Genomic DNA, 1,041,173 nt, shown 5'->3' with positions numbered 1-1,041,173 from the left:
TCTTTTTCTTACTTGTTCACTTCTATTGCTGAGACTTTCCAGAGCATTTCACATTTCTAAAAGCATGTCCAAATTTTCCTGAATTTTTGATTGTTTTTTCTTTAAGCTATCTATTTCCATAAATAATTCTCCCTTCACTTCTTGTGTCATTTTTTGAATTTCCATGCATTGGGCTTTGTCTTTCTCTGGTCCCTCCCAGATTAGCTTAATAACTAACCTCCTGAATTATTTTTCAGGCAAATCAGGGATTTCTTCTTGGTTTGGATTAATTGCTGGTGAACTAGTGTGATCTTTTGGGGATGTTGACGAGCCTTGGTTTGTCATATTACCAGGGTTGGCTTTCTGATTCCTTCTCATTTGGGTAGGCTGTGTCAGAGGGAAGGTCTAGGGCTGAAGGGTGTTGTTCAGAATTTTTTATCCCACAGGGTGTTCCCTTGATATTGTACTCTCCCCTTTTCCTATGGATGTGGCTCCTGTGAGCTGAACTGCAGTGATTGTTTTCTCTCTTCTGGGTCTGACCACCCAGTGAGTCTACCTGACTCCGGGCTGGTACTGGCGGTTGTCCGCACAGAGTCCTGTGATGTGAACCATCTATGGGTCTCTTAGCCGTGGATACCAGCACCTGTTCTAGTGGAGGTGGTGGAGGCTGCAATGGACTCCATGAGTGTCCTTAGCTTTGGTGGTTTAGTACTCTATTTTTGTGCTGGTTGGCCTTTTGCCAGGAGGTGGCACTTTCCAGGAAGCATCAGCTGTAGTAGTGTGGAGATGGACTGGTGGTGGGCAGGGCCCTAGAACTCCCAAGATTATAGGCCGTTTTTCTTCCACTACCAGAGTGGATAGGGAAAGATCATCAGATGGGGGTGGGGCTAGGCCTGTCTGAGCTCAGACTCTCCTTGGGCGGGTCTTGCTGTGGCTGCTGTTGAGGATGGGGGTGAGATTCCCAGGTCACTGAAGCTGTGTACCTAAGAGGATTATGGCTGCCTCTGCTGAGTCATGCAGGTTGTCAGGGAAGTCGGGGAAAGCCAGCAGTCACAGGCCTCACCCAGCTCCCAGGCCACCTGAAGGGCTGGTTTCACTCCCACCATACCCCACCAACGGCCCCAAGTCTGTTTCCAGGAGGAGGGTGAGAGGGGCTTGAAAAGTTGCCTGAGGCTTTCCACCTACCAGCTGCAAGAGAAAAGGGCTTTAGTTCTTCCCCCACCTGTGAAGTCTACATGCCTGTTTCGTGCCCTCCTCTTGAGTTCTGGCCAGGAGGCTTTTCACTCCATTCAAATTGTCACATAGTTTAACTAGAGAATTCCTTCTCCCTGTGGACTTTTACCCCCTGCTTCTCTGTTCACCCTCCTGATGGATCTCTTTGGTGCCAGGCAGGAATGGGCTGCTTGGGGGCCCAGCGAGCTCCCAGGGCCTTTCTGCTGTTTTCTCTACCCCTGTATTTCACTCGGCTCTCCAGATTGACTCAGCTTCAAGTAACCTTGGAAACCTCTTCCACAAACAGAACTTCAGCTTCTCCAGTGGGGGTGTGTGTTTGAGAGAGGAGGGTCTACCTTTCCCACTTCCGCAGTTGGGGCACTCACAGTATTTGTGGTGTCTCCGTGGTCCTGCAGGAGCAGTCTACTTCCTTCAGAGGGTCTGTGGGTCCTCTTGGGATTGTTGGTTTGTTCTTGCAGTCGCTCTGGAGCTAAAATTCCCAATGCGAGCCTTCGCATGCCACTCTGTTGGGAGCTCCCAGTCACCATGTACTCTTCATTCCCGAATGTGTTGGTTAATTCTTTACTACTTAGGTCCTTTGCTTCTTTGTTTCCTTCTCTTGTAATATCTTTTCTTCTCGTTCAATTCTTAAATGTAAGTTTCCTAGCATTATGTCTTCTACTTCAGCTTTTTATTGTTTTTCTATCTAGTTGATCTCATTTATTCCTATGGAATTGAGTGCCACCTGTATGCTGAGGACTTGTAAATATTCAGCCCAAATATGTCTGCTGAGTTCTAGATCTGATTTAATTATGGCCTACCGAGCACCTCCAGATGAATCCATTCCTTTATTTACTCACATATTAATGTATTCATTTGCTGTTTATTTAAAGTATACTATGTACAGATTACTTCACATTGAAGCATGTGGGACAAACATTATTCCCATTTTTTGGTAAGGGAATTGAAACTCAGGGAGATTAACCAACTTGCTTAAAGCCACACACAGCAAGTCAGTTGTGAAGCAAGGACTATAACCCAAATTTTCTGATTCCTAGTTAAGTGCTGATATGCTAAGTGTAGTGGATTGAATGTGTCTCACGCTGCCCTCCAAAAAAAGATGTGTATACCCAGAGCCTGTGAATGTGACATTATTTGAAAAATGTGTTTTTGCAGATATCATTAAGCTAAGGATCTTGTGACAGGATCATTCTGGGTTAGGCTGGGCCCTAAATTCAATGACAGGTGTCCTTAGAAGAGAAAAGAGACAGAGAAGAGAAGGCAATGAGAAGATGGAGGCAGAGATTGAAGTGCTATTTCTACAAGCCAAGGAATGTCAAAAGTTGCTGGCAGGCACTAAAAGATATGAGAGAGGCCTGGAATGGATTCTCCCTCAGAGTGTTCAGAAGGAATCAACTCTGCTGACACCTTGACTTTGGACTTTTGTCCTCCAGAACTGTGATACAATAAATTTCTGTTGTTTTAAGACATCGAGTTTATGGTGATTTGTTACAGTAGCCCTAGGAAACTAATATGCTAAACCACATTGTGTTTCAAATAAATTGGGATTTTGACTTCAAAACTAGGAAGCACAATGGTGAAAAAAAGTCCAGTAGTTGACAAAATAGAAAAAAGTACAAGGACCTAAAGTAGGCCATAACTATTTCACTGAAACAGTGAGAATCCTAATATAATTGGCCTCATGGTGAGTAAAATTGTGATCTGGGAATTAAACATTTCCCATTGGAGTTCAGGGTCAGCTTGTTGACCCAGAATCTCAAATTAACGGATCACTTACTGTTGTGGTGATTCAGCTTTTTTCTATTGCTGTTTTGTTGATCCTGCCACAAATTTCACCCTCAGTACTATGAAACATTCCAACCCCCAACCCCCCATGCATGGATTCTGCGTAATCAGGTGTTCTATTGGCTTATGGCATGTGATTACCTCCTTCTCCCTGCAAATCTTTCTGCTTTGGCTCCCTGTAGACTCAACTATGTTCCCAGTTTTCTAGGTCATATTCCTGAGATAACAAATCTGGTAGCCCAGACAATCACCCACATACATGATTGTGTAGAATGCTGAGGTTTCTGTCCAGCCATTAGACTATTGTACTCGAGTAAGATGCATGGTCCTGGTCCAGTCAGCTGTGTGCATTCCTGGAGGTGGATGGAAGTGGAAATAGGGAAGGTAGTTGGGTTTCCTTATTCAAAACATCATCACTATAAAAAAGGCACTCACCAGTAGAGGGTTGGCAGTTTCCCTCTAAAGGAGCTTATTTCCTGCTTTGTTAAGATGTTATTCTCTCTGATGACTACATACAGCAGTCATGAATAGCTACTTTCTATTGCTAATGAATTATGATGTAATTTAGTGCTTACTTGTGTGGCAAGATTATATCTTGAAGAATTTATGGAGATTCAAATTTTTGTCTGATGTCATTTTCCTTCTGCTGGAGGAATTTCCCCTAACATTTCTTGTACTGGAGATCTGCTGGCAATTAATTTTTTCATCTTTGTTTTCTGATAAAGTCTTTATATTACTTTCATTTTTGAATAGTATTTTCACTGAGTATAGAATTCTATGATAGGTTTTATTCTTTGGTACTTTCAAGATATCACTCTATTGTCTTGTGACTCACAGAGTTTCAGACTGCTGTAATTCTTATATTTGTTCTTTATTCCTGATTGTTTTCAAGATTTTCCCTTTATCTAATTTTCAGCAGTTAGATGAGGTGTGTGTGTGTGTGTGTGTGTGTGTGTGTGTGTGTGTTCTCTGTTTGGGATTCTCTGAGCTTTCAGATCTATGGTTTGATATCTTTTATATCTTTGGAAAAATTTGGGGTCATTATCTTTTCAAATTTTTTATCTGTTCTGTTATCTCTCTTCTCTCTCTTTGACTCCAGTTTGTGTTGAGTCATCTGATATTGCTCAACAGTTTTTACATGAACATTTTTTATTTGCTTTTTTCTTTCTGTGTTTCAATTTTGATAATTTTAAACCTACATTCAATTGACTGAGATTTCCACCTCAGCTTTGATAACTCTAAGTAATTCTTCATTTATGATATTGTGCTCCTTTATTTCCAGGATTTCCATATGACACCCCTTTTTATTTTTACCATTTCATCTCTGTTGATGTTTCCTCATCTTCTCACACATGTTGTTGACTTTTTCAACTAGATCCTTTAAAAACTTTTTTATTTGGGGGGAGGAGATAGAGCAAGATGACCAAAGAGAAGCCTCCAGTGATTGCCCCCACCACCCCCCACCAGGAACACCAAATTGAGCAGCTACTCACACAAAAGAAACATGTTCATAAGAAAAACAAAAAAACCAGGTGAGTGAACACAGTACCTCACTGTGTTTTAACATCATATTAAGGAAAGAGGGGCTGGTCGTGGTGGCTCATGCCTATAATCCCAGCACTTTGGGAGGCTGAGGTGGGCAGATCACTGGAGGTCAGGAGTTCGAGACCAGCCTAGCCAACAGGGTAAAACCCCATCTCTACTAAAAATAGAAAAATTAGCTGGGAGGTGTGGTGGTGGGTACCTGTATTCCCAGCTACTTGGGAGGCTGAGGCAGGAGAATTGCTTGAACCTGGGAGACAGAGGTTTCAGTAAGCCAAGATCGTTCCGCTGGACTTCAGCATGGATAACAGAGCGAGACTCCATCTCCCCAAAAAAAAAAGAAAAAAAAAAGGAAAGAGGTATTGAAGAGGGTAGGAAAGACACTCTTGAAACTCTTGAATTGCCTACACAACCCTTCCCAAATACCGTGGCAGAAGCCTTATGGCATGGAGAAAGAATCTGTGTGCTTGGGAGGAGAGCACAGTGATTGTAGGACTTTGCATTGGAACTCAGGACTGTCCTTTCACAATGGAAAGCAACATTTGACAGAATTCAGCTACTGCCCATGAAGAGAGTGTTAAGACCAGCCATAGCCAGAAGTGAATCTCCCATCTCAATGGTCAGAGTCTGAGTTCTGGAAGCCCGTCACCATGGGCTAAAGTGCTGTAGAGTCCTAAATAAACTTGAAAGGTCATCTAGACCACAAGGACTGCAATTCCTGGACAAGTCCTGGTACTGTCCTGGGCTTAGAGCCAGTGGACTTGGCGTACACATGACCTGGTGAGACGCCAGCTGGAGCAGCCAAGGGAGTACTTGCTTCATCCCTCCCTCAACCCCAGGCAGCACAGTAGAGAGATTGTTTGAGGAGAGAAGAGGGGAGAGTAAAGAAGACTTCATCTTACCAGCTCAGCCACAGTGAAATAAGACACAGGCAGGGACCTGAGGTCCCCATTCTAGGCCCTAGCTCCCAGATGACACTTCTAGACATGCTCTGGGCCAGAAGAGAATTGGTACCTTGAAGGGAAAAATCTCATCTTGGCAGGATTCATCACCTGAGACTAAAGAGCCCTAGGTCCCTGAATAAACAGCAGTGGTAGCCAGACGGTATTTGCTGTGGGCCTTGGGTGAGACTCAGAAATATGTTGGCTTCAGGTGTAACCCAACACATTCCCCTGTGGTGGCTACAGAGAGAGACTCATTCTGTTTGAGGGAAAAAATGTGATGAGTAAAGGGAGCTTTGTCTTGTAGCTTGAGTACCAGCTCAGCCACAGTGGGGATAGAGTGCCAAGCAGGCTCCTGGGGTCCCTGACTCCAGGCATTGGCTCCTGAACAACATTCTTGGACCTGCCCTGGGCCACAGGGGAGCCCACTGCCCAGAAGAGAGACTCAGGCCTGGCAGCATTCACCACAAGCTGACTGAGGAGCCCTTGGACCTTGAGAGAACACTGGAAGTAGCCAGGCACTACTTTCCATGAGCCTGAGACAGTGGTGGCCATGGGGAGAGACTCTTCTGCTTAAGAAAAGGGGAAGGAAGAAGGGGAAGGACTTTGTCTTGCAGCTTGGGTGCCAGCTCAACCGTGGAAGAATAGAGTACCAAGTAGATTTCTAAGGTTCCTGACTTTAGGTCCTGGTTCCTGAACAGCATCTTGACCCACTGAGGGCTAGGGGGATCTTGTAGCCCTGAAAGGAAAGATACAAGCAAGGCTGGATTCACCATCTGCTGATTGTAGAGCCCTTCAGCCTTCAGTAAACATAAGCAATAGCCAGGCAGTTGTCACCATAGGCCTTGGGTGACACCCAGTGCTGTGCTGGCTTTGGGACCAACCCAGTTCAGTCTCTGTGGTGGTGGCCACTGGGGTGCTTGTGTCACCTTTCACTCAGCTACAGGCAACTCAGCTGAGTGAGACAAACTCCATTTGTTTGGGGAAAAGTAAGGAAATAGAACAAGTGTATCTGCCTGGTAATCTAGGGGATCTCCTAAATCTTACCAAGACCACCAAGGCAGTATCTGTATGAGTCTGCAAGAGTCACAACGTTACTGGGCTTGGGGTGCCCCCAATGCAGATATAGCTGCAGTTACCAAAGACTTAGATCACAATACCCAAGTGCCTTGGAATACTTGGAAAGCCTTCCCAAGAAGGACAGGTACAAACAAATCCAGGCCATGAAGACTACAATAAATACCTAACTCTTCAATGCCTAGTCACTGACAAACTCCACAAGCATCTGAAACATCCAGAAAAATGACCACATCAAATGAACTTAATAAGGCACTAGTGACCGACCCTGGAGAGATGGAGATATGTGACCTTTCAGACAGAAAAGACAAAATAGCTGTTTTGAGAAACCTTAATGGAATTCAAGGTAACACAGGGAAGGAATTCAGAATCCTATCAGATAAATTTTAACAAAGAGATTGAAATGATTAAAAAGAAGCAGAAATTTTGAATCTGAAAAATGCAATTGACATACTGAAGAATACATCAGAGTCTCTTAACAGCAGACTTGATCAAGCAGAATAAAGAATTAGTTAGCTTGAAGGCAGGCAATTTGAAAATACACAGAGGAAACAAGAAAAAAAACAAAAAAGAGGCCGGGCGCGGTGGCTCACGCCTGTAATCCTAGCACTTTGGGAGGCAGAGGCGGGTGGATCATGAGGTCAGGAGATCGAGACCATCCTGGCTAACACAGTGAAACCCCGCCTCTACTAAAAATACAAAAAATTAGCCGGGCGTGGTGGCGGGCGCCTGTAGTCCCAGCTACTTGAGAGGCTGAGGCAGGAGAATGGTGTGAACCCGGGAGGTGGAGCTTGCAGTGAGCCGAGATCGCGCCACTGCACTCCAGCCTGGGCGACAGAGCGAGACTCCATCTAAAAAAGAAAAAAACAAAGAAGAATAAAACTTGCCTATAAGATTTAGAGAATAGCCTCAAAAGGGCAAATCTAAGAGTCATTGGTCTCAAAGAGGAGGTAGAGAGAGAGATTGTACTAGAATGTTTATTCAAGGGAGAAACAACAGAAAAATTTCCGTATTTGGGGAAATATATTAATAAAGTATAAGTAGATATTAATAAAGTATATAAATAAAGATATTAATAAAGTATAAGAAGGTTATAGAACACCAAGCAGATTTAACTCAGAGAAGACTACCTCAAGGCATGTAATAATCAGACTTCAAAGGTCAAGGATAAAGAAAGGATCCTAAAAGCAGCAAGAGAAAAGAAACATACAAGAAAAGTAACATACAAGAAAGCTCCAATACATCTGGTAGCAGACTTTTCAGTGGAAACTTTATAGGCCAGGAGAAAGCGGCATGACATATTTAAAGTGCTGAAGGTAAAAAAAATATTTTATCCTAGAATAGTATATCCAGTGAAAATATCCTTCAAGCATAAAAAAGAAAGACTTTTCAAGACAAACTAATGCTGAGAGACTTCATCAACCCAAGACCTGTCCTCCAAGAAATGCTAAAAGGAGTTCTTCAGTCTGAAAGAAAAGAACATTAATGAGATTAAGAAATGATTAAGAAATCATCTGACGGTACAAAACTCACTGATAATAGTAGGTACAGAGAAAAACACAGAATATTACAACACTATAATTGTGGTGTGAAAACTCATATCTTGCATAAAAATACTGAAAGATGAACCTATCAAAGATAGTAACTACAAGAAGATTTCAAGACGTAGCACAATAAGATATAAATAGAAAAAACAAAAAGGTAAAAAGTGGGGGATATAGTTAAAGTGGAGAGTTTTTATTACTTTTCTCTTTGCTTGTTTGTTTATGCAATCTGTGTTGTTAGCAGTTTAAACTAATGGCTTATGACATGTTATTTACAAGCCTCATGGTAACTTCAAATAAAAAAAACTTACAACAGATACATAAAAATAAAAAGTAAGAGATAAAAATGTACAGTTAGAGAAAATCACCTTCACTAAAAGGAAGACAAGAAGGAAGGAAGAAAGAGAAGATCACAAAACAACCAGAAAACAACAAAATGGAAGAAGTAAATCCTTACCTATTAATAATAACATTGAATATAAATGGACTAAACTCTCCAATGAAAAGACATACAGTGGCTGAATGGATAAAAAAGCAAGACCCAATGATCTATTGCCTACAAGAAACACACTTCACTTATAAAGACACAATACGTAGAAAATAAAGGGATAGAAAAAGATACTCCATGCCAATGGAAACCGAAAAGAGCAGGAGTAACTATACTTATATTGGACAAAATAGATTTCAGGACAAAAACTGGAAGAGACAAAGAAGGTCACTATATAAAGATAAAGGGATCAATTCAGAAAGAGGATATAACAATTTTAAGTATATATGCACCCACCACTGGAGTACCCAGATACATAAAGCGAATGTTATTAGAGCTAAAGAGAGAGATAGACCCCAATACAATCAGTTGGAGACTTCAACACCACGTTTTCAGCATTGGACAGTTAATCCAGACAGAAAAATCAGTAAAGAAACATGAAACTTATTCTGCACCATAAACCAAATGAACTTGATAGATATTTACAGAAAATTTCATATGGCTACAGAATATACAGTCCTTCTCCTCAGCACATGGATCATTCTCAAAATGAACCATATTTTAAGCCACAAACAAGTCTTAAAACTTTCAAAAAATTGGAAATCATATCAAATATTTTCTCTGACCACAACAGAATAAAAAAGAAATCAATAACAAGAGGAATTTTGGTAACTATACAAACATTTGGAAATTAAACTATATGCTCCTGAATGACCAGTGAGTCAATGAACAAATAAGAAGAAAATTGAAAAATTTCTTGAAACAAATAGTGGAAACACAACATACCAAAACCTGTGGGATACAGTGAAAGCAGCACTGAGAAGCAAGTTTATAGCAGTATCTACATAAAAAAAAGTAGAAAAACGTCAGATAAACAACTTAACGATACACCTTAAAGAAATAGAAAAGCAAGAGCAAACTAAACCCAAAATTAGTAGGAGAAAAGAAATAGTAAAGATCAGACCAAAAATAAATGAAATTGAAATTTAAAAAATTACAAAAGATCAATGAAATGAAATTTTTTCAAAAAGATAAAATTGACAAATCTTTAGCCAGACTAAGAAAAATAAAAAAAGATGACCAAACAAAATCAGAGATGAAAAAGAAGACATTTCAACCAATACTGCAGAAATGGAAAGGATCATTATTGGTTACTATGAGCAGCTATATGCCAATAAATTGGAAAACCTAGAAGAAATGGATAGATTCCTAGACATATACAACCTACCAAGATTTAACCATGCAGAAATCCAAAACCTGAACAGACCAATAACAAGCAATGAGATTGAAGACATAATAAAAAGTCTCCCAGCAAAAAAAAAAAAAAAAAAAAAAAATAAAGCCAGGACCTGATGCTGAATTTTATCAAATATTTAAAGAAGAACCAATATCAATCCGACTCAAACTATTCCAAAAAATAGAGGAGAAGGGAATACTTTTTAACTCATTCTAGGAGGCCAGTAATCATCAACAGAATTTTAGCAAATTAAATTCAACAACACATTAAAAAGATCATTCATCATGACCAAGTGGGATTTATTCCAGGGATGCAAAGATGGTTCAACATACACAAATCAATCAATGTGGTACATCGTATCAATAGAATGAAGAACAAAAACCGTATAATTTTTTCAGTTGATGGTGAAAAAGCATTTGAGAAAATTCAACATCCCTCAAAAACTGGGTGGAAGGAACAGACCTCAGCATAATAAAAGCCATATATGACAGACCCACATACTGACACATAACTGAGTGGGGAAAAAACTGAAAGCCTTTCCTCTGAGATGTTGAACAAGACAAGGATACCCACTTTCACCACTGTTATTCAACATAGTACTGGAAGTACTGTTTAAGAGCAACCAGACAAGAGAAAGAAATAAAGGACATTCAAATTAGAAAGGAAGAAGTCAAATTATACTTGTTTACGATGATATAATCTCATATTTGGAAAAACCTAAAGACTCGACTAAAAAACGATTAGAACTGATAAACAAATTCAGTTAAGTTTCAGGATACAAAATCAACACACAAAAATCAGTAGCATTTCTATATGCTAAGTGAACAATCTGAAAAAGAAATCAAGAATATAATCCCCTTTACATTGCTACAAATAAAATAAAATACCTAAGAATTAACCAAAGAAGTAAAAGATCTCCACAATGAAAACTATAAAACATTGATACAAGAAATTGAAGAGGACACAAAAAAGGAAAGATATTTCATGTTCATGGATTGGAAGAATAAATATGTTTGTTTGTTGTTTTTTTTTTTTTCTTGATCATTCTTGGGTGTTTCTCGCAGAGGGGGATTTGGCAGGGTCATAGGACAACAGTGGAGGGAAGGTCAGCAGATAAACAAGTGAATAAAGGTCTCTGGTTTTCCTAGGCAGAGGACCCTGCGGCCTTCCGCAGTGTTTGTGTCCTTGGGTACTTGAGATTAGGGAGTGGTGATGACTCTTAACGAGCATGCTGCCTTCAAGCATCTGTTTAACAAAGCACATCTTGCACCGCCCTTAATCCATTTAACCCTGAGTGGGCACAGCACATGTTTCAGAGAGCACAGGGTTGGGGGTAAGGTCATAGATCAACAGGGTCCCAAGGCAGAAGAATTTTTCTTAGTACAGAACAAAATGAAAAGTCTCCCATGTCTACTTCTTTCTACCCAGACACAGCAACCATCTGATTTCTCAATCTTTTCCCCACCTTTCCCCCTTTTCTAGTCCACAAAACCGCCATTGTCATCATGGCCCGTTCTCAATGAGCTGTTGGGTACACCTCCCAGACGGGGTGGTGGCCGGGCAGAGGGGCTCCTCACTTCCCAGAAGGGGCGGCCAGGCAGAGGCGCCCCCCACCTCCTGGACAGGGCGGCTGGCCGGGCGGGGGCTGACCTCCCACCTCCCTCCCGGACTGGGTGGCTGGCTGGGCGGGGGCTGACCCCCACCTCCCTCCCGGATGGGGTGGCTGCCGGGCGGAGATGCTCCTCACTTCCCAGACGGGGTGGCTGCCGGGCAGAGACGCTCCTCACTTCCTAGATGGGATGGCGGCTGGGAAGAGGCGCTCCTCACTTCCCAGACTGGGCAGCCAGGCGGAGGGGCTCATCACATCCCAGACGGGGTGGCGGCCGGGCAGAGGCTGCAATCTTGGCACTTTGGGAGGCCAAGGCAGACAGCTGGGAGGTGGAGGTTGTAGCGAGCCGAGATCACGCCACTGCACTCCAGCCTGGGCACCACTGAGCACTGAGTGAACGAGACTCCGTCTGCAATCCCGGCACCTCAGGAGGCCAAGGCTGGCGGATCACTCGCGGTTAGGAGCTGGAGACCAGCCCGGCCAACACAGCGAAACCCCGTCTCCACCAAAAAAATACGAAAACCAGTCAGGCGTGGCGGCACGCGCCTGCAATCGCAGGCACTCGGCAGGCTGAGGCAGGAGAATCAGGCAGGGAGGTTGCAGTGAGCCGAGATGGCAGCAGTACCGTCCAGCCTCGGCTAGGCATCAGAGGGAGACCGTGGAAAGAGAGGGAGAGGGAGACCGTGGGGAGAGGGAGAGGAAGAAGAAGAATAAATATGTTAAAGTGTCCATACTACCCAAAGCAATCTACAGATTCAGTGCAATCTCTATCAAAATACCAATGATATTCTTCACAGGTATAGAAAAAAAATCCTAAAATTTATATGGAACCACAAAAGCTATCCTGAGCAAAAACAAACAAACAAACAACAACAAACCTGGAGGTGATGGGTGCACTAAAATCTCAGTTAATCACTGTACAATTCATCCGTGTAACCAAAAACTATTTGTACCGTAAAAGCTATTGAAATAAAAAAGAAAGAAGTGGGATCTGAAGCAGGATCACTGTTATAAAGAATGGATGATTCTTAGATCTGGTGTACAATACTTCATTGAGCTCTTTGAGCTCTCCACTTCCATGGCTCATCTTTTCTGCACTGGTGAGTCTTCTCTCAGGCTGAGTCTCTCTCTTTTTGATAGAAGCTTTTGACTTTATTTGGGATTTGGTTTGGTTATGAGGCCACTTTATATAAAGGACCTTATATATTCCTCTTGGGATGGTAAAAAAAACTTTCTATCTTTTCTGGCAAATTCTTTATCCCTTTGGTTTGAGTACTCTGGTTTTTACAGAACTTATATTCTATCTGTGGGTATGTCTTTTCTGGTAAATTTACTTGTGGTTCTTTCTCTGTGCCTAATTTAATATTTCGTTTGATCTGTACAATTGAGTTAAAATTTTTCTGAACATTAATCTTGGTTTCATTTTGGTCTGGTTATTTAAGTGATTTGGCTCTTTCCCTTGCTTGTTTCTAAAAATCTTTCAAGAGCAAAAATAAACACACTAAATGGTAGATACAAGATGGCTAATTAAAAGCCGCTAAGACTATCACCACAATCTAAAATACCGGTCCAAGCTCCTGATATTCTCTGACAGGATTTATAAGATAGTCTTTGCTCTTAAGAGATTACTAAGAAGTGGAATGGCAATCTCAAACATTAAGCCATGCCAAGGTTTTCTGAGACACTGGCCAGCTATATTATTATCCATTCTCATGCACATTTAAAAACTGATGTGCAAATTGCATCAAGGAAAATGTAGAGCTCAGTTTATCATTATTTGAACCTAAAACATCTACGACTGTAGTTAACACGTAGAGCCTACTAAGTTTTTTGTTTATCTCTGTCTCTCTTTTTTGCCTACCTTGAATCTGCTGACCTTTCTTCTGGTGTTGAAATAAAACTCACTGCTTATGATATTCCAGCCAAAAAAAGAGAGGGGGTGAGTATTAAATGGCTTTGAAATTAATGGTTTTACAAATTACAGCAGCATTATGTACCCAACTGCCTAAAGAGCTTTTGGAAATGTAAATTTAGGTTTGCCTGTCTAACAATTGCTTAAGGTGATGAAACATTTAATTGAAGGATTGAAGTTTTAAAGGAAAAAAGCCTAGATAAATGTGTATAAAAGTTAGGCTTTCAGAGCAATTATATCAAGTATCTCCGTCTGTCATAAAAATTGCTTTGTTTGGTACACAGGGGCCAAAAGGAAAAGCAACAAAACAAAACAAAAACATCTAAAATGCTTTGCCATCTGCATTGACTAGTTAAATCAAACCAGCAAACAAATATATATATATATATATATAAGAATTCAGGGCTATTGGGAGATTTTGTTTTTTTTTTAATACCAGTCAGCCAGTCCTAGCTAAAATATAAACATTGAAAGTTTAGCCCTAAACTCATTTGAAACGGAAAAAAACATCTTTTAAAACCAAACTTCTTTATCCAAAATTGTAGTTCACAGCCTTCATTAGATGACCTATTGGGGCAAATAAAGTTTAGCCATGTGAACAGCTCTCATTTTGTCAGAAATATAATTTGGATCTACCTATTCTTTTTATTAACTGGTAAATTTGTATTGCTATCTCATGACTAAAGTTCTAAAATGAAAGTTATAAGATCTTTGTGTATGTATACATGTTTAAGTATACTTATGCATATGTACATACATTACGTTGTATGTTGTGTCTACATGGTAAAACGTGACATAGTTATGTAGAACCCCCTTAAGAAATTCTATTTAAATTGGCTTAGATAAATGAGTGTTTATGTAAGATATATACTAATTAACCCAAATACCTTTTAGTTCATGTGACTTAAGTAAATCTTTAGTAAATAAGTTGGTTTAAAAATTGTTGTTAAAATAAAAATAAAAATGACTTCAAGATTGTAAACACACATTTTTCCTGGGTTTATTGGTCAGACAGTTTTATCTTTTTCTTCATTAGTTGTTTTAAGGTGTCACAGTTTGACACAAAGGTTATAAAACTATAAACATATAAGCTATAAACATATAACTTTATAGTTTTAGAATCTTTATAAACATATAAACATATACAACTATACACTATAAGCCTAAAACAGTGATCTTTGTTTGTGCAATTCTTTGATAAATAAGGCTAATTCAATATTATTGATTTAATAGAAATAACTATTTTAGAAACAGCTTCTGAGTTATTGACAAAATGAATATATATTTAACTTCAAGGTTCTTACTTAGGTGGACACCTGATATTCACAGGCTATAAAAGTAGTTAGCAAGAAAAATAACTAGCTTTGTTAAATATCTCAGTTTTCATAAGTAATCTATGCATAATGGTTAAAAGTAGGTAATGTAAACAAGATAAATATAAGTGAGCTTTCATGTAATTCAAAATCATGTTCAATTACATGTTCAATCATGTAATTCAAAAGTTATGTTATGTTAAATTAAGTAATAGATACTCATTAAATGTCTGGATCATTTCCAAATAAAATAAAAATCTTAAACAAATTGCTGTCCAGCCTGGCCAACATGGTGAAACCCTGTCTCTACCAAAAAATACAAAAGTTAGCTGGGCATGGTGGTGAGCACCTGTAGTCGCAGCTAATCTGGAGGCTGAGGCAGAAGAATCGCTTGAACATGGGAGGTGGAGGTTGCAGTGAATCGAGATCACGCCACTGCACTCCAGCCTGGGTGACAGAGTGAGACCCTGTCTCAAAAAAAAAAAAAAATTGCTGAATATAAATATGTTTGTTTTATAGAAAGACTAAATATATTTGGATACTCATACATTAAAAATTATGTAATAGAAAAACAGGTTTCTAAAAATTATAAAATTGTTCTCATCTATGAAATATTGATATATAACATACAGTTGATAATTGCTTGGTAAAAAGGTTACTCCTAGTTAAATTTCTGATTAGTATATATAGAATTGTGTAAGTGTACCAAAAATATGTTTTTGGTGAGAAAAACTGTAAGAAAGACATAAAATGTGTTTTTTAATTGAGGAAAAAGAATAATTTTGTCTAATTTGTTTCAATATATGGATTTAGAAAGGAAATAAAAACAAGATAGAACAGAACTAGTGAATAGGATAGAGATATGTAAAAAAAGTCATGGGTTATTAAGATGTATTTTTGGTTAGATATGTTAAAAAGAAAAGATAATAATTTTATATAAAAAGAATCCTGTGTGATAAATTTTTGTCCTTAAGTAAAATGATTAGTTATTCATGAAAGAGAAAGTATAGGACAAAGCAGAAAGTTTCAGCATGTTGTTAAAGGACTGAATAAGTTGTGATAATGTTTATGAAGGATGTGTTTATGAAAGAAATTTTGCATGTGATCAAGTTGGCTATGATTAGAAGGGAATTATTTGTGTCTTTCTAAAGATTGAGCTTGGATATTAAAAATACACTAATATAAAACTAAAAATTTGGTCCTCTATTTTAGAACAACAAGGTTTTTTAAAGTATCGATCTTCTCTTAGTAAAAATTAGAAGAGGCTTTGATTTTTAATTCTAAAATCTGTTTAACAGCCATCTTCTAAACTGCAGACAGTTTCTATTTCTGCCACATAACTCATTTCCTTAATTTTAGTTTGGAAATGCTGTCTTTTTCAATCAGAATGATAATTTCATTTCTTTAAGGGTTTTTCTCTTAAAGCTTCTCAGATTCGTATCTCAGAAGTTCAATTTTTGCTTTATCTTGTTGCACGTGATTTGTAGGTCGTGCATCATTGCCTTCAGCTCTTTCTCCCCTTAAGAAGGTGTGTCTAGGCTGGGCGCGGTGGCTCATGCCTGTAATTCCAGCACTTTGGGAGGCCAAGGCGGGCGGATCACGAGTTCAGGAAATCGAGACTATCCTGGCTAACACGGTGAAACCCCGTCTCTACTAAAAATACAAAAATTAGCTGGGCACGGTGGCAGGCGCCTGTAGTCCCCGCTACTCAGGAGATGGAGGCAGGAGAATCGCTTGAACCTGGGGGGCGGAGGTTGCAGTGAGCTGAGATCGTGCCACTGTACTCCAGCCTGGGCGACAGCGTGGGACACCGTTTCAAAAAAAAAAAAAAAAAAAAAAAGGTGTATCTTTTTGTTTGCCTGGAATGAAAACTCTTTCCTTCGACCTTTTTGTCAGCTTCTGTAACTTCTCTTGTTCAGTTCTAATTCTGCTGTTATGATTTGTCATTGAAATGTTCTGTTTGTAGTCTTAGAAAAACAATGTTTTCCTTTAGGATAATTTGATTCTGTACTCTTGGCTTTTCTTGATATGTTTGAATTGTTCCATGTAACCAGGACATTTCACATGCTCTTACTTTTTCCAAGAGCCATGCAGTCCTCTGCTCAATATACCATTTTCTTATTTACATTCCTTTATAATATGGTGTACCTTGATAACTTTGGACACATTCTTTCTGTGTGTAATTAAATGCAATGTCCTTTTCATCAGTTTTGACTTGCAGTTATCTAAACAGGCTTCCCAGAAGAAGAAGCAATCACAATGCAGGAAGTTTTTCTTTACCTTTTTGGTAACTGGCCTAAAAACCTCCACAAAATATTACATTTTATCAAGATAAATTTCAATGTTGTCTTCACCAGGTTTTTGATTACTTGGGAAAACTGAGCTTTGAAAGGGTTAAGGTTTTAAAAATCCATGTAACTTTCTGTGTTGCGTTTGAAATCTTTTGATTATCGCTCTGGTTAAATGAACATTATTTCACAGTGACCTGTGATTCTCTTTGGTCCTGTATGTTAGATCAAATGTTTTGAACTTTTTGATGTCTTTGACAGACTTTCCCAGGATTAAAATTGTAAATTAAATCTTTTTGATTTAGAATTAATTTGAGATTTTCTAGATAGGCCCTGGGAGAGCCTCAAGGACTGTATCTCTCATCTTGTAGAGATATTAAATAATTAGGCTTAATTGTCAAATTAAATGGAAAATATTGTCAAACAATAAGTGATACTAGATCTCCTTTCAATTACATTTATGGGCATGTTATTGATATGAATATTTCTAAATTGTATAAAACTCTTAGAAATCTAATATGAAATCAGTCACTATTATGTTGTCTGCCATAAAAATAACTAAGTTTTCTTGCCAATTGCTGATTGTAATCCACTTCCATCAGATTTTTAACACAGGTATTCTAAGTTTTTGTCATCCATAGTTACTGTTTTAGGTCCTTAGTTCCATAGTTACTGTTTTAAGTCCTTCTCTAAAAGCATTTCCAATCAGATTTATGGAAAAGAGTCTAAAAAGTACTCTTAAATACAGGTTTCTAATAACTTTAATGAACTAAATATAATTTTTTTTCAAAATTCTAATGAAGAAACTTATGGGTTTATGAAACTGCTAATCAATAAATAAGGCAAAATGAAAATTAATTACATGATATTATATAAATGATAAAGATAATGCTTTTATGACTTTTATCTAACATTAATTGTTCTTCAAGTGTTTTGTTTTCCAGACTTAAGAAAATTTTCTCTCTTAAGCTGTCTATAGTTTACAACATTTTGGTAAAGTATGCTTTTGTGAATAAAGCTGGAAGCATTTACTCTTTATTCTTACTATTCCTCAAAAATTTGGAAACTGTTCATGAGTTTTCTTATGGCAATATAGTTATTTGCATAAGTCCAGTAAAAATCTTACCTCTCTCTTTTTTTTTTTTTTTTTGTTTGAGACAGGTTCTCACTCTGTCTCTTAGGCTGGAGACAATCTCAGCTCAGTGCTGCCTCCACATCCTGGGCTTAAGTGAACATCCCACCTCAGCCCTAGAGAAGCTGGGACTACAGGCATGTGCCACTACATCTAGCTACTTTTAAAATTTTTCGTAGAGATGGAGTTTCGCCATGTTGACCATGTCAGAGGTCTTTCTTTTTAAATAGCAGAATACAATCAGAAACATTAGTTATATTATCAAGGCTTTGACCAAAATATCATATTTGACAGTGTGCATAGAATGACTGGCTTCAAGTGTTCCCAGACTTAAATGAATAGACAAAAAGTTGTTACTCTCTGGCAGGCCCAGGAACCTTAAGACTATAGGTAAAATCTAAATCTGCCTTGGTTTGGCTTCCTAGCCTAAAGAGATTTTAAAATCTGAGCTTCCTATGTGATTAATATGTATAGAAAAAGTTATGTTTCTAAAGAAAAGCTATAATACACCTGTTATTACATTGTAACTCTGTGCATTGTTTTTGAGTTCCTGTGATCTACCTACAGACTAGACTAAATCCTGAATTCTAGAGCCTTCCAATCCAACTTTCTTTCATGGAATTGCTAAAAATTGAAAATGCTCCATTCCTGAAGCCCTATAAGCTGAAACTAGATAAATTTTAGGAAGTTGTGCCTGATAATGAGTCACACAACAATTTACAAAACCACCTGATGCCACAGACAGATTTAATCTGCAAACCAGGATGAGATGTTTTCATGCTCTAGACAGCTTTTCCCAAGATGTTAGGACAGGAATCCATATCATAATGAGACTCTTACCCCTGTTAATGCCAACCATTTTCACTTTACAGGATAATGGTCATTTGATTTATTCAATTGGTTGTCTTTAGCCTTAGCCCAGGTTCATGTCTCAAAACCATTATGCAAATTAGAATTGTCATATTACTATTAATTTTGTGTTGTATTTTCTTATTTTAAACTTTGTATTTGTTATTTGTTAAATTCTTGCAGAGGTACAACTCTGAACAGAATAATGCTGGCCTAGAACTTGGGGATGATAGCAAACCCCTACGAAACAGACAAAATTAAACTTAATAATGGACTCCAGGTAGACTAGCCTGAGAGCTTCGCTTCAAACTCCCTTCGTTGCTCAAATGTGGCCAGAAGAGTTTCAGTATGACTCGTAGTCACCAATCATTCCTTCCAAATGTGGGTGTAGACGAGCAACCTGGGACAAATCCATCCTGGTACTGAGGGACATCAAAATCCAACTATAGGTTGATTGATCAGTGATGCTTTTGGAGAAAGATCTTGATGAAAAGGAGGGAAGTGTGAAAGTTCTCAGAATCAAAATGGAGTCCGTTGTGTTAAAATCCTCCCTGAGAAATGGATCTGGGGTAGGCCATGCAGAGAAAAGTTCTCATGAAATGCCTGATAACACAAACTATCACAAAAGACTCTGCAAAACTCCCAACCTTGCACAAAGACCATCACAGCCTTTTGCAAAAAATACTTTTATGTGGACATTTGCCCAGCAACTCACTGTTCAAGCTCACCTGCTGTCACTCTTGTTTCTGTTACTGATCCTTGTAGCCAAGGATAATTATCTCAAAAACCACTATGAAATTTTTTTTTTTTTTTTTTTGAGACGGAGTCTTGCTCTGTCGCCCAGACTGGAGTGCAGTGGCGTGATCTTGGCTCACTGCAACCTCCACCTCCCGGGTTCAAGCGATTCTCCTGCCTCAGCCTCCTGAGTAGCTGGGATTACAGGCACCCTCCACCACACCTGGCTAATTTTTGTGTTTTTAGTAGAGACAGCGTTTTGCCATGTTGGCCAGGCTGGTCTCAAACTCCTGACCTCAGGTGATCCGCCTACCTTGGCCTCTGAAAGTTCTGGGATTATAGGCATGAGCCACTGTGCCCGGCCAACTATGAGATTTTCTTAATTTTTCTCTTAAAAGCCTTTGTCTTCCTTTACTTCCCTGAATACACACATAGTTTACTATGGCATGTGCTTTCCCACTGCAATGCCTTATTCCCAAATACATATCATTTATTTTTAGAGTCTTTCTTTGCTATTTAGGTTGATAAATGCCTCTATTAGAATTTCATTCTAATGAAGTAGTTTTTCATTAGATTCACTTCTCTTTTGAGCATATTATCATCATTATCATTATTATTATTGTGGTTATTTCTCTAAAGAGCTCCTCTCTGCAGTTGTTTCCTACCACCTCAGTGGACTCTGTGATGATCAAAGAGATCTGCTTCAAGGCTTAATGCACATACACATATTATCCCCTCCCATGCTTGCCTTTTGTTTCCTTATAAACTGTTTAACCAGGAAAACAGGTCTGACTGATTTGAAGAGGAAGAGAGGTCAGCAGTCTATCACCAGATCAGACTCTACCAGGATCTCCTTTCTAACTTCTGGCCTATAGCGTACTCTCTCTTGTCTTCTGTGTTTTATGCTTATGACATGACTCAGATAATATACAGGGACATACTGGGCACTACGGCAGACCTAGCCAATCAATCATGGCATTATCTTAGGCTGAGCGTAATCATGTGTCAGAATTGTTCTTAACACAATGTTCTCAACTGCCACCACCACATTCACATTTAACCCCTGAGATTAGTTCTGCTTGTCATCTCTGTAGTATTGATTCATAGATGAACAAGAGAATCACCTGGGAAGCTTTAAAAATAGCATGATGTATTGTTATTTTTAAAAGGGATACTTATCTTTTTGAGATACATACTAAGTACTTATGGATGAAATGATGTTGAACCATTTGAGAGATAGTTGTAGACAATATAACATTTTATTCCTAAATACTTTCAGTACGTATCACTTAAAACAAGATAATTTTGTAATCTAACTACAACAGAATTATAACACTTGGGAAACTTGAAGTCGATACAATTTTATTATCTAATATTACATTTAATATTATTATCTAATATGAATTCTTATTTAGTTTTCGAATTATTTCAATAATATCTGTGTTAGCCTGTTTTGTGCTGCTATTACAGAGTACCTCAGACTGGGTAATTTATAAAGAACAGAAATTTATTTTTTCATAGTTTTGGAGGCTAGAAAGTCCAAGATCCTTTGCATTAGCAGGTTTGGTTATCTGGTGAAGGCTGTAGCCTCCAAGGAAAGGAATGCTGTGTCCTCACATGGCAGAAGCTGGAATGGCAAGGAATGCATACTGCATGAAGCCTCTTTTGTAAGGGCCTTAATCCCATTCACGAGGGAGGAGCTCTCATGGCCTAATCCCCTTTTAAAGGCCCCACCTCTTAATACTATCATATTGGCAACACCTACATTTTGGAGGGGACACATTCAACCCATTGCAATGTCTTATAGCTTTTTTTTTTAAACCATTCAAAAGCCAATCTAGATTACACATTGCATTTAATATTAAATATAATTATTTATGTCTTTTATGTTTCCTTTAATCAAGAGCAGTTCCCCAGCTTTTCCTTGGTCTTTAATTGACATTAACATTTTTGGAGTCCAGGCCAGTATTTTGTTGAATGTTCTTTAACTTGGGTTTATGTGATGTTTCCTCATGATTAGATTCAGGTTTTGCAGTTTGGCAGGAACACTAAAGAAGTGGTGTTCTGTCCTTCTCAGTGTGTCAGACCAGGAGGCATCTGCTGCCTGATTGTCCCATTATTGCTCATATTAAGTTTGATCACTTAGTAAAAATGCTAACTGCTAGATGCATTGGAAAGATATAGTTCTTCTTTGTAATTAATACATATTGCGTGGAGTTATACTTTTAGATTGTATAAATATTCTTTTACGCCCCAATTTCCCACTGAATGATTTTGACACTCTTTGATGATCCTTGCCTGAATCTATTATTTCTATGGTGGTTCTGAGATGGTGATTTTCTGTTTCTATCATTCCTTCCACATGCATTCATTGGCATCTTTTCTTTTTCTTTTTTTCTCCTTTAAAGGTTGGGTATAGACTCAGCAATTTTCAAAAAATTCAATCTTATATATTCTTTTGTGTCATTGATCTTGGTTGGCTCCTGTGTCTTTTGGCAGGTCCCAATCAGCTTTTGAGCATGTTCTGATGTTCCGAAACAAAAGATGTTCCAGGATCACCTTGTGCTTCCCTTGACCCAGCCCTGGAATCAGCCATTTCTCTGTGGGATCCTGCTTTTGTCTTTTGACTATGGTGTTTAGACATGGAAGCCAGGGTGCAGGTATACTTCTGCAGGAGGGTTATTGCTTCTAGGCTCTTTCAATGGACAAAATAGGAAGTATATACTTTTTTTTTTTTTTTTTTTTGAGACAGAGTCTCTTTCTCTTTGTCACCCAGGCTGGAATGCAGTGGTGTGATCTCTGTTCACTGCAACCTCCGCCTCCCCAGTTCAAGCGATTCTCATGCCTCAGCCTCCTGAGTAGCTGGGATTACAGGCATGCAGCACCACACCCGACTAATTCTTATAATTTTAGTAGAGGCAGGGTTTTACCATGTTGCCCAGGCTGGTCTTGAACTCCTGACCTCAGGTGATCTGCCCACCTTGACCTCCCCAAGTGCTGGGATTACAGGCGTCAGCCACCATGCCTGGCTAATACATAGTTTTAAAGACCTCGAATTTGTACTGATACCTCTAACTTCATGACCCAACACCAAAGAGTTTGTGTCTTCTTCCTTTACTCCATATCTCTTTTAAAAAACAAAAAACGACCCTCCCAATATGAAAACTGGTTTCCAGTGAGACAGCCAAGTGGGAAGGGGGTCCCTGGAAAAACTCCAGCTGGCTTGTGCACTGGGAAGAGTGCACACTGGGGTGGAGACACAGAAGTTCACAACATTTGCAGCAGGGTTCCTCTTCCTGTGTGGAACCTGGGATTCAAGGCTCCTCCTCTTCCTGTGTGGAACTTGTGGATGGGAAGTTCTCTAGCAGGGACTCTGGCCTTAGGAGGATCCCTGTTTTCCCTTTGTTTCCCTTTTACCCAATACAACCCTGCTTTACTCACACTTCAAACCATCTATGAGCCTAAATGTTGGTGACCATGGGACGGAAAAAGGACCCTGTCTTTAGCTGAACTAAGGAAAAGTCCTGCAACACCAGCAAGATCAATATGTTTATCTATTTGAAATTCTAAAACACACACAAAGTAGTTTCAGAATTACTACATCAATACCACTACCAAAGACAAACTTACCTTACCAGGTAAAGTTCAAGGCTTTCTTAATTATTATCCTTAGAATATTCCCTGAGGGTGGCCAGTTAGAATTTCACATTCACAAGTTACTTGGAATAATTATTTTTCTTGTTCTGAATAATTACATTTTTTATATGATACATGCTTAGGTTGATTTGTTTCTGTTTCTGTTCAACTTACAGTCCTCCCAGCCTGGTGACTAAATTTTATATTTGAAAATATAGGCCGGGCATGGTGGCTCACGCCTGTAATCCCAGCACTTTGGGAGGCCAAGGTGGGTGGATTACGAGGTCAGAGTTCAAGACCAGCCTGGCCAAGATGGTGAAACCCTGTCTCTACTAAAAACACACAAAATTAGCTGGGCGCTGTGGCAGATACCTGTAATCCCAGCTACTCGGGATGCTGAGGTAGGAGAACTGCTTGAACTCGGAGGGCGGAGGTTGCAGTGAGCCGAGATCACGCTACTGCACTCCAGCCTGGGCAACAGAGTGAGACTCCGTCTCAAAAAAAAAAAAAAAAAGTAAACATTTATGTGGTTCAAAAGTAAAAACTATATAAAAATATAAACAGAAGAGTTCTATCTTTTTCCATCTTTCTCATTCATTTTCATCCTTTTGCTTTAGGTAATCAATCCCATTAGTTTCTGGTCAATCCTTTATGCATTTCTTTTTTTGCAAAAATTAGGACATATTCATATATTTTCTGACAAAGCAGCTTTGGCCAAATAGAAGTATTGTCTTGCTGGGCACAAAGCACCAATTTTCAAAAATGTTCCCAATGACTAAGCAAGCATTTTCTCTTCTTGGTGTACCTGAATGCACCTGTGATAGCAAGAAAGAAAGAAAGAAAGAAAGGAAAAAGAAAAAAAGGCATGGTGAGAGTGGCGGTAAAGAGAGTAGGGGGCCTAATTAGCCTTAAGAATTTATTCACATTTAGTAAAATTTCCACTAGATGGCAGTAACACTCCAAGAATAAGTTTCCTTTGTGTTCTGGGATAGGGTGACGCACCTACATGGAATGATGAGCTGTGGAGTGTGTTTAGGACAGACTCCCACCCAATGCAGAAATATTTTAAATGGATTCATTTTTCAGATAATACCAATTTAACTTTTAAAATTAAATCCAGTTTATCCCTCAGTAATGTAATATACTGAAAAAAGAAAGAGACTGATCCTGAATCAATGTATGACTGATCTGTGATTTGATAGCCTCTCAAATCAGACAAGATACTATAAACAGCAAATGTTAAAAAACCCTTAAGATTCAGTAAAATGTATTTTTATGCCCAGTGTTAATTAAAATCTCTTTATTGAATGCACTTTACCTCTTTATTTTTTGTTCAATTTTGTTTTATCCTGATTTTTAAAACAAGTAAAAAGTAGTCAAAGCCAAAAAGTAAACTAAATATCAAGGTTCATTTTAACTCAGATTAGGATCTGGTACATATAGCCGGGATTGTAGAGGTAATACCATACCCCTGGTTAACTCAATAGATCTTACAAAAAGTTCTATTTAATATCTGTCACTGCTTTTCATGGCTCAGCTAGGCTATAGGGACGAAATATCTTCTACGATATTCAGTAGTGTAATATGATATGGAAGCAACTGCTTCCGTAAGTATAGAGGGCAGGAGTGATCTGATCAGCTGAGAGTAGTCAGTGATGGCTTCCAGGAGTAAGTGAACTTTGAAAAAGGTGCTGAAGGAAATCATAGATATGAGTTGATAGTTAGGGAAAGGTAGGCCCTATGGATACAAGGAAAGATGTAAAAAAAAAAAAAAAAAAAGGGTAATTGCAAATTATGTCATCTCATATTAAGTTATTCTTTCATGATGAAGTGAAGGAAAACATGCCTTAACTTTGTGATATAGTTTGGCTCTGTGTCCCTACCCAAATCTCATCTTGAATTGTAATCCCCATGTGTCAATGGAGGGACCTGGTGGGAGGTAACGCCCCCATGCTGTTCTCAAGATAGTGAGTGAGTCTCATGTGATCTGATGGTTTTGTAAGTGTTTGACATTTTCCCTTTTTGCTCTTCTCTCCTGCTGCCATGTAAGATGTGCCTTGCTTCCTCTTTGACTTCTGCCATGATTGTAAGTTTCCTGAGGCCTCCCCAGCCATGCGTAACTGTGAGTCAATCAAACCTCTTTTCTTTACAAATTACCCAGTCTCAGATATTTCTTTACAGCAGTGTGAAAAACGGACTAATACACTGTGAATGCAAAAGTCTATCATGTTCACTATAATTATCTCAGAATGTTTTTCACGTCTCTTCCCCTCCTTTGCATTTCTACCACCATCATCATACTCTAGGCTTTTCATACTGGGAAATGGACTAAGGTTTCAACTTGGCATCCCTGCTTCCATTCTTCCCTCCTCTAAATCGATTTTCCACATTGTGGCCAGGACTGCCTTCCTAAGGCACAACCCTGACCTAGTATGTTTCCTTTGGTAAAACAAAGGGACCTGAATTGGCTCAGCTTCCAGGGCACCATGAAAACAATCTATTGATAGGAAGTTGGTCTCAAAAAGCCCTTCCATTCTAATGTTTTATGATCCTTACATGTCATCCTTTCACTGAGCTAGCATGTGTGGCTCCCATTTATCTACAGGTGAAGTTGATGTTCCCTTTTTAGACATGCAAGTCAGTCTACAACGTGGGCCTGTATTTTCTGGGTTTTCTCCCCCTCACTCATGATCAGTTCACTTTAGCCAAATCAGACAGAGGCCATATAACATGGTACCTTTAATCACGCTGTTCCATCTGTCAGGAATGCAGAATCGTCCCTCTCTGTTTCCATTTGAAATGCTTCATAGAACACTTGTGATTTGCACAAAGCCACCCTTTACTACTGTGGCACCTAGCCTCTAAGTTGACCTCCAGAGATCCATGCTGCCTGGTACTCATGCACTGTGAAATGACCACACTGAATCACGGCTGACTCTGTATGGTCAATAACTGATGGAATATGGTGAAAGTAAAAATGTGTTACTTCTGAGGTTAGCTTATCAAAAGCTTTGTAGTTTCTGCTTTAGTGTCTTGGATCACTCACTTTGAGGAGAGCCAGCTGCATTCTATGAGGACACTAAAGCAGCTTTATGGAGAGATCTACTTGGAGAGAAGCTGAGGTCCTTACTCAACAGTCAGCACCAACGTGCCCACCATGTGAGTGAGCCATTCAGAAAGTGATTCCTCCAGCCCCAGTCAAGCCCCTGGGTGCTGCAGAATCAACTAATATCTGACTGAAGGCAGCAAGCCAAAAGTGCCCATCCACTTGCTCCTGAGTTTCTGACCCACAGACACTATATTGTTGTTTTAAGCCACTAAGTGTTGGGGGTGATTTGTTACACATCAATAGATAATACAACATCAAGCCTCTGATGGCACAGTTTTGGCAGCCAACTAGAATTACTTGCTCTTTAATTTCTATTTTTAGAAGAAAAGTTCTTGCCTTTAAGGGAAATGAGGGCTTTGATGAGGTTGATATCCTCAAAGGAAGGTCCTGGCATCTCCAGGTCTTCAGCTTCTCTCCTAAGCTAAGCATTTAATTCATTCTTAACTCCTTCCTATGCATTATACATAGTCAGACCCTGAAACAGTTCGTTTCTTCTCAAAAGGGAGGATAGTAGAAACAGAGGCAGAGTAACAGTCAAGGCCATAGATGGTGGAAGCAGATGTGTGCGTAATTGAGTCTTGGCTTTGCCTCTCCCTCCCTGCATGCCTACTGACTTTGGAGGATTGCATGGGGGTATTGAATGTTAAGATCTATGCCATGCCCACACTTCAGTGCGTGGAAAATATCCAGGACTCAGTAAATGCTATGATTTTTATTACTAAGATTCCCTGGACATCAGCCTCTTTTCATTACTACCTTAAACTAGAGCCATCTATATCATTCCTCGTTGCTTTCTACCACCATTTCTTTCTACCACAGACTCTTCCACTGAGCTACCAAGATGTTCTTCTTCAAAATGAAATATAGCCATGTTGTTTTCCTGCTTGAAAAACCTCTATTAAAATACAAAACAGATCCGTAGGGTTAAATCTAGGCTAGAGTTGCTTTGGGGAGGAGGAAGTGGACGGTGAGCGGGAAGGGGCGTGAAAGGGTGGGCTTTTGAGTTGCTGACATGTTGTTTCTTGACCTTGATGGTCATTATACAGTTGTGTACCTTTCGTGATAACTCTGAGTTGTGTCCTGGATGCTCTGTGTGTTTTTCTGTATGTATATTATATTGCAATTAAAAAGTCTATTCATAAAAAATGAACGTACAAACAAGTGAACATCACTGTTGGCTTCCTTGCCATCAGGGATAAAAGCTGCTTTCCTTCGGCATCCAGAGCTGCCCCATGGCTCCTGTTCAGGACCTACTTCTTCAGCATCATAACTCACTCCTGAGTCCCACACAACCAGTGTTTCTCGTTATATTGCTGAGCATTCCCTGAACACACCATGCAACTTCTCTGCCTTTGTACATTCTGTCCACTTCCTCTTTCCCTACCTCAGTTCTTACATTTTAGGAAAAACTCATATTCGTCTTTCAGGAGCCCCTCAAACATGCCATATGTGAAGCCTTATGTGCCCTCCTCAAGCAGAGAAGTTGCTCCCTCCTCTGGCTTACCGCAACACCTCTCTCACAGTGCTGTGCAGACTTCCTGTGTTCATGGAAATATGTTGTGTGTGCTGTCCAATATGGCAGCCACTGGAAACCCAGCTAGTGTGGTTGAGGAAAGGAATTTTTAATTTTATTTCACTTTTAAAAAATTTTAACTCTTTAAAACAACTTTATTGGGGTATAATTTACATGCCATAAAATTCACCCATTTTCTGTACTCTTATTTAATTTTAATAAATTTAAAATTAAATAGCCACATATGCACAGTGCGGCTCCATCACAAGTTCTCACACAATGTGTGTATAAATCACCTGTTTACATATCTTCCTCTCATGGAAGATCGTGAGCTTTTTGAGGGGAAAGATTTTGTCCTTATCAGTCTCTTGGTGAGTGAAATGCCTGTTACTTAAGAGACGCTCAATAAGTATTATGAATGAATAATTGGATTGTATTTCTAAGAACCCTGCCCTGATTGCCTGTGAGGTCCTCTCAGCCCATTACTGAGAATTTCTACCCAAACTTTTTGCCTTACTCTTTCTCCAATAGGAATCAAAAACCATGGCCCAGGATCATGGTGATAAGGCCTTGGAGAGTCTGGAACCTTTCACCTCTAAGTTTGTTGTGTTTTGGTTTCCCTATTCTTGGTGGTATTAATCAGTTAGCATCACTTAAAAGGAAAAGAGCCCTTGAGCTTATCTGTAGGGGCAGCCAAACAGGAAGAGGAAAAGGAGGTCGCCGCTCTTTCTGTGGCTGGTCTTGGAAAGGGAATGTCCCAAGGGTTGGGGCAGATGGAGTCAGACTTAAGAAAAGGGGAAAGAGGAACAAGGAAGATGGGCCCTGGAGGCAGGTGCAGGTCAAGAGCATACTAGAGTCACAGATATTGGGGTGGGGATCTCTGACCAACAGCTCCTTCCATGATGGAGTTCTAGAAGGTACTAGTGGATTTTTCTCTTTCAAGGATAGTCTAATTGTCTTAGAGAGATCAGTATTTGTACATTCTCAGTTAGTGCTTCTCAAAGTTGCCTGCACATTACAATCACCTTAGGAGTTTTAAAAAAGAGTGGATTCCCCAGTCTCATCCCAGAACTACAGAATTTGAATCTCCAGGAGTGGGGCCTAAAAGTCCCTATGTTTTGAAAAGGTCTCCTGTTGATTCTCTTGCAATTTATTCAGGTGGATGTTTAGGAACCAGTGCTCTAAACATATAGTAAAAATCATATGTCAGTAGTTTTCCCCAGAGAAGCATGGTGTGTTATTTCATTCTTTGTATATTTTGAATCCAGGAGTTAGAACAAATGAAACTATGTTATGGTTTTAATACATGATAAATATTGATCTACTTTGGTAAATAACATTTACTGAGTAATGACATTTATGGCACTCTTAATCCTTCCTAAATGCTTTGTTATCTAAGTTTTCATAACTACTCTGGGAGGTAATCAATCAAAAAATATTTAATGAATTTCTAGTGTTGATCCAACCCAGTGCTGGGTAGACAGGGATATAATTATGGCTTACACATTACACATTAGGAAATGGATTGTAAGTGATTTAACTACATCCCAAGGCCAGTCTTGGAAGAGTCAGGAGTCTGGGCCTGGAGTGTTCAGCTTGGCTTATCACATTACTAGGCTTTGCTGCTTGGAAACTAGTGTTGTCATGGTTACCCTGGGGGAGCTCCTAGATATCAGTGATGGCTCAATGTACTCATCTTTCTTATTCTTTTATTTTCTTTCTTTAAAAACATTTTTTATTTCAATAGCTTTTGGGGTACAAGCATTTGTTTTTTTACATGGATAAATTATATACTGGTGAGTTTTGAGATTTCAGTGCACCTGTCACCCAAATAGTGCACACTGTACCCAATATGTAGTTTTTTAATCACTAGCTCCCCTTCCATCATTCCCCTTCTGAATCTCTAAAGTCCATCGTACCACTCTGTATGCCTTTGCGTACTCATAGCTTACCTCCCATTTATTATAAGTGAGAACATATGGTATTCACACGCCTATTGTGCTTATCCAGTTTTAATTTCTATCTGCCCATCAAGCAGAAAACATCTTGCTGTGCAGTTGGACTCAAGAGAAAATGTGATCTCTAACAAAAATAGTTTCTTTAGGGTGTAGTGGTTCATGAAGTTACTTCCCCTAATATGCATATTCCAGGATAGTCAGTGAATTTTCTGAAAATAAAATTTGAAGTTTTGCAGGAAGATTGTTAACAGTGAGAACTACTTAATGCCTGAACTACTAGTCTGATCTATTACAGTCACTCTAAGGAGTATTGACTCATCCATCGAACGGACACATTTATTTATTTTTATTTTACTTTAAGTTCTGGGATACATGTGTAGAACATGCAGGTTTGTTGCATAGGTATACATGTGCCATGGTGGTTTACCGCACCTATCAACCCGTCATCTAGGTTTTAAGCTCTGCACGCATTGGGTATTTGTCCTAGTGCTATCCCTCCCCTTGCCTCCAACCCCCTGACAGGCCCTGGTGTATGATGTTCCCCTCCCTGTGTCCATGTATTCTCATTTTTCAACTCCCACTTATGAGTGAGAACATGCGGTGTTTGGTTTTCTGTTCCTGTGTTAGTTTGCTGAGAATGATGGCTTCCGGCTTCATCCATGTCCCTGCAAAGGTCATGAACTCATCCTTTTTTATGGCTGCATGGTATTCTTTGGTGTATATGTGCCACATTTTCTTTATCCAGTCTGTCATTGATGGGCATTTGGGTTGGTTCCAAGTCTTTGCTAATGTGAATAGTGCTGCAATAAAAATACGTGTGCATGTGTCTTTTTAGTACAATGATTTATAATCCTTTGGGTATATACCCAGCAATGGGATTGCTGGGTCAAATGGTATTTCTGGTTCTAAATCCTTGAGGAATCGCCACACTGTCTTCCACAATGGTTGAACTAATTTGCACCCCCACCAATAGTGTAAAAGCATTGTTTTCTCCACAGCCTTGCCAGCATGAGAACAGACACATTTAATTACCTTATCTATTCACACAATTTCCCCTGTACCGGCAATTAAGTCCTATCATGCTACTTTGACTTTGGAAATAAAAAGGATTTACAACGCAGACAGACTTCTTAGAAGGTGTAAGACTAGGAGAAAGTGGCGGTTGTATGGGTAGAAGAGAACAATAAAGGGAGAAAAAGATAAGAAGTGACTGGGAAGTAATGTTTTTATTTTAAAAATTTCTAATTTCTAGTTTGAAATGAGGATATTTCCAGTCAGTGAAATTCAGTTGACTTTACCAGGTATGCTTCTTAGATAACAGTTCATCCTTGGCATTGTATAATTCCAGTATCTGCCACCAGGTGGGAGATGATGCCTATTAGGATATTAAGGTGTGGCAGTGGTGCCTTTTAGGGTGTTTAGGTGTGGGTAACCAATGACTGAGCAGATAATTTATTCAGGTATCTATCTATCTGTCTCTCTCTCTCTCTATCTATCTATCATCTGTCTATCTATCTATCATCTGTCTGTCTGTCTATCTCTCTATCATCTGTCTATCATCTGTCTGTCTGTCTGTCTATCTATCTATCATGGCCTGCCTATCTATCTATCTGTCTATCTATCTATCTATCTATCTATCTATCTATCTATCTATCTATCTATCTATCTATGTATCTATCTGGACCTGCAATGCTCTGTCCGTTGCTAATCATGTACACACACCTTTGACACATCTCAGATCATTTCCTTAGTGTAAATTCCTGGAAACAGAAGGATTGAGTCCCAAGGTAGACACATGCATGGGGTGTTTGATACACTGCAATGCTGCCTTCTGGAAAGATTGCACCAATCTACCCTCTCACCACCAGGGTATGAGACAAGCTATCCCAATGTGGTTTACAGATTGCCGAAGGATGAAAATGTGATAGAATCTCTCATCCAGTGGCTAGAGCGATACTAAGATGAGCGTTACAGTTGGCAGGTTGTGCTCACAGCTCACAGTTACTAAAATATTGATAATTAAGTCGGTAAGTGAGAACTTTGATAAGGGAGTAGCTGAGCAGAGAATCTTGTCACTAGATGTGGTACAGTGAAAACATCCTTAAAGTAGCAGTCAGGAGACCTGGGTCCTGGAATTTAATAAATGTTAGCTTCCTTCCACTCCTCTCTGTGATGATCACCTCATCTTCAAGATGACGTCCCTCCCAGCTCTAACACTGTATATGTCTCTAAGGATCATGTGCGTCACTTCACAAGAAGAAGCATCGTGAGCATGATTAAGGAGGCAGAAACATCAGATGCCTCATGGTGCACAGTGACATGCAACAAGGCTATTCTTGTGCCGTGGTTGTTTGTTATGCATTTCTTGGCAATTTGCATTGTTGCCCTCAGAGACAGTGATTCAGATCTTAGAGCACATTCACTCTGAGACACTTCCAATAACTGAAGCAAAATGCTGCTGGTAGTTAGCCAAGATGTTTAAATGTCATTCGGTGATTGATCGCTTGTGAGTCATGATGATGCACAGTGATGCTCAGCATGCAAAGGACACAGTGGCTCTCCTCAGTCAGGACTGCATGAAAAGATGTCTGATAACCTGCTAACCTTCTGAAGAGCCTTCCAGAATGTGCCGGCTAACATGGAGGATCTAGACAGCTTCTCTCAAAACATTCCTTTTCTAGAAGAATTTACTTTGATTGGTAAGAGCCAGGGATATTAGGTAGCTCCACTTAGGTAACCCATTGGCTGGCTCATAATAGATCCTTGTTGGATGAATGGAATGTAAAGAGAGTGAATGAGATAGTATTTTTGGGAAGATTGATGTTAAATCAGTGCTAGCATGTTGCTTGATTCTGTGACTAATATATTTGAGAAGCCTCTTGCACAGTGCTTGATGCATTGTAGGACATCAATATGTCCAAAAGCTATGGGGATACAGAATTCAGAACCCAAATAAGAGAATCCTTACTGATGTTTCAGGGATTCATCCCTGAACTGAAGAAAAGAACTTTCATTTCTTTTGTCCAGTGTTTCAATTATAATAATAAAATCAAATGTATGGAATACTTTTCATGTACTCAGCACATTATTTTATTGGATCCTCACAGCTTGATGAGGTAGTACCATTACTATCAACCCCATCTTACAGACGGGGTAACTGAGACACACAGGGTAACTTGTCCGGCGGTGTTCAGCTGCTGCGTGGCAGAGCTGGGCTTCACGCAAAGGCCAGTCTGACTCCAGAGCCCCACGCTCACCATCAAGCAGTGTGGCCTCTTAAGACACACAAAGTTTGTCCTGTGTTCTCAGTACCACATCACAAAGGGTAAACCCCCCAAATGGGACATCTGGTCACTTTCAAAAAGAGAGAAGGGAGGAAGTGAACTAATTTCTACTTAGCAATTAAGCACTGCTCATTTAGCAAAGGAAACAATTAGGATACAATATCTTGATCATGGAAAAATCAAACAGTCTTTCCAACCCAACATTTAAGCCACATTTGCCCCAGCCTGGCTTTACCCCTGTATGAGTGGTGAACTGACTGGCTTTTTAATTTTTCTCCTGGATGTTTTGACATTTTATAGATGCACACAATGCATTTGTGAAGTGCCCACAGTTTGAAGTTTCTGCATAGCGCTCCTGCCTTTAGTCCTTGCCGTGATAAACATGCCCAGATAGCAACTTCACAGAAGGCTGTGAACTTTGAAGTCTTTGAAAAATCTAAAAATTATATGACAGTGTTGTATATGGAATCACTGGTGAGAGAAAGCCAACATCTCCCTGAGTGCCAGACACGGCCCTCATAAATCCTGGGCTAAGAGCAGAGAGCGGTGGTCTTGTTTACTTAAACTCTGGGATGGAATGGGCATGCTTAACTTCACAGTAATTGACTCAATCAGGGGATCCAAATGGAATTGCTGCTACTTGTGTGCATTTAAATGTCATGGTTATATCAATAGTTCGGAAGAGGAAAGTATCCACACTCAAGGTTGGATTAAATAAAACAGCTTCACCTTTCATTGAAATGTACATGAAAGAATTATTAAACGTCAGAGGACTGTTCAGTTTAATTTTGGGGAGATATGAGTTTATCAGTGAGAATTTAGCATTCTTTTGTAGGCCCTTTGAAGCTACATGTGTGTTCCCTTAATTGGATAGAAAGTTTCCCCATTGGATATAAGAGGAGCCTAGGACATTTCTCTTTATGGTACTCTGCTTCAACGGCATTGGTATTTAGTTACAGTTTTATGTATGTCAGGTTTCAATTATGATGACTGGTGAAAATATGTCCAGAAAGTAGACTCCAATTCCTTGTTTAGCGGAAAGCATTTGCTTATTGTGCCACCAGGTAAAGTCTCATGTGGAATTCTTGTGCTTGGATTTTTAATGAGTTTGTTCCCCATACTTAGTTTAGATTTACAGAATGTCTAGGGGCGTGGCCATATGTGCACATAAAAGGTCACATAAAGTGATCTTGGGCAGATATGACAGGTCAGATGCTCTGGGTATAGCTCAAGCAATTCCCGCAAGCCACAATGATAATGATTCATGGAAATGGGGTTAAAATGAAAGGTTCTCTGAAGTGTGACACCATCAAGTGATGGTGGAGTGGTTAAAGATTGAGAGCAATATGGAAAAACTATTCAGAATATTGTTGGAGGGAAAATCCAGATAATGAAATGTAGAGTACCTCCTTATCAACCTACAAGCTGAATTTGTCACACTAAATATTTAATGAAGAAAGTTTAGAGATGAATGATGTGTCACACTCATATCTCAAAAGGAGAAAAGATAGCTTTTAGATTTCAACCAGCTAAGGACTAAAGGACTGGGGACATAAAACCATTTAAATTTTCCTCTAAGATTAGACTTTGAGGATCTAAGTTAAGGCTTGTTGTTCTAGACAACCCACTTGAACATTCAGAAAACCTGAAGAATCTTTTTAACAATGTTCAGGTTTTGTTTTACTTCTGTGAGAGTAAAAATAACTTCACCCTCACATCTGATGAGTCACAGAGTGACTGTTGAGCTTGAAATGTTCTCTACTTCTGCTTTGTGATGAGCTAGCTGAGCATTGGTATGCAGAACTCAAACAGATGGACCAGAATTTGTTCCACGTTCACTCTCCTTATTCTTGTCAATGCCACCAACATTCCTCTAGCCATTAGGGCAAAGAATGTGACATCATCTTTGACTTTTTACCTCTTCCTTCCTCTTCTGTTGCCAAATGTTGTCAGTTCTATATTTGGAATATTTCTTGAATCTATACTTTGTTCTCCATTCTTGTTGACACTGCCTTAGACTATTATTGTCATGTACTAGGATAATTGTAAGGGTCATAATCTAACCCTAACATATGTTTTTTTCCCCTGATTTCCCATTATCTCCTATGCACTCCACTTGCCAGATAGACTAAAGTACAGTATTTGATGTTCTTTGCAGATACTCTGTTTTCTGACTTCTCTGTCTTTGTTCCTGCTGTTCTTTCTACTTGAATGGCTTTCACTCCTTATTGTTGTATACAGGAATCACACCAATCTTCAAGGACTAGCTCAAGAGCTTTCTCTTCCCCAAAGTCTGCTCTGATCTTGACCCTCTTCTCACTTGCCTTTCTTTCCCATTGCAACTTTCTTTCCACCTTTATAAGAGCACTGATCATTGCATAGTTTACTTGCCATAGTTATTTTTACATTATGTTTTATTTCTTCTGCTAAACTCCAACTTTTAATTTTTATTTATTTTTACTTTTGACAGTCTATTTTCCTTTTTTTCCATTTCCCTCTCACTGACAGTCTATCACTCTTACATATTAATTTATTTTTCCTTAGTTTTACTGAGGTATAATTTATGAATAAAAATTGTCTATATTTAAGGTATACAATGTGATGATTTGATATACATATACATTGTGAAATAGTTACCATAATCAAGCTAATTAACATATCCAATCACTACACAGTTACCATTTTTTTATTTTAAATTTTTATTTTTTATAGAGATGGGGTCTTGCTATGGTGCCCAGGCTGGTTTTAAGCTCCTGGCCTCAGTGATCCTCCTGCCTTGGCCTCCCAAAGTGTTGCAATTCTATGCATGACCACCATACCAGGCTCATTATTTTGTGTGTATGGAGAGAATGCTTAAGATTTACTCTCTTAGCAAATTCCAAGTATACAATGCAGTATTATTAACTATAATCATCATGTTGTATATTAGATCTCCAAAACATATTCATCTTATAACTGAAAGTTCGTAAATTTTGACCAACATCTCCCCATTTCTCTAACCCCAGCCCCTGGCAACTGCTTATTATGCTCTCTGCTTTTGTGAGTTTGACTTTCTTATTTTTAATTTATTTTTGTTTTTTATTTTTGATACAGGGTCTCACTCTGTCACCCAGGCTGGAATGCAGTGGCGTGATCGTGGCTCACTGCAGCCTCCACCTCCCCAGACTCAGGTGATTCACCCACCTCAGCCTCCTGAGTAGCTGGGACTACAGGCACATGCCACCACGCCTGGCTAGTTTTTTGTAATTTTTTTTTTTGTAGAGATGAAGTTTCCCCATATTGCACAGGCTGGTCTCGAACTCCTGGGCTCAAGCAATCCTCCTGCCTTTGCTTCCCAAAGTGCTAGGATTATAGGTTTTGGCCACTATGCCCAGTGAGTTTGACTTTTTTAAATTTCACATGTAAGTGAGATTATAGAGTATTTATCTTCCTGTTTCTGGTCTATTTCACCTAGCATAATGTCTTCCAGGCTGATCTAGGTTGTCACAAATGGAAGGATTTTCTTCTTTTTCATGGCTGAATAATATTCCATTGTATGTACAAAACTTCAAGTTTTTATAAAATTATACTTTAAGTTCTGGAATACATGTGCAGAATGTGCAGGTTTGTTACATGAGTATACATGTGCCATTGGTGGTTTGCTGCACCTATCAACCCATCATCTACATCAGGTATTTCTCCTAATGCTATCCCTCCCCTAGCCCCCCACCCCTCAACAGGCCCTGGTGTGTGATGTTCCCCTCCCTGTGTCCATGTATTCTCATTTTTCAACTCCCACTTTTGAATGAGAACATGTGTTATTTGCTTTTCTGTTCCTGTGTTAGTTTGCTGAGAATGATGGCTTCCAGCTTCATCCGTGTCCCTGCAAAGGACATGAACTCATCCTTTTTTATGGCTGCATAGTATTCCATGGTGTATATGTGCCACATTTTATTTATCCAGTCTGTCACTGATGGGCATTTGGGTTGGTTCCAAGTCTTTGCTAGTGTGAATAGTGCTGCAATAAACATGTCTGTGCCTGTGTCTTTATAGTAGAATGATTTATAATCCTTTGAGTATATACCCAGTAATGGGATTGCTGGGTCAAATGGTAATTCTGCTTCTAGATTCTTGAGGAATTGCCACACTGTCTTCAACAATGGTTGAACTAATTTACACTCCCACCAACAATTTAAAAGTGTTCCTATTTCTCCACATCCTCTGCAGGGTCTGTTGTTTCCTGACTTTTTAATGATCGCCATTCTAACTGGCATGAGATGGTGTCTTATTGTGGTTTTGAATTGCATTTCTCTAATGACCAGTGACGATGAGCCTCTTTTCATGTTTGTTGGCTGCATAAGTGTCTTCTTTTGAGAAGCGTCTGTTCATATCCTTCACCCACTTTTTAATGGATCCATAAAAGAATCCATATCTAATTAATATTCATATTACCAATGCAAGCTTAGGATGGCTGTTCCTGTACTTTTTATTATGAAAGTCATGAAACAGTATACTAATTATTTAATAGTAATACAGCCTGTATTTAAATAAATATTGCCAATAACTTGTTTATTTTCAAGTTGGTTTCGGGGTTGCCAAACCACAGGCCAATTGTTGAATGACTATTATAGTGTGTGTGAGTACTATAATCAGGCATAGAAACAATGGCCTTTGGCATTATCTTTAAAAATAAGTGAAAGGACAAAATAAATCTAATAAGAATTTGGACTAATATAAATATAATCAGGTTAAATTTCCAGAACAAAACATTTTTGTTTCTAATGCTGAGTAACAGGTGCAAGAGCAGTAGCTGCGTGATTTTATAACCATTATTTTTTAAATATTTCTAATTACATGATAATATTAATTAAAATATAAATATTTTTAGTATTTTAGTATTAAAATATTTATATTTCAATTAATATTAGTATAATATAATATTATATGAATATAATAATATGTAAATATTGTTAGTATTATTCCAAAGATACTACTAAGAGTTTGAAGTATATCAATGCTTGTATATTAGTGTTAAACATTTGATTATAAGATATTGAAATGTTACTCCCCTTTTTGCCTAATTGTGATGAACTAGAGCTTGTATTTCTAGCATATAAATGAAGAATCAGACATATCTGGTTCCTTGGGGATGAAACATTCACACCAGCTCCTCTAGCGAATAAAAGGAGAATCATTATAGAGAGGCAGAGATAGTGGATTGGTTAGGCACATAGATTCTAGAACCAGACTGTCAGGTTCAAATTCCACTTCTGCCATTTTCTAGCTCTGTAGCTTTGTGAAAGTTCTTTAACCTCTCTGTTTCTCTGATTCTTTGTCTGTAAAGGATAGAATTATTGTAATATGAAATGAATTACTATATGTGAAGCACTTAGAACTATTAAGTACTGCATAGCTATTAGAGTTCTTACCTATCATTATTGATGTGGTTAGGTTTTGGGTCCACATCCAAATCTCATTTTTAATTGTAATCTTCATAATCCCCATAATCCCCATGGGTCAAGGAGAGATCAGGTGGAGGTAATTGAATCATGGGGGCAGTTTCCCCCATGCTGTTCTCGTGATAGTGAGTGAATTCTCATGAGATCTGATGGTTTTATAAGGGGCTCTTTCCCCTTCACTAGGCACTTCTCCTTCCTGCTGCCTTGTGAAGAAGGTGCCATGCTTTCCCATCACCTTCTGCCATGATTGTAAGTTTCCTGAGACCTCCCCAGCCATGCTGAAACTGAGTCAATTACACCTCTTTTGTTTGTAAATTACCCAGTCTTGGGTAGTTCTTTATATCAGTATAAAAATGGACTAATACAATTACCAACTTAGAACATTAGACTAAGGAGGGTTTCTTAGACATTGCAATCTAAGACTCTTATTTATTTTTATTTTTTTAATTTTTTTTGAATCAGAGCCTTGCTCTGTCACCAGAATGGAGTGCAGTGGCACCATCTCGACTCACTGCAGCCTCCACCTCCTGGGTTCAAGCAATTCTCCTGCCTCAGCCTCCTGAGTAGCTGGGACTACAGGCGCCCGCCACCACGCCTGGCTAATTTTTTATATTTTTAGTAGAGACGGGGTTTCACCGTGTTAGCCAGGATGGTCTCGATCTCCTGACCTTGTGATCCACTCGCCTCAGCCTCCCAAACTGCCGGGATTACAGGCATAAGCCACTGCACCCACCCAAGACTCTTATTTTTTAGATGAAGAAACTGAGACCACAAGAAGTTGAGTGACTTATATAAGAATACTCAGTTACTCACCAGACCCTGGGTAATCTTATCACAGGAGTCCTGGGCTCTTATATTCTGTGCTAGGCCCAGTGCTACCAGTGGGAAATTGAGTTGCTACCCTCAGGTATTGGAGACCCAGACAAGTGGACAGGTGTGAGATTATAGCAAGGCAAGTGCCATGATGGGGAAAGGCAGCATATCATGGGAGCCCAGAGAAGCTCTGATTTCTTAAAATTCTCTGAAGAGGGTTCCTAGAGGAAGTGAGAATGCAGTTAAGACCTGAAAGATGTGGAAAATTTAGCCAGGTAAACAAGGCAGGGAAAGGGCATCTGGGCAGGCTGTGAAAAGGCCTCAACATTCATATAGAGTAGAGAACCAAAGAAGTCTAGTCTGGCCAAGTGGTGGAGACCTCTAGATCTCTTTATAGCAAATGAAAATCTCCCTAATACTCTACCATGTAATTTCTTTTCTTTTCTTCTTCTTTTTTTTTTTTTTGAGTCAGAGTCTTGCTCTGTCACCAGGCTGGAGTGCAGTGGCACCATCTCGACTCACTGCAGCCTCCGCCTCCTGGGTTCAAGCGATTCTCCTGCCTCAGCTTCCTGAGTAGCTGGGACTACAGGCACGTGCCACCATGCCCAACTAATTTTTGTATTTTTAGTAGCGACAGGGTTTCACCATGTTGCCAAGGATGGTCTCGATCTCTTGACCTAGTCTACCACATAATTTCAATACTGGCCATTAATTAAAATCCCCTTTTGCATTTGTGCTGCATTGAATAGTGTGGCCCAAAATTCATGTCTATCTGGAACGTTGGAATGTGGCCTTACTTGGAAATGGAGTCTTTGCAGATGTTAAGATTGAGGTCATATTTGATTAGAATGGGGCCCAAATCTAATCATGTCCTGATAAGAGGGCCATATAAAGACATGAAGAAACAGAGAAGACACACAAAGGGCATGCCATGTGTTGATAGAGGCAGAGTGTGGAGGGATGGGTCTACAAGCCAAAGAATGCCAAAGATTGTCAGCAAGTACCAGAAGCTGAAGAGAGGCATGGAACATATTCTCCCTCAGAACCTCCATAAGAAACCAGCTTTGCCAACACCTTGATTTTGGTCTTCCAACCTCTAGAACTGTGAGAGAATCAGTTTCCCTTGTTTTAAGCCACCCAGCTTGTGGTACTTTGCTATTCCAGCCCTAGGAAACTAATACAGCGTTCTTGATATGAATTTGGCTCCTCAAGATAACAAGAAAAAAAAAACAGATTGCATTTAGTGATGGACATGAGTGTAGCTGGGGTCACAATTTACTCACACTATTACCTATATGCCCTAAAAAATGTGGCTACTTAACTTTTATTTATTGATTTATTTTTTTTGAGACGGAGTCTCGCTCTGTCACCCAGACTGGAGTGCAATGACACGATCTCAGCTCACTGCAACCTCCACCTCCCAGGTTCAAGCGATTCTTCTGCCTCAGCCTCCTGAGTAGCTGAGATTACAGGTGCGCACCACCAGGCCCAGCTAATTTTTGTATTTTTAGTAGAGACAGGGTTTCACCATGTTGGTCAGGCTGGTCTCGAACTCCTGACCTTGTGAGTTCTCGAACTCCGTCCACCTTGGCCTCCCAAAGTGCTGGGATTATAGGCATGAGCCACTGCGTGCAGCCTACGTAACTTTTTACAAAGGATCTGTCCTTTTCACTAACTCACACACTCCAAAGGGTAAGTAGGGAAAAATAATCCCCAATAAACCTTCCACTGATCAATTTACCAACCACAGTATTTTCCAGTTCAAATAAGCTTTTGATTATTTAGTCTTTTTTAGGGCCTTTGGATGTCCCTCTCCTCTCCTGCTTCTCTCCAGAATGGCAGCACAGAGAACCTGTGTGACTCTGTGACAGTAGAGGGAAGTGGGAGCCTTGGATCCATGCCAGGTCCTCTGGATTCTCTTTGCACAAGCAGATCTTGTCATTTTGGCCCAGGCCTTGCCCTTCATCAGCCACAAGGAGGCAGGAACATAGCCTCAAGCATCTGCAGCCACCTTTCTCCTCCAGTGTTCCATACTGCTCCCAGCCTTGCTGGATCTGATGCTCTGATGGACAAGGGCACCCTTCAGAGCCAAAGGAAATGGGTGCTTAGCCTAGATTTTCCATGTGACTCCAACTCTCTGGATGTTTCTAAAGCCAGCTCCCTCTTGAAGTTTAGCTCTGAAGCTAGGAAAACCCAGGACTCTGGTGTCTGTCTCCATGATTCCCCTTCTTTCGCTGGTCTCTGGCATGACTTAACTCCATAAGTGTTCCTCCTGCTTTTCTGGGGTGATATTATTTCCTTCTTTCCTTGACAGACTGGATACAAAACGAAACGCTGGCTTACTCAAAAGAGAAGCTCTGAAGGTTATACCTTCCTTACTCTGAAATGCATAGAAACATGGGGTTGCACAAGAAGTAGCTCCATCATCTGCTCATCTGCTGTAGCTCCTGGGCCTTGAGACTGGGGCACACCCTACCTAAAGGTGGCTCAGCATTGGTGGGGATGTGTGCAGAACCACAGTGAGGCACACCTTGGTATTGTTCATCTGAAATTAATATTTCTTCAAAGACAGACCTTACTGGTGTTTGTTCCTCTCCCTATGTATAATGGGATATCTCTAGAGGACAGGATGATCCTAGAGCTGCCTTGAATGGTTTTATCTCCCTCCTGCCATCCGATGCTTTAACCTCCTGCCCCAGTGCAGTCTTCTAGTTTTGTAGGATCAATTTCTTTGCAATCGGCATTATAGCACAAGCTGCAGCAGTTTATTTATCTAAGAGAGAATGCATCTAGGTTGCTATCCTCAGAGATAGTGTGTATAAGGCAACATTTGAGGCCTCCATAACTCAATTCTTGCCTAATCTTTGCCTGGTCTCTGATCCATTAGGACCTAGAAATTACCTTGACTGATATACTGAGATGATGGCAAACTCACTTTTGCTCTCCACATTCACGAATGCTGTGGGATGTATGTTTGTGACTCACTCAAGCCATTTAGAATGGAAGCCCAAGTCACAGTAGAGGAAGGCCGTTGTTACTGAACTGAACATGGGTCAGTTAATCTGCCTGCCCATGCAGCAAAGCCAAATACTAACACTGGGATTGATTTGCAGTGAGGAAAAGTGAAGCATTTATTGCAGGGTGCTATGCAAGGAGAATTGGGCAGCTAATCTTAAAACCCAAACCCCTTGATGGCTTCCACGTAAGAGTTTTTAAAGGCAGGGAGGCAGAGGTTCCAGGCAGAGCCATAAATCAATACATGGAGGCTATTGGTTTGACCTAAAAAGGGGGAGACATCTTGAAGTGGGGGTCCACAGGTTACAGGTAGATTCAAAGATTTCCCGATCTGCGATTGGTTAAGATTTGTTTAAAAACTTGGGGTCAGCAGAAAGGAATGTTGAACTCTGGCCTGTAGGTGTAACTTCTGCCAGGCCCCTCAGGAAGAAATTTAGAATGAAGAACAGTGGTCAGAGTTCAGTCCCCAGTTCCCCCTTCCCCAAGGTCTATTGTGCCAGTGGATGGTGTTTTCCATTTGGTGGCGGGGGGTGTGGGGGCGGTGGGCAGGTTTCTGCAAAACAGCTCAGGGACATATGTTAAGATGTTATTTTTATTTTCTATTGGGACTCTAACTTCTTTGGCTATTGTTTCAAGCTATTATTACCTCCTGGCTTATCAGATTGCCTGCCACCCTCCACCAAGCATGGAAATAAAGGAAAATCTTGAGTTTCTTCAATGGAAATTCCAGGCACCTAGCTAGTCCTGAGAATTAAATGAGCAACTTGATAAGTAAGAAAGCAATAGTAGCTTAAAATAATAGCTAAAGAAGTTATAGTCATAAGATGTTTGGTTCTCTACAGAAGCTAAAGATAACATCTTGACATATGACCCTGAGTTTACTTTTCAGAAACTTGGACCTCCACCAAATGGAAATCTTTCTTGCACAAGGTCCAAGAACCCTCTCTTGGGATCTGGATTGGGATCCCTTTCCAGTAACAATATCAGGTCATCAGGACATTTCCTGGGTCTGTTCAGTAAACATTATTAACCTGTTCCCTTAACTGAAACTGTGTCTAAGAATGACTAACCTTCTGGGAATGTAAGATGGAGTTGCTCTGGTTCAAAGGCCTTGGACGCCTCTGACAGTATTAGTGAAGTTTTTTTTTTTTTTTTGGACTGTTAGCTTGTTAGGAACTAACAAGACCCTCCCTAACTCATCTACTCATCTTTCAGGACTCAGCTTCACTTGTTCTGAGGGTTTCCCGTGACACCTCCACACCCACACTGAAATATGGCTTCCCCTCTCCTGTAGTTCCAAAGCCTGTTTGGACAAGGGACTCCTAAATTAGAGTTACTATCACATTGTGTCACAATTTGTTCACAACTATTTTCTCTTCCACTAGAAGGATTCTTGTTAGGGCAGATATTGACCTAAAAGAAAGAATCCCAGGCAAAATAGATATAACTAGAGGGTTTATTTGGGCCAAGCTTGAGGATTGCAACCTGGGAGCATAGATTCAGTTTTCTGCAGTTACAAGCTGTAGCAGCAGTTACAAGCAGGTTTTTAAAGAAAAGAAGAGGCAGTTTCTAAGTTGTTTACCAAGAATTTACATTAAAAATAACATAAGTTATTGATTGGCTATATGTTGTTTCTTTGTATTAAAATTCCATGAAGATAATAGGTGAGGCAGGTAGTCAGGAACAAAATGCCTTTAAACAATTGCCCCCACAGATGGGTTTGGGGGGCACATGACTGAAATCTTAGACTCCTGTCTCTTTGGGCCTGATAAATTTTTCGAACCTCCCGTAGTGCAGACTGCTCTGAGCTATTTTTCTTTTCTCACAGAGACCAGGTCTCGGTTACCTTGGGGTCCCCAATGCCTTGCAGAGGGGTTGATACAGAATTGGGGCTTGGACAATGGTGAAGAATGTGTGAAATGTCCCAGAGACATGTCCTGATTAAGAGCCTGAACTCCTTTGATCTTGGACCCTACACTTCTGAAGTGTCATATAAGGGGTAGGAAATTTTCACACCCAGTGACCTGGAGGACAGACTAAAAGGGTAAAGAGATGAAGAGCAGAGCGTCTCTTCTCATTGGGATGACAGTTTGCTAAAGAGAAAATGGGGCTGGAGTGAGTGTTAAAAGACCCTAAGTGTCTGGCTGCTCCTTGGGTCTTGGAGATTCTGAGATAACAAGAATCATGTAGCCCTGAAACTGATCCAGATCGGGTTCATTGTTCTACTACTCCTTTCTTGTAAATGCCCTGATTGTTGGAAGGACTTCTTATGATGTCAATCTATAAAAAAGCGGAGGCCAAAAGTCTTTACTAGATACCTATTATGTGCAAAGAAGATACTATACTCCCCTGATAGCAAGAAATACATTATTTTAGGGAGTGTTTCTCTTGCTGATGCCAACAGCCTATTCCAGGATCCAGTTTTGGCTGTGGAGCATTCATCACTTGGAAATGAATTGTTAGAATGACTTTTACAACTAGAGTTGCCAATAGTCTGGCTTGGTGTTAGGCTGTTTGGTTTAAAGCTGGGTCATCTAGTTCTGGAACACATGGTTCAGACAGTATTTGAATGGGCAAATTAAATGCAAATCACCTGGTTTTGGTGAGTGGGCTTGCATAACAACAAGCCCTGTAGGATCTATTGTTCTTGCTTGTGTCTGAGTGTCTGCACTGAAAGGGATATTCAGGAGAGCCCTTGAGGGAAAGTCCAGATCACTGTCAGGAGCTGGTTCCCAGAGGTGACATTTAGCACCCATAAATTTGGGTATCTTTTTTTTTCTTTTTAAAATCTTACCAGCTTAATTGTAATGTAGTGGTGGATTTATATTACTTTAATTCCTGAAATTTTATTAGTAGAGTAGAAAAGTCCTCTACTTCTAAATCCGGGTCTCTATCTGTGGCTTAACTTCTAACTTCTTGTTTGCATTCTCTTATTCTCTTTTTGTTCTTTTCATGAGTTAGTTGAGTAATAACTAAAACTTAACTGTGAGTCTTTTCATGGAGGATGGAAACCACATAGGAAATGGCACCACCAACAATGGGTCAGTCGTTTATGTCGGCCGATGTAAAGAAACCTCCTTTATTTCATAAAAGGTTAAGTAATTGGTGGGGAAATTGGGGTGGGGGAGGAGTTGAGTTACCTTCTCTTGGTGAACTTCGGCCCAATACACAGTGGAAAGTGCCAGATAATAAATGAAACTACAAGAGGTTAGAAAACTATACTTTCTTTTTAGATATTAAAGGCCATGAGGGCGTATGTTACTTCAAAGACTTGTTGGATCTGTTTTTGAATGGGAGGCAAATTGGTTTCAATCATTAGAGAGAAGGGGGTGTGGTGGCCCAGGAACATTATTAGTGTACTGTACTCCTGTCACCTGCTGAGGTAAGGAAGTTCTGAATAACTCCTCTGGGGTGCAGGAAGAAAATACTAAAACTTTGAATTATCTTTATTGATCTCATCCCTTTAAAATGTCTGTTTATGCTGTTTTATGGTGTATGGAAAAGATATGCTTGGGGAATACTGCCCTAGAGAGAGGAGGAGAAGACAGATGGTTGAATTAGGATGAAAAGAACTGGAGATGTGGAGTAGCTCAGAATTCAGAGGTCTCATAACTGCCCAGTGGGTTCTCATTGCCTGCTGCCTAGACAGAGCCAATTTATTAAGACAGGGGAATTGCAACAGAGAAAGAGTTTAATTTACACAGAGGCAGCTGTATGGGAGACAGGAGTTTTATTATTACTCAAATCAGTCTCCCTGAAAATTTGGGGATTGGGGTTTTTAAGGATAATTTTGTGGGTAGGGGGTCAGAAAGTGGGGAATGCTGATTGGTCGAGTTGAAGATGAAATCACAGGAGGTTGAACTGGGTTTTCCTTGCTGTCTTCTGTTCCTGGTTAATTCTGTAAACCATTCAGGAGCAATATGGGGAGGTTCAGAATCTTGCAGCCTCTGGCTGCATGACTCCTAAGCCATAATTTTTAATCTTGTAGCTAATTTGTTAGTCCTACAAAGGCAGACTGGTCCCTAGGTAAGAAGGGGGTTTGTTTGGGGAAGGGCTGTTACCATCTTTGTTGCAAAGTTAAACTATAAACTAAATTTTTCCCAAAGTTAGTTCAGCCTATGCCCAGGAATGACAAGGACAGCTTGGAGGTTAGAAGCAAGATGGAGTCAGTTAGGTCAGATGTCTTTCACTGTCATAATCTTCTCACTGTTATAATTTTGCAAAGGTGGCTTCAGTCTCCTATCTGTTCTGATGAAGAAAATGTAGTCGCATTTGGATTCTGGAGAGATAGTAAAGAAGATATTGACCTTTGTTAGACAATGGCCTATGTGACAGGTGCTGGGTTGTGTGCTATTTATTCTTATTCTATCACTGCATATACAATTTTCATATGAATGCATACTTTTATCCATTTGTTATTTATTTAATGAATATCTCATTTAATCTTCACAAACAGCTTGAGAAGAAGGTTTTAATCTTCCCAGTTTTGCAACCAGGAAGTTAAGGCTTAAGGTGGGTGAGTAATTTACACAATGTTCTATGATTTACACTTCAGCAATTCTCATTCTTTAGTGAGTAGGTTTGCAGTGTAGACTCCAGTGTAGACTTTAGGAGATTCAAGTGGGCTTCTAGTCTGCTTGGAGCAGGTGGATTGTTCAAGAATATGCTTATAGAATTATGAAATACTTTGTTCTGATTTTCTTTCATTATTTAGTGCATATTCCCAAATTGCAATTTTAGGCCAGAGCTACTTCTCTGCTATTTAGGCTGACACCAAGGACTTGGTTTGACATTTCAATCAACTCAGTCTTCCCTTGTTGGCCTTAAAAGCAAGCAAGCAAACAAACAGACAAACACAACAAAACCTAAAACTTCTGTTATGACTAAATTCCAGGTAATCAATTAAATCTTAATTTATTTTATTGTTATTAAATTGAATCGACATAAAGTGACTAAATCTACTATTTGTCAATCCCATTTTCAGTGTCAGAGACTTAAATTGTAGAATCTCCTCATCTGCACATCTGATTCCTTCCAGCAGCTGATAAGCATCACAGGAGCAGGAATCATATTTTGTTCATCTTTTCTATGTCCCACAAAGTGTCGAGCAGAGTATTTGCATTTGTTGAATGAAAATATGTTAGACCAATTTCTTCCAACTGTAGATTTCAAACTATAGGCCAGGCCATCCCACTTGCTACAGGTAGTTAATCTGTTTATCTAAAACCGTAATTCATTGGCTTTCTTAGCTATCTTGGCAGTTAGGCAAGAGATATTTACAGGTTCTAAGAAACATACGATGCTATTTATTCCGTTGTATATTAGACTTATAGCTGTGTGGTTTCAGATTCTTAAGAATAAAAATTTCCATCTCTTCGTTTTGATGAAATGTGTGTAAAGTTGGAGAACAAGGTAAAAGAGTGAGTAAATTCAGAATTCTTTGTTTCTCTCAAATGCTCAGATACTTAATTAAAATTCCTTTAATATGATCACGAGATTTTTGTCAGGACAAGTTGAGATGATCCTTGAGAAAGCACTTTGAAAACTCTAGACTACAGACATAAAGGACGTTTGTCAAAAGTAAGGCTTTAAAACAAAATAAGGCCTCTTGAAAACACAGACCTGGTGTTCTGACAATGTACATACTGCCTAATAGGGATGAAAGTTTAAGCTCTGTTTAGCTACCTTTGTATAATGGGAATAAAAGGTTTTTTTTTCTTGTATCCTAAATTGAGAATTTAAACTGTTTTCTGATTAGCAAGGGTTTGCAGTCACACTAGTAATAGTCCTCTATAAGATGGACATCCTTCTTTGTTCCCCGTCTTTCTAATCCTTATGAAGAAAAAGTAGAAATTTTTGAAAAAGTTGTGCTAGGTATACATAACATGACATTTATCATTTTAACTACCTTTAAGTGTACAGTTCAGTGGCTTTAAGTACATTCACAGTGTTGTATAACTATCACCATTATCCATCTCCAGGACTTTTCCATCATCCCAATCTGAAACCCTGTACCCATTAAACAATACCTTCCCATACTCTCTTCCTGCAGCCCTTGGTAGCCTCTACTCTTTCTGTCTCTGTGAATTCACCTATTCTTCTTGCTGAGCCTTGCTGTTATCATTATTCATTCAACATTATTCATTATTCATGAGTGCTTATTATGGACACTGGGAGTTCAACAGTAAACAAAAGTCCCTGCTCTCAAGGAGCTTTTATTTTAGTGGGAGGGAGACAATAAACAGCGAGCACATTTAAAATATTTTTTAAAAATGAGATTATCTTATACACAATTCTTCTGCAACTTGATCTTTTCACTTGACAGTATATCTTGGACATCTTTTTCTATGTCAGTCTGAAGAGGCCTATCTCTTATTTATAATAGCTAAATTTATTGAGTCTCTACTTTGCTCCAGGCACTGTTTTAGTTGCAACAATCCTATGAGGTAAGTTCTATAATGATCATCTTTTTACAGATGGACCAGATAAGTGTAGGAGCTTGCATAGTCACCTGGCCAGTCACTGGTGGAGACAGAACTAAACTCAGATGACGTGATTCCTTACTCCAATTCTACCCTCTTTTGAATGGCTACATAGTACTCTTTTGTATCAATATAGCTTAACTTATTTAGGCAGTCTCTTATATGTAAGCCATTTTTAGTTTTTTTTTGTTGTTGCTATCATAGTGCTATAATTAACATATTTAGAGATATGTTTGAACGTGTGTGTGGTTTTCTATAAGGTAAATTCCTAAGAAATAAAAACATACACATTTCAATACTTGATAGGCACTACTATACTTAGTTTCCTTTAAAAAATATTTTACCAATTTATATTCCCACTAACAGTATAGGAAAAGGAAAAGGCCCTGATTTCCTTATATCTTCTTTAACAAGGGGAATTACCAAACTTATATTTGCCCCATATGATAGGCTTAAAAATGGTATAGAGGTGATACTTAAAAATGTTTTTCACTTAAAAGTGTTTTTTATTTTAAATATTTTAAAGAGATGATTGCTTCCTACTCTAAGCTGTTCTTGGTCCTCTTTTATCATGTAAGAAAGAAAGCCATCTCTCTTATTTCCAGAAATCTGTAGTTTCTTGTTACTGTGGAACCTTGGTAGGAAAAGGCTCTTGTTTCTGTGAAAACCTGAGGGCCCAGCGTGAGGATGTTCCAGGAGAGTGGAGTTGATGGTGCGCAGGGGATTAGCTTGCTCTGGTTATAGAGACATGATTAAAATCTATTTTATTTCAGTACTTAACTGGCAAATCTGATGCAACTTCTGGAAAATTCCTAGATGGCTTTAGGCATATTTAAAAGAAGCCATATTTTTTCCTTTTAAAAATAGATATGCACCAAAATATTTTATTTTCATCTAATCCCGCTTTAACAACCAGAATCCCCTTAAAAGCAATTCCAAACTAAAAGATGTAAATCCATTTCCTATGTGCTTTTGTTCTTTGGTACCATCAGGGTTGATGTTTGCATCCTCTGTGCTGAAATTAAGGATGTTGGGAAAGAAGTGTCATTGCTTTGCCTACTAAATGTCGCTTGAGTATGCTTAGCTTTCATCCATAAGAGAGCTGAACTTCCCCTGTAAAAAAAAAAAAAAAAAGTGACAAAAACCCGCTGCTGATTCTTTCATCTCTGCAAAAGCAGGTGGGAACTGCAAAGAGATTTGCTTATCTTGCTCAGTCAAGGGCTGGTAAAAGTTTGGTAAGTAGACCTGGTAGCCGGTGTCCCCTTCCATTGTTCATTTTCATCCTTCTGAATTCTTGATTCCCACAGAGGTAGCCATCCTCAGAAGCCAGCCTCTTGGGAGTTTCCTTTTGTTTCCCCAAGATTAACCAGTTCTGTCCTGTCAGCAGGAGCAGGCAACTAGGGGAGGAGAGGCTCTTCAGGGCTTTCAGCATTTTTCCAAGGAGTGCTTTTCTCCCTCAATTCCTCACTGGCAGTGAAGCTGCTTTCTTGTAAGGTCTTCCTCTTCTTCTGATGAGATGCTGATTCTGATTGCCATCTAGCAGCTTCCGGTGGTGGTAAGTGGTCAAGAGTGTTTTTCCAGGAGTTGATCTCAGGTTTTTGAGAATGCCCCCTAGAGACCTAGTTTGTTTTCTGTATCATCCTTCAAGCTTTCAGAGTAGCCTTGCTTTTCTCCTTGGCATGGTCACGGAATGGATACCTGTTTGATCTTCCTGCACCGCTGAGAAATATTCCTTTTGGGGGAGAGGATTAAGTCTGGGTTGAGGTGAGTAGATGGGTAGCATTCAATGGTTAGTGAGATTAAGTGGAAATCTGGCTGTGGGCTGGTTGGAACGATCTGTTTCTTTTCTCCAGATCCCTATTTTGTTTTGCTGCTTTCATCTTGGTGACTAAGGTTTCACAAATATTCTTTATTATTCCCCTTTTGCTAAAAAATAAATCTGGGAGAGTTAGTTGGAAATGGGAGATGTGACATTTTCTTTTTTGTTGTTTGAAATGTCTATTTTTTATTCTGTTAGCATGCCTATTAAATGACCAATGATAATAGCATAAAGGTGCATTTCTTCTTGGTTTGTAGGTCTTTGTCACTTCCTTTGGTAGTAGTTGGTTTTATTTTTTTCACGGGGTTTGTATACAGTGCACCTATTCAATATATTGTTTATGGTCAATTTATGCTTTAGACATGAACAGTTTGCACTGAGCTATCCCTCTGAGGTTTGAGGGTTATGTTTTTAGTGCTAAAATTTGTCTGAACAGAAAAAGGTATCCTTCTAGTTGTTTTGTTTTTAGGCAAGAGAGTGTCTCAGGTCCCTGGTTAACAATTAGCTGTTTTGAAGAAAAGAAAACTGGTGAAAAACATTAATTGGAAGCTGAAGTCTTGTTAGAAAGTAAATGAGGAAACACAGGTTTTCTTGTGGGATTACCAACACCTGTGCCCATGAAGTATCCCCTTTTACTCAGCTGTTGCTCCATGCTGGCCTTTACTACAAAATGTAAACTCAGAGTGATTTCAGTTTTGATTTTTTTAAATTTATTTTTTATTTTTTATGTGATACGTAATAACTGCACATATTTATGGGGTACATGTGATATTTTGGTATATGCATACGATGTGTAATTAGCATATATATCACCTCAAACATTTACCATTTCTTTGTGTTGGGAACATTCCAAATCTGCTAGCTATTTTGAGATACAATAAATTATCATTATCTATATCGTTTATTTTATCGTTTATATCTATATCGTTTATTATAAATAAAAAATAATCATTATCTATTGTCATACTACCGTGTTATCAAATACTAGAACCTGTTCCTTCTATCTGACTATATGTTTGTACCCATTAATCAGCCTACCTTCACCCCCTTCTTCCTCTTCCCCTTCCTAACCTCTGGTAACCACCATTCTCCCTCTCTACCTTCATGAGATCAACTTTTTTAGCTCCCACATATGACAGAGGATATGTGATATTTGTTTTTCTGTGCCTGGCTTATTTTGCTCAACATAATATCCTCCAGTTCCATCCATGTTGCTGCAAATGATAGAGTTTTATTCTTTTTCATGGCTGAATAATATTCCATTGTATATAAATAACCACATTTAAAAATTTTATTCCTCAAGAATAAATATTATTGCTTCCATATCTTGGCTATTGTGAATAGTGCTGCAATAAACAGGGGAGTACAGATATCTCTTCAATGTACTTATTTACTTTCTTTTGGATGTATTCCCAGAAGCAGGATTGCTGGATCATATGGTGGATCTGTTTTCACTTTTTTTGAGAAACCACAGAGTGATTTATTTTAACCTATATTGTGCCTTTATATTGTCTCATCATGCAGAAATCTTTAAAAATGAGGGAACAAATGATTTTTTTTGTGCCCCTGGAGGATTTTTTTGTTGGTGGGAGAATTTTATTTTTTTCATATGTGGCATATTGAATATTTTCATTTAGTAGGAAAAGAGTTAACTAACCATCTAAAAGTAAATTGGAAATTGTAGCTGTCATTGAAATTAAACTTAATGTATGTTTGGCCAGATGCAGTGGCTCATGCCTGTAATCCCAGCACTTTGGGAGTCTGAGGCAAGTGGATTACTTGAGGTCAGGAGTTCGAGACTACCCTGGCCAACATGATGAAACACCCTCTCTACTAAAAATACAAAAATTTACCAGGCATGGTGGTGGGCTCCTGTAATCTCAACTACTCAGGAGGCTGAGGCAGGAGAATCACCTGAACCGTGTGGTGGAGGTTGCAGTGAGCCGAGATCAGGCCACTACACTCCAGCCTGGGTGACAGAGCGAGACTCTGTCTCCACAAAAAAATAAATAAATAAAAAATAAAAAACAAAACTTAATGTGTGTAATCTAAATTCTTGTATAGCATGAGTGAGAATTAGAAACAAGTATTTATTTTTAGGATCTCTCATGAAAAGATATTAAAAAATAGTAACCTCCTAGCAACATTATATATTTCAAATATTAATAAATTCTAATTAAACATTAAATATTATTGATCGTTATGTTTTTGGAAACATGTTCCTTCCTTACTTTAAAGCTACCTTGCTTTTCTCTCTCCTTTTATTTACTCAACTGGAGTTTGAGTACCTACCCAGTGCCGGGCTCTGTGCTAGATGCCTAGGGGAAGAGGTCACAGAGGGAGGGCCACAGCATTTCATTTCAATGGATCCTTCTCTGACCTTTCTTTTGAAGTTGAGCACCCTCTAGAGCTCTGTCCTTGTTCCTCGTCCTCTGTCTTTTCCTCACCTCTCTTTGTTCTTGTCCTTTCTGGGTGAGGTCATTCATTCCCCCTTGAGTTCACTCCTTCCTTATATGTTGATGATTCCAAGTCTACAAATCTGTCTTTTTGTCTTTAGTGCTGTGAGGATGTTTTCAATGATCAAGAGGCATTTTAAGCCCACATGTTCAAACTAAATACATTATTTTTTCATCCCAATTCCTTCTTCTGCCCCTCCACCTTCTCCTCCTTTTCCCTTCACTGCTGTATTTATCATCATAGTGGCACCTCTATTCCCTCAGTGTCCCAAGGCAAAAACCTGGAAGTCACCCCAGATTCCTCCTTGTTCTGCATCCAAACACACAGACCATTTATTTTATTTTATTTGAAGAGACAGGGTCTCACTATGTTGCCCAGCCTGGTCTCTAACTCCTGGGCTCAAGCAATCCATCTGCCTCGGCCTTCCAAAGTGGTGGGATTACAGGCATGGGCCACCATGTCTGGCCCATACAGATCATTTATAGACTGCATATTTAACTATGGAAACATTTCTAGAATTCAGCCCCATTTGCCAGTTGTCATTGCTCCTCCATCTCCTCTTGTGCCAGCCCATACTGTGAGATTAACCTTCCTAAAATCTCCGACAGCCTGGACTGGCACAGAGAGACAAAAGGGAACAAGGATAATGGAAAAGAGGGCTGAATTCTAATTGTGCCATTCTACTTAGATACCTCTCTGTCTCCCCGCAACCTGCAGGAGCAACCACAGGATCTTGACCATAGCAATGCTCTCTGTCACCTTATCTATAAAATGGGGATAATGATAATTCCTGCTCGTAGAGTTTTGGTGAGGACTGAATAAGACAACATGTGTCAAGTTCTTAGCACAAGGCCAAGTCCCCAGTGAATGGCAGTGACAATGAGGACAATGATGAAGATGATCCTGTCTTTCAGAATCCAGCTCTTACCTGCCTTGCCAGCCCCATATCACTGCACATTCTTCCTATGCCTGTATGTTCTGCTTGCCATGACTATCACTGCTCCGCAAACCTTCCTTCCCTTTCAGAACACTTGGCCTTTCCTCACCCTGTTCCTTTGACTTGTCCTTACCTTGTTTTATTTAGCAAGCTCTTCTTTTCCTTTTAAAAGGACTCAACTCAGAATTGCCATCCGTGAGGTCTTCGCTGACTCTGCAAAGCAGGCTTGGTGACTGCCTTTCCTCTGCCTCCATAGTTCTCCATCCCTCCTTCTACCATAGCCCTGCACTCATCATCCTTTTTTAAAATTTTTATTTATTTATTTATTTTGAGACAGGGTCTTCTGTGTCACCCAGGCTGGAGTGAAGTGGCGCAATCACAGCTCACTGCAGCCTTGAGCTTCTGGGCTCAAGTGGTCCTCCCACTTTAGCCTCCCAAGCAGTGGGACTGGAGGCATGAGCCACCATGCCTGGCTAATTTTTTGTAAAGACAGGGTTTCGCCATGTTTCCCAGACTGGTCTCAAACTCCTGGACTCAAGTGAGGAGATAGAGGGCATCTGCCCACCTTGGCCTCCCAAAGTGTTGGGATTACAGGTGTGAGCCACTGTGTCTGGCCTACACTCACCATTCGAATGGTCTTTTATGTTTCTGTCTGCTCTCATCTTCCCCAGACTGTGGGCTTTTGAAAGACTGGAAATGAATTTTTGCCTCCCTCATGCCCAGCCCATGTTAGCTATAGAGTAGGCACCTGATAAGTCTTTGATAATTGAATGTCAGTAGAGGGAGGACATGGTTCTCAGGTTTGGTAGGAGGTTTTTTCCATGTGGAGAGTTAAAAAAATACATTTTAAGAAAAATAAAAATAATCATCGCTTTCCCTTATTGAGTACTAACTTTGTGGCAGCAGGCATTGAGCTAATTTCTTTATGGAGATGGCTTGGTTTAGTTTTCCTAGTGATCCTATGAGTTACTCTGATTGTCCACAGAGGAGAAAACTGGAGCTTAGAAGGGAGGGGAACTTGCTTGAGATTCTAGGGTTAACAGGAGCAAACTTGGGCGGCCTAACGCCAGCACTGGTGGAGCAATAGGGAAGTGAGAAGAGGAAGGAAGATGGCCAAAGCAGGGTTGAGAGGAGAGGGACAGGATGAGGACAAGGAGGGGAAAACGAGAAAGCGACCAGCAAGAGCAGACTAGGAAAGGAAGAGAAGGGAAGGAGAAAAGGAAACTAGAATGCATTTCTATAAGTACTTCCAATGTTGCCTGAAGTTTTGATTGAAGTAACTCAGGAATGGAAAACCAAACATTGTATGTTCTCACTTATAAGTGGGGGCTAAGCTATGAGGATGCAAAGGCATAAGAATGGCACAGTGGACTTTATGGACTCAGGGGGAAAGGGTAGGAAGGGAGTGAGGAATAAAGGACTACAAATTGGGTGCAGTGTATACTACTCATGTGATGGGTGCACCAAAATCTCACAGATCACCACTAAAGAACTTACTCATGTAACCAAACTGTTTCCCAATAGCCTATGAAAATTAAAAAAAAAAAAAAAAAGGAAACTAGGAGACCAAGAAGGAAAATGAACAGGGGATATGTGAGAGGACGAAGGGAAGCTTTGAAGTGTTGTGGCTGGGTAATGGCTGCATGACTAGAATATAAAGAGACTCCTGTATGGACATGACAACTCACAACAATTAACCTGCTGTATGTTATACAGTAAATATAACAATAATTTATTGTTGAGGCACGGTAATTGCATATACCTGTAGTTGCAAGCCATTTATAAATTTGGCTTTTTTTTTTTTTTTTTTTTTTTTTTTGAGATGGAGTTTCGTGTTGCCCGGGCTGGAGTACAATGGCATGATCTCAGCTCACCGCAACCTCTGCCTCCCGGGCTCAAGTGATTCTCCTGCCTCAGCCTCCTGAGTAGCTGGGATTACAGGCATGTGCCACCACGCCCAGCTAATTTTTGTATTTTTAGTAGAGACGGGGTTTTTCCATGTCGGTCAGGCTGGTCTTGAACTCCTGACCTCAGGTGATCCACCCACCTCGGCCTCCCAAAGTGCTGGGATTACAGGTGTGAGCCACCGCTCCTGGCCTTATAAATTTGGCTTTTACACACACCCATACATACACACATACACAGATTGGCTTGATTTTTTTTTTTACTTCTACTTTTGTACAGTTCCTACAATCTACAAGCACTGTGGCTGTTGGCAGCTGTCAGTGATACCAAATAGAATTATCTTTAGCTCCCACCCTCACACTCACACTCAAAACTGCACACGTGCAGGACAGAAGCCTGGGCTTGTTCCTTTTTCTCTTGCTCTCAGCTCCCAAGGCTGAGATTACTCTGCTTCATCTGGATCGCCCATCTCTGGGGTCTCATAGCTGAGTTTCAGTTCCCCAATCCTACCTGCTCCTCAGGGGGCCAGCACTGGGGCTGCAGGCAATATTTTGGGTTGGCAGGCAGGGATGCCTGTGGGACAGCAAGGTCACCCCTACATGGGTCCCAGGGTGGGAGGACTCTCTGAGGCTTTGCTCTTCAGGCTCTGGGAACCTAGGGCCAGAGGGAGGAAAGGGGAAGGGCTGGGCAGCTGGAGGAGAGAAGGACTTGTTCCTTCCTCCTGTCATCCTTGCTTGACATCCTCAGACCCAGCTCCTGCTCAAGACCACACTGGTGCAGCCCTCACAGGGAGCCTCTTCCTCTCCACGCTTGGTTGGGTTAGTCCTCAGAGAGATGGTGGGTTGGGATGGGAAGCAGGGGCCTTGTTGAGAATTGTGAAAAAATGTTAGGGAAACAGAAAGGAAACTGAGAGAGAAGGAGATGGAGTAAGAGAAGAAAAAGTAGACTGGGGAGGTGGAAATGGGATGGAGGGAACACACTTTTATGGAGTGAACTGTTCTTACCTGTGTACTTAACCTCACACAGCTTGGAGGAAGGCATTCGCATCTCCACTTTACAGATGTGGAGATTGAGTCTCAGGCAGGGTACATGACTTGCTCAAAGTAATGCTAGATAGAAAGCCACTGAACTGGGACTTGAACCTTGCTATTCTAAAAGTCTCTCCTGTGTAGCACTCTGCCTCCAAAGAGGAGAGGAGGCAAGCCGAACGGAACAGAGAAAGGAGCATAGAAGGAGATCTGGGGTTGGGCACGTTGAGTATTGAGTCTGGGCTTGGGCATATTCCATATTGGGTCCCTTCCTCCTTGGCCTGCTTTTTCCTGAGTCTTCAGAGAACTGGAGAGCACCCACACCCGAAGGAAGTAGAAGATCCCCGCCCTGGTGGGAATACTTCAGTTTCTCCCTAGGCTCTCAGATAGGAGACAGACAGGGAGGGGCTCGCCTGGGCAGGTCTCTGGGCCAGCAAGGGGGGCTGCCAAGGCTCTGCCTGTGCTTTTTCCCGGCCTGCACTGTTCCTGTCTCTTCCTCAACTGCCCTGGCTCCTTCCTTTTCCCTTTTTTTCCCAATCTCCTCTAATTCCTTTGCTTTTCTGTCACTCTACTTCATATTTTCAATCTTTCTCTTTCCACTGGCCCCAACCCCTCAGTTTACCACGTGCCCTCTAGCTCCTCACTGCAAACAGAGCTTCTCTTTAAGTCCCATCACCTGTTCACCCTTATGTCCATTTATTTATTTATTTTTATAGAGACCAGGTCTCACAATTTGCTCAGGCTGGTCTAGAACTCCTGGATTCAAACAATCCTCCCACTTCAGCCTCCCAAAGTGTTGGGATTACAGGCATGAGCCACCCTGCCCAGCCATTATCTCCTTTCTTTTATTGCAGAATGTCTTAAAGGAGTTACACTCGCTGTCCTCATTTGTTCCTAATGTTTACGCAGAAATGTTGACAAAGAGACATCAATGGTCTGCCTTTAAGATAACTAATATCAAATGTACACTCTCATTATGTGCCCTGTCCCCACGACCCACCCAGGTTGGCTCTGAGGTTTACAGAGCTTATTTGCCCCAGATTCTGTAATGAGTTAGTGGACAAAGCAGGAATCCAAGGACAGGGTGTGTGGCCCCAAAGGACAGGCTTCTGACCACCATGTCCTGCTTCCCCATCCCCCCGAACAGCTCCGAGGGCTGTTGTCTTGGATGGCTTTTGGTGAGTTTACTATGGCCAGAGTGGGCCATTTGTCCTGTAGACTTTGGACCATAATTCAACAGCACACCCAAAACAGATCTTTCTGGGGGCAGATTAATAGTAGCTCAGGAAACTGATGATATAAACTAAGAATGACAATTTATTAATTTAAAATACATACTCTAACTGTCAGGAGAACCAGAATGTTCACTTCAGCATGACAAGTGCATTCTTTCCCTGTGGGCAGGCTTCTGTGGGAAAGCAAATTATTATCAGCAGGTTGCTTGGTGAGCATGGAATCAGAGCAAGGGGAATTAGCTGTAATAACTTGATTGCTGAACGGCCTCAGATCATTAAAGAGACTCTCCATTTTAATCCTTTGCTTAAAGTGTTGAGTCACCTGCACCCAGATGTGCCCATTTTCACTGTAAGAAGAGACTTCCTTGTGGAAGGCTGCCCTCTTCCTCACAGGATGCTTAAGTAGCAGTTCCAGCATGGAGGTCTTGGTATCTTCAATATCAAGGTGTCTAAAACCAACTCTTTAATTTCCCTGTACAAACTGGCATCTTCTTTTGACTTTGCTATTTCTTGCATTAGAAAATTATTTTCTGTGACCAAGATTCAACACCTAAACTTGAAATGTAAAAAAAAAAGTATTTATGGAAGTATGAATTTCAATCTTTAAAACAAATATGCACTGCTTTTTAAATTAATATATGTAAAGTCCTTAGCTATTATTTGCTACATTCCTCTCTCTACTTTCTCACACTTCCCTTATTAAAAACAACCCTCTAGGATTTTCACATGAAGAAACTACCATTTTAATCCCTGGCATAAGATGAAGCTAAGGGTAAGATAAGACTCATCTAGCAGCTTTCCTTTTTCCATTTCCTCTACTTTGAGGCAGTTTTTAAGAGGGAGAACTTATTCTTGTAAATATTGTTTGCTTCAGTACTTGTAAAGGGTTAAATTTCAAAATCCTAAGTTCCTGCTTCTAGAGCTAGACTTGACTTTAGCAAACCTTTTTCTTTCAACTGATTTTGTTTAATCTGTTTCCTTAGATCTTTACTGTTCCAAAAGTTCAACGAAAAATGACTTTTTCTTTACTCCGACAACCTTTAGAGGTGGAGCGAGTGTCAGTGGTGGTATTTCGGTGAGTTGATAAATTTGCAAGAATGACAGGACTAAATGTTGCTTCTAGAGTTAAACTAGAATCTGCTACATTACTATGAGTCCTCTGTAAAGTATACCTGATTGCCATTGCTACTAGAAAAAGACTGGATTTGAGGAAACATGGACTTGAATGTCAATTCTTATTTTTTCAATGTTACTTTATGTTTTAGAGTGACAACACTTGACTAGGATCGTTAATAAGAAACAACTTCTGGAAATCTTATAGAAATATTGTTTATTTCATGCAATAGTGATTATATAATTACCGGGACAGAATATTTTCTACAAAATGAAAAATGGCTAAAATTGAAAAATGGATTTATTCAGTATGTTCAAAATAAAAGGTTTCAAAGACACTTTGGAAGATGGTATTGGAGAAATTAACAGTAGCAACATAGCTGTATGTTTTAAAAGTAATTTTAGGAAGAATATGGAAGAATATGACATTGCTTTATGTTTGAATGTCTAGGAACTTTTAAAATGAGAAGTGCTAGCAGGAAGATCTAAAATAAGATAGAGAAGAGGTTACATGGATATATTCTCCTTAGTTACCTTATATTACACAATTGTATTTAAGTTCATGTTTGTTAACTGTTAGTACCAGTCCCTCACACCAATCTAGCATCCAATAAGGACAAAGAAAGGATAAGCTGCCAAGTGCCTGGTACTTTGATTAGCTTTCTGAGAGATAAATGTCTTCTGCTTGCATTCTCATTGCCGCTGTTTGGGTGTAGAGTCCCCTTTTTTTTCATCTTGCTTGAAGAATTGTTCTTCCTTTCCTCTGCTCTGGGGACTCAGCCCATGAACACAGAACATGTTGACTTAGTCCCACTGGAGAATTTTCAAGCCCTGACAAGTTGGCTTAGAGCTTGCTGATGAGCCTTTACCCTCTGGCCAAGTGGGGCCACCAGATACAGATGTCGTTGTCACAGAATTCATTTACCTGCCCAATACCATTTTGTATTTGTTGCTATGACTATTTGTGAAACAAAAACAATTTTGTTTTTTGTTTGTTTTTTGAGTATTTTGTGAAACAAAGAAACAACAAAGTCCTTCATGGATGAAAACTCACTTTTGTCTGTGGTATTTTTGACAGGAAGTCTTTACCACCAAACATCCTTTTTGTGAATCTTCCTTTATAACTCTAGTGCCTCCTCTCCCCAGGTTTGCTCATTTTCTCTTCTTTCTTCTGCTCTTCAATTTGCCTGCAGCACTCTTCCTATTGCTAACCCAGTTTTGCTCATGCTTTGAGGTCCTTCCCAGGCTGAAGATAAGGGTGTGTAGGAAGATAGGGACCAGAAAAAAGGAGGGAGCAGCCAAAAAAGCTGCAGCCACTCCAGCTTGGGAAGGCAGATCTAAGACATTTTGGGGCCGGGGTCTGGGATCCAGGGAGGGATAGTTGCTAAAAGGAAAGTGTCTTTTAGCATCTGGAAGCCCTTCCTCCATTTCTCATATAAATTAATTTTTCATTCAACAAGTGTTTACTGAGCATTACTACGTGCCAGACAGGCATTAGAAGCTGGAGATACAGCTATGGAGCCTTGTCCTTAAAGAGTTTGTGGAATAATGGGGAAATAGCCAATATAATAGAAAAATGTATTCTAGAGTGATGGGGCTCTCACATGGGCAGTGCCAGGTTCTGCGGGAACACACAGGAAGTGCTCCTCCTATCTCTGATTTGGGGAGGTCAGAGAAGGCCTCCTAAAGGAAATGATATATGAGTTGACATTGGACAGATGAATAGGAGCTAGTCGGATAAACGGGGTGGAGACAGATGGCTACAGGCAGAGGGAAGAGCATGTGTGAAGGCCCCCAAATGGAAAGAGGCTGAGTTGTATATTTCTGGAGTACAGACATGAGGAGGTGCAGGGAAGCATGGGAGCAGGGAAGGAGAGTGATGAGGAAACAGTCTGGAAAGATGAGCAGGGATCAAGTCGCAGAAGGTCCTAGGAGTCATGTTAGAGAATTTTTCCTCAGGCCAACAAGAGGTGTTTGCAGGGTTTTTAGCAGGGGTGTGACATGATGCCATTCCCCTTTATTATGATAACTCTGGCTTTGATGTGGAGACTGGTCTACAGGTGGCCAAGCCTGGAACAAGGGAGGAACATAGAGGGAGAGCAAGCACTGGTCAGCAGGCACGTCCTGGAGATAACCCACTGCCTGGGGCTGGGGTGGGGGAGTAGAGAGGCGGGGCTAGGAGGGATGGTCTTGGGCAGCCTTGCTGGCAGCTGGTTGAAGATGTGGAGGGGGCAACAGGGGAGTTACTGATGGGGTCATATTTGATGACCTAGCCTTGCTTTTAGCAACACCCGGCAGCGACACCCCTATGTCCTTGCTTGGATTCGTAAGTTTTAGTAACCTGGCCCCTAGAAAACACTGGGTCCTGCAAAGTATCAGTGACGCTATTTGTTAGGCATACTCCAGGGGCCAGAAAAGGAAGAAATGATGGTCTCAGGCTTTTTAGACTTCTCGGGGATTTGTAGTGGAGCAGTGCGTGTTGATGAACTTCCTCTGCAACCTCTTTTCTTGTAACTACTAAGCCATAAGTGTTGTTCTTCCCCTTCTCTGGTCACCATATGACTGACCAACTTCTTCTTTATGTATGTTGGCCACATCCTGCCACACCACTTTCCTGAGCAGGAAGCAAACCAGTCATTTTTTTTTCTAACTGAAAGAGCATGTGGTCAGTACCTCTGCCTGCACTGTCATGTGTTTGCAAAGGTGCATTTATTTCCTTGGTCTTTTGGGTTTTGAATGTTTGAAATTACTTGTTTGCTCCTTCATTTATCATTGTAAATCTCTAAGAGTTTACAATGTGAAGAAAATTAGACCACATGTAGGGAAAAAATGAAATATAATAATGATATTATTCTGGTTTAAAAAAAATAACTGCCTGGAGAAGACTACGTACATGAGAATAAATTGAGGAAAAGTTTTGGATTGCATTTTGTTTCTCTAGAGCCTGGGCAATAATTTCCTGTCACACATAGCTCTCGAAGTTCAGTTGTGGTTCTCAGCTGTGGCTTGTGAAAGAATCACCTATGGCATTTAAATAAAAGGCAGATTCTGGAACCTCACCCCTGAGATATTCTGATTCACAGGATTTGAGATATATTTGACTCAATTTGAATGCCAAATTGAGTGGCGCATTTGTGCTTACCTTGAGTTGTCTCATATGGCCTTTAAAATACAAATAGATTATTTTTGTACAGAATTATTCTTATCTGGCTGGACTAAAGCCTGATAAATTAAATCTGTTGTTCTTTCCTGTGTCAGTGACTTCCTAATTATCTAGATTTGTCTAGGAAGAACGTTAAAGGAGGTAAATTGATAGTTATTGTGCATTTTTCAGATACTAATATTGCATACTTCTTTTTCTTAGGTAGGCCACCTATTGAGACCTGGTGAAAGATCAGGTATAATAATGTTCTGCAGTGAAAAGAAATTGCGTGGTAAGTTTTGAGTTCTTCCAATGATGCAAAGTGATATTTTAAAAATATAATTTTAATTTTTTCATGGAAGTTTAATTTATATATAAAAAGCACACAGGTCTAGGTGTTCACCTCAATGAACTTCGACGATTATATACACCCATGTAACTACAAAGGGTGTATAAAGCAAGATATAGAACATTGATTTCTATCACCCCAGAAAGTTCCCTTGTGCTCCTTTTCATTCATTCTTTCTACACCCACTGTGGCCATCTTTTGATTTCTGTCAGATCAGTTTTACCTACTTTTGAAATGAATATAAATGAAATCATACAGTATGTGTTCTTTTGTCTTGCTGCTTTTGCTCAGCATAAGGTTTTTGACATATACCTATACAGTTGCATGTATTAATAGTTTGTTCTTCATTTTAAATTTCAAAGCAGTGTTCCATTGTGTGAACACACCAACATTTAAAACAGAGTTCATATAGTTAGAAATAATTTTGATCATGATAGCAGAAAACACACTTTGTTTTTTAGGTTGAGTAATTTGGTTGAGTAATTAATAGTATTATTAACACTTTTCAGTTTACTGAATCCAATTTCTTTAATATAGCATCCACACCAGAGAGTGTTGATTTTCTCTTTTGTCTCTAGTTAGTCAGTGACAGCTATTACATAATTTTTCCTTCAGTGGATGTGTGTCCAACCTATTATGGCTGTTTTCTTCGTTTTTGACCATAGACTCTTTAGAGACTAAAGGCTGGATTAGAGTTTACATAGTGCCCTGTCCTTCCTTCCAATATCGTCCCTGATAGGTGGTTAACCTACTTCCGCAGGTAATTATATCATGATGCACTTCATTCTCTTGTTGGATACTTATTCATTGCAACATTTAGTCTCATAATGAGCTGAACTCTGTCTCAATGTGGTTCCCACCCACAGGCCATTAATTATGCCCTCTGGGGCAATATATTCATATTCCCAATGCTAATCAGGAGTCTAGAATTATTGCCACCCATTTTTTTCCAGTAAAATGATTTATTTATATATAATCTTAATAGGGTAAAGATAAGATTAACTGACTTTAACACAAACAAGTTTTCAACAGGACCCAGTGTTACAAAGTTTTGATGTGTCCTAACATGATCTGAGATCCAGGTCTCATTCTCTTAAACAGTAATTCATATGTTTATGTATATATTAATGCATATATGTAAAAGTAGGAAATTTTTGGAAATGAAAATAAGAAAGCATAAGTCTTTGTAATCATGCCACCTAGAGATAACTACTTGAGGTTGCTGTGTTGCACAACTTTACAGGGCTCTAATTATAGTGACCTCTATTAATGTATTTGTGTATATCGATCCAAATATATATCCCCAAATGGAATTATCCTGTACATTATTTTGAAACCTCCTCTTTAAACTTAGAATTATAATCACAGACATCTTTTATGTCTTTAAACATTTCTCAGTAACATTATTTTTATTTACATTTCCCCTAACTTTTAATTTTGAAAATGTTGAATTTTACAGAATTGAAAGAATGATATGATGAACACGCAGAAACCCTTCACCTTAATTCTACAATTATTACTATTTTGCCACATGTGCTTCCTTACTGTCGGTCTCTTTTTCTATACAAACACATGCCCTCATATGTACAAACACATACGTGGGGTCTTTTTTTTTTTTTTTTCAAATTTCGGTAGGTTTTTGGGGAATAGGTAGTGTTTGGTTACATGAATAAGTTCTTTAGTGGTGATTTCTGAGATTTGGTGTACCCATCACCTGAGCAGTATACACTGTTCCCAATTTGTAGTCTTTTTTCCCTCACTCTCCCTGCCGCCCTTTCCCCCAAGTCCCCAAAGTCCATTGTATCATTCTTATGCCTTTGCATCCTCATAGCTTAGCTCCCACTTATGGGTGAGGACATATGATGTTTGGTTTTCCATTCCTGAGTTACTTCACTTAGAATAATGGTCTCCAATTCCATCCAGGTTGCTGCAAATGCCATTATTTCGTTCATTCTTATGGCTGAGTAGTATTCCATAGTGTATATATGGGTGTGTGTGTGTGTGTGTGTGTGTGTGTGTGTGTGTGTGTATATATATATATATATATATATATATGCCACATTTTCTTTATCTGCTTGTTGATTGATGGGCATTTTGGCTGCTTTCATATTTTTTGCAATTGCGAATTGTGCTGCTATAAACATGCGTGTGCAAGTATCTTTTTTGTATAATGACTTCTCTTCCTCTGGGTAGATACCCAGGAGTGGGATTGCTGGGTCAAATGGTAGATCTACTTTTAGTTCTTCAAGGAATCTTCACGCTGTTTTCCATAATGGTTGTACTAGATTACATTCCCACCAACAGTGTAAACATATTTCCTTTTTACCACATCTACATCAACATTTATTATTTTTTGATTATGGCCTTTCTTGCAGCAGGGAGGTGGTATCACATTGTGGTTTTGATTTGCATTTCTCTGATAATTAATGATGTTGAGCATTTTTTCATATATTTGTTGGCCATTTGTGTATCCTCTTTTGAGAATTGTCTATTCATGTCCTTAGGCCACTTTTTGATGGGATCCATTTGTTTTTTTTCTTGCTGATTTGTTTGAGTTCCTTGTAAATTCTGGATATTAGTCTTTTGTCGGATGTATAGATTGTGAAGATTTTTCTCCTACACTGTGGGTTGTCTATTGGCTGATTATTTCTTTTGCTGTGCAGAAGCTTTTTAGTTTAATGAAGTACCATTTATTTATGTTTGTTTTTGTTGCATTTGCTGTTGGGTTCTTGGTCATGAAATCTTTGCCTAAGCCAGTGTCTAGAAGGGTTTTTCTGATGTTATCTTCTATAATTTTTATAGTTTCAGTTCTTAGATTTAAGTCTTTGATTCATCTTGAGTTGATTTTTGTATAAGGTGAGAGATGAGAATCCAGTTTCATTCTTCCACATGTGGCTTGCCAATTATCCCAGCACCATTTGTTAAGTTGGGTATCCTTTCCCCCATTGATGATTTTGTTTGATTTGTTGAAGATCAGGTGACTGTAAATATTTAGCTTTACTTCTGGCTTCTCTATTCTGTTGCATTGGTCTACATGCCTGTTTTTATACCAGTATTATGCTGTTTTGGTGACTAGGGCCTTATAGTATAGTTTGAAGTCGGGTAATGTAATGCTTCTAGATTTGTTTTTTTTGCTTAGTCTTGCTTTGGCTATGTGGGCTCTTTTTGGTTCCACATGAATTTTAGGATTGTTTTTTCTAGTTCTATGAAAAATGATGTTGGTATTTTGATGGGAATTGCATTGAATTTGTAGATTGCTTTTGGCAGTATAGTCATTTTTACAATATTGATTCTACCCATCCATGAGCATGTGTTTCCATTTGTTTGTGTCATCTATGATTTCTTTCAGCAGTGTTTTATAGTCTTCCTTGTAGAGGTCTTTCACCTCCTTGGTTAAGTATATTCCTAAGTATCTTTTTTATGGCTATGATAGAAAGGTTTGAGTTCTTCATTTGATTCTCAGCTTGGTTGCTGTTGGTGTATAGCAGGGCTACTGATTTGTGTATATTAATTTTGTATCCTGAAACTGCTGAATTCATTTACCATTTCTAGGAGCTTTTTGGAAGAGTCTTTAGGGTTTTCTAGGTGTATGATCATATCATCAGCAAACAGCAACAGTTTGACTTCCTCTTTACTGATTTGGATGCCCTTTATTTCTTTCTCTTGTCTGATTGCTCTGGCTAGGACTTCCAGTACTATGTTGAATAGAAGTGGTGAAAATGGGCATCCTTGTCTTGTTCCAGTTCTCAGGGGAAATGCTTTCAACTTTTCCCTATTCAGTATAATGTTGGCTGTGGGTTTGTCATAGATGGCTTTTATTAACTTAAGGTGTGCCCTTTCTATGCTGATTTTGCTGAGGGTTTTAATCATAAAGGGATGCTGGATTTTGTCAAATACTTTTTCTGCATCTATTGAGATGATCATGTGATTTTTGTTTTTAATTCTATTTATGTGGTATATCACATTTATTGACTTGTGTATGTTAAACCATCCCTGCATCCCTGGTATGAAACTCACTTGATTATGTTGGAGAATCTTTTTGATATGTTGTTGGATTTGGTTAGCTGGTATTTTGTTGAGGAGTTTTACATCTATGTTCATAAAGGATATTGTTCTGTATTTTTTTTTTGTATGTCCATCCCTGGTTTTGGTATTAGGGTGATACTGGCTTCATAGAATGATTTAGGGAGGATTCTCTCTTTGTCTATCTTGTGGAATAGTATCAAAAGGATTGGTACTAATTCTTTGAATGTCTGATAGAATTCATTTGTGAATTCTTGTGATCCTGGACTTTTTTGTTGTTGGCAACTTTTAAATTACCATTTCAATATCACTGTTTGTTATTGGTCTGTTCAGAGTTGCTGTTTGTTCCTGGTTTAATCTAGGAGGGTTGTATATTTCCAGGAATTTATCCATCTCCTTTAGGTTTTCTAGTTTATGGACGTAAAGGTGTTCATAGTGGCCTCGAATGATCTTTTGTATTTCTGTGGTGTTGGTTGTAATATCTCCTGTTTCATTTCTAATTGAGCTTATTTAGATCTTCTCTCTTCTTTTCTTGGTTAATCTCACTAATGGTCTATCAATTTTATTTACCTTTTCAAAGAATCAGCTTTTTGTTTCATTTGTCTTTTGTGTGGTTTTTTTTTTTGGTTTCAAATTCATTTAGCGTGCTCTGATCTTGATTATTTCTTTTCTTCTGCTGGGCTTGGGTTTGGTTTGTTCTTGTTTCTCTAGTTCCTTGAGATGTGACCTTAGATTGTCTATTTGTGCTCTTTCAGACTTTTTGATGTAGGCATTTAATGCTATGAAGTTTCCTCTTAGCACCGCTTTTGCTGTATCCCAGAGGTTTTGTTAGGTTGTGTCGCTATTATTGTTCAGTTTGAAGAATTTCTAAATTTCCATCTTGATTTCCTTGTTGACCCAATGATCATTCAGGAGCAGGTTATTTAATTTCCGTTTATTTGCATGGTTTTAAGAGTTCCTTTTGGAGTTGATTTCCAATTTTATTCCACTGTGGTTTAAGAGAGTACTTGCTATAATTTCAATTTTCTTAAATTTGTTGAGACTTGTTTTGTGGACTTTCATATGGTCTATCTTGGAGAATATTCCATGTGCTGATGAATAGAATGTGTATTCTGCATTTGTTGGGTAGAATGTTCTGTAAATATCTGTTAAGTCCATCTGTTTTAGGGTATAGTTTAAGTTCATCGTTTCCTTGTTGACTTTCTGTCTTGATGACCCGTCTAGTGCTGTTAGTAGAGTACTGAAGTCTCCCACTATTATTGTGTTGCTGTCTATCTTGTTTCTTAGGTCTAGTAGTAATTGTTTTATAAATTTGGGAGCTCCAGTGTTAGGTGCATATATATTTAACATTGTGATAATTTCCTGTTGGACTAGTCCTTTTATCATTATATAATTTCCCTCTTTGTCTTTTTTAACTGCTGATGCTTTAAGGTTTCTTTTGTCTGTTATGGGAATAGCTACTCCTGCTCGCTTTTGTTGTCCATGTGCATAGAATATCTTTTTCCACCCCATTACCTTAAGTTTATGTGAGTCTTTGTGACACACAGGTTTCTGTTGTTTTTGTCAAATGTTGTAGACATCATGACACTTACCCCAAATACTTCAGCACACATCCCCTAAGAACAAGGACATTCTCCTGCATACCCCCATTATCATCACCATACCTGAGAAATGTAACATTGATAAATGGCATATATCCCATTTTTCACTTTCCTCAGTGGTCCCCAGTACATCTCATCTCTTGGAATTGGTTTTAATTTTTGGTACAGTATCCAATCAATGTTCGTAAACTGAATTTGGCTAATTCCTTTATTTTCTTTTAAATTTAAAATAATTTTTCATTATTTTGAATTTTGGGAACATCTAGTCTAACCATTTTATTGAATATTCTAGCATGGTTTAATTTCTTCTAAAGTAATTTGGGTTAAACATTTTTGGCACAAATACTGTGTACATAATTGTTTTTTAATGAACAATTCATTAATTAGTTAATTGACAGTTTTTTGATGAGGAATGGAACTTGTTAATCCTCCTCACACAGAACTTCATTTTACAGACAAATGGTAATTGCTATGTAGTGAGTCTAAGTTTTGGCTGTGTAACTGTGTCTGCATTCGCTTCCTGACAGTGACTGGCAGAGAAAAGCTGAGGCCAGTCACTTCTTCTTGGACTTGTTACAATGGCCCATGACCTGCAAGACTGACGTGATGAAATGATCACCATCATTTGTATCATCATGAGTGGGACTGACACATCTTTAGATGACATCAGTTTCTGTAGATCTGGCAATAGTCTGGAGAGCTTTTTATTTTAACCTAAAACATGCATTCATTTATTTAGTCACTCCACAAACATTTTTGAGTCCTTATAATTTGTGAGGTAGCACCAACCTTGACTTCAAATGGCTTTTTACAATTCAATAAAATATATGTATTCTAATACAATTTTTAAGTTTATGGTAGCAAGGATAACTTAAAATAGTTTATTAAACATCACTATAAGTGGTATATTTGCCTACAAGTGGTATATTTGCCTACAAGTGGTATCTTTGCCAGAGGGGCACAGACTGGAGGTCTTCTAATCAGCCTGGAGTTGTCAGAGGGAAAAATCATGCAGAGATGATATTTTATCTCAGTGAGAAAGTTCATGTCTGCAGCCTTTAATAAAGTTGCCCTTACATTTCTATGCACTTTCACAACATCATTGGGAAGCATAGGACATTGATGACGTGTGTGAAAATATGACAAGCCAGCCATGGGTCTTGTGGGGAAATAACAATTTTCTCCCAGATATGCTTTATTCTTTATTATCTCCATATTCAGATGTCTTGCATTCTTTTTTTTTTTTTTTTGAGATGGAGTTTTGCTCTTGTTGCCCAGGCTGGAGTGCAGTGGTGTGATCTCAGCTCACCGCAACCTCCGCCTCCCAGATTCAAGCAATTCTCCTGCCTCAGCCTCCCGAGTAGCTGGGATTACAGGCATGCACCACCACGCCTGGCTAATTTTGTATTTTTAGTAGAGATGGGGTTTCTCCATATTGAGGTTGGTCTTGAACTCCTGACCTCAGGTGATCCGCCCGCCTCGGCCTCCCAAAGTGCTGGGATTACAAGCGTGAGCCACCGCGCCTGGCATGTCTTGCATTCTTTAAGATGTAAAAAGGTCCAGCCCCTTGACTCAAATGTTTAAAACATTATGATTACAGTCTATTTATGATTACAGTCTATTTTCTGTTTGTTCTTTGAAATTCACTCTTTCCTTATAGCTTGTATGAGAGGCTCAAAGACAAATTGTTTTGAAGTGTACAAGTGACAGCGTGCAGTGGCTCACACCTGCAATCTCAGCACTTCGGGAGGCTGAGGTAGGAGGATCGCTTGAGGTCAGGAGTTTTAGACCAGAGTGGGCCACACAGTGAGACCCCTGTCTCTACCAAAAATTTAAAAAGTAGCCGGGCATGGTGGCACGTGCCTGTAGTTCCAGCTCCTTGGGGGACTGAGGTGGGAGGATCACATGGGCCCAGGAGATTGAGGCTTCAGTGAGCTCTGATTGTGCTACTGCACTCCTGCCTGAGTGACAGACTGGGACCTAGTCTCTAAAAAAAGAAAAGAAAAGAAAAAAATTGTACAAGTGCTTTTCCGCAATCAGGAAGAAGGTTGTTTATGGGTAAAATAGCTAATTCAGATCTCATTAGTTTAGAAATATGGGAAGCAAAAGAAGTACATAATTAGAGGCCTTCTTTAAACCAGCTTAGCTGTTCTTTATTCCAAAATATGGGGGTTGAGGAGCCAGAACACATTACTGCCTTAGTATTTTTATGGGGTGTAGGGTAGGATGAATCAGACCAGGGCTGTGTATGTCTTCTGTGGGCCCTAGGCACTTTTGCCTTTGTGGGTCCCTTCATAAAACATATGAAAAATTATGTTTGATGAATATGTCAGTATAAAGACAAATATAATCCAGGTTAGATTCATTATTATGTATCCATTACTATTATATTCATTTTTCCTCTGATTTTGAAATAAATGAAAATTGAAACAGTTTTGTGGGCTCTTGAAAATATCATGGGCCCTAGGCACTCTGCCTACTGTGCCTCATGGATAAGTCAGCCCTGAATCAGATATGCATACTGGGGTGAAATAGCCTTCCAGAGAGCAACTCTGTATATCTTGGGGAGGAGAGAGAGAGACAGCTTCTTATGCTTACTTTTGTGAATCTACATATAGAAAGTAGTTAAATATGCTTTTAGTGGGAGTAGTCCTTTCAAGTTATTATTGCCACTATAAATTAAAAACCATGTGGTAGACTGGGCTTGGTGGCTCATGCCTGTTATCCTAGTGCTTTGGGAGGCTGAGGTGGGAGGATCACTTGAGGCCAGGAGTTTGAGACCAGCCTGGGCCACATAGCAATACCCTGTCTCTGCAAAAAATTAAAAATTAGCTGGGCATGGTGGCATGGTTCTGTACTACTCAGGAGACTGAGGTGGGAGGATAGCTTGAGCCCAGGAGGTCAAGGTTGCAGTGAGCTATGATTGTGCCATTGTACTCTAGCCTGTGTGACAGAGTGAGACCCTATCTAAAAAAAAAAAAAAAAAAAAAAAAAAAAAATCACCTGACATTACGGAACTCTATGGTACTCATCTATTTTCATGACACAACCAAAATCTTTAATTTTTTCTTGCCAACTTACACATACTATTTGAATTTAGGTGACTGTGACATAACAGATCAATAGCATAAGAATTTACTGGGTTTGGCCAGAGTGGGTATTATGGGTTTACAAGGCTCTGTTAATATTCTGTAATTGTCCTTTGTGAACACAATTGTTGTGTGACAGAAACAACATGAGTCAGAAGTGATAGGAATGAACCTGGTTCTACTTACCAGGCATTTGTATTCAAATCCTCTGAGCCTCAATTTTCGCATTTGTAAAATGGGACTAATGTTTACCTCTGAAGGTTACTGTGAGCATGAACGTAAAATGAAATATATGTGAAGAAGTAACTCATAAATTATAAAAGCGGTATGTAAATGTTAGTACTGAATTCATAGATATATGATACAGTTCATTGATTTCTAGGTTTTTCTCCTGAAAACTCCTAATTTCTAAGTTTTTTTTTTAATTTTCTTTTAAAAAAAAATTTTTTTTTTTTTTAGTATTTATTGATCATTCTTGGGTGTTTCTCGGAGAGGGGGATTTGGCAGGGTCATAGGACAATAGTGGAGGGAAGGTCAGCAGAGAAACATGCGAACAAGGGTCTCTGGTTTTCCTAGACAGAGGACCCTGCGGCCTTCCACAGTGTTTGTGTCCCTGGGTACTTGAGATTAGGGAGTGGTGATGACTCTTAACGAGCATGCTGCCTTCAAGCATCTGTTTAACAAAGCACATCTTGCACCGCCCTTAATCCATTTAACCCTGAGTGGACACAGCACATGTTTCAGAGAGCAAGGGGTTGGGGGTAAGGTTATAGATTAACAGCATCCCAAGGCAGAAGAATTTTTCCTAGTACAGAACAAAATGGAGTTCCCCATGTCTACTTCTTTCCACACAGACACAGTAACAATCCGATCTCTCTTTCCTTTCCCCACATTTCCCCCTCTTCTATTCGACAAAACCGCCATCGTCATCATGGCCCATTCTCAATGAGCTGTTGGGTACACCTCCCAGACGGGGTGGCGGCCGGGCAGAGGGGCTCCTCACTTCCCAGATGGGGCGGCTGGGCAGAGGCGCCCCCCCACCTCCCCCCCGGACAGGGCGGCCGGCCGGGTGGGGGTTGCCCCCACCTCCCGGACGGGGCAGCAGCGGGGCGGAGGGGCTCCTCACTTCTCAGATGGGGCGGCCGGGCAGAGACGCTCCTCAGTTCCCAGACGGGGTCACGGCCGGGCAGAGGCGCTCCTCACATCCCAGATGGGGCGGCGGGGCAGAGGTGCTCCCCACATCTCAGACGATGGGTGGCTGGGCAGAGACACTCCTCACTTCCTAGACGGGATGGCGGCCGGGAAGAGGCGCTCCTCACTTCCCAGACTGGGTGGCAGGGTAGAGGGGCTCCTCACATCCCAGACGATGGGTGGCCAGGCAGAGACACTCCTCACTTCCCAGACGGGGTGGTGGCCGGGCAGAGGCTGCAATCTGGCACTTTGGGAGGCCAAGGCAGGCGGCTGGGAGGTGGAGGTTGTAGCGAGCCGAGATCGTGCCACTGCACTCCAGCCTGGGCAACATTGAGCACTGAGTGAGCGAGACTCCGTCTGCAATCCCGGCACCTCGGGAGGCCGAGGCAGGCAGATCACTCGCGGTCAGGAGCTGGAGACCAGTCCGGCCAAGACGGGGAAACCCCGTCTCCACCAAAAAATGCAAAAACCAGTCAGGTGTGGGGGCGCGCGCCTGCAATCCCAGGCACTTGGCAGGCTGACGCAGGAGAATCAGGCAGGGAGGTTGCAGTGAGCCGAGATGGCGGCAGTACAGTCCAGCCTCGGCTTTCACAACTTTGGTGGCATCAGAGGGAGACCAGGGAGAGGGAGGGGGGGAGGGAGAGGGGGAGAGGGAGAGGGAGAGGGAGAGCTCTAAGTTTTACAAAAACAGTGTTGTCCAGTTTTATGGCTGACATGAGCATTATATACACAGGTGGGTTTCCTATTTACTGAGGTGGCTTGTATAGGGCTCTGATTTCCAAGGGGACATCCTGGAAGCCTCTTCTGTACCCTCTGGGACTCTTTCAAAAGGGTTGTTTACTTATGGTGACTCTCTAGAGGCCTGCCAGTGTGGTGCAAATGACAGTGGTCAGTTGCTTTGGTTGAAGTTTATATACCTGCTTCTCAGGCATTTACAACGACTTCTCTTACAATAAATGTTTCATTATCACATCTGTTTAACAAACTAACAGGCCGTAATAGGACCTAGGGGTCATGGAGGTTCAATGCCAACAGCATTTTGGAAAGTATTGTTTTTGGTCTGCAGTTGGGGAATAAAGTCTGTTTTTTTTTTTTTTTTTTTTTTTTGTATAATTAGATTACATAACACCATAAACATTGCTTTGAGCATATATTATTTAACAGGTAATGTGCTTGTCCTTTGATAGAGGGTGATAAAAAAGATGAATAAGACATGGAACCTATCCTTATAGGTACCTTATCAATGCATATAAACGTATTTTTATTTGTATTAATTTATATGTTTAAAGAGTGTTATTTCTTATTGGGTTTATCTCTTATGGAACAATAAATCCAAAAGCTGTTTTCTCAAGTAGATTTTCAGTTGCTCTTGTGAAGGAATTAGTTTTTGTTTGAATTTGCATTTCATCTACCATAATAATTTATTTTAAATTGGATCATGTTTTAAAAAGTCATCTATTTTCTTAGTTTGATTGAATGAGGCTGTTGAAATGAAGTACCACATGGTGCTGGCCAGTGAGTGACATACATAAGACAGTGCTGGCTTCACAAAAGCCCTCTCATAACTTTGGGGTTCTGTTTCCTCATGAGTTCTCTTCTATGTTTTAATAACTTTTTGGTGTCCAGAGAGAAAAGGCATGGGAAATTATCTTTGGTTCCACTAGAGATGAGAGAGAAAGACTTAATATCTTCCATTTCACTATACTAAAATTCTGTGCAAAAAGATGCTTGAAATTATTGTAGAGACTGAATCTTTGCTGCTTGTTATAAATATTGCAAGGCATAAGCCTTCCATTCATAGGTTCATCAGCTTTTATGATTGGGAGTGACAGGGAGGCAGCATTGCAGTCCTTAGTCCTAGGTGTGGTCTAGAATTTATCCTGTATTTAAGTCACTTCGGAATAGAAGGTTTTTTTCTCAGACAGGATACACTATATATTTTTAAATCTCCTCCCATAGTCATAGTGCAGAGATATAAATAGAAGTACAGGTAAGAGATGTCTTCTGCCTTTCAAACCCTTCCTAAGTTTGTGTGCTGCTTTAACTTTATTCACATAGAGCAGTCTGTTTTATTACTCAGGATGTGGGCTAGGTTAGGATGCTGTCACAAACCACCAGTCACAGAGGACTTCCTAAAGAGAAGCCCCAGGGAGTGTTCCTCTCCACCACCCTTCCCTCACCTCTCTGTGGAATTAGGGGAGAGCGGCTATTCTCTCCACAAAAACTCTTTTTTTTCTTGGGTTTCATGACCCTCATGCAGATTCTTCTTGCTTCTCAGGCTGATCTGCCTCCGTCTCCTTCATTGCACCCCGGTGGTGGAATTACCCCCTGGCTCAGTCTTCTGCACTTTTCTCTCTGTTCACTTTGTTCCTCAGAGAACTCCTCCTCTATTTTGGTTTCTGTTCATCTCTATGGAGATGACTTTTAAAACTATGGTGTTTATTGTGAAATCTTTCCTAAACATTATACGTTATTTCCAACTGTTGCTGATTTCGATCTAATAGTTTTATCAATATAGCTTTAGATTGCACAGAATAAGAAAACCTGGGAATTAGAAGAATCTTCGAAGTCAGTTTTTCCAGCTTTATTTCTACTTTGACAATCTGTTTCTATAGCGCTGATGAATATTTTCCTTGAATATCGCTCTGACAAGTAGCTCAGATATCTAATTTGGGAGATGTGTAATTCTCTTTCTTTTTCTTTTTTTTTTTTTTTAGAAACAGGGTCTCACTCTGTCACCCAGGCTGGAGTGCAGTGGTGATCATAGCTCACTACAGCCTCAAACTCTTGGGCTCAAATGATCCTCCCACTTCAGCCTCCCAAGTAGCCAGGTCTACAAGTGTGCCACCACACCTGGCTAGTTTTTTAATTTTTTGTAAAGACAGGGTCTCACTATACTGTTCAGGTTTGTCTTGAAGGCCTGGCCTGAAGTAATCTTTCACCCTGGGCCTCCTAAAGTGTTAACGATTACAGGCGTGAGCCACTGCGTTCAACCTCATTATCTGTTTTGACAGTAAATTCAACCATATGTTAACAGAATTTCAGATCCTTGTAAAGTTTACTTTCTGTTCTGAATTTTGGAATAACAGAGTATTTATTCTGCCATCTACCTTAAAAACAATCAAATATTTGAGGATCTCTCTCATTTTGCCACATGCTGTCTTTCTTTTGCTAATATTCTCTCTCTCTTTCAGTCTCTGATTTTTTGGGTGGACACCTGCAAATTTCCTCTAATATATGACATGGTTCATAGTTTTTAGACTCTCAGTATCTTACCTATAATATGAGCTTCACCAGGGAAGGGCTGCTATCTTTCTCATTTTTGACCCTGCAACATGTAGTATGGTGTGTGTCACTTTGTTCTAGAACCTGGACATCTACTGAGTAGATGTTTGAATGAACACATCATGGTCACAAAACGTTTTGATGCTCTTGGCTTCTCCAGTGGCTTCTATATTGCTTACAACTGGGTTCAGTTGAACCCAGTTTTCAAGATGTAGTCTGACTTAACTTGGAATGGAGTGGTACCAGATTCTGCTGATCTGGAATTTGGCTTCCATTAAGATTGTATTAGCAGCTTTTGGGAATTTGTACTTATGGCTCACTGAGCTTGCAGTGAAGGCAGAAAAACCATGAAAGGGTCTTGAGTCAGGTGTTATGTTTCTGTATTTATTAAGTTGATGTAGAGTCATTGAATTAGGATTCTCTAGTAAAACGGAATGTATATGTGTGTGTGTGTATATATACATAGTAGTATATATGTATATTTACACACACATATATACAAATATATATGTATATATAATATACAATATATAATATAAAAATATATATACATGTATATGTGCATATACGTGTATATATATGTGTATATTTGTATATATGTGTATATACACCTATGTTTGTATATAGGTGTATATATACATGTATGTATGTGTTCAAATGCATTTATATATATTCATTCATATTATATATAAATGTTATATGGATTTGCCTCATATGATTATTGATGCTGAAAAGTCCTGATTTGCAGCTGGCAAGCTGGAGACCCAGGAGAGCCAGTGGCATGATTTCAGTCCAAATGCCAGCATGCTTGAGACCCAGGAAGAGCCAATGTTTTAGTTTGAGTCTGAAGGCAAGAAAAAACTGATGTCCCAGCTCAAAGGCAAGAGGAGTTCCTTCTACTCAGCCTTTTTGTTCTATTCAGGCCTTGAGCTTATTGGATGAATCCCACACACATCAGGGACGGTGATCTGCTTTACGCTGCCTACTGATTAAAATGTTGATCTCATCCAGAAAGACCCTCACAGACACACCAGAACTCTGCTTGACCAAATATCTGAGCACCCTGTAGCCCAGTCAAGTTGACACACAAAATTCACCCTCACAGACATACTTTAGTTTATCAAGATATTTTTGAATTTGTGTATTTCTCCTTTTGGTTTGTCAGGTTTTTCTTTACATATTTTGAGGCTACGTTATTGGATGCATACAAATTTAGAGTTGTTGTATAGTCCTGGAAGATCAATCTTTTGTTACTATGGGATGACTCTATCTCTAGCAGTGCTTATTGTATTAAAGTTTAATTTATCTGATATGAGTATGATAATATCAGATTTCCTATGGTTAATGTTGCATGTTATATATTTTCACATTTTTTTTACTTTAAACTCTTTAATATTTTTATATTTAAGATGCTGCATATAGAGTTTTAAAAAATTCAGTTTGATAAACTTTGGCTTTTAAGTAGAATATTTAGTCTACTTACTTATATCTAATATAGTTATTGCTATATTTGTATCAGTAGTAAAATAAATCCATTATCTTAATATTTGTTGTTATTCATTGATTTTGTTTTTATTGCCTTCTTTTGCATTAATCAAATATTTTTATTATTCTAGTTCCAACCACCTGTTAGCTTGGTAGTCATCATTCCTTTAAACTTCTTTTTGTGATTACTCTGGTTACAACATTTCTGTATAGTTGAATGAGTACTTTTACTACTTTATCAACAATATCATGAATTTAGAATATTTTAACTCTTTTAATCAAATTTTTATGCTATCATTACCATGTATTTAATTCTTGGTACATTTTAAAACCAGCAGTGCAACAGTAATAAATAATGTGTATTATTGTCAGTACAGTAATTATTTGTGCAGATTTACCCATAATCATTCTGTTATTTTTTATTTTTCTGCATTCTATCTAGAATAGTTTTTCTTCTTTCTTAAGACTTCCTTTTTTTTTTTAATGTGGGAATGCTGGTAATGAATTCTATCACTTTTTGTCAGTTAGAAAAAGTATTTATTTTGGATTTACATTTGAATGTGAATATTTCCACTGGGTGGAGAATTCTATGTTGATACTCTTTTCTTCTGGCACTTTAAAGATATCTTTCCATTGCATTCAGGCCTCCACTGACTTTTTTGAAAAGTAAGGTGACAATCTTATTATTACTTTTTTGAAGATGACATATCTTTTTCCTCTGGCTGCTTTAAAAACTTTGTCTTTGAGCAGTATTACTATTATGTGTCTAGATATAGTTTCCTTTTTTATCCAGCTTGGGATTCTTAGAAATTCTTCATTTTGTAGTTTGATGTCTTTTGAAAGTTTTGGAAAATTCCCAGTCAGAATATCCTCAGATCATGTTTCTATTCCCTATTCTCTCTGTTCTCCTCAATGGGAATCCAGTTACACATATGATAAACCTTTAACCATATATCTTATCTTTTTATGCTCTTTTCTGAAATTTTAAACTTTTCATCTTTCCATATGCAGTTTTCATATTTTCTACTGACCAGTTTCCAGCTTACTATTACCCTTTGTTGCTGTTTCTAATTTTCTGTTCATATGTTGAATTCTGAATTTACTATATTTTCAAATTCTAGAGTTTTCATTTGTTTCTTTTACATATATTTCAGTTCTTTAGTGAAATTTTCCATCTTGTTATCTTTTTAATGTACATGTTAATCAGTTAAAGTCCAAATCTAATAGTTCTAATATCTGGATCATCTGTTTTTATTTTGTATTTATTTCTTTTTGTTTTCAATAATTTGATATTATCTTCTGCCATAACCACTAATTTGTTATTGAATGCTAGATATTGTAAGTGAAAAATTGTAGAGGATCTGGATAATGTCTTCCTTCAGGAGGATTTACTTTACATCTGGGTAGCAGTTAGAGAAGGAGCAGATTGTCTTGATCCAATCAGGGACCGAGATATTTTTGAGGCTGAATTTCAATCTTTATAAGGTTTAGTATATTTTCATTGGTTTGTCTCATCAAATATAATCCTTTAGAAGTCAAATGAAAACTTAGTGTGTACCAAGACCTCTCTTCCCTGCTAGGCTCTGAACTCTAATTATTGTCTTTTCTCACTTCCGGGCAGCTTAGGAATTAGCAAGTGTTTCAAGGGGAAAGGTACAGAATATCAGGTTTACTTTAATACATTTCTCTTTTCTTCCGGATCTTGGCTATTTAAATTCTGGCTTTTTGTTGTTCCATGAGATCTTCAAGTAGCTATGTATATTTCCTCTAGCATTTATCGTTATTCTTAGCAGGTGGGTTGGTCCTGACACAAGTTACTACATTATATAGGAAGCTGAAGTCACAAGTTAATTTTTAAATAATCTGTTTTATAAGTTTATAAGAATACATTAAATATTAGTATTTTATAGTTATTAGGTGATTATTTGAATACATCAGGAAGATGTATGAGTAAGAAATGAAAAAAATGTAAAGTTGAATAAGAAAATGGTCAATCAATATATTGATTAGTCTTCTCTGCTGGAATGAGCTAAACTTTAGTCAGGACACATACACAAATGTAAATCTATTTGGAAATGCTTCAAACTACAGTGAAAAATAAAATGATTAAATACTTAAAATAACATTCTGTGTTGGATACATTCATTGGGCTTAGAACATATTTCCAAATGCATTTTTCTAACTCTACGTTTCTTCATTATTTATGATTTCCAAGTATACAATCTAATTGCCATATTTTGGTTTTATAAAAAAAGTTTAAGTAAAAATTTTCATCCATAGAATTATACTTTATTGTAAAATGCTTTTAAGTCCCTTCCATACAACCATTACTACAGAACACCCCTTTGATCCAGTACTTGAGCCAGAATCTGACATATGGGGTAAGCAGTTAATGAATGTTATCTGTCACTGTATTAGGCTGAGTATTGTCAGTCAATGCTACTTGAGTATTGTCAGTCAATGCTACTTGAGTTAGAGTACCCCAGGAGACCTAGTTCTCATCTAATGTTGCTCTCACAATTTGTCCAAACAGAACTTCCCAATATAAAAATAATTATAATTTTTAAATTTCTGGACTTAATTTTGAAATCTGGACTCTCTTTTGATGGCAGAATGAAATCTTAAAGCATGTGAGGTAATCTCAAATGTGCTATTTTCTTTTTTATAAAAGCACCTAAAAGAGAGCTAACCAAATATGATATTTTCTATAAATAAAAGTACTCCTAATAACTCAGAAATTAAAAGCCTACTGTGGATTGTAAATTTACTTTTTACATGGTGAAAAAGCTAATTTAAACATCACATTTCAGGCCAAGTGAGGTGGCTCATACCTGTAATCCCCGTACTTTGGAAGGCCAAGGCTAGAGAATCTTTTGAGCCCAAGAGTTTGAGAACAGCCCTGGTAACACAGGGAAATCCCATCTCTAAAAAAAAAAAAAATCACATTTCAATAATTTTGGCTAGTATGATCTTGTTTCACTGTAGTAGTGCTGATTGTCTTATGAAAAATAAAAAATATTGACTAGTCATTCATTCATTCACTTTTTAAAAAACGAAACAGAAATGTATTCCTCACAGTTCTAGAGATGGTGAAATCCAATCAAGTGGTGAGCAGATTCAGTATCTGGTGAGGCTTGCTTCCTTGTTCATAGACAGCCATGTTTTTACTGTGTCCTCACATGGCAGAAGGGATGAGGGAGCTTTCTGTGGTCCCTTTGACAGGGGTGGCACTAATTTCATTTGTGAGGCCTCTGCCTTCATGACCTAATCACCTCCCAAGGTCCCACCTCTAAATTGCATCACATAGGGAATTAGATTTTTATTATTTTATTTTATTTAAGTTCTGGGATACATGTGCAGGATGTGCAGGTTTGTTACATAGCTAAATGTGTGCCATGGTGGTTTGCTGCATCTGTCAACCTGTCACCTGGGAATTAAGCCTGGCATGCATTAACTACTTTTCCCGATGCTCTCCCTCCCCCTGTTCCCCTACCCCACAGGCCGCAGTGTGTGTTCTTGCCCTCCCTGTGTCCATGTGTTCTCACTGTTCAGCTCCCACTTATAAGTGAGAGCATGCGATGTTTGGTTCTTTGTTCCTGTTTTAGTGTGCTGAGGATAATGGCTTCCAGCTCCATCCATGTCCCTGCACAGGACATGATCTCATTCCTTTTTATGGCTGCATAGTATTCCATGATGTATATGTACCACATTTTCTTTATCCAGTCTATCATTGATGGGCATTTGGGTTGATTCTATGTCTTTGCTATTGTGAATAGTGCTGCAATGAACATACGTGTGCATGTATCTTTGTAATAGAATGATTTATATTCCTTCGGGTATATACCTAGTAATGGGATTGCTGGGGCAAATGGTATTTCTGCCCTTAGGTCTTTGAGGAATCGCCATACTGACTTCCACAATGGTTGGAGTAATTTATATTCCCACCAACAGTATAAAAACATTCCTGTTTCTCGAGATCGCGCCATTGCACTCCAGCCTGGGAGACAGAGTGAGACTCTGTCTCAAAAAAAAGAAAGAAAGAAAAAAAAAAGTTCCTGTTTCTCCACAGCCTCACTAGCATCTGTGGTTTCTTGACTTTTTAATAATTGCCATTCTGACTGGTGTGAGATAGTATCTCACTGTGGTTTTTATTTGCATTTCTCTAATAATCAGTGATGTTGAGCCTTTTTTCATGTTTGTTGCCCACATAAATGTCTTCTTTTGAGAAGTTCATGTCCTTTGCCCACTTTTCAATGTGGTTGTTTGCTTTTTTCTTGTAAATTTGTTTAAGTTCCTTATAGATTCTGGATGTTAGATCTTTGTCAGGTGGATAGATTGCAAAAATTTTTTCCCATTCTGTAGGCTGTCTGTTCACTCTGATGATAGTTTATTTTGCTGTGCAGAAGCTCTTTAGTTTAATTAGATCCCATTTGTCAACTTTTACTTTTGTTGTAATTGCTTTTGATATTTTTGTCATGAAATCTTTGCCCATGCCTATGTCTTGAATGGTACTGCCTAGATTTTCTTTTAGGGTTTTTATAGTTTTGGGTTTTACATTTGAGTCTTTAATCCATCTTGAGTTAATTTTCATATAAGGCATAAGGAAGGGGTCCAGTTTCAATCTTCTGCATATGGCTAGCCAGTTCTCCTAGCACCCTTTATTAAATAGGAAATCCTTTCCCCATTGCTTGTTTTTGTCAGGTAACCAAAACAGCATGGTACTGGTACAAAAACAGACACATAGACCAATGGAACAGAATAGAGAACTCAGAAATAAGACTGCACATCTACAACCATCTGATCTTTGAGAAACCATTCATTCACTTATTGATTTATCTATCCATTCATCTATCTAGCCATCCATCCATCTATCCATCATTCCGTCCATTTCAGAAATATATACTGAACATTGATTATGTGCCAAACACTGTTCCAAAGGTTGCAGGTACAGCTGTGAACGAAACAGGTTTAAAGAAGTAAAAAGCCCTCAACCTGCATGGAGCTCACATTCTGGTCGGGGGCGGGGCAGAAAGACAATCAACAAAATAAATGAATAAATAATCTTCTACATTGGGTGGGAGCGTGCTGCAGTTTCAAAAAGGATAACCATGGAAGGCTGAATTAAGAAGACATATTTGATTGCAGATTTGAAAGAAGTGAGGCGGCAGCCACGTAGATATTTGAGCGATAAGCATGCCAGGCAGAGGGAACAGTAAGTGCAAAGGCCATGAGATGAGAATGGACCTGGTGTGGTCAAGGAACAAGAGGCAAGAGGCCACTGAGGCTGGAGTTGAATGAAGATGGGCGACAGTGGTTGTCAGGGCTGGATCGAGGGTTTTTTGTTTTTTTTTTGTTTGTTTGTTTGTTTTTGTTTTTTTTTTTTTAGAGGGAGTCTCGCTCTGTCACCCAAGCTGGAGTGCAGAGACGCAATCTCGGCTCATTGCAACTTCCGCCTCCCGGGTTCAAGCAATTCTTCCCAAGTAGCTGGGACTACAGACGCCTGCCACCATGCCCAGCTAATTGTATTTTTAGTAGAGATGTGGTTTCACCATGTTGGTCAGGCTGGTCTCGAGCTCCTGCTCAGGTGATCCACCCGCCTTGGCCTCCTAAAGTGCTGGGATTACAGGTGTGAGCCACCGTGCCCAACCTGGATCTAGGTTTTTTGAGGTCTTAAGCTAATATAAATACAAAATACAAAATCAGGTATAATAAAAAATATTTATTTAGAGTGAGAAAATCTCTATAAATTATAATTTTGAAAATTTGAAAAATACCCCAAGCATCCCAAAATTCAGAAAAACAACACAATGTCTTCATTTTGCTGAATGTGCCTTTATAAAATGTTTTATTTATTTATTTTTGGCCTTTTATTTTTGATTGCCTCTCATATAACAATTATTTTGTTACAAAATTTTCTAAAGAGAGACTTAGATCATTCAGTTTTTCCTTTGGTATAGTTAATTAACATTAACTTAAGAATTATGGTAGCTTAGAAAAAATTTTCACCTTTGTGACTTCACAATGTCACATAAACATTTAGAATGGTCAACCTTGGAAAAACTTCCACCAAGTTTCTTTCATATATGAACTGTTACAAATATACTTGCCATAAGTAGTGCTGCTATAAGTAGGTTTATGCTCTATAAGCACAGGAATTCTAATGCATTTTATTCTGTGAAATCCCCATGAAAAAAGAAAAATATGTTTATTATACTTACTAAGTATAATAAGCATATCATGTCATACATGTATTCATCAACTCCTAGTCAAAACAGAATGTATCACCTCTCAAGAATATGAGGAGTGTATATATAGTATATATCAAATATATATGATATGTAATATATATAATAAATATATGATATATATAATATATATCTATATATTATTTTATTATATATAATAAATATAGATATATATTATACATAATAAATATAGATCTATATTTATTATGTATAATAAATATAGATCTATATTTATTATGTATAATAAATATAGATCTATATATTATTTTACATATAATAAATATAGATCTATATATTATTTTACATATAATAAATATAGATCTATATATTATTTTATATATAATAAATATATCTATATATTATTTTATTATATATAATAAATATAGATCTATACATTATTTTATTATATATAATATATAGATCTAATAATAAATATAGATCTCTATATTATTATATATAATAATATAGATCTCTATATTATTATATATAATAAATATAGATCTCTATATTATTTTATTATATATAATTAATATAGATCTCTATATTATTTTATTATATATAATAAATATAGATCTCTATATTATTTTATTATGTATAATAATATAGATCTCTATATTATTTTATATATAATAAATATAGATCTCTATATTATTTTATATATAATAAATATAGATCTCTATATTATATATAATAAATATAGATCTCTATATTATTTTATTATATATAATAAATATAGATCTCTATATTATTTTATTATATATAATAAATATAGATCTCTATATTATTTTATTATATATAATAAATATAGATCTCTATATTATTTTATTATATATAATAAATATAGATCTCTATATTATTTTATTATATATAATGAATATAGATCTATATTTATTATATAATAAATATAGATCTATATTCATTATATATAATAAATATGGATCTATAGTCATTATATATAATATATAGATCTATATTTATTATATAATATATAATAAATTATTTATTATATAATAAATATAGATCTATATTATATATAATGACTATAGATCTATATATTATATATAATAATATATATGATATATTTGATATATCATATATAAATATATATCACATATCATATAAAAATATAAATATATATGATATATTTATTATATATAATAAAATAATCTATATCATATATATTATATATAATAAAATGAAATACGTAATAAAATGTTTTACATATAGATACATACATATGCATATACATATACATTTACTTGATACTCCTCGTACTCCTGATGGGAGATATATTGTTTTGACTAGGAGTTGTTGAATACTAAATCTTACACATGTAATTTTACACGTCTGATGATTGGGAGAATTCTGCACAGGCTTACTTCTAGCTCTATATTTCAAACCTCCAGTCTCTTCCACAATCCATACACTTCTAGTGCCAGGTGCCGTAGGATGTGATCATGTTGCCATGTGATCTTGGGCCCTAGATTCTAATGTTACAGCGCTGCGTGGATCTGCATTCCTGACGACCAATAACTGAACTCTATGTAGAAGTAACTGTGAATCACATAAATAGACTCCAGGAAACACAAACTCATGTAGTTGCACCTGATTGCCCCTTATCTGGTTCCCAGCAGCACCATCTGATATTAGGCAAAGTGTGATGGAAGGAACGTTGAAGTGGAGGAGATGATGGTCTCAGCCCCCTGTGGCTAAAATATTTGACTTTTATAAACTGAAAAAAAAAGGACTATGCAAACACATTTCTAGTGCTACTCCTTGGGATGAACTGTGCAAGTGAGGTGAGCTGAAGCTTGTTTAGCTTCATGGTAAGTTGGCCTCTGGTGGTGATGTGAGGCCAGGGAGGTAATGGGGTAGATGTGTAAAGATTAGGCAGGGCCCTGAAGGCCTTGGTAACAACTGGCTTCTGTGTCATCAGATGAAGAGCTAGTGGATGGCCTTGAGTAGGAGAGAGAGATAAGACTTGCGGTAGGCAAAATAATACCCCTTGCCCCAGTGACGTCCCAGAACCTGTGAATACATTACCTTACAAGGCAAAAGGAACTTTGTGGATGTGCTTAAGTGAAGGGATCTTGAAGGTGGTGAGAATATCCTGAATGATGGAGGTAGGCCCAGTGTAACTGCAGGGATCCTTATCAGAGGGAGGCAGGAGGGTCAAGGGCAGAGAATGAGATGTGACAACGAAAGCAGAGGTTGGACTGCTGTGGGCCATGAGCCAAGGGACGTGGGCAGCTTTTAGAAGCTGGAAAGTCAAGAAACACATTCTTCCCTAGGGTCTCTAGAAGGAACTCAGCCCTGCTGACACCTTAATTTTAGCCCTGTAAGACCTTTTTCAGACTGCTGACTTTCAGAACTGTAAGATAATGTTTATGTTGTCTTATGCTACTAAATTCATGGTAATTTGTTAGAGCAGCAGTGGAAAACTGATAGAATTCTGAAAGGAGCATTCTGGCTGCTCGTTGAGAATAGATGGTAGGGCGAAGGGGCAGAAGCATTGAGACCAGAGGGGAGGCTGTTGCAGTAGCCTGGGCAGCGAGGATGGTGGCTTGGACCAGGGTGTGTGCAGAGGAGGCCTGAGAAGTGGCCGATTCTGAGCATTTACCACCTTTCTTTTCTGCCTCAAATCCTGGCCCCCTTGTATCTCTTTTTAAAGCCTTATTACCTGAATGTGTCATGAACAGGTAAATAAAGTGAGGCTCCTATTTTTTTGTTGGTCTTTTCACACTTGGACTGATATTAGAAGGAACAGCTGAGATGAGACTGTGGTGATGTCCTCTTTTAGTGTCCATGTTTTTTACCCCATCTTAGATGGCAGACCGCCTCCACCAAATTCCTTTTCATTACATCACAGTGGTGTAGTTTGGGTCAGGTGCCTGCCAAAATAACTCTGCACACTCCATGGTTTGTATATGGCTACGTAAGCTCCCTTCAGAGCTGCCTGGGACAGGCAGGGATGCTTTTTGGCCACCCGTCTGGATGTGATGTTCCTTTTCTCCAGTTGCTGTGGCTCTCTGGCCTGTCTTCTGCATCCTTGCTGTGCACATATCTGTGGGCATGAAAACACTTTGAAGGCAATCATTGTCTTGTTTGTCTTTGTTTTGTCTTTGCTGACTAGCTATTCTAGCTAGATGAGCAGCTCTATTAGCCTTGCTCAAACGAGCTCAATAAATATTTTTGGGATAAATCACTTTCCCTTGGCTCTAGTAAATTTTATTTGCCATATGGATTCAGGGAGCTGAGATGCAGAAATCAATACGTATTAAAGAAACTCAGTTTATAGCCTCATGCATCTTAAAGTGACAAACACGAATTGAAAGCTTCCTGTGCAACCCCTGAGGTATCAAGCAGAGAAGTGCTCTCTTCAGAGCTCTTTCTTGCCTGTCTTTCTTTTATGCCTGGAGTTATTTCCTCTCATTTTATGACAGGAGGCTTTCTTGGCCAACCCTTAGGTGGCCAGCCTGTGTTTCACAGAGGAAAATTAAATGCCCTCTGGCTTCTAGGCTCTTATAATCTTTGGGGCAGATGCTGATTTTTTTTTTTCTTTGAGTAGAGATGATACAGAAAGAAAGAAATGACTATTTCTCATCTTTAGATAAAGCATTCTGTATGGTCCAGTCCATAAAAATGCATTTTTTTTGCTATAGGTCGTCTAATTGTAAAAGAATGTAGATAGAAAAGAACAGATTAGAACAGGCACATATAAGAAAAGTTTCAAAGAAAACAGTCAGTTTTGAACAGGAGTATTCTTAGTGAACTGCCCAAAGTCTCCAAGGAGAGAGGAAACACGCACTACAGGAAGGCCTTCCCAGTGCAGCAGAGACCAACCCTGGAGATGATGAAGCGTGGGAAGTGACTGGGCCACGAGGTTGTTTGGGATGGGGTGTGTGATTTGATGTACATCTGGAGTATTGCATTTGATGAGAGGGCTCTTCCCCCTCTCTTTGACCTTTGGACCAAGGCACACACCAATTTGCAGTTTCCCAGTCATCTATGCACTGTACCACCACCATCTCCTTATATCTAGAATCTGCTCCGAGCTTCTTTTATAAGGGAGGCAGTTCTGTGTTTGCATTCTGACTTTACCGCATAATCTTGCTAGGACTCTGTTTCTTCCCCTGTGAAGTAGGGCTGATAACAGCATGTACCTAATCGGATTGTTCTGAGGATTAATAAAATAATGTGTGTGGAACACTTCGTGTAGTATCTAGCTTGTAATAAGTGCTCAATTAATGTTAGCTATTACTATTATCATAATAAGTCTTAAATCTCTAGTCATGAATCTTTACTTATGGAAAGCTACATGCTCAGGGTTTATATGGAGATTTTATTAATTTTATGTGTAATTTGTACAATCCAGTTCATGTATCCTAGAAGAGGAATGAATAATGAATTGGTAAAAATTTTACATTTCTTTGTGAAGCTATAGTGAGCCCTGGAAGGAATAAAGCTCTCAAATCAAATTTTCCAGCTATCTGGACCTGATGAGCAAATTGGCTCAGCCAAGAGAAAAACAAACCCAAGGCCCTTTAGTATTTGTTTGAATCCCCTAACTTTGTTTCTAAGCTCTCTTGTGAGGAAAGCGTAAAAAAATTGTGGGAAGAGTTTTTTTTTCCTTCTATTCTCTTTGGTTTTCTGCTTAAATGTCAATAAGTTCCAGAAGCTGCAGGTCACCACTGGGTTTCAATAGGAAACCCCAACTCGGGACACATTTTTCAATTGTATCAGAATGTGTTCTTGGAGTCAACTCAGGAAATCTTGGAGGCTGAGAGACTCCTTTTCTTTAAAGCTCTCCCCACTCATTGTTCTTTCCTCATGTCTTTAATGAATTGCTTTGGCTTCCAACTATATGGACCAGATTATGAAGAATGAAAGAAAATTAGGAAAGGAAGAAGCTTAAGTTATTGATTTAGCTTGAGGAAATTTTTCAGAGATTTCTGACCCAACCCCAAAAAACCCACAATCACCCTAAACCCCAAATGACACTTCATGTTTGGAGACATTCTTCAGCTTTTGGATCAGTACCAGTCTTGCTCAGAAAATATCAGTCTATATCACTGAGTTCTATATATGGACCCCGAATGCTCCATGGTGCTTCATCATTTCATGATTTTGAGGGTCTACAGCCAAGTGCCTGAGGCTGTTTTCTAAACCACATTTGGTGAAGGACAAAATGCTCTGGAGTTAATTAAAGAAAGACTGTTGTATTTGTTAATTAGGGATTCATACTTGCTGTGATCGCTCGTGGGTCTAGTGGAAACTTGCTAACTCTTCCCTTTACTCCTGCTCTTATTAGCAGACCTCATGCGTTCACTACCTAATCTTAAATACTAAGGTGTTACAAATTGTTCACAAACTGATTTTTAGGAAAAGGTTGTAAATGGCCTGTTTTCTTTTGCCTACTGGAAGTGGAAGTTGGATAATGTATAATTTATTATATTATGATGGAGAAGAGGCCAGATTAGGAGTTGGGTGTTGCCTTTGAGGACCTGGAGTAGAATCAATGGGCATTTGCCAATTTCCATTGAAAATATTAAAAAAATTACTTCAAGATCTTCTTGGGAAATAATCATATTAGCAACTTTAAGACTGACTATTCGAGCTTAAGTGATTTCCTTTTTTGCCCATTTACTATTTTTCAGTTTTTTAAAGGATTTTTCTGGTATTTTTCTGTTTACAATGTATTTTCCATATATTTCCTCATTAAATGATTATAACACACAGTGGCATTATTTTACTGAGAAACCATAAGTAAGGAGAGGTATCAGTTAAAATGTGCTTGTATAGGTACTTGCAGAAGGATCATTGGCTCTTGTTGCCTCAAGGTCCAAGCATCTTTTTCTTTTATGAGGACTCTTTTTTTTTTTTTTCCTTGAGACGTAGTCTCGCTCTGTCCCCCAGGCTGGAGTGCAGTGGCGTGATCTCGGCTCACTGCAAGCTCCGCCTCCCGGGTTCACGCCATTCTCCTGCCTCAGCCTCCATAGTAGCTGGGACTACAGGTGCCCGCCACCACGCCTGGCTAATTTTTTGTATTTTTCGTAGAGATGGGGTTTCACCATGTTAGCCAGCATGGTCTCGATCTCCTGACATCATGATCTGCCTGCCTTGGCCCCCCAAAGTGCTGGGATTACAGGCGTGAGCCACTGCGCCCGGCCCATGAGGACTCTTTCATTAAACTCTCATTTTTATGGGTCCTAAAAATCTTCCTAACAGGGGAACAACACCTTAATTGAACTTAAAAATTTCTAGCAGGGGGCCAGACATGGTGGTTCATGCCTGTAATTCCAGCACTTTGGGAGGCCAAGGTGGGAGGATTGTTTGAGGCCAGGAGTTCGAGACCAGCCTGAGCAACATAGTGAGACCCTGTCTCTACTTATTAAAAGAAAAAAATTCTAGCAAGATAGTATTGTGTCCCTCTCATCTTTTAAACTTGTTTCTTAGTGATCTGATTACACTTTTGGATGTTCTGTCTGTATCTTCCCTTTCCAAATGGAAAGACAAGCATAAGTGGATATAGTTTTGTTTTTAATCATAAACCAGGAGCGACTTTAACAAACCATCAGCCCTATGAGATAATTCTTTTTTGGCAGGGAAGTCGGGAGCTATAGATTAATTATTCTGAAACTGGGTTATTCTTTTTGATAAATGTTCCCTAATATTTAACTGATTTATAAATGTTTACTTCCTAAAATAAATGAGGTATTCTCATTTAATTATCTTGGAGAATATAACTGGAAGTACATGGCTCAAAGATAAGCATCCAATGAGTGCTTAATTGCTATCCTATTTGGTTGAGGAAGGCATCAAATTATATTGGATTTTATGATTTTGGGGGATTTAAGGTTATTATCATCATCCTATATGGAGTAGCACTTTGAAGGCTTACTTATCTATTTTTCTATATTCTGGAGCAGATTCAAAACAAATGTCTAAGAGATTTCTGCCTCTGCTGATGGCTGTTATCTTGGATCACTAGAATGACAAAGGATGGCTTCCTTCCTATCCAGGCACATGTTTCTGTTAGGCTCCTCAGGTGTCAAAAAATGATGCAAATGCTATTACCAACTTGATCTTCTTTCGGGTCTTGTACTCAGCCAGCAATACGGTGTAGCGGCATTCCAGGTATGTTCCAGGAAGTTCAATCTCAAGTTCATGGTCACATAGTATTTATTACAGTGAAGTTGATAGAAATAAGAATGATTAGTCAGCGAACACATAGCTTATGCATTCATTCAAATATCCCAAAATATATTCCTGGATTTAATCAGATCAACAGAGAATGAGTACAGAGACCCCATCATAGACCCCTCTGAATTGTGTCCTGAGATAATATCCTTAGGGTTGTTACAAAAACCTTATTTTATGTTCTTTATATCAAACAATGACTTCCTTATGAGGATTTCTAAGGTAAATTAATGCCTGAGGCAAGAATTACTAGTAATTGTACTTTTCCTGAGAAATTGATTTATTATTACCTACCAGAATTACTAATAATTGTACTTTTACTGATAAATTGACTTTATTACCTCACAGACTTTGTAAAATAAATGGCAATAGACAGGCATTCCTTTATTCTGTGGCATTTGTGGCACACCTGGATCAGGTGTGTGGGTCATTGGATTAGCTATTTTTATTATCATTCTTGACTCTGGTTGATTATCATTCTTCCTTCTGTATCTTCTTCCACCCTACTGTACTTTAAACATTTAAACAAGTATTTTTCCTGTTGTACATTCTTTTTTGTAAAATTTTTTATTTTAAGTTTTGTGAGTACATAGTAGGTATATCTATTTATGGGTTATACATTAGATATTTTGGTACAGACATGGAGTATATAATAATCACGTCATGTAAAATGGGGTATCCATCCCCTCAAACATTTTCCTTTGTATTAGAAACAATCCAATTATACTTTTAGTTATTTTTAAGTGTACAATTAAGTTATTATTGACTATAGTCACCTGGTTTGCTGTCAAATAGTAGGTCTTACTGTTGTACCTTCTTGAGTAGCTGTTTTGTAGATGGTCGTTGTCTGTAAACACTTTTGCAGAGATGTCTTTATTTCCCCTTCACACTTGATTATTTGGCTGGGTATAGAATTCTAAGTTTCAAAATATTTTTCTTTAAAACTGAAAATAATCACTCCAATGTCTTCTAGCATCCTTATTGCTGATGAGAAATGTCATATTGGTCTGATTCTTATGTTTCAGGCTAACCATTTTTTTTTCTTTTGGAAGTTTTTGGGATTATCTCCTTGTCCTTGGAGCTCAAAGTTTTATGAAGTTTTGTGGGTTCATTTTCATTCATCCTGATTGGTACTTGGTGGCCCTTTCACTTTGAAGAGTTACATCTTACTCTGGAGCAGGGCAGTTTTCTTCTATTTACTTGATTGTTTTCACCTATCCACTGTCGATGTTCCCTTATCCTAAGTTTTTTTTTTCACATTTTCCTCCTGTTTGTCATTTTGATGTATATTTTGTGAGATTTATCCAATCTGTTCTTCCATCTTGTCCATTCTACTCTCCAGTGTGTCCAGTAAATATTTTTAATTTCTAGGGACTTTTTCTTGTTCTCTGGTTTCTTTGTTTATATTAGCTTGTTCTTGTTTCATGGATGCCATGTCTTCTTAAATATCTTCGAGGTGCTGGGTATGGTGGCTCATGCTTGCAGTCCCAGCTATTCAGGAGGTTGTGGTGAGAGGACTGTTTGAACCCAGGAGTTCGAGACTGCAGTGAACTACAATTGTGCCACTGCATACCAGCCTGGGTGACAGAGTGGTATGCAGTGGCACAATCTCAAAAAAAAAAAAAAGCATCTCTAAAAAACCTATATATCTATGTATATATATTCAAGGCACTAATCAGAATTAAAAAGAGAAACCAATCCCCTTTTTCTACCTGTATTCAGCATTATTTCTTCTTGTTGGATCCCTCTTTTTTGTGCTCTTGGTTTTTCTCAGCTGTTACTGGTTTGTATTTATAAATAAAAGACTAGATAGATTAGTGCCATCGCAAGGGTCTTTTTCTCTGCCAGGCCTCTCCTTTGAACAGGAGTGAGCAGCGTGCTGACAGAGGCTTTTCTGTGGGTTAGTCAGGCAGTCTGGCAAATCCCACAATGGCCCCAGTCAGGCAGGCTTTACTAGGGGCCAAGTTGGCTATAGCTGCTGTAGAGGGGCAGAGCTCTTCCTTCTCAGGCCTGAATACCCACCCTTGGTTTCCTTCCCTGACGTGTTGCCTACTCTCTTTGTGGGCAAAGAAGGGGGTGTGGGAGATCCCAACTGGTTCAGTTATTTTTTTAATTACTCTAAGGTGGTAATATAATTTATCATCAAATGGAGACACTTTTGAGAATGAAAGGGGAACCTATCAATTATTTTGACAAGATAATAGGCATAACCTGGGCCTGTCACCCTGTCACCCTGTCCATAACATACTCTCAGTCTTCATATTTACTGACTCTGAATTGAGAGCTGCTCTGGGCTCATTGGGAAGATCACTCTCTAATTCTTTTGGCTAGAGTTATTTCTATCTTTTTTCTCCCAGTCAAAATGATCTCATCTGCTTTCTATTTTATTCTCTAGGCTTTCTTCAAAATTTATGAACCTCTGCTAGCCACTACTCTTGTTTTCCAGCACTGTTATGTTTTCAATCTTAAAAAATGTTTTCTGTGATTTCAGAGGGACCTGAGAAGGAAGGGAGGAAAAAGACAGACTCACCTTGCCCTCTTTTAGCTCTTTTAGTCCACTTTAAACATGCTGGCTTACTATATTTTATACATCCTTATATATTGTCTTACTCCTTTTTGGAACTGGACAAATTCAGTGATAATTGTGCAGGTGTGAGCTCACACTGGTAAATCATCAACCCCTTGGTGACTAGTTTCCTTTCATTCCTCTTACATATGGAAGGATCCCATGATGCCTATGAAGTATCAGGCATTAGGTCATTGAACCTCTGAGCCTTTCTCAATGGGAATAGTTGGGGGATTTGTTTTCAGCGTCGTTTTTTTCCAGGATGTGATTTATTGCCAAAAGGTCTTTATATCCCCTCTGTGGTAGCACAGAGAAGAAAGTTAATTTCTGCAAAGATAATTCAGGTGTAGCATAGTCAGGTTAAAGACAGAAAACAGCAGCAATTTAGAACCAAAGCCAGTATTTTGCAGAACTTAATGAAGGGATGCTAAATTTTCTGCCAGAATTAATCCAGGAAGACTTAGTTCAGAAAGATGATAATTAGTAGAAGTAACTGAGACAACGATTAAGACTTATTAAGAAGGATTTAGAAACAAAAGTGGGCTTCCTGGCTCTAATCAGGTTTTGGGGGATGAGAGCAATTTGGATACCTGAAAGAAGATCCAAACTGACCTACCATAGAAACTGCTTGGCTGCTTTGGGAATGGGCTAGTCCCTATCCTTGTGGAGTGTAGTTACATGGAGATGCTGGACAGAATGGTTTCTTTTTTTGCTTTTTTTTTTTTTGAGATGGAGTCTTGCTCTGTCGCCAGGCTGGGGTGCAGTGGTGTAATCTTGGCTCACTGCAACCTCTGCCTCCCAGGTTCAAGTGATTTTCCTGCCTCAGCCTCCCGAATAGCTGAGACTAAAGGCATGTGCCACCACACCCAGCTAATTTTTGTATTTTTAGTAGAGATGGGGTTTCACCATGTTGGCCAGGATGGTCTCGATCCCTTGACCTTGTGATCCGCCCACCTCAGCCTCCCAAAGTGCTGGGATTACAGGCGTGAGCCACTGCACCCAGCCCAGGATGGTTTCTGTGTGGCTCACAGAGTCAAGATTCTGGTGTGTGGAGTGGGTAAAATTAGGTACAGAACTATAGAATTCTACTCTTGGATGTGCTTCATATAAATGTGAAATTTTAGAAGGATCATCATCTGAATGTATATGAAACAAGCTAAAGCCAATTAATGTATAATTAATATATCTGATTTTTGTTTTGCTGCTATAATCTGTAAATTACATGCAGCATACCAGTAGTCCAGGTTAACCTTTTGCCATGCAAGGAAGAGCCCTCACTCCTACCATCCCAGTAACATTTTTTTGCTTTCCTGTCAGCAATTTTACTACTTCTGGGTTATGGTGATGTTATATAAATAAGTTTCTAGCTTTTTAAGCATTTAGGTTCCCTCACCTTTCAAAGTACCCCTTTGGGATTTGATGTTTTAATTCTTTGTTGGGGCATCAGCAAGAAAGACAAGATGGTGCTTTTTAGCCAGGGTTTGAGGTGTTTCCTTCAGGTGGGTGGGTGGTTGAGAGGTTGCTTCCTGGTGGATTCTGGATTTCAAAGTTATAGGTTAGGAGCAAACCCATTTAGGTATCATCAACTGTTGACACCAGTCCAATATTGTTCTTATCAGCAGTTAGTTGAGCCGGACTAGAAAACAGGAACCATCACAGAGACCTGGCTTTATTAGATAGGCAAGAGGGAAACCATGCAGGTGGTTACTGGACAGACAAAACACCCTACAAATGGTAGAAACCCAGTCATAACCAAAGACAGAGTGTCATTTGTCAGGAGCAGTCCTTAGAGGTGACCTTCAGTCTTGGGAGTTGGACCACCAGGGCTACAGAGAGATTCTGCCTGCACTTTTGGAAAAAATTTATTCTTAAAATTCATGGTGCCTGGCATGCAAGGGGTGGGTGCTGAAATATATTCCTTCCTTCCTTCTCTCCCTCTTCATCTCCCTCATTTTCCTCATCTCCCTTCTGCTTCCAGCTCTTCTTTTCACTTTTCTTTTGCTCTTCCCTCCTCCATCCCCAACACGTGTCTCCAAGTTACTTTCCACCATCCAGTCTCCTTTATCTCTGGTTGTAAGTGCCTTCTCTAAACTCAGACTCTTACTGCAATCCCTCCACCTTTTACCACCTGTCACCTACCCAGTTGGAGAATTATGGGATTAAGGGAATTTAATGGTGAGAGGGTCAAGTCACTCGCCATGAGAATCCAGCATTGACATCTGGTGGTTACCTTGCTGACTCTTTTCTCATAGCTTTCATCATTCCATCCTAAATCTTTGGTCAACTCTGGAAGTACCTCTTCAGTAAACATGGAGCGAGAGCTTGCTACCCTTACTACTAAACTTGTTCTGCCGGTGTTTCTGGGGCACTGTCTTATCTTGCCCTCTGCAAATTTTTATTCTGCACTGTCATAATCTTTAGGTTTATTGTCCTTTTTATATTATTATTTGTACTGGTGTTTGCATTTGCTTTCAGAAGAGATTTTATTCTTTGGTCACTTCCAGCTAAGGGCAGCTCTCAGTCTCCTGATTATGTGTCATTCCTCTTAATATGCCTGGGCTGCTTACAGATATCACCTTTGGTTCTAAGACCATAAGGTCAGTGACCTCACTGGCCACTTCTGTATGGTTTTTTTTTGGCTATGTTATATTTTGTGACTTTGTAGCAACAAACCCCACAAAGCATTCCTTGCCAGGATGCATTTGACTTTGTCAGCTCCTTCTCTTAGGAACCACTTGAAGTTAAGAGAAAGGGTCTTTGTGGTGCTGAAGATACATAGAAATTGGAGACACATAATGTTTTGCTTTATGGTTGGCATCAGGAGGACAATGAGAAACATTGTAGCTTTCCATTTTGGGACTTTCCAACACATGTTCCAACATGTACACTGGAAAAAGCCAATACCCTTCAAATTTGAAAGAAAAGAATTCTTGCAGCCTTAACAACAAAGCAACCTAAGTCTTGTTGTTTTAATGAGTTATTTGTTTCTGTGGGCCTACAATTTAATTTCATACCTGATTTCTCTCTCTTTAGAAGTGGAACGGATAGTGAAAGCCAATGACCGTGAATATAATGAAAAGTTCCAGTATGCGGTGAGTGAAACACACATAACACATACGTACTGGGATAGGTCTTACCTAAAGACAGTGGGATGCATGTCTTCTAGAACTTTATGACTTCACCAAAAACTTTCTTCACTGGCCCATTTTGACAGCAAGGTGACATATGTTTCCATAAATACAGATCTTAGTAATGTTTACAAACGTATTTCTCTCCCACTAAGAGTAGTTGGTATGCTTATTGTCATGGGAAGATGATAAAATCTCTTCTTTCTCAAGAATTGATGTTTAGCTCATTTTGGTACCCATTTGGTTAGTAGAATTCATAGGAATAATATGAAAATGGACCTTTTTGGTAGCACTTAGTGATGGATGTAGTGACGTTAGCTAGTGGTTGATGAATGGCATTTGAGGGATTTTCTCTAAGCAACTCAGGCTGAATGTGGAAAAATATATGTAACATAAAGTTCCACTCCCACCATTCTGGAAGACAGTGTGGCAATTCCTCAGGGATCTAGAACCAGAAATACTATTTGACCCAGCAATCCCATTACTGGGTATATACCCAGAGGATTATAAATAATTTTACTATAAAGACACATGCACATGTATGTTTATTGCAACACTGTTCTCAATAGCAAGGACTTGGAACCAACCTAAATGCCCATGATTTGGGCATAGACTGGATAAAGAAAATGTGGCACGTATACACCATGGAATACTATGCACCCATAAAAAAGAATGAGTTCACGTCCTTTGCAAGGACATGGATGAAGTTGGAAACCATCATTCTCAGCAAACTAACACAGGAACAGAAAACCAAACACTGCATGTTGTCACTCTTAAGTGGGAGTTGAACAATGAGAACACATGGACTCAGGGAGGGGAACATCACACAGCAGAGCCTGTCAGGGGCTAGGGAGCTAGGGGAGGGATAGCATTAGGAGAAATACTTAATGTAGATGACGGGCTGCAAACCACCATGGCACGTGTATACCTATGTAACAAACCTGCACATTCTGCACGTGTCCCAGAAGTTAAAAAAACGTATATATATATATATATATATATATATATATATATATATACATACACACACGCACACACTCATATATATATGCGTATATGTATAATGTGTGTGTGTGTATATATATATATATATATAGAGAGAGAGAGAGAGAGAGAGAGGCCGGGTGCAGTGACTCATGCCTGTAGTCCCAACACTAGTTTGGGAGGCCAAGGTGGGCAGATCACAAGGTCAGGGGTTCGAGACCAGCCTGGCCAATATGGTGAAACCCCGTCTCTATTAAAAATACAAAAGTTAGGCATGATGGTGGGCACCTGTAGTCCCAGCTACTCGGGAGGCTGAGGCAGGAGAATCGCTTGAACCCAGGAGGTGGAGGTTGCAGTGAGCCAAGATCGCACCATTGCACTCACTCCAGCCTGGGTGACAGAGGGAGACTCCGTCTCAAAAGGAAAAAAAAAAAAAAAAGATAAAGTTCTCAGGTCCTGAATGATTGTATTTACAGAATGATTACATGTGTGGGCTTTAGGCCTGTACTGAACAGTTTATTTTAAGTGAGGATTTTTTTCATTGATGTAAGGAATATTTATGGAATGTCTACTAAGTGACTGGCACTGTCGTAAGCTACAGTGGTGAACAACTTCATGAATTACATCATGGGCCTTCATAAAGATCTTATTCTTCTATGACTCTGTGTAAGTTGCTACCTGGAATCTTTTATAAGCTCTAAGATAGAAAACTGGTAGAGTTGTTTCTGTAGGTGATATGTGGCCTATAAGACCTGTTGTATGATTGAGTTTACCAGCACATTTAATGAAAGAAAGTCTCAATTCAAAGAGGGGTTTGATGGCTATTAAAGCATAGAAATATGAGAGTCCCAGGGGCAAACTTTGGCAGTGTCCATTAGGTACCAACTAGAGGAGAGAGAATTTTGGTCAGTGGAGTTTTTTGTGTGTTGTTCCTATTGGCAGATCTTTCCCATATATGGAGATGAATGCATTGGACTATTATAGCTTGATTAATTATTAATCAATTATTAATTGATTAATTAATAGTAATATTTATTAATATTTAGGAGAGGTAGCTTAAATTTCTCTTTTTTCATGCTGTGCTAGTCATGCAAACTTGTGATTATAATTTGATTTTCAATGTAGGTTTCCCTGTAGGAATTCAGTATGCCACCTCCATGACAGATTTCTCATTGTAGAACAATATACTGGCATTCTGATTTTATTCATCAGTCTTGTAAGCTTGGTTAAAGTAAGTCTGCTCTTGAGACAAGAAATCCCTCTCAGGAGGCTTATCAACATGCTTCTTAGCCTGGGAGAGGGAGGGGCTATAATTCCCCAAGGTGACAAATGTCACTCTGTATGGCCTCCTGACATATGGTCATTCAGCTCTCCTGGTGAACACCAGACTTGGCCCCATGCCTTTCCATCCATTCTATAGCCAGTCCTTTAACTGTGGAGAATGACCTCTGAAAGGCTTGACCATCAAGTCCCAAATCAGAGAGCTAGATACATGTATATTTAAGACCTTGAGAAAAATACCCAGCAATAACTGATCTGCTATGGGGTAATTATGCATTTAAGTACTTGGCTGCGTTTACTTGTTTTCCAATATGTAACAAGTATTTTCCTTCTGTGAGTAGTAACCCTATAAGGAAAGCCTTATTTCATTTGTGCCTTGTAAAATGATGTGCTCTTTTCAATTTACAATTATTTTTGCTTAATTAATGGAATATTGCAGACTCACAGAGAAGCACGGGGAATAACAACATACCATTTGCCTACCACCCATATTGAATAGATGTTAACAATTTGCCATTGCTTCAGATCTTTCTTTCTTTTAAAAGTCATAAAATGCTAATGATATAGACATGATTTTCTCTTGAGTTTTCATGATAATTGAACAAAAGCACGCACATGTGTGGCTGTGGCTCTTATGTTGGGTTTCCTAATAATCACAAGGCAGTAGAGGAGTATCCTGTGGCTACAGCAGATTGAACAAGGTAGCTCCATCTCTGAGTTAAAACATACCAAGATGGGCTGGGCATGGTGATTCATGCCTGTAATCCCAGAACTTTGGGAGGCCAAGGCGGGTGGATCACGAGGTCAGGAGTTCGAGACCAGCCTGGCCAATATGGTGAAACCCTGTCTATACTAAAAATACAAAAATTAGCCAGGTGTGGTGGTGCGGGGCGCCTGTAGTCCAGCTACACAAGAGGCTGAGGCAGAAGAATTGCTTGAACCTGGAAGGCAGAGGTTGCAGTGAGCCAAGATTGTGCCACTGCACTCCAGCCTGGGTTACAGAGTGAGACTCCATGTCAGAAAACAAAACAAAACAAAACAAAACACAAAACAAAAAACCAAGGTAAAAACAAAATCCACTATGGGTTGGCAAAACCAAGAATGACAGCAAAAGTGGAGAAAGAAAACCACAGAGCAGAGAGGGGCACAGATATCCCAGATTAAAGGACTTCCATTGTGGCTCAGAGAAAATGAGCACCTGCCATGCTCTTAGAAGGAGCATGGGACCCCCAACTACACCTAGGTGGTGTTGCCTTGGTTTGGGAACACCCGAAAGGATGCCTGGCCATGCAGTGAACTGTGGAGCCTCTCTCAGCCTCAGTCTATTCTGCTATATGTTGGGGATAATCAAAGTACCTATTTAATACAGTTATTGTAAGGAGTAAAGTAGAGTAAAATACAACAACCCTATGAGCTAGTCTAAGTAGAGCTGGGATTTGAACCTATGCCTATCTGATTTTAAGCTTTTTCTTTTTAACCCCTAAATGGAATATCCTTTTAAGAAAGGCAGCATCCTGGTGTCTTTTGCTCAGTCTTGCCCAGCTTTACAGAATATCACTCCAGATGGAAATGAATTTGGAGAGACTTCAACATATCCCAGGGAGAGTGCTAATAATAATTAATAAAGATAGTGATAATGATAGCTTAAAGCAGGTAGGGCTCACCATATGAAAGGCATGGTTCTAAGCACTGTACTATATTAAACTTATTTAATCTTATAACTAGTCCACGAAATACTCTTATTTCTTACTTTTTTATTATCTTTTTTAATATATGGAAATGTTAAGCCATTGAGATCTCACTTAAGTGACTTGCTCAGGGTCACACAGATAATAGCTCACATCCATACAGCTTGAACCCAACTGTGTACCAGGTGCTTTGAACATATTTCAGTCTTCCACAAAACTTGCTGAGATGAAGATGGGGCTCCATTTAGTAACTTGTCTAAGTCATGCAACTAAAAGGTAACAAAGCTGGAATTCTAGTGCAGACTGGCCAGATTCTAAAACCTATATTTTTTTTTCATGATGTCATGTGGCTCTTTTGAGCATTCTTGGAAAACAAACAAAATACAAATAAAACAAAAAACCAGTCAACCAACCAAGCAACAACAACAAAACAAACCCTAATCACTTTGCCTTTCCTCACATAACCACTGGTAAAGTTCTTATATTCTAAAGACAAAAGTAGATAAAGGAGATACACAATTTTACAATCTGAGGCTAAGAGTGGCCTTAAATATTACCCTGGGCTTTTGTAGGTAAGAATTTAGGAGAAAAATTTACAGATAGCTCTGATAAATTGTGTGATTTCCAGAAACATTATACCCGATCAGACAAACTTTTTTCCTGGAAGGCTGGCAGAAGATACTTCAATACCTCGAGAACCTTCATTTATCAACAAACTCTAAAGCTGCAAATCACATTATAGGACATAGCACAGGCTTAAAAATGATCAAAAGCACTTTTGAGAAATAAAGGTTTAGAACATAAAAGATAAGGTTAATGATTCTAAGTCAAATTAATTTGTAAATTAGACATGATATTGTGAGAACTGGAAGGTGAAAACGTCAAATTACAAGAGGGATTTAGACTGCCAAAATGTGTAAGACAAAATGGGATTGAAGAGTGGAGGGAAAGTGAGCCAAGTGCTAGAAGAATTATTCTCATTAGAAGGGAGTTCAATGTTTTCTTGGTTAATAATAGGAATGAATAATAGAAGTAGAAAACAGTTGTTTTAAAATATGTTAATGTTAATAATTGTTAAGAGAAAAATTGTGAGTGAGCCAAACAGCCAGACTCATTCCTGTTAAAAGGATTTCAGAGTGAATGGTAGAAGTGGTGAAAACAGTTGAAGTTGTATTAAAATGTATTAATGTTAAAAGATCAGAAAAAGTGTTAGCTTAATTATAGCTATTTTCTGATTTTGTTTAAAAGTTCAAAAAGATGATGATGGAAAGCACTGGTTCTCATTGGTTCTTCTTCTCTCACTCTCTGTCACATAGGCCCAGGCATGATCTATCCCCATTCAATTCTCTTGAACTTTAACAGAATTTGAGAAGGGAGATTAACTTATTTGAGTGATGAGAAACTTACCCTGCCTCAAACTCAGAAACTTCAGTAAAGCCAAAACACTTAATAAATTTTATCTGAATACATTTAATGCACAAAGGTAGGTAGGCAGTTTTTAAAGGATTTTTTTCCTGAGTGGAGTTATTGATCCCATTTAGGAAGTGCATAGGCTTATGTAAATTGATGAAGATTTAACCAGTAGTTTTACATGCTTAGAAAGAAAGAGTCCCACCTAAAAATTATGATTCTAATACTGTAGTTTATTCCTAGAATCTGCAAATGCCTTGTTGATATCCTAGTTATTGGATGAAATCTATTTGCTGCTCCCATGATTTTTTGTGGTTGGTAAAACAATGCCCATTTGGATTTTCCAAAGTGTTCATTCAGTGCAACAATGTGGTTGAGTACCTCCAACCCCCAGCAGTCAGTGCTACAATCACACCACTAAGGCTCCCTGCAACATGAACTCCTTTTATTTCCCTCCCGCCCATTTAAACAGGACTTTGTACGTTTCCACAGTGAGCAAACTTCTCTCTCCTCTTAACTCAGAATCTAAGTGGTTGAGAGTAGAGTAGAAAAATATGGTTCACCATCATTCTCAGTGTGTGAGCCGAGATGGTCACTGGGCCTCTTTAGGCCCACATCATAATAATGTATCTGTGTTTCTCTGAGAAAAGACTGGCTTAACAGGAAAATTTCATGTTCCTGTGTGTGGGGTGCATAGACCATTCATTGTCCCCTTTTCTTTAATAGAAATAAAAATAATTTTCAGAATTTAATATTCACAACATACCCGCTCTATACCTAGCAACATGTATGTTTGTTGCCTTTTCCTCATTTATTTTCCAAACAGTATTTGAGGCAATGTACAAAAAGCATATAAAGCTCAAAGGGATAACAATACATGAAGAAGCTAGTGTAGGCAGAGTATGTTTAGGTGGGCCCCAAAGTGCATGCTACAGGACCTGCCTGCTTAGACTAGCAGTGCGTTGAGTGCTACTGGAGCTATCAAGAAAGGGGGTACAAATTCTGCTTTCTACCTTCAAGGAGCAAATATAGTCTACTCAGGAAGAGAAGCCCAGCACACTGGAATGAAACTAATAATAGGTAAGAATGAAAAGGTGCTGTGAAATTCTAATTTTGTGATGTGGCCTGTAAATGCTAGGGAAAGGAGAGCTCAAAGTACACGAAAGTGTTTGAGGAAGTTTTGCCAGAGGAAGTGGGAAATGATTCCTGCCTTGTTTATTTGTACCACCAGTGTTAGCAAGGGAGAGACAGGAGCAAAAGCCTGTAGTCAGACCTTAGACTACAGGCTAAGAGAAATGACAGTATGTCATGAGGAATTATGGTTTGGGTAGGTGAGAACAGCCTATTTAAAAAGAGAGTTTAAACATGAGGTAATTGGCTGTCAGGAGCTGGGGAATCACAAAGTGAAAAGGGATTTTATTTGCCCTCCGTATAAAATAGGCCAAATCCCCAAACGGAAATGGCCAGGTTAACACAGAACGTAAGTTGGGTGTGGTGGGAGCTGTAGATTTAGGAATATCGGCTGGAAGGAGAAACTTTGAGCTAGGAGAGAAGTGGGGCTTGTTAAGCAGTGATGGAACTTGCTAAATGTGAGGTATGGGGTGGAAACTCAGTTTGTTAGAGAGTGGGAGGGAAAGAACTTAGGAAGGAACAGAGGACAGCAAGGATTGAGGTGAACGAAGAGAGGACAGTGGAGGAAAGTGTTAAGGAAGGGAACGTCTCAGGAAAGAGGGAGTGGTGAACTGGTCTAATGGTAGGTGCCTATGAGGTTAAGAACTAAGGGAAAACATCTATAATAGAAGGAAGTAACTGGAGGACCTCAAGAAAGCCGTTTTAATTTTTTAAGAAAGTTGAGGTTTAAAAGTCAGAGGGCAGGAAAAAAACCCACAAACTGTAAAAAAAGAAAGAGGGAGTGGGGTAGAGCTAATTCAATTAATAGCTTGCAATAAAGAGCAGAGAAACAGTATAAAAGCTTTCAGGCTGACTGAAATTTGGTCAACCATTTTTAAATCAATCTTTTCACAAATTTTGGCTTTTTAAGTATGTGTTTAACATCCATGGAAAGGTAAAACTCCGTAAATATTTTCTTTGGGAGACTCTTGGGATGTCACCATGTTGAAACACATCCCCGGACTGATGGGACATTTGGGTCTCTATTCTTCTTGATCAGCATAGCTGTACTGCCCACATGATGCAGATCCTCACCTATGGGGCTGATGACCAGATGCACCAACTAAAGAGTACAGATGATGACAAGCAGTGTGACACGTTGGAATTAGTCATGGAAAGCACCAGTAACTTGCATTTGTTATGGGTTTCTGGTTGTTAGTTGTTGCTTTTTTGTATTGGGGCATCACCATAGTAACAGTGGCTTTTTAGCAAACATTGAAAATGGCTTCTGTTTTGTGTGCTGTTAATATCTGTGTATGTTATTCTAAGTTTGACATGGCAAAGGTTTTAATTTTTTCTTTATAAATAATTTACTTGTAGGAGAAAATATATTTTTTGGATATCTCTCAAATTCATTTTCTTTCTGGATTCAAGAGTATAAAAACATAAATATTTTTTATCTTTTTGACATCTGATTTGTTTAAATAGTGTTATTCTTTGGCTAAGCATTCGTCTGGTTTCTTGTTTCCCTAATTTAGTTTGCCTGTTTTAATCTTTTTTTTTTCTGGCCTCTGAATTTCTATTCCTAAATGTTCTAAAATGGCATATTAAAGTAATTAAAGAATCTAGGTAAGTTCTCTGAGGTATTTGTTTGTTATTTACCTGTTCCAGGCTTGAGATAATTTCAGCATCCTCATAAACTAGTTCCCATTCCATCTGCTTTGAGAAGTAAATTTTAAGTTAAAAAAAATACAGATTTGGCTTATTTATTTATTTTTATTTTTACTTTCTTCACTGCAATGGTACAAAACTGAAAAGTATGCAAGCAATATGTAATTGGAATTACAAGAGTTAAAATAAGCAATTTTTGATGGCAGAATTTTGCTCTATTATAGCTTGGCTGTAATGGAATAAATTTAAGATTGAGAAATGAAAAGATTACATAGAAAGAAGAGTAAGTTACTTGTGAAGAAGGAACTATAAATGGAGTTTCCTTTGTTGGCAAATGGTTCATGAAAATAATCCATAAATCAACTGTGTGGATGAAATTGGGCAAGTTTAGTAACAATTGAGAGGTTAACGGAAAAAAACCACTAACCCCAACGGTCTCAAAGTGGTTTTTATCTTGTTTTGCAATCTTCTTTACTGGACCAAATGGTCTGGTTCTGGGAATCTTATTGTTAAAAGATGGTAACAATCATGTTTTACATTTTGTTGTTGAAAGATCAAATCATTTATGTACCAAGGTGATCTTAAATTCATGTCCACTGTTATGAAACTAGTACCCAGATTACTGTCACATTTTACAGCTGATTTTCTATATAGTTTCTTTTTTTTGACAAATAAAAATTGTATATATTTATAGTACACAATATAATGTTTTGAAATATGTATAAATTACAAAATGGCTAAATCGACCTGATTTACATATGCCTTATCTCACATAACTTATCATTTTTTTGTGATGAGAACACTTAAAATCTACTCTCATAGCAATTATCAAATGATATGATTTGGATCTGTGTTCCCACCAAATCTCATGTCGAATTGTCATCGCTAGTGTTGGAGGTGGGGCATAGTAGAAGGTGACTGGATTATGAGGATGAAGTTCTTATGAGTGGGTTAGCACCATCCCCTCGGTGGTGTTCTCATGATAGTGACAGTGAGTTATCCTGAGATCTGGTTGTTTAAAAGTGTGTAGCACCTCCTCCCTCTCTCTTTTGCTCCTGCTTCAACCGTGTAAGATGTGCCTGCTTCCCCTTTGCCTTCTGCCATGATTGCAAGTTTCTTAAGGCTTCCTCAGAAGCAGAAGCCTCTATGCTTAATGTACAGCCCTCAGAACCATGAGCTAATTAAACCTCTTGTCTTTATAAATTACCAGTCTCAGGTATTTTGTTATAGTAGCATGAGAATAGACTAATACATCAAGTATACAATTTGCAGGTTTATTACAAAAGTAAGCTACTTAGGCATTAAACTTGAAAATACTTTAAAAATGATCCAAGACTTGGGCTATGTATGTGTCAATAAATCTGTGTCTATTGCATGACTGTGTGCACAGGGGTAGTGTCGTAGTTGTGAGGAAGTGTATACAGTTTTGTAAGAATGTTTTTGCTTGAATAATGAGAGACTGTTCTCAGAGGAATTAAGCAGAGGACAGCAATCAGAGTCACATGCCAAGACTGTTGATCTAAATCTCTAGCTCCTGATACCCTTGACTTGGTGTCTCTAGTCGTCCTGATTGTACTGGGTTTTATGTGTCCTCCTTGGTTGTCAGTTCACATCATTACAGATGTGGCTGTTCAGGTGTCATCTAGGTAAGTTATAGATGGTGACATCATTGTGTACCAATTGTCCAAAAGTTTAGGGAAGAAGGGCTTTTTTTTATACAAAAGGAAAAACTTGATTTCTTAGGTACTGCAAGGAAATTAGCTTCAGTACAATATACTGTGGAATCTCAGTGTGGAACTATCCTTTAAAGCTTTTCCATTCAACTCTCTTTACAGAATTCTAACCAACTCCATGTCCTGTCTGTGCTTATATCCCTTTAGAAGAGGGGACCTCATTACCTCCCCAAACAGCCTTTTCTTTATTTGGGTAGTTTTAATCATTAGGTAATTTTTCCATCAATTGAGCCAAATTGATATTCTCTTGCTTTATTTTCCATTGTTTTAGCTTTTCTTCAGAGACCAAAGCAGAGCAAACATGTCTTCTGTTTCATGCAACAACACTTCAGATATTTGTGTTTAAAATAGCAAACACAAATTCATCGAATAAACAGATCTCCAGGAAAATCACCTGCTATTCCTTTTCTTTTCAAAGAGCCTCAGTTTTTCTATAACTTCTTCAAGTGGGTTCCTCCAAAGTCAAACACAATAGTCTAGAATTTATTTGACCATCTTGAAGTAGAGAAAGATTATTAATACAGTCTAAGACTGTACTATCTTTTCAGTGACTGTTGAGTCTATTAATCTCATATTAATTTTATTTTTATTGTTAATGACAAGAACCGTGTCACATTTATCTCCATATCTTGCTTGTCATAGGGCTTGTTGGCACATAATAGGCACTCACTCTGTCATTAAACTATTCCTTTTATTATTGTATCTATGCGGACTTCAGCATCTCTCTGCATTGTCATTGATAGTTAAACAAATGGGCCAATTAAATCAGAAGCTTTAGGGGTGGAGTCCAGGCATTTTTTTTTTTAAAGCTCCCCTAGTGATTCTAATGGGCAACCTGGATAAATCACTGATCTAAGTTAATAATAAAAATACTGAGCACAACACAATGAAGAACATAGCCATGCGTCTTATCACTAGAGACCTCCCTATAGGTTGCTGTTGGGCCATTAATCATTACATCTTGTTTACTTAACTAGTTCCAATTTCTATAATGAACTGTCTTTGCTGGCAGCCCAATTTTTGTTTAATTATGTAGTAATATTGCTCTCTGTCTTAATAAGCAGAAAGGCTTTTTTTTTTTTTAAAAGACATCTATTATAGTGCTGGTTTAGATTATTTCTACATGTATGGAAACAGAAGGATAGAATGAATAACTGAACTTTGAAGATTCCTCCCCAAGTCATATTCCTATGATTCTTGCAAACCACTTAGTACCATGTGTGATATTTCAAAGACTCTTGTAGATTCAATACCACAAAAACGCCATTGTCCTGAGAAAGACGATTTTGAGGTTAGAAGCACAAATGAGCTGAACTTCTTTACAATGCTTTGCAGAAAAAGAAATGCTTTTCTAGGTGAGAAAATGAGCTAAAGGAATATTTGATTTTTTTTCTCCCTTGTACTCTGATATGAGAAAATTAATAAACTGCATGTTGTGCTAAATAATGTGAAAAATCTATATTTGTGTTAATGCCTATCTTTCTCTGGCAAAAGAACTTCTATAGGTTATGTACTGAAAATTATTGTGATGCATCATTAATTATGAAAAATTATATTAGCTCATGTTATTTTCTCATAAGTGGAATTGTCTTCCTCTCGTATATTATTTTGTATTTTTTCCAATTGGGTTTATCAGCCATGTTGTCTTGGACTGTTCTTGCATTGCCATAAAGAAGTACCTGAGACTGGGTAATTTATAAGAGAAGAGGATTAATTGGCTTGGTTCTACAAGGCTGTACAGGAAGCACAGCAGCATCTGCTTCTGGGGAGGCTTCAGGAAGCCTCCAATCATAGTAGAAGGTGAAGGGGGAACAGGCACATCACATGGTGAAAGCAGAAGCAGGAGAGTGAGTGGGAAGGTGACATACACTTTTAGATGACAAGATCTCACTAGAACTCACTCACTATTGTAAGGACAGTACCAAGGGGGATGGTGCTAAGCCATCCCTAAGAAACTGCCCTCATGATCCAATCACCTCCCACTAGGCCCCACCTCCAACACTGGAGATTACATTTCAATATGAGACTTGGGTGGGGACACACATCCAAACTATATCACATGTATTGAGTAATTCTTGCTTATCACTTTGTTAAATGCTCTAGACACTTAAAAACGTATAAGGTCTCAGCCCTTCAGGAACTCTTGGAATTTTGAGATTATTTCACATGCATAAATGAAATAACAGTATAAGACATTACAAAGTTAAGTATGAAAATGAATGGTGTTAGCTTATAATAAACATTTTCACTGTATCTGGGTAAGGAAGATAATTTTCTAGGAAGAGATAAATGCATTTCTTTTCTTAAAGTTGTTCATATTGGTAATGTCTTTCAAAGAGAATGAAAGAATGGTAAAATACCATGTTTCATTTATGTAGTGTAAAAATGACCTGACTTGGCTTGAAAACTTCCCAACTTGCACTATACTTTGAATCCCTGTCTGGATTTGGGGAACCATTTGGCTACTCAAAAAGCCAAGTGCCAGTCACATGTAAGTAGATCTAAACCTAAACTGACTGAAGATGATGAGCTCACTGAAAAGTACTTCCAGGGTATACTGGAATTGAATGCTTTAAATATGAAAAGCAGTTAATTTTTTTTGTTTCTTTAATTCAAATGTGAGTTTTATATAGGCTTATTAAAATCAATCAGATATTTTGACATTGGAATAGTTTTGAATTTATGTTTTATCAACAAATAGTTATTACTAAATTCCTGAAACCGTTCAGGGCCTATATGCTATTGCCTGTGGAAATGATGCCTGTGTACTTTGGGATGTACATTTTTTAAAAATAAGAATATCTTTGATCCCTATTCCTTTTCCTCAGCCTGTTGTGCTCCTTCTTGCTTCCACATTCCTGTGGAATTTCCTCCATGATTCCTTTATTTTCCAACTTGATGCTTGATCTGATCTTTTTATTTGCCAGAGCTTAAATTGAAAGTGGAGGGAAAAAAATCTGATTTTTCACTGATTTTTTTTTTTATCCAATATACTTCTCTTAAAGGATTGAAAACGAAGTCCAGAAAAATATCTTCAGCTGAGTCAAAAGGGCACATTGTACTTCTAGCCTAAATCCCTGAGTAAGGCATTTCAGTGTTTCATGTGTGACATTGATTCAACTCCACCGCCTACTGGGGGAATCCAGTACCTCCTAAAGTTCATAGTCTCTAGTGCACAAATGGGACTCCCTTGGATTTGTACTAATTTAACTTACATCAACTTGTGAAAAAGCTGCATGCAACCTTTCCTATATCACAGCAATTTGTGCCTATCAAAACTCTTAGAGCTCTTTAATACACTGCTTCTTGAAGTGTGGTCCACAGACAGACCAGCATCATTGGCCTCACCTGGAGCTTGTTAGAAATGCAGACTCTCAGGCCCCACCACAAAACTCCAGGTGTATCACTGCATTTTAACAAAAACCAAAATGATTCATATACATATTTGAGTTTCAGAAGTTCTGAACTGATTCTCTCTTATTTTAGTTAGTAGTGCCTGGAAGATTTCGGCAAAAGCAAAGAGGTGGTGGTGGGGGCGGGGCGGGGAAAGTATTTAATTGTCAAGCACAGTGCTAAGCACTTTACGTGTATTATCTCATTTAATCTTCACAACAACTCTGCATGGCAGGTATTCCCATGCAAATTTACATGGGGGAAATGAAGGATTGGAGGAATTAAGAGAAAGGTCACTTAGTTGATAAAACATGGAATCACTTTTCAGATTCAGGACTCTAAGCCCTCACTTTTTTCTAAATATCTCTTGGGAAAATTGTGCTCACTCAAGTATTATTTAATTGGATTGTTGTTTCATTGTGGTGAATATGAGTAGATTTTTTGGGAAAAATGTCTTCAAGAAGTTCTTGAAGCTTTCCTGAAACCAGGTTTGTGAGGAAGGTCTTTGTTCTTAACCTGCGTGTATTAAGTTTAAGGCTTGAGGTGATCTGTCTTGTCACATAAGTAGTTCCTTTTAGTACGGCATGTCTGCCTGCCCTCCTTCCTTCCTAGTGGCAGCTTTTCTTTAGTTCTGGAATCAGAAAATTTCCTAGAAACCCAGGGGACGCTGTGGGTCATGGCTCTGGCTCGGCCGAGGCAAGTGCCTTTTAGCCTTTCTGGGTTTCAGTTTCCTTACTGAGGGTATAGGCAACTCATTTTACAGTACTGGAAATGACAATTGTGGGAAGAGAATATCTAAAGCAGGCTTGATATCTTGTGGAGTTATATACCAAGAAATATTAACCATTTGGGGAAAACCAGTTTCTAAAATAGGGCTCAGGCCACAGACCCCTAGGTTTTGCCTCCTCCAGCCCTTCAAGTCCCTTGTCTTATCGATAGCACCCCTGGTCACCCTCAGAGGGAGGGATACTGGGCACAGTTGTCTATTCCTCTGACAAGCCTCCTGATTTTGTTCCTCCAAACCCTCTGACTTCTCTGGCTTCTTCCTCCTGAAAAACTGACACACTTGCATAAGTGTCTGGATGAACTTTGTTTTCTAACCCTTATGCCAGATGGAGTGAATCGGGAAAAGGAACATGGACGAGGAATGCACTAGGGAAGAGGATTATGAAGGCAGTGAAATGGGATGGTGGAGGAGGTTCGGGAGCTGCAGCCAGAGCCCTTGATTCATTCATTCATTTGTTCATTCATTCATTCATTCAGGGAACAGGGGAAAGGATCTGGTTTGCTTTGTTTCACAGTTTTGTACGTTAACAGTTATTCCTAGCTGGCCTTCCTAGTGATGCTCTGGTGGATCATTAACTATTAAACAACTAAGTCACACTGTTATTTGACCTGAAGCCTGGTACTTAGAATTGTTCCCGTAGAAGTGGCTCAGTTGCAAATCAGTTCAGTGACTTAGAGGATCTGGCCTAGTGAGTTTTGATTGGAGACTCGCTGTGCATCTTCTCACCGTGCAGCTCTTGCTCTGCTCAGCATCCACATGGGCTTCTTATTGAATCTCCATGTTGGCTCCTACAGAAGACAAATGCCTATTTTTGTATATGTAATCAGGGAACTCCATTGTCAGTCCCCCAAAGCAAATTTATGATAGTCTTTATTTAACTCAGACTATCTCAAGCATAACCTCAAATTTGGTGAAAATTCATCAAACCCGTTGTGCATGATATAATCATAAAAATTAAAGATTGGCACTTTATTCATAAATTATTATTGATGTGTTTTAATGATAGAAGATGCTTTAAAACTCTTTTTTTTTTTCCTGCCCTCCCCTACCTGCCCCATGTGGAGAATTTTCCTTCTGTATTTCCCGGTCTTCTATTCTCTCCCTCTCAACACCTCTACTCCCAAACAAAACCCACTCAACAACAAAAAAAAACCCCACAAAGCCAGGTGTTGTGGGTTTGTTTGAATATAGATTTACTCCCCAACCTGGCTGCGAAGGGGCTGGAGACCAGGAAAGGCTAGGACTGTTGCAGGAGAACACTTTCATGAGTGGATCAGGGTCCCAGTTGCTCCAGTACCCCCTGGGCATGGCAGAGGGTGCTGACAACTGCATGTACTTTCCATCTGATCCTTAGGGTTTCAGGAGAAAATTGCATAGCTACCCCTGAGGTGGTGTTATTTATGTAGAACTCTAGTATAAGAAGTAGAGTGCTAGGAAGGATTAGACTGTGTATCGTGTGCTATTATAACTCTTTGGCCCTTTGGGAAATTCTTTATGGGTGCCTTTCCTCATTAACTGGACTTTTCCATTGTGTCTTTCTTATTGTTGTAAACACTGAGGTCTTGAAATTTGGCCTAGTTCCCAGACTACACAGCAGCGTGAACATGGTCTAATTTTCAGACTGAATAAACAAAGCAGTCCATCTACACTAAGTTGTCCAAAGTTGTAGTTCAGGAAATGGGCTTGAACAAGCCAGCCCCCACCTCAACTCGAAGAAATGCCCACTCTGATCATACAAGATCCCTAAAGCTCAGGGTAAGACGAATCTGTGGGCCAAAGCTGAGGGCTGACTCCCTAGATCCCCAGTTGATTTAAAAGGAGGAGACATAGATGAGCTCTAGCCAGCAGAGATAGGAGGCAAACAGATCATCAGGGATGCCCCAGGAAAGTCCCACTGAAATACAATCTTTGCTTTCTTTTCTTTTGCTCTTTTGTATGCCTTCTTCTTATCTCTCTGGAGAAGGCATATGCTAGGTCTTTTTCTCTCTCTTTCTGTTTCTGTCTGTATTTTCAGTCCCTTTTTAGATGTCACAAAAAGAAAGTAAACATTTTACTGCAACTACTTAAAATGTTATATGTGTCTAAACACCCTGGAGAAAAAAAATTAGTGTGATTAAATTAATCTCAGAGGGAAATTTAATTTGTTCCCCTGATAATTATCCAACATTAGTTCTTTGTAGATAAATTACTATTCCTAGGCCATTTACTAGCTCTAGAACTGTCTTTCAGACACTGGAACCCTAAATTAAGGCTGGAAGGTAGAAAAGAGAACAAAGTTTGTGATGCTGTCAGGCAGATTTGCTTTGTGGGGAGACAGAGGCCTGAAAGCTTTCCTGGCCACTATCTCTGTTCCTGGGGTCTAGATGGAAAATGAGCTCCCTAGACAAGCCCAGCAATGTTCTCCCTAGATTGAAAGGACTGGAAGTGACTGCTCCAGCTGATTGAATTAATGTGAGCTCTTCACTGTGCTTTAGTTTAGAGAGGTTCTGTTCTTCACCAGAGTGAAGGATGTCGGATGAGGGCCAGTGAGTCCATTAACCAAAATGCAGTCTAGAGACTTCCTAGTTTCTGACTCGTTGCTCACCAAACACCATTTGGGAGAACACAGGATTGTACAATACTTGCTTTTATGGGCAACCCTCACAACTGTTCTAAGCCTCAGTTTCCTCATCTGTAAAATGGTGCTGAAATAGTCACAGCTCATTGGATTTTTTAAGGACTGCCTGAGATGATATACTTATAGTGTTCAGCATAGCGCCTGGAGATAGAAGGAGGCAATACCATTATCTGGTGTCACTGTATGACCCAGAGAATCTATGACATAGAAAGTTATATGTTCTCCATTATGTGCCCAAGTCTTCGTGACACGTGATCTAAAAGGAGGAGGCACAGATGAGCTCCTTTGTCCATAACAGTGTTTAGTCCACAGTTTTCAAAGTTTATGAGCATGCTCCTCACTTGTAAAAGAAAATTAAATCTGACTGAATGTGGTGGCTCATACCTGTAATCCCAGTTCTTTGAGAGGCCGAGGTGGGAGGATCACCTGAGGCCAGGAGTTCGAGATCAGCCTGGGCAACATAGTGAGACCCTGTCTCAATAAAAAATAAAAAAATAAAAAGAAATTAATCTATATGTGTGGATACATATAGACAATGCATAGATTGTCTTTACTGTTAATATTTATATATGTGTATACACATATATGCATGTGTGTACTATATATTTTTACTATAGATAATATAGATATATTGTCTTTGCTATAGGTGTGTGTGTGTGTATATATATACATATACATATACATATATTGTGTATAGTAATTAAATGTTAGTAACTTTAACATTTTTAGTTAAAATATACATGAAGTTCTTTTTTATTTCTCATAGCCCAAAGGATTCTTTTGGGCACCCAGGAAACGAGCACCCCTAGGGGACACGTATTCCCACTGGTCTCACCAAGTAGGGTAATCTTGATACTGCATTAACCTGGAAAATCAAGCAAGAAGGCTTCCTGAGGGAGTCTTGACAGGCAAGGTGCTCTTGCTCTATTGTTCATTGTTTTTGTCATAGTATTTGATGATCACCTCCTTAAATTGTGTCATCAGTTTACAAGTTTATTGTCTGCTTGTTCCTGTCTCTCTCTCCACAACTAACATACAAACTTACTCGATGATGGGAGGGTCTTTGCTTACTCATGTCTGTAGCGCTGGCTCAATAACATTATTGCCTGAAGCACAGAAGGACTTTAACAAAAATTAGTTGAATGAATGAATGAATGAATGTTGGGGGATATGTGCCCTCTGCTCTTTCCCTCCTCATACACGTTTTCTGCTCAAGTCTGGGAGCTGAGGCTCAGGAGAACGTTAAGATGATGATGGTGGTGGTGGTGGTGGTGATGATGTGTGTAGTCAGTATTGATTGACACACTCTGCAAAGCCTCTTCTGTGATTGAGGCTTCCTCAGCAGCGTTCGTAGAAGATCACTGTCGTCTTTCCATTGCCCCTATCCTGGAAAGCTGTGGACTCTGCACCAGGCAACAGTCAGCTGTTACTGAGGAGCTACCAGGGGTTCTTCCTGGTATCAGTGAGGTACCAGATGTCTAATCTCCAGGTCCCATACCTGCATTCTTTTGGGATCTTTGCGTGAACATGGGTGATTCACATATTTTCTGAGCGGTACAAATGCCTTTTGGCTACTTCCTCTTTTATGCCAGTAGTTTGTGGACACAATCCCTTTTTGTTTCTTATTTTATGGCTTAGAGATAATCTCTCCCTTATTAGTCAGGATTATTTCTGTCTCTGGAATCTGGATTGTACCATAAAAATACTGTATTTGCCTCCTTTTGTGGCAAGAAGGGCTAGATGTTTTCCCCCTCAAGCTCTGGAAAGTTACTTTTTATAGTTGTCATGATGTACAAATGTTTCATCAAATGTGGGATGATGATTTGATAGTGAGGAAACTGTGGTACTGATTGCAAAAGCTCCTGGGGCTTGTGGGATTCATAGACGTAGGCAGTGTCTCTGGACAACTGCTGAGCTCATTTGGGTTTAAGCCTTCTGGGATGCATTCTTTAAGACAAACATAGAGATACAAGTAAGCTATTATTTAAAAAGCAAACTGATCTTGCATATATTATGAATGTTCTTACCTGGTGTTTGGTTGGTTGAGAGTAAAAGAAAAACCAACTCAAATTGACTTAGTTTGAGTTGAATGGACAGATCATATAATTGAAAAGTCCAGAGATAGGGCTAGTCTCAGGAGAGGCTTGGTCTAGTTTCTTTCTCTGCATTTCTTGGCCCTGCATTTTTAGTGCGGAGTTTGTTCTTGGCAGCCTCCCCACTCATAGCCCGAAGTTGCTGTTAGTAATCTCTAGGGCTACTTGTTTCCAGATTGGAATGCAATAGAAAAGAGAAAGCTTACATTATCAGCAAATTTCAGAATTGACGTAGTTTATGTGCCAGTGTCTGAATTCAAAATTGTAATTAGGAGGGTGGGCCATGTACTTGCCTTAAGCTAATTTGACCCTGGAATTATGGATGGGAGATGAATCTATCCAGTTCGTGAAACTAAGGAATTTGGCACATTGTTTAGCTGATGGGGAGAGGAAATAGTCAAAGGAATATTACATGTGTTGTTAACAGGACTGAATTTAAAGTGCTGAGGTTGGTTTTTTTTTTTTTTTTTTTTTTTTTTGAGGCGGAGTCTCCCTCTGTCGCCCAGGCTGGAGTGCAGTGGCACGATCTCAGCTCACTGCAAGCTCAGCCTCCTGGGTTCATGCCATTCTCCTGCCTCAGCCTCCCAAGTAGCTGGGACTACAGGCACCTGCCACCACACACGGCTAATTTTTTTGTATTTTTAGTAGAGATGGGGTTTCACCATGTTAGCCAGGCTGATCTCGATCTCCTGACCTTGTGATCCGCCCGCCTCGGCCTCCCAAAGTGCTGGGATTACAGGCGTGAGCCACCGTGCCCAGCCAGTTGGTTTTTGATATATTTGCTAGTAGATATGTCTCTTACTCTCAAAATACTAGGTTAGCGTCCATTACTGGTTGCAATAGCCATTAGTGATATCCATTAATGTTTCTAGCTTTCTGTCTTTTGGACCCATGGTGACTCTTTTGGCCAGTAAGTTGTGAGCATTTGGGTTGAAGCATTACATTTGAGAGTGAGACTGTTCAGAGCTTCTTTTTCCTCTGGTAATATACCTCGAAGCATTGGAGATGGTGGGTGGTCCATTATGAGTATCTGATGAGGAGACTCATGTTGGGCAAGTAGCATGAACAAGAAACAAACTCTTATTGGGTTAAGCTGTGAAGATTTTGGAGTTATTACTGTGGCATAGCTGGTTATCCTGACTAGTACATTGCATTTCTTGATACAGTTGAATTATTTGGGATCACTCACAAAAATTCTATATTTGCATAATTCTTTCAATTTAGCAGAAATATTTTTACATCTATGCTCTCATTTCCATGATAGTCCTATAAATATATGAGAAATGTTATTAGTTCCATTTTGTCAGTGGAAAAATTGAGGCAATCTCCCAAATGCTCCAAATGTTTGCTAATATAGCAGAGTTTGTTATTTTCTATTTGCTTTGTTTACTTAAGCAATATACTTACTTTGCATGTATAATGAGGATCTCTAGAAAAAATAATACTTCCCGTTTGATTAATATTTTATTTGGTAGCCCATCTCTGAAAAATTTGTCATTTTTACTCCATTTTCTTTACTTTATTCCCCACCTTCACCCCACCCCCACACCAAGTAGTAAATGCTGGAAATATAAAGGACTTTGGCCACTGTGCTTCTGTTGAAAGCTAAAGTAAGGGAGTGGTTATGTGTACTATTTGTCTGCATTGAGCTTTGTTAGGGGCCAAGAGAATCATTCTTGAGGGGAACTGAAAGAGAATCCAAGGAAACTGTAAGCATACATCAGGCAGTAGAACGAGGGCTCTGCCTGAAGGGCTTGACTAGAGAGGAGAAGGTAAATATACTGAATTTCCTTTGGTAAGAAAGTGGCAGCAGGCTTGAAATGCAGACTGGAAGAGAGAGCAAGGGCAGATTACTCTGAAAGCAGAAGAGATAACTGCTTTGCAACGAATTGGGGCAGCACAGTGGTGAAGAGGGTGGGCTCTGGAGCAGAATGTCTATTGCTAGATCCAAATCCTGGCTCTTACAATCACCACTTACAAGCTGTGTCAACTCGTGTAAGTTAGTAAGTTACTTAATCTCTCTGAACCTTGGATTTCCCTTCTACAGAATGGAAATAATAGTACCTATTTCATAAGAACGTTGTGAGGATAAGATGAGCTGTAAAATGTAAAACTCTTAGTACACATAGTAAGAGCTTGATAAATGCCAGTAATTATTACCATTCATGGTCGTTCCTTCTGTCCCCACCCTGATCCAAGCTGTGCATCATCTCTCACCTGGACTAATGCAAAGACCTCCTCATCGCTCTTTTCATATCTATTCTTGTGTTGCCACTGATTTGTTCTCTACCTAGCTAGGGTGATATTTTAAAATAAAAATCTCAAGTTACTTCTTTGCTTAAGATGTTTCAGTAATTCCCCCTTCACTTAGGATTTTAGTCTTTATTAGTCTTTATAATAAAGACTCTTTTGGTCTTGATAATAAGGACAACTAAAATTCTTAGTATGTATTCTGAGGAACTACTCCATCTAGTCTGTTTGTGCTGATCTCTGCAGTCCAGCCTCATAGGTCCTCTTCTAGATCCCCAAGTGTGCCACCTTTTGCCTACCTAAGGGCCTTTGCATTAAAATATTTTAGAGAAGCAATGACATTGCCTTCCAGGTGGAGGGTTCTCTACTGGTGTGACACTTCTCTCCCAACTCCATTACTACTCTGCCGCATGTGAGATGAAGTCATTGACCAGATGGGCCAATCTTGGAGGAATAATGGGCCTCAGCTCATCTTTGCCCTTCTGCCTCTTGGAAGCACATTTTCCACAGGGAACATGTGCTTCCTCACATTCATTTACGGGGAGGCACTTTCCCACTATGTGGGACCCTGCCCTGGTCTGGCATCACCTGTGACTCTAAGCCCAAGCCTACCTCGTCATGGAATCTGTTAACCATTCCTCTTCACTAACAAGCTAATGCCGTGGCCTCTAGTTTGGCTTTTATCAGCACCAAAGAGGCTCCATGGAGTCTACTCCTTTTCTTCTGGATTGGGATGTTTGTAGTCATTCATGCTGGGAAAGTACTTCTGAGAGGATAGTGGTGAAGATCTTTCTGTGCCTTATTATGGAATGAACTGTACTCAGATTGGACTGTAGGCCTGTAGCCTATGAAATGACTAAATATTAATGTGCCTGATTTAAGGTCTTACCAATGCAGTACTCATATGCTTGGACAGGGCAGTGGAAATGGAAGCGTGTTTTGCTTTTGGTTGAAAAACAAAGAAAAGTAGACTGGCCCAGAGATTTTCCAGGAGGGGGAGCCCTTGTTCCTTGTTCCCATTCAAAGCTGTGAGGGTTTTCATCATCTGTGACTAAGTTACAACAGAACGAGTAGAACAAACACAATCATTGCTATATGTCAAGCTAAGCAAATAGGAGAAAATGGTCATAGTTTATGTTTGGCATTATTTATCCCACAGAATTAGCTCTTTACCTATATGGAACTCAGTTTTGTAGGAGAGTGTCTTTATAATTCCTGCCGTGGTTTTGACGGTTATAGACATTGCATATGTCCTTTTTGCAAGATGCTAGGCTAACCTCTATTTTAGCTTTAAGTTAGAAGGAAAATATAAAACAGAATTAGAAATATGAGCTCCTTATTTAACTGTATTTTCTCCTTAGCTTTAATCTTCCCCATTCTTTTCTCCAAGTCCTTTCTTTAGAAAAACATATGATTGACAGTACCAACACCCTATTTTGCAGTGTGTTAACTTCTTGAGTAGTTAACATACTGCAATATCATCATTATTAGCTTTCAGAACGGTTTTCAGTACATTAATGTGCATCAGACCAACTAAGCTGGAAACTCTTCTCTTGACATCTCTTCTTATTTTCCCAGAACTTGTAGCACAAAACTGGACACCTTGATTCCTGACAAATGTTGTATTAGTCCGTTTTCATGCTGCTAATAAAGACATACCTGAGACTGGGTAACTTATAAAGAAAAGAGGTTTAATTAATTCACAGTTCAGCATGGCTGGGGAGGCCTAAGGAATCTTAGAGTCATGATGGAAGGGGAAGCAAACACGTCCTTCTTCACGTGGAGGCAACAAGGAGAAGTGCTGAGCAAAAGAGGGGAAAGCCCCCTATAAAATGGTCAGATCTTGAGAGAACTCACTCACTATCATGACAATAGCAGCATCAGGGTAACCACTCTAATGATTCAATTACCTCCCATCGGGTCCCTCCTATGACATGTGAGGATTATGGGAACTACAATTCAAGATGAGATTTGTGTAGGGACACATCCCAACCAATCAAATGTTAAAAATGGTCATTTAACAGACGACTGGACTTTAAAAAAACAGATAGGAGTGATGGCTAGGAGCCAGTGTAGGTTCACCTAAAACAAGTTACCCCAAACTAACCTCATTTAAAAAATGTTATTCTGGGCATATTGATTCTGAATTTCAGTAATATCTGTCACCCCAAATTTCTCATGTTATCTTTGTGGATAGGATAGAATTAAGCCTCAAATAATATAGTTACATGGCTTTACAAATGGTTAAATAAAACATATTTAATATGTCTTATATAAAACATATTAAACCTGAAAAAAATGTTAACATTAATTTGTAGAGAGGTCTCTAGTAGTTTGCCGTAGCTTTATTGGTTTAATTAAAATTTCTTTTGGTGCATTTAGCCTGTTTTTTTTTTAACGTATATTTGTCTACAGCTTTGGAAGAACATATAAAAGGCATGTGTTTGAAATTTTCTGATGACACAAAGCTGGGAGGAATATTTAATGCTTTAGATAGTATACTCAAGATTAAATATTTTTTCATTAGGCTGGTGTAATAGGAAATATGAAAGATGTATACATAAATATTTTAAAAACCAACTATAAATGTATAGAAAGGGAAAGATGATTTAATAGTGAATTATGTAGAAATGATCTAGGAATTTTTGTTGATCAAAACTTAATATGAAGATATAGTGAGACACAATTGCCAGAATGCCAATGAAATCTTTGGACATGTCAGTACAATAGTTCAGAACACAGGACATCAAAGTCCTTACTATACATAGACTTGTTGAGCCAGATCTGCAGTTGTGTTTGGTTCTAGGCATCATGTTTTAAGAGAGATGCAGAGAAGCTGGGATAGACCCAAAAGAGCCTGACTGGGAGGAAATGTCTGTAAAATAAATCATGGAGAATGGCTGAAAGATTTGGGAATGTCTGAGTCAGAATAAATATTTATGGGAGTCCTATGAGTGGTTCTCAAGTATTTGAAGGTTATCAACATAGAAAGGCCTTAGACTTGGTCTAGGTGACCCCAGGCATGGAATTTGCTATGTGGCAAGAAGACACTTCTCAAAAGAAGACATACATGTGACCAACAAATATATGAAAAAATGCTAAATACCACTAATCATTAAAGAAAGGCAAATCAAAACCACAATGAGATACCATCTCATACCAGTCAGAATGGCCATTATTAAAAAGTAAAAAAAGAAAAAAAATAACAGATGTTGGTGAGGTTGCAGAGAAAAAGGAATGCTTATACACTGTTGGTAGGAGTGTAAATAAGTTCAGCCATTGTGGAAAACAGTGTGGCAATTCCTCAAAGAACCTAAAACAGAACTAGAATTTGACCCAGCAATCCAATTACTGGGTATACACCCAGTGGAAAATAAATCGTTCTACCATAAAGACACATGCACTTGTATGTTCATTACGGCACTATTTACAATAGCAAAGACATGGAGTCAACCTAGATGCCCATCAATGGTGGACTGGATAAAGAAAATGTGGTACATATACACCATGGAATACCACACAGGCATAAAAAAAGAATGAAACATGTCCTTTGCAGCAGCATGGGTGCAGCTGGAGGCCATTATCTGAAGTGAATTAACACAGGATCATAAAACCAAAGACTGCAAGTTCTCACTTATGAGTGGGGGCTGAACAATGGGTACTCATGGACATGTACAGCAGCAGCAGACATTGGGGATTACTAGAGTGAGGAGAGTGAAAGGGTGGGGGTAAGGGTTGAAAAACTACCTATTGGATACTATGCTTGTTACTAGGGAGAGTGGATGTCCCAGCTCTTGTCTAACTTGGAAGAAAGATTTCAACCAAGAGACATTACAAAGATAGCAAAAAATTTTATTGAAAAGAAATATATTGTAAAGAGCTTATTGTAGGAAAAATGGGTACACCCCAAAGGAGGAGTGGGATGATCCTGTGCGAAAACAGTTCCAAAGGTTCTGCACAGGCAGCTTTATCATGCTGGACTTTTTCTGCCAATTACTGCCCCTGTCTCAAGTCTCCACCTTTCTCCTTTGCCTAGTTTTTCCCGCTCCTGCCTTAACTCCTTGCCTAGGCTTGTGGGACCCTCCCTTACTGTTGGTTAATGTGCATGTGTGGGCTGGTGATCAGTACAAATCCTGTCTGATGGTGGCCCTGCTCATTGCTGCCACCCCAGAAAGGTTGTATAGTGGTCAAATCTATACCTGTTGGGCCTGCATATCTCTTTGGAATTTCCTTGTGTGTCCTAATCTGTACTTGTGGTGCCAGGTTTCTCTTGGTAATGTCCCCTTTGCCCATCTTTTTTCCTTTTTTTTTTGGCAGAGTCTTGCTCCGTCACCCAGGCTGGAGTGCAGTGGTGCAATCCCGGCTCACTGCGACCTTCGCCTCCTGGGTTCAAGCGATTCTCCTGCCTCAGCCTCCTGAGTAGCTGGGATTACAGGCGTGCACCACCATGCCTGGCTAATTTTTGTATTTGTAGTAGAGAGGGGGTTTCATCTTGTTGGCCAGGCTGGTCTCGAACTCCTGACCTCAGGTGATCCACCCACCTCTGCCTCCCAAAATGCTGGGATTATAGGCGTGAGCCACTGTGCTTGGCCCCCTTTGCCCTTCTTATTAGCATGTAGCTAACGACATTCTGACATTTTAACTGCAGAGTGAATGATTATTGGGGTGTCTTAAGAGCCATTCCGCGGTGTTTCTTTTTGTGTGGCTACCTTCTTGCTCTCCTACCCACATATGACTAAGTGCCCCCCCACAAGCATTAGAAATGGCATTAATATGCACATTTTGGGTGGTCCCTCAGCTGTGAGCCTTCCCAGAGGTTTCCTTTCCCAGGAGCTCCCCTCCTGTTAATGTCTAGCTCTCCACCCACTCTGACATGCTCTTTACTTGATGACAGGATCATTCATACACCAAACCTCAGTGACATGTAGTTCTCTCATGTGACAATCCTGCACACATGCTCCTGAACCTAAAATAAAAGTAGAAAAAAATAGTTATTAAAAAAAAGTTATAGGGAGGCAGATTTGGGTTCCTCATAACAAGGACTATTCCAGCAATTCCCGTTCTGAAATGGGGGCAGGCTGCCTTGCGAGGCAGTCAGTTTCCCATCACAGGAGATCTTCTAAGACAGACCTAGGAGCCCCTTGTCAGAGGTATCTAAAAGGGTCATGCTTTGGGAAGGTGGACCAGATGATTTCTGAAGTTCCCTCCTGCCTTGCGGGCTCCAACAGGGACTCAATACTGCATACAGTAGGTACTCAAGCAATGACTGCCAAATAGTTGAGTGCTTAAGTCAGAAATCTCAGGGGTAGACTTTTGCATTTGATACATATTTAGTTACAGGTGAGTTTATGGCATGGACCAGTAATTTCACCTAGTATCAGGAGCATATCATCTTGGGAAAAATGAAGGCCTTGAGCCACACAGAGTTGAAATTTCCTAGATAACCGGCTTATCTTTCTTACTCTGGCTCAGGCTTGTAGGTTTTAGAGCTATTTCTGATCATGAGCAATGCCTTGCCCCAAACTAACATGATGCTATTTCTTTTCCAGGATAATCGTATCCACACATCGAAATATAATATTCTCACCTTCTTGCCAATTAATTTATTTGAACAGTTCCAAAGAGTGGCAAATGCCTATTTTCTTTGCCTTCTGATTTTGCAGGTAATATTTAGGTTGTATTTCTCTATTATCTGTTTGTTTAAAGTATTCATAAAATTGTAAAAAGTAAGTCAATTTACTTAGCTAAATGTTTGTGATTAGGTAAAATCATCCTTTATCAGATTTTTAATCTTGTTGTTGCTGTTTCTCTTCACAAACGTGGGAGAGGTAGGAATGGTTAAAAAGTAGTACATTCATCATTTTAAACACTGAGGTCACTTTAAAACACAGCCTTGCACTTTATTTGAACCAAACCAGAGCCTAATAATTACTGTTCGTAGCCTCCCTCCTTTCTTTATCTCCCTTTCACATCTACAGTGTGGGGATTGCCAGAGTTGAGGCAGAATCTTAGGTGACTAAGACTGAGTAGGTTGCAGAGCTTAATTCTGCACATTTCATTTTCATTTAAGAACAGTGACATATTTTTAATATATATAAAGTGATGATGCTATATGTTATTTCACTGCAGGTGACTACTTTTACAGTTTTGAATGGTTAATTGGTAGTTAGTAACCTTTGCTTTTTCTCCTAACTAAAATTTGCCTTTAAATGAAATTTCAGCTTTTATGGATATTTTGGGAAGGAAAAAAATATGAATCAAGGAAGCTACATATATACTGTACACATACATACTGTACACACACATAAATAGTTCATGTTAGCCAGTTATTTACCTAGTATTTATGTTAGCATACTTTAAGCAGATCAAACTGGTAGGTCGAGTATGGCTAAGAAGTAAGAAGATGGATTAGATTAATAGATTTGAGTACTGTTTTCTCTTTAATTGAATATCTATTTAAGAATATGTTTCAAGTGACAGAAATCTTAATTAGTTTGAGCAAAAGATAAATTATTCATGGGTATCTCATTTCAGATATTACTGGATTCATGGGCACAATTTCATCAGGATGTGGCTTCTCTTTCTCTGTTTTTGTTTTGTTTTGTTTTTGTTTTTGTTTTCTCACATTGGCCTTTCTTAGGTAGGCCCTCTACTTGGTGGCCCTGACAGCTTCCTGGTTTCAACTCAAGTCAGAGAGAGAGAGAGCGGGGCAGAGAGGGGGAAGGGGAGAGAGAGAAAGAGAGAAAGAGAGAGAGAGAAAACGAATGAAGGAATTACTTTTTCTGTTGCTCCAGCAAAAGTCTTGAGATTAGTTCTGATTGGAGCTGTATCTTCATTCCTAAACCTGTCCCTGTGGCTCAAGAGTTTGATCCAGTAATTGGCTTAACCAAGATCATATGCCAAACCCTGGATCCATGGTGGAATCAGTTTCCTAAAGTTATGTGGACAGAAAGTGAGGGGATATGACGGTTCCCTAAGAAATAGGAGTATATTTGAGAAGAACTGGGTGCTGATCAGGAAAACAAAAACAAACAATGAATAAACATCTTACTATTTGTTGAAGAAAGCTTAAAGTCCAAATTTCTTCCCCCCACCTCTCCCCATGAAGTTGCTTTTGGTTTCTTCAAGTAACACTTCACACCATTCCAGAATTTTGAATTCATTTCTCTAATGGCTTTCTCATTTGTGGCCAAAGGCTCTTGTTCATAGAATTTTATATTTAGAAGGGAACTTTGGGATGGTTCAGTCTAACCTCTCCTTTCTTTATTGCTGAAGAAATTAGACCCAGAGAGATTAGGTGGTAAAGCTTTCACCATGAGTTGATGATGAACTAGGACTAGAATTTAGCTTTTCTGACACCAAGCTCAACATTTTTACTGCTACATCAGAGGCTTTTGAGTTTTTTTAAAAAAATCTTACATGGAAGCTGCTATATAAAATTGATTTAGAGTTGTTTTGTTGGGGCCTGATCTTTAGCCACTGACCGTCTCTACCCCATCCTTTCCTGCCTGACGGCCCTGAAGCAGCAGATTTTCAAATGAATCCCATTTGAAAACCACCTAAGAGATTTATGTCCACTGTCACTATGTCTCTCTTATGTGGGTGGCTTTGGAGGTATGGGCACAAGGAAATAGGGCTTGGAGTCCAAGAGACCTAGTTTCAAATTTTAGCAGTATGTGATCTTGGCCCAGTTGCATGACCTGTTAGATTCTTCATTTATAAAATTGGGACATGATACCCAGGTCTGCAACATTTCCTGACTCCTGGTCACCCTTCATAATGTAGTATTCTGTGTTGTGTACTGGGGGTACTATTTATGTGGAATACAAACCTTCTGGGATTATACAAAAACAATCCTAGTAGGAATCTAACTCAATGAACTTTTCCGAGGATTAAATGATGTAATAAATGGAAAGTACCTGGCACAGTGTCTGGTGCAAGGCAGATGTTCAAACAATCTCTCTTTGGGAATTGGTAAAAAGAGGAGTTGGTAAAATTGTTAAAAGTTGAGATGAAAAGCAGAAAAAGATGGGTGAAATTTAACATATTGGAGAAAGTGATCATCTGTGAGAGATTTCAAGAAGCTTCTCCCCTTGCTATAAAAATTTCAGTTTTTGGTTAGGTAGTTTGAAAACAAGTTCAATTATAATTCTACTCTATGTGTCTTATAACCAAATACAAACACTTAAATTATTGAAAGTCATTCTCCATTTGTACAAATAAGTCAATATAACCCCATTAATTTAAAATTAAATGACACAGTTGGGAAGATATATTTTCTAACTTTAAAAGCCCTAAACTATTTGGAATGTTTGTTTCAGCTAATTCCAGAAATTTCCTCCTTGACCTGGTTTACCACCATTGTGCCTTTGGTCCTGGTGATAACTATGACAGCTGTCAAAGATGCCACAGATGACTATGTGAGTATTTGCTCTTGAGCATTCTTGAGGTCTCAATTTCAGTTGTGGCTTCTCAGAAATAGATAATGAAGATACATTTGAAATTTTGAATGAAGTTATTTTGGTCAATATCATATAAAGCTATTTTACTATTTGTTTGATGATTAATACAGGTGCTGTAAAACCAGAGCCTGTTTAAAAGCAAGAAAGTTCAGTAACTAGATTCACTTTCTCCTTTTATAGATGAGAAAACTAAAGCCCAGAAAGAGCTAGTGATTTGCTAATAATACAACCAATTTGTGGAAGAGCAGAATTGGAAATCAACCTGCATTCACTCAGTGAAGTGTTACTTATTCTTTATTACATGTCTTTGTTTAAGGTTTGAGAGCTGGTAAATATTAGGTATTCTTATACATTCTTGTCATTATATTAGGAGTTACAAAGTCAAATATAGTTGATCCTTGAATGATGTGGGGGTTAGGGACACCAACTCCCTGTACAGTCAAAAATTCATGTATAAGTTTTGACTCTCTCAAAACTTTACTAATAGCCTATTGTTGGTCAGAAGCCTTACCAATAACATAAACAGTTGATTAACACATATTTTGTATGTTATATTTATTATACACTGTATTCTTAAAGTAAGCTAGAGAAAAGAAAATGTTATTAAGAAAATTATGAAGAAGAGAAATATATATGCTATTCATTAAGTGGAAGTAGATCATCATGAAGGTTTTCATTCTTGTCATCTTCATGTTTAGTAGGCTAAGGAGGAAGAGGAAGAGGAGGGATTGGTTTTACTGTCTCAGGGGTTGCAGAAGCAGAGGAAGGGGAAGCAGGAGAGCAAGCACACTCAATGTAGCCTTTAGAGAAAAAAAATCTGTGTATAAGTGGACCTGTGCAGTTCAAATTTATGTTGTTCAAGGGTCAACTGTAGCTTCAAAAGTCAGGAAACTAATGCAAATAAGTCAGATATAAGGCAATAGAGAATTTTAAAGTCTGCATAACCCAAAGGAAGTCATTCTCACTCAAAGACAAAACATAGTCTTGGGAAAACCAAACATTCTAAATCCAGACAAATTATATTTTCATCCTGAGTGATTGCATGTGCCCCCTCAATAACTGTCTATGCCAATGAGTTACAGGTTTATATTCCTAGCCCAAGTCGCTCCTCTGAGCTCACACCCATATTTCCTGTTGCCTAATTTTAACCCATCTGTATCTTTAAAATGGTTTTCTTGTAGACAGCATATATGGTAGGCTAATAATTTTTAATAAAATCTGAAAATCTCTGCCTTTCAATTGGAATATTTAACCCATTTATGTTTAATATAATTATCATTATGGTTAGGCCATCTATTATCTTGCTGTTGCTTTCTATATGCCCCATTGGCTCTTCGTTCTATTTTTCTCTCCCTACTTTTAGATTAACGGAGTGTTTTTTATGATTCCATTTTATCTATATTATTGGCTTAACAGACATACTTTTTCATGGTTGTTTTAGTCTGTAATAGTCTATCTCAAGCAATCTGGCTTCAAAACACTGGCACTTACTCACGACACCCCTCTGTACTAAGCTATATGGAGAATGCAGAAATGAAAGAGACACCAGAAAATGAAGTTAAAAAAAAACTTAACATTCAGTAGAGGGAGGTGGGTCATGTTCATGAACAACAATAATATGGATAAAAATGGTGTGAAATTCATAATTTAAAAGAACCAAAGTGCTTTGGTTCTTTGAGGGGGGAAGATGAACTTCAGTAGCTAGATTGATAACAGAGGTGGGATGTGTGAAAGAGAATTAGGGAAGACATTATGGAGAAAGTGGGAACTCACCCCTGCTAAGAGTAGTTGAGTATGGTGAAGACATATGGGAAGATTTGTACTTATCAAGTTGGTTCATGTGATATTTCCTCATAGTTATCTTACATATAATTTTTTGATAAATCAACAATTTGATGCAAGTCATTTTAAAAGAGCACACATACACACAAATAATGCATGTGTCTTCATATATCATTTTTTAAAGAATACACAGGATATAACTCTTCATTTCTTAATGAAATTTCTAGCCTATTTCGTGGTTCACATTTTGACTATAACCTTTGAGGTTAGTTTTTTTTTTTTTTTTTTTTTTTTTAAGACAGAGTCTCACTCTGTCACCCAGGTTGGAATGCAGTGGCATGATCTTGGCTCACTGCAACTTCCGCCTCATGGGTTCAAGCAATTCTCTTGCCTCAGCCTCCTGAGTAGCTGGGACTACAGGTGTATGCTGCAACGCCTGGCTAATTTTTTGTGTTTTAGCAGAGATGGGGTTTTACTGTGTTGGAAATTTTTTGTTTGTTTGTTTGTTTTGAGACGGAGTTTTGCTCTGTCACCCAAGCTGGAGTGCAGTGGCGCAATCTTGGCTCACTGCAACCTCCGCCTCCCGGGTTCAAGCAATTCTCCTGCCTCAGCCTCTTGAGTAGCTGGGACTATAGGCACACACCACTACACCTGGCTAATTTTTTGTATTTTTGGTAGAGATGGGGTTTCACCATGTTAGCCAAGATGGTCTCGATCTGACCTCGTGATCTGCCTGCCTTGGCTTCTCAAAGTCCTGGGATTACAGGCGTGAGCCACCGTGCCTGGCCCCAGATTTTTAACAAACACATAGGATCCATCCACACTGATGAGTAATATCACATTAAAGTGGCTAACTTGGGATGTTCCTGGAGTTTACTGATTCCTGTGAGGTTGCCGTTGTTCAAGGTACTTTGGGGTCTCTTCTTATAGAATTGTCTTCTGAAGGTCAGTGTACAAGGTAGCCTTATGACTTAATGGCTTCACAGCTTTGGAAACAAATGCTACTTCTCAAGCCTAATCAAAAATCTTATCAACCAGACATGCTTTCTAAGAGTGGCTTTCATATATTTCAAAACATGAGACATCTCATTATGTCTTTTCAAAGGACATAGAGCTCAATTCTCAAAGGATAGAGAACATTCTGAGGAACGGGCTATGAGTTCCAGAGGTAATTCTAAGAGAGGGAATGTCAACAATCATTTGAGCAATGGCATCTTTGGAGTAAATGTGTGGTTTTTCCATGTTATCTGATTTTTCAGGGAAATGGTACTCATTTAGATGCATGAGTTCCTACATATTGGCCTTAAAGGTCTTCATTATAGTCACACTTCATAGAGGAATAAATGGTAGAGTAGAAAGAATATTGGCTTTGGAGAAAGACACCTTACTATCCTACCACCTTACCCTACCATGTACTAACAGTTGGACATGAGGCAAATGACTTAACTTCTCAAACCTTTCCTTTTCTGTATATCATGGCCAATGACACCAGAGCTGTTGGGAAGACAGAAAGAGATATGTGTAGAGCATCAGGTATAGAACCTAGCTCACAGGGAGTACACAATGAATGCTAGCCCTCTACTTCCTTTCTTTCCTGTGGAAGTTCCCCTCTGAGACTTCATATCTATTTCTTAGAGGAGAAATTGTCAATAAGAGTCAGGCTGGCCTTGAAACTACCATTTCTAATCCTTCCAGACTCCATCTACTCCAATATCAAGTCCTGTTGGTAAAACCTGAGCAGAAGTAGAAGTGATTGCATCTCCCCGAGAGTGAGCTGCTCAGCTTTGGGAGGATGAGCTGACTGGTCTTTTTCTGTGATGTTCAGCTAGTCAATTTAGGGGATTTACATGACTAAACAAAAAGTCTCCTTTCGATTCCATTGCAGTTAATGCTTGAATGTGCTTTCACCTTTTGTGATGTTATGTGCCAGTTCATTAACTGGACACCTTCACCAGTCAGGGTCTTGGCAAAACACAGAGGTCACCCTGAAATTGGGTGGATTGGAGAGTTTAATAATGATGGGATCATTCACAAAGGGTGTGGGCAAGGAAAAGCAGCTTTGGCAGCAACATGGTTGGCAATACTACTAGACCTGAAGAGGCAAAGAAATGAAGGAGTGACCAGACCTGGAGACGTAGTTGAGGCCTGTTTGTAGCAGCTGTGGCTATCTGTGGAAGCAGCCATTGCTAACCCAGCTAGAAGAAAGCCAGGGGATAAATTCCCTCATTTCACTCTTCTCTGACTCGAATCTTCTGCCAGTACTATCTGTTGGCCAAATCTTACCAGAAGCCACAGGGCAGGGACCACAGAGCCCAGCTTTTCATGGCACAGGGCAGAGTGGAGATGAATGCTGTGTAGATATGGTGGAGGAGAGAATATTCAGCAACCCTTCCAAATTGTGCACTCAGATCAAATAATGTTTCCATTTCTATTGTTCTACTCGTAGGAAGAAGTTTTCATGTCAATGGGTGACGTGTGACTTAATTTACTTCTTTACCAATATTATAAACTATTTTTATGTTAACAAATGCTAAACAGCTTGTTTTCTTATTTTTACTGGTAGTATCTATTAACTTATACCTGCCATTCTGAGTAATTGTATGTACTGGGCATAGCATAATAGAAAGATTGGGATGGATTTGGGAAGGCTGTAGAAAAAGGAAAAGGGTTGGTTGAAGCATTTTGTATTTTGTGATTTTGACACAACATTTTGTATTTAAGAAAAAAAGAAAACATTCTGATGATTAAAGTCTATGAAATTGAAGTTTCTGTCTCCTGAAAAGACTACCCCTATTCATCTGTGCATGTAGGCTAATTTGCTGAAATAACTATATTATAGCCGATTACTAATGGTATTACCATTTTCTCTATATTACTTTTTTTCTCTTATAGCCTACTACTACTATCTGATCTTGACATTTCACATAGAAAGACTTACCTGAATGACTGCTAATTTATGAGCCTAGTAGAGAGCTCTTAATATTGAGATTCTTTCAAGCTATATAAGATGCTTACATTACTGGAGTAAACAATAAGAAATACAACCATTTGGACATAAATCACAAATCTACACCAAATGTGTTTCAGTATTGGATTCTAATTTTTGTTTTAAATGCTCAGTACTTCATAAGATCACTGTTAACAATTAGAATTTCTGGAGAATAAAAATTCATGTTGTTACAAGTAACTTCTTGACTTCAAAGAAATCCATAAAACAGAAAGAATGATGTTCTAATAAAGCATTCAGTACACATGGGAGAGAAATGGAAGCCCCATTCCTTGTTAAAGACATCAAAATTAATACATGGTTTTCTCTGAGACTATAAGGTACAGTAGAGAGCGTATTGTCTTCTTAGAAGCAACTAAACATGTGGAGATTGGAAGAGTAGGGGCTAGCCTTGTTGTTTCATTGGTGACATCCAGAGTGTAATGTAGTGAGAAGGTTTTGATTTAGATTTAGAACATGTAGAGCTGGGTTCACAGTAAGCCCAAACAGTGTCATCTTAGACCAGTGACAACACTGTTTAAATGGATGAACTCAAAGTATTGCCAGTGTGCTTATTTGGGCTGACAAAGTACCTTGTAATGTGTTTTCTCACAAACACTTTGATTTTTCAGTTTCGCCACAAGAGTGATAATCAAGTGAATAATCGGCAGTCTGAAGTGCTCATCAACAGCAAGTAAGAAATACATTCTGTGGGTTATTCTGAAAATTTCTAGGACCCTGAAACAGCTCTTGATGATTGGTGGCTTTCTCTTTTAATTAGATACATGATTCTTTTTTCCCTTTAATTTATTAAAAATTGAACTTTAATTCCATTTTATCTTCATGGCTCTCTTTTATGTTCTGCAAATGCTTGTGCTACTCACTCAACTTTGACTTCAGATTCCTTTGGTGTACCTTTTATGGAACACAGACACATCTTTGTCACTTTCCATTTCTAGATCCGGTACTATTTAGAATTGGTGCATATGGGGTTTTGTATGTGGTAGATGTTTCATGAGTGTGTGAATTATTTAATTTGGTAATTTCTGGGGAATATTGCTAGAGAGACTTCTCACACATTACTGTATCAAGTGATAGTGATAAGAATTTTGTATTCACTTGATAGTGGAATATACATGGGACATCTACCATAGTACAATTTTTTCATTGCTTTTATATTCATCCATCAATGAAGAAAAAGTATTTGTGGGAACAGTGCTAGAATCCGAAATGCTTTAAAAACACATGCATTTATCCACAAACGACAGCAAAAACACCTCCAGAAAACTTAGCAGAGGTAATTTTAAAACTTCTTTCCATCATTTCTTTTATCTCTTTTTTGCTGTCCCCCCCCCTTATTTTTTTGCTAATGATAATGTGGCAAAGTAAATTTTAATGATGTACTTAAATCTGGCAGTCGGTCACATCAGGCAATGATTTTGAATCATTTGGATACCGTGAAGAATGTAATTTTTAAAGAGAAAATCATAAAATGAATTAGCCGTATGTGAGGGAAAATGCTAAAGATATCAAGAGGGGCTAGGTAGCTTAGGCAATACATGGTGATATTGAAGTAATCTTTATAACTAAAATATTGATTGATTTCTAATAACATAATGAATACCTACAGTTTTTCTTTTGGCTTGTTTTAGAAAATGGTGTAAAAAGGACAGTGAAGAAAAATGATCTTAAGCTAAAACCATAGTTGTAGAGACAGAGCCTTGGAAAGTGTGATCCTGGTGTGACATGGATAAGCCATAACGGTGCCTGGACCCCCATGGTTCAATTCCAGGTTAGCTGGTTTTGAGTCATTGCCGCCACAATATGGTGTTAAAAGTATGCATTTTGCACTGAGAGACTTAAGTATGAGTTTTGTCCTACTCTGAATAATTCTGTGGTCTTGGGGAAGTTTTTAGTACTGTAAGCACTGGATTTCTCCTCTGTAAGGTGGGGTTATAATGTGTTCTCTCCCATGGATGGAGTTGCTGGGAAAGTTAAAGGAGTTCTGTAAAATGCTTGGCCCAGTGTCTTGTATGTTGTTAGCATTCTCCATGTAGTCTTGTTACTTCTTTAAAAGGCTCTTTATAAGACAGAGTATGTGTGGTTGTGGGTAGCACTGTTGCATATCTTGACTTTCTCAAGTATGAAAGTTCTGACTGTGTATTAGATCTGATGTTAATACGTTCCTTTCCCAAGGAACATCTAATCATCAGTCTCATTACTTTGAAGTCTCATCTCATATAAAGTGTGTTACAAGTAAATACACTTACATAGTGAATTTGAACTAATAACTCTAGCATATCTTTTAATGTCTCTCAAATTACCAGTCAAAATACCTGGATTGTGATAGACGTTGGGGCCTCTATTTGGAGGCCATGGGATTAATCCAATAACTTCGATATTCAGAAATTTGATGACTATATGTCTCCCACACATGGTGACTATCATTATCATTTGAAATAGTGTTAGTGTTACTTTCTTGTGGTTTTATTTAGCTTTTTGTTAATTCCTTGTGAGATAGTATCTCTTTGTAACTCAATATGGCATGATGTATTGAAAAGCATTGTTGCCGATCCTGTAAAGTTGAAGGGAGAATCATCTATCATTGAGAATGGAATGGAGTATTTTTTAGGATTCAGTGAAAAATCAGGCAAAAATGTCCATTTGAGAGGTTATCCACAACCTTGAGCTCCTCTAGGGTAGGGGTCCTTTCTCTTGATTGTGTTTGTGTCCCTTGAGCCTACCACAGTATCTGCTGAATTTTCAAACTATGCTGTAACAAGTCCTTGCAGAGAGGGCAACCTACAAGACGGGCTTGTCCTGTTAAATTTTGCTAAATCCCATCATTAGCCAATTCCAGTGCATAGGATGGTGGTTTCTGTAGGATGTGCTCAGGCTATGGAGACTGGCTTTTCACTTTTTGGATTTTGAGATATTGGGGAAATTGGTTATGGAGGATGCTGTTGGGGTTCTGCCCAGATCTCCCTGTCTTCCTGTGCTCATCCCCAATCACCCATGTGCATTACTTCTAAGAGCTTGCACCTGCCACTTTCTTCATGGCTTGGCCCTTGGGATATTGGACCCAGTGACCAACTGGGGCACGAGCGTCAAACAGCAGCTCTCCTGCCTCAGGTTGGACAAACACTGAGGTGTAACTTGCACTCGTGAGTGCCCCTTGAGCTCGGGCTGAGCACAGGACTTGCCTGCAATCACGCTCTTGCTTGGCTTCTTCCCCTTTCCTCTGTTGCTTCTCATCTCCCTTCCCAGTTTCTCCTAGAAATACTCTTAATGAACCACTTGCATGTGAATACTCATCTCAGGATTTGCTTCCAGGGAAGCAGGTATAAGATAGTAGTTAATGCATAATTAAGCCCATGGCAATATTAAGAGAAAATATTTAAAAAGTGTTTTGGCCCTCTCCTTGGCATCTGTGGGCCACAATTCAGGAATAAAGTAAAATGGCTGGAGGGGATCTGGGCTCTGGGAGTCCAGGTGTTGCTGGGGTGGGTGTCACATTGGGTTGGGCACTGCCAGGTGCTTGTGGCTTCCCTTGTGTATTCCTGGCAGAAGGTCTTCGACTTAGGGTCTTCAAACTAGGGCAGGAGCCATTGGCATGTCCTGGAAGGAGGCAGGGCATAGTCAGCTTTGGAGAGGAGGACCCTGAAGGGAAGAAAGTGGGATGAAAAGTAGCAGTCAGGAAACCTGGGTCCTTGTAAGTGATGACTGTGTGACTTTGGGCAATTGATTTTCCTTCCGGGCTTCAGGTACCCCTTCTCCTGTGCTCAGGAGCCAGGATGGTGGGTGGCTACATTCAGATTCAACACGTTTATTGAGCAACTACTATGTGTGGGCCCCAGTGCTCCCACACTTAAGTCTCATAAAACCCTAAGGTGTGGGTAATAGTGCCCCAATTTTAAAGATGAGGAAATTAAGGCCCAGAAGGGATGACTAGCCCAGGGTTTCATGGCAGGTAAGAGTCTACGTTAGAGTTCTATCCATTCATGATGCAATGTGTCAAGTGTGGACTTTGTGGTCTCATCAAGTCTTCTCTATTTATTTTATGTTTGAAGGGCTTTGTATACAATCACATACATATAAACATCATTATGTAATATATATGTAGTTTACCTATATGTTAATTTGCATGTGTAAGTACACACATACATCCACACTTTCAGTGCCTGGAGCATTACTCGTAACATTCTTAGCACCAAGTGAATTATAATGTAAACCTCAGCCACGATATAATTATGGAAGTGAAACCCTTCCCTTCTAACCTTCCTCTACAATTTCACTTTTTTTTTGTTTTCTTACTCTATTCCTTCCAAATCAGGACAAATCTTCTGCCTTTACAAACTGTTGTAATATGTGAAAGTGCTTAAGAAATGGGTGTTGTATTAGCTTTTGGTAAAATCTTTTGATGACTTTTGTTTTAAAAGTAAGTAGCGGTGGCATGATTCCTTATTGTAGAAGTTAATGTGACTGCTGCACAAGAAGTGCACATTCTCAGCCCTAGGCTACAAGATACTGTTGGCAAGTCTGCGAGTACCAATACATACTTAAATGTTTCATAAGAGGATGTTTCCTCAAGTCATGCTAACTATTCCTGGCCACCGTGGGAGCAACTGGGCAGGTGAAGGGCAAGTGAGAGGGATCCTGAAAGTTCCTGCAGAGGTCACCTAATCCCATGCTTCTCAAACTGGACATCACATTAGAATCACTTGGAGGAGTTAAAAAACACCCACATCCCATTTACAGCCCAGAGCAATTAAATAAGCGTCTTGGGGATGAGGCCCTGGTGTTTCTTAAAGTTTCCAAGATGAGTCTAATGTACAGACAGGTTTGAGAACCTCTAATTGAAGCCATGTCTTTACCCATATCTGTCTGTTTATACTTATATTTTATGTCTAATTTTAAGAGACACTCAATGGCTGGGTGTGGTGGCTCATGCCCGTAAACCCAGCACTTTGGGAGGCCGAGAAGGTGGATAACCTGAGGTCAGGAGTTTGACCAACATGGTGAAACCCCATCTCTACCAAAAATACAAAAATTAGCTAGGCATGGTGGCAGGCACCGGTAATCCCAGCTACCCAGGAGGATGAGGCAGGAGAATTATTTGAACCCGGAGGGGGAGGTTGCAGTGAGCCGAGATCATGCCATTGCACTCCAGCCTGGCTGACAAGAGTGAAACTCTATCTGAAAAAAAAAAAAAAAAACACTCAAGGAAAGGAATTCCATTTAATCCAAAATGGCAAGCACCTATACACCGTTGGTGGGAATGTAAATTACTTAGTCACTGTGGAAAGCAGTGTGGATATTTCTCAAAGAACCTAAAACAGAACTACTATTTGACCCAGCAATTTCATTACTGGATATACACCCAGTGGAAAATAAGTCATTCTACCATAAATACACACACATATGCTCATTGCAGCACTGTTCACAATAGCAAAGACATGGAATCTTCCTAAATACCCATCAATAATGGACTGGATGAAGAAAATGTGGTATATATACACCATGGAATACTACATAGCCATAAAAAAGAACAAAATCATGTTCTCTGCAGCAACACGAGTGCTGCTGGAGGGTATTATTCTAAGTAAATTAACACAGGAACAGAAAACCAAATACCACATGTTCTCACTTATAAGTGGGGGCTAGTTATTGAGTACACATGGATATAAAGATAGGAACAATAAACATTGTGAACTACTAGAGAAGGGAGAAGGGGAGCAGGACAGGGATTGGAAAACTACCTATTGAGTACTATGCTCACTACCTGAGTGGTAGGATCATTTGTATCCCAAACCTCAGCATCACACAATATTCCCATGTAACGATCCTGCACGTGTATCCCCTGAATCTAAAATAAAAGTTAAATTATTAAAAAATAAGTTGGTAAGCATAGTTTTTCACATAATAAATATTTTAAAAAGCCGAGGATTCTCTGTTCATTCTTCCATTCTGCTAGCATCCCTTCTTTGTGTCATTATTAACAAATAGAGTCCATATCACTTCTTAACATTTTTACTTCTCCAGCATCTTCTAAACTTAAGATTTTGCATTAGAACAGTCTGAGATCAGATGCTTCAGTGCAATTACCCTTCATTTAGTCGGGATATTTCCCTGACACTTTTAGATTTTAAATTGTACTTGACTGTAAGCTTTTTGTGCAACATTCTACTTTATACTTTCCTGGGCATTGGTAAACTTTGCTTAAATCTCTGAAGCTCTCATAGGCCTGTTTCCATCAATCTTATTCATTTTTGGAAACTGTGTATTATGGGGAAAGGAAGGAGCTTTCTTTTACTACTGCAGAGTATTGTCTCTGTACTTTCCAAGTCTGGTGTTTCTAGATGCTGCATAATTACATGAACAAATATACTCTTTCAATAGGAACAACTTGTTCAATCAACTTTTCTAGTTTGAGTGATGACTCCCGTTGGATATTAGGATTTAAAATTCTGTTTTGTTTTTTCTTTGTTGTATATTTTTTTCCTTTGTAAAAGCAGCATATATTCATTAAGAGAAATTTGGAAAACAAGAAAAAGTGGATGGAAGAAAATAACATTCATTCTTCCACTATCCAAAGTAATTATTGTTACTATTTTCTTATATTTCCTCTCTGTCTTTTTTCTATGCCAAGATTTCTTATAATTATGTATTTACATTTTTATCCTTCTGCTTTTACTTTATATCATATCATTATGATTTCTTATTTCTTTATACATACGATTTTTAGGGGCTACATAACATTCCATCCAGTGCATATCTCACAATTCACATACCATTTCTCTGTTGTTTGGATGTTTGTTTTCAATTTTAAAATATAATTTCTTGATCTTTCTTGATCTAGAACCAAAAATACCATTTGACCCAGCAATTCCATTACTGGATATTTGCCGAAAGTATTATAAGTCATTCTACCCTAAAGGCACATGCACACGTATGTTTATTGAAGCACTATTTACAGTAGCAAAAACTTGGAACCAACCCAAATGCCCATCAATGATAGACTGGATAAAGAAAATATGGCACATATACACCATGGAATACAATGCAGCCATAAAAAAGAATGAGTTCATATCCTTTGCAGGGACATGGATGAAGCTGGAAGCCATTATTCTCAGCAAACTAACACAGGAACAGAAAACCAAATACCACATGTTCTCATTCATAAGTGGGAGTTGAACAATGAGAACACATGGACATAGGGAGGGGAACATCACACACCAGGGCCTGTCAGGGGGTGGGGGTCAAGGGGTGGGAGAGCATTAGGACAAATACCTAATGCATGCAGGGCTTAAAACCTAGATGACGGGTTGATAGATGCAGCAAACCACAATGGCACATGTATACCTATGTAACAAACCTGCACACGTATCCCAGAACTTAAAGTAAAATTTTAAAGAATAAATATTTGTTGAATCAAAAAGTATAATACATGTAAATCCCCAAACAGTAACAATTTAAAACAATTTGAATATGTTTTATATTACAATAATTAACTATATAGCATTTAAAAGTGAAGTATATAAAGTAGTAGTTCTGGTCTGTAGCATCTTGATAGCAAATTTGGGTATTGATTCAGAGGGGTGGCTAGCAGATCCTTCAGGCAGCTAGGAAGGACCTGTTGCCACCTTCCTTGTACTTCCAGGTTAGAGGCATGTAGACCTATGGTCAAGAGATTTATAATTTGCTGCTATATTCTTGGAAACAACTTACCAAGGAAGTTGGTGGTAGGGGGGTGGATGTATATGATATGGCCTTCTGCTGGATTTTATCCAGTATGTCAGTCTTGGGTAAGTGTGAATTACTACTCTTATTAAATATTCTCTTACTTTTTCTGTTTGAGCACCTGCAACAAAAAACCCCAAAGATCATTGAACTCAGTGTATTTGCAGCTTACACACATTTAGTGTGTCTGTGTGTGTCTTGTAAGTGGGAGAGTGGGATCTTGTTGATCACATGGGAGAATTGATGTACCCTCCATTGAGTTATTCCATTTCAATTGTGGGCTTGAAATTAGAGTGGTTAAACACAAGGCACAGGACCAACTACCTGAGTCTTTTATCTCCAGCCCACCCAGATTACGTATACATTATGATGGTACCACTGGGGCTAGGGGAAAGGTATTTAGGGTCTATAGGAACAGACTTGCAGATTTGAAAGGAGATTTTGAGGAGAAAAACTTGATTCTTTTTTTAAAAAACAATATTAATAAAACACACTTTTATGGGTGTAACAGCCATAGGCATAACAATGAGTTCAAAAGCAAGCTAACAAGAGTGGTCTCAGTGCTTTTTGAACTCAGTGAAGTGGTTTAAAAATGAATATTCAACTTACAGTAATAGTGCTTCAAAACAATTTTGCCTTCAATAAGTTAATTTCAGCTTCTTGAGTCTTGGATTGATCATTTCTTGGGCAGTTTCTGGTTCTCAGCTTTGCAGATGGAAGGGTTCCTTTGCCAATGGGCTGGTTTCTGTATGTGAGCCGTGACATTATTGTAGTTCTTTTAAATGATTTTCCACTGTAATCAGTTATTATATTGCATGAATACAATTTTTTAAGGGTTGAATTTCTAAATGGTGACTATTTCTCCAAATGAGGTACATCTTGAAATAAGAGGAAATTATAACACTTTCAAAACTCTGCACATGGGTTTCCAGTGGCATCTCTTAATTTCTCTTTAAAGTTTATGTGACCCAGATGTTAGCTGTTCTCTTTTTCTCTTCTTAAAGCTCCTTCAAAGAGCCCTCTCACATAAAAGGCTTAGAGGGCAAGGTAGAGTTCACTGAAGAATTTGTGGGGGAGAAAATTGAGGGGGCTTATTTCATACACTCCTTAGCCAGCAACATGAAATCCCATTTCAACATTTTTCTTCACCAAAGTTCTCCTCAGTTTTTGGCCTTTTTAATGTCTCCTTCCCCCATTCTGTGCTCAGTGTAGCTGGCTCCAGTCTCCCCTGTCTTGGTGTCTGGGGCCCCTCAAATTGATCTCCCCCCTATTACACAAAGTAGTTTGATTCTCCCTCAGCTCTGAACTCAAATCTATTGCAGCGAATCACCAGAATAGCAGGGTCTTTTGTAACCAGGATGCATTTATCTTAGATGATAATGGAAGTTAAAGATACACCAAGTTCTATGTGCCATTTAGAACTCTGTTCTTTCTCTTTTTTTAAAAAATAGGTTTATGCATCTTTTCTCAGTTGTTATTGGGAGGAGATCCAGAATTTCTTTTGGAAAGAAAAAAAAAAGACTCAAACCTCAACCACAAAGACCTTGGAGATGTTAGAACATTAATTTTAAAAATATAAAGTTTTCTTAGGATCTTAAAATCTGAAAGCTAAAAGAGATCAAAATATTATAGTGAAGAAATTTGGTTTCATTCAGAGCTCAAAGGTTGTCTACACCAAACCAAACCAACATTTTAACAGCATTTGTTGATTATTTCTCATCAATTTTTCCCTCCCAGCAAATTTTTACTACAGGGGCATTTTGCTTTACACTTCCTGATATATTTCAATGGGTTAATATCTTCCATGCATTTTAAATTGGTGTATGATGTTTTTGCTGTGTGTAGTAAATTAAGAAAACTTGGAAGAGTACAAACAAAACATAGAAATCACCCTTGATCTTGCTACCCAGATCAGAGTTAACTACAATTAATTTGTGGATGCATTTTATGATTCCCTCTCCTTCATCTTTGCTTCCTCCTCTTCTTTTTCCTCTCTGCTTCTCCACACAATATTCCTTTTAACAATAATCGAGATTATTTTATACTACATCCTACTGTCATGGTTGAATAGTACAAAGATATTTGCAACAGAATCTGTAAATATGATCTTAGTTGGAACAAGGCTCTTAGCAGACATAATTAAATTAAAGATCTTGAGGTAAGATCATCCTGGATTAGGGTGGACTCTAAACCCAACCACCAGTGTCTTTATGAGAGAAGAGAAGGAAAGAAGAGACACAGAAAAGAAGCTTATGTGCAGGTGGAGGCAGAGATTGGAATTACATAGCCCCAAGCCAAGGAATGCTTGAAGCTATCAGAAGCTAGGAGAGAAGCCTGGAACAGATTCTCCCTTAGAGTCTCCAGAGAGTTTACAGCCTTGCTAACACTTTGATTTTGGAATTCTTGCCTGAAGAGATGCAAGAGAATAAAGTTCTGCTGTTTTTTTCTGTTTTTTTTTTTTTTTTTTAAGACGGAGTCTTGCTCTGTTGCCAGGCTGGAGTGCAGTGGCATGTGGCGTGATCTCAGCTCACTGCAACCTCCACCTCCTGGATTCAAGCGATTCTCTTGCCTCGACCTCCCGAGTAGCTGGGACTACAGGCGTGTGCCACCAAGCCTGGTTAATTTTTTGTATTTTAGTAGAGATGGGTTTTACCACGTTGGCCAGGATGGTCTCAATCTCCTGACCTCATGATCCCCCTGCCTCGGCCTCCCAAAGTGCTGGGATTACAGGCGTGAGCCACTGCGCCCGGCCAAAGTTGTTTTAAAGCAGTTGGTTCATGATGATTTGCTTTTAAGCCACATAGTTTGTGGTGACATGTTATAGCAGCCCTAGAAGACTAACATTCACTTGTTTTCAGCTTTTACTTGAGAGGTTCTATGTTCGTTCATTTGTTCATTCTTTCACTCAGTAGACACTTATTCTCTGCCTACTATGTGTCAGGCAGAATGCTATTAGGTTGGTGCAAAAGTAAAAGTTATTCCACAATTACTTTTGCACCAACCTACTATATGCTGAGGATACAGAATTTAATAAGATATAGTGTTTTCCCCAAATATAATGCAATCATATGTATATGGTACAGGATAGGTTTATCTGTAGAATTGCCAGGATACTCTCACATTTTGTTGTTTTTACTTCTGGGTAAGGTGTGTGAGCAAAATGACTCATCTCATTAGGAATGTGCAGCTCTCAAAAGTTCTTGTCAGTATACAGGCTCTGCAGATGAAACAATGCCCGGTGGTAGAAAACCTTGGTAGGTTTTGGGAGCCTAGTTGGGAATGGTGCTTTGAAGCTGTAACTCAGGAACACTGGAACGTTTTTAAACTTGACCAGTTTTCTAAAATACTGAGATCTGTTTCCTTATTCCATGTTAGGCATGTTCTAATTCTCTCTACTTACTGATCTTTGACAAGAATCAGATGGGCAATACTGGAAGGAAAAGGAAAAGATAGAGGCAGACAGCACAGAAAGTAAGAGTTATGATCTCTAAATTAGATCTAAGGACTCAAAAGGACCTGGGAAATTTGGGGGCTGTAAAAAGTAACATCATCAGCAACATATGGAAAGAAGACTCTGGCAGTGGCATTGTGGAAGAGCTGTGAGATGAGGAAGACTGGGAAATATAATTGAGAGTGATACTGAATATTGTAGAAGGAAGGTAATGGACTCTAATGATGGAGAAAGAGTAGATTTTGAAGATGTGAAGAAAGTTGATGGTATTTTCTAATGGAGAATACAGTAAGTCCTCACTTAACATTGCTGATAGGCTCTTGGAAACTGTGACTTCAAGTGAAACAGTATACAGTAGGTCCTCAAATAACGTTGTTGAGTTCAAAGTCATTTTATTATAGCATGGGTGAGGAAAAACTTGATTTTGTTACATTTCATTACACTTAAAATCATAGTTTTCGAGGACCTATCCACGACGTTAAGTGAGAACTTACTGTCTATGGTGCAATAAAGTACATTTTCCATAAGCTTAGCATTCCTTCACAATAAACACTTACTGGATTTTAAATTTGCTTAATGTCCAGTGTTCAGTCCAGTATGATGGAGTTGCAGGGGGAAAGAAAAAAAGTTAAGTATTGAGAAATGGAATTGAGTTTGGAGACGGCTTCATGGAGGAGAGCACACAAACAGCAGTGGAAATTTAAGGGGCTCTGTTGGCAACAGGGGACGAATTTCATTCAGATAATCTGGCTGGCTCAGTGTCAATCAGCATGTGCTAGGGCTTCCTCAGGGATATGATAGAGGTTTTATAGGAACATTGAGAGTAGCAGCAGGGATCCATCCACCCATCCATCCATCCATCCATCCATCCATCCATCCATCCATCCACCCATCCATCCACCCATCCACCCATCCATCCACCCATCCATCCATCCATCCATCCATCCACCCATCCATCCACCCATCCATCCATCCATCCATCCATCCATCCACCCATCCATCCCATATTTAAATAACACTTCTGAGTACCAGCCACTGTGCTAGATGCTATGGACACATGGACTATTAGGACCCATGTCACTGCCCTCAAGGAGTCTGGGGTCTAGGGGAAGAGATGGACAAATAAACAGACTCTTATTTGACAGCAGTAGGTGCAAGGAAGTATGAGGTGCTCCAGGTGCACTGGGTGCTCTGGGTGCACACATATGGGGTAGGGATGGCTAATACTAGTTTTGGGGGGCTGGTGGCAGGGATTTCATTGTCTCAGAATAACCCTTGATAGAATTGGCCCCCCAGCAAAGGTCAGCCATTGAACAGCTAATGGAATGGTGGGGTGAGAGGGTGGGGAGAGCATTGGAGAACCCAGGAAGAGGTCAGGCCATAGAGGATGACTAGGTCTTTACAGGCTTATTGAAGAGGGAGGCTGAGAATATGCTGGATGAAAAACGAGCCCAAATCCACCATCTCCTGTCCCTCCAGTTATGTGCTCTGGTGCAATGTGGTCCATCACAAGTACCATCTTCATATGCAGGCTACTCATTGTAAGACTCTTGGGCAACACAGCAGTGAGAACCTCTGTTGTCTTTCTACCCCACAAGGCAGGAAGGCATTGGGAAAAGTCCACTAGCCTGGTGTCAGGAGGCTGAGGTTCAGTCCTGCTCTGTCATGAATTGGCTACATGACTGAGGACCAAGGACTTGAGTTTTCTCATCTATGAAACAAAGATATTGGATACCAGTCATTTTCAAACATTTCTTTTTCCAATAAGCAGAACCCTTTTCAAATGAAATCTTATGTATAGTGCAGTTGCTCAGAGCAGGTGCTCTCGGCTTCCCTCTCACCCTTTGTGGTAGATCTTGAGGAGCCTCCACAAGCATCACAGCACTGGTCAGTACCTCTGCACATGAGATCTGAGGACCACCTGCATCTGAATCACCCAGGTGCAGATTCCTGGGCTCTTTCCCGGACCTCTTGAATCAAACTTTTTGGGTCTGGGACTGAGGACTCTATTTTTAATGAGCACTTCATGGGATTCTCATGTACATTGAAGTTTGAGTACCACTGGGCCAGATATTTCAAGGTTCCTCTCAGGCTTTAAGTACAGTGACTCTGTGATCCTCTTCAGCTTTGGTGTGATGGTGAGGAGCCAAAGAAGGGGAGTCAGTGACTCCACCTGATAAAAAGATTTAACAGAAAATGGAATATTGAAAGTATGAGGACGGATTTGATAGTAATAGTAGTAGAGATGACAGTGGAACAGGAGGGTAGGATCTGAAAGTTACAAAATGGATTAGGTAAGGAAGAAGAACTTTAATCATCGGGTTTTCCAACAGTGGAGATAAATTGTATTCCAGATGGAAGAAATTGTAGCAAAAGGTGTCAGGAGACAATTCAAAGCATGAGGCTACTAGGGTAATGTCCTGATCATATTCCCACCATCTTTCTTTGTCTTGATAATAGCACTTTATTATATCATGACACATAGTATCATAATGGTCTCCTTACCTTTCATTTACTTGTCAATCTTTATTGAGTGAATCCTGTGTGCCAGGCATTGAGCTATATTCTGCAAATGCAGGTCAACCCAAACAGACATGTTCTCTGCAATCACAGAGCTTAGTGTCTGGTCAGGGAAGTAGATAATAAAATAGCCATGCTAAGTAGTGTATAATTACAAACCAAGGCAAATGCTGCTAAGGAAAAAAGTGTGGTTCTAAAGACAGGTATTTTTTGTGGGGGTTGGTAGAGGTGAGGTGAAGCAGTTTAGGAATGGATTCTTTAAGGGAGTAGTACATTTGAGCTGAAAACATAATGATGACTAGGAGTTAACTAGGCAAAGGTGGTAATAGGAGTTGGAGCAATGGGATGAGAAGAATTCCAGAGGGAAAATCATGTGCAAAGGTCCTGTGGAGGGGAAGGAGGATGGTGATTATGAGGGACTGATTGGCAGAAGTCCAGAGAATAAGGCGGAGAGAAGAGCAGGGGCAGACAGGGCTGGAGAAGCCATCAGAGGCCAGACCCTGCAGGGCCTTCAAGGCTACATTAAGAGTTTGGGTCTTTTTCCTCATAACAGAGGGATTGTGTGGAAGGGTTTGTCTTTGGAAAATCTCATACCTGCTGCATGGGAAGAAGCTAATGCAGAGGGGTCAAGATAGATATGGGGAGAGGCTAATTGCCTATTGCTATACTTGTCTGTCTGTCCCTATTACTGCTGTGACTTACTTGAGGCTGAGACAATCTCTATATTCCCATGCAGTTGATACGCAATAATTACATGATAGTGGGCAAAATGCACTAAAGAGAATTAAATAAAGCCTCCTGGGGCAAAAGCAGAATATATTTTAGACTCCTCTTTTCTTCCCTGTAACTAATATGGGGCAAGGAGAAGTATTCATATATTGTGTGTTTGTGCACATCGCTGCTGGCTATCATTGCACTTGAGAGTGTGAGGTCGTCGGATACCAAGCCCATCTTTACCCTAGTGTTCTGTGTTACTGGGAGTCTCTTGGGCACTGCTGGAAATTAACATGTATGGGACAGTGTCTGACACTTAAGGAAAGGGAAGGATTTAGGTCTGCCTGGACTTCGTTTCTTAATTAGCAGAGCTCAAGATATGATTTGAAGCAATGCTTACTGTTTCATTCGCAGCTGCCCCCAGGTTGCAGCAAGTTGGACAAGCAAAAATGTGACAGGCAGCCCTAGACACCCGGTGGAGAAGCAGAAATAGACTTGCTGGGGTTTGCAGTGGATGTTTCCCTTGCAGCGGCACTTTCTGAATTGCCTGGATGACGAAGAGTGTTCACCCAGGTGGCCTCATCTGGTTACCTTGCCCCTTTCCAGGCATTTGTGTTCTTACATGCTTTCCCCTTTCACACTGCTAAATTTAAGGCTTCATTTTCAAATCAAATGCTCATCTGGCTGGCTGCCTGAGAAATCACATGTGGAGCGCTGAGAGACCCAGGCAGGGGATGGTGCCCTTGGTTTTGGAGAGTAGGTCTGGAAACCATATGAACTGTAAATAGTTTCAAAATATGAAAAAAAATTTAAAGCTCTGCCAAAAGGGAAGAGCTGAGGTTTTTTTCTTTCTAGGCTCAGTTATTAAGTATCTGTTGGAAATTACCTACCTCTATCATACAATCTGTTTACTCTCTCCATCTGTCCAGGGTGGACAAATCCAGACTTAACCACTGTGAGAACTCAGCTCTGCAAATGCTTGCTTTATTAGAAATAATTTTTGGGGTCACAGAACCATAGCTAAACTGCTAGATGCATAACTTTTATGGGAATTTACTTTTATTCATTTAATCCTTCCTTTGAAACTTGAGTGATAATATGTTAATATTTTTAAAAATAATAGAACCTAATTTTCCAGTAAGAACAAGACAAATAAAAAATGAGAAAAGGTACATGGCTTCCTTAATTTGCACCCCATCAGATAACTAATGTACTGGAGTATCACTTCTCATTTTGAGAAATATTTTTCAGCATATGTCCTATTTTCTTTATTAGTCTTTCTCTTTTTCACCTGATCCTTCATTATAGTTTTAAAAGGCTTTTTTTTTTTTTTTTTTTTTTTTGCCTTTGGTCTCAATTTTTTGTGGGTGCAGAGGTGAAGAGATGCTGTCATGCTTTCCACACTAGATTACCAGGGACACCTTTCATTCTGTTTTGGTGGCTGTCTTTAGATTCTTTTTTCTTGCTTTCTCTGTATTCTAAATTTTGTCTTTGTATCTCATTTCTTACTCTCTTTCTAAGGATGAAGAAGAAAGAACACTGGAATTGAGATAAAAAGAATGATAGGAAAACAATAAGCAACAGAGGCCCTATTAAATAGGGAGCATTTTAGAGTAATAGATGCCTAAAAATGTAGGGATTAGAGTTTATGCAAACAAATATGCAAAGGACTGTGGTATAAATGCTTATAATTGGCCTGCAGATTTGCTTGTGTTAAATTTCAAATCTGGTACTGATAATGTCAAACTAATAAAAGTTTTACCCAAATGTACCTAATTATGGTCATGATCCCTGGCACTAAATCTCCTGATTAACCAAATTGAAAATATCGTTCCCAGTAGTGGCTCTTGTGATTAAGAAAGGAATATAGAAGAGAGAAGATTGCTTATACATATATTTAGACATATTTTTACAGACTATAAATAAGACCATAAGGTCTTGAAACCCCTTGATCGCTAGAAAGCAGAGAGGGCTTGGAGGGAGTATGAGGCCAGCCTGTCATTGCTATTAAGCAGAAAACTTCATCCTGGAGCTGGGTGGAGCACATAGCTTAGAGTGTTTTCCAGAAAGTAATTAAAAGGGCAACTTTCTGGCAGAAAGTTTTCATCTTCCTGATAGAGAAAAATGGAGTCTACTCCAGGCAAAAAATTGTCATATAGATATATCCAGGGAGTAGAAAAACAACCTAGAGACTTTGGGGTTTGAGTAGTGCCAATGAATAATGAAGGGATTGCATTAGAAGGTCTTTCTTATCCATCTCATTCCTAAAATATGAGAAATGCAACTGCCATTTGATATACCATCCCTGAGCCCAAGGCTTTCCCCTGTTCCAGGGACTTACTGTGGTCAATGGGGCATGGGGAAACAGATTTAGGACCTTCACCAGAGGCCAGGTTTACCCAGACCTGATGGGTCTGGAAATAGAGGATTTTTTGGGGCACTCTAGTTCTTGTCATAGGTTGGGCCAGGGGAGCGTGTCACAGTTCCTGCTTACACTCAAATCCTATTGGCTTGAATTGGAAAAAGTGATAAGCCTCAATAATACAGCCAATTTTGTTGGGGTCATTTGAATTATTGTCCCAGCATTGTTAAGAGCAGACATAGCATGGGTGCTCTGAACCAGAGGAATCTTTAGGTCTATCTTATTTCTGCAAATAGTGAGTATCTCCCATGTGCCAAAGATGATTAACATAGCATTTCTGTTTTCATAACTCACAGTTTGTAGGGCAGGGAGACAACCAAGTTTTTAGTTTCAATATAATGTATAGGAGGATGGATGTGTTGATGGACCTCAACGGAAGCACTAAAGAAGGGGTACTTAAGCCAGTCTGGGGAACAAAGGAGGCTTCTGAGAAGTGAGTTTTTATCTAAAATTTATCAACTAAAAATGTGAAAAACTCGGAAAAGTAAAAATGTCTACTTTTTAGGGAAACGTATTGTCCCTTGTTGTTGCATTTTTTTTGTGGCAAATATACATATATGCAAAAGAGCCCATGCAATATATGCAATTTTGCTTTCCACTTTTTTCCTTTGGAAAAAAGTTTTTATTTATTTCTTTTATTGTCTAAACTGTTATCCTTTGCCTTACAATGATTCATCCTGTCCTTACCCTCTTTCCATACTTTGTCATTAGCTTTGTTACACTTTCTTAGAGTCTTCCCAGGAGACATAGCCTTGTGAAACTATTACTCATGTCAGCTCTAGAACTAAATATGCTATGCACACATTATGAGTGATCACATAAATAGCTAATCTGTTCAAATATTCATTCACCAATATGTATTGAGCCCCTAATATGTGCCACGCACCCTCCTATGTACTAAGGATACAGAAATGAGGAGGCCAGATAAATCCCTGCCCTAGTGAACAACATTCTAGTGTGGAAGACACATAATAAACAAAATGTAAATAAATAATATGATTTCAAGTAGTTGTAGTACAACAAAGAAAATGAAATAGGGGAATAGAATAGAGAGTGATGGGATGGGAGATGGGGAGATGATTTTAAAGAGGGTGACCAGAGAAGGCCCCTTGAAGAGGTAATATTTGAACTCAGAGGCAGCTAGCCATGCCAAGACCTTGGGTAGAAGAAACAACAAGTATAAAAGCTCCAAGGTGGAAATGAACCTGACGGTAAGATGTCTACTGTGGCTGGAGTATTGTGATAAAGGGGAGTGCTGAAGGGCTGGCAAGAGCCAATTCCTAGAGGTAGTGATAGAGAATTCCAATTTTATGTTAAATGTAATGAGAAGCCACTGGAGGGTTTTCAGCAGGAAAATTATATGAACAATAAAAAGATTTCGCTGGCTTCTGTGTAGACAGTAGACAGCAGAGAGAGACAAGAGCAGAATGATGGTGACAAATTTTGTTTTCTACTCTTGTCCAGGTATGATGATGATGCCATGGACATGAGTGTTAGCAGTGAAGGACATAAACAGAAGTAGAATCATCTATCTATCTATCTATCTATCTATCTATCTATCTATCTATCTATCTATCTATCTATCTATCATAATCACCATCACTCATGGACTTTCAGACACACATGCACACACAAATAGAACAGTACAATGAATCCTTTTCTATGTATTACCTAGCTGCAGCAACTTGCTATTCTTGTATACTTGCATACTTCTTGCTATTTTGTATCCATTTTTATTATTTTATTTTCTGGGGTATTTTAAAAGCAAATCTTGTATGTCATATTCTGTTATCTATCAATACTTTAGTATTTATCTTGAACATATAAGGACTTAAATATATTTAGCCATACTACCATTACTACATTTGACAAAATAGCAGTAGTACCTTAATAAATATCACCTAATAACCACAGACTGAGATGTATTTTGAGGGCAGAGGCAATATGTTGGTGTACTGGGTGGGTATGAAGAGAGGCATCAGGAAACCTAGTTGTTGGCTGAGGTTCCAAGATGGAGAAAACTGGGGAAGAAGCATGTGGTGGTGGTGGTGGTGGTTTTCTGCCTGGTCTAGGAAACCAGAATTCTATCAAGATATTAGTCATTCTGTAGAGGAATGCATTACTGAAGCTTAGGGGAGAGGTGTGGGCTGAAGATATAATTTAAAAGTCATCACACTTTGGGAGGCTGAGGCGGGCACATCACCTGAGGTCAGGAGTTTGAGACCAGCCTGGCCAACATGGTGAAACCCTGTCTCTACTAAAAATACAAAAAAATTAGCCAGGCATGGTGGTGGGCACCTGTAATCCCAGCTGCTTGGGAGGCTGAGGCAGGACAATCGCTTGAACCTGGGAAGTGAATGTTGCAGTGAGCCGAGACTGTGCCATTGCACTCCATCCTGCCTGGGCAACAAGAAAGAAACTCCATCTAAAAAAAAAAAAACAAAAAACTCATCCAAGGCCTGTTGCAGTGGCCTATGCCTATAATCTCAGCACTTTGGGAGGCCAAGGCAAGCAGATCACTTGAGAGCAGAAATTTGAGACCAACCTGGGCAAATGGGCAAAACCCCATTTCTACTAAAAATATAAAAATTAGCCAGGCTTGGTGGTGTGCACCTGCGGTCGCAGCTACTCAGGAGGCTGAGGAGGGAGGATTGATGCCTGGAAATTCAAGGCTGCAGCAAGCAGAGATCATGCCATGCACTCCAGTCTGGGCAACAGAGACCCTGTTTCAAAAAAAAAAAAAAAGTCATTTGGCCACCTTGGATGAAGATTCTGGGCCCTACATAGTGGAGAGAGGAACTCTAGCTCTCAGGCACTCTAAAGTTTGAAGATGGGCGAAAGAGAAAGGGCTGGCTAAGGGTGTGAGAAGCAGTGACTAATGAAATAAGAGGAAAACTACTTGGATGTTCTAGAGTTAAAACAAAGAAAAGATTTGAAGAAAGAGGGGGTGGCCAACTGTGATAAATAAAGTGAAGACTGAGAACTGATCACTGGATTTAGTAACATACAGGATGACCAGAGAGGTTGCAGTTGGAAGGATGGAGACAAAATCCTGATTGGAGAAAGCATGGACAGTCAAGAAGTAGAGAAAGTGAGTGCAGATAGCTCTTTTGAAGACTTGAAATCAAAATCAGAATGTACAATCCTTATAATGAGGTGCTTCATAATAATAAAAAATAGTCACAGTATTTTAAATGTATATATTATTTGACAGTTTACAAAATGCTTTAATGAATCTATTTCATCTGAAAGTAAAAAATGTCATGAAAGACAGGTGTTTAAATGTTAGGTGGGTTTGTGGCATTTCAAAGACCTCAGTTTTCTGAATAAAGACATTCTGAGGGGTTGATAAGAGCCGGTTTTGGTACGTCATAGCAGAGAATTCCAGTCTCAATCAATATCTTGCCTGAAGGCTGGTTGGTTCTGAAGCTTTGACTCAAGTGCATGTTTTCCAGTTCTACAACATGTACTCTTCTACTATGCTACATCATTTCCTTCATAAACAAGGGGGCCAATATTCTCTTCTTTAAAGGTGTAAAATTTAAATTCCAATTTCTGGCCCGTTCTCAACAGAATTTGGTTTCTGCAAGTGTCAAGATTGTTCCTAAAAAGTCATCCTCAAAGGACGGGGACAGAGTCTTACTATAAAATTTCCTGGTTTTTGTTTAAATGACCGATCAAGATTTGTCATTTATGGATTTACATTGACTCGAACTTTGTTTCTCCTCATAATGAAGGTGCCGAAGGTACAAAGCTGAGGGTCTAATGACAGGAAGTACTCTGGTAATTGTAAGGAAGAAGATTTATCCTGGTCCTGAGAAAAATGTAAGTGACATAATGGTTGAAGCTTCAGAGAGTAGAGATATTTTACCCATGATTATAAATAAATCCTGACTGAAATCTGTTGGTGTGATGTTAAGTTATGATTCTGAGAAGACAAGCCTAGAGGGACCAGAATAATACAGTCCAGGCATATAGTTTTCTGATGAGCTCGCCATTTATGGGGACAAAGCTTGGAATATCTTGAGAAATGAAAGTTAATGTATCCTTTATTAGACAATCTTTCTGGTCTATCAGTTTTCTCACCGGACTTTTGTTGACAGCTATATGGCAAACAATCTAACACTGAGGTCATTCTGAAGTGCAGGTATTCTTCATTGTTGACGGGAAGATATCCATATACTCCGGGTATCAGAAGACAGAGATAGTTTAGTTGTGGTTATTTAAGAGCCAGATTTATATTTTTCCACTAGTCTTCAGGTTTTTTGATAACCACAGTCTGTATCTGATTCCACTTGCAGCTCTGACACTCAGCATGGTGTCTAGATTAGAGGGGTCATTTTGTACACATAAGAGTGGTCTTAAACTCATTAATGCAGGGTGATGATACCGTGTATGCCAGTGATGAACTCATTAAGAATTCTAGGGCCAAGCTTGGTGGCTCATGCCTGTAACCCCAGCACTTTGGGAGACTGAGGCGGGCAGATCACTTGAGGCCAGGAGTTTAAGACCAGCCTGGCCAACATGGCGAAACGCTGTCTCTACTAAAAATACAAAAATTAGCCAGGTGTGGTGATGCATGTCTGTAATCCCAGCTACTCAGGCTGCTGAGGCACGAGAATAGTTTGAACCCAGGAGGTCAAGGGTGCAGTGAGCCAAGATGGTGCCACTGCACTCCAGCCTGGATGACAGAGTGAGACTCCGTTTCAAAAAAAAAAAAAAAAAAAAGAAAAAAAAAGAATTCGACTTATGTGCTATCCCATTTTTGAGGAACTAGGGATGATAAACATTACAACTTATTTTAAAGTGACATCTTGAAATTTTCTTAAAAAGTTCTGGGACAGTGTTACTGCAAACCTAATAAGTAAATAAACTCCTCATATTCCAGTGATACCTTTAATTGTACTTTGTGCTGTAAAATCAGAAATGCTATTTCCAGAATGTTAGGTTTTCTGGCCAGAACAAACCACATCACACCATTGAGCAACACTTTCGCTTTGTCTGTGTTGCTGTGGCTTGTATTATTAGTTGACATGTAAGGCAGCCAATATTTTTTCTGGTTTAAGAGACATTAGGTTATCTCTTCACTTGGCTCTATATGGGCAAATTGATTGAGACTATCACTAGAGGCAATGAAAAAGTATAACATAGGCCTTTTATCCTGGAACTAAGATATCCAGGTTTTCTTTTCCATTGGAAACTATCTTCTTTTGGGGTATTTGTTTTTTTCAAAAAGAGGATAATTATTTGCTATTAAGCTCAGTAAGAGTGAATTCCCTGATTTTTCAAAATAATATGTGGCCACTTAGATGAAGAGGATAGTTGATCTACTTGGGCTAAGGTGATTGTACATTTTTTAAATCAAAATATGTTCTTCATATAAGAAAGATTTCAGAAACAGTGATTTTTTTCCTATAGACATTGTTCTTAGGATAGTTAGATAGTCGGTGGTTATCTGTAGAATATTTTTAATAGATAGGTACTAGAAATGTATCTCCCAACTTTATTCTACTGTTGGCAAAGGAGGTGAATCAGATGACCTAAGATTTTACAGATTTGTTTTCCCCAAAAGTTTTAAACTTGGATTGGGGAAGCACAAAGATTCATGGCAGCTTGCCTGCATTAACTTTATAATATTGAAATTGAAATGATAGAAAGGTGGAGCTTAGAATTAAAAAAAGGAATATTGGTTCACACCTGTAATCTCAGCACTTTGGGAGGCTGAGGTGGGAAAATCACTTGAAGCCAGGAGTTCAAGACCAGCCTGGACAACAAAGTGAGACCTCCCCTGCCCGCTGCCCCTCAAGGGAATGTTATAAATACATGAAGATGTCGATAGCAAAGCTGGGAATGGGCTCTCAGTTTGTAGTGGATGTTTTGCTGTGCCACCCACATCCCCCCTTAGGACTGCAGAACATATTTTCCCAGCTGTCAGGAGTGCTGCCCACATATAACCTTCAGCTGGCAGCCCTCTCTGGGAATTGCCCTTGGCTGACGAGAGTGTTTTCCTTAAGGACACTCCTCCTTTCTGGGGTCATCCTGCATCCAATGACTGAATCATGCCATGGTATAAAGTCCTGGTCCCCTTGATCCTATTGTAAAGGCCTGTTCCAGCTCCAGAGCTCTCGATGGTCTTGGCTGTGGCTTTCGTTGTGGCTACATCAACAGCCCAACTGCTCCCTCTGTCCAGCAGTGCTTCTTTCGTCTCTTACAGGTGTTAATCCCAAGAGAACTTGCCAATCAACCTCTTATACATAAAGCTCCCTCTAAATCTACTACCCAGGAATCCAACCTAGACCAATAGCTCTGTTTTCTCCATGGTCAATCTAAGATAGTTCCTCTAGCTTTCATAAGGGAGAACAGATGGAATTGTCTTTCTTTGAAATCATTTTCTTCTGAATTCCTGTGTCTTCATAATCTATAGCCATCTATTCACAGAATCCTACTAAGAATCTACAGAAGATAGAGTCTTAGGAGGCTCATTTGGGCAAGGGTTTTAGTTTAGGAAAATGTTGAAAGAGAGTACATTTCCTGTAAAACATTCAGCAGGCTTATTGTTCAGGTAAAACTTAGTGAGTTGATCATTTTGTTTTCAAAATAGGAAGGCTAAATTGTGTGTCTATTTCTGCATCTGAATAATGCACAATAGGATTTATATAAATTAGGCAGGGCATCTGTAAGATTGCTTACTTTTTCTCAGCAAATTGTTAAACTAAATTCTCCATGCTATAGCACTACATCTTTCATCATCTCTTATTTTCACCCTCCTCCCTGGCAAAATTGGCGAGAGAGCATCTTCAGCAGCTGACCAGAGACCTCCTTGTGTGATTTTGCCTCAGCATAAGCATTTTGCTAAGAAGAATGGAGAAAAAAGGGAAACATCTGCATTCTTTAAAATAAATAGATTCCAAAGACATGAGCGTTATGTTCATTCTCAACGTAGTGAGATCCTGTTCACCAGTCTGTTATTAGGGGATTAGGGCCAAGCTGTATGTTTTCCTCTAGCGCAGCTCTGATGGTACTGGGATTGAAAAGAACAAGAAACTGCTGCTGTCCACTGAGTGTTTGTGTCAGGGGATCATGATTGCAAGCTGTCTTTGGATCAACTGGTTTTAAATGCTGGGAGTGTGCACTGTTGCCATGATTGGGTCCTTTCAGCTCCTTAGGGTCCAATCTTTTTCTATATAGGTAATACGTAATTACTCTGGGAAATAAAAAGCAGCAATAAATATAGATGTATTAAGAGCATGGGCTTTGTAGCCAGACAAACTTGGGTTCTGGTCCCAGACCTGCCACTTATATGTGACCTTGGCCAAGTTTTCTTCTATTACTTCTTTCTGCTTCTATTCTTCTTTTCAGTTGGCCATTAAAATACTAATATGTGTAATGCCAAATAATTTAAACAGTATGAAAGAATGTAAAATGGAAACGAAGTCTCTATTCCATCCCAATTTCCCTCTTCATTTTCTTTCTCTATTGTCAACCACAGTAGTTTCTTGTGTATCTTTCAAGAAATTTTCTATGCCTATAAAAATGTATAATATATCCTACATGCACTTACTTCTTTTAACATTTCCTAATAATGTAACTTACAGCATATTTCATATTAGCACATATAGACCTACCTTATCCTTTTCAGTGGCTGCACTATATTCCATTGAGTGAATGAACCATGATTAAGTAAGTATTTCATTGTACATCTATCTAATTCCTATTGATGGACATTTTTGTGGCTTCTAATCAATTTCTGCTACAAATAATGCTGCAATAAATATCCTGGTACATTCATATTTGAGTACCTGTAGGATCAGTTTTCAAAGTGTGTAGTCATTTAAACTTTTGATAGATACTGCAAAATAAGGCAAAGATCTCAATTTCTATGAACCTCAGTGTCCTACTCTGTAAAATGGAAGTCAAAACAATACCTATCTCTAGGGCTGTTGTGAGGATTAAATGAGATAAGATACATGAATAGTGTTGCCAGATGTAGCAAATTAAAATATAAGACTCTATTTAAATTTGGATTTCAGATAAACAATAATAATGTTTTTGTATAAATGTGTCCCAAATCTTTCATGGAATATATACTAAAAATAATTTGTTGTTTATCTGAAATTCAAATTTAATTGAGGGGTTATTTATTTTATTTGGCGCCCTATACATGAAGGGATCAGTACAGTCCCTGGAATGCAGTAAGCACTAGATAAACATGGGATGCTATAATTCTTATTAGACATTCAGGCAAATGCTATCATTCAGCAAATGTTTTTGGAAATAATGATTCTATACTCCTTAATTTATTTGTCATTCATTCACTGCATACTTATTGAGTGCCTGCTGTGAACTAGGTATTATTCTAAGTCCTCAGGATGGAGTGGTGAACAAAAAAAGTGTATGAGCAAGGGAATACTTTTGAGTGTTATAAGGCTGACATGTGCTTGAGATTAAAGAAGAAACCAAGCTCAGTGTTAAGTGGATTGATTGGTTAATTGGGGAGGTTGATTATATTGACCTTTATTATCTACTCTCTCTAGTTACCCCAACACTTCTGTAGCTTGTGAGGAAATCCCCTTTTCAGGAATCCATGTTGCTGGTGGGAAATCAGGAGCATTAGAACATGGAAAGGATGACCTTGATGAACCCATTGAAAATCCCCTCTTTTGTTTCTTAAGCTTTAGCAATGCACTTGCAATATTGCTTCCAAAAGTGTTCCTTAAGGTCAACACTTGATTTTCAGCTTCTGAAAGCAATAGTCTAGTGACATGGAGCATGATAGGTGCTACCTCACTCTCAGACTTGCATTTTCTCAAGGAGATTTTCAGTGAAGTCTAGCACCTCTTAGTATGCTATGCCTCATCAGGAAGAAGCAGGTTCAGACCAGTTTATCAAAAATTATTAGTTGCAGTTGCTATCTCTTACCTCCTTTTCTTAGAACTCAGAGTTCTGAGAGTAGATATATAGTGGCATATTTTTTAAAAATTTGCTTCAAATAATTCTAGTTGCTGTTCTGTGGCAGCTAAACTCCGTATGTTTTATGGTGCCTTTGGAATCTAAATTTTATGAATTTTTTACTTGGATTTTGGCTTATTTAGCAATTGGCTTGTGAGTTTGCTAAGGTAAAGGCTATCTTATTATCCCATATGTATTTAAAAAAACGGATTCTAAGAAGCATTAACTAGATTATGTCAGAGTTTTATACTCTGAAATAATTATATGATGCTGAAAATTGAGCCACATTTTAAAATCTTATAACTTATCCTTTCTTTTCAGAATATTCATATACTGCAATTCATCTACAGGAGCTTTTACCTTTTGACAATGGCAAAAGCAAAGTTTGAAGGTGCTGAGTCTGTGGAGCCAGTGTCACCTTCACAGCCCAAAAGGCCATCCTATGTCCCCCTAGAAGAGCTATGGTGCAAGATTGCTTTAAACATGAACCCTGAGAACAGCTGCATCACACATGTAGAGCCAGGGAGTGTCTGCTTTCATGTTTCAAGTTGGCGACAAAACCCAATCACCATACTAGCTAAAATTTTAGAAGTCTAGAAATATTTTGAAGATGAGTTTTAAAGCAAATCATTTTGTCTGACCCTCCAGTTCTGCTGGGATATTTTTTATGTATTATTGTCAGTGGTGGTGGTTGTAGGTAGGACAAGAAAAATGATTGGATTCAAAATATAGATTATTTAAATTTGTTTATACATCTTTATCAGTTTATGCTTGTTTAGCAAGTTTGGGTACTTCTGCTGCTATGATCCTTAGTGCTCATTAAATGTATCTCTGAGTTCCTAGTTAAGTGCAGTTATATATATTAATATTTGATAAGACAGAATAGGGGATAATGTAAAAACTCCTCTGATTGTATTGCACATACTGATTGTTCTACAGGGATATATTCAAATCAGAGGTTACGCAAGGCGTCTCACACAGCCTATGGTTTACCAATATCTCCAGGCTCTTTTTCTGTAAACTCTAGTTACATTTGTAGAGTGTTACTTTCTCCTCTTTAAAATAACCTATTTTGTGCTTCTTTTTCTTACTCTTCGTTCAGTTTCTGATAACTGTGTCAAATCATAAGACAGTTTCCTCTCATGGTCTTACTTTGTGAGGGCTGTGCTTTCTTCTTGTTAGGGTTCTGTCCACAAACCTGAAAAGTGTGTCCAATTGTCCATTGTAAAGGTTATTGATGAAGTAGTTTGGATTGTGCTAGGCTCGGCGTCAACATCCAGAACTACTGCCTACTGTTTCTTGTATAATCCTTCCTAGAGCTTGTGCTATACAAGTTGGAAGAATAAGAGTTTGGAAATAAGACGCAATATCATCTTGACTTCTTCCTGAGACAGGTGCACTTTCAGTAGAGACTTCAAGGCAATTTGGTAGCAGTGCAGTTTCCAAAAATGACACAATAGCCTTCTCTGTCCACTCATGCCCATTTTTTCTAAGATGCTGTTTGCTGAGAAGTGTCACTAAGGTGCCAGAGGAGGTGTCTCTAGGAGAAATTAACCAGCACATAATTCATACCTGTAAAGATAAATTAGATTTAGAAGGCTTCCTAGGTTCTTCTATTGTTGTCAAACTAGTTAAAGTTCAGAAAAGTGTAGCACTGGAAAAATGATTGAATTCTGGCTAGAGATGAAAATACTGCAATTGAAAAATTTCCAGAACAACGTGTACTTGGATCTGTATTAAAGAAAAATTCTTTGAGTGTTTAAGCCAAATGATCCAGCAGAGTTGATAGTGTGAGGCATATTTCACAGTCGAATAAATATTTAAAACTATTTTCCAGCCTATAAAACAAGTAAATTAGGTTTTTTTTTTTTAAAGTACAATGAAATTAACCTGTCCACCTCAACTTGTTGGGCAAACCTGCTCTACTCATCCCAACCTTTTCTCTTAGAAGGGAATCTCTGAGAAAGAAATGTGATGAAAACTTCCAAGTTGGAAAACAAAGCTGGTTTACATTTCAGGGAATTTCAGAAGGAATGATTAGCATCATGGTATACTGGCCCAGGTGGTCTGCATCCAGAGGGCCTGTCTGGTTTTGGACAGCCCTGACTAACTTGTCATCAGGGGCCAAATTCAATGGACACAATAGCTTTTCATAATAAACCCCTTTGAACTGGGTGGAGGGTGGTCTTGGGGCTCCATCATACACATGACCTGCACAGAAAGCAGTGCAGTAGGTTGACTGTGTTGTTCTCTATTCTGAGCTGCTGTCCTGTTAGAATACCACCAAGCCTGGTTTGTAGGTAGTCCTTCTCATTCACTCTTCCAAGGCTTCTTTTATCATGCTTTGTTGTTCTTGTCCTTTCCAGAATTTAACATATTTTTCCTTTTACTTGCATTTTAGCTATTGCTCTACCTTGCCACTGTCTCCTTTGCTTTCTTGCCTCCAGTTAAATAGACTTCTGAGGCAATGGCAATGATGTTTCTGTATTTATCCATCGAGTTGGAAAAGAATGTCAGTGACTAAAATTTATTGAGATTTCGTAGCTGCTGCATAAAGCTGGCACCATAGGTGGTGGGAAGAGTGCTCAGCCAAGAGTTTAGCATTTGAGTTTAGCCCAGGAGTACCACTAACTCGCTGGGTATCTTTGACCAATCACTTAACCTCCCTGGGCCTTTGTTCCCGTGTTAATGTAAGACCATTTTGAATTTAACATACTAGGAAAGTCTTGTCTGCTTCCTCTGTTATATGATGCTACATTGTGAATACATTCCCTTGGTTATACTTTCAATTCTTCATTCTTGAAGAAAATTAATTTTATTTTTGTTTTTAGACTGCAGAATGAAAAATGGATGAATGTCAAAGTGGGAGACATCATTAAATTAGAAAATAACCAATTTGTTGCTGTAAGTATTCAATATTGTTTAAATAATTTATCTCAGATTAAAGTAGCATATATATGGAAGTATTTACATTTGCAAATTTAGTAAATCCTTACTAATCCAGAATAATTATCATCAGTATGTGTTAGTAAAAAGTCTCAATTATAAAATATTTTAAAAGACGTTGATTTATTAGTTTCAATAACTTGGCAACTCACATAAGGTTGAATGAGTATCACCTTGTCTATTTCCCTAGAGATCTTTTAAATTAATAGGAACAAAAGATTTTAAATTAGCCAATATTTGATGTAAATAAGAGTTTTAAAAATGGCTCCTGAGTACTTTAAAAAGTCTGCTCTCACATATTTTGTGATTAGTACTGTTAGTATCCTGATTAGTATTGTTAATTTACAGTATATTTGAAAAAAAGCTAGAGAAAGAGAAAATATATGTTTCTTCCTTAAAAATTAGAAAATGTGTATTGATTGTGTTGAATTAATAACATGTTATTGAGATTTTACTTTATCAAATATATTATAATTTATATACTCAAATGGCCTATGTTATAATTTCCTTAATAAAATTCAAGGGATTAGTCTAATTACTAAAATATATGCAACTAACTATTGTTCAAATTAAATTTAAGGTAACAAAAGTTATTGAGATCAGAGATTAAAAAATTCAAGTTATTGTATTGTTTATGTCAAATATATATTAGCTTACATATGAAATTTTTTGTGTTGAGTGCTATTTTGTGTATCAAGTTGAGACATTTTACCACAGGGAAAAAAATATGGCCCCAAGAGTTATTTACAAGAACAACAACTCAGTTAAGAGTCCTAAACATTCACTTTCAGAAACAGTCTTCTTTCATTAATGCACCATCTGTGTATACTGAATTCTCCAGAACAACCCACACTAAGGAGACTACTCAGTAGACAGGCCTTCACAAAAGAGTTCACACTTTCAGTAGAAAAGTGCTTATTTCTCTGGTAACCACAATGCTTTGGAAAATAGCTGGGAGCCAAAAATAAACAAAAAGGTGTCGGCAGCCAAAACAGAGGTCTCAAAGTCCACTCTGGTTAAGCTCCTTATAAGTAGAACAGTTTGCCAGGTTCTCACTCGCAATCTATTTACTTTTATTTAAGCCACAATTTAAATTCGCTTGTCCATCTTATTTTTCAGCTCATTAAAGATTAGGAATAATACCCTGGAAGGTGGTGTCTGTTAGAACATACTCTGTGCGTGGAATCAAGGTAGCTCCAGTGTAAGGGCACTAGATGGGGAACTGGGAGAGAACTGAGGCTTTGCTTCATTCTTTCAGTGACAGTAAAGACTTTATCTTCTTTGTCTTTGGTTTGTCCATGTGTCAAATAAGATGCTAGACCACTACAGGATCTCAAAAATCCGTTCCATGCTGTGATTCTCTTCTAAGCTGACACTAGACTATACGATTCTTGCAGGCAAAGCACCTATTGATTTGCCTGTTCTCCAACACTTGGTGCCATGTTCCATCAACAGGGGCATTTGGTAAATGTTGGCTGAATAATTAAGTGTTGATCTTTGTAAGAAAGAAGACAGGAAAAAAAAAGAAAAGTAGATATAAATTTACAAAAATTCAGATGTTCTGGATCAATAGGATACCAGTAAACAGTATCTGCCCTAATTAAAGATCACTTAATTCAGGGTTCTTTGTCTAAGAAGAAAGGGCTCCAGGCAACTCATTCGAGTTCTACTCTCAATTAAAATGATTACAGTGAAAGAGTTTTGGTGCTTCTAAGTGGATAACCTTAACTTATAAAAAAGGGACATGTGGAATTCTAAGATGTGTGCATTCAAATGTTTTTGGCAATGATTTCAGCTAGGTAGTGTCAGATTATTGAAGAATTAGCATAAACTGATATATGCCACACACTTAACTATCATTTTATTTGGAATAGAATATTTCAGGGGCAATGCTAGGTATGTTTTTACTTCAGGTATTCAGTAAAAACAATGAGTGTTAGGAGCCCCATGAACGTGCTCTAACAAGGGTGAACATCAGACTGGACTCACTTGTTTACTAACGCCATAGTGTGCTGATTTATCACATTTTTAGGAATGGGTCCAGAAAAGCAGCAGTCAAATCTATGTCTCAAAGCTTTTAACTCTATGGTGCCTCATGGCCAGCAGATCTAGGCTCCAACTGGCCCTCTAGCCTTTATGTTTGAATTTGTATTTTCTTTGGTCTTTGTTTTTAATTTGGTTATATTTTCTATATTACGGTATGTGTGCTTACTTGCTATTGCAAAAGCTTCAATGAAGTGAAATACAGAAGGCAAGCACAAGTGCATTTGAAGAGCAGAATTTTGAATTTTAATTAATTTAGATTTAAATAGCTACATGTGATTTGTGGCTACTGTATTAGACACACGGATGTGGCCTTTTATGGTGGTTCCCATGATGGGGTGAGAATGCTTATTTTCCACTCTTCCTCTTGTTATCGTTTGGAGGGACAGCACCAAAATAACACTCTAAGTGTCTTTCATCCAGTTGCTCACGCCTCTCTCCTAGGAGTGACTTCTCTGATTGGTGAGTTTGGGAGCTGGGAGTGGCGCCACATGACCTAGGTGATGCTTCCTTAATTCTTGTTCTCTTTGAGCTGCACCTGTGTGCAGAGAGTCTGTTCTGCTCTGCTCTTCCACGCTATCAATTTTATAGAAACAAATCCCTGTGGTGGGGGTATTGGGAGGGCCAGGGCAACTTAGAGCTTCCAGCATCTGTGGCTTGATTAGTATGTCTAACAGGAGTGAAGCCCATTTGGGCCACAGACCTGAAGCCTGGTCTTTATCAGTAATAACAGCTTTATCAAAAAAAGATATTTTTATCTCCATTGTTCTCTGTTTGACTCCTACAAATGTAGTTCTGTTGGCCTAATCTTTGGATAACCGAGGATGGAAGTCCTTCAAATCCACCTCACTGAACCTCTTGATTAGGTAATTTTGTTCAAAGTTTTTCCATGTCTATCTACTCAGCACCTACAAAACCATTTTCAAGGGCAAGAAAATTTTTTTTTTGGTGAACCATTGGAATCACTTAGGAGTACTAATATATCTCCCTGCACTCTGGTATCAGCTGGCGGGGGCTTCAGAGAGCTTATATTCGGGGGGCAAAACTTAACAGGCCCCTGAAAGAGACTCACTTAGGAGTTATACTGAGGTAGATTTGGGGGAAACCAGGTCATGAAAGTCATGAAAACAATTGCTAGCATTTATTGGCCATACGCCACATGCCAGACAATATTAACAAGCACTTCATGTGATTAACTCATTTAATCCTCACATTAGCGCAGTAAGGGCAGGTTATGTAGTATCCTTATTGCTCTCACTTTACAGATGAGAAAACAGAGGCACAGTGCCGTCAAACAGCTCACCAATGGGACATTCAGGAGTTAAGTCTATGCAACGTAGCTCAAGTGCCCCCACTTCTAACCACTACCATTTGCTGTTCCTTACTCCATTGGAACAGTCATCCTCATTGACTTGAATCTGGGCTACCAGAGTTAGGGGCTCTTGGCTTGGATGCTGGAAGCCAAGTGATCAGAAAATATGTTGTGCCCAGTGCAGATGCATAACTTCTAGCTGTTCGAACTTAGAATTTGCAACCTGATTTATGTCAGTTTATCAGTAAATTTTAAGCAAGGAAAAAAGCTCACCGGAGATTGCCAATTAGCTGGCATATTCAGAAGTTACTTACCTTTTATTTATTTTTATTTATTTATTTTTTTATGTAGGGGACTCCCTTGTTCTGCATTTGTATGTACATTTTAAAATTCAAGAATACTTGTGGGCTGAATTGCCAGAATTCCTAGTTTTTTGGAAGGACCAGGAAAAATGCAGAGTATATAATTCAGATACCACAAGGAGTCTGACTTGCATTAGAAGAACCAAATAAATTTTGTTAGAAAAACATACTGCAGAGTTCCTGATACCACCGGAACTCGGACCGTGGGAGCCAGGCGTACCTTTCTCCTTCACTGGACAGCAGTACTCTTGTGTTGTTTCACTTTTCTTAGCTGATGGTAGAAATAAAATCCTTACTTGGCATGAGCCTATTTGAACATTACTAGAATTGAGTTGTTTAGCTTGTTTGAAAAGTCCTTCCTTTCCCTTCACAAAAAGGCATTCACAGAATTGTTGTTTTAAAACCAAGGCATTCTTCTGATGGAGGAATTGACAATTTTATTCTTCGGAAATGATAGGGCTAGAAAGATTAATTTGACCTAAACTCCAGGCGTGACTGGGGTGGGCTTTTGCTCTTTCTTGACTCATCAGGGAATTTCATCTGTTCTTTTTCAACACCTATTTTGGACACACTTCCAGAGAGGCCTTTTTTTTTTTTTTTTTTTTTTTGGTGGTCTCATTGCCCTCATTGCTCTTTTAAGTTTTATAACTTCACGTCAGAGTTGCTTGTTGTTCCAACCTATTTGCTGTAAATAAACCATCTCTATCTTTCTATCTCTTTCTGTCTCTCTCTCTCTCTGATATATATCTATTTGTCATATTTATATGACAGTAGAAAGTGGGGGTAAAATATTCAGGCAAGGATTTTTTTTTTTTTTTGACTAGAGGAACAGCCTGCCTGTCAATAAATTTTATGATGTCCATTATTATTCTCAGCCTTCCTTCTCTTCTTTATCACCATCTTTTTCTTATTCTTCTCAAATCACTGTAATTAGAAAAACAACGATGTATCCCGTACATATTAGTAATCAATATGCATTTATTGGACCTGAAATTTAAATTTTAAATACAAATGTTACCTATTACCATATAAACTTCATTTTTAGGATCTCATTCTCATTTTTTGACTCAATGCATGAGCTATTTTGTTTATTTTTATTTTTGGATTAAAATAAAAGATAATGTTGTAGATGATAGAGAAGATGAAGAACTCTATGTGTGAGAATGGCCTAAAAAATAAAAGGCGATCCAAAAGTGTTCAACTTAATTCTACAAATTTATCTTTCCATCAGGTCATGGAGCCACAATCCAAATATTCTTTCACCATTGTAGTTTTGATTTTTGAACACCAACAAAGCAAAACAAAACATAAAACAAAGTGAAATACTTTCTGTTTTTCGTAGTTGTGTTCCAGTGATTTAGTAGCCCACCAGAGGAAAAGAGCATACATTTTGGGATCAGAAGTTCTAAATTCTGGTTCCAGCTCTGCAATTTAAGCTATGAGTGTCCATGAGGATTGTGTTAAGTCTCTTGGGCCCTTGGGTTCCTCAATGACTTTGGAAGGGCCATGGGCTTTACATGAGTTAATTTAGTTCTTCTGGTGGGTGTGGTAGAGTCTATTCCTCCCTCACTCCTGGGCCAGATATGACCTCCCGGGTTCCTCATCCATACAATGGGAATAATACTACTCACTCACAGGGTTGTAAAGAGAGTAAAACGACACAATTATGAGAGAGGGTTTTATAAATCCTTAAAGAATTGTACAGCTTTAGGGTGTTATCATTGCTTTACATTTTACTTTATTCTTTAACTCAACAAATATTTATTATGCCTAATAACCCTATGAGGACAATGTCTTTGGCTCTGAGGACCCAAATATGTTCAGTGCATTCTTTTCAGGTTCCCTCTGATGGGAATATTTGTTTTCTGTTGCCCATGGAAGTTGGGGAAGGGGTGTTGTGTTGGAAAACACCGGTTCCTTCATGAAGAACATAGCAGAGCCTCTCCTGGCAGAGCAAGGAGAAAAGGCACGAATAATTCACAAAAGAAAGTAAATATGGGGCATATGATAGGTGGTTCTGATCGGAATTAATGATATCCTGGCCCACTTGTGAGTTTGGATATTCACGCTTTTCCTTTCCCTTTCTTTACTCCTGCTAGTCATTCTGCCTTGGGGACTTCCTTTCACTGCATCTAGAATATTCCATGACACCCTTCTTCAACTACCAACCCAACGTTGCACTCTCATTTGCACTCCTTTCATAGCACTTTGTTAATGAGGCTCTTAGAACCCTTATATTCTGCCTTTATTAAACTATACAAATCCTTGAAGCAAAGAGATTTTTACTCGTTTTGGTATCCCTTGCAGTATATGCCTCATACTGCTCAGATTCAAATCCTGGCTCCTCCACTTACTGTGTGACCTTGAGGAAGTTACAGAAGCCCTCTGGGCCATCTGTAAAGTGGAGATAACAATAGGACCTGCGTTACAGGATTTCTGTGAATGTTAAATAAAATAGCGCATGTGAAGCTCTTAGGACCGTGCTGGACACATAGTAAACCCTCACTAAATATCAGCTACGTTATTTGGAATCATAAACACCTACACCTGGAACACAAGTTTCTGGATCAACTAGGAATTGGGTCCCCGTAGGATTTACTGGATGAGTCAGCTTGAGGAGGCCTGTTGTGAGACTCAGAGTCCTGGGGAAAGTGGGCCCCAAAATTCATGGGTTGCTCCACTCCTGGCACAGCACTTCTGGCAAACGGGTGACAAGGGATGAGCAGGGCTTTTTCTGCAGCTCTCCTGCCCTTTCCTTTTCAGAATTATGACTGAGTGCACTCGAAAGTAGGCCTGCCTGCATGACAATGAGCGCATTGACCGCTTATCCTCCCGGCCCCGCTGGGCCTTCCCTTCGCACTCCCTCCTCAACCACAGTGAATTAATGCCTTGAAGGACGAGGTTAACAAAAGGGAACAGCAGGCCTCGCAGAGGGACAGGGAGAAGGGAGGATGGATGAAGGGAGTGCAGCAAGGCCATCAAGGAGTAGGAAAGCAGGAGGAAGGTTCAGAGAACATCAAAGAAAAAGCTGGTAACTGGGGAGATGGGCGGAGGTGGGGAAGGTAGGCGTCTTGGTCCTGGAGAGTACAGTGAGCAAGAACAGTTAGCCTGGAACCTATGCGGGTCAGCCTGTGGGAAGCTGGGTTACTGCTCGGGAGAGAATCTGACCGCCAGATGGCAGTGGCGCCTCAGTCACATGTTCCTAGCCAGCTGTGTGCAGGGACTCCACCCCTTGTTTACCATGGTGTGAGTGTCAGTGCAGCCCCACCCGGTCTTCAACAGTAACACTGGATTCGAGTTTCAAAGAAAAGCAGCCCTGGGTACAAATAGGCATCTTTCTCTATATTCAATCACAGATTCTTAGGATTAGAGAATTTTGGATTTTGTTTAAAATGAGCCTTTTAAGCCCAGGGGAGGAGAGGTGCAGGCCCATAGACTGACTGTTAAGCTCTATTGCTGTTTAGTGCCTTGTGCCTGCTTTTATGCATTGAAATTTAAATGTGGGAAATAAGATCAAGGTGAATTTTCAAAAAAAAAAAAATTTTTTTTTCCTTTAAAATCAGGATGGGTAGTTTTTGGCCCAAGAGCGGCATCACTTTCTTTATGTGGCTTTCCTCTGTTCACAGTGTGACAAGTCAGAGAATTTCTGCCTCAACAAGCTTCTGTGGCTCTTTGATTCAGAGTTGTGTAAGAGCCTTGGTAATGCAAACCCACTTATTCTTTTAGGGGCCGTCACAGGGTATTTTTCCCCAGCTCTGTTTTATCCCAGTTTAGACAAAACCACACACACACACACACACACACACACACACACACACACACACGCACACACACACACATGCGCATGCACACCCTATTTTTGAGTTGCAAATTTAAAAGCTTGAGACAATCAAGAAAGTAAGTTGATTCTAAATTTAACCCCCAAGATTCAAGAACAAAGCAATTCTAATGTTTTTAAAAATAAAGGTAAGAAAATATCACAGATTTGGAATGCCAATCATACATTCAGACATAGCTAGAAAATTGTTAAGCTAATGTCTCAAACTAAATTGCTAAAATTTAAGCCAATTCTTTTTAGACATTCAGACTCTTCAAAATTTTATAAAAACACTTATTTTTAAAATAAGTTTAGAAATTTGAAATAAAATCAATAAGCACTTTGCGAATTTAGAGAGCTACCAGGATGCTAAAACTGAATTGTGATAGGTGATATGCAAAGCTCAATTGGACATCAGAATAGAACTGTTTATCTCTGAAAAACCCAAACTACTCAGTATCTGATTTTTTCCCACTGCCTTTGACTACATTTTCTCTTCTGTCTTGCTGTTTTCCTTAGTCCCTACTTTATCTTAGCTCTCCTCTTTCTTACTCCCTACCATCTTTTACTTTTTTCTTTCCATCTTTATCTCTTTCTTAACTTCCTTGCCCCTCTTATTTTTATTTTATTTTTTTAGTTTCCTCCATCTATTTCCCTTCTGTCTTTTCCCCATCTCCTTTGCCTGCTCCCTGCTTTTAACTGATGACACTAGGTAATTAAAGTTTGTGCATATATTTCCAATTATTTATTGGAGAGAGTTTTATGTTAGTAATTATCAAAGCAAGAAAATAGAATTTATATGTTTCATTAAAAAAAGGTGAATCAAGTGGCTATTAATTCATATGATAGCTCCTTTCCTTGCTTGTGTTGTGATAGTCAAGGGGCATATAAAGGAGGAACAGGGAAGAGGGAGGGTTTGGTTCAGGGCATATGACATAGAGGTAGAACAGGATCTCACTTCTTTTACTCTGTTTCTGAGGCTCTGTTGCCTCTTTAGTAGTCAAGAGGTGATATACTGTAGAAGACTTTTAACCAGTCTAACTTCTCAAGTATTCTTTTGTTATGATTTTTGAAAATAGGCTGATTTACTTCTCCTATCAAGTAGTGAGCCACATGGTCTCTGTTATGTTGAAACTGCTGAGCTTGATGGGTAAGTTATTAAAATTAGAATAATTTGGTTGGTTTTTAATTTATTTAAAAGTAATGTCTTTAGAGATAAGACTTAACCTTGTTCAGTATCTTCTTGGGAGACATAGGAGTTTACATTGCAAAGTCCATAGTTAATTACTCTACAGTAATTTTGAAACTGTTTTTTCTCTTAAATTTATTCAGTGAGCGAAACTTATATACAGGAATAACTTTACACAGAGAATCTTCAGTAAGATTCCTTAGATTTTTTTTAAAAAAGTTTTTGCTTGTTTTGATTTCAAGTGATTTTATAGGGAAAATGAGAGGGGTAGAGATCAAGATTCCTTGAGGAGGGAAGGAAGGACTGATGTTACTTTAAAAGGCAACCTTTTGGAACTGTGTCAAATGAAGACATAGAAAAAGAAGAGAGAAACAGAATATGATGCAGTTTTGATGTTGATATTAATTTAGAATTTAGTTATAGACCATATAGCAGTTCTGTTTCAGAGGATTTAGTTTGTCTGGCATAAAAACATTTATTGAATGCTTACATTTTAATGACACTGTGTATTTGTGTTCTTTAGATGGAATTTATCATTTAATCCTGATGTAGGTGCTATGTAATTATGCCCTATTGTACAGACAATGAAATCAAGGCTTAGAGAGCCTAGGTAATTTGTCCAAAGCATCTGAAGAGTGAAGCCAGGACTCGAACCTGGCAGTCTGACACCAGAGTCCATGGTTTTAACTGGTGCCTTCCAAATTATTGTCATATTGAGCTATTCAAATAGTGCTTTATTCTGTGGGACCCTACTTTGGACAGAACAGTTCAGACACAAAACAGTTCTGAGAGGAACATTTATGGCATACATTTGAAAAGAGAAAAATTCTCAAACAAATAATCTCATCATTCATCTAAAAAACCTAGAAAACAGCAAAATAAACCCCAAAGAAGCAGAAGAAAGGAGATAATAAGATAAGAGCAGAAATAAATAGACTTGAAAACAAAAAAAATAAAATCAACGACACAGAGCTAGTTCTTTGGAAACATCAATACAAGTGACAAACCTCTAAGAATACTGATAAAAGAAAAAAAAGAGAAGACACAAATTAGCATATTATGCATGAACCAAATTAGCATATTATGCATGAACCATGGCAATTTGGTGTAGATCCTGAAGACATTATAAAGGTAAAAAAGAAATACTACAAACAACTGTGCACACATAAATTTGACAATTTAGAAGAAATGGACCACTTTCTCAAAGACTATACACTTAATATGAATTGATAATTTGAATAGCTCTATAAGTATTACAGAAATTGATTTCAAATGTAAAGTATAAAAAGCTTTGAGGAAAAAAATAGGAGGAAATCTTTGAAATCTAGGGCTGTCTGGTCAGATTCTTAGACTTGACACAGAAAACATAATCCATAAAAGGAAAACTTTGATAAACTGGACTTCAAGAAATTAAAAATTTTTGTTCCACCGAAGTTCCTGTTAGGAGGACTTAAAGATAAGTTACAGACTGGAAGAAAATATTTGTAAACCATCTATTTTACCAGGGACTTGTATCTTGAATATATTTTTAAAAAACTTCTTAAAACTCAATAGTAAAAAAACAAACCATCCCATTTGAAAATGGGCAAATGACATAAAAGAGACATTTCACCAAAGAGGACGTACAAATGGCAAATAAGCACATGAAAAGATGCTCAACATCATTAACTACTGAGGAAATACAAGCTAAAACTGCAATAAGATCTCACTACAGACCTATCAGAATGGCTAAAATGAAAAAGAGTGACAACTCCAAATGCTAGCAAGGAAGTAGGGAAACAGGATTATTCATACATTGTGGGTGGGAATGTAACATGCTACAATCACTCTGGAAAATGGTTTTGTAGTTTCTTAAAAACTGAACATGCAGTTAACATACAACCCAACAATTTCACCCCTGGGCATTTATCCCAGAGAAATGAAGACATGTTTGTACAAAAACCTGTACATGAATGTTTATGGTGGCTTTATTCGTAACATACAGAAGTGAAAACAACTTGAATATCCTTCAATAAGTCAATGGTTGAATAAATTGTGGTACATCCATACCATGGAATACTACTTAGCAATGAAAATGAGTGAACTACTGATACATGTAACACTCTGGATGAATCTTCAGAGAATTATACTGACAAAAAATAGCCAATCCCAAAGGTCACATACAGCATAATTCTGTTTATAAAATTTTTGCCTTTTGAAAAGGCAAAATCATGGAAATAGAGAACAGATTAGTAGTTTCCAGGTGTTAAGATGGGGTGGGAAAGGCAGGGAGGTGGGTACGGCTATGGAGCACAACCTGAGGGATCCCGCAGTGATAGAAATGTTCTGTATCTTAACTATTTCAATATCAATATCGTGGTTGTGATATTATACTATATTTTGCAAGATGTGAAACTGTAGTAAGATGCAATTCTGAATAAGGGGTACACAGCATCTTTTGGTATTGTTTCTTATGCTGAAAATCACTTTGAAGTTTATCAAGATACTCAGGCAGATTAAACAAGAGTGTGGAATGACAATGAAGGCATTAATCAGGAGTCCTGGAAAATACTTTTTTAAAATTTCATTTTATTATTATTATACTTTAAGTTTTAGGGTGCATGTGCACAATGTGCAGGTTAGTTACATATGTATACATGTGCCATGCTGGTGTGCTGCACCCATTAACTCGTCATTTAGCATTAGGTATATCTCCTAAAGCTATCCCTCCCCCCTCCCCCCACCCCACAACAGTCCCCAGAGTGTGATGTTCCTCTTCCTGTGTCCATGTGTTCTCATTGTTCAGTTCCCACCTATGAGTGAGAATATGCGGTGTTTGGTTTTTTGTTCTTGTGATAGTTTGCTGAGAATGATGATTTCCAATTTCATCCATGTCCCTACAAAGGACATGAACTCATCATTTTTTTTGGCTGCATAGTATTCCATGGTGTATATGTGCCACATTTTCTTAATCCAGTTTATCATTGTTGGACATTTGGGTTGGTTCCAAGTCTTTGCTATTGTGAATAGTGCCACAATAAACATATGTGTGTGTGAATAGTGCCACAATAAACATATGTGTGCATGTGTCTTTATAGCAGCATGATTTATCTACAACTATCTGATATTTGACAAACCTGAGAAAAACAAGCAATGGGGAAAGGATTCCGTATTTAATAAATGGTGCTGGGAAAACTGGCTAGCCATATGTAGAAAGCTGAAACTGGATCCCTTCCTTACACCTTATACAAAAATTAATTCAAGATGGATTAAAGACTTAAACGTTAGACCTAAAACCATAAAAACCCTAGAAGAAAACCTAAGCATTACCATTCAGGACATAGGCATGGGCAAGGACTTCATGTCTAAAACACCAAGAACAATGGCAACAAAAGCCAAAATTGACAAATGGGATCTAATTAAACTAAAGAGCTTCTGCACAGCAAAAGAAACTACCATCAGAGTGAACAGGCAACCTACAAAATGGGAGAAAATTTTCGCAACCTACTCATCTGACAAAGGGCTAATATCCAGAATCTACAATGAACTCAAACAAATTTACAAGAAAAAAAACAAACAACCCCATCAAAAAGTGGGTGAAGGACATGAACAGACACTTCTCAAAAGAAGACATTTATGCAGCCAAAAAACACATGAAAAAATGCTCACCATCACTGGCCGTCAGAGAAATGCAAATCTAAACTACAATGAGATACCATTTCACGCGAGTTAGAATGGCAATCATTAAAAAGTCAGGAAACAACAGGTGCTGGAGAGGATGTGGAGAAATAGGGACACTTTTACACTGTTGGTGGGACTGTAAACTAGTTCAACCCTTGTGGAAGTCAGTGTGGCGATTCCTCAGGGATCTAGAACTAGAAATACCATTTGACTCAGCCATCCCATTACTGTGTATATACCCAAAGGAAAATACTTTTTAAAAGTATCAAGAAGGCCTATGTGTGATTATTCTTCCTCTTTTGTTTTTTCACATTTGAAGGTAGAACTGAGATAGTGGAGAGGATCCTGAGGAAGTAATTCAAAATGATGATAAACTTTGATAAATTACATGACGTAGATTAGGGCTAAAGAACTAGGGCTATCTGGCTTTTTTGGTGTGACTATTTCAGTTATTTGAACAGTTGTTTAAATGGATGGACATGTTGGCCCTTTAGCCTCTATACTATTTATCTCACTCTTGTCCGTCAAGCCCAGCTCAATTTCTGCGTCATCTATGAAGTTCTTGACTATCTCAATTGCTACTCATCTCTGCCTCCTAGAAATCAGCAGGTTTTGATTAATAAGATTACTTTTAAGCAAACTAGCTTGAATTATACATCCAACATAGTCTTTCCTGAAGAAAGCTATTTTAGCAATGGGTATTCCTTGAGTTGGACTCATATTGTCCTACATCATTGTGAAATTCATTTACGGAAGGTTAAGATTGGATGCCTTCTTAGGTACCTGCTTTTTGGCTGTCTAAAATGAGTTATTTCATGGGTTTGCACAAAATTCCACACAGTGATGTTTGCTTTTTTACCTACCGCTTGTTTTCCCCAAGAGGATTGTCATCCACTTGGGGCAGCATTGCGTATCTTGGGTGACTAGGGTATGTATTTAATCGATATTTGTTGACTGAAGGAAAGTACCACTAAACATTTCCATAAAAGATAGAACTCTGATAGCTGATCTTAAGCTACAGTATAAGAGAATTAGGCTGAATTCAGTGAGAAAACTGGGATGGCAAGCCCTTAAAACAAGACGTAAGTGATGGCCATAGAATCTTAACTGCTGGCCATTTATGAATATCAGAGAGCCATCTGTCCAAAATATGTGTGGTCTCACCTATAAGAAGATGCCCAACTCACTGTGACTTGCTGAGCTTGCCTAGGTTGTCTATTTCAGACTTATGCGTTTCTTGGATTGATTCTCTAAGAAAATGAAAGCTGTATTCCCTTTCCCATTTAAATTTCAGCTACTGTGAAATTAGTCATGACCATTTTTTTGCAAGTAAAACTCCTATGTAGATAGTAGACTCTGGAGTGATGTTAGCCTCCTTTATTTGGCAACTGTGTTCCAATTCTGAATGTGTTTTGTAACTCATGCATGATGTCTGAGTAGGTTCAAATGAAACCATATTTGTTATGTCCTCTGTTCTTTCAAACTGCAAAACAGATCATTGTGTTGTTATAAAGATGTGCCATGGGTAGAATGCCAACTCTTAGGAGCCCAAGAAGCCCTGCCCACTTTCCTGAAACAGTGAGCGAAGTGTGAATGACATTCAAAGGAGAGTTTCTTGGATCTCTTGGGTTTGGCTTTGCATGTGCTACACCCACCTGATTGCTTTGGTAGGATGCTGTTGGGCTGTTCCATATAAAAATTCATGTCATGTCAATAATTTCACAGGGAAACGAACCTAAAAGTCCGCCACGCACTATCAGTTACTTCAGAACTTGGAGCAGATATCAGCAGACTTGCAAGGTTTGATGGTAAGTATTTTAAACAGATAAACAAACAAAAATCTCAAACCCAAAAAGCAATGCAACAAAGTAATGTGAGATCCAATTTATGTTTCTTTTTATTTGGTGGAAGGACATAAAATTCTCCAGGCATCAAAGCCTGTAATTTCTTCTCACGCTAAAAAGAGTAAAAATGTTTGCCAAGGAGAGAATGGCTTTATCAGTTTATCGTTCATTTCGTGCTTGTTTCCTTTTTAAATATCATTTACTTCAATCCCATAATACCCTTTACTTGCTTGATGTTGGCCTCCCTGAAGCCATATACAGACTTGCTGGGGAGAAATATTGGCCACCCTTGTATTTCTAGTTCTAGGTCTAACCACCCATCCATTTCCTGGCTCCATAACAAAGACTAACTAGGAGACCTCAAACTTCATGAAGATAGTCATCCTGCCTCAGGTATTTCTGTACCTTGAACGGCGCTTGGCATAATGTCTTGAAGATATTAGGTGTTCAAGAAGAATATTCTGATTTATTAATCAGTTGGTCATCTGTTGACTTTTATTTTAGACCATGGTTTTAGTATTTCCATCTTCATACCATTCAGCTGGTCCCCGGTCTTCAGTATAATCTCTCTTGCCTCTCCTTTTCTACCTATATCTTGTTCTATTCTGTTAAAGTTATTCTTAAGTAGTCACGGAACAACCTCTAGATGTTGTCCATTCTAAGGATATCTGCATGTATGATTAAGATACCACAGAGAAACACAATACTTCAAGAGTCAAAGGAAAGAGACACTGATTGTAGGATTTTAGGCACCATAATAGGCTGCAGAGAGAATCTCTGGAGTCTCCCTTTCACTCCTCAGTGGTCTCATGCTTTACCCACTTGACAGTCTGGCCCAGAATATTAGTATATCCATACAGATTGGCTTTATTTACTAATGGATTTTCATGAGTTTGAGACAATCTTTCAAAATGTGTTTTTGGGGGATCCACTTAGGGAAAACATGGACAAGGGTATTAGCATAATCACATGAGTTAAAGCACAGGCAAGTTTATATTGTAAAGTTTCTCCAGTGCAGAGCTTAGAGCTCCTATTGCCTGTGCTTTGCAATTGCTTGTAAACTCTGTCTGGATTCTGTTAATATTTTAATCTCTCTTAAATGAGTGCTTTTATAACAGATGTTTATAGAAAAAAAAATTCCTCCGAATTGAGATTTAAGTCAGAGAGTAGCCAGGAAACTGAATGGTCCAAGAAATATTTTGATTAGAATAAAACAAATTACACATTTTCTACTAAGTAATTTTTTCAATGAAATTTTACTGTTATGTGAATCCAAAAAAAGTAAATTGTGTTCATGAATCAAAATACTTGCTTAAAATACCTCATTGAATATTTACGGAGTCCCAAAAGGGCCATCTAAATATAATTTACTATTACTCATTTCTTTCCCGGCAGAATTTACCTTTATACCTCTATTGATCTACGAGGAGGTAGAAATTCATGATTTTTAGTGTTGCTAATCATCAAAAAGCAGAACATGATTGTTAACAATTATTTAGGTCCCATTCTTTCCTAGATGCTTGCTCAGATAGGCTACACTATGATGCAGTTATAAACAGCCCTGCAATCTTAGTGGCATAAACACAGTAAAGGCTTATTCTTGCTCATGTCACATTCTTAGTGGGTTGGGTGGCCTTCTCCATCATGGAGCCACAGTATCTGGACTAGTGGCATCTGAGATCACTGCATTGGGCTAAGGGTAAGATGAAAGAGACACAATGGTTTTTAAATTCTTCTTCCTCTTATAGTTCATTGGCTAACATTGTCACCTGGCCCTGACTTAACTGCAAGGGAGGCTAGGAAATAACAAGTATGAATACTTGTTGAGCATTAACTGTCTCTACCACACCCTTCAAGAATCGTGGCCATGTAAGTCGATGCCAGGATAATGCATAAGGAGCCAGGCTGGATTAGGTGGATTTCTTACATGGAACTTCAGAACTGGGGTTAAGCATCCCTCTCCTCAGCATGACTCCTTATACTCTCAATCCACCATACCCTGCTTGGCTTTTTCTTCTTCTTATAGCACTGTCTGGCATACTGGATAATTCATTTATTTTTAAAGTTAATTATTTATTGTCCATCTTTATCTGCTTCAGTGTAAGCTACACAAGGATCTTTGTTTTATTCACTGATGTACACCAAGCTTCTAGAACAACATCTAGTACATAGTAGGTACTCAGTAAATCCCTGCTGGATGAATAAATAAATAGTTACAAATCCCACTGGGGGGCCGAGAGGAAGACTAGTGTCAGGCCCCAAAAAGACATGGGAGGGCAAAGGAAAGTCCTAACGTAAAGAGACTGGGAAGAGAGTGTGAAACGATGGGGTGAGGAGGAAGCTTAAGCTTCCTGAAGTGGCCTTGTAGGACCAAGAAGGAGTGCTGGATCCTCTCCTCCTGGAAGGCAGGTGTCTGGGAGAGGGATCAGCTGGCATGGTAGTTTTAAAATGTCTTTACTTCAGATCCTTTCTGAAGTAAGAAAATGGAACACAGTAGCTCCAAATTTAAACCAATACAAGTGGTGTTGCTCAGGCTGAAAACACTTTCCTCTCCGATGAGGTAACAGGTCTTGAGAAGTTAAAGGACTTGCTTATATATAAAAATAGCCATTTAAAAATACTTCACAAAATTTACTTTTAAGGTATGTTAATAATTATTACTTACTAGATATGACTTGAATTTGCTTCATACAGAATGGGCAACTCACCAAATCCCCAATGAATAATTGTTTTCACAAATAAAGACAACACAGACCTCTCTTTTTTATGATTATATATACTTAAACTGTGGTCAGCTTTTCAGAAAACATGTAATGCCAGATTCATGAGGCTGGTACACTTCTGGGCTAAAATCCAGGTTTCTGTTAAGTTACTTTTTCATTTTAAAATCTTGGGCTGCATTTCAATCTACCTTAAAGTTCAAGGCAGCAGGGAGTTTTATGGGTTTATTCTAATAAGTAAAAATATAATTTCCTGTTTCTAAGAAAACGTCAGAAGAATGAATAGACGAATTAAGGGAAAATAAATTAGAAACAATATACAAATTAGATTCCCCCCAGTTAGCAGCCAAATTTAAAGACCAAGAGGATGATGCAAGGTGCGGCATGGAAGTCTTTGAAAGAGTTAGGACGGTTAATAAACCCTAAATCCTTCTCACGATTGCTCTTGCTTTCCTTGGCCTTCGATTATTTTCTCCATCACTTCTTTCCAAGCCCTAATTTACACATTTCAATTTTAATATCTCTGACACACACACACACTACTATCAGCACATGGTTTTCTAACTACTCCATTTCACCATTCTTCTCTTTCCTTTGTTTCCTTCCTGTATTCTTGCTTACTGTTCTCATCTCATCTTCCTCCTTCACTTTTTTTGTTAGCTGTTTTCTCCGCCTGCAATGTCACTTTTCTGTCATTCTTTATCTTTGTTTTTATCACTCTCTCCGTATTAGTTTAAGTCTGTTTATTAAGTACCTCCTAAGTACAAGATGCAAAACAAAGTATGTAGAATTATAAATGATCTCTCCATATATTACCAAGGTTCTTTTGATCCTTTGCTCCTCGTTCTTTTTCTACTCCCTTTTTTGTGTCTTCTTTATTCAACTTTGTCCTAATGAAATATCAATAGATTTCAGGTTTTCCTCCGGTGATTGGAAAAAGACTTTCATGACTCATGGGAATCAAAACTAGATATTGTATCCTTTAGTTTAAATTAAAATAGGATATCAACATTGTATATGTTTGGCAATGCCCTGGCTAGCTTTGGCAAGGTATAATCGATGAGAAGATATGGGAGGCACACTCTTTACCATGTTCTGTCTGTGCTAAGTATATGTTTTAATTTGTGACTTCTGGGCAAATCTGGGTATGGCATTATTTTTGCTTCTGGTTACTGTGTGTTTTCTCTTCTGAGACTTGCCAAAATACTTTCTCTAGCACCAAATTACAATTTTCTGTCCTTGAATCATAAAAGCACATCTTCCAAGTATCTAAAGACCTGAATTTCCCACTCCTATCCTGAGAAGTTCCCACTGGGGACTCCAGGTTTTGGACACATAGGGTCAGAACTGAGATGGGTTGAAATCTCAGGATGTCTCTGGTAAGTCTCTCTGCCTCCTCACTTTTGCATCTATATTCAAAGATAGTGTCTTTCTGGTGGACTTATTTCTTTCATCCATACATACAGTCACCCATTATTCATTCAGCAAGTGTATATTTAACACAAGGCCAAGGGATTTGTTAAGACTGGGATACAGTGGTTAATAAGTCAGGCTCAGGCCTTACTTTTATAGAGCTTATTTCCCAGGGGAGAAGACAGACTTGAACAAGGCCTCATCCCTAAAGAAGCCTTTGATAAGGTAAAGGTCCTAAAGTTCTCAGGCCCTAAACATGATGTTGATATGTGAGCAAGAACTCACTATGTACCAGGCACCATGCTGAGTAATTGCACACATTATCTTGTTAAACCCTTACAGCTCTTGAAGGAAGAGATTATTGTTAGCTCAATTTATGGATAAAGAGACCCAGGTAAATTGATTAACTTTCCCAGTGTCATATAGCTGTTAAGTGGAGAAGCCAGACTATGAACCCTGGACTTCTGGCAAAGCCTATTTTACAAAGGACACAAAAGGACACAAAACCCCAGGTTGTAAACCAAAGTAGAAAGACAGCATTGGAGGGTTAGGGAAAATTAGCACGAGAGCTTAGCTCTTGATTAAGGAAATAAATGAAATTTTAAAATATTCTAAACCCAAAGGTATGAAATTAATTACCAGAGATCAAGTCCATCCAGCACAAGGATGAGGTCATCATATTTTTAAAACGTAGCAATGTTCTCAGAGATTTTGAATGTCAGGATCCCTGACAAGAGTTTATAGAAGACTTGGCCAAATGTAGAGACCAGTGCACACAAGAGAGTTGGGTTTTGGCAGGTAAATCCATTTATTTGAAAAGTTCTCATGAAAATATTTTTGTACATTTCAAACATCAGAAAAAATGATTTATGGTCTCTTGAATTTTGTAAGAAAAGATACATAACTTGATCTAATATTATAGATCAAATATAATATAAAAAGAGATTGGGCCTTGATTTTCATGTTAAAGTCTTATGGGAATTGAAAAGCTTTTATAAACAAGTAACTGAAATACTTGTCAATTATTATTATGTAAACTGGACATTCTTATTCCTTTGGGAAAACCCCGGATGTAAATTGTCGAAATGTGTTTAAGAATCTTTTGCATATTGTTACTGACTGAACTGAGATCTGTTTTCTGCAACTCCTGACAAGTTTACATATTTTGTATGACTGTTAATGCTGAATTCTGAACCAAGGAAAGGTTGACTCTTTATTCAGGAATCCTTGTATATTTTGTGGTTCTTTCTAAAGAATAGCATGTGTGTAATTCAAACATGGAAAAATAAGCATCTCTTTTTGGTTAAAAAAAAAAATAGCTTGGTTAGCATCTTGTGAGTTTTTTTGCTTACCAGATAGCTTTCCTATTCACCTGGACAGGAGCACAACCCAACAGCACAGCTGACACATGAGGCATAGATTCCATGTAAAGGCGTGAAGAATAATTTCCCTCTTTATTGCTGGTGCCGACATGCCATTATGGTGGTAATGATGGATGGGTGAGCCTTGACAGTTGAAGAGTAAAGAAGCTTTAGAAAATAGGAAGGTGACATACTTCTTTCTAAGAAAATAAATATTTGTCACAATCATCAGGGCAAACACTAGTGGGCAATCTCTAAAACGCTAAAAAAACTCTTGGCTAGAGAAATTCTTGAACGGCAATATTGATGTTTTATTTGCTGGATGATTTGTCTTATGGAAGAGTCGCAGTACAGATAATCAAGAACTATTTCTATTAATAATGTATATGAAGAGATGAAGCCAGCTTCTCTGGAAAATCATAGACTATTGGGCACTGAGTTCCATTTTTGTGATAAACTACAGACTTTCACTTTGAGGTAAATACTTAGCTCGAGAAGTCTGTCAAGTTGGTAATTAACCAACGATCCAGCTGACTAAATCTAGAATGCTCAAGAAGGTCCAGAATGAGATCCTGTAGATTTTTTTCAGTATGGGTCTAGAGCATTTCTGTGTGATTGTCAAATGGATAAATTGCAATCTGCTTTCATGTCTTCTCTTCAGAGGGGCAAACAGATATGACCAGCTAGTTTGATTGTATTTACACTTCATTATTGACGTGATTTTCTTCCAGCTTTATTATTGCCCGTTAAAGATGACTTTGTGCTCCAAACATGTATTCAGTAAATGACTATGTGAGAAATGATGCGATTTTTTCCTTAACTGTTTCCTCATCGATTGTCAAACTGATCATTTACTGCCTCTTTCTCTTCTCTGATTCAACTAGCAAAAGGAAGAAGGGTCCTAAGAGAGCTTTCCCCTCATCCTTGTTATGCTTCATGGCTAGGCTCTCATTTTGGTTGCTTCTAATGCACTTTAATGCTCTCACCTTTTTTCAGTACTCTCAGATCTACTCACCTCCCTTTAGATTTAGGCCAAACTAAGCCCTGCTGGTTGTGCCTGGGCTATTTGATTTTCTAGTCCTTCATTACTATCATGGAAATATACCCACTTTTTCCATTTTTCTTAGATCTGCTCTAATATCCATCTCATCTCTTAACCTCTCTCGAAATCATCTGAAATTTTTTCTATCCATCTCTTCGACAAAGATCCTATTATGTAGATAGTATAATAGGTTATAGGAATACAGAGGTGAATACAGTGCTCTCTTCAAAGGAATCTGTTCATCCCTTTTCGAAAGTGGTACAGAAGAAATTGGGAAGTGTGTGTTTTATGCTAATAGAACTTAAAAAGGGGAAGCCGAGCACTTCTGATGATAAAAACAAATGTAGTTTGGCCTTGTTCCCACCATTTTGTTTTGACTGGGGCCTGTATTTAGAACTTACATCACCGAGACCACACTCTTTGAGAAAGGCTGAATTGGGGCTTAGCCTCCAAGAACCCAGGCAGTACCCCTTGGCCTTACTGCCTGTTCCTGTCTAGAACCACACCCTTGGTGTGAGGTCAGGGAGGGGCAAGCCAACATGTTTAAGGCTGTATTTGCCTCCATGTCAGTCTTTGCTTATGACAATAGAAATGATCAAATGAACCTGTTTTTTATATTCCTTTTGGCAGGGACTGCATATCATGTTGTTTTTGCCCAAAGCACATTTTTTTTTTTTTTTTTAAGTGGCTAGGTTTGAAGCCTGAGAAATTGAGTCTTGGGTCAAGAATCTGGAATAAACTTCAAGCGTTGCTGTCAACCTGTTATTTTATGTAGATTTTGCTGGTGATAGCCAATTCAAGATTTTACAATTCAGAGTGAAAATTATTGGTCAAGAAAAAAAGATACTGAATTCAGGGATTTAGAAAATGTCTCCTCATCTACAACATAGTTGTCCAAACAACTTGAGCCAGTTTAAATCAGTTTTAATTTACTTTTTACTATCAGTGATAGGCTATCACAGAGCTAACCAGAATTCAGCCCCTTCCCTTGGCAAGGTTGTTTGTCTTATCCAAATCCTCCTGCCAGCAGTCTCTATTTAGCAGTGGGAAATAGGGATGTCTGGGAAACTGCCAGTGAGTGCCTAAGTGGGGAGGCTTCAGGCAGTACTTTTGTTTTGTTGGGGAAAGACAGGTGGAGGTTGGAAAAGCAGCCCTGAGGCCATAAGTCCCTCATTCCTTTCACAGTTTTATTTGCTTTTGCTTTTTTAATGCAAGGTCTGTTAGTGAAATGGTTGGTCAGGAGTGACGTGGCCATGTGGCAACTGGTTGCTGTTACCTCTGTTTAGTAGTTTTAAAGGGAGCATCCTAGGGAGAAAGGGGACCCCCCCTAAGAAGCCTCTTTTGAGTTCAGAAGGCAGCTTGAAGAGTGGATGGAGTCAGTGTAATATAGAGGATCTCTAGGCTGACATGGTCCCCTTTCTCTTTAATCAACGCTAAAGATACAGTCCCCTTTTTATTTTCCAAATGCTATGTTTTATGTTCCAACTTGCCCTTTTGAATTCTGATTAAATGTAAATGTATTTTTGTTTGTTTGTTTTTGAGAGAGAGAACTTTGTAGGTACTAATCTCACCCCTGACTCTGGCTCAAACCCTGATTGGATCTACCCACAGCTTCCTTTTTCATATCTCCCCTCTCTTTTTTCCTTCCTCCCTCTGTCCCTCTCTCCCTCCATTCTGTTCTTTCACGTCTTTGTACTCATTATATATAAAAAATTTAACCTTACCTGTTTGCAGTGGATATGTATATTAATCTAATAGTTATGTTTTGTGACAGGGTCCGTGAAAGATTATTTGTGGTTTCTTTTTCTATCTAGAGAACCCTCATCCTGAATGTATATTTTCATATTGAAATAATGGAACGAATTGATTCGTTGATTTGGAGTGGGCATGCCCTTGGTTTGGAATTAAAGAAACTAGAAACATCTTCTAGCCAGTTAGGGGCAAGTTATATGGTGCCTTTGAGAGTCCCCAGAACTCTGAATCTAATCAAGATAAGAAGCATAGAACAGCTGAAAGGAATCACACGCATTCTCAGACACATGTGGCAAACAAGGCCCAGGTTTCTTTCTGGTGGAATACAGTAGGACCTCAGAAATCCTGATTGTGAGCTTAGAAAGATGGTTAACTTTTGTTGTGAGACTAGAAGTATGCTATTTTAAACTGTGTAAAAGTTCACATTTAGCTAAAAGAGATGGAATAAGAGAAACTTTTAGGACAGTCACTGCTTTATCTTTTCAAAAATTATTTGTTATAAACTGGAAGTAAAGATATGCTTTTTTTTCTTTTTTAAGGAAAAAATATCCCATGGCTGTTAAGGTTTCTGTTGTTATTTGTTTTTTCTATTTTTATTTGGACAGTACAGAAAACTGTGTTTCAAAATAGTTGATGGCTTTCCATTTTTCTACCTCCCAGCTTATTTTTTTCTAGCACAATTCTTTATATGTAACCCCAGGCTGTCTAAAGGAGAGGGAAACAGTGGTAAAACAGTGCTGTGGGCTTCTGAAGAGAATTTTGGGTGAGTCATAAAGAGGTTTGTTTTGTTTTTTTATTTTCCAGGGATTGTTGTCTGTGAGGTGCCTAACAACAAGTTAGATAAATTCATGGGAATCCTTTCTTGGAAAGACAGCAAGCACTCCCTCAACAATGAGAAGATAATCCTGAGAGGCTGCATCCTGAGAAATACCAGCTGGTGTTTTGGAATGGTTATTTTTGCAGGTACAGCATGTGACCCAAGGCCAGCTCTGTGGGAACCTTTCCTGCAACGTACACCAGCACAGTCTATGATTCTCTGTGTTCTGATGAGCGCAGTGCTTTCATTCCATGCAAAGTCGTGCTCTGGAGTTGACTTCAGATTGTAGGACGCCGGGAGAAAACACTATTGCTCTGAAAATAGTCCAGGTGGCCCTGCTGTATGAGGAACTACTGACATCTTATTCTTAAGGATGCTGGAGCTTTAACTAGACAGGGGGTGCTAGATACCTACTGCTTAATTTTTCTTTATTAACCCCATCTTAATCACCTTTGTCATTTTATGTATCAATCTGCCTTTAAAGTGGATAAGAGTATGAAAGAAAGCCCCCGGCTGTGCAGTTAATTTTGTAGTTTGCAAAGGTCAAGCAGACCATTTGGAAAAGGCTTCTTGATCCTGTAATCATTTCTGTTTATACTCCATAGCTTTTTCCACTGTTTGTAAATAGGAGAGTGGGTTCTGGAAAGACTGTGCATGATGGGGGTGGGTGGGGTGGGAGGAGGTGCCTCTTACTCTTCTTGCCCACCAAATTTCTTTTCTCTGCTTTATTTCTGTAGGCCCGAGGTGGCCCTCTCTTGCTAGGAAAGCTTACAGTAGCATCATTTCATAAAGCCACTCAAATTGTACTCATGGCTTCAATTGCCAGCCCTTGATTTTAAAAGTCCTGTTTATTGTGACACCAAATTAAGATGTGTTTTGGGCCTCTTGACTATGTGCAATCAAAATTGGAATGTTTTTCTTAACTGACCTTCCTCAACAACAACAAAGTGTTCATTAAAGTCTTAAAAGTGTTCCAAACCTAGAAACGTTCTCCCAATTCCTCTAAATACTGTCAGCTGTTGGTGTTAGCAGTGCTCTTGCTGCTTGGGGCATTGCCATTGTAAAGACTTGGGAAATCCCTAGAAATGAGCCAGTTTATGCGCTTTTACATTTTAGTTGGAAAAATAAACATATGTTCATATATTTCATTACACAGAGAAAAAGAGAGCTAGGCTTGTCCATGAACATTCCTTTATCTTCCTACTTAATGATGGGGAAATTTCATGGTCTTCTGATGGGAAATACCCTCCTGATTTGCTTCCTGTCATCATAGAGATGGAGGTGCTTCATCCTATGGATGGGATATAGTCCCAAACTTTGCATTTCTGTGATCTTGTTTGGAATGGCTAATTCAGGACTCTAGTTCAGCTACAACGTTTCATGCTAGGGCAGGTGTTGTGAACCGCTGAGAGGCCAAGTTCTTCTTTGTAAGATTTCTTTGTGGGAAAATGTTCTGAAAAACAAGGAAGTTGGTTGGTAAGTTGAATAGGTCTCCTTCCAAGGAAGTGTAACAGAAAGTTCACAGAATTTGGATTGGGCAGACCTGAGTTTGGATTTATTATTATTTTTTATTTATTGTTATTATTATTATTTTACCAGCTGTAGGACTGTAAGCTTTGGTTACTTAAACTTCGTAAGCTTTACTTTTTTTCTGCTGTAACATGGGGATAATTATGAGTACATTAGGGTCATTTTAAAGGCTCAGTGAGATAATGCATACGGAAAAGGATGCTTGACAAATGCTATTTTCCTTCCTTTTCTGCTTCTCCCTTCTTTCAAATTTAATTGAGAGCACCCAGCCTGCTCTCTAGGCTGAGAGTTGGAAAAACTTACTGCTCTCTGGACCTTGGCAGCAGGCAGCAGGGAGAGAGGAACACCCTCTTCTTTTGTGATTTGGCCACGGTGTTCACTTGCAGGAGACCTTATCAACTGGATGTTTGTAAAGCAGAGCATGCCTGCATTGACTTTAGTCTGGTCACAAATGTTAGTAGAAAGCTTAATTAGAATGCTGGCAAACAGAAGAATTAGTGGTTGGCTTCGTCCATGTCAGAGATGAACAAATGGATGTCACAAAACCTCTAAGTCTTAAGACATTTAGTTGGGGAACTAGTTCCAGGTGAACACCTAGGTCTAATGAAAAATATCTGCTGGGTGCGGTGGCTCATGCCTGTAATCCCAGCACTTTGGGAGGCTGAGGCGGGTGGATCACGAGGTCAGGAGATTGAGACCATCCTGGCTAACATGGTGAAACCCCGTCTCTACTAAAAATACAAAAAATTAGCCAGGCGTGTTGGCAGGCGCCTGTAGTCCCAGCTACTCGGGAGGCTGAGGTAGGAGAATGGCATGAACCTGGGAGGTGGAGCTTGTAGTGAGCCGCGATCGCACCACTGCACTCCAGCCTGGGTGACAGAGTGAGACTCCATCTCAAAAAAAAAAAAAAAAAAACCAAAATGAATTATTAAGTATTCTTTCTGTGTTATTACTCTAGTTATACCTACCACTAGGAATTGTGCAACGAATATAGATGACACAGATATGGTTTGCTTTACAAACCTATAATTTATGAAGGTCTAATATGTATTAACAGCTAGGCTACACCTCCCTGGTAATGCCTTCTTTATGCTCAAGAGAGGAGAAAATCTTGTTTCTGAGGGCAGGAATTATATTCATTTAAACAGTCTCTAGGAGTCTACCATCTTGAGTGCACACTGCATTTTTGTCCTAGATGTCTTCTGTTTGCTCTCCAGATTTCCTCTCACCTTTTTCTACCATTCTTTCTGCCCTAGGAGGCTTACTTGTGTGGTTTATACTAATAGGTTACCTTGTACTTCTGCTTCTGGTTGGGCTTTGTCTCGGGGATCCCTAGGAAGAGATCAAAAGGAAGAAGGAGATTACGATCAAGGTATTTACTCCTCCAGGCTGCATTCTTGTGTGGTAACTTCAGGCTGGCCAGATCTATCAACAGAAGGCCACTCTTACTCTAAGGGCTGCAAATTCCTGTCCCCTCTTTCCCTTAGGGTCCAGTAGCCATTCCTTCCCTTCATCCCTTCTGGCTCAGGTGGAGAAACAGCTTGCTTGCTACATGCCCTTGGTTAATGCACTAACCTTTTGTTTCCCCTATAATCCCACCTATGCTTTTTGTAAAGAGTTCTTTTATAGATAAAACTTCCTCCAATTCTCTTTGTTCAATGTGTCATCTATTTCCTTTTAGGATCCTGAATGAGACACAGTCTTAAGTATTGGTTGACTATTTCATATAGTTTTAGAAAATAGTAAAGACCAAGAACTTTAGAATTACTTATGTCGAGGTTCAAATTCTCGCTCTGACACTTACTGGATGAGAAATCTCAGGCAAGTTCAATTGTTTAAACTCAGTTTCATTATTAGTGAACTGAGGATAATAGTACCTAATTTGTTAGTTTGTTGTAAGCATTAGCTGAGATTATAGGTGAAATGTAGATGTTCAAAAAATTAATTTACTTAAAATACTTACAAATTATTTATTGAATGTCTACTATATGCTGGGCATTATGCTACTTACTCATTGGGGATTAAAAATGTGAACAAAAACAAATGCAGTACCTTCACTCATATGATTTTCAGTATGGTAGGAGAGAGAAAGAGGCATTAATCTCAAGCCAAAATCATATCAATGGCCAAGGCCCTGTGGCAGGAGTAAGGAAAGTGAGGTCAAAAAAGAAGGCCAGTATGGGGTATGGAGAGCACAGAGGATAGGGATGGATATGGGACTGGAGACGTGGATAGGGGCTAGACCATGCTGGTAGACCTTGTGGTCAGTATCCAGGAGTTTGGTCTTTATCCTAAGAGCTTAGGGACGCCATTGTAAGTTTTCAAACAGGTGGGGTATATATGTGTTAATTGTGAAAGGCTTAATCTTGCCAACACTGTTTGTAATGTTTGTAAATAGACAGCAGGTCCTGGGGTTGGGGAGGAGGAAAAATATTGGTTAGTTTTGGGGGCAGAGTGGATACAGGGAGACAAAGTTTCTAGGTTTTTACAGCTGAGAGGTGATGGTCCCTCAGATTAGGAAAGGAGAGGGAAGTAGATAAATTCAGAAGGCTTTTAGAAAGTTTATAAAGTTGAATTGACAAGCTTTGATGACCAGGCTTGAAGGTGAGGATGATAAAGGTATCAGCTATGACTGAGGTTTCTTCCAACCTTCGCAACTGGATGGATGGTGATGATACTTACTGAGATAAGAAGCTTGGAGGAAGATTGTAAGCCAGATTGGACAAGGGCAACTTGAGAGGCCTTAGAAGAATCCAGGTGGAAATATACAGGCAACAAAATACGTAGGTTTAAATATATAGATTTAAAGCTCAGAGGAACAGCATGAGCTGGGGATACACATCTTGTCTATATTATTAAAACTATTGGTCTCAAAGCTACGGTCTTAGGTGAGATTGCTCAGGGAAGGTAGATTGAGTAAGAAGATAAGGTGACCTATGCCTGAGTCTTAAGGATTCTCAGTCTTTAGTAGCTGGGTAAAGGGAAGGGAGAGTAAGTATCATGGAAGACAGGAAAGGAGCTACCAAAGAGGTAGGAAGGAAAGCAGGAGAATTTTATAACACAGAAGCTAAAGGAAGAGTATGTTTCAAAAGGATGGAATAGTCAACAGTGTCAAAGGTTGCTGAATAGTCAAGAAGTTATGGAGGATATTGATGATAACACCAGATCTGTTTTGGTGTTGTGATTGGCCCAGAGACTAGGTTGAGTAACGAGTGGGAGATAAGAAAACGGAGGCTGTTGAGTGTAGGAAATTCTTTCAGGATGTGCATATAAACATTTGTGGTTATATTTACATAAATGCTTAGTAATCCATAAAAAGGATTCCTTATTAGTCTGTGTGCATTTGTGTGCCTAATGGAATGTACATTTTCAGCACCTAACTGGTCTTTTCATATTTCAGTTTTTAGCAACCGCAAACTTTATGTGTGTGTGTGTGTGTGTGTGTGTGTGTGTGTTTTTAAGCCTACAGCACCAAATATCCCCAGGCAGTCTCCCATCTAAGTACTAACCAGGCCTGACCTGCTTAGCTTAGCTTCTGAGATCAGATGAGATCAAGTATGTTCAGGCTTGATCTCATGGCTGCAGACTATTTGGCCTTTGTGATCTTTACCATAAAAGAAATATTTCCCACCCTCAATGTTCATATGATTTTAATAAATGATTCTGAGAAAATGTAGGTGGTCTATACACAGCAGTAGCTAGGAATAGGACACTGCAGTACAATTTCCAACTTAAGACAATGAATTGTTATGAAACCTCAGTTATTGCTTCTGTTTTTCTTTTACATAAAGAAAAGTCTTTTAAGGATGTGCCTGTCCTTCCCTGACTTCTGGAGTGGTATATAATTTTGGGTGTGCCTCCCTTTTCTCCTTTCTTTAATTTCCCCCTTTCTCCTATATTAAATGGCTCTATGGATTGAAAATCATGAGGAGAATATGTGAAGAGGAAACACTGGAGAAATTAGCTTTAATTAAAACTTAATTGCTTCTATTTAGCATTTTCTCTGTCCACAAGGAATTTCTTTAACAATATTTTTCAATATTCTTATTTGTTTATCATCTAATAACCCACTTCTAAAGCAGTTGATTATATTCTTAGAATTCCTGGAACAAGGCACTTATCATGGGATAATGTAATTACCTGAAATAAATTTAACACAACATTTAAGACAGTTCTTGTCTTTACAAAAATTACATATTATATACATGCAGTATACAATACACAATAAAGGTTTAAATTACTTGCTGATGTATTTTGGGGGGCTATTCTAGTTTCTCCTTCAAAGGGACCTCAAATCTTTTTGGGAAACAGATCTAGAATTTGATTTATTTTTCCATTTTTTTACCTTAGTGTTCTGAATTGTGTTTGTTGCTGCATTATTTTTAATATTTCCAAATTATTCCTCACTTTTGTTGACTTTGTTATCTTTAACTATGTCAAACTAGAAGCATATTCATGTATAGACTTTGAAAAAATAGCTTTACTTAAACCTTTCAACTACAAGTTCTGACTGTATTTATCCTGGTCTAAGAAGATCACATCTCTTGCAGCTTCCAGGATTGTTGTTAACCTAATTGTTGAGAATCATAAACAACTTAATGGCCCTTGCTCTTAATACAAGTTAAATTATTGTGAAAAATAAATATTTTTTTCTTTCAGAGACATTTGATATGAGCATTAATAAGAATAAGAATACATAATCATATCATTTCAAAGTTATTTACTTTTTTTTGTTTTTGCAGGTCCTGACACTAAACTAATGCAGAACAGTGGTAAGACAAAGTTTAAAAGGACAAGCATTGATAGATTGATGAATACTCTAGTACTATGGGTAAGTTACAAAACTAGGCGATATCACTAGTCATTGTTATCTTAGCATATTTACTGTATCTTGCTGGGAATTCTTTAAGAAGCCTACATTCTCCTTGTGGAGTTTGTTTTTGGGGATTTTGCATTTGAGGCTCAGTTACACTGCCTTCTATTTTCTAGATTATGCTAATTTCTCAACCAGTGGTAGAATTTATCATGAGAGGTAGGTTAGTGTTTATGGAGGTATTCATGGTCTTACAAATTCCCCATATCCCAGGGATTTGTTTTTGGAAAACCAAACATAGTTTTTAAGGCAGTTTGGTGTTTTTGTTTTCTTACTTTTTTTCAGATCCTCTATACATAGCTTATGGTGGGCAGGGCTGGCTTCACGGGTGTGTGATCTGTGTAACCACACAGGGCCCCACACTGAGAGGGCCTTATGTTTGGTTTATTCAACTTCTGTTGCCATCTAGAAATTCTTAATACTTTTAGAACAGAAGGTCCCACGTTTTCATTTTGCACTGAACCCTGCAAATTATGTAGGTGGTTCTGGTTATAAATCCTTTGAGCCCCACCTCACAGTTCTCCTCCTTCACAGAGGCTTCAAACCTGCTTAGCTCATGATTATCTTTCTCTTATGAATTTTTTTTTTACTTCTTATTCTTTTGAAATGATCTTCTCTACTACTCGTTTACCAAAAACATTCAGATATTCCTTACATTCCATCCTTTTGTCAGTTAATCCTGTGCTACCTCATACTATTGATATACTATCTAGTCTTTGTATAATACTGCTTTGTCTGCTTATATAGGGGTAAAGTTCGAAGACAGCCAGTTTAAAATATAAAGACTGTGACTTCAAACCATGTTTTCCCATGTACCCTATCACAGGCTCACAATCATAAAGAATCTGAGCTCAATATGTATTTGCTTACCTGATATGTAACAATTGGACTCTGAATAGGGAATGAAGGTAATTAGCACTTGCTGTGCACAAAATATTGGCCAGGCTCTGTGTTTTACTTTCAGTATCACCTGCAGACCTGGGGTTTTCTCCAGCAATACCAGTCACCTTCATACAGAGCCTATGAGGCCAAGAAGACATGCCCGTAAGGGCCTGTCACCCCTCTGCCCCTCAGGAATTTCTCATTTAAATAGCCCTGACTCCACTTCAGGGCATGCAGGGTGTGTCTACCCACCACAGAGCAAACTGACCCAATCTTTCATACTAGAAAATAGGATGATCCACTGGGGAGTTATAAGCCAAATCAATTCTTAAATTATGGCATTTAATGTATTTTACATTAAATTTTAATGCTCTAAAGTCATTATGTTTAATTAATTTGTAGTCTCAGCCATTAAAGAAGATACTGTAATATAGGTACCAAAGTCATAGAATTTTGGGGGATTCACAGTCCTACTTTTCTCTCATACATGGTTTTCTAATATACTTTAAATCAGGCTTTTCCCAATCTTTTCTTCTTATACACCTATTCTTACATGCCCATATTATGGAATAAAGAAGAAAGAAGCTCTAGAATTTCTGAATATTCCTTCTTGGAAGAAAAAAGGAAATAAAGGAAAATCCATTTCTGTTCTGTAGCGCTACTCCTCCCTCAACATTGGCTGGTCTCAGCTCCCAACATAGTGTGACACTTAGCTGAACAAAGTCTCCACAACATCTTGTTCAATTCATGTCTTAACCATGTTCACTGAGTTCGTGGCCTTTCCTTTCCCAGGAAGGGTTTTAGACTCACTGTGGATTGACTTTGTTGTCTCTCTAGTTGTTATACCTACAAATATGTGTTTTTCTAATACTTCTACTAATAACCACGTAAGAGTCTGCTAGTGGTTTTCAAGTTGCTTCCCACATTTTTATCCTAAAAGTAAAGTGTATATGCCATGAAGTATTTTAATTATCCTTATATTTCTTGTTGATCTCAAGTAATGATTGTACAGCCAGATCTATAGCCAAGAGACTTGATTAGTATGAAATTGTTCTTTATCACTGATATTTTCTTTTGCATTTATGCCTTGGGTGGCCATATAATTTATCATCCAAACAGGACACCTTTGAAGGTGAAATGCAACATTATTACTATTACATCCACAATAGTTGTAAAGTGGGGCCATCCAGGGCAAATCAGTGCATATGGTCTCCTTTAATTAAGCCACCTAAATATATGTACTTACCACAAACTGAGGATGTGAAGTTGTTAACTATGTGAACATAGACAAGTTACGTAGTCTTTCTTGTGCTTCCATTTTACTTTGTTTTTAAACTGTAAAGTGGGGATAATGACTGTTCCCATCTTAGAGAGTCAATGGGCAAATTCAGTGAGAAAATGTATGTAAAATATTTAGCTGAGTTCCTGACATAATTCATATGATTAATGGTAAGAAGAGGTTTGCATACTTGCTTTTCAAATGACTATTTCTTGGAGTTAGATGTGTAATTAGATCATGTTGATATGACTAATTTTGAGTTCAAGTTAACCTTAACCAGACTTCTGTCTTATTTCAGATTTTTGGGTTTCTGATATGCTTGGGAATTATTCTTGCAATAGGAAATTCAATCTGGGAGAGTCAAACTGGGGACCAATTCAGAACTTTCCTCTTTTGGAATGAAGGAGAGAAGAGCTCTGTGTTCTCCGGATTCTTAACATTCTGGTCATATATTATTATTCTCAATACAGTTGTACCCATTTCCTTATATGTGAGGTAAGATGAGAGTTTATATTTTAATGAAATAATTTCATCAAAACCTTTGTTTCCAATATTGTTTGTTTTAAAGTTTCAGCAGTGCAATAGATGTCTTGCTCTTAACTGCTTATGATCTGCAACATCTGTTACAAATGGGACAGCTTAGCTGTTTAATCTGTTTAACTTTTATGTTTTCAAATTACAATAAATGCAGTTAATTTTCTTCTTGATTTGATTTGGTTTCTTAGAAATGTTTTTCTTTGTAAGACATGCACTACAATATAATCTCATGTAACCTGATCAATTAGAATTGGGTTAATTTTGAGTAAGAAAAGGAAGAACATTGGGGAGATCTATAGAGAGGGTGCCTCTTTGCCACTAGACTGGCTCTATAGATACATGGATTCAGGTCCTATTCTACCACTTACTAGCTCCATAACCTGGGCAAGTAGCTTCATCTTCTAGTGCCTCAGTTCCCTCATTTTAAAAATGAAGAAAATAATAGTTCTACCTCATACGATTGTATGAGGAGTGAATACATGTCTATAAAGCTCTAAGAATTCCTGACACATTATAAAAGCTTAATGAATATTAGCTTTTCCTATTATTAGTAACTATAAGTATGTACATAAAGGAGTTAAAATATAGTAGGTGGTGCTAGTCCATTGTAAGATAAGAAGTATGATTTATAACTTCTACTACAATTTGATCTGTCAGGATTAGATTCGGTCCCATGAATTAGAGCTAAGGTGGTCTCTCTTTTTGCCTCTCTGTCTGTCTACGCACACAAACAGAACACACACACACACACACACCTCTTTATTTATATACATGTGTATGCATATATGTATGTGTGTGTGTGTGTGTGTGTGTGTGTGTATTTGATAAAGCTTAGAAATTGGCCCTAGAATCTGTACCTGGGACATTTTTGATCCTAATCCTAACAAGGCTGAGCCAGACTGTCCCCAAAACATTGGAGCTAAGATGGGACTTGGTTGGTTGACAGTTCTCATCATCAGTACTTTAACAATACACAAAATCATCAGCTCTAAATCCCCACTTATTTTTATGAACCTCTTTTTATCTCTCTTCAAAAACCTAGCTATGATGAAGCAAGGGAAGTTTAACGCACAAAATCCACCCTTGTTTTGGATAGTGGTCAGGAAACTGAAATGCCAAGTTGTGGGAAATTCACTTGAAGTAGTGGCATGTGGCCACAATACCACAAATTGCTTTGGGCCCTCTGGAGCTGTGGTCAGAGAGGGCTCTATTTAAACTATATCCTACTGGCTCATCTTTGATTCTGAGGACCTCTCATGCTTGTATCCAATTATAAAGTCTGTAGTAAATCCTGCTCTTTGCCGGAAGAGCTACAGTCAGCTTTTATAGCATTCCTTTATGTCCTAAATGAATAATAAATGTGCATAGTGGCTTTCCATCTGCACATGTGCAGTTTCATATGTCCTCACTAAGGAAGTATATTATGTATACATTTTCTTTGAAGTACATTGGCATTTTCATTTAATGATTTGAAAGATTGATTTTTTTAAGAGACCAAAGGTAGATTCTCAGGTTGGCATTCCTTATACTTCTAAAGTGTGTCTGATTATGAAAGTAACATTAAAAAAATTAAAAGCTTTCTTTTGGACAACAACAATTTAAAAACTTATCCTATCAGTAAAAAGTTTTATATTCTGCCCTCTGTATCCGTGGGTTTTGTATCTATGGACTCTACCAACCATAGATGGAAAATATTTGGAAAAAAAAAGGATGGTTGTGTCTGTACTGAACATGTACAGAGTTTTTTCTTGTCATTATTCCCTAAACAATACAGTATAACAACTATTTACATAGCATTTACATTGTATTAGGTATTATAAGTAATCTAGAGATGACTTAAGGTATACAAAAAAGTTATGGATAGTCTATATGCAAATACTCTGCCATTTTATGTAAGGGATCCCCCACAGATTCAAGGGACAACTGTGATGTTCAAGAACAAATCTGTAAGACTATGGTATGAATCTATATGAAAAAGCAAAACTAAACTAAACTAAAATTCGTTACTAATTGAGGTACTTTAAAAAATGGAATTCCTAAAAAGATTTGACCTTCTTGAAGTTGTATTTAAGTTTATAAAATATCAGTTCTTTTCAAATAATTAAGAGTTTAACATAGACCTAATCAAAATCTCAAATAAATTTTGTAGAAAAATTAATACATTGATTCAAATGTTTACTTAGATGAATACATTGATTCTATCAGGAAAAATAAATGGGTGATTATAGTTAAGAATTTTTGAAGAGGAAGAGAATAAAGGTGATTTTGTTTCTTGTACGTATTGCCAGTTATTATAAAGCTACAATAATGAAAACAACAGATGTAGTAAGTGTCATATCAATGAATAAAATTGAAATCCATAAATCAGATGCTAGTGAGTAAAATGATTTTTTTGTGACACAGAAAGCATCCCAGCTTAATGGAGAAAGGATTGATTGTTCAACAAATGGTTATGTAAAATCTTCTTATTTGGAAAACTTGAAATTTGCTCCTCATATGTACATCAAACTTTCAATCAAAAATTTCAATTGGGATAAGGAATTAAATAAGGAAAATATCAATAAAAACAAAGAAAAATGTAGATGTCTGTATATATAATCTTGGCATAGAGAAGACATATCTAAACAAAACTACAAAAACAGAAAGTATAAACTTTTGATAAATTTGATCCTTTAGAAAGAGAAAACATATTGAAAAACTGGAAACAAAATGAAAAGACAATCAGCCAGCTGTGGTGGTGCATGCAGTCCCAGCTACTCTAGAGGCAGAGGTGGGAGGATCACTTGAGCTCAGGAATTTGAGGCCAACCTGGGCAACATAGCAAGACCCTGTCTCTAAAAAAAAAAAAAAAGGACAAGTGGCTGGGTGCAGTGGCTCACACCTATAATCCCAGGACTTTGGGAGGCCGAGGTGGGTGGATCACCTGAGGGCAGTAGTTCGAGTACTTGAGTAGTTCGAGTAGTAGTAGTGAAACCCCGTCTCTACTAAAAATACAAAAATTAGCTGGGCATGGTGGAGCATGCCTGTAATCCCAGATACTTGGGAGGCTGAGGCAGGAGAATTGCTTGAACCAGGGAGGCGGAAGTTGCAGTGAGCCGAGATTGCGCCGTTGCGCTCCAGCTTAGGCAACAAGAGCGGAACTCCGTCTCAAAAAAAAAAAAAAAAGACAAATGATAAATTGGATAAAATATTTGCATTGTTTTTTGACAGAATTAATAGACTTAATAACTATATAATTCTTACAAATCACTAATAAATACACTGATATCAGAATAGGAAAAATAAAATAGGCAGATACAGTTAGATAGTTCCAAGAAGAAATGTCACTGGCCAATAAAATTTGAAAAAAGTGTTAAACTCATTGATAAGAAATGCAGTGAACAGTGGTGACATACCTTTTGAATTTGCATGTGGTGAAAGATAATTCTTAATAATCTGATGGTAGAAACTTATGTTGCTATGACATTTTTGGAAATTAGTTTGGCATTATGTATGACATTGAGCATTGAGAGAGTTCATACACTTTGCCATAAAAATTCTGCTTCTGGAGCTGGAAGTCATAAATGATTACTAGAATGTAATCAGAATTATATTAATCATAATTATTGTAATAATTAATGTAATTATGTAATTAGAATGTGATGCAACACTCTTTTCATGGTAAATGGGAAGAGTGGTATGACAACACATCCTGTTTTCACTCAGTATTTGTTATGGTTTGGTTCTGCTTCATGAAAATACTATTTTCTATCTATTTTGGCAAAGTGAAGCCACGTCAAACAATGTATTGGAGAGAAAGTTCTCAATAGCACATTTCTTTAGATCAGACATAAGACAAACATCTTCAATAATCATCAGTTTCCCCTACCACAGAGTTCTCTAACTCCCAGGCCACAGACCTGAGCTCTGCCTCCTGTCAGATCAGTGGCAGCAGCATTAGATTCTCAAAGGAGTGCAAACCCTATTGTGAACTGCACAGCAGTTTATATATTGCAGTGTTATAATAGAAATAAAGTGCACATTAATCGTAATGTGCTTGAATCATCCTGAAACCATCCCCCTTCCCCTGATCTGTGGAAAAGCGTCCTCCACAAAACTGGTCCCCGGTGACCAAAAGGTTGGGGACCACTGCCGTATCTTATAGGAGGAGACACAAAATAATACGCTACACACAAAGTCTCCACCGGGCCTGTTTAATGTAGAAAACCAGGAAACATTCCCTAAAGCTTTATCCTAAGCTGACTTATTGTTTTATGGTGTTGTAGAAAATGACTTGGAAATGTTTATAAACAGACTCTGTTGAGAAGCTTCTGAAGATCCCTGGGACCTAGGGACAGAGCATCCACATTTTCCTCTAACCCCTGGAGACTTTGGCAGACTTCTTATTTTGGCAAAATATTGTATGTTCTGAAATTAATGGAGCATTTCTTTCTTTTTTTCCATTTTAATGGATGATAGTGTGGAAGTAATTCGTCTAGGACACAGTTATTTTATAAACTGGGACCGGAAGATGTATTATTCTCGAAAAGCAATACCTGCAGAGGCTCGAACGACCACGCTCAATGAGGAACTGGGGCAGATTGAGTATATTTTCTCCGACAAAACGGGTACCCTCACTCAAAACATCATGACCTTTAAAAGATGTTCCATTAATGGGAGAATCTATGGTAAGAGAAACAGTTCCTTTCTCTTAACGATGTTGTTAACAATTTCTTGAATAACTGACCCCATTAAAAAAAATTTAAAAATCCAAAACAATCGCTGGCTTTCTTATTAATATGGGCACCGTCAGCATCTACCATATAGATGCTGATATGCTTGGCAGATGATAAATTCTCACTAAATATGTATTGGATAAATGTTGAGTAATTTAGATGAAACTTTGGATTTATTGCCATTCATGGATAGAGAAGAGGGTTAGATATGATACTCTCTGAAGTTTGTTTCAGTGCTCTGTGTGATTCTTTATTATTATTATACTTTAAGTTTTGGGATACATGTGCAGAACGTGCAAGTTTGTTACATAGGTATACATGTACCATGGTGGTTTGCTGTACCCATCAACCCGTCATCTACATTAGGTATTTCTCCTAATGCCATCCCTCCCCTAGCCTCCCACGTCCCAACACTCCCCGGTGTGTGATGTTCCCCTTCCTGTGTTCATGTGTTCTCATTGTTCAGTTCCCACTTACGAGTGAGAATATGCGGTGTTTGGTTTTCTGTTCCTGTGTTAGTTTGCTGAGAATGATGGTTTCCAGCCTCACCCATGTCTCTGCAAAGGACATGAATTCATCCTTTTTTATGGCTGCAATAGTATTTCATGGTGTATATGTGCCATATTTTCTTTATCCAGTATATCACTGATGGGCATTTGGGTAGGTTCCAAGTCTTTACTATTGTGAATAGTGCTGCAATAAACATGTGTGTGCATGTGTCTTTACAGTAGAATGATTTGTAATCCTTTGGGTATATACCCAGTAATGGAATTGCTGGGTCAAATGGTATTTCTGGTTTAGATCCTTGAGGAATTGCCACACTGTCTTCCACAATGGTTGAACTAATTCACATTCCCACCAACAGTGTAAAAGTGTTCCTATTTCTTTACATCCTCTCCAGCATGTGTTTTTTTCCTGACTTTTTAATGATTGCCATTCTAACTGGCCTGAGATGATATCTCACTGTGGTTTTGATTTGCATTTCTCTAATGACCAGTGATGATGAGCTTTTTTTCATATGTTTGCTGGCCGCATAAATGTCTTCTTTTGAGAAGTGTCTGTTCATATCCTTTGCCCACTTTTTGATGGGGTTGTTTGTTTTTATCTTGTAAATTTGTTTAAGTTCCTTGTAGATTCTGGATATTAGTCCTTTGTCAGATGGATAGATTGAAAATATTTTCTCCCATTCTGCAGGTTGCCTGTTCACTCTGATGATAGTTTCTTTTGCTGTGCAGAAGCTCTTTGGTTTAATTAGGTCCCATTTGTCAATTTTGGCTTTTGTTGCCATTGCTTTTGGTGTTTTAGTCATGAAGTCTTTGCCCATGCCTATGTCCTGAATGGCATTGCCTAGGTTTTCTTCTAGGTTTTTATGGTTTTAGGTCTTATGTTTAAGTTTTTAATCCATCTTGAGTTAATTTTTGTATAAGGTGTAAGGAAGGGGTCCAGTTACAGTTTTCTGCATATGGCTAGCCAGTTTTCCCAATACCATTTATTAAATAGGGAATCCTTTCTCCATTGCTTGTTTTTGAAGGTTTGTCAAAGATCAGATGGGTTGTAGGTGTGTGGTGTTATTTCTGAGGCCTCTGTTCTGTTCAATTGGTCTATATATCTCTTTTGGTAGCAGTACATGCTGTTTTGGTTGCTGTAGCCTTGTAGTATAGTTTGAAGTCAGGTAGTGTAATGCCTCCAGCTTTGTTCTTTTTGCTTAGGATTGTCTTGGCTATATGGGCTCTTTTTTGGTTCCATATGAAATTTAAAGTAGTTTTTTCTAATTCTGTGAAGAAAGTCAATGGTAGCTTGATGGGGATAGCACTGAATCTATAAATTACTTTGGGCAGTATGGCCATTTTCACAATATTGATTCTTCCTATCCATGAGCATGGGATGTTTTCCCATTGTTTGTGTCCTCTCTCATGTTCTAGAACAGTGGTTTGTAGCTCTCCTTGAAAAGGTCCTTCACATTCCTTGTTCGCTGTATTTCTAGGTATTTTATTCCCTTTGTAGCTATTGTGAATGGGAGTTCACTCATCATTTGGCTCTCTGTTTGTCTATTATTGGTGTATAGGAATGCTTTTGATTTTTGCACACTGATTTTGTATCCTGAGACTTTGCTGAAGTTGCTTATCAGCTTAAGGGGATTTGGGGCTGAGACGATGGGGTTTTCTAAATATGCAATCATGTCATCTGCAAACAGAGACAATTTGATTTCCTCTCTTCCTATCTGAATACGCTTTATTTCGTTCTCTTGCCTGATTGCCCTGGTCAGAACTTCCAATACTATGTTGAACAGAAGTGGCGAGAGAGAGCATCCTTGTCGTGTGCTGGTTTTCAAAGGGAATGCTTCCAGCTTTTGCCCATTCAGTATGATATTGGCTGTGGGTTTGTCATAAATAGCTCTTATTATTTTGAGATACATTCCCTCAATACCTAGTTTATTGAGAGTTTTTAGCATGAAGGGGTGCTGAATTTTATCAAAGGCCTTTTCTGCATCTATTGAGATAATCATGTGGTTTTTATCATTGATTCTGTTTATGTGATGGATTATATTTATTGGTTTGCATATGTTGAACCACCTTACATCCCAGGGATGAAGCCAACTTGATCGTGGTGGATAAGCTTTTTGAAGTGCTGCTGGATTTGGTTTGCCAGTATTTTATTGAGGATTTTCGCATTGATGTTCATCAGGGATATTGGCCTGAAATTTTCTTTTTTTGTTGTGTCTCTTCCCAGTTTTGGTATCAGGATGAGGCTGGTCTGATAAAATGAGTTAGGGAGGAGTTTCTCCGTTTCTATTGTTTGGAATAGTTTCAGAAGGAATGGTACCAGCTCCTCTTTGTATTTCTGGTACATTTCAGCTGTGAATCTCTCTGGCCTTGGGCTTTTTTTGTTGGTAGGCTATTAATTACTGCCTCAATTTCAGAACTTGTTATTGGTCTATTCAGGCATTTGACTTCTTCCTGGTTTAGTCTTGGGAGGTTGATGTGTCCAGGAATGTATCCATTTCTTCTAGATTTTCTAGTTTATTTGCATAGAGGTGTTTATAGTATTATCTCATGGTAGTTTTATTTCTGTGGGATCAGTGGTGATATCCCCTTTATAATTTTTTATTGTGTCTATTTGATTCTTCTCTCTTTCCTTTATTATTCTGGCTAGTGGTCTGTCTATTTTTCAAAAAACCAGCTCCTGGACTCATTGATTTTTTGAAGGGTTTTTCGTGTCTCTATCTCCTTCCATTCTGTTCTCATGTTAGTTATTTCTTGTCTTCTGCTAGCTTTTGAATTTGTTTGCTCTTTCTTCTCTAGTTATTTTAATTGTGATGTTAGGATGTCAATTTTAGATCTTTCCATCTTTCTCCTGTAGGCATTTGTTGCTATAAATTTCCCTCTAAACACTGCTTTATCTGTGTCCCAGAGATTCTGGTACATCGTTTCTTTGTTCTCATTGGTTTCAAAGAACTTACTTATTTCTGCCTTTATTTCATTATTTACCTAGTAGTCATTCAGGAGCAAGTTGTTCAGTTTCCATATAGTTGTGTGGTTTTGAGTGAATTTCTTAACCCTGAGTTCTACTTTGATTGCACTGTGGTCTGAGAGACTGTTTGTTGTGATTTCCATTCTTTTGCATTTGCTGAGGAGTGTTTTACTTCCAATTATGTGGTCAGGTTTAGAATAAATGCAATGTGGTGCTGAGAAGAATGTATATTCTGTTGATTTGTGGTGGAGAGTTCTGTAGATGTCTATTAGGTCCGCTTGGTCCAGAGTAGGGTTCAAGTGCTGAATATCCTTGTTAATTTTCTGTCTCGTTGATCTGTCTAATATTGACAATGAGGTGTTAAAGTCTCCCACTATAATTGTGTGGGAGTCTAAGTCTGTTTGTATGTCTCTAAGAACTTGCTTTATGAATCTGGGTGCTCCTGTATTGGATGCATATATATTTAGGATAGTTAACTCTTCTTGTTGCATTGATCCCTTTACCATTATGTAATGCCCTTCTTTGTCTCTTTTGGTCTTTGTTGGTTTAAAGTCTGTTTTTTCAGAGACTAGGATTGCAACCCCTGCTTTTTCTTGCTTTCCATTTGTTTGGTAAATATTCCTCCATCCCTTTATTTTGAGCCTATGTGTGTCTTTGCACATGAGGTGGGTCTCCTGAATACAGCACACCAGTGGGTCTTGACTCTTTATGCAATTTGCCAGTGTGTCTTTTAATTGGGGCATTTAGCCCGTTTACATTTAAGGTTAATATTGTTATGTGTGAATTTGATCCTGTCATTATGATGCTAGCTGGTCATTTTGCCCATTAGTTGATGCAGTTTCTTCATAGTGTCGGTGGTCTTTACAATTTGGTATGTTTTTGCAGTGGCTGGTATGGGTTTTTCCTTTCCATATTTAGTGCTTCTTTCAGGAGCTCTTGTAAGGCAAGCCTGGTGATGACAAAAATCTCTCAACATTTCCTTGTCTGTAAAGGCGTTTATTTCTCCTTTGCTTATGAAGCTTAGTTTGGCTGGATATGAAATTCTGGGTTGAAAATTCTTTACTTTAAGACTGTTGAATATTGACCCTCACTGTCTTCTGGCTTGTAGAGTTTCTGCAGAGAGATCCACTGTTAGTCTGATGGGCTTCCCTTTGTGGGTAACCTGACCTTTTTCTCTGGCTGTGCTTAACATTTTTTCCTTCATTTCAACCTTGATGAATCTGATGAGTATGTGTCTTGGAGTTGCTCTTCTCAAGGAGTATCTTTGTGGTGTTCTCTGTATTTTCTGAATTTGAATGTTGGCCTGCCTCGCTAGGTTGGGGAAGTTCTCCTGGATAATATCCTGAAGGGTGTTTTCCAACTTGGTTCCATTCTCCCCATCACTTTCAGGTACACCAATGAAACGTAGGTTTGGTCTTTTCACATAGTCCCATATTTCTTGGAGGCTTTATTCGTTCCTTTTCGTTCTTTTTTCTCTAATCTTTTCTTCATGCTTTATTTCATTAAGTTGATCTTCAATCTCTCTAATATCCTTTCTTCCACTTGATCGATTCAGCTATTGATTCTTGTGTATGCTTCACGAAGTTCTTGTGCTGTGTTTTTCAGCTCCATCAGGTCACTTATGTTCTTCTCCCAACTGGTTATTCTAGCTAGCAATTTGTCTAACCTTTTTACAAAGTTCTTAGCTTCCTTGCATTGGGTTAGAACATGTTCCTTTAGCTGGGAGGAGTTTGTTTTTACCCACCTTCTGAAGCCTACTTCTGTCAGTTTGTCAAACTCATTCTCTGTCCAGTTTTGTTCCCTTGCTGGTGAGCAGTTGTGATCCTTTGCAGGAGAAGAGGCATTCTGGTTATTGGCATTTTCAGCTTTTTTGCACTGGTTTTTCCTCATCTTCATGGATTTATCTACCTTTGGTCTTTGTTGTTGGTGACCTTTGGATGGCGTTTTGTGTGGATGTCCTTTTTGTTGATGTTGATGCTATTCACTTCTGTTTGTTAGTTTTCCTTCTAACAGTCAGGCCCCTCAGCTGCAGGTCTGCTGGAGTTTGCTGGAGGTCTACTCCAGACCCTGTTTGCCTGAGTATCACCAGCGGAGGCTGCAGAACAGCAAAAATTGCTGCCTGTTCTTTCCTCTGGAAGCTTCGTCCCAGAGGGGCACTTGCCAGATTTCAGCCAGGACTCTCCTATATAAGGTGTCTGTCGACCTCCGCTGGGAGATGTCTCCCAGTCAGGATACACAGGGGTCAGGGACCCACTTGAGGAAGCAGTCTGTCCCTTAGCAGAGCTGGAGTGCTGTGCTGGGAGATCTGCTGCTCTCTTCAGAGCCGGCAGGCAGGAACATATAATTCTGCTGAAGCTGCGCGCACAGCCACCCCTTCCCCCAGGTGCTCTGTCCCAGGGAGATGGGAGTTTTATCTATAAGCCCCTGACTGGGGCCGCTGCCTTTCTTTCAGAGATGCCCTGCCCAGAGAGGAGGAATCTAGAAAGGCAGTCTGGCTACAGAGGCTTTGCTGAGCTGTGGTGGGCTCCGCCTGGTTTGAACATCCTGGCTTTGTTTACACTGTGAGGGGAAAACTGCCTACTCAAGCCTCCGTAATGGTGGATGCCCCTCCCACCACCAAGTTCGAGCGTCCCAAGTCAACTTCAGACTGCTGTGCTGGCAGTGAGAATTTCAAGCCAGTGAATCTTAGCTTGCTGGGCTCCATGGGGGTGGGATCTGCTGAGTTAGACCACTTGGCTCCCTGACTTCAGCCCCCTTTCCAGGGGTGTGAACGGTTCTGTCTCACTGGCATTCCAGGTGCCACTGGGGTATGAAAAAAAACTCCTGCAGCTAGCTTGGGGCCTGCCCAAATGGCTGCCCAGTTTTGTGCTTGAAACCCAGGGCCCTGGTGGTGTAGGCACCTGAGGGAATCTCCTGCTCTGCGGGTTGCGAAGACCATGGGAAAAGCATAGTATCTGGGCTGGAATGCACCGTTCTTCATGGCACAGTCCCTCAAGGCTTCCCTTTGCTAGGGGAGGGAGTTCCCTGACTCCTTGCACTTCCCTGGTGAGGTGACACCCCACCCTATTTCTGCTTGCCCTTCATGGGCTGCACCCACTGTCTAACCAGTCCCAATGAGATTAGCCAGTTACCTTAGTTGGAAATGCAGAATTGCCCCCCTTCTGTGTTGATCTCATTGGGAGCTACGGACCGGAGCTGTTCCTATTTGGCCATCTTGCCCAGGTCCCCCCAGCTGTGTGATTCTGTTTTGTAGTGCTGAATAGAACCATATCCTAGGAAGGGCAAGTTCTTGGTAGCCTGAGTTATGTCAGTAAGGGCAGCATTTTATACTTGATTCCTATCAGCTCTGGGGTTTATGTAAGTGCACATGGTTTTGGGAATCTACTATTCATTTACGGGGCTGCCTTGAATGGCCAGATAAGCTGTTTCATTAATACCCACTTCTTGTTTGCATGCTTTTATCAGAATACATGCTCTATATTTGGCTTTTCAAGCATTCTGTTTATATGTGACCCTTGTCACCCCAACGCTGGCCGTTTTGCAGATTGTTCCTTCTGCTGAGAGCACAGAGGCTCTGCGGAACTTTCTGTGGATTCCTCTGGTCTCCCAATGTCCCTTCATGGGATTCTGAGTGTCCACTTTCTCAATACGGAAATCTCAGGAAGTAAAGGAAATCCAAGAAAGAGGGGAAACTTTTCCTTTGTCCCCTGATGGGAAACTTCACACATTGCCAAGTATTTTAAAGCAAGATTTGACCCTGAACAAAACTAAGAAGAAGTTGATGTTTGCAATCTCCTACTTTTTGACCTCCTTTGGTTACCCACACCTCTATAACCCATGGTCATTATGGTTTCCTCAGCTGTCTTCCACTCCCAGCTTCCCCTCCTGCCTTCTCTGGCAGTAGACAAGATGATTTCCAACCTGGACTTCCACAAGCCCACAGTTGCATTGTTATATCAATGTATTAATCTTATATCAGTATCATAATGACTGGTAAATGACATAGAACCTTTCCTTAAAAAGTTCCCATTGGACATTATTTTCAGAGGCTTTCTAAAAATATTGCTTTAACCCAAAACATAGTTTAAATGGGAAACTTTTAATCAGAATATTGAAAATATTTTGAGTTTTGGGGACCTTTTGGATTTTTTTTGCCACATATTGATCTAATAATACAATCACTTCTAGGAAGCAATCTTAAAGGACTTATCAGACATGTGGACCAAGATTCATTTGTTGAAATGTTTATCACATTTTGTGATAAATGTCCTATTTTTGGAGAAGGCTCTTGACTTTCACAAGATTTTTGCAAATCTCCAAATTCACAAATCCCATGATAGCTTATAATTCCTCTCATGAAATGCAGGAAAGTAACTTAAAGGTTTAAGTAATCCCTTTAGACTCTTAATTTATATGCTGTTATAATTTATAATGCATTTATAACATCATTAAAATAAATTCTTACTAAAGCTCTCAATGTTTCAGAATCATTTTTCCTTGTTTTCATACAAGTTGGGGGTATTAATGTCACAGATGTAGGCCTTGGGAAAATTTAACATTTGACTTTAATTTATCTAAATCTTCTATTTCCTGGCTAAGAAATATCATCTTCTTAGGCAATTTTTCTTCACTTTCATCAACAGCCCTGTAAATGGGCTTTTATTGTAGGGTGGAGGCAGACCATTTAACACAAAGACACAGTTTTTTTTTTCTTTTTCTCTTTTCCATCATTTTATTACAGTGACTGCATACAGGGTAACCACTAGAGCATAACACAGTGAATTTGAGATTTAAATTCCAGGTGCTAGGCCAGATTCACTCACTAGCTCAGGGACTCCTCCCACACAGCAGCCATACAGCATTCCAGATTCAGACCAGCACCCCAGAGAAACAACAAATAGAACTGCTTGTCAAGTGGTTGGTGCTCATAGCATTGTATAACAAAGAGAGAGAGAACTTAGATTTAAAAACCCACTATGCTTACTTTAGTTTTCATTTAGTCATGTCGTTTTGAACCATTCTTTGGTTCCCTTATCCATAAAACAGAAATGAAAATCTTCACTTTGCAAGTTTATTATAACGATCAGTGACAATTTAAGAGCCTGGCACAGGTTGATTCAAGTAACTTTTTCTTTTTTCAACTTTTAAGTTCAGGGGTACATGTTCAGGATGTGCAGGTTTGTTACATAGGTAAACGTGTGCCATGGTGGTTTCCTAGACAGATCATCCTATCACCTAGGTATTAAGCCCAGCATCCTTTAGCTATTCTTGATGCTCTCCCTTCCCACATCAACAGGCCCCAGTGTGTGCTGTATCCCGCATGTGTCCATGTGTTCTCATCATTTAGCTCCCACTTATAAGTGAGAACATGTAGTGTTTGGTGTCCTGTTCCTGTGTTAGTTTGCTGAGGATGATGGATTCCAGCTCTATCCATGTCCCGGCAAAGGACATGACCTCATTCCTTTTCATGGCTGCATAGTATTCCACAGTGTATATGTACCACATTTTCTTTACCCAGTCTATCAGTGATGGGCATTAGGCTAATTCCATGTCTTTTCTATTGTGATTAGTGTTGCAGTGAACATATGTGTGTGTATCTTTATAATAGAATGATTTATATTCCTTTGATATATACCCAGTAATTGGAATGCTGGATCAAATGTTATTTCTGCCTTTAGGTCCTTGAGGAATCACCACACTGTCTTCCACAATGGTTGAACTAATTTACAGTCCCACTGTAAGAGTTTCTTTCTCTCCACAACCTTGCCAGCACCTGTTATTTTTTGACCTTTTAGTAATAGCCATTCTGACTGGCGTGAGGTGGTTTCTCATTGTGGTTTTGATTTGCATTTCTCTACAATGATCAGTAATGTTAAGCTTTTTTTCATATTTTTGTTGTCCCCATTTATTCTTCTTTTGAGAAGTGTCTGTTCATGTCCTTTGCCCACATTTTAATGGCGGTTGTCGGGTTTTTTCTCTTGTAAATTTGTTTAAGTTCCTTGTAGATTCTGGATGTTAGACCTTTGTCAGATGGATAGATTGCAAAAATTTTCTCTCATTCTGTAGGTTATCTGTTCACTCTGATGGTAGTTTCTTTAAGTAACTCATTATTATTATAAGAAATTTAATCCTGGCAAATAGTATGAAACCTTCCAATGCCAAGTAAAAATTTAAAAAATTAATGACTCACAACAGGGAAAGGGAAAATAAATTATGCTACATCTATAATCATGGGCTACTATACAATCATTCAAAATAAGATTCACGACAATTTGATAGGAGAAATTCTCATACTTTACCTGGTTAAAAACTGTAAGAACAAGAAGATTATGAACAATATGGTGAATATATGTGTATATAAAAATACACAATAGAATCATTCTACAAATACTAGTTATTTCTGGATGAAGGGAAGTGATTTTTATTTTCTATTGTAAATGTCCCTTATTTTCTATTAGATCTATAATAAGTACATATTAGCTTTGTACTAAGAAAAAAGTTATTTTAAATTTCTGGCATATGGGTGGCTATGTTTTCTGACTGCAGAAAGTACTGGCATTGTTTAAGGCTTACATGCTAATTTGATCTTGATATTACACAGATGTATCTGGCCCAAACCAAGATAGGCAAAGTTCTGCATTGGGAAGAATTGGCCTGGCAAGGATATCATTTTGGATTTCTCAACAGTGGGAATGATGTGGAAGATAGAAATTTGCCTCTTGCAAATATCATAGATAATGTAATAACAGAATGATAACATTTACAGAAAAACATAATTGCTTCATTTTTTGTTTTAATGCCTACTGCACTTTAGTCCTATCTTGGGCAAACACGAATGTCTCACTGCATAATTACCATGTTTATGGTTACAATTTGAAAGCACTCCTAAAACCATTCCCCTGTTTAAATTCATAATGCCATTTAGTAATGGTGATGTAATAAATAATAAGTGTATTCCTTAAAACTAAATGTCTAATTCTAATTTCAGTTTCACTTACTTTTAATTCTCAATTTTTGTTTTGTCAGGTGAAGTACATGATGACCTGGATCAGAAGACAGAAATAACTCAGGTGTGGAAGTGATAAAATTTTATTCTTAGTTTTAATTTCAAATTATATGTACTTTTAAGAAAATGATAAACTTTTAGTGTCCTGATTTCCACTAAGACCAGATGAGATACTTAATGCATAACATTAAAAAATAGATTAATATGATTCAAAATTCCTTCTCATATTACTGAACCAACCACAGAGTTCCTTCTATTTTTTATTCTTGAGATATTTATGCAGATACAAGGAATTATATTTCCACACCTTTTACATAGTGAGAAAAATAATTACATAGTTGGTAGCATAATTTACATAATGTTCTTCAGCATTCTCAACTATATATCTTGGAGATCTTTCTAGATTAGTTTTAAAAAAGTACTTTCTCATTCTTTTTAATGGCTGAATGGTATTTTGTTCTATTGATGTTCCAAAATTTATATGAAGAGACTCTAATGGACATTTAGGATTTTCAATATTTTTCTAGTAAAGAAAATGCAGCAAAAAAAACTATGTACATATGTTATTTCACATGTTAGAGAATATAGAATCTGTTTCTAGAAATAGAATTGCTAAATCAAAAGGTATCTGCATTTGTAATTTGATAAATATTGCAAATTGCCTTCTTTAGAATTTATAACAATTTACCCTGACACAAACAAGTGTAAGAGTGTCTGATTTCCCCCACTGTCACCAACACAATGTTTTATCAAAGTTTATGATCTTTGATGAGATTATATGAAAAATGGGTACATCAATATTGGTTCTAATTTTAACTTCTCTTATTATAAGTAGGTTCAACATATTTTCATGTTTAAGAGCTTATGATATTTCTGTAAGTTTCTGGTTCATAATTTTTTTTTTTTTTTTTTTTGAGATGGAGTCTTGCTCTTTCGCCCAGGCTGGAGTGCAGTGGCATGATCTCGGCTCACTGCAAGCTCCGCCTCCCGGGTTCACGCCATTCTCCTGCCTCAGCCTCCCAAGTAGCTGGGACTACAGGCGCCCGCCACCACGCCTGGCTAATTTTTTGTATTTTTTAGTAGAGACCAGGTTTCACCACGTTAGCTAGGATGGTCTTGATCTCCTGACCTCGTGATCCACCCGCCTCAGCCTCCCAAAGTGCTGAGATAACAGGCGTGAGCCACTGCACCCGGCCTCTGGTTCATAATTTTTTTACCCATTTTCTTCTATTGGGTTGTCTATTACAAAAATTAACTTGTATATTTCTATATTAGGGAAAATAAGTATTTGTCTGTGAAGTGAGTTTTATGTATTCTTTTCCCAATTTGTCCTTTGTCCAATGATTATTTTTTCTGGTGTTTTTGCCATGAAAAATATTTTATTTTCATGTAATTGAGTTTATCACTTTTTCCTCCATCACTGAGGTTTATGCCTTAGATATAAAGCACACCATCATTATAGAGTTAATGTTTTACATTTAAATCTTAGATTCATTTGGATTTTATCCTGGTGTGGGATGTAAAATATAAGTCCAACTATATTTTTCTCTAGATGATTACTGACTTTACCCATGTATTTAAAAGCCTGTCCTCTTTTTCGCTGATTTGGGATATTACTTTTATAGCATGCCTAACTCTTGTGTACTAGGTCTATTACTGAATTTTTGATGTGTTTTCTTTCTGGCATATGTTAGCATCATACTGTTTTAATTATTGACAAAGGCTGGGCGTGGTGGCTCATGCCTGTAATCCCAGCACTTTGGGAGGCTGAGGCAGGAGGATCACATGAGGTCAAGAGTTCAAGGCCAGCCTGGCCAACATGGTGAAACCCCGTCTCTACTAAAAACATAAAAATTAGCCAAGCGTGGTGGTGGGTGCCTATAGTCCCAGCTACTTGGGAGCCTGAGGCAGGAGATTTGCTTGAACCTGGGAGGCAGAGGTTGCAGTGAGCTGAGATCTCACCACTGCACTCCAGACTGGGTGACAGAGACTCCGTCTCCAAAAACAAACAAACAAACAAACAAAAAAAACAAATTATTGACAAGGGCTCTAACATTTGGTAAGACTAGTTGTTTTTCAGTGCTCTTTTTCCCCCCTAGATTTCTCTTAACTGTTTTGCTTATTTAGCTTTCCTCATGATATTTTTGTTAGAATGATGTTAAATTTATTGATTATCTTAGGAAGTGTTAATATCCTTATGATATTGAATCTTCTTATCCAAGAACACAGTATGTATTTCAAGCTACTTAATTCATATTTTGTGCCTCTCAGAAGCATTTTCAGGTTTTCTGCATAAACACCTTGCTCATTAAAAAAAATTATTCCTAGGTATGCAATTAATTTTTGGGGTTATTGTTTCCACCTAGTGTCTTTCTCTCCATTATGCCTCTTAATATGAAAGCAGTAAATTTGATTGTTAATTTTGTATAACACAATCTTACTATATTTTCTTTTGTTTATAGTAACTTCTAGTCTTTTTTGTGGGGTTTCCAAGTATATAACCGTACTATCTGGAAATAGAGACAATTTTATCCCTGTCATTCTAACTTTTTTACTTTTAATTTATTTTTCTTATCTAATTGCATTGGTTAGTACTCTTAGAATAATACAAAGTAATATGGTCTTTTTTAAAAATATCTTTATTTCTGACATTAGTGCATATGCTTCTAGTATTATCCCACTAAACAGAATGAAAAATGTGGATTAGAATAGATATATTTTTGGAATATTCATCTATTCCATAAATATAAATTTATTTTCACACATAAAAATTTATTTTTCTAAAGTACAAGTTGGATACTGAATTTAGCAATAGCCCTTTGTCACCCATGAGGATAATAAAATGTTTTTTCTTCCATGGATATATTAATATGATGAATCATATTAACAGATTCAATTTCATCCATATTTTCCTGGAATAAATGCCACTTGTCATGTTAAACTGTTTTTTAATATGCTACTAGATTCTATTTACTAATGCTTTATTTAGATATGCGCATTGATCTTTGTAAGAGACATGGTTCTGCAGTGTTCTTTTTTGGGATAATATTTGTTTTGCTACCAATGTTATATTTGCTTTAGAAACATAAATAAGGGATCCTTCCTTCTTTTTGTATTCTGTGGCACAATTTATATAAAATCAAAATAATATATGCCTTAAAGTTTTCATAAAATTCCCCTATAAAATTATGTGGACCTGGTGCTATTTCAAGTGGTAGCTCTTAGATAATGTTCTTACAGTCTTGTCTACAGTAGTTATCTGTTTAGAATTTCTATCTCTTTTGGAGTGATTTGGAAAATTATATTTCCTTAGAATATTGTCAAATTCAATCAGATTTTCACATTTATTTGCAAGCTCTCATAAGTCTTTTAAATTCACATTTATTTTCACATTTATTTACAAAGACTCATAAGTTTTTAAATTCATATTTCTTTTCACATTTATTTGAAAAGACTCATAGGTCTTTTAATTTCCTCTTTATCTGTGGTTCTTTTTATTATTTCTTTTGTTTTTGTCCTTTCCTGTCTTAATTATGTTAGTAAATAGTTTAGTTGCCCCTTCTCCCATGAAAAAGTATAGCTGTTGGATTTACTTATTTTTTTCCTGCATTTTAATCAATAACTTCTGCTTCTTTATTAATGCCTTCTTCGTTCCTTACATTTTTTTGTTTTGCTTTTCCCTACTGCATACTTGGATGCTTTATTTATTTATTTTTATTCGTTCCTGTTTTTTAAGAATACAAATATTTAAGGTTAACAATTTCCCCCTGAACACTGCTTTAGTTTTATTACATATATTTTGGCATGTAGTTTATTAAAGTATTTTAATTTTATTTTTATATGATTATTTTATCTTTATTTTTCTAATATTAGTGAGTTCAAATTGAACCATTGAGTTTGAACCATAAGCTTTTAAGGAAGAATTTAAAATTTGCAGATGGTAAGGGTTTTTTTCTCCCTAATTTTATTGCACTTTTAATAAAAGAATGTATTTTTATTGTTTCTACCTTTTAGAATTTATTGAGGTTTTCTTTGTGGCTTAATAAGGTTAATTGTTATTAATGTTTCAGGACCCTTAAGAAGAAAGTACTTGTATTCTCTGTTCTTAAGGTGGGAATTAGCTATGTGTAATTTAGCTCTATCTTGTTAATTATATTTTTTTAGGTCTTCTATATAATTATTTATCTTTTATTTATGTTATCTGTTTGAGTTGAAGAAGCTAATTAAAGTGTTCTGATCATAGGTCATATATATTCCAAAGTCTGTTTTATTGAGTATTGATGCTAGTTTTTGGTTACATTGATGGTCATAATGGTTTAACTTTTATTATGAATTACACAATTTAACATTAAAAGTACTCTTTTTTGACTCATTCAATTCTTCTTGGCCTGATTTAAACGTCATTTGATATTAAGATCATTATTCTTGGGTATTTTTCATTTATATTTGCCCACCTTTTATTTTCAAAGTCTCTGAATTACTTTTACGTATATCTTTTGTGTAGAACACAGGGCTATAGTTTGCTTTTGCTTTAAGTTCCAATATTTTAATGAGTTTGGCCCATTTACATGGGGCTATATCTTGTCTTGGTTCTGTTACAATATTTTAGGTTATTACTTTTTGTCTTTATAATTCTTTTTTTTTTATTATACTTTAGGTTTTAGGGTACGTGTGCACATTGTGCAGGTTAGTTACATATGTATACATGTGCCATGCTGGTGCGCTGCACCCACTAACTCGTCATCTAGCATTAGGTATATCTCCCAATGCTATCCCTCCCCCCTCCCCCCACCCCACCACAGTCCCCAGAGTGTGATATTCCCCTTCATGTGTCCATGTGATCTCATTGTTGAATTCCCACCTATGAGTGAGAATATGCGGTGTTTGGTTTTTTGTTCTTGCGATAGTTTACTGAGAATGATGATTTCCAATTTCATCCATGTCCCTACAAAGGACATGAACTCATGATTTTTTATGGCTGCATAGTATTCCATGGTGTATATGTGCCACATTTTCTTGATCCAGTCTATCATTGTTGGACATTTGGGTTGGTTCCAAGTCTTTGCTATTGTGAATAATGCCGCAATAAACATACGTGTGCATGTGTCTTTATAGCAGCATGATTTATAGTCATTTGGGTATATACCCAGTAATGGGATGGCTGGGTCAAATGGTATTTCTAGTTCCAGATCCCTCAGGAATCGCCACACTGACTTCCACAATGGTTGAACTAGTTTACAGTCCCACCAACAGTGTAAAAGTGTTCCTATTTCTCCACATCCTCTCCAGCACCTGTTGTTTCCTGACTTTTTAATGATTGCCATTCTAACTGGTGTGAGATGGTATCTCATTGTGGTTTTGATTTGCATTTCTCTGATGGCCAGTGATGGTGAGCATTTTTTCATGTGTTTTTTGGCTGCATAAATGTCTTCTTTTGAGAAGTGTCTGTTCATGTCCTTCACCCACTTTTTGATGGGGTTCTTTGTTTTTTTCTTGTAAATTTGTTTGAGTTCATTGTAGATTCTGGATATTAGCCCTTTGTCAGATGAGTAGGTTGTGAAAATTTTCTCACATTCTGTAGGTTGCCTGTTCACTCCGATGGTAGTTTCTTTTGCTGTGCAGAAGCTCTTTAGTTTAATTAGATCCCATTTGTCAATTTTGTCTTTTGTTGCCATTTGCTTTTGGTGTTTTGGACATGAAGTCCTTGCCCATGCCTATGTCCTGAATGGTAATGCCTAGGTTTTCTTCTAGGGTTTTTATGGTTTTAGGTCTAACGTTTAAATCTTTAATCCATCTTGAATTGATTTTTGTATAAGGTGTAAGGAAGGGATCCAGTTTCAGCTTTCTACATATGGCTAGCCAGTTTTCCCAGCACCATTTATTAAATACGGAATCCTTTCCCCATTGCTTGTTTTTCTCAGGTTTGTCAAAGATCAGATAGTTGTAGATATGCGGCCTTATTTCTGAGGGCTCTGTTCTGTTCCATTGATCTATATCTCTGTTTTGGTGCCAGTACCATCCTGTTTTGGTTACTGTAGACTTGTAGTATAGTTTGAAGTCAGGTAGTGTGATGCCTCCAGCTTTGTTCTTTTGGCTTAGGATTGACTTGGCGATGCGGGCTCTTTTTTGGTTCCATATGAACTTTAAAGTAGTTTTTTCCAATTCTGTGAAGAAAGTCATTGGTAGCTTGATGGGGATGGCATTGAATCTGTAAATGACCTTGGGCAGTATGGCCATTTTCATGATATTGATTCTTCCTACCCATGAGCATGGAATGTTCTTCCATTTGTTTGTATCCTCTTTTATTTCCTTGAGCAGTGGTTTGTAGTTCTCCTTGAAGAGGTCCTTCACATCCCTTGTAAGTTGGATTCCTAGGTATTTTATTCTCTTTGAAGCAATTGTGAATGGGAGTTCACTCATGATTTGGCTCTCTGTTTGTCTGTTGTTGGTGTATAAGAATGCTTGTGATTTTTGTACACTGATTTTGTATCCTGAGACTTTGCTGAAGTTGCTTATCAGCTTAGGGAGATTTTGGGCTGAGACGATGGGCTTTTCTAGATATACAATCATGTCATCTGCAAACAGGGACAATTTGACTTCCTCTTTTCCTAATTGAATACCCTTTATTTCCTTCTGCCTAATTGCCCTGGCCAGAACTTCCAACACTATGTTGAATAGGAGTGGTGAGAGAGGGCATCCCTGTCTTGTGCCAGTTTTCAAAGGGAATGCTTCCAGTTTTTGCCCATTCAGTATGATATTGGCTGTGGGTTTGTCATAGATAGCTCTTATTATTTTGAAATACGTCCCATCAATACCTAATTTATTGAGAGTTTTTAGCATGAAGGGTTGTTGAATTTTGTCAAAGGCTTTTTCTGCATCTATTGAGATAATCATGTGGTTTTTGTCTTTGGCTCTGTTTATATGCTGGATTACATTTATTGATTTGTGTATATTGAACCAGCCTTGCATCCCAGGGATGAAGCCCACTTGATCATGGTGGATAAGCTTTTTGATGTGTTGCGGGATTCGTTTTGCCAGTATTTAATTGAGGATTTTTGCATCAATGTTCATCAAGGATGTTGGTCTAAAATTCTCTTTTTTTGTTGTGTCTCTGCCCAGCTTTGGTATCAGAATGATGCTGGCCTCATAAAATGAGTTAGGGAGGATTCCCTCTTTTTCTATTGATTGGAATAGTTTCAGAAGGAATGGTACCAGTTCCTCCTTGTACCTGTGGTAGAATTCGGCTGTGAATCCATCTGGTCCTGGACTCTTTTTGGTTGGTAAGCTATTGATTATTGCCACAATTTCAAATACTGTTATTGGTCTATTCAGAGATTCAACTTCTTTCTGATTTAGTCTTGGGAGAGTGTATGTGTTGAGGAATTTATCCATTTCTTCTAGATTTTCTAGTTTATTTGCGTAGAGGTGTTTGTAGTATTCTCTGATGGCAGTTTGTATTTCTGTGGGATCGGTGGTGATATCCCCTTTATCATTTTTTATTGTGTCTATTTGATTCTTCTCTCTTTTTTTCTTTATTAGTCTTGCTAGCGGTCTATCCATTTTGTTGATCCTTTCAAAAAACCAGCTCCTGGATTCATTGATTTTTTGAAGGGTTTTTTGTGTCTCTATTTCCTTGAGTTCTGCTCTGATTTTAGTTATTTCTTGCCTTCTGCTAGCTTTTGAATGTGTTTGCTCTTGCTTTTCTAGTTCTTTTAATTGTGATGTTAGGGTGTCAATTTTGGATCTTTTCTGCTTTCTCTTGTGGGCATTTAGTGCTATAAATTTCCCTCTACACACTGCTTTTAATGTGTCCCAGAGATTGTGGTATGTTGTGTCTTTGTTCTCGTTGGTTTCAAAGAACATCTTTATTTCTGCCTTCATTTCGTTATGTACCCAGTAGTCATTCAGGAGCAGGTTGTTCAGTTTCCATGTAGTTGAGCGGCTTTGAGTGAGAATCTTAATCCCGAGTTCTAGTTTGATTGCACTGTGGTCTGAGAGATAGTTTGTTATAATTTCTGTTCTTTCACATTTGCTGAGGAGAGCTTTACTTCCAACTATGTGGTCAATTTTGGAATAGGTGTGGTGTGGTGCTGAAAAAAATGTATATTCTGTTGATTTGGGGTGGAGAGTTCTGTAGATGTCTATTAGGTCCGCTTGGTGCAGAGCTGAGTTCAATTCCTGGGTATCCTTGTTGACTTTCTGTCTCGTTGATCTGTCTAATGTTGACAGTGGGGTGTTAAAGTCTCCCATTATTAATGTGTGGGAGTCTGAGTCTCTTTGTAGGTCACTCAGGACTTGCTTTATGAATCTGGGTGCTCCTGTATTGGGTGCATATATATTTAGGATAGTTAGCTCTTCTTGTTGAATTGATCCCTTTACCATTATGTAATGGCCTTCTTTGTCTCTTTTCATCTTTGTTGGTTTAAAGTCTGTTTTATCAGAGACTAGGATTGCAACCCCTGCCTTTTTTTGTTTTCCATTTGCTTGGTAGATCTTCCTCCATCCTTTTATTTTGAGCCTATGTGTGTCTCTGCACGTGAGATGGGTTTCCTGAATACAGCACACTGATGGGTCTTGACTCTATCAAATTTGCCAGTCTGTGTCTTTTAATTGGAGCATTTAGTCCATTTACATTTAAAGTTAATATTGTTATGTGTGAATTTGATCCTGTCATTATGATGTTAGCTGGTGGTTTTGCTCGTTAGTTGATGCAGTTTCTTCCTAGTCTCGATGGTGTGTACATTTTGGCATGATTTTGCAGTGGCTGGTACCGGTTGTTCCTTTCCATGTTTAGCGCTTCCTTCAGGAGCTCTTTTAGGGCAGGCCTGGTGGTGACAAAATCTCTCAGCATTTGCTTGTCTGTGAAGTATTTTATTTCTCCTTCACTTATGAAGCTTAGTTTGGCTGGATATGAAATTCTAGGTTGAAAATTCTTTTCTTTAAGAATGTTGAATATTGGCCCCCACTCTCTTCTGGCTTATAGGGTTTCTGCCGAGAGATCTGCTGTTAGTCTGATGGGCTTCCCTTTGAGGGTAACCCGACCTTTCTCTCTGGCTGCCCTTAACATTTTTTCCTTCATTTCAACTTTGGTGAATCTGACAATTATGTGTCTTGGAGTTGCTCTTCTCGAGGAGTATCTTTGTGGCGTTCTCTGTATTTCCTGAATCTGAACGTTGGCCTGCCTTGCTAGATTGGGGAAGTTCTCCTGGATAATATCCTGCAGAGTGTGTTCCAACTTGGTTCCATTCTTCCCATCACTTTCAGGTACACCAATCAGACGTAGATTTGGTCTTTTCACATAGTCCCATATTTCTTGGAGGCTTTGCTCATTTCTTTTTATTCTTTTTTCTCTACACTTCCCTTCTCGCTTCATTTCATTCATTTCATCTTCCATTGCTGATACCCTTTCTTCCAGTTGATCGCATCGGCTCCTGAGGCTTCTGCATTCTTCACGTAGTTCTCGAGCCTTGGTTTTCAGTTCCATCAGCTCCTTTAAGCACTTCTCTGTATTGGTTATTCTAGTTATACATTCTTCGAAATTTTTTTGAACGTTTTCAACTTCTTTGCCTTTGGTTTGAATGTCCTCCCGTAGCTCAGAGTAATTTGATCGTCTGAAGCCTTCTTCTCTCAGTTCCTCAAAGTCATTCTCCATCCAGCTTTGTTCCGTTGCTGGTGAGGAACTGCGTTCCTTTGGAGGAGGAGAGACGCTCTGCGTTTTAGAGTTTCCAGTTTTTCTGTTCTGTTTTTTCCCCATCTTTGTGGTTTTATCTACTTTTGGTCTTTGATGATGGTGATGTACAGATGGGTTTTTGGTGTGGATGTCCTTTCTGTTTGTTAGTTTTCCTTCTAACAGACAGGACCCTCAGCTGCAGGTCTGTTGGAATACCCTGCCGTGTGAGGTGTCAGTGTGCCCCTGCTGGGGGGTGCCTCCCAGTTAGGCTGCTCGGGGGTCAAGGGTCAGGGACCCACTTGAGGAGGCAGTCTGCCCGTTCTCAGATCTCCAGCTGCGTGCTGGGAGAACCACTGCTCTCTTCAAAGCTGTCAGACAGGGACACTTAAGTCTGCAGAGGTTACTGCTGTCTTTTTGTTTGTCTGTCCCCTGCCCCCAGAGGTGGAGCCTACAGAGGCAGGCAGGCCTCCTTGAGCTGTGGTGGGCTCCACCCAGTTCGAGCTTCCTGGCTGCTTTGTTTACCTAAGCTAGCCTGGGCAATGGCGGGCGCCCCTCCCCCAGCCTCGCTGCCGCCTTGCAGTTTGATCTCAGACTGCTGTGCTAGCAATCAGCGAGATTCCGTGGGCGTAGGACCCTCCGAGCCAGGTGTGGGGTATAATCTCGTGGTGTGCCGTTTTTTCAGTCGGTCGGGAAAGTGCAATATTCGGGTGGGAGTGACCCGATTTTCCAGGTGCGTCTGTCACCCCTTTCTTTGACTCAGAAAGGGAACTCCCTGACCCCTTGCGCTTCCCAAGTGAGGCAATGGCTCACCCTGCTTTGGCTCGCGCACGGTGCGTGCACCCACTGGCCTGTGCCCACTGTCTGGCACTCCCTAGTGAGATGAACCGGGTACCTCAGATGGAAATGCAGAAATCACCCGTCTTCTGCGTCGCTCATGCTGGGAGCTATAGACCGGAGCTGTTCCTATTCAGCCATCTTGGCTCCTCCACCTATAATTCTTAATAATTATCTCCTTATATGATCTCTTTCTTTTACTCTGCATGTGTGTGTTTGTGTGCGTTTCTTGTAATATTTAAGGAAGTATTTTATTGTTTCTGTACTGTATACTCTCAAGTGTTTACATAATACTTTAAATTTTTTCTTAAGGCAGCATTGATCAATTTCCTAATATGAACAATGATGAGAGTATTATTTCTCTTTCGTTTCCTCATATTTTCCTAATATTTTTCTTAATAGTACTCTTAATCTGAAATGTATATAAATTTCAATGAGTCGATTTGCAGCTTTAAAAGATATTTTTTGGTTTTCAAATACCAAAATGAGGAAATCAACATGTTCTCCCAATTTTTTTTTGCAATCTTTCCACATAGTCAAGTGTGTAATATTTGCATTTTGTTTTGTCATCCTAATCTATTGGTTTTAGACCTATTCCTTCAGCTAAAGATATTTTTTGTCCACCACTAGCTAGTCCCTTTCTCATTTATTTTTTTCAGTTATTTTTCTATTTGGCTGAAGTTCACCCTCTAATTTCAAGAATACTTCATAAGAAATATCTATTCAGGCCAAGTGTGGTGACTCACACCTATAGTCACAGCGCTTTGAGAGGTGAGATGGGAGGATTGTTTGAGGCTAGGAGTTTGAGACCAGCCTGGGCAACATAGTGAGACCCTGTGTCTACAAACAACAAAAAAAACCAGTTAGCTAGGCATGCTGGGGCACACCTGTAGTCCTAGACACTTGGGAGGCTGAGATAGGAGGATCACTTGAGTCCATCAGTTCCAGGCTGCAATGAGCCGTGATCTCGCCACTGCATTCCAGCCTGGGTGACAGAGTGATACTCTGTCTCAAGAAAAATCTGTTGAGAACTATTTGTTAACTTTATATTTGAATGACATTTTGTCTATAAACTCTTTGGGCCAGTTTCTTCTCTGGATTGCTTTAGGGAAGTCCAAGGCCAGTGTGTATTTTAGAACTTACTAGTCATATAATAATATATACACTTATTTCAAATATTTTAAAATATAAAAACTTATAATGCAATTGTGTTCAAAATTTATTACACGAACAAAACAGTCTGTGATTAAATAAGTTTCTATGATTCTGTGACCAACGTAAGTAACTGAGTGTCTTGTGTGTAGGTCATCTCATATACTTGGATAAAGTGTAAAATAATATTATTCTACAATCTCTAAGACAAAGCATCTGTCAAACTTATTTCCCATTAAATGTTTTTGAAAAGACATTATTACAGGGATAATACTTGAGTTATAAACTTTTAAAAGTATATATTGTACATTCCAGAAGTCAGTAATCCCTTAATAGGGATCATATTTACTATTGAATCTTTTCCCACTATTTTTTTCTGTTCTTTATTGAATTCCATTTTATTCATTTTGTTTCTATTTTTTACTCTTAACAACTTTTTTAGTGTTGAGTATGGTAGTGTTAACTGTAAGCTCATAGCAAATCTGTAGAATTTTTTTTAATGTTGCATGACTGAAACTCTATACTAATTTCACAGCAAATCACCATATTCTTATTTCCCCAGTCTCTAGCAAGAACCATTTTATTTCATGTTTCGATGAGTTTGACTACTTTAGCGATCTCATAAAAGTGGAATAATTCTGTATTTGTCATTCTGTGACCAGCGCTTTTCATTTATAATAATGCCAAGAGTCATCCATATTGTAGCATGACAGGATTTCCTCCTTTTTTATGGCTGAATAATATTCCATTGTACGTATCTATCACATTTCCCTTATCTGTTTGTCTATTCATGGACATTTAGGTTGCTTCCACCTCTTGGCTATTGTGATAATGCTGCAATGAACATGGGAATGCAAATATCTTTTCAAGATCCTGATTTCCATTCTTTTGGACATATAAGAGATTGCGGGATAGTATGGTAGTTTTATTTTTAATTTTTTGAGGAACTTTCATACTGTTTTCTATAGTGACTACACCATTTTACATTTCTATGAACAGTGCACCAGGATTCCAATCTTTCTACATCCTCAGCAATACTTGGGATTTTCTGTTTTGTTTGTGTGTTTTTTGTTTGTTTGTTTTCTTTCTCCCAATTTGTTTTAGAATCGGGGTACATGTGCAGGTTTGTTACAAAGGCATATTGCAGAATGCTGAGGTTTGGGATACAGTTGAACCCATCACTCAGGTAGTGAGCACAGTACCCAAGAGGTAGTTTTTCAGCTCCTGTTCTCCTCTCTCTATGCTACCTCTAGTAATTCCCACTGGCTATTGTTCCCATCTTTGTGTCCATGTGTGCCCAGTGTTTAGCTTCCACTTATAAGTGAGAACATGTGGTATTTGGTTTTCTGTTTCTGCATTAGTTTGCTTAAGATAATGGCCTCCAGCTGCATCTGTGTAGCTGCAAAGAATATAATTTTGTTCATTTTTTAATGGCTGCATAGTACTGCATAGTGTATATTTACCACATTTTCTTAATCCTATCCACCGCTGATGGGCATCTGGGTTTATTCTATGTTTTTTGCTGTTATGAATAGCAATGTGATAGGCATATGGGTGTAGGTGTCCTTTCGGTAGAATGATTTATTTTCTTTTGGGAATTACCCAGTAATAGGGTTGCTGAGTCAAATGGTAGTTCAACTGTTAGTTTTCTGAGAAATCTCCAAATGGCTCTCCACAGTGGCTGGACTCATTTCATTTGCACCAAGAGTGTGTAAGTGTCCCCTTTTCTCCACAGCCTCACCAACGGCTGTTGTTTTTTGATTTTTTAACAAAAATTTTTCTGACTGGTGTGAGATGGTATCTCGTTGTGATTTTGATTTGCATTTCTCTGATGATTAATGATCATGAGCATTTTTTCATGTTTGCCGCTTGTATGTCTTTTGAGAAGTGTCTGTTCATGTCCTTTGCTGACTTTTTAGTAGGAATATTCATTTTTTGCTTGATGATTTAAGTTCCTTATCAATTCTCGATATTAAGTCTTTGTTGAATGCATAGTTTGTGAGTATTTTCTCCCAATCTGTGGGTTGTCTGTTTACTCTCTTGATGGTTCTCTTGCTGTGCAGAAGCTCTTTAGTTTAATTAGGTCCTACTTATCAATTGTTTTGTTGCTGTATTAGTCAGGGTTCTCTAGAGGGACAGAACTAATAGGATATATGTATACACGAAGGGGAGTTTATTAAGGAGAATTGACTCACACAGTCACAAGATGAAGTCCCACAATAGGCCATCTGCAAGCTGAGGAGCAAGAAAGCCAGTCTGAGACCCAAACCCTCAAAAGTAGGGAAGCCAGGGCAGGGCCAAAATGGCTGACTAGTAGCAGTGACATTCAGAGGCTCCCATAAAAAAAGCCATAATAAGCATGTGAATCCTTCACCAGCAACCAAGGTATCCAGGTTCTCTCTTCAAAATTGACTAGAAGGCTGGCATGACCCATGGAGAGAAGGAAGAGCAGTGTGGTGGGCGGCCTACCTGAGAGACATACAGAGAAGGGGAACCCCCTGCCTCCAGCCAAGGGAGGCAGTGAGTGAGCACGCTACCCAGCCGGGGAAACTGTGCTTTTTCCACAGAACTGTGCAACCCACTGATCAGAAGATCCCACTTGCAAACCCACCAAGGTCTAGCATCCCAACTCCGGAATGTGCACATTCTCAGCTGGAATCTGCTTAAGCCCTGCTGAACTCCCCAAGGGAGGGGTGACCACCACTGGCTGCTGCAGCCTGCTGTCTAAGCCTTTTGAGCTCCTTGAGGAAGAAGCAGCAATCAGCAATGGGACTCACAACTGCCTAACATGCTAAGCTTCCTGGGTGGGGGAAGGGCAGCACCAATTTCTATAGCTCCAGGATGCACTTTTCCCCTGCTGGAGCCAGGGAGGCTGAACAGCTTGGTCCCAAGACTTGTCCCCACAGCTCAACACACTGGCTGTGGTAGTCTGCGGCCAGAGGGCCTCTTCAGGTCTAACCCTGACCCATCCTTCTCAGTGAGCTGGGCTTCCCTGTAGGATCTCCAGTAACTCCAGCCAGAGACTTAGGGATAGAATTTGGCTTTCCCTGGACCTGAGCCCCTAGGGGGAGGGGTGGCTGCAGTCTCTGCACACCAGCAGACTTAGCCTCTCCTCCTGGTTGTTCTGAGGAATCTGGGCAGTCCAGATTAAATGGGTTTCCACCCAGTGAAACACAGCCCCTCCACCAAGAGACAAAGTGCTTCATTAAATGGGTCCTGCTCCCCATGCCACCCAACTGGGCGAGACCCTTCAACAGGGGTTGTCAGACACCCTGTACAAGAGTGATCCTACTGGCATCAGGTTGGTGCCCTTCGAGGTCAGAGGTCCCAGAAGAAGGAGAAGGCACCCATTTTTGCTGCTCTCCAGCCTCCTTGAGTGACATCTCCAGGCATGGGAGTGAATCAGATGAATAAGGCCTGAAGTGAACCCCCAGCAAACTGCAGCAGCCCTGCAGAAGAGGAACCTGACTATTGAAAGAAAAACAAGCAGAAAGCAACAACAGTATTGACAACAACAACAACAACAAAAGGCCCCCACAAAAACCCCATCCAAGGGTCAGCAGCCTCAAAGACCAAAATGAGACAAACTCATGAAGATGAGAAAGAATTAACAAAAAAAAGTGCTGAAAACCCAAAAGGCTAGAGCGCCTCTTCTCCTCCAAATGATTGCAACATCTCTCCATCAAGGGTGCAGAACTGGACAGAGGATCAGATGGATGAATTGGTAGATGTAGGCTTCAGAAAATCGGTAATAAAAAACTATGATGAGCTAAAGGAGCGTGTTCTAACCCAATGCAAAGAACCTAAGAACCTTGATAAAAGGTTAGAGGAATTGCTAACTGGAATAATCAGTTTAGAGAGGAACATAAATGACCTGATGGAGCTGAAAAACACAGTATGAGAAGTTCGTGAAATATACACAAGTATCAACAGCCAAATTGACCAAGCAGAAGAAAGGATATCAGAGTTCGAAGACTACCTTACTGAAATAAGACAAACAGACAAGAATAGAGAAAAAAAGAATGAAAAGTAAGGAACAAAGCTCCAAGAAATATGGGACTTCATAAAAACACCAAACCTATGATTGATTGGAGGACCAGAAGGAGAAGGGGAAAATGGAAACAATCTGAAAAGAAACACTTTAGGATATTATCCAGGGGAACTTCCCCAACCTAGCAAGACAGTCCAACATGCAGATTCAAGAAATACAGAGAACGTCATTAAGATACTCCACGAGAAGATCAACCCCAAGGCATATAATCTTCAGATTCTCCAAGGTCAAAATGAAAGAAAAACTGCTAAGGGCAGCCAGAGAGTAAGGCCATGTTGCCCACAGAGGGAATCCCATCAGACTAACAGCAGATCTCTCAGCAGAAACTCTACAAGCCAGAAGAGATTGGGGGTCAATATTCAACATTCTTAAAGAAAAGAATTTTCAACCCAGGATTTCGTATCCAGCCAAACTAAGAATCATAAGTGAAGGAGAAATAAAATCCTTTCCAAATAAGCAAATGCTGAGGGATTTTGTTACCACCGAGCCTGCTGTGCAAGAGCTCCTGAAACAAACACTAAATATGGAAAGGAAAAACCCGTACCAGCCACTGAAAAAATACATTAAATTATAAAGACCAATGACACTATGAAGAAACCGCATCAACTAGTGTGCAAAATAACCAAATAGCATCATGATGACAGGATCAAATTCACATATAACAATACTAACCTTAAATATAAATGAGCTAAATGCCCCAATGAAAAGGCACAGATTGGGAAATTGGATAGGGAATCAAGACCCACTAGTGTGCTGTATTCAGGAGACTCATCTTATGTGCAAAGAAACAGGCTCCAAATAAAGGGATGGAGGAAAATTTATCAAGAAAATGGAAAGCAAAAAAAAGCAGGGTTTGCGATCCCAGTCTCTGACAAATCAGACTTTAAACCAAGAAAGATAAAAAAAAGACTAAGAAGGGCATTACATAATGGTAAAGGGAACAATTCAACAAGAAGAGTTAACTATTCTGAATATATATGCACCCAGTACAGGAGCAACCAGATTCATAAAACAAGTTATTAGAGACCTACAGAGACTTAGACTCCCACACAATAATAGTGGGAGACTTTAACATCCCACTGTCAGTATTAGACACATCAATATCAATGAGACTGCAAATTAACAAGGATATTCAGCACTTGAACTCAGCTCTGGATCAAGTGGACCTAGTAGATGTCTACAGTACTGTCTACCCCAAATCAACAGAATATACATTCTTCTTAGTGCCACATGGCACTTATTCTAAAATTGAACACATAATTGGACGTAAAACATTCCTCAGCAAATGCAAAAGAACTGAAATCACAAAAAATAGTCTCTCAGACCACAGTGCAATTAAATTAGAACTCAGGATTAAGAAACTCACTCAAAATGACACAATTTCATGGAAATTAACCTGCTTCTGAATGACTCCTGGGTAATGAAATTAAGGCAGAAATCAGGAAGTTCTTTGAAACCAATGAGAACAAAGAGACAGTATACCAGAATCTCTGAGACACAGCTAAAGCAGCATTAAGAGGGAAATTTATAGCACTAAATGCCCACATCAGAAAGCTAGAAAGTTCTCAAATCGACACCCTAACATTACAATTAAAAGAGCTAGAGAGGCAAGAGCAAACTAATCCAAAAGCTAGCAGAAGACAAGAAATAACTAACAGCATGGAAGAATTGAAGGAGATAGAGACACAAAAAACCCTCCAAAAAATCAACGAATCCAGGAGCTGTTTTTTTTGTTGTTGTTGTTTTTGTTTTTTTAGTTAATACATAGATGGCTAGCTAGACTAAAAAAGAAGAAGAGAGAGAAGAATCAAATAGACACAATAAAAAATGATAAAGGGGATATCACCACTGACCTCGCAGAAACACAAACTACCATCAGAGAATACTATAAACACCTCTACACTAATAAACTAGAAAACCTAGAAGAAATGGATAAATTCCTGGATGCATACACCTTATCAAGACTAAACCAGGAAGAAGTTGAATCCTTGAGTAGACCAATAACAAGCTCTGAAATTGAGGCAGTAATTAATAGCCTACCATCCAAAAAAAGCCCAGGACCAGACAGATTCACAGCTGAATTGTACCAGAAATACAAGGAGGAGCTGGTACCATTCCTTCTGAAACTATTTCAAACAATTGAAAAGGAGGGACTCCTCCATAGTCATTTTATGAAGCCAGCATCATCCTGATACCAAAACCAGGAAGAGACACAACAAAAAAAGAAAACTTCAGGCCAATATCCCTGATGAACATCGATGCAAAAATCCTCAATAAAATACTGGCAAACTGAATCCACCAGCACATCAAAAAACTTACCCACCATGAGCAAGTCAGCTTCATCCCTGGGATGCAAGGCTGGTTCAACATACGCAAATCAATAAACATAATCCATCACATAAACAGAACAAAAGACAAAAATCACATGATTTTCTCAATAGATGCAGAAAAGGCCTTTGATAAACTTTAACATCCGTTAATGTTAAAAACTCTCAATAAACTAGGTATTGATGGGACATATCTCAAAATAATAGCTATTTGTGACAAACCCAGAACCAATATCATATTGAATGAGCAAAAGCTGGAAGCATTCCCTTTGAAAACCAGTGCAAGATGCCCTCTCTCACCATTCTCATTCAACATAATATTGAAAGTTCTGGCCAGGGTAGTCAGGCAAGAGAAAGAAATAAAGGGTATTCAAATAGGAAGAGAGGAAGTCAAACTGTCTTTGTTGGCATATGATATGATTTTATATTTAGAAAACCCCATCGTCTCAGCACAAAAACTTCTTGAACTGATAAGCAACTTCAGCAAAGTCTCAGGATACAAAATCAATGTGCAGAAATCACAAACATCCCTCTACACCAACAATAGGCAAGCAGAGAGCCAAATCATGAATGAACTCCCATTCACAATCACTACAAAGAGAATAAAATACCAAGGAATACAGCAAACAAAGGATGTGAAGGACTTCTTCAAGGAGAACTAGAAACCACTGCTCAAGGACATAAGAGAGAACACAAACAAATGGGAAAACATTCCATGCTCATGGATAGGAAGAATCACTATCATGAAAATGGCCATACTGCCCAAAGTAATTTATAGATTCAATGCTATTCCCATCAAACTACCATTGTCATTCTTCACAGAATTAGAAAAAGCTATGTTAAATTTCATATGGAATCGAAGAAGACCCTGTATAGCCAAGACAATCCTAAGCAAAAATAACAAAGCTGGAGACATCATGCTACCTGACTTCAAAATATACTACCAGGCTACCATAACCAAAACAGCACAATACCAGTACCAAAACAAACATATAGACCAATGGGGCAGAACAGAGACCTCACAAATACGACCACACATTTACAACCATCTGATCTTCGATGAACCTGACAAAAACAAGCAATAGGGAAAGGATCTTCTATTCAGCAGAAGAAAACCTAGGCAATACCATTCAAGACATAGATATGGGCAAAGACTTCATTACAAAAATGCCAAAAGGAATTGCAACAAAATCCAAAATTGACTGATGGGTTGTAATTAAACTAAAGAGCTTCTGCACAGCAAAAGAAACTATCATCAGAGTGAACAGGCTACCTACAGAATGGGAGAAAAATTTTGCAATCTACCCATCTGACAAAGGTCTAATATCCATAATTTACAAGGAACGTAAACATATTTACAAGAAAAAGACAACTCCATCAAAAAGTCGGCAAAGTATATGAACAGACACTTCTCAAAAGCAGACATTTACATGGCCAACAAACATATGGAAAAAAGCTCAACAGGCTAGTAACCCCTTATCAGATATATGATCTGCACATATTTCCTCCCATTCCATAAGTTGCCTTTTCACTCTGTTGATTATTTCCTTTGCTGAGCAGAGTCTTTTTTTTTTTTTTTTTTTTTTTTTTTTTGAGACAGAGTCTCACTCTGTCGCCCAGGCTGGAGTGCAGTGGCACAATCTTGGCTCACTGCAACCTCCATCTGCCAGGTTCAAACAATTCTCCTGCCTCAGCCTCCCAAGTAGCTGGGACTACAGGCGTGTGCCACCATGCCTGGCTGATTTTTTTTTTTTTTTTTTTGTATTTTTAGTAGAGACAGGGTTTCACCATGCTGGCCAGGCTGGTCTCGAACTCCTGTCCTCCTGATCTGCCCACCTCGACCTCCCAAAGTGCTGGGATTACAGGCATAAGCCATTGCTCCCGGTCCTGAGCAGAGACTTTTACATTTGATATAGTTCCACTTATTTGTTTTTGCTTTCATTGTCTGTGCTTTTGTTGTCATGTCTATGCAAGAAGTCATTGTCAAGACCATTGTTATGAAGCTTTTCTTCCATGTTTTCTTCTAGGAATTTTATAGTTTCAGGGATTATGTTTCAATTTTCAATGTATTTTAATTTGATTTTTGTGTTAGATGTAAGATAATGGTCCATTTTTTTTCTTTTGCCTGTGCATATCTAGTTTTCCTCACTCTGTTTGTTGAAAAGGCTATCCTTTCCCTGCTGTATAGTCTTGGAACCCTTGTTGAAATTCATTCATCTGTTTATGTATGGGTTTATTTCTGTGTTCTCTATTCTGTTCCACTGGTCTGTGTCTGTCTTTACTGGGGATACCAGTACCCCACTGCTTTGATGACTGTAGCTTGTAACGTGTTTGAAATCAGGAAGTGTGAGGACCCCAGCTTGGTCCTTCTTCCTCAAGATAGTTTTGGCTATCTGGGGTCATTTGTGGTTCCATATGAATTTTAGAATTTTTTTTATACTTCTGTAAAAAAAATACCATTGGAATTTTGATGGGGATTTCTATGGTTCACTTTGGGCAATATGGAGATTTTAACAATATTAAGTCTTCTACTCCATGACCATTGGATACATATTCATTTATTTGTGTCTTTAATTGCTTTCATCAATGTTTTCTTTTTTTTTTTTTTTTTTTGAGACGGAGTCTCACTCTGTCGCCAGTCGCCAGGCTGGAGTGCAGTGGTGAGATCTCAGCTCACTTGCAACCTCTGCCTCCCAGGTTCAAGTGATTCCTCTGCCTCAGCCTCCCAAGTAGCTGGGACTACAGGCACGTGTCACCACGCCCGGCTAATGTTTTGTATTTTAGTAGAGACAGGGTTTCACCATGTTGGCCAGGATGGTCTCAATCTCCTGACTTCGTGATCCGCCTACCTTGGCTTCTCAAAATGCTGGGATTACAAGCATGAGACACTGCACCCAGCCTCATCAATGTTTTCTAATTTTCAGTGTGCAAGGGTTTTGAGAGCCCCCTGCTCAAATTGGGGCTCCAGCGCCAGAGCATCTAGCAACAACCCTACCGTGATAGAAATGAAGGAGAGCTGGACATAGATGTTTACAGTGTGCCTTTCAGGGGATATTTCTTTTACCTGGCGGGTGACCTAATGCTTAGTTGTCTGATCATTTGCCAAGGAGTCCCTCACATGGGAAACTTGTTTATATTGGCAGACACTCCTGTGGCTCTTGTCTGACCAGTGTTCAGTTTATGCCTGGCTGACCATTGTCCCAGTGCTGGGAGCTAGGCCTTGTGTTCTTCCCAGTGTTCCAGGAACAACCCAGTCTGGGGCAGCCCCTGCTTCTTCAGATGGAAGATGTAAATTCAATACACCACCACGATAAGAAATAAGTTCAAATATTTTTACTTAGAGATCCTGGGCAAGGAGGGTGTAATAGGTTAGGAGGGCAGTCCTTCATCCCTGGGTTGCAAGAAACAGGAAGGAAGAGTCAGGCAGAGAGATTAAAAAAAAAAAAAGGATTAATTAGCAGGATATTTAAGGAAATAGAGTTTGGGTCACTTTAAGCTCACAGGAAAATGCTTGAATGATCTGTTTAAAGGAAGCAACAGGAAATTGGGGAACCCAGTCTGCTAGGCAAGAGAAGATGCTTCTAAGTTCTAATCTGTGGCTACTGGCTTAGTCCGTTTGTGTGTGGTATAGAACTGGGAAGTGTGTTAAGGATGACTGAGCCCTGCTTCTGGACTGAGAAAGTTGAATTATATTCAAAATGGATGCAAAGGCAACATATAATCATAAGAATTTACTACAAGTCTTTCATCTCCTTCGTTAATGTTATTCCTTAGTGTTGTGTTCTTTTTGATGTTACTTTAGATGAGATCGTTTTCTTCATTTTTGGGGGTTGCTTGTTGTTACTATATAGAAATGTAACTGATTTTTGTACTGCAACTTTACTTTTTAAAATTTTTTGTCTTGTAACTTTACAGAATTCATTTATTTTAATATTTTTAAAAAATGGTGCACCTAGGATATGTAAGATAGCATCATCTTCAAATAGGGACATTTTTATTTCTTCCTTTCCAATTGGTGTGCCTTTTCTTTCTTTTTCTTGTCTAACTGCACTGGCTAGGACTACTAGTATTACATCTAGTAGAAGTGATGAGAATGGGCATCCCTGCCATGTTCTTGATTTTACAGAAAAAGCTTTCAGTTTTTTGACATTGAGTATGATGTTATCTGTGGGTTTTTCAGGTATGGACTTTATTATGATAAGGTATTTTTCTGCTGTTTCTTTTTTGTTGAGAGTTTCTTTTAAAATCATGAATGGATGTTTAATTTTGTCAAATGCTTTTCCTGCATATTTTGAGATGATCATGTGATTTTATTCTTTGTTCTGTTAATGTGGTGTTTCATATTGATTTTTGTATGTTGAATCACCCTTCAATCCCAGGAATAAATCCCACTTTGTTGTAGCATATGATCCTTTTAATGTGATTCAATTTACTAGTCTTTTGTTGGGGATTTTTGGATGTTAACTGGGGTAATCAGCTTGTATATACTTTTCTTGTGTTGTCTTTGTCTGGTTTTGTTGTCAGAATAATACTGGCCTTCAAAATGAGTTTGGAAGTGTTCCCTCTTGATCAATTTTTTTTGGAAGAGTTTGAGTAGGATTGGCATTAATTATACTCTACATGTTTGGTAGAATTCACCAGTGAAACCATCTGGTCTTGGGCTTTTCTTTGTCAGGAGGTTTCAGATTACTGATTCACTCTCTATACTAGCTATGGGTATGCTTAGACTTTCTATTTTTCATGATTTAGTTTTGGTAGGTTTTATGTTTCTAGGAGTTTGTCTGTTTTTCTAGTGTTTCCACTTTGTTGGTCTATAACTTTTCGTAAGTCTCTTAAGATTCTCTTAATTTCTGTCATCATGTTTTTTCTTTCCCTCATGGTTTTATTTATTTTAGCTTTTTGTTACATGACTCTAGCTCTTTGAGGTATAAAATTAAATTATCTGAGATCGTTCTTCTTTTAATTATATGCATTTATTGCTATGAACTTCCTCCTTAGTACTGCTTTTGCTATAGGCCATGAGGTTTGGCATGTTGTATTTCACTTTCATTTGTCTTGAAATATTTTCAAATTTCTTTTTTGAGCAAGTGGCTATTCAAGAATCCTATTTAATTTCCACATTTTGGTGAGGATTCCACTTTTCCTTTTGCTATTGATTTCTAGTTTCATCACATTGTGGTCAGAAAATATATTTGACATAATCTTAAATTTGTTGAGATTTCTTTTGTGCTCTAACATGTGATCTATTCTTGGCAATAGTCTGTGCTACCTTGACACAGAATGTGCATTCTGCTGTTGTTGGGCAGAATGTTTTGTTGTATATATGTTGGGTCCATTTGGTCTATAGGGTTGTTCAAGTCCTCTGTTTCCTTACTGATCTGTCTGGATTTCCTATCTAGTGTTGAAAGTGAAATATTGACACCTCTTACTATTATTGTAATGCTGTCAAGTCTCCCTTCAGTTCTATCAATGGTTGCTTCATATATTTCGATGATCTGATGTTGGCGGCATGTAGACTTATAATTGCTATATCATCCTGGTGGATTGACCCTTTTATGAAATGTACATATTTGTCTCTTGTAATGGTTTTTGACTTAAAGTCCGCTGTGTCTCTTTTAAATATGACCACCTCTTCTCTCTTTTGTTTGCCATTTTCATGGAATATTTTTTTCCATCCCTTCACTTTTAGACTATGTGTGTCCTTAAATCTCAAGTGAGTTTCTTGCAGGCAGCATATAGTTGGGTGATGATTTGTTAAAAATCCATTTAATCACTTTATATCTTTTAATTGGTGAACTTAATCCATTCACATTTAAAGTAATTATTACAGGAAAGGATTTACTATTACCATTTTGTTACTCATTTTCTGTTATATAGTAGTTCTTTTGTCTTTTTGTCTCTTGCTGTCTTCCTTTGTGTTTTGTCAGTCTTTCGTATTAAGATGCTTTGATTCCTTTCTGTTTTTCTTTTATGTAAGTTCTATAGGTACTTTTTCTGGTTGCCTTGGAGATTACATAAGATATCTTATAGTTATGATAGTTTAAGTTGATAACAACTTAAGTTAAATCACATACAAAAATGCTATACTTTTAAATGTCACAATTTGCATCTGTTCATATTATGTACCTTTAAGCTATTGTGGTTATAGTTATTTTAAATAGTTTTGTCTGTCAGCTTTTATATTTGAATGAAAAGTGATTTAACTACCACCATTACAGTAATACAGTATTCTGTATTCATCCATGTATTTACCTTTACCAATGACTTTCATATTTTTTCATGCTATCATGTTGCTGTTTTGCATCCTTTCATTTCAATCTGAAAGACTCCCTTTGGCATTTCTTGTAAGGCAGGTCTAGTGGTGATTAACTCCCTAAGAGTTTCTCTCTGAGAAAGTCTTTATCTCTCTTTCGTTTTTGAAGGAGAGTTTAGCTGGGTCTGTTATTCTTTGTTGGCAGATGTTTTTTTCAGCCCTTTGAAAATATTGTCCCACTCCCTCCTGGACTGCAAGGTTTCTGCTGGAAAATCTACTGATGATCTTGTGGAGGTTCCCTTGTACATGATGAGTTGCTTTTCTCTTCCTGTTGTTAAAATTCTCTTTGACTTTTGACAATTTGATTATATTTTAGTGTGGTTTTTTTTTTTTGTTTCATTTAATTTGGTGATCTTTGGGCTTCTTGAAAATGAATCTCCATTTCCTTCTCTAGATTTGGGAAGTTATCAGGCATTATTTATTTAAATAAGCTTTCTGGTCCTTTCCATCTCTCTTGTCCATGTCTCTTGTCTCTTGTCAAACTCTCATAATGCATAAGCTGTTCTGTTTAATGGTGGCCTATGAATCCATAAAGATTTTTTCACCTTTTTCATTCTTTTTCTCTTTTTTCCCCTTAACTGGATAATTACAAATGACTTGTCTTTGTTTGGTGAATTTTTTTTCCTGTTTGATCAAGTCTGCTGTTGAACCCTTGTAGTGAGTTTTTCAATTCATTTATTGTATTCTTCAGCCCCAAAATTTGTTTTAAAAAATTTTTTTAAGTCTTTTTGTTGATATTTGTAAAGATAAAAAAAATTTTTGTTAATTTTGCTTATGCATCATTTTCTTGAGCTTGTAGAGCATCTTTACAAGAGCTATTTTGAATTATTTGCCAGGTAATTCATATACCTCTGTTTCTTTAGACTAATTTCTGGAATCTTATTTTGTTCATTTCTTTTTATTGGTTTTTTTTTTTTTTTTTTTTTTTTTCTGAGATGGAGTCTTGCTCTGTTGCCTAGGCTGGAGTGCAGTGGCACGATCTCGGCTCACTGCAAGCTCTGCCTCCAAGGTTCGTGCCATTCTCCTGCCTCAGCCTCCCGAGTAGCTGGGACTACAGGCACCTGCCACCTCGTCTGGCTAAGTTTTTGTATTTTTTAGTAGAGACCGGGTTTCACCATGTTTTTTTAATGACTTTTTTTAATGACTTTTCTTACTTCTATTCCTCTTTAAATCACTAGGATGTGGGGAGATATGGGACTACTGTGTTTTCTGTAGTTTCTTTTTTACCCCAGTGCTCTCTCCAATTTCACTTTAGTTTCTGCGGTAGCCCTATTTTTTTCTTCTTTTTTGAACACTGCCATGTTATTTTATTTTCTTCTGATTTTCTAAATACCTCCTCCCCAAGTTTCTGTCTTGTGTTATTGCTTTATAGATTGTTGGCTTCATCCAATTTTCCTTTTTTAAATTAATGAGAAAATATTTGGTCACAGTTTTCTTCTGCTTTATTACTAGTGAATGTACTTCATCTTTTATTATTTTTTTCTGTACATTCCTTTTTTTGTAGTATCATTGTATGATTCCTTTAGAGGTTTCTTTTTATTTTATTTTTAATATAGTTTTATTTCAATAGCATTTGGGGTACAAGTGGTTTTTGGTTACATGGATGAATTGCAGTGGTGAAGTCTGAGATTACAGGGCACTCATCACCTGAGTAGTGTGCATTGTATCTCATATGTAGATTTTTATCGCTTACCCTCTTCCCACCCTCCTCACTTCTGAATCTGCAATGTCTGTTACACCACTCTATATACCTTTGCATACCCATAGCTTAGCTTCCACTTATAAGTGAGGACATATGGTATTTGGTTTTCCATTTCTTAGTTATTTCACTTGGAGTAATGGGCTCCAACCTCATCCAAGTTGCTGCAAAAAAACATTTTATTCTTTTTTATGGCTGAGTAGTATTCCACGGTGTATATATACCACATTTTCTTTATTTACTCATCAGTTGATGCCCGTTTTAAATTGGTTTTGTATCTTTGCAATTGTGCATTGTGCTTTGATAAAAATATGTGTGCAGGTGTCTTTTTATATGATGACTTATTTTCCTTTGGGTAGATACCTAGTAGTGGGTTTGCTGGATTCAATGGTAGATCTACTTTCATTTCTTGGAGAAATATCCATATTGTTTTCCATAGAGGGTGTACTAATTTATATTCCTACCAGCAGTGTACAAGCCTTCCCTTTTCAATAAAGGTTTTTTTTTTTAATTATTCATTATTGTAGGAACTGAATTTTTCTTTGATCAGCTAATTGCAGAAGGTTCATTTTGGAATAAGGGTAAGGGTGATTTCTTTGTTCTGGTTGAGGATTTTGTATTAAATGTGATTAGCTGTTACCTTGCACCAGCCTATGGCAATAGGTCAAACTTTTTCTCTCTGCTAACCCAGAGTCAGCATGTTTCCTGGAAATTTTTATTGTCTCTGGAATTCCTTGTTTAGTTTTGCCTTCTTTGTCTCTGGGATCAAACCAAGTCCAGGAACTTCCTCTTGACAGTTGACCCACACCCTTTACTATTATAGTAAATAAAGGTTATGTTCCTTCCCTCTAAGCATTGTGTGTTAGTGGGCTTTTTTTCCTGTGAGATTTTAACCACTGTGAGTGCTCTCTTTGTATTATCTTGTCTCTTCTCCCTTTATTACCCCTCCCCTATAAATGTCTACTCCCTATCCCCCACCATAATTCTTTCTTTTCCCAGTTTGGTTGCAATCACACCTAATTCAAAAAGGTGTGGCTTGGGTTCTATTAATTTCCCTAAAAATATAGTTTGCTTTCTCTTTCTCATTCTCTGTCTTGCTCTCTCTGTCTTTCTCTCTATGTCTCTCGAGGGTGAATTCTAGCAAGACAAGGAGGGACTCTGTTTTTATGCTGTGATGAACAAGTCAAAAATCTAAATTTTATTGACCAATTGGTGCTCTGCCTGAAAATTCCTCCTTTTTTGATTTCAGATACTTTTAGAGTGCAATAGGCAAATCATCCAGAAGTGAGGAACGAAGCCTTAGTAATTGTCTAGAAGAGTTTGGCCTTTTGTAGACTAAGTCATTGAGGACCTAGCCCCTTATTCTCTTTCCAGATTCATTTTCAGCCACATGAACCAGATACTTCAGCCATATGGTACTCCTTAGAGTCTTTCCAAATAAACCACACTCATTTTTCTTTTTCTATTTTGTTTGTTGATTAAAATTTTTTTTTAATTTCAACTTCCATTTAGATTCAAGGGATACTTGTGCAGGTTTGTTACATGGGTATATTGCATGATGCGGAGATTTGAGGTATGATTGATTCCATCACCCAGGGAGTGAACGTAGTACTGAATAGGTAGTTCTTCAACCCTTACCCCACTCCCTACCTCCCTGCTGTAGCAGTCCCTGGTGTCTGTTGTTGCACCTTTATGACTTTGTGTACCCAATGTTTAGCTCCCACTTATAAATGAGAACATATAGTGTTTGATTTTGTGCTCTTACATTAGTTTGCTTAAGGTAATGGCCTCCAGCTGCATCCGTGTGGCTACAAAGGGCATGATTTCATTCTTTTTTGTGGCTGTCTAGTGTTCCATGGTGTGTATGTACCACATTTTCTTTATCCAGTCCATTGTTGATGGCACCTGGGTTGATTCCATGTCTTTGCTATTGTGAATAATACCATGATGAACATACAAGTGCATGTGTATTTTCGGCAGAACAATTTATTTTCTTTTGGGTATATACCCAGTAATGGGCTGTTGGCTTAAATGGTAGTTCTGTTTTAGATTATTTGAGAAATCTCCAGACTGCTTTCCACAGTGGCTGAACTAATTTACACTCCCACCAACAGTGTATAAGCATTCCCTTTACTCCACATCCTCACCAGCATCTGTTGTTTTTGGCTTTCTAATGCCATTCTGACTGGTGTGAGATGGTATCTCATTGTGGTTTTGATTTGAATTTCTCTGATATTGGCCTGTAGTTTTCTTTTATCATTGTGTCTTTGGCATATTTTCTATCGGGGAATGCTGGCTTTGTAGAATGAGTTAGAGAAGAGTCCATCCTGCTCAATTTTTTGTAGTAGTTTCAATAGAATTGGTACCAGCTTTTCTGTATACATCTGGTAGAATTTGGCTGTGAATCCATCTGGTCTGAACCTTTTTTTGGTTTGTGGGTTTTTAAATTACTAATTCAATTTCAGAACTCAATATTGGTCTGTTCAGGGTTTCAATTTCTTCTTGATTCAATCTTGGGATATTGTGTGTTTCCAGGAATTTATCCACTTCCTCTAGGTTTTCTAGTTTGTGTGCATAGAGGTATTCATAATAGCCTCTGAGGATCTTTTGTGTTTCTGTGAGATTGATTATAATGTCACATTTGTGTTTTTTGTTATGTTTTTTGGATCTTTTCTCTTTTTTTTCTTTGTTAATCTTGCTAGTGGTCTATCAATCTTGTTTATTCTTTCAAAAAAACCAACTTTTGGTTTTATTGATGGTATAGACTTTTGGGTCTCAATTGCATTCAGTTCTGCTGTGACATTTGTTAGCTTTGGTGTTAGTTTGTTCTGCTAGCTTTGGGGTTAATTTTTTCTTGTTCTTTTTTTTTGTAGGTATGTGTTAAGTCATTAATTGAGATCTTTCTAACTTTTTAAGGAAATTGTTTAGCACTATAAACTCTCCCCTTATTACTGCTTTTGCCTCATCCCAGAGATTTTGATATGTTGTGTCTCTGTTTTCATTTATTTCAAATAATTTTTGACTTCTGCCTTAATTTCATACTTTACCCAAAAGTCATTCAGGGGTGTTTAATTTACATGTAATTGTGTGGTTTTCTGAGATCGTCTTGTTATTGATTTCTATTTTTGTCCTACTTTGGTCTGAGAATATGATTCATATAATTTTGATTTTTTTGACTTTGTTGAGATTTGCTTTATGGCTGAGTATGTGGTTGATCTTGGAGTATGTGTCACGTGCAGAAGAGAAGTATGTATATTCTGTGGTTGATGGGTAGAATATTATGTAGATGTCTATTAGGTCCAATTGGTCAAGTATTGAATTCAAGTCCAGAATTTCTTTGCTAGTTTTCTGCCTTGATGATCTGTCTAAAGCTGTCAGTGGGGTGTTGGAGTCTCCCTCTATTATTGTGTGGCTCTCTAAGTCTTTTTGTAGGTCTAGAAGTACTTGTTTTATGAATATGGGTGTTCCAATATTGACTGCATATATATTTTGGATAGGTAAGTCTTCTGGCTGAGTTACATCCCTTATCATTAGGTAATGCCCTTCTTTGTTTTTTTACTGTTATTGGTTTACAGTGTGTTTCATCTGTTAGAAGAATAGTGATCCTTGGTCTTTTCTATTTTCCATTTGTGTGACAGAACTTTCTCCAACTTTTTACTTTGAGCCTATGGGTGTTGCTACATGTGAGATGGGTCTCTTGTTTTATCCAGTTTGCCTCTGTGTGCCTTTTAAGTGGGGCATGTAGACCATTTGCATTCAAAGTTAATATTGATATGGGCAGTTTTGACCCTATCATGAAACTGTCAGCTGATTGCTTTATAGTTTCTATTGTGTGGTAGTTCTACACGGCCTGTAAACTATGTACTTAATTGCCACACTCACTTTCTCACATAGGCCTTTGCAAATTATACCCTTGGCTTGAAACAATGTTTGCCTACCTTTCTGTCTGGGTAACTCCTGCTCATCTCTTCAGCTTTGGCCTAGATATTACTTGTTTGAGAATATTTCCTGACACCTCTCTTCCTTCCCCCGGGTCCAACGTGCTTGCCTTATCATGGCACTTAACCATATATGGCCTGTTTTTCAGTGTCCCAAAATAGACTGGATTTCATTGAAGGCAGGAATAGCATTTGGTTTACCATTCTATCCCCAGCACTCAAAACATTGCCTGGCCCACAGTAGGTGCATGATAAATATTTGATGAATAAATGTTCACTGCCTATTTCAAAGCATACTGTATTGTGTATTAATCAATGAATGGCTGATATATCCTGAAATTCTGGACAATATGTGTGTTCAGTACTGGAATTACTATTAAAATATTCTTTTTAATATTTTTGTCTTTTCATAAGAGTTAAAGTATTCATATTTTGTGTTTCAAATATCTTAATAATTGGCTGAAAAATGTCAAACCATAGATAGTCTAAGATCCATGAGGCTAGAGATTTTTGTTTTGTTCATTTCTGAATCCCTATCACCTAGAAAAGTGCTTGGTACATACTGGGCACTCAATACATGTTTTCTGAATGCACAAATGAAAACATGGAGTTTGCCTCCTTAAATATTGTGAACTATACCTGTCTCTTGTCTTACCTAGTCCTGGCCCTGTGAGGCTTAATTGAATATGTGAAGGTCTATTGAATTCCTCCCTGCAAAAAGAGGTCTTCAGTATAAACATAGCACATATTTTCTGGGTAGAATTGGGACAGCTAATGAGGGTTTTTGTGCCCTAGTGAAAAGTCTGCTACATCCTTGATCTTAGGGGCTTGAAATCACAAGGACCACCTTCTCTCTCATTCACCCTAAAGTGAAACGTGATAGCCAATAAGTCCTGCCCTTGTAGAGTTCGATCAGTCTTGGTGTTAAAGATGCCTGAGCAGTAACAAGTCACTGTACATTAGGAAAATTTCTGTGATAAATGTGAGAGATAAAAACCAAAATGCAGTAAAAAATATGACCTAAGATAATTAAGAAAATAGAACAGAACCCACCAACAGTTATAAACTATAAATTGGAAAACTTGAACATCAGCACAGAGATTTGGGAAGTTATAACATCCATGAAACAAGAACAAGATGCTCTGGAGAGAACACAGTCAGGAAAAAAAGAAAAGAGTTCCTGGAAATTAAAAAAAAAAATCTTGACAAACCAAAACATTCAATAGAAGGGCTGGAAGATTAAGTCAAGAGACTCTCCCAGAAAGTAGAATGAAAAGAAAGACTCAGAACATCAGAGAATAAAGATAAAATAAAGGGTCAACTGGCAGATCCAAAATTTAACTAAGACTGTTTTCTAGATGAAAGAATGGAAAAACAAACAAACAAACAAACAACCAAAAAATAATGAAGAGGAGAAAATTATAAAGAAATATCAGTAGAGAACTTCCCCAAATCTTCCAATTGAAAGAGTCTCCTGAATACTCAGAAACAATGAATGAAATAAGATCAATACCTCTAAAATTACAAACCAGAAAGGATAAAGAGAGGAACTTAAAGCTTTTAAAGGAGAGAAGTGGGGCACTTACCAAAAGATGAAAGTCAGACTAACATCAGATTTACCATCAGCAACACAAGATGCCAGAGGACAGTGGAGTGATCCCTTCAAATGGCTCTCAACCTAAAATTCGATATTGTGTCAAACCATGAGACAAGTGTGAGGCAGGATAAAGACATTTTCAAGCAGAAAGCCTCATAACTTTTGCCTCCCATGATCTTTTTCTTATGAAATATGTTTAAGATATGCTACAACAAAACAAGAGAATCAATTAAGAAAGGGGGTGGCATGGGGTGAGGAAACAGTGACTCCAGCCCAAGAGAGTAATTAAAGGAGGTCCCAGGATGCAGCTGAGCAGCAGACCTGACAAACAATCAGCCTTGAGTGGGTGACACCACGAAGGCCCATATAACAAAGTGCACATTTTCCTCTGCTGTGAACCATAGTTCAAAGACAGACTTATGTACATATCTTTTATTCATTTTCAACTTTTAGAATCAATCTTTAGACCAATAAAAAGTATTTAAGTTTGGCTACAGAAAAGAACACAAATGTTTTAAACCTCTATAGTGAAATAGAAAAAAAAAAAAATAGGTTGGAGGGAGGAGTGAAGAGGAGATGAGGAGTGGGTAATAACCTCATCTTACCAGTTAGGGAGCGTTTATAATTGATGAACTGAAACAAAACAAAACAGCCTTCTGTATGTTACTTAGAGTTGCAGAAATAATCATTAAGGAAATTAAACTGGATATGCCTATATTTTTGGAAAAAAAGTGGAGAAGTAAAGTAAATGACTTAAATCTTCGTCTGATTTTGGAAAAGGTCTAATATTTATAAATCCAGAAATGGTAATATATGTACATAATTTACAGTTTTTGGGGTAACCATTTGATGTACCTTCTGAAGTTTGAGAGAAATTTTCTCTGGGGAGTGGGACTGGGGCTGTGGTGATGGAGGTGGGGGCATGAAGAGTCTCTTGCTTTACTAGATATGCCTTAATGTAGTATTTGATTTTGTAACTCTTTGTGTGTATTGCTTTGATTGAAAACATTAAAAGTACTTAAAAAAGAAACTAGTATACTGTAAACACTTGATATATGGCAGCTGTTATTATATTAGTAAGAGGGCAGGGAAATAATCCAGAATTATATTAAGGAGTTGTTATGGCAAAGTATTTGAAGCATGGATTTTTGGCTAAGTTTGAGTCCTGGCTGATGGATGTATATGGTTGGCCTTGGCAATGCTCGGGTTCTCATCTGTAAAACGGGGATAATCGTAGTATCCACTACACATCATGGTTAGGAAGATTATACGTAATATTCCATATAAAACTGTTAGCATAATGTTGGGCCTATTATAAAGATAATAAATATCTCTTATTTTATTCAGTATTATTAATTTTAGAATAAATTTGATTTCAAGGAACAAAGGACCTACATGTGGCTCCAATTTTACTGTAGGTATTAACAAGCTTTGTGACACAGAATAGATAATTGCAATTGCCCACAGCATTGTTTCTCTTTAAAAAAGTACTTATAATCCTATCTGCTTTTGTAACTTTAGAATCAATTGCAAAAGTTAATGGAGTTTCTCTTTAAAAAAGTAGTTACAATCCTATCTGCTCTTGTAACTTTAGAATCAATTGCAAAAGTTAATGGAGTCTTTAAGAATAAAAACTTTAGCAATAATCCCGGGGGAGGAAATGTGGACTCTGCAGCTGATAAAGCTCTTATATGTAAGTGTTCAGAGTGGAACCTTCTGTAGGCTTGCTCCTGAAATAGATACAGGCTCACAGTTCCTTATCGAAAACTTTGGAGCCAGATATATTTAGAAATTCAGGATTTTCTGGTTGTAGAAAGACAATTTGGTATTGTCTGCCATTTTATTATGCAATAACTCCAGTGACATCTGAGAAAGTACCTGTAATCAAACACATTAATGTTTTTATATTAGAAAATATTAATTCACAAGTATTAGGTAGGCTTTAAGAAGCCATCATTAAATACATAACATTCCAGGTCAGATATTGCTGCACAAATTGGTTCAAGTCAGATCAGGTTTTGCCGTCAAGTAGGTTTTGAAAAAACTTTGCATTTTCTGTGCTTTTTTGTATTTCAAAGTTGTATTGAGCATTTGAGGATCTGTACAGCCATCCCATATAGTTTTGTGATTTTTCTTTCCCATATACTTTTGGAAAGTTCACTTCTTTGGTACATGGCTCTGAAATGAGAAGATTATATTTAACAGTAATGATGAAACAGCCATTTTAGTGCCATACATTTGAGGCTGCAAAATAATACACTAAAAATACTTGGGGGAACTATTTTTGAATTTTAAATGATAATTATTGGAATGAGGTTTATGGTTATTTTTGTTGTTGTTGTTCTCCTACAGGAAAAAGAGCCTGTGGATTTCTCAGTCAAATCTCAAGCGGATAGAGAATTTCAGTTCTTTGACCACAATCTGATGGAATCCATTAAAATGGGTGATCCGAAAGTTCATGAATTCCTTAGGTTACTTGCTCTCTGCCACACTGTAATGTCAGAAGAGAATAGTGCAGGTAAGTGAAAAGTTATGTCTGAGTGGTGAACCTTGTTTTTGTTTTTTAAAATTGAAACTGACACTAAATTTGAAGGATTTACAAATTAAGCGTTTGAGCAGTGAGCCTTGTTTTTTGTTTTTGTTTTTTAACACAGAAACTGATGTTAAATTTGAAGGATTTTCAAGTTAAAGATAGGACATAGTTTATATCCCATATGTTTTGAAAAAATGTGGAGAGATTTAAGTGAAAAAGAAAAGAAACAAGGACAATGGAAAAGTGAGGACCCAAATATGCTAGTCAAGGGATGACGTCGTTCTTACAATTGAGCACCACATTTGACTGTAAGCTTCTGGGTAGCCAGGACAAATACTGAAATACAGTTGAGTCACACATCTCTCATTATTAGTATGCATATCTAATAGATGCAGATGACCTTCAGGCATATGCTTAGAATGAATTTTCCCAGTAACAGAGATAAATTGATCTTGATATTAGAATAGTCTTATTTAGGCTCCATTATGAGAAGGTCCTCACACTTGTGAGATGGTTGTTTGGAACTCAGGGTTCATAGGATAGAACAAAACCAGTTGGGCCACTTAACATTTTGAAGCTGTGAGACAGGTAGATAATGGTATAGTGAACTGGCTTCTTGCCCTAGTTGAACCTAATCTATTCCATTTATATGTTTTCCTCAGCCCACTAATTCTTCCTACAAGGTCTTTGGTTCTTTCTCAAATCTGTTTAATTTTATATCTCAATTTTATTTCTTGAAATCTGTTAAATATATTGCATGTGCTGTTTCTGATACTTCCAATATCTAATTTTTTTTTCAGATCTTATTCTGCATTGTTTCTGTTGGTTCTTAGGTTTTACTTGTTGTTTTATACTTTTCACTGTGAGCTGACCATTTTACTTTGAACTTAATTTATATAAATTTTTTGGGTCCGGTTGGTTCCTCCAGAAAGGATTTACATTTGCTTCAATGTTCTAATGTAGGAACATTTTAAACTAAAGTTTCAACTTGATTTCTTTCAGGCCACCTAGATATTGTGAATTCGGAATGCAAGTTTACATGAGAGTCAGTGATTGGTTATAAATTCTTGGCAGATATTTTTTTCCCTTCCAATTATAAGGAGGGTTCTATCTAGGCAAGTTTTATTCCAAGCCCTCTTCAAGGGGGCATGGGTGTCCAGTTTACCCTTATATTGAGAGTAGTCTTTGGGGGACCCAGTTTTGAGAGGCCATCTTTCACTGGACTCTCACCTTAGACAGGTACTGGGCTATGGCTTTTTAAATTAAAGCCCAGAGACCTTGAAAACCAATGATCAAGTTCTCCTGGTTCAGAAAACGCCCTCAAGGCAAATGCTGGCTAATGTGCTTCTTTAATCCCTTAAGTGTTCATTTTCTCAGTCTCTGACCTGAACAGTTCTTACTTTCTTGCAAGTTCATGAAGGTATTTAAGAATATTAAAATGCTTTTATAGTTGTTTGTAGCAGTTGAGCTTGGTCCTGACACCCATTCCACCATGTTACCAGAAGTAGAACTTATGTTATTTCGTGGGTAGATCAAGTAATTGCTCTAAGTTTTTTCCTTTTGTGAATTTCAAAAATTCATTCATGCCTATTGTATCAAGTGAAACAATACAATACAAAAATTTATAAAGGTGAAGCTAATGGTAGCTTCCCTGAACTCCAGTCTCACCCCCACAGAGGTAACCACTGGTAACATCTAGTGTGTATCATTTCACCCGTTCCTCTGGCTCATAAATATATACATATATTCAAGAATATTTCTAGATATTTAGGTGATTTGTTTCTTTTTAACAAAAAGAACTCATAGTATAGCCATTAATATGCAACTTGTTTACTTAACAATTATCTTGGACATGACTATAAATCAGGAAATATGGGTCTAGCTCTGCCTAATTAATAGTCTTTAAACATTAAACTAATTAATTTTCAAATTAATTTTTACATATAAATATATAATTTTATATAAGGGCTTACTTTATATATGCTGTTTTATAAACTGTCTCTCTCTATGTGTATATATACATATAACTTATTTTATTCTTTTTGTCTCCTCTCCCCTCTTACCGCCACTCCAACTACACATAATATCAGGTAACAAGTATTAATATCCTGGTTTGATTTCTTACATTTCAAGGGATTTCTTATATGCATTCTCATAAAATGGTCATTAGTGGCAGACTGAAGTAGAATTTGGAGTATCTCTCCATCACTCTTTAGCTGTGTGATCTCATCAAACTCATGTAACCTCTTTCAGTCATAGGTTCCACCAGTATAAAATGGAAATAATAATTTTAATAATCTCTACCTCAAAGGCTGCCCTGAGGATTATTTGGGTTAATATATATTAAAAAGTTTTAGTTTACAAAACATTCATGGCACATCTCTAGTCACAGAAAATACGAAGGTTTGATCTCTAACCTAAGAAACTGAGCACAGTGAAGAGGCAGACTCAGAAATGGATGTTTTCCTATAAGATGACAAGGGCTATAGCAGTGATATGCATAGAGTCCTATGGTATCCCAGAGGACAGATACCAGATTGAGCTGTTGGTGAGTAGAAAAGATCTGAGGACAGGAAAGATTTTTAGACCTGGTGCTTGAGTTGGGTGTTAAATAATGAGTTGGAGTTGGCATTGGAACTCTATGAATGTTAGCTGTTAGTCAGTATTGATACACTTGTTTCTTTACCTTTTAGGAGAGCTGATTTACCAAGTTCAGTCACCTGATGAAGGGGCTCTAGTGACTGCCGCTAGAAATTTTGGGTTCATTTTTAAATCCCGGACCCCAGAGACCATAACAATAGAAGAATTGGGAACACTAGTTACTTATCAATTACTTGCCTTTTTGGATTTCAACAACACCAGAAAAAGGATGTCTGTCATAGGTATGGTTGGTAGCTAAGACTATTTTTGATCTTTTCATACTGTTGTGGTTATGCTTTTCAAGGATTATTTCACTTTTGGCTATGTGCTGAGGGTTGTGATAGTTTTGAAACTTTATGTATAAACTCTTGTGTTGCTCAACCTAGCCTCAATACTGCAGTGACATATAACTAACATTTATCAAGTGCTCATTATGTGCCCAGCACTGTTCTAAATGCCTTATATGAGTATGTACAATATATCAATAAAAATACAAAAAATTTTTAAAAATCAACCACAAAAATGCTCTCCATGAATTAATTTATTTAATTGTCCCAACAATCCTAATAAGGTAGGAACTATTATATTTATACCTATTAACAGATAATGAAACTAAGACACAGAAAGGTTGGGTAACTTGCCCAGGTTCACATAGTTTGAAGTAGAATAGCTGGGATTCAGACCTAGGAAGTGTGACTGAATATCCCATTCACTTGTTCACTATACAATACTGGCTCAGGATGAGTTTCTAAATTGCTTGGCACATGACAGTTGTTGTGAACATCGTCATCAGCCTCCTCATTGTCATTCATTTTCTCTGTCCACCTCCATTGCTGGAGAGGACCACCTAATATTATATTTAGCACCACAACAAATCTGTGCTTTCCTGACTCAATGCTAACTCTAAGTGCTGTGTCAATGTCCCTCTCATTCATATTTAGTGCCTTTTTCCATTTTCACAATAGATATTCTAAACCTTGGCTATTTCCTCAAGTTCTCAACACTGCTACAGTCTTCTTTACTCTTGAAAGCTAAATTCATCTCCTATTTCTCTAAGAAAATAAAGGCCCTCAGGAATGCACACCATTAAGTCTTTTCCCCATCCTCCCCCTTCATCCCTAAGCTGTATCTTTAATAATTTACTCTCCTGCATCAGAAAACAATTGCTCTTTTTCCTTTTCAAAGCTGAAGGTTTTTCCAGTCCCATTCCTTATCCCTCCTTGCTTGCTCACTTCTTGCTTTTGCCTTCAATTTCTCAATTACTGGCTCCTTCCTTCAGCCCACAACTATATTATCCTCCTGTTTCCTTAAAGATATTCTTCATATGCTGGTGTCCACTAACTTTGCCACTATATTTTTCTGCTTTCCATCCCAGATTAATTTCTTAGGTCAGTTTTTGCTTCTTGCCTTTCTTACTCTTTTCATCCCATTAGGGTTAAGTTTCTTCTGCCTCTACTCAAGAAGAAATGCTTTCTCAGAGGTTTCCATTAACCTTGTAACTTCCCAGTCCAATGGCTTTTCCTTATTAATCTGTTCATCTATCTATTTTTTTAAACTTAGTAGTATTTGAGACTGTTGGCCCTGTTTTCTTGACACTCCTGTTTTGGTCTCTGTAAACTTTCTGGCTCCTGTTTCTCTTCTTGTCCCATTGTTTTCTTTCTCAAGCTCCTTTGCTGACTATTCTCCTTCATCACATTCTTCAATATTGATGTCCTTTTCTCTTTTTAGCTCCTGTGTTCTTCTTGGATGATCTTGAGCACATACATGGTGGTAGCTATTGCTTATATTCTGTGACCTTCTTATACAGCTGTTTAGCTTCAATCTCTTGCTAGAGTCCAAACACACATTTTCAGCTTCCGTTATGTCCTGTCACTGGATTGTTACCTAAAGTTTTACGTCAGATATGGAACTTTCTTTCTCACCACTATAGTTCTATCATCTGTATTAAAATTCACAGTTACCTGTCTAATTGTATGCTTGTCAATGAACTTTATAATGAATTCTTTTATTGAATTGTTGCAACTGCATGTAACATGCATGTCCCATTTAAGACAAGAGGAGACTAAATGCAAAGATTTTAAGTAACTTGCCAAAGATTGTCACACAGCTGTAACACAACTTGTGGCACAGTTGGGTAAGAGGCAGATCAGATATGTGAACCCAGGTTTTCCAAAATCTGGTCTTTTAAGCCCTATTATAGCTCACTCACTTTTTTCCATAGCTTTTGTGCCCCTTGGCTGATGGTTCTCAAACTTTAGCTCCCATCAGCATCACCAGGAGGGCTTGTTACAATACAGATTGCTGGGCCCTAGCCTCTAGTTTCTGATTTAGCTGGTCTGAGGTGGGGCCCACCAATTTGCATTTCTAACAAGCTTGTGGGTGATGCTGATGCCACTGGTCAGGGAATCACAGTTTGGGGACCACTTCTCTAGACTAATAGATCCTCAAGTACTATCCATTATTTTCCCCAGAGATGTTTGAGACATTTCTCTAATCCATCTCCTTCTCTTCCACTCTCAGGCCTTAACATCTCTAGAATATTCTGTTGTCACCCTGTTTGTAAGTCTCTCCTCAGAGGCATCAGAATAATATTTATTAAAATGGCCTCATAAACCCCTTTTTAATCATAAAAGCTTTTTGTCCTTTTTTCCTAATTCCCAGTACCCTGCCTTAGTTAAGGTTCTTGTCACTGCTTGCTTGTATTATTGTAATATCTTCAAAATTATTCGCTTTTAAAATAATCCTCTATGCTGTCACCAGGATATTCTTTCTAAAACATAGGACTGATTTTACTACCCCCTACTTAAAAAGCATAGGTGGCTTCCCAAACCTTAAAAGAAAAAGGCATTAGTATGACGTGCAAAATTATTTGCAATCTGATCTCAATCTACTTTTCTTCTACTTTCCAAAACTTTGAGCTCAACTAGACCTCAACATCCCTGGATGCATTGTTGCTGTTATACCCTTTGGACATGCTGTTCCCGTCTTCAATACTCCTTTCCCCCACTTCTCTTCTTGGAAATGTTCCCTACTACTCATCTGGTAATGTCCAATTCAAATGTTACCCATTTTTCAATTCTTTTTCTATTCTCCAAATAACCACATTCTTCTGTGTTCCCCAGAATGCCTTGTTCATAACACCAGTGTGGTATTAGTCCCATGACACTCACAACTATCCTAGTCATTAAACTGTGTGCTACCTCAGGCAAGTGCTATACCTTAGTCTTCCTAAACTGTCCAAGGCAAAGCACAGAGCTTGGCACATGATAAGTTTTCTATAAATGTTTATGAAATACTACTCAACCCAACACTTTGTAAATTACGAATATCCTACTCATTGTATTTAATCAATTTCTTACTATTTAAAAAGTGTTTATACGTAACAGTAGGGTTTTTGGTCTCTAACTACTAGAAACTAGCCTTGAAAGATGGCTCTCAGCAGGTAAAAACCAAACAACATCTGAGAATGTTTATTTTTATTTTTATGTTTTGACAACAGGGAAGTCATCACCAGTGCCACTGATGAGCACACATGCCGTTCTAGGTGTTGGCTTAGTGTTGTATCAGCAGGAGCTATCTTCTATTTACAGCCTCAGGGAAGGTGTTATTGATGTTGGTTTGGCCCAGAGTTGGTTTCTTTTTGCTCTGAGGGTGTTGACAAAAACCTAAAATTGCTACACAGGGAGATGTTTGGCTTCTCCTCAGCATTGGTCACCATTACAGGCTGTGGAGAAATCGCAGCCTAACCACAAACATCAGATGTTTGCCTTAATGGATCCCATATGAGGAAAGGTAGTGCTCTACCACAGAATGCATGAAGGTTTGCTGGATTTATTTTTATTCTGTTTGGTTTTTAATCAGGAGGATTTTTAGAGGGACTCTACCCGGGCAGAAAAGTCTTTGCATGATAACAAGGCAGAAAACAATCCTGGTCTCATGATCGTCACATGGGTTGGTCTGTAGGAACAACACCCTGATGCGAAGGCTCAGGCATTGCTTCTGTTGCTGCTGATCCTCCCCTTTCTCCTCCTCCCTCTTCTGCTTCCTTGTTTTTGGGTGGCAGCCATTATTCACTAAATCATCAATGTATAATTTCAATACCAGTAGTACTTTCATTCTGAAGAAAGAGCCCTGATTTAAGTCAGAAGTATCTATATAAAAATTGATTTCTATAAAGGATTTTTTTCCAGAGGGAACAGAATATACTATATTAGTAAAAAATATAAATGACATTATATAGTTTTGGAAGGACCAATTCTACTAATTCTGTAAATAGAAATACAGAGATAAAATTCAGAGATAGCTATTAACAGGGGCAAGTGGCAGATAACCATTAAAGAAGAAGAAATTACAAGAAGCTTCTTGGAAGGCTCTTACGAGATCTTTAGATAAAAATTGCTCAACTCTAAACTTTTTCAAGATTATCAAAGTACAAATCACACTGTCATGTGACAGGCATTTCTCTGTGTAGATGTATGAACAGCGGCGATATGGCAAAATAGAATTATTTACCACCCTTCACAGTGCTGCTGTTACATCTAACTGGAAGCCATTTATGACATTTTTTCTTTTCTTTATGTCACAAAGGCATAGCTTCTGCTTTCAATAAATTGTGCACAATTTTGGTTCATCTTAATTAAGTAAATATTGACTTAAGTTCCCCCTATGTTCCAGGGCCTTCAAGCTAAGGGAGAATGTGAAAAGTTGAAAGGTAGTTCTATGTGGCTGCATCCAAGAGAACATGGTGAAATAGACTGGATAGTGCAGCTCTTAATAAGCTCTATATGTCATGTCAAGGAGTCCAAACTTCATAGAAGGGAGAGGGAAGCTATTGCAGGATTCTAAGCAGCAGCGTGAAGATGACTGTAACTGGAATATATGGAAGAGTCTGGAAGGAAGCAGTACTGGAATGGGTAAATCCAGTTAGGTTAAAGTGATTTTCTAGGCAAGAGAGAAGTGGCAAGAGAAATCCGTAGCTTCCCTTAGATGTATGGTTGGTGAAGGGAGAACTGTGAGTAATGCCCAGATTTCTGATTTGGGAGGCTGAGTGGATGGTGAAGCTGATTACTAAGACTGGGGATATAAGAGGAGTAGCTAATTATTGGAGGAGGGTAATATGTCCAGTATGAGTTTGGTGTGCCTGAGCATATCCAAGAGATTTTCAATTGGTAGTCGGATGTGCAGGTCAGAATGGAGTGCTAGAGATGGATTGGACGGGAGATACACATTTGAAAACAGCCTGATGATGGAACCTGAAGCCATAGAAATGATGCAGTTGCCCAGGGACAGTATGAAGGATGGGAAGATAAAAAAAGACCCCGAGTAAATCTCTGAAGAACACTAATATTTAAATGGAAAGCATTGGGAGAAGATTTTATAACCTAAAAACTGTAACCTTTGTCCAAGTTCTGGCCGTATGTTATCTTGACCATTTAAAACTATGTCCTTTTTAGTTTATTTAAGAAATACTAACTTCTGAAATGACTTAGATTTAATTAACTTTGAACAGAAATGACCAGAAGGCTTGGAAGAAAAGAGATATAAAACTTGCTGCTAAAGCAAATGTTTAATGAGTAAACGTAAGCAGGATTCCATGAAATTGGATTTCCACAAAATCAAATTTAAAGGGACAAATACTAGGTTAAGGGAAAGTATCAGGGATGGAAAGTATTTATTGAATCAGAAAATTGTACTGCTGCAAAGGACCTTTGAAGTTAGATTGTTTAAACATCTCCTTTTTACATGTAGAAACTGAGATACAGTAATGGTAAGGGATTTCAAAAAATCACAATCAGTTTGTGATTCTTCCAGACCAGTGATTCTAAATGTGTGGTCCAGGGAACCTTAGAGAACTTTGTGAGTTTTTCAGAGGATGCACAAGGACAAAAGTATTTCATTATAATATCACTATTATTTATCTTTTTCATTCTTTTTCTCATGAGTATACCATGGAGTTTTGCAGAAGCCATGTGACATGTGATGTCACAACAGAATGAATGCAGAAACAGATATGGGAATCCAACCCTCTTTTATTAAACTAGATGTTACAAAGATCTGTAATCATGTAAAATAATGCCAATCTCCAAACTAATATTTTTTGGAAAATAAAGTTTTTTTATAGAAATGTTATTTATGCTTATATGTTAGATTTATAATAATAATTATAGTAACTAGTGTTATAAAACGGATATAATAAAATTTCTCATTTTTAATTTCTAATATGGATATTGATAGATAACATTCACTTAAAAAAACTTTTTAGAATCCTCACTCAGCATTGAAAAATTATAAAGAAGGTCCTGAGACCATAAGTTAGAGAACTAACGTCCTAGTCTAGAATACAAAATACAAGCAAATGTAGGTTATTCATCCTTTGCCTTTATACCTCTGGTGTTGGAAGGGAGAAAATATAAGGGAAATTATTAAATTGGATTATTGTACAAGAAAATCAAGAGAGAGTCTTTCCTAGGATTAAATTTTCCCCCCTGGTTTAACAATTAGATAAATTGCATATGTTTTTCTCTTTCTTTTTCCCCAATGTGGGGGTTAGAGCTAGAGTACAAGAAAACCCACATGAGTTCTGGCAGTTAGGCAAGCTAACCAAGGGTCTTAAAACAGAAGACAAGACCTAGACAAGGCCCAGTCCTAAAAAGCTTCCAGGGTATGTTATTAGATCTATGTAAGCCAGGAGGAAACTAGAATAGATAAGTGTAGACTGGGGTAGAGGGGAGGGTAACATTGTATTTTGGTTTTTATATTTTTTTAAACTAAGCACTAAATTTTGTATGCCATTTTCTTTGGCATTACATTAACAGTAATTAATAGTAAACATTTATGTTAACCTTTTTTTGAGGCATTCTCTTTGTAGATAAATGGGATAATTGAGTAGAAAGCATGTAATGATCTTTGACTGAACTGATGAAGCCTATGAGGGCAAGAGTATTCAGATTATGAAGTTGTGACAAAGCCAGTTGTCTTAAGTTGTAGGCAGTTCTGGGAAGAAATACCCAGCCATGTCATTCATTCATTCAACAAATAATTATTAATTGCCTACTATGTGTCAAGCTGTACAACTAAACCTAAAAAGTTAGGCCAAGTGTTCTGTGGTTTGAAAGAAAGCTTTGTCTAACAGCAATATGCTGGGGGTTGTCGGTGGGAATGGAGTTGAGGGTAGCCTAGGAAGGGCTGTCAATCTCAAACCTGTGGGGCAGGTTAAAAACACAGTACTACTGATGTAGACTTCCAGTGGGAAAGAGGTGGAAACTTTATTTTTAAAAGCCCCTCTGTGAAATGTGTTTTCAGCCAGAATTGTTACCCAAGAACGAACCACCAAGAATTAATGGACTTTTCCGGAGTAAAAGGGATGAAGAAATATGTCAGCAAGGGCCAAGAAAAAATGCATGAACCATGACTTTGAATGGCTAGAATTGCATATGGAGATGATTTAGCATAGCACTGATACTGATTTGAACAGCAGGTCTTGAATTTCACACCAGGAGACAGGCAAATAAAGCTCTCAATTCTGCTTAATATGGAGATGAAGACTTAATTTAAATGTATCAACCCTTCAGAAATAGTAAGCAAGGAAAACAGGAAGGTCATATGCTTCAGAATAAAAACACTTGTTTCTGAATTTGGGAAATCAAAGATTCCAGTAGATGGAGCATTTCTAAGTTAATAAATGAGAATAAAGCCAAGTGACTTAGGTAATGACCTAACCAAAGGCACTGAGTGTCTTACTACTGGCTAAAACATTATGCCCATTTCCAAATTGCCAGGCTGGAGCTCTGGGAGAGTCTAATTTTGATGTATGTTGTTGATTATATTCTGCTTTTCCAAACCTTTATCTTTTCAGTTCGAAACCCAGAAGGACAGATAAAGCTTTATTCCAAAGGAGCAGATACTATTCTGTTTGAAAAACTTCATCCTTCCAATGAAGTCCTTTTGTCTTTGACGTCAGACCACCTCAGTGTAAGTGCCTCCGTCTTAAGGTTAGCGCAATGGCTCTTTTGCCATCTCCTATGGTTAGGTCTTGTTTAAAAAAAATAGCAGCTAAATGATTTGACTACTGAAATAGAAAGCATCTGGAGAATGGTTCCACAGGAAGCTGTGCCAATGATCGTCTGGGAATTGGCACAAGGACCACCCCCCTTTCTGCCCCGTTGGAAGTCCAGTCAGTCTCTACAGGTGGAGGAACACACAGCAACTGAGTAGTAGCCACAGAATGTGGGCGTCTAGGGAACCTGCTGTAACTCCCCTGCAGCTTCATGTTGCTCCTCTTGGAAGACTGGACTAGTTTTGGAAAGAGGAGCCAGAGAGCTCCTTTTCCTTGGGTTCTGATGTGTTTGGCACCAGTGGAATATCTTATGATTACCTCTAGGGAAAGTTTAGAGTTGTGTTTAGATTGTGAGAGGAAAATAGTCTCTGGTGCACACTTTCTCCTCTAAGGGTCTTTTTATTCAGGTCATAAATCATGATGAGTCCCTTGTGTGCCCTCAGACACCAAACTTGTATATTCTGAGACCAGCATAATTTCTTTCCAAAAGCTTTCTGAAAGAAGTAAGAGTGATTTTTGGCACTTTTTTGTTAAATGCCAAAAAGTAAGGGAATGGGAATTAATATGAGCATTACTTGTTTTAAACCTGAGATTCAAGTGTGTCTCAAATATTTGTCTATGGTTCCATTTAAGGGCATCTGGTCAAAACTGTCATCTTCTCATTGGTTTCTTTCCTTTAAGGTATTATTGAGTATTCATGTTCTTTGTCAGACCCTATATTTAATGCAAAACATTCCCTGTATCTTTAAAAAGCAAATAAACAAATAAAAAAATCCCCTGCCTCACTTTAAATTTAAAAAATGATGGTTTAGTAATATTGGTTACAAACATAGCTATTGTTTTTGTCTTTCCAATAGAGAATTCTTGATTTTCTTTTGATCTTTTCCAGGAGGCCAGCATGGTCTTTTAAATTTTTTTTAATGAACACAACACTGGAATCATAAGTGTCTGACTTTTTGCCATTACTCAAACACCAAGGCCCTGGTTTTTCATACATTCTCCTTTAATACTAAACTATAGGAAGCCTAATTTGGTCTTTTTACATTTCTCTGCAAAATAATTTTTTTTCAGGTAATATAAATTTAACTTGCTCTTTGCTTCATTCACTTTATTCATTTTGACTTCTAGATTCTGAGGTCTTAAATGTTTATTTAATTACTGATTTCGAATTGTTTAATGATAGGAAAAGACCTTAATAAAATGCTCATTTAGGATTGAACTTGTGTTTCATGTACTAATTAAATAATTTAAATCATCCGTTTCCTTTTGTAATGTCATCTTATTGTTCATTCACTGTTGTGCAGAACAGAGAGGAAGGCAGTGGTAATGCCCAGTGGGGTTGCAAGTTAAAGGCAAAAAAGTGCTTGTGTGAATTAAGAGGACAAAAGATCATTACAAGACAGTAACTAGATTTTCAGATCAGTAGGGGATCCAGTTGTGGTCTTGAAAGGCAGGGCTTGCAAAATGTGATTCCAATATCCGAAGTGCTACCAACTGCCTACTATATAAATTTGGATAATTTTTCTCAATATCTGTCTGGGGTAAACCATCTCATTGCAGTATGCATTGACTTTTCTATTTACCTAATTACAGTATCTCACAATTTAACCTACGCCTGATTATAAACCTCTATGTGTACCATAAGCCAAAACACCACAGAGGAGACATACTCAATGGCAATACCCAAAGGAGCAGAAATGGCCATAAAAATGCTTTACTTGCAGTGTAGAGGCCCATAAAATGACCACTGGAAGCACAGGCGGAATGGGAGTTTTTGAGCATTTCCCCCAAAGCAATCTACATATGTTTCTAGTTACTATGGCTGTGTGAGACACTTAGCAACTACCAGTCTCCTCTTTTTCTTTTCCCCTACTATTAGGATAAAGCACCAAAGGTGTTTGAGATTGTCACGATACAGGAAAAAGGAAGAGTATGCTTCCCCAATCAGTTTGACTGATTTAGTACTAACTTCATAGAATATAGCTTCTAAAAAATAATACCTTTTTTGCACTAAGCTGACTTGATAATGGTATCTTTAAAATTCCCAACAATTTGTTATTATTAAGATAAAACTTTAATATAGCAAAAAATAAAAAGTTTCACGGAGGAGTCTAGAATGAAAAGTGAAGGTCAGCTTCCACATTTCGTCCTGCTTCCCAGAAGCAACCACTTATATTAGCTTTTCTTTCTTTCTCTCCCCTTTTGCCCTAGAGGTTATTGTTATAACCTTAAGTAATATGCTTAAACTTCTAATATCTGACTATTTAACATCTATTTATCCATTTATTATTTACTTTTAGCTTTTTATTATGAAAATTTTCAAGCATATGCAAAAGTAGGAGTCAATTTTAGGCATAGGCATATCACTAGGGGGAATGTGACAAGACTTTGGTGTGATGTCATGTTGTGGTTCCTGGGGAGAGCCTCCTGCCTTTGATTTGAGGACTATGGCTTCTCCAAGGGTCCTTTCCTCTTCACTGAAAGCTGAGGTCCATAAAACACACTGGGTCCCTCTCATGGCCAGAAATGCTTCCTTCTGTCAAGGACAGATTGGAAACAAATATATGTTGCCATAAATGAATATCTCAAGTCATGGGTGTCATTGATCACCTCTCAACTAGGACACTTCAGCAGGCTTTTCAGCTGTGTTTAGGGGGAAGACTTGCTCCCCTGCGTGTTTTAACCTCATAGAAATAAAATGGAAAATACACACATTATCTCCCATTTCTGAGGAGATTAAAAAGTTGAGAGTAAGGATAGCCAAGCAGTGCTCTTGGTACAAAATGAATTTGAGTGAAAAATTTCTTACCAATTATTTTTGTTGTTGTTATTTCTGTGCCTATTGTTTCTTTGATGGTTCATGAGTCTATGTCATCTCTGGCAGGAATTTGCAGGGGAAGGCCTTCGGACCTTGGCCATCGCATACAGAGACCTGGATGACAAGTACTTTAAAGAGTGGCATAAGATGCTTGAAGATGCGAATGCTGCCACAGAAGAGAGGGATGAACGAATAGCTGGGCTATATGAAGAAATTGAAAGAGATTTGATGGTATGAGTTTAGAAGCATGATGGTTTGTGTTTACAGGAAAGATAGTATGTGTTTAGAGATTTAGCATAGGAATAAGCCATTGGCTAAATCATCTTGGGCACAGCAGATGTTTCTCTTTCAATCACTGTATCATGCTTTATATGTTGGCTTTGAGTTTTCCACGTATGGTCCTAGAGAGCCTAGAATTGTATTTCTATTAGCAGTAGCTTATGCATTTGGAAGCTTCCCAAGAGTAGAAGATAGTAGGCTCCCTATTCTTTGTCAACCTCTGATGTGTCCTTGATGTTATGGGATTTTTACTTTTCTCCTTGTTTTATTACCCACCTTTTTAGAGCAGAGAAATTTGCTGTGAAGAATGGGGCTACAGCTCTAAACCATCCTAGGCCATGAGATTCTGATGATATCTGTGCTATCCAGAGCATGGTCTATTCTAAAAACCACTCTTACCTGAAGCCACAGTGGCCAGGAGTACCTCACCCACTGTGAGGTACTAGAGAGTATGCTTTGCTCAACTTTTGATGAAAAATCGTGGCCGGGTGCGGTGGCTCACGCCTGTAATCCCAGCACTTCAGGAGGCCGAGGTGGGCGGATCACGAGGTCCGGAGATGGAGACCATCCTGGCTAGCATGGTGAAACCCCGTCTCTACTAAAAATACAAAAAATTAGCCGGGTGCGGTGGCGGGCGCCTGTAGTCCCAACTACTTGGGAGGCTGAGGCAGGAGAATGGTGTGAACCCGGGAGGCAGAGCTTGCAGTGAGCTGAGATCGCGCCACTGCACTCCAGCCTGGGTGACAGAGCAAGACTCCGTCTCAAAAGAAAAAAGAAAGAAAGGAAAAGGAAAAATCATGCAGGAACTTTCACTTTAGTTTATGGCATCTGCTGGTTTGTTAATGTAGAAGAATGACTAGACTTTTTGTGATCAGCTTCATGACTATGGGATGAAGGCTATTCTTTGGACTCCTCCACTGTCGATATAAGTGGGGAAGCAGCTGGGGAGTTCTTAAGTCCAAATGGCTTCCTACTGCTCACGCTAACATGTTATCTGAGCATATCAGCCCCTTCAAGTAAATAATAAGTCCCAAGATCTCTGCTAAGTTGGCTTGATTTGGGAACTTCCTTTTGGAGTCCTTCCCAATCCACTTTCACACAAAATAGGATGCCTGCTATATCAATGTATCATAATTTCTGTCTTCAATTAATATTCTTTGGCCTCCAGAATCTGTGAGTGAAATCCATAGACGTTATAGATATTATTTGCATGCATTAACATAAGCTTTTCTCTCTTTTTCAATAAAGCTACTAGGTGCCACTGCTGTAGAAGATAAGTTACAGGAGGGTGTTATTGAAACAGTTACAAGTTTATCACTAGCCAATATTAAGATCTGGGTCCTAACAGGAGACAAACAAGGTAACTTGAAAATGGATGTTGATGATATTTTGAAAATGGGGAGATGACTTATATCACAAAATTTTAATTAACCAGAAAGGTTAATTAATTAAATATTCACCCAATCTTCCACATAGGAAAGACTTGAAATAGAGAAGAGGAAATTAATGTATTGCAAGGATCTATTTTAAAACAAACCAAACTAACAAAATGCCTACCGTAGTATAAGCTGGGGTCAGTTAAGTTTTGGTCCAATTGCCTCTTGAATATAATCATTACACCTAGAGGCAAAAATGGTATTAAAAATGTTTAACAATTGGTTTATATGAACACAGTCCCCAGTCAGGACAGATATTGGCATAGAACTAAAGCAGGATATTGGAGACCTTGGGTTACTCCTTTAGTTTCTTGATGGTGGGGAATTTGAAGAATCTTAGGGGAAGTGTCAGGGTGATGGGAACACTTTGAAGAAGCTCAGGGAAACAGCTGTTTATCAACCATTTATAGAAATATTTTGGTATTTTAATAACTACTACAGCTGTAACAATGCAACCTGGCTGAATTCCAGGACTGTCTATACAAGGTACAGTGAGAATTCATTGACCTTCAGGCTTGACAAAATGCCAAATCATTAGTGAATCATCATGTTCTACTATGTTTCCTATGAAAGAAAAGGGGACCAACATATTTTTGATCTACTGCTAGCAGTAATGGTTAAAACAAAAATGATTTTATGCTTGGCTATTTGTAAATGAAAAATATTCAATTAACTGGCATACACCTATGTTAAAATTCTATCTACTTATTAGGTATTTTTTATAGCATTAGGGGATCTGCAGATGTGATGCATCAGTTCTCTACATCTTTATCCAAATCATTGATCACAAAAAATAAACAATAGAAAGTTGAGCACTCCGGTGTGTTACTAGGTAGAAACTCTATAGAGTTTGGTTTTGGTCGGTTACAGCCGTTCTAGTATTACTAATATCCATGAGTTTACTATTATTTAGCTTTAATTTCTGTGGTTTATACAAGGTATATGCTGAGATTTTATCAATTACCTTCCTTAATTTAGGACAAAACTAATGATTCCATAGAATTAGCTAGAGTCTAATTATTCTATACAGTTAGAGACAATCAAATAACTCTATTAGATAGAAGGAGTTATCTGATTATCTTAGGTTCCATTTCTATAAAATTAGAGGAAGAATTACCCAACACCATCTGATTCTCCAGTTCTCTAGGAGAACAGTGCTGGGTGGTTTTTGAGAGGATAGTCAAATTCCAAATTTCCATATATTTAATGGGAAAATGGCAATGTTATGTGTGAGAGAACTATAAAAATTTCATAAGAGCATTTTTTTTTGTCATTCAACTGAACATTTTGTGAGTTTTTTCTTCAAATTGTCTTCCATTTCAGAATTAAATATTGGCTAAGTTTAGTAGTTTAGCTCTCCCAAGACTTCTGGTCAAAGGTTTTATATTTGTACATATTATGTCACAAGAGCTTATTTTCATGAGTGCTAATTTGGGAATGAAAAGGTTTTTCTGAAAACTAGATGAGAAGGCTGCACATTCGTTAGTGTTGCTACTTGTGCATGGGTTTAGCAAGTAGGGAATTTGATCCTGAAACCCAGGTCTTTGAATTTCCCTCTGCACTGCTTGTATTTTATCACCTGTTGTGCTCTCTCTGACATCAGCCCCCTGTAGGCTGTAAGAAAATACAGCTAAGCCCTCAAAACTTTCACTAAAAATGGACTTAGGTTATTAAGTAACATTTTAACTGAGTTGGGCTTTATTTTGTGTTAGAAACTGCCATCAACATCGGTTATGCCTGCAACATGCTGACTGATGACATGAATGATGTGTTTGTGATAGCAGGGAATAATGCTGTGGAAGTGAGAGAAGAACTCAGGTAGGTGTTGAAGGAAGGAGGAAAGGATGGAAGGACGAGAGGGAGGGAGGGAAAAAAGATCAGAGAGTTGAGAAAGTGAAAAGCTATGCTATAGTTTCCTGTGGTCTTAACTTAGTATAAAGTTCTTTGTGCATGTTTCCTAAACTTCCTTTCATTTTGGTGACAAACTGAGATGAAGCTGATATCAGTAATGAATTATTGTCTTCAGGCCTCCAACATTTCTCAACTATTTTTAGAAAAGAATTTCAAATCAGCTATGTTGAGTTGCCCTTTAAAATTGTGCTTTGGTTAGTACCTGCTAACTATTGCATGGTGATGAGTGATCAGTATCATGAGATACTTCTTAAAAATACCAATTCCCTAGCTTCATTCTGACCTACAAATTAAGAATCTACAGGGAATGGGATATGGGACTTTGTATTTAATAAGCACCTAGATGAAGCTTATGATCAGATAAGTTTGGAAAACAGCTGTAGTAGATGGCATATAAAGATGGAATAGAGTCTTTCAGCATTAAAGAAAGTAGATATTTTGATGTAGTTACTATTGAACCCAGATATATACTGTTTATGTGAAATAAAATACTGTGAGATTTGTGTAACTACTGCACAGTACCAGAAAATACATAAGTGCTGAAATTGGAGGTAGCAGTGGACAGATATTAAAGTTTGAGAAATAATATTTCTTAAGATGTACCAATTTATTTCATTTCCTTATTTCTTGTTACTTTATTTGGAGAAGAACATTTAAAGATCTGCAAAAATATTTTCCTAGAACTTTAAAAATACTGTCTTATAACAATTTTTGCTTGCTTGCTGCTTGTAGTAGCTTCTCTAAGCTCAGCCCACTTAGAGACTGGCCAAGCAGAATGATGACACAGAGGCAAATTACTTATCGCTTGCTCCATTCTAGATGGGAAGCTAACCTTCCTTCAGTATAATAGTAGAGCTCTGTGGCTTCCCAAATATGTCTCTGTCATTAAACTATTCTTCCTGAACTTTAAAAAAAGGAAGTCTTAAAAGTCAGCACCACTACTTGATGGTACTTGTACACGAATCTCCCAGCCTCTCGGTTTTACCTGCAGTTAAAAAAAAAAAAAAAAAACCTGCTATATCGTGCTGGTTAGAAACTATGACTAAATACTGCACATGTCTTTGCCAAATAAAAATTGGGAAATTTAATTAGCTACTACTAATATAATTTAAATATTATTATTGGTATAATTTTAATGATAGACCCCATAAAGTCAGTTGGGGAAATATTAGTAACTTATTTAATAATCAATTAAAATTTTAAAAGTAGATTCTTTACCTTTTGATTTTTGGATTATTTGACTCTTTTTAAATTGATATACAATATTTATACATATTTTGGGGGCACATGTGATATTTATTATATGGATAGAATGTATAATGTTCAAGTCAGTGTATTTAGGATATCCATCACTTTGAGTCTTTATCATTTCTTTGTGTGGGGAAAGAAAGTCCTCTCTTCTGGCTAACTTGAAATATACAATACATGGTTGCTAACTATAGCCACCATACTCTGCTGTTGAACTTTATAATTTATTCCTTCCATCTAACTATACGTTTGTACTAATTAACCAACCTCTTTTCATCGCCCCCATTCCCACCCGTACAACCTTCCTAGTGTCTGGTATCTATCATTCTACTCTCTATGAGATCAACTTTTTTAGTTTTCGCATAGGAGTGAGAACATGTGAAACTTGTCATTCTGTGCCTTATTTGACTTAACATGGAACCCCTGGTTCCATTCATGTTGCTTAAAATGGTAGGATTTCATTCTTTTTTGATGGTTGAATAGTATTCCATTGTATGTGTATACACCACATTTTCTTTATTGATTCATCCATTGATGGACACTTGGGTTGATTTCATATATTTGATATTATGAGTAGTGCTACAGTAAACATGGGGTGCAGATATCCCTTTGATATAGTAATTTCATTTCCTTTGAATAAATACCCAGTAGTGGGATTGTTAGATTATATGGTAGTTCTATTTTTAGTTTTTGGAGAAATCTCCATAGTGTTTTCTCTAGTGGCTGTACTAATTTACATTCTCACCAACAAAGTGTAATAGCTCGCTTTACCAGCATCTGTTATTTATTAATTTATTTATTTAATAGTAGCTATTCTAGCTGAAATAAAATCACATCTCATTGTAGTTTTGATTTGCATGTCTCTGATAATTAATGATGTTGAGCATTTTTCATATATAAGTTGGCTATTTGTGTGTCTTATTTTGAGAAATGTCTATTCATGTTCTTTGCTTTTTAATGGGATTGTTTTCTTACTGTTTTAATTGAGTTCCTTGTATATTCCAGATATTACTCCCTTGTTAGATGAATACTTTGCAAATGCTTTCTTCCTTTCAACAGACTGTCTCTTCAGTCTGTTGATTGTTTCCTTTGCTGTGCAGAAGCTTTTTCATTTCATGTAGTCTCACTTGCCTATGTTTTTGTTGCCTGTGCTTTTGAGGTCTTAGCCGTAAAATCATTGCCTAGAGACCAGTGTCTGGAAGTTGTTTTCCCTATGTTATCTTCTAGTAGTTATATCATTTTGGGGATTATATTTAAGTCTTTAATTCATATTGAGTTAATTTTTGTATATGGTGAGAGTTAGGGGTCCAGTTTCATTCTTCTGCATATGGATATTCCGTTTTCCCATCACTACTTATTGAAGAGGATGCCTGTTCTCTAGTGTGTGTACTTAGTGTCTTTGTCAAAAATCCATTGACTGTAAATGTTTGGATTTATTTCTGGGTTCTGTATTCTGTTCCATTGGCCTATGTGTCTGTTTTATACCAATACCATGCTGTTTTGGTTACTTTAGTCTTGTGATATAATTTGTAGTCAGGTAGTGTGATGCCTCCAGCTTTGTTCTTTTTGGTCAGGATTGCTTTGGCTATTTGGGCTCTTTTTTGGTTCCATATGAATTTTAGGAATTTTTTTTCCACTTCTGTGAAAAATAACATAGTATGATAATTTTAACAATATTAATTCTTCCAATCCATGAGCATGGAATGTCTTTTCATTTGTTTGTGCCCTCTCCAATTTCTTTCACTGGTGTTTCGTAGTTTTCCTTGTGGAGGTTTTTCACCTTCTTGGTTAAATTTATCCTTAAGTATTTTATTTTTTTACAGCTATTGTAAATGGGATTGCTTTCTTTCTCAGGTACTTTCTCAGGTACTTCATTATTGGTGTATAGAAACACTACTGATTTTGTATCCTGAAACTTTACTGAATTTGTTTATCAGTTCTAAGAGTTTTTGGTGGAATCATTTGAATTTTTTCTGAATGTAAGATCATGTTGCTTGCAAACAGGAACAATTTGACTTGTATTTTTCAATTTGGATGGCTTCTATTTTTTTCTCTTGCCTGATTGCTCTGACTAGGAATTTCAGTTATGTTGAATAGGAGTGGTAAAAGTGAGCATCCTTGTCTTGTTCCAGTTCTTAGAAAAAAGGGTTTCAACTCTTCCTCATTCAGTATGATGTTAGCTGTGGGTGTCATATATGGATTGTATTATGTTGAGTTGTGTTCCGTCTACACCTAGTTTGTTGAGAGTTTTTATGAAGGGATGTTGAATTTTATCAAATGATTTTTCTGCATCGATTGAGATAACTATATGGTTTTTGTCCTTCATTTTGTTGACATGATGTATCATATTTATTACGTATGTTGAACCATGCTTGCATTCCTGGGATAAATTTCACTTGATTGTGGTGTATTATATTTTTGATCTGTTGTAGGAATTTTTTTTTTTGAGACAAAAAAAAAAAAAAAAAGCCAGATGCTTTGTCAACTGGCTTTCACTGCAGTGGTGCAATCATAGCTCACTGCAGCATCGACCTCCGGGGCTCAAGTGATCCTCCCACTTCAGCGTCCTGAGTAGTGGAGACTACAGGTATAAGCCACCACCACACCCAACTAATTTTTGTATTTTTTGTAGAGAGAGATTTTTGCCATGTTTCCTAGGCTGGTTTCATATTCCTGTGCTCAAATGATCTGCCTGCCTCCGCTTCCCACAGGAAGATCATTTGAGCCCAGGAGTTTGAGACTAGCCTGGGAAACATGGCAAAATAAGGCATGGAGCCACCACACTCAAGCCTGCTGTTGGACTTAGTTTGTTACTTTTTTGTTGAGAATATTTATGTCTATGTTAATCAGAGATGTTGATCTGTAGTTTTCTTTTTTTGTTGTGTTCTTCTCTGATTTTGGTATGAGGGTAATGCTGGCCTTGTAGAACAAGTTAGGGAGAATTCCCTTCTCTTCAGTTTTTTGGTATACTTAAGGATGGTTTATAGTAATTCTTCTTTACATGTTTGGTAGAATCTGGTAGTGAAGTCATCCAATTCTGGGTTTTTCTTTGTTGGGAGACTTTATTGCAGACTCAATCTCATTATTGGCTTTTGGTATGTTCAGATTTTCCGTTTCTTCCTGATTCAATCTTAGAAGGTTGCATGTGTCCAGAAATTTATCCATTTCCTCTAGGTTTTCCTGTTAGTTAGCATATAGTTGTTCTTAAAGTCTTGATCTTATATATTTCTGTGGCATAAGTTGTAATGTCTTTGTTTTCATTCCTGATTTTGTTTGTTTGGATCCTCTCTCTTTTTTTCTTGGTTAGTCTAGCTAAAAGTTTATTAACTTTGTTCATCTTTTCAAAAAAACCAAGTTTTCATTTCATTGATCCTTTGTATTTTTTAGTCTATTTTATTTACATATGCTCTGATCTTTATTACCTTTTACCTTCTACTAATTTTGGGTTTTGTTCTTGCTTTTCGGGTTCTTTCAGTCATTTCATTGTATTGCTTATTTAAAATCTTTTTACTTTTTTGATGTAGGCATTTATTGCTATAAAATTCTCTCTTAGCAGTGCTTTTGCTGCATTCCATAGGTTTTGGTATGTTTTGTTTCCATTTTCATATGTTTGAGGAAATCTTTTCATTTTCATCTTACTTTTTTCATTGGCCCAGTATTCATTCAGGAACATGTTTAATTTTCATGTAGTGTATTGTTTCTAAGTTCCTTTTGGTATTGATTTCTAGTTTCATTCCATTGTGGTCTGAGAAGATACTTGATATGACTTCAATTTTCAAAAATTTGTTGAGACTGATTTTGAGGCCTAACTTATGATCTGTACTGGAGAATGTTTCATGTGCTGGTGAGAAGAATGTGTATTCTGCAAGTGTTGGATAAAATGTCCTGTGGATGTCTGTTCAGTCCATTTGATCTAAAGTCCGGTTTAAATCTAATGTTCTTCGTTGATTATCTGTCTAAATGATTTATTTAATGCTGAGAATGTACTGTTGAAGTCCCTCATTATTATTGTATTGGAGTCTACTTCTCCCTTTAGATCTAATGATATCTGCTTTATATATCTGGGTACTTCAGTGTTGGGTGAATATATATTTAGAATTGTAATATCCTCTTATTGTAATATCCTCTTACTGAACTGATCCCTTTATCATTATAAAATGATATTTTTGGCCCTTTTTACTATTTTTGGCTTAAAGTGTCTTGTATCTGATATAAGTATAGCTACTCCTGTTTGCTTTTGGTTTCTGTTTGTGAGGAATATCTTTTTCTATACCTTTACTTTCAGTCTATAGGTGTCTTTACAGGTTAAGGAGTTTCTTGTAGGCAGCATATAGATCACATTTTTATAGATCCAGATCCAGGCCATCTGGATCACATTTTTTAAAAACCCATTCCGCCATTCTGTATTTTTCAAGCGGAAAATTTAATTCATTTCCATTGAAAGTTGCTATTGATATGTGAGGTTTTGTTCCTGTCACATTGTTAATTGTTTTCTGGATGTTGTATATATCTTCTGTTCCTTTATTTCTTTTTTATTATATATTTTTGTGTCAGTAGTTTTCTTTAGTTGTAACTTTGAGTCCTTTCTCTTCGTCACTGGTGTGTTTGCTTTACCAGTGAGTTTTGCACTTTTATGTGTTGTTCTTAATAGTAGATATTGCCCTTTTGCTTCCAGGTTTAGGATTCCTTCAATCATTTTGTAGGGCTTTCCTAGTAGTGTTGAATTCCCTTAGTTTTTGCTTGTCTGGGAAAGACTTTATTTCCCCAAAGAGGGTAATTTTATTTCTCCACAATAAAGTAACTTTATTTAGAAATAAACTTATTTCTCCAAAAAGGGTAACTTTGCTGGGTATAGTATTTCTTGACTTCCAGATACTGTCTTTCAGCACTTTGAATGTATTATCCTGTTATCTTCTGGCTTGTAAGGTTTTTACTGATAAGTCTATGGTAAGTCTGATGGAGACTCCTTTATAGGTGACTAGATGCTTTTCTCTTGCTATTTTTAGAATTTTATCATTGTCATTGACTTTAGACAGTTTGACTATAATGTATCACAGAGAAAACCTTTTTTGCATTGTACCTGTTTGGGGATTGCTGGGCCTCCTGTATTTCAACGTCTAAATCTCTTGCTAGAGTTGGGAAGATTTTATCTATTATTTCATCAATAGGCTTTTGAATGCTTTTGTTCTCTCTTCACCTTTGGGAATGCTGATAATTCAGATATGTGGTTGCTTTATGTTGTCTCGCATGTTATGTAGGCTTTGTCTACTCTTGCTAATTCTTTTGTTTTACTTTTGTTTGGGTTATTTCAAGAGACCTGTCTTCTTCTGAAATTCTCTCTTCTGCTTGATCTAGTCTATTGTCAAAACTCTCAAATATATTTTTCTATTTCATTCAATGAATTCTTCAGTTGCAGGATTTCTGTTTGGTTCTTCGTTATGATATCTACCTCTTTGGTAAATTTCTCAATCATATCCTGAATTGTTTTTTTCATTTCTTTGTATTGTTTATCTTTGTTCTCTTGTATCTCACTAAACTTCCTTAATATCATTATTTTGAATTATTTTTATGGGAATTTCATAAATTTCCTATTCATTGGAATCTGTTACTGGAGAATTATGGTGTTCCTTTGGAGTTGTATTTCCTAGCTTTTTCACGTTTCTTGTGTCCTTACATTGCTATCTGCACATCTGGTATAACAGTCGCTTCTTCCAATTTTGTGGATTTACTTTCATAGGAGAGGACTTCCTCAATATGTATCTTGGTATTGGTTGGGTAGGGCACTTTGGCTTTAATTCTGGATGTGTGCAGTAGTATAGTCTGCATATAATTTATTTGGCTTTCTTTTTTTTTTTTTTTTTGGTAAACAAAGCCAGTGGTGTCTGTGACTTCCTCAGGGGCTTAGGGTGTGGTTGTTAATGGAGGCTGTAGTGAAGTTTTATTGGGCATGGGGACAGCAGGTGGGACAGTCCTTGGGCCCCAGTGGGAGCAGTGGTAGGCTGAGCCTGCCTGTCTTTGGGTCCGAGGGTAGCACATTTGGCACTGGCATTAGTGTGTCCTGGTGGGATGATTCTTGGGCCACCAGGAGGCTTGCTCAGGTGACAGCAGTAGAAACAGTGGGCTGGACCTTGGGCCCCTGGGCTGCAGGCATGGCATAGGGAATGGCAGTAGCAGTGGTTGGACAACTCTCTGGCTCCCAAATAGCCTATGCTGGTGTTGGCAGTGGCTGTGACAGGCTGGTCAGGCCATTCCCCAGGTCCACGGGTGGTAAGTGCAGGTGGGTGCTAGCTGTGGTGGTAGTGGCAGGCTGGGTTAGTCTGTCTTCCAGTCTCTGGGAGGAGTGGTCATGATGGTGGATGGAGCCACGGCAGTGGATGGTGGATGGAGCAGGGTGATCCCCAGGCCCCTAGGTGGTATGCTCAAGTACTGGGGTGGGGGGGTATGGAGGGCAGTCAAAGCCAGACTGGACAGATCTGTCTGTATGTTCCCCTTCTCCCCGCTGTCCAGTGGTATGTATGGGTGCTGGCTGTGGTGGGCAGGGACCGGGTTATCCCAAGGCCTCTGGTGGAATGCTCAGGTGGGGGTGGCAGTAGCTGCACTCTGGCCGTGCTGGCTGCTGGGGTGAGTGGGATTGCTTTTAGTAGTAGCAGCCTTAGGCAGGTGGCTGGGAAGTGTGTGCTTTGGCTGTAGGTGGCAGCTATATGTAAGGTAGCCTATCCTTAGGGCATGTGGAAATGTGAGGAAGTCCTGTTGCTGGAAGGGTAGTGGGATTGCTGTCAGCGTCTTGCACTTTGGCCATGTTGGCAGTGGTGGCAGTGGTGGTGGCTGCAGGTGGGGAATGTCAGTGGAGCTCCAGGAATGTGGAAAGCCAGGTACTGTTGGGCCCTCAGGCAGGATGCAGTCTGGTGGGGCTGGGCTCTCAAAATGACACTTTGCTGTCATTTTGTGGTATGTGGGACCCAATGTGAGCTCCCTCTCTGGGGCAATGGCACTGCCTTGTCTTCAGGCAGCTCCCTATGTTAATTTCAGGGTCTGAAAGGGTTGAGAGGCTCTCCCATGGCTAGGAGTGGAGTCTGTGGTGAGATTGTGGACCACTGGGCATCCCTCACTTATACTTTGCCTACACAGGAGAGCCTTTCTGGGCTCCCAGCCAGACAGGATGCCTTGTTTCCCTCTCCTTCTTTTAGGTGTTTCCTGTCACTTCTCTCTTGAATTCCAATATTTTCTCTTAGATGACATATTTGAAGTATGATTATCTACTCTCTATCTTGGTGCTTCTTTGTGGAGGAGGCAACTGCCAGATGCCTTTAGTCGTACATCTTGAAGGAACACTCTCATTCAGAACTTGACTCTTGCTGAAGGAAGATAGATGCAAACAGATCTAGATTTTAATAAGCCTGTTGCTAAATGTTTTGAGACAGTGCCTGGAAGAGTATTGTAGGCAGTACACATGTATTACCTCATTTTGTTCTTAAGAAACTCAATCGTAGGCATTACTGTTTTCCCTGTTGGACATATGAGGAAGTTGAAGTATATAGAGGGTAAGTAACTTGCCCAAAGTAGTCCGTGGTTCAGGTGGGATGTGAATCTAGGCAGCTTGGTCCCAGAGGCTGTGCACTTGCCATGTGTTTCCCTAAACATACCTCAGATTTATTTTTATTCCCTTTAATAATTAACCTAAAAATATAGTTGTTAAGGTATCTTACTGCTTCACTTGAGTAAATGGTCAGACACCAGATTAGCAAGTAGAGTCAGCAGAAATTTCCAGGGGAAATAGCAGATGTAGGAGAAAGAGTATGGGCTTCATGTCAGCTGGATTCAAGTTGGAATCTCAGCTTCATGCTTAGGCTGAGTGGGAAACTTTTGATATGTGAATAACCTCTGTCTGCTTGGTTTCCTTATTTGTAAAATGGGGATACAAATATCTACCCTATAGCTTATTTTATTTGGGGGATTAGATAAGAACTTAAAGCTTTATGACTGTTCCATGAGCATCTTTCTTGCCTTCCTCATTCCTTGTCTATTTCCTCCCTTCTCCCTTCCTTCATTCTTTCAGCCACTGATCCCAATCTTTCCACCAACAAGGACTACTTTTGTAACTATTTCCCCAATAAGGGCAGCAGGCCTGAAACAGTGGGGAAGGAAAGGGTAGAATAAAATAGACAGCTTTTTGGAGGTAGAATGAATAGGTCTTGTAATTTGATTGGATGTGAAGAGAAATAGTAGGAGGCTTTGTCACTGCTAGGTTTCACAGCCCAGAGTGTGCTCAGGCATGCAAGAATAGAAACTCATTAAATTTTCTAAAACTGAACTTGAACCTCTTTCTGTCTGAGGACAGAACAATTAAACTAGGCATTTTCAGTTAAATTTAGTTCAAGTCTGGGATGTACAATTGCCTCACCTCTTACTGTTCATCAGTGTCTACCCTGCTGGCATCCAGCACTTCCCACGTCTGTGTTCCTGTCTGGTCTCTGCTGTCTTAGGGTTGTTGTTGGCTTTCCCTCTTGGCTGACTTCCACACTCTGCTGGGGAACCATGGAAAGTGTGGCTGCTCTTCCTCACCTCTCTATGCCCAAGATGACTTGTGTTCTTATATGGCCACTTCAGTTTCTAAAATCCCTTTACTCTGCTGATTCCCCTAAATTTATCTGAGGATTCCATTAGCCACATGGTTCCTTCATCCACTACCAATCCAGGGCCAGGTCAGGACCCAGGCTTTTTTTAGCCATCACTTATCAGTTTCTAAACTCCTCAAAGTCCCCTTTCCCTAGGCTGGGATGGGAAATGAAGGAAAGTAATTTCTTCCTACTCTGCTCCTTTTGTCATCATTTTAATGCCTTGACTCATTTAAAGTTTATTCTTTTGATACTTAAAGAAATCCCCCCCTTCTTTTTCCAAAAGTCCAATTAGTGAAATTCCAGATTGCTGAAATTCAGACTAATGATGCTGCTATGAGTTTCAAAGCCCTATTTTGGTGCTCAAAAACAAAAGTTTGGTTCTATTTTTCTCCTTCTATATTTGGCTCTGCAGATCCTCCTGAAGCAAAGTATGTTTCTAGTTAAATGGAGAGGATCACTTGTGGTCCTAGTAGTAGTGGGAAAAGGAGCGATTGAGTTAATATCTCAAGATTTTATCCAACTACATTTGGTTGACTAGATGACACAACTGTCATTATGTGGAAAGAATATGGAGAAATGTGAACTATTTGTATGCTGTTGTTGGGACTGTAAGTTGACAGAAACTCCCTAGAGGACAAACTAGCGATATATTTCAAAATTACACATATGCATAGTTTTTACCCAGTGATTCTTCTAGAAATTTCCCTTAAGAAAATAAGTGAACAAATGTATGAATTTGTATAAAAAGGAATATTTATTGCTGTATTGATTTATGATAATAGAGATGAGAAATAGCTCAAATAACCAGCCATGAAGGATTTTGTTAAATGCTATGATATATACATGCAATGGAACACTCTTCAGTCATTCAAAGTGATTTTGTATTTTTCGACATTGGAAAATGTCCATGATATTTTTGTTAAATGATAAATGAGACTACAAAACATCATGCGTAATATGATCTCTCTTTTTGCAAAAAAGTGTGTGTGCGTGTGTGTGTGTGTGTGTGTGTGTATGTAGGTACATATATGTATAAAACACTATACATCTACCCACCTCCTTACCTCCTTGCCTATCAAGATCTGGAGGATATAAACAGTGGCTCTCTCTGGGTGATAGAGTTATGGATCATGTTTACTTCCTTCTTTATGGCTGTTTGTATCATCTGATGTTGTAATAGTGTTTGTGTAATGCTTTTACAATTAGAAAAAAGCTAAAAAATTATCTTTTTTAATGAGAAGAAAAAATATTCAAAAGAAAAAAAATAAAGAATTTCCAGCTAGACTTAATATTTCAGGAGCCTTGGGGCCACCTTGCTCAGCTGACTGGAAAATAATGTTATTTCTACTCAGACTTGTAGGTAACCCCATTCTTAGAGTATAAGACAGAGAGGCAACGTATGATAGAAAATTCTATGTAAGAGAAATCATTATAGTTGTAGTGTGCATTTTCTTAATATTAGGACTGGGGGTAAAATGGCATCCAAAAAAGCTATTGCTCAAAGTTGCTCTCTATACTCCAAATCTCAGCTACTTATATCTAAGCCCACAGCTTTGGGATGAAATATTGAAATCATAAATTTGCACCATCTCTTTTTCTTGTGTTATGCTTTTGAGTTCAGTGGGAGTTCATTTAAAAAGAAAGTGTAACCAAAGAACAGGATCTGAACAATAGTAGCTATTGAAAAGAAATGACCAAAATGCTTATATTTAAACCTGTCAAACGTGCTTAGATTATTTCATAAACATGGATATATAATTTTTATACATATCATACATATGGCTTGTTTCAAATTTAGTGTCGTGAAACCATTTTAGACACTTTGAGTCCTGGGTTAATTTTGCTGCTGTAGCTGCCTTATTATTAAAGGCATGCCTAGAAAGCTACAATTAAACCCTGCTATGGTTTCTCAGAAAATTACTACATTGAATACATTTCACCAATTCGTATGTCTTCTGCTGAAAGGAAAACAGACTGAGAATTTAATTTTGATTGATCTGAGAGGAAAACTCATTCCGTATTTCATTTTTGTAGCATTGATCACGTGTTTTGTTATTAGAAAAACTCATGTTCTTTAACTAAATCATAAAGTGACTCCACTGCTTCTAAGAAGTATCCCAGTGATATAACTAGGAATTGATATTTCTTCTTTAATCAACAAAATATGCATCAGTATTTTTTGAACATCTACTTGGTGGAAAATTATTTATTTGAATGTGCAGGGTTCTCAAATACAAATGGCTTCAGGAACAGGCATATAGCATTAATCATGTGATCTGGGCTATCTATTATACATCAGGGAGTGATGGGGCCTTTGGTGAGTGGGAACATCATGTTGGCCATAAAGCCATAGAGATTCTTTAAGACACTGTGCAGGCCAAACAAAATGCATTTTGATCCTAATTCCTAACCCCTAGTCACCCAGGAAAAATGTTTTAGTACATTAAATTTCTCTCATGAATCATAAAATTTTAGAGCACTTACTCAGGTAATCTTGTAGATCTTCTGGCACACACTGGTGCAGCAGCCCAAGTTTTCATGATCTATTTTGACTGCTTGGGGCACTAGCCAAACTGATTGGCTGGTCCCATTTCCTGAACTCTAATAATGAAACTGGTTCAGTGGTTGAACATCTTAAAGGTCTCTCAGGTAGGGTAGTAAGGAATGGCACTGGGAATTCAAATCAAAATTTCGTGTACTTTCTCCCTTTCTCTACTGTTGGCAGGGTAGTGCTGTCCCTTAAAACTGTCCCTCCAGCACTGTGTCTTAGTCCAACCTAGAGGCAGTCTGTGGCTGACTCTATGTGTAAACCAGCTTGGTGCAGTAGACCAAGAACTGTGAATGTGAAGACGTAGGTTCTAGCCATGGATCTGTCGCTGGCTAATCAAGTGGCTAGAGGTCAGATAACTCAACTGTGGAAACAAACATAAGATGTCAGAGGCAGTCTGAACCCAGGTTTCCAGGTTCCAAGCTCAAAGCTCCAGCTTTCATATCAAAGTCCAGATTTTCTTCTTTTAAACAGGATGTCATGGTTTCGATCCATTTCCCAACAGATCGATTTTTTTTTTTTTTTTTTTTTTTTTTGAGACGGAGTTTTGCTCTTGTTGCCCAGGCTGGAGTGCAATGGCACCATCTTGGCTCACTGCAACCTCCGCCTCCCAGGTTCAAGTGATTCTCCTGCCTCAGCCTCCCGAGTAGCTAGGATTACAGGCATGTGCCACCAAGCCTAGCTAATTTTGTATTTTTAGTAGAGATGGGGGTTTCTCTATGTTGTTCAGGTTGGTCTTGAACTCCTGACCTCAGGTGATCTGCCCGCCTCAGCCTCCCCAAATGCTGGGATTACAGGCATGAGCCACTGTGCCTGGCCACAACAGATCAATTTAACCTTTCAATATAGAGTGCCTTAAGAGGACTGACTAAACGACTCTTTTTTCCAACCATCCTCTTTTCTTCTTTATAGGTTGTATGCAAGCCAGTATGTGCCTAACTATGCTTTGCTGTGCTTGTAGTGACATGGGGCTGTGAATGCCACAGTTGCCTCAACTGTTAATGCAATTCTGCATGCCAAGAATTGTAATAAACTGCCCTTCATTACGCAGCTTGGAAAAAACAGGCACTCTTTTGTTTTAGCATTCGTTATTTGTATTATGTGGTTAAGCATTGTGTGTTACGCTTCAAAAATGTATAGCTCATAGTCATTGAAGGGAGTTATGTGTAGCTTTTTCCCTTCCTAATAAATCGTTTTTGTGAGAACCAGCTGGTGTTTGAAGAGCTAAATTCCAGGAAGAAAAAGAAATGACAGCTACAGAGCGTGGGCAAAGGTCTAAAAATATGAAAGCCCAATCTGGCCAAGAGACGTTGGCCTGTACAGAGAAAGTGCAGTGACAATTTCAGCAGAGCCAGAAAAACTGTCCCTTTTCTGCCTGGAAAAGGGTTCATGTGAGATGTTAGGAAGACAGTTTAAGGAGAAAAAAATCCTAAGTAAATAGAATTTCAGCCAATACTTTCATGAACTTCACCCTTCTTTGGAATGTTTTCACTCTCTAAGGGGAAAACAGATTGAGTCATTTATACAGCGAGTGAGAACTTTACTCAAAAGGAGTACTCAGGAGATGTTTTCCCTGTGGTGCTTTCTGAAGTCACAATTTATGAGCTCTGCAACACTGTCAGAGAAATGTTCATTTCCAAGGAACTTGTCTCCCTTGCTTTCTTTATTATTTGGCACTGTACATTTTCATGACTGTGAGGAGGATTCCCTGACAGAGTTATCTGATGGGAAAGTCTGATCCTCTCACTTAAAACAATGATTTTTCGTGTCTGTTCTACCTCCCTCTCCCCTTTGTAACTCCCTAAATTTCACACATAGCACTCTGACTTTATACATCTTTTTCTTTGATTCTGCAAACTGATTGTTAAATGTGTGATATCATTCTTAGAACCATGTGACCTCTGGGTTCCTAAATGCAGATGTGATTTTGGTCTTGGACAGCAGAAGGAGATATTGAGCTAGAAGTCAATGTATCTTTTTGTATCATTTTTATTTTTAAACTTAGTATGTAAACAATTGGTGTTACATTTTCAAATAATTAGACAGCTGAGGGCTAAAACAGTTGTTTTGGTAAGTGGACATTCTCTTCTTTCAGAGGAGCCTCAGCATAAAACCATTTTAATAAACATTTTCTACACAGGATGAGTAATTTCATTTCGCCAAAAGACACGATATTCACTTTCTGGTCTTCTCTCACTCTCCATGTTCTCCTGAGTGCTCATTTTGTAAATGCCAGTTATGACCCATGCTGGATAGTTCTCTGGTCGTGGTTGAAGCTTCTGTAGGTTTGTCAGCTTGCCTTATGTTACTTCAAAGCCTGCACTCAACTGTTCTTGAAGAGGAATTTCCCTTCCTTTAAAGGCATCATCTTTCCATTTTGGAGAGAACAGTAGAATGCCACTTCTAAGTGTGCTATGTCACCATACAATCTTCCTCTTAGATGGCAGAGATGCATGGGATGTGAGCAGGATTGTTTTATAGCTACTGCTAATTAGATCTAGAGCATTTGGAGGGCGTTTCCATTTGGAACAACCCTCTATACTTTGGTGTCTAGTTTTTTTCCTAGAAGATATATTCTATGTTTTAAGCTGAATACAATTTTTGCTTAAAATGTTCTATCCTATTATAATGGCTATGCCAATTCAGTAAGTACCATCATTTTTCTTCTTGTTAAAATTTTTTTAAAAAATATGTTTCCCAGAGGACTATTTTAAGCTGGATCATATTACATTGTACCTCAAATTGATGAATTTATTTTATATATAGATGTCCTGGAATTCCTAGAAGATTTCATCAATTGTCTTTAGGCTTGTGCTTTCCATTATTTAACAGCATGCCTGCCAGATAGTGGTTCTTAAGCCCTTGAAGCTCAGACAATCTTAAGTACCAAATCTATCAAGATCCCCTAGTTCAAACACAGCTCAAGATGGTGATTTAGCTTTCAGGTCATTTTAAACATTTAAGATATTGTATTTTCATTATGTTTACTCTCCTACATCCTGGAATTTGGAAATTTGCTATGATATTCCCATCACAAATAATTATCCAGCTTGCTTACTGAAACTGGGTCTTATGCCATATTCTCTCTGAATAGTGGTGAAATAAATTTACCTCTAGGCAAGTTTCTTGTTAGAATTAGTAGGCATGCTCTGTATGCTTTGTTATGTTTCACTTTTCACCCTCTCCTTTAAGGAAAGCAAAACAAAATTTGTTTGGACAAAACAGAAATTTTTCCAATGGCCATGTAGTTTGTGAAAAAAACCAGCAGCTGGAGTTGGATTCTATTGTAGAAGAAACCATAACAGGAGATTATGCCTTAATCATAAATGGCCACAGTTTGGTGAGTTTGCCTAAGGTTTTTGTCCTTTCTTTTTCTTCACTGCAATAATCATCTCTTTTGTGCTATCATAATGAGACCTCCTTTGTCTTTTCCAGACAAATGTCACTACTAGATACAGGGCATATGCGATGATTTCCTGTTTGCAAAGGGAAAGGAAACTTCTAATATATATCTCATACATTATTATTTGGATCACCACAGTAAAGGGGAGGCTCCAAAGAAATGCTAAATTCACAGAATATCAATCTTGTCTAAATGACTATAGACCACTTAGCAGTATTATTTAAGTGCCTTTCTAGAGGGGAGTGTTACAGCTCACTGTTATTTAATTAAAATAATGCAACTGGGTGGATGTATTATAATTATTGCTCTTACTAATGTTTGTGATTTGTGGAGCACAACCTGACCTTCATGTAATTACTATACGAAATTATTGCCAGTAAGATACCTCTAGTGGTTTTTCTAAATAGCAGCATTTTACAGCAATGCCAAACAATTTGCTTTGATTAGGAAATCTGGTTCTTGTCCTAATAGAATGAACTTGCATTGTACTTTTAATGTAGTTCAGATTCTGAATCTTGAACAAACATGAAAATACTCTTCTGAGTTTCTAATTTAAAATACAAAAGCTCCAATTACACTCCAGTGAAATTATAATTTATATGCACAAAGAATTAATCTCACATCTTTCTCTGGCTTTGATGATCATTTTTCACTTTAGGGTTTGGACAATAAATGTATCTCCTTGTAGACAGTTTCTTAGAGGACAAAAGAAGTTGGGTATGAGGATATTGTGTTTTCTCCCTTGCGATCAGCTGTCTGTTGTTAGCTCTTAGTGCTTAGAGCATTATCCAGCTGGATTCCAGACATAATGATGTGTTGCCTTCTACACCATGGAAAGTTACAGAGCTCAGCTGCAGGCCAAACTCAGTTGAAAGTTTGTCCACATGACACAAAATTCCTTTATGCACAGAAGAACAGTAACTGAAAATTACGACTGTCATCTGGGTCTTAAAGCTGGTGGCCCCCAAGCTGAATTCCCCAGAGACCACAATATGGAAAGGGAACGTTATGAGTTATACTTTGACTTTCTCTCAGGCTCAAAGAATCCAATGTATGGTGGCATTAGAGTAGTCAGGTGATAATTTATACCATTCTCTCTCTCTGTCTCTAAGTGCATTGAAAGAAGGAGGTAAGATAGATGCTTTTCAAGAACACCATCATATTCAAAGCCTGAAACTCATGGAACCATGACATGCCATTTTTAATTTAAGGAGACTTGACTATGTTTTTGCTAGTATGGTCAGAAAGCTTTTTCTTTTTTTTTTTTTTTAAATCATGATTCTAATTTGCTCAAATCCTGATGCTTTGCAGAGTGTAATTGGGCCTTTGTTTTTTCTCAGAGTCTTAGCATAGTTTTTCACTTGCTGATAATAAAAGAGAGAGAAAGAGACCATTCTAGGCAAGACAGACAATTATCTGTTTTCTCTTTCAGAAAGAGTGGTAATATTTGAAAATGCCAACTCACAATTTCACCTAGGAATTATAGGTTTGAACATGAGAATTTTCTGTACTGAGTTATGTTTTTATATTCATTTACCCATCCAGCCATTCATCCATTGACATTTTTATTAAGCGTGCCCCAGTCACAGTGCTAAAGTCTGAGGATAAGACTGTGAATAGAACATGGTTCTCGTTTTAGGGATTGCTGTCTAGTGGGTGAGATAATCACACAGTGGTATGACAAATACTCTAAAAGAGGAATGAACACAATGCTTTGAGAGCACAGAGGGAGACAAATTTACTTCCTTGTGGGTGAATCAGGGAAGACTTCCTGGAGAGAGTGGTATTTTCAAGTAGAGGTAATGGCAAGTACAAAGGCACAGAGGCAAGAAAGAGCCCATTCCATCATGAGGAACAAGCAATTTAGCATGATGGGAAAAAAGTGTAGACTTAAAAGTGGTGATAGAAGATAAAACTCAAAAGGAATGCAGGGGCCAGATTGTGATGGGCTGTGAATGTCTTGCTAAAGATTCACTCAAAGATACTGATGACTCAAAGTGTAAGTGGATTTGTTTCCTCTTAATGTGTTTATTAAAGAATTTACAGTAAAACATTTTCTAGGAAAAAAATTGCACAGTTAATTGGAAGGGATTGTGCTATCTTTTTTAGTGATTTCTTGGTATAGCTAAAGGCTCTTATGCATTTGGATAGGAGCAAGAGTAGAAATGGTTGAGGAACCCTGTCTGTGACGTAGCTTGCGTGCCCCCCTTTTGCACAGGCCTCTCTGGGTTTTAGTCACTATGTTCTTCAAGGGACAATCCCCAGATCATCTGCTTTTCATTTTGCCTGCACATTAACAATCACAACAAACTAAATATACAAAACAACAGTGCAAAGAAACAAAAAGCCCATCAGATAGAATAAACAAAACATCATCATTTGTAGTTCATTCTAAACTTGGTGAGCTGGTAGATAGGTTCTGTCTTTTGTTTTCATCAATTTTAATGGTTTCTAGAACTTCTCCAGCATTTAACTCTCTCTCTCCAGTGCAGCATGATATCAAGGAAGACATATAAATGGCAGTTTCGTTTATTTTTATTTTAAAATTCCTTAGTAGTATTTTAAAATTTGCTTAGGAGTTCAATACTCATTTCTTTGGTTTTTGTTGCTTGTGTGATTCTGAATCAACAATGACTTTTTGGAGTGAATGAAATGGTTTAGCAAACAAATGAAATGGTTTTAGCAAACAAAACAAGACATTTGTCTTGTTTCTCAACCCTCATTTATTGTTTCCTGTTCTTGTTTGAATTTTATTTTTAATCACACAGGCTCATGCCCTAGAAAGTGATGTCAAGAATGATCTCCTAGAACTTGCTTGCATGTGTAAGACTGTAATTTGCTGCAGGGTCACTCCACTCCAGAAAGCCCAAGTGGTAGAGCTGGTGAAGAAGTACAGAAATGCTGTTACTTTGGCCATTGGTGATGGAGCCAATGATGTCAGCATGATTAAAAGTAAGAGAATATTTGCTCAATGGGGTATGCTTCATACACGGGGTCCTCAGTTTCAGCATTTGGCAACATATAATCACTAGATTGCATTAAAATTTAATTTTGCCAGTGATTCTAAAATGAATGATACTTCTGGGTCCAAGGCTACCACCATTATTAGTATTCATAACAAAATTTCTTTGTCTTTAAATAAACCATTTGTGTATTTTTAGGCTAGAAAAAGACATCATTCACCTTTTACTATTTGAGGAAGTAAGTAGCTACGGTGTAGAGGAAAGAACACCAGACCCACATTTGTAACATGTGACTTTAACCCCATCTTTGCCTCTTACAAATTGTAAAAACTTCTGTAAGTCACTGAACTTTTCTGAGGCTGATTTTCTCTTTTGTAAAACTAAGATAAATATCTATCATAAGTGTTTCATGAGATAATATATGTGAAAAATTATAATTGCAATGGCTGTAAGTTTTCCGTAAATAAAAGAGGAATGACAAATTTCCGAAAGAGATCGTGGCTTTGTTTTGGGAATGACAGTGTTCCTCTTTCCTTTGCAGGTGCTCACATTGGTGTTGGCATCAGCGGCCAGGAAGGATTGCAAGCAGTCTTAGCCAGCGACTATTCATTTGCACAGTTTAGATATCTCCAAAGGCTTCTCCTTGTTCATGGAAGGTGGTCTTATTTCCGAATGTGCAAATTCTTATGCTATTTCTTCTATAAGAATTTTGCATTTACACTTGTGCATTTCTGGTTTGGTTTCTTCTGTGGTTTCTCAGCCCAGGTTGGTAAAAGCATTTTTCTTTTTTTTTTTGGTATGATATTACAAATGACTCTTCTTCATAGCTCTTTACTAATAAATTCAGAGCATTTTTTAATGGCTGATTCAAGTAACAGTATTACAGTTATGTAATTGATAGTTGACTTGAGCTTTGCACCCAAGAAGAATATGTATCTAGCAGGAATTTTATTTATTTATTTTGTTATTTAGATAGTCAACCAGTGAGTACTCCTTCCATGCATACTTTAGTTTTTGTTGAAATGTTTTTGGTATGATGACAGGTAAGCTTGTTGTAGAGTTTTAATTTAGAACAGAAGTCTGCAAATCACTAATAAGAAATATTGAGGTATCTTTACTGGGAAGATGGTTTCTTATCCAACACACTAAATGTATCTGGACTGATTGGTACTCTGACATCAAAGCTGTTTAGACAGCAATTCATCAGCTAAAAGTTGATCTATAGATAATGTTGGTAGGAAGAAAGAAAATTAGCAAATGTATAAATTAGGATTCTATTTTTATATCGCTTCTTATACATTAAAGAATAGTTATTTAACCACACATCTTCAATATCAGAAAAGTTTTGACCCAATGAATCAACTGTAAAATGTAATGTCTATATCATTTAAATATACTTATAAATTTAAAAAATTTTTTACCAAAAACTTAAATGTAGATATGGCACTGACATTTTGAACAACAATACAAGAAAAAGATTGTCCTTGAAAATGAAATGGTAACCATAACACTCAGAGATTTATTCAGTTGTTCTTCCCTTCTTTGGGTTTAATCAATGACACTGGATTCAACGATATGCATGAAGGTGATTTTTTAAAAATGGTTTTATTCAAAAAGACTGAGGATAAATGAAATCTTGGCATCTTCTTCTTACATGTGCTAAGGGAGATTAGTGAATTCCTTTTTACAATGAAAATACATTTTCAACATTTTTTCCTTCTTCTGGGAGATTGAGATTTCTTAAAGTGAGGCACACCTGTTCCCATTCCTAATTTTCTCTTTTTAGGATAACATGTCCTAAACTAAGAGTAGATTATGTCGATATTTTTGCCTTTTTTTTGTTAATCTTTTGACAGTTGAAGTAAAGCAGAGTCTTGATTTTAGCTACTCAGAAGTAGAAGTTATCTTAGTGCTACTTCAGAGTAGGCATGGGGCTGGGGATATTTGCATGCTCATAATTCCTCCTTTGTCCAACAAAGACAAGCATCGGAATGTGGCCTGTGGCTTCCTAGTCTGTTGATTTTCCTTCCACATAAGAACAAAGCAAGACCATCTGCTAACGGGTGTTTCTAAGAGATCTAATTTTCATATTCCAAAGGCTTAAGGCTGAAGAATCTCAAGACTATGAAGGGACAAACCCCATTTAAAAACTCTTAGAACACAGAAGAGTAGTCAGTGATTTGTATTTGCAGACACACAAAGCTTGAATAGGCAACTGTTCCACTAAGTTGTCTGTTAAAACTGTGAAGTTGAAACTAACGTTCAATGACTTCTAACCTCTACATTTAGGTCATTTTCTGGGTTCTGATAAAATTGGTCAGAGCCAGATGTTAAGCAACTAGAATTTTTATTCTTTCACTGGTATTTGCATTTTAAAAGAGAACAACAAGGGAGAACAATAATTGCCCCAAAGACATGAGCAGCTTGATGGTTGAACCCAGCTGTAAGGCACACCACCTGTCTGTGATTAGGTTTCTGAAATGTTTGATTTAACTAACATGTTTCTTTTCTGTGTCCCTTCCTTTCCCTTTTGTTTTTTTACACTGAAAGCTCTAGTTAATTGCACAATCTTCATTTTGAATCCATTGTTAGTCCCAGTTGACCATCTGTGTTCTTTCTTAAGCCAGTGTATTGGGTTGGACCAGTGGTTCTCAAGCTTTAGCGTGCATGGGAATCACCTGGAGGGCTGGTTAAAGCACTGCCCACTGGGCTCTAGCCCCTAGAACTGTACTTTGAGAACCACTGGGCTAGAAAACCTAGAAGAATATCCCAAGTTCTGCTACCTTGAACCCAGACCAGAGTAAAGTCCAATCAGCTGACTTTTTGTTTTGTCAACAACATTAGACCCTATTCATCTAATGAACAGGGGCCAGTTAAGCCAACAGCTGATCTCCCCCAGTTGAATTTTTCCAGAGGATTTAAAATCCTTTCAGCCCTCTTGTCAGACCACTGTCCCTGAAGCATATTTTACCTGCACTAAGACAGGGTCAGGTGGAAAAGGGATGTCTGTTCATGGTACAGGATTTCTTTCCCCAGTTTAGCCAGTCTATTATATCTTACCTAGCTTAACCATTAGCTCCTTGAGGAAAAGAAGTACATCTAACTCATGGATACATCTGTAATAAAATCTTGAATGTTACCTGCCATATAGAAGGCCTTCTAGTCATTTCATGTTGGTGGGTGTTTCTATAGTCCTTTCCCATGCTTGAGGCAGGTGCAGCAAAGAGAGCCATTCCGACATGCCTACAGTCACTCACACAGTTGCCACTTACTCTGCCCACCCCAGGGGCCATCCCTGCAGGCTCTGGATCTGGTCTGTTTAAACATGTGCAGCCTGATCACCGCTGTGGCAAAGGGGCTCAGGGTCTTAAGATCTAAATGCGGTTATGGAACTGATTTCAGAATATGGAATGCTGTTTTTCTCAGTTGTGTTAATATTAATATGATACAATAGTTAATTGGGCTACAGGTGATACATTTCTTAGTTATTTATACATCCTTTCATTCTAGGAAAGACATAGAGTGGATTTTCCAGGTGTTTTGGCTGGTTCTTGTCTGATTTAAATAGGGCAGGATACCTTTTTTTAGGCAGAGGAGCAATCACCATATAAAAATAATTGGGCCTCTGAATAGGAGTCCTGGACTGCTATCTACTTCGCCCCAATTTGTATGATGACCTTATCAAATTGGGACCAAAGCTTATACTGGAAAGGGTACTTTGGTCCCACTATTTAAGGATTTCACTCATTTAATAAATATTCACTAAGCCTTTGCTATGTGTCAGGCCGTGGTGCCTCCTGGACCTTATGTCCTGGGTATGTTAAGAAGTGTGCTCTTGATGGGCATGGCAAAGTGTGATCTGACAAATTTTATTAGCTGTTCATGTTGTGGAAGGTTTAAGGTTTTATTTCCAGACTTGTCAGAGAAGTAGATAGGCTTTCCAGGAGAGTGACAAGTAGTAATTGCTTATCACCTGTTGGAGAGGAGAGGACAGCCAGTCAGTGACAGTACCCATGTAGTGGCATCAATGCTGTGGGGTCAGCTTCTTTGTAGAATCATGATATTGTTGACACTAACAAGTAGGGATACAAACAAGTTATAATTATACCTAACATTTAAATAGTACTTACTATGTTTCAGGCATTGTCTAAATGTTTTACTTTTATTAGCTCAGTAGTTACAATAACCATATGAAGTAGGTTTTACAATCATGGTCTATATTAGCTTAATTATGGTAAAAAAAAACACATAAAATTTACCAACTTAACTACTTTTAAGTGTAGAGTTCGGTAGTGCTAAGTATGTACACATTGTTGTGTAACAGATCTCTAAAACTTTTTCTTTCTGCAAAACTGAAACTTTATATCCACTAAATAACAACTCTGCATTTCCCCTAGTCTCTGGCAACCACCATTCTACTTTCTTTTTCTATGAGTTTTCCTACTTTAGATACCTCATATAAATGGAATCATATAGTATTTGTCTTTTTGTGACACGCTTATTTCACTTAGCATAGTGTCCTCAAGATTCATCCATGTTGTAGCATGTGGCAGTATTTTTCCTCTTTTTAAGGCTGAATTGTGTTACATTGTATGTGTATACTACATTTTGTTTATCCATGTATCCATCTATGGACATTTGGGTTGTTTCCACCTCTTAGTCTATATCAGCTCTTTGTTCGATATTTTCTAAATAATAATATTTGGGAGTTCTACTGTCCAGTAAATTCTATTTCTTCCCACTCTCACCTCCCCATCTTCTCTCTTCAGGCTTAAAAATTTACAGTTCACATTAGTCTGTGAATTGTAGGCTCTGACAAGTCCAAATGTAAAGAAACACTACTATATTTGACTCCAAGATGCATATACATGTATTCTCACATCTGACAACTCTAAAACTTGGATATGTCTTTACAATCAAAAGTATATTACAATATCCTTTGATCTGGATTGAAGTCAGGTTTTCCAGAGAGCATTTATGTGACTTCATCCAGTTCCCTGTGGGCACTGCTGCCAACCTAAGATCTTTCTCTTTCCAAAGATTTTTTGAATTCAGACTGCAGATTCTAGTGAATACCAGCTTGTGGTCCATGTTTTCAAGAGAGATTTTGTCTCTCCCTTTAGTTAGTGCAAAGTTGACATAGGCTAGTTTCCTTGCAGTCCCTTTCTGCATGAAGATTTCTCTTTTACACTGAGGATGTAGCTCTTTGTTGCCCTAGCTTTATGGGAATGTTAGATTCCCCATTTGGTTGAATTTTGGCATTGATAATGGTATTTCTTACAATCAATTGTGCTTTAGAGTCAATGAGATTTGGTATTATTACCCAAACTCATTTAGCATGGAACACTGCTTTTTCTAAGCAACACATAGAATGTCCTGTAGAACAGGTGCCATATGGAGCTCACTTTGGGACATTCTGGAATAGATGCTTCTATAGCAACAATTTCAAAACTTGACATTGCCTCACTATTTATCTCAGTTCTAGTGTTTTGAAAACAATAAGATGTGCAAAAAGCAAAATGATAACAAGAATATTGTCCCCATAGGAACAGGCTATTTATGTTTCTCCCTTTACAAAAACTTCCATTTTAATAATTAACTCTAGTCCAAGGGACAAAATACCCATTTTATATATCAAAGTAAGGGTTTACATTTAAACTTCTGCAAAGTCTTTTCCATTATTCTCAAAGTTTTTTTTATCTTATAAAAATATTTATATGTGAATATATCTCAACATTTATACTACTGCAATCATATTCTTTTATAGCTTTCTTATTAAAAACACAACTTGTCACACTTTAAGAAAGTTCTCTTGATTTACATTCTTCAAACATGTTATTTTTCTTAATGACATTCTGAAACCCAGATTATAAATTGTTTAACTATTCTGAGTCTATAGACTTAAGATTTTTTTTTTTTTTTTAGGTGAGTCTTGCTCTGTTGCCAAGCTGGAGTGCGGTGGTGTGATCTCGGCTCACTGCAAGCTCCACCTCCCAGGTTCACACCATTCTCCTGCCTCAGCCTCCCGAGTACCTGGGACTACAGGCACGTGCCATCATGCCCAACTAATTTTTGTGTTTTTTTAGTAGAGACAGGGTTTCACCATGTTAGCCAGGAGGGTCTCAATCTCCTGACCTCGTGATCCCCCTGCCTCGACCCTTCAAAATGCTGGGATTACAGGCATAAGCCACTGTGCCCGGCCCAAGATGTTGTTTTTAATTTAATAATTTCTGTCTTCCTCATCTGTGAGTCACATGACATTGTCAACTTGCTAATAGAAAGACTTGCTTGCTATCTTGGGAAGAGAAAACAAAATAATGAAAAGGACAAACTCTTGCCCACCTAGAACTGGTTTTTCTCATTGGGAAATAAATAAGTGTATAAATCAGTCTAATAAAAATATTGTATTTAGTTGGGTGCAGTGGCTCGCACCTGCAATCCTAGCACTTTGGGAGGCCAAGGTGGGCAGATTGCTTGAGGTCAGGAGTTTGAGACCAGCCTGGCCAACATAGTAAAACTTCGTCTCTACTAAAAATACAAAAAATAGCTGGACGTGGTGGAGCGTGCCTGTAATCCCAGCTACTTAGGAGGCTGAGGTAGGAGAATCGCTTGAACCTGGGAGGTGGAGGTTGCAGTGAGCTGAGATCACACCACTGCATTCCAGCCTGGGTGATGGAGCGAGACTCCATCTCAAAGCAAACAAACAACAAACAAACAAACTTGTATTTAAAGGTAATTTGAAAGCATGGGGAAAGGAGAAATGTGTGAGGATCTAGGATGACTTAGGAGGATCTGAGATGACTTAGGCACAATTAGTCTGCAAGCAAGTGTATGAATATTTTAAAAATTAAGTGGAGATCTGAAGGCCTGAAATTCTAGCTCCCTTCAGGGATTTGGGGCTTGATTTGCAGAAGGGTGTGAGACTGTGGAGTAAAAGGAGGACATCCCTCCCCTCATACACTTTCCAACTGACCTGTAATTAGCTAAAATCTTGTAATTTCTAAAATTCTGTTTAACACCAACTCATTGAGAAATACCTTTCAAAAACTTCATGGCATTGAATGGGGAGCTTACTTAGCAGTATTGTCTATAGCAAGAAGCCTATTCTAGAGCAGGTGTTCTACCACTGTAAAGATGGAAACTCTGGTGTTCCCCAGCCACACCCCACATGGGAGTGGCCTGGCATGTTTGTGGTATGGAAGACTGGCTGTGAAGGTGGCTCGGATTTGGAATTGGGATTGGCAGGGATCATTGTCTCTTTTCCATTCCCTGTTTTTCACTGGAAGGGCCTGATTAGCAACAGGTTTAACTGAAAAATATTTTGGCTTTTTTTTAGTCCTGTTTTTCTAAGGACAATATGCTGTAAATGAGGCAAGTGAAAAGAAAACAACATATTTGTAAGAACTACAGAGAATGAGAATTTTTGAATGGGGGACAATTTCACTGTCATACTCTCTCACCTCCCCATTAAGATCACCCAACATGTGGCTTTGGCCTCCAACACCATGTGTTGGGTGATGAGACTTTCTTAGCCCCTAAAGCCCCTTAGATAGCCACTTACTTCCAGTCTTTTAAAGAAAGTCAGCTGTCTGAGGTCTTCCCACTCACTGCCACCCCTCTCCTAAACTGCTTTAACAGGATTGAAAGCTCCATAGTGAAATGGAGCCAGTAGTAATAACTCCAAGGCCTGGCAGATTTGGTAATAGCCAGCATCTCTTTAGAGGCCATTCCTGGGTAAGCCTAATCTTCCATCACTTTCTCTGTCCAGTCCCAACAGCAGTGAGACTCTCACACATATTGTCCAATGCAGAACCTGTGGTCTGAATGCTTGTTCACTTACCAACAATAAACTGGGTGCCAATTTAGGGCCAGGTGCTCTGATGGCCCCCCAGGAACAACAGAGTGAATCAAAGGGATGCTGTTCCTACCCTCAAGGAACCTACAGTCTGGGAAAGACTTTATTTTCATAAATGCAAAACAAATGTTGAATAATCCCATAATCTCCTTTCTTTTATTTCTCTACCAAAAATTTCTTTTGGAATAAATTTACTATGGATAAGCCATGTCTTGGGGCCAACCCTGTCAAATCACAGTATGATTCATAAGCGCCTAAATATTCTTCCGTGTACCTCTCAACAGATTGTTTGGAAGTAATCCTTTCTTCAGCTGAAAACATCTGACCAAATGTAAACAGATTGTGTTTTTTAAGACACAATGTTGACTTTCTAAAACACCAGCTTAATTATTTAATGAAGTGACATGTGCTATTTCTTTACTACATCAGTCTGCCTTTGGGGCCTGGTGGATATTATCCAGGCAATTATTCTCTGATGAGAGCTCCAGCAGATTCCAGCCAATGCCCCATCCTGGTAGGTGGGCTGGGGCACATGTGTAGGCAAATCCAGCTGTGGTGTGCAAGGCTTCAAGAAGGCCGATGGGTGGGAGCATTACTGCCTGTGGGATGGTGGCACTTAGGACATCTGTGATGGATGGTGATGTGATGTAGTCTGGGTTGTAGTTGGTTTATAGACTTTCCTCTGGTTAACTTCAGTACGTTGCTTATGTTGTGATTGGCTTGAGATGTACAGTGAAAAGAACCCGCGGACCAGACTCCCTTTTGTTTCCTATGTTGGGTGGAATTTCCTGGGAGAAGCAGCGGGAACAAAGAACAAAAAGTATGTATCTTGTTGAACCTAGAATCTTTACTCTGGCAGAGAATTTCAGAGACATTGAGTCCAGTCCCTCCTTTTACAGAGGAGGAGCCTGATCCTGCAGGAGCTGAGGATCAGCGGTAGGCAAGGCTAGGACGGAACCAAGTCTCCTGGCTCCCACTTCAGCGCTCTGCCTACTCTACCTGATGATAAGTGACCTCTTGGGTTGTCATAAATTTGGAAAAGCTAATGGCCATATCCTTTTTTTAAAAAAAAAACTGTCTTCCCTCAACCCCTAATCAGCAAGTGTTTGCTTTATTTGGAATCTAAAGGAGAAATGTCCAGAAACACTCAGTTCAATATGACTATGTGGAGGAAATGAGCTCTCTATTGAAAGAGACCTCATGTCTTGCAGGGTGTGTCATAGCTTAGAGCTGTGGGAGGGACAGGCCTGTCCCTAGGCGAACTGTTTGTAGAATCATCTGGAAGCTTGAGGACACCTTCTGCTGGCAAACACTCCAACTCAACTGCCACTGAGAAACAAATTAAATATAATTTGTTCTAATGAGATTTCCAGCCAGATTTCTGGAACAGAGAGGTTTGGATAAAGGAGACTAAGTCTCTAAACTGAATCATGGATTCTTTTTAAGGACATGCCTTATCCCAATCTATTATTGAAACCCACATGAGTTTTGTGGCATCCACTGTGGGTTTGGACCCACAATTTATACCTGTAACTTATTTTAAAAGCACCCTAAGCCTTCAGGACTTTTCGTAAAGAGGAACTGTCCCCTACCAAGGATACAGCTAAATAAAAAAAATTGGTCGAAGTCCTATTTAGAAAATTCATGCTTAAAACTACGCAACTACTGGTACTGTGTACTTGTGAGATGATATTATCCGATGACAATTTATCATTGTCAGTGAGATACAGGGCTGTGTATGTTTTTTTTTTTTCTTCAATTCTACTGTGATATGGAAGCAATTATCTTGTCAAGGCTGGAAAAACTTTAGTTCTGTCAAACAGTATAATAAAGCAACAAAAAGTTTGGAAAGTGACGTGAAAGACTGCGACTAATCTTAAGGCTTTGATGACTTCATGGATTTGGTTACCTGTGAGCCCATCTCCACCTGGCATGGTAGCTCTGCTCCCCCTCACCTTCCAGATGTGCTCTGGGGAAAGTCCAGGACTGGACGAGTGCTCAGGCCTGGGTCACTCCTCCTGGATGCTGCGAGCGGGTTTTTACTAATTACACAAATCAATAACAGATGTGCTGAGGCTGAGCACCTCATATTTATTCCATAATGTGTTTTCTTTAAATGACAAATGTTTTTTAAGGCCCCCAAAAGGTCATTAGATAGGTTTCCTCTGCAACACATAGGAAAAGGGGGATACACATCTCCAAAGAGGTAGTAAGTTCATCCTGTTATTTGAACAAGGAGCTCAGCCAGTGGTCGAGCAGAAAGAGCAGAAAGCCCTTTGCAGCTGTTTAAGAACTTTATTAAGGTTTATTTAAATGTGTCATTCTATAAATCATAGGTTTTGTGTTCTCCAAGCTGTTTTTAGATTGTAATTTGTAGCTGGAGTATTTTTAACTCTATATAAAATGGTTGATAAGGCTGATAAATTGCTCTCATAAAGAAGGGAGCGAGGAGCTTTCCTTAAATAGAAAAAACAGTGAAGTTGGAAAAATGAACTCTCCTCCCTGTTTTTTTTTTTCTGATCTGTGAAGAGACACTTATAGGATTTTAAACAGACTTGTGACATCTTGTAGTAGCATGGCTTTTCTCTCTTGTTCAGAGTATTGGAGATAGGGAACAAATATTTTGGAGGCAGAGGTGCCATGGCTTCCCCTGTGAGTACGGGTGCCCTAGGGAAAATAGTTTTTTGTGGGACTCCTTTTATATAAACAATTTGAGTCACCCAAAATCAGAGTGTCAACCTAGAAATCTAAAAAGAGTCAACATCCCTCAACCTCCACCCTGCCCCTCTCTTCAGGGCATCTGGTCAACCTGTGTTGGGTGGGTTGGGAGGGAAGAAGAGGTGGTAGAGTGCCCGAGCATGCTTGGAAGGGGAGAAACAGGGAGGTTGATCTGGGCTCATGTGCCCCTCTCAGCTAGTCCTAGTCACCAGAAGGGGGCCTTAAAATTTTTCCAAGGGGATCTAAGGACCACAAGTAGAAGTGGGGCATTTACTAGAATAACTATTTGAGTAGCTGGAGATCTCTTGCAAGGATTCTTCAACAGAAACCTGTTGTAGAAGAAACATTGCTCGGCCAGGAACGGTGGTTTATGCTTGTAATCCCAGCACTTTGGGAGGCCAAGGCAGGTGGATCACCTGAGGCCAGGAGTTCAAGACCAGCCTGGCCAACATGGCAAAACCCCATCTATACTAAAAATACAAAAATTAGCCAGGCGTGATGGCAGGCGCCTGTAATCCCAGCTACTCAGGAGGCTGAGGCAGGAGAATCGCTTGAACCCAGGAGGCGGAGGCTGCAGTGAGCCGAGATTGTGCCACTGCACTCCAGCCTGGGCAAAAGAGTGAAACTCTGTCTCAAAAAAAAAAACAAAAAAAAAAAATTGCTTGTGGCCTTCATTTCTGTGAAAGACCCTGAAGTCTAAACTGTGCTAAGCCAATGCCCATATGGCAAAGTTGGTTTCTAAGGTAAAGGACTCAGGTTAACACATTTGACTCAGGTTAACACATTTTGGTAGAGCCTGAGATAAAAACCAGAATTAGAGTGAACAGTGATTGAAATAATTAAGTATTCATGAAGAAAGTAATTGTACCAAGGTACTCATTTTTCTTTAAATCTTGTTCTGATGTTATATTGATCTCATGGCTACCATAGTTTATTATAGAAATAAATATCTATGGTTAATTGTCTCAATAAAGAATTCTATTTTTATAAAAATATGATTAGCATGAAAATGTACCTTTTTATTTACCCATTAAACACATCTCTTGAAGCTTGGATCCCTGCATGCTTCCCCCATCCTCCCTCCTTTCTTCCTTCCATAATATGGTGCTCACTTATTGAGCAGTGTCTTTCAGGTGCTGTCGTGGCATTTACCTCATTTCATTGAATACTCACAGCCTCCCTGTAATCCTCCTTTTATAGCCTAGGAAACCAAGACTCAGAGAGATTGAGTATCCTACTCAAATTCACACAGTTCTGTCTGCCGACTCCCTTACCCTTAAGACACCAGCTTCCTTTTATTGAGCAGGTGCTGAGTTTGGTTCTTGGGCCCCACGGGTGAGTTAGATTACCTGCTCTCAAGTAGCTCACAGTCTAGTGAGACAGGGCTAGGAACCAGCATATAAATAATTGTAAGTCAGTAGTTAAGAAGCAGTGAGGTATAGGGGCATCATGGAACTACCGATGAGTGGTCCAGAAGCCACTCATGGAGGCAGGGAGTGGCCAGGACTCAGAAAGGCTTCCTGGAAAACCTGCCCACTCCCCCTCCCGTGCTGACCCTTCCGGGATCAAACACATTGAAGCAGATGAGAAGTAAGAGGATGGACATCCCAGCAGAGGAGACAACAGGAGGAAAGTTCCAGAAGTGAAGAATAGCTTGGGCAGGAACACAAGCCATCAGGTATCTGGGGAGTGATTTGATATGGGGTGTTGGAGAGAGGGACAAATCTCAGATTTCTGATTTGGATGCTGGGGTGGATGTGATGGTATCAGATACTGGTATAGGGAACCCAGGAGGGGCGTCTGGTTAAGGTAATGTGAGGATGAGCTCTGGTCTTGATATATTAAGTTTGAATCTATGGTGCATCTATGGGAAAATGCCTAGTAGAAAGTTAAATATGTAGCATTTACTAAAAAGTTGTAAAATAATTAATTCAACAAGTATTTATAGAGCACCTATAGTCAACAAATATTTGTAGAGTATCTACCAATGGCTAGATCCTGCTCTGGGCATTAAAATTATAGTTGTGAGTAAATTTCTGTTTTCATGGAGATTATATTCTAGTGGGATGAAGACAGATAATAAAGAAATAAATCAGTAAGATAATATCAGAATTGTTAAGAAAACTTGGTAATGTAAAAGGTCTCGTTGAGAGGGTGAGGTGACACTGGAGTTGTGACCTGAGTGTTCAGAGGAAACTTCCATATGAATACCTTGGGATTAAAGTGTTCCAGGCAGAGGGTACAGCCAGTGCAAATGTCCTGAGGCAGGAATGAGCCAGATAAGTTGCAGAAAGCCCATCAGCGAAGCCTCAGCTAGGTGAGGGAGGGTGAGAATGTTGTGAGGTGAAGTTGAAGAGTCTGGCAGGCAGGGGACCAGGAAGGGCTCTTAGGACATGACGAATAGGGAGTCTGGATTCATTCCAAGTAAAATGGAAAGCCATTAGAGGGTTTTAACCCAGGTCAATGCTAATGTTGTTATTTTAAATCAGTGGTCCCCAATCTTTTTGGTACCAGGGATGTTTCATGGAAGACAATTTTCCACAGACCAGTGGGGGTGGTTTTGGGATGAGACTGTTCCACCTCAGATCATCAGGCATAGAACTGGCATATGCACAGTTCACAACAGGGTTCATGCTCCTATGATAATCTTATGCGGCCGCTCATCTGACAGGAGGTGGAGCTCAGGCTCGCTTGCCTGCCACTCACCTGCTGTGAGGCCTGGTTCATAACAGGCTATGGACTGTTATAGGCTGTTGGGGACCACTGTTTTAAATGCCAAAAAATAGCATATAAAATTGTGTGTGCTCTCAATTACATTAAACAAGGTGAGGGAAAAAGCCTTCAAGGAAACTTTTTTTTTTTTTCTTTTTCTTTTCTTTTTTTTCTGGAGACAGGATTTCACTTCTGTCTCCCAGGCTGGAGTGCAGTGGTATGATCTCGGCTCACTGCAGCCTCTGCCTCCCACGTTCAAGTGATTCTCCTGCCTCAGCCTCCCAAGTAGCTGGGATCACAAGGTGCACACCATCATGACCAGCCAATTTTTTGTATTTTTGGTAGAGACAGGTTTCACCATGTTGCCAAGGCTGGTCTTGAACTCCTGAGCTCAAGTGATCCACTAGCCTCGGCCCCCAAAGTGTTGGGATTACAGGTGTGAGCCACTGTACCAGGCCAAGGAAGCTTTCCAAATGACACCACTGATTGAGAGAGGTGGCTTCATGTAGTGGTCAGTGTTGTGGGCACTAAGGTTCATAGGCTTGGAGTTAGCTCTGACACTTGCTTGGCTGGCGGTTCTCAAACTTTGTGATCTCAGGACCCCACTATCAATATTTATCATCTTAGGAATGAAAATGAAGAAAAAAATCTAAATACTTTTATTAATTTGTTAAAAAATAGTGAACCCATGACGTGTTTACAAAAGTAACATACTTTTAAGAAAAATGATTGTATTTTCCAAAACAAAAACAAGTTAATGAGAAGAATGCCATTGTTTTACACTTTTGTAAAACTAGTTAACATAATAGAAGACACCTGAGTTCTCATATCATCTGCATTCAACCAGCTGTGATGTCACATATCATACTGACTCATGAGAGAATGGGGTGAAAGGGTAAATACATAACTTTTTGTATTATTGTGAAAATAGTTTTGACATTATGGATCCCCTAAAAGGTTCTGAACTATACTTGGAAAACCTTTTTTTCCCCTTTGGGTTTTTTTTTTTAATATAATTTAAAAAAATTGTGGGTACATAGTAGGTATATGTATTTATTGGGTACATGAGATGTTTTGATACAGGCATGCAGTGTGAAATAAGCACATCATGGAGAAAACCTTTGCATTTAAGGTATGACATTGAGCAATCTCCTAACCTTGATAGGCCTCAGTTTTCCCATGTATAAACTGGGAACTATTAATAGTACCTAGCTTATGTGGTTGTTAAAATTTAATGAGCCGATATATGTAAAGCACTTAAAATGGCACAGAGTAGATGTTTAGTAAATATCAGCTATTTTTATTTCTTTTTGTTATTGTGACACTGAGTGGCAGCGAAACTTCTGAGAATTTGCAGAAACTCATTGAAACTTTACTCTGATTTTTCCTTCCTGTCCTCTCTTGCTCCAGTTGTGAAATGAGCCTTCAAATCTGAGTGCCAGTTGACAAATGCTGATAGTTGTCAAATAAGTGTAGCTTGTAATGTGAGCCCATTTGTGATGATGAGGGCACGCTATGCCAGACTTTCAGCTGTCCACAGTTGAGTACGCCATAATTTCTCAGATTCTTTCTCTCTTAATACCTGGAACTGTCAGATGCCATCATCAATGAGTTGAAGATTTGTGTCAGCTGCTCTGCTTTAAAAAAAAAAAAAAAAGGAAGTCAGTGTAATTCCCAATCTTGGCTTCACATTGGAACTACCTGGGAAAAATTTTAAATGACCAAAACTTAGATCCTTCTCCCAGAGATACTGATTTAATTGGCCTGGGGTGTGGCCTGGGCATCAGGATTTTTGGAATCTTCCTACTCTCTGAAATCTCACTGGGCTATAACTATAAAAGAAGGTCACATGTTTAATTTTTAAATTTTTTATCATTGGTAAAGTTTAACGAATATATTAAGAAGTATATAAATATCAGCTTAAATTGTTGTGAAATGAACACCCATGTACCATGATCCAGTGCAAGAAATATAACATTTCCAAACACCCAACAGCTCCCCTGCTTTTCCTCGAGACCTCTTTCCAATCCTCTAGAGTTAACCATTACCCTGCCATCTTATAGTCACATTTCTTCTGTTTTATAACTTTACCATATGATTAGGAGTTCCGAAACAACATAGGAATAGATTTTCATACTTTCGCACTGTATTTAAATGCAATTATGCCTTTGTATCTGGCTTCTTTTGCTCAATATTATATGTAGTTTTTATTTGTTTTGGGATATAGTTATAATTCTTTGCTTTTCATTATTCTATAGTATTCTGTTATATCGATACATGATAATGTCTTTATCCCACACTTGAATGATGTTTTGGTTGTTTTTGTTTGGGGACTATTATAACCAATGCTGCTATGAGTATTTTTATATGTATCCCACTGCACGAAGATAGACATTTGTGAACATATGTATCTAGAAGTAGAGTTGGACACATTCACTCATCAGAAGGAAGATAAAGAGGCTGAGCTGCAGTTTTGGTAGACTCTTGAGGGTAGATAGGAGTTGGATACTGGGACCCTGTCACAACTGCTGCTCTGGGCTGGGACCCTGTGGGGTCGCACTGCTCTGAACCATGTACCTTGGGAATGTTGATAATCTACAGGAGGCAACTGACAGATTGAGCTGTGCCTTCAGTAGTTTCCTGGGCTGAAGGGAGAAGGTTCAGTGCCTATCAAGGGTAGAGATCATGATGAAACCCTTCCTACTCTGGGCTGGGACCCAAGGCAGCCTCCCAGCAGTGAGGTCACAGACTGCCATAGCAGGACAGTTGGCTAGCCCAGAAAATATCAGGCCTTCATTCTATCCTCAACAGCTGATAGAAGGAAATAAACATAGAGTCTGGAGAAGGATAGCGTTATCCTAGGCCTTGAGATAGTTATTAAGTTCTAATTCTCTTCTTGATCTTGACAAGTCATTCCCCACTGTCTTGTTAGTTCATTGATACTTTGATGAAGATGCTTTTGTTTTTTTCTCAACTTTTTTCGTTATCTTCAGCAGGAGGTTTGGTATGAATCAATTATTATGGCACGTGCCCCCTATCCTGTATGATAAATTCAGGCTTCTTTCAGATACCTCTGCTAAATACCCAAGGGGGTTCCAGGGAGTGCCAGCCAGCTTTTCCAGTCTGTTCTCATGGTTGCCTGACTAGTGGACTACTGCCCTGCCCTTCTGCAGGTTCTCTCATGCCACATTGAGTGCATTATCCTTCAGGTGGCTGCAGCTGTCTTGTATCACTTTGCTCCCAGCATGGACCTAGGCTGTAGTATCTTGGAACTGGCCCATACTGATTCACAAGAGCTGATTGTTAAATTTTCATGAATTTTGTGAGCCAGTGGTTAAATACAGCCATTATTAAAAGTTACATAAATTTACAATTTAAGTTATATTAAAAACAAAAGACAGTTAATATACTCAAAATGAATCCCTTCCTAATTATTTTCCCACGTTTTACTATTTATGCTCTTGAGATTATATTGGGTCTGTATAGTAGAAATACTATATAATGGTGAGTATGTCTCAACTCCACATTCAGTGGCATCATTGCTTGAAATCAGTCATGGAGGAATATTTATACCATGGAAATTGGCAAATGCTATAAATCAAGGTTTTTTTTTTTTTTTTTTTTTTTTTTTTTTTGAGATGGAGTCTTGCTCTGTCAGCCAGGCTGGAGTGCAGTGGCGTGATCTTGGCTCACTGCAACCTCAGCCTCTCGGGTTCATGCCATTCTCCTGCCTCAGCCTCCCGAGTAGCTGGGACTACAGGCGCCCGCCACCATGCCTGGCTGATTTTTTGTATTTTTAGTAGAGACGGGGTTTCACCATGTTAGCCAGGATGGTCTCGATCTCCTGACCTCATGATCCACCCGCCTAGGCCTCCCAAAGTGCTGGGATTACAGGCGTGAGCCACTGCACCTGGCCGGCTTTTTTTTTTTTTTAGCCTGTTGTTAAACATTTATCAGCATGTCATTGGATATAGTCCCCCTTTCTAAATCCTTACAGCTGGGTTTAGACCACATGATGAAAATAGGAATCAGAGAGTAACAAAGGGGAGTTACCATGAAGAGAACTTAAAATTTGTTATTAGAAATAGTTATTCTGAGTCATAAGCTTTCCCACTTCCACCATTGTCTTCAGTTTCTTCTCACCATAGCATCCAGAGTAATCCTGTTAAAATATACATAAGACCAGGTTGCTTCTTTGCTTAAAGTCCTCTAATGTCTTCTACTTTCACTTAGGTAATAAACCATGTTTAGTTACATAGGATTGTTCTTCTTACCTCCTGACATCCATTATTCTTCCTACAGGTCACTCTGCTCTACCCAACTGGGCCACCTTGCTGTTCTCTGAGCATAGTGGATGCTTTCTTGCCTTAGGGTTGTTTCATGGGGCCTACTTGCAGTATAGAATGCTGCACGTCCCAGCATTTCCAGCTGTTTCAGAAAGCTGCATGTTAGATCCATTTCCTTCAGGTCTTATCTCAAATTCACTTCTCAGTGAGACTTTCTTCAATCTGCTGTATTACAATTACAGCCCTCCCACATTCCCTATCCCCTTTCCTCTCTAGCACTTACTACCTTCTAACTAATTGATTTTAATTTTTGCTTTTGCCCATAATAAGCTCTGTAACTGAAAGGTTCTGTTTCCACATCTGTGTGTACTCATAGGCAAAATGGGGATATATGCCTGCTCCACGTGCCTCATTGACTTTTAGTGAGGCCCATGCAGGGAATTCTTGTGTAATTAGTCTATAAAAGTGTGAGGGGATATTTTTGTTGTTTTGCTATTTATGCCCGTATAGTGAGCATGTAGCTTCATGCCCATCTTGCTTTAAACCACTCCCCCGCAAAAACCTCTCCATTTTAACACAGGATAGAAATAACAGGCTTATTACTATATTTATCTCTGAAGATTTTAGTGAATCCTTTGTTTACCACTTAGATCAGATAATTGGACTCATTATAAGCCACTGAAAACCTGGAGAATAAAATGGCAACCCACCACAAGGTCAGGGGCTCATACGTGTCCCGCACTATGTTGGGGGTACTACTGCATGTATTATTTTGTCCTCGCTGCCACACTGCAGGAAGGGTATACATCACTTTAGAGATAAAGAAACTGCCATTTAGAGAGATCTAGTATTCCATTAAGGCAGCAGAGCTGATAAGAGGCAGGTCTAGGAAAGAATTCATATTTGTCTGATTCCAAAAGTCAACTCCCACCCACCTCAGAGAACCTGGTTAACCTAAATGTGAATATTTTCACTACTTAAATGTGAATATTCTCACTACGATGGATGATGTTTCTCACTTATATGTTATATTTCTTTTCAGACTGTTTATGACCAGTGGTTCATCACCCTTTTTAACATTGTTTACACATCACTGCCTGTTTTAGCCATGGGGATTTTTGACCAGGTATGTTTTTTTTCCATCTTTATAACTTAGTTTCTCTTTTATGCCTTTTAGTTTTTTGTGGGTTCTAAGTAGAAAACACAATTCTAAGCAGCAGCCCTAGGAATGCAGTTGTTTTAGTTGCTTTTGCATGGATCACACATGCTTCCAGGTCCACTGTGCCTTCCTTACCCCTATACCCTAGCTTCCCCAAAAGCATTATTTGATAAAAGTTGGTTACTCTTCTTTTAGAGGTTCACACCCCATAGCTTGCTCTAAAGGCTCTAGAAGTCCTGTACGAAGTAATCTCTTTAACTTCATTTTAACCCAGTATTTCCCAAACTTCTATGACTGTACTTTACTTTGTTTTCATATAGCACCTATTAATTCATATATCTCAGAACTAGTGTCTGTGGTTCACACACGGGGAAATGCTGCCTTAGCCTCTGAGAGCTTATAAAGAACCATGCAATGATAGAAAATCATGGAGCTAGGTTGGAACACAGGGGGCTAACACCTGCAGTGAGACTCCCTTGTTGCGAACATCTGCACTGAGACTTCCTTGTTACACACAGCCCAGAACAGGAGCCACAGACCAGTAGAGCAGTCTGCCAGTGGGAGAGGAGGACGAGAAGCTCCATGGCCAAGGAAAGAAAAAGCATGGATTTCTTTTGTCCCAGCATCAATGTGCTTGAGTGGGGAGAAAGGAGAGGATCAATCACAAAAATGGTAGATCCTTGGCATACTCAGAGCCTTGGAAGGGACTTCCTGGAAAGGGGAAAAAGTCTGGCTGCCTGTGGGGAAGTGAAAGACTAGCCAGTGGAATTTCCATGGCACAATTAGAGTGTCTTATTTTTAAAAAGGCTTTTTGTTTTTTAAAAAAGTATTTTTAAGGAGACCAGATTTTCTTCAGGCTGTTGTTAGACCTATTTGCTAGGCCTCATTTTCTGGCCCAAAGCCGTCTATTGCAAAATATAAATCTTCACATTATGAGCTCACTCCAGTCTCCCATTTGGCTGGCTTTGTAGTCAGTTGTTAAGTCTCCCTTCTCATATGTAAAAAGGGCAGTTTGCGAAAGGCATATTTTCTGGAATTATACAAAAAGTAATGAACTTCTGAAGACCTTAGATGTAAAGGATTAAGCACATTCATTTCTCAGCGCCCATGTTTACAAGTGTTTCTTTTCTTGGAGCTTTGTAGCTGCCCAGAATGTGGAATAAAATAATAAAAATAAAGCAGTTTCTGGGAAAAGATGGTTATTGTGCAATTCAAAAAAAATATAATAAGGCTTCCTATTACCATCAAGTTGAGTGTCTGCTCCTCTCTCCTTTCCTGCTTTGTCAACCTTGGCCCTTAAACTGATCACAGGATCGTGGAATGCTATGCTGGACAGGCCTCAGCAATCATCAACAGATCTGCTCATTTTTTAAGGCAGAAACCAAGCCTTGGAGAGTCATTTCCCTAAAGCCACACAGCCAATAAGTGACACAGCTAAGCCTAGAACCAGGCCTCTTAACTTTGAGGTTGCTACATTATTGCTATTGTTGTTATTATCATTATTTTATTAATTGTTATTTATAGAAGCATCTGGCATATTTATTACTTACGATGTGGCAAGAACTCTACTAAATACTTTACATACTGGTTTAATCATGGCGATAGTTCCATGTGGGAGGTGTTATTGTTTGCATTTCTGGGCATGAGGAAACCAAGGCTCAGGCGGATTAAGTAACAGGTTTAAGATAACACACCAGCTAAACCCGTTACCAGGGATTGAGCTCATGACTGTCTTGTTTCAAAGCCTGCGCACATAACCCTCAGTCACTGAACTAGGGGAACAAGCATCCAAAAGCATCTAAAAACAGGAATTTCTAAAGAGAATATGCCTGTGTTTTTCCATGGGACTCTGTTTGGAGAGACCTGGGCCATCCTACAAGCAGGAAGGGGAACGTTCCTCTCCCACAATAGTTCACCACCTGTGTTGCTTCCACTTTCGCCTCTTCTCCTCCACCTGTGGTCCTCTGATGTCCCCTGTGGTTGATTCTTGCCGTCCTTTTTGGTTTTTGGCATTTGGCTTTGGTGCTCACTGTGGTTATCAGCATTACTTTGGAGCTGGCTGGAAATGCAGTCTTGGGCCCTCAGCCCTATTGAATCACAATCTGTTTCCCAGGCGATTTGTGTGCACATTAGGTTTGAGAAGCATTTAGTTTCTCTTGGGACTTGGTTGGTGTCAAATGTGCCACCTTCTCATTCTGTCTATATTCTTTCTTTGTCCTGAACACCTGGTAACTGCTGTTAAAATTCTCACTGGGTAGGATCCTCATCCCAGCCTCCTTCTCACCTGGAATCCCAAATGCAGTTTCCCCTTTTCCCTGCTCTCTTCTTCCTGCTTACTTCCCTCCAAAGTCATGAGCTCTGATTTGACAATTCTGACTCCACAGCTCTCTGCTGTCATCTCCTGGTCACTACCACTCACTACCTTGACAATTGACTTCTGGGGCCCATTGGCTGCACATGATGTGCTGGAATTCTGGGAGCACGAATGCTTCTGACAGCCTGCAGGAGAGTGTAGGAAAGAAACTTCAATTTGAAGCCAAATAGCTAGGCTCAAACCAAGCCCTGGTTCTGCTACTTACGAGCTGTGTGACCTCTCATGAATCTCTCTTGGAGATTCAAGCTCCTTCTCTGTAAAGTAGAGATCATTTTATTATCTTCTGGTTTATTGTGGGAATACAAACAAGATAATGTCCTGTTCTGGCCCAGTGAGTAGTGCATTTTAGGACATGTTTAAACAGGCATTTGCTATTTCTGAAGATAGGGAATACAAGGCCTCTCTGACTCTTTTTAATCCTTCTCCACTGAAATTACACTCTGTTTACAGGATGTGAGTGACCAGAACAGCATGGACTGTCCCCAGCTCTACGAACCGGGACAGCTGAATCTGCTTTTTAACAAGCGTAAATTTTTCATTTGCGTGTTGCATGGAATCTACACCTCATTAGTCCTTTTCTTCATCCCCTATGGGGCCTTTTACAACGTGGCTGGAGAAGATGGGCAACATATTGCTGACTACCAGTCCTTTGCAGTTACCATGGCCACATCTTTGGTCATTGTGGTCAGTGTGCAGGTAACGCTGTCGGTGTAAGCATCTTAACTTGATGGGTTTACAACTTTTACTATTTCATTGGTGATTGATTTTGTCTACTTGTTGGGGGGAAATAATCCTAAAGGAATACTGGGGCTTTCCTTTTAAGTACACATTTTGAGATGAAAGCAGGAAGCTTTAACATAAATTACTGGGGAGAATTAGCATTAGGTGTCTGTAACATCCATGTTAGTAGAAACCTCACAATGTATCACATCTTTGGGTTGTGCATTGTATGTAAAGAGAAATGATTATACTATTATTTCCTTCTTGTATTTGAAGAAAAAAAAATTTCCAATAACAGAAGGAGAAACTTTCCCATGATTTCTTTAAGTCTTAATAACTGCCAGGTTTTAAAGTGAGATCTAAAGCTTGCTTGGCAATACATTTCTATGGAGTTATTCAAGAGGTTCAATGCTATATCTGTGGCATATCCGAACCTCACACTCAGAGGAGCTCTTCTGGTGGGGATGATTTTTTGAGGTTCCATTGACCTTCTTCCATCTTGAGTTGTGTCTCTATTTCCTTTTTAATGTGAATGTGGTCAATGCCATTAGATACTGAGTTAGAGTTCACAAAAACTTTTATTTCTTGAGAGGAGGCCTTGCTATGTTGCCCAAGCTTGTCTAGAGCTCCTGGGCTTAAGTAATTGCTCACCTTGGCCTCCAGGTGGCTGAGATTATAGGCATGCATCACCGCACATAGTTAGAAAAACTTTTCCTCTATTACTATCTGTAGCTCCGAGTAGGTACAGCAAGCTATGTGACCTCTGTTTTATTTTGTTGTCTTTTGATTACTGAGCAAACGGTTAATAATTAGGTGATCTTCTCTTTGTCATGAGGGTACATTTCCAATTCTCTGGATTCTCCTTCCGTAGAGAAGACAGTGGTGGGGTGTACAGGGACATCTTTTTAGTGGTAACAGCTGATTCATCTCTGGCTCAGACCTGTTCCTTGGTACTCCAAGAGATTATTTGAAAGGTAGTAACTGAAATAAAAGGCCACTATCTGAAGAAGCAGCAAATAGAAAACATTCTTCATATTGTCCTGTTAACATGATCTGTTTATAAGTAAGGGTAATAAATTACCTGGAAGAGTCATTGTAGGTATGACATGTAACAAGCATTAAATGTTTGTGTGTATGTGTGTGTGCATGTGTACATGCATGCATGTGTGTGTGTGAAACTGGTGTTCACAATCCTACAATTTTTGGTAAACTTAATCTTTATAATTTTAGAAAAAGCCTGCTGTTATGCCTATGCATCTTTTCCTCTTTTTTTTTGCTTGCCCATAATTTGTTTTATGTGCTATTACAGTAGTGCCAGTGCCATGTTTTTATATTAACTTTATGTTTAGAAGCTGTTTTTCTCATAAAACATACAGTTCTTATTCCAGTTGAATGTTGAAATTACATTTCTACTTTCTCACAAGTTGAGAGCCCACAGAAACTAGCCTCTGCCCTAAAAACACAAAATCCTTTTAGTCTTATTATAAAAGGAATACATTGCAGGAAATTCAGGAAAAGCATAAAAATGCAGGGAAAAATTAAAATTCACACGTAATCACGAATCAGGGTTAGCATGAAAAAAATGGAAATCGGATTATATATATATAATTTTATGTCTTATTTTTTCACTTTGTGTCACAAGCATTTATCTTATTTATAAAATATTCTTTGAAATATCCCTTTTAATGGCTGTAGTATTCCACCATATGAATGTGCCATAATTTATTCAACCATGTTGCTGTTAGATTGCTTCTACATTTCACTATGGCAAATTATACAATGGCAAAGTTTCATGTAGTACATAATTCTCAGCATGATCCTCTAGTTATTTTCTAAGGTTATCTCCTTAAAGGTGGGAATTCTGGGCTAGAAGACATAAGGAAGTTTAAGGCACTTGACACATATTGCCAAATGGCTTTCCAAATAGATTGTATCATTTTCAGCTGAAGGGTGCAAATTACCCTTCTCAGCAGCCCTTCACTGATTTAGAGTATTACTTTGAATTATTTTATAATTAAAAAATGGATAACCTTTTGTTGCTTGGGAAATAATGAATACATCTTGTTCAAACAGGAATAATTTCTTTAAAAAACTTTTAATTTCGGAATAATTTTAAATTTGTAGAAGAGTTGCAGATACTGCAAAGACAGTTCCTGCATACCCTCACCTAGCTTTTCTCTGTTGTTAATATTAACATCTTACCTCACCATGGTGCATTTGTTAAAACTATGAAATTAGCATTGGTATAATACTATTAACTGAGCTACAGATTTGATTCAGATTTCTCCAGTTTTTCCATTAATTACCCTTTTCTCTTCTAGGATCCAATCCAGGATCCTACATTGAATTTAGTGGTCATGTTCCTTAGTCTCCTCCCATCTCTGACAGTTCTGTAGTCTTTGCTTGTCTTTCATGACCTTGACACTTTTGAAGACTGGTCACCAGGTATTTTGTAGAATGTTTTTCAGTTTGGGTTTTCTGATGTTTTTTCTTAGAAATAGACTGAGGTTGTGGATTTGGGGAAAGAATCACAAAGAGTGATGTGTTCTTGTCTCATCTATCAGGGAGAACATGATAGCAACATGATTTATACAGGTGATGCTAATCTTGACTACTTGCTTACAATGATGTTTCTCAGGTTTCTCCACTGTAAGCTGACTATATTTCCCTTTCCATACTCTAGTGCCTAAAAGTAAGTCGCTGAGTCCAACCTACATTCAAGAGAAGGAGAATTAACTTTTACCTCCTAGAGGAAGGAGTATCAAAGAATTAGTGGTTATATGTTAAAACTGTAGCAGGTGTAATTTTAAATAAAATTGCTATAATAGGGGCCCCAAAGGTATAAGGGATTTGCCCAAGATCACACAGTGACAACATTGCAGGTTTAGCACTAAGATCCAACAGTGTGATTTCCCAAGTCGATGTTCTTTAATAAAGGCATCTGTGATTATTCTGTTAAAGATTTGAGGCAAGCATTTCCTACAGCACAATTATTACTGGGCTTTGGGTAGTTAGGCATAGTTGGGAAGCAGTGGAATGTAATCCTCATCATTGCAATGCAGACAGAAAGTCGTGTACTTTAAAAGAGGTGGTGCTGCTTGTCACCCCTCTGTGGCTGGGATCACTTTGCCACGTTACAGGGTTGAAGTTCCCTATACGTTATCCACATGCTCCCAGCCCATTGTTTTCTCCCCTACCTAATTTCTCCCTGCCCTCACTCCCAGTCCCACTCCCACCATTAATTCTGAGTGCTTGAGGGCCTAAAACAGCTAGGAGATTGAGGATAACTTTCTGGACAGGAGGATGAGGTAGAAAAGATCCAGGCTAGAAATGGTGGCCTAGAAGCAGAATGAGTGGAGGCTTCCAGTGTCTGGCATGCTTTGTTTGCCACTGCATTCCTAACGGAAACCACAGGGCTAAAGAATATAGGCGCAAAGGGATATGAGGAGAGAGGTTAAAATTGAGCAAAGGAAGTGAAAATAATTTGGTTGTGTTATCCACCTATCCCCTCAACTCTGTCTGTCTTAACCTAGATGACCAAAGCAGGCTTGTCCTTGATGGCAGCTGTAAGAGACCTGTATCATCATCACCACCATGAGTGATACCATGCATTATACTTGCTCCTCATGATGCCATTATGCAGTAAATATTATGGGCTGCTTTTATAGATAAAGTTCAGAGAGGTTAAATGACTTGCCTGAGGTCACACAGTAAGTCCCAGAGCCAGGAGAATCCAGTTCTGTCTAATTCCAGTGTTATCTGGAACAAAGTCTACAGTGAGACTGGTGAAAACACAAAATTTTCAATAAATATGAGAACAAACCTTACACTGAGCGTAAAGGAAACACTGGATACTGTGCCATATACTGGGATAATCCCATTATCTCATTTAATTATCTTTATGGTCCTATGAAATGTAAGTACTATTACCACCATTGAGAAAACAGACTTAACAAGAAGATTAAGTTATATTCCAAGTCATACAAAAAGTGGTAGGCCAGGATTTGAACAGACGTCTTCTGACTCCAGATGCCCAGCTCCAAAGCTATGTGAACCTCCCTTCTTTGTAAAGATAAGTAGAAGCTGTGGGCCTCCCCAGTCACATAGTAAGTACAGGGAATTCGTGGTCCCCACCTCTCTCACTCATGTGGGAATACCTAGGATACCAGTATCACCCTTGGCTAACATGGGAGACAAACTGTTAATAGATGACAAGCACATAGGTGTTTCTTTCAATGGCAGAGTTTCAACTTGAGGAATATGTAGACTCCCAGTTTCTGTCATTTTAGTCTAATTCTTTGGCAAATATTACCACTTGTTTTTATTTCTAGGAAGCCCTGAAAATGTCTGTTTTACCATAGAGTTCTTAGACCCAAGTATGTAAATGTTTGTAACCATGGATGCTAGGCAATTTTGGCTTCAATCAAAAACTGTGGTCTTTAATATATAGAATAATAACTTTAAGGAATTCTGTGAATAAGCTCACTTTGACAGCAGCATTAATATCCTTTCCTCACTGTTTAAGCTTGACTTTTCATTGTGGTAACAACCCCGTGAAATTTCCATGGTCTGTAATTACAGTTATAAATCTTATGTCCTGCTGATGCTACAGGCCAAATTTAAGTAGTCTCTATTGTTTTTTTAAAAAAGTATTTTTCAATTATTTGAATTATAAAATGCTCTTTTAAACATTTCAAAGAGTACAAAAGTGTTTAAAATAAAATGAACCATCTTCCTTTCCTTCCCTTCTTTAACTACTATGATGATGACCATAGCTTAAATCCTCCCATACATTTTCTGTACTTTGAGACGACACATACACACATATTTAACAAAAGGAGATAATAATTATGTATATTGTTCTGTAATATGCTTTTCTTGCTTAATTAGATATTCTGGTCAGCTTTCCAAATCAACACATTCAGATCTATCTTAATTGTTTTAATAGCTGCACAGAAATTCATAATATGAATGTATAAGTATTTATCATCTATTGATAAACATACAAGATGTTTCTATATGTTTTTTGCTATTGAAGCAATGCTACAATGCATATATTAGTACATATATTTTATATACTGTCAGATAAGTTCCTAGAAATGAGACTTCTGGGGTTAGAACTCCTAATTTTTACCAATCTGCTGGATAAAGAATGGTATTTTGCTGTTTTCATTACTGGGTCAGAGAGTATGTACTTTTAAAATTTTCATAAATATTGCCATAATACGTTCCCAAAAAGATAGTAGTTCCAAATGACAGACACTTTAAAAATTTAAGCTAAAAAAAGAGCTTTATTAAAACATATTAGGTAGCTTCAGTGGAAACACTGCTGTTATTACACCTTACATCTTGGTTGTCATCACCCTGGGGATGGGCTGCCAAAAGGTTCGCCATAGACTTCCAGAAGAACCATCACCTTTGCCATCATGTCTGTCAAATGCTGAGAAAAGCATATTAAAGTTTGCCATTGTGATTATGATTCCTATTAAGTTTTCCGTGTGTTTCAAAGAGATTTTTACCTCGTATAATTTAAGCTATATCTTTGCCACATAATGGTTTCTGACTATTAATTTTTCTTCGTAGTTTTTATCTTTTTTCATAATAAAAGATTCTTAAGTTTTATATTTTTATATTAGTTTTCTTCCCTTGCTTTTTTTAGTTTACATTTGCCTGATACATAATCTGGGCCAATTTCTTAATTTCCATTTATTTCTTGTCTCATTCTATTAGTCTTCCTTGATAAGAATGTTTAAGCTACTAATTTTTATTATAATAACTTGTATTTTATCATGCTATATTAATATTATTTTCTGATTACTTTTAATTCTGCTTTTCAATTTTTTTTTTTACTTTTTCATACTTGTATGCATTAATTATGGTTTAAAAATATCCCATTTCTGGCCAGGCTCAGTGGCTCATGCCTGTAATCCTAGCACTTTGTGAGGCTGAGGCGGGTGGATTACCTGAGGTCAGGAGGTTCAAGACCAGCTTGGCCAACATGGTGAAACCCTGTCTCTACTAAAAATACAAAAAAATTAGCCAGGCATGGTGGCGCCTGCCTGTAGTCCCAGCTACTCAGGAGGCTGAGGCAGGAGAATCGCTTGAACCCAGGAGGCAGAGGTCGCCATGAGCCAAGATCACACCATTGGCGACAAGAGCAAGACTCCATCTCAACAACAGCAACAAAAAAATCCCATTTCTAATGAATAACTTACAAGTTTTACTATTATATTCTTATTTTACTAGTGATTTCTCTTTATTTTCATAGTTATTTAAATATATATATTTCCATATTGGCAGAATGGAATTCCACAGATAATATGAAATTTTATCCTTCATCAAATGTTTCACTATCTTGTTCTAAACCTTTCCTTATGCTTCTTCAATTAAACAGTTTTGGCAATGTTTTTATCTTACTTACCCTTCTTTGTCCTTACTCCCATCCCCAACTCTTACATGTTAATTATTTAGAATTTAATTCCAGGATGTTATTAAATGCTCCTCCTGTAACATATTTGCTGACTATTCCCATTTTTTTCCAAATTAATACTGCCCTCATACATTATTACTCATCTAGAACTAACTATACATTTACAAGAAGCATTGCTCACCACTATTTTTATGACCTGTCTTCTGTTATTTTGAGGTCTTTGTACAGTTTTAATTTTTATTTCATTGCAGAAATATCCTTGGGTAATTTCTTCAGAAAGGATATTGAGATGTTATACTTTTTAGCTCAATGTTTTCTGTCTTTGCCTTTACATTTACACGATATATTGGATGAGCATAAGATCCTTGAGTCAGTCTTTTTCTTTAGGAACTTTGTTGTTGCTTCACTATATAGTTGTTGTTTCAACAATTTTGTGTTGTTTCACAGTTTCACTGTGATAGTTTGATGTTAGGTTGATTCTTTTTCCTTCTCTGTATAAAAGATTATGTCACCAAAATCTTCTTTCATTACTTTGGATAGGACCTAAAGGACCCTCTCAATCTGAAAATCTATGCTATTTGTTATCACAGAGCAGTTTTCTGCTGTCATTTCTTTGATTGTTACTTTTCTATTTATTCCTTTTTCTCTTTCTAAAATGCCATTATTTGTATATTGGAGTCATAGATCTGAGATCTATGAATTTGCTATTCATGTCTCATATCTTTTTGCAAATGGTTTCCATGTCTCCAAGTCTTTGTTCTCTATTGTGAGATATTATTTGTATTGTTTTGTCCAGAATATTCATTTAGTTCTATTCATTGACTATTCTTTGGTTTTGCTGTTGAATTTTTAAATTCAGGAATAGTGTGTTTTTCTTTCAGATTATTTTTTTCTGTGAGCTAATTGCATCTTCTTACGGGGTCTTATTATATTTTGTTGTTGTTACCGTGCTTGTCTGTCTCTTCTATTAGTTCTGCTTCAATAGGAGCCAACTATTCTTGCTTTTTCAGCTGAATCCTTTTAAATGGGTTGTAATTTTTCTTTGCCTACTCTTACCCACACAGATCAGGCTATCATTGACTCTTGAGAGTGTTAAACTAACAGGTGGTGGAAGGTAAAGTTGGAGATTTTGGTGAAATGTCTTGGCAGCCAAATGAACTGGAAAGCGGGCATGTCTTTGCTGAGGCATGGATGGCAGGGCTGTTTTCAGACCTCCTGAGGGGAGGAAAGGCTGTACTTTTATAAACCCTGTAGTTCACATCAAAGGCTGCCAGCATCATTTTAATGGGGAAACATTTTAAGGGACAGTAAATTACAAGTGGGAAGAGAAAGTATGTCTCAGCATGTTGAGAGGGATCTATTTACTAAGCAGGTAGGGCCCCCTCAGACAGATGAGAAATCTTTAGTCTTGCAACAAACTACTAGAAATACAAACCTTCACTTGGACCTGGATCACTTGGGAACTATGAGATGCAAATAATGATACCAGAACCTACTTTTTTATTCTCTGAAGAACTCAAGTGTTCATATTTACCAGTGGTGTCCTTGATTCTCCAATAGCAGACCACTCTTCTAGCTGAGCTGCTGCAACAAGTTACTAGAAGGAAGACGAGCTCGTGACCATGCTTCCAGGCCATTGTGAATCCCAGTTTCTGAATTTTATGCCAAAATAAGGCTGAAGAATTTTCTTTGTTATAAGTTGAGTAATTGAAGAGAAAGGATCATCAAAATGAGTTGGGATATTGGTGTAAAAAAGATCATGCATGTGTAAAAATGGTATTGTGAAAATTTACTTACAGAGTATAAAATGTTGCACTTGCCTATTACAGAAAGAATTTTTTTCCAATAGAAAAGTTTTGAGAGACATTTGGAAAGTAACTTAAAAATTATAAGCCATTGTGCTTTCATATTTCTCACTTAAAAGAAGTTTAACATGTTTAACATCTTACCTCCTGATTCTGACTTGACCTTGGCAGATATAATGGCTTGCGTATAGAAGTTCTAAAGTCAATTTTCTACCAGAAATATGAAGTCAGATCAGTCCCCTGTGTGTGTTCAGAAAGTGGGGATGCCCGTGGTTGGCTTGGCAACTAGGCAGGTGCAACCTTCCTGCCACAGGGCAGTTCTCGGGAAACATCATGAGGTAAAATGATGCTGTTTTAATCCTCAAAGACCTCCCGTTTACATTTGATTTTATTTACAGATAGCCTTGGATACCAGTTACTGGACTTTCATTAATCACGTCTTCATCTGGGGAAGCATTGCCATTTATTTCTCCATTTTATTTACAATGCACAGTAATGGCATCTTTGGCATCTTCCCAAACCAGTTTCCATTTGTTGGTAAGTGAGTCATGTTGACTAGTGGAACCTAGTGTCATGCTGCTGTTTACTTGTCTTATAATTTATTTTTTGTGTTAGATAGAGCTGGGGGGTGATTAGTGATCCTTTGTCCAGAAATTGATTGAGCCAGGCATCTGAAGGCTTCCGAGTTTAAAAGTGGCTCTAAAAGCTCAGTTTCTGCTGTCTCTACTGGATGCAGAAGAATCACTCACAGTAGCTTACAGGTTCTCAACAGCTTACATGTAGTAGGCTGTCTCTTTGCAAATGAGAGGCATAGCACATATATTAGGGCTACCTGAAGACCTGTCAAATGCTTATATATGGTAGAAGAAAAAGAAATACTAGACTCTCCTTTTATGCCACATTATCACCAACATCTGCCAAAATTCACCCATAGAACTTATTTGCATTTAGATAAGAATGAAACAATGTATAATTTAGAGCCTTCTAAAAATTCCTGGACATTAATCCATAAGTGGCATGAGGAGTAGGCTTTGTAGTTAGTCAGTCAGGGTTCAAGCGCCAGCTGTGCCACTTAACAAGCTGTGTGACTTTGGTCAAGTTTCTTCTTTCCATGCGAGAATATATAGGAATAAACAAAACTCAGTTTCTCCTATACTCTCATTCAGCAAGCAACACAGAAGACTTCTGTGACCTCTGGTCACCAAGAAGTAGGGATTTCTTCCCACCAACAACCAATGAGGTGTTTCTGCAGAGGACCCCAGCTGGATGTTCTCCAATTCAATTCTGGCAATATCTACTTGGAGGTAGTGTCAGATCCTACAAGTTGAGGGCTAAGTTCCGCATGACTGCCCCCACACTTCCAATGCTAGTAGCAAGCCACAGGATGTTTTACCTCTACTTTTGACCAGCTGGCTATAAATTGGGGTTCCCCCCAACCCCCTCCATGGGTTTGATTAATTTCTAGAGTGGCTCAAAGAACTCAGGGAGACACTTACATTTACTGGTTTACTATAAAGGATATTACAAAGGATACAGATAAAGAGATGCATAGAGCAATGTGTGGAGGAAGGGGCGTGGAACTTCCATGCCCTTTCCAGGCATGCTGCCCTCCAGGAACCTCTACATGTTCAGCTATCTAGGAACTCTTTGAACCCTGTTCTTTAAGGCTGTTATGAAGACATTTTTTATATAGGCATGACTGATAAAGTCATTGGCCATTGGTGATCAACTTAACCTTCAGTCCCTCTTCCCTTCCAGGAGATTAGAGGCTGGAGCTGATACTCCCAACCCTCTAATCCTACCTTAGTCTTTCTGATGACCAGCCCCCATCCTGAAGCTACCTAGGGACTTCCAGCCATCAGTCAACTCATTAACAAATAAAAAGACACATATCACTGAGGATTTCGAGGAGTTTTAAATCTATGCCAGAAAACAGAGAAGAAGACCAAACATACAGCTCACAATATACTATGCATTAATGTCTTCACTTATAAACTGAGGATATTAATAAGCCTATTTTCATGGAAAATTTATGAGGATTAAATGAAATAATACATATAAAGCACTTAGCATGTATCCTGGTACATAGTACTTTTTAAATAAATGTTAACCATGGTGATGGTGATTATTATTATTCATGCAAATGTGGCTCAATTACCGGTGGGAAGATTGCAGAGGAATTTGAACATCAGATGAGTAGCAAAGGACCCTCTAAAATCCCTTAAAAAAGATTCTATTATTCTACAAAGAGTATACCTCTGGTCTCTGTATAGGGTATACCATCATTGCACTCCACATTTCAAATTGATTCCCAGCAAAGGCCACTGAGCTTTATAAAAGAGGGATATTAATATACTTTCTCAGAGGTTTTGAAATCTCTAGTGTGTGTGAAATAAGCTGCTAACCGAGTTCATCTAAAACTGGAAAAGAGAGATGCGCAGTGACCAACATTCTTGAACTTAATCAGGCAAGAGTGAGATTTGTATCCACTAATTGAGGAAGTAAATTCTTGGACTAATTTATGTAGAAAGCAAAATAAGACCACAAGGACTAAAACAGGATTATAAGGTTAGTAAGGTTACAAATCCACATTGATGCAAAGGCACCTGAAATTGTAATTCAATTTAAATTCACACATACACTTAAAAATGTTCTTCACCTTTTGCCTTTTCCTACATGTAAATGGAAATCTTTAAGTTGCACCACTCTTACTTAATATGTACTGGTAATACGTTGTTTACCAAAAGATTCCAACTATGTAGAGACATGTTGGTCATGAGTAAGAATAAGCATATTGGGAAACAAAGACACCAAAACTATTTTTGTTTTATTTTTTTAAGATCGTTTGCCAAAACGAAAAGTTCAGTGTATTGACTAGAAGATTTCCAGTCCTAAGAGAGCACTGTGATGCATAATGAGACTAGAATGCCTCAACTGGAGAAAGTAATTTGTGCAGGGACCACTCTTTCCAGCTAAGCACAAGCCATTTCAGTAATTAATTACTGAGCTCCAGTGAAATTTTTTAAAAGTTAGATCAACATTGGGGTTTCAGGAAAATTTTTTTTTCTTTAGTAGCTAGCAGCAAACAGGAGTGTGGTTTCAAAGTGAAGCTTGTTTTCCCAGCCATGCCTGAGGGTACCAAGCTTCAAGGAGCTCAAAGAGACATTTAATTTATTAAGTCAAGTTTGTTTCTGCCCATGGCTGAAGGCAACTGGAATCAGCTGCTCTTGGGTAGGCAGATTCCTCTCTCTAAAGCCAGAAAAAGCAGACATACCATTCAGTAGCCAAGCCCTCATACCCAAAGCACATTTGAATGGTGGTAACATTTGAATACTGGGATAGGGGACCTGGATAACTGGGGGTATGATGATAAATCTCTAGAAAATGAACAGGGACAAAAGTTTATTTTGGTGATATAAGCAGGGTTGGCATCTTCCCATGGAGCTTGTCTGCCTGCCTTACTGACCCGTATTGCCTTGTTTAAACCCACAATGGGGTATGTGAGGTGTGAGTAAAAAGTAAGGAAACTGGCTTCAGGCTTGGAAATGAGTTTCACAGTCCTATTGCCCTAGCATGTTGGATGGCTGCATCAACAGTCTCCTGGTGAGGGAATGTTCTTTTCACAAACCCGGGAGCCTTCTTGATCTTGGAACTTTGGGGACTTCATAACCAAGTGAACAATAGAGAAATAACAAGTTCCTCTGAGGCAGGTTTTCTCAGGCCATTGCCTGAAATTAAAAAGTTGGTCCTGCAATAGATAAAGCTCCCCTTTTATGACAAGCCAATCAATATGATCATTACTTGAGATTGTACCTGCATCTGGAACATTTTTTGTATAGTTTTGATGTGATAGTTTTAATTCAAGAGTCCACAAGGGTAAAGGGTAAATGTGCCTTTTAAAAATAATGGCTGCTTTGTAACCACAAGATCTTGATGCTGGAAGAGAGAATTGTGCTCCGTGAGTGATATTAGACTGAGCCTGGGTGAGAGAATGCTTGGCTCAGGCTGGTAATCTCTAAGTGATCAGGCCACTAAGCCGTTCCTGAGGGTGATCTTAGCACTCCTGCCTTCTTATCATCATGGTGACTTTAGGTGATCCAAATCTCACCATTGAAAAAAGATCTTGGCCAGGTGCGGTGGCTCACTCCTGTAATCCTAGCACTTTGGGAGGCCGAGGCGGGAGGATCATGGGGTCAGGAGATCGAGACCATCCTGGCTAACATGGTGAAACCCTGCCTCTACCAAAAATACAAAAAAAATTAGCTGGGCGTGGTGGTGGGCACCTGTAGTCCCAGCTACTCAGGAGGCTGAGGCAGGAGAATGGCATGAACTCAGGAGGCAGAGCTTGCAGTGAGCTGAGATCGCACCACTGCATTCCACCAGCCTGGAAGACAGAGCGAGACTCCGTCTCAAAAAAAAAAAAAAAGATCTTGTAGGAACAAAGAACCTATTAATTAATAATTCAGTCCTACTTGTAACCACAGTGTATATTTTCTTTAATGATAGGTAATGCACGACATTCCCTGACCCAGAAGTGCATCTGGCTTGTAATTCTCTTAACAACAGTGGCTTCGGTTATGCCAGTGGTGGCATTCAGATTTTTGAAGGTGGATTTATACCCAACCCTGAGTGATCAGGTATGTCACAGTGCTGATGAATAATTGAAGCCTGGTTTTTGGCTCTTGAAATGGTGTCCTTTTCTGCCTTATTGGAAGCTCAGAGATGGGCTAATGAAATTGTCACAAGCAAACACCTACTGGTGCATGAGATCACATCAGAATAGATGGGACTTCTCACATCTTGAATGTACTAGTCCTTAGTGCCATGAAGAGAGGCATTTATACTAAATGTGGATGGGGAGTCATAAATTACAAGTTGAACTGGGTATTTTAAAAAGCTGACTTTTAAAAAGAAGATCACAGGCATCATTTTGGACAATTTTTCCAAGGGAAAGGCAAGCTATAGGAAAAGATACTGATTTGAGGGCAAGTACAAGCACAATAAAAGAGAGACAAGCATGGTATGAGTCAAAGGGGCTTAACATTTTTGTAGAAATCCAGTAGCAGATTCAGAAACATGGGTGAGATGTTACCTTCTGAACAGATTAAGAAGGGGAAGAGCAGCATGCTGGGTAGATTAGTACACTTGGAAGGAAAATAGGAAGAACAGGTTATAGAAATTCCTTAACTGGAGAATTAACAGAACATATTTCAGAATTTCATGGGAAGAGGAGTAAGTAGGACAATATCAACTTAGGTCAGGACTCAGATAAAGCGTGAAAAGGAGAAAGAAAGGGAGACAAACATTCGTAGCCATGTCATGAGAAGGGGGAACATGCTGCTGTGGTGAGTGGGACCAGGCCAGTGATGCTGAGAGAGACTGAGGTAGGTAGGTAGGTAGGTAGGTAGGTAGGTAGATTAGATAGATAGATAGATAGATAGATAGATAGATAGATACACACACACACATTTTTTTTTAATCATGATGTCTCTGACATTTTGGGACCAAAGTGTAAAAAGATTCCTTCTGGAAAAATTCGGAGTCCCTTGTCATATCTGTCCTCTCTCTTTGGTTCTCCAAGCTCATTCTGACATAAACCCAGAAAATGGCGGATGAGTTAAGGAAGGAAGGGTGTGCTTGTTTGTCCGATAAGTTTGATCGTGATGTTCTGCTTGATGGTTTTCTCCTGACACAAAAGTCAGGATCCAAGTGATTTGCCAAACAAGGTCGCTTACAACAAACCTCAGGTCTTTTTCTCCTTAGCTTTACAGGGAAATGAAAGAGTTGTGGGAAACCTACTCACATAATAGGGAACATTTAGAAAGGCAATACAAACCTAAAATAAATCAAAACCCTGGAAGTCTCATGATACGTTGAGCTACCACACGAATTGAATATTTCTGACTCATTTTCTGAATTTTCTTCTAGTCCAGTTACTGACAACTGTTGGATCCAGAGAATGTCTAAAAGAGAGGAAAAAGGCTGTTTTGGGAGAATGAAATTATAAATTATTATGCTGACTTTGGGCAGTGCATGTTAGAAAATCTTTCTATACAAAAGTATGCTCGTATGCATCGAAGATATATGAGAGACAATAATGAAATTTGTCTGATATTTCTTAATTACTTAATAGTGTCTCGATAGAGATAAAAATGGACCAGGGCCCCCAGTGTTATCTTTTGGGTGGAAAATTTCTTAGTTTTTAGATTTAAAACTTCCTTTTGCAATGTTGTTTTTACTTAAAAAAAAAAAAAAAGGCTTTCACTTTACAAAGTGGGCCACTGCCTGGAGTGTATCATTTGGATGCATCATCTCACTTTGGGTCTGTTTCTCTCCAGATCCGCCGGTGGCAGAAGGCTCAAAAGAAGGCAAGGCCTCCAAGTAGCCGAAGGCCTCGGACCCGCAGGTCAAGCTCAAGAAGGTCTGGATATGCTTTTGCTCACCAAGAGGGCTATGGAGAGCTTATCACATCTGGAAAAAATATGCGAGCTAAAAATCCACCCCCAACATCAGGGCTGGAAAAGACACATTATAATAGTACTAGCTGGATTGAAAATTTATGTAAGAAAACCACAGACACAGTGAGCAGCTTTAGCCAGGATAAAACAGTGAAACTGTGAGTCAATATGAATTTAAACCACATAGTTATCTTTTCACTTCAGGTGGAGCTGAAATTCTGCTGGCTCCAGAGTTTGAGATTTGAGGCAAGAGGTGGGGCAGGCAGATTGCCTCACTTAACTTAAATCTGCGGCAGACAACTGCCAGTGTCCATCAAACAGGAGTGTGCACTATGGAAAACCAGGCCAGAGGGTCACTGTCTAGTTTGTGATTTGGTGGACAAAACACTCGCTGTTACAAGTACAGATTTTTTTTTTTAATCAACCTAATCAATTGACCTGAACTTTAGAATCTTATTTATGGAGAAAAACTTGTAAAGCTGCATATTCACTGAATGGATCCTCAGGCGGATAAAAGGGTGCATTTTAAAGGTATATATCCAAGCTGAAAAGCATGCCTATTGACAGATAAACATGTATCTGTAAGATCAGCCTTTCCCAAGGTATACTTTTAAAATTTAAAGCGTGTACTGTGTTGCTTTCAGACTGAGTTGCATGTCACTCTTTAGTCTTGATATCTACCTGTCTGTTCAGCCAGGACAACAAATGGCTTCCAAGCCTGAAGAATACAAAAGTGTGCTTGTGTTTCTCATTTTTATACCAGTCTAGGGACAAAGGAGACTGAACATCTTTGCTCCAGGATAGGCTGGTAATTTGATCAAATTTATTCAAAAAGCTCTCAGTCTGTGTCATGTAAGGACATGCCTATGAAATGTGAGAGAGGCTCGCCACTAAGTATTCTAAATACTTTTCAATGGCTTTTCTAACAACCTCAGTAGTAATTTGCTGAGCATCATCCAGACCATTAATAGAATCAGCAAAGCACTGGAATTTCACACTTTAATGATAATATTCCAGATAGTCTATGGGCAAATATTTTCAACATTTCCAATTTTTAAAGCGTCAGAATTGAAGCCAAACAAATTAATAAATAATTGTTTTAATTACTATTTAAAAACTCAGGTTTAGATCGTTTAAAGTTAGTTGCTTTTGATACTCAGCTGCCATGTTTATAATTCAAATATGTAGTAAATATATGTAGGTAAGGTTGTTTTTTTGGAGATGTTGCAGCTCAAATTTCAGTCCACATATGAATCATCAGTGTATTTTCCATAAAGTGATTCGGGCATATTTGTGTGAAAACCTCAGTTCTGTCACTTCTTACCTCTATAAACTTGGATGATAATGTGCCTTCTCTGAGACTCAGTTTCTTCCTCTGTAAAATGAGGACATACTACCTACCTCACGTGGTTGGTTGACGATCGTCTGTCAAAGCACAAACTCTGAAATTATTAAAAACATAATTATTTCATAAACAGATGAGTTAAGTTCCAGTTAACATCAGTATAAAAGAGCAACTGGAAGAGAATATGAAAAAACTGGAATCTAAATAGTCAGTGGGGAAGGCTTTGATAAAATGAAATTGCCAGAAAGATATAAAACTGGTTAGGGTCCTACAGGGAAATAAAATTATAACCGTGGAGGTACATTTCTCTACCAGAAAGTAAAAATAAAGCATCATGTCTTAATGGTTTTCTACAAATCAACTTCTAATTCTACAGAGTCCTTAATCTGGTCCCTATTAAATTCTTGGTCAGACAAAGTTACATTTCCCAAGAGAGTCAGGTGACACTTGAGTGAGTTTGATGGATAATGAGCTAATGTGATATTTATAGGTCACAATTTTTTAAAACCAAAATTTTCAAGTCAAGTCTGGGATAATTTTTCTTAAATGGGATCAAATGAAATAATATGTGTAAAAGAGTCAAATGCAGTCCTTTACCATAGTAACTGCCTATGGACGTTGTCTTTCCCTTACATGCCTGCCTACACTTAACCAGATGATGGTTTTCAATGTCTAATTTGTCATTAGTTTCACCACATTTGCTCACTTTTTGTAACATTTTTGCAAGATTTGAAAACTTTCAGTAAATGTTTTGGCACTATTGGTACTTGATGTTTTATCTCTTCTTTATGGGAAATTCATTGGGGAGATTTTTGTTACATTAGTCCACGGGTATTTTTTTCTCTCCTTTACATGCTGAGGAAAATGTACTCATTCTTAGAATCGGAGTCAAGAATAAAATGAAACAATTGGACCTGTGTGTAAGGGATAGGAAAGATTAGAAGTGGTCCAATTTTGCAAGTCCAGTTTAAATTAAATAAGGCTGTTTATAAACAAATAGTGTGGATGATTGTGAGAGAAACATATTATCAGCTTACTTTGGCCCCATGAGATCCAAGTAAACTCACACACCCGTTGCGAGATCATTCAGTTACATGTGCCAGGGATTGTTTTGAACCGGAAGATGAAAAGTGATGAGAGGTGGGTAGTGATGGTGGGGGCACTGGGGAATAATAACATTTTAATTTTACATCAATGTTATCAAATTATTTGGAAAGAAAAACTATTTTTTCTAGATTTAAGCTGATAATCTTGTGTTTTTAAAATCTCAGCCCAAGTTTTGAGCTATTATAGGTAATTGCAAATTGTGTTTCCCTGACTTAGCTCTGCTATCTTTGGCTCTCTCCTCTGCCTCCAGATGCATATACCTATGAAGGAAAAAAAGAGAGAGAGGAAGGAAGAAAGTAAGATAAAGCAAGAGAGAGGAAAAAGTAATGGAGGAAAGGATGGTGGGAGGGAGAAAAGAGTTTTCCAGTTATATGTTTTTTTGAGATAATCTGACTCTGAAAAATAAATGTAATCTCTCAAAGAAAAAAAAGTGGATTATATTTGACTCTTGAATAGTAAAATTTCCCTCACATCTTGTGTGAGAACAAGAAAATCTTACCAGAATGGGGGCCAGGAGCCCTGGCTTCTTGTCACAGTGATGGTGCTGATTTGTGTGAGCTCAGGCATGCCACCTGACTTCTCCAGGCCTTGGTGTCCTTGTCCATTGATAGAGAAATTGGGACAGGATGGTCTTAAAGACCTTTTCTCATTTACCCAATCTGTGAGCTGTTCTTGTCAGTGTTGTCTGTTGTGTATTTGCAATTGCCTTTGTTGGAGAGACAGATTTTCTATATATATATATATATATATATATAGAGAGAGAGAGAGAGAGAGAGAGAGAGAGAGAGAGAGAGAGAGAGAGAGAGAGAGAGAGAGAAGAAACTGAATTGGATGTTCTCTTGAGGGCAGGGCCTGGCTCTTCAGGCTGTTGTACTGGTTTGTATTTCTCTAGACTAGCCCCTGATGCACTGCTGTCTCTGGCTTTTCTCTCAGCTCACCACAGAGCTGCTAAACCCTGTGGTGGCATTTTACCTGGGTCAGTTGAATGCTCAGTTTCTTGTTAATGATTCATGAAGATATCTCCACACCCTCCTTTCCTCTCTCATCATTTTGAGTAACAAAAGTATCCAGATGTGAAGGTAAGATACTCATGTCCAGTTAAGAAGAGCTCACTTAAAAGTCCTCCCTACCTTGAATCTGGGCTTAGAGGAGATTCTTTGAGCCTTTGTTCCCTTGGGACCGAAGTTGAAGCAACAGAGCTTGAACAATTTTCTTCATAGTTATAGAGCACTTTGCAGTTTGTGTATCATTCTTACATAAACTCTATTGTGTCTGTGTAAAGTGTGCAGATTTAGGGAAAAGTGTAAATAAATGTAAAAATGTTCAGAAATATATGTTTCAAATGTTCTTTTACCTTTCAGTGCAAATAAGAAAAATCTCCCTTCCTTCCTTTCCTACAGCATTTAGTGACGTTAGGTAGGTGTGGAAGGCAAAGGAAATAAAAATGTCTCAAACTATTTCTAAAAAGTCACTAGGAAATCCAACTAATGAGAAGAGCTCTACTTCTGATTTTTATGATAAGAAATTGAATTACTCTGTTAGTGTGTGCACAAAATGCCTCAAGATTGATATAATCTAATTATCTCAGTTATATGACTCAGAATTATTATTTTACACTACAAAGAGTAGGCACAAAGTTAATAGTGTAGGAATCCAGGAATAATGATGACTTACAGACTTTGCGATGGAATTCTGCAGGCCATGGGTCAGATAACCATGTGAGGGGGTCACAATTTTCCAATTTTTACATTAACATCTGGTATTAAATGTCTGCAGTTTGCTCTACTGCGTCACATTTCATTCCTTGGTGAGAAATCATAAGCTTTTGCAATTCTCTAGCCTAAGCCTTTAGCTGAACTGCCTGGAAGCCAGAACTAAATGACCCACGTATTACCAAATGTGTATTGCAAAAGATTTGGAGGACCTTGCTGGGCTAATCTGTAGTTTGGGGCTATGACTTAACCCTATCTGTCCTTGAATTTCAAAACTTCCTGGCAGATCTATTCCTGTAACTGGTGCAGAATGCAAATCAGCTTGGAGCTGCATACATAAACATCCAGATTTCAAGAAATAATAATGATTAGTTGGCCAGATATCTCTGGCTATCTCAATTCAGATTCCCATAAGGTTTATAAGGGCAAGTTAAAATTTTTAATAAACTGCAGCCCTAGACTTACACAGAAAATTCTTACTGGAGCAGGATGCATGGAGAGATGATAGTTAACTTGGAAATAAAGTAATGATCAAGAAGAAATCTAGTTGTTTCACCCCTTGTAATAAATGTTTCTATACTCCCTGCCTTCTTCTAGGTAAATGTGAGCAATGATTAGGATGCTTCTTTGACAGCTGATGATTTTCCTTCTCATCCCCTTTCTGTCTCTGCTCAGTATGTGACACTATAGAGATACAGGGAAGTATGAGACAATGCATGAATATTGGACAGAAATAATAATATTGACCCCAAAACATCCTCAGAAAAGGTTTTGAATAAAATTCCTGTTACTGAATTTCTCGAGATAATGTCACTTTCATTAAATGACTACTGAAAAAGAATAAATTAATTTGGGATTATGATTAGTGACTGGGGGAGATATTAATCTTATTTAACAATCAGTTGGACAGGCACACTGACCAATAAGAATGAACATGGGCCATCAATGGCTAGTCTTGCCCCACTGCTAATGGCAGCTGGCACTCTGACCTATTTGGACCACGTGATAAGTCACATTTGAAACTATACCTATTTTTCTTTATGAGGTGCCTATTTGGTCTAAACCAGATAAAAACAGTAAGATTTTTTTTTTAAACCAAATAACACCAAAAACACTATAGGGTAGGTCAAAATATTTTCCTGGTATCGTTTTGTGTGGTAGCTAATAGTTTTCTGAAGGTATGAGATGATGTGTTTTGAACAACAGGAAAAGTTTCTAACTGCATAATATTATTGACAAAATATGTTTAGGTATTGTGTATGGTTTTTTGTCTGAATGAATACTAACATTTTTAATTGAAATATTTTAAAAAATATATATTTTACAATTATAATATAAATAATTGTGGTTCATAGTTTGGGAGCTTAGTTAAATACTTAGGGGTAAACAAGATGACCAGAATTATCTTTTTGATTGACAGGCAAGACTTTGTTTTACGGTTCCATTTCTTCCTCACAGTTCTCATGTATGGTTCACACATAGCTTACATCTAGTAGACCTCTCAGATGAAATGTGCTAACAAATTTAGTTCTACTGGACTAAATTTAAAATTAATAAGTGAATCAATCACTTAATAGAACACTGAGTGTGGAGAGGCCACGGTACAAGATAAATAAGAAACGGTTTCTTTTTCTTGCTCTCGGAGAGGTTCTAACCCAGTATCTTTCAACCATGCATTATACATACCACAGTTGATGGAATCTAAAATGCCTCCTTGTAAATGATGCACCATTCATTTACATATCACAGGAAAACAAGAAGAATATTGCCGCTTAGAGTTGTAAAGATGCCATTGGATGTAAGATTTACTTCTAATTTCAGAGATGTTAAATTATGAAATCTGGTAAGTATTGGATTGCAGGAGGTTTAAAAATATAGTTCATGTCAACTACTTTTTTATTGTATTGCTGTACAGGAAGCATGTCAGCATCTGCTTCTGGGGAGGCCTCAGGAAGCTTCCAATCATGGCAGAGGTGAAGGGGGAGCAGGCACATCACATGATGAAAGCAGGAGTAAGGAAAAGGGAGTGGGGAAGATGCCACACACTTTGAACAACCAGATCTCCTGTGAATTTATCACCAAGGGGATGGCCCAAGCCATTCATGAGAGATCCACCTCCATGATCCAAACATCTTCCACCAGGCCCCACCTCCAACATTGGGGATCACATTTCAACATGAGATTTTGGCAGGGACAAATATCCAAACTGTATCAGGACTAAGGACCAAGCCCTTCTCTGTCTCTTGGGACTAGGTAAGACCTGAAATTCTTATATGGTCCAAGGACATGGAATGGAGAGACTAGAGGTTCAGAGCCAGTCTAATTTGATATGAAAAGGTAAAAAAATTTGATACTTCTTACATCTCAGTTCTGTAGAAGAAACTCAAACCCATTGTGTAATTCTTTCACTTGATATTTTGTATAATAGTCATGGTCATCAGCTCATTCTGAGTAGGAGTGCTAATGAAGGATGTGTGTCTGTCAAGTCCAGGCTGCTTCATACAACTCTTGTGCACTCCACCCTCTATCCCCCCATCATCCTCACCCCCAGTTCTTCCTCCTATTCCCCACACTGTGGTGGTGTTGTTAATTCATCCACCCATTAGGCTGAAATGCAGGATATCAGGCCCAGGCCCCTAATGGCTGTTGTAGACTGGATACACATTCTTATCAACTCCCTTTACCATGGGCTTTTTTCTCTGAGCCTCTGGTAAGTGGCCTGGGACCTTCTCTAAAATAGCATCATAAATCAGCCAGAGCTGGAGTGGTATCACCACAAAATGAAGGAGGAGATGAGTAGAGTACCTTCTACACATCGTCACCCTGGGCGGCTCAAAGAGGAACTATGCTTGTCTGAGTATCACTGATGATTGAGATAGAATTGTAAGGTGGGTGATCTGTCTTGTGTAGCCTCCTTCACTCTAATCTAATCTTACCACCTAACATGCCCTTCCCCATCTAGGTTACTCTTCTAAGTCTGCCTCAGTTACCTGCTGTAACCCCTTTAAAAGTGTTCCAGGTGATTCTCCTGCATTCGCCCAGGAGACTATGTACATACTTTCAACTTGATGCAGGAACTTCCTTCAGAGTAAGCCTACAGATGGCATTCAGTCTCTGCTCAGATGTTCCCAATGATACAGTGCTCATGAGCTCAACGAAGCCAGCTCCCTTCAAACAGCTCCATTGGTGAGGAATCTCCTTCTTCTTTTGACCTGAGGTCTGTTTCCCCATCATTACCCTGCATTGTTTGCCTCTGCCCTTGCAAAAGAGACTGAATAAGTATCTCTCATGTGACAGCTCCTCAAATATTTGAAAATAGTTGTTCTGTCCTTTCTTTGAGTTAAATAGCAGCTTTTGTTGACTGTCTGTAGTCTTTAAATTAGTCTGTAGTCTAGATAGTGTGAGTTGGAATAGTTCCTGACCTCAAAAATGTTTTGATCTTCCTTGGGGACCTTGTCTAGATCTGGGAAGGAGTACCTTGAGGCTGAAAAAATATGAAAAAATAAAAACTGAGGAAAAGGTGGTGGTGGGAGAATAATTTCCAAAGAATGGCAAACTGATACCCAGATAGTCAAGGATTTCTCTAACACCACTTCTTAGTATGGGATAGTCCCGAATGTCCTTGGCATAAAAGAATTGATGAGAACAAAATCCAGCAACAAACAAAAAATGTTTTCATAGTAAAAGAAAGAACTTGAGCATCATGGGGAGCTAGGAAAGGGGAATATTTGAGAGAAAGTCATGGGACAGAATGAGTTGTAGGAAAAAAGTGAAAGAGCATTTATACTCTGTATAGTTTGACCACCTAGGAGAAGGAGGGGAAGGAGAAGCCAGGGGAATGGCTGACACTTTAGAAAGTCCATCGGTTACCTGTGGGACTGTTAGCAAAGATGCCTTCTCTAAGTGCATTTACCCACCTGGAAAATGGGGATCATGAGATGTTCCTTGAAGGATTGTGAGGATTACTAAGTGCTGGGTATTGTGCTGAGACTCATAATAATTAGCTCATTCAACGCAATCTTCACAGCAACCCAGTGAGGTAGGCACCATTATTTTCCCCATTTTAAAGTGAAAGAATCAAACCCCAGAGAGGTTAAGTAACTTTCTCAGAGACGTATAATGGAAGAGCTGGGATTCAAACCCCAGGAGTGGCTTGTGCTCTTAACCCAATGCTATCTCTAGTTGACACTTAGGTCATAGATTTGGTCTTTTTTTTTTTAATTTTAACTTTTATTTTAGATTCAGGGGGTAGATGTGCAGGTTATATAGGTATATTGCACAATGCTGAGGTTTGGGATATGAATGATCCTGTCACCCAGGAAGTGAGCATAGTACCCAATAGTTTTTCAACACTTGCTCCCTTCCCCTAGTAGTCCCCAGTGTCTATTCTTGGCCATTTTTATATCCATGAGTACCCAATGTCTAGCTCCCACATGTAAAGGAGAACATGAGGAATTTGGTTTTCTGTTCCTGCATTAATTTGCTTAGGATAATGGCCTCCATCTGTATCCATGTTGCTGCAAAGGACATGATTTTCTTCTTTTTTATGGCTATGTAATATTCCGTGGTGTATATGTACCACATTTTCTTCATCTAATCCACCCTTGATTGGCATGTAGGTTGATTCCATGTCTTTGCTACTGTGCATAGTGCTGTGATAAACATACAAGTGCATGTATCTTTTTCGTAGAATGATTTGTGTATATACCCAATAATGGGGTTGCTGAGTTGAATGATAATTCTGTTTTAAGTTATTTGAGAAACTTCCAAAGTATGTCCACAGCGGCCGAACTAATTTATATTGCTACCAACAGTGTATAAGCCTTCCCTTTTCTCCACAGCCCTGCCAGCATTTGTTTTTTGACTTTTTAATAATAGCTGTTCTGACTGGTGTGTGATGGTATCTCATTGTGGTTTTGATTTGCATTTCTCTTATAAATAGCGATGTTGAGAATTTTTTCATGTTTGTTGGTCACTTGTCTGTCTTGAGAAGTGTCTGTTCATGTCTTTTGCCTACTTTTTAATGAAGTTATTTGTTTTTTGCTTTTCTGCTGTTTAAGCTCCTTATAGATTCTGGATATTAGACCTTTGTCAGATGCATAGTTGGCAAATATTTTCTTCCATTCTGTAGGCTGTCTGTTTACTCTGTTGATAGTTTCTTTTGCTGTGCAGAAGCTCTCTAGTTTAATTAGGTCACACTTGTCAATTTTGGTTTTGTTGCAATTGCTGTTGAGGACCTAGTTGTGAATTCTTTCCCAAGACCAATGTCCAGAATGGTGTTTTCTAGGTTTTCTTCTAGGATTCTTATAGTTTGAGGTTTTACTTTTAAATCCTTAATCAATCTTAATTTTTGTTTATGGTGAAAGGTAGGGGTCCAGTTTTATTCTTCTGCATATGGCTAGCCATATAAACAAAAATTAAATCCACCACAAACAAAAATTAAAAATAAAAATTGACAAGTGGGACCTAATTAAACTAAAGAGCTTCTGCACAGCAAAAGCTTCTATCTCAGCACTGTTGATTGAATAGGGGGTCCTTTTCCCATTGCATATTTTTGTTGTCTTTGTCAAAGATCATATGGCTACAAGTGTGTAGCTTTATTTCTGGGTTCTCTATTCTCTTCCATTGGTCTATGTGTCTGTTTCTGTAGCAGAACCATGCTGTTTTGATTACTGTAGCCTTATAGTATAGTTTGAAGTAACGTAACATGATACCTCTGGTTTTGTTCATGTTGCTTAGGATTGCTTTGGCTATCTAGCTTGTTCTTGGGTTCCATATGAATTTTAGAATAGCGTTTTTCCAGTTCTGTGGAAATGACATTTGTACCTTGATAGAAATAGTATTGAATCTGTAGATTGCTTTGGGCAGTATGGCCATTTTAATGAAATTGATTCTTCCAATCCATGAGCATGGAATATTTTTCCATTTGTTTGTGTTATCTATGATTTCTCTCAGCAGTGTTTGTAGTTTTCCTTGTAGAGATCTTTCAACTCCTTGGTTAGATGTATTCCATGTATTCCTAGATATTTTATTTTTGGGGGGGCTATTGTAAATTGGATTGTGTTCTTGACTTGATTCTCAAAGCTTGAACATTTTTGGTGTATAGAAATGCTACTGATTTTTGTGTGTTGATTTTGTATCCTAAAAGTTTATTGAAGTTGTTTATCAGTTCCAGGAGCCTTTTGGCTGAGTCTTTAGGATTTTCTGTCTATGGAATCATATCATCAGCAAAGAGAGATCATTTTACTTCTTCTTTTCCTATTTGGATGCCTTTTATCTCTTTCTCTTGCATGATTTCTCTAGCTAAGACTTCTGGATTCATTCTTCATAGTTTCTGGTAGCTTAATTTTTGGTCACAAATGTGCACACTTCCTATTAAGGCTCTTCTTTTTTATCTGATTCCCTTAGACATTCAACACCCTTCAATATTTCTTAGCTGTTTCTTTATTTTCTCAACTTCTAAGCTATGAGTCAGTTTAAGGAAAAAAAAAGAATTTTCTTTGAAAGTTACCTTATCTGCTTTTGTTTCTACAGGAGAAAGTCAGAACCTGACTTGAGCTAACACTAGGCAAGTGTCCATTTTCCATGGACCTCTGCTTTGGTGCTTCTTCAGATACATATGCTGGAATCAATCACTGTAAATTCTAAGCAAGTTGCTTTTTGCCTATAATAATTTTATAAATTATTCAGCATTCATACTATACTATATATATATTTATACATATGAATAATCAATCACTGTAAATTCTAAGTTGCTTTTTGCCAATCATAATTTTATAAATTATTCAGCATTCATACTATACTATATAAATGTAAATATATATTTATACATATAAATATGTATAATCTGAAAATGTTATATATAACTATAGTATGAATATATTAATATTATATTTTTGTATGATCACCAAAGTATTCTTTAGCTGGGTCAGCAGGAAGGGGATGCTTCAGATTTTTGAGTCAGGCATCAGAGGCCTGAAAGTTTGAAACACTTGTTCACTTTTGATTGCTGGCTTCCAGTTTTTGGTGCAGATCACTGGCAAAGAAACCTTCCATTTTAAATCTCTCTTGAGATGCTAGATTTTTGTTTTAAATGTGATCATAGGTGGTTTGAATGGATGCATAGTCAGCCAGAAAGTTGATTTGGATCCTGAAGTTCCCTTTACCATATACAGAATTGCCAAGAACAATATGCCTATACTGCCAAGAAATTCGTCTCACTAACCTGGATATGACAAAATACTTGCCACAGCATTTCTTCACACTCCTCTGTCCTATTACTGCTGGCCGCCACTTTTTGAGATGGCACTGCTGCATTTGTCTGCCTTACTTCTCCACGAAATCAAATCAGAAATATGGAGATGTTTAGCAAGTCACAAAAGGAAGTTCTTTCTTCTATGATTCTATCAGTTCCACTCAATTAAGAATGCTCACCCCCACCCCTGCCAACCCAGAAGCTCTGCATCCTTATAACTAGATGTGTTACAAGATGTTAGATTAGAAGTTAAGATGTGCTTGCTAACCTCAGTGACATGGTTGTCTCTATCCCTGCTTCTACAACTCCTTATGCATTCCTCTCTAATCATACTTGTTATGTTTTTACTTATTGTATATTTACAAGCCTCTCTGCTCCTCCAGAGAGAGAAGTCCTGTAAGAGATGGTCTATGTCTTGTCTTTGAATTAGCAATGCATTGCACAGTTCCTGGCAGATAATTTATTGTCACAATATCTGTTAAATAAATAAATGGTCATGATTCAGACTTACTGTTGAAATAAGAGTTCCATTCCACAGAAAGCACTGACGTGGTCTTTTTGGCAACATTAGACTTGGAAAACACGTCTCTTATTTAACCAAGGCGGCATGAATATTGTGTGCTGACCACATCCTGGAGATAAATTCTATAGTTTCATTGCTTCAATTATTCTTCTGGGTCAATATCCGGCAAGGAGTAAAACCCACAATAGTGACTGAGCCCCTAAAAATACCTCATCAACTAAACCTCATGTGTGGAAGATCTATTTTAAATGCAGTGCAGTCTTTTGGGCTTTAGACAGTTTCCTCTCTGACTAATAAGGCATTTTTTCTTGGACTTGACTTCTTATATTTACATTTTCCTCAGCCTTGGTAGTCTTTACTTGTTTGTATTTTATCATTGCTTATTATATCTATTCACGTTGCAAGCTACTTTGAATCCTTTACGAAACGAGATGGGATATGGCTAAAGAGACATTGTTGTGTCATAGACAGATAACTGGGATTTAAATTGGAGATTTTGGGGATTTAAATTGGAAACTTTTTGGGGAGAAGGAGAAAGGAAGTTGACTTTCTTCCACTGATCCATCCATTGGTCATGGGCAGGTCACTTATTTCGCTTTTGCTGTTTGCTTCTGTTAGTTGATGTAGATAGTTGAGAATCATTCCTTCAAAAATGGTGACTGAAAGGTTGGAGTTTTGTTTGTTTTTTCTAGAATACAACTTATTCATGACACTAAAAATAACCCACAGTCATGTCTTCTCAGCAGTTATTTTCAGCCCCCAAAGAATTGCTGTGGTTTCATTCTTCAAGTCCTTAGGGTCTGGCCGTGTCTTGGGGACATTCTTGCTACTTGTTGGCAAATCAATTAATGAAGCAACAGGCTGCATATCTGGCATCAGTGGGAAATACAGAAGCAGCATCAAACACAGGCTTTCTCTCAGGGGACTTCAGGTTAGCATGGAACAGAGCCCGGCACATGGATATGTGGGCAGTGAAATGGCCCTGCACTTGGAATAGAACACCTGGGTTCCTGGCCAGGCTATGGAATCTTGAGCAATTGTATCTAATTTTTCTAGACTTAATTCCCTCATGAATAGAATTGATAGTGGGGCTGTAGTAAGAATTAAACAAGTGAATGAACAGTAAAGAAGTTTACAGTTTGCAAAATAATATGTCAGGAGTATGTGCTATAATAAAGAAGTATTATTTGTATTTGATACAAAGCAACATGTCTAGAGACATGCATACCTGAATTCATGTCCTTACCAGCTGTCTGGCTGGGGGCAAGGCACTTGACATCTCTGAGTTTCAGTTTCCTAATGTGTATAATGGGTATATTAATACCAGCATCATAGAGCTCCTGGGAGCATGGGTGGCACTGTGTAGAAAACATAAAGGGTGGCTGGCACATGGTATGCACTGAACAAGTAGAAGCTTTCATTTCACTATTACTATAGTGTAACAATGAAAATAATATATAATTTGGTGCTAAATTGTTTGCCTATGGCCTGTGGGTAGTGTAGAAGTTTAGAGAAGAGGCTTGCCAGCTGTTTTTGGAGTCTTGTTAAAAAGGCCCATAGAAGAGGTGTGATTTGAGATAGGCCTGGAAGGTAAGTAAGCTTTGCCTTGGTGGAACAAACAGTAGAGTTAACAAAAATTAGTCCTGTGGCCATAGACAGCATAGTTCAGGCAGGATCACACTTATATTCATATTATTCTTGGACCTTCTATAGCACCTAGCTTGGAAGTTATTTATGTATTTGTTTGCCTCCTCATGAGATCCTAGAAACATATCATTTTTATCTTTATATTACTATTTTATTTCTTAAGACTTTATCTTTTTTTTTTTTTTTTTTGGGTGGAGTCTCACAGTGTTGCCCGGGCTGGAGTGCAGTGGTGCAATTTTGGCTCACTGCAACCTCTGCCTCCCAGGATCAAGCGATTCTTCTGCCTCAGCCTCCCGAGTAGCTGGGATTACAGGCACCCGCCACCACGCCTGGCTAATTTTTTGTATTTTTAGTAGAGACAGAGTTTCACTATGTTGGCCAGGCTGGTCTCGAACTCCTTACCTTGTGATCCACCCACCTTGGCCTCCCAAAGTGCTGGAATTACAGGCGTGAGCCACCACGCCCAAGCAAGACATTATCTTTTTAGAGCAGTGTGAAGTTCACAGCAAAATGGAGAGGAAAGTGCCAGTATTTCCCATATATATTCCTTAAAGTAATGGCTCTCAACTCTGTGACTATCAAGAGGAGAGCTCTTAAGAATGTCTATGCTGGGCCTCACACTAAACCTATGAAATTGAAATCTCAGGGTATGAGGCCCAAGTGTTGGTAATTTTTCAAATATCCCAGAGGTTCACAACATGACTGTAGGTTGAAAACCATTGCCTTATAGCACCAACCACACATGAACAGATTTGTTCAATTGTTGAGATGGTTGGATGAAATGGAGTACTTCAGAAAATACACTGGACTGAAATTAGGAGTTGAGGGTTGTAGCTTCAGCTCTGCCCTGACTGCTGTGTAAGGTGGTCAGATTCTTCAGCCTCCCTGGGCTCTGTGTCCTCATCAGCATTATAGGGAGGTTGCACCCTATGTCTCTTCAAGCCTTGATGGTCTATGATGTAGCTAAGCAGATGTCATCCTACCCTCTTTAGTTTGGGAAGTCAAATCTAGTGATGGAATGGTGTGGGTGCTTTTCTTGCTTTCCTCATAATACACTTCTCTCCTCACCATGCCAGCCCCACCTAGATGCACATCAGAGGAGCTTACAGAGGATGTTTGAAGACTGTTTTCTTCTTTTCCCAAGAAATGCTATGATATTGTCAGTCTGTGTTTATTTCTAATGAAGGAAATATGTCCCCTTTATTGGAAACACCTTGTGGAAGGAGGCAAGGGCCTCTCTCTGCAGTCTGGCAATTGACAGCAGAGATGCCAGCTTAGCCCCACCTGTCCCCATAGCCAAGACAGACATGGCCCCAAATGCTTCTATACGTAAACCTTTGTGAAGTTTCCTGTGGGCACAGCACAGATTGGGCCTCAGTTGCTGCTTCTGGCCAAAGTAACTCAAACCACATGACTGGAGAGGAATCAAGGTGAATGTACTTGCACTAGAGGCAAAAAATGTAAGCAAGTGGTACCTTCTCACCTTGGTCATGAACACCTCTCTCGTAGACCAGGCATTGGCCAGACCTATAAAGTAATAGCAAATGCCAGTCCTGAAAATCACTGTGGACTTGAAGTAGGCTATCTGATGTTCCTTATAAGACAGCCATCCTTTTTTACTCAATAAACAACAGAGGGGACAGGAAATTAAAAGGAAGGTAGTAAACATGTGAGGAATTTCTTTTGGCACCCCAGCTTCTCTGTCTGAGCCTAGAGCCAGGAGGTGGAGCAGACAAAGCTCTTGTGCCTGGTCCTCAAGCTCTTTCTTCATCTCTTCAACGTAGGCTGGGTTGCCCCATGTTTGTCAGAGTTTTGAAGAGGGGCCCTTGGCCTGTGAGTGTGTGGTGGCAATAGCCATTCTCAGAAAAATGCATCTTGCAGGAAGAAAATCAGCATCTTTAGAATCCTATAGAAAACAGTCCTCTATGATGCTGTCCTTCTGGTGATTTATAAACAGGATTTCCTGTTAGACCTCAACTGAGCTTCAACTCAACATTGCCAGGTCTGTCCTGCAGACCCTGGCTGAGCGACAGATGAAAGGAATACTCAGACACAGGTATCCCATGAAAGAGTGACTAGGGGACTGCCTGGCACTAGGTGGCCAAAGAGTCAGCAGCCCCAATAAGCCGGAGCTGCTTGTATTTATTCAGTACTGGTATAATGTCAAAGGCCTGGAGCCAACACAATCTATGGGTAATTAACATTGTCATTCCCCCTTGCAGGGAGCAGTCTTGCATGCGGATGATCAAAGGTCGGTCTCTGGATGACATAAGTAAATAAGCTTATCTAGAGAGGCTACCTGCAACCGAGAATGTTAAGGTATTTCCTTTGCCATAATGTAGCCATAATTGTGTTTGGGCAGGTACACAGTAAGGGTTAGAACTTTTATAACTTACACATAGTGGGAGGATTGTGAAGTGATATGTAGTGTTACCTGGCACCTTAGTCCAATGTGTGTCATTAATGAGGGACCCTACCGGGGACAACTCAATCCCTCCCAGCCAAGCAGTTATGTTATTAGAGGCTGGGAAGGGGGTGTCTGCCAAGGTAACAGGGCAGAAGAAAGATGGATCTAAGAGATGAGCCCAATAGAGTGTAGCAGGTGCGGGTTGCAGGCAGAGTGAGAGAATAAGAAAGGTTAATACTCTGTGAGACTTGCAATGTACAACAGAAAGCATAGCAAGGAACAGATTATCTGGAATGAATGGTGTCTGTGTCTGGAGCAGGATTTGCTCAGCCTCCTGAGTTTTCTTCTTCAGCATTCCCCAGGTAATGTCCGGGGCCTGTGTCATCCAAGGAAGCTGCATCAACTGGGGCTGCGGGTCCTGCAGGGTCATTTCCTTCATTTCTGGTACCGGGTTGGATCCTAGCCATGCCATGGTATGGTTTGATGAGTCATGCTGGAATCCAAAGAGGGCTTGAGGGGGTGTGAACACAAGCATATCCTCTTCCCCATGTTAGCAAATCATTTGGACCACACCATACATTACTATTTACATGTTTCCGTAAAACCGCAGGTTTTGTTTTGAGAGCATTTTGCAAAATGCTTTTCTACGGCCGATTGAAATTTATCATCTACATTTAAAAAATTAAGGGTAAATAAGGCTTTTGCCAATAGTGTTGCAGGGTCCTTACCCATATTCCTCCTTTTCTGTTTTTTGAGCATATTTTTAAGGGTGGAGTGGACATGTTCTACTATGGCCTGTCCTTAGGGGTTTTAAGGGATGCCTGTGGAATGTTGGATGTTCCACGTGTGACAAAATTGTTGAAATTGTGAGCTGACATAAGCCAGACCATTATCAGTTTTAATTTTTGTGGGCCACTCCATAAACACAAAAGTAAAGAGAAGATGTTTAATGATATATTGGGCAGACTCTCCAGGAAGAGCATGAGCACTTATTAAGTGGGAATTGGTATCAACAGATACATGTACATATCTTAGTTTTCCAAATTCAGGGATGTGTGTAACATCTGTTTGCCATAATTGATTAGATTCTAGTCCTCTAGGGTTAACACCTGTTGAAGGAGGGGATGTGACTGTGAGCTGGCAATCTGGGCATTGTAAAATAATTTGTTTAGCTAGTCTTTGGGTAACTTGAAATTGTTTAGATAAATTTCTCCAATTTTGGTGGAAAAATTGATGTGATTGGGTGGCTTGGTCAAGCAATGATGTCATAACCTGCAGGTCTGCTTGATTATTGTCATAAGCTGGTGGTCTGGGGAGTGAGGTGTGGGCCCGAATGTGTGTAATAAAAATAGGATGTGTACATTGATCTAGCAATTGCTGAAGTCAAAGAAAATGTGTACACAGGGTGGGCTCAAGAGTGGACTTAATGAGGGCTGTCTCAAGGTACTGCAATAAATAAATGGAGTAAGCAGAGTCACTAACAATATTGATAGATTGAGCAGAAAAGATTTCTAGGGCCAATATTAGGGCTCCAACCTCAGCTGTCTGAGTGCTAGTAAATCCAGATGGAGTGAAGGAGTTATGCGGTTCCCACCAGATAAGTGCTTTTCCATTTTTACCAGAGCCATCAGTAAAAAGCGTTAAAGCATTAGGTGTGGGGGAGTGAACTACTTTTGTAGGTATAACTACAGGAGTACAAGATAAGAACTTGTACTCTTATCTATCTGAAGTAGTTTGTCAGCAGGAAGGGCATCTTCTATGTGGCCTGCTGCTATCTGCAGGTCTAGAGATAAGGGCAAAACTGCTTTGAATTGTTTTTTACTCAAGGGAATTTTTATGACATCAGGGTCATAACCTAGCAATTGATTACATCGTCTGCAGCCTGTATAGATAACTTTACTAACTAGCTGGATATAGGGAGATACTGTTTTAGTCCCGATATGTGAGCAAAAAACCTGTTCTAGAAAATGCAGCCCAGGGGCCATCTGTCCTATTAATCCTGTTGAGGAATGTTTAGTAGGAAAAACAAATAATTGGACTGAATATCATGGGCCTATGCTATCTAGTTGCCTCTGAGAAATAATTTGCTCTATTTCCTCAATTTCCCTTTGTGCTGCAGGGGTTAAATACCTGGGGGAGTCTAGGGCTGCATTGCCTTTTAGGATAGAAAACAGGCTTATAACCTATAAATAGTTATGCCTAAGGTGGAGCAAAACCAGTTAATATTACCTAGTATTTTTTGATAATCATTTAAGGTGTATAAGTTGTTAGTATTTAATTTAACCTTCTGGGGTCTTACTGACCGGGAAGTTAGTATCTATCCAGGATATTTCCAAGGAGAGGACATCTGTACTTTTTCAGGTGCTATGATTAAACCTCTTAATTGTGTATTCTTTTTGATAGAGGCATATAAACTTACAAGTATTGGCTCTGGTGGGGCTGCCAGTAATATATCATCCATAAAATGAATAATCTTGCAATTAGGAAATTCTTTTCTACTGGGGAGCAAAGCCTGATTTACATGATACTGACACATGGTAGGACTGTCCAGCATTCCATGAGGAAGTACTTTCCAATGAAATTGGCAAACTGACCTTTCATTATTGATAGCTGGTATTGTAAACACAAATTTTTCCCTGCCCTGTTTTGCAAGAGGAATAGTATAAAAACAGTCTCTTAAGTCAATAATGACTACAAACCAATCTCGAAGAATCACCACGGGGGAAGGGAGCCCCTGTTGAAGGGGCCCCATAGGTTGCACATTAGCATTGATAGCACGTAAGTCATGCAAAAGTCTCCATTTACCAGACTTTTTGGGAATGACAAAAATGGACAAATTCCAAGGGCCGTTTGATGGCTCTGTATGGCCAGCTTTTAATTGTTCCTCAACTAATTCATGGTCCCTTTGTAATTTATCTCCCTTTAAAAGCCACTGTTCTACCCAAATTGGATCTTGAGAGAGCCACATCATGGGTAGGGGAGGAATTACAGCAGTGGCCATTATTAAAAAGGGCTCTGCAGAGTGACCCCCCATTGGGCTAATAGGTCTCGTTCCCAAAGATTAACAGGGATGGGCATGACTAGAGGTTGTATAACTGCTTTTCTCCCTTCCAAATCGCAACATGTCAGGGGATGTGTGCTCTGCTTGGCTGTGTGCATGTCCCTGATGTTAACAATTTTTTGTTTCTGAGTGACCCAAGGCCAAGTTTTCGGCCAGTTTTGATCACTAATGATTGAAATGTCTGCCCCTGTGTACAATAAGCCAGTAAAATTTTTATTTCCAATTTTTAAGGTAATCATGGGTCTCTGATCAGTGATTAATTTGGTTCCAATATACTCCTGTGGCTCCCATGTTTCCAAAACTTCCCTTTCCCTTTTCCTTTCCCTGAGTGTTGGGGACCCAGTATGGTAAGAGTAGTAACTGAGCTATATTTGATCCAGGGGGAAGAATATGCAGACCTTTACGTTCCATCATAACTAATATCTCACCTTGGTAATCACTATCAATTACCGCAGTGCATACATTGATTCCTCTACTGGATAGGCTCAATCACCTTGGGACTAATCCCACTGTTCCCAGAGGCAGTGGGCCCCAGATCCCTGTTGCAGCCCTTTTGGGATCTTCTCCTTCTTTTAGCACTAATTTGTTGGGGCAGAGTAAGTCCAGGCCTGTGCTCCCAGAGGTGGCTGCTCAGAGAGAGAGGACTGTGGGCTTTCCATCTGACCAAGGAAAGCCATTGGCATTGCCCCAGTTTGGAGCGGGGTCTGGGGCTGGCCCCTTATGAAGTTTCTCGCCTAGGGGTTTGCTGTTTTTATCAAATTTGGACTTGCATTGATTTTCCCAATGTTTCCCCTTTTTACATTGGCGACATACAGAAGGGGGTTCTTTTCTGAGTTAACTTGGTCTCTACTACTGGGGCATTCCCACTTCATATAACCTGGCTCTCTAAATAGAACACAATTTGGGTTTTTCTCCCTTTTCTCTTTAGGAGGCTTTAATGCCATAGGCAATATTTTGGCTTTGTGTGTTTCAGTCCCTACCAGTTGAAACGTTCATATAAATTCCCCAACTGTAGCTGCTTTTCCTCTGATTGCCTGCGTTGCCTGTTGGCAATCCACATTAGCGTTTTCATAAGCCAACTGCAACAATAAGATATCAGTGGCCTGGACATGACTAATTTGTCTTTTAATTGCCTGGGTTAACAGATTGACAAATTCAACAAATGGCTCCTGAGGCTCTTGTCGAACATTTATAAAAGATCCCTGTTGAACTCCGCTTTCGGGAATTCGGTCCCAAGCCCTAAGAGCACACAAAAACACTTGGGCATAGGCTTGGGGAACAAAACTTAATTGTTGTACATTGGCATAGGGACCCCTCCCCTGCAGAGTAGCAGCTGTTATGTCTTGCCCAGCCAATTGATTCTGGTTGGCTTGTTCGCACAACTCATCATATTCTGCCTTCCAGAATAGTTATTGACTGGGCTCTAAAGTTGTTTTAGCTAGCACTAACCAGTCCCATGGGGTCATATGGAAGCTGTCTGCTATGGTTTCAGTTAGTCCTTTCGTAAATGGGCTAGTGGCTCCATTTTCCTTAATGCTTTTTCTTGTATCTTTATAAGCATCAAAAGAAATGGGCTCATATACCTGATTGCCTTGTCAATCTTGCATTACCAGGCAGGCCAAGAGCTCCCCTTCTAATGCTGCCTGCCTAAGACAGGGTCCCATAGCTGTAGTGTGGGACCTTGTCTTTTTTCCAATTAATATATTCAAGGAGGGGACTTAGGAAAAATCTCCGTTTTCTCTTTTGTACTTTTATCTGGTAATGGTGGTGCTGAGGGAGGAGGAGGAGGTGGTAAGGTAGGGGATAGTTCCTCCTCCCTTCCCTTTTTAGACTCTTCCATGTAGAGTGGGTCCAAAGCAGCACTGACTAAAGCCCATAATGTTAAAGATGTTACTGGGACCTGTTGCCCTTGCACATAATTGCGTTTAAGATTTCTCGGGGGGGTGGAGCCAAGATGGCCAAATAGGAACAGCTCCAGTCTACAGCTCCCAGCGTGAGTGATGCAGAAGACGGGTGATTTCTGCATTTCCAACTGAGGTACCGGGTTCATCTCACTGGGGAGTGTCAGAAAGTGAGTGCAGGACAGTGGGTGCAGTGCACTGAGCATGAGCTGAAGCAGGGCGAGGCATTGCCTCACCTGGGAAGCACAAGGGGTCAGGTAATTCCCTTTCCTAGTCAAAGAAAGGGGTGACAGATGGAACCTGGAAAATCGGGTCACTCCCACCCCGATACTGTGCTTTTCCAACAGTCGTAGCAAATGGCACACCAGGAGATTATATCCCATGCATGGCTCGGAGGGTCCTACGCCCATGGAGCCTCACTCATTGCTAGCACAGCAGTGTGAGATCAAACTACAAGGCAGCAGCGAGGCTAGGGGAGGCACCCGCCATTGCCAAGGCTTGAGTAGGTAAACAAAGCGGCCGGGAAGCTCGAACTGGGTGGAGCCCACTGCAGCTCAAGGAGGCCTGCCTGCCTTTGTAGACTCCACCTCTCGGGGCAGGGCACTGCCAAACAAAAGGCAGCAGAATCCTCTGCAGACTTAAATGTCCCTGTCTGACAGCTTTGAAGAGAGTAGTTCTCCCAGCACGCAGCTGGAGATCTGAGAACAGACAGACTGCCTCCTCAAGTAGGACCCTGACCGCCGAGTAGCCTAACTGGGAGGCATCCTCCAGTAGGGGCAGACTGACATCTCACACGGCTGGGTACTCCACTGAGACAAAACTTCCAGAGGAACGATCAGGCAGCAACATTTGCTGTTCACCAATATCTGCTGTTCTGCAGCCTCCACTGCTGATACCCAGGTAAACAGTGTCTGGAGTGGACCTCCAGCAAACTCTAACAGACCTGCTGCTGAGGGTCCTGACTCCTACAAGGAAAACCAACAAACAGAAAGGACATCCACACCAAAACCCCATCTGTATATCACCATCATCAAAGACCAAAAGTAGATAAAACCACAAAGATGGGGAAAAAACAGAGCAGAAAAACTGGAAACTCTAAAAATCAGAGCGCCTCTCCTCCTCCAAAGGAGCACAGCTCCTCACCAGCAATGGAGCAAAGCTGGATGGAGAATGACTTTGATGAGTTGAGAGAAGAAGGCTTCAGATGATCAAACCACTCCAAGCTAAAGGAGTAAGTTCAGACCCATGGCAAAGAAGTTAAAAACCTGGAAAAAAAATTAGATGAATGGCTAACTAGAATAACCAATGCAGAGAAGTCCTTAAAGGACCTGAGGGAGCTGAAAACCAGGGTAGGAGAAGTATGTGATGAATGCACAAGCCTCAGTAGCCGATTCGATCAACTGGAAGAAAGGGTATCAGTGATGGAAGATCAAATGAATGAAATGAAGTGAGAAGAGAAGTTTAGAGAAAAAAGAATAAAAAGAAGTAAACAAAGCCTCCAAGAAATATGGGACTATGTGAAAAGACCAAACCTACATCTGATTGGTGTACCTGAAAGTGTTGGGGAGAATGGAACCAAGTTAGAAAGCACTCTGCAGGATATTAGCCAGGAGAACTTCCCCAACCTAGCAAGGCAGGCCAACATTCAAATTCAGGAAATACAGAGAACACCACAAAGATATTCCTTGAGAAGCGCAACTCCAGGACACATAATTGTCAGATTCACCAAAGTTGAAATGAAGGAAAAATGTTAAGGGCAGCCAGAGAGAAAGGTCGGGTTACCCACAAAGGGAAGCCCATCAGACTAACAGCGGATCTCTCGGCAGAAACTCTACAAGCCAGAAAAGAGTGGGGGCCAATATTCAACATTCTTAAAGAAAAGAATTTTCAACCTAGAATTTCATATCCAGCCAAACTGAGCTTCATAAGTGAAGGGGAAATAAAATATTTTACAGACAAGCAAATGCTGAGAGATTTTGTCACCACCAGGCCTGCCCTAAAAGAGCTCCTGAAGGAAGCACTAAACACGGAAAGGAAAAACCAGTACCAGCCACTGCAAAAACATGCCAAATTGTAAAGACCATCAAGGCTAGGAAGAAACTGCATCAACTAACAAGCAAAAGAACCAGCTAACATCATAAAGGCAGGATCAAATTCACACATAACAATATTAACCTTAAATGTAAATGGACTAAATGTTCCAATTAAAAGACACAGACTGGCAAATTGAATAAAGAGTCAAGACCCATCAGTGTTCTGTATTCAGAAAACCCATCTCACGTGCAAAGACACACATAGGCTCAAAATAAAAGGATGGAGGAAGATCTACCAAGCAAATGGAAAACAAAAAAAGGCAGGGGTTGCAATCCTAGTCTCTGATAAAACAGACTTTAAACCAACAAAGATCAAAAGAGACAAAGAAGGCCATTACATAATGGTAAAGGGATCAATTCAACAAGAAGAGCTAACTATCCTAAATATATATGCAGCCAATACAGGAGCACCCAGATTCATAAGGCAAGTCTTTAGAGACCTACAAAGAGACTTAGACTCCCACACAATAACAATGGGAGACTTTAACACCCCACTGTCAACATTAGACAGATCAACGAGACAGAAAGTTAAAAAGGATATCCAGGAATTGAACTCAGCTCTGCACCAAGCAGACCTAATAGACATCTACAGAACTCTGCACCCCAAATCAACAGAATACGCATTTTTCTCAGCACCATACTGCACTTATTCCAAAACTGACCACATACTTGGAAGTAAAGCACTCCTCAGCAAATGTAAAAGAACAGAAATTATAACAAACTGTCTCTCAGACCACAGTGCAATCAAACTAGGACTCAGGATTAAGAAACTCACACAAAACCGCTCAACTACATGGAAACTGAACAACCTGCTCCTGAATGACTACTGGGTACATAACGAAATGAAGGCAGAAATAAAGATGTTCTTTGAAACCAATGAGAACAAAGACACAACATACCAGAATCTTTGGGACACATTCAAAGCAGTGTGTGGAGGGAAACTTATAGCACTAAATGCCCACAAGAGAAAGCAGGAAAGGTCTAAAATTGACACCGTAACATCACAATTAAAAGGACTAGAAAAGCAAGAGCAAACACATTCAAAAGCTAGCAGAAGGCAAGAAATAACTAAGATCAGAGCAGAACTGAAGGAAATAGAGACACAAAAAACCCTTCAAAAAATCAATGAATCCAGGAGCTGGTTTTTTGGAAAGATCAACAAAATGGATAGACCGCTAGCAAGACTAACAAAGAAGAAAAGAGAGAAGAATCAAATAGATGCAATAAAAAATGATAAAGGGGATATCACCACCGATTCCACAGAAATACAAAGTACCATCAGATAATACTATAAACACCTCTACACAAATAAACTAGAAAATCTAGAAGAAATGGATAAATTCCTCAACACATACACCCTCCCAAGACTAAACCAGGAAGAAGTTGAATCTCTGAATAGACCAATAACAGGCTCTAAAATTAAGGCAATAATTAATAGCTTACCAACCAAAAAAAGTCCAGGACCAGATGGATTCACAGCTGAATTAGACCAGAGGTACAAGGAGGACCTGGTCCCATTCCTTCTGAAACTATTCCAGTCAATAGAAAAAGAGGGAATCCTCCCTAACTCATTTTATGAGGCCAGCATCATCCTGATACCAAAGCCTGGCAGAGACACAACAAAAAAAGATAATTTTAGACCAATATCCCTGATGAACATCGATGCAAAAATCCTCAATAAAATACTGGCAAACCGAATCCAGCAGCACATCAAAAAGCTTATCCACCATGATCAAGTGGGCTTCATCCCTGGGATGCAGGGCTGGTTCAACATATACAAATCAATAAACATAATCCAGCATATAAACAGAACCAATGACAAAAACCATATGATTATCTCAATAGATGCAGAAAAGGCCTTTGATAAAATTCAACAACCCTTCATGCTAAAAGCTATCAATAAATTAGTTATTGATGGGATGTATCTCAAAATAATAAGAGCTATCTATGACAAACCCACAGCCAATATCATACCGAATGGGCAAAAACTAGAAGCATTCCCTTTGAAAACCGGCACAAGACAGGGATGCCCTCTCTCACCACTCCTATTCAACACAGTGTTGGAAGTTCTGGCCAGGGCAATTAGGCAGGAGAAGGAAATAAAGGGTATTCAATTAAGAAAAGAGGAAGTCAAATTGTCCCTGTTTGCAGATGACATGACTGTATATCTAGAAAAGCCCACTGTCTCAGCCCAAAATCGCCTTAAGCTGATAGGCAACTTCAGCAAAGTCTCAGGATACAAAATCAATGTGCAAAAGTCACAAGCATTCTTATACACCAACAACAGACAGACAGAGAGCCAAATCATGAGTGAACTCCCATTCACAATTGCTTCAAAGAGAATAAAATACCTAGGAATCCAACTTACATGGGGCGTGAAGGACCTCTTCAAGGAGAACTACAAACCACTGCTCAAGGAAATAAAAGAGGATACAAACAAATGGAAGAACATTCCATGCTCATGGGTAGGAAGAATCAATATCGTGAAAATGGCCATACTGCCCAAGGTAATTTATAGATTCAATGCCATCCCCATAAAGCTACCAATGACTTTCTTCACAGAATTGGAAAAAACTACTTTAAAGTTCATATGGAACCAAAAAAGAGCCCGCATTGCCAAGTCAATCCTAAGCCAAAAGAACAAAGCTGGAAGCATCACGTTACCTGACTTCAAACTATACTACAAGGCTACAGTAACCAAAACAGGATGGTACTGGCACCAAAACAGAGATATAGACCAATGGAACAGAACAGAGCCCTCAGAAATGATGCCGCATCTCTACAACTATCTGATCTTTGACAAACCTGACAAAAACAAGAAATGGGGAAAGGATTCCCTATTTAATAAATGGTGCTGGGAAAACTGGCTAGCCACATGTAGAAAGCTGAAACTGGATCCCTTCCTTACACCTTATACAAAAATTAATTCAAGATGGGTTAAAGACTTACATGTTAGACCTAAAACCATAAAAACCCTAGAAGAAAACATAGGCAATACCATTCAGGACATAGGCATGGGCAAGGACTTCATGTCTAAAACACCAAAAGCAATGGCAACAAAAGCCAAAATTGACAAATGGGATCTAATTAAACTAAAGAGCTTCTGCACAGCCAAAGAAACTACCATCAGAGTGAACAGGCAACCTACAGAATGGGCAAAAATTTTTGCAATCTACTTATCTGACAAAGGCCTAATATCCAGAATCTATGATGAACTCCAACAAATTTACAAGAAAAAAACAAACAACCCCATCAACAAGTGGGCAAAGGACATGAACAGACACTTCTCAAAAGAAGACATTTATGCAGCCAAAAGACACATGAAAAAATGATCATCATCACTGGCGATAAGAGAAATGCAAATCAAAATCACAATGAGATACCATCTCACACCAGTTAGAATGGCAATCATTAAAAAGTCAGGAAACAACAGGTGCTGGAGAGGATGTGGAGAAATAGGAACACTTTTACACTGTTGGTGGGACTGTAAACTAGTTCAACCATTGTGGAAGTCAGTGTGGTGATTCCTCAGGGATCTAGAACTAGAAATACCATATGACCCAGCAAACCCATTACTGGGTATATACCCAAAGGATTATAAATCATGCTGCTATAAAGACACATGCACATGTATGTTTATTGCGGCACTATTCACAATAGCAAAGACTTGGAACCAAGCCAAATGTCCAACAATGATAGACTGGATTAAGAAAATGTGGCACATATATACCATGGAATACTAGGCAGCCATAAAAAATGATGAGTTCGTGTCCTTTGTAGGGACATGGATGAAGCTGGAAACCATCATTCTCAGCAAACTATCGCAAGGACAAAAAACCAAACACCACATGTTCTCACTCATAGGTGGGAATTGAACAATGAGAACACATGGACACAGGAAGGGGAACATCACACACCGGGGCCTGTTGTGGGGTAGGGGGAGGGGGGAGGGATAGCATTTGGAGATATACCTAATGTTAAATGACGAGTTACTGGGTTCAGCATACTAACATGGCACATGTATACATATGTAACTAACCTGCATGTTGTGCACATGTACCCTAAAACTTAAAGTATAATTTTTAAAAAAAAGATTTCTCCCCACTTGTTCCCAGACCTCTATGTCTAGCATGCCTTCTTCCAGAACTATGGGTTATGGGAAACAACAGTTTGCATTAGGTCCCTTAATTGAGCCTGTGAAACTGAGGCTCTGCTAGCTTTAAGCAGCTATTTCAATATTTTTATATACTGTTTCTGTTGAGCTGATAACTGTTGTCTCATGATGAAACCCTAACCTGAAAATTCCCTCAAACTTGGAAATCCTGAGTGGGCACCAATGACTTACTGACTGCACAGTCTCTTCACCTTCATTTTCGAAGGTTCCATTGTGATCTGTTGCAGCATTCCTCACATGGAGCACCAGCTGCAGGGTTTGTCCCACAGACCCTGGCTGAGCAACAGATTAAAGGAGTAGTCAGACACAGGTATCCCGTGAGAGCAGCTAGGGGACTGCCTGGCACTAGGTGGCGGAAGAGTCAGCAGCCCTGATAAGCCAGAGCTGCATGTATTTATTCAATACTGGTATAATGTCAAAGGCCTGGAACCAACACAATCTGTGAGTAATTAACATTGTTGTCCCCTCTTGCAGGGAGCAGTCTTGTGCGTGGATGATCAAAGGTCGGTCTCTGGATGACATAAGTAAATAAGTTTTTCTAGATAGATTTCTTTACACTCCCTTGTTACGGAGTCCTTGCCCTTAGCCTCAGGGTGAGAGAATTAGCTGCCTTCAGCTTTATTCTCTCCGGAAGCTTTTGCAAGACCTTCCCACCTTTCAAGAAGGTTTGCATCTTTCCTTATAGCTTCTCCTACCACTCTGACCGATCTCCTACACAACATGATGCTATGGAAGGAGCTAAGGACCTGGGACCAGAATGAAATCACATTCTTCCTACCCCAGTTAATTGCTTCCACATCTCACCCCAGTCATTTAACATTAGCAGAATCTCAGCTTCCTCATCTGCAAAATGGGAAGGTGGTAATCACCACAGAGGACTTGTAAGAATTTGTTCATATATTTTAATAGTTAAATGAATGGATTCTCAAGCCAGGCTGTCTGAGTTCAAACCTTCTTCTATCACATTTCAGCTCTGTGGCCCTGGGAAAGTTAATTCTTCTCTCCCTACTTCGGTTTTCCTATCTGTAAAATGGTGATAATAATAGGATTCATCTCATGGGGTTGTCATAAGGATTAAATGAAATAATACTTGTAAAGCTCCTGGAATAGTGGCTGGTACAGTGTAAGCACTCAGTAACTGGAAGAGTTAACATTTACTGTGCATTATAGTCCTTAGCACAGTGGCTGGCATACCACACATGTTCAGTGACTGCTAGTTATTATGACTACTGGGACTTCCACTCAGCCGAGGGAAGGAATGTCTGTCCTCACTTTTCATTTCCTTCCTCTCGACGTCTGGTATGAATCAGATGTGAGTCCCCTGAGGTGTCATCCTGGCCCTGGGGGGAGGAGAAGGAGAGGCTGTGAAGCCAAGTGAACAGATCAGTGACATCGGGCAAGCATCCCAGGCTCCATGGGAGAGCTCAGGCCCAGGATCAACTGACCTTTCCACAGGAAGAGGAGAAACCACAGCAGCCCTCACTTTCCCTGGGTTTTCCCTGATTTATGATAAATCATGCTTCCTAGGTCCTGCCCTGTGAAGAAAGATGTTTCTTCAGAAGACAGGAGTGTGTGGCTAGGGTCCCAGGCTCTGAGCTCAGACAAGATGTTTTGATGATGTTGCCTGGGCCATGGTGAGAGGAGGTTTTAGCTTTGAAGGGGCCTCCAAGTCCCTGTGGTAATCACTGAAGAGGATGAGTACCTATCTCAGAGATGAATGTCCTCTTCAGGGGTCAGAAGCAGAGGTGACTAAGCAGTTTCTGGTTGGCTCTTTAGCATAATTGCTATTAATTTCTCTAAAATTAGTCCATGCCATATTCCTGGAATGGACAAATTACCTGTACATCAAGGTAATTTCCAGAGAAAATTTCCTGAGAAGATAATTTCTCTGGAAATTACCTTGATGCACACTCATTTTTTCTATAAATATTGGAGGGGTCACCATATGCCAGGCACAGTGCTAGGGAATACCTTCAAAGAGAATTTCACAAAATCCTAAATGATAATTAATATTATATAATATTTTGCATATTAATATAAATGGGTTCAAAGTCCAATATGGGCATAGTGAATGGGTATATCATGCAAGGCTTTACAGATAAAATAACATTAGGGTTAAGCTGTTGGTTCCCAGAAATAGACTCACCTGAGTTAAAATTCTACCTCTGCTACTTACTCTGTATCTTGGAGAAGGTTTCTTAAACTTTCTGAGCTTTGGCTTCTCCATCTGTAAAATAAAGATAATAGTACCTTTTTAAAGGGCTCTGTATGTGGATTGAGTGAGATAATACATATAGAATGGTGTGCCAGGAACACAATTAACAAATGGTGGTTATTTTTATTAGTGAAAATCTGTACACGTCTAAAAATTCCATGTGGACAGTTTCCCAATATTATGGCATATTTGGAATTTACTCTTCAAGTTTTCATTCCATGGATGGTTGTGTTTGAGCCTAAAATCCTGCAGTCAGCGCTGCTGAAGACTGTCATGGTTGCTTAAGATCTATTGAAATTCTGAGTATTAAAGGCTGAGTTCAAGAGGGGGAAGGTAGGGCCAAATAGAGTTAAAGAGTAGAGAGCTTTCCCTGAGGGGCTCACACACTGCCTCTTCTGCGCATACCTCCTAGCCTAACACAGGAAGTCTTGTGAGGCCATTCTCACTGGCTGGCTGCATTCCAAAGTTAGGGGAAAGAGGAGAGAGAAACAGAGCTCTAAGTCACCTTGAGTTCACAAACTATGCAATTCCTTCTGTGAAAACCTCTATCACCCCTATAGATTAAGACATCATGTACAATACATGACCCTTCCCCAAATGGTTCAAAATGTGTCTATTATGAGCATCAATTTGTGCCGGGCACAGAAGTCATATATGCTTGCCATCCTCTATCATTTCCATGTAACATGAACAAAATGGCTGCAGCATCCCAAAGAGAACAGTAACTTTGAGCTATTCAGTACAGAGTTCTATAGAAGTATCCTTGGTTCCTTCTGCCCTTTCTGTATTCCACAAGTTTCATGGGTCTTTGTTTCTATTTCTATTTTTTGAGATCTCTTTCTCTCTTCTCATGATCCAGACTGTGCCACAAGACATCTTTGAGAGGCCTGAGACTGGCTAGCCCAGGAGAGGCTTGAAAATGGCTTGGATGAAGCCAAGACCAAGTGGGTTATACCCCTTACTCAGCTCCGTTTTCCCCCTAGAGTTATTTAAATTGGAGTTCTCTTACGGCATTTAGTTTATGACTTTGTGTGCAGCCGTGTTGTGATTCAGAGACTGTTAAGTTTTTTCCAAGGTTAGTCCCCTACTAGAACACACACCCTTTGTGGTCAAGGGCTGGGTCTTTTTATATTTTCATGGTCATGATTTCTTTTAACGGTGTCATCAAAAGAAGTTTCAAAAAGCAACTTCCTAACAGGGGGCCAATGAATATTTGAGACCTGCATGGCTGGAGTGCTACAAAGAGGATGTAGTTGGAATGGAGAAATTTCTGGATAGTCCTGAATTTCCATTATTCAAAGTTGGCCTAGAATAAGACAGGCTCAGGTCTGGCCCTCACCCACTTATCCACTCATCTCACATCATATGTCCCTAGCCCTTTATCATCAAGACTCACTGGCTCTCTTTAGGAGCTGCAAACATTCCACTTTGCACATGATGGTCCCTCTGTCTTGGGTGGTTCCATCCTCATCAACCCCCCAGCTCACTTTTACCAAGTTAACTCCCTTTATGCACCTTTGAGAGCTTACTTCAGTTACCACCTTCTCAGGGAGTCTCCTCTAATCTCCTTCATGTGATAAAATTCTTTTATTTCTAGTATTCTTATAGCACCTTTACCTCCCCTTCAGGAAACTTAATACTTAACACATTTGCTCATGTAATTGACTGGTATCACTGTCACCCTCCCTCTAGATGATAAGCTCCATGAAGGCAGGGCTTGTGTCTATTTTTATTCACCACTGCATCCTTAGTGCCTACCACTTAATAGGTACTCAGTAAATATTTTGAATGAATAATTTGAAATTAATGTGGACATTTAAATACATTCACAATAATTTACTGAACATCTGCTATGGGGAAAATGTGTGAGGCTTATGGAGAACAAGAAGAAAGGAAAATACTAGGAGTCACAAAGGTGCCAATAACATAAATGAGGTTGCGGGGTGAGGATTGCAGAGTAGACTAAGGAGCAGGCCAAGAGAATATGGAAATTGATTGATGTCATAAAACAATGCACATAGGATAGAATTGGCTTCACTAACGAGGGTGAAGGAATGCAGGTGGGGCTGATAGGATGAATTGATCTGTTGCAATGTCAAATTTGTGGCATAGTTTAGTAAGAGTCCATTAATTATCTATTGATGTATAACAAATCACTTTCAAACATAGTTTCTTAAAATAGTTATTACCTTGTAATTTCAGTGAGCATGGATTCATTGGGTTCTTTGCTCTGGGTCTCTCACAAGGTTGAGTGCAATTTACTGAATACTTATGTCTTATCAAAATTCATATGTTGAAATTCTAACCCCCAAGTTAATGGTATTTGGAGATGAAGACTTTGGGAGGTGATTAGTTCATGAGTGCAAAGCCCTCATGAATGGGATTTGTGCCCTTATAAGAGATAACCTAGAGAGCTAGCAGTGCCTTTCACCATGTGAGGACACTGCAAAAAGGCTCTGTCTGTGAACCAGAGAGCAGGCCCTTATCAGACACTGAATCTGCCATCACCTTGCTCTTGAACTTCTCAGCCTCTAGAACTGTGAGAAATAAATTTGTGTTGTTTGCAGGCTACCCAATTTATGGTATTTGTTATAGTAGCCTGAATGGACTAAGCTGCTGGGCTTATAGTCTCATCTGAAGACTTGACTGGAGAATTATCCATTTCTAAGCTCACATGGTTGGCAGGATTTAGTTCTCATGAGCTTTGGATGAAGGCTTTGGTTGCCTACTGACTGATGGCCAGATGCTTCTTTCAGTTCCTTGCTGTGTGGGCCTCTTCATAGGGTAGTTCACAACATGGTAGCTGGCTTCAACAGAATGAGCAAGTGATAGGGCAAAGGAGAGTGCCAGTGAGGGAGTGAGAGCAAGATAGAAGTCACAGCTTTTAACCTTAATCTTGGAAGTGACATCCTATCATTTTTTGCCATATTCTGTTGTTAGAAGCAACTCACTAGATCCAAACCACACTCAAGGTGAGGAGATTATACAGAAGACAGAGATCACTGGGGGTCATTTCAGATTCTGCCCACCACAGTCTATGATTGCTATTGCCTGTTAGAATTGGAAAGAAGAGCAACATTTTTATATTTCAAGGGTTATGAATTGTGTTATTTTTAAGTAGCAGGCAAAAGGGACAAGGTAAATTGAGAGAGTATGGCTCACACTCTTATATATTGTGGAAAGAAAACTGCTGTGATAAAACACTACTTTCTGCTTGAATCTTGGCTTAGGAAGTCTCTCCCAGACAGGAGAGTAAATCATGATAAAGATGGAAATTTAGAGAAGAAAGGCAGGATTTTACATATAACTCATGTTCTGAGACCAGGGATAAGATGTTAGAACAAAGTTAAAAATTTCCTTGTTCCCAGCCCTCACAAGATTCCTCCCACACTCCAACACTCAGCAACTACTTGGCCCTTTTCCAGCCTCACCTGGAAGTCAAGAACTGTGTCGCATTAATGTTCATTTGGGTATTTGTTGTTTCCCAAAGACTGCAAGACATACCTCATTTTATTATGCTGTGGTTTATTGCACTTCACAGATACTGCTTTTTTCTTCTTCTTCTTCACAAATTAAAGGTTTGTGGTAATCCTGTGTTGAGCAAGTCTATTGGAGTGATTTTTCCAACAACATGGGCTCATTTTATGTCTATGTATCGCATTTTTATAATTCTTGTAAGATTTCAACCTTTTTCATTATTATTATATCTGTTATGGTGAATGTTATTGCTCATTGACAATGTACCTCGTCACTCAAGAGCTCTTATGGGGATGAACAAGAAAATGAATGTTGTTTTCATGCCTGCTAATGTAATATGCACTCCTCAGCCCATGGATCAAGGAGCAATTTTGACTTTCAAGTCTTCTTATTTAAGAGATACATTTCAAAGTTATAGCTGCCACAGATAGTGATTCTTCTGATGGATCTGAGCAAAGTAAATTTAAAACCTTCTGGAAAGAATTAAACATTGTCAATGACATTAAGAACATTCATGATTCATGGGAGGAGGTCAGAATACTAATATTAACAGGAGTTTGGAAGAAGTGGATTCCAACACTTATGATGAGTTTAAGTGGTTCAAGATTTCAGTGTAGGCAGTAATTGCTGATGTAGTAGAAATAGCAAAAGAACTAGTGGAGCCTGAAGATGTGACTGAATTGCTGCAATCTCATGATAAAACTTGAACAGGGGAAGAGTTGCTTCTTATGAATGAGCAAAGAAAGTGGTTTCTTGAGATGAGATCTATTCCTGGTTAAGAGGCTGTGAACATTGTTGATATGGCAACAAAAGATTTAGAATATTCCATAAACTTAGTTGATAAAGCAATTGCAGAATTTGAGAGGATTGCCTCCAATTTAGAAAGACATTCTACTGTGGGTAAAATGTTATCCAACAGCATTTCATGCTACAGATAAATCTTTCTGAAAGGAAGAGTCAATATGGCGAACTTAATTGCTGTTTTATTTTAAGAAATGGACATGGATGAAGCTGGAAACCATCATCCTCAGCAAACTATCACAAAGACAGAAAACCAAACACCACATATTCTCACTCATAGGTGGGGATTGAACAATGAGAACACTTGGATACAGGGTGGGGAACATCACACACTGGGGCCTGTTGAGGAGTGGAGGGCTGGGGGAAGGATAGCATTAGGAGAAATACCTAATGTAAATGACGAGTTGATGGGTGCAGGAAACCAACATGGCACATGTATACCTAAGTACATTTGTACCTGCACACGTTGTGCACATGCACCCTAGAACTTAGAGTATAATAATAATCATAATAAAAGAAATTGCCACAGCCACCCCAACCTTCAGCGACCACCACCCTGATCTATCAGCAGCCATCAACATCAAGGTAAGACCCTGTATCAGCAAAAAAGATGACAGCTCTCTGAAGGGTCAGATAATTGTTAGCATTTTTAAGCAATAAAGTACTTTAAAATTAAAGTGTGTACTTTTTTAGACACAACGCTATTGCACACTTAATGGACTACAATATAGTTTAAACATAACTTTTATATGCACTGGGAAACCAAAAAGTTCATGTGACTTACTTTGTTGAGAAATTTATTTTATTGTGGTGGCTTCAAACTGAAACTGCAATATTTCTGAGGTATGTCTGTATTTCTGTTATCATCAAGGACTGTCTTAGTCCATTTGATCTGCAAAAAAAAAAAAAAATACCACAAATTGGGTAGCTTGTAAACAACAGAAATTTATTTTTCAGCTTGGAAGTTCAAGATCAAGGCATTGGCAGAATTGGCATCTGGTGATGGCCCACTCTAGTTCATAGAGCCTTCTCACTGTGTTCTCACATGGTGGAAGGGACTAGCTAGCTCTCGGGGGTCTCTTTTATGAGGGGGACCACTAATCCCATTCATGAGGGCTTTGCCCACCATGCTGCCCACCCCATGACCACCCAAAGGTCCCACCTCACCTCCTTAACATAATCTCCTTGGGGGTTAGGATTTCAACATGTAAGTTTTGGGGGCACACAAACTCTCTACTAAACATATGTTATTAGGAACACAACATTGTGGCCGAGACTAAAAAGAACCACCTCAAAAAGATATCAGAAAACTCTTGGAAGAAAGCACTGTTGATTTGGTGGTGATTTTTTTCTACCTTGATTTCTTCTTGCTGTGGAAAGGAATTGTGTGTATAAATCTTTCTCCTCTAGCAGTGTTGTGGCTTCCCAGGGTTATCAGAGCTTAATCTGATTCAGATGAAATTGTATGCACTGCAGCTGTAAACAAACATCAAAGAAGGAATTCACAATGGTTGTAGGAAAATTGGGTTTCCTCCATTTGTCTGCCAATGAATACATTGGCCCTATCCAAAGGACATGGATTCAACTCTGGAAGATGAGCTTGGGGATGAGAGACTGCACTCTGGCTTCTGTGATGAGTGGGTAGCCTGCAGGTTTTGAGAAGTGAACTAAGACCAAATTTATGGTTCACGTCACAAATTGTGGAGGCTCAGCCAGATCAAAGAGAAATCAACAGTCTGAAAGACCATGCCTCCTAGTTTTATAGCTTGAAGGAATTCCATTTGTTTTTTGTTTGTTTGTTTGTTTGTTTTTACAAGGAATTGGAACAATTCATATCCTGAATTCTGGTCCTCACCACAGAGCGGGCCTGTATGTCTCTCTCAGTATAGAACATACCAAACACCTGGATTTTTTAGAAGCCCTGGATTTGTCTAGACCCTTTGCCCTTCATTCTTCTCACCACAGTCCCTGAGGCTCTTAAGGACAAGAGTGTAGTATGGGGGAAATGGCTAGGAGCTCTGAGATCTCATTTTAGCTCTACACCTATTTACATTGCAATCGTGGGCAAATGATTTATCCACTTTGATTTAAGTAATTCCTCATTCTGTAAAATGGGAAAAATAATATCTACTCTGCTCACCTCAGAGAATTACTATAAAGATTAAATATCAACATTATAGGTAAAAAGTACTTTATAAATTATAGTATGTAAGCAATACTTCCCCTTATCCCCATAGTCATCTTCAATTCTCTGGTTTCTTAGTCATTCATTTATTTGTCCAACCATTTATTTATATTATCTCACTTGCTCTGCTATTCCTGTAACTGGCATCTTAAAAAGCATTTTACTACTTCCTTCTCTCACATTCATATTTGCTTTTGTGTTTTCACTCTTCCTTATGTATTTTCTTTCTTTATGAATGAACTCTTTGTCCTCTTTATCACTCAGCCTCTCCCATCGTCTGTTCCGATGTCTTGGTTAATTCCTGCCCTCAATTCCCTTACTCTGTCCTGCATCCATCTCACTCCTTCCCAATGCCATAGCCCATCCCAAGTAGGCCAGAGGCTGATTCTTGTACTAGGAAGCATCACTGAAGAGCCCTGTCCCAATGTCATGATGATGAGTTGTGCATCAGTTTCCTTGTCTGAGAAGTGAGTATACTCACTAAGATTATGATGCTATGACTTTATACCTGCTTTTTGCTGATGAAAAGACCTACCTTAACTATATTTGCTGAAAATGTGAGTTTAGTAAGTAATCATAGATAAACAATTATGGAACATTTATAATATGTAAACACAATTTAATTCACTTAATTATATAAGTCCTGCACGGTAGATATTATTTGAAGCTTAAGTACAATAAACAAACTTCCCAAGATTATGTGGCCAGAATTAAAAGCCAGGTGCATCAGATTCTAAAGTCTGCTCTGTGCACTACATTCTGTCTATAGCCTTACCTCTAAAATTGTTATTTTTGTGATGGACAAGAAATCATATGACAGGTGTGGGAACAGTGGCTACACAGATGAATCAATGACCCTGAGACAACTTGGGTTACAAGAGTTCTAGGTGAAGAGGACTGATCTGTTTTTAGGAAGGTAAATGGACAACAGAGGATAAGCCCAAACTGAGATTTGTTTATCTTTCCCTGGGACTAAGGTTGTTAGATTTATAAAAATACAAGTTATCCAGTTAAATTTAAATTTGAGATAAAACAACAAATAATATTTAATATGAGTATATTCTGTACAATATTTGGGATATAATATATTTAAAAATTATTCAATACTTATTTGAAACTCAACTTTTAACTAGGCAGTCTGTGTTGAATCTGGCAACTCTACTTAGTGCTCCAAAGCATTTTGCCTTTTCTGCTATTGCAGTGCTTGTTGTTCTTTGCACTATTGCTAGTTTTTCACATATTTCCAAAGCCCTTAAAAATCACATAGTAAGACTTAGGTTTTCTAACTATGACTAAAAAGACTTGATGCAATATAAGAAAATATTGATTAATTTGACTACTTAAAAGTAAAAGCCTTTTAAGTGGCAAAAAAAAAAAAAAAAACCACCATAAACCAAGTCAAAAGACAAATGACAAACTAGGAGAAAATACTATAAAACGTATCATAGATGATAGATCTAGTTCATAAAGAACTTTTAAAAATTGAGGAAAACCACAAAATACTATAGTAAAAAGGGCAAAATACATAGATGATTCATAAGAGAAGTTTAAAAGTGGCCTCTTACACATGTAAGAAAATGTTCAATTTCACTCATAATAAGTAAAATGCAAATTAAAACTACACTGACATTTTTACCTATCAGATTGGCGAATATTTAAAAGCTTGACAATTCACTGTTGGCAAGGCTGCAGGGAAATAGGTTCTCTCATACATTGCTGGTGGAATGTAAAATGGCACATGTTCCTATGGAGGAGAATTTCAAAACATGTACTAAAATTACATTGTGCATTCACCCTTCAGCATAATGATGCTAATTCTAGGAATTTACTCTGAATATGTACTTCCAACAATATAAAAAAACATATGCACAAGGTTATTCCATGCAGCACTGCTTATAATTGCAAAGTATAGGAGCTACCTAACTAAGCATAGAGGCCTAGTTAAAAGCTCCATTCACACAATGGAGTAATATACAGCTATAAAAAAGAATGAGGAGATCTCTGTTAACTGGATAAGGAGTAATTTCCAGGAGATAATATTAAGTGAATAAAGCAAAGAGCATATAGTATGTTACTTTTTGTATGCTAAAGCAGGAAAAGTAGTTTTTACTTAGGAAAGCATGCAAATATTGTACATATTCAACAATTAAAATTAAATCGATAAGAAAAGGAAGGAGGAAAAAAAGCAGAAAGAAAAGAATAAACCTAATCATATTTCAGTAAATATGGTAACCATAGTGAAAGAAAATGAAGGAGGGAGGGAGGAAAGAATAAATAAATCTAAGTAACTTACAAACACAATTTTTGACCATATACCCTCAATTTTGGCCAAGGTTGGGCATGAGGGGCGAGGGGAGAAGGATAGCAAGCAAATCCTGAACTCTTAGTACTTTTTTTTCAATTATATAAATATAGGCAAAGCAATTCTGAAACTATTTTAGATAAATTATAGGATTAAGTGAGTAAATGAGGTGGAAGGGAGTCAAAGTTCTCTCTATGGAAGAAGGAACATACAAATACAGCATGAGAAATCCCACTACTGGGATTCATACCCATTATACAAAAAGATACTTGCACATGCATGTTTGTAGTAGCACAATTCACAATTACAAAAATGTGGAACCAACCCAAATGCCCATCAATCAACGAGTGAATAAAGAAACTGTGATATATATAATGGAATATCACTCAGCCATAAAAAAGAATGAATTAATGGCATTCACAGCAACCTAACTGAGATTGGAGACTATTAAGTGAAGTAACTCAGGAATGGAAAACCAAACATCGTATGTTCTCACTCATAAGATGCAGCTAAGCTGTGAGCATACAAAGGCATAAGAATGACACAGTATACTTTGGGGACTCAGGGAGAAAGGGTGAGAAGCGGGTGAGGGATAAAAGACTACAAACTAGGTGCAGTGTATACTGCTCGAGTGATGGGTGCACTGAAATCTCACAAATCACCACTAAAGAACTTACTCATGTAACCAAACCCCACGTGTTCCCCAATAACCTATGGAAATAAAATTTTAAAAAAATTGTAAATGATTATTGATGGTAGTCACACTGTTGTGCTATCAAATACTAAACAACAACAACAACAAAAACCACACACATACACACACACACAAAACATATATAGCATGAGAGAAGGCAAGAAAGAACCTCATGGGCATGCATTGGAATTGTAGGTATCAGTGTGAACTGATGATTTCTAAATTATGTAAATGCATGTGATGTACACATGTAAGCAAACATGCATATGTTCATTTGTGTTTGTATGCATGTTCAATGTATGTTTGTATATATATTTTATGTATGTTTATGTACAGGTATACATGTATGTATTTCCTAGGCCTGTTGTAAGAGTCAAGAATCAAAGACACTCCAGTAGCAATGATCCCACCTAAAACCTAAATCTTGGTCTCTAATACCATTCTCCACTAAAAGGAATCAAGGGTCTTTGATATGGCTGATTCAAGGGATGAGATAGGGTAGGTAAAAGATAAGCCTGGAACATCTTGTTATGCTGGAAAGTAAGAAAGCACTTTTAAAAAAATTATGGAGTCATGTCACAATTACCAAAGTGCTAGCTGGGAAGGGTTCTCATTGGCCAAATCTGGGACAATTTGAGGACCAAAATTCTTGAATACAGTGATAAACTATAAACAATTGAAAAAATAAAAAATCATGAGTCCATACTGATAATAAAAAGATAAATGAATGAATGAGGGAGGATGGAGGGCTCTTGCATACAGTAGAATGCTGATAGCCAACTTGTAAATGTTGAGAAATTATGGGAGTTGAAAAATTATTATTTGGCAAATATTACAGTAAAGATTGCATCAGGCAAGAATCATCAATAATTGCTAAATCTGAAAGTTCTGATGAAGAGAAAAATATCCACATTGTCTTAAAGTATCTTCTGTGAAGAAGAAAAAAATAGTAATTCCATCGCGGAGAAACTGAACAATAACTTGATAGGGTAACCAAAATTCGTCGAAGTAGATGGACATGGTGTTCCTCCACATTATGTCCTGAGGAGAACACAGCATCATCTATGCAGTATTTGGGCTGAGAATACAGGACTTGAATACAGCCATAAACATGCATCAGAAAACCCAGAATAAGAAACACTCTACTGGCAAAAAGGAGAGAGAGTGTATTTTTTTTTTTAAATGACAAAGAAACGCTGTGGAAGTATTTTAGGTTAAAGGAGATTACAGAGACCTACCAACTGAATGCAATACGTGTCCCTAGACTGGATCCTATACTAGAGGGGAAAATGCCATAAGGACATTAATAAGTCACCTGAGAAAACTGAAATACAAATGACAGATTAGATAAAATATTGTATCAAATTTAAATTTATTGGTACTGATGACTATACTGTGATTATGTACAAGACTATATCTATATACACTATATACTTGAGAAATACACACTGAAGTATTTAAAGCTCTATGATTTATGCAGCTTACCATAAAAGTTAAGAAAAATATTATATAGATAGAACAAGTGATAAAGCAAATGGGATAAAATGTTAACTACAGGTGACTCTGGGTCAAAGGCATGTGGGTATTTGTTGTACTGTTTCATAATTGCAACATTTCTGTAAATTTGAAAGTATTTTCAATTACCAGGTGATCAGAGTTAACATTGCCAGTAAGGGAAAGATGATCATCATGCCTCCAGAGCTGATACCTTGAGGATGCATCACCCATCCAGTATCACAGTTGAGAATACACAACCTGAATCTAATCTCAAGGAAATGCAAAACACACTCTATTTTAAAAAGAAAGTTATTTTTTGTTTAGCGTAGTGAGATTTGCACTTTACATGGAGAGCTTCAGTGGCTGCATGGAGGAATGAGAGAAGTTTCACCCAGAAAAGATCAGCTTTGTAACACTTTGACAGCACATGAGAGAAATTATGAGGAACACATTAGACAGGAATGTAGGTGTGAAAATCTTCAGATTTAGGAGGAGTTTCAAAGGTATAGCCAGCTCAGCTTGAACACCTATTCAATTAGGTGGCAAAGCATGGGGAAAAGTAAAAATAAGCACAAGGTTATTAGTTTGGCTTAATGTCGATAGATAGGCCATTTATTGAGATAAAGAATCTTTTAAAACAATAGTTTCAACTTTTATTTTAGATTCGCGGGGGTAGATGTATGAGTTTGTTACCTGGGTATGTTGTGTGATGCTGAGGTTTGGGGTATGACTGAATCCTGTCACCCAGATACTGAGCGTGGTTCCCAATAGTAAGTTGCTCCACACTTGCCCCTCTTCCTACCTCCCCACTCTAGTAGTCCCGTGTCTACTGTTGCCATCTTTATGTCCATGAATACCCGCTGTTTAGCCCTCGCTTATAAGTGAGAACGTGCAGTCTTTGGTTTTGTGATCCTGTGTTAATTCTCTTAGGATAATGGCTTCTTTGCTGTATCTATGTTGCTGCAAAGGACATGATTTTGTTCTTTTTTATGGCTTCATTGTATTCCACGGTGTCTGTGTACTGTATTTTCTTTATCCAATCTTCCATTGAGGGGCATGTAGATTAATTCCATGTCTTTGCTATTGTGAATAGTGCTGTGATAAACATACAACTGCATGTGTCTGTATATACCCAATAATGGGGTTGCTGAGTTGAATGATAGTTCTAAGTTCTTTAAGGAACCTCTAAATTGCTTTCCGCAGTGACTGAACTAATTTACATTCCCACCAACAGTGTATAAGTGTTCTCTTTTTTCCACAGCCTTGCCAGCATTTGTTGTTTTCTGACTTTCATAATAGCCATTCTAACTGGTGTAAGATGGTATCTCATTATGGTTTTGATTTGCCTTTCTCTTATGATTACCGATGTTGAGAATTTTTTCATGTTTATTGGCCACTTGTCTGTCTTCTTTTGAGAAGTGTCTGTTCTTGTCTTTTGCTTACTTTTTAATGGGGTTGTTTGATTTTTGCTTATTCAATTCTGATTTTAGCTATTTTTTTTTTCGCTAGCTTTGGGTTTAGTTTGTTCTTGTTTTCTAGTTCCTTGAGATAGAGAATTTTGAAGAAAGAGTAGAGCTAAAGAAAGAAAACTTTCACTCTTATTAGCTGGGGTCAAAAATACTGACCAAAATAAATGTGTTCCTCACTCTATTTCAGCCGTGATTTGTAGGCATTGAATACTTACTAGGTCCCAAGCATTGTGACAAACTATATACTGACATTATCTCTGTGATTCTCATCATGACACATTTTATAGATGAGAAAAACACTGCTCAGAGTTGTTGGAAAATTTTAGCAGTTTCATACAGCTAATAAATGGAGGAGGCATTGTTTGAACCACAAATTATGCTTTTCCCACTATGTCATTCCACCTTCCAAAAGAAAAGTATAATTCCTGAATAAAAGCACCCCACAGATTTTTTTTTCTTGTTCCCCTTTCTTCCTAAGGAATATAGTAAAGGGCTGGAGTTGATATTGGATTTCCATAGTCAAGATGATAAAATTAAAACTATGATCTAATCATGATTTTAATTGGTTCTTTTTGGTTTACAAACCATGGTCCACCAACTGCTTACAGTCTCAAGGTGGAATTTCTAACTTTCCCCAGAAAGTAGTAATCATACCACAGAGAGAACCCTGAAGCTAGAAGACTGTATTCCATCCCTGACTCTGGAGTTTACTAGCTGTAAAACGGTACCTCACAGGACTATTTTAGGATTAAATGAGATGGTGTACATGTAAGCACATACAGACGTAGGTGTAAGTACTATTTTACTTGTGTCTCTGTGCTCCTCAACTCTCCTCTGCCAAATAAATCCCTTGGCTTATTAAAAACAAAACAAACTTTAAAAACCAGGTCTATGAAGAAAAAGACCAGTGAGATTCATTGACTCCCACTCCTTCCTCCATCGCCATGTCCAGAGTATTCCTTTCTCATTAGGAGTAAATGAACTGCAATTGGATCAATGATTCTAAAGTAGCACAAAGAATAAATGTGGTAGAGACTTGGTAGTCATTTTCTGTAAGGCCTACAATGCCAAACCTGGTGTGTTTAGTCTGCTTCAAGGACACAGTCTTCATCTTGTTCCTGTCACTAACCACCGCATGACCTAACTCATCCCTCTCCCCTCCTTGACCTCAGATTCATCAAAATGAGTGGTAGGTGCTGAAATTCCTAAGTCGATGTTCATCATACTCTTGCTTTTAAGTCACCTATAGCTGAATCAGCTGGGCTGCTTCTTAAAAGGTGCAGATTGCCCATATCCCACTCGCAGCTCCCTAATTAGAACCCTTGGGCAAAGGACCTGGGAATCTGCATTTTAACTCCTTTCCCCCAAGTAATTCTAATGCACAGAAATTCGAGAATCACTAACCTAAATTCCCTTTCAGATAAAGAATTCTATGGTGTAGGCCAATGCTTTTTAAACTTCAATGAATTCCTTGGAAATGTCATTAAAATGTAGTTTCTGATTCAGGTGGCTTGCAATGGGGTTTGATAATCTGCATTACTACTAAGCTCCTAGGTGCTGCTGCTTCTTTATGTGATACTACATGGTCACAGAGTAGGTTGACTTACTTTTTGGGATGAAAATAATCTAGGCAATGGCTCAAGGGTCCATACACATGGATAAGGGAGAAGGGCACATACATGGATAGTGACCCAAAATATTTGCTTGGCTTGAATGAAGACTTAGCTGATTGATTACCTTTGGGTGACTTAGACCATCATTATAGAGAAGACACATATTTGGAGACAGCAGACTTCATTAAGTCCCCCAGTCTGCTACTTCCTAGCCCTGTGATCTGCAGAGTGAGTTAAACTTTTAGAGCCTTAAGTTCTGAATCGGCAAAACAGAGACAATAAAATATCCACCTCACAGAGTTGCTGTGAGCATTAAATGTAATCTCATATATAAAATTCCCAGCCCAGTGCAACAATATCAGTCCCCCTAGCTTTTCTGGGGACCCTTCCAAAGCTACTACTTAATTCCCTGAGGAGGACTACTTATTGGGACCTACCCCTCTCCCACAGGCATCACCATATGGAGGGCAACAGAATCTCCACCATAAGAAAATAAAACTCTTGATTTTCCCAGGCTACAGAGTGATTTACCACACAGTTGCTCTCCCAGACTTGGAAGGCTGGCAGCAACCCTGCCAGAGACAGATGGGAGAGCTGGAGTCCAGTCACTTGTCAACGATGTTCACTGAACACATTTATAAGGCTTTTCACACTTTTCTGGCATCCTCCCGGATTAGCCATACACCAAAGGCAACCACATGCCAGGAAGGAAAGCTGCATGCACACGTGCTGGCCGAGGCCCCCAAGTGAAGTTTCATTTTTCTTTCCTGTCTGTTTTCATTACTCATTTATATGTGGTTGTGGTCAACATACCACCCAACTTTTCATGCTAAGTTCTTTTAGTTTTTTTTTTTTTGACAGTCATTACTGTCTTTCCTTTCCCCCTAAATAGTTCACTAAATAAGAAATGAGTTGCAATAGTATGAACTTAATGTGAAGAATTTTCAACTATTTTCATGGTCATTTGTAAAGGTTATCTACAAATATTTGGTTAGCAATTTCAGTGTGCTCAGCACCATCCCAGGTGCTTGAGGGATATATAATCAAATTATTTGTTAAGTCACTTGGTCAAGCTATAGGAAGCAAACAATGAAAGTGGTTGTCTTTTTCCTTTAGGACAGTTTCCTGTATGCAGCTCTGGCTGCATATTGTAATCACCTTAGGGAGCTTTAAAAACATACTGATGCCTGCACCCAAACCCCAGAAATTCTGAGTTAATTGATCTGGGATGCAGCTTGGAGACTGAGAGTTTTAAAAGCAGCCAAGACTGAGGAACATTGCCTTAGAAATTAATAATGTCTACACATAATTTTTGCATATTGACTCAATTTTTAATCACTATTTATTTTCAAGACTACCCATTACAAAACCTTTTCACAGAAACAATCTATTTTAGCCTCAAAAACAACCCCATAAAGCAGTTAGTTAGAATTTGTATATTTGTGTGTTAGCCTCAATTTGTATACAGAAAAGTGGGTCTCTGAGAGGCTGAGTAACTTGCTCTGCAACAGACTGCTGGTAAAGGCAGAAATAATCCTTGAACTCATGGATCCTGGTTCCACTATTTCTTCCACTACTTTGTAACTGCCTCAATTCAGTCTATCATTGAAAAACCATTCATTGGACCATAATACATCCTACTCTAGATTGTGTGAACTTTAAAAAAATTCTCTGATTTCTGTACTGGCAGATTTAAGTAATATTCATAAGAAAAGAAGGGCAGTGATAATGAGAAAATGGGTCCTTCCTGGTTTGGTGACACTTGACAAATACAGTGTTATGTGTCAACAGACATTCAGTACATGATGCTACTTATTAAAGAATTTGATGTATCCTGGCCAAAGGCTGGATACTCAAAGCTCATCTCTAAGAGCCATAAATCATCTCAGAAAACAGACCACGTCCTTCTGTGATGAAAGACATTCTGAGTTCTCTGAAAGGCTGAGCAGATCCTTGCTTGAAGACAGAATCATCTGTTGATTCTCATAAATAGAGAGATTAGATAGAAGGATGACATATTTCTCAAGCTGGTGTGATAGTACACTGATGTGAATCCTCCATCCCTGAGGTATTTTTCATGTCACAGGAAAAATACAAATTTTTTAAAAACTATATTAACTCTTGAGGACATGAAGTTACCATATTATCTACAACTTCTTTTATAAATTATTAACCTCACCAGATGGAACGGGGAAAGATTGGCTGATAAAATGGATTCTCAGCAATCTCTTTGAACCTTATGAAGGAGCCTAGAGTTCAGGTGTCATGGTTCTGACTCAAGGCTGATTCCACAGCAAACAGGAAGTTGATGGTCAAAGGGTACCTACTGATCCATGAGTGAGCATGGGACAGCACATTAATTAGCATAGTGTTGCTCATGGGGTTGGTCCAGTTAGGCTTCCACAATCATTTGTACTGCATAAAGACACCATCCAATCAAACCACTGATCATTCTGAAAACAGTTGTTTGAATTAATTCCAACATACAGTTTGCAACCATTCTCGTATTCTAGCATTTTTATATGTGTGGGCACCACCATAAATGAAGAAGAGAATGTGCACATTAACCTCACAAATGGGATTATAAGAATTACTAATATCATCCTGAAAGCCCAAGAATTTTGAACTTGAAAAAAAAAAGACCCTAAAGGGTATCCCTTAACCAATCCTATCAAAATTATCCATTCATGGTATCCTTAAATGCAGTTGAAATGTGATTTGTCTTTACAGTTTCTCAGTCTCAGAAACTCTGGAGATGGGTCTTCAAGTACAGAGTTTGCAAATCTGTTGAAATGATGACCTTTAGGCAGGACCAACTAGATAATTTATGAGACACAGTGCAACATGAAGGCACAGGGCCTTTTGTTTAAAAAGACTATTAAAAATTCCAGTATGGTGACAACAGAGCATTAAATCAAGCTCATGGCCCTGTGTGACTGCATAGATTGCACATTCATGTAGCTAGACAGCCCTGTCCTCAGGGCAGCAAGACCCCAATAGTGCTGTGTATTCCAGCTACCCATCTATTGAGTCATTGGAAGCAACTGACACTTTGTTGTGTGCTGCCAATTGTTATGTAGGCAGATGGCCCCAGCTGTCCATGGGACATTTGCAGAGATAGCAACAGAAGGAAAATATGATGAAGAGTGAAGCAAGTATGTCTGTCAGAAGTAACAGTGGAAGGACAAAGTTTTGGTACAGCTGTCAGGGAACTCAGGAAAAGGAGTTGACTATAGAAGATCCACCTGAATGCCAATAATGTCCAAGGGAGAGAGTACCCTGGGTATTCTCATACCTAGATGAGATTATGTGGCAGTGTATCATGAGATATTTCTCATATATCTCTATCAATCAATCTATCTGGATCTGCAAAAATCTATTAATTTTTTTTGTATTTCTAGCTTTCCACCCTACCCCTGAGCTAATGGTTGGCTCTGTACACATTATCTCAAGGGAGAGACCTGCCAGCATAAAAAGAAGAAAGTATCCTAATAGTCATCTTGGATATAGGTCCACAAGCCTAAGTCCCAGAGATAAGAGTGAATTTGGGGCATAGAACTTGTCTTGGACAGAACCATGAAATCAGAATTTTCCCCTGTCTAGAAGAATAATTTTCCTGGTCTTGGAAGGGAGAGTAAGAAGGCTAATGTGTCTCTAAGCAAGAGGATATATACCCCACATCCCAGACAGAACCATCTGGGAGGTAGTCCTAGCCCTACAGAGAGAATAGCTGTATAGGCAACTAGGCAGGTAGAATAACAGGTACCCTTGGCCCCAGGTAGGGCCCGAGAGCACAGAGGCGGCAGGCAGCATACTGGAAAGGGACAGAGGATATCCCACTGGCAAATTAGATAGCCTGGTAATGGAGGATCAAGGACCACATGATATGCAATGTGCTCTCCTCACTCCCACTCTGACATGCATAGCTTTGCACAGGATGGAGGAGAGAGAAGCAAGAAAATGACTGAAGCTATATTTTCTAATAGACTGGCAGGAAAAATATTAGAAATAAAAATTAAATCACAATGAATAATTTCTCTTATATACCTGTTTGTGCACTGGGATTCATTCTAACTATTCTGTGATGGTATTTTAGATAGTTAGAATATTCATTCTAACTATTCTGCTATGATGTTTTCTAAGCTCTTCCAATTCCCATTGGTCTTAACTCTGCTTTCACTGAGCAACTTAAGAAAGAAAAGACTTAATTAAAAAAAAAAAAAACCTTTTAGGTTCACAGCAAAATTAAGAGGAGGAAGAAGAAGAAGGAGAAAAAGAAGGAAGAGGAGGGGGAGGAGAAGGAAGAGAAGCAACAGCAGTAGCAGCTATATTAGTATAATGTAATAGTGAAGAGTGTAAAGGCTATGGAATCAGATTGCCCAGCTTATCAGATTCTGGCTTTGCCATTTATACAATGATTTTTAGCAAGTTCAAAAAAAATCTAATAGTATTGGTATGAAGAATAAAGATATTAACACATGTAAAACATTTTGATTAGTGGTTAAGTATATGTAAAGTACTATGTAAATGTTAACTTCTGTTTCTAGTTTTATTGTTCTTATTTAAAGTATTCCTTTCCAGCATATGTCCAATTGTATGAATATCTTCTCATGTTGCACATAATTTATTCTCATTTTAATCTAACTGCATTATGTCATACATATTTTATGTTTTTATGATCATTTTTAAAAGTTAGAATAATTTAACTCACTAAATATTTCAGCACTTAACTCAAAACTGATTATGCTATATGACAGAGACACTAAAATGATAATAAATTGGAAAAATTAGCAAAGGTGACAAATAGTTAAAACACCAAAAAGAAATATATATGGCCAAAGGAAAGGCTTACTCTAATAAGAGGTTGGTAAATGCTAATTAAAGCAATAGTTACTATTTTCACCTAGCAGATTGGAAACAAAATTTGATAATATCCACTTTAGATCAGGGCCTGGGACATTGGGTACTCCCCCTCCTCTGCTGGCAAACCGTAAGCTGGTACAGCCATTTAACTACTAACATTTAAACGCATAGACCAGACCCTCTATATCCAACCATTTCACTCTTCTTTACATGCCCTCAAGAAACAGTCGTTAAAGTGCATCAGGAGACAGAAGCAAGAGTGTTCATCTAAACAATGTTTGTAATTATGAAAATTGAAAGCTACATCAATACCTACCAATACTTGGAATGGTTAAATAAGCTGTGATATATTCATCCTTAAATTAAAAACAGTGAGATATATCTATTAATACTGACATGAAAATCTTCCAAGGCATGTTGCTAAGTGAAAAAAAAAAAAACCAAATTGCAAAAAAACAAGTACAGCCAAGATAGCATTTTTGTAACATACAGTAAACAAAATAGATACCTCTATAGATATGTGTATGTAAGTGTACATATATATGTGTAAATGTATCTGTGGGTGTTTGTGTAAGTGTCTTGAAAAATGTCTCAGAGTGCACACCAAACTGTTAACAGTGGCAATTTTTAGATGGAAAACTAAAATTGGTTAAGGAGAATTTTAGCTTTTTATTGCGTTAATTTTTTTATAATGACAATTTTTAAAAGTGTTCCTTGTATAATTAAGGTTGAACTTTAAAAAATTAAAAGATGAATAAGACAAGGTTCCTGAATTCCAAAGTTAATATTCTATATGGTGGATATGTAACAATTTACTTAGCCATTGACCTATATTTGACAGTTCTAGTTGTTTCCATTTTTTAATATTATAGATTTTTATATACTGAAGTTTCTTTTTCTTCTGTTGATTTATTTTTCTAGGATAAATTCCAAGAGTAGGATTACTGGATAAAATGGTACAAACATCTTTCTGGCTCTTGTTATATTTTTCCACACTGCTTTCCAAAAATGTTGTGCTTTTCCTTCCCTATCATTACTACAAAGTTTAAAAAAAAAAAATAGCTCTCCTACTACCTGGCACCAACCTGCTTTTCTATTGCCATCTCCTGGTTCTCAGGAATGTGTACTTTTCATTTCAGTTTTCAACCTGTGTTAGAACTGGAATCTCCTAGAGGACCTTCACTTGGTAGTCTTTCTCTTATGCCTAGTGTATGTATATCCCTGGAAGATAGATATGATTAACATTTCCATTTTTACAGAGGAAAGCACTGAGGCTCACAGAGGTCAAGTAACTTGCCCAGGGTGCCATAGCTAAGGAGTAGCAGAGCCTATACTTTTGATTGTGTCTCTACTCTCTCCATATCTGGTATGGTTCTCCAACAATTTGGTATGAACAGAGTTGATTTGAACCTAAATACCTCTTGATTACTTACAGAGTCTCTATCGGTCATGGCTTTCCTACCCCATCTGGTCGCTTGGTACCAGCCCATGTCTGTGTCCTTACTACCTTTCTGTCTGTGCTCCTCTTCTTGGCCTAGTTCTCAGCTGGCCAGTTTGTTTCACGTACTCAGACTTCTTCCCTATCTGCTTCATCTACCTTAACCAAGATGTTAGACCAGTGATTCTTAATCCTGTATACATGCCAGAATCACTGGGGAGCTTAAAACCAAGGAACCAAACACACTGGAGCCTGGATTTCATTCCCAGAAGTGTGAATTTAATTGATACGGGGTATAGTGTGTATGAGCTTGCTTCTGGGATTTTTTTTTTGAAGTTCCATAGAATTTTGGGATGAGAATCTCTACCTTAGATGCTATTCTTATCTTCCTCCTGGGTTTATTGAGCAACATGCCTTGTTTTTGTTTGTTTTGTTAGTAATAGCTCCCCTGCCTCCCTTGGCTGCCACCTCCACTTGCAGTGGTTTACTTATCTGCCCTGCTATCATTCTGCCTGTTCTGTTTTGTTCTGTTCCTCTGTGTCCTCTCTTAGCAAAAGCACATTGCTGATCTTACCTTCAAATCTTTGTCCTTGCTATTGTGGCTGCTTGTAATCACTCCTCTTTTCTCTATTGGAATCTTGTTGAACCAAAGTTTCGCCTTCTCCATGCAACTCTCTCTCATCACTGCCCACACAGCTGGCTGCTGCTTCTAAACGCCTACTTGAATTCCTACCTGCATCATTCTAGTGGCTTTTCATTTAGCGACGAAAGGCAGTATGTGATTTTCATGTGTGGACAGGAAGCTCTTAACCACTGTTAAGAGCACAGGATTCAGAGTTGGGAAGATTGGTGTTTCAAATTCCAAGCTGCCACTACTTACCTACTCTAAGCCTCAGTTTTCTCATTTATAAGTTAAAGATAACAGTGTTGCATATTTCATAGAGCTTATCTGAAGCATGGAGAGCATTCAGCACGGTACCTGCTACATGGTAAAAGTTTGATACATGTAAACTACTGGAAACAGGATCTATATGGTAATGAGACTGATTTCATTTAATTAAAGTGGTAGAAATTGGAATTTATGCATCGAAATTTCCCCTTATCATCTGCCCCCTAAATATTGGGCAGAGAAATGGAAGATACCCACTTTTGTGATGATGCTGTATTGCCCAGATCTTTTCCAGAAATCCTCTTTTGGAATTGCTTACAGAGCCAGTTTATGTGTCAGAAAGAAAAAGGGCCCTATTACTCCACTCCCTATTTGTTTTTACCAAAAAAGGTAATACTCAGTTTCATTGCACATTGTATTCATCAGCTTTAGTGCCAAATGACCTTTGGCTTCTTTTTTTCCTTTTAACTTCAATCTACCCCAAGAGGATAAAGATGCCACTACTAAGAATATGTACAAAAAGTGTGATGGATTCTTAAGGGAATTTCAGAACAGAAGTTCCCAAAAAGTTCTACCCAGGAGACTGCAAATGCCTTGAGAATGGGGACCTTATCTACAAGCAGGCGTTCTTAACCTGGAGTTAACTAGACTTTCGCCTTACAACTTTTCTGGTTTAGAGGGTCTGTAGCTTTCTTAATATTTTCAAAGGGATAAAAAAATGACAAAAAGAGAGTAAGAATACTGTTTTAAAATATTTTATAGGTGCCAAGGCTCCTAGGAGAGGGCTATTTTGTTAATAATAAATTTAAATGTTTAAGGAATAAAAATGTATTATCTTTGAAATACTACAATAATGATATTCATCTATTATTATAGCACACATTGTTATTTTAACAGTGGGGGATGGATTTGAATAAAACAGTAAATATTCCCTCAGCCACTCCCTGACTTCACTTGTGCATGTGTTCATGAAACAGCTGGCAGGGTTCTAGTGTGTGGAGTGTGACTTTGGAAATTTTTAGAAGTATTTTATAAAGTAGAGAGAGTCTAAAGGAAAACCCAGCTATCACGTTTCAAAAACAACAATATCAGAATATGAAAACTGGGAGGAGGATTATTTTACCATTGTGTTTTTTTGTCCAGTGGTGTGCTGGTAAACCAGCTCTCTGGGAGAGGTGGGAAAAAAAAAAACAAACAAGCTCTGATTTGTAATGTTTGCCAATTTCTATGGTGTAAATACTCCCACCATGGCCAATTTCAAACTACCAGTATGAGATCACTGAATAGTATTGGGAAGAGAGGCACAGAATTTGTTCTCTAAGCCAGTACAAGCTGTCTCTAGTACACCACTGCTTGTAACCCTTATAAACCTAGATGCCCAGGAGAAGGGTTTCTAGAGGAGGTTCATTTTACGGCAGTGTATTTTGTAAGAAGCGTAATTTAAGAGCAAAAAAGGAATTGGAAAGGAATTCTATTGGAGGGTATTGAAGGAGATTGAAACACATAGTTTAAAACACATTTCCCAAACATTCTGTTAATATTCATCCTCCTCCACCCAACCCACTAAGGTTTTCTCTCCCATTTCTTCTTCCTCCTCTAATTATCCCAGTGTTTTTTGTTTGTTTGTTTGTTTTATTAGATTGACTAAATCTCCTAGTAGGAAAGAGTCCTATTTATGATCTGACTGCAGGTTTGGTGGGGAGAGATGGGCTACCCTTTGATGGACAGGGAAGGGGGAACTGAGGTCTGGGAATAGTAAGATATTAATAATCCTTATTCTATCACATTATTTGCCCACTTTTTTATTTTCCCATTTTTTTAATTTGACCATTATTTTTATTTTCAAATAAAAAAATTTGAGGAGGAAAAAGTATACAAGTGAAACTACCTTCTCTTAAAGTTTGTGGCTTGTGAGTCAACAAATCTTTACAAACAGTATCCTTTAAAGAAGAAAAAGCAGTGTAAATATAAACCAAATCTTTTTATTTTTTTTTCCATTTTCATATGGGCATTTCTTAACCTGTATGTACGTTTATAAACCAATTTGACTGATGAGCTTTGGGATAGTAAGTTAAAAGCCAAGCCAATTGTTTGTCTATCCCAGCTGATTTTATATTTGCTATCTGGTCAAACTTGCAATGTGACCATGAACAAGCCATTTGGCCTTTCTGAACTTGAGTTATATCATCTGACATTGGGATTGAACTGAATGGTGTTTAAATTGCTTTCTAGCCTTAAGAGCTTGTGGTACTTATATTGCATTTAATAAGAAGCTTCACAATTTTTCTTTTATGAAATAGACTAATAATCTCTATGTTTAAAATGTCATAAGCCTGCTAGTTTGAATAAGTGGATTTATATCTAACTTGACTAGTTAACCAGAACTCTTCTGCCAATAGGAAGAAGAATTTTTGCTTGAGACTCCAGTTTTCTCTGCTGACATTTTTCTCTGCTGCCCTCTCTAGACTTCAAGGTTCACCAAACTCATCTGGAGGAAGAAACCCTCCTGAGGTTGGAAGGAATACTAAGGATAGATCAAGGATCCTCCTCTAATGGTCATCAGCAATTCAAACTCTGTCCCTAGATCATTCTGGATTTTCAGGATTCATATTTTTTTAATACACTTGATCTTCTATGTATTTCCTTCTCTTTCTATTTCCTGCTCCTTCACACCCATCTCAGGGCTTCTGGCCGAGGAAAAGGATACAGTGAGTGGGCAATAAGCATGTCTTTCTATGCTCTCTGGTATTATATCACTTGGCTCTTATCTATCAAATACCTGATGATTCGCTTTGTTTAGGAGACTGCAGAAAGATAATTATGGCACTCACAATAGCTAATATTTATTGAATGCTTATATTTGCTAAGGACTTTACAGACATCTCATTTAGTTTCTAACAACATTAATTCTAGCCCCATTCTATACACAAGGAAACTAAAGCTGAAAATGGTTAACCCAAGGTCAGAACGAATGAGAGAAGCAAGACATGATGTACATTCCCAGAACTGCCTGGCCTAACTTTTGTGCTCTTGTGCTCCTAACCACTGACTCTTCTGTGGTTGTATCTGAAGCTGCTAAAACAAAGCTTGGAGTGAAAAGCAGAAGGCCAAGTAAAAGCTTTAAGATGGGGAGGATTAGATGGAAATTTGATTTCATGTTTTTCAAGCTAAAGAGAGGACTTGGGCTGCTCGGGTGAACACACACAGCTCTCAGGATCTGCTCCCTTTACTTGACTCTCTATCCCGCCCCCAGACTATCTGATGCAGGAAGTTACAGGCTTAGCCCTGAGCCCAGGTCATTCTGATTATCAAACCAAGGATGGGAAGTTAGTGGTGGGGGACAGGACTCTCAGCTCTATTATTTTAGTTTCCTGCCCGTGTATCACTCATTCAGGTGCATGAAAACTCACCTTTTAATTAAACACTGGTGAAAGTTATCACAAAACTAGGCTGGACATGATGGCTCATGCCTGTGATCCCAGCACTTTGGGAGGCCGAGGTGGGCAGATCACTTGAGGCCAGGAGTTCGAGACCAGCCTGGCCAACATGGTGAAACCCAGTCTCTACCAGAAATACAAAAATTAGCTGGACATGATGGTGTGCACCTGTAGTCCCTGCTAGTCAGGAGGCTGAGGCATGAAAATCACTTGAACCTGAGAGGTGGAGGTTGCAGTGAGCAGAGATCATGCCACTGCACTCCAACCTGGGCAATAGAGTGAGCCTGTCTCAAAAAAGTCATCACAAAACTAGTTATATAGTGCCTTCTCTACTGAGCAGAAAAACTAATCTTAAGATGATTGCTTTATGTTCATTACCAATGACTTTGGAAGCTTAGTCCTAAGAAAATAAAGAAGACATGAGACATCGCAGAAAGTGTCCAGCTATTTTGGGGCTGCAAAAGCATTTATCTTAAATTCAGCCTCCCTGCATTTTTAGTCTTCCATTTGGAGACTGAAGGTCTTTTGCTTCATGGAGGAAGGCTAACAGCTGTTCACTGGCATGACTTAACTCTCTACATTGAAGATGATGAAGTGACAGGGAGAAGCAAAAGGGATAAATTTTTTTCAATTTATAAGAAAACATGATGGCACATATAAATATGAAAGAAGAACTCAGGAAGAAAGAAAATATGCTTATATGGTTTGGCTGCATTCTCATTCATCTTGAATTGTAACACTCACAATTCTCATGTGTCATGGGAGGAACCTGCTGGGAGGTGATTGAGTTATAGGAGCGGGTCTTTCCTGACCTGTTCTTCTGATGGTGAGTCTCATGAGATCTGATGGTTTTAAAAACAGGAGTTTCCCTGCACAAGCTCTCTCTTCTCTTGTCTGCTGCCATGTGAGATGTGCCTTTCACCTTTTGCCATGATTGTGAGGCCTCCCCAGCCATGTGGAACTGTAAGTCCAGTAAACCTCTTTGGTAAATTGCCCAGTCTCAGGTATGTCTTTATTAGCAGTGTGAAAATGGACTAATATAGTAAATTGGTACCAGTAGAGTGGGGTGCTGCTGAAAAGATACCCAAAAATATGGAAGTGACTTTGGAACTGGGTAACAGGCAGAGGTTGGAACAGTTTGGAGGGCTCAGAAGAAGACAGGAAAATGTGGGAAAGTTTGGAATTGCCCAGAGACTTGTTGAATGGCTTTGACCAAAATGCTGATAATGATACGGACAGTGAAATCCAGGCTGAAGTGGTTTCAGATGGAGCTGAGGAACTTGTTGGGAACTGGAGCAGTGGTGACTCTTGTCGTGTTCTAGCGAAGAGACTGGCAGCATTTTGCCCCTGCCCTAGAGATTTGTGGAACTTTGAACTTGAGAGAGATAATTTAGGGTATCTGGTGGAAGAAATTTCTAAGCAGCAAAGCATTCAAGAAGTGACTTGGGTGCTGTTAAAGGCATTCAGTTTTATAAGAGAAACAGAATATAAAAGTTTGAAAAATTTGCAGCCAGACAACACAACAGAAAAGAAAATCTCATTTTCTGACAAGAAATTCAAGATGGATGCAAAAATTTGCATAAGTAGCAAAGACCCAAATGTTAATCCCCAAGACAATGAGGAAAATGTTTCCAGGGCATGTCAGAGGTCTTCACAGCAGCCTCTCCCATCACAGGCCCAGAGACCTGGGCCATAGCTTCAGAGGGTGCAAGCCTCAAGCCTTGGTAGCTTCCATGTGGTGTTGAGCTTGCGAGTGCACAGAAGTCAAGAATTGAGGTTTGGGAACCTCTGCTTAAATTTCAGAGGATATATGAAAATGCCTGGATGGCCAGGCAGAAATTTGCTGCAGGGGTGGGACCCTCATGGAGAACCTCTGCTAGGGCAGTACAGAAGGGAAATGTGGGGTCGGAGCTCCTACACAGAGTCCCTACTGGGACACCACCTAGTGGAGCTGTGAGAAGAGGACCACTGTTCTCCAGACCCCAGAATGGTAGATCCACTGACAGCTTGCACCGTGCACCTGGAAAAGCCACAGACACTCAATGCCAGCTCATTAAAGCAGCCATGAAGGGGGCTGTACCCTGCAAAGCCATGAGGGTGGAGTTACCCAAGACCCTGGGAACCCACCTCTTGCATCAGCATGAGGCGTGGAGTTAAAAAGAGATCATTTTGGAACTTTCAGATTCAACTGCCCTGCTGGATTTCGGACTTGCAGAGGGGCTGTAGCCCCTTGTTTTGGCAAATTTATCCCATTTGGAACAGCTGTATTTACCCAATGCCTGTACCTCCATTGTATCTAGGAAGTAATTAACTTGCTTTTGATTTTACAGGATCATAGGTGGAAGACTTGCCTAGTCTCAGATGAGACTTTGGACTGTGGACATTTGAGTTAATGCTGAAATGAGTTAAGATTTTCGGGGACTGTTGGGAAGGCATGATTGGTTTTGAAATGTGAGGACATGAGATTTGGGAGGGGCCAGTGGTGGAATGATATGGTTTGGCTGTGTTCCCACCCAAATTTCATCTTGAATTGTAACTCCCACAATTCCCACATGTCATGGGAGGAACCGGGTGAAAGGTGATTGAATTACTGGGGTGGGTCTTTCCTGTGCTATTCTTGTGATAGCAAATGAGTCTCACAAGATCTGATGGTTTTAAAAATGGGAGTTTCCCAGCACAAACTCTCTTTTCTCTTGTCTGCTGCCATGTGAGATGTGACTTTCACCTTCTGCCATGATTGTGAGGCCTTCCCAGCCATGTGGAACTGTAAGTCCAATAAACTTCTTTTGTAAATTGCCCAGTCTTGGGTATGTGTTTATCAGCAGCATGAAAAGAGAATAATACAGATGCCTTTAAAAACTGTTTTGATGAATTGTCCATTTGATAGACTCAAAGACAAGCAAGTTTGGTACTTCTTTAATCATATCTCGATTTTTAATGGAGTATTGGGTAAGAAAGGGTCCAGGGGTGAGTGGAGACCAAGGGCATATGTGGGCTTTTTGGGATCTGGATCTTGTACAATTTAGGGGAGGAATCGCAAGAAAAATAATACAAATACAAAATTAGAAATAGAGCCTTGTAATAAGCTCATGCAGGTGAAAAATCTTGAGAGGATGCTTTATTCACTTTGTTTAAAAATCCTTGTATGGTTGAGATAAATTTTCTCCATCCAGCTGGGAACACAGACACACCATACTGAGATATTCTGAACTGATAGACTACTGAAGGGTCAGGGAGAGAGATGAAAAGAGGAGGATACAAAGAGGTCAATAAAATGCTGAGGAATTACAGGGAGTTTACCAGGTGGTGTTGTGCAATATTCAGAGAGAAAGTCATATGTGTGCACAATTTTTACACACCAGGGTTGTCTTTAAGAAAGCACAGAGGTGCCCCGGGCTACATGAACTATCTATGTGGTTTTCTTGCCCAGAATTTGACAGGAGAGATAAGGATCAACAGCTTCACAGCTGAAGTTACTGTTTGTTCTCTCTTCTGGTTTCTACTAATTTTGTTTTGTTTAATATGCATCTTCAGCATGGGCAACTCAAAAAACCAACACAGTTCATTTGCTATCCACCTCCTTTCTTCCTTTTTTTACCTAACAATATGGATTTTTTTTTTGCTGTCAAAATAATAATTTATCTCAACACAGGAATCAAAAGATGTAAGACATGTAAAACATTTTAAACTTTGAAAACATTTTAACTATCATCAGATTTTTACAACTATTTTTAGATACCTCAAAATGTAGGGTTAAACTAAACTGATGATGTCTCTTTTAAATTCTGGGGCAATAGAGAAAAAGAAGGCCTGAGATAGTCCCAATTCTCCAGACTGACCAGGGCTGTGGAGAATCCTAATTTTATGGAGTGCAGATGATTTGGATGGTCTTGTTACTAGTCATGAGAATCTTAAACCATTCAGCAGCTGACAGACTGCATTTACATTGGAAAAGAAAGGTTGTCAGAAGCTTTTATGGTGACCACACAATCCAGGAACAAATTTCTCATTATAGAAAATATGATATCTTTATAGGAAGAATTAATGAAACTCACAAAGGAGCACCTAAAGAACAAATATCTAAGCTTTAAAATATTTTACCAGAAAACAAACAACAAAATATACTGCAGATCAAATACAGATGGGCGAGAGAGGAGGTTTTAAAAGCAGATTGGCAGGGGTGTTTGGGAGACATGGTAATAGGTTCTCTCTGTCCTGAAGGGAAGCCAGTGGAGGGTGAGAGGGCCAATTTCTCTGAATACTGGCACTCAACTCCTCATAATAATCAATAAAAGGAACGTTGGATGCCTAATATCTGGCTCCTGATATGTGCCTTAGGTCAAGATACTCATGCAGCAGGAAAGGAATATAAGAGGGGTGGGAATGCCTCTTGACATCTCTGCCCTAATGCTGGGGAGAAGCAGTGTCTCTCAGTACACCTTCCAGTCAGCCCTCTTTCCACGTAGCCCAAACAGAGGTGAGTCCAGCCAGGGCAAGGGCATTTTCCAACATAATGGATACAGGTAGGACAATTTCAGCAGAAGAGGATTGAGCAGCATCCATAATTTTAGTTCACAAGGAGATTCAGTGACTCTGTATGTAGTGATTTGTACTTTTTGATGCTAAAATAGGAAGTAGCTTGCTTCCTTTCTTCTTTCTGTCTTCTGTCTACTTATTTATTTTTTGGATTCCAGGAAATTGCTCAATTTACACACACTGGAGTCATGATTTTATAGAGTTAAGAGGCTTTTTCTTCATCATCATAGAGTAAAATTTACTTTTTTTTCCTTTTGATATACAATTCTATGAATCTTAACATGTTGATTTGTGTTACCATGACCATAATCAGGATACAGATTGGTTTCATCTCCCCCAAAACTCCCTTGCATTATCTCTTTATAGCCTCCAATTATCTGCTCTTCCAGTTTTATGTAGGCAGATAGTTTGTCTCAAGTTAGAGGAGGTAGTCTGATTGTCCACTCATTCATTCCTTCTTTATGGACAGTCTTCTGGGCAGATGGTAGTATTTGTCAAAACATCATAAGACACAATTCCTGTAATTAAGGAAGGTATGGCCTAGTTCAAGGCTAAGATATCTCCATGGTAGCAATAAATTATCAAATGGCAAGTGAATGATACTGACAATATAGGAGATCACAAAAGGCTTAGAAAGGCCAGGAAAGGCTTGAAAGGAGAAAAGAAACTTGACCTATAGTCTGAATGGATGGAAGGAGTTTTGAATGTCATGTAGAAGGCAGGAAAAGCCTTTTGGGTAAAGCAAGGACATAGAGGCATGTATGTGTATGAACTTGGGAAAACCCTTGTAGGATGGGAAGTAGGACTTTCTTTGAGTGGTAAAGGAGACTAAGTGCAAAAATGGTCACAATTCTCTGTCCTTTCCCATATCCATACCCATTTCAATATGACTACAGCTCCTCTCATGAACAGATGGAATCTATTCCCTTACTCTTTGAATCTGGGTTTGCCTACTAATTGCACCGACTGACAGAATGAGGCAGAAGTAACGGACTGCCGATCTTGAGCCTAGACTCAAGAGTCTTTGAACCCCTTTTCACTATTTTGGAACCCTGGAAAGCTGCCAGGTGAACGAGTCCAGCTAACATGTTGGAGGATAAGAGACCATATGGCAGAGAGCCACATGGTTGTTCTAGCCAATTCCATCCTAGAGCAGTGAAGAACCTGCAATCCCCAAACATGTGAGAGAACCTTGCCTATAAGCAGCAGAGATGCCTAAATGACCCACAGCTAATATCAGATGGATGAGTGAGCCCTAAGGAAATGAAAAGTATCCAGCTGACCCATCAACTTGTGAGCAATAATAGATGCTCATTGCTTTATGCCACTAAATTTTGGGGGAATTTTGTTACCTAGCAATAGCTAACTGATACAAGTGTCTAGGGATCGCTATCTTATAAGTAATGAAAGAGTTATTAGTAGGTATTGTGACCCAACAAAGAAGGTACATTAGGAAGTTTCCTATCAACATTATAGTAGTGGAGATTAGTGATAATTTTAGTCTATCTAAAATTCATTTTTATTTTTATAAAAACAATAAATGCATAGTTTAAAAGGTTAAACAGTACCATGAGGCTTATCAAGGAAAAATGTAGTCCCAAGCTATACCCTTACTCATGTCTCAGTATTGTTTCTTAGCTTTCTCTTCTGAAATCTATCTTCATATTTGTAACTATTGTGTCTATACTCATCTTTATATTTACCTATTTTAGATATAATCTCTTGCCATCATGTTATTGCAGATGAGAATTTTTCTGTTCTCCCTACTTCTCTTCCATACCTTACACCCTTTTATTCCAATTTATCCATGTAATAATTGGTATTATCAATTTAATAGCACCATGTTTGTTAAATAAATATTTTACATTTGTGTTATAATGTCTATGTAAATATTCTTCACTATTAGGCAGGTAGAGTACTAAAATAGTTTCTTTTTATACAAATTTTGTTTTTCTTTATTATTACTTCATTCTTTTATTTGCTTAGTTTTCTATGTACCAGTATAAAATAGATGCATAATTTTCTCTAAATATAATGACAGATATGGGAAAAAAACCTCATTTTCATTCTATTTTTCACATAGCCAGATGCATTAGTTTGTTTGTTTGTTTACACAGGTCTCCATCCAGGAGTTCTTTTGTTTTAATCTTGACTGGTTTTCTTTTATCTTATTTTTTTTTAAAAAAGGTAAAATGTGTTACATTAGCGCCATAACAGTAAAATCTGCTTATATTAAAAAAAAAAAAAGTGAAGCTTTGTTTGGACATTATTCCCTTGAAAGAGCAGTACATATCCTTAGTAAACAACTACCATATTTACAAGTTAATTTCCTTGATACTTAGGTAGGATTGAAAGCCAGGAGAAATCATGAAAGAGTGAGCTTTGAAATAAGCTTTACAGCTAAGCTGATAACAGTGAAGGTAGCCAGACAATTCCTAAAGCAGACTTGCTTATTTTGTAGAGTATTTGACTACGTCTGGGTAGCTAGCTTGCTTTTATAAAGGCCAAGGACAAGTTCAATCCCTATTTTGGCCTGTTAAAGCTTTTCCCAGAAGAACAAATATCTGCTGCATAGTCATTCTAATCCTAACCCCAACTAGCCTCAAAAAAGAAATTAGGCAAGAGGACTGGGGTTATCATGAAATTACTCTTACTACTAAGAAACCAACATAAAGTGCATGTCCATAGATAGCGAGTCAGCAGGTCTCATTTTCATATATGGGCAGCACAATTAAAATTTGAATTTCAAATAACCCAACATGACTCACTTTCGACAAAGGATAAAAATCCCTTAATCTTCAACTGGTCTTTAAATTCGAGATGTTAGGTCTGTGTTAGAGATAGTAATGAAATATTATCAAGTGTGCACTGGTACCTTAAATGTCAAATCTCAAAAACAACACAAATTTGAGACTTTCCTATTAACACACACATGTGTACCAACTGCAATTCATATGCTAAAAGTGGTTTTATGGTCTCTTTCGTCCATCTTTTCATTTTTGAGGAACAGACTTGTAAAAACATCAATTTAACTTGTGCTAGGTGGTAGTGGTTTGTTTTTCTTAAACCAAAACTCTGCCAAACTTGCCGATCTTCTGCTTCATCTACTCAGGTAGAATACCAGGTCAAGCTGCTGCTGTGGCTGCTCTCATGATATGAAACCAGTTTGTGTCTGCATTATTACTGTCTTCAGGGAAACTTTATATTCTTCAGAGCAGTTTTCTTTACTCCTCCCATCTTTCATTTCCTGCCTAAATCCAAGTTAAATTATGCAGTTTCCACTGGTCTTCAACACAGTTTGATTTTGCACTGTCCTTTCCTTTGCCTGTCACAGTAGCTGTTCACATACATTAAATCTTATAGATATGTTCTACTCTTGACATCTACACACTTACAAAAGCAGCTTTGTACTTTGTTTGGTGTGTTTGTTACTGTGTTGGCTCACAAAAAGCAGTTTTCTCAGTTCTAAGCATGGTACTTTACAATTTTTAATGCATTCATACAACAATCCATTGGACTTCTGCACAGCAAAAGAAACTACCATCAGAGTGAACAGGCAACCTACAAAATGGGAGAAAATTTTCGCAACCTTCTCATCTGACAAAAGGCTAATATCCAGAATCTACAATGAACTCAAACAAATTTACAAGAAAAAAACAAACAACCCCATCAAAAAGTGGGCAAAGGACATGAACAGACACTTCTCAAAAGAAGACATTTATGCAGCCAAAAAACACATGAAAAAATGCTCATCATCACTGGCCATCAGAGAAATGCAAATCAAAACCACAATGAGATACCATCTCACACCAGTTAGAATGGCAATCATTAAAAAGTCAGGAAACAACAGGTGCTGGAGAGGATGTGGAGAAATAGGAACACTTTTACACTGTTGGTGGGACTGTAAACTAGTTCAACCATTGTGGAAGTCAGTGTGGTGATTCCTCAGGGATCTAGAACTAGAAATACCATTTGGCCCAGCCATCCCATTACTGGGTATATACCCAAAGGACTATAAATCATGCTGCTATAAAGACACATGCACACGTATGTTTATTGCGGCATTATTCACAATAGCAAAGACTTGGAACCAACCCAAATGTCCAACAATGATAGACTGGATTAAGAAAATGTGGCACATATACAGCATGGGATACCATGCAGCCATAAAAAATGATGAGTTCATGTCCTTCGTAGGGACATGGATGAAATTGGAAATCATCATTCTCAGTAAACTATCGCAAGAACAAAAAACCAAACACCACATGTTCTCACTCATAGGTGGGAATTGGACAATGAGAACACACGGACACAGGAAGGGGAACATCACACTCTGGGGACTGTTGTGGGGTGGGGGGAGAGGGGAGGGATAGCATTGGGAGATATACCTAATGCTAGATGACGAGTTAGTGGGTGCAGCGCACCAGCATGGCACATGTATACATATGTAACTAACCTGCACAATGTGCACATGTACCCTAAAACTTAAAGTATAATTAAAAAATAATAATTAAATAAGACGGTGGCACCCTAGTGCAATAAAGAACAGTGCTGGCAAAAAAATAAATAAATAAATAAATAAAAGAAAATAAAAAAAAAGAAAGAAAAAAAAGAAATAAGCTATCAAACCTTCATTCCTCTGTGAACAAACATGGAGAAATCTTAAACACATATTATTAAGCAAAAGAAGGCAATCTGAAAAAGCCACATACTGTAAAATTTTAACTGTGATATTCTGGAAAAAGCAAAATTAAGAAGACAATAAAAGATCACTGGTTCCCAGGGGTTTGGGGTGGGGGATACAGAGATGAATAGGCAGAGCAGAGAGTATGTTTAAGGCAGTGAAAATACTCCATATTATAGTATAATGGTAGATACTTGCTATTATACATTTGTCCAAGCCCATAGAATGTATAACACTTAGAGTTAAATCTAATAAACTATGGACTTCCAGTGATTATGATGTGCTAAAGGAGGCTCCTCAGTTGTAACAAATGTACCACTTTGTCGGGAGATGTTGGTAATGAGGGAAGCTATGCATGTGTAGGGGCATGTCCTGCTAGCAGTGGCTCTAGTAGAGATTTTGATTTAGTAAGTCTAAGGTGGAACTCAAGGATCTGTATATAACCTATGATTAGAAACAACTGCATTAGGCAAAATTAGCATGCAAGCAAGTATTTTACACTTGCCTCCAACAGAGCCCTCCATCATCAGGCTTCTGTCCTCTCTTCCTCTCACGCCATGTTAACTCCTCTCTCACTTGCCTAATTTCCACCTAAGCAAATAATGGTGATATTTTAGAACCCATTTAGAACCATCTCTTCTTACTTCATTTCTTCTCATCTGTCTTCAACCACTGTAGCCTTTCCAATCCCTGAGTCAAAATAACTTGAAGATCCCAGGCTAATACATAATACTCTCCTCTTGCTCCAGGTCAAGGATACAGAAGGAAACCGCTTCACTACATAGAATGAAAAGGGTTTCAAAATAAAGATTTATTTGCAGCAAATGAGCTATTGTGGATCACACAAGTCACTGTATCAGGTTCTCTTACATGCCAACAGTTTTTCTTTACTTACTCACTATATTTGACTCTGTCTATGGACAACTAGTGCTATCCAGTTTTGGTTTTAAGAAAAATTATTAAGGCTAAGAACAAAGTTGTTTATTTTTTGTCTTCCAAGTTTCTGAGGAGATGTTTTAGATAAGCAATTCACCACTGTCTTTGATCTCAAACTATCAGCTTCAAAGTATAACATTTAAAAATAATTGTATGTGGTTTCTATTATTTTACCTGTTTTGCATAAACTGAGGATTATTTTAAGATGTCTTTTCTGGTTTTGAGCATTTTTGTAAGATGATCAAGTTAGATGTTTGTCCTTTGTGATAGAACTCAACTCCTTTATATAAATATCCCAGACTTTATTGATTATTGTATCAGACAGAGGTAACATGAATGCATGGCTCTTCTATGTATGACATTTAATGAAAATTCAGTTGGCCAGGTGCGGTGGCTCATGCCTGTAATCCCAGCATTTTGGGAGGCCAAGGTGGGTGGATCACAAGGTCAGGAGTCCAAAACCAGCCTGGCCAACATGATGAAACCCCATCTCTACTAAAAATACAGAAATTAGCCGGGCGTGGTAGTGGGTGCCTATAATCCCAGCTACTTGGGAGGCTGAGGCAGGAGAATCACTTGAAACTGGAAGGCGGAGTTTGCAGTGAGCCAAGATTGTGCCACTGCACTCCAGCCTGGGGAAAAGAGCTAAACTCAGTCTCAAAAAAAAAAAAAAAAAAGTTCAGTTAATGCTCACTCCCAATCATTCTGGAAGGGCTTTTGTTTTTCCTCTCTCCTTTCTAACTGCACTTAAAGAAAACATATTACACTTTGTGTATCTAATATGTTTGGCTGGATGGGAGATGGTTAGCACTGTTTCTTTTGCATGATGGTGGGTAAGCCTTTCTGTTCCTTTTGATCAGATCCAAGAAATAAATCTGTGTTATAGACAATATGTTGCAGAAGGGACATAAATATACTTGAAAGGTCTAATCAAGGGTACATAATTTTTTTTGTTTTCCCTGGTTTACGATGTAAGAAGCAGTATAATATAGTGAGCATAGTCAAGAAGCAGCAAGAGCACTAACTGTCTAAAATTAGAGAGGCTGTTTTCTAAATTCTGCTCTTCCACCTATGTGATCTTGGGCAACATTCTTTATTATTGTGTTAATTCATTCATAAATCCCACAAATATGTCTTGAATATTTTCTATATGTCAGATATTGTGGAAATCACTGACAATGGAAGAGTAACACAGCCCTTGGTCTTATAAAGTGTGGCAGGTATGACAGTGTACCTCAGAGATCTCCAACTACAGGAGCAAAACTGATTGAGGGCCTCAGATTCTGTGCTCTGAAATCCAATGTAACATTTGCACCAGGCTATGCTTCCCATGGGCTGCTCCCCAAGAGTGACTGACTACAGTAGGGATAAGCAAGTTCATTCCTGGCAGACACAGCTGGAAAACTCAGTGATGGTCTTGTTGAGCATTCTTTAGACTGCACAGCAGTCTAGTTCACTTCAACCTAATTTTCCTCCCCTCTGTCCTTCACTCAGGATCCAGCTTCCAGTACCTTTTCAGGGCTCTCTCAAACTTATGCTCCCTCCCTGTTTTCTCTCTCAGGCATTTCACCCGACAAAAATCCTGGCACATTTAATCCCATTTTAAATTTGTTTGCTTCTTAGAGAAACTAAGACTGACATATGTAGTACATTTTAGTGGAGGAGAGAAAACATAACAAGTAAATAATAAGGTAATTTCAGAGCGTGATAATTACTTAAGGTTAAAAAAAAAAAAAAACTAGTATAGTGGAATAGAGCGGTGGCCATGGGTGGTGAGCGGGGACAAGGCACATTGTTCTTTAGCTTGAATGGGCAGGGAAGATTTCTCTGAGAAGGTGACGTTCTAGTTGAAAGCTGAATGATGAGGTTTAAAGATGCTGGGAAAGGGCAGTCTGTGCAGTGTGAAGGGCTGGAGCCCAGCAGAAGCTGCGTGTTTGAAGAACGTGAAGGCAGGGATTTCAGTAACAACCCGCCAGAAGAATATGGCAGCAGGTGAGGTCAGAAAGACAGATAAAGGCCTGGTCATGGAAAGGAGTCTATATTTTATTCTAAGTGCAATGAGAAATTATTGGAGAGTGTAAGCAGAAGTGTAACAATTTGATTTGTATTTTTGAAAGATGACGTTGGCTTCTGAGAGATGATGGACTGGGAGGGGGCAAGAGTGGAAACAGGTAGAGCAGTTAGAGTATAGGTATCTAGGAGAGAGATGGCATAGGCTTGGACTATGGTAGTGAGGATGCTGGTGAGAAAAATTAATGATCGATTCAAAATATGCTTCGTGTGTGTGTGTGTGTGTGTGTGTGTGTGTGTGTGTGTGTCTGTGATGGAATCTCTCTCTGTTGCCCAGGATAGAGTGCAGTGGTATGATCTTGGCTCACTGTGACCTCTGTCTCCCAGGTTCAAGCAATTCTCCTGCCTCAGCCTCCCAAGTAACTGGGACTCCAGCCGTGCACCACCATGCCCAGCAAATTTTTGTATTTTTAGTAGAGATAGGTAGTACTCCTAATGGTATGAGTCATTGAATACACAGATGTGGAGAAGCAGGAAAGATAATTAAATGTTGATTTGCCATATTCTCTGCCCTGCTCCTGAGAAATCTGTGAACTCAGGAAAGATCAGAAAAGGAATATGATAACTTAAGTATGAGGAGAAGGTATGGCAGAGGTCTAAAAGAGCCCTTAAAAAAGAATGTTCAGTAACATCATGGAATGCTGAGAATAACCAAAGTTTCTCAGAGCCTCATAATGCCACAAAGTTCAACGCTACGGTTTTACCTTCCTGGGCTGCCTATTCTTCCCTCACTGGTAGGATGAGAACAATAATCTCAAAGGTCAGCTGTGCGGTGGCCCACGCCTGTAATCCTAACACTTTGGGAGGCTAATCTTAAGCTCAGGAGTTTGAGACCAGCCTGGGCAACATGGCAAAACCCTGTCTCTACAAAAACTACAAAAATTAGCCAGGTGTCGTGGCATGTGCCTATGGTCCCAGGTACTCATAAGGCTGAGGTGGGAGGATCACTTGAGCCCAGGAGGCAGAGGTTGCAGTGAGCCCAGATCATGCCAGTGCACCCTAGGCTAGGCAACAGAGTGAGACTCAATCCAAAAAAAAAAATCTCAAAGGCCCCATACAGCTCTACTATTCCATGACCCTATAATCACCACCCCATCCCAACATTATACTGGTAAGAAACTGAGGCCATATCTTGAGCTTATGGTAGAATTGAAATAAAGCATAGATCTACTCTTTTCTACCCAGTACTGTTTTCACAATAAGTGGAGCTAATATTTATTGAATGTGCTGAGAATTTTACATATCATCTATCATTTAATCCTTAATATAACCTACTATAACGTAGGTATTATTATTATTCCCATTTTATAAATGATAAAATTAAGGCACAGAAAATTAAGCAGTTTATCAGATCTTCCTTCAAAGCATATCTTGAGGCCAGGCCCAGTGGCTCACACCTGTAATTCCAGCACTTTGAGAGGTCAAGGTGGGTGGATCACTTGAGGTCAGGAGTTCGAGACCAGCCTGGCCAACATGATGAAACCTGTCTCTATTAAAAATACAAAAATTAGCCGGACATGGTGGCACATGCCTGTAATCCCAGCTACTCAGGAGGCTGAGGGAGGAGAATTGCTTGAACCCAGGAGGCGGAGGTTGCAGTGAGCTGAGATTGCGCCATTGCACCCCAGCCTGGGTGACAGAGCAAGACTCTGTCTCAAAAAAAAAAAAAATACATAAATACATAAATAAATTACTCTTCAAAAGAACATGGTAGAATCCAGAGACTCTGCAATGTATAATGTATAATGTCCAGTTGCCATCAAAGATCACCGATACACAAAGACAACAAAAAATAATCTAGAGAAAAAAGGCATTCAATAGAAACTGACCCTGAGGAGGATCCAGGTAATGGAAATTCCAGACAAGGACTTTAAAACAGCCGTAATAAATATGTCCAAAGACTCAAAGAGAAATATACACACAATGAATGAAAAGAAGGGGAGAATTTCAGCAGAATTTGAGTCCTAGAATCCTTACCTGCTTAGGCTTTGATACCTCTTCTAAGCCAAGCATTGGGTTCTAATTTACTTTCACTCAGTATTATGGAGCCATAATCAATATTGAGAAGCACCACATATTCCATTTTAAGTGGGTATAATTGCAATTGGGAAGAGTGTGCATGGTGGTACTGGTGGTGTGGTGGTATTGATGATGTTGGTGTAGTGGTGATAGACAGAACTGAAATTCTAACCAAATATCAGAATGTAGGAGGAAAGTATTCTAGATTTTTGTTCTAATTAAATGAAATTATACATCTGTGATATTTCCCATGAACTTTGTCTTTTGATCATAGCTGAAATTATGTTTCTTCCAGTGTTTCTTGAGAAAGAGATGGATTTCCCCAACTAGTAATATCTAAGAGTAAGAAGACTTAGTTCTAGATTCTGATACTTATCAAATTTGGAAAAGTTAATTAATATCCCAGGAAACCCCAATTTTTTCTTCTTTAAAGCAAGAGGAAGATGGGGTAAAATGATCTTATTGTAGCTGTGACATTATATCATTTAATGAATCCTTGACTTGGATTGAGTCTTATTCAGTCCCTTTATCTTGGTAATAATAACACCTGTCCAGCTTACTACACAAAGCAGCTATGAAGAACAAATAAGATGATAATAACAACAATAACAATTGGTTACATTTATTGAGGGATTACTGTTTTACAGGATGGATCTAAATGTTTTCTTTACATGTATTAGCTCATCTAATACAACAACGAGATGGGTACATTTTTTATTATTCCAACTCTACATAAAAGTAAACAGAGGTTGTTTTGCCTAGGTCTCTCAGTTAATAAGAAGTAGAAGTGGGATTTCATCCTGGCAGTCTGTAGTAAAGATGTTTGGAATCAAACTCTCTCAACCCCTACTGTAGATAATGTAAATTAATACAATCACTAATTTGCTAACGGATAACAATTTAGATAACAGTTTTACCAAATTGATATCACTAATGGTTAACAATTTGGTAACAGTTGTACAACTAGTTGCTCACTCCTATGAACCTGGCACTCCACTCACAGATAGTCATCAAGAGAAATTCTTGTGTATGCACAACAGAAGACAAGACAAAAATGTCCAACAAAACATTATTTGCAACAGGGAAAAATCTAACTTTGCATTATTATGTGAATGGTCCATCAATAAGTGAATGGGTAAATCTGTTATGGTAAATTATATATATATATATATTTCTTTATTCTATATATGTAATTATATATAAATATAGATATTATTATATATATTTAACAATTAAGTGAATGTATATCAATATGAATAGAACTAGAATTGTACTGTCCAATATGGTAGCCACTAGCCATATAAAGCTATTCAGCACTTGAAATGTGGCTAAGGCCATACATTAAAATAATATTTTCTATATATTTGGTTAAATAAAATATATAATAAATTTGATTTTACCTGCTTTTTACTTTTTATGATGCAGCTACTAGAAAATTTAAAATTACATGTATGGTTTATATTATATTTTTATCAGATCACACTGATCTATAAAATATAATTTGAGTGAAAATAAGCAACCTTAAAATGATACAGCACGAAAGAATCTGTAAACACTTCAAAGCATGCAAAGCATGTTTATGAAGACATACACATGCAATTCAAATACAAAAATGTGGACTGAAATGGTACCCTTCAAATTTATAATAGCTTCTCATAAAGAAAGAGATAAGGGGTTGGAACTTGAAGAAACAAAAGAAACTTGATCTCATTTATAATATTCTGTTTTACATATTTAAACAAAATATCTGAAGCAAAATGATTAAATAGTAACGTGTGATCATCCTTGAGGGTGGGTTCTTTGTAGATTTTGGTGTTTTATTTGAACATTTCAAAAATGAAACATAGCAAAAAAGTTCAAATTAGACTAATAACTTTACACACACACACACAGACACAGAGAGAGTGAGAAAGAAAGAGACAGAAAGGGAGAGAGAGAGCGAGAGAGAGAGAGAGAGAGATTTACACATCTCCCAGTCATTAGGCACCATCATCCCCCAGAGAATTTAACAAAGACCACCTTGGAGATATGCAGGTAAGTATGAGGAACTGAGTAGAGAGGCTAAAGTACATGCACTGTCATAAGACAATTATGTGTGTGAATATTTGTAAAAATAATGACCTTTTGGTGACTATAAAAGTAATTTGTGCTCATCATAGTGTTTGAGAATTTTCGAAAAATATAAAGCAAAAAATAATTTTCTATAAGCCCATCCACCACTAAGAGAAAGTTACTGGATATTTTGGGTTATTTTCTTTCAGTCTCTGAGTATTTGTATTTTTCCTTTTGCTAATATCTAACAGATATTTTGAAACAAACCCTTGAATGAAATATAATTGTTTTGTCTTTGGTGAAAAGAAGCTTTGCCTTGGGGCTCCAGATTGGGCTTATGTCTTTCTTTTAAAAAAAATTAAAACAAAAATAAAGTCAATAGCTAATATTTACTAAAAGATGTACCATGCCGGGAGGCTGAGGCAGGAGAATGGCGTGAACCTGGGAGGCGGAGCTTGCAGTGAGCCAAGATTGCGCCACTGCACTCCAGCCTGGGCGACAGAGCGAGACTCTGTCTCAAAAAATAATAATAATAATAAATAAATAAAAAAGATGTACCGTGCATGCCAGGCATGTTACATGCCTCATATAATTTAAACGAATAGTAACAACTATTGTAATTCCCATTTTACAAAGAGAAAAATGAAGCATAGAGAGGTTTAGTAGGTTGCTAAGGAGGAGTTAGAAAGAGGTAAGACTGTTAATCAAACTCAAAGAATTTGATAAATACAGAGCCAGTATCCAACCAAGTCTCCATGGAAGACTCCCTAAGAGTGATTCTTTGGATTTATGTTAAATTTGGATATGTGTGTAGGTGTGTGTGTTTGTGTGTGTGTTGGCTCACATACCTCCATTACTCTGACCTCAAAATAAAAGGTATACCTGGCCCCTTCTAGGTAAATTCAAAGCTTGGATGGGACTAGTCCCAAGGCTAATGTGAATGTGCAATGGGGCTTAGGCTGTAAAAACATCATATCTTCATATCTTTGAGGGGAGGCAGTCGATTCATCCACTCAGACATGCCTTGTGTTTTTATAGATTCAGAGATTCTCTCTGCAGCCATTGTCTAACTTACTCAAGCCTCAACAGGCTGCAATTGGAACAAAGAACTCCAGAGTCCCAGAGTCATCAGTGTCTGAGTACATGTACTTCTTCCTGTATCTGAGCACATGAACAGCTATGGGTAAGCCAGGTGAATGTTGTTAATAAAAATACAATTTTATCTTACATTTACCATTTGCTGAGCCCTCATTATGTATCTTTCCCTAGACTAAGTACTTCATATGTTTTACAATGCATTATTTCCTTTGAGGAAGGTTGTATTGGGATTCTCATTTCAGTGATCATAAAACTGAGGCAGAAAGAGGTTAAGGAACTTGCTTGGGTCAGAGATGGAAATAAGAATGATGGAGTTGCCCATGCTTTCAAACAGAGGACTAGGCTACAAAGTACATCACCCATACTCTTTCTCTCTCCTTTAGCACTCCCCAACATTTAAAGGCTTTCTTATTTTCCTTTGCTAACTCATGTAATGCAACAACATTTAGGGCCAGTGGAGGGAACATATTTGATATAGAACCCACCAGATAATGATACAGCCAATCAGATGACTCTTATCTTTTGTAAGGACATTGTTTCCTTCAGTTTCTCCCACCAGTCATGCCAAATTTGGGTTGGATTTCTTTTGCCAACTCCTGGTTCCACCCAGTTGGTGTTCAGGAATGGTTTATGACCCAAAGAAGCAATGCTTTAACTGGCTTGTTTTTGCACTACATGTTGCAGTCCTAGGAGGAAACTTGGATGGTTACCAGTTTACAAAAATAAGGAAATGAAAACCATGTTTAATAGCAAAGAAGACTGCCAGTGATTGGAGCCAGTCATTAACCTTTCAAAATACGATGGGAGATGGGTGTGGGGCAAGGAATGGGTCAGAGGAAGGATGAATCAGAGTGTGAAGGCAGCTTAAGCCAAAGGGTTGTCCAACAAACAGATTCTAGACACTTAATAAACTTTAGTAACTCCATAACAGAAGGAGAGGAAGATATCTTTGAGTTAATTTTTCTTTAATTCCTGTTCATTGGAAGCTAAGGTATAGTCATCATTGGGGGCTTTGACAATTGAAATGACATGCTAATTAGGACAGACCAAAGCGGGTCTGGAAGTGAATGCACCTGTTGCTGGGGGGACCCAGCCACTCCCTTGGCCTTAAACCAGCACTTCACTGTAATACCCTTCCTATTGTATTGTTGGTATGGCTTTCAAACAATGTGTTTGGGGTTTTTTCACTATTCCAGGTTCTACTAAAGGCGTGGATCTGCATGATATCGCAGACGCATGATGAGTAGGAGTTAGCAAGAGAATAATGTTGTTTATGATGAGATTGTAGAACACAGTCCCTAAGGAAAGGGAGCTAGTGAATTAATGGCAGAGGCAGGGAGGATAATACTCTAAGCATATTTCTGAGTCCTTGATTATTGATGCAGAGATAAAATGTGCACATAAAAAAAGAGAGTAAAATAAAAATGGAAGGGAATAAGTTCATAATTTTTTCGCTCTTAAGTTCTTTAACCTAGATTAAGGAATGGGTTTTAAGTGTGGTTTAAAAAAATTTTTGCTTTACCTTAATGTGTCTGTGATAATTCTCTCTTTCACCAAGGGACGGGTATTGCAGAGAGAAGAATCATGTACTTTCTGGGAAATGATGCCAATGCACCATTTTTTCTTAAGTTAAAAGAAAAAATAATGGCAAGGCAAGAAAAAATAATTTCATAGTAGTGCCTTTGAAATTCCTCTGCATATATTTTGTCAGGCTCTAAGGGCAACACTTGTCTGGGGAAGACAGCCCTGTCCTTGTACTCCATGTGTAGGCCTAAAATTAGTCTCCATAGTCACCCAAATATCACAAAATGCTGTTCTTGTTATTCCCACCCTTCACAAATGGGCCCATGTAACAGTGGAACTAAGCAGTCAATCTGAGACAGCTTTACCAGTTATGATGCTGACCTCTTTCTTGACAGGATCTGTTGGAACTTGCTGTGATTCCTTTTTATACAGACAGAAAAGTGGCACTGCACCTGTATCTCAGGCAAAACATTGTCATTGGCCAGGCTTCTAAGACTGTAAAACAAAACAACTAATAACCCCAAAGGGTATAAATCCTCAAAAAATAGGACTATTGGCCAAATTCAGAACTGACTGTAAAGAGTACCAGCAGTTCCTCTCAGTGATAACGTGAATCTCCCAGAGATTCGGTGGTGATTAGCTTAATAGGGAACATGTGTTTCTGGGCTGCTGGGGCACCCCTGGATTTACATTTCTAAAGAATTCATAGAGTCATTTTATATGTCAGAATAAATGGCACTGGGGATAAGAAGAATGGTGAGTTTTTGTAGCATTCTAAGGCTGGGCTTTACTCAAAGTGTTTTCTTATGGGGAAATGTAGTCTGCACTAAACAACCAGACTTTCCACTCATGGTTTGCTGTTCAGTGCTGAAGTTTCATGGCCATTCCTTTTGCCTTTGTGTTTGGCATTGTTGTTCCTCCTGAACACCTCTGTAAGCAAACATAGGTTTTAATAACCTTGTCTCTCTGCTTTTATTAGTAAGATTACACATTTACAATTCAGAGGATTTAATTGTTTACTTATTGTCTTAAAAATCAAGCGAGGAGTAACATCAACAAGGTGGTGAAGTAGGAAGTCGTAGCTCTTGTTCTTCCACAGAAACACCAGTTTAATGATACATGGGCCAAAATACCTTTGTAAGAATGTTGAACTCTAGTTAAGACATTTCAGTACTCAAGGCAAGCACAAAGCAAAGAATAGCCACATTGAAACAGGTTAATAGGGCAATTTCCCTTTACCTACCCCCTTTCCCATGGAGAGACAGTCCTGGCTCACAACTTCTTTCTTGAAGGCAGGGATACCTGGTGGACTTTTCTGTCTCCCTTCATTCAAAGTGCTAATGAAACAGGTATAGTTTGAATGCCTGGAGGCAGCTATGAGACACATGAAGAAACAGGGAAACATGGCCCAAAGAAGGGAACAAAATACATACATAACTGATTGTAAAGAAACTGAGGTACATGAATTACTCAAAAAGAATTAAAAATAACTTATAAAAATGCTTTATGAGCTAAAAAATATATGAACAAAATAAGAATATCAACAGAATTGGAAATATAAAAAAAAAGAACAAACCAAACAGAAACTGTGAACATGAAGAATACAATAACTGAACAGAAAAATTCACTAGAGGGATCAATAGCAGACTTGATCAAGCAGAAGAATCAATAAGCTTGAAGAAAAGTCATTTGAAATTACACAGTCGGAAATCAAAAATTTTTTAAAAACTGGAAAAGAGTGAAGAAAGCTTAAGGGACTTAAGAGATATCATCAAGCAGATCAATATATAAATTTATACATTATGGGAATTTCAGAGGAGGGAAAAAAATAAGAAGAAAGTTTATTTAAATAAATAATGGCTGAAAACTTCCCAAATGGGAAGAAAATGGATATTCATATTCAGGGTCATTTTATTAAGAAAATTGGTCGATTCATTAAGAGGATATAACAGTTGAAAATATATATGCAACTATCATTTGAGCATCTGGATATATAAAGCAAATATTAAGAGAAATAAAAGGAGAAATAGATAGCAATACAGTAATAGTAGAGCACATCAATACCCTACTTTTGACAATGAGTAGACCATCCAGACCAAATATCAATAATGAAATAGTGAACTTGAACAATACTTGAACAATATGATATAACAGACATATACAGAATATTTCATGTAACAATAGCAAAAAACACATTTTTCTCAAATGCACATGGAACATTGTCTGGGATAGATCATATGTTAGGCCATAAAACAAGCACTAACAAATTTAAAAAGATTGTTATCATGTCAAGTATCTTTTCAAACCACAGTAGTATAAAACTAAAAGTCAATAACAGGATAAAAATTGGAAAATTCATAAATATGTGAAAATTAACTAACAGTCTCCTGAAATTAGAAAAGAAAATCTTGAGACATGTGAAAATGGACATATAACATACCAATATTATGGGATGCAGCAAAAGCAAGTCTAACAAGGCAATTTGTAGTGATAAATGCCTACATTAAGAAAAAGAAAGACCTCAGATACAACCTAACTCTACACCTCAAGGAACTACAAAAAGAGCAAACTAAGTTTAAATTTAGTAGAAGAACATAATAAATACCAGAGCATAAATAAATAAAACAGACTAGAAAAATTAAAAAAAATACAACTAAAGGCTGATTTTTGGTTTTCTGAAAGATAAACAAAATTGACAAGTCTTTAGCTAGACCAACTAAGAAAAAAGATAAAAGACTCAAATAAATAAAATCAGAAATGCAATAGGGCCCATTACAACTGATGCTACAGAAATTAAAGGATTTTAAGAGAGTACTAAGAACAGTTATATTGCCAACAAATTGTATAACCAACAGAAATGAATAAATTCCTAGGAATTTGTTCCCCTACCTTATCACCTTACCAAGACAGGATTATGAATAAATAGAAAATATGAACAGACCTATAACTAGCAAAAAGATTAAATCCATAATCAAAGAACCTCACAACAACAAAAAAAAGCCCAAGACCAGATGGTTTCACTGGTGAATTACTGCAAATACTTAAAGAAGAATTGCAGCTTTTCTCAAATTTCTTCTAAAAAATTTAAGAGGAAAGAATACTTCCAAACTAATTTTGAGGCCAGAATTATCCTGATGACGAAGAAAAGAAAACTAAAGGCCAATATTCCTGATGAATATAGATGCAAATATCTTCAACAAAATACAAGAAAACCAAATTCAACAGCACATTAAAAGTATCATACACTATGTCAATTGGGATTTATTTGTGGAATTCAAGGATGGTTCAGCATATGAAAATCAATCTGTAATATACCATGTTAACAGAATGAAATATAAAAACCACATGACCATCTCAATAGGTGTGTAAAAGGCACTTGACAAAATTAAACACTCATTAATGATTTAAAACCCACTTAAGTAACTACCTGTAGAAAGAAATTATATTGACCTCATAAAGTTTATATATGAAAAACTCATAGTTAGCTTCATATTCAATGCTGAAAAATGGAGAGCTTTTCCTCTAAGATCAGGAATAAGACAAGGATACTCACCCTCACCACTTCTAATCACCATAGTATTGGAAGTACTATCGGGAGCAATTAGGCGATAAGAAGAAATAAAATGCACCCAAGTTGGAAGGGAAGTAAAATTGTCCCTGTTCACAAATGACATGATCTTATATGTAGAAAATCATAAGGATTTCACAAAAACAAAAAACAAAAACAAGAATCAACTTCTTAGAACTAATAGCAAATTTATGAATAACAGGATACAAAATCAACATACAAAGATCAGTTGTATTTTTATATACCAACAATGAACAATCAAAGGGAAATTAAGAAAACAATTCCATTTAAAATAGCATCAATAAGAACAAAATATTTAGGAAAAAACTTAACCAAGGAGACGAAAGGCTTATACATTGAAAACTGCAAAACATTTCTGAAATAAATTAGAGAAGATACAAATAAATGGAAGACATCTAGTGCTTATGGATTTGAAGATGTAATATCGTTAAATTTAAAGACAAAAATAAAATAAATAAAATAAATGGAAATATATCCCATGTTCTTGGATTGGAAAGATTAATATTATTAAAATGGCCATACTATCCAAAGCAATCTAAAGATTCAATACATTCTCTATCAAAATCCCAGCAGCATTTTTTACAGAAATATAAAAACCATAAAGACATATGCATTTGTATGTTTGTTGCAGCACTTCACAATACCAAAGACATGGAAGCAATCTAAATGCCCATCAACAGTAGACTGGATAAAGAAAACGTGGTACATATACACCATGGAATATCTACACAGCCATAAAAAAGAACGAGATCATGTTCTTTGTTGAAACATGGATGAAACCAAATGCCATTATATTCAGCAAACTAATGAAGGATCAGAAAACCGAATAATACATGTTCTCACTTAACAGTGGGAGCTAAATAATGAGAACACATGGACAGAAAGAAGGGAACAACAGACACCGTGGCCTATTTAAGACTAAGAGGTGGGAAGTGGGAGAGGTTTGGGGAAAAAAAAACCTATCAGGTACTATGCTTAGTCCCTGGGTGACAAAATAATCTGTACAGAAAAACCCCTGAGTTATGAGTTTACCTATATAACCAACTTGCACATGTACCCATGAACCTAAAATAAAAGTTAGAATTTTTTTTTTTAAATATGGAAACAATTCTAAAGTTTATATGGAACCACAAGGATTCCAAATAGCCAAAACAACCTGGAGAAAGAAGAACAAAGATGGAAGCCCCACACTTCCTAATTTTAAAATATATTACAAACCTGCAGTAATCAAACGATATGATACTGTCATTAGTGACAGACCAATTATAGATAAGAATATAGAGAACAGAAATAGCTTACATATATATGGATTTATAAGTCATGGTTCTCCAGAAAAATAGTACCAGACAGATATTTATTATGAGGGATGGGCTCACTTGATTATGGGGGTTGAGAAATTTCATAATCTGCCATCTGCAAGCTGGAGGTCCATGAAAGCCAGTGGTATAGTGCCAGTTCAAACCCAAAGGCCTGAGAACCAGGAGAGCCAATGTTATAATTTCCAGTCCAAGTCCTAAGGCTCAAAAACCAGCAGTGCTGGCATCCCAGGGCAGGAGAAGATGGATGTTCCAGATCAAACAGAGAGCGAATTTGCCCTTCCTTCACCTTTCTGTTCTTTTCAGGAGCTAAAAGGATTAGATAATACCCATATTGGAAGAGTGATTTTTACTCAGTTTACTAAGGCAAGTGCTGATCTCTCCTGGAAATACACATACACACACACACTCAGAAATTATGTTTTACCAGTTTTGCGGGCATCCCTTAGCCCAGTCAAGTTGACAGATTAAAAGTAACCATCACAACAGTCAAACAATGTTCAATAATGGTGTTAAGACTACAAAATGGGGAAAGGATAGTCTCTTCAACAAATGACATTGAGAAAACTGGATATCCCCATGCAAAAGAATGAAAATGAACACCGACCTTACGCCATATACAAAAATCAACTAAAAATGAAAGAATTAAATGCAAGACCAGAAATAATAAAACTCCTAGAAGAACTTATAGGAGAAAATCCTCATAACATTGGTCTTGGCAATAATTTCTTGGATCTGACATCAAAAGCACAGGGAACAAAAGCAAAAGTAGACAACTGAAACTACATCAAACTAAAAACCTTCTGCACAGCAAAGGAAACCATCCAGAGAGTGAAAACACAACCTATAAAATGAAAGAAAATATTTGAAAGCCATATATTTGATGAGATGTTAATATATAAGAAACTCCTATAGCTCAAAAGTTTAAAAACAGTAACTTGATTTTAAAATGAGCAAAGGACTTGAATAGACATTTCTCAAAAGAAAACAAACAATCAACAGGTATATAAAAAGATGCTCAACATCACTAATCATCAGGGAAATGCAAATAAAAACCACAATGAGGTATCACCTGACACCTGTTAGGATTTTCTTTAAAAAAACAAACAAAAAAAAACAGAAAATAACAAGTATTGTGAATATGTGGACAAATTGGAACCCTTGTGGACCACTGATGGCAAAGTAAAATTGCTAAGTAAAATAGTATGGGGTTCCCCCCAAAATGAAAAATAGTATAGCAATATGATCCAGCAATTCCACTTCTGGGTGTTTATCTAAAAGAAATCAGGATCTTGAAGAGATGGTTGTATTCTTATACTCATTGCAGCATTATTTGCAACAGCCAGGAGCTGAAAATTATGTAAATACCCATCAATGGATAAATGCATAAAGAAAATATAATTGTGGTGTGTATATATACATAAATATATATATATATATATATGCAGACATACACACACACACACACCCCGGATGTGCTTATCCAGCCATCAGAAAGAAATTCTGTCATTTGCTACAACACAGATGAACCTGGGGGACATTGTGCTGAAGGGGATAGGACAAATACTACATGATTTTACTTACATGAGGTATCTAAAGTAGTCAAATTGATAAGTAAAGAACGTTGAATGGTGTTTGCTTGGGGCTACAGGAGAGGGTGAAATAAGGAGTTGCTGTTCAATGGGACTAGAGTTCTTGTCATGCAAGATAAATATAGAAATATTTCAAAGTATTTAAACCTTCCTTTTGAATTTTTCACAATGATTTTTTTCTTTATCTCTAAATTATGATATACAAAAATATACTTTCTATCTAGTAATACTACATACTAAATAATTTTTAATTATTGCATTTCTCACTCTATTAGTTTGTTTGTAATTTTTAAAACTTTCCTTTTGTTGTATACCCCAATTACTGCAACAGGCATCTTTGACTTATAAGAATTTAATGTCAATTAATAATTTTACAAACTTTCCATATCATGCAAAGACCTTGTAACACTTTAACTTCATTTAACTCTCTACTCGTTGTGATTTGGCTATTATGTATTTCAATTCTACATATACTTTAAAACCAACAGACATTGGTATTGGTTTTAAATAATATTTATTTATATTTTCCACTATAGTCACTCTTTCTTTTGTTTTTGTTCCTTCTTGCATTATTACACTTGTGTCTAGGATCATTTTTCTTCTGCCAAAAGAATCCCCTTTTGTATTTCTTTTAATGTAAATCTGATAGAGGTAAGTTATCAGAAGTTTGTTTTTGTCTTTGAAAAGTATTTATTTTGTCTTCGTTTTTCACTGATATTTTAATTGAGTATAGCATTCTCAATTAACACATATCTTTCACTATTTCAAAGATGTGATTCCATTTTTTAATGGCTTCTGTTGGTTCTGTTGAAAAGCTGGCTGTCATTACTGCTTATTTGAAGGTAATGTGTGTTTTTCCTTGCTGCTTTAACAATTTTTCTTGTCTTCCTTGGTTTTCAGCAGTTTTACTACGATGTGCCTATGTTTGGCTTTCTTTGAGTTTATTTTGTTTGAATCTATGACTCGATGTGTGGGGTTTTTGGGGTCAGTTTTGGAAAATTCTCAGGTAGTAGTTCTTCAAAATTGCTTCTTTTTCAATGTCACCTCCAATTACATTTATGTTAGACTTTTACATGGGTTCTCATATGTCTCTTATGATTTCTTTTAAAAATATTCTTTGTATTTTCTCCCTCTCTGGACTGTATTCTGGACACTTTCTGCTGACCTATCTTCCAGTTCACTAATCGTCTCTTCTACTGTGTCTAATATGTGAAGTCCATTCTTTAAATTCTTAATTCAAACTTTTTCTAAAATTTCCTGTTGATTCTTTTTCACATATTCTATTTTAGTAAAATTCCCCATATTTGTATGCACTTGTCAAACATATTAATCATAATGATTTTAAGGTCTATATTTGGTAATACCCATATCTAAACCACCTGTTGGCCTGTTTCTATTATCTATCTCTTCTCTTATTGTTCAGTCACTTGGGCGTTTGCTGTGTTGTGTTGTTTTGTTTGTTTTATGATATGCCGAGTAAAGTTTAATTGAATGCTTGACCTAATATCTGAAATGTTATAAGGGTTCTCTGAATAATATCATTATCTTAAATAAGAGGATTTAATTTTCTCCTGGCAGGCAGTTAATACATGTGCAGATCACCTTGATCTAGTCAAGGTTGGTATAATTTGATCTGCTCTTATTATTACATTATAGTCCTTTTAGAGATCTCTATTAAAAACCTGAGGTGATCCATCTACCTTTTCTACTTGAAGGATCTTGAACTCCAACTTTTATATCCCTAGCACCATGGATTACCAAAATCTCAGTTTAACATTTTAGCCTGTTGGCAGCTGCTTTTTGCTTTGATTCTTGGTTTCTTATCTCACAGATGCACAGCTTAGGAGTTAAAAACACATCAAAACAAAAGTTGCCTGCAGAAAGTCAGCCACACTTTCATTTGGTTCACCTTTTATCCAGGAACTTGGCCCCTCAATCAAGTTCTGTAGCTTTTGTCTTTCCACGTCAGTGAGACTACTATAAGCACTAGGCCACCATTTTCTTCATGATTTCCCTGCCCCATGATTTGATTTGAAAATGCCCTGGGTTGGGGGGAAAAAACAGTGACAAATATGGGACTCTCTCAAGGCATGCCCCTGCTCTCTGGGATCTTGGCCCCTCAAATTCTGGTTGCCTTGGTTGCCCTCTTATCTGTACAAACTACTGTCTTATGATAGTTTGCCTGACTTTTATAATTGTTCTCAATTATTCTATGATAGTCAGAAGTGGAAATGCATATTCTGCCTGGAAGTACTGATTTAGAATTTTAGGATTTTGTTTAGAGAAAATGCCAAATTATTTTTATACAAAACCTGGCCCTGATGTCTGGTTTCAACTTTCCCTGAATGGCAACATAAACAAATTCTAGAATTACTCTTTATCTAAAGCTCCAAATAGATTCTTTTATCTTTTTATCTTTGAAGCTCTGAGAAAGGTTTTTATACTAATTGTATCTGAGAAATATATACTTAATCCTTTGAATCACAACCCTATAGTTCCTTTAAAGGTGCTTATGGTTCCATCCTTCTATATATAAATAATATATATTATTAAGTGTATTACTTATTAATATGTGTATATTATTATAAGTGTATTATTTAAAAATAATATAAATAAATAACTGTATTGCTGTCACTCTTCCCTTCATCCTTACTCGCTTTCTAGCTTGAGACAACTGAAAAACAATTAGCCCCATATTCAGCACAAAATTGACACAAAATAAATACTGATGAATGGCTGAACAAATGAATAAGCAAATGAAATGTCTTCATCCTGTAAAAACTGGTTGAGAAAGTTTTTGATTCTTCACTTTTATTGTTATTCTACCCCTTATTTTAATGAAGACTAAAGTTTATAATAACTTGAGGCTACTTCTAAGGGTCAAAATTTTGTGAGATACAAGGGACTGAATTTTACAGATTTTAATTCATACAAAGGTGTGTCAATACATTCATCCATTTGTTCTGAATCATTTATTTGCTTATCATGTAGGTGGTCACCCAGAAGTGATTTTTGACAAAAATCTTGGCTGCATGTACTTGACTAATCTTGACTGGTATAAACAGTTCTTGCCATGTGATTGCTATTTGGAGATACAGCTGGTGAGACATAGCTAGACTGATTCATTGCCTTGTCTCATTTTCAAAAGGGTCTCTCTTACAGTAAACTTAGAAATAGGAAGTCACTATGTTATGTACTGAATTTCTGTCAGGGCCTGCTCTGTCTGATTTCTCGGTCTTTGAATATTTTTTTTCTGATGCTTTCAATGTCCTCCTTTTTTCTTATCTAATGAACTATACACTTCAGTGTTCAAAATGTTCCCCTTTGTAAAGTTTTACCTAATATCTCAACAACATCACATGCTTTCTCTTCTGGTTTCTCTTTGTTTTCTGATATTCTTCTATAGCGCTTGTCATTGCAGTGAATTATTTGTGTCTCTCTTCCTTACCAGACTCTCTCACAAGGGCACAAGCATGACCTCACTCTTCTCACTATCTTCAGTGCCCAATATAGCAACTAATATTTGTTAGATCCTCAGTACGTTTTTTCATACTTGTTAGATCCTCAGTACATTTTTTCAAATATAAAATTCAAACATCAAAATTCACCCATTTAAAGTGTACAATTCAGTAGTTTATTAATAAAGTTGTGCAACAATTACCACTACATAATCCCCTGATAGTTTCATTGCCCTAAACAGAAACCCCATACCTATTATCAGACTCTCCTCATTTTCTACCCTCCTTAGTCCCTGGCAACCACTAATCTGTTTTCTATATTTATGGGCTTACCTATTCTGGAAATTTCAAATAAACAAAATCACACAACATGCAGCTCTTTGTGTCTGACTTCTTTTACTTAGCATAAAAATTTCAAGGCTCTTCCATGTTTTAGCACAAATATTTTATTGCTTTTCATGGGTGAATAATATTCCATTCTACAGATATACCACATTTTGTTTATTCAGACAGATGCTGATGAGCACTTTGATTGTTTCCACTTTTTGGCTATCTGTAACAATACTGCTATGAACATTTGTATACAAGTTTTTGCATGAATATATGTTCTCAGTTCCCATGGATTATATGTGTAGAAGTGGAATTTCTTGTAACTCTATATTTAACTTTTTGTGATACTGGCAAACTGTTTTTCAAGGTTTCTGCATCATTTTACACTCCTACCTGCAGTGTATGCAGGTTCCAGTTTCTCAGAATCCTTGCCAATACTTGCTCTTGTCTGTTTTATTGATTATAGCCATCTATGTGGATATGAGTGGAATCTCATTATGGTTTTGATTTGCATTTCTCTAATGAGTAATGATATTGAGCACCTTTTCATATGATTATTAGTTGCCCATTTTTTAATTAATTTTTCTTTTTATTACTGAGTGTGAAAGTTCTTGACATATTGTGGATACTAGACTCTTATCAGATATGTGATTTTGTCAATATGTTCTCCATTATGTGGGTTGTCTTTTCACTTTCTTGATGGTTTGATGCACGTAAGTTTTTAATTTTGATGAAATTGAATTTATCTATTTTTTCTTTTGTTTTCTTGTGTTTTTGATGTCATGCTCGAGAAATCCTTGCCTAATCCAAGGTCATGAAGATTTACACCTGTATTTTCTTGCAAGAATTGTATAATTTTAGCTTTTACACTTCAGTCTTTGATTCATTTTGAGTTAATTTCCGTATATGATGTGTGATAAGAGTATAACTTCATGTTTTATGTGTGGCTATGAAGATGTCTCTGCACTATTTATTGAAGGCTATTCTCTCCCCTAATGAATTCACATCCCTTTCCAAAATCAATTAATCATAAATATATGGATTCATTTTTGGACTTTCAATTTCATTATATTGATCTATGTGTCTATTCTAATGACAGTTCCACACAATCTTGTTTACTACAGTTTTGCAGAAAGTTTTGAAATTTCATTTCCTGCTTGTACAGAGCCTCAAGTTTAGCCAGATGTGAGTGCATAGGACCTTTTCACGTCTTTCCTGAGTATGTGCACAGCCCTGGTCATGCTCACTGTCCTACATATGCACATGGCTTTCTACAGTTCCAGGAATGTGTCAGAGCTTTTCAAAGCCCCCTATGGATATCTCATTCTCCAGATTTTCCTTTCAAGCTGTGGTTAGCCTGTTATTTGTCCCAAATGCTATACACCTCCTCAGTCAGCCACGCTTGACTTAACTGTTTTTGACAAATGTCCTCAGGAAGAGATTTTTTTTCACTGGATAAGCTCTGTGTTGGATCTGTGTCAGGTCAGGCACCCTTGAAGTAGGGCTTCCATGGAACCACCAGACAGGACAAATAATGACTCTTATCTGGGAAGGTGGCTTTATAGAAACTCCAATCCCGTTCTGTTTCCTCCAGTGGCTGCTGGACTGCTGGCTTTCACCATAATTGTAGGCTGTTGGTTTCTAAGGCCACCACAGAGCTGGAGTATTGGGGGCTGGGAATAGTATAAGTTAAATCACCACAAGGCTCACTTTTCTTATTGGGATTTGTCCATTTTTCTTGGATAAATTATCCTCAGGTTGCTGTAAGCTTTTGATTCATTTTTTTGGAATTCTAAAATAGTTGATTCTGGCAATATTTTTTTTGCTGCTGTTCTCATTGCTTTCAGGAAAGAGAGGATTTTTGGCAGTCCTACTTCACCGTGTTTCCTTTCATCCTCAGTACATGTTTTTGAAGGAGCAAATTAATAAATGAATTAATTGGAAATATGTATGCTCACTGAAGTACCCTCATACTCCCCAGTTAAGTCAGGATATTCATTTTTTGAGTTGATTTATCGGCTACAACCTGCAGACTCTGAGTTAACAGTCCTAGAATGGACTGTTATAGCAGGAAGTGAAACGAGATGAAAGTTGCTCTGAGTATTGAGGTGCTGCATATTGGCTGTCTAGATTTTTTGCCCAAGGATGGATGGCACCACCTATTGTGCTTCTTGTAGTGTAATTACTTCCTGTCTTCCTACCAGCTTTCAATTATGGTCTTTGGTCTTGGGTTTGGAATCATATACTTTTGGCTCTTATTTTTTTGCTTAATTTTAGCAATCATCTTGCCTTGAATTTAGAGGCTCTGAACCCCTTTGTTTGTTAATTATTTTACTTTTTGTACTCACTGAGTTTTTCTGATGCAAATATCTTAATGAATTTTGAGGTTGAAATACCTTGTTAAAGTCTTTCTGATCCTTCTTGACCAGCCACCCTTAGGTACATTTATCTGTTCTTTTGCTTGACCACTACCTTGTATTTTTGCCCTGTATATGAAGTTAAGCTTCATACCTTATTCCTAGTGATCTTTGTTCACCAGTGCACTCTGCAATGACACCCCCTTAGCAAGATATAAAATCTCTAAATTTTATATCTTTAATTAGATGTGATTTTATATCTTAAATAGATCAAACTAAATCCTTTCAGTTAATCCATAAAAGATTATGTGAGTAGCCCTTTGGAGATACGTTATCTCTTCCTAGCCACACTGAATGAGTACATTTTAAGATGATGTTTATAAAGCAAGTATTTGTATATCAGACTATATTTGCCCAATAAAATATATTCTAATTCTGGAGATAGGTCACCATAGAGAAAGAAAAGATATGCATATATTTTAAAATCATAGAAGAACCCCACTTGAAGATCCTTGAAAATACTTTCTGTCCTTGTTTTTTTTGTGTGTGTTAGCTAAGACTGTGTACTTCCTTCTTCTTTTTTCTCCAACCTTCTCTTAGCTTCACTGTCCAACCAAAAAAAGTTAAATAAAACTGTTTCTTTGAAAGTTTTTCCTTTAATTGAAAAATTACTTTGCTTTTCAATGGCTCTTAAAGCATGAATAAACATAGTCTATGGCATTCAATTCACCTATGTGATCAAATGCCTAATGGAAAACTATCTGCATAATCTTCATGGTCACGTTAAGAATTCACATAGATTATCTACTTGTTTCTCTATCACATATTTAATTCTTACCTTACATTCCCTTCATTTTTTCTTTGTGGGATTTGATATTGAAATAGCTAGATAGGCAATATCATTTTCAATTTTGAACTCCATTATGAATTTTAGGTGAAAGGGTGGATAGCTATACAGAAATGCCTTATAAAATTTGACTCAAATATTCATTACTGAATGTCTAATAGTAAAAAACACTGCTACCTTTTTTCTGAGGAAACTATTCTTGCTTTTGTTTTAAAAGTCATTATCTGAATTCACTTCAATTTAGTACAGATTATTAATTGTTCTGGAAATTGTTTATAAATACTTATTGCGAAAATGGCTTTAAAAGAGATACTGTGACCCCAGTTCTGTTTCCCTAAGGATTTATTTTTATTTCAGCCAAAAAGATAAGACTACAAGACCTAGACAAAATCTAATAAGAAATTATTGCCTTTGTATATTACATTTGTATATAGTCCAAACCATGCTAAATAAATGAAGTATACAGCAGATTGCCTTGTAGTGAAGATTCCCCATGCTGTTCATAAATGAGTGATTCCCTCTTTTTTTAAATCCTATGTAATCAGCCTCAGTAACCTTAGGGGATAAATAACCCATGCTTTCCAGATGTCGATACTGGGGCATACAGAAATTGGGACCAGTCTCATTCTTTACAAGGTAAATTCAGCAGGAAAAATGGAAAAGATGAAACAAACATCCTGCCTATGTGTCTTCCCCAAAGTTCTCACACAAATTCAACTTAAGATTTGCTACAGTTCATACTATTGGTAGGAATTCAAGTTTCAGTCTTCCTCCAAACAAATAAACTTGTTGCCATGGGTGGTGGGCAGAAAAGTGACTTTTCAAATATTAATGCATTGTATCCATTGTGGTTCTTATTTGTTGAGTATTATCGGCCAAATTAAATAAACGTCAAGTCTCTCTCAGGTCTCTAGTGGTTTAATAAGATTTAAAAGCCAAAGGTGCTACCACAGGTATTGAAACCTGTTTAGTTTGGACGTTTCTAATTGCAATAAGAACATGAAAACTGTTCCAGCAAAGTCATTCTCTAAGGCTCTCAAAATGAATTGGAACGTGACGTACAGATATCAGAATTCATATCTCTTGCTTTTTTATATATGTCTTATAAAGGCAGACCTATATACTGGGTAGTACCTCCTTGACATCTGAGGTTTGTATTTGCATTTTTCTAGGGTATGAAGAAAATATGCCAGCAATTGGCCTTCAATTTTTGTGAAGATGTCCACACCAGCAATAATACACACCATATTTGAGACATATCATCTAAAGAACATAAACAAATCATAATAGCTTCTTCCTTGGTTCAGATAGTTTATTAACAAAAAAAATTATGAGTTTGTAATGTAACGTGACCAGTACTCCCAGAAGTTTTCAAACAATGCCAGCAAGAATCTATAGAATTTAACTGTGTAACAAAATAAGATAGTCATTAGGGGAAATGTACTTATACAGATTATTAAATCTGTATACGTCTGTCTTTTTTTCATTGGAAATGAACTCAACAAGGAGAAGTAAATATTGTTGTATATTGGCTATGTATTTTAAGACAGCATTGGTGTTTCACCTTTGACCTTCACCCAGAGCCACAGGTTGATAAAATGCAACATTATTTGATCATGATCTTATGGCTTTAATTAGAATCCTACCAAATATGTGATATAAATCTCTTTTCAGCCATGCTTGCAACATATAGAAGTACGGAGTAATGCATGATATCCATTTCATTGTCTTGGCTTAAGTAGTTCATACAACTCACTTTGATATTTATAGAAACTAAAAATGGCAATTATTCTTTCTACATTTTAATGGCTTATTGAGACATTAAATAGTTCACACCCTAGTCATAAAATAGAGGTTTCTTCTAATATAGAAACTACTCTTCAGACCAAGTATTAAATATCTGGTATATGTCTAACTTGCCTATAATCTCCGGAATCCAACTAATCTCCTCCAAAGTTGTTTTATAATATTGTATCTCCTCCAAAGTTGTTTTATATCATTAAGAGTTTGTTATTGCTATAGAAGACAACCTGTTTTACACAGGGCCAAATTTGTTCCTTCAATTTTTTATGATAGCACTGATTATCACAAGACTGTGGTACCGTACTTGTACTGAGCCCTGCTGAATGTAGAACCCAGCTATTTTATGATTCTGTTTCATACAGATACAAACCCAGGCCTGGACTTGCTTTCCCTCTACGAATGAAAAGCGTAAGCAGAGCTGGAGACAAACCAGTCTCACTTTCTCCATTGCAGAGTCAGGATTAAATTTTACTATGAGTCACAAGCAGGGACAGGCTACACTCAGGGGATGAGTGACAGCTCTGTGCTCGCTGGCCTGGGACCATTAGATTGTCCAGTTACCAAAGCCTTCATCTGCTGAGTGCTGGATGTGCAAGGATCCTACTGCTGCTCCTCTCCTGGCCCTCCTGCATATGTCTACAGGGCTCCATGAAACATCCACCTAACCCATCATCATTCATAAATAGTCACAATTTGAATCAATTCAGATTTGGAAATGATTCCAGAGTCATTTGGACAAGGCACTCATTAAATGAAAATCATCTACGCTGGTTCATATTGCACCAATTATAGTCTGATACAAGCTACATGCTAATATGTTTTCAGGTTTGAATTGCTTCAGACTCTGAACAGATTCAACTCATTTAAAATATGGACTATCATCAAAGTATTTGGGGAATGACAAAAGATATCCTTTACCAATCTTCTCCTTGATCCCACTCCCATGCCTGTCTCTCACAGGCTTTCAACACACGGCTATGTTATCTCAAGCACACTCTGAAGTTGGGTTTTTTGGCTGATCTGACCTATCCCCCTGAACACCAGCCCCACGCAGCCATCAACAAGGCACAAAGGAACGCCCATTAATTATTGGCTTTCACAAGCATCTCTTACTGGAAGGCACCAGATTCCAATTCGTCTTTCCTTGGCTCTTGTTTGTGCATTTTCAGAGGCTGAAAGAATTCCAAGGCTTAAAGGACTTGAGAGGCGAAGAAAAGTCATGGTCTCAGCCACTGGAAACTGAGCCACTCCAAAAAGCCCTGCTCTCCCCCGAGGTATATGCTTGGGAGAGGAATTGTCTCATTTATCTCACATTTGGAAGGCCTTTTTCATTTTAATCTGCTTTTTCTGCTGTATTCCATTCTTGGCTTAGAAGACTAATAAGGCAGACCAAGTTAGCCCTCCAAGTGAAAAGTGTTTGTAAGGATAAGTCCTTCTGATCACCGACACTGTGATAAAATTGTGAGGAAGATGAAAGGCGCTTAAGGGCAGTGGTCCTCAAACTTGTTTGGCACATTGGCTCACTGAACTGTAGGTAGTATCCTTGGAAGAAGTTCTAGCATTTGCATTTTTATTGTTGGCAAGGGCAGCTTTCTTTAAGACCTATTCATACTGAAGAGAATGCTTACTCCCTATCTCTTTGCAGCACCGACTCTCACCTTCCAAACAGACAAGATGGGCTCCACTCACATTCAGAAAAGCCAGAACTAGCTCTCTACAGCAACATGGAAATTGCAGAGACAGCTGTGCTACTGCTCCTAGTTTGTTCCAGACAGCACTGGGAGAGAACTCTGCCTGCTAAGGCTGCTTCGTGGTTCCCTGGCCAGTGGCTGTGGCATACTGAGCTGGGATGATGCCACTGCTTGGATGGTATCCCAAAGGACAGACTTATCTTTCTTGCTTTGCTAGCTGTCCCTGACTGCACTCCAACTTCATAGTTTAGGATCTCACTAGTTTGTGCAAGATTCAAGTCTCAGTTATGCCAGCAGAAAAAGGTTATGCACCTAAACTTTTTTTTTTGTTGGTCACTATGTAACAAGCTGGGGCAGGGTTGGGGGGACGCAATAATTTATTCAAATGAAAGGAAAATTATATGCTCTTTGGAATCCTGAAAACAGAGTGTATTTCTGTTATTGGCCATGCTAAATCCTTTCTTGCTTTTTGTAACATAATAGGAAAAAAAAAAAAAAAAAACAGCTGCATAGTCTTGGAAAGTGAAAGGCAAAGCAGAGACCCTGGTTGAAGTATCTTTGATCTTAGGTGCTTCCAGATATACTTGTCTTTTAAATCAGGTATAGGAAGAAGTCCAGTCCTGTTCTCTCTTGACTTGCCCTTTCAACTAAGTCTTCCAAGGTACTTAGTGCTAGTTGAGACACTGGTCTCCCAGGAACTGGAGAGAGTCCAGGGCTGAGCTCACCATGACTACAGGAAATTCAACTCATGCTAATGACTTATAGTGCCTGCCAACCTGAATTAGATGCAAGTCAGACTCAAGAAGCCAAGGATTCCATATTCCTTCCACTGTCCTCTGGAGTCATCTTCTTTCTGCTGTGCAGCTTCACTTGTTGGTTTCCAGACAGAGATAGCACATAGAACCTGAAGTCTTCAGCTAGACTTTAAGGTGAGACTGAGTTGGAGCATGTTGACCTAAATCTGGTATTCTCATCCCATACAATACCCTGCACATTGTCCCTTCATATCTCTCCATCTCTATTTGCATTCATTTTGCTTTCAGGTTATGGTGATTTCTTCTAAGAAAAGTCATCTGCAGGCTTCAAATCTCCTAGGACTGACCACAGCTTGTTGCTTTATGTCTAAGGCTCCTGACCCTGGCTTGGCATCAGAAATGTTTTATAATTCCTAGGTCTCACTTTGTACTACTATAGCAGAATCTTTGTGGTGGACCAGGTATCAGGGTTGCTTTCAGTATCCTAGGAGATTATGACATAATACTCCTAGTGCACTCCTACTAGACTAGTCATGACATAATTCATCTCTTTCTTGTTTGAGACTGAGAATTGGGTCTCCTAGCTTCTGATCCTTGATTGGCTTCTAAATTTTCTGCATGACCTTGCCCTAAGTCACTGGATTCTCATGGGCTTCAAGTTTTTATCTGCAAGGAGGTGAGAGTGGATGGGTGTTGGGCATAAACCATATCACTGTTTATCAAATCTAATTCCCCAATATGTTTGCTTGTAGAAATTTTGTATAATTTGGATCTAGTGGTCCAAATTCATTTCACTTCATTGCATCCCCCTCCAGCCTCTATCATCCCACAAATCCTTTCTGAGGTTTCACACATTCTGAAGCTAGGATGACAGAAGGAGATAGGTGCCTTTTAGCATAATAATATATGGAAACCTTTCTTGCAGACATTAATTTTGACAGTGTAAAAGGTCTACTAGCCTTTTAAATAATCACCCTGATGCTAGAGAGTGAATGCTTCTTCAGAGCTTCATATCTGTCTCTCCTCCTTTCACAGTATCCAGAGCCCTCCCAGCTCAACCAGACAGAGATAAATGATTGAATTTGGATAGGAAGTAAAAGGAGGGTTGGCAAAACATATAAACTGAAGGGCCTTGGGAGAGGGGACATGAAAAAAGAGTGCCCAAAGAAAAGAGGTTTCTTTGCTGATCACAAGGCGGATGGCTACATGGGGGAGTGAGGGGTTGGGGGCACACCAGAATTAAGCCCCTGCATCTATTATTGAAGAAGATTGGAGTAGGGATATCCAGAATAGAGTGAGAAAAGCCATTCCAGACTCTCCACTGCTCTCTGTTGTTGCATGTATTAGAATGTCCCACTCAAATTCAGAGAGCTTTTTGTATAATCTTCTGGATACTGTGTAAATGAGGTAAGATCTTAAGTTTTTTTAATGATAGAATGTACAATCCACCTATAAGTGCTAGGGTACACATGTGATCACTCTTGGAGAGTCTGATTTAATAGATCTGGAGTGGTGCCCAGACATGCATATTTTTAAATATCCACAGGTGATGTGATACACAGCTAATGCTCAGATTTACTTTATTAAGTTAGTTTTTATGTTTTATTTTTACTTGTCCAATTTCTTACCGCTCTCTCTCCCACCGCTCAAGTTCTTCCCTGCCTTTGTGGGAAAAGGCACCCTTTACCCAAGTCTGAATCCTCCCTGCTTCAGGGCACACAGTTTGACAAGCAGAGCACAGGCTAGAATTAATTTCCTAATTGTCCTGTTGCCTGGGTGCTTTGTGGATGGCACAGCTTGCACGCTGTAACCAAAGGAGGAAAAAGAATATGGGCTTTGGACACAGCAGATCTGTGTTTCAGTCTCAACTCCACTTTCCAGCTGTCTCTACTTGGGCAAATTACTTAATCCATTTGAACCTCAATTTGATTGTATGTCAAAGAGGGATAAAGATGCTTAGTCAAATGACCAAATTCAGTGGCACTAGTCAATCTACAATTATCAGGCCTCATTTGACCTATGTGCAGTATTTGCCATGTTTGATCATTTCCATCTTCTTGAGCCACTGCCTCTGTTTAGCTTCTGGGACATTACTTTAGACTTACTTTTCCTTGCCCCTTTGGCTATATTTTTACCGGCCACTTTTGCTGAATTCTTTGTGCGTTCTCAATTTCTAATCATTGGAGTGCTCAAGACTCAGTCAGCAGATCTTCTGTCACCTGTTAACAATTATTTCCTAGGGAACCTCATCCAATCCTATAACTTATTTGTTTGTTTCAGATGAAGTAAATTTTATTGATATAGTTTTGAAACAAACAAAAACAATTTAATATATAAAATAATAATGACCAGACTGGGAATGGTGGCTCATGCTTGCAATCCCAGCTCTTTGGGAGGCTGAGGCAGGAGGATTGCCTGAAGACAGGAGTTCGAGACCAGCCTGGCCAAGACAGTGAGGCCCCTTTCTAATTAAATAAAAACATACACGTTATCAGAGGGACTGGTATTTCTGAAGCCTCATAAAGTTTTCAGGATAAAAGACTTTAAGGTAAAACTAAAATAATAATAACCCATCCAGTTCTATAACTTTAAATACCATTTTTATGCTGATGACCTTCAAATGTGTATCTCTAGCCCTAAACTTTCTCTGAATTCTAACTCATATCAAATTGCCTACTCAATAACTCTACTTGCATATGTAATAGGCATTTCAAACTTAATATGTGCAAAGCAATCTCGTTTTCCTCCCCAAATTTGTCCTTTCCATAATCTTCCCTACCTAAATGAGTAACATCTCCATTTGTCTCATTTCTCATGACTAAACCCTCATTATCTCACTTCACACTTCCAATTGATTAGCAAATCTATTGGCTCTACCTTAAACTATATCCAAATGTGGCCTCCACTACTGTTATTCTGTTCCAATCCTCTGTCTCTCTGAGCTATTGTAATAAAGGAGTAACTGGTTCCCTCAATACATCTTGCTCCATCATAGTCTGCATTCCACATGCTATCCAAAGAGGTCACTTCTCTGGTCAAAATCCTCACATGCCTTTGCCCCTCACTGAGAATTAAATCACAAGGTCTTTCCAAAGTCTTCCTGTGAGGGTTTATATGACATGCTTCTCCTTTATTATCCCTCTAATTCTCATAAATCACTCAGCATCTTGATCACTCCTTTCCAGACACAGTGGCCTCCATGTTGGGCCTCAAACATGCACATGAGCTCCTGCCTCAGAGCCTTTGTACTGCCTAGCCCTCTTCCAGGAATTCTCTCCTTCCACATATCTACAGTTCTTCAGGTTACTCTGTTTACTTTTTTTGTTCAAAAAACTGCCTTATCACAAAGTGCATCCTTGGTCCTTTATCTAAAATGGAACACTCCCAACTTCCATAACTCTTTATTTTCTTACCCACTTTTATTTTTCTTCATAAAATGTATTACCACTTGACATAATTATATATTTATTTGTTATATTTTGTTTGTTGTCTGTCTCCTCTCACTTGAAATTAAGCATGTAAGAGTAGCTCTATCCTTAACATACGGAACAGTGGCTGACAGGTAGTATAGGGCTAATATTTGTTAAATAAATAGACACATGAATAGATATGAATGATACAATAAGTGAAATAATGCATGCGAAGGGTTTGGTACATGGCTGACACTTATTAGATATTTAGTAACTGGTCATTTCCTCTCCACTTCAAGCTTTCCTCTCTCCTTTCTCAAGAAGTCTGTTGAACTCCTACTACAAGCAACTCACTCTGCTGGATGATGGGGATACAAAATGTCTCAGCTACAAGGAGCTCATATGCTAGTAGGTGAAATAGAGATTTAAAAGAACTAACCACCAAACAATGTGGTTAAGAGCTCCAAAAGAGACAATATAGTATAAGAACACAGACAAGATGACAGAGGAGTCAGCTCTGTCCTCATAAGTTCAATTGTTTTAAATTTTAGCTCCCACAAATAAGTGAGAACATGTGAAGTTTGTTTTTCTATGCCTGGCTTGTTTCACTTAATGTAATGACCTCCAGTTCCATTCATGTTGTTGCAAATGACTGGATCTCATTCTTTTTTATGGCCAAATAGTACTCCATTTCATATATATATACCACATTTTCTTTATCCATTCATTTGTTGATGACATAGGTTGCTTTCAAATCTTGGCTATTATAAACAACGCTGCAGCAAACATAGGAGTGCAGATATCTCTTAGATATACTGATTTCCTTTCTTTTGGGTATATGCCCAGCAGTGAGATTGCTGGATCACACGGTAGCCCATTTTTAGTTTTTTTGAAGAATCTGCAAACTGTTCTCCATAGTGGTCGTACTAATGAACATCTCCACCAACAGTATACAAGGGTTCCCTTTTCTCCATATCCTTGCCACCATTTCTTATCGCCTGTACTGGGGTGAGATGATATGTCATTGTAGCTTTGATGTGCATTTATCTGATGATCAATGATACCAGGCACCTATTCATATACCTGTTTGCCATTTGTATATCTTCTTTTGAGAAATGTCTATTCAGACCTTTCGCCCATTTAAAAATTGGATTAGGCCAGACATGGTGGCTCATACCTATAATCTCAGCACTTTGGGAGGCTGAGGCAGATGGATCACTGGAGGTCAGGAGTTTGAAACCAGCCTGGCCAACATGGTGAAACCCCATCTCTACTAAAAATACAAAAATTAGCTGGTTGTGATGGCAGGTGCCTGTAATCCCAACTACTTGGGAGGCTGAGGCAGAAGAACTGCTTGAACCTGAGAGATGGAGGTTGCAGTGAGTGGAGATCGCGTCACTGCACTCCAGCCTGGGTGACAAGAGCAAGAGTCTGTCTCAAAAAAAATAAAATAAAATAAAGGATTATTAGATTTTTTTTCTTATAGAGTTGTTTGAGCTTTTTATGCATTCTGGTTATTAATCCTTTGTGAGAACGGTAGTTTGCAAATATTTTCTCCCATTCTGTGGGTTGTTGCCTTTCTTGACAGTTTCCTTTGCTGGTAAAAAGCTTTTTAACTTTATGTGATCCCATTTGTCCATGTTGGCTTTGGTTTCCTGTGCTTGTGAGGTATTACTCAAGACATCTTTGCCCAATACAATATCCTGGAAAGTTTCCCCAATGTTTTCTTGTAGTAGTTTCATGGTTTGAGGTCTTAGATTTCAATCTTTAATCCATTTTCATTTGATTTTTGTATGTGGTGAGAGATAGAAGTCTAGTTTCATTCTTCTGCATATGGATATCCAGTTTTCCCTGCACCATTTGTTGTAGATTGTCCTTTCTTCAATGTATGTTCTTGTCACCTTTGTCAAAAATTAGTTCACTGTAGATGTCCATACTTATTTCTGCATTCTGTATTCTGTTCCAATGGTCTAGGTGTCTGTTTTTATGACAGTACCATGCTGTTTTGGTTACTATAGATCTGTAGTATAATCTGAAGTCAGGTAATATGATTCCTCCAGTTTTGTTCTTTTTGCTTAGGATAGCCTTGGCTATTCTGGGTCTTTTGTGGTTTCATATAAATTTTAGGATTTTTTTCTCTATTTCTGTAAAAAAATGTTATTGGTATTTTGATATGGATTTAATTAAATCTGTAGATTGCTTTGGGTAGAGTGGACATTTTAACAATATTGATTCTTTAAACCCATGACCATAGAATACTGTTACATATTTTGGGTCCTCTTCAATTTTTTTCAATCAGTGTTTTATAGTTTTCATTGTAGGGATCTTTCGCTTCTTTAGCTAATTCCTAGGTATTTAATTTTATTTGTAGCTATGGTAAAGGAGATTCCTTTCTTGATTTCTTTTTCAGAATGTCTGCTGTTGGCTTATAAGAAATGCTACTGATTTTAGTATGTGATTTTGTATCCTGCAACTTTACTAAATTTGTTTATCAGTTTTGATAGTTTTTTTGTGGCATCTTTAGGTTTTCCCAAATATAAGATCATATCATCTGCAAACAAGGATAATTTGACTTCTTTCTTTCCAATTTAGATGCCCTTTATTTCTTTCTCTTGCCTAATTGCTCTAGCTAGGACTTCCAGTACTATGTTGAGTAACAATTATAAAATTGGGCATTCTTGTCATAGTCCAAATCTTAGAGGAAAGGCATTTGGTTTTTCCCCATTCAGTATGATACTAGCTATGGGTCTTTCATATACAGCTTTTATTATGTTGAGATATATTCCTTCTATACCAAGACTTTAAAATTTTTTTATCATGAAAGGATGTTAAATTCTACCAAATTATTTTTCAGTATCAGTTGAAATAGTCATATGGTTTCTGTCCTTCATTCTGTTGATACAATGTATTGCAGTGATTGATTTACATATGTTGAACAATGCTTGCGTCGGGATTTTACCCTTGGTCATGATGAATGATCTTTTTAATGTGTTGTTGAATTTGGTTTGCTGGTATTTTGTTCAGGATTTTTATATCAATGTTCATCAGGGATATTGACCTGCAGTTTTCTTTTTTTGATGTGTCTTTGTCTGCTTTTGGCCTCATAGAATGAGTTTGGAAGTAGTCCCTCCTCCTCTATTTTTTGGAATAGCTGGAGTAGGATTGATAGTAGTTCTTCTTTCAATGTTTGGTAGAATTCAGCTGTGAAGTCATCGAGTTCCAGGCTTGTCTTTGCTGGAAGACTGTTTATTACAGCTTCAATATCGTTACTTGTTATTGGTCTGTTCAGGATTTGGATTTCTTCATGGTTCAATGTTAGTCGGTTGTATATGTCTAGGAATTTATCCATTTCTTCTGGATTCTCCAATTTATTGGCATATAATTGCTCACAGAAGCACTAATGATCCTTTGAATTTCTGTGGTATCAGTTATAATGTCTTCTTTTTCATCTCTGATTTTATTTATTCATGTCTTCTCTCTTTTTTTTTCTTAGTCTGGCTAAAGGTTTGTCAATTTTGTTTACATTTTCAAAAAATAACTTTGTTTCATTAATCTTTTGTATTGTTTTCTTTATTTCAATTTCATTCATTTCTGCTGTCATTTTTATTATTTATCTTCTTTTACCAATTTGGGGTCTGGTTTGCTCTTGCTTTTTTAAATTCCTTAAAAAGCACCATCAGGTTGTTTATTTGAATTTTTTTCTTCTTTTTGATGTATATGGCTATAAACTTTCCTCTTAGTATTGCTTTTGCTGTATCCCATAGGTTTTGATATGTTGTGTTTCTATTATCACTTGTTTCAAGAAATTTTTCAGTTTCCTTTTAAATTTCTTCATTGACCCACTAGTCACTTAGGAGCACATTGTTTAATTTCCAGATGCATGTATAGTTTTCAAAATTCCTCTTGTTAATAATTTTAGTTTTATTCTATTATGATCAGAGAAAATGCTTGATATTTCCATTTTTTTAATGTTTTAAGACTTGTTTTATGACCTAACATGTGTTCTATCCTTAAGAATGATCACTGTGCTGAGGAAAAGAATGCATATTCTGCAGCTTTGGATGAAATGTTCTGTAATTGTCTATTAGGTCCATTTGTTCCATAGTGCAGATTAATTCTGACAACATTCAATGTTATTATTGATAAGTAAGGACTTACTCCTGCCATTTTTAAATTTGTTTTCTGGTTATTATGTGGTCTTCTCTTCATTCTTTCCTTCCTTCCTATTTTTTAGTGAAGGTGATTTTCTCTGGTTATATGATTTAATTTCTTGGGTTTTTTTGTTTTTTATTTTTTGTGTATCTGTTGTATGATTTTTTATTTGAGTTTACCATGACACAAGCCCCACTGTGGCCACCACTGCTGGGACTGAGTTAGGTTAGACCTGAAGCCAAGATAGCACTGGGTCTCATCAAAGGCCCACCGTAACTACTATCTGACTACTGCTTATGTTGACTCAAGGCTCTAGTGCTCTACAATCAGCAGGTGGTGAAGCCAGCTAGGCTTATGTCCTTCTTTTTAAGGCAGCAAGCTTCCCCAGGCTCCAAGTGGATCCACTGATGCCATCTGGGAGCCAGGAACTGGAGTCATAAACCATAGAAAACTACCTGGTATTCTATTAAAGTTTAGCTTGGCTGGCATTAAACCATGAGACACAGCCCTTTCCACTCTTCCCTCCCCTTTCCACATGCAGAGGAGCCTCACCCTTTGGCCACCACCACAGGCCCATAGGGATCATTGCCAGGCTACAGCCAATTTTCACTTATGGCCCAAGTGCAGCTTGTGGTGAAGTCTGCCAGGCCTGGGACTCACCCTTCTGGACAGTGGACTTCCGTCTGGCCCATGACAGATCCAGAAATGCTAACTGAGTGAACACTTGGAATCAGTAACTCTAAGAGCCTGCTTGGTGCTCTACTTCCCTGTGGCTGAGCTGGAACCTAACGTGCAAGTCAAAGTCCCCTTTTACTTTTCCCTTTGCCTTTCTCAGGCAAAAACAGTTTCTCACTGTAACCACCACAGCTGGGAATGTGCTGGGTCTTGTCTGAAGCCAGCATGTCTCAGTCTCACCCAAGGCCCACAGTGTAGTACCTGAGAATCACTGCTGGATATTCAAGGACAAAGGCCCCTTTAGTCAGCAGGTGATGGGTACTTCCTGGACTGGGTCTATCCCTGAAAGGCAGTGGGTTCTATTCTAGCCCTGTTTATGTCTAGAAATGTCATCCAGAACCTAGAGCCTGCAATGGGGGTCTCATGACTCTGACTTATTCTTCTGTGGCTGAGCTGGTATGCAAGATGCAAGACAAAGTCCTGTTTACTCTTCCCCCTCCTCTCCTCAAGCAGAAGAAAGAGGTCTCTTTTAGAGCTACAAGCTACACTGCCTGGGGATGGGGGAGAGGTGGCACAAGAACACCCTTAGCTGTCCCAGCTGGTGTCTCAGTAGGTCACATGTCCCCCACATCCACTGGCTCTGAGCCCAGCTCAGCATTAGGACACACCTAGCAACTGCAGTCCTTGTGGCCTAGGCTGCCTTTCAAGAGTATTTAGTGCCCCAGAGCATTTTGCTCACAATGGTGATGCTTGCTGGAACTCAAGTTCTGTCCAGTGGGATGGACGATTCCCCTCTGACTAGGCCTGGACTAAATATTCCCTCCATAGGTGGGTGTCCACTGAGTTCAGCCCGGATTTGCTTTCCACTGTGACAGGGCATAACTGAGTTCAATGCAAAGTCTCGCAATTCCTACACCCTCTCTCTCCCAAGAACACAGATTTTCTCTCTGTGCCAGATGGCCACTGCTGGGGCATGAGAGAAGGGTGGCATCAGCAATTCAAGACTGTCTTTCCTATTCTCTTCAATGGCTCTTTCAGTGATATGAAGCTAAAACCAGATTTTCTGACTGCTCTACTAATTTTTGGTTTCTATGAGGGTGCTTTTTTGCGTAGATAGTTAAATTTGGTGTTCCAGGTGGGAGGCGAGAGTGAATGGTGTAACCTTTTATTCAGCCATTTACTCCATCCCTCTCCTGCCTTCTGTATCTAAGGATGTTGTTTTTTGTATTTTTTTAAAGTTCTATATTATTTTTGATACATAATAGTTGTACATATTTATGGGTTACTGTGTGATGTTTCAAATCATGTATACATTGTGTAATGATAAACAGGGTATTTATATCCATCATCTCAAACATTTGACATTTTCTTTTAAGTACATCGGAAACCCTCTTCAGTTATTTTGAAATATATGATATTGTTAACTATAACCACCTTACTGTGCGATAAAACACCATAACTTACTCCTCTTAACTAACTGTAATTTTCTACCCATTTACCAACTTCTCTCCATTGGCCTTTCCTCCTACCCTCCCCAGCTTCTGGTAACCACTATTGTACTCTGTACTTCTGTGAGATCACCTTTTGTTTGGTTTTACAAATAGCTGAGATCATGCAGTATTTGCATTTCTGTGCTGGGCTTATGTCACTTAACATAATGTCCTTTAGGTGCATCCATGTTACTTCAAATGACAAGATTTCATTCTGTTTTATGATTGAATAGTATTCTACTCTGTTTACATACCACATTTTCTTTTTTTTTATAATTTACTTTCATTGTAGGTTCGGGGGTATATATGCAGGTTTGTTACATGAGTATATTGCATGACGTGGAGGTTTGGGATACTAATGATCCCATCACCCAGGTAGGGAGCATACTACCCAACAGTTAGTTTTTCAAACTTTGTCCCATTTCCCCACTTCCATCTCTTGTAGTCCCCAGTGTCTATTGTTGCCATCTCTATGGGCGTTGAGTACCCAGTCTTTAGCTCCCACTTACAAGTGAGAACATGCAACATTTGGTTGTCTGTTACTGAATTAATACATTTAGGATAATAACCTCCAGCTGCATCCATGTTGCTGCAAAGGCAGTGATTTCATTTTTTATGGCTCCATGGCATATATTTACTACATTTTCTTTATTCAGTCTACCAGTGATGGGCACCTAGGTTGATTCCATATCTTTACTATTGTGAATAGTGCTGTGATAAACATAGAAATGCATATATCTTTTTGGCAGGACAACTTATTTTATATTGGACATATACCCAGTAATGGGATTGCTAGGTCAAATGGTAGCTGTTTTAAGTTCTTTGGGACATCTCCAAACTGCTTTACACAGTGGCCAAGCTAATTTACATTCTCACCAACAGTGTATAAGCATTCCCTTTTCTTTGAAGCCTCACCATCATCTGTTGTTTTTTGACATTTTTTTGTAATAGCCATTCTAACTGGTGTGAGATGGTATCTCATTGTGGTTTTGATTTGCATTTCTCTGATGATTACTGATGTTGAGCATTTTTTCATGTTATTGGCCGTTTGTATTCTTTTGAGATGTGTCTGTTAAGGTCTTTTGTGTACTTTTTAATGGGGTTATTTGTATTTTACTTGTTCAATTGTTTGAGTTCCTTATGGATTCTGGATATTAGACCTTTGTCAGATGCACAGTTAGAGAATATTTTCTATCATTTTGTAGGCTGTCTGTTTACTCTTTTGGTAGCTTTCTTTGCTGTACAGAAGCTCTTCAGTTTAATCAGATCCACTTGTCAATTTTTGTTTTTGTTGTAATTGCTTTTATGAACTTAGTCATAAATTCTTTCCCAAGGCTGATGTCCAGAGTGGTGTTTCCTAGGTTTTCTTCCAGGATTCTTATAGTTTAAGGTCTTACATTTAAATCTTTAATCCATCTTGAGCTAATTTTTGTATATGGTGAAAGATAAGAGCCCAGTTTCATTCTTCCACATATGGCCAGCCAGCTATCTCAGCACCATCCTTTACCCATTGCTTATTTGTGTCAATTTTATTAAAGATCACATGGCTATAGGTATCTGGCTTTACCTCTGGGTTCTCTATTCTGTTTCATTGGTCTATATGTCTGTTTTTGTTCCAGTATCATGCTGTTTGGGTTACTGTAACCTTACAGTGGTTTGAAGTCAGGTTATGTGATACCGTTAGCTTTGCTCATTTTCTTACAATTGCTTTGGTTATTCAGGCTTCCTTTTTGTCCCATATGAATTTTAGAATAGTTTTTTTCCACTTCTGTGATAAATGAAGTTGGTGGTTTGATTGGAATAGCACTGAATCTGCAGATTGCTTTGGGAGGTATGGCCATCTTAATGATATTGATTCTTCCAGTCCATGAGCAGGAAATGTTCCTCCATTTGTTATGCCATCTCTATTTCTATCAGCAGTGTTTGTAGTTTTCTTCATAGAGATATTTCATCTCCCTGGTTAGGTTTGTTCTTAGGGTTTTTTTGTATGTGACTATTGCCAGTGGGGTTGCATTCTTGGTTTGGCACTCAGCTTGAAATTTATTGGTGTATAGAAATGCTACTGATTTTTGTACTATGATTCTGTATCCTGAAAATTTGCTGATGTTGTTTATTAGAGCTGGGAGCTCTGGGGTAGCGACTATGGGGTTTTCTAGGCATATAATCATATTGTCTGCAAATAGAGATAGTTTGCCCATCTCTCTATTTGCATGTTTTTTTATTTTTTTCTCTTAACTAATTGTTCTGGCTAAAACTTCTACTACTATGTTCACTAAGAGTGGTGAAAGTGGGCATTCTTGTCTTATTCTGGTTCTCAATGGTAATGTTTCCACCTTTTGCTTATGCACTATGATATTGGCTGTTTGCCGCAGATCTCTCTTACTAGATTTAGGTATGTTCCTTTGATGCTTAATTTGGTGAAGGCTTTTAATATGAATGGATGTTGAATTTTATTGAAAGCTTTTTATGCATCTATTGAGATGATCATGTGGTTTTTGTTTATAGTTCTGTCCATGTGGTGACTCACATTTGTTGATTTGCATATGTTGAACCAACCTTACATCTCAGGATTAAAGTCTACTGATGATGGCGGATTAGCACTTTGATGTGCTGCTCGATTTGGTTTGCTACTATTTTGTTGAGGATTTTTGTGTTGATATTTCTCAAGGATATTTGCCTGTAGTTTTCTTTTTTCATTGTGTTTTGCCAGGGTTTAGTTCAGGATGATGCTGGACTCATGGAATGTGTTAGGGAGGAGTCCCTCCTTCTTCATTTGTTGGACTAGTTTCAGTAGGAATGGTATCAGCTGTTCTTTATATATGTCTGGTAGAATCTGGCTGTGAATTTCTCTGGTCTCGGGCTTTTTCTGGTTAGTAGGCTTTTTATTACTGATTCAGTTTTGGAATTCATTATTGGTCATTCAGGAATTTGATTTCTTCCTGGTTCAATCTTGAGAGGTTGTATGTTTCCAAGAATGTATATATTTCTTCTGGCTTTTCTAGTTTTTGTGCATAGAGGTGTTCATAGCAGTCTCTGAAGGGTTTTTTTGTTTTGTTTTGTTTTTGTATTTCAGTGAGGTCTATGGTAATGTCCCAATTTGTCATTTCTACTTGTTTATTTGGATCTTCTCTTTTTTTTTCTTTATTAGTTTAGCTAGTAGTCTATCAATCTTACTATATTCTTTCAAAGAACCAACCTGTATATTTGCTGATCTTTTGTATGGTTTTTCATGTCTCAATTTCCCCAGTTTAGCTCTGATTTTGGTCATTTCTTCTCTTCTGCTAGCTTTGGGGTTGGTTTGCTCTTGTTTCTGTACTTCCTCTAGGTGTGATGTTAGGTGTGATGTTAGGTTGTTAATTTGAGGTCTTTCTAACTTTGTGATGCGGGCATTAGCGCTATAAACTTCCATCCAAAACTGCTTTAGCTGTGGCCCAGAGATTTTGGTATGTTGTATCTTTGTTGCCATCAGCTTCAAATAAATTCTCAATTTTTGCCTTAATTTTATTATTTACCCAAAAGTCATTCAGGAGCAAGTGGTTTAATTTCCATGCAATAGTATGGTTTTGAGCAATTTTCTTAGTATTGATTTCTATTTTTATTTTGCTGCGGTCTGAGAATGTGTTTTGTATAATTTTGGTTTGTTCAAATGTGTTGAGGATTCTTTTATGAATGATTGTGTGGTCAGTTTTACAGTATGTGGCATGTGCAGATAAGAAGAATGTACATTCTGTTGGTGTAGGGTGGAGATTTCTGTAGACATCTGTTAGGACCATTTAGTCCAATGTCAAATTCATGTCCTGAATATCTTTGTTAGTTTTCTGCTGCAGTGATCTGTTTAATACTGTCAGTGAGGGTGTTGTAGTCTCCCACTATTATTTTGTGGTTATCTAAGTATCTTCAGAGGTCTGATAACTTGCTTTGTGAATCTCGGTGCTCCTGTATAGGGTACAGGTAAATTTAGGACTGTTAGGTCTCATTGAACTCAACCTGTTACCATTATATAATGCCCTTTATTGTCTTTTTTGATTGTCGTTGGTTTAAAGTCTGCTTTGACTGAAATTAGATTAGCAACCCCTGCTTTTTTCTGTTTTCCATTTGCTTGGTACATTTTTCTCCATTATTTTCCTTTGAGCTTACACATGTCATTGCATGTGAGATGGTTCTCTCATGGATAGCTGGATATAGGCCCTCAATACAGTTGGGTCTTGCTTCTTTATTCATCTTGCCACTCTGTCCCTTTTAATTTGGGGCATTTAGCTCTCTTATATTCAAGGTTAATATTGATACGTGCAGGTTTGATTCTGTCATCATGTTTCTTACTGATTATTACGTACACTTGATCATGTGATTGTTTCATAGTGTGAATAGTCTATGTAGTTAAGTGTGTTACTGTGGTGACCAATAATGGTCTTTCCTGTCCATATTTAGCATTCCCTTAAGGATCTCTTTTAAGGTAGATCTAGTGGTAAGTAATTTCCTTAGCATTTGCTCATCTGAAAAGGATCTTATTTCTTCTTCCCTTATGAAGCTTCATTTGGCTGGATATAAAATTCTCTGTTGGGATTTCTTTTCTCTAAGAATGCTGGATATAGGCCCTCAATTTCTCTTGGATTGTAAGGTTTCTACTGCAGTGTCTGCTGTAAGCCTGATGGGCTTATACCCCTTGTAGGTGATATGCCCCTTCTTTCTAGCTGCCTTTATCATTTTTTCTTTCATTTCAGCCTTGGAAAATTTGGTAACTTTTTGCCTTGGTTGTGGTTGTCTTGTATAGTATGTCACAGGCATTTTCTGCATTTACTTGATTTGAATGTTGGACTCTTTGGCTTGGTTGAAGAAATTTTCATGGATGATATTCTCAAATGTGTTTTCCAAGTTGCTTGCTTTTTCTCCCTCTCTTTCACCAATCTATGACACCAATGAGTCATAGATTTGGTCTCTTTACATTATCCCATATTTCTTGGAGATTTTGTTCATTCTTCTTTATTTTTTTTTATTTTTTGTCTGACTGTGACAAAAGTCACAGTCTGCAGAACTGGTCTTTGACCTCTGAGATTTTTTTCATTAGCCTGGTCAATTCTACTATTAACACTTTCAATTGTATTATGAAATTCTTGAAGCAAGTTTTTCAGCTCTGTCAGTTTGGTTTGGTTCTTTCTTAAAATGACCACTTTGTCTTTTATCTCCTGTATCATTTTATTATATTCTTTAGATTCCTTGGATTGAGTTTAAACTTTCTTCTGCATGTCAATGATCTTCATTCTATCCATAATCTGTATTTTATTTCCGACATTTCTGCCATTTCAGCCCAGTTAAGAATCATCGATAGGGAGCTAGTGCAGTCGTTTGGAGGTAAAAAGTCACTCTAGCTTTTTGAGCTGCCAGAATTCTTGTGTGGGTTCTTTCTCATCTGTGTTGGCTGACGTTCCTTTAATCTTTGAAGCTGCTGTTTTTTTGGATGGCTGTTTTTGCTTTTATCTTCTTTGATGTCCTTCGAGGTTTGATTGTGGTGTGAGGTGGGTTGAGTCCACCGGCTTCAACTCTAGTCTGCTCCTGGGTCTTGAAGGAGCCCCTCCGATTACTGTTTCTATGCCCACATTACTTTTATGCATGGGGTTCTGGTCCATAGGCCTCCCTCAAACAGGGGCTGAAGATGGCAGACAGGCCATATCTTTGCCAGGTCTGCCCTAATCTGTTGTCTGTGTGCTTTCCATAGCAACATGTGGTTGCACTTGCTTGCAGACTTCAGGCAGGAGCAGGACTGCTGGGTGGAAGTTCTAGCCAGTGTGGCCTGTCTGGATTTGAGAAGCAGGGGTTGATGGAGTTTCCCATCCTGTCTTCCAGGTGTTTCCTGGGCAACAAGAGGCTATGCCCCTCAGCAAATTTAGACAGAAGGAGGACTGCTGGTTTGGAAGTTCTAGCAAGTATTGTTCACCTGCTTGTGACAGCTGGGGGTGGGTGGAGTCACCCACTCTGCCATCTGGGTGTTTCTCAGAACAACAGGAGGCTGTGCCCACTGGCTGAGTTCACATAGAAGCAGAAACACTGGGCTAGAAGCTCCAGCTGCCATTTCTTGCCCGGTGACCAGCAATGAGGGTGAGGGGGTGATATGGTTTGGCTTTGTGTTGCCACCAAAATCTCACCTCAAGTTGTAATTCCCATAATCCCCATGTATCAAGTGTGGGACCAGATGGAGGTAATTGGATCATGGAGGCGATTTCCCTGATGCTGTTCTCATGACAGTGAGTGAGTCTCATGAGATCTGACAGTTTATCAGTGTCTGGTATTTCTCCTGCTTGCACTCACTCCTTCCTGCAACCCTGTAAAGAAGGCACCCACTTCTCCTTTGCCTTCCACAATGATTGTAAGTTTCCTGAGGCCTCCCCAGCAATGTGGAAATGTGAGTCAATTAAACCTCTTTCCTTTATAAATTACCTAGTCTCAGGTATTTTTTCATAGCAGGGTGCAAATCTACTAATACAGTAAATTGATACCAAAGTAGTAAGGTGCCGATGTAAAGATACCTGAAAATGTAGAAGTGACTTTGGAACTGGGTAACAGGCAGAGGTTGGAACAGTTTGGAGGGCTCAGAAGAAGACAGGAAGATCCGGGAAAATTTGGAACTTCCTAGAGACTTATTGAATGGTTTTGACCAAAATGCTGATAGTGGTATGGACAATGAAGTCCAGGCTGAGGCAGTTTTAGATGTGCATGAGAAAGTTATTGGGAACTGGAGCAAAGGTGACTCTTACTGTGCTTTAGCAAACAGACTGATGGCATTTTGCCACTGTCAGGCCTCTGAGCCCAAGCCTGCAGGTATACATCCAGATGGCCTGAATCAATTGAAGATCCACAAAAGAAGTGAAAATAGCTTTAGCTGATGACATTCCACCATTGTGATTTGTTTCTGCCCCACCCTAACTGATCAATGTACTTTGTAATCTCCCTCACCCTTAAGAAGGTTCTTTGTAATCTCCCCCACCCTTAAGAAAGTTCTTTGTAATCTCCCCCACCCTTAAGAAGATTCTTTGAAATTCTCCCCACCCGATAATGTACTTTGTGAGATCCACCCTCCGCCCACAAAATATTGCTCTTAACTCCACCGCCTATCCCGAAACCTATAGCAACTAATGATAATCCCACCACTCTTTGCTATCTTTTTGGACTCAGCCCACCTGCACCCAGGTGAAATAAAGAGCCTTGTTGCTCACACAAAGCCTGTTTGGTGGTCTCTTCACAGGGATGCGCGTGACAGCCACTACCCTAGAGATCTGTGGAACTTTGAACTTGAAAGAGTTGATATAAGGTATCTGGGAGACATTTCTAAGAAATTTATAAGCAGCAAAGCATTCAAGAGCTGACAGAGCATAAAAGTTCGTAAAATTTGCAGCCTGATGAAGCAGTAGAAAAGAAAAACCCATTTTGGGGGAGAAATTCAAGCCAGCTGAATAAATTTGCATAAATAATGAGGAGCCAAATGTAATCACCAAGACAATGGGGAAAATGTCTCCATGGCATGTCAGAGACCTTGTGGCAGCCCGTCCCATCATAGACCCTGAGGCCTAAGAGGGAAAAAATGGTTTTCTGGGTCTGGCCCAGTGCTCCCCTGCTGTGTGCAGCCTAAGGACTTGGCACCCTGTGTCCCAGCCCCCCCAGTAATGGCTAAAAAGGGCCAAGGTACAGCTCATGCTGTTGCTTCAGAGGGTTCAAGCCTCAAGCCTTGGCAGCTTACACATAGTGTTGGGCCTGCAGTACACAGAAGTCAAGAATTGAGGTTGGGAACCTCCACCTAGATTTCAGAGGGTGTATGGAAATGCCTGGTTGTCCAGGCAAAAGTTTGCTGCAGGGGCAGAGCCATCATGGAGAACCTCTGCTAGGGCAGTGTGGAAGGGAAATGTGGGTCAGAGCCTCCACATCAAGTCCCCACTGGGGCACTGCCTAGTAGATCCTCCAGATCCCAGAATGTTAGATCCACCAACAGCTTTCACTGTGTGCCTGGAAAAGCCACAGACACTCAACACCAGCTCATGAAAGCAGCAAGGAGGGGGGCTGTACCCTGCAAAGCCACAGGGGCAGAGCTGCCCAAGGCCATGGGAACACCCTTCTTGCATCAGCGTGATCTGGATTTGAAACATGGAGTCAAAGGAAATCATTTCGGAACTTAAAGATTTAATGACTGCCCTATTGGGTTTTGGACTTGTATGGGGCCTGTAGCCCCTTGGTTTTGGCCAGTTTCTCCCATTTGAACAGCTTTATTTACGCAATGCCTGTACCCCCATTGTATCTATGAAGTAACTAACTTGCTTTTGATTTCACAGGCTCATAGGCTGAATGGACTTGTCTTGTCTCAGATGAGACTTTGGACTGTGGACTTTTTATTAATGCTGAAATGGTTAAGACTTTGGGGGACTTTGGGGAAGGCATGATTGGTTTTGAAATGTGAAAAGATATGAGAGTTAAGAGAGGCTGGGACAGAATGATATGGTTTGGCTCTGTGTCCGCAGCCAAATCTCACCTTGAATTGTAATCCCCATTAAGGGAGGAGAGCACCAGTTATATTGTCTTATGCCCAATTTCTGCCTCCAAAGAAAGAAGAAGTAAAAACTAAAAGGCAGAAATGAAATCCACAGGCAGACAGCCCAGGGCCGCGCCCTGGGCCTGGTAGTTAAAGATCAACCCCTGACCTAACTGGTTATGTTATCTATAGATTCCAGACATTGTATGGAAAAGCACTGTGAAAATCCCTGTCCTGTTCTGTTTTGTTCTGATTACCGGTGCATGCAGCCCCCAGTCACGTACCCCCTGCTTGCTTAATCGATCACAACCCTCTCATGTGGACCCCCTTAGAGGTGTGGGTCCTTAAAAGGGACAGGAATTGCACACTCAGGGAGCTTGGCTCTCAAGATAGGAGGCTTGCTGATGCTCCCAGCCGAATAAACCCCTTCCTTAACTCGGTGTCTGAGGAGTTTTGTCTGCGGCTCGTCCTGCTACACCATAATCCCCACATGTCAAGGGTGTGACCATGTGGAGGTAATTGGATCATGCAGGTGGTTTCCCAGTGCTGTTCCTATGATAGTGAATGAGTCTCATGAGATCTGATGGTTTTATAAGTGTCCGGCATTTCCCCTGCTTGCACTGACTTCATCCTGCCACCCTGTAAAGTAGGTGCCTGCTTCTCCTTTGCCTTCTGCTATGATTGTAAATTTCCTGAGGCCTCCCCAGCAATGCAAAACTGTGAGTCAATTAAACTTCTTTCCTTTATAAATTACCCAGTCTTGGGAATTTCTTCATTGCACTGTGAGAACAGACCAATACAGTGAGGTTACTGCCCTGCTGGGTATTTCCCAGGACAACAGTAGGCTGCTCCTGCTGGCTGAGTTCAGGCAGAAGTGGGACTGCTGGGCTGGAAGCTTAAATAGGAGTTGCCTCCCTACCAATGCAGGGTTGGGGGAGTGAGGTAGCCTACCCTGCAATCTAGATGCTTACTGGGAAAGCAGGAGGCTATATACATAAGCCGAGGCCCCAGAGAAACAAGACTGCTGGGCTGGAAACTCTAGCAGGCATTTCCTGCCGGCTACCAGTGATGGGAAGGGGTTGGGCCACTCACCCTTCCATCTGGGTGCTTCCCAGGACAACAAGAGGTTGCACCCTCTGGCTGAGTTCACACAGAAGCAGGACCACTGGGCCAGAAGCTCTAGCAGGTATTGACTGCCTGGCTACCAGTGGTGGGTGAGGGTGGGATCACCCACTTTGCTATCTAGGTGTTTCCTGGGACAAGAGGCTGCACCTTCTGGCTGAGTTTACACAGAAGTGGGACTGCTGAGCCAGAACCTGGTACTGAGCACCACCTGGTGAGGGGGTGTGGAGCAATCTTACTGCTCCCAGGCACTGCAACTGTGGCCTCTATTGGGGCTATGGTATCTGTGCTGGTCTACTTCAGGGCCCAAGGCTTGTAGAGGTCCCCTTGGATTCAAGAGTTGCCCTTGGAAAATGTCTGCGTGGCTCTCTGCCTCAATCTAGAAGTGTGGTGAGGGTATGCAGTGAGGCCAGGGGCATTTTTCTGTTCCTGGTGTGCATAGGTTCCTGTGGAGAGTGTGAATCCCCCAAATGGGCTCTCATTCACTCACTCACTCACCCTCCCTTTTGCTTTTGGAGATGTTCTCCTGGCTCCATGCTGAGCCCAAACAGGCCAGTGCCAGCTGTGCTCCTCTCTGTTCTCTGTGTCCTTCTGCTGCCTCGATGGATCCTGATATGGTTTCTCAAATGATTGGCCTATAGGGTCAATGACTACTAGCCCTTTTGTTTTCTCTCCGTGAGAGCTGTACACATGAGCTGCTTCTAGTCTGCTATCTTGACCTCCCCTCCCCAAATAATTTTTTAAATGAGCTGTTAAATTCAGCTTGCAAGTATTTTGTTGATTTTTGCATCTATGTTCATCAGGACCATTAGCCTATAGTTTTCAATTTTTTTGTTGTAGAGACTTGTAGAATGAATTTGGAAGAGTTCCCTCTTTAATTTTGGGGAGTTTTAGAATGATTGTTATTAGTTCTTTAAATGTTTGGTAGAATTCATCAGTGACTCCTTCCAGTCCTAGGCTTTTCTTTTTTGGGAGACATTTTATTGTTGATTTAATCTCATTACTCAGTATTGGTCTATTCAGATTTTCTATTTCTTATAATTCAATTTGTAAGATTGTATGTGTCCAGGAATTTAACTATTTTTCTAGGTTTTTTGATTTGTTGGCCTATAGTTATTTATAACAATCTGTTATTTTAAATATTTCTGTTGTATCAGTTGTAATGTCTCCTTTTTCATCTCTGACTTTATGTATTTAAATTTTGTCTGTTTTTGCTTAGTCTGGCTTAAAGATTTGTCAATTTTGTTTATATTTTAGAAAAACCAACCCTTGTTTGGCTGATCTTTGCATTTTTTATGTCTATATTTGTATTTCTGTTCTGATCTTTATTATTTCATTCTACTTTTTTTTTTTTTGGTTTTGAAACAAACACAGTTCTGCTCTGTCACACAGGCTGGAGTGCAGTGTGGCAATAATAGCTCACTGCAGCCTCAAACTCCTGGGTTCAAGTGATCCTCCTACCTCAGTCTCCTACCTTAGCTGAGTAGCTAATACTACAGGTGCATACCCCCACACCTGGTTAATTTTTTTTTTTTTTTTTTTTTGTAGAGACACGGTCTCACCTTTTGCCTAAGCTGGTTTGAAACTTCTGGCTTCAAGTGATCCTTCTGCCTTGGCCTCCTGCAGCACTGGGATTACAGGCATAAACCATTGTGCCTGGCCTGTTCATGTTTATCTAATTTCTTGAGGTACAATATTAGGTTGTTTATTTAGGACCTTTCTAATTTTTTAATGTAAGTTTTTATTGCTATAAACTTCACTTTTAGAATTGCTTTTCCTGTATCTCATTGATTTTGGTATGCTGCATTCCCATTTTCATTTATCTCAAGAATATTTAAAATTTATTTTAAAATTATTTATTGACCCATTTGTTGCTTAGGAGCATGTTGTTTAATTTCTATGTCTTTGTATAGTTTCCAGAGTTCCTCCTGTTATTGTTTTCTAGTTTTATTTCATTGCGGTAAAAAAAAAATACTTGATATAATTTCAATTTTTAAAAATTTGTTGAGACTTGTTTTGTGAGCTAAAATATGATCTGTCCTGGAGAAAGTTCCATGTGCTGATGAAAAGGATGTGTATTCTGCAGCTATTGAGTGGAAATGTTCTGCAAATCTCAGATTCATTTGATCTAGAGTGCATTTTAAATCTCATGTTTTTTTGATGGATCTGTCTGGATGATCTGTCCATTGCTGAAAGTGGAATGCTAAGTCCCCTACAATTCTTATGTTGCAGTCTATCACTCCTTTTAGATAGAATATTATTTGATTTCTATATTTAGGTGCTCTGGTGTTGAGTGCATATGTATTTACAATTATTATATCCTCTTGCTAAAATGACTCCTTTATCATTATATAATGACCATCTTTGATTCTTTTTATAGTTTTTTTACTTAATGCCTACATTTATCTGACATAGGTATAGCTACTCCTGCTTTTTTTTATTTCCATTTACATGGGACATCATTTTCCATCTTTTTATTTTCAGTCTGTGTATGTCGTTACAGATAGAGTGAATGTCTTGTTTGCAGCACATACTTGGATCTTATTTTTTAATTGAACAACTTAATCAAAAATATTCAAAGTTACTTTTCATAGGTAAGGATTTATTTCCACATAGTTGGATCTTATTTTTTAATTGAATAACTTAATCAAAAAATTCAAAGTTATTTTTCATAGGTAAGGATTTATTCCCACCATTCTGCTAATTGTTTTCTGGTTATTTTGTAGATCTCTTGTTGATTTTTTCCTCTCTTGTTTACCTTTGTGGCTTGGTGGTTTTCTGTAATGATAAGCTTTGATTCCCTTCCCTTTCTAATTTGTGTCTCTGCTCTATTTTTTTTTTCTTTGTTGGTACCTTGGGAATTTCAAAAAACAAAACCTTATAGTTATGAAAGACTATTTTAAGCTGATAACTTTACATTGGTTGCATACAAATATTCTAGACTTTTACACTCCCCCTTACAATTTGTAATTTTGCCTTTATTTATCTTTTTATATTGTATATTTCTTAACAACTTTTTGTAGGTATGATTATTGTTGAACATTTTAAATTTTTTTTGTTCCCATTAATAATGTTTTCCTTTTAAAGAACTCAGCCCACTTGAGAAGAGAACAGTAAGATGGGAGCACAGAAATAAAATATAGACAAAAATTCAAAGATAAGATTGATTCCTGCACAATTTGGCTTGGAAACAGCCTGCAGATGATAGCCTTATTTCCCTTGTTTTCTTGGCTCCCTGAAGCTTATCTGCCCACTTACCAATCCCGCCCCCCACCCCCAACTCATTCCCAGTCTGTACTTCAGTTAATGCTAACTTGTAGACCCAGTTCCTAAACCCTGAATCATTTTGAGGGCTTCAGTAACAAGTCATAATTAATTTATTAAATCAACATTGAGCGTTGGCCTTGCCCTTAAAGAGCTCACAATTTCTTGGAAGAGACATTAAGAAAACAGAATAATTACTTTGAAACTACATATTTTGTCCTACTAGAGAATTATTTTCAAAGGGCTGATGGAACAAAGAGAAAATATCCAGCAATAATTAGTGGGCACTCTGAAATTAGAGGAGCCTGGCTTCAAATACAGATTCTGATGTTCTCTAGTGGGGAGTCCTTTTCTTTCCCCTTCAACTTTTAAGTTCCAGGGTACATGTACAGAATGTGCAGGTTTGTTACATAGGTAAAAGTGTGCCATGGTGGTTGTATTAGTCCATTTTCATGCTGTTGATAAAGACATACCCAAGACTGGGTAATTTATAAGGAAAAAGAAGTTTCATGAACTCACAGTTCCACGTGGCTGGGGAGGCCTCACAATTATGGCAAAAGGCGAAAGGCGCATCTTACGTGGTGGCAGATGAGAGAATGAGAGCCAAGCAAAAGGGGAAACTTCTTATAAAACCACCAGATCTCTTGAGACTTATTCACCACCAGGAGAACAGTATGGGGGAAACCACCACCATGATTCAATTAACTCCCACCGGGTCCCTCCCACAACATGTGGGAATTATGAGAACTACAATTCAAGATGAGATTTGGGTGAGGACACACCCAAACCTACAGTGGTTTTCTGCACAGATCAACCCATCACCTAGGTATAAACTCCAGCATCCATTAGTTATTTTTTTCTGATGCTCTCCCTCCACACCCCCACAGGCCCCAGTGTGTGTAGTTCCACACCATGTGTCCATGTGTTCTCATCGTTCAGCTCCCACTTATAAATGAGAGTATGTGGTGTTTGGTTTTCTGTTCCTGTGTTAGTTTGCTGAGGATAACAGCTGCCACCTCCATCTATGTCCCTACAAAGGACATGATCTCATTCCTTTTATAGCTGTGTAGTACTCCATGGTGTCTGTGTACCACATTATCTGTATCCACTCTATCACTGATGAGCATTTGGGTTGATTCCATGTCTTTGCTATTGTAAAAAGTGCTGCAATGAACATACAAACATTTAAAATTTTAGCCTTCATACTAAAGGTTTGAAAAACTATATACCACCTAAATTATAGTAATGGAGTATTCTGAATTTTATTATGAGTTTACCTCTACCAATGAGTTATACTTTTATATGATTTCATGGTAGTAATTAATGTCCTTTCACTTCTGGTTGAGGCACTCCCTGAAGCATTTCTTATAAGGCTGGTCTAGTGCTGAAGTTCCTCAGGTTTTGTTTGTCTGGAAAAGACTTTATTTTTTCTTCATTTCTGAAGGATAGATTTTCTGGGTATAGTATTCTTGGCTAAAAGCTTCCCCCGCACTGCCCCCACTTTCAGCACTTTGAATATCTGAACCCAATCTCTCCTGGCCTGCAAAGTTTCTGCTGATAAATCTCTTGATTGTCTAATGGAGATTCTCTTATATGTGACTTGACACTTTTCTCTTGCTGCTTTTAGAATTCTCTTTGTCTTTGATTTTTGACAGTCTGATTGCCATGTTCCTTAGAGAGGACCTCTTTGGTTTACATCTATTTGAGGTTCTTGAGCTTCATGGATCTGGATGTGCATATCTCTATCAAGTCTTGGGAAGTTTTCAGCTATGATTTTGTTAAATAAGTTTTCTGTGCCCTTTTTCACCTCTTCTCCATGTATAATTACCATTATGTGAATTTTTTTTTTTATCTCATAGGCCTTGTAGGTTTTCCTTGCTCTTTTTCATTCTTTTTTTTTTTTCTTTTCCTCTGGCTGGGTTATTTCAAAAGACCTGTTTTCAAGTTCAGATTTTTTTTCTTCTGCTTCATCTAGTCTGCTATTGAAGTTCTCAACTGTATTTTTTCGTTGTCTTCGATGTCTTCAGCCCCAAGATTTCTGTTTAATGATATCTATCTCTTGAATTTTTCATTCAGATCATGAATTGTTTTCCTAATTTCATTGAGTTTTTAATCTATATTCTCTTGTAGCTCATTGAGTTTCTTAAGGTAATTATTTTGAGTTATTTTCTAGGCAATCTGTAAATTTCTGTGTCTTTCGGGTCAATTACTGGAGAGTTACTGTGTTTCTTTCATAGTGTCATCATCTTTGCTTTTTCATTGTGTACCTGCATTGACATCTATGCATTTGGTGAAATAATCACCTCTTCCAATTTCACAGAATAGCTATTATAGAGAAAGACATTTTGCTTGCAGATGTGTCCTAGAGTGTCAGTTGGGTAGGGTGTGTAGGCTTTTGTTCTGGCTGGGTTCAGTAGTATGGTCTCTGTGCTGTTTCTTCAGCTACAGTCACTGTCAGCAATGCCTATGAATACTTCAGTGGCTGAGGCTCAGGAGTCTGTGCAACTGCTCTGCTGGGTTGGGTGCATCCTCCCCACTGGGGACAGGGGTACCAGGCTGGTCCACATGTTATGGGTGCATGGGGGATGTTCTGCGAGGGTTGGGTGCAAGCTCTCAGCTGCAGGCAGGGGCACTGAGCTGCTCCATGCACTGTAGGTACATAGGGGCTGCCTTACCATGGTTGGATGTGGCTTCTTTCCGGGGGAGGGGATACTGAGCTGTTTTCTGCACCATCGGTGTCTGTTCCTTGGGAGGTAGGGTGCCACATGGGCTCAGGCACTGGAGTTATGGGTGTTTCACTGGGCCTAGGTTCCAAGTAGCCAAGTTGGGGTGCTGCAGCCACTGGGATGGAGAAGATGGATAGCTTCTTATGCAGTCTATTCCCAGGGTGTAGGGATGTATAGTTGCTCCGTGGTGGAGTGGTACACTACCTTGTACTGGTGAAATGTAGTGGTGGCAGAATTTCAGAGATGAGCAGATGCAGTGGCTACTAGCCCCCGGAGCAGGACACACTTTAGTAGTCCTTGAGACTCTAGTCTCAAGATGGTGCTGTATAGTAGCAGCTTAGATCATGGTGAGGGAAGGGGCACAACATGTGCTCCTTCTTTGGAGTCATGCAGCTATGTGAACTCCAGGCAGCTCCCTAGACTGGACTCAGGTACAAGAAGGACTTCAGGGTTCTCCAACAAAAAGACTATGGGTGTCCATAGTTTTAGTGGGGGATGCTGGGGGCCTCCTGCTTACCTTTTCTCTGCAGAGAGAATCCCTCATGTTCCAAGCTGATCCTGACTGGGGAGATAGGGTGGTAAAGTCAGGGCATTTCATTCTCATCTTTATGTGGCCATCCTGAGTCTCTATGCTCCACAGGTTCTCTGCCCCTCCTCTGTTGTACTTGACTGCCCACCTTCAGATACTCTCCTTGAAATGTAGGTGTTTGGTGTTGTGTTCCTGTGTGTGTGTGTGGGCAGTTGGGGGGTGGGGTGGACAAGTGTTAGGTTTGTTTAGTCAGTTATCTTGCTGACATTGTGTTTTTCTTAATTGGCCATATCTAACTGCCATTTATTGAGAACTTATCCTACTATGCATCATGCTAAGTTTGTCACATATGTTATTACATCAGTTTTCACAGCAATCGTATAGTAGGTGATATTGTTACTGTTTTTTTTTTATAAATGAGAAAAACTATCACTTTAATAGATTTTAAGTGCCTAATTTGTTAAAACTTAATAAAACAAAGAGGCAGTGCTAGGTTTTAGAATTAGGTTTATTTGATACCAATGCCCATGTTCTTTGAGATCTGTTACATTTCTGAAATGAAATCTAACCAAGCGTCCAAGTCCATTTGTCTATTTCTGCTTCCCCTGAGGTATCTATGCAGCAGGGTATGGCATTCTTGGCCTTGTACATATTATGCAGAATTGTTTACTCACTGGAAATTTCATCTCCCATTGTAATTTTATATCCATATTTATACATTTCTCTAGCCAAGTTATACCACATGTACTCATGTACTATTTTTCTGCTTTTGCTGTCATATAAGCAGGATCATATGAATCACTCTCATGTATCCAATTATAACACTGCTAGATAGGAAAAAATGACCACCAACGGTAAAGTTAGCCTAGTCAATAGGATTAGTCTTTGTAAAACCATAAACAAAATCAGGAAGAACATTTTTTCAAGCATTTTGCTGACAGCTCTTTTATAATCCAATAATCATAAAAAGATGAAAATTTTCTTAATCTACATACATCCTTTCTTAGATGAAGAAAATATTAAAATCCTATTAACCATGAATTTTCTTTCGAATAGTTCCTTCTCCCTGGTGAAGCTCAACTACGCCCTCTATTCATCAGGATTTGTGTGTGTGTGTGTGTGTGTGTGTGTGTAATTTTAGAGATGTGGTGGTGACTTATCTCCTGCCTCTAAAGACACTATTCGTCAATAGATTGGTTGATAGTATCCACAAGAAAGCAATTAGATTCCTTCTTTGAAGGAAATATACCAAATAGATGGAGACTTTATTAATTAAATAGAAGGACTAAGCCTTTTTTTTTTTTTTTGAGACGGAGTCTGGCTCTGTCGCCCAGGCTGGAGTGCAGTGGCGCCATCTCAGCTCACTGCAAGCTCTGCCTCCCAGGTTCACGCCATTCTCCTGCCTTAGCCTCCTGAGTAGCTGGGACTACAGGCGCCCGCCACGACGCCCGGCTAATTTTTTGTATTTTAGTAGAGACGGGGTTTCACCATGTTAGCCAGGATGGTCTCGATCTCCTGACCTCGTGATCCGCCCGCCTCGGCCTCCCAAAGTGCTGGGATTACAGGCGTGAGCCACCGCGCCCGGCCAGGACTAAGCCTTTTTCATAGTAGTGACTATGCCACGATCACTCTCCTCATCAAGAAAATCATTCTACACAGAGTTAACATCAAATGATGGATTCGTGGCCATCTCCAGTGGTCATAATGAAAACCACCCCAAATCCCAGATTCACCATGGATAAATTGCTACACTCTAAATAGGCCAATGCTACATAGGATCAGATCAATTTGGCTACAAATGGACTTCCTCCTCCCTTTCCTCTTTCTACTTTCTTTCTAGTGATAGTAAGAATAACAATCTTTATTGAGTCCTTACTACAAACCAAACATTATTCTAAGCTCCTAATATATATCATTTAATTCTCAAAAAAATCCTGCAACATAGCTATTACTGTGCCCCTTTTCTAAATCATAATTATGTTATCATTTTATAAAACATATACACTATAAAATTCCCTTCCTCCTTTGCCTGCCCTCACTTCCTCATATCCATCACTTAGGAGGTAAGAGAGAGAAAAACTTTCAAGGTCAGTGTGATTTTGTCTTCAGCTCTGCCTCCCTGCTATCTTGTGCCAAGCAGGGTCTCTAAAGCAATATCATCCACTTCTGGGGCTGTTGCATGCATGTGGATATAATTTTTCTAATCCAAAGAATGCTGGACAGTCCCTTTGGAACTTTGATGCTCACTTTAATGGAAATCTGTGTCCTGCTGGAAGTCAGAAGCGAAGACATCATATGTCAATGCCTTTCCTCACTGCGATTTGAGTTACAAGTTGAAGTAGCCACTTATTTCATAAAACAATGATTGACACACTGAGTCAGTTTGGGTGTTCAGGCTTGGGTTTTTGACAGCATCTTTTAAAAATGAATGAAATTAGCCTGCCCCATAAAAAAAATATGACTGACAATATTTGTTGACAGCAATCAAATTTAAGCTTTCAAGTGAAAATTAGAACTTTTGAAATCTTATGTCCACCACTGTGACTTGATGCCCTCTTAACACATAAATACTTATCTGATAATACTGGTGTTGATTCTAACAAGCCTGATTTTTTTTATATGGCCTAATAAATTGTGTCAATACTTACAAGATTTGTACAACTCAATAAACCAATATTTTCCAAATGAACAATCAGGCATACTACAAAATCATATATGGGTTAAAAATTTCCTTCAAAATGCAGGGGAAGTGACTGGATTTTAAAGTAACAGAGTATTACCTTTAATAAACTAGCACTTATTGATCAAAAAATATATAGAGAGTTATCCAGAAAGCTTTTAAAATAATTTACCTGTTACAACTGCAAATTGTTTGAGGCCAGATTTTCTTCAAATACTTTAATCAAAACAATATATAACAATAGAAGGAACATAGACTGAAATTCCAGCTGTCTTCTATTAAGCCAGACATAAAAGAGATTTGCAAAAATATAACACAACACAACACTTCTCATTATCTTTTCTTGTTTTGGAAAATATAATAACTATCTTTATTAAAATTTTTTTATGTTAACATGAAATGGGGTTATTTTAAAATAAATTAATACATTATTATTAAAAATACTTTTGTTTTTAATTTCTACTACAGTAAGCAGTATAGCTATAACTTATACTAGCAAAAGATCTTTGGGGTCCTCAATAATTTTTAAGAGTATAAACAAATCCTTAGAACAATAAATTTGAAGATCTTTGTGCTATGTGTGCAACATAGTAAAGTAAATGGTATGGGAGTGCAAAAGTAGAAGAAACAGTAAGGGTTAGAATTGGCTTTGCTCCAGAGTGGGATGAGACCACAGACTGCTAAGATTTAGATGAAGGAACCAGAGAAGGAACGGTATGAGAAGGGCATAGTAGTAAGAACAGTCATGGTAGATTTGGAGTTCTCTGAGTCAATCAGTAGTGAATTAAGCAGTGAGAGTGCCTCTCATGCTCAAAATCTCTTCTTCCACTTCACCTCTCTGACCCTTCTTCCATTATCACCTTTTCTCTCCCTCCTTGCACTCCCTTTCTGTTTCTATCTCCACGTCTAGAAAAGGCTCCCTGCTTTGGAGAACATGTGATTATATTGGGTCCACCTGGGTAATAGGCCCTAATCTTCCCAACTCAAGGTCCTTTACCTTAATCACATCAACAAAGGCCCTTTTCCATGTAGGGTAACATATTCACAGGTTCTGGGTATTGGAACATGGACATCTTTTAGGGTCCATTTACCACACCATGGGATAGTTTTTAGCAAGAAAGTGGCACAATAACAGTGGTATTGAGAAAACATTCTACAATAATTACCTAGTATGAACTGATCTGGCGCCAAGCTTAGAGCAGAGCTCTGCCTCTGTGGAAAACAGCTTCCATGTGTTTTTAGTACAATGCAGATGATGCATCCAGAAGGACATCTGCTGATATTCTGGTAGGCTTATCACTTTCTCATTGCCATCCTGCCCACATTTGTCATTCAGGTTACCAAGGGGACAAACATCCATAGCTTCTGGAAGCAGCTTCTTTGCTTCATTTCCTATCTCTAAAATATTACATGAATAGAAAGGGCGCAGACTTGCCATACTAGATCCTAGAAACTAACATTTCAGCATGGTAAAAAATTTTCCCCTCTCAGGCACTGGGATTTCAAGGGTGACCTTTCACATGAAGCATTTCATTAAAGAGTGTGGTTGGGTTACCAAATATTGAAGTGAGAGGCAACATTTAAATGACTATTTGTTGTGTTACCACCAGTACTCTGGAGAACAATAAGCTTAAGTGATTTTGAGTATTAATTTATCAGGATGGCTAAATTATAAAAGAATGCTTGAATTCGATTTTAAAAAACCCACAAGATGGATGTAGCTCAAATATTTTCCAACGTAAGCTTCCTTTTGAAAGTAATTTAAATGTTTGTCTGCCCTCCCATCACATTTATGTGTGATATGTTTGGTAATTAAGTAAGGAGGAAAGAAAGGGAATCCCTGTGGTATAAATTCCAGAAACAACTGTAGATTCATCCAAAGGTCGCTTATAAATCAGAACAAACCCAAATTCATAAGCTAGCCTCAAACAGAATCAACTATCTTATAAAAATGAGACAAAATGACAAAAGCAATTATTTTCACCCCTAAACATGTTTATAAAAAACAGGATGCTGTTTTTTTAGTCAGGCAAATAACTTACCCAGGGCATTCTTAACTATTGATGAATATTACAGCAGAAGAATGAACTTTGGCATTTGCAACTTGCATTGTGCAAAGCATATCATCTATTCAATTCTCTTGGGTGTGTGTAGCTCACTATTTTTGCCTACGCATGTTTTCTCAGGAAAAAAATGTTATAAAGTCAAAACCATTCTTAAACAGAACAAACAGCGTTTTCCCTAACACCTTCTCACTTTTATTTTGCAAGATTTTCTTCTCCTAAGGAAGTAATCACAGCCCTTCTCTCTGGAACCTACCGCAAATGGTCATGGACAGAACTTAGAATTCTGGACTCTCCTATTCCTAATCCATTGACATTTCTCTAAACTGTATTCCACCTTTTGGACCCAAGGTATTATCCAGCTAATTATAGACAGATGTAACCTAATGGACTGTTTTATGAGAATGCTAGGTTCTCTTTCAGTAACATTGTAGCCTACACACCCACACCCCACCATAGTATTTTAGTTTGAAATTTGAGCAGGTTTAGTGATTAAGATGTGAAGTGGATAATGACATCCGAAAATTGGAAGGCCAGGGAAAAGTGCTAAATTTGGGAGCTTCTGGCATCCAACTGGGAGAATGCATGTACTATGGCTCCAGAAAATAGGTGTAAGGAGAGTAGACAGTTTTTAGGGGAAATTTAAACACATAAAAGGGAAATTATATCTACTTCACAAGTTTGCCTTTGCTTCTGGTCTGTGATTTGTGTGGGCTTTTTAGTGTCCAGCAATTGCACTGAGGAGACAGTCAGAGTCAGCCATGTGTCTAAATAATTTCTGCTCTATTCTAGGAATCATGAGTACTTGGGCAATTTCCTTTGAACTCCCAGTTTTGTTGGAGTGTTCAAGAGGGAGAAACAGCCGGGCGCGTTGGCTCACGCCTGTAATTCCAGCACTTCGGGAGGCCGAGGCGGGTGGATCATGATGTCAGGAGATTGAGACCATCCTGGCTAACACGGTGAAACCCCGTCTCTACTAAAAATACAAAAAATTAGCCGGGCGTGATGGCGGGCGCCTGTAGACCCAGCTACTCGGGAGGCTGAGGCAGGAGAACGGCGTGAACCCGGGAGGCGGAGCTTGCTGTGAGCCCAGATGGCGCCACTGCACTCCAGCCTGGGCGACACAGTGAGATTCCGTCCAAAAAAAAAGAAAAAAAGAAAGAGAAACAATGAACCTAGAGAGCTGCGAGTTTGTGTCATGTCACATCCATATAAGCTAAGGGAAATCTCCTGTTAAAATCCTTGGAATGCCCAACCTTGGAAATTCAGAAATGTTGGACTACTGCCTTAATGACTCTGGAGAGACTCGCCTTCCCAGGGTTAATCAATTCCTAGAGACAGTAAAGAAATTGCCCAGGAGCACACTGGCAACCAAACGAATCAATTCAAATGCAAACCAACCAATCAAGAGCCCACACCCCAAGCACTTCCTTTATTAGAGCTCTCATATTCTGAGCCTCTATCCACTCGCTCTAAGCACTCCAAGGCCAGGTACCAAACAAGCAAGGATAGTACCTATGCCCCAGAATCTGCTGAAATTATTCAAACTAGCTAATCCTAAATCTGTTTCCACTATGTCACTTGTTCCTTCCCACAGAAACAAAAATAATAATGTTCTTTCCTACAGTTCTCCACTCTCCGTCTGTCTCCTAACTGGCCCTGGTGCTTCCCCATGTGTGCTTGTGGCATGCCCCCTTCTCTTGGGATCTGTGAATATAACTATCTTTCCAATGGAAGTCATCTCCTAATCTGTTGGCCTTATCATACCTAATAGTAATAAAACCTGTATTAAACAATATGAAATAGAACCTCTCTGGCTCCCTGAAGTAGATGATCTCTAGAGTCTCTTCTAGCTCTAACACTCCTTTATCCTCTTACTTTAAATAGGAAAGCATTTTACCATCTTTACAATAGATATTTCAGTTATAATAAGGTCTTGAGCTTCTGAAGTTACTCAGTTTTTAATGCCAAGGGTTTTGTGAATCAGGACTTACATAAAGAGAAATTACACAGAAAGTCTTGTGTAAGAGTCATTGCTTAATCGGAAGCAAGGGAAAATGTTAGTTCTATTTTGAGAAACCTTTCATTTTCCTCTATTATAGCTGAAGAATAAAAATCATTCTAGTACGCTTTTTCTAGACGCCTGTTAGCTTTTCTACTTTCCTTTGCTTTTCTTTCTTCTTTGCCTTTGGATACAAAGTAGTATAAGGTTCCCTCCTGATGGTGTGATTGTATGAGTTTGGGATGCATGTTGGGAGAATCAGGAAAATATTGGGATAAAATTCTCCCTTTAAAAGGCATGCAGAGTATAAGGCAAAACACAAGAACTATATTCCAGTATATAAAGAATTAGATTAGTAATGGGAACATTACTGAATATTTACTGAATGAACTAAATTCTCATCTAGCATAAACAGGGATTCCCTGTGTAGTCTTAATCCATCACCTCACCCTTCTTTGCCTTTACTTTCTGATAGAAAAACAATTATTCCAAATCCTCCACAAATATAATTAGTAGGATTGTTATGAGGAATCATTTGACTTTCAAAATAAATCTGAAAATTGCTTTCAGTTACTAAAATAAATTGCAGAGGAGGATTATGTTCGAGACAAAATTATGTCTTGTGTAAGGGAATAAACAAGGAAGTGCATTTCGGTGAGAGAATGAACATTTTGGTTCATGTTGTGATAAAAGGGTACCATAATTATTTGAAATCAGGAAAACAATTTATGGGTTTTCTTCAAAAAATTTTGTGTGAATTAATTTTTCTTATTGTGTTTGTTTCTGAAAATGCACCCATTTATATAACCTCTGGGAAGTCAGACAAAACAGATGTATAGCTCTCTGCAATGGGCAGGACTCAAATTGAAGTACAGTTGGCTGGATATTTAAGAGTACAGTGAGGAAAAGTCTCGCCTTTCTACTCCACCTGAAGTTGTCAAATGAAACTTTCCAAATATTTTAGAAAAACAAAATGCCTCTGGCTCACATTCTGTTTGCCTTTGAGTCTTGCTCAAAACATATTTTTTCAAATGAAAAAAGGAAGAATGAAGGAAACAGACTAAAAGTCAAGGAATTAATTTTGTGCAGAAGGAAAACAAAACTGTGGAATCTCTGGGTTCAAAAACTTGAAAAAAAAATTCAACTTATTTAATGCCCTCTAATTTGAAGATGAAAGAATGGTTGGACTGAGTTGTTCCTTCAGAAAGAGCTCTTTCTCTGTGCCTCAGAGACAACTGAAAGATCACAAAACCTTCCTCCAGAAAAATTTCTAAGGTCAGAGAAACTGCCTTCTGCTTACTTCAAATCTCTCTGTCAATGTAAATTTAATACTCTCCACACAAAAATACTAGCTTCATATATATACAGACAAAAATATTCACAGAACTTTTCAGAGTTATGAGTTTGGCTGGTTTTGTCTTGCTTTAAAGTGAACCCAATACTGAAAATCTTAAAGACCTTTCCCTCAAATAATAAATACAGTGAGTAGCACTCTTGCCTCCAGAGCTATACTGATATCACCTCTAGGGTTAGGAATTGTGGGACATGAACGAACAGGTAAAAATAAAAACATTGGGTATACCATTAACTCTTCCATTTTGAAAACAAGGTAGCTGAGGTTCAGAGAGATAGAGGTGCACACTGGAACTTATCCTGAGACCACTTCTGAAAGTAATTTGAATCAGGCCTCAGAGACAGGCCTCACCCAAGGCCTTGTCCTTCCTCTTGCTACAGTGATCAGGGAATGGTGAATGTCTGCACTGGTCTTAGATTCCTTATCTGAGTGACCAAGTGTGACAGAAAGAGTTAGGGGGTCCTTATGGGCACCCCCTTCCATCCACACACCTGTCTATAGATTCTAAACCACCAGAGGATTCTGGGTACAGGCCTTTGAGCAAGCTGTGAAGGTGGTAACTGAAAATGCAAGGTGGGGAGTCAGGGCCTGGAATTCTCAAGGGCAAAACCAAATAATACGGCCTTTTCCTCCCCCATCTCCTATCCTTCATTTTTCTTTCCTTTTGAAAATGTTTTATTATGAGCAATACTCAATCACAAACAAAATATGAATCAGAGACATCTTCTTTGAGAATTTGGAAGCTATCATTTGGCATCTTCAGGTGTGGGAGAAAAGTGAACCTTACCCTCACTGAGTTCCTACATGTCCAGCCCATTGTACTTCAGCTTGAATAATGGCCCATTGTGGAAGACCCTGTGTATATATTCATTTTGCCTAACTGCCCAGGGATTTTGTGAGTGGATCTATTTTCAGAACCAAAATGAATTCTCTACAGCAATCCTCAAATTTTATTCTGAATGAAAATCACCAAGAAAGCTTGTTAAAATACAGACTACTGAGCCCCATCCCTACCTTCTAATTCAGTAGATCTAGGATGAAACAAATGCTAACAAGTTTCCAAGTGATACTTACGGCTAGTCCCAGGGTTCGGGGCTAAAAGCAATGGCTCCTTAGGACCCAGTCGTAGATATGATGCTAATCGCCTTACATGCTACCACACACTCTGATAAGCCCTCTCTTTTCCCTGACTCAGCAAAAGGCTATATCCCATGTAAGGAGGAGATGATGAAAATGATGCATTTCATCTTCTTTAGGAAGCTTGCTGGTTTTATTCCAACCTCTTTAATGATTATTTTACACCTCTTTTTAGGCTCATTTATTTTACCCCTCACACATAAATGACTACAAAATTCTATAGGTTCTGTATCCTAAATACCTGCAGAGGCTCTTCCTCTCCAGCCCTCTTCTCATCTCTTGATTCAGGTAAAAATTATCTCTCACTCACAATTTTGCAAGAGCTTTCTATATTTGGTATTCTTTTCTTACCATCCTTCAACTCATTTTCATTCCACTATCACAGAAAGTTTCCTGAAAAAGAAATGTGATCCTAAAACTGTGCTGCTCAGAATTTCTCTAGTGTACCCCCTTGGCCTTCAGCAGAGAGGAAGAAGGGAGGTGAGGTCTCAGAGACATTAATTTTCACTTTCAGTCATCCTCTTCCTTCCTCCAATCACACCAATACTCATAGCATTCTAGACCGACCTTGGCAGAAGGAGGAAGAGGTCAAATTGGACAACTTCCTCTACTCAAAACTGCTACCTTTCATTTCAGTTTAATAGCATTTATAGGTACCTGCTATTTGCAATACTTTGTGCTTTTTCACCAATCCTCACAAAAATCAGGTGGTGTTACAGGGGGAAGGAATGAGACACAGCATGAAGGAGCTACCTAAGGTTATACCAAGCTAGCTAGATAAATGTGCCTGTACAGGTTGCTTGCCATTGAACATCACAACAGTCGGTTTGTTTTTCAAATATATGATTTAGGCAGTAGAGGTTAAGAACAGAAGCCCTAACTTCAGGCACTCTTGATTGGAAACCTGATTCTGCCATAAGGTAACCATGAGTAAGTTACTTATCCTTCTAATAATCCCCTTGTGATAATAGCAACCTAAAATAACCCCTGCAACCTCTGACTCCATGTATTCATGCCTTTGTGAAACAATCTCCTCTTGAGTGTGGGCAGGACCTGTGACTTGCTAATAGGATGTGACCAAGGTGATGGGATATCACTGCCATGATTATACTGTGTTATAAGTGAAGGGATTTTGCAAGTGAAATTAAGTTAAGGTTCTAATCTGCAGAACCTCAGAACCTCTGTAGAACTTCTGTTCTAATCTCCCCTAATCAAGTAGTCCTTTAAAAGGGGGCTTATTCCTTCCCTGAGCTTAGAGATTCTGGATAGCAGACTCCCTCTTCTGTCAGCCCTAAATAAGTCGGCCATTATTAATTTTACAGATGTACAGAAATAAATTTTGCCAGAATCCACATGGACTTGCAAGAGGACCCCGAGTCTCAGATACGACTGCAGCCTCTTGAACATAGTCTTGTGAGACCCTAAGCAGAGGAGTCAGATAAGTTTTGCCCAGACTCCTGATCCATGGAAACTGTGAAATAATAAATGCATGTTGTTTTAAGCTGCTAAGTTTGCATTATTTATTTATTTTTTTATTACTCTTTAAGTTCTAGGATACATGTGCGGAACGTGCAGGTTTGTTACGTAGGTATACATGTGCCACGGTTGTTTGCTGCACCCATCAACCCATCATCTACATTAGGTATTTCTCCTAATGCTATCCCTCCCGGTGCCCCCCACCTCTCAACAGGCCCCGGTGTGTGATGTTCCCCTCCCAGTGTCCATGTGTTCTCATTGTTCAACTCCCACTTATGAGTGAGAACATGCGGTGTTTGGTTTTCTGTTCCTGTGTGAACTAATTTACACTCCCACAAACAGTGTAAAAGCATTCCTATTTCTCCACATCCTCTCCAGCATCTGTTGTTTCCTGACTTTTTAATGACTGCCATTCTAACTGACATGAGATGGTATCTCATTGTGGTTTTGATTTGCATTTCTCTAATGACCAGTGATGATGACAAGGCATGGGCAAAGACTTCATAAAACATCAAAAGCAATGGCAACAAAAGCCAAAATTGACAAATGGGATCTAATTAATTTAAAGAGCTTCTGCACAACAAAGGAAACTATCATCAGAGTGAACAGGCAACCTACAGAACGGGAAAAAATTTTTGCAATCTATCCATCTGACAAAGGGCTAATATCCAGAATCTACAAGGAACTTAAACAAATTTGCAAGAAAAAAACAAAAAACCCCATCAAAAAGTGGGTGAAGGATATGAACACTTTTCAAAGGAAGACATTTATGCAGCCAACAAACATATGAAAAAAAGCATTCATTTTTTAATGCAGCAATGGTTAACTAACACATCCCTTCTTCCTGTATTTCACCACCAACAATCCTCCTCACACCCACCAAAAAAGGGAAAGTGGTAGAGGGAAGGCAGGGACCAAAAAGCACAATGTGTACTGGGCCGAGCTGGTTTGGGAGCAATCACATCTTTACTTATCCCCAACCCTGGACAGGCAGAATGGCTTCAGTAGTGCTGCTCTGAGGAACCAGATAAAATACCCTAGAGGAGTGTGGCCTACCAGAGGGCAGAGGAGTGATGGGATTGGACAAAAAGACACTCTTCTTCTTCCACTGTCCCCACAGTTCTGCTTATTTCTGGAACTCAAGGAGGTAAGAGCTGTGCCAAGAAAAGAGGGTGGAGCTGGCTCTGCTTCTCAGGCTGTAGGCAGCCAGGAGCAGTCAGCTGTGACCACTCAAGCACTAAAGCACCTGAATACCTAGGAGGTGTAAATCCCTAGGCTGTGGCTCTTTGGGGTTGGGGTTTGTATAAAGACAGGTGTGAAATGCTCTGCTTTTTAAGGCCTATAAAAACTGGTGGGTAGAACAACATTAACATATGGAGAAAGTTAAGTAATAAAGATGGCCACATCAAATGATTGGCACAGGCAGTAATGCATGGAGTGGAGAAACAGAGCTAGGCTTGATGACACAATACCCATAATCATAGTTTGATTCTGCCACTAACTGCCTTGGGACTTAAGTCCGTCTCAACACATCTTTGGACTTGGGTTTCCTGGACTCTAATATAAAGAGCTTGTATGTTTGCTGGTTTATAATTTATTCAGAAATATATTGCCTTTCTCAAGTGAAATGAAGAAAACAGATGAAAAGCAGAGCTCTTCTAGCTAAAGCAAGGGAACCAGCATAAACACAACTGCAGGGGATGAGCCCTAAAGTCCCTTCTGACTTTAACATCTTCTGATGATGGTTCTCCAGCAGAGACCGCCTGGGATATGAACTGGGAGGATGCATGCAGGTTTAAGCACCCTGCAACTATCATAAGGTCCTGCAAGTGTGGTAGTACTGGTGAGAAGAGGAGCCAATACAAGAGCATACACCCTCTACTCCTGCAGGGCTTCCAGTGTATACATCAAGAACAGACACAGCCATCTTGCTTTTAGCCATTCTTCTATTAGGCTTGCAGCAGTCAATGTCAGCCAGAACTTTCTGTAGTGCTCCAAAGACTGCTCTACTCTAAGTCCCAGCTAGAAAGGCTGAGGTATGTAAGTCCCATTCTTTTTATGTGAACTGTACCAGGGAAGTCAGTTTTACTGTTTCAGGGAGACGCTGCATTTCAACTGTGTGTGGCATCAAATAGAAACTCTCACTCCACCCATGCTATTTTCTATTCACAAATTATACACCCCACAATCTCTACCAACCCTCACAGCCAGCATTATAAACACAAACAGTAGAAACAAGCCTTTCCTCAGATCTTGTAGTTTGGGCCCTGGCCAGTTCCTCGAAGAGCTTTTGTACTTGTGCATCAATAGCTGTCTCATATAGCTTCTGGTATTGCATAGAGAAGACTAATAAATGAACAGGATATTCATTTTTCATCCAGTGCATTTACTGAACACCTACCATGTGTCTAGTACTGTCCCAGCCACTGTGGATACAGCAGTGAACTAGATAGACATCCCCTAGCACTAGAAGAATAAGTGCATCTATTCTTCAGGGGAATAAGTGTGGCATACTGCAGAATTCACTGTGCTTATAGATATTCTAGCTGACTCAATGGCAAACAGCCATCATTGAGACTCACTTGCCATAGGGATTTCTCTGCAGCTGATACCACAGCTATAAAGAGAAAAATCATCTTGCTATTTTCCATCGGGAAATTTGGCTCAAAAAGATAAATGTATTTTAATTTTTTTTTTCTGAGATTGTTTAACAGTATACTAAAGTAAGCATTTTCAAGGTGTTCTCTGTTAGGCCTCCTGGCAAAGTTTCTGTGAGGGTGAAATAGACAAATTGCAAAAGATATGTGTCCTTGGTCGCTTGTGTGCTATCCAGGCTCTCACAACTGGCCATGCCCCTAGCATCCTGCTTTGCTGGATAGATTTCAGAGAAGGGTCTTCTGAAGGCCATGAAACCCAGTTTATGGCTCTGAGGGTAGACTAGGGTAAGGTCCAAAGAAAGGGCTTCAGAATCCATGCACAGCAGCTTATGTTCCTGTGAGGTTGTTTTATGACTCTGTGCAAATCCAGAATCCTGTCATTGGACAAAGTGGTCAAGTACAGGATCAGTATCAGAGGATAGAGGATGATGGGGTACATGGTCCTATTTTAGACAGGGAAGTTCAGAAAGGCCTCCATGAGAAGGTGATATTTGCATTCAAACTAGAATAAAGTAAGGGAATGAATTATAGATTTCTGGAAGTAGAAAATTCCAGAGAAAAAGAAGAAACTGTACAAACATACCAAGGGTGGATAATGTTCAAGTTATAGGAAGAAGATAAGTGCAACTGGACACAGTGAACAAAGGAAAGGTCAAAGGGCTAGATCCTGTGGGCCAGGTAAGCAGACTGAGGGAAGGACTTGGGATTGTTATTTGTGTGTGTGTGTGTGTGTGTGTGAAAGAGAAAGAGAGAGAGAGAGAGGGACAGAAAGGGAGAGAAAGGGAGAGATGGGAAGTTATTAGAGAGTTCTAAGCAAGGGGTGATATAATCTAACATTGGGTGTTACAAGGCTCACTCTGACCAAGGCTAGCCCCCATGGACCCAGCCTCCAAGCCCACTACAGTGCCAGGCCAGCCATCATGGCCTCAGGTTCCAGGTCCACCCCAACATCAGGCTGGCTTCTGTAGCCATAGGCTCTAGACCAGTCCCTGAAGACCTAGCTTCTAGGCCTACCTCAGCACCAGGACAACTCTTATGGCCACAGGCTCCAGGTCCACCTAGTACCAGGCTGGCCCACCACTGTGAACACCAGCATCAGTCCCACCCCAGTGAACTCAGGCTCTGGGTTTCCTCCAGAGACAGTTTACCCCCTGTAGCCCCAGGCTCCAGGCCAGCCCTCATGGTTCAGGGATCCAGGTTGTCACCAGTGGACCTAGCCTCCAGACCTGCCCCATCACCAGGCTGACCTCACAGACAGCTTCCAGGCTGGCCCCTAGGGTCCTCAGCTCTATGGATCCAGGTACCAGGCCAGTCCCTGTGGACCCAGGCATTGGGATCACCTACCCACTGACCCAGGCACTATGCCAGCTGACTTGGAGACTTTCACAGCAAGCCTGCCTGCAGACCCTGCTGGCTACTCTGCTCAGAGTCTCTGGACAAGCTGACTGGTGAAGGCCTTTCACTGGAGATGTCAGTCTATAAAGACTGGAAAAGGTGCCCACTTATTCAAATGCAGACACTACTGCAAATCCACAAGGATCAAAAATAATCAGGGAAACATGACACCACCAAAGGAAAAAAATAAAGTACCAATAACTGACTCTCAGAAACGAAGACCTATAAACTTCCTGACAAAGACTTCAAAATAATTATCTTAAAGTTTAGTAAGCTACAAGAGAACACAGACAACTAAACGATATCAGAAAAACAATACATAAACACAATGACAAGTTCAATAAAGAAAAACAAAACAAAAACCAAATAGAAATTTGGAGCTGAAGAACAATAATGACTGTACTGAAAAATTCCATAGAGACCTTCAGCAGCAGACTTCATCAGACAGAAGAATCAAGACACACAAAGATGTGTTTTTAAAAATTAGCCAGGCAGAAGAATAAAAAGAAAAAAAGTGAAGAAAGCCTATGCAACTTGGGACACCATCAAACAAATGAATATATGCCTTTTTTGCAGTACCAAAAGGAGAAGAGAAAGAGAAAGAAGCAGAAAGCTTATGTGAAGAAACAATGACAGAAGCATTTTCAAATCTAGAGAAGGAAATGAACATCTGTATCCAAGAAGCTCAATGAATCCCAATAGATTAAACATAATGAGATCTTGATTGAAACACATTGTTACACAATTCTTAAAAAAATAAAGAATTTTGAAAGCAGTAAGAGAAAAGCAACTCATCACTTACAATAGAACCACTACAAAACTATAGGTAGATATCTCAGAAGAAATCTTGCATGCCAGGAGATAGTAGGATAATCAAGTACTGAAAGAAAATATCCTGGCAACCAATAATACAATACTCAGCAAAACTGTCCTTCAGAAATGAAGTAGAGATAGAGACTGTCCCAGAAAAACAAAAGTTGAAGGAGTTATCACCACTAGATCTGCCTTACAAGAAATGCTTCATAAATTCACGTTGTAATGAAAAATGCTAACAACATGTAACAGTACAAAACTCACTGGAAAGGTGAGATATAGTCAAATTCACAATACTCTAATACTGTAACAATTGTGTGAAAATCACTTAACTCTAGCATAAAGTTAAAAAGAAAAAATTATTAAAAATAACTATAGCTACAATAATGTGTCAAGGAATACACAATATAGAAAGATGTAATTTGTAATATCAGTAATATGTAAGGGAAGGAGAACTTAAAATACAGAGTTTTTGTATGTTAAGTTGCTTATAGCCTAAAATAGCCTGTTATAATTTATGTAAGTCTCATTATAACCACAAAGAAAAAAACCTGTAGCAGATACCCAAAAGGAAATGATAAAGAAGTCAAAGCATACCACTGCCAAAAAAAAAAAAAAAAAAAAAAAAATCAAATCACAAAAGAAGAGAGGAAGAGAGGAATAAAGAAAAGAGCCCAAATAGCCAAGGCAATCCTAAGCAAAAAGAACAAAGCTGGAGGCATCACATGACCTAATTTCAAACTATACTACAGGGCTGCAGTCACCAAAACAGCATGGTACTGGTACAAAAACAGGCAGATAGATTAATGGAACAGAATAGAGAGCCCAGAAATAAGGCTGCACACCTATGACCACCTGATCTTTGACAAAGCTGACAAAAACAAGCAATGGGAAAAGACTCACTATTCAATAAATGATGCTGATAAAACTGGCTAGCCATATGCAGAAGAAGCTGGACCCCTTCCTTACACCATATACAAAAATCAACTCAAGATGAATTAAAGACTTAAATGTAAATCCCCAAACTATAAAAACCCTGGAAGACAACCTCAACAATACCATCCTGGACAGAGGAACAGGCAAAGATTTCATGACAAAGACACCAAAAGCAATTGCAACAAAAGCAAAAATTGACAAGTGGGATCTAATTAAACTTAAGAGCTTCTGCACAGCAAAAGAAACTGTGAACAGAGTAAACATACAACCTACAGAATGAAAAAAATATTTGCAAACTATGCATCTAATATTCAGGTGTATAAGGTCTAATATCCAGCATCTATAAGGAACTTAAACAAATTTACAAGAGAAAATAACCAACCCCATTAAAGTGGGCAGAGGAAATGAACAGACACTTTTCAAAAGAAGACATACATGTGGCCAAGAAGCATATGAAAAAGAAGCTCAATATCAGTGATTATTAGAGCAATGCAAATCAAAACCGCAATGAGATATCATCTCACACCAGTCAGAATGGCTATTATTAAAAAGTCAAAAATAACAGATGCTGGTGAGGTTGCAGAGAAAAGGGAGCCCTTATACACTGCTGATGGGAGTGTTAATTAGTTCAACCATTGTGGAAAGCAGTATGATGATTACTCAATGAGCTAAAAGCAGAACTACCATTCAACCCAGCAATCCCATTACTGGTTGTATACCCAGAGGAATATAAACCATTCTACCATAAAGACACATGCATGTGAATATTCATTGTAGCACTATTCACAATAGCAAAGACATGGAATCAACCTAAATGCCTATTAATGACAGATTGGACAAAGAAATTTTGGTACACAGACACCATGGAATACTATGCAGCCATGAAAAAATGAGATTACGTCTTTTGTGGGAACATGGATGGAGTTACAGGCTATTATCCTCAGCAAACTAACACAGGAAGAGAAAACCAAATACCACATGTTCTCACTTACAAATGGGAGCTAAATGATGAGAATTTATGAGCACAAAGAAGAAAACAAAGAAGAAACACTCTTCCCTTCACCCTGGTGGAACAGAAGGGTGTGCAATTAATTTCTGGGCTATGAAGACACCAAGAATGAGCTTGCTTCCTAGATTTGGCAATTTTCAGTTATTTCTAAGCTGAAGCCTGGCAGGAGAGAACCCAAATTATTAATTACATTTGTTTCCAGTGTTCAAGACAGTTTCATGAGTGATATTCACTTCAGAGATATATTCTGCCAGTTTACTACAACCCCAAACTGCTTGCTTCAGAGTCTAGGAGCTCTACATGTCCTTTGGGCACAAGATCTGGGGCAGTTTCAGTCAATGAAAGTAAAATAAGGTTAGAAGCTGAAGTGAGGGTTGTTTCCCCCACCCACCCCCAACCCCCTTCACTAGATTTACCATCCCCTGGCAAGAGCTTGAGGTTGACTTATGTTTGTCTCATCACTTGTAATGTGACTGTAACACACTGAACTATCTGAATCCCTTTATCTCTCCCTTCTGTCTGCACGTTCAGGGAAAGAATGGGATATTTATGATCCCATCAATTTAATAGACCATGTCAATTTCTGCATCTCAGTCTGTAAAGCATACCCATGTGGATTTGAAAACTGCCTTTCAGACATGAACTTTATTTTTCATAATGAGGAACAGAGACATTATTGGGGAAGTGAAATGGGGAGAGAGGAAGGAAATAGTAATAAATCTTACCAAGGCAACTTCCAACCCTGGATTATGTCATTCAATTAGGATATGCTTATATAGATAAAGATACTAGTCAGTATTTGCTTTCTTGCCTTAGAAAATCCTTCGTGTCACATTAGCTCACACTGGTGATCCATTTACCTCATAGAAAAAGCACAGAGGCAGAAATCTGTATTAATTTTTTTTGGTATTTAAAAGATTACCTTATGTTTCATAAGAGTAACTTTTAGATTTATGTCTGCTACTGTTAAACTTCAGCAAGCAAATAGCCATACATGACTAGTAGCTATAGTTTGATAAGAGGCTACTAGCATTTCAAATGAATGGATTAAAAAGGTAGTAACACATTTTTTTTAAAAGTATAGTATTTTTAAGGCAATAAAAAGTTATTTTTGTTTCCCTAGCCTATTAAAAAAATCACACTTAGGCATTTAATGATCTTGGCTATTAAAATAGAACAGTGGTATATCAAAAGGGAATTAGGATGTAGTCAACCATGCCATGAATTGTTATCATGTATAACAATAATAACAGATGTGCTAGGGACTTTACATGTGTTATATTTAAATATATGAATGATTAAGTTCAATACCCTTAGAAAAAATTAAGACCTTCTGATTTTATTACATGATGAAGGGTTTGCAACAGTTAATTTTTGAATTTTATTTTGCTTAATTTAAAAATTAGTTTGCAGTTCTAAGCATAAAGCTTATGGTGGGCACATTGTCCTGAAACTTAGAATTGTTATCCTTCTTTCATTTAGTTAATGAGTATTTACTGAGCAACTACTTTGTAATAAAGTCTGGGATGAATCAAATAGAAATTTAATTCTAATAAAATCATAAACAAATGCAATTCAAATAAAAACATTTCATGGAAAAAATGTTTTTTTTCATGGAACTTTTATAAGTTTACTTAAAATTTTGATGAAAAAACAAAAGGCCAAAAATTTCCAGGATTATTTTGCAAAAAGAGAACAAAGTAAGACATTTCTATCTACGAGATACCAGACTTATAATACAGACAGTTTGTATTAATACAGGGAAAAATAAGTAGTCCAATGGATCACAACAGGAAAACCAGAAACAGACATATAATATATATATATGTGTATATATATATGTGTATATATATGTGTGTGTATATATGTATATATGTGTATATATATGTGTGTGTATATATATATATATAGAACATATGTGAAAGCAAAGACAGTATATAGGTCAGCAAGGAAAAAACAGGCTATTCAATACATGATACTAGAGCAATTATTTATCTACATGAAAAGAATCAAATAAAATTCCTATTTCACACCCTCCACAAAAACCAATTTCAGGTGAATTAAAGGCCTAAACGTGAAAAGAAAATCTGTAAAACATGTAGAAAATAGTTAATACAGGACACTGTCTTTGTATTGTTAGAATTTCTTAGGAAATACAATAGTAAAATTCATTAAATATATTCATCAATTGCTTACAATAAAATCTGGCTAAATTAGAAATTTTCTGAATGAAAAGACACCATAAACAGACGGAAACTACAAGCCTCAAACTGGGACTAATAGGTACGTGGAACACAGAAAGAACTCCGGTCGGTCAATAAGAAAACAATCCAATTGAAAATGGATGAAGGAAGAGGAAATCCAAATAGCCAGTAAGCTCTTGAAAAGATATTGAACTTCAACAATGGCAGATTAAACAAAGTGACACATTATATCACGACTATCAGAATGATAAATGCTTAAACCTGAAATATAAAATGTTAGCAAGGATACAATGAGAACTTTCATGTATTGCAGGTGGGGATTATACAGACTGCAGAGCAATGCAGCAATACCTAATAAAGTTCAATATGCACGTGCCCTGTGGCCTAGCAATTCCATGAGAAATTCTGTCACATTTGCACAAGAAAACATGTGTAAGAGTGTTCTTTACAGCATTACTTATGGGAGCAGCAGATTGGAAACAATTCAAAAGTACACCAACAAGAAAATAGATAAATTATGAAATACACTACAGGAGTGAAAATGGACTAGAATGGTATCTTTCAATATGAGTAATTTTCACGAATATAACATTAGATTTTACAGGCAAGTTTGATAAAGACACATAGAGTCTCCTTATGTTTTAAATGTATATAAATTTTGAGAGCATGTAAGAACATTATATGTTGTTATGGATTTATGCATATACATATAAAAGCATAAAAAATTAAATATTATACCTAAAATTTATGATAATTATTACCTCTGGGTGGTGGGGGGTGTCAGGCCTCTGAGCCCAAGCTAAGCCATCATATCCCCTGTGACCTGCACATATATATCCAGATGGCCTGTTCCTTGCCTTAACTGATGACATTCCACCACAAAAGAAGTGAAAATGGCCGGGCCTTGCCCTAAGTGATGACATTATCTTGTGAAATTCCTTCTCCTAGCTCATCCTGGCTCAAAAGCTCTCCTACTGAGCACCTTGTGATCCCCACTCCTGCCCGCCAGAGAACAACCCCTCTTTGACTGTAATTTTCCTTTACCTACCGAAATCTTATAAAACGGCCCTACTCTTATCTCCCTTCGCTGACTCTCTTTTCGGACTCAGCCAGCCTGCACCCAGGTGATTAAAAAGCTTTATTGCTCACACAAAGCCTGTTTGGTGGTCTCTTCACATGGACATGAGTGAAATTTGGTGCCATGACTCGGATCGGGGGACCTCCCTTAGGAGATCAATCCCCTGTCCTCCTGCTGTTTGCTCCATGAGAAAGATCCACCTACAACCTCGGGTCCTCAGACCAAGCAGCCCAAGGAACATCTCACCAATTTTAAATCCGGTAAGCGGCCTCTTTTTACTCTCTTCTCCAACCTCTCTCACTATCCCTCAACCTCTTTCTCCTTGCAGTCTTGGTGCCACACTTCAATCTCTCCCTTCTCTTAATTTCAGTTCCTTTCCTTTCCTGGTAGACACGAAGGAGACGCGTTTTATCCGTGGACCCAAAACTCCGGCGCCAGTCCCAGACTCAGGAAGTCTTCCCTTGGTGTTTAATCACGCAGGGACGCCTGCCTGATTATTCAACCACATTTCAGAGGTGTCTGACCACGCGGGGACGCCTGCCTTGGTCCTTCAACCTTAGCGGCAAGTATCACTTTTCTGGGGGTCAAGAATCCCCCAACCCCTTCTCTCCGTGTCTCTATCCCTTCTCTGCTTTTCTGGGGGACAAGAACTCCCTAACCCCTTCTCCTTCACCCTTAGTGGCAAGTACTGCTTTTCTAAGGGGTAAGAACCCCCCGACCCCTTCTCTCTGTGCTCTACCCCTTTTCCGCTTTTCTGGAGGGCAAGAACCCCCCAACCCCTTCTCTCCATGTCTCTACTCTCTCTTTTTTCTGGGCTTGCCTCCTTCATTACGGGCAACCTTCCACCCTCCATTCCTCCCTCTTCTCCCTTAGCCTGTGTTCTCAAGAACTTAAAACCTCTTCAACTCACACCTGACCTAAACCTAAATGCCTTATTTTCTTCTGCAATGCCACTTGACCCCAGTACAAACTCGACAGCGGTTCCAAATAGCCAGAAAACGCCACTTTCAATTTTTCCATCCTACAAGATCTAAATAATTCTTGTCGTAAAATAGGCAAACAGTCTGAGGTGCCTGACATCCAGGCATTCTTTTACACATTGTTCCCTACCTAGTCTCTGTTCGCAATGCGACTCGTCCCAAATCCTCCTTCTTTCCCTCTCGCCTGTCCCCTCAGTCCCAACCCCAAGTGTCGCTGAGTCTTTCTAATCTTCCTTTTCTACAGACCCATCTGACCTCTCCCCTCCTCCCAAGGCTGCTCCTCGCCAGGACGAGCTAGGTCCCAATTCTTCCTTAGCCTCCGCTCCTCCACCCTATAATCTTTTTATCACCTCCCTTCCTCACACCCGGTCCGGCTTACAGTTTCGTTCTGTGACTAGCCCTCCCCCACCTGCCCAGCAATTTCCTCTTAAAAAGGTGGCTGGAGCTAAAGGCATAGTCAAGGTTAATGCTCCTTTTTCTTTATCCGACCTGTCCCAAATCAGTTAGCGTTTAGGCTCTTTTTCATCAAATATGAAAAACCCAGCCCAGTTCATGGCTCATTTGGCAGCAACTCGGAGACGCTTTACAGCCCTAGACCCTAAAAGGTCAAAAGACCGTCTTATTCTCAATATACATTTTATTACCCAATCCGCTCCCGACTTTAAATAAAGCTCCAAAAATTAAATTCTGGCCCTCAAACCCCACCACAGGACTTAATTCACCTCGCCTTCAAGGTGTACAATAATAGAAAAAAGTTGCAATTCCTTGCCTCCACTGTGAGACAAACCCCAGCCACATCTCCAGCACACAAGAACTTCCAAATGCCTGAACCACCGCGGCCAGGCGTTCCTCCAGAACGTTCTCCCCCAGGAGCTTGCTACAAGTGCCGGAAATCTGGCCACCAGGCCAAGGAATGCCCGCAGCCCAGGATTCCTCCTAAGCCACATCCCATCTGTGTGGGACCCCATTGAAATTCGGACTGTTCAACTCACCTGGCAGCCACTCTCAGAGCCCCTGGAACTCTGGCCCAAGGCTCTCTGACTCCTTCCCAGATCTTCTCGGCTTAGCGGCTGAAGGCTGACACTGCCCGAATGCCTCAGAAGCCCGCTAAACCATCAGGGATGCCGAGCTTCAGGTGACTCTCACAGTGGAAGGTAAGTCCATCCCCTTCTTAATCAATTCGGAGGCTACCCACTCCACATTACCTTCTTTTCAAGGGCCTGTTTCCCTTGCCTCCATAACTGTTGTAGGTATTGACGGCCAGGCTTCTAAACATCTTAAAACTCCCCAACTCTGGTGCCAACTTAGACAATACTCTTTTAAGCACTCCTTTTAGTTATCCCCACCTGCCCAGTTCCCTTATTAGGCCGAGACACTTTAACTAAATTATCTGCTTCCCTGACTATTCCTGGGTTCTAGCCACACCTTATTGCCGCCTTTTCCCCCAGTTCAAAGCCTTCTTCACATCCTCCCCTTGTATCTCCCCACCTTAACCCACAAGTATAAGACCCCTCTACTCCCTCCTTAGCGACCGATCATGCAACCCTTACCATCCCATTAAAACCTAATCACTCTTACCCCGCTCAATGCCAATATCCCATCCCACAGCACGCTTTAAAAGGATTAAAGTCTGTTATCACTGCCTGCTACAGCATGGCCTTTTAAAGCCTATAAACTCCTCTTACAATTCCCCCAATTATACCTGTCCTAAAACCAGACAAGGCTTACAGGTTCATTCAGGATCTGTGCCTTATCAACCAAATTGTTTTGCCTATCTACCCTGTGGTGCCAAACCCATGTACTCTCCTATCCTCAATACCTCCCTCCACAACCCATTATTCTGTTCTAGATCTCAAACACGCTTTCTTTGCACCCTTCATCCCAGCCTCTCGTCGCTTTCACTTAGACTGACCCTGACACCCACCAGGCTCAGTAAATTACCTAGGCTGTACTGCCGCAAGGCTTCACAGACAGCCCCCATTGCCCAACTTTCTTCCTCATCTGTTACCTATCTCAGCATAATTCTCATAAAAACACACGTGCTCTCCCTGCTGATCGTGTCTGGCTAATCTCCCAAACCCCAATCCCTTCTACAAAATAACAACTCCTTTCTTTCCTAGGCATGGTTAGTAAAGTCAGAATTCTTACACAAGAGCCGGGACCGCGTCCTGCAGCCTTTCTGTCCAAACAACTGGACCTTACTGTTTTAGCCTAGCCTTCATGTCTGCGTGCAGCGGCTGCCGCTGCCTTAATACTTTTAAAGGCCCTAAAAATCACAAACTGTGCTCAACTCACTCTACAGTTCTTATAACTTCCAAAATCTATTTTCTTCCTCACACCTGACACATATACTTTCTGCTCCCCGGCTCCTTCAGCTGTACTCACTCTTTGTTGAGTCTCCCACAATTACCATTGTTCCTGGCCCGGACTTCAATCTGGCCTCTCACAGTATTCCAGATACCACACCTGACCCCCATGACTGTATCTCTCTGATCCACCTGACATTCACCCCATTTCCCCATATTTCCATCTTTTCTGTTCTTCACCCTGAACACACTTGGTTTATTGATAATAGTTCCACCAGGCCTAATCGCCACACACCAGCAAAGGCAGGCTATGCTATAGTACAAGCCAACAGTCCGCCTCTTAGAACTTCTCATTTCCTTTCCATTGTGGAAATCTATCCTCAAGGAAATAACTTCTCAGTGTTCCATCTGCTATTCTACTACTCCTCAGGGATTATTCAGGCCCCCTCCCTTCCCTACACATCAAGCTCGAGGATTTTCCCTCGCCCAGGACTGGCAACTCTTAACTCCCTCTTAGAGTGGATAGATGATCTTTGCTGGCAGGGGACCCTCCGATAGTTTCACCCTGATGAAGTTCTATTCTTTACTTTTATACTCACTCTTATTCTCATTCCCATTCTTATGCCACCCTCTACCTCCCAGCTATCTCCACCACACGATCAATCTTACTCATTCTCTCCTAGCTGTTTCTAATCCCTCCTTAGCGAACAACCACTGGCTTTGCATTTCCCTTTCTTCCAGTGCCTACACAGCTGTCCCCGCCTTACATGCAGACTAGGCAACATCTCCTGTCTCCCTACACCTCCGAACTTCCTTTAACAGCCCTCACCTTTACCCTCCTGAAGAACTCATTTACTTTCTAGACAGGTCCAGCAAGACCTCCCCAGACACTTCACATCAGCAAGCTGCCGCCCTCCTCTGCACTTACTTAAAAACCTTTCTCCTTATATCAACTCTACTCCCCCCATATTTAGACTTCTCACAACACAAACTACTATTCCTTTGGCCGCTCTTTTATGTATCTCTCGGCAAAGACCCACTGGAATTCCCCTAGGTAACCTTTCAACTTCTCTATGTTCCTTTACTCTTCATCTCCAAAGCCCTCTTCTTGTTTACTTATACCCAGCCCCAAAAATAACAGTGAAAGGTTGCTCGTAGACACTCAACATTTTCTCACACACCATGAAAATTGAACCTCCCCCTCTATGCCGTTACCTCATCAGTCCCCATTAAAACCTCCGACGGCTGCCGCCCTAGCTGCATCCCTAGGAGTCTAGGTACAAGACACCCCTTTCAGCATTCCTTCTCATCTTTTTACTTTCATCTCTAGTTTTGCCTTGCACAAGGTCTGTTCTTCCTCTGTGGATCCTCTACCTATATGTGTCTACCTGCTAATTGGACAGGCACATGCACACTAGTTTTCCTTACTCCCAAAATTCAATTTGCAAATAGGACTGAAGAGCTCCCCGTTCCCCTCATGACACCAACATGACAAAAAAGAGTTATTCCACTAATTCCCTTGCTTGTCAGTTTAAGACTGTCTGCCTCCACTATTGCTCTCAGTACTGGAATAGCAGGCATTTCAACCTCTTTCACGACCTTCCATAGCCTCTCTAATGACTTCTCTGCTAGCATCATGGGCATATTGCAAACTTCAAGTCGACTCTTTAGCTGCAGTTGTCCTCCAAAACTGCCGTGGCCTTGACTTACTGCTGAAAAAGGATGACTCTGTATATTTTTTAATGAAGAGTGTTGTTTTTACCTAAATCAATCTGGCCTGGTGTATGACAACATAAAAAACTCAAGGATAGAGCCTAAAAACTTGCCAACCAAGCAAGTAATTATGCTGAACCCCCTTGGACACTCTCTAATTAGATGTCCTGGATCCTCCCAATTCTTAGTCCTTTAATACCTGTTTTTCTCCTTCTCTTATTCCATTTAGATTTTTGATTCATACAAAACTATATCCAGGCCACCACCAATAATTCTACATGACAAATGTTTCTTCTAACAACCCCACAACATCACCCCTTACCACAAAATCTTCCTTCAGCTTAATCTCTCCCACTCCAGGTTCCCATGCCGCCCCTAATCCCGCTCGAAGCAGCCCTGAGAAACATCGCCCATTATCTCTCCATACCACCCCCAAAATTTTTGCCACCCCAACACTTCAACACTATTTTGTTTTATTTTTCTTATTAATATAAGAAGACAGGAATGTCAGGCCTCTGAGCCCAAGCTAAGCCATCTTATCCCCTGTGACCTGCATGTAAACATCCAGATGGCCTGTTCCTTGCCTTAACTGATGACATTCCACCACAAAAGAAGTGAAAATGGCCGGGCCTTGCCCTAAGTGATGACATTATGTTGTGAAATTCCTTCTCCTAGCTCATCCTGGCTCAAAAGCTCCCCTACTGAGCACCTTGTGACCCCCACTCCTGCCCGCCAGAGAACAACCCCTCTTTGACTGTAATTTTCCTTTACCTACCCAAATCTTATAAAATGGCCCTATCCTTATCTCCCTTCGCTGACTCTATTTTGGACTCAGCCCGCCTGCACCCAGGTGATTAAAAAGCTTTATTGCTCACACAAAGCCTGTTTGGTGTTCTCTTCACACAGACGCAAGTGAAAGGGGGCATCTCAGGTCAGGCCCCAAAACAGAGCCTAATACAGGGATAAATATTGGGAGATGGGATCTCAGGGCAGCAAGAGTGAAGGAAAGGCAAAATGAGACAGGAAAGGATAAGGAAGAGAAGTACAGCAATGTAACTGCACGGGCAGCACAAAGAACCATCCTCAGAACAGTCCATTAGAGAAAGGAAGGGAGAAGAAATGATTATTTTAGGTTCTTACAGTCTTCTTGCTCTCATCGGTCATAATTTGCTGTCAGGAAACTAATTTTTCCACGCTTCCAGGTTCTCTCACCGGGCCTTTACACAACTGCTGTGGAAGGCATCTCCAGTGCTCTGTGGCATGATAGCTTCATTCAAATCTGGAAGTAGTAAGAAGATCTAGGGATTTCTAGTGCTTGCCTGCTGGAACTCACGCAGTGGAACCGCTGCCCTGAGCGTACTGCAGTGGCACTGGCAGCTCACATGGAACAGCCAAGGGTCAGGAGACATGTGAGGGAGAGAGAATCTGAAAGGTTATGTATAAAATACTCAATATAAAGGGAGATGTGACTGGGAGGTATAGGAGGATTCAGCTGCATTAATAATGTTTTATTCCTTAAGCTGAGTATTAGGTTCATAGCTGTTTGTTCTATTTATACCTTTCAGATAGATAGATAAGATAGATAAAATATAGATACAGGTATACAATCATGTGTCACATCACAATGGGAATACATTCTGAGAAATGCGTCATTAGGCAATTTTGTTGTGTGAACATCATAGGGCATACTTACACAAACCTGCTGTCCTCTCCTGTGATAACAATGCCTTCTTCTGGAATACCTCCCAAAGGACGAGTCTGAGGCTGTTTTATAGTTAACTTTTTTCTTTTCTAAATAGAAGGCACATACTCTAAAATAATGATATTTATAGTACAGTAAAAAGTAACACACAAACCTAGATGGTATAATTTACTACATGCCCAAGCTATATGATATAGCCTATTGCTCCTAGGCTACAAATGTGTATAGCAGGTTACTGTACTATATACTGTAGGTGATTATAACACAGTGGTAAGTATTTGTGTATCTAAACATAGAAAAGGCACAGTAAAAATACAGTATAAAGGATAAAAACCTCCATAGGGTGCTTAACATGAATGGAGCTTGCAGAACTGGAAGTTGTTCTGGGTGAGTCAGTGAGTAAGTGTTGAGTGAATGTGAAGGCCTGTGACATTACTGTACACCACTGTAGTTTTTATACACATTGTACACTTAGGCTACACTACATTTATAAAAAATATTTTCCTTCAATAATAAATTAACTTTAGCTTACTGTAACTTTTTCACTTTATAAACTTTTTAATTTTTAAAACTTTTTGAATTTTGTAATGACACAACTTTAAACACAAAAATGTACAACTCTGTGAAAATATTTTTTCTTTATATCTGTATTCTATAACTTTTTTCTGTTTTTAAGATTTTTTTTTTACTTTATAAACTTTTTTGTTAAAAATGAAGACAAACACACATTAGCCTAGGCCTACACAGGGTCAGGATCATCAATATCACTATCTTCCACCTCCACATCTTGTCCCACTGGAAGGTCTTCAGGGGCAATGCATGATGCTGTCCTCTCCTATGATAACAATGCCTTCCTCTGGAATACCTCCTGAAGGACTAGTCTAAGGCTGTTTTACAGTTAGCTTTTTTCTTTTCTAAATAGAAGGCATATATTCTAAAATAATGATATTTACAGTACAGTAAATAAGAAACCAGTAGCATAGTTGTTTCTTATTATCAAGTATTATGTACTGTACAAAACTGTATGTGCTAGACTTTTATATGAATAGCAGTGCAGTAGGTTTGTGCACACCAACATCACCGCAACCATGTGAGTAATGCGTTGTGCAATGACTTATAATGGCTACAACACCACTCAGTGATAGGAATTTTCCAGCTCATTATAATCCTATGGGACCACCATCATATTTGCAATCAGTCATTGACTGAAATGTTAAATACATGACTGTATATTACACATTAAACAACACCTCTAAAGATGTTTTGATCCAGTTCAAAGGGCTTTAAAGATGTTTAATGTATTAAATTGAGCTACGTTTTGAAACTTACAGAAACTAGTTTTTTTCCTACTCTTATATTGGAAGTTGTGCTTAGTATTTTTTTTCTTTATACTTTTATGTTGGGAAGCACAGAGCTTGTGAGGAAGTATTGATCAATTATTAAAAAAACATTTTATTTTCATGTTTGAGTGATGAGTAAGCTAATTTGTATCATTCCTATAATGGAGGTTTCATAGAAGAGGTGAATTTTAAAACTGGCCCTAAAGATAAGAAAATCTGGAAAAAAAGTTGATAGGGAAGAGCCTTTCATAAAAACAAACTGAGCATGGGATGTAGAAAACTAGCTCAGGGAACAAGGAATAATTATTTGACCAGATCATGTGAAGGAAGAAATGGGATCTATAATTGGAAAGATACAATAAAGCTAGAATGCGGAGGAACTTGAAATGCCTAGTAGTCTATATTTCACTGGCAAAAGATAAATTGAAAATTCTAAACTATATTTTCCAGCCTGTCAGAAGTTTGATGTAGTCACATGTCTGAGTTTTGACCAACAGGACATGTAAGAATGGCTCTTCCAGGCCTGGTCCATGAAACCTCCCTTGCCTGCTAAACAGATAAAGAAAATCTGGTGGAGCTCTCTGAGGCCCCAAAAGATGGCAGAGCCACTCTGGAAGAAGCCTGGGTATCTGGATGACTATGTGAAGCAGAAACCCCACCATATCCTCTCTGTGTATCCCCAGTGGTTGGTGATATAACCAAATAATAAATCTTTGTTGTGTTAAAACACTGAAAATAACTCTGTTTGTTACAGCATTTAGCCTATTCTGACTAATTGCTACATAATTGCATTTATATGCCTATCTCTTACTGCTAAACAGTGAGCCTTTTGGGGGGCAAAAACATATAGTCCTTAATTCACATAGACTAGCACAAAGATGATCAATAAGTATTTATTGAATTAATACATACTCAACTAAGGCAGGAGAAAGGACTAATATATTTTATAATGTTCTCCTTGTACCCACCTTTTCTCCTAAAGTGATTGTTGAAACAAACATGCAAAGAAAAAAATGTTCTTAAACACCAGAAAAACAAAATAGCAAGCCAACAAGATTTCACCATTTCTCAAATATTCTGAGTATCTGACATTTGTTGCAGTAGAAAATAAAGGTTGGTTCTGAGGTTTCCAAAAGGGACAATCATATATCCTTCAAAGCAATAAGGGAAAGAAGGCTTTCCATCCATCATTCTCATCATGAAAAGAGCAAAATTCTCTACATTCTATAAGTCTAAAGTAATTTCTATCCCTAAGTTGTTACTTGTAACAAGGAAACTTGGAGTCAGTTTTGCAAGGCTATTTACTAGAAAGTCATTTTGACGCATTTACTTGGGGCAGCTATTTGTCATAGCTGAGTCAAAATGCATTAAAGTGGCTTGAAATGTGCAAGTTTCCCCCCTTTTTTATTACTAGGAAATATTTACAACACATTAACCCCAGGCAATCTTAGGAGACTTTCATTTTAAGGATATTGGCATATGTTTTTTGAGTGCTGAGAGAATCATTAAATATATAATTAAGAATTCCCCATGGAGATTGATGCTAAATTAGCAGATCAAATTACTATTACTCAAATATCCCCCTTTCCCAAATTCCATATATATATATGTTTGTGTGTGTATGTGTGTGTGTAAACACATGAGGAACCCCAAAATTTTCAAATTAAAAAAACAGCTATCATTATTAAGCAGAAATTCTATGTATTCATTTAAAGTAAATGAATATGGCTATTATAACTTTAAAAGAGAAATCATGACACTTGGAGCATTCATTCATGTAAATTCCTAGAGAATGGGCAGATGCTTAAGTTAAGAATGACTGATGGTCTTTTGTGAAATGAGCGAGCTTGGTAAATACAGACCTCTTGGTTATCTGTAGTTTGTCTTTCAGATTGTGTCTAGGTGTCTCCTCATTCTTACTCTTCCCTGATCCTCAGCTCATGCCTTGCTCAGCCCTATGCCAACAGCAATAAGGTGCGGATGATTATATCACACATTTCTTAATACTAAAAACAGTTGATGAGGCTGGAGGATCACTTGAGCCAAGGAGTTAAAGTCCAGCCTGGGCAACACAGTGAGACTTCAACTTTAAAAATAAAAAAATTAAAATTAAAAAGTTGAAATTGTTATACGGTTTGTTTGGGAGTTGTGTGAAAAAGTCCATACATGAAATTAACTGCCTTAAAAGAACAACCTCAGACTGCCTTTATCCCCCACATCCTTATTCTGCCTAACTCCCACCATCCTGTCAACCTCTATTTTGCCTCAAAGCTTCATGCCAAAGCAACTTCTGGTACTCAGTTTGGTAATTTGGGTTCCTAGTTGTTGAACACCTTCTATCTCTGCACATGAATACAAGCACATACATCTCTTTAATATTCTCCCATGTACATTATTCATGTTGTGAACTTTGTTCATGATTTTTTTCTTGGGTAAAAACCAACCCCTGCTTCAATTATAATGAAAGTTTCAAGTTAAATTTCTCAGGGAAAGTAATAGGGAAATATTTTGAATTGAAGTGCTAAGAGGAAACTTAATGGCAAAGTACATCTCCAGTTCTGTTAACTGACAAGTTTAAACTCATGCTAAAGTCTCCAAAGTATTAACATAGCCATACAATTTTAAATTTTTCTAGTAATTCAAGACTAAGACATGGATTTTTAACATTTTTTCTAGGTCAGTGAGTTATGCAAATGTATCTGGTTTCCAAGATGCTGGGTTATGGATGTCACAAGAAGAAAAGTCAACAGTCCTAGTCACAAAAAGGCAATGAAAGCAAGGAAAGAAGTTCTGTAATTAGAAACTTGAATTAGATGCTAGTGCAAGATGCAGTGTGTTGAATTTAAAATGTCTGTAGAATCAAACTTGACTTTTTAAGAAAGAAATAGTTTTATCAGAGAAAGTCATGATAATGCCATTGCTGTTTGAATCAAGAGGAAAGTAATAAACATCAGAGAAGTAGCAGTGTTTTTTTCAGAGCCATTTCATGTCTGTTCACACAGTGCTTACGCATGAGAATGAAGCACATCATGGTTCAGAAGAAATGAAACAGCAAACAAAATACTATCATGACATATTCCATTTCAGAAGGCTTAATGATCTGTTGGTTTTATGAAGATTATTATGTTCTGAATATCCCTATTCAGAAATGTCCCCAAGAAAATACCGTAGCCTTGAACAAAATAGAGGAACAACTGCAATCCTAAAATAGCAGGGCAGGAGACAGTGGAAAGTAGAAAAGACCTCTCAGTGTGTTCCTTGATGAGATATGAAGACTGATGATAGATTGCTTTTACTATTTTCTCCCATGATTTATTTTTACAATTATTTGATGAGAAATAGCATTTTATCAGAAAAACACTGCTGTAATGTTGATAAAGCATTGTTCTGAAAGAGAGGGAAGTTCCCTGAAAAATTTAACAGGGTAGTCATTCACCTCTTTCAATTCTCAACAATCTCTCTATGTGACTCCATCTATGTCAATGTTTTTACACCATACAATAGCTCAAATTGTTAACTTGATAAATCCAGAATAGAGTTCTCTCTTGTTCTACAAACCCATACATCTATATATCCCTTCCTATTTGATATTTACTCCTGAACATCCTTCAGGAACTTCAAATCCACTGAACATATCTTCATCATCTTCACTGTAATTTGTGGTCCCTTTGAGAAGTGTCGCAATTACTGCTGCATTTGGAAACAGCTCATCCTTGACTTTCCCCATAAAGATTCAAAATCTCCTTGCACTAAGAGACATAAATTGCCAATGATTTTTAGTCTGTGTTTCTCACAGTGGGTTTTGTTCTTGCAGCAAAGAATAGTATAATCTTCTATAACTGCTATAGATATTAATGAATAAAATGTTACCAACTCTTCTGATCTTGTTGGCAAAAATTCTACCGTGTGTTAGGACTATCTTCTTTTAGAAGCAGTATTTCTTTTGTGAATAGTTAGGTAGAGAATGGTTAGATAGGTGGATAAAGGGACAGAGAGCTATACACATCAATGATTTATAACATAAAGGAATAAATGGAGGAATGAGTCACTGATTCTCAGTGGGGTGAAAAGTGACCCAGAATGAAGTGAGTGAATCCCTCTTCTGAGGGTTTTTTCTTGATCTGCTGTAAATATGGCTCGAGTTTTAGAGATCAATCCTATTTTCAAATATATTGCTCCATTTTGATACCACTTGTATCAATTTTGGCATTTGGGAAATATGGTCACCAAACTTATGGTAGAAAATGATAAATGTTTCTATCTCATATGTTTTCATTAGGGTTTTTAAAAATATTATGTGAGAGAAAATACATTAAATGTTCAACTGTAAGTATACTTCTATTTTTTAACTTTCCACTTTACTTTGGTCATTTCTCAGTCCTCATCTTTCTTGTTTTAACAGCAGCTTTCAATAAAATTGAACACTTCCTTTCTTGAATATTTTCTTTACTTAGCCTTAGTGTACCACTCTCTCTTAGTGTTCCCTTTACATCACTGGCTGTTCTCTCTCATCTCCTTTGGTGGCTCCTTCACATACACTTGACCTCTAGACCTTGTCCCACCTCAGGGGTCAATCTTTGAACATTTTTATATATCTACAATTTCCTGTGGTCTCATGGCTTTTAAAAACTATGCTATCTTTTAAAAGCATCTACCACTGATGCTCAAAGCCTGGACCTGTCACCTGAAGTCCTTTCTGTCTATTCAAAATCTCCACAAGGATGTTTAATATTAGTTTAAAGTCAACATTTTTAAAACAGAACTCCTAATTTTTCCCTCAACTCTAATTGTCCTGCCTTCAGCTTCATCTCTACCAACAGCAATTCATCTATCCAGTTGCTTGGGCCAAAACCCCTGTACTTTTCTTTGATTCTTCTCTTTTTCTCATACCCCTCCACCAATCTTTCAGGAAATCTTGTTGGCTCCACCTTAAAAATATATCCATAATACTACTAATTATCATCATCTCTTTCTGTTCCAATTTATTTACCCACATCCACTGCTATGACTTTTGTCGAGATATCATCTCTTAGGCTGGGCACAGTGGCTCACGCCTGTAATCCTAACACTTTGGGAGGCTGAGGTGGGTGGATCACCTGACGTCAGGAGTTCGAGACCAGCCTGGCCAACATGGTGAAACCCCATCTCTACTAAAAATACAAAAATTAGTCAGGCATAGTGATGTGTACCTGTGGTCCCAGCTACTTGGGAAGGTGAGACAGGAGGATTGCTTGAACCTGGGAGGTGGAGGCTGCAGTGAGCTGAGATCACAGCACTGCACTCCAGCCTGGGTGACAGAGCAAGACTGTCTCAAAAAAAAAAAAATATATATATATATATCATCTCTTACCTTGATTATTGCAATAACTTTCTGTTTTTTTCTCTCTTTCTTTTTGACTTCCCTGTAGTCTATTCTCAATAGCCAGAGTGAGCCTTTTAAAACTTGAGTCAGGTCATGTCCTTCTTCTGCTCAAAATCTCCAAAGGTTTCCTATCTTTTTCAAAGTAAAAAGCCTATAAAGCCTTAAATGACTTGGTCCCCCAATAGCTCTTGTCCTCTCTTCTGTCACTCTTTTCCTTATTCATTGTGCTCTAGTCTTACTGGCTTTTTTGCTTTTCTTTGAATTCCTAGCACTCTGCCATCTCAGGGCGTTTGCACTGGCTGTTCCCTTGATTAGAATAATTTTTCTCTAATACTTCCAAGTCTCACCCCTTATTTTATTCAATTATATGCTCAATTGTCACTTTATCAGAGATAACTTCTCTGACCACATTAACAAAGTAGCAACTTTCTGTCTCCCTAATCCTGGTTAATTTTCCTCCAGTGCATCTTAAAACTACCTCACATACTACATTTTTTGTTAGAAGGGAATGCCTATCCTGTGTTAGTAGGTATGGAGAGAATCTCCCAGGATATTATGACAGTCAGGAGGTAGCAGACTAAAAGAAGTAAGAAGGACTGGGCAGAGGCACTGAGGAAAGAGACTGTGGTTTGTAGAAAAGAGCTTTCTTTCTGTGGGCAGGGTTGATGCTGCTGTGCAATCAGCTCTCATGGATTCCATATTGTCTTAATGATCCTGGGAGAGATTAGTGGAAAGATAGAGATTGCAGGCATACATTGTTTGTACATGAGATACTAGAGGTGGAAATGTCACCATTGTTAGCATCAGTTTCCTCCAGTCTTTGCCATGTTGAAGTATATTCATGCTCCAACCACAAGGTTTCCCATAATACAGCAGGTATCCCAATTATCTTGGTCAATTCCCTGATAAGGGTGACTCTTCACATGGTCATATTTCTTATTCCTTTCTTTATTTTTTTATTTTTTATTTTTTTGAGTCAGAGTCTCGCTCTGTCGCCCAGGCTGGAGTGCAGTGGCAAGATCTCGGCTCACTGCAAGCTCCGCCTCCCAGGTTCACGCCATTCTCCTGCCTCAGCCTGCAGAGTAGCTGGGACCACAGGCGCCCGCCACCACGCACGGCTAATTTTTTGTATTTTTAGTAGAGATGGGATTTCACCGTGTTAGCCAGGACGGTCTCGATCTCCTGACCTCATGATCCACCCACTTCGGCCTCCCAAAGTGCTGGGATTACAGGCATGAGCCACCGCGCCCGGCCTTCTTATTCCTTTCTTTTAAGGCAACGGTACCGATGACAGTGGTGAGTTGTTAATGCCACAAGACATCAGTTCAGGAGTTGGTGCCAGGCCTACCACGGCTCACCTCCAAATCCCTGACTTCCCTAAAACTACATATCTGTACATGTCTGGTTCTAGGGTTATAAAAGCAACACTCTGGCAAAGACCACCTTGAAAATGTGCACCCAGACTGCAATTTTAGGGATTTGAGAAATCACAGAAATAGCTTCTTCTTTCCATTTTTAAAAGTGGAAAAATAGATGGCATTTTTAAGGATAGAGAGAAATTAAGTGACTAAGCCCTACTAACTGCCACCTAGGCCAATATTAACTGTCAAAATCCCCAGAGAGGATCACAAAGTAAGAGAAGTAAGTGTGTTTTGTGTATCCCTCCCTTCTGGGAGCCATCTTTCCCTGCCCTGCGATTTCCAACCAAAGGACAGTCATCTTGTGGTCTATGCATTTCAGTTGTCATTCCCCTCCCTAGTCAAAAGCTTCTTTCAGAAAATAATCTGATATAAATCATTTATTCCTCAAATATAAGGCTACTTGCTTTGTTTTGTCTCTGTGAAATATGTTTCAGCTCTGCAGCAGGGTGAAGATCACTCACAGCTGTCAGGAAGATTGAAGTCAAAAGTTGGGGCAAACTTGTTCAGGCACTGGGGAAATCAAGACCCGCCGGACAAAACTTTGTCGGTGAAACAAAACCAGGGCATGGATTGTACTGGAGTCAGAGCAAGAGGTAGTCATTTGAGGAAATGGCATACACAAAAATTATTCTAAGATCAAAAAATGAATCCAGTCCCAATGTGGGGAAAGAGTTGAATGTATTCTGTTTTTTAGTAAGGCTTAAGAAATAGGGCATATATGCAGTTGGTCTGGATAAATTCCCAGCCTTGTCAGGACAGGGAATGGGGAAGTGGGGAGTGTTGTTGGGGATGATTCTCTTTGGGAAAGTAAAGACTCTTGGGGGCAGAGCTGCACTTCCATTGTTCTTGAAGAGAGAACTAACATCTACTAAGCACTTTTTTTGGTGATAGGCACTGTGCTAAGAGCTTTGCTTGCATTATCTTATTGAATTATTGCAACAACGTTATGATGCAAATACTGTGTTTATCTCCATCACTTGTTAAAGCTCTCAGAGTAATAAATGTTGAATTCAGGCTGTGAATGCAGCTCTGGCTGTTTCTGGAGACAACACCCACTCAGAACAGCCATATGGCCTCCATATGGTAGAATGTTGGACTAACACAGCCTGCATTTGATATACAGCAACACCTCCCAGTGTCTAAGTGAATGGAATGGGTCTTCCTGAAAACTTTCCCTCATATAATGCTGTTTCCCTGAGATTTCCAAAGATCCTAATGGTTCTCTGGGTTCAATGACGTTAATTTATGTGTTTTCACATCTCAAAATTTAATGAATTAGCAGTGGCCTGCAGGATCTGGTCTCTGAATTACTAGCTTGAGATGGATCTCATATTCTTCTTGATCCAATCCAGATGTGCCTAATGGAGGCAGCCTTAAATAGGTATTATCATAAAGAAAATTCTTACAAAGGCGTGAGTGGTGACAATTATATTTTAAATTTTATCATCACCTAACAACATGTCAGGCTGATTCAATTATTCACTGGGATTTCTGATTCTCCAATAACTGTGGGCCAGGAGACACACTGCCCAAATCCCTGAAGGGAGTTCTCCTAATAATTGGAATATGCTGCCTAACTCAATTTCTAATTCCCTAAACTCTATTCTGGAATACATAGATATTGAATCAATACTTCCTTTGTGTCTCTCATCACAGGGACTCATGCACTATCACACCATTTGTTGGCATTCATTCATTCAACACAGAATCACTAAGCATCTACTCTGGGCCATACTTTGAGACGACAGTGAACAGGACAGGCATTGTCCTTTGGGAAGCTTATAGTCCAAAAGTAGAAACCACATTTTAGTGTAATCAGATATTATCCGTGAAAGAGTCCCACAGCACTTCCCAACAAGCTTCACTTTCTAGACATATTTTTAAATCTTAATAAAAATGCTATAGAGTTTTTGACTCAAGTTGAAACTGTTCTTGGGTCTCACTTAGATGAAGACAGTTCTTAAAAGACTTGAGCTTCCTGACCATAATATATTCCACTTCAAATATGGAGTAAATGTATTCCTGCTTCTGTATATTCTTGCTATGTATACAATTTGCCCTTCCTAGAAAACTTTTTCTTTCTACTTTGTTTATCTAATTCTTGCCTTCCTTCAAATCCCAGCTCAGGTTCCCATATTCTTTGAAACTTTCTCTGGCACAAGGGAGTTCTTTGCCTAAAAATTCCCAGGACATTCATTATCTTGTTGTCATGACTCCTTGGATTATTTGTTTCTTCTCATATCTACCCTCCAGGAGTTTTTGACTTTTTCATCTTTGCATCCTGTTGTTTAGAAAAGTGTGTAGCACATCATGGATACCCTGAAAATGTTTCTTAATGATAACGCATATTTCTCTATTAACTTGATGATTATCAGGCCTAAAGAATAAACTTTTCCCAGGTAAACACTTTGTGACAATTAGCTTTTGGCCAGAGAAATTTACCCTTAGACTTAGGGTCTGCAGTTTTCTTTTAGGTTTCTGCATGGATTACAAGGCAAACTTTCTTTGTAATTAGTCCCAAACATGGTGGCGTATTATGGAAAGGAAGCAGAGAGCAAGAACTTGTGGTTTCCAAGACTGCTATAGTAGCTGATACTCTTAGGGAAGCAGCACTATGTTTGGCACCATTAATTATATAGGCACTATAAATAACATAGAAAAAGAAATTGGATGAAAATCCCAGATAGACTACTAAGAATTAGGAGAACAAGATAAGACAATGGATTCAAATACTGAGAAATGTCAAAACGTAACAAAGAACAGGGTGACTCATTTGATTAATGTCCAGGGAAGTTGTTAAGTATCCAGATCACAGTCTAGGCAGTGAGGGAATCTGGAAACAAATCAAGCAATCTCAACATTAAGGGCCAGGAACCCCAGACAATTCAGGGCAATAACTCTACAGGACACCTAGAGTAAATGTCCTATATTTGTCTCTCTAGCCCAGCACTGTCTAATAGAAACATAATGTGAGTCACTTATATCAGTTTTAATTTACTATGGTCACATTAAAAAGTCAAAATTAGGCTGGGCGCTGTGGCTTTTGCCTGTAATCCCAGCACTTTGGGAGGCTGAGGCAGGAAGATCACTTGAGGTCAGAAGTTCAAGACCAGCCTGGCCAATATGCAAAACCTCGTCTCTACAAAAAATACAAAAATTAGCTGGACGTGATAGCACCCGCCTGTTATCCCAGCTACTCAGGAGGCTAAGGCATGAGAATCACCTGAACTCAGGTGGCAGAGTTTGCAGTGAGTTGAGATTGCGCCACTGCACTCCAGCCTGGGCAACAGAGCAAGACTCTGTCTCAAAAAAAAAAAAAAGTCAAAATTAAAAAGTGAAATTAATTAAACTACTATATTTTATCTAACCCAATAAATTCAATGTATCACCTATCTGTATATTCAATACGAAAGTCATATTGAATATAACTGATGTATAAATGACCTAGTTTACGTTTTCTTCTTTTCACGGTAAGTCTTCAAAATCTGGTGTGCATTTTACACTAAGAACACAATTCAGTTCAGGCTAGCCACATTTCAAGTGCTGATAGTCAGGTATGGCTAGTTGCTACCATACTGGACAGCATAGTTCTAGCCTACTGGTGAGAGTTGATTCCTACGACTGCTAATCTTTGGGTTGCTTCACCATCATCCCTAGTTTTGCTTTTTATATACTAAATCACTTGTGGTAACCAATTCCCCAAATAAAAACTTCACTGTTGTAAATATTTGAGGCAGTTTCTGTTTTTTTTTTTTAGATCAGAATATGGCTAAAACAAAAGTACAAACCAAAGAAAGAATACATACAGAAGGAAAATCAGAGGGTGTACCCTAGGAAGATAGAAAAGGAAGGTCACAAAAGCAAACTTTAGCAGCAAACACCAAAGCACTGTTAGAAGGGAGTGATTGTTGGCAATCAGACTTTTACAATTACAAGAATAACATTACTGGTCGTGCTGAAAAAGGGTGTCTCAAACTCTATTAGCAAACACTTGACATTCAACTCTTCCTCCTTTTATTCCCTTGCTCCATTGCTGTAATTCTATGCACACTATGTAATCCTCATTACAATTTGGTTTCTAATGCAGGTCTGTCTACCAGACAAGAAAGCCTTAGCTATGCAGATTAAAAAACTTGGTCTCTTTGGGACTTTATCCAACCCTTGCATAAAGGTGTCTCCACTCTTTAGTATCTTGCTGCACATGGCAGATCCTGGCAGGAGTTTCCTATATTGCTTTCAGTCAGAGACCTGATCTGGCAGGCCTTAACTCTGTTTTTGGGCCTCCATCAGCTCTCCCGCTGTCAAAGAAGAAGAGATGAATTCTATTCACTGTTGTATGATCATAGAGAGCTGGAAGGACTTCTTGTCAGCTGGTCCAAACTCATAATTTTTACAAATGGGGAAAGTGAGACCCATGGGGATTAAAAAAATTGCTCAAGGTCATGCAGCAAGTTAGTAGCAGAATGGAGATTATGACCCAAGTTTTCTGCTACAGTGCTTTTTATACTGTGTCATATATTAGATTATTACCTTAGATCACCCAATATTGATTTTGTGATTACAAATAAATTTTAGTAAGTAGGCAAAGTTACAAATACAGAATCCATGAAAGAAGACTGTGTGTGTGTGTGTGCATGTGCGTGTGTGTATGTGGGTATGTGTGTATAATGTGATATTCAAGCTCTGTGCCAAGCACTTTGTGTGTATTGCCCTATTTAATCCTTGGAGTAACTCCATGAGATAGGTACTAGTTTTATGACAGTGTGCAAATTGAGGTTGAGTAACTTTCCCCAAATTTGAAAGGAGTAGAGCCAAAACTTCTGTCTTGGGGTCTCTGAATCCAAAGCCTATGTTATTAGCCATTATGCTGAATTGCCTCCCTAAATGTGGTGCGTCCCATGAGCTTTTCTTGACTTCAAAATTGCTTCCTTTTCTGGGTAGAGGTCAAGGGATGGTCTGTATTTCCAAAGCATCACTTTTTTGGTGAGTATAATCTAGAGCTGACTTATACTGTCAATCATAGCATTCTCTCTTTTCACTTAACCTGTATGGCTTAAAACACTGACTATCCATGAGTTGGCAAGATGTTCAGCCCAGATATTTAGTTCTGAATTCTTTAATAGGAAGGGTGATCAATGCTATAAGAAATTCTTCTCAATTTAAGGTCAGGGCTCCAAAGTTCAAATCCATGAAGTGTTTGGAGTTGTGGAATTGGATTTCCCACCCTCATTGAACCACAAATATCAATTTTAACATGATAGAGAATATAACATTGTTTTAGGAATATCAAAAATACATAATTATAAAAGCTATCACTTATTAAAATGTTATTTAATGATTGAATGACAACACAATTGACAAGGTACTCACTGCTAATATGTAAGTTGTATGGGAAAAGTAACGAATGCTTTCAAAGCTTCCAATATTTTGCTCCTTTCTCTCCACCAAGTGGATCTATAGCTCAATCCTTGAACAGCTTCCAAAATCATCTGCTATTGGCTTATTGATAGTGTTTTTTAATAGATTCTGCAACAAGCATTAGTTTCATGACTGAATGCAAAGCTTATAAAACTAAGCACTTCGAATACTTGTCTCCAGCAGCTCAGCGTTGTTTCTTTGCTGATTGTTCTGTATTCATCAAATATATTACATGTCAGTTCCAACTGCATGTAAATGGACCATAAGAGCATTAAGGAGTGTGACATGAAACAATGACTATCCCCATCCCTCTCCTACTTTCTCAAAAGTGTATGGTGTTCACTGTTTATTGCTTAGAGGGATTTGCCAAGAACAATGGCTACTCAGGCCAGCAGCATTTATTACAGTTACATCTTGAATTGATTAAAAACTCTTTCTCCATGCAATGATTATTTTTACCTTAAGCCAAAGGATGAGTTTTAATAAGGGATTTGTTGGAATCATCAGAGAAACAATGATATGGAAAGTGAGAATGAAATTATAGTTGTGTTTATCTTGTCAGTTACAACATGAATACTGAATGGAATTATTCAGGTTTGACTGAACCAAATAGCCAATTTATGACTTAAAGATGGAGACGTCACTTTTTTATCCATTGGATTTTAATATTCAAGAAAAGTCTAAATACATTAATTGACAATAAAAATTGGGAGATTCATTTGTTAAGACTGGGCACTCTATGCTTTATTTTCAGTTTGTGGCTGAAAGAAAAGTAAGAAATGTTCCATTTAGGTACAACTAGCAATATTCTGGGACAATTTAAGAAAGTATCAACAGATAAAAAAGGAAGTACTAGTTTTGAGGAGTTGGGGAGGAGAAAGAGTATGTTGGCTATTTTGAAATAGTTTATTCATTCCAGGGAATGGATAACTGTTGGAGCTGAAATAAATTCCAAAGAAATAAAAACATCCAGCTTAATTGACTGAGGAATAGGTATGCTTCAATAATACTAATATGCAGGAAAAGAGATACTTTGGTTACAGATTTCCTAACTACTCACATGGAAGACATGTGAATTTAGATGCCAACGAATGGATGAATGAGCAAAACACTGGGAAAAAAAACTTGAAGTAGGCATATTAAAAATTGTATGCTTTCACCTGTAAAAGAAAACTAGAAATTTTCCAATTCCTCATGAATATCTTTCATAAAGAACAGTCTTTCCTGAAAAGCCTAATTATCAAAGGGACTTTGTAAGGATGGCAGGAAGATTTTGTCCAAAGACAGGTGGGTTAGGGAAAATATGAAGTTGCAATTGATTACTGAATAGCAGAGAGCTGGAGTTGCAACAGAGGGACAGGGGACTTTTTAATGAAATATTAAAAATTTAGCTTATACAGTACTCTGTGAATGTTATACATTCACATTATACATATGTTTCTAAGTATACATTATCACTTTATACATATGCACTAGTGTTACAGTTATGGCTTTTTGCTTAGCAACGTCACATGGCAAGATTGATAGGTTACTTATGAATTATCAGTCCTAATTCTCTCCTTGAAGATAGAGGGACAGGCCATTCTGAGTCCTTGGAAAAGAATGCCTTTAACCAAGGAATAACAAATCTAGTTTTAAAAATATTTGGCACCCTTATTCCTATTTTTAAAAATTTTAAATTGATACATAATACTTGTACGTTTTTATGGGGCACATGTGAATTTTGATAAGTGCATAGAATGTGTAACGATCAAGTCAGAGTATTTAGGATATCCATCACCTTGAGCATTTATCATTTCTTTGTGTTGGGAACACTTTAAATCCTCTCTTCTAATTATTGTGAAATATGCAGTACATTGTTGCTAACTATAGTTACCTTACTGTGTGACCAAACATTAGAACTTATTTCTTCTACATGACTGCATGGTTGTACCCATTAACCTACCTCTCTTTATTCCCCTCACCCCACAGGCACCCTTCCAAGCCTATGGTATGTACCATTCTACTCTCCACCCCCATGATCACCTTTTTAAGCTCCTATATGAGTGAGAACACGTGATATTTGTTTCTGTGTCTGGCTTATTCACTTAACATAATGACTTCCAGTTTCATCCATGTTGCTGCAAATGACAGGATTTCATTCGTTTTTATGGTGAATAGTATTCTCTTATGTATATTATATATGCCACATTTTCTTTATTCATTCATCTGTTGATGGACATTAAATTTGATTCCTTATTTTTGGAATTGTGAACAGTGATGTAATAAACATGGTGTGCAGGTTTGCCTTTGATATACTGATTTTCTTTCTCTTGGATAAATATCCAGGAGTGGGATTGCTGGATCGCATGGCAGTTCCATGCTTAGTTTTTTGAGTAATTGTTATACTGTTTTTCCTAATGCTTGAACTAATTTGCATTCCACTAAAAGCATAGAAAAGTTCTCTTTTCTTTGTATCCTTACCAGCGTCTGTTATTTTTTGTCTTTTTAATAACAGCCATTCTAACTGCAGTAAAATGGTAACTCATTGTGGTTTTGATTTGCATTACCCTGATGATTAGTGAGGTTGAGCATTTTGTCATATACCTATTGGCCATTTATACGTCTTCTTTTGAAAAATGTCTATTCATTTTCTTTGCCTGCTTTTTAATGGGATTATTTGTTTTTTGCTGTTGAGTTGTTTGTGTACCTTGTAGATTCTGTAGTCCCTTGTTGGATAGTTTGCAAATATTTTCTCTCATTTTACAGATTGTCTCTTCACTCTGTTTGTTGTTTTCTTTGCTGTGCAGAGCTTTTCAATTTAATATAGTCCCATTTGTCTATTTTGTTTTTGTTGTTGCTTGTGCTTCTGTAGTCTTAGCCATAAAATCTTTGCCTAGATCAATGTCCTGGAGTGTTTCCCTTATGTTTTCTTCTAGCAGTTTTATGGCTTCAGGTCTATACATTTAAGTCTTTAATCCATTTTGAGTTTATTTTTTTAATGGTGGGAGACAGGGAATTAGTTTCATTATTCTGAATACAGATATTTTATTTTCCCAGAACGATTTAATGAAGGTGTCCTTTCCCCATTGTATGTTCTTGGCACCTTTGTAAAAAAATCAGTTGACTGTAAATATGTGGAGTTATTTCTGAGTTCTCTATTCTGTTCCATTTTAATACTTTCACTGCTCTTTCATAATAGTGAGAGCATTCCTCTGAGGAGCTTTAGGCTTGAATTAACTCTTTATAACTAATATTGGTATAATTATTATATTTGATAGAAACTTCTACATGACTCTGCATGTAGAATCAAGTGAAGTACATGCCAGGTACAGTGTGAGAAGAAGCACTGGCAAGCCACAGTTCAAATATTTCATAAAAATAAGTGTTATGGTCTTTATCTGCTACTCAGAAGGGAAAACACTAATTATAAACAAACTATTAGTTGATCATTAGTTAAATCTCATTTAACCAGCTCACTTTAACCTCATAAAGAGTTTTGACTTCAGCCTTAACTATGAAATAAATTTCTGCATGTGTTCACCATACATTTCCGAAATACATAATACTACATTCTTACTCTTTAGAGAGACAAAGGTAAATTTTTTGTGCTTTATTTATGTTTTATCTCCAAATATATGACATGCCCTGAATTTGGTACTGGGGATATCCATGGAAACTCCAGCCTGGTAGAGGAGATAAGCACAGACAGATATTTGTAATACAATGTGCTGATAGATGATGTGCTAAGTGCTATGAGAGCATAGAGAAGGGAATATCTAACTGTGCCTATGTTAGATAAGGAGAATGGTCCAGTGGATCAATGAATGCTTGAACTTGGTATTGGAAACTGAATAGGTTGGGCAGCTTCAAATAGGAATGATTTGGAAGCCTGTTATACAAAGAGTCCAAGTGATTGGTAAGGATCTGAGGATGACACACAATTGAATTTATTTAACGAGAATTTACATAGTGCTAATGTGTCAAGCCATGATCTAAGCACTTTATAAATATTAACTCATCCTGTATAACTTATAACATCGCTATGAGGGTAAGTAGTATTATAATCATCCTCACTTTATGGATGAGGAGACTAAGTAACAAACGCCAAGACTTTTGCTTAAGTTAACAAAGCTCATGAATGATAAGGCTAAAATTTGAACCTAGGCAGTTTGGCTCTAGCCTCCTTCCTCTTAACCACTATACCACACTGCCTTTTTGTATTCCAGAGTAGGAGTTCATCCTTTGACTTGGGTAAATAGGTGAATGGCATCCCATTTATGGAGACTGGGAACACAGAAGGAGCAACAGATGTCTTTCAGACAAGTGTGGAGCTAATGAGTTCAGTTTTAGGTATGTTGAGTTTCAGATCCTTCTGCTCATTACTTTGCCTAGACCTGAATCACAAAAGATAATTGTTGACTGTAGCTGATTATTTCTAGAGCTCTAGAAAGTGGGCTAAGTGTCAGTGTCAATGCTGGCCTAAAGCTTCTTGGGATCCTGGCTGTGTAAGCTGAAAGCAGTGGCACACCACAGAAGGAGGCAGGACATGTGTACTCACGGTCCTTCTGCCTACTACGCAAATTCCCTTAAGTCAGACCCCAACATGGGGCAAATCACCGAGACCTGTACTACCCTGAGTTTTTTATATAAGTTTGGAAATCTGCAGTTCTTTTCTCCTTTTTGTCCCTCAAATCCACTGCAAAGGTAAAAGACCTTTTGCATTTTGTTGAGCATGTTTTGAACAACAGTCATAATCCAGAGGTCACTGAGTTAGGATCATTGTGACAGAAATGTCAAATAAGTAAGCATCTAGAAGATTTCACTTTAATTCATTTAAGACAAAGCAATGAAAGTATATCTACTTAAGAGAACTAAACTCAGCCAAACTTCTGCCCAAACCCTCAGATTCAACTTTCATTGCTGTCAGTTGGAATTATTCAGAAATATTTAAAAGAGGCAACTCAGTCTACGATGTATCATTTTGCAAATGCTTTTTGTCTGTTGCTTATTGTTAGTTTTATTTTTTCTCACTTGCCAAGGTTTGGAATAGGGTACAAGATAAAACAAATTTTTGAAGTAGATTTCAAAACTTTGGTGGTTGTCAAATTCCATTCCTTAATATTCTTGTCTCAGGAGAAGAAAGAAATAAAACAATTTCTCAACAAATAGGTAAAGTAAGTCTTGACATTTTGTCCTGTCATGAAACTAGGGGATGGGACAGGGAAAGGCAAATTGTTTTATATTTGAATAAGTGTTGTTTCATGTGCAATGGTTCCTCTGGGAATGTCTCTGAATTCATTCTCTGACTCTTAACTCTTCAATGTGCATACAGTTTTCTAAGTTTCCATGATGTAACACTCATTCAATAGTTTTCCCATTGTCCTAGAGCATAGTGAATTCTCCCTTAATTTCTCCCAGAAGTTCACAAGTCAGGAAGTCAGAAAACTGAAGCAGACAAACACTTCTAAGTGTTTGGCAGAGTTTGTAGATTATATCAGGGGCATCTCTCTCCAAGTACGAGCTGTACCCATACAGAATAATAAGCATGTGAAGCTACTCAAAACAGTACTTCTAATACCAACACATGGGTTTATATTAAGATACTATATTATTATACTTGGAGAGAGTTAGTGACTTTTTATTTTAGGGACTCAGGACTTATATATCAGACTGCACATAAGTCATATTTACTAGGATGTCATAGATACTTCAACCTCAACATACCTAGTATCTTCTCTTCAAGACAAATTCTTCCTCATAGAGTTTCTACTTCAGTTAGTGGCATCATCACATACCTAAACCAGGAAGCCAAGAGGACTTTCCAACTCCTACATTTCCCTGATTCTCCATACCTATCAACCAGCCTTGGCTTTATGTATGATATTCTAAATATCTCTCAAATACAATCTCTCTTCTCTATCACCATTGCCACAACCATTGCCTTATTTCAGGTCCATATTACCTATCCTCTGGACAATTGCAATTACCTTAAAACTAGTCTAAACCACTTCTAGTCTCTTTACCCATCCTATCTATTCTTCCTTCACCAAGCCATAAAAGCGAAATTTCTAAGTCATAATCTTATAATTCCCTTTCTTAACCCCATCTCCCAGTGGCATTTAAATTCTTATATATGAAAGTTCAAGCTCCCCAGCATGGCACCTAAGGCCCTTTATGATATAGCCCTTTGAAACTGTGTTCTAGTTTTTCTTTATCCTCCAATAGTGAGGTGTCCTGAACTTTCCAAGGCGTTTCATGCCTCTGTCCCTATTCAGACAGAGTCAGTGCCTTCACAGCTACTATTTGAGTAACACTCAAAGCATCTATAAGGACCCCATGCAGCACATCCTAAATAGCTGTATGGGGTCTTTATGGATGCTTTGGGTGTTATTCAGGGAATTATCCAGGAGTGCCTCTTATCTAGGTTCCATAACTGTCATCATGTTATACCTACATTTTCCTTCTCTGTCAAATTCCTTTGGTTCTCAGTAGAGTTCCATGACCTACTTAGCTTTTTACCTAGTTTCTCTTTAAAGCTTTCCTCTTGTTTTCTCACATCTGGTTCCAAGCAGGAAAGCCCTCAGGCAAGTGATACTCTATCCCTACATCCTATACCAAGTTCCTCATGTTAGAGCCCAACAAGAGTCCATCTTGGTGGTGGAATGAGTTTCTGCCTTTGTACAACAATGCCATCTCTGCCCTCTATTAATTACAGATGCCCTTCATTGTCCTTCAAAACCCAGCTCAAGCCAGGCATGGTGGCTCAGGTCTATAATCCCAACACTTTGGGAGGCCAAGGTGGGAGATTGCTTGGGCCCAGGAGTTCAAGACCAGCTTGGGCAACACAGTGAGACCTCATCTCTACAAAAGTTAAAATAAAAATAAATTATCTAGGCATAGTGGCACGTGCCTGTAGTTCCAGCTACTTGGGAGGCTGAGATGGGAGGATCACTTGAGTCTGGGAGGTCAAGGCTACAGTGAACTGTGATCACACCACTGCACTCCAGGAAAGGGCTAGATCCTATCTCAAACAAACAAACAAACAAACAAATATCAGCTCAAATGTCACCAACTCTGAGAAGCTGTTCTTGTCTGGATTAAGATAGTCATCCCCGTTTATCTGCAGCTATATTCCTTGTACATATTTGTATGTCATTTATTCCTCTTTATTGGGTGATCTTGGGCAATACTTTTAAGTTTGCTGTGCCTGGTTCTGTAAAAATAGGATAAACTCTCACTGTTGCTATCATATTGTAGATAGTAAGTGTGTACTAAGAGCTGGTAGAAAAAAATGCCTCTAACTAGGAATAGAAAACCATGTACACTCCATGGCTACTTTAGAGATCAGAAATAGCATTTCTATAATTGTAAGTTTCACTTATCCATGTATAAATAATTGTGGCCCTGAAAAATTGTGGCCCATTGGCATAAATGGGTCCTCAATTTCACAAAATGCCTTAGTGAACTTAAATAAAATTAGACTAAGAATGTTACTGTTTGTTGACACAGATTATCTTTATATATCATAAGCAGTAATGAAGTATTTATTCACACACTGGTCTCCTAATATTAACTTATGAGTTGCCCTCGTTTGGTGAAGTGGTCTCTCATCTCTCATCTCTCCTCCGATGGTAAACTGAAGAGCTTATATTCATGATTTATATATAGCATGCCTTTGCACAACTACATCCTTACGTCAGGGCCTCCTATGTAACTCAAGTATCAGGGAATCACATGAGGACAGCCCTAAGAATAAGTCTATTCTCTAAATGGAACAGATTCAAAAATAGGTTTTCAACCCTTATTAGATCATTCAGCATCCATTGAATGGTCACCAATGACACTCTCCTCATCTTTTTCTCAGTCTTTGTTCTTCTTGCCCTCTTTATACTATTTGTCATTCTTGAAACCCACCTTATTAAAATATTTTCCTCTTGGCTTCTACAATTCTCAATTCTCTTTTTCAAATCATGCCTCTTCTGATTTTTCATTTCTTCTGCCTATGACTGTGGGTGCTTTACTTGCTTTATATCTTGAGCTTCTGCTTTTCCTTCTCTCTATCCTCTCCTCTACACTTGGATGGGTGGGTGACACCAAATCAATATCTTCAGTCCTGAATATCCCAAGACCCAGTTTGGAATTTCTTTCTCTCTGCTGGATATTTCCATGAAGATATGCCAATACCATTACTTTAAACTCAATACTCTGTATCCAAAGCCAATAATTGCAACCATCTCAAGAACAGATTCTCCTATCTCTGGTAGTGATGCCTCATGTTTCAGTCATACAGACATTTGATTAATGAACAAAAGTTAAAGAAATATTGGAAGTACATTTTTTCCCCTCTGGTCACATAGAAGGCAGACAAGATTAGAGGATGCATTTTTCATAACTTTTACTTTACTTTTTGAAATTTCTATCAGCAACAGGGTTAAGCTTATGTAGAAGAATATTCAACCTAATAAATAGCTGTAAAAACATGTTTAAAGAAAATATATCTGGCTTTTTCTTCTTTAAGGGGAAAATGAAAATTAGAAGAAATAAGGCACAAAATTTTGTGCTTTTAGGTTTAGAATAGTATGTTTACACATTCCCTTTTTTTTTTCTTTTTTGCTGTCAATTTTTTTTTTATCAGTTAGGAATTCTTGGTTTACTAGGTCTCATTCTTAAGGAATAGCTTTTTGGATTCCAAGATCTTTAACCAATGCCAATTTATAAATCAAGGTTTTCTAATACAAAGATCTCAAAGGTTCAGTTTTACAAAAATTTAAAAATAATTTCCCTTGGATCCATACTTGCTAAAAGAGTCAAACTCTCTCATCATTTTCTCCATGATGCCTAACAATACCCTACAAAGCTACTGTAAGAAGAGAAACTCCTTTGTTGCCCCTGCTGGTAGAGGTGAGTGTTCAGCTCTTCTGCTGCTCCTTAGGCCCATGAATATCAGATGTGTAAATAAAACTCACAATTGGCTGAACCTTCTCATCCTATTGTTTAAACCTCACCCATGAGATGATTCAGACTGTGTTTACTCAACTGCAAACTATTTTCTGATCTCAACACAGAAAATTAGTCAAGCCAGTTGTTGGGGTTACAAGAAGATAGGAAGCTCAGAGAAAGTCTACAGAAAGGAGGTAGAAAGAAGCAAGTTCTTTCCAGAATCCCAAAGTTCCATGAAATAAGGCTTTAAATTATGCAAATTAATAGATTTAGCACTACAAATGTACATGGTCTTAAAATGTTAAGCAAAGATGCCACGGTAACTGTAGAAGGTGATTATAGGCCTGACACAGAAAACTTTATTTTTCCTTCTTAAAAAAAAAAATGTTTTTCCTCCTGTTTTTCTCCTAACAATAAAAACAAAGGGGTCAAAAACATGCCAAAGAATGATGAATTGAAGGAGACAAGGCCATTTAGGGATCATTTAAATGTCTGTGTGGTCTTTCTGTTTTAATAATATTCAGATGCTCAACAATTTTCTTTTTCTTTCCTTGTAGATTTTAAAAATACAGCAGTAAAACATGTAAGAAGCCATTGGGAAATCTGTCTGATGGTCAGAACTTAAGACATCTACATTTGTTTTCTTTTTCTCTCTACTCCCCCTCCTTTTCTTTTGGTCTCAGGATTCTTTCAACATTTGCATAAAACAAATATTTTACAGTTCAGAGAAATTTTTAGTACAGTTTTCCTGTGCAAATTGCCAGAAAGCCTTGCCTGAGCAAACTGCTCAACCAAAAGTAGCACTATAGAGTGCTCTGGAATGTCAGTTACTGTGAGACAAGGTCATCTACATTAAGTCTGTGGTTTCGAATTCCACCTGAAATGGAGTTTGGGGTTAATTGTTTGTTGATTTATTTGTTTTTGCGATTCTGGATCTATATTTTATTTTTAGCCTATGAAAGCATTCAGGGTTGGAAATTTTCTTGCTTCTATCCAAGTAACATGTGTGGCTATTTTTCCAAGAATGACTGATGTTGGATCAACTGAAGCAAGTCCATCAATAGTCAATCTCCATTTCAAGTATCAACATACCTTCTGATAAAGATTATCTGTACATTACCAAACCTCAGCTTCTTATTAGAACTAGGAGTACCACTGAATTACAGATTCAAAAAGCTCTATGGGAGGTTATTTCTTTCATTAACTGTTTGGACACAAGATTAGTCACAGAAGTTTGAGTCACTAGATTATTTGATTTTAGTACCTGATGCTATTCATTCATTTTGATTATTTTGTAGATTACCCCACTATGTCTTTATCAGGCATTTGAAACTCCTTAAAGCCTCAGGTATTTTGGTTTTCTAAAGTAAAAATAGTTAAAAGAGGCAATGTGTAGAATCTACAATTTAAAAAAGGAAAATGTTAAAGTTAAGCAAACGTATGTGCTACAGCTCCCAACTTACTCTTACTAAAGCCATCAGGCCAACTCAGAGACAGGAAGCATGCAAAGCCTGACACCTAGCAGGTTTCAGTATCCATCCGCCAAGTGAATAGAGGTTAGAATCTCAAATCCTAGAAATGAGAGTCATTTTTCTCCTCCTTAGCTTTTCGGAGTTTAAGAGTTGAAGCAGCCCTGAAAAGTACTGCTTAAGTAAGATAAAGCTATCAGAATTGAACTTTGATTTCTTCTGGGAAACTATATCTAGTTCATCTGAAGTGCTGTGTGAACTACAGAAAGGTTCCACTGCTGGAAACTTCTCCCATACTGTTGTGCCTTACTACTTAGAAGTGTCCGTGCCCTCTTCAGCTGTGACTCTATTGACCTCAGGAACTCACTGAACAAGGCATGTGGGGACCCTTGCAAGAGCCCTGGTAATGGTGAAATGATCCTATTGTTACACTATTTATGGAGCAACAACTTTGTACAGAGAATGACTTGCTTGGCCTCCAATGCTGAGAATGCTGCTGATGCCGCCGCGTAATAGCATCATTTTAGGTGTCCTCAAGGACAGAACTTCCCTTTTGGGTAATGGAAATTAGAACAAAGAACTTCACAGGGGAATAAATATTAATGACTGATGTGACTTTCTTTAAGGAAGAAGAAAATATGCCAGTGTTTATTCTCTCCTGCATCATTTCCATAATTTGCTTTTTTACTGTGAATTTAGAGCAAATGTGTCATGCTGGTGTTTTGTCTTGCTTGTTTGTTTGATGCTGGGGGCTTTATGTGTTGTACACTTTACCCCTCACATTGTGTAATTTGCATTAAACCTGCAGTAAACGTCCTTTATTGGCATCTTAGAAAAAAAAAGAAATGTGCTCTATCCAGATAAATATCAGTTGATGAAACTGACTTAACAAACCATGTCCAGAACCAATCAATATTTGTTAAATCCTTCAAAATTTTTTATTCTAATATACTGAGTTGGAGAACAAAATACCATACTAAATTGTTTATCCCATGCAATATTTAGGATACACTTACTTAAAAAATTGTTATTTATCTGAAATTCAAATTTAACAAGGCATCTTGTATTTTATCTGGCAATCTTAGCAAGTGGCAGGCAGAACATGTTGGAAGTGGCAAAGAGGGGACTGTGTCGGGGTGACTGCTGAAAATCAGCCCATGTACCATCTTCAGTACTCAAATCTTGTTGACTGATTTCCTATCCATGTTGAGATAGATGTATAATACCTATTATTTATCAGTGTATAGACAATCTCATTTCTACAAATGTAAAGAACAACAAAAAAATAAGCACCACTCTGAAAAAAAGTGAATCATTTTGTCTCAGTAGAAATAGTTGAAATTACGGTGCCTTTCCCTCTGAACATATACAGGACAATTCTTTAAAAAACATTTTAATTTTTATTAAAGTGTTTGTTTTACATAGTTTGAGAAATCAAATAGCAGTAGAGTAATACATGGGATTGCCGTCCCTACTCTGCCTACAGTAATACAGGGGATTACCTTCGCTACTCAGAGTAGGGACACTGTCCCTACTGCCCTCCCCTACTGTGGAGCCCCACTTCCCAGAGGCAACCCACTTTTAATTTCTTTTGTTTCTCCTGGAGTTTATTTCCATATTTCTAGGTTACACACATTAAAATGTTATTACCATTTTAGACAATATCTGTTGATTTTTGTCTATAAAAATTAGGATATAGCTCCTTACACAGACCAATGCCTTCCCCCAGCATACACACATTCTAAACTCCTTCTCTGAACTCCTACCCATTCTCTTAATATAACAATCTTTGATTGAATAAAAAGGAACAGCATTATTAAGATATAAATATGGTTTATAGCAGAATCACATAGTATATGTTATCTTCCATGTACATCTTATGTTTTCCCTGGAGTTAATAACAGCTTAATTTTTCAAAGCTTATTCTTCTATGTACTAACTCTAATTTACCCCCAAATTCTTCTAAAGAATTCTAAAACTGTTTTCATGGTCAAAGTCAACAGAAAAGTTAGAAGTTCCATTCATCTTTTCATTAAAAGTAGCCTTTCCAAAGGCCTCTGTCCTCTTATTTTGATCTGGACTAGCTACTCTGCAGGCCTGCTACACATTGTTCTATGATTTTTGTTAAATGTTCTCTTTTGGACTTCCCTAATGTTTCCTGTATTGACTTATCAAGATCCTAGATCCTCTGTATTCCTCTTTCTTTAATTAATTCCTTATATTGGTGAAGCATTTTTTTTTAGAATTTTGGGAGGAAGGATGCATGGGTGGTGAACACAGACTCCTGAGTATCATGGAATTACATCATTCATCAAAAAAATCTGCACTGATTGTAAGTTATTAGAGTTGGAAGAAATTTTTTAAACTACCCATCATTTCACCAATGAGGAAATCAAGACTGATATAGGTGAAGTAACTCTTGTTAAGGTTACACATTTATGAAACATATATAAGACTATTCAGAAAAATAATTTAACAAATTCTTTTTTAACTTTGAGAGGAAGCTTGTGACACCCTAAGCTACCGACACCCTAAGCTACCAGGTTAAGCATGGGCAGAGGTGAGAAAGAAGATAAGCATAACTGTATTCCTATTAAAGCAATTCTTCCTAACCACTACTAGTACAGGGCGCTGGCTTATTAATAATGATCCTGAAATAAATGTATTTACTACATATTGCTGTAATTCACTGACCTCCACTGATTAATAACTAAAGAGAGCTTAAGACTTCTGATGGTTCCAACAAGCCGTTTCAATATCTTTGAAATCACTTAGAAAAGATATAAAATAAAAATAAATACTGTATTCTTTTGAGGATTCACATGGCAAGGTTAAAGGGATCTCAAAGTTGCTCTCCTTTAAGCAGTAAAATACCTTCTTTTTTAACCTCTAACCTCCCTCTTTTAAGTACAGCTTTGGTATCCTAGAGCTTCTCCCAATATAAGAAACTTTTCAGGAAAACTGGGGACCAGTCATTTCTAAGGATCACTCCATCTTTATGAAGGAAAGCCCTGACATTCATAGCAACAAAAATGGTCTCTATCACAGATAGGGAGCATAGAATGGGAATATTGTTTTGGTTGAGTCTAATGAAAATAATGTTGGACAGGCAAATGCCTTTGTAATTACACCACAGACTGGGCCTGGGTATGAAAGTGAAGGTTTTACCTTAAGGTAACAAAAGGCCTTTCATTATTAAGCAATAATATCAAATTTAAATATCAAAGAATTTTCAAAATTGTCTAATACAACAGTCACAATTGATTCAGAGGACTATAAGATGGTCTGCACCTAGTTAATTAAAATAGAACCACTTTAGCAATGTTAATTTTGGCCTGCGCTGTTATGAAATCTTTTTTCATCAATTCTTGAAGTGTTCTTGCCTCCATAGAATTTTCCCCACTTCTGAAATCATGTGTCAAGTCATTTGTAATCTGTTAAAAGCTATTGGTGACCTTTCTTTAAGCTTAAAAAGAAATAACTCCATCTGTTGGTTTCATCACCAGGGAATTCTGGAAAAGAGAAATCTCAGAAGTAAAAAGAGAAGAAAGGCATTTTTATCTCCTGACCTTTGAAATTGTAATGTCATTTAATTTAATCTGATTTTTTTGTTAACAGCTATTTCATTGTAACATTTCTGGGAACTGTATTAAGTCAAATGTTCATAGACAAGCAGGTGTTTTCTCTCATGTTTGTGTGTGTTCATATTTTCCCTTTTTCTCTCTGAGTAATTCATTCTCATCATGTGCTCCTCATTTTTTACCTTGTGAATCTTCTTTAGTGAGAAGTTCTTTGTTTAACAAATATTTCTTGACTAAGTGGTAAATAGTTGAAGATCACAGTTTTCCCCCTAGTAAACACTATTTGTAGCTTTATCAGTAGTCATTTGAGCCACAAGACAAATTATGCTTATTTGTCAGATCCCCATATAAATATGGCCTTTGCATTTGCCACTTTATTTTATTTTAAAATCTATAAAGTCAAAACGAGTCTATGTATTTTTTAAAAACTAAGAAAAATGCCTATTAATCTTTATATGCCTTTTTATGTTTTAACCATTTCTTGGGATCTTTATTTCTTTGTGTAGAGTAAAAGGAAAGGTGAGAGAAATGTCTTATGGCATTTAACATTCTAGGATTTTTTCTCAGTTGCCTTTGACAGTCTACTAGTGAATATTTTAAACTCCCTGTAAGATTTCAACTCCTTTGTCCCCTGTGAAGAAGCATTGACAATTATAGACCAATTAGTGAGTAAATAGACCAGCTCTGCTTACTCAGAATGGGGTAGAGTGGGGCTGGGAAAGAGAAGCACCATACTGTGAAGCTTCTCAGAAACATTAAGCTTGTCCTGGTTCCATCAGATAATTCAGCCATGTGCAAGAGCTGACTAGAGGCCTTCAACAGCCAACCCAACCAACCTTTCTTAATAAGGTCAGATGCCCATTTTCAGAAGACAGCTCTTGGCAGGCACTTACCTGATGCAGTTTTGGTCCTAAGGGGCATCTTCCTGCAGCCCACATCCCTGTCCCAGGTTGTCTTCTTAGTATGATTGACACTGCCTCATGTCATCATACTCAGCCCCAGCCTAGCCTCCACTTCATGCCTTGTTACACGCTGGGACTCACATTCTCTGTCTGGATACAAAGAAACCTCGCTGGCTTTAAAGCATCACCCCCAGGGGTTGAAAGGAGTTTAGGAAGGTCTACACTTTTCCATTAATTCTGAGCACAGTCATATTTAGCTTACATTTTCAGATAAAATTTGCATATAATGTAATACACAGATGTCACATAAACAGTTAAATGTTTTGACAGTGTATGCCTGTATAACCAGCTACTCCAATGAAGATATAAAACAAAAGTCCCCTTACGCCCCTTGGTAATCAACCCCTGATCTCTACTTTCTGAGGCAACCACTGTTTAAATTTTTCCCTATATTTTTGCCTGTTCTTGACCTCCTTAGAATAAAATCACATGGTATGTCAAAAAGAAACAACAAAACCCCTCAAACACTATGTGAGCAAGAAGCTAAAACCAAATGGTAAGCTGGGTGTGGTTTTTTTGAACCACAAAGAGTGAGTGGAACCAATCTTCAGGGTCACTGACGACTTGGTAGCCACAGTAAATCCTGTTCATTGTCTTAGGGAGAGTGTTGCAGGATTTCAGAAATGAAATGCTTCCCTGGAACATATTTTTTCTAATTAATTGGGGTACTACAGGATTATCCAAGTGCAAATTTTTCTATAGGTTTTTTTTTTTTAAATACTAAGCCTCTCTTAGGGTTTGTATGTCTCAAGAAGTTCAAGTAGAATCCCTTTATTTTTTCATAAATCATTCCTTAAGAATTCAGCCTCTAATGTGAATGGGTATAACACTGAGTAGCCAGTAAAGTTCCCCAAATGTTTATTTTATCCCCATTATCAATAGTTCAGTGATTATCAGCGTCCACAATAATTTTCTCACTCACCTCCATTTTTATTTCCATGGCCTCAACTGAGGAATTAAAAGTAAATATGTATATTTTGGGAGACTGTTGATGCATTGTTTGTGGAATCTTCTTGTGGACTAAATTGTTTTAGCTGCTGTGTCATCCTGAAAAATAAATTAAATGTGCTTACAGCCTGGGATTTTTACAAAGCTGAGTGCTGGACATACTGTTATTTCATTTTGTTTGATTTTAGTCTGAGCTTCTAATGTCAGAATATTCTGTCATAGATATAAAACATGCTCTCACTGACTATATATTACTTTATATCTCCATTCCAGCATTTTTGATACTATAGGACACATTTTTTTTTTCTTCCCTTTTGGATGGTACTCAGGCATTTCAGCTTGGTGTAGGTAAATCCAAATGAGGCTCCTTGCAGAAAATATCTTTGTAATCAGCTATTGTGTTCTGGGGTGGGATCAAGGAGGTATGAAGCTATTATGAAAGAAAAGTTAAGAATAACAAAATTCTCTTCCTTTTAAAAGAAAGCACTTCAGAAATTAAAGTTTAGTTAAAGTCACAGAGGATCAATATCAGAGGAGAAAAGGTGAAGTTATTCAACTAACCCAGGTAGGTAGGCAGCACCTTGGAAAGACTGTGGTCTTGAAAGGTGAGCCAAGTGAAAGTGCCACCTCCATGAAGGCCTCTGAGCCAAACTCTACATCTGAAGTCTATGTGTTCTCAATTATCTGCTCAAGGTCTGTGGGCTGCAGTTCTACGAATAGATGCTGGAAATATGTTCATGAGAAAGATGCAGACCTAGAACCAATTGGAATGTCTACCTATAACACCTTCCTCAAACAAATGTCTTATCCCTCTGGCCCTAGAGACAAACAGTTCATGCCTCTCAGTGCATTGGCAATGTCATGTCCTACAACTACAAGAGTTTTAATGTCAAAATGTGGCAAAGGGGTGGAGGTAGGGAAATGGTCAGTTGTACTCCTCACCACTACTCTCAGGTCCAGTCTGTAGGAATATCTGCAGGAAGGGCTGCTCAGGATTTTTAGGCACATGGTGATAATAAAAAGCTGACCAACAACTTTTAGTTGGCTTTATTACTGTTTTCAAATTCTCTGCAGAAAATGCACCCTCTAATTGCCTGTACCCATTGCAGACTGCTCCCCCACAGATCCTCCCACCCTATAGCCTCCCTTGGGAAGCCACTGCTGGATTCCCACAATGGGGGTACCCCAGAAAACTCCACCATCCTCTTTCACCAAAAATTCCTCTCACAGACCTGCTAATTTTGTCTGCTACTTGAGGAAAGCTGAGAAATATAATGGTTTTCTGCCTGCAGGTGACCACAGGAGAGGGATGGGTATTGTTTCCTTGGTAGGAGGTTAGGCAGGATTCGTCAGGGAAAAGAGTTTAAGCATGAAGACTTTGATCAAGGTCAATAAAGTCCAAATGCTATGTCAATAATCATAGTATTTTATTGATTTAATGTCAAAAAGAGGGAACTGGACACAGTGATTGTTGACTTGGATGCATCACACTGACTTGTATAAAATAGAAATTCTACATCAGGAATCAGCAGATCTGGGTCCTAATCCTAGCATCACCACCGACTTTATTAGTTTGAACAGATTATTAATAATTATATGCCTCAAGCTTGTGGGGAAAGAGGAACACTTATACACTGTTGGTGGGAGTACAGATTACTTCAGCCATTGTGGAAGACAGTGTGGCAATTCCTCAAAGACCTAAAGCAGAACTACCATTTGACTCAGCAATCCCATTACTGGGTATATACCCAAAGGAATATAAATCATTCTACCATAAAGACATATGCATATGTATGTTCACTGCAGCACTATTCACAATAGCAACGTAAATGCCCATCAACGATAGACTGGATAAAGAAAATGTGGTACATATACAGCATGGAATATTACACGCCATAAAAAAGAATGAGAGCATGTCATTTGCAGGGACATGGAAGGAGCTGGAGGCTATTATCCTTAGCAAACTAATGTAGGAACAGAAAACCAAATACTGTACGTTCTCACAAGTGGGAGCTAAATGATGAGAACACATAGACACCTAGAGGGGAACAACATACACTGGGGCCCATCAGTGGGGGAGGGTGGGAGGAGGGAGAGGATCAGAAAAGATAACTAATGGGAACTAGGCTTAATACCTGGGTGATGAAATAATCTGTATGACACACCCCCATGACACAAGTTTACCTATGTAACAAACCTGCACTTGTATCCCTGAACTTAAAATAAAAGTTAAAAAAAACTATGTGCCTCAGTCTCCTCTTTTTAAAAGTTAGGTTGATTATATCTGCTCTGTCTTTCCCAAAGGGTTGTTCAGTAACAACATGAAGATGACTGAAGAAGAACTGGGCAGTGGGCAACAAGAGCTGGAAAGAACCTTTCCAGTCTTTCTACTCACTGAGAAACAGGCCTCTTCAGCTGGTTTCTGGGCCTCCTGTTCCCAAAGTAAACAAATGACCTCTTACTAAAAGGTATATTCCACATACCTATACTGACTTTATAGTCTAGACATAGACTTACTGGTCTTTATAGTCTTTGTGAAGACTATAAACTGATATCTAGCTGAAGACATAAACTCATGTTTTGAACCAACACAAGACTGATACTTTGATTATCATAATCATTATAATTATTGTTTATTTTTATTGAAGTAATCATACATACAGAAAAGTGTATAAATAATAAGGGTATAGCTCAATTTTTTTTCACAGCTTGAGCACATTCATGTAACCAGCACCCAGATCAAGAAACAGAGCATAAGCAGCACCCCAGAAACCCGCCTTGTGCCTCCTTCCAATGCTTCCACTTAGTTACCACTATCCTGATTTACACAGCCATAATTATTTTTCCTAGTAGCCCTTTAACAGGATAGATATGCTACATCCATGGAGATGCTAATACCTCTTAAACTGTTATAGATCAGACACTCATTTTTTATCAAATGTGCTTCCCAATGAATTAATAAGGAATGGGGAAAAAGTGGGTAGAGTACAGGGGCAGATGCAGAAGGACTGGAAATTATCTTCTCCATAATTTGCTGGTTAAGACTAGTGTGTCATTTCCAGTAGGCATATGATCTTGTACTGTAATATTTTTGGAAAAGGAGAGGCTTAATTACATTGGAACTATTAGGTTTCTTTTGCCTCAGACAAATTACAAAATACAATTTATAGAAATTTTTTAAGCATTCTCTGTGGCTTAACTTGATAATTGTCCATACTTGGTGAGAGTTTGAGACGTAGAATATAATATTGTCATCTTAGATTTTATTTTGAGGCCCTTTACCATGATATTCCCAACAGTACAGAATCCAATTGCCAGATCTTGGCAAGATCACCAATATATTTCCTGGGTAGTGATGGGGCGTTGGGAACAGGATGCAGGGGCAGGGAAGGGCAGGGTCTATGCACCAACTGCCTTTGTGCAGAAAACCTTTCCTTTCCCCCATATCAAACCCTCAACTGCATTCCATCAGCTGCTGGGCTGGCCACAGCTGTAGCTGTTTCCAAAATGAAGATGGAATCTAGCCACATTTGGATTTAGTATTTAGTCTAGAACTGCTGTTCCTTTGGATATTATTTTGAGAAGTACAACATTGCATAGGGGTTTAGTTTTTCTAACTAGCTCGTGAAAAAAATTTACAAATCCTCTTCTCCCCTAAATATAAAAGATTGATGTAAAAATTTTCTGTTTATTACATTTTCCTTTGGGGTATCCTTATTCAAATGAAAAAAGAGATGATTACTTGATCTAGCTTGATCTGCCTAAAAATCTTTTTTCTCCCCTAGAGCAGATACATCATATACCATATTAGTGACAACACAGCAGTGTAGTTGACATAAGAATCTACATCGTGAAAGACTAGTGACTTCTTGTTATATAAGCTGTTTGATTTAGATCAAACAATATTCTCTAAGAGCCTACACCGTACCAGGCACAATGTTAGATACACATGACAGAATGACAAAAAGACATTGACCCAGCCCACAAGGAGTTCACAGACCAGTGAGGAAACAAAAGCAAAACCAATGATAACCATATAACAATTGCTTATTATAATGAAAATACTATATACAATGTTTCTTGGAAGAACAAGTTATTAATTCTCACTGAATGCATGGTCAGGGAAGACATCACAGAGGAGGTGTTGTAGAATAATTGGCCAGCAGAGAAGAGAATCACACATGACAGGCAGAAGGAATAAAAAATACTGGGGCATAGAGGAATGACATAGCCTAGTGTTCTTCAGAAACTCAAAAGAAATGAAAATTGTCTAAACAAAAGGTTAAGGTTGGCAGCTGGTGAGGCTAAAGCAGAAGTTTGGAATCAGATCATGGAGAGACTTCATCCCCTAAAATGTTTTAAGTAAAGGACCAATACAGTTACATTTGCAGCTTAAGGATTGACACTGGCATAGGAGCAGAAGCTCAATTTAAGGAGGGTGGTAAAGAAGACAAGAGGATGGATTAAAAAATAATGTTGTTTTCAGGCTTAAAATACACCAAGTCTTCAGTTTCATGCACACACTCATTCTCACCCTCACCCATTCTCTTGATCACCTCTCTCTCTTTTAATTACTGCCTTTCCTCCATACCTCTCTAACCCTTTCTTATATTTTATGTAATACTATAGAAATTTTAGGACAAATCCTTAAAAATATCCTGCATCATCCCATAGCCAAATGCCTAAGCTCCAAAACCAACTTATGAAAAAGTGAGAGGTTAATATGACCCATAGAAATACTACTTCATTTTCTATTATTATTAAGTATTTTGGAGAAGGCACCTGTTAAAGAATAGATGTGTCTGGTAGCCTCTCTGCTGGCTCTGATTAAATAATGGCAGAATTGGTAGCAGAGCCAAATATGGTTTCACTGCCATAATAAACAGCAAAGAAAGTTTTTCATTACTAGTGACCTGCTGGTGATGCCTACCATTCCCTGGAGAACTTGCTTGGCCTTAGCCCCTGACCAATCAACCCTGACCTGTCACTAGTGTCCTCATGAGTTGTGACATAGAAGATTTCTTCGCACACTTCTGCATGGGTTAGCTAGCTTTGTGGCCTGCTCCCTTATGGAAGGCATGGGTTTACAGGGGAAAAGGAGAAGGTCATCTATGATGATGGATCCATTTCAGAGCATACACATGAGCCACAGTGTGACAAGTTAAGGTGAAAAAGACTTTGAGGAGAACAAGAAGACTGCCAAAGGATCCCCAGATGGGAAGATCTAGATGAATCTGGAAGGAGAAATGATTTGCACTTCCAACATGGGATGTCATCCTTAGGGAGTACACATGAAATTCAGGAGAGGGGGACATAAGAAATTTGAAAAAAAAATAAAATGACTATTTAAAACTTTTAAGTAAAAGTTTCATTTACTTATAAAATTTAAATGTAACGGAAGGAGAGTGTGGGATACTTATATTTGTGAACAGAGAATGTGGGTGTTTTTTTTTTTTTTCTTTAAGACTGGAAAATACTTCTCTAATCTACCCCTCTAACTCATGGAATAGAAGGAAGCAGGGAGGAGTGTGAGTGAAAAGTGAAGAAAAGCTCAAATTTGATACCTAATGCAGTGGTTTAAGATATTTTTTTCCTCATTATGCCTCAGTGTTTCCCTCTGTAGTAAAAGGGAAGTAGCCCTTTGACTCCAAAGTTATTAACTTTTAAAAGAGATAGAAGGACATGCCTTTTGAAATTGGGTATACTAGAAAACATATTTAAAGCCTGTTTCCAATGGAAAATTAAATAAAATATTTAATGTCTGTTTGCAAAGAACAAGAAAACTTGTACATTTCCTAAGTAGGTTTTGACTTTTCCTCTTTAAGCAAAAAATAGAATTTACTTGCAGCATAAGGGTAAACTTAGGATCAAGAATTATGTTTGCTGCATAATACCTAGCAGATTTTTAGACCTTTTAGGAGCTTTTCATGTTTCGTTGTGGCATAATGGAAGAATAGCAACTGTACAGTCAGAAAAATCTGAGTTCAAAATCCAACTTAAACTTCTACTGCTGGCCAAGAGTAATCCCACTACAATCTATCTTTCCCATTGATTCTAGAACACTTGACTAACCCTATCAACCAACCTGATCTAACTGTAAAGCAGACTCCAAACTTTTTTTTTCAATTGAAAATGGATATTCATGAATATAGATAATATCCTGGACTATAACACAAGTCCTAAAAAATTAAAAATAATTGAAATCATACAAAGTGTATTCTCTAATCAAATAGGTATTAAATTAGGAATCAATAACAAAAATTCTGGAAAATCCCCAAATACTTGGAAGTTAAGTGGCACACTTCTAAATAACCCATGGGTCAAAGGGGAAGTTTCAAATGAAATTGGAAATTATTTTGAACCGATTGAAAATGAAGATACAACATGTCAAAATTTGTGGGATGCAGCTACAGCTACGTCCTTCTCAGCAGTGCTTAGAAGGAAATTTATAGTATTAAATGTTTATATTGAAAAAGCAGAAAAACCTCAAATCAATAATCTAAGTTTCAAACTTAAAACAGTAGGAAAAAAAGCTAATTAAACCCAAATCAAGCAAAAGAGGAAAAGATAAATAGAATAAATCAATACAATTGATAAAAAGTAAAGGAAACAAACGGGAACAAAAAGCTTGTTCTTTGAAATGATCAATAAAATTGATAAATCTCTACTTAGATTTATCAAGAAAAAATAGAAAACTATAGACCTTACAGGCATTAAAGGTAGAAGAAGGGAATCCTACAATCACTGCTTATAGATTCCACAGGTTAGATGAACTGAACCAATTCTTGAAAGAGACAAACTGCCAAACTCACTCAAGAAAAAAGTTAAACTAAATGTTTCTGTATCTGTTTTAAAATATGAATTTTAAGTATAAAGTTTCCAAAAATAAAAAAGTCCAGGCTCTGATGGTTTCCCTGATTAATTCTACCAAACATTTAGGAAAGAAAGAATAAAAATCTGTAAATACAAAAATTGCAAGTCTTCAAGAAAACCGGAGATAACACTTCCCAACTCATTTTAGGAGGGTAGCATTACCCTGATACTACAACTACAGAAACACAGCACAAGAAAACTATGCCCCAATATACCTCACAAACAGAAATGCAAAAATTCTCAACAAAGTATTAGCAAATCAAATGCAAAAACATAAAAATGATAATAAATAACCAAGCAAAGTCTATCCCAGGAATGCAAGATTGGTCCAAAATTAGAAAATACAATTAGAGAAATGTATTTTACCATATAAACATAATAAAGAAGAAAAACCACGTATATGCAGAAAAAATGATAAAGTTCAAATTCCATTCATTGTATATTTTTCAACAGACTCTCAGCAAACTAGGAACATAAGGGAACTTTCTTAATCCCATAATGGGTAGCATGTGCACACATGCACATGAACATGCACACACAACTTAAACCTAGCATACTTAAAGCTGAAGGTTTAAATTCCTTCCCTCCATGATTGAGAACAAGGAAAGGATGTCTGTTCTTATACATCTATCCAATATTCAAGTCCTGGCCAATTCAATTGATCAAGAAAAAGAAATAAAAAGCATACTTACTGAAAAGGAAGAAATAAAACGTTGTCTATTCAGGGATGATGTGATTGTCTATAAAGAAAATCCCAAGGAATCTAGCAAAATGTTCACAGAACTAATAAGTGAGTTTAGCAAATTCACAGGGTACAAGGTCACTTTATAAAATAAATCACATTTTATAAAGAGATGGTCCCCAGCTTACAATAGTTTGACTTGTAATTTTTCTACTTTACAATAGTGCAAAAGTGATAGCATTCAGTAGGAACTGTACTTTGAATTTTGATCTTTTTCCAGGCTAGATATGCTGTAAGATGCTCACTCATGATGCTAGACAGTGGCAGCAAGCCGCAGCTCCCAGTCAGCCAGGAGATCAGGGGGGTAAACATCCTATACTCTACAGTGTATTGTGTTGCTAGATGATTTTGTCCAACTATAGGCTAATGTAAGTGTTCTGAGCACGTTTAAGGTAGGCTAGACTAAGCTATGATGTTTGGTAGGTTATGTGTATTATGCACACTTTTGACTTAAGATTCTTTCAATTTACAGTGCGTTCATCAAGAATTAACTATAGTTAAGTGGAGGAGCATAGGTACTAGCAATGAACATTTGGAAATAAAAAAATTTTAAAAACAGTCACAAGCATGGTAGATATATCTGGCATGTAGTGGATGCTCAATAAATATTTATTGAATGAGTAAGTATGCAATTGGACTTTCAAGTGTATTCTATTTTTGTTTTTCAATACACTTACATTTCAAGATATGTTCTTCTAGGTATTATTAACATGGTCTGATATCCTTGACAGTATAACAATTATTCATGGACAATAGCAGTGTAGAATAAGCTGTATAGCTAGAAGCAGCCAAACAGGCTTAAAACATTATATTGAATAATCTACCTTAATTTTGATTGAATTCCCTTTACCTGTGGTATTGAAATCGGTATTGTATCCTTCTTGTAAGATAAACTTCTATGAAAATGTTAGCTTCATGTACCTCTGTCATATGTTACATGCTCTGTACACTTGGGTTAATTAACATTTATCATTAAAAATTAAAAATTATATCTGCATAATCTTAGTGACCTTAATTACACTGAACTTATTCACCTTTTGATGCAAATGAAGAGGGACAAATCTCAAGACTAACATTTCTGAAAATGGCAGTCTCCAAATTAGTAACCAGGTCCCCCCAAATTAGTATTATACACCTATTTCCAACCCTAATTTTAGAATGAAAATCACAGACAAGTGGTATCTAGTCAGACAAGAGGTGTCTAGTCAGACAAGATACCTCTTTGGTGAAGTCAATACATACTGGTTATTTGTGATTAATTTTAGTTTGTTGCATTATTACATTCCTAAACTGTAGTTTTTTAATAGCTGGAGCAATGTTCTATGTTAGTGGGTGAAGTGGGAAAGTTTATTTGAGACACCAAAAGGGAAACATACCCTTCATTTTAAAGCATTCAGTAATGAAACTATTTTTATCTAACTAGTCAAACAGACAAATGGGCTCTAAATATATAAATTTGTTGTCTTTGCTTTGCTTTACTCATTTCTTTCTCCCCTCCCCTCCCCTCTTCTTTCCTTTTCTTTTCTTTTTAGACAGAGTCTCGCTCTGTTGCCTAGCCTGGAGTGCAGTGGTGTGATCTTGGCTCACTGAAACCTCCACCTCCCAAGTTCAAGCGATTCTCATGCCTCAGACTGCTGAGTAGCTGGGATTACAGTCATGCACCACCATGCCTGGCTAATTTTTGTATTTTTAGTAGAGGGTTTCTCTATGTTGGCCAGGCTGGTCTCGAACTCCTGGCCTCAAGTGATCTGCCCACTTTGGCCTCCCACAGTGCTGGAATTACAGGTGTGAACCACTGTGCCTAACCCTAAATATATAAATTTTTTAAAAGTAAGCTAAGAGCTTTAAAAAACTTCTAAATATATGACTAGCTCATCTCTTGACATAGAAAGAACCATTACTTTATGTATTAAAATTGTAGTCAAAGCAAAAATTTTTGTAACTACCAAAATACTTATTTGGCCAATAATCTAAAATCAGAAGACTGATAGGAATACAAAAGATTTATTGAAAAAAAGATTGATTGCACTGTATTCCTAGATCGAAAGAAAATGGAGTTTGTCATTATTCTAGCATGGACTGGAAAATTAGACTACAAATATGGATGCAGCAGAAGTGTTTCTAAGACGGAAGTTTAAATCAATAAACATTTACATCAAAAAGAAGCTAGATCTGAAACAAACAACCTAAAGTTACACCTCAAGTACTAGAGAAATAAGAACAAAGCCCAAGGTTAGCGGAAAGCAGGAAATAATAAAAATCAGAGCAGAAATAAATGAAATATAGATTATAAAAACAATAAAGATGATCAATGAAACCAAAAGTTGGTTTTTATAAAGATAAACAAAATGGACATATCTTTAGCTCAACTAAGAAAAAAAGAGAGAAGACTCAAATAAGAAAAATCAGAAACAAAAGAAGAGACATTACAACTGATTCTACAGAAACAAAGTATCATACAAGAAGACTACCGTGAACAATTATATGCCAATGATTTGAATTACCTACAAGAAATGGATAAATTCCTGGACACATACAACCTTCCAAGACTGAATCATGAGGAAATAGAAAATCCAAACAGACCAGTAACACATTAGGAGATTGAATCAATAATAAAAAGTCACCCATCAAGGAAAAGCCGAGGACCTGTTGGCTTCACTGCTGAATTCTACCAAATATTAAAAGAAGAACTAATACGAGTCCTTCTCAAACTCCTCAAAAATTTGAAGAACAGTGAATACTTCCAAAGCCAGACAAGAGCACTACAAGAAAAAAGAAACTACAGGCTGATATCCCTGATGAACACAGATGCAAAAATCCTCAACGAAATACTAGCAAACCAAATTCAACTAAAAGGGTCTAATTCACCATGACCAAGTGGGATTTATCCAAGGGATACAAGGATCATTCAACAAATGCAAATCTGTAAATGTGATACACCACATTAGCAAAATGAAAGACAAAAAACATGATCATCTCAACAGATATAGAAAATGCGTTCGACAAAATTCAACATCCTTTCATAACAAAGCTCTCAACAAGTTAAGGTATAGAAGAAGTGAACCTCAATATAATAAAGGCCATATGCAACAAACTGACAGCATATAATAGAATTAATGACTAGATAATGAAAAAAATCAGTCAACTACCTGGTTTCTTGATATGGTGCTTATGTGTTATTCAGATTAACTATTTTCAATAGTTGCTTCAAGTGATGTTAGCTGGGGTTGCTCTTATGGCTGAGTTCACCTGTTGGCTAAGCTGAACGAGCAAGTTCATGAAGGCTTCTCTTACCTGGCTGGGGCCTTGGTGTTGACTGGGGTACTTCAGTTATTTCCCTTCTTCCCTTGGTGTTAATGACTGGAGTACTTCAATTATTCCTTCTCTTTCCTATGTGGCCTTTCTTTCCTTGTAGTGTCTCCAGGGACTTGCCACATGGTCCTTGTCTCCAGCACGATAGCCTAGATTTCTGAAGATGCCATCTTCCAGCTTTAAATATCTCTGTGCATTGATTTTATCTTAATTTACTTTTGGAATAGCTTCTTAATTCCCATTGTTCAAATAAACTGAGGTGTCCAAGCTTAAATTTGGAAAACATTTTTAACTTTCAAAAATAGTTTCCAAAAATAACAAAGACTTCTGTCTTTTAAATACAAACAACATGTTTTCAGGGAAATGTGTCTTGGAAGAAAAAAAAGAAATTATTTTCCCTAAGGTTACAAAACATTAGGCCACTTGGTTCAGCCAGGGTATTTGCTTCCTCTCTCCTTCCATCCCTCCTTTCCCTCCCTTCCGCCATTTCTCACTCCCTCCCTCCCTTCTTTCATTCCCTTTTATCTCCCTCCCTGCTTTCTTCCCTTCTCGCCTTCTCCTTCCCTTCCATTTCCCTCCCTTCCTTCCTCCCTCCCTTCTTTTTTTCTTCCCTTCTTCCTTTCTTTCTTTCCTTCTTCCCTTCCCTCTGGACAAAGTGCATGAAAATCAGAATATATTGTGCATTGAAGTATTAAAAATTTCTCTAGAGTTGCCTAAAATATTTGTGAAATATTTGCTTGAGAAACTGGAAGGGAAAAAATGTTACAATAGCAAATATTTAATAATACAAAAAGAGACAGGAATATATATCACTGTGACTGTGAAAAAATCCTCTATAATAAATGATAAGAATATTAGGTAATCTCTGAGAATATAATCAATCTAGATTTCCTTTAACTTTTGTTTTAGAATCCATTTTACTTGGACCTAAGAATCCTTGAAGGTAACAAACTAATTTATTTTTCAGAATCAGGGTGGTTATAAAATTTCAAAATGTATGATCAATTAAAAAATAAATAATCAACAATTAGAAAAATTGATTCAATAATTTAGATTCTATTTGCAGCATTGCCAAATATGTATGTTTGTTTTTAAAAGTTGACATTGATAATAAAATTATAAACATTAAGGTCTTAGTGTTCAAGGTTAAATTAAGAAATATTCTTTTACAAATATTTGAATTTTTATTTAATTTACAGCAAAGAACCAGGTGCAATCAACACTTTCACATAGGATAAACATAAAGTATTTCTTCAGCTAACAGTTAGCCTTCACTTTTAAAAGTAAAACCAGAACTTTTATTCATCTTTCTTTCTGCTTCAGAAATTAACAGCTGCTCATTAAATATTCATTGATGCTTGTTGTAATTGTACTGTATTTCACTAAATAAATGTTTATAACACATTTAACCACAAAATAGATATCACCTCTAAGTTTAACTTATATTAATACTAAAATGTAGTAGTAATTTTTCAAAGATTTTTATGATGGGCCTAGAGAGGAAGGTAAAATATGTAGATGGCATATCTTCCCATAAACTTAGTGCATACCTAGAATACTCTTGAAGTATTCTCTACTGTTTTCTATTCCCAACTTCAGCCAGCAAAGTAATTTCCACATCATAAATGATCTCAGGGAAAAGATGAGAAAAGCCAAACGTGCCAACAGTAAAACGTGGTCCCAGAGTGATAATAAAATCAAAGGCTGTAAGATCCTTTGTGAAGACTTTAGAATGACTTCAAGCTATACCTCATCGGCCCTGTAAGCTAGATAATCTTTTGGGAATTATCTATAGCACCCCAATTCTTAGCCAAAGGTAGAAAGGGAATGTCTCAATATTTATAGAAGTTGCTTTTGTTCTAATGGGGTGGACTAATCTGATACAAAGGCTCACAGAGTTTTAAAGAAAATTGCATTGATGAGGATACCACCAGCATGGATTAAAAAAAAACACGGCAGTATGAAAAAAAAATAGAGGTACGTAGGCCCGATTTTCTACAGGTCTTTTCTTCATAAGTCTGTCTTTCTTACCCCCTCTTCTACTAACGAAAAGACTGTTGTATCAGTTATCAATTGTTATGTAATAAACCACCCCAAAACTTAATTACCTAAATCAACCATTTTAAAAGTTCTCATTTCTGTGTACTGGCTGGTGGTTCTTCAGCTCCAAATGGTGTTACCCACGGTCACTTATGTGGTTGCATGCAGACAGTGGCTAAGCTGAGTTAGAAGGTTCAAGATCTCTTTGTCTGAGGACTTGGTGCTTTCTATGCACTGAAATTCATATGTTGAAGCCCTAAACCTCAATGTGCTAGATTTGGAGGTGAGGACTTTGGGAAGTAATTTGGTTCCAAGAAGCCATGAGGTTGAAGACCCTCCATGATGAGATTGGTGCCCTTGTAAGGGGACAAAGATACCAGAGTTCTCTCTCTCTCCATCATGTGAGGATATAGCAGGAAGATGGCTGTCTGCAAACCAGGAAGGGAGCGCCCACTAAACACCCAACCATGCTGAAACTCTGATCTTGGATTTCCATATTTTTAGTCTCCAGAAATGTAAGATATAAATTTCTGTTGTTTAAGTCACTCAATCTATGATATTTTTTGTTACAGTAGCTCCAACTGACTAAGGCAGTGCTATTGACTGGGACGTCTCAGTTCTTCCTTAGGTGGCCTTTCTCTCCACTCTTACTACACTGTATTTTCAGGTTCCACAATCTCATTTTTTTAAAGAAAAAAAAGTCACTCAATCTATGATATTTCTGTTATACTAGCCCAAACTGACTAAGGCAGTGCTATTGACTGGGGCATCTCAGTTCTTCCCTAGGTGGCCTTTCCATGTGGTGTCTCTAGGGACTCACCATGTCCCTAGAGATATGGATATCTCTAGAAGGATATCCTGGAATTCTAATACGAAGGTTCAGGAGAGTGAAAGTGAAAACTGCCAGACCTTACTTTTACCACATTTTATTGGTCAAAGTGAGTTAGAAGGCCAATCCAGATTAAAAGGAAAAGGAAATGGACTCTACCCTCTGAAGAGAGGAGTCCAAGGAAGGGAAGGAATTGTTTGAGGGACATTTTCAAAAACTATCACAGTCTGCCCCCGGCCACAGTTCTTGTCTCACTAACATGCAAAAATGTACTTACTCTGTACCCTAAGAGTCTCACTCCATTATGGCATAAGTTTAAGTTCAGAATCTTATCATCTAAACCATGTCCAGATATAATAAACTTCCTCAGTTACTGTTTCTCAAGTGAAGATGCTTGAGAGTAGCTTGTCCCAGTTAAGGTTTTCTAGGATAGGAACACCACACAGAGACTATCACTCAAAAAAGGAGACAAGGAAACAGGAAGCATAAAACTAAATTCTTTTCAGGGTCCCCCTACACCAAAGGAAGAGGCTATTCCTTGATTGTGGTTCAGTTCATCCCTCTGGTAGTGGTTTCCTAATCCATTGCTCTCCTTGCTTCTTGGCTCCTCCCTCTGGGATTTTGGCTCCATCTTCCATTTATTTTTCCTTTTCTATAAAAAAATGACAAGTACTAGGTTGGAAAATTTCCTCTAAATTCTGCTTTCAAATTGAACAGTTCCTTCTTTAGTTCACTCAGTAAATGTCTTCCTGTACATTATGAGAAGCAGCCATAATAAGTTAATCAGTACTTTCAACATTCACCTGGAAATCTCCTTAAGACATCTATAAGCTATTAAGTTTCATTTTCTGTTCCACATTAAGACAAGCAAAATAATTGCTAAGCATTCTGTCAATGCATAACTCAATCCTCCATTTATTTCAATAATTCAATAATTTATTTACTGCCTTCCCATCCTCCAGTAAGAGTTTGTTCACTATTCTTCAAGGCTTAGCTGGCAGCTTCTTGCCACATGTATTATAGTGTGCTTAAGCAACACAATTTATTCTTATATAGTTCTGTAGAAGTCCAACACAAAAATCTCACTGATCTAAAATCGAGTTGTTAGCCGAACTGCATTCCTTTCTGGACACTCTGGAAAGAATCTGTTTCTTTGCTTTTTCCAGCTTCCAGAGGCTGCTTGGGGCTTGTGGTTCCTATCACTCACCTGTAAAGCCATCAATAGCAGGTTAAGTCCTTCTCATTTCACATCATTCTGACATCCTCTCATGTATCCGTCTTCCCCTTTTAAGGACTCATGCTTATATTGAGCCTACCTAGATAATTCAGGATAATCTCTACATTTCAAAGTGCTTAACTTAATGACAAAGGCAAAGTCCTTTTTACCATGTAACGTTTAACCTTTTGTTATGGTAACACCCCACTCCTGATACCAATTTCTGTTATCTATTGCTGAATAACAAACTACTCCAAAATGTCATATGCTGAAAAAAAACTGATTTGGGATTTCTCAAAATTCTGTTTAAACTCTTTGATTTTTTGCTTCCCATGGGCATTAAGGTAACTTTGGCAGCTACATTCAGCTGGACTTCAGTCACCAGACATGGGAAGGGTATGACCTCAAGCACAGTGTCCTTCTGCAGTTGAAGCAGACTCTGAAGCTGACAGTTGGAGGCTGCTGACCTCATTCCTTGCAACTGGGAGGTCAGTCCTTTCTTAAAGTGAATCAGGCAGTGTATCTCTTTGCTTATTACAATCCACCCTTTGCTCCACATAGATCTATGTCTCCCTGTATGTTTAGGGAGCAGTTCCTAAAGGAATCAAGAGACCTCTTTTCTTGACCCCTCAGAAATTTAGAAGATGGAGATTAGTGGGACAAATTACAGTGCTTGCTGCTGCAGTGGGGCTTGGGAATGCAATAGAAGATGGAAGTAAACAGACCCAACTACAGTGCCTGCTGCTTCAGTCAGGCTCAGGAATGCCATCAATACTTGTCACATCCCCTCAACCTCCACTATCAATTCTAGATTTCCCTCAGCCTCTGCTACCACCTCTGCTGCTCCTGGTGGTTTATCTGGTATAACTCAGACCCACATTCCTTGAGAGGCCTGAGTTCCAGGCCATCATGCCCTTTTGAGGATGGGTTGCCACACCTACACATTAGTCTCAATTTGGTAGGTTTATCACTTGGGCACCACATTTATTACTTCTGCCCAGATTGTGTAACCAGGATTCCAATCTCCTCTTGATTAGGGTCAACTGATCTTGACTCCTTTTATTGGCTGCTGCTCCCTAGACAGACACAAGGAACCGAAAGTATCCAGGTAGCTGCTGCAGCTTATGTTTTTCAGTGAGATTTTTTATATATCTCTCGGCAAGTGTGTCCCCTTGTGGGACCAAGACCTCTCACTGCAGAGTTCAGAGTTATGAAGAGGTGCAAAGTACCATATGGGTCATTAAAAGTGATGGCATGGAGGGGAGGCACCTCTTCTTCCACTCTCTTTGCATCTACCCCTAGGAATAAATGGGTTCCAAGACCCATCTATTCTTCATATTGGGGCACATGCTATATAAGGATAATTGATCCAATACATACTGTGTATCTTGGAGTACGGCATCCTATCCTTGTAGAATTTGCCTATGAGCTGGTGTTCAGCTGTACCTTCAGCAGGTTGTTCCAATGTTCTATCAAGCTGACAGATTCCAAGTGGTGAAAAAAGTGATATTATTAGTGGATCCTGTGGATATGGGTCCACTCCTGCGCTTGCTTTTCCATAAAATAGGTTTCCCGATCTGATATGATATAATGTGAGATTGCATGCTGGTCAATACAATACTAAGTAAACTCAAATGGTGATACTGACTGAGGCTCTGCAAACAGGAAAAGCAAACTCCTATCTGGAAATTGTGTCTATTTCTATGACAAGGAAATGCTGGTCCTTCCAGGATGGAAGGGGCCCAATGTAACCAACTTGATATTGAAGAATGGTATTATATCAGGGGTGCAGTATTGTCTGTGTTGCTTGTAGATTGGACATTCAACAGCAGCAGCAGCTAAGGCAGCCTTGGTAAGTTGAAACTCAAGCTACTGAACCCTATGCTTAGTCTTCATCCTTTCCACAGTGGACATTCCATTCATGTGCCCACTGTGCTAGCACTGGGTGGAGAATAACTGAAGCAGGATGGATGACGTCAACTAGGCAATGTGTTTAGTTTGCTTTATTGTTTAGAGACTCTTCAGTACTGAATGCTCTCTGATGGGCACTGCACGTAATACAGAGACCTTCACAGTTCATGTACATACTTGACACAAGTATGTCCATCCACATGCCTCTATTCTAGACTTTCTGTGCTTGATCTTCCAGTATTTATTCTTAAGGACAAATACCAGTTTGGCTACTTGGACTATTAAACTCTAGATGAGATTTGTATGCAACCAAAGAAGCCCTCTTTCTATAGAGCATTAGTGGCACTTGGCCATTCAATTCTGTTATTCTTAAATTTACTATTTCCTTCATGAGTCTCAAATACCTGATATACTGCACTTGCTGGCACATTCTCTTCCGTGGGTAAATCTTCTCATTTTACCACTAATAAAAGTTACCACCTTGAGCCATGGGCTTTTGTTCCATGTGCCACATGTGATGGGATTCTCATTGGCAGCTCAGATCACTCCTACTAACAATTACCACAGGTCGAGTCCTCTAAAGAGGAATGCTGAGATGGAGTTTGGGGTGTAAGATGTTTATTAGAAAGTGTCACCTTTCAGGGGAAGGGGAGGAAGCAGGATTGGGCAGAAGAAGAAATTAAGTTGTAATAGAGGGAGCTCTGAGGAAGGTTTTGCCTGACAGTGTAATAAATGAGGCTGAAGTAGCAAGGCCTTACATCTCCACTGAGGGCTGCCCTGAGATCTAAGATGAGGGTAACCTCAGGTGAAGCTTTTTCTATAGCTGTTGCAGATGAAGTGCTGATACTGGTGGATTTCTGTTCTTCACACTCCCTGCAGCTAATTAGCAAGTCCTTCCTAGAAGGGGGATATAGGCAGCACATTTTCATATCTACCACAATGTCTAAACTATCTGCAAATACTGGCTCTACCTTAAAAATATATGCAGGATCTTGTCATTCTGTACCACTCACCCATGATCACAACCCTTGTCCAGGCAAATATCATCTCTCAAATGGACTATTGAAACAGCATTCTAATTGATCTTCCTATTTTATTTCTTACTCTCTTGCAGTCTGTTTTTCATAAAGAAGCCAAATAATCCTTTAAAAATATAAGTCAGATCTTGTCACTCATTTGCTTAAATTCTCTGATGGCTTCCTATCTCATCACTCAGAGTAAAATCTTAACATCTTACCATGGCTCCACACCACTATTACTCCCTATGATGTCATCTTCTATCATTTTTTCCCTCCCACACACTGTTCCAAACTAGTGTCCTTGTTATTCCTCAAACATGCCAAGTATACTGCTGCCTCAGTACCTTTGTGTGTATATATATACACACACATATTGTTCCCTATAATTAAAACATTATTCACTTAATTATCTACATGGCTCACTCTCTCTCCTTTCATTTAGGTCTCTGCTCAATTTTACCTTATCACAGGCTTTTCCATCTGACCATGCTATTTAAACTGGCACCCCTTTCCTGCACCAGTCACTATCAGTTCCTTACTCTGCTTTATTTTCTTCTTAGCGCTTACTACCTTGGCATGCTATAGCCATCACCTAGACAATAATTTGACACATAGTATGCACTCAAAATTTTTTAGAATGGATGAATGAATCCTGAAACCCTGAAACTTCCCTTTGCTGACTTTTTATTTTTTTATTTATTTTTTTTGAGACGGAGTCTCACTCTGTCACCCAGGCTGGAGTGCAATGGCACCATCTCGGCTCACTACAACTTCTGCCTCCCAGGTTCTAAGTGATTCTCCTGCTTCAGCCTCCCCAGTAGCTGGGATTACAGACACATGCCATCACACCCGACTACTTTTTGTATTTTTAGTAGAGACAGAGTTTCGCCATGTTAGCCAGGCTGGTCTTAAACTCCAGACCTCAGGCGATCCACCTGCCTTGGCCTCCTAAAGTGCTGGGATTACAGGCGTGAGCCACCGCGCCTGGCCTGCTGACTTCTTAATGCTCTCTTTTTTTGGTTTTTGGTTTCCTTCTCCATTTTACTGGAAAACATCTTCAGTATTCTCCTAAGCATCTTTATCTCAAGAATATATGGGAGGTAATACCTTTGAGACCTTCTGTGTCTTTATACTATATTCATACTTGATTAATTGCATGACTAAAAATAGAATCCAAATAGAAAACTATTTTCACTTAAAGTTCTAAAGGCATCACCTCATGTCTTCTAGTTTCCAATGTTGTTAAGAAGTCCTTTAATATCCTGATTATTGGTCGATATACGACCTATTTCTTCTGTTTGAAATCTTTTAGTATTTTCTATCCATAGTGTTCTGAAATTCCTTGATAAGCCTTAATGTACATCTTTTTTTTACTCTAATGACTTAATGTCCTCAATTTTAGAAATCACAAATTTTCTTCCACGCCTTTCCCATTCTGTTACTCCTATTATTCAAATGAAGGACCTCTTAGATTGGCCCTTAATCTTAAGTTTTTTTCCTCCTATTTTCTTTGACTTTCTGAGAGATCTCTTCAAGTGAAAATAAACAAACTTCAAGCTGGGGTCAGAAATGACCTTTCGAAAGAAAGCCAAAATAAGGCCTCGTTGTTGGATTAGCTAGTAATAGTGGCAGAACTGCTGAATAAAGAGTGAGGTCATAGTAAATTAATCAGCTAATTGCTGGTATAAACATTACAGCACAGGTCAGTGAATTTTCTCCATCAAACAAAATATTCTGTAATATATAATGAGATAAATATGATTCACTATAACATATAAAATAAGACTATAGTTGTCAGTGCCTCAAGGGAATACAAAAAATGTCATAATTAAAAATAATTCAGGCTGGGTGTTGTGGCTCAGGCCTGTTAATCCCAGCACTTTGGGAAGCAAAGGCAGGATCACTTGAGGTCAGGAGTTTGAGATAAGGCTGGCCAAACATGACAAAACTCCATCTCTACTAAAAATACAAAAATTAGCGGGGTGTGGTGGCACATGCCTGTGATCCCAGCTACTTGGGGGGCTAAGGCATGAGAATTGCTTGAACTTGGGAGGTGGAGGTTGTAGTGAGCTGAGATCGCACCACTGCACTCCAGCCTGGGAGACAAGAGTGAGACTCTGTCTCAAAAATGAATAAATAATAATTTGGGGAGAAGCGCTTTGGCTCATCTCTGCAATCCAGCTAGAAACTCAATATCATGATGATGATATGCAGTGTATATAGAGCTTAATATACAGTGTATGAATAGACTTTCATTCCATCTACCTAATGCTCATTATTTTTTGTAAACTTAAGTAGTGGGTATACAAATAATCTCCAACCTTCTCCTTTACAACCAAGGGTAATAGCTGTTACAAGCTCTATTGCCTTTCCCCTTAAGGTTTTTAATTAAATACAATGGAACATGTAGCCTATGGTTGCATTTACAACTTTTAACTAAGATTGGCCTTAGGTATTTGGAATTCAGAATTTTCTATTCTTATGCTATATTTTATCTTCAACTCTTATATTTAATTTTTATTTCAGCAATCACTTTTTAAATTTCAGAGATCTCTTTTTTTATTGCTTGTTCTTTTTCACACTCTCCTATTCTTGTTTTGTGAATACAATATACTCTTATTTTGAAGACAGTTTTTTTTTTTGTTGCCATTATTCTCCAGTTGTCTATTTCCTTTGGATTTTCTCCCCTCCTTTTCCCCTTTTTTATTTGAAGGATTTCACCAAGTGTCTAGTGATGTTTGGCTCTTATGTATGGGTGGTGATTTTTGGCTGGTGGCCTTCAATGTAGGGTCAGTAAGTGTTTGGCTAAAGTTTTCACTAGGGTCTTTTAATTGTCAGTATTTGGAGATAAAAAGTTGCTATAATTAATGCTTCCAGTAACATGGAAGACAAAAAATATACCTAATGCATTCATGGTATTTGGTGGTATTTCAAGGCTCTTAGGTACCTTATCTATTGTACTTAATAACAGTCAGCTTATTCTGTCAAAATGAGAAATGTAAGAAACAGACAAGCTCAAAATTAAGGCAATGAATATGGAAATGGAACTGAAATGAAATACATAACCTAGGATATGCAGAACTGGAAAATAAAATTGTTTCTCATCATATAACATGTGATCATTAAAAACAGCCTAGTACAAAGACCAAATCAAGGGACTGCCATTAACTTGGCCTCAAAGAAAAGAACAAATAAAAGGTGTGGCCATTTACTCCTTTTTAAGACTTCTGAAGGGATTTAGGGGGACCTTCAGGATGAACCAAAGGGCTCCTAGAAAGATTAGAGGAATGAGACACTTGATATGCTTAAGATATACATGTTTCTACAAATGAAGTCATGAGTACTTTGAGAATCTCCAGCTGACCTAGTTAGTCACTGCTTCTCTAAATCTCTCCTGCTGCAGCCTTCCAGACCTTTATTACCCCAGTAATTCTCACATTGGGGTAAACCTTAATTTCTTTACTAAACTTCTTTATTCATGTAATACTCGTAACGATGCTGCTTTTCTAACTAAATCCAGACTAAAACACCTGACTTCCCTAGAAAAAGAGACCCTAAAGGAAATATATCCACTACTTTATTAAAGGTACAATCCAGGCTGGTAAGAGCGAGGAAGAAAGGAAGTGAGGCTGGCAATAATGGGAGGCAAATGCAAACTGATAAATTACTGTGTAGCACTTGCTGCTGTTTCATGAAAAGCCATGAAGAGACACTGCCAATCATGTGGCAAGTACACTTGCTTGGCCACAGAGTACACTTCTGGACAGGCAAGATGAAAAACAGTGTCTCTATACAGTCCATCAGAAGAAGAGCAATTTACCCAGCAGCTTTTTCTAGTCCATTGACCCAAGTTTTTCAGACAGTTAACTTCACAAACCTACCAGACTACATCACCTAGCCCTTTTAACAGTCATTGTGGCATGCGGTTTTTAAAGCACAGAAGTGTTGTTATAGGCCAGGGATTCTGAACATATGGCTAATTGATCTCAAGCAGAGGAATCATACAAACCTGCTGGTAATCTGTTACTATATGAGGTGGTAGCTAAGGCAAAGCAAGTGGTCAAGAGCCCAAGAAACATGAGACTGAGAATCTTCTAAGGTACTTGAAGATGATCTGATAATGCATCCAAAGATGAGGTATCTATAGCCACAATAAATAGCTATAAGACATTGGTGGCATAATAGACATTCCTTGCTCACATATTTGGAATCAGGTAGGTGTCAGTTAGATGACTCTGCTAATCTTGGCTGGAATCATTCACATATCTTGGGTTTGGCTGGCCATCAGCCAATCTAGACAAGATTCAGTGAGGGTGACCAGGGCAACCTGGCTCTGTTCCATGGAGTCTCATGCTCCAGCAGGCTAACTCAGCCATGCATATTCTTATGTCAACAGCAGAAGCACAAGTGTAAGTAAAAATGCACTAAATCTCTGAATGCAGATGACCCAGAATCACAGTGGGGGGAGTACTTCAAAGGAACTTGAAAAATGACCATGAATACAAGCAAGGATAAAGAATTAGGGCCACTGTTACATCTATCACACCAAAAAAGCAAAAAACAAAAAACAAACAAACAAACAAAAAACTAAGACAAGTATAGTCAATTCATTGTTCTAACAGGTATTACTAACTTCTTTTGAAAAGAACCTGAGATTTTATCTGGCCTTAGCTGTAAATTAGGCTCTTATGAAGTACGTGGGTCATCTTTCTTATGCCAGCTGAGAGATGGAGGCAAATGAGTGATAGAATTGTTCTCTGTCTCTCGCTTTTTTTTTTCTTTTCCCTCTGAACTGTTATGTTTAGTTGGTTTGTAAAGCCAGTTAAATGCAATAGATTTTGGCTCAGGGAAGTCCAAATTTAGCCTAGAGAAATCCAACTTTGGCCCTGCTTAAATCAATTCAAGCCTTCCTCTATTCCCAGGGCCAAGTTCTAAACATGAAAAAAAAAATCTATTTTAATTCCATTCTTGTAGAATAACTGCTAAAATAAGCAAGCCAGTTAGTTTATTTGGCTAAGACTGTAAGACTAACAATGTTCAAGCCTTATATAATCCACATTCCTTTTTATGAATAGCATAATATAATGGTGACCTTACTGAACCAACCCAAATCAGAAGTTCCAGATTCTAGAACAGGCTCTGCTACTAACTAGGTGTATGATCTATCAACAATTTACTTACCTCTTTAATTCTCAGTTGCCCCATGTATATTAATAGGAATTGTTCTTAATTACAATACTCCAAATGTCCTATTTCCATGGCATGTTAATAGGTGCTACATATTCAAGTTTAAGATATATCAGCTTAAATAAAGTTCAAAATGTTTATTTCAGGACTTTTCAGAACCTTTAATATGTTTTGCCTTCTGAATCCCTGGGAGAGAAACAACGTAATGTACAGCAAACTAATTTCACCAAGAACTCTTTCCCCCATGAAACATCATGTGTCCCACTGTATATACTTCAGGAAATGTGCTATTATTTCACCCAAACAGGTGAATTTATCAGAGTCCCCAAAAGAAATAGAAGGCTATTTCAAGTGGGGACATTTGAGAAGAGTGTAATAATACTACTACAGTATTTACAAATGTATGAGCAGGGTTTAGGTAAAGCAACAAGTGGTAGTGAACTATACTGGGGCTAGTAATAACTGTAAGCTATTACCAGCCCTAAGTGAAAAGGGGTAAAGGCAGGGAGCAGGAACTAAACCTAGTGAGGTAACTGGGGTAACTGCTTGGGAACAGAAGGGATAGGATTCCTGATAAGGTACTATTTAGTAGAGGAACACAGCCAACTGATGACGACATGGCAGGAAAGGAGCCAGGGAAATAAATAACATCATTTCATTTTCCTCTCAACTTCTAATCTCCCACTGGTGCTTCCCATTTGTTGAACCCAACCAAAAGCAAGAGAGCAAAGGAACCTACCTCACAGAGCAGGGAGCAGAATAGAAAAGAGCAGACAGAAGCTATTCAGCACAGTAGGGCTCTATTCACAAGCAGCTAGGTCTAGGTAAATAAACGATGTCATCAGGACTCAGTCTCTCTTTTTCTCTCCACTCTGCTTTCCTTTGCTGACTTCATTCTAAGTCAGGCTCTTTTCACCTGGCAGCAGAGATGGCCACTAGCAGGTAGGCTTCAATTATTATCAGTTCACAATTCCAAATAAAATAAAAAGAGTAAACATACATATAACACTTACTATATTTCAGGTACTGCTGAAAGCCCCTTAGATATTAACTCAGTTATTCCTATAAGGTAGTTGCTCAGTATTGCCTGCTTTGTACAAATGGAAGAAAATGACATGGCTGATAAGCAGAAAGGCTGAGATTTAGATTCAGGTAGTCTAGCTCCAGAGTCTCTGCTTTTAACAACCTTAGGACTTAAAGAAACAGCCCTAGATACCGGAACTCTAATTCTAGTTCTGCCTATGTTTGCTACTAACCTCAAGAAAAATCACTTATGACCTATTTTTCAGCCAGCAGATTGTAACCCCATTTACTTCTAAAGGTGGTCATGAGTACAGATGAAAAGATATAAAGATGTTGAAATAAATAGCTAATTAGATCTAATGGAATATGTTATATCTAATCACAGAGACATAACACACTATATTAAAATGTAGTAATGAAACTGAGGTTTCACTGAGCAAATAACTTCTGAAGTAAGTTTTTCAATCAACAGTATCTCTGAAAAATTCCCCTAGATACAATTTCCTTCAAGAAATATGAAGTGATATATATGAAACTGGAATTTTTTCAAATGGTCTTACAGGCATTATATATGATTATTTCTTAAGAAAAAACAAAGCACAAATATAAGTTTATTAATGTTAGCAAAATAAAAAGACATAAGTGGCTTGTTAAAAACTAATGTGTAAGTTTTCCTGTTTCCTTATCTCCAGAGCATTTGGCATTCTTTATCAACTGGTACATAAAAGAATAGAAAAATAAAAGATTGTCATATTGCCCTCTGTATTTCTCTTTTAATATATCAGTATGGTAGTCTACCAGAAAGTAGTAAATGGCTTCAATTGTAGAAAGGAAAGTATCTGGCTTTCCTTTTTGATGGCGCCAAAAGCAAGTTTTTCTTGTTTTCAACTCAACTTGTAACAACCCTGTCAAAAAAAAAAAAAAAAGAAAGAAAGAAAGAAAAAATATAAATATTTCTTCTTAACCACAGGCTTGGTACAATAATACAATAATAATGATTTCTCTTAATTATTCTAAGAATTTTTTTTTAAAGACTGCAGATAACTTCCTTCAATCCCAGTTTGAAACAAGATATTTTCTTAAACACCTCAAGGTACATACAGAAGCAACATAAAACAAATAATAAAATCTTACACATGACAGTTAACACTGAGTCTTAGACCAATGAATTAAAAGTAGTTAACATTTAAGATATTCATGTCTTCCAATCTTCTATGTATCAGCATCTTCAAAAATCTAAATCTCTGACAGGACTGCATTCACCAATTTTCAGAAGGGTTTCATTTCCTTGACAAACTGACTTTTTGTTTATTTAGAGATGAGGTCTCGCTCTGTCACCCAGGCTAGACTGCAGCAGTGTGATCATAGCTCACAGTTACCTCAAACTCTGGACTCAGTGATCCTCCCATCTCAGCCTCCCAAATAGCTGGGACTACATGTGCACACCACCATATCCAGCTAAGATTTTTATTTTTATTTTTTTTTAGAGATAGTGTCTTGCTATGTTGCCCAGGCTGGTCTCAAAATCCGGGGCTCAAGTGATCCTCCTGCCTTGGCCTCTGCCTCTCAAAGTGCTGGGATTATAGGCATGAGCTACAGTGCCCAGCCTAAACTAACTTTTAAAATATCATTCTGAAATTCACTGAGAGATAGGCAGCTTAATGTTCCTTAATACTGGTAAAAGTTTACTTCTTGATTATCATTTTCAGGCTATATTCATGAACAGAGTATCCTAAAGCTGTGGTTTCTTTTGTTTGCTTGTTTGTTTTAGCTCTGTCACATGTATGCTGCAGAGCTCAATAACACAGTCAGGTAGAATGCCTTGCTCTTGTACATTTAAAGAGGGAATAATTAATGCAGTCACACAACAGTACTCTCATTTGTTATAACTCAGCTGTCATCATACAAACCCAGAATGCTTTTAGCTCCTTAGGCCAGTAACTGGACTCACACTATATTTATTTTTTTTGTTTTTGCAAATTTTATTTTAAAGTGAGAAATAAAAGAGAGAAGGTAGCATCAAAATTGGCCCAATGACCAACTGGAATTTCTAAGTCACTAATGATTTCCCACTGTCACATCCCACTTTTACTCAATGTAAAATGTAGCAGAGACAAGAAATAAATAATAAAAGAAATACAAAAATATTCAGAGATATGGAGGATCAAATGACTAACAGGAGTTCGAGGAAGAGAGAACAAAGAGAATGGAAGAGAGGGAGCGGTTAAAGAGATAATGACTATGACTTTTCCAGAAATTATTTTAAACTATAAAAAGCCACAGATACATGAAACATCATGTGTCTCGAGCAGGATAAATACAAACAAATCAGTGCCTAGTTCTATTACATATTTAACTGAAAAACACCAAAGATAAAGAGAAGATTTTAAAAGAAGCCATGGAGAAGGGACAGATCATATACAAAGAAAAGGTAATTAGAATGACCAAAGACCAAAGACAGAATATTGAAGACACTAGAATAATATCTTCCAAGTGTCAAACAAACAAACAAACAAACAAAAAAACAGAACTGGCAACCTAAAATTGTGAACCCAGCAGAACAACCTATCAAGAAAAAAGTGACAAACATTTAATAGACAAATGAAAACTGAACATACGCCAACAAGAGACCAAATTAAAGGAACTCCTAAAGGATGTATTTGATAAAACACTGAGTAAAGAAAATGGTAAACATCTATGCAAATCCAGATAAATGTTAACTGTATAAAACAAAAACAATAATAATATCTAATTTGTAGACTGACAATAAATGACAGACAAAAATAATGATATTAACAATAACAATGTGAACCAGGAGGAGGCTGAATGAAGCATCAGCATACAAAGTCCATACAATGTAAAAAAGGAGAGGTTAAACATTGTTTGGCTTTGAACTTTTTAAGTGATATGGGCAATTCTCTAAAATAATTGAAATAGGAATAAAAATAGAATAAGAAAAAACCTCAATCAAAAAAAGAAACAAAAATTATAAAAAAGGACAAATAGAAATAAAAATTAAGATGGTAGAAAGTAGATCCAATTATTTCAATACTCACAGCAATTGTAAATAAACTAAACTTACTATTTAAAAGACACAGATTATCAGATTGAAACGTGAGAAGGATGACCCCTACAATTAAATAATTGGCTTCAATTAAATATTGCATTAGCGGTCTTATTTAACATAGTAATAAAGAACAATAAATTAATTAGATGGATAAGAACTGGAAAGAAATGCAATTGGCATTACTTACACAGAAAATACAAAAAACCTCAGGCAAATCATTAGCCATATAGTATCTTGCAGAAGAGAAGGATTCAAACAAGACACAAACATAGTGATAAATTCCACACTAAAAATTTTTTTTCCTCAAAAGAAAAGAAATTGAAAAGATGAACCACAAACTGCAAGAAGATATTTTGCAACATTATCTATATTCTAGAATATACAAAGAATTTCTACAAATCAATTAAGATAAAACACAGAAAAATGGGCATAGATATTTCACAGAATAGGACACGTATATGGCCAAATAAACAAACAATGTAATTATCAATCCTATTAGTAATTAGAGAAAAGTAAATGAAGATGACAATGAGACACCATTTTAAAATACCAGATTGGCAAAAATCAGACATTTGATAATACCAAGGTAGGAGAGATCATGGATCAATGGAGCGCTTATACATTAATGATGGAAATATTCCTTTGTATGTCCACTTTGAAAAACAATTTGGCATTATCCTGTAAAGGTGAATATTCTCATACTCAACAACTCAGCAATGTGACTCCTAGGGATGTTTCCTAGAGGAGCTTGTACTTGCATAAGAATGTGTGTAGTAGCATTATTTGCAATAGGAAAAACTAGAAATAACCAAAGTGTTTCATTAGCAGGAAACCAGATAAACTGTAGTATATTCACAGATATTATTCAGCAGTGAAACAGAATAAACTATAGCTACAGTGATATGACAATATATATAAACCCTAGAAACAAAATGTGACTTTAGAAAGCAAGTCCCAAGAAAACAACACACAGGTCAAAATAAAGCAAAACTAAATTATATATAGTTTATGAAAACATATATATAACACTATAATCTAAAAAAGCATAATTCAGGAAAATAACTGTCAGGGGAAGAAGGGGAATGGCACAAGGGAAAACACAGTAAATGGAAGTTAGAAATACTGGTGCTTGAGTTCTTAATTGTTCATTATATCACTATGCTTTATAACTTAATGTTACATATACGTGTGTGTGTATATATTATTTCATATGTATCACAATTTATTTAAAAATATAAAACAGTTAAAAACAAACAAACAAAACCTCTTTGCTTATTTAGTGAAGGAATTGGAGCTTGAAGTCATGTCCCAGCCCAATTCTTTCCATTAGACTTAAAATACAATCTAATCATGTCAATGACAAGCTTAAAAATTTTTTAATGATGCCACAGCACTATGGATAAAAGAACAAATGCCCAAGCATGCTGAATAAAATAAGACATTCATAATTTGAATTTCTCCAGTCTCTTTTACCATTCTCATATATGTATGTATTCTAGACAACATTAAATATTTCCATTTCTTGAATGCAAAATATTTTTTATACCCTAGTATTTCTAACAATCAGTAACTTTATAATAAAATTATAGTAAAAATCATAAACATTTTTTCTTGAGGTGGGATTTTGCTCTGTTGTCCAGGCTGGAGTCCAGTGGCATGAGCATAGCTCACCGCATCCTTGAACTCCTGGGCTCAAGCAATCCTCCTGCTTCAGTCTCCCAAGTACCTAAGACTACAGGTGAACACTACCACACCTTGCTAATTACTTCATTTTTTGTTGAGATGTAGGCCTTGCTATGTTGCCTAGGCTAGTCTAGAACTCCTGTGTTCAAGTGATACTCCCACCTTCATCTCCCAAAGTGCTGGGATTATAGGAATGAGCCACTACACCTGGCTCAAAACTAGTAAAATATTTTAGCAGTAGAAACTTAAAGTAGATAATTACAAATGGCTTTTCCTTCCAAAAGTGCTGCCTCAGTTTCTTCAATTGCAAAGTGAGGGTGACATCCTTTACCTCATATATTTGATGTGAGGATTGAATAAGGTAGTATAGGACACAGCACTCACTGACAGGGAGTGTAGTTTAGGCAACGCTTATAATATGAACAAAGTTATCACTTTAAAAGTTGTATCAATACAGTCAAACTGAAGGGAAAGAGCTGGCTAATTTTTATAACAAATTACAGTATAATGCCATTTAAATATAATTTGGACTCACACCCAACAAAAAGAAACAATGTCTCCCCCTACATTCTGCCAAGGCTTCCTATGATAAATCTTTAAGAATGTTACATCATTCTTCACCTGTAGGTTTAGGTTTACCTTTTATGATTAAATTAGGCACTCTACCTTCAAGTGTTTTATTTTGACATTGGTAGAACACCCAGAGCTATTTTTCTGTAAAAATTTGGCAAAGCAGTAAGGTTTTACATTGTTAAGGGGATTCTTAACCTCAGCATTCATAGTAAAATAATGGAAACATAATTTCCAATACACCTGAGGGTTTGAGGTATAGACTCAGTTTGTTCAGATTAATCTCACGAAATGACAAAAAGTTTTAAAGCCTAAAGCCAACAATTTATAAAAACCATGGATTGTTTCTTATGGAAGTAACTTGGTTTATTCAGAAATCAGTATTTCACATATACAGAGGTTATAGATATGTATAGAGCCCTAATTGTTTCCTGTGGTGCAATGAGGAGCCACAAAGGACAGTGGTTGAAGTAGGTCATGCAGAAAACTTGCCTTTAGAAATCTGTTCCTTTTATGATTTTAAAGAGATTAAGAAGCCCCTTTAAAAATTTTTGATCTAGCACAGAACTGAAATATACGATACTTTCCATGTGAATTGGGAAGGAATAACAAAAATCTTTTGTACAAATCTGATTTTAGGCAAGCCAAATTTGGACACTCTGAAAAAGAGATTTTGAATAATACCACAATAATTCCTTTTATAGTTTTGTCAAGGGTTTTTACTTATGTTTTTTCATTTATCTTTTCAATTACCATATAAGGTAACTGTAAAGAAAAATGGCTCAGAAAAATCTTCAAACTGGCAAGTAACCTGCTGCTGTAAACATCCACAGGAATGTGGCAGGCAGTGTTCCCTTTCTCTCTTTCAAAGAGCACAGCCTTAGGGCTTAGGCGTTTGTCTTTCTATCAAACATCGGCAACAAAATTTCTTAAAGATCTTATGCTCCGTAGTACCTGCCCTTCACTCTCTCCCACACACATAAGACACAAAGCGCACACAATTAGACTTTCAAAGCAACTTTACTAATGTGTATAAAGATCTCAGATGCATAAACTATATAAACTAAGCTAGTTAAATCTAGTGTTGTCACTCACTTCAGCTTGGAATTAATGAACACCAATCAGACTCCAAAAAGTGTCAAAATGTTCTTTTCTAGATAATGCACATTTTTAACACTAGCCTGAGAGAAGCTCTCCCAGTTTGAAACAAACTGTTTTAGCAACTGCCTAATATCAACTGAATAGCTTTCTTGCCTTCTAATCATACATGGACAAGTAAAGTAACTGTTTTAAATCACTATTATTAGGAACCAAGTTTTTCACTCTAAAAGAAATAAAAATCCTTATAATGTTAAATATGAATTGGAACTATCTGTGTGAACTCATGATACATAACTATGTATTTTTCCTGGCTCTATCCATTGAAGCAATGACATCCCAAAAGTAATGAATTTACCAGATCTTAGTTTCTAATACCATTTCCTATTAAAAGAAAGTATAGTTTCTTAGAAAAACAATTGATTCCAGGTCTGAGACAGAAAAAAAGTACAAGTGAACTTGCCTGTTGCACCAAAAAGACAAATGAGGCCATGCCATGAAGTACTTGAAGGGTTTCCACTGGCAAAATTTGAGAGAACTAGAGCATCAAAAAGATTATTATCAAAAAGATTAGCATCTTTATTGATGCTACACTATAATTTATTATAGCATATTGAATTAAAAAGAAAATCCATAAGATCATAGTGATCTCAAAAAGGGGTGGAAAGAGAAAGAAATAAAGAACAGGAGAAAAAGGAAAAGCTCTTCTTTACATAAGAATACTGGCTAACTAATGTAGGAAGAAATCATGTAATTAAAATTTCACTATTTTTCAATTCTCAATGTAATTATTCGATTTATGCAGGGATCATCAATGAATACTAAAATCACTGGTGAAAAGTTTTTGGGAAACAGTCCACAGTCTGAAAACATCACCCCATAGATTATCACTACTTACAAAGAGAAAAAATAAACCTTTATAATGAAGAGATGGGGCAATCACCACTTTAATCAAGTAATGAAAGTTATCACAAATAATAGAATAATTTACATTATGTGCCTCCTAATTTGATGCAACAATAAAGTATGAATTCACTTATGAATTGGTTAGCCATACAATTTATCAGCTAAAAGGTTCATTTCTGAGAGTAAAATTACATGTTATTAATAATTATACCCAAACGATAGATATAAACTAGACATAGACAACCCTGGATTTATCCTTACCTGTAAGTATCCTAGCCAACATATTTAGACTGAAACTAATCACAATGAAACATTCAGACAATTGACCTGTCCTCTTCACAAAAGTCTAAGTCATGAAAAATAAAAACAGGACTACTCTAGATTAAAAGAGACTAAAGAGACATAATAACCAAATAAACTGTGACGAGTTTAAATGCTATATGGGGGGAAGCTACAAAAGGTATTTTTGGGTCAATTAGGGAAATTTGAATATGGACAGTATATTAGATGATATTATGTAATTTTCATTAATTTTCTTAGGAGTGATAATGGTACTGTATTTATTATACAGGAGAACATCCTTTTTTTTTTTTACACAAGTGTCATAGCAACTTTATTTGAAATAGTAGAAAATGGGAAACAACCAGTGTAAATGTCCATCAACAGATAAATAGATAACACTAATTGCAGCATATCCATACAACGAAATACTACTTGGCAATAAATGTATGACCTATTGATACATGCTGCAACAAAAATGAGTGTCAAGTTATTTACTTTGTGTGAGAAAGCCAAACCAAAAAAAGGAAAAGAGTACATACTATATGATTCAATTTATATAATATTCCAGAAAATGCATCTAATCTATAATGATTAGATATAGATCATTGATTAGAGATGGGGTTGGAGAGTGTGGAAGCGTGCTGTGGGGAAAACTGGATGAGAAAGATTATAAAAGGTCAGGCAGAAACTTTGGCAGGGGATGGACAGGTTCATTTCCTAACTTGTAGTGATGGTCTCACAGCTGTACACATATGAGAAAACTTTAATACTCTTGAAACATATGTAGTTTACTACATGTTAATTCTTACTCAAAAAAGTTATTTTTAAAAACTGTAAGGAAGGCTGGGCGCAGTGGCTCACACCTGTAATCCCAGCACTTTGGGAGGCCGGGGCAGGCAGATCACCTGAGGTCAGGAGTTAGAGACCAGCCTGGCCAACATGGTGAAACCCGTCTCTACGAAAATACAAAAAAATTAGCCAGGCGTGGTGATGGTGTGCCTGTAATCCCAGCTACTAGCGAGGCTGAGGCAGGAGAATCGCCTGACCCCAGGAGGCAGAGGTTGCAGTGAGCTGAGATTGCACCACTGCCAGCCTGGGCAACAGAGCAAGACTCCCTCTCAAAAACAAACAAACAAACAACAACAAGAACAACAAAAAACCTGTAAGGCAAAAAACAAAAAACAAAATAGAAGATCTAACTTCTTAGTAAATGTGTTCACCATTAGGGTGTTTATAAAACAGATGTCATTCTTTATTAATATAGGAGAATATTCTTATTCTTAGAAAATGTACACTTAGGCCGGACGTGGTAGCTCATGCCTATAATCCCAGCACTTTGGGAGGCCAAGGCAGGAGGATCACCTGAGGTCAGGAGTTTGAGACCAGCCTGGCCAACATGATGAATCCCCGTCTCTACTAATAATACAAAATTTAGGCAGGTGTGGTGGTGGGCACCTGTAATCCCAGCTACCTGGGAGGCTGAGGTGGGAGGATCATTTGAACCCAGGAGGAGGAGGTTGCAGTGAGCCAAGATTGTGCCATTGCACTCCAGCCTGGGCAACAGAGTGGGACTGTCTCAAGAAAAAAAAAAAGGAAAATGTACACTTAATATTTAAGGGTGAAGTGTTACAAAGCCTGAAACTTACTTTCAATTCATCAACCAAAAAAATATATAATATATAAATACACACTCACATATATAATAAAAGGAAATAGAGAAAGTAAATATGGCAAAATGTATAGGTATTCAATGTAACTCCTCTTTCAAATTATCTGTAAGTTTGAAGTTTTTTCAAAATAAGTCTGAGGGAGGAGCAGTCCAAAAAAACAATTTTTTTTTTTTTTTTTACCTTGAAGTCGCTCATCAGTGAATATTTTGTTTGTTTGGTTCCAGGTGCTATCTATAAATATAATTTTTTTCAGTGTTGTGCCTTTGCACTTGCTGTCATTCAAATCACAGAACTCTTGTTCTTCAGTTCTTTTGCGTTTAAAAGATGGCTTGTCAGGGTCATCATTTTTGCCTCTAACATTATTTTGAATCCTTTTTTGCAGATGAAAAGAAATATCTTTTATTGAGATAGACTGAGGTCCAGGAAAAATGAGTGCAACCTAAAACAAAGAAAATTGGGTTAGCAGTGTGCTACTATGATCTTCAAAATATATACATTTTGATTGACTTAAAATTTTAAGAAAGATATGTTGAATATCTGAGAAACAAGCATTAGGTTGGTTCTATTGTATATGGTTCTTCAATATGTATGGTAAAGTTTTTGGCTCTCCCCTAGTAATTTATAATCATAATATACTAATTAAAACTATTATTTCAAAATAAGTTATTCACTGACTGATAGATGCCAAGTTAGTCATACTTTAAATAAAAAGACTAAATTATATAATTTTTCATAAGATAAAAAGCAAAGTACATGATACTTCGTAAAAGAACCACTGAGAACTGTTCAATGATTAAATGCCATTTTCATCTATATCATAAGCCAAAGATAAAACAAATGATACAGTGAATACTGGTGAGGAAATGGTGGTTGGAGGGTAGGATTAAATAGCATAACTCTTCATGGAAGCAATTTGACAATTTAAATCAAGAGTCTTAAAATATTCATACCCTTTGGTTCAACGATCTCATTATGGGAATGTAATAAAATAATCCTAAACACAGACACTTACAATATCTAAGTATATTTATTACAGTGAAAAATTAAAATGAAAAAATCTAACCTTCCAGGAAAAATTACATAAATATGATACCGCTTTTCTTTCCGCACATTTTTACTGAGATTTATATTGTTAGAGCTTCCACTGTCTGAACAGCTCCTGGCACAAAGCAGGCACCAAGTAAATATTTGTTAAATGAATAAATGTTGGAGAATCAAGGGAATTTTATCCCCATATGTTTCCCTATTTCCCAAATTTTCTTCAATGAGCACACAAATTTTTAAAATAAAAAGATGAAAACAAAATCACAATAAAAAAAAATTATGAAACAAAAAATCTTGGCCGGGCACAGTGGCTCATACCTGTAATCCCGGCACTTTGGGAGGCCAAGGTCAGAGGATCACTTGAGCCCTAGGAGTTCGAGACCAGTCTGGGCAACATAGTGAGACCTGTCTCTACAAAGAATAAAAATATTAGCTGGGAGTAGTGGCGCACACCCATGGCCTCAGCTACTCGGGAGCCTGAGGTACGGGGATTGCTTGGGCCCAGAAATTTAAGGCTGCAGCAAGCTGTGATCATGCCACTGCATTCCAACCTGGGCAACAGAGCAAGACTCTTAAAAAGCAAAAACCTTGAATTTTATACATTTCAAAGTTGTAAAAGTTCTTAAATATTCATAATACATGTCTATATTTCCCCCTATATCCAGTTAGCAAAGTCCAGGGCTTCTGAATTTTCTTAAATTATAAGCATATCACATCTCCTTACAGAACATAGCACTACATTCTATTTAATCAACACAAATGGAGTCTAGCCGACCAGAGAAAGAAACATTTTCCTAGATCCAAAACTCAAATATTATTTACAAACATAATTTTTTATATAAACTCAACCAAAAAAATACATATATATATAGAGAGATATAAATAGGAAAGTAAAAATTTACCAAGTTCTTCCTGGAACAAATGAATGCACTAATTTTTAATTTTGTTTCTATATTAGCCACACCAACAAATGGCCTCCAAGAGACCAAAAGGCTTTTACATGCTTCTTTCAGTACCCAAGGCCTTAATTTTTTGAGACACATTGTAAAATTACTTTTCAGCAAGAAGACCCATAATATCTCACCGTGACAATTGCAACTGGGTGAAAACCAATTAAGAATCTAAAAATGAGCAAGGAAGGCCTCTGAGCAGCCAAAAGAAATGTTATAAAGGCTGTGCACTAAAGCTCTTAATTTAGGAGGATTCCTGAATATCCTAACTCAGTCTTTCTTCTTTTAGAGAAATTCCAACAATATTTGTAATCTGGTTTCCCAGTTTGCATCAAATTAGATCATCTATATGTAGCACAAACAGGAGAAGGAGAGGAGAAAAAGTAAAAGCTGGCACAATAGTATTGGCAAGGAGTAAAAACCTGAAGAAATAAGGCAGAAGAGCTATAAAATGCAGAAAGACTCAAAAACGCATAGCAGTCTAGAAACATCTGATCTTTGAAGATATCAATGAAATAAACTGTATATTGTCTAACACTACCTGAGCATAATACTTTACTAAGAAAAATATTAAATTATGTTTGAGTAAGTTCAGAAAGGCAATGGAGGTTAAAATTCATTTTTATATCCAATGTGAAGAGTTATAAAAACTAAGTTGCCTACTTCATGGTCCTTTTCTTCATATTCTGGAATACAAGGATACGTGTAAATGTTTACAAATTCAGGTGCTAAGAGTTTTGCATGTATAGCAGTACTTTTGCCATCTGTTTCATTTGGATGTTTAATGATGTCAATCTTCAATGGAAGCTAAAGGTAAAAAAAGCACAAATAAAAAATATATAAACATTTTAATTTTTATGTTAATAAAAAGGGTCTTTAAAGCTAAATAGGAAGCTCACAATAAATTCCTATAAATATGCATATGGTTTAAAAGATATACCAGAATATTAAGAATGGTGATTGTTACAAAACCAACCCAAATTTCTTCCTTGGCATTGTTATTCATGTATTAGGACAACTATTTTCAACCCATTTAACAGAGAATCTTCTCTTAAAGCAAAGCTCCAATGTCATTTTCACTTAAGTTATATTAACTCCAATTCTTTGCATTTCACCATGTGTGCCAAGGACATTTTAATACATCCTATAAACTTTAGGTTTGCCTATTTTATGCCATTTTATTTTATTTTTATTTATTTATCTTGAGATGGACTCTCACTCTGCCACCCAGGCTGGAGTGCAGTGGTGTGATCTTGGCCCACTGCAACCTCCGTCTCCCGGGTTAAGCAATTCTGCCTCAGCCTCCCCAGTAGCTGGCATTACGGGCACCTGCCACCATGCCCAGCTAATTGTTGTATTTTTTTAGTAGAGACAGGTTTTCACCATGTTGGCCAGGTTGGTCTTGAACTCCTGACCTCAAGCGATCTGCCTGCCTCAGCCTCCCAAAGTGCTGAGATTACCAGCGAGCCACCACACCCGGCCTCTTACGCTATTTTAAAAGGAAATGTAAGTTTGGGCAAAAAGCTTCAGATCTAAAATTCAAGTTGAAATTCTGTTCCTTAGACATACTTTCATGTCAAAACTATTATCCTTTGCAGGAAACATCATGATTTTCGGCATCACATTTTCAACAGCACAAATTAAATAATTATCCATTAAAAAATAGTAACAATAGATCTAAGAGGTGTAATCTTTATATCACAAAATTGTCTTCAAAATCATCTTGCCTAAATACTCCCCAATATTTCTGGCACCAAGAAGGGCTGGTTTCGTGGAAGACAATTTTTCCACAGACCAGGGTTGGGGGAGAGGGTTTGGGGATGATTCAAGCATGTTACACTTATTGTGCACTTTATTTCTATTATTATTACATTATAATATATAATGAAATAATTATACAACTCACCATAATGTAAAATCAGCAGGATCCCTGAGCTTGTTTTCCTGCAACTTGATGGTCCCATCTAGGACATGGGAGACAGTGACAGATCTTCAGGCATTAGATTCTCCTAAGGAGCATGCAATCTAGGTCCCTTGTATGCACAGTTCACAACAGGGTTCATGCTCCTATGAGAATCTAATGCTGCCACTGATCTGACAGGAGGCAGAGCTCAGGTGGTAATGTGAGTGATGGGGAGCGGCTGTAAATACAGACGGAAGCTTCACTTGCTCTCTAGCAGCTCACCTCTTGGTGTGCGGCCTGGTTCCTTAGGACCGGTACTGGTCTGTGGTCTGGGGACTGGGGACCCCTGTTGCCTAAGTATTTCCCTTGAAGTTTCATTATTTGTTATAGATGTTGTCTGTAACATGTCTCTATGCAAAAATAATATTCTCTTGGATTTTGTAAATTATATTTTTCTTATTTCACTTTGGCTTTTTTGGTTTAGCTCTCTTTGTAATGCTTATACAAGTACTGCATTCAGCCATGATTATGAAAAAAATGCCAAATCATATCTCCCTTACTATATATAAGAAACCCTCTGGAGATGTGTTCTTGACTTCAGCTTTTAAATGACCTTTTGTTTTATTTGGTAGTTCCCACCATCTCCAAGTTCCCATCCCATGCTAAATAAGTAGGATTCTAGGAATTTACCCTGAGCACACTATTTTACCCTGGAGGACAAAACTATTTTTCTTATGTCTTAAACTGTACATATTTAAAGTGTAGAATCTAATAAGTTTTAACATATGTTAAATTCTTGAATCCATTGCTACAGTCAAAATAATGATTTGCCACTATCAAAAGTCTTCTCATGCCCTTCTTCCTTCTCCTCTCACCATCAACAATTGCCCTCCTCAGGCAATCAGTAATCCACTGCCACTACAGTTTGTACTTTCTAGAATTTTATATAAATGAAATCATACAATATACCCTCTTCATTTGACTTTAGCTAAGAATAATTATTTTGAGGTTCTTCCATGTCGTGTGTGTGTGTGTGTCATTAGTTCCAAAACTATTTTTGAATGGAGCAGCTACTAAATAATTTCAATTTCAAATTTTTTTCTTCCTGGACAATTATGTTGGGGACAGAACAGTACAAATAATACACCCCAGGAGGACCTTGGCCTACAAATAAATTCCTCAAATAGTTTTCAATTAGGGTTTCAAATGCTGTATCTCCTACCCTCCCCGCTTAGGCCTAGCAATCATTTATAAGTTAGGCCCAGTGATCATTTATAAGTTAGGCCCAATTGCTTCTAATCATCAAACCAACTTCTAGTTATGGAAAATTTACCATTTAAGTAGGCAGTTCACAAATGATTTTACATCAGTCTACTTCTGGCTGAACACTACATCAGTGTTTCCTCATGACGCTCGGTCTCAGTTGAAACTACCTTCCCTCTCCCTAGGGTCTCTGAGCACCACATCAGTATTATCTTAGCCCAGGGAAGGTAGGAAGTAAGAAAAGAAAAAAAAGCAGATCATGACAAGAAAAGAAAAAGAAAGCAGATCATAAAAGTGACCTTCTTATATGGCTGATGAGTAAAGCTGAAAATTCCAAAAGTTATCAATATTTCTGATCAGCTAGCTATCTTGGAGGGTATCATTTATATCTAGAACACAGGAGTGTTATTGACAAATTTTATAAATCATGTGCCTAGCCTACTTTTTTAATTATATGATAAAAGAAAAAGCTTTATGAACTAAAGTCTGCAAGCATAATTATGCAAAACCTGTACACAATCCAGGTATTGTTAGTTTTCCACGAGCGTGAGATCTCTCGCATCATAAAACCAAAGCACAGAAACAGATCAAATCATGGAAATCCATGTTTGTGTTCTAGTTCACACATATTAAAAGAAGATTATTTCTTAAATAATGACAGGAGTACAGAGTAACAATAATAGTGTTGACCACACAGGAACAGAAAACCAAACAACGCATGTTCTCACTCATAAGTGGGAGTTCAACAAGGAGAACACATGGACACAGGGTGGGGAACATCACACACTGGAGCCTGTCTGGGGGTGGGGAGCTAGGGGAGGGATAGCATTAGGAGCAATACCTAATGTAGATGATGGGTGCAGCAAACTACCAGGGCACGTGTGTATCAATGTAACAAACCTGCAAGTTCTGCACATGTATCCAAGAACTTAAAGTATAATTAAAAAAGAAAGAAAAAAAATTTGCTTTTTTACAAGCTACAAAAACATTTGCTCTGAGGCTTCGTATGGACATTAAAGCTTAACTGTGTTTAAAAAAAAATATATAGTGTTGACCAGAGGGCAGTCTGAGTAGACATTCTGTTTTCAAACAAGCAAAGAATATCAATCTGCTCTCGAACACCTATGTTTTATAAAAGAGACTTACCACAAATCCATCTGCGCAAGTTTATCAAAATGCTACTGACAAGGAGACCTAAGCATTTTCCCATGGGATTATCAACTTTCCCCAAGAGAGCCTTTTAAATTCTAGGCTCTAAATGCCTATGGCCTAGCAAAGTGTAACCACTGTAACATTGCACCATAGTGCAGTACTCATATGCTTGTGATGATGCTGATGTAAACAAACCTACTGCACTGCCAGTCATATAAAAGCATGCTATACAATAATGTTTAATAATGATAATATAAATCTGTTACTGGTTTATATATTTACTATACTACACTTAATTTTTTTAGTTTTAGAGTACACTCATCCTAATTAGAAAAAAGAAATGTTAACTGTAAAATAGCCTCAGGCAGGTCCTTAAGGAGGTATTCCAGAAGAAGGCATTGCTATCATAGGAGATAACAGCTCCATACATTACCCCTGAAGAGCTTCCAGTGGGACAAGATGTGGAGGTGGAAGAAGACAGTGATACTGATGATCCTGACACTGTGTAAGCCTAGGGTAATGTGTTTGTGTCTTGGTTTTCAACAAAAAAGTTTAAAAAGTAAAAATAAATAAATAATAAAAATAGGAATAAGGTTACAGAATAAGAGTATAAAGAAATATTTTTGTTCAGCTGTGCAATGTGTTTGTGTTTAAATCTAAGTGTTATCACAAGTTTTTTAAAAAGTTTATAAAGTAAAAAAGTCACAGTAAGCTAATTTATTATTGAAGAAAAATATTTTTCATAAATGTAGTGTACCCTAAGTATACAGTGTTTATAAAAACTACAGTAGTGTACAGTAACATCACAGGCCTTCACATTCACTCACAACTCACCACTGACTCACCAAGAACAACTTCCAGTCCTGCAAATTCCATTCATGCTAAGTGCCCATAAAGGATTACTATTTTTATACTGTACTTCTACTGTACTTTTCTATGCTTATATTTGTTTAGATACACTAATACCATTGTGTGCACAACTATGTACAGTATGCAGTACAGTAACATGCTGTACAGATTTTGTAGGCTAGGAGCAATAGGTATTGCCCAGGTGTATAGTAGGCTATACTATGAAGGTTGTGTAAGTACATTCTATGATGTCTGCACAACAGTGAATTTGCCTAACGACTCATTTCTCAGGACACATTTCTCAGGATGTATCCCTGTCACTAGGAGACATATGACTATATTTATGAATACATTCCCTAGACTAAAACTGGGAGGGAATTACTCATTATATTGTCATCCTCCTTTCCCAAGTAGGCTATCTAAAAGCAAATGCTGAATGATTTGTTAAAATAAAAATAAAGTAAAAATTGGAAAGGACATTTTGTAGAGCTGTTATTACTATTAATGTATATTAAAGTATCAAATTTTATACAAGGCCATTAGAATATAAACACTTTAGAAAACTCTGCACAGTCCAGACCATTGAGAGATGGTCAAACACTAATGTCTTGAGTCATTTCTATTAAATGGTATATATTAGACCACTGATTTGGAAAATACCCTCTATTATTAAATATCTATGAAAATATCAGCCCTGTAACTATATTACTGATTATCATTATTATAATATGCAATCCATTTTTTAATACAATACACCTTAGGATAAAATTTTTAATGGAATCCCTTCTTTATGTGGCTATGAGAGAAATGTAAAATAGAATAATTCTACGTATACTTCAAAAACCATACTTCAAAATGTAACATTCCTGTAAGATAATGGGAAACTTGAAAATAATTATTACCCTCAAGTTCTTGTTTTTTCTGAGCAAACAGTGAAGCTCATATTAAATTCCACACTTACTTATTCTTGGCTAGTAAACTTTCCATTAGCCTATACATGTGATTTTAGATGCTGAAGAGACCATGGACTGGCCAAGATGATATAGGCTAAACTGAAATTCAAATAAAATATGAGTGTCAAAATACTCTTCTTACTTCAAATTCAAATGAACTTTAAAATCATCAAAACAAATATTTTAAAATATAGCTACAACTTATTTTTTTTTTACTGGCAAGTTCTCATGAGTCCATGTGTAGAATTTAGTCTCTCTAAAGTCTTACACAGTCAAATTTTATACATTAATTGATTTATTCCTAAAGTTTTGGATAATGTTAGACAAGTTAACATACATATAATAAATTCTTTGATTATGTAGACATGACGTTCTACAGACCTTTTACCTATACAAAAGTAGTCTTGGTAAGCACCAAAAAGTGTAAAGGTAAGCAATCAAATCGGGCTTAAAATCACTCTAATGATAACACAGCCCAGGGAATTGGTCTTAGTTTTTAAATTTTACTTTATTTGCATTTTGGTCAATGAAATCTGCTCCATCCCCATGTATAGGATAAGTCACAAAATCTTAGGTGAAAATCAACTCTAATTCTACTAGAATAGTATTTTCTCAAGGAGCAGTCCAAAGACATGAGTGTTTGGAGCTCCTTCAGGGTGTCTATAAACTTTTTTTTTAGTATTCATAAGTTTATATCACACATTTTTTCCCATGTTGTAAATAAATTAAAATCATTAATGAAAAATTAATTGGTTTCATTAAAAACACCATTTCAGACCCAGAGACAAGAAAAACAAAGAGGTTTAGTAGTCTGTAGGACTAAATTTTCCATAAATACACTTCGTTTTCATGCTAGGAATGATAAATTCCTCTTCAAAATGTTTAATTGTGTGATATTCTTGTTCTTTGTTCAGAAGCCCAAGCTCCTTGTACTCTCGTTTCCAGCCTGCAAACAACCCTCCCACTCTTGTTGTGCCCTGACATGGCCAAACATGTCCAGACATGCCTTATACTATAGCGGACAGACCACTCCTAACCCCTCCTTTTACAAATCGTTCATTTACCCTATTTGGAAAAGTTTAATTCTTAGCCAACTGGAATCAGTTTTGATTGTGTGGTCCAACCCTAGCCAATAAGGGAAGGACACAGGGACAGGAACTGCATTAGGGTTAAAAATCCCTTCCTTCCTTTGTTCGGTGTGCTCTTGTGATCAGGCGCAGCACCCTTCTGCAGAAGTAAATGTGCCCTGCTGAGAAATTTTCTGTCTAAGTGCTAGTTTTTCTTTGCAGCAACAAGCACTTGTTTCTAACAATAACATTATTTATTAAGTTTATCAATTAGAGTAGGTATACATGAGATGTTTTTAAAAAATCTATTTTCATACTTTCAAACAATTAAATTTCTTACTAACCTTCACAAGTGGAATCTGTTCAATAGGTACATTTTCAACTGGAACATAACATGTATAGCAGTAGAACATTCTGGAACCACCACATTTGAGACATTTTGATCTCCCACTTTGCTGAGCTTTTTGAAGAACTTCTTGAGATGCTAAACATAAGTTTTGAAGGGGATCTTCTGAAGCTATGGAAGTAGTTTGTGACTGTTTTGTTTCCACAAATTTTGAATTATTTTCTTCACTTCGTTTGAGAAATATAGGTGGATTGAGAGACATTCTTCATTCAAACCAAAGTTTAACAGCTATTTCTAAAACACATATCATAGGTGCACTGTAAAAAAAAAAAGTGTCAAGAGAAGGAAAAATAAAAACAGAAAACATTTTACTCAGTCTACAAAGAAAATTACTCAATTTAAGTCACAATTGTGTGCTGTTTTAGTACTTATTAAACATGTTTTAAACCACCAAATTGGCACACTTTAAAACATAAGATTAAAAGCAATAAACTCAAAGTTATTTCAAATATAAAGTTCAGGTACTGAGAATCCATTTTTCAAGAACCCTTTTTTGTTCCAGAGATGGCAGTTTTGTTTTCCAGATATTAGGAATGCAATGGTTTCACGTTAATATCAGACAGGGATATATTCAACCCTGTTGGCTCTGACTTTGAATTGACATTAATGAAAAATAGAAGATTCTAGTGGAATTGGCAAAATTTAGTTGGTTATGTTCTAAAAGATATAACCCTCTCCAACTTAAAACACACACTACATATGTGTGAGTGTGTCTGTGTACATGTGTGCATATACATATAAAACTTCATATCCAATAAAAAATAAGAGGCATCTACTACTCATTACAATTTGTAAAATATCCCATAAGGTAAAATATATTATCCTATAAATTTTAAAAATTTACAGAGTAACATTAATGTCCACTTACTCTAAGAATTTGTTTTTTAAAAACATACATCATTCAGATTCTTTAGTACTAGAGAAAAATGGTAAAATAACTTTCCCACTTAATATTTTCTTCAAAGAAGGGTGATGGCTGCCAAAATTGCTATCTGCATACCCTGTAAGGAAGATATCTTTCCAGGGAGAAACAACACTGGTGCCCTATTGATTCGATATGCATTCCACAGCTGTAAAATAATTCTCTTATTATAAAGCCTTCTGGCATTGTGGTTTAACTACGAAGCTCCAGGCACTTTAAGTAGAAACAGCGACAAGAGAAATGCTGTGACTCCAGAAGGAAACATTTTGTGGTCTCCCAAACAGAAAGTGAACAAAAAGTCCAGAGAAACATAAAATACAACATAATTTGCTGAGAAGAAGTTAGTGGCACTAATTTAATTACTCATCAAATGAATTTTTTTTCTTTTTTTTTTTTTTTTTTAAGATTGTAAGTCCCAGTGAGTTTCAGACACAAACAAAGAGATACAAAAACGCCGGTTAGAGTAGAGAAAGGTACTTGCCAAATGTACCCAAGGGGAAAAACAAAATACAGTAAATATTTTTCCTGTGTACTGATTAGGCACAGATTTGCATTTTGGGTAAGAAAGCAGTATTTAAGAACAATGGTCCAATCCCTTGTTCCTGCCTCACAAATAGAAAATCTTACCTACTTCTGACTGCCACTCCAACTCACCTGCCTAAAAATGGCTTTGATCTCTGTGACCATGCCCTCAATGACTGAAAGTGCAGGATATTAAGATGCCCTCTTTTCTTGAGCCTCAGATTCTTTTAGGAATCACATGAAAATATTAAACCTCATTCCTAGAAAATGCATATACAGACACAATATTTTGCACACAATTTCAGGAAGTTTGGAGATCTCCTAGAGTCCATCTACGACCCAGGTAAGGAAGTTCCAAGCTTGGGAAGGGCCGGGCATGGTGGCTCATGCCTATAATACTAGCATTTGGGAGGTTAAGGTGGGAGGATTACTTGAGCACAAGAGTTTGAGAACAGTCTGGACAACAAAGTGAGATCCCATCTCTAAAACAGAGAAAAAAAAAAAGCTTGGGAGGAGATCCTAATGGTCCCCAGAAATGAGAGTTGCAAATGCTCTGTTGGTGTCTCTTTGCTGCACATACGAAGCTAAGTTTCACCTAAACTCTCTTTGGGTTTGTCCTGGTGTTGCCTGAGGTTCTTACAGAGAAACATTTTGAGGCTTTAATAGTCCTGAGTTATTCAGATGATGGGATTCATCCTAAAAAATGAAATTTGATTGGAGTAGCTCAACCTGACTTCATTTCCCTGGGTATTGCAGTAGCTATTTAGTGGGATTGCATGTGCCACTCAAAGGCCCAGGCATAGTGGGACTGAAAAATGCAGTTCCTGTGGATGTCATGAAAGTTACTGTGGTTGCCTGACATTTAACAGAAAACTACTGGTGAGTTTTTGGAGTTATCCTAGGGTGCTCAAAGTGCATTCCTCCTAGAGATACCTCAGAAATATCACTTTGCAGTTCATGGACCTGCTATCCACATAACTAAATGGATATTAGTGAAGCCTTATATAAATAACCTTCCTCTACAAAAATCAACCACCACAAATACCTGTAAGACAGTAAAAGAGAAATGTTTATGGCTCCACCTCTTAGTTCACCTATATACTCTCACTTATGGCTGAGGTGGCCACGTAGAAGAGGCCAGCAATTGTAAATCATGGGCAGCTCCCTCCAGTGGTCTCTGAAACTACATGATCAGAGCATCTGTCCTAACCGAGCCAACAGCCTGCCTCGACTGTGAGAAAATCATTGCAAATGATTTTATTGTAAATGGGGTTATTTAAAATTTTTAAAACATACTTGTTAACATCAAATATGTGCAAGGAAGTACAATTTGAGTCATGTGGGCTAAAAAGACTTAGAAAACATAAAGACTGTTCCTAAGGAACTAACAATTTTAACACCTTGATGGTGCGTCCATCATTCTGGAACTTAAGGCTAAAAATACATTAATTTTTTATTTCTCCTTCTACCCAATTTCCACCCCAAATTAATTATACTCACCAAGTTGCATCTACCTTGTATATAATCCTCTATCTTCACTCTCAAAGTCAGGATTCTAATTCAGTTCCTTATTAACTCATAGATGGGCCACAGCAATGTCTTAAACCTCTTTGAGTACTTATTATTAGTTCCACATATTTGACATGGAAAAATGCATTTATTGTGGAGGTACTTTAATGAATCTATCCCCTCCAGCATTCAACTCTGTAAGAGCAGATTCCTTCCCTGATCTCACCTATTCCTGATTCTTATGCAACAGCAGGAACTCAACAAACACTTGTTAACTAAATCAAAACCATTCTGCAAAACACATCCAGTAAGCATCTCGCTACTGAAGTATCTGACAAACTACCTTTATGGGCCGTCTGCAGCCTAGCACAAGTGGCAGGCTGGCAATTTTTTTTTCTCCAAAATAATAACAGAAAAAGCTTCTACCTCTTCCATTATTGTAAGCTGACTCACCTCCCAATGGAACACTATACAGACTCCCCTGTCGTATACTGTGGACCAATTCAGTATTAGAAAAAAACCACTTCAAATTTTCTTTAGAGTGTATTTAAGAACTTGGTCACATAGGACCTACAGGTCCAACATTCATTTTTCATAATCCAAGGTAGTAGTACCCTTTTTCATATAGGATCAATGGCCTCTCCCACACCACCCGCCATATGGTAACAAACTGTCTTGCCTTCGTTTTCATGGTGCATTGGGTTAGTCCTTACATGCTGCGATCTAAAGTATTGATTTTACCATCCAACTTTGTGGGCCTGGCGACTGAAAATGTTAATATACTTCCTTATTTGTCCTACATTCCCAATAAATAATTTAGACGTAAGAAACAGGCTCTTTTGCTTATTATGTAACCACAACCTCAATATTTTAAATACACTGCATGGCATCACTAATTCTACGTCTGTACTACGCTTCCCCTTCCGTGATAACCAAACCCCCACAAACCACTCCAAATACTAAAAATAAAATAAAATAAAAGTATGGGGTTCCTAGGGAACTGACTTTGCCAGGACATACTTTTCGTTGGGGCGGAATGCACCGAAAATCATTGGTAGGAAAAATAATTTTTTTTTTTTTTTTTGAGGAAAAATTTGGAAACCTTTTTCCCAAAGGGCCCGCAAGATCCTAAAAAAAGCAAGAGACCGCGCAGGGACCGAGGATCCCCCTCACAGGCTACACCCAGCGCGACCTCCGCTAGGGTCCTGACAAAGAATGCCCACTTCCCGCGGCCGCACCTCTGGGGCCAGACCACTGGTCTCCAGAGAGGCGCGGGGACCTCCACCAGGGATCGGAGTGGTACTCAGACCTGCACACCCGCGAGTCCTCGAACAGCTCCACAAACCTCCAGCTCCGCCCGAGCCCGAGCCACGCGTCGGGCCGTGATCGCGCACGGACCAGACGGAGCGCTTTCCCGGAGACACCAGAGGGAGGAGCCAGGCAGTTACTAGCGTCGTTGCTAAGGCCGGGGCCGCGCACGCCGCACACCGCGCGGCTTAAGCAACAGGCTGGGACGACAGCGGGGCGGGGTTAGACGGGAAGTTCCGCCTCAGCCTCTCACTCAGCGGCGGTGTCGCACTTCTCCCGAGAGGCTCCGGCGAGGGGCAGGGCTGCGTTCGTCCGGGACCCGCCTCAAGCCTCGCAGCCTTTCACCCAGTTTCCTCCCGATTCTTGCTGGGACAACAAAATTGGGAAGCGGTTCTCGAAACATACCCTCAAGGCGTAGTTGCAGTGAGTTGTGAAGAAATGTTAATCCCAGAGAAAAGTTTGCATTTTGCCCACCTCAAAGATATTTTGGTTGTGAGAACTTGCTTACATTACTCTTTCGTGGCTATATCAATATCATTATTTCGTGTGCTGTGTGGTGATGAAAGCTATTAGAAAAATCATTTGTATCTTTATGATTTAGTTTGCATAAAAACACGCATATAAAGAGTACTTTGTGTTTTTCCACTTTGAAGTATAATATGTGGATAAGTTATTAGAACATTTGTCCGTGCCTCTCCCCAAACAATGCCCAAACGGAAGTGCACTCTAACAACTAAGATTTTAAAACACAATGGTCAAATGTTGAGCAATGTTTTATTGACTACTCTGAACTTATCAAGTGGTAGATAAAGGACATTACAATGTCCTAGAAGTGCTCACGATACCAGGTAAATTAAAGCATGTTAAATTCAAGTACAGAAAATGCAATATTCTTACTACTGAGATAAAAAATGGAATTTAATAAATTACAGGAATTTCAAGAAAGCTGAGGATGGAGTGATCAATAAAGGCTTCTTTTTCGGACTTTGGTAAGGCCTTGAAGAATGATTTAGGTTTAGGACAGTGTTTTTCAACTGGAAAGGGGATTGTGTGGGACCCATTAGTGGAGGTCTTTACCCATTTGTAAGCAAGGAAATCTCTTTAAACTTAAAAAAAAAAAAAAGAAACAGTATAGATTGGAAATATCAGCGCATGTAAGTAAATTCAGTGTTACTTAGTAAAGTACTGCTTTATGGAGCTTTTAATTGTATATATGCGTGTATGTGTGCACTAGGGCTTGTTTGTAAAATGTATTTCTTACTGTATTTCAAACCCTAAAAAGTTTGAAAGCCAGTGATTTAGGGAGAAAGGTGAATTTTCTGGGTAGGGAAAGTAGAATAGCAAAGTCTATAAGCCAAGAATAATTCACAACCATTTTCCTTTTTAGTTTAACTCTAAATTTTATCAAAGTAGTTAAATTGCACAGATTAAAAAGCAAATAATACTACTTGTTAGATTGAGCATTGGGTTGCTATCGTATGTAATAAATTACTCCAAAATATGGTGGCTTAAAACAACCATTTTATTATGTTCACAGGTGGTGTTGTCAATAGGGCACAGTCATCAGCTTTTCTTTGGTAACTCAATTAGAAAGACTAGAGTGGGCATGCTAGCAGAGCTTCTGTAACTATATGGCCGGGGCTTCCTCACAGTGTGGCAGCAAGGTAGTCAGACTTCTTAGCTTAAACTCGGAGCTCCAAAGGGAGTGTTGCAATGAACAAGGCAAAAATTGCCTGACCTTTTCTGACCTTGCCTCAAAAAGTAACGCGGTGCTACTTCCCTCACTTTCTTTTGCTTACAAATGTGTCAAAGTCCTGTTGCATTTTAGGAAAGGAGACATAGATCCCTCTTCTCAAAGGATTGGCAAAGAATTCTTGTCCATGTTTTAAAACCAGCATAGTGAATTTACTTCTGTAACAGAAAACCCCAAAATATCGGTGGTTTAATACACTTTTTTTTTTTCCTCACAAAAGATCCATTGTGGCTATTTCTAGTCAGACGAAATGTTAAATTGAAGGCCAGATGTTTTTATTTTTAATGGTTCTGCTGCCTTCTAGGACTAGCTTGTTTGACAAGAAAAAGCATGGCAGATTACCCAAGGTTAACTCTAAAAATGACATGTATCAATTTGGCCACATTGTGTTGGCCAGAGTTTAGTCCCAAGGCCCCCACTTTAACTGCCGGGGATCCTGAGAAATGTAGAGAAACACACACATATTGGTGAGCACTAACAGTTTGCCACATTCTAGGTTAAAGAAAACCCTGTAGTACCCAACCCTTCTACTCTATTCTCAATTCTTCTCACCAAAGGAAAATTCAAGTCTTTTAAATATTTCATCTGTTACCCCCATGTCTAAATATACTTACATTGCAGTTTCTTGATTTTCCAATTTCAGACATTACCCATTGACTTTCTCCTATGGAAGGCAGTGATAAAGGTCTTTTGTAACAACACCACCTCCAAGTGTGTGAACATTCCCTCTCTACCTCATACACTCTTCTTTTCCCTTCACCTGTCAACAGTGATATCATAGGCTTTGGCTAAATCAACATTTGGTGTTATCACTACTGTCTAGGTAAATGTCATTCAACCCCAAGGCACATGGTATACTAAGATCGCATTAACTTTTAATACAACTTTTTACTTTCCTTTCTCTTAACTGCCATTTTAAGTGTATTATTTATCTGTTCTCAAACACTGGCAAACTGCTAAAGCATCACAGTGAAATACATCAGTTAATCCAGTAGTTTTTTTTTCCTTACAGATACTCTTCCTACAGCGTTACAACCTTTAGTTTATTTAGGATTGCTGGTTTCTCCAACATAATACTGCTCTCCTGTGTGTTAGATCCCTTGTTTCCTTTTTCTTTGTTTAATCCCTTTTTAAAAATGAACTACATTCTCTAATACCTTCTTGGAAAAAGGTAAATAGGAGTGTAGTAGATAGAATAATGGCCCCCAAAGATGTCTATATCCTTATCTCCAGAACCTGTTGATATTTTATCTTATATGGCAAAACAAACTGCATATGTGATTAAGGAGATGGGCTAAATTACCCTGGATTGTCTGGGTGGCTGGACATAATCAAAGAGTTCTTAAGAGAGGAAGACAAGATGTCAAGAGAGGAGAAGACTCTACACTGCTGGCTTTGAAGATAGAGGGAGGAGCTCTGAGCAAAGGATAGCAGGTGACTGCTAGAAGCCCCCTTTGTCACAAAAAGATCTTCTGGGAGAAAAAATTATGTGTGTTAAGCCATTGATATTTTGTGTTTTTTTTGTTACACAAGTAAATTTACTATGCTGGGCGACAAGAGTGAAACTCTGTCACACACACACACACACACACACAAAACCATGAAAGGAGCATAGCCCTGCAGACCCATTTCAGATTCCTGACCTCTAGACCTGTGAAATAATAAACTTTGTGATTTTTTAAGCCACTTTGTTAGTTGTTACAGCAGCAATAAGAAACTAATATGAGATGAATTTTTTTTTTAGTATCTTGCAAATCTGAAAAATGCCACACATTTAATTGATGCTCTGTTTATATTTAAATTTACAGATTGAAAGTCATTTTCCTGGCATAATCCTCTAAATTATTGTTTTTTTATCCTCTGATTCTTGTTTACTTTAACATTTTTGTTCTAGTTTCTAGAAGATTTCTTCAGCTATTTTTCACTAGACTGTTGTTGAATAATTTATATCATATTTGTACTTTGCATTTTTTCTTATTCTGTATTCATTTATAACATGCAGTTTTGGTTTCAGGGATGCATTATCTTATTATAGCTCTCTCTGAGTCTTAAAGACTTTTTTGAAGTTTCCTTCTGTTCCCCACATTGTCTGTATATGCCTAGATTTTATTTTTAGCCACTCGTTTGGATTTCCATTTTTTAAAAATATTTTTTATTTCACAATTAGTCCATAAATAATAATCTATACCTTTCTATCCATTTTGAAATACAAGGATTAAAATGGTGATAGAAAGCCTCATGGTGTCTGAACGGGAATTGTCAAGCATTCAGCTTCATAGTAGAGCAAGGTTTATCATTGGAAGTTTCTCAAACATTTAAAGAAGAAAAGGGACCAATAAAGATAAGAATAAATCAATGAAATTAAAAACAAATGTGCGCTAAAGAAAAGCAACAAGGCCAAAACTGGTTCTTTGCAAAGATTAATAAAATTGATAAGCCTTTAGATAGACTGACCAAGATAAAGAAAAGTACAAATTTCAGAAATGAAAAATGAAACATCACCACAGACACTACAGATTGTAAAGATAATAAGAGGATATTAAGAATAAATATTTATATCAAAATACTTGACATTTCAATTTTTCTTGAAAGATAATTTACCAAATTAAGAAGTAATAGAATAACTGAATGATCCTATATTAATTTTGATAGCTTATATCTGTATTAGTCTACCTAGGATGCTGTAATAGAATACCACAGAGTAGATGACTTAAACAACAGTAGTTTATTTTCTCACAGTTTTAAAGGCCAAAAGTCCAAGACCAAGGTGCCATCAGTGTGAGTTTCTAGTGAGGCCTCTCTTCCTGGCTTGTAGACCACTGTCTTCTCACCATGTCCTTACAAAGCCTCTTCTCTTATATAGACAGAGCATCAGTTAAGTGTGTGGCATTTTTCACATCTGCAAAATGCTAAAAAAAAAATCACTCTTTCTCCTCATATTAGTTTCTTATTGCTGCTGTAACAAACAGCCAACAAGCAAAGTGGCTTAAAACAACACAAAGTTTATTATTTCACAGTTCTAGATATTTTCACAGATAAAATATCTGTGTGTATATGGAGAGAGAGTATAAGCAAGCAAGCTCTCTGGTGTCTGTTCTTATAATGACACCAATCATATTAGAGCCCCACTGTTTTAGTCTCTTTTAACCTTAATTGTCTCCTCAAAGGCTCCATCTCCAAATAAAGTCACATCTTGTTATAAGTGTTAGGGCTTCAACATATGAATTTGGGGTGGGGGCATGATTAGGTCCATAACAGTATCCTTAATTTAAAACTCCCCCATAATTTCAGGTTCAGGTTCAGGGAACATAACTAGCAGTGTCCACCAAACATTTAAGGAAGAAAGGAAGAAATAGTACTGATCTTTCAGATTTTAAGTTCTTTCAGATAATAGAAAAAAATAGAGGCATTTCCCAACTCATTTTTTTTGAGACCATAATAGCCTTAATTCCAAATCTTCACATTATAAGATAGAAAAATTCAGGCCAATCTTTCTTATAAACATTATAATAGCTTATATTATTAGCCTTCCCTTGTCCATTTCTTGTTATATGCATGTCGTTTGTCATATGACGTAGTAGAACCTCCAGCTTCATGAGCAGAATATATTTTCCAGCCCCTCCTCCCCTGCTGCTTTCTTGGTGCGTTAGTCCGTTCTCACATTGCTATAAAGAACTACCAGAGACTGGGTAATTTTAAAGAAAAGAAGTTTAATTGACTCACAGTTCCACAGGCTGTACAGGAAGCATGGCTGGGGAGGCCTCAGGAAACTTACAATCATGGCAGAAGGTGAAGGGGAAGCAGACGCGTCCTACATGGCTGGAGCAGGAGGAAAAGAGTGAAGGGGAGGTGCTACACACTTTTAAACAACCAGATCTCATGAGAAGTCTATCACAAAACAGCACTAGGGGGATGTTGCAAAATCATTAGAAACCACCCCCATGATCCAATCACCTCCCACCAGGCCCCACCTCCAACACTGGGGATTCCAACAGTTCAACGTGAGATTTGAGTGGAGATACAGAGCCAAACTATCTGACTTGGTAAAAGTCAGAAGTGAGGTTTGTGGGTGAGGGGAAAGGGATTGTTTGGCTGAGTCATTTATTTTTGCATTTGGGTGTCTTTCATACCCCAGTTTGGTCGCCCAACTCACATTGATGCCTAAGACCCAGCTGATTTCTCTTCATTTCCGCAAAGTTACTGTACCATGGCAGGCCAACGAACATGTCAAAGGAGGAGCAGCAGAGCTGGCCCCAGGGTAAGGAAGCTTCCACAGCTTTATGTTCACTTACAAAGGTTATATTTCTCTTGGAATTTCAGGTAATCAGGGCTCCCAGGTAGAGCTGGCTTTGTCACTGAAACACCAAGGGTTTGGTCTAGGTCTTAATGCTTGCTGCACAGATGGCCAATCACTGAGATGAGTATTGCCAAGGAAGAAAGCTTTAATAGGGTGCTGCAGCTGAGGAGATGGGAGATCAGTCTCAAATCCATTTCCCTCACTGACTAAAATTAGGGTTTTATATAGCAAGGAAGAAATGTAACCATGTGTGGGAAAACAGAAATTAGGGAGTGGTGGTAAGAAGGAGGAGTTGGTTAACAGGAAACAGGTGGTCAGTTAGGCAATCATGATGGGTGATGGTGAGGAGTCTAGAGGCTAATTGTCAAGATATAGTGATTTGGTATGTTTTAGTTCCTTGACACTATCTGGGAGTCCTGATGGTTAGTTTTCTGGGAAAGGAACTCAGATAAGACCAATGTAATTTTCTCAAGTTTTAAGACTAGAAGGGTTAATTTCTATATTTATTTAAAGAAACCATAAACATTAGTTCTATGGGACAATTAGGCTTGTTTTTAGCTTCATGGGTGTACAACTTCTGCAGTTGCACAGGGCCTTATGCTGAGAAGTACATGCATTTGGTTTAATGCTCTGATGTTATTATCTTCAAACTCAATAATTTTGAACAAGGAACTCTGAATGTTTACAAGTTATTTAACTGGTCCTGCCTCCTGGCATTCACCACTTTTCACTAACCCCATAGAAAAATATGATTTTTTTTTGTCCAAGTTTGTCTTATTATTATTATGGAAGTGTAGGTGTTTTATATCCTTCTACATCCTACCAAAAGTAGAAATCTGTTTAATTTATACCTTACCTTATTTTAATTTTACCCCAAGAGAAACATGGAATTTTTGAAATTAGTTAGAACTTCACTATGCAAGTTTCACTTTCTTCACTTTTCTAATTCCCTTTAATTTAAATGTGCATATTATTTTTGGTGCTTTGTGCTTAGAGTGGTTTGACAGCCATTACAAGAAAAAAAAGTCAATACTTAAATTGTTTTCATTAAGTTTGATTCTGTATATTTGTAAATGTATTGTGAGTTCCTTCTAGCCAAATTGCTATACCCATGAAGCTAAAGATATTATATGGTGAGTATTTTTCTGTCTGTAAGCCTTTTGCATATACCATCTCTCATATCTCTCATTCTTTTCAATTTGACTAGCTCTAGAGTTCTGTGTTTCCCATAACATGTTCTTCACATCTCTATGCATCTTTGCTTCTGTCTAAACATTTGCTTTCCTTTTTTAAATTTTTATTTTTAATTTTTAAGGGTACATCATAAGTATATATATATTTATGGCATACATGAGATAATTTTTGATACATACAATATATAATAATTATATCAGAGTAAGTGGGGTATCCATCATTTCAAGCATTTATCACTTATTTATGTTGTAGACATTCCAATTATACTCTTTTATTTATTTTAAAATGTGCAGTAAATTATTGTTGACTATAGTTAGCCAGTTGTGCTATCAAATATTAGATCTTATTCATTCTCTCTAGCTGTTTTTATTTGTCCGTTTGTATTTTAGAGAGAGTCTCACTCTGTCACCCAGGCTGGAGTGTAGTGGCACAATCTTGGCTCACCGCAACCTCCGCCTCTGGGGTTCAAGCGATTCTCTCACCTCAGCCTCTCGAGTAGCTGGGACACCTGTCTAATTTTTTTGTATTTTTATAAGAGACGGGGGTTTTACCATGTTGGCCAGGCTGGTCTCTTGTACTGTTGACCTCAAGCAATCCACCTACCTTGGCCTCCCAAAGTGCTGGGATTACAGGTGTGAGCCACCATGCCTGGCCACTCTGTTTTGTTTTGTTTTGTTTTACCTTTTTTTTAAATTTTTTATGGAGATTGGCTCTTGCTGTGTTGCCCAACCTGGTCTCAAACTCCTGGGCTCAAGCAGTCCTCCTGTCTTGGCCTCCCAAAGTGTGCTGGTATTATAGGCATGAGCCACTGTGCTTGACCCTAACCTATATTTTTGTACCCATTGACTATACCCACTTTCCCCTCACTTCCCACTACCCTTCTCGGCCTCTGGCAACCATCATTCTATCTCTATCTCCATGAGTTCAGTTGTTTAATTTTTTGACTCTCACTAAATACTCATTTTCTATAATGGTAGTCACATACACTCTTTATCTTCTTCTTGTATTATCAGTTATATATTTTCTTATATTCATCATATATTTAGATGAATGAAATATCCCCCAACTCAAATATGTAATTATTTTTTAGCATTTTTTTCTAAAACATGAACTTGTGATTCTGTAATCTTGAACACTTTATATATTGATATGAAATATGTGTTTTAATAAATAAAAATGTACAATCTTTTCAGTGATATCATCATGGATATTAGGGTATTAGACTTCTGAATTCCTCTTATTTTTGCCTTCTCACTGGATTTTCATTCTCTAGAAGTATTTTATTATTTTTCAAGTACCTATATATTTCTGACATTCATCTACTCATTTATGCTTTAATTTATGCACACTGCGGGTACTTATTATGCATTGACTATGAACCAGCCACTGTGTGAAATTTAGAAAATTCAGCCATGATTCACATATACACCATGGAATACTATGCAGCCATAAAAAATGGTGAGTTCATGTCCTTTGTAGGGACATGGATGAAGCTGGAAACCATCATTCTCAGCAAACTATCGCAAGGACAAAAAACAAACACCGCATGTTCTCACTCATAGGTGGGAATTGAACAATGAGAACACATAGACACAGGAAGGGGAACATCACACACTGGGGCCTGTTGTGGGGTGGGGAGAGGTGGGAGGGATAGCATTAGGAGATATACCTAATGTTAAATGACGAGTTAATGGGTGCAGCACACCAACATGGCACATGTATACATATGTAACAAACCTGCACGTTGTGCACATGTACCCTAAAACTTAAAGTATAATAAAAAAATAGCCTTTCCAAGGAATTGGCAGGCTACAAAATAAACATACCAAATTAAAAAAAAAAAAGAAAATTCAGCCATGATTGCACCATAGTTTCTGTCCTCATAGAGATAATCTGCTGTATGTTACCATGGAGAAAACTTTGGGGGATAAGAAAGGCTTGATGGACAAAGTGACTTTTAATTTGTTATTTGAAGTAAGAGTTAAATAGGCCAAGAAAGGATTGGAAGAAGAGGGTTTGGGAAAGTGAGACTTCTGGGCAGAAGGAAGAATGTAGGCAAAGTCTCTAAGGCGAAAAGGAGAAAGTTGTGGTCTGGATTAAAATTAGTTTGTGTAATGTTGAATACATTTTGAAATCACAAAGAAACTACTAAAAAATGTGATTTTTATCTATTAGACTGAAATATCCAAACATTTAAATTTATTTTAACTATGTAACTAGTTAACTTTTTAAAATACTTTATCAGCAAGAACATATTATATTTTTGGCTCTGGATTTATTATAGAGGCTATCCGTGATAGCCCAAAATATCTTGGAACTCTTTTAGGAATCTGAAATGAGGACCTAAAGCAAGATTCATGTGGAGTTTTTCTCTAGGGCTAGTGTATAAGAGGGAAGCCTATTACAAAATTTGGTTTGGAGGCTAAGAACTTAAACATTTATGTGTGTCCCTTTTCAAAGTGGAGGGATGGTATAAAGTGAGCATTTTATGATATCTTACTGCTCTGAAAATGATAAATAGAGTATCATTTTATTTAAGTAAATTATTTGTAAATATTATGAACAGTCTAGTGAGTTTATGGCAATGAACAATGTTGATATTACTTTATTAGAAAATGCAAGAACCTCCAAAGAGCATTGAAGAATTCTTAAAGTTTCAAAATTGGGTGAGTAAAGCATCTTATTTTATGTGCCATTACATCATTTTAAAATATCAGTTATGGAGATTTAGAAGGCTTAGAATAAACTTTAAGACTAGAAATTTCAGAAATATGTTTCAATGAGGAAAGTGTGTATATAAATACTTATGTCCTTTGAGTAGGCTCTATGTTGTAGTCTTTCCCTCTTGTCAACATTCTATTCTCTTTTTCACATTAAAAAAATTCTAGCCCTATACAGACATTTCTATATACTTTTGTTATTGTAAGATTTTTATCTTATGTATTTACACCTTAAAGAATATCCAACAGTTATGCTTACTTATCTCATTTATTTATGCACCACACCTGAGACAGGTAATTTGTAGAGGTGTTACATCAATATTCCTTGATTATTGAATCAGAGTGAAAAATTCAAAATGTGTTTTCATGTTGAAAGTTCAGTTTCCATTGTTATGCATAACTACTGACTTCGCCTGGGATTATTGGACTTGCTAAGTCTTCCCTTGGATCCATGCACCTGCAAGTGTGAAGGTCATATTTGTTTTGCATTGAGGAATGTCAAGTAAGGGCCAGAATAAAGATGTCAGTATAGAAAACAGAAAAAAGGTGGCTTTTTAATGAGATATGTTTGTATTTTGAGTGGGTTGGAATATAAATAATTTACATTTATTTATGCTTAAATGTAAATAGTATTTGCTATGATTAAACTGGTAACAATGTAGTTTCAGAAATATCTACTTTTAAATATCTATCTTCTGTTTTTATATTTGTTTAGATAAATTTTTTTTTTTACTTTCAATGTTTTGGGAAAGGATTGCGCTCAGATGAAAACATTCTTAGTCATAAAAGTTTACTTCAGTCACATGCTGTATCTAAGTATGTTGAAATACTTTTGGAACAAACTTTTTGTAACTATTTTGATTTAAATAATGATGCAAATGTGCTGCAGCCTAATGACAATGTTTAAGGACTTTTTAATGTTTTAAGTTTTAAGTTAAAATTAAGCTAAATTCAGCAAATAATGGAGACTGTATTATTATACATGTTTGAGGACCTAGGATTTTAAATAAAAAATTCTAGTTATTTGAAGTAGTAAATATGTTATCCCTTTGCTTAAATTGAGAATGATACCAATCAAATCAAGATAATGGGTTTATGCCAGCTCTTCACTAAATACAGGATAAAAATCAAATCAAACCATGTCTTATTAATAGTATGTCAGTAGTATCATCTTTGTATGCAAAGGATATATTTATATTTGTATTCAAAGGCTATATTTATAGCCTTCAAGTTTTATCAGGTAGCATTTGATAAAACAACATATCCATTTGTATCATTTTGTCATTTATAGGTTTCTCTGTAAATCTTTTCATATTGTCTGAATTTCCCAACCAAATACTCATATTCTGTAGTTATTTTTTATGGTTTGACTATGTTTATACTTGCCAAACTATTGGATATTTGAAAATATTCAGGAATAAAATGACTAGATGTTTAATTTTTTGTTTGCTATACAAAGTCTTTGTCCAATAGACAATGGTAGAAAAGTAGTGACTGCCATGAATTCATTTAAGAAATATTTTTGAACACCTGCTATGTGCCAGGCACATAGATGCTTAGGATATATCAGTGAATAAAAACAAGCAAAGATGCCTGCCCTTATGGAGCTATTATTCTTTTAGAATTGAATCATATTATTAATCCAAGCTCTGCTGTTAACTAGCATTATAATAGTACTTGCAACCTACATGTTAGCTACTTGTTTCTCTTGTCTTCTACTTAATCTTTTATCATATCATCTAAAGTCCTCTCTTTTTTGCCAGTTCCTACCATTTCTATCTTTTTTGGTAATTTTAATATTTTATATCATCTACTCCTCTCTTTCACCTCTTCCTATCTCCTGTTGTACTTCTGTGTATCTTTTTGTCTTCAATTGTTTTTATCCTCTCATTTCTCTATTGATCATTTCCCACATTCTCTTCACTGCATCACAATTCTATTTCTAGTTTTATTTTTATAAAAATATTTTTATGTTTTTATAACATCTTCTTTTTCTGCTATTGTTGTATCAGTGTCAGCTCTCTTACTTATCCTATTCATTCACTCATTTAGTTATTTCTGTTCACTACGCACTATTTGCCAGATATTTTTCTGGGCACTGGAGTTACAGCAATGAACAAAGACAAAAGATTCTACTCTTAAGGAATCTACATTATCTTCCCCCTTTTTGTCTCATTTCTCTTTACTGTCACACTTTTAAAAATTCTTTTTGGTTCTTCAAGTACTAAAGTGTTGATTCCAATTTCTTCCATATTTATATATTATACTTTTGATTTTTCATGTTATTTATTTCTTATTACATTTTTTCTGTGTCCATGCAACTTTTATCTGGTAGAACTTTAATTCATCTTCTCTTAGTTCATCAATGTTAATTTTTGTTAACAGGCCTGTTAGATTCGTAATCTATATCTGGAGAGTACTCCATGCTATGATTTTTCCTAGAGGATCAAAATTATTTTATGATAGAGAAAATAATAATTTCAATCCCCTTCTGTTTTTTGAGGGAATAGCCTGATTTATTTGCTTATTTGTTTATTCATTTATTTATTCATTAATCCATTTAAATCCTTATATCAAAGCTTAATATAAAGGAAAAAGAGCTAAATAATAGTCACTTTTCCTACTAATTCTAGTCATGCTTCTTATTTCTTACCTTCTGTTTGATACTTCAGCATTGTCTCTTGGGCTTTGGGACATGGGTGAAGACTTATCCATATATTCAATAAAAAAAAATTCCTCTCTAAACTCCACGAGAGCCCTTTTGTCTGTCTACTCTCCCTTCTCCATCTCTAGTTTTGTATTAGCATATAATAATTTGTGCTTCTGCCACTGCAAAAGTTAATTGCTATAATTAAAATAAACATGACAAATACATAGCCAATTCTTGCTTCACTGACCCTGTTTTAAATAAGATAAATGTTCTTCTTACTTATCACTAAGGACCACAGTGCTATAATTTAGAATTTAACTCCTTAGGGAACAAAAACTTCTAGTCCAATTCTTTTGTTCTTTTGGGATTTGAATACATATATTTACTTTTAATTAATATAATCACCATAGACTCTGGATGCTCATACTCTAGTAGTAGTGTTGATTTTCTTTCTGGCAGTATGAACTGCCTGACAGCTAATCTGCCTGTTAGCTGCTAGTTGACTCGATTTACCTTTTTAGGTCTGGCCACAAAATTTATTTTTTAGATAACACTCTATTCAAGAGGTATCTTATTGAAGGCAAAATATAAAGGAATAAGGAAGGAAAGTAATAGAGAAATGAGATGGGGAAAATAGATTATCATCTGCTACAAGATATGATCTACTCCAAGATAATCATCTGGTATCCATTTAATAATACAGCCACAAAGAATTAAAAGAATTTAAAAATCACCTTCTTTATATTAATGGCTTTGGGACACCAGTCTATCCCTTGATTACTTTGGTGATGTAGAGAAGAGAGAGTCTCATTAGCCTTATGGAATTTTTGGAAACTTTATTCAGCTCATAATATTTCAATATCTTGGGGAAAAGGATTGTGATATAACAATTCTGACATAAAGAATACATTTTCATAAAGATTTGTACATATTATAACATCTTTTCAAATTCCTTTTAGCCTCTTCCTTCTCCCTCAACTCCCCTAACAATAGCAACACATGACTCATAAGGAGTGTGTTTTCAAATGTGGCTGCCATTCTAAATTGACAGTGTTGGTCTTCAGGGATTTTACCCTGTGACCTTCTCTTATTCTTCAAAATCTTTTAAATTTTTGACACAGTTTTCCAGATTTCAATGCTGGAAAACTTTCCCAAGTGGCTATGCGTCTTATTTAAGATACACATTTACAGGATTTGGAAGAGAGCACTTAACGTATTTATATAGCACTCTTTTTTTCAAAATGACAGGGGGACCTTTTTGGAAAAGTTTTGCAGTGTTAAGCACTGGGTATTATTTTCATATCTTACTATTAGCACAGTTAATAAGTGAACACATGTATGATGAGTTTAGGATTGCTTTTAAAGGAAGAAAAAAGGAGATGGAACAGATCAAGGTGGGTTTGAAATTCCTGATCTGCAGACCTCAGATTTCTTCCCCTTAAGCTAAGGCCCCAGTGTATTTTACCCAAACTGCATTGCAGAGTTTCATCCTACACAAGTCTCCCACCATCCCAAAAAGTATTCTCTTATTCATAAACTTTTAATTATGTTGACTAACTTTCTTTGTTTTGCTATTATTTGGCTATATTAAAAGATCTTGTACTTAGATTTGCAAATATTAATGTTGTGGTTCCACTTCCCTTCTCCTTCTCTTCATTTCCCTTGTTTCCTTTTCATTCCATCTGCTTCGTTTCCTAAACAATTTAGTATTAAAGCCATTTGGTGGCCAAAACAAGGCAGGCTTCCACATTGAGAAAGAAGGGTTTGCTTGGTGGCCCAGAGCAAGATTTCTGAGCCCAACAATGGTGAGGAGGATGTCCATGTGACACCACAGGTATCAGAATCCAAGGGAATGATGATGATATTCACACATAAAGGGAGAAGAGGAAGGTAGCCTTCACTCTGATGTGGGAGGTCAGAGATCAAGTGGGGGTAAGGAGGATGTCCTCACAGAATTGGCAACCTAACATGGGATATTGGAGCCCAAGTAGTATGAAAAGGATATCCACGTAGGGAGGAGTCTGGGAGCAAATATGAGAGATTGGTTACATAAAAGGATTGATCAAATAAGTAAATATATTAAAGATAATGGTATCTAGGTTTTTAATTGTTAGGGATGGCAATTATAATATGGAAAGAGAGAAAACTAGAATGGTTAGAATTGGAATTAGAGGCATCAGTGTGAACTCATGGCTTTGAATATATAAAAGTAAAAAAAAAATACTTAGGAGAAATGACTCCAGCAAGATGGCAAAATAACCTTTATCCCTATGCAGAAATATCAATTTGAACAACTATCCTTGCAAGAAAAATACCTTTACAAGAGCTAAGGAATCCGGTGAGATATTACTAGTCTTCACTATATGGGAGTCCTAGGCGTGGCACAGAAATAAGAAAAGATACCTTGAAGAGGTTAGGAAGGACATTTTCAAGTTACCAAGCAAGGGCAGAACAGTGTGGAGAGAGATACCTTTCATGTGGGAAAGGGAAAGGAGAATGAAGTGAGCACATAACTTTGCCGTGGACCGCAGCAAGAGGACTGTGCAAGCTCACCCTCCACAGCCCCAAGCTCCAGGCCAGCACCTGTAGACCCAGTCTCCAGGTCCACTCCAGTGGCAGGATAGCTGCCACAGCCCCAGGCTATCCCTCTCAGACTCAAACTCCAGCTCCATGCCAGTCCCTTGGATTTTTGATTTTAGGCTACCACATGAGGACCCAGGCTCCAGGCCCACTCCAGCACCAGGCTGCTGCAGGGTCCAGGCCATTTCCAGGGGAGGCAGGCTCCGGGGCAGTCAGACTTCAGGTCCACTCCAGTGTACTCAGGACCAGGTCTGCACAAGTAGACCCCAGCACCAGGCCAGCCCATGGACCCAGGCTCCAGGACTGCTCCTGAGACCTAGGCTTAAGGCCAAACCCCACAAGTCCAGGAACCAGGATATCCCCCAAAACAGATTCCAGGCCCACCCCAGCACCAGGCCAACCCCCACTTCAGTGTCAGGTTGGCCCCTGTGGACCCAGGCTTCAGTCCTGCCTCCACAGATTAAGTGTACGGGCTGCACCCAATGGACTGCTGTGCCAGGTCAACATCCCTTGAGCCTAGGACTCAGGACCACTCCGGTGGACCCAAGAGGTAATACCACCTAAGGGAACCCAGAGGCCCAACCCCATGAACCAAAGTACAAGGCTAGCCACTGTGGGCTCAGGTAACAGGCCTGCCCACATACTGAACCAGATACCAAGTCAGCTTACCTGACAATTCCAACGGGAAGTCCATGGACCCCACCAGCTGGCCTGCCTACATTTTCTGGGTGGGCTGACAGGTGAAGGGCTTTTGTGCTGAAGCCAGCCCCCAGAAGAGGCACCTGTTCTTCAGATGTGCAGACATCAAAGCAAGGCCACAGAGGTCACAAATAGTCAGGGAAACATGACATCACCAAAGTAACAAATAGAAGCATCAGTTACCTAAAAAAATAGAGATCTACAAACTGCCTGATGAAGACTTAAAAATATCATCTTCAAGAAGCTTAGTAAACAGGAGAACACAAAGAAAATCAGGAAAACAATAAAGGAACAAAAGTAGAGGCTTATAAAAGAGATAAAAAATCATGAAAAATCCACACACAGAAATTCTGGGAGCTGAAGAACATAATGATTAAACCAAAAAATTCCATAGAAAGCTTCAACAGCAGACGTGCTCAAGCAGAAGAAAGAATAGGGGTACTCAAAAACAGATCATTTGAAATTGCTGTCAGAGGAACAAAAACATAGAATGAAAAATAGTGAATAAAGCCTATAAGACATGGGACATTGTCAAGTGAAACATATATACATAATAGGAATTCCAGAAGGAGAAGAGAAAGAGAAAAGGGTAGAAAGCTTATTTAAAGAAAGAATGATAGAAATATTCCTAAATTGAGAGAGCAAAATAAACAGGATCCATGAAGCCCAAAAAACTCCAGATAGATTAAGACAAAGAAGAAATCTTCCCCAAGATACATTATAATGAAATTCTCAAAAGTCAAAGATGAGATAATTTTGAAAGCATCAAGAAGAAAGTTATTTATTATATACAGGTATAAGATTATAAGCAGATTTATCAGCAGATACCTTGAAATCCGGGAGAGAGTGGGATGATAACGAAGTGTTGAAAAAAAAAAACTGCCAACAAAGAATTTGATAACCTGGCAAGGCTCTCCTTCAAAAATGGAAGTCAAGATAACAAGTTTTGCACACATGGAAAAAGTGTTGGGAGTTTATCACCACTAGATGCTAAAGGGAGTTCTTCAAGTTCAAATGAAGAACACTAACAATATAAAAACATTAAAGTATAAAACTCACTATAAATATAAGAATATAGTCAAAATCAGAGTACTGTAATAGTGTATTGATAGTATGTAAATTACTTTTAACTCTATTATAAGAGTTAAAAGGCAAAAATATTAAAAATAACTATACATCAAACTGAATTCAACAGAACATTAAAAGTATCATTCATCATGGCCAAGTGGGATTTATTCCAGGGATGCAGGGATGGTTCAACATACACAAATCAGTCAATGTGATACGTCATATCAACAGAATGAAGGACAAAACCCATATGATTTCCGCTGATGCTGAAAAAGCATTTAATAAAATCCAACATTCCTTCAAGATAAAAATCCTCAAAAAACTGGATATAGAAGGAATATACTTTAACATAATAAAAGCTATATATGACAGACCCACAGCTAGTAACACACTGAATGGAGAAGAGCTGAATGCCTTTCCTGTAAGATCAGGAACACAACAAGGATGCCCACTTTCGCCACTATTATTCTAACTTTCACTGCTATTATTCAACCATGGTACTGGAAGTCCTAGGTAGAGCAATCAGACAAAAGAAAGAAATAAATGGCATCTAAGGTGGAAAGGAAAAAGTCAAATTCTCCTTGTTTGCAGATGATACGATCTTATATTTGGAAAAACCTAAAGACTTCATCAAAAAACCCTCTAGAACTGGTAAAAAAATTCAGTAAGCTTGCAGGATACAAAACAACATACAAAAATCAGCATTTCTATATGCCAAGAGAGAAAAATCTGAAAAAGAAATTAAAAAGTAATCCCATGTATAGTAACCAAAAATAAATGAAATACCTAGGAATTAAATTAAAGAAGTGAAATATCTCTGCAGTGAAAACTATCATGAAAGAAATTTAAGAGGACACCAAAACATGGAAAGATATTCCATGTTTATGGATTGGAATAATCAATGTTAAAATGTCCAAACTACCCAAAGCAATTTACAGATGTAATGCAATCCCTATCAAAATACCAGTGACATTCTTCACAGAAATAGAAAAGAAAATCCTAAAATTTATATGAAACCACAAAAGACCCAGAATAGCCAAAGCTATTCTAAGCAAAAGAGTAAAACAAGAGGTATCACATTACCTGACTTCAAATTATACTACAAGTTGTGTTAACCAAAACAGCATGGTACTGGCATAAAAACACATATACACCCATGGAACAAAATAAGAGAACCCAGAAACAAATCCACACACCTGCAGTGAACTCATTTTCAACAAAGGTGCTAAGTACATACATTGAATAAAGGACAGTTTCTTCAATAAATGGTGCTGGGAAAACTGGATATCCATATGCAGAAGAATGAAACTAGACCCCTATCTCTTGCCATATACAAAAATCAAATCAAAAGGGATTAAAGACTTAAATTTAGGATCTCAAACTATGAAACTGCTACAAGAAAACACTGGGAAAACTCTCCAGCACATTGGTCTGGGCAAAGATTTCTTGAGCAATATGCCACAAGCACAGGCAACCAAAGCAAACATGGACAAATGGGATCACATCAAGCTAAAAAGCTTCTGACCAGCAAAGGAGACTACCAGTAAAGTGAAGAGACAGCCCATAGAATGGGAGGAAATACTTGCAAATTACTTATCTGATAAGGGATGATTAATAACCAGAATATATAAGGAGCTTAAGCAACTCTATAGGAAAACTAATAATCTGATTAACAAATGGGTGAAATATTTAAGTAGACATTTCTCAAAAGGAGACATACAAATGGCAAACAGTCATATGAAAAGGTGCTCAGCATCACTGATCAGAGAAATGCAAATCTAATCTATAGTGACATACAATCTCACCCCAGTTAAAATGGCTTATATCCAAAAGACAGGCAATAACAAATGCTAGTGAGGATGTGGAGAAAAGGGAACCCTCGTACACTGTTGGTGGGGATGTAAGTTAGTACAACCACTATGGTGAACAATTTGAAGGTTCCTCAAAAATCTAAAGATAGAGCTACCATACAATCTAGCAGTCCCACTGCTGAGTGTATACCCCAGAGAAAAAAAATCAGTATGTCAAAGAGATATCTGCACTCCCAGGTTTGTTGCAGCACTGTTCACAATAGCTAAGATTAGGAAGCAATCTTAAGTGTCCATGAGCTGATTAATGTATAAAGAGAATGTGGTACCTTTACACATGGAGTACTATTCAGCCATAAAAAAGTGGGAGATCCTGTTATCCACACAACATAGATGGAACTGAAAATTTTTATGTTGAGTGAAATAAGCCAGGCACAGAAATACAAACATTGCATTTCTCACTTATTTGTGGGTTCCAAAAATCAAAACAATTGAACTCATGGAAATAGAGAGCAGAAGGAGGGTTACCAGAAACTGGGAAAAGGAGTGGGAGGATTGTGGGGAGATGGGGATGATTAATAGGTACAAAAATGTTAGTTAGAAAAAATGAGTAAGACCAAGTATTGATAGCACAATAAGGTGAGTATAGTCAATAATGATTTAATTGTACATTTAAAATAACTAAAAGAGTATAATTGAATTATTTGTGACACATAGGATAAATGCTTGAGGGGATGGATACCCCATTTTTCATGATGTGATTATTATGCTTTGCATGCCTATATCAAAACCTCTCATATACCCCATAAATATATATACCTACCATGCACCCACAAAAATTAAAATTAAATTATTACAATAATTTGATAATGGATACACAATATATATAAAATGTAAATAGTGAAATCAGTAGCATAAAATGTGAGAGTGGGAGTTAAAGTGTAGAGTTTTTGTATGTGGTACATATGAAGTTGTTATCATCCCAAAATATAACATAATAACTGTAAGATGTTTTATGTAAGCCTTATATAACCACAAGGAAAAACCTTGTGTACATGCACAAGAGATAAAGAGAAAGGAATCAAAGTGTACCATTATTTAAAAAATCATCAAATCACAAAGGAAGAGAGGAATAGAGGAAGAAGAGAATGAAGTTACTATTAAGTTGGAGCAAAAGTAATTGTGGTTTTTGCCATTAAAAGTGATGGCAAAAACCGCAATTACTGTTGCTCCAACCTAATACAAAACAATCAGAAAACAGTGAACAAAGTGGCAGTATTAAATTCTTTTTTTTTTTTTTGAGACAGAGTCTTGCTCTGTCACCCTGGCTGGAGTGCAATGGCGCGATCTCCGCTCACCGCAACCTCCGCCTCCTAGATTCAAGTGATTCTCCTGCTTCAGCCTCCGGTGTAGCTGGGATTACAGGCGCACACCACCACACCCAGCTAATTTTTGGTATTTTTAGTAGAGATGGGGTTTCACCATGTTGGTCAGGCTGGTCTTGAACTCCTGACCTGGTAATTCGCCCACCTCAGCCTCCCAAAGTGCTGGGATTGCAAGTGTGAGCCACCACGCCCGGCCTGGCAGTAGTAAATTATTCCATGTCAATAATTGCTTTAAATGTAAATGGGTTAAATTCTTTAATCAACAGATGTTAAGTGGCTGGCTGGATTTTTTTTTTTTTTTTTTTTTGAGATGGAGTCTTGCTCTGTCACCCAGGCTGGAGTGCAGTGGTGCGATCTCAGCTCACTGCAACCTCTCCCTCCCGGGTTCAAGAGATTCTCCCTGCCTCAGCCTCCTGAGTAGCTGGGACTACAGGCAGACACCACCACACCTGGGTAATTTTTGTATTTTTAGTAGAGATGGGGTTTCACCATTATTGGTCAGGCGGTCTCAAACTCCTAACCTCGGGTGACCCACCCGCCTTGGCCTCCCAAAGTGCTGAGATTACAGGTATGAGCCACCATGCCTGGCCGGATTTAAACAAAAAAAAAAAGAAAGAAAGAAACAGCTATATGCTGCATACAAAAGACTCACTTTAGCTTTAAGGACACACATAGACTGAAGGTGAAGAGATGATTAAATTTATGCAATGGTAATAAAAGAGAACTAGGATAGCTCTACTTCTATCAGATTAAGTAAGCTTTAAAGTCAAAATCTTTTAAGAGAGAGAAAGAGGGTATTCATATAATAATAAAAGGGTCAATTTGCAAAGTGTCTAACAATTGTAAATATATATGCACCCAGTGTCAGAACACCTAAATATATGAAACAAATATTAACAGAATTGAAGGGAGAAATAACAGCAATACATTAACAATAGGAGACTTTAAGGCCATATTTTCAAAAATGGATAGATCATATGGAGAGAAATTAATAGGGAAATAAAGGACTTGAACAACTCTCTAGACAAAATGGTCCTAACAGACACGTACAGATCATTCTATCCAAAAGCAACAAAATGCAAATTTTTCTCAAGTACACAAAGAAAATTCTCCAGGATGGATTATATATTGCGCCACAAAACAAGTCTTAACAAATTTTATAAGATTGAAGTCTTATCAAGTACCTCTTCTGACCACAATAATATTAAACTAGAAATCAGTAATAGGAGGAGAACTGGAAATTGAACAAAATGCTCTTGAATAGCCAGTAGGTCAAGGAAGAAATCAAAAGGGAAATCAAATTATCTTGAGATAAATGAAAATGGAAATAATGTACCAAAACTTATGGAATGCAACAAAGGATTTCTAAGAGGGAAGTTTATAGCAATAAATGCCTACATTAAGAAAAACTCTCAAATAAACAATCTAACTTATATCTCAAGTAACTAGAACAAGCAGAACTAACTAAGCCCAAAGTCAGTAGAAGGAAGGAAATAACAAAAGATCAGAGCAGAAATAAATGGAGAGACTGGAAAAACAATAGAGATGATCAACAAAACTGAATTGTGTTTTCTGAAAAGATTAACAAAACTGTCAAATCTCTAGCTAAACTAAGGGAAAAAAAGAAGAAAGATTCAAATAAATAGAATCAGAAATGAAAGAGTAGACATTGAAGTTGATACCACAGAAATATAAATAATTATAGTAGGCTACCATGAGAAATTATATACAAATAAATTGAATAACCTAAAATAAATGAATAAATTCCTTGAAATATACAACCTACCTTGACTGGATCATGAAAAATAGAAAATCTGAACAGACCAATAATGAGTAAAGAGATTGAATCAGTAATTGAAAACCTCCCAATAAACAAAAGCCCAGGACCCTTTAACTTTACTCATGAATCCTACCAAACATTGAAAGAATAATTAATATCAATCTTTCTCAGACTCTTCTGAAAAATAGAAGAGGAAAGAATACTTTCAAATTTTTTTTATGAGGCTAGGGTTACCCTGATAAAACAAGGACACGACAAGAGAAGAAAACTGTGGACCGTTATCTCTTATGATAAATAGTAATGGCAAAATCCTCAACAAAAACAAGCGAACCCAATTCAACAGTACATTAAAAGGATCATATACCATGATCAAGTAGGATTTATTCATGGGATGCAAGGACGATTCAACATATACAAATCCATAAATGTGATAAACCACATTAGCAGAATAAAGAATAAAATTATCAGCTCAACAGATGAAGAAAAAGCATGTAACAAAATTTAGCATTGCTTCATGATTTTAAAAACTCTCAGCAAATTAGCTGCAGAAGGAATGTACTTTGAGATTATAAGGACCGTTTATGAAAGCCCACATCTAACATCATAATCAATAGTGAAAAATGGAAAAGTTTTCCTCTAAGAACAGAAACAACACAAGGATTCCCACTCAGCACTCCTATTCATTATGGTATTGAAAGTTCTCCTAGAGCAGTTAGAAAAAAAAGAAACAAACCATCCAAATAGGAAGGGAAGAAGTGAAATTGTCTCTGCAGATAACATAATTTTGTATATACAAAACTCTAAAAATTCCAGAAACTGTTAGAAATACTGAATGAATTCAGTAAATTTGCACAACATGGAATCAACATTCAAAAATGAGTAGTATTTCTAGGTACTAGCAATTAACTATTAAAGATATCAAGAAAACAATCTCTTTTACAATAACATGAAAAAATACTTATGGATAAATTTAAAGAAGGAGGTATTGGCATGTAGCTTTTTTTTGTTGTCTTTTCCTAGTTTTGGTATTAAGGTGATACTGGCTTCATAGAATGATTTAGGGAGGATTCCCTCCTTCTCTGTCTTTTGGAATAGTTTCAGTAGAATTGGTACCAATTCTTCTTTGAATATCTAATATAATTCAGCTGTGAATCCACCTTGTCCTGGACTTTTTTTTTGTTGGTAATTATTTATTACCATTTCAATATTACTGCTCATTATTTGTCTGTTCAGAGTTTCTATTTTTTTCCTGGTTTAATCTATGAGTGTTGTATATTTCCAGGAATTTATCCATCTCCTCTAGGTTTTCTAGTTTATGTGTGTGAAGATGTTCACAGTAGCCTTGAATAAACTTTTTTATCTCTGTGTTATCAGTTGTAATATCTCCCCTTTCTTTCCTAATTGAGCTTATTTGGATCTTCTCTCTTCTTTTCTTGCTTAATCTCGCTAATGGTCTGTCAATTTTGTTAATCTTTTCAAATAATTTAACCAGCTTTTTGTTTAGTTTATCTTTGTCTTGTCTTTGTTGCTTCAATTTCATTTAGTTCTGCTGTCATCTTATTTCTTTTCTTCAGCTGGGTTTGGGTTTGGTTTGGTTTCTGTTTTCTCTGGTTCCTTGAGGTGTCACCTTAGATTGTCTTCTTGTGCTCTTTCAGGCTTTTTGATGTAGGTATTTAATGCTGTGAACATTCCTCTTAGCACTGGTTTTGCTGTACCTTAGAGGTTTTGATAGGTTGTGTCAGTATTATTGTTCAGTTCAATTTTTAAATTTCCATCTTGATTTCATTGTTGACCCACCGACCATTCAGGAGCAGGTTATTTTATTTCCAGGTATTTGCATGGTTTTGAGGGTTCTTTCTGAAGTGGATTTCCAATTTTATTCAATTGTGGTCTGAAAGAGTACTTTATGTAATTTTGATTTTCTTGAATTTATTGAGACTTGTTTTGTGGCCTGTCACGTGGTCTATCTTGGAGAATGTTTCATGAGCTGATGAATAGAATGTATATTCTGCATTTGTTGGCCAGTATGTTCTGTAAATATCTGTTAAGTCCATTTGTTGTAGGGTATAGTTTAAGTCCATAATTTCTTTGTTGACTTTCTCTTTTGATGACTTGTTTGGTGCTGTCAGTGGACTATTGAAGTCCCCCACTATTATTGTTTTCCCATCTATCTCATTTCTTAGGTATAGTAGTAATTGTTTTGTAAATTTGGGAGCTCCGGTTTTAGGTGCATATATATTTAGGATTGTGATATTTTCCTGTTGGACTAGTCCTTTCATCATTATATAATGTCCCTCTTTGTCTTTTTTAACTCTTGTTGCTTTAAAGTTTATTTTGTCTGATACAAGAATAGCTACTCCTGCACTTATGGTGTGAATTTGCATGGAATATCATTTTCCACCCCTTTACCTTAAGTTTATGTGAGTCTTTATGTGTTAGGTGAGTCTCTTGAAGATAACAGATACTGGGTTGATGAATTCTTATCCATTCTGCCATTCTGTATCTTCTAAGTGGAGCATTTAGGCCATTTACATCCAATGTATTGAGATATGAGGTACTATTCTATTCATCATGCCAGTTGTTACTTGAATACCGTGGTTTTTTTTCTTTGTGTTATTGTTTTATAGGCCCTGTGAGATTTATGCCTTAAGGATGTTCTATTTTGTTTTGTTTTGTTTTGTTTTGTTTTCAAGATTTGTTTCAAAATTGAGAACTCCTTTTAGTAGTTCTTTTAGTGCTGGCTTGGTAGTGGCGAATTCTCTCATCATTTGTTTGTCTGAAGAGGACTTTATCTTGTCTTCATTTATGAATCTTAGTTTTGCTGGATACAAAATTCTTAACTGATAATAATTTTGTTTAAGGAGGCTAAAGATAGGACCCCAGTCTCTTCTGGCTTATAATGTTTCTGCTGAAAAATCTGTTGTTAATCTGATAGGTTTTCCTCTACAGGTTACCTGATGCTTTTGCCTCACAGCTCTTAAAATTCTTTACTTTGTTTCGACTTTAGATAACCTAATGACTGTGTGCCTAGGTGATGATTATATTGCAATGAATTTCCTGGATGTCCATTGAGCTTCCTCTGTTTGCGTGTCTAGATTTCTCGCAAGGCAGGGAAGTCTTTCTTGATTATTCCCTCAGGTAAGTTTTTGAAACTTTCAGATTTCCTCCTCAGGAATACCAGTTATTTTTAGGTTTGGTCATGTAACATAATCTCAAACTTCTTGGAGGCTTTGTTCATTTTTTAAAAAATTATTTTTCCTTTGTCTTTGTTGGACTGGGTCAATTCAAAAGCCTTCTTGATTTTGAGCTCTGAAGTTCTTTCTTCTACTTGTTTGATTCTATTGTTGAAACTTGAATTTCAATGTCTTTTGCGTTTTTCTAAGTGTGTTTTTCATTCCAGAATTTGTGATTTTTATTTATGATATGTATTTCTCTGGAGTTTTTTTGTCCATATTCTGTATTTATTTTTAATTCCTTCATGTTTGTTTTCCCTTTTCTCCAGTGCTTTCTTGAGTACAAAATTCAGCATCCCTTTAAGATTAAAACCCTCAGCAAAATCAACATAGAAGGGACATACCTTAAGGTAATAAAAGCTATGTCAAACCCACAGCCAACATTATACTGAACAGGGAAACGTTTAAAACATTCCTTCTGAGAACTTGAACAAGACAAGTATGCCCACTTTCACCACTTCTATTCAACCCAGTACTGAAGTCCTAGCTAGAGCAATCAGATAAGGGAAAGAAATAAGGGCATCCAAATAGGTAAAGAGTATGTCAAACTGTCACTGTTCACTGTTGATATGATTATATACCTAGAAGATGATAAAGACTAATTTGAAAAGCTCCTAGATCTGATAAATGATTTCAGTAAAGTCTCAGGATACAATATCAATGTATACAAATCAGTGGCACTGCTATATACAAATAACAACCAAGCTGAGAATCAAATCAGGAACTCCACCTCTTTTACAATTAATTAAATTGAATTAATAAAATATAAAATAAAATTAAAAATACTTAGGAGTATGTCTAACCAAGGAGATGAAAGACCTCTACAAGATAAACTATAAAACACTACTGAAAGAAATCATAGATGACACAAACAAATGGAAACACATCTCATGTTCATGGTGGGTAGAATCAATATCGTGAAAATGACCATAGTGCCAAAAGCAATCTACAAATTCAGTGCAATTCCCATCAAAATAACATAATCATTCTTCACAGAACTAGAAAAAACAGTCCTAAAATTTATATGTAACCAAAAAAATGCCTTCATGCCCAAAGCAAGACTAAGCAAAAAGAACAAATCTGGAGGCATTATAATACCCAACTTCAAACTACACTATAAGGCTGTAGTCACCAAAACAGCATGGTACTGGTATAAAAATAGGCATATAAACCAATGAACAGAACAGAGAACCTTTAAATAAAGTCAAATATTGACAGCCAACTGATCTTCAACAAAGCAAACAAAAGCATAAAGTGGGGGAAGGAAACCCTGTTCAACAAATGGTGGGATAATTGGCAAGCCACATGTAGAAGGATGAAACTGGATCCTCATGTCTCACCATATACAATAACCAAATCAAGATGGATCAAAGACTTAAGTCTAAGACCTGAAACCATAAAGATCTGAAGATAATATTGGAAAAACCCTTCTAGACATTGGCAGAGGCAAAGACTTCATGACCAAGAACCCCAAAACAAATGCAACAAAAACCAAGATAAATAGATGGGACTTAATTAAACTAAAAGTCTTCTGCACAGCAAAATAAATAATCAGCAGAGTAAACAGACAACCCATAGAGTTGCAAAAAAGTCTTTGTAAACTGTGCATTGGACAACGGACTAATATCCAGAGTCTACAAGGAACTCAAATCAGCAAGAAAAAAAAGAAATAATTCCATCAAAAAGTGGGCTAAGGATATGAATAGAAAATTCTCAAAAGAAGATATACAAATGGCCAAAAAACCTATGAAAAAAATGTTCAACATCATTAATTATCAGGGAAATACAAATCAAAACCACAGTGCAATACCACCTGACTCCTGTGAGAATTGCCAAAATTAAAAAATAATATATATATATATGTGGATATGGTGGAAAGGGAACACTTTTACTCCGTTGGTGTGAATGTAAAGTAGTACAATCACTATGGAAAACAGTATGGAGATTCCTTGAAGAACTAAAAGTAGATCTACCATTTGATCCAGTAATCCCACTATTAGATATGTACCCAGAGGAAAAGAAGTCATTATATAAAAAAGACACTTGCACTCGCATGTTTATAGCTGCACAATTTGCATTTGCAAAAATATGGAACCAGCCCAAATGCCCAATCAACAAGTTGATAAAGAAAATGTGGTGTACATATACCATAGAATACTACTCAGCCATAAAAAGGAACCAAATAATGGCATTTGAAGCAACCTGGATGGAGTTGGAGCCATTATTGTAAGTGAAGTAACTTAAGAATGGAAAATCAAATATCGTATGTTCTCACTTACAAGTGGCAGCTAAGCTATGAGGACACAAAAGCATAAGAACGATACAGTGGACTTTGGGGACTTGGGGGAAGGGTTCGGGGGGTGAGGTACAAAAGACTACACATTGGGTACAGTGTATACTGCTTGGGTGATAGGTGCACCAAAATCTCAGAAATCACCACTGAAGAACCTATTCATGTAACGAAAACCACCTGTTCCCCCAAAACTATTGAAATTAAAAAATAACAAAAATAAAAATAAAAAATAAAATGCAGATTCTGACAGCAAAAAAATTTTTTTAAATAAGAAGGTAAATGCTCTATACACTGAAAACTGTAAAACATTGATGAAAGAAATTGAAGATGAGAGCAGTTCCAAAATGGCCGAATAGGAACAGCTCCAGTCTACAGCTCCCATGTGATTGATGCAGAAGACGGGTGATTTCTGCATTTCCAACTGAGGTACCTGCTTCATCTCATTGGGACTGGTTGGACAGAGGGTGCAGCCCTCGGAGGTGAGCCAAAGCAGGGCGGGGCATCACCTCACCCAGGAAGCGCAAGGGGTCGGGGAATTTCCCTTTCCTAGTCAAGGGAAGCCATGACAGACTGTACCTGGAAAATCAGTACACTCCTGCCCAAATACTGTGCCTTTCCCATGGTGTTAGCAACTGGCAGACCAGGAGATTATCTCCTGTGCCTGGCTCAGTGGGTCCCACGCCCATGAAACTTTGCTCACTGCTGGTGCAGCAGTCTGAGATCAATCTGTGAGGCTGAAGCCTGGTGGGGGGAGGGGTGTCCACCATTGCTGAGGCTTGAGTAGGTAAACAAAGTGGGCAGGAAGCTTGAACTGGGTGGAGCCCACTGCAGCTCAGCAAGGCCTACTGCCTCTATAGACTCCACCTCTGTGGGCAGGGCATAGCTGAACAAAAGGCAGCAGACAACTTCTGCAGACTTAAACGTCCCTATCTGACAGCTCTGAAGAGAGCAGTGGTTCTCCCAGCATGGCATTTGATCTCTGAGAATGGACAGACTACCTCCTCAAGTGGATCCCTGACTGCTGTGTAGCCTAACTGGGAGACACCTCCCAGTAGGGGCCAACAGACACCTCATACAGGCAAGTGCAACTCTGGGACGAAGCTTCCAGAGTAAGGATCAGACAACAATATTTTCTGTTCTTCAATATTTGCTGTTCTGCAGCCTCCACTGGTGATACCCAGGCAAACAGGGTCTGGAGTGGACCACCAGCAAACTCCAACAGACCTGCAGTTGAGGGACCTGATTGTTAGAAGAAAAACTATGAAACAGAAAGGAATAGCATCAACATCCACAAAAAGGACATCCACACCAAAACCTCTTCTGTAGGTCACCAACATCAAAGACCAAAGTTAGATAAAACCACAAAGATGGGGAGAAACCAGAGCAGAAAATCTGAAAATTCTAAAAACCAGAGCACCTCTTCTCCAAAGGATCGCAGCCCCTTGCCAGCAATGGAACAAAGCTGGACAGAGAATGACTTTGATGAGTTGACAGAAGTAGGCTCTAGGAGGTCAGTAATAACAAACTTCTCTGAGCTAAAGGAACATGTTCTAACCCATCGCAAGGAAGCTAAAACCTTGAAAAAAAGACGAATAGCTAACTAGAATAAACAGTGGAGAGAAGGGCTTAAATGACCTGATGGAGCAGAAAACCATGCCATGAGAACTTCATGACATGTGCACAAGCTTCAATAGCCAATTCGATCAAGTGGAAGAAAGATATGGAATCAACCTAAGTGCTTTTCAACATAAGAATGGAAAAAGAAAATGAGGTGTGTGTGTGTGTGTGGCTGTATATACATAGAACACATTTTCTTTGTGTGTGTGCATGTGTATACATGCACACATACACAAAATAGAATATTATTCAGCCTTAAGAAAGAGGCTGGGCACAGTGGCTCATGCTTGTAATCGCAGCATTTTGGGAGGCCGAGGTGAGCAGATCACGAGGTCAGGAGTTCAAGACCAGCCTGGCCAACATAGTGAAACCCCATCTCTATTAAAAAATACAAAAATTAGTTGGGCATGGTGGCGCGTGCCTGTAATCCCAGCTACTTGGGAGGCTGAGGCAGGAGAATCGCTTGAACCTGGGAGGCGGAGGTTGTGGCGAGCCAAGATCGTGCCACTGCACTCCAGCCTGGGCAACAGAGCAAGACTCCAAAAAAAAAAAAAAAAAGGAAGGAAGGAAGGGCCAGGTGCAGTGGCTCATGCCTGTAATCCCAGCACTTTGGGAGGCTGAGGAAGGACGGAAGGAGGGAAGGAAGGAAGGAGGGAGGGAGGGCGCGGTGGCTCACACCTATAATCCCAGCACTTTGGGAGGCTGAGGAAGGACGGAAGGAGGGAAGGAAGGAAGGAGGGAGGGAGGGCGCGGTGGCTCACACCTATAATCCCAGCACTTTGGGAGGCTGAGGCAGGTGGATTACGAGGTCAGGTGATTGAGACCATCCTGGATAACACAAACCCCATCTCTACTAAAAACACAAAAAATTAGCCGGGCATGGTGTCGGGCGCCTGTAGTCCCAACTACTCGGGAGGCTGAGGCAGGAGAATGGCGTGAACCCAGGAGGCGGGGCTTGCAGTGAGCCAAGATCGCACCACTGCACTCCACCTGGGTGACAGAGCGAGACTCTGTCTCAAAAAAAAAAAAAACAAAAACAAAAACAAAAAAAAAAGAGAGAAAGAGAAAAGAAAAGAGAGATCTCTCTATTTTTGACAATGTGGATGATCTTGGAGGACATGATGCTATGTAAAATAAGCCAGGCACAAAAAGGCAACTGTGGCATGATCTCACTTATAAGTGGAATGTATAAAAATGGAACTCATAGGAGCAGAGAGTAGAATGGAGTCTTACTGGGGCTTGTGAAAGAAAGGGAGAAATGGATTAAAGGGTGCAAAGTTTCAGACAGGAGAGATAAATTCTGGGGATCAATTGGTCAGCATGATGATTACAGTTGATAATAATGTATGGTGTACTTGAAAATTGCTAATAGAGTAGATCTTAAATGTTCTCAACACATAAACTCTGTGAGGTGATGGATATGTTAATTACCTTTTTGGCAGTCATTGCACAGTGTATACATTTATCGAAGCTTCACATTGTACATCATAAATATTTACAATTTTAATTTGTCAATTATACCTTAATAAAACTAGAAAAAAATGAAAATAAGTTAAAATTATCTCTTCTAATCTTCCCCCTTCCCTTCCCCACAGATATTATGGAACTGTCATAGACTGAAAGGGACCAAAGAGACATGAAGCCAAAACTTAACATTTTTATTCTCAACTAGATTCTTTTGCTATAAAGGGCATAATTGGTTCCACTGAAACTTGAATAGAGTCTTTGTATTAAATATAAATAATGTATCAGTGCCAATTTCCTGATTCTAATGGTTGCATTTATTATGTAGGAGAATGTTTTTGGTTTTTGGAAATATACATTGAAGTTTTAAAGGATGATGGGCTATCATATAAGCAAATTATTCTCAAATGATTCAGGAAAATAGTTTTAGTAAAGGACTTGTAACTTTTCTGACGTTTGTGATTGTTTCAAATTTTTAAAAAGTGATAAAAAACAATGCTGTGGAATAAAATCTCAATTATAGCTTATTGGTTTTGAACTCTATTATTTAAATTCATTAAAAATGACTTAAGCTATATTCTCTCTTTCACATTTTTTGCAGGATTATTGGCCAAGGGAAATCCATTTTAGAGATGATGATAAATGGTCATGCGCTCTGAAAAAAATAAAAGAAGATAGTTCATTTGTTTCAATTTATACACACCTATGGGAAAATGTTCCTCGAATATTTGAAGCACTTTTGATCATGGAATCAAAATTAAAGGAATATTCACTTATTTTGCAAAACCACACCTCTGAAATATTTAAGTGGAAAAGCATGATTTCTGAGACAAGTGAGCCTTATTTATTTTTATCTATTATAGAAATGGAGTCTCACTATGTTTCCCAGGCTGGTCTCCAAATCTTGGCCTCAAGTGATCCTCCTGAGTCACCCTCCAAAAGTGTTGGAATTACAGGCATAAGCCAGTGCACCTGGCCAGTCCTTATTTTTTGTGTTAGTAAAGTAATGGTCAGTTGTCTCTGTGTGTGTGTGTGTGTGTGTGTGTGTGTGTGTGTGTGTGTGTAATCTCATAAAGAATGAAATTCTAAGGTACAAATATTAAAAATATTTTATTTTAAAACCTCTTAATTTCAAAATGGTTCAATACAGATTTTTTTAGTTGAACATAAATATGTGGTTTCAAAGGAAGTATTACTAAAACAAAGCCTTAATTAAAACAGTTGTTAAACTGTTAAGCTTTTGTTAAATTGGAGTGGAGGTACAGAGTATTAGGAAAACAGGAGAGCAAGATTGCATCAACTAATATTCTTACTAGAAACAAACATATCATTAAGGGTCAGGATAGAACAGAAATATCTAAAACTGAAAGTAAAAGGGGTGATAGTTAACCTATATGGGCTCTCAGGCTAGTTTCTAGGGGTAGCTGGTATTCACTATGGAATAGCTGAATGAATGACAAAGCATACAGCAAGTAATGATAATTTTTACTTCTTTTCAATATTTGTATAACATTTTTCTTATCTAATTGTATTAACATTTCCAGAATAGTTTTAAATACTTATAATTATTCTTGTCTTATTCTTGATTTAATGGGCAAATTTGTCATATATATAAGTCTTGAAAATGATACTAATTGTACTTATAAAGTGTTTTTAGGTATTAGATTCATTATGTTATTTTGGTATTTAATATTCTTTTTTGAACTTAGATTTGTGTAATTCTGAAGATGTGTTTAAATACACTTCTATTAAATTAACTTTTTTAAAACTTTCATATTTAAACTGTAAATTTTTAAGTTTATATTTTTAATGTATAAAAGTTATATATAGCTTCTGTGTATGTATATATAAAAACACACACACATATATATAGCTTGCATACACACATACACACAGACACCCATGTGTGTGTATAAATTCGTCTTGTAATGAAATAAAATACCCACAAGTAAACAAAGTATGAACATATCCTTTCATATCTTCCTTCTGTTTTTTAAAAAAGGTAATTTTATATATATAGTCCTCAATATGTAGATATCAGAACTTGGATTCAAGTCTATCTAGGTTATCTGACTTCAGAGCCCCCCATATTGTCTCACTGTGCCCTGCTCCACAGTACTGCACTTTATTGAAATTAAGGTGCCCATGAAACAACCAAGTGTAAGTGGCTGAGCTATTTGAAAAATGTGGGCCGGGCGTGGTGGCTCACGCCTGTAATCCGAGCACTTTGGGAGGCCGAGGCGGGCGGATCACGAGGTCAGGAGATCCAAACCATCCTGGCTAACACGGTGAAACCCCGTCTCTACTAAAAATACAAAAAATTAGCCGGGCGCGGTGGCGGGCACCTGTAGTCCCAGCTACTTGGGAGGCTGAGGCAGGAGAATGGCGTGAGCCTGGGAGGCGGAGCTTGCAGTGAGCCGAGATTGCGCCACTGCACTCCGGCCTGGACGACAGAGGGAGACTCCGTCTCACAAAAAAAAAAAAAAAAAGAAAAATGTGGACTTTTTTAGGAGAAGGGATTGACATAACAGTTTAGACATAGGAGTAAGTGCCACAGACATGTTAGTTGGAACATGGTATTTCAGAAAAAGGAAACAGAAGATATACTTTATATAATAATTCCAATTATTCATTCAGCTAACAGTGTGTATTAACATATACTTACCAAATTGCTAGTTGATTTCACTGAATAATTTTGTATATAATTTGTTTAAAGTATTTAAAATTTTATTTTTAGAGGAGGTACATATGTATAATATATATACTGTGAATTCTTATTTTCTTAAAGGTTCTTATAGAAAATTGGAACAATATGAGGAATTTCTAAAGAAGTACCATAAGAAAAAAAAGATAATGGTATGGTATCTATGTTTTTATCATCCTTGAAAGTTGGATTTTCACAGAAAATATAAACACTACATTTCCACAGATGAGCACTAATAACATTTTTGTAAATGTCCTTTTAGTCTACTGTTACCGATCTATCTCTATGTTTTAAAGATAGCTGCACTTACTTTGTTTTCATACTCAGTATTACTGAGTATTGGCATCTTCACATAACTACAAGTTATTTGAAGACTTATTTCAAGGTATACTATTACATTTTTTGGTTATTTAATAATTTATAACATACTTAGTAGTGCAGGTCCTATATCAGCCCTGTTATTTTAGAAAATTAATAATTCTTTTTGATGACCTTTACTTTGCCAATTTTAAAAAATATTTTTGGGATTTTGATAAAAATGGCAAGTCTTTTGAATTACTTTCAGATACTTAGTCTTTTTAAAAATATGTTCTAAAATTATATAATGTTAGAGCTAGAAAAACTTTGTATCACCATTAGTCTAGCCACCTCATTTAGTGCTTTATTTTTAAAAATTTAACTTTTATTTTCAGTTCAGGGTTACATGTGCAGGTTTGTTATATGAATAAACTTGTGACATGCGGGTTTGCTGTACAGATTATTTTGTCACCCAGGTATTAAACTTAGTGCCCATTAGTTATTTTTCCTGATTTTCTCCCTCCTCCTGCCATCCACCCTTCAATAGGCCCCAGTGTCTGTTGTTCCCCTCTATGAGTTCATGTGTTCTCATAATTTAGCTCCCACTTAAAAGTGAGAACATGCAGTATTTGTTTTTCTGTTCCTGCATTAGTTTGCTAAGGATAATGGCCTCCAGCTGGATCCATATACCTGCAAAGGACATGATCTTGTTATTTCTTAGGGCTGCATAGTATTCCATGGTGTATATATACCACATTTTCTTTATGCAGTCAACCATTGATGGGCATTTAGGTTGATTCCATGCCTTTGCTATTGTGAATAGTGCTGCAGTGAACATATATTTGCATGTGTCTTTATGGTAGAATGATATATATTCCTTTTGAGTTCTTTCAGAAATCATCAAACTGCTTCCCACAGTGGCTGAACTAATTTATATTCCCACCAGCTGTGTATTATAAGCATTCCCTTTTCTCTGCAACCTCGTCAGCTTCTGTTATTTTTTGACTTTTTAATAACAGTTATTCTGACTGATGTGAGATGGTATCTCATTGCGGTTTTGACTTGCACTTCTCTAATGATCAGTGATGTTGAGTTTTTTTCATGTTTGTTGGCTGCATATATGTTTTCTTTTGAAAAGTGTTTGTTCATGCCTTTTGCCCACTTTTTAATGGGGTTATGTGCTTTTTTCTTATTAAGTTCCGTGTGAGTTGGTTATTAGACCTTTGTAAGATGCGTAGTTTGCAAATATTTTCTCCCATTCTGTAGGTTGGTTGTTTACTCTGTTGGTAGTTTATTTTGCTATGCAGAAGCTCTTTAGTTCAATTGGATCCTATTTGTCATTTTTTGCTTTTGTTGCAATTTCATTTGGCATTTTTGTCATGAAATCTTTGCCCATACCTATGTCCAGAATGGTATTACCTAGGTTGTCTTCCAGGGTTTTCATAGTTTTGGGTTTTACATTTTGGTCTTTAATCTATCTTGAGTTAACTTTTGTATAAGGTGCAAGGAAAAGGTTCAGTTTCAATCTTCTGCATATGGCTAGCCAGTTATCCCAGCACTATTTATTGAATAGGGAGTCCTTTTCCCATTGCTGGTTTTTGTCAGCTTTATCAAAGATCAGATAGTTGTAGATGTGCGGCCTTATTTATGAGTTCTTTATTCTGTTCCATTGGTCTATGTGTCTGTTTTTGTACCAGTTCCATGCTGTTTGGGTGGCTGTAGCCCTGTAGTTTATAATAGTTTGAAGTTAAGTGGCATCATGCCCCCAGCTTTGTTGTTTTTGCTTAGGACTGTCTTGGGTATTTTAGCTCTTTTTTTGGTTCCATATGAATTTAAAAATAGCCTTTTCTAGTTCTGTGAATAATGTGATTGGTAATTTAATAGGAATAGCATTGAATCTACAAATTGCTTTGGGCAGTTATGGTCATTTTAACGATATTGATTCTTCCTGTTCACGAGCATGGAACGTTTTTCCATTTGTTTGTATCATCTCTGATTTCTTTTCAATTTAATTTAATTTTATTATTATACTTTAAGTTTTAGGGTACATTTGCACAACGTGCAGGTTAGTTACATATGTATACATGTGCCATGTTGGTGTGCTGCACCCATTAACTTGTCATTTAGCATTAGGTATATCTCCTAATGCTATCCCTCCCCCCTCCACCCACCCTACAACAGTCACCGGTGTGTGATGTTCCCCTTCCTGTGTCCATGTGTTCTCATTGTTCAATTCCCACCTATAAGTGAGAACATGCAGTGTTTGGTTTTTTGTCCTTGAGATAGTTTGCTGAGAATGATGGTTTCCATCTTCATCCATGTCCCTACAAAGGACATGAACTCATCATTTTTTATGGCTGCGTAGTATTCCATGGTGTATATGTGCCACATTTTCTTAATCCAGTCTATCATTGTTGGACATTTGGCTTGGTTCCAAGTCTTTGCTATTGTGAATAGTGCCGCAATAAGCGTACGTGTGCATGTGTCTTTATAGCAGCATGATTTATAATCCTTTGGGTATATACCCAGTAATGGGATGGCTGGGTCAAATGGTATTTCCAGTTCTAGATCTCTGAGGAATCGCCACATTGACTTCCACAATGGTTGAACTAGTTTACAGTCCCACCAACAGTGTAAAAGTGTTCCTGTTTCTCCACATCCTGTCCAGCACCTGTTGTTTCCTGACTTTTTAATGATTGCCATTCTAACTGGTGTGAGATGGTATCTCATTGTGGTTTTGATTTGCATTTCTCTGATGCCCAGTGATGATGAGCATTTTTTCATGTGTTTTTTGGCTGCATAAATGTCTTCTTTAGAGAAGTGTCTGTTCATACCCTTCACCCACTTTTTGATGGGGTTGTTTGTTTTTTTCTTGTAATTTGTTTGAGTTCATTGTAGATTCTGGATATTAGCCCTTTGTCAGATGAGTAGGTTGCAAAAATTTTCTCCCATTCTGTAGGTTGCCTGTTCACTCTGATGGTAGTTTCTTTTGCTGTGCAGAAGCTCTTTAGTTTAATTAGATCCGAGAAGTGTTTTGTAGTTCTTGTAGAGATCTTTCACCTGCCTGGTAAGCATTATTTCTCGATATTTTTGTGTGTCTGTGGCAATCGTGAATGGGATTGTGTTTCTGATTTGGCTCTTGGCTTGAGTGTTGTTGGTATATAGGAGTACTAATGATTTTTATACATCAATTTTGTATCCTGAGACTTCGCTGAAGTTGTTTATCAGCTTAAGGAGCTTTTGAGACTATGGGGTTTCTAGGTATAGGATAATGTCATCTGAAAACAGGGTAGTATGACTTCCTTTCTTTCTATTTGGATGCCCTTTATTTCTTTCTCCTGCCTGATAGCTCTGACTAGGGCTTCCAATACTATGTTCAGTAGAAGTGGTGAGAGAGGGCATCCTTTTCTTGTGCCAGTTTTCAAGGGGAATGCTTCCAGCTTTTGCCTATTTATTATGACATTGGCTGTAAGTTTGTCATAGTTGGCTGTTATTATTTTGAGGTATGTACCTTCAATATGTAGTTTAATGAGAGTTTTTCACATGAAGCGATGTTGAATTTTGTCGAAAGCCTTTTCTGCATCTATTGAGATAATCATGTGGTTTTTTTATTTTAGTTTTGTTTATGTGATGAATCACACTTATTGATTTGCATATATTGATCCAATTTTGCATCCCAGGGATAAAGCCTACTTGATTGTGGTGGATAAACTTTTTGATGTACTGCTGGATTCAATTTGCCAGTATTTTGTTGAGGATTTTTGCATCAATGTTCATCAAGAGTATTGGCCTGTAGTTCTCTTTTTTTGTTGTATCTCTGCCCGGTTTTAGTAACAGGATGATGCTGGCCTCATAGAATGAGTTAGGGAGGAGTCCTTCTTCCTTAAGTTTTCGGAATAGTTTCAGCAGGTATGGTACCAGCCCTTCTTTGTACATCTGGTAGAATTCAGTTGTGAATTTATCTGGTCCTGGGCTTTAATAGGTTGATAGGCTATTTATTACTGATTCAATTTCAGACCTCACTATTGGTCTGTTCAGGGATTCAATTTCTTTTTGGCTCAGTCTTGGGAGGGTATATGTGTCCAGGAATTTATCAGTTTCTTCCAGATTTTCTAGTTTATGTGCACAGAGGTGCTTATAGTATTCTCCGATGGTTGTATTTCTGTGGGGTCAGAGGTGATATCCCCCGTATAATTTTTTTTTTTTTTTTGCAAAGTGAAAGCAAGTTTATTAAGAAAATAAAGGAATGAAAAAATGGCTACTCCATAGACAGAGGAGCCCCAAGGGCTGCTGGTTACCCATTTTTATGGTTATTTTTGATGATATGCTAAACAACGGGTGGATTATTCATGCCTCCCCTTTTTAGACCAAAAAGAGTAACCTCCTGACATTGTCATGTCATCTGTAAACTGTCATGGTGCTGGTGGGAGCGTAGCAGTGAGGATGACTTGAGGTCTCTCACTCTCGTCGCCATTTTGGTTTTGGTGAGTTTTGCCCGCCTCCTTTACTGCAACCTGTTTTATCAGCAAGGCCTTTATGATCTGTAAACTTTTGTGCTGACCTCCTATTCCCTTATCATTTCTGATTGTGTTTATTTGATTCTTCTCTGTTTTCCTGTTTATTAGTCTAGCTAGCAGTCTATTTTGTTAATTAAAAAAAAAAAAGGAGTTGTCCTGGGTTTGTTGATCTTCTGAATTTTTTTTGTGTCTCAGTCTCCTTCGGTTCAGCTCTGATTTTGGTTATTTTTTGTCTTCTGCTAGCTTTGGGTTTGGTTTTCTTTTGATTCCCTGGTTCTTTTAGTTGTGATGTTAGATTGTTAACTTCAGATCTTTTTAACTTTTTGATGTCGGCATTTAGTGCTATGAATTTCCCTCTTAACACTGCCTTAGCTGTGTCCCAGAGATTCTGGTGTGTTATATCTTTGTTCTCATCAGTTCCAAAGGACTTCCTGATTTCTGCCTTAATTCCTTTTTTTTTCCTGAAAGTCATTCAGTAGCAGGTTATTCAATTTCCGTGTAATTGTATGGTTTTGAGTGAATTTCCTAGTCTTGATTTCTGATTTGATTGCTGCATGGTCCAAGAGACTGTCATGAATTCAGTTCTTTTGCATTTGCTGAGGCGTGTTTTACTTCTGATTATGTGATCGAGTTTAGAGTATGTCCCATGTGGGCAATGAGAATGTGTATTCTGTTATTTTGGAGTGGTGAGTTCTGTAGATGTCTGCCAGGTCCGTTTGACCCAGTGCTGGGTTTAGGTCCTGAATAGCTTTGTTAATTTTCTGCCTCAGTGATCTGTCCTAATATTGTCAGTGGGGTGTTAAAAGTCTTCCAGTATTACTGTGTGGGAGTGTAAGTCTCTTTGAAGGTCTCTAAGAACTTGCTTTATGAATCTGGGTTCTCCTGTGTTGGGTGCATATATATTTAGGATAGTTAGGTCTTCTTGTTGAATTGAGTCTTTTACCATTATGTAATTCCCTTGTCTTTTTTGATTTTTGTTGGTTTAAAGTCTGTTTTGTCTGAAATTAGGATTGCAACTCCTGCTTTTTTCTGTTTCTCAGTTTCTTGGTAAATTTTTTTCCATTTCTTTACTTTGAGCCTATGTGCGTCATTGCATGCAAGATGGGTCTCTTGAAGATAGCGTACTAATGGATCTTGGTTCTTTATCCAGGTTTCCACTCTGTGCCTTTTAACGGGGGCATTTAGCCCCCATTTACATTCAAAGTTAGTATTGATATGTGTTGATTTGATCCTGTCATCATGATGTTAGCTGGTTATTATGCAGATTTGTTTATGTGGTTGCTTTATAGTGTCACTGGTATGTGTACTGCAAGCAGGTACAGCCAGGCTGGGGCCCTGGGAGAGGCCAGCAGACCAAGGGGTGCCCAAGATGGACTGGCCCCATCTTTTGGGCAAGATGGCCTTGCGTAGTTCAGGTCTGACAGTTCCTCTAGGGCTGTCATCTTGTTGTTAGTTCGTTATTATGCAGACTTGATTGTGTGGGTACTTTTTAGTGTCACAGGTGTATGTACTTAAATATGTTTCTCTGGTGGCTAGTAACGGTCTTTGATTTCCGTATTTAGCACTCCCTGAAGGACCTCTTACAAAGCAGGTCTGTTGGTAATGAATTCCTTTAACATTTGCTTGTCTGAAAAAGATCTTATTTCTTCTTCACTTATGAAGCTTAGTTTGGCTAGATACGAAATTCTTAGTTGGAATTTCTTTTCTTTAAGAATACTGAATACATCTGGGTATGGTGGCTCACGCCTGTAATCCAGCACTTTGGGAGGCCGAGGCAGGTGGATCACATGAGGTCAAGAATTTGAGACCATCCTGACCAACATGGTGAAACCCCATCTCTACTAAAAATACAAAATTAGCCAGGTGCAGTGGTGCATAATTCCAGCTACTTGGGAGGCTGAGGCAGGAGAACTTGAACCTGAGAGGGGGAAGTTGCAGTGAGCCAAGATTGTGCCACTGCACTCCAGCCTGGGCAACAAGAGCGAAACTCTGTCTCAAAAAAAAAAAAAAAAAAAGAGAATACTGAATATAGACCCCCAATCTCTTCTGGCTTGTAGGATTTTTGCTCAAACGTCTGCTGTTAGCCTGGTGAGGTTCCCTTTGTAGGTTTACCTGCCCTTCTCTCTAGCCACATTTAATATTTTTTCTTTCATGTCAACCTTGGAGAATCTGATAACTATGTGTCTTGTGGATGGTCATCTTGTATAGTATCTCACAAGGGTTCTCTCTGCGTTTCCTGAATTTGAATTTTGGCCTCTCTAACGAGATTTGGGAAATTATCATGGATGATGTCCTGAAATATGTTTTCCAAGTTCCTTTTCTCTCCCCCATTTTCAGGAACTCTAGTGAGTGTAGATTTGATCTCTTTACATAATCTCATATTTCTCAGAGGTTTTGTTCATTATTTTTTATTTATTTTTGTGTGACTGAGTTATTTCTGAGAAGCAATCTTTGAGGTCTGAGATTCATTCCTCAGCTTGGTCTATTCTGCTGTTAATACTTGTGATTGTATTATTAAATACTTTTAGTGTGTTTTTCATCTCTGTCAGTTCAGTTTGGTTCTTCCTTAAAATTATCATTTCAACTTTCAGCTCCTGTATTGTTTTATTGTAATCCTTAGATTCTTTGGAGTTAGTTTCAGTTTCTCCTGAATTTTCATGATCTTTATTTCTATCCATGTTCTGAATTATTTGCCTGTCATTTCAGCCATTTCAACCTGGTTAAGCACCATTACTGGAACTAGTGCAGTCATTTGGAGGAAAAAGACACTTTGGCTTTTTGAATTGCCAGAGTTCTTGTGCTGATTCTCATCTGTGTGGGCTGATGTTCCTTTAACTGTGGTGTAGTTTGAGTGTAGTCAATTGGCTTTGTTTCTGGATGTTTTCAGAGGGCTGAGACTTTGTGTTGGGTCTTTTTTTGTAGCTGAATTATTGTCCTTGGTTTTATCAGGGCATATATTTGCGAAGTATTTTTAGTGTTGAAGTTTGGGATGTGATTCAGTAGATGGTGCTTAAGCATACTGGTTAGTAGTTGGGCACTTGCTCAGCCAAGTGGCTCTTCTGTATTTCCTCACATTTACAAGGCATGCTCCTTTCAAAGAAATTTTAAAATTGTGACTACTTAGTTTTATCAAATGACTTTTCAAAATCTATTGAAATGGCCTTTAGGTAAATTATACTAACAAAAGTTTTATTAGTTATTCTTTTTGTTAAATATAAAAGTTTTATTGGATTTATCAATCAGAATTTTAACATGTATTTATATTTTTGTGGTCTCGTTTTCAGGTTATATGACCAAAACCTATGTTTTTTGTTACTGCAACTCTGCTGCTTGAAAACTTCCACTGTTTCTTTTCCTCCTGCAGAATAAAGCCAGGACTTGGAGATTAACCTTAACATTTAATTAAATCTGACTTCATCTTTTTTATTGATACATAATCATTGTACCTATTTACAGGGTACATGTGATATTTTGATGCATGCATGCAATGTGTAATGATCAAATCAGGTTATTTAGAATAGCTATCATTTTTTGTGTCAGGAACATTTCAAATATTCTTTTATAGCTATTTTGAAATATACAATACATTGTTGCTAACTATAGTTGCCCTACTATGCTATCAAACAGTAGAACTTAATCATTCTAAATAACTATATGGTTGTACACATTAACCAACCTCTCTTAATCTCCTCCACTCCCCAAGCACCCTTCTCACAGCCTCTGGTAACCACCATTCTACTCATACCTCCACGAAATAAACTTTTTAGGTTCCCACATATGAGTAAGAACACATAATACTTGTCTTTCTGTGCCTTATTTCACTTAACAGACAACCTCCAGTTTTATCCATATTGCTGCAAATGACAGGATTTCATTCGTTTAATGGCTAAATAGTATTCCATTGTGTATATACACCACATTTTATCTATTTATCCTCTGATGGAAACTTAGGTTGGTTCCATACCTTAGCTGTCGTGAATAGTGTTCCAGTAAACCTGAGAGTGCAGGTATCCCTTTGATTTCCTTTCTTTTGGAGAGATACTGAGTAGTGGGATTGCTGGACTAATTGTGTGACAGTTCTATTTTTAGTTTTTTGAGAAACCTCTGTACTGTTTTCCATGATAGCTGTAATAATTTACATTCCCACCAATAGTATTATAAGAATTCTCTTTTCTCTTCATCCTTACGAGCATTTGTTGTCTTTTGATAATAGCCATTCTAACTTGGATAAGATGATATTTCATTGTGGGTTTGACTTGCATTTCTCTGATGATTTGTGATGTTGAACGTTTTTCGTAGACCATTTATATGTCTTCTTTTGAAAAATGTATATTCAGATCCTTTGCCTACTTTTTCATGGTATTATTTGTGTTTATTTTTGCTGTTGAGTTGTTCCAGTGGCTTAAATACTAATATATTCTGGATATTTGTCTCTTGTTAAATAGATGGTTTGCAAATATTTTCTCCCATTACAAAGGTTGTGTCATCACTCTGTTAATTGTTTCCTTTGCTGTACAGCAGCCTCCTATTTTAATATAGTCCCATTTCTGACCCCATCTTTATTGATCTGTAGCTTTCAAGCACATAGCCTTCTTTCCAATCATATTTGATCTCATTTTTCCTAAAAAGTCTCTCTTTCTTATTCCTGTGTACACTTTAAAAAGTGAGAATAATATGATCCTCTTTCTGGAAGCAATACATCATTCTTTCCAATTTGTTTTATATGTCATATGTCATCTCCTTTCTAATATATGTGTATGTGTAATATGTGTGTATGTGTGGTATTGTGTGTGTAAAACTTGTAAGCTTAGTTATTGTTGGAGTAATTAGGAATGTGGAAATTAACCTGCTATCTATCTATCTATCTATGTCTGTCTATAGTATATATACATATTATGTATGTTTTATATATATATATGTAAACATGACTGGATGATCAAAAACTAATCTATGTGTATAAAGCAGTGTAGTAGACGTTAAAATTTGCCACCCAATTCCCTTTCAAAGAAGGATCTGTGCTCTAGGGCCTAAGAGTGCTGTTAAGGGACACCCTTCAACTATCAGCCCCTTCATTGGTTTACTTACCTCCAGAGAACTTCCCCTTCTGAGGAAACATCTTTCCAGGAACCATCCAGTGACTGCTCAAGTTGGAGCAGAAAGGCTTGGCTATTTCAGTCCAATGCAGGACAGCTCTGATCGACACTTTCAGCTCTAGAACTCTTCTTCGAGCCAGTTGTGGCTATTAGGCCTCCATCATAACTAATTTCTCCATCTTCCCTGCCTCTTCCCTTGACTGCCAAAGGCATTGATTCCAAAAGGCATTGATTCCAAAAGCACTCACAATAAACATTCTGAACACTAAACTTCCCCAGAGAGTCTATGTCCCAGGGAACCAAACTGTAATAAGTAGTTTGTTTATTATAGCCCTTATATCTATTTGTTTTGTTTGTGTATGTATCTGATTCCGTTTTTGAACCATAACTAGTTTGAGGGCAAAGGCCATCTTTGAATTTCCAATATCAAACACAGCAATAGTATTTTAGGCCTCTGTAGGATATATATACATGTATCTATATTTATCTGTGCATACTAGTTAACTGAACAAATTTACTAAATGTAAAATTTCTTTAATTTAGAGTTTTAAAGAGTTTATTTAAAATGTTTTCCAGCTTTCAGATGAAATGGAGACAGAGAAGAATATAGAGGTACTTAAAATTTCTGTTCTGCCAGATCGTATATCAAGTGTATTATGTAGGACTAAAATAATGTTTACAACAATATAAACATAGCTCTAAATATAGAGAGAGGTACCAGAGGAGAGAGTTGGAAACAGGTATAGAAGCTTTCTCTTTCTGCCTAGTCTTTATTTAGTTATGTGTAGTTTAGCTAAAATTCTTGATCATTTGAGTTTATATCAAAATTAGTTCTGAAATATGATTTTGTTTTTATTTTAGATATGGCATATGAATGTGCTAGGTTCTTAATTTCAAAGAAGCAGAAAATATGAAGGTTTTTCTTTTTTTGCAGGGGGTGTGGGGAATGGAGCCTCACTCTGTGGCCCAGGCTGGAGTGCAGTAGCGCAACCGTGGCTCACTGCAACCTCTGCCTCCCAGATTCAAGTGATTCTCCTGCCTCAGCCTCCCAAGTAGCTGTGATTACAGGCGCGTGCCACCACGCCCAGCTAATTTTTGTATTTTTAATAGAAACAGGGTTTCACCATGTTTTCCAGGCTGTTCTCGAACTCCCGACCTCAAGTGATCCACCCACTTCAGCCTCCCAGTGTGGTGGGATTACAGGCGTGAGCCACCGTGCATGGCCAAAGGTTTTTCTTAGATGGGTTATATAATTTTTAGTTAATTTAGTAAAAAGAAGTAAAGTAATTATGTTAGTGAGTGATAGTTAAATGTTGGTCTTCTGTAGTTATATGAGTCTACTATAGTGAGAAGAGTGAAATATTTACTCTCCTGTTACATTTTCCTCTTTCTAGGGTTGCAGCTTCACAGGATTCAAAGCGAATGAACTTACTCAGCTACCCAGACATTTGGATGCTGAACAAATTTATCTTTTTATTTTAAAAGCCCATAATTTTGATGTATGTAAATATTTCATTTTATTGTAGGATACATTTTGACAGTATGATTTAATGAATCAGACCTTTACTTAAAGCTATGATAAATTAGGTGTTCAACAAGATTTGATCCTTTGGGCATTAAATTTGGCAGGAAAGACCAGTGATGTGTCTAACCCACTAATTACCAGAAAAGAATATATTAAACTCTGTGTTACTGCTTTGGGACCCTGAGGTTGCTAGCGTACACTGGCTTGGCATGTAACCGTAACAGGTGTTTTTTCCTTCTTGTCTGTTCCTGCTCTGTCAGCTCAGGATGTTTTAGCCTGCTCATTTTTGATCCTGAAATAAGTTGTGAGTGCCCTTCTTCACAACCCTTCTGGGTGTTTCTTTTGAGTCTTCAAGTGTCTGTGGGAATTTTGGGGTAGTATCCCTGTAGGGTAACCAAACAATGAAAAACTGCAGGTGTTGGGAGGTAATTAGATCAATAGCCAGTGAATACGAGGGCTAAAATGAGGGTGGGATGGTTACCTGGTAAAACTGGTCATTTTGCCCTCTATTTCAATTTTCTGCTCTTTGTGTTTATGTACACTACATATGTTCTTTTTCATTAAAAAGTATTAAATCCAAGTTGAAGCTGTTACCGGTGTACATCATACTATACTTAGTGGCCTATGAAAAAGATGTGTCCCCACAGAATACATAATAATTTTCTTGCCATGAGAGTTTATATGATGTCCTTTTTATAGACCTGTACTTGAAGAGGAATTCATACCTCTGGATGCACTTAAAAGAAATCTTGAATGTTACTCAATCTGGCATTAAAACATTTTGTGACTAAGAAGATAAAATAATCTATTGAATCTGCCTATTTAAACCAAAACTTATATTTTCTAGTAGTTACAGTAGACAAATTTAGCCGTTTATTCCAATTTTGATTAATTGTTTGCTTAGGAAGAATACTACACAGGCTCAGGATAGGGGCTTATTAGAATATAAGTCCATGATTGATTGTTGATATTTGTCCTCAGTGGAAAAGGGGGAAATAATGGCATGAATCTTACATTTTTGCTGTTCTTGGTGTCCTTTCAATATGTACTAGCCAAATGATTATTGAGCATATGAAATATGACTAGTATGACTGAGGAGCTGAATTTTTTATTGTATTTCTTTTAACTATAATAAAATCTAAAAACTGTATTTGATTTAGTTATTAAAAAGCTTTTAATTATGTTTGGAAGAAAATTACAAACATGTATTCTATGAAGTCTAAATATTAATCTAGTACTTCTGATGAAAATGTAGTGTTCAAGTTGAGATATGCTATCAAAAATATATACCGTATTTCAAATGCCTAGTACTAAAAATAGAATGCAAAATATTTTAATAATTTTTATAAAAATTATGTTGAAATGATATTTTAAATATATTTGGTTAAATAAAATGTCACTAAAATTAATTTCACTTTTTACTTTTTTAATGTGGCTACAAGAAAATTTAACATTATGTATGTGGGTTATGTTAAATTTCTGTTGGACAGTGCTTATCTATAAGCAATGAAAGCATACTCTTTATAAAGCCTATTTACATTAACATGTTTTGTAGTATATTTTAATCTCCATGCATCTCTCTTTTGTTTTTTTCCATAGGAAAGAGTTTTTAAAATCTGGAAGACTCATTTTCTCTCAGAAGCCTCCATTGCTCTTTTGCATGACTCCTTTTGGTGGTGGTTTCTCCATAAATTTAGGGTATAGTGATTTTTAAAAATTTATTTTTTAAGTTGATTTTTGGCATAATTAATTTTTCAGTAGAGATAAGTCTAGTACAAAAATGCTTTTCTGGATGCAACTACAGAGATTAGTTTTTGAGCATTCCACACATTAGAAATCCTATATGATGTCTAGAGTTCTTTCGGAGGAGTTAAAATTTTAATATAGATTTCAAAAGATTCTGGATCTTTGAAATTAGACTTCATATATTATATCTATCATAATATATATCACATATTATATAATTAGAGTCTAAGTCAGATTTTTAATCAGAAGATCCAGAATTAGAAAGGTGAGAATTCTAATTAGGATTGAACAGATAAATAAGGTGTATTAGTCTGTTTTCACACTGTTATAAAGAACCACCTAAGACTGAGCAATTTATGAAGGAAAGAGATTGAATTGACTCATATTTCCGCATGGTTGTGGAGGCCTCAGGAAACTTGCAATCATGGTGGAAGGCAAAAGGGAAGCAGGCACCTTCTTCACAGGAATTCAGGAAAGACAGAAAGGGAAGGGAAAGTGCCACACTTTTTACACCACAGATCTCATGAGAACTCACTGACTATTACGAGAACATGGTGGGGGAAACCATTCCCATGAGTCAGTCACCTCCCTCCAGGTCCCTCCCTCGACATGTGGGGATTACAATTCAAGGTGAGATTTGTTTGGGGAGACAGAGCCAAACCATATCAGAGGGGGTATCTGGGAATCAATAAGAGAAGAAATAAACAGCACCTGAAACTGTGTTTTACTAGAAGAATTTCAGTAATAATATTATAATACCCTTAATGTTAAAAAAAAATTGCTCTTGGGACCTTAACTACAAAAAAGACAAATACCTGGAAAGTGCATCATTCCCCTCTAAACAGCAACAAAAGGAAGGCATTTAACTTACAAAGTCAGTTTTTTTTTAATCCATCATACAAAGTAGATTTCAAAGCAATGTTGCCAGGGATAAAGAAAGTAATTTTATAATGTTGAAGTGGTCAATTCATCAACCTAACATAACAATTCCAAATATTTATGCACCTAATAAAAATGCTTCAAAACACATTTAATAAAAACTTTTAATACTTCAAAGAGAAATACACAAATCAGTACGTATAGAGACTTCAGCCCCTTCTTTGAATAGTTGGTAGAATATACAGAAAATCAGTAAGGATACAGTATGATATAGAAGGCTTGAACAACACTGTCAAGCAACTTGACTAATTGACATTTATTAAACATCTCTCTTGTATTAGTTGGTTTTGTGCTACAATAACAGAATGGTGATTTATAATGAACAGAATGAATTGGCTCACAGTAGGCTGGGAAGTCCAAGATAGAGGGACCGGCATGTGGTGAGGGCCTTTTTGCTGCATCATCCCTTGGCAGCAAGTAGAAGAGTGAGAAAGGGAACAAGCAAGAGGGCCCCTCCTATGATAACAAACCCACTTCTGTGATAATGGCATAATCTGTTCGTGAGGGTAATGTCCCCAAGACCCAGACACCTCCCATTAGGCCTCATCTCCCAACACCACTGCATTGGGGATCAAGTTTTCAATACATGAACTTTGGGGGACACATTCAAATCATAGCACCTCCCAATAACAGCAGAATACCCATTTTTCTCAAGTCCACATTAAACAGTTGCTAAGATTAACTACATTCTGAGCTAGGAAAATATCCTGATAAGTTTATAAGAATTCAAGTCAAACACAGTGTTTTCAGATCAACATGGAATTATAAAATAATAACAGATATCTAGAAAATCCCCAAATATTTGGAAATGAACACAATTCTCAGTAACCATGGATCAAATCAGGTATCAATAAGGAAATCAAAAATTATTTTGAACTAAATGGAAATGAAAACAGATTAAAATGTGTGAGATATAACTAAAGCAGTATTTAGAGAGAAAATCATAGAATTAAAATGCCTACATTAGAAAAAAGAGAAAGTTCTCCAGAAAGAGAAAGTTCAGCTTCTACCTTAAGAAAGTGGAAAAAGAAAAAAAAAAGCCAAACCTATGGAAAGCAGAAGAAAATAAAATAATAAAGATCAGAAAATTAATAACATTAAAAAGAGAAAATAAAGAAAGAAACTCAATTAGGCCAAAAGTTGGTTATTGAGAATTCTAAAAATGAGGTAGCACAAGAGCAAATTGAAGCCTGTGTTTCACTGAGTGACCATAGAAGAAACAAAACCCAAATACAGCTCATTACTTGACTTGAGTCCAGCTCCTAAAGGCTTAGCAAAAGAAGAGGAATGCCTATTCCCAAGCATAAATATTATATACCTCAGTTTCTACAGGCCTATGAAAGTGCCCTGCTCTCAAACAGAAGGTATAAGACATATAAAGAAGGAAAGGAATTGTGGGTTGTTTGGTATGAAAATGATCAGCTTAACGAGAAAATGTCACATTGTTTTTCCAGGTGAATGTACAATTTTATACTCCCATTGTTAATATATTGAGTTCCCATTGTTCCTGAACAACCAATGGGTCAAAGAACAAATCAAAAAGGAAATCAGAAAATACCTTGAGACAAATGAAAACAAAAACACAACATACCAAAACTTATGAGATGCAGCACAAGCAGTGCAAAGAGGGAAATTTATAGCTGTAAATTCTTACATTAAAAAAGAAGAAAGCCATTAGGCCAGAGAAAGAAATAAAAGTATCCTAATAGAAAAGGAAGAAGTGAAATATCTCTGTAACAACATCTTATATACAGAAAATCCTAAAGATTCCACCAAAAAACTGTTAGAAATGTTGTATGAATTAAGTTGCAGGATACAAAATCAACATTCAAAAATTAGTAGCATTTCTGTACACTAACAATGAATTATACAAAAAAGAAATCAAGAAAACAATTCTGTTTACAATAGTAATAACAAAAAGTAAAATACTTAGATTTAAACTTAACCAAGGAGGTGAGAGATCTGTATACTAGAAATATAAAATACTGATGAAAGAAATTGAAAATGACACAAATAAATGGAAAGATATCCTGTGTTTATAGATTGAAAGAATTAGTATTATTAAAATGTCTATACTACCCAAAGCAACCTACAGAATCAATGCAATCCCTAACAAAATTCCAGTGATGTTTAAACAGAGATAGAAAAAAACAGTCCTAAAATTTATATGGAACTGCAGAAGATCCTGAATAGTCTGAGCAATCTTGAGCAAAAAGAACAAAGCTTGAAGTATCACCTTACCTAACTTCAAAATATACTACAATGCTGTAGTAACCAAAAAAAGCAGAGTATTGGCATAAAAACAGACACATATACGCATAGAACAGAAAAGAGAGCCCCCAAGTGAATCTACACGTTTACAACTAATTGGTTTTCAACAAAGACGCCAAGAACACATAACAGAGAATGGACAGTCTTCAATAACTGTTGTTGGGATAACTGAGTATCCACATGCAGAAGACGGAAATTGAACCCTTATTTCACATCATATACAAAAGTCAGCATGAATTAAAGACTTAAAATATCAGATCTGAAACTGTAAAACTACTAGAAGAAAACAGAGGAAAAGCTCCATGACGTTGGTTTGTACAATGATTTTTTGAGTATGAAGCCAAATGTACAGGCAACAAAAGCAAAAAATAGACAAATGGAATTGCATCAAACTAAAAAGCTTCAGCAGAGCAAAGCAAACAGTCAATAGATTGAAGAGAGAACCTGTAGAATGGGATAAAATATTTGAAAACCATACATCTGATAAGGGATTAATGTCCAAAATATATAAGCAATTTAAACAATTTAATAGAAGGAAAATAACCTGATTTTAAAAGGAACAAAGTAAATTAGTAGTCATTTTGGAAAATAGTATGAAGTTTCCACAAAAAAACTGAAAGTAGAATCACCGTAAGATCCAGCAGTCCCATTTCTGTTTATATCCAAAGGAGTTTAAACTGCTGTGTTGAAAAGATTTGCATTTTCATGTTCATTTTAGCATTAATCGCAATAACCGAGATATGAAAGCAACCTGAATGTCCATTAATGGATGAATGGATAAAGAAGATTTGGTATATAATTATATATAATATATATTTAATATGTAATATTAAATATATTCATAATATTAATTATATAAATACATAATATGTAATATTAAATATATATTTAAATGTATTTATATATAATATAAAAATATATAGCCTTTAAAAAGAAGGATATCCTGTAATTTCCAACAACCTAGATGGAACTGGATGTTTTGCTAACTGAAATAAGCCAGTCACAGAAAGACAAATGCTGTATGATCTCACTTACATGTGGAATCTAAAAAAGTCAATCTCATAGAAACAGCAGAAAGGTAGTTATCAGAGGCCGAGGGTGGGGAGAAATGGGGAAAGGTGAGATGATCAAAAGGTACAAAGTTTCACTTACACCAGAGAAATAAGTTTTAATGATCTATTATACTGCATGGTGACCACAATAAATAATACATTTCAAATTTGATAAAATAATTTGATAAAATTTTTAAAATGGGCAGAGGCTCTAAACACTTCTCAAAGGAAGACATACAAATAGCTATGTGAACAGTATTTGAAAAAATGCTCAACATCACTAATCGTTAGGGGAATACAAACCAAAACCACCATGGGATGTCATCTCACACAACTGTTTGATATGTGAGATTTTATCTCACATGACTGTTATCAAAAAGATGAAAGATAACAAGTTTTGGTGAGGTTATGGAGAAAAGGAAATGCTTGTATATGATTGGAAATATGAATTACTACAGCTAATATGGAAAACAGTATGGATTTCTCAAAAACTAAAAATAGAACTACCACATACTCCAGTAATCCCACTTCTGGATATACATCCAAAGAAATTGAAATTAATATGTCAAATACATAACTCTATTTCCACGTTCATTGCAGCACAATAGCTAAGACAGGAAATCAACCTAAGTGTCCATCATGGAAATTGTCTGTCCATCATGTGGACCTAATTGTCCATCCTGGAAACCTAATTGTCTGTCAGCGAATGAATGGATAATGTGGTGTAAGTACACAGTAGCATATGCTTGGGCCTTAAAAAAAGGAAATCCTAACATTTGTGACAACCTGAATGAACCTGGAGAACATTTTGCTAAGTGGAATAAGCCAGGCTCATAAAGACAAACATCACATGATCTCACTTATATGTGGAACCTAAAAAAGTTGAACTCACAGAAGTAGAGAGCAGAGCAGTAGTTACAGAGGCTGGGCTGAAGGCTGGCAATGGGCACGTGTTCAAAGGGTAAAGAGTTTCAGTGAGACAGGAGGAATAACTTTTTGAGATCCATTGCACAACATGGTCACTACAATTAATAGTACTATATTGTATACTTCAAAATTGCTAAGAAGGTAAATTTTAAATGTCTCACCTCAACAAATTATAAGTAACTGAGATAATGGATATATTAAGTAGCTTGATTTAATCATTTCACATTGTATACATATATCAAAATGATACATTGTACCCTATAAATACAATTATGATTTATAAGTTCAAAATAATAAAACATTAAAAATCAAAGAAGAAAGATCTGAAATCAACCACACCGTCTCACACATTAAGTAACCGGAAACAGAACAAATTAAATCCTAAGTTAACAGAAGGAAGGAAATAATAAATATTGTAGCAGAGATAAATGAAATAAAGAATAGAAAAACAAAAAAAATAACAAAACTAGAAGTTCTGTCTCTGAGAAGAACAAAATGGACAAACCTTTAGCTAGAATGACTTAAAAAATAGGGAAGACTATAATTACTAAAATTATAAAAAAGTGGGGGCAATATTTTCAATTTTATGGAGGTTGAAAGGATTATAAGAGTGTTGTAAATGAATATATGCCAACAAATTGGAATAATGTAGTTGAAATAGACAAATTCTTAGAAACATACAATCTAACAAGATGGAATCACAAAGAAATAGAAAATCTAGATTGTAACTATTAAGGAGATTAAATCAGTAATCAAAAACCTCCCATCAAAGAAAAGCCCGTTACCAGATGGCGTCACTGGGGAATTCTACCAACATTTAAAGAAGAATAAACACCAGTCCTTCTGAAACTCTTTCAAAAAGTTGAAGAGGAAACATTTTCTAACTCAACCTGTAAATTAGAAGGTATTACTCTGATACTAAAGCCCAAAAAGACACTGCAATAAAAAGAAACTACCAATATCTTTCATGGTGAATTTTAAGACAAAAATCCTCAACAAAATACTAGTAAATCAAAAGCAACAGCATATTAAAAGGATTATACACCATAACCAATGGGATTTATTCCTGGAATGTAAGGATAATTAACTCATCAAATGTTTGCATGCTTTTTGTTGCCAGGTACTGTGCTAAGGCCTTGAAATACAAAGTTACAAAAATATGATCCCTGTCCTTATTTAATTTTACTGCACGCCTTTAAGATAAGCATATATTACCTACATTTGACAGATGAGAAACCTGGGACTTAATTAATTTGCCCAGGGTAATACAGCTAATGCATAACAGCCAGTGTTAAAATTTGGGTCTGCATTATGCGAAAACCCATGCTGATTCTCCTATACCAGTTGATCTGCTCATGAGAATAAATGAAATTGCTGTCATCATGTAAACAAATTCCAGTTTAAAATTGTAATATTGACTTTAATTTCACACATTTTTTTAAGCCTGACAGAGAAAACCAAGATTGCTTATTCGATAGAATTTCAGAAAGTTATGTGACACTTTTCATGAGCATACCTTTAAGTCGAAAGGATGCATTTTTTCAGGTAAGCATTGAAATTAACAGTTATGCTAATTATTTTTAAAGTGAATGAAATAGAAAAAATTGTTATTTTATTTAAACCCATATGAGAATATATTTTCTTACTTTTGAAAGCAAAGTTGGTGTAGAGTATTAATAATATTTTGAAAGTTATGCTCTTATTAACCCCTCAAAATATTGTACTCCCTGGCATCAAGGTCTTACATAATCTCCTTAGTGACTACAGGTACTTTGTTTGCATATTAATAATTTTAAAACTACTGAGTCATTCTATGTACCTGTTTTTTTTTCTGTTTACCTACAAAATTATTTATGACTTTTCTTTTACTTTATAATGAATCTTGATCCATTTAAGCAGACTTTACAAGTTTATTTTATGCCAAGGACTAAGCACCTGTTAAAGTACAATACATAAAATTATGAATCAAATGCTTGCTGTGCTTTTCTGTTATTGTACTAACTGATGGATAGGATTGATTCAAATAAGTAATGTCCCTGGGTAGTGTGAAATGAAGATGGTAGGAATCTCACTGGGTATTTTTAAGTTTAATATTTAGCATTTCAAAACACAAGCCATATTCAAATACTTTGTTGCATTAGCAATTTGTAAATCAGAAATCGTAGTAAATACTTTGGAGTTTGTAAATGTTTTCATGAGAAAGCCATACCCAAAATAAAAAGGTAAGTGTCTTTCATGATGAAAATATAAACAAGCCTAAATTCACAAATTTGCCAAATATTTATATTTAATCTTGACCTATCTTACTCACAAACACATTTGTAAAGTTTGATAGAAAGAAACTACCACTAGTAGACTGGGAATAAGGATACTTGGTTTCATGTCCAGAATATACTACTGATTACCTGGGTGATCTCAGCAAGCCACTCAGCCTCTCAGGTTGACAGCTGGGTTGTATATCACATGAAGAGGTTGATTAGATCTTGATTATTTTAAGACAGTGATTCTTAAATTGTTATCAAACAGTGATGTTCTGACAGGTTTTTTCTTATTTGCAGCAAAAAGTTATTGATTAGGCATGCTGCAATTAAATTGTCTAAAGATCACAAAAACAGCTGTTTATGCTACCCATATTCTTTCAGTTAGCCTATTCTTCTATAGCTTTTATTTTAACTATTTACTGAGAGTGCCTAGTCCACCTACATGATTTTATGAAATCAAGCATGTTTTAGTACAGGTCCCTTAAGAAAAAGATAAGAGGCTTTTAAATATGGACAAAGAATAAAATGGTGGTAACATTGTGTATCCCCCATTCTTTAGTTTCTGTTTCTACTTTTATGATCCAAATGTTCTCACATGTGATGGATGTGTCTTTTGATAAATCTTATACTTACAACTTCTCTCAAACCATGATATGATTTTTTCTGGATTCTGATTTTCAGTAACTTTTTCTAAGAAGAAATTAGAAGTTGTTTAATTAAGTTGCAAAGCCTCATTTGAGAACAGACAAGATGTACTTAATGATTAGACTCCTGGACTTGCACTAAGTCTTCCTTTAAAATTCCCTGTCCATGCATTTATCTGTGAGAGCCACCTGCCTTCAGGATCTCATCTTTTATTGACCATAATTTCAATTATTTTTAACTAATTCAAATAAGTGAGGGTTTTATTACTATTAACTCATCTGATTTATATTTCCTAAGAGAGATAAATGTATTAATATTTAAGAAAGAAAAAAATTATCTTCCAGTCCACTATTTAGCACAAATTAATCTGAACCTAAATATATTTTGTATGGCTTTTATTTTCCTTTCTTCCAACGTCACACAATGATATTCTCTCAGAAATTTTCCAAATAGTTTGACACAATCTCCTTCATCTCCTGAAGGCAGGATATTCATAGAAAATGTTTAGAAGTTCCCTTTATTCACCTTATTCAACTTTTTAATTTTAACCATTGGTATAATTTGTGTACCACAAATAGAATATGTCATCATTTCTGGTAGAAAAAAAATGCTCATGGCTCATTTAATAAAATTAAATATGTCAACATATTATAGAGTTTTTCCCTTTTCCCTTCACTTCCCAAGAAAAATCATGGAGATCTTAAAAGAATACCATCACTTACCAGCAAATTTCAGCACTAATAGATTAAGTGACTGTATTAGTCTCCTACTACTGTTGTAAAAATTATATATTTAGTGGCTTAAAGCAATAGAAATTAATTTTCTTAGCTGTGGAGGCCAGGAGCCCCAAATGAGTCTTACAGGGCTAAAATCAAGGTGTCAGCAGGACCAATGTCTTTAGGAGGGCCCAGAGGAGAATCTATTCCTTGCCTCTTCTGTCTTCTGGAGGTTGCCAGTATTCCTTAGCTTATGGTTGTATCACTCCAAACTCTGCTTCTGTTTTTGAATTGCTTTCTCATTTTCTATAGTCAAATTTCCCTCAGCTGCCCTCTTACAAGGACACTTGTGATTACATTTAGAGTCCATGGGATAATCTCCTTATTTTAAGTGGAGATTAAGTTAAGATCTTTAATCTTAACCCCCACTGAAGATCTTTAACTATCACATTTGCAATATGCTTTTGCCTTATAAGGTAACATTTGCAGGTTCCAGGGATTAGAACATGTATATATTTTGCACCAATATTCAGTCTATCACAATGACTTGTAAGAGACCTTCTAATTCTAAAATTTTACAAAGTGATGGGCTTAATGTGTGATTATAAATACTTATCTGAATGCAGAGTATGCAAATAGTTGTATCAATTTGTCTTTAATATAAAAATATTGTGTTTTTCTATGTTGAGTCACTCCCTGAGAGGAATTTAATAGTTTAGGGATTTGAAAGCTAACAGGATACTGGTAGTCCCTTATATTTGTTGATTTCTGATTTTTTTTTTTTTTTTTTTTTGAGGTGGAGTCTCACTCTGTCACCCAGGCTGGAGTTCAGTGGCGCAATCACGGCTCACTGCAACCTCCGCCTCCCAGGTTCAAGCGATTCTTCTGCCTCAGCCTCCTGAGTAGCTGGGACTATAGTGCCCATCACCACCCCCGGCTAATTTTTGTATTTTTAGTAGAGACGGGGTTTCACCATATTGGCCACACTGTTCTTGAACTCCTGACCTCATGATCCGCCCACCTCAGCCTCCCAAAGTGCTGGGATTACAGGTGTGAACTACTGTGCCCGGCCTCTGATTATGGTTTTAATATTGAAATAATACTGATTGCACTATATAAACTCATGCGAACAACCTACAGTTACTTAAAAATGCACTTTTTATTTCTATGGCTCATATGCATCATGTACAAAAATTGCAACATTTACTTTAGGTTCAGGGAGTGCACATGCAGGTTCGTTACGTGGGTATATTGTATGAAAGATCCTGTCATCCAGGTGGTAAGTATAGTATAATGAGTTTTTCACTCCTCACCCCCAACACCTCCCTCTTCTATCTAGTAGTCCCCAGTGTCTATTGTTCTCATCTTTATATCTATATGTATTCAATGTTTAGCTCCCACTTATAAGTAAGAACATGTGGTATTTGGTTTTCTGTTTCTGTGTTAATTAGCTTAGATTAATGGCCTCCAGCTGCAACCACGTTGCTGCAAAGGACATGATTTTGTTCCTTTTTATAGCTGTATGGTATTCCATGTTGTATATGTACCACATTTTCTTCATCCAGTCCACCATTGATGGATAGTTAGGTTGATTCCATGTCTTTGCTATTGTGAACAGTGCTGTGATGAACATACAAGTGCATGTGTCTTTTTGATAGAACAACTTATTTTCCTTTGGGTAAACATGCCTTGTTATGGGATTCCTGGGTCTAATGGTAGTTCTGTTTTTTAAGTTATTTGAGAAATCTCTAAACTGTTTTCCACAGTGGCCGAACTAATAAACATTTCCACCAACAGTGCATAAGCATTCTTTTTTCTCTGCAGCCTTGCCAGCATCCATTGTTTTTGAATCTTTAATAATGCACACTCAGATTGATGTGAGATGATAGTATGTCGTTGTGGTTTTGATTTGCATTTCTCTAATGATTGGTGATGTTGAGCATTTTTCACGTTTGTTTGCTGCGTGTATGTCTTCTTTTGAGAATTGGCTGTTATTTTCCTTTATCCACGTTTTAATGGGATTATTTCTTCTTTGTTGAATTGCTTAAATCTTAAGTTTATAGATTTTGGATATTGGGCCTTTGTTGGATGAATAGTTTGTGAATATTTTCTCCTATTCTGTAGGTTGCCTGTTTATGCTGTTGATAGTTTCCTATGTTGTGCAGAAGCTTTTTAGTTTAATTAGATCCTGCTTGTCAATTTCTGTTTTTGTTGTAGTTGCTTTTGCAGACTTAGTCGTAAATTCTCTGCCAAGGCCAATGTCCAGAAAGGTACTTCCTAGGTTTTCTTCTAGGATTTTTGTAGTATTACATCTTATATTTGTCTTTAATCCATCTTGAGTCAATCTTTGTATATGGTGATAGGTAGAAGTCCAGTTTTGTTCTTCAGCATATGGCTAGCCAGTTACCCCAGCACCATTTATTGAATAGAGAGTCCTTTCCTGATTGCTTGTTTTGTCTACTTGTTGAAGATAAGATGTTTATAAGTGTGCAGCTTTATTTTTGGCTTCTCTGTCCTGTTCTGTTTGTCTGTGTGTCTGCTGTTGAACCAGTACCATGCTGTTTTGGTTACTGTAACCTTATAATATAGTCAGAAGTCAGGTAATGTGATATCTCTGAATTTGTTCTTTTTGCTTGGGATTGCTTTGGCTATTTGGGCTCTATTGTGTTTCCATATGAATTTTAGAATAGATTTTTCTACTTCTGTGAAAAATAGCATGGGTAGTTTGATAGGAATAGCATTAAATTTGTAGATTGCTTTGGGCAGTATGGCCATTTTTAACAATGTTGATTCTTCCATTCCGTGAGTATGGAATGTTTTTCCATTTGTTCATGTCATCTATGATTTCTTTGAGCAGTGTTTTGTAGTTTTCCTTGTAGAGATCTTTCACCTCCCTGGTTAGCTGCATTCCTGGGTATTTTATTTTTGGCTTCTGTAAATATGATTGCATTCTTAATTTGGCTCTCAGCTTTAAAATTATAGGTGTATAGAAATGCTACTGAGTTTTGTACATTGGTTTTGTATTCTGAAACTCTACTGGAGTTGTTTATCAGTCTTACAGACCTTTTGGCAGAGTCTTTAGGATGTTCTAGGTATAGAATTATATCATTAGTGAAGAGAGATAATTTGACTTCTTTTACTATTTGTATGCCTTTTATTTCTTTTTCTTGCCTGATTGCTCTGGCTAGGACTTCCAGTACTAGTTAAATAGGAATGGTGAGTGTGGCCATCCTTGCCTTTTTTTGGTTCTTATGGGGAATGCTCCCAGCTTTTGCCCTTTTAGTATGATATTGGCTGTGGGTTTGTCATAGATGGCTCTTATTATTTTGAGGTATGTTCCTTCAGTGCCTACTTTTTTGAGGATTTTTATCATAAAGGGGTGTTGAATTTTATCAAATGCTTTTTCTGCATCTATTGAGATGATCATATTTTTTTAAAAAATTATATTTATGTGGTGAACCACATTTGTTGATTTGTGTATGCTGAACCAACCTTGCATCACAGGAATAAAGCTTATTTGATCATGGTGAATTCACATTTTGATGTACTGCTGGATTTTGTTTGCTAGAATTTTGTTGAGAATTTTTGCCTCTGTGTTCATCAGGGATCTTGGCCTATAGTTTTTTTTTCCTTTTGTCTTTTCCAGATTTTGGTATCAGAGTGATGTTGGTTTGGTAGAATATGTGAGGAGAAGCCCCGCTAAGGTTCCTCAGTTTCTTTGAATAGTTTAACTAGGGTTGGTACCAGCTCTTCTTTGTTCAACTGGTAGATTTTACTATGAATCCATCTGGTACAGGGTTCTTTTTGGTACATAGGTTTTTATTATTATTATTACTGATTCAACTTCAGAATTTGATATTGGTCTGTTCAGGGTTTCAATTTCTTCCTGCTTCAGTCATGGGAAGTTTTATATTTCTAGGAATTTATTATTTATTCTAGATTTCTAACTTGTGTGTGTAGTGTTGTTCATAATAGTCTCTGAGAATCTATTGTGTTTTTGTGGGATTGTTTGTAATATCTCCTTTGTCATTTCTGACCGTGTTTATTTGGATCTTCTCTTTTTTTCTCTTTATTAATCTGGCTAGTGGTCTGTTGACATGGTTTATCCTCTCAAACAATCAGCTTTTGGCTTGGATGATCCTTTTTATGGATTTCTGGGTCTCAACTTCATTAAGAACTGCTCTGATTTTAGTTACTTCTTGTCTTCTACTAGCTTTGGGGTTATATTGTTTTTATTTTTCTAGTTCCTTTAGGTGTAATATTATATTGTTAATTTGAGATCCTTGTAACTTCTCTATGTAGGTGTTTAGTGCTATAAACTTTGCTCTTAACATTGCTTTGGCTGCATACCAGAAATTTGGGTATGTCGTGTCTCTATTTTCATTTATTCCAAATATTTTGTTTATTTGTGTCTAACTTAGTTGTTTACCCAAAAATTATTTAGGAGCAAGTTGTGTAATTTTCATGTAATTTTCTGATTTTGAGAGATCTTCTTGATATTGATTTGTTTTGTTATTCCACTGTGGTATTATTTAACTTTTTTTGAATTTATTGAGACCTGCTTCATGGCTGAGCATGTGGTTGATCTTAGAGTATGTTCTATGTGAAGATGAGAATAATGCACATTTCTAGTTGATGGGTGGAGTGCTCTGTAGATATTTATTAGGTCCAACTGATCACGTGTTGAATTTAAGTTCAGGACTTCTGTGTCAGTTTTCTGCCTTGATGATCTGTCTAATGCTGTCAGTGGGGTGTTGAAGTTTCCTACTAATATTGTGTGGCTAAGTCTTTTCATAGGTCCATAAGTACTTGTTTTATTAATCTGGGTGCTTCAATATTGGATGTGTATATATTTAGGAAAGTTAAGGCTTCTTGTTGAATTGAACCCTTTATCATTATGTAGGGCCTTCTTTGTCTTTTTTTACTGTTAGCAGTTAAATGTCTGTTTTATCTTATAAGAATAGCTACTGTTGCTCTTTTCTTGTTTTCCCTTTGCATGGTAGATCTTTCTCCAACCCTGAGGCTGTAGGTGTCATTATATGTGAGATGGGTCTCTTGAGGAAAGTAGATAGATAAGTCTTGTTTTTCAAGTCAACTTGCCACTCTGTTCCTTTTAAGTGGGGCATTGAGACAATATACATTCAAAGTAAGTATTGATATGTGAGATTTTGATTCTGTTGTGAAGTTCTTAGCTTATTGTTTTCTATCTTCTATTATGTAGTTGCTTTATTGGGTATGTGGGTTATATACTTAAGTTTAATTTTGTGTTAGTAGGTGTCATTTTTTTGTTTCTGCATTTAGAACTCCCTTAATGATCTCTTATAAGGCTGGTATAGTGGTAATAAATTACCTTAGTGATTGCTTGTCTGAAAAATATTCTATTTCTCCCTTACTTATGAAGCTTAGTTTAGTGGGATATGAAAATTCTTGGTGGGAATTTATTTTCTTTGACAGTGCTGAAAATAGACCTCCAATCTATTCTGGTTTGAAAGGTTTCTGCTGAGAGGTCTGCTGTAAGCCTGATGAGATTCCCTTCATACATAATCTGACCATTTTCTGTAGGTGGCTATAAGATACTTTTATTAGCATTGACCTTAGACACTCTGTTGACTATATGCCTTCATGATATTCATTTTGTATGGTATCTGGCAGGTGTTCTCTTGATTTTTTAAATCTGGATGTCTACCTCTCTAGCAAAATTAGGAAATTTTTCTTGAATTATTTTTTCAAATACGTTTTCCAGGTTGTGAACTTGTTCTCCTTCTCTTTAAGGAATACCAGTAATTCATAGGTTTGGTTGCTTTACATAATCCCATTTTTTTGATACTTTGTTCATTTTTCTTAATTATTTTTTATTTCTTTTTGTCTGACTGGGTTAGACCAAAATACTGATCTTCAAGCTCTGAAAATTTTTCTTCTGCTTAGTCTAGACTATTGATAAAACTTTCAGTGGTATTTTGAAATTTCTTTGGTGAGTTTTTTATTTCCAGTGCTCTAATTGATTTCTTTTCATGATGTTTAGCACTTCCTTCATTTCCTGGATTCCTTTAGAAGTTTCTTTGTGTTGATTTTTAATCTTTTCTTGAATCTCATTGAGCTTCCTTGAAATCCATGCTTTAAATTCTTACTTGTCATTTCTGAGTTTCTTTTTTGGTCAGGAACCATTGCGGAGGAACTAGAGTGATCTTTTGGTGGTGTTGCAACATTCAGATATTTTTGGTGTCAGAATTTTTTTTTTTTTTTTTTTTGAGACAGTCTTGGAGTCTCGCTCTGTCTCCCAGACTGGAGTGCAGTAGCGCAATCTCAGCTCAACTGCAGTCTCCACCTTTCAGGCTCAAGTGATTCTCCTGCCTCAGCCTCCTGAGTATCTGGGATTACAGGCACGTGCCACCACGCCCTGCTAATTTTTGTATTTTTAGTAGAGACGGGGTTTCACCATGTTGGTCAGGCTAGTCTCGAACTCCTGACCTCGTGATCTGCCTGCCTCAGCCTCCCAAAGTGCTGGGATTACAGGTGTGAGCCACCACACCCGGCCTATAGTGTCAGAATTCTTATGCTAGTTCCTGCTTGTCTGGAGAGGAGTGGGTGGGTCTTTTGGCATTGCCTCTGTTGCCTTATGGTGTTTTGGCTTTGCTTCTATTGCCTTATGCACTTCTGTGGGCTGGTTTTATATTGAGCTGTGCAGTTTGACCTAGAAGTTGGTCAGTGGTGCTCTCAGGTGAGAGCCAGTTGCAACATAAGCAGGTAGGTAGGTACCTGATCTTTGTTTATTGAGGTGCTCTCTGTTGTTTCAAGTGAAGGACTGGACATTGGAGTACCTGGTGCCATAAGTTTCCTGTTCTGTGGGGTTGGAGAGACACAGCTGGAGCCCCTTGCTTTCCCACAAATACCCAAATGGCAAGCACAGGCACCTGCCCTGATGAGGGTTAATGGGAGGAGTTCCTTATGAAGTGCACTAAAGACTCTGCAGGGAGTTGAGATGGTTGCACCAGCTTCCTATCCTACATAGGCAGGAACTTGATCTGTTTTCCTACTACACAATTGTTCCAGGGCTCATGACTCCTAGTTTAGATTCATATTCTAGTCTATCTCTGGACTACAATGAGGTTGAGAGCCACAATAAATGCCTGTTTTATGACTCTCTGTGGGAGTGGTTTCAGGGCATAATTTAATCTCCGAACCTGATACAGACAGTTTTGTGGCTCACCTCTTTGCCAGTGTGATAGTACTGCTGCTGGTTGTAAATGGTGGGTGGGGGGGGGAGGATCTCCACCTTTGGGCCCACATGAGTGAGTTTTGGTTCTGGTGGTGGTGGCTGGTTAGGTCAGCCTGACTTTGGGCCCTGGGGAAGTGGTCCAGTGCCTGTAGAGTTGGAACAGGGTAGGGGTAGGGTACGTAGGTAATTTCCAGGCTCCTAGATGGCTTGCAGAGCAATGGGTATGAGTCCTGAAAGGGCTGTGCCAGAATCAGGCTAACCCAGAGTTCAAGTGCTGGTTATGATGAAGAGTGGCGGGTTGGTCCCTGGGTCACTGGCCAAACTCTTAGGTGGAAGCGGGTAAAATGCTTAGATGGTGGAAACCAGGGGCAGGCAGAACACTTAGGAGGGGGGAACCAAAAGGAATATCACAAACCTGTGGGAGTTGGGTTTTCAGAATGGCTGTGGACTGCAGATGAAATGTTCAAGTAGGGTAAGGGTGGCTATGGAGTGGGCTTTTCACTGAAGAGGGGAAGATCCCTCAGCTGGAGCAATGGAGACTGGCAGCTGTGGGGCACATGGCACACTTGCACTTCACTTTTACCCAAGCAGTGCTAGACTTCACTGTCAGAACAATGCAAAGGTGCCAAGCCTTGTTTGTTACCTTTTGGAGTTTTGTCCCAGAGAAATGCAGAGCTGTGACTGACAACAGGTGTTTAGGTGGATCCAGGGCTGCTGCACTGGGAGCCCAGGTTGGCAAGCCGTGCCTTGCAAGGAGCAGTGTGGGTAGGGGTCACACGGTCTTTAGTCTGGGTGCTTCCTGGAGAAATGCAGAGCTGTGACCACCCACAGTATTCAGGCAAAGTTGGGGCTGCCGCATTAGGAGCCCAAGTCAGCAAGCCCTGCCGGGTGAGGAGCAGTGGGGATAGGAGGTCACATAGTCTGCAGCCTGGGTGCTTCCTGGAGAAACTCAGAGCCATGACCACCCAGGTTCAGGTAGGGGTGGGGCCACTGTGCTGGAAACCCATGCTGGCAAGCCTTGCCTACTGAGGAGCAGTGTGGCAGTCTGGCTGCTTCTTAGCACCATGGCTGCAGCCTCTGTTGGGGCTACAGCAGATGGCACTGGACTACTCAGGGATTCAAGGCCTGTAGGGCCCCATGTGGGCTTCAGTGGTTCTTCTGCAAAGACTCTGGGTGGCTCTCCATCTCAGTCTGGAGGCTTCTGGGGGTCAGGAATATCTCTCATGTCTGGGATTGCAAAGGTCTATCACAGAAGTGTAGATCCCTTCAGGACTCTCACTCACTCACCTTTCCCTGCATTAGGGAGCTTCCCCTACTCTCCATCAGTTCTGGGTGGGCAGCTGCCTGGCTTCACTCCTCTTTGTTCTCTGTTGGTCCTGTTGCTTCCTTGGTGAATCTTCATGGGATCTCCTTGACAATCCACTTGAGGAACTAGTATTTACTCACCACTTTGTTTCATCTCCATGAGAGCAGTGTATACTAGCTGCTTCCCGTCTGTTGTCTTAAACTCCTCTGTACATGACTTTCTAAAAGAGGAAAGCAACAGCAAAGTTAAGTGAAATGAATAATTATGAAACCTTAATTGTTCATTTTATTCTCTATCTGAATTGAGTTTTTTTCCCAAAACATTGTCAGATTGACTGGATTTTCAACTCTTACTTGTTTATGTCCCTCAATTAAAGGTACAAAGAAGTAATAAAATGGCCAAAAGCAAGTTATAAGAAAAAAAAAGACATATATATTTCATAAAATAAATAATAATTTCTAAGGTGGCTGACTAGATGCAGCCAGGAGGAATATCTGCTACCAAGGGACTGGGACACTGGGAAGACTTGTGCACTCTGAGCATATCATCAGAGGGAAGGCACTGAGAGTGGATGGACACACATACTGGGATGGAGGGGGAGGAATATGGGAACTCTGCATGGGTCTACCATGCACAAGGACTTCTTCCTGGCCCCAGTGACTCCTGGGGAAGAGGTGAGATGAGCAGGCAAGGGGCAACCCACTCTCACCAGGGACCTCTGGAATCCTGGCATCAAAGGACCCATGACCCCTATGGACACTTGAGCTAGCAGGGAGAGCTGGTTGGAGATATGTTGGGGCAGGACTGTAGCCTGTGCAGAGGCCAGAGGGATTAGTGCAGGAGTGTCTGCGATGGAGCACAACCAGGAATACCCATACCTGAAGGCTTGCCATGCTACCCTAGGAGACTTTCATTTTAGGGGAACTGTCAGACCTGAACAGAGCAGGGTATCCTTGCCTCGGAGATGGGCCAGTCTGACCTGAGTGCCCCCCTGTCTGTCAGCCTCTCCTTGGGTCCAGCTTGTCCATGGTTGCTTGCAGTATGGCAATGGATGCCCACATGGGCTGCCTCCCGGGGGCCTACATTAAAGCTCTTGCAGTGGCAAACAGTGCCTGGCCATCAAGAGTTCCAACAGAATGGCCCCTGTCTGATGAAGTGCTTTTGCTGGCACCACACATCAGAATGTTGTGGCCTGTGGCCCAAGAGCACTTTAGCCCACCAGCGCAGCAGATTTCTAACCTCAAGGGGCCAGGGAACAAAGCTGGGGCAGGATACCAGCTCTCCAGAGTTAGAGCACCCTGCCCAGGAGTGCTGAGCTGAGCTGTATAGCCTTCTAATTTCTTTCAGAAACAAAGTCAGTAAACTGAAGCCACCTTATACCACAATTAAACCCCTGACAAAATCAAATAAGATAAAAGAAAAAAAAATCCAAAGAAAGCAACTTTAAAGATTGAAGAAACATCAGCTCACGAAGATGAGAAGGAACAAGTGCAAGAACTCTGGGAACTCAAAAAGATAGACTGCTTACCTCCAAATAACTGTACTAGTTCCCCAATAATGGTTCTTAATCAGGATGAAATGGTTCCCAGGTCACTTGTCAGACTCGATGAGCAGGTCAAATATGCATCGATAATAACCTAATTCTAGATATAGAATTTAGAATACAGATTAAAAAGAATTCATTGAAATTCAATCCAAGGATTCTAAGGAATACAATAAAATGATACAGACAGTAGAAGACAAAATGGCCATTTTTAAAAAGAAGAAGCACTGATACAGCTGAAAAATGCACTTCAAGAATTTCAGAATACAGTCGCAAGTATTAACGCAGAATAGACCAAGCTGAGGAAAGACTCTTCATGGCTCAAAGACTGATTCTCCAAAATCAACCAATCAGACAAATACAAAGAAAAAACAATGAACAAGAATGAACAAAACCTTCTAGAGATATGGGATTATGTAAAGAGACCAAATCTATGACTCATTGACATCCCTGAAAGAGGGAGAGAAAGCAAGCAGCATAGAAAACATTTCAGAATATTGTTTGTGAAAAATTACCCAACCTCACTAGAGAGGCCAACATTCAAATTCAGGAACTGTGAAGAACTGCAAAATACTATACAAGAGGACCATATCCAAGTCACATAGTCATCAGATTCTCCAAGGTTGACATGAAAGAAAAACATTAGTGGCAGCTAGAGAGAAGAGGCAGTCACCTACAAAGGAAACCTCACCAATTTACCAGCAGACCTTCCAGCAAAAGCCCTACAACCCAGAAGAGACTGGCAGCCTATATTCAGCATTCTTAAAAGAATTTCCAAACAAGAATTAATATCCAGCCAAACTAAACTTCATAAGTGAAAGAGAAATAAGATCCTTTTCAGATAAGCAAATGTTAAGGGAATTCACTACCAACAAATCTGCTTTATAAGAGTCCTGAAGAGAGTGCTAAATATGGAAAGGAAAGATTTTTACTGGCCACTAAACCAACAACATTATAAAGCAATCACATAAATAAGTCTGCATTATAACCAGCTAAAAACACAATGACTGGATTAAATCTGCATATATCAATAATAACCTTGAATGTAAATGGGCTAAATGCCTCAATTAAAAGGGACAGAGTGACAAGTTGAATAAAGAAGACCCAACTGTATGCTGTTTTCAAGAGACCAATCTCACATACAGTGATACCCATAGGCTCAAAGTAAAGGGATGGAGAAAAATCCACCTAGCAAACAGAAAAGAAGCAGAAGTTACTATTCTAGTTTAAGACAAAACAGGCAGAGGCAGAGCACAATGGCAGAATAGAAACCTCACTGATTGTCCCCCCACAAGAACACCAAGTTAACAACTATCTACACAGAAAAAAACACCATCATAAAAAACAAAAATCAGGCGAGTACTTATAGTGCCTAGTTTTAGCTTCATATCACTGAAAGAGGCACTGAAGAGATAGGAAAAGCAGTCTGGAATCACCAACACCACCCCTCCCCAACCCCCAGCAGTGGCAGTGTAGTGCAGAGAGCATTTCTGGGTGCTGGGGAAAGAACACAACATTGTGAGACAGTTAACTCAGTGCTGTCCTGTTAGAGCAGAAAGAAAACCGAACCAAACTCAACTGATACCGGCCCACAGAGGGAGCATTTAAACCAGCCCTAGACGGAGGGGAATTGTGGATCCCAGTGGTCAGAACTTGAGAACCTGCAAACCTTGCCACAGAAGGCTGCACATTCTGTGTCTCCAAGTAAATCTGAGAGTCTAGGCCATAAGGACTGTGACTCTTAAGCAAGACCTATTACTGAACGAGGTCCAGAGACAATGGACTGGAGTGTGCACGCAACATAGTGACACATCAGTAGGGGCAGCCAAGGGAGTACTGGCATCACCTCTCTCATAACCCCAGGCTGCACAGCTCACAGCTCCGAAAGAGACCCCTTCCTTCTGCTAGAGGAAAGGAGAGGGAAGAGTGGGGAGGACTTCGACTTGCATCTTGGATACCAGCTCAGCCCCAGCAGGATAGGGCATCAGACAGAGATGTGAGGCCTTTATTCCAGGCCCTAGTTTCCAGATGACATTTCTAGACACACCCTGGGCAAAAATGGAACACACTGCCTTGAAGGAAAGGGCCCAATCCTGGCAGCATTATCACCTGCTAACTGAAGAGCCCTTGAGCCCTGAATAACTAGCAGCAATACCCAAGTACTACATTGAGGGCCCTGGGTGATACTCTGAGACTTGCTGGCTTCAGGTACCAGCATGGCCACAGGTAGGGAGAGCACCAGCTGTGCTCTTGGGGTCCCCAGTTCCAAGACTTGACTCTTGGGCAGCATTTCTGGACCTGCCCTGGGCCAGAGAGGAGCCCACTTCCCTGAAGGTTGTGTCCCAGGCCAGGCAGCGTTCAACAGGAGCTGATTTAAGAGCCTGTGGCCCTTAAGGGAACATTGGCTGATAGTCTGGCAATATTCCTCATGGCATGGTGTGGCAGTGGCTACAGGGTGAGATGACTCTGCCTTCGGAAAGGGGAGGGAAGAGCAGGAAGGACCGCATCTTGTGATTTGAGTGCCAGCTCTAAGGTTTTTTTTCTTTAGTCTCTGGCTCCCAGGCAGCACACCTGGACCTACCAGGGGCCTGGGGAACCTCGCCACCCTGAAGGGAAGGACACAGGCCTGGCTGGCTTTGCCACTTGCTGATTGTAGAGCCCCAGGGCCTTGAGCAAACATATACAGTAGTTAGGGAGTGATTGCTGCAGGCCTTCAGTGAGACCCAGCATCGTTCTGGCTTCAGGTCTTATCCAAAGCAGTCATAATGGTGATAGCCACAGGAGTGCTTGTGTCACTCCACCTACATTTTTAGGTGTCAGAACAGAAAGAGAGATTCTGTATGTTTGGGATAAAGTAAGGGAGGAGAAAAAAAGTCTCTGCCTGGTAATTCAGAGAATTACCTCCACAAGTCTGCAAGAACCACAGTGTTACTGGGCTTGGGGTGTCCCTTAAAGTAGATACAGCTTATATCACAACACCCAAGCTCTTTCAAGTATCTGGAAAGCCTTTCCAAGTAGAACAGCTACAAATAAGCGCAGACAGTGAATATTACAATAAATACCTAACTCTTTAATGCCCAGACACCAAAGAACATCAACTGGCATCAACACATCCAGGAAGAGACTTCAGCAATTAACTAAATAAGGCACCAGGGGCCAGTCTTGGAGAAACAGAGATACGTGACCTTTGAAACGAAACTTTAAAATAGCTGTGTTGAGGAAACTCAAATAAATTCAGGATAACCCAGAGAAGGAATCTGAATTATATCAGATAAATTTAACAAAGAGATAGAAATAATAAGAAGCAGAAATTCTGGAGCTGAAAATGCAATTGGCGCACTGCAGAATGCATCAGAGTCCTTAAATAGCAGAGTGGATCAAGCAGAAGAAAGAATTAGTGAGCTTGAAGATAGGCTATTTGAAAACAGAAGGAAATCAAAAGAAAAAAATAAAAAACAATGAAGCATGCCTACAGGATCTAGAAAATAGCCTCAAAAGGGCAAATCTGAGTTGTTGGCCTTAAAAAGGAGGTAGAGAAAGAGATGGGGTAGATAGGTTATTGAAAGGGATAATAGGCAATTTCCTTAAACCTAAAGGGAAAATATCAATATCCAAGTACAAGAAGGTTATAGAACACTAACCAGGTTTAACCCAAAGATTACTTAAGATGTTTAATAATCAGACTCCCAAAGGTCAAGGATAAAGAAAGGACCTGAAAGCAGCAAGATAAAAGAAGGAAACAACATACAATAATGCTCCAGTACATCTAGCAGCAGGCTTTTCTGTGGAAACCTTATAGGCCAGAAGAGAATGGAATGATATATTTAAAGTGCTGAAGGAACAAAAACATTTACCCAAAGTAGTATATCTGGCAAAAATATCCTTCAAACATGAAGGAGAGATAAAGATATTCCCATACAAAAGCTGAGGGATTTCAGCAATACCAGACCTATCCTACAAGAAATGCTAAAGGGAGGACTTCAATCAGAAAGAAAAAACATTAATGAGCAATAAGTAATCACTTACATTTACAAAACTCACTGGTAATAGTAAGTACACAGAAAAAACACAGAATGTTAAAACACTGCAACTGTTGTGTGTAAACTACTCTTATCCTAAGTAGAAAGACTAAATAAAGGAGGAACCACTCAAAAATTATAATTTCAACAACTTTTTAAGACATAATACAGTAAGATATAAATAGAAACAACAAAAAGTTAAAAAGTGAGACAAATTTAAAACATTGAGTTTTTATTAGTTTGTTTATGGAAATAGTATTATGTTGTTACCAGGTTAAAATATGGGTTTTAAAATAGTGTTTGCTAGCCTCATGGTAACCTCAAACCAAAAAACATACAGTAGATACACAAAAAATACAAAGCAAGAAACTAAAGCTTGTCACCAGAGAAAAATCACATTCACTACAGTAAGACAGGAGCAAAGAAAGAAGGAAGAGAAGACCACAGAACAGGAAAACAAATAACAAAATCACAGAAGTAAGCCCTTACTTACCAATAATAATATTGAGTGTAAGTGGACTAAACTCTAATTAAAAGACTGGCTGAATGGATGAAAAAACAAGACTCATTGTTCTGTTGCCGACAAAAAACACACTTCACCTATAAAGATACACATAGACTGAAAATAAAGATATGAAGAAAGGTATTCTATGCCAATGGAAACCAAAAAAAGGAATTGCTATACTTGTATCAGACAAAATAGACTTAAATACAGAAACTATAAGAAGAAACAAAGAAGGTTATTACATAATAATAAAGGGGTCAATTCAGCAAGAGGATGTAACAATTTAAAAATACATATGCAAATCAATAACGAGAAGAAATTTTGAAAGTAAACGTGGAAATTAAACAATATGCTCCTCATGACCAGTGGGTCAATGAAGAAATTAAGAAAGAATTTGAAAAATCTCTTTAAACAAATGACTATGGAAACACAACATGCCAAAATCCATGGAATAGGGTGAAAGCAGTACTAAGAGGCATATTTATAGCTGTAAGTGCCTACATCAATAAAGAACAACTTCAAAGAAACAATCTAACAATGTGTCTTAAAGAATTAGAAAAGCAAGAGCAAACCAAACCCAAAATTAGGAGAAGAAAATAAATAATAAAGATCAGAGCAGAAGTAAATGAAATCGAAATGAAAACAAATGATAAGAAAGTTTAATAAAACAAGTTAGTTTTTTGAAAAGTTAGAAAAAATTGACAAATTGTTAGCCAGACTAAGTAAAGAAGACAAGATACAAATCAGAAATGAAAAAGGAGACATTGCAACTGATATTGCAGAAAGTCGAAGGATTATTAGTTGCTACCATGAGCAACTGTATGCCAATAAATTAGAAAATCTAGAGGAAATTGACAGATTTCTAAATACTACCACCTCCCAAGATTGAACCAGGAACAAATTCAAATCCTGAACAAACCAAGTAATGAGATCAAAGCCATAATAAAAAGTACCCCAGTAAGGAAAAGCCCAGGATTTGCTGGCTTCACTGCTGAATTCTACCAAACATTCAAAGAAGAACTAATACCAATTCTACTCAAACTATTTCCAAAAAAGAGAGGAGGAGGGAATACTCCCAAACTCATTCTACAAGGCAGTATTATTTGGATACCAAAACTAGACAAAGGCACATCTACGAAAGAAAAGAAAACTACAGACCAGTATCACTGATGGATATTGATGCAAAAATCCTCAACAAGATACCACAAACCAAATTCAACAATACATGAGAAAGATCATTCATCAATACCAAGTGGCATTTATTCCTGAAGTGGAAGGATGGTTCAACATATGCAAATCAATCAATGTGATACATTGTATTAACAGAATGAAGGATAAAACCCATATGATCATTTCAATTGATGCTGAAAAAAAGCATTTGATAAAACATATCCCTTCATAATAAAAATTATCAAAAAATTGGTGATATAGGGAATATACCTCAGCATAGTAAAAACCATGTATAACAGACTCAGAGCTAGTATCATGCTGAATGGGGAAAAACTGAAAGTTTTTCCTCTAAGATCTGGAACATGACAAGGATACACACTTCATCAGTTGTTCAACATAGCACTGGAATTCCATCTGCTGATGAAGAGAATGTATATTCTGAAGTTGTTGGTAGACTATTCTGTAAATATCTGTTAAGTCCATTTGTTCTAGGGCATAATTTATGTCCATTATTTCTTTGTTGACTTTCCATCTTGATGACCTGTTTGGTGTCATCAGTGGAGTATTGAAGTCCTCCACTATTATTATTGTGTTGCTGTATACCTAATTTCTTGTGCCTAGTAATAATTGTTTTACAAATCTGTGAGTTCCTATGTTAGATGCATATAAATTTAGGATTGTGACATTTTCCTGTTGGACTGATTGCTTTATCATTATATAAATGTCTCTTTTTGTCTTTTTTAACTGCTGTTGCTTTAAAGTCTATTTTGTCTGATATAAGAATAGCTACTACTTGTTGGTTTAAAGTCTGTTTTATCAGAGACTAGGATTGCAACCTCTGCCTTTTTTTGTTTTCCATTTGCTTGGTAGATCTTCCTCCATCCCTTTATTTTGAGCCTATGTGTGTCTCTGCATGTGAGGTGGGTTTCCTGAATACAGCACACTGACGGGTCTTGACTCTTTATCCAATTTGCCAGTCTGTGTTTTTTAATTGGAGCATTTAGCCCATTTACATTTAAAGTTAATATTGTTATATGTGAATTTGATCCTGTCATTATGATGTTAGCTGGTTCTTTTGCTGGTTAGTTGATGCAGTTTCTTCCTAGCCTTGATGGTCTTTACAATTTGGCATGTTTTTGCTGTGGCTGGTACTGGTTGTTCCTTTCCATGTTTAGTGCTTCCTTCAGGAGCTCTTATAGGGCAGGCCTGGTGGTGACAAAATCTCTCAGCATTTGCTTGTCTGTAAAGTATTTTATTTCTCCTTCACTTATGAGGCTTAATTTGGCTGGATATGAGATTCTGGGCTGAAAATTCTTTTCTTTAAGAATGTTGAATATTGGTCCCCACTCTCTTCTGGCTTGTAGTTTCTGCCGAGAGATCCGCTGTTAGTCTGATGGGCTTCCCTTTGTGGGTAACCCGACCTTTCTCTCTGGCTGCCCTTAACATTTTTTCCTTCATTTCAACTTTGATGAATCTGACAATTATGTGTCTTGGACTTGCTCTTCTCAAGGATTATCATTGTGGCATTCTCTGTATTTCCTGAATTTGAATGTTGGCCTGTCTTGCTAGATTGGGGAATTCTCCTGGATAATATCCTGCAGAGTGTTTTCTAACTTGGTTCCATTCTCCCCATCACTTTCAGGTACACCAATCAGACGTAGATTTGGTCTTTTCACATAGTCCCATATTTCTTGGAGGCTTTGTTCATTTCTTTTTATTCTTTTTCCTCTAAACTTCTCTGCTCATCATCACTGGCCATCAGAGAAATGCAAATCAAAACCACAATGAGATAGCATCTCACACCAGTTAGAATGGCGATCATTAAAAAGTCAGGAAACAACAGGTGCTGGAGAAGATGTGGAGAAATAGGAACACTTTTACACTGTTGGTGGGACTGTAAACGAGTTCAACCATTGTGGAAGTCAGTGTGGTGATTCCTCAGGGATCTAGAACTAGAAATACCATTTGACCCAGCCATCCCATTACTGGGTATATACCCAAAGGATTATAAATCATGCTGCTATAAAGACACATGCACATGTATGTTTATTGCTGCACTTTTCACAGTAGCAAAGACTTGGAACCAACCTAAATGTCCAACAACGATAGACTGGATTAAGAAAATGTGGCACATATACACCATGGAATACTATGGAGCCATAAAAATTGATGAGTTCATGTCCTTTGTAGGGACATGGATGAAATTGGAAACCATCATTCTCAGCAAACTGTCGCAAGGACAAAAAACCAAACACTGCATGTTCTCACTCATAGGTGGGAATTGAACAATGAGAACACATGGACACAGGAAGGGGAACATCACACACTGGGGACTGTTGTGGGGTGAGGGGAGGGGGGAGGGATAGCACTGGGAGATATACCTAATGCTAAATGACGAGTTAATGAGTGCAGCACACCAGCATGGCACATGTATACATATGTAACAAACCTGCACATTGTGCACATGTACCCTAAAACTTAAAGTATAATAATAATAAACTTAAAAAAAAAAAAGAATAGCTACTCCTGCTCCCTTCTGGTGAGATCATATGATAGGCCACAAAACAAGTCTCAATAAATTTAAGAAAATCAAAATTATATGAAGTACTCTTTCAGACCAGAGTAGAATAAAATTAGAAATTACTCCAAAAGGAACCCTCAAAATGATACCAATACATGGAAGTTAAATAATCTGCTCCTGAATGATCTTTGGGTGAACAATGAAATTAAGATGAAAATTTTAAGATTCTTTGATCTGAACAGTAATACTGACATGACCTATCTAAACCTCTGGGACACAGCAAAAGCCATGCTAAGAGGAAAGTTCATAGCATTAAATGTCTATATCAAAGCCTAAAAAAGCACAAATAGACAATCTAAGGTCACATCTCAAGGAGCTAGAGAAACAAGAACAAACCAATCCCAAACCCAGCTGAAGAAAATCAACAACAAAGATCAGAGCAGAACTAAATGAAATTGAAACAAAAAACTATAAAAGACAAACAAAACAAAAAGTTGATTCTTTGAAAAGATTAACAGATTTGACACACCATTAGCAAGATTAAGCAAGAAAATAGAAGATCCAAGTAAGCTCAATTAGAAACAAAATGGGAGACATTACAACCGATACCACAGAAATACAAAAGATCATTTAGGGCTACTATGAACACCTTTATGCACACAAATTACAAAATCTAGAGGAGATGGATAAATTCCAGGAAATATACAACTCTCCTAGATTATATCAGGAAGAAATAGAAACTCTGAATGGAGCAATAACAAGTAGTGAGATTGAAACAGTAATAAATTGCCAAAAAAAAGTTTGAGGATCAGATGAATTCACAGCTGATTTCTATCAGACATTTAAAGAAGAATTGGTACCAATTTTACTGAAACTATTCCAAAAGATGGTGAAAGAGGGACTCTTCCCTAATTCTATGAAGCCAAGATCACCCTAATACCAAAACCAGAAAAGAACATAACAAAAAAAGAAAACTACAGACCAATATTCTTGATGAACATAGATGCAAAAATCCTCAACGAAATACTAGCTAACCAATTCCAACAGCATATCAAAAATATCATACACCACGATCAAGTATGTTTCATAACAGGGATGCAGGGATGGTTTAACATACCATCAATATGTCAATAAATGTGATACATCACAAAAACAAAATTAAAAAGCATATTATTATCTCAATAAGATGCAGAAAAATTATTTGGCAAAATCCAGCATCACTTTATGATTAAAACCCTCAGCAAAATTGGCATAGAGGAGACATACCTCAGGGTAATAAAGCCATCTAATACACAGCCAACATTATACTGAATGGGGAGAAGTTGAAAGCATTGCCCCCTGAGAACTGGAACAAGACAAGGATGCCCACTTTCACCACTTCTATTTAACATACTGGCAGTCCTAGCCAGAGCAATCAAACAAGAGAATGAAATAAAGGGCATCCAGATGAGTAAAAAGGAAGTCATACTGTCACTGTTTTCTGACGATATGATTGTATACCTAGAAAACCCTAAAGTCTTCATCCAAAAAGCTCCTATATCTGACAAATTAATTCACTAAAGTTTCAGGATATGAAATCAGTGTACAAATAAGTAGCACTGCTATACACCAACAACAACCAAGCTGAGAATCAAATGAAGAACTCAGTCCGTTTTACAACAGCTGCAAATATAAATAAATAAAATAAATAAATAAATAACCTGGGAATATACCTAACCAAGGAGGTGAAAGACCTCTACAAGAAAAACTATAAAACACTGCTGAAACAAATCACAGATGAGACAAACAAATAAAAACACATCCCATGCTCACAGATAGGTAGAATCAATATTGTGAAAATGATCATACTGCCAAAAGCAACCTACAAATTCAATGCAATTCCCATAAAAGTAACATCATCTTTCTGCACAGAACTAGAAGAAATTCTAAAATTCATATGGAACCAAAAATCCCACAAAGCCAAAGTAAGACTAAAAAAGAACAAATTTAGAGGCATCACATTACCCGACTTCAAACTATACTACAAGGCTATGTTACCAAAACACCCTGGTACTAGTATAAAAATAGGCAAGTAGACAAATCGAAGAGCATAGAAAACACTGAAATAAAGCCAAATACTTACAGCCAACTGATCTTTGACAAAGCAAACAAAAACATAAAGTGGGAAAAGGAGACCCTATTTAACAAATGGTTCTGGGATAATTGGCAAACCACATGTAGAAGAATAAAGCTGGATACTTGTCTCTTATACAAAAGTCAACTCAAGATGGCTCAAAGACTTAAATCTAAGACCTGAAACCATAAAAATTCTAGAAGATAACATTGAAAAAACTCTTCTAGACATTGGTTTAGGCAAAGAGTTTATGACCAAAAAACCAAAAGCAAATTCAACAAAAACAAAAAACAAATAGATGGGACTTAATTAAACTAAAAAGCTTCTGCACAACAAAAGAAGTAATCGTCAGAGTAAACAGCCTCCTGAGTTGGTGCAAGTGTTTGCGAGCTATGCATCCGACAAAGGACTAATATCCAGAATCTACAAGAAACTCAAATGAATCAGCAAGAAAAAAACAAATAGTTCCATTAAAAAGTGGGCAAAGGACATGAATAGACAATTCTCAAAAGAAGATATGCAAATGGCCAACAAACATATGAAAAAATGCACTACATTGCTGATTATTAGGGAAATACAAATCGAAACCACAATATGATACCATTTTACTCCTGCAAGAATTACCATAAGTAAAAAATCCAAAAATAATATATGTTGGCATGGGTGTGGTGAAAAGGGAACACTTTTACACTGCTGGTGGTAATGTAAACAAATAAAACAACTATGGAAAACAGTATGGGGATTACTCAAAGAACTAAAAGTAGAACTACCGTTTGATCCAGCAATCCCACTACTGAGTATCTACCCAGAGGAAAAGAAGACATATGAAAAAGTCACTTGCACACGCATGTTTATAGCAGCACAATTTGCAATTGCAAAAATATGAAACCAGCCTAAATGCCTATCAGCCAACAAGTGGATAAAGAAAATGTGGTATATATATATATATATATATATATATATATATAATGTTTATAAAAAGAAATAATCTGTTCACAGACCTCCTTCACATCTAATTTACCTATATAAGAAACCTGCACATGTCCCCTTGAATATAAAATAAAAGTTAAAAATATTAAATAAAAGTATAACTAGTTTTAATTTTATATATATATATATATATAAATGGAATACTACTCAGCCATTAGAAGGAATGAAATAATGGCATTCACAGCAACCTGGATGGAGCTGCAGACAATTATTCTAAGTGGAGTAACTCAAGAATGGAAAACCAAACATCATATGGTCTCACTTACACATGGGAGCTAAGCTATGAGGATGCAGAGGCATACATATGGTAGACTTTGGGGACTCAGGGAAGGATGGGAGGGGGATGGGAATGGGAGGGAGATGAGGGATAAAAGCCTATAAATTGGGTACTGTGTACATGCTCAGGTGGCGAGTGCACCAAAATCTCAGAAATCACCACTGAAGAACTTTTCCATGCAATCAGACACCACTTGTTCCCCCAAAACTATTGAAATCAAAATAAATTTTTAAAACAACAACAACAATCCAACCCAATAATTTCATCTTCTCCCTCCACTGGCTGTGACTCAGACTTACTTTCTCAATAAATTGTACTAATGTTTATAAAAAGAAATAATCTGTTCACAAAACCTTCTTAACATGCAATTTACCTATATAAGAAACCTGCAGATGTACGCTTGAATATAAAATAAAAGTTAAAAATATTAAATATATGTAAAGCTAGTTTTAAAAACTAAAATTTAAAATCATAAGGAAACCAAAGAAATTTAATTTCCAGGTGGTTGGAGGGAGTGGAGAGGGTGGCATTGCTCCTTACTGAAACATATTCCAGTTCAAATTTAGCTTTCAGGCATAGTGATGTACATTAATTTATATAAATGTGATTTTAGAATTTAAAAAATGGCAAATTTTTATTCGGTTAATAAATTGCAAGGCAAATTTAAAAAATAATAATTTCTTTGGCAACTGACATATTAAAATTTAAAAATATAAAATTAATCTAATATGATTTTATTTTGGTAGATATATCCTGATTGTTTGGCACAAGCCATATATGCAACGTTCCATGAAGCATTTCCAGAATCGAGTTACCTCTTTAATGATGAATTTAAAGAAGATCTAGGGAATAACATTTTTCTTTGGTGTTCAGGTATGAATATATCATTTAAATATTAATCATTGTTTAGGTTTCTAAAATTTTGGGGTTGCAGTATTTTATTTATTCCATCCAAAAATATTGGTAGTTCTTTTTCTTACAAAGCATGCCATAGCAGTACCCATGTGTTTAAATAAATGTTATTTATTTTCTTCTGAAAATTTCATTATACCATAATTAATTACTTATTAAATTTAGAGCCAAATATCTTATAATCAATGGAATTATTATGGAAAACTGAAATGTCACAGAAATAAGTCATACCATGTATGTACTATATTTGGACCATACATGTTTTAAACTGCTTTTAGAATACTACTTACATTTAATTAGCGAATAATATTATTTAGGATAAAATCTAGAAATAATTTAATTTCTCAGAGAACATTGATCAAGGAAAACCTGTTTGTGAATCACTGTGTGTGTGTGTAGGTGAAAATGGTAGGATTGAAAAGCTAAAGGAAAGCAAAACTCTATCCTAGAACATTTATCAAGAGATTTAAGTACTAGAGTTTAAAACTAAGGTATAGAAATATAGTTTCATGTTCCTAGAATTACCTCCCAGCATTTTTTATAAGATTATTATTATTAACCACCAGAAGCTATTAACTGTTTTCACATAGTTCTTGTAAATATTTCAATCTAAATGTTATTTAATTTTTAAAACTGCTTAATGTCAGTTTTTACTAACCAAATCACTTTTATAAGAAAATGTTTTATACTTTATGGAGGGAGCCTTTGAGAGGTAAAGACTTGAAAAGAACCCTGAGAAATGACCTATGAATACACATGGGTAAGAATCTCCTCCTAGTTATATAAAAAATCAAATTAATTCAAACATAAGAAACAAAAACGAAATGACCACTGCATTCAAACAAAGATACTACAAGAAAAGAACATGATGAAGGGCAGAAGAATTTTCTACAGACCTATTAGGAACTGAATTGTATCTTCCCCAAAATTCATATGCTGAAGTAAATTCATCTCTACTACACCTCACAATGTGACTGTATTTGGAGGTGTGATCTTTAAAGAAGCAATTAAGGTTAAATGGCATTACATGGGTGGGCTCTAATCCAGTATGATTGGCGTCCTTATAAGAAGTGGGAGAGATAAATGATATGAGCAACACGGTGGATTAGGTTATACCAGCTTTTATCTCTCTCACACGCACACAAAATAATTAGACAGCTACCCATGAACAAAAATAGTCCTAGAAGGAGTTAAGAGTCAAATTTAAAACCTACAGCAACACAGTACAGCAAAAACCAATAATTGCACAGAAAGGATTTCTGGGGAGATTGGCATATGTGAGACATCTGGATACAGCTAGGAACAAAGAAAGATGGGGAATATCAGAATCAGTCATGAGGCAGGTACCACTCTGGTCTCCAGTGGCCTGCTCTGCAAAGGATCCTAGCAACCTTTTCTACTAAGGACTTCAACAGTTCCTGAGGCAGCCACACACTCCCTGCAGCTTTCACATCAGATGTCCCCTTAGTGTTCATCCTTTCTGTCTTCAGGACACAGGACACTGCTGGCTCTTCCACTGAGCTGGTTAACCAACAGCCATTGCTGTTTTGACCTCCTGGAGAGAGAGAGAGACACTGCTGTGCTCCAGCCTCAATAAGAAGCCACTGTTGTGCTACCCAGGGCCAGGACCTACTCACATCCAAAACCATGCATGCCACAGACTCCAGAGCCACAGACACTCTTTGCATACCCACATTCTAGGCCTCAGCTTTGTTGCAGGAGCATGCATGTCCATGTTTCATATTCCAAAGTCATTTTCCCGACAAGCTAGCCTGCACCTGGGACCATGGAGCCACTTTTACTCCACACATGTCTGCACTTTAAATTCTAGCTCTACAGCCACTCCATAAACACCTCCTATGGACACCGGAGCCACTGCTGCAGCATCTGCATCTGCATCTGCATTGTGGACTCTAGAGCAACAGTAAATTTGCACATGCCCATGCTCTGGACCTCAGATCCTAGGGCAACACCTGTACCCATGACACTGGACCCACTGCAACACCACCTCAGATTCCTGAGCTCTGCCTGAATTTACTCTCCAGACCTCATTTTCTTGTTTCTCCAAAAGTTCCCATGTCCCACAAACCATTATTAATGCTGCTGCAGAGGGACCTGCACCACAGGCACCAATGTCCCTACTGCCCCAGACCCTGGAGCCACTGACTCTTCATGTGTACTCATACTCCAAATCCTGGCACCATGGCCACTTTGTGGGCACTGAACATCAGACACTGATGCCACCACTACTACCACCACGAAGATGCCCACAAACTGAACCTGGAATTTTTAGGGATATCTGTGGGCATGAATTCCACTATGGGAGAAAAAGAGATTAGTAAGATCCCAGCAGCCTTTGTAGCTGAAGACCCTAACAACCCTCACAGCCATTGCAGACACCACTAGCCTTGGCGACTGAGGATGCTGCAATTTTCAGTGATGCTGACCTCATCTGACAGAGCTGCATGGGGAATGTAAGCTGTTGCATGCTCACCAAGCCAGAAACACTACACCTCACCTAGCCAATGCCTTCACACCCACCCATAGTTGAAGCTCTTTCCCCACCAAAACCAGCATGTAAATTCTGGAAGAGGTGACGGCACCATCAAATGTGCAGATATTAATGCAAGGCAAAAAGAAACAAGGAAAACAAACATGATACCGCCAACAGAATGCAATAATTTTCTAGTAACTGACCCAAAGTAAATGGATACTCAACAATTTCCTGATAAAGAATTCAAAATAATTAAGGAAACTAAGTTAACTAAAAAGAGAACACAGACAACTAAACAATAGAAAAAGATACTTGAACACAATGAGGTCAATGAAGAAATAGGATTTTGAAAAACCAGAACTCTGGAGTTTAAGAATACAGTGAATGAAATGAAAAATGCCATAGACAGTGTCAACAGCAGACTTGATCAAGCAGAAGAAAGAATCTGTGAACTCTAAGACAGGTCAATTGAAAGTATCCAGTCAGAGGAGCAAAAGGAAAAAAGAATGAAGAAAGTCTACAGGGTTTATAGGAAACCATTAAAAGAGTTAAATTTTACATTGCAACCTTTTCAGATGAAGAGAGAGAAAGGGCAGGACCTGAAGCCTTGACCCACTGGAGCATTTGCACCCCCTGGTACCCAAAGTGAAGTAGCACCTCACCCCCTGGGGACCCAAAGTCTCAGCCTACCAGAGCATCCTGCTTCTCCAGTGCCAAAGCTGAGGCAATGCTTCACCTGCCAGGGACCCTAAGCTTAGGTGCCCCAGAGCAGTTGTGCCTTTGCGGCCAAACTGATGAAGTGCTCCATGTTCCAGGGAATCAGAAGCTTGGCTGAGCTGTCCTTGTCATCTTCATGTTGAGTAGGCTGAGGAAAAGGAGGAAAAAGAGGGATTGGTCTTGGCGGTGGTAGAGGCAGATGAAAATCCATACGTAAGTGAACCCAAGTACTTCAATTTATATTCTTGAAGTGTCAACCACATAATCAAACTCTCTCCTGGCTTGCAGAGTTTTTGTTGAAAAATCCACTGAAAGCCACCACACTCCCTTGTATGTGAGGAACTTTCTTTACCTTATTGCTTTCAAAATTTTCTGTCCGTGATTCTTTTTTTAACAGTACAGTTTTATTAACTAGTACATTCATGTTGTACATTAGATCTTTAGACTAGTTCATCCTACATGTCTGCTCCTTCATAGCCTCTAACCTTTATCATCCCATTCATGCTGTACCCCACCCACCTTGCCTGGTCCCGGTAACCAATATTTTATTCTTTATTTCTGTATCTTTGATTTTTCTTATTTTCCAAATATCAGTGAGATCATGAAATATTTTTATTTATGTGTCTGGCTTATTTCACTGGATTATTCCTTCCAGGTTCTACATTGTGGGGCAAATGGCAGGATCTCCTTTTTTAAAATGCTGAATAATATTCTGTTTTACATATACACCAAAATATTTTTATCCATTCATCAATCAATAAGCACTTAGGCTGTTTCTATACCTTGGCTATTGTGAGGAATGCTGCAATGAACATGGGAGTGCAGATACCCTTATGATGTGGTGATTTCATTTCCTTTGGGTAATATACCCAAAAGTGAGATTGCTGGGTCACATGGTAGTTCTATTTTAAATTTCTTTAGGAACTCTCATGCTGTTTTCCTCAATAGCTGCACCAGTCTACATTCTTACCAGTAGTGTACAAGGGTTCCCATTTATGCACACCCTTACCAATTTTTTTAATCTCTTGACTTTTTAATAGCCATTCTATGTGAGGTGATATTCATAGTGGTTTTAATTTGCATTTCCCTAAAAATTAATGATATTGAGCACCTTTTCATATACCTCTGTGTCTTTTCATATATTTGTATGTCTTCTTTGAAGGAATGTCTATTCAAATCATTGGCTTATTTATTAATTGGGTTGTTTTCTACTTTGAGTTGTATGAATTCTTTATAAATTACAGATATTACAATTAATAGATAGTAGTAATATTATTTGTCGATATATTTTCCTAATTTATAGGTTGCCATTTCATTTTATTGATTATTTTCTTTGACGTGCAGAAGACATTTAGTTTGATGTCATCCCATTTGTTTATTTTTGCTATTGTAGCCCAAGCTATTGGTATGATATCCAAATATTCATCACATATGTCAGTGTCAAGAAGCTATTGCCCTATGTTCTCATTTAGAAGTTTTATGACTTTATGTCTTACATTTAGGTAGCCTATCCATTTTTTTTGTGGAGTTTCTGAGTGGCATAAAATAAGGGTCCGTTTCATTCTTTTGCATGCAGAAATTCAGTTTTCCCAGCACCATTTATTGAAAAAACTATCTTTTCCTCATTGTGTTCTTTTGGTGCCCTTGTCAAAAATTAATTCACCACATATGTTTGTCATTTATTTCTGGGCCCTGTATTCTATACCTGATCTTTATGTTGGTGTTCATGCCAATACCATAGTTTTTAAAAATTATTATTTCTATAGCGTTTTAATATAATTTTAAATCAAGAGGTTTAATGCCTACAACTTTTTTTCCCTCATAATTGCTTTGCCCTCTCAGGATCTTTTGTGGTTCTATACAAATTTTAGAATTGTTTATTCTATTTCTGTGAAGAATGTCATTAAGATTTTGTTAGAGCTTGTGTTGACGTTGTATATAGGTTTGGGTAGTATGGACATATTAACCATATTGATTCTTCTGATACATAGCATGGGATATCTTTATTGTTGTCTTCTTCAATTTCTTTCTTCAGTGTTTTACAGTGTTCAGTCTGCAGACTTTTTACCTCCTTAGTTAAATTTATTCTTAAATAGTTATTTTTGACCCTCTTATTAAATGGAATTTTTTAAATATCTTTTTTGGATAGTTTGTTGTTAATACATAGAAATGTAATTGATTCTTGTATATTGACTTAGTATCCTGTAACTGCAGAAATCACTAATCAGTTCTAACTTTTTTGTGAATGCTTTAGGATTTTCTACAGATACTATTATGTCATCTGTAAATACAGATAATTTTATGTATTTCCTTTCCCATTTTCAAGTTTTTTCTTTCTTTCTTTTTTTTTTTTTTTTTTTTTTTTTTTTTGTCTGATTGCCCTTGCTAGTACTTCCAGCACTGTGTTAAAGAGAAATGCAAAGAGAGAGTATCCTTGTCTTGTACTGGATCTTAGTGGAAAAGTGTTCTGGTTTTTCCAATTGATTATAATGTTAGCCATGGGTTTTGCGTAAATGGCCTTCATTATGTTTAGGAACTTTATTTCTACATCTAAACTGTTGAGAGTTTTTATCAAAAGAATGTTGAACTTTATCAAATGCTTTTTTTGCATCAATTAATATGATCATGAGGCTATCATAACTGATTCTGTTGGTATGATGTGTCACATTGATTGAATTGCATTTATTAAACCAGCCTTGCATGCTAGGGATAAAGCCCACTTAGTGATGATGTATAATCTTTTTCATGTGCTTTTAAATTTGGTTTGCTAATATCTTATTAAGGATTTTTACATCATTGTTCATCAGAGAAATTGACCTGTCGTTTTCTTGTGATATCTCTGTCGGTTTCAGTACCAAGGTGATGCTGATCTCACTAAGTGTGTTTGGGAGTATTCTCTCTAGTTTTATTTCTAGAGTTTAAAGAGTATTGATATTAATTCTTCTTTATATGTTTGGTGGAATTCACCCATAAAGCCATCTGGTGTTGGGCTCTTCATTGTTGGGAGGTTTTTAATTACCTTTTCAATGTCTTTATTTGTTGTTGGTATGTTCCAGCTTCCTATTTCTTCCTGATTAATATTAATAGGTTGCATTTTTCTAGGTATTTGTCCATTCCATTTAGGTTTTTTCAATTTGCTGGCATATAATTGTTCATAATAGTCTCATAATTATTTTTATTTCAGAGGTATCTCTTGTAACGTCTCCACCTTCCTTTTTATTGTATTTATTTGAATATTCTCCCTTTTTTTAGTCTAGCTAAAGGTTTGTCCATTTTATTTCCTCAAAAAATGAACTCTTAGTTTTATTGATTTTTAAATGATTTTTCTATTTTCTATTTGCTTTGTTTCTGTTCTGTTTTTTGTTATTTCCTTCCTTCTGCTAACTTTGATTTTAATTTGCTCTTGTTATTCTAGTTCCTTAAGGCATAATGTTAGGTTATTTATTTGGGATTTTTTTTTCATATAGGCATTTGTTGCTATACATTTCCAACTCAGAACTCCATTTGCTGCATCCCACAGGTTTTAGTATGTCATGTTTCCATTTTCCTTTGTTCCAATTTTTCTTTAACTTCCCTTTTGATTTCTTCTTTGACCCATTGGCCAGGATTACATTGATTTCCAGATGTTTTTTTAATTTTCCCACATTCCTCATTATTAACTTGTAATTTCTGGCCATTGCGGTTGAAAACAATACTAGATACGATTTCAAACTTCTTGAATTTGTTAAAAAATTTTTGTGGCCTAACATATGGTTATCCTAGAGAATGTCCTATTTGCATAAGACAGAAATGTGCAATCTACTGCTGTTGGATGGAATGGTCTGTATATGTCTGTTATCACAGTGCAATCCAGTAATTTCATTATTAATCTTCTGTCTTCTTAATTTATCCAATGTTGAAAGCAGAGTGTTAAAGTCTTTTGTTATTATTGTATTGCTATCCATTTCTCATCTCATGTCAAATAATCTTTGGTTTATTTAGGCACTCTGATGTTGGGTGCATATATACTTTTAATTGTTACATACTCTTGATAAATTGATCCATTTATCATTAAAAAATAATGTTATTTGTCCGTTGTGACAGTTTTTGGCTTAAAGTCTACTTTGTTTTGCTATCATATGAGTGTTCTTTCCAAATTCATGTGGAACCTTGTTTCTCAGCATGGTAATATTGAGAGGTGAAACTTTAAGTAGAGTTTACTGGGAGGTGTCTGAATCATTTGGGCTCTACCTGCAGAGGTGACTTGCTGTTGGTCTTAAGGTAGTGAGTTCTTGCTCTCATGTACCTGAAATGGTTCTCATGGGAAATGATTACTTCCTGTGAGTGTGTTATGATATCAAAATAGACTGTTGTAATTATAATAGGATTTATGTAAGTCACATGGTAACTACAAAGTAAAAACCTACACTACAGTAGACCCACGAAAGATAGACAGAAAGGAAGCAAATTATACAGCCAGAGAAAATAATAAAATCACAAAGGAAGACAGCAAGAAAGTAATAAATGAGCAAAGTATCTACAAAACAACCAGAAAACGAAAAACAAAATGGTAGGAGTAAGTCCTTACGTTTCAATTGCATTGAATTTAAATGGATTACAATCTCCAATCAAAAGATAGAGAAGGGCTGAATGGATTAAAAAACAACACCCAGCTATATGCTGCCTACAAGAGACTTATTTCAGCTTTGAGGATGCACTTAGACAGAAAGTGACAAGAGGAAAACAGATAATCCATGCAAATGATAATAAAAGAGAGTGAGAAAAGCTCTATTTCTATCAGATAAAATGGACATTAAAACAAAAACTTAAAAAAAGAGACAGAGGTTATTCATATAATAATAAAGCAGTCAATTCATAAAGAGGATATAACAATAGTAAATATATATGCACTAGATGTTGGAGCACCTAAATATATAAAGCAAATATTAACAGAACTGAGGGAAGAAGTAGACTACAAAGCAATAATAATAGGAGACTGTAAGACCCTATTTTCAAAAATTGATAGATTTCTACAGAGAAAACTAGTAGGGAAACAAAGGACTTGACAACACTGTAGACAAAATGGACCTAACAGACATATACAGAACATTCCATCCAAAGCAGCAGAATGCACATTTTTCTCACATGCACACAAAACATTTTCCAGGATAGGTCATATGTTGGGCCACAAAACAAGTCTTAACCACTTTAAGAAGACTGAAATCGTATCAAGCATCTCTTCTGACCACGATGACATGAAATTAAAAATCAGTAATAGGAAGAGGAAAATTTATAAATATATAGAAACTGAACACCCGTTGGGTCAAGAAAGAAATCAAAAGGAAAATCAAAATATCTTGAGGAAAAAATGAAAATGGAAGCAACATATCAAAACTTATGGGATACAATAAAAGCAACTGGAGGATGTGCCATTGATGGAGCAGTGTGGGGGGGGACACACAAAAATGTGCACCACAAACTGTTTTAAACATAAAAAATTTAGGGAGTTTTAGTCACACGAGCCTTTCTTAAGGACTTACAAGTGGCCATATGCTAGCCAATTAAAATATGAAAAAGATTGTATGGTTTGTACCTACAACGATTTGTAAAGATAAATGTAAATATTTTGGTGAATGAGCATAAGTAGTTTTTTCTTCTTATTTAACTTTGTAGTTAGAGCTGTGTGACTCTATGATCTTAGAAAAATCACATCATTTTCTTGATCTGTTTACTTTGTAAAGTTGTTCTGATTAAACAATAAAATGGTTTTTTGAGAATTCTAATATTTTAATAATATTGTTGAATATTAATTACGATTATAATTGGAAAAATTCTGTAAATGCTCTTTTTTAAGAAGATATGGCATACTTGATGCTTTTTGCATTATTCTGAAGCAATTTTCATTCCCGTTTTCTCTAGACTATTTTGTCTAATTTTCCACCAAAGAAACAATCATTTTATTTGCAATTTTTACTTGACAAAAATATTTGTCATTAATTTTGCTTGTATTGTCATTACTTTCTCTCAGTCTTTTTAAATGATTGTTTGCTGTTCTTTTTTAACTTACAGAGCTGAAAGTTTTGTACATTATTTTCATATTTATTGCTTAGTAATAAAAGATTCAAGGCTATGAGTTTACCCCTGAGTAAACCTTTATTTATATCTCATGATGTTTAACTATAATTTTTTCACCACAGGCTTTCTTCATTATATGATTCTAATCCCTAAAAATGTTTCAAATAGCAAATTTTCAAATAGTGGCAACTGACATTTGATAATTTAATTGAGAGGAATATCAGTGTGCTCCCACGCCATTCAAAAACCCCAACCAGCTTCCCTAAATATCTGTTATCATTTATCTATTATATAAAGATAATCCCTTAAATATCTATATAATATTATGTATATTTTATATATAGATATTCCCTTAAATAGCTATATAATATTATGTATATTATATATAGATATTCCCTTAAATAGCTATAGTAATCCACCAAGGATTTCTTCATAAGTCATTTAATAGACAAAGTAACTACCTGTTTATCTAGTAACAAACTTATTAATGGATATGTTTTTTGGCAGTATTCAACAACAATGTACAATAATGACCACAAATTATATTTGCCTTCTTAAGGAAATGAATAAGTGCTGAAATGTAAATGAACAATGAAATATGTAGTAAACATATTGAATATATTATCTAAATTGTGCCAGGGTTGCACGTTCTCTCAGGCGTTTGGCAGAGAGAAACACTGGGCCTCTTGGAGGACTAAACCCACAGTCTAAAGACAGGGAAGATGATGGGAGTAATGCACAATGCTTTTAAACAACAAAAGCATGAGACATGATCCTTTCTGGAAAATAGCTGATGTACAAGTGCAGCATTAGCTGTATCTTCTCACCTAGGCTCCCAAGAAATCTAAACATTTTCACAATGAATGAGATATTTTGTGTTTTTATATTCAGAAATGGAATTTTGATTTTAAATATTTGCAAGTTGTTATAGAGAATATTCAAATCTTGAAGAATTCTGATAGAGATATCTTATTTCCCTACACTTTAAACATTTTATTACTGATTTTTAAATTTTTCTATGATTATTTATTTTTAACATTATTTTATTGAAATCTAATATACATCCAGTACATTACACAAATCTGTAGGATGTGCCTTGATACATAGTATATAATATATATAAGTGTACACAATCCATAATATATGTACACAGACATATATACATGAAATCAACATACACATCAAGGTACGGAACATTTCCAGCATGTAGTTGCAATTTTGGTTTGTATTTTTACCTAAGAATCTTTCAAAATAGTGCTTTTTAGTGGCAAAGAATTTCATGTTTATAATTTAATTATTAGTTTAAACTTTTTTATATTATCTTAAATACTGTGGCCTGTGTATTATCCTTGTATTTTAGAATGTATTGAGTTGTTCTTGTCATGTAATAATGCATAGTAAAACATTATAAATGGAATCTAATGACTTGAAAACAAAAGAATATTCTCTGTTGGAAATAAGATACTATGTATTATATTTGTGATTCTATAGAATGTTGTACACTTGTGCTTCTGTAGGGTTTTCTTTATATTTCTTTATATTTACAGTAGTTTTAATATGTGTTGCACTTTTAATTAATAAAAATATATTTTCTTCTATTAAAACTCAAATGAGTTTACAAATAAGGGAAATATTCTCTTTTTTGTCTAACATATATCTTACTTGAACAGTTTAGATACATTTGTTACTCTTCTTTTTACAATAAATAAGTTTTTGGTATTTTAGCTACTAATAATTTAACATTGGAGCAATTTTAGAGATACATACAATTCAATTTTTTCTAGCCTTTCATTATAGTTCTATTACAACAGAGGCAAAGAAATTGATTTCACTTTTACCCAATGGTATCTCAAAAAATGTTAATTTTTTTTTCTTGCAGAAAGAATCTCTTAGTCATTTGCCATAACTATTTTGATATCTTCAGATTAATTCTACCAGTCATAACCTTATAAAACTTCCTGAAACAAGATCAGTTTTTGTTTACTTTAGTTAGAACTATCTATTCTGATATTTAAATAGTATAGAGCATGTATATTAGTGTTCTTGCTAGGCAGTTTGTGTGTGGAATGATTTTATTGATGCTTTGAAGTATGCTTGAAGACCCATAGGAGTGGCCTAAAGTAAACATTCCAAACTGAATTGACCACAGCATTTCAAAACCATTCTGTGTGAATCTCCTGGATAATTGATATTGCCTCATCTTCATCTGTTACATATATTGTTTTCTAAATACATAATAGGAATCAATTAAAAGCATAATAATTGCAAAAAAAGCATTAAAATTGTATTTGTAGATGATATGATATATCCATGGAAAACTCTAGACAGTCAATAGTAAAACTAATTTGAACAAAAGTGTTTCAAAGATAGCCACATATAAAAACTTAAGGGCAAATGATTAAACAAACTATGGTGCATCTGTGCCATGGAAAACTACTCAGCAATAAAAAGGGAATGGATTATGGATATATGAAATGACTTGGATAAATCTCTAAAGAATTATGCTGAGTGAATAAAGTCAATCCCAAAAGTTCGTATAGTATTTGATTTCATTTATATAACAATCTTCAAGTTACAAAATTACAGAAATTGGGAAAAGATTAGTACTAGCCAAGATTTAGAGATGAGAGAAGAAACTGGGAAGGAAAAAGAGTAGATGTGACTATAAGCAAGCAGTTTGAGAGATACTTGTGATGGATCTATTCTGTATCTTGACTCTATCAATGTCTGTATCCTAGTGTGATATTGCACTATAGTTTTACCAGGTGTTACCATTGTGGGAAACTGAGTGAAAAGTACAGAGTATCTCCTTGTATTATTTCTTGCAACTCTATGTACATCTACAATTATCTCAAATAAGAAGTTTAATTTAAAAAAATCAAACCTACATTTTCTTTTGTGCGTATGTTGTTTTTTAGATTATTTTAGATTATTTTTGATGCAGGTACGTGTGCAGGTTTGTTACATAGATATATTGTGCAATGGTGATATTTGGGCTTCTAGTAAACCCATCACCCAGATAGTAAACACAGTACCCAATAGTTCATTTTTTAACTCTGACCCTCCTCTCAACCTCCCCTCTTTTGGAGTCCTCAGTGTCTTTTTTTTATCTTTATATCCATGTGTACCCATTGTTTAGTTCCCACTTATAAGTGAGAATATATGGTATTTGGTTTTCAGCTTCTGAGTTATTTCTCATAGAATAATGACATCCAGCTCCATCCATATTGCTGCAGAAACATGATTGTATTACCTTTTATGGCTGCACAGTATTCCTTGGTGTATATATTCCATATTTTCTTTATCTGATCATCCATTGATAGACACTTAGGTTTATTCCAAGACTTTGCTATTGTGAATAGTGTTGTGATAAACATATGAGTGCAGGTGTCTTTTTTGTATAGTGATTTGCTTTCCTTTGGGTTTATACCCAGTAGTAGGACTGCGGGGTTCAATGGTAGTTTTATTTTTAATTCTTTGAGAAATCTCCATGCTTTTTCCCATAGGAGTTACTGTATTATACATTCCCATAAATGGTGTGTAAGTTACCTTTTCTCCACATCCTCACCAGTATCTCTTATTTTTGACTTTTTGATAATAGCCATTCTGATTGGTTTGAGATGGTATCTCATTATGGTTTTAATGTGATAATCAGTGATGTTGAGCATTTTTTCTTATGTTTGTTGGTTGCTTTTATGTTTTCTTTTGAGAAATGTCTGTTCATGTCCTTTGCCCACTTTTTAATGGAGTGTTTTTCTCTTGTTGTTTGTAGATTGTGAAAATTAGTCCTTTGTCAGAGGCACAATTTGCAAATACTTTTTCTCATTCTGTAGATTGTCTGTTTACTCTGTTTATTATTTCTTTTGCTGTGCAGACGGTTTTTAGGTTACGTCTCACTGGTCTGTTTTGTTTTCATTGCATTTGCCTTTGAAGTCTTAGTCATAAATTCTTTGCCCAAGACAATGTCAAGAAGAATTCTTCCTAGTTTTTTTTTTCTGGAATTATTTTATAGTTTCAGTTCTTATATTTCAGTCTTTCATCTATCTTAGGTTAATTTTTGCATACGATGAGAGATAGGGGTCCAGTTTCATTTTCTGCATATGGCTATCCAGTTTTCCCAGCACCATTTATTGAATAGGTGTTCTTTCTCTATTGTTTATTTTTGTTGACTTAGTCATAGATCAATAGGTTGCAGATATGTGGGTTTATTTATAGGTTCTCTATTTTGTTTCACTGATCTATGTGTCTATTGTACCAGCACTATGTTATTGGGTTACTATAGCTTTGTAGTTTAACTTGAAGTCATGTGATGTGATACCTCCAACTTTGTTGTTTTTGCTGAATTGCTTTGGATACACAGGCATTTTTTGATTCCATATTAATTTTAGGGTTGTTTTTTCTAATCCTGTCAAAAAAAGACATTAGTAATTTGATAGGAATTGCATTGAATCAGTAGATTGTTTTGGGCATCATGGTCATTTTAATGATATTGATTCTTACAACCCATAAACATGGGATCTTTTTTGATTCATTTGTGTCTTCTGTGATTTCTTTCGTCAGTGTTATGTAGTTCTCTTTGTAGAGTTCTTTCACTTTCTTAGTTAAATGTATTCCTAGGTATTTAATTTTTGTGTATATGTCTGTTGTAAATGGGACTGAGTTTTGGTTTGGTTTTAGCTTGAACATTATCAGTGTGTAGAAATGCTACTGATTTCTGTACACTGTTTTATTTTCTGAAACTTTACTGAAATAATTTATTAAATCTGTGAGTCTTTTGGAGGAATACTTAAGGTTTTCTTTTTTTTTTCTTTTTTTTTCTTTTCTTTTATTTTTTTACTATTATACTTTAAGTTTTAGGGTACATGTGCACATTGTGCAGGTTAGTTACATATGTATACATGTGCCATGCTGGTGCGCTGCACCCACTAACTCGTCATCTAGCATTAGGTATATCTCCCAATGCTATCCCTCCCCTCTCCCCCCACCCCACCACAGTCCCCAGAGTGTGATATTCCCCTTCCTGTGTCCATGTGATCTCATTGTTCAATTCCCACCTATGAGTGAGAATATGTGGTGTGGTGTTTGGTTTTTTGTTCTTGCGATAGTTTACTGAGAATGATGATTTCCAATTTCATCCATGTCCCTACAAAGGACATGAACTCATCATTTTTTTTGGCTGCATAGTATTCCATGGTGTATATGTGCCACATTTTCTTAATCCAGTCTATCATTGTTGGACATTTGGGTTGGTTCCAAGTCTTTGCTATTGTGAATAATGCCGCAATAAACATACGTGTGCATGTGTCTTTATAGCAGCATGATTTATAGTCGTTTGGGTATATACCCAGTAATGGGATGGCTGGGTCAAATGGTATTTCTAACATAGGTTAGTGTGCGGATAAAAGAGAAGTTGCCCTGCATTTATGTTTTACACCATGGACCTCATAAGAAAGCTTAGGGATAGTGTGACAATCCTGAGAATGTCTGGGAGAATGGAAGAGCAGTCACTGAAGGAAAGGGATAAAGCCCCTACTCTATGTAAAAAATAACAATAAAAAAATTTTTTTAAGTCTTGGCATGGGGACAGCAAACCCTATTGTCCTTAAAGAACTGGTGAAGACCTGATTTACCTACAAGAAAGAAGCAGAGAAAAAACCCTCTACTTGTGAGGCCAGGACTACATACCACATCCAAAATATTAGAGGTGTGCTACAGCTGGAGCAAGTCTGGATCATTGAGAAGACCCCATTCCAAGACACAGGAACATAGCCCATCACTGAGCTGATTCAGGGCAACGGAGGATATCCCATTGCCACCCATCTAACAAACATCAACTAACAAATATCAGCAGTTTATTTCTGAGAGAGGGGAAAGTAGTGTATAAAAATACTGTTTTTGAGAAGAAGGCACAAAGAGAAGATCTAAAGTTGATAGACAAACAGACAAACACAACAAAACACTTCTGGAATAATAGTTCCCATCCTAAGAGGAATTTGAAGCATACGCAGTACTAAAAGTAATAATAGCAACAAGAAAACATAAACACAGTTCATTCTAGACTAGATTTGGTCAGTTTCTCACACTAAATTTGAGCAAAAGAAGAAGCCCATTTTCAGGCATGAAAACTACTTATCTCATCTTTACTACACTGCATAATATATTTGGTCTTCAACAAAAATTACAAGGTATGCAAAAAAGCCATAGAAAAAGAAAACACTGTCAAGCGAAAAAGCAATCAACAGAATCAGTTTCAGGTAAGGCTCATAGATTGCAATATCAGACAGGAAATTTGAAATAACCATAATTAATATGTGAAAGGCTTTGGTGGAAAAGGTGCACAACATGCATACTTAGATGTGTAATTTCAGCAGAGACATTGAAAACTCTAAGAAAGGATCAAATGAGAAACACATGAACAGAGATGAAGAATGTCATTGACAAACTTATCACATAAACTTGTCACACCCAAGGAAAGAATCCATTAACTTGAACATAGATCAGAGAAATTACCCAAACTGAAACACAGAGAGAAAAAAGAGTGAAAAATACAGAACAGAGCATCCAAGACCTGTAAGACAACCTGAAACTGTCAGGCATATATGTAATTGGAATCCCTAAAGGAGAAAAGAGAGAATATATTATAAAAGAAATATTTGAGAAGGTAATGGCTGAGATCTTCCTAAATGGAAAAGAGTGGTCTTTTCAAAAAATTGTCCTGGAGCTCGTGGATATTCATAAGTTGAAAAATAAACTTTGATTCAAATCTTCTAACCTATGTAAAAATTAACTGAAATGGATTATAACCCTAAGTGTAAAACTTAAAACTATAAAACTTTTGGAAGAAAGCATGAAAGAAATTTTTGTGACAATAGGTTAGGCACAATTTGTTAGCTAAGACATCAAAAGCGTAGTGCATAAAAGAAAAATCTTGACAAATTGGATTTAATCAAAATTAAGAACTTCTGTTACTCAGAAGGCACTGTTAATAGAAATGAAAAGAAAATTCACAGCCTGGAAGAAAACACTGGCGTATCATATTTATAATAAAAGATTGGTATCGAGACATATGAAGAGCTCAAAATTCACTGAAAAGAAATCAAACATCTCAATTTAAAAATGGGTGAAATATTTAAATGGAATAGGAAGAGAGGAAGTCATATTATATCTGTTTGCAGATAACATGACCCTATATTTAGAAAACCACATAGTCTCAGCCCCAAAACTCCTTAAGCTGATAAGTAACTTCAGCAAAGTCTTAGAATACAAAATCAATATACAAACATCACAAGCATTCCTATACATTAACAATAGACAAGCAAAGAGCCAAATCATGAATAAACTCCCATTCACAACTGCTACAAAGAGAATAAAATACCTAGGAATACAGCTAACAAGGGACATGAAAGACCTCTTCAAGGAGAGCTACAAACCACTGCTCATGGAAATAAGAGAGGACACAAACAAATGGAAAAACATTCTATCCTCATGGATAGGAAAAATCAATATCGTGAAAATGGCCATACTGCCCAAAGTAATTTATAAATTTAATTCTATTTCCAGCAAACTACCATTGACATTCTTCACAGAATTAGCAAAAACTACTTTAAAATTCAGATGGAACCAAAAAAAGAGCCCACATAGCCAGGACCTTCCTAAGCAAAAAGAACAAAGCTGGAGGCATCACACTACCTGACTTCAAACTATCCTACAAGGTTACAGTAACCAAAACAGCAAGGTACTGGTACCAAAACAGACATATAGACCAGTAGAACAGAGACCTCAGAAATAAGACCACACATCTACAACTATCTGATCTTTGGCAAACCTGACAAAAACAAGCAATGGGGAAAGATTCCCTATTTAATAAGGTGCTGGGGAAACTGGCTAGCCATATGCAGAAAACTAAAACTGGACCCATTCCTTATACCTTACATAAAAATATAACTCAAGATGGATTAAAGACTTAAACATAAAACCAAAAACCATAAAAACCCTAGAAGAAAACCTAGGTAATACCATTCAGGACATAGGCATGGGCAAAGATTTAATGATGAAATTGCCAAAAGCAATTGCAACAAAAGCTGAAATTGACAAATGGGATCTAATTAAACTAAAGAACTTCTGCACAGCAAGAGATCATCAGAGCAAACAGGCAACCTACAGAGTGGGAGAAAATTTTTGCAAGCTACCCATCTGACAAAGGTTTAATATCCCGAGTGTACAAGGAACTTAAACAAATTTACAAGAAAAAAACAACCCCATCAAAAAGTGGGCAAAGGATATGAACAGACACTTCTCAAAAGAAGATATTTATGTGGCCAACAAATATATCAAAAAAAGCCCAACATCACTGATCATTAGAGAAATGCAAATCAAAGCCACAGTAAGATACCATCTCACACCAGTCAGAATGGTGGTTATTAGAAAGTCAAGAAACAACAGATGTTGGTGAGGCTGTGGAGAAATAGGAACACTTTTACATTGTTGGTGGTAATGGAAATTAGTTCAACCATTGTGGAAGACAGTGTGGCTATTCCTCAAGGATCTAGAATCAGAAATACCATTTGATCCAGCAATTCCATTGCTAGATATATACCCAAAGGAATATAAATCATTCTATTATAAAGATGCATGCACATGTATGTTTATTGCAGCACTATTCACAATATCAAAGACATGAAACCAACCCAAATGTCCATCAATGATAGACTGGATAAAGAAAATGTGTTACATATACACCATGGAATACTATGCAGCCACAAAAAAAGAATCAGATCATGCCCTCTGCAGGGACATGGATGAAGCTAGAAGCCATCATCCTCAGCAAACTAACACAGGAATAGAAAACCAAGCAACTCATGTTTTCACTCATAAGTGGGAGTTGAACAATGAGAACACATGGACACAGGGAGGAGAAAAACACACACCAGGGCCTGTTGAGGGGGGAGAGGGTGAGGCGAGAGAAAGGAGAGCATCAGGACAAATAGCTAATGCATGCAGGGCTTAAAACCTAGGTGACAGGTTCATAGGTGCAGCAAACCACCATGGCACATGTATACCTATGTAACAAACCTGCACATTCTGCACATGTATCCCAGAATGTAAAGTTAAATAAATAAATAATTAAAAAAATAAATATTTGAATAGGCACCTTATCAAAGAATTCATATGAACCTAAGAACATCATCTCAATTATTGGCATAGCCATAATAATTCTGGAAGATTGTGGGTAATGATAAGGGACAAAAAATAATTCAGAAAGAAATGTACAACTCTTAGTAATTAATAGAAGAAGCAAGCAAAAAAATGAAACCTAGGACAGGTATAAACGATTTAAATAACATGATTAACAAACATGAAGTAATGTATACATATAGAACACTACAATTGAAAAATATACATTACTTTCAAACACAAAATATTTATAAAAATTCTTTTTATATTCAGCCAAAAATCAAATACTTCCAGCTTTCAAGAGATTTAAATCATATGGAATCATTCATTAAATGCAGTGCAATATATTAGAAACTATGATCAAAAAATAGGAAGTCTTTATGTAAGTTGAAAATTAAAAATATGTGCCTACGTGTGTAACTATGTAACAAACATGCACGTTCTGCACATGTACCCCAGAACTGAGAGTATAATAATAATAAAAAGAAATATGTGCCTAATAACATGCTCATCTATCTGAGCCCCCACCCAGTTCTGTTCCCTTGCTGGAGAGGCATTGTGATCACTGGGTACATACCCAAAGAAATATAAATCATTCTATTATAAATACATGTACATGTGTGTTCATTGCAGTACTGTTAACTATAGCAAAGACATAGAATCAACCCAAATGCCCATCAATGATAGGCTGGATAAAGGATATGCGGTACATATACACCATGGAATGCTATGCAACCACAGAAAGGAACGAGATCATGTCCTTTGCAAGGATATGGATGCATCTGGAAGCTATTTTCCTGAACAAACTAACCCAGGAACAGAAAACCAAACACTGCATGTTCTCACTTATAAGTGGAAGCTGAACGATAAGAACACACGGACATATGCAGGGGAACAACACACACTAGGGCCTATTGGGGATGCAGAGGGAGGGAGAGCATCAGGAAGAATAGCTAATGGATGCTGGGCTTAGTACCTAGGTGATGGGGATCTGTGCAGCAGATCATCATAGTACACGTTTATCTATATAACAAACCTGCACATCCACACATGTTCCCTGGAACTTAAAAGTTAATGAAAAAATAAAATAAGAAATATGTGCCTACTAACTCAATCTTCAAAGAAGATATCATAATGGAAATTAGAGAAACGGAAACTAGTTTTGAACAAGTTGACAAGAATAAATACTGTGTCTCAAAATATATAAGATGATAGCTAAGGTTCTTGGAAGGTAATTTATGGCCTTTAATGTGTATTTTCAAAAAAGAATAAAGACTGAAGACCACAGTGATCTGTTTAAGCATCCATCTCAAATGGGAAGAAACTAACCCTTCAGAAGCCTTTTTGTTTTTGACATCTCAGTTCTCTATATTATATTCAAAAAGAGAAAACAGAGAGAAAGCAAATAAATAATCAAAGAATTACTTCAAAAAGTTTTCCATGCTTGAAAAACTTGAGTTTCTAGTTTGAAAGAGGTTATCTAGTGCTTAGGACAATGGATAAAAATTGCTGTATGCCATAGTAAATTGTGAGTCCTCAGAACCCAGAGAACAAAAAGAAAATGCTAAAAAAAAAAAAAACTTGCAGAGAACAGAAAGATTAAGAAACAGAATTGTATCATCCCTCTTAACAGCAGCTTTGAAAGATGGAAGACAATGGAACAATGTCTTACAAATTCTAAGGGAGAATTATTTATAACCTAGGACCCTAGACCCAACCAATTTGTCAAGTAAGTGTAAAGTTGAACTAAAGACATTGTTAACTTATATACATCTTTTCTCATCAAGTTATTGGAGAAAAAAAACCACCAAAATAAGGCATAAATTGATGAAGAGGTTAAGATGAGAGTCAAGAAATGGAGGCTTTAGCACCTGAGACATGTAAATTGAATCTCCAAAATATTGGTGAAGGGAGCTCCCTAAATGATAACTGCACAGGCCTAATGAAAAAATTTGTTCAGATTTGAGCACATTGGCAGGCTTTGGGAGAGATGTCTCTAAGAATATTAAACTGAAAGCATCTCTAATGCATCTGAATGTATTCAAAGGCAATTTAGACAGTAGTGGGGGGAGCAGTTTGGAGCTAAGTTAATTGTAAGTACATAGAACATAAGAAAACAAAAACATCCAACAATTATTAACTTCAGATAAAGAAATTTTCTTAAGAAAATAAGTATAGCAGATTCATTTTTAAAGTCTCAATTGTCCACATTATTCTCTATATTCAAAAAGAGAAAACTGGTTCAGCTGTCAACAAGATTTTACATAGTTATAATAATGTAAATGCTGATATTCACACAATGAAAATTATAACAGTTGATATTATGTAAAGAATAGAAAGTTAGCTTGTATGTGGTGATAATGGGATAGGATGGTGAAAGATCGTTAAATCTTTATCTTCCCTAGTTGGACGTCAATAGAATGCCTAAAATTAATACATCAAAATGAACAATATAGCCCTTTTTTGTGTGTGCTATGGTTATGGGTCCCAGATAAAGATAGTTGTTTCTGGGAAGCAAGATATGGTCTTGGGGATGTGTGAGGAACTATGGGACTTTGGAAATTAAACAAATAGTTTGGCATATAGTTTCACTCTTTAAATTGTATGTCTGTATAAATTTTATAAAATGAAAAATGAAAATTAGAATATATGTAAGTTACCAAATAATTGCAAAGACATTTTAGGTTTTTAGCTCCTTTATTTTATGTGCCATTTGTTTCTAAATCCTGTAGGATAACAATTTCCTAGGAAATACTTGAATAGATCCTACTAGAGTTTAGTTTTTTAAAACTGGCAATGTGAAAAGATAAATTTCGAGTGTTGTGGCTCTATATTAATGTCATTCTTTGGAACAATTCATGTTTTGTGACCAGTTTGAATTAAAACTTGTAAATAATGTTGGAATGTAGTCAGATATCAACCAGTGGCTAATTTGCAAAAAAAAAAAAAAAAAAGTAACAGTGAAACTAACTTATATTAAGTGCTTACTAGGGATCAGGCACCATGTTAAATAATTTCACGTCTGCCTTGATGGCAGACAGGGACTAGATTGAAATGACTTTTGCGCCCCTTGTGTCAAGCACATAGTTTGGTACATAGTAATCCCTCTCTCTCTTTATATATCAGGACCAAGTAGGGTTTATGCAATACTGGACAGTATTAACCATGTATTTTATTTTCTATATTCTGATACTTTGACATCTGGGACCTTGATGACCCTAGAAGGACTGCACTTCCTAGGGTTAGTTAATTCCTAGAGGCAACTTGCCCATGAGCATGTTTTTTACATGCTTTTTGATTTTTAAACAAACCAACCAATTCAGAGGTCACACACAACCATTTCCTTTATTTGGCTGTTACACTCTGGGTCACTATCCACCTGCCCAAATCATCCCAGTACTAGGTACCAGATAGGGATAGCTCCTATGCACTAAAGCCTGCTGAAATTATTTAAACTAGTCAATCATAGGCCTTCTTGCCTTGCCTCTTCCTTCCTAAGGAAAGCACAATAAAGACTCTCCCCCACAGTTCTCCCCTCTTTCTCTGCCTCCTGACTGGCCCCAGGGCTTGCCCATGTGGCCCCCTGTGGCATGACATCCCCCTACTCTTGGGAACTGTGAGTAATAAACCGTCTTTACAAATGCAATCTGCTGATCTGTTGGCCTTACTATACTTCAATTTTTCTATTAAGGCACAATATTTTAAAACATAGGCAATCTATCTAGAAGCACTCAAGTGAATCAAACTGAAGTCTGCTAAATAAGTGATAACTGTATCTAAAAACATTTAGAAAATTACAATTTGATGGCTCAGTCTAGTGAATAACCCTCATTGAACACTCACCGCTGAGAAAATATTGGCTACATTTATGAGCATGTTAGTTTATAGTCATAATTATTGTTAACATATAATATTAATAATAATATTAGTTCATATTTGTGTCGTACTTTCCCATTTACCAACACTGTAACATATATTTCAAAATAATTTATGTTATTCTCATTTTTATTGCTGAGGATACAGATGTTTAGAGTGGTTAGATGACTTATCTAATCCTACGCAGCTTAAAAGGAACAAAAAAGGAACTTTTTTGTTGTCAGGATGAAATGTATAATTATCATAAAAATGCTTTGACAAAAGGTATTTTCAAAATCCAAATTTATTTGGCTAAATATATATTTTATATTAACAGGTTTAAAACCTCAAAAAGGCTTTTGGACCCACTGGAAACTGAAAGAACTCTCCACAACCACCATTCATGGTAGCAAAAAAGCACCTGCAAAATCAGTAGAGGAAAGAATTGCAGACAGTCAAGAACATATATCAACTAGTAAGTAAAGTTTTTGTATACTGCAAAATGGAATAGGTAGCAAAAATCAATTAATTTATTTATTAGGCAGAATTTTCTAATGATTTATGTTTTTGGTGAGGGCCTTAAAATAACATTTGATTTATAGATTGATGTTATAGTGGTACACACTTAAGTCCTTTTTCCATTTGCCTGTTACAAAATAATGATTTTTTAAAATGTTTATCGTTTTTGTCTTTATGTATACTACATATATTCTCACTTTTACTTGTATTGCTAACTGGTTAATCATGTGTTGTCTCTATAGATAAATTTACATTTTTTATTTTGTTCATTTAAGTTATGTTTTCTTTAGGGTTTCAGTTTTGTGGTGTGTTTGTCAAGACTTAACTAAGATTATAAAAATACCTACCTGTATTTTTCTAGTATTTTTAAATTTCCATATAAATTTAACTCTTTGTATAAACAGCATAGTTGCATTCCAATATGATGGGTTTTTTTTCCAAATGATCCGTTTATTAAATAGTCCACTTAGAGCCTACTTGAAATACCAATTCATTTACATTTTAATATTCTTTTCTGTTCCTTTGAGCCACGTCCAAATTCTTGTGCCAGGACCAAAGTCCTCAGTTACTCTACATTAATAACCTTTGTAAGGCGAGTTTATTTCTCTCCTGTTTATGCTATTTCTTTAATACCAAACATAAGTCTAATGCTCAGGTCTCGTGTCTGACCAGTTAAATCAGAATCTAGGCTTAGTAATGTTTAAAGCTCCTCAGTGCCTCAGATGATTTCATGTGCAGGCAATGTTACAAACCACTAATGCAGAGGGAAATACCTTTCTAACCTATACCTTGATATAGGCCAAGGAAGAGGAGGAATTAACCTACCCAGCCTACTCTTTGGGAAGTTATTCTTTAGTTAATCTCTGATTCTAGAATTATTTAATTAGTTAATTATTCTTCTTCAGATCTGAGAATTTTTAATTTAGAGCATCACTGTTTTAACTGTGGTTTTCTATATTCTTATCGCAGTATATATCATCCAATATGATTTCTATCTTTTATTAGTTACAGGAAATTTTCTTGTTTGCTGTCACCCTCAGTGTTTTACCAAAACTTCTTATATATTGTTATGGGGGGTGGGGGGCTATTTCTAGGGATTTCTAATAGAAAGAGTAATAGTCTACTATCTTGAGCCAATTTTGTTTATCTGTTTTGACTTCTCACCCTCACATATGAATAACTAAATTGAGAGTATTTTGTGAACTTTCCATTTTCTTTTTAAGTAACAGAAAAGTGGTAAGAATAGCATAAAGAACTCCCATATATCCTTTACCTACCAATTATTTATATTTTGCTTGTTCTTTAAATCATTCTCTTTCTTCTTTTTTCACATAAGCAATTAAAGATTAAATTTCCCTAAGCACTGCTTTAAGTGTGTTGTATTTAGATATGTTGTATTTTATCACTTAATTAAAAATTTTCTAACATTTACTATAATTCCTACTTTGACGCATTAGTAGGTCAAAGTAGGGTTATTTAGAAAAGTATTGTTTAATTTCCAAATGTTTGGGACCTTTCTAGATATCTTAAAATTACTAATGTCTAATTAAAAAAAACACTACTGTGGTCTGAGGGCATACTCTGTATGATCTTTTGCAACGTGTTGAGACGTGTTTTATGGTTCAGAATGTGGTCTGTCTTGGTGAACATTCCATGTACACTTGAGAAGAATGTATCTGCAGTTAAAAAAAATCTCAATTAGATCAAGTTGGCTGATAGTATTATTCAGATCTTCTGTATCGAGTCAGCTAACTGTAGCCTGTGGATTAAATCTGGTGTGTAGCATGTTTTTATACATTCTATGAACTTAGAATGGTTTTTGCATTTTTAAGGGTTGTAAAAAACAAAAACATAAAACAAAATAAAGAATATGTGACAGAAACTACATTGGCCTGAAAATCCTACAATACTGACTTGCTTTTTATAGAAAAATTTTGCTCACCCTAGTTCTATGTCTTTATTGATATTTTATTTAGTTCTATTAATTACTCAGAGGGGATATTAAAATATAATTTTAGAATTATCTATTTCTCCCTTTAATGTTATTGATTTTTGCTGTATCCATTTTTAAATTATTGAGCAAATATACTTTTATTAGGTTTTTCCTTTAATCATTATAAAATGTTCCTTTGTAGCTATGATAATTCTCCTTTTTTTGAGTTCATTTTGTTTAATCTTAATATAGACACTTCAGTTTTCCTATGCTTATGGTTCACATCGTATCTTTTCTCATCATTTTACATATAACTAGTTCGTATTCTTATATACTTTTTGTAAACAATCTGGAGTTGAGTCTTGTTTTTTTATTCAGGATGACAATCTCTTCACTTTAATTTGAAGTGTTACTTCACTTACATTTAATGTAATTATTGATATGATTAATCTTATTTCTACTAGTTTCTATTTGTTTTGAGATTTATCCCATCTGTTCTTTGTTTTTCAGTTATACTTTCCCTGTCTTCTTTTGGTTAATTGAATATTTTTGTCATTCTATTTTAATTCCTCTATTGGCTATTTACCTATACCACTTTTGCATTTTTTGAGGCTGCTTTAATGCTTGCAAAATGCATTCTTAAATTATCAAAATACCATCTAAAGTTAACATTGTTCTACTTAACTTAAAATGTAGGACCTTGGAGCAGTATAGTTACGTATACACCCCCTTGTCTTTTTTGCTATTGTCAAATATATCTACATAAATAATAGCCTCACATTATATAGTGTCATGACTTTTGTTTCAAATAATTACATGTTTTTTCAGCTTTTTTGAGATCTAATTGGTGTATAATAAATTGCATATATTTAAAGTGTAAAATTTGATGAGTTTTGACATGTGTATAAATCTGTAAAACCATTACAACTCAAGGTAAAAAACACATCTATCTCTCTCAAAAGTTCCTTATGCTTTTTTTGTAATTCCTTCTTGCCACCAACCCACAATCATTTATGTAATTTTTGTCACTATAGGTTAGAATGCAATTTTCTAGAATTTTACATAAATGAAATTATATAGAGTGCATGCTGTTTTTCAACTAACATTTTTTATTCCACATAATTATTCTGAGATTCATTCATCTTGTTACATGTATTAATAATCTCTTCCTTTGTGTTGCTGAATAGTAGTCCTCCATAGTAGGAATATAATATGATTTGTTTATCCATTCATCTTTTGATGGCTATTTGTATTGTTCTCAGTATTTGGCTATTATAAATACAGCTGCTATGAACATTTATATACAAGTATTTGTTTGGATATAGGATTTTATTTCTCTTTGATAAACATCTAGTAGTGGGATGACAGATTAGCATGGTTATGTAATGTATTAGGTCATTCTTGCATTGCTATAAATAAATATCTGAACCTGGGTAATTTAGGAAAAAAGAGGCTTAATTGGCTCATGGTTCTGCAGCTTTTACAGAAAGCATGGTGTTGGTATCTGCTCAGCTTCTAGGAAGGCCTCAGGAAGTTTACAGTCATGGCAGAAAGCAAAGGGGGAGCAGGCACATCACATGGTGAAAGAAGAAGCAAGTGAGAGAAAGTGGAAGGGAGGTGCCACACACTTTTTTTTTTAAACTTTAACATGCACATGAATGACCTTTCTTTTATTAAAAGTTTCTGTTCAGTGGGTCTGGGGTGGGACCTGGGATTTTGCATTTCTAGCAGGCTGCAGGGAATGCGAGTGTTGCTAGTTCCACACACTTTGAGTAACAAAGTTATAAACAATATATATCTGATCTTTTCTCTTTTTTTTATTATACTTTAAGTTTTAGGGTACATGTGCACAACGTGCAGGTTTGTTACATATGTATACATGTGCCATGTTGGTGTGCTGCACCCATTAACTCGTCATTTACATTGGGTATGTCTCCTAATGCAATCCCTCCCCCCTCCCCCCACCCCACAACAGGCCCCGGGGTGTGATGTTCGCCTTCCTGTGTCCAAGTGTTCTCATTGTTCAATTCCCACCTGTGAGTCAGAACATGCGGTGTTTGGTTTTTTGTCTTTGCGATAGTTTGCTGAGAATGATGGTTTCCGTCTTCATCCATGTCCCTACAAAGGACATGAACTCATCCTTTTTTATGGCTGCATAGTATTCCATGGTGTATATGTGCCACATTTTCTTAATCCAGTCTATCATTGTTGGACATTTGGCTTGGTTCCAAGTCCTTGCTATTGTGAATAGTGCCGCAATAAACATACGTGTGCATGTGTCTTTATAGCAGCATGATTTATAGTCGTTTGGGTACATACCCAGTAATGGGATGGCTGGGTCAAATGGTATTTCCAGTTCTAGGTCCCTGAGGAATCGCCACACTGACTTCCACAATGGTTGAACTAGTTTACAGTCCCACCAACAGTGTAAAAGTGTTTCTATTTCTCCACGTCCTCTCCAGCACCTGTTGTTTCCTGACTTTTTAATGATTGCCATTCTAACTGGTGTGAGATGGTATCTCATTGTGGTTTTGATTTGCATTTCTCTGATGGCCAGTGATGGTGAGCATTTTTTCATGTGTTTTTTGGCTGCATAAATGTCTTCTTTTGAGAAGTGTCTGTTCATGTCCTTCGCCCACTTTTTGATGGGGTTCTTTGTTTTTTTCTTGTAAATTTGTTTGAGTTCATTGTAGATTCTGGATATTAGCCCTTTGTCAGATGAATAGGTTGCGAAAATTGTCTCCCATTTTGTAGGTTGCCTGTTCACTCTGATGGTAGTTTCTTTTGCTGTGCAGAAGCTCTTTAGTTTAATTAGATCCCATTTGTCAATTTTGTCTTTTGTTGCCATTGCTTTTGGTGTTTTAGACATGAAGTCCTTGCCCATGCCTATGTCCTGAATGGTAATGCTTAGGTTTTCTTCTAGGTTTTTTATGGTTTTAGGTCTAACGTTTAAGTCTTTAATCCATCTTGAATTGATTTTTGTATAAGGTGTAAGGAAGGGATCCAGTTTCAGCTTTCTACATATGGCTAGCCAGTCTTCCCAGCACCATTTATTAAATAGGGAATCCTTTCCCCATTGCTTGTTTTTCTCAGGTTTGTCAAAGATCAGATAGTTGTAGAGATGCGGCATCATTTCTGAGGGCTCTGTTCCATTCCATTGATCTATATCTCTGTTTTGGTACCAGTACCATGCTGTTTTGGTTACTGTAGCCTTGTAGTATAGTTTGAAGTCAGGTAGTGTGATGCCTCCAGCTTTGTTCTTTTGGCTTAGGATTGACTTGGCGATGCGGGCTCTTTTTTGGTTCCATATGAACTTTAAAGTAGTTTTTTCCAATTCTGTGAAGAAAGTCATTGGTAGCTTGGTGGGGATGGCATTGAATCTGTAAATGACCTTGGGCAGTATGGCCATTTTCACGATATTGATTCTTCCTACCCATGAGCATGGAATGTTCTTCCATTTGTTTGTATCCTCTTTTATTTCCTTGAGCAGTGGTTTGTAGTTCTCCTTGAAGAGGTCATTCACATCCCTTGTAAGTTGGATTCCTAGGTATTTTATTCTCTTTGAAGCAATTGTGAATGGGAGTTCACTCATGATTTGGCTCTCTGTTTGTCTGTTGTTGGTGTATAAGAATGCTTGTGATTTTTGTATATTGATTTTGTATCCTGAGACTTTGCTGAAGTTGCTTATCAGCTTAAGGAGATTTTGGGCTGACACAATGGGGTTTTCTAGATATGCAATCATGTCATCTGCAAACAGGGACAATTTAACTTCCTCTTTTCCTAATTGAATACCCTTTATTTCCTTCTCCTGCCTGATTGCCCTGGCCAGAACTTCCAACACTATGTTAAATAGGAGTGGTGAGAGAGGGCATCCCTGTCTTGTGCCCATTTTCAAAGGGAATGCTACCAGTTTTTGCCCATTCAGTATGATACTGGCTGTGGGTTTGTCATAGATAGCTCTTATTATTTTGAAATACGTCCCATGAATACCTAATTTATTGAGAGTTTTTAGCATGAAGGGTTGTTGAATTTTGTCAAAGGCTTTTTCTGCATCTATTGACATAATCATGTGGTTTTTGTCTTTGGCTCTGTTTATATGCTGGATTACATTTATTGATTTGCATATATTGAACCAGCCTTGCATCCCATGGATGAAGCCCACTTGATCATGGTGGATAAGCTTTTTGATGTGCTGCTGGATTCGTTTTGCCAGTATTTTATTGAGGATTTTTGCATCGATGTTCATCAAGGATATTGGTCTAAAATTCTCTTTTTTTGTTGTGTCTCTGCCTGGCTTTGGTATCAGAATGATGCTGGCCTCATAAAATGAGTTAGGGAGGATTCCCTCTTTTTCTGTTGATTGGAATAGTTTCAGAAGGAATGGTACCAGTTCCTCCTTGTACCTCTGGTAGAATTCGGCTGTGAATCCATCTGGTCCTGGACTCTTTTTGGTTGGTAAGCTATTGATTATTGCCACAATTTCAGCTCCTGTTATTGGTCTATTCAGAGATTCAACTTCTTCCTGGTTTAGTCTTGGGAGAGTGTATGTGTCCAGGAATTTATCCATTTCCTCTAGATTTTCTAGTTTATTTGCGTAGAGGTGTTTGTAGTATTCTCTGATGGTAGTTTGTGTTTCTGTTGGATCGGTGGTGATCTCCCCTTTATCATTTTTTATTGCATCTATTTGATTCTTCTCTCTTTTTTCTTTATTAGTCTTGCTAGCGGTCTATCAATTTTGTTGATCCTTTCAAAAAACCAGCTCCTGGATTCATTAATTTTTTGAAGGGTTTTTTGTGTCTCTATTTCCTTCAGTTCTGCTCTGATTTTAGTTATTTCTTGCCTTCTGCTAGCTTTTGAATGTGTTTGCTCTTGCTTTTCTAGTTCTTTTAATTGTGATGTTAGGGTGTCAATTTTGGATCTTTCCTGCTTTCTCTTGTGGGCATTTAGTGCTATAAATTTCCCTCTACACACTGCTTTGAATGCGTCCCAGAGATTCTGGTATGTTGTGTCTTTGTTCTCATTGGTTTCAAAGAACATCTTTATTTCTGCCTTCATTTAGTTATGTACCCAGTAGTCATTCAGGAGCAGGTTGTTCAGTTTCCATGTAGTTGAGTGGTTTTGAATGAGTTTCTTAATCCTGAGTTCTAGTTTGATTGCACTGTGGTCTGAGAGATAGTTTGTTATAATTTCTGTTCTTTTACATTTGCTGAGGAGAGCTTTACTTCCAAGTATGTGGTCAATTTTGGAATAGGTGTGGTGTGGTGCTGAAAAAAATGTATATTCTGTTGCTTTGGGGTGGAGAGTTCTGTAGATGTCTATTAGGTCTGCTTGGTGCAGAGCTGAGTTCAATTCCTGGGTATCCTTGTTTACTTTCTGTCTCATTGATCTGTCTAATGTTGACAGTGGGGTGTTAAAGTCTCCCATTATTAATGTGTGGGAGTCTAAGTCTCTTTGTAGGTCACTCAGGACTTGCTTTATGAATCTGGGTGCTCCTGTATTGGGTGCATATATATTTAGGATAGTTAGCTCTTCTTGTTGAATTGATCCCTTTACCATTATGTAATGGCCTTCTTTGTCTCTTTTGATCTTTGTTGGTTTAAAGTCTGTTTTATCAGAGACTAGGATTGCAACCCCTGCCTTTTTTTGTTTTCCATTTGCTTGGTAGATCTTCCTCCATCCTTTTATTTTGAGCCTATGTGTGTCTCTGCACGTGAGATGGGTTTCCTGAATACAGCACACTGATAGGTCTTGACTCTTTATCCAATTTGCCAGTCTGTGTCTTTTAACTGGAGCATTTAGTCCATTTACATTTAAAGTTAATATTGTTATGTGTGAATTTGATCCTGTCATTATGATGTTAGCTGGTTCTTTTGCTGGTTAGTTGATGCAGTTTCTTCCTAGTCTCGATGGTCTTTACATTTTGGCATGATCTTGCAGCGGCTGGTACCGGTTGTTCCTTTCCATGTTTAGCACTTCCTTCAGGAGCTCTTTTAGGGCAGGCCTGGTGGTGACAAAATCTCTCAGCATTTGCTTGTCTGTAAAGTATTTTATTTCTCCTTCACTTATGAAGCTTAGTTTGGCTGGATATGAAATTCTGGGTTGAAAATTCTTTTCTTTAAGAATGTTGAATATTGGCCCCCACTGTCTTCTGGCTTGTAGGGTTTCTGCCAAGAGATCCGCTGTTAGTCTGATGGGCTTCCCTTTGAGGGTAACCCGACCTTTCTCTCTGGCTGCCCTTAACATTTTTTCCTTCATTTCAACTTTGGTGAATCTGACAATTATGTGTCTTGAAGTTGCTGTTCTCGAGGAGTATCTTTTTGGCGTTCTCTGTATTTCCTGAATCTGAACGTTGGCCTGCCTTGCTAGATTGGGGAAGTTCTCCTGGATAATATCCTGCAGAGTGTTTTCCAATTTGGTTCCATTCTCCCCATCACTTTCAGGTACACCAATCAGACGTAGATTTGGTCTTTTCACATAGTCCCATATTTCTTGGAGGCTTTGCTCATTTCTTTTTATTCTTTTTTCTCTAAACTTCCCTTCTCACTTCATTTCATTCATTTCATCTTCCATTGCTGATACCCTTTCTTCCAGTTGATCGCATCAGCTCCTGAGGCTTCTGCATTCTTCACGTAGTTCTCGAGCCTTGGTTTTCAGCTCCATCAGCTCCTTTAAGCACTTCTCTGTATTGGTTATTCTACTTATACATTCTTCGAAATTTTTTTCAAAGTTTTCAACTTCTTTGCCTCTGGTTTGAATGTCCTCCTGTAGCTCAGAGTAATTTGATCGTCTGAAGCCTTCTTCTCTCAGCTCGTCAAAGTCATTCTCCATCCAGCTTTGTTCCGTTGCTGGTGAGGAACTGCGTTCCTTTGAAGGAGGAGAGGCGCTCTGCTTTTTAGAGTTTCCAGTTTTTCTGTTCTGTTTTTTCCCCATCTTTGTGGTTTTATCTACTTTTGGTCTTTGATGATGGTGATGTACATATGGGTTTTTGGTGTGGATGTCCTTTCTATTTGCTAGTTTTCCTTCTAACAGAGAGGACCGTCAGCTGCAGGTCTGTTGGAGTACCCTGCCGTGTGAGGTGTCAGTGTGCCCCTGCTGGGGGGTGCCTCCCAGTTAGGCTGCTCGGGGGTCAGGGGTCAGGGACCCACTTGAGGAGGCAGTCCGCCCGTTCTCAGATCTCCAGCTGCATGCTGGGAGAACCACTGCTCTCTTCAAAGCTGTCAGACAGGGACATTGAAGTCTGCAGAGGTTACTGCTGTCTTTTTGTTTGTCTGTGCCCTGCCCCCAGAGGTGGAGCCTGCAGAGGCAGGCAGGCCTCCTTGAGCTGTGGTGGGCTCCACCCAGTTCGAGCTTCCCAGCTGCTTTGTTTACCTAATCAAGCCTGGGCCATGGCGGGCACCCCTCCCCCAGCCTGGCTGCCACCTTGCAGTTTGATCTCAGACTGCTGTGCTAGCAATCAGCGAGACTCCGTGGGCATAGGACCCTCCGAGCCAGGTGCGGGATATAATCTCGTGGTGCGCTGTTTTTTAAGCCCGTGGGAAAAGCGCAGTATTCAGGTGGGAGTGACCCGATTTTCCAGGTGCCGTCCGTCACCCCTTTCCTTGACTCAGAAGGGGAACTCCCTGACCCCTTGCGCTTCCCAAGTGAGGCAATGGACCGCCCTGCTTCAGCTCGCGCACAGTGCACGCACCCACTGACCTGCGCCCACTGTCTGGCACTCCCTAGTGAGATGAACCCAGTACCTCAGATGGAAATGCAGAAATCACCCGTGTTCTGCATCGCTCACGCTGGGAGCTGTAGACCGGAGCTGTTCCTATTCAGCCATCTTTGCTCCTCCCCTCGCCAATTTTCTAAACTTTCATGTTATGCTTCCTGTTTAAATATTAAGTTCCACATTTATCATTTCTTTGCTCCTGCATCTGAGTGTCGTCTGTTACAAGCAGCCAGGGTTACATCTTGAATACCCTGTTGCCTAGAAATTTCTTCCACCAGATACCCTAAATTATCACTCTGAAGTTCAAGCTTTCAAAGATCCCTAGGGTAGGGAAACAATGCAGCCAAGTTCTTTGCTAAGGCACAACACAGATGACCTTTGCTCCAGTTCCCAATAAGTTTATTATTTCCATCTGAGACCTCATCAGCCTGGGCTTCACTGCCCATATCACTATCAGCATTTTGACCACAACCATTTAACTAGTTTCCAAGAAGTTCTGAACTTTCCCTCATCTTCCTATCTTCTTCTGAGCCTTCCACACTCTTCCAGCCTCTGCCCATTATGCAGTTCCAAATCTGCTTCTGCATTTTCAGGTATCTTTATAGCAATGCCGTACTCCCGGTACCAACTTTCTGTATTAGTTCATGCTTGTATTGCTATAAAAGAATACCTGTGACCAGGTAATTTACAAGAAAAAGTGGTTTAATTGGCTCATGGTTCTGGACACTCTACAGGAAGCACGGTGCTGGCATCTGCTCAGCTTCTAGAGAGGCCTTAGGAAGCTTACAATCATGGCAGAAGGTGAAGGGAGAGCAGGCATGTCACATGGCAAAAGCAGGATTAAGCAAGAGGGGGACAGAGGTGCCACACAATTTTAAACAAGCAGACCTCATGTGAACTCAGTGCAAGAGCTCACTTATCACCAAGGGAATGGCCCCAGCCATTCTTGAGGGATCTGCCCCCATGATCCAGCCACCTCCCACCAGGCCCCACATCCAACGTTGGGGATTACATTTCAACATGAGATTTGGTTGGGGGTAGATATCCAAACTATATCATGTGTGTATAACATTTTAAGAAACTGCCAATCTCTTATCCAAAATTTTACATTTCTACCAGTATACAAGTTATATTTACTTCCTTACTAACACTTGTTATGGTCTTTTTAATTTTAGCTATTCTTGTGAGTTATATACTGGTATTTAGCTAGGTTTTATTTTAATTTCTCTGATGATCAATCATGATGAGCTTCTTTTCATGTGCTTATTTGCCATGCATGTATCTTAAAGCTCCAAAATAACCTCCTTTGACTTTATGTCCCACATCTAGGGCACACTGGTGCAAAGGATGGGCACCAAAAGCCTTGGGCAGCTTCACCCCTGTGGCTTTGTGGGGTTCTGCCCCCACAGCTGCCCTCACAGGTTATTGAGTGCCTGCTGAAGTGTCTGTTCAAATATCTTGGCCATTTTTATTTGAGTTGTTTGTCTTCTTATTGAGTTATAAGAGTTCTTTATATATTTTATGCTTATTTATTTAGTTAGTTCGTTTTTAAAGACAGGATCTTGTTCTGTCGCCCAGGCTGGAGTACAGTGCCATGATCATAATTCACTGCAGCCTGGAAAAAAGTTATTCATGTATTTAGAAACAAGTCCTTTTTCAGATATATATTTTACAAATATTTTCTCCCAGTATGTGGCTTACCCTTTCATTTCTTAATAACATCTTTTAAAAAACAAAAGTTTATAATTAGAAGAAACCCATTTATCAATTTTTTTAATATAGTTTGTGCTTTTTGCATTCTATTTAATAATATTTGTGAACCCAATTTCACATAGAAATTTTATAGTATGTAGCTTTATAGTTTAGAGTTGTAGCTCTTACTTTTAGGTCTCTAATTCATTTTGAGTAATTTTTCTTAATTATATGTATAAACATTAAGAATCACTTCTTTGCATATTGCTTTAGCACCATTTGTTGAAAAGATTATCCTCTCCTCATCGAGTTATCTTGGAAATCAATTGACCATACATGTTGGTTTATGTCTGTTCTCTGTATTCTGTTCCACTGATGCCAATAACCAGCTGCCTTTAAAACTGTAGTTTTATAATATATCTTGAAGTTAGGTACTATAAGTCCTCCAACTTTGCACTTCTTTTACACAATTATTTTGGTTATTCTAGATTCTTGTCATTTCCATATAAATTTGAAAAACTGCTAGTCAGTTTCTAAAATATATACTCGGGCATCTTTATTTTAAATACATTGTATTGATCAATTTGGGGAGAATTGGTATCTTAACAAAGTGAGTTTGTCAGTTCACAAACATAGAATATGCCTATATTTATATAATACTTCTTTAATTTTTCTCAGCAATGTTTTCTAGTTTTTACTATACAGACACATCTTTTTCCAATTATACATGGCATTTTAAATTTTCAATTTTGATTATTCATGCTGCTATATAGAAAAAACTATTTTTATTTTGCATTTTTATTGGGTGCATGTATATTTAGGACAGTTAAGTCTTTTTGTTGTATTGAATACTTTATCATTATGTAATGCCCTTCTTTGTCCTTTTTGATTATTGTTGTTTTAAAGTCTGTTTTGTCTGATATAAGAATAGCAACCCTTGCTCTTCTTGTTTTCCATTTGGCTGACAGATCCTTTTGCATCCCTTTATTTTGAGTCTATGGGTGTCATTTCACATGAGATGGGTCTCTTGAAGATAGCAGACTATTGGGTCTTGATTCTTTTTTCAACTTGACACTCTATGCTTTTTAAAAAGCTTGAAAGTGTATTATATATTTTATTTATCTCTAAATATTTGAAATACGCTTTTTATATCTGATGCTAAAACGTGACAAGATATTTTTGTTTCTGGATGAGATGGTCTAAGCTGTGGGAGCAAGGGCCAAGTTATAGTGGCTATTTCTTTTAATTCATTGCTCAGATTTTAATTTAATAGTTCATGTTCAACCTGGGAAAATCTTCAGTTTGAAATATGTACTTGATAAAGTGTGTTAACTTAAGAAAGCTAAGGCTCTATTAACTGCCTTACTCTCATAAATGAGTAATCTTTTTATGTGACAGGTGACTTTTATTATCATCTTCATTTTTATAAGTGACAAAACCAAAATATAAGTTGATTAAGTAATTTTCCTAAAGCCACATAACTGATCAGTGCTAGAATATAAATTGAAATTCAAGAAATTTTGGCCACAGAGTCTGAACTCATAACCACTTCACGTACTGCCTATCAGTCATTTGATTTTACAGGCTTATAATTAAATTAAGGCTTAAAATTATCATTATCATCGTAGAATAAGTATTGTAACTTATGAGAGTTACCATAGCCTTAATACTTCATTTATGGCAAATGTGAATGAGTTTTTAGGTCTTTTCCTGGATTAAATTTTAATAGATGAGGGTGAATGAGGAAAGATGCTAGTAGAAAGGCCAGAAAGGTAGCAGAAGACTGGACAAAAATTTACTTGTTTTCCAGTTTTGTGTACAAATTTCTCTAGAAATAGCAAGCAATGGTTAGGGGACTTGGAAAATTCACACTTTGGGGCCAAAGTGATGCAGAGGCACAATGGCAACAATTGGCCAGAATTTCTAAACCTCTAAAAGAAACACAGCCTCCATTGAGAATTACATGTCTACTACACAACACTATTTTTGATGGTGGAATTAAAAGAGAAGTTATTGTAACATTTCAAAGAGGTAAAGATCACTAAAGAGGTATTTTTTCTATAATCTTCTGCTTAGATTGTGACTACTAGGAAATCTACTTAAGAAAGAAGTTTGTTCAAATTTATGAGTTTCTTTTTTGAACTTTGAGCATCTCATATTTCTCCAGAGCTTTAATCTACTTTTAAAACTATCTTCTGTGTTTTTATGTCAGTTAGTGGTCAGTGAGTGCCTCCCCCAACTCATTGATTTTGTCCTTGATGGCAGAGCAGGGTATGGATTGACAGTGAGAAACTGAAACATTCCTATCCTATAGGAAATCATTGCAAAGGGGCTTGGCTCGTGGTATCTGAGAGCTTCCATATCCTGCTTGTTGCTTTACAGTTTCTGTGTACCTTACCCCCAGTCTGGACACAGTCATCATTGTGGAGAATTCTCTGAACATAAGATTCAGATCATGTATTTACTGGTGCCATAAGTATGTTTTTGTTTGGAGGCTTTCCTATACTATAGTCCCTAATGTTTCATATGCTCTAATGTATTCAACTTGCACATAAAGAACTTGAATGTCTTTGAGCAGGTCATACAACCCCTCTGAGCTTTATTTTTACAACTGAAAAATGAGGTGAGTAGAATATTTCTATATTCCCCTTTTCCAGCATTTTGTTCTTTAATGACTTCTATCCATAGGTGCTGAATAATCTTCCAAAGTGATTGCTGACTGTTCAGGTGTAATTAGTAATAGAGACTGGTGGTTTAGGATTCATGATTTGAGAACTCCTTCTCTATAGCTGTGTGTGTGTGTGTGTGTGTGTGTGTGACTTTGTGTATACTAAAACCTTATTCTGTGTGCTGGCAGAAGGCTGAGGCAGATAAAGAGTAGAACTAGGGTAAAACATTAGTATATGTACATATGCATGCATATATATATATATATATGACTTAAAAGAAATATTCTGTATTCCATATATACTGCTGTCTTAGGATTGCTTCTTCTAATCTAAAACATATTTAAAACATAATTTTTTTCAACATTTGAGATGCTTATTGTAATGTGGAGTTAACTTTTTTCCAGAATTTTACAAAGAGGACTTTCTGTTTTGTTTTTAATGAAATAAACACACAGTGGATAGTTAAAATTTGCCTTCCAAACAAAATGTCATGATATCTCCCTTTTTAGGACTGGAATGTAAGCAGTTATAGAATTTCAGTATCTGGAATGACTCATGATTTATAAGCCAGCTCCTCTTAAACAGTGTATTGTTAGATTATTTACAAGACTAAAGTTTTAATGTTAATTTCTTTATTGTGGTACGATACCATTTAAGCTTTTGAACTCAAATAAAGATAATTTTTAAAAACTATTTTTATACCTCTCCCCCAGTTTCTAAATTCAATTTTTTCTCTTTGTCGGATTTTAAGGTTAAAACAATAACAAGTCTCATTCTTTTTATAAACTATAGATTAAACCGCAAGCAATAAGAAAAATCCTTATATTCAACTATCATGTACTTTTATGTACCTAGTACACATTACTGTACTTGGCACTGTAAGGAGATAAAAAATAAAAAGAAACACAGTAGTTACTCATACACAAGTACTAGGTGATATTTAGCAAATGACATGTTACAGAAATATTTAAAGTAATAGCCAGATGCTTTAGGATTCCATATGTTATAAAGAGCTACTTGGATTTTATTATTTATTTATTTATTTTATTTATTTTATTTTTCAAGACAGAGTCTCGCTCTGTCACCCAGGCTGAAGTGCAGTGGTGGGATCTTGGCTCACTGCAACCTCTGCCTCCCGGGTTCAAGCAGTTCTTCTGCTTCAGTCTCCCAAGCAGCTGGGACTACAGGCATGCACCATGACATTCAGCTAATTTTTGTATTTTTAGTAGAGACAGGGATTCTCCATGTGGGCTAGACTGGTCTCAAACTCCTGACCTCAAGTGATTTGCCCACCTTTGCCTCCCAAAGTGCTGGGATTACAGCACGAGCCACCATGCCCAGCCCGGATTTTAGTTTGCACCTCTAATTTTGCTACCTCTTCACTATTAGCAATGCTCAGGGATAATAAAAAAGAAACCATTAGAAGTAGGATATAAAATAGCACTTTGAGAACTAAGCCAGTAAAATTTCCACATTATGGTTTTCATTATACATCATTAAAAGAAAACCAAGAAATTTGCACAGCTGAGGAGTGAGGAAACCCCAGAAATATGCTATTAAGATGGTCAGACATACAAACTCCCAATGTGGTAGCAATTTGTTAAGTCATGTTGTTGTTAGTTGTATTTTATACTATGTAGAGAAAGACTATATGAACAGAAGCAGAGTGAATAACATAAGGCACAGAGTAGCCCAAAGAACCAGAAATTTGGTAGAAATTTAACAGAACTATTCAGATTATTATGAGTTAGATTTCATCATAATTTGGAGAGTATGTATATTTCAAACCTGTTTTCTCTCCTTTTGCTTTGATGCCATGCTCACCAAGCAATTTCAAGTTATTTAACTTCCAAGATAATTTTCCATGTCTACCATAAGATCACCTGCAAATACCTCCCCCAGATATATTGGTCTGTTGGTTGGTAGCATTAGTCAGAGGGGCTGGGTTTAATTTTGAAACAGCAGGTTTCCATTATATTATGAAATGAATTATTAGCATATTATACTAAATGACATTAAAATGCTGTGTTATGGAGAAGTGAATGATAAGAGTTTGAATACCTGAGAGATTTAGTCATCAGTTTGCATAAAACAATGTGATATATTTCTATTCATTTGCAACAATGACATTTGTATCATGCTTAGGTATTAGAATGACTCTTTGCAGTGAGGTGTGCTTATTATTCTGTCACTGAATTGGAATTGGTTTGTCCATTAGTTTAATAAATATTTGCTGAGTGCAGTGAACGTTTACTGAGTCCTTATATTTCCTGAGTATTAAATATATTTACTGAGTGCTTAACAGATGCTCTTAAAGGAGCTTCAGATACATAAGGGAACAAAACAGTATCCTTTTCCTTATGGAACTTATGGGCTAGTGAGAGACAGACAATAACCAACAAGTGTGATTAAATAAGTTATATAGAATGTGTAGTAGGCATACATATACCTACCACACACCTCTAGACTGTGGTATGAATACTGTGTGAGGGAAAAAAAAGAGCCTCCAACTGAGAGGATTGCAGGGGAAGCAGTATCCTAAGAGGACAGCTAAGTTTTCATTAGAGTAAATCAGTGCAATGTATAAATCTAGCAAAATGTTAGGAAAAGTTTTCACTAATAAAGTCCGTCTTGTAACATGGACTTCCAGGACAATACTGGACCTTGTTAAACACAGAATGAAGTCAACCAGAAAGTTTGCAACAAAAACAAAACTGAAATTGCAGTTCTTGACAATATACGTTTCTTTGTTCAACTGAATTTTTTGAATTTATTGCTGACTCTATGTTTAGGGTGTGTGTGTGTGTGTGTGTGTGTGTGTGTGTGTGTGTGTGTGTGTCTCCCACTAAGGCAATAGAGTTGATACTGGTTTGGCAGTTGTTTAATATATGCATATTTATATTTAAGACTCAAGCATTAAAATTGCTGTTAGGGTCAAAGCACAATGGTAACTTATACATGTGCTCTACAACTGACATGCTAAAGACTTAGGAAGTTTTTTTCTTGACAGTCTGTCAGCTATCACTTATGGTTCTTAGTGGTTCCAAAGGCTCATTTGTTCCAAATCTGATCCTCATAAAATTGATTATATATCTATAGGTATGTAATTGTTTTAAATTTTGAAGCATAGATTTTATTAACACTATTACAGTGCCTGACACTGTACTATTGACTACACACATACACACACACACATATATATATATACACATACATACATACACAGACCCCTTTATATATTTGTGTAACTGAAATAGATGTGGACATATATAACATAAGTGTGTGTGTATTTGTGTTGCTTAAGTAGATGAGTGTAGGTGGATGGATAGATAGACACACAGGTATGCCTAGTTGCTTAAGTAGATAAGTGTAGATGGATGGATAGATAGACATACAGGTATGCCTATCCATCCTCTATTGAGATAGAGATAAAAATTCTCTAAATGCTAGATTAATGGCATAGATTGACATGCAGTGGGAATTTATAGAAGAGAAAAATCATTGTAAGGCAGGACCAAGTCTGGTAATCATTAAAGAGGAGAATCTTGATTTCGTTCTTGATGGCAGAGCAGGGTATGGATTGATAGTGAGAAGTTGAGACATTCTGGATGATAGAGACAATATAGACAAATCCCAGAGACACAAGGAAGTATGATGCGTGTACAAAATGACATGAGAACAATGGTCTAAGGATACTATGAAGTTTGTGAACAGTGAGGAGATTGGACCAGATGGATGGAACCAGTTTGTTGATGGTTTTGATTTCTAGTTTAAAGAATTTTACCCAAATTCAGTGAGCCCTAGAGAGACAACATGGGTTCTACAATTGGTAATTGACATAGTTTAAATGACATTTTAGGAATATTAGGTAACTAAACAGGAATTGAGACAATGAGGACTTGGAACAGAAAAACAAATAGGATGCTATTGCTAAACTTTAGGTACAATTTAATGAGGTCATGAAAGTAGTGAGGAAGACATGAGACTGAGGGACATTAGGTAAGAAGAGCTGAGCAATCTTGGTGATTACTGGATAAAGGAACAGATTCAAGAAGAAGATTCAGGACACAGTCACCACTAAAATATGGTAACAATGACTACATTATTATGAAATTATGGAGTTTCAGTAAGTTTAGTTAATTGAATGAGATGAGCAATGTGGGTGCCAGGTTTGATCATTCATGTAGAAGACCATGCTATTTAATACATCAATGCGGCACCAACATCCCACTCTTCCAGCTCCATAAAAACTGAATGTGAAGATAATTTTTTAAACCACATTTGCTATTGTTATTCTGATCATAAAGATCATATATATTAATGTAGAAAATTTGAAAATTAAGTATTTAGAAGACAATAAAATATCACCTGTGATTTAACCTTAATAACATTAAGGCATGGTAAATATTTATCTTCTGAAAGGGAATAAAAATTCCAATATTATTTTTGAAACAGTGAATGGAGATAATTAGGAAGATTCATTAGCAAGAAAGTAACATTTTTCTTTTTTCATTATAGAGCAATATCATAAAAGTTGGACAAATGAATAGCTAGTTGAGTGACATGTACAATAAATGAGAAGTATGAAAAATTAATAATTAACACTGTAAACTATAGAAACTTAAAGTTGAATTGAGATAAGCACTGTCACCTAGCAAAACAATAACAGACAGGAATAAAGAAAAGGGAGAAAAGCTGAAAAATGTTACATGATTCATTCTAAGAAGGCCTATGAGCGTGAACTGCTGAACACACTAAGCTTTCAAGGGTAAGAGATGAAGTACTTCAAAAGCAAAAAGTTTTGATCTCTTGCTTTTCCTGATGGATTCTATTTAAATTGTATACAGGACTAGCATCACTATCAATGCTATCAAATATCTTGTGCTTTCAAACCTGTGACTGACAGAATTTTTTAAAAGTATAGATGTGTTTTTACCCCACATAGTGATTGCTGCATTTGTTAAATAAGATATTTTTAAAAACAGATTCTAAAGGACTTGCCAATATATAACACAGACCTTTGTATAGCAATAGATAAGATTATGTAGGCATGATGACAAGACTGGAAAGATCTTTGTATATAAAATTTATTATATATTTTATCAATAGATTATTAATATGGATCAGTTAGTAAGCAAGTATTAAGTACTTTTTGACGTTCTATTTCCTTACCAGATTCCATGGGGAATTTTAAAAAGGCAATAGTTACTTTTACTTTTATCACACTCAACATATATTTATCATACAGTGCTTGATACAAACATGGTAGAATTGTCAATATATGCTTGTTTAACTGAAGTAGATGAATACACATATACATAAACATTGCATATATATATGTGTGTGTGTGCATATGTGTGTGTGTGTGCAATCAATTACTATATTAGAGTGCAATAGGATTCAGAGAAGGAAAAAAATTGTTACAAGGCAGGGGCAAGTTTGGGAATAGCTCATTAAACTTGAGCTTTGTCCTTAAGAGCAGAGCAGGGTATGGATTGATTGACAGTAGGAAGTAGAGATATTCTAAGCAGTGGGGACCGTATAGACAAAACTCAGAGGCAGAATAAATTTGCAACTTGTGTAAATCATGATAAATACAATGGACTAAAGAAACTACGAGGTGTATATTGAACAGTGAGAAGATTGGACAGTCGAGTTAGAGCCAATTGTTTGACAGCTTTGGGTGCTAGTTTGAGAGATTTAAACTAAACCCAACAGGCAAAAAAGAGCCAATATGGGTCTTCAATTGGCGACTGAAATAGTCAAAGTAGTATTATAGGAAGATTAAAGAATTAGGCAGTATATGAGATGGGAAGGAATTTGAAACAAGGAAGATTAAGGAGCTATTGCTAAATTCTAGGCATGAAGTAATAAAGCTGTAGGAGGATGAAGAAAGAGATGAATCTGAATGGATGTTGAGAAAGAAGTTAGCTGAGTGTTGGTGATTTACCATATTCACAGAGTCAAAGGGAAAGAGAGACAAGAATAAGAGCTGACTAAATTTTGAGTATAAAAAGGACAATATTTACTTCTGGCACTGCTGATTAGAATGTATTCTGGAAAAAACTTTCAGAAAATCAGTTTTTCAATTTTATTTCCTGTAATCGTCCTAAGAAAATCAGAAATATAAAGAAGCATATATAAATTGTTCATATTTATCTTCGTAAAATAATTGAAATAACCAAAAATAATCAACAATCGGAGATATATAATAAAGAAGTGATAGTAAAGTAGAAGCCCTCTCATCTAGCCTGGTTGTATCTATTAATTGGTTGATTAATGGAAAAATTTCAGTCAAGTGGAGAATCATTAAGGTGATATGTACATGCCCTAAATATATTTACTTCAAACATAAAAAGGTACATTCGTCATTTTTCGATGTAGAGCTATGCCCTTTCCTCTGAGTATGATTCTAATAATGATTATACCCATTAAATATTGTCTATAGTATCCAGTATCCGTTTCTTTAAAATGAACTAAGAATTCAGTGATATCTGCCAAACAACTTAAGTGCATAATTTCTCTAGATTTTTATTACTTTTTCTTGTTGTTTTGCCCACCTAATTAAGCAGCAAAGTTTTTAATTACTCACCTTCTTCCATTGCCACTCCTTAGCCACTATAAGGACAGGCTCCTATTCTGAAGAATATGGAAAACAATTGCAATTTTAAACAGAGGATGCGTGATCTGAAATATATTTTAACAGAATCACTTTGGCTGCTCTGTTTGAGAATGGACTGTGGTGGGGGAGGGAGGACTTTTGTGCACTTTGTATTCCATAATCATTCTGATGCAAAAACAATTGTAACTCTCTTTCTAGTGTCTACATTTCCTGTGAGCCCCAGTTGTGAATAGCAGAAATATGGAGGCATCTAGGAAAACCTAGGGGCAGGAGGGGCTGGGAGGGAATAAGGCCTTTCAAGGTGTTTAAAGAAGAGACAAAGATGAAGAAGCAGGCATAGTTTCTGAAGAGGTTTTTTGGTTTTTGTTGTTGTTTGCATTTACCTAATTAGTTCTCAATTGCAGAGGCACATTAGAATCTTCTGGGGAATTTTTAAAATACCACTGCATGGGCCACCTGTCATATACACTGATGTAATTGGCCTGCGTTGGGGCCTAGGTGTCTCTCGTCTCTCTCTCTCTGTCTCTCTCTCTCTCTCTCTCTCTGTCTCTGTCTCTCTCTCTCTCTATATATATATATGTGTATATATATATATATATGTATATATATATATATATATCTCCTGTTCTGTATATATCTATATATCTATAGATATATATAGAACAGGGGATACCAGTGTGTACCTACCATTGAAATCAATTGTTTTCAAGTCTTTTTAGGTCTTATTCTCAGATGGTCTTGGGTAAATGGTGGCTGATTGCCTTCAGCATCTAGAACAAAACACTCTATGGCCTAGAGGAATTCCAGCTGGCATCTATGATCTTATTCTCTTGAGGTAGGGCAGCTAAAGGGAGGATTATCTTCATGTTGAGTCTGATGGAGGGTAATTTGCTTCATGTGGAGGCAAAGGGATATTGTTAGTTTTGCAGCTACATTGGGAGTTCTAAGTAGCCATATCTCAGGCTAATAGGAAGTCCAGATTGGTTCAAACCTTTTGTTAATTATCCTGTGTAGGAATGGACCACGCAGTATCCCTCAAGGAAGAATCAAGAATGTTTCCACAGAGAATATACATATTTCATCTCTTTCTCTGCTGAATGGATGCCCACTGAAAGCCATGAATTACTCTTATTAGACCCTGTAGAATCCCAGTTTATGGCAGTGACATTAAAAACATCTAGTTTATGACTTGGATTAGGCAGCCTGTAAAATGGCTTCCAGTGATCCCTGCTTTCTGGTATGTATGCCCTTGTATAATACCCTCCTCATGAGTGTAGACAGAGGTAACATCGCTTTTGAAACTAGGCTATATATATTAAAATAAACAAACAAACCTGTGGCTTCCATTTTGGGTACTTCATCTCACACTCTCTGATTTCTTGCTCCGTGGGAAACAGACTGTAATGTTGTAAGCAGTGCTATGGAGAGGTCCATGTGGTAAGGAAGTGATAGGTCCTGATAACAGCCAGTGAGGATCTAAGGTGGATCCCTTTCTGAGTTGAATATTGAGATAGATGACTACAGCCCTGGTCTACACCTTGATTGCAGCCTCATGAGGAATTCTGACCAAAAACACTGTTCTGAACCATGCCCAGGCTCCTGAGCCACATAAACTATGAGAAAACAAATATTTGTTTCAAGCCATTAAGTTTTAATTTGTTACACAGCAATAGATAACTAACACATGGAAGGATTCATCAAGAGAAGGGTTTTTCATAAGTGAAATGTTATTTTCATCTCACATTTCAATTATTAGAATATAAATGAAAGAAAATAAATTTGGATAGGCTCTCAAATTCAATGATAAGAACTTGGAAAATGCAACCACGTGATAACCAGGAAGTAAAAGGAAAACATAAGAGGCATCTTCCCAGACAAGAGTAAATATCTGGTTCCTTGAGAAGTGTAGTTTGAGAATGGAGAAATCAGATGTTATTGGAAAGAGGCTAGGACTGTATTATTTCTTGCTTCCTGTCAAGTCTTTTCAACTCAAGAGAAAGTAAATTTTCTTGACAAACCATTCAAAATTAAAGGATAGGTGGGAGTATATGTGTCCCTGAAGGAACAAGTGACCTTCATTGAAAGCAGCAGCTTGGTTGAATAAATACAGAAGTGGAATAAAGAGTAGCTGACAACAATGCTGAAATAGTTACACATGAAGTTTTAATGAGCTATTTCATATTAAGATACATATTGAGAATTCAAACCAGAGAGACCAGGTAATAGATATTTTCCCAACTCTGTTTTAGGGTGATCATAGAAATGATACCCACAAGTTAGTCATAGTGGCCTGCATCCATTTCGATGTATCAGTGATGTATTCTGATTGGCCAGTAATCACCCATACTGACTGTTAAATATTTTTGTTATCACTCCTATGTGTGGTGAATTTGAGTTCTGGTTTTCTTTAGCCTTGTGTTGTTTATGTGTAAAGTTGGATTATGGGAGGCAAATAATCTCTTGTGTCTCATTCACACTCAAGTAAATGGCAGTGGGGTAGGGATGTAAACGAAACTGCATGATAAGCCCTGCAAGTCATTCTGATATATCAATTTTGCTTACTGGTGTTTAATTGCAGACATTGTCATAATAACGCAACCACAAATATATTATGGAGTAAGATGCAAAAATCACATGAGTCTTAAGAGAAAAGAAATGTTCTGTCTGTGGTGGGCCCCCTTTGCATTATTCTCTAACTTCTTATTTTACACGTCTACTATTAGAGAAATTTCAGTAGAAAATCGTAAGGGGCACTGTTTTAGAGTTTTTCTTGTTATAGGATTGCTTTTACTACGGCTAGGTCCCCTCGTACATCTTTACGTTCTTTGGCAGTCTAGAGAACCAGAAGAGCAAACTCTGTAAGATAGAAACCCTAAGAATTTACCTCCAGCATCCCTTCTCTTCTGTCATTAAATTGAATTTTTAGCCAACTCAAAGGCTGACAATTTATACTATGGTTTTTATATTTTTATATTATAATTTATATTATGGCTTATGTCAAAATGTTTTGTTCACTGCTTTGAAAGTATCTTTTGTTTACTTTTGTTATCATTTCATATTTTAATTTTTCCTTTTCTAATTGTTAGAAACTCATGTATTTAATTTCATCTTTCAAAGAACATTTTTAAAAGGCTTACTCTGCTTATATGTATATTTTGCACAAAGCTTTCCATTCGTAAACAAAAGGTGAATAGGAATCAGAATTGAAAACTACATAATTTCTTTTCTCCTTTTCAGTCAAATCATCACAGTATAGATTAGTCATTGTGTATGAAGTGCATTGCCAAGACATAGTCACATTTGTGTACAAATGTAAAGGCTATATCTCAACATAAATAAAAAACAAAAACATGCCGAAGACCATTAGCTAATAATACTAATAATCAAAGAGTAGAAAGCATGTGCTAACTGATCTAGGCTCTTGTGACAGCTGTATATCTACCCAGCTGCATGACCTTAGGTGTATCAAAATCTCAATTTCCTAGACTACAAATGAGTAAGAGGGATGGAGGCCCCTTACAGTTTTAAGATTCTAGAATTCTAAATGTGTGTAACTAGAGCAAATTTTATTTTCTAAAATTTGCATAATAAATTTAAAAATAGGAGAAAAACAAATAATTAAAGTACATATTTCTAGAAGTCTTTTTTAGGTGACTTATACTACCAGGAATGTATTTACCACTAAATATTGGTTTTGCCTAATTCAGCATTGCTATGTAATTTGATGGAAGTATAACTCCATAGACAAAGAGCATTTGGTCCTAACATAGCTTGTATTTTATATGTATATACACTATTCCTATTTAAATTTCTGTATAGTCATGTTTTACCCTTTTAAAATGAAGATTAGTTTTAGTATGTATTTTCTTTTGTCTATAAACATTCAATGAATTCACACTGAAAACTGATTATGAACAGATAGTCTGCTAGGCACTAAGGAAACACATATGAAAAACTAAGTCCTCCTCTGCCCTCAATATGCTCACAAGACTACAGTTACTGAAGCCTCACCTCAAAACCTAGCTAGCAAAGTCCTTTAATCAGGTGATAGTTCAGAATACCATTCATGCTTTCTCCCAAGAGTATGTCTGAGGAAGGGCAGTTCTTTCTAGTTTTCTACATCCTGGTCGTATAGGTCAACCACAGGAAAATTAAATGAATCTACTATTTTTGTTGACCTAGCCTTTTCATATAACTCTCATCTATAAATGTATTACCAAATACTATTTATGTAAAGGGACTTGAATGACAAATATTTTGAAATTAAAACCACAATGGTTAGCATGCCTTTTAAATTAGATAAATATTGACCTCCCACTGGTGAACATATAAAGTGCTACCAAGATCTGCCAATGAAAGACTTTTGAAGTAGAAATTCATCTTTGTAATAATCCTGTTATCTGTAGGCTGACCTCAAGCCTTCATGACATTCAGGGCCCCTTATTCTTAACTGTATCTTCTATTTTGGGCATTGTGCTCTTGCCATCTAACAGGAAAACAACTTTCAGTGCTGCCACCTTTTGAACAGCAGAGATTTCTAGAGATTAGAAAATTACTAAATTTAAATATACATAGTTTTAAAATATGATACTTTTCTACCCATGCATTCAAATATATTCTAACTTTAAAATCCTGTAAATACTTATATTTGTAATGATTTTACTTATATGATCCAATTAATTGGCAAGAATATGTGGTGAAAGATTTTTTACATATTTGTATTGTTCTGTGTGAGACATCTATTGTAAGCATTGCTTCAGGCTCTCATTTTTGTCTGCCTTCCAGGATTTGCTGGCCCAAGTGCTGTGTGCTAGACTTAGTGTCAGTCAGAAAAGGGAGGGAAACTTGCAGTTGAGCCAGACAGTTTTGTTATTCCTTTAAAATTAAAAGCATATGAAACAGATACAGCTTATTAAGGTTTTTTTTATAAATAACATAAACTTAAATAACAAAACAATAAAGTTCAAAAACAACTTAAAATAGAGTTTAATGCTGTAACCATAGGAAAAAAGCATGATTATTTGTGGGAAGAACATTATTAAAAGCCATATTCCCAAATATGAATTATACAAAGATAGATTACGTTACTTGAAAAAAACTTAAAGATTTCTCAATTTTACTTTGAGGAATTATAAAATGTTATTTTGTGGCAAGTAAGATGAAGTACAGTATTATCATCAGTCACTGTTGCTATCTTATATACAAGATTTTTGGAAACATCCTTTTAGCAATACCCTTTCCACTTGAGCAGCATTAAAAATTTTGTTCTTATTAATAGGTATAAGCATGTTCTAATCCTGTACTTTTGTTAAATTATCTATTTTATTGACTTTCATAATAGTTTTTTTGAGAATATTTTTTTCTGATTAGAGTTTAAGTAGATTATAATTTTTCACTAGAAAGCATTTAAAATGCTGCTCATTTTCCATAGTTAGTGTAGCTTGATTATCTGACAAATCCTGCCAGAAGCCTGTAGGTCTGATATACCTTATATAACATCATCTGTATTATTATTATTATAGCAGCCATTTTATAAGCAGATAGGAATATTTAAATAATCATTATCAGATAATCAAATCTAACATACTCTTAAGGGTAAATTAATTTAAGAAAAAAATTACTATTACTAACATCATGATTGTACAACCAGTTTCACAATTTTTTACAACCTTTAGTTACTAAGTCTGATTTTTGTGTATACTTTTCAAATCTTTCTTTAATGCAGTGTCTTAAACATAAATGCACAAGTCCAGCTTGATCAGTTTTTCAGTAGTTTTCCAGCCTTTCTTGATTACTAAAAAATAAAAGGAAAGAAAATTTTGAGAAGAAAGAAAACAGTCCACTTAAAGAAATCTCCCTGCTAGAACTGGTTCTTTATATACCATATGCAATTAAGTTATTGCCATAGGAAGAAAGTGGGCTGTTTTTTGTTCTTTCTTCGTTTTTTTTCCTCTTACAGGAATCCCTTTTTGATTTAAGGCAACAAACATTTCCCCTCCGTTGTGTGTCCATTTAGCTGATGCATATGTGTTGTAATGGTTTTCCAGAATTAGTTCTTTGAAGTTACAATCTTCATTGCATTCTTTCTGTTAAAACAAATAAACAAACAGATGTTATCCAAATGATTTTTAGAGAGGCTCAATTAAACAAAGAGTAAGCAGGTAATATTTGGTAGAATTGAAACATACACAACTTTTTTTAACCCTCAGATTGAGCAGGCCTAATGTGGTTTATTAGCTATACTTATGTAGTATATTTGCATAAAAAGGTATCTTAAATTTGAAATAAAAACACCACATAATACACAACTAGTTATGAAATATGTGTAGCTTTTTGGAAGTTCATGTCAACTATTCTTTAAATTAGGACCTATTTCCCCCTAAGTAACAGGCCTCATATTACTATTCCCACATCACTCATTCTTTAACCACTGGAAATTTGGTATAATTAGCAGAACCTCTGCCTCCCTCAGGTGAGAGACTTGTTTCACAACTTTTATTTAGTTCTACATTGTCTTCAGTGGTAATGGAAGATAAAAGGTTAATTTGTTTGTTTCCATGCAACCATTTGTTCATTCAATTAAACCTGTGTCATTATGCCTAGCTGTGGGAATACAAAGGAAAGCCAATTATATTTTATTATAGTGGGATGAACTGTTACATATTTTGCATTGTAGTGAAGTGGGGACAATGTGGATAATTACATTTCAATGCCCATGATTGTGAGATTGATGTTGATGAATGAACTAAACATTTCAAGATTTTTTCCCAAGAATTTTCATGTCAGCAATGTGCAAATTGGGTGAACTTTAACAAAAAGAGCTTTAATACTGGCAAATGGAAATTTGGGATTTTAAATATCTAAAATGCACATGGAATTTTAGAGCTGGAAGGATCCTTAGGGGTCAGTTAATTCAATTCATTTTACAGATGAAGAAACCAAAATCCAAAGAACAAGCCATTTGTCCAAAGTCACACAGAAAACATTTTTTCTTAACGTTTGAGTATAAAGTGTTTTAATAAAATCATTAAATTATACAGTTGGAGATAAATTAATTCCATTTTTGCTTTTCAGAAAGGTGAGATATTTTGACAAAAATGAGTTTTAAAAATTAAGCCTAAGCTATCAATTATCAATACCTTTGCATAGAGTTTTCCTTCCTTGTTCATTGCAAGATAGAATTCACTTTCCACCCCTTTGATTGCCACAATTCCAACTGCCACTGTCCTGATTTCCATGATATCTGCAAGGAATCACAGAAAGACATGTCAAGTATTCGTTCAGCTTTGCAAATGATCCACGAATGGCCATTTGTTCTTATTTCTGTTTTAATTGGAAGTTTTTAAAATTTTTAATATGATTATTTACTCAGCCCAAGACCCCTGACCCACAATAGATACACACAAACACCAGGATAGTCGTTATATAAGGGAAGTGCAAACTGATGGTTTTTTATTTTGTAGAAAATGTGTCTGTATCAAATAAATAGTTACATATTTGAGTTCAGCTTTTTATTCTCTAGAATTAAATTTCTAATTTACTATAATAATAATAGCTAATGTTTATTGAACTCATACCACATGCCAAGGATTATTGCATTGCTGTTATGTGTTAACTCATTTACTCATAACCACAGATTGAGACAGGTAGTCTTGTTATCCCAGTTTTACAGATCAGGAAACTGAAGCACAGAGAAACTAAGAAATTTGCCCAAATTCTTATACCTGATAAGTAGCAGAACTGGAATTTGAACCCAGACATTCTGGCTCTTAATCATTATATAATTACTTTTCTATTTGGATAAACTTTATCTTAAAAATTATTGCCAACAGAATAGCTCTTGAATATACTGAAAGTGAAGAAAATTCTAATTAAAGCGAGTGTAAATTATGGTAAACAGAGCCTCCTGCCTTAAGAAAAAGATTGTTTTAAACTGATAGTATTTTGATACATTAAAAGACCATTTAAAACAAAATTATGAATCCTATTTATATAATACTTCATAACTTTATACCTTTGTAATTAACTTTTAAATCTTTGTTGAAATAGTATTTACAAAATGTGTTTACACAAGAATGGTAACTTACTATTTTCCTTTATTATATGTATCTTCCTTAAATCCTGTGTTTTAATGACACACTAAATAAAGTAAAATCTCAAGATATTTATTAAAATGATGTAAGAATTAAAATTTTAGTGTACTTTTATGCAATTTGCTATTAATTACATTTTCTACATGAAGGTACAGTCCTGAGACATTCTTTTACCTATGTCTAACACAGTGCAAAGAAAAGTCAAAGTGTCAATTATCTGTGTGATTGGGCCTTCAAAAACTATTTTCTAAAATATTGACTTAAAGAAAAAACTAATTGTTTTGCCCCATACCTTCACTTCATTCTCTTATTTATTTTTTTTACTTCATTTTTGCTACATGGATAATAAAATTTCTATTCATGTCGTTGGGATTTAATGTAGCCCAGCTAATATTTGTCATTTGCCTCACATATATGTTGCATATAGAAGCCCTTTTCCCAGTATACTATACTTAACACTAATCAGAGCTCGTCCAGTTGAGAGTTTCACAGCTACTCATCTAGAAATTGGGTTTTATTAAGAAAATGCAAATGAATGGATATTAATCTTTTTATATATTTATTAAGCATTATCACAACGCATACAACCCTACTGTGGTTTTAGGACACAAATTAAGAAAAACAGCCCTGGTTTCTGACACCAGAAGTTAAAACCTAATAGAAACAGCAAACACGTCCATATATTTTGAAGAATTTTGAAGAACACAGGCCTGAATAGGCTAGAGAAAATTTTAATAATTGCTTACAAGCACATGAAGGATTATGATGTTGATGCATTCATGTAACGTTCAACAGATCTGCACTGAGAGCCAATTCTATGCTAGGCTCAATTCACAGACAAGCCTTGCCCTTTTAGAGCACTCTATTCGGTAACTACAACTTCATTGCATTAAAGGAAGCACAAAGGGAAATAACATGCAGAAGAATACTATTAGGTTAAATTTGTACTAATAAAATGAAAAATACTGAAGAAATTCATTGATTCAACATATTTGCAATACCTCCAAAATGGAATAAATGTATCAGTTAGGTTGGTGCAAAAGTAATTGTGGCTTTTGCCATTACTTTTATGACAAAAACTGTAATTACCTTTGCACCAACCTAATAATTAAAAGACATATGGAATAGTTGGTTTCTAAAGATCTTAGCATTGTAGAATATCATTAAGAAGTCAATATTTTCTTTTCCTTCAAGTCTCTTTACTCCTGCAATTCCTCCCTTTATTTATTATATTTTCTTTTAGATAAAAAGAGAATGCTGATGCACAAGCTTAGAGTGTCTTTCATGATCAATTATTAGGGACTGGAATCTGTAATGTTTGCTAGCTTTTCTTTTACAGAACAATTGTAAAACATAAATGTTGACTGATAGAGTTATATTAATTATGATAGGCAGACATCTTCCCTTTTCGGTCCAGTCATGACAATAAGTTCATATTGCCCCTCTCCCAAAACGTTTTCCTCTATCCCCTGCCTGTCTATTGCCCACTATTTCTTTACTGCACTTTACAAGAGGTGATGGCTGAATGTGGTAGCTCACACCTGTAATCCCAGCACTTCAGGAGGCCGAGTCAGGCGGAACACTTGAGGTCAGGAGTTCAATACTAACCTGGCCAACATGGTGAAACCCCGTTTCTACTAAAAATACAAAAAATTATCCGGGTATGGTGGCGGATGCCTGTAATCCCAGCTACTCAGGAGGCTGAGGCAGGAGAATTGCATGAACCCAGAAGGCGGAGGCTGCAGTGAGCCAAAACGGCGCCACTGCCCTCTAGCCTGGGCAACAGAGTAAGACTCCGTCTCACCAAAAAAAAAAAAAAAAAAAAAAAAAATTAGTTGGGCATGGTGGTGCATTCCTATAATTCTAGCTACTTGAGAGGCTGAGGCAGGAGAATCACTTGAACTTGGGAGGCAGAGGTTGCAATGAGCCGAGGTCACACCACAGCACTCCAGTGTGGGTGGAGTGAGGCTCTTTCTCAAAATAATAGATAAATAAATAAATAAAAACAAGGTGATGAACATTTTTAATCTTATCCCTCCACATATTAGGGTTAAGGATACCAAAAATTCTTTGTAAAGATTCTACGTTTAACTGAGATGAGAATAGACTTATATTCTTAATTGCTTGACATATTTAAAAAATACCATTCACACTGGGAAATCAACATATCTAAAAGACAATTGCTTGGGGAGAGCATTAAGCAGTGTTGGCAGAATCAGTACCTTATCAACCCTATTTTCTAGTCTATTTTGTTCCATGTCCTACGACCCTCTTTTATTCAAGAAAAGCTCAAGAATAAAGAAATTAACATTATCACTCTTTTGTTCAGTTGCAGTGTGGGGAGTGATGTTCCTTTCAATATGCACAAATATTTATAGAAGTGTTAACTATGGGCCGGGCGCATTGGCTCACGCCTGTAATCCCAGCACTTTGGGAGGCCAACGCGGGCGGATCGCCTGAGGTCAGGAGTTCAAGACCAGCCTGGCAAATATGGTGAAACCCCATCTCTACTAAAAATACAAAAATTAGCCAGGCATGATGGTGGGTGTCTGTAATCCCAGTTACTCGGTAGTCTGAGTCAGGAGAATCATTTGAACCTGGGAGGCGGAGGTTGCAGTGAGCCGAGATTTCACCATTGCACTCCAGCCTGGACAACAAGAGCTAGACCCCATCTCACAAAAAAAAGAAAAAAAAAAAAAGAGGTATTAACTATGAAATCCTACCCTCCAAATCAGAAGCCATGAAGTTGCTCAGAAAACATAATAGAAAAATATGTAATATGCAGATGTTAAATTAGTTACCAATATAAGTTAATTATACTTGGTATTTTTGTCTACAGTGTATCCGTTGCCTCACATAAAACAAATAGAAGAGGCTGTCTTTCTTTGTGGATTTCCATTTGTGCTTAAGAGAAGTTTGTTCACATTAAGTAGCACTCAGTAAATTTATTTCCAAAGATTTAAAGCATATTACATAGATGCATCAAATTGTTGACATAATGTCCATGATAGCATAATGGTAGAGTTCAAAAATATAAATAAAAGAGAGAGGGAGAATCAGCTCATGCAATAGAACATGAAAAACCAGGCAATATGTCAAGCACATTGACCATTTAGCCTTGTCAGCAATATTGTCAATAATAGCATAAATTTATTATTTAGGATGTCACCCTTACACACTAGAGACTATGCCCTAAATAGCTTCCCTATTTTTTATCCTCTGGTTCAATAATTCATGAATTTATCTAAACCTTTTTGTCTGTTTATTATTTAAACCTGTATCACACTTGGAATGAAAAATGGGAAACTTTGATCTAAATTGCAATTACTTTTTTAAAAAATTCTCTAAAATCTTTCATAATTTTAGGTGTCCCTCTAATCTTGTATTTCAGAAATTGATACTAATTCTTTTTTTAATTACCAATAGCTTTGTGATTTTAAAATGCTTTAACTTTCCTGTTTGAAAAATTACTTTTTAGTGTCTCACTACACAGAATCCATGCCCACCAATCTCAGCATCATTAATATTTCTTTTTCCTGAAACCTTTAAAGCTTTATATTTAAAGTTTTGAAGGGGTATATATTAATATGGCTGTGCTAGCATGATAACTAAATATTATTTTCAAGTTGGAAAAAAAGTGGAGGCAGCGGTTTGATGGTTAGCCAATCAGAACATTTAATCTTGTCCTTGATCAAATATACCCTCTTCGGCATGTTAAAACTAAGAAGTAGTATCAACAAAGAAAAAAACATTTAAATTTAAATACATTTTATGATTTTCTGTCAAGCCTGGATTGTTGAGTGGGAAATCTTAACCATTATATATTTATATTATGTTTAAGGCTATAGATTCCATTCATTTTACATCACTAAAATACACTGACATATACATATATGCAAAAAATATATCAATATATCCAACATATACAAAAAACACTGAAAACACAACAATAAGGAAAAAAAAACCTAGTTAAAAAGTGGGCAAAATCTGGACACCTCACTAAAGATACACAAAGGGCAAATAAGCATATGAAAAGATGCTCAATATCATAGATCATTAAAGAATTGCAAGATGGATGCAGCTGGAGGCCATTATCCTAAGCAAATTAACACAGGAACAGAAAACTAAATACTGCATGTTTTCACTTATAAGTGGGAGCTAAACACTGGGTACTTAGGGACATAAAGATGGCAACAGCTGACACTGGGGACTACTGGCGGGGAGTAGATGAGGGAAGGGTTTAAAAACCATTAGGTACTACGCTCAGTACCTGGGTGTTGGGAGCAATCATACCTCAAACCTCAGTATCACACAATATACCCAGGTAACAGACCTGCACATGTACCCCCTGAATCTAAAATAAAAGTTGAAATTATTTAAAAAGGAATTGCAAATTAAAACAACAATGAGATACCTCTGTACAACTATTAGCGTGACTAAACTCCGAAAAACTAACAGTGCTGTATGCTGGCAAGGATGCAAAGCAACCAAAACTCTTTCATTACTAGTGGGAATGCAAAATGGTGCAGTCACATGGGAAGACAGTTTGGCAGTTTCTTAAAAACTAAACATACTCTTACTATATAATCCAGCAGTCATGCCCCCAGGTTTTTGTCGAATTGAATTGAAAACTATGTCCACACAAAAACCTGAACATGACTATTTATAGAAGCTTTATTCGTATCATCAAAAACCAGACGCAACCCACATATCCAATAGGTAAATGGATAAACAAACTATGGTACACGTATACATTGGAATATTATTTAGCAATAAAAAGGTATTGAGCTGTGAAGCCACAAAAAGACAAGGGGAACCTTAAGTACATATTGCTAAGTGAAAGAAACCAGTCTGAAAAAGCCACATACTGTGTGATTCCAGCCATATGACATTCTGGCAAAGGCAAAACTTTAGAGACAGTAATATCAGTGGTGGCAAGGGCCTTGAGGAGAACAGAAAATGGATGAAAAGCTGAATCACAGGGGATTTTTAAATCAGTGAAACTATTCTGCGTAATACTGTAATAGTGGATACATGATATACATTTGTCAGAACTCATAGAACTATACAAAGCAAAGCGTGGACCTTAGTATAAACTGATGGTATAAATATTGGCTCATCTATTGTAATAAATGTGCCACATTAATGCAAGATATTTATAATGGAGGAACTGTTGGGGGGAAATGGAGATTGTTTATGGGAACTCTATTATCTGCTCAATTTTTTTTTTTTTTTTTCGAGACAGAGTCTCGCTCTGTCGCCCAGGCTGGAGTGCAGTGGCGGGATCTCTGCTCACTGCAAGCTCCGCCTCCCAGGTTTGCACTATTTCCCTGCCTCAGCCTCCCGAGTAGCTGGGACTACAGGCACCCGCCACCACGCCCGGCTAATTTTTTTGTATTTTTAGTAGAGACGAGGTTTCACCGTGTTAGCCAGGATGGTCTCAATCTCCTGAGTGATCTGCCCACCTTGGCCTCCCAAAGTGCTGGGATTACAGGCGTGAGCCACCACGTCCGGCCTATCTGCTCAATTTTTTTTGTAAATCTTAAAGTGTTCTAAAATACCAAGTCTACTAATTTTTAAATGCAGCTGACTTTAATAATATAATATCATTGAGTGTAGAGAAACTATTTGTACCGACATTTTACATTATTTATTTATGTCCAAAATATATAGAACATATGGGATTTGTTATTAATTACTATTAAAAATGTCTTTGGTAATGGATTAAGATCTTCTTACCCAATGAATAACTTCTTTTTGTGAAATATGGACAGTAAAGAGGAGTAAGGTCATAATAAAAACACACTTTGGAAATTGTAGGATACAAATACTGGATATACAGACCACTGTTTCACTTGTTAAGTGTACAGTATCTCTCAGGTGATTGGGAATGGAAAACAAGAGCCAGTAATATTTTAGAAACTTGATCTGATTACTTTAATTATGATATCCTATCTGGATATTAATAAATATATACAAAAATTAAGTTAGTATTTTCTCTTTCCACAGAAAAAATAAAATGAGTGATACCTAGCAGTATATGCCAATTGCAAAAAAAAAAAACAAAAACAAAAAACAAAACAGGAAAATAAATAGGAATTCAGAAGAAAGAAGTGGTCAAGGGAGGATTTGAGGAATAGATAGAGCTTGAATTAGATCCTGATGGATGAGTAGAGTTGACATAGGTAGAAAAGATGGAAACATGCTCATTGAGAGATAAAAGTACTATGTGCAAGGCCATGGAAACAAAGATTCAAAAGTCATGTTCAGAAGATTGAAACTAGAGCTGTATGTCTGGAATAGGAAGTGTAACAAAATAGTGAGAGGGTGGAAAAAGAGTTAGGGCCAAATTGTCAAGGGTCTTGAACCTCCCAGGATCAAGCAATTCTTGTTCCTCAGCCTCCCTTGTAGCTGCAATTACAGGCATGCGCCACCACGACCGCCTAATTTTTGTAATTTTAGTTGAGACCCGGTTTTGCCATGTTGGCCAGGCTGGTCTCAAACTCCTGACCTCAGATGATTCACCTGCCTCAGCCTCCCAAAGTGTCGGGATTACAGGTATAAGCCACCGTGCCCGCCCCAGCTGTAAATTTTCTGCAAATTGTGTACATTCTTGGGAATTGTTACAAAATAAAAAAAAATCAAATTGTTTTTAGATGTTATGAAAAAAATTAATAAATTTAATAAATAATAAAGTTAGCATAATATTTTATTTGTTAAATATCTGCTAATCTGTATATTTTATTTTCAAATTTTACTGTCACTATCTTAATATTAAAGTTCAAATACATTTGCAAGCCTTTGAAATTTTCACAGGCTCCCATCTCTGTGCCTATAGGTCAAATGAATAAAATGTCTCTGCCCTTAACTCTGAAATCTTTTCAAAGGACTACCCTGGTTCCTTTTCACTAGCACCAACTTTCTTGAACACGTAGCCAGAATCTGCTCATTTTTCTTCAATTTAACTTTTGCATCCTAACTTCTAATCTCTTTATTGGCGTTCTCTCTTCAAGCTCATGAATAAACTCCTAATTGCCAAATCCAAGAGTTCTTTCAGTAACGCTTTATTTTATGCACTGTTTGGCTCACTTCACACTCCTTGTTCTATTCCTGATTCTCATGTTTCACTAATCATACGCTACCGGAGTGCAGGGTGAAAAAATTAATCAAACTGATCAATTTTTGTGTAACCAATTCTATAGATCTTTTGTGATAATTTATTATATTGTATCTATGCTTAAAAGTATGTTTTCCATACCATTGTCTGAAATATAGTTTATTCTGACTTTTATAGTTTGAATTTTAAATATAAATTCAAATTATCTTAAATTCATCTGGAATTAATTCTGGGGTATGGTGTGAGATGATACTCTAAACCAACAGTCAGGGGACGGGAGCCGGGGGGAGGTTCAGGATGAAACTGTTCCACTTCAAATCGTCAGGCATTAGTGAGATTTTCGTAAGGAGCACGCAACCTAGATCCCTGGCATATGCAGTTCACAATAGGGTTCACGCTCCTATGAGATTCTAATGCCACAGCTAATCTGACAGGAGGTGGAATGCTTGCTCACCCGCCACTCATCTCCTGCTCTGCGGCCTAGTTCCTAACAGGCCATGGACCAGTACTGGTCCCCAGCCCAGGGGTTGGGGGCTCCTGCCGAAAACTGATATTTTATTCCTTCAAATAGCTATCTAGTTTTTTCAACATTATTTATTAAACATTCTATTCCTTCTTTTACTGATGCCTCTCTTTTACCTTTTATTGACTGTTTTGTCCCATTGATTTACCTGTCTGTCAGCTATATAATCTCATTAATTTATTGTAGGTTACCAGTTTTCAGGTGGTTCATTACATTTACAAGTAGCTCTGATTGTGTTACGAATTATACGTGAATATATCCTCTGAAGCTATGCAGAATAAATCAATACCATTTCCACATAACAGCCCTTGAAAGAGGTGAAGACATTGATCATGCTTCCCATTATCGATACTTAGTTTCTTTGGCCCTTTCTCATACAGTATGAATTCCAGACTCTTTACCAGCTACATTATTTACTAAAAATAAGTATCTCAGCAAGAACTGGGCTGATATAGATAGCCTAAGACAGAATAGTGTTCATTATTTTCCTTGATATAGACCATAAACATATTTTACAGTAATACAATCTCACCATCTCCTTAAAAATATTTTTAATCCTGTCATTATTTTAGAGTTTGAATATAATAAAAAGTTTGCCTATCAAAAATACATTTTGTTTTAGGTTAGTATATTTTTCAAGGTTATATTATAAAGTTTGTTTAAATATGTATTATATATAAAGGCAAATGTCAACTGTTCCCCTGCAACAAATGATGAATGTTCCTCATTTTCTTTAAATTAATTATGTTTTTAAAAACCTCATGATTTTTGAAAAAATACATTTTAAAATGACATCATATAGCATGTGTAGAATTAAAAGTGAGTTAAATAAATATATGTTGAAATATAAATGTTATAACATCAAAGATGACAAAATCTAGTTTTGGAATCTAATCATTAAAATTCTTTATATGCTTTAAAAAAATTAGCTCACTTATTTTTACAATTTCTTTGGTTTCCAAATGTTGAAATAAGAGAAATAGTTTTATTCTTCTATTTGTAAATAGTGCTCCATAAATAAAATATTGCCGGGGTAGAGAGTCATTACACCCCTCCAAAACGTGAGACCAACTCCAATATGATTGTCACAATATTTTCTGTAACATACAAGTTATTTAACGAGTATTTATTGAGTGTTTATTGCCAGACCCATTCTTGGCACTAGGACTGTAGTGATCTGAAGAAAATTATCTAAAAGTTAACTGTAAATTGTCAAATATACATCAATTTAAAAAATAAAATAAAAGCGAATTTTGGAGTTATTTTATGCTTCTAATAACTTATATTTAACTCAATGTTCTTTATACTTTCTCTTGTTAACCAATGGTTTGTTAAGGTTATAAATTTAGCAGCATATGACAATGAATGAACTTATTTATATAATAGTGAACATCATCATGACTTCATTAAATGACAAAAGGATGAGTTAACTAAACTGTGAGTAAATCTGTCTCATCTTTCTAAATTCCTGGCATTCATATTTGATATGTTTGTGGAGGCACTCAAACCATTCTTTTCTAAATTGAGAAAATACAAAAATGTTTTTAAAAAATATTAAGTTGAAAAAAGATTACAGTATGCCTTTAGTTAAATTAATCCCCCAAGTACCTTTGGAAACGTGAGTGGTCCACATACAATTGCTTAAGAAATGGTGAGTTTTAATTCAGCCACTTTAATTCTGTTTATAATTTGGCATGGAATAAATCACAAATAACTGATACATGAGTATATTAAAATTTATGGTACCCAAAAAATTAGATACTCCTTTCTCTTATTTGTCATTGGCAAATTTGGGAAATGTCTTCATCTGTAATGTCATGTAACTTTTCCATCTACTATTTATCATTACATCTGTGCTTTTTTTCTACCCATTTGAAGTTACACGTTTTGATTCTGGCCCTTTTCTTATGAGGCATAATAAGCTTTCTATTCTCTTCTTGTCATATCTTTGCCCCTTAAGTCTTCAAGCTTATGACAGTATAATGTCATTCATTGTGATGTTCATTCCTTCAATCATATGTACGCATTTTTCTCCCCAACTTTCTGAGCAAAGACTTTTAATTGTTCCCAACTTTTATTCTCTCCTTTTTCCATAGCAATAGAATTTTTAGCTGACTGCACAAAATAAACTTTCCATTTCCCAGTCTTTTTTGCAGCTTAATGTGGCCATGTGACCAAGTTTTAGCTGATGTGATTTAACTGAAGTGTCCTATGGCAACTTCCAAAAGTCTTCCATAAAAGGTACCCAGCAGAAGCCCTTTATGCTCACTTTTAATCCCTTTATTCCACCTTCTTGCTGGAATTTGGATTCTACCTTGGGTTATGAGAACAAAGAGATTATGGAACGGTGAGCTAAATGGACTTGGAAACTTCCAGATGTTTTTGTGGAGCAGAGTTGTCACTCCTCCAGATGTTTATTGCATGGAGAAATAAACAATTTTTTAAGCCAAACCGAATCTTAACTAATGCACCCCAATTTCACTTTACTTCAAATGCATTCTTCATAAAATGTACATAAAACTCCAGGAGCCTATTTTTTCAGTTATTCTAAGCTAACAGCCAGAAAGACAAGTCTTATTTTCAACACTGTTGTTAATGGCCAGGTGTTTACTTTCACAGCTTTTTTTTTTTTCACTTCTAAAGTCATGAGATAAAACTAGAAGAAAAAATGAAAACAACACCTGTGCTGTCATGTCTTTCACTTTCTTATCCAGAACTTCACTGTCACGAGGGATTCCAAGTTTCTTCTGGTGCTGTCATTTATTCCTACATGTGTCAGAATTTAGTTAGCTTGATACATCTTTTCTGGCTGCCCTTTAGATCTTGATACACGTGTCAGGAAGACCACAGCTCCCCACTCAGCAAACTGTCAAACCTGTGTTCAACTGCTTCCTAGCCAAGAAATTACCTAATGTCAGCTAGCTTTTCTGGATGCTCATTATTGTTACATAAAGCATGAGATGCTGTTGTCACTCTCAAAAAGACCAGATTCGCCATTCTTGATTAGAAAATCATAACTTTCCATTTTTGAATAAAACAAGTCATTGATTACTTAACTATGTTCAGTACTCTACATATCTGTCATCTTTCTTCTGTATATAAATTCATTACATTTGCCACATTATTATTATTATTTTGAGATAGAGTCTCACTCTGTAGCTCAGGCTATAGTGCAGTGGCGCCATCTAGGTGCACTACAACCTCCGCCTCTCAGGTTCAAGCAATTCTCCTCCCTCAGCCTCCTGAGTAGCTGTAATTACAGGTGTGTGCCACCACACCAGCTAATTTTTGTATTTTTAGTAGAGAAGGGGTTTTGCCATGTTAGCCAGGCTAGTCTCAAACTCCTGACCTCGGGTGATCCACCCACCTCGGCCTCCCAAAGTGCTGGGATTACAGGCACGAGTCACTGTATCCGGCCTCACATTTGCCATATTCTTAATGATGGTTTGGATTCCCTAGCCTCTTTAGATTTTTTCTTCTTGGCTTCCTTTCTGAATTAGTTTTTCTACTCCCTTTAAAAGTACTTATCTTTTCTAATAAGCTGTAGCATAGAAAAGAGTATCAACAAGACTTTTCACTTTCACATCTACTCAAGAAAAACAATTTATATTATACATGAATTGGTAAAAATCTCAGGCACAAGATGTGGAACAAACACAACAAATATGTTCCAGGTGGGCTGCAGTAGTTCCCTTGGTGTCCTTACATCCTGGAATTTCTCCCAGCAAGCTGTTTGAGTTCTTGGATGTATTTCTTTTCATTCTTTCTAGATGACACCCTTGTCACTGCATTTCTACTTCATTGATCTTCTAGAAAGTGATACATAATACTGGAATGTACCACCTTAATGTCAAACTTCAGCCAATATGATAGATCACAAATTCTCATTTATACTTAACAGCAATGATCCAAATTATTTCTATCACATTTACACATTCCTCTTGCTATGCCCATTTTTTCAACTTTCAGGCCCAATGGATGTTGAGGCTAAAGCAAAAGAAATTAGAGAAGTCAAATATCATTTCAAACACAGGTCATTTTGAGAATTAAGGTATCATAAAAGTTAAGGGGATGCTATTTTTACTAGGTGGGAGTGATAATGTGTTGGAGTTTTTATGAAGATATTAAGTTTGAAGTGATAGTGGTTTTGTATATACTTGTCCTAAATTTGGCATAAGAAAATCACTTTGTGATCTAGATCCACAGTGAAATTGTAGCGGTACTAGATATGTAGGATCAACAGAATTGCTTATTGGTAATAAAAAAGAAATTTGCTCAGCACCAAAAAATTTCATATCTGACTTTTTAAAATATAGTGATAATGATAGTGTTTTAATTTTAAAAATATTTAATATGCACTCAGTGTTCCCAATGTTCCCAGTGTTAAAGAACTATAAGGTGTCACTTAAAGTATTCTCACATGTGGTTTTTCTATCCCTGTCTTCCTCTTTAATTTACAATCTACAGTAACATTTTAGAATTCCATCATTTTCCACGCTTTGATCATAATACCGTGGTCTTCAAAAGATGGAGCAACATTAGAATGTCCCATTTTGGTTATGGTTGTATGCAGGGCTTAAATTTTACCAGAGAATTAAGAAATATGTTAAAGCATAGCTACCATTTCTATTTAATGCCATCCTCTAATGAAAAGATGGAATCATTAAACTCTTAATTGTACTGTGAAGGTGAGAATTCTTTGGTTTGTTGTGGATTTACATTTTCTCCATTCTCTTTATCACTATTTCTCATTTTGAGTTTGCTTATTATTATGACTTCTTAGAGTCGTAAAAAATTGAAAGGTAATGACAATATGTTTCAGCCAGTAGCTTCTCAATCACATTACTGCGATTATCAATCACTTTTAAAGGCATAACTTAGTTGTAACCAGTGTTTTGATAATGAAGATTATTTCATTCTCTGACAACTACTAATTAGTTCTTGCAAATGAAGTCCTTGGCTACTTTTTGTCTGCCTTATAGTAAAATCAAGGAATTTAAGTAAATACTTTATTGAATTATTTCAATTCAATACTTTATTGAAGCAACACCTAATAATTTAATTCATAAGCCACTGTTTTGGCCTTGACTACAGACATAAATTTTTCTTGTTCTGACTCTAAGAAAGGGAGTAAAAATTGTGCTATGAAAAGCCAAGTGATTTGTTGGTCTGAGATTTCAGAATGAAGTAAAGATAGTGCTTATAAATCACATATAATGTATTAAAATTAAATATAATTGTAATGCTCCATATCCTTCAAGTAGAAATAGAATTAAATTTAATTTAATTTTAAGAGTATCCCTGGAATAAACAGCAGTTTTCTGTATAGACAATATACGATGAGATAAGTGGTATAATTATCTCTAACCAAGAAATGTTTCTCTAAAAGAAAATTTGTTTGAAAGCAGAGTAATATAATTTTATATCAACTGTTATAGACAAATGTCTTATAAGAAAATAAATGACTCAAGTACCATTTTACATTTATTTCATTCAGTCTTACATTTATTTTACAGATGTTTTATGAGTCATTTATTTTCTTGTGAACAACTTGTATAAGTTACCTCCATCATGAACCAAGTCAAAATCATGTAAGATATATACATATACATAAAACATGTAGCTGTATTTTTTAAGGTGTCAACCTGAAACATAAGCAAATGACCTTTAGTAATGTATGCATGTTATTCAAAATTGACTTTTTCAAAAGTGACAGTGAAATAGAAAAAGCCCAAATTATGAGCACTGAAGTTCAAATAAACTTGTTCCATCAGTTAAGCAGAGTGACTGCTTAACACGGAAGACAAACCTCTTTTGTCAGTGCTAATATTGGGATAGGACCATTAACTGGACATGCTGTGCACATGTTGGCTTTGCTGCCTGGAGGGAATGATTCAATGTTTAAGTTAGGAAAGAATTGAATTCACTTTCTCCACATTTCTTTATTGGCTTTCACTTTGAAGGGGCAACACAAAGGACTCTGTGGAGGTAGTGACCTCCAGCAGGCTGGATACAGAACCTGCTTCCAGGTTCTTCTCTTTTCCCATGAACCCTGGAGTCCACTATTGTAAAAAAACACAATGATACATATGGTTGATAATACTAATCTTGTCATTGGATCACTTTACCCTAAGAAAGCATGCCCTGTAGCTGTTAAATAACAGATTTAAGTCAGAACCTTGGAATACACTAAAAGAAATTAGAAAACTAATCGCAGCCTGCAAGAAAGAAACACAAGTAGATAAATTATTACTGAAACCCAGAAAGTATAATTCCCCTCAAATCAGCATGAAATTCAAAACAGTTCCACATGATTGCATAATTGCTGGAGTATAACTGAAATGTCCTGCAACAAGAGAACTGATTCCACATCATCCTCATTATTAGGGAATAAATCAAACATACTTCTTATTAATCCCGTATATATTTTATAATGATGTCAAAAACCATTTAAATAACATGTCTGGTTAACTAAAAATAATTATGTCATTCATTCAGGGATTTATTAAGAAAATAAAACATTAGAAAATCTTTAGAAAGTACATCAGCATGTGGTACAATTATAGCAATACTTTCTTTTGAAAGAATTTAAGTTGCAGCAGCTTGTTTCAGCAGGGTTAGAACTGTATCAGAATTTGAAGCAAACTATTCGGTTGTGTAATATACAGTGTGATATTTATCCAGTAGCATATTACTGAAGAATGTCATGGGAACATCATTGAACTGTATTGCACAGACTTATATTTCTATACCAATTTACTGATCGTTTTCCTTATCATTTATGGCCTCTCAGGAATGCAAGGGACCCACCTTTCTCCTTTGGGCCAGAGAAGATATATTCCCTGAATCAGACAGGAGGAAATACTCTGTTTACTCTCTAATCACTAAAGATTCTAAACTTTTATACAGAAAGAATTATTTGTCTGACAATGTAGACTATTTACATCTGCTAAATACAACACTGTGTTTTTTAAAAAATGGCTCCAAAATTATCAGAATAGGTGTGGATATTATAGTCCCAGAACATGTGAGAAAGTATCAGATTTTTATATGAAATGGAAATAGTTGAAGCAATCTCTTCCCACCATCTAGAAAATCTCTTCCATTTTCTGGATTTTCCTAAAGTCTAAAATATCTTCAACAGGAAACCAGATTTTCATTACATAGGATGAGAGGTAAGTTTCAAAATACAAATGTACCAGGGAGGAGTTAACACCTATGCATAAATTTATACTGTGTATAAGTGACTATACCTTCTCTGAGAGCATAATTTGATTGGGCTAGAAGGAAGTGATCACAAGGGCACTAAGAGTGAAATTGAAGGGGTAAAATGGTCAGAAAAAGAAGTTATAGAAACTTTCATTAACGTTTTGTTCATAGCTACCTCTAGGAGTCACAAAGCGTGTTATGCTACACTTTATCTAATTCAGAGACAGCAGCTTAGATGATAAACTACACATCCACTTTCTCCCTTTATTTTAAATACTAATATACTCCGTGAAATTTACCATCCAGTAGATATATAATGTAATCTTTCTTCCCTCCCTCTTTAACTTGTAGTCTAAATGTTCTGCTACCCAGGCATAAGATAATTCTAAACATTTTGGTTTCAAATCATGCTGGTCATCAGCATGGAAAAATTAAAGCACGATTTAAAGTCATTTTGGTCATTGGTTTTCTTAGCACTTTTAAAGCATTTGTTCTTTGCTAGCAGTCTAAACAAGGAATTCTTATGTGGAGTAGTTAATATTTTTTCACAGAAATGAAAGTGAAAGGAAAAAGAGGCAGAAATAAAAACATCTGAGTTTACTTAAAAAGATAATTAAAAAATTTAAAAAGGGTTAAAGACCCCCAAGCTCTTACCAGAAACAATTATGTTTCCTCTCTATATTACCAATGTATATCCAGCCGTTCTCTTCTGTTTCCATTGCCATCACATTAGTCCAGGCCTTCATTTTCTTGTGCCTCAACTATTATTATAGTTTCTTAGCTAGACCTTTGCCTCCAGCCCTTCTGACTTTAACCCTTTATGTATTCATAAGATATATGTTATAAAGGTTACTCTTCTGCTTCAAAAGTTTCAGTGGTATACTCTATTAAAAACAAAAGCAAACAAAAACCTCTTTTATTTACTATCCAAAGCTCTCCAAAATCTGACTCCAGCCTACATAATTTTCTCCCACTTTTCTTCTACAACTTAGAAGATCCTTTGACTTCAAACAGATTTACTAATTGTCTTCCTCTCCCATGCAAAATGTCAGTCTCTACCTGCTCTGCCTACCAGTTCCTAGAATTACATAGAATGCTCTACTCAAGTACTTCCCAAATATTGCCTCATGTACTGATTGCATGGAATCACAAGATGAACTCTAAAAGATTTTCAGGTTTCCAGTTCCCGTTCCTCAGAAAGTCTGATCCAATAGGTCTGAGGTGAAGCTTGATAATTAGTATTTTAACAGCTTCCACCTACCTGAGTACCCAAATTGAAATTCCAGTTTCTCCGTAGTGATTAGTAGTTTTCTAATCTGTTGTCATCTATTTTACTTTAAGAACATACTGCTGTACTATTAATTAGCACCCACCTCTATTGGTCTCTTGTTATTTATAAATTTTGCCTGTTTTTAAATCTAGGTTGTAGACTATTTGAAGAGACTATCTTATACTTCTGCTAACCCCCAGTACTTGGTACAGGGATTTGTATTTGACACACCCTCAATAAATGACAGAAACACCATATTAAGTAGTGTGTCAAATTATAAGTTGGCATATGATTGTTATTATTCCAAGATTAAAGAATTGACAAGTTTTCTAATCATACTAAATGTCGAAAAACTAAGGTTAGATTGAATAACAAAAGTATTTGCTGAATTTCCTTCTAATTTTCATTTTATTTTGGAGTTTAATTAAATAAGCACAAAATTCCTTGGTTAATTTAAATAATACTTTATCTCAGATTGTATTTTCTGATGCCAACTCAAAAAAGTTGAGAGAACCCCAAATATCTCTGGTTTTTCGATCAATTATAGGTCTCTCTTTTTTGGTTTTGGCTAAATCTCTCTTGAATCTATTTATATTTTCAACATGCAACACTCATATTATGGGTAACAACTTACATATGTTTTCTATGTACTCTGTAAGATAGCATATCTATTTATCTATCTTGCTCCTAACACATTAACACTTTAAGAAGTAGGCCGGGCATGGTGTCTCACGCCTGTAATCCCAGCACTTTGGGAGGCCAAGGTGGGCAGATCACTTGAGCTCAGGAGTTCGAGCAGCCTGGCCAACATGGTGAAACCCATCTCTACCAAAAAAATAAATAAATAAAAATAAAAGCCAGACATGGTGGCAGGTGCCTGTAATCCCACCTACTTGGGAGGCTGAGGCAGGAGAATCGCTTTAACCCAGGAGGCAGAGGTTGCAGTGAGTTGAGATCGTGTCACTGCACTCTAGCCTGAGCAACAGTGTGAGACTCCATCTCAAAAAATAAAATAAAAATAAAATTAAGAAGGACATTCTAGTTCTAATATTTCATGAGTTATCCAAGCCTCTGTTCTTATCCATATTATGATTTTATATACATTGAATACAGTCCATTATAGTTTCTTAACTAGACATTTATAACATTATAGTTTCTTAATTAGAAACTAGTTAAGGTGTTTACTATCACCTTAATAAACATTTATTATTCTAGATGATAGCCAAAATGTTTTTTAGGTATGTCATGTATGTCTTACGTTATTCATTTATTCATTCTAATTGCAGGATGCTTCCATTGTACTGTATAGTTTTTATTAACGCTAAGCAAGGAGAATGGCATCTGTCTTCCAGATGTAGATACACCACACTGTTTACACGGAGATACTATGTGTTCTGTTTTGTGTCTTACATTCTTCCTGATAGTGTCCATTACTTTATTGGTCATTTGGGACCACTGCACATTAAGATAACATTTTTATGGGAACATCTGAAATGATTTATTGGTGTCATTTTTGCAAGAAAATCATTATTCAGTGACTTTTATCTTGTAAATATAATTTAAATTTTATTACAAAATTCAATACATTAAAAGTCATCTGCCACTTTTTTGCCTACCCATATATAAATGTTCTGTCTTCCAGCATTTTATCATCATTAGCTTAGTTCATGAATTTAGAGATGTTAGCCTAACCTACAAACTTAGAATTTTCACTACACGTACATACTTTTAGATCATTTATAAAAATGTCAACTAAGTTGGATCATTTTAGAGGAATCTCACTGTTAACACATTTTTATTTAAAATATTAATTCAAACTAATTCCTTTTCTGTTTCTCTTTTAAGAACCAGTGATTCTCAACATGATAGACTAGAGGTGGGGGTAGAAATTGTTGGGCAAAAAATATCCTTCGGGAAATAAAGTGTGAGAATCACTGCTTTTTAAATCTACACATACTCTGTGGAGATTCTGATTACCTACCCTCCCTACACCCTCATTTAGAAAATCCATCCCCTGCCTAACCCATCCCTCATGAGGCTTATCACAGTAGTTAGCCAATGAAACTAATAGAATTATTGTCCATACAGCAGGTGTTTGGGGATGGAAAAAAAATCACAACTTATTCAAAGCCAGGTTTTAAAAAGTGTCTCACCTCCGCCAATGAAAAAGATCAGCTTTATCCTAGGATAAAAATAGTAACTCTAAAACAAACAAACAAACAAAACAAACAAACAAACAAAAACCTTGTTTGTTGAGCCACATCAAATCAGTTTGAAGTAGTCTAAAAAACGATATTTCTGTGCTTATAAGAGCGTTAGCAAATACTTACAATTTTCCCCTTACAGAAGCTGCCTTGTCTTTCCTCAGAATCTATTCCATAAACATTATAAGTACTTTGTAGCAGCATAGTAGTGAAACAGAAAATCAGACAGAAGGAACTGTGTGAGAAAGGCACAGAAGCATAAAACACTGTGGCATTTGGGGGTTAACTTGGTGTGCTTGCAACTTATACACAGTGAACTTCCAGGAAAAGAAATAAGAAATATAGGCAGGGCTAGACCATTAAGAACTTACGCAGCTAGTTGAGTTTGGATTTTTTTTTTTTTTTTTTTTTTTTTGAGACGGAATCTCACTGTGTCGCCTAGGCTGGAGTGCAGTGGCACAATCTCAGCTCACTGAAACCTCTGCCTTCCGGGTTCCAGTGATTCTCCTGCGGCCTCCCAAGTAGCTGGGATTACAGGCGCCCATCACCACACCCAGGTAATTTTTGTATTTTTAGTAGAAGTGGGGTTTCACTATGTTGGCGAGGCTGGTCTTGAACCCCTGATTTCAGGTGATCCACCCACCTCAGCCTCCCAAAGTGCTGGGATTACAGGTGTGAGCCACTGCGCCTGGCTGAATTTGAATTTTTATTCTGTAGGGGATGGTAAGCCACTGAAAAATTTAGAAAAATACTTTTAGCAGCAATGTGGGAGATAAATTGGCAAGAGGCAAGACCAGTGAAGAGATTGTGGTACTGATCTAAGCAGGAGCTGATGGAGGCCTACTCCAGGGCAAGAATCGTCAGGATTGGGAGAGAGTGAATTTGTTTCTTCAAACAGGTTATATTTCCATAAATGGTTCATATAGATCCTGAATCTATTTTGAGTGATTTAAGACACAAACTCTTTAAAGACCTCAAAGTATTGTTGATATTTAGAGAATCCAATAATGCTATATTTATCATGACACAGTTCCATTCTGCCAAAATTGAATGTATAAAGTGCCTTAGGACCTAGAGAATAAAATGTATTTATTTATTTTGAATGTAATATGATTTATAATTTATCAATAATCTTTCATAATACAGTCATCCTTTCTATACATGCCAAAGTCTTCACTAGTCTAAGCTGCTTTCATAATCTGATATATCATATCTTATCTTTCAAAGTTGTATTTTAACTTAATTGGAAGTAAAATAAATTGAATGAGAGAAAGAGGAAGGAAGAGCAGTCATAGAATCTGTGAGCAACAGTGAGTTAGCTTTCCTCTTCTTGGTAAGAGTTACTGTAGCCTACCCTTACCTCCCTACTCTATACTTTCCCGTTCTGTGCCAAGGAAAGTGGATCATACACAATGAATCAAAGATACAAAGTTAAAATAGAATCAGTAGAGACTTTTTAACAAATTATGTTAGAAATTATATTTGTCCATGCTGGAAAAGAGAATTATGAGACTGGACTGAAAATACTTCTGGACTAAGGCCAGCTCTCTAGTGAGTACAAGGGGAAAAAGCGTTGTGATTAAGAAATGTCATCCGAAAACATCTAAATTTAGTAAATATATGTTAGGAGATTACTATTTATCTTGCAAAATACATGTTTAGAAATTATTTTCTACGAGATATTTTAAATAATGAGATCACTTTCAGTGTACTCATATATGATTAAAGTACAAAAAAGCAATAATCAATCTTTTTTTCATCCCAGGTCCTCCTAAGTCATCCCAGATCCTCACACATTTCTCCTTTCACCATGCTCTCATACTGCCTTTAAATACAATTTTTTTTTTTTGAGATGGAGTCTCACTCTGTCACCCAGGCTGGAGTACAGTGGCACGATCTCAGCTCACTGCAACCGCCACCTCCCAGGTTCAAGCAATTTCTGACTAATTTTTGTATTTTTAGTAGAGATGGAGTTTTGCCATGTTGGCCAGGCTGGTCTCGAACTCCTTACCTCAAGTCTGCCTGCTTCGGCCTCCCAAAGTGCTAGGATTACAGAGCCACTGCCCCTGGGCAATAATCAGTCTTAAAGCTATGTGTATTAGATAAATGAGGATACCCTAGTAACCATATGTAGATAGTGAGCTCGCAGTTGTTTAAATTGAAATTAAATCAGTACCATAATTAGCATAAGAAAATTCAACTTGAATTTCACGTGGTATCTCTTTAAGTTTTAATGGAGTATAAAAATTTTTCCTCAAAAAAATAAGGATTGCTCTTATTCTTTTTGATGCTTTGAGAATGTACATATTGTACCTGCACTATCTGAATACATAGTGTACAACTTATTCTAGCCAGTATTTGCAGGGATTAACTTCATATGCCTAAATTAAACAGAAGTACGTGGCCCTTTCAGAGAGACAGACAAGACATCTAGCAGTAAGTAGGAGAAGTATAGAGCATGAAATATGCAGTTTCTCGGATTAGCTAAAGTCTGCATTGAAAAATAGACATGATGTCAGATAAGCCACTCCTCTTTTTATAGCTTGGATGATGGCCAAGGAATGTGTATTTAATGTTTTTCAAATCTGCATAAAATGAAGCAGAATTATTGACTGTATACCTACTCAGTATCTAACATTGTGCATGGATTTGTACAGGGAATACAAAAAATAAATTGTTAGCTCTCTATCTTTGAGGAACTAATTGCCTTTTGAGATAATGAGACCTGCAATTAGCCCAAATGACAAGGAAGACTCTAAGTGGCAAAGTAGTAAGGAAGAGAAAAGATCTGTCACTAGTCTAGTCGAGGAGGACTTCGACAGATAGGAAGAAGAAGTTCATCAGGATGGAAGAGATATTTAAGTCAGGGAGAAACATACTAGAAGGAAATAGACTAAGAAAAATGGCAGAGGTGGGATGAAGGGTAGTATTTTCAGGGGAAGGCTGGCCCCACAAGATGAATATCACTCATTCTTTATGGTCTACATGGATGCCAGCTATCAACACTGAGCTTTGACATAGTGGAATTTGGCTTGGACAGTATTCCTTTAAGAAAGAAAAATTAAAAACAAACCAAATGCATTCTGAAAAAGAGAAAACAAAACATAATCAAACAAACAATGTTCTTCTTTGATATCTGCCTCACACACAAAGCTTTGCCCTCTAATATGTCTCTGCTAAGGACAGAAAATCATATTGCCAAAACAAAGAAGCTGCACAGTTTTTATAAGTGCCAGAGGGGTTTTAGATTGTTTAATTATTATATACATGACTGGTATCAAGAGTCCTATTTTTTTCAGACTATAATGAATACAATGTGTGTGGGTTAAAATATTTGTTTTATGACTTGGCTGTTGCTAGAACATTTTTGGGATTGGCCAGTACTCCCACCTCGAATATTTGGTAATGATCGCCTGAACTGTGAAGAAATGTCAAAATATAAGTAGTAAAAACATAGTCCTTCAAAAGGAATCCTGGTACCACAGATTTAGAATTTGAGCTAATTTGAGCACATGCATTCAGACTTTGCAGTGGAATCAGAGATCATTTATGGACACCCACTACACAACTAAAACACTTAAGTAAATTATATGTCATTCCACTAAAATCAAACTTCACCTTCCATAAGCATGACTATATGTTTGTCTCAACATATTGTTATCTGTGGGTGGATCAGTACTTATGTACTATGTAAGTAATTGTGCAGCTTACCTACTTCTAGGGGCACTGAGTTTTTTGGACTTTTTTTTTAAGGCTTCAGAAGTAACTTTGGCAGGTACTAGGAAAAATAGTATCACTTTTCTTCCTCTCTTGGGGCTTGCCTCTTCCATGATACCTGATGCTCTGGCTTGACATTCCTTGCACAGGTTGTCACAGTGCTAACAAAAACATAAAGTTTGTTGTTGGTAGAGACAAACTAGACAGTGGTGAGGTGTGGTGTCAAGGGAAGAAAGTGATAGCTGTGGAAATTTCGTCTACTGACAGTGTGTGGGTGGGTAAATATTTAAGAACAGACTCTCCAGAAGAAAAGAAAAGTCTCTAATGTGTGGCATTTGCCCATTTACATTGTGTAAATACCTTCACCATGGCCAGTTTTATGCCCATGTCAAGATACCAACATGGTGTTGGGAAGAGATGAATGTGGAGTTGAAAAGAGATGCACACAGGAGCCAGGATGAGCCATCTCCAGCACACCACCAGCTACAAGTCTCAAGCACAGTTTATGTCATGAACTATAGCCTGGTTTTGGCCCCTGAAAATGTGTAAAATCGTTTTTGAAAGCATAAAATAATAATGTAGAGAACTATAGAAATACTAGTTGTAATTATTCCTCAAACTCTGTAAATTTACATAAAAGCAATATTTGCAAAATATTGAAGAGATAAAAGAAAACAAGAGGACTTTAAAATAATTAAGATAAAGATAGAGGATGGGAAAAGAAAAGCACTTAACACAATGCTGAAATGCAGGTTCATTTAAAAAATCTCTTTTCACTCTTCTATCTCAAAAAAAAAGAAAAGAAAGAAAACAGCACTGCAAGAATGTACAACACATGGACTAGGAGGTTCAGAAAATTCATGGAATAAACATACTAATTACAGGTGTTCTGATTCTAAGAGAGTTTTTGAATTTGTTGTAGGCATCACATGGTGTGCTGCTCCCCTAGAAAGCACCTAATGCAGAGAACCTATTGGGAGCCTACTCCTCCATGTTTGAAAGTAGCCAAATGTACAAATCTCTCCTCCTCTGGCCAGGACAGCTGACATCTGCACATCAATTACAATGTGGTGTGAGAAACATACACGCACGCTCTTTCTCCTGGACAAAGATTCAAAGCATTTTGAAACTTTCTGGGAAACTCAGAAGATATTCAGTAATGTTTGTATTTATATCACTAGAGAAAGAAGATATATTAGTTGAGTATTAGTTATATGACAGTAGATTTTGTGCGTTTTTTAATAGAAATGAAGGACAATCAAATGAATTGCTTTGTTGTTCTGGATAGCAGATCAATATTTTTATAGGCAGTGGTCATTTTTATCAACTAGTCTCGTAAAAAATAATTATTATTAAATAGAGTAGTAGATGTTGGTCAGTCTAGAAAAAATAGACAAAGTACTGGTGCAGGGGAGAAATACTTTGAATTCATCTGCAAGAGTTATTTTTTGTTTATAAATTGAATTTATAGAATAAATTTCTAAAAGACAGGATTTTAGGAACTTCAGAAATATCCACAACTGTAACTAATCCTGTTGCTTTTAGGAAACATTATTATGAAGTTGATTTTGAGTTTTGTTTTCTGAAGTATTAGATTCCCATTTGTATGAAAGTCAGAAAATATGGGAACATAAAGTTCCTTCTGATTTCTATAAAGACAAGAGCTTGGCAATGGTAAGAAGCAATTTTTAGTCATCCTGTTCTTAAAGAGTTTCTTCTAATGAGTATTATCTTAAAATGCAAAAGTGTGTTGAATCTTAAATTGGTAAAGAGGGAACAGGAAAATCTTGGATGAAAAATAATCCAAATAAAACCAAAACCTTTAAATGAGAATTAATTAGAAACACAAGTTAACTATGCTGGACGTGCATGTTTATGAGTTTAAGTGACCTTTAAAGATGACTCAAAGCCAAGTAATAGCTTATTTGTGGATTGTGACTATTTAAACATACTATTTGGCAGGTGGGGGGGTTCTTTTTCTCCAGAGTATATTAATTCCGTATAAATGAATTAATATACATTGGAAATCTATTGTCATTGGTACCTGAGGACCACTTCAAAATTCCTGCTCTAAGATCATACTCATATCAATAGTTTATGTTAGTGATTATAAATACCTTCACTTATCCATCTTATCAAGCTGAAGCCCTACCTCAGCACCTTTCACTAAGTTTTCAGAGAATTTTTACATGTTTTATGTCATTTGATCTCCCCAACAACAATCTTGCTATAAAGTGAATATTGTGCTTTGGGGGAAAAAATATTATCAATCAAGAAAGTGATGCCTAACGAAAGATAAATAACATCAGTAAAGGCTTAATTTTTCTAACATTAATTAAATGTTTAACTTGTGCTAAAATTAGCGCAAAAATGATTAGATTCATTTAATTGTAAGTTTTTTATATCATTATGAACGCTTTCCAAAAGTATACCATTTAACTGATGACTATAAAAATTCCTATTCTCTAATGTATTAATCAATTCTTTTAATTTTAAATATACTAAATAAAGCCTCAAGACTTGTCATCTATTTTCTAAATACTGAAGTAATAGACATTGGAAATCTATTGTCACTGGGACCTGGGACCACTTCAAAGATTCTGCTCTAAGATCATACTCCTTTTATAGACTCATTTTTCAAGTCTGTACTCAAGTTTTCTTTCCTCTTGAGAAATGGAAGTAGAAAAGTTTCTGTTCTCTAAGGAATTTGATAATATAGTTACTCATAAAATGTTATAGATTTTTAAGAAAAAGTGACTCAAGTATTTATATTTTACTGAAAAGTTCAGTCCTCTTGATTTTCCTGTTTTAGTTAATGGCATTATAATTTTCCAAACCATTCAGCTTTGAAATTTGAATGCTTTTAAAAAAATGTTATCTCTCATAACCCATATCTAATTACCACTTTCTATGGATTCCACCTACAGGGTAGTTTACACGCTGATTTGATTTTTTTCCATTTCTATTACTAACACCATTGTTACCGCATTTGGAATATTATAGTATTAAACGAACTCTTTCTCTCTTTGCCTACTTTATCCTGATTCCAATCAATCCAATAAACTGCTTCCTGCTTTCCCAAAGAAAAAACACTGTTAAAAGTTTTAGTAGTTCTCTACTGTTCATGAAATGAAACCCAAATGTCTTGCTGTAAATTATGGAGTCTTCCTATTTTGACAGGCATGGTGGTGTAGTAGTAAAAATGATACTGGCTTTGAGACATGGCTTTAAATCTAGATTCATCCACTCACTAGCTCTGTGATTTTGAGCAAAGTGACTAACTTTTTCAATTCTAAGTTCCCTTCTCTATAATATGAAGGTATCTTTTTAAAAATTAAATTGGATTGAATTGTAATGCACTTAACACAGTAAAAACAGTTGCCTGTCTTTTTCTGGTCTTATTTTTCATCAACAAAGTTGGACTGCCACTGATTCTCACAACTCTGTATCTTGTTTATTTGTGACTTCCCATCACCTGTCAATAACCTGTTCATCTTTCAGAGTGAGACTCAAGTTCCTTCCCTGATCCTTTCCCCTTTTTTCTTTTCAGAAATTCACAAAATATAGTATCTCTGACTCTTTTTAGAAAGAACACTTATCCTGCCTTATTTTGTAGTTACTATGTTAGTTATCTCTCCTCAAACATTTATTCCTTGAGAAGAGAAAGGCAAAGGAAAAAAAGTAATTCTTGAATAGTCTTATTGTTATATATATCCAGTTGAATGCTTGCATATAGTAGAAATGCTGAATTTATTGAATAAATGGAAATATAATGGTTGAGAAATTTTACTTCAAGTATGTTACCCACATAGCATTACATTTTACATTAACCTTTCTTAACCCTGTCAAGAAATTTTAATTGGCAGAGATGACTTGTCATATAAGACACTGTCCAGCTGCTTTCCCTTTCCATTATTTCTTTCAACTTCTAAATAGAACTCTGCACTTTGTACTTCTTTCACAAAGCATTCTATTATGATCATCAAACACATTTTGGGAACTGGGGTAATAATTCAAGTCTCAGAGGGAAATAGGGTAAAAAATGAAATTCTAAAGAATTCTGAAATATAGCATATCTGGAAAAAGAACTGAAAAAATCTCAATCAAATGTGTTTAACAAAATTATAATACAGAGTCTAGACTTACTTTTAACATTTTAGAATGTCTTATAAGTTAGTGAAAGGCAGAAGTGGCACCAATATGCGGTTATATTAAAGCATGTAACAGCATGTTGAGCTAGTTCTTATTTATGTCAATAGAAAGCTCTTCTAGAGTGTTTCTGATACTCCCCTAAACAACATAGTTCCCATTCTGTAGTAATTTCCAACACATTTTGAGGTCTAGAGTGAAAAATTAAGAGGAGCATATTTCTGGGTACAAAAAGAAAAAAAAGAAAAAAGCCATGGTTCAATAATACCCAATAGTGATAAGATAAGCTACTTGAGACAGACTGAAAAATTTCTTCTATTGACCGTACCCAAAGTGGAGCACATTTTATTTTCTCCACTTTAAGCAAGAAAATAGCATACATTTGATGTTTAAAACACCAAAATCACTTATTTAAGTGCTGCCATTTAAAAATATGTCTGTTTAGAAATATAGGACATTAGATTAAAAATTGTTAAAAATATTTCTTTAAAGACTTTTATCTAAATCCAAAAACTTTTTTATAACTGACGATGGACCTACCCAGAAATTCAGTAAAGAATATTTGTCTTATCTTTTTCAGAGTAGTGCAATTGAGCACCCGTATGGTATCATTCCCATTATTTTTAACATTGCCTTACTACAATTTTATTACTTACGAAAACATACAATTTGTTTGAAAAATGCTGGGGTTTTATGCATTTTTCTGCACACAGTATTCATCATGAAGTAGATATTCTTAAAATGAAAGCTGTGTATAAATACAGATTGACCTTGATTTTCATGCTAGATGAATTCATAACAAATATAAGCGCTATACATTAGGGATACCATAGCCGCTTTGTTAACACTGTGTATTCACCACCTAGCAGAATGCCTGACACATAGGTGAACAGGAATATCACCAGACTTGAGGTGCCTGTCACATTGCATGCATACAAATCACCTGAGACGCCAATTAACGGCAGAGATTTTGACTCAATAGGTGAGGGTTGAGGCCTAGGGAATATGCTTTAAAACAAGTAAAATAGGTGATCCTAATACAGGTGATCCCCCAACTACACTTTAAATCATACTGCTGTTTAGGGGCAAGGTACCTGTTTTCCATCCCACCTCACTAAAATCCCTGGAATTGGCTAATGGAACATGGTGAGACTGAAGGCCTGCAGAGAGTGCTTTAAGAATATATTATGGCTGGGTCCGGTGGCTCACACCTGTAATCCCAGCACTTTGGGAGGCCGAGGCGAGCGGATCACGAGGTCAGAGGATCGAGACCATCCTGGCTAACACAGTGAAACCCTGTGTCTACTAAAAATACAAAAATTTAGCTGGGCATGGTGGCACACACCTATAATCCCAGCTACTTGGGAGGCTGAGGCAGGAGAATCGCTTGAATTCGGGAGGCAGAGGTTGCAGTGAGCTGAGATCGCTCCACTGCACTCAAGCCTGTGTGACAGAGCGAGACTTCGTCTCAAAAAAATAAAATAATATAAAAAATAAAATAAAGAGTATAATTATGGGGAATATCTAGATCTTGGAGACCTCTTCTAGTCTTAAAGTACAGATAAGTTAAGTGGAACCAATGTTTTCTCGTTAGTAGGGAGTTCCACAGCAGAACTGAATTTACTTGAGGATATGCTGATAGGTAAATATTTTCTATAAACAGAGCAGGCACTCAATAAATATTGGCTCTTATTATTACCAGGATTTTTACCTAGGATGATATTAGTGTTTTTTCCTTTACTTTATAAATGATGTGTTTCTGGAATTAAACTGGAAAGGGGGAAAAGAGAAGAAAATGCACAAGAGAGACCTAACAAGTGCCCTGCACCCTATGAAACTTCTGGAAATCCATGGTATATTTCAGGGTTTCCAATGCAATTTATTTAGTCTGTATTTCTGATGATAAAATGCTAACTATATAACCTTCAATATATCATTCACTCTGTATTTCTTTTGTAAAACTATGCCCCATCTATGTTGTACATTAACTAGAGGTAAAGCAGAGTTTCAAACCTACGCCTGTCTGACACATCTTTTCTATTACACCACACTGCCTCCCCAGCCATATAAACTTCCTGGGAGATTTGAGGATTCAGTTTAAGAGAATATTAAAATGTTCTATCACATTTCAAGTGATAGAATAGTAGGACTTGGTGATTAAAAATGGGAGCTAGAAGAGATGGAGGAATGCAAGGCTTCCGCTTTGGTCAACTGAGTGATATCAGAACTCTTATGTAAAATGTATAAGGTAAGAGCAGGATTGAGGGGGAAGATCCTGAATTCAATTGGGAACGTGCTGAAATTGAATTTCCTGGAGGTCATCAGGAGAGCTATCTAGTGACCATTAGATACATGTAACAAGAGCTCAAGAAAAGGAAGAGACATGAAATTTCAGATTTCAGATTAAACAGCATATGGGTCATAATTGAAGTCATGAGTCTAGATACAATTACCTCTGAATGTATGAGTAGAAAAATATGGTTGTCATGAACGGAGTAACACATGGTCCCTGACGGTTACATGGTCTACACTGAACTGTCCTGCATAAGAGCCACATGCCACATGTGGCTACTGAACCCTTGCAATGTGAATAGTTGGAATTAAGGTGTGCTGTAAAGGAAAAACATGCATTGGATTTTGAAGGACCTGTACAAAAAGAAAGAATGTAAAATATCTCATTAATATTTTTATACTGGGCCAGGCACAGTGGCGCATGCCTGTAATCTCAACACTTCAGGAGGCGGAGGTGGGCAAATGGCTTGAGCTCAGGCATTTGAGACCAGCCTGGGTAACATGGTGAAATCACATCTTAAAATAAAAAATAATAATAATGAAAATATGTATGTATTTTATGATTATGTGTTGAAATGACACATTAGATTAAACAGAACATATTCAAATTTTAAAAAAAGAAAAATACAGTTGTTATTACAGAGAATATAAAATGGGAACCAAACATGCTACTACCACTTTTTGTTGACCTCAATGCAATATTTTAGGATGATTACCTAAGATTATTTATAAAAAATTACATTTCCACAGTGGTAAGAGAAAGGAGAAAAGTGATTATTATATTAGCAGTACAATTTTTAACTAGAGTAATTTCGTGAATTTGGGCCCTATGGAAGGAAAACCTTTTAAAGTGATAAAAATTTAAAGTGATAAATTCCTGACTTTGAAATATTTAAAATATTCAAAGAAATTTAGTTTTATCATCTTTTTGTTTATACCATAGTAAGCAAGGCATATAACAGCTAACATTTGCTGAGTGCTTATATTATCCTGCACCCTGTGCTGTGATTCACATATACAGTATTCATTATTTTAATAATCTTGTAAGCACATAAATTAGATACTATCTCAGTCACCCAATAAAGGAACCAAGATTCAGAGAGATTGACTCATTTGCCCAGAAATAATGGGATTTCTCTCAAATCTCAGATTTGAACCCAAACTAAGGTCTCTTCATTATATTTCCTAAAGACTGCATCCAAAAGAGCTTTCTTTAGTTGCTTAAGTTAAATAAACAATAATAACTTGTAACTGCATTAAAAAATCTGCATAGATCTTTTTATGAAGAACCAGAAAATAACATCCAGTTTCTCTGGCAGCTTTTTACTTATTAATTTGTTTACCAAACATTTTTTCCCATAGCAAGTATAGAAATATATGTTAACAAGGGTTCATTTTAATTTTCACAGATATGAAATAGTAAGGTAACTGGCGTTTAAAATTCTGGTTGGGGCCGGGTGCAGTGGCTCACACCTGTAATCCCAGAACAGTGGGAAGCCAAGGCAGGCAGATCACTTGAGGTCAGGAGTTCGAAACCATCCTGGCCAACACGGTGAAACCCCAGTCCAGTAATATTTGTACTAAAAATACAAAAATTAGATGGGCGTGGTGGCATGCGCCTGTAGTGCCAGATACTCAGGAAGCTGAGGCAGGAGAATTGCTTGAACCTAGAAGGCAGAGGCTGCAGTGAGCCAAGACCATGCCATTGAACTCCAGCCTGGGCAACAGAGCAAGACTCTGTGTCAAAAAAAAAAAAAAAATCTGGTTGGTATTGGATCAAATTTTGAATCTATGTCAAGTAGTGATATAAGATATCATATTGAGAGAAAGTTTCTCAAATAGCATTTTTTCACTAGTTATTAAACACAGTCTCTCAAATTCTGAGAGCATCCTGGATCCTGGACTTACTGGAAGAACCACATGTAAAATAATTCCTAAGAGATTACAAAGTGGGTCTTGGTTTTTTCCTCCTAGGTAAAAGATTTACTTGACCGCTCTTGATTGCTATATAAGTATTACTTTTAAAACTTACTTGACAAGTGATTCTAAATAAAATTTAGGAGTATTAATCCCCAATAAAGGCTTCAAATTTAGAAGACATGTTTCATGATTTGAGACGTACATAAAAATTAGAGTTAAGTTTGGCTTGTGCTGTGTTTCACTTCATGTTTACTGAAATTATCAAGGTCAATGAATGTGTAGTCAGTACATTTAAAGGTGAATTGAAGAGGAATTCTAACAAGATTTGGAAAAAAATATAAATACTAAAATTTTAGTAAAGTTGAGATTTCAGAATTTAATCTCATTGTTGATATTATAATCTATATATACATATAGATTTAAGCAAACATATATACATATATGTCTGTCAGCAATGCATAGACTTCTCTGTAATTTTGAATGTTGCTTAAAAATATATACTATTCATTTCAACACTTTACAGAAGAAAAAATACTTTATCATTATGATACTAATTTTGTGCCTAATAAAACTTTTTTAGTTTTTGTAATTTCTCCTCTCACAAAACCTTAGCCTCCATGATACGCAATATATGTAGTTGTCAAACTTTCTGTAGAAATTGGCAAGCTCTAATTGGTTAAAATTTTAAATGACCGTATTATTTATTTTATATGTAAGTATCCATATTCTTAGTTAATATTTTGGAAACAAATACATATAAATCCTAAAGGAAATTGGTTTTTGATATACTTTTTCTAGGTCATGGGATTATATCTGACTTAAAATTTTAATTGAATTAAACTGTCATTTAAAAAAAAACAGTTTTTAGACATATATTTCCCCACTCACACACATACAGATGGCACTGACCAGGGAAATATATTTTTGGGGGAAGGAGCATTCAAAGGAGTTGATTAGCTGTAGCTATGCTAACTATATCTCTAGTTTAGTTTTTTCCCAAATAGGTTCAGCCCACATGTGGAAAAGAATAACTGGGCAGCTTCAGACAAAAAACCTAAGCTATCCAATTGCCTGTAACAGATTTTACAGTAAAACAGATGAGGTTTATTTTTAAATGAACTATCATAACAAACGCAGTGTTATTAGTTTTGTTAAACTGGATTTAAAGATCAAGAACGTAATTGAAAACCTGTGATGTGGGAATCAAGAGGCATAAGGAAGTTTTTGTTCTCTGAAATGTCTTTCTTATCCAGACTCTTGCTGGCTGCAGCCCTTGAATTGTACCACTGGAAACTAGTTGCTCTACATTAAGCATCATATTTTCAGGGGCACATAACTAAAGAGTAAATATTTCTGAGAAAGTTTACACATTGAGCTATTAACCATTAATAATGTCAGTTTATAAAATGGCTCTCTAATGGTGTAGCTGGCTAAGAGGATGGTTTTGAAGGGTCAGTGTAAGGGAAAAAAAAATATCTGTAGCAACATAATCAGTGACATAGGCCAGAGAAATGAACTCTAGACAGTCAGGAACACAATAAAAATTCCAAGATTTGGAAGAAAGAGTTAGCTTGTATTTACAGGAAACTGCTAAAAGATGATGAGGAGGGAAATGAACACACACTTCACCAGTTGTTCAATTGTTATTCTTCTGTCACTTGAGTCTTGATACAGAAACTAAATTCACTCTTCTGCCATTCTAATTCCATTATTGCGAATTTCTTTATAGTGAATTTCCCTGTAAGAAGGCATGTTTATTCCACAACTCTGTTTTAATTTGTTTCTTCTCAGTCTTATGGATTTATACAACTTTGGCACATGCATTGCTGATCCATTCCTTATGGGCTCATGCAACCACATTTGTATGAATGGCAGCATCACAGTCTAGTTTGTGATTGAGCATGACATTTTCTTTGAATATGTCTGTGGAGTGTTCCCTCCATACATTTCTAAAAACCTGTTTTCCAACTCAGAAATTTTAACATTAGAATTCACAGGATGACAGTATCTCTAAAGTTAAGTAATCTTTATGGATATCTGATCTCGTTTACATGTGTCTTTATTTATAATTGACTATGATATTGGGATGAAGCTAACAAAATTTAAGAAAGAGAAAAGCAAGGCACTGTAAATACAAAAAACAATTGCACAAGTATAGAAGCAAAAGAGACCTAACTTGGCAGCAATTCATCTGAAAGGGACCTCGACAAGCTTAAGGTGAGCCGACAGTATGGCATATTTGCCTTAAACTATATTAATGGGAAGGCAACCTTGGCTGCCTTAATAGAAGTATAAGGTTGCCAAGGAGGCAGTAATCTTGCTGATTCTGGCCCCACCCTGTGCAATTTGGAGCATTGCATTCTGGGTATCCTATTTTAGGTGGTATTCTTAGAGGACTGGTGGGTGGTGAAAATCTGAGAAATCATGTTTAAGTGTAATGGTTGAGTGAATTTACATTGCTTAGCCTAGAAAAGAGAAGATTAAATAGAAATATAACTGTATATACTAAAATCACTGTCCTATAGAGGACAATTTGTAGGTATAGAAGTAAAAAACATTTACTAATTTGTGGTCTTATTTTAGATTGATTTCATGATTGTTTTATTCCATATAAAAATAACTAGCAATAAATACTAGGAGCCCAATATGAGCCTATGCAGGTGGAAATTAGGTGACAAGAAAAACTTAGACTTAGTAATGCAGTCTGAGATAGTGCTAGAGTGAGCAGTTCTCTACAGACTGAAGGTATCATTCAAGTCTCTGTTCGAATTCCTATCTGTAAGCCAGACCAGCATTTGAAATAGCCAAAAATTACTTATCAAGGGGATGAGTGCAGACAGAAAAGAATGTTATTTCTCCTATGAAAGTGTTTTTTTTAGTGGCATATCCATATTATTCATATGCAAAAAAGGAGCATGAGGAAAGGGGCTTAAACTGAAGCAGGAGTAATTTCCCTAGATATGAGAAAGTATCCAACTGTGTTAGGGTAATATAATATTGGAATCGACTGCTAAAGAAAATTGTAGAGTGTTCATTCTTGGAGAGCTTCAAGAAAAGTTTTGCCAGTTATCTGTCTTGGGTTGCTTAGACTACTGGATATTTGGGGGAGCCTTCCTTATATTATCAGAGTGTGACTGAGAGGAAATTGACAGCCACATGTATTAAAAGCAACATAGTTTATTTTTTATATATATATATGTACATATGTGGATGTTCATCAAAAAATAGTATATGCTCATCAAAGAATATTTGGAAATCACTGAAAAAAAGTGAAGAGAATAACCAGAAATATAACTATTGTAATCTAGTATATTTATTTTTAATCATTTTTCTGTGAATTTTGATTAACTTATGTTAGGAGTTTTTTAAAACAATAAATATACTCTTTTAAAATTGCTTTTTAAATTTAAGCACAAGGAATTTACCCAGTCACTTTAATGAACAATTAATATGTGCTTCAGTTCTATATTGTGGTTAGTTAAAGCAAAGAAATGGAGAAAAGGAATTAAAAGAGTTAAATGGAAAGAAAGGAGAGAAGGGAAGAGAAAAAAAATAAGGAAAAGAAAAGAGGGAGAAAAGGTAACAGGAAAGAAGACAAATTTGGAAGGAGATGTAGAAAAAACAGAAGAGTTGGGGGGACAACAGTAGTGAAATGTTAGGGAGAAGGTTGAAAAGAAAGTTCTAGTAATTTATGATAGATATCCTGAGATAACCCTCATTCATCTGGTCCTCAAATATGTTATGTAAATAGGAGCATAATATGTTGCTTCATATTTCTGTCTTTTGAAGTTCTGATAAGTTTGTTATTTACTTATTATAAATCTGTATATGCTCTCGGACATTAAAATAATTTCAAACTCTCAAATCAAGAGATATCTGGAGCAGCTTTTGAATGATGAAGTTCTTCTCTGGTTGCAGAAGTAAAAGCTAGATCTTTAAAGGACAAGAGCCTGAGGATTCTACCTCTACCTTATATTAATTGGCATGAAAAACAAAAGGCAAACCTATTGTTTATTCAATTCATTCTCGTTCTGTGAATCTTGGATTTTATGTTTTCATGTTTTCTCCATCATGTTGGTGACCAGTTAGTTGAATTAGTTTGGAGCAAGCAGTAATGAGGACAAAGTCATTCCACATAAAAATTTCCTCAAGTATTAACAATTATCAATGAATTGATTGCATGTTTTACCCAAATCGTCTTCTTCAATAATGAAGGAGATAGCTTTGAAATCTATCAATTTGCATAAATTTACCAGAAAATTCACCCCAAGCAAATACACCACTGATGGTGAACATGTATTTTAAACCTGACAAACAATACATCAATGCATATGCTACCAGGACTTAGTAATTAAATCACATTAAGATTGAGAATCTCTTATTCTAGCATTATTTCTATACTAGCTGCCATATTTGACTCTTGTAATGCACATCTGGGTATCTAGAAACATATCTTCCAAATCTGACTCTATCACTAACTAGCTCTGTGATCTTTGCTTACTTCTTCTTAACCTCACAGAAGCTCAAAATGTATTTACCTCTAAGTAAAGTTCAAAGTGATAAGAGAGTATTTTGCCAGCCATGTTACAGAGTTTCTTAGTTAATATTCTCAAGCTCTTACAAGTGTCAAAAGAAATAACAATATAGTGCAAGATTATTTACAATGGGCCTGGTGGATTATATAATAACACTTTGTCCACCTAAATTATTATTACAAGGAATACTTTTTGAAAGCCTTATATCAGTGTAGGAAACCACAGGCTTGCATATTTGACCTTTAACATGATTTTATTCAGTGTTTAGGGTAATGTTAGTAGAATCACAGTCCATTTATTCAGGATGAGTTCCCGCACCCCCAAATTCCAGTGAGTGTTCTGGTTATACCTGTCAAAATCTCTAGAAACTTCAGAACTTCCGGAGTATTTCTCTGCCTTTTATCTCTCCTGATTTCTTGATATATCTGTGTATTGCTTTTCCTTCTCTTTAGTGAGCACTCCTTCCTCACTTCTCCCCCTGCTTGTATCTTTCTCCATTTACTTCCTAACATCCTTCCTTTAATTCTGTCTCTCCCATTTATCCTTGTTTTGTGCTATCTTCTCTTTTTATAATATGAAGTTAAAATATGTTTTGAAGCATTTTATCTGTTCACTAGGTCTGTGTTAACACTTTCTTTGCATCATATTCTCCAGCTAGACAGGACAGAGATCCCCATTCCTCACTGTTGTCCTAATGCATCTGCACCTTTTTTTCACATTTTGTTCTCTTCTTTAAAAAAGCTCTTTACCCTCTATGAAATCCTCCAACCAATCCTTCCTTCAAGCAAATGCAGCTTTACCAGGAAATTTTCCTTTCCCAGTTCTTTACCTCCTTAGGTGCACCCAGAAATATTCTCTTTCAGTCTCCTTATCACTCCTTTGTTCATATGAAACTTACTAACAACTATCGTAACTTACCAAATTATTTCCTATGGCAGTACATTAAGGGTGAAAGTCACATTGTTTATCTTTGTATCCATTATTACACGATGTCACCTGTACATCGAAGGTGCTCCATGAGTACTGAATTGAACTGCACTAATTTGAATCTTAATGAACTAGATCTAATTGCCCTTTGATTCCATGTAACATTCAGTTAAGATTTTCGAAGATGAGTGGCTCTTAACTTAAAAAGAAAAAAGTGTTCCCATATTTATCAGTGAGTGAAGCCTTCCTCAATGAAAATTGTTGTCAGCCTACTCCCAATTATAATACACTAATTACTTCATCTTTACTTAAAAGGTAGTGAATTATTTAATAAAACATTGTTATTTAGAAATACACCATAGTTTTAATGTACAAGAAAACTAACGTTGTAAATATGTCTATTCCAGTAAGGAAAAAATTCATGAATTTATATAAAATTATAATGTAGATGGGGAAGTCTAATACTTGAGCATTTTTAACAAGAAGTTATTAATGCTAGTATAGATATGTTTTGTCTAGTAAACTTTCTATCTAATTTCAAATGATCATACTAAATTTTAGTTTGAAATTATCTGATAATTGGAATCTGGTGATAAGACAGTTTCAAATACACTCTTTTACTATTATTTCTTGGCTAACATGAGCAGGACTTTAAACAGATACCTGCAGTTTTTAAAAACTGGACAGCTATTATCATCTGAACTTGATGGATCATATACTTTTCTATATTTTATTTTTTTCTTTCAATTGACATAATAATTGTACATATTTATGGTGTACACAGTGATGTTTTCATATATACAGTGTATAGTGATCAGAGCAGGGTAATTAGTATGTCTGTGATCTAGACATTTATCTGAACCAAACTAGGAGAAAATTAACAAAATATAAAACAGCTTAAGCAAAAGGTCCGTTTGTTTTAGATAAAAATGTTCTAAAGAAAAAACAATAGAAAACTTACATTTCAAGTGGGAAAAATGTCTAGAGAGGAAAATTTAGCATGATAAAAATAAGTTTGCCACAGGAACAGAAAACCAAATACTGCATGTTTTCACTTATAAGTGAGAGCTAAACATTGAGTACTCATGGACTTAAAAATGGCAACAATACAAACTGGGAACTACTAGCAGGAGGTAGAGACGTAGGCAAGGGTTGAAAACTTAACTATTGGGTACTATGCTCAGTACCTGGGTAATGGGATCATACATACCCCAAACTTTAGCATCACACAATATAGCCAAGTAACAAACCTACACATGTACTCCCTGAATCTAAAATAAAAGTTGAAAAAACACCAACCATTTTAAATTATGAAATTTTAGTCTGGAAAGAAAAGGATTACAGAGGATATGTCTGAAATCTATATAATAATTAGGACTTTAACCAAATGAATATGAATTCATATATGAATATATGAATATGAATCAGAATGAATATAAATACATGAATATTTGTTCTAAAGTATTTTATTTAAATTTACACACAAAGCTTCTAATTACCAGTATTCTGAGATGTGATAAAAACAAAAAAAGAGAGGCCAAACTATGCATTAGGTTGTAAATTTATTTTTTTAGCTCAAAGTATATCACAAAAACATTGATTCAAGATGGCTTAAAATGACTCTTGAGTGATAGATTCATGCAGAGTATTTAAAAAGCTGGAGATATTTGCAATTTATTTCTAGCCTTTGAGACAGACCACGGAACATATGCACAAAGGGTCCTTGGTCTGCAGTCAGCAGCAGAATATTAGGCTAAGAAGATTCCTGATTCAACTTAGATCTGCTTCATTAGGCTTCATTAGATACCAAGTTATTTGAGCTTGAGATAAACCTTATGTTCTGTCACACACATAGCGTTTTAACTGAATGTAATTAGACCCACGTACTACAATCTACTGATGTTTTGAAGCAGATAATTTCAATGTTATTTCTTTGTCTACTTACTTTTTATCCTAAAAAAGTTTTTAAAGACAAATATGTGATCATCTATATTCTTTTTTACTTTTTCATACTATAAAACATAATCTGTTACTGTTTAAACCAACTTTGGTTCCCTGCATTTTCAAATCTTTTCATAGTAGCATGTTTTACTGAAATGTTAAAATGTTAAAAAGAAGAAACACTGGGCTAAATAGCTGGATTGTGGCCTTCCATTCTCCATTTTTTCATTGTCTTGAGAGCAATCATAAATCCTTATGAGGGAGAATGGATACTATAATGAAAACTTAAATAGTACATATGGTTCTCATTGATGAGTTTTCTGCTATCCCAGCAATGCCACTGCCTACCCCAGCATTGCTTCCAACACTGCCGTAAGATCCTTATAAGAAAGGTGACCTTGCATCCTTGTTTGCCCAGCACAATGTCAGTTTACACCTGCTATCCTGATGTGTTTATTTACAGCACAATCTTTTACTCTCAAAAGTGTTCCAGTTTGGATGGTAGATTATATGTAGAAGCATGATGTAAATGTTTAACAACTGACTCTCAGGGAAAAAAAGTGTACATATATATGCACACATAGTTCATTACAAATTCTACTGATATAAAGGAAGCATAGCACACAAGCATATAAATAATAAAATATAATACTCACAAGATGCTTTCACTATTTCTGTTTTTCTCTGAAGCCAAACCATGGTTGTAATAGAGGAACAACTATAGTTCTGACAATAATATTTGTTGATGTTTTCATTTATGTTAATAAGTAAGAAGAAGGTAAATGAATGAAGATGTATATTGGAACTTCACTAACTTCTCAATGATATGAGTGACTTCTTTGCTGAATTAGATCATAGTTTTTAGAGATACTAGAAAACTATTTTCTCATTTTTGTTCTATTCACAATGAAACAGTTATAGATGCAAAACCTTAAAGTTTAATCTACATTATTAACATTTTTGTATCATTCGCTTAAATGTAGACCATCAACAAAATAGTGAATCAAGTCCTAATTTGTAGCATTGGCCAATTTATGTGGTGTAGGTGCTCTTATCATAGTTGTGTCCAAGCCACCAACAAAACATCACTGAACAGAGTTGGGAAGAAATATACAGATGCATACCATTATCTAGTATTTCCGTCATATAAATACATTAGAAATAACCTCAAAAACATATATAATAGTAAAGAAATTCAGTAGTAAAGAGTTTTGAGTATTTATTACTTTTCTTTTAATGTAATTTATTTCATTCTAAGTTTATGTAATTAAATGTTTAATAATGGCTGTATTTAATAAGTTTACAAAATTTTTGAAAATTTAACAATTGGCTCTCATGGACCAGTACAAGGAGCTTCAGCAGACCACCGAATATGGTCACCCTACTTATAACTAATCCCATATATTCAAACATTCATTGGCTACATATTTTCAAACACTTAATATGTGCCAGGAATTGTGCTAGTTTTGTGAGATGCAATACGGCAGAGTTCGAGATAGAAACTGTTTCTGCCTTCACACGATTTCCAACAGCCTTTGACTTTCCCACTTCCAGTCTCTTTTTCCTAATCAACCTAATCATTAGTGGTGTGAGCAGCACATATTTGGTGAATTGTAGTGACTTAGTAGGTATATAGGTGTCGTGTGGAAGCACAAACAGGGAATTAAAAAGAAGAAAAGCCAGTGGTTGGGTATTTGAAGTCTCTAGTGTAAATAGTAACAAATTAGAACTGAGCTTTTTCTGTCAAATGTTTAAATAACCATGCTAGTAGATTTCCTTTACCTGCAGCTTTATAATGGCAGGCAACAATAAAAGACACCGCATTCATGTAATTAGTGAGTAACTACTCTATGCAAAGCACTATTCTAATGCTGAGATGGGAGAGAGGGATAAGGAAAGGGGAGAGAGTGACAAGGGAATTGGAAAAGAGGTGATATAATAGATGGAAAGACCTATAATACTTCCAACTCCTGGTTCTAAAGTCTAGGAGAATACAGTAATCTAAGGAGAAAATCATAACAGTAATGCCTTATATTTGTATACTGTTTTACAGTTCTCACATTTTACTCTCACAAGGTACTCAGCAGTGTGCAGAGGTGGACTGAAATGGCCAAGGGGAGTTTCATGGAGAGTTGAGACTTAATCTGGGCCCTGAAGAATGGGTAGATACTGAGAAGAAAAATTCTAGTCAATATTGTCATGCAGGGTGAAAAAGTATGGATGTTTATATTCTAGGAAAAGTAGTGAATAGATTGGCTGGCTAGAATAGAATCTTTCCATTAGCAAACAGTAGAAAATAAGGTAAAAGAAAAAAATGAGCCAAATGATAGAGTTTCTTAATGATGAGCTGAGAGAAGCCTTACAATACCTTTATTCACTGAAGTTTTTATTGCTTCTTACTTAATTCAATTACTTGAACACATTATTTCCTAATGTGCTGGACACTATAATGGATCTTTTGATAAAAAGATGAAAAAGAAAAGTTCCCTGCCCTCAAGGAGCTCTAGCCAGACAGACATATACAAATAATTATAATACTTGAGCACTACACAAAATGATAAAAATAAATGCATAAGTACAATGAGAAGGTTGGTCCCTCCTCCTACTGACCACTGAGAAACACTGTATGCAATTAGTCATGTGACTGATAGGAATTCAATGAGATAATACATTTTCTTTAAAAACTTTACACAATACTGCTATTAAGAATAATAATTATGAAAATGTAATAAAATAAAGAATAAGAATTATGAATAAAATAAAATAGTATTATAATCATTATCATTGTTATTTGAGAGGCTGAACATATGAAATGATGTGGAGCCCCTGAGAAGTACTGCTGTGGTGAATCAGAAGAAAATTATACCATGTCATGAAATGCACTCTCCTTTTCTCTCTATATATGGAAATCCTAACTAATCTTTATGTCCCACTTTGTCTGTAATGCTTCCTGGTCTACTTTCCTGGTCTACTTCAATCCTCTGGAGCTCCTGTTGGAACTGTGGCCAATACCATATGATTTGGCATTTAATGTCTCTCTAATTTTATTTTTATTTTACTTCATCTTGTATTGATATTAGTTTTATTTCTAAAATTGGATTCTTAGGGGCTGAATCCAAGACATATGTTATGCTTTCTAATCGTTGTATCCCCTAATGAGCCTATAACACTGCAGACTTAAATTGATGCTAAATAAGTATGAATTGAGTGTTTAATTTGAAAATCTAAGTTGTGGGCACCCAGGCAACATTGGCAGTATTGTTTGGTGAGGCCTCTGACCTCCTTCTGCAGTCTCTTCCACTTCTGTATTCTCTTCTCCTTTTAAGGTGATCTCATGTTCTCTGTGTTCTACCCAGTCAAAACCCACATTCAGGAAATTATCTTATTTACTCATTCATTTTAAAGTTGTAAGCTATTCATAAGTATTTAAGTGTTATGTTTTGGGGGTAATTTACACTTTGAAAGATAAAACATTAAGCCAAAAAGAATGAATCTCTAAGCAGTAAGCAGGTTGAGTTTTCTTGTTACAGTTTTTTGAGTCTAAACCAACTTATAACCAGTATCATCTTGATAGAACACTTAAAATGTTAAAATATTAGAATGTTTAATAATACCTCAGTAATCAACTTCAGAATGTTATATAACAAAACAACTCAATGGGTGGAAAGAGCATTGGCTTTTCATTTCTGTAGAGCCCTGAGTTCAGGTCCTGACTCTGTTGTTTACTAGAACCAAACCAGTCTCTGACTGTCAAACTGAGCCTCATTTTCCTCATTTATAAAATGGAATTAGATGAGAGAAATCATGTAAAGCACCAAGCACTGTGCCTGACAAATAGTTAATACCCAATAAAGAGAAGTTTTTATTCTCCCATCTATTTGTTTAATAAATATTAATGCATTAATTTGATTAATTTTATTTTAGCTATATGACTGTACAACAATATGTTCATTTTAGATAATTTTATGTAAATAGGACATTAAGTAGTTTCAATTTCAGTTTCAGTTAAGTATTTGGTTTTATATTATAGATGGCCAACTATAATCAATTTGCTGATCTCTTTTTCCTGTATATATAAACATTGGCCTTTCACTATAAATACTTTGGAGCAATATTCTACCCCTCTATGATGACTGTTTTACTTATAAGAAATATATCAACTTTTTGACATTTGGTGGGAGAACAAAAGGGGAAATGATCCAAATTGTAAGAGTGTATAAACAGAAGGAAATCAGCTAAGCTTTTGGTGTTACAAACCACAGTAATAACGCATATTGTTTACACAGTGGGTTTAACTAAAAGTATGCTGAACTAAAAACCAGAAGACTTCAATTCCAGTCCAAACCACCACTGCCACTAATTCGTGATGTCATTTTGAAAAGTTATCTTCTGGTGACTCAGTTCCCTCATCAAATAAAATAAGCGTGATAGACTAGATCAGTGCTTCTTAAACTTTTATTGGAAACACAGATACTTTTGATAATGTGATAAATGCTTTGAATCCTGTCCCCAATATTTGTGCATATTTTTTCCTTTCCAGTTTCCCTGAGGGCTATCTGCAAACTTCATGTCAAAATCTCTGGACTCTATGATCTCATGGCTTCCTTCCAGACCTGTAATTCCAGAGTGGAGTTGTCTTTGTTTCATACAATCATTAGTGTGATTTTAAGCAAGCAAATCATCCAGTTTCTTTCTCAATGCTACGAAGTGGGGTATTAACACATGGTATAAGGTTTCCTCCCTCTGTCTGCAGTAAGAGAAGAGAGCCACGTTCCTCCTAAGGAGACCCTAACCCAAATTAGCAGTTCCAATAAGGAAAGCTATCTACTTCTCAGGCTTGTTCAGAAACAAGCTTATTCCACAAAGTTATTGCTCTGTTTCTCTTCTATTGTTGCTTTAACTTAATTTTATGTGTACTTAGAATTTCAACTTGACTAAAAATTCTTCAGATGCAAAAACCATGCATGGTAGTTAGTCCGTGGTTTGGCCCCAATGATCCCTAACACTTAGTATTCACTATTCACACCCTTGGGTAGTTCCCTCCCCCAACGTTTTACTATTTTACTAGGGTTAGTCCGTGTGACCAATAAAATAAGGCAGAAATGATGGTACATCACACTGCAATTTCCATCTTAAAGATTCTCTCTCTCTTTGCCTCCCTTTCTCTCTCTCTTTCTCCCTCCCTCTCTCTCTCTCTCTCTCCTACCCCTCTCATTGCTCAGTCTGAAGGAGGCCAGTTGCCATGTTATAAGGACACTCAGGAAGCCTGTCAAGAGGCCCACATAGCAAAGAGGAAGTTGCCGGCCAACAGCCTGATAGAAACAGAGGCCTGCCAACAACAATGTGAGAATGCTTTATATAGATCTTTCAGCCCTAGTCAAGACTTAAGAAGACTTCAGCCCTAGCTGACAGTTTGATTGCAACCTCGTAAGAGTCCCTAAGACCAACCCACTCAGCTAAGCTACTCCCAAATTCCTGACCCTCTGAAACTGCAAGATAATAAATACTGTTTTAAGCTGGTAAATTTTAGGTAACTTGTTATGCAACAATAGATAACTAACTTTCTCTCTCTCTCTTTTTTCTCTCTCTCTCTTCTCTCTCTCTCTTCTCCTTCCTTCTCTCACCTTACCACCCACTCTCTCTCTCTCTCAGTTGCTTAGCACTATTGGTAACATTTAACAACTGAAATCTATTCAAGAAATCTGGCCTACCTCTCTTCAATTTATATTTATAAAACAAATACAAAAACAAAAACTGAGGCCTAGGATAGTCAAGTATTTGCCCAAGGTCATTCAGTTAATTATTGGAAGAAAAAGGATTAACACCCAGGTTCCATAATATATGATACAGTATTATTTCCTTGTCCTCGTGCTCCCTCTCACTTTCTTATCAACTCAGTCTACTCCTATGCTATATATAATGTGTATTAATATTTATACAAAATAATGCTATTGGTGTGATAAGCTAAGACTGATAACTCATTGGTGAATTTTCTAGCCTACTTTTCTCCCTTTTCTCTTCTGCAATTGACAATCTGGTCCATTTATAAATCCCTGTATCAAAGACTGGGTGGAACAAAGCAATGGATATTCATTATCATGAGTTAATTTCATTGCTTTGTGGGTAGTTCTGGTAAGAGGATTTGGTAAGAAAGGTTAAATTTTTAACAAAGTAATATTTGAGTTATTAATTGATATTAACTATCCAGGTCATTTTTGTGAATAATGTAAATGACTGTTTTTGATTAGTTAGTGCTTCTACTATTCTTCAATGGCTCCTTATAGCCTATGGGTAAAGCTTCATATTCCCTAAAACAACTTTCCAAGATATGAGACTTCCCTGCAGTCTTATCTCTTCCTACCTCCTATCTTGAACTTGGTACTCCTGAAACACTAATTCCCATACAAACCTACTGACACACAACTCAGCTTTTTCTTCATGTACTATTTTCCAGGAAGAGATACCTTTCTTCTGACTCCCTTCCCCATTTCCTACCCTCTTCTCTAGCCTGATTCACTCCCACTGGCTCTTTGAGATGTGGTTAAAATATGTTTTTTGAGAGTCTTGCCCTTTCTCTCCCAGGTTCTGTTAGCTGGCCTCCACTAGAGTCCTCTAACTGCCTGAACATATCTTTATCACAGTACTTACTATATTCTACTGAAATTGACTCTTTGGTGTTGGTATCCACACATAGGCTGAATTTTTTCAACAGTGGGTCCTTGCATTGTGTATCTGTGCATACACAGTACATAATACGTAAAATATGCTCATTAAATATTGCAATAAATAGTATTCTAATTGCTGGAAAGAGCCACTGCAACTTTCAGAATACAAACCTTCTAAGATATTCTTAAGACACTGAAAGAACCTAAAGTTAATCAGGTCACAAATAATGCATGTCTAGTTTTCAGAAAAAATATTGAGAAACAGATATGATTTACCCAGAATCACACCCCAAAAAAATCCTTAAAATAGAATTCCAGATATACTATCTTTGCATTAATTCATCATTTTTATTCCCTTTCTTTTGCCTCTTACTTTTTGTGGAGCACAGTCCTAAAAGGATTAAAAATAAACTAAGGACATGGACAAAAGAAAGAACCTATGTGCCAGTAAACTGTTTCTTTTTCACCATCCTTCAGACATGCTTGTTAAAACAAACTCTCTGCTGTTTCTTTTATTTGTTTTTGTGTTGCTTTGTATTTGGATTTAGTGGCTTTAGGGAAGGAAATTATCTTTAGGCATTCCTAAATATGACTAAGTTATCTGAGATTATCTGAAATTAAACTGTATATATACAATTTAATATATAATATATGTAGTGTCTGTATAATTATTATTATGCATTCTATAATAATTTTCCAGACCCTAAAGAACAGAAGTATAAATAGTTTTAATAAATGTCAGGAATGTGTTTAAAATACAACCAAGTTAAATTTTGTAGCATCTTAGCAATGTGTAAGCAAAATAAACTGAAGGTTGCTACGCCTTCTCAGGGGAAGACAGATGGATATATTTCGTACAAGGAAACTTGGAGTAAGTTTTTATTTAATAAGATGAAGATAATGCCAAGTATTCATTAGGTCATATTACAGAGAAGAAAATTTCAGTTATTTGTATTTCTTCAGATGCAAATTATCCCACTGCTTGATACAAAGTAATATGCGATGTTTTAATAACACCAGTGACAGTATAGTGATACATGTGATGATACTAAAACTGTGCTTTGGAGTTAAACCTACTTGGATTCACATCCCAACTTTGACAGTTACTAGCTATGTAACCTAGAGCAAGTTACTTAATTCTGTGAGCCAAAGCTCCCCCATCTGCAAATGAGCATAAGTCTGCCCACTTAATAAGAGCCCTGTGAAGATTAAATTAAATAATGTATATAAAGTGTTTAACACAGTGCCAGGCACATAGAAACCACTCACACATTTAATTTTTGTTGTAGTAGTCATTTTTGTTATCTTAATACTAATGGCCCATGTTTTCATTGAGGGAAAAAGTTTACTTAAAAATGCCTCATTTTTCCTCTTCACAGTCTCTTAGTAACCAACTTGTGTTGATAATAGGAAAGTTGGAAGGTTTAAAGCAAGATTCTATATATGAACTTCTTGCTCCTTAATATACAATGATGTTAATCACACAATGGATTCATCAGACCTACTATGCAATATCTAATCTTTGTAAGTTAACTGACTACTCAAATATTTTCAGAAAACAATCAACATTGTGTGCAAAGGTTTTTGATAGGATCATCTGAAACACTGGCTAATTTTGAACACCAATCTTTCTTCACTAAAATGAACAACATCTAAATAGGAAGTAAAACAGGCCCATGTATAATTTTAAAACAGTTAGAATTTATATACCAGCAAACTTATTAAGCTGGCCAGTTTCCTGAGGGTCTTTTTTTTCTTCCGTGAAATGAAGTAACTGTGTAATTGCAAGCTTACAGCATGGAGATATTTTGAGAATTAATCAGAATGGAATAAAGTACTCTGTACCAATTTCAATGTTGGCATATGTATTTTTAAAGAATTAACATTAATTATATACTTACATTTATTCACTCAATAAAAATGTTCCCAGTTGTACATTGTAAGATTTTGCAGACTAAATTAAAAGATTTATGGCAACAGTAACAGATTTACTTCTATACAGTGCAGTAATTTTAGTGGTAATATTAATTTGAATATCTAATAAACTACTAAATAGTACTTTAAAACATCATAAATTTTAAATTACAACATAGCAACTATGATATAGATTTATGCTCATCTTCTTTGGGGTATCTATTATTATTCAATATCTGGCCATCTTCCAGCCAGTTAAGAGAAAATTTGAAGACCAAATTTGGCCAGAATCTTTTCAAAGCTGAAAGCACTTCTGTGTGCCTGTTAAACATCCAACATTATTTTATAACACATTATTTATACAAGAAGGGAGGTGAGCCTAATTTTGCAGAAACAAAGACATATCAGTAGTTTTATGAAAGTAGCATACTTCATGAATTAGAGCCCTCTAATTACCCATAACTATGCACAGCTGCTTGACTACTGAGTGTCTTGATTACATAGTTGAAACAGGTGATCCAGTGCTCATGGTAGTAAAAGTATGTCTTATCTTAAAGAATGTGGTAGATAACCTTCATAATTTTGTCCTTACATGCCAAAAATATGACTCAAAATTATTTTTCTCACATTTTAGAAACTGTTAGGGAAAAAAACTCCATAAAGATAACTTCGATTTTACAGTGATTATTTGTCAACAGCTGACATAGGTAAGTTACACTTATGGTCAAAGATTGAAAAGGCATTAAAAAGTAAAAAATATTTCATTCATTTTTTTCACACTTATGCCTTTTCCCCATGTACCCCCCTCTCACTTCATACACAACGATTTTAATGTATACCATTTTGTATGTGTTCGAAATGAACATTACTGTTTTGTATGAATGTATTTTTATTGTTGTAAAATACACACAACATACTGTTTATCATAAAAAAGTGAAAAATATGCAGTTATTCAGAAAAAATATATTATTCCAATTGAATTATGCCTTCAAAATTTCCCTTTAAAGGAAAAACATTGCATGAACTTTGAGAAATTGGTTCTCTTTTTTATTAATTAATTATTAATTAGTTTTTTATTAATTATTGATGTTTTCCCTTGCCAGATTGAGCATACACAGTGAACAAATTCACAGTCTATGTTTTTAGATTTAATTTAAGTTGCTGGTGGTTATGTTTTTAATAAACATAGCAATCATTCGAAGCATGCAAATTAATAAAGAGTAAATGTTCTTATATTTTTAATAGAAAAAAAAACTTTTACCTTGGTGAGTTTAGCATTGATACTTGGAAAGATGTTAAATCACTTTTCATTTCCCAATCTTGCAATGCTGTTACTACCAAACATCTACAAAAAGCATTTCCTCTGAGGATAATACATCTGTCCTCTATCTTTTGTCCTTTCATCCTTCAGGCTATTTCCTCTCAGAAAAGATTTCCATGCCCTTCTCCTTGTGTTGGGTTAGACAACCTGCGATGTGCTCTAAACTTACTCACTCTGACTTGGAGTTCTCCCTTGACTCCCAACTGTTAATTCTGTAAAAGCATGGACTGTATATTTGCTTACTATTGTATTCTTAGTCTAGCAAAAGGAGGTATAAATAACTTGGTTGAATTAATTAAAAAAAATAAAAGTCATTAGCCTTTAAAATTTTGCATATCTTCATTATTCATGCAAACAAAGGAGGAAACTATGTAGCACCTACAAGTGACCTTCCTGTGAGAGCTGCCTCAATATGAACCAGATAAACTAGGCCTATGGTCAGAAGTACAGTTAGAGACCCCGTAAGATACCAAAAGACTCCTGAAGATCAGGCTACTGGCACTAAAACAAATTGAGAGTGGATTCACCAACTTTCTTGACTTCTCCCCAGTTCTCTCTTCTTGTGCATGTGCCCTCTCCTCCCTTCAGTGCTGATCACCAACTCCAGTATCAATATTAGTAGGCAGACCCCTGCCCCAAAATTATCAGTCCACTGCTTGTTTTCTAGTATAGCTCATTTAATTATTAAAGACTTTTTCTCTTTTTGTCTCTAATGCAGATATTCCTTAAACCAATATCAACTATGAATTACTGTTTTTTTCTGTTTATAGTTTTTGGCATGCATGGATTAGCTGGCAGTCAGGTGGGAACAAAAATGGGTGTCATGGAGGGCCACAGCTCCTCTGGAACTGGTCTTCATTATGCCCTGCCAATCAACCTTCCAGTGTCACCAGTGGTAACTGTGTCTGCTTATATAGTTGGCCTCTACAATAAACCAAATTTTCCACCAGTTCCTTGAAATCACCTAGAAAGACATTAAATCAAATTGGTTCTGGAGGCCATTTTTTTTTAGTGATAGAGAATGAGAGGGAAGTGAGGTGTATTTCTCTTTTATTTCAGCAAGGCTTTTAATTCTTGCCCACTTTAAATTTTCATGATAATTTAGTAATCTATTTCTTATTTACAACTAATTTTAAATGTGTAATAAATTAAAGGTTAAATATATTGAGTGATCACCAATCTTTCTCCCCTCTTTTACCCTTTCATCTCTTACACTGGGCTAAGTGCTGCTGCTTATACCACTGGAAGATTAAAAAAAAATAAAAAGTAAGATATGGTACTTATTTTCCCAGAACTGACATTCTAGTGACAGTGCCAAATGCAAACAGAAAGAATTATAAGACAAGGCAGATGTGCTGTGCACAGGTAGAAAAGCAGTTGGGGCACAGAAAGAGAATAAGACCATTACTGGCTCTGTATTTAAAATCTCAAATAATTGATTTCTTTGAAGAATGTGGAGATTAATTCATTAAATTTGTAGTCCTTTCATCAGATTATGTTAAATTTCTAAATAATTTTTAGCCAGTAAATGAAACATTTCTTTATTGAAATAATTGAAATAGCAACAAGTTTTGCTCCAACTACTTTTTTGAAAAGTAAAAATTTATTGTTTTAGATATATACAGTAAGAATTTTTCAATCATATTAGGATCCTAAAGCATTTTTAGGTTATAGCATAGGAAATGTTTTTGGTTAGTTTATCGGTGGCCCAAATAATAGCTGTTGGGCATCATTTCTTGTTACAGGAGGGTGGTCCTATAAATCTGCTCAGAACTCAGAAAGAATTTTAAATTAGGCTTAAATCCCACTGCAAATCCCTGGATTTCTGTCCAGTATTCATGCACAAAATATTACTCTTATAGTCCGAAATCATATATAATCTTCTGACTTTGACATACATGCTTAGTTGGTCATTATTAAAATGTTGGTTCAGGTCAATTGTATAGTTTTTTTATTTGATTCAAACAATTTAGTGGCAACTTCGTTTAGTTCTCAACAACATCAAAGACAGATCCTTAGACGATAGCTCTCAAGTTGAAATTTAATAAAATTTAAATATTCCACCCAAACCAGGGACTAAGAATGGAGGTGAGGGAGAGGAGGAGTGTTATGTTGTCAAATAAGTTTAAGAAATCATGTATACTCTTTTCCTAGAGTTTTTAAAATTCTCATTAGTATAGTATAGACTCAGAGAAATTCTGCTGAAAAAAAATTGTTCAGTTTTATTTAACCTAATATTTCTCAGCGGGTTAGTTAGAGAAGCTGTGCTACAGGAAACAGCCTTAATATCTCAGGGGGCACTAGTGTTATAAAGAAACACAGTTTGGAAATATTACCTTAAGAAAATTCTGCAAGCTGAGTTCATTCTGAATTTGGTCTCAAACCATTTTCTTAGCATTACTTACAGTTAACATCTAAAGTTCAAGTAGCCAGATAAAATGGGAAATATTACAATAGAATATAACAAATGTGGTATTTGAGGATATTGAAACATGTCTTATTTCTCTTACATTAATCTTAAAAATAAATTCAGTTTCAGAATAATTCTGATAAATAAGCAAAGATTATTACAGTTTTCGGCACAAAATCAACCAAGAGATTCAAACCTATTTGAGTAATACCTGTAATAATCTATTATCACTTCAACCCCTCTGTATTATTATCTGAAATTATTATTTCAATTTCTAGTTAAATCCAACCCCCAGCATTTTAGTGGTTTTGTTTCTTCCTTCTACTATCTTGTCATTCCATTGTCTCATTCTTTAAGTGCATCAAGAAAGTTAGTGGAGCTATATTTTATGAGAAACTTTGCTTCATTTTAAATTTACAGAAGATTTAAAATCCAGTAATTTTTATGTAAAGTCTTTTTCCTTTTCTCTTTTGCTCTTTTTCCTCCTGTTCACAAAGATATTTTCTTCCTCTTTATTTTTAGATGGACACTAGCTAATGACTCTATCAAGTACTCATGACCACTCCAGTAGAAGAGATTACTTTCTTCTGGAGGGAAGTTAAGCAACTGGAGAATCTCTAGAGCTAATTCTCCCCAGTATACATCAAATTTTTTTCCTCTGAGAATGATGTTGCCTGCCTAAAGACAAGGTTTACCTGGGCATGGGTACTGGATAATTCTCTCTCACTCCCCATCTTAATCACTTTGTCTTTACATATTACTACACAAACCCTTTCATACACATAGTTAAGGAACTTTAATGACATTTTTGTTAGTGAATTTGACATGACTTCTCTACTAAAGATATGTCCAGATATAATCTCAAATGCAGATATAAAACTTGGTCCAAAAGCGGTTAAACATTCAGGAACTCTTTAACACAATTTTCCAAATCATGTGAAAGGCAGAGGATTTTCATTTACAACCTATTTGAGGGGTAAAAATGTTAGATATTGTTTAGTAAAGGAGTTTATATTAAAGTCTGTTTCATTGAACAAGAGTCATTTTTCTCCATATTACTTAAGTATACATAATTTTATTGTGAGATATGTAAAATTTAAAAATGGAAAAGTATTGTATTCCAATAGTGATGTTAGAGAAGTTATTGTGCTACCAAAAATTGTGTGATACAAAGGAAGAAAGCTATGATCCTTAGAAAATAAAAAAAGCTTTGCCCTAATGTTGTGCATCATTCCAGTCTTAAAAAGAGAACAGTCCTCTAGCTTTATGTCTTTTCTCTGATCTGGATAGACCCTTGCTATGGTTTGAATGTCCTCTCCAAAACTCATGTTGAAATGTAATTGCCATTGTGATGGTATTAAGAGATGGGACCATTAAGAGGTGATTAGGCCATGAAGGCTTCAACCTCCTGAATAGATTAATGTCATTTTCTCAGTAGTGAGTTATGAAGAGAATGGGTTGTTAGAAAAAATGATTTCAGCCCTGTCTGTCTCATACTCTCTTACTCTCATACATTCTTGCCCTTCTACCTTCCACCATGGAATGACACAGCAAGCAGGCCCTTGCTAGATGCCATTACCTTAATATTGGACTTCCCAGCCTCCAGAACTGTGAAGAATAAATTTCTTTTCTTTATAAATTATCCAATCTGCAGTATTCTCTTATATCAACACAAAGCAGACTAAGCCAACCCTCTAGAATTGTGGTTCTCTCCCCCTGGGTTTCCTAGGCTAGAGGTTGTCTCCTTAAACCTCTGCCTTTGAACTTGGTTGTGTGGCCATGAGAGGTGAGATCCTAATCTGGGAGCATCTGAGTTCATAGTCATAAGGTGGCTCATTTAAGTGCAGAATAAGCAGACATTGAGGCCTGCAACTTCAAGTACCCTACTGCAACACCACTTTAAAGTGTCAGAAGAGATGCAGACCTGCCTGTCGTTGTGAGGCTGTGGTACAGAACCTATTCTTCCCTGCAGCTAACTCATTCACCAAAGCAGTCTTCTTAACATAGTAGCTACAGAGCTATCATCACATACATTTCCAGGCCAGTTCACCAAATGTTGGAGCCACTAAGATTTGTCAGAGAGGTCAGATGAGCCCAGAAGAACCCTCTTGGTGCATAATTCAGAGATTTATGCCTAATCAAGCCTATTTCAAAATCCTCTAGGGTTCAAGTTAACTTTGAATCCTTCTACAGGGTCTGAAACATTCCCAAGACCCCTGAGGTGGTCCAGGCTGAATTAGAATTCTTGTTCTCCATAAGCAGTGGTTTGCAACCTTAGCTGCACTTTAGAATCATTGGAGAACTTTAACAAATACTAATGCCTGGTCCTTCCCACCTTTGTGAGATTCTGACTTAATTCCCCAGTAATCTAATGTGATCCCCTTAGTCCAGCGGTTCTCATCCCTGGCAGCATGTCAGAATTATCTGGGGAGCTTTTAAAATTCCTGATGCCCAGACTCTACCTCAGATCAATTTAATGAAAAACTTTTTGTGGGTGGAACCTGGCATCAGTATTTTTTTAAAGTTCCCCAGCTGATTGTAATATTTAGACAAGGTTGAGAGATAGAAAAATCTAGAAAAGGCAACCCTTTCAATATATCTAAGAGCTGACTTCTTCCATTCTCTGTAATTCACTTGGGCCTCTGAATGCTCTAGAACTGTAGGCTAAAGAGTTATTGTACAGCTGAGTCATAAGGGTCAGTCTAGATGAGGATTTACAAAAGAGAAAAGATGATAAGAGATGCACTCGTGGCAATGAATGAACTTATTAGCACTTCATAAGTGCCAGGCACATGTGATAGCCAAAAAGAAAAGATTATAAAATTAAAAACTAATCAAAGAATGGCTAATATTTTCAAATCTGCTCCCCAGCAGTTTATCCATTCTCCATAATTTAAAGCCCTAACAAGTTACTTAAGGGAATGCGGGTCACCAGTTCTACAAGATTCTACGTTGTCTATAATTGCTAGGATTTTGGTTCGACTGCGTAGATATGTTACTTATTATCTATTTTTTTAAAGGCAGGGGTTGTCCTTACATTGCTATTTTTGATTCTGATAATGTGAATTATTGTTCTTTTAGATAACTTGCTAAGAACTGTTTAGAATATAAGCAAATTTACCATCTCCATATTCAGAGGCAATATGTGTATTTGCTAGCTTCTAACAGACTTTATTGTTAAGTAGGAGCCTATCCAAAGAATTGTTGACAAATGAGTCGCTGAAGGTTTTGTAGCCAAAGTCAAATTCAGCAACGCTGTGTTTATTTGCCTTTTGCCAATTGTTAGGCCATATCCCATCACAGTCTAACAGTCCAAAAGAGAATATTGCCAAATCATTGGCCAGTTTTCAGAATGGCTAACCCTTTTCTTGCTATGGAACTAACAGTGCTTCATTATAATCAAGTGAGGCAATTTATGACGAGAAATTCTTAAAAGGAGTAGATGATATTGACTATTATTGGGAAGAGCACAACTTTTTAGTAATTGGATACCAAAAGCAAGAAAATTATCCTGAGGGATTGGATTCTGTCTTCCACATCTGTCTCTCAAGGCGGTCACTGAGTGCCCAGTGCACTGCTGCTTTCTCTCACTCGGCACCTCAATACTCAGCTTAAAGAGCAGTGTTATTTCTGTCAGGTGCAGAATGATAGCCTCTGTCTGCTGTTGGACTGCCTGGTGCAGTAGTAATCTAAATTCACCCTCTGATCTTGTCCCCATGGGGAGAGTTCTGACAATAAAAGTGGAAGTATTGACCATTCATTTCACCCTTTTATGATGTTCTCAATGCTCTTCTTCTTCTTCTGCGGAGAAAATGAATATTTACTTCATTTTGAATGTGTACTTTGGAGGGACATTTTATGCTTTTAGTATTCTTATTATTAGTTAAGGTTAGATACTAGTTTCATCACCTGGAAACCCACTGTTAGGCTAAATGTGAAGCCACCAGAGAGATAAGTAAAGAGGAGAGACTTTCTGCCTCCTGGGTAACAGTAGTACACAATCCTTATGACCAGTTCTCTAGTAGCAGCTTCTGTCCCCTCAAGAGTCAGAAATGTGGTCCAGTATCTCTCGGCCTCTCATGAATTCCCCCATCTTCATAGTTCTTATTTATATGTCTACTAATACAAGTCTTATTTCTGTTGGGTTCCTTGGTGCACTCTTTCTGTAATATATTCATTCTAATCTAAACTTAAAATATTTCACAAAACAACACAGTAATTAAGGTAAGACTAAAGTAAGTGACAACCTCACAATCCAGGATAGCTTAAGTAATTTTTAAAAATTCCCTAAAGTTATGAGACATGAGCAGTCACATCCACTTGCCCACCACTCCCTTTTCTTTCTCCATGCCCTCCATCCATCTACCTCAGCCCAAAACATTGTGGAAGCAGAATTATACATCTAGATATTTTACTTCTCCTGCTAGCTCCAATCCATATTTACTAGTATCTTAAAAAACCACATTCGTGTGTGGAAGCATTGCTTCTGCTGGTGAAGTGAGTAGTCCTCTGAAGCCTATTGACATTCTCAGGTCAGTCATTCAAAAAAAAGTCATGAGAAAAGATTGGGGACTTTCTTTTGGTAACCAGAAGAATAATTATATTTTGCATAGCTGGCATATTACTTTTCATGTAAAATTTTATCTTCCAAGACACTAAAATCTATACTAACTTAAAAGACCTCCAAAGAAAGGTGATTGACATGACAACCTGTTGAAAAAATTTAAGGCATCAAAACATTGAAAATGAAATTCTGAGTTTGATTCTGATCTTTAATCAGAATCCTGCTGCATTTCATTCTAGTAGACAATCCAATTACCTTTTTCTCTCATTTTAATGAAAATAGGAAGGAAACATTATTTCATTCATTTATTTGTCCATTCATTCAATTAATGATTGAGGAATGTAAACAATCTTCAAATGTCATAATTTCAAGTTTCCATTCTTGTTATTTTAAACAAATTCTGAGCATTTTTTGAACCTAGATTTCCTAATATAGCAGCTTCAACTTCACATGTGTCAATTAGCACAATTGGACATTCACTCTTAAAATTATTATAGTAAGGCTACCCTTCAAATAATAGGAAATGGCTATCAGAATTTTCTTCTAACATGTTATTCTCCATATATTCTTCATTGTAGCATTTCCCTCTGTACCTAAGGACTTCCTATAGAAAAAAAAGAGTGCCTTATCCTCTTTTTAACTTTGGAGAAATCTTACTGACTCCTTCTCCAATAAGATAGCCACATAACCTGACGACAGTTTTAGGGTTTACTTAAAGGATTCTGATGAAAGTTTCCCTTTCCAGGATAATTAACGATATCAAGAAAGTATACCATATATACAGCCTATTAAAAAGTTTATAGAAGTAAAAATTATTTACATGATGTGTATCTTGTCTTTTTAGTACACTGGTATTGTGACATTCTAATTTATAACAATATAGGGCGACTTCCTTTTTTTTTCTTTTGTGCTATAGAATTGGTGTTAGAGGAGATGGTTTACAAAATTGGCTTTAGGGTTACTCAAAGTTAGCACTAAATTGTATTTCAAACTATAAAATAATTTTAGCATTTTATGCATGTGTACTACCTGAGTTTCATTGTTTCAAGAAATTTTAACACGAACAAAATAAAATTTACATATGCAAATGTATTCCAATTGAAGATATTGTTGATCCTAAATAATTATGCATACTATTCATTTTCACTGGATTTTACATCTACTTTTTAGCTTTTTCATTACTTGGTAAAAGGATTCAAAAGTAGTAGTCAACATGTAGAATTCCACAGTTAAGGTTTGGTAACCTTATTGCTATAATTTGAAATTAGTTCTGACAGCTTATCCTATTACTTTCATCTCATTCATTGTGTGAGATAATTATACAATGGGTATTTAGGTTTCTTTATATTTATGAAATATATTCTGTGGTTTAAAATAGAATAGACTATAAGAACTGGAAAGTATCATGGAAATCATCTGTACCTATCCCACATTTTATAGATGAAAAATTGAGCGTCAGAAAAACAAAGAAATTGTCCCCAGATCATTCATAGACAGGGAATTGCCCCATGTGTCATAATTTTTACCTAGGCTCTGTCGTCTCCACCAGGTTTTATTATCCATGATATTATTATTGATATATATTATCCATGATAATATATAATATTGTTATTATATCCATGATACTATCCATGATAAATCTGAGCAACTTTTAAATAAATTAATTATAAGCCAAATTCTGTTGCTCATATAGAAGTAGATATCAAAAAAATTTTCTCCAAATAGTCATTTCCTTAAATAAACTTTAGTATAATAAGAATGATCTTCTAGGACTAACATGATACCTTTATTAATCTCAGTAATAATAATAAATAATAATAATAAAACCATAACTGTCCAGTCATTAAAATGGCCTTAACACTCTATATCAATTATGGTTAAAAAGAAGGTCTTCTCATTTTCATGTTGGAAACATAATTCTTTGAAATTCCTATTGATTGGTTGATTAGTTCAGAACCCTAAAAGTCGTTCAGTAAACAGGCAACAAAAGTTTGAGTAATTGCTGCAAGCCTGGCACTGTGATTTGCACATGTTTACACCAGTCTCCCCATGCATTCTTTTTCAAATGACTTTAAAACAATTAATATGAAATTATATATTAATAACAATGTTGTCTGAGTGCTAGTAATGTAAACAAAATTTATTTTTACTAAGTATTTTAAATCCTTAATGTATATGTTGAGGTGTGTATCTTATTCCATTACATTTAATACTATTGAAGTTGGTTATTCATCATAACCATTAAATGCAAAACACAACCCTGATATTTTAACATAAGAAGAATAACTGATTCTTGGGAAAAATGTAAGGCTTTAAATTGAAAAACGTGGAATTACCATCTCTTCCAGCTCACTTTTTTCCCCTCACATTTACATTTTTCTTAAGGTAGCACAGAACTTTTATGACATAAAAGATTTAGTTAAGGAAAGTGTTAGGAGAGATCTGTTTTTCTGCCTAAGCTGATAAGTCATCAACTTAATACAAGCTCATTATGACTCAAATGAATAAGGATACCACAGATTCCCTTCTATTTTATCATTATACACAATTGCAAAGGAATGCATATCTTAGCACAGATTAAGTATTTTAATTTACATCATGAAAATATTATTTCAAAGAAAATCAAATTAATAAAAATAATTTCCCTACTCTTTAAACTAGTGATAAATAGCTTTTAGTGATAATTTATGAAGTTCTAAATTAGATATCTTAATGAGTTTCACTAGACAATATTAAGTCACATTTTGTGTGAATAATATTATTTATATTTTGCTTAACTTATGAGCATTTTCAGGACAAGGAGTATATATTTTCAAATTGGCTTGGATTATCAGGTCCAACTATAATGTAAGTAGATTTGCCCTGTTCCAAGAGAGATTTTTAGGGGCATAGTTCAACATAGTTCAATTTAGAGAAATTAGGTGACATTTTATTTAATTTTTTTTCCAAGAAGCAAAAGGAAGCTGAGAAAACATGTCACCTGAAAATTGATCCATTAACAGATTGCTAAGGTTCATAAGCAGTACTTAAAATACAATTACTTACTGTAATTATTCTTCATCTCTTGGGTCCCTTTTACTTTGCCTCTTTTATCGATCCTCAGGTACCACTGTGTTCGACAGAAGAGTCTTCTCACTCTTATATCCCCTCCTTCCATGTAATCATAACTTCTTGTGTGTCGCTCAGGGCTGGAACAGTTCACATTTGTAGCCATTTGCTCTGGAGTCATGTCATTGCAAGCTAAAGATATAGTACCCACTAGACAGATAATGTGAAAGCATGATCTGTAGAGCAAAGTTGGCAGGATCCATGTCAGTATCCATTTGTGCATTATAGTGTAGTGCTCCGGGTGTTCATGAATAACATAATGAAAATGAATCTTGAGTTGATTGTTACTCCTAGGTCATTGACCTCTTCCTATCTGTGAATTGTAGATTGATTTAAGAAAGAGTAGTTGCTCTTTCCAAATTGTTAGCCTTATCCTTTTAGTTCCTGATAACAACACAGGATTCCTCCTTAAATAACTCTGTTGATAAATCCTCATAAAAACAGTTCGTAGTAAGTTCAGTTGCTGTGACGCTGTTTGCTATTTGACTTCTGTTTGCAATGAGAGATTAAGAATAGGGAGGGGAGGAGAGAGGAAGATAAAAAATTGTATGTGTAAATTTTAGTGGGTAAGTAGTAGTATTAGAATACAGTATAGGTTATTCTTTGAAGATACATTTAAAACAGCCTTCACAGAGGATGTCAAAATCTTTACCACTTTATGTGTAGATTTATAAAATTTATGCATGAGTAGAGACAAAACAGAATATGACTGTACCATTCATTCCAATTGCTATTTTGTGAGAACCATACTGCACTCAGAACTATTGATTTAAATTAAGTTTTTACAATTACTGCTAACAAAGTGTAACTGCTTTCTCCCTAGACTTCTTTATTATATGCTTTTACATTTGTGGTTAATCAATTATTTTCTCCTGAACTGCCCAGGTTTTTTAAGTTAAATGTCAGGATTGCTCTGGAGAACTTCAACTTTATCTTTATGTTCTACAGCATAATTACTATAGATAGTTACATGGCTCAAAAATCTTGTAACTTTACTTTCCTGCTCGGTACTAAAATCAGAAAAAGAGATAAACTTTTAGAAAACATTCAGCATTGTTTTTAAAGACAAATAACAGTAACTTACTTGTTTTGTTGATAACAGCTGGATATATAAGAATTCCATGTCTGTTGTCTGCCTGGTGCAACTTGAGCCTTTCTACTGTAGCTACAAACTATTTCTCAGCTGAAAAGTTCTCCAGCAGAATCATAATTGTTTCCATAAATCAACAGGCAGAAGGATTTTCTCTCTGTGTGTGAGCGCGTGTGTGCTTGTGTGTGTGTGTGAGCCTTTTATTCAGGGCTTTTCGATAAATACCTTTGCTGACCTCATTGGAAGCAATTAAAACTTAGCCAGTGAGCTGTTAGTTGAATACAACAGCGAGAATAAAAGGAGGCTTGTATAGTATTCAATGGTCATGAGAGGGAGCTATGAACATGTTTTATGCTTAAATCTACAAGTGGGTACCTACTTTGTAGAAACAGATCTCTGGTTCTGAAGCAGTTAGAAGGGGAAAGGGAATTTTTTAAACCTTCTTTGCAATATAGCAGTTGTATTATACTTGGAAAATTATTCATTTGAACATATATATAGGGTTTTTTAATACTTAGAAAATCTTTTCCATAGCTTTATGATACATGCATTTCTTCAATTACTTCTTTGTGCTCAGAATGTTAGAACAAAACTGGTATGTGTTAACTAACATATGAGTGCCTTAAAGCACTGTGTAGATAAGTTGAATATTATCACATCATACAGAGACAATTCATTGAATATGAATATAAGTACAATTTTTATGTGTTGTAATCCTAGGCTGAAAGCGAGAAGATCTAGATTCTTATTTGTGTTGGACCACTAATGACCAGTATGACTTTGGGCAAGTTACCTGCTGTTCCAGAGTCTCAGCTGCTACATTTGTAAAATTGGTGTATTGGTCTAATGCCTCTATGGTGCTTTACAATTCTGTGATCTGTGACTTATACTCACTACTAATATAAGGAACAGGGCACCTACTTTTAAAAGCTGTTATTCTTTAAAAAGGAGGAAATGGTTTCACATTGATTATCAGTGTTTGATTTTTGCCTCAATAAGAATATTGGAACAATAAATGTTAATTTAGAGATGGAATTATAATATGTATTGCTAAGGTAAATAAGAGAAAGCTATTTTACTTTCCAGCATGAGTTCTCTCCTTTACTTCCTGTTCTGGTATACATGAAGTAGTGCTCAAGTGTTGTATTAGATTCTTGGTGTAGAATAATTGTGTTGTCTATCTAAATCAGTATTAAGAAAGTATATTAAAATTATCTTTTTCATGTTATATACTCCTCAAAACACACACACACACACACACACACGCACGCACACACACACACACACACTCTATGTGAAATGCACTACTTTACCACCAGGTGGTGCATGTAGACCAAATAGGAAAAGGAAATTAAATCTACTCAACTGGATTATAGTTTATGTGATTTCTCTTTGTATCTGTCCCTTTAGGGAACAGAATGAAGAGCACAGAATAGTTCAGATGTACCCAGTTACTCTTCATATGCCAAATGTTGAATGTTCCACATTTATTAAAGCAGAGGGGGACAGACTCTTTGATCATTGCATCTGTTGAAAGCTAGAAAGCTGAAAACATCCTATCATGTATTCTCTAAAAGGAGGAAGAGAAGGAGGAAAGAAAATACAATGTTATTGTGTTCTGAATCACACTCCGCTAGTTTGGGAGGTAACAATAATGAGCAGGCTCAGAATTCCTAGGACTTAGATATTGCTTCTAAAGAAATAAAAGTTATCAATAGTAAGTTTACAGTGTAAAGATATTCAAGAGCTACTAAATCCATTTGTTCCATACTGAACCCACGGATTTTAAACCAAGAAATCAGTAAGTGAGAAGTCCACATTTGCTAACTAAGTGCTAAATACTTAAATGAAAAAAATGGATAGTTTGTTAGCAAAAAGTGCTTAGTGCCTCCTTAATATCTGCTATATAGGATTAACTGTAAAATGGGAAACAAAAGAATAAAATTGTGATCTATGAAAGTGCGTTAGATGCTATTACACTCTGTAATTTGGAAATATGATCCAAGTAATATTAATGAACAGATTAATATCAACAAGGGAACTGTATCAATGGTTTAAATTCTTTGATTATCATTTTTATTGGAGAATTATTAATTCAGGATGGGCCTACAATTCATTAGGACCACAGCTATAATGGAGAACCAAACTTAGATTTCACTGTGCCCTTATTATGCTTATGCTTCTAAATGAATTCTCCAGGAACTAAGAATGACTTTAGGCAACTGTAGATGGGGTAACCCTCTGGATGTTTTAAGTTATACATTGGCAACCGTTTGTTGCTCTTGTTTTAATAGACCTATAGTGATAGATTAAGCACAGGAATACTTTGAAGTATTGTCTTTTTTTTGTTATTTGTAGATTGAATTTTCTTTTTTAACACACCATTGCTGGCTTCAAAGAATTAACTGGCCCAGCACGGTGGCTCACGCCTGTAATCCCAGCACTTTGGGAGGCTGAGGCGGATGGATCACAAAGTCAGGAGATCGAGACCATCCTGGCTAACACAGTGAAACCCCGTCTCTACTAAAAATACAAAAAAATTAGCCGGGCATGGTAGCGGGCGCCTGTAGTCCCAGCTACTCGGGAGGCTGAGGCAGGAAAATGGTGTGAACCCGGGAAGCAGAGCTTGCAGTGAGCAGAGATCGCGCAACTGCACTCCAGCCTAGGCGACAAAGCGAGACTCCGTCTCAAAAAGAAAAACAAAACTTTGCCTCATTCATAATCATGTATAATATAATCAGTAGAAGGGAACATAATTAAATATTTTCATTACTTTGCATTCTTACATCTTATTCTGTTCCATATCCTCTCAGTTTTCATTCTTCCCCAAAACATAGATAATTCTTTTTATTAGTTTCTTGTGTATCTTTTCAGAGTTTCGCTATGCTTATACAGGCAAACTGGATACATATGTTTGTGTGTATATGTATATACACATACTTTTTTTTTACTTTTACCCTTTTTATACAAAAGGTAGCACGTCATATGCATTTTTTGTATGTTTTTTTTTAACAGAAAAATCTTCCTATCTCATTATTTAGGAAGCTTCTCACATTTTTGTTTTTGTTATAGCTACAGGGTATTCCACTGAATAGGTATATCACAGTGTATTTGAGCAGCCTCCTATTGGGGAACATTTAATTTTCTTCAGTACTTTTCTATTACCAAAGAAATGCTGTAATGAATAAAGACAAAATATGTCATTTTATACTATGAAAATAAATCTATAGGATCAATTTCCAGAAGTAGACTGCCTGGGACAAAAGGTATTAAAAAAAAAAGGTATTGCCAACTTATCCTCCACAGAGGTTGTGCTAGTTTTATAATCCCACCAGCAGTAGGTAAGAGTACTCATTTATTTCAAAAAATTTATTGTGAAAACATTTGGAGTTTTGTTAGTCTGACAAGTGAAAATGCCATTAAATTGAAGTTATCCTTTGCATTTCTCTTCTTATCAGAGAAGGTAACCATCATGGACAAGTGCTACAAAGAAAAGATACATAGTGCCATGAGTATCTATAATAAGTGGCAATATGTAAGCTTTCCCCGCAAGAATTCCACTAAAGCTGCAACTTTACAGCATGAATGGGAGTTAACCAGGTGAAGAGGTACTATACAAAAATAAAAAAATAATAATAATAGTAATTAAAGAAACCTGTCCTTTTCACAGTGAAACACAGGTTTGGTCCCAGTAGAGAGAATGAGAAGGGACTGTGGTGCATGAAGAGGTTGGAGAGGTAGGCAGGATCTCCATGTGTTTTATTAAGGCATATGATCTGTATTCCAGGAGCAATAGGAAGCCATTATAATATGGTAAGCAGAAGAGTGACATGATCAGAATTTTACTCTGCCTCTGTTCTGGTCAAAACTTAATTCCTATTGGCAGAATGGGCTTATGAAATATTAAACTGTGTTCATTTATCCCATTTTTTTCTGTTCTTCATATTTTCAAAAAGATATTGGAAAGGAAAGGTTGAGGGAAAAAAGTCATAAATGCTTCCTGACTAGGGTAAAACATGAATCCCTTTCAAAAGGTCATGCCAAATGCACTGAAAATAAAGGAAGCAGCACTAGAGTGCATTTGAGAAGCAGCCCAGGGAAACTATCACAGAGTCCCATGGACCTGGGAGCATAGAGAAAATTTATGGCCCCCATATTTGGGGAGCCATGCTTGTGTATTTATCTGTACCACAGCACCACTGCACATAGCAGAGGCAGCAATACTCCAGAGAATCAGGGCTGCCTCATGTGTCTGAACAAATAGGTCCATAAGGACCCCTCATAAATATTTCCCATATTTTAAAATGATTCTGGAAGTAGGAGGGAGTTCAGAACTGTAGAAGCTATGTGAACAGAGTAAGTGAATACCCCAGAAGAGGAATCAGGGTAGAAGAATGACTCAACACCCAGATGCCTTAGCTTTGGCCATGCATAAAACTCTTGAAATCTATCCCATCTTGAAACAGAAGAGGGAAACCCAAGAATAACTGAAGTTAAGTTTTTTACCAAACTGGAAGAGCAGAATTCTCAAAATTAAAGCTAGGTTGATTTATATTTATAAATATAAATTTATATGTTATTCTTTGCATATCTGAAATTGTGGTCCAACACATATTTCTTTTTTTTCTCTTTTTTTTTATCTTTTAGGTTCAGGGGTACATGTGCAGATTTGTTATACAGGTAAACTCATGTCACAAGGGTTCAGTGTACAGATTATTGCCGAAGCACTAAGCATAGTACCTGGTAGTTATATTTTCTCTTCCCTCCCTCCACCCTCAAGTGGACCCCAGTATCTGTTGTTCCTCTATTTGTGTCCATTTGTTCTCACTATTTAGCTCTATTTATGAGTGGGAGAATATGATATTTGATTTGCTGTTCCTGTGTTAGTTTGCTAAGGATAATGGCCTCCAGCTCCATCCACGTTCCTGCAAAGGACATGATGGCTGCAAAGTATTCCATAGTCTATATGTACCACATTTTCTTTATCCAGTCTACCACTGAGGGCATTTAGATTGATTCCATATCTTTGCTATTGTGAATAGTGCTGCAATGAACATACACATGCATGTGTCTTTATGGTAGAATGATTTATATTCCTTTGGGTACATACCCAGTAATAGGATTGCTGGGTGAAATGGTAATTGTGTCTTTAGTTCTTTGAGGAATTGCCACACTTCTTTCCATAATGGTTGAACTAATTTACACTCCTATCAGCAGTGTGTAAGTGTTCCCTTTTCTCTGCAAGCTTGCCAGCGTTTATTTTTTGACTTTTTAGTAATAGCCATTCTGACTGATCCGAGATAGTATCTCACTGTGTTTTTTATTTGCATTTCTCTAATGATTAGCAGTATTGAGCATTTTTTCATATGTTTTTTAGACACATGTATGTCTTTTCAAAATTGTTCATGTCCTTTGCCCACTTTTTAATGGGGCTGTTTGGTTTTGCTTATAAATTTGTTTAAGCTCCTTATAGATGTTGGATGTTAAATCTTTGTCAGATGCATTGTTTGCAAAAATTTTCTCCTGTTCTGTAGGTTGTCTGTTTACTTAGTTGATAATTTCCTTTGCTGTGCAGGAGCTCTTTAGCTTAATTAGATCCCATTTGTCAATTTTTGCTTTTGTTGCAATTGCTTTTGGCATGTTTGTCATGAAATCTTTGCTAGTTCCTATGTCCAGAATGGTATTTACTAGGTTATCTTCCAGGGTTTTTATAGTTTTAAGTTTTACGTTTAAGTCTTTACTCCATCTTTAGTTTATTTTTGTACGTGGTGCAAGGAAGGGGTCCAGCTTCAGTCTGCTTCATATGGCTAGCCAGTTATCCCAGCACCGTTTATTGAATAGGGAGTTATTTCTTCATTGCTTGTTTTTGTGAGATTTGTCAACGATCAGATAGTTGTGGGTGTGCAGCCTTATTTCTGGGCTCATTCTGTTCCATTGGTCTATGTGTCTCTTTCTGTACCAGTAACATACTGTTTTAGTACTGTAGCCTTATAGTATAGTTTGAAGTCGGGTAGCATGATGCCTCCAGCTTTGTCATTATTTTTTTAAGAGAGTCACCCAGGCTGAAGCGCAGTGGCATAATCATGGCTTACTGCAGCCTCAAGTTTCTGGGCTCAGGTGATCCTCCCGCCTCCTGAGTAGCTGGGACTACAGGCATGCATCACCATACCAGGCTATTTTTTTGTATTTTTTGCAAAGACAGGATTTTTCCTTGTTGCCCAGGCTGGTCTCAAACTCCTGGCCTCAAGCAGTCTGCCTACCTGGGCTTCCCAATATGCTGGGATTGCAGGTGTGAGCAACTGCACCCAACCAGCTATGTTCTTTTGGCCTAGGATTGCCTTGGATCTTCAGGCTCTTTTATGGTTCCATATGAATTTTAAACTAGTTTTCTTTAGTTCTGTGAAGAATGTCATTGGTAGTTTGATAGGAATAGCATTGAATCTATAAATTGCTTTAGGCAGTGTGGCCATTTTAATGATCTTGATTCTTCCTATCCATGAACATGGAATCTTTTTCCATGCATTTGTGTCATCTCTGATTTCTTTGAGCAATGTTTTATAATTTTCATTTTGGAGATCTTTCACCTCCCTGGTTAGCTGTATTCCTAGGTATTTGTATGTGTGTGTGTGTGTGTGTGTCTGTGTGTGTGGCAGTTGTGGATGGAATTGTGTTCCTGATTTGGCTTTCAGCTTGACTGTTGGTGTATAAGAATGCTAGTGATTTTTGTACATTGATTTTGTGTCCTGAAACTTTGCTAAAGTTATTTATCAATTCAAAGAGCTTTTGGACAGAGACTATGCGATTTTCTACATAGAAAATCATGTCATCTGCAAACAGGGTAGTTTGACTTCTTCTCTTCCTATTTGGATGCCTTTTATTTCTTTCTCTTGCCTGATAGTTCTGACTCGGACTTCAAATACGATGCTGAATAGAAGTGGTGAGAGAGGGCATCTTTGTCCAAGACATATTTCTACTACATTCTCAGAGATGTCCTTACACTATGAATTTATCTTCCTCTTTTCTTCTGTCCACCCCATTCCATAAATCAGCTTGAACCCTGGGTCATGCCATATAACCAATCTTACTTATTTCCTTGATTCATCCATCTAACAAATATTTATCAAATAGATACTCGGTGCCAGATGTTGTTCTGGCCTTTTGGAGATACAATGGTGAATATTCTGGAAGTGACCTCTGCCCTAACAGAGCATGCATTCCAGTGAGAGAACAAACATAAACAAGTAGATTGGTGGGGGATGGGGGGTGGGGTGGATCTTGGTGTGTTCCAAGAACTGAATGAAGGCTAATATGAATGAAAAATGGAAAAAGTAGTGAGAGGTGAATGAACCTGAAGAGGTAGGTAGGGACCAGATCATAATGAACTTTGTAGGTCATGGTAATAGGAGATTGGGTTTATTCTAAGTATTAATATAAAAGGAGGCTGTAGTATGGACACGTCAACCCAAACTTGATGGGCCTGGTCAAAGACAGTAGTTTAAACTGTGGCATAAAATCCCAAAAGTAATTGAGCAAGCCTGAGGTCCCTGTAAATCCTCAATTATGTAAACTTGTGCTTACCCTTGGCATGATGCCCTAACATTTTAAAACTAACTGTATATAAGATACAAAGTATGAGTCATATGTTCAAAATTGTGGTGTGCTGGTGACTCAGATATATAAATATCTCAGTTTACAAAAGTTACTTGACTCTTGTATCTCTGAGTCTATAAAAATTTATGCTTTAATTTTATATTTGTAAGAAGTTATCTGAAATGCTAATCTAAATTTAAAGTTCTTAAAATTATATTATGAATTTACTGAATTGTGATACAACTTTAGACCTAGAGCAAAATCTCTAGTTGGAGCTACTAGTTTGGGTTTTTTTTTCCACTTGTACATTTCTGTATAATGAAAGCATATTATGTAATTCATTCTTGATTGTCTTGATTCCCCTTAAGTTACTGCTTAACTTTAGGAAACAATCAATTTCCTTGAGTAAGTGCTTTACATTGGTACCTAGTTTTGACAGCTTCATGCCATTCTAAATGTTGAAAAATGTTCTCACAGAGAGAATTTTGCTTCATCCCTAGAAGAACATCATGACAAACACAAAGACCTTGTGCAATTGAGGTTATTACATTGTTAGCTCTAAATTGTCATTATTTGGTTCTACATGAATTGTCTACGTAGGAAGGCAGCAAAATGAGGGGTAAAACTAGCAATAGCAATTTTTCTTTTAAAAATGTTTCATGGATATCAATGTGTTAGTAGCAAAACTGGCTTAATTTTCAATTCATTAGCTTTCAAAGCATGTTCAAAAGTGAGAAAAAGAGGCAGAGTAAAAGTAATTATGATAGTAAAGAAGAAAAAGAAAGTTAGGGAGTCCACCAACTTAATTATAGAGCTACATCCATGAAAAGCCAAGTACTCAGTAAAAATTTGTATTTGTGTAAAACTGGTGGCTATCGCAATAACTTATGCATGAGAAAGGAGGTTTATACTTCTGCTTAAGCTCCTCTTCAAGCTAAACGTTATTTCTATCCTCAGCTACAACTTATATTTTTCCCTCAATAGTTTTTAATATTAATTCAAACATAGTGAGTCCTCCTTATTCCTCTAATTAATTCCAAAAAATGTCAATTCTACCACAACTTCTTCTACACCTGTTTCTTCCTATCAATTATCACTTTCACATCCTAGATCAAGTTATTGTTATAGTTCACATTAATTCTATTCCTAATCCACCTCTTTGTATCTTCTCTCCCCAATCTCCAATCCATTTTAAATGTTGTTATGAGATTAATCTTTCTAAAATATAATTGCAACCATGTTATTTCTCTGCCCCAAAGTCATCAGTAACATCCCCATTTTTCCTAAATAAAACTCTACTTTTCTTTTTCCAATATGCAGACTACTGTTTCCAATGCCCTCTATGATCCTCAACATCCCCCAAACACTAGGCTCTCTCACTTGGTTTGGGGTGTAGGGAGATTTCCCCCCTCCTTCCCCCCACACACACTTCTCCTCTTGGTAGAGAAGTGGACTAACAGGGAAGAAATCCCCCTCACAAATTCTCTCCCTTTCTACCTTCTCTCCCTATCTCCCCATCTCTTTCTCGTATATATTCAGTCTGCATGAGGGACCCAAGAGTTGTGTAACCAATTATCAGATATTTCCTTTGAAATTTTACATATTGAGTTTTTAATGATGCAATAAAGTCCTTGATCCTAGTTAACTGATAACTCAGCTAATTATTTTAAATCAACACTTACTCTGTATTCGGATAGTGTGCATTATGACATACTGTTCAATAAGATAAGCAAGGTCCCTGACTTAGAGCTTAAATTATTGGAGGAGGGGGCGGATAATAGATATTAAAATAACTCTGATGGCTATTTCAGGAGGAAATAAATAGGTTACTATGGTATCATTTAACACAGAAAGGAGAAGGATGTTTCAAATCTCATTACAAAATGTCTTTCTGTAGAATTGCTATTTAAGCTCAGATCTGATACATGAGAAGAAATCAGAAGTGGAGGTAGAGCATTCTAGATAAAGGTAACAAGAGCAAAAGTTCTGAGGTGAAAATGAGCTTGTTGTGTTCTAGAAACCAAAAGATAGTATAACTGGAGTATACTGAACAAAGGGAAAGTTGGGCAACACGAGACCAATGTACATAAGGCGTTGATACTAACATTAAAGACTTTGGATTTGATCCTAAGTATAATAGATTGTAATTAGCAAGTATAATGGGTATAATCATTCTGAAAACTTTTTGGAGAATGTTTGGGAGATGGCAAAAGTTGAAATAAGGAGACTGGTTAGGAGGCCATAATTGAAATACGGGTCAGAGATTATATCTTAGACTAATTATGGTAAGGGAGATGGAAAGGAGTAGTTAGATGTATGTTGGAGACTGTTATTAGTCTGTTCTTATGCTGCTGATAAAGTCATACCCGAGACTGGGCAATTTACAAAAGAAAGACGTTTAATCGACCCACAGTTCCACATGGTTGGGGATGCCTCACAATCATGGTGGAAGACAAGGAGGAGCATGTCAGGTCTTACACAGATGGTAGCAGGTAAAGAGAGAGAATGAGAGAGAAGCAAAAGCTGAAACCCCTTACAAAACCATCAGATCTCGTAAGACTTATTCACTACCATGAGAACAGTATGGAGGAAACTGCCCCCATGATTCACTTATCTCCCACCAGGTCCCTCCCACAACATGTGGGAATTATGGGAGGACAATTCAAGATGAGATTTGGGTGAGGACACAGAGCCAAACCATATCAGAGACAAAGCCTTATTCAATGTAAGAGACAAAGAGGAGTCAAGGTTAAATTCCAGATGTCCAATATTTGTAACTGGATAAATGGTGATGTCATTTGCTGAGCTAAGGGAGACTGGGAGAAGACCAGGATTAGAGGGGAAAATCAGACAACTGGAAAGTTTGGCTGAGAGAAATGCTATCACCCAAGGGCCAATTCATTCTGGATCAGAGAGATCTGGACCTTTTTACTCCTTTGAATGAGAACCAAGAAGCATCTTGAAATTCAATTTCCACACAAGTGTGGAAGTAGAAACAAAATCTCTTTTTAAGGATATCTGGTGCAAAAGGAAAGTTTTTCTTGTGCAGTATTGACTATGCATTTTAATGAAAATAATAAGGGCCATCCTCCCTCATTTTTCTAGTTAAGGATGTCTCTGACAACCAGCATATCATAAGCCCCAGTAATATAATACATGATATCGGAAGTCAAACTATATTATGGGACCTTATTGTGAAAACCTAAAACTGATTTATTCTTTGATTTCAGCTATAAATGGGTTTCAAAGTTGCCAAAAAACAAGTCAATGTACTTAGTGTTCAAATCAATTCTTGTGACACTGAGAAAAAAAAATTTTTAAGAATAACAGTGTTGATATTTTGAAAAAAATTAATCCTTAGTACCCTCTCTGGTTATTTTACCTGAAAGAAAATTGCTTTCATATTCCTGAAGGCTATACTTCTTTCCATAGAAGGATGTTAGCAGAGAAACATAGTAGTAGAGTTGCTCACATCAGATTATAACACCACCCTGTATTGCACAACAAAAAGAATATGTTAAAACTAAAATATTGTCTAATGCCAAGAAAAAATGGCTAATTTGGCAAAAATTATATTAATCATTTTATAGTGCCCAGAAGAACAACAAAATAAGACTGATTTTTTTCTAATATAATTTTTTGGCTACGCATGATTATAGCTTTGATTTCTTAGCCTAAGTAGTTTGGAAGTTGGAAACATTGTAGCATGAGCTTAGAAAGCTGCTGAATAAGTAGAAATACAAAATTATAGCATGTTTTAGAAGAAATATTGCTTCTTAATGCCAAGTACTGTGTGTGTAATAAATCAAACTGTCACCTGGTTTAATTGAATCAATAAAAGAATATGGAAATAGCTTATTAGGTTATCTGCAAATGAGGATGTAAAAGTACTGAAAGATGTTTGAAAATTGCTTTCTCTCTAAAATATTTAAAATTCCCCATAACAATTGATATATCCTATTATTTGTGCACAATTTTGGAAATGTCTGCGAAGCAAAAAAGACAAGTTTGAATTCAAAGCCCAATTTGAATGGTAACAAATTCTGAATTGAGAGATTCCAAATATAAGAACTTTCGCCATATTTCAAATTATGCTAAGAATACATGGTTTATTAGGATAATATTTATTATTTTTGCCTTGAATAAATAAAATTAAAGGAGATAATTCTAGTTCTTAGTACAACCAAAGGATTAAGTAAAAGTCTATTTCAAAAATGGTAATGAAATGTTTTATATGTACTCATCCTTTACCTTGATTGCCTTCTTTATGCCTTCCATTCCATTTTATACCACTCAGCATGTCGACATATTGTGACAATAAGTATACTTTATTTCCAGTGTCATCAAATATAAAACCAGAATGCAAACTCAGAAGTATCAAAAATATCATTGTTCATTTTCTCTCTCAAAAAGGTGGACAAGAAAGAATGAAATATATAAAATTTTTGGATTATTTTAGCATACCTAGAATATATTTTGATTTAAAAGGGGACTTTTTTTCTTTCAACAATGTTCCTCATCTCGTTAGTACTTAATTTATCCCTTTTAGAATAAGAAATCATCTTTTTTTCTGTTTTTCACTTCCTTGGTTTACAGATAAAATTATGCTATTACCCTGGTGATACCAAATATTTACAAAGATTTGGGGATTTTTTGGGGGGTTCTATTTTCAATTCTGCAACTGTTTTTTATCCTATCCATCCTCCTTCCCTTTCTCTGCATTTTTATTTTCCACTTTGTTATATTTTTTTCCTAGCTCCCTCTCTCATTTGCTTATTTTCACTCCCTCTCTCCCTGCCCACCCCCCCACACACAGATACACACACACACACACACACTCTCTCTCTCTCTCAAATGCTTTTTCTGTCATTCCCATGCTTCAGGTTTCTAGAAAACTCATTAGGTCATTCTTATATTAATTTTCTACTTGTTTATCATTTTTTCAATCTAGTCTTGAAAAACACATCTGGTTTCCATTCTAATCAGTATTCCTCTGAGAGTAGCATCACGTTATAGAAGTCAAAGAATTCTCAAATAATAACCCATAATGATGCAACTTCTGGTAATTTAAACTTTTATCCAGTAACTTTAAAAGAGCTATTCATGTAGTCTAATTTGGCGGCCTTTTTTTTAAGATAAAAGTTTATGGAGGTGGGGTTTGTGTGGGTAATCATTTAAAGAAACAATATTTGGAAACCTTTTTCAAAGTGACAAATTTTTTAAACTAAACATGGAAAATGATTCGCTATTTTCAATAGCTATTCATTTCTGAGAGTTCACAATTGAAATGACACAACTTATGTGCTATGTAAATGAGGTGATAGTGAAGCCTATGCACTGAAAAAGGAAGACAAAAACATTAGAACTACTAAAAAAGAGCAAATAGATGTTAAGTGAGAAATTATTGAAAACTACTTACAAAACATAAAGCTATGTGCATTATGAGAGGATATAGTATTCAGAGGCAGCATGAAACAACGTGGCCTATGGGGAGCTGTCAGGGTTCAAACGATTTGCAATCAGACATTCTGCATTTGAAATATTGTTCTTAATAATTGTGTGACATAGGCAATTTATTTAACTTCTCTGAGTCCATCACATGTTACAAGAATAATAGAGGACAAATTTCCACTTGAAGAAGCCTAAAGGGCTGGAGAGTGGATGCAAAAAATTAATAGGGTGCTTTAGAAGATCCAAAGTGAGAGTACAGTTGTGAAAGAAGATAATTAGATAATTCTAGTGCCAGCATTATAGGTGAGATTGAGCAGAAACCTCATGTGGGAAGGTGAGCCTGAAAAGAAATGAGAACAAGGGAAATACTAGAGCCTGAATGATCCTAATAAACAGTAAAAGCAGAGATGAATACAGTAGAAAACAGAAAGAGACTAATCTTCTGGCGTGTATCTCTATTTTATATATTAAAGCCTTACATAGCACTTACTGCATGCCAGGCAGTTTTCTAAGCATTTTATAAAGTTAAATAATGCAGTCATATTAAGTTGGCATTATTTTTATCCTCATTTTGCAAGTGATGAAACTAGTCTTAGGTATAGTTTGCCAGAACAGGGAAAGAAGTGGAATAAAATTTGAGGTGACTTCAGTTCTCCAGCAAACATTGCTAGAAAGTTAAACGAGAGATAGTTTTGTCCAGGAAGAAAATAGTAATAACAATAATAGTTACAACAACAGCATTTATTGAGCCTTTATTAAGTGCCAGCCACTGTTTCAAGTTTCTATATATCTCTCTTTTGGCATATATATATATATTCCTATTTATATATACATATATATAAACATATATATATAGAAAGAGAGAGAGAGAGAGAAGGAACAGTAATAAAAGAGTACAAGTACTCCTTTATCCTCATTTTCCAGATGAAGAAACAAGGCACAAGAGAATTTAAGTAACTTTCACAAGTTAATAAAGTTTGAAATAAATTGGAATATTGATACAGAAGGGCTAATCTGAAGCCTGAGCCTTTAGCCACTATTACTTTCAACATACGATTTATTTTCATAAAGGGGGTGGGGAGGGTGTCCCTAGCATGCTTCACTTTTTCAAGTGTGCCGCATCTTAAAGTGGAATATGCTAGTTGACATGGTCAGTTCACATGTAAAGAACCCAAATAAGAAGCCCTCCCATACTGAAGTGAAACTTGCTAAGAAAGAAAACATACTCATCTCCAGAGGACTCTCATGCCAGCCATCCATAATACTAAACTCAATCTTTAATCACACATATGAACCAAAGATGACAAACATTTGGAGAAAAGAAGAAAGATCAAAGTGAAGGCACCAAGAAAACTGATCCTTCATAAAGGCAATCCAAGAAATATAAAATATGTATTTCAAATTCTTACTAGAATTTATATACTCATTCATTTTTAAAATATTCACTATACACCTCCTACTATGTATCAGACTCTGAATTGTGGTAGTAAATGCCATGGTGATATAACCCCACCCCTCCACCCCCAGAAAAAACCACCACAACAACACATGTTACTTGCTCCCATGGAGCTTATTTGAAATTATATTGCATTATTTTAAAAGCATAATCTGACAGAAAATGAAGCAGAAAAAAACAGGATTAGGTATCAAGACTATGATAGCAGAACAAATAATTTGGCAGAATGGTTAAGTAATAGACTGAATATGGCTAAAAAACAAATAAATGATTTGTAATGTCCAGCATTCAAAATTAGAACAAAAAACAGAGAGGCAGAAAATAGAGAAATGTTAAAGGATATGGAAGATCAATTTAGATAGTTTATCTTCACTTCAAAACGAATTCCAGGAAGAAAATATGAAGGAAAAGCGAGAGAGCAAAGAACACTTTACAAAATTGAATAAGAACTCAAGTGATCAATTCAAATGACCCACCAATGGCTAAGCATAATGAGTGAAGACCCATGTCATGGTGAAACCTCTGAACTCAAACAATAAGTAGAAAATATTGAAAGTTTCTAAAAATAAAATTTGCACAAGTTGCTTACAAAGGAACTAGAATCAGATTGGCATCAGATTATATCATTAGGCAGCACTTGATGCTAGAAGAAAGTACAGAATACCTACAAAGATTTGAGCAAAATGATATTAAGCTAAAATATATACCAGTTAAAATATTATTCAGATGCAAGTATAAATAAAAACGTTTTCTTGCAAATAAGAACTTCAGATGTTTCCCAACTTTAGACCCTCCCTGAAATAATTACTGTGGCAAAATAAAAAATGTTTCCAAGAGGAAATGTGGGATACAAAACAAAAAGGATGAAATACTACTCAACAATAAAAATAAACTATTTACTGCTATGTAGAACATGTGCATGAATCTCAAATGCATTATGCTAAGTGAAAGAAGCCAGACCCAAAAGGCTACATGCTGTATGGTTCCATTTTACGTTCTAGAAAGGCAAAAACTATAGGTACAGAAACAGATTGCCAGAGGATGTGGAGTGGGGATGAGAGATTGACAACAACGGGGCATGAAAGGATTACTTGGGTGATGGAACAGTTCTATATCTTGATTGTGGGGGTAGTTACACAATCATGTACTTTTGGCAGAACTCACAAAACTAAAGGTGAAAATTACAGCATATAAATGATACCTCATATATAAATACATATTATATATAAGTACTATATATAATTAATATAATAATAATAATATAACATAATATAATATATATATTAAATACATATATTAGTACTAATGAGGGACAAAACAGCGGAGAGTAAAGAAACTAGTTAAATATATATTTGAATCTCAGTGTTAAAATTTTTAAAATAGGGGAGAGGGCAAGATGGCAGACTAGACAAAGCCAGGTGGAACAGCTGCCACCGAGGGACTGAGATGACTGGTGTATTCCTAACAGATCTTCAGAGGGAAGGCACCAAGTGTGGTCACAGGGAAAACACAGAAGCTGGGCTGAAGTGGGAAAAAGCCAGGAACCCTGCCCGGGGCTATGGTGCACCAGGACTTGTTCCTGGTTCCCAGCGACTCAAGGAGAATGGGCCAGTTGAACTGGCAAGGAGCAACCGGCTCTCACCATGGGCCTCAGTGCAGTAGGAGACTCCTAAACCACCACAGACACTCAAGTTGACAGGGAGAGCTGCTTAGAAAAGTGGTAGGGACAGCAAGCCAGCTGATGTGGAGCCCAGAGGGTTTGGCATGAGAGCATCTGTAGCAGAACACGGCCAGGGACAGCCATCCTCCTAGGCTTGGCTTGCTCCCATAGGAGACATTAGCCCCAGGAGAACTGTCGGACCTGAACTCTGCAGGTCAGTCTTGCCCATCAGACGGGGCCAGTCCAACCTGAGCACTTCTTGGTCTGCTGGCTTCTCCTGGGCCCCCAGCCTTGCCACATCTGCTTGCAGGGCATCCTCGGGTGTTCTGGGGTCCTGCCTCATAACTCCTGCACTGGTGGATCATGCTTGACTGGTGGAGAGCGCCAGTGGGGCAGTCCCCATGGCCAGCCTGGCCACTCTGCCTGCTCCCTCTCCACACTGTGTCTTCCCTCAGGCCCACAGCAAACCCCAATCATGTTACCGGCACACATGTGTATGGGTGGGTTTTGCTTTCCTTGACCTGCCAGTGTGTGTGTGTGCACGTCTCTGTGTATGCACCCTGCCCTGCCACTGCTGGGTCAGAAGTGCACTCCGCTCCCCCATGGCACTCCCCACCGCTAACCATCATTGCAGTTGGAGCCTTGGCCGGCACTTAGCCAGCTAGCCAGCCCCACCCCAGCCAGCACCCTACCCTCCCGCCAAAGCTGCTGCTGTGGGAGTGAAGCTAAGCATGGAGAACAGCAGACCCTCCCCGACCCTGAGTGATCACGCCTGCCTGCAGTGCATAAATCACACATAGTCCTGTGCCCTCCAGCGCCCCAACACCGTGCCGACACTATCAACAGTGCAACCACCTGCAGTCACCAGCAGGGATGCCCCCCAACCCATCAGTCCTGGAGCCATATTGCCTCTGCCACTGTGATGAATGCCCATATGAAAACAGGAACCCTGGCATCCACTAGCACCCTGCTTCAGCCAACGAGTGTGCACCCCACCACATTGCTATTGCTGCTGCTGCTGCTGCTGGCATGTGTGAACAGAAATGGATCCTGCTGTCACTGCGCTATGAAAAGCTTTGACCGATACCACCCGTCAGAATGCAGTGACCAGTGGTCTGGGAGCAACTCAGCTCCCCCAGGACAGTGGATTTCTAACCTTGCAGAGCCAGAGAACAAAGTCAGGGCCCAATACAAGTCCCTCAGAGTTAGAGCTCACAGTCCAGGAGTTGGGAGCTGAGCGTTGGCCCCCTAGAATCTTCCAGAAATGAAGCCAGTTGGTTAAATCTACCTTATACCACAATCAAACCTTCAGGGTCATCACATAGGATAAAAGAAATAACCATTCAAAGGTCAGCACATCAAAGACTGAAGGAACATAAGCCCACAAAAATGAGAAAGAACCAGCTCAAGAACCCTGACAACTCAAAAAGCCAGAGTGCCTTCTTTGCTCCAAATGACTGCATCACTTCTCCAGCAAGTGTTCTGAACCAGGCTGAGATGGCTGAAATGACAGAAATAGAATTCAGAATATGGATAGAAATGAAGATCATTGAGATGCAGGAGTACATTGAAACCCAATCTAAGGAAGCTAAAATAAAATGATGTAAAAGCTGACAGACAGAATAGCCACTATAGAAAGGAACATAATCAACCTGATAGAGCTGAAAAACATGCTACAATAATTTTACAATGTGATCACAAGTGTTAATAGCAGAATAGACAACATTGAAGAAAGCATCTCAGAGCTTGAAGACTGGCTTTCTGAAATAAGACAGTTGGACAAGAATAGAGAAAAAAGAATAAAAAGCAACAAACAAAATCTCTGAGAAATATGGGATTATTTAAAGAAACCAACTCTATGACTCATTGGTGTCCCCGAAAGAGATGGGGTGAGTACAAGCAACCTGGAAAACATATTTCAGGATATCATTCATAAGAACTTCCTCTACTTAGCTAAGGAGGTCAACATTCAACTTTGGGAAGGCAGAGAACCCCAGTAAGATATTTCACGCAAGACGATCATCCCAAGACACATCATCATCAGATTCTCTAAGGTTGAAATGAAAGAAAAAATGTTAAAGGCAGCTAGAGAGAAAGATCAGGTCACCTACAAAGGGAAGCCCATAAGACTAACAGAGGGCTTCTCAGCAGAAACCCTACAAGCCAGAAGAGATTGGGGGTCAATATTCAACATTATTAAAGAAAGTGAATTCCAACCCAGAATTTCATTTCTCATCAAACTAGCTCCATAAGTGAGGGAGAAATAATATCCTTTTCAGACAAGCAAATGCTGTGGGAATTAGTTACCACCAGAACTGCCTTACAAGAGCTTCTGAAGGAAGCACTAAATATGGACAGGAAAAACCATTGCCAGCCACTACAAAAACACACAGATCAGTGACACTATAAAACAACCACATAAACAAGCACCCATATGAACCAGCTAACATCATGATGACAGGATCAAATCCACACACAATAATACTAACCATGAATGTAAATGGGATAAATGCCCCAATTAGAAGACATAGAGTGGCAAGCTGGATAAAGAACCAAGACCCATTGGTATACTGTCTTCAAGAGATGCATCTCACATGCAATGACACCCATAGTCTTAAAGTAAAGGGATGGAGAAAAAACTACCAAGAAAATGGAAAAGTGAAAAAAATAGGAGTTGCAATCCTAATGTCAGACAAAACAAACTTTAAACCAACAAACATAAAAAAAAACAAGGAAGGGTGTTACCTAATGATAAAGGGTTCAATTCAGTAAGAAGACCTAACTATCCTAAATATATACGCACCCAACACAGGAGTATCCTGATTCATAAAGCAACTTCTTAGAGACCTTCAAAGAGACTTAGACTCTGATACAGTAACAGTGGGGGACTTTAACACCCCACTGACAGTATTAATACAGATCACTGAGGCAGAAAATTAACAAAGATACTCAAGACCTGAACTCAGCACTGGATCAAATGGACCTGATAGATATTTACAGAACTCTCCACCCAAAACAACAGAATACACATTCTTTTCATTGCCACATGGTATATACTCTAAAATTGATCATATAATTGAACACAGAACATTCCTCAGCAAATGCAGAACTCAAATCATAACAACCAGTCTCTTGGACCACAGCACAATACAGTTAGAAATCAAGAATAAGAAATGCATTCAAAATCATACAATTACATGGAAATTGAATAACCTGCTCCCGAATAACTTTTGGGTAAATAATGAAATTAAGGAAGAAATTAAGAAGTTCTTTGAAATTAATGAGAACAAAGATGCAACATACCAGAATCTCTGGGACACAGCTAAGGCAGTGTTAAGAGGGAAATGTATAGGACTAAATGTCCACATAAAACAGATAAAAAGATCTCAATTTAACAACCTAACATCACAACTAAAAGAACTAGAGAACCAAGAGAAAACCAACCCCAAAGCTAGCAGAAAACAAGAAATAACCAAAATCAGAGCTAAACTGAAGGAGATTAAGACATGAAAAAACATTCAAAAGATCAATGAATCTAGCAGTTTTTTTTTAAAAAATTAATAAACTAGATAGACTGCTAGCTAGACCAATAAAGAAAAGAGAGAAGATCCAAACAAACACAATCACAAAAGACAAAGGGGATATTACCCCTAGCTCACAGAAATACAAACAACCATCAGAGAATACTATAAACACCTCTGTGCACATAAACTAGAAAATCTAGAAGGAATGGATAAATTCCTGGACACATACACACTCCCAAGACTGAACCAGGAAGAAATTGAATCCCTGAATAGATCAATAACATGTTCTGAAATTGAGGCAATAATAAATAGCCTACCAACCAATAAAAATGCAGGACCAGATTCATAGCTGAATTCTACCAAAAGGTACAAAGAAAAGCTGGACCATTTCTACTGAAACTATTCCAAAAAATTGCAAAGGAGGGACCCCTCCCTAGCTCATTCTATGAGGCCAGTATCATCCTGATACCAAGACCTGGTAGAGATACAACTTCAGGCCAATACCCTTGATGAACATAGATGCAAAAATCCTCAACCAAATACTGACAAACTAAATCTAGCAGCACATCCAAAAGCTTATCCACCATGATCAAGTTGGTTTCATCCCTGGGATGCAAGGCTGGTTCAACATACACAAATCAGTAAATGCGATTCATCACATGAACAGAACTAAAGACAAAAACCACATGATTATCGCAATAGATGCAGAAAAAAGGCCTTCAATAAAATTCAACATGCTTTCAAGTTAAAAACTCTCAATAAACTAGGTATTGAAGGAACATACCTCGAAATAATAAGAGCCATATATGACAGACCCACAGCCCATATCATACTGAATGGACAAAAGCTGGAAGCATTCCTATTGAAAATAGGCACAACACAAAGATATCCACTCTCACCACTCCTATTCAACATAGCATTGGAAGCTCTGGCCAGGGCAATCAGGCAAGAGAAAGAAATAAAGAGTATTCGAATAGGAAGAGAGGAAGTCAAATTATCTTTCTGTGCAGATGACATGATCCTGTATCTAGAAAACCCCATTGTCTCAGTCCAAAAGCTTCTTAAGCTGATAAACAACTTCAGCAAAGTCCCAGGATACAAAATCAATGTGCAAAAATTGCTATCATTCCTATACACAAACAATAGGTATAGAGAACCAAATCATGAATTGTGAATGAATTCCCACTCACAATTGCTACAATAAAAATAAAATGCCTAGGAATTACAGCTAACAAGGGAAGTGAAGGACCTTTTCAGGGAGAACTACAAAAGACTGCTTAAAGAAATTGGAGGACACAAACAAATGGAAAAACCTTCCATGCTCATGGATAGACAGAATCAATATTGTGAAAATGGCCATGTGGCCCAAAGTAATTTATAGATTCAATGACATTGACATTCTTCACAGAATTAGGAAAAACTTTTCCTAACAATTTATATGGAATCCAAAAAGAGCCCAAATAGCCCTTTCTCTGCAAAAACAAAGAAGAGCCATATACACATCATCTCTGTGTCTTTCTATCATGCCCTTTGCTTGTCTTGCAGTATTTTATTGTACACCAAGCTTGTATGTAAAAGAACTATAGAGTCTGAAGATGATGTTACTTGTCACCAGAGGTGGTTCTTCCTTTTCTCATTTACGATGAGGGACTGAGACTATGATTTAATCAGTGGTTGAGCTAGATCAGAGCTGGAATGCAGTTTTGGTAAGATTTTTTTTTCTTTTTTTTTATTATACTTTAAGTTTTAGGGTACATGTGCACATTGTGCAGGTTAGTTACATATGTATACATGTGCCATGATGGTGCACTGCACCCACTAACTCATCATCTAGCATTACGTATATCTCCCAATGCTATCCCTCCCCCCTCCCCCCAACCCACAACAGTCCTCAGAGTGTGATATTCCCCTTCCTGTGTCCATGTGATCTCATTGTTCAATTCCCACCTATGAGTGAGAATATGCAGTGTTTGGTTTTTTGTTCTTGCGATAGTTTACTGAGAATGATGATTTCCAGTTTCATCCATGTCCCTACAAAGGACATGAACTCATCATTTTTTATGGCTGCATAGTATTCCATGGTGTATATGTGCCACATTTTCTTAATCCAGTCTATCATTGTTGGACATTTAGGTTGGTTCCAAGTCTTTGCTATTGTGAATAATGCCGCAATAAACATACGTGTGCATGTGTCTTTATAGCAGCATGATTTATAGTCCTTTGGGTATATAGCCAGTAATGGGATAGCTGGGTCAAATGGTATTTCCAGTTCTAGATCCCTGAGGAATCGCCACACTGACTTCCACAATGGTTGAACTGGTTTACAGTCCCCCCAACAGTGTAAAAGTGTTCCTATTTCTCCACATCCTCTCCAGCACCTGTTGTTTCCTGACTTTTTAATGATTGCCATTCTAACTGGTGTGAGATGGTATCTCATTGTGGTTTTGATTTGCATTTCTCTGATGGCCAGTGATGATGAGCATTTTTTCATGTGTTTTTTGGCTGCATAAATGTCTTCTTTTCAGAAGTGTCTGTTCATGTCCTTCGCCCACTTTTTGATGGGGTTGTTTGTTTTTTTTTGTAAATTTGTTTGAGTTCATTGTAGATTCTGGATATTAGCCCTTTGTCAGATGAGTAGGTGCGAAAATTTTCTCCCATTCTGTAGGTTGCCTGTTCACTCTGATGGTAGTTTCTTTTGCTGTGCAGAAGCTCTTTAGTTTAATTAGATCCCATTTGTCAATTTTGTCTTTTGTTGCCATTGCTTTTGGTGTTTTAGACATGAAGTCCTTGCCCATGCCTATGTCCTGAATGGTAATGCCTAGGTTTTCTTCTAGGGTTTTTATGGTTTTAGGTCTAACGTTTAAGTCTTTAATCCATCTTGAATTGATTTTTGTATAAGGTGTAAGGAAGGGATCCAGTTTCAGCTTTCTACATATGGCTAGCCAGTTTTCCTAGCACCATTTATTAAATAGGGAATCCTTTCCCCATTGCTTGTTTTTCTCAGGTTTGTCAAAGATCAGATAGTTGTAGATATGCGGCATTATTTCTGAGGGCTCTGTTCTGTTCCATTGATCTATATCTCTATTTTGGTACCAGTACCATGCTGTTTTGGTTACTGTAGCCTTGTAGTATAGTTTGAAGTCAGGTAGTGTGATGCCTCCAGCTTTGTTCTTTTGGCTTAGGATTGGCTTGGCGATGCGGGTCTTTTTTGGTTCCATGTGAACTTTAAAGTAGTTTTTTCCAATTCTGTGAAGAAAGGCATTGGTAGCTTGATGGGGATGGCATTGAATCTGTAAATGACCTTGGGCAGTATGGCCATTTTCACGATATTCATTCTTCCTACCCATGAGTATGGAATGTTCTTCCATTTGTTTGTATCCTCTTTTATTTCCTTGAGCAGTGGTTTGTAGTTCTCCTTGAAGAGGTCCTTCACATCCCTTGTAAGTTGGATTCTTAGGTATTTTATTCTCTTTGAAGCAATTGTGAATGGGAGTTCACTCATGATTTGGCTCTCTGTTTGTCTGTTGTTGGTGTATAAGAATGCTTGTGATTTTTGTACATGGATTTTGTATCCTGAGACTTTGCTGAAGTTGCTTATCAGCTTAAGGAGATTTTGGGCTGAGACAATGGGCTTTTCTAGATATACAGTCATGTCGTCTGCAAACAGGGACAATTTGACTTCCTCTTTTCCTAATTGAACACCCTTTATTTCCTTCTCCTGCCTAATTGCCCTGGCCAGAACTTCCAACACTATGTTGAATAGGAGTGGTGAGAGAGGGCATCCCTGTCTTGTGCCACTTTTCAAAGGGAATGCTTCCAGTTTTTGCCCATTCAGTATGATATTGGCTGTGGGTTTGTCATAGATAGCTCTTATTATTTTGAAATACGTCCCATCAATACCTAATTTATTGAGAGTTTTTAGCATGAAGGGTTGTTGAATTTTGTCAAAGGCTTTTTCTGAATCTATTGAGATAATCATGTGGTTTTTGTCTTTGGCTCTGTTTATATGCTGGATTACATTTATTGATTTGCATATATTGAACCAGCCTTGCATCCCAGGGATGAAGCCCACTTGATCATGGTGGATAAGCTTTTTGATGTGCTGCTGGATTTGTTTTGCCAGTATTTTATTGAGGATTTTTGCATCAATGTTCATCAAGGATATTGGTCTAAAATTCTCTTTTTTTGTTGTGTCTCTGCCTGGCTTTGGTATCAGAATGATGCTGGCCTCATAAAATGAGTTAGGGAGGATTCCCTCTTTTTCTATTGATCAGAATAGTTTCAGAAGGAATGGTACCAGTTCCTCCTTGTACCTCTGGTAGAATTCGGCTGTGAATCCATCTGGTCCTGGACTCTTTTTGGTTGGTAAGCTATTGATTATTGCTACAATTTCAGCTCCTGTTATTGGTCTATTCAGAGATTCAACTTCTTTCTGGTTTAGTCTTGGGAGAGCGTATGTGTCCAGGAATTTATCCATTTCTTCTAGATTTTCTAGTTTATTTGCATAGAGGTGTTTGTAGTATTCTCTGATGGTAGTTTGTATTTCTGTGGGATCGGTGGTGATATCCCCTTTATCATTTTTTATTGTGTATAGTTGATTCTTCTCTCTTTTTTTCTTTATCAGTCTTGCTAGCGGTCTATCAATTTTGTTGATCCTTTCAAAAAACCAGCTCCTGGATTCATTAACTTTTTGAAGGGTTTTTTGTGTCTCTATTTCCTTCAGTTCTGCTCTGATTTTAGTTATTTCTTGCCTTCTAGCTTTTGAATGTGTTTGCTCTTGCTTTTCTAGTTCTTTTAATTGTGATGTTAGGGTGTCAATTTTGGATCTTTCCTGTTTTCTCTTGTGGGCATTTAGTGCTATAAATTTCCCTCTACACACTGCTTTGAATGCGTCCCAGAGATTCTGGTATACAGTTGTATCTTTGTTCTCATTGGTTTCAAAGAACATCTTTATTTCTGCCTTCATTTCGTTATGTACCCAGTAGTCATTCAGGAGCAGGTTGTTCAGTTTCCATGTAGTTGAGCGGTTTTGAGTGAGATTCTTAATCCTGAGTTCTAGTTTGATTGCACTGTGGTCTGAGAGATAGTTTGTTATAATTTCTGTTCTTTCACATTTGCTGAGGAGAGCTTTACTTCCAACTATGTGGTCAATTTTGGAATAGGTGTGGTGTGGTGCTGAAAAAAATGTATATTCTGTTGCTTTGGGGTGGAGAGTTCTGTAGATGTCTATTAGGTCCGCTTGGTGCAGAGCTGAGTTCAATTCCTGGGTATCCTTGTTGACTTTCTGTCTCGTTGATCTGTCTAATGTTGACAGTGGGGTGTTAAAATCTCCCATTATTAATGTGTGGGAGTCTAAGTCTCTTTGTAGGTCACTCAGGACTTGCTTTATGAATCTGGGTGCTCCTGTATTGGGTGCATATATATTTAGGATAGTTAGCTCTTCTTGTTGAATTGATCCTTTTACCATTATGTAATGGCCTTCTTTGTCTCTTTTGATCTTTGTTGGTTTAAAGTCTGTTTTATCAGAGACTAGGATTGCAACCCCTGCCTTTTTTTGTTTTCCATTTGCTTGGTAGATCTTCCTCCATCCTTTTATTTTGAGCCTATGTGTGTCTCTGCACGTGAGATGGGTTTCCTGAATACAGCACACTGATAGGTCTTGACTCTTTATCCAATTTGCCAGTCTGTGTCTTTTAATTGGAGCATTTAGTCCATTTACATTTAAAGTTAATATTGTTATGTGTGAATTTGATCCTGTCATTATGATGTTAGCTGGTTATTTTGTTCGTTAGTTGATGCAGTTTCTTCCTAGTCTGGATGGTCTTTACATTTTGGCATGATTTTTCAGTGGCTGATACCAGTTGTTCCTTTCCATGTTTAGCACTTCCTTCAGGAACTCTTTTAGGGCAGGCCTGGTGGTGACAAAATCTCTCAGCATTTGCTTGTCTGTAAAGTATTTTATTTCTCCTTCATTTATGAAGCTTAGTTTGGCTGGATATGAAATTCTGGGTTGAAAATTCTTTTCTTTAAAATTTTGAATATTGGCCCCCACTCTCTTCTGGCTTGTAGGGTTTCTGCCGAGAGATCCGCTGTTAGTCTGATGGGCTTCCCTTTGAGGGTAACCCAACCTTTCTCTCTGGCTGCCCTTAACATTTTTTCCTTCATTTCAACTTTGGTGAATCTGACAATTATGTGTTTTGGAGTTGCTCTTCTCGAGGAGTATCTTTGTGGCGTTCTCTGTATTTCCTGAATCTGAACGTTGGCCTGCCTTGCTAGATTGGGGAAGTTCTCCTGGATAATATCCTGCAGAGTGTTTTCCAACTTGGTTCCATTCTCCCCATCACTTTAAGGTACACCAATCAGATGTAGATTTGGTCTTTTCACATAGCCCCATATTTCTTGGAGGCTTTGCTCATTTCTTTTTATTCTTTTTTCTCTAAACTTCCCTTCTCGCTTCATTTCATTCATTTCATCTTCCATTGCTGATACCCTTTCTTCCAGTTGATCGCATCGGCTCCTGAGGCTTCTGCATTCTTCACGTAGTTCTCGAGCCTTGGTTTTCAGCTCCATCAGCTCCTTTAAGTACTTCTCTGTATTGGTTATTCTAATTATACATTCTTCTAAATTTTTTTCAAAGTTTTCAACTTCTTTGCCTTTCGTTTGAATGTCCTCCCATAGCTCAGAGTAATTTGATCATCTGAAGCCTTCTTCTCTCAGCTCATCAAAATCATTCTCCATCCAGCTTTGTTCCGTTGCTGGTGAGGAACTGCATTCCTTTGAAGGAGGAGAGGCGCTCTGCTTTTTAGAGTTTCCAGTTTTTCTGTTCTGTTTTTTCCCCATCTTTGTGGTTTTATCTACTTTTGGTCTTTGATGATGGTGATGTACAGATGGGTTTTTGGTGCGGATGTCCTTTCTGTTTGTTAGTTTTCCTTCTACCAGAGAGGACCCTCAGCTGCAGGTCTGTTGGAGTACCCTGCCGTGTGAGGTGTCAGTGTGCCCCTGCTGGGGGGTGCCTCCCAGTTAGGCTGCTCGGGGGTCGGGGGTCAGGGGTCAGGGACCCACTTGAGGAGGCAGTCTGCCCTTTCTCATATCTCCAGCTGCGTGCTGGGAGAACCACTGCTCTCTTCAAAGCTGTCAGACAGGGACATTGAAGTCTGCAGAGGTTACTGCTGTCTTTTTGTTTGTCTGTGCCCTGCCCCCAGAGGTGGAGCCTACAGAGGCAGGCAGGCCTCCTTGAGCTGTGGTGGGCTCCACCCAGTTCGAGCTTCCCAGCTGCTTTGTTTACCTAATCAAGCCTGGGCAATGGCGGGCGCCCCTCCCCCAGCCTCGCTGCCGCCTTATAGTTTGATCTCAGACTGCTGTGCTAGCAATCAGCGAGACTCCGTGGGCGTAGGACCCTCCGAGCCAGGTGCAGGATATAATCTCGTTGTGCACCGTTTTTTAAGCCCGTAGGAAAAGCGCAGTATTCGGGTGGGAGTAACCCGATTTTCCAGGTGCCATCCGTCACCCCTTTCTTTGACTGGGAAAGGGAACTCCCTGACTCCTTGCGCTTCCCAAGTGAGGCAATGCGTTGCCCTGCTTCGGCTCGCCCACGGTGCGCGCACCCACTGACCTGCGCCCACTGTCTGGCACTCCCTAGTGAGATGAACCCGGTAGCTCAGATGGAAATGCAGAAATCACCATCTTCTGCGTCACTCACGCTGGGAGCTGTAGACCGGAGCTGTTCCTATTCGGCCATCTTGGCTCTTCGCCCCCAGTTTTGGTAAGATTAACCCACATTTTGTTCTCCTCTGTTCTTTGGACATGGCATTCATGGGCCTTAAATTAAGAGCCTGGAAGTTTCTGAGTCCTCAGCCGTGAAAATTTAGAGAGATTCAATTCTATCCTTTGAATGTGTTGAGTTTAACTCTTTAAACTTCGATACCACACATATTCAAAATTTAATATATGTGTTGATGAGAAGACCAAGCAGGTATTTGCAGGACTGCCTCGTAGTCGCTGTAAGAACTGTAAAAGACATCATAGAGACTTCAGAAGTTTCTGACCCAGCCCTGCCTCAGCCTTTCAAAACACCACATAACTCAGCAAATATCCTGTGGTAAAAATTAGCTGCCATGTATGTGATGCTGCTTTAAATTTTTATAACTGCCTGCATAATTGTCCAAAGTTCTGATGGTTCATCTCTTCCATAGTAATGTACTTCTGCCTATGCTAACCCTGATTCTCAGCAGTACTCAGAATCTGTAGATGCTTTCAAGGGATGAAAATAACTGAGAGTGACAGCTCACATAGGACTCTTTCCTCCAGAATTTTAACCTCTCCCTTGCCCATTGTTTCCAGTGTCCTTAAAATAGCATTTTTGTAATATCTCTACTTTTTTCTCATTATTGAAGTGGAAACATTGCCTACAAGAACTACTATATCTTACTGAGAAGCAAAAGTAATTTTTTTAAACCGTCTTTATTCTTCTTCCAAAAAAAACTTAAAACCCCCTAGAAAAGTTGAAAACAAAGCAATAGAAAAAAAATACCATGTAACTATTTACCAAAAGAAAGCTAACATGGTAATATTCATATAGAATAAATTAAAATTTAAGGAAGAAGACATTGGTAAGTATTAATATGTGTGTACCAAAAATATTGCCTAGAAATATATAAAGCAAAAATGTTCAGACTCTCATGGATTAACTGACAAATCCATAACAACAATGTAATATTTTAATCCTCCTCTCTTAAATAACAGTAGTTAACTCTGACAAAGAATTGTTAAAGAATATTTATTAGGAGAACATTTGTAAGTTTGGCATGCGTGTGTGTGTTTGTGTGTGTGTATTAGACACTGCATTCAACAGTCAAGACTATACATTCTTTTCAAGTGAAGGTACAAATGGAACAATTACAGACATTTTCCACATACTGTCATAAATGAAATCTCAGCAATATATAGACTTTATTACCTTCCTACTGCTCCTAACTCACTGAAGTCCTTTCTTCCTTACCTAAATTAAACATGGCTAATCATTATAGTTATTTATTTGCACTCACCTTCAACTCTTTTGCAATTCTTCCTTTTCAGTTCACTGAAAAAGCCACAAACCTAATTAAAGATAATTCTCCACACCTGAATTTGTGCAGCTACATGTATACAGAAGTTATACAACCATGCTGAATAGTCTCATTTTAAATTAATAATTATATAACTCAAATAGGCCTTAATTCTGTCAGACAATCCTACTGCATTCCCTATTACTTTATTTCTCCGATGCACCTAGACAACTACTTCCACCTTTATTTCTCTTCAACTCTCCAGCACCACCTCCCCATCTTCAATCTCAGATGGTGACTTTGTTTTCTACTTCAATTAGAAATTTAAAGGAATGAGAACCTCCACAAATTCCCACCACCACATCTACCCAATTACCAGCATTATGTACCATATTCTCTGCTTTCCCTTTTTTGCTCCTACCTAAGGTCAACTTTTCCTAGCATTTCACAAATATATCTTCATTTACTCCTCCAATTATCCTATGAACTGGTGTTGATGGTATCATTTTACAGCTGGGGGGAAAGCTTCAAAGTCAAATCATTAGAGAAGGACTGTTCTAGCTCTGTGTTCTCTATCCCCTTGTTACTCAAAGGTGATTCCACAGATCAGTATCATCACCAATACCTGTGATGTTATTGGGCCCCAGACCTAATTAATCCAAAAAAGGGATGCATTTTAAAAAGATTCTCAAGTGTTTCTTATGCTGTTTGACATTTAAAGAACACTCCTGTATACCAGTCTGTCCTTCCCCATGCACATTCCACTATAGTATAGTGGCACCAATTATTTAAAAAATAAAATTGGTTCTTAGATTATGTTTTACTAGAACTCAATCCTTCTCCAAGGTACTAATTCAAGCCCTCCATAAATTCTATTTGTTTCTTGCAAATGAAGTTTCTGATAGTGTTCCTTCTTTTGGTGTGATTGATTTGATTAAGTTTGGATTCAGTTAGTCGCAGTAGTCAGGGTAGGAGCTTGGTGGTAGCCAGATCAAAGAATTTGGAGTGACCAGCCTTATTGTATTCATTGAATACAATGGATTCATTGAATCCTTATTGTATTCATTCATTTTAACTGTTAATTTCTCATTCACTGACAAAGGACTTGGTTTAATTAACAACAGAACAAAATTTTGCAGATTTGAGCTTGGTATATGGACTTATTTTAAGGCATATTGTTAGTGGTGAAGATTGGGAACCCACCTATGGAAAAAATTTGAGAGCCTGTAATTTATTTTTTAAAATAATGGAATTAAATTTTAGTTTTTTGTTCAGTGCAGAAGTCTGACTTACAGTAAACATTCTGATGGAAATATTTTAGTGAAAGGGTAGGGAACTGACACTACGTCATTAAGACTTCTGCTAGCATTTTTCCCATTAGAGCACTATGGCTCCAAACAAAGAGGAAATGATATGGGTGAACCACAGCACCCTCCATTTACACTAAGAGGAAAACACATTGAACTCTCATGAAAGTTTTCTCTCTTTCACATTTGAGCCCTCTCCCCACATTTTGAAAGAAACCTGCATTTCAAATAAAGTGTACATACACTGACCTCACCAAAACATAAATTTTGTTATCACTTTGATTGCATTATTTCAAGGTTTTAAATGTTTAAATTAAAAATACTCCACTTTATACTTCTACAGTAACAGGTAACTATGTACTCCTTTGCTCCTCTTTTCTTCATTATTTTCATAGTGGTAGAATTGGTCCATTCCTGTTGCTATTACAAAAAACTACACTCAGCTAACAAAAAGTTTCAAGCAAGCCCTTGGCAAACATTTCAAAATTCTCTCTTCCAATTCAAAATCTTCCAATAGACTATCACGTTACCTTTCTCCATTACAAATAATCTGTGGGGAAATTAAGTCTATGACCATTTGAAATAATTAGGCTCATTAAGAGCTTATGACTTAAGGGGTAAAGCCACATCACTCATGTCGTTCATTAAGCAACTATAATATTTAAATGAACTTATAATTACCCAACAGTTATTTCAATCATCCTCAAAGATTTGAGTTCAACGCATTATTTCTTGACAGATGCATTTTTAAAAGCTTCTTACACTTGGATAACCACTCCATCTTAATGGCCTTTGCTCTTTGTCTTCTTCACGTTCTTAAAGTAAGGACACTCAGGGTGGTCTGTTCATTGTCTTGCCTTGTTACTCAACCTCACTTTTATATACACTCCACTGCCTGAATTCATTTTCCATGTTTGAACCCCTGCAAATCTAATCAGTTTTTAAGTAAGACCTCACTGACTACCTCATTGCACAGTCTCTTTTGCATCCTCATCGCACAGACATCTTTTGCAGGTCCTTCCCCATGCACATTCCACTATAGTATAGTGGCACCAATTATTTAAAAAATAAAATTGATTCTTAGATTATGTTTTACTAGAACTCAATCCTTCTCCAAGGTACTAATTCAAGCCCTCCATAAATTCTGTTAGTTTCTTGCAAATGAAGTTTCTGATGGTGTTCAGTTCACAGTCTCTTTTGCATCCTAGAAGTTTCATTTCTGATGCAATATATTTGCCCCTTTATCTCATATTAAATTTATAATAGATGTTGAATTTTTCCAGAAGTATGACCTGTAATATGTTTTATCAACTCATTTGGTCATAATTGACTGTTAAAGGCTGTATTCTTTACTTGTCTTGAAACTTGCAGTGTTTTTCTCATTGTCTACTGTTACTAAACCAAATGTGGGTCTGCTTGCCTGGTGCAGTAAAGCCAAATACCCACACCAACGTTTGCAGTAAGAGTAAGGAGGGCGTTTATTTGCAGGGTGCCAAGCAAGGAGAATTGGGCAGCTAATCCTTCAGAGCTGGCCTCCCCAATGGCCTATAAGCAAGGGCTCTTAAAAGCAGAGACACCTCTTTTTAGGAAAGCAGAAGTTACAGTCAAAATTGTAAATCAATACTTGGAGGTTATATTAATACATTGGTTTGGCCCAAAATGGCAGGCTATCTTGAAGTGGGGGCTTACAGGTCATAGGTGGATTCAGAGATTCTTTGATTTGCAATTGCTTAAGGAAGTCAAGGCTTTGTTTAAAAACTTGGGGTCATCAGAAGGGAATGTTGAGGTTTGACCTGTGGGCATTACTCTCTCCAGGCCCGTCAGGAAAAAATGTAGAACAAAGAAGAGCAATCAGATTTCATATTCCCTTTATCTGAAGTCTGTGTGACTGTGGTTGGCCTTTTCCATCTGTTGGGGGTCTGGGTTTCTGAAAAACAACTCAGGGACATGTGTCATCTTTAGTTTCTATAGGGAACCAAACATCTTGTCCTTCTTGCTTATTGAGTTGCTGATTTACTTCTCAAGGCTAGCTATATGCCTGGAATTTCTCTTGAAGGGACTCAAGCCTTTTCCCTTATTTTCATGCTTGAGGTGTCCCAGCAGGCCCCTAAGAGGGGTCTCTGTTCTGTCTTGCTACAAGAGATATTTCTTAAAGAAATGTGTGAATAAATGAATAAATGGCAAATAGCTGATTTAGGCTGGAGAAATATTTGTGTTTTTTTTCCTGCTTAATAGAGGTAGATTAATTTGATCTATCTCCTCATGTCTTAATTCATATAATCTAAAATAAAGGACATAATTTGAATATAAATTAACTTTTTTGAAACGCCTCACTTTTACAAATCAAAAAGTTGAGACCCAATTGGAAAGTGAGTTGTCGGAAACTACATATATAGTCTGAAAAATTTAAACTAGAACTAGTCCTGAATCTTCATCCCATGGTCTTCCTAAGGACAGTTCTTTCCAATGGAGATACTAGGTTAATAGCAGTGTCTCGGTTGTTAGGCTGTTTCAAGGAAGGGATAACTGAAAGGTATGGCAAAGCACATAGGTCAGTTCATATTGGTTGTCACATGTTTAAAGTTTTTGTTAGTATTAAAAGAATGGACAATATATTTGTATATGTATTTAATTATGTATATGCCCATTTTTTCACATAAGGTTTATTTTACATAGCTGTACATAAACATGTTGAATACAACAGCATAAAATAACATTTTAAATAAGCAGATAAGGAAAAGAGGATTTAAAAAGTGAGATAGGAGGGAAGATAAAAGCCTGAAATGAGGTTAGAATGTGAAATTCTATTGAAAAACCTTTTACTTTTGCTAGACTTGGCCCATGAATTAGATTGGCTCTGAGCATTCTGTCTGTCAAGGCAGAGTAAATGACAGTGCCACTATGGATAATTGGGAAGTATCCAAAAACAAAACAATGTGCACATCAAGTACACCTATTCCTTATACTAAGAACAAATAATATTTTTTTCTTGTGGATCCCTATATCAAACAGGATAGACAGAATTATGCTATAGTGACAAACATTAGTAAAATCTTAGTGGCTTATGCTGACAAAGGCTTATTTTTCACTCACACTGTGTGTCCATTGCATAGAAGATGGGGTCTCTATCTACCACAGTAACTCATACATACAAGCCAAAGGAGACTTCATCTCATTTATAATCAGTGCAGCAGGAGGAAGAGAATTGGGTGGCCCGTATAGTGGTTCTTAAAGCTTCCACTCGGAAAAGACACATTTCATTTGAGCTCAAATTTCTTCATTTCATTTCCCAGAGCAAGCCCCATGTTCATACTTATCTTCAATGAACTTAAAGACAGTTTGCAGTCCAACCTTGTGCCTTGGAAGGATGAAAAGGTGAATATTTCTGAACAGCCCAACTGATTACCACACTCTCCATAGAGAAGCACTGCGTAAAGTAATGAGTTATGTTGACATAGAAAATACGGCCAGAACTGAGTCTATGACATTGCACGATGTTGACCAAGGGCATAAAGACAAGGCAAAAGCTGGTAAAAATGGTTCTACCAGTGGCTAGGAAAAATCAATTCTGATACATAGCTCTTTATTGGTCTACCTTAATTCAGGAATTGTTTCAGCTTTCCTAAAGAAAGGGATAAAAGTTACTCCTAAATATATATTTCTTCTCTCAACAAAGCTTTTATATGTATGAACTAATAGTGAGTTTGCATTTATATCCTTTAAGAAATAATATTAATAACAATACTTTTTTCTTCTTTTTTAAAATTCAATAGCTTTTGAGGTACAATGGTTTTTTTTTACATGGATGGATGAATTACATAGTGCTGAATTCTGAGATTTTAGAGCACCCATCACCCAAGTAGCATACATTTTACCTAATGTGTAGTTTTGTATCCCTAGCCCTCCTCTCACCCTCCCGGCTCTGAGTCTCTAAAATCTATTATATCACTCTGTATGCCTTTGCATACTGGTAGCTTAACTCCCACTTAAAAGTGAGAACATATGGTTTTCAGTTTTCCACTCCTGTGTTACTTCACTTAGAATAATGGCCTCCAGCTCCATCTAAGTTGCTGCAAAAGAGGTAATTTCCTTTGAATGGCTGAGTAGTCCATGGTGTGTATGTGCCACATTTTCTTTATCCACTCATTAGTTGATGGGTACTTAGGTTGGTTCTACATCTTTGCAATTGTGAATTGTGCTGCTATAAACATACATGGGCAAGTGTCTTTTTCATATAATGACTTCTTTCTTTGGGTAGATACCCCACAGTGGGATTGCTGGATCAAATGGTAGTTCTATATTTAATTCCTCAAGGGACCTTCATTACAGTTTTCCATAGAGGTTGTGCTAATTTACATTCCCACCAATAGTGAATAAGTGTTCCCTTTTTCCCACATCCATGCCAACCTCTATTGTTTTTTGACTTTTTATTAATAATGGCCATTCTTTCAGAATTCATTGTGATATCTCATTGTGGTTTTAATTTGCATTTACCTGGTGATTACTGATGTTGAGCACTTTTTCATATATTTATTGACCATTTGTATATCTTCTTTTAAGAAATGTCTATTTATGTCCTTTGCCCACTTTTTAATGGAATTATTTGTATTTTTTCTTGGTAATTTGTTTGAGTTCCTTGTACATTCTGGACACTAGTCCTTTTTCGGATGTGTAGTTTGCAAATATTTTCTCCCATTCTGTGGGTTTTCTGTTTACTCTGTCAATTATTTCTTTTGTTGTGCAGAAGGTTTTTAGATTAATTAGGTCTCATTTGTTTATTTTTGTTTTTGTTATATTTGCTTTTGGAATCTTTGTTATAAATTCTTTGCCTAGGTCAGTGTCTAGAAGAGTTTTTCCAACGTTGTCTTCTAGAATTTGTATAGTTTCAGGTCCTATATTTGAGTCTTTGATTCATCTTGAGTTGATTTTTGTATAAGGTGAGAGATAGGAATCCAGTTTCATTCTTCTACGTGTGGCTTGTCAGTTTTCCTAGCACCATTTAATGTAATAAATGATATCAATTCCCTAACTTATGTTTTTGTGTACTTTGTTGAAGATCAGTTGGCTGTAAGTATTTGGCTTGATTTCTGGGTTCTCTATTCTGTTCCTTTGGTCTAGGTGCCCACTTTTGTATCAGTATCATGCTGTTTTAGTAACTGCAGGCTTATAGTATAATTTGAAGTCCGGTAATGTGATGCCTCCAAATTTGTTCTTTTTGCTTAGGATTTCTATGGCTATTTGGGCTCTTTTTTGGTTCCATATGAATTTTAGGATTGTTCTTTCTAATTTTGTGAAAAACAATGTTGGTATTTTGATGGGAATTGTATTAAATCTGTAGATTCCTTTGGGCAGTATGATCATTTGCACAATATTGATTCTTCCAATCCATGAGTATGAAATGTGTTTTCATTTGTTTCTGTCATCTATAATTTCTTTCAGCAGTGTTTTGTAGTCCTCCTTGTAGAGATCTTTAACCTCCATAGTTAAATATATTCGTAGGTATTTTATTTATTTTTTCTTTTTTGCAGCTCTTATGAAAGAGATCACGTTCTTGATCTGATTCTCAGCTTGATGCTATACATCAACAATGATATTGTTGTACATTGACTTTGAAACCTGAGACTTTACTGAATTCGTTTATTAAATCTAAGAGTCTTTTGGAGGAGTACTTAGGATGTTCTAGGTACACAGTCATATCATCTGCAAACAGTGATAGTTGGACTTCCTCTTTTCCAGTTTCAATGTCCTTTATTTCTTTCTCTTGCCTGATTGGTCTGGATAGCACTTGCAGAACTATGTTGAATAGGAGTGGTGAAAGTGATCATCTTTGTCTTGTTTCTGTTCTCAGGGGAAATGCTTACAACTTTTCCCCATTCAATAAGATGTTGGCTATGGGTTTGTCATATATGGATTTTATTATTTTGAGATAGGTGCCTTCTATGCCTGGTTCTTATTATAAAGGGATGCTGTAGTTTATCAAATGCTTTTTCTGCATCTATTGTGATAATAATATGGTTTTTGTTTTTAATTCTGTTTATGTGATGTATTACACTTATTGACTTGTATATATTAAACCATCCCAGCATCCCTGGGATGAAACCCACTTGACCATGATGAATTACCTTTTTGATATCCTGTGGGATTTGTTTAGCTAGTATTTTGGGGGGGATTTTTGAATCTATGTTCATAAGGAAAATTGATCGGTAGTTTTCTTTTTTTGTTGTGTCTTTTCCTGAATTTGGTATCAGGATGATACTAGCTTCATAGAATGATTTAGGGAGGATTCCTTCCTTCTCAATCTTTTGGAATAGTTTCAGTAGGATTAGTACCAATTCTTTGAATGTCTGGTAGAATTCAGGTGTGAATCCATCTGGTCCTGGGCTTTTATTTTGTTGACAATTTTTAAATTACTGATTCAATCTCACTGCTTCTTATTAGTCTTTTCAAGGTTTCTATTCCTGATTTAATCTAGGAGGATTGTATGTTTCCAGGAATTCATCCATTTCCTCTAGGTTTTCTAGATTGTGCACATAAAGGTGTTCATAATAGTCTTGAATGATTGTTTCTGTAATTCTGTGGTGTTGGTTGTAATGTCTCCAGTTTCATTTCTAATTGAGCTTATTTGGATCTTCCCTCTTCTTGGTTAATCTAGCTAATGGTCTATCAATTTTGTTTATTTTTTTCAAAGAACCAGCTTTTTGTTTCATTGATCTTTTGTATTGTTTTGTTTGTTTGAATTTTATTTAGTTCTGCTCTGATCTGTGTTATTTCTTTTCTTCTAGCTTCAGGTTTAGTCTGTTCTCGTTTCTCTAGTTCCTTGAGGTGTGACATTAGGTCATCAATTTGTGCACTTTCAGACTTCTTGATGTAGGCATTTAGCACTATAAACTTTCCTCTAAGCACTGCTTTTGCTGTATTCCAGAGGTTTTGATAACTTGGGTCATTATCATCATTCAATTCAAATAATTTTTAAATTTCCATCTTGATTTCATTGTTAACCCAGATATCAGTCAGAAGCAGCTTATTTAATTTCCATGTATTTGTATAGTTTTGAGGGTTCCTTTTGGAGTTGATTTCTAGCTTTATTCCACTGTGGCCTGAGAAGATACTTGATATAATTTTGATTTTTTTTTAAATTTATTGAGATTTGTTTTATGGCCTATTATATGGTCTATCTTGGAGAATGTTCCACGTGCTCATGAGAAGAATGTGTATTCTGGAAATCTTGGGTAGCATGATCTGTGAATATCTTTAAGTTCATTTGTTCTAGCATGTCATTTAAGTCCACTGTTCCTCTGTTGACTTTCTGTGTTGAAGATCTGCTAGTGCTGTCAGTGGCACACTGAAGTCTCCCACCATTATTGTTTTGCTGTCAATCTCGTTTCTTAGGTCTAATAGTGATTGTTTTATAAATGTTGATGCTTCAGTGTTTGGTACATATAAATTTAGGATTGTAATCTCTTCTTGTTGAATTGATCCTTTTATCAATAAAATAGGGACTGTCTTTCTTTTTTTAGTGTTGTTGCTTTGAAGTCTGTTTTGTCTGATAAAAGAATAGCTACTCCTGCTCACTTTTGGTTTCCATTTGCATGGAATACCTTTTTACACACTTTTACCTTGAGTTTATTTGAATCTTTCCATGTTAGGTGAGTCTCTTGAAGTAGATATTTCTATTGTGATTTTTTTATCCATTCTGCCATTCTGTATCTTTTAAGTGGAGTATTTAGGCCTTTTACAGTCAACATTAATATTGAGATGTAAGGTGCTGTTCTCTTCATCATGTTATTACCTAGTTTTTTTTTTTTTCATTGTGTTACTGTTTTATAGGCCCAGTGAGTTTTAAGCTTTCAAGAGGTTCTATTTTGGTGCATATTGGGTTTTTGTTTTAAGGCTTAGAACCCCTTTTATTAATAACAATATTGATTACCATTTATACAACCTTTACAATATGCCAGACACTGTGTTTTTGCATATATATTCTCATTTTATCCACTTACCAAGTTTATAAGGAATTATTATAATCTCCAAATTATGTTTGAGGAAACAGGCTTAAAGGAATTAATTTGCCTAAGGTCACTTAATCAACAAATGGCAAAGCTGGCATTTAAATTTGTGTCCGTCTGACTCCAAAGCCTATGTGCTTAACTAATATACTACTCTGCATCAGAAATGCAGGTTAAGGTTACATGAATGTACTTTAAACAATTGGTCAAGAGGGAGTTAGATCCACTCTCCTAATAAATAGGAGAGGAGAAAACCTGCCCTGATAAGAAACCTTGCCAAACCTTTCTCCAAACCTCCAAAACTCTTGAGTGACATTGTCTTAGGAGATACCTTCAGAGAAGACTCAAATGCTATTAGAACACGTTTTACAGGAAGAGCAAGGTCCTGAAATTCTCTGCCATTGGTGGGCCATTCACTTTGAATATAATTGAAATGTTTTTCATGGAAAAAAACTGGAGCCATGGTCTGAAAAATAGAATAGTATGTATAGAATCATACATATAAAATATTGTTCCAATAAATGTCCCAATCAATTAAAAAATCTTGTCAAAATAATTATAAAGAACGTATAAAACACAGCAAGAAAATAAGATAAGGAGAAATATTTAAGGGAATTATTAATACTTTAATACATATTGTTGTCATTTTAAATCTTGGATCTATAATCTTAATTATTACTAGTCACAGCAGAACAGTTTATAAGGCATTTTTGTACCACAGCTTATTTATACTTTGAGTGGCAGAATGAAAACAATGCCAATCTGGTATAATATGACTGTTTAATTCTGTTGGTAGGAAAGTCACACACACAAGAATGTTTTCCAATTCCTTGAAATTCCCAAGTGATCAACAACTAAGAGGATCGCTGTGTTCCTGTGGCACTTCCATATTTTTTTATGCTATAGAGCTATTATGTTGCATTGCAGCTACCTAAGAATACATCTGAGACTCGTCCCCACCCCGTCTCCACAGACAGTGAGCCCTATCTTCATCCTTGTATTCCAGGCATTGAGCATAATTAACACTCAGTAGGCACTTTTGTAATGAATGAATATGGATAGAATGAGTGATAATATATAGCAGTTTTTGCTACTAGTGCTCAAAGAGTAAAATACCCTTGAGAAATTGAGGAGTTCATACAAGTTTCTTAGTCAAAGTTTTTTTGGTTGTAACACAAATCCGCTTGAACTGTGTAATGGATGTTAAAATGAGGCTGTTTCTGTTCTAGTTTCTTCTGAATTCTTAAAGGCTGATGACATTAATAGGTACATCCTAAAGAGAAGTCCTACCTTGCAGGATATTAACCCACCTTGAACCTATAAAAGATGGCAAAGAGGAATGTTGAGGAATCAAGAGAATTCCTTAGGAGGACAGAAGTAACTTTGGAATACTTTTTCCCTCAGTCCCAGTGAGGAACACATTGGGATGTTAAAGAAACCAAGAAACAGAAGCTGCTGGCTCCTCATTCAAAGCCAGGTGTCTCCTGTATTTGGGGGGAATATGACAAATGGTAGAGAAAACTATGGCCCATCATTAGCACGTGAGATTATGAGTCTCAACAACCTGGCACATTATCTTTTTCTTTGTTTGTTTGTCTTTAAATAGCATATTAGCATTTCTTTGATTGCTTTAGTTTCTGGTGAAATTAAAAAATTATTTGCCAATCATATTCCTTTTTTATAACTTACTTCTTATGTCCGTCATCTGTTATCTACTGAGGTTTTTGTTTCATCAGTCATTCTGTTAGAAATATTTTTTGCCAGTTTTCCTTTTGTGGGACTGTACTTTTTGCCTAGCAGGACTTTTGAATTTTTACATAATAAAATATAGGCATACCTCAGAGATATTGCAGGCTTTGTGTAAGACCATTGCAATAAAACAAATATTGCAACAAAGTGAGTCATACAAATGTTTTGGTTTCCCAGTGTATATAAAAGTTATGTTTATAATATATTGTAGTCTCTTAAGGGTATAATAGCATTTTGTCTAATAAAAAGTACATACCTTAATTTAAAAATACTTCACTGCTAAAAAATGCTGACACAGAGACAGGAAGTGAACACAGGTGTTGGAAAAATGGCAACAACAGACTTGCTCTACACAGAGTTCCGTGAACATTCCATTTGTAAAAAAGCAATATCTGTGAAGTACAATAAAGTGCAGTTAAACAAGATATGCCTGTATATTAATGTTTTACTGTGTAATCTCATCTTTTGTAGACTTCTCCACCACCTATACATATATTTTTTCTAGTTTATATATTGTTCTGCTTTTTTTAATCCAGATTTAATTTTCCAGTCCATCAACTGTTTATTCTTTGTTAGGGAGCTAAGATTACACAAGAATGGAACACCTCAAAATGTTTCTGCATGACAGCACAAAGTAGGAAAAAAAGACAAGAGAAGAAGGAGATTGAAGTAAATGTTAAATGAACCAATTTACATTTCTACCACAATGAGAATTCAAACCTTGCTTCTGAGTTTAATGGCTTTTTAAAATTGTACTCAGCATCTACCTATGATTGTTGCTTTTTAAAAGGTCGTGAATTTCATTCTTGTTATGGTAAAGATATTCTCAAAACCTTTATCAGCTACCCATAGAGTCTTTTCTTTATAAGGCCTCCATAAAAAAGGAGAGCTCCATCTTACCCTAGTAACAAGAATAGCTAGCTGGGAATCTTCAGTGATTGTTCTTTTTTATCTCATAGACACTGTGAAGAGTGTAATGAATAAGATGTCCTTGTTTATTAAGTTAGCTGTTAAAAACAATATGCATTTTGAGAATGATTCCTGGCCCATTTTGTTGCCACTTTTGCTTTTCTCTGTCCTTTCATTACACTTTAATTGCATGCTACGTTTGCAGTATTTAGGTACCTTTATAAGTGGACAAGTCATTTCTACATGAATATGGGGAGAATAAGAAAAAAAGGGAAAGAAATTTCATTTCAATATGTGGTGTGGTAGAGATCAAATTTATTTTTTCCTAAAGAGTTAACATTTGCCTTATTTCTTTTTATTCAATGATTCATCTTTTCTTAATGATTAGGAATGTCACATTTGCTAAATAGTAAACTCATTAATATTTGCTTGAAACTATAAATTATGTTACTCTTCCCTAATGATTGCAATACCTAATTTTATGTCCACACCATATTATTTCAATCATTATTGTTTTATACATTTTAATATCTGACAGTATAATTCTTCTATCATGACTTTTTTCACTACTTCCTGCATATTGTACCTATACTAAAATTTTTAATTTGCACTTTAGAATAAGTTTGCCCTGTTCCCCTCCCCACCAAACAATCATATATAGATTGTTTAGAATTGTATTTAATATTTATAAATTATTTGGGGGAGAACTTATACCTTCATAATTTTTATTCTATACATTCAGAAATATCATGTGTATCTTTAGTTTGTAATGTTCTGCATCTAGGTCCTGAACATTTCTTAAATAATTTCTTCCTACATATTTCACATATTTTAAAATTAGGCATGAGATTTTAAAATATTTTATTGTCTAACTGGTGAACTGCTGACATTTATAACAGTGATAAATTTTTATGTATTTGTAATTTGCAACTAAACTCTCCTACTTAACAATGCTTATTAAAATGATTATCTTGTGTTTGCTTGGAAGACCATAATATCACCTGTAAAAACAAAAAACAATTAGTGTTGTCTTCCTCATTCTAATATTTACACCTCCTGTTTATTTTTATTGGCTTACTGCATTGGTTAGGATTTACAGAGCAGTGTTAAATAACAGTTGTGATGGTGGGAATATCTACTAAAATTTCAGCTACTGGCAAATACAAAGTACCTTATAAATATCACTGAAGCAAGTAAAGAGTTAATATTTTACATAACAAAAAATAATTTTTACATGAGAAGAAATATAAAGGTAGCTATTACTTCTCATGGATGTCACCAAGGAACCATGTTTCTTATGTCCTCCTGCTTCAGCATCCTTAGCATGTTACTTTTATATTGTCACAAGATAATTGCTGTATCTCCTGGTATTCCAGCCACACAGGAAAAAAGAGAAAGGACACCAGGCGTATAGTAAGCCTTTTCTTTATCAGGTTTTGCCTTTTTATTTAGGAAATAAAACCTTCCCCAGGGGTGATATGATTTGGATGTGTGTGCCTTCCAAATCTAACGTTGAGATATAATCCCCAGTGTTGGAGATGGGCCTAGAGGGAGATACTTGGACCAGGACGTGGGGGCAGATCCTTCATGAATGGCTTACCACCATCCCTTTGGTGATGAGTGAGCTGTTGCTCTGAGTTCGTGTGAGATCGGTTGATCAGTTGTTTAAAAATGCATGACACCTCCCCTCCCCCTTGCTCTTGCTTCGTTTCTCACTAGATGACACATGGGCTCCTCCTTTGCCTTTTACCATGATTGTAAGCTCCCTGAGGCGTGCACCAGAAGCAGATGCTGGCACTATGTTTCTTGTACATCCCGCAGAACCATAATCTAATTAAACCTATTTTCTTTATTAGTTACCCAGCCTCAGGTATTTCTTTACAGCAATGCAAGAATGGACTAACACAAGGGGCTTCTGCCGACATTTCATTGACCACAGCTGTGTCACAAGGGGCCAATTAAATCAAATCAAATCCAATTCAGAGGAATTAAGTAGCTCAAGTGTTTAGCTTGAGTAGAAAAAAATAAAGGGCAGAAAAAAAATAAAGTAGAAAAAAAAAATAAAGGACTTTGAAGTGGATGTTAAATGAGCCAATTTACGTAACTACCATAGAAAGAATCCAAACTTTGTCCCTGATTTTAATGGCATGCATCAAATTATTCTGCGTTTAAGTAATATTTTGAATTTTTATTTCAAGATGATTTCTTTAGCATGTTAGAGACATAACCTTCTTTTATGGGTTTACTTAGTGTTTCATTTGGAATGAATATTACATTTTATTAAATATATATTTTTTAATCAATGCAAAACTCCTGCTTGAGAAAAGCAGAGGGAAAGGTAAAGAGGACTTTGTCTTCACCTTAGGTACCAGCAAAGCCATGGCAGGGCAGAGCACCACGTGGGCTCTTGGGGTCCCCAGTTCCAGGATTTGACTCTTGGATAGCATTTCTGGACCTGCCCTTGGACAGAGGGGAGCACGCCGCCCTGAAGGGTGACGCCCAGGCCAGGCAGCATTCACCACAAGCTGACTGAAGAGCCTGTGGACCTTAAGGGAACTTAGGTAGTAATCTGGCAGTACTCCCCATGGCCTGGGGTGTCAGTGACTATGGGGTGAGGCCCCTCTGCCTTTGGAAAGGGGAAGAAAGAGAGGTCCTGTGGTTTGAGTGCCAGCTCAGCTGTAATACAATAGAATACCAGTTAGACTTCTAAGGTTTTTGACACTAGTTCCTGACTCCTGGATGGCACCTCTGGACCCACCCAGGGCCTGGGGTACCTCAACACCCTGAAGGGTAGGAAATAGGCCAGGATGGCTTTGCCACCAGCTGATTGTAAAGCCCTGGGGCCTTGAGCAAACATAGGCAGTAGCCAGGGAGTGGTTACAGCCGGCCTTGAGCAAGACCCAGTGCTGTCCTGGCTTCAGGTCTGACCCAGTACAATCATAGTGGTGGTGGCCACAGTGGTGCATGTGTCACTCCAGCTCCAGCTTCAGGTGGCTCAGAATGGAGAAAGAAACCCTGTTTGGGAGAAAGTAAGGGGCGAGAAAAGAGTCTCTACCTTGTAATCCAGAGGATTCTGCTGGATTATGTCTAAAATCATCAAAATACAAATAAATAAAATTAGAAATGAAAAAGGAAGCAATACAACTGATACCACAGAAATTGAAAGGATCATCAGTGGCTACTGTGAGCAAATATATGGCAATACATTGGAAAATCAAATTTCTAGACACATACAACCTACCAAGATTGAACCATAAATAAATCCAAAACCTCAACAGATGAATAACAAATATTGAGATCAAAGTCCTAACAAAAAGTCTCCTGGTAAAGAAAAGCCCAGGATCTCATAGCTGAATTCTAGCAAACATTTAAAGAAGAACTAACACCAATCCTACTCAAAATCAAAAACTAGAGAAGGAGGGAATACTTCCAAATTTACTCTACAAGGCCGGTATTACCCTGATACCAAAACCAGATAAAGACACATCAAAAAAAGAAAACTACAGACCAATATCTCTGATTAATATTGATGTGAAAACCCTGAAGAAAACACTAGCAAACAATACATTAGAAATTAAACAATACATTAGAAAGATTATTCATCAGATCCAAGTGGGATTTATTCCAGGGATGCAAGGATGGTTCAACATATGCAAATCGATCAATGTAATACATCATATCAACAAAATGAAAGATAAAAACGATATGATCCTTTCAATTGATGCTGAAAAAGCATTTGATAAAGTTTAACATCCCCTTCATGATAAAAACCCTCAAAAAACTGGGAATAGCAGGAACATACCTCAACATAATAAAAGCCATATACAACAGACCCACATCTAGTATTATACTGAGTGAGGAAAAACTAAAAGCTCTAAGATCTAGAGCATGACGAGGATGCCCACTTTCACCTCTGTTATTCAACATAGTACTGGAAGTCCTAGCTAGAGTAATCAGACAAGAGAAAGAAATAAAGGGCATCCAAATTGGAAAGGAAGAAGTCAAATGATTGTTATCTGCAGATGAGTTTATCTTATATTTGGAAAAACCTAAAGAAAGCTATTAGAACTGATAAATTCAGTAAAGCTTCAGGATACAAAATCAACATACAAAAATCAGTAGCACATCTATATGCCAACAGTGAACAATCTGAATAAGAAATCTTAAAAGTAACCCATTTACAATAGTCACACATAAAATTAAATACCTAGGAATTATCAAAGAAGTGAAAGAACTCTATAATGAAAACTATAAAACACTGATGAAATAAATTGAAGAGGACACCAAAAAATAGAAATATTGGAAAAATATTCAATGTTCACAGATTGGAATAATCAATATTGTTAACATGTTCATACTAACCAAAGCAATCTACAGATTCAATGCTATCCCTATCAAAATACCAATGATATTCTTTACAGAAATAGAAAAAAAAAATCCTAAAAGAACACGAAGAAAAACCAAAGCTATCCTAAGCAAAAAGAGCAAAACTAGAGGAACCAAAACAGCATGGTACTGGCATAAAAACAGACACACAGACCAATGGAACAGAATATAGAACCCAGAAACAAACCCACACACCTGCAGTGAACTCATTTTTAACAAAAGTGCCAAGAACATACATTAGGGAAAAGACAGTCTCTTCAACAAGTGATGCTGAGAAAACTAGATCTCCATATTAAGAAGACTGAAACTACACCGCTATCTCTTGTCATATACAAAATGAAATCAAAATGAAATAAAGACTTACATCTGAGACTTCAAACTACAAAACTACTGCAAGAAAACATCAGGGAAACTCTCCAGGACATTGGTCTAAGTGCCATTTTTTTGAGCAACACCCCACAAACACAGGCAATCAAAGGCAACATTGACAGATGTGATCACATCAAGTTAAAAAGCTTCTGTACAGCAGAGGATACAATCAACAAAGTGAAGAGACAACCCACAGAATGGCAGAAAATATTTGCAAACTACTTATCTGGCAAGGGATTAATAACCAGGGTATATAAGGAGCTCAAGTAACTCTATGGGAAAAGAATTGAATAATCTAGTCAACAAATGAGCAAAAGACTTGAATAGACATTTCTCAAAAGAAGACATACAAATGGCAAACAGGCATATGAAAAGGTGCTCAACATTATTGATCATCAGAGAAATGCAAATCAAAACTGCGAGATACCATCTCACCGCACTTGAAATGGTTTATTTCCAAAAGACAGGCAATAATAGGCAAGGATATGGAGAAAAGGGAACCCTCATACACTGTTTGTGGAAATATAAATTAGTACAGCCACTGTGGAAAACAGTTTGGAGTTTCCTCAAAAAACTAAAAATTGAGCTACCATATAATCTAGTAATCTCACTGCTGGATATGTACCCCCAAAAGAAAGGAAATCAGTATATCAAAGAAATATTTGTACTCCTGTATGTTGCAGCACTGTTCACAATAGCTAAGATTTGGAAGCAACCTAAATGTCCATCAATAGATGAAAGAATAAGAAAATGTGTACATATACACAATGGAGTACTATTCAGCCATAAAAAGAGTAAGGTCCAGGCATTTGCAACAACATGGAAGAAACTGAGTGAAATAAGCCAGGCACAGAAAGACAAACATTGCATGTTCTCAATTATTTATGGGATCTAAAAATTAAAACAATTGAACTCATGGACATAGAGACTAGAAGGATGGTTACCAGAGGCTGGAAGGGTAGTGGCAGGCTGGGGAAGAAGTTGGGATGATTAATGGAGACAATAAAAAAAAGTAGCTAGAAAAAATGAGTAAGACCTAGTATTTGATAGCACAACAGGGTGACTATAGTCAATAATAACTTAATTGTACATTTTTAATAGAAAAGAAACCACCCCATTTACAATACCATAAAAACAAATAAGATACTTAGGAATAGATTAGCAAAAGTGGATAAGATAAGGCTTATCCACTGAAAATTACAAACCAGTATTGAAAGAAAGTATAGAAGACCTAAATGAATGAAAAAACCTCCCATGCTAATGTATTGGAAGATTTAATACTGTTAATACAATACTCCCCCAAATGGTCTACAAATACAACACCATGCCTATTAAATTCTAGCTACCTGTTTTGAGAATGATATAGAAATTCATATGGAAATGCAAGGGAACAAGAATAACCAAATCATTGTTGAGAAAGGAAGAACAAGGTTGGAAGACTCACAATTCCTGATCTCAAAACTTGCTACAAAGCCACATTAATCAAGACAATGTGGTACTGGCATAAGGGTAAACATATAGGTAAATGAAATAGACTGGAGAGTCCGGTAATAAATCTCACATTCATGGGTCATTGATTTTCTAGAAGAATGTTGAGACCATTCAATGTAAAAAGAATGATTTTTTCAGCACTGCTGTGACAACTGGGGTATTCACCTACAAAAGAATAAAGTTGGACTTGTACCTCACACAATATACAAAATTTAACTCAAAATGGATTATATACTTAAATATAATAGCTAAAAATATAAAAATCTCAGAGAGAAAACAGGAGTAACTCTTCGTGACCTTGATTTAGGAATGAGTCTTAGATATGACACCAAAAAAGCAACAAAATTAAAAATAAATAAATTGAACTTCATTTATCTCTCTTTTCACACAAAGTATTGCAAATTTTCCTGGCCTTCTCTTTTATGGGACATTTTTAGATATGGAACTGTGGAAACATGGTTTCAATGAGGAACACGTATCAATAATAAGTTCACACAATCACTAATACAAAGGAGGAACACATCAATAATAAGTTCAAACAATCACTAATACAAAGATGGTTAAGAATTTTTATGACAGTACCAGTCAAGACTGTCAAGGTTTGGTTATAAAATAAAGATAGTCTCAATTCCTTCTAATTTTATTATTCTCAATAAGCATAGTTTGTACTCCACATACAGTTAAATTAGTCTCAATTTTATATCATCCAAAAAGTTCTTGTGTAGATAAATTTACATATCATGGGAAAAGTAATTTTTCAGACGGTATGCTCTAAGTTTTGCCTGTGAACCCATTTAGTGGTGGATTTTTAAAAAATGTTTTTCATTCTATAGGAAAGATTTTTAAATGGGTCAATAAGTTTCTTCACCAGCACCTTTGATCAAATCTTAAGCTTAAAAGCTACTCTTTTATAAAACATATGTAATGTTTGGCTCCACAGAGCCTTAGTTCATAAATACATCAGTTTCTTATTCAGATACTTGTCACTTTGGTTCTTATAAAAAAAAACAATAGAAATACTTTAAAAATAATAACTTGTGTCTTGCATCTATAACTTGCCTGAGCAATGATTTGGTCCTTAGAGATACAAATATAATTCATAGTAAGAAATAATGGATAAAAGTAACTCCCAAAAATGCCAAAATAAAGTAATAATAAGATGGCACTTTCCTTGGGAACCAAATGTGATATGAATCACTAATTTATTGTAACATAAAAATCTTCATGTTTTTGGATATACTAAATTTGGTGCAGAGTTAGTGAAACCTAAGGATGCTAGTGATCTACGTAAGTATACACTTCACAGTTAACAAAGTATATGTATAAACACTTGGACTGTATAATCTCTCTGTGAAGTTATTTATAATTATGTATATTATGTTAACATAACATTACTAGGAGAAGCAATTCTAATTTAGAGCATTGTGAAGGTCCTTAATCTTTCAGTTTGCCAATTTGAACCATGAATTTCACACACAGAGGTGGGAGGATGGATCTGTAAGTAGGTATGTAGAGAGATATAACTCATTTGAGGTTTAATATATATACAAACCAATGACTGGGCCTGCAGATGATCAGATTGAAAGGACTTGGAAGTATGCATATAAAGATCTGAAACAGTCAGAGAAGCATGATCAGAAAATACACACAATAAGACATTAAGAATATACTCATGAGGCCGGGCACGGTGGCTCACGCCTGTAATCCTACCACTTTGGGAAGCCAAAGTAGGAGGATCTTTTGAGGTCAGGAGTTTGAGACCAGCCTGACCAACATGGTCAAACCCAGTCTCTACTAAAAATAGTAAAAATCAGCTGGCCATGGTGGTGAACACCTGTAATCTCAGTACTTAGGAGGCTGAGGCAGGAGAATCGCTTGAACCTGGGAGGCGGAGCCTAGATGGCACCACTGCACTGCAGCCTGGGCAACAGAGCGAGACTCAGTCTCAAAAACTCATGAATATGCAATATTTTATTTGAAATACTCATCATTTTCCTATATTATTGGACAAAATTGCATTCACATTTTATTTTTTATTTGCTAAGATCACATACATTTTGCCTAATGGATACCTATATTTTCTCTATTTCTCCTGGCATTTCTTTTCTACCCCTCTCTCCAAGGTACATTCCAACTCTTGAGCTTCTAAAATTATTACTGTGCTATTTTGGTGCATTCTACAGTTCTTATTTATGAGGCTTATTGGATTCCTTCCTAGACTTCATTAGAACAACTAAAAATCTCGGGAATTCTGACCATTTACAGGATTTAAAAGTCGACTGTAAAATTATATTAGGCTTGGGTCTCAGGTATTCTCTTTGTAAATGACTGAAAGATCTGATCTTGAAGTAATCTAGCCTCAAAAATTCTTGCTTTGATACCAACTATCTTTATAAAGTAGAGCTTTTATCTGGTGTGGTCGGTTAATGGAAAAACCAGTTACCCAAATCAGGAATCATGGAAAATGATACTTGTATCTTTTAGCATTTTAACTTAAAACAAGTTAAATATTGCATCATTTGTCTTTTAATGCAGGTATGAGACCTTTTCTTGAATTAACTTGCATTTCAGTGCAAGATTAAAAGTCTCTTTCTGAGAGTAGTTCTGATGTTAATTACATATATTCTAAAGTGTGTCTATCAGCAATACTTTTTCTGTTTGTATAGTTTAGTCAATTATTGTATTAATATTTGTAACCTACACTTGACCTTTCTTTAATTTTTCCAACATATAGGAGTTATTTGCATTTCAGGAAGACTGTTAGGATAAAAACTGCAAAAGTGGATAGCAATAACCATACTTACTTACATGTCTCCCTTTTAGAGGGGATAACATCTCTAAAATAAATACAGGATAATTATGGAAATGAAATTTTCCCAATGCAAGTGGAGGAAGACTGGAACATTTTTTCACTAGTGAAATTTCTGGAGACTTAGTAAGAACAGTTAAGACATTTTATTATAGTTTTATCAGATAGAGTCATTTCTGGATTTTTCAGGTAGTATTCCCAAGCTTTCAAAGATGCTGAGAACAGAAGAAGCACTAAAACTATAATTTGGGGGAATATTAACATTTTTCCCTGAAACTAATCAATGGGTTAGAGGAAAAAAAGCTAATAAATATAGGCATTTTAATGTTATTGATTAGTCATCATATCTAGATGAGTTTCTTTGCAATTTTTATTTGACTGTTTTTCTCCTTAAATTGTTTTGCTTTACTATTTTGCCATTGCCTTACTCCCAGCTTAGATAGCTTGCCTCATATTAATGTATACTACTATCTGTTAAGAAGCAATTCCACAATTAAGCTCAGGTGATCTGAAAAGTAAGCTTTTTATTGTGTATACAGTGAACATGAAGGAGAGGTTCTTTTTTTTTTTAATTATACTGGTTCATAGAAGACTAGAAATTAAGTAATATCATATATATTAAGTATTATATGTGTATTTAAGAATTTTCAAATTTGAGCAAATTTTGAAGAAAAAATATGGTTTATTACTTTTCTTGCCCATTCTAATTCTAAATCTAATATTCTTTCTACTCAAAATGTTTAAATGTAAGTTCCTTGCTAACCAATTCTTTAATCCCTGGTGGACATAAATGCTTACCTGCCTTTAGTATTTCAAGCTAATGCCTAATATTTCCTAATGTCTAATGTCAAAAATCAACCCAAGTAACTTTCTTTAACTCTTAAGAGGTTTGTCATCAACATTACAATCACTAGATCTGATTAGTCTACCTGGTAACTGATAATCAGTTCCAGAGTCTAGAACAAACCTCTCAGATCACCTTTTTTCTCAGATGTTAAGATACACTTAATACCTAGCTTCTGCTTTTAGGCTGATTGACATACCTGATTAAATCACATGGCTCTCTTTTCATTTAAGAAGTGGCACGAATCCCTCTGTACCCTCATGCATATTCATGCCGGTTGAAAGGAAAGGTCACCAAGTCTCCTCTTATCTGGGTGTATTGTCAGAATATGGAAAAACAGGACTCTGACAGGCAGAGGCCCAGGTTGCTTATTGCATTTAATTAGAGGGTCATTGCTTTGGACTTCGAAGCAAAAGACCCAATTTATGTCCTCTCCTTCTACTACTTAGTAAATAGTAGCTTAAACAAGTCATAGAACTTGCACTTTAGTCTTCTCAACTGTAAATTATGGAAAATGTTTCTTAGCTCACGAATGGTTTGCGAGGATGACATAATGTAAATAAATGAATTTTATTTCATTTATTTATAAATGAATTTTATTTCATTTATTTATAAATGAATTTTATTTCATTTATTTATAAATGAATTTTATTTCATTTATTTATAAATGAATTTTATTTCATTTATTTATAAATGAATTTTATTTCATTTATTTATAAATGAATTTTATTTCATTTATTTATAAATGAATTTTATTTCATTTATTTATAAATGAATTTTATTTCATTTATTTATAAATGAATTTTATTTCATTTATTTATAAATGAATTTTATTTCATTTATTTATAAATGAATTTTATTTCATTTATTTATAAATGAATTTTATTTCATTTATTTATAAATGAATTTTATTTCATTTATTTATAAATGAATTTTATTTCATTTATTTATAAATGAATTTTATTTCATTTATTTATAAATGAATTTTATTTCATTTATTTATAAATGAATTTTATTTCATTTATTTATAAATGAATTTTATTTCATTTATTTATAAATGAATTTTATTTCATTTATTTATAAATGAATTTTATTTCATTTATTTATAAATGAATTTTATTTCATTTATTTATAAATGAATTTTATTTCATTTATTTATAAATGAATTTTATTTCATTTATTTATAAATGAATTTTATTTCATTTATTTATAAATGAATTTTATTTCATTTATTTATAAATGAATTTTATTTCATTTATTTATAAATGAATTTTATTTCATTTATTTATAAATGAATTTTATTTCATTTATTTATAAATGAATTTTATTTCATTTATTTATAAATGAATTTTATTTCATTTATTTATAAATGAATTTTATTTCATTTATTTATAAATGAATTTTATTTCATTTATTTATAAATGAATTTTATTTCATTTATTTATAAATGAATTTTATTTCATTTATTTATAAATGAATTTTATTTCATTTATTTATAAATGAATTTTATTTCATTTATTTATAAATGAATTTTATTTCATTTATTTATAAATGAATTTTATTTCATTTATTTATAAATGAATTTTATTTCATTTATTTATAAATGAATTTTATTTCATTTATTTATAAATGAATTTTATTTCATTTATTTATAAATGAATATTTACAATAATAATAAAGCCCTATTGAGTAAAAATATGAAATGTAATATTTATTTCCTCTTTGGGACAAGTTGTAAGAATGTCTTAACACTCTTTATCCATGTTTGCCTTTCTCCATGTTTAGGGTGCATTGTTAAAAGGCGAAAGAGGTATCATGCTTTTTCTGTGAAGGAAAAAAATACCAGAATTTTAAAAAGTATTTTATTTTCTGTTTTAGCTATCGACTTCAATATTATAAAGATTCTAAACAACCCAAGAGCATATACGTTGCCCATATCCAAGGAAGAATCAAGATTATCAAGACTAGCAACAAAGGTTTGGAGTATAATAATTATGAAAAAATTTCTTACTTGTTTAATTTGCAATATAATTGCAATTGACTGTGCTGTACATAGGCAATGCTGGTTATTACATTCTTACCATATATTTTGGAAAATAATTTAATGGTCAAAAGAGATTTGTTTGAGGTTTAATCTTAATATTAAAAAGTTTTATTTTCTTCTGAAAATATCCCCATTTCTAATGAAAAATATCATAATATTTATCTTTTTTCCTCACAACATGTCTTGTCACTCTTTCTCCTTTGGTTGACATACAAAGGCTCCATCTGGTGTTTGCACATGAATATGATCTTAATAAGCAGCAAAGCTGCAGGCAAAACTTCAAAGGAGTATCAACAATAGTTGACCTGTCCTTACTTCTTAAGCCATGGTCCTGGAGTAATTGACCACATGTAGATACTGTTACTCTTGAGTCTTGAATGCTTAGTTTCTCGACATTCTTGAAGGTGCCTTGCAAGTAGAGATTTCATGTATTCACCACCATGTGTTGCCTTAGCCAAAATTTGATGAGATTATTGACCTGAAATTCTGAATTTGATATCTTAATTTGTTAGACAATTAGATTTTAAGTTGGTTACAGTCTTTATTGCTAAAATTTTGTCTACATCATCTTATCAAGTCTGATAAGATAGTTTATTTAAAATTAAAAATTATGCCTATATAAAAACCACTTTCTGAAAGTCAGTATTTATGTTTTTCCCGGTATTTAATAACCCAGGTTTAATAAAATATCTTCCTACTTTATTCTGACCTTCACAGTGAGGCTAAGGATGGTTTGCAGGCACTTCAGATATTAACTGGTGATGTATAGAAGTCAATTTTGAATCAATGACAATGTCACTCCATTTCCTTTGGGGCAATATTGCCAGATTTAGAAATCAGAGATAAGTAATAAAAATTGTATATCTGGTCTTCAGCAAACACTAAAAATGGTCTCTCGTACTTTGTTTAGTAGCTAACACATGGGTTTGTAACAGATTAAACAACCTTTTTCAGAGGATGCTGTTAACAGATAGAAATTGGAAATACATCTTTAGTAGTATAGCACATTGCTGCATTTTTTGCCCTGTCCCATTGTACTAGTCAGCTTGGACTGCCAGAACAAAATACCATGGACTGGGTAGCTTAAACAATAGAAATTCATTTCTCATAGTTCTGGAGGATGGGAAATCCAAGATCAAGGAGCCAGCCAATTTGGTTTTCTGGTGAAGGCTCTCTTCCTGCCTTGCAGATGGCCTCTTCCTTGTTGTGTCCTCATATGGCAGAGAGAGTGAGCTCTGGTCTCTTCTTCTTCTTATAAAGACTCCAATTCCATCATTGACAACCTCATCTAAACCTAATTACGAAGAGCTCTGAAATCATATTGCTTCAGCAATGACCAAACTATTTATAAGTATTTCTTCTGGAAGGAAAAGACTCTGAAGGCCATAATAACTGTTTTCAAATATGTAGAGAGCTACTGTAGGAAAGCAGAATTAGAGTTTTTCTGTATGGCTCCAAAAAAGTATAAGTTTTGCCAATAAATAAGTGAAAGATACAGGGATATAGATTTGAGCTCAAGATGAAAAATTTTCCAGGCACCAAAGTTGTCCACATGCTAAATGGGTGCCTGTGGGTTTCTAGTCCCTGAAAGTGACACTGGGTATGAGCATTGGCAGAACACATATTCAAGCCTCAAAAATCAATGTTTAGCTTTCTACTTATTGTAGCAATTATCCTTTAATAAATTTTCTGAGAAATTAGGTACCCAAATCACCCCTTGGACTTTCTATTTCATCCTTTATGATCATTCTTAAGTTTATGGAGTTGCTTGATTCTTTGAATTTAGGCTAGGTTGACTTGACAATAAAAGTCTTGTTTCATGGAATCTTAAAGTGCTCTGACAAATTTCTGCTATTATCTTTCATGGATGAATGGAAACATTAGGGTTTCTGCTCATTGGTTTGGCTATTTGGAGTGTCTCTAGCAAGAGGTTTTTGGTCAACTTGCGACATTCTGCTTTAAAAACCAAAACACCAGGCCGGGCGCAGTGGCTCACGCCTGTAATCCCAGCACTTTGGGAGGCCGAGGTGGGCGGATCACGAGGTCAGGAGATCAAAACCATCCTGGCTAACACGGTGAAACCCCATCTCTACTAAAAATAAAAAAGAAATTAGCCAGGCGTGGTGGTGGACGCCTGTAGTCCCAGCTACTCGGAAGGCTGAGGCAGGAGAATGGCGTGAACCCGGGAGGCAGAGCTTGCAGTGAGCCAAGATCACGCTACTGCACTCCAGCCTGGGTGACAGAGCGAGACTCCGTCTCAAAAAAATAAAAACAAACAAACAAACAAAAAACAAAACAAAAACAACAACACGGGATTTGCATTTAATACCTATTTGCCTCTTACCTGGCTGAAGTACTCTTAAAAACCATGAATTCTTATAGAGGAAAAAGGGCTGCAAACTGTGATTTTCTTAACTTAATAACTGATAACTGCAGAAAAATAACAGAAATGTCTATTTCTAGAATTCTAGTAAGTTAGAATGTTTATCTTATAGTACCCAAGAAAGAAACAGGAAGAGTGTTGCAAAACAACTATCTAGACAGGCAAATTTTTTAAAAATCTAAACTGAGCTTGGGCTAGTTTTGCATACATTTTGAAGATTGAGCTATACGTAACCCAATGTGAATTATCATGGGAGCTTAAAATGAAGGAGTGATTTACATCATAGAAAACATGTCTGATATTGACATTAACTTTTTACTAGCAAACAACTGCTATTGATTATGATAGTCCCATTATTTGAAATGGTTCTGTAGCTGCTAGGAATTCTGAAACATATTTTTTTGCAAAAACCTATGGAATAAAAAAGTGACCATAAGCAAAAGAAATTCAAGAGAACTTTATGTATCAATAAAAGCAAATGAAAACAAAATTTTATTTCCCCACAGTAAGTGGAATCAATAAAAAATCTTTCATAATGGTATTACAAAGATTGAGGAAAACTTAAAATATTGGTAGTTGCTATACTGACATTTCTCCCATAAGAAGGGAATAATAGAATCTTGGAGTAATTATATTTATGGTTATTGTATTCTTGACATAGAATTTTTGGTCAACAGGTTTTTTTTTCCCATCAGCACCTCGATGCTATCCCACTGCCTTCTGGCCTGTTTTGTTATGATAAGAAGTTAGTTATTAATCCTTTTAAAGTTCCCATATATATGAGTTGCTTACTCTTGCTGCTTTTGAGGTTTTTCTCCTTGTCTTTATTTTAAAAAAACTTTGTCTGGGATGTGCTAGGTGTGAATTTATTCTACTTAGAGATTGCTGAACTTCTTGGATGTGTTTTTCATAAATTTTGAAAATTGAGACCATCATTTGTTCAGATATTTTTCCTATGCCTTTTCCTGGCTTTGTTCATTTTCTTCATTTTTTTTTTTTTCTGTTCTTAAGACTGAATAATGTCTATTGCCTATATGCAAGTCTGATGATAACTCAAAAGAGTAGAAGAGCCTTACTGCACGTACTTATAGACTCATACTTTGGTAAATTCCTCTAATTAAGAAGATGCTTTGTGGAATTTCCTTTATTTTAATATATCAAATGGTAACTTTATGCTAAATATGAAGTTATATTTTATTCACAGTTTTTTAGAAACACAAAAGTAATCATTGTCTTGATTATTTTCTTCCTCTTACAGTCACACTGTAGTAGTACTGGTCCAGAGTTTAATTGTGTTCTCTTCAATTTTGGAGGTCAGAGTCCATTGATTTTATATTATCTTAAGATGCATGAGCTGGGTGGTATTTCCAAAGCACCTAAGAAAACCAAGATTAAACTCACTAAGATATTCCAGGAACCATATCCTTTTTAAAGCTTTGCTTTAATATAATTTCTTTCAAAAATAATATTCAAAACATTTCACTGAATGTCTCAATTGAGAAACAAATTGAATGCATGTTTTATTAATGCTTCTCTTTAGTATTAATATTTACTTATGCTTAAAACTTTGGTAGTATGTTTGGCTTTTCTTTATTAGATCTAATGCTATGATTTTGCATGTAAGAAAAATAAAACAAACATTAACCCAAAGAACTTTTAAAACTGGTATATTTGGTTCTCTGATAAAAGGCTATCTTTGCGACTTTACTGTTCAGTGACTGGTTTCAAACATTTGTCAGAATTATGAGGCATGGGCTTCTAGCCTTCTCCAAAGAGAGTTTTAGGCATGTTTTAGCTGTGGAATTCTTTGTTCAAATGAAAATTTATCAGAACATTTTTTACACATTAAAAAATTTATTTTTATGTGTAAAATAAAAAATAAATTAAAATCGGAGCTCTTTGGTTGAAGCAGGGGTAGGGCCCAGAGTTCTGTTTTTTACAGTCCTATCTTCAGTATAACTTTTCTTGGCCCAGTCCTCATTAAGGACTCAGATGAATCCCAAAGGAATTAGAACACTAGCCACTAAATTGGAGTGTAGGCTGCAGTGGCGGCCCCTGCAGCAGCAGCGATCCCAGCCTAGCCCGGCCGCCCGCGCCACCGAGGCAGCGCAGTGGCGGGACTCCCTGCCTACCCGGCCTAGTGAGCCGCGCCGCGCCACCCCACCCGGCACCCACCAGTCCGATGGGGCCGCAGCGGCGGCTGTCCCCTGCCACGGCCGCCCTGCTCTGGGGCTTCCTGCTCCAGCTGACAGCCGCTCAGGAAGCAATCTTGCATGCGTCTGGAAAGGGCACATCCAAGGACTACTGCATGCTTTATAACCCCCATTGGTCAGCTCTTCCAAGTACCCTGGAAAATGCAACTTCCATTAGTTTGATGAATCTGACTTCCGCACCACTGTGCAACCTTTCTGATGTTCCTCCTGTTGACATAAAGAACAAAGCAGTTGTGGTGCAATGGGGAAGCTGCCATTTTCTTGAAAACGCCAGAATTGCACAGAAAAGAGGTGCTGAAGCCATGTTGGTTGTCAATAACAGTATCCTATTTCCTACCTCAGGTAACAGATCTGAATTTCCTGATGTGAAAATACTGATTGCATTTATAAGTGACAAAGACTTTATAGATATGAAGCAGACTCTAGGAAATAACATTACTGTGAAAATGTATTCTCCATCGTGGCCTAACTTTGATTATACTATGGTGGTTATTTTTGTAATTGCTGTGTTCACTGTGGCATTAGGTGGATACTGGAGTGGACTAGTTGAATTGGAAAACTTGAAAGCAGTGACAACTGAAGATAGATAAATGAGGGAAAAAAAGGAAGAATATCTAACTTTTAGTCCTCTTACAGTTGTAATATTTGTGGTCATCTACTGTGTTATGATGGTCTTACTTTATTTCTTCCACAAATGGTTAGTTTATGTTATGATAGCAATTTTCTGCATAGTATCAGCAATGAGTCTGTACAACTCTCTTGCTGCACTAATTCATAAGATACCATATGGACAATGCACAATTGAGTGTCGCGCCAAAAGCATGGAAGTGAGACTTATTTTTCTCTCTGGACTGTGTATAGCAATAGCTATTGTTTGGGTTGTGTTTTGAAATGAAGACAGGTGGGCTTGGATTTTACAAGATATTTTGGAGATTGCTTTCTGTCTGAATTTAATTAAAACACTGAAGTTGCCCAGCTTCAAGTCATGTGTGAGACTTCTAGGCCTTCTCCTCCTCTATGATGTATTTTTTGTTTTCATAACACCATTCATCACAAAGAATGGTGAGAGTATCATGGTTGAACTTGCAGCTGGACCTTTTGAAAATACTGAAACATTGCCAGTAGTCATCAGAGTACCAAAGCTGATCTGTTTCTCAGTAATGAGTGTGTGCATCATGCCTGTTTCAATATTGGGCTTTGGAGACATTATTGTACAGGCTTGTTGCTTGCGTACTGTAGAAGAGTTGATGTTTAGACTGGTTCTTCCTATATATACTATGTTTCCTCTACAGTTGCCTGTGCTATTGGCATGATACTTACATTTGTTGTTCTGGTGCTGATGAAAAAGGGGCAACCTGCTCTCCTCTATTTAGTACCTTGCACACTTATTATTGCCTCAGTTTGTTGCCTGGAAATGTAAGGAAATGAAAAAGTTCTGGAAAGGTAACAGCTATCAGATGATGGACCATCTGTATTATGCAAAAAATGAAGAAAACCCTGTGATGTCTGGTGAACAGATTGTCCAGCAATAATATTATGTGAAACTGCTATAATGTGTCATTGATTTTCTACAAATAGACTTCGACTTTTTAAATTGATTTTTGAGTTGACAATCTGAAAGGCTTCAATGATATGTTTGCAAATATATATTTTTATGAGCTGGTACTGACAGTTACATCATAAATAATTAAAATGCTTTGCTTTTAATGTTAAAGTTGTGCCTTCACATTAAATAAAAGGATATGGTCTGTGTAGTTTCCAAGATATATTACATAGAGTATATTTTTCTAAAAAAAAAAAAAAAATGCCTTGACCCATCCCTATACTTTTTTACTGAAATGTTTCTTCCAACTCTAATGGTAGATAAAAGTATTACTATCAAAGTGAGTTTCTGGATGGGTTTTACTGTAAATAATTATGCAAATTTTATCTGCTTTATAGAAATAACTGTTTAAGACCATGCAAGAAGGCAGTTCAACAGTGAAAATTTGGACCTTTTATCACTGCAGAGGTTAGAAATATAAAATATTGGAATAAATGTAAGTGTATATTTTTGTAGTATGTTTTTTTAAAACCCAATCCTTTCATAAACTTGAGAACTGAAATTACTTCAGACTGCATGTGTATTATATTAAGAACATTTTTTCAGTTGTAGAGAAACATAATATATAGAAATAAACACAATCAGAAATGACAAAGAAGACATTGCCACCAACCCCACAGAAATACAAAACAACCTCAAAGACTACTATGAACATCTCTATGCACACAAGCTAGAAAACCTACAAGAAATGGATAAATTCCTGGAACATACAACCTACTAAGATTTAACTAGGAATAAACTGAATCCCTGAACAGACCAATAACAAGTTCTGAAATTGTATCAGAAATAAAAAGCCTACCAACCAGAAAAAGCCCAGGACTAGATGGATTCACAGCTGAATTCCACCAGATATATAAAGAAGAGCTGGTACCATTCCTACTGAAACTATTCCAAAACATTGAGGAGGAGGGACTCTCTCCTAACTCATTCTGAGGCCAGCATCATCCTAATATCAAAACCTGGCATAGACACAATAAAAAAAGAAAAACATCTGGCCAATATTCTTGATGAACATAGATGCAAAAATTCTCAACAAAATACTAGCGAACTGAATCCAGCAACATGTCAAAAAGCAAATCCACCATGACAAAGTAGGCTTTACCTCTTGGACACAAGGTTCATGCAACATGTGCAAATCAATAAATGTGATTCATCACATTAAACAGAACTAAAAACAGACCCATAAGATTATCTCAATACATGCAGAAAAGGCTTTTGATACAATTCAACATCCGTTCATGATAAAAAAAACCCTCAACAAACTAGACATTGAAGGAACATACTTCAAAATAATAAGAGCCATCTATGACAAACCCACAGCAAATATCATCAAAAGCTAGAAGTATTCACCTTGGAAACCAGAACAAGACAAGGATACCCACTCTCAACACTCCTATTCAACATAGTATTGGAAGTCCTGGCCAGAGCAATCAGACAAGAGAAAGAAGTAAAAGGCATTCAAATAAGAACAGAGGAAGTTAAACTATCCTTGTTTATAGACAATATGATCCTATATGTAGCAAAACCAATAGTCTCTGCCCAAAAGCTCCTTAAGCTGATAAACAACTTCAGCAAAGTTTCAGGATACAAAATCAATGTACAAAAATCAATAGCATTCCCATATACCAACAACATCCAAGCTGAGAATCAAATCAAGTCTGCAATCCCAATGCCAATAGCCACAAAAAGAATAAAATACCTAGGAATACAGCTAACCATGTAAGCAAAAGATCTCTACAACAAGAATTACAAAACATTGCTCAAAGAAATCAGAGATGACACAAACAAGTGGAAAAACATTCAATGATTGTGGATATAAAGAATCAATACCATTTAAATGGCCATACTGCCCAAAGCAATTTACAGATTCAATGCTATTCCTATCAAACTACCAATGACATTCTTCACATAATTAGGAAAAACTATATTAAAATTTATGTTGAACCAAAAAAGAGCTTGAACAGCCAAGACAATCTTAAGCAAAAAGGACAAAGCTGGAGGAATCATGTTACCCAAATTCAAATTCCACTACAAGGCTACAGTAACCAAAACAGCATGGCACTGATATGAAAGCAGACACAAAGACTTATGGAACAGAAGAGACAGCTCAGAAATAATGCTGCACACCTACTACCATCTAACCTTCGACAAAGTTGACAAAACAGGTAATGGGGAAAGGACTCCCTATTCAATAAATGGTGCTGGGAAACTGGCTAGCTATATGCAGAAGATTGAAACTGGACCCCTTCCATACATGACATACAAAAATCAACTTAAGATGGATGAAAGACTTAAGTGTAAGACCTAAACCTATTAAAAAAACTCTGGAAGATAACCTAGGACATACCATTCTGAACGTAGGAAATGGCAAAGATTTCATGATAAAGATGCCAAAAGCAATTGCAAGAAAAACAAAAATTGACAGATGAAACCTAATTAAACTAAAGACCTTCTGTGCAGCAAAAGACCTATCAACAGAGTAAACAGACAGCCTACAGAATGGGTAGAAATATTTGCAAACTATGCATGTGACAAAGATCCAATGTCCAGAATCTATAAGTGTGTTAGTCGGTTTTCGTGCTGCTATAAAGACCTACCTGAACCTGGGTAATTTATGAAGAAAAGAGATTTAACTGACTCACAGTTCTTCAGGTTTAACAGGAAGCATGACTGGGGAGCCTCAGGAAACTTACAATCACGGCAGAAGGTGAAGGGGAAGCAAGAACCTTCTTCACGTGGTGGTAGGAGAGTGAAGGGGGAAGTGCCATACACTTTTAAGCCAGCGTATCTCATGAGAACTTTCACTATGATGAAAACAGCAGGAGGGAAATCCACTCCCATGATCCAGTCACCTCCCACCAGGACCCTCCCCCAACACATGGGGATTACAATTCAACATGAGATTTGGGTGGGGACACAGAGCCAAACTATGTTAATAAGGAACTTAAATCAACAAGCACAGAGCAAACAAACCCATTAAGAAGTGGGCAAAAGACATGAATGAACACATTTCAAAAGAAGACATACACGTAACCCATAAGCATATGAAAAAATGCTCAACATCACTAATCATTAGAGAAATGCAAATCAAAGCCACGATGAGATACCATCTCAGACCAGTTAGAATGGCTACTATGGAAAAGTCAAAAAATAACAGATCCTGGAGAGGTTGCAGAGAAAAGGAATGCTTATACACTGCTGGTGGGAATGTAAATTAGTTCAACCATTGTGGAAAGCAGTTTGGCAATTTCTCGAAGAACTGAAAGCAGAATTACCATTCAACTCAGCAATACTATTACTGAGAATATACCCAAAGGAATATAAATCTTTCTACCAGAAAGATACATTCACGCGTATGCTCATTGCAACACTATTCACAATAGCAAAGATAAGGAATTCAACCTAGATGCCCATCAACAGGACTAGGTAAAGAAAACGTGGTACATATACACCAAGGAATACTGTGCAGCCATAAAAACTAACAAGATCATGTCCTTTGCAGCAATATGAATGGAGCTGGAGGCCATTAACCTAAGTGAACTAATGCAGGGACAGAAAACTAAAACCACATGTTCTCACTAATAAGTAGGAGCTCAACATTGAGTACATGTGGACACAAAGAAGGGAACAACAGACACCAGGACCTACTTGAGGGAGGAGGGAAGGAGGAGGGTGAGGATCAAAAAACTGCCTACTGAGTATTATGCTTCTTACCTGAGTGGTGAAATAATCAGTACAACAAATCCCTGTAACATCAATTTACCTATGTAACAAACCTCCACATGCACCCCTGAACCTAAAATAAAAGTTAAAAAAAAAATTTACATCATAGGTAATATTTTTTACTTTAAGTTTTTTTAATTAATTTTTTAATTGACAAATTATAATTCTATATATTTATGGGGTAAAAAGTGATGTTATGATATATGTATACATTGTGGAATGACTGAATCAAGCTAACATATTCATCACCTCAAATACTTATCATTTATCCCTCCTAACTGAAACTTTGTCCTCTTTAACCAAAACCTCACCATTCTGCAACCCCACAGGTAATATTTCTATTGATAAGGAGTGATTTGCCCAAATCACAAGAGGGAGGATGACATTATTGTCTATGTGTAAGGATTCACATGTAAACACTGAGTAGATTGGAGGTATGTATGGAGAGGACTGGAGGGAGTCAATGAAATTTCACATCACAGGAGTGCTTATGTCTTCTGACATGATTTTAAATGTATATTTATTTATAAGGATAATAAACTTGTTTACTAGTTAATGTACACTCATTAGCAGAACATTTAAATATAATTTTCGGATGATCTTTGGAGTTTTATTAAAAACTTGATCACTTGATATTTGAATTATGAGTGAAACAGGAGAAAAACTTTGATGTCTAGGATTTAGAGCTGAATGCATGGTATATCTTTAAACTGCAGAATCTTGGATAAAATATATTTAGAGCTCCTAATTCTCCCTTCATACTTTGTCTATGTTTTTATAAGCCACCTCAAGCCCTTTATGTGTTGAGACTAAGCTAACCAAAGAATACCCAAAAATTTAATAATTTTTTTAACATGCAAAGTGCAAATTATTTAAAAAATTGAAAACTCAGAGCCAAAATGTTGGTGTAGTCTGTATGGGTCTCATTAAAAAGAAAAGTGTATAAGCCATATCTGTATTTCTAACATGAGTTTGAAACATTCACATTTTGTTGCAGTTTAGAAAAATCTGAACTCAATGCAGTGTCATAATGAGTACAATGTTACTATAAACACATGCTCCCACTATCACACATGCATACACAGACTTTTTTTTTTCTTTTTTTTTTATTATACTATAAGTTTTAGGGTACATGTGCACATTGTGCAGGTTAGTTACATATGTATACATCTGCCATGCTGGTGCGCTGCACCCACTAACTTGTCATCTAGCATTAGGTATATCTCCCGATGCTATCCCTCCCACCTCCCCCCACCCCACAACAGTCCCCAGAGTGTGATATTCCCCTTCCTGTGTCCATGTGATCTCATTGTTCAATTCCCACCTATGAGTGAGAATATGCGGTGTTTGATTTTTTGTTCTTGCTATAGTTTACTGAGAATGATGATTTCCAATTTCATCCATGTCCCTACAAAGGACATGAACTCATCATTTTTTATGGCTGCATAGTATTCCATGGTGTATATGTGCCACATTTTCTTAATCCAGTCTATCATTGTTGGGCATTTGGGTTGGTTCCAAGTCTTTGCTATTGTGAATAATGCCGCAATAAACATACGTGTGCATGTGTCTTTATAGCAGCATGATTTATAGTCCTTTGGGTATATACCCAGTAATGGGATGGCTGGGTCAAATGGTATTTCCAGTTCTAGATCCCTGAGGAATCGCCACACTGACTTCCACAATGGTTGAACTAGTTTACAGTCCCACCAACAGTGTAAAAGTGTTCCTATTTCTCCACATCCTCTCCAGCACCTGTTGTTTCCTGACTTTTTAATGATTGCCATTCTAACTGGTGTGAGATGGTATCTCATTGTAGTTTTGATTTGCATTTCTCTGATGGCCAGTGATGATGAGCATTTTTTCATGTGTTTTTTGGCTGCATAAATGTCTTCTTTTGAGAAGTGTCTGTTCATGTCCTTCGCCCACTTTTTGATGGGGTTGTTTGTTTTTTTTTGTAAATTTGTTTGAGTTCATTGTAGATTCTGGATATTAGCCCTTTGTCAGATGAGTAGGTTGCGAAAATTTTCTCCCATTCTGTAGGTTGCCTGTTCACTCTGATGGTAGTTTCTTTTGATGTGCAGAAGCTCTTTAGTTTAATTAGATCCCATTTGTCAATTTTGTCTTTTGTTGCCATTGCTTTTGGTGTTTTAGACATGAAGTCCTTGCCCATGCCTATGTCCTGAATGGTAATGCCTAGGTTTTCTTCTAGGGTTTTTATGGTTTTAGGTCTAACGTTTAAGTCTTTAATCCATCTTGAATTAATTTTTGTATAAGGTGTAAGGAAGGGATCCAGTTTCAGCTTTCTACATATGGCTAGCCAGTTTTCCCAGCACCATTTATTAAATAGGGAATCCTTTCCCCATTGCTTGTTTTTCTCAGGTTTGTCAAAGATCAGATAGTTGTAGATACGCGGCGTTATTTCTGAGGGCTCTGTTCTGTTCCATTGATCTATATCTCTGTTTTGGTACCAGTACCATGCTGTTTTGGTTACTGAAGCCTTGTAGTATAGTTTGAAGTCAGGTAGTGTGATGCCTCCAGCTTTGTTCTTTTGGCTTAGGTTTGACTTGGTGATGCGGGCTCTTTTTTGGTTCCATATGAACTTTAAAGTAGTTTTTTCCAATTCTGTGAAGAAAGGCATTGGTAGCTTGATGGGGATGGCATTGAATCTGTAAATGACCTTGGGCAGTATGGCCATTTTCACGATATTGATTCTTCCTACCCATGAGCATGGAATGTTCTTCCATTTGTTTGTATCCTCTTTTATTTCCTTGAGCAGTGGTTTGTAGTTCTCCTTGAAGAGGTCCTTCACATCCCTTCTAAGTTGGATTCCTAGGTATTTTATTCTCTTTGAAGCAATTGTGAATGGGAGTTCACTCACGATTTGGCTCTCTGTTTGTCTGTTGTTGGTGTATGAGAATGCTTGTGATTTTTGTATATTGATTTTGTATCCTGAGACTTTGCTGAAGTTGCTTATCAGCTTAAGGAGATTTTGGGCTGAGACAATGGGGTTTTCTAGATATACAATCATGTCGTCTGCAAACAGGGACAATTTGACTTCCTCTTTTCCTAATTGAACACCCTTTATTTCCTTCTCCTGCCTAATTGCCCTGGCCAGAACTTCCAACACTATGTTGAATAGGAGTGGTGAGAGAGGGCATCCCTGTCTTGTGCCACTTTTCAAAGGGAATGCTTCCAGTTTTTGCCCATTCAGTATGATATTGGCTGTGGGTTTGTCATAGATAGCTCTTATTATTTTGAAATACATCCCATCAATACCTAATTTATTGAGAGTTTTTAGCATGAAGGGTTGTTGAATTTTGTCAAAGGCTTTTTCTGAATCTATTGAGATAATCATGTGGTTTTTGTCTTTGGCTCTGTTTATATGCTGGATTACATTTATTGATTTGCATATATTGAACCAGCCTTGCATCCCAGGGATGAAGCCCACTTGATCATGGTAGATAAGCTTTTTGATGTGCTGCTGGATTTGTTTTGCCAGTATTTTATTGAGGATTTTTGCATCAATGTTCATCAAGGATATTGGTCTAAAATTCTCTTTTTTTGTTGTGTCTCTGCCTGGCTTTGGTATCAGAATGATGCTGGCCTCATAAAATGAGTTAGGGAGGATTCCCTCTTTTTCTATTGATCAGAATAGTTTCAGAAGGAATGGTACCAGTTCCTCCTTGTACCTCTGGTAGAATTCGGCTGTGAATCCATCTGGTCCTGGACTCTTTTTGGTTGGTAAGCTATTGATTATTGCTACAATTTCAGCTCCTGTTATTGGTCTATTCAGAGATTCAACTTCTTTCTGGTTTAGTCTTGGGAGAGTGTATGTGTCCAGGAATTTATCCATTTCTTCTAGATTTTCTAGTTTATTTGCATAGAGGTGTTTGTAGTATTCTCTGATGGTAGTTTGTATTTCTGTGGGATCGGTGGTGATATCCCCTTTATCATTTTTTATTGTGTATATTTGATTCTTCTCTCTTTTTTTCTTTATCAGTCTTGCTAGCGGTCTATCAATTTTGTTGATCCTTTCAAAAAACCAGCTCCTGGATTCATTAACTTTTTGAAGGGTTTTTTGTATCTCTATTTCCTTCAGTTCTGCTCTGATTTTAGTTATTTCTTGCCTTCTGCTAGCTTTTGAATGTGTTTGCTCTTGCTTTTCTAGTTCTTTTAATTGTGATGTTAGGGTGTCAATTTTGGATCTTTCCTGCTTTCTCTTGTGGGCATTTAGTGCTATAAATTTCCCTCTACACACTGCTTTGAATGCGTCCCAGAGATTCTGGTATACAGTTGTATCTTTGTTCTCATTGGTTTCAAAGAACATCTTTATTTCTGCCTTCATTTCGTTATGTACCCAGTAGTCATTCAGGAGCAGGTTGTTCAGTTTCCATGTAGTTGAGCGGTTTTGAGTGAGATTCTTAATCCTGAGTTCTAGTTTGATTGCCCTGTGGTCTGAGAGATAGTTTGTTATAATTTCTGTTCTTTCACATTTGCTGAGGAGAGCTTTACTTCCAACTATGTGGTCAATTTTGGAATAGGTGTGGTGTGGTGCTGAAAAAAATGTATATTCTGTTGCTTTGGGGTGGAGAATTCTGTAGATGTCTATTAGGTCCGCTTGGTGCAGAGCTGAGTTCAATTCCTGGGTATCCTTGTTGACTTTCTGTCTCGTTGATCTATCTAATGTTGACAGTGGGGTGTTAAAATCTCCCATTATTGTGTGGGAGTCTAAGTCTCTTTGTAGGTCACTCAGGACTTGCTTTATGAATCTGGGTGCTCCTGTATTGGGTGCATATATATTTAGGATAGTTAGCTCTTCTTGTTGAATTGATCCTTTTACCATTATGTAATGGCCTTCTTTGTCTCTTTTGATCTTTGTTGGTTTAAAGTCTGTTTTATCAGAGACTAGGATTGCAACCCCTGCCTTTTTTTGTTTTCCATTTGCTTGGTAGATCTTCCTCCATCCTTTTATTTTGAGCCTATGTGTGTCTCTGCACGTGAGATGGGTTTCCTGAATATAGCACACTGATGGGTCTTGACTCTTTATCCAATTTGCCAGTCTGTGTCTTTTAATTGGAGCATTTAGTCCATTTACATTTAAAGTTAATATTGTTATGTGTGAATTTGATCCTGTCATTATGATGTTAGCTGGTTATTTTGTTCGTTAGTTGATGCAGTTTCTTCCTCGTCTCGATGGTCTTTACATTTTGGCATGATTTTTCAGTGGCTGATACCAGTTGTTCCTTTCCATGTTTAGCACTTCCTTCAGGAGCTCTTTTAGGGCAGGCCTGGTGGTGACAAAATCTCTCAGCATTTGCTTGTCTGTAAAGTATTTTATTTCTCCTTCACTTATGAAGCTTAGTTTGGCTGGATATGAAATTCTGGGTTGAAAATTCTTTTCTTTAAGAATGTTGAATATTGGCCCCCACTCTCTTCTGGCTTGTAGGGTTTCTGCCGAGAGATCCGCTGTTAGTCTGATGGGCTTCCCTTTGAGGGTAACCCGACCTTTCTCTCTAGCTGCCCTTAACGTTTTTTCCTTCATTTCAACTTTGGTGAATCTGACAATTATGTGTCTTGGAGTTGCTCTTCTCAACGAGTATCTTTGTGGCGTTCTCTGTATTTCCTGAATCTGAACATTGGCCTGCCTTGCTAGATTGGGGAAGTTCTCCTGGATGATATCCTGCAGAGTGTTTTCCAACTTGGTTCCATTCTCCCCATCACTTTCAGGTACACCAATCAGACATAGATTTGGTCTTTTCACATAGTCCCATATTTCTTAGAGGCTTTGCTCATTTCTTTTTATTCTTTTATCTCTAAACTTCCCTTCTCGCTTCATTTCATTCATTTCATCTTCCATTGCTGATACCCTTTCTTCCAGTTGATCACATCGGCTCCTGAGGCTTCTGCATTCTTCACATAGTTCTCGAGCCTTGGTTTTCAGCTCCATCAGCTCCTTTAAGCACTTCTCTGTATTGGTTATTCTAGTTATACATTCTTCGAAATTTTTTTCAAAGTTTTCAACTCCTTTGCCTTTGGTTTGAATGTCCTCCCGTAGCTCAGAGTAATTTGATCGTCTGAAGCCTTCTTCTCTCAGCTTGTCAAAGTCATTCTCCATCCAGCTTTGTTCCGTTGCTGGTGAGGAACTGCGTTCCTTTGAAAGAGGAGAGGCGCTCTGCTTTTTAGAGTTTCCAGTTTTTCTGTTCTGTTTTTTCCCCATCTTTGTGGTTTTATCTACTTTTGGTCTTTGATGATGGTGATGTACAGATGGGTTTTTGGTGTGGATGTCCTTTCTGTTTGTTAGTTTTCCTTCTAACAGAGAGGACCATCAGCTGCAGGTCTGTTGGAGTACCCTGCCGTGTGAGGTGTCAGTGTGCCCCTGCTGGGGGGTGCCTCCCAGTTAGGCTGCTTGGGGGTCAGGGGTCAGGGACCCACTTGAGGAGGCAGTCTGCCCTTTCTCATATCTCCAGCTGCGTGCTGGGAGAACCACTGCTCTCTTCAAAGCTGTCAGACAGGGACATTGAAGTCTGCAGAGGTTACTGCTGTCTTTTTGTTTGTCTGTGCCCTGCCCCCAGAGGTGGAGCCTACAGAGGCAGGCAGGCCTCCTTGAGCTGTGGTGGGCTTCACCCAGTTTTAGCTTCCCGGCTGCTTTGTTTACCTAATCAAGCCTGGGCAATGGCGGGCGCCCCTCCCCCAGCCTCTCTGCTGCCTTGCAGTTTGATCTCAGACTGCTGTGCTAGCAATCAGCGAGACTCCGTGGGTGTAGGACCCTCCGAGCCAGGTGCGGGATATAATCTCGTGGTGCCCCGTTTTTTAAGCCCGTAGGAAAAGCGCAGTATTTGGGTGGGAGTGACCCGATTTTCCAGGTGCCATTCATCACCCCTTTCTTTGACTCAGAAAGGGAACTCCCTGACCCCTTGCGCTTCCCAAGTGAGGCAATGCCTCGCCCTGCTTCGGCTCTCCCATGGTGCGCGCACCCACTGACCTGCGCCCACTGTCTGGCACTCCCTAGTGAGATGAACCCGGTACCTCAGATGGAAATGCAGAAATCACTCGTCTTCTGCGTCACTCACGCTGGGAGCTGTAGACTGGAGCTATTCCTATTCGGCCATCTTGGCTCCTCCCCATACACAGACTTTTTAAACATGTAAATAGTGTTCAGGAATGACTTGTTTAAACTCAACAATTGAAAATAATGTGGGATATATCAGCATTTATCCTAGCATAAAAATAAAAGCTATATAAAGAAATAATCTGTTGTGAATTATCTGTGATGTGGGAGAAGAAAATTGTCAACAGTGAAAAAAAGAACTCTGAGACTCCAGAAGTGTCACCAGCTCTGTATTCTTTTTACCATTATTTATATAATGATTTCCAATAATCTTCATCACATGAACACACATATTTTTCCCATTAACCAATATGTGAATAACAACTTGTAAGTTATTACTAAAGTAACTATCAATTGTATTTTTCATTTCAAGTCACTGACTACTTAATTAACATATGGTAAGAACCTAGTAATGCAATCACATTTTTAAAAGGATAAATTAGCTGAAATACAAATATCTGAAAAAAATAACTAATCCAGAACCCTCCCATCTAGTTATTTTTCCAATATATACAAGGTAAAATATCTTTTTTCCCTCAGTCCTTCTAAAATACTCCGGGCGAAGTGAATAGGAAAGCCTATACTGCAAGAAAGTTTGTTCCATTATTTATGAGATTTTACCAAAAAAAAAAAAACAAAAAAAAAAACCCTTATTTACCTTCAACTTCAAAAATTGGGTGTCAATGTCATAAAATTATCTGTTAATGAGATTTTTCAGATAATGGAAAGCACATGTTAACTTGATGAAATTGTGAGATATTTTAAAAATATATTTTTGTTCAAAACATACAGGCCTAAAAATCCTGTGGCAACGTAGAGATAAAAGACTTCCTCTGCCAAAATACGATGGAGAATTGATATTTCCTCTAATTGTCTGAAAAGAGGAAAAACAGAGACACGGTGTGATCCCAAACAGGAGAAGGGAAGAGGAAGATGAGGATCAGAGAGGAAACATAAAACCCTTGATTGCACTGAAGAGGACTCTTCAGCAGTATAGGAAAAAATTTTACTCTAATTTGAGCCCAAATTTGAGCCTCTTCTCCATTCATATTAAGCAGATGAATTGGACTAAATAAATTTCAAGTCCCTATGATTTTGTTGGAGGAATTTGACTTTCCACACTATCAGTGGCTGAATGGGCAACTATTTCCATTTTTCCCTGAAATGATGACGTTTTCATTTCATCAACTCACCACAGAACCAAGTTCTTCTGAAGCTACACTAAGAGAAAGAATGCTTAGACACTGTTTTTGCCATTGTCTGCTGCATAGTCCCCTAAAAGACTACCAGAATAACCTGTTGACCAAGCAAAGCTAAGTTTAATACACTGCAGTAAGACAGAACACCAATGTAACAGAGCTTTAGGAATGTCTCAAAACCAAGAAATTCCCGGAGGATATTATGGGGTTTTAAGGCCTGAGGTAGGTGATTTTTGAGGCAGGCTTTGCAAGATAGGGAACTGCTTGGGATTGGGTAGAGGTTTTGATATTATAATTTTGGATTGGAGGGACCAGTGGACCAAGGGTCTTGAAGTGAGCTGTGACGGGCAGGCTATTTTAATTTGTTCACTGTCTTATTTTCAGGGAAAAGGATGTTCTGGAGCAAGTAACTAAGTTATTTTTGCTTACTCTCAATATTGTTAAACATAGGGACAAAAAATTATGCATAACACAGAATAGGAAAATACATATGGTAGGCGCTCTGAAGCCTAGATAAAGAAAAATAAAAGACATCCTTCAGCTGCTGGGGTGGGATGATACTGAAAGCAGAAGGCCCTTGGCTACCAATACCCTACAAGGATTTCCTCAGCTGATGATAGTGGACTTACTTAAGTCCTATGGCAGATTATATTTTTCAAGAGGCCATAACAATATTGCCCTTCCCACATGCTCCTGTTACAATGTGACCTCACCAATTCTTCCATCAAGAGATAGCATCAATGTTCACTGCCCTTGAGTTTGAACAGTCTTTTGTAATTCCTCAACCATTAGAGTTTGACTTTGTGACTTCGAGACAAGGTAATAAATGGCTTTACAGCTTCTGCCTGTTTCACTCTTGCTTTTGGGATGCTTGCTCTTGGAACTAGCTGCTATATGAGTAAGAAGTTCAGACCATATGGAGAGTCTGTGTTCCAGTTAGCAGTCACAGCTGAGGATGAGCCACAGCAAGTATCAGCCCCAGACACATAAATGAGGAAATCTCTGAGATGGCTCCAGTCCCAGTCAACAACTGACCTCAACTACATGATAGACTCCATCTTAGAACAGCCTAGCTGAGCTCAGTCAACACCTAGAACTACAGAGGTAATAATATAAATTAGAGTTGTTTTATGCCCCTAAGTTTTTGAGGTTGTTTGTTATATAGCAGTAGACAACTAAACCATATTCCCTTCCCAAGCTAGCCCACATCCACTGACTAAGGTGATGTATAAAGATCTGGCCCCTTAGCCCCAATTCAGAACAATTCTGAAGGGTCATCTGAGCTTCAGACCTCCCTATAGGGTCAGCTGAGACATCCATTGGGACTGTTATCACAGTTCAACTTTTCTGTCTGTCCAATGTTACTTTATTCCCTTGAAACCACAGGTGTTGATTCCAACAGCACTCAAATAAGCCTCCTACAGGCTGATCTTTGTCTTTAGGTCCGCTTTCCGGAAAACCCAACTTGAGACGGTGTATGTGTTAGTTTCAGTTCTCACCATTACAGAGAAAACAATCCATTGATTGCTCACTACTTTTCTTGTAGATCTCCAATAGTCGATTAGATGGAAGCAGATTTTTAAAAACTATATGGGAATTACATGTTTTAGAAAAAAATCAACATTGTCCTATGGTAAGATCTCATTTGCTGTCATGACTTGGAGTTGCATGCTCCAGAGTTTGGGCAGAATTGGCCGTATCTTCTTTCTATATCTTCCAGGAAAGACTTTAACATTAGGATCTAAAAGGAGTGGCTAAGTACTGAATTAAACTAACAATTCCATAGCTAGTAGTCATTTTTGCATTGTGTGGAAGACATTTGAAACTGAAAATATTTTATTTGTATAGAAGCACAGTGTATAATCATACACTGTGCCTATGCAGTTCTTATTTCTCTACTACATGAATTCAAATAAGTGCAAACAAGGCTAACAAAACTAAATGATCTACACAATGGATAGTTTGTGTAGGAAAGAATGAGAAAAATTAATTGATTATAGAGATCAAACCACAGCCTATGGTTGAGTAGGTTATGCACTGGCCAGTGTGGTCCCTCTAAGAACTGTGTAGCATATATGTGCTCAGTGTTACATGGTGGCCTTAACAACGTGCTTTTAAGGGGGAATGTGATGCACACGGAGAAAGCTGTTCCATGCAGTGGATTAGGATGAGCCTATCAGCAGTCTCTCCTTTGTACTTATTCACTCCCATTTATCCCTACCGTTGGCCCAGCTCACTTTGTCTTTGGCTCGCATATCTTAGACAGCACTGTTAGGAAAGGAAAAGTCATATTCACCTTGGAGCAAATAAGAGAGAAGCTTCCTGTGTGTTAGGGATTATAAAAGGCAAATGGTGCAGGAAGACCCACCAAGGTCAAAAATTAGATTACGGGAAAAGGCAAATCACAGTACCCTCATAGGGGTTCTGAATCTGTTGTTTTAAGAGATGAACCATTTGTTCTTACTTTTAAGGTCAGTTTTGTGGAACTAGCCCATAAAAGACAGTTTAAACTATTTGCTTTCCCCCACTATTCTTATAACCTTGGTAGCATCTCCAAGTAAAAACTTAACAGTGTTTAATAGATCGAGAATTAGTATGTGATCCAGTCAATGATACTTTTACAACATTACCCAAAATGCAATATAGATTATTTAGAGCAAAATTTAAAGAAATATAAGTATGTGCACACAGGTATTTATGATGTTTGTCATCATTCTAGACCTGCACTGTCCAGTATGGTAGCCACTAGCCATGTGTGGTCATTTAAATTAATGAAATTAAATATAAGTAGAAATTCAGTTAATCTGATACACTCGCCACATTTTAAGTGCTCGTTAACCATATGTGACTATTGGACAATGCAAATGTCAGACATTTCCATTGTCACAGAAAGTACTATGAACAACACTGCCTTGAGTAAGAAGAAAAGTTTAATTTATTTTATAGAACTTGATATACCACCTAGGGATATCAGAAAGCCAACACATACAGAACTGTATTTTACTTTGTCACGTGCAGCCTTCTAATTTTAGAAGTTTAGGGGCTTAAGAGTTTACATATTACCTTATTCATCCATCCAACAAAGTTACCAACAAAGTTAATTTCCCATCTAAATTCTTAAATTCTCCCTCTCATTTTGTTTTGGTTGGATTTTTTTCCCCTTTCATTCTAGTTTCGGGTTATTTTGTGTTTTGTTTTGTTTTTTATCGTTTTTGCTTACAGAAAAATACTTTCAGCATCATGCAGAGTTTTGGTCCATACACATGGCTTCAACCCATAGAAAAAAGCTAGTCACTCTCTGTATAAGCCCAGAAGTCAGTAGAGGTCAATGACTATTGGTAACCTACCTCTGTATAAAAGTCTGCAATTGCCTTTTTACAGTTAGAATATTTCTGATCAGTGAATCTCTGCTCAATTCCCTTTGATGCTACCATATATCAAATACCTAAAATAACCTAATAACTCCCCTACTTGACTCCCAGGGATTCCATAAAGGAACCAATTTCAGATTTTTAAAAATACATTTAAAACTTATGTAATAGAGAATATAAGCATAAAAATATTGGCAAGGCATAGTAAAATAAAGGATATATCAAGTATTTAAATTTTGCTCTTAGAAAAGAGAAAGACATTTTATTTTATTTTTGATGGCTTACACTTGAAGCTATTCTAAACTTTGATGAGTAAATTGCTAGTTTATTCCTTTTATAAACTCTGCCAGTTAAGAGGGGGAGGATGAGTTTTAAAATGAAAATGAAATTAATAATTTTTATAAGAACTTGATGAACAAAGGAGTTTTGTTTCACATGAACGAGTATGAGTATTGTAAGTATTGTCAGCCACCTTGAGCCAGAGACAATTAAAAAATTGTAATATCTGGCTATTTTTTCTTACAAACTCAGTTTAAGTTCTAGTTAGGGATTTTCTTTTAATAAAATATACAAGATACAGACTACAATTCACCAACTTGTTATTAACACTAACTAGTGAATTAAATAAAAGACTTCAGTTGCTTTAGGTAATCAGGTTCCAGGGAGTGAGTTACATCATTTTTTAAAGCACAATTTGGGCTTTAGATTATAAACATGACTCAACGGAAGAATAAGGGGGGAAATATGAATTCTCCTTCTGGAGAGTTAGTAATAGGTTGGTTTGTTCAATTTAGGAGAAATGTGGTAAAGCCACATTTGTATCAAATAAGAGAAGAAAACTTCATTTTCAAATAGTTTAAGTGAATATCAAAGGCTGGGGTAAAAGCCTTCTTGCTATAAATATTGTTGGTCAATAAAATCAGGTGGAAAAGCCAAACCTTTTGAATGCTTGGAATTTAGGACTCAAAAGCAATACCTCAAGTAAATATTGATCAGATAATAATTTTGTGTTCACCCAACCTACTTCTCTCTTAGGAGGTGGGCAGGCAAAGGAGAAAGTAAACAAAACCTACTCTATTACCATGCATTTGCCCCACAAAAATCACTTCCAGCCTCTGGCTCCGAGTGATTCTGTGAGGTGCTCCAAAATTTCAGAAAGTAGAAACCTATATTCTAGTTTAGAGCTAAAGTCCTGTTTATTGAAGGAAAAACGAAATTGGCTCCTTTTGGTGGTTGCCTCACATGTATCTGTTTTCTGTTTTTTTTAGTGATATATCAAATTTCAAAGTGGGAGTTCCAGAAGTTCTATCTTTATATGAAGGACTTAGATATTCAATTAAGTTTCAAGCAGAGAGCTAGGGAACTTGTCTTGAACATGTATTTGCAAAGCAAACCCGAAGTTTGTATATTTATTTGGAATAGCTTTGTGGAGGGTAGAGGGGTGAATGAAAATAATGGGAATAGCCAAAGTCCTTCAAAGCAACCCATGGAGCTGTCTCTGTTAAAGGACATAAATTATAAAAATGCTGGAATGTCTGTAAATCAATAACCTGTTTATCCAGCCTTATCAGGGAGTGAACTGTGGCCCATAATTAAATTTTCCAGATAACTAAAGCTGATCATTTGAAGCACTAACACTTTTTATGTTAGCTTTTTTTTTTTTTTTGAGACAGAGTTTTGCTCTTGTCACCCAGGCTGGAGTGCAATGGTGCAATCTCAGCTCACTGCAGCCGCCACCTCCCAAGATCAAACAATTCTCCTGCCTCAGCCTCCCGAGTAGCTGGGACTACAGGCATCTGCCACCACGCCCAGCTAATTTGTATATTTTTAGTAGAGACGGGGTTTCACCATGTTGGCCAGGCTGGTCTTGAACTCCTGACCTCAGGTGATCCACCCACCTTAGCCTCCCAAAGTGTTGAGATTACTGGCGTGAGCCACCATGCCTGGCCAATGTTATCCATTTTAACGGAAGTTTTCATTGAAGGTTATCAATACTTCTCTGACTTCTTTAACAAAGTAGCAAAAACTAATTAACTTTATGATAATAACTAAGCTTCTCAGGATGAAATCTATAACTCAACTGCACCTAGATACCAATAAGAATACTCGTTCAGTATGCAAAGAACAGTAAACATTTACTGTTGTTTTACCAAATACCTGTTACATACCAGCACTGATACTAGTATGAGGGTGCTAAGCAATCCAATAGCAAAGACAGGAAATAGGGTCATCAATAATCTGTCCTATACATAGAATGCTATAGTAGAAAGGAGAAGCACCTTCATCTACTTTTAAACAACCCTGCACTAAAAGCATAGATCACTAAGCTGTTACAGCCTTTATTCCTAAATTTTATAGTTCTTCTGTCTCCTACTTCAAAAATGTTGTCACTTCTTATTCTTACTAATTTCTTAAGGGCAAAACACCATGTCTCTACTTATTTTTGTGTCTCCATGCCTAATACAAGTCCTGGCAATTTTGTTGAATTATTTTACTTGAATAAGTGTTAATGTTTTCAATAGCCCTTCCCTCAATTTCCTGAGTATACTACAAAACTGCTGCTAATGATGTATTAAATAGTGAAACTTACTAGAACTGCAATCCTATTTTACATATAATTCTAGGCCATTTAGAATCTGGGTAAGATTCCAACAATGATGTTATTTCCTATAGAGTAAGTCACATGTGCTTATAACCTTTTAAAAAATGTTTTTGATACACGGATGTTGGGTAAACTACAAATCTAACATTCAAATATTTTACTTATAGGCAAAGGTAAACATTAAACAGAATATAACTGCTCTGAGATCAGTTTAGGCCACATGCTAATAAGCTTATTTCAAGAATGTAGTTTTTAGGATTAAGAACTAAGTGCATTCTAGTGTATAAAGTAGGAGATTCTGGCCACAGCTTGCTGCCTAGCTTCCTTTTACTTGTTATACAATTAGCATTATGTGTATAATGGGCACTTTCACTTTAAGCCTGAGATGCTCAGAAACAACTCTGAGGATAATCCAAAGACTATCTCTAAGGGATACAAGATAGACAGCAAAGCCTCCTGAAGCTTCATTCTGTTATCACCGAGGTCCAGGTCTGTTCTGCCCATGCACAGTGAATCAATCACTGTGACACAGGTTTTGCAAAAGAGAAAAGATTTATTGGCAAAGCTGCCAAGCAAGGAGGCAGGAGAACAGCTCTCACATCTACTTCCCCTAAAATAAGGCTTAGGGATATTTTTGGGTTAGGGAAATGGGGGTGGCCTAAGGTGTGGGGAAAGGTGATTGGCAGTGGGGAAAATGAAGTAACAGGTTCATTCTGTGCAAGCATAGTCAGGCTTCATAGCATTTTGTAGGACATATGTATAGAAAATCGTGTTAGCACAACCTGAGGGTAGAGTTTTTGGCCCTCCATGGTCAAAAGGCCACTTGTTGCGCACTTGCGCGGGCCCAGCTCAAGGGCTGGTGGTCTCAACCAGTTTGAATTGGACAGGAGCTGGCCCAAGTTTCTGAAAAACAACGGAAGTGTTGTTTTGGTGAACTATGAATGTTATCTATCAAGTAGCCAGTAAAGGTTAAGTTTCGCGTTCAGCAGCATGGCTTTCAGCTTCATGGAAAAAGGAAAAAAGAAAAAAAGTAACAAAAAACAAGTGACCAAAAGCAAGCAGGGCAGGCAGACCTGATCAAATTAACCTCTTGGTTTCAATTCTAGGACAATACTTTTGGCAGATAAGTACAAAATTTGCCCCTGGGCCATTCTTTTCCTGAGTCTCTCACACACACTCAATCTCTCAAAGGCAAGGTACTTCACTTCTAGAAGCTTCAGTTTCTTCATTTCTAATCTAATTAAATTGGATCCTACAATTTCCAAAACCCTTTGTGTATCTAATATTCTGTGATTATAAAGGGAGATGAAAGACCCCAGAGTCCTGAGTTGAGAAGGTCTTAGTTTGTTACATCCCAACCACTGTTGTGAAGTCCCAGAAAAGGACTATTTTATTTGTCCCCAAATGAATCTTCCATTCAGTGGCTTACCATGTAGTAGTGCATGGGAATATAAAGTATGAGGCCAATTCGGATGGTGGAATTGAAAAACATGTTGCCACATTCATCCCCAAGGAGTAGAATATAACCATTGTTCATAATGTATATGGTCTAAGTATTCTGTTTTTTCTAATTCGGAAAAAATTTATAGTTATAAGTGTCTAAAAAGAATAAAAGTTAAGATATTCATTAACACACTTCAACAGAAATCTACCGAAAACCATCACCACTGAGTTGTACAAGAAAATGCTAAGATTTCAGTCAACACCAACATCATGCAGCCCAGCACTTCATTATACAGCACAAATGTACAACCATGACCAAATTTTACAATTAGAATGACTTTATAAGGAACGTATGTCTACCCAGTTCATTTCAATAAAGTCATATGTTCAAAATTAATAATTATAAGAAATAAAACATAATTCTTGATTTCAATACCAATAGTATATAATAAATGTACAAGTCAAAGAAAATCCAAAATTTGTTCAAAGTGACAAATACATCACCTCCCTCATAAATAATCATGGAAACGATACTCAAGAGAGCACAATAACTTTGTAGAAGAATAAAATCTTTGAAGTTCTAACAGGCACTCTGAGGAAGAAATTAAATAGTAGCAGGTAATAGCTGTACGCAAATAAAGTTTAAGCAGCTCAACACCATTTATACTTCAGAAAAAGTGTATCATTGGTTGTATTAATCATTCTACAAGAAGAATAATATTCAATTTTCTGCAACTTTTACTCAGAAAAGATTTTAGATGTTCAGTCACTTGATGTAGCAGGAGGGAGTAAGATGGGCATTAAAAGTAACTTGATATCTTCAAGTTTCAGTCATTTCAGGAAGATTGCTGAACCTTTCATTTGAAGGCTGCCAGACTCCTTCACAGTCTGTGACAGCCAAAGTGGGGAAAAAAGCTAAAGATGGAAACCTGGCATAACTGAGATTGCAGACTTCTTGTTTATGTAATGAGCAGGACCACCACCTCTATTTTCAATTATGTGTATCGCTCCAAGTCCAAGCTAAGCAAGACCAGGGCTATCTTTCCTTCGAATTCAGAGGGATTTCAGATAAAAGAATTACAGTCCTCCCTCGCTAGGCTCTTGTGGGGAAAGTGTCATATTGGAACACACAATTGGGGATGAGAGGAGAAACTAGTGATTTCACATAAAGAAACACAACAAAGTTAGTACCATGCTATATTACCAGAGAAATAGAGCACCTTAGGTATGTACACTCAGTGTAACCTTTTGCAAACATTAAAATAATTATTATAAAACTTGAATGCATAAATTAGTATGTTGGGTAAAGAAAGCAACCATACCATTATAACAATATTGTAAAATACGTATTTGTATGTAACAGATGAAAAGGCACAGAAAAATGAAAATAATTTTTATTTTTTGGAGAATGGGATTATGATAATTTTCTTTCTTTTGATTACATTAATGCTTCTATAATATTCTTTGTACAATCATATTTTTAAGTCATGCTGAAACATTCATCAATATGAGATTTCATAAAGTTTAGTTTTCGCTGCTTCAATTATTTAAAATGAGGCTTCCACTACTTTCCTTTTAGATTTGAGGACTAATGTGTTAATGTTGAATGTTTATTAAATGATAAAAAATATTACTATGCAGAATGAAATCTCAAAGCCAAAATTTGAAAGTAACCTGGATTCAGCCTAAGGATGTTTTATTTTTAAATAATACCATGCAGAATTAATTCATATCAGCAAAACTGTAGTTCATATGGACACTTATTCCAGCAATATCATGTAGTAGATTCCTGAATGCAGGGTAATTTGTGTAGTATGATCAGATCTCATGGATATCATGTGATGCCTGAAGACAATGCTGTCTTTCAGACTACAGGTTGCCAGAACAATAAGTTGAAAGCAGGAAATTCCAGTGGATAAATTGGCCATTCAGTTAGTTACTGTTTGAATACAACCTACATCACTATTACATTTCTCTCCTGGAGTAAAATGAATTGCCCTCAGGAACACAATGGAAACAAATCTCATCCCAAAATGAGGCCTTAACTGGGAAGAAACTTCCTGGGATGGCCTCTGCCAGGCAACAAATAAAATCGTATTGGGTAGAGCTATTTTCATGTCAGTGAAAATACAGTCACTCTTCCATCTTGCTCAACAGCCTTAAACACAGGCACTAGAGTGTGTTGAAAGTCAACACAAAGAAACTCCTAAATCAATTCAGGAAATGAAGTAAGAGATACACATCTTAGGAAATCAATCAGAGCTTCTGGAATTCAAAAACTCAATTGAAATTTTCAAAACACAGTTGAAAGTTTTATCAATAGACTGTTCCAAGCAGAAGAAAAAACCTCAGAGCTTGAAGACCAGTCTTTCAAAATAACCAAGTCTGACAAAAAATAAAAAAAAAATTAAGAAAAATAAAACCTTTGAGAAATATGGGATTATGTAAAGTGACCAAACCTATAAATTATTGGCATTCCTGAGAGAGGAGAAAAAGTATACAACACAGAAAACATATTTGAAGGAATAATTCAAAAAGTGTCCCTAATCTTGTTATCTTGTTAGAGAGGTAGACAACCAGATTCAAGAAATTCAGAGAACACCTGTGAGATAACTATACAAAATGAACATCACCAAGGCATATACTCACCAGACTTTCCAAGGTCAGTGCTAAAGAAAAAATCTTAAAAGCAGCTAGAGAAAAAGGCCAGATAAAGGGAACACCTTCAGGCTACAGCAGACTTCTCAGCAAAAACCTTATAAGCCAGGAGAGATTGGGGGCCTATTTTCAGCATTCTTAAAGAAAAGAAATTCTAACCAAGAATTTAATATCCCACCAAACTAAGCTTCATAAGCAAGGAGAAATAAAATCTTCCAGACACGCAAGCACTAAGGGAATTCATTGCCACTAGACCTGTCTCATAAGAGATCTTTAAGGGAGTTCTAAAAGGAAAGACAAAGGAGGATACCTCCTACCACAGAAACACCCTTGAATATGTAGCCACAGATACTATAAACCAATGACACAATAGAAACTACAAAGCAACCAGCTAACAACTTCACGATAGCACCAAAGACTCACATATTAATTATAACCTTGAATGTAAACAGTCTAAATGCTCCATTGAAAAGGCACAGAGTTGCAAGTTGGATAAAAGAACAAGATCAGTCCATCTGCTGTCTTCAAGAGACCCTTTTTACAAGTAACAACACCCACCCCTAGGCTCAAATTAAAGGACTGGAGAAAGTTCTATCACATAAATGGAAAACAAAAAAGAGCAGGAGTCACTATTCTTATACCAGATAAAACAGACTTTAAACCAACAACAGTCAAAAAAAGACAAAGGGTATTACATAATGATAAAAAGTTCAATTCAACCAGGAAACTTAACTATCCTAAATATATATGCACCCAACATTGGATCACCCAGATTCATAAAACAACTACTTTTACACATACAAAAAGAAATAGTCACACAATAATGGAACGGGGAACTTCAACACCCTACGGACAACATAATGCAGATCATCGAGGCAGAACCCAACAAAAAAACTCAGGACTTGATTTAGACACTTAACCAATAGGACATAAGAGATACCTACAAAATACTTCACCCATCAACCACAGAAAATACATTGCTATCATCTGCACACAGAACATACTCTAATATCAACCACATGCTCGGCCATAAAGCAAGTTTTGATAAATTCAAAAAAACCAAACTCTTATCAACCATACTCTTGGAATAAAAATAGGTATCAATACCAAAAAGATTTCCCAAAACCACACAATTGAATGAAAATGAAACAAATTGCCCCTGCCTGACTGTGGGGTAAACAATGAAATTAAGGCAGAAAGGAAAAAAAAAATTTAAAAGAAATGAAAACAGAACCACAACATACCAAAATCTCTGGGATGCAGCAAAAACCATGTTAAGACAAAATTTTATAGCATTAATGCTTACCTCAAAAAGTTAGAAAGATCTCAGCCAGACACAGTTGGCTCAAGCCTGTAATCCCAGTACTTTGGGGGGTTGAAGTAAGCAAATCAGTTGAGCTCAAGAGTTTGAGACCAGCCTGGGCAACATGGTGAAACCTCATCTCTACTAAAAATACAAAAATTAGGCATGGTGGCACACACCTGTAATCACAGGTACATCTAACCCAGAAGGTGCAAGATCTCTACAAAGAAAACTAGAAAACTCTGTGGAAAGAAATCATAGGTGACACAAACAAATGAAAAAACATCCTATGCTCATGGGTTGGAAGAATCAATATTGTTAAACTTGCCATACTACCCAAAGCAATTTACAGATTCAATGCTATTTCTATCCAATTACCAATGTAATTTTTCACAGAATTAGAAAAAAACTATTCTAAAATTCACATAAAATCAAAAAAGCCCAAATAGCCAAAAAAAAATCCTAAGCAAAAAGAACAAAGCTGAAGGCATCATATTACCCAACTTCAAACTATTACTACAAGGCTACAGTAACCCAAACAGCATGGTACTGGTACAACAACAGACACATAGACTGATGGAACAGAATAGAGAACTCAGAAATAAAGCCACACACCTATAACTATGTGATCTCCAAAAAAGTCAACAAAAACAAGCAATGGGGAAAGGACTTCCTACTCAATAAATGGTACTGGGATAGCTGGCCAGCCATATGCCAAAGATTGGAACTGGACCCTTTCCTTTCATCATATACAAAAATTAACTCAAAATGGATTAAATATTTAAATGTAAGACTTTACACTATAAGAATCCTAGAAGAAAACCTAGAAAACACCATTCTGTATATTGGCATTGAGAAATAATCTGTGACTAAGTCCCCAAAAACAAATGCAACAAAAACAAAAATTGACAAGTGGGACCTAATTAAACTAAAGAGCTTCTGCACAGCAAGATAAAACATCAACGTAGTCAATAAACAATCTACAGAATGGGAGAAAATATTCACAAACTATGCATCCACCAAAGGTCTTATATCCAGAATCTGTAAGGAACTTAAAGAACTGAACAAGCAAATAATAAATAGCCCCATTAAGAAGTGGGCAAGGACTTTGCTGGCAAGATGGCCTAATAGGAAAAGCGCTGGTCTGCAGCTTCCAGCAAGATTGACACAGAAGACAGGTCACTTCTGCATTTCCAACTGAGGTACCTGGTTCATCTCATTGGGACTGGTTGGACAGTGGGTGCAGCCCAAGGAGGGCGAGGCAAAGCAGGGTGGGGCATTGCCTCATCCAGGAAGTGCAAGGGGTCGGGGAACTCCCTCTCCCACCCAAGGGAAGCCATTAGGGACTGTACCGCGTACTCCAGCCCAGATACTGCGCTTTTCCCATGGTCTTCGCAACCTGCAGACCAGGAATCCCCTCTGGAGCCTACACCACCAGGGCCCTGGGTTTCCAGCACAAAACTGGGCGGCTGTTTGGGTAGACACCAAGCTAGCCACAGGAGTTTTCTTTCATACCCCAGTGGCACCTGGAACACCAGTGAGACAGAACAGTTCACTCCCCTGGAAAGGGGGCTGAAGCGAGGGAGCCAAGTGGTCTGGCTCAGCGGGTCCCACCCCCACTGAGCCCAGCAAGTTAAGATCCACTGGCTTGAAATTCTCGTGCCAGCACAGCAGTCTGAGCTCGACCTGGGACCCTCAAGCTTGGTGGGGGGAGGAGTGTCCACCATTGCTGAGGCTTGAGTAGGCAGTTTTACCCTCACAGTGTAAACAAAGCCTCCAGGAAGTTCGAACTGGGTGGAGCCCACCACAGCTCAGCAAGGCCGCTGCTGCCTCTCTAGATTCCTTCCTCTACGGGCAGGGCATCTCTGAAAAAAAGGCACCAGCCCCAATCAGGGACTTATAGATAAAACCCCCACCTACCTGGGACAGAGCACCTGGGGCAAGGGGTGGTTGTGGGCACAGCTTCAGCAAACTTAAACGTCCATACTTGGCAGCTCTGAAGACAGCAGCGGATCTCCCAGCACAGCGTTAGAGCTCTGATAAGGGACAGCCTGCCTTCTCAAGTGGGTCCCTGACCCCTGGGTATCCTGACTGGGAGGCACCTCCCAGTAGGGGCCAACAGACACCTCCTACAGGAGAGCTCTGGCTGGCATCTGGCGGGTGCCCCTCTGGGACGAAGCTTCCAGAGGAAGGAACAGGCAGCAATCTTTACTGTTGTGCAGCCTCTGCCAGTGATACCCAGGCAAACAGGGTCTGGGGCGGACCTACAGCAGACCTGCAGCAGAGGGGCCTGACTGTTAGAAGGAAAACTAACAAACAGAAAGGAATAATATCAACATCAATAAAAAGGATGTCCACTCAGAGACCCCAATCCAAAGGTCACCAACTTCAAAGGCCAAAGGTACATAAATCCATGAAGACGGGGAGAAACCAGCGCAAAAAGACTGAAAATTCCAAAAACCAGAACGCCTCTTCTCTGCCAAAGAATCACAACTCCTTGCCAGCAAGGGAACAAAACTGGACGGAGAATAAGTTTGACAAACTGATAGAAGTAGGCTTCAGAAGGTGGGTAATAACAAACTCCTGTGAGCTAATGGAGTATGTTCTGACCCAATGCAAGCAAGCTAAGAACCTTGAAAAAAGGTTAGATGAATTGCTAACTAGAATAACAAGTTTAGGGAAGAACATAAGTGACCTGACGGAGCTGAAAAACACAGCATGAGAACTTCGTGAAGCATACACAAGTATCAATAGCCGAATTGATCAAGCGGTAGAAAGGATATCAGAGACTGAAAATCAACTCAATGAAGTAAAGCAAGAAGACAAGATTAGAGAAAAAAGAATGAAAAGAAACGAACAAAGCCTCCAACAAATATGGGACTATGTGAAAAGACCAAATCTACGTCTGATTGGTGTACCTGAAAGTGACGGGGAGAATGGAACCAAGTTGGAAAACACTCTTCAGGATATTATCCAGGAGAACTTCCCCAACCTAGCAAGGCAGGCCAACATTCAAATTCAGGAAATACAGAGAACACCACAAAGATACTTCTCAAAAAGAGCAACCCCAAGACACATAATTGTCAGATTCACCAAGGTTGAAATGAAGGAAAAAATGTTAAGGGCAGCCAGAGAGAAAGGTCGGGTTACCCACAAAGGGAAGCCCACCAGACTAATAGCGGATCTCTCTGCAGAAACCCTACAAACCAGAAGAGATTGGGAGCCAATATTCAACATTCTTAAATAAAAGAATTTTCAACCCAGAATTTCATATCCAGCCAAACTAAGCTTCATAAGTCAAGGAGAAATACAATCTTTACAGACAAGGAAATGCTGAGAGATTTTGTCACCACCAGGCCTGCCCTCCAAGAGCTCCTGAAAGAAGCACTAAACATGGAAAGGAATAACTGGTACCAGGCACTGCAAAAACATACCAAATTGTAAAGACCATCAATGCTATAAAGAAACTACATAATTAACGGGCAAAACAACCAGATAGCATCATAATGGCAGGATCCAGTTCACACATAACAATATTAACCTTAAATGTAAATGGGCTAAATGCCCCCAATTAAAAGACACAACAATGGAAGACAATGTGGCAATTCCTCAAGGCTCTAGAATGAGAAATACCATTTGACCCAGCAATCCCATTACTGGGTATATACACAAAGGATTATAAATCATTCTACTATAAAGACACATGCACACGTATGTTTATTGCGGCAGTGTTCACAATAGCGAAGACTTGGAACCAACCCAAATGTCCATCAGTGATAGACTGGATAAAGAAAATGTGGCACATACACACCATGGAATACTATGCAGCCATAAAAAAGATTGCAGGGACATGGATGAAGCTGGAAACCATCATTCTCAGCAAACTAACACAAGAACAGAAAACCAAACACTGCATGTTCTCACTCATAAGTGGGAATTGAACAATGAGAACACATGGATTCAGGGACGGGAACATCAGGGGGCCTGTTGAGGGGGTGGGGCTGTGGGAGGGATAGCATTAGGAGAAATACCTAATGTAGATGACAGGTTGATGGGTGCAGCAAACCACCATGGCACATGTATACCTATGTAACAAACCTGCATGTTCTGCACGTGTATCCCAGAACTTAAAGTATAATACTAAAAAAAAAAAAAAAAAAAAAAAAAGTGGGTAAATGATATGAACAGACATTTTTCAAACGAAGACATGCAAGTGTCCAACAAACATATGCAAAAATGCTTAGCATCACTCGTCAGCAGAGAAATGCAAATGAAAACCACAATGAGATATCATCTCACTCCAGTCAGGATGACTATTATTAAAAAGTCAAAAAACAATAGATGCTGATGGGGCTGCAGAGAAAAGGAAAGCTTATACATTGTTGGTGGGAACGTAAATTAGTTCAGCCACTGTCAAAAGTAGTTGAGATTTCTCAAAGAACTTAAAACAGAACTACCATTCAACCCAGCAGTCCCATTACTGGGTATATACTCAAAAGAAAAATAAATTATTCCACCAAAAAGACATATGTACTCATATGTTCATTGCAGCACTATTCACAATAGCAAAGACATGGAATCAACGTAGATCCCCATCAACAGCAGACTGGATAAAGAAAATGTGGTACATATACACCATGGAATTCTACATAGTCATAAATAAAGGACAAACTCATGTTCTTTGCAGCAACATGAATGCAGATGGAGGCCATTATCCTAAGTAAATAACACCAAATACCACATGTTCTAACTGTAAGTGGGAGCTAAATATTGGGTACTCATGGACATAAACGTGTCAACAATAGACACTGCATACTGTAAGAGAAGGGAAGGGAGGGGAGCAAGTGTTGAAAAACTACCTATCATGTTCTGTGCTCACTACCTGGATGACAGGATCATTCAGACCCCAAACCTCAACATCGTGAAATATGCCCATGTATCAAACCTGCCCATGTAACCCCTGGATCTAAAATAAAAGTTGAAATTATTTTTTAGAAAGTACTTACCAAGGGAAAAATAAATAATTTAAATAAATGAATAAAATACTTAGTGAAAAATAAATAAAATGAGCATCAGGAACAGCCTTGAAATGGAAAATAAAGTTTTCTAAAAATGGGCAAACTATATTCAGAGAAAGGTAATACTGAAGTTTGTTTCACAATGGGAGTGGGGCTGTAAGAGGACAGTTCATCCCCTATATCTTAGTGATGGCAGAGGTTTAAGAGCTCCTAGTGTAACACTGAGGCTAAGGTCTTCATTTAACACAAGCTGAGGAGCTGTCTCCTTGCTAATATTGGCCAATACTGGCCAATTGCCACTTCAAAGGGAAGTGTCTGCTTTGCCAGATCAGGCATGGGTTAAGGCCAAGGTTAGGACATATCCACAGACTGCACCAGAAACAGACAGGACAGAGGAATCCAGCTTCATTAGCAGCATACTTGGACATTCTGATTACCACCTTTCTTCTGGGAAGATAGCAGAAGCCAGGCTAACTGAGGCAGCCACGCATGCTGCCAGTTACCCCCAAAGCCTCTTAGAAGTAAAGAGTCTTTAAGGTTCTCAGTATATGTAAAAATGAAAGCTGGGTGTGGTGGCTCACGCCTGTAATCCCAATACTTTGGGAGGCCAAGGCAGGAGGATTGCTAGAGCCCAGGAGGTTGAAGTTCAAGACCAGTCTGGGCAAGATAGCGAGAAACTGTCTACTACTCAGGAAGCTGAGGCAGGAGGATTCCTTTGAGCCCAGGAGTTTGAGGTCACAGTGAACTATGATCATGTTACCACACTCCAGCCTGGGTGACAAAGCAAGACCCTGTCTCGAAAATGAATAAATAAGAAAAAAATGAATTTTGGTACATTTTTAATATTTTGGTAATTTTTAATATTTACATTTAACAAGTTGCTGCTTTTAAAACAAACACATATGAAGGGTAATTACAGGATTTATGAAACTATTAAATCATAGTGCCCTATGGTTGCTGTGGTTGAGATAATGGGACACAAGTTTAAAGTGATGCTGTCTTCTTTCAGTCCTCTGAGTGTAACTCCAGACATAATATTCATGTTTATACTTGAGACTCTTCATTAATGAAAAGTGAAGGTCACACGGTCCCCTTGGTTCCTCTGTGAAGGGTACTATTTACTTCCCAAATGTTCCTAATTGAAAATCATTCCTTAATAATAAGCCTAGCACACTACCTGCTCCAACATACCGTGATGTTATAAAGGAGGCAAAAAGACAATTTGCAAGGAACCAAAAGGATTTTAGGATGTAAGTTGATGGTATACTGTTGTTAAATATAAAATAATACTTTTTTAGAACTGGAAACAATCAGAGAAATCATCTAAACTAAGTTCCTTAATGATGAGGAGAGTCATGTCTGAGCATCTTATAGACTCAGAGATTCTTTTCAGGTAAGTGTCAAGGGTGTATGTTGTAACCATGGAGCCATGGCAAGTGAGAGGGACAGAAGAAAGGAAGGAAGCTTTGCTTGGTGTGACTGGAGGGGTGCACCCCAACAGGAAGAGGCAAGAGCTCCAGGGAATGGAGACTGGAGTATCATCCATTTACAAAGATAAGCCCTGGAAGACTAGGAGAAAAATTCCCTGCAGTGGAAGTAATTCCCTGGAGCTGGGGTGGCAGCTGGGCTGGTGTCAAGCAAGGAAATCAAGACAGCAAAGTCCTTCCTGAAATGTTTTCTTGGGGGAACATTTGCAGTTATTCATAATAATTTGTAAAATAATTGCTTGTGGTCAGTCATGGTAATCTTATGTGCTAGGAAGCTAGGAATGGGTTAATGAGAGAATATCCATCAATTTTTACAAGAACAAATGGGCAGGGTCCAGTTCTTCTATCCATGCTGTCAAGGTTACTGCCTTGAGATGTCATTGCCTTTAAGGGGAGAAAGGATGATCCTCCCTTTTGGGTGCCTCCTGCTGTCCAAGGAGCACCTCCAAGAGAGGTAAATGGAGGACCACCAGTTATGTCCTATCCAGCGGGCAGATCTAAAAGCCTGCGCCCCTGCTTTCCAAGGGTCCCCATTCCTGTCTCCCGCCCACCCACCCACAGACGCATGTGTACGTCCACACACACATATCCCTTAGACTTCCTGTGCTTAGTGGGAAAAACGGATGGACACCTTTCTAGAGGGCCCCTGTGGTAGCAGAAGGTGGAGTCCAGCTGTACTCAGGTGTTGTGGGTGATACCTTTGGCATATGTTTGTAACAGGGAATGTGCTGAGGGATTCTTTACACTAAATAGTGCATAGGGAGGGAATGAATTGGTTTGTAGAGGGCTTTTACTAACACATGTATATCAGTAAATTGTTGATTTATTCTTTCCCAATTAGTAATGCCTGCATTATTTTAAAATTTAACTTCAAACTTTAACTTTACAGGGAAAAGCTCAGAATTAATGAAGAAATAAAACTTCTAAAACAGCAGCAGGAAAGAATTGACAAGGAGCTTGATAGGTTTGTCTCTTATTCAACTTGGTAGTGCTTAAGATCATCTTTAATTGAAGAGATGTTACATAAAACCACAAAACTGCAAACAAGTTTTCTAGTTAACAGTTAATCTGGAGTAACATTTTAACTTTCTTTAATCACAAAATCATCTACTCTGCTAACTAATTGCTAAACAGTATCATCATCTATTTTTACTCTCCAGCCATAGGACTTAAGCTCAAGTCCTTTTCAAAATAAACCTATAAGCCTGCCCCATCCTATGGAAGTTGTAAACTAGAAAAACAACCAATTTAGCTGGTCTCTATTGGGCTAGTTTTTTATTTCCCTTCTTCCTCTATGCATATAAACATTTTTCCTCAATGAAGCAAGAAAAATTGGGCTCATTTGTTTATTTTATAAATTAAACTATAGGAAGAAAAACTATAAAGTATTGAGATTAACCTACTTCTTCCAACACACCTGCAAGCACGTGCAGAATAAGAAGTATCAGACAAGTCCCCTAGGGAGACTATAACTTTGTGCCAGTCACACTTCACACTTCTAAATACTATTTTAGAACTTATAAAGCTAGTTTTCCAGTCACATCAGAAAATTCAACCCACTACTTTAGGATCTTATCTCACTTTTCACCAAAAACTTTATCACCCAGCTTTCTGCTTCACAACACCTGTTTTACAAGGTTCCATTCTGGGTGACTCTTACAAGTTTCCAAAAATCAAATCCACATAGGACAAGAATTTTCACCACTGAGAATATGCAGAAGAATGTAGGACAATTCTCAGAGTAACTCACAAGAAGTATTCAAATATGATTAATGCAGTGGCACATTGTTGAAACATACGTATTTGGATATATAAATCCCACGTGCTTGTTAAAGTTATAGGCACAATGTATGAGCTTCCATTTGTAATCTTCAAAAGAGATATTCATGAGAGGAAAGGCAATCAGAAAGGGAGGATTAGTAATGTTATAAAACTTCATGAATGTACTAAAACCACTGAACTGTACACTTTAATGGGTCAATTTTATGGTACGTAACATATCTCAATAAAACTGTTAATTTTTTTTAAAGAGGGGAGATTGTAAACTAAAAGAGTGACTTGGAAGAGGGAGTGATTTTAACTTAGTGAGATGAGACAGATTCTAAGGATACTGTGCAGTTCAAGGAGATTCTAAGAAGGTGTTACTGAGAAACTAAGAGCCAGATTTGAGACTGGCATGGAAGGAAAAATGTGAAGCCTAAAGAGCAATCAGCAAGGAGGAAACTCAGCTTGAGAAGACAAAACGAGCAGAGAGAGAATGAGTGAGGGGGCATGTACCAGTCACAGAGCACGAATGCAAGAGAACCTCCGACTAAGTAATCCCACTCTGCCTTCAGGGTTGCACTAGTCTAACTGCTGAAGAAACCTCGGATAGGCCTGGCAAGGGGTTAAACAGCTCATCTAAACTTGCTGCTTCAGCAACGTGTATTTGGGATTTGCAGAAAATTTACTTCCTGCCAATTTCATGGAAAAATAGTTTTTAAATATTTCACTTGAAAATTGCCAGTGAAATTAATAGTCTTATATATCCTTTATTCCGTTTCTCTTCCTCATCTGTGTTACTTTTACTAATGTTTCTCCTTGTCTCAAGTTTCTGTCCTTCCTTGCCTAGCTACCATTGCTTCTCCCCTCATTCTTAGATCTCTGGAAAGATTCCTGCTGCTTCCTGAATTCAACCATTCAAGTCCTTCATAAGTATTTCTTGGATGAATACTTGGTGACAGATATCATGAGATTCCTGGATCCCTGCTCACAATGAGCTTACAGTCTAGTAAGCACTGTCACCCACTGGCCTTTTCCATCTCCCTCTCTTTCTTTCCTGTATCTCTCCCTTGCCAGTCTCTTTTACTCTTCTCTCCCTACTGTCACTCCTTAAAGTCTAGGCTAGAGCCTTATGAGTGGAATCAGTTAAAGCAATACTGTGTAACCCATCTAACTGAAGAGGATGTGCCACTGCTGGGACGAGAACCACACAGTGGGTGGAACTGAAGGCTTGAGTCACAGTGCTTGGGTTCAGACTGTCTCCTTGCTAAGTGTATGACTGTTGTGGTGTGTGTGTGTGTGTGTGTGTGTGGCACGTGTGCACATGCAGCGGGGGTGGGTGTCTGAACCTATCTCAGCCTGTTTCCTCATTTATAAAATAGGATAATAGGAGTACCTACTTCAGAAGTTTTAAGGGTAATTGAATTAATATATGTAAAGTGCTTGATGAATGCCCAGCATATTAAATTCTTAATAAATGTTGGCTATTAGATGGTGTCAATATAAGGACAGTTAGTTTGGTTACTGATTTTCTTTATTCCATGATTAGACTCCAAGCAAAGGCTACCAAGAAACCTCATGAAGTGAAACAGGACTTTGAGAAGTTCCTACATAAACTGGTAGGTTTTCTTTCTGAAAATAATTGAGAATTCTCTCTCTAGCTTCTTTTATATAAACTGGACAATATTTCATAAGCAATGTATGGTGGCACACCCAAATTACAGTGGCAGGAGAGGATACATTCTTGTTACTTAATCATCCACATGCACATGTAAGAAAATCTGTTTTACATATTTAGTGACAACTCATGTTCACATTCCCCATTTCCAGCTTCTGACCAGGAACAGTTTATGTAACTGAAAAGCTCCAAATGCAGTTAGAATTACAAACTAATAATCACTGATGTTTGAAATTGTATGTTTTTAATTAATAATTCAACAAAATCATATTAGGTACCAACAGCTGTGTTAGATGAATGGTCCCTGCCCTCAATTAATGGAAACACAAGGCAGAATATGATAAGGTTCTAAACAGGACTCAAGTATGAGAAAGAAAGAAAAGAAAGGAGCCTGTTCCATCTTTCTGATTTTCCTTGTCATCTTCTCTTTTGCTTCTCTTTACTTATGGGCATTCTTGTTAAGTCTGAAGGGCTTCTTCTCTCCCAACAGACAAGAACATGTAGAGACTAGTGTACAATATGTCTGCATGCTGGACAATTGGAGGTCAGGGATAGAGGAGAGCCTTTTATTTTCAGCATGTCAAGGCTTCCATTCAAAAATCTAGAGCAATCCCATTGGCTGCTAGTATAATGTCAAAAATGGATCAAATCAAATTCCTACATGGGGCAGAAAAGTGATAGAGTGAAACACCTGGGTGTTGTATAATATACAAACAGGACAGTATAATAAGCAAACAGGACTATTCTTTTTTGTTATTGTTGTTGAAACAGGGTCTCACTCTGTCACCTGTCTCCCAGGCTGGAGTGCAGTGCTGCAGTCATGGCTCACTGTAGCTTTTAAGTCCTCAGCTCAAGTGATCCTCCTGCCTCAGCCTCCCGAGTAGCTGGGACAGCAGGCACATGCCACCACTCCCAGCTAAGGACTATTTTTTACATCCACACACAAAAATATTCATTCTCTCTTTTTTTTTTTTTTTTGGTCTATCTTTCCTACTATTGATAGGGACATGGGCACAGAGAAATACCTAATTAGAATAGGAAAACAACAGTGTAAGTGTCCTGATAAAGGGCAAGTGACCTCAGCTGGTAAGTGGTAAATGATTTGAGTGTCAGGGAAACTATTATACAAGCAGTTGTGGAAACTGTAGCGCACTGGATAGCCATGCCTCATCTAACAAGGCAGCTACTATCTCAGCCCTAGTTCATTGATGCCCTGTAGAAATGTAGGACAAGTAGTATCAGATATTCCACCACTCAGTAATCCAGATTCTGAGTAATCCAGAATATCTGATACTGCTTGTACAATCTCCCGATTTGGAGCCCAAGTTTTTAGTCATTCTGTGGGCCAAACTATATACATCTGCAGACCAGATGTGGCCCGTGGGCTGCTGGGCTATAACCCCTGATCTAAATGCTGCCTGGATTTGACTCTTCAAAAGCTAGCTCCAGCCAGTGTAGTCAATCTTATTCTTCACTACATACCAAAGCAAAGCCTTCACTCTCACTGAGCCTCCTACACACACCATGTTTGCCTATACCCATAGGCTTTGCTCATCTGCAGTGTGTACTCCACAGCTTTTAAACTCTACTCATCCTTTAGGGCCATGCTCAAAGTACATTTACTGCATGATCTTTTTTCTAATGGCCCCGGCCCTATCCCTTCCAGGTAAGTTTAGCATCTCTCATAGTATCTAGAATACCACATAGTGATAGTAAGACTGAAACATAGTTCTTTTTATCGAGAGAAATCAAAACAAATATAGAATAGATCCCTCGCTTAGAATGACCATGTGTGTCCCCCAAAGAAGAGTGCACAATGGAAATTTTTACTCACCTTTTGTGAAGAAGAAATCACCTGGTGAAAATTGTAAATGGAACAGCAAAACAATGACAAGTGCCTTTTTTTTTTTTTACACTGATCCAGGTATCTTTAAAGAATTATATACCAACTACAAATCCTTTGTGGAAAATGGCACGGTATTAAAAAATAAAGGATTATAAATTTAAATAAGTTCAGGTTTCAGATTTTTGGATTTATAGAACTCAAAATTCTGTTAACAACAAATTTGACTCAAGCTTTCTCAAGCATTTACCTTTCTGCTAAGAATGAAAATGCATCAGAAGTTTATTTTAAAATAGAATATTGGCTTTCCTAGTATTCTATGTATGACTGTTATCCTTTAAGAAATAAAACTAGCTTTGTGCAGGCCTCCCTTAAACTGAAATTCTAGATGGTGAGGCCCAATCTGTGAGTTAAACATTAATGAGCTAATGAAATCACAGAATAATAAGTAATTCTGATATTTTTCTGGATAATTCATGCCATAAAACCATTGCTATCTCAATTACCTATTTCAGCAAAATACTTTTTGGTCCAAATCATTATGTAATTCAGAAAGTGCTTCCTGTAGTCCATCCACAAGAGAAAGCCAGTCATTTGCCATCACCAGCCAAACATTTCTGCCCACTCTTGATATACGTACAGAGATACCCATCAATACCATTACAAATCCCACAATTCATTAAGTCTTTTCATAGTCACTTACACCCACATACCTGCATACCTGCTTTACAATGGGGTGCATATATACAAACAAGCTTTGCTAGACAAGCAAAAAAGGGATATAAGGAATGTGTGGGATTTCTTGGAAGTGCCTCTTGGATTAGAGAGGTATTTGAGAAAAAGTAGTAGAAAAAGAGTGATAAGAAAGTAATTCTATGAACAAACTGAATTATCTGAATTATCATCTAGATAATTCTTTATTTCAATGTGAATAGAAGAGTCTTAAAGTGTTTTTTATCTAAGTTTTTCTATTAAGTAATGGAGATAGCTCAGGGCCAAAAGAATTGAAAGTGGTTATTTATATATTACATGGTTTAAAAATATTCAAATGAGTCTGAATTTTCTTCCTGTATCCTCCTTTTGTCAAAAAAAAAAAAAAATCCTTAGTCTCTTGATAACTGGAGAAATCTCACATTCAAATTCAATTATACAATGTCCAAGAAGATCTGTGAAACTTTAATCATGTATTATTTTCATAGCGTTCTGAAGCTGAAATTGAGAGAGAATGTGTGGCATCACTATCGTCATCATCATCATCAACAGACAACTACAACTTTGAGGAAGAAGAATACTAAGAGAAACCAGAAATGAACTCTATTCAAGAATAATGCATACAATTCAGTGGTATCAGTTTAATTGTAACAATATATTTAATTCAAGTCCAATCCATGTAATCAGTATTAAGGGTGTGTTTTACCATTCATCTTTAAAATCTTCAAATCAATAAATCTCAGTAAATTATTCTTAAAAGATCTGTCCAAACATGATCTTGGCTCTTAATAGTAAAACCATATTTTAAGATGGAAAAATAATCATTATGAAGCATAGAGAGCTTTCAACCATTTCTTTGAAAATATATCTTGATATAATAGCAACCGTTCATCATAATACAAAACAGAAGGAAGATTAATTTACTGTGGCACAGAAAGTCCTGCCAATTCGTAAGTGCCCTAAGTAGTTTCTCTCAGATTTTTTACATTTTTTCAGGCCTCAAGCAAAACCAAAGCCCCACCTCCAGGTTTGGTAGCAAACAAACTTTGCTTCTCCGGTGCTAAGCTTCCATCACTCCTCTGGTAATAAGCTTTGTGCACATTTGCTAGAAAGCTGGGCAGCCTGTCCGCAGGTACTATTGATACTGTGCAGCCTCCCCATCCTGCTCCAGTAAGTCGTGACCCTTGAGCTCCAAACTTCCTAAAACAATGAGGAAAAAAATATTAGAACCTATAAATGAAAATACAAGTGATTTGCTTGGTGTTTGTAGAACACATAGATAGCCTATCTAAGTTCTAAGAAGAAAATACATGTGGAGTTTTTAGGTGTCATCAAACATTTTAGGACATTAAGACATTTATGCTGTTTCAGAGAGTGATTTGGAATTTTTTCATTGTATCTAAATCTAGTCCCTGGTTTTGACTCCAAGTGGTTAAGTCAACAGTACTCCTCCCATTTCATGACTGGCAATAACCCACTGTAATATTGATTCCATAAAGTAGCCACTTGAAGAGTTGTATAGCAAGCTTACAGGTAAATCAGGAAGGAGGCGTTAAAATAAAACAGGCAATGGTAAAAGAAATGTAGGCAACCCTGAATCAGAAGGTCACTCCAAATGAGGACAAATCAAACTTTAAAATGTACAGTCTTACACAAGTTTTCCCCAATGGCTATTTCAGCTGCATTCTTAAGGCCAGGCTGTTTCACAAAGAAGAATCAGTCCCCTAGAACAGATAGCCTAGTTCACTGAATAAACTTATCAACAAAAAGCTTGTTATTAAACTCCAGGTTGGGTGGGTGGTTGGTTGAATCTCTAATGGAAAATTAACCAAGCCTTTCCACAAAGCGGATGGCAGTCCCTAGAGGTCCACACCACCTTCCCTGTGCCTTCTGGAGCTAGTCTGATTATTGGACTCAGAAGTTGACATCAGATGAGATACATCTGATTGGGATGGCAACAACTATATGAAGGACCACACAGCTAGAGTTAATTTTAGTTACTGTAAACCAGGCACAGTTTCAAACCTAAGATTTCAACCAAAGTGAAAGGCCCTATCACAGTGTACACAGATCACTTAGCTTTAAAAGATGCAATTTATCCTGACATGAAAGTTAACATGTACTTACAATTAATTCTTCTTAATAAAATTCACTCCAAATTACTAGTGGATTAAAGGCTCTATGATTAATTTAGCACAATTTTGTCTCTTTTTTTCAATCTAAATGAGATATTTTACTTCCTGGACATATCAATAGAATACTACCTCTACTCTAGAACATCAGAATTACTGCATGTCAGTAATTGATTTTCCTGTCAATGATTCTTCTCAGTTGATTTCTTTTTATCATCTGCTTTATTATATATATTAAAATACGCTTTTCAAATGAACATAGGTATTTAAGAAAGAAAAAAAATGCTTACAAACAAATAAACATCACTGATCTCCTCCTATCCCTTTAATATTCAAATTTATGGCCCAGTGACTAAGCCTGAAATCCCATCATCCAGGCTAAAAAATTTCTCTGACCTTGGGATCCTTGGATTATTCTAAATTTCTAGGTTGGCAAAGGGCCTGTTTGCAGTTTGTTGGATTTAAAAAATGGTTGTCATGCCGGGTGCAGTGGCTCACGCCTGTAATCCCAGCACTTTGGGAGGCCAAGGCGGGCGGATCATGAAGTCAGGAGTTTGAGACCAGCCTGACCAACATGGTGAAACCCCGCCTCTACAAAAAATACAAAAATTAGCCGGGTGCACACTTGTAATCCCAGCTACTCAGGAGGCTGAAGCAGAGAACTGCTTGAACCCAGGAGGTGGAGGTTGCAGTGAGCCGAGATTGCACTGCTGCACTCCAGCCTGCGTGACACAGTGAGACTCCATCTCAAAAAAAAAAAAAAAAAAAAAAAAATGGTTGTCATATGCAGTCATATCAAACTCTTACTGTGGAAGATGCTGGGGAAAACTGAGGTGTCACTGAAGTGTCTCTGGAAGACCCTAAAATATGGGCATTAAAGCCAGCCATGACATGGTCTAGAGAAGAATACTGTGCCTTCTTACTTGATTTTCTAAGATCTAAAATATGCTGTTTTGCTGGACTCAAGTTATCAAGTCTTTAAGGGTCCTCAATCCAACTTCTAAAAGGCATATTTTATTATAATTTCTCATTTGAACAGTTTTTGAAAGCTGTGGTTTTTCAAAATTGAACCTAAAGCAAACTGAGAGTATTATTTTTAATCTGGCTATAAAACCTATAGGAACTGGGCCAGAGGTCTATTTTCCTGAGACTTTTACTAGTTTCCAGGGAGCAGAAGCTGGAAGTCTTTGTAAGTAAAGATATTTGCTACTGAGTCTCCAGAGCTGCTCTGTCACCACCCTGCCTGCTACAGATGAAAATGGACTGAATTGCATCAATCACATGGTCTGAAATCATCAGGGCTCAAATTTCCCAAATAAAGAATGATAAGTGCTGTTATAAATAGCCTTCTGCCCGCAAGTCAGTGGCACATCTGATCACAAGTCAGGGCTGCCCCAGCAGCTGGTCAGCAGCCTGCCCAGCTATATACACTTATAAAGGCAGAAAGGTCTGTCTGCAGTGTTCCCTGCTGGTACTTAATAGGCCCTTTGGCATATGCCATAGAAATTCTGAGAAGACCAAAAGTTAGGAGACCAATATACACTTTAAATTAAGAAAGAAAAGTAAGTGAACCAAGGGTGTTTAGTGAACTTTTCATGTTTGCGCCTTTTTCTGGAAGAACAATAAAACATTAAAAATATATCTCCTGAGCTATTGCACATCAGAGAGGCAGTACAAGAATTACAAAAACCAAAACCCTAAAATACCTCGGATCCCACTTTGATGATTGTGATGACTAGATTGGGAATAATGTAGAAGGGTTTGTTAAAGCAACAAAGGCAGCCTCTACTTTATAAAGCATGATGGCAAAGGCTAGGGCAGACGAGGGATGGAGATTATGAGGAATGTTACTCTTTGATCCTTGTGTATTCACAGAATTAACTGTCCAGGCACCCAATATAGCCAAAGTCAAATTTCCTACTTTTAAGTGAACTAATTCGACCATAAAGCACTTACTAAGTTGCAAGATACAGAGCAATGGAGAGGGTGGGGAGGAGATCCAGGAGACCCAACTGCACTACACACTTGAAAAAGAGGGAAGGTAAGAAATTATGCCTTGTATTTAAATTCTGTGTCATTTCTTTCAAAATAAGTAAATATATATTATACAAATGGATATGAAATAAATTATTTCAGGAAATCTAGAATTTAGGAACAGGTCACATCCATCTCTCTGACCCCAGCCCAGCACAATTCTAGGAATTCTAGGTTATAATAAATGGCTGCTGGACTACGATATTTCCCTTAAAATATTTTAAAAATTATATATAATATAAGCAGTCAGCAGTGTATTTTTTTACTTGGGAAGACTTCTAGCTTCTGCTCTCTGGGAAATGGCAAGAGTCACAGGTAAGGGACCTTCTAGCAGTTTCTATGATTTTTACAGCCAGGTTAGACACCGTGCCTTCAAATTGCTTTACAGTCAAGAAACCACAGCCTTCAGTGTTCAAATGAGAAAGGATAAGAAAATATGCCCACATGTCTACTTTAGAAATTAAGCCACTTAAAGGCCATTGAAGAGCAGTGGGTTTGGGTCCTGCAAATGGCATATATATTCATAAGTCAAAGAGGCCCAAAGAGAAGTGAACCCCTAAGGGGAGGTGAAATGGCTCCCTCCCTCTTTTTTTTTTTTTTTTTTTTTTTTGACAGGGTATGCATGTTAGCACTTAAGGTCATGGGGAAAGAGCATGCAACAATGGATTTGCACTTCATTCTTCCCCATTATGACCTTGCTAAAGAATGGATGCGAGAGGCTGAGCAGCCTCACCATGGAATACATTGCAGAAAGACTTCTGAGGAAGACAAAGTAAATTAACTTTCGTAATCATAGCTGATCCACTAAAATTTGTCATTCATCTCCCTTAATAGCTTGGGCGATAATGCAGGAATTAATCCTCTCTAATTTCAACAAGTGTCAAAACAAAAACAAAAGGCATTAACCATTTTGTCTTAAGTAAAACGAGGGAAGCAATAGTGAATGAGCTGTCTCACATATAACTGACTTGGTTTCAAAATTGTTTTGTGTTCTCCAGTAAATTCTACTTAAAATTTAGTCATTTCTTTCTGTTTACATTTTGTTTGGTTACAAAAGATACTTTATAATTCAGCAAACATTATCTTTTTCCTTCATTATTTACTTTGTTTCATATAATTTAAGTTCTAACATTAATTTAATTTTTTAAAAAAGCCTCACTCTGTAAATATAGTTTCCTTCCTCCTCCCTGCTCCTTTCTTTAGATTCTAAACTGATTTTCTCTTGAAGAGCAGGAAAAGGTTCAACTGAAAAAGAGAGCTAGCAATGGTGCTCTTTCCCAACCCCCCTTCTCTCCCCTTGGGTCACAAAGTTGTTCTATACATTGTCCTATATGCTAAGTAGGAGATGCCTTTTTAATTCAGTCTAGCTCAGATCACTCTAAGATTTTCTGCTTGTGTATAGCAACTTAGGTATTCTAGGTATTCAAGCTGTTAATTTACTCACTCAATTAGTTGTCTTTTCATACAGTTTCCAAGAAGCCCTTCAGAAACACTAAAGGAATTTTGAAGTGCCATAAGTGGACCAGGGAGGGTGATGTAAAGATTATTTTTGGCAGTGCTCCTCCTTGAACCCATTTCAGCTTCCCTCCTCCTCCCTCTTTTGGGGAAAACAAGGAACCTGGTCAGGCTGCCCAGTCTTAGTCACACCTTCCCTACTGATGTTAACATTTTTAATGGTGGCAGGGTAATTGTGGAGGTGGTGGTGGTTTTTAAACAAAGCAATACTTTGCCAGAGGTTGTGTCTGTGGCACTAGTGGCTCACACCAGGCCTTGCCAGGACCCATTCCAGTATGTCCAACACCTTCTCTGCCTGACCCAGTGAGACAGTCACAAGGCTTCAGAAGGAACTAGGGCTTACAAGTAGCTCCACTGTTCATTTGAACCTTTCCCCATGTTACTACCTGCTACTCTTGTACCGTCTGTCTTCCCCATCCTTTTTAACCATCCTTTATCCATCCTTTATCTTATTCCCACTAATTTCTGCATTCTTCTGAACCCCTCCTTCTTGCCTCATTACTTTCCAGACATCTTTTTTTTTTTTTTTTTTTTTTACCTGAGACGGAGTCTTGCTCTGTCCCACAGGCTGGAGGGCAGTGTTGCAATCTCGGCTCACTGCAAGCTCTGCCTCCCGGGTTCACACCATTCTCCCGCCTCAGCCTCCCGAGTAGCTGGGACTACAGGCGCATGCTGCCACGCTCGGCTAATTTTTTGTATTTTTAATAGAGATGGGGTTTCACCGTGTTAGCCAGGATGATCTCGATCTCCTGACCTCATGATCTGCCCGCCTTGGCCTCCCAAAGTGCTGGGATTACAGGTGTGAGCAATTGGGCCCGGCAAGAGAAAGTCACAGCTTTTGAAAGTAGAGAGTAGACTGCAATTTCACATGGTACAAAGATTCCCATGTGAAAATATGTATTGATTGAAGGAGGGAAGGACATAATGCCTGCATCAACTTAATTCCCCTGGGGCTATCCTCCTCTGAGGTTGCTCTGCCACTTAGGACCTTTCAGTAACTTGCAACCAACTGAAACATTTGAAGAATATTATCTGCTGGTCACAGTGACAGCAAAGAAAAAATTAATTATATAAGAAGCTTTAAGGACCAGACAACTATTCTGGCCAACAAGCCAGAAGATAATCTTTCAATATGGAAAACTTGGACCCTATATGGTTATGGAATAAGTAGAAAATAACTTTGATACTTAGCAATTGGCTTTCCAAACAAAACAATCATGAAAAAGTGATGGAGCTCCTGAATTTTTCACAGAACTGAATTTTTCTCAAAATAAATACAGCAAATGAAAATGAAACACTTTAGCTGCCATTAAGAAAGGATTTTCCAAAAACAAATAAAATGAAAAGATAAATAAAAGGTACTCTTCCAAACCCATTTAAGACATAGCCATAAGCTTTTTCACTAGAACCATATTTTTTAAATGTACAGGTCTGTAGACTGCTAGAACAGAAAAAGCCAATGGAGAACACAAAGCGAAGCAACAGTTCCAGCTCACAGAGCTCAGAATGAAAAGAGAGTCGGAATCCAAGCTTCCTCACTTCCAGCCCACTTTTCATCCTCTCTACACATTACGTTCCTGCTCAACATGACTTTGCTTAATGTTCAAATGCTGGAAACGATGACAACAAAAGCCTCCATCATAAAGCTTCAAAGCTAGGAGATGAAAATAGGTTACAGACACACACGTACACACACATATGTGTGACCCACATTTAAGTGTAATCACATCTCAGTATAACCCAAGGGGAGAGGCACGTGTGACAAAATCATTGGATTGGGAGCCAGGCTTTCCAATGAACTCATATGTGAAACTTACTCAAATTATTTCATCTCTTAGTGCCTTCTTGGATCTCTAAGACCCCTTCCTGATCTAATATTTTATGGTACTCTAAGATAACTCTTACCTACAATGGTGAAGTGTGCTTTTCAAAAATGTGGCTTTTAGAGGCACAAGGAAAGTTTCTCAGGACAAAAACCCAGGAGTCGTCTTGATTTCTCTCTTATACCCACACAGCAATTATCTAAGTCTTCCTTGCAGGCATATTTGGCATAGAATTGCCTAGCATTTCCATTGCCCCCTTTCTCTTCTCAAAGCCAGAAGCCTTCCGATAGCCTACACGGCCTGTATGGTGTGGCTCCCCACTTCATTCCTTACTTCATCTACCACCTCTCCTTCCTTCCTGGCCCTCTGCCATGCTGATCTTGCTGAGCCTCACACCTAACAGCCAAGTATCCACCTCAGGGCCTATGCATTTGCTGTTCTCATTTATCCACCTCCTTCAGGTCTCTGCTCAAATATCTCTTCGTCAGAGTGACCTTCTTCAACCACTCCACAGAAAGAGTACCCACCCAAACCTGTAGTCTCTATTCCTTCTCATTTTTTTCCATAGCACTTATCACTACCATTCAAATTAATTTTAATTGTCATTTCTCTCTTTCCCCACGAGAATGTAAGCTCCATGAAAACAAGTACAGGCTGACCACTCTAGGAAGAGAAAGTTCATTAGAGAATTCCAGCAAGCTGGCAAATGCCCTTCCGCAGCTTTTCAGGTGGGATTCCAACCATCCCACTTCCTTCCAGGCAAAGACATTTCTTCCTGATCTCTGCAGAAATAATTCCACTTCCTCTTATTTCCAGAACTGAACAATATTTGTCCCTTCCATATACTAGGCCCTTGATATTTTCAGAAAAGAGTACTTAAAATGAAACAAGCTGGGGAAGGCTTTTGGCAATGAGTGAGCAAACATGTCAGCAGAGTGATCTTCATCAATGCTGTGTTCAAGTCTTTTGACAAGCTGGATTACCCAGGCCATTTGTGATCACTGGAGTTACTTGGTTTAAACTTTTCAGGCTGGGAGTGTGGCAATGACTGAGGCAAGCCACAAGTGCCAAGTGGTTAATTACATTTCCATTACTAATTGTAGTGTAGCATTGTGTTCTCACAGTGAAGTAACATCTAGCATTTGAGAGCTTTCCCAGTTTCAGTTCTCCCAGGGTCACTGAGCTCCTTCCTGGGTAAGAGGACTAACTCTGTTATCTCCATTCTTTCACAATTTTAGGGAAGTTGATTTTAGCCTTTGTGAAAGAGTTGTCCTCTTTACATTTCTGCCTCTATTAACCATGTATCACCTGGGCTTTCTTCAGCCTTTATTTCCTCAAACTGCCTAAACTAAACCTAGAAGGCAGGAAATGCTGGCTTTCTGGGTGATTCCTTCAGCAATCTCCCCACATGCTCCCATCAAGCTTGAGATCCTCTGTCAGTTTTCTCCCTTCTTCTGAGTAGAACTACTAAACTTAATTAGGACACTGGACAGGAGTTTCTGGCAGAGCAGCAGTATAATAAAACATATCATGAGAAAGTTAACAGGGCCCAGCTCTGAGCAAAGTTACCATCCTGAAAGGCCTAATCATCCAAAGACGGAAAGGTCTTTCTCATGATGTAAAGAGCTGACTCCAAACTGACTCCAAACCCAGAGCCTCATAAAATCATGGAGCCAGGTAGCAAATCTTTCATCCTACAAGTATTTAGAAGGGAACAAGTGTAGCTCTGTATCACTGGAGATTCCTCATATAGGAAGTGGGGAATGATCTTCATTCCCGTAGATTATGAAATGTTGCATTTTTTTTCCATTAATTTAAACAATATTATTTGATGGCATCCCTCGGCCCCCACCAGGCTGCCTCACCGACAGATGTCCACCAGCTGGTCCAGCTCAGGGCAGCTGCACTCATACATGTCCCGGCAGCTCATGTGGCTCTGGTTCATCAACTCTCCCAGCAGCTGGACCATGTTTTCAGGTGCTTCTTCACATATCTTCTTAAACTGGAGCACTCGCGCAGCCTCGCTGTACACATGCTTTGCCCGCTGATAGAGTTTGAAGATGAGCACTGAGGAAGGAAGGGGATGGGGAAGGAGGTTAGGAATAGTTACTGGACAACCCAGTATAAAGAAAAATACACTTTTAAAGACTTTGATTTCTGTTTTCATTATCAGTATCTTAAACTTCAATAGGTCTCTCTTGCTGAAAGGATTCTTTCAATTGAAATGTGTCTATCTGCAAGTCAGGTTTACTTTTTTCTTGATACTGAATAAAATCTTGTAACTATATTTCCTTCACTTCACTCAACACACATGTGCATATACTTGTGTGCAATCTAATCCATCCCAAATGAAGACAGACCTAACATGTATTGAGTACACCCTACATGCCAAACACTTTAAAATCCTACTTTGTGTAGGCCAGGCGCAGTAGCTCACATCCGTAATCCCAGCACTTTGGGAGGCCGAGGCAGGTGGATCATCTGAGGTCAGGAGTTCAAGACCAGCCTGACCAACATGGTGAAAACCCGTCTCTACTAAAAATACAAAAATTACCTGGGCATGATGATGGTGGGTGCATGTAATCCCAGCTATCTGAGAGGCTGAAGCGGGAGAATTGCTTGAACCTGGGAGGCAGAGGTTGCAGTGAGCTGAGATCATGCCATTGCACTCCAGCCTGGGCGATAGAGCACGACTCCGTCTCAAAAAAAAAAAAAAAAAGAAAGAAAGAAAAGTACTACCTCATAAAGATCTCATCACAGCACTGAGGGATGTGCAGTATGATCCCTGTTAACAGAAAAGAGAAGGAGGCTCAATAGAGTGAAGTGACATGCTTAAGGACACACATTCAGAATGTGGCTGAAGCCAAACAGATCAGGGATGCCTGGCCCTAGAGCCATGTTCTTTCCACTCTGCCCCAACAGAAAGTACCACTGGAAATTCTTATGGTGGCAATTTTTTTAATAAAAATATTATATGTCCCAGATAAACACAATTATTTATATGGGATATATAATGTTTATATATGTACCTATATATATATTGCAGCATTATTTATCATAGAAGAAAATAAGAAACAAATATCTAATAACAGAACTTTTAAAAACTATGCTATATTCATTTTTGAAATATTACTGCTATCAAAACTCAGATTCTAAGGCAATTTGATATATAGGAAATTATTCATTATTAAGTGAAAAAACAACCTACAAACTATATGTACAACTGATACTAATTTTGCATACACATATTTATGTATATTTTAATTTAAAAAACTGATAGGAAAGCACGAAAATGTTAATATTAGTTATCTCTGTGGTCCATTATGGGTGATTTTATTTTCCTTTTGACACATATATGTATTTTCCAGATTACCCACAGTGACACTGTAATTTCAGCTACAGAAACATGGTCTATTGCAATGGCTATGTCTATAATGCTTACACATTCCTGTGAATAACAACTGAGACTTCCTTACCATTTTCACCCATGCTGAACAGTTGCTGAGCTGGTGTGGTGGGTCTGGGAAAATTTTGGAAAATTTATGAAAATTCCCAGGCCTAGGGGAAAGAGACAGGGCTGAAAATCAAAAAGTCTATAATTTTTTTTTTAAATTTTACTTTAAATTCTGGGATACATGTGCAGAATGTGCAGGTTTGTTACATAGATATACCATGCCATGGTGGTTTGCTGCACCCATCAACCCGTCATCTCTATTAGGTATTTCTCCTAATGCTATCCCTCCCCTAGCTCCCCACCCACTGACAGGCCCCAGTATGTGTTGTTCCCCTTTCCCTGTGTCCATGTGTCCATTGTTCAACTCCCACTTATGAGTGAGAACGTGTGGTGTTTGGTTTTCTGCTCCTGTGTTAGTTTGCTGAGAATGATAGTTTCCAGCTTCATCCATGTCCCTGTAAAGGACATGAACTCATCCTTTTTTATGGCTGCATATTATTCCATGGTGTGTGCCACATTTTCTTTATCCAATCTATCATTGATGGGCATTTGGGTTGGTTCCAAGTCTTTGCTATTGTGAATAGTGCTGCAATAAACATATGTGTGCATGTGTCTTTATAGTAGAATGATTTATAGTCCTTTGGGTATATACCCAGTAATGGGATTGCTGGGTCAAATGGTCTTTCTAGTTCAGGATCCTTGAGGAATCACCGCACTGTCTTCCACAATGGTTGAACTAATTTACATTCCCAACAACAGTGTAAAAGCATTCCTATTTCTCCACATCCTCTCCAGCATCTATTGCTTCCTGACTTTTTAATAATCGCCTTTCTAACTGGTGTCAGATGGTATCTCATTGTGGTTTTGATTTGCATTTCTCTAATGACCAGTGATGATGCACTTTTTTTCACGTTTGTTGGCCGCATAAATGTCTTCTTCTGAGAAGTGTCTGTTCATATCAAAAAGTCTGTAATTTCTTAACAGATCTGTGATAACTAGCTGTACACAAATTGCTACCTGTATAATGCTCCCTTTATTTCCTCACCTCTAAAATGAGGTTGAGAATCACTTCTCAGGATACTTCCAGCCCTAACATTTTATAATTCTATGAAGGGCTTCCTCCAAAAGTATCTATCCTTCAACATTCCCCCCATATTGTTATACTTTGTAAAGAAGATGCTGTTACTGGTAGCTTTTGTTTACACCCCAGTTCTACTCTCTGCCCTTTTCCACCCTACTATCAGCCCCAAAGGCTGACCTGTATAGACTACACCAGTGAGTCCCTTGCCATCTAGATTTGAGAGCAGGAAAAGATCAGCAATAGATGGGAGGGAAGAGAGTGAGGTCAGAGGATTTATTCCCCGGCTCCTCCCTTACAGAGCCATTTAGAGCTGGCACTGTCTCTCCACTGAAGGACACTGAACATCCTTCAAAATCTCCTTTTCTACATGACTTTCTCTCCTCCTGGGTCTGCCTCTAGGTTCCTCTCCCCTAAACTATGATTACTTTTTCTGAAGCACTTTTACATTTCTACTAATGAACCAATAATTTTTTTTTTGCCCTTGATTTTTCTTGTTTATTTATTTATTTATTTTTATTATACTTTGAGCTCTAGAGTACATGTGCGCAACGTGCAGGTTTGTTACATATGTATACATGTGCCATGTTGGTGTGCTGCACCCATTAACTCGTCATTTACATTAGGTATATCTCCTAATGCTATCCCTCCCCCCTCCCCCCACCCCACAACAGGCCCCCATGTGTGATGTTCCCCTCCCTGTGTCCATGTGTTCTCATTGTTCAATTCCCAGCTACGAGTGAGAACATGTGGTGTTTGAACCAATAAATCTTATTAAAGTTTCAGGTTTCATTTTTTCCCCTCCACAACACTGTCCTTATAACTTACTTTCGTAGATAACCACTATATCATTATCACACCTAACAAAATTACCAGTGGTTCCTTAATATTGCCTGATATTCAGTCCATATTTAAATTTTCCCAATTGTCCACCAGTTTAAATTTCAACTGGTTTACACCAAGATCCAAACAAATTCCACACATTATATTCAGTTGTTATGTCTAATAAGTCTCTTTTAGTCAATCAAGAATTTAGTAGTTTAGTGATTTTTGATACTCTGGATTTTCAATATCCCATCCAAGCACATTTTAGGGCCATATCCTATAATAAAACTCAATATAGTCCATCAGGGAGAGTACACTTTGGTTTTCCTTTAGGATTACATATTTCTTTAGGATTAAATATTTTATTTTAGGATTAAATATTTTAAAATAGAAACTATCCAGAGAGATGTTTTCTATTAAACCCAGGACTGGTGCTTTGATTTTGACAAAAAGCATTCACAGTACACCCTGCAGACTACCAGAACCTCACAATCCTGGCACCTTCCTGAATCTGTTCTCTTCTTGCAGAGGAAGTGTGTCACAGCAGGACTTCTGAATAGGAATGTCTAATGAGGACTCTTGCTGGGCATTCTGAAGGTGCATGAGAGATTGCCATGGCTTGCAATCTCTTGAACGGTAGTAACTCAGACAACAAGGGAAAGGGCAGAAAGGGCATCTGTTTTCAATTGTGATATAAAAATCTTGCCAAAAGTTACAACAGATTTGGAGACCACCCTTTGGGTGGGAAAGCAGTTCTGTGTTGGCTGAATGTCACAAATGCTCTCTGGATCCAGGGTTCTGGCTTGTTATGTGCTGACAACTCATCAGGTCTCTGTTATACAGATACCAAAAAATCCAAGAAAATCTGAAGCTTTATCCATAACAACTTTCTACCCTGTCCAGCTAACATTATAGCTGGATGTTCCAGCTGTCTATAAGCTCTTGTAATCCTTGGGAGCAATTATTACATTAAAGGATGAAGGAAGCTGTTTCTTACTATGTTCATTGCATGCATGATTACTTCCAAGGCAAATTCAATTTAAGAATATAACACTAGATGATATTTTCCTCCAATATTGTTAATGGCCTATCCTACTCAAGAGAAATCCAAAACTTCAAAGCGGGATATACGGCATAGTCTTCAGAACACTGATTTTCTCCAATTGTGAATCTTACATAATTACTGAATCTAGTCATGAAATCATGGCACAAATTCTGAAATCTAAATGTTCATGGCTATATATACTTAAACTGCAAAATAAATATTTCATTTTGTTGCTAATAATTTTGGCTTGTATAATAAATTATATTGGCTAAATTCCTTCTGACTAGCCTCTGAGCTGTGCTTCCAGCACACCATGTGGCTCCTGTGACAGGCCTGTAGCAGTAGCTATTTTGTTGTCCTGAAATGCTCTTCCCCAAGATCTTCACATGGCTGGTTCCTTCTTGTGGTTCAACACTCAGATGTCACAGCTTTGAAGAGACTCAACTCCAATCTGGAGTAGCCCACACACATACATATTTTCTCCATTCTATTTTATGCTCCCAACACCTATCACCATCCAATATTTTCCTGTGTGTTCATTTGTTCGTTGGTTTGTGGTTGTCTCCCACCAATGGAAGCTCAGCTCCAAGAAAGCAAGGGCCTTGTCTAGTTTCTTCATAACTATCTCTAGCAGCTAAAATAGGATCTGGCACTTAGTAGGGGTTCAATAAATGTTTGTTGAATGCATGATTCAAATCCTTCTCTTTGTAACAAAACTGCACTGAAACTAGGCTAAATAAACAGTAGTGAGACAAGTACAATACGGAATATAAAGGAGACATACTATTTTGACAATTTATACTCACTAGCATCCTCACCAAAAAGTGGGGAAAGTTTGCTAAAATAAAGTTTGGAAACAATTAGTAAACTTCAGTGCCCAAAGTATACCCTAATATTCATTATCACAGATGACTGAGAATTGTTTGTATTGTATTTTGCTTTACAGATGTGAGAGAAAAGAGATTTCTAAAACAAAATCTGTTTCAAATAAAAGAGAAAGAATATAAAAATGGATAATTGTAAACAGTTAAAATTAGTTTTTCTTTTAGGCAATCTTTGTAACAAAGAGTTGCCTATTAACGTTTTCCTTTAAAAGATGGTTACATAGTTTATGATCAGAACCCATCTCTAATCAAGGAATCTAAATCAGGGCACACATAATTGGTTATTTTATTGGATCTCTGGTTGGAAATGGTGAGGGAAAGCCTTTGACAGGTGAGGCACACTGAGCGCCACTTTAAGCTCTGAGGACAGCAGGTCAACAGTAGATAGAGGACATGTCTATTTCATCTCTGAAAGAGTCCCACTGATTTAAATTTAACCTCTGCATGCAAAGGCTAGTGGCCTCTTCTTTATTACCTCATCTTCTGCTAAGAGCAATGCCAAAAGCACTGAGTCATCTGAAAGAGCTTCACTGATTTAATTTTAAGTTCTCCATGCAAGAGCTGGTGGCCTCTTCTTTATTACCTCATCTTCTACTAAGAGGGATGCCATAAGCACTGAGTATGATAGTCATCTAGCAAAAGTTAACCAACAGTTCTTATTGAGCACCTGCTATGCACCCAATACCATGCTCCAAATGACAGGAAAGCCACATGAAGTAGAACCTCTGCATTAAGGGAACTTATAACTTAGTTACACAGATAAGACAAACTATGACACTACTAGACAGTGAGCAATTGCAGCAGACATCTGAGTGCTGGAAATGCTGAAGGTGCACTAAGAAGACAGGGCTTGCTGGGGAAGGACCAGTAGTGGGAGATGTCACAGGAGAGGGGCCTGAGCCACACAGTGTCCCTTCTGTGAAGAGAGAATGGCCAAAGGCCCAAGGTGGGAACAGGCAGAGTGTGTTCATGGGCCTGAAGAGAGCAAGCTGACCAGAATCTGGCTCTCTAGAAAGCTATCCTCACATCTGAGGCTTTAGCATCCTCAGCTACATCCACTACACAAAGATTACAAACAACCCATGTGCCATAGCCAGCCACGGTGATGCCTTCTTGACTCAAATGTCTTTATATTGGAAGATTTACCTAAGAATCTGGATTTCTGCTTACTTTTGGAAAACCGGAAGGTCTGACAGTGCTGGATCTGCATTACTGTCTAGCAACCGTTGGCTGGAGCTAAGGAGTACCTACCCCTTTGAGTCAGGGTACACACACTTTATTCCACACAGTTCTCACCATTCCCAACTATGTGACACTTAGCCTGCCTCACTAGTTTTTATGCCAGCCTGGTCCTTGCAGGTATGTGCTTGTGGTCCTTGTTCTATAAAACTTTCTATAATAGGACTTCTCAGCAGAAGAGTGGGCAAATATCTTCCCTGAGTGGGTCATCATGCCATAATGAGCCACTGTTACTGTTGCTATCAAATATCACCTCCCATAGGTGCACTGATAAACAATGTATTGAATTATAATCTGTCTTCCTGTAACTTCTACTCTTTGGTCTTGGTTCTGTTCCCCAGACATATGTAAACACAAGGTAACCCTTCAGATATCTGAAGACAGCTCTCATGCACTGTGCCTTTTACACATTGTTGAGGGTCCACTATGTACCTGCTTAGAGACCAATAATGAATAAGTGTACTAATCAGGGTTCTCCAGTGGGACAGAAACAACAGGATATATAGGTATACAAAAGAGGGAGAATTGGCTGATATAATCACAAGGAGAAGTCTCCTTGATAGTCTGTCTCCAAGCTGGGGAGGGAGAGAGGACAGTAGTATGACTCAGTCCAAGTCTGAGAACCTCAAAACCAGAGAAGCCAACAGTGCAGCCCTCAGTCTGAAGCCAAAGGCCCTAGGGCCCCCAGAAGGCTGCTGGTTTAAGTCCCAGATTCCAAGGCTGAAGAACATAGAATCTGATGTCCTTCCTGAGGAGACGAAACAAGCATCTAACACAGGAAGAGAAAGAGAGCAAGAAGACTCAGCAAAACCTATCTCCCTTCTTCTACCTGCTTTGTTCTACCCATACTGGCAGCCAGTTGGATGGTGCCCGCTCACATCACAGTAAGATAAGCTGTTTACTCTCCACAAGTAATAGTCTACTAGAAAGAAATCATTAAATGAGATCAACAAAGGGCAAGAGATGCTAAAGCAGCATCTCACAGCTAAAATAGAGGCACACAGTCAAGAGGGTGTCTGGATCTAGATGCACCTGAGAGTAGAGCTTGAGATAAAGACTTGGATGCAGGGAGCAGTAATCTAGAAAGCAGGGGTGAAAGAGGAAGGAAAGTGATTCAGCAAAGAAAGCAAGCCAATAAAGGGGGCTTAATGAGCAGATTAACTGTGTGGACAGCCCCCGGCCCAATCTCTCAGGGATCTCTCTGAAGAGTCATGTCGAATGTGCCTACCACTGGCCCACAGGCAATGGGAAGGCTGGGGCATTGACCCATTCACATTCTCATTGTTTGAGTGTTTCCCCCTAGAAGGGTTAACTTCTCCACAAAGATGTGCCTGGGTAACACATCTGCCTTCAGTGACTTTGGAGAACGCACAATGGCTACAAAGAAGAGGCACTCATACAAGCTGCTAGCTTAACATGGGCTACCAGCAATGCTGAAATCAGAATATAAAGTACAATATGGATATATCCAAGAGGATACAGCACAGTAATCATTACATCCACATAGGAATTAAACCAGTGAAGTCTAAATAGATGAGTAGGTGTTCAGCAAACCAATGAAATGGTGGGATAAGAAGCAAAGAAAAGGGTTGGGCAGAAAGAACATTAAGAGCAAAGACGTAGAGATTATAAACCATTAGGTGCTTTTAGAGAAAAAAGGACTTTGACTACTGGAGCATGAAAAGAGGATAAAGAAATAGAAGCAACAGAGAATGTAACAGGAGAGAAAATCAAAGCAATGGGCTGAGGCCAGCCAGATGAGGACTTTGTATGTCATGCTAAGATGTTTAAATTGTATCCTGCAGATAAGTGGTTCTTGGCCCTTTAGGGATTACAGAACCTTTTGAGAAGTAAATAAAACAATGGACCCTCTCCCCCATGTGAATGAACAAATAACCAAAATACTGCATATAACACAACATACACACAGATTCCATAAAGCTATTGTTGAATCCTGGTTAAAAATTCCAGTTAGATTGAGGAAAGGATACGCTTGTCAATAAATGGTGCTGAGAAAACTGGATATTTATATGCAGAAGAAGACAAATAGACTCCTGTCTCTCACCATATAAAAAAATCAACTTAAGATGGATTAAAGACTTAAATGTAAAACCCAAAACTATAAAACTACTAGAAGAGAACACAGGGGAAATGCTTCAGGACACTGGTATAGGCAAAGAACTTATGCGTAAGACAACAAAAATCACCAGTGACAACAACAAAAATAGACAAATAGGACAACATGAAACTAAAAAGATTCTACACAGCAAAGGAAACCTATCAACAGAGTGAAGAGACAACTTGCAGAATGGGAGAGAATACCTGCAAACTATTCATCTAACAAGGAACTAATATCCAGAATATACAAAGAACTCAAACAACTCAACAACAACAACAACAAAAAAATCCAATTAAAAAATAGGCAAAGGGTCTGAATAGAGATTTCTCAAAAGAAGACATATAAATGGCCAACAGGAATATGAAAAAATGCTTAACATCACTAATCATCAGGGAAATGCAAATCAAAACCACCATGAGGTATTGTCTCACCCAGTTAGAACGGCTACTATCAAAAAGACAAAAAAATAACAAGTGATGGTGAGGATGCAGAGAAAAGGGAACTCTTCTACACTGTTGGTGCGAATGTAAATTAGTACAGCCATTATGGAAAACAGTATAGAGGTTTCTAAAAAGACTAAAAATAGAACTACCATATGATTCATCAATCTCATTACTGGGTATTTATCCAAAAGAAAGAAAATCAGTATATCAAAGGGCTATCTGTACCCCATGTTTATTGCAGCACTATTCACAATAGCCAAGATATAGGATCAACCTAAATGTTCACCAACAGATGAATGAATAAAGAAAATGTGGCATGTACACATAATAGAGTACTATTGAACAATAAAAAAGAATGAAATCCTGTCATTAGCAGAAATATGGATAAACCTAGAAGGCATTATGTTATGTGAGATAAATCAGGCACAGAGAGATTAAAAACCACATGATCCTACCCATCTGCAGGAGCTAAAAATAACTGAGCTCATGGAAGTAGAGAATAGAATTATAGTTACTAGAGGCCAGGAAGGGTAGTGGGGGAAGGCAAGTAGGAAGAGAATGATTACAAAATTGTAGCTAGATAGGAGGAATAAGTTCTAGTGTCCTATAGCACTGTAGAGTGACTACAGTTAACAAGAATTTATTATACATGTTCAAAAAAACTAGAAGAGGTCCGGCACAGTGGCTCATGCCTGTAATCCCAGCACTTTGGGTGGATCACCTGAGGTCGGGAGTTCGAGACCAGCCTGACCAACATGGAGAAACCTGTCTCTACTAAAAATACAAAATTAGCCGGGCGTCGCGGGGCATGCCTGTAATCCCAGCTACTCAGGAGGCCGAGGCATGAGAATTGCTTGAACCCGGGAAACAGAGGTTGCGGGGAGCCAAGATCATGCCATTGCACTCCAGCCTGGGCAACAAGAATGAAACTCCATCTCAAAGAAAACAAACAAAAAAAAAACAAGCAACTAGAAAATAGGATTCTGAATGTTCCCAACACAAAGACATGCTAAATGTTTGAGGTCATGTATAGCCTAATTATCTTGACTTGATCATTACACATTTGTATACCTATATTGAAATATCACTCTGTACCCTATAAATATGCACAATTATCATGTTAACTAAAAATTAAAGAAAAAATTCACTAAATAGTAAAAAATAAAATAATTCCAGTTAGAAATAAGAAATCATTATGTTTTTAGTAATTATATCAGTCAGCATTCTTGTTTGTAAACAACAGAAACCTACACCAACTACCTTAAGTAAAAAAGAAACTTGTTTTGAAGATATTGAGAAGCTCACAAAATCTTTTAGGATTATATATTTCCATTCTCTATTAGAACGTGAAACCAGGTGGGAAGTGGTTAGAAGCTAAGGGAAGCAGCCAGTGAAGAACACTGCCAAAATCATTCCACAAGAGCAGTCTGGATATGACATTGGAATCTAGCCACTTTATCAACTGACCTATGCCTGTTAGACTCAAAGCCCCAGCCATAAACAAGTGCCCGGACACCAGAAGAAGCCTAGTACCCTTGTCCACATGCAGATGTCAAGTGACTCAAAAGAGACAAATCTGACCCTTCAGCTTCTACCATAGAATGCAAGACCTTCTCCATCACCAACATACACACAGCAGATTTCCCTGAGATGGAAAAGGGGCCCAGATGCTAGGTAGCCAAAACTATGGCTGCTGCCACCTGCCCACTGCAGCAGTGAAATACCACAACTATTTGAGTCTTCTCTCCAGAGCAACCTTCCAAGTTCCAACATGATCAAATTTCCAGTCTCCTTCACCTGTTTATTCTTCCAAATACACTTTAGTCTGTGTATGCCCTTCTTGAAGGGTGGTTCCCAGGCCTGAATGCAGTTCTGGACGTCAGCTGATGACTGCAAGGGAGAGCTGGACCATCATCTCCCTCATTCTTTATGCAGCGAGTTTCTCCACGTAGCCTCATATCACCAAACTGCATAAAGGTTTATAAATACAGAAGAATGCAGAGCATTGGTTTTCAGCTATCAAGCTAAAAAGCAATAAGTATTTTAAGAATATTTCATTACCTTGAATGAAGACTATCTCAGGATAATTAATCATAAAGAATAAATATGCTGGTCTGAGATAATTGGAAATCTTTATCATGTACGTGTATAATTAATCTTTCTGAGACTTTCATACCCTAGAATATTTTCCCACTGTTTGAGTGAGGGGCTAAAAGTAGTTGTGGCTGTAGCTGGCTGTGCACAATCATATAACTACACATTACTGGTCAATTTCTCTAACAAATAGAAAGCTCCACTAGGCTAAACCAAAAGTTGGTTTCCAAGAAGAGCAATCCAGAGGTGGACGAGGAAAACCACTTCAGAACCCAGAACAGAGTCCTCTGTTTTCCTTTGCAGTGAAGTCATAATAAAAAGTCTGTGCTCTGAGGCAAAGACTCTTTGGAACATTTAAGCAATATAATTGAAAAACACTTGAATAATCCTCATTGAAGCTGGAATGTGGTTTCAAATTTATTTTCCTAGTAATAATATTTTTAAAAAATGTTAAACTTCTGAAATGGTCAAACCCACAAAAAATAAACTGCTGTTTTCAGCCACATTAGTATCCCATTCCCATGCTGCAAAGACTAAATTAAATTAGCATTTTACATTTAAAGGGAAAATATCTTTACCTGATTTTAAAAGCAAACTCCCTGATGAAAAAAAATGCACTTTCAACATAAAACACACTAATCCATGGAAAAGTACATTCCAAGAAGCATTTGTGAATATTTGAAAATCAACAGCATAATGCTGTTTTATGGAGAGTAACAGTGCTCCTCATGTTTATGGCTTCCCTTTCTCAGATTTCCAAAGTAGCAAGAGCCTTCAAGGTCTGTTCCATAGTACATTTTACTCCGCTGATCAAAACCTTTGCCTCACTCCACTGTAGTCACCCTCACCTGCATTTTACACGCTGGCATATGCTAAGCTTCTGTAAATAACTCCAGGGTCATACACATTACAAGACAGAGCCCATCACTCTCTTCTTTCCATTCTACCCTCTACCTTTGTAGTTTGGATTCTTATCATCCCATGTCTGTACCATTGCACTACCTTCTAACTGGTATCCCTCTCCCCTCTAATCAACCTGCTCATACATACCATAACAAACTTCCCAGATTGCCATTTTGATTGTGGCATTTGTGAATATTTCATTGCATCAAAATCTAGCATATTTTTCCATTGCCCAACAAATGAAAGCCCCCGTATTTCAATTCATGAAGACACATCAACAGTCCCCCAAATGGTATGGTTGTGACACTATCCTCTCCCCGTTGACTTGAGATACCTGCCCTGCACCATCATTGCCTGTCCACTGGCAGCATGCAGAGTCCCAGAATGAAGACGCTGCATCAGCATCCTACCCAGTCCGATTCTGCAATCCCCACATCTCTTTCAGTATCAGCCTGGATGCCACCTCTTTCACAAAACTCTCCAAAAACATAACAGTCAGAGGCATCCATACCTCCCATCTCGGCACACTTCTTTAATTACTTTGTGTTCCTTTCTAATTATAGTTACCATATACTGCTTCTGGAGGGCAGGGACTGTGCCCTCTTTATCTTTATAGCCCCCTTGGAACCTAACAGAGTGTCTTGAATATGGCAGGTTCTCAACACACATCATCTTGCTCTCATCCTATTAGCAAGGGAAGAATCTGAAGCTGCTCCCTGGATGAGCCACATTTTTGTGTCTCACTCTCTTGAGGGAATTACTTTCCCATTAATTTTCCAAAACTTCCCTAAAACTTCATTCTTAGAAAATGTGAAAATAGGAAACAATTTCAAGCCATTTAAAAAGGAACCTAGAGAGTTAAGAAGGAATTGTGGTCAATGCAGAGCTGCAAGAAGGACTATGAGAAACATGGTCATGCTTGCCTAGGGCTGGCCTGGCCTGGTATTTTTACATGAAAGGGAATAAGCTCTTGTCCTAGATTTCTTCTATTAATTGAATTACAGGAAAAATATATAAGGGAATAAAAAGGGATGAAAGAGAGGCAAAAGAAAAATTAGTGCTTACCTGTGAAATAAGCATATTTCTATTAGAACACTTTAGTTATTATTTTATTGTTGTCTTCCCACAAAATTAAATAAGGATTATGCTGGCCTTACTGACTTCTAATACACAGTACCTAGCACAGTGCTTAAATAGTTGGTTCTCAAACATTTGTTGATAAAGGAATAAAAATCTACCTCTACTTATGTTATTTATTTCCCAAAATGATGAAAAAGTAGTCAGTGAACAGATTACGTCAACAGTTTAAGCAAGTATGAAACTATGCTATCTGGCATGTAAAATGACCCTACTAGATTACATAGGCTGTTGTCCGGAGTTTGCTTTTGGAAGGTAGGTACTGGAGCAGAACAGGAAGAGTGACCTGGGGTGACTGAAAGTGAGGGAGCTCTGAATCATGTGCCAAATGTGGCCCTTCTCCGAATTTCCTATTGAAGGACAATACACCTACACTATATCTGAACTTTCCAAAATGCAGTGCAGCATTAAGAAGATAAAAATCTTTCACTTTCACAAACATCTAGAGATGTTCCTATTCTCAAAGTGTTTACACTATAACTGGCACTACCCTGAAAGAATAAATCAAGATGCTGCTATTTCACAGCACTCCATGATTACAAATGTGCTTATGTAGCTCTCCGGAAGCCAGTTGGGAAGTGAATGCACACAGGTATGTTTGTTTGTGGTTTCTCTGCATTTGTGTTTATGTGCTTTTCCATAAGCAACCTTCCCCCCTTTATCAGATTCTCTTTCCTGTTTTCTTTATTCATATGACTCTTTCCCTTGTGATCTTCATCCTCTCTGTCCCCCTTCCCTTTTTAGGCTAAACTAGAGAAATGAAGCATGTATCTTGCTATTTCTTGTGTTAATTAAGTGGACTTTTATATTGCTTCTTCTTGGAACATTTTATAACTTCTCATTAAAAGACTAAATTATATTGCTTTCCTATGTAGGTGGTCTCTGGTCTTTTTTACTGTTCCATCAGTGGCCCTTGACAGAATAAGGGTTTCCCAATATTAGAGAAGTCCTAATGGACTAAGGGTGTTAATCTTTGTGGTCTCTCCCATTCTAATCCTTTCTAAAGACAAAACAAGAAACCATCTTCCTCAAACATTTTCTAAAAAACTACGGAGCGTCTCTACCCTGAATATAGAGTGGTGGCCTGTCATATTTTCGTCTGAAACCTGCCGCATGAATGATGATCAAATGAGATCTCATATGGTTAAACTGTTAGTGTCTATGCACATACAATAGGTCATTATTTTTGTTGTCATTACTATTAATATTTGGCAATAACCTGCAAAAAGGCACTAGATCCATCCATAGTTACTTGCCTCAGCTGACTCTCCTGGAAACAAACGGCACAGTAGGTAGAAAGTAGCATACAATTTCTAATTTAGAAATTATTAGGAAACTTTCTTCCACCTGAAGCTAAGTACTTTGAAAGAGGACTACAGAAATTGAACAACTAATAAACAGAAGGAGATGTTTTCTTGAACTAGGATATTAGAATGACTGGCTCCTGAAAGGAGACCATGAACTCTGCAAGACAGGGAAGAAAGTGACAAGCCATCATTACCAAGTAAGCTTTCACCAGATCATGTGCAGATAAAATGCCAGTATGAGAGAAATGTGCAACATAAAAAGAGATCACAGTATGTCTGTCTAATTCTTAAATGAAAATAACTTGAAATTTGATCAAGAGCAATATTCATTGTCCCAGATGTTTGGAAAAAATGTCAACTTCATATTTGTATATGAGAAAGTAAATTGGTTCTCATTGATATCACCAAGATTTGATGGGGTGAGACTCATAGCCACTCAACATGGGAAAGTACAGTTGTCATTAGGCTACTTCGAAATATTCCAGCTATCCTCACACATATTAAGATGGTAGTACCTCACCCTCACTGAAGTTCATCACATCCATCTGACTGGCTTTGGCCAATCGAATGAGCATAGGGGTGATGCCAGTCACTCTGGCAGATGTTAAGAGCCAGAGAGCAATTAACAACATTACCTTACTCCTGCCACGATTGTGGACAAACGTGTTGAGATGGAGCCCTCTGAGCCTAGCTCCATAAGTGTCTTAGATGAACAAACTCTTTTGCTGACTTATGGTAGATATAAAGAGTGAGTAAGAAATAAACTTTTGCTTGGTCAAGCCACTGAGACTTTGAAATTGTTTGTTACTGAAGCACAATCAGTTTGAGCTTACCAGTACAGGACAATCAGTTTGACCAAAATAAATGAATTTCACCATAAGAAAAGCTGCTTTGTATACAAAGAGAACACTTACTTATGTGGAAACTTACAAAATGTAAAAATGAAAGCATAAGTAGCAAAAAAGGAAAACAGGATGGCAAGATGTTGGCCTCTTAGGTTGATGATGACTATAGAAGACGCTTTCCTATAGATGTTTCCAAACCAGCAGAGGAGTGACAGAGGAGACAATGAGATGTCCTTATATCTGCAGAAGCCTCATTCTACTCAAAACATAGTATCTAATAACTTCACAGCTGATCCTTTGATAATTTCACTCCTGAAAGACAAAGATACATCCATGATAAATTTAAGCAAAGGCAATACTGAGTAACATTTCCTTAGACTTAACTACATACATTTACAAGTTTAGAAATTATACATTTTCCTTTCCTTTTCTTCCCTTCCTTCCCCTTGAGGCAGCCACAAATGAGAAGACCAGCAAGGCTAGAACCAAAGAAGCAGCTGGGGCTGAGGAGATGTACAGGAACTACAGGGTCAGAAACAAAGAGGCCCGCAAGGCTGGACCAAGGTGGTGGTCAGAGCTGAGGAGACCAAGGAGGCCAGTGATGCCAAGGCCAAGGAGGCAGCTGGAGTGAAGAAGATAGTTGGCAGGGTCAGGAAACCAGGTACATACAGGGAAAATGAGCAAATAAGTAAATATACTAAGAATGATGAGAGACATGTATTTTTCATGCTTCAAAGGTCTACATAGGAGCAGCTGGTGCCACGGCAGTTCATGCACATTGTTACTTCTCTGCTGGCCTCAGAAGCCAGAACCATGGTCACCATTAGCCTTGTGGGACAAGAGGCACACTGTGAGTACTGACCTACCTACCAGCGGCTGAGAAGCTGACCAACACACAACACAAATCACTGGTGTGATTCCAACACATGTCCTAGGCTCTTCCTACAGAAGTTGCAAGTTTTATGATGCCGTGCCTTTAAAAATCCTACTTAATAAGGTATGTTCACATTCATTTTTAGTTTTGAAGGGGGAAGGTGAACCAATGAATAGGGACATATCATGCACACATCTGAAAGAGGAAGTGGAATTTCCTGGTTATCTGCGATATCAGGTAAGCCCATTTTTTTCCCCTAGGAAACAAGGTAGGAACCTTTATTCCTGGCATGAACCTGTCCTCCACAGCCAGACAACTGAGAAGTCAATAGAAGCTGATGGGCAAAAGGAAGTGACCAGGCAGAGAGAGAAAGAAAAAAGGGCTAATGAAAGCAAATTTTCTGCAAACTTGACTTCCAAAACAACTTAAAGAATAATATCTTTTGTGTGAAAGAAAAATCATTATTATTTGATTTATTCTTTTATACTTTGTTTTACAACAGTCTATTATTTTTCTCATAAAAACGAAAACAATAGACAAAACCAAAGGACCCATTTTATTGGCTTTCTCATTAGAAGTCCATCTCACAGATTTTAAGGATTTCTGTTCAACCAACATCTGTAAACTCTAGAAGGGTCTAAAACTTCCTTTGGAGTTTCATCTAGCTTTTTATGGAAAACTTTTCTTCCAAAACATTTACAAGAAGAACAATGGAATCTGTTGAGATCACAGAGTTTAGTGCTTGATATCTTAAAAACTACATTTAAATCAATTTCCTTCATAATTGAGAACCCTCAACTGGACATTTAAATTACTAAACAACTGACCCTTTTTACATTGTAAAGCACCTTTATACTTTTTATTAGATAAAAACAAACTACTCTTCTTAGACTTAACCAAGATAATCTATGAGAACTGCATTTTTATTAAACGTGAAAATTCCATAGCACTTCTCATGGCTCTTCTAGAACACAACAGCTTATGCATATTATGGCCAAGTTGAGTTGTTCCTTAAATAAAGCAAGCTTCTAGATGCCACACAGTCTTATCTCTTCTAAGACCAAAACACTAGAATGGGAAATAGCCATAAAGGAAACTCTTTGGACATAAAGCTACCTATCTTTATCATTACTCCTTAGTCTCAAGAAAAAATTAGAGCCAAGCAAAGTCAAAATACTGATATCACCTCCCGTAACTGGTGCAGGATTTTGCTAAGGGCAGCTTATAAGTGTGCCAAGATTTAAAAAGTGATGGCAGAAAAAGTACTGGATTAAGTTAGAAGACTAGGATTTGGAGTCTGGCTCCAGCTCATACCACCTATGTGGTCTTGACAAATCACTAAATTCTCTCACTTCTGTTTCTTCATCTGTGAAATGCAGATAACCCTGTGCCCCAGGGTTGCTGTGAGATTCAAATTAGAAGGTGTGTGTAAATGGTCATGTGGGAACTATAAAGTGTATAACAAGTTGTTTTGTTCTTTTTTTCTTTACCATTGACTCTAGGTGTCTTCCTAAAAAGCAATCTACATCAGGGCTTTGTTCTTTATTAAAAATCATGATTATCACCCATGACTCTGGAGATCATACAAGGCAAACAAATGAGTCAGGAACTGACCAGCACTTTGTCAGCATGTGGTCACAGGCAAAGTTGATAACTGAAGTAATGAAATTTGGGTCTACCCCAGCACAGTGTGGCTAAGCAGCTGGGCCACCCCAACCCAGAGCAGTTTGGACACTCCCAAAAGAAATGCTCCCAACAAATTCCTTTTTTTTTTAAGCTAGAATCTAAACCAACTGACCCATTCTCTCTACTTTACTGCCCATTTACTTCCTCAGAAATTCTTCTGTCCTCCAATGTGTGTTATTGAGTTATACGCTTGATACATGTGCCTATCTCTCCTTACCCTGACCACAGCTTCAAATTTTCTTCTTGGGTCACACCATGGGAAACATCCCTCCCAATTAAGTCTGGCCCCTGAGGCTCCAAGACTCCAGACCACTCTACCACACCCTTAGACAATTCCTACCTGTGGGTAAGGCCTGGCAAATAAGCCTGAAACTATTCCTAAAAGTTTCTAAACAACATCTAAAGGATTGAAGGATTTTGTTTTGTGTATGTTTAATTTGAATGGCCACTGAGCATTTCTAAATCTAATTATTAGAAATTTGGAAACAGAAAATAAGAACTGCACGTGGGCCTTTGGAAGTCTGGCTGGTTTAACAGAAGCTTCAAGCCACTGCTTGATTTGAACATCTCTCCCTATACTGTCACCTCAAGGTTAACATCCTTAAAAAAAAGAAATTCCAACGAAGAGTTTCATATCCAGACAAACAAGTTTTGTAAGTGAAGAGGAAATAAAATCCTTTTCAGACAAGCAAAGCCTAAGGGAATTCATTACCATCGGACCTGCCTTACAAAAGATCCTTAAGGAAGTGTTAAACATGGGAACAAAAAACTGGTACCTGCCACCACAAAACACATTTAAGTACATAGCCCACCAACACTTGTATTAGTCCGTTCTCTTGCTGCCAATAAGGACATACCTGAGACTGAGTAATTTATAAAGGAAAGAAGTTTAATTGACAAAGTTCAGCATGGCTGGGAAGGCCTCAGGAACTTATAATCATGGCGGAATGAGAAGCAAACATGTCCTTCTTCACATGGTGGCAGCAAGGAGAAGTGCCAAGTGAAGGTTGGAAAAGCCCCTTATAAAACCATCAGTTCTCAAGAGAACTCACTCACAATCATGAAAACAGCAGCATGGGGATAACTGGCACCGTGATTCAATTACCTCCCAGGATCTCTCCCATGACATGTCGGGATTATGGGAAGTACAATTCAAGATAAGATTTGGGTGGGGACACAGCCAAACCATATCAACTATAAAGCAATTATATAATGAATGCTACAAAACAACCAGCTAACAAAGCAATGACAAGATCAAACCCTCAAATGTCAATATTAGCTTGGAATTTAAACAGGTTAAATGCCCCACTTAAAAGACACAGAGTGATGAGTGGGATAAAGAAGCAAGAATCAACTGCATGCTGTCTTGAAGAGACTCATCTCACATGCAATGACACATGTAGGCTCGAAGTAAAGGGATGGAGAAAGATCTATCAAGCAAACAGAAGACAAAAAGAGCAGGGGTTGCTATTCTTATTTCAGACAAAACAGACTTAAAGCTAACAATGATCAAAAAGGTCAAAAATGGGCATTACATAATGATAAAGGGTTCAATCCAGCAAGATGACTTAATTGTCCTAAATATATATTCACCCAACATTAGAGCACCCAGATTTATAAAACCAAGTTCTTAGAGACCCACAAAGAGACTTAGATTAACCAAACAATAATAGTGGGAGACATTAACACCCTACTGACAGATCATCCAGGCAGAAAACTAACAAAGATATTAGGGACTTAAACTCAGCACTTGACCAAATGGACCTAACAGATATCTATAGAATACTCCACCCAACAACAACAGAATATACATTCTTCTCATCTGCACATGGCACGTATTATAAGACTGACCACATGCCCAGCCATAAAGTAATTCTCAACAAATTAAAAAAAAACATACCAATCACGCTCTCAGACTACAGCACGAAAGAAAGAAAGAAAGAAAGAAAGAAAGAAAGAAAGAAAGAAAGAAAGAGAAAGAAAGAAAGAGAAAGAAAGAAAGAAAAAGAAAGAAAGAAAGAAAGAAAAGAAAGAAAGCAATAGCAAGAAGATCTCTCAAAACCATACAATCCCATGAAAACTAAACAACTTGCTCCTGAATAACTTTTAGGTAAAGAAGGATATTAAGGCAATGAAATTAATTCTGTAAAACTAATGAAAACAAAGATATATCAGAATTTGTAGGACACAGCTAAAGTAGTGTTAAGAGGAAATTTATAGCACTGAACACCTACATCAAAACATTAGAAAGATCTCAAATTAATAACCAAACATCACACCTAAAGGAACTAGGAAAACAATAGCAAACCAACCACAAAGCTAGCAGAAGAAAGGAAACAACCAAAATCAGAGCTGAACCAAATGAAATTGAGACATAAAAATCCATACAAAAGATCAACGAAACCAAAACTAGTTCTTTGAATGAATAAATAAGATTTACAGACTGCTGCCTAGTTAATAAAAAAGGGAGAAGATCCACATAAACATAATCAGAAATGACAAAGGTGATATTACCACTGACCTCAGAGAAATACAAAAAACCCTCAGACACTATTGTGGACACCTCTGTGCACTCAAACTAGAAAACCTAAAAGAAATGGATAAACTCCAGGAACTGAACCAGGAAGAAACTGAATTCCTGCACAGACAAATAAAAAGTTCTAAAATTGAATCAGTAATAAAAAATCTACCAACCAGAAAAAGCCCTGGAGCAGATGGATTCACAGCCAAATTCTACCAAACATATAAAGAAGACCTGTTAGCAATCCTACTGGAATTATTCCAAAAATTGAAGAAGAGGGACACCTGCCTAACGCATTCTATAAGGCCAGCATGATTCCAATACCAAAACCTGGCAAAGACACAACAAAAAAAGAAAACTTCAGGCCAATATCCCTGATGAATACAGATGCAAAACTATTCAGCAAAAACTAGGAAATTGAATCCAGCAGTACATCACAAAGCTAGTCCACCACTATCAAGCAGCCTTCATTCCTTGAATGCAAGGTTAGTTCAACACAGGCAAATCAATAGGTGTGATTCACAACATAAACAGAATTAAACAAAAACCATATGATCATCTCAATAGAAATAAAGACTTTCAATAAAATTCAAGAACTCCTTATGTTAAAAACTACCAACAAACTGGGCATCAAAGGAACATACCTCAAAATAATAAGAGCCATCTATAACAAACCCACAGTCAACATCATACTAAACAGGCAAAAGCTAGAGGCATTCCCCTGAGAACCAGAACAAAACAAGGATTCCCATTCTCACCTATTCAACATAGTATTGGAGGTCCTAGCCATAGCAATCAGGCAAGAGAAAGAAATAAAATGCATCCAAGTAGGAAAATAGGAAGTCAAACTATCTCTCTACACTGACAATATGATACTATACCTAGAAAACCCCATAGTCTCTGCCCAAAGGCTCGTGGAACTGACAAATAACTTCAGTAAAGTTTCAGGATACAAAATCCATGTACAAAAATCAGTAGTATTTTTATACACCAGTAATGTCCAAGCTAAGAGCCAAATCAAGAACACAATACCATTCACAATAGCCACAAAAAGAATGAAATACTTAGGAATATAGTTAACCAAGGAGTGAAAGATCTCTACAGTAAGAATTACAAAACATGGCTGAAAGAAATCAGAGACAACACAAACAAATGGGAAAACTTTCCATGCTCATGGGTTGGAAGAATCAATATTATCAAAATGGCCATACTGCCCAAGGCAATTTACAGATTCAATGCTTTTCCTATCAAACTACCAATGTCGTTTCTCACAGAATTAGAAAAAAAAAATTCAAAAATTCAAATAAAAAATGGGCCCAAATAGCCAAAGCAATCCAAAGGAAAAAGAACAGAGCTGGAGCCCTTATACCACCCAACTTTAAACTATACTACAAGGCTACAGTAACCAAAACAGCATAAAACAACAGACACATAGACTGATGCAACAGAATAGAAAACTCAGAAATAAATCCATACACCTACAGCCATCTGATCTTTGACGAAGTCAACAAAAATAACCAATGGAGAAATGACTCCCTATTCAATAAGTGGTACGGGGATAGCTGGCTATTCATACACAGAAAATGGAAACTGGACCCCTTCCTTTTACCATATACAAAAATCAACTCAAGGTAGATTAAAAACTTAAATGTGTGACTTACAACTATAAAAAATCCAGAAAAAACAGCCAGTATATGCAGTTCTGAACATAGAACTTGACAAAGATTTCATGATGAAATCTCCAAAAGCAATTGCAACAAAAACAAAAATTGACAAGTGAGACATAAACTAAAGAGCTTCTGTACAGCAAAAGAAACTGTCAACAGAGTAAACAGACAACCTACAGAGATAGGATAAAATTTTTGCAAACTATGCATCTTACAAATGTCTAATATCCAGAATCTATAAAAAATGTAAACAAATCAACAAGCAAGAAACAAATAACTCCATTAAAAAATGGGCAAAGGACATGGACAGATACTTCTCAAAAGAAGACATACACATGGCCAACAAGCATATTAAAAAAATGCTCAATATCTAATCATTACAGAAATGCAAATTAAAACCATAATGAGATATCATCTCACACCAGTCAGAATGGCTATTACTAAAAAGTCATAAAACAACAGATGTTGCCAAGTTTGCCAAGAAAAGGGAATGTTTATACACTGCTAGTGAGAATGTAAATTAATTCAGCCATTGTGGAAAACAGTTTGGAGATTTCTCAAAGAACTTAAAACAGAACTACCATTCAACTCAGCAATCCCATTACTGGGTATATACCCAAATGAATATAAATCATTCTACCAAAAAGACACATGTGGACAGGTGCGGTGGCTCACGCCTGTAATCCCAACACTTTGAGAGGCCGAGGCGGGTGAATCACGAGGTCAGGAGTTCGAGACCAGCCTGGCCAACATGGTGAAACCCTGTCTCTACTAAAAATACAAAAAATTAGCTGGGCGTAGTGGCAGGTGCCTATAACCCCAGCTACTCGGGAGGCTGTGGCAGGAGAATCTCTTGAACCAGGGAGGCAGAGGTTTCAGTGAGCCAAGATCGCATCACTGCACTCCAGCCCAGGCTACAGAGTGAAACTCTGTCTTAAAAAAAAAAAAAAGAAAAAGACACATGCACTTATATATTCACTGCAGCACTATTCACAATAGCAAAGATATGGAATCAAACTAGATGCCCAACAGTTGACTGGATAAAGAAAACGTGGTGCAAATACACTGTGGAATACTATGCTGCCATAAAAAGGAATGAAATAATGTCCTGTGTAGCAACATGGATGCAGCTGAGGGACATTATCCTAAACAAATTAATGCAGGAACAGAAAACAAAATACCATATGTTCTCAATTGTAAGTGGGAGGTAAACACTAAGTACATATGGTGACAAAGAAAGGAAGAGTACACACCAGGGCCTACTTGAGGATGGCCAGTGGGAGGAGAGTGAGAGTCAAAACACTACCCTTTGGATACTATGCTCACTACCTGGGTGATAAAATCATGTGTACACCAAACCCCAGAAACATGCAACTTACACATGTAAGAAACCTAGTGTGTATGCCCTGAACCTAAAATTAAGTTGAAAAAGAAAATAAATAAAAGTTCTGGAAAAAAAAGAAATAAGATGAAGCATGCCTCATTTTTACAAAAATCATGAAGTCATTATTCTTCAGGAGGAAAAGCTTATGAATATATACATAGAAAGAGAGGCAGAGAGAGAGCAATACATGTTGTTTGATAAGAAAATTGCTCTTTGTATTTTCCAAAGCATTCTGGGAAATTTACTTATTCAAAAAAAATCTAAAAGAAAGGAAGACAGGCAGATGCAGAAAGAAAGGAAGATGGATACAGACCAAGAGAATAGGTTGTGGATTAAGAAGCATAAGCAGAAGATAAGAATTATATTAAGCTTTTAAGACAGGTAGAAACTGCGTTTCAGAAAAGGGAGAAAATTCATTTATAAAAGCACAGTGGTATTTAGGATTAAAAGCCCAGAGGGAAGACCAAGCTTCCAATTAGTAAGTGGAATGGTCCAACCAAGGTAACACTGTCCACACGGGCAAGTATGGGCTCAAAAGGGACACAGGACAGAACTTAGTTAAGACAGGACTAGAAGTGCTCAGGCAATTAGGTAATAGCCTCTGAAGGCTTCTGAACTAAGTGACACCATGAAATGACTTTTTTAAGATCATTTGATAGTCAACATTTTCAATGTCTATTAAGACTTTCTCACCTTTTCAACAATAACTCCCAAATCTAATTATTATATCATTTGGATCTTTACCTGTTTTACATCTCTATTTAGATATCTTGCTATCACACCAGACAAATTCAATGATAGATAGATGAATCTATCTATCTATCTATCTATCTATCTATCTATATATAGAGAGAGAGAGAGAGAGAGAAATGAGCTTGTCATTTTACTGCTAAAATCACTTCAATACTATAATTTCCTAACTTTCCCAGTTATCCATACCTTGGACTTATTTACCTTATATTTCTTTTCTTCTTCCCTTCCTTTCTTCCTTCTTCCTCTCCCTCCTTCCCCTCCTTCTTCTCGTTCTTCTTTCCTTCACTCCTAGATACCAGCAATTGCCAATTGCAACTGAATTCTATTTTACAGTCTTGAGAATCTACCAGTTGAGCCATCTATCCTACTTCAGGCTCTTCTCATTCAGTATAGAGTATAGAGCAATAGTTTCCTAATTGGCATCCTTTTAGGCAGTCTTTTTGTCCTCTAACTCATACTGCACACAATACCTCTTGGTGCATGTTCTCCAGTACTCGACTCCTTGTGCTACTTTGTCTTCATTCAAGCTCTACTCTCCACCTGGAAAGGCTGGTAATCTCTCTAAGTCTAGGAAATTCATAACTTTCTCTAAGGATCCAGCTCAAAATTGAACCACCATCTACAGGACCTGAGCCACTTTTCCCTCCATACTCTTAGGGTTCTTGATAAATACCTTTATTATAGCAGGTATTATTTATTGTGATTGTTGTATGGCACTCTCCCCCAATTAGACACTAAGTCACTATAAACTAGAGACCGTGTCCTGATTATCTTTGTATCCCAGCATCTAGCACAATTTCCAGTCCACAGAAGTCAATACGATTTGTTAAAGAAATCAATATCTCAGGTCAAAGGAGAAAGGCAATTCCCCTGAACCTCTCCCTATCCAATACCTTACCCAAGTTCTTCATTCAATAAATATTGATTACCTCCCGCATTGCCTATACAACACACACACACAAATTATTTAATAAGGCCTTTGGTGATCTGGGTCTGTCTACAACCTTGGCCTGATACTGTATCATTCTCTACTATGTACATTATTTTCAAGAAACACTCAACTATCTGTAGTTCCCTGGACATATAATCTTCTCTCACTTCTTTCTGCCTCTATATCTACTGTTTTGTCAGACTGGAATTCTTTCTGACTGTTTGCCTACCTAGGAAATACCTATTTATCATTTAACTTTTGGCTGGCTGCTACCTCCTTAGTTAAGCTGGCTAGCTTGCTTGCTTGCTTATTTATTTATTTATTTATTTATTTGAGACAGGGTCTCACCCTGGAGTGCAGTGGCACAATGTCAGCTTACTGCAACCTCTGTCTCCTGGATTCAAAAAATTCTCATGCCTCAGCCACCTGACTAGCTGGGATTACAGGTGCTTGCCACCATGCCTGGCTTATTTTTGTGTTTCTGGTAGAGGCAGGGTTTTACTGTGTTGGCCAGGCTGGTCTCGAACTCCTGGCCTCAAGTGATCCACCCACCTCGGCTTCCCAAAGTGCTGGAATTACAGGCATGAGCCCCTGCACCTGGCCTTAAGCTGGCTTTGACTTCTTTGTTTTCTGGTCTCCCTAGACCCAAGTACAACTCCATCACCACACTCATCACTCTATTAGTACCTCTGCTACCAAGCATTATTCTTAGCACATTATACAGATTATTCTTAGAAGCATTCCTGTTACGCCTATTTTCATGGCAAAACTAAGGTAAACTTTAGTCTACTGCCTTTCTGGAACGAGAGCCAGCAAACATTTTCTGCAAAGAACCAGATAGTAAATATTTTAGATTTTGTGGACTATTTAATCTCTATCACAACTACTCAACTCTTATAGTGCAAAGGCAGCCATAGCTAATACATGGCCATGTTGTAGTAAAAGTTTATTTTATAAAAACAGATGGCAGGCCTGATTTGGCCAGTAGGCCATAGTTTGCTTATTCTGGTTCTAAAGACTCAATCAAGCTTCATCAAATTAAATTGGATCGACAGTGTTAGAAACTAAAACCCAATCCCTACTTCCAAATGATTCCCTTATCTCATCCCAAAGTTTTCAGTACTTCCAGCCTTTAAGACATTACTTTGTGGGTAAATCTACAGTAGCAACTCAACAACCAGTTGTAGAACTGAACTGAATGAGACAGAAATGGGTCCCTGAGGCTGATGTTTGTATTAATCTCCTACTCATCCCCCATAACCATCCGCTAAGGGCAACTGGATCTTAACTAGATGTCCTTGCCCCCAGTACTGATTTGTCACAAGTAGATAACCTCTAGTCTAAGAGGAACAAGCCAGCCCAAGACTCCATCCTGTGCCTGCAACATTTACCTGGCCTTCATCTCAGTTTCTGATGTTATTGGTATAAAAATAAAGTTAATTGAAAGCAGACTACAAATAGAAATAAGCTTCCACACTAAAGTAGGCCACAAGTTTCAACCTAAGACGTGAACACTTTATAGTGTTCCGAGTCTTGTTTCACAGAGTTAGAGCAGTTCTCTAACTTAGTCCATTTTTTATACAAGTAGCATAATAACCAGAAAAAAATGGATAAGGGAAAAAAAAGATAAAAAAGAGAAGCTTACTGAATTATAAGCCCCTGGAAGACATGAATCATGTCTCATTCACCCTTGCCTACCCAGCATAGTGATGAATGAAAGAATGAATGAATACATTTATGAAGCTAAGATTCTAAATAATTAAGCTTGCCAAAACACAGTCTCCAAATTCCCTCAAGTATTCTCTAAAACCAGTGGAGAAATTGAAACCTTCCAGCTGTAAATGAGGGAATAACATATATCTTACTTTCTCCAGCCAACTCACCATCTTGAGTGTTTGGACTCAGGATTTGGGTTCGGAGTTCCTCCAGGCTAATTCCCAGACACCTGCAGATCTCCTCAGGGTTATAGGGTTCAGGATGAAGGGCATCTTCTGTAACTGACAGCATTTCTTCTGGACTAATCCCTAGTTTAGCCTGCACCTCCTCCAGCCTCAGTACTTTGTCCCATTGCAAGCTTTTGTATTTAGCCAGGAGCTGCAAATTCAAATCAAGATAATTGTCAGTTTTGATTCAGAATTTGATGTGTACTATTTTAATTAGCCAGATTCAACTTTAAGCTGTTTTTTGTTGTTGTTTGTGTTTTCCATTCAACCTATCCAACTTTCCCACCATTACTTGGAAATGCATACTGGCTTCAGATGCCTGGAATTATACATGTCTGTATTACACTCACAGACTAGGTAAGTATTTGTCCTGAAACACACACACACACACACACACACGCACACACACACAACTAATCTCTCACTGATTTTTCTTTTGGCCTGTCACTACTTTCCCTCAGGGCTGTTTCTTTGAATAATTTTACTCTTTTATCCTTATTCAGTTAATGCCTACTGCATTCCTCCCTAGGAAGTCAGGAGAAAACTACTTAAATCTCATGTGACCTGGGTCCTGAGAGGATACTGTACATCCAATTAGGGTACTTCCTGTTTACTATATGTCTCTTTGAAAATGGCATTATATGGGCATTTGGGGTAAAGGCCTAAATTTGAAATGAAAACCTCATTGGTGACTTTATGAGAAGCACTTCATTAGGTCACTGGTGGTAGTAGAGCTGTATGTTCCTCTACCCTCAAGAAAAAGAGTTTGGCTTCTAACTGCATCCTGAGGTACCTCCTCAATCTGACAGTGAGGGTTAAGTACAAACCAAATCTGTAACCACCCATGGGAACCCCAATCCAGAATATATTTCTGTCATTCTCCCCAAGCAATATCAGAGTAGGTGGCAATCAAAACAGTGAGGATTTCTCTTATCCTGAGATCTACAATATTCATTGCCTGGGTGTGAAGACAGAGGGGCATTTTAAACAGCAAAAAGAAACAAGAGAAGGGGAAATCAGTCTTCAAGAAAATGTGCATCTGATTTACTCTTCCATTATGTTGATGATTTTCTTTCTTTTTGACAGGAAGCGGGGTTTACCAAAAGACTATTGTACTCTGGTTACGGCCACTGACTTCTGAAGAATGTTAATAACAGAAGTTCTTATATTAATTTAATCCTCTTTTTAAAATCCTGGCTCGTATATTTGAAATGAGTTAATGATTTTAAGGCCAAACTGGGAAACAAAACAATAGAACTATGATTTTCGGTTCAATTATTTCATGGAACATGGTGTCATTTAAAACAAAAAACAAAAAGCAAAAAAAAAAAAAAAAAATGGCGAAACCTCGTCTCTACTAAAAATACAAAAATTAGCTGGGCGTGGTGGCATGTGCCTGTCATCCCAGCTACTCAGGAGGCTTAGGAATGAAAATTGCTTGAACCCAGGAGGCAGAGGTTGCAGTGAGCGGAGGTCATGCCACTGTGCTCCGGCCTGGGTGATGAAGTGAGACTCGGTCTCAAAAAAACAAAACAAAACAAAAAAACAAAGTAACTCAACTAGTTAATAAGAGTTGGAAACTGAATCCAGGTCTTATAACTCTTTCTTGCTTCCCCTAGGCCACGTTCTCAATGAGGTATGCATGATAACTATATCATGTTACCCATATGAATTAAAATCACCGATCAAGTCTTAGAAACGCATTTCAAAACACAAACCTAGATCTGTGCTAGAAGTGAACATTCCAGTAATTTAAAAACACTTTGATAAATGGGTTCCTTCCAAACAAAAAAAGAAAAACGTCACAGAACTGCCCCCAAGAGATGACAGTGGGCTCTTCCTAAGAAGCTTTCAGTCCACAGTGATCTCCAAGTTCCCATTCCCATTCTCTCTTGAACCAGTCACATTGCCCCAGGCACTTGATCCAAGAAAACTGGGCCACTGATGTGTGGGGAGAAAGTCTGCAAGGGACAGCTACAGCCCACAAGATTCAGTTTTCAAAGGCAGCCTCCTGATGTGCTCTTCTGCAGATTGAGGCACTAACATAGAGTTCACATTCACTCCAGCAATATCCCACTTTACTGTGACACCAGTTGTCCAGTGAGCCCTCAGCTGGAGAATCCACACAGCCAATTTGGTGTGTATTTCAATTAAGGATGAAATCTACCATATGCCCTCAATGACAGCTGCACAGCCAGACAGAGCTTCATGGAGGCACTTGTGGCCCAGGTGATTGGCCTCCTTCACATTTGTGAAGCAGGGCTATAAGTCAGGGCTATAGGTTATTTTGTCACAACTTTCTCACTCAGTAGTAGGGTGGGGGAAATAAGAGAAGGCAGTTCTTTGTCCACATTCACCATTTTCTTTTCACCATGGCAAACATTAAGTATTCCTATCAGATACCACTTCTGAGAGGTTCCTGAGCTCTGTTCCATGCTCTGTGGACAAAAAAGCAGGCAACAAGTGCTTTGTCCACAGTCATGGAAAGAGGCACTGATAAATGGTGCTAAAACTCTGTTTTAGGTTGGTTTCTCTCAGATGCAGGCCCTGTGACAAAAATTTGAGGGTAAGAATTTGAGGGGAAGGTGATCCTAAGAAGCATTAAGAGAGGAATGGAAAGTGAGACAGGAAAAGAAGCCAATATGAGGTGTACTGATGTTGGCAGGTGAGTCTGGGCCCGCTGAGCTTCAAATCACAGGTTCTCAGGAACCTGTATGTGTAAAGCTCAGTCATGTCCCACCATGGGCAAGAAAGCCAAAGTATTTACCCAATAACTCCCAGTTACCACTGATTGAGGTGGCTCTCAAGGATATTAACTCCCTAGCACTTTCAGGTTGTCCCAGACACAAACAAAAATACTAAGCCCTCTGTTCTTGGTCTGAGACTCCCTGGGTCTTCTGGTAAGAGGGTATGGTAGAGAAAGTGTTAAGATATTCATGAAGAATTCTCATCATCTCCTACTTTTTAGTCAACTTCTAGTCCATCCTGCCTTCTCAAAACCTATCAATGGCAGCACTGTGCTTTTCACCAACCATTGCACCTTGAAGCTGCAGCCCTTATTGACTCAACACCTTTTCTTCATTTCCTTCATTCATGTGCATCTGCTCACAGTGAGTGTCTACTGAGTGCCTATTACTTCCCAGGCTCCAGGCAGACAGCAGTGAGTAAGGCACACATGTCTCCTGACCACGTGCAGCTCACAGCCCACCAGAAAAGACAGAGGTTAAATTAAAACTACGTTTAACATAAAGAACTTAATCCAATTATGATAAACTGCTATAATAGAAAAATACAGGACATGGTAAGAGCACATAAAAGAGTGTTTCACCTAATTGAGGTCATGAGGTAGTCAAGGAAAACTTCCTCAAAGTAATGAAGTATATGCCAGAAGGAAAACAAAAATCCAATCATAGAGAGCCTGTACCCAGCCCTTACTAGGTCCAGTCAGAGCTTCTCTCACATCTCTCCCTTTTTATCCCATCCTCACTGATACTCTAGTACCTACTTCTCTTCAACCAAGGCAAAAGCTCCTGCTGTCATATTAATATTTCTAAAATACCTTGCTAACAACCACTGCTTTCAAAGCCAAGCCTGGGTAAGGCTGAGCATAGCACTGAAGGTCCTGCCACAATCTGGTTCCACTAAACACATTACCCCTATTCCCCAGTATGTATGTCCTCTGCCATGCAGCTCGGACTCACCATTGCCTGAATACTCCATGCCAGAGTCTTGGCAGAGTATGCACTATTGAATCAACTGGCTGCGTGAAACTGGCTACATTCTTGAGTATTTGGTTTTTCTCTGCTCAAATTCAAGGAAACTGCCAAAACCCTGAGACTATTATGCCAACTTCTCCTCCCATTCTATCACCAGACAAAGAATAAGTTTCATACCGACTACTAAATGACAGGAGCTGAAAAACTGGATGACTGATGGCCCTTGACCAGACAGGCCCTGTAAAGAATCACTGTAAATTTTCCTTGAAGTGTCAAAGGAACATATGAAACTCTCTCCTTCACTGCTTCTCATGTTGCCACAAGGAGCTCAGGGTATGCAAAAAGCAACAGTATAATTTCTCTTCCCTACCTGACTTCCCATAATACTTATCATGGGTATCACACATTTTATTCTTCAACATAACTAAGGGATACTGTATAAGAAAAGCACTTCTGGAAACATTTAAGCCCCAAATGTGTGTAAAATATGAAAAATGTTGTACCTACTAAAGATCCCTGGCTACTTTATCATAAAAATGTGCTTCATTAAGATATCATTTATACAAGTAGTAATTATAAATCTCGAGTTTGCTTTGAAAAATTTTTAATTTTAGTAAAATGCTCTACAAGGCTCTGACTTTTTATGAATTTGCATCAATTAGCTTTTGAAAGCTGATGGAGACAGAGAAAGAGACAGAGACAGAGAAACAAGATGAGAAAGAAGTTGAGAATAGAAGAAATTGCTAGCATTAATGCAAAACAAAGAAAAATTGTCTTTACTGGTTTAGTGTACTTCTCTGTGTTAACTTGATTAAAAAAAGGTACTCATTTTCAAAAAAGGATCTGAGAAAAATAGGAAGAAAGGAAAAATAAATGTTCTTCATTACAACTTTGCCATGTGGAGCCCTAGCTGATCAGTCTCAGTCTCATTTTCAAAACTATCTTGATTAGCCATTCTTCAACTGACACTTCATTATTGTTGTTGGAAAACAGAAAGTTTGGTCAGATTGAGATAAGCTTTTTTTTTTTAACCTTTTTACATGAGAGGTTATTTATTTAATGAGACCATCTTCAAACAATAATTATATTCATTCACATGTTGCCAAAAATGGAAGAATAGAACCATATTGCAAAGAAAATATGCTTAGAATTCCAGCCTATATTCCTAAGCAAAAGCATATTCCTAATATCAATATCTCTGAGTAAAGTGCACATTAGCAGTTTTATCTTCATTTCCCTTTTGTATAAAACCTGGGATTTTAGTGATTTGCAGCAACATGATTTAGAAAACATTTTCCATCTTGACAAAGTCTTTCATTTTTCTTTCTTCCACATTTTAAAAGAGAAAAATTCAGAGTATTTAAAACAGTGTGTTTATCTACGTCAATTGGGAGGAGTGTGTAGCAAAAAGCCAAATTCAGATGCCAATTTTGCTGACCAAAGTACCTCTAAAATGCATATGGGGTTACGCAGTTAAACTGAGAAAACATCCTCAAGAACAGGAGGTTCTGCAGTGGATTAAGATCTTCAGCTACTACTGCTTCCAAAGGAGATGCCCTTTTTCTAGTTAACTCTCAAAAAACATTCCCACATCCCAATAACTTTTACTACAGAGACTCAGCACTACAATTTTATCCATCATTTTCTTCTTGTATCTTTGGGAGAGTAGTCACAACATGAACTGATTTTACATGTCTAATACTTGTTTCAGCTCACCTATGGATCTGGTAGAGGATATCTAATTTCGTGATAAAACTTTGAAAACAATGTTGTGTATGTTTGAGGTCTCCTTAGGAAGGCAACACTTACTCATCAACCTCAAGATAAAAGGTCAACAAGACTAAGCCCTCAAACAAATAAGACACTAATTTCTTCCATCTCCTGAAAAAGGAAGTGTGTCGTAAAAGAAAAAAGTTCATTGAACCCTTGATATTAAAAAGTTTACAGCACTCTTTCTCTGCACATATGCACTGATCAAATACTATGAAGAGTTCAATGTTAAAGCACTTCTATTACATTATTTTTAGACATTATCTTAATAAGTAAATTAAAAATTCAAAACATTTAAATCATAATTTTTCAAAAAATGTATGCCCCCCAAATATTCCAGAAACAAAAAGCTTTTATTTTCCTCGCTCAGTATATCTCTAATTTCCTGAATTTCCCAACCTCAGAGGATAGAAGTAAGAGGAGAAGTGCTAAGTCAGTAGCAAGGGAAAACTACGCTTTACACACCTCCACAGGATCTAGGCCAGTGCTAAGCATACAATAGGTACTTGTAAAAAACTGTATAATTGTGCAAAATAAACTACAGAGCAGGTGATACAGGGAGTTGTCATTCATCTGTTCAACAAATGTTTATCCTGTGTCTCTTCAGCTTAAGCATCACATCAAGCATTAGGGATATAAGAGTTAACAAGACAAACACAGCCTCAGCTCTCAGGTAAAACTGAATCTGAAAGAAGAGACAGACATTAAATAAATGATTGTGATAAGTGCCATAACTGAAAAATCAAGTGCTTCAAAATATAAAGGGGGCTCTAACTTAGTCTAGGAGTAAGGAAGTCAGGGAAGGCTTCCTTGAGGGACATTTAGACTAAGACTTCAAAGAGGGCTGAAGGAACAATGTCCTGGGCAGGTGCAAAGTCTCTGAGATGAGAATGAGTCTCATGGCTGGAGTGTAAGGAAAGCAGGTGATGCTAAGAGATGAAGAGGATGAGGTGCACAGGTCTCAGATATGGTGGCTCTCCAGGTGGTGATATGGACGTTTTACTTTATTCCAACGAAATAGGAAGCTTTTGAAAGGCATTAAGCAGGGGAATTTAAATTGCTCAGATTTAAATTTCTAAGCCGTCGTGCTGTTATTTAAAGAATGATTGGGAAAGAGATGAGCATGAATTTAAGGAACAGTGAGAAGGCTAATGTGATAGTCAATAAGTGATGATGGGACCGATGGAAAAATATAAGGTCTGTGAAAGACTGAGTTCAATTTCAACATGCTCAGTTTGAGAGGTCTATGATTCATTCAAGTAAAGATGGTCGATAAGGCATGGGATACAGAGGTTTGGAGCTCAACCAAGAAAGCCTTAGTTGAAGATGTTTATTAGGAAGTCATCATCATAGAGATGGAAGTTGAAGCTGAGGGCATGAGACCAACAGAAGAAAGACCACTAGAAATAAGACGACGACCAAGGCCAAGGCCTTGAAGAACACCAACATTTAAACATCTGTGGGAGGAGGAGTGAATTCCTGCCATCCCTTCATCCCTGCCCAGGGTGGGTCAGTGGAGGGAATGGCTAAAACTAAAAAGAAATAGCAACAAAAATATAAGGGGGAAAAGAAAAAACAGGAAGTGAAGTATACTGGAAACCTAAGGAAGAGAATGTCTCAAGAGGGAAAGACTGGTTAACTCTGTTGAAAGATAAGAAATAACAATGAGAAATAAGATGAAGACTGAAAAGCGTCCACTGGATTTACCAATGAAAAAACCTTTGGTGGCCTAAGAAAGAGCAAATTCAACATTGTGGAGAACGCAGAAGTGAGATTTTAGTAAATTAAGGAATAAGAGGGAGGTAGAGGAGTAAAGATAACATATATAAAGCAATTTTTGAGAAGTTTAGCTGTGAAGAGAATGAAAAAGTAGAAATAGAAATAGCAGATGGAGAGAGTTGTGAGGCTTAGGGTAGACTTTTCTAATACAAAATACTAGAATAGGTGGAGTCTGATAGAAAGGATTTAGTAGAGAAATAGAGGTGAGGAACATGTTAAAGATGGAGTGAGTTCCCTGCAGCCACACATGGAAGGGCTGGCTTTGACAGGAGATGCAGATATAGAGAGACATGCAGATATGATGACAGAAAGCCAAAGTCTATGTGACCACATCTATTTCCAACATGAAATATGGGAGAAAATCACTTTTGGAAGTTAGGCTGAATCAAGTAATGGGTGTTTGAGAGAAGTAAAGAAGGTCTGAAATTATTACTACTGAGAAAATAGATTTCAGGCTGTATTTAAGACCTGGTAAAGGTTGGTGATCATAAGTCTTAGGTGATATCCATCAGTATCCGTCAGGAGATCAAAGCAAGAGTGGAAGAAAGCACAGTGGAGCTCCTGACCCAGAATCCACTTCCTAGCCTCCAGCCTCAGTCCTCTCTCCAACTTTCTAGTCATATTATGAGCTATTCCGGATTATTTATAATATTTAATTACTATGTCACTTGTTGGATCACTGGATTACTCACTATCTGATCACATATTAACCATTTCCTGTTTCATAATCCCTTAACTTGAACTCTTAACTCTACTGTCCACTCTCTCTAGTCCCATGTCCTATGTCCCTTTGTATATCTTCATGCCGCTAGAACTACAATAGCTAGTCAATGAATACTACCTAAATAGATTTAAGGTTTAACTGTGGCAGTTTTCTAAAGAGAGACTTCCAAGACTCCCTGCTGGTTTGTGTTTCCCTAGTAGACATGTAAAAATCTTCTTTCTGGGTACAGGGTCTGGGGGGACTGCACCAATCCTGTATTTTTGGAGTAACGAATGATAACCCAATACAAAAACTGCATCTTACAGGACCAGGAGGGGTGAGGCTGCCATCACTTTTGCTGAGGAAACAAGACCAGCTGTGGTCATTCCCATCAATTGTCCCCAACTATCTTTCTCCACCCATAGACCTAACCCATAATTCTGCTTCACATATATAAGCTGCCCTTTTCTTCCCAGTGCCACCCCAGAAGACTCAACTGGTTCATCTGTCTTCTGAGTTAGAAATCAGATTTCTCTGTACCCAAAGACCTTCAGTTGGAATGCTGCTGCAGTCAGAATGTTGCCCTAAAATTTGGGGAAAGAGATAAAGTAATAGAGAACAATGAAAATAAAGACAAGAAAAACCCTACTTCAAGTTTCACTAGCTTGCCAAGTTCATACCTTCGCAGCCAGCCGACACTCCATCACCCTGATATTGAAATGGGAAGTTGCTGCCTTATTCATCTCCACACAACTGTTGGCAATCACAAACACTGCTCCACTTGGGAGTTTTACATCGGTTGCCCTCAGAGGACTAAATTCTATCAACTTGGCCTGTTAGAAGAAAAATGAAAGGAGAAATATAATTTATTAGAATGCAGAAAATGTTCAAGTGTTTATGTATTTATCTTAAAGTGTTTTGTCAAAAATGCATTCATTCATTCAAATATTACTTATTGACCTCCAGGCGCTGTACTAGGCACTGGAAATACAACAGTGAACAGGAAAGACACTGTCACTCCTCTCATAGAGCCCGCAATCAAGTGGGAAAGACAGTCTAGTAGACAGACAAATACCTTTCCAAGTTGTGTTACAATGGTAGCAAAGCACAGATGCTATATGGATACATAGCTGAAGCATCTCATCAGTACAGCCTACTGTAGGTTCCACTCAGTTGAAAAAGAGAAATCTAAACTGAGTCCTAAAAGATGAAAAAAGTAGGGCAGACAGAGGGTTTCTTTCCTCAAAAAGCATGTCAAGAAGAGGGAAGAACTTAGGCAAGTCCAGGGGCAAAAAACAACATGGAATGTTAATGGAGCTACGGGCATGGAAATTTGGTTAGAGCTTACAGTTTGAGGGGTGAGAAGTGGTGAGAGGTTAGGATAGAGGGGTAAAGCAGGGGTCAGATGGTGAAGTGTTTTGTAAGCCCAAAGAACTTAGACTGTGTTCAGACTCTATAGCTAACTTACATTAACATCAGGACTCTGGCCCTCATGTCTGCCTGTTGAGTCTCATCCAAAACACCCAAAGTATTTTCTTAGTATTAAAACAAATTTCCTCATGCCTCATGTCTTTGGCTTAGGGGAATCAGTAACAAATATTCTTAATAAGAAGGAATCCAGGTGTTCTTGGAAAATAGCCAAGCCTGTAGGAATCTGATGAAAAACTAAGAAAATGTTTTAAAGAAATGTTTGCTCTATTTTGGAAATGAGCAGCTTATGAGCAACAACTAAAACCTCTGCTCTGCCTAAAGGAGTTGATAGCCAAGGGGAAGTAGTATCCAGCTAAGGAATTCATTCCTGGCTTACTGGCAACATTCTTTTTCCCACCACTGAAGCCCCAAAAATGTTGACAGGAAAAATGATACCAAAGAGTAAATTATAAAAAGAGGGACTGTGAATATATGTGGTAAGAGAACTATGATTTGGGTTTAAAACCAACAAGAGATTATAAAAATGCATGAGATGAAGTGATTTAGGATAGGAGCGGGAAATGAGGTTCCAATAACTAGGGAATTGAGAAAGCTCATCTTAACAATGAAGAAAAATAGAAGAGGGGAAAAAGCTAGACACATGAGAAAAACAGACCTGAGGTATCATTCTGGAAGTGTAAGAGAAAGGCAATCAACATGAAATAGAGTAGATTAACTGGTGGCAGCCTTGAGTTACAAGCAGTTGGGAAATAATATCCTACAATAGAGCCTAATATAGTAGGCTGTCCATAACCAAGCATACTGGGGCTCTCAGGGCCTTCTTCTCCATGTAAATTTTCCCACTAGGAATTTCCGAATGGCTCCTATTTGGGATGCTACCTACAGTTCCTTCTTCTGCAAGAAATGATATAGACTGGTCCATGCCTCCTCCTTCAGTGCCAATGTAACGCTCACTCTTGGCACAGATTTCTGCAAGTTCCACCTGGAAAGGTAAAAACTGATTTGTACTGTGAGTAGTCATAACCCATTTCTCATTCATTTCTTACTACAGGCATGACAAACAGGTTTGAATTCCAGCGCCAACTCTGATCAACTAATAGTAGCCTGCCTGGAGCACTGCATTAAAAAGGGCTCCAGACTATAGGAAAATATACCAAAATCAATTAACAATGTCTGCTATGGGTATGGAATAAGATATTGACCGTGCACACTATGTTTTTGCCATCCCTAAAAGTCTCCACAGAGCAAGCAGTTTCTACCATCTTTCTATTTACTCTATCCTTCCCTAGACTGGTATCACTGAAAATCTCATATGGGCAATCATTCATTTTTGCCTCAGCTTCCTTTGTCTCCCAACAGTGAACTACTATTCCACAGTCTACCCATAACCAAAGTGGGGTCATTAAACTTTATTTTCCTGTCCAAAAGTAATGACGTCTCTCTGGCATTTCCATTAAATGTAAGAATCAGAACTGGTGTCATCTCATCAGGCTCATCTTCCTCCAACCAAGATGTTCTAACCCAAACTGAAAATCTTGAAATATCTGTTTAAGAATCTTTAGTGGCTTCCTATTGATTAAGAAATAAACCTAAACTCCTCAACCAGGCATTTCGAAGGCTTCCAAAATCTGGGACCATTATGCATACGAAATTGTATCATTTAACACTCTTATCCAGTTAGATTTGTCTCTTTGACCACTTCACACGTTTATGCAACTTGGTATTACTTCCTGTCTTCTGTCCTGTATAAACTGTACTTTTGTCCAATATCCAGTTTATTGGCTAGCTACTATAGATAAATCCCTGGGCTGACCACTCAAATCTTTCTTCATGGCCGGGCACTGTGGCTTACGCCTGTAATCCCAGCACTTTGGGAGGCCGAGGTGGGCGGATCACAAGGTCAAGAGATCAAGACCATCCTGGCCAACATGGTGAAACCCCATCTCTACTAAAAATACAAAGATTAGCTGGGCGTTGTGGTGCATGCCCGTAGTCCCAGCTACTCAGGAGGCTGAGGCAGGAGAGTCTCTTGAACCTGGGCGGTGGAGGTTGCAGTGAGCCGAGGTTGCACCACTGCACTCCAGCCTAGTGACAGAGTGAGACCCCTTCTCAAAAAAAAAATTAAAAAATAAAAAATCTTTCTTCATCATGGAGTCTTCTTTGAATATTATTCCCATCATGGTGTCCCCTTCTTCTAAACTCCTAAAACATTTAAGTTAGTATCGTCTAATACTCACACTACTATTCATTCATTCATCTATTCAGTTTAATTTATTGTAAGACTTTATTCGGGCCCTTATTTCTGTTTTACTATATGATGTTTCTAGAATAATTATTCTGAAAAACTGATACAATCATCTCTTGCCTGCTTGGTTGCCAACACCTTAATGCTCATACTCTACAGCATGGTACACAAGGTCTTTAATGACTTAACCCTAGTGCACTTCTCCAGCCTGCTCTCCCACCACTCCTCCTGTAAATCCTAAGCTCCAGCCATGAGGCATACTAAACAAATGCTGTTCTTTACTACCGTAGGTTCTTTCACATCTCATTGTCTTTACAAATATGATTTTCCATTCTCTTCACTCAATACTCCCCACCGCATTCCCAACTAGTCAACAATTCAAGCAGCACCTTGCCGTGGAACCTGCACCACCACCCATATGCACACATACCACATATCTCCTCCTCAGCACTCCCTGTTAATAACTCTATTATCATGTATTGAATATGCTTTAAGTGTGGGTCTACTTGTCTTTTTATCTACATGTCTGTGAATCACAGTGTTATTATTGCTCCTTAATTGTTAATTGTTTCATGTTTCTATCACATCTGTTTCTTGTGAGAGATGAATAACGTATGGTGTTTCTTTTGTGTCCCCTACTTCACATAATGCTGAACACATAGTAAATATTAATAAACACCTGCTGCTTTCAATTTCTGAGAATAGCTGCCCAAACACCATCTAACAGATTCTGCAAGTGTCATATTCCTTGTTGGTCATGTGGATTCACTAACATTAACTTTTGTCTTGTGACATGAGGTAAACTTAGGATTTTGATGCAATAGGCATTGTTCATAGTCTGCTGACACACAGAGCCAGTGTCCATAATATGTACATTAAAAATAAATTAGTAACCAAAAGATCAAAACACTTGGATTTAAAATGTAGAGAAACAACATACCCAGATGAAGCAGTACATTCATCATTATGTAAGAGATGATGGAACCTGGGTGCCCAACTAACTGTGACCCTGGGCCAGTGTAAAAAGTCCCCTCCCCTCAACAGCAGTAACAGCCACATTTACTGAGTCACAGTATGTGGTAAGTATACTAAGTACCTTGCATTATTTCTTTTGTAAGCATTATCTCCTTCAAACCTCCAAACAAAGTTCTGCTTATCCCCATTACAGACATGAGAAAAATGAGGTTTAGAGATATATAACCAGAAGTGGAAGTGCCAGGATTTGAACCTCGCCTGACTCCAATGCCTGTATTCTTTTCTCACTGGACTTCAACTAGTCCCTGCACAATGGAGATGATGTAATCTATTTTTCACTACCTCAAAGGGATATGAAAAGACAAATGAGATTCACCAAAATTTAAGTAGCCTCCCTCTTAAGAGGAAAAAACCAGAACATTGAGAAGTTTGAGAAATTTATACTTATTATTTTTTCCATGTATTCATATTCTGTTAACAATGCTAATAGTTTTAGTAGTTAAGGTTTATTGAGCACTTATTATGTGCTAGGTAGTGTTCTAATTGCTTTGCCTGAATTATTTATTTCTCACACAACCCTATTGATATGGTTTGGCTGTGTCCCCACCCAAAAGCTCATCTTGAATTGTAATCCCCATAATCCCTACGTGTCAAGGGCAGGACCAGGTGGAGGTAATTGGATCACAGGGTTGGTTTCCCTCATGCTGTTCTCATGATAGTGAGTGAGTCTCGGGAGATCTGATGATTTTATAAGTGTCTGGCATTTCCCCTGCCTGCACTCACTCCGCCCTGCCGCCCTGTGAAGAAAGTACCTGCTTCTCCTTTGCCTTCTGCCATGATTGTAAGTTTCCTGAGGCCACCCCAGCAATGTGGAACTGTGAGTCAATTACATCTCTTTCCTTTAAAAATTACCCAGTATCAAGTATTTCTTCATAGCAGTGTGATAACGGACTAATACACCTATAAAATAGGTCTCTGTGGCTTACAGATTAGGAAACTGAGTGGGTTTATTAGCTGAGACTAGGCTAGTAATTATTAAAGATATAATCCAACTCAAATGATCTGACTCCAGCACCCATAATCTTAACCACCACCATATATTACCTCCTATCCATAATAAGGAGAAAAATACCCACCTCCCTAGCCACAGGATTATTGTAATGATCCAAGAAACTAAAGTTTAAAACTTCAAATAAAAGCACTTTATAGTGCTCTAAAGTACTACACAATTGGTGTTATCTTTACATGATGAATAAGGAATCATCTGATTTACATAAAAAAGCAGCTAAGTCCCAAGCCAAATGTAAAGACAAGTTATAATTACTATAGAATACAAGACCATTTTTTAAGTGTTCAGGGAAAGATAATTTAAAGAATCTGGATTCCTCTAAAACAGCCAATTCAACATTAAGGAGTAATGAAGCCTGAGGCAAACAGGAAAATATATGTCCAATTGTGTTTTGTTTTTGTTTTTGTTTTTTTGAGTCAGTGTCTAGCTCTGTCACCCGGGCTGGAGTACAGTGGTGCGATCTCGGCTCACTGCAAGCTCCGCCTCCCGGGTTCACGCCATTCTCCTGCCTCAGCCTCCCCAGTAGCTGGGACTACAGGCGCCCGCCACCACGCCAGGCTAATTTTTGTATTTTTAGTAGAGACGGGGTTTCACCGTGTTAGCCAGGATGGTCTCGATCTCCTGACCTCGTGATCTGCCCGCCTCGGCCTCCCAAAGTGCTGGGATTACAGGCGTGAGCCACCACACCCAGCCCTATGCCCGATTTAAAGCATTTGGGTCTACTTACAGGGGCAGGGAGTCTCTACTCACAAAATAAAACATGCCTGTAGTAAAATATTCAACTGCAGGCCCACCAGCTGGTTTCCCCAGCGGCCCTACCTCTTCACCCCAGTACCATAAGCAGAAAGGTCAAATCCTTTTTTGTTTGTTTGTTTGAGACGGAGTCTCACTCTGTCCCGCAGGCTGGAGTGCAGTGGCGCAATCTCGGCTCACTGCAAGCTCCGCCTCCCGGGTTCACGCCATTCTCCTGCCTCAGCCACCCGAGTAGCTGGGACTACAGGCGCTCGCCAACACGCCCGGCTAATTTTTGTATTTTTAGTAGAGACGGGGTTTCACCGTGTTAGCCAGGATGGTCTCAATCTCCTGACCTCGTGATCCGCCCGCCTCGGCCTCCCAAAGTGCTGGGATGACAGGCGTGAGCCACCCGCGCCCGGCCAGAAAGGTCAAATCCTAAATGGTTATGATATATAAAGAAACTAGAAACAGCTGGGTGCGGTGGCTCACGCCTGTCATCCCAGCATTTTGGGAGGCCGAGGCGGGCAGATCACGAGGTCAGGAGATAGAGACCATCCTGGCTAACACGGTGAAACCCCGTCTCTACTAAAAATACAAAAATTAGCCGGGCGTGTTGGCGGGCGCCTGTAGTCCCAGCTACTCGGGTGGCTGAGGCAGGAGAATGGCATGAACCCGGGAGGCGGAGCTTGCAGTGAGCCGAGATTGCGCCACTGCACTCCAGCCTGCAGGCGGAGCAGAGCGAGACTCCGTCTCAAAAAAAAAAAAAAAAAAAGAAACTAGAAACAAAAGGTTAAAAAAACAAAAACCAAAAAAAAAAAAAAAAAACCTCAGATTCTATTAAGAAAAAAGCTTGCATTCTTCTGATGGTAAACAAAAATTAGGCCCACAGAAATCAAAGAAATCATAAATAATTAATAAATAAATTAGGCCCATGGCCTAAGCCAGAGATAGCATGACCTGAACTCAGAGAACCATTAATGAAGGGATCTGGTGCCTTAACAGCACTACACTGTAAAAGGAAGCAGAGAATGCTGTCATTATGGATGATGTGAGGGAGACATGTGAGTGAGTCTATTCATGCTTTTTCTGTCTGTCCTTTGGGACACTGAAAATAGAACCATAAAATGTCCTCCAAGGATTATAATCAGACAGAGTGACTTGCAAAGACACTGAATCAATACTCCATACCTACTTAAATTATGTAAAATCTCAATAGATTTCACGAGAACAAAGAGTAGCTATCAAAAGCACATTATCAAAAGCATAAAGAAAAGCATCATACTGGAAGCTAACTTCATGGATAGATCAAAATGAATTCAGGAACCCCATTCTCTTTAGCAAAGGACAAAGGCATATTTCTACCTGATGGCTAAGTGATTCTAAGGCTTTTCCACTGTACCCCACAAACACAAACACACAACCTGAAAACCCTCAAGCTAGATCAGCAAAGCTCTAATGAAGAAGGGGTTCACTCCCGTCTCTACCATGTATTTTCTTTTGCTCTTACACTTGAGCACCACAAGAACCCCAGGGACTTCCAAACTAGTCACTTGTGACATTTTGCTCTCTATCCCTTCTTTCAAAACCCTAATGACTGAGAATCATTAGGGAAGACAATTTGACTGCATGGGAAACTTTGCCAAAGTGTGTAACCAATAAGCTGGTGTCTATTCAGACTTCTGCCCTCTGGACAGTTAGGAGACACCTGACATTATTTACAGATCTTCTTTTAAAGCTACTAAAGATAGTTAATGAAGCTACTTTAGCCCTTTGCGTGGTTCTCTTGAAGCAGCCTGGGAAGGAAACAAAAGGCTTGTGGGCTTCCTAAATTAAACAGTTTATCCATCTGCACGCCAGTGGAACTCCAGGTAAGAGGAGAAATGAAATAACAGGGTTCAATTTAATAGAGAATCTAATTAAATCTAACTGATTAGCACTGAGAAGGGCGGAAGATTCATGAATGTTATGCCTCGCTAAACCTGGATATCCACAAAAAAACAATAATAATAATACAAAAGACTCAAGATATTAATACAGTGACCTGTTTTTGTTTAGCAGTTTTAATAATGAGATTGTTAAAAGCTGAATTACACTGGAAGGAATGTTTTGCTGAGTTAGTTAACCATGCCTATGGGAAGCCTAACTATTCAGAACACAAGGCTCTAACCAAGACAAAATTATACTGTTATAGTCGGCTGCCATAAGTGCAAGTCGAGAGAAAGGAAGGAAATAAACAGACCCATTCATTCATTCAACAATCATTTAAATAGTGACCTAACAGATAAGTGAATAGGCCAGTGTCTGCCCTCAAGGAGCTCACAATATTGATAGTGTCTTTAGGTGAACAAGTCTTCCAAAAGAAAATGTAAACCTGGAGTGACAGACAGCTTCTGTTTGCCTCTCCAGATCTGTCCACTTGCCTTCATCCTGCTATCTGCCCCAGAAGGCTGCCCAGGATGAACTACAGTCATGTGCTGCACAAAAACATTTTGGAGTGGTCTCATAAGAGTAAAACGGAACTGAACAATTCCTATCACCTAGTGACACCATAGCTCAGAGCTGTTGTAACATCACATTACATTTGTGGTGATGTTGATGTAAACAAACCTACTGCACTGCCAGTCATATAAAAGTGTAGTACATATGATTATGCACAGTACATATTACTTGATAATGGTAATAAATGACTATGCTACTGGTGTACATATTTATTATACTTTTAATCATTATTTTAGAGCATATGTCTTCTACTTATTAAAAAAAAAAGTTAACTGTAAAACAGTCTCAAGACAGGTCTTCAGGAGGTATGCCAGAAGAAGGCACTGTTATCACAGGAGATGACAGCTCCATCCATGTTATTGCCCCTGAAGACCTTCCAGTAGGACAAGAGGTGGAGGTGGAACACAGTGATATTGATGATCCTGACTCTGTTTTAGTTTTTAACAAAAAAACTAACAGTTTAAAAAGTTAAAAAAATAAAAAATTTTAAAAATAGAAAAGAGCTCACAGAATAAGGATATAAAGAAACACTTTGTACAGCTATACAATGTGTTTGTGTTTCAAGCTAAGTGTTATTACAAGAGTCAAAAAGTTTTTTTTTTAATTTTAAGTTTATAAAGTAAGAAAGTTACAGCAAGCTAAGGTTAGTTTATTACTGAAGGAAAACATTTTTATATAAATTTAGTGTAGCCTACGTGTACAGTGTTGATAAAGTCTACAGTAGTGTACAGTCATGTCCTGGGCCTTCACATACATTCACCACTCACAGACTCACCCAGAGCAACTGCCAGTCCTGCAAGGTCCATTCATGATAAATGCCCAATATAACTGTATGATTTTTTCTTTTAAACCATATTTTTACTTTACCTTTTTTATGTTTAGCTACACAAATACTTACCATTGTGTTACAACTGCCTATAGTATTCAGTACAGTAATATGCTGTACTGGTTCTATAGCCTAGAAGCAATAGGCTGTACCATATAGACTAGGTATGTAGTAGGCTACACCATCTAGGTTTGTGTTAGTATACTCTATGATGTTGACACAATGACGAAATCACCTAACAGCACATTTCTCAGTCCATTACCCCATTGTTAAGCAATGCATAATTGTGCATCAACAGGCTCCGGTGCTCTCTGCTTCCCATCAGGTTCTTCTAACAGGACTCTGGCAGGAAATGGGGAAGGGAGGGAGAGTGAAGTGATGTCTCTCCCTGTCGAGGGTACCTTCAGGCCCAAGGGCAGCAACAGCACAGCTACAACTAGTCCTGGGTGTCCCCTAAACCCACATCTTTGTAAACAGTCCTAGTGAAATAAACTGTCCTTTAGTATTGAGTGTGCCATCTGTTTTCTGTTACAACCCTGACTGTTTCATCTAGATAAAGTAAAAACATTAATGGCTCCTCTGACTTTACCTCAAATATTTTCTCTATTTTCTCCCTCTATAATCCTTCTCCACCCTAATTTTCAAAATTTCTAGGTTCTTACCTGGGGCTATTTTCAAATTCTTCCGCAAGTTGGCAAACATATTAGGTAGAGCCCATCCAGGACAGAGAAGTTCTCCATGAAATGGCACCAAGATAACTCTAAAAGAGACTGAAGCAGACTTGCTTTGTTTTGAAACATGGCTGATGAACAAGCTCTAACTTACAGACACTTTGTAAGGGGAAAAAAAAAAAAGCCTGTTCTAATATTTTTTTTTCAAGAAGGAGGCTATTATTTCTTCTTCACATCTCTAACTTAAGAGATGTAATGCAAAGGAATTAGTAACTTTTGCATTTTTTACTTCAAGAAAAGTTGCCTGAGGACAAAGACAGCCAATTCCCAAACTGGGCACAGCAGATGCAAATGACCCTGATGGTTCAGGCTGAAAAGTTCCTGTAAATAATACAGGAAAGAAAGGAAGGAGTTTAAATATCAAAACAAGCAGAAACTAGAAAAAAACAACAACAGTGAGGAGGTTTCTCCAAAGTCAATCTAAGAAATCTGCAAAAATGTAGAAACACCACAGAGTTTGCATTAAGCACTCAGAGTTTGCATTAAGCACTCATGCTTTTTTCACACATAGCTTGTTTTTAGTTCTTAGGGCTGGATATTCGTATGTTCCTATAAAAGCTCAATGGGCTCAGAAAGTGTGTATCACAAAAGGACAAAAGTACACTCTTCTATCTGTGTACAGTGGAGAGAACGTGATCTAATGAACCTGGAGAAAGCTAGTAGTTGGGACATGTGGCTCTAAAAATATCTCAGGTGCTCAGTGAGGGCAGAAGTACAGTCTTCCAGTGGCTCCCTCCAGACTTGTCGACAAGAGAAAGACAAAGACCACTTCCTTAACCTAACTGATCTGCAATCCAAGTCACAGAGGGACCCAGATTCTGAGAAGGGACCTTCAACAATGAGGCTGGAGCAAAGTATTTTATTCAAACACTTTGGGATCCTAGGCCCATGGGAATCCTGGGGAAATGTCTATGATAGGTTTCTTCTAGACCTCAACCATCACGGCCTGTACTGCATAAGGAGGAATCTTATTAGTACCTAACAATGTACAACCTTGGATATTTCTCCAGATGATGATTCTGGATGTGCAAATGTGTGTGGTAAAACTGTTAAAATATTGACATGAATCTAAAAGGTAATAATGAGATGCAAAGGGAGAAAAGAGTACAGTATACTCTGCTACTCCAAGTGCAGTCTTCACACGCAGCATTGATGTCACCCGGGAACTGGTTAAACATGCACAATCTCATGCTCCATCCCAGACCTACTGAATCAGAATCTGCAACTTAACAAGATCCCCAGGTGATCTGCATGCACATTAAATCTGAAACAGCTCTTTAAATGATTTCCTACATGACAAGGCTCTCTTGATAAATTAAACAAATTGGGAAAGAATATTAACAAAAAAGTGAAGAAAGCTGACAAATACCAAATGTCTTCTAGGGCTAGACACTGTGCAGGGTATTTTGTACATCTTATTTAATTTACAAAACAACCCAGAAAAAGAATTATAACTTTTTATAGAATTGTAACTTCTCTATTTCATAGAGAAGTAATTTGAGGCTCAAAAAGGTCAATAAGCTGACTTAAATAAGATTCAAAGCCAGAAAGTCCTGGCTCAAAAGTCCACCAAGCTACCTTGTCATTCTGCTTCAGGAAACAGGCTGTGCCCAAAATTGGGCCCTGGTGAGCCAATGGAGCACAATTTGTGCATATCTGAACTGAAACTCCTTTTCATTAGAATGAACAATTAAGTTGACCGTAAGTTCTAGGAAGCAGACATTTCTGATTCATCAAAATGTTCCTCCATTTTCTCTTCAAGTTAAAAAACGTGTACGTTGCTGGATGGTCTGAGGCTTGGAGGGCTTTGCCGTTATCCATTTCCAAACACAATTCCCAAATAGTTTCCTCCCAAAGATCCCAATGTTCTTAATTGTTTCACAACCCAGAGTGATCTCAATATAGGGCTAATAGCTTGGTATGATTTCTATAGCCCGATAATTGTAATGCCAGCTAACACAATGCCTCAGACACTGTTCTAAGCACTTTTTGTGTTCTATCTAGTTTCAAATCCGTGAGGGAGGGAGTTTCAAATCCATTTTATAATGAAGAAACTGAAGCATAGAGAGGTTAAATAAACTGCCCAAGATCATTCAGCTAGTAAATGGCAAAGCCAGAATTTGAGCTCAGAGTCTTGGTTCTATGCTTTTAAGCATAATACTATACTTTATCTCTCAGGGAAAGGTTTCGGGAATAGACCAGGAACCCAAAATTCAGGAGCCCCCAAAGCCTTCCCTGCATACTTATCTCTCACTAGCACAATTGACTGAATCCCTTTCATTGTTTAAATTCTCAGAAAACACAGGGTGGGAGTTGGAGGAAATAGTCAGCAAACACATACCAAAGTAACTACTACTGGGAAGAGGAGAAGAGGGGAGAAAAAACTGCCTAAAAAAAAGTTGTTGGGGAAAGCCAACAGGAGGCAGGAGCCTGGCCGGCCTGATGGAATCAGACAATAATATGACCCAAGTCACGGCTACTAAATACCAGCAGGGCCTCCAGTGCCTGTGGTAAAGGCTGGTGTCACTCCTTTGGCTGGCACAATACTTATTTTGGCTCTAACCTTCTAAAAATGCTAAATAATGATAATAATGGATGGGCGGCAGGCTTACAATCTCTGTGGTTTGGCAAGCGTGTCCTGGAATTGCATGTTCCTTCCTATGGATAGAGGAACCCTCCTATTCCCTGGAGGAAGGGTTCCTTATACTGTGTTTTGAGCAGAACAGTCCTGTCCCACTCTTGAGGTCCTAACTGCAGGATTTCTAGTGGTAAACCAATCTGGACTCTCCTAGAGAATGACAAGAGAGGGGCATTCGATGACTAGTTACTATTTCTTTCCCTAGCATAATAATAACTATGAGAATACTTGCTAATTTTCCTAATATGGATCTGATCATACAGATATAGATGCAAACAAAAGAGAAAGAAAGCACCTCTATGAATCATCAACTGAGTCAACCAAATACATATCTCAGTGTACACATTTGCCTTGGGGAAAGGGTTTTATGTATACAATAGTTAATTTGCAAACACTTTCACATGTAGTGGGAAGCATCTTTAGGGTCAGGAAATGCTGAGGGTGTTCCAAGAGTTGTTACATGAAATAAATTGATTTTACTGCACTGTGCTCAAATGTTATGCTCAGAGCATCTACTGAAGGTCATTATAAGAAACAGTCACGTGAACACGACTCTTGCATTTGTTTTCAGACATTGCAGAGGTGATTTTCATTATATTTTATGTGCTCTAAAGAATCCATGTGAGAAATGCATTTCAGAATTTAGCACCCCCAGGGAAAATACTGCCTCTTCTGAAGAACTGGAATGATTCCTCTATTCTGATCATGAGACCTCTATAACTTACTATTGCCCTTTCACCTTGGCCTCCAGGAATCTTAGTAAGTAAGATTAAACAAAACAATTACATTAAGTAATTAAGAGTTGGTATGTTTTTATTCTTCTTTCTTTTGTCCTAGTTTTCTACTTCTAATTTATTAACCTTACTGAATATTTTGGATTGTATAATTCCTAGACACTTTAAACATAAAGAAAATAGGCACTTGGTACAAGTAGAATAAAAAACTGAGACACAGCAGATGGGAGGAACAGTTAAGTTAAGGGAGCGATGATAAACAAGAGTACATTCTAAGAAGGGGGAGCAAGAATGGTGAGGAGGTCCAGTAGCCATATTCCATAAGGAATAGTTGAAACAACAGTGGATGTGTGGCTTAGAGAAAGAATAAGAGGACGCACAAGCGGTTCCTTCAAACTTCAAAGGATTCTAGTATCAAAAGGAGGAGACAATTGGGGATATATAGGTAGAAAGGGTAGAGTTTGATTAAATAGAAGAAAAATCTTTCCAATGATTAGAGTGGTCCAAGAATGAAAAGGGCTAATTTGTGAAGCAGTGAGATCACTATGGTAACAGAGGGTAGAAAATGATCTCCTATAAATATCTCAAGTTGGGAGGTGAGTGGAATAAAAATGCACATAGGGAGAGGGCCCCTGAGTTCTGGGGTTCAGAGACAGCAGCATCTTAACTTCAGTTCCTAGGGAAACTACACTTCCTTGTCCTCCTCCAAATTTTAAAAATTTATAAATATTCTGTTCTACAAAAGATGAAAATGTATGTAGAAATGCTGAAACAAAAGGGTTAGATTCCTTGCTCTTTACAAAATAGGAGAGGGAAGTAAAAGGAAAACTTCATGAAACAGTAGAGAATTTCCATTTTGTCCTGTCTTCCAAAATGTGGGTTCTTGGGCACAACTCTACTCCCCATGATGTTTATGAGGCCTATGCTGAGTTGAGACTACCACAAGAGCTCACCTTCACCCTCCATGCAATCTACCAGGCCCCTGACCTTGCACTGCACAATATACCCTATGGAAGAAGTACCTCAGGGGCAGATTCATTCTATCTCTTGTATAGCACTTTTTAAATATATATTTGCGGCTCTATGCTACACACCATGGGAGAACCAAAAGAAGTGCTGACGACCAATAACTTTCATGAACAATCTAATTACAAATCACAGCCCAAGTACACTCTAATCCATAAGGCAAAAAGCTGACCTAGAAAACCTATCCTTTGAAAAATAAATGATTGTAATCTCTTTCTCCGGATTTTCATTCCTTAAGTACCTACGTATAGTTACTCCTGACACTCCCCCAAATTATAAATGTTATAAATACTACGCTTAACAAAACTTAGATAAAAATAGAAACAATATTGCAGATGATGTTGCATAATCACTATCTTGGATGTAAATATAAAAATGTCATTTAGTTTAGCACACTATTGGTAGAAGGGCTCAAAGGAGAGGGAAGTAATTTCTAATGGAACAAAAACTAACCTAGACCAGGAGATGTACCCAAATGGTAAGGTAATTTGCTAGAAAATAAATCCATTTTACACACTGCCAATCCATGGAGCAAAAGATGCTAACATTGTCTAAAGAGAGACAGTAGAAGAAGGGGAGAAAAAGAAGATGATCATTTCTGATCATTTCTAAGGTATAACAGTAAGGATAGAACCCTGGCTGGCTGCTTTGCAAGGTGGATAATGGGCTCCCTGCTACTGGACCAAACAGCAGCCTGCAACATCAGCCACTGTCCTTACATTACACCACCTGTGCCTCAGACTGCAGCTCTGCTCGCTTTCTCTCTTACTTCACCATTCTTTCTATCCACATCTTTCAGTGGATATATTACTTATTTCTATAGCTGAAGTTTTAGCTCTGCAAAGCACTCTAGAACACTCTGCATTTTACATTGACATATGACATGGTGACTTTAAAAAATGAGTAATTTTTGGCTTGTACCTGCAACTCAGCTTTTACATCTCAACTGACACCACAAAGCCTTTCCCAAAACTACTCTTCCTCATTTAAATTGGGTTCTCCCTGTTCTCTCTCATAATGTTTCCTTCATAACATTTATCACAATCTGTGTACAGATATTTGTGTATGTTTGTTTAATATTAGTCTTCCTCCATTAGTCTAAGCTCCATGAGGGGAGGAGTCATTCTGTTCACCTTGTATCTCTAATACCTAAACTATTTGTTGATAAATGAATGCTGAATAAATGAATGAATGAACAAATGAATATACAATGTCAACTCCCCATTTCCCTGCTAACCCACCATATTCAGAGACAAAAATCTTCCCCTGATAAATGAATATGTACCAAATTAAAATCCTGGAACTATGCAGTCATTATATGACACTGGCAAATCTTGGAGAGTGAAATATCACTTTCTTTTGCTTCATTCAGAGTTTTATAACAGAAAAACCTATCTCATTCTTCTTTATATGTTTATGTGCTGAGATACAGAAAAAAAATCCAGAAAATTCATTATAGTCAATGTTTTCCAACTTCCTTCTTTGATAAAAATATGAAAGAAGTAAGGATTTTACTTCTTCCCATTTTTCTGATTTATTCAAGAAAAATATGCCAATAACTATCAAAACATCTATAATATGACCAACATGAAAAGGAGGAAATAAAGAACTAGAAAATTCCACTAAAATAGAAATAACATGTTATCACAGAAACGACATTATGTGTAGAAGAAAAAGGGTTTAAGTGATAAAACCATCTAAGACATACCCAAACAGATTTCCCAGTCTGTTACTAGAAACACTGCTGCCATTATTGAAGGGATTGCTATTCCCCATTGGACTGAGACTCTGGAGACAGAAGACCTTGACAAAGATTCGTTGCTTGCCCAAACTTCAGTCATGCTCCTGAACCAGCTACTAGGCCCATCTGTTCACCTTGCTAAATCAGTTTAGTGAGAACACCCCACCCTCAATATCTGATCACCCTTGATATCTGATAAGGTTCCTCATCTTCCACCATCCCCCAGGTAATGACTGATCACCTTGGCCTGCATTCAGCAAGAATCCTTTTAGGTCAGGTTAGCTGGAATCCTCATTACTCCTGATGTTTAATTTCCCATTCACTGGCTCCTACCCTGCTCCTTGGCTATAACTTCCCATTTGGCCATGCTGTATTCAGAGTTGAGCCCAATTTCTCTCTCCCATTGCAAAATCTCATCACAATGGTCCTTAAGAAAGCCTGCTTTGCCATGTTTTAACAAATATCATTGAATATTTTTTTCTTTAACATCCTTTACCCCTTTACTTGGCTCAAGTACCTCCCTTCCGTACTGGTTTTTAGTTCAACATCTCTTGTTCCTCCCAGGTTCCAGCCACTACTCTCAATCCCCTGAAATTAATACAGTAGTTATAAAACTCACCGTAATGGACCCATGTGAGATGTCTAGCCACCCTCTTCCCATCTCTACACTTTTCTGGGGACACTGAACTCTTTTTCCTCCTTCTTAGCACTCTACCTCCAACTATTAATACCACAAGGTTATAACAATATAACTCATAATTGCCAGATTCACACACACACCCAATCTCCCATCCACCCAACAAAATGCTTTAACACCGTTCATAGATCCAGGAGTGGGTACCTGGCTGAAGACACTAACCAGATTCCCTTCTAGAGTTCCTTCTTCAGAAAAATCTTCCCAATGGGGAAAGAGTCAGTTTTAAGCGATCTATGTCTATCTCATATGATCATAGAAGCTGTCAGCAGCCATATTTTCTAAAATGGAGACCAGAGAAGTAGAGGAAGCTGGGCTGAAGATTAAGAAGAATGAAACAGACAAGCAAAACAGAGACCAAGACAAGTGAGAGAGGCAGTCTGAATGACACTTAGGTTTCTGGTTTCTGTGCATTCCTGAAACCCAGCTCCATTATATTAGACTGCAAAATGACCACAAATTCTTCCCCTCTCTGTTTCCGTTCCCTTGCAATGTGACTTTGCAGCTCCACCCATCAAAAGATGAAATCTGTTTCTCCACTCATTAAATCTAGGATAAAACTTGCTTTGCTCAATTTGGACAGAGGCATATGACATATAAACAGAAACTTGAAAAGCACTTGTACATTGGAGCTTGCCCTCCACCTGCTCTTGGAAGCTGGAGATCTCCATTTGGACAAGCCTGGACTAGCCTGGAGGATGATAAACATGTGGCCCAAGGCCTCCTATCATGTCGGCTGACAGCCAGCCAATCCAGAAGCAGAACTGCCAACTTGACCAGCAGCTGAGATCAGATGTCTTAATGAGTCCAGCCAAAATAGAAAGAATTATTGTTAAGCTGAACCCAGTCCAAGTGGTGGTTGTCTTAAGCCACTATATTTCGAAAAAAATTGTTACACAGCAAAAGCTAACTGACATACACTCCTTCGCATTTTAGGACACATACTTAAAGCAAACACTTCTTTTTTAATGAAGCTGGCTTGAGTGGGCTATTTTTCCTTGCTAGCAAGAATCTTAAAAACTCACATGTGCTTTTGGAATATTTTATCTTCACAGAAGCCCAAAGAATATTCAAACATTCAAACAATTTCAAACATTTTGTTCCATTCAGTTAAAAAAAAATGGAACTACTGGGGCAGGAGCCAAGATGGCCAAATAGGAACAGCTCCGGTCTACAGCTCCCAGCGTGAGTGACGCAGAAGACAGGTGATTTCTGCATTTCCATCTGAGGTACTGGGTTCATCTCCCTAGGGAGTGCCAGACAGCGGGCGCAGGACAGTGGATGCAGCGCACCATGCACGAGCGAAAACAGGGTGAAGCATTGCCTCACTTGGGAAGCGCAAGGGGTCAGGGAGTTCCCTTTCCGAGTCAAAGAAAGGGGTGACAGACAGCACCTGGAAAATCGCATCACTCCCAACCCAATACTGCGCTTTTCCGACAGGCTTAAAAAACGGCGCACCAGGAGATTATATCCCGCACGTGGCTCGGAGGGTCCTATGCCCACGGAGTCTCGCTGATTACTAGCACAGTAGTCTGAGATCAAACTGCAAGGTGGCAGCGAGGCTAGGGGAGGGGCGCCCACCATTGCCCAGGCTTCCTTAGGTAAACAAAGCAGCCGGGAAGCTCGAACTGGGTGGAGCCCACCACAGCTCAAGGAGGCCTGCCTGCCTCTGTAGGCTCCACCTCTGGGGGCAGGGCACAGACAAAAAGACACCAGTAACCTATGCAGACTTAAATGTCCCTGTCTGACAGCTTTGAAGAGAGCAGTGGTTCTCCCAGCACGCAGCTGGAGATCTGAGAATGGGCAGACTGCCTCCTCAAGTGGGTCCCTGACCCCTGACCGCCAAGCAGCCTAACTGGGAGGCACCCCCCAGTAGGGGCAGACTGACACCTCACACAGCCGGGTACTCCTCTGAGACAAAACTACCAGAGGAAGGATCAGACAGCAGCATTCGCGGTTCACGAAAATCCGCTGTACTACAGCCACCGCTGCTGGTACCCAGGCAAACAGGGTCGGGAGTGGACCTCTAGCAAACTCCAATAGACCTGCAGCTGAGGGCCCTGTCTCATAGAAGGAAAACTAACAAACAGAAAGGACATCCACACCAAAAACCCATCTGTACATCACCATCATCAAAGACCAAAAGTAGATAAAATCACAAAGATGGGGAAAAAACAGAGCAGAAAAACTGGAAACTCTAAAAAGCAGAGCGCCTCTCCTCCTCCAAAGGAATGCAGCTTTTCACCAGCAACAGAACAAAGCTGGACGGAGAATGACTTTGACGAGCTGAGAGAAGAAGGCTTCAGACAATCAAACTACTCTGAGCTACAGGAGGAAATTCAAACCAAAGGCAAAGAAGTTGAAAACTTTGAAAAAAATTTAGACGAATGTATAACTAGAATAATCAATACAGAGAAGTGCTTAAAAGAGCTGATGGAGCTGAAAGCCAAGGCTTGAGAACTATGTGAAGAATGCAGAAGCCTCAGGAGCCGATGCGATCAACTGGAAAAAAGGGTATCAGTGACGGAAGATGAAATGAATGAAATGAAGCGAGAAGGGAAGTTTAGAGAAAAAAGAATAAAAAGAAACGAACAAAGCCTCCAAGAAATATGGGACTATGTGAAAAGACCAAATCTACGTCTGATTGGTGTACCTGAAAGTGACAGGGAGAATGGAACCAAGTTGGAAAACACTCTCCAGGATATTATCCAGGAGATCTTCCCCAATCTAGCAAGGCAGGCCAACATTCAGATTCAGGAAATACAGAGAACGCCACAAAGACACTCCTCGAGAAGAGCAACTTCAAGACACATAATTGTCAGATTCACCAAAGTTGAAATGAAAGAAAAAATGTTAAGGGCAGCCAGAGAGAGGTCGGGTTACCCACAAAGGGAAGCCCATCAGACTAACAGCGGATCTCTCGGCAGAAACTCTACAAGCCAGAAGAGAGTGGGGGCCAATATTCAACATTCTTAAAGAAAAGAATTTTCAACCCAGAATTTCATATCCAGCCAAACTAAGCTTCATAAGTGAAGGAGAAATAAAATACTTTACAGACAAGCAAATGCTGAGAGATTTTGTCACCACCAGGCCTGCCCTAAAAGAGCTCCTGAAGGAAGCACTAAACATGGAAAGGAACAACCGGTACCAGCCACTGCAAAATCATGCCAAAATGTAAAGACCATCGAGGCTAGGAAGAAACTGCATCAACTTACAAGCAAAATAACCAGCTAACATCATAATGACAGGATCAGATTCACACATAACAATATTAACTTTAAATGTAAATGGACTAAATGCTCCAATTAAAAGACACAGACTGGCAAATTGGATAAAGAGTCAAGACCCATCAGTGTGCTGTATTCAGGAAACCCATCTCACGTGCAGAGACCCACATAAGCTCAAAATAAAAAGATGGAGGAAGATCTACCAAGCAAATGGAAAACAAAAAAAGGCAGGGGTTGCAATCCTAGTCTCGGATAAAACAGACTTTAAACCAACAAAGATCAAAAGAGACAAAGAGCCATTACATAATGGTAAAGGGATGAATTCAACAAGAAGAGCTAACTATCCTAAATATATATGCACCCAATACAGGAGCACCCAGATTCATAAAACAAGTCCTGAGTGACCTACAAGGAGACTTAGACTCCCACACATTAATAATGGGAGACTTTAACACCCCACTGTCAACATTAGACAGATCAACGAGACAGAAAGTTAACACGGATACCCAGGAATTGAACTCAGCTCTGCACCAAGCGGACCTAATAGACATCTACAGAACTCTCCACCCCAAATCAACAGAATATACATTTTTTTTCAGCACCACACCACACCTATTCCAAAATTGACCACATACTTGGAAGTAAAGCTCTCCTCAGCAAATGTAAAAGAACAGAAATTATAACAAACTGTCTCTCAGATCACAGTGCAATCAAACTAGAACTCAGGATTAAGAAACTCATTCAAAACCACTCAACTACATGGAAACTGAACAACCTGCTCCTGAATGACTACTGGGTACATAATGAAATGAAGGTAGAAATAAAGATGTTCTTTGAAACCCACGAGAACAAAGACACAACATACCAGAATCTCTGGGACACATTCAAAGCAGTGTGTAGAGGGAAATTTATAGCACTAAATGCCCACAAGAGAAAGCAGGAAAGATCCAAAATTGACACCCTAACATCACAATTAAAAGAACTAGAAAAGCAAGAGCAAACACATTCAAAAGCTAGCAGAGGGCAAGAAATAACTAAAATCAGAGCAGAACTGAAGGAAATGGAGATACAAAAAACCCTTCAAAAAATTAATGAATCCAGGAGCTGGTTTTTTTGAAAGGATCAATAAAATTGACAGACCGCTAGCAAGACTAATAAAGAAGAAAACAGAGAAGAATCAATAGAAGCAATAAAAAATGATAAAGGGGATATCACCACCGATCCCACAGAAATACAAACTACCATCAGAGAATACTACAAACACCTCTATGCAAATAAACTAGAAAATCTAGAAGAAATGGATAAATTCCTGGACACATACAGCCTCCCAAGACTAAACCAGGAAGAAGTTGACTCTCTGAATACACCAATAACAGGCTCTGAAATTGTGGGAATAATCAATAGTTTACCAACCAAAAAGAGTCCAGGACCAGATGGATTCACAGCCGAATTCTACCAGAGGTACAAGGAGGAACTGGTACCATTCCTTCTGAAACTATTCCAATCAATAGAAAAAGAGGGAATCCTCCCTAACTCATTTTATGAGGCCAGCATCATCCTGATATCAAAGCCGGGCAGAGACACAACCAAAAAAGAGAATTTTAGACTAATATCCTTGAAGAACATTGATGCAAAAATCCTCAATAAAATACTGGCAAACTGAATCCAGCAGCACATCAAAAAGCTTACCCACCATGATCAAGTGGGCTTCATCCCTGGGATGCAAGGCTGGTTCAATATACATAAATCAATAAATGTAATCCAGCATATAAACAGAACCAAAGACAAAAACCACATGATTATCTCAATAGATGCAGAAAAGGTCTTTGACAAAATTCAACAACCCTTCATGCTAAAAACTCTCAATAAATTAGGCATTGATGGGACGTATCTCAAAATAATAAGAGCTACCTATGACAAACCCACAGCCAATATCATACTGAATGGGCAAAAACTAGAAGCATTCCCTTTGAAAAGTGGCACAAGACAGGGATGCCCTCTCTCACCACTCCTATTCAACATAGTGTTGGAAGTTCTGGCCAGGGCAATTAGGCAGGAGAAGGAAATAAAGGGTGTTCAATTAGGAAAAGAGGAAGTCAAATTGTCCCTGTTTGCAGACGACATGATTGTATATCTAGAAAACCCCATTGTCTCAGCCCAAAATCTCCTTAAGCTGATAAGCAACTTCAGCAAAGTCTCAGGATACAAAATCAATATACAAAAATCACAAGCATTCTCATACACCAACAACAGACAAACAGAGAGCCAAATCGTGAGTGAACTCCCATTCACAATTGCTTCAAAGAGAATAAAATACCTAGGAATCCAACTTAGAAGGGATGTGAAGGACCTCTTCAAGGAGAACTACAAACCACTGCTCAATGAAATAAAAGAGGATACAAACAAATGGAAGAACATTCCATGCTCATGGGTAGGAAGAATCAATATCGTGAAAATGGCCATACTGCCCAAGGTCATTTGCAGATTCAATGCCATCCCCATCAAGCTACCAAAGACTTTCTTCACAGAATTGGAAAAAACTACTTTAAAGTTCATATGGAACCAAAAAAGAGCCCACATTGCCAAGCCAATCCTAAGCCAAAAGAACAAAGCTGGAGGCATCACACTACCTGACTTCAAACTATACTACAAGGCTACAGTAACCAAAACAGCATGGTACTGGTACCAAAACAGAGATATAGATCAATGGAACAGAACAGAGCCCTCAGAAATAACACCGCATATCTACAACTATCTGATCTTTGACAAACCTGAGAAAAACAAGCAATGGGGAAAGGATTCCCTATTTAATAAATGGTGCTGGGAAAACTGCCAAGCCATATGTAGAAAGCTGAAACTGGATCCCTTCCTTACACCTTACACAAAAATTAATTCAAGATGGATTAAAGACTTAAACGTTAGACCTAAAACCATAAAAACCCTAGAAGAAAACCTAGGCATTACCATTCAGGACATAGGCATGGGCAAGGACTTCATGTCTAAAACACCAAAAGCAATGGCAACAAAAGACAAAATTGACAAATGGGATCTAATTAAACTAAAGAGCTTCTGCACATCAAAATAAACTACCATCAGAGTGAACAGGCAACCTACAACATGGGAGAAAATTTTTGCAACCTACTCATCTGACAAAGGGCCAATATCCAGAATCTACAATGAACTCAAACAAATTTACAAGAAAAAAACAAACAACCCCATCAAAAAGTGGGCGAAGGACATGAACAGACACTTCTCAAAAGAAGACATTTATGCAGCCAAAAAACACATGAAAAAATGCTCATCATCACTGGCCATCAGAGAAATGCAAATCAAAACCACAATGAGATACCATCTCACACCAGTTAGAATGGCAATCATTAAAAAGTCAGGAAACAACAGGTGCTGGAGAGGATGTGGAGAAATAGGAACACTTTTTACACTGTTGGTGGGACTGTAAACTAGTTCAACCCTTGGGGAAGTCAGTGTGGCAATTCCTCAGGGATCTAGAACTAGAAATACCATTTGACCCAGCCATCCCATTACTGGGTATACACCCAAAGGACTATAAATCATGCTGCTATAAAGACACATGCACACGTATGTTTATTGTGGCACTATTCACAATAGCAAAGACTTGGAACCAACCCAAATGTCCAACAATGATAGACTGGATTAAGAAAATGCGGCACATATACACCATGGAATACTATGCAGCCATAAAAAATGATGAGTTAATGTCCTTTGTAGGGACATGGATGAAACTGGAAATCATCATTCTCAGTAAACTATCGCAAGAACAAAAAACCAAACACCGCATATTCTCACTCATAGGTGGGAACTGAACAATGAGAACACATGGACACAGGAAGGGGAACATCACACTCTGGGGACTGTTGTGGGGTGAGGGGAGGGGGGAGGGATAGCTTTAGGAGATATACCTAATGCTAAATGACAAGTTAATGGGTGCAGCACACCAGCATGGCACATGTATACATATGTAACTAACCTGCACATTGTGCACATGTACCCTAAAACTTAAAGTATAATAATAATAAAATAAAATAAATAATGGAACTACTCACTTTATCCTTCCCTGAGGTCTATGATCACCTTCTCTATAGCTTATCAATTTTTAGTATATATATATATGTATACAAAATGGGAGAAAATTTTCACAACCTACTCATCTGACAAAGGGCTAATATCCAGAATCTACAATGAACTCAAACAAATTTACAAGAAAAAAACAACCCCATCAAAAAATGGGTGAAGGACATGAACAGACACTTCTCAAAAGAAGACATTTATGCAGCCAAAAAACACATGAAAAAATGCTCACCATCACTGGCCATCAGAGAAATGCAAATCAAAACCACAATGAGATACCATCTCTCTCTCACACTCACACACACACACACACACATATATATATATGCTTCCAAATAAATGTGCTTCTGGGGATATAGTAACAGGAGAAAACAGACCAGAATTCTAAACCCTTCTCATTTTCTACTTGCTCTTTCACTACAACTAAATTCAAGGAGCAACTCCTCTGGGGAACTTTTCCTGGCCTCCTGGGATCTGAGTTACATACTTTAACTCTCTGCTCTATTACATCATGTGGGTGTATAGCACAGTGGTTAAAGCATGTAAGTTTCCTTCTCTGCAAAATACAAATTATAATAATTACCTACTTCATTGTGTCACTGTTAGGATTTTAAAAGCCTAGCATATAGTTAGTCCATCAATATCCCACCACCTCAGGATCTTTATATCTACCATTCCTTCAGTATGGAATGCCCTTATCCCAAAATCTCTGCTCAAACGTTACCTCATCAGACAGAACTTCCCTTACTTCCTTAAAATATGCTAATACCCCCTGCCACTCTCCATCTCAAACCCTGCTTTTTCTTCAAGGCTTTTACCACTTTAGGTTATCTTTTCACTTATTTCTTTTCTATCACCCTTCTTTCCCCACTTAATTGTAAGCTCCATGAGAGCAGGCACTGCATTTTAGTAACTGCTCTACCCCAGTGCCAAGAATAGTGCCTGACACAAAATAGATATGTTATTAAAAATTGTTAATTGAATCAACATATGAGCTAAATGTAGTCTCTTTGAGTTGTAATATTTAAAGATACGAAGATTTTATTTTCCTCACAATACTTAAGGTGACTGTGAGTCCAATATTTGGTTGTATAAGATTATGGATAATTTTCTTTAATTTCTAATTAAATAAAATGTTATTTTATTATAATTATAATTAAAATTAAATAAAATGTTATTTTATTATAATTATAATTAAAATTAAATAAAATGTTATTTTATTTAATTATAATTAAAATTAAATAAAATAATCCATACTCTTATAAAATAGAATATATTGCTTTTACAGTTAAAAAAATTTTAAGGAACATATAATCATTTCTAATGAGATCAGGAAAAACCTAGGGTTATTAAGAAATATAGTTTCACCCATTTAAGATGTTGTACTGTATTTCCCACTTCTACCCATGGCTTTGGGAACACCCAGCTCATGAACTAGCCCTCAGTGCTAAAACTCACACTTGAAAACTGTATTCTCACTGCCCTTGTGTTCAGTCAATATTTGTAATTTTTAACTACAACACTTTAATTAGAAAATATTTAATTGATCTTAAATTTCCGATAAACAAAAACTCTAACTTTACTAGTTATAATAGCTATGTAATGCCTATTCTTTACACTAAAGGAGAATACAATCAGGGATAAAAGAGAGGTTTCCACATGCATCCAGAGATATTTATGCCTTTAGAAACATCTCCATTTTGGGTAGCCAATTATATTATAGGAGTGCATCCGATTTCTTTGCCTCTGTTGCTCCTTTACCACCTCCCTGTGTAATAACTCCTTCATCTGAGAATGTAAGAGGCAGGTGACAAAATTCAGCAAGTTCAAGTGTGACATCCAGGAGGAACAGTCTTTACTAGAACTGTTACTATGACAACTTTACTAATTCACATGCTTAAATTTATGGGATTTATGTCTGTATATAACAGATGAAGCCTATTAGCAACTAGGGGGAACCCAGCAACTAGCACAAATGCCTAAAACTAATAATGACAGTCACCAGCCAGTGTGGCAGAGACACCAACAACTCAGAATAGACATCAGCCATAAGAGAGGCAGGAGAGAGACCAGTGGATCAACCCTGCCTGGAACATAATAACTCCTCAGTCAATGTGGATAAATGAATAAATCCTCTGGATTAAACCAAATTGTAAAATTGATAGAATCTCAAGTTAAAACTCAAATAATTATTTATGTCATCACCAGGAAATTATCATGTTGCAAATGAGATTACATTTTTTTTTATTAATTCAGTTAGGCACCATACTGCCTGATCTAAATCAGCTGTGATTTGAGTCTATGGGGATCCAAACATTTAAAAAATAAATAGTCTCTATGCTTGAAAACCCCATGATGGTCTGAGGGAAACATCTTTACAATACAAACTGAGAAGCGCTATAGTGAAGTTAAAAGTTAATAGGATATTGACATCTTACAGGCCAAGGAGCTTTAATCAAGGGGGCAACAGGGGAGAATCTATTTAACCAATTACATCTGGCTAAAGCTTGCAAATTGACACGGATGGTACTGAGTAAGCAACTATACGTGAATGGTTCAGTACCAGCAATACAACTATCTGTCTGCCTCCTATAGATGAGGAAAGGACTGCACTGTTTATCTTTTCTTTCTTCCAATGTGCTAACTACATGACTAGAGAAACCTGAAAAGATCAAATAACAATCAAATGATGGTTCCATCAACACCACCCATCTGGAAAGAAAGAAAAGGCTAAAACACATAAGAAAGCATGCACATGAAAGGCAGCTATCTGCCCATGTCAGGGCTCTCTTAAGCCCACCTGTTCCCTGCAGAAGCTCTGGCTTATACCAATTTATCTAGATGGGCTACAGTATCATTTTTACAGTTATATATACTACTGATCAGCCTCTTTTAATCTAACACAGAGCTCTAGAGAATTAAGCCTGTGTAGCATAAACCCCTTAAAAGATTACAATAATTACAGACACAAAGACATGTAAATACGTGTTAGTCAAACCAAATTCGCATTGCTTGGTATTTTCTTTGGAGCCTGCCCATGTCATTATACTGAAATGTGATATATACAAACCCTAAGTGACTGCAAGTGAAATAATGTAACCCTATATACACAGTGGCAGTATAAAATTACATCTGCTTTGGTTATTTTTATGTTAGACATCTCAAACGGTTTATTCCAAGCTTAGTACATTTTGTTTCCTAAACAAAACAATGAAGAACGTGAACAGACTTAAATAGCAGTGCAATAATGAAGAATTGAAATTCCTTGACAAAATTGAGAATTTGTGATTGTTAAGTCACTGCTATTTTTCACTCATTTGACAAACATGCATTATTATTTATTAAAACATGTAATAGAAGACTATGTTATAGTCTCTATCATCACTTTTAATACACTTTTAAAGAACTTTTATTAACAAAAACTCCACCTTTATAAAAGGGAATTCATATGACATACCTAAACTATGGCATTATTTTGATAGGCAGCTGATCTCTACCTATCTCTGTGTATTAAATAATGTTAAGTACAATGGGAGAAACAGAAACCATGTGATGCAATTCACCAAGAAGGACATCCATCACCTATACAGTATTCTTGGGGCAAAAAACCTTAGTCTCAATCTAATAATAAGGCAACCAACCGTCTGACAAATCCAAATTCAGGAAATTTGAACAAAAAAATTTGGCCTGGACTCTTCAAAATTGTCAGTGTCATAAAAGACAAAAAAATGCTGGGGAACTGTTCTAAAATAAAGTAAACTAAAAAAAATGAAAAAAAACCTAAATGCAATGATGATATTAATTAAATCCAATTATTGGTAAAACTGAGTATTATGAGTAGTATTTAATTCCTTTCTTGTTAATTTTTCAGATCCAGAATGTATTCAATTATCTTGAATAAGTAAATTCTCAATCAGAAAAAATTAAAAGAAAGAAAGAAAAAGAACAAGAAAAAGAAGTTCTAAAGGACATTACTATTGAGACAATTGGGAAATTTGAATATGAACTGCATATTAGATAATAATATTATATCAATGTTAAATGTTCCAATGATATAGTGTGGCATGTTAAAGAATGCCTTGCTTTGAGGGGATGAATATTGATATACTCAGAGGTGATGTCCGCAATTAATTCCCAAATGGCTCAGAAAAAAAAGTAGAGAGAAAGATAAAGCAAACGTGGCAAAATGTTTCCAAGGATCTATGTGAAAGACATACATGTTCATTGCCTATTCTTGCCTCTTCTATCCTTTTGAAATTTTCTCATAATTAAAAGTTGGAAAAAAATTTTAAGTGGTACATTAACAATACATCTAATCATGTGTGTGAGACAGATGTAACATTGCTGTCAATAGGTAACAATATTATCCCAAATAATTGAAGAAAATCAATGAAAACTTCTAAATATAAAAGCACCCTGCATTAACACATAGGTTTCTGTGAACTATCCCTAAAAAATCTACATCTTTTAAATTTTTCCAATAAATTTCTTCCTTCATCACCAAATTTTCTTTTATCCAAATTCTCTGCTTTATCACCAAATTTAAACCATAGTGACATTATTTGAAGAATTATTTATAAAACCTGATGAGAATTAAAATATTTTGTCATGAAAATAAATATAAATACAAATTAAATTATAAAAATAAAAAGGAGCACTTTCATTACAATGAAAAGGTCTTGACAGCATAAAGAGTCCTGATTGCTTAGATTTTTGCTTATATTTTACAAAGCAATAATATAATTTTATCAGAAGAAGAAATAATCAGATAATCTCTGAATGCCTTTGTAACCACAAGACTCATCACCAATTTTACTTTCTCTGTAACTTACTTAAAATATAAGAGATTTATGGTCTTTGACGGTCACAAATAAATTCCACAGGGTCTTGCTTCACTTTAATTTATATAAATACAGTCAAAATTAACAACCAGTTGTTAATTCATCCAAATATAGTACTAACACTAGGGGAAAATGGCTGCTTTACAGATGAAGGTAGTTCACTAATTCAACCCAATCCAATTACTTGCCTCCTTTATGTCAGGCACTATAAAGATGCTCACAAGAAAGTGATACAATCATCTCTCTTTAGGGAGAAAAGTTTTAAGGTTATTTACAATTTGCCAGACTAACTGCACTTCTTTTATTCTTAACAAATTTATATGTCCTTCAAGATTGAAAATTCATCCCTATTGTCAATACCAGTGGCTGACCCAAGATCCACAAGGGCTGAATGAACCTAAGCCTATCCACCCAATGACTGTGCCCCTCAACAGTTTCGTGTAGTTGTTGTTGATGATGATGATGATGATGCTTGGTGTTTTACGATCCAAAGATGAAATGGGGACAACGTTAATATACTATAAAAGTGAAATCTTCCATATCTCTTTGATATAACATAAAGTCTAGAGTCCTAAGTAAACACTCCTATAGCTAGGCTCCAGGAAGTCTCTGAGAGGCAGGGCTCTGGTCTAAGAAGTTGGCAGTTGTACCTTACTTAACAGAGTTAAATGGCCTATCATATGGATCATGGTACAGTTCTTTGTAACTTTCCAAGTGCTAAACAGATGCTAAGTTACATTATTCATGATTCAAAAGTGTATGTCTTACTGCACAAATGCTATTGGAAAAAATATTCCTGCTGGCTGCTCTGCCTATGGAGTAGTGATTCTTTTATTCCTTTAGTTTCTTAATAAACTTGCTTTCACTACAAAAAAAAAAAGAAAGAAAGAAAAAATATTCCTGCTTACAATGCAAATCAGTCACAGTTTTGGTTCCTCTGAGTAAGCTTCTAAAGATAAAAGGTCACACCTGTAGTAGACAAGAGAACCCTGGGATCCATTTAGTGGAGATCTCCTGAGAGATGCTAAGTAAAATCCCTGAGTCTATGAGGCTCCCTGTGTCCAAGTACTTCAAAATGAAATGAGAGATTATAGAGTATTTTCAACTCAAGGAAGATAAAATTGAATGCACATATAATGATCCTATGCTATATGTGATTAAATATGACTAAAGTGACTTTTGCTTCACAATTGTTAGTTTAAAAGTAGTCAAACAGAAAATTAGTTTGAGCAGGGATAAATATTTGCAACATACAATAGATGAATGGTTAGCATATGAAGAGTTCTTATAAAGTAATAAGATGATTGATAAATACTCCAGGAGAAAATGAGCTGAGTTGATATACAGCCAAATCAAAAAATGCAAGTGATCAATAAAAGACATGGAAAAGATTAAACATTTAAACTATCTAATTAAACTATCTAATAATTAAAGAAATGGCCATGACAACATCTTTCAGATTAGGAAAGATTTAAAAGATTGATAGAACTTCAGTAGTAGGGAAATAGATACTCTCATGCACTGTTGCTGCATTGCTGGTAAAATCTTTCCGGATTGGGCAGTGTATTTCAAAAGTAAAGTTATCATATCTTTTAACCCAGTAACTTTATGTTCTGGGATTTATGCTAAATAAAAAAGTGAGTAAGTATGAAAATAATTGTCTACAAGAATATTCATCAGAGCCTTCTTTATAATAGTGGAAACTTGAAAACAACCTACATTTCCATCATAGAGGTCTAGTTAAATAAAGTATAGCATATCCTTATAAAGAAATATTATTAAGTATTAAAACTGATATTATACAAAACCCTGGAAACAACTGAAATGTCCAATAGTCAGGCCAATTTTAGAACATTACCATCACACCAAAATCTATAATTGGGCATTATAGTATGACCGCATATTAGAAAACAAGGCAGCCATTAAAGAGAATTCAGTATATGTAGATGTGCTGACATGGAATGATTCCCAATTTATGGTTTTAAGTGAAAAGGCAAAGCAAGGGGAAAGATGTGTATGTATGTGTGTGTGTGTATAATTTTTTTTTTGAGACGAAGTCTTACTCTGTCACCCAGACTGGAGTGCAATGGTGCGATCTCGGCTCACTGCAACCTCTGCCTCCCGGGTTCAAGCAATTCTCCTGCCTCAGCCTCCTGACAGCTGGGATTACAGGTGCTCACCATCATACCCAGCTAACTTTTTGTATTTTTAGGAGAGACAGAGTTTCACCATGTTGGCCAGGGTGGTCTCAAACTCCTGACCTCAAGTGATCCACCCGCCTTTGCCTCCCAAAGTGCTGGGATTACAGGCATGAGGCACCACACCTGGCCAATATATACATATATTTATATATAAAATTTTCCTGGGTGTTTTACAAAAAGGGCAAACATATGTATCTATTACATTGGATAGAGTATTTCTGGCAGGATTCATTAAAAATCTTTTAACAGTGGTTGATCCTAGGGTTGAAGAAAGTCTTGCTATTTTTTATGTTTAGGAAGTACAGGACATAGAGAAAAGTATATAAAGCATAAAAATAAAGCTTAATAATTTATCACAAAGGAAACATCCTCATAACCACCATCAAGGTTAAGAAATGAAGCACTTAGAATCAGAGTGGAATGATGGTTGCTGGTGCAGGGTGAGGTGGATGGGGAGTTACTAATCAACTGGCATAAAGCTTCAGTCAAACAAGCTGGACAAGCTCTAGAGATCTGCTCTACAACATTGCACCTATAGTCAATGATAATGTATTATACATTTAAAATTTTGTTAAGAGGGTAGATCTCATGCTAAGTGGTCTTGCCACAATAAAAGAAAAAGGAACGAACCTCTGCCAGCACTCTAGAAGGTCCCTTCATCTCTCTACCTAATCATTTCTCTTCCCTAATTCCCAAAGGCAGTCATTATACTGAATTCTACTAATTTGCTAAGAGTTTTTATCATGAATGCATGATAAATCTTATCAAACTCTTTCCTTTATATATCAGGATGACATGTTTTATTGTTAATATGGTAAATAACACTGATTTTTAAATGATAAACCAACCTTAAATTCTTAGAATAAACTCATCTTGGCCACAATGTATTAGCCTATCATATTACCAGATTAAATTTGTGAACATTTTGTTAAGAATTTTTTGTATCCAATGTCATGAGAGAGATTGACCTGTAATTCTCTTTTCTTGTGATATCCTTGTCAGGTTTGGTATCAAGCTATCACATTTGGTTTGGCAGAAAGGTTTTATGGGCCTCATAATACAAGTTGGGAAGTGTTCTTTGTTTTCATATTCTTTGGAAGAATTTGTATATGCTACTTTTGCATGACATTTCCATTTTTATGTTAATCTAATCTCCCTACTGAAAGTATAAACTTCTAAGGCCCAAAGACTGTATCTAAGTTTTCCTATATCCTGAGAATCCAACCCTTTGCTTTGGATATAGTAGGATTTCAAAAAAATATCATTATAACCTTGACAAAGAGTATAAAATCTGTCAACTTATTTAAAAAATCCAATTCACATTAATTATATACATGAAAATGTATAATTTACTTCCCTGTCTTTTAGGACATCAGAAGGATCACAGAATGTTAGGGCTGGACCTCATCTCCAGGGTGCTTCCGATGTCTATGATACTGATTATATCAGACAATATGGTATAATTACATTATACCATAGGTAGCAGCATGGCTGAGTAGAAAAGTATCCATTTTGGATCAAAAATATGTGAGCTGGAATCCAGACAACTCCACTTACATGTGATTTGTCTTTGGTGACATTATATAAATTCTCTGAGCCTCATATTTTCCTCTGCAAAATTGAAATAGTAGTAAAACTTATTTACAAGACTACCACAAAGTTAGAGTTGATGTGCATAAAACATCTAGGTGCTTAACAGTAATTTTTTTAAAAAGACATCTTTTACTCTCATGAAAATTCTCACATAAAACTTTAAAGTCATATTTTGCAGTAATAACCTCCAAATCTTTGTGTCTCCAATACTGCAGTGCATGCTTTAACCAGTCTCATTTATTAACCTTTTCTCTTTGAATCACTTTCTTCTCCACACAATATGATTTGGCTCCTTACTCTTCCCATGACCACTGTTAGAAATGCTTGTTCCCCGGTGCCATAAAGAGATAGCACTTGAACATAAATTTAATTTCTTCAGCAAGGCCATTTTTACTTTCTGCAGAAAGGGTACACTCGCCAGCAGTTTTACCACAAGAGTACACCGAACAAAGGAGACAGAGTCATTTATAACCTGACGCGTCCACCCTACTGCTATGTCCGGTTTCCATTGGCTAGAACGAGACCTCACATTCTGTATTTGTCCCAATTGGCTAGCAACTTAGAACTTTTTAAAAGAGGCACAGGCAGACGAGAACAAAGGAAGGAGGAAGTAACTTGTGGAATGCTGAGAAAGGTAAAAACACCTCCAAATAAGGAAGAGGAACAGGCTATGACCTAATGCCCACTTGGACCAGTATAAGCATGCCAGGGCAAATATTTAGGCTAAATTGTGGGAGCTAAGAACATAAAGTACATTGATTTCTTTATTAGAGCTCGCAGATATTTAAGAATGTTAGCACAGCTCTTTGAATAAATTTTGCTTCTAAGAGAAGTACTATTTATTCCTAATTAGACAGGGAGGAGAGTCTCTTTGAAAAGGAACCTCTACTTTACTTTTTATACCACCAATACAGTCAACAAAACTTCATACAATTACAAAAACTTCCCTACTAATTTATTTTCCTACCTTACCTATTTTCTTGCTAAACTCTTTCCCTGAACTTCATCAAAATCTCCTATCAGGAAGGTCAGAGAACTGTAGGTATTAAGCCAGTTTAACTGAGTCATCCTTGTGAAGTTAAAGGAAGAACTATTCTCACCCTTATTTTAGAAACAGAAACTGAGGCATAGGGAAGTTATCACAAGTTACAGAGCAAATTGGCCACAGAGGGGACAAAGTTAAGTCAGTCTTTCATTGTCTTCCTTACTCTATCAAATATTAGTCTGGGAGTCAGCATAGGTAACTCTTGACCAAGATGGCTACTATAACCTCTGTGAAACAGAAATGCATGAAAATAAATGAGAAACACTTCTGAATTTGGTAGGGGGGTTATCTATCCTTGTATTTTCATCTTTAAGTTATTTTCTATGCACACAACTGATGTAGTAGGTAAAGGCTATGCACATATGTGTAGTACTTAATATCACTTGCATTGTTCCAGTTAATTATTTAAATACTGTATAAGACTTAACTTATTGTAGGGTGCATGTCAAAATCTGGAGGCCTTGAAACACAGTCACTGAGTAATAACGATTTAAGGATCACAACAAAAGCTCAAAACACAACTAGGCATACATATTAATTTGTAGCAACAGTGGTTTCATTTGAAACCACTTGCAAACAGTGACACACACTCCTCAAATCTGCTGTTCCCTAATTATGCTTGTTTGCCTTCGTTTATGCTAAAGGTAAACAAGTATTTAGCCTAGGAAAGAAAACGGAAAAAAAACCCAGAAGTGACCCAAACAACGTCTGCAAAGACAAATAGCTTAGTGTCACATCACCCAAGTGAATCCAAACTACTCAAAATCATTAAAGAAATGATTCAGTCTCCAATCCTACTCCTAAAAAAGGATACAACCAGAGGATCTCTTTTAATTGACAAAACTACGTGAATGGTTTTGTATTTACATTATTAACCTAAAACTTAGAACACATTTAAACACAGGCCACTCAGAGCTAACACTATAGCTTCCTGGTTTTTGTACCAGTGAGCACATGGCTTCAGTCCATGTTCAACACCTAATTAAGAGATTCTTTTCAAAGCTTGTATTCTGGATTTACCATCTTTTCAGAGGCCATACTGCTGCAGTTCATTAGCACTCAACATCTGGCTGGAATGGCTTAAACTACTATTTTCCTTAACCATTATATGGATGCGGTTTCGTTATTCTAAGCAAACTGAAACAATTTCCTTATGTGGACTTCTAAGCATAATAATTAGTGACAGTGCAAATTGGTTTCTGATTTTTCTTATACCATGTAACAAACTATTAAAACATTCAAATCATAGTTTATATAATTTTGAGATCCTTTTCATTTTATAACATAGACATGTCTTTATTCTTTAGGCACAAGGTCTTATTCTGAAGGCCAAGAAATATTTCACTGAAATGCAGCTATATGTGAAGAAAAATACAGTCTTGTACTTTCTCAAGGAAACAGCACTTATAAACTCAGAAAAGTGAAAATGTGGACATATTTGGCACAGAACTTTGAACATTCCACTTACTCTGTTTGTGAACCTCAGAGGTCTCCAGTACAGTACGGGTTTCAAACTTCGAAAACACTCCCCTGAAAAGAGTATCAACCCATGTCTATATAACTAATTTGCCCCTGAAATGAAGTTAAGTAAATCTGTTCAGGGACTTAAGCAACTAGAAAGCATCCCTGTAGTCAAAAAGTTTTAAAAGGAATTTCATGAGGCTGCATGAGAATTTCTAGGCCTTGGCTGACATATATTTTTAAGTCTGGCTCAGAGAACTGTTAAAATACACTTATGGGTTCATTCTGCCTGAAATGCCCTTGGGCCCCTCCCAGTGCTTTGTTTCCCAGCCTTTCCTTCCTTTAACATTTTCTTAGAACTCACCAATTACTTGAAACTGTCCCTGTTTAACTTCACCAAGGAGACATTATTTCAACCTCTTTATTCATTTACATATAAAATACCTTACACTTTGTATGAGATAGATGGTCAGTTAATAAATCTTCTGTTACTATTCCACTATATGCATTTAAGTTCCATAAGGGCATTGACCATTTGTCTTCCTTCCTTCTTTTCTTTTTTCTCTTCTCTTTTCTTTCTTACTGTTTCCTCTCTTGCCACTGTCAGGGGTATGGTATAATACTCCCAGGTAAAAGAACTTAATCCATGTAAATCACATCTTGCCATCCCCAGCTCACAGCCCTCCAAAGGTTTTCCATTACACTTAGAATGAAAGCCAAAGAAGATGCTACACACCATGGCCCTTGACCAACTCTCTCAACTCACCTCCCACCTCTCCCCGCTTCTGTCTCACCACACCCCAACCACAGGGACCTCTTATTCCTGAGACATGACAAACTCTCTTTCACCTTAGGGCTTTTGCACTTGCTGTTCCCTCTGACACTCTTTCTCAGCTGCTCACTCCCTAAGGTCTCTGTTCAAATGTCCTCTTCTCGGACAGAACTTCTCCTAACTCCCTAGATAAAATATACAATTTCCCTTAACTACGGCCTAGCTGATATTATATATTTATTTGTATAGCTCTTCATTATCTATCTCATACCATCACTTCTGCCAATATGGAAACTCCATAAAAGCAGGGGCACTTCACTGGTTTTATTCACAGTTGTATTTCCAGTGCCTAGAACAACGCATGGCATATAGTAGGTATTCAACAAATGCCACTGAATCACTGCTTTCAAGTGGTAGGTTAGGAAGTTTATACTGTCTTCTTCTCTTGAAAGCACTCCTCACAAATCCAGTATTATACATGTTATTCTGGGCTTCCCAATACAGGATTCTTGATGCCATCTAAGAGATTCCCCAGGTTCCCCAGTGAACTATAACTCTCAAAGGAAGGTTTTATGTCCAGTTCATATTCTGGGTGACTCAGAATCATGTAAATTGTGTTTTTGACAAAATGCCAGAGATATCCACATACAAGAATTCTCCCCTACCCCACTATTCCCAGCTAGCTCTTTCAGTCTTCATCAACCAAGATAATATGTGTTTTCTCTTCCTTAGACTTCAGTACGGGGGATGCAGCTCAACCCTATACTTCTCTACTGTACCTCCCAGATCCTCCAAAGTGGGTTTTCTGAATATCACCTGCTCAGTCTACAACCTCATGAATTCAAAATCTACTCCCAACCCCACACCAGCAGAGGGAGGAATTTGTGGATAGATGCTAGTCTAACACACCTTACTACCCAAGACTAGCTTTTAGAGTTGCAACCTGTTTCCCAAGTAGGCCAGCTATTTCTATTCTAAGATTCCTAAGAGGTACTTGGTCCTTTCTTCTTGGCCTCCAAGGACAACTCCAAGAACAGACAGAAACTGGACATCAGAGCAACCCAAATCCCATTCTTACAAAATACAGGCATATCTTGTAGAATACCTCAGCAACTAACATTTTCTTGGTGAAAGATTTCTTGATTTTTGATACCCAAACTTCATAGAATGTTCATATCTCTCAAAACAACACTTTCTGAAAGGTGTTTATATAGGAAAACATACATATTTACACCCTAAAACCTAAACACAACATTGTTAACAAAATAGTATGCAGAGTACTGAAACACCAGGTGTCAATACAGAAGACATACCGGTATCACTATATAAAGTAACAGCTTGTTAACAGCCATATTAATTGTTTAATGTTCAAGAAAATTGGTTTAAGCATTTTTCATGCTACTTCTGTGTGACTTATATAAAGAAAGCTTTACTGTATTTTTGTAACATTGTAGGAAATTAGTTAGAGGTTTTGAGTTGAGGAATAATGCATTATACTTTTTCCTATTTTAAAAAAATAGGCCCTCGCTGAATAATTTTGTGCAGAACATCTGATTTGTTGGAATGGACTACTGCCACTAAATGGAAGATGCCTGTATTTTCTCGGATTCTTCCACCCAAAACCCATCAACAGACCTCACCCTAGGCCATTGATTTGGTCACATTCCAACAGCTCATCTGTTCTCAATCTCTAGCCTTGACTCATTGAATCCCTTCTCATCTCTTCATCTTCCAGGTTCCCCCAGGTGTGGTCATACAGGTCATCTTACTTTTCATTCTATTTCCATTCTTATTTTTCATTCTATTCAGTTCTTCTCTCTATCTTTTATTTTACTTTCGCCAAAGTGATATTTGCATATAATCTAAAAGACTAAATAGAGGTAAAAGGCTTATAACAACAACAAAGGCAGCCCCTAGCTCACTCTGTCATCCCTATCCCCAATGCAATGTGTACAACGGCAAATACTTCTGGCTCTTTGCTTTTGCTTCCAATTCCAAATAACATTGGTAAATGTTATTGCCTGTTGTTTCATTTTAAACATTATTTATTGCTTTCCTATTATGATAAGTGAGGATTTTAGCTCTCTTACATCCACCTTTCCTTTACCCTCCTCCACCTTTCTCAATAAAGTTATGCCCAAAATTTTGCTTAAATTCATATTTGTTGTGTTAATTACTGAGATTATTGTTGACTTATGAGCAAAAAAAAATGGTTGATTTCATTTCTGTTACAAACTTTTTTGTTTTTCCTATATTTAATAATTGCCCCACTTCTTCATTTGCTTAGATTTGTATATCTAGCTGAGCTTTGTCATATCCTACAACAGCTCTGTGAAATTACTCTGAATCCATTTTCCACATGGTTGAACATATCAGATTAACCAGTTTTTTTGGCTTTTTTTTTTGTTTTACTGATAAGATTTATAAGTTCCATCTTTCCCTCTCCTCATTTTAATCTGCACTGCTTTCTAAGCTGCTGGATATTATGGGTGTTATGTTGGAATTCCCCTTATGTTCTACAAATACCAGTGTTCTATAAATACCCAACTCCTCTCTCATGTATTGGATTTCTCATTTCCTAGTTCCCATGTGATCTTCTTTCTTGGTTTACTCCCTAGTTTTGGTGGATTACATCCTCTAGACTTTTACACTTTACATGTTGAAAATGTTTTACTATACCCTCACATTTGATTAATTCATTTAAACAGATAGCCTAAACTAAAATTTATTAATATTTTAGAGAAATTTATCAACTGCCTTTATCTTCCAATACTGTTTTTGAGAAATTAATTTACATTTCTGATCCTTTGATTATGATTTCTTTCCGTTCTTTTCTCTTGCTCTGTCAACTAGCTTTTAGTGTCTTTTCTATAACACTCAAGTTTCAAAATTTCCAGATGATATTCTTTGGTTTGGCCTTTCACATTTATTATACCAAACACCCAGTGAGCCCTTCCAATCCGAATTCACATTTTCACTTTGGAGAAATATTATTTAAAAAAAAAAATCTTCTGGACAGACACAGTGGCTCACACCTATAATCCCAGAGCTTTGAGAGGCTGATGAGGGAGGATCACTTGAGGTCAGGAGTTTGAGACCAGCCTGGGCAACATAGAGAGGCCCCAACTCTATTTTTAATAATAATAATAATTTCTAATAACTGTTTTTTCTGTTTTTCCTTACTAGTTGGATGGATTTCTGGAATTGATCCATAAATTTTCCTGTTTTTCTCTCTTATTGTCCAACTCTTTTATTCCCTACTATATCAGAGAGTTCTTCCAGTCTGTTCTCTTTTTTTGAGACAAGGTCTCACTGTGTTGCCCAGGCTGGTCTTGAACTCCTGGCCTCAAGCAATCCTCCTGCCTTAGCCTCCCAAACTGCTGAGATTGCAGGCATGAGCCACCATGCTCAGCCGTTTCCAATCTTTTTGCTAAATTTTGTCTTGTCATATTTTTAATATGCAAAAGCTCTATCTTATCGTTGGTTCCTTTCTTTAAAAAGTAACACTATTATTTTTCAAGGACTTAACATTTTCTTTAATCTCTCTGAGGACATCATGTCTTTGATTCTTCTGCTCTCAGCATTGTCTCTGTTTCCTCTAGTTTCCTGTTTTCTCTGTTTTTTTGTTTGTTTGGTTCATTTTGTAGGTTTTCTTCCAAAATCTTACTGTACTTTGATGCCCTATCATATTTAAGAGTGAGTCACCAAAAAGCGTATTAGAAGCTTTGTAAATGGGCTTCTAACAAGGTCATAGAGGAGCTGGAGAAGGGGGTCACCAAATGTCAGTATCTGTATGAACCATCTCTGGGATGGTTAAGTTTCCTTTGAGAAGGATCCTCCAACATTCCTGCTGGAGTGTAGGGTGGTGAGGTTGCCAGTGTGCCAGTAATGACTAGAAGAATGGAGCTAAGAATTTCATTTTTCAGATGCAGAATGTCCTCTAATCTCCCAGTTTTCAAGTCTTTCTCGTCCTGCCTTTCTCAGTGCTCAGTGTCCCCAAGTACAAATCATCTCTGGTTGTTTCTCCAGAGACTCCTGCAAAGGTAGGGGGAAATGGTCCAGGTGAAGAGAGGCCTTTTAGGGTCTAAATAGTCCTCACAAAGGCTTTCAGATAAATCCCCACCCACCATATTACCCTGCTTTCTTCCTAAGCCTTGCCAGAGAGCTGTGGGATGAGTCAGCTGCCTTTCCATCTGCAACTCCCTCCGCAGGCACTTGGCTCTGACCTTTCTCCATTCGCCTAAGTCATGTAACATTCCTCTATCCACTTTCCATCTTTGTATTTTGTGGTTTATGGTTATTTATGTCTCCTTGGCTTACCAAAGATAAAGCTTGTGCTTCCTTTTCTTATTTTCCCTGTTGTTTGGAAATGATTTTTGAGAAAAGAAGATTAATTTAGGGACACAGAAAAAGAGTAGGTAAGTCCTATTCTGACATGTTGAAATCAGAAGTCTCTAGATTTTCCTTTTTCATAGATCTTTTGCCACATCATACTCTCTTGTACCAGTAACATTCTGATTCATAATTTCTGGTTTCCAGATTCTCTGGGTGATTAGCCATATTGTTTTCCGGTTTCAGATATGCAACATTTAGTGTATTAATGAATTAACAAGTTCCACATCTACTTATTACATCCCATCTGCAGTAATTGTTGTCTGCAACTGAATGGGGTTTACTGGATATGAAATAATAGGAAAGGCTTTAGTCACCAATCTGTTGTGGGACTTAGTGTCCTTATCAAATAGGCTGGTTATTTTCGGTTGTCCCTCTGTCCCTCTATTCTCACACTTCCCCTACCCCAAAAGGCTGACCTCTATGGTAAATTCCCCTCAACTATTCCCACTCATTGCCATTTTCACCTGTGTCATTCTTTCTCTGCCTTGCTGCATTTCTGGCAACATTACTCTATATCCACAGCTCCTAAAGTATAAGGGCTTCCAGCTTCACAAGAGAACCCTTCCTAGTTAGTTCCCTTGACCTTACCCACATCTCTGTAAAAGTCTCTTTATTAAACTCTCTTCAGTTATACCTAACATGTCATTTGTTTCCTATGGTAACACTAATACATCAGTAAAAGGAGCATTTTGAACTAGCTCATCTCTAAAGTCCGTTGAATTCTTATATTCTGTGATTTTTACAAGAGTAAAATCACATGGCATTTAAAGACTGAACAAATTACAGACTTCCTTTCATTCAAGATTCTGTCTCACTCCAGATAAAAAAAAACTCTCCAAATAATTATGCTCAGTCCTTAGAAAATATAAATATTGTTAGTACAACTTAGACTAGCTGAGAAAGCCAGGATATACATATTGTTCCCTTTTTGCTTAGGCACTGCAGTAAGATAGTTCTGATAAAAAATGTATTTGCTATTTCCGACTTTGAAAACAGACAATCAGAATTAATTCTAGGGGTCAAGTGTTTCTCTTTATCTTCTTTCCTTCCTATTTCTTAGATATGTATATTATCAAAACACCAGAAAAATAGAAAAACTAAGTTTCACCAATCCTCCCATTAAAAGTGAAATGAATTCCTTGACTTCACACCCTCCTCCAAATACCAAATTATCTTTTTCCATGCATCACCAGACTTTTTGTATCCACTGAACTTTACCAGTTTCTTACCCCTTATACACCCTTCAACCCATTTCCATCTAAAACTGCTCTTGTCAAAGTTTTGTACAACTTCTTTGCTGTGATATTCAATGGATACTTCTCAGAACTTGTGGTAACCTCTCAGAAGCATATGACAACACTACCACTCCTTTCATGAAACATTATCTTCCTTGTCTTTGCTGTTGCCTCACCTTTCTGGTTTTTCTCATACTTACTGGACAATCCCTTCAGTGGACATCCCTTCCTATGCCCATTCCTCAAATGTTCATGCTTCTTGGGGCTCTGTCCTAGTTTTCCTTATCTTTCCACCTATATTCCACCACCAGGTATCTTGATCCACTCCTATGGCTTCAAAAACAATGATAAACTAATGATTCTCAAATGTACCATCTCAAGTCCAGATCTCCTCCTGACCTTCATATTTTTTTCATAACTAAATACTAAATAACTCCATCAGTATGCCCACAGATTCCTCACACTCAACATTTCAGCTTCCACTCAAACCTATTTTCCCCCATATCTTTTATTCCAATGAATCATACCAGCCAGACACCGATATAATCTTTGAGTCTTTGCTGTTCCCCATTCCCATGCCCAATCAATGACCAAGTCCTACTGATTCTGAGATCTTGAATCTGTCTAATTCTAACCATTCTCATTGCCACTTCTCTAAACCAAATCACCTCCCTACTGCTAAAACCCTGAAATGTAGACTTTGTAATATAGCCAGGGAGATCTTTCTAAAATACACATATGATCACCTTACCCTCTTCCTAAAACCCTGCAATGGTTTCCCACTGCTATGAAGATGATGCCTAAATTCCTTAACAAAGTTTACAAGGCCCAGCAACTGATCTCCTGCTCTGTTATCCAAATTGCTGTATGCTTCAGCCATATTGAGACATTTTTTTTGTTACTCCAACAAGCCATGATTGCTTTTACTCTGGACATTTCCACATGATGTTCTCTCCACCCAATACATGCTTATCTGATGTCATCAGTGTTATCATGCCATCAATATCTACAACTCCTTTAATCTTTGGTGTCTCCATTTAGATGTCCTATGCTCTCTAAATCTGGGTTATATCTGCTCCCATAGAAAACTACTTATCCACTTACTATATTCTATTGCAGTTGCCTATTTACTTGTCTCTTTTCCCTTTTAGACTATAAGCATAGTGAAAGTTGAGACTATACTTATTATATCTCCAATGCCTTGAACATTATCTGGCACAAAATAGCCATTAAATAAATAATGGTTGAATGATGAACAAACAAATGAATAAATAAACAAATCAGATTGAAAATTGTACCAGGGGAAACACATTTTACACATGGACTTCCTGTCCCTTGCTTCTTCTCTTCTCAAAAAATAATAATAATATGTAAGCCCCCTTTCCCTCCCAACCAGTCATTGCTCACTAAGGGCTAATTAATGTACACTTACACAGGACAGCTAAAAAGAAGGATTCTGTCTGAACCTTTGCTTTCTCCTTCATTCCTGCCTTCCTCCTATACATAAAATTTTCAAACTGAAAGTTTAAACATGCTTAAAAGAGACTAAGCATGTGGCTGCCTTTCTCTTGATCTGTCCAAACCGTCCGTAAACCTGGTAGTATATGTACATGGGGTAAAAAGAACCTATGATAACATTTTATTTGAACCAGAATGCTAAAGCATTAATTAAAGCTGAGCACACCTGCTCTAAACTGCAGAGTCAGAGATTTATGTGAACTTATAAACTTGAGGCTTTCTGACCTCTTGTACAATTTATATTTCCTTTAAATAAGCATTTCCTCTTGTAATGCAATATTTTAAAGTTTATTTCTGTGACTAATCTGCTGGCATATTCAGTTCCTTTATTACCTAGTCTTTACCCTTGTAACCCATTACTTGTCAAATTTTTAATTTAAGGTTTTGGGTGAAAATAAGCAGGCTCAACCATGAGAGGAAGAATTTCTTGCCCTAAATTTAACTTGTGAATGAGGTGATCTAAAATGATATCCATACATTCAAATCCCATATTTAATACAATGTATTTTTATACAGTTATTCACAGATCTATTCACTCACTGTTTGGAGGGTATAAGCTACTTTATAGTGATTTATCACTTGTTAAGTTACAATGCTTGCCCACATGTGCAGTCCTTTTAGAGAAGACAGTTTTTCAATCAAGGAAGGCATTCTGAGTTGAGATTTGGATGCTAATGATTATTAGGAGAGGGTTCTATGAGGTTTCCTAACAAAGGTAGTTACCTTGGATAGACTCCTTCCCAGCACTGTGAGCGTCACCAAGCCAGCACAACAGACCAAAGCACTGGAGCTGGAGAGGCCAGAACTTGGTGGGATATTTCCATCTACCAGGCAGTTCATTCCAGTCAGGTTACTAAGACCAAAGTGTTCCTAAGAATATAAGGAAAAACAGCAACAGTAATTCAGTATTGAATTCAAGGAGTAGTGAAAGCTTCTTTCATTCCCCATAGAACAAAAGTCTATCAATAGACTTATAATAGTTATAGAAACTACTTATGCAATTCAATTTAGTTGAGACTATATGTGACATTTTATTTAATGACTCTTAGCCACAGGGTAATTCCCTTAAATGCCTTTAATTTTCTTGCCTTGAATGTTCTTTTTCTTGAATATTAATTGATTTGAATATGGAAAAAATATAAAATTGCCTTGAATGTTCTTTTTCTTGAGTATTAATTGATTTGAACAAATATGGAAAAAATATAAAACAATTATAATCCAATTTGTCAAGTAGCAGGACAAGAAATATACAATTATCTGTGAGGTAATTTAAATCTCCATGCAGCACAACTCCAGCATTCTGTTATTATAAAAGTCCAGCCCCCAAGCAGTGACTTGTTTCTAAGGAGTGCCTTACTTCAGAAGGTTCTCTGAAAAAAAGGAGTTCCAAACATTCTCAGTTCTATTTTACTTATGAAAAAACCTAGGCACCAAGAGATGAAGAAACTTTCCCAAGATGACACACAGGGAGACGAGAGTAGGGCCCAGGTCTCTGAATCCTGTTTGAAAACTTTTCCACTGCAGTTAGAAACCTGAGCCAGCAAACCGTCATTGTGATTTAATATGCCAGCTATATGAGAAAATCCAGATGCTTACTACAGTTTATAGATACAGTTTAGCCATATGGTAGCTTTAAAGATAGTCAAATTAGAATTCAGCCACAAATGAGAATACAGACCCTAAACAAGTCGAGGAAACTCTATTTCTACAAATAGGAAAGCCCAAAGAAATAATCAGATTCTGATTTAAATATGGAAAGCTCTAGTATACTTACATTACTTTCTAACACTAGGACACTGTGGATGATATCATATCATAACCTTTGTGGTTTAAGTTTACAAATAAATTCAAGTCTACCTCCTTCTCAAGAAAAAGTACCATAGTCTTTGCAAATTACTCAAATGACTGAAGATTAACGTATGAAATACTATTACCTAATTATGCATTTCATCATACATATTATACAAGGGAGAATTTCAATAAGCTAGCTAGAATAACTAAAATAACAACAAAATTCTGCAAATAAAAGACTTTTTTCCTTAATTTTTTGTTTGTCTGTCCTAGCTAGCAAAATTCTCGCACCACAATAAGAAGAAATTTAGCTGGGTGTACTTCTCTTCCTGATTTCAAGTCATCTAAAAATTTCCTTCCAGATATACAAACAAAGTATAAACTGAAACTCTACTGTTGCCAATGCCCTTTCATACAGAATATCAGACAGCTTGTTTAAAAAAAAAAAAATTGAAGAATACAATATATTTAATATAAACTGATCAAACACAGGTGTCTTGAGTGGGAATCATACTTAAGAACTTATCAGCCGGGCGCAGTGGCTCACACCTGCAATCCCAGCACTTTGGGAGGCCGAGGCGGGTGGGTCACGAAGTCAGGAGTTCAAGACCAGCCTGGCCAATATAGTGAAACCCCATCTCTACTAAAAATACAAAAATTAGCCAGGCACGGTGGCAGGCGCCTGTAATCTCAGCTACTAAGGAGGGTGAGGCAGGAGAATCGCTTGAACCCCGGGGGCAGAGGTTGCAGTGAGCTGAGATCACGCCACTATACACTCCAGCCTGGGCGACAGAGCAAGACTCCATCTCAAAAAAAAAACAAAAAAACAAAAAAAAAAGTATTATGCAATGTTTAAATGAAAATGTATAACGAATTCAAAATGCAAATGGGTATATGCCACATTCTGTAATAGCTCTATGCCAAAAGGATAACATGTTCAATTTAATATAAGCGAATTATCCTCTGAAACTTTCTAGTATTTGAATTTGAAAGTTTCTGAACAGGCTAGCATTTAAATTACCTTTCTGCCAAAAGTTCATTGTATAAGTTTGCTTTTGCACATAAATTGTCAAACCAAACAGGAAGGCTTTAAAACCTGAAATGCTCAAAAATAACACAAAGCAACATGCATTATTTAGGCCACTTTACCCATATGCTGCAAAAAGGCATGTTGTTACAAGGAAGATTAAAATTGCATTTGCCAGGCAAATGCTTCCAAATACTGTAATTCCCACTAATGCATATGATAAGCCAGATGATTTGAAGATTTAAAACCTGCCAATAACTTTTCCTGTAAGTTATTACCATGTGTCTGAGAGAAAGGAAAACACAAAAGAAAGAAATGAATTCATTAACTTTAAGAACAAAAACCACCACTGTTACAGTATAGGACTACACATTAGAAATAAATTTGATGTATTTCTGTAATGGTGTGCCACTAAGTCCTAGCTGCTCATTACAAAGTTTCAGATAGGACTGCCAGGCAGTAAGGAACACAAGCTCTCTAAAACATGGGTCAGCTTGTTTGTTTACTTTTAGCTCACAAAGGCAACATTTACTTCTTATTGTCCTACTATGATTCTATACAAGTCACAACATCTAAAATAATTATTGCAATATAAAAGTGGCTCTAAAAACAGCAAATATCAACTTTCTTTTGGTCCTTGATACTTTTTCAATTATGAGAGTGAAAACATTTTATTTTCTTGTTCTTGTATGTAACATTAGAGATTTTCAAAGTAATTATTCAATGTTTCTTGGAAAATACTTACACTAATACATTCCATTACATCTTTTTTTAATCCCATCTGAAGTAGCAATAACAATACTAGCTACCATTTATTAAATGGCTACCATCAAGCTTTACGTAATTCTTTTAACAACTCTTTGTCTGGATAGCAATGACATCATTTTATGGATAAATCTGAGACTTAAGAGGTTAAATTACCACAGCTGAGAAGAGCCCAGATGCAAACCTGGGCTGACTCTAAATCCTATTACAGTATACTCCTATACATCCCAAGTATAAATGTAAATAATAGTATTAAAACATATCCTCAAAAGTATGTTTAAACAAAGATTTTAAAACCAGACAGATGTTTGTCAGATGCACCTATTTATGAACAGCCAGCTGTATAAAAACCACTACTGCCCCCTGTGAACACTACCCCAAAACAGTCATATCTTCCCCACTCTCTGAAACACAAACTAGCAAAATAGAACAGAAGCATCGGTTAGTACTGTAAGGAGATGAAAAAGATGTAGAAAATAAAATAAATCTGACAGAATACACATGATAATCTCAACTGGTAGTAAGTGCCTTATAAACCAATTTACCTGAATTCCTTTAAGTCCACATAAGAAATAGTTGTGCCACAAAGGCTTGGTTTTATCAATCTGGACGTTATTAGCACTAGTACTGAAGTCCCTGCGAAGACGAAAGACACCATTAATTTAAAATCTGTAGGCCTTGAGCTGCAAAATCAATGGCTGACTGCTGCCATCTTGTGCCAACACAGTGATACTGACTCTCCTTTCCCTTTTATGTTCAAACTGTGTGTCTACAGCAAAACATCTCCAGCTGCTAAGAGTTAAGGGAGGAAGTTGCAGTGGCCTTAGTGACTAAACTACCTCCAACTGACCCTTTTTATTTCCTGAAACACAGAGGAAACAATATATTTCAGAGTAATCTACAACTATTTTCTCTTTCATGTTGGTCCTTGTTAAACTGGTGTAAACCACATGAATGCTTATCCTCTGGGCCTGCTGTTTGGCACACCCCCAAACTGAAACAAGAGTACTCAAAGCCATCTCTGCCACCCATCCAATTTTACCATCTGCACAATTTAAGAAAAAAAACAAACAAAATAATGATTTTGATGCATAATCAATTTAACAAAATAAGATTCCATGAGTCTATACTAATGTAAGTTAACAAATGAATACAAAGCTAAATGAAGAGGAAGGAAAAACTCTTTATTATGGTAAAATGCTAACTAATAGATATAGAAGGAATGATGTGAATAGAAAAGTCACTACATGGTAAACTTTATGATAATTTGTTTCAGGAAACAATCATCAATGGACTGTTAAACTTAATAAACTGGCTGAACTGGGCTAAACTTAGTAAAAATGTGATGAGAAGCAAGATATTTACAGTATTTCCCCACCAGACACTTATGAACTACAATGGAAAAACACAGTATCTGGGCCAGGCGCAGCAGCTCACACCTCTAATCTCAGCACTTTGGGAGGCCAAGGCAGGCAGATCACAAGTTCAGGAGTTCGAGACAAGCCTGGCCAATATGGTGAAACCCTGCCTCTACTAAAAATACAAAAATTATCTGGGTGTGGTTGTGGGCGCCTGTAGTCCCAGCTACTCGGGAGGCTGAGGCAGAAGAATCGCTTGAACCCGGGAGGTGGAGGTTGCAGTGAGCTGAGATCGTGCCACTGCACCCCAGCCTGGGTGACAGAGTGAGATTCCGTCTCAGAAAAAAAAAAAAAAAAAAAAAAGTATCTGATATGGTTTGGCTGTGTCCCCACTCAAATCTCATCTTGAATTGTAGCTCCCATAATTCTCACACATTGTGGGAGGGACCCGATGGTAGGTAACTGAATCATGGGGGTGGATCTTTCTTGTGCTTTTGTCATGATAGTGAATAAGTCTCATGGGATCTGCTGGTTTTACAAAGGGGAGTTCCCCTGCACACGCTCTCTTTGCCCGCTGCCATGTAAGATGTGACTTTGCTCCTCATTTGCTTTCTGCTATGATTGTGAGGCTTCCCCCGCCATATGGAACTGTGAGTCAATTAAACCTCTTTCCTTTATAATTACCCAGCCTAGGGTTTTTCTTTATTAACAGCATGAAAATGGACTAATATAGTATCTTTATGGTAGAAAGATCTGACAGATGCTACCTTAATCAAATGATCAAAATTAACACCACCAGTAAAGGGATGTTTTGTGCCTCCTTGATACAATATACTAAGCATACATCCATGGAATGTGGGATTTCCTTATGCTATTCTTGTGTCTTCTTTGTAAGTCAAAAAAAATACTTCAAAACGAAAAATAGGTAGATAAATAAATAGGCTCCTAAAATCAGCCAAAGGACAGTGTATGTGAAATGGGAGAATCAATTAAAGAGGAGGAAATGAAGCAAAATTCTCCATATTGACTGAGTGTTCTAATATAACTGACTAAATATCTACTATATGCCAATCATTGTAATAGATGCCTTCCATGGATTATTTTAACTCAATAACATGGATACATTATCTCTTTCAAAATATATTAAGTGGCTAACCACTTAAGCATACAAAGCATGCATGGGAATATAAAGGTATTTATGGGAATTTAAAAGGCAGAAGGCTTGCCTTTTAAAAGTTCACAATCTAGCCAAGATGACATGAACATAAATAACTACCAAACAGTAATGGCATGTGATAATAATACTGGGTGGCATATGTGGCTGAGAGAGTATTATTTCTAAAAGTCCGCATTTGATAGAGAGAGGACGTCTTCCTGGAGGCTCAAAGAGGTTTAGCTGCTTTCCAAAAATGCATAGTCTGACTTCAGCTCATCAGAATTTTACTCTGCTGTCACTCACAGAAGTTGAAAATATGTTGCTCACCGTCAACAAGAGGTCACAGAATTTGAAAGCAGATACAGTTATGTTAGCATATCTGACAGGTTCTATTCCTAGTTAAGAGGACATCTTGAAAGTCACTAAGAAAAGAAAACCAGAAAGAGATTTTGAGAGGGGAATACGAACAGAGGGGGTAGGCAGATATGAGGAGAAAAAGAGGAGGATAGTTGCACATATGTAGGAAGCTACATGAGCAACGTTCCAGAAAGAACTGTGATATAATTTGGATTTGCATCCCTGCCCAAATCTCATGCCAAGTTGTGATTCCCCAGTGTTGGAGGTGGGACTTGGTGGGAGGTGATTGGATCATGGGGGTGGATTTCCCCCTTCGGTATTGTTTTCATGATAGAGCTCTCACTAGATCTGGTTGTTTAAAAAGTCTGTGGCACTTCCCACCTCTCTCTCTTCCTCCTGGCTCTGGCCATGTAGACATGCCTGCTTCCCCTTTGCCTTCCACCATGCTTGTAAGTTTCCTGAGGCCTCCCTAGCCATGCTTCCTGTACACCTGTAGAATTGTGAGTCAATTAAACCTCTTTTCTTTATAAATTACTCAGTCTCAGGTATTTCTTTATGGCAGTGCAAGAATGAACTAATATGGAAAACTAGTAACAAGGAGAGGGGCATTGGTATAAAGATACCTGAAAATGTGAATTTGGGTTTGGAACTGGGTAACAGGTAGAGGTTGGACCAATTTGGAGGGCTGAGAAAAAGACAGGAAGATGAGGAAAATTTGTAACTTCCTAGAGACTTGTTGAATGGTTGTTTTGAAAATCCTGATAGTGATATGGACAATGAAATCCCAGCTAAGAAGGTCTCAGATGAAAATGAGGAACTTCTTGGGAACTAGTGTAAAGGTCATTTTTGTTATGCATTAACAAAGAGCCTGGAGTCATCTAGGGATATGTGGAACTTTGAACTTGAGAGTGATGGTTTAGGTATCTGACAGGAGAAATTTCTAAGCAGCAAAGCAGTCAAGATATAGCCTGCTGCTTCTAACAACCTATGTTCATATGCGTGAGCAAAGAAATGACCTGAAACTGAAACTTATATTTAAAAGGGAAGCAAAGTGTACGAGTTTGAAAAATCTGAAGCCTGGCCATGTGGTAGAAAAGAAAAGGCCTTTTTGGAGGAGGAGTTCAAGCCAGCTACAGAAATTTGCATAAGTAAAGAATAGTCAAATGCTGATGGCCAAGACAAAGGGGAAGAGACCTCCAAAGCATTTCAGAAAACTTTGCAGCAGTTCCTTCCATCACAGGCATGTAGGTCTAAGAAGGAAGAATGGTTTCATGAACAGGGACCAGGGTCCCACTGCCCTGCACAGCCTCAAGACACTGCTCCCCATATCCTGGCCCCTCTGCCTCCAGGGGTGGCTGAAAGGACTTCAGATACAGCTCAGGCTGCTGCTTCAGAATGTGCAAGCCATAAAACTTGGTGTTTCTACGAGGTGTTAAGCCTGCCAATGTTCAGAGTGCAAGAGTTAAGGCTTCGGGAGCCTCTGCCTAGATTTCAGAGGATGTGTAGAAAAGCCTAAATGTCTAGGCAGAACCCTGCTGCAGGAGCAGAGCCGTCATGGAGAATCTCTACTAGGGCAGTACTGAAGGGAAATCTGGGGTTGAATCCCCCACACAGAGCCCCACTGGGGCACTACCCAGTGGAGCTGTGAGAAGGGCCACTGTCTTCGAGACTGCAGAATGGTAGATCAACCAGGAGCTTGTACCATGCACATGTAAAAGCCGCAGGTGCATGAACACTAGCCCATGAAAGCAGCCTCAGGGGCTTTACTTTGCAAAGCCTCAGGGGTGCAGCTTCCCAACCTTAGGAGCCCACCCCTTGCCCCAGTGTGCCCTGGAAGTGAGATGTGGAATCAAAGGAGATTATTTGGAGCTTTAAGATTTAATGACTCCCTTGCTGGGTTTCAAACTTACATGGGGCCTGTAGCCCTTTTCTTTTGGCTAAATTCTCCCTTTTGGAAAAGAACTATTCACCCAGTGCCTGTACCCTCACTGTATGTTGGAAGTAATAACTAACCCATTTTTTATTTTACAGGCTTATAGGCAGAAGGGACTTGCCTTGTCTCAGATGAGATTTTGGACTGTGGACTTGTAAGTTAATGCTGGAATGAGTTAAGACTCTGAGGACTGTTGAGAAGGGATGACTGAATTTTGGAATGTGAGTACATGAGACTTGGGAGGGGCCAGGGACAGAATAATATGGTTTGGATTTGTGTCTCTGCCCAAATCTCATGTCAAATTATAATCCCCAGTTTTGGAAGTGGGGCCTGGTGGAAAGTGATTGGATCACAGAGGTGGATTTCCCCCTTTGGTACTCTTCTCGTGATACAGTTCTCACTTGACTTGGTTGTGTAAAAAGTGTGTAGCTGCCCCCAGCCCTCTGCCTCCTGCTCCACTCATGTAAGACATGCCTGCTTCTCCTTTGCTTTCCACCATGTTCGTAATTTGCCTGAGGACTCCCCAGCCATGCTTCCTGTACATCCTGTAGAGAATCATGAGCCAATTATACCTCTTTTATTTATAAATTACCCAGTCTCAGGTATTTCTTTATAGCAGTGTAAGAATAGACTAATACAAACTGAAAAGTGCCAGCTCCCACAGAATTAGAAGTATGGCTCAAGTCTGTCAGAAAAAAAAAAAAAACTGCTTTTTGATTAGTTATTGATCTTTGCTCTTTCCCACATCCCTGTCTCACCTCTCTACCTAGCCTTTTCCTGAGGTTCAAAACCAGACACTCATTTTCCCACCAATTCTCAACCCTGCATTACATTATCCATTTGCTTTCTCTACCCCCACTTCCATGTTTGTAGAATTCTGAGAAAAGAATCCTGAAAATGAGCAGACATGACCCATTATTACATTAATACTTTCCACTTACATATTTTATTCATTTACTTGCTCTTCAAAGAAACATCTGCCCAGTGTCTACCCTGTGTGTGTCTGGATCTGGGGTAGACCATTTATAATAAGAGTAGCATCAAAAAACATATGAAGTCGGAGGCACAGAAGAATGCCTGTAGGCATCTGGTACTTGCCTCCTCCATAAAGAAGAACCAAAATAACAAGTTGACAATCATAGTTAGAATAGATCATGTAAGAGAGAACACTGAATTCAACAAGAAGTGACAAGGAACACCTAAGGCAAGGAAGGAGAGGAAATCAGGGCAGCCTGCTCAGCCAGAATCAGCTGGGAGCCTGGAGAGGCTCTTCAGTGTGGGTAAAGGGCAAGAGAAACACCCCAAGTGGTCCACATTACTATCAAGGACTCCTGCAATCCTAGCCATAGGAGAGCCCCTCAACCCTTTAGGACCATGTGACTGACAGAGGAACTACTTGGAAATCACATGATGGCATTGCTCCAAAGAGGAAATTCATGCTGGGTTCCACACACCCCCAAGTCTTAAGCAACTTGCACATCACTATCCTGAGATCCCAGACTCTACTAGACCGCATCCTGCCATGGGGATCAACAGCTCCTGTCTCCACATCCTTGCAACCTCTCTGATGTCCCCTACCCACAGACACCATGAGTGCTAACTGCTGTTGTCAGAGCCAAAAGGTAAGCCACTGGCAATAACTACAATACTCCCAGCAGTGGGACTGCTGTGTATTTTCACGAGCCCTAAATACAGACTCCCTCACTCACAGCAACTTCCATTGCACTGCTGAGGCCAAACCATGAGCCACTGGCAGAACCCTGGTATTCACAGCAGCAGAGCCACCATGGATTTTCAAGTGCCCCGAGGAAAGGCTACCCCACCTGCAGCCACCACCTGGAGCCAAAGTGCATGCTCCCCAGCCAATTGTCTATGACTGCTGCCAGTGAAAGCAACCCCGCTCTCCCCCGCAGCTGGGCCACATCACAGCCACTGCCACCACCACCTGGGCATTCCACTAGGTGGCTTGGTTCACTCTACTACTGCCTACCACTTGCATACACCACCAGGAGGCCTGAGGATAGGCCCGCCCTGCCAGACTCCACCCCTATGCCTAAGCATACAATCCAGGGTACTAAGAATGGCTGTGTCCAGACTACCACCATTGGCACCTGAACACTCTCCCAGGGACCTAAAGATGAGCCCACCCAACCTACTACTACTACCACAGCTAGCTTCCACCTGCATGCAACACCTGTGGCACGGGGGACCAACTCACCCAGCCTAACACAGCCACCAACAACAATGCAGAATGCTTTGGAGCCAGAGGGTTGTTCTACTACTGCTACTGCCATCACACAGGTGACACTAACTACCCAGGGGTCCAAGGACCCAGCCACTCACCCAGCTCACTGCTACAACTGCCAGGATCCACAGTCTCCAACAACAACCATATCCTAAGTCACTGAGGAAATCAGAGACCAGTGATACTGTTTATGGCCAAAGGAATTATACAGAGACTACAATACTACAAGTGCCAAGAATCAATGCCAACATGCCAACCCAACCAATATCATAGGTACATCTTTGAGAAAAAGTCACTGTCTATAAAAGCAAATTCAAAAATTTGGAAGAAGCAAAACAATTCACCAGCAACAGATTCCAATGACAAAGAAATTTATTAAATTCCAGAAATAGAATTCAAAGTAATGACATTTAAAAAGCTCAGTGAAGCTGGGTGTGGTGGTTCACATCTGTAATCCCAGCACTTTGGATGGCTGAAGCAGGCAGATCACTTGAGGTCAGGAGTTTTAGACCAGCCCATCCAACGTGGTGAAACACCATCTCTACTAAAAATACAAAAATCAGCCAGGTGTGGTGGTGGGTGCCTGTAATCCCAGCTACTCGGGAGGCTGAGGCATGAGAATCACTTGAACCCAGGATGCAGAGGCTGTAGTGAACCAACATCATGCCACTGCACTCTAGCCTGAGCAACAGATTGAGACTCCATCGCAAAAAAAAAAAAAAAATATATATATATATATATATCAGTGAAAGACAAGAGAACACAGATACAAAGAAATTGGAAAAAAATTCTAGAATATGAAAAAGAAATTTAACAAATGGATATCATAAAATAAACAAAAATATTGGAACAGAATAATTCACTGAATGAAATAAAACATGCATTTGAAAGCTTCAACAATAAACTAGATCAAGCAGAAGAAAGAATTTCAGTACCTAAAGATAGCTCTTTTGAAATAATACAGTCAGACAAATATAAGGAAAAAATGATAAGAGAGAATGAAAAAACCTTATGTAACTTACGAAGCATCATAAAGCAACCAAATATTTGAATTTTTGGTGTTCAAGAAAGCAGAGAAAACCAAAAGGATAGAAAACCTACTTAACAAAATAATAGTTGAAAACTTCCCCAGTCCAGTAACAGATTTACATATTCTGATACAGGAAGCTCAGAGATCCCCAAACAAATATGACTTTAAAAGGTCTTCTCCATGGCACATTATAGCAAAGTGGTCAAAAGTCAAAGACAACAAGAAAATTCTTAAAGCAGCAAAAGAAAAGCATCTAGACACTTATAAAGGAGCCCCACCAAAACAACAGTGGATTTCTCAGCAGAAACCATACAGGCCCTGAGAAAATGGGATGATATATTCAAAGTGTAGATAGAAAAAGACTGGCAGCCAAGGATACTATACTCAACAAAATCATCCTTCATAAATGAAGGAGAACTGAAGTCTTTCCTAGAAAAACAAAAGCTGAGCACATTTATCATGAATGGGCTGAACCTACAAGCACTACTTATGGGAGTACTATACCTGGAAGCAAAGGGATAATATATACACCAACAGGAAAACACATAAAAGTATAAAGCCCACTGGTAGAGCAAACTCATGAATAAGAAAGAGAAAGGACTCAAATGTTACCACTACAGAACACCACCAAACCACAACAAACAAGAGAGAAATTAAAAAAAGAAAAAAGATATATAAAACAACCAGAAGTCAATTAACAAAATGACAGGAATAAGCCCTCCCATATCAATAATAACACTGAATGTAAAAAGATTAAATTTTCCAATTAAAAGATATAAACTAGGATAACTGATTTAAAAACATGACCCTATAATAAGCCCCCTACAAAAATAAAACCTCTTTTCATCTGAAAAAAACACATATATATTGAAAGTAAGAGAATGAAAAAAATATATTCCATGCAAACAGAAACCAAAAGCAAGCAGGAATAGCCATGCTTATATCAGATAAAATAGACTTTAAGTCAAAAAAAGTAAAAATAGACAAAGAGGGGTATTATATAATGACAAAGGGATCAAATTAGCAAAGGATATGACAACTCTAAACACATATACACTCAACAACAAAGCACCCAGATATATAAAGCAAATATTATTATGACTAAAGGGAGAAAGACAGCACAATACAATAATACTTGGGGACTTCAGCAGCCCACTCTCAACATTACAGAGATCATCACAACAGAAAATTTAAAAAGAAACACTGGATTTAGACTGCACTACTGACCAAATAGACCTAAAAGAAATTTACAAAACATTTCATCCAGCAGCTACAGAATATACATTCTTCTCATCAGCAGATGAAACATTCTCCAGGATAGACCATATGTTAGGACACATAACAAGCCTCAACAAATTTTTTAAAATGGAAATCATGTCAAATATCTTCTTAGATACAACAGAATAAAACTAGACAGTGTGTATCAAATATCTCTTAGATATAATGGATTAAAATTAGATAGTAATAAAAAGAGGAACTTGTGATACTGTATAAATACAAAGAAATTTAACAGCATGATTCTGAATGACCACTAGCTCAAGGAAGAAATTAACATAGAAATCAAAAAGTTTATTCAAATAAATGAGAACTGAAACACAACATAACAAAATCTATGGAATATACTAAAAACACTGCCAACAGAGAAGATCATAGCAATGAATGCCTACATCTAAAAAGAAAGAGTTCAAATAAGCAACCTAATTATGCATCTCAGGGAATTAGAAAAGCAGTAAGAAACAAAACCCAAAAATAGTAGAAGGAAAGAAATAATGAAGATCAGAATAGAACTAAATAAAGTAGCTATTAAAAAAAAACATAAAGGGTTAAAGCTTTTGGAGGGATAGCAGTTAAGGTGGCTGACTAGACACAGCCAGGAAGCACCACTCCCACTGAACGAGACTAAAAATTAAGTAAACTAATAAACTTTGAGCAAATCTTAGAGAGAAAACACCAAGAGTAGATAGAGAAGCAACACAGACACTGAGGCTGAAAAGAGAAGAAGGTGGGAACCTTGTGTGGGGTTGCTGAATGCTAGGGCTCATGCTCAGCCCTGAAAGCCTCCTGAGGGAGGGGTTAGTGAAGGGATAGTGGGGCAACCCACTCTTGCTGCAGATCTCCAATCCTAGGTACAAGAGATCCTATGACGCCCATAAACATTTAAACTGGCAAGGGGATCTGCCTGGAGAGCAGGCAGTAAAAGTACTCCAGCCTATATGGAATGGAGGTTTGGCACACATGACAGCCACAGCAGAATACAGCCATAGGTGCCCATCCCCCAAGGCTCCCCTTCTTCCTCTGAGTAACTCTAACCCCAGTTGACCACTGGGTCAAGAGAACAGGGCTGACTTTCCAGTGGGAATGGGGCATGTCTGTTCTGCAGGCACTCCTGCCCACCAGCCCCTTCCAAGGCCTCTGCCCAGCTGCTCTAACAGGAGCATGAGTACAGTGCAGCCTCCACTGCCCAGTATGGGTGCTTTATCAAAAGGCCAGCCTGAGTACTTTCTCAGAGGTCTGGAAGCAGTTGGAATCCCCCAGCACAGTTGGTGCTGTGCCAAAGGGAGCCAAAAGATGGAGCTGTGGGCCAGTCCCAACAGCTCAGGGCTGCAGCATGCAGCTTGGGAATCTTGAGCCAAGATCTGTAGCCAGTGCTAGAGCAGGGAAGGAGCCCACACCCTCAGAAGACAGAGAGGAGTGAAACACAGAGGCTTGTAAGCCAGCATCAGAGAAGGGCATCTCTCCCTCTACAGCAGCAGTCCCCAACCTTTTTAGCACAGGGACCAGTTTTGTGGAAGACAATTTTTCCATGGATGGTGTATGTTGGGGAGGAGGGGATGGTTTCAGGTTGAAACTGTTCTACCTCAGATCATCAGGCATTGGATTATCATAAGGAGTATGCAACCTAGATCCCTCCCACATGCAGTCCACAATAGGGTTCATGCTTCTATGACAGTCTAATGCCACTGCTGATCTGACGGGAGACCGAGCTCAGGTGGTAATAATGCTCACTCACCCACCACTCACCTCCTGCTGTGTGTCCCACTTCTGAACAGGCCATGAAGCAGTAACAGGGATTGGGGAACCCTGCTCTACAGGACCAGTCCAAGAATGGTGTGGCCTATCTGCAGGTCATAGCCTCTGCCTGAGGGAGCCCTGCAGCCCAGAAGACCTAATTAAAGAAAAAGACAGGATCAGTGCCAGTGATCAGAGGGGGCTTCCTCAAAGCTCAGGAACAGACCTGCTGAGAGGGTCATCTGTCTCCCCCTACCCCACTATAGAGCACTACTGCAAATGCACTGAAATATAAAAAAAGCTGTGAAGCTGATTAAGAGCCTATCTGCTGGCCACCACTCTTAAGCACCATTTACTGGATCACATCCCAAATTAAAACACCAAAAATAATCTGCCAATATACATCACTTGTGAAACCAGGGGCAAGAATCCAGCCACAAATAAAGATCCTGTACAGAGCCTTGGCCCTCTGAAAGCAACCAGAAATGAAGCCAATTGACTATCCTCCATTTAAACTACAGTTAAAAGAACACCAGTTCTCTCAGAGGAGAATCAGTGAAAAAACTAAAGTAAAAGGAAAAAAGTTGGAGTTATCACATTACCCAACTTCAAATTATACTACAAGGCTACAGTAACCAAAACAGCACAGTACTGGTACAAAAACAGATACATAGACATAGACTTATAGAACAGAATAGAAAACCCAGAAATAAAGCTGAACACCTACATCCATCTGATCTTCCACAAAGTCAACAAAAACAAGCAATGAAGGAAGGGCCCCCTATTCAATAAATGGTGCTGGTATAACTGGTTAGCCATATGCAGTAGAATGAAACTGGACCCCTGTCTTTCAGCATATATAAAAATTTATTCAAGATGGATGAAAGATTTAAATATAAGACCTCAAGCTGTATGAATCCTAGAAGAAAACCTAGGAAATGCTTAGAATTTGGCAAAGATTTTATGGCTAAATCTCCAAAAGCAACTTTGATAAAAACAAAAATTGACAAGTGAGACCTAATTAAAGAGGTTCCGCACAGCGAAAGAAACTATCAACGGCGTAAACAGATAACTCACAAAATGAGAGAAAATATTCACAAACTATGCATCTGACAAAGGTCTAATATCAGAATCTGTAAAAATTGTAAACAAATCAACAAGCAAAAAACAAATAATCCCACTTAAAAATGGGCAAAGTATATGAACAAACACTTCTCAAAGGAAGACATACAAATGCAAATCAAAACCACAATGAGATACCATCTCACTCCAGTCAGAATGGCTATTATGTAAATGTCAACAAGAAACAGATGCTGGCAAGGCTGTGTAGAAAAAGGAATGCTTATACACTCTTGGTGGGAGTGTAAATTAGTTCAGCCACTGTGGAAAGCAGTTTGGAGTTTCCTCACAGAACTTAAAACAGAACTATCATTTAACCCAGCAATCCCATTACTGGGTATATACCCATAGGAAAATAAATTATTCTAAAAAAAAAAAAGACACATGCACTCATATGTTCATTGAAGCACTATTTACCATAGCAAACACATGGAATCAACCCAGGTGCCCATCAATGGTGGGCTGGATAAAGAAACTGTGGTATACATACACCAGGGAATACTATGCAGCCATAAAAAGGATGAAATCATATCCTTTGCCACAACATGGATGCAGCTGGAGGCTATAGTCCTAAGCAAATTAACACAGGAAGAAAATCAAGTACTGCTGCATGTTCTCACTTATAAGTGGGAGCTAAATATGAGCACACAGGGACATAAAGATGGGAACAATAGACACTGAGGACTAGTAAGCAATGGCGGGGGCAGTAGGGAGGCAGGAAGTGTGGGCTGAAAAACTGCCTATTGGCTGCTATGCTAACTACCTGGGTGATGGGATCATCTGTACCCCAAACATCACCATTACAAAATGTATCCAAGTAAAAAACCTGCACATGTAACCCCTGAATCTAAAATAAAAGTTGAAAGTATTCTACTGAAAAAATACAAAGAATCAAGAAAATGGAAAGTTGATTATTTGAAAAGAAGAACAAAATTGATAAACTGCTAGCCAGATTAACCACGAAAAAAAGTGAGAAGACCCAAATAAACAAAATCAGAATCAAAAAAGGACATTACAACTGATACCATGGAAATACAAAAGCTTATCAGACACTGTTATGAACAACTATACTATACACAAATAAACCAGAAAACCTAAAGGAAATTGATAAATTCCTAAACACACAACATAACAAGATTAAATCAGGAAGAAACAAAAAACATAAACAGACTAGTAACAAGTACCAAGATTGAAACAGTAAAATGAAAAGGCTTCCAACAAAGAAAAGCCCAAGACTGGACAGCTTCACTGAAAAATTCTACCAAACTTACAAAGAACAAATACCAATCCTCTTCAAACAATTCCAATAAATTGAAGAGAAGGAAATTAACCTAGTCCCAAAAGGCAAGCATCACTCTGATGCTAAAATTAGACAAAGGTGTAACAAAAACCAAAACTGCAGGCCAAGATCCCTATTTACATATATGTAAAAATTTTCAACAAAATTGCAGCAAACTGAATCCAACAGCACATCAAAAAGATAAAACACCATGATCAAGTGGGATTTATCCCAGGGATGCAAGGATTGTTCAAGAAACACAAATCACTAAATGTGACACATCGCATCAGTAGAATAAAGGACAGAAACCACATAATCATCTCAATAGACATAGAGAAAGCATGTAATAAAATTCAACATCCTTTCACGATAAAAACTCTCAATTATCAGGCATAGAATAAATATACCACAACACAATAAAAGTCTCATATGACAAACCCACAGCTAACATCATATCAAATAAAGAAAAGTTGAAGCCTTTCCTGTAAAACCTGGAACCCAAAAAAGATGACCAATATCACTACTCCTAGTCAACATAATACTGGAAATTTTAGCCAGAATAATCAGGCAAGAATAAAAATAGAAGGATCCAAGTTGAAATGGAGGAAGTTAAATTGTCCTGTTTCACAGGTGACATGATTTTATATCCAGAAAAACCTAGACTCTAAAAAAAAACTCTTACACCTAATAAATAAATTCAGTAAAGCTGCAGTATAAAAAAACCAACATACAAAAATTTGCAGCATTTCAATACATCAGTAATGAACTAGCTGAGAAAGAAATTAAGCCAGAAATGCTGTTTATAATAGCTACAAAAAAAAATACCTAAGAATAAATTTAACCAAGGAGATGAAAGATCTCTAAGGAAAACTAGAAAACACTGATGAATGAAATTGAAGAGGACACAAACAAATGAAAAGACATCCCATGTTAATGGATTGAAAAAAATTAATATTGTTAAAATGAACATACTGCCCAAAGCAGTCTACAAATTCAATGCAATCCCTATGAAAATACTACTGTCATTTTCACAAAAATAGAAAAATATCCTAAAATATGTATAAAACTAAAAAAAAGAGCCCAAATAGCCAAAACACTCCTGAGGAAAAAGAACAAAGCAAGAGGCGTCACACTATCTGACCTCAAAATATATTACAAGGCTATAAAAACCCAAACAGCAAGGTATTGGTATCAAAACAGACACAAGTAATAATGGGACAGAAGAGAGAACCCAGAAATACATCCATGTATGTACAGCAAACTCATTTTCTTTTTTTTTTTAATTTTTTTATTTTTTTCGAGACAGAGATTTTGCTCTTGTTGCCCAGGCTGGAGTGCAGTGTCATGATCTCGGCTCACTGCAACCTCCACCTCCTGGGCTCAAGCAATTCTCCTGCCTCAGCCTCCTGAGTAGCTGGGATTATAGGCACGCACCACCGCACCCAGCTAATTTTTTGTATTTTTAATAGAGACAGGGCTTCATCATGTTGGCCAGGCTGGTCTCAAACTCCTGACCTCAGGTGATCTGCCTGCCTCAGCCTCCCAAAGTGCAGGGATTACAGGCATGAGCCACCGCGCTTGGCCAGCAAACTCATTTTCAACAAAGGTACCAAGAAAATACATTCAGGAACGAACACCCTCTTGAATAAATGGTGCTGGGAAAACTCAATACCCATATGCAGAAGAATGAATTGAACCCCTATTTCTCACCATATACAAAATTCAATCCAAGATAGGTTAAAGACTTAAACATAACACCCACAACTATAAAACTACTAGAAAGAAATATAGGGGAAACACTTTAGGATACAGCCAAAGATTTTATGACTAAGATCTCAAAAGTACAGAAAAATAAAACAAAAACAGATAAATAAAACTATTTTAAACTAAAAAGCTTCTGCCCACGTAGGAAGCAATCAGCAGAGTAGGGAGACAACCTGTTGAATGGGAGAAAATATTTGCAAACTATTCATCCAACAAGGAACTAATATCCAAAATATACAAGGAACTCAAAACACTCGATAGTAAAAACGAGTAATAATCCCATTTAAAAGTGGACAAATAACATGAAGAGACATTTTTCCAAAGACATACATACAAATGGCAGATAGGTATATGAAAACTCTTTACCATCACTAATCATCAGCAAAATGGAAATCAAAACCACAATGAGACATCATGTTACCCAAGTTAGAATGGCTATTACTAATAAGACAAAAGATAACAGATGCTGGTAAGGACACAGAAAAAAGGAAACACTTATACACTGTTGGTGAGAATGTAATTAGTGCAGCCATTATACAAAACAGTAGGGAGATTTCTCAGAGCACTAAAAACACAACTACCATATGATCCAGCAACCCTAATACTGCGTATTTATCCAAAGGAAAAGAAATCAGTATATCAAGGGGATACCTGCACTCCATGTTTATTCCAGTACCATTCACAACAGCAAAGATAGGGAATCAACCTAAGTGCCCACCAACAGATGAATAAATAAAGAAAATGTATATATACACAATGGAATACTACTCAGCCATAAAAAAAATAAAATCATGTCATTTGCAGCAATGTGGATGGAATAAGCCAGGTACAGAAAAACAAACATCAGATATTCTCACTCATACGTGGGAACTTAAAAAACTGATCTCATGAAGGTACAGGGTAGAATGATAGATAATAGAGGTGAGGAATGGTCAGTGAACGGGGGATAAAAAGAGGTTGGCAAATAGGTAAAAACATACGGTTAGATAGAAGGAGTAAGTTCTTTTTTTTTTTTTTTTTTTTTTTTTTTTTTGAGACGGAGTCTCGCTCTGTCACCCAGCCTGGAGTGCAGTGGCACGATCTCGGCTCACTGCAAGCTCCGCCTCCCGGGTTCACGCCATTCTCCTGCCTCAGCCTCCCGAGTAGCTGGGACTACAGGCGCCCGCCACCACGCCCGGCTAATTTTTTTTTGTATTTTTAGTAGAGACGGGGTTTCACCATGTTAGCCAGGATGGTCTCGATCTCCTGACCTCGTGATCCGCCCGCCTCGGCCTCCCAAAGTGCTGGGATTACAGGCGTGAACCACCGCGCCCGGCAGAAGGAGTAAGTTCTAATGGTCTATAGCAGAGTAGGGGGACTATAGTTAACAACCACGTATTGTATATTTCAAAATACCTAGAAGAAAGGACCTGTAATGTCCCAACACAGAAATGACAGAGCAAGACTCTGTCTCAAAAAAAAAAAAAAAAGACTTGTATCTATAAGAAACTCAAAAATAGGGAAATGATTTGAGAAGACGCTTCAACAAAGAATACATCTAGGTAGCAAATAAGTAGATGAAAAGATGTTCAACATCAATCAGAGAAATTTAAAAACTTGAAATATGCTACTACACATTTATGAGAATAGCTAAAATTTTAAGACATGTTAGTAACACCACTGGTGAAAATGTAAAATTATACAACTTTGGCAAGCAGAAAATATCTTTCTATTTGTTTTTTTTTTTTTTTTTTTTTTTTGAGACAGAGTCTCGCTCTGTCACCCTGGCTGGAGTGCAGTGGCGCAATCTTGGCTCACTGCAACCTCCACCTCCCAGGTTCAAGCGATTCTCCTGCCTCAGCCTCCTGAGTAGCTGGGATTACAGGTGCATGCCACAATATCCAACTAATTTTTTTGTATTCTTAGTGGAGACAAGCTTTTGCCATGCTGCCCAGGCTGGTCTCGAACTCCCAGGCTCAAGAGATTCATCCACCTCAGCCTCCCAAAATGCTGGGATTACAGGTGTGAACCACCGTGCCCAGCCAGAAAATTTCTTTAAAAGGCTATATTAGTTCATTTTCATGCTGCTGATAAAGACATACTTGAGACTGAGCAATTTACAAAAGCAAGAGGTTTAATGAACTTACAGTTCCACATGGCTGCGGGAGCCTCACAATCATGGCAGAAGGCAAGGAGGAGCAAGTCACGTCTTATATCGATGGTGGCAGGCAAAAAGAGAGCTTGTGCAGGGAAACTCCCATTTTTAACACCATCAGATCTCATGAGACTTATTCATTATCACAAGAACAGCACGGGAAAGACCCGCCCCCATGATTCAATTACCTCCTACCAGGTTCCTCCCAGGACACGTGGGAATTGTGGGAGTTACAATTCAAGATGAGATTTGGGTAGGGACACCACCAAACCATATCAAAGGCAAACCAGGACGGATGCAGTAGCTCAAACCTGCAATCCCAGCACTTTGGGAGGCTGATGCAGGTGGATCACTTGAGGTCAGTAGCTCAAGACCAGCCTGGTCAACATGGTGAAATCCCATCTCTACCAAAAAATACAAAAATTAGCCAGGTGTGATGGCATGTGCCTGTAGTCCCAGCTACTCCGGAGACTGAAGTGGGAGAATCTCTTGAACCTGGGAGGCAGAGGTTGAGTTGAGCTGAGATCGCCCCACTACACTCCAGGCTGAGCAACAGGGTGAGACCCTGTCTCAATAAATAAATAAATGGCAAACCAGACACTCCAATCATAGGTATTTACCCAACAGAAATGAAACATATGTCCACACATATATTTGTACATAAATATTTGTAGCAGTATTATTCATACAGGCAAAAACTGGGAATGATCTAAATGTCCATTATTGGTAAACAAACAAATTAAGATATACTTACACAATGAATGCTAAAACAAATGGACAATTCTAGGAGGCATACTGCATGCTTCCTAGGGGTCCTGGTAGAATCAAGCCTCCTGCCTCTAGCAGGGACTATATGTCTTGATAATTCACCTCTAATTGCCCAACTCATTCTTCATGCTCTTTCCTACTGCTCCTGGGACCATTTCTCAAATATACTACCTTCATCCAGGTCTGTCTCAGGATCTACTTTTGTGAAAAATGAAACTGAAACCACATATTCATTATTGTGGGAATGATTAAGTAAATTTTACTAAATCAAGATGACAAAATATTATGCACGGATTTTTAAATGTTCATAAACAATGACACAAAAATATGTTTGAGATAATGTGAGCTTTTCAAGGGTCCAAAATGCACACAAGATATATTATCAAACATGCGAAATGAAAAGGAAAAAAAGATCTTCTACAGTAAGTTCCATATAAAAGTAAAAAACTTCTACGTCTTGCACAAACTGGTATAGAGTCTTATCAAAAATATTTTCCAAATACATGCATGTTATTGCAGATAAACTAACCAATGAACAAGCCAAACATATAATATGCCAAATACAAGCCAAAATCTTTTTTCTGTAATTATCAAGTCAAATCCATTATAATACATTAGAAGCAAGTAGAGTTTATCCCAGAAATGCAAAAAGGGCTCAACATTAGAAAATTCATCAGACTAATTCACCATATTTTTTAAAAAAACTGATCTTCAATTCTAAATAGACATTTAATTAAATTCAATACCCATTAGTAAACTTTTTTAATCTTAGCAAACTAAGATTTTTTTTAAAGACTTTGTTAACTTGATAAAGCATATGTACTAGAAACTTACCTCTATTAGGCACCAGACTCTGTTTTTATATGCTAGGGCATTGAAGAAGAGAGGCAACAGTGCCCGAAGTCACAGAGTTTACAGTCTACTGGGTGACACAGGTAAATAAACAGATAATAATAATACAGCATAATAAGATGCTATGAGAAGATACTTAGAAGGTGCCATAGTAACATAGGAAAACATCAGATCTGACTTTGCTGGAGATAATTAGATCAATAGATGATAAGTACCTATCGGACAAGGACAGAGTTATTTATCTTTGTATCACCTGGTATCTAAGACTATGTCTAGCACATGATAAGTCTTTGATAAATATTCCTTAAATGAATTGACAAATGAACAAAATGAACAAACAATAAATAATGGCCTTAGAATTTTTTAATGTCAGGTACAAAATATCAATAAATTAAATGACTTGTTACAAATCTGATGTCTCCTAAAGAGTTCATTTGGGTACAAACAGAACCATACATACACACACACACTAGCAATTTTAAATACTCACGGATACAAGGGATTTGTATTGGCCAGTTGGAGAGCGTACGTTTTCACAGGTTCTACAGCTATTAGCACATCTTGTTCTACAGCCATAGGAAGAACAGAATATCCACAATAATCTATATGCTCTCCTAGAAAAAAGAGAAAGCTTTTTTAATCATTGCTAATATATAAAACAAAAGCACCTAAAGAAAGTTTACATACAGGAAAAAACTGACCATGAGCCAGGTTTTAACAGTAAATAAAAATAAAGGGAAGCAGAGCAAGATGGCCAAATAGAACCCTTCCATGATCTTACACCAAATTGAGCAACTATCTATGCAATAAACATCTTCATAAGAGCCCAGAAAATTCAGGTGAGTACCTGAAAATCACAGTACCTGGTTTTAACATAACATCAGGGATAGAAGAATTGAAGAGGACAGGAAAGACAGTCTTGCATTGCCTACAGGATCCCTTCCAGCATGGACAGAGAAACTGTGTTTGGGGGAGGGAGGGTGAAGTGAGTGTGGGTCTTTGCACTGGAACTCAGTGCAGCCATGTTACAGAAAAACACAAAACAGCAGAATTCTGCTAGCACCCAAGGAGGGGGCATTTAGATCAGCCCTGGGCAAGACAGAATTCTCAATCTCAGCAGGAGGAACCTGAGTCCCAACCAACCTCACCTCTGGCTAACTAAAGTGGCCTAGTGCCCAGAATAAGCTTAAGTGGCTGTCAGGCCACAAGTACTGCAGTCCTCGGGTAAGCCCTGGTACTGCACCGGCCTTGGAGTCAGTAGACTTGGGATGTGTGACCAAGTGTGACACCAGCTGTGGCAGCCAGGGGAGTGCCTGATCACATTGCACCCAACTCCAGGAAGTGCAGTTTGGGGAGAGATTCCTTTAGCTTAAGGAAAGAAGTGGGAAGAGTACAGAAGACTGTCTTGCAATTTGGGTACCAGTTCAGCCAAAGTAAAGCACCAAGGAGATTCCTGAAGCTGTCAATTCCAGGACTTAGTCCCTGGACCCACCCTCATTCAGAGGGAATCCACTGCCCTGAAGAGAAGAACCCAGTCTTGGCAGGATTCACCTGCTCACTAAAGATTCCTTGGGCCTTGAATAAACATCAGCAGTAACCAGGCAAGATCCAGTATTATACAGGCTTCAGGTGTGACCCAGCACAGTGCCAGCTGTGGAAGCCATGGAAGTGCTCTAGGCAGCCCAGTATGGAGACAGACTACTTCTGACTGGGAGGAGTAAAGGGAAGATATCAAGAGGACTTTGCCTGACAACCCAGGGAATTCTCCTTTACCTTATCCAAACTCATCAAGGCAGTGCCTCTAGATGTCAGGAAGAATTGCAGCATTCCTGGGCTTAGAGCACCTCCTTGTGCCGATATGCCCATACGGACCACAGGCTTAGAGCACAACACACTCAATCCCATTTGAATACACGAAAAGCCTTCTCAAGAATGAAGGGTACAAACAAGCCCAGACTACACAGACAAATAAATATCTAATTTGTCAATGCCCATAAGTGATGAATTGTCCACAAGCATCAAGAGTATCCAGGAAAACATGACCTCATTAAATGAACTACAGAAGATACCAGTGACCAATCCCAGAAAGATGGAGATGTATGTCCTTTCAGACAGAGAATTCAAAAGAACTGTCTTGAGGAAGCTCAACAAACTTAAAGATAACACAGGGAAGAAATTCATTATTCTACCAGAGAAATTCAACAAAGAGATTAAAAATTTTTGAAATTTCAAACAGAAATTCTGCAGCTGAAAAATTCAACTGGCAAACTCAAAAATGTCTCAGAGTCTCTCAACAGCAGAATCGATCAAGAAAAATAAATAGTGAACCTGAAGACAGGCTATATAAAAATACACAGTCAGAGGAGAGAAAAGAGAAATAATTTAAAAAGAATGAAGCCTCTCTACGAGATCTAGAAAATAGCCTAAAAGGGGCAAATCTAAGAGTTATTGGCTTTAAAGAGGATGTAGAGATAGAGAGATCAGGGTAGAAAGTTTATTCAGTGAAATACTGATAGAAAACTTTCCAAACCTAAGAAAAGATACAAATATTAAGGTATAAGAAGATCACACAACACCAAAAGGATTCAACCCAAATAAGACTAACTCAATTAATATATTAATCAAACTCTCAAAGGTCAAGGATAAAGAAAGTATCCTAAAAGCAGAAAAAGAAAAGAAGCAAAGAACATATAAAGGGGCTCCAATATGTCTGGTAGGAGACAACTCCGCAGGAAACTTAGAGGCCAAGAGAGAGGGGGATGACATATTCAAAGTGTTGAAGAAAAACAAGTTTTGAACTAGAATATTATTTCCAGTACAATTATCCTTCAAACATGAAAGAGAAATACTTTCCCAGACAAACACAGCTGAGGGGTTTCAACAACACCAGACCTGTCTTGCAAAAAATGCTAAAGACAGTCCTTCAATCTGAAAGAAAAGCACATTAATGTAAAAAAATATACATCACATGGTGGTACAGAACTCACTGGTAATGGTAAATGAACAGATGAATACAGAATACTCTAACACTGTAACTATAGTGTTAAAACACTCATATCTTAGTAGGAAGATTAAAAGACAAACCTATCAAAAATAGTAACTGAAACAGCTTTCTGAGCATAAAAAGATATAAACAGAGACAATCAAAAGTGACAAAGCAGCCGGGCATGGTGGCTCAAGCCTGTAATCCTAGCACTTTGGGAGGACAAGGCAGGAAGATCACGAGGTCAGGAGATCGAGACTATCCTGGCTAACATGGTGAAACCTCATCTCCACTAAAAATACAAAAAAAAAAAAAATAGCCGGGTGTGGTGGCAGGTGCCTGTAGTCCCAGCTACTTGGGAGGCTGAGGCAGGAGAATCGCTTGAACCTGGGAGGCAGAGGTTGAAGTGAGCCGAGATCACGCCACTGTATCCAGCCTGGGTGACAGAGTGAGACTGCATCTCAAAAAAAAAAAAAAAAAAAAAAAGTGACAAAGTGAAGAAATGGGGTTAAGGTATAGTTTTGGGGGTTCTTTTTGTTTTCTTTTTGCTGATTTCTTTTTTATTTTCATTGTCATCAGAGTTAAGCTGTCATCTGCTTAAAATAATTGGTTATGTTATTTGCAAGCCTCACAGTAACCACAAAACAAAAACCTGTAACAGACACAAAAAAAGTTGGGTTTTTTTGTTTGTTTGTTTGTTTTTGAGACAGACTCTTGCTCCGTCACCCAGGCTGGAGTGCAGTGGCGTGATCTCAGCTCACTGCACGCTCCACCTCCCAGGTTCATGCCATTCTCCTGCCTCAGCCTCCTGAATAGCTGGGACTACAGGCACCCGCCACCATGCCCAGCTAAATTTTTTTGTATTTTTTACTAGAGATGAGGTTTCATCATGTTAGCCACAATGGTCTCGATCTCCTGACCCCATGATCCACCCGCCTCCGCCTGCCAACGTGCTGGGATTACAGGCGTGGGGCACCGTGCCCAGCCCAAAAAAAGTTTTAAATAATAAATTAAAACATTGTCAGAAAAAGTCACTTTTACACAAAGGAAGACAAGAAGGAAGGAAGAGAGGACCAACAAAACAACCAGAAAATAAATAACAAAATGGCAGTAGTAAGTCTGTACCTTATAACTATAACATCGAATATAAATGGACTAAATTCCCAATAAAAGACAAAATGGATGAATGGATTAAAAAAACAAAAACAATAAGCTAACCTCATCGATAAAGACATGCAGACCAAAAAAAATAAAATAAAATAGAAAAAGATATTCCGGAACACACACCAGGGCCAATTGTGGGGTGGAGGGGAAGGGGAGGAAGAGCATTAGGACAAATAGCTAATGCATGCGGGGCTTAAAACCTAGATGATGGGTTGACAGGTGCAGCAAACCACCATGGCACACGTATACCTATGTATCAAACCTACACATTCTGCATTCATATCCCAGAACTTAAAGTAAAATTTTTAAAAAAAGAAAAAGATACTCCATACAAATGAAAACCAAATGAGAGCAAGAGTAGTTACGCATAAATAAACAGGATTCAAGATAAAAACTATAAAAAGAGACGAAGGTCATTATATAATGTCAAAGGAGTCAGTTCAGCAACAGGATATAACAATTGTAAATATATGTGCACCCAATGCTGGAGCACTCAGATATGTAAAACAAATATTATTAAAACTAAAAAGAAGGATAGATGCCTATAGAATAATAGCTGGGGATTTCAAAACCTCACTTTCAGCCCTGGGGTATTTATCCAGGGAGAAAATCAACAAAGAAACATCAGACTTAATCTGCACTATAGAACAAATGGATATTTATAAAAACATTCCATCCAACAGCCCCAGAATACACAGTCTTCTCATCAGTGCCCAGAATATTCTCCAGGATAGATCTTAAGTTAGACCACAAAACAAGTCTCAAAAAGTTCAAAAAAGTTAAAATAATATCAAGTAACTTCTCTGATCATAATGAAATAAAATTAGAAATAAACATGAAGAAAAACTTTGGAAACTAAGCAAACACTTGGAAAGTAAAAAGTATGCTCCTGAATGACCAGTGGGCCAAGGAAAAAATTAAGAAATTTTTAAATTTCATGAAACATGTGGGAGTGAAAAGACAACAGATCAAAATCTCCATGATACAGAAAGAGCAGTACAAAAAAGCACATTTAAAACAATAAACACCTACATCAAAAAGGTAGAACTATGTCAAATAAGCAACCTAAAGATGCATCTTAACAAATGAGAAAAGCAAAAGCAAATGAAATGCAGAATTAGTAGAGGAAAAGAATTCGGATCAGAGCAAAAATAAGTAAAATTGAAATTTAAAACTACAAAAAAAAATCAATGAAATTAAAAGTTGGTGTTTTGCAAACATAAACTAAATCAAAAAACCTTTAGCCACACTAAGTAAAAAAGAGGCCAGGTGCACTGGCTCACACCTGTAATCCCAGCACTTTGGGAGGGGAGGCCAAAGTGGGCAGATCACAAGGCCAGGCGTTCAAGACCAGCCTGGCCAACAGGGTGAAACCCCATCTCTACTAAAAATACAAAAATTATCCAGGCATGGTGGTGGACACCTGTAATCCCAGCTACTCGGGAGGCTGAGGCAGGACAATCACTTGAACCCGAGAGGTGGAGGTTGCAGTGAGTTAAGATAGCACCACTGCACTCCAGCCTGGGCAACAGAGCGAGACTCCATCTCAAACAAAAAAGAAAAAGTAAAAAATAAAGAAGATTCAAATAAATAAAGTCAGAGAATTTTTTTTAAAGATATTATAACTGATAGCAGAGAGTCAAGGCATCATTAGAGACTATTATGAGCAACTATATACCAACAAATTAGAAAACCAAGAAGAAAGGGATCAATGCCTAGACCCATATGATATGGCTTGGATCTGTGTCCCCACCCAAATCTCATGTTGAAATGTAATACCTAATGCTGGAAGTGAAGCCTGGTGGGTGTTGATTGAATCATGGAGGTGGTTTCTAATGGCTTAACACAATTTCCTGAGTGTGGTTCTCATGATAGAGTTCTCACGAGATCTGATCATTTAAAAGAGTATAGCACTTCCCCTCCCTCTCATCCTCCTGCTCTAGCCATGTAAGGCGTGCCTCCTTCCCCTTTGTCTTCCACCATGCTTGTAAGTTTCCTGAGGCTTTCCCAGCCATGCTTCCTGTACAGCCTGCAAAATTGTGAGCCAATTAAACCTCTTTTTTTAAATAAATTATCCAGTCTCAGATACTTCTTTATAGCAGTGCAAGAGCAGATTAATACAGAAAATTGGTATCAGAAGTGGGGCATTGCTATAAAGATACCTGAAAATGTGAAAGCACCTTTGGAACTAGGTAAGTGGCAGAGGCTGGAACAGTTTGGAGGGCTCAGAAAAAAGATAGGACGATGAGGGAAAGTTTGGAACTTCCAAGAAACTTGTTGAATGGTTGTGTCCAAAATGCTGATAATAATATGAACAATGAAGTCCCAGCTAAAGAGGTCTCAGATGAAAATACAAAACTTTTTGACAACTAGAGTAAAGGTCACTTTTGTTATGCTTTAGTAAAGAGTCTGGAGGCATTGTGCCCCTGCTCTGGGGACCTGTGGAACTTTGAACTTGAGAGTGATGATATCTGGTGAAAAAAATTTCTAAGCAGCAAAGCATTCAAGATGTAGTCTGGCTGCTTCTAACAACCTATGCTCTTATGCATAAGCAAAGAAATGACCTGAAACTGGAATTTAAATTTAAAAGGGAAGCAGAGTGAAGAAGTTTGAAAAATTTGAAGCCCAGCCATGTGGTAGAAATGAAAAGGCCGTGTATGTGTGTGTGTGTGTGTGGGTGTGGGTGTGGGTGTGGGTGTGGGTGTGTGTGTGTGTGTGACGGCCAACATTGGGAAACCCCGTCTCTAATAAAAATACAAAAATTAGCCAGGCATGGTGGCACATGCCTGTAATCCCAGCTACTCAGGACGCTGAAGCACAAGAATCACTTGAGTCCAGGAAGTGCAGGTTGCAGTGAGCCAAGATCGTGCCACTACACTCCAGCCTGGGCAACAGGGCGAGACTACATCTCAAAAGTTAAAAATAAAATAAAATAGGCCAGGCACGGTGGCTCACGCCTGTAATCCTAACACTCTGGGAGGCCGAGGCAGGTGGATCACCTGAGGTCAGGAGTTCGCGACCAGCCTGGCCTTCGTGGTGAAACCCTGTCTCTACTAAAAATACAAAAAATTAGCCAAGCATGGTGGTGGGTGCCTGTAATCCCAGCTACTTGGGAGGCTAAGGCAGGAAAATCACTTGAATCTGGGAGGCAGACATTGCAGTGAGCTAAGATCGCACCATTGCACTCCAGCTTGGGCAACAAGAGCAAAACTCCATCTCAAAAAAGTAATAATAATAAAATAAAATAAAATAAATCCTCAGCCACTAAAAAAAGGTAGAAATTTTGCATATAAACAACCTAATGGTACATCTCTAGCAAAAACAATCCAAATCCAAAATTAGTAGAAGGAAAGGAATAATAAAGATCGGAGCAGAAGTAAATTTGAGACAAAAATTAATGAAATGAAAAGGTAAACATAATAGCAAATCTTTAGCTAGACTGAGAAAAAGAGAACATACAAATAAATAAAATTAAAAAAACAGAAAAGGAGACATTACAAGTGACACCACAAAATACAAAGGATCATTAAAGCCTATTGTGAACAACTATTATGCCAACAAATTGCAAAACCTAAAGGACATGCATAACTTCCTGGACACATAAAACCTAAGAAGATCGAACCAGGTAGAAATAGAAAACCTGAACGCACCAATAACAAGTAACAAGATTGAAGCAACAGTAAAAAGTCTCCCAACGAAGAAATGCTCAGGACCAGAGGGCTTCACCCATGAATTCTACCAAACCTTTAAAGAAGAACTAACACCAATTCTTTCCAGACTTGCAAAAAAATTGAAAGGCAGGGAATTCTTTGAAACTATTCTATGAGGCCAGCATTATTCTGATACCAAAACTGAACAAGGACACAACAGAAAAAGAAAACTACAGGACAATATCTCAGTTGAACATATAATCAAAAATCCTCAATAAAATGTTGGCAAAATGAACCCAAGAGCCCATAAAAAGATTATATACCATGATCAAGTGGGATTAATCCTAGAAATGCAAGGAAGGGGTTCAACATACACAAATCCAAAAATACGATATATCACATCAACAGAATGAAGGACAAAACCCATATAATCTTTACAATCAATTCAGAAAAAGCATTTGATAAAATTCAACATTCTTTCATGATAAAAACTCTTAACATACTAGGTACAGAAGGAACATGTCTCAATACACAATAAAGGCCATATATGACAAACCCATAGCTAATGTCATACCAAATGAGGAAAAATGGAAAGCTTTTTGTCTAAGCACTAGAACAAGACAAGCATACCCAATTTCACCACTCTTATTCAAAATAGTACTGGAAGTCTGAGCCAGAGCAATCAGGCAAGAGAAAAATGTAAAGGGCATCCAAATTGGAAAGGAGGAAGTCAGATGGTCTCTACTTGTACACAACATGATCTTATACGTAGAAAAACCTAAAGACCACAAAAAGCTTTTACAGCTGATAAATTCAGTAAAGTCGCAAGATACAAAATCAGTATTAAAAATAGCTAGTGTTTCATTCAATGTAAATGGCCCAAATGCTCCACTTAAAAGATAGAGAACCGCAAAAAGGATAAGGACTAACCAACCATCTGCTGCCTTCAGGAGACTCACCTAATACATAAGGACTCACATAAACTTAAAGTAAAGGGGTAGAAAAAGGCATTTCATGCAAATGGACACCAAAGCAAGCAGGGGTAGCTATTCTTATATCAGACAAAACAAACTTCAAAGCAAGAGCAGTTAAAAGAGACAAAGAGGGATATTATACAATGGTAAAAAGGCTTTGTCCAACAGGAAAATATCACAATCCTAAAGATATATGCACCTAACACTAGAGCTCTCAAATTTATAAAACAATTACTAATAGAACTAAGAAATGAGATAGACAGCAACACAATAATAGTGGGGGACTTCAATACTCCACTGACAGCACTAGACAGGTCATCAAGACAGAAAGTCAACAAAGAAACAATGGATTTAAACTATACCTTGGAACAAATGGACTTAACACAGAGCATTTCATCCAACAACCACAGAAAACACATCCTTTTCAACAAGGCATGGAATTTTCTCCAAGATAGACCACGTGATGGGCCACAAAACAAGCCTTAATAAATTTAAGAAAATTGAAATTATATCAAGCACTCTCTCAAACTACAATGAAATAAAACTGGAAATCAACTATAAAAGGAACCTTCAAAACCATGCAAATACATGGAAATTAAATAACCTGCTCCTAAATGAGCATTGAGTCAAAAATGAGATCAAGATGGAAATTTAAAACTTCTTTGAACTGAATGACAATAATGACACAACCTATCAAAACCTCTGGGATACAGCTAAGGCAGTGCTAAGAGGAAAGTTCATAGCCCTAAACACCTACATCAAAAAGTCTGAAAGAGCACAAACAGACAATCTAAGGTCACACCTCAACAAACTAAAGAAACAAGAACAAACTAAACCCAAACACAGCAGAAGAAAGGAAATAACCAAGATCAGAGCAGAACTAAATGAAATTGAAACAAACAAACAAACAAAATACAAAAGGTAAATGAAACAAAAAGATGGGCCTTTGAAAAGATAAAATTGGGCCGGCGCAGTGACTCACGCCTGTAATCCCAGCACTTTGGGAGGCTGAGGCGGGTGGATCACCTGAGGTCAGGAGTTCAAGACCAGCCTGACCAACATGGCGAAATCTCGTCTCTACTAAAAGTACAAAAATTAGCTGGGCATGGTGGTGGGTGCCTGTAATCCTAGCTACTCAGGAGGCTGAGGCAGGAGAAGCTTGAACCTGGGTGGTGGACATTGCAGTGAGCTGAGATCACACCACTGCACTCCAGCCTGGGTGACAAAAGCGAGACTCTGTCTCAAAAAAATAAAAGAAAATTGATAGACCATTAAAAAGATTAACCCAAGAAAAGAAGAGAGAAAATCCAAATAACCTCACTAAGAAACAAAAGAGGAGATATTACAATTGATACCACTGAAATACAAAAGATCATTCAAGGCTACTATGAACACCTTTACATGAGTAAACTAGAAAACCTAGAATAGATGGATAAATTCCTGGAAAAATACAACCCTCCTAGCTTAAATCAGGAAGAATTAGATACCCTGAACAGACCAATCACAAGCAGCGAGATTTAAATGGTAATTTAAAAATTACCAACAAAAAAAAAGTATAAGACCAGACAGATTCACAGCAGAACTCTATCAGACATTCAAAGAAGAATTGAAACCAATCCTTTTCACAGTATTCCACAAGATAGAGAAAGAAGGAACCTTTCCGAATTCATTTTACGAATTCATTTTATGAAGCCAGCATCACCCTAATATCAAAACCAGGAAAGGACATAACCAAGAAAGAAAACTACAGTTCAATATCCTTGATGAACATAGATGCTAAAATCCTTAACAAAATCCCAGCTAACCAAATCCAACAACATATCAAAAAGTTAATCTACCATGATCAAGTGGGTTTCATACCAGGGATGCAGGGATGGTTTAACATAGGCAAGTCTATAAATGTGATACACCACATAAACAGAATTGAAAACAAAAATCACATGATCATCTCAATAGATGCAGAAAAAGCATTCGACAAAATCCAGCAAGCTTTATGATTAAGACTCTCAGCAAAATTGGCACAAAAGGGACATACCTTAATGTAATAAAAGCCATCTATGACAGACCCACAGCCAACATAATATTGAATGAGGTAAAGTTGAAAGCATTCCCTCTGAGAACTAGGACAAGACTAAGATGCCCACTCTCACCACTCCTTTTCAACATGGTACTGGAGGTCCTAGCCAGAGCAATCAGACAAGAGAAAGAAATATAGGGCATTCAAATTGGTAAACAGGAAGTCAAATTGTCACTTCTTGCTGATGATACGATCGTTTACCTTGAAAACCCTATGGACTCCTTCAGAAAGCTCCTGGAACTGATAAAAGAATTCAGCAAAGTTTCCAGATACAAGATTAATGTACACAAATATAGCTCTTCTATATACCAACAGCGACCAGAGAATCAAATGAAGAACTCAACCCCTTTTACAATAGCTGCAAAAAAATAAATAAATAAAATATATAATAAAATACTCAGGAATATACCTAACAAAGGAGTCAAAAGACCTCTACAAGGAAAACTACAAAACACTGCTGAAAGAAATCACAGACAACACAAACAAATGGAAACACATCCCATGCTCATGGATGGGTAGAATCAATATTGTGAAAATGACCATACTGCCAAAAGCAATCTACAAATTCAATGCAATCCCCATCAAAATACCACCATCATTCTTCACAGACTTAGAAAAAACAATTATAAAATTCATATGGAACCATACATATGTAACTAACCTGCACATTGTGCACATGTACCCTAAAAAAGTATAATAATAATAAATAAATTAATTAAAAAAAAATTCATATGGAACCAAAAAAGAGCCTGCATAGCAAAAACAAGACTAAGCAAAAAGAAACAAATCTGGAGGCATCACACTACCTGATTTCAAACTATACCATTAGGCCATAGTCAACCAAAACAGCGTGGTACTAGTATAAAAATAGGCACGTAGACCAATGGAACGAAATAGAGAACCCACAAATAAACCCAAATACTTATAGCCAACTGATCTTCAACAAAGCAAACAAAATCAAAAAGTGGGGAAAGGACACCCTTTTCAACAAATTGTGCGGGGATAATTGGCTAGCCACATGTGGGAGAATGAAACTGGATCCCCATCTCTCACCTTATACAAAAATCAACTCAAAATGGATTAAGAACTTAAACCTAAGATATGAAACTAAAAAAATTCTAGCAGATAACATTGGAAAAACCCTTCTAGACATTGGCTTAGGCAAGGATTTCATGACCAAGAACCCAAAAGCAAATGCAATAAAAGCAAAGATAAACAGCTGGGACCTAATTAAACTAAAGGGCTTTTGCATGGCAAAAGGAACAGTCAGCAGAGTAAAAAGACAACCTACAGAGTTGGAGAAAATCTTCACAATCTATACATCTGACAAAGGACTAATGTCCAGAATCTACAACGAACTCAAACAAATCAGTAAGAAAAAAACAAACCATCCCATTCAAAGAGTGGGCTAAGGACACGAATAGACAATTCTCAAAGGAAGATATAGAAATGGCCAACAAACATATGGAAAAATGCTCAACATCACTAATGATCAGGGAAATGCAAATCAAAACCACAATGTGATACCACCTCACTCCTGCAAGAATGGCCATAATCAAAAAATCAAAAAAGAGTAGATGTTGGTGTGGATGTGGTGAACAGGGAACACTTCTACACTGCTGTTGGGAATGTAAAGTAGTACAGCTGCTATGGAAAACAGTGTGGAGATTCCTTAAAGAACTAAAAGTAGAACTACCATTTGCTCCAGCAATCCCACTAATGGGTATCTACTCAGAGGAAAAGAAGTCATTATTTGAAAAAGATACGTGCACGCGCATGTTTATAGTGGCACAATTCACAATTGCCACTGTATGTCATTGGTATTATGGAACCAACCCAATCGTGGAACCAACCCAAATGCCCATCAATCAACGAGTGGATAAAGAAACTGTGGTATATATACAATGGAATACTATGCAGCCATAAAAAGGAATGAATTAACAGTATTTGCAGTGACCTGGATGAGACTGGAGACTATTATTCTAAGTTAAACAACTCAGAAATGGAAAACCAAACATCGTATGTTCTCACTGATATGTGGGGGCTAAACTATGAGGATGCAAAAGCATAAGAATTAGGTAATGGACATCGGGGACTTGCGAGGAAGAGTGGGAGGGGAGCGCGGGATAGAAGACTACAAATACAGTGCAGTGTATGCTGCTTGGGTGACGGGTACACCAAAATCTCACAAATCACCACTAAAAAACGTATTCATGTAACCAAATACCACCTATACCCCAATAACTTATGGAAAAATAAGATTTTAAAATAATAAATAAAAGTACTTTGAAAAAATTTTAAAAATCACTAGTGTTTCTATACACCAATAACAGACTACCTGAAAAAGAAATCAAGCAAGCAATCCCATTTGAAATAGCTAAAAAAAATGAATATCTAGGAATAAATTTAACCAAGGTGATAAAAGACCCGTACAATGAAAACAATAAAACACTGATGAAAGAAATTGAAGAGGATACAAAAAAATGGAAAGACATCCCACATTCTTGGACTGGAAGAATTAATATTGTTAAAATGACCATACTACTACAGATTCAATGCAATTCCTCATATAATACCTATGACATTCTTCACAGAAATAAAAAAAAAAATTCTAAAATTTGTATGGAACCACAAAAGACCCCAAATAACCAAAGCAATCCTGAGCCAAAAAAAAAAAAGAAGAAGAAGAAAAGAAAAGCTGGAGGCATCACACTATCTGACTTCAAATATACTACAAAGCTACAGTAATACTGTGGTTTTGGAGTAAAAACAGACATACAGACCAATAGAACAGAATAGAGAACCCAGAGCTAAATCCATGTATTTACGGCCAACTGATTTTCTTTTTTTTTTTTTTTTTTTGAGACAGAATCCTGCTGGAGTGCAGTAGTGGTTTGATCTCGGCTCACTGCAGCCTCCGCCTCCCAGATTCAAGAGATTCTCGTGCCTCAGCCCCCTGCGTAGCTGGGATTACAGGTGTGTGCCACCACACCCAGCTAATTTTTGTATTTTTAGCAGAGACGAGGTTTCATCATGTTGGCCAGGCTGCTTTCAAACTCCTGACCTCAAGTGATCCACCCTCCTCGGCTTCCTAAAGTGCTGGGATTACAAGTGTGAGCCACCATGCCTGGCCAAGGCCAAATGATTTTCAACAAAGTTACTTTCATTCATAGGGAAAAGGACAATCTGTTTAATAAATGGTGATGGAAAAACTAGATATCCATATGCAAAAGAATAAAAATAGGCCCCAATATCTCACCATTTATAAAAATGAATTTAAAATGGATTAAAGACTTAAACATCAGAACTGAAACTATGAAACTACTAGAAGAAAACATAAAGGAAACACTTCAAGACATTGGTCTAGGCAAAGATTTTATGAATAAGACTATAAAAGCACAGGCAAAGAAACAAAAATAGACAAACGAAATTATATCAAACTAAAAAGCTTCTGCACAGCAAAGGAAACCTTCCAATAGAGTGAAGAGACAACCTGTTGAAAGGGATAAAATATTTGTAAACTATTCACCGAACAAGGAATTAATCTCCAGAATATATAAAAAACTTAACAGTAGTAAAACAAATATTCCAATTAAAAAATTGGCAAATGGTCTGGGGGTGGTGGCTCACACCTGTAATCCCAGCACTTTGGGAGGCCAAGGTGGGCAGATCATCTGAGGTCAGGAGTTCAAGACCATCCTGGCCAACATGGTGAAACCCCATCTCTACTAACAATACAAAAATTAGCTGGGCATGGTGGCACGTGCCTGTAGTCCCAGCTACTCAGGAGGCCGAGGCAGGAGAATTGCTCGAACCCAGGAGGTGGAGGTTGCAGATCGTGCCGCTGCACTCCAGCCTGGGCAACAGAGAGAGACTCTGTCTCAAAATAAATAAATTAATAAAATAAAATAAAATAAAAATTGGCAAATGATCTAAATAGACATTTCTAAAAAGAAGACATACAAATGACTTACAATCATAGAAAAATGCTCAACATCACTAATAATCAGGAAAATGCAAATCAAAACCACCAGGAGATATTATCTCACTTCAGTTAGGATGACTATTATCAAAAAGACAAAAAATAATAAGTGTTAGAGAGAATGCAGAGAAATAAGAATTCTTCTACACTGTTGGTGGGAAAGTAAATTAGTATAGCCATATGGAAAACAGTATGAAGGCTCCTCAAAAAACTAAAAATAGAACCACCATATGATCCAGCAATCCCATTACTAGGTATATATCCAAAGAAAAGGACATCGGTATGTCAAAGAGATATGTGGCTCTCTTGTTTATTGCAAAACTATTCACAATAGTCAAGATACAGAATCAACATAAATGTCCATTCACAGATGAATGGATTTTTAAAATGTGGTGTATGAGTGCAATGAAATACTATTCAGCCACCTAAAAGAGTGAAATCCTGTTATTCACAGCAACATGGATGAGCTTAGAGGACATTATGTTAAGTGAAATAAGTCAGGCACAGAAAGATACATACCTCATGTTCTCACTCATATATGGAAGCTAAAAGAGTTGATCTCATAAAAATAGAGGATAAATTAATGGTTACTAGAGGCTGGGAAGGATAACATGTAGTGAGGGCAGGAAGGGCAGGTAGGGAGAGGTCAGTTAACAAACACAAGAGGCCAGGTGTGGAGGTTCATGCCTGTAATCTCAGCACTTTGGGAGGCCAAGGCAGGTGGATCACTTGAGGTCAGGAGTTCGAGACCAGTCGGGCCAATATGATGAGATCCCATCTCTACTAAAAATACAAAAATTAATCAGGTGTGGTGGTGCACACCTATAGTCCCAGCTACTTGGGAGGCTGAGGCAGGAGAACCACTCGAACCCAGGAGGCAGAGGTTGCAGTGAGCCGAGATGGAGCCACTGTACTGCAGCCTGGGTGACAGAACAAAACTCCATCTCAAAAAAAAAAAAAAAAAAATCAAAACAGTCATAAGTTGAGCCATCATTAAGTCAGGGACCTTTACAAGCCTGTACTTGTAAGTTCAGTATCTTTTTGTGGAAAATGAGCAACTTACTAAATCTTACGAAAGGGAGTACATCCTCTATTCTACAACTTCTAGTTTCCATCCTTGAAAACAAACCAAAAGAGTAATACTCATTGGAAATAATAAAATGATAAAATGAAACTAAGGTATCCTTTTTATGAAATTACCTGCTATAATAGTATAAACAAAAAGAGAAAATTGTTAAATAAATTATATTAATTTAGTAAGCTATCATCAAGTCATTAAAATAATTATGAGCACTATACAGAACCACAGTGCTGTGGTTTGAATGTCTCCTCCAAAACTCATGCTGAAATTTAATTGCCATTGTGACAGTACTAAGAGGTGGGACCTTTAAGAGGTGATCAGATCATGAGAGCTCTCCCCTCAGGAACAGATTAATGCCACTATCTCCGGAGTGGGTTAGTGACCTCAGGAGTGGGTTCCTGATCAAAGGATGAAGTTCAGCACACATCCTTTCTATGTCTTGCATGATCTCTTGCCCTCTTGCCCTTCCACCATAGAATAACTCAATAAGAAGGCCAGGCACGGTGGCTCACGCCTGTAATCCCAGCACTTTGGGAGGCTGAGGCAGGCGGATCACCTGAGTTCGGGAGTTCGAGACCAGCCTGACCAACATGGAGAAACCCTGTCTCTACTAAAAATACAAAAAATTAGCCAGGCATGGTGGCACATGCCTGTAATCCCAGCTACTCGGGAGGCTGAGGCAGGAGAATCACTTGAATCTGGGAGGCAGAGGTTGCGGTTAGCCAAGATTGCACCATTGCACACCAGCCTGGGCAATAAGAGCAAAACTCCATCTCAGAAAAAAAAGAGAATAACACAATAAGAAGGCCATCACCAGATGTGAGTACCATGATATTGAACTTCTCTGCCTCCAGAATCACGAGCCAAATAAACTTCTATTGTTGATAAATTACCCCATCTGTGGAATTCTGTTATACCAGCAGAAAATGGAAATAGATACATGGAAATATTTATGATACATTAAATGAAAAAAAGATAAAAATGGTATGTAGTCTAAGTACAACTATGTCAATTATTATATATAGGGACATTGATAAAATGATAGTAAACAAAATGTTGAAAGGTTGTGTTATTTACCACTAAAAGGTAGTAAAATTCAAAGTACTTCACAGGATAAACAAAAGGAAAGATAAATTCATCTAGAAGGCCTGCAAATTCTGGACCACACTTTTAGTAGCAAGGAATTTTAAGGTTTCCCTGTGCTCCTCTAACCCAGTGAGTAAATATAAAACCATCAAAACTACTTACCACAGTCTAAAATTTTAACCTGTGGCCTAGAAAAATATTTTCATTTTTTATGAAAACAATATTAACAACTTGGTTTCAACAAATTAATACATTTAAAAAACAAATGAACAATACTAATAACATGGATTGGGAAAGATAAAAGTAAAGTGTGTTCCTTATGCAAAGGCACATCTTACTAATAGTAGATACATGTGAAATATTCTATTTTGGGAAAAATTAAGAAAGAAATATATTTTTAAAAATTTAGATCTTACCAAAGGATGAAGAAAAAAATTAAGAGAAGGAACTTTTGAAATACCTATTATGTTGACTCTTCCTGGTGCTCGAACATAAAACTTGGGAATAGATCCAAACTTGGAGTTAAACATCTCCTTTAGCTTCAGTAACCTGAAAATAAAAGTACAATATTTCAGAATATCATATAACAGAAAATCCGTAAGATAACACACACACACACACACACACACACACACACACACACACACTCCATATGCCTGCCACCATTAATTATTCCTTAAAAGAATAAAAGCAAAATTTCCTAGTGACATACTTCCTTGAAAATCCCAAGATGAACAATACTGTAATCTCTAAATGGCACAAAAGTATAGCTAAGCACACTGAAGAATTTAAAAGTTAAGATTGATATACCCAACAGAAAAAGCTATTTTCTTCCCTTTTGAAGAATGTAGTTTCTGTATACTTTTTTGGTGACATTCAGGGAAGAATCTCTTTACATTAAAAGTGTACCATGCGGTAGTATATTTGGTTTCCTAAGGCTGTCATAACGAAGAACTATAAACTGGATGGCTTAACACAACAGAGATTTATAATCACAATTCTGCAGCCAGAAGTCTAAAACCAGAGGTCGGTAGTACCTCTGAAAGCTGTAGAGGAGAATCATTTCTTCCCTGCCTCTTTCTACCTTCTGGTAGCAGCCGTCAATCCTTGGTGTTCCTTGGCTTACAGCTTTATCACTCTAATCTCTGCCATGTCATCACATGGCATTCTGTCTGTTTTTCCTTCTTGTAAGGACACCAGTCATATTGGATTAAAGTCCATCCACTCTAACTGAGTATGACCTCATCTTAATTCATTACATTTGCAAAGATGCTAGTCCAAATAAGGTCATATTCTGCAGTTTCAAGTAGATATGAATTTGGGGGGTTATACTGTCTAACTCAGAACATGTAGTCAAATGAAAACTAGACTGGGTATCAGGAAACCACAGTTCTAATTCTAATGAGACCTCTAATTCAATGTCAAAGTTCGGCAAATCATTTTCTCTTGGCCTCTCTTCTCTAAAATTTGAGAATTTGAACTAGGTATTCCTCATAGGTCCCTTCCAGATCCAAAATTCTTGTAATATATTTAATAACTTGATACTCTCAAATTATCTCAAGTCAATTCTGTGAATAGCCCTCATTATTTGTAGTCCCTCGTCATATTGTATCTGGGTAATAACACCAGGATGATAAACATTTATTAAAGCCTAATATATTCAGGAAATTAATTAATTAAGAAACAGAGACCCACACCCAAAAAACCTCAAGAAAATGTAATAAAATAATAGAAAAATATGTTGAATATTGTTGGAAGTTATTCAAGCTCATCTCTTGGGAATTGAATAGTCATCAGAAACTGTTTATACCAGTTTCTTTGGCTCTCTTCCTGCCTCATTCTCTTGTTGCTCCAAAGACACCATTATAAACTTCTCTCTGCTCAGTACTCTGCATTCCACCTACCTCTGTGAACCTCTTAGTTTCTGCTCCTCCATACCTTCAGTTTTCATGACACTGTGGCCTTGACTCTACAAGACTTAACAGCTCCAGCGTCCTATACTAACTGATTACGTTTCTGTGTCCTTTCGTTCAAATTCTCAAAAGATATAATCAGCTTGGCAGAGTTTAGGTCCTGTATCTATACAGGAAAGATAAATTCATCTGTGGCCAAAGGGTGAGGTCATTTAGTACAAATAAGGTCACTTGTTTTAGTTACAAATATGGTCACTTGTGTTTACTGCTTCAGCAGAGGTTGTGGATGAGAACAAAAGATTGCAGCAGGGAGACAATAACTGATATCGCTAGCATATCACTCAAAATACATCTACTGGACTACCTGGTAGATGCGGTTGCCTAAATCTTTCTCTATATATCCTCAAAAAACAAAACAAGAACAAATAAAAGTATACAAAAACTTTGTCTTCAGTATAACCAGAAGACGAAATGCCAAACTTTAAGTTATCTATAATAGGGGGAAAAAAGAAGGGAGAAAAGAAGACCATAGTGAACTACAAAACATTAGTGAACTATAAAACATAGTGAAACAAAAATTAAGCAAAAAAGCCGGGCGCCCTAGGTGTGCCTGTAGTTCCAGCTACTCTGGAGGCTAAGGCAGAAGGATCGCTTAAGCCTAGAAGTTCTGGGCTGTGGTGCGCTACGCTGTCCAGATGTCTGCACTAAGTTGGGCTTCAATAAGGTGACCTGTGGGGGCCAAGGGATTATCACGTTGCCTAAGGAGGAGTAAACCAACCTAGGAGGGAAATGGAGCAGGTCAAAACTGCCGCACTGATCAACGGCAAGATCCTGCCTGCGAGTAGCCACTGCACTCTAGCCTGGGCAACATGAGACCTTGTCTTTGAAAAAAAAGGAAAGAATGAAAGAGGAAGGAAGGAAGGAAGGGAGGGAGGGAGGGAAGGAGGGAGGGAGGGAGAGGGGAGGGGAAGAGGGGGAGGAAGGGAAAATTGAGTAAAATAAAGAGAAAAGAAGGGAGCCACCAAAACTAAGATTAATCTAAAACTACTACTAGAAAGAAAAAGTCCACCTATTAAAAAACGTGAAGTGTAGGAAAGAAAAAGAGGAAAGTAGAATAAGCTCATTGATTACTAAATAGGCAAGAGGTAAAAGTTAAAAGATACCAAAAAAAACTGACAAAGCAATGTTTTTTTTAAGTTATAGTACAGGTATATACAAGGATATTATTAAACAAACAAACAAAAACAAAGAACAGGGCCTGTGCAGTCAGGTAGACCTGGGCTTAAAACTGTTCTCTACACATGATGAAATTCATTAATCTCATTCACCTTTAAATGGGATAGAAACATGTATCCCATAGATTTGTTGGGAAGATTAATAAGGTCATTTGGAACAGTGTCCAGCCCAGCGTTGGCATGAAGCATGTGTTTAATAAATGGTAGTTATGATTATATCTTAGTTCCTGGGTTCAATATCATTTCCAGTCTGTAGCAGGTGAATAAGAATACATCACAAGCTGGGATTACAGGCCCAGGTGGAGGTTGCAGTGAGCAGAGGCCGCGCAATTGCACTCCAGCCTGGGCAACAAGAGCGAAACTCCATCTCAACAACAACAACAAAAAAGAATACATCACAAGCAATGAGAGATGGTAGGTAATTAAGTGTTTAGCTTGTGTCAGGATAGTTACTAATGTTAGTGCACTGGGTAATTTTAATGATGCTGTTGATAAATCTTGCTGCTCTCTGCCCAGCTTCTTCTATTTTATAGAGAAGTTTGTTGAAACAACTGAGGTTATTTGTCTGGATTTGAGATAGAATGACATAAAATATTAGTGCTTTTCAACAGCCACCACTGGGAAAAAAAAAACTGACAAAGCAGATAGTAGAAGTTAAATAAGAAAATATTCCCCTATTTTCTAAGGGTGTTTTAAAAATATAAGTACAAAGGTAAGCAATAAAACAAAAATATAAATCTTCTTAAATACCACAGAAATTTCAAAACTAAAGGAGAAAAGAAAAATATCTGGTAGATAAAGAAAAACATAAAATGTACCATAGTATATAATTACAGGTTGAGCATCCCTAATTCAAAATTTCAAAATCCAAATCATTCCAAAATTTGAAGCTTTTTAAGCACAGACGTGACGTTATAAGTGGAAAATTCCACATTTAAGTATTTAACAAACTTTCATAAATAAAATTATTTAAAATATTGTATAAAACTACCTTCATGCTATGTGAATAAAGCGTATATGAAACAAATAAATTTCATGTTTAGATTTGGGTGCTATCCCCAAGATATCTCATTATGTATCTGTAAATATTCCAAAATCCAATAAATCTGAAATCTGAAAAACTTCTAGTCTCAAACATTTTGGATAAGGGATACTCAACCTGTATAAAATAATATGACAGAACTGAAATCAAACATATTAGTCACATTAATAAATGTGAATTAGCCTCAACTATTAAAACATAAAGATTTGCAATTTTGCTCCTAAAATAGGACTGAATGTATTATGCTGTATACTGGACACATAACTAAAACAAGGTGATTCCGAAAGACTAAATATCAAGAAATGAGCAAAGGTATTATAGGCAAATGAAAACAATAAGAAAACAAGTAGTAATCCTGATCAAAATTGTAGAATTTAAGCTTACACATTAAATGTGCATAGAAGGATACCTTTCTTTAGAGAGTGAGAGACAGGGACTCGCTCTGTTGCCCAGGCTAAAGTTCAATGGGCAGTGGCATGATCATGGCTCGCTGCAGCCTAGAACTCCTGGGCTCAGGCAATCCTGCGGTCTCAGCCTCAGCAGAACTACAGAGGCATGCTGCCATGCCTAGCTAAAATATTTTTTAATTTTTTGTAGAGGCATAGTCTCACTATGTTGTCTAGGCTGGTCTCAAACTTCTGGCTTCAAGTGATCCTCCTGCCTCAGCCTACCAGAAGGATATTTCTTAATGCTGAGAGCCACAAATCAAAATGAAGATATGGCAGTTAAGAAATATCCCAAATGAAACAGTAATTACTTGTATAAGGCAAAACTACAAGGCAATGTAAGGAAATACAGGTAGAAATACATTAATAATAAGAGATTATAAGACACCTTAGTAGATCAAGGAGTCCAAAAACACAGAGAAAAGACTCAATAAACTTGATAAAGTAAATTTTATGGATGTATACATATATCAAACATTTTACCCTGATAATAGGCAATATAACTTCTCAAGAGTACATGGAACATTCACAAATACTGATCATATATTTGGTTACAATGAAACATTAGTAAATTCCATAAAGTAGAAATAATACAAACAACACTCAATGCAATAGAACTAGAAATTATTAACAAGAAAAATAACAAAAAGGTCTTCCTACCTGCAAATTTCTTAAATGTCTTTTAAACAACTCTTGGGTGAAAGAGGAAATGAAGTGAAAGACAGAATCTAAAAATAATAACATTAAAAGCTCTACTCATAAAAAATATATGGGATACATTTAAAGCAGTCAGAAAACTCCATAGCTCTAAACACTTTAGCAGTAAAAATGAAAAATGATAATAGAAAACTAAATTCTCAGCTCCATAAGCTAGAAAATAAACAAAAAGAATGACACAAAAAAGATAAGAACAGAAAGTAATGATATGGGGAGTAGAAAAACAGCAGACCTAAAAATTCAAAGCCTGCGGTTTTAGGAAAAAAGTTAACAAAATAAGCCATTAGCTAATGAATTAATAATATGGGGGATAAAGCACAAATGTACAAAATAAAAAAATAACAAAGGGAAAATACTACTAAACAGAAGACTTTTTTTAAATAAGAAATGACTTTGCAGACCTCTATCCAAATATATCAGAAACTATAATAGTCTGATTCCATTTTTGATGTTTGACTACTGCCAGCTTTTAGACCTTAACCCTCCCTCTTTCCCCTTTCTACCTAACATTAAGCAAAGGGATTAAAAAAAAAAAAAAAAGCCCCTCTCTTTTGCCACCAGCCAAACCACATGTAGAAATCCTCTCCCTGGCTCTACCCTCTAACCACCATAAAAACCCCAAGTCAGTCTCCTTTCCCTGCTCTTTCAAACCAGTTTTGGACCAGCTTAGGCAACCTGCCATGCTCCCCCAGAAAGCCTTATAATGTCAGTAATAAATTTCTGGAAAATCACAGAGAATTAATGATAAAACCAACTTGAATAATAAAAGAATTCATTAAGGTAACAGGATGTAAGATTAATATACAGAAATCAGTAGACTTCATATGCAAAAACAAAAACCAATTAGAGACTAGAATGGTAAAGAAAATATAATTAATGTTAGCACCAAAAAACACTAAATACTTACAAACAAACTCAATAAACGTGCAAAATCTATTTAAGAAAAGTTTTTAAACATTCTTGAAAGACAAATAGACTTAAAGAAATGGGCTGGGCACTGTGGCTCATGCCTGTAATCCCAGCACTTTGGGAGGCCGAGGCGGGTGGATCACGAGGTCAGGAGTTCCAGACCAGCCTTGCCAACATAGTGAAACACCATCTCTACTAAAAATACAAAAAATTAGCCCGGCATGGTGGCACGCACCTGTAATCCCAGCTACTCCGGAGGCTGAGGCAGGAGAATCACTCTAACCCAGGAGGCGGAGGTTGCAGTGAGCCAAGATCGTGCCACTTGCACTCTAGCCGCCAGCACAGGTGACAGAGCGAGACTCCATCTCAAATAAAATTTAAAAAAAAAGAAATGAAAAGATATCCCTGTTTTGGATAAGATGATACAACATCATAAAGATGTAGTTCTCCCAAAGTTAATTTACAAATCCAACTAAATCTCCCAAAAAATACCAATAAGCTTTTCTTATGGAGATAGACAAGTTAGCTAAAAAGACCTTACGAAAAACAAATATGTAGCCAGGCATGGTGGCTTATGCCTGTAATCCAAGAATTTTGGGAAGCCAAGGCAGGTGGATCACCTGAGGGCGGGAGTTCAAGACCAGCCTGACCAACATGGAGAAACCCCGTATCTAGTATAAATACAAAATTAGCTGGGCATGGTGGCACATGCTTGTAATCCTAGCTACTCGGGAGGCTGAGGCAGGAGAATCGCTTAAACTTGGGAAGCAGAGGCCAATCCTGGGCTTAGGGGGAGCTCATCACCCTAAAGAGAAAGCCACAAGTCTGGCTGGGTTTGCCACCTGCTTGGGCCTTGAGAGAGCATCAGTGGTAACCATGACATGGTTTCTGCAGGCCTCAGGCAAGACCCAGTGCTGTGTGAACTTTGGGTCTGACCCAGTGCAGTCCCAGTGACAGTGGCCACAAGTCTACTTGTGTCTCCCATCCCCTAACTCCAGGAAACTCAGCATGGAGAAAGAAATTCTCTTTGGGGGAAAATGATGGTAAAGAATTAAAGACTCTGCCTGGAAATCCAGGGAATTCTCCCAGATCTTACCCAACACCACCAAGGCAGTACCTCTACAAGAAGGCAAGAGACACAGTGTTACTGGGTGTGGGGTACCCCCTAATAAAGATATAGCTGCAGTGACCAAAGACTTATATCGTAATACTCAATTCCCTTCAAATACCTAGAAAGCCTGCCCAAAAAGGATACAAATAAATCCAGACTGCAAAGACTACCATAATACTTGAGTCTTCAATGTCCAGACATCAGTGAACATCCACAAGCATCAAGACCATCAAGGAAAATATGACATCACCAAATCAACTAAATGAGGCACCAGTGGCCATTCCCAGAGTGGCAGGGACAAGTGACCTTTTATACAGAGAATTCAAAATAGCTGTTTTGAGGAAGCTCAACAAAATTCAGGATAATAGACCAGGCGCAGTGGCTCACACCTGTAATCCCAGCACTTTGGGAGGCCAAGGCGGGCGGATCATGAGGTCAAGAGATCGAGACCATCCTGGCCAACATGGTGAAACCCTGTCTCTACTAAAAATACAAAAATTAGCTGGGTGTGGTGGTGCACACCTGTAGTCCCAGCTACTCGGAGGTTGAGGCAGGAGAATCATTTGAACCCGGGAGGCGGAGGTTGCAGCGAGCTGAGATTGCACCACTGCACTCCAGCCTGACGACAGAGTGAGACTCCATCTCAAAAAAAAAAAAAAAAAAAGAAAAAAAATTCAGGATAATACAGAGAAAAAATTCAGAATCCTATCAGATAAATTTAACAAATACATTAAAATAATTTAAAAGAATCAAACAGAAATTCTAGAGTGAAACACTCAGTTGAAATACTGAAGAATGCATCAGAGTCACTCAATAGCAGAATTGATCAAGTAGAAGAAAGAATTAGTGAGCTTGAAGACAGGGGATTTGAAAATACACAGTGAGAGGACACAAAAGAAAAAAGAATAAAAAAGAATATAGCATGCCGACAAGTTACAGAAAATAGCCTGTAAAGGGCAAGTCTAAGATTTATTGCCCTGAAAAAGCATAGAGAGTGAGAGAGACTGGGATAGGACATTTATTCAAAGGGATAATAAAAGAGAACTTTCTAAACCTAGAGAAATATATCAATATTCAAGTACAAGAAGGTTATGGAACACCAAGCAGATTTAACACAAATAGGACTACCTCAAGACATTTAATAATCAAACTCCCAAAGGTCAAGGATAAAGAAAGGATCCTAAAAGCAGGAAGAGAAGAGAAACCAGTAACATATAAAGGAACTCCCTTACAACTGTCAGCACACTTCTCAGTGGAAACCTTACAGGCTAGGAGAGAATGGCAAGACATACTTAAGTGCTGAAAGAAAAAAATGTTTACCCTAGAACAGTATATCCAGCAAAAATATCCTTCAAACATGAAAAAGAAACAAAGATTTTCTGAGACAGACAAAAACTGCTATCACTGACAGCAGACATATCCTACAAGAAACACTGAAGAAACTTCAAACTGAGAGAAAAGGTTGTTAATAAGCAATAAGAAATCATCTGAAGAAATGCAAATCAAAACCAAAACCACAATGAGATACCCACCTTACACTAGTCAGAATGGCTGTTACCAAAATGTGTCAAAAACTAACAGATGCTGATGAGGCTGCAGAGAAAAAGGGGACATTTATACACTGTTGATGGAAATGTAAATTAGCCAGTGTCTGGAGTTTCTTCAAAGAACTTAAAACAGACCTACCGTTTGACCCAACAATCCCATTACTGGGTATACATCCAAAGGAAAATTAATCATTCTACCAAAAAGACAAATGTACTCATGTGTTCATTGCTGTGCTATTCACAATAAGAAAGACATGGAATCAAATCCAGGTGCCTATCAATGGTAGACTGGATAAAGAAAATGTGGCACATAAACACCCTGTAATACTACACAGCCATAAAAAAGAGTAATACCATATTCTTTGCAGTAAAATGGTTGCAGTGGAAAGCCATTATCCTAAGTAAATGAACACACAAACAGAAAACAAAATATCACATGTTCTTACTTATAAGTAAGAGCTAAACATTGAGCACACATGGACATAAACATGGAAACAAAAGACACTCCAGACTACTAGAGAGAGGAGAGGAGGAGTGGGGTATGGGTTGAAAAACTATCAGGTACTATGCTTATTACCTGAATGACAGGATACAGGCCCCAAACCCCAGCATCACACAATATTCCCATATAACAAAGGTGCACATGTACCCACATATCAACAGTAAAAGTTAATTTTTTTAAAAAAGAAATCATCTGAAGATAGAAAATTCACTGGTAATAAGAAGGACACAAACACAGAACATTGTAACACTATAATTGTGGCATGTATACTACTTATATCTTGAGTAGAAAGACTAAAACATGAACCCATCAAAAATAATAACTACAATAACTTCTCAAGACATAGACAATAAGACGTGAATAAAAACAACAAAAAGTTAAAAAAGAAGGTAGATGAAGTTGAAGTGTTTTTATTAGTTTTCTCTTTTCTCGTTTGTTTCTTTTTGTAATTGGTGTTAATATCAGTTTAAAACAATGGGTGATAAGATGTTATTTGCAAGCCTCATGGTAACCTCAAATAAAAAACACAAAACAGATACAAAATATAAAAAGCTAGAAATTAGAAACCAGAGAAAATCACCTTCACAAACAGCAAGACAGGAAGGAAGGAAGAGAAGACTACAAAACAACAAGAACACCATAATAAAATGGCAGAAAAGTCCTTACTTATCAACAATAACATTGAACGTAAATGGACTCAGCTCTCCAGTCAAAGGACATAGAATGGCTGAATGGATTAAAAACAAAACAAAATCCAATGATCTGTTGCCTACAAGAAACAAACTTCACCTCTAAAGACACACATAGACTGAAAAAGAAAAGGGATGAAAAAAGATATTCCATGCCAATGGAAACCAAAGAAGAGCAGGTGTAGCTATACTTATATCACACAAAATAGATTTCCAAAAAAAAACTATAAGAAGAGAAAAAGAAGGTCATTATATAATGATAAAGGGGTCAATTCAGCAAGAGAATGTAACAATTGTAAATATATATGCACCTTATACTGGAGCATCCAAATATATAAAACAAATATTATCAGAGCTAAAAAGAGAGATAGGCCCCAAAACAATAATAGCTGGAGACTTCAACACTCCACTTTCAGCATTGGACAGATCATCCAGACAGAAAATCAACAAAGAAACATGAGACGTAATCTGCACTATAACAAATGGACCTAATAATACTTATTTACAGAACATTTCATCCAACGGTGGCAGAATACACATTCCTCTCCTCAGCACATGGTTCATTCTCAAAAACAGACCATATGTTAGGCCACAAAACTAGTCTTTTTTTTTTTTTTTTTTTTTTTTTCTGAGACAAAGTTTCATTCTTGTTGCCCAGGCTGGAGTGCAATGGCGTGATCTTGGCTCACCGCAACCTCCGCCTCCTGGGTTCAAGCCATTCTCCTGCCTCAGCCTCCCGAGTAGCTGGGATTACAGGCATGTGCCACCACGCCCGGCTAATTTTGTATTTTTAGTAAAGTTGGGGTTTCTCCACGTTGGTCAGGCGGGTCTGAAACTCCCGACCTCAAGTGATCCGCCCGCCTTGGCCTCTCAAAGTGCTGGGATTACAGGCGTGAGCCACCACGCCCAGCCAAAACTAGTCTTTAAAAATTCAAAAAAATGAAATCATATCATGTATCTTTTCTGACAACAATGGAATAAAACTAGAAATCAATAAGAGGAACTTTAGAAACTATACAAACACAATTAAACAATATGTTCCTGAATGACCAGTAGGTCAATGAATAAGTTAAGAAGAAAATTTAAAAATTTCTTGAGACAAATGAAAATGGAAACACAACACAGCAAAACCTTTGGGTTACAGTCATGGAATGCTAAGAGAAAAGTTTATAGAAATAAATGCCCACATCAAAAAAGTAGAAAAACACCAAATAAATGACCTAATGACGCATCTAAACATGGAAAGACAAGAGAAAGACAAACCCGAAATTAGTATAAGAAAAGAAATAATAAAGATGAGAGCAGAAATAAATGAAATTAAAGCAAAAAATACAAAAGATAAACAAAAGGAAAAGTTAGTATTTTGAAAAGATAGACAAAAAACATCGGGGAAACATCCAGGACATTGGTTTCAGCAAAGATTTTTTTTATCTAATGTCCTAAAAGTAAAGGCTACCAAAGCAAAAATGGACAAATCAGATCACATCAAGTTAAAAAGCTTCTGCACAGCAAAGGAAAAAAATCAATGCAGTGAAGAGACAACCTACAGAATGAGAAAAAATATTTGCAAACTATCTGACTGGGATTAAAAACCAGAAAATGTAATGAGCTTAAACAATGTAATAGGAAAAAATGTAATAATTCAATTCAAAAATGGGCAAAAGATCTGAATAAACATTTTTCAAAAGACATAAAAATGGCAAACAGGTATATGAAAAAGTGATTAACATCACTGATAATCAGAGAAATGCAAATTAAAACTGCAATAAGATATCATCTTACCCAAGCTACAATGGCTTTCATCCAAAAAAAAGATAATAGCAAATGCTGGTAAGGATGTGGAGAAAAGAGAACCCTCATACACTGTTGGTGGAAATGTGAATTAGTACAACCACTACCGAGAACAGTTGAGAGGTTCTTCAAAAAATTAAAAATATAACTACCTTATGATCCAGCAATCCCACTGGTAGGTATATATCCAAAAGGAAATCGGTGTATTGAAAAGATACCTGCACTCTATGTTTATTGCAGTACCATTTACAATAGCCAAGATTTGGAGGCAACCTAAGTGTCCAGCAACAGATAAATGAATAAAGAAATGTGGCATATACACACAATGGAGTACTACTCAGCCATAAAAAAGAATGAGATCCTGTCATTTGCAGCAACATGGATGGATCTGGCGGACATTATGTTAAGTGAAACAAGTCATGCACAGAAATACAAACTTCATACGTTCTCACTCATCTGCAGGAGCTAAAAATTAAAACAATTGAACTCATGGAGAAAGAGAGTAGAATGATGGTTACCAGAGGTTGCGAAGGGTAGCAGAGATGAGGGAGTGGGGATGGTTAATAGGTACAAAAATGAAGTTAGATAGAATGAATAAGATCTAGTATTTGATAGCATAACAGTTATTATAGTCAACAAAAATTTATTTTACATTTTATAATAACTAAAAGATTATCATTGGAAAGTTTATAACACAAAGAAATGATAAATGCTTGAGGTGATGCATACCCTATTTACCCTGATGGGATTATTATACATTGTATGCCTGTATCAAAATATCTCATGTACCCCATAAATATATACGTCTATATTATGTACCCATAAAAATTAAAAATTAAAAAAAATTAAAACGAGATAGAGAATGATAAAGCAAATGTGGTAAAATGTTAAGTTTGAGGAATTTGGGAGAGGAATATACAGTAATTTTTTCAACTATTATTTGATTTTTCTATAAGTCTAAAAATATTTCAAAATAAAAAACTATTTTTTTTAAATACAAAAAGTATCCAGGCATGGTGGCGGGCTCCTGTAATCCCAGCTACTCGGGAGGCTGAGGCACAAGTATCGCTTGAACCCAGGAGGTGGAGGCTGCAGTGAGCCGAGATCGTGCCACGGCACCACTGCACTCCAGCCTGGGCAACAGAGTGAGACTCTGTTCCAAAAAAAAAAAAAAAGTCTTTTTTTTTAAAAAGAAACATTTACTGATGCTTTACTAAGTACTCTTTGAAAGGAGAAGAATAAGAATCCTTGGCCTTAAGAAATTTAAAAGTTGGCCAGGTGCGGTGGCTCATGTATGTAATCCCAGCACTTTGGGAGGCCAAGGCAGATCACTTAAGCTCAGGAATTCTAGACCAGCCTGGGCAACAAGGCAAAACCCCATCTCTACAAAAAATACAAAAAATTAGCTGGGCACCATGGCACATGCATGCCTGTAGTCCTAGCTACTCAGGAGGCTGAAGTGGGAGAATCACCAGGAAGTCAAGGCTGCAGTGAGCCATAATTGTGCCACTGCACTTCATTCTGGGCAACAGAGTGAGACCCTGTCTCAAAAGAAAGAAGAGGAGATGAGGGGAGGGGGGAGGGAAGAGGAAGGAAAGAAAAGGAAGGAAAGGGAGGGAGGGAGGGAGGGAAGGAAGGAAGGAAGGAAGGATCGGTCTAGCAAAAGAGGAAAATAGGTAAGCCAAAATTCACAATACAGGGGGACAATACAGAGTGATAAGTCGGCCAAATGCAGTCCTTTAGGAACACAGAGAAACATCATTTAGTCCCTGCTATGACAGAATATGATATGAGCCGTAAGATAAATCAAAAAGAGGGAAAGTACATTAAAGGATCCCCAAAGAGGTAATGTTTGAAATAAATTTTAAAGGATGATGTCAGACAGGTGGGGTAGGGTGAAGCATTCTAGGCAATTGACATGAAAAGGCCCAAGCATACAGCATTCAGAAAACTACAATTAGGTTTCTAAAAACATCAGAAGAGAAAAGGAGGGGAGGAGGTTGGAGGCTATCAAGTCTCAGATCTTAAAGGGCCTTATGCCATATTGAGAAACCTGGCTTTTAACATACAGGCAATGGATGTGAACAGATGTTTAAAAATGAAGTAAATCATCAATTTTGCATTTGAAAAAGCTCACTGGGTAGTGTGTGGAATTCGGATTGTAGAAATAAAGAGACCTAATAGCAGTTCATTGTAATATATCTAGAGAGAAATGCTGAAAGTACTTCAAAGCTATAGGTAGAGAAGGGTGAAATTAAGGTGATATTTAAAATGTCATATCCAAAGGAATTGGTACAATTAAATGTGGGAAAAAGAGCAATAAGTATAACTCCCACTTTGCTGGTTTAGATAATCCTGCTAGCCTTAATAGGGGTTAATGTTTCTGCCTGTGAAAATCATATACAGATGAAATTCAAGTTCTCCTGAACTTGAATCCTTATTAATTTGTTTTTATAAGGACTGCAAACACAAATAACATGAAGTGCTAACAGCAGAGTTAGAATAAGTCTCCTAAAATGTGTCTTAATGAAATTATTTTGAATTATAAAACGTTGTCATTTTCCTAGACTTCCTTGGGAAGGCAGTCTGTTCATGACTTATAACTGCTTCAGTACCAAGAGGCTTACTATACAACATTCCTACCTTAGAAATTCAAATGCATGGAGGCTATAAAAGGAAACAAGGAAAGCATTTTTCTCTAAGAACAGAAAGAACTGAAGTGTACAGTGTTTTTCTAAACTTCATACCTAACCCTCTAATAATGAATGGTAGGGCTGTAATTGGGGGAAGTAGCTGTATTTTACCTCTAGGTGAGCTACCAACAAGACCTTGTGTCTTAATGCAGTCACTGAAAGTATGCCCTGCAAAAAATACAATGAGCATTTCAATATGAAAATAAGAGCTCCTACAAAGATCATACTGTTAAAGGGGGAATTGGCCAAAGTATTGCAGCACAAATTGCTGACTCTGGTGCTCTGAATGCTCTTTTGACTTAAAATCTTAAAAAAAAAAAAAAAAAAGAAAGAAACAAAGAAAAAAGAATAGCAGTATTAGTAACAGAACTTGAGAAACAAAGCTATGACTGTTGTGAATGAAATGGACTTTAATAAAAGGACTGATTCTCTCAGACCGTGTGGCTAACTGCAGAAATGAATGAATTAAAATTTCAGGAGCTATGACATGTATTTTCAGTCTTCCACTGTGACCTTGGGCAAGTCCCCCATCCTGTCTGTGCTTGTTTTCTCTTCAATATCAGGATATCGAGTCATGGCATTACAGAAAATGTTAATTTTTAATACTAATTTAAGAACAATTGGTTATAACATGAATTTTTATGTTAATTTGTATGAGTTGCTCCATGCCTCAACTTTCCTCATCTACAAACTGAGGCTAATACTAGAACTCACTGCAAAGGTTTGTTTGAGGGTTTTATAAGTATAAAATAATTATTAGTTATTACTATTATTACTGTTATATTTGAGAATTTAATATATGTTAGAGATGGAATTTCAAAGATTGGTAATTACCATTGGGAAAGGAGGGTGAATTTGAATCTCTGTTTTGTTCCTTTCATCACAATAAATTTCTCCAAGATCAAAAATTAAACATAAAAACAAAACTATAATTATATTAGAGATCTTAGAAAACGAGGTTATGATGGTGAAAATAAAAATAGTAGATAGGTTGAATAGAAGAATGAAAAGAGTTAAAGAGCAAATTAATGAGCAAGAAGCTGAAGGAAAGTGGAAATTAAGGCCACAGCTATAGCTATTTTGCAAATAATAATGAGAGGTCTACATATCAAAACCCATGAGGCACAACCATAATAGCACTCAGAAAATTTTCTAGCCTTCTATTCATATAAGAAAATAAATAATGGGGGAGAAAGGCTCTTTCCTTTCCATCTGGCAACAGCCATCAGGTAAGCCAAGATAACTCTACACAAGTACATTCAGGAGCTGTGGAGGAAGCAGCAGTCTGATACCATGCACTTTCTTCGGAGAGTCCCTGCTAGCAGTACTGACAGCTCTCTGCTCTACCACAGGGCTCCACATCCCACCCAGCTCAAAAAAGTGCACGACAGGGCTACAAGGCCAAGCAAGTTTACGTTATATATAGGATTCGTGTGCACCATGGTGGCCGAAAATGCCCAGTTCCTAAGGGTGCAGCTTATGGCAAGCCTGTCCACTGTGGTGTTAACCAGCTAATGTATGCTCGAAGTCCATTGAAGACGAGAAAGCTGGATGCCAATGTGGGGTTCTAAGAGTCCTGAATTCACATATATATATATATATATATGTACATATATATATGTACATATATATACATGTATACATGATATACATGTACATCATGTATATATGTGCATACATATATGTACATACATATATGTACATATGTATATATGATATACATGTACATATATTTTTATTTATACATATACACAGACATATTTATAATTTTATTTCTATATATATATATGGTATTTCTTTTTTGTTTTTTTTTTTTTTGAAACAGAGTCTTGCTCTGTCACCCAGGCTGCAGTGCAGTGGCACAATCTCCACTCACTGCAACCTCTGCCTCCTGCGTTCAACCAATTCTCATGCCTCAGCCTCCCGAGTAGCTGGGATTATAGGTGTGCGCCACCACACCCAGCTAATTTTTATATGTTTAGTAGAAACGCAGTTTCACCATGTTGGCCAGGCTGGTCTCGAACTCCTGGCCTCAAGTGATCCACCCAACTTGGCCTCCCAAAGTGCTGGGATTACAGGTGTGAGCCACCATGCCCGGCTAAGAGTCCTGAGTTCTCACTTTGGTGAAGATTCAACATACAAAATGTTTGAAGTTATCCTCATTCATCCACTCCATAATGCTGTCAGAAAAAATCCTGCCACCCAGTGGATCACCAAACCAGTCCACAAGCAAAGGGTGATGCATGGGCTGACATCTGCAGACCCAAAGATCCGTGGCCCTGGTAGGGTCATAAGTTCCACCACACTCCTGGTGATTCTCACTGTGCATCTTGGAAAAGGCACAATACTCTCCAACTCCACCGTTACCACTAATGTAAGTAATGTTTGTAAAGTTGATACCTAAAAAACAATTTAGGACAGTCATGTCTGCTTACAAGTATTATTTGTCTGTTAAAACTAGTCTGTAGATTATTTCATGAATTCTTTGTCAAATTATGAAAGTTAAAGTGCAATAATGTTTGAAAACTATAAGTGATGATGTATCTTGTTTCTAATAAGATAAACGTTTTTGTCTTTGCTTTATCTGATTAGGGAGTTATCTGGCAGTGTTTAAAACATACTGTGTGATATAATAGGTTTAACATAAATTATTTAAAAGAAAAAAAGAAAATAAATAATGAAAATAAATAAAGTATGCATATAACATAGGAACCTAGCAAAAAGTAATTAAATAAATTAGAAGAAGCAAATTAACAGATAAAAGCAAAATTTATTGAACCAGGGGAAAATAGCAGATTGGATAAAAAAATTACAAGGTGGTTCTTCAATTTAAAAAAAAATATAGAAAAAAAACTTTGAGTGTCATTAAACATAATCAATACTAGAAATAATAGACAAACATAAATTTTAAAAAGATTTAAAAATTTTTAAATGGCTGATTTTTCTAGAAAAAATACAAATTTCTAAAATTGACACAAGAGGTTAAAAATAAAGAAATAGAAAAGTTGTCAGAAACAAAGCCCAAAAAGTGTTACAACAAGTTGGCTGGACCTTCAAGGAAAAAGTGGTATTTTCTTTTTATAAATGGTTCTAAATAATAGAAGCTGTGGAAAGTTTCCCATCTCATTTTAGGAGGCTAGTCTAAACCAGATGCTTACATTTGACAAGAATGGCCCTCAAAAGCAAACTATAGGCTAATCTCACTTGTGAAAATAGATAGAAAAACCCTAAATAAAATGTCGGTAAATTTAATGCAGTAATTACCTAAAATAACCTATGTGACCAAGCAGAGTTCATTCCAGGAATATGAAGGTAATCAGCACCAGAAATCTGTTGATTAAATGAACTATGCTAACAGAATAAAAAGAGGAAAATTCTATGACTTCATGATCCTCTCAAAAAATCCAAATAAGAAACAAATGTATTTTCATAGCCATTCCTTATTTTTTAAAATAAAATATAAAATTTTTTAAATCTCTGTCATGCGTTGATCTAAAGACAAAAAAAGTGAGGCAAACTTAATACAGAGTTTATTTGGGCCAAGTTTGAAGATTGCAACCCAGGAACATAGATTCAAGTTAACATGAATATATCCTCTGATTAGCAGTAGTTACTAGTGGTTTTTAAAGGAAAAAAAATGGGGTGGTTCCTAACTTGTTTACCAAGAATTTACATTAAAATAGCATAACCTATTGATAGGCTGTACTTTGTATCACAGATTACAGGAACATCAAGATAACAGGGGAAGTCAGGAACAAAAGTCCTTTAAATGATTGCCCCCTGGCACATGGGTGCAAGGAGGGCGAGGGATGTGACTAAAGTGCCATATTCATGTCTCTCTGGGCCTGATAAATCTTTGCATATCTCACATTGTAGCAGGACAAGCCACAGACAAAACCCCTCAGACACTAAGTTAAAGAAGGAAGGGGTTTATTCGGCCGGGAGCATCAGCAAGACTCCTGTCTCAAGAGCCGAGCTCCCCGAGTGAGCAATTCCTGTCCCTTTTAAGGGATCACGAATCTAAGGGGGTCCACATGAGAGGGTCATGATCGATTGAGCAAGCAGGGGGTACGTGACTGGGGGATGCATACACTGGTAATTAGAACGGAACAGAACAGGACAGGGATCTTCACAGTGCTTTTTTATGCAAATAACTGATAAGGTCAGGGGTTGATCTTTAACTACCAGGCCCAGGGTGCGGCACTGGGCTGTCTGCTTGTGGATTTCATTTCTGCCTTTTAGTTTTTACTTCTTTTTTTGGAGGCAGAAATTCGGCATAAGACAATATGAGGGGTGGTCGCCTCCCTTAACATAGCTCAGATGGCTCAGAGCTATTTTTCTTTTCTCACCTACTAGAAAAGGGCATGTCCTTAATTTAATAAAGGATGGTTACCAGAAACAGCAAACATCATATTTGATGGCAAAATATTAGCAGCATTCCCATTTGTGATCTGAGAAACTTAAGTAGATGTCCCTTTATCAAGTAAGGGGGACTCTAAAGTTAAGGTAACAAAAGTTACAGGTTGAGGTGTGACAACTTCCTAAATTCTCATGGCTACAAGTAAAACCACACTCTTGCTAAACCCCCTAGCAATAGGAGCTATTGGACACCTCCTAACTCTGACTTATGATCCAGACCACTACAACTCTGATTGGACAGAAGACCAGCCTTACAAACATTCTTTTCTGATAAACAGCTGCAGACCTTAAGCTAGTTTCAGCCAGCCTATAAAGGCTGTGCACTAATTGTCTTTGTGTCATATAGCTCACCTTGTTATGTGAGCCAAATTCCACCTCATTTTAATGCTAAAACCTGCCACGAAGTGAACATGGGATATATGTTACATATATGTTTACCCACTGCCCATGTGCTTGGCTCCCCTCATAAATATGTATAGCTTTTCCCCAAAACCTACTGAATATGTATGACTCTATTGTATAAGACAGACTCTGTGGGGCCTAAAACCCAAACTTCCTCTTCCCTACTCGAAGTTAGAACACCTTCAGTCCACACTGCGGACTCTCTCTTCTGGTCTACAAACTGATAGTGCCAATAAAGCTCTTCTTTCTACTATCTCACCATTCTGGTGGTCATTTGGATGACATATTAAAATAAGGGTGAAGACAAAGATGCTATCATCATTATTATTCAACATACTACAATGCATAAATTATAAAATGTCTACATAACAAAAGATGTCATAAAGTTAAACTAGAAACTATATTTATAATATATATAGAATAAATGGTTTCTATTAAAAATAAATATAAATACAAAAATACACACATATAAAAAGAGTTTCTAAAAATAACAAGAAATAGGCCAAGTGCTGTGGCTCATGCCTGTAATCCTAGCACTTTGGGAGACCAAGGCAGGCAGATCACGAGGTCAGGAGTTCGAAACCAGCCTGGCCAACATAGTGAAACCCTGTCTCTACTAAAAATACAAAAATTAGCCTGGCGTGGTGGTGCGCACCTGTAGTCCCAGCTACTTGGGAGGCTGAGGCAGGAAAACTGCTTGAACCCTGCAAGCGGTAGTTGTGGTGAGCCGAGTTCACGCCACTGCCCTCCAGCCTGGGCAACAGAGTGAGACTGTCTCTTAAAAACAAAACAAACAAACAAAAAAGCAAGAAATAGGCAATCCAATAACATCTTTTTTGCAGGGCCATTTGACAGGAGCTATCAACATTTTAAATGTTTATTACCTTTGGCTCTGCTTCCATTTTCATAAATGAGCTTTAAAATATTCACACAAATGCTCAGAGAATATATATACATATATGTATATATGTATATGTACACAAGGATGTTTGTTGCAGCATTGTTTACAAGAGAGAAAAATTAGAAATCTAAGTGTACTAAATGTTGAGTGGTTAAATAAATAATGGTATTCATACTACAAAATACTCTCAGCCCTTAAAAACAGTGAAATAGTCCGGGGCACAGCGGCTCAGCAAGGTAATCCCAGGGAGACCAAGGCGGGTGGATCACTTGAGGTCAGGAGTTCAAGACCAGCCTGGCCAATATGGTGAAATCCTGTCTCTACTAAAAATACAAAAATTAGCCAGACATGGTGGCACACTCCTGTGATCCCAACTACTTGGAAGGCTGAGACAAGGAGAATCTCTTGAACCCAAGAGCGGAGGCTGCAGTGAGCCAAGATAGCGCCACTGCACTCCAGCCAACAGAGCGAGACTCTGTCTCAAAAAATAAAATGAAATAAGTAAAAGTAGTGAAATATATCTGTATGAACTGATATACCAGATATCTGAGAAAGATTAAGTGAAAAAAAGTAAGCAAAAAACAACAAATATAATTATTGGACTTATGTGAATATATCATTTTTATAAAATATAGTAACAATGATATAAGGACACAATAATATTACAAGGATACAAACCAAATGAATAACTTCTAAGAAGAGAAGTAGAAATTGGCAGCCAAGGGTAGAAATCAAGAGACAATCAGGAAAGAAACTGTGGAATTTTCAGGCTTTACTGAATATACTTTTAAATAATCCAAATTTTTAATATTAAGAATGTATTCAGTGTCACCCTGCTAGCTCAACTGGTAGAATAGAGACTCAAGAATGTGTTCATACAGCAGCATTATTCATAAGAGCCAAAAGATAGAAGCAACCCAAATGTCCATCAATTGTTGAATGTATAAACAAAATGTATATCCATAAACTAGAATATCATTTAACCATAAAAAGGAATGATATACTGATACATGTTAAATGATGTACTGATACATGAACCTTCAGAACATAATGCCACATGGTAGAAGCCAGTCACCAAAAAAACACACATTTTATATGATTCCATTCATTTGAAATGCCCAAAGTGACTAAATCTATAAATACAGAAAAGAGAGCAGTAGTTGTTTAAGGCTAGGTGAGGGGAAAGGGAATGGAGTTCTGGGGTGTGATAATCTAAGGGATGGCTGGGTTCTTTCTGAGAAGAAAACGTTCTAAATTTGATTATGGTGATGGTTGCATAGCTCTATGAATACACTAAACCCATTTAATTGCAAACTTTAAATGAATTAGTTATATGATACGTGAATGTCAATAAAACTGCTACAAAAATAACAATAATCCAACAAGTTTTAAAACTTAATCCAAAAGAGAAAGTAAAGATAAGAGATACAACTGCTAAGAATGCAAAGAAAGCCAGAACAGTGAAATTTAGAGTCTTACGGTACCGGTACCATGCAAGAGTGGGACACAGAAAGAAAATATTAGAACTTCAATTTCTATTTGATTTTTACATAAAAATAATGAAAATAAAATTAAGTTTTACTAAAATGTATGATATGGTTGACTAGTGCCTTTACTCAAAGGATCATGTGCCTTGTGAGGTTGAAGAGGCATCCCGGAAAAAGAATAAGAGTTCCACAAGAAGGCAGGCTGACCATTCATTCATTTTTTTTTCCTTCTCAGCATATTGCAATACTTGACCGGTTAGGTGAATTTATAGATTATACTATTTAGATTTAATAAAATACATCCCTCCTAGAATAAGTAAGTGGCTGCAAAAGATTCCTGCAAATAAAACATTGCTTGAAGCTAATAATTGCATTTTGTGCACAAATGAAAAACAAGAAAATGGCAGAGCTTATCTATTATGATCTCTTCTGTGGATAACACAGAATAAATATTAACAATGAATATTTGTTACATGAATGAATAATATAAAAATCATGAAAAGCAAGAAGGAACACTAAGGAAATTCAGTAAACAATTCTTCACTTTTAGTACATGTACCTATACTCGTTACCACCATCCTCCCCAAACAGGGTAAATATAGATAGAAATGTTGATCTTTATTATTACAATCACATAAAATGGAAACACATTAGGAATTTACACATGGATATGTTTTATGTAGAAGATTAAACTATAGGCGTGGCACGGTGGCTCACGCCTGTAATCCCAGCAATTTGGGAGGCTGAGACGGGCGGATCACCTGAAGTCAGAAGTTGGAGACCAGCCTGGCCAACATGGCGAAACCCCGTCTCTACCAAAAACACAAAAAAATAACGGGGCGTGGTGGCGGGCACTTGTAATCCCAGCTACTCTGGAGGCTGAGGCAGGAGAATGGATTGAACCTGGGAGGTGGAGGTTGCAGTGAGCGGAGACTGCGCCACTATACTCCAGCCTGGGCAACAGAACAAGACTGTCTCAAAAAAAAAAAAAAAGACTAACCTACAAGAGATCAGGTTATTTTCATGTAACAAATTTCTCATTAATCTTATTGGAAGCATGCCTTTAACAGTGTGTCTTAATTAATTCAAATATATAAGGGCAACAGTGCTATACAAGAACCTCTAGAGTATATTAAAACATTCAAAGACATTGAGAAGTAGTCCAAAGCTGTGCTGGACTCTATAATAAGAAATCATGCTTCTTTCTGGTAACTAAAGACACACTGTTTGCTGGTTTAAGGATGAAAGAACATTTTCAAGTTGTAGTAAAGTATAATATCATCAACTGACACACGGTGGTAATAAACCACCAAGTAGGAAGAGCTTAAGGACTTGATGCCAGAGAAAAAAACTAACAGAAAAAAACTAAAAAACAGCAAAGGCAGAGGGCCGGGCGCGATGGCTCACGTCTGTAATCCCAGCACTTTGGGAGGCCAGGGTGAGCGGATCACTTGAGCTCAGGAGTTCGAGACCAGCCTGACCAACATAGAGAAACCCCATCTCTGATAAAAATACAAAATTAGCCGGGTGTGGTGACGCCTGCCTGTAATCCCACCTACTCAGGAGGCTGAGACAGGAGAATCGCTTGAACCTGGGAGGCGAAGGTTGCGGTGAGCCAAGATGGCGCCATTGCACTCCAGGCCTGGGCAACAAGAGCAAAACTCCGTCTCAAAAAAAAAAAAAAAAGAAAAGAAAAAGAAAAAAAGAAAGGAAGGAAGAAAGAAAAGAAAAGAAAAACAGCAAAGGCAGAGAGTCAGGAAAGCCCTTCGCTAATGTAGCAGGTGACAGACTTCATTTTATGAGACCTCAGCCCCATTAGTCAGAACGAAGTATTTCTACAAAGTACCTGTAACTGAAAAGATCCTCCCCGAGACATCACTAAACTATTAGTTACTCTGTAGCTAGGGACTGCCAGCAAATTAATTCCCTAAGTGACAGTTCAGAGATTCTCGTGTTTTTTGTTTTGTTTTGTTTTAAAGAGGATGCAGACACCAAGAAGGTTTTTGTATTTGTTTTCAATGAATATTTAGAAAGAAGACTTTTAAAAAGCAGTATCAACTGGCATGCAAGACAAAGAGAGGAGTTCAGTGTGGATATGGGCATTTCTGCTGAAGCCCAGTAGAAAGAGTACACTAATTACAACAAGAAAAGGAAAAGAAGAATCTGCATGGATGAAGCAAAAAACACACAACCCTTCGTAGTAGTCAAGGTGGAATGTGTTTGCGGCGTGATCTTTTTTGCAAGCCCAGCCACGTGTCCTTATAGAATCCCAAGGGTTCCACTTGCTCCCCGGGACCAAAAGCAGCGCCCCAAGGGAGCAGCCAAGTGCTGTTGACCCGATCTACACGTAGCCAACCCAGCAGATCCCAAAGCCCGGCGTCTCCTCTCCCCTACCTGGGATGTTCTGCCACCTGGACCCGACGCGTAGCAGGGCTCTCTGTAGCCATATTTCGCTAGATCCTTCTTTCTTCTGTAGTTTCAAGTGTCTAAGCAAAGCTCCCAGAGCAATCACGAGACTTCTGTGACAGGAGCCGTTTTCTTCCGGGAGATAAACAGCTCCCGCCCTGCGGAAATCCTGCAGCTTCGCTGAGGTGGCTGCTTCCAATCGGCCCCGCCTCTGGCTCCTCCTCCCTGGACTCAGCCAGGGTTCCCTCCAAGCAGCAGTCAGGTACAGCCTCCGTCCTGCTCTTAGCTCCCAGGGAGGGACTAGGGCCTCGCAGGAGCCCCTGCGCAGAGCACGTGCGAAGCTGACTAGTGAGGTTTTCTTTTTGCGCCCTGTGGATGTCAGAGAACAGTGTCATAACCTGGCGCCCTACATACACCTAGTTTCTGATCTGTCTCGGGCTGCGTTTTTTTGTTTGTTTGTTTGTTTGTTTGTTTGTTTTTTAGTTATGGTTTTGGTCTTTATTGTTCAGCAGCTACTCCCCAAACAACACTAAAATGTTTAGCTATTGCTTTTTTGCGGATTACTTCCAAATCAAGCGACATAAAATTGATATATCACTTGATTTAAATAGATTTGCATTTATTTACAGGTTAGAGGCATTGGTGGGCCTTCCTAGAACACAGTAGTGAAAAGACGGAAACACATGCCTTTTAATGTGCAAGACCCCTTAGCATCCAGTTGAACCTCTTCATTTTTCACTTATCTAGAGAAATCCTAGATGCCCTATCAAAAGTACACTATCCCTAGTACATCACTTACTTTTCCTTCCTTCATAGTTCTCCTATTTGCTTATGTATTTATTGTGTCTCTCACCACCTCCATCATCACTACCACTAGAAAGCAACTGGGGGCAGGCAGATTGGTTTTTAATGAATAGGTAAGATAAACTGAATGAACGACGAAAGGTGAAATGATGTGCCTGAGGTCACAGTGATCATTGGGAACAAAACTGGAATTAAAATTCAGATCTATTAACTCTCAATCTAGTGCACTTTGCACCTCAGAAATATTGAGATTAAACCCAAGCAAAGACAGCTAGCAATAAACCCATTCCAAAGTTTCCTGATTAAGGAAGTTTGAGCCAACATGCCCAACACACTAGGGGTAGTAGCATAACTCAGAGAGATTCGATAAGTTGTATACATCAGTAAGTTACTGCTCCAGAATTTCTATAGGTATATGCATACTTTGTCTCCATGTTTCCTTCCCCCTTCTGTATACATGTATACAGGAGGAAGGGGGAAGGAAACATGGAGACAAAGTGTGAATGGACAATAAAGCATAGCCAAAGAGTGGCAGCCCCTTGGCACCCCGTTGGGTTATTGCTGTAAATGATACATCAAACAAACAAAGTTACTCTGGTCTCAGGGCAGCTTTCTCACTATTATTTCAGTCCCTCTTTATCATTTTCAAATGAATGAATTATATCTTCTTGTTTCTGGGCCCCAATAAATCCCAGTTTGATGTTCATTTTGGTTTAATTTTGAGTAACAGGAGTCATCACTGTCACTTGTAAATAGTTTTAATAGGGAGATAACCTAAATTTAAAAAAAAATGTAAAATGTTTAGGGACATCAGTAAATACAGAAAAGAACAGAATCCTTTTTTTTTTTTTTAGATGGAGTTACGCTCTTTGTTGCCCAGGCTGGAGTGCAATGGCATGATCTCTGTTCACTACAACCTCCACCTCCCAGGTTCAAACGATTCTCCTGTCTCAGCCTCCCAAGTAGCTGGGAATACAGGCACCCGCCACCACACCAGCTAATTTTTGTATTTTTAGTAAAGACGGGGTTTCACCATGCTGGGCAGGCTGGTCTCGAGCTCCTGACCTCAGGTGATCAGCCCACCTCGGCCTTCCAAAATTCTAGGATTAAAGGTGTGAGCCACCGTGCCCAGCCCAGAATCATTTTTTATTCAGATGTTTCTAATATATTCTTTTGCATTAGTTGAAAAATAACAAATTTTAAAGTTTTGAATTTTTTTAACAGTCCAAAATAAACTCATTTTATACAGGGTTAAAAAAAAATGACTGTAGAAACTGTTTCAAAAAAGAATACCTCCTACTGAATGTGTACTTGATGACCGAACATTAACTTTGCTAAATGAAACCAGATGGCAAATCATTAGTTTGGACCTTGGATACATTGCTATTGCAGTCTGAACAAAACCGATGCAGACTAGAAAGCAACTTACAGGGCAATTAGTAAAGCATCCTTTTTTGAAATGATTGGCACAAAGTAAAACAGGATTAACAGAGCTAGAATTAAAACCTAGGTCTCTAGACTCCTAGCCTAGAGGCCATACTACTTCTGAATATGTGACCTTTGTTGAGACCCCAGTAAACTGTGCTTAAAAATAAATTATTGAAATAATTAGAATCCTTGTCCCAAAATAAAATGTGTACATTATAATTTTCATAAAGGATTACCCTTAAAATAACCTGTCCAAACTACTGGAGAACCCCAAATAGACACCAAAAACAAAACATTACTTTCTTATACTACCTTCCTTATACTAGGCATCTTGCTAAGTAAGCACTTTGCGTATATTATTGTCTCTTTAAACCTTTCCAACAATCCTTATGGGATAGAAAAATATTATTTCCTTTTCAATTTCAAGAAGATATTCCTTTAGTTCTTATTAGACATATCTAATAGTGAAAACATTTAAACATTTGGCTGGGCGCAGTGGCTCATGCCTATAATCCCAGTACTTTGGGAGGCCAAGGTGGGCCGATCACCTGAGGTCAGGAGTTCGAGAACGGCCTGGCCAACATGGTGAAACCCCATCTCTACTAAAACTACAAAAATATAGCCAGGTGTGGTGGCGGGCGCCTGTAATCCCAGCAGCTTGGGAGGCTGAGGCGGGAGAATCGCTTGAACCCAGGAGATGGAGATTGAGTAAGCCAAAATCACACCATTGCACTCCAGCCTGGGCAACCAAGAGCGAAACTCCATCTCAAAAAAAAAGAAAAGAAAATATTTAAACATTTATATTTTACAGTATTTTTATTTTCACAAATCCTGAACCTCTTGGTTCTTTGCTTTTTGCAAGTAGGCACTCTTACAATAGGTTTAGAATCTGAATTATAAACTAATAAATGGTATATTATGATGGAGTCTTAAACACAAACCTAATTAATAAACTTGAAATTGTTTCTCCTCAAAGGATATTAGTCTCCATTCAGATAAAATATTATAGCAAACTAAACAAAAACAAAACAAACACTAAAATGAAATAAAACAAAAACTTGATCCAAAATATGAGTTAAAGCATGGGTGTTAGAGACTTACAGACCTGGCTAATGCCTATTGATGTTTCTCAGCTTAGAAATCACTTCCTTCAGGAAGTTTTCCATGTTCTCTACCCAAAACTAAACGTCTAAGACCACAGAGGGATTGACCATTTATCTGAAATAATGTTATTTCTGTGTTTTAATCTGTTTGTGCAACCTCTGGAAAATATTTCCTATTTTGACTTACAATAAAAACTATTGTTCACAATTGGGAGAATCTACTTCAGTGACCTATTTTGGATATTTTCTCATTATAGTAAATAATATGTAATACTTGTTTACGTCTTCTTTATAATGATGTTACATTCCTTCTTTTTGTTGTTGTTGTTGAGACCAAGTCTCGCTCTTGTTGCCCAGGCTGGAGTGCAATGGCGCAATCTTGGCTCACTGCAACCTCCGCCTTCCAGGTTCAAGTGATTCTCCTGCCTCAGCCTCCTGAGTAGCTGGGATTACAGGTGCCTGCCACTTAATTTTTGTATTTTTAGTAGAGATGGGGTTTCAACATGTCGAGCAGGCTGGTCTCAAACTCCTGAACTGAGGCCATCCACCTGCCTCGGCCTCCCAAAGTGCTGAGATTACAGGCGTGAGCTACTGCACCCGGCCCCTTATTCTTCTGTTTATAAAATAGATACTGCTCTCTAGTGTATATAATCATTAAATGGCAAAAGATAAACTCATGAATCAGAGAAATCTATATTTATGTAGTTATGGAGGAAATAAAAATTGTGCAAAAATGCTTTAACCGAACATAGATTGTTTTGCAGAGTGAAAAACAAAGCAAAACAAAACGAAGACTCTAAGCACCCTCTGCTTGCCCAGTCATACAAAGCATCACATCAGTACTCTAATTACTTGTGTTTTCTGTCTAGTCTAAATTTTTCTACTCAAAGTGTGGTCCTCAGAACAGCAGCATCAGCATCACTTGAAAGTTTTTAGAAATACATTATCTTGGGCCGGGCGCGGTGGCTCACGCCTGTAATTCCAGCACTTTGGGAGGCTGAGGCGGGCAGATCACAAGGTCGGGAGATCGAGACCATCCTGGCTAACACAGTGAAACCCCATCTCTACTAAAAATACAAAAAATTAGCTGGGCGTGGTGGTGGGCGCCTGTAGTCCCAGCTACTCGGGAGGCTGAGGCAGGAGAATGGCGTGAACCTGGGAGGCGGAGCTTGTAGTGAGCGTAGATGGCACCACTGCACTCCAGCCTGGGTGACAGAGCAAGACTCCGTCTCAATAAAAAAAAAAAAAAAGGAATACATTATCTTGGGCCCAGACCTACTGAATCAGAATCTACAATGCAAGTCAAACATGTCATTTTAAATTTTCTAGAAGCCACTTTCAAAACAATAAAAATAAATGTTAAATTTAATAATATATTTTATCTAATACACCAAAATATCATTTTAAATATAATATTTTAAATTATTGACATTTTACTTTTTTAAATAAGTCTCCAAAATCCAGCATATCTCAATTACAGCATATCTCAATTATGATGAGAAACAAGTGGCTGCTATATTAGACAGCACAGAGCTAGATTATAAGCTCCCTGAAGGCAAAGACTGTTTTACTCTGATTTTATAGACTCTGGCTCAGTGTTGAGCAGGCACTCAAGGAATGTTTAATGAAGGAATAAATTAATGAAACTGGATTAGCGTGGTTCCACTACTTTGTGACCCTAGGCAAGTCTGAAATTCCTCTTCTAAAAAAGGGAGATAAAAATACCTACTGCATAGGGTTATTATGAAGATTTTAAAAACCATCCCAACATTCTCTCCAGTTATTCTCTATCACCTAAATCTGGTTTGCTGTCTTTAAGGCCATCTGAAATTACATTATTTATTGATTTTTATACTTATTACCTGTCACCTCCACTAAAATTCATATTCCATGTTTCATCCATTATTCTATCATTCATTCATTCATTTAACAAATGTTTCTCTGTGCTACTATGTTCTAAGCACTATTCTAGGCACTGGGGATACAACAATAAACATAAACAAAAAGCTCCTGCTATTATGGCAAATTAAAATTAGTTAAGTAAATAAATGAATATATTACAAAAATTGATGCAAACTCTGCATCTAGTATACATTCCATCATCAAAATGAAATCTGATAAACAAAAATTTAGACTCTGAAATTAGAAGTTTGCATTTCAAGCTTATAGTGTACATTAGCCTGACCAAATTACAGAAATATTGCCCCAATTTAAAACTATATTTTGTTTTTTCCTTTTTATTTCTTTTTTTGAGACGGAGTTTCGCTCTTGTCATCCAGGCTGAGTGCAAAGGCATGATCTCGGCTCACTGCAACCTCCGCCTGCTGGGTTCAAGCGATTCTCCTGCCTCAGCCTCCGGAGCATCTGGGATTACAGGCATGCGCCACCACGCTCGGCTAATTTTTGTATGATTAGTAGAGATGGGGTTTTACCATGTTGGCCAGGCTGATCTTGAACTCCTGACCTCAGGTGATCCACCTGCCTTGGCCTCCCAAAGTGCTGGGATTACAGGCGTGAGCCACCATGCCCAGCCTTCCTTTTTATTTCTTCACCTAGAAACTAAATATAGTACCAAGAATCTTCAAACTAGACAATTCTTTCCTCACCTTGTCATAAACATCCAACGTTGCCCACCTCAATGAGGAGCTGATTGTGGTTATTATCTTAAGCAATTTTTTGTTTTTTTTTGGAATACATTTGCTAACGCTCTCCGGTGACTGACATAACTGCATCTACTGGTTGTCAGTTGGCTTCGGCTCAAAATAATACTTAGGCCAAAGTAGCATATTTTGGGGTGGCATATTCTGAACCCCTTCAATGCTTAATCATACTGTATTAGCATATTCCTCCTATGTCAACTATAGAGATGAAAGATATAATTGCAGTCTGGAGCATTCTGAAGGCTTAGTATAAGTAGTTGTTGGTTCCCTTAACCCTGCCTCCATCTCTATAAATAGTCCCTTAATTAAATTTTCAGTTAACTTCCCTGAGTATGCCACGAGTTTTCTTTCCAGAACTTTACTAATACAAAAGGAGTCCTCTTTTTCTGCTCTTCTAACACACAGTGTTCAGTCTCCCCAAATTAATATAGTAAAAAAAAATTTTAAAGATGATTGGTCTGAAAGGATGCCAAATCATAAACCTGTTTGGTATGACTCAGCCAAGGCCTGTGAAGAGTCATGAATGCTAAAGTTTACTTAAACACATCACATTTTCATTGAGAATCTTCTATAAGCAAGGCATATGCTGCGTTTCAGAGAATTCAGAAGTAAGAAAGACAGTTGTGCCCTCAAGGAGCTTTCTGTTTAATAATGAATAAATGGAAATAATTGTAATACAAGGTAGCATACAATTATGAAAAATATATTTTAAAAGGATCAAATTATGCTGACAATTAAACTGTCATTGGATTTTTGACAAAGGTGCCAAGACAACTCAATTGAAAAAGCATATCTTTTCAACAAATGATGCTGGAACAATTTGATATCCATATGCAAACTAATGAACCTCCACATTCATTCACACTATACACGAAAATTAAATTTGAAATGGATCGCAGACCTAAATGTAAGAGGTAAAACTACATAAAACTTCCAGAAAAAAACATAAGTGAAAATCTCAGTGCCCTTAGGTATGACAAAGATGAATACAACACAAAAAGCATAAAGAACTCTTACAACTCAACAGTAATAAGATAAACAACCCAGTTTAAAAAATAGGCAAAATATATTTAAAAACATTTCACCAAAGAAGATACATGGATGACAAATAAGCACACAAAAAATGTTCAACATTAGTTATTAAGTAAATGCAAATTAAAACTACAATAGTATACTGCTACATTCCTGCTAGAGTAGCTAAAGTTAAAAAGATTGACCACACTAAATGTTGGCAAGGATGTGGAGCAACTAGAACTCTTATGCACTGCTGTTGGATATGCAAAATGGTAAAACCACTTAGGAAAACAATTTGAGAGTTTCTTAAAAAGTTAAATATATACCTACCATATGACCCAACCATTTCACTACAAGATATTTACTAACTGCATTCACATCTATTCTGCGTAACAATATTACTACAAATGTAGTAGTATAAATAAATACACATTTATTATCTCACAATTTTCCATCCTATTTTAAGGTCTCACAAAGGCTTATTTGAGGCTCAACTGGGGAAGGATTCACTTCCAAGAGCACATGGCTGTTAGCAGCATTCAGTTCCTTGTGGGCTGTCAGACTAAGACCATATTTTTTATTTTTTGTCTGGCTGCTAACCAGATGCCACCATCAGCTCCCTGTTGTGTTGTCCTTCCCAACATGGGCACTTGCCTTCCTCAAAGCCAGCAAAGGAGACCATCTTTCCTGTCAGGATTGACTTAACAATCTTGTATAATGTAATCATGTATATATAATCATGTATATCACCTTTGCTGTATCTTAGTTAGAAGCAAGTCACAGATCCCACTCACGCTCAAAAAGCAAAGAATTATTCAAGGAAATAGATAATGGGTAGCCACCAGAGTCTGTCTACCATAAATTACCCAAGAGAAACAAAACATATGTCCACACAAAAACTTGTGCACAAATGTTCTTAGCAGCTTCATTTATATTAGCCACAAACTGAAAAAAACTTAAAATATCTATCAACAGATAAATGGGTAAGATGAATTGTAATATATCAATGTAATGAATATTCAGCAATAAAAAGAAACAACCAACTGATACATGCAACAACCTGGAAAAATCTCAACATAATTATACTAAGTGAAAGAAACCAGGAAAATGAGAGTACATATTGCATGATTCCATTTATATAAAATTCCTGAAAATGTAAACTAATCTATAGTGACAAAAAGTAGATCAGCAGTTACCTGGGAAAAGTTAAGGGGGGAGGAGAGAAATTTCTGCAAGGAATCTGAGAGGAAACTTTTGCAGTGATAATATGTTCATTATCTTGTGTCGTGATAGTTTCACAGGTGTATACATATGTCAAAGTTCATTAAATTTTATACTTTAAGGCTGGGAGTGGTGGCTCATGCCTGTAGTCCCAGCACTTTGGGAGGCCAAGGCAAGTGGATCACCTGAGGTCAGGAGTTTGAGACCAGCCTGGCCAACATGGCGAAACCTCATCACTACTAAAAATACAAAAATTAGCTGGGCGTGGTGGTGAGTACCTGTAATTCCAGCTTCCAGGGAGGCTGAGGCAGGAGAATTGCTTGAACCCAGGAGGTGGAGGTTGTAGTGAGCCGAGATCATGCCACTGCACTCTAGACTGGGCAACAAAGCAAGACTCTATCTCAAAAAATAAAATAAATAAATAAATAAATTTTATACTTTAAGTATGTGCAGCTTAATTTACCTTATTGAGGTAAATGAAGCTACTGAATAATACCTCAATAATGCCATTTTATGAAAATATGTTTTAAAAACATAGGATCCACTTTCAACAAGGGCAGCATGTCACACAAATATACTCTGTTAAAATTACAATTTTCTATTATTTACCATTGAATAAAATTAATGTCAAGAAAAAATAAAAGAGAGTATCTTAACGGTATAAAGTATTCAGGATAGGCTATGTGAATAAGGTCACATTTACATGGATTTTTAAGGACAGAAAAATATTTTGATGTGTGATACAGAAAGATTAATCTATTAACATTTTTATTTATCCAACTAGCACTTATTAGCACCTGTGTACTCAAGCAGCATGCTCAGCACAGTGAAGACCTTTTCAACTGCTGTTAGTAAATTTCCAGACTAGACTTAATAAATTTGGTCATGGCCAAGGAAATTATACTCAAAATTTAGCTGCCGTTCACCCAGTCTTCCTACTTATCAGCTTATTTGCATACTTATTTTCCCATTGTAGGAATAAGGCATTACATTTAAAAGCAGCAAATTATGTAATATATTTAAATGTAAATCAACATGCAGTTTCATATATGTGATCAGTATGCGTTTGTTAAGCATATTATCCATTTTGCAACTGCTATCTTGAATACAAAGTAAAACTATGAAACTTTGATTACTCTGAGCAAATAAACCTCTTAACTACCTCGGGATCCTATTTTCTCTTTTGAACAATTAAAAGTAGAGTAACCATGTGATTTACTGTCTAACTTCTGAAAGTGATGGGTGCTATTAATTTTTTTTTTTTTTTTTTTTGAGATGGAGTCTCGCTCTATCACCAGGCTAGAGTGCAGTGGCACGATCTCAGCTCACCGCAACCTCCGCCTCCACCTCCCCGGTTCAAGCGATTCTCCTGCCTCAGCCTCAGGTAGCTGGGACTACAGGCGCACACCACCACGCCCAGCTAATTTTTGTATTTTGTATTTTTAGTAGAGACGGGGTTTCACCATGTTGGCCAGGATGGTCTCGGTCTCTTTACCTCGTGATCCACCCACCTCCGCCTCCCAAAGTGCTAGGATTCCAGGTGTGAGCCACCGCACCCGGCCTGGGTGCTATTACTATTATGATGGGTCAACAGTAGTAAACGAGATCAGTCCCAGGAAAACTGGGATGTATAGTCATCCTAGGTACAGGGAGGTTTGTTTTGTTATAAAGTTATAAGTATAGGTTTCTGAATGCCACTCAGAACTACTGAATCAGAATCTCTACTGTGGGATTTGGGAAGCCTTATACTGTAAAGTGATATCATTAAAGGCTCTTCCAATTCTAAGTTATACATTTAATATGGTAATTTTGAATATAGACTGGATATTGAATGATAGGGAATTATTATTAATCTTTTTTTTTCTTTTTTGAGACAAACTCTCACTCTGTCGCCCAGGCTGGAGTGCAGTGGCTCAGTCTTGGCTCACTGCAACCCCGACCTCCCAGATGCAAGCGATTCTCCTGCCTAAGGTTTCCTGAGTATCTGATATTACAGGCATGCGCCACCATGCCTGGATAATTTTTGTATTTTTAGTAGAGACAGGATTTCTCCATGTTGGCCAGGCTGGTCTCAAACTCCTAACCTCAGGTGATCCACCTACCTCAGCCTCCCAAAGTGCTGGGTTTACAGGCACGAGCCACCGTGCCTGGCCAGTATTATTAATCTTATATGTAATAATGATGTGATTACATAGGAGAATGTTCTTATTTTTAGGAAACATACATAGCTGCATTTAGGGGTGATGTGTCATGATATCCGAATCCTCCTTTCAACTGATACAGGGAACACACACATACATACAATCAAAGCTGATAGTGGGTATATACATGTCCACTGTACTATTCTTTCAATTTTATGTATGCTTGAAATTTATCATAATAAAATATTGAGAAGAAAAGACTGTTAGGGAAAAACATTTGTATGTATAGGTGAGAACACATTATTGTCACAAATATAACTTAAAAGAACTATGACCAAAAAGGTGTCAATTCAAGTAATTACTAAAAAAGAATCAAGCCTGTAATTTCTCTTCTTGGAATTATTTCTTTTATTTATTTATTTATTTTTTTGAGACAGAGTCTTGCTCTGTCGCCCAGGCTGGAGTGCAATGGTGCGATCTCGGCTCACTGCAACCTCCACCTCCCTGGTTCAAAAGATTCTCCTGCCTCAGCCTCCTGAGTAGCTGGAATTACAGGCACCCGCCACCATGCCTGGATAATTTTTTTTTGTATTTTTAGCAGAGACAGGGTTTTGCCACGCTGGCCAGGCTGGTCTCAAACTCCTGACCTCAGGTGGTCCGTCTGCCTCGGCTTCCCAAAGTGCTGGGATTACAGGCGTGAGCCACCGCGCCAGCCAGAATTATTTTTTAAAGAATAAAATTTCAAAGATATTCACTGCAGAATTGCTTAAAATAGTGTTATTTCTGCAATACTCTGAATGTATAACAATGATGGCATGAATTATGGTGCACTGGTACATTCAACGAGGGATTATTACACAGCCACTAAAATAATTATTATTAAGAATATATTTTAAGACTGGGCAATGTGGTTCACACCTGTAATACCAGTGCTTTGGAAGGTTGAGGTGGGAGGATTTCAAGACCAGCCTGGGCAACATGGTGAGACCCCTGTCTCTACAAAAAAAATATTTTAAATTAGTCAGGAATGGTGGCATGTACCTGAAGTCCTAGCCACTGAGGAGGCTGAGATGGGAAGGTCACTTAAACCAAGGAGTTCGAGGCTGCAGTAAGCTATGATGGTGCCACTGCACTCCAGCCTGGGTGACAGAGGAAGATCTTGTCTCTAAATATAAACAAACAACCAAACATTGACCTATGCTGCTACATAGATGCAAAAATAATCCAAATCTATATCTATGCTTAACTACATAACCATTTGTGGAGTCACGTGGACAGATCTGGAAGTTTATGTGGAAAATGCTACCTATTTGAAAAGCAGTTTTTCCCCTTTATTTCATTTTTTTCTTTATTTTGAATTTTGCCAATGATTTTGTGTAATAGTATTTTTTTAATGGTATGGGAAGAAATCTTTTATCATGTGATACCACATAACAGCTGCCTAACCACACAATGTAGATATGAATAAAGATGGCTCAGAAATAAGAGTGTACTAGTATTAGTGACTCAACTAGTGACCATTATGACAAATGGAATAAAGTTTTGACTGATTTACAGGAGTTTTAAAATGCATTTTATATTGAGTAGTTATTTCATGTTTTCTTAAAACAATTATTATACTGAACTAAAAATCAACTAGGTAGTTTGTTCACCTAACCAATCTACATTCAAAGACATGCTTACAAATTTTCCACTTAGTTCATTTTTCTGTTCTCAGCATTACTACAAATGCCTCATTCCGTCATCTTGTTGAATTCTTTAGCATCTTCTGTATCATTTCCAGGGGCATCTCTGGGAAGTAGTGATGCCTATCTTCCCTCAGAAGCACACTGATAACCCCAACATACCCACAATTCACACTTATTCCCTTCTCTGAGGTGTGCTGCTTTTTGGCACATCAGAAAAAACACACTACTAGGATTTGAAAAACTAAGTTCTGGGCCTGGTTAGGTCATAAACTACAGAAACCTTAGGTCATATATTCTCCCCAGGCGTTTCTCCACTACAAAAAAAAAATTCATTATTTCTTTGGTCTTTTGTAGTCCTTTACTATTTCATTTATCTTCATGATAACCCTTAAATTTAAGTAAGGTAGCATTATGCTCATTTTATAGAAGAAATTCAATCTGAAAGAGGACATAGTCTCCCAAAGATCCCACAAGTAGTAATATATTAGGCAGAGCTAAACTCACACACTCTTACTCAAGATCCTAGTACTGGCACATGCCGTGCTAAATAAGTTTGCTAAAATGGATAAAGCAGCAATTTCTCAGGTCCCTTCCAATGATCCTGTTCTCTGCTTCTACTTGCTATTTTTTCTCTCTTCTCTCAACTAGCATTAACATCCAAAACTATATATAATCACCAAATTTCATTTACCATGGTTTTTTAATTTAATTATTCTTTAAATTTTTCTAGTTCCATGTTAAATCCAGAGAAATGTTACTTTTTCGAAAGTTTCTACTACTGCCTCTCTCTCTGAAGGCCATGGGACTTAACTATTTGTCAAAGCAGAAATTCCCAACATTTCGTAAACACCGCTAATTGCTTTTTATAACTGTAAAGACAATTATTCCATACTTAAAACCAATTCAAAATAAAATAAATCCTCAATACTTCTTATTCCCTGGGGTAGTAATTTTAATTAGATTTTATTGATTCGTCATCTTCTCCTATGTGCCTTTATTTGGGAAATACTGTTAGTCTACCTTACTATCGAGTCTCTTTCCCTAGCAAGAAAATATCAGTCTTAAGAGTCAGGAAAGCTTTTACTTTCACTATCACATATGAAGAATTAACTAAACACCTAAATTGGATAGGAAAACTTAAATGAGGGATTCAGGACACTTCCCAAGGGGTCATATGACCAATTTAAAAGTTGGTATGATGTGTCTAAAATAACAAATTAACTCTTTTACTTATAATAAAGGTACAGATGTGCTGATTAGTCATGCTAACATGTACATATGAAATATGCCTAAACCAAATTAAAAGAAAACAAAATACAGTCTATGGCAATCTTGAAAATTCAGGGAGCTCAATAAATATTAAGAGGATGCTCTCACAATGAGAGCATTAAACACTTGGTAATTAACATAATTTAATATGCAAAAATAAGAAAATATACAGGATGAGGGATGAGGAGTACACACAGGAAATTTTTGTGATTTTCTTCATTTTGATTGTATTGCTTTCTTGTCTTCAGGAGGGAAGATTTTGACTTCAAAAGTAACAAAATATTTAAGAAGGGAATTCACATCTTTCTGTTCTAAATGATATTCTTGCGCTATTTTCTCAGCAGTTCATGTTTCTGGATAAAGTTTATGATTATTGAAAAGTGTCAATGCTTCTACAGTGGAAATTTTGCCTTTGGGAATGCTCTTAATATTTATCATATCAAAGTGATGGCCTTTCGGCAATCTGAATTTCTTTGGCTCCTGACGTGTTTCAGCAGCTTTCAGCTGCACGGAAGACACAGGATCTTTGGAATCAACATACACATATTTTAGAAATGACAGCAGCTTGTCATGTTTACAAGCAATCTCTCCCTTAATTTCTGGATAGAGACTAATCTGCTCTGGCAGGAGGCTGCTGGTAGAGGGGTGCCTGGGAGCGAGAGAGGGCTTCATGTTGCCGATTTCCCGTTCCGCTCGGTTCTCTTGAAATTCCTGAGCCCGCGAGTCACCGCAGCCCCCATCTCCTCACAACATGATGCCCTCAGGTTCACAGTAATGTATTTTTTAAAAACCAGTCGTTGTTACCTTAATTTGGTCCCAAGGGCTGTAAAGGTCAGTTTACAATTCGTTGAACAACTGAGTAAGATTTAAGGCAACTCAACTGATAGCTGCATTCCTAATTTAGGATATCCATAGAATTGTTTTGTCAATTACAAATATAACAAGCATTAAGTGTAAACTGTGTTGCTGAAAAGTACTCCAAGTATCTTAGGAACACCCGCCGCAATGTGTGGGCTAAATGCACACGTACAATGATAGCAGAAATAATACCTGTCATATAGGACGGGCATGTCAGCCTTTTCTCCGCGAAAGGCTTCTGGTCCTAAGCTGTCCCTTACTTTCACCGGAATTAGATGCGTCCAGAGTCCCAAGCAAGGGAGGAGACTGCTCCCTTACCCAGGAGGCTGGAAACTGCTCGATGCGAGCGCAGTTTCCGACGCCCTTCGGCTGAGACCTGCAGCACCTGACGATGTCCCAGTTGCCAGGTTTAGTTGCTAAGGCACCAACCGCTTCGGAGGAAACGGGGGGCGGTGCAGTCTCTTTTGGAGTCGTAGCGAATCATCTACATGTCGAGATAATTAGTTCCGGCAGGAAACAGCTCCTCTAAGAGGGACTGGAAGGCGGAAAGAAGCTGAGAGTGACGCCTCTGAGCCGCGGAGGATTGTGGGAGGAGGTTGTCTCCAATTTCTCCTCCCCCTCCCGGCCAAGATGTCTGACATGGAGGATGATTTCATGTGCGATGATGAGGAGGACTACGACCTGGTGAGGCGCAGGGAATGGAACTCTGGGGGTGGAGATGTGTCTTGTTTTCGGGGTCCGGGCCGGGGCGCCCGCGGCCTCTCCCCGTAGAGCATGTGCCGTTTCCAGCCTCTCTCAGTGCGGTGACAGGACTGGTTTACCTCCTCCCCGTTCCCGCACCGGGCCCGGGCCCTGCTTCTCCAGCATGGGGGAAGGGAGGGCAAAGGAGGCAGCGAAGGGGGCCCCGGGCCTTGCCCTCCGAGTCTGAGCGCCTCTTCGGTTTACACGGATGCCCCTGGTCCCAGGCGGTCGGTTCTCTGTCTTCTGCCTCCCCACCGCGCTAGCCGCCTCGGTGACCATGCTGCGGTGTAGGCCCTGGCTTTGCCCTTTCGGGCCCAGCGTTCCGGGCCCCCACTTATTCACACTGGAACTGAGCGGGTGCGAAATGCTAGGAGAAGTCAGAAAACTGGGGTGTCCTTACTGCTCCCAGGCCTGACCGCGAAACGCAACTTGTGAGTCTCCTGGAGACATAGCTTAAATAGTCTTGCCAGGGCCAGTTGTGGTCCGAGGTAAGTGTGTAGGGGAGAGTTCAGAGCAAAGATAACTGAAAAAAAGGTAGTCGAACCACTTTTTCAGTTCTTTATAAAGAAAAGCTGGGGAGGAGGTTTTGCTTGTGGTGTTTTTGGAGGACGGGTGAAAGATAATTGAACCCATGGCTTTTCCCTTAGAAATTTCCCAGTATACAAAGTTTAAAACAGCAACAGCATAGAAATAAACGAATTTTTCTGACCGAATGGAGATTTTTAAAGATTCAAAGCTTCATTTATTAATGGATTTGCAAGTTTGAATAACGTTTGCTATTCAAAAACATCGTGTGGAAACTCAGAAAATTATCTTGATCCAGAATTAACGTCAATTTTGCTGTGTTTCTTTATTTTGGGGGTGTTTCCTATGGTTCTTTTATGGTGATGCTGCATTATCATAAAGTTACGAAATAGATGTTTTGGGACGTCTGACTCATTTTAAGTGCCAGAGATTGTCAAAATATTAATACATTGTTTTGAATTAGTCTATAACTTTTTCGTATATATTTTCAATTTTTTGCATTTTAAAATAAGGCACACTTTGCAAAAAGGAGAACGGAAATTCTTGCTATTATTTGAAAGTCATAGTAGAGATTTTTATAATTTTTAAAGTTAAATGTAGTTTCGCTAATAGTTGTGGTTTCTACCTTACATTTTAGTTTGTGCAAGCCAGTTGTAGGCAGTGACTTCAGTTCATTAAGAATATGTATCTGTCCATTTTTACTTATTACCTGTTTATTTATATTACAGGTGTTTTGTTATCAAAATGTTTCTTTTATATGTGCTTGTATTTTTTTAATTGATTCATAGTATTTTGTACATATTTATGGGGGATTTTGTTACATGCACAGGATATGTAGTGATCAAGTCGGTATTTAGGATATCCATCACCTTGTGTTTTTATCATTTCTGTGTCTAGGGAATATTTAAAGTCATCTCTTCTAGATATTTTGAAATGTAAAATACGTTTTAACCATAGTCACCCTACTCCGCTGTCAAACATTAGAACTTATTCCTTCTATCTGTTGGTTTGTACATACCATTAACCAACTTCTCTTACTTCCCCACTCCTCTTCCCCCCACAACACCCTTCCTATCATTCTAGTCTCTACCACCATGAAATCAACTTCTTTTGCTCCCACATCTGAGTGAGAACATGTGATATTTGTCTTTCTGTGCCTGGCTTATTTCACTTAACTTAAATCTCCAGATCCATGTTGCTGCAAACTGACAGAATTTCATTCTTTTTTATAGTCAAATAATATTCCATTATGTATATATACCACATTTTCTTCATCCGTTTATCCATTGATGGACACTTAGGTTGATTCCCTGTCTTTGCTGTTATGAATAATGCTGCAATGAACATGGAGTGCAGGTATTCCTTTAATAGACCGATTTTCTTTCCTTTGGATAAACCCAGGAGTGGATTGCAAGATCTTATGGTAGTTCTACTTCTAGTTTTTGAGAAATCTCCATAATGGCTATACTAATTTACATCTCCATCAAAAGTGTAGAAGAGTTCTGTTTTCTCCACTTTCTTGCCAGCATTCTATTATTTTTTGTCTTTTTGATTAATAACCATTCTAATTGTGGTTTTGATTTGCATTTCTTTGGTAGTGATATTGAGCTTTTTTTTTTCATGTATGTGTTGGCCATTTGTATGTCTTCTTTATTTCTTTACACATGTATATATTTTTAGAGATGGGATTTTGCTGTGTTACTCAGGCTGGGCCCAAACTCCTGGGCCCAACCAATCATCCCGCCTCAGCCTCTTAAGTAGCTGAGACTACTGGCACGTGCCACCGTGCCCAGCTGTATGTCATCTCTTGAGAAATTGCATTTGTATTATTAGTTTGTGTTTGTAAGTGTTTCTGCTTACCTCTTCCCTAAGCAATAGTCTGTTGGATACATAACTTATTAGCACTGTGATTAAGCTGACAATCATCTTTGAGAATGTAATGTAGCAATAGCAGTGAGAATCTTTTTGTCCCATGAAGTACTTGATTAACTTTTGCAAGATTTTTTATTAAACATACAGTGTTTTAACTTGGTCATGTTTTCCCAGCCTTTTAGGGCCTACGCTACATGAGCAGTAAAATGAAGTTGAATATATAATTGCTTTAACTTTTTCTTTTTTGAAACAGAGTCTCACTCTGTTGCCCAGGCTGGAGTGCAGTGGCACAATCTCAGCTCACTGCAACCTCCGCCTCCCAGGTTCGAGCGATTCTCCTGCCTCAGCCTCCTTAGTAGCTGAGATTACAGGCGCCTGCCACCACACCTGGCTAATTTTTTGTGTTTTTATTAGAGGCGGGGTTTCACCGTGTTGGTCAGACTGGTCTTGAACTCCTGACCTCAAGTGATCTGCCCCTCCTCAGCCTTCCAAAGTGCTGGGATTACCAGTGTTAGTCACCACAACCAGCCTTGTTTTAACTTTTTTATTTCTTAAAGTAAGATTTTGCACTACCACATAATGAAATGAAATGTTGGAGTTTTCTGTTTGGTTTTTTGTTTTTCTTCCCCTAGCGTTCTATTAAATAGCTCTTCCTCCGCTCATCTGTCTCTCATCAGGTGTCTAATTGTAAAATTATTTATGATCAATTTACTAACAGTTAAAACTTTTGGTGGCATAAAACTTATTTAGTAATTTGTTTTTCATTTCCTTAAATCATATATTAAAAAAAAAGATTAATGAAGCAGGTTACCATTTCATGCTTACCTTTTGCCAAAAGAGTTTTTCTTTTTTTAAAATAGTTATTTTATCTGGGATTTTCTTTTTTTTTTTTCTGTTTCTTAGTATTTAAAAAATGTGCAGAATTGACTTGCTTTCTCAAGATTTATTTTTATAAAAAATGTATTGTTTTTTGGAAAATTGGTCATCACCTCGTTTTAGTTAAAGTGTTAACTAAGAGCAATGAGTATTGCTGACCACAGTGATACTCAGCATATCTTTATTGGTCGTCCAATGATATATTTTAACACCCTAAATCACTTTGTTCTTCCCCAATCTGGTAGAAATAGGTAGTTAGGATACCACCTGAAAAATTAAGTCTGTTTCTAAAACTGTACTGTTTTTACCCAAGAAAGTAAATAATGATTTCTGCCCAAGAAGAATCTAAAAATAAAACAAACTTGTTATTTTTTTAAAAAAAAAAGAAGAAACGAATGTAAAAGAAATTCAACATACATGCATGATCATGTATGTTCTAAGATCTGTTTGATTTTCATTAGAGGCAGAAGCAGGCATTTCTAAACATAGTAATCTGTGGTAGGTGATGGTGCTAGTAAATGACATTTAATGCAATGCTAATTTTACAGGTTTATAGATTATTTGCTGATCCAGTAATACTAAATAATAATCATAGTGCCATTCATTAAGTTGGTAAGGCCATTGATAAGCTGTTTTAATTCCGCAGTCCAATCGTTCTACCGTGAAACTTCTAATAATCTTTTTAGAAAGAATTTAAGACCAATTGACTTTATTCCAAAAAGTAGTCTTTAGTAAGTCCTGTTATATGTAGGATATTATATATTTGAATATAATTTTTTTTTTTTTTTTGAGACAGAGTTGTGCTCTTTCGCCCAGGCTGGAGTGCAGTGGCGTGATCTCGGCTCACTGCAACCTCCACCTCCTGGGTTCAAGCAATTCTCCTGCCTCAGCCTCCTGAATAGCTGGGACCACAGGCACCCACCACCATGCCCGGCTAATTTTCATATTTTAGTAGAGACAGGAGAGACAGGGTTTCACCATGTTGGCCAGGCTGGTCTCAAACTCCTGACCTTCGGTGATTGGCCTTCCTCGCCCTCCCAAAGTGCTGAGATTACAGGCGTGAGCCACCACGCCTGGCCTATATTTGGATATAATTATTTAAATGTATTACAAGGAAAACATTGTCTAAAAGTTAGAATAATTCCACTTGGTTAAATATATGACCATATGACCAGCTGTGAGCCTCATTATATTCCCGTAGTCAAGCTCATAGTTGGGATTAGGGGATAAATGTTTACTAGTATTGTTCTTCTTGTGTTAATATATAGCAGTTTTATTTATTTTTTTTAACTTTTAGGTTCAAGGGTACATGTGCAGGTGAGTTATATAGATAAGTTCGTATTACAAGGGTTTATCATACAGATTATTTCATCACCCAGGTACTAAGCCAAGTACCCAATAGTTATTTTTTCTGCTGCTCTCCCTCCTCGCACCCTTCTCTCTCAAGCAGGCCCTCGTGTCTGTTCCCTTCTTTGTGTTAATGAGTTCTCATCATTTAGTTCCCACTTATAACAGAGAACATGCAGTATTTGGTTTTCTGTTCCTGCATCAGTTGGGTAGGAAAAATGGCCTCCAGCTCCACCTATATTCCCATTATTTTTTATGGTATAGCAGTTTTAATGCTCTACATTTTTACTTATTTGTCTATTTTTTTGTGTGCAGTGGGGAGGAAAATGAGTCTTAGCTACGGGATCTCTTGCAGACTCTCGTATTTGTCATCCTTTTAATAAAAAGATCAGTAGAAAGATGGTCGATTGCCAGTGCTATGTACATAGTGAACATGTATTCAGTATAAATGTTAAGTTCAAAAAATATCAAAGACGGTATAATCCATATTATCCCAGTTTTGTTAGGTGGGAAAAATATAGAAAAATGTCTGCAAATAAATTATCAATGGTTTTATTTATTTATTTATTTATTTTTATTTTTATTTTTTTTTTGAGATAGAGTCTTACTCTGTTGCCCAGGCTGGAGTGCAGTGGCGCGATTCTCATGCCTCAGCCTCCCAAGTGGCTGGGATTACAGGCATGCGCCACCATGCCCGGCTAATTTTTTGTATTTTAGTAGAGACAGGGTTTCTCCATGTTGGTCAGGCTGGTCTCAAACTCCTGGTGATCCACCTGCCTCCGCCTCCCAAAGTGCTGGGATTACAGGCGTGAGCCACCGTGCCCAGCAGACAGTTTTTTTGTTTTGTTTTGTTTTTTAATTCTAATTTACTCCATAGTTAACAAATCAGCACCCATTAACTTGTGTGAATTTTTTTAAATGGATAACTTTATCAGTAGCTAAACCATAAATGGCTACGTAGGATTTGAATCGTGTCTGGTTTTTAAGGATAATGAAACAACTGCCCTGTACCTCTTAGTGTGCCAACATATGGTACAGCTGTTAGACAAGGCTCAGAAAGCATTGTTAATGATGAGTATTGTTTTCCTAAAGTACATTTCTTAGGACTTCTATTGGCAGTAGATACAAGAGTAAGTAAATGAGCTATGGAACTGATCCTGTTCAGCAGTAGCGACATTCCAGATATAGTCAAAATTGACCCTGGCTGCTCTGTGTTGTGTTATTTTGGAATGTTTATCCACCTTTTATTTTAACTCACCAAACACTTACTAAGCGTTTTGTAATATCCCAGGCTCTCGGAATACACAGATGAATAAGAAAGTTCCTGCTTCTGAGAAGTTCACAATTTGGACTGTTTTAACATACAAAGCTCTATGTTAGAGAGATGCATGTCATATGGAAGCATGACTGAGAAAAAAAATTTAGTTTGCTAAGAAGAGTGATGCTAAGATGAGTTGATGAACACATTTCCCAGCAGTATTAGGGCAGGGGAGTATCTTAGGAGAAAATCAGGAAGTTTGTTAGGAGGGAAAGTGGTTTAGAATTCTAGCAAAAAGAGCAGTTTATGCCAAAGCAGAGATTTAAAATTGTGTGGCATGTTTGAGAAAGAGTAGATTTTGGTTGTGTGGATGGATCACAAATTGCTTGGGGGAAATAACAGGACATGAGTAGGTTGGAACTATTATTGAACTTTAAGGTTTTTTTTTTATTTTTAATCCGTTTTACAACTGTTCTTGTAAAACAAGTGCTTGATTATTTTTCATAATTTGCTTAACCTCTTCATTTGTTTTTAAAGCATTCTTTATATACTAATTAAAATTTCACTTTCTCTTCTGTTAAAAAACATTTACACTTTTACAAATTATTATCTCTTTTTCATTTGACGTAACTAATTCAGTTTAGCAATACTTACTCAATACTTCTAGATTTCCTATTCTGAGTAATGGCATCATGTGTTACCAAGCCTTTGATAGTCATTATGGATAACTTTATTTTCCTTTATCTTGTGCCCGTATGGGCACTTTTATTTTACATCCTTAACATTGTTTAACATCTTCTGTGTTTATTCCATCATTTATTGTGTCCCCTAACTTTTCTCCTTATTCTGCTTCTTGGAATCAGGCCTTCACAGCTCCTGGCCAGACTTTTAAGATTATCCAATGGGCTCTTCATTGCTTCCAGAAACACAAATCTGACTATTTCCTTGTAAAATCTTTTAGAGGCTCTTTATTGGATCTAATCTCCTTGTAAGACTTCTGTTGTCCTGTTCCTCTGTTCAATACCAGTTCATCTTTCATCATCCCTTTACATAACATCCTGTGCTTCAGCCCAAACTATTCATACTGTTTCAAGCTTCTTTGCATTTGCATGTTAATTGCTTTATTTCAGCTGCCCTTCCTCATTGCTGGCGATTCCTATTCATACTTTTATACCTGACTTGGGTATCTTTTTCCTTCCTCTAACTCAGAAGTAGTTGATTACTCCTTTTTGAGATGCCAGTGGACTTAGTATGTGTGTCTATTATTGCTTATATTATATTATATTACGGTTTTGTTTGCATATCTGTTCCTTAATAGACCATGAATACCTTGAGGGGAAGGGTTGTTAATTTGGATTTGTGTGAGCAATAATTAATTGCTGGCATATATTAAAGATCATGATTTTTGAGTATAAATAGTAGAAGCACCTAAACAATAGAATTGTTCTTCCAAAGACTTCAAAACATTAGTTTGAAAAATTATGCCTGTGTAATAACTGAAGAATAATTTGCAGTAGTGCACAGCTTGTGATAATTGATTCAGTGGGGTGCAAATGATGGGTTAGTGATGTCATGATGGCTGGTTCAAGCCTACGAACATGGCGTTGCAGATCATAACAAGGAACTGTCTATTTGTAGTCAATCAGTAGAACATCAGTTGTGCCAATTCTCATGTATTTATATATTTTAGCAATAACATTTGTTTAAGAGTTGAATTGCAGTTATGCAAAACATTATACATGCCATTTCTTAATCCATATGATATGAAAAACCAAAAGAATGTAGTCACAAAATGTAGAGGGCTGAATCAAATCTTTTCTCAGTCATTGTGATTTTTTTTTTTTTTTTTTTTTTGGAGTTGTAACATCTAAAGTTTAGAAATCTCTATCTGAAATCTATCAGGTCCCAGAAGTTACAGGTAACTACTCTTATTATAAGTATTCCGTGACTGAATGACAAGACACTGTGTGACATATGACAGGAAATGTCAAGGATCCTGTTTTTAACAATGTTATAATTGGTTCAGTAATTTCCAGATAATTGAAGTTAATCTCTTCCCTTTCTAAAATACTGTTTCTCATTTGCTGGGAAGCTCCAAAATACTAGTCCTACTGTTGTCATGTATACCTTTCAGCTTCTACTTTCCTCTTCTCAAAACCTGACCTAATTGTTTTTTCTAATTTGTTTTGAGCCAAGAAACCAAAAATAAATGGACTCTGAATTTTTACTTTGTGATCAATGTAAATCAGAAATACTTTTCATTTTACTTCCAGGTTCAAGGCTGCATTCTGAAGGTTTGGGTTGCAAAAAAAAGTAATTTTCTGGTTCAGCAAGCTATTCCTCTATCTTAGTCAACAGTGTTAAGTGAAGTTTTTATTTTAGTTATTGTATGATAAATCATATATGGTAAATCTGTTTATATTTGTTCCAACTTAATAAAACAATTAGAAAAGAGCTGATTTCCGAAGGCATAGAGTAGGTTTTATAGCTGTGATTCTTTATTCCAAGTCTTCCCTAAAGAATACCCTTAGGCTGAGATCTGAAATGATACGCAGTAGTTAACTAGATGAAGAGAGGTAGAGGTAGAGGTGGAAAAAGATAGAAATAGTACATAAAAGTGGGAGAATTTGGCACTTGTTGAGTTAAGGCCATTGAGTTAAGGCCAGGATGGCTGCAGCAAAGTGAATGAGGGAGAATTTGATAGGAGATAAGGTTGGACACAGGAGTCAAGTTTTGCTGATTTTGCTCTCGATTTTAAGAGGAATAGGAACCATTTTTGAGGAGAGGAATAAGATAATTTACATTTTGTGAAAATTATTTCACCTGCTTAACCATGAGGATATTAGAACTTAAAAAGGAGAATGAGAAGGCTGTTAAAGTTTGTGGAGAGATGAAAGTAGTTGGGTAGGGTAGGGTGGTAGCAGGCAGGGGGTTTGGGAGTGGATAGATTTGAGATTTATTTTGAAGGTAGAGTCAATAAGGATTTTTATGTTCCAACAAATAGTTACCTTTCATTGTTTATGCTGTTACTACGTGTACTATTCTCTTTATCCTCTCCTGTTTTGTCTAGCAGGCAAACTTCCATTTATCTTTCAAAACCCAGGTTTGAAGCCATCACTGTCACAGCATTATTCTGTGTATGGTTGGCTTATTCATTCTTTACTAATTTCTCTTTTTTTAGCTTGATCAGTTTCTTTGTAGTCAAGCCTAGATTACAAGGGTTAAGAAGTAAATGAATAATTATGAAACTTAATTACTACCTAGTTTCATCTTGTCCCTAAAAGAAGTGTTCCAAGTGATTTTCATATGTTAAACAGAATGGAATTCCACGTCTTAAATCTGTAAGACTGACAGACTCAGGTCTTCATACGAGGAAGGAATTATCCTCCAGAGGGCGCACATTACAAAGCCACTCTTGATTATTGAAAAATTCATCTTGTGTTAATGTATTTTTGAGCGTTCGAGTAACTTATTATACACAGCATACCTTTCTTCAGTCCTATGCTTTTATGAGACTGTAACAGAATTTTTCATAAGTATCTCATAAAGAAATTTGTTACCTGTATTTGGATTTAGAAATAACTATAAAACTATTCTTGTCTTTTTGTGTTTGTTTCCAGGTACTATTGTTAATTTGATATAAACTTGCCCTTTGTAATGACTTAAAGCTGAGAAGGAAATAATCTTTATCTTATGACTCATAAGATAATAATTTCCATTATACCAATCCATGTGTATTTTGTAATCCTTATTATTAGATTGAATGTCCTGGAACTGTGTAATACTCTTGTTTATACTGCTCCACAAAATAGTTGTTTTATTCCAGTTTTCCCTTCTGCCTTGTTTTTTTTCCACTAAGAATTGAACTCATGTAATGGAAAGTCTCATAAAATTATATAAATCCATTTTGTTTTATTGATTTTGATTTGTTATAAAGCTGATTAAGTTAACATTAGTATAAACAGCTGTTGTATAGTGCACATAAGGCAAGTATTCTTATTAACATAATTATATTTAGTGCTAGATGACTTTGCCATGTGTAGATTACCATCCTAGCTAGTTTTAAACCATGTTACAATAATGAAATTTAGACTTGGGGAATAGAAAAATTAGATTACAGAACCAAAGATTAATAATTAGAACACATCTACATTAGGTTTCCCTCAGATTTCATGACTAACGAAAGCTTAACAACTACAGAATTGGGGTCATTAACCAATATTAGGTTACATTCTTCTTTTATGTTGATTGTATAGAAATTTTAGCTTTCATCTGAAAGAAAGTAATGATTATATTCTGCTATACACTTGATTTTGACTCCTCCTTCCTCCTCTCTTCAAACCCTGGTTTTATATAACAGTTGAATATCAGTGGCATTTTACGTATGTATTCAGGGTTGTTTTGTTTTGTAAAAATATGTGGTTTTTCTGTCTTAACAGCATTCACTTTTTACATTGCTACGTGTGGGTTTCTTTTCTTTTTTTCTTTTAATATTTCTTTCTTTCCAACACAGGAATACTCTGAAGACAGTAACTCCGAGCCAAATGTGGATTTGGAAAATCAGTACTATAATTCCAAAGCATTAAAAGAAGATGACCCAAAAGCGGCATTAAGCAGTTTCCAAAAGGTTTATATTCTTTTCCATTTGATTCTATGTGTTAATTTTTTTTATGATATGCTAGAACAAATAAGTCCCAGGTGATTTTATCTCAGAAATGTGTTTTGAATACTTAATTATCCTATCAGTTAGCATTAGGCAGCACAAGCAAGTGTTTCAAAAGGGTTATCCTGATGTTTTTTCCAATCAAGCTGTCTATGGAGCAGGGCCATTGTCCTGAAAAACTAGGATGGTTCTGGCAGAACCACCAACATGATGGTCAGTAGGTATTATCACTGCAATCTTGTTTCTTTTAGGGGTAAATCATACAGTTGTGGTTTCATTATTATGAATAGCTTGATTTCTTGACTTACTGATACACTTACGGATTATTTTTACCATAGGTTGGTTATTCAGGGGAAAAAATATTTCAGAAACTACGTAATAATCAAGAAGTGTCTCTTTATTTTGCTGATGAAGGAACTTGAAGCTTGCTTATCCTTATGTAGGCATCTTACAACTTGTTTTTTTTAAAGACTGAAAAATGACATTGAGAAATGGTGGTATCCTTGGGGAAATGTTTTTTATGCATATAGTGTAAAATTAATTCAATACTTACACATTGGACATCATTAGAAAATAATGTGTTAATATTAAGATAAACTAAAAATTTCTTCCTCTTTTTAGGTTTTGGAACTTGAAGGTGAAAAAGGAGAATGGGGATTTAAAGCACTGAAACAAATGATTAAGATTAACTTCAAGTTGGTAAGATTTGTTTTGAGGGGAATTAAACTAATAAATTTTGTAGGTAAAAACCTCATCACGACAAAGTACTATTATATCTTCTTTTCTAAAGTACTTCTTTGGATGTGTTTTTATATTTAGTCTGCTCTGCAGTTGGGACTATAGTAATAGTAAGTAAAAAAAAAAAATTCTTCATAGGATACAGAAGTTTTCTATTTAAGAAAATTTATTCTTTTAGATGCATTTACAGTATTTGGCTTTTTTTTTTTCCCCCCCCGCTCTGTCACCCAGGCTGGAGTGCAGTGGTGCAATCTTGGTTCACTGCAACCTCTGCCTCCTGGGTTCAAGTGATTCTCCTGCCTCAGCCTCCTGAGTAGCTGGAACTACAGGCACGTGCCACCATGCCCAGCTAATTTTTTGTGTTTTTAGAAGAGACGGGCTTTCACCATGTTAGCCAGGATGGTCTCGATCTCCTGACCTCGTGATCTGCCCGCCTTGGCCTCCCAGAGTTCTAGGATTACAGGCGTGAGCCACCGCGCCTGCCAGGGCTGCATTATTAATAGATTGACTTTTCCACAAAGGATTAGTGTTTACTTTGGAGTTTTAAAATTCTCCTGTTTATTATAAAGAGTTTCTCTTCCATTGACTAGGGCCAAAACGTTAGCATTATGCTTAACTCTTCTCATTGTCTATTACCCCACAAATAATCCATTGGCAAATCCACATGGCTTTACATCCAGTATGACTGTGCTTACCATTTCTACCTCTGCTACTCTGGTCCAAGGCACCATGATTTCTTACCTGGATTATTGAGATAGCCTCTTAACTGGTCTCCTTACTTTCATCCTTACCCTGCTACAGTTTTCCACAAGTAGCAGAGTGATCCTTTTAAAATGTAAGTCAGATTATGCCATTCTTTTGCTCCATATCTTCTAGTGGTCCCCATCTCCCTCAGTAAAATCCAAAATTCTTACCATGACCTACAAGTCCCTATGTAAGCTCATCCTTTGCTGCTGTTTTTATTTGCTCCATCACTGGCCTTCTTGCTGTTCCTCAAGTCATCCCAAGCACAATCCTGTGTAAAGGCTTGCACCTGCTGTTTCCTCTGCCTCAGAAGCTCTTCTCTGATATAACCATATGGATTTTTTCTTCATTTGATTCAGGTCTCTGCTCAATGGCACCACTTATCAGGATGGCCTTCCCATGACCACCTGATATAAAATAGCATTCTTCCCATCGTCACTTAAATTTCTTCTTTGCTCTTTTTCTTTGCATATGTCACCATGTGATCTATTATTTATTGCTCTTCTTCACACCACCCCTCCCCCCAAGTAAATTGTAAGCTCCATGAGAGCAGGACTTTGTTTTATTCGTTGTTATAATCTTAGAACCTATAATGGTGACTGTCATTTGGTTGGTGCTCAAATATTTTATTGAATGAACTCATAACTTATTCTAGAGAAACTGGAATTATGGCATTATACTCAAAATGTCATTCCTCGGTTTCTTTAAACTGATAAAGAATACAGGGTAGAAGTGGAGGGAAAAAGGATCAGGAGATGATAGGACTAGGTACAAACATGAATCTTAGATCACTAAAGGAGAAGAACTTTTGAGAGAAAGATGAAGTTGAAGCTCAGATGAGCAGGGAGTGAAGCAGTTGGAAGGTTCAGGAACTATGGCAAATTGAAGAATAGCTGATATGTTACCACTTTCTTTTTCCCCTGTTTTTGTATTTCCCATATGATGTGTTTCCTCCACCTCTCCATTAGCTTCTCTATCCCGTCTGACTAGTACTTGTATCCAGGTTAACTTCTACTAATCTTGTACCTCTTCTTTTTGAGGTACTGTCACTCTGGTATCGTTTATCTCACCTTTAATAGGAGGGGCACTCCATGGCATCTCCTACAGAAGCTGTTGACAAAATGTCTTTGTTCATTTCTTCCCCAAAATATATCAGAACAATTCAAAACATGTTAAATGTTATTAAGTATATTGTATATTGCACTTAAATCTAGTTAAAGAATGAAAATTATCTGCATTATATTTACCCTTTCTACTCCTACTGCTTTGATACTCTCAAAACATTTCTATGTTGCCCAGAGCCCCATGCTTTCTTTCCATTTTCTGTTTGCAAGAATATTAAACACAAACACTTACTGTATTCAGATTAATAACTTAGAAGGCTGTGGAAGAAGCACCAAGTGTTTCAAGGGACAGAAATTTGTGATTAAACAATTATAGTGCCATTAGGGGCTGAATGTTTAACTCGTAGGTTCTGTGATTTGAGATAATACCAAGAGTCCCTATAGAAATCTGCTATTTTAACGTACTAGCGGTGGTTTCGAGTCCATTTGAACACTGTGCTACCGTTAAGACTTGGTTTTGCCATTTTACCTTCAGCAGAGTGGGAAGGAAGGGAGAGGGTTTTTTGCATTTTATGTTATTTTGTTTATCTTATCTACCTTTTGTTTGCTGTAGCAGCATCTGTGAATAAGTTATGGTTCACAAGAGTGATTTCAGCTTCTGTATCTGCCCCTCTCGTTTTCTGATTGGACTCAGAGTAGGACCTATGTTATATGTGGTGATTTTATAGTAAAAAGTTGGAAGGGTTCACTATCAACTTCTCTGGGACCAATTTACCTACTCTTCCTTCAGTCTTTAATTAGAATGTAATTGTTTTTTAAATGAGCTATAAATTATTATAACATGAGATAAATTCAAAGCTAACTTTTTTTTTTTCTTTTGAGATGAAGTCTTGCTCTGTTGCCCAGGCTGGAGTGCAGTGGCACAGTCTTGGTTCACTGCATCACTGCAACCTCTGCCTCCCGGGCTCAAGCTATCCTCCTCCCTCAGCCTCCAAGTAGCTGGGACTACAGGCGCATGCCACCACACCTGACTAATTTTTGTGTTTTTTGTAAAGACGGGGTTTCACCATGTTGCTCAGGCTGGTCTCAAACTCCTGGACTTAAGCAATGCTCATGGCCTCTCAAAGGGCTGGGATTACAGGAGCGAGCCACCAAGCCCAGCCAAAAACTGTAACTTTTTGCAAAACTCCTATTTCAGTGCCAAGATACAGCTTCAAAGTTAGGATAGTCGTATTTCTCTGATTTCCCTTTTGCTGCAAGATATGTACTGTAATGTGGATTTAGCAGCTCATTGACAGGATGTCACCTATCATTTACCCCCACATGAAACTTGGAAACAGAAGTGGTTTTATATATATATATATATTTCCATAGTTCTGTCCTTTTTTTTTTTTTCCCATCTACCTCTGCTGTTTTCTTTATTGTAATTCAATTCTTGGTTAGAAGGTTTCAGGGATTGTTCTCAAGTTTTCTTGTTCTTCATGCTGTGCCTCAGGGTAGAATGTATTGTCATAAGCAAGATAATTACAGCCTTATTAGTTTATTCCTCACCCTAATAAATACATATGTTCAGTTAGTCAAGGAAAGAAGCATTTGTATCTGCCAATGCTTCATGTCTTTGATAAAAAAAAAAAAAAAGAAAATAGAACTCAGTAAAAAGAGAGGTTAACAGCAATTGCAGATTATGAGGATTGTGGATGCAGGTTATAAGGTTAGACTCATAAATTGACTTACAGGATATACTTAGGACTGGTAAACCTCTCCCAGAATAAGTCTCAGTACTCCTTTATTTTTTAGACCTTTCTTGTTTCCTGGAACAACCTCAATAGTACAAATACAAGGAATAACAACATTTACTATATCTACTTTTGAATAGAACCTTAGATGGGGGGTCTTTTCTTGACTTGAAACGAGTATTGAGGCTTGAAAAAATTGTTTAATTTCACATTTTTATATATAACCAGCCAGTTGTAGGGAGAAAAGAAACAGGTAACTCTTATTGCAGAGCTTCCTGAAGAAGGGATAAAATTACAGGGAAGAATATAGCTAATATCCTGCATAGCAGGTACCCAAGGCATTTGAAAGCTTGGATTTTGGCCGAGTGCAGTGGCTCACACCTGTAATTCCAGCACTTTGGGAGGCCAAGGCGGGCAGATCACCTGAGATCGGGAGTTCAAGACCAGCCTGACCAACATGGAGAAACCCTGTCCCTACTAAAAAAAAAAAAAAAAAATACAAAATTAGCTGGGTGTGGTGGCACATGCCTGTAATCCCAGCTACTTGGAGGGCTGAGGCAGGAGAATCACTTGAACCTGGGAGGCGGAGGTTGCGGTGAGTCAAGATCGTGCCATGCACCCCAGCCTGGGCAACAAGAGCGAAACTCTGTCTCAAAAAAAAAGAAAAAACTTGGATTTTATTTGTATGTTTTGGCTTATGAATATTTTAGTAGGTTTTATGATTTAAATATGTTGTGCAATAACAGTTTCTGAAATTTGGAAAATTTAGCAGTTGTACTTGTTTCATAAGCTAACTTTATACATTTGGTTTGAGTAATCTAGTCATTTCAAATTTAAGATAATTACAATGTTCCTGTCATACATAGTTCCTCTTTTACAAAACTATATTAGGAACTATATGAACTACATTTCATTATGTAGTAGTGTATTCTATAACCTTAATCATGTGTACATATTTTAGTACCTAAATTTGCATCTGACAATTCATTTTTCTTTTCTCACAGACAAACTTTCCAGAAATGATGAATAGATATAAGCAGCTATTGACCTATATTCGGAGTGCAGTCACAAGAAATTATTCTGAAAAATCCATTAATTCTATTCTTGATTATATCTCTACTTCTAAACAGGTTAGACTCAATTTTCCCCGCTTGGGACGATCAATGTGTTTATTATTTATAGTAAGGGCTTTGTTCTTTATAGATGGAAAGGCCTAGAGCTTCTATTTAAGTAGTTATGCTAGTTATTAGTATGCTTTAAAAATGATAAGTACTATTTTCCTGGTTATATTACTGATTTTATAATAGTAAAAGGTAATAACTCCAGCTTGATCTCTTTAAATAATGCCTTCAGATGCTAAAATCTGTAAACAACTTTTCAGGCTTATGTTAGACTCCTGTACAGTTGCTACCACAGGTCCTTCTAATAAACTACATTAACACTTTAGCTAGCCATTCTGAGGTGTTAAATACACTGAATCACAGGTTATTTGTGTGGATTTGGTTATATTAAAATCTTTGAGAAGTGCCTGTGCTCTTATCAGTTAGTGTTTGGCATTACTCAACAGGTGCTCAGTAAATGCTTCTGCAAAGGATGGGTGGATAATGAAAGAAGAGCTACTGATGAAAGAAACTAAAGAAGGTATTGGGAGTGATAGTGCTTTCATTATGAGTCAGATTTTGGTTATTAAGAAAACCAATGATTATTTTATATATATTTTTGCTAAGATAATTTTTAATTGGATGATTTGTCCTTATCCTTGTAAGCAGTATAGTCCTCAGTTTTAGTTTTTCGTCCTCTTACTCTGTGATACTTGAGTACAAGATATAGTCTCTATGTCATTTAGTATTTCTTAGAATATTTGATACTTTTTGTACTCATAATCAAAGAATGTTCAGATCAGAATCAGCCTCATTTAATGTCTTTTCTACTAGATGTCATTTTTTTCAGGCAGTTTGTACTCTTTACATTTAAATTTTATGTAATGCCAATAGAGGAAGGTAAACTTACATGTTTTGTTAGAATATTAACACTTAACGACACTAATTCTAGAGTTAAGCTATATATCATGGAGCTTTCCTAAAGTGGGAAAATGTTTTCCAACTCTTAAAAACGAGTGTCATCAAAACATATTTTATATACTGTTTATAAATATTATGCCAGTAATTGGAGCAGGGAGAGGGAATCGAGTGATTTTGAAACTTCAGGACTGCATGCTCTGTGTGTGGTTATATGTAAGGTTTTTGTCTTTTGAAAGTAACAACAGATATTGGGTGGGTGGTACTCTGTTCTATTCAATATGCCATCAGCAGTCATGCATAAATAGAGAGTGTTTTCTGAAAATGTGAAATTTTCCTGCTCTTAAAGTCCTCTTCTTGATCCTGTTAAGCAGAGAATTAGATATTCAAACAAAGGCAAAGCCAGAAGCGGGGGGAAGAGGGTGGGCAGGGGAACTTAACAAGATGTAAAACAAATAATGATTTCCATGAAAAAATGCCACACAGATTGGTGATTTGGTGGTGATTAGACATAGCTAAAATTATACTAGACTTTTCTCTCCACCCACCTCCATGGTTTACCAGTGACTTAAAAGCTATGCAGTTGAGTTACTTAGTTACATTTATAGAAGAGTTTTGAGGGAAGGAGCTTATTCTTTGTTTCTTCACCAGCATGCTTAGTGTTTGCCACATTGTAGGCTCCAAATAAGAGTTGAGTGAATAAGATATACACTGTTAGTAATAATACAACTAGTTCTATGTACATTTCATTTACTGCTATTAATATGAAATGAGTGGCTGATCTGAGTGGAGTGGTATTTACAGCTAATTGAGCACAACCAGTTACAGATTACTTTGTTCCTTCTCCACTCCCACTGCTTCACTTGACTAGCTTTTTAAAAAGTAAAATAAAATACAGAATGTATTATTAGATTGGGAAGGACAAACGTGTACTATTACAGCATGAGAACTTACAGCACTATGTTTATATGGGGAAATATTTTCTGGGTTCTATAAAACAACGCATCATGGCACTTGTAAATTTGGTCTGTATTTTGCTTCAGTTTGTTAATTTTTTGGACTGTAGAAGACATTCAGTAAGATACAGATAGTGTATCTTATGTGTATTAAAGTTCAAAGATGCACTTTTAGTTTGTTCAAATTAACTTTATTAACAGGTACAAATTTGCTGTTTACAATTATAGAATTCTGATTTTTTATGTCAGATGGATTTACTGCAGGAATTCTATGAAACAACACTGGAAGCTTTGAAAGATGCTAAGAATGATAGACTGTGGTTTAAGACAAACACAAAGGTAACCGTTATAATACTTACACTTTTCTTTTGAAAAGTGGGTGGGTGTTTTTAATAAAGTCTCCTAAAGATGCACATCTTCTGTTGAAATCTTGATTTTAATAAATTTGCTTTCTTGCAGCTTGGAAAATTATATTTAGAACGAGAGGAATATGGAAAGCTTCAAAAAATTCTACGCCAGTTACATCAGTCGTGCCAGGTAGCTTTCCCTTATTTTTTTCTGAATATTTCTTCATAAAAAAAAAAGTATAAGCAATAATTATATTCAAAATATTGTTTAGGGATGTTTTAGTTTAAGCATTATCTGAAAAATAAAATTTAGAAAATAAGTTATAAAATTACCTTTTTTTTTGAGAGAGAGGGGGTATGGCTCTGTCACCCAGGCTGGAGAGTGCAGTGGTGCGATCTTGGCTCACTGCAACCTTTGCCTCCTGGGCTGAAGCAGTCTTCCCACCTCAGCCTCCTAAGTAGCTGGGACTACAAGTGCACACCACCATGCCCAGCTAATTTTTTGTATTTTTTTGTAGAGGTGGGGTTTTGCCATGTTGCCCAGGCTAGTCTTGAACTCCTGAGCTCAGGCGATCACCCGCCTCGGCCACCCAAAGTGCTGGGATTACAGGTGTGAGCCACCATGCCCGGCCCCTCAATCTTTATTCTTTGTCTAATGAGGTACCAGTATCAATAAACAAACAGGCCTATTGTAATACTTACTATTATATTGATATGTAGTTATATACCCTATGAAAACAGAGCTAGGATATTATAAACGTGTAATAAAGATATTTTTATATTCCAATTTATATGAATCCTAGCAGCACTGTCCAACAGAACTTTAAGTGATACTGGCAATGTTCTATATCTGTTATCAAATATGGTAGCACCAGCTATGTGTAGCTATCAAGCATTTGAAGTATGGCTCTTGTGACAGAGGTACTGAGTTCTTTATTTTCTGTAATTAATTACTTTAAATTTGAAAAGCCATATGGTCAGGACAGAATGGCTCTATAACTTTTTAACCAGGCTTTCATTTTATATTCCCTTTTTTGTCTTAACCAAATACATCATTTAATACTAGTTTAAATTGAACGTGGAAATACTGCTTTAAATATTTTTAAACTCTTCCAATGCCACGTACTACTTTTTTTCAACCCCTCCCCACGCTTGCCACCATGTAGTATTATTTTAATGATATATGTGTAATTTCTGTGAATGGGAGAAACGATTAAGAAACTGTTCTAAATGAATCACCTGCAGATATTCAATAGTTTTGTAAAGCAGATTAGTCACTTAGGAATTATTTCTTATCTATACATTGTTAGGATGCTTTAGTCTGATGCATAACCAACTGGAGGTTCAGTTCCCTATGAAATGGAAATGCTGGAGCAGCCATCTCTGAATGGTGGAGGGTCTTTCAGTATGTATATAAGGAATTTGAGAAAACCCTTTGAAGAAGTTTTGCTTTAAGAACATAAAAATGCTATCAGGATGGTAAATAGCATTATATTACTTAGTACTTTGATGGAAGTATGTTCAGGGAAAGATGCAGGATACTCTAGATGTATAAATTGTTTTGTATATTGTATGTTTTACTCTGGTTATGATTCATTAGTGAATAATTAAACAGAATTTTAAGTTTGAAGACCCAATAAATTTTGGCTCAGTGTATGTCAGTGTGAGATATTTATGAATATCTTCCTGTTGATCATATTGCTATTTTTCATGGCCCACATTTCGTGGGCTGTTGGTCAACTTTAAAGTCATGCTCAAATGTCAGCACCTTTTTGTGATTCCTGTGACGTCCTCCAGGAAGGTTAGTCCCTATTTCATTCTCCTAGGCACTTGGTTTATGCTTCACCTAGTCATTGTCACTTATATTGTAATTTATCTACTGACAGATTAATCTTCTACTAGAGTGTGAACTTTTTGAGACCGAGAACCTTGGCTTTTTTAACTTTGTATTTCCCCATGACAGACCCAGTGCCTGGCATGTGGAAGGGACTTAGGAAGGGCTTTTTAATTGAATAAGTGGTTCTAAAGCAGTTGTGAAGATTTGGGGAAGACAATAATAAATCTCCTAGATAAAAACATAAACATTAAAACATTTCATACGTACAGCAGTCCTCCCAACCCTTATCCACAGATTACTTTCTTCAATTTCAGTTTCCTGTGGTCAGCTTATTTCCTGTGGCCTGAAAATAAGATATTTTGAGAGAGAGAGATCACATTCACATAACTTTTATTATAGTATATTGTTATGTGTTCTATTTTATGATCAGTTATTGTTAATGTCTCACTGTACCTGATTTATAAATTAAACTTAATCATAGGTATGTCTGTACAGTAAGTTTTCACTTAACATTGTTAATAGGTTCTTAGAAACTGTGATTTAATGTTGTTTTGTTCAACACTACATTGATGAGGGGAGAAAATGATTTCATTGTACATTGTTTTGCTTAAGGTCATGGTTTCCAAGAACCTATCGACAGTGTTAAATGAGGACTTACTATATAGGAAAAAACATACTACTATACATAGTTTCAGGCATCCACTGGAGGTCTTGGAATATATTCCCTGTGGATAAGGAAGGACTACTATACAAAAAACCTTTGGCTACTTTTTCCTTATCTCATAACTAAAAAGTAGAAAGGATGTATTAGTTTCTTTTTGGCCATTACAAGTGGTATTCTTAGTACTGTAGCTCCCAATTAAAATTTGTATTGTGTTTTCACATGGAAATAGTATTATAAATGTAAGATTTCCAGGCTAATGCAAATAAGAATTACTGTCTGAATTCTATCTTGTCTAAAGTTAAATATTTGCTTTCCTAGACTGATGATGGAGAAGATGATCTGAAAAAAGGTACACAGTTATTAGAAATATATGCTTTGGAAATTCAAATGTACACAGCACAGAAAAATAACAAAAAACTTAAAGCACTCTATGAACAGTCACTTCACATCAAGTCTGCCATCCCTCATCCACTGATTATGGGAGTTATCAGAGGCAAGTTTGGTTTGCAGAGGGTGGGCAGTGGCATGGGGAGATATCAAAGTGTTTAATTAAACTCTTGCTTTTTAGAACTTCAGTGTATACCTTGGGGCCAGTAGTATTCAAGTTACAGAATTTAAAAACTGAAAGGCACTGAAATAGTTTTCATTTGGCATTTATGAGGCGGTCAGTTTTGTTATTACAGAACTGAAAATGTCCTATTTTCTCATGTCTCATTCTTCACAGAATGTGGTGGTAAAATGCACTTGAGGGAAGGTGAATTTGAAAAGGCACACACTGATTTTTTTGAAGCCTTCAAGAATTATGATGAATCTGGAAGTCCAAGACGAACCACTTGCTTAAAATATTTGGTCTTAGCAAATATGCTTATGAAATCGGGAATAAATCCATTTGACTCACAGGAGGTACATGTGTTTTAATTGTTAATTTCTCTTATCAGCTATCTGGAAATAAATGTTATTTCTTTTTTTAAAATGTTGTTTCTTTGTACATATACTTAGTTAATTTTTTTCTTTACTGTGTTTAGGCCAAGCCGTACAAAAATGATCCAGAAATTTTAGCAATGACGAATTTAGTAAGGTAAGATTTTGTATTTCAGTTAAGGTAAATTTCCTTAAAGCAGTTCATAAAGGATAGAGAGATAAAACTTTTCAGAACTCAGTTAATATTCAACATTTGCCCTTTTGTATTTTCTTAGAAAAGTTTGTAGAATTTTTATCTTCTGAGTTTATTTATTACGCTGTTTTCTGTAGCCACAAGATTTTATAAAGTACTGCTTAGTTTTCCTGTTATCCGTGTGTGTGTCTGTCTGTCTGCGCATGCACGCATGCACCTGTGTCTTTCAGTGGAAAACTGATTGTGGATGTCTTAAAACATTATTTCACAATGATACTACCTATACCTCTCTTAATCCAGAATGAAATTACGAAGTAGTCCAAGATGAGTCAAGAATTTTCAGTAAGACAAGACAGCATAAGCATATTTTTTTACTCATATATTTTCTCAATGACAAGATGAAAGTATTTTTTAAAATGTTTACAATGGATAGGCTGGGCGTGGTGGCTCACGCCTGTCATCCCAGCACTTTGGGAGGCCAAGGCGGGTGGATCATGAGATCAGGAGATCAAGACCATCCTGGCTAACACGGTGAAACCCCATCTCTATTAAAAATACAAAAAATTAGCTGGGCGTGGTGGCGGGCGCCTGTAGTCTCAGCTACTCGGGAGGCTGAGGCAGGAGAATGGCGTGAACCCAGGAGGCAGAGCTTGCAGTGAGCTGAGATTGCGCCACTGAACTCCAGCCTGGGCGATAGAGCAAGACTCCGTCTCAAAAAAAAAAAAAAAAAAAGTTTACAATGGATAATTTTCTGAGGTGGAGTGTGGGGTGACAGAAGGGTCGTACTGGTAAGAAACCCAAGATTTATTGAATGATTCTGTGGAGGAAGATGTAATGATGGTTAACCACTGAAGAACCTACCATAGTCAATTAATATTTGACAAAATTATGGAAGATAAGACCAAACAAAAAACCTAGAAGAAAAGGCCCATTTTTGCAAAAGGAATTAGTGAGTAAGAGAAACTTTCCTCCAGGCATAGAATAAATGGAACCCAGGGTTTTTGTGGGTTTTATTCATTAAAAAAGTATAAGAAATTTACTAAATTTGTTCAAGTCTTTTATTTTAAGTTGTACAGCTGAGTTTTACCACAGCTGGAAAAATGTAGTTAGGGACATGAGGCAGGGCTTTTTTTTTTTTTTTTTTTTTTTTTTGCAGATACATGTAAATAATTTAGGTGACCAGAAGTTCTATTTATAGTACTTTTTCATTTAACAGAAAATACTATTAGACTGCACATTATGGGTCACCTACATATAAATTGTATATACTTGGAGAAGATAGCTTATTTCATGATATTAAAGTTCCTGTGTAAAATGTCCTCATTTAACTTTTTTTAAACCTTAATTTTGGCTGTAAAAAAAAAAAAGCGTTTTTTTTTAGGGGGACTAAGAACAGTTTGGAATTAAAAACCTTAAGTTACCACATTAAATCAGTTTCTTTATTGTTTACTTCTTTATTTTGATTTGTTTGTTGAATTAGGTTGCTTTTCATTATTAAAGGAAATGTCCATCTTTATTTCAGATAGTTTATTTCATTCACATTTGGTCACATTAAGTAATAACCAAAGTTGTTTATAATGTTAAATTGCTAAGCAGCAGTTTACACTTTTAAAACTCTTAAGAAATATTGAGGAAAAGCTTTACCCTAGACATTGATATTTTATATAAATTAAATTGGCTAAGTACATTAAAATTGGTTAAAGGACTGATTTGTCAGACCTTTATCTGACCTATATCAGAATATATAATGACATTTATAAATTTATTATATCCAACTACTCCAGCGAAGCCACTGTATTAGAACTCAAAACTTATTTTAATGGTAAATTTTGACCCACATGATGTGACGCATGGTGTCCCACAATTTTGTATAAGATGTTTGTTTTGAAACCCCACTTAAGAAATGGAAGAATGTCTTACACTTAAAATATGTATGTATACAAATATAAAACAAATGTTTGTGCAAGTGTTTTCAATGCTTGAATATGTCCTCCTATAGTATATTACAGCAATGTATTTGGGGTAGGTAAGAAAGTAATGCTTCCTAATTTTATCTTCCTAGTCAGTTGCCAGGAGACTAGAGGAAAATAATTCCTGTCAAAGCACTTGAATCATGTGCCCCTAACATGAGGTTACATTGGGACCCAACAGATGGAAGCACTAGCAGAGGGCATGCAGTATAGCTGATGATAATGTCTTACGTATAAAGCAGACAATGGTGCCATATCCAGAAGGTTGGATTCTTCCTTCTCAGCACCTTTAGCAATTCCCATAGAGCTTTACAGAATTATTTCAAGAGGAGATACTAGATACCTCAGAGAATCATGAATATAAATCAGTCTTTGGCCTTCTGCAACAGGGGATTGAGAAATGTTCCTTTTGAAAATTTTCACAGTTGCTGGTAGCTTTCTAGAAGATAAAAATTAGGAAGCTGCATTTTCTGAATAACCTACACAGAGGATATACTTTCTCATTTGAAAGACGAGGCTACACCCCTTCATGTAGTGTACATGAAACCTGGTTCCTTTCATTATGAACAATTAGGAATTAAATGCACAATTTCATTTGAAAACATCAAACATTAAATAGTTGTTAAATGTTTTATTGCCAACTTTTAACAGAAGTAAGATATTGAGGTGATTTTAATTAACTTTGTATAAATATAATATATAACCCCAAAAGAAGATTTATTTAATCTTTCTTTTAAAAAACCAAAAGCATGAAAAGGAAATTTATGTTTTTTTGGCAGAAGGTTATGTGTGCTTGTTTAACTGTGATTTCCATGACAGAAAGTATAATATTACTTAGATTTTTGCATATGAAAATTGAGAAGCAGGGTCTTTGGATTATCTGATTTAATACATAACTTCTTCATGTTTGACATAATTTACACTTTGTTTTTCTATTAGTGCCTATCAGAATAATGACATCACTGAATTTGAAAAGATTCTAAAAACAAATCACAGCAACATCATGGATGATCCTTTCATAAGAGAACACATTGAAGGTATGTTCTTTCTGCCAACTGGATTCTATTACTTTCTTTGCCACTGTCAAAGAAATGCCTCTTAATGAAGCTGCATGGCATTAAGCTGTTTTCTTTCTGTCTATTGCAAAGTATAGATATGTTTCTAAATGCTGTCATTGGATGGGATATTCCTTAAAATTATGAAGCTCTTTTAAAGAAATTGACCAATTTCATGTTACTATAGTCAAGTTTATATATAATGTCCATTTTGTTTAAGGTAACTGTCCCTTTTTAAAAAAATCTAATATAGATGCTGTTGCATGTTTATTATTGATGCTTAGGTTCAAAGTTAATTTTTAAGGTTTATTTTTGACAAATAACAAAAGTTATGAAAATATCCTGCTATAGATAATGCTAAGATATATGTGCTATGAAAGATAAGGTAACATTGTGAAGGTTTCATACCAGTAAGTGAATGAGGTTTTTAGCAAGTTATATTGAATTACCAAAGACTGCAATCATCTCTTTGCTCTTGGACTTCTTTTATAGCTCAGATTTTCCCACCTGTTATGGAGCTATTTGAAGGTTTTTAAATGACCATTTGGAACTAAATTTCAAATGCATCAGAAGTAATGTTCTGTTCCCCATCTTTCTTTCTCTTTTAATCAACAGACATTTTAAAAGTTCTTACATGAACCTGGAATGATACTGCAGTTTATAGATATAGAAAAATGTAGAATCTTTGTACATGAATTTCAACCTGGTTTTAAAAAATTTTAAGAACTGTTGTACAGACAAAACTGGAGGAAATTGTAAAAGCATTATATAAAATATAGTACTCTAGGTTTTGAGAGAGTCTAAAACAAGGAACTTGGCTGGCTGGTATAAATCAGAGCTTCTTTAAAGATATTAACTGTTGAGGAAATGATAAGTAGTGTAATATTGAGAAGGCAAAATAATATTTTAGTAGAGTCTCAACGTCAACAAAATCAAGGAGGTAGGAACAAGAAATTATGGGATAGGCAGCAACTGATCATACTGTGCATCCATTGACCCAGGTATTTTAAAATCTAAACACTTTATATCCTTGCCAAGCAGGAAGATGTATTTTGAGAAGATAATTAGGAGTACATAATGATCCATAAAGATATCATACAAACTGTTAAATAAAATGTCATTTTAATTTTTTGTCTTTCAGAGCTTTTGCGAAACATCAGAACACAAGTGCTTATAAAATTAATTAAGCCTTACACAAGAATACATATTCCTTTTATTTCTAAGGTACTTATATTCATAGATTTTAATGATGTTTATAATTTATAGTTATAAATGCAGTATACCAGTCTTCCATTTAAGAGTCACTCTAACTTGGTAACATTTTATTATAATAATACATTTTTTAAATTAAACATAACTTAAGGGCTTTACTTTTAATTATTCATTTATTTTTTTAAGAGACAGGGTCTTGCTGTATAGCCCAGGCTGGAATACAGTGGCTATTCACAGGCACAGTGTGGCACACTGTAGTCTTGAACTCCTGACCTCAGGCAGTCTTCCTACCTCAGCCTCCTGAGTAGCTGGGACTGGGCTTTACTTTTAATGTGAATTTTTCTGTTTTCTTGGCATAAATTGAGTTAACAGAAAAGAGCCTTAACATTGTAACAAATAAATTAGGAATCACTAAATTTCTTTTTAAGGATTCTTTCACCCTCAGAGAAAATTGTAGGGGAAAGTAGTGGCTAAAATATGTAATTGATGAAGGGTTAACTTCAACCACAATAAAATTGTTGCAGGAATGTGCTTCAGAAGTTAAAAATTTAAGTCTTTATCGTACCTGTGTTCTCGGGTATATTTTGAAGTGATAATGAAATGTGTTTAAAAATCTTATCTTCTCTTCACTAATTTTCTTTTAAGTGATAGACATGAATTAAAATTAGAATGATTATGTAAAATTATGAAGTCTTTAAAATGTTAATTGGTATATAACAAGTCTTTTGTCTTAGGAGTTAAACATAGATGTAGCTGATGTGGAGAGCTTGCTGGTGCAGTGCATATTGGATAAGTAAGTACTTTACTATTTTTTATCACAAAATATTTGGTACCGTAAGTTTTGAATAATAGTGACAAAGGTAACAATTGGATTCTTGATTATTCATATAAAGCACCCTTGGGTATGGTTTTCTATTAGAAGAGGTATATATGTATGTGTGATGGTTTTTGATGAATGAGCATATTAAACACATCTCAGAAAAAGTTCTAAATGATTTTTCAGAAGGATTTCTTATTATATACAGCCGAAGAATTATTTAATGAATAGTATTTATGTATGTTTTTAAGTATAGGGTATGTGGTACATAACATTTTTGAAATTATGTCTTACTTGAAAACAGTACATTGTTTAAAGCTTCACAGGTGATACTTGCCTTTGATTAATCGGATAAATCTATGCCTTATGGGTCTTTCAGTGAAACTGATGAAAAGTATCTGAAATCTGGTTTCTATCTAGAGTTTGAATAACACAGTGAAGTTAAAACTAACACTGAACTCATTTAATGTAGGCAGCTGCTTTTTTTTTTGGCGTTTGTTGATACTGTATTTTATGAAACATTAATCCAGAAACTGTGCTTGATGAAAGTCTTTTGTAGACACATCTTATTTATTTATTTCTAGCACTATTCATGGCCGAATTGATCAAGTCAACCAACTCCTTGAACTGGATCATCAGAAGAGGGGTGGTGCACGATATACTGCACTAGATAAATGGACCAACCAACTAAATTCTCTCAACCAGGCTGTAGTCAGTAAACTGGCTTAACAGAGAACAAGCTTTTACAGACGTCCTTAAGGCAACAGTGCAGAGATGTAATCCTTAAAAGAACTGGGAATGGCAAAACTACTGTCGGTTGATGTGTCCTGAAAATTATTGGAGTTATGGCAGAAGTGCTTTTTTGATCAACTGGTTTGTGTTTTGCTGCTGCATTTATCCCAAGAAAAACAGCTTTAATCTCCAGAAGAAAACCAAAATACCATGGGATTTATGCTGTATTGACATCTTGCCCTAAACATACAACATCATAGTAATTTGTCATGGGCAACATGACCAGAGAGAAGATTTTTGTCATGATTTTAAATACACTGACACGCTACTGTTGGTTAAATTTAAACATGTTTTACCTGCAGAAATTCTCTCACAAATAACCTGCAATAACTTGAAATGCATACCCTTTTGAACACTTCCTTTTCTCATGTATAAATTAAAATGTTTGCTGCATTTTGCAAAATGTCAATTCTCTAAAAATGTGTCCGTATATTTCTGTACCTGCAGTGTAGTAAAGGTTTAGACGAAACCCCATAATTATAGTGGCATACTGTCACTTAGGTTTCAAGCAGCAAAATAAACAGTGCAGCTCAGAAATTGTAGTTTGGTTCTTGATGTGTTTTTATTACATTTGGAGTTGTTTTGTTTTTTAGTACCTTCGAAATTTCAAATTATTTTATCTTCAGTTAATGATTTTAAAAAGCCTGGGGGCAAATAAGTTGGTTATTTGCTTTCAAGTTTTTAAAAGTAGTCTTTATTGACAGAGTAAGGAGAACTACTTTCTAACAAAACACGTGCATAGTTATGACAGTGATGCTTTAAAGGAATAAAATTCTTTTTTTTTAAAGAGTGATATTCCTTTTCAAAAGAATACTAACTCTCAGAATGTTCGCTTTAAACGAATATGCCAGAACATAGACAGCTAAATGAATGTTACTCTGCATAGTGATCATGCTGGAAGGTTATTTCCTAATGCCAGCAATCTACCATTGCCCAAAACCTGCTGAGTTTACTCTTTTAGAATTGCACTCAAAGTTAATTTGTCACACACACTAAACTTTATGATTATACATTGTTTTAAAAAATATAGTATTAGGAAGCTTGATTATTTTTAGTTACCATTACTTGGCACCAAATGAAAGTTTCCAAAACTTCCACCTGACTTTGAGGTAATGCAGAAAGTATATAACTGGCTTTGAAAGCAATGCCAAAAGAGTTTTAAAGGTTTTTTGAGCAGTGGCAGTATACTTAGGAGAATGAACTGTGGCCTTCCAAGGTAACTACCTTAAAGGAACTCAGCTCATTTGAATGTATTGAGTTTTGGATGTATTTGTTTCATTTTTTAAAAAGTTCACATTATTTTATAGTGTCGAAAGGAAGAACTAAGATTAACATAATTTCTTTGGTTTTTCTGTTGCTTGTTAGTATTATGTAAAAACTGGGTGGCAGTTCAGAAGGAAGATTGTGGTTACAGAAGAGTGACAACCAAGAATTTTTTGATCATTAAATCAGATTTTATAAACAGTGGAAGGAGCATGGACTTAAAACAAGGCATGCTTATTCGGTTTTGTCAAAATTTTACGAAAATATGTGATATATATTTATAATAAAAATATATAATCCTTAGATTTAGAAAAGCAATCAATTAATGTCTTTAGCAGACTAAAGCAGTATTAAACACAGGTACAAGTTGGAAATTGTAGAAAACGGAAAGAAAACAAAAGACAAAATGTCTATGGTAGGGAATAAAAGAGTTTAAGATATTATAAAATTATGTGTATTTTCTCTTTTACATAAATCATTTGTGAAAAGTGCTAAACTTTTTTTACAAGAGTGATATTAATTAGGATTTATTTTTCAATATAATTTGGAGACCCTTTGTTATCCAAATAAAAATGATGAGTTTTTGTGCCTGTATTCAAATATGTATGCATGTGATAACCCTTGAAAGCTAAAGCCCTTCTTAACTTTTGAGTTGATGGAATTAGAATTCAAAGATTTGAATGAAATGATTTAACCTTTATCCTCCAATTCTTACAGTGCCCAGTTCTCCTGTGCTATCTTTGCTTTGTACAATAGTGCATCTTCCACTTTCTAGAGAGAAAGCATGCACTTGTTATTTGGAAAACTGGGCTAAATATATAACAGTATCCAAAGTTATACCATAATAATTTATTGTAATTGTGTATTACATAGCTTTGTTTACCCAAATATAGGTGCGTTCTTTTTTTTTCTGTTAGTCATCTGTGACTTTTGTTCTGGAATACAGGTTTTTAAATATATCTTAACAGTCTGACTAACTTAAAATAATTTATTCTTCCCTTAAAACATTTTTCTGTGTTTTTGTGCATCAAATATTGTAGAGTTGAAATCTTAGAGATTGCTTATCAAAATATAAATTTAGGGGAAGTTAAAAATCGATTGGCAAATTTGTAGCATTTATTCACTGATTAAATCTTTTCCACTTTTGTGAAAACCATACCAGTGGTTTACATCATATTGTAATGTGTTCATCTCATTCTTCTTTTTATCCCTAAACCTAGCTAAAAGTTACTGCAAAGAAATCTTTGGCTGCCACAAGTAGATGCTGTCTACTACAAGAGCTGGATTTCCATTACTCACTCTTGCTCTTACATTAAAGTTGTTGATTAAATACTTTTTCTCTACATCTTAATGTAACATAACTGATTTCTTTTTAAAGATGAGTATATATGTACTAAGTAATGCTCTCATTACATGAGTCCCTTCTAACTACAGGCTGATACATCTTTCAGGAAAACTGAGAACCTAATATTTAAGTGAGGCCTATTTTAAATGAGCTATACTGTGGGTGGTAGTGTTTGTTACCTTATGTAAGACTTAGGTTTGTCTTAGACTGAAAAACTCTTATTCTTAATATTTAAAATATCCATGATGGTAGAAATTTTGTGGGAAATTTTCTTTTTTAATCAACAGTTATAGTTCTTCAGTAAACACAGGTATGTATGCTTTTGTGGTGTCAGTGTCAGTCTAAATCTATGGGTGAAGCAGTTAGTCCATAAGACAAAAAATTATTCGCCTAGTGGATTCCCTTTACCTCTTTTTAAGAAGCTCAGAGATCTGTAATCATTAATTTACTAAGGATTTTTTAAAATATTATTTTAGTCACTTTTAAACCTGAAAATTTCTCTTTTGATTTAGATTTTTGAAGTGAGGCTTGAGCATACAGAAGTAAAGCTGGGAGTTTCATTCTTCGTATGGGATTTATGACTAAATATTTCTAGCATTTTGAAGATAAACATTTTGAACTGAAGTATATAACAAAAAAAGGAATTTGACATTTAACTATTTTGTTTCAAAGTGTTTAAGAACACTATCCAGAACAAGAGATGGAGTATCAGGTTTCAGAATGTGACACAAAAGGCATTTGGTCTTCATTTTTGTGACCAAAATTAAAATTTTCCTCTTTTTTTCTTTTTCTGGAGGTTTTCTTTTAGTTTTCATTGTTTTAGGGTTTTTTTTCCCCCAAATCAGCATCCTATTTATATTTGTTTGATACGGTTTTTTTGTTTTTGTTTTTGCTTTTTTTGGAAACAGTTTCGCTCTTGTCACCCAGGCTGGAGTGCAGTGGCGCAATCTCAGTTCACTGCCACCTCCACCTCCGGGGTTCAAGCGATTCTCCTGCCTCAATCTCCCGAGTAGCTGGGATTACAGACACCCGCCACCACGCCCAGCTAATTTTTGTATTTTTAGTAGAGACGAGATTTCACCACGTTGGCCAGGCTGGTCTCAAACTCCTGACCTCAGGCGATCCACCGCTTTGGCCTCCCATAGTGCTGGGATTACAGGCGTGAGCCACCACGCCTGGCCTGATACAGTTTTAAGCAGGAATTTGGCAGAAATTTCGTAACGAAGACAAATTGGAGGTTCTCTTTAACTTGAGATTATTAAATTTATAGTAACTTCTAGGGCCATTAAAATGTGAGTTTAAATGCCATTTGGAGGATTTGTGTTATATTAAGCACCACAAATTTAAACTGTCAACTAGTGATTCTACATGTTTCTCAAAATGCTAAAATTTAGCATCACTTACTTGCTTTTGAATTTTAAGGAGATTTGTCTTAGGTAATGTCTCAGAAGAAACCAGTGTGTGGTTCTCTAAAATTTTACTTTTTTACTGTCACGTATAATAATATCTAAACTACCTGTAGTAGTTAAAAATATTATGGCATCAAAGGTATATGCCAAGTCTACCTTAAAACCCTGTGACAGGAAAAAAGAAAAAAATTATTTCTTAAGTACTTACTATTCGGGGGCAACTTTGTTCCGTGTTGGCAAAATTATAAACTTTGCTCAGAATTTCCACATGAATAGCTGGCCAAAACTTTTTTGTGTGCATATGTATACATATGTAATAAGTGAAACATACTTGTGGGAGTAGAAAATTCATCACCAGTTTATCACAGTAATTTTCCAGTTTTCTATTTTACTTAATATCACTTATTTCTGACACAGGCGAATGTCATATGCCATGAAAAGAATTACCAGTGTACCAGTAACTTGCGTGTTATGACTAGGTTTTATGTGGAAGACTGTCCAAATTTACATAATCTAGAGTAATTTTTTAATTCTGAAGTAAGGGCATTTTAAAATTAATTGCTAAAGGTTGTTTTATTGTACATCCATTTTATGGGAGTTTAGAGAGTAGAAAAAGTAATCTCTAGCGTCATCCCATGAAGTTGTCAAAAGTTTTGGCATGCTTATTAGCAACATATTAATGCCAAGTGTTGAGTATCTAATTTCTGTTCAAATGTTTGCCTATCCCTTACTGTTTACGACAGTAATACATTTTTATACATCTATTTTAAATAACACTGAAGAAAATTAAAATATATTTCAAGAAATGGAGCAATGACATGGAAAATAGAAAGTTGTTTGGTTTTGCAATGTGTTACATAATTGGTTGCATTATAAATTTTCTCTATTTTGTTTATCATAAGCTAATATAAAAGGTAACAAAATTCCTTGAGCTAACACTAGGTGGGAAGGAAGTAGTAGGTGATTAGGAATGTAACAGGATGTCTGCCTGAAATGGTCAGTTCCACCAATTAATAATTGAGAACTGATTATATGTGCAGGATGCGTCATAAGATGCTGTAAGGCTTAAATACTCAAGGGTTTTTTTACTTATCTGGAAGTGCACATTCCTTATTGGTAATAAAAAATACGTAATCTACTTCTTAAGTATTTACTGTGTTACATTAGTTACAATGCTCAAGATCAGCACAGTAACTTTACAATATATATGCTTGATCTAGTACTTCAAAAATGTATTCTTCTGTAAAATAGCTGTTGAATGTTTAAGAATGCTTCTCTAAAGTACTGAAAATCTTGTTCATTTGGTTTGAAAGGATTTTAGTATTTTCCATGTTTAAGATTACCTTTTTATTATGCTTTGAAGCATTCATGGAGGAGCTGTTCTCTCCTGAGCTGTTTAATTATCTGACCTGGAACAATTCATGTTGCAAACAAATGTCTCAGGAATTATTCCTTCAGTATAAAATTAAACACTTTAAAGCAGGAAATTAAGCCAAGGAAAGACGTGGGGTAAGAAATGTTCTCTCCCAAGCTTTGTAAGCCTTGTTATGGTGCTTTAAAATGAGCTATTTAAGGACTGCAACATCTAAGAAACCACTTGTGAATTTATTATATATCTAAAAATAATGTTCTCAGATGTAACATTCACCTGGTGGAATGGATCACCCTAATCTCAAAGTATAGTGATAACACAATCAGACAGCTCTTGAAAGTCAAAAGAACTTTCAGACTAATAGCCGTATAACCAAGGTTCCAATGTAAGTGTCTAAAACTAATGTCACTGCAAATTGTCATTGCAAATCCTTTGGCCTTCCAAGTTGTGGGAGTAGAAGAGGAGTGAAACAGATTAGCTACTTCTATTTCAGCTGCATTTCACACAGCAGTGGTAGGTGGTATTATGTTGATAGCATTAGCCCAGCAAGAAACTACATAAGCAATATACATCTGACATTTGAGTTATTTTATTTGTGGTACTTAATAGTTTTATATTCCCAACTCTCAATTTTTAGAGTAATGAATGGAATTTTTTTCTTTCTTTCCAGAAACCTATTTTAAGCTTCGGATTATGAACCACTGTAGGTTAGTGGTCTTCAACTGAAGAAGAGTTACCTAACTCAAAAAATAGGTTTTGTGGCCAGGCAAGGTGGCTCACTTCTGTAATCCCAGCACTTTGGGAGACCAAGGCGGGCAGATCACTTGAGCCCAGGAGTTTGAAACCAGCCTGGGCAACATGGTGAAACCCCATCTCTACAAAAAAATATAAAAATTAGCCAGCATGATGGTACGGGTCATAGTCCCAGCTTCTCCAGAGCTGTTGTGGGAGGATCACCTGAGTCCACGGAGGTTGAGGCTGTAGTGAGCCATGATCATGCCACTATAGTCCAGCCTGGGTGACAGACGTTGTCTCAAGTTTTGGGACTAAATATAGATAATAAACTAATGTACTAATTGGGTAAGGTAAGGTTGGTTGTTAAAACTTAAGTCACTGTCATTATTACCGTCTTTACCACCAACAGGTAAAGAAAGGAATTCAAACATGCTAGAATACTAAAAGGGTTATATCCTTTCTCTAACCACTTAATCTGTTGACACAGGTATTTGTTGTGCCTACCATGTGCTAGGGACCATTCTAAAGTTGAAGAATACCATATGGAATAAATTATCCTTGTGCTCAAAGAGCTTAGCTGTATGGGGAGAGGCAGATACACAAGTTGATTTTAGAGAAAAATTCTATCAATAAAAGTTTATTTCACACTTAAATGAGGAAAGAAGCTGGACATGCAGATCTAGAGGAAGAGCAGTTCAGGCAGAGGTTAAGTGCATATTCGTAGAGATGGGTATCTCAGATTCAAACGAGGCAGGGTAATTAGCTGAGATTTTACTCTAAATACACTGGGAAGACTGGAAATTCAAAAGATGATACTGGCTATTATGTGGAAAAATTACTGTATGGGGCAAGAGTGTGGGCCGAGAGACAGTAGGAGTCCATTGCAGAAGTCTGGATGAAAGATGATGGAGATTTTTGGACTAGGATGGGAGAAGTGGGTAAGATCAGGATAAGGCCGGCAAGGATTTGCTTATCAGTTGAAATTGGAGGTTATGAAGGAGAGAAACATCAAGGATGGCTCTTGGATTTGTTACTGAGTAACTGGTAGACAGTGGTATGATTAAATGAAATGAGAAGACTAAGAAAGTATTTTTTGGTAAAAGAAACAGTGGACAGGGAGCTTGGAAATAAATGAGAGTGGTGTCACAGAAACAGGCATTTCAAACAGTAAGTATTAACTGAATGCTGCTGAGAGGTTAAATAAGGGCAGAGAAGGGCCCTAGGATTTAGCAAGATGCAAGTCTTTGGTAATGTTAATAAGCATTTTCAGTGGAATGATGGAGATGTTCCAGCTCTTCTATTTAACTATGAGTAATTTCATTTAAATAGTCATCCTTAATTTCTCACTATAAATTAAAGGTTTTTTTGTTTTGTTTTGTTTTGTTTTTTGAGACAGAGTTTTGCTATTGTTGCCCAGTCTGGAGTGCAGCAGCACGATCTTGGCTCACTGCAACCTCTGCCTCCCGGATTCAAATGATTCTCCTGCCTCAGCCTCCCGAGTAGCCGAGACTACAGCTGTGCACCACCACGCCCAGCTAATTTTTGTATTTTTAGTAGAGACGTGGTTTCTCCATGTTGGCCAGGTTCTGCATATATGTATATAAATATATATGCGTATATTTATAAGCATTTATATATTTATAAGCATTTATATATAAGCACTGTATATTTATAAGCAGGTTCTGGCCAACATGGAGAAACCCCATCTCTACTAAAGATACAAAAATTAGCTGGGCGTGGTGGTGCACAGCTGTAGTCTCGGCTACTCGGGAGGCTGAGGCAGGAGAATCGTTTGAATGCAGGAGGCAGAGGTTGCAGTGAGCCAAGATCGCGCTGCTGCACTCCAGACTGGGCAACAATAGCAAAACTCTGTCTCAAAAAACAAAATAAAACAAACAAACAAAACTTTATAGTGAGAAATTAAGGATGACTATTTAAATGAAATTACTCTCCTGACCTCGTGATCTGCCTGCCTCTGCCTCCCAAAGTGCTGGGACTATAGGCGTGAGCCGCTGTGCCCGACCTAAAGGTTTTTTTTTAAAGTCCCTTTTTTGGTGGTTGTGGTGGTAGTAAGAACACTAAACATGAGATTTTTAAGTGTACAATAGAGTATTGTTAACTACAGGCACAATGTTATGCAACAGACCTCTAGAACTTTCTCATCTTGCGTAACTGACTTTATACTAATTAATTAGCATCTCCCCATTTCCCCACCCCCCCAGCCCCTGGTAACCATTTTATTCTTTGCTTCAGTGAGTTTGACTATTTTAGATACCTCACATAAATGATCATGCAGTATGTCCTTACCTGAAAGTTGGTTCTTTTTTCCATCTTCTGAATGTTAAGTAGAATAACTTAGGAAATTTTGAAATAAAGCCAACTATAACTCCAGACATTAATAACAAACAGCTTTCTATAAAATGTCTCTTCCTATAAAGTATTTTAAAACCAGTTTGTTTCCTTTCCAACACTGTGTGTGTGTGTGTATTTATATATATTTTATTATTATTATTATTTTTCAGATGGAGTCTCGCTCTTGTTGCCTAGGCTGAAGTGCAGTGGCACGATCTCGGCTCACTGCAGCCTCCGCCTCCCGGGTTCAAGCGATTCTCCTGCCTCAGCCTCCCAAGTGGCTGGAATTACAGGTGTGTGCCACCACGCCCAGCTAATTTTTTAATTTTTAGTAGAGACGGGGTTTTACCATGTTGGCCAGGCTTGTCTTGAACTCCTAGCCTCAGGTTATCTGCCTGGCTCAGCCTCCCAAAGTGCTGGGATTACAGGAGTGAGCCACTGTGCCTGGCCCAACACTGTATATTTATAAGCATTTAACTTTAAAGTTTTTCTTTGATGCCTATTAACTGTAAAATTGTTGAAATCCATTGCTTTACCTAACATTTGTATGTCCCCACAAAAGCTGTCAATTTTTCCTTGTTGATGAAGAATGAATTTTTTATATGTAGACAAAGCCCTTTTGGTTTATCAATTTTTGTGATATCTCAGAATATCATTATAGCTAGATGTTAATATAAAAATCATGAATTATAGAAAAGTTTGGGTTTGTCTAGAAGAAACAAACCAGTTCAAATATAAACAACATTGAAAGATTGTATTTTGAGTAATCTCAAATTCACAGTGGAATAACAATACATCTAAAATTACCATGTTTTATTAGGTTGGTGCAAAAGTAATTGCAGGTTTTGCTGTTGAAGATAATGGAAAAAACTGCAGTTACTTTTGTGCCAACCTAGTATCTGAAAGTACATGCTTGGCTTTACATATTTGAATGCTTATGAAGCAAGAATAATTAAATTTGCAGGCAATCATATCTCAGAAGTAATGGCTATTTCTCCTCAATAGAAAATCAGGAAACAGTTGAGTGAGATTGTGCTTCTGTGGAAAAAATAATGAATTCTAGCAATAGGTTGCTATCTTTTTTTTTTTTTTTGAAAGAGTCTTACTCCGTCACCCAGGCTGGAGTGCAGTGACACAATCTCGGCTCACTGCAACCTCCGCCTCCTGGATTCAAGCAAGTCTCCTGTCTCAGCCTCCCAAGTAGCTAGGATTATAGGCATCTGCCATCACACCTGGCTAATTTTTGTGTTTTTGGTAGAGATGGGGTTTCACCATGTTGGTCAGGCTGGTCTCGAACTCCTGACCTCAGGTGATCCACCCGCCTCGGCCTCCCAAAGTGCTGGGATTACAGTCGTGAGCCACTGTGCCCAAGGTTGCTATCTTAATAGACGCCACTTTCAGCTTCCCAGGAAAGAGGAGTGTGGTAGAGTAGAAAGACCTAGGAAACAGGCAACCTGCATTATATGGTTGACTAAGAATTGAGATCTTGCCACTTAATCTCTCTGGGCTTCATTTTTTTTTACTTGAGTGATTCTTTTTAACCTCAGGTATATAGAACAGAGAAAATCATTATCCTTGTCACCTGGCATAATAGCATGTGTTTTCAGTTTACTTTCCATGTATTTAGTTATGTGTATTTTGAAAAAATAATATACATATGCCTATTTTTAACTTTTTTTTGAGAAGGAGTCTTGCTGTCACGCAGGCTGGAGTGCAGTGGCACAATCTTGGCTCACTGCAACCTCCGCCTCCTGGGTTGCAAGTGATTCTTCTACCTCAGCCTCCTGAGTAGCTGGGATTACAGACATCGGCCACCACACTAGGCTAATTTTTGCATTTTTAGTAGAGACGGGGTTTCACCCTGTTGGCCAGGTTGGTCTCGAACTCCTGACCTCAGGTAATCCACCTGCCTCAGCCTCCCAAAGTGCTGGGATTACAGGCGTGAGCCACTGCGCCTGGCCTTTAATTTTTATAAATGACAAATTTTATTGATAAATAATACTTGTACATATTTATGGGGCATATGTAATATTTTTTACATGCATAGGATGTGTAATGATCAAGTCTGGCTATGTAGGGTATCCTTCACCTTGAGAATTTATCATTTCTATGTGTTGGGAACATTTTCAGTCCTATCTTCTAGCTATTTTAAAATGTACAATACATAGTCATACTACTCCGCTATCGAACGTTAGAATTTATTCCTTCTAACTGTGTATGTATACCCATTAACCAACCTGTCTTCAACCACCCCACATACACACCTTTCTCAGCCTCTGGTATCTATCATTCTAATCTATCTCCATTACATCAACTTTTTTAGCCCTCACATGTGAGTAAGAACATGTGATATTTGTCTTTCTGTGCCTGGCTTATTTCACTTAACATAATGACCTCTGGTTCCATCCATGTTGTGGCAAATTGACAAGGATTTCATTATTTTCTATGGCTGAATAGTATTCGTGTGTGTGTTTTCACACCACATTTTCTTTATTCGTTCATCTGTTGATAGACACGGGTTCTTTTCATATCTTTGCTGTTGTGAATCATTCTACAATAAACACAGGGTGCAAGTATCCCTTTGATGTACTGATTTTTTTCCTTTTGATAAATATTCAGTAGTGGGATTGCTGGATCATATGATAGTTCTCTTTTTAGTTCTTTGAGAAATCACCATACTGTTTTCCATAATGGCTGTACTGACTCACATTCCTATCAACAGTGTATGAGTTCCTTTTTCTCCATCCTTCCCAGCATCTGTTATTTTTGTCTTTTTGATAATAACCATTTTAACTGGTGTAAGAAGATATGTCATTGTGGTTTTGATTTACATTTCTTTGATGTTTAGTGATGTTGCGCATTATTTCATGTACCTGTTGGCCATTTGAATGTCTTTTAAGAAATGTCTATTCATATCCTTTGACTACTTTTTAATGGGAATTTTTTTTTGTACTGTTTAGTTGAGTTCCTTATATATTCTGGATATTAGTCCCTTGTTGGATGAATAGTTTGCATGTATTTTCTCCCATTCAACAAGTTGTCTTTTCACTCTGTTGATTGTTTCCTTGTCATGCAGAAGCTTCCTAGTTTAATATAATCCCATTTGTGTATTTTTGTTTTTGTTGCCTGTGCTTTCAAAGCCTTAACCATAAAATCTTTGCCTATGCCAATCCCCTGAAGCATTTCCCCTATGTTTTCCTCTAGTACTTTCATAATTGCATGTGGTATGTTTTAAGTCTTTAATCCATGTTGAGTAGATATTTGTGTATGGTGAGAGATAGAGGTCCAGTGTCATTCTTCTGCGTATGGATATCCAATTTTCCCAGCACCACTTGTTTATCAGAATATTCTTTTCCCAACATGTGGATTTATTTCTGAGTTCCCTATTTTGTTTCGTTGGTCATTGTATCTGTTTTTTACCAATGCCATGCTGCTTTGGTTGCTATAGCCTTGTAATATTTTTGAGGTCAGGTAGTATAATGCCTCTAGCTTTGGTGGTTTTTGTTTTTGCTCAGGATTGCTTTGGCTATTTGAGCTCTTTTTGGTTTCAAGTGAATGTTAGGATTGTTTTTTCTATTTCTGTGAAAATGACAGTGGCATTTTGATAAGGACTGCGTTGAATCTGTAGGTGCTTTGTGTAGTATGGTCATTTTAACAATATTCTTTAATCCATAAGAATGGATGTCTTTCAATAAGTTCTTTCAATTTCTTTCATCAGTGTTTTGTAGTTTTCCTTGAAAAGGTCTTTCACTTAGTTGGTTAAATTTATCTGTATGTATTTTATTTTATTTTATTTTTATACCTATTGTAAATAGGATTGCTTGGTTGATTTCTTTTTCAAAGAATTTGTTAGTGGTGTATAGAAACACTAGTGATTTTTAAAGTTCATTTTTTATCTTGCAACTTTACTGAATTCGTTTATCAGTTCTAAGAGTTTTCTGGTGGAGTCTTAAGTTTTTCTATGTATAATATGCTGTCTGCAAACAAGGACAAGTTGACTTCCTCTCTTTGAGTTTGGGTATCTTTTATTTTTTTCTCTTGCCTAACTGCTGTGGTAAAACTTCTAGTACTATGTTGAATGACAGTGGTGAAAGTAGGCGTGCTTATCGTGTTCCAGTTTTTAAATAAAAAGCTTTCCATTTTTCCCCATTCAGTATGATGTAAGCTGTGGGTTTGTCATATATGGTCTTTATTATGTTGAGATACTTTCCTTCTGTACCCAATTTCTTCAGAACTTTTGTCATAAAGGGATGTGAAATATTATCAAATGCTTTTTCTGTGTCTTTTGAGGTGATCGTATGGTTTTGTCCTTCATTCTGTTGATGTGATGTTTCACTCTTATGGATCTGCATATGTTATACCATCCTTTCATCCATGGGATAAACCCCATTTGCTAATCGTGTATTATCTTTTGAATGTGCTGTTGGATTTGGTTTGCTAGTATTTTCTTGAGGATTTTTGTGTCTGTTTATCAGGGATATTGGCCTGTAGTTTTCTTGTTTTGTTGTATCCTCTTCTGGTTGTAATATCAGGATGATGCTGGCCTCATAGAATGAGTTAAAAAGAATACCCTCCTCAGCCAGGCGTGGTGGCTCACGCCTGTAATCCCAACACTTTGGAAGGCCGAGGCGGGTGGATCACCTGAGGTTAGGAGTTTGAGACCAGCCTGGCCAACATGGTGAAACCCCATCTCTACTAAAAATTCAAATTAGCTGGGCGTGGCGGCATGTGCCAGTAATCCTAGCCACATGAGAGGCTGAGGCAGGAGGATTGCTTGAACCCAGGAGGCGGAGGCTGCAGTGAGCTGAAATCACACCATTTCACTCCAGCCTTGGTGACAGAGTGAGACTCCAGCTAAAAAAAAAAAAAAAAAAAAAAATTATATATATATATATACACACACACACACATATATATATACACACATATATACACACACACATAAACACATATATATACTCACATATATATATACTCACATATATATGTATACTCACATATATATGTATACTCACATATATATATATACTCACATATATATATTTATATACTCACATATATATATATATATATATATATATATATATATATATATATATATATATAATCATGCCACTGCACTCCAGCCTGGGCAACAGAGTGAGATTTGGTCTCAAAAATAAATAAATACATAAATAAATAAGAATACCCTCCTGAAGTTTTTGGAATAGTTTGAAAAAAAAATTGGTGTTAGTTCTTTTTTTGGAAATTTGGTAGAATTCAGCAATGAAGCCATTCAGTCATGGGCTTTTTTTGTTGTTGAGAGACTTTTTATTACTGATTTATTATTCATTATCAGTCTATTCAGGTTTTCTATTTTTTCCTGATTCAATCTTGGTAGATTGTATATTTCCAGGAATTTATCCATTTCCTCTATGTTTCCCAGTTTGTTCATGATAATCTCTGACAATCTTTTGTGTTTTTGTGGGTATCAGTTGTAATGTCTTCATTTTCTTTTCTAATTTTGAGTCTTCTGTCTTCCTTTTTTTTTTCTTGATTAGTCTAGCTAATAGTGTATTGATTTTATCTTTTCAAAAAGTAAAATTTTTGTTTTATTGATTCTGTATATTTTTATGCTCTATTTTGTTTAGTTATCTAATCTTTATTATTTCTCTCCTGTTAACTTTTGGGTTTGCTTGTTCTTGCTTTTATAGTTCTTTGAGGTACATCATTGGATTGTTTATTGAAATCTTTCTTCTTTGATGTACACATTTATTGCTACAAAATTTCCTCTTGGCAGTGCTTTTGCTATATCCCATAGGTTTTGGTATGTTGTGTTCAATTTTCATCTGTTTCAAGAGCTTTTTAAATTTTTCTCCTTAATTTCTTTCTTGACCTAGTGGTCATTGAGGAGCATGTTGTTTAATTTTTATATATCTGTACAATTTTTAAAATTCCTTTTGTTATTGATACCTGGTTTTATTTCACTGTGGTCTGAGAAAATACTTGATACGATTTCTATTTTTAAAAAATTGTTAAGACTTGCTTTGGGTCCTAGTGTGTGGTCTATCCTGAAAAATGTTCCATGTGCTGATAAGAAGAATGTGTATTCTGGAGCTGTTGGATGAATTGTTCTGTGTATGTCTGTTATGTCCATTTGGTCTATAGTGCACTTTAAATCCAATGTTTCTTTGTTAATTTTCTGTCTATATGATCTGGGTAATGCTGAGAGTGATGTGTTGATGTCCTCAACTATTATTATATTAGAGTCTATCTCATCTCTCCTTTTAGATCTAATAATATTTGCTTTATATATATGAGTGCTTAGGTGTTGGGTACATATATGTTTAGAATTGTCCTATCCTATTGCTGAATTGATCCCTTTGTCATTACATAATGACCTTCTTTGTCTCTTTTTACTATTTTTGACTTAAAGTCTTTTTTATCTGATATAAATAAATATAGCTACTTCTGCTTGCTTTTTTAACCTATTTGCATGGGTGGATATTTTTCCATCCTTTGACTTTTAGACTATATGTGCTTTTATAGATGAGATTAGTTTTTTGTAGGCAGCATATAATTAGGTCATGGTTTTTAAAAAAAAAAATCCATTCAGCCGTCTATATCTTTTAAGTGCAACATTTAATCTGTTCAAATTCAATGTTATTAATGAGTAAGAACTTATTCTTGTCATTTTATTGATTTCTGGTCATTTTATATATCCTTTGTACCTTTCTTCTACTCTTCTTGTTTGTCATTGTGGTTTGGTGGTTTTCTTTATTGGTAAGTTTTGAGTCCTTGCTGTTCCTTATTTGTGTGTTTACCAGTTGATTTTATACATTTATGTGTTTCATGATAGTAGATAATATCCTTTCACTTCTAAGTGTAGGACCCTTCAGAGCACATCTTGTAGGACCAATCTAGTGGTGATGGATCCCCTCAGCTTTTGTTTGTCTGGGTAAGACTTTATTTTTCCTTCATTTATGAAGGATAACTTTGCTGGGTATAGTATCCTTGGCTGATGGTTTTTTTTCTTCCAGCACTTATGTATCATCCAATTTTCTCCCGGCCTGTAAGGTTACCGCTGAGAATCTACTGTTAGTCTGATGGAGATTCCCTCATAAGTGACCAGATGCTTTCTCTTGCTGCTTTAAGAATTATCTCATTGTTTTGCACTTTGACAGTTTGACTATAATGTATGGAGATTTTTTGAATTGTATCTGTTTGGGGATCTCTAAGCTTTCTGAATCTGTATATGTAAATCTCTTGCTAGATGGGAAGTTTTTAGCTATTATCTTGTGAAATAGGTTTTGTATCCCTTTGGTTGACTCTTCACCTTCTGGGACACTGAAATTTTGAATATTTGGTTGCTTTGTGGAGTCCCACGTGTCATGTATGCTTTGTTCATTCTTTTTTATTCCTTAAAAAAATAAATTGGGTTATTTCAAAAGATTTGTCTTCAAGTTCTGAAATTCTTTCTTCTGCTTGTTCTAGTCCATTGTGGAAGCTTTTAATTGTAGTTTTTATTTCATTCAATGAATTCTGCAATAATTTTTGTTTAGTTCTTTTTTATGATATCTATCTGTTGGCTAAATTTCTCATTCATATCCTGAATTGTTTTTCTTATTCTTTATATTGTTTATCTGTGTCCCTCTGTATCTCACTGATACTTTTAATATCATCATTTTGAATTCTCTTTCTGGGATTTCATAAATTTCTTTTTCATTGGGATCTGTTGTTGGGGAATTATTACGTTCCTTTGCAGGTGTCATATCTCTTTGCTTTTTCGTGTTTCTGTGTCCTTACATTGATACCTGTGCATCTGGTATAATAGTCACTTCTTCCTCTTAGAGGAGGACTTTTTCCTGATGATATATCTGTAATGTTTGTTGGGTAGGACACTTTGGCTTTGATTATGGGTGTGAGAAGTAGTATAGGGTCTGTATGATTTATTTGGCTATAAACAGCATCTGTGGTGTATGTATGTGATTTCCTCAGTGGCTTAGGGTGTGGTTGTTAGTGGAGGCTCTGGTGAAATTTTACTGGGAACAGAGACACCAGGTAGACTACTCCACTGGCCCCAGTGGTGGCCATGGAAGGCTGGACATGCCTGTCCTTGGGCCCCAGGACAGCATGCACTGGCACTTGTGTTAGTTGCTTCAGGTGGGTCGTTTCTTGGGCCTTCTGCCACCTTGCTTGGGTGCCAGCAGTGGCATTGGTGGCCTGGTGTGTGCGCAGGTTGTTGAGCTCCTGGGCAGTGGGTGGTACGTGAACAATGGCAGTGGTAGTGACAGAACAGCTCCCTGGCTCCCAAGTGGTTCACACTGGTGTTGGAGGTGGCTGCAACAGGTACTCAGGCCCTCAGGTGATGCATTCAGGTGGGTGCCAACTGTGGTGGTAGTGGCAGGTTGGGTGGTCCCATCCTTAGGACCCTGGGAAGAGTGCTCAGGTGCCAGTGATGATGGATGAGGCAGGGTGATCCCAGGCCCCAGATGACATTCTCAGGCACTGGCCAGAGGGTGGAGCTGGGCTGGGCAGACCTGTCCTCAGGTCCCTCAGTGGTACATGTGGGCATTGGCTATTGTTGGCAGAGGCAGAGTGACCCCCAGGCCCCTGTGGGGATGGCAGGGTTGCTTTCAGTGGTAGCCAGCAGAAAGCAGGTGGCTGGGTAGCACATGATTTGGCCTCAGAGTATGGCTGTGGATAGGATAGCCTGTCCTCATGGCACTCATAAATATGCCACAGCGCTGCTTCTGGGGACAACAGGATTATTGGCATTGGCTCCCACTTCAGCCCTGGCAGCAGTAGCCAGCAGTGGCAGTGGCTGTAGGCAGGGCATGTCAGTGGGACTCCAGGAATGTGGAGATGCAGAGACTGTTGGGCCCCATGGCAGGAGGCAGTCTGGTGGAGACTGAGCTCTCAGTATCCTGCCATGTTGTAGCTACTTAGGACTCATAGGGATGCGTGGGACCTAGCATGAGTTTCCTCTTTGGAGCAAGGGTGTTGTGTGGTATGGTCTCCAGGCAGTTCCCTATGTTAGTCTCAGGGCCTGTGAAGGTAAGGGACTCTTCCTTTGTCTAGGACTGTGGGAGTCCTCCATAGGAATGTGGACCACGGGTGGTCTCTCCGTCTCTCACTTACCCTTTCTCCACATTGAGCAGCCTCTTTAGGCTACCAGCCAATCCTAGCTGAGCAGGCTGCCTTGATTCCCTCTCCTTGTTTGCCTTAGGTGTTTCCTGTTACTTCTCTGTTGAATTCTAGTTTTCTTTCTTAGATTATCCATTCAAAGTGTGATTATCTACTTGCTATTTTGGTTCTTCTTTGTGGAGGAGACAAGTATCAAATGCCTCTACTCAGTCCTCTTGAACCCGTCCCTTTAACACTCTCAATACCTTTTTAGACTATGCTTTTATCCATGTTATTTTTAAATCTGGTTTATTACTTCTGACTGTTGTTTTGTCACTTATATCTCATATGCATGCCGCAATTTACATATTTATCCTGTGATAGACATCTATGGAGGTTCCTTCCAGATCCTTACTACATAAATAATTCTGTGATGAACACTTTATCCTTATCTCCTTATGTACCTGTGCAAAACTTATTCTGGCATGTGTATCTGGAAATACTGGGTCTTAGGGCATAGTACTTAATTTCACCAAGTACTGCCAGATAACTCATCAAAATGGCTGTATCATTTATGTTCCCACCAGTAGTGCATGAGGGTTCCAGTTTTCTTTTATCCTTGACAGCCCTTGATAATATCTAACTTCGGTATCTTATTGTTATTTTAAATGCACATTTTTATTACTAATGAGCTTGTACATCTCTTCATAAATTTATTAGCCATTTAGTTGTCCCCTTCTATGGACTGTCTACTCTTCACAATCTGTTATTGGCTTATTTTTACTGATCTATGTCAGGTCATTTGTGTATTCTAGATATTAAACTCTTATCTGTCTTATTTTAGATTTGCAACTATTCTCCGAAGCATTGTCTCTTTTGTCCTTATTGAACATAACGCTTTCATTCTAATGATAAGTCTATCGTTTTTCCTCCTCATCATCCATGCTTTTTAAGAACTCATTTAAGAAATATTTTCCAATACAGAAGTGTTGTTTTATAGTTTCCCTTTTATATTTAAATCTTTATTTGGAGTTTATTATGGTATATGATTTGAGGTAAGCATCAAGCTTTTCATTTCTTTGTAATGAAGCACATTTTCTCCATTTCATCTACTAAATTACTATTCCCCACTGATTTGTGATGCTACCTTTTTTAACTACCACTTCTACAAAGGCAAGAGGTATATTTCTGGGTTCTGTGGTCTAGTTCTATTTGTTTCCTCACCAGTGCCACGTTGTGTTTTTATTACTGAGCTGAGTGATGTCTTCATTACAGGAGAATCTCTCCACCCAATTTTTTGCTCATTTTGAAATTTATTTTAGTATTCATGTATCTTTATCTTTATTTTTCTGTATCAATTTTGCCATCAGTTTGTCAAGTTTCTTTAAGGTACTGTGGAGTTTCAATTGGAATTACATTAAATTCAGAGATAGATTTGTTTCCTTTTATGTGAATTTTATGTGACTCTTGTTTTTAGTTTTTTTCACTATAAAGATTTTGAGCATTCTTTGTTATATTAATTTCAAAATCTTTATAGCTTATGATCTGTTATTTTCTAAAATATTTTCTAGTTCTTATTGAAATAGAAGAATGATATTGATAATTTGCATACTGGTTTTTATGTTTACCAACCTTGCTGAACCTTATTTATCAATAGTTGGTCTTTGATTCACGTGTGGATGTGTGTGTTTGAGACGGAGTCTCACTCTGTCGCCCGGGCTGGAGTGCAGTGGTGTGATCTTGGCTCACTGCAACCTCCGCCCCCTGGGTTCAAGCGATTCTCCTGCCTCAGCCTCCCAAGTAGCTTGGATTACAGGCACGTGCCACCATGCCCAGCTAATTTTTTGTATTTTTAGTAGAGAAGGGGTTTTACCGTGTTAGCCAGGATGTTCTCAATCTCCTGACCTCGTGATCCGCCCACCTCAGCCTCCCAATCACCTGTGTTTTGATGTGGATAATCATGTCAAAAATACACACACACATTTATTTGTAAGCATCTCAAGTTTCTCCATTAGGCGTGAAGTTCGTTATCAGTTTTGAGGAGTTAGCATTCTTTAAATTACAAAAATTCTCTTCTGTTTTTTTGTCTTTTAAAAGCTCTTTAAAAATCATAAGTAGGTTTTATGAAAATAGGTTTTATGAGCTATATAAAATATTCCTCGACCTAATAAGATGAACATGTGTGTTCACATAGTGGGTTACATGATGTTAAATCATCCCAACATTCTGGGATAAACTCAGACTGATGATTATATCTTCCTTTTCAATACAATTTTGCATTTAATAGCCAACATTTTATTTAGAGGTTTGCCACCTATGATTTTAAGTAAAATTGGGCTATAATTTTCTCTTCTTGGACCGTCTTTCGTTGGTTTAGTTATCAAGGTTATTTTACATCATAAAATGAATAGGCAGCTTTCACTCTTTCTGTTTATTATAACAATATATAATATACATTATTATATTACATATAATATGTAGCATATTATACACATACATTATCATATTATATGTATATGTATATATGTATAATATGTATACATATAATATGTATAATATATGTGTATATGTATAATATATATATACATATAATATGTATAATATGTTCTTGAAAGAACTCACTTGTAATGCTGTTTGGACTAAGACATTTCAGAGATAGTAAGATTTTTAAATTAATCTTGCAATTTCTTTAATGATTATTCATCCTTTCAAAAACTTATCTTGTGCTATTTTGGCATTTTATTTGTTTTCAGAAATGTACCTGATTTATATCAGTCTTCAAATTTATCAGGATATAGTTTGTGATTTTTTATTTTTAGTATCCATTATATTTATGATTATTCCCTTTTTGTTCTGTATTTGTTTATTATGTCTATCTTATTAGTCTTTCTAACTTTCCAGTTTGGGGCTCATCTTTATTATGTTTTTTGTTCTCTTACTGATTTTTGCCCTGATCTGTATGACTTCCTTTATTCTCATTTCTTTAAATATATATTCTGTGGCTCCTTTTCTAGCTTCTTGAATTGAATCATTTTTAAATTAAATTATAGTAAATTTGCTCAAAACTATATGAAAATCCTCTTTGGTATTTTCCTTATATAGATCTGCTGATAATAAATTCTTCTGGTACTTATTGGTCTGAAAATGTCTTTATTTCATCTTCATTTTTGAAGAATATTTTCACTGGGTATATAAATCTAAGTGTGCTATTATTTCCTTCCAGCACATCAAAAATATTTTACTATCTTGTGGTTTTTATTGTTTCTTTTGAGGAGTCAACTGTCAATCTAATTGTTTTGCCTTTGAAAATTAACTGTCTTTTTATCTTTAGCTGCTTTGAAGATGTTCTGTTTGTCTTTGGTTTTCCACAATTTTACTGTGATGTACCTAGATGTGGACTTTTAAAAATGCATCCTCTTGGCATCCTTTGGGTCTCTTGAATCTACAGATTGATATCTCTCACCAGTTATAGCAGAATATCAGATATTGTCTCCTTGGGTATTGCTTCTGCCACATTTTCTCTCTTCTTTTTTTCTGAAACTCCAAATAAGCATATATTAGACCTTTTCATTGTATCCTATGTCTCTAACCTTAATTTTTTTGTTTGTTTGTTTGTTTTTTGCCTTTATATGCTTTATTTTGGATTTTCATTTGCCTTTTTTTAATATTGTCACTTAGCTCTGTGTAATCCATTATTAAATTTATATTGGTTTTGTATTGTCACTTAGCTATGTGTAATCCATTATTAAGCCCATTGTAGTGAGTTGAATAATGTCACCCCAAAATTCATGTATACTAAGACCTCAGAATGTGACCTCATTTGGAAGCAGCATCTTTGCAGATGTAATTAAAGATCTTAAGATGAAAGCATCCTGGTTTTAGGATGGGCTCTAAATTCAATGATTGGTTTCTTTATAAGAGAAAGGAGTGGAAGATTTGGACACAGACACACAGAGAAGAGGTCAAAGTGAAGACAGAACCAGAGATTGGAGTTTTGCTGCCATAAGCCAAGAAACCAAGAGCCAAGAAACACCAGAAGGTAGGAGAAAGGCAAGGAAGAACTTCCCCTCTAAAGCCTTCAAAGAAAATATAACCCTGCCAGCACCTTGATTTCAGACTTCTGGCTCCAGAACTGTGAGAGAATAAACTTCTGTTGTTTTAAGCTACCAGGTTTGTGGTAGTTTGTTCTAGCAGTCCTAGGAAACAAATGTCCCTATCTATGAAGTTATTTTCCAACATTTACGGGAAATTCCTTTGAGCCAATTTGTCAATCAGTCATACACACCTTTGTTTTGTGTGTGTTTCTGTTTAAAAACAACTTATTTAATGTATATTATTGATTCATTAAGGTTGACCTCATGGCCAACAGCACTATAACTCATGCCTGAACATAGCTTACCTAACACACATATTTTCTCCATAAGATACAGCCTTCCTGCACTTAGGAACACTAGACAGCACTTCAGCACTATGTTTTGAGGGCCATTAAATAGCAAAGTCACCAACACAAAGCCCAAAAATGCAAAAACTGTGGCACTAAATAGGTTGCAAGAAGAACAGTTGTGTATATTCTGAGAGCTGAAACTAGAAGACAGAGCATCAGTCCCAGCTCAGAATGTGCGCTTTGGGTTACTCACATTTTTCATTACTCTTTGCAAATGTATGTTCATGAATGACTGTGAAAGCACCAGAAATATTGATTTTCTGGTTACAAATACATTTTAATGAGTAGGTGAATTCTCAAATATGAAATCTGCAAACAATGAGAGTCAAGTGTGCAACTAATCCAGGTATGCATTAAACTTCCAGCTGGGAGCTGAAAGTCAGATTTTATATAATGTCAAATATGAAGCTATGGTACTATATGGAGTTTGAATACCATTCGTTGCAGAAAATGATGTAACATTTTCAACAAATTGACTTTCCATGGTTTCTCACAGCTAGCTGCCTAAAGCCCCCACTTTAATGCGTCTTCTATATTGTGCTATCTGGTTTTTTGTTTGTTTTTGGTTTTTTTGGTTTTTTTTTGAGACAGAGTTTCGCTCGTTGCCTAGGCTGGAGTGCAATGGCGTGATCTCAGCTCACCGCAACCTCCGCCTCCTGGATTCAAGTGATTCTCCTGCCTCAGCCTCCTGAATAGCTGGGATTACAGACATGCACCGCCATGCCTGGCTAATTTTGTATTTTTTTTTTTTTTAGTAGAGATGGGGTTTCTCCATGTTGGTCAGGCTGGTCTCGAACTCCCAACCTCAGGTGATCCACCCGCCTCAGCCTCCCATAGTGCTGGGATTATAGGCGTGAGCCCCCGTGCCCAGCCTACATTGTGCTATCTTAACCCAAGTAAAAGGACACCTCCCTTCTTTCCTTACTTGTTTCTCACCTTTCCCTGATAGGCTATTCCCTTGCCCTGTTACACACTTTTCTTTAACAGAGTCCCAGCTCTCTCTCCTTGTCTCCAGTGACACAGGTTTGGGGTCTACCATCACCACCACCATCATGCCTTATTTGCTTATAATGCAGCAAAAAAAAAGGGGTGACTGCTGAGCAGATAGCTTGGCTTAGATGAAATCTGGAACATTTGTTATAATAGTCAAAAGCTAAAACTAATCCAAACAATTCAATAATCTTACCATGAGTCTTCTATCCTGTTTTTTCTCCAGGTACTTGTCAATAATGTGTATTTTATACTTGTGCCAGGGACAGAATCCAGACAGTTTCCTCTTTCCTGTGACTTTGAATCAATATATTTAAGGGTTTGATTTTTTTACTTCTTATTCTTTTTTTTTTTTTTTTTCCTTTGAGACAAGGTCTCACTCTGTTGCCCAGGCTGGAGTGCAGTGGCATGATCATGGCTCACTGTGACCTCGGCCTCCCAGCCTCAAGAAATCCTCCCAACTCAGTTTCCCGAGTAGCTGAAACTATAGGTGCACACCACCACACCTGGCTAGTGTTTGTATTTTTTGTTTGTTTGTTTTTGTAGAGATGGGATCTCACTATGTTGCCCGGGCTGGTCTCAAACTCCTGGCCTCAAGCAATCCTCCCACCTCAGCCTTTCAAAGTGCTGAGATTATATGCTTGGGCCACCGTGCCCAGTGCAAGGGTTTGGTTTTTTTATAGTGCTTCTATTTGGGAAATCAGGCATAGAGGAATAGATTATAAGATGGTTTTGAAAAATACAAAGAAACCCAGATGAGACCTGCAGATTCACAGTGACAGAAGACATATTTTTGCAACTTCCTTTTGAATCTCTTTTGCAAAGAGTCCTGTCCTCATTTAGCCCAGACCATAAGAAAGGCTATAACAGACACTGTCATGTTAGTTGAAAGCAGGAAATTTATATTGGCCAGTGATTTCTTCCTGTAAGCCTGAACAAAGTAAAGCTTCACGCTCCATAAACTCTTCTCATGCTACCCGTATATATAGGTTCACTCACTGTCCATAGAGCAGTTAAAAATGATCGTTGTTTGGGCAGAGAAGGTACAAGTTTTTGGATTATTTTATTTTGTAGAGCAAAATATTTACTGAATACAGCTGCAGGGGAGGTTATAACAATCTCCATAACTTAGAGAGGACTCTGTCAATAAAATGGCATTTTGTCTTGTCTTCACCAAGACTCCTATTTTTGGAAGGGTTTTCCTTAATTTTTAGAATGCTTTTCTTAGTTTGAAGCTTTTGGGAGGTCTCTTAGTGACTTCATTCTCTGGTTTAGGTCACTTATGACTATAACCCCATATCAAGAGACTTCTTACCAAGATATTTTAATTTTTCACTAGTTAAATGTCCATTTTTGTGTAAGAGTGTATGACATTTAATTATGAGCAAGTTATTTGGCTTTTCTGTCATAATATCCAAGAGTCAGAGTGAGGGCACAGGACAAAAAGCAAAGTACTTAGAAATGTGCTTTCAGTCAATATAGGGATGGGGGTTCCATTACTAGTATGATACAGCTACAGCCCTAGAGTCATTATTCTGACTCAGTGAAGGAAAAACACTGAGCAGAATTGGGTGTAGCAGCGTAGATACATCCAGATACTAAATGTGGCTAGAACCTCTGAGTCAGAAGTTTCTTCTGGATTGAGCTCCACTGGGTTACCTCATTTTAGTAAAAATGCTGTAGCTCAAACCCCCACATTTATGGAATAACCCTGGGAATACTTGGAGGTAATTCTTCATGGTATTACCCATGAAGAGATCCTGGTTCTCTACATGAATTAGCCTGTAGGTGTCATAATGTGGTTTTTTTTTGTTTTGTTTTTTGTTTTTTTGTTTTTGAGACAGAGTTTCAGTCTTGTTGCCTAGGCTGGAGTGCAATAGCACGATTTTGGCTCACCGCAACCTCCACTTCCCGGGTTCAAGCAATTCTCCTTCCTCAGCCTCCCGAGTAGCTGGGATTACAGGCATGTGCCACCACGCCCGGCTAATTTTGTATTTTTAGTAGAGACGGGGTTTCTCCATGTTGATCAGGCTGGTCTCGAACTCCTGACCTCAGGTGATCCACCCACCTCAGCCTCCCAAAGTGCTGGGATTACAGGCGCGAGCCACTGAGCCCGGTGTCATAATGTTTTAATAGTTACGTGCACACACATATATTTATTTTTTATCTGTTATGTTTGTCTTTTATCTTGAAAGACAATCTCAGATGACATTTCTTACTCCTTCTCCTTAAATTATTTCTATAGTTTTGAGGCCTACTATTAATCTGGCAGTGTAATTTTTTTTTCTGTATGCATTTTCATATGGCTTAGAAAATTACTCTGCAAATAATACCTGTTCATTGGTAAAAAACTCAAGGTACACAGGATATATCATGAAAAGCAAAAGAATCAGGCCAGGCGCGGTGGCTCACGCCTGTAATCCCAGCACTTTGGGAGGCTGAGGCAGATGGATCACCTGAGCTCGGGAGTTCGAGACCAACCTGACCAACATGCAGAAACCCTGTCTCTGCTAAAAATACAAAATTAGCCAGGTGTGTATGCCTGTAATCCCAGCTACTCGGGAGGCTGAGGCAGGAGAATTGCTTGAACCCGGGAGGCGGAGGTTGCGGTGAGCTGAGATTGCGCCATCGAACTCCGGCCAGGGCAACAACAGTGAAACTCTGTCTCAAAAAACAAGAAAAAGTAAAAGAATCTTGACCTTAGATACAATCATTATCAGTAGATTATTTTCTGTCCTTCCAGAAACTCTCTGTGCATATAAAAAAATACAGTTTTTGCATAAGTGGGGTCCAACTAAATGTTCTGCCACTTGCTTTGTATCTAATGTGTATATTTTAAATTGATATAAAGAAGGCACAGCAAGACAGGGCCCATCATACAGTATGACATTTCACAACATTGTATTCTTTTATTCTTGACTACAACGTAATGTGCCTTTAAAGTGACCTTTTGTTTTAGTATGTATGGAAGGAACACAAGAGTTTTACAATAAACAATATCTTACAATAATGACTCATTATTTGGAGGAAAAAAAACCTAGCAAATATCTTGGGAAAATGTCATCGTGCATCTGGTGGTCAGCAAACTTGGAGTGAGATTCCTGTCTAGTTCTGTGGCATTCCATATTCAGTCTCACAAAGAATGGGATTGTGAGAAAACTCATTTTACCAGTGGGATGTTTCACAAAAATTTTTTTGACCAAGATACTCCCACCATTCTCAAGACCTATAATCTAGTTAGATTTGTAAATGGAAAGCTTAATGCTTATTATTTTTAGCACTGCAAATGTTTCCACTTTTGGCTTTTAGAAAAACAACTTCCACCAGTTAATTTTCAGGCCTACTGTGTGCCAAGCTATGATGAATGCTTTTGATATGTCATTTAATCTTCACTGCAACCTATGAGGTAAATACTGTTCTTTTCTGATTTCCTTTCTGTTAACAAAACAAAGGCACACAAAGGTTAAATAATGTGTTCAAGACCACATCACTAAGTGGAGAAGCTGAGCTTGAGACCAAGATTAGTGTAACTCCAGAGGCCGCATGCTAACCTCTGTGCTACCTAACTTCTCTTGTGCAGTATTTTGTCCCTTCTCTTCCCACCTATTGCCCTTGCACTGTTGGTGCACCCTACTCAGCACGTCTGCAGTGTTAGCTGAAACAGCATATTGCCTTTACCTTTTATTTGTTTCTTTTGAATCTCCCTTCTAGAAAGCCCTGTCATTCAGCTCAGACCACCCTAGTACAAGAAGGGTCAGCAGACACTGCCTATTAAACTGAAAGCAGGGAGTTCACATCGGCCAGGTGGTCTCTTTCTGAAACTGGAACAAAGATAACCATCAAATGTGTATCAACTCTGTATGCTACATATGCCTGTTTATAAAACACTGGCTTTTAGTATGACCTACATCCACAAAATAGTGGAAAATTAGTGTAACTCGGTAGTAGAATATGTTACAGAGAAATTCACCTTACCTGGTCATGAGTCTTCTCCTGGGCTTCAGCAATCTGAATTTCAATTCTCTCTCTTAACTGTCATACTTCTGATTCTCCTTCCTATCTACCCAGTCTTTTCTCTCACAAACTTATGTTGTAAGCATGTTCTTTTTCTTCTGCATTTGCATCCTTGAAATACTGTTTCATAGATGCTCACAGGCATGTGCAAGTGGGGAAGGGTGAATGAAAGTACATATAGTGGAGTGTCTTGGTGTGTATGTGTATGGATGAGCAAATGGTATATTTGTGTGCCCAATTCACTCTCTGATATATGCTCTGGTATATGTTCAATAAATATGATAAATAAGTGCTAATAAAGACACAAAATTCCTTTTCTATAACAGAAATGTGGTAGTAGAGCTAGGGAATTTCTCTAAGGCTGTCTCTGTCCCTCACTAGCTAACCTGTGCCCTAGTCAAGGCTTGCAACGTCTCTTGTCTTGATCCTTACGTAGAGCTTCCAGATTAGTCCCCTAAGCTTTCCTCTTTCAATTCATCCTAGTAGCCAATATCAGATTTGTCTCCCCAAAATTCTCTAATTGATAACCTACATATTATGAGCTGAATTATGTTGCTCCCCCTACCCCCACCAGATTCATATGTTGAAGCCCTAACCCTTAATGGGAATGTATTTGGAGATAGGGTCTCTAAGAAGGTAATTAAGGTTAAATGAGGTAATAAGAGTGGGTTCCCAATCCAATAGTATCGGTGCCCTTGTAAGAAAAGAAAGACAGACCAGAGTTTTTTCTCTTTATGCCAGCACAGAGGAAAGGCCATGTGAAGACAAGCGAGAAACAATTATCTATAAGCAGAGAAGAGAGCCTTCACCAGGGACTAAATTAGTTCATACCTTGATATGGAACTTCTAGCCTCCAGGACTGTGAAAAAATAAGTTTCTGTTGTTTAAAGCATCCAGTCTACGTTATTTTCTTGTGGCAACCCTACCAGACTAATATACTAGGGTAACTCCCTATTTTTCTGACTCTAGACTCCTGTATACCCCCTACCAAATCCAATCCTACCATAGTTGCCCATCATCTCCAACTTGGCATTCTCTGCAGTCAAGTATGGCTCTTCAGTGTTTCCTGAACACTACCTTTTGTTCATGGTGGCTCCTGCTTCAAAATAAGACCATGCCAATAGATTATTTCAACAGCCTCCCAGTTGGTCTCTGTGCCTTTCCCCTTCAGTTTATCTTCAGTCTACTCCTAGAACAGCTGCCAAGTGATTCTATTAAAGCATGTCCAAATATCTTACTCCCCTGTCCAAAACCTCCCACTGGATTCCCATCTCACTCAGAGTAGAAGATCATATTCTTAAAATGGCCCCCAAGGCCCTGCCCAAAAAGTTCTCCCATTGTCTTTCTGACCTGATCACCTACTACTTACTTTCTTGTTCATTTCGCCCCTGCCATATTCGTCTTCTTGCAGTTTCTCCAACCTGCCAGGCACATCCCTCCTCAGGCTGTTGCACTTGCTGTTTTCTGAGTCTGGAATACTATTTCCCCTGGACAGCCACATGACTGCTTCCTTCATTTCTTCAGCCGTTTGCTCATATATATCACCTTCTAAGAGACATGGTCCCTGACCAACCTATTTTAATTTGCACACACACATTCCACTTTATGCTTTATTTTTCCATGGCCACCATCTGTCATACTATTTATTTTACTTTATTTTTTCTTATTTTCATGTCCTTAGAATGTAAGCTCTCTGAGGGTAGAGATTTTGTCAGCTTTGTTCATTGCTATGTGTCCAGTGACTAGAACAGTGCCTGACTGTTCAAGAAAAACAAATTAAATGAATCCCAGGGCTTT

General features: G+C 37.5%; 6 protein-coding genes, 2 long non-coding RNA genes and 3 pseudogenes across 37 annotated transcripts; 6 read left to right on the top strand and 5 right to left on the bottom strand.

Moving 5' to 3' along the window:
• Positions 1-32,443: 32,443 nt before the first annotated feature.
• Positions 32,444-315,985, top strand: ATP8B4 (ATPase phospholipid transporting 8B4 (putative)). 3 transcript variants are annotated; one of them, XM_055362981.2, is made up of 29 exons: positions 32,444-32,578; positions 59,276-59,367; positions 62,770-62,839; positions 96,615-96,673; positions 123,276-123,389; positions 126,048-126,146; positions 131,589-131,650; positions 159,584-159,656; positions 168,312-168,382; positions 173,807-173,889; positions 183,018-183,176; positions 189,303-189,391; positions 191,893-192,089; positions 196,590-196,798; positions 207,344-207,387; positions 241,257-241,422; positions 244,131-244,319; positions 251,933-252,048; positions 255,018-255,182; positions 256,479-256,590; positions 258,379-258,484; positions 274,184-274,331; positions 277,163-277,346; positions 277,899-278,122; positions 295,971-296,054; positions 298,912-299,157; positions 307,815-307,953; positions 311,923-312,053; positions 313,755-315,985. In XM_055362981.2, exons 1-29 carry the CDS (start codon positions 32,518-32,520, stop codon positions 314,034-314,036), a joined length of 3,774 nt encoding a protein of 1,257 aa, XP_055218956.2. In that variant the 5' UTR covers positions 32,444-32,517; the 3' UTR covers positions 314,037-315,985. The 3 variants fall into 3 exon arrangements, with proteins under 3 accessions (XP_055218956.2, XP_018866764.3, XP_063554611.1); XM_019011219.4 differs by lacking the exons at positions 32,444-32,578; positions 59,276-59,367 and adding an exon at positions 50,546-50,675; XM_063698541.1 differs by lacking the exons at positions 32,444-32,578; positions 59,276-59,367; positions 62,770-62,839; ... (3 more) ...; positions 131,589-131,650; positions 159,584-159,656 and adding an exon at positions 166,734-167,381.
• On the bottom strand, positions 291,922-298,199 carry LOC109023516 (uncharacterized). The gene is made up of 2 exons (XR_002002938.2): positions 298,007-298,199; positions 291,922-292,276 (listed from the first exon to the last, which is right to left on the bottom strand). It is a non-coding gene; the product is annotated as an uncharacterized lncRNA (long non-coding RNA).
• A 185,336-nt stretch (positions 315,986-501,321) lies between the features above and the next one.
• On the bottom strand, positions 501,322-534,962 carry DTWD1 (DTW domain containing 1). 12 transcript variants are annotated; one of them, XM_063698995.1, is made up of 7 exons: positions 534,758-534,891; positions 530,398-530,716; positions 523,530-523,673; positions 521,053-521,311; positions 512,395-512,501; positions 503,837-503,933; positions 501,322-501,892 (listed from the first exon to the last, which is right to left on the bottom strand). In XM_063698995.1, the coding sequence occupies exons 2-7, from the start codon at positions 530,659-530,661 to the stop codon at positions 501,879-501,881; spliced, it is 885 nt and encodes a 294-aa protein (XP_063555065.1). In that variant the 5' UTR covers positions 530,662-530,716; positions 534,758-534,891; the 3' UTR covers positions 501,322-501,878. The 12 variants fall into 12 exon arrangements, with proteins under 12 accessions (XP_063555065.1, XP_063555064.1, XP_063555061.1 ...); XM_063698994.1 differs by having other exon boundaries at positions 534,651-534,872; XM_063698991.1 differs by lacking the exon at positions 503,837-503,933 and having other exon boundaries at positions 534,758-534,912.
• FAM227B (family with sequence similarity 227 member B) lies at positions 534,933-819,840 on the top strand. Of its 5 annotated transcripts, none has more exons than XM_055362963.2 (18): positions 534,970-535,143; positions 535,653-535,709; positions 540,609-540,731; positions 544,577-544,630; positions 565,863-566,094; positions 568,050-568,117; positions 578,449-578,484; positions 579,267-579,371; positions 580,997-581,095; positions 587,776-587,877; positions 612,361-612,487; positions 635,158-635,295; positions 775,406-775,503; positions 779,213-779,374; positions 811,372-811,448; positions 812,575-812,649; positions 814,996-815,065; positions 818,167-819,840. In XM_055362963.2, the coding sequence occupies exons 3-18, from the start codon at positions 540,681-540,683 to the stop codon at positions 818,260-818,262; spliced, it is 1,590 nt and encodes a 529-aa protein (XP_055218938.1). In that variant the 5' UTR covers positions 534,970-535,143; positions 535,653-535,709; positions 540,609-540,680; the 3' UTR covers positions 818,263-819,840. The 5 variants fall into 5 exon arrangements, with proteins under 5 accessions (XP_055218939.1, XP_063555054.1, XP_055218938.1 ...); XM_063698983.1 differs by having other exon boundaries at positions 535,653-537,907; XM_055362964.2 differs by lacking the exon at positions 535,653-535,709 and having other exon boundaries at positions 534,933-535,143.
• Positions 660,872-723,344, bottom strand: FGF7 (fibroblast growth factor 7). 2 transcript variants are annotated; one of them, XM_004056164.5, is made up of 4 exons: positions 722,930-723,344; positions 721,783-722,334; positions 663,106-663,209; positions 660,872-662,052 (listed from the first exon to the last, which is right to left on the bottom strand). In XM_004056164.5, exons 2-4 carry the CDS (start codon positions 722,066-722,068, stop codon positions 661,858-661,860), a joined length of 585 nt encoding a protein of 194 aa, XP_004056212.2. In that variant the 5' UTR covers positions 722,069-722,334; positions 722,930-723,344; the 3' UTR covers positions 660,872-661,857. The 2 variants fall into 2 exon arrangements, with proteins under 2 accessions (XP_004056212.2, XP_055218954.1); XM_055362979.2 differs by having other exon boundaries at positions 721,783-721,925; positions 722,930-723,260.
• LOC101128441 (signal peptide peptidase-like 2A) lies at positions 780,120-781,931 on the top strand (annotated as a pseudogene).
• Positions 818,305-984,547, bottom strand: GALK2 (galactokinase 2). 11 transcript variants are annotated; one of them, XM_063698986.1, is made up of 12 exons: positions 984,194-984,436; positions 946,066-946,154; positions 929,099-929,222; positions 910,150-910,240; positions 906,745-906,891; positions 864,597-864,695; positions 862,963-863,115; positions 854,255-854,465; positions 827,922-827,967; positions 827,737-827,807; positions 827,048-827,249; positions 818,305-818,878 (listed from the first exon to the last, which is right to left on the bottom strand). In XM_063698986.1, the coding sequence occupies exons 1-12, from the start codon at positions 984,211-984,213 to the stop codon at positions 818,671-818,673; spliced, it is 1,461 nt and encodes a 486-aa protein (XP_063555056.1). In that variant the 5' UTR covers positions 984,214-984,436; the 3' UTR covers positions 818,305-818,670. The 11 variants fall into 11 exon arrangements, 10 of the variants coding, with proteins under 10 accessions (XP_063555056.1, XP_055218942.2, XP_063555057.1 ...); XM_055362967.2 differs by lacking the exon at positions 984,194-984,436 and adding an exon at positions 969,804-970,188; XM_063698987.1 differs by lacking the exons at positions 827,737-827,807; positions 827,922-827,967 and adding an exon at positions 978,324-978,421 and having other exon boundaries at positions 984,194-984,399.
• LOC134757340 (large ribosomal subunit protein eL15-like) lies at positions 960,775-962,573 on the top strand (annotated as a pseudogene).
• LOC101126968 (NADH dehydrogenase [ubiquinone] 1 alpha subcomplex assembly factor 4-like) lies at positions 983,325-984,187 on the bottom strand (annotated as a pseudogene).
• COPS2 (COP9 signalosome subunit 2) lies at positions 984,545-1,014,204 on the top strand. 2 transcript variants are annotated; one of them, XM_004056159.5, is made up of 13 exons: positions 984,545-984,685; positions 995,134-995,247; positions 995,905-995,982; positions 1,000,570-1,000,695; positions 1,002,789-1,002,878; positions 1,002,999-1,003,076; positions 1,005,706-1,005,880; positions 1,006,112-1,006,290; positions 1,006,413-1,006,465; positions 1,009,411-1,009,508; positions 1,010,668-1,010,750; positions 1,011,473-1,011,531; positions 1,012,140-1,014,204. In XM_004056159.5, the coding sequence occupies exons 1-13, from the start codon at positions 984,632-984,634 to the stop codon at positions 1,012,282-1,012,284; spliced, it is 1,332 nt and encodes a 443-aa protein (XP_004056207.1). In that variant the 5' UTR covers positions 984,545-984,631; the 3' UTR covers positions 1,012,285-1,014,204. The 2 variants fall into 2 exon arrangements, with proteins under 2 accessions (XP_004056207.1, XP_004056208.1); XM_004056160.5 differs by having other exon boundaries at positions 1,002,768-1,002,878.
• Positions 1,014,205-1,020,320: 6,116 nt separating this feature from the next.
• LOC134757314 (uncharacterized) lies at positions 1,020,321-1,034,094 on the top strand. The gene is made up of 2 exons (XR_010131175.1): positions 1,020,321-1,021,116; positions 1,033,848-1,034,094. It is a non-coding gene; the product is annotated as an uncharacterized lncRNA (long non-coding RNA).
• The last annotated feature ends 7,079 nt before the right edge of the window (positions 1,034,095-1,041,173 follow it).

This window comes from Gorilla gorilla, chromosome 16, assembly GCF_029281585.2.
Source record: "Gorilla gorilla gorilla isolate KB3781 chromosome 16, NHGRI_mGorGor1-v2.1_pri, whole genome shotgun sequence".
NCBI classification, from domain to species: Eukaryota; Metazoa; Chordata; class Mammalia; order Primates; family Hominidae; genus Gorilla; species Gorilla gorilla.
Note: the sequence above shows the minus strand (reverse complement) of the source record. Positions and strands in the feature narration are given on the sequence as shown.

Excerpts from the sequence above, each read along its gene's own strand:
- ATP8B4 (XM_055362981.2), top strand. The coding sequence starts at position 32,518 with ATGGAGGATCTAGACAGCTTCTCTCAAAACATTCCTTTTCTAGAAGAA. Across the intron at positions 192,090-196,589 it reads CCCATTTCCTTATATGTGAG|TGTGGAAGTAATTCGTCTAG; the intron begins GTAAGATGAGAG and ends AATGGATGATAG. Across the intron at positions 278,123-295,970 it reads TCTGTGGTTTCTCAGCCCAG|ACTGTTTATGACCAGTGGTT; the intron begins GTTGGTAAAAGC and ends ATTTCTTTTCAG.
- DTWD1 (XM_063698991.1), bottom strand. The coding sequence starts at position 530,661 with ATGTCTCTCAATCCACCTATATTTCTCAAACGAAGTGAAGAAAATAAT. Across the intron at positions 523,674-530,397 it reads AACAGATTCCACTTGTGAAG|CTTCCATTGAAGATTGACAT; the intron begins GTTAGTAAGAAA and ends TTTTACCTTTAG. Across the intron at positions 501,893-512,394 it reads AAGCCATTTACTACTTTCTG|AAAAGGAAAAATAAATGGAA; the intron begins GTAGACTACCAT and ends ATTTTTTTATAG.
- FAM227B (XM_055362964.2), top strand. The coding sequence starts at position 540,681 with ATGGCAGGCCAACGAACATGTCAAAGGAGGAGCAGCAGAGCTGGCCCC. Across the intron at positions 566,095-568,049 it reads AAGCATGATTTCTGAGACAA|GTTCTTATAGAAAATTGGAA; the intron begins GTGAGCCTTATT and ends ATTTTCTTAAAG. Across the intron at positions 578,485-579,266 it reads AGACAGAGAAGAATATAGAG|GGTTGCAGCTTCACAGGATT; the intron begins GTACTTAAAATT and ends TCCTCTTTCTAG.
- FGF7 (XM_004056164.5), bottom strand. The coding sequence starts at position 722,068 with ATGCACAAATGGATACTGACATGGATCCTGCCAACTTTGCTCTACAGA. Across the intron at positions 663,210-721,782 it reads AGAGATGAAGAATAATTACA|ATATCATGGAAATCAGGACA; the intron begins GTAAGTAATTGT and ends GATTCCTTGCAG. Across the intron at positions 662,053-663,105 it reads AAGGAAAACTCTATGCAAAG|AAAGAATGCAATGAAGATTG; the intron begins GTATTGATAATT and ends TTGTTTTAACAG.
- GALK2 (XM_055362967.2), bottom strand. The coding sequence starts at position 969,856 with ATGGCTACAGAGAGCCCTGCTACGCGTCGGGTCCAGGTGGCAGAACAT. Across the intron at positions 929,223-946,065 it reads AGGAAGAGTCAACATAATAG|GAGAGCATATAGATTATTGT; the intron begins GTATTTCAAAAG and ends TCTTTTTTCTAG. Across the intron at positions 818,879-827,047 it reads CAGCTGGTGGACATCTGTCG|GAAGTTTGGAGCTCAAGGGT; the intron begins GTGAGGCAGCCT and ends TCATTGTTTTAG.
- COPS2 (XM_004056160.5), top strand. The coding sequence starts at position 984,632 with ATGTCTGACATGGAGGATGATTTCATGTGCGATGATGAGGAGGACTAC. Across the intron at positions 1,002,879-1,002,998 it reads GGTTTAAGACAAACACAAAG|CTTGGAAAATTATATTTAGA; the intron begins GTAACCGTTATA and ends GCTTTCTTGCAG. Across the intron at positions 1,009,509-1,010,667 it reads CATAAGAGAACACATTGAAG|AGCTTTTGCGAAACATCAGA; the intron begins GTATGTTCTTTC and ends TTTGTCTTTCAG.